Genomic DNA, 1,153,433 nt, shown 5'->3' with positions numbered 1-1,153,433 from the left:
AAATTTGGGCATCCTACAGAAAACAAATTGTGAGAGTAGAATAACTTCCAACTGGATACTAAGACATATGTTGAACAAGTAAATATCTTTTGTGCACAACTAGTGGTGCAGCAGATAATGTTACAGCTCAGGAACAGGTAAAAGCAGCAACAAGTATATTCAAAAGTGGCATGGAAAGCCTTGGAAAACTATATCAACCTCAGAAGTAAGAACATTTTTGAAAACCAAGTTTTAGCTGGTTGGAAAATGAGACCAGTTGCTCTTGAGATTGAGAATGTCCTTACCGCCAATCTCACCGTATGTTGTTAACTTTCTCTCCAATTCCCCTGTCATTCAGAAGCTGCACAGATTCTACCCACTAAATCCCAATCTCTTACTCTTATCCCAAGTGTTGTCCATTCCTTATTCAGAAATGGTTTAACTGAACCCTTTCCATTATTTTAAAGCTATTAAGTTATCAGGTGCCACCCCACTTTGTATCTATAAAGTCTTACTGGCTAACACACATGTCTACTTCTGTTTTCTAAATCCCATGAATTAACGTTTCGTTTCATGAAAAAATGGCATATACTTTGAGTCACAAAACAGTTGGCAAATAATGTTATTATCCTCTTCTTAATACTATTACAACTGTCATAAACCATTCACCTAATATTCCCAAGAATAACATACAATTAAAATCAAACATTTATAGCAAAGTATCAGGATGTTCTTTTAAAAAATATGGATGTCTGTTTGATGGGAGTTGATAGATCAAAGCAGCTAATAATTAACAATGCAGCAATAATGTGTGGCTTTTGTTTAAAGACAAGATGTCATGTTAGGTTCAAGCTACTAGTTTCAAAATTTTTACTTATTTATTTGAAGCTGATGCAAAAGGGTTCGATTGCACACAGTTTAATTCAACAGGCATAATTATTTAACCCAGACCCAAAGGCACCATTTAGGTCTTCTAGCTGGGAAGACCAGATACCCCACCCCGTGCATCTGAATTAGAATCCTTACAGTGTGGAAACAGACCCTTTGGCTCAACAAAGTCCACACTGACCTCCTAAGAGCATCCCACCTAAACCCATGCCCCATTACTCTACATTTACCTCTGTCTACTTCATCTAACCTACACATGCCTGAACACTCTGGACAATTTAGCATGGCCAATCCACTAATCTGCACATCTTTGGACTGTGGGAGGAAACCGGAGCACCTGGAGAAAGCCCACAGACATGGGGAGAATGTGCAAACTCCACACAGACAGTTGCCTGAGGCAGGAATCAAACCCAGGTTCCTGATGTTGTGAGGCAGCAGTGCTAATCACTGAGCCACCGTGCATCCCCATCCAACGTGCCACCCCACCCACCATGCTGCCCCACCCACTGTGCTGCCCCATCTGCCATGTACATTTTGCCAGAAACAGAAGTTTAGTCTGTTTAAATGCTGATAGCTAAGGTCAAAATTTGAAATGTTTCTTCAAACCAATGTGATGACATAAAAATTTGTAGTATTATTATATATTATTGAAATGCTATGCTGTGAAGATAAATTAACCACTCCAGCTGGGACAATAACCCCTGTGAAATTAATATGAAAGATCAAGGATCCTCCAGTTCAGAGAGCTATTGATCGAAAGCCATCAGAAAGACAGTCCAAGATAACTACCTTCTACCAAATAAATTGCCAGTCTTACAATTTCAAAGAGAATTCATTAGGATTGAGAATTGTCTGAGAATTGAGAATTAAGTCTGAAAATTGCTTGAATTTGTCAAGTCAAAGACTTGTGGTGAGATTGTGGTATTGATATTGGTAAATATAATTACATAAACAAATATATAATGATAAGGTAAGAAGAATAAAAGAAACGCTGGCAATAGGATATTTTATATGGGTCTGAAAGGTTCTGAATAGTTTAGTTCTGATTAAGTGCCCTAAGCATCACCGATGTCATGTGGACTGGGAAGGAAAGTAAAAAAGGATTGTGAAGGAGTCATACATAAACCCAAATAAAATCAAAATACCGTGGATGCTGGAAGTATGAAAGAAATACAGAAAATGCTGGAGAAACACAGAAAGTCTAGTAGCATTTGTGGAGAAGGAAACAGTTAATATTGAGTCCAGTATGACTCTTCTTTGTTATGCAGAAAATCATGTCCTTCTAACAGTTCCTGTAAACACGTATACCATATCCTTGTATAATATGTAAATAGTTGCAGAGATGAATAAACAAATGTAATTTTTTTTATTTCTAAAATTATTTCTCATTAGACCAGAAAATGACTATTACCATTCACACTATACTAGGAAGGGCATGGAGAAATGTATTCACAAAAGCTATTGGAAGCAGCTCATGCAAAAGATCATGGACTATTAACAAACCAACTGTTTGCTTGAACAAGAAAGAATTACATTAATTGAAGAAATAGAGGTATTTGAATAGGTTTCTGAATAGGTTGGTTAACTGGAGGTTTAGGCACATATGCACAACCCAGTTAGAGATTCTTGGGACATAATCATTATTTTGAACCAACATAAACTTAGAATTTTCACTTGAAATATAAAAGAAATGGAATTACTTTTGTCTATAGATGTGGATTCAATCCCTTATTTGAAGCATGTGCAGTGCAGACTTTATGGACTATTGAATAGAAAATGAGTGCTCTTTGGCTGTCTGGCTGTTAAAAATGATTTGTTTGTTTGTGATTCTTTTTTGTGTCTATATTCCTCCAGTCTAATACACTGGGACCAATTATCCCGTCCCATAACAGTGCTAGAATCTTGGACACAACATAATGCTGACACATGCAGTATTATCTATCAAATCTCCTCTACTCAACAAAATCCATCACATTCAAATACATATTGTTCTCTTTTAAAAAGTATACCCTTTACATTTCTATGTGATATATTGTGCACCATTCTTGAGTGGAAAACACAAATTGATGATTTATTCCCAGGTTATTGTTCTTGATCGAATACGGGTGATAATATGAGCAATCGGAATTGACGTGATCCAAATTAGAAGAATTCTCTTTCACAAACCTCTGATAGTAAAGTCAAGTTGCTACAATGATGCAAGTGAATACAAATCCATACCACATTACTCTATTGCACAGTGTGTGCTCCATCAACATACTGTTCCATCCTGTTGCCAACATCCAGTTTAAGTCACTTTGATTTACAAAGGGTTTATTGTCAGTAATACACTCCTTTGAAAAGTTTTGAACAGAAGCGAATATAAAATATCGACATGCTATGGCATAAAAGAGGCATTTGCCTTTCTGTGAAATAAAGCACAATACCAACTATTGCAGCAGAAAATGCTGCATTAGTTTTATACCTTAATTAGGCTCCTTAAGCAGATACAAAACAGAAAAACAGTGTTCTGAAGAAGGGTCAGTTGACCCGAAATATTATTGATGCTTTCTCTACGCCAAACCTGCTGTGTTTCTCTAGCAATTTTTTTTTGTTTCAGATTTCCAACATCCGCAGTGATATGTCTCATTCCTTAAGCAGTTGGATTGTTGAAGCATTGGGTGGAATCTTACAGGGACCTAAATTACATGGGTTCTCACAAGGTTTATGGCAGAATTGTGCAAAAATCCAGCGAGACCTTTTTCTATGTCAGATGCAATATGTTGGATGGTTTCCATATTTGTTGAACAATGAAGCAATTTGCACAGCAAATGATCAATTATAAGAGATTGGAGCTTGTTAACACCTTGTTAGTACCACAACCTGCCTCAATCATATCCATCTTGTTCTTTAATAAACTTGGTGAACAAGCTACACATTAAGAATTCTTGAAATAGATGTCATAGCAAGTACCTGGGGTCTTCCAATCACTGTCGATTGTGAACAGCTACCATGTTGCTCAGCACCTAACAGCATCTCAGGGTATGGTCCGTGGGTAGCAGCAACAAATAGTCCTTGTTCATGGACACAGGAATTAACCATTTGTCAATTCGTAATTATCATAATGGCATCTCTCCACATCTCAGCCTTGCTTGCTTATTTAGCATCTACCTGAATGCTCGCAGCATCCGTGGTTTATCATGCCCTGCCAGTTAGGGCATTGAAAATTCAGCCTGAACCAAATGCTACCAGTACTGCCATACTGACATAATTTTTTGTGTATACACACAGACAGGCTGCTTGTCATGCCTGTCATTAGGGATCTATCTGGTGTGGGGCGAGATGTCTTTCTGTATGGTACACTGAGATGACTATCTTACACCTAAAGTATCTGCCAGCCACCTATGCAGCAAACACACTGCACACTTATTCAACCAAATTATGATGTCAGAAAGTGGCTAGAATCTAGAATTCAATCCAATTGGGGGCTGGTAGTGTTGTTCATCAGTGAGTTCGAGTATGATCAATCACTGACATAGTTCACATAGCGACTTAACCATGGTCATTCATTCACTGAGGCCAATCACCTCAGGTCACAGTCAGGGGATCTGTCCCAATACAGTCTGGAGGGTGGACAATGTCAGTCCTAAAGGGTCAGTACCAGCGGGCATGGAAATTGAATATAAACTGTCAGGGAGTTGCAAACATAGAGGTCAGCCTCTGTTCAATTATGTGTATTGAACTCTGTTTATTGAACTCGGCAATAGTCTAGATGAATACAGTCCTGGAGGTTGGACGATTGATCAATCTGGAGGATACAAGGAGGTCCTGTAGGACAATCAATGCTGTAGGGTGGATGGGGATGGGGGGAGGGGGGAATAAATAACATGTGTAGAGGTGGAGACAAAACTGTAACAGGGAAAGCTCAAGGTGTATTAATGATGGAACAGTTTCAAAGGACATGGTAGGCTTTGGGAGGAAGCGTTATTGGCAGTGGCCATCATCAGGACCAGAATGGGCATCGTTAAGGTGTAATGGCAGGACTCAGTTAGTGAAAGCACAGCTGGAGGCAAAGATCAACTTAATGTGTCTCCACATGAAGGTCATAAGTGGAAATGGACTGCCAGGATTGCTTGAGGTAAAAGGCGATGGAGATTGTATGGGGATAACTGGTGACAAGCTGGCTTCAGGTGCTGGTGTTTTTTAATCATGAACTACATTCCCTGTCATCACTTGCCATTCTCTAGATACAAAATGCAACTAGAAAATGTCTGGGATAATGCCCAAGATGGGTGCAGTCAGGGTCAGTGTGATGGGCAAAAGCCTGCTATTCAGGGCTGCCAGACTAATGTCATTGATGGGGCAACGATGAGGAGGCACTTGCATACACCAACTACATTTAATTTTCAATCATTTCATTGTCCTTTTGTAATGTATGCAGAGTGAACATACAAACACTAGTGATTTGTACTATGACCCATCCCCCCCCAACCACCGCCCATTGGTCCTTGCAAATTGAACATTGGCTTCTCAGCGATGCTCAAGTGGCAAATACTGGCCAAAGTCAAGCCATTCTCATGAAAAAGGATGCTGTGGGGAGCAGAGACCACCCTTCATTATCTGTCATGTAAATTTGATGATGGTCTATACAGATTGACATGAAACGTCAAATGATGAACATGGATGGGAAGGTCACTCCCTTTTTATGTCGTGATGTAAGCTCACGAGTAGTGGCAGGCTGTCATGGAGGATGAGGATCACCTGAGTCAGTGAGACATCTCAGCCATAGAGGCTCTGAGGATTTGTGGGGTCTACAGGAGGACCTGAGTTTTTGTCCTCAACTCTATTCCCTGTAAAAGAGAAGGCACAGTCTATTTAAGTTCCAGGACACTGTCATGAGACTGTGCCAGCTGCTAGAGTAGGACCATAGGGTGGCAAGAGTGAGACGCCATCCTCTCACATTAGCTGTGGAGGTTGTATCCTATTGTCTCTGTCCAGGGAGCGATGGGTGACCGGTGTGAGATCTATTGGTTGTGCATCAGGACAGTGACCAATGCCATTTGTGCAAGACCACACTGGCACATGTTATTTCCTGATGGCAAGGTCAGTGCTGCAGGAGGCAGTAAAATGTGGAAACATATCTGGCTGCCTCCAGCTACATAGTATCAACTGCACACACGTGGTACTGAGAAGCCAAATCACAACGCTGCAGAATTCATCAATGAGAAGTTTATCATTTCATTGGTGTTTGGGCTGTCTGTGATCAGCAGTATCACTTTCTGGAGCATGTTCACACTAACATGGTAGCTGCTATGGCTCCTCCATTATTGAGCGTTTTGTGTATCTGGTGTGTTTGTGATTCCGAATGCCTTACAAAGCTAGTTATTGAAGGACAAGATTTATCCATTATGGTTATGGTACTTCACAGCATTGCTCAGCCCTATAAACTGATAGAGAGCCCAGATACAATGCTGCCCGTATTTTGATCAAGGCCATGGTGGAGCAGATGATAGGGCTGCTGAAGGTGTGGTTCCACTGCTTAGACCTGTCTGTGGGGCTATAAATTCTAGTATAGTCCAAAAACAGTGTAATACATTTTCCTGTTGTGCTGCGCCCTGCACAATTGAAGCAAGCAATGAAACAATGTGCTGAGGAGCTGGAAAACAGGAGCAACAGGAGGACAAGGAATTTGGGGACGAGGGAGTTGTCTTTTTTCATGACTGAGCTCAGTTGCACAACATGCTGCTGCCAAGACAGGACCCAATAGGTACCTGGTTCCCACACATGAGATTTGGAAGCAGTCAACCATCATGAATGTTTAATAAAAACTGAAAGAACTGCAAATACTGTAAATCAGAAACAAAACCAGGAATTAGCTGGAAGCTCTCGCTAGGTCTGGCAGCATCTATGAAGAGAAATGAGTGTTGGATCCAGTGACTGGAAGTTCTGCGGAAGGGTCTCTGGACATGAAACATTAACTCTGATTTGTCTTCACAGATGCTGCCAGACCTAATGAGCATTTCCAACAACTTCTGGTTTTGCATCGTGAATATTTAATAGTTTTTACTCATGATGCCAATATTTGCATTATCGTAGTGACTTGCAGCCTCTTTTCCTTCTGTTTGTGTTTGCTTTTGGGACTGTTAGTTAAAACTCATGTCTGAAATCGTATGATTGTTTTCCTGAATAGGATGTCCCCTTACAGGGCAATGACAAGATATGGGTCTACAATGGACATTGAGGAAAGTGTAGCAATGATCTAGAAAGGGCTATAGCTAAGGACAGATAAATTATAGGGGATAGTGTTTAAATGGTGACTAGTGTGAAAGAATGGGGTTATACATGCGGGCGAATGTTAACCATGCCTGTATGTGCCATGAGCAGTGTGGCTTTGTGCCCATAGCACCATTGCATAGTGTCTTGGGGGATAAAGCCAGATTGCTAACAGTTATCTGGATAGACAGTGATGTTTTAAAAATAGCTGCAGTACAAGGGATTCAGGTTGTTTGGTGGATATCGATCGAGTCACAAGTTGTTCTGGGATCGATGCATGATAAGATGGGGATGGAATCATATGTGAGAGATGTGAAATAGGCATTTAATGAGGTGAGTCGAGAGTGTGGTGCTGAAAAAGCACAGCCGGTCAGGCAGCAACCGAGGAGCAGGAGAATCGATGTTTCCAGCATAAGCTCTTCTTTAGGAATTATAATGCGGTGAGTTTGGTTAGATACAGTGAGAAATCCCGATAAGTCTCAGGGCTAGTATCCCTGCAAAGAACTCAAAGTTAGCCACAAAAGTATAAGAATGAAACGAATTTGTGAAAATTATAGAGACCATTTCTGAGTGTATCTTTCTTTTACTTCTGCCTGAATCCTTTTATTATTCTATTTACTCAAAGACTTCCAGCAGTTTTGATAACTAGTGCTCCTTTCAGACTCTGTCTTTCAGACATCAATAGTATCTAATAAGGAGCAGTGAAGTATCTTCCCTACTGTGAATGCTAGGCTAATAGCTCTCTAATTCAAATAATTCTTGTCTCACTTACATTTATGGAACTCCTGAACTATTAGCCAGAACTTATTTTCTCATTCATTTGTAAATGCTGGCTCAAGACAACTAGCTCACATGTCCTACACATCCTTAGTCTCTTGGTTTTTATCATGTTCTAGAGGCCACTCCAAGCTAGTTACAGAGCTAAAATTATAACATTGGGAAATCAGCTGGGTTTATCATTCATAACTTATAGGAAACACACAGCTGGCAAAATGCTGAAATGAAAGAAAACCATCAATACCCAGTACATTCTTGAAGGAATATTGCAATGTTGAAGGTAACATCTTTCAAATGAGACATTAAATGTAGCCTACAGTAAGACCAGTTCTATACTGTTGTAAGTGAACATTAATAATTGTTACTGCACATATGATAGTAAGTGAAAGCATTTTCTGAACCTTTACAAACTCAGTGTCCAGTTCCATGTGATCTGGCATCTCACATCATGGCTCCTAATACACTTACTCAGAAGCTATTCTTATAATAAAACGAAACCATTATACCATATTTCCCACTAAGATTTTTTTTTAGCAGTATCCCTTTAAACCATTAGCACAAAACCATGAACATTCAACTCAGTGATGGTGCCGGGACATGCGATGAGGGGAGGGCAAATCCCCCTGAGTGAGAAGGGAAGAGGACCGAGGACCCTGGGAGATTTTGAGGAGTTGTGGGGGGCAGTATATCAAGGGACGCACAAGATTGATCCAGGAGACCATCTTCCTATGTGTCCCCAGACAGCTCCGGAATCATGCAGACTCAGGTCATAGTTCCACGTCTGCTCTGATTTCTTTTGGTTTTACGTGATCTAACACCTGTTATGACATAGCTTATTATGTACATACTCAGCAGCTATTCTTTGAGTAAAGGTATAGTTAACATGTTACTCCAAATCTTCTCATAAGTCTTTATCTGATTGACTGTTTACACTGCACATCTTCCCAACAAATTCTCTGTGTTTTATGGGGAAAGTCAGTGGGGATGATTTCACCAATCACCTTGAATGTGCATCTCTGAGGCTATTTGTCTGTTCTCCCTGTTTCTAATGAATGACAGTGTTATTGCAGTTTTCTCCTCAGGATGAGGATACACAATACATTCAGCTACTGGCTTATATTCTCACAAAAGTGAGACATTCATGTTTATTGAAAAATACCATTTAGGTTTTGGACAAGGTACGATATTGATCGTTGGAGCCTTGCTACCATAATGCTATTGCGTGACTGGTTCCTTAACCAAGTATGGGCAGTTCATGAATGCTATGCCTCTGTGCTAATGGTTTTTTTTCTGTCCTACACTATAATAGTTGAAATTAATGCATGGGTAAGGGAGGAAAATTGATTTATAGCCTGCAGCCCTCAAAAGTTGCTAAGGGTGAAAGTATTCTGGAATGGTGTAGACTGGTAGTTGAACAGGGCTAAATGAAAATCTTCATTCTTTCTTTGGTGGTTTTATAGTATATACCCATCACTTGATTTTGCCAATGGCTGGATGGAAACACTGTTTGTGCAATGTGAGAAAATAACATATGAAAGAGCAAAGAATCAGAAATACTCATTGGCAAATTGTTACCATTGTCAGAAGCAAGTGAAACTGGGAATCAATGTATGAGAAATATAGTATTGAAAGAGGTTGCAATGGCTTCTAGGATGATCTAATTAAGCTTCTGGACTTCAATCCAGTAGGAATAATAGTTCACCAGGCAAAGGTCATCCCTTTAAATACAAATAGATCAATGGCAGGATATTCTTCTGGCCTGAATGAAATAGAGGAGAGTAGAAGTGATTCGTATCTGTTCCAGTCTGTAAGTAGCATAGATAGTATAGTTAAAGACCATGCCTCAAGGTAAAGTGTGATACTTGGCAACTATTCCAATTGCTGAACTCGGCCCAACACTTGGACATTTAAAAAAAATCATGGAAATGTGGGCACTGCTGACTGGACCAGCACTTGTGCCCAGTCATAGTTGCTGTTGAGAAAGTGACAGTGTCCTGCTCTCTTGAGCCACTGCAGACTATTTAATGTAGGTTGACCCTGAATCCCATTAGGAAGTGAGTTCCAGGATTTTGACAATGGACACTGAAGGAATGGCAATATATTTCCAGGTCAGGGTGGTGAGTGGCTTGGAGGGGAGTTTGCAGGTGATGGTGCTCCCATATATCTGCTGTCCTTGTCCTTCTAGATAATCAAATGCCCTGAGTGGACCTTCTGAGAATCAGCAAATGGAAAGCTTGAGAAATCACCAACCTCACATCATTGATCAAAAGCCGATTAATAATACAGATGTGATGGTACTACTCAATGTACTGCTACAGGACAGAGTGACTGAGGACAGGAAGATGTGTACATTTTCTAGCCTGTGATTGAGCTACACAATTTTCCTGAAAGCTCTCCACTGTGACTGGGAAATAGTGCATGGTTAATGTTGTGAGGGCCTCAACTTCTTAAAAGAAATCTTTTCTCTTGCTACAGTAGCAAGTTGAAGGCTATCCTCGATAGAGTGCCATCAGTAGTCTGATGTTTCACTTTAAAAATATTCCATTACCCTCATATCGCATACACCACAATGGAAATCTCTGGATTCTGGTTGGTATCTCTGCAAGCTATTTAGCGACTTTATGTTCAATAAAGTTACCAATAGTTTGTGGTCAGTTTCAGTTTTAAAACAGCACATCTAAGGACCATCTAAGGTCGAGGGTGTGATGCTGGAAAAGCACAGCAGGTCAGACAGCATCCAAGAAGCAGGAGAATTGACATTTCAGGCAAAAGCCCTTCACCAGGAATGATGCTGTGAGCCAAGAGGTTGGAGAGATAAATGAGAGGGGGTGGGGCTGGGGGTAAGGTAGCTGAGTGTGTGATAGGTGGATGGAGATGGGGGTAATGGTGATAGGTCAGAGAGGAGGGTGGAGTGAATAGGTGGGAAGGAAGATGGGCAGGTAGGACAGGTCAAGGGGGTGGTGCCAAGTTGGAAGTTTAGAACTGGGATAAGGTGGTGGGAGGGGAAATGAGGAAACTGGTGAAACATTTAAGATGTAGTCAGAGAACGTCTCAACTGTACAGTGTGCTGAGACTACATCTGGAGCACTGTGGGAAGATTTGATCCCCTTATTTAAGAAAGGATATTATTTAATTGGAGGCAATTCAAAGAAGATTTACAAAGATAATGCCCAATGCGCAGGGATTGTTTTGTGAGTAAAAGTTAAACAGGTCGGAATCTTATTCATTGGAGTTTAGGAGAATGAAAGACGATCTCATTGAGACATATAGCATTCTTAAATGGCTTGATAGGTAAATTTTGAGATGATGTTTCCTCTCAGCGGAAGGTCTAAGACCAGAGGACATTGCCTCAGAATTAAGGAGCACTGCTTTAAGACTGAGATGGGGAAGAATTTCTTTTCTCAGAGAGTTGAGCCCTGAACTTTGGAGCTCCCTGCCACAGAGAGCTGTGGGGGCAAAGTCCTTCTGGACATTTAAGGGTAAAATAGATTCTTGATCAGTAGGGAAATCAAGGGTTAAGAGTTAGGGGCAGAAAAATGGAAGTGAGGAGTTTGAGATCATTCATAACACTTTTGAATGGCAGAGCATCATTAAAGGGCCTAATGGCTTACTGCTGTTCCTACTTCCTTTGGTCTCAAGTTTACATTACATTGCCTACAGTGTGGAAACAGGCCCTTCGGCCCAACCAGCCCTCCAAAGAGTAACCCACCCAGACGTAATTCCCCTGCACCTCACACTATGGGCAATTTAGCATGGCCAATTCAGCTGACCTACATATCTTTGGACTGTGGGAGGAAACTGGAGCACCCAGAGAAAACCCCACATAGACAAGGGGAGAATGTTCAAACTCCCGGGGCTGGAATTGAACCTGGGACTCTGGTGCTGTGAGGCAGCAGATGCCAACCACTGAACCACCGTGCTGCCCTGTTGTGCGAGCAGATCTTTTGCATCTTCTGTGTCAATAAGAGCATTTGATTTCCTCAAGAAAAATGTATTTTACTGCGTGGGTTTGCCTTTGAAAGTGTTATCTTGTGTTTGTTATTTTAGAGAAAAAAACGACTGGTGTAACTGCAGGCATGGCTTTATAGCTTTGTGGCCATTACCTTCCACTAATGGTGTGTGGAGTTCCTATGATTAAAAGGACAATAGAAAGTAATATTCTTTTACAATTATCAGTGAAAGCATTTTATTATCTTAGACAGGTATTGTTTGCACAAATGAATGGGTAAGTTAAAGAATACTGGAACAAGGCTCACAGGACTGCAATATTTTACAACTAAAATCAAATTTTTTTTCAGCACAGTGGCTGCATTATCACATAATTTGAATTCTGCTAAGAGCCATACCTAACAGCAAGTAACTACCATCTGAATACAAATGATAGACATCAAAAGATAAGGAGAATGGAGGATAGATTTTCTGTGCTCTCATCTCAGTTGAGGTAACAGGCAGGTCTGATGGATTGGAAAATTGCAGGTACACTGCCTGTAATTTTCCAATCAATAATCATATTCAGTCTGCAACCATGTTGCAGGCAAGCATTGGCAAACATTTGTTTCTATCCACTGTACTTTCTGGGGATTCTGTTGGTGATTATATAAAACACATGGTTAGAAATTGATATCAAACTAACTACAAGTTCACTTCTTTTGAAATGAAGAAAGTAAAGAACGAATGAAGATCCAGCTGCTTGACAGCACCATCATTGGAAATTAGATTTTAAGTAAAATAAATGAGAAAACTGTGATTGAGTCCTAAAAAGAAAACCTTTGAAGAGAGAAACAGGTTGTACAATTTTAAAGATTGGGGAAAGTTTAAGTTAGAATAGAAGCCTGAATTGTTAGGCTGGTGAGTTTTCTAAATCATAACCCAAATCAGGCTTTGCAATCTTATTGACAATCTTACTGCTATCTATATAATGTCATCATAGTCTACAAAAGCTTAAAACTTACCTCTGAAAAGTGTACTTAAAAAAAAAGATTTATTCCACATACATATTTTTCATAACCTTCAATATTGTAGTCTAAGTTCAGTGGTGGGTGTGGAAGTGAACATCATCTGCACTCAGGGGCAGGTCACCTTTTCTCACACAATCACACAGTTCTCAGCACATTGCATATGCATACATCATATAGCAAATACTGGATACACTCAGTGGAGAGATAAACACAGTTAATTTTTCGAGTCGGATATGACATTTCTTCGGAACTGAAAAAGGCAATGTTTATATTTTTGACAGAGTCACAGAAGAACCAAGGGAACAGATAGTGTGGAAGTTTGGTGGCAAAGACAGAAGAGTTGCTACTTGTTGCAAAAGTGAAATATAAGTTTTTGTAAATTAAAGTGCGAAAGGGTCCTCTGCTGAGAACAAAGTGAAGAAGCCTCAAACAGAACAAGGCTGGGGAGAGAAGGGTGGAAAAGGAGAAATATGAGAAAAAAAATGGAAGATAGGCATCATACAGTCATACTCTGATGTTGTGGAACTCACTACTGAGTCCTGCCGGCTGTAAAGTAATTAAGTGAGAAATGAGGTGTTATTCCTCGAGCTTATATTGTGCTTTATTCGAACACTGTAACCGGCTCAGGGCAATAATGTTAGCATGGGAGCAAAGGTGAGTTATTGAAATGACGAGCAAATGGATGGACAAGGTGATTCCTGCAGATAGAGTGGGGGTGATCTGCAAAGCAGTCACCACTTTGCGTTCGGTCTTACCATTGTTTAAGGGCACCATATTGTGAGCAGTTAAAAAGTTAATAGAGATTAAAAGAAGAACAAGTAGATCACTACTTTACCAGAGAGGTGCGTTTGCAACTGAGCAGGGAGCAGATGAATGAACACGTTAGAAGGCATAACACTAAGTGATTCTCCTGACCTCTAACCTCAACTCTTATCTGGGATTAGGATCAGCAGAACTAAGATCGAGTAGCAAAAGAAGCAATGGCAAAGCAAAGTAAAACTTTTTACACATAGTAAGTAGTTAGGATCTGGAATCCGATGCCTGAGAGGAAAGTGACGAAGATTCAATCCAGTCTTTTGTATGAAAATTGAATAATTATCTGACAAGAAAATATTTGCTGGGATACATGGCAAAGGTGAGTGAGACTAGATGAGTTGCTCTTGCAGAGATATAGTAAGCCAAACAGCTGCCTTCTGTGCTTTATCACCTTTTGATTCTACATGTCTCACCACACAGATTTGTAAATCAATCAAAGTCTCCCTAGTTTAACAAGAGAAGGCAAGAAAGTTTGATTGTCAATACCGGTGGAAAGTTTTTAACAACCTTGCATAATATGCTTCTATTTCAATGGTGGCATTAACCCTGTCAATAAGAAAGAAATAAGCTTTATTAAAGTAGCAAGGAAAATAGTATTGCTAACTATTTTTTAAAGCCGAAGGATAAAATATCAAATAGAATATCTAACCATATGTGAATAAAAGCTAATTTGCATCGGTAAATTCTGCAATGAGAAAACAAATCATAACTCTAATTCAAACTACATTAAGAAAGCATCAGAAATGTTGATTACATTGACATCTGTAAATTAAGTTGATGGCAGAACGTTTTAAATACATTTATAAACCACTGAGGAAAATTTTCATTTACGTGTAATGCAATTATTTACCTGTTCTATGCTGATCTTGTTAAATAAATAGATTACAAACATATTCTCCTAATCTCATCCACAATAACTTCTTTAAAAATGTAATGTTACTTAGGCCTTCATTATTTTTAAATTTTATTCTTAGAAATAAGTAAAATGCAACATACTTAAAATCACAATTAAGCATTCTCCAGCTTAGAAATGATCATCTGCTTTTCATAGAGCTGAATTTTCCCACTTTCAATGAAAGTGTGATAATAAGTGATATGACCAGACCCTAGACAAGGTTCCTTAATTTGCAATGGTTCCAGATGAAATATCACAGACTATTAAACTCCTAGGTGAGAGAGAATAAACTGGTCTCCCTTGTTTATTCACCCATCCCTTAATTAGCAAAAACATGTTCAATTTAAAAAAGATATTTTCTTTCTGATATCTTCCTCCAAGAATTAAATGACCTTATACTTTAAAAGGAGAAAGGTTTTACTAAGACTTCTTGAATTAACAAAAAGAAATGTGTTGTTTCCTAATTACTACATGCCAAAAATGGTAATACAACATACAGAGACAGACAGATTAGAAATAAGAGGCGAGTCCAACAAAGTTTAAAAAAAGGATCGATTAATCTTTGAATTGTTCATGAGGAGTGATGAGTTGAAAGTTGCAGTGGAGGTCACAGTAACACTAACATTGATAACTGAATTATTGATTTCATGATCCTTAGATTGGCAGATTGGTTCAGATTCTGCAGTTCTGATTTCTGTCGACCTTGATTGAATTCCAACATTCTGTATGTGAGGGAGAATTCATTTGTTGTCCTATTGGCCTTGTGGCTAACTGACTTATAGCATTCAAAGTAGGGAAGTTCTTTACCTGAAAAGTGGGGGTGATGAGGGGTTAGTTCTTTCACTGTGGCATTCACAGCATGCTACTGACTGAATCCAGATTGATATATTCACGAATATTCAATCCTGTTAGCACACATCAGTAGAGTTGAAGTTCACTTTTTAAACTCTATCCTTGAGTATTTTTCAAAGGAAATACACAAAATCCATAGGAGATTGGTTATCATTGTAATCATGAGACATTACAATCCAGATTGCCTGGGGTTTGTTTGACATCTTTAGTTGTTATGTCCAATCAGCCCCACACAGAATCCTTGCCAGAATTTACACCTCCAGTTATTGTGTTTCTGTAGCAATCCTCTTTTAAAAAAACACATTTTGAAATTAAGATTTGGCAACGCCTGTAATATTTCAGTGCTCTGATCCATCCTCATAACACAGTCCACATTGGTGCACTATGGCCTGTGATTAATTCTCTGGGTGTGGTAAGTGCTCACCACTTCTAGAACCTTTCTGCTTCCATGCCTTTAACAGCGTATTTAAAATCCAGCTGCACATAAATTCAGACATCACAAGCCAGGAACTGTCTCTCAAACTGTGGTGCTCAGCACGGAAAATGTCTAAGAGAAAAGGAAAACGAGCTTCTCACTTTGAGGACAGGGATCTGGGGGTGCTTATGCTTGGGATGGCAGTGAGAAGAACAGTCCTTTTTCCATGCTGAGTACCAAAGGAGACCATATCAGCTTCTGGGCAGACGTTGAAACTACAGTTAATGTTTTGTCCAATATCAAAAGAGAGATCCAGTAATGCCACAAGAAGTTCAAAGATTTTCTATGCTCTACATAAGTAAATGCTACTATCTTCTATCTGTTATTTCATACTCATAAGACCACCACTTACCATAAATCTGCTATGTCACATACACCTCTCCAAAGCTCATAGATGACAAGTCTCAGTTTAGTGTGCATCACATCCAGTTAACAGTTCTCAATCTTCAGTTCTCCCTTTCATTCTTCTGAACTATTAACCAATTCCGAAATCAGCGCTTTCATTAAGTGCTCTTTCATCATGGTTAATTCCTCCTTTTATCTCAATGCAAGAACTATGGCCCACATCCCAGAACGACATATCAATAAAATTCCAAATGACAGAGCTTTATTCCCCAGACTGCTTGCATTTGACCTGGAGGACAGATGTGGCCAACCTCCTGTGGAGTAATCAGATGAGCCACATGACTCCTAACTGACGAAAATCTCCCTTCATCGTACGATGGACTCTTCTTTAACTTTCACACATTGTTGTTTGCTTGAAGCACATGCTTTGCATGTGTTGTGTAAGCTGCAGGCACATGCTGCAGCTATGAAGAAGATGCAATATGGTGCTATGCAGTAGCATGTCTACTCCTGTATGACTAAAACATTTACAGTTCAGTCCTCCACCACATGGTGCAGAAGGAGAGGCAAGCAGATTGAGACAAAAAGAAGCTGAACAGCAGAATCTAAGGTTAGAGACAAAAACAAACAGCAGATTCTGGAATCCAAAATAGCCAAGCAAGAGGCTGGAAGAACACAGCCAGCCAGGCAGCATCAGGGGGTGGAGAAAGGGCTACACCCAAAACATTGACTTGTCCACCTCCTGATGTGGCCTGACTTGCTGTGTTTTCCAGCCTCCTGCTTGTCTACCAAACAACAGAATCTGGCAGCTTGTAATATAGTACCAAAGTCAATATGGGCTAAGAAAGCAATGCAAATTTGGAAAAGATTGGAAGTTTCTAAGTAAGTGAGTGAATGTTATGAAAACAAGCTAAAAGCCATAAGATGCTAGTGTCTATTTCAGTCAGTACAAAAACATCCTGTGCAGTTGCATGAAATGTGTGGCTAATTCAGCCGTCAACACAATCTGGCAGAAGCATGCAAGTCATATGTGTCCATCAAGTCAAAATTGTTGAAGGCCTGAAGTCCTAACTCTTTTGGTCCAAAAGCAGCATGATGATATGATGAAGCTGGTGTTTTGTCAACATGCAGCTGTGTGGATGAAAAATCATAAAGGATCAATGCCATGGACCATCCAGGGATAACGTAGCACCATCTCTCCTGCACAATAGTTTGGACATGTGCTTGCTGAGATGCAGCTGACAGGTACTTGCTCTGTATTATTTGTTGGTAATTTCCACCAAACAATATCTTAATAGAGTAGAACAGAGGAGATTAGGGGAGTTGGGGCTTGAATGAGATGCAAATGCATTGAAATAAGACAATCATCACTCACGCGTGTGAATCAGAAGTCATCATTAAAGACTTGAAAGAAAAAGAGGAATTGTTTTTGTAATATCAAGAATCTGATATCTCATTTTCACTTTATTTTATCATCCTCCTTGTCATTACTCTCACCATACTAGGAATGAGAGAAATTCTGCCCTGAGGCTCCATATTGTTCAGTTGTTTAGAATTTATAATTATGACTGTCCTAATCTGTTCAAATCAGAGTTGGTTGATTGTAGAATGATGCTTCAGCAACTTTGGAAAGAGATTAGAAATTCAGAAACATGGGAAGTGAAACTGGTAAAACCTGTACTTTTAACAATGCTGCAGTGGATGAATATTTTACAAGCTTTTGAATACATACAGAACAGCTGCAATATATGTCAACAAATACATCGTTGATTGTCCTTCTAAAGTAGTCGGAAAATATAGATTTTTTTCGTGGATTTTGTGATCATTGAAGTAATAGACTCAAAAATGAAAGTGAACGCTTTCAAGCTCTCAGTAATGGAGTTATGTGCTGCCAAATCAATTTTGGCACTACAATATGCAGAACCAAGCTGCCTGCACTCTGCCCCAATGATGTGCCTCATCACAGCATAAAATGTTAATTACTTGACGCAGAATGTGACTTTTTCATACTTACTCCATTTCATGACTTTTGTTTGAAGTGTCAGATGCAGGATCAGTTTGTAGTATGCATTCAGTACCACAGTTTGCTATGAAAGAAAATAGGACAAATTTTAATTTGGCTATGAAGGTGGGATTGAAGGCAGGTGGCTAGACAATTTCTTTCTATCAGCCGGTGTGTCAATTTGCCAAAAGGTCCCGATCTTCAGGACACTTTGGAAGAAGCTGGACCAAGGTAGTGATGAGGAGAAAAGCTGTATGCCTCAAAGAAATAAGGAGCCACTTAGGCCAACTAATTAGCTGTTGTAATGCTGACACAAACAGAAATTTTCCAATCTACATGTGAACCTATCACTGGGGGGCTGAAACATGATTGAGAGAGTGGGCCTTTCTTCAGGAGAGGGGCAAGTGTTTCATTCTTCAAGGAATTATTGAGACCACAACCAACCTCAAGCTTAATATTTCCATCACACTACAGCTTCAGTTTCCACTAGCCTCTAAACAATGGTGATCTGGAAACTTTGACATTTTTGAAATTATAACTTTGTGAAATATCTGCAGTAAGTGGCGCTTTCTCGTTGCAACTTCTCTTTCTTATCATGCTTTACCAACTGATACGTGTTAGTTAGTTTTCTATCTCCTTAAAAATTGATTGCAGTTTCCCTGCTGCCAAGTTGTGATGAAGTCATTCCAGAGCTGGGATTCTATCCCTGGAGTGAACATTCAGCTTGAGAAAAGCAAATCAAATTGAAATGAAATAAAATAACTTTTGACAACTGTACATAATTTATTGCTGAAGAAAAAAGCATATCATAAATGTCACAGTGTTGTATTTTCATGTGAATTGTGCACAATGCCTTTATTTGAAAAGTGTTTTTGATTACCAAAGGTAATATAATCGCCTGTTACCTTTCTCATGCTGTAATTATTTGGGTGACCACAGGTCCAGTATATTGGCACTGATTGTCACTTGTAGCTTTTGCTGTTGTTTTCTAAGGATTTATCAGTTTTTCATTTCACAGAATGTGAAAATTATCATATAACCTTTTCAAACGCAACATCTCACATGATTTCTTAGTATTCTCTTTAACTTCTTATACTGGGAACACACAGCACAATGTGGCTATGGGAATATGGCAGTTAGTGATGGAGGAATCTCAGTCTTGATTTTGACCAACCAGTTTTAAGTAATTTTTTCTTGTCTGCATTATGAGAAGGATTGCAGGGTGCTGAGTAAATGACCATAGAAACATACAGCAAAATGTAATTTAAGAGAGGGGAAGTGAAAGAAATATGGAAAGGATGACTAGTGCAGTCAGATGCATAGGCATCTCAATGTTCTCTGTAGCTATACGCAGAATGACCAAAGATTGTGTTGTTTGCCCAGTTGTTAGGGTTAAGGGCATTTCATTGTGTCTGGACTGGGAGGGAGAGAAACCAATCATAATGATCCATTTAGGAACCAGCATCTTAGAATCTCGGAGTAATGTTCTGCTCAAAGAGTTAGGGCCCAAATTAAAACACACAATGTCAAAGGTTACCATGTCTAGATTGTTACCTGAGTCACATCCGAGTTGACATAGGGGAAAGCAGATTGGAGACTTAAGTTTGCCATTTAAAGGGTGATGTGGGAAGACAATGTTTCAATACATATACTGTGTAATTAGGAAAGAGAAAAAAAACCTGTTTTTCTCAGGATGAGCAACACTTAAGCTGGGCTGAGACCACACACCTGCTGAATGTATTGTGGACAGGGCATTGTTAAAGCAAGACAGAGTGCGGAAAGGGATGGGTTCAGGTAGCGGAGTTGGTAGAAACGTTGTGAAGAAAGCTAAAAGAAATGTTGAAGCCAATCGACAGAGTAGCAAAATGGGTAAAGTCAAGCAGAGTGGAATAAGAACAATTAGAAAGTTTAAAAATAGTTGTGCATCAGTGAGTATAGTCCCCCCAGAAAATAGTCATACATGAATTAACATAAAGTCCCATTATGTGAATCTGTGAGGTATCTGCGATGAAATAAATGAACTTATGGTATAAAAATAGTGTTATATAGATTAAATTTAATCACCAACATAGAGGCATCGTTATAAGTTGGCCAAGATGTATAAATAAATATTTCAGGCATATAATAATTCAAAAAGACAGAATGAGGGAGGAGGGATATACCTAAAAGGAACAGATGACTTAGGATACGACTGAGGAAGGTTCTTGAATAAAAATGTCATGAAGTAGAATTATTAAGGATGGAGATTAGGAATAGCAAGAGTCATCGAGTCATTAAATCATAGAGATGTACAGCATGGAAACAGACTCTTCGGTCGAACTCGTCCATACCGACCAGATATCCCAACCTAATCTAGTCCCACTTACCAGCACCTGGCCATTATCCTTCCAAATTCTTCCTGTTCATATACCCATCCAGATGCCTTTTAAATAATGCAATTGTACCAGTCTCCACCACTTCCTCTGGCAGCTCATTTCATACACAAACCACCTCTGCATGAAAATGTTGCACCTTAGGTCACTTTATAACTTTTCCCTCTCAACCTAAACCCATGCCCTCTAGTTCTGAACTCCCTGACCCTAGAGTAAAAATCTTGTCTATTTACCCTAACCATGCCCTTCATGATTTTATAAACCTCTATAAATTCATCCCTCAGCCTCTGACGCTTCAGGGAAAACAGCCCCAGCCTATTCAGCCTCTTCCTATAGCTCAACTCCTCCAACTCTGGCAACATCCTTGTAAATCTTTTATGAACCCTTTCAAGTTTCACAACAGCCTTCCAATAGGAAGGAGACCAGAATCGCATGCAATATTCCAAAAGTGGCCTAACCAACGTCCTGTACAGCCGCATCATGACCTCCCAACTCCTGTACTCAGTACTCTGACCAATAAAGGAAAGCATACCAAATGCCTTCCTCACTATCTTATCTACCTGTTTCTACTTTCAAGGATCTATGAACTTGTACTCTAAGGTCTCTTTGTTCAGCAATACTCCCTAAGACTTTGCCATTAAGTGTATAAGTCCTGCTAAGATTTGCTTTCCCAAAATGCAACACCTTGCATTTATCTAAATTACCAGAGAACAATTTATAATAATAGTTATGTGAATAACTAGAATACTAAACCAAAAATTATCTGAGCATGTCACAGGGGCAATACAATAACTGTGAAGGCTTTAATATTCACGTAGCCTGGGCAAATCATAATGGCAAGGGTGCCCCAATACGTATGTTTGTGGAATGTTTTTATGACAAGTTCCTTGAGCAATATATTGTGAAAATAATTAGGTATAAAACTATTTTAGATTGTGTATTGTTTAATGGGTTTGGCTTAATTGGTCATCTAGAAGTAAAAGATCAATGGGAATTAATGATCAGAATATAGTTGAATTCCTTATTAAATTTGAAAGTAACATACTCAATACAAATAAGGATCTCAAACTTAAATGAAGCCAATTATGCAGAAATATTGATGGCTAAATACATTAAAATATATGGCCACCAATAAATAATGGCAATTTGTTTTTAAATCTATATTTTCATCAAGAATACATCCTATTGAGAAACAGAAGCTCAGCAATTAAGATCCATCAATTGTCATGCAGGAAGTTAAGGATATTGTTGGATTTAAATAAGTGATGTGTAAGGTTGCAAAGACCATACCAAGTCTGAGGATTTGGAATGTTCTAAAAGCCACAAAAAATAATATTAAAAAAGGCAAAAGACAAAATATGAGAGAAGCTGGCCAGGAATATAAAAAAAAACAGATCACAAGAGTCTTTACAAGTAGATAAAAAGGAAGAGAATAGGCAAAATAAATATTCCTTTGAAACAGAGACAGGAGACCTGTAGAGAAGTAGAAGAGATAATGAAGAAATATTTTATGTCTGTTTTTCCAATAGACTTTGAATGGTAGTAATAATGATAATCTAGGTGCTAAAAACAATGAGAAAATGAGTGAAAGAGAAAAGGTACTGGATAATGAAAGATTAAAATCTGATAATCTCAGGTACCTGATGGCTTACATCCTCAGGCTCCAAAGGAAATAGCTTCAGAGTTACTGGATGTTCTGTTGTGATTTTCCAGAGCTTCCCAGATTCTGGAATAGTCAAAGCAAAATTGGAAGTTAACAATATCACACTGCTATTAAAGAAAGGACAGAGAGAGAAAATGGGGAAATTACAAGCCTGTTAGCTTGACATGAGTCTTTAGGAAAATGCTGATTTCTGTGGTTAAAAACACAAGAAATAAGAACAGGAGTAGGCCATTCCGTCTTTCAAACCTGCCCTGCAATTCTGCAAGATTACTCTTAAACTGCCCCAGATTGCAAATCTTCTTTGATGCCAACTCCTGATTAATCACAACTCCTTGATATTTCACAAATCTATCTACATTATTTTTAAACAGTATCATTGATCTAGCCTACTCTGGAATAGAAAGGTTTAAATCATCACTCGCCTCTGGGAGAACAAATTGCTTTACCTCTCAGTTTTAAATGATCATTCCCTTATTCTGTAACTATGTACCATGTTTTGAGATTTGGTCACTCGTAGCAACCCCTTCTCAATATCTGCCTTGTCAACCTGCCTCAATCTTCTGATGAATATGGGAAATGGAAATAACTTAAACAAATACATTGCATTATTTGTCAGGGTGGAGAACTTTGCAAACATCTCAAATCTATGAGAGCAGCAGGGTGCTAATAAGAGAAAATTTCTGGTAATTTCTAACTCTGGGGACAAATTATTTGACAACTGATAGGACAAATAATCCACAGTTCTAAGGAAGGGTTACTGGACCCGAAACATTAATTTTCATTTTCTGCATTGATATGACCAGACCTGCTGAGCTTTTCCATCAATTTCTGTTTTTGTGCCTCAGAATCTTGCATATTTTATGAAGATCATTTCTCATTGTACTAAACTTTCCTGGATAAAGACCTAAACTGTATTATTCTTCACAAGTCAATAGTGAGGACAGCTGAGAAGATCATCGAGGTCTCTCTCCCATCCATTACAAAACTTTACATCACACGCTGCATTCGAAAGGCTAAGAGCATTGCAGAAGACCCCATTCACCTCTCACTCAAACTCTTCTCCCTCCTGCCATCTGGCAGAAGATACTGTAGCACTCAGTCTCAGACCAGACTGTTGGCTTCTTCCCCCAAGCCATCAGGCTCCTTAACACAGTATAATTGCACTCTTTCCCATCTGAAATTCATTGCACAACTTCGAATTGCAGCTAGAAAAATGTCTATTATTTATTATTCTCCGATTACATTGTAACTTGCATGTTTTGCACTTCTTATGCATTTTATGTCATGTATGAGTGTGTAGTTTATGGTGTCCATGTAGCACCCTTGGTCCTGGAGGAATGCTGTCTCATTTTTACTGTATCAGTTTTGTATGGTAGAAATGACAAATAATCAAACTACTCTACTCCTTCATTCCAGAATCAGCCGAGTAGATGTCAGTTGAACTGCCTCCAACTGCCAGTATACCCTTCCTCAAAGACCAGAACCAAAATTAGACATAGTACACCAAGTGCAGTCTCAACAACACCCTAATACTGTTGGAATGAGATTTGCTCATTTTTAAATCATTTTTAACTCTCTCCCTATAAAGGCCAATATTCCATTTGCCTTCTCCATTACTTCCTATACCTGCATGCTAACCTTTTTTGTTTTATGCACAAGAATACCCAGATCCCACTTTTTTGGAGTCTCTTTCCATTTAAAGAAAAGTCTGCCTTTCAATTCTGTCTATTAAAGTGCAAGACATCACACTCTCTAATATTAAGCTCCATCAGCCACATTTTTGCCCATTCACTCCATTTATATGTATCCTCTTGCAATTCCTTATGTTCTCATCACAACATAATCTGCACCTACTTTTGTACACCAGCAACTTTGGATATGTTACACTCTGCACCCTCAAAATTTGTATGGAAACAGTAATCTCAAATCTCTGTTTTGTGCATGTTAACAAATTTACAAACCATAGTATTACACCACATACAGTGAGCTCTTGTCTTGTATAAAACCTTTCACATAACACTTCAAGCAAATATTTTCTGGAAATCCAAATGCACTACATCTGCCAGTTTCCATAATCAACTCTGCTTGCCACACTCCTAAGAACTTTGAGTTTGTCAAACATATTTTTCCTTTTACAAAACCATGTTGACTGTGATTGGGTTAAACTTATCCAAATGTCCTGCTGTTTCAAACTTAATAATGGACCCGAGCATTTTTAAGATGATAATTGTTAGGCTAACTGGCCTATAGTTTCCTGCTTTATGTCTCCCTCCCTTCACAAACAGGAACAATGAAACAATAGTGTTTGAATCTGCTGGAATGCTTCAGAAATCTAATGAATTCTGGAAAATTTTGACCAATCCTTCACTATCTCTGCAGCCCCTTCCATTAAAACCCTTGGATGAAGACCATCAGATCCTGTCAAATTTGTCTCATTAGTTTGTCAAATACTTTGACCCTGGTCATAGAGACTCTTAACAGAAATTTCATGACATGGAAGAGCCGGTATTGGACTGGGCAGGACAAAGTTAAAAATCACACAACACGAGGTTACAGTCCAACAGGTTTATTTGCAAGCACTAGCTTTCGGAGAGCTGTTCTTTCATCAGGTGGCTGTGGGGTATAAGATCATAAGACACAGAATTTATAGCAAAGGATTACAGTGTCATACAGTGACAGTATGTTCAATACCATGTTCAATATATCAAAATATGTTCAATACCATGTTCAAGACTCTGTAGTCTTCTGCTATAAATTCTATGTCTTATGGTTTTATACACCACAACCACCTGATGAAGGAGCAGCGCTCCGAAATCTAGTGCTTCCAAATAAACCTGTTGGACTATAACCTGCTGAAGTGTGATTTTTACCACAGAAATTCCCTCCCATTAGCATCTTGCTGCTCTGATAGATTTGAGATGTTTGCAGTGTTCTCCACCATAAGAAATAAAGCAATGAATTTGTGTAAATTGGTTGCCATTTCCATATTCCTCATTATGAATTGCTCGGTCTTATCCTTTAACAGTCCCACACTCACTTTAGCTACTCTTCCTTTGAGTATATCCAGAGAACCTTTTGCTGCTTCTGTTTACATTTCTTGCATTCCTTGCAAATATACTTTGAAAAATCAATCTTCCTTTTTAGTCAGCTGTTGCTGGGACCTAAAAAGTTGTCCTATTCCTCTAACACCACTATATTTGTCTGCTTGTTATGCCTTACTTTTCAATTGGACACTTTCTCTGAACACTTCTTTTAATCACAGGAATTCTTAGTTCCTATTGAATGCAAAATAAACTTTTTTGGAGCTTTATGAAATATTTGCTTAAATGTTTGCTGCTACTCATTTCCTAATCTTCGTCTTAACAGCAATTATCCTTTGAGTTGAGGACATTGGTTGAGATCTGAATTGCTATCTCTCAGATTTTAATGGAAATTCTACCATGTTTAAATGCCAAATTGTCGAAGATCTTTAGCTACTAGATCACTCATCGAATATCCTTCATTAGGCATTACTAGATCCAAAGTAGCCAGATCCCGCGTAGGCTGTGAAATGTACTACTCTAAGAAACAATCCCTAAAACACTCAAAAAATGCATGAGCTGAAAAATGTGTTGCTGGAAAAGTTCAGCAGATCAGGCAGCATCCAAGGAGCAGGAGAATCGACATTTCGGGCATAAGCCCTTCTTCAGGAATTCCTGAAGAAGGGCTTATGCCCGAAACGTCGATTCTCTCTGCTCCTTGGATGCTGCCTGACCTGCTGCGCTTTTCCAGCAACACAATTTTCAGCTCTGATCTCCAGCATCTGCAGTCCTCACTTTCTCCTAAAAAATGCATGACCCACGTAGATTATAATTAACCAGGACAATTGCAGTTCCCTTCCTAAATGTTTATTATTTTTTGATTTGTAGTCTGTCTGACAGTTTTGTGACATGGGCCCTATAGGTGACTCCTGTTCATGAGTTCTTTCCCCTCCTGTTCCTTATTTCCACCCAAAATTAATTCCATGTCATAATTTATTGCACGTTTATCATTACTTGCCACTGCATTTCTTGTATTATCAAAGACACCACATCATATTTTTCTTTTACCCTATTTACTTCCAGGAGCCTATTTACTTTGAATACCCGTGAATTTGAATATCCAGCATCCATCATTCTGTCACATCTCTATGATAGCTCTAAGTGTCATATTCATTTTTTTCTATTTGTGCTGTCAAATCATGTATTTTGTTATCTGAATGCACATAGCTTTGATTTTTTTTATCACTATTTTACCTATTTTGGTTCGACCTCAGAGTCATAGCAATGCACAACACAGAAACAGACCCTTCAATCCAACATATCCATGCCAAGCAGCTATCCTGAATTAATCTAGTCCCATTCACTAGCACTTGGCCCATATTCTTCTGTACCCTTCCTATTCATATACCCATCCAGATGCCTTTTAAACGTTGTATTTGTACTAGCCTCCACCACTTCTTCTGGCAGCTCATTCCATAGACGGATGAAAATGTTGCTCCTTAGGTCCCTTTCAATCTTTCCCCTCTCATCCTAAACCTATGCCTTCTCGTTCTGGACTCTCCCACCCCAGGAAAAGACATTGTCTATTTATCCTATCCATGCCTCTTATGATTTCACAAACCTCCATAAGGTCACACTTCAGCCTCTGACCCTCCAGGGTAAAAAGCACCAGCCTATTCAGCCTATCCTGATAGCTCAAACCATGGCAACATCCTTGTAATCCTTTTTTGTACTATTTCAAGTTTCACAACATCCTTCCTATAGCAGGGAGTCCAGACTTACACACAGTATTCCAAAACTGGCCTCACCAATGCTCTGTACAGTCATAATATGACCTCCCAACTACTATACTCAATGCACTGACCAAATAAAGGCAAGCATACCAAACATCTTCTTCACTATCCTACCTAACTGTGACTCCGTCTTCTCTTGCATATATTTTCTGTCCCTTTCTGTAACACTTAATTTGATTCTTCACAACACTGCTCTTCTTCTCTCTCATTTCTTTTTGATTTTTATACTTTCTTTCAATTGATAATTAACCCCTCCACTCCTTGAAACTTTAATTTGTTTAAAACCCTGACTACAACCCAAATTATACAATTTACCAGGACACTTCTCCCAGCATGGTTCAAGCCAAGCACATCGCAATGGAACAGTTCTGTCTTTCCCTAGTACTGGTGCCAGTGCCTCATAAATCATAATCTATTACTTCCACACCGACTTGTAAGGCACCTCTCTCATCATATTTTCCCTCTGACAAGGAAGTATCAAAGCTGCAAAATTAATATGTTTGGAGAGATTCGGGTCTGCTTACACAAGGAACTGAGAGAGTTAGCAAGCATGTATAGCAAGTCATTATGAAGAACAAATGGCATGTCTGCCTCTTAGTAAAGGGATATATGGAGTGGGTGAGGAAGTGGAGTTGAAGCCTAAGATTAGCTGTCTTGGTAGTGAATGCTGGCACAGTTATATGGTATACTCCTGCTCTTATTATTTGCATTCTTGTCTTCATTTAGTAATGCCACATATTATTAATTCAGTAAAGTAAAAGCATTCCATAATGTAACAAACAATTGCATCATTTCTTTATTTTTGTTTCACTTTAAGTAGTTTTTCTATGGATTTTAGTACTAAGCCAACTATAGATCACAACACAATGACAGCATTATATTTTTGTTCATAAAATCAGCTGGTAATGGCATTTTTTAAGCATTGCTTAATACACTTTCATGTTCCATTAAATTATTCACAATCAACTTACTTCTGGAGGGTAAGAACATAAGGAATAACATGATCAAAGGGATTGCAATGCATGATAAACCTACACATGTTCATTCAAATACAGGCAGTGTGCTCATGCTGTGTAACCAGCTGATAACATATGGTTGAATGGCTGAACATCTCAGCTGGGAATTAAATTCTGACTAATGTTCAGGAAAAAAAGTAACCAAAAAGGAGAAGGATGTGGGGTGGCTTTGTTAATTAAGAAAGGTGCAATGGTGAGTGGTGATCTGGGTGCAATCAATCAACATGTGGAATCAGTTTGAGGAGGGTGGGGGGGGGGGGGCATGGAATAAGAAATAGCAAGGAAAAGAAGTCATGGGTGGGTGTTGTTTATAGACCCTGAAGACTTACTCACTGTGAGACAAAATATAAATATAGGGAAATAAAGGTCACTGTAATTGTTATGAGTTAGTGCTATTAATTCTATATCCCATGATCCTGCTCCACTAGCTAATTGATGAAGGAGCAACACTCCGAAAGCTTGTACATCCAAATAAACCTATTGGACTATAATCTGGTGCTATGTGATTTTTAACTTGGTCCACCTCAGTCCTCCAGATGAAGGAAAATCAAGCAGTGTGGAAATGCTGAAAGCACAGAATACTGAAGAACACAAAACCTTCTCTTCCTCCAAAATCTGTTTCCTGTGGTCCACTGATACAAGTAAACACCAATTATTCCATTACAGAAACCATTGCAGGTACATCAGCTGAATGCTTCAGCAATATAGTGCACAAGCACCAAGCCCTAATAACATACCATAGATATGTATTTCAACATTTTTCTTAAGTATTATTTGTCATATTAGTACTTTTTAAATGTTTGACTCTAGTTAATAACTTTAATTATCAGGAACCTTCAGCAATAACTTATAATAAATAACCTTTACCCTTTTTAAACATCAAACTTCACTGCTGGCAAAATTAACTTGAAGAATTACACACAAAATCAAAAAGAGGTCTAAATGAGTACATTAATTTAGATCATTGAATTGTTCACATGCCTGGTGGTCATAACAGCTCCAGCAACAACCTACTTGTAAGGCACCTCTCCTTAATACTAGGGGATATTCTGCTTCTATTTAAAATAAATTTCATCCCTTATAAAATTGTGATCATATTTAAAAAATAATGTGAGTTGATTTTGGATTTACATTTCTCAGGGCATTATTTGGGTATGAATTTAATGCCACTATATATCTCAAGTATGAGATTTATAAGAATCTCGACAGTTTCTCAAGGATCTCTACAGTGTGGATACAGGCCCTTTGGCCCAACAGGTCTACACTGACCCTCTGGAGAGTATCCCACCCAAACCCATTCCCTATTACTCTACATTTGTGTTAGGGGACTCTATAGTCTAAGGTATAGACAGACGTTTCTGTGGCCAGGAATGAAAAATCAGAATAGTGTGCTGCTTCTCTGATGCCAGGATCAACGATGTCTCAGAGAGGACGCAGAATGTTCTCAAGGGGGAGAGGGGCCAGCAGAAGGTCATTGTACACATTGGAACCAATGATAGGAAGGGAAAAGGTTGAGATTCTGAAGGGAGATTAGGCAGGTTTTTAAAAAGGAGGTCCTCGAGAGTAGTAGTATCTGGATTACTCCCAGTGTTATGAGCTAGTGAGGGCAGGAATAGGAGGAGAGAGCAGATAAATACATGGCTGAGGAGCTGGTGTATGGGGGAAGGATTCACATTATTGGTTCATTGGAATCTCCTCTGGGGTAGAAGTGACCCTCACAAGAAGGATGGATTACACCTAAATTGGAAGAGGACTAATATACTGGCAGGGAGATTTGCTAGAGCTGCTTGGGAGGATTTAAACTAGTAAGGTATGTGTGGGGGGTGGGGGCTACCCATGGAGATGGTGAGGAAAGAGATCAATCTGAGACCGGTACAGTTGAGAACAGGAGTGAGTCAAACAGTCAGGGCAGGCAGGGACAAAGCAGAGAACAAGGTAGGACTGATAAATTAAACTGCATTTATTTCAATGCAAAGGGCCTAAAAGGGAAGGCAGATGAACTTAGGGCATGGTTCGGAACATGGGTCTGGGATATCATAGCAATTACAGAAACATGGCTCAGGGATGGACAGGACTGGCAGCTTAAAGTCCCAGGATACAAATGCTAAAGGAAGGATAGAATGGGGCACAAGAGAGGAGGGGAAGTCGTGTTTTTGATCAGGGATAGCATTACTGCTGTACTGAGGGAGAATATTCCTGGGAATACATCCAGGGAAGTTATTTGGGTGGAACTGAGAAATAAGAAAGAGATAATCACCATATTAGGATTGTATTATAGACACCCTAACTGTCAGAGGGAAATTGAGAAACAAATTTGTAAGAAAATTTGTATCAGCTATCTGTAAGAATAATAGGGTGGTTATAATAGGGAATTTTAACTTTCCAAACATAGACTGGGATTGTCATAGTGTTAAGGGTTTAGATGGAGAGGAATTTGTTAAGTGTGTACAAGAAAACTTTCTGATTCAGTATGTGGATGTACCTACCAGAGAAGGTGTAAAATTTGACCTACTCTTGGGAAATAAGGCAGGGCAGGTGATTGAGGTGTCAGTGGGCGAGACCAATGACCATAATTCTATTAGTTTTGAAACAGTGATGGAAAAGGATAGACCAGATCTAAAAGTTGATGTTCTAAATTGAAGAAAGGCCAATTTTGATGGTATTAGGCAAGAACTTTCAAAAGTGGATTGGGAGCAGATGTTCGCAGGTAAAGGGACAGCTGGAAAAAGGGAAGCCTTCACAAATGAGTTAACGAGAGTCCAGAGAAAGTGTATTCCTGTTAGGGTGAAAGGCAAGGCTGGTAGGTATCATGAATGCTGGATGAATAAAATAATTGAGGGTTTGATTAAGAAAAAGAAGGAAGTGTATGTCAGGTGTAGACAGGATAGTTCGAGTGAATCCTTAGAAGAGTATTAAGGCAGTAGAAGTAAAATGAAGAGGGAAATCAGGAAGGCAAAAAGGGTACATGAGATAGCTTTGGCAAATGGTGTTAAGGAGAATCCAAAAGGACTCTATAAATACATTAAGGACAAAAGGATAATTAGGGAGAGGATTGGGTCCCTCAAAGATCAGCAAGGCGGCCTTTGTGTGGAGCTGCAGAAAATGGGGGAGATACCAAAGAAGTATTTTGCTTCAGTATTTACGGTGGAAAAGGACATGGAAGATATAGAATGTTGGGAAATAGATGGTGACGTCTTGAAAAATATCCATGTTACAGAGGAGGAAGTGCTGAATGTCTTGAAATGCATACAAGTGGATAAATTCCCAAGACCTGATCAAGTGTGCTCTAGAACTCTGTGGGAAGCTCAGGAAGTGATTGCGGGGCCTCTTACTGAGATATTTGTATCATTGATAGTCACAGGTGAGGTGCCAGAAAACTGGAGGTTCGCTAACGTGTTTAAGAAAGGTGGTAAGGACAAGCCAGGGAACTATAGACCAGTGAGCCTGACATTGGTGGTGGGCAAGTTGTTGGAGAGAATCCTGAGGGACAGGATGTACATGTATTTGGAAAGGCAAGGACTAATTAGGGATAGTCAACATGGCTTTGTTCATGGGCAATCAGGTCTGACAAACTTGATTGAGTTTTTTGAAGAAGTAACAAAGAGGATTGATGAGGACAGAGTGGTAGATGTGATGAATATGGACTTCAATAAGGCATTTGACAAGGTTCCCCATGGCAGACTGGTTAGCAAGGTTAGATCTCACAAATACAGGGAGAACTAGCTATTTGGATACAGATCTGGCTCAAAGGTAGAAGACAGAGGGTGGTGTTGGAGGGTTGTTTTTCAGACTAGAGCTCTGTGACCAATGGAATGCCAGAAGGATCGGTGCTAGGTCCACTACTTTTCATCAGTTATATAAATGATTTAGATGTGAGCATAAGAGATACAGTTAGTAAGTTTGCAGATGACACCAAAGTTGGATGTGTAGTGGACAGCGAAGAAGGTTACCTTAGATTACAGTGGGATCTTGATCAGATGGGCCAATGGGCTGAGAAGTGGCAGATGGAGTTTAATTCAGGAAAATGCGAGGTGCTGCATTGGCAGGACTTATACATTTCACGGTAAGGTGCTAGGGAGTGTTGCTGAACAAAGAGACCTTGGAGTGCAGGTACATAGCTCCTTGAAAGTGGAGTTGCAGGTAGATAGGATAGTGAAGAAGGTGTTTGGTATGCTTTCCTTTATTGGTCAGAGTATGGAGTACAGGAGTTGGAAGATCATGTCAAGGCCGTACAGGACTTTAGTTAGGCCACTGTTGGAATATTGCATGCAATTCTGGTCTCCTTCCTATTGGAAAGATGTTGTGAAACTTGAAAGGGTTCAGAAAAGATTTACAAAGATGTTGCCAGGGTTGGAGGATTTGAGCTATGGGGAGAGGCTGAACAGGCTGGGGCTGTTTTCCTTGGAGAGTTGGATGTTGAAGGGTGATCTTATAGAGGTTTATAAAATCATGAGGGGCATAGATAGGAAAAATAGACAAAGTATTTTCCCTGGGGTTGGAGAGTCCAGAACTAGATGGCATAGATTTAGGGTGAGAGGGGAAAGATATAAAAGAATGCTAAGGGGCAACTTTTTCACGCAGAGGGTGGTACGTGTATGGAATGAGCTGCCAGAGGAAGTGGTGGAGGCTAGTACAATTGCAACATTTAAAAGGCATCTGGATGGGTATATGAATAGGAAGGGCTTGGAGGGATATGGGCCGGGTGCTGGAAGGTAGGACTAGATTGGGTTGGGTTATCTGGTCGGCATGGATGGGTTGGACTGAAGGGTCTGTTTCCACGCTGTACATCTCTATGACTATGACTCTATTTATCCTTGATTAATGCACCTAACCTACACATCCCTGAACACTATGGGCAATTTAGCATGGCCAATTCACCTAAACTGCACATCTTGGATTGTCGGAGGAAACTCACGCAGACATGGGGAGAAGGTGCAAACTCCACACAGTCGCCCGAGGCTGGAATCAGACCCCAGTTGCTGGCACTGTGAGGCAACAGTGCTAGCCGCTGATCCACCGTGCCACCTATTGCATTTTAGAACTGTCTTCAATGTGGGTTAAAAATGAAGGAAACCATGTGACCTACCTGAAGTCTGCCAAACAACAAATCTGTATGGTCGGATTCATTAGATCAAAATGAACCTTTAATCCTTTGCCAGGAAGAAGGTGCAAGTAAACTGTGCTAATAGTAAATTGACTGGATTCTCCAAAGTCACAGAAAAAAGTGTTTAGAGTATTATGTTGTAAACAGTAGTGCGTAAAACTGTCCATTTAGTTCCAAGATGAAAGACAGTTGGGTTCTCAAGAATAAATAATCAGCATGTTTACTTTGATACAAGTTCTATGTGATTCACATTGCCATAAAATAGGCTTTTGGAAGTGTAGGATGTCTAAGATAGCCCTGAAGTCTCAAAGACAAGTTAGTTTATCAAGATCAGGGAAAAAGAGAGAACTGCTGGAGATTGAAAGTCTCAAAGGTTCACTGCGCAAGAATGCCATTGAGAGTGTATTCTTGGATTAGGGAAAGAAAAACAAATTCCAGCATAGCTGAAATAAACATTTGCTTTAATTTATCTTAGGGATGATGTTTCCAGGAAAACCGACTGAAAGATATTTCTGGAGTTTAAAGTTTCTAGGCAGAAATTTAGAAAGATCCGAAATAAGGCCTCTGGAGCAGTGAATCATTTTGGACTGATTCTGGGAAAATTGAATGTCTACTTAAAGGACATTGTAACATACACTTGATCGTGTTTTATTTTCGATATGCTTAAAAGTTGTGTTCTGTAGTTTCACATCGAAGTTAAATACAAAATTAATGTTTAATCAATAGTGCTTTTAGTCTGTTACAGTAAATAGCTTAAAATGTAAAAACACAATGTTACCATTTCAGCTATTGACTGGAAGTTTGAATTTCATTTTAAAAATTAATGATCTCTATGGAGATTGTAACCATGTCATTTGAGTCTAGCGCTTGTAGTAATACTTCAAAATCTTTCCATTTTTAAATCAATGCAATTCAGCTCTGATTTTAAATGAAATCTTTGCTTTGATTTAACTTTGCTGCTGCAAAATGCAGCATGTCTCCTTTATTAATGTATTACTAAGATCATACAAGTAAGTATCATGCTAACACCTCAGTTAGGTTCATTATCCTTCCTGAATAAATTGTCACAGCAATATCAAATGTGGATAAATAACTCAAAAAAAAACACCTTCCATTTTAATTTCATTAAATTTGGAATTAATTTTCCTTTCTTTTGTTTACTTCTTAGGATCAACGCAGAAAGATACAGAGTGTTAGCTCCCAGTGCTGAGTCAAAATTCCCAAAGCATTTATTTTGCTGATATTTCAAAGCTTTTTTTGCCAGGATTAAATATCTGAGGAATACTTGTTTGATAATAAAATGGTACTACAGCAAAGCTGTTCATTGCTTCCAGTGCCCTTTTTTTTCTGCAACTCCAACTTGGGTAGGTTTAATGTAGCAGCTACAGTCAGTTGTATTATATACAATTATCCTGCTCAAACTGGAGAATCAGATGACAGTAGGCAGATTGAAGGTAAAAATGTATAATCAGCTTTTTGCTTCTCAAGGCAATGAAGTTGATTTGCGCTTGAAGTGTTCCGAATGCTTTTGAACAACCAGAATGTTCCAAAAGTGGCAACCTCAGATAACCTGTATTCTCTCTGACTTGACAGAGTGGCTTGCCAATGGGTCTGCATTGTGAAAATACTGAGTTTGTGCAAATGATTTGACTTGAAATCATAAATTTGAACAAACGTAGGTCATGGAACATGCAACATTGAACTCAGGTCTACAAGAGAAGGGGGATTTAAAAAGCTAGAATTAAATGATTTCATTATGTCTACAACTTCTTTCAAATGAGAAATGGCAGACAATACTCAGTGACTGAAACGTAAGGTTCTAATTAAAATATCTCATTCACAAAAATAACTTGATATTTATTGATGTTTGATTTCTGTTTGTTCCATATTTTCAGTGCCACAAGTAGTGTTTTGGGTTCAAAATTTGAAGATGCTGCTGTTGGACTGAGGTATACAAAGTTTAAAATCACAAAACACCAGGTTATAAGCCAACAGGTTTATTTGGAAGCACTAGCTTTTGGAGCGCTGCTCCTCCATCAGGTGGTTGTGGAGTATAAGATTATAAGACACAGAATTTATAGCAAAGGTTTACAGTGTCATGTAACTGAAAATATATATTGAAAAAGACCTGGATTGTTTGTTCAGTCTCTTATCTTTTAGAATGACCATGTTGGTTTCAGTTCTTTCATATGTAAATCACAAAACAATTTTTTAAATGTTACATTCTCAAGTGAACTTTAACAATTGGTGTCATGTCGGCCCAGATAATACATTGAAGGTATAAGCTGCCCTGTGTGAGACTGTCTGTGCCACAATGACCAGACTGATTCTAATCTACAAAACAGATTTACAAAATCTTACATGCATTCATGCAATTTTTGACCAAAGTAAAATGTAATTCTGAAAGTACAAATTCACCCCACAAACTTATGTGTGTATGTGTCTCAACATATAATCAGCTTTTTGCTTCTAAAAGCAATGAAGTTGATTTGCACTTGAAGTCTTCTGAATGCCTTTGAACAACCAGAATGTTCCAAAAGTGGCAACCTCAGATAACCTGTATTCTCTCTGACTTGACAGAATGGCCTGCCAATGGGTCTGCATTGTGAAAATACTGAGTTTGTGCAAATGATTTGACTTGAAGTCATAAATTTAAACAAACTTAGGTCATGGAACATGTAACTTTGAACTCAGGTCTACAGGCGGAGGGGGGTTAAAAGAGCTAGAATTGTGTGTGTGTGTGTGTGTTTATGAGAGGTCTGTGAGAGAGTGTGTGTATGTGTGTGTATGTGTGTGAATGTGAGTGTAAAGGAGTATAAGTCTGTGAGAGGGTACATTTGTGAGTATGGGAGTGTATGTGTGAGCATCTGAGAGAGGGTCTGCGTGAGTGCATGGGTCTATGGGCGATTGTGTGTGTGTTTTTAGGAGTGTGTGTATGTGTGTGCATGGTCCCGGTTGAGGCCATCTGCTCGGCTACTTTTCGTTGTTGCCTGTCCCGAAGTCCTCCTTGGAGGACTGTCACCCAAAGGTCCGGGGTCAAATGTCGTGGACCACTGAAGTATTCTCTGACTGGGAGGGAAAATTCCTGTCTGTTGATTGTTGTGCGGTCTCAATTCATCTGTTGCCGTAGCCTCTGCTTTGTCTTGCCAATGTTTTACCATGCCTTAGGTACATTTAGATTAGATTCCCTACAGTGTGGAAACAGGCCATTCGCACCAACAAGTCTCTGAAGAGTAACCCACCCAGACCCATTCTCCAACGAATGCACCTGACACTATGGGCAATTTAGCATGGCTAATTCACCTGAACTGCGTATCTAGTAGATTGTGGGAGGAAACTGGAGGAAACACAGACATGGGGAGAATGTGCAAACTCCATGTGGACAGTCACCCGAGGTGATAATTGAGCCCAGGTCCCTGGTGCTATAAGACAGCAGTGCTAACCACTGAGGCTGAAAGATATTTATTCTCACTTCACGTTGCAGAAGAATATAAGAAATAGGAACAGGAGCCCCTCAAGCTTGCCACACCATTCTACAGGATCATGGATGATTTGCTGCAGGACTCAACTTCTCTTTTAGGCTAGCTCTTCATAGCCTTCAACTCCTCAATAGTTCAAAAATCTAGCTAAGTCCTCTTTAAATAGATTCAGTGATCCAACCTTCACAACTCTGGTCAGAGATCCAGGCATTCATCTCCATATAGGAGAAGAAATTTACTTTCCAGTTTTGTTTTACATGAGTGAACTCTGATTATGCAACTATGTCGCCTTGTTCAAGAGACACCCCTCACCTCCCACCACCCCCACAACCCCACACCCCACCCATGAGTGGGGCATCTTCTCAACAACTTTTTAAAAAGCAAAATACCAGGAATGCACCAAATACGAAATGTACTGAAAAGTCATATTGAACTCTACCTAAAATGTATTCCTCTCTTCCACAGATGCTGCAGGATCTGCTGAAATTTTCCAGCAATTCCTGGTTTTATTTCTCTGCTTCGACCATGTCAAGTTCCATAAGAATCTTATACATTTTATGAGGATCACTTCTCATTCTTCTAAATGTGATATAATAAATGCCTAATATATTTAACGGCTCTTGAATAGTCAACTCCTTCTTCATCTCAGGAATCAGCTTAAAGAATCTTTTTTGAATTGTCTCTAATGCCAAAGCATCCTTTCTGAAATACAAGAACCACTTCAGGTATGGCCTAGTCAACATTCTGAACAGATGTCACAAAAATTTCCTATTTATAAACTCCAACCCTTTTACCAATAAAGGCCAAAACTTTAAATGGCCTTCTTCATTACTTGCTTCATTGGCTTGCTAGCATTTAGTACTTCATGAACAATAGCACACTGTTTCCATGCTAAGTTAAAAATCACCCAACACCAGGTTATAGTCCAACGAGTTTATTTGGAAGCACTAGTTTTCGGCAAGCTGCTTGGTCTGAAAGCTAGTGCTTCCAAATACACCTGTTGGACTATACCTAGTGTTGTGTGATTTTTAACTTTGTACACTCCAGTCTAACGCCGGCATCTCCAAATCATGACTGTTTCCATGCTGCATGTCTGTGAAGTCTCTCTTCATTTAAATAATAGTCTACCTTTTGATTCTTCCTACCAAAGTGCATGACTTACTTGTTCCATTAATCATCATATGCCAAGTTTTTGCCCATTCACTTGCAAATTCTTTATGTCCTCTTTATAATCTACTCTTCCACCTTTTTTTTGTATCCTCAGCCAATTTGCATACATTACCCTCTACTCCCTTACCTAAGTCATTAATATAGATAGGATCTCAATTATTTACTAAGACTGTTCCTTGTGGAACTCCAATAGTTATGTCTTTTCAACTTGAAAGGACCCATTAATCCTAACTCTGTTTTCTGTTGGTTAAACTACCCTCAATCCATGCCAATATATTACCCCTAAGATGACAAGATCAGAGCTTGTGCAATAATATTGAATGTTGTAGCTTAACAAATGCCCTTTGAAAATCTAAATACACTGCATTTACTCATCCCCCTTTATCAACCCTCCTTGGACTTCCTCAAAGAATCCTAATAAATGTATCAAACATGCTTTTGCCTTCACAATACTATTTGATAGAATTGGACTTTTTCAATATCTTGCTATTTCTTCCTTCATAATGGCCTGTAGCATTTTCCCAATGACAGTTGCTAGGCTAACTGGCCAATAGTTTCCTACTTTCTGTCTTCATCCTTTCATGGACAGGGGCATTGCAGTAGTAGCTTTCCAATCCCCAGGACCACTCTGGAGATCCGGTGAATCCTGGAATATTTTGATTAATACACAATTTTTGAAGAGTTTTCTACTAAAACTCTCAGATGCGGTCCTCCAGTGTTTTTGTTCTTTTACCTCAGTCATCAATTGCTTTGTCCCTTGGGATAGACACAATCTTAAAACTTTGCCTCCCTTCAGCTGCTTTCTTATCTGGTACCCTTAATGTTTGTTTATAATGTGCTCCACAATCTGGTGCAAAATACTGGAATAAATTAATTGCCATTTCCTTGTTCCCAGTAATCAATTCCCCAGCTGCATCCTTCAATGGTCCCGTATTCACTTTAGCTGCTCCCTTTCTTTTCATGTAACAGTAGAAGCTCTTGCTCCTCATTTTTATAATTCTTGCTCATTTAGTTTCAAAATAATTTTTCTCTTTCCATTGAACTTTAATCATCTGGCTTACTTTTGGTCTTAGTTTTTGATTGAGTACTCTCCTTAAACACATTTGTTAAACTGACTGGTTTATCCTTATTGTCAATTCTTTTGCTTTGAGTGTAGTTTTCCTGAGCATTATGAAATGCTTAATGCCTGCTTCAATGTCTACCATTGCTCATCCACTGACCTTCATTTTAGTCTATTTTCCAAGTGGAAGAGTGTGGCTCTGGAAAAGCACAACTGATAAGGCAGCATCTAAGGAACAAGAGAATTGATGTTTCAGGCATAAGCTTCAGGAAAGGGCTACATTCCTGATGAAGGGCTTATGCCTGAAACGTCGATTCTCCTGCTCCTCGGATGCTGCCTGACCAGCTGTGCTTTTCCAGTGCTACACTTTTCGACTCTGATCTCCAGCATCTGCAGTCCTCACTTTCTTCTATTTTCCAAGCTCAGTTTAGACAACTCTTTCTTCACCCCCTCCAATTATTTAAGTTCAGGATATTGATTTGAAACATATATTGCCTCTTTCAAACTAAATTTGAAATTCTACCTTGTGTTTGCTACCTCCTCGATGATCTGTAAGTACAACATCTCTTATTAAACCTGCTTCATTGTACATTACTAGATCTACAATAACCTCTTCTTGGTATACTGTGCAACATACTAAGAATAGTCCAAGAAGCAATCCTGACACACTCTTCAAATTTGAATTCCATGTTACTCTTGATCATCTGCTTTGTCCAACATGCAAATTAAATTCACCCATAACAATTGATCACTTAACCTGAGGAAGGAGCAGTACTCCAAAAGTTTGTGATTTCAAATAAACTGGTTGGACTATCACCTGGTGTCATGTGACTTCTGACTTTCTCTCAGGGTAGCTCTCAAAGCCTTCTTCTTGGGATACAGTCCAAAGCTTTGAATGTAGTGTGTTAGTTTTGAAGAAACAAATTGATCCACAAAGCAAATACATTTATTATGCAGAGTCTTATTGAAGTCCTTCCACCTGTCTGTGATTCTCCCCAGAGGTTGAATTCTAACACTTAACGTAAAGTTTGCTGTTAGTTGGTTAGGCGGCTTGTAGCTTTGAGAGTCAGATTAGTGCTTTTACAAACATCCATACGGACATAACTTGTTTGTTTATAACATATTTCCTACCTTATAAGAAAACATGGAAACACTTATATTTCATTTTTTAAATAGAATTACAATGTTTAAGTCAATAGATAAAAGTTGTACATATTTTCTCTTTAAGCACACAAACAACTGATGCAATACAGCTCATATTTACATTATGAAGTTATGTTTTATTGGGAAAATACCTTCCTTCTCAATTTTCCAGTTTTGAGAACTTTCATTTAACTCTGGATCTTTAATAGATTCTCCTTCTGTGACATTCTCACATGTGAGATTGGCAAAAATAAAGTATTCTAGGCATAGCTGGAGCTATGTCAACAGCTATTTCTTTACTTGGAAAGATTTCTTGTACCTTTCCAGAATTAAACCTTTTAGATTCTCATTTTGAGGCAGCAGATTATCAATGACCTGTCTCTGGCCCTGTAACTCATCCCTTTTGTTTGGCCGAGTGCCCTTTTTTACAGAGAAAGAAACAGAATGAAGATGCCACTTATGCTGTTACAAGGTTTGAAGTTCCTCTTTAATCTGGCCTCTGTATTTTTTAAAATCTGGTTTTCTTGATCCCTTCAAGATCAGACTTTAGTTAAATTCTTCAAGCAAGGGTTATAGCCTCTATGTTTTATGTTTTCCTTTAACAGCTGGCATCTAGCTTGCAAGATATAGATTTTGCCATGAGCTGAGATGAGTGACCATCATTTCCCTAACAACCTTCTGTATTTTGAAACTGAAGACTGCAGTTAACTCCTGATGTTCTTCAACACAGACACTGGGGTTTGATCCAGTGTCAGCTGCTGTAACCCTTCAGAGTCACACTGAGATCCCAAGACTTTCTGCAGTGAATCTGGCTTTGGGAATTCCATGGATCCTTTGTTTGCCTTTTTTCAGCTCAAATGGCTTATCTCTAGCCCTTTGAATTATGAAGTGACTTCCCTCAAGTTTGGCAACTAGACAGGAGTACCACCTCAATGATTCTTCATTTGTTGTGCACATTCACTGGTTACGTTTTAAGACTATATAATTCAACTGAGTGATTTTGGCCATCTTGAGTTATATTGTTCCCTTTATTATTTTTGTACCTTTTTCATCTGGGCGACAAACCTGCAGAATCTTGCCAGAATGTTCAATGTGTTCAATCTCTCAGGTTGTTTCTGAATTTGTTTTGATGGTGGTGTTAGGGTGAAAGATCACCATGCATGGGGAGAATGGAAATTCCATCCACCATCAACTAGTGCAATTATTAAGTTAATTCTCACCAATGGCACCTCAACACTTCCCCTACTTATCATCTGTAGTTCACCATGCTACAAAAAGGAATGTCTTTAAATCTTCATATCTATAAACAACTAGTCCCTCAGAGTGTGTTAATCTCCTTTACTGGTTCCTTAGTATCATGAGGAATCATTGTGCCTTCACAAGCATAATCTTGATATGATTTTTGTCTTTTATATTTACACAAAGGGTTACTTTTTTGGGTAACATGGTTTGCATAGAAATATAGCCAGTGGATTTCTTTGCATGCTAAGATATTCTTGAATATGGGCTGCTTTGATACAATGAAAGCAGATGGGCCATGGCCCTGCAGCTCTGCTTTCTGCTTTTTCCCTTTGGTTTTCCCATTTCTCCTTATTCCTTGTTCTGTTTTGGACTTAGTTCTTTTTCCCTCTGCATCCTCTCTGTTTGTTTGGCCTGCTGTGCGATTCAATGTTCTATGGATTAATTCATAATCCTCAGGCTGCGAGCCCCGGGTGGAGACCAGAGTGAAGAAGGGAGTCCTGTGACTTAGCTTGGAGCAGCTGAGTGCTAGTATAGAGCAGGCTGGAAGCTTGGAGTGGAACAGGGAAGGTTGTTTACCTGGGTCTGGCGTGGACGGTCAGACCACAGTCAGAGGTCTGTCCTACGCTGCTACAATGTAATGTTTATCTGAAAATTTTTACATATTATAATGTTAATCCTTTACCAAAGTCTTATTCCTGTTCTATTTTTTGAATTTCTTTTTATTTATCTGTTGCATCCAAAATTTGTACCTTGGTACTTGTACCTAAGATGACACCATAAGAGACAGCCATTGTGAAAGCTTTTCATTGGACTTTACAACGGATTGCACAGGACAATAAAGGATACACTATTCTATCAAAGACACTGCCTGTGCAAAGGTAACTTTGTATTCCTCAAAGAGCATCTTTATAATGTAGGGCAGACAACTTTAATCTCTTATCAAATTCAATTCCCTAATAACACCATAAGTGTAATTTTAGCAATAAACACCCATCATTTGAAAGTTAGACTTGCATGGGTTTCTTCCATGAATTTTAAAATTTCTGATGATATTCAATTGATTTGAATTGATAGGCACAAAAGTTTGTCTGTTTAATCTTTGTACAATTAGCAGTGGCTTCAGAAAAGCATTGATTTTCCAGTTAACTGATCCCAGATTCTCTGTATTCACAACTCTTGAGATAATGTCACTGCGCTGCTACTTCCTTGAAATTCGTAAAAAAAAGGATTCTACATAGTTCTCTTCAAATTTGAAAATGAATTTGGAAAATGATTTGGCTTTGAAGCCTATTCCAGGCTGTCCTGCTATCAGCTAGCGCAAGATTTTTTTTAGCCTTTGGACTATTTCTCCATGCTTCTCGCTCTGATTTCAACTACTTTAACTGGAAATCTATGTGCTTCACTTTCTCCTCTCATGCTTCTCTATCTTTCTGAGTCTGAAACTTCAATTGTACCCCTGGTGATTTATTTGAAGTTTTAACTCTTTCTTGAGTTAGCCTTTCTAACCTACCGTTTCCTTTCTTTTTGAACTTACATAATTCATAGCAAAACCAACCTTGGATACAAGATCCCAGTTGTCACAAGCACTGGGCATGCAGGCTGTTCAAATAGGTATATCAACGGTAAATGGAACTTAAACTTGAAAACTATTAGACAATGCATTTTGAGAACACTAACAAGACAAGGACCTACACAATGAATATAGAACCGTAGGAAATACAAAGGATCGGAAGACCCTTAGTGTGCATATTCACGGATCCTTGAAGACAAAAGGAGAGTTGGATAAAGTGATAAAGACAACAGATGGGTTACTTGTCTTTTTAGTCAAGGCATTGAATACAGAGACATAGACATATGATGGAGCTGTACAAGATGTTAGTTCAGTCATAACTATATGCACTTCTGGTCATCACACTATAGGCAGTATTTGATTGCACTAGAGAGTGCGCAAGGGAGATTGATGAGAACGTTGCCTGGGCTGGAGACTAGATAGCATGGGGTTGTTGTCCTTTAAGAAGGCAAGGCTGAGTGGGGAGCTGATGGGAAGAACACAAAATTATGAAGGGCATATATTTCTTCAAAATTCCCAACAAAGTGGCAGGTGATGACTATCTCCCCCCCAAAAAATTGTTTTAGATCAGCAATCATTTGTTGGAAAAAAGAATCATCACTACAAAATTGACTCCTTTTTTTGTACAATCTAGTAGCTGAAACATCAGCAGACTCCAGAATTAAATTTTTAAAGTTTTATTATAACTTTTCAAACATCATGTTACATACTTAAATCTTCTCAAACTTACCATATATTGGCCATGCCTTATGGGCTTCCAATAAGTCATCAGTTTTATAAAGTTTGTCCATTAATCATATCAGCATCTGTAATTCATCTCCGGTATTCTGGTCTGTTGCATCCAATTCTGAAAATACTTTATTCTTAAATTTTAGTCCTTCCTGGTAAGGAAAAGTGCGAAGTTATATCTCATGTGTCTTTAGTGAAATTACCTGAGTCCATATCTCCACCTCTGCATTCCACTGTTTGCTTGGCTCCAATTCCGAAAATAGCAGTGGATAATTGTAATTTGTGTCAAGATTAGAGTAGTGCTGGAAAAGCACAGCAGGTCAGGCAGCATCTGCGGAGCAGGAAAATTGATATTTCAGGCAAAAGCCCTGATCCCTGATGAAGGGCTTTTGCCTGAAACATCAATTTTCCTGCTCTTTGGATGCTGCTTGACCTGCTGTGCTTTTTCAGCACCACTCTAATCTTGACTGAAATCTCCAGCATCTGCAGTACCCACTTCTGCCTAATCCTGCAGCATGACCCAGTCATTTCATTTGAAAAATCATCTGGGAGTTTTCCCTTCCTTCAGAAAAAGTTATTACATTTTGTTTTGTTTGTCATCTCACAAGAAGAGATTAAATTCAATTTCTGTTAGTATTTTAACAGATTAACATCCATGACTTGAATTAGGTGCCCAAAGACTTTCAGGGATTTACAAGGCTTTTATTATAAGTCTGTAGTTTCGCACAAGCACTAGTTTCTATTTTTCCTGTCCAGATGCTAAGCACTACTCGGAACTGTTTAACCACACAGAATTAATGTGGATTTCACCAGTTCCCTCATTTCCCCTTGCCCACTTTATCCCAGTTTCAACCTTCCACTTGACACCGCCCTCTTGACCTGCCCTACCTGTCCATCTTCCTTTCCGACCTATCACTTTCACCCCAACTTCATCTACCTATTGTATTCTCAGTTACATTTCCCTCAGTCCCACCCCCTTCCCATTTATCTTTCAGTCCCTTGGGACACCCCCGCATTCCTGATGAAGAGCTTATGTTCGAAACATTGACTGTCCTGCTCCTCAGATGCTGCCTGACCGGCTGTGCTTTTCCAGCACCACACTCTTCTACTTGGGAAGAACCCAGCTCTTTTTAATATATTAAATGGCCAATACTAAATCAAAGAACTAACATCACCCACTATTTGGAGTGTCAAAGATCCCAGCTCATTTTGTTCTTAAATAATCTGTTCAGATGCACTACAATATACCGGTAAAGCAGATGAATCTTGAACGTAAACCTTCTGGCTTAGAAGAAGGGACTATACCACAACTACAAGAGTTCTTAATAGCCTAGCTCCTTTTTCTTTGCAAACTCACCACCAAAATCACCCAATTTTCCAATTTACAAAATAACACATTACAAGCACTGCTCACTGAGACAAAATGAAATTCATAGAATCCCTACAGCATGGAATCAGGCCATTTGACCCATCGAATCCACACCGACCCTTGAAAGAGGGTTCCACCCCGGTCCCAGCCCCCTAACCTAACCCTGTAAACCTGCATTACCCATGGCTAACCCATCTAACCTATGCATCTCTGGACACTCTGGGCAATTTAGAATGGCCAATCCACATCTTTGGACTGTGGGAGGAAATGAGAGCAGACATGAGGAGACTGTGCAAACTCCACACAGACAGACAGTCACCCGAGGGTGGAATCGAACATTGGTCACTGGTGCTGTGAGGCAGCAGTGCTACTACTGTGCCATCATGCCCACTCTCCCCCCCCCCTCCGAATTGGAGGGTTAGGGCTAGCCTCAATTTCTCTTTTTCTTACAAATGACTGGGTTTAAGTCCCACCTGCTCTCAATGTTGTGGTAACATCTCTGAACAGATTGATAAGAAAATATCTGCAACAATTGCCAGGAAGTGTGGGTGAGGAGGGAGGAGACCAAATCAAAATGGTTTTGGAGGGGAACTATAATTCATTTTGTTTCCAATCTCTAAATTCTGCTCAGCCACCTAAGACCTTTTTCAAGCTCAATTTATCTTTCTGTGACTTGAGACAACTGTCACAAATCAATATTCTATTATCTACAAATTGAAGTGAACTCAATTAGATCTTGAATAAATAATTTCATAAAAATCCAAAACATCATACCATTGTATAATATTGCTGCATAGGAAGAATCATAAAATTTTTAAATGAGCTTTAGGCAGTTCTATTCAGCTATATTTTTGCTTCATACAATGGGATTTCTTAAATTTGTTGCACAATGATCATTGGTCAGGTTTCTATAACCTAATGGTTGTGGTACTGGACTATTGCAACAAAAATTGAATTCAATAAATTTCAATTGTTGTAAGACTCAACAGGTTCCCTACTCTGTTTCAACTACATCTGACTTCGCAGAACCTGATTAACTCTTTATGCCTTGAGGGCAAAAGGGGAAAGGTAATAAATATTGCCTTGCTACTGTTGTCTGCACTCCAAACGCCAAATAAAGGAAAAACACATCATGTTATATATTGCATTGATTCACCATTAGCAGTTCCATGGTTGATATGCTGGCAGAATAAAAATTCCGATTCTTGGTTTTAAATTCCTCAACAATCTTGATGGAAGTTATTGCAAATTTCGTGGAACTTAAAATTCATTCTATGCACTTTGATCATTTTACTGTAGTCATTTGTGTACCCCAGTGCTCTTCCAGTAGTGGCAGAGTCATCAATCACTTCAGCCCTATTCTCTCTTCCTGAACACTTGCCTTAAAAGCTTTGCAAAAGTATCCTAAAATTACTTTTTTCAAAGCTATTCTTTACTTTTTCTGGCTTGTTAGCTGTTTCAAATGCATTGAAGAGTACATGTAATGTGTTAAAACTGGCTAACAACTCTTTCTACATCTAACAAAATTGCTTTTTCAGAAATCATGCACACTAATTATATTTGCTTCAATAGTTTTATTAGCACATTATTAATTCTAAGCAATTTAGTGCATTTATTTCCTCCCCTTATTTTGCCCTTGGTTGTTTAATATTTTTAGAACACTTTTAGTGTCTTCTACAGTGAAAGCTGATGCAAAGTAGTTATTTGACTTTTCTGCTACTTTCTATTTCCCCATTATTATTTCCCCAGCCTCTTTCTCTAAAGGGTCTTAGTTCACTTTTCCTTTGCTACATTTTTCAATAGTTAAGGAAGTATTTCCTGTTTGTTTTACTTGCTACTTTACTCTCAAAATTTAGTTTCTCCCTTATTATTTGTTTGGAGATCTTCTATGGATTTTCAAAATGTTCCCAATATGTTTACCACTAACCTTTGCTGTTTTTCCCTTTCAAATTTGATACTGTCCTTCACTTCCTTGGTTATGAATCCTTTTTGCACACAGGATGTATCTTTGTTTTGAGTAATGAACAATTTTCTTAAATTTTTACCATTGTTCAACAATCTTTTCAGCTAAATTGCTTTCCCAATTGACTTCAGTTAATTCTGTCTTTCAATCATTTGTAATTACCTTTATATAAATTTAGCACGGTTGTTTCTGATCCATGTTTCTCACTCTCAAACTGAATACAAAATGGTCACTGTTTTCAAGGTAAAATATTTGAATGTGAGACCTATTAATGCAAATTTGTTTCAATATGCATTAATAGATTCAAAGTAACCGGATCCTTGGTTGGGCCCACAACATATAGTTCTAAGAAACTATCCTAAAAATATTATGAATTCTTCCTTGTAGTTAGGTCTGTCATATTAAAGGTACTCATTATTAATGTAATGCTTTTTTAAGTGCCCTCATTATTTCCTGATTTAGTCTCACTTCTACTGTTAGAGGGCCTATAAAATACTCCCACTAGTATCTTCTTCCACTTGTTATTTCTTCTATCCTCCCAGTTGGATTTTACATCTTCTAATCTAAGACAGTTTCTTTCTATTGTGCTTATTCCATCTTACGCTCAAAGCTAGCCCACTAGTCTTTCCTTCCTGTCAATCCTTTCAAAAAGGAACAAGTCACAAAATATTTAGTTCCCAAATATAATTGGCTTGAAAACAGGCCTGTTTAATGGCTGCATTTAACCTCTATATGCACTGCTAACTCATTCTATTTCCCTCTGAGTACTACTGTTATAAAGAGAGGTCAACCCCCCTCCCTCCCCCTGATAACTAAAACTGAAACACAGAGGCTCTCCTCACCTCATAGCCTGTTAAAAGAATGTGAAAAGAGGTATAGCTTACCTTGCACATCCCTCTAATCTTTTATAAAGGAGTAGGTAAATGAAACAAAATCCTTTCACTCCATAATCAATAAGTAACAATTTATTTAACTCCAACAGTGAACAAATTAACAGAACCACTAACAAACTAGACAATTCCCCTCTAACTACTAACTATTCCTGAATAAACAAAATTCTAATGGTATACTGTTTACATAAATACAAGTGTCACTTATATAAACTAAAAATAAAAATTAGAATTGAGTCTCGCTGGATTACAGCCAGAATACATCTTCTGGAATGCTACATGTCCTCTCTGCTGATTTTCTTTTAGGAATGCCTCCTCTTTTGAATTCTTGCATCAGGAACACCTCTCTCCGTTGAATTCTTGCTTCAGGAGTATTGACTAAGAGTGCTGCTGTATCTTTGGTTAGCTGAGACAGCTAATCTCTTCAAACAGCAGTTTGCTCTCCTTCAATTTTCAAATGCTGGGTGCAGGATCTGGAGTGTAGGGAGGTTAGGAACATGGTATCAATCTCAAAGGAGAGTGCCTGTAAACAGGAAAGTGGCTTGAAGTGTATATACTTCAATGCAAGTAGTATACGAAATAAGGTAGGTGAACTTGCAGCGTGGGTTGGTACCTGGGATTTCGATGTTGTGGCTATTACGGAGATATGGGTAGAACAGGGACAGGATTGGCTGTTGCAGGTTCCAGGGTTTAAGTGTTTTAGTGGGGTCAGAGGTGGGGGTAAAAGAGGGGGAGGTGTGGCATTGCTTGTCAAAGATAGTATTACAGCGGTGGAAAGAACGATGGATGAAGACTCGCCATCTGAGGTAGTTTGGGCTGAGGTTAGGAATAGGAAAGGTGATGTCACCCTGTTAGGAGTTTTCTACAGGCCTCCTAATAGTCCGAGAGACGTAGAAGAAAGGATTGCGAGGATGATTCAGGAGAAGAGTGAAAGTAATAGGGTGGTTGTTATGGGGGACTTTAACTTTCCTGATATTGACTGGGAAAGCTATAGCTCGAGTTCGTTAGATGGGTCGGTGTTTGTCCAATGTGTGTAGGAGGGTTTCCTGACACAATATGTAGACAGGCCAACAAGAGGTGAGGCGATACTGGATTTGGTTCTGGGTAACGAACCAGGCCAGGTGTTAGAATTGGAGGTAGGTGAGCACTTTGGGGACAGTGACCACAATTCGGTGACTTTTACTCTAGTGATAGAGAGGGATAAGTGTGCACTGCAGGGCAAGAGTTATAGCTGGGGGCAGGGAAATTATGATGCGGTGAGGCACGACTTAGGATGCGTGGCTTGGAAAAGTAGGCTTCAAGGGAAGGGCGCAATTGATATGTGGAGCTTGTTCAAGGAGCAACTATTGAGTGTCCTTGATAAGTATGTACCTGTCAGGCAGGGAGGAAAGGGTCGTGTGAGGGAGCCGTGGTTTAATAAGGAATTGGAATCCCTTGTTAAAGGGAAGAGGGTGGCCTATGTAAATATGAGGCATGAAGGTTCATTTAGGGCGATTGAGAGTTATAAGGTAGCCAGGAAGGATCTGAAGAGAGAGCTAAGAGCAGCAAGGAGGGGACATGAAAAGTCCTTAGTTGGTAGGATTAGGGAAAACCCAAAGACTTTCTATAGGTATGCCAGGAATAAAAGAATGACTAGGGTAGGAATAGGTCCAGTCAAGGATAGTAGTGGGAAGTTGCGTGTGGAGGCTGAAGAGATTGGGGAGACACTGAATGAATACTTTTCGTCAGTATTCACTCAGGAACAGGACATTGTTGCTGATGTGAATACTGAGTCACAATTAATTAGAATGGACGGCTTTGAGGTATGTAAGGAAGAGGTGTTGGAAATTCTGGAAAGGGTGAAAATAGATAAGTCCCCTGGGCCTGATGGCATTTATCCTATGATTCTCTGGGAAGCAAGGGAGAAGATTGCAGAGCCATTGGCCTTGATTTTTATGTCCTCATTGTCTACAGGAATAGTGCCAGAAGACTGGAGGATAGCAAATGTGGTTCCCTTGTTCAAAAAGGGGAGTAGGGATAACCCTAGTAACTATAGGCCGGTGAGCCTCACTTCTGTTGTGGGCAAAGTCTTAGAGAGATTTGTAAGGGATAGGATTTATGAACATCTGGATAGGAATAATGTGATCAAGGATAGTCAGCATAGTTTTGTGAAGGACAGATCGTGCCTCATAAACCTTATTGAATTCTTTGAGAAGATGTCTAAGGAGGGGACAAGGGTAAAGCGGTAGATGTGGTGTATATGGATTTTAGTAAGGCATTTGATAAGGTTCCCCATAGTAGGCTACTGCAAAAAATATGGAGGTATGGCATTGAGGGTGAGTTGGAGGTTTGGATTAGGAATTGGCTGGCTGGAAGAAGACAGATGGTAGTAGTTGATGGTAAAGGTTCATCTTGGAGTGCTGTTACTAGCGGTGTTCTGCAAGGGTCTGTTTTGGGACCATTGCTGTTGTCATTTTTATAAATGACCTGGAGGAGTGGCTAGAAGGTTGGGTGAGCAAGTTTGCGGATGATACGAAAGTCGGTGGAGTTGTTGACAGTGAGGAAAGATGTGTCAGGTTACAGTGAGATATAGATATGCTGCAGAGCTGGGCAGAAAGGTGGCAAATGGAGTTCAATGTAGGTAAGTGTGAAGTGATTCACTTTGGTAAGAGTAACAAGAAGATGGGGTACTGGGCTAATGGTCGGATACTTGGTAGTGTGGATGAGCAGAGGGATCTTGGTGTCCATGTACACAGATTTCTGAAAGTTGCCACCCAGGTAAATAGTGTAGTGAAAAAGGCATATGGCGTACTGGCTTTTATTGGTAGAGGAATTGAGTTCCGGTGTCCTGAAGTCATGTTGCAGTTGTATAAGACTCTGGCGCGGCCACATCTGGAGTATTGTGTGCAGTTTTGGTTGCCATACTATAGGAAGGATGTGGAGGCACTGGAACCGGTGCAGAAGAGGTTTACCAAGATGTTGCCTGGTATGGTAGGAAGATCAAATGAGGAAAGGCTGAGGCACTTCGGGCTGTTTTCATTGGAAAAAAGAAGGTTTTGGGGTGACTTGATAGAGGTGTACAAGATGATTAGGGGTTTAGATAGGGTTGACCATGAGAACCTTTTTCCACGTATGGAGTCAGCTATTATGAGGGGGCATAGTTTTAAATTAAGGGGTGGTAGGTATAGGACAGATGTTAGGGGTAGATTCTTTACTCAGCGAGTCGTGAGTTCATGGAATGCCCTGCCAATAGCAGTGGTGGACTCTCCCTCTTTATGGGCTTTTAAACGGGCATTGGATAGGTATATGGAGGATAGTGGGCTAGTGTAGGTTAGGTGGGCTTGGATTGGCGCAACATCGAGGGCCAAAGGGCCTGTACTGCGCTGTATTTTTCTAAGTTCTATGTCTTCTTTTATACTCTTGACAACCTATTAATTTCCTTATAATTGATTGGTTCTAGGTTATCAAAATCATCAGATTTAAAATTTAATTGGTCCTTAGTCTCCAAGTGCCTAATTTAAATTAATTGGCTAAATTTAAAAATCTGTTGCAATGTAGCAAATGCTGCTTTGCCTGTTGACAGTGTAGACTTTTGATACAAATGTTTCAACTTCAGGAGCTCTCTGTGCACATGCACACTTTAAAAAAAAATTTCCAAGCCTTGGAAAAAACAACTGTCTTTTAAAGGGACCATGTACTCTTCCCCTTAGCATTTTACAAGCATCCTGCCTTCTAGTCCATAAACACTCTAACCAACTTTACAACATTATGTGCATTTAAGTACAGACCTATTTTTTTTTCCTTTTTACCATGTTATTCCCCCCTTTGACCTAATTTGCTACTTGATATCCTTTCCTGTCTTATGCTGGGCATGTTTCTCCAAATAGTTGCCCAATAATGCTGCAATAATCCTTTTGCTTTGTAAATCTATGATTTATTTTCCTAAACTTTAGCGTCCACCACAACAAATACTTTAGAAACACTCTTTACAACACAAATTATTTGATTCACCAGAAGCCTGGTCACAGCAGGATTCAAGTAAAGCTTGTCTCACTGGATTAGTTCTCCTCTCCCCCAGTACTGGTGCCAGTACCCGATGAATTGAAACCCATTCCACCCACAATGTTGGAGGCATGCATTTAACTCCTTAGCTTTGGTTGACTGCTGCTAATTTTCCTACTGCTGTTGTTATAATCCTCACATTATTACCTTGGAAGTTTTGCTTTTCAATTTAGCTCGACTGTTTTAGTTCTCTAAGCAGAGCCTTCTTTCCAGTCTCATTAATGCTGTTAGTAATAATATGAACAACATTAACTAGATTCCCCTCCAGCCCTGAGAGAGGATGTCTTTAAGGAGAAAGTGAGGACTGCAGCTGCTGGAGATCAGAGCTGAAAATGTGTTGCTGGAAAAGCACAGCAGGTCAGGCAGCATCAAAGGAGCAGGAGAATCGACGTTTCAGGCATGAGCCCTTCTTCAGGCTGGTAGCAGAGGATGGTTACGATCCATCGACCGCTGGGTTTTGGGCCTAGCACTCTCCCGCTGTGCCTGAAGAAGGGCTCATGCCCGAAACGTCAATTCTCCTGCTCCTTTGATGCTGCCTGACCTGTTGCGCTTTTCCAGCAACACATTTTCAGCTCAGAAGATGTCTTTAACCCTAGCACTAGGTTGACAACACTGTTCTAATCATATACTTGCATCTACCTGTAAAAGAAGGATGGAATTGCACCCGAATTGGAAGGAGACCAATATATTGGCAGGGAGATTTACTAAAGCTGCTTGGGAGGATTTAAACGAGTAAGATGGGGAGTTCGGAATCAGGGAAATAGTGAGGAATGAGATCAATCTGAGACTGGTACAGTTGGGAAAAGGAGTGAGTCAAACAGTCAGGGGCAGGCAGGAATAAAGCAGAGAGCAAGGTAGGACTGATAAATTAAAGTGTATTTATTTCCATGCAAGAGCCTGAACAGGGAAGGCAGATGAACTCAGGGCATGGTTAGGAACATGGAACTATGATAATATGGCAATTATAGGTACATGGCTCAGGGATGGACGGGACTGGCAGCTTAATGTTCCAGGATACAAATGCCACAGGAAGGATAGAAAGGGGTGCAAGAGAGGAAGGGGAGTGGTGTTTTTGATAAGGGATAGCATTACTGCTGTATTTAGGTAGGATATTCCTGGGAATACATCCAGAGAAGTTATTTGGGTGGAACCGAGAGATAAGAAAGGGATGATCACCTTATTAAGATTGTATTGTCGACCCCTTAATTGTCAGAGGGAAATTGAAAAACACATTTGGAAAGGGATTTTAGTTATCTGCACCAATAATAGGATGGTTATGGTTGGGGATTTTAACTTTCCAAACATAGACTGGATCGCCATAATGTTATGGGTTTAGATGGAGAGGAATTTGTTAAGTGTGTCCAAGAAAATTTTCTGATTCAGTATGTGGATGTACCTACTGGAGAAGATGCAAAACTTGACCTACTCTTGGGAAATAAGGCAGGGCAGGTGACTGAGGTGTCAGTGGGGGAGCACTTTGGGGCCAGTGACCAGAATTCCATTAGTTTAAAATAGTGATAGAAAAGGATAGACCAGATCTAAAAGTTAAAGATCTAAATTGGAGGAAGGCAAATTTTGGCGGTATTAGGTAAGAACTTTCAAAAACTGATTTGGGGCAGATGTTTGCAGGTAAAGGGACAGCTGGAAAATTGGAAGCCTTCAAAAATGAAATAATGAGAGTTCAGAGACAGTATATTCATATTAGAGTGAAAAGAAAGGCTTGTGAGTATAGGGAAAGCAGGATAACGAGATAAATTGAGGCTTTGGTGAAGAAAAAGAAGGTAGCATGTGTTAGGTACACACAGCTGAAAATGTGTTGCTGGAAAAGCGCAGCAGGTCAGACAGCATCCAAGGAGCAGGAGAATCGACGTTTCGGGCATGAGCCCTTCTTCAGGTACACACAGCAGAGATCAATTGAATCCTTAAAAGAGTATAAAAGCAGTAGGAGTATACTTAAGAATGAAGTCCGGAGAGCAAAAAGGAGACATGAGATAGTTCTAGCAAATAGAGTTAAGGAGAATCCAAAGGGATTTTATAAATAAGTTAAGGACAAAAGGGTAACTATGGATAGAATAGGGCCCCTCAAAGATCAGCAAGGCAGCCTATGGATGGAGTCGCAAGAGATGGGGAGATAATAAGCGAGTATTTTGCATCAGTATCTATTGTGGAGAAGGACATGGAAGATATAGAATATAGCAAAGTAGATGGTGACATTTTGAAAAATGTCTATATTACAGAGGATGAGGTGCTGGATGTCTTGAGATGCATAAAAGTGGAAAAATCAACAAGACTGGGTCAGGTGCCCCCTCAAGTTCTGTGAGAAGCTGGGCCCCTTGCTGAGAAATTTGCATAATCAATAATCACAGAAGAGTTGATGGAAAACTGGAGATTGGTTAACATGGTGTCATTATTTAAGAAACGTGGTAAGGAAAAGCCATGGAACTTTAGGCCACTGAGTCTGACATCAGTGGTGGGCAAGTTGTTGGAGGGATAGGATTTACATGTATTTGGAAAGGCAAAGACTGATTAGGGACAGTCAGCATGGCTTTGTGCACGGGAAATCATGTCTCACAAACTTGACTGAGTTTTTTGAAGAAGTAACAAAGAGCATTGATGAGGGCAGAGCAGTGAACGTCATCTATATGGACTTCAGTAAGGCTTTTGACAAGGTTCCGCATGGTAGACTGGTTAGCAAGGTTAGATATCATGGAATACAGGGCGAACTAGCCATTTGGCTACAGAATTGGCTTGGAGGTGGAATACAGATGGTGGTGGTGGAGGGTTGCCTTTCAGACTGGAGCCCTGAGACCAGTGACAAGGATCAGTGCTGGGTCCACTATTTTTAGCCATTTACATAAATGATTTGGAGGTGAACATAGGAGGTACTGTTAGCAAGCTTGCAGATGACACCAAAATTGGAATTATAATGGACAGGGAAGAAGGTTACCTCAGAGTACAACGGGACCTTGATCAGATGGGCCAATGTGCTTGAGGAGTGGCAGATGAGTTTAATTTTGATAAATGCGAGGTGCTGTGTTTTTGGAAAGGCAAATCAGAGCAGGACTTATACACTGGATGGGAAGGTCTTGGGGAGTTTTGCTGAACAAAGAGACTTTGGAGTGCAGGTTCATAGTTCCCTGAGAGTGGAGTTGCAAGTAGATAGGATAGTGAATAAGGCGTTTGGTGTATTTTCCTTTATTGGTCAGAGCATTGAGGATAAGAGTTGAGAGGTTATGTTGTGGCTGTACAGGACCTTGGTTAGGTCACTTTTGGAATGCTATGCGCAATTCTGGTCTCCTTCCTATTGGAAGGATGTTGTGAAACTTGAAAGGGTTCAGAAAAGATTTACAAGAATGTTGTCAGGCTTGGAGGATTTGAGCTATAGGGAGAGGCTGAATAGGCTGGGGCTGTTTTCCCTGGAGTGTTGGAGGCTGAAGGGTGACCTTATAGAAGTTTATAAAATCATGAAGGACATGGATAGGTTAAATATACAAGGTCTTTTCCCTAGTGTAGGGGAGTCCAGATCTAGAGGGCATAGGTTTAGGCTAAGAAGGGAAACCATTAAAAAGGACCTCAAGGGCAACATTTTCAAGCAGAGAGTGGCACATGTATGGAATTAGCTGCCAGAGGAAGTGGTGGAGGCTGGTACAATTGCAAATTTAAAAAGCATCTGGATGGGTATATGAATAGGATACGTGCGGAGAGATATGGGCCAAGTGTTGGCAAATAGGACTAGATTAGATTAGGTTATCTGGTCAGCATGGACGAGTTGGACTGAAGGGTCTGTTTCTGTGCTTTATATCTCTATAACTTGCAAACATTTTCGATAGATGTGTTAGCCTTGGACTTCCTTGGAATCCAGCAGCATCTTCATGTTTCTGCTGCAACACAGCACCCCTGTTGTCATTCCTTTAATATTTCATTTATGAACTAATTACTCAAGCATCCCTGCTGTTTATACCTTATTGTAATTATTTAGTAAAGCACCAGAATCAATCTTACACTCGATAAATTATTTTTAAGAAAATGGAGAAAGAAAGATCTATCGACCTAAACACAAACTGAAGACTTTAATTGATTTTAAAGCCTAGTAATATTCACTAATCCTCTCATCCATTAACTGCTTGCTCTGCATTGATATCATGTTGTAGTTTATGATATCACTCTGCTGCTGATGACACTACAAGTCAGCTTCTCAATCCATTGCTTTTGTCCTTCACAATTTACTTTTCACACTCAAGACTTTACTTCTTGCAGAAAAAAAAACTTACTTAAAACATTTTTTTTCCCTCTGCACTGAATTCTCACTTTGAACCAAATTCCCAGATCTCTTCACTCAGTCATTGTCTCACCCGGGGAAGTCTCCATTCACACTGACTGTGCACCTTTACTGATAGCCACTTCACTTCTGAAGTTTGTTCTGTGGACTGTCCCATCAGTTCCCTCCCTACATTCAATAACCATCAGTCTGTGTCTTAAGCCCCTCTATTGTATGTCAGACTAAAACTTTATGATCTTCTTCTGTTTTGCGGAAGGCAGCTATGTAACAGCTGAACTTCCATCTTGCAGTGAGTGATGCCTTGCTTCAATAGCAGCAGCACCGATGGCCTGTGTTTCCCACTCGCTGCTCATGTAATGCCAAAATGTGCATTTAATAGCATTTACCAGAATGTAAATGATTGTTAATTGCCTGCTTAACAATTTTAATTGGCTTCACATCACATTCATGCAGGTTCACTGCCTTGTTGCATTTCCAACATCTGTTTAACTTGGTTGTCAATTTCTATCATTGGGATTCTGACTCACCCATTGCTTGGCAATTCTATGACCCATCTCACCATGAATCCTGCACCATCAGCCTTCTTAACAGTTTTGTTTAGAATACCACAATCACAATCTATGTGTCTCTCTATTTGGAAAAACGAGACAGTGGTTTGCAGACGAAAAGAGTGGCACGGCGGCTCAGTGGTTAGCACTGCTGCCTCACAGTTCCAGGGACCCAGGTTTATATCCCACCTCAGGCAACTGTCTGTGTGGAGTTTGTACATTCTTCCCATGTCTGTGTGGGTTTCCTCCCACAATCCAAAAGATGTGCAGGTCAGGTGAATTGATCATGCTAAATTGCCCACAGTGTTAGATGCATTAGTCAGGTGTAAATATAGGGTAGGGGAATGGGTCTGGGTGGGTTACTCTTTAGAGGTGTGGACTTGTTGGGCCAAATGTCCTGTTTCCACACTGTAGGGAATCATCTGCATTAAAATGTTGGTAAGTTGTTGCATTGTTGATGGCTAGCATGCACATGTTACCTCAAGATGTTTGTCTAAGTCATTCTATTAAAATAGCTTAATGAGCTATCAATTAGATGAGAATTCAATATCTATTCTGGCATGTTCTGTAATGATATACAAGCTTGAAAATTCAGCCTGATTTTGTTTTATTTTTGCCATTTTGTGAGATGATATTTAAAACAGATAATAAACCAAAAGATGTAAAAGCTCCTTGTTTGCTCTTTTTATCCTGGTCTTCTTATATTGTGTCACAGACAAAGACACGGAGTTAACGCATTGAACAAGCCCTAGTTTATTTTAATTCTTTAAATACAAATACTCAATATAAAACAGATGTTCGATGCAACATTTATTTCTTACTTCAACTTTAACTCACTTCATCTAATTTCACTTTACGTTACTATAACATAATTCACATTAACCTTAACTCTAACTTCAATGCTATGGGATGAGACCATTCGCCACTGCCCTTTCACCGCCGAGGACACTTCGCCACCGCCTATTGCCCGCTGAGGACGATTCGCTATCGCAAGTGTTTGTAACTCATTTTTATGTATAAACCAATAAAATGATATTTATTTCACCTCGTTTTTTTTATCATTATGTACTACGTAGTTATATAAATAAAGGGGACTGAGAAGTATGAAAGAACAGGTGGGAGGGAAAACAATCAGTACATAATATATATATATATTTCCGGTGGCGAATAGTCTCCAGAGGTCAAACAACTCCAGTGGAAAAACGCTGGTAGCAAACCAACAGTGGCTAATCGGCAGCGGCGAATGTGCCGTGGCAAATCATCACCAACCCTCAATTCATTTGGCTTGAAACGAATACTACCCCAATCCGAGTTAAGTGGCCACCTTTGCTCTTGGTGTATATCTTGTCTTGAGGTTCTTTGTCTCCTCTGACGATAACTTCAGGGCATGTGCTTCTCAGATGAGATCTTGAATGCTCCTTTTGCAAAGTCCTTTGTTCTGCTAACCTTTATGACAAGATGTTATCACCTCCAGAAACCTCTCTGGCACTCAGCCAAACCCTGAACACAGTGTTCAATTCCCAAATGTTTGCTCAACGTTATTAATAGCTTCACACCATGCTCCATAATACAGTGCCAGAATGTCTGGTAGAAAACCATAAAACCTCTCTTATTTGGTCAACACAGGAAACTGCAGGTCACAGCTTTCAGGACAGGCACAACATGCCCTGGGTGCAGTTTAACCTAGATCAGAGTTTAAACTGGCTTGACCAAAATTCTCACCATTTCAGGAAGGATGTGGAAGCATTGGAAAAGGTGCAGATGATAGTTACCAGGATGTTGCCTGGTCTGGAGGGAAGATCTTATGAGGAAAGGCTGAGAGACTTGGGTCTGTTCTCATTGGAAAGAAGAAGGCTAAGAGGGGATTTGACAGAGACATACAAGATGATAGAGGATTAGATAGGGTAGACAGTGAAATCTTTTTCCTAGAATGATGACGTCAGCTTGTACGAGGGGGCATAACTACAAATTGAGGGGTGATAGATTTAAGACAGATGTCAGAGGCAGGTTCTTTATGCAGAGAGTGATAAGGCCTGGAATGCCCTACCTGCTAATGTAGTCAACTCAGCCACATTAGGGAAATTTAAACAATCCTTAGATAAGCACATGGATGATTTTGGGATTGTGTAGGGGACGAGCTGAGAATAGTTCACAGGTCGGCGTAACATTGAGGGCCGAAGGGCCTGTTCTGTGATGTATTGTTCTATGTTCTATGCTTGATTGTAGATCTTAACCAGTCTCATAGCCATTTCCGCTGCTGGCCAATTGATCACACCTTTAATGTATCAATACTCCAATATGTGTTGCACCAGAGCAGAGAAAGACAAGAATTATTTTTAACTGTTGTAGAGATATTAAGACAAAAGATTAGAAGGTTTATTGAAATAGTATGCTTTTGAGGAGTGCCATCAACAAGGAAGGAGGGTGAGAGGTTTAGAAATTTAGCAAGGGACTTCCAGAAAGTGGAATCTCCTTGACTAAAGGCAGACCACTGATATTGGGATAGACCAAGTGGGAGGTGGATGTGAGTTGGAGGGATTTCGAGTTGAATGAGATTGGAGATTTCAGAAGGTAACAGAGATCAGGAGGTGGATGGTAGAAATCTGGAAGAAAATACTTCTACAGCACTTACCTCATCCTGACAATATCCCAAAATGCTTTACAGTTAATGAACAAAATACTCTCTGAACTGTTACAAAGTAGGGGAAAACAAGTCAATTTGTGCTCAGTTAAGTGTTACAAATAGCATTGTGTTAAATGACCAAGTAACCTCACGTTTCAATGATGTCGGTTAATGATCAAGCATGAGCTATGTTCCTGAGGCCCTCCATAATGCTTCTTCAAATAGTACCTAGGATATTTTGTGTTCATCTGAGAAGGCATATGTGGTGTGAAGGAGGAGTATTCAAGACAGCATTGAGCACCTCGAGACATGCCATTGGAAAAAAGTGGAAGCCAGGGAAAGCAGCCTAAGGAGCCAGCCAATGCCCCACCCAGCCTTTCCCATGACCACCTTCTGCCCCATGTGTAGCAGAGTCTGCAGTAGCCACATTGGTCTGTGTAGCTACCTACAGGTTCACCCAGTGAATGGACTGCCAATGACGATGAGGCAGTCAGATTAATTTTTAACAAAATGCTGTACCTACACATCAATATGTAATAATACCTCAGTACCGTACTGAAATGTCAGCCTAGTTGACATCTCTAAAGCACCTAAATGTCTGAGGTGAATGTGAGAAAATAAATGCAAGCCAAGGCATTTGAGCTGTCCAAGTTAAACAATGAAAATTGGCTGTTGACCATGTGTAAATTCCAAATAAGAATACAAGAAGTAAAAATATACCTCACAAAATAAATGAAAGCTAGCAATTATTATTTTAATGCTTGGTGTAATTTTTTTGCAACATGGCGAGCCAAAAATGTCAGCTAAATTTCTGTAAATGTGCACTTATTAGGCTGGAGTAGTAGTAATAGGGACAAAGAAATGGCAAAGAAACTGAATAGGTACTTTTCATCAGCCTTCATAGTGGAAGACACCAGTAGCATTTCAGAACTTCAAGAAATTAAGTGGGCAGAGATGACTGATGGTTATCACCAAGCAGAATGGACTGAAGAAGCTGGAAGATCTGCAGATGGATGTTTGACCTGGATCAGATGGGATACACTCCAGGGTTCTGAAGGAGATAGCTGAGGAGATTGTGGAGGTATTGGTGGTGATCTTCCAGGAATCACTGGAGTCAGGGAAGGTCCCAAAGGGCAAAAATGGCTCATGTAGCACCTCTTAGTAAGAAGAAGAGAAGGTAGAAGATGGGAAATTATAAATCTGACCTCGATCATTGGTAAAATTTTAGAGTCCATTAATAAAGATGAAATTGCGGAGTAGTTGGAAGTGCATTGTAAAATAGGGCTGAGTTGGCATAGCTTCATCAAGGGGAGGTCATGTCTGACAAATCTGTTAGAATTCTTTGAGGGGTTAATGAGCAAGTTAGACAAAGAAGAACCAGTGGAAGTGATCTATTTGGATTTTCAGAAGGCCTTTGACAAGGTACCGCACAGGACATTGCTGCATAAGATAAGAGCCCATGGTGTTAGAGATAAGGTATTGGCATGGATAGAGGATTGGCTGACTGACAGAAGGCAGAGAGTATGGATAAAGGGGCCTTTTTCAGGATGGCAACTAGTGAGGTTCCACAGCAATCAGGGATATCACAACCATTCACATTATACATTAACAATCTGGATGAAGGAACTGAGAGTATTTTGCTCTCAGCTAAGTTTGCAGTTGACACAAAGATAGGTGGAGGGACAGGTAGTATTGAGGAAGTGGGGTGGCTACAGAGGGACTTGGATATGAGAGTAGGAAAAGAAATAGCAAATAGAATAAACATGGGAAAGTGTGAAATTATGCAGATTAGTAGGAAGAATAGAGATGTAGAACATTTTCTGAATGAGGAAAGGCTTCAGAAATCTAAAACATAAAGGGACTTAGGAGTCCTACTTCAGGATTCTCTTAACTTTAACATGCAGGTTCAGTTGGCAGCTAAATGCAATGTCAGCATTCATTTCAGGAGGGCTAGAGTACAAAAAGAGTAACAGACTGCTGAGGCTGTATAAGGCTTTGACCAGACTGCATTTGGAATATTGCAAGCAGTTTTGGACCCTATATCTAAGGAAGGATGAGTTGGACTTGGAAGGAGTCCAGAGGAAGTTTACAATAATGATCCTGAGAATGAAGAGTTTGTCATCTGAGATGCAGTTAGGGACTCTGCTTCTGTAATCAGGGGAGTTTAGAAGGATGAGTTGCAGGATCTGATTGAAAGGACAACCCTTTAGATTTGAGATGAAAAGGATTTTTTTCCACCAGAGTACGGTGAATCTGTGGAACTCATTACCACAGAAGGCTGAGGATGCCAGGTGATTGAGTGTTTTTAAGACAGCGATAGATATGCCCTTGATTTCTAAGGGGATCAAATCTTACCAGGAGAAGACAGGAGAATGGGGTTGAGAAACACAGAAGAGCAGACTCAATGGGCTGAATAGCCTAATTCCCCTCCTCTAACTGATGGCCTTATGGATTAAATGGGCTGATTGCAACCTTAGATTTCAAGAGTACAATTCTATACTATTTAGTTCTTCTGGAGAATGTACTCAATATTTTAATTGACAATAGTGTTGTGTTGTCCAAATGTGATAGAATAGTCTTTCTGTCTGTATTTTCTCCTGTCATTATTTCTGAGAGTTTGGCCATGGGCCACTATTGGACTGGCCCATAATTCTGTGCAAAGTACTATAGTGGTTTGCCATTGCCATTTACAGGAAGGCTGACCAGAAAACACTCATGCTTTTATCAATTGCCACCAGGTATATTGGAAGGATTAATTAATTAATTAATTAATTAATGTTTTGTGGTCACATTACAAACATATTATTGTCATGGGACTACACTATCAATAGAGAGTGACAACCGATTATGCTTTCTCCCAAGGGTCACCACATTCAGCTTACAGGAGAGATTGAGAACGGTCCTTCATAGTAATCTCAGCCAGTGCAAGAATCAAACCTCCACTGTTAGCATAGTCTGCGTTACAAACCAGCTACACAGCAAATTGAGCTAACTGGCCCTAAAGGTGCTACAGAATCAATTAAGTTAACTTATGATTGAATGAGAAGAAAAAGAAAGTAACATGCCGTGATCTCTGTGGAGACCAGTTGTTTTTAAAAAGATTCAAACCTCCAAGGTTAAAGATTGTAAACAATTCAAGTAAACAAATGACTAAAAACTACAATGACAAAGCACTATTTTCTTTTTGTAGACCAAATATACTCAAATCTAGAAACTGACATTCCCTCTTGTATAACCAATAGCAATTGCAAGGAAGTTACAGTCCATTTGTTGTGCACAAGTGGGCTGTTGTATTTCCCTATGTTACAATAGTGGCTGCCAATTAAATATATCCCTTCAGCTATAGAGTACTTCACAATGTCCTAAGGCATGGAAGTTTGGGTGCACAATGATCAGTTCTGAGATAAATGAGGTAGAGAGAAACAATTCCCTTGTAAAAATGAAATGGTTATTTGTAGACATTGAACCTCAAATTCATTCAATAACAATATAAATAAGAATTAATTGTCTTGTAGTGTTGGGTCAGCACTGTATTTTTCCTTTCCCAATAACATAAAATGTCTATACAACTACCAGTGACCTCATTTGCGCAAAGCCTAGAAGTTGTGGTTGTCTTCAGGAATCTATGGTGAAAGCCTTGTCGGTCTAATCCTTCAAGCTGCAGAAGTCAGTTTTGGGAGAATTTTGCCCATTCCTTTATGACATGTATTGCTTTTACATATAAAGAGTTAGAATTGCTATTCATTGCCAATAAGTTAGCAACAAAAAATTAACAGTTGAATTGTTGAGTAGAATTATGTAATTGCACCAATTTTATTGATAGTCCAAAGAACAACACCATTATTAGTGTAGACTGTTATGTGGCTGTTAATCAGAAATTATTTTTTGGACAGTTTAATATTTATGTAAAAATTATTCATGCCCTTCTGCAAACAGTTCTTCACAATTCGGGTCATGAATGGAAGAGGGTCAAATAACAATGAATTAAAACAAAAAGTACTGGCAAAAAATACGGCAGTTCTGGAAGCATATTTGAAGCGAAACACAATGTTAATATTTCATGTCCAATGTGACTTTTCTCCAGGACTCATTTTTATTTCAGATTTCCAGCATCTGTAGTCTTTAGTTTTTTTTTCACAAATGAAGTTTGTTCTTTAAGTCCCTTTCCACTCTGCCAATTGGCTCCTTTTATTCTCTATGTTCCATGACATCATAGTGGAGAAAAAAATAAGGTACATAAGGTACAAAGAACTGTGAAGATATTAAGTTATTAAAAAACATTGCTCTCTGAAGTTTGGGAAAAAAGACTAACATTATCTTTGAGAAAAAAATCTGCACTTCCAGTTTCAGAGATGTTTGTTGACAAATCCACCACGTTACAGATTGAAGTTGTTCCTCAAGTGAATCTTGAATCTACTTGCCACATCAACTGAGCTTCAATGGCCAAGTTGAGTTCATGTCTGTCTTGTGGGTGATGCATAAATATTCCTTATACTTACCATGCAAGAAATGAGATCTTCTAGATCTGGGTTCCACCCACCATTTTTGAAGGATCTTGAGTCATCCCACTCTTATTAATTAATCCCATAATTACTGCATTTCTTGCTTCCAAATAGTTAATTGACAAATCTGAGAGGTTATCAATAGTTATCAGTCCTTGGTAAAGGGTTATGGATTAAATGAATGCTGTTATATGGATTTAAGTACTTGGAAAATTTAAATATATTGAATGTGATTAAATAAGTGAGTGATTTTATAAAAGGGAAATCTGTAATGATACTTAGACTTGTATATTATTTCACCTGAACATAGATTCTAGTATCTGCTCATGGTGGATACTGGCTGAGTTACCATGAAGATGTAAGGGCAACAGCTGGTGTAAAGGAGGGAATGGGAATCACATGGAGTTTGAACCAGGTAGACTTAGTGCTGTGAGGAATCATGGGACTGACTGAGTCCAAGAGTTGAAATTAGCTTTTGGATTATTAGGGGTCATGAGGATAATTGTGACACAATGAGATGGAGCTAATTTTGTTATAAGATATGGACTTCAGTAAGGTGTTCAATAAGGTTCCCCATGGGAGACTGATTAGCAAGGTTAGATCTCATGGAATACGGGGAGAAGTAGCCATTTGGATACAGAACTAGCCCAAAGGTAGAAGACAGAGGGTGGTGGTGGAGGGCTGTTTTTCAGACTGGAGGCCTGTGACCAGTGGAGTGCCACAAGGATCGGTGCTGGGCCCTCTACTTTTTGTCATTTACATTTGGATGCGAGCATAAGAGGTATAGTTGGTAAGTTTGCAGATGACACCAAAATTGGAGGTGTAGTGGACAACGAAGAGGGTTACCTCAGATTACAACAGGATCTTGACCAGATGGGCCAATGGGCTGAGAAGTGGCAGATGAAGTTTAATTCAGATAAATGCGAGTTGCTGCATATTGGGAAAGCAAATATTAGCAGGACTTACACACTTAATGCTGGATTAGTGGTGCTGGAAGAGCACAGCAGTTCAGGCAGCATCCAACGAGCAGCTCGTTGGATGCTGCCTGAACTACTGTGCTCTTCCAGCACCACTAATCCAGTATTTGGTTTTCAGCACCTGCAGTCATTGTTTTTACCTTACACACTTAATGGTAAGGTGCTAGGGAGTGTTGCTGAACAAAGAGACTTTGGAGCGTAGGTTAATTGTTCCTTGAAAGTGGAGTCACAGATAAATAGGATAGTGAAGAAGGCGTTTAGTATGCTTTCCTTTATTGGTCAGAGTATTGAGTACAGGAGTTGGGTGGTCATGTTGCGGCTGTACAGGACATTGGTTAGGCCACTGTTGGAATATTGGGTGCAATTCTGGTCTCCTTACTATCGGAAGTATGTTGTGAAACTTGAAAGGGTTCAGAAAAGATTTACAAGGATGTTGCCAGGGTTGGAGGATCTGAGCTACAGGGAGAGGCTGAACAGGCTGGGGCTTGTTTTCCTTGCAGCGTAGGAGCCTAAGGAGTGACCTTATCAAGGTTTACAAAATTATGAGGGGCATGGATAGGATAAATGGGCAAAGTCTTTTCCCTGGGGTTCGGTAGTCCAGAACTAGAGGACATAGGTTTAGAGTGAGAGGGGAAAGATATAAAAAAGACTTAAGGGGCAACTTTTTCACGCAGAGGGTGGTACGTGTATGGAATGAGCTTCCTGAGGATGTGGTGGAGGCTGGTACAATTGCAACATTTAAGAGGCATTTGGATGGGTATATGAATAGGACGGGTTTGCAGAGATATGGGCTGGGTGCTGGCAGGTGGGACTAGATTGGGTTGGGATATCTGGTCGGCGTGGACGGGTTGGACTGAAGGGTCTGTTTCCATGCTGTAGATCTCTATGACTCTATGACTCTAAATCATTGAATATGTGTGAATGGAGCATGGGGAGCAGGTGATAGAATGAGGACTTATGAGGAATGAGGAATAGGGAGCCTAAAATTGAACAAGCCAATCTAAAGATGTGCAGGCCAGGTGAATTGGCCATGCTAAACTGCCCATATTGTTACGTGCATTAGTCAGGAGTAAATATAGGAAAGGGAATGGGTCTGTTTGGGTTACTCTTTGGAGGATCGGTGTAGACCTGTTGGCCAAAGGGTCTGTTTCCATACTGTAAGGAATTTATCTATCTATCTATCTATCTATCAAATAGGACAGAGTTCCAGATCACTAAGGCAGGCCTTCCAATTAGCCTGCCTTTGACAAATATTACCACTTTACTGCTGACTTCAGAATCCAATCATAGGATTTAGATGGAAATGGGAAGTTTGTATATTTGAAATAAAAATAAAACATTGCTGGAAAAACTCAGGAGGTCTGTCATCATCTGTGGAGAGAAATCAGAGATAACGTTTCAGTCCAGTGACCTTCCTCAGAACTGATGATAGTGAGGTAAAAGTTGTTTTTTTTAAATGCAGAAGACAGGCATAAGGAGTAAACAATAGTGGAGATAGAACCCAAAGAGAGAGATGAACAGTTAGACAAAGAAATGGAAAACAGTCAGCTGAGGAGAATGAATAGTTGTTAATTAGGACTATTGGTGGCTAACAACGGGTGGTGTGTAATAGCAGACCACGTGATAACAAGACCAGGTATGTGGGAGTTGGGGTAAGGACATGAGAGAAGGTGACTCAAGCCTAAAATTGTTGAACTTGATATTGAGTGCAAAAGACTTTAGAGTTCCCAAGTGGAAAATTAGTTGCTGTTCTTCCAGCTTGCAGTGAGCTTGAGACAGAGATATTGGCCAGAAAATCCACTGATGTATTGAATTGGCTGGCACATGGAAGATCAGGATTTTGTTTTTGTGAACAGAACGCATATGTTCTGTGCAGCGGTCACCCAGCTTGCGCTCCATTTCCCCAATGTTGAGGAGATCACATTGTGAGGAACGAATGCAATATCTAGATTGAGTGAAGTACAGGTAAAGTACTGGGAGGTTTGTTTGGGCCCTTGCATAGTGAGGAGGGTGGAAGTTAAAGGAGCAGACTTTGCATTTTTTGTGCTTGCAGGGGAAGGTGCTATGGGGCTGTGTGGGAGGTGTTAGAAATGAAGGAGATTTGCACCAAGGTGTCTTGGAAGGAATAGTTCTTGTGGAAAACTGACAAGGGAGGGGAGAGACATTTGTGTTTGGTGGTGACAAAAATGCCAGCCAATGATCCTCTGGATGTGGATGCTGTTGGAATGGTAAATGAGGAGAAGGGGAACCCTATCACTGTTGTGGGAGTGAGAAGGTGGGGTGAGAGGCAAAGTGCGACCAATGGGTCAGACTCGGCTGACAGCCCCGCCAACTACAATGCTGGAGAATCCTTAGTTGAGGGGGCAACTGGATATTTCAGAGGTGTCCTTGTCTAATTTGGTGTCATCGGAATAGATGCAATGCAGACTGAGAACCTGCAAGAATTAAGTCGAGTTTTTACAGAAATCAAGGTGTGACAATATACAGTCAAAGTAACTATGGAAGTCAGTTAGTTTGTAGTAGGTATTGGTGACCAGCCTATCATCAGTTCTGAAGAAGGATTACTGGGCCCGAAACATGAACTCTGATTTCTCTCCACTGATGCTTCCAGACCTGCTGAGCTTTTCCAGCAATTTCTTTCTGTTTTTGATTTTCAGCATCTACAATTCTTTTTAAAAAAAATTTACAATCTATAGATTTGACAATGGACGATAGACAATAGACAATAGGTGCAGGAGTCAGCCATTCTGCCCTTTGAGCCTGCACCACCATTCAATATGATCATGGCTGATCATCCTTAATCAGTATCCTGTTCCTGCCTTATCTCCATAACTCTTGATTCCACTACCCTTAAGAGCTCTATTCAACTCTTTCTTAAATGAATCCAGAGACTGGGCCTCCACTGCCCTCTGGGGCAGAATATTCCACACAGCCACCACTCTCTGGGTGAAGAAGTTTCTCCTCATCTCTGTCCTAAATGGTCTACCCCGTATTTTTAAGCTGTGTCCTCTGGTTCGGCACTCACCCATCAGTGGAAACATGTTTCCTGCCTCCAGAGTGCCCAATCCTTTAATAATCTCAGTCTTCTAAACTCAAGGGTATACAAGCCCAGTCGCTCCAGTCTTTCAGTGTAAGGTAATCCCGTCATTCCAGGAATTGACCTTGTGAACCTACGTTACACTCCCTCAATAGCCAGAATGTCTTTCCTCAAATTTGGAGACCAGATCTGCACATAGTACCCCAGGTGTGGTCTCACCAGGGTCCTGTACAGCTGCAGAAGAACCTCTTTGCTTCTATACTCAATCCCTCTTGTTCTGAAGGCCAGCATGCTATTAGCCTTCTTCACTACCTGCTGTACCTGCATGTTTACCTTCATTGACTGGTGTACCCAGATCTCTCTGTACTGCCCCTTTACCTAAATTGATTCCAGTTAGGTAGTAATCTGCCTTCCTGTTCTTGCCACCAAAGTGGATAACCATACATTTATCCACATTAAACTGCATCTGCCATGCATCTGACCACTCACCTAACTTGTCCAGGTCACCCTGTAATCTCCTAACATCCTCATCACATTTCACCCTGCCACCCAGCTTAGTATCATCAGCAAATTTGCTAATGTTATTGCTAGTACCATCTTCTATATCATTAACATATATTGTAAAAAGCTGCGGTCCCAGTACTGATCCCTGCGGTACCCCACTGGTCACTGCCTGCCATTCTGAAATGGAGCTGTTTATCACTACTCTTTGTTTCCTATCAGCCAACCAACTTTCAATCCAAGTTAATACTTTGCCCCCAATACCATGTGCCCTAATTTTGCTCACTAACCTCCTATGTGGGACTTTATCAAAAGCTTTCTGAAAGTCCAGGTACATTACATCTACTGGATCTCCCTCATCCATCTTCAGAGTTACATTCTCAAAAAATTCCAGAAGATTAGTCAAGCATGATTTCCCCTTCATAAATCCATGCTGACTCTGACCTATCCTGTTACTACTATCCAGATGTGTCATAATTTCATCCTTTATAATAGACTCCAGCATCTTTCCCACCACTGAAGTCAGACTAACTGGTCTATAATTTCCTGTTTTCTCTCTCCCACCTTTCTTAAAAAGTGGTACAACATTAGCCACCCTCCAATTCGCAGGAACTGATCCCAAATCTATCGAACTCTGGAAAATAATCACCAACGCATCCATGATATCTCGAGCCACCTCCTTCAGTACCCTGGGATGTAGACCATCAGGACCCGGGGACTTATCAACCTTCAGACCTAACAGTCTCTCCACCACTAATTCCTGTCAAATATAAATTCCCTTCAGTTCAGGTCCTTCAGCCACTGTTACCTCAGGGAGATTGCTTATGTCTTCCCCAGTGAACACAGATCTGAAGTACCAATTCAATTCTTCTGCCATTTCTTTGTTCCCCATAATATATTCCCCTGTTTCTGTCTTCAAGGGCCCAATTTTAACCTTAACCATTTTTTTGCCTTTCACATACCTAAAAAAACTTTTACTATCCTCATTTATATTATTGGCCAGTTTACCTTCGTACCTCAGTTTTGCTCTGCGTATTTCCTTCTTAGTAACCCTCTGTTGTTCTTTAAAAGCTTCCCAGTCCTCCATTTACCCACTTATCTTTGCTATGTTATACTTTTTCTCTTTTAACTTTATATGTTTCTTAACTTCCCTCGTCAGCCACGGCCACCCATGCCTCCTCCTAGGATCTTTCTTCCTTTTTGGAATGAACTGATCCTGCAACTTCCGTATTATACACAGAAATATCCGCCATTGTTCCTCCACTGTCATCCATGCTTTTTTTTTCCCCAGCTGGCTACACAGATAAATGTGCAATTTATTTACTTTTATGGCCTAGGAATCAAGATTGAATGATTGATTTGTTCTGTTTTTGATCCAATGCATCTGATAACTGATCTATAATCTCTGTGCCTGGATGTTGATGTCGAGATAAGTAAAGAGTGAAGCTGCTGATAGCTAGAACTGAAACATGGTCTAAACATTTTGAGTTTCAAACTTCTGAGAAACGCATACATAAATGTCATTGTTCACATGAGAATTTTTCTCACTCAGAGAGCGATAGGAATCCGGAACATACTGTCTGAATGAGTAGTTGAGTCAGAAATATTTGCAATATTAAAGCAGCATTTCAACTTTCACTTGTGATGTCATAGCCTACAGGGTTATGTGCCATAAACTGGAAAATGAGATTAGCGCAGTCAGATCTTTGTTAACTGGACACAATGGGCTGAATAGCCTCTTACCATATATGAGTCTAATATGATCCTATTGAGGATTATGTTCACTAATCACTATTACACATATCAGGGGACTGTAACAGATGCTGCAAAATTCTGATATTTAAGCTCATAAACATATAGCCTGGTCTAGGCAAATTTACTGCTTTGCATAATTTTTGCAAAGGTTTGTTTTAAGAACCTAGAACAGCAATTTTTAATATTATAATACGACTAAATTAAAGCGAGGATGGGATTATTTTGGTTGGTCCATTCACCATCTTATATATGTTCCAGAAGTGTTGGAGATTTTCAAGTATTTTTACATAGAACATAGAACATAGAACATAGAACAATACAGCACAGAACAGGCCCTTCGGCCCACGATGTTGTGCCGAACGTCTAACCTAGATTAAGCACCCATCCATGTACCTATCCAAATGCCGCTTAAAGGTCGCCAATGATTCTGACTCTACCACTCAGACGGGCAGCGCATTCCATGCCCCCACCACTCTCTGGGTAAAGAACCCACCCCTGACATCTCCCCTATACCTTCCACCCTTCACCTTTAGACGATGTTTTTCCTGTTTTATATTTGTTTTAGTACTATTTTTATCATTTTTATGATCTGTTTTTATGAAGACAATCCCTTTATAGTATTTGATATTTTCAAGAATAATCTAGGTTTTCAAATTTAAGGGGAAATTAAATTGAAACATTTGGAATGTTTCAAGACAGGAAGAGCTAATAAAAATAAGCAAACCTTCATGAAATTTCAAAGATCAAATGGTGTTGCAATTACGCAGATTCTTTACTGGCCAACAAATTGTTAAAGAAAGTACAGGGTTTTCATTTGAAACACTTGAAATACAGTATTTATGTTTTGAAGTGGCGCAATATGAGAAAAGGCATACTGGGCACATTAACAGGCAGCAATGTTGGACTGCCAGCAACTGCAATTATGCCATCAATTGTGGCTGCATGCTGTGCCACAGCTAATTTACAACAATCATAAAACCGACACTTGATCCAAATGCAAACAGTTGAAAATCAGCACCAATAACTGCTTATATATGCACTGCAAGATTAGAATTTCCAGGGATACTCAAAGTTATCTTCATACTTGACTCTATTCCTTCCAGGTTAGCATAGAGTTCCTCCATAATATTGGCTGATGTAACATGTGTGACTGGAGCCGATTATCAAGACCAATATACTTTATTTTCTTTCCCAATGAACAGCAACAGCAGTTTGACAAGACTGTCGGTCACATGCTGTGAATTATCCCAAAGCAGAGAAATCATTGAGGGCAGTCTTTTGGACAATTTGCATCCAGTTCTTCATGTCAGCAAGTAACCAATAATCATTTAGTTACATGGTCAGTTACAGATCTGTTGTAACTAACGGTACAACTGAATAATACTAGACCCTTGAATGTATTTGCATTAATTATATGAGTTATAAGTAGCAAATTGATTGTTTGTTATCCATAATCATGCAGATGCATTTTGAGCAAAAGCTGTAAGGTCTTGTGAGGGCTTGGTGTCTACCAGATTGGAACAGTTTGGAAGGCAACATGTTTGAAACTTGATTACTGAGACATCTACTTGATATGTGTGAGATTCTTACCACGGCAATTGCCTTAGGTGTACCATCTTCTATTGTTTCTGTTTCCATGCTGTTGCATTGGCTAGAGTATTGACTCTGACAGTATCTTCTGCTTGACAAGTTAAATTGCTAGCATCTAGAATAAGCACTAGCTTGTATCTACCAATACTAACGTCATGCAACAGTTCCTTGACTTCATCATATGTCAGGCAGAGGGTTCAATAAGATGTTACCTTTCCATGAAAACAGACTTGGGAAATTCAACAAGATTAACTCAGCAATATTGCTAAAGCTCTCGGGTCTTCTCTTTGTGTATCTGCATTAGAGGATTTACCATCAAAGTATGTAAAGAGTTAATATGAATAAAAATGGAATGAAATGTCAATTTAAGATGCTTCTGAAGCAACTTAAATTGATAAATTATGAAGTTTTGTTTTAATGGAACATCATTACCATTATTATCATCATAACCACTTACTTCATCTGCTGTTGATTTTAATATTATGGATCATTTATCAAATAAACTCTTAAATGTTACAAATAACATAATGTTAGTTTGTATAAATCTGCCATAAATACATCTTAAAAACTATCTATAGATTTTTTTAAAAAGCCGCTTGAAGATTTTTCATCTTTGTCACTAATGGCAACATAATTGCATGCTTTAATCTTGTGTAAATAATAGCTTCAACAGAAAAAAATTAAATCGCATAATTGCTGATTTCTTATATTCCCTTGGATAAATATGCAAAGCATTTAAACCATTAGAGCAGTCAATTTTTATAAACACATTCTCTAAACATAAAACCTACTCAAAAGTAATTTGCATTCATACATTAAAAATCAGATTTACAAAGATATTTTCAATATTAGTTGTTTGTGTTTCACTTTGTTTTGTAATGCTGATGTTTAGTTTATGACTTAAGAGCAATTTACCTTTTTTTTAGTGAAATATCACCTACTGTAATGACTATATTGTTCAGAGAGACTAGATTCCTGCAGGCTTTGGTGAAACAACCCAGTTCATCAGATTTTGCAACATGTTCAAGACTATTTTCAAGCTCTAAGTTTTATTGATTGAAGGTTGAATTCCAAATAAAGAGTTGCTTTTACTTTCAACGAGTTATTAAATAATTACTTCAGACCCATACATGTTGAATACTGTTTTTACAGTCATAATTACGAAGCTCTGCAAAGAAAGTAGATTGTGAACTATGCAAATCTCATGAATTCAGAGTAGGTTCAGAGTGTCAATCATACACCGATCTGCATTTAATTGTGGTAATAGTAAGTATTACACATCCAATCCTCCATAGCCCACGGTGAATTTTCTGATCTGATCTTTAGCCTTTCACCTTATTAATTAATCAAGCTGTTGATGCATTTCTTGGGGAATTGTGGCCGGTTGCCAGACTGGAAGTGCTTCGTACTTTCACTGAGACTGGGAGTTGTCCACTTACATTGGACGTCATTGACTGCCCACTGATAAGCACCCTAGACATAATTGTCCAAACCCGCATGAGTAACCATGGCTGGTCCCCAGACTGACATGTCAGAAAAGCCCTGACTGAACACAAACCAAACTCCTCATGGACTGATACCTCAACAGCACCCTGACTGATGTGCCTGTATAACCAGACAGTGTGAAGTTGACCTTGAGATCTGATTGTGACCAAATTCCAAGACTGTACAGATATGGATTCCTGGACTCATGTGGGACTAAATACCTGGCTGACATAGCCAATCCTTTGGGCTGCAATTGAAGATCACCTCAACTAATTAGATTAGATTAGATTCTCTACAGTGTGGAAACAGGCCCTTCGGCCCAACCAGTCCACACCAACCCTCCGAAGAGTAACCCACCAAAACCAATTTCCCTTTGACTAGCACACCTAACACTATAAACAATTTAGCATAGCCAATGCACCTGACCTACACATCTTTGGACTGTGGGATGAAACCGGAGCACACCCACGCAGACCCAGGGAGAATGTGCAAACTCCACACAGACAGTCGCCCGAGGCTGGAATCAAACCTGGGGCCCTGGTGTTGTGAGGCACTGAGCCACTGTGGCAGTACTATTGATTCACTGTCGTTTCCCCTTCAACCTATTAAGGATTCATCCACTTTGACTTTGAAACATAGATATTTGCTTGAAGCACTTGGCGAGATCATGCATGTGGGACCAGAAATAGGAGAATAGAATAAATTAATTTGTGGCTGGAGGGATAGTACAGAAGGGAGAAGTTTAGATTATTGAGGCATTGGGATTTATGCTGTTGATGATGGGACCTGTAGGATTTGGACAAGATGTACCCAGCAGGATGAGGACCAATCTTCTTACAGGGAACATTCAAAAGTACATCAGGGAGTGTTTAAACTAGAGAGACAGAGGAAAATTTCAATGCAATATGATAGGTTACAGCCATCCTATAGTTCATTTCTCAAGGCTATTAGAGTTAATCTCCCTTTAAAAAATTAAGGTTTTATAGCTGACTGACAGTGCATGCACTGCCAACTAATCAGCATTATCCTGTCATATTATATAAATTTTGCTTTTCCTTTCCTTTGGTATTTCTTGAGAATCGGCCTGGTAAGTGCAAGACAATTGTTTTTACTAAGTGTGTCTTTTTTTCAACAACACTTAAGTTCTGTACCACCAAATGGCTATATTACTTTTCATTAGAATGTTACTTAAGCAAATCCCAGAATTCACGATTAATGGGCATTTATGAATCAGAAGCTCTGCCTTTCTGGGGAAGGGCTTGAACTACATTTGCACTACTCTATCCTAGCTCTGTACTTGAGTCAGTGGAGCTTTTCATATTACTTGTTGTTTTCAGTGTTGAATGAGTTTTCACATAGCAGCATTTCTTTTAATACAGACAATTTGCTTCTTGTTTTACATTTAGCTTAAATGGAATTTAATGATTTATTCTGTTTCTTATCTCTGAGTCATATAAGTGTACTTTATTCTCAATGTCATTGTATTCAACAAACCTACAAGGTGCACACATTTCTGAAAGCAGACAACTGCCTTTCATTATGATACATCTTCGTTTTTACATAAATATAAAATCAAATAAATGTTACAGTAATTTCACTGTCAGACATCAGCTGAACATTTTTCTTTGCCTTTCATTGTTATAATTTTATGGTCCTTTTGGCAAACCGATTGAGTAACAAATTTAAACATCTATGTTAAAAATAACTCCCATCTCTTCTAGTTTGTCTGATGGGGGAAAAGATTACACTTCTGCAACAGATCAGTTACGCTGTTACCAATGGGTAATCCACTAACTGTATATCACACAGTAGCAAGCTAATCAGGTGAGCATTTCAGGCAGTGCATTGTCTCCTTGATCTTCTTGATTTAACCACCATTGTATATCCCTATAACAATTTCTTGGAACCCTCAAGCTTTGTTGTTTCCTGATTCATTTATTTGAAAACATTTTCTATTGTTTCTGAAAGGCCATTCTAGCATTATCCTGAAAACAAAGATTAGTTTGAAATAAACAAAATACGGTATGATTTCATAACATTTTGCAATGTGGAAAAGGCCTTTGAAGATTCGTGTACTGTAATTCTCTATGAATCTATGACTCTATGTGATTAGATGTGAAATGTGAACAAAGACTAATTTCAAGAACTATTATCTTCAAAGTATGCCTAATATATATCTTTTGGAGATGCCAGAGTTGGACTGGTGTACAAGGTTAAAAATCACACAACACCATTGTGGGCTGCACGGTGGCACTGCTGCCTCACAGCGCCAGAGACCCGGGTTCAATTCCCGCCTCAGGCGACTCTCTGTGTGGAGTTTGCACATTCTCCCCGTGTCTGCGTGGGTTTCCTCCAGGTGCTCCGGTTTCCTCCCACACTCCAAAGATGTGCAGGTCAGGTGAATTGGCCATGCTAAATTGCCTGTAGTGTTAGGTAAGGGGTAGATGTAGGGGTATGGGTGGGTTGCGCTTCGGCGGGTGCGGTGTGGACTTGTTGGGCCAAAGGGCCTGTTTCCACACTGTAAGTAATCTAATCTAACCAAGTTATACTCCAACAGGTTTAATTGGAAGCACTAGCTTTCGGAGCGCCGCTCCTTCATCAGGTGGTTGTGGAAGAGCAGCGTTCTGAAAGCTAGTGTTTCTTAATAGAACTTAATAGAGATCTGATAGGCTGGGCCTGTTTTAATACACGTAATAGGTCTATACATGTATAATGTATACAATACATATGTAACATATATACGTAAAGGGGGAGGTGCTCTGACTCTCCCACCCCAAAGTGTTGTAATTTTTATGAAATTGGGTAGGAAGTTGGCAAGTGGACTCAGTTACATTCTAACCAAGATGCTTTGACAATGGACAAAAATGAACTTTGAGAAAATTCTACCTTCATACTTGCAATCCAAGGGCAAATGATATGACACTGATACCAAACTGTATGAACATAGTTTATACAGAGGAACCTCGATTATCTGAAGGATACTGGTGGGGAGTATTTCGTTCAGTTAGTCAAATTCTGGATAATTGAATGCCAGATAGCATAGTTTAGCAAAGCATTGGGACCTTGCAATCTTGCCGGATAATCTGATATTTGGATAATCGAATGCTGGACAATCGAGGTTCCTCTATATACAGTTATTGTTGATAATGTGTTTAGAGGTCAATGAGTACTTTATTTTTCAACTTAATAATTTATTCTGAGTCTTTAGCCCACCATCTATTGTATCTTGGCTCTATCAAGATAGCAAAAGTAATTTCTGCAGAATGGTTGCCAGATAACTAAACAGTTTTAAAGCTGGAAGAACAGCATTTCATTTTCCATTTGGGGACCCTGCAGCATTCAGGACTCAACATTGAGTTCAATTATTTTAGGGCCTGAGCACCTTCTCCCATGTCCTTACCACACACTAGGCCTTGTCACTACTTGGGCTGCTGCCACAAACAACCCATTGCCAGCCACTAATGGTCTCCATTAGCAGCTATAGATTCTTCCAAGTTGACCTTTACCCACTCATTTTTCTGCCAACTGTTTTTCTCTATGTGTGGGCTCTATCTCCACCTATAGTTCACTCCCCCCCACCCCATCTTTAGCATACGTACCAACCTTTTCCTAGCTACAATAAGCTCTGAAGAAGCATCACAACCCAAAACATTAACACTGTTTTCTCTCCACACTATTAAGAAACACTAGCTTTCAGAACGCTGCTCTTCCACAACCACCTGATGAAGGAACGGCGCTCCGAAAGCTAGTGCTTCCAATTAAACCTGTTGGAGTATAACTTGGTTAGATTAGATTACTTACAGTGTGGAAACAGGCCCTTCGGCCCAACAAGTCCACACCGCACCCGCCGAAGCGCAACCCACCCATACCCCTACATCTACCCCTTACCTTCTGAGTAATTTCTGTTTTCACTTGATTTCCAGCATCCAAGGTTCTTGAATTTTTACTTTTGAAGTCAAAGCTGTCTTGTATTAGGGTGTGCAGTATTATGGAATCATAAATATTTTGGACTCAGCTTGTCTTCAGCTGCAGTGAGTAACTGGGTGGCTGTTTTCCCTTTTCCTTAAGTTGCATAATAAAGCAAGTAAAAAAAAAATCATGATGTAAGATTGTAACTGATGCAATGTATTCTTGACTGATTTTGTATAATATCATAGGTTCCAGACTAAAAGGAGAATGACTAAATGATTCTGCAACCAACTGTTCAGATCAAAGCTCTGTAGTTTAGAAATATTTATTTCTGAATGGTGATAGACAATTATACAATTTACTGGAGGAGGAGACACAACAAATATTCCCATCCTCAATTATGGGGTATCGCAGTACATCAGTGCAAAATTTAAGACTGAGCATTTGCAACCATCTTCAGCCAGAAGTGCCGAGTCAATGATCCATCTCAGCCTCTTCCATAGATCCCCAGCATCATAGATATCAATATTCAGCTAATTCTAGTCACTGCACATGATATTAAGAACATCAGGAGGTAATGGATACTGCAAAGGCTATGGATCCTGACAACATTCTGGCAATCGTACTGAAGACCTGTCCTCCAGAACTTGTCACACACTTAGCCAAGTTCTAACATTACAGCTACAACACTGACATCTACCCAACAAAAAATGCCCTAGTTATGTCCTGTACACTAAAAATCTGGACAACTCCAACCTGGCCAATTACCATCCCTGCAGTCAACTCCTAATTATCAGTGAAGTGATATTATCAACAGTGCTATCTATTACTTAGCTATTACCTGATCGCTGATGTCCAGTTTGCATTCTGTCAGGGCCATTCAGCTCCTGACCTCATTACAGCCTTGATTCATACATGAATGAAAGGGTCATATTTCAGAGGTAAGCAGAAGGTGCCTACCCTTGACATCAAGGCCGCATTAGATCAAGTGTGGCATCAAGGAGCCTTACAGAACTGGAGTCATAGGAAATTAGAGAAAATCTCCACAGGTTGGAGTCATATTTGACGCAAAGGAAGATGGTGTGGTTGTTAGATATCTGTCACTTTAACCCCACAACATCACTGCTGGAAGTCCTCAGGGTAGTGTCATATACCAATCATCTTCAACTGTTTCATCAATTACTTTCCCTTAAGGTCAGCATGGAATTGCTTGCTGATGGTTTCACAATGTTCACTACAATTCACAAATCTTCAGACATTGAACCAGTCCATATTCAACTGCAGCAATATCTAGACAATATCCAGGCTTGGGCTGACAAGTGGTAAGTAGTATTTACATCACATAAATACCAGGTGATGATCACCCCCAACAAAGAATCTAACCATCACCCCCTCAACATCTGGGTAGTCCATTGACCACAAACTGAACTGGATTAGCTATATAAATATAGTGGCTATAAGAGCAGGTCAGAGATTAGGAATCCTGCCCACCACCTACAAGGCAAAATTCAGAAGTACAATAGAATAACCACCTAGATGAGTGCATCTCCAACAACACTTAAGAAGTTTGATGCCATTTGGGACAAAGCAACCCATTTGATTGGCACCACATCCACAGACATCCAGTCCCTTCACACCGGCACTCAATAACAGCAAGGTAAACCATCAACAGAATGCGCTACAGAAATTCACCAAGGCTCATCAGACAGCACCTCCCTTCCCCACAACCACTACCCCAGGACAAGGGTAACAGATACATGGGAAAACCACCACTTGCAAGTTCCCGTCCAAGTCACTCATCTCCTGACCTGGAGATATAACACTTTTCAGTCTGTGTGGTTAAATAAAAATTCCAAAACTCCTTCCCTAACAGCTTTGTTGGTCTACCTACACCAAATGAATTGTAATGGTTCAAGAAAGCAGCTCACCAACACCTTTTCAAGGGCAACTAGAGTTGTCTGGCCCAACCAGAGACACACACATCCGTGAAGAAATAAAAGAACATGCTTCCTGAAGTGGCTAATTTGTGCATACTTCAAATGAAAAGGAGTGCCTGTCTGTGTGATAGAAATCTTGAAAACAGCTGCTGAACAAACACCACTGAAGTAAATTCTAATTTAGAACTCTATGGCTTTGGGGCAGGTCTGATTTATGACCTGAGAATAGTGGGATTGATCGACAATTGCAAATATTGGAAGGATTTGGGGTGTAACATAAATATGGATACAATGCACTTAACCCTGTTTTTTTTATAATATTTTATACCCTGTTTTGTGTTCCAGTTATAAATCTGTCAGTGAAAGTGCACAGAAAATCCTCGACTCTTAAATGTATTCAGTTTTTTAAACAGTAAATGTAATGTGATTCATTTTAAAGGAACAATCAATTATGCCTTTTGTGATTTGGTACATGTTAGTCCATGGAAATAATACAACAGACAAGTGAGTTCTGTTGAGTCAGATATCTGAAGATTATTCGCTACACTAAGTATGTACAAGGCTATGGCAGCACTTACACACAAAGTCGGGATTCTTCGCAAACTGATGTTCCTGTCCCTTACGTAACTGACTGACTAAAGGCATTTTACTGACTCTGTTGCTCAGCAGGTGAGGCAAGGGCCTTACTATTGGAATGTCACACGCTGTGATGTTACGTAACTATATTAAAGCTACTGCCCTCTGTAGTCTGGAACATATACCAAATAACATATGTGGTTGTTGCCTGACATAATAACTTCAGTTTTTGAGTCATTGCCTCTTTTAGTTATGATATACACTTCAGATATGTCATTGATTTCTTCACAAGACTTGATTATGACACATTACATTAGCAAATGACTGAGGCTGGATATAACAATATTGCATTTTTCATGAATCACATGTGTTTTTGCAAAAATCTCGATCTCCTATGCTTTGTTCTGGTTCTAGTTGAGAAAACTGTCTGCGTGCACACTGTTCACACTGTTGTGTCATTTTGTCCCTCATCTCCAATAGTTCATTCTGCACATATGGTTGGTAGGTGATAATATGGGAAGGAAGAACTGTGCGGGTCTGACCACAAAACATGACCCTAGATGAGTAGCATGTTGATTTAACATATTTATCTGAAAATCTTGTCAAGTTACTTTACATTTGATGACTATAGATTTTACAATTTGAATACTGCATTCTGTGACAATGTTCGACTGAGCATTGTGAGGAGAAGAGGAATAATGTTGGACACCCCATTTCCTTCATAATGACAAACATAATTTGTTAAAGCACTATCACTGGGTCAAAATACTGGTGCTTCCTTGCTAACAGTGTTAAGGGTCTATCTAAAGCAAATAGATAGTAATAATTCAAGAAGGAAGCTCACCACCAAATTCTCCAATAGAGAAGAGCGGCTGAAATTCTAGGGGCCGTTTCAAATATTCAAAATAAGTATATTCTGCCAGTAGACTCCAGACCCATAGTGAGGTGATTGACTCTTAACTACCCTCTGGGCAACTCGGGCTTCATCCCGTGAATGAATTTTATCAAAGCAGCATTTCTAAGATGAAGGAGAACAAGGGAATCAGTTTTGAGCTGCAGGATAGCAATTCTTCAGATTCTGATAGACAACATACTAAGTACTTGAAAGCGGTGGCTAATAAAATTTATTAGCGTTAATTTTTTTAAAAATCATTAAATTCTGGGAAGATTCAATCAGAATAGAAAAGTAACAAATACAGCCTCTCTTTTTGAAAAGGAGATGAAGGCAGAATACAGGAAAATATAGGCAGTGAGCCTATATTAGGTCAGTTAGCCTGATTATAGGAAGATGTGAAAATTGATCATTAAAGAATCTGTTGCTGAATGTTTAGAAGCATTCAATGTAACTGGAAAGAGTTAAAATGATTTTGTGAAACCAATTTGATGGGGTTTTTGGAAGAATCTGTTCAGGTTACTTGTGGTGAATTTATAGTGTCCTACTTCTGATCCAGGTGGGGCTAGTTTAGTTTGGGATTACATATGGTATGGACTGGTATTAAACCAAAAGGTCTATTTCTGTGTCGTATGACTGTATGAGGCCCAGGTTCAAGTCAGTCTGCTCTAGAAGTGTGTAATAAAATCTATGAACATTTTGATTTGAAAATATCTGAAGAACTAATGTTTCCTGTGGATAAGGGGGTATTTGTTGACATCCTGTACTTGGATTTCCAAAAAAACTTCTGACAAGATGCTTCATAAAAAGACTATTATGCAAAGTATTAGCATGTGGTGTAGGGGTACCATAATAAACTGGATAGAAGATTGGCTGGTTATGATGAAAGGAGTCTAGTAAGCGTTTGTGCTCACGTCTTATTTTCTTATAATTTATATCAATAACTCAGATGAAGGAAGCAATGATGAGGTAGCTAAATTTGCAGATACTGCAAAGAAAGTTTACAAAAAAAAAGTTGTAATGGAAATGTGGAACTTGAAACACGAGCGAATCAGCCCTGACCTTATTGTATAGCGCAACAAACTCAAGGGGCCGAATAGCATCTTTCTGCTCTTATGTTTGCAAGGAAGAATTAGAACCCCAGCCACCAACTAATAAATAAACAAATTAATAAACACTTCACTGTTCACCAACAAATTTAAAATAAAATGAATAGATTAGCTGTTGCCAACAAATAAATGAAATAAAGAAACTAGCTGCTATAAATTATTAATAATTCTGAGAACTATGACAGAAAGGTAATTAATTTAAAAATAAGCACCAATGGATTAATTATTAAAAGAACATCTGCCATCAGAAAATAAAAACAACACATGAGAGTGGCAGGTAGCAAGAACTTAAATAATATGCAAAACTTACTGATCTGTATTTTTTAATCCATTTGCAGGATGTAGGAGTTTGTAGCAAAGCTGACATTTATCATCCAGCTAGTCAACTGAATTGTTATTGAACTGCTGTATTTATTCTTTGCAGCAGATTAATACAACTGAATGGCTTTCTAGGACATCTTAGAGGGCATTAAAGTGTCAACCATTTTGGTCTCAGACAGGAGCCACATACAGAATGCTATCGGTAATTTCCATAGATTTTCTTCCTTGGAGGATTTTAGTTCACCAGTGGGAATTCATGAAATGCAATTACTTCATTATCATTTTTCCAGACACGAACTTTTTAATTTGCAGATTTTTAATTTTTAAAATTAAAATTTTAAACTGTCGTTGTGTTGCTGGTTGACTTTTACCTACACTCAGAAATGCCATGTGCTTATGATTTATCAGTTCTTGGACCACCTGAACACCCTCATCAAACCAGCTTTGGCTTTGCCTGGCTAAGTAACCGATTTTTTGTTGGTACTGATGATGGTGGCCTTGAGGGTGGACTAAAGGCTGTTTAAATCCTGCAACTCAGTGTCACTGAAGGTTGCTAAGTTTGTGGTGAGGAGTTAGTTGTATGACGCTATTTTTCAGTGTTTTTGAGTGCCTCAATGTTGAACTTCTTGCTGCATTAATTCCATTCCCTCTGCTTCAGCAGGGTTATATTTATGTTGACTCAGGCGTTGGTCAGGTGTTGGTCTCTCCAGCAGTCATCAGCTCCTATCAGAGCATGAGTGATTCTTCCTGATCCTTCATTCTGACGTTGACATGGTCAAGGAGGTGCCAGTGTTTGGAACGCAAGTGTTGCCACATTGTCTCATAATTGTCCCTTTGGCAGAACAGTGTGTTGGTGATGAGGAGTTTGTGTTCGTGGCATTTGGTCAGGTGCCGTTGGAACTTTGCTTCCTTACTCCCTCTTTCCCAATTACATTGTCCCAAAGGTCTGTAATTTTGCTGACTCTGGTGGTGAAGTTGCTGAGGAAGATTAGTTTGTCTGCTGTAGGGACCCATGAGAGAGAATAGTCAAGGCTGGAGTAGAATTTCTCCTTGTCCTCAGCTGCTGCATCATGCGTTGGTTCGTATACATTGAATAATGTGACATACTGGTTCCGAGCAAGGCTGAGGAACTACACGCCGAAGAGATTGCAGGCCACTAAAGGCCAAGGTGTAACAGCACACCCATGACATAAATAATAGATTGTAGGTGGAGAAAGCACTGGAGGCTCAATTAATGGCAGACAATCATGATATATAGGGTTTCTTCTGAGTTATCAAGACCACCTATGGATGAAACGCCCAAGGGCCCACTCTGCTGATGGCCAAGGACAGGGTGACACTTGTCAAAGATAAAGAAGCCATTAAACAACGCTAAGCATTTCAGAGACCTCCTCAACTAGGGCTTTGTTGTTGATCTGAGCTTCCTTGACTGCATCCCACAGCATTCTACGTGCCACAAGTTCAGTAACACTCCAATCCTGCATAAAGTAGAGAAGGCCATCAGCCAGCTGAAGAACAACAAGGTTGCTGAAGCAAACAGTATTCCTGCTGAGGTATTGAAGTGCAGAGGCAAACAGCTCCTGCCGCTGCTACATACCCCTTGGCTGCCTGAACTGGAAAGAGGACATTATCCTGGGAGAGCTCCAAGATGCCACAGTCATGAGTATTTTCAAAAAGGCAACAAGTCCAACTGCAAAAACTACAGAGGAATCTCCCTGCTATTGATAATTAGAAAAATTATCGTCAAGGTCCCCTCCTCAACCATCTCCTTTCTATGGCTGAGAAACTCCTCCCTGAATTGTAGTGTGGCTTTCAGCCATGAAGGAGCAAAATGGATATGATTTTCACCATGTGGCAGCTGGAGGAGAAATGCAAAAAGGAAGAACATTTCCTTGTCCATGATGGCCTTCAACCTTACAAGGTCCTTTGACACCATCAACCGGGAAGCATTATGGAGCATTCTTTGACTGTGCCAAGAAGTTTGTCACTGTCCTTTACCTGCTCCAGGCTGGCATGGAATTTGTGGTAACGGAAAGTGGTTCTACCTCCAAACCATTGCCCATTCCGACCGGTGTCTAGCAGGGCTGCATCATCGCCCTAACACTGTTCTCAACCTACTTCACTGCAGAACTTACAGAACCAGCAGGAAATCTTTCAACCTCTGCTGCCTTCAAGCTAAAATCATAGTCACCCCAACCAAAGCTGCAGCACCCAGATAATGCTCGTGTGTATTCAACCTCAGAAGTTAAAATTCCAGGCCATTGCCAGCACACTTACAGAGGTATAAAAGAGCATGGGTCTCACCCTGAACATCCACAAAATCAAGGTCTTCCACTGTCCTGGCCTGGCATTATAGAGCAATTCCGTGACCATCAAGGTCCATGGGGAGGCCTTAGAGAATGCTGACCACTTCCAATGCCTCAGGAATGCCCTGTTGATCAAAGCAGATATTAATGAAGAGATCTAGATTTCTCGCCAGTGTGCTTGGGCACCCTTCAGTTGGCTGAGGAAAAGTGTATTCGAGGACAGCAACATCAGATCTGGCACCAAGATCATGGTATACAGAGCTGTGATTGCTCCCACCTTCAATATGGATTTGAGACATAAACTGTCTACAGCAGACTCCTCAAGGTACTGGAGCAGAACCATCAACTCTGCCTGTGCAAGATCCTGTGAATCTACAGGGAAGATTGATGCATCAAAAATCAGCGTCCTTGATCAGGCCAACATCCCCAACATCGAGACACTGACCCTCCATCCTTGATCGACTACAATGGGCTGGGCACATTGTGTGCATGACCAACATGAGAGTCCCCAAGCAGATGCTCTACTCTCAGCTTCAAAACAGCAGACGAGCCCCAGGTGGACAGAGAAAGTGATGCCCTCAAGGTCTCACTAGTGAAGTGTGGCATTCTCACTGACACCTAGGAATGATTGGCCCAAGGCCATCCATATTGGCGAAGAAGCATCTGGGAAGGTGTCGAGCACCTTGAAACCTGCGTTCAGGAAAAAACGAAAGCCAGGTGAATACCACATAGGGAGCATGTTGCCACACCAATGCCCCACCCACCCCCTCCCATGACCCATGTGTGGCAGAATCTGTGGTAGCTGTATCAGTCTGTACAGCCACACATGACTCAGTCTTTGAGTGGAAGAGAGTCAGTCCAATTTGCAAAGGACCACCAATGATAATGATGATGACTTTCAGTTACCTGCTCAGCTGACCTAGCAAGCCACTCAGTTGTATCAAACACACAAAAATAACAAAAGCAGGTGGATGACCTGAGATCAAACTAAGAGTTAGACACAAAAAGACACTTTCAGTCACATCAATACTGGAAATTATTCCTCACTAATGTCCAGGACTTGCATTAAAACTATGACAGCTGTCCCTTTGACTAGTATCTGGTACATTGTCATACTTAGTGAATCGTATATTTCATACATTGGCCCAGATTCCTCCCCCACCATCCTTGAGTACATGTTGGCTCAATGGCAGGGCTTGCACACCAGAGATGGTAGCTCAGTGGTAAACAACTTGGAGGGTGTGGTGTCAAGAGTCCTCAACATTGACTTTGGGCATCATGACGCCTCTTGACATCAAGTTAAACATGAGCAAAGATAAGCTCCTTCATGTTCATGCATCAGTATTCATCCACATTAAATACCACTTGAAGCATAAGATTAGTAGGTGATAAGTGAACTAATATAAGTGAAAATCTATTTGACTTCTTTCTCACCAGATGTATTTGTCTATTTCGTTTGGAGGAACCAACATAAAGTATGATCAAATCCTTACTCCACATTAAGCATACTGTGTTATGTAGCAATACCATTGTGCTCAATAGGATAGAGTCAAAACTGGCCTAGCAGCACAAAAATTGAAAGTGTGAATCATCAGCACTAACAAAATTATATTTACCCATAATCTGTAACCTCCTCTCCCAAATTCTATCATTATTATTAAACTAAGCAATTAACTCAGTGTTATAATCATAGAGAAAAGGGAAGATAAATATTCACCTTTCATAATTTGATATTAATCTCTGAGACTTTCATGGACTAAAATGGATATTACCAATGTAAAATGGCTGTGAGTACCTGACAGGACCAGGCAACCCAGAGGTAATATACAAAACTGGTTGCATCTGGGTCACCATTTTAAAAAAGGGGCACAGAAAGTCAGTCAGGTATGAGGAAATTTGCATTCCTTCCTTAAATCACACTTAAATTCACATTTTAAGAGATGGTAGTTTATATGCAGATATCCAGCTTGAATGAAACAATGACACTGATAATAGAATCTGCAAAGGAACTGTACATCAATGACAACCACCGAGCAATAAAGGAAGAATAAACAACATGGACGATAACAGCAAAGATATTAATATCTCTTCTCTCCTTCTTTCTCTCTCTATCTCAGAAATCTATGCTAGTGGAAAAGCAACTTGGAAAACTAGCATTCACTAAGAGATCAAGGTTAGTTTTATACTTTGTCACTCTAGCCAAAACCAGAAAAATGCTAAAATGTTGAGACTCAGGTTTTGCTCTCAGGACTCCAGAACTTTAAGTGACAATTGCCTTTGCTTTCCTATCCAGAATGGTCACACCTTCCCCAACTTCTTTGAAAACTTTACTACCTGTGTTTGGATGCTTGTGATTCATAATCATATTTGGTTACTTTTCTTGGGTTTAATAGCTCATGAAACTCCATTCTATTTCACTCAAGAAAACTTTGCAATTGGCTTTCCTTCATTTTCGATTTGATTAACTAAGTTTAATTGAAGCGTGATAACTATATGCTAAAACAAATAAAGAAAATACATTTCTTGAGACCGACCAAGAGAGTGTTAAAAAGCAGGGAGCAAGGATCACCCTTCCTCACTTAGTATAAATTTGGGGCTTTAGTGTGACACTACCAAAGGTAAATGACAAAACTGGAGTATTAGAAAACAAATTGTTCTTTCGAAAGCTTTTGTAGAAAAAAACTTACAAGAAACTCCTCAGAAGAATTCAAAGTGATAACTAAACATCTAAAGGTTGATTTCACTGAAAGCCAGAGGAACAGAAATTACAAAATGGATGGCAAAATATTTGGAGCTAGAATTGGAGGATAGCATAACAGATAAATTAAACAGGAGTAGCAGAGATCAGAATTTAGAGTATGAAAAAGCACGATGAAAAAGCAGAGAACTGAAAATCCAAACCAGAGAGATTCCTTTATTTTGTACAAGCTAACAAAACTGAAGCAGATATAATTGTCCTGAACATTATGAAGGGCAAAGCTTTTCATCTGCTGAGGTATCTTGTACAGCCAGGGAATCTGGTGTCCAAAACGTAGGAGGAAATAGCAAGGAACCTACAGAACAATTTTTCATCAAAACCATTGGTGATCCCCAAAAGATTCAGACACGATCAAAATGATGATAATGCTATCTCCTAGTTTGTAGTGGTTTTAAAATAGTTAGTAGAATTCTTTACATTTGAAGGCAATCTAAATAAAGACAGACTAGTGCGTCATTTAAATGTAAAGCTATCCAAAATGGATTCCTGTTAGAAACAAACTTAGATTTAAAGATAGAACTGGAAATAGCAGTCTCATTTGAACTAGCAGCCAAGGAAGCTCCACAGCTAAGCTTGAGAATGAGAGTTCACAAAATGGCAGCTGAGCACCAATGCAGTCTCAAAAATATAATCGGTGTGGATAAATAGGTCACACAGGAGCAAATTGCTGATATGAAGGAGTCTCATGCAAAAACTGTGGCAAAAAAGGGCACATCAAGTGGGCATGTTTGAGAAAAAAATGTGAGCAATATACTGTAAAAGTGCTGAAACCAAAGAGTAAGAAGAGAATTCAAATGATATTCAAATTACCTGGCAATCCTAATCTAAGTATTCTCTAGATTACCTTTGTCCAATGAATTGACCACAAACAGTCCTTGTGCATATATTTTCTACTCTGAACAAGTAGAATGTTCTCTGATAATGGCAGGATAGGTGAAGGAGTAGACTAGAAATGATCTGCTACTGCTAAAAGTGGACATGGTCCAAGGTCAACTCCAGAAATGAAGCCATATTATACAAAATTAGAACTATCTCTACAAATAGAATATCTCCTCCAGGGAATGAGGGTTATCATTCCAGCAAAGCTAAGCAACATTGTGTTTGATCAATTACACAAATGTCACTACTGCATCGTCAGAATGAAGGAGATAGCCAGAAGATAGTTTTTGTGGTCAGGGCTCAACTTCAAAATTGACGACAAGGCAGAAATATGTATGGAAAAACCAAAGAATGTTGGATGCTGAAAATCAGAAACAAAAACAGAATTTTTTCAGAAAACTCAGCAGGTCTAAGAACATCTATGGAGAGAAAGCACAGTTAATATTTTGGGGTTAGTAATCCCGCTTCAGAACCTCGGAATTATAGATAGGGAAAAATTGTATATCTGCTGAAGATGAGGGAGTGAGATTAGGAGTAAAGGATAGGTGGAGCTGGATCCCAGAGAGAGAGAGAACAACATTAATACATACGTACGGTATGTATTAGTTTGCGCAAGAGTTTGCAGTCTACCACCATTGGAATCATTACACCCATGGAATAGCCAGAAAGGTGAAAGCAAAGAATTTATGTTGACTACACTGGACCTTCTGAAGGATGAATGTTCTTCTTTGCGGTTGACACGCATACTAACTGGCGTAAAGTTGCCACCGTGGTGATTGAAAGATTGGGGAAGAGCTTTGAGAGGTTGGGTTATTTTTAAAAAATCTTAGTAATAATAGTCCACCACAGTTTATATCACAAGAGTTTGTAGACAATTTAAAGAAGATCAGAACTCAACATATCTAATCTGCTCCTTATCACTTACCACAAATAGCTTGGCAGGGAGATTTGTTCAGACAATGAAACATGCTTTGAGGAAAACTCAGGAATAAGGATCGCTATCTAAAAGACTGAGCCAATTTTTGTTAAAAAAACGAAATACAATTCACTAATAGACTGAAAGTCTTTGGCATTGCTCATGGCAAAGCAACAGTTGTGCATGGCATTTGATTTGCTGAAACAACCCCTGATGAAAATCATCGCTGAGAGAAAACAATAGAATCATGATTTCCAATGAGAAAGCCAAGTCCGAATGCATGTATTCTAAAAAGAAATTACACCACTGGTGAGAATTACACACACCACTGTAGCATAGACTGGACTGGTCTGCACTATACAGAGGCGCAAAATAGAGAATTCATGCAAATTAACTCTTGGTAACAAGAATAAATGTGCTGGAGATAACATTAGTTGAAAATACACAAATAATTGTGCCAAATAAAGTCTGGCATGACAGAACAGTAACTGCAGCACCTGAGAGAGACAGTACCTAAGTGGAGAGTACCACAGCATTGTACATCTCTGAACATTTAATCATAACAGGAAAAGACAACAACAGATGATGTTTCTAGTATACCTAAAACACCAGAGGTTAAAAGCAATAAGAAAAATAAACACACTCATGAAGTGCCCAATATCCACACAAGGAACAATGCCCTCCAGAGCATCTTACCTACTGAATGTTATATGTATGATTGTAAATATTGTGAATGCCTTCATTGCAAGAATCTCTGATGTACAAGGGAAGGGATGTTATGAGTTTTCTCATATGGTGGACCGTCAGCTTAAGAGACCAATCATGTGACATCATTGATCATTTTGGGCAAGAAAAAACCTTGCTATTTACAAAGTGAGCATTTTCTTACTAAATCTCCAGCTGTTGGTTCACACTTAGGCCTCCTGGTCCTTCTTGAAAGATGCCATTTCTATAAAAAAACATTTTTTTTCTCAATAACCTAACCTCATAAAGTTTTTCCTCAATCTTTCAGTCTTCATGATGGCAACTTCAGGTCATTCAATATGTGTGTCAGTTACAGTGAAGAACATTCCCTGATGTCAGTGCCATCTTTGAAAGGCCATTGTGCAACCTGACAGCTGGGTGAATAGTGAAAATGAACTAAAACGTTCAACTTCTAAATGACCTAAAATGGCTGTTTTGATGCCTGAAAAATTGAGGCAACCTAGAGGAAATATACAAAACCCTCTGCATCAAAATTGCTAACTTAATAAAGAAGCACCGATGGTCAGGCATCAAGAAATTCACAACCCATAGATTTACTCACACTTACAAAGTGCACATATTGAAAGATTAAAGGTCACCTTCAACTATCAAGCTTGGAATATAACAATGATAGATTCCACAGAATCCACAAAGGATGTTTATTAACAGCAAAAATTGAGCAATACAGAATAGTGAAAGCAGCATGGATTGATAACAGCAAAGATAATGAAAGCTCTTTTCTCTCACACTCTTTCTCTCAATCTCAGAAGCTAGAACTAAAAAAGAAAGTAATTTGGAAAAAAACAACATACACCAAGAAATCAACATTACCTGCAACTTCACCAATCCTGAGGCAAAATAGTAAAAGCTAGATAGTTGGCATCAGCTTTCACTCTCGCAACTGAACAACTTTAAAATCTTTAAACTACAATCATCTTTCCATTCCTATCTACTAATGATCCGTCTCCTCACCTTTTTATAAATATTATTACCTTTCTTTGTGTGTATGTGTTTAAGGTAATGTTTTCTTCGTTTGTCAGGTTTATTAGGTAATTAAACTCCATTTTCTTTCATTCAAGCGTAATTCTGAAATTAACTCTCCTTTATTTTTGATTGTGTTAACCAAGTTTAATTGAGGTGTGTCAGCCAAGTCCAAAAATAGTTGGTAATTTATTGAAAAAGATATTTGTTGTGTCAAACTGAAAGGAGATTTAAATTCAGGGAGTTAATCACTGCATCTCAACTGAATCCTGGGCTGGACCCATTGCACTTCTGAATGAAGCAGTCTCACCACTCGGCAGGACATACCAGGTATCATTTGCAGTGGCCACGAGGAATGGACCATGCATCAGCCTACCAAAACATCCTTCCTTCACCAAAGCTGTTAAAAGAAGGTAAGATGAATTTTGATATTCAACATAAACAAATGAAGAGAAGTTTAAAAAAAAAAGGATGCAGCAGGCATGGTGATCAGATGCAGATAGGCTCAGGAGCCCAAATACTTCCTACCTACCTTGTCACTGCTATCTTGAAAGCTTTGCAGTCCTATCACCTGCAAATGATAGCATAGAATCATTTCACCAAAGACAGAGGCTATGTTGCCTGTGTCTCAGAGGACAAACTGAATGTGCCATGAAAGTGGGCATAACAGTCTGGCCAATATCTCAAAGGGATCAAAGCAAAATTGTCACATTTAGAAAGCACTTCAAATTGCATATGAAGTACTCATTCCATGAACTTGTTTTTGATTGATAATTTTTCTTCTTCTTTAAGAGTTATTTAGAAAACAGCTTTTTAAAATAAAACTCTCAAAAGATATATTATGAAATGTGACCATGTGGACAAATTACTCAACAATAAGGACGGAACACAAGGTAAATTATACACCTGCTGTAAAAACTGATTACAACTTCACACAACATTGTTGCATTTAGTAGAGTTGTGTAAACATCAATAAATTATTATACTATTGACTTTAACTTCAAATGTTTGTAACAATGTTCCATCATAAATTATACAAGTGATTCAGCAGTAATAGCCCTGCCTCTCTTCAAATGATTATAAATCACATGAATAGGATGAGTTACTTCCACCTTGGAGAACAGCTTCCTAAGACCATCAGTGAAACTACAATTGATTGATCCAAAATGTGTTTACATTCTCGACCTGTTCACACTGTTGATTCTCCCTTTAAGAACAGTTCATGAAATATTCAGGAAGTGGAAAAATTGAATGCTTTAATGGAAGAAGTTCAATTCCCAAGTCAGTGGGTAGATAAATCAAAGATCTGACTTTCTATACTAAGTTGAAAACATTTGAAAATGGCATTTCTTTTAGAGCATGTGCTAATTTTATTTCATTTTATATTCTTGATTGTTTAATTGGCAGGATTAATGAAACAGACAAATCATTATTTTACAAAATATTTAGCTGAATTGCTAATAACAGATATATTTCTAAAAACACGTGGTTTCAGTTTGACATATGTTCTTTTAACCTTTATTTCTCACCAATGTTCTCTGCCAGTTTTTCTTCTCGCAGTGATTGGAGGTAGATCCAATTTATGGATGATCTCATTTATTATGAGATCCGTGATTGGGGCTGTTAATCTGTGTTAATCAGCAGATACAAACAGGGAGTTCAGAAGATCTCTTCAGTCTAGGGATTGGCTTTGACCAAGCTAGTCATAGTCATTGAGTCCTTCAGCATGAAGATTGGCCTAAACTGGTCCATGCTAATCAAAATGTCCATCCACACTAACCCCATTTCTCTGCACTTGTCCCGTATCCTTCTAAACTTTTCTTATCCATCTATTTGTCCAAATGTTTTTTAAATGTTGTTAATTTACCCACCTCAACCACTTCCATTGGTAGCTCATTCTGTGTAAAACAAGTTGCCCCTCAGCCTCCCTTTTATTCTTTCCCCTCCACCCTTAAACTGATGCACCCCACTCCTCAATTCCCCAACTCTGGAAAAAACACTGAGTGCATTCAGCCTATCCATACCTCTCATGATTTTATACACCTCTATAAGATGCCCCCTCAGCCTCCTATGCTCTAAAGAAAAAAGTCTTAGCTTGTCCAACCTCACCCAATAGCTCAGACCATTGAGTCCTGGTAACATTCTTGTAAATTTTTTCTGCATTATTTCCAGTTTAATAACATCCTTCCTAATAACAAGGTGACCAAAACTGAACACAGTACTCCAAGTGCAGCCTTACCAATGTCCTGTACAACTGTAACATAACTTTCCAATTCTATACTCAATGCCCTGACTGATGAAGCCCAGTGTACCCAAAGCCTTCTTCACTGCCCTGTCTACCTTTGACTCCACTTTCAGAGAATTGTCTACCTGAACGTTAAGATTCCTCTGTTCCACTACACTCCTTAAGGCCCGACCATTCACCATGAAACTTCTACCTTGATTTGACTTCCCAAAATGCAAGACCTCACACTTATCTATATTAAGCTCCATCTGCCATTTCTCAGCCCACTTCCCCAACTGGTTAAGGTCCTGCTGCAATTTCTGATAACTCTCCTCACTGTCCACAATACTGCCTATTTTAGTGTCATCTGCAAACTTACCAATCATGCCTTGTGTATTCTCATCTAAATCATTGATATAGATAACTAATAGCAATGGGGCCAGCACCGACCCCTGAGGCACTCCACTAGTCACAGTCTTAGTCAGAGTCTATGCTCTGTGCACATGTAAATAAAAGGTGACTTGGTGATGGGACACCAGCCTCTGTAAAATTATTTCAGTGACAAAGAGAGAAAACAGTACGTGCCGAAGAACAATCAGCTTTGAGTTGGGATAAGTATTTCTGGCACCATACCTTTATTTGGGAAGCTTGATTTGTCCGATCCTGCTGTCAAAGACTGGTACAATATGGAGAAAGAATGTGATTTTTTTTTCTAGGCAAATGATATTGGGGCAGATGAAAAGCAATGAGTAATCTTTCTGACGGCTTACAGACCTGTAACATTTTGATTATTAGGAGCTTAACTTTCCCTGAGGCACCTGATACTAAAAACTTTCAAGAGTTAATAGATTTATTTTAAGGAATATTATGAGCCAAACCTTCTCTAATTCTGAGACACTGTTGGTTTTATTCGGCAGTCTGAAAACCAGTGCCACCTGTATTGGGATTTTTGATAAGGTTAAGACAACCTGCAGAGGCCTGTGATTTGGAGTTAACCCTGAACTGCGATGCTGAGAGGCCGTTTGGTATGTGGGATTAATGATGCAATCATGCAAAAGTGCCTAATAGCTGAAAGTCCAATTGCACTTCAAACAGGCACAACAACCTTTTCATTAGAAAATGCACCAATGGAGCATGGGAGCTATAGGGTACCCCAATGGATGTTGACACTCTTACCTGTCTCACTGAGCTTGGGGAATGTTGTTTTTTACATAGGCAATAATGAGCCGCATGCAGGGCATATCCTGAGCAGAGGTACCTTAGGTCAGCCCACAGTAAAACCCCACAATAAAGCTGAGCCTCAGCCAAATGGCAAAGAAGATCTTCAGGATCTAGAAGGGCAAGTGATTGTAGTCGCTGCTGGTATGCAGACTCAAGACAGCAAAGTAGTCCTACAAGGCCTGACTTGATTAAGAGAACTCAGAGGGTGGTATCCAGAAGAGTGCACACTCTGCAAAGTCCACCTAGAGTTAAGTTGCTCAACAACATCCAAATCAGAACCATTTCAAATAATTGTCTGTCTACATGGTCAGCTGGTTCTCATGGAGGCCGACACTAGTGCAGTTGTATCAGTGGTTGCAGAACCAGTCTTTAATAAGGTTCACTCTGGACTCCAACCCTTATGATTGTACAAGACCTCGGCCAGACCGAGAACTTATACTGGGGAACTGTTATATATTAAAGGTATGACTTTGGTTCTGCTCTCCCATGAGAAGCAGTTGGTGCAGTTACCAGTGACTGCAATAAAAGTCTTGGCCCCAAGCCTACTGAAGTGGAAAACAGGAGTCTGGAAAGCAGAGGAATTATCAAAACAGTGTAGTTTGCAAAATGGATTTGTACCGAATGTGAGGCCTAATGGCTCAGATAACCTTCGTGCAGATTTTAAGTAAATGGTAAACTGTTTCTTGCTGCTGGTAAATACCCAGTATACTACAATTATTACCCATCAGGGTTTATGTCAATATACAAGACTGTCATTTAGGATATCATCAGCTTGCATAATGGAGAACATTTTACAAGAGCTACCCCAGGTTGCCATTTATCGGGGTGCATGTTAATATCTGCAATAATGAACACTTGAAGAATTTAGATATAGTGCTTAAATGTTTCTCCCAGATGGGTGTATATCTTTGAAAGGAAAAAAATGACTGCTCCATGCACCCCAAGTGACCTACTTTGACTACAAAGTTAACAAAACTGGGATACACCCATTGGAAGATAAAGTGAGGACAATCAAAGGTGACCTGGCTCCCACATCTGTACTGGAGCTTAGGTCTTTCCTTGGATGGGTAAATTATTAAGGGAAACTCATAAGTACCCTGGCGTCCATCTTGGCACCCTTACACCTGCTATAGAAAAAAAGGTCAGCCTTGGAAATGGTCGTTTGGCCAAGAAATAGTTTTTTGGGAAGTGAAAAATCAACTACCATTATTGAAGATGTTGGCTCACTATGATTCCAAGCGAAATGTGGTGCTGACATGCGATGCCTCCCCATATCATGTCGAAGTAATGTTGGCTCACTAGTGGCCCAGCGGAGAGGAATGCCTGATAGCGTATGCTTCTTGGATGTTGGCTAATGCCGAATACAAATATGCCCAGATGGAGAAGGAAGACTTGTTGTCATCTTTAGTGTGAGAAAATTCCACCCATTAAAGGATGTAAATTTGTCACCGTAACAGACCACAAATCCCTGCTTGGGCGATTTAAAGAAGACTAGGCTGAACCACCCATAGCTTCTGGTCAAATTCAGCTGTTGGCTCTTATTCTCAGTGCATACAATTACAAGTTGGAACAAGTGGCAAATGTAGATGCCTTGAGCCGCCTCCCACCATCAGATACTCCACCTGTCGTGCATCTCCTGGAAGTGTCTGTTCTGTTTTTAAACCTTCTGGATACACTTTCAGTCAATATCTGACTGTGGACACAAAAAAAGACTCCATCCTGGCAAAACTAAACAGCTTGCGGTAATGGGGGAAACAGAAGGTCCATCACAACCAGGGTTGAAACCTTTCTGGACTTGACGAGACCAGATCATTGTACAGGACAGCACTATACTACGGGGAACAAGAATGATTGTCCTGAGTAAAGGTCATTGCCAGATACCAGGGGTTTCCAAAATGAAGACATTAATAAGACATTATGTCTGCTGGCCAGGATTAGATGCTGACATAGCCACATTGGTGGGACAGTGCCCAGAGTGCCAAAAAGGACAGAAATTGCTGCCTGCAGTGCTCCCACATTTGTGTGAATGGCAGGGTTAACCCTGGACTCAGTTAAAGGTGACAATGCCGGTCAATGTTCTTGGTCATTGTGGATGTCCATTCAAGTGGTTGGACGTGCACAGATTTAATTTCACAAATTCAGGGATGACATTTAAAAACCTGTGAGCATTGTTTGTGATACGTGGACTCCCATAAGTATTAGTCAGGGACAATGGGAAGTCATTTACCAGCCAAGAAACTTGAATATTTCCTTAAGTTGAATGGCATTCAGCATGTTCAGACAGCTCCATACCATCAATGGGCTAGCAGAAAGAGTAGTCCAAACATTGAAGGCTCGCTTCAAGAAACAACTTACAGCTTCATTCAATACCAAACTGTCCCTATTCTCTACAAAGAAACTGCCAGACTTATTGAGTTTTTACAGTGACTGCTGGTTTTGTCCTGGCTCCTGTTTGATTACAGGACCACCCTTCATGCATCTACACAGACAGCTCCAGCAGAGTTACCGATGGGGAGAAGATTCTTTGTCCAGATTGTTAAAAGGTGAGAGAAACAATGCAGTAACCAATAGATGTAAAAGCAGTGCAATGACTTGTTGCTCAATTTGTAATCAGATTGTAAACCATTATGCCAGCTCATGGACAAGGATATGCTGTGGTACTGCAGCACAGAACAAGAAGCCTCATTCACTATAATCAAACAAATGGGGATGGCAATGCTAGTGTTGAAATAATATGACATAAATGACACTATGTGAGATATGACCTGGAGCAACCCTACTGCAATAGACTACCAGTTGCATTCACAACGAATGTGCTAACACAAACAGAAAACATTATGCCCCAATCAAGAAAGAATTCCGAGTTATTGTCATTGTTTGTGAACATTTTCATCAATATCTACTTGGAAGAAATAATGTGACAGATGATCTGACCACAACCCACTGCTACTCTCTGCTTCAAAGTCCCTATTAATGTTACAGAGCTATCTCCTAGCTATCACATTCAAGCAAGGGAAGCAGGTATCTAACACAAGCATGGTGTTGAGAAAGCCCTCCCCAGAAAGAAAGTAGAAGATGCTACAGCAGAGTGTGACATCTATGGGATTCAATGCAAAGTAATAGCTCATTATGCCTTGGAAGCAGAGACACTGAAGTTAACAGACCTTGCTCAAATCAAGTAACTATCAAACATGGTGCAAATCTCCCGTCATTGGAAGAAACAGTGATGAAACAATGCCCAGCGAGCAGCAAGAACACACCTGGTGGTATAAAAGTAGCCCAGGATTGCATATTGTCCATCAGAAATAGAGTCTTTAACTTGAAGGAGTTCAGAGGAGAGGTACTAAAGTGCATTAATGTTTGCTACGAAGAAATGGAATCAATTCTGAGGAAGGCAGTGGTATGCTCCTCATTGAAATCAAGGACCACCTCAGTCAGTGCACTGCTTGTATTGCAGACCAAACCAAACAGGCTCGAGAGCCTCTGATGATCCATAGTATTCCAGATAGACCACGAATGAAGCTGGGAATAGATCTCAGCACGCTCACAAGAACTGATTACCTTATCACAGTAAACTACCATTCTCACTACTAAGAGGTGGATGAGTTGACTTCAAACACTGCAACTGAGATTCTCAAATAGGTAAAGCAGTCTTCAGCTATGATGCCATTCCTGACATTATTATGAGCATTAATGGCCCTCAGTTCATGAATGAAGAGTTCAGGAGCTTCACAAAAGTATAACATCACACATCATCTCAACATCATGCTCGTCAAATGGAAAGTTTGAGGTAGCAGTGAAATTTACCACAGGAAACCCACATAAACTGGAGGAACACACCCACTGAAAGCATGGAAAGCAGTCCAGCACAAATGTTAATGTCAAGCCGCATACTCTTCTAATATCAAAACAAGTCTATTGAAACTAGAAACTATTAACAGGTATAAGCGAAAAAAATCAAGGCAAAATGACAGAAAGCCAAATTTCATTTTCACAAGACTGCAAAACCATTACCAGAGTTTAGTATTGGACAGGCAGTCAGACACAAGCATTCAATAATCTCAATAATTCTAGCCCAAGGGGCAAATAAGGACCTGGATGGAGCAGCTGGCATTGTGAGCATTTGTGGTGGAAGTGAATCAATAGGTAGAGCATTGCAGAAGTGTTCCTCAACTGCAAACTGTAAGCCTCATGAGTGAGCACTAAGAGAGCAAGCAAGTAGCCCTAAGATGCAGCCTGGTCCAGTCCATGAGGCTGGAGGCTTCCCGCCTCTATTCCTGAAGAAGGGCTTTTGCCCGAAATGTCGATTTTCCTGCTCCTTGGATGCTGCCTGACCTGCTCTGTTTTTCCAGCACCACTCTGACCTAAACTCTGGTTTCCAGCATCTGGTGTCCTCACTTTTGCCCAGTCCAGGAGCTGAGTGCATGTCCCTGTGTGCAAAGTGTCCTTACAGCAGCATTCTAATGAAAGGTGCTGGAGCACTGTAAAGTACAAAATGGTTGTGGAGAAGTATATTGTAAGCAGATCAGAGCTGTGCCATGATGGTTCAGTAAGGTTGCCTAGCACCCTAGAATCATAGAATCCCTAGAGTGTGGAAGCAGGAAACTCAGCCCATCAAGTCCACACCAACCCTCCGAAGAGCATCTCACACACAACTCCCGACACAGTCGCCCGAGGGTGGAATCCTACCAGGTGGGTCCCTGGTACAGTGAAGTAGCAGTGTTAACCACTGAGCAACCAGGCTGTGCTTTCTAACTCTCAAGGTTGGGAATTCTTGGCACCTTGTTTCTATCCAGCATGTGATTGAATAAAAGAGTGCATTTAATGAGGTAAGATTAAGTAATAGCAAGAGGATAATGAGTGATATAGTCTGCTAATAGACCTCTTGCTGCTCACAAATGGAATCTTACCTCAAGTCGGGAACTTGTTGGGTGCAGTGCTATTGTTCCTAACTCTGAATCAGGAGACCTGGGTTCAGGTATCACCTGCTCCAGAGGTGTATAACAAAATCATTGAATAGTTTAGAAAATATAAGGAATTTAGTTTGGGAACATGACTTGTTGCAACTTGCTCCTGTTGTCAATAAATGCCTCACTCAACTTCTCAGGCGGTTCTACAAAATTGCTCAACATAGCCCATTTCATTTAGGCTCTTGGAAAATTCTGCCCAGTAACTCTATTTTGCTGTCCTCAGTTGCTGCCTGTGACATGTTGAGTATTTTTAGCATTTCCTGTTTTATTTTCAGATTTCCAACCTCTGCATATTTTGTATTTGGCATTAAAAACCTTCTTTTTATAAGTTAAAGATTCATGTTAAACTTATAAATCTACTTTTATTTCTCAACTAAATTTAAGTTCAGAAACAGCCGCAGTGTGACTTGATTTCACATTTTCTGAATTAATCATCCAAGCCTTTGGATTACTAATTCAGTAGCATAACAGTATCACCATGCCTAGCTGTGCTGCCCATGGTAACCTCTGATCACTGTAAATAAGTGCTTATGCTTGTCATTCCTGTAGTTATGTGTTCCTGCTGAGACTGTATAATGTCAAACAAAACCATTAATGCATTTTGTTATAAATTAAGCTCCATTTTTCCAATAATTTTAAATTATCAAGTCATTATGGTGCCCATTTCTGTCTTCCACTACTTTTGTAGCTGTATGGATCACATTTTTGATGGCTGTACAGATATTGACTCCCTTTGCACAGTGCCAAAAGAAGCATATCATTAGTCTTATGCTTATCATAATTCCTGTTGACAAATCTTGCTTGCCAGAATATTTGATGAATACTTTAATATCAACAGTTACAATATGACATTACCATGTTAACAACTTTAAACGTAATTCTGGAATTTTAATCACTGAGAATTTCAGTATTAGCATTGGCTTATACTGAGCTATTTGCCAATCTCACCATCATCAGGACAACCATTCCTTAATTAAAGATGCTGTGACATAAATTGCCAATTTGCATCATCCACTTGATAACAAGCTCTCCTTTTAAAAACTGTGCTTAAATGGTCTCTGCGACCTCATTGATTTCTCATTGTTTGGGCTGAATATTTTAACAGTTTCACTTTCATCGAGTTTCATGGAGGATTTCCCTTTGTGAGGCCTGGCATGTTTTCTCACATGATCATCCCAAACTCACCCCATTAACTACCTGCCACGCCCCTGTTACATCTCTCGTCTGAGGCCAGCCCTATTCTCTCAAGCACCGTAACCAGAGGTTGTCAACCTTGCTGGGATATCACAGGATCTGTGGTGCCAGCACTATCATTAAGCTTGTGATGCATCCAAAGAAGCATGGCTACTCTGCACCTGCCACCAACAGTACATGACAAACGTGCATGGCCTTGTAGATATGGAGAAATTGGTGCTCAGCTTTGTGGGCAGGGACCTGGAATTCCTAAGTGGATGGGCTGGTGCAGAGGAGGGATGTCATCATTTGGGGTGGCACAGTGGCTCAGTGGTTAGCATTGCTGCTTCACAGCACCAGGGACCCAGGTTCGATTCCAGCCTCGGGTGACTATCTGTGTGGGGTTTGCACATTCTCCCTGTGTCTGCATGGGTTTCCTCTGAGTACTCCAGTTTCTTCCCACAGTCCAAACATTTGCAGGTCAGGTGATTTGCCCATGGTGCTAGCTGCATTAGTCAGAGGGAAATGGGTCTGGGTGGGTTACTCTCCGGAGGGCCAGCGTGGACTTGCTGGGCTGAAGGGCCTGTTTCCACACTTTAGGGAATCTAATAACCTTGCCTAGCATGGTGGCTCAGAGGTTAGCAGTGCTGCCTCATAGTGCCTGGGACCTGGATTCGATTCCAGCCATGGGCAACTATGTGGAATTTGCACATTCTCCCTGTGTCTGTGTGGGTTTCCTCTATGTGGTCTGATATGGGGCAGCATGGTGGCTCAGTGTTTAGCACTGCTGCCTCACAGTACCAGGCGACTGTCTGTGTGGAGTTTGCACATTCTCCTCGTGTCTGCGTGGGTTTCCTCCTACTATCCAAAGATGTGCACGTCAGATGAATTGGCCATGCTAAATTGCCCATAGTGTTAGGTACATTAGTCAGGGGTAAATATAGGGAAGTGGAATGGGTCTGGGTGGGTTACTCTTTGGAGGGTCAGTATGGACTTGTTGGGCCAAATGGCCTGTTTCCATACTGTAAGGAATCTAATATCTCTCCTCAGAACTGCCAGAGGAGTCCACATCACCAGACTCTGCCAGACCCAGTCTCTTTGTTGCTTACTATGGAGAATCTTGGGAACTTGGACTTAAAATGTTACATGGTGTTCTCAACATTGAAATAGATGTGGCTCGACAGATCATGCAATTCTCCCAAATTTATTGTCAGTGCCCAAGTCATCTGTCAAACTGAAGATCGTGAGAAGAAACAATAACTTAGAAATCCATTTCCTGCACATGCCTTGGAAGATGTGTTAGTGTACTGTGGACTACTGGCAGTCATAATTTGTTGAGAATTATCAAACATATTGAATATGGTAGTCAATCAGTGTCAAAAATGATTGTACTAGCAGTATCTTTGATTTGATTTGCAGTCTGGTACTGATATGCCCAGTTGCTTGCTAAGGGTACATGAGACATTGTTGCTCTTTTGGGTCAGTGCAAGTCCTTCAGGTTGGCAGACTCACTATCCAATGCTATTTTCTTATTATTTAACTTACCTGAGAGCATACAATAGCATCAGGAATCAAGAGTAATAAGGTGTATATAGAGGACAATGGTTTCTGTTGATAGCTCATGTAACATCTCTACACTTCCCCAACCTCTGGGTCTAAATGTGCTGATGTAAGTGAGTTGGTCAAGGATTCTCTGGGGCAAAGAGATATGCAACCAAGAAGTGAACATGTTTTAAGATGGCTGGGAATTCTGGACACTGTAAATTTCTGTCCTGTACAGTGCCTGGGCCTGTATGTAATGTTGTTTCCATTCAAAATGCTAATGTTGCTGGTTCCTGTAGCCCCTTCCTTCACAGGATGTGACACTGTGTCTGTGGTCCAAACCACTATCTTTCACATTGTACATATTTGATTTCCAGCGTGATGGTAGATGATAGACTACATTCTTAGACCAGTGGTCTAGAACCTCTGCCTGTATATATCAATGATACATTGAAATATCAAATTCCCTTCCTGTGAATCTACATGCTTTACACCTTCCTGGGACCCCACTCAACTCCTGTACATGACCATGCACCTATCCATCTATCGCCCCAGCCCTTGACATATGAGGTAACTACGCCAAATGTAGTCATACACATTTCGTACTTTGAAGCCATGGTGTTCCTGTCAGTTGAAGAGCTGACAAAAAGAGAGAACAGTCAAACTGCAAATTCTTAATTAAAACATTTCTTTAGTGTTTCAGGGAAAATGAAAAAAGGCAGATTGACCACAAGGAACAAATATTCAAGCTGAAAATGGTAAGGTAATGAAAGAAGTCACATGCAATCTAAAAAGTCCTTGAACTAGTGGAGTCAGCTAATGTTGCTGGGTGAATGTGCCCCAATCTCACCATCTGGAACTTCAAACCAGTTGATCCATTTAGATGCCGCATTTGTGAGATCAAACTTCATGCGGCAACTTTAACGGACATGAACCAAACGGACAGGATCAAGCAAGTCCAAAGATGTGCAGGTTAGGTGAATTGGCTAATCTAAATTGTCCATAGTTTTCAGGGATGTGTATGTTAAGTATATGAGTTAGGGGTAATTATAGGATAATAAGCTCGGGGTAATGGGTCTGGGCTCTTTCTCCCCAAAAAGATCCTTCTCCCATCTATGCTTTCCTATATTCGCCCATGCAGATACTGTTTCCTTCCCTTGACATTCTCTCCTGCCTGCAGACACCAGCACTGAAGAGTAACTTGTCAAGTCACCATCCTGCAGCAGTATCATTTTCCTCCCCCACCCATTTTTCCTTTAGTTTTTGTGAATGAACACAATGGACTGACTGTGGCTCATTGGGGATCCTAACTGGACAAAGCCCTGACTAGTGCCTGTGCATCATGTCCAACCACATTAGCCATACTTCCAAGGTGGCCAATTAAGGAGTCACATGACCGATCACAGTCCAGTCCCTGAACTACAGAGGCATGGACCCTCTGATTGAGAACACCCTGACAAAATGCTTGACCATGGACAATATCCCAGACTGTTAAAACCATACTGGATTCAATTTCTTCCAATTGAAGACATTAAAAGTTTTTTTTATTGTCGCATTTTAATGACCAACCATAACCCTGTGGTTACGTCTCTCTTAATGCTTTTAAATCCGGAGGAAAATTCATAGCTTTAATATTGGTGCCATGCACTGACTGTGTTACAAATCATCATCAATCCACAAATCATTTGAAATGATCTGGAGGTTTCTATCATCAGCAGTTTAGGTTTTATGCCTCTGTAACAAATTGAACATTGATCCCACCAATTGCTGGCTCCATTCACATCAGCTGACTCCACTAGCTCAAGGACTTTTTCAATTGCATGTGAGTTCTTTCATTACCTTACCATTTTCAGCTTGAATATTTGTTCCTTGTGGTCAATCTGCCTTTTTCATTTTCCCCGAACCACTAAAGAAATGTTTTAATTAAGAATTTGCAGTTTGACTGTTCTTTCTTTTTGTCAGTACAGTTTTGTACTCCTTCTTTAATAGAAAATTAACTAATCTTTAAATGAATTAACAACAAATGCATTAGAATTGATATCTTGCTGCTGCAGAATTCTGAACCATGAGCTTATCGATATATTCCCATTAGCAAGCAAAAATCCCGAAGACATTATTTAATTACTTTTTCCAACTTTTCACCTTAATTCTAACTACCAGACCGATTCCTGAATAGCAGGATTGACTTACAAAGAAAGATTGAATCAGTTAAGCATCCATATATTCACTGAAGTTTTGAAAAATTAGTAGGGATCTCATAGATCCTTATATTTCAAAGGGAGAAGTATAGCCATAGGCTTCTAATCAAGAGCTAAAACAATGAAGATATTAAGAGATACTTAAGCAAGCCAGTTCTGATGCTGCTGTTCATCTTTCAGGAGGTTAATGAAGGAAAATATATTATTTGGAGGTACACATGGAGATTACAAACAGCTTTCATTACATAAAGTTGGATCAATGAGTGACTTAGTAAAGAGAAAAGTTGTATTTGGAGTTACATAACAATTCCTTACAGAAAGAATTAATTTTATCTTGTCATAAGATGAATTTGTGAAAGTGAAATTGACTTGATTTGGCCACAATGTGGGACAAGGCGAAGTTGCAGTTAATTTAATGAAATATATATTTCGATATATCTTTAAGAGGTTGGATATTAAATTAATCTCCTACCTACAGCATCAGGGATAGTTTGTTTTTATCAGTTTCAGTAACAATTTCTGTTGGTGTCTTGAAGAAGTGGAAGCTATTTTTCCCTCTCTCAATTACAGCCAAAAGGTGGGGGGGGGGGTCTCTTCCTGGGCTGTTGGATTACATGAACGACAAATCTGTTTTCACAATTTGCCTTTTGCTAAGGTTCTGCTTTGGGGACGTTACTATATTGGAACAGTTAATTAGTAATAGTTACTGTATCTACTATTATGTTACGTTTTCGAAGAAAGTGAAGTTATTCCAAGTTCTTCTTTCTTTGGTTGAATTTTAGCTGTAATATTTGAATAAATTGTGTTGTGCTTAGTGTCGAGTAGTTTGATCAATTGAATTGCATCCGGAACACAGCATCTAACATTTACCTTTAAATTAAGGAAAGGTTAGGGTCTAGGCTACCTTCTTAATATATCTCAAAGGTGTATGGTGCGGTCCATAACAACTAGGTCTGTCTTTTCTTATCCATGATCTTAAACCGGCATGTGTCAGACAGCAGTCGAGAGTGTGTTGCTGGAAAGGCAGAGCAGGTCAGACAGCAAGAGGAGCAGGAGAATCGATGTTTCAGGCATAAATCCTTCACCAGGAATGAAGGGCTTATGCCCAAAATGTCGATTCTCTTGGTCCTCGGATGCTGTCTGATCTGCTGTACTTTTCCAGCACCACCCTCTCGCCTCTGATCTCCAGCATTTGAAGTCCTCACTTTCTCCTCTGTCAGACAGCAGATGACCAATAGCATCATGGAATGTTAATGAGGGTTGATTTTTATTTTGGGGTCTTATGATAGAGCAGAGAAATTATTGGAACATATTAACAGAAATTCCTGCTGAAACTCAACAGGTCTGGCAATATTCATGGGGAGAAAAGCAGAATTAAGGTGACGGGTCTGGTGACTCTTTCGTTATCAGTTCTGATAGAGAGTGACCATGGAGAGTTACCAGAATTAAAATGTTAACTCTGCTCCCCACACATGCTATCAGACTCATTGAGTTTCACCAGCAATTTCTGTTCTGTTTTCAGATTTCCAGCATCTGCAGTTCTTCATGCTATGTTAATATACTAGTTTGCTTTTGTGTGTAGCATAATCAAGGACTGATGTTAGCTTAAAAATATTTAGAGATGGAAAAGCCTTTCATCAGCTTGAAAAAGGCTTGACTGGTGTCAGCTGCAAGTTTTTTTCTCTCAACAATGGAGATTGTTCGAAGCAACTATGAAAATAAGTCACCTCAATGTAAGGACTTTTGTTTTTGAAAACCTCCCCAGCAGGTCTTCTCCAGATTATTCAGGACTGAGTTGGGTGAGTGGTCAAGAGACCAGGACTTGCAGATGACAGGAGTGGAAGTGAAAGAAGAAGTTGAGTCAATCTAGAGATTTGGCATGAAGGTAAATTGCTCTGGAATTTGATTCACTATAAACTGATAGTGTTGGGGAATAGATAGGAATTTATTTTGTCAGGTGTTTGAAATCTTTTAAATTGTAGTATCTGCAAATGGAATGAATTGTTTTCATTTTCCTTTGCAGAATAAATTGAGCTAAATCTTACCATATTTTTGCAAATTTATTTTTGTTGTGTTTCATGGATGGTTTTGCTCAGCGAGGCTTGCAAAGTTCTCTCCCTCTCAACCATGTTTTCCCTTATCCTAACTTCACCCCAAAACTTCATACCATACTCCCATAGTGTCCCTCTCATCCAATGTTAGCTGAATTCCCCCATTCACCATAGGCAGAAGCACTTACACTGTCAAGATATCTTAGGATACCCTGGAAACCCTAGCACCTGAGCCATTTGTGAAATGCTATCATGCGTACAGTCAAATATTATCAGTCTGGAACTGCCCTACATAATTCATTACTTTTGCCCTGACATGGAAGACAGGGAGAATTTGGTGCTCCAATTTGTGGACATAGGCATGGAGGACCTGGTAGATGGGCAGTCTTCTTCCCCAGAAGAAGCCAGAGAAGGCAGAAACACAGAGAAGACCTGTCAGCTTGGTCTGAGGCTATCATCACTCAAATCATTACTGTCTTAGTTGTCTCGAGGGATGCCCAACAGTAAAAGTGGAAGATCAGTGATTGCTCTGCTCAACCAATGTTAGTGCCATTGTCTTTTTCTCTGCTTCCTTATGCTTGGTCTATCCTTGCAACTGCATCCACCTTCCACCAAAGTACATGTTCCACCATTCTCCTATTGCCTACAACATCTTCCTTCATGCACTCTTAGCCACTCAATTGCTCCATATTACTAATGATGTTTGGCCTCAGCATTGTCTACTCACTCATACACTCAGGAACCCTTACCTTCTTTTCCCCATCTGCAACAGCACTAACAGCTGTGTGGACACAGTGGCTCTGTGGTTAGCATTGCTGCCTCACAGCAGTGGGATCCCAGGTTTGATTCCAGCCTCGGGTGACTCTCTGTGTGGAGTTTGCATATTCTCCCCGTGTCTGTATGGGATTCCTCTGGGTGCTCCAGTTTCCTCCCACAGTCCAAAGATGTGCAGGTTAGGTGAATTGGCCATGCTAAATTGCCCATAGTGTTAGGTGCATTAGTCAGAGGGAAATGGGTCTGGGTGGGGTACTCGCTGGAGGGTCGGTGTGGACTTGTTGGGCCGAAGGGCCTGTTTCCACACTGTAGGGAATCTAATCTTTTATTTTACTCAATCCTTTCCCTTCCCTAATTCCAGGAGAAAACCACTCACAAGAGGGCAGTGAGGGACAACAGGTAGTGGGGTGTGAGACACTTGATTTCTCACCTTACAAGAACGTCCCAAGCAGCTGACTGACCGTATCAGCAATGGACCATGCAGCAAGATGTCTACCCCTTAACCGATGACTGTTGACTACCATGGCAAGCTGCTTAGCTTTGTGCCTGTATGAAACAACTGACAATTCAGCAATGCTGTGAGCCTTTAAGCTTTGGCTGAAGTGACAAAATGGTAAGGCAGAGTTGCCATGATAATGCAAGTAGGCTCTAAGTGAATGAGAGCTAAGACAGCAAGCAAACACTCCTCAAACACAGCCTGACCTGCATGCATGATGTCCTTGCAGCAGCATTGCAATGAGAGGTGCTGGTGCACTCCAAAGTGCAGCATTAAAATGGAGTAGCAGACTAAAAATGGATCAGAGATGTGCCATCATGGCGTGGAGAGTCTGACTATATGCCAGTGGTCGTGGACTTGGAGCATATCCAGAGACATTAGTTCCAGGTATCCAAGATGGTGGCCTGTAGCAGCAAGAGGTAAGCTGCAGTTGCCAGGTACCTGCTCTTATTTTCAGTCCAGGGATTCTCAGCATTTAATTTCATTCTCAGTCATGGTAGAATAGAAACATGCATATTAATAAGAAGAAATGACATAGCAACAAGGATGATAATGAACAATCATTCAAATGAATTGTCTCCTCGCCACTCGCTAGTGAGATCTCTTTTTGACATCCATAACTCGACTGTAAAATGTGACCTGCTCCAAATGGCCTCCAGAAAGGCCTCACTGGACCTCTCCCACAACTCTCTCAAATTTCCCGCTATAGGCCATGTTGTTCAGGGTCTGGTAATAGTCCACACCTTCTATTTTATTATCAAAGCCAAATCCACATCCCGGAATGCATGGAAAGACCATCACCTTAAATTTAGAAACAAAGTATAAATATAACAAGAGTTAGATTAGAGTGGTGCTGCAAAAGCACCAGCAGGTCAGGCAGCTTCCGAGGAGCAGGAAAATCAATGTTTTGGGCAAAAGCCTTCATCAGGAATAGAGATAAATATTACAAGGTAGAATTCATTCCAAGATCTAACTTGGCTAGTGGCAACCTCAGCTGGCATCATAACAATGAGAGAGACAAAACAAGGGCTACCTTGGATTTTGCCACACTTAAGGCAAATCACAAATTTCTGAGATATATTGACATGAGTGGATTTTATCTGTGTTTCTTCTAATTTCAGCACTGTAGTGGCTTCCCAGTGAATGCATTAAAAATGGCAAGAAACCTGAGTGGACAAAAGAATGTTGGAGTGTCTTTGACAATTTGAAATCTATGCTGATAACTGCACCGATTTTAGCAGCACCAGATTATGACATACCATTTAGATTGGCTGCTAATATCAACAATATTGGTACTGGTGTAGTTTAGTTATAGGATAATGAGATGTGAATCAAACACCAGTCAGTTTTACTTATGTTGAATACCTGTTATCAAAAATATCCAATGGGTGAGACACTGAGCCTGGTATTGGCTCAACATCAATTTTAAGTTTATATATTAAATAAACCCTTAGCTTTTGTTTGGAGATACTCCATGACAAAAATCTAAAAATGATCCCTAAAACACTTATGCTGCAATCAAATGGTTTAAAAATCTTTCACATAAAAGACAAAGACAATTTTGCAGAGGCTGCCTTATGAATGAAAACAAATGTCATGATCATAAAGGGCTTCTGCAAAATGTGATTGCTATGAACATCCTTGTGTGTTTAATTTAAATATTCATATTGTCAATATAATGTGGGAACAAAACTGAAAAGGAATTTTAAGATAAAAATGAAAATGCATCTTAAAGAATATGTTTTTACTTATTTTACATGTATTTACAGTTTATAAGAGATAACTATTATTTGAGAATTTGGCTTTGGCAAGATTCTACTTCGTCTTCACTGGTTTCAATACTTTTCTGTTTCCAACTGATTTGAGCTTTCATGGTAAGCTGAGAGCTACTAGAACTTCTACAGACATTTACTACTGGATGCTGTTTGCACAGAAGCAGACAGCCTCTATATGCTTTGAAGCTGTTTAAATATTTAAAGATACATTCACAATTTTCTGACTGGAGTGCCTGTTTCAGCTCTTTGGATAACTGTGGCTTTCATGGTGATGTCAGCATCTTTGTAATGTTGTATGTCAACATCACTAGCACTTGTAACTTTTTTTTATTGGAGTCATCATTCTTATTTGGCATTAGTCAAGCTATTTGATACCATGTAAGGAAGAATGCATATGCGATTCTTAGACAGAAACTTGAGTCTAACTTGATTAAACAATAAAGTTTTATTCCATATTCCTTAGTAGCTAGTTACCTTACAACTATTCTTCCTTCTGAGACACCAGGCTCAACTTAAGAGTAAATATACACTATTAATTTAGCTATATGCTGTTAATAGTATGAATAATTTCTTGGGAGCTCTGTGCACCTCTGTTGAACACACAGAGAACTTGAAGGATTCACTACACAAGACTGTTAGCTCCTCCCAGGAATAGTCATTTAGATATTGATATGTAAAGCTAATCTTGTTATTCAAGCAATCAGTGCATTATCCTCTGCCATTTCTGCCACCTACAATCAGACCCCACCACCGTACATGTATTTCCATCCCCATCCCTATCTGCGATCCTCAGAGACCATACTCTCCATGACTCCCTCTTTAAGTCCATGCCCCCCACCAACCCACTTTCTACATCTGACACCTTCCCTTGCCACCGCATGATGTGCCAAACGCTGGCCCTCACCTCCCCCTCACTTCTTTTCAAGACCCTAAAAGAATGCTTCAAATCCAGACAAGTTTTTCCTACATATCCACCCACCTCATTTACTGCATCCATTGCTCTTGATGTGGTCTCCTTTACAATTGCGAGACAGAATGCCAATTCATGGAGTGGCTCAGAGAACCACTGATCTGCACACAGCAAACAATCCCACCACCCTGTGGCCAACCACTTCAACTCCCCATCACGCTCCCCCAAGGACTTGCAGGTCCTGGGCCTCCTCCACTGCCAAATCAAACCCACTTGCCAACTAGCAGAAGAAAGCCTCATCTTCCACCTCAGGACCCTCCAAATGCATGGCATCAACACTGAATTCACCAGTTTCCAAATCTCCCGTACTCCCATGTCATCCCAGATCCACCCCTTCAACCCGGCACCACCTCTTGACCTGTCCTACCTATCCATTTTCTTTCCCTCCTATGCAGTCCACCCTCTCCACTGACCTATCACATTTACTTCCCACCTGCATCCATCCATCACCAACCCACCTACCTTCCCCCCAGCCCCACACCCCGTTTATCTCTCATCCCCTTCCCCCTCCACATTCCTGATGGAGAGCTTATGCCTGAAATGTCGACTCTCCTGCTCCTCGGATGTTGCCTGTCTGGCTTTGTTTTTCCAGCACCACACCTTTTGACTCTCATTCATTAATCCTTTCAAGTGCTTACTACATTACACAATAGCTATCTCCTTTTCTTCATTACCCTGATCTTCACCATGCTACGTGATCTTTTGCAATTCCAGTTTTCCTGCCTCTTTGATTTCTCTGTCCACTTGGTTTCTAGAATCATAGGATAGTACAGCATTGAATGGAGTAATTTAATCATTGAGTCTGTGCCATTTATTTTGCGTTGTGCAATCAAGTTAGTCCAATTCCCCTGATCTTTCCTCACAGCCCAACTTTTATTTTTCTCCTTCAAATATTTATGTTTTGAAGGTCACTGTTAAATCTGAGTCCAATACTTTCTCAGGCATTGCATTCCAAATCTATACTCAATGCATTAAGAAACTGTTTCTTCATGTCAACTCTGATTTTTTTTGACCAATCATTTTAAATATGTATTCTCTGCTTGGCTATTCTTTAGCTGCCAGAAACAGTTTTCTTCATTTAATTCTTTTAAATACCATCGTGGCTTTAAAAATCTCCAGGAAATGTCCTAAAGCTTTTCCTTTACTTATATTTCTGCAGTTTATCCATATGATGCTAATTTCTCATCTCTAGAGTCATTCCACTAAATCTACAAAGTTATTCTTACAATGTATCTGTGAAGTTTAAAAATATGTCAGTTTTAACACCAGATTCCACCTCAATGTTGTGTCTATTGATGACTTAACTAACATTTATCCAGACAGGTTTGATGCCATTGGCAGGTGTAAAGTCAATGCAGTGTTACACCTGCATCAATACTCCTTGCAAATTAAGCATTCATGCTCAGAATAAGCTCAAACTGCAACTAAATTCCAAACAACATCATCCACCAAGTTGAGCATTGTTCTGATTGATGTAGCTTTATTACTTATGTTTCTTAGAAAGGTGGAATTATCTGTGTAGGTTTACATCCAAGGTGAATGAATATTGCAGTAAAGACATACCAAAACAAGATTGCTATCCTTGAAGAGTATAATTCCAATTTTTCAGGAATCAAGCATTTTTGTATGCTCAATGCCAAGAATGGATCAGCATTCGTGAAGTCATTGATTAGCTTATAAAGTCATGTGAAACATGTCAATTCCATCAACCTCAATAATTAAAAGAACTTTCTTTCCAATTGAGGTTCTTTCTGAGCAGTGGTACATAATTACAATTGATCCTTTCCAAGGGCACAATTACATCCTGGTCACTGGCTACTTCATTAAATTCCCTTCTGTGAGACAAATCAAAGATACCGCTAGTACAATCATTTTTAACACTGATTGACTGCCATATTCAATATGTTTGATAATTCTCAATAAATTATGACTGCCAGTAGTCCACAGTACACTAACACATCTTCCAAGGCATGTGCAGGAAATGGATTTCCAAGTTATTGCTTCTTCTCACAATCTTCAGTTTGACAGTCTCACAGAATGCACTATCTGTACTGCAAAGTTCATGTGTAAAGTAATGTGCCAAGAGTTTTGAATAGCTATGTTAAATTCATGTGTGACTGCCTCAAGGTAATGTGTGTAAGACAGATCGACTATGGAAGCAGAGCTAAAAGTCAGGAAGTCTCAGCTCAGTGCCATGCAGGAACACATTGCTGCCAACTGGCTGAAGGTAATGATGTAGGTTGTCCCACAGTCTCACCCTCTACCATATGTATATGACGTATTGTTGGAAATAGGAGTATGATAAGTCAGCAAGCAGCTGATTATTCCAACTTGAACCAGGACAAACAATAAGAGTTTGGCATTGTCATACAAACATTGTATTGTGCAAATTAGAGCCCAGCTATCCCTCTTCAGAATAGGGAACACTCAGATTGTGTCATCCTAGCATTGGTGTTTTACCCTGAATGTATACCACTATCTTCAGCCAGCTGATAGCAGTATGACACTAAGCTGAGACTTCCTGACTTCTACCTTCGCTTCCAGTACAGCACTCAAGAGGCTGTATAACTTCTTATTTTGTTGCAATGAAAGTTGAGAATTCAGCCACCTGACACTACATTTTGGCAGGTAAATGAAAGTGGTGGTGGAGATGGAGTTTCATTTGGTAGGGAATAGAACATACATCCACTGAACATGGTCACTTGTGCAAGGCATTTCAACTTCTTCCAGACCTGCATCTCAATCATAAGATCGAGACTGCTCCCTATTTCGTCCACTACATTCTCATCAATTGTCTAGAAGGTCACCTATCCTCTTGTCTATCTTCTGCACCTTGCGGCATCCATCAACATTATCTGACCATTTCTTGATTTTTGCTTTCTCCAGGCCTTCCATTCATCTTCAAGCTATTTCATCCTCATGTTGCTTTGAATCTGGGCAGTTCAGTTTAAATAATGTAAGCTAATTTAAAGAATTATGGACATGGGACTCTTGCCAGTGTGCAGCCACTCAGCAGTGCATTCAGCCCCAGGCTGTACACCACAATAATTATAATCAGCAAGCAGCATGAAATTTGCATACTGTCTTCATCAGTTTGAACAGGTCTGGTTTAATCAGGCATCAAGACCTAGCCAGCCATCCAATGTTGCCTCACATAGCCTTCAATTTATTGTGAACGTGTATAGAAGAAAGTTATTTCTGGATAATGTTAGAACATGGTATTTCCTAATAATCTTTTGCAAATTGAATTTTAAATTTTGCAGTGATCACATCACAAATGTAATACTGTAGTTATTATGCAATTAATAATATAATTAATGCTATCTATGTAATTAAAAGTCTAAAATTTATTGCACTCTGTAAAAGTCATTTCATGCAAGAATGTAACCACTGATGGTATGACCTCCCAGATGTCACACTCAGAAATGTTACATTCCACAGTATCAAAAGGATAAAAATAATTCTTGGCTGTTAAATAATCATACTTCCATTAATCTAAATGCCTGAATGAGTAAATGTGAATGACAGAAAAAAACATTTGATACTATTACCAAGCTGTCATAAGGAATAAGTAAGTAAAAGAACAAGAATCAAATTGATAATTTTCTTCTCAAAACTATCAATTCATTAGTGAAACAAACAGCAATAAATAGATTTGAACTGTTTTTTTTAACCAGATTACCCATAGCACTAGGATTTATAACTCACACAGCTTGTTTCGCAAGCACTTTGCGACAATATTGAAGCAGTGCTGTGTTGTGGAGCTGTTATCTGTCAAAATGCATCACTGATTATCTAGGTTGATGTTTTGAGGGCATTGTCCAAGTGTTTTATGTGACTGTTATCTGCCCACACAGGACACTGCTGTTCTGCGGAAGAGTACACAAGAGCAAAGCTATCAGTAAGAAAAGTGCCATGATGATGTGACAATCCCTACATAAAAGCAAGTTTGTTCTTTTTAATATAATACATTCATAAAGAAAATAATCACTGAGAATAAATCACTCATCTTTACTCAGAGTTCTCAATGCAATTTGTAAATCTCAAAGAAAATGTGCTCTTGTAGAAACACTGGGTTGAATCTTACATATTGCTGACCACCTCTACCAGTAAAAATGTCAGGCCTGAATTGACTGACTTTAAAAAAGAGAGAGATAATGCACTGGGGGCTGCATTAACCGGGTGTGAATGGGATTTCTGCTCTGCAGAAAGTGGAATCATGGCCCTGGGAGCAGCTAAGTAGTTTCAGCAGTGCCAGAAGCAAGTAATGCTTTGTTGGGGTTACAAGGGTATTCTGGGAAGAAGATGACAAGGGAACTGGGCCAAGGCGAATCTGGAGATTCTTTCAGAGAGAAATTAGGGACTATATATGGAGGCATTTGTAGAAGCCGAGTATTTACATCTGCTGAGGCAGATTGAAAATGGGCAGAAAGGGTGGGGGTGTGTGGCATGTATGTTTTTGGAAGGTTGACCCAGGAGGCACATAGCACTCTCAAAAAGATGTACTCATCTTTCTTTTAGCCTTTTGGGGTTAGATCATAAACCATAGACTGGCTATTTTCTCCCTCCCATTGTTTTATGGTAGTAGAAAATGACTGAGACCCTTAACTGACTGCCAGTTGCTTTATTTTATATGACCAACCACTGCAAATACACAGAGGATGGCTGTAAAGTTCCCTTTATTGAGTATCTGGCTGGCGTCTGAATTATTATGTTGAGATTTGTCACATGTTTGAGTGAAGAACTGTTTTGTTTCCTCCCTTTGTGGCTGCAACCCGTAATGCCTATCTTTTTAGCTTTATTTCTTATTTTCCTAACTTATACTATGTATTTCTATAAGGTAATGTAATTTTATTCTTAATTCTCTTTTTCTGTACCTTTTGTACCTAGGTACTTTATACCTAAGATGGTGCCATGTGTTGCGACATTGTACACTTTTCACAAAAGTAACTTAAGTACACATGACAATAAGCCTAATTCTAATTCTCCTTCTAATTTTAATCACTGCAACAATCTCACCTCTTAATTTTGACTAATTGGAAGAATTGATTTTGTGACAATGTCATCGAGTTGGTAATCCAGATGTCTAGCCTATTCCTTTGGGGGGGCTTGAGTTCTAATTCAAGCGTGCAACTGCTGAAAGTTAAATTAATTGAATGAAATCTGGAATTGATAGATACTCTAAATAATAGATATCATGCAACTAACAATGAGAGTCATGCAAGAACTCACCGGATCATTAATGTTGTCAATAGAATGAAATCTGTCATCCCTACCTGGTCTGGCCTACTTATAATTCCAAACTCACAGAAATGTGCTTGCCTCTAAACTGCTCATTGAGTGGCTGCATACTGGCAAGAACCCCATGTCTAGAATACAGTTAAAGGGCAACTAAATATGAATGCATTTCTGATGATGACCACATTCTATGAAATAATAAATTGGAACAAAATGATCTGCCTTATGAAAACTCCTCCAAATGTTTTATGATGTGGCCTGATCCTCATAAATATGAAACCATTGTGCCCGTGTCCCTCAGAATTAAAACATTTGTCTTCTTTTGCTGCTACCTTGTGTTCTCTGTTAGCTGTAGCAATCCTCAAAATTCAATATGTACACATGAAACATTCTGTCTTCACTCCAAAATGTCATCGCTCAGTTCTGTCCAAAACATGATAAAGAACTTGAAATGTTGACTGTTTCTCTCTACACATAATGCTACCATACCTTTTGAGTTTTGCCAGTACCTTTTGCTGTAATTTCAAATCTCCAACATTTCTCAGCATTATACTTCTATCACAATGATTTCTTCAGTGATACTTTGTCTATTAAAACTTTAGCATGCTGTCTTGATTTGTTATGGGCTGGTTACTCTAGGAGCTAGGACTCTAATAATAATCAAAGTATAAAGTCGGGGCCTGTTCTTGTGGCTTAGGTTTTCAATAAATTTTGGAACCATTTGAACAATCTTGTAGTAGTATGCATCCTCTTACTTCTCACCTTTTGTTTTTAGTCTGTGCAAACAACAGCTTCACAGCAAAGTGACTGTGTGGAGAATCTGCTCAGAAGCTGTTGTTAACAGTAACATTTTGAAAACAACTGCAAAATGGTGCATTAAATAAGTTTGGGATTCCTTTCTTCCAATTTCCTTTAATTTGGTGAAGAACCATAATATGATTTTTTTCTATCTCTGTCTTTATATTACTATTGGCACCCTTTCACCTATCTAGGATGATGAACATGCAGCAAGTCCATTTGCAATAGGAGAGTACCACATGGTGCACTTCTGTTGATCAATCTGTCTGAGGCTTGTTTTGCCATAAGTATCACTTTTGAGGTAGTCACTCAGATGATATTATGGGCTGCTGTTCCCAATATTGGTGCCTGTCATCAAGCCACTGATTGTGATAGTATATTGACAAGCAGGCAATGTTGCCATTTCCCTTTATTATCTTCCAGGCAATAAAAAGCAATGTTTACCTTTATGTCACACATACAAACATCCTTGCAGCAGAGGTTTGGACTTACTTAAACTATCTTCCTACAGAGAATATCCTTGAGACTGCATCCATGATCAAGTCTGCAAATATGTCCAAGCTAGCAAAATCACTTCTGACTGAAGAATGTTAATGCACTTTAGAAATTTATTGATGAAGTAACTGTCAGATTTGTGATTTTATCCTTCCATGAGATATTGAGAATGTGCTGCAGACATTGAAGATGCAAATTGTTGAACATCCTTTCTTGATAGCTGTAGGCATTTCACATTTCATAGCCTTCCATCAAACAGCTGAGAATATAAGCCTCGTAAACCAACATTTTGGTCCTAAGGATCAGCTTGTTGTTTCTCAATGCACATTTTGTAAGTTCGTCAAAGAAGGTAGTCATGTTTCTTACGTGTGTGTCAGTTTCTCTATTAAGAGTCAAATTGTCTTTCAGCATGGAACCAAGACACCAGAATTGTTGAGTGATTCCAGTGAAATGATTGTTTAGATCTGGAACACAGACCTAAACCATTTCACCTACAACAGGTTTTCCATACATTTACAGTCATGGAGAACAAATTATAAACATGACAAAACAATCAGAAGTTTTTATAGCTGGATTTCTGTGCCAGCAATTACTACAATGTCATCAGTTCAAGGAGTTCTGTTACTATGATGCATCAAAGATCATGAAACATTTATGTTAAGACCTGTAGGTATAGTCCACATCTTTCCAGTCCATTTTTTAAAACTTGTTAATCTTTCCTATGCTGTCACTTATCAACTTTTGTTTTCATTTAAAATGTGTTAATTACCTGTCACTCAATGTCGAATGTCTTTTAAAATATGTGGTCAAATTGAAAAGACCTGCCCGATCAGATTAGGAATATATGTAAAACAATCAATTTATTTATTCACTTCTGTTACTTTTATTCCCATTCTTTTATGTATCAGAGAAAAGTACATATTAATTGAATTCAATAGTTTGGTTATTATCTGTATTTCATCCAAGATGACTTACAATAAAGGTGACAAAAGTATTGCTGGGTCATTTTGCATTAAAGACCAATGGACCAACTTGACAATCTCATTGTCAACAGTAAACTGGGCTAAAATCAATTCTTCATGTTAGAATATATTACACAAATTTAGAATATTAGACATAAGTTCTGCAGTACTAATTACATTTTTATCAGTAACAAGCTTAGAGTGATATAATTACTGAGAAAAAAAGGAAAATTATATTTGTACAGAGATACTCAAAGATTACTTCAGGATTTTCTAAGGTACAAATTTTCTGCAAAATTTTATCAGGCGGTCTGTGAGGACCTATCCAATGTCTGAAAATATTAAAAATATAATTTGAATATATCGGATCAGTTCTAATTTGGAATTAAACTGTAAATGGGTGATATAAACTCAGTTTCCTGTTTTCATCTTCATTGACCTCAATTAAAATTATAATAATGAATGTTGTATAAAGGGCAAGTGAATAAAATTGTTGACTTGGTGCTCTCACTCAGTTTGTGGTCTCTTATGGTGCAATGGTCATGACACAATCTCTGAGCCAGGAAGCACGGGATCAGGTCTAGCCTGCTCCAGAGGAGTGTCATAGCAAGTCTGAGAAGGTTAATTAAAAATATCTATCTCTCACAGAAACCTTATCCTTAATATTGAAAGTGAATGACATCATGCAGGTTCATTCCTGCAACAACATGTTTATCAATAACACCAATCATGTCAAAGGTGGGGAAATTTCTGTCTTTTTGAGCCTAAATCTGTGCCTGTTGTATCTGTGGACCATCTTTGCTTCTTAAATCGAAGACTGATCATTGAAGTTATGTTTGAATTTTTTTGAACTTGTAGAGATGATGTTTGACAGAGAAGGTATTCCAAATATACTGAAGCAAATTTCAATGCTTCCCTCCTTGGGGGTCATAAGTTGCAAGAACACACTCCATATTTCTCTAACATGACTGAAACTACTGTTCTTTTTGCCAAGCAATTTCCAAGTCATTTCAATCTAACAAGGGTAGACTTTTCACACAATGTGCAAGGCCACAATGCAGAAACATGATGAAAGGTCATCAACTTAAAATATTTTTTTTCTCTGTCTATAAATGTTGCTAGAAGTGCCGAGTATTTTCAACACTTTTTTGTTTTTTTTTAATAATAATTGAAAAAATACATTACTAAGCTCCTCGATTCTTATTCCATGTCCATTTTCATAAAGATGCTCAAGCTGTCTGCATGACGATCATGACCATCAAAGTGACTATAAGGCAATAAAATGTAGGAGCAGAAGAAGGCCATTTGACCCATCAAGGCTGCTGTTCCATTCAATGAGACTATGGCTGATATAACAACCTTTAACTCCATTATACTGCTGTATCCTCATAATCTTCGATTCCCTTACTTACTTGAAATTTGTCTATCAGAAATATACTTATTCAATAATATACCCAGCCCTGCCAGCCCTCCACAGTAAAAACTTCCACAAATTCACCACATTCTGAGAGAAAAGAAGTCCTCCTCATCTTCATTTTAAATGGGTAACTTCTTACTCTGAAGCTATGCTTTCTAGTCCTAGACTCTCACACAAAGGAAAACAATCTCTGTGCATCTACCCTATCAAGCCCTCGAAGAATCTTGCAAGTTTCAGTAAGTCCTCCTCTCATTCATCTAAATGACAATGGGTCCAACCCCAAACTACTCAACCTTTCGGCACAGGACTCAGTGGTTAGCACTGCTGCTTTACAGTGCCAGGGAACTAGGTTTGATTCAAACCTTGGGTGACCGTCTGTGTGGAGTTTGCATGCTCTCTCTGTGTCAGTGTGAGCTTCATCCAGGTGCTCCAGTTTCCTCCCATACTTCAAAAATGTGCAGGCTAGGTGGATTGGCCATGTGAAATTGCCCATAGTGTCCAGGGATATATAGGTGAGGTGGATTAGCGATGCAGAATGCAGGGATAGGGTAGGGTGTGTGTCGAAGTAGGCAACTCTTCGGAGGGTCAGTGTGGACTTGATAGGCTGAATGGTCTGCTTCCACACTGTACAGATTCTATGAGGCTTGTCACATATGATTTTTCTCTACAGCTGTAATTGTATTTTAGGCAATAATGCTGCTCCCAAACCATTTTATCCTCTTTGTTATCCTGCCTAAAATCTCTAAAACCATTTTTGCCCCTCTTTACGCCAAGTCTCTGTTATATCAATGATATCATGCTGCCATGTGCCCTCAGCTCATTGTTTTCATTCACTATACTCCTTGTGTTTATACGTATGCCATTTAATATTGTTAAATTCCTGCGCTGGACACTTTCTCATTTCTGCTTTAGTTTTTCAGTCACTTGTTAAATTTTTGTCTCCTATTCCCTGAATTGAATTTGCCCTCGGGTTTCCATTCACATGCCAATCTAGTTAAAACCCTCTGTCTTGCTGCAAGTATATTTATGCCAGTTCTGTATACATGCCTAGTACTTCTGCAATTCAGACACCCCATGGTGGGTAGTTAGCTGCTTGACTGACATTTTAATTAATCAAGGTTTCCAGGCCATGAGCAAGTTGTCACTGGCTTTCTGTCAATGGACAGGGCCATAAAATACAGCACATTACTAATGTTATTCACAAGTTTAAAATGTTTCATGATGTAAGATTATCTTATCCGTGCAGTAAAGTCAATAATTTAGTTGCAAAAAGTGCAGAGCAGAAGATAAAGCATAATTCAAGAGTTTTTACTTTTGAAAGTTAAAGGACACATCACAGTTTGCTCCAGTTGTCTATCATTTGGAACTTCTGAATTTGTATCCTTTGTGAAACATATTTTAAAATGCATGAGCTTTTCCGCTAGATCAGCATGCTTATTCAATCAAAAACAAACCATACACACTAAGAAAGCACCATGTTGAGCCTAGTCTATACTGACGGCATTTATCTCAGACGACCCAGTAGTAATGTCACTACAATTGGTGTCAGCACCTCCTGGATTGGCTATGGTTGCAGCTCATGATAAAGTGACTTTTGATGAAAGTAAATATATCTGGATGAGTAGGTGAAGACAGGATCAGGTTCTGCAGTGATATCCTTTCTTGCTAAATAGCTTACTGACTCTCAATGTCAGGAGTTCATGCATGAGTAATGCTCCACTTGGGTAAGCTAGTGAAGAGCAAACAACATTTATGACATCTGAACAAGCAGTCTGTGCTTACAGAGTATGGAGAATATCAGTGAAGCAAAATAAATTCATCACAAATGCTTACGGTTATAATTGTTCCCATACTGTTTTTATTATTACTATTTCAAAATGTAAAACAAGAGCAACTAAATAAAACAACTAATGAAATTCATGAATAGAAGATATATTCCTACAACAAGAAAACTGTGCGATTAAGAAAAAAACATTGTTTCTTCTTTTATTGAAATCCAGACAGCAAAATGACTCTATAGCAGAATTACTCAGCCACTTTTAGAATACTGTTTACAATTCTGGTTATCCTTCTATGGGAAAGGCATTGAGTGTAAATATTTACAAGGTTGCCACCATGATTAGAGGGCTTGAACTATCAGGAGATGTTGAATAAGCTGAGGGTCTTTTCCCTGGAGCATCAGAGACTGAGAGAGAAGCCTTATAGAGGCTTACAAAATCATGAGGGGCATGGATAGGCTGAAAAGCCAAGGTCTTTTCCTGAGGGTGGGGAAAGTCCAAAACTAGAGGCCATAGGTTTAAGGTGAGAGGGAAAAGATTTAAAAAGGATCTGAGACATAACTTTTTTCACACAGAGAGCAGTGCATGTATGGAACTAGCTGCCAGAGGAGGTGGTGGAGGTGGATACAATTGCAACATTTAAAGGTAATCTGTTTGGATATTTCAATAGGTCGGGTTTAGAGGGATATAAGTCAAATGGTGACAAATAGGACTAGGTCAGATTGGGATGTCTGGTTACTGTGGAAGAGTTCAACTGAAGGGTTTGTTTCTGTGCTATATAACTTGATGACTATTTTGAAAACTAAGGAAATTAATTTCTACAAGTTAATATAATAAACCTATTAATAAAGAACCGCTCATGAAAAGGACACTGTCACTCAAAAATATTCAAAGAGATTTTTTCACAATGTTTTTGACAGGGTGACAACTGGCAACCTCATTAGTATGCATCTGGAATTCAAATGGAGGTAAGTCAGAGGAAACCAGCAAAAGCAATCAGATGTTATCTTTATCCATACTTCTGACACTTCAACCAGTTTATATATTAAAATCACTTTACCAAACTGCTCTTGTCAATGGAGCAAAGGGACACAGAATTTGGTTTGCAGTTCAACTCAATTTTATTAACAAAAACATCCCTAAGTAATAAACACCACATGAGCATTTCATAAATTCCAACAATATTTGCTTTCTATTTAGCTCTATCCATTTATTACCTGCAATGATCCACACACTATGAGCTGGGCCATTGGAAACTCCTTCCTTGCCCACATAGAGCTGGCTCTCTTCCATGAAGTTGGGTCTGACAGGTCAGGGCAGATCTTCACTTGGGTCTTCTTGGGTTTCAACCATGTCTTCTGTCTGGAATCTTGCTGTGAGGCGTTTTTATCCCTCTCACCTCAGACCTTCTTGAATGTTCTATGGCATTTTGTCAATGGGGTCATGAGCTGGATTAAAATCATCCAATGGGGTCATGCCAATACCTTTCACTGTTGCCATGCTGGGCAAGTGTAAAGTGCATGTCCTCAGGCACTGGTCAATGTGCCAGAAAATCTGATTGATGATACTTCGCCAATACACAACTATTGGGCTGTTTGCAACTGATTTCCCCTGAACTTTTGCGATCTCTCTGACCATTGTTTCCATTGTTCTCTATAGCCATTAGTTGCTGAACTGTGGTTAACTTAGTTTGGCCAATTTTCTGTCCGGATCTGATTTCTCCAGCTCAATTTAGAGTGTCCAAATTTGGGCCCAAGGCTGCTTAACCACAATCCCTTCTGTTGATCACTTGAAATATCTAACCAAAATGAAATCACAGGCTCAGGCCATGCTCTCATGCAGATACATATCAAGTCTTAGGTGGATAGTTAATTCCTTGAGAATCTGGGCTTCCCACTGTACATACACACAGTACCCTACACACTGACTATCTCCCTTACACACATCAATAAGCTTAACAGCACTAAAAACAAATAATTAATATATAATTTAGGAATTAGCCACTATTTATGTGTCCTCAGTGCTCTATGGTAATTAATACCACTCGTTAGAGTAGAATTCAGACCACGCAACAACTTACATGGTCCCTTCATGATGCAGTCAAGATTCATTAATTTCTTGACTCCTTCTGTAGGAGTATAGAGTTCATAGTTATTTTCTGGATGAGTTCCTTCTTCTACTGAATGAATTTAACTGTGAGGGTAGTGAGGAAATCAATGTAAACAGACGAACTACAAAGCCAGGTGTGATAGAATATGTACTAACAAGTGTATCTGCACTTTTGAGGCCCAGTGCCAGCAGTCATCCTACTAATTAGTCACTTTAATTTCACTGGTGCCCTTTAGAATTTGCCCTGTCTGCTGAAAATCAGGAGCAAAATCGTAACGTTCATTTGCCAATTGTGTCCTGCTGTAATTTTTCTGATAGGAATTCAATACCAGTGTCACATTTCTCCCAGTAATACTCTAAGGTTTGACTGAATTTGTCACTGACATTGACAAAGATCTCACTCCTCCTGTGGACATTGGGAGCTCAATTCAGTCTTCCCTGGCTGGTTTATATGACCTAATACAGATGGTGGTGTTTTGGATGTTAGGTGTGAAGGTCCTGTATTGGGTTGTGTTTTAAGGAAGTTGCGATACATTATCCTCTTGTGCCCTCATATGTTACCATGGTGATGTTGGTATTCAGACTCCGAATCTCTAAGTACAATTTAGAATAGTGTTTGTCTGAAAACCACACAAGGCATGCTCATTTGTATATACAGGGTAGACACACAATTTTCTTTTGTTTGCTGATGTTTAAGCAGATTGTATATATGGCCCTTTTTTCTTTCTCAACAACAAACAGAAGGCTGTTGAGAAATTAATCATAGTTCCTCTCAATAATGCTGACAAAAAGCCAGTAGTGACCAGTGGTGTCCATGCTCAGGTAGCAATCAAAATGGCCCTTGATTTGAATAAGACAGAGATGAAGTGATGAGAAGTGGCTAAATGATGAAGATAGTTTAAAAGATGAAAATGATGATGATGGATATCTAACAATCACACTGCCACTGTATAGTGCAGTAGCCCTGTACGACCAGGATGGATGGGCAGATTTGGGCTAAAGTGGGAGCAGAGGTTTATGACAATGTTCTTCTGTGATCAGGATGGATTAGCAAAACATCTGGGTTGGGGTCACATGGTGTGTGTGTGTGTGTGTGTGTGTGTGTGTTTTGCATCTGCATGTGCTTTATGTGTGTGTATATGTGGTGTGTGGTGTGTATTGTCTATGTGTTTTGTTTGTGTAGTGTGTATATATATGTTTTGTATGTGTATGTGGTGTCTGTGTGTTGTAGTCTGTGTGTGTGTGGTGCCTGCGTACGTGTGTATGTGTGTGTGTGTGTATATGGTGGCTGTGTGTTGTGGTCTCTGTGTGTGTGGTGCGTGGGTGTGTGGTGCGTAGGTAGTGTGTTGCATGTGTGTGTTTGTGTGTGTGTGTGTGTGTGTGTGTATTGTGGTGTGTGTGTTGTGTTGCCTGTGTGTGTGAGATGCATGTTGCATGGGGTGCAATAGTGCAGTCAAACAAACTGCACCAAAGTGCCCACCTTCCTGAGCAACAATTTGAGATATGGAGGAGATGATAATGAATGTCAGGGGACCACTTATTCAAAAACAAAATGGAAAGACCCAAGAGAGTCTGGGGAACAGAAATGAGACTTCTGCCACCATAAGAGTATTTTAGATTGATCCTCTGTGATGGAGAAGGGACACCAAAAAACACAATGTGGTATATGTACGGAGAACTACACAGAGGCGAAGCCCTAGTAGAGTTTGTGCTGAAATGCCCCCCCAAAAATGAGTGCTCAGGCTGCTGAGCTCACAGCTGTAGCCTAGATGGTTAGCCACCTTGAAAAATGTCCCCCACCAACAGACACATACCCATAGGTCTCTGACCCAATATCTGGCTTCTCACCAACTCGTAGGTCCTCTGGCCTGTACCCAGTTATCTTGCCTTTATTCTCCATGGATTCCTAATGCTGCACTAACTCTGTGCTGTTTATCAGACTCACATTAAGCATTTGACTTAAGACTCAATCGCCGATTGGAAACTTTCTCCCTCTTTCACCCACTTGAATCCTGGACACCACATAGGGCAGCTGCCATCTTATTTCAGGCTCAGGCTGGATGTCTGAGAGGTCAAGGTTGGTGGGGTTCAACTTGGAGGCTAGACAAACACTTCTAATTGAAGACCCTCTGGGACACCAATATTGTCTATTCTTTGGACTCATTGATCAGTTTATGTATTAGAAACACTTTGCCCAAGCACTCTTGTCAGTGAGATGGACAAAGGGACTCAGAATTCAGTTTGCGGTTCAATTTAATTTTATATATAAAATATTCCTTGTTGAAAACATCATGTAAGCATTTCCCAAATACCCACAATATTTAATGTTTATCTAACTCTATCCATGTGCGAAAGGTTTTTACCCACAGTGATCCATGTGTTTGAGCTGGGCCACAGGAATCTACTTCCTCTCTGACGTAGGCCTAGCTCTCTTCCATGAAGTTGAGTCTCACAGATCAGAGCAAATGTTCTCCTGGGTCTTCTTGAGTTGACACACCACCCATTGCCACAAATCTTGCTGTGAATGTTCACTGGGGAAGTGGCTTCCAGGTGTGTGTTTTTAACTCCCTTGCCTGGATCTTCTCAAATGTTCTATGGCTTTTGGCCAATGGGGTCATGAGCATCGTCAAAGCATCCAATACACCCTTCACTGTTGCTGTGCCTGAAAGGTGTAAAGTGCATGTCCTCAGGCACTTGCTTGAAGTCAAGACACCAAATGTCTAATACTTTTTCAATTTTCCCTCGGGCTGGTTGTAACTTATTCCCCCAAACCTTTGTAATCTCTTTGACCTTGGTTTCCAATGTTCTCTGTAGCTGCGAGCATCCACCTGCTTTTTCATTTAGTTTGACCAATTTTCTATCAGGTCCAATTTCTCCCATTGAGACTCAATTTAGCATATTCAGTTTTGCGCCTGTAGTCACTTGAGCACACAATGAAAACATCAAATTTATATCATAAAGAAAACTTAGTTTATTCAGTGTCAATTCCAATCATCCTTGGGCTGAATCTTATGCTTTTTGGCTAAGACTAAGTTGAGCCCAGTTTTTTGGAATATTTTTAGCCATTATGACACCTAAGATTTTCTCATTGTATCTTACAAATTTGCTGCATTGATTACATACCCTGCCCCTATATCATTTTTTTATGGGATGTGGGTGTCGCTGGCCAGGCCAACATGTCTTGATTCTCCCAAATGTAATTCAAAGTTATTTTGCTGCTGGTCGAGAGTCACACGTAGGATTGTAAGACCAGGAAAGGATGGCAGTTGTCCTTCCCCAAAGGACATTAGTGAACTAGATTTTACTTCACAAAAAAATGACAGTGGTTGTATGGCTGCCATTCAGCTAGGTTTTTTTTGTTAATCATCATTTTTGATTAGAGGGCAAATGCATTAATTATTTATGTGTTACGATGATCTAATTGATATTGAAGCTAACATTGCAGATTTACTAAGCGAGCAAATAGAAGGCCCATGTAGAAAAGTTATTGATGTCTTTAACAAAAAAGCACTCTTGGATATTGTTTGATGAGCTTTTAATCAGAATGTTTTGAGTTATCCAAATAAACACCATTTTTTGACCAAAGCTGGAGAATATATGTTGCGGATGGACAGGGTATTGCATAGGCTTTTCCACTTTATTTTGGTCACCTTAGTTTTAAAAGAAAACTTTAAATGTTCGATCTCTTAATTTTTGGGACCGTTTTTGTTGATATTAGCTGTTAGGTGCTCCATTCTATAATGCTGACATACAATCATAAAGTCACAAACTCATGCAGTCATGGAGATGTACAGCATGGAAACAGACCCTATGGTCCAACTCATCTATGCCGGCCAGATACCCTAAATTAATCTAGTCCCATTTATCACCACTTAGCCTATATCCCTCTAAACCTCTCCTTTTCATATACCCATCCAGATGCCTTTTAAATGTTCAATTGTACCAGCCTCCACCACTTCCTCTGGCAGCTCATTCCATTACCCTCTGCATGAAAAAGACAATAATAGGTGAAAAGAATATTTCTGATCAACACAAAGTTTATAAACTTTATTAAGTGAATTTTAGTGCTTTCAATACTTGCTTACTGTTATGCATCATATTTAAAATTGATGGTTTTATCGACCTGTCTAATTCTTGATGGAGCTATGTTTTAGCATTGCTGTCAAATGTTTTGTCATTGAAAATTAATCTTATTGGTTTTAGAAAAGAAGGATTATCTGTCTTAGTAGAAGCTTCGTCGTTCTTCAATGGAAGCAGTTTCTACTTAATTTAGATATGTGCCCCTTATGCAGAGAGATCTCATGAATGACGAAAATCACAGAGTTAAAAAGCTGGTGAAGCCACTCACTGTTCTCTCCCTCTGTAAGAACAAACACTCTACATCTGATTGTCAGTATACTTTGATCTACATTACAAACTTTAATTATGTAAAATTGCTTAATCTTTAACAGGTAAATTTCATTGAAGAGTTTATGGTGAGGGGAGAATGAGAATGCAATTCAATGAGAATTCTTCATTTATAGTAAGATTCTAACAGACTGCACAACCACAATTTAGAGGAGATTGTTCATCAGGGAGGAATATTCAAGTTCTTGAAAATGAAATCAGAAACTGACCTATGAAGTTTTGCGGTCTGAAATGCTAGAATTCGCTGATGGTTGGAAGAGTGAGAAGAGCTTTTGTATCAAAAGAAGGTGTGGCTAAGGAATTTCATAAAGATATTGGGAACCAGAAGCTAATTATATAAATAATTCTGTGCAGCTTTCATAGCTTTGTACAGGGGAAAAAAATAACTTAAATGTGCATGGCACCTTGGAAGTCATTAGTGCCTGGTGACATGATTATTGAAGTGGTTAAATTCATATCTGCTGACAAGTGTTGGAATATCTGTTGATAGGGAAATGAAAAGGCACTTATTTTGAAGAGCATAAATTACATTTCCTGCTGTTGAAGACAATTTTGAAGTAATTGCACCAAAAGGATCAACTCCAGAAACTGATTTCACACACTATACAAATCAACATGAGTGGTCTTATAATTATTTTGTCACACTTTTGCATATCCTTAAATTTTGTCTACACTTGTATTTTCTTGAATAAGACAATGACACCAACTATTAATGATCTTTCTAAAGGTAGCATTGCAATCCTGGAACTTACCAGAACAGATACTGGTGAAAATCAATTGCCTTCATTAAAAAAAGTTGTTACATTGAGGAAGTAAACTATTAGTTTCTACATTTATTTCCTAATGAGAAGTAAGGCAAAAGGAACTGTAACTACTGCACTTCTAATGTGATGCTAAGGTGAGGCACCATTCTTATGCATTTATAGGTACAACTAACACACCTAAAACATCGAAATGATTATTCCCATATTTTCTAGCAGAATGGAATTCTGGGAATTTTTGTCTTTCATACATTCAAGAGCAAATTAGAAAGTTTAAAGATAACCATTAAATAAACATTAATCTAATGTGAGGTAAAGACTGCAATTGAAGAGCTGATCTTAAAAAAGGATCAAGCTGAAGAATCAATGTGCATGGAGGTAAGAAATAATACAAGACAATGACAACATTTTTGAGTAGTTTATGAGCTCTAATTCTAAATGATAAACAGAATTTAAATCGGTAAATTAGAAGATTGCATGTGTGACGAGTTAGTGTGGAGTGCTGTTGGATTGGATCTACTATTTGGATCTGACTGACCAGGAAACTCACCCTCTCTTAATGCCTGAGGTGAATGAATTTTAAAATTCTTATAGACTGAACAAATCAAACTGATAAAATAACTAGGAGGACAAATTCATGGAGTGAATTTGATCCCAATGTCCAAAACAATATATTGAGGAAATATTATGCAAACATATTATTTTTGACCTCCTATTGTACAATGAAAAAAGGGTAACCAGCACTTGTTATAAATGATGTAAGAGTAATTATAAAGTATGGGAATGTATTGTTAAGTGAAACATTAGTCTTAAACATAAAGATAGTTATCCAGGTATCAAAGGCAAGTTGGCTCAGGCAGACTGTAAAATTGGATTAAAATATATGATAAGCAATGGTGAACATGAATTTACATTTCCTCTTCAGGCTTATTGAACTCAAAACATTATTTCTCTCTCCACAGATGCTGTCAGATCTGCTCACTTTCTCCAGCCCTTTCTTTTTTATTTCTTCTTCAATGCTTATCATCTTCTCCAAACTAAAGATATTCCAATGGATAGTCAAATGGGTCGAAGCCATGCCTGCATTTCTGTGAGGTATGTGAAATATTCATCCCACCTTCATATTTTTTTTCTCTCGGTACTTTAATGGTTTTATTCCAAATCCTGCTCTCACCCTGAACCAGAAAATTGAAATGACTTTGGTTTTAAAATTTTAACATCTCAAGGCCAGAATTGATTCTGAAAAAGAGTCAGACTGACCTTGAAACATTAACTTTATTTTTCTCTCCACAGATGCTGCCAAATCTGCACAGTTTCTACACCATTCTCAGGGTATCTCTCAGATTTCCAGCATCTGCAGTATTTTGCCTTTATTCAAAAGATTAAAGAATGTTGAATTCACTTTGGGTGCGCGTGTGTGAACATTTTGTAAACATTGATGCACCTTAAATTTCCAAAATTCATTGATCTCCTGCCATCTCATTATACTTTTCACAGTTTTAATTCTCATCTAGAATATATTTATGAATGATGACCGCTCTAGAGATTCTAGGTAATCCAAGATGGAGGAAGGGAAACATTTCTGGCTGGAACGTGTTGCTCCATTTTTGAGGTATTTCAGGTGTTGGAGGTGATTTCCTCAAATTCCAGGAACAGCAATTACTGTTGCATTGCTTTGGAACTTTGGAGAAAGAAAAAGTCAAAACAACAGCATTTTTAAAAGGGAGAGGAACAGAAAAAGGCAACACATGATCAGGTCAGTGCAGGAGAGAGAGTGAGAGAGAAACCCACACTGCTAACTGACCCAACAGTGAACCTGCACAGTTACTGCCTTTGCTGTTTGAATTCATATATCTCTGGACATCGGAATGCATCTAGGAAAATTAACAAACAGTAAAATTCACAACTGATCTTGGAGGAACCTGTTTGGAAGAGATCACAGCACAAAAAGAGATAAGTGAATATTTTAACTGTCACCTTGCTGTAAGTCTGCAGTAGTGAGTAGATTGAGTTATTTCTTGATTATGTGTTTTATTGAGATGTGTCTCTTGATTAAACTTAAAAACATAAGCCCTAAGTATTGTATTAGCCTGGAGCAATGTTTTGTAGAGGAATAAGGTGATGTTATTTTCTGGGTCTACAGACTGGAAGAAGCAAAAATGGCCTTTAGGAGAGTGATATGCTTGTCTTGTCAGATTTGGGAGATTAAGGAGAGTTTACATGTTACTGAGGATGATATCTGCAATAAATGCCGTTCGTTGCGAATCCTATCAGATCGAATAGATTGGTTGGAGCAACAGTTAAAGGCAATGAGGAATGTATAAGAGCAAGAGGGTGTGATGGATGGCAGTTATAGGAAGGGAAAGAAGTCACAGATACAGTCATATAAATGGGTTAACTCCAGGAAAGGTAAGAGAGGGAGGCAGGTAGTGCAGGAGTCTTCTGTGTTTATGCCTATTTCAAACAAGTGCGCTGTTTTGGAAAACGTAGGGAGGAGTGATAGATTTTTAGGGGAATATAGCACGAACAGCCAAGTTTCTGGTATTGAGACTGGCTGTAATACAATGAGGGGTGATTCCGGTTCCACGAGATTGATTGTGTTGGGGACTCTAGTCCGAGGCACAGACAGACATTTTTATGGCCAGCAGCGAAAAATCAGAATGGTGTGTTGCTTCCCTGGTGCCAGGATCAAGGATGTCTCAAAGAGGGTGTAGAATGTTCTCAAGAGGAGAGGGACCAGCAGGAGGTCACTGTATATATTGGAACCAACGACATAGGAAAGGAAAAGGATGAGATTCTGAAGGGAGAACTTAGAGAGTTAGGCAAGAATTTTAAAAGCAAGTCCTTGAGAGTAATAATAACTGCATTACTTCCAGTGCTATGAGCCCGTGAGGGTAGGAATAGGAGGATAGAGTAGATGACTGCATGGCTGAAGAGCCTGTATATGGGAGAAGGATTCACATTTTTGGATCATTGGAATCTCTTTTGGGGCAGAAGTGACCTGTACAAGAAGGACAGATTACACCTGAATTGGAAGTTCACTAATATACTGGCAGGGAGATTTGCTAGAGCTGCTCGGGACTGTTTAGACTAGTGAGGTGGGGGTGGGGATGGGACATGGGAAGATAGTGAGGAAAGAGATCAATCTGAGTTGGTACAGTTGGGAAAAGGAGCGAGTCAAACAGTCAGGGCAGACAGGGACTAGGCAGAGAACAAGATAATTCTGGATTAGTGGTGCTGGAAGAGCACAGCAGTTCAGGCAGCATCCAAAGAGCAGCGAAATCGACGTTTCGGGCAAAAGCCCTTCATCAGGAATGAGAACAAGGTAAGACTGATAAATTAAACTGCATTTATTTCAATGCAAGAGGCCCATCAGGGAAGGCAGGTGAACTCAGGGCATGGTTAGGAACATGGACTATGATATCATAACAATTACAGAATGGTGTCTCAGGCATGGAGAGGACTGGCAGCTTAATGTTCCAGGATACAAATGCTTACAGGAAGGACAGAAAGGGAGGCAAGAGAGGAGGGGGAGTGGCATTTTTGATAAGGGCTAGTATTACTGCTGTACTGAGGCAGGATATTTCTGGGAATACATTCAGGGAAGATAGTTGTGTGGAACTGAGAAATAAGAAGGGGATGATCACCTTATTGGGATTGTATTATAGACCCCCTAATAGTCAGAGGGAAAACGAGAATCCAATTTGTAAGGAGATTTCAGTTATCTGTAAGAATAATAGGGTAGTTGTAGTAGGGGATTTTAACTTTCCAAACATAGACTGGGACTGCCGTATTGTTAAGGGTTTAGATGGACAGGAATTTGTTAAATGTGTACAAGAACATTTTCTAGTTCAATATATGGATGTACCTACTAGAGAAGATGCAAATCCTGATCTACTCTTGGGAAATAAGGCAGGACAGTTGACAGTTGAGGTGTCAATGGGGGACCAATTTGGGGCCAGCAACCTTAATTCTATTAGTTTTAAAATAGTGATGACAAAGGATAGACAAGAGCTAAAAGTTGAAGTTCTAAACTGGAGGAATGCTAATTTTGATGGTATCAGGTAAGAACTTTCAAAAGCTGATTGGGGATAGATTTTTGCAGGTAAAGGGACTGCTGGAAATTGGGAAAACTTCAGAAATGAGATAACAAGAGTCCAGAGACAGTATATTCCAGTTAGGGTGAAAGGCAAGGCTGGTAGGTGTAGGGAATGCTGAATGACTCGAGAAATTGAAAGTTTGGTTAAGAAAAAGAAGGAAGTATTTGTCTGGTATAGACAGGAGAGATTAAGTGAATCCTTTGAAGAATATAAAGTCAGTAGGCATATAGTTAAGAGGGAAATCAGGAGGGAAAAAAGGGGACATGAGTTTGCTTTTGCAAATAGAGATAAGGAGAATCCAAAGGGTTTTTACAAATACATTAAGGACAAAAGGGTAACTAGGGAGAGAATAGGGCCCTTCAAAGATCAGCAGGGCGGCCTTTGTGTGAAGCCGCAGGAGACTGGGGAGATACTAAATGTGTACTTTGCAGCAAGAAGGTTTTCTGATTCAGTATGTTGATGTACTTACTAGAGAAGGTGCAATTCTTGACCTACTCTTGGGTAATAAGGCAGGGCAGGTGACTGAGGTGTTAGTGGGGGAGCACTTTGGGGTAAGCAACTATAATTCTAATAGTTTTAAAATAGTGATGCGAAAGGATAGACCAGATCTAAAAGCTAAAGTTCTAAATTGGAGGAAGGCTAATTTTGATGGTATCAGGCAAGAATTTTCAAAAGCTGTTTGGGGGTAGATCTTTGCAGGTAAAGGGACAGCTAGATATTGGGAAGACTTCAGAAATGGGATAACAAGAGTCCAGAGACAGTATATTCCAGTTAGGGTGAAAGGCAAGGCTGGTAGGTGTAAGGAATGCTGGATAACTAAAGAAATTGAGGGTTTGGTTAAGAAAAAGAAGGAAGCATATATCAGGTATAGACAGGAGAGAACGAGTGAATCCTTAAAGAGTATAAAGGCAGTAGGCATATAGTTAAGAGGGAAATCAGGAGGGCTAAAAGGGGACATGAGATAGCTTTCGCAAATAGGGATAAGGAGAATCCAAAGGGATTTACAAATACATTCAGAACAAAGGGGTAACGAGGGAGAAAATAGGGCCCCTCAAAGATCAGCAAGTCAGCCTTTGTGTAGGGCTGCAGAAGATGGGGGAGATACTAAACAAGTATTTTGCATCAGTGTTTACTGTGGAAAAGGATATGGAAGGTACAGAATATAGGGAAATAGATGGTGACATCTTGAAAAATGTCCATATTACAGAGGAGGAAGTGCTGGATGTCTTGAACACATAAAGTGGATAAATCCCCAGGACTGATCAGGTGTACCCTCGGACTCTGTGGGAAGCTAGGGAAGTAATTGCTGGGCCTTGTGCTGAGATACTTGCATCATCGACAGTCACAGGTGAGGTGTTGGAAGACTAGAGGTTGGCTAACGTGGTGTCACTATTTAAGAAAGGTGGTAGGGACAAGACAGGGAACTATAGACCAGTGAGCTTGACATTGGTGGTGGGCAAGTTGTTGGAGGGAATCCTGAGGGACAGGATGTACATGTATTTGGAAAGGCAAGGACTGATTAGGGATAGTCAACATAGCCTTGTGCATGGGAAATCATGCCTCACAAACGTGATTGAGTTTTTTGAATTAACAAAGAGGATTCATGAGGGCAGAGTGGTAGATGTGATCCATATGAACTTCAGTAAGGTGTTTCACAAGGTTCCCCATGGGAATCTGGTCAGCAAGGTTAGATCTCATGGACTACAGGGACAACTAGCTATTTGGATACAGAACTGGCTCAAAGGAAGAAGACAGAGGGTGGTGGTGGAAGTTTGTTTTTCAGACTGGAGGACTGTGACCAGTGGAGTGCCACAAGGATCGATGCTGGGTTCACTATTTTTCATCATTTATATAAATGATTTGGATGTGAGTATAAGAGGTATAGTTAGTAAGTTTGCAGCTGACACCAAAACTGGAGGCATAGTGGTCAGCAAAAAAGGTTACCTGAGAGTACAACGGGATCTTGATCAGATGAGCCAATGGGCTGAAAAGTGGCAGATGGAGTTTAATTCAAATAAATATGAGGTGCTGCATTTTGGAAAGACAATTCAGGGCAGGACTTATACACTTAATGGTAAGGTCCTACGGAGTGTTGCTGAACAAAGAGACCTTGGAGTGCAGGTTCATTGCTCCTTGAAAGTGGAGTCACAGGTAGATAGGATAGTAAAGAAGGCATTTAGTATGCTTTCTTTTATTGGTCAGAGTATTGAATACAGGAGTTGGGAGATCATGTTGCAGCTATACAGGACATTGGTTAGGCCACTGTTGGAATATTGCATGCAATTCTGATCTCCTTCCTGTCGGAAGAATGTTGCGAAACTTGAAAGGGTTCAGAAAAGATTTACAAGGATGTTGCCAAGGTTGGAGGATTTGAGCTAAAAGGGAGAGGTTGAATATGCTGAGGCTGTTTTCCCTGGAGCATCAAAGGCTGAGGGGTGACCTTATAGAGGTTTATAAAATCATAAAGGGCATGTATTAGGGTAAATAGAAAAGGTCTTTTCGCTGGGGTGGGGGAGTCCAGGACTAGAGGGCAAGGTTTAGGGTGAGAAGGGAAAGATATAAAAAAGACCTAAGGTCAACTTTTTCATGTAGAGGGTGGTACGTGTATGGAATGGGCTGGCAGAGGAAGTGGTAGAGGCAAGTACAATTGCAACATTTAAGAGGCTTCTGGATGGGTATATGAAATAGGAAGGGTTTGGAGGGATGTGGGCCGGGTGCTGGCAGGTGGGACTAGATTGGGTTGGGACAACAGGTTGGCATGGACGGGTTGGTACAATAGGTCTGTTCTCGTGCTGTACATCTCTATGTCTCCGAGTGTCTATGTACTTCAAGTGAATCAATTAGCATGGTGTTACCCTTTACATGACTTGAGCAGTTTGGTAGTCTGAGTCCATGCTGAACCGAACAAAGTAAAAATGTGCAACAAAGCTGACCATGCATCCACTTGGCCCTTCTTTCACTTCTGAGTATACTTGTGGATGGCTGACTGGGAGATGCCAGCAGAGATTTGGAAGAAACCAATGGCTAGGACATTAATGCTGCTGTATGTTGAGTCCCATAGGCTTACAGCGTCCTAATGGCTATAGATCCACTTGCGAAACAGATCCATCCCAATTGTTAGCTCTCATACCCATAGGCTTGTGAATGATCCACTAGAAATGATTGCTCATTAAGCCTCCAAGCACATTCAAAACCTTCACAATCAATGCTGCTGCTGAATCTTAGCTGCTATTCTTGTGAAATGTTAATGAATGATTGGAAGTGGTTATTTTCAGATTTTACCCCTTAATCACCATTAGTGTTCAGTGATTGTTTAACGTCAAACACTGTGGTGCTGGAAAACACACAGCAGGTCAGGCAGCATCCGAGGAGCAGGAGAGTCAATGTTTCAGGCATAAGGCTTTCATCAGGAACTTGGGAGGGGCCCAAGGGGGCTGAGAAATAAATGGGAGAGGGTGGGGCTGGGAGAAGATAGCTAGGAAGGTGATAGATAGATGAAAGTGGGGGTTGATGGTGATAGGTCGGAGTAGAGGATGGAGCGGATATTGGGGAAGGAAGATGGACAGGTAGCACAATTCAAGAGGGCGGTGCCGAGTTGGAGGGTTGAATCTGGGATAAGGTGGGGGGAGGGGAAATGGGGAAACTGATGAAATCCACATTGATCCCGTGTAGTTGGAGGGTCCCAAGGTGGAAGATGAGGTGTTTCTCCTCTGCATACCAGTTTTCTCCTTCTGTTCCCTGGGACCTCTATAGTGCCCCCAACAATTATGCCCTTTAAGTTCTATTTTCTTTGCCAACCCACCCCACCCCTCTGTCTGCCTTTTCAGTTCATCCCCTTTTAGGTTGACCACTCATTGATTCAATCCCCATTTAGGCTGCTCCCCATTTAATTTGAGCCCTCCCCACCTGACCCAGTCAGTTTTGCTTAAGTCAGCCAGTGTGGGCAGCCTGCAGGGCCCTTTGAGCCTTCATCCGTAACATTGTAAATGTTTCAAGGACAAGATGGTAATCTGAATATGAATAAGATATCTCGTGAACTGATCAACATGGAGAGGCTTCAGCCTTAACCCTGTTAGGATTAGCACAGTCCTTTTTTTTATTTTTGAGGGGTCCAAATTAACAAAGAAGTTTTTAATTACAAAAGATTAGTGGAAGCAGTTTATCCTGCCAGATAGACATCTTGTATTTGTAGTTGTCGTGTTGATGAGATATGTTACTTGCTTTTGGGTAAAATAACTGCACTCATGGACATTATCCCAGAGTGCTGGGATATTACTGAGACTTCATGACATGCTAATAAATGTGAAAATGGCTCATATTGATTACTGTCATGAAATCTGACATATCTGGAAGGTTTTCAGAGTTTAATACCTCGAAATGTTTACTCCACCATTGAGAAACTGACATTTGGTCTCCCAAATCATTCGGTTCCATGCCCACCTTCCCCAAAGTTCCAGGGAAGCCAGGAAAATTCTTGTTCCTTATTAATACAGAGCTTCCATTGTGCTGAAAGAAAAGGTATGCTATTGAAGTTGTTTGTCTTGCACTCATCAGCTCAGATACAAGAATGCCAAAATTCAATGGGACGACAATTAGTACTTCAACTGGGATGTTGCCAGGTGTGGAAGGTTTGAGTTATGAAGAAAGGCAGAATAGGCTGGGACTTCTTTCACTGGAATGTAGGAGGTTGAGAGGTGACCAGATAGATGTTTATAAAATCATGAGGGATATAGACAGGTTAATGGCAGGTGTTTTCCGCCTAGATTGGAGGATTTCAAGGCTGGAGGGCACATTTTTAAGGTGAAAGGAGAGAGATTTTAAACATTTTTGCTTAGAGAGAGGTTAGCATGTGAAATGAAATTCCTGAGGAAATGGTGGATGTTTAAAAGACACTTAGACAAGTACATGAATAGGAAATGTTTGGAGGGATATGGGTTAGGAACAGGCAGGTGGGACTAGGTTAGTTTGGGATTCTGTTCATCATGGACTGGTTGGACCAAAGAGCCTGTTGGATGATTCTTTGAGAGATAAAAGTGCAGATTAGTTTGCAAATTGGTATTGATTAGTCAACGTGTTACATTGGTGAGTGCACCAGGATGCTATTATCTTTTGACGAATTAAAAGTAGATGCAATGCCCGGACACTTTCCTTTGCCTACAGAATCCTCTTAAGTGTCCAGATACCCTTTTCATAAACTGAAGTCTCACAGCTCTGGTGTTGACAGCTCTGTCATTCCATGACCAGCAGGTATTACACCCTTTCATATGATATTTTCACACCACAGCCATGAGCACTATTATTTCATTGCTGTGTTCATGACAGCTATTCTTAAACATGTCCAAGATTGTCCATATTCAGTGAATGTGTCCTTTAAAGCTTGCTAATTTTTGTTCCCCATACAGGAAGCAGCTATACAAAGAGCTACATAAGCAATTAATTGGGGTTGTGTGTATTACTTAATTCATTTACCTGCACTTCCTTTGAAAATTTAATCACATCACTGAGGTATTTAGGGGCCAGTGTCACATTCCAAGTGCATAATTTTTTTTGACATCCACCTGTATCTCAACTCACTCCTACAGGCAATTGCAAATTGAACCCCACTGTGCAGAATATTGGTAACCACTTGCCCTCTGTGATGTAAAAGGACGTTGCCAAGAATAGAGGATTGTATCTATGTGGAAAGATTGCACAAACTGGAGCTCTTTTCCATGGAACAGACAAGACTAGGGGAGATTTAACTGAGATCTACAAAACTATGAGGGACCTAGATGGTGTAAATAGGAAGGATACATTACTCTTTGAAGAGAAGTTAAGAATGAGAAGTGAAGTAAAGATTTAAAGCAATTAGCTGAAAACTGATTCAGGAAAAACCTTATCACGAAGAGGTTGGTATGACCTAGAAGTCACTCCTGAGACAGTACAAACCCTGTTTCCATTTACAACACAGTAGGAATATACACTTGAGGTGTTGTAATCTAAAAGGCTATGAATTATGGAAAATTAGTTTAGGTTTCGTAGCTCTTTTTCTGACCAGTGCTGGCATGGTGGGAAATATGAACTCCTTCTATTTTATTCTATGAGTCTATGAAATATAAACCCAAATTGCAGAAACACGCTACAGCTAGAACAAAAATAAATACAGTTCCTTAGATGCAGTGTCAGGAGAAATTACAAAAGAGAACCAGGACATAGTAGAGTCATTAAACAAAATATTTGTGAGTGTCTTTGCAGTAGAAGACATACAGGATAACAGAAATAATTGGGATCTAAAAGGCCAATGACAGTAAGGAACTTAAAATAATTATGTTGGAAAACAATTGCACTGGAATAATTAATGCACTAAAGGCAGTGGATCTCCTGATGGTCTGTATTCTAATGTTTAAAACCTGTAATAGAAGAGACAATGAAGATATTCATTTGGATTCTTCAGAACCCCCTAGATTCTCATACTAAGCACTCAGATTGGATGTAACCCTGTTATTCAAGAATGGAAGAATTAATTTGTATGACAGCAGTAGTTTGAAAAAAGTTAGAATTCATTATGAGTGATGTAGAACCAATACTTTAAATAACATCACTATTTTATAAGGCATAGTTTACACTTCCATGAATGGAAAATTGTGCTTAATAAGTGTTACTTGTTTATCCCTAACAATATAACATAAAACTTTCCATGCTTGTATCATGTTTAAGGGTTTATTGTTAAAAATATAATTAATGTTGGTATTTGGGTTTCCTTGGACATAAAAGATAAAATTTAACATGCAGGTTAAATCAATTGAGAAACACATCTTTGTTAGCCTTTATTGAATGAGGATGGAGCACAGACATGGGGAGGTATGCTGCCGTTTTGGGTGAGATCATACCTGGAGTACTGTGGACAGTTTTGGTCTGTCTGTCCAAGAACCTACTTTTCTTAAAAGCTGTGAAACAACTGTTCGCTAGTTTGATTGCTGGGACAGGAGTATTGTCCGATGAAGAGCAATTGAGAAAACTGGAGTTTCAAAGAAAGGGAGGTGATCTCATTGTAATATAAAATTTTTGGAGAGCTTGTTAAACTAGAAACTGAGAGGCCAATGCCAGCTGGAGAGCTTAAGACTTGGTAGAGAGAAGGGATCTCCTATTTAGAACAGAGTTAAGGAGAAATCGCTTAATGCAAAATATTGTGAATCTTTGAATCCTCCAACCTGGGGAATGTTGGTACTCAATCATTAATTAGATTCAAGTTTAAGATCAACAGAGTTTTAGACACAATCAGGATCAAGTAATATGGGAACATGGAGAGAAAATGTTGTTGATGTAAAAAATCAGTTATGATCTTATTGAACAGTGGTACAGGCTGAAGGAACTAATTTTCCTATCTTATACATCCTAACCTCAGTTTTGTTCTGAAGGACAGTTGTCCTTTGAATGACTGAAAGGATGTTGCTTTCTTTGAAGTAATTTTGAAGGTGTTTTGCTACATAACAGATAATACTAATCCACAGCTTTAAATCTATATGGCATAAGAAACAAATTAGTCTTTTCAAAGTTTGAGCAATTATATGAGAAAACACTCATAAACACTCCCCTGTAATAGAGACTTCCACTAATCTTCAATAAATCACAGAAACAATCACATTTGGCTTGCCTAAAGCTGTATCAAAATCCTATTAGGTGTGCCATTATAAAAGACTGCTATCTCTTTCTCTGTCAGAATATCATCTATTGCAGCAATGGAAACAGAACATTGACTCCATAAATTCAACACACCAAATCAATCTGCAATGCAATATTATAGCATATATTTGGATATGCTCTCCCTCCTCCATTATTCTGTTAATTATACAATGTATCTCTGTTTCTATGAGTGTTTTTGAGAAGCTCCAATGCTAATTTGCTCCATACTGTTTGTATAAACATTTTACTGTCAAGTAAATTATTTATCACCATACTCCAGACCTGATAGCATTTAAGATAATTTCTCCAACATTTGAGTTAGATTTGTTAAGTTTTTATTCATAAGCAACACATTTATTGCATTACTCTAGTGAGAAGATTTTTGCATTAAATTGAATAATAACTGTTGACAGTGTTTTGGTACAAGCTTTCAAAAGGCTATGGTGACTCCTGCTTTCTCTGTTCACCTCCCTCTCTATATGACCATCAGCAGTTATTATGCCCTGAGGAATGTGAAATTGTCAACATTTTTTATATCTTCATCTTGCAACATTGTGCGGATGTGCTGCACATCATAATAAAGCATAATTTTCTTGGTTTGCTTCTGATGGTTGATCGCTGAAGGCTCCTGTTGTTTGTAACAACTCTCTGATCATTATAATATTTTCTGAGCTGATTTAAGTAAGTTCGAGAAGATAGATATTCTCGTTTAACAGGCAATGTTAAATAGTGAAACCTGCTTTTTTCCAATTTTACCCTTTCCTCATGTACTAATTACTTTAAAAAAACTTTCCTTATCATTCTATTGTCTTTTCTTCCTTTCCAAAACGTGATTGTTACTTTGTCTTGATTTTTAATTCAGTTTTAAAACCTACCAGGTCCCAACATAGTCTGTAATGCTTGCATGATGTAATTTTCAAATATTAATGCCCTGATTAAGGCAAAATGAGCACCCAGTTAATGGTGCCATGCTATGTGAGGAAGGGAAAGGAGAGTAAAAGGCAAACAGCAGTCGTGACAGAGGCAAAACTTTGGAGCAGCAGAATTCTCAGTCTTCAAAGAATTGACCAAGTGGACAACAAAATGGCACTACAGCTGATTTTGCCATTAGACCTCTGGGAGCAAAAATGTTTCTGGTTTTATCAGAAAAACTTTGCACTTTTCCACATTGAATCCACCATCTGCATACAAATATGCACTAGACCTTCTGGATTTGTGATTTCTGATTTAAAAATTGCCTCCTGCCAATTTTCAAGTACATTACTAGGCGAGTAATTGGAACAATGTTGGTTCTGGGTTTGTCTGATGCCCCCCACCTCACCGCCACCTCCTCCTCTTCTTTTGAAATTTGCAGTTCACTCCAGAGGATTTGGTATCCAGCAACAACTTCTAGGAATACAATTTTCGATGGGCATTTCTCATGCAATTGAAAACTCTGTTCCATACTTGAGCAGTTTTATGAGTATCAGTTACTTTATTTGCATCTTATTTAATTGTCCATTCTTTATGTGTCATCCATGATGATGAATATTGACAGGCATTTTAATCAGCAGAAGTATATATGTATACTCTGGTTTCTCTTTGGATCATATAACTCAAGCTCAGTTTTGTCCATGTGTAATTTGAGCAACTATTTGAAGCACATTGTGGCCAGTTTCTGTCTGCAACTCCAAGGTGAACGCAAATACAATCAGGTTCAATACAATTCAATCAATGGCCATCCAGAAAGCAAGAGAGACTTGTTTGATATTTCAACAGTCCTCCAAATTTTGTTGATTGTTTCAGATGTTATAGTAAATCCCTCTTCTAGTTGCATAGTATCATTAATACCACAACACCAGGTTATAGTTCAACAGGTTTATTAGAAACACTAGCTTTCAGAGCGCTACTCCTTCATCAAGGTGGTTGTGACAACCACCTGATGAAGGAACAGTACTTCGAAAGCTAATCCCTCCAAGTAAATCTGTTGGACTATAAACTGGTGTTGTGTAAGTTTTAACTTTGTACACCCTAGTCCAGCACCGGCACCTCCAAATCACCATGAATACCCTGTTGCATCTAAATATTCAGAAGTTTATTTGGCAAATTTTATATTGTTGACCTTCATTTTGTATGTTAACCTAATAAAGATGTATTTCTCTGGTAAGACTAGTATCTCTGAGTGGATAAGGCTTATGGGTGTCTCAAAGAATCCTCAGCTCTCACATATACCTCCATGCAGCCAATAACATGCAACAACATGCAAACCTTGGTTTATCTTCTTAGTTGATGAACTAAACTAAGTGAGGGTAATTATCAAATCACCTCATGTGCATAAGGAATGTTACCCCTCTAAGTCTGCATTAACTCTGGAATGATGGAAGAGCAGAGGATCCTAACAAGAAGACAGTTGCTCTGAAGGTGGATATCACCAAGATGTGTGACATATCCAGATACTTTTCTGATTAAGCAGATCTGTGGCAAGTCACCTCAGGAAGGAATGGGAGTTTACTGGGTATCATCTCATAAGTAACAATGAAACCAAATTCAAAAATGCTTCTGATTATTGGTCCAACTCTAAAGGATTCTGTTAATTCCTGCAGGCATCAAAGATTTGACTCTGTGATTAATAAATGACAACTCTCGCCTAGTTCCCAAAGGAAGGCTTGAATCTAAGAATGGGTGCCTGGAGACTAGAAGAATCATGTTCAAAGCTATAAAGCTAGAAGTAACAAGAAATCAAAAAGGGAAATGATAGACATGAACATTTTGATCTTTGGTTTGTATGACACCAAATGGACTGGAAATGGTAAGGAAATGTTGATCAATTGTATGATCATTTACTTAGGAAGGCTTAACATGAAAAAAACATGCTGTCTGAATGATTAGTTTCTGGCCAGACTTGAATATTAACTTGATGACAAAATAGACAGTAAATCTGACACCATAGTTGTAACTACACCAGGATGTTTAGCAATAATGTTCTGTCAAAAGTGCACATTTCTCCCCTTACCATTTTGCAGAACAACACTTCCTTCTGAAGACCTTCTTATGTTTTTTACTTACCTTAACTTTCATAATTTATCAGAATCGGATAGTAAATTTTAATTATCAATTTGAGCCAGATCCATGCTTCAATACAAAGTCTGATAAAGATACACAGAAGTACTATTCTAACATCAAAGTAATTCTGAAGAGTACCCCGTCACGCAATTCTGGGGTTGTCTTGGTTATAAAACTGGGACAGGATAATTTGGCTTACATTTGAAACACAAAATGATAATGAGCAAAGAACCCAGAGATACAGCCTGATCCAGTCCATGAGCTTGGCGTACCTGAGCGCAGTTTTCCTGCTGCTGCATTATTATAATAGCTGTCGGTGCAGTCCGAGGTGCAGTATTGGAATGCAGAGGATTCCTGGATCAGAAATGTGTCTTGAGGGTTCTTAGAGACTGGTACATATGTGATGCTGATGTCCACGGATGTGGGGTGCACTTGGTCAATATGGAATTTGTTAGGAGCAAGCAGCAAGCTGAATTCACCAGGCACCCTCTGTGATTTCAAGTTGAGTTTTCTCCAAGTCTGGCTTTTTGGGCAAGTTTGGCCGAATAGAAAGCTGAATATTAATGAGACGATTCGAGCAGCTGACAAGATGCTTAACAAGCAATATGGTTATCCTTAATTGACAATTCACTGCTTCCTGGTAGGAAACGCACTGTACTGCTCATGAACAGCATTAAAGATGGGACAAGGTGCTCCCAACATTGTGACAGGTGTCTCTGCAGTTTTTGTCTAATTCTGGTGCAGGTATCACAATAGCTTACATCACTCAAACCCTGATAAGAATCTACCCCATGAGTTTCTTGTACAAACAACATCAAGGAAAGTGTAAACATGAATTTTCAGCAAGCAGTAACCACATATATTAGAGTGGACTGGTAAAAGGATAAATCTGAAAAACATCTATTGACTTCTGTAAAAATTAACTGCTAATAGATAAAAGTATCTACTTATATCTGTTTGCCTGAAACCTGCTTTTTTTTTGCCCCTGTAGGTGGCTTTTTGTTGCAAATGTGTTTTATTGAAGGGTGCCAGTGAGGGGAACTTGAAGATTTTTACGTTTTGCCTCTGCATTCTTAGGTGAGGCAAAATCAAAGTTATCTATACATTTAAGATGTCTGCTTTATCCAAGCATATGCTTTAATATTAATCTTCATTGTGTCTTCTTTACGGCATCAAAATGACATTTCACTTTATCATTAATGTGGTCTGATTGAATGAAACTTGCAATTGAGGGTAATTTGTGCTGAATTATGATTTATTGCCCTTCAACATTTGGTTACTGAATTGAGGTCATCTGTGTACATGTGTGTCTGACACTAGTCAAGTGTCATACGTGATAAGAGGTTACCAATAATAGCAGTAATTAATCCATTGCTTTGACTTGTCTGAATGTGACCTACAATCTGGATATCTCAAGGTGCTTACCTGTACTTGCACCCCTATCCTCAAATATCTTTCAATAGGAGACTAGCTTTTTTTATCAATAATATTGATTCTTCATTTCATCAAGCTTTCAATTGTCATATAGGTCACAAGTGCAATTTTGAATTTTAGGAATACAAAATGTAGAAAAAGAATTCTTTGTTTGCAGTAATTCTTGTTCTATGTGATTGAAGACTCTTGTTTTATTCACAATCATAAATGAATTAGGGAAACTTTACAGTGGAATAGATATAGTTATTTTATTTATATTTATTTGTTTCATTCTATATGTGCACTGCACCAAATCAAATAATTGCCATTATTTTATTTTGGCTTATTTGTTGACATTGTCATTTTAGTTTCACACATTTGAAAAACAATTAATTCAAAAATGAAACTTGTGCTTCCAATTAGTTTTTAGTTACAGGCTCTATGCAATCACTTGCGATCAGTATAACTGTGCCCAGAGCAATCACACTCTCAGTGCATCTGCAAGACGGTTCCTCAATTCACAGTGAAGTTAAACTGTCACTTCCTTGCTGCAATCAGCAGCTCTGCTTGCTCATGAAGTCCCAGGGGCCACACAGTGGCTCAGCCATCTGACACCATAGTTCTAACTACACCAGGATTTTTAGCGATAATGTTCTGTCAGAAGTCAACATTTCTCCCCTCACCATTTTGCAGAACAACACTTCATTCTGAAGACCTTCTTATGTTTCCCACTGTCCTAAATTTCATAATTTATCAGAATCGGATGCTAAATTCCACTGCTAATTAATGTAAAGTAACCTCTTGGCTGGAGATTACTGACTACTGTAGTTCCAATGATTTATGTTTATTAGTCATTTTGCTGCTCACAAAATTATCCTTTCGCTATAATAATATTTTCAGTTCACAGCACCTACAGCAAAATTGACTGTGATCATTTTTGCTGATATTTAGGTTATTGAAAGTTGCAAAGTCTGATTAACTTTTGTGCAGGAAATACCTGAACTTCAATTTATTATATTCAGATTTTAGAGATGATTTTACTCTGTCAACACATTATAGCTGAAAACAGACACAATACAGGGAAGAAATAATCGCTAATTCTTTGTTCTTGTTCAGCTCCAGAGTAGCCCTGTAAATTGAAGTTAAACATGTTTATTTGGAATACTGAAATACCCTTTCACTTACTTCCTCCAAGGCTGCCTGTTGGGAGATCTTAATTGGAATGCTGCTGCTGCTCTAACCATGACTCAAAAGTACATCTGCAGATTATAACACATTTAAACCAAAATGAAAACTACAGTTTTTTTTGCTAAATGGAAGTTCAACACCCTCCAGGAATCACGAACAGATAACTTTAAAAAAAATTTATAATCCCACATAGTTTATGAAGCACAAAAGCAGTTCTTCCACAATTTTCCCTCCACAGAGCACAAAATTGCAGCAGTGATGCAGAGACAGTAAACAATTAAGGAAATAGATTGTATGTTAGACTTATTAGTTAGTGCCCTTGTTTAAGAAACTATGTACTTGCCCCAGGAAAAATGATATAAAGATTAATTCCTGAGCCTGAAGGATTGGCCAATGAGGAGAAATTGAATAGGAGGGTCTTGTATGTTCTTTAGTGTAGAGAACAAAAGATGTTCTAATTGAAACAAACAGAGCATATGTCATGAGCGGAAACAGAAGTTGATGTACTTTGAGTCACTTCTGTTGGCCTGCAGTAATTTCACATCTGTCATGGTTTTAATTGGTGAGTGGGCACCCACGTTTGGGTAGGCGGTTCCCCTCTCTAAAACACATTGGGCAACTGGCTTCTCAGCCCAGAAATGCCAATAGAAGTAGTGGTCATTGAGTGAGATTGTAACAGCCCCATAACAGTCCTGTTGTTTGAGCCACATGGTAGGGTAAGTTTGGAGGTTTGGGAGGTTGGCACCAGGTTAACAAATATTGAGAGGTAACTATGGTAATCAGAAGCTGGGTTGGTCAGTGATAGTAGGGAAGGAAAATCTAGGAGTGATTAAAGCAATAGATGGGTGCTGCAATGGATGAAAGGAGCCTGAGAAGAAGGTATAGCTTCTCCCCACCCTGAGGCAAAAAATCATTTGGCACCAGGAATGGTGTCTACAAGTATTTATTCGTTATTGATCAGTCTTTACCAGCAACCACCAGTGGAGCCGTAATTTATACCAAAGGTAGCATGGGCCTGAAGTATTGAGCAGCTATATTAAAGCATTGGCCACCAATTGTGACTCACCGTTCACTGTTAATTTAGTAAATTCTGATTATCTTTATCATTGTGCCTCAATTTATTGTCTCAGTGCAAGTGCGTTCATAGCAAAATAAACTAAAACAAAAATCCCTGCCAGATTTCAAGCTTGTTGGAATTCCTGTGGTTCAACACCTGAGTCTCTGTATCATCATACCACAATATTGTCTCAATGCAAATCATGAAAGGAAGAGTGTTTGGCCCAATACTGCACATTGCCTGGTCAGGGCAGACTGATTTTGACTACCTCATTCTGCCAGGCTGTGTGCATACTGGATTGTTTTTGCCCATGTGCTGTTTATCTAATTTGGCACATTGTGTACAATTCAGCCTAGACATTTGAATATATAACTAAGGAGTAGGAGAGGACCATTCAGCCCTACAGTCTGCTCCAATGTTCACTAATACATGCCGAGTCACATCACCATATTCCTGCTGCTGCTCCGGATGTGACTCAACAAGGGGAGCTGAGATAGTCTGCAGGCACGGACCAAGAGGCATTGATGAGATATGAGCTAGAAATCCAGCAAAACAGTGGAATAGAGGGGCACCACAGGCATTACTAGGATGATCGCCAGCCCCAACCTCTCCATGACCCATTCATTTTTATGAGTAAAGCATCTGTTTACATACTTGTGCATGTGAGATTGATATGTGCGCATTTATTGTCTGACTTACTTCATTTTCTGTGCAATGAGAACATCTCATGAACACAACATGATAGTTGGGTGGAAAGGAGATTAATTTCTTTAGAGTATGTCTTTCATTTAAAAATCTGAAAAATCTTACATGCAATGAGAATATTCCTTTACACACTTAGATGTCTCAAAATGACATTCAAACTCCTAGAATTTACAGTATATATCCCAAATGTGTAATATTGCAGCAGGCAGCAGAAGGGCATAATTTTGTGAATTGTGTTATATAGACAGTGCAGCAGAAGTGAAATATAACAACGTCACCACTTCAGGACAGTTAATGGTCTCCTGACACTCTTTTATGAGAATCAGATAGCTTTTCTTGGCCAAAGAGGGTCAGTTAGCTCAGTTGGATAGACAGATTGTAATGCAAAGTGACACCAATAACACGGGTTTAGTTCCCACATTAGCTGAGGTCACCATGAAGATCCTATCTGCACCAGTCTAGTCAAGCAGCAGCATAACACAAACATTCAAACTGAATCAAGCCTTACAGAGGATATCCCAGTTACCATCCCTGGTTATATCCTGTCCCCTCAACAGGACAGATCCATCAGAGGGAGCAGTCCAGTGGTTTATATGTGGGAGGTAGTTGCCCTGGGAGTCCTCAACATTGATTCTAGACTCCAGATCTATGATATCTCCAGGCATCGGGACAAACACAAGTAAGTATTATCACAAGTGATTATCACTTAAGATGCCCGTACTCCGATCTCCAGTTGTCTGCTCATGAGTCAATTCTGTACTGTGTTGAACACCACTTGGAGGAAGCACTGAGGTGAAAAAGATCTGGAGTATGTTCTGCGTTGGGAACTTCAATGCCCATCAACTATCATAATTCGATTACACCATGACTGACTAAGCTGACAGCATCAGACTGGGCCAACGGCAGAGTATGAGGAACCTAATAAGAACCTGGTCTCACTGATTTACCTGTCACAGATGTATGTGTTAATTTCAATTTGATAGGAGTGACAATTGCACAGACATATGGAGTTGACGTCTTATCTTCACATTAAGGATACCTTCCATTGTTTCACCATATTCGGAACAGATCTAACAATCCAAATCTGGGCATCCGTGAGAAACTGGGTCATCAGCAACAGCAGAATTAAATTCAACCACAGCCTGTAACCTCATAGATCCACATATTGTAAATACCACATTTTTATATTTTCTTTATTTTTGGATTGTAGACTAAGATAAAGACAGGAAAATCTGAGGAAACCCAGCAGGTCTGGTAACATCTAAGGAGGGAGAAACAGAGTTAAAGTTCAGTTCTGAAGAAAAGTCTTACAAAATTCTATACATTGACTCTGTGTCTCTTCCTATCAGTGCGAGCAGATCTGCTGAACTTCATCAGCTTTTTCTGTGTTTCTTTCAGAATTCCAGCATTGGCAGTAATTTACCTCGAAAGAGAAAAGGAAAATGCTGCTATAAATATTAGAGATATCTGAGTGGAGATGACAAACAGTTCTCTGCTAATTTAAACATCATTTATTGGAACACACCATATACAAGTTGCTTTATCCTGGGCCAATGAGAGCAAAAAGTAGACACCAAGGAGCCTATGGGTTCTGAAGTAAGGCAACCATGCTTAATAACAATGTACTGATTGGAGGTAAAAACAATGACTGCAGATGCTGGAAACCAGATTCTGGATTAGTGGTGCTGGAAGAGCACAGCAGTTCAGGCAGCACCGCTAATCCAGAATGTACTGATTGGCCCTACCCAGGTAACCACAGTTTGTGTGAGGTTAATGCAGCAGAAAATCACCCAGCTTACAAAGGGAAAACATCAAAATATCACCCTGTGTGTCTCACTCTCTCTCCTGTGCAGGATCACTGGAACGTTTCCAGGTGAAGTTAACTGTGCTCCACTCACTTTTCTTTTCAGTTCCCTATTAAAGAAGTTAATAAAATGCCATCAAAGACAGTGAAAGGATGAATTCTCAGTCAATGGGTGAAAGAGCATCAGTGTCTTTGTGTCAATACCAAAGAACTAAAAAGGAATTGCAAGGGAGATAAAGAAAATAACTCATTGAATCCTGCAGTCCAAACTAGTGTTATCAAATTGATTCCCTGATATTTCCTTTCTTTTTTCCACCTTTAATATCCATAGCTTATCTGCATTTGTGTGTCTGTCTCTCAGTCACCTGCCCTGCCTTATTTCCCAAGAGTAGGTCAAGTTTTGCACCTTCTCTAGTAGGTACATCCACATAATGAATCAGAAAATTGTCTTGTACACATTTAAGAAATTCCTCTCCATCTAAACCTTTAACACTATGGCAGTCCCAGTCTATGTTTGGAAAGTTAAAATCCCCTACCATAACTACCCTATTATTCTTACAGATAACTGAAATCTCCTTACAAATTGGATTCTCGTTTTCCCTCTATTAGGGGGTCTATAATACAATCCCAATAAGGTGATCATCCCTTTCTTATTTCTCAGTTCAACACAACTAATTTCCCTGGATGTATTTCTGGGAATATCTTCCCTCAGTACAGCTGTAATGCTATCCCTTATCAAAAATGCCACTCCCCCTCCTCTCTTGCCTCCCTTTCTATCCTTCCTGTAGCATTTGAATATTGGAACATTAAGCTGCCAGTCCTGCCCATCCCTGAGCCATGTTTCTGTAATTGCTATGATATCCCAGTCCCATGTTCCTAATCATGCCCTGAGTTCATCTGCCTTCCCTGTTAGTATCCCTGCATTGAAATAAATGCAGTTTAATTTATTCGTCCTAGTTTGTCCCTGCCTGCCCTGACTGTTTGACTCACTTCTGTTCTCAACTGTACCAGTCTCAGATTGATCTCTTTCCACACTATCTCCCTCGATCCCACCGCACCCCCCCCCCCACCCCCCCACCCCCCCACCTGACTAGTTTAAATCCTCCCGAGCAGTTCTAGCAAATTTCCCTGCCAGTATATTAGTCCCCTTCCAATTTAGGTGCAATCCGTCTTTCTTGTATAGGTCACTTCCACCTCAAAAGAGATTCCAATGATCCAAAAATGTGAATCCTTCTCCCATACACTAGCTCCTCAGCCATGCATTCATCTGTTCTATCCTCCTATTCCTATCATCACTAACTTGTAGCACTGGTGGTAATCCAGATATTACCACCCTTGAGGACCTATTTTTAAAATTTCTGCCAAACTCTCTGTAATCTCCCTTCAGAACCTCAACTTTTTCCCTTTCTATATCATTGGTTCCAATGTGGACAATGACCTCTTGCTGGCCCCTCTCCCCCTTGAGAACATTCTGCACCCTCTCTGAGACATCCTTGATCCTTGAGACACACCATTCTGCTTTTTCTCTGCTGGCCACAGAAACATCTGTCTGTTTCTCAGACTACAGAATCCCCTAACACAATTGATCTCTTGGAAGCCAACATACCTCTCATTGCATTACAGCCAGTTTCGATATCAGAAACGTGGCTGTTCGTGCTACATTCCCTTGAGAATCTATCACCTCCTACATTTTCCTACAGCATACCTGTTTGAAATGAGTATATCCACAAAAGACTCCTGCCCTAGCTGCCTACCTCTCTTACCTTTCCTGGAGTTAACCCATCGATGTGACTGTATCTGAGACTTTCCCCCCTTCCTATACCTGCCATCCATCACGTACTGTTGCTGTTGCAAATTCCTCATCACTTCTAACTGTCTCTCCAACCGATCCATTCGATCTGATAAGATTCGCATCCAAAGCATTTATGACAGATATAATCTGCAGTAACCCTTAAGCTCTCTTTAAACTCCCACATCTGACAAGAAATACATCTCACTGCAAAGGCTGTTTTTGCTCCTTCACAATCTACAGACCCAGAAAATAACACCGGCTTATTCCTCTACAAAAAAACTGCACCAGGTTAAATTAATAGTTATGGCTTATATTTTAAGTTTAATCAAGAGACTTACTACTGCAGCTTTACTATTGGACAGACTTAAAACAATGATTAACTTATCTGATTCTATGTTGTGAACTTCGTCAAACAGGTTCCTCCAAGATTAGTTGTGAAATTCACTGTTTGTTAATGTTTGCAGATGCACTCCGATGTCCAGCGATACATGAATTCAAAAATTCTCTCTCTCTCTCTTGCACTGACATCACCATGTGCTTCCTTTGTCTGCTCTTCTCCCTTTTAAAACTGCTGTTGTTTTGACTTTCTTTCCCAAAGTTCCAAAACAACATAACAGCATATAAAACAGTAATTGCTGCTCCTGGAATTTGAGGAAATCACCTCCAATACCTAAAATACCTAAAAAAAGGAGCAGCTGATACAGCCAGAAACTTTTCCCATCCTCCATCTTGGATTGTCAGTGGGGGAATACTTTGGGGCCAGCGACCATAATTCTATTCATTTTAAAATAGTGATGGAAAAGGATAGACCAGATCTAAAAGTTGAAGTTCTAAATTGGAGAAATGCCAATTTTGACGGTATTAGGCAAGAACTTTCGAAAGCTGATTGTAGGCAGATATTCATAAGTAAAGGGACGGCTGGAAAATGGGGAGCCTTCAGAAATGAGATAACAAGAATCCAGAGAAAGTATATTCCTGTCATGGTGAAAGGAAAGGCTAGTAGGCATAGGGAATGCTGGATGATTAAAGAAATTGAGGGTTTGGTTAAGAAAAAGAAGGAAGCATATGTCAAGTATAGACAGGATAGATCGAGTGAATCCTTCGAAGAATATAAAGGAAGTAGGAGTATACTTAAGAGGGAAATCAGGAGGGCAAAAAGGGGACATGAGATAGCTTTGGCAAACAGAATTAAGGAGAATCCAAAGGGTTTTTACAAATATATTAAGAATAAAAAGGTAACTAGGGAGAGAATAGGGCCCCTCAAAGATCAGCAAGGCGGCCTTTGTGTGGAGCCACAGAAAATGGGGGAAATACTAAATGAATATTTTGCATCAGTATTTACTGTGGAAAGGGATATGGAAGATATTGACTGCAGGGAAGTAGATGGTGACATCTTGCAAAATGTCCAGATTACAAAGGAGGAAGTGCTGGATGTCTTGAAGAGGGTAAAGGTGGATAAATCCCCAGGACCTGATCAGGTGTACCCGAGAACTCTGTGGGAAGCCAGCGAAGTGAGTGCTGGGCCTCTTGCTGAGATATTTGTATCATTAATAGTCACAGGTGAGGTGCCGGAAGACTGGAGATTGGCAAATGTGGGGCCATTTTTTAAGAAGGGCGGTAAAGATAAGTCAGGGAACTATAGATCGGTGAGCCTGACCTCGGTAGTGGGCAAGCTGTTGGAGGGAATCCTGAGGGAGAGGATGTACATGTATTTGGAAAGGCAAGGACTGATTAGGGATAGTCAACATGGCTTTGTCCGTGGGAAATCATGTCTCACAAACTTGATTGAGTTTTTTGAAGAAGTAACAAAGAGGATTGATGAGGGCAGAGCAGTAAATGTGATCTATATGGACTTCAGTAAGGTGTTCGACAAGGTTCCCCATGGGAGATTGATTAGCAAGGTTAGATCTCATGGAATACAGGGAGAACTAGCCATTCGGATACAGAACTGGCTCAAAGGTAGAAGACAGAGGGTGGTATTGGAGGGTTGTTTTTCAGACTGAAGGCCTGTGACCAGTGGAGTGCCACAAGGATCGGTGCTGGGGCCTCTAATTTTTGTCATTTACATAAATGATTTGAATGTGAGCATAAGAGGAACAGTTAGTAAGTTTGCAAGTGACACCAAAACTGGAGGTGTAGTGGACAGCGAAGAGGGTTACCTCAGATTACAACAGGATCTGGACCAGATGGGCCAATGGGCTGAGATGTGGTAGATGGAGTTTAATTCAGATAAATGTGAGGTGCTGCATTTTGGGAAAGCAAATCTTAGCAGGACTTATACACTTAATGGTAAGGTGGTCGGGAGTATTGCTGAACAAAGAGACCTTGGAGTGCAGGTTCATAGCTCCTTGAAAGTAGAGTCGCAGGTAGATAGGATTTTGAAGAAGGCGTTTGGTATGCTTTCCTTTATTGGTCAGAGTATTGAGTACAGGAGTTGGGAAGTGATGTTGCGTCTTTACAGGACATTGGTTAGGTCACTGTTGGAATATTGTGTGCAATTCTGGTCTCCTTCCTATCGGAAAGATGTTGTGAAACTTGAAAGGGTTCAGAAAAAATTTACAAGGATGTTGCCAGGGTTGGAGGATTCAAGCTGTAGGGAGAGGCTGAACAGGCTGGAGCTATTTTTCCTGGAGCCTCGGAGGCTGAGGGGTGACCTTATAGAGGTTTACAAAATTATGAGGAGGCATGGATAGGATAAATAGAAAAAGTCTTTTCCCTGGGGTCAGGAAGTCCAGAACTAGAGGACATAGGTTTGGGTGAGAGGGGAAAGATATAAAAGAGACCTAAGGGGCAACTTTTTCACACAGAGGGTAGTACGTGTATGGGATGAGCTGCCAGAGGATGTGGTGTAGGCTGGTACAATTGCAACATTTAAGAGGCATTTGGATGGGTATATGAATAGGAAGGGTTTGGAGGGATATGGGCCGGATGCTGGCAGGTGGGACTAGATTGGATTGGGATATCTGGTCATCATGTATGGGTTGGACCAAAGGGTCTGTTTCCATGCTGTACATCTCTATGACTCTATGACTCTAAGTGAATTTAAGAAGAAAAATGTTTAAGTTGCAGAGAGTTTTAATTCAGCAATTAATATGTCCTAATTGCCTTTGGTGAAAGACAATTTCTTTGTCGTTAAAAGAATTTTTTTTAAAAAACTATAGAAGCCGGGTGAATGTTTTCTTTTATGTTTATCAGTCAGGAGTTGGGTGAGATGGGGACTTTAGATAGTTTGATGAAGTCTTTTCACTTTTGTGACAACTGGAGGAATTTTGGGGCTTGATTCCCAATGCATTACAGCTGGAATCATGACAGTATTCCCCATTCTACCATTATCACATGCTCCAGGATCAAGTCTTGGAGCATGTGATAATGGTAGAATGGGGAATACTGTTCACAGAGAGTGCACACAGTATGTTAGGACCATTACCAGTCATACCTAAAAAGGAGGGTATCAACCTGGTGAAAATTTGACACCTGAAGACTCACATGTTAAACAGTAAAAGTCATAAGCAATACATAGGGTTAAGTGATCTCTCAACCAGGCAATCAATGGATTAGAAATAAGCTTTGTAAACTTGCCATATCCAGCAGTGATGGACAATTAAACAAACAACAGGAGAAGGAGATGCCACAAAATTCCCATCCTCAATAATGGAGCACCCCAACTTATCAGTGCAAAAGATAGGGCTGAAGCATTTACACTGATTTTCCACCAAGGGTATGAAATGGACAATTCATCTCAGCCTCCAGCTTAAGTCTCCAAGATCACAGAAGTCAATTTGATTTTTTCCACATGATTTCAAGAAATGGGGTTGAAGTCAGTCAATGCTGCAAAGGCCCTGACATTATTCTGACAATAGTACTGAAAACTTCTATTCCAGAACCAGCTGTGCTGCTAGCTAAACTGCTCCAGTACATCTACAAAATTGGCATCTACCCGGCAAAATGGATAATTGCTCAAGTATGTCCATCAACAAAAAGCAGGACAAATCCAACCAGGCCAGTTACTGCCCTGTCCATCTGTCCATGAACAAAGTAATGGAAGCTGTAATTAATTGTGCTGAAAAATGGTTTTTGCTGAGCAATAATGTTTTCTGATGCTCATTTTGGACTCCGGAAGAACTATTTATGACCTCCTTACAAACTTTGTTCATACGTGGACAAAAGAACTGAACTCAAGAAGTGAAGTGAGATTGGCTTCATAAACATCTGATAACTGTCAACTCCAACTTCCTGATTTATCTGCATAATCAGTGATTCCCTTACTGATTAGAATCTGTCTTTGACTTGAAGAATCACTGTTGTAAAAAATTCCAGTTTTATTACACTGAGAGAAAATAAAATCCCCATTATCTTGGTCTTAAATGGGTGACTCCTTACTCTAAGATTATGCCCTCTACTCTTAGATTCTCTCATAAGAGGAAACAACCTCTCCACTACTATCCTGTCAATCCCCTAAGAATCTTTATATGTAGCAATCTGTCCAGCCATCTTCAACTGTTTCATCAACGACCTTCCTCCAACTTAAGGTTAGAAGTGGGGATGTTTGTTAATGGTTGCACAATGTTAAACACGGGTTGTGACTTCTCAGATTCTGAAGCAGTCTGTGTTCAAATATAGCAAGGTTTGGACAACATCCATGCTTAGGCTGACAAGTAGAAAGTGAGGACGGCTGTAAGCTGACAGGTTAGGCTGGCAAGTGACAAGTAACAGTTACATCACATAAATGCCAGGGAATAACCATCTCCAATAAGGGACAATCTAATTACCATGCTTTGACATTCCATATTACCTTCACTGAATCCCCCACTATCAACATTCTGGAAGGTTACCATTTACCAGAAACTCAACTGGACTCACAATATAAATACGGTGGTTGCATGAGAAGATCAGAAGCGAAGAATACTTCAGTGAGTAAGTCACCTCCTGACCCATAGAGTCAAAGAGATGAACAGCACAGAAACAGACCCTTCAGTCCAACCCGTCCATGCCGACCAGATATCCCCACCCAATGCATTTTAAATGTTGCAACTGTACCAGCCTTCACCACATCCTCTGATTTCATATGTCTACCACCCTCTGTGTGAAAAGGTTGCCCGTTAGGCCTCTTTTATATCTTTCCCCTCTCATCCTAAACCTATGCCCTCTAGTTCTGGACACCCCCACCCCAGGGAAAAGTCTTTGTTTATTTATCCCATCCATACCCCTCATAATTTTGTAAACCTCTATAAGGTCATCACTCAGCCTCCGACGCTCCAGGGAAAACTGCCCCAGCCTGTTTAGCCTCTCCCCATAGCTCAAATCCTCCAACCCTGACAACATCCTTGTAAATCTTTTCTGAACCCTTTCAAATTTCACAATATCTTTCTGATAGGAAGGAGACCAGAATTGCATACAATATTCTAACAGTGGCCAAATCAATGTCCTGTACAGCCGCAACATGATGTCCCAACTCCTGCACTCAATACTCTGACCGATAAAGGAAAGCATACCAAACGCCTTCTTCACTATCCTATCTGCGACTCCACTTTCAAGGAGCTATGAACCTGCACTCCAAGGTCTCTTTGTTCAGCAACACTCCCTACCACCTGACCATTAAGTGTATAAGTCCTGCTAAGATTTGCTTTCCCAATATGCAGAGCCTCACATTTATCTGAATTAAACTCCATCTGCCACTTCTCAGCTCATTTCCCCTTCTGATCAAGATCCTGTTGTAATCTGAGATAATCTTCTTCACTGTCCACTACACCTCCAGTTTTGGTGTCATCTGCAAATGTACTAACTATACCTCTTATGTTCACATCCAAATCATTTCTATAAACGCTGCAAAGTAGTGGACCCAGCACCGATCCTTGTGGCACTCCACTGGTCACAGGCCTCCAGTCTGAAAAACAACCCTCCACCATCACCCTCTGTCTTCTACCTTTGAGCCAGTTCTGTATCCAAATGGCTAGTTCTCCCTGTATTCCATGAGACCTAACCTTGCTAATCAGTCTCCCATGGGGAACCTTGTCAAACGCCTTACTGAAGTCCATATAGATCACATTTACCGCTCTGCCCTCATCAATCCTCTTTGTTATTTCTTCAAAAAACTCAATCAAGTTTGTGAGACATGATTTCCCACGGACAAAGCCATGTTGACTAACCCTAATCAGTCCTTGCCTTTCCAAATACATGTACATCCTCTCCCTCAGGATTCCCTCCAACAACTTGCCCACCACCACCGTCAGGCTCACTCACTGGTCTATAGTTCCCTGGCTTGTCCTTATCACACTTCTTAAATAGTGGTACCACGTTAGCCAACCACTAGTCTCCCAAACCTCACCTGTGACTATTGATGACACAAATATTTCAGCAAGAGGCCCAGCAATCACTTCCCTAGTTTCCCACAGAGCTCTAGGGTAAACCTGAGCAGGTCCTGGGGATTTATCCACCTTTATGCATTTCAAGAAATCCAGCACCTACTCCACAAAGCTTGTCCAACATCTACAAGGCGCAAATCAGGAGCGTGACAAAATACTTCCCACTTGCCTGGATGAATGCAGCTCCAATAACACTTGAGAAGCTTGACAGCATCCAGGACAAAACAGCCCACATAATTGATGCACATTCACAATTAATTACTCCTTCCACCACCCACACTCTATATCAGCAGTGTGTATCATCTACAAGATGCACTGGCGAAATTCACCAAAGATCTAAAGACAGCACCTTCCAAATCCATCATCACTTCTATCTGGAAGAAAAAAGTCTGCAAATGCGTGGAAACACCATCACCTGCAAGGTTCCTCCAAGCCACTCACCATCCTGACTTAGAGTCATAGAGTCATAGAGATGTACAGTATGGAAGCAGACCCTTCAGTCCAACCCGTCCATGCTGACCAGATAACCCAGCCCGATCTAGTCCCACCTGCCAGCACCCGGCCCATATCCCTCCAAACTCTTCCTATTCATAGACCCATCCAAATGCCTCTTAAATGTTGCAATTGTACCAGCCTCCACCACATCCTCTGGCAGCTTATTCCATACACGTACCACCCTCTGTGTGAAAAAGTTGCCCCTTAGGTCTCTTTTATATCTTTCCCCTCTCACCCAAATCTATGCCCTCTAGTTCTGGACTCCCTGACCCCAGGGAAAAGACTTGGTCTATTTATCCTTTATATGCCCCTCATAATTTTGTAAACCTCTATAAGGTCACCCCTCAGCCTCCGAGGCTCCAGGGAAAATAGCTCCAGCCTGTTCAGCCTCTCCCTGTAGCTCAGATCCTCCAACCCTGGCAACATCCTTGTAAATCTTTTCTGAACCCTTTCAAGTTTCACAACATCTTTCCAATAGGAAGGAGACCAGAATTACAAGCAATATTCCAACAGTGGCCTAACCAAAGTCCTGGACAGATGCAACATGACCTCCCAACCCTGTACTCAATATTCTGACCAATAAAGGAAAGCATACCAAACACCTTCTTCACTATCCTATCTACCTGCAACTCCACTTTCAAGGAGCTATGAACTTGCACTCCAAGGTCTCTTTTGTTCAGCAACACTCCCTACCACCTTACCATTAAGTGTATAAGTCCTGCTAAGATTTGCTTTCCCAAAATGCAGCACCTCGCATTTATCTGAATTAAACTCCATCTGCTACATCTCAGCCCATTGGCCCATCTGGTCCAGATCCTGTTGTAATCTGAGGTAACCCTCTTCGCTGTCCACTACACCACCAATTTTGGTGTCACCTGCAAACTTACTAACTGTACTTCTTATGCTCACATCCAAATCATTTATGTAAATGACAAAAATTAGAAAGCCCTAGCACCGATCCTTGTGACACTCCACTGGTCACAGGCCTCCAGTCTGAAAAACAACCCTCTGTCTTCTACCTTTGAGCCAGTTCTGTATCCAAATGGCTAGTTCTCCCTGTATTCCATGAGATCTAACCTTGCTAATCAATCTCCCATGGGGAACCATGTTGAACGCCTTATTGAAGTCCATATAGATCTCATCTACTGCTCTGCCCTCATCAATCCTCTTTGTTACTTCTTCAAAAAACTCAATCAAGTTTGTGAGACATGATTTCCCACATACAAAGCCATTGTTGACTATCCCAAATCAGGTAAAAGGCGTGGGCCTGACCAGATAGTCACGGAGGGAACGGTCTTTCCGGAAGGTGGAAAGGGATGGGGAGGGAAATATGTCCCTGATGGTGGGGTCCGTTTGGAGGTGGCAAAAATGTCGGCAGATGATTTGGTTTATGCCAAGGTTGGTAGGGTGGAATGTAAGCACCAGGGGCGTTCTGTCCTTGTTACGATTGAAGGGATGGGGTCTGAGGGCGGAGGTGCGGGTTGTGGATGAGATGCGTTGGAGGGCATCTTTAACCATGTGGAACGGAAATTGTGGTCTCTAGAGAAGGAAGCCATCTGGTGTGTTCTATGGTGGACCATTGTATTCGTTGCTCCCAATGCGGTCTCCTCTACATTAGGGAGACTGGACGCCTCCTAGCAGAGCCCTTTAGGGAACATCTCTGGGCCACCCTCACCAATCAACCACTCCACTCTGTGGCCCAACTTTTCAACTCCCCCTCTCACTCTGCCGAGGACATGGAGGTCCTGGGCCTCCTTCACCGCCGCTCCCTCACCACCTGACGCCTGGAGGAAGAACGTCTCATCTTCCGCCTCGGAACACTTCAACCCCAGGGCATCAATGTGGACTTCAACAGTTTCCTCATTTCCCCTTCCCCCACCTCACCCCAATTCCAAACTTCCAGCTCAGCACTGTCCCCATGACTTGTCCTACCTGCCTATCTTCTTTTCCACCTATCCACTCAACCCTCCTCACCTTCATCCCCTCCCCCACTCACCTATTATACACTATGCTACTTTCTCCCCACCCCCACTCTCCTCTCATTTATCTCTCCACCCTTCAGGCACTCTGTATTCGTGATGAAGGGCTTTTGCCCAAAATGACGATTTTATGCTCCTCGGATGCTGCCTGAACTGCTGTGCTTTTCCAGCACTACTAATCCAGTATCCCGAATCAGTCCTTGCCTTTCCAAATACATGTACATCCTGTCCCTCAAGATTCCCTCCAACAACTTGCCCACCACCGAGGTCACGCTCACTGGTCTATAGTTCCCTGGCTTGTCTTTACGACCCTTCTTGAACAGTGGCACCACGTTTGCCAATCTCCAGTCTTCCAGCATCTCACCAGTGACTATCAATGATACAAATATCTCAGCAAGAGGCCCAGCAATCACTTCTCTAGCTTCCCACAGAGTTCCCAGGTACACCTGATCAGGTCCTGGGGATTTATCCACCTTTACCCTCTTCAAGACATCCAGCACTTCCTCCTCTGAAATCTAGACATTTTGCAAGATGTCACCATCTATTTCCCTACAGTCTATATCTTCCATATTCTTTTCCACAGTAAATACTGATGCAAAATATTCATTTAGTATCTCCCCCATTTTCTGTGGCTCCACACAAAGGCCGCCTTGCTGATCTTTGAGGGGCCCTATTCTCTCCCTAGTTACCCTTTTATTCTTAATATATTTGTAAAAACCCTTTGGATTCTCCTTAATTCTATTTGCCAAAGCTATCTCATGTCTCCGTTTTGCCCCCCTGATTTCCCTCTTAAGTATACTCCCACTTCCTTTATACTCTTCGAAGGATTCACTCGGTCTATCCTGTCTATACTTGACATATGCTTCCTTCTTCTTCTGAACCAAACCCTCAATTTCTTTAGTCATCCAGCATTCCCTATGCCTACCAGCCTTCCCTTTCACCTTGACAGGAATATAACTGGAAATATATTGTTGTTCCTTCCTGTCATTGGGTCAAAATCCTGGAAATCCCCCTGTAATGGCATTGTGCATCCTGACTACAGCATGTGGACTGCAGTCGTTCAATGAGGCAGCTCATCACCAACATCTCGAGAGAGGTTTTGGGTCTCCCTGCTGTAGGAAGGATGTTGTGAATCTTGAAAGTATTCAGAAAAGCTTTACAAGGGCATTGCTAACATTAGATTAGATTCCCTACAGTGTGGAAACAGGCCCTTCAGCCCAACAAGTCCACACCGATCCTCTGAAGAGCAACCCTCCCCCCTCTGATTAACAGGCAATTTTTAACATAGCCAATTCATCTGACCTGCACATCTTTGGACTGTAGGAGGAAACCCTTGCAGACACTGGGAGATGTGCAAACTCCACATAGACAGTCGCCCGAGGCTGGAATTGAACCGGGGACCCTGGTGCTGTGAGGCAGCAGTGCTAACTACTGAGCCACCGTGCCGCCCCAAATTATAGGGCTTCAGTTATCGGGAGAGACTGAACAGGCCTGGTCTGTTTTTCCTGGAGCAGAGGTTGAGGTGTGATCTTATAAAATCAAAAAATCATGATTTATAAAATCATGAGAAGCATGAGTAATGTAAATAGACATGTCTTTTCCCTGGGGTGGGGGAGTCCAGAACTGGAGCACATAGGTTAGGGTGAGAAGGAAATGATTTGAAAGTACCAGAGGGGCAACCTTTTCATGCAGAGGGTGGTGTGTGTATGAAATGAGTTGCCAGAGGAAGTGCAGGAGGCTAATATGATTACAACATTCAAAATCTGGATGGGTATTTGAATAGGAAAGGTTTAGAGGGATCTCGACCAAGTGCTTGCAAATGGGACTAGATTAGGTTGTGATATCTGGTCATCATGGACGGGTTGGACCGAAGGGTCTGTTTCCATGCTGTACATCTCTATGACTCCATAACTAGGGATGGGCAACAAATTCTTGCCCAGCCCACAATACCCATGTCCCACAAGTGAACAAATAAAATTAATCTTGCCTCTCTTTCTTCTTAATTCTAAAGAGAACATGTCCAATGTACTACAAAATCCCATTCCTACAATCAACCTATTGAATTTTCTCTAAACTGAATCTAATGTCAACAGCATTTTCCTTAGTTAAATGGCCCAAAAGTATTCACAGAGTTCCAGCTGTAGCATGATTATTGCCTTGCACAAATTTAGCAAGATACTTCATTTTTTTTATACTGCTTTCCTTTTGAAATAAATGCCAACTTTCCATTTGCCTTCCCTATGACCTGTAAAGTTGAGATTCTAGCTTTCTGTAATTTATGTTCATGGATCACCAAATCCCCCTTTGCCACAGCTTCTAACATTTAAATTAATCTATTTAAATAATATTCAGCTCCTCTCTCCATCCTGCCAAACTGCATAATCTAACATTTTTCCAAATTATATTCCGTCTGCCAAGTTTTTTGTCATTTACTTAACTTGCCTATATCCCTCTATAGACTCCATCTGTCACCTCTATAGTGAATATTATGATCTGACAGACTCAACATGACATTAAGAAAGGGAAATGATATTTGATGACTTTACTTTGGCTTTTGGAAGATGTCAGGTAAATAAAGGGGAGCAGTGGGTATAGTACTGTTGGACTTCTAAAAGACATTTAATAAAGTGCCACACAAAAGGTTAATATGTAAGCAGAGGATTCCTAGAGTTGGAGGTAATATATAGTCCCATGGATGGAGGATTGTTTAATGGAGGATAAGACAGGGATAAGCACAATATTTTCTGCTTGTCATGCTGGAGTGCTTCAAAAAACAGTGCAGACATTCAGCTGTTTACCATTAATCTTAGTGACTTAGACCCATATATTGTTTACTTACAAAGGTAGATGGGAATATGGACTGTGAGGAGAACTCAGAGAGACTATAAAAATATTTAGAGAGGTTTAGTAAGTCAACAACAAAATTGCAGATGGAGCAATGGTGTGAGAATGTGAGGAATAGATAAATGGAACCTTTTTAAAAGATGAGAAACTTTTATTCAACATTGATGCTCAGAGAGACTCAGGTCTGCTTGTACAAGGAAAAGAGAAATGCAGGTACAGTAAGCAATTAGGAAGCAAAGTACCTTGTCTTGCAAGGGGATGGAGTATAAGGATAAGGAAGTTTTGAAACAATTGAACTGGGCTTTGCAGACAGGAGTATCATGTGCAATTTTATGCTATAAAGGATATATAACGAGGGATATACTTATTCAAATGTGTTGTTATCCACTTTGGTGGCTAGAACAGGAAGGCGGATTACTACCTAAATGGAGTCAAGTTAGGTAAAGAGGCAGTACAACGAGATCTAGGTGTTCTTGTACATCAGTCAATGAAAGGAAGCATGCAGGTACAGCAGGCAGTGAAGAAAGCTAACAGCATGCTGGCCTTCATAACAAGAGGAATTGAGTATGGAAGCAAAGAGGTCCTTCTGTAGCTGTACAGGGCCCTGGTGAGACGGCACCTGGAATATTGTGCGCAGTTTTGGTCTCCAAATTTGAGGAAAGACATTCTGGCAGGGAGTGCAGCGTAGGTTCACGAGGTCAATTCCCGGAATGGCGGGACTACCTTACGCTGAAAGATTGGAGCAACTGGGCTTGTATACGCTTGGGTTTAGAAGGCTGTGAGGGGAATCTGATTGAGACGTATAAGATTATTAAAGGATTGGACACTCTGGAGGCAGGAAGCATGTTTCTGCTGATGGGTGTGTCCTGACTCAGAGGGCACAGTTCAAAAATAAGTGGTAGGCCACTTAGAACAGAGTTGAGGAGAAACTTCTTCACCCAGAGAGTGGTGGGTGTATGGAATGCTCTGCCCCAGAAGGCTGTGAAGGCCAAGTCTCTGGATTTCTTCAAGGAAGAGTTGGATAGAGCTCTAAAGGATAGTGGAATCAAGGGTTATGGGGATAAGGCAGGAACAGGATACTGATTGAGGATGATCAGCCATGATCATAATGAATGGTGGTGCTGGCTTGAAGGGCAGAATGGCCTACTCCTGCACCTATTCTCTATTGTCTATTGGCTATTGTCTACTCATCTTGAAAAAAGGTACATTAACTAAACAAACATTAACTAAATTGATTCCTGCGAAGAAAGGAGATGAAAGGATGGATAAGTATTCTTACTTACAAGATATGAAGAATTAAAGGTGACTCAGTTGGAACATGTGAGATTTTGAGAGGATTTGACAAGGTAGAAAAGTTGTTTTGCTTTGGTTGAGGAACCCAGAACATGTGGTAAGGTATTCATCATTGAGGACTGAGATATGGAGAAATTTCTTCACTTAAAGGCTGGTGAATCTTTGGAATTCTTTACCACCGAGGGCTCCGTCATTGAACGTACTCAAGACTGAGATAGGTATTTGCTGGAGATTACAATGAGTCAGAGCTCTGAAGAAGTCATCTAGACTCGAAACATTAGCTTGCTCTATCGCCATGGATGCTGCCTGACATGCTGTGATCTCCAACATTTGTTGTTTTCAGTACAGATTCCGCAGTAATTTGCTCCTACCCGGACCTTTGATCTCCTGGGAAATCAATCACAGTGGGGACCAGGCAGAAAAATAAATTGTGTTAGTATTGAAGATTAGTCATGAATAGAGCAGGCTTGATTGGCCAAATTGTCTCTGCACACTTTTCTCTTAGAATAAGATAACGTTAGAAGATAAAAACAATGAACTGAATAACATTCCTGTTTCGAACATTTGCTGTATTGTGCTCTTCGTAGAAAAGTTGAAAATTATTTTGTTTTTAACAAGCAGGCATGAATATATAGAACATCATTATGAGTAGCCCTAATCTATGATATTGAGGTCATCCTGAAAATATTTATTCAAGTTGTATAAAATAATTGCCAAAAGCAACTTGTTAATCATTGTTTAAAGCCAACAGGTTTCTTCTTAGTACACATTCATATAATTGAGTCTACGGCGTACATATGAATGCATTGCATGAACCATAATCTTTTAAAACCATTCCCATCAATAACACAATCAACATAAATAGCCTTTGTAATATTCTCATCTTCAGTAGAATAGCAACATGTATCAGCAATCGACCTTCAGCATCAGCATATGACATACAGAGCACAAATCTCAGACTAAGCACTAATGAGCAATATTTGGCATTATCCGTAAATTTATTTTTCGGTGAAACATAACTTCTAGTCATGCATCCTGTGTTTAGACATAATGCTGTTTTCAAAATACACAACTTGTCCATTTTTTTGTTCTCCCACTGCTGTCAGTCATAAATTCTGTTGTGAAAATAAAGTTTTAATTATTTATATTCCACAACAATTGTCAGTTTCTGGTCAGCTCTTAGTCACAGGGGTAATTGAGAAGAAATACTATATTGTTGAGGAAGCTGTCCTTGAAATGAACTGTTAACAATATCTGCCTATTTTAAATGTTTGGATGAAAATTGGAGATCAGAATCTATTCTCCCCTTCGATTTTTTTGCTCACGCAGACCCAAAATAACCCCACAGATTAATTGGTCATTTATCATATTGCTGTTTATAGGTATTTCTGCAAGGAACATGTCTGTTATTTTGCCTATATAACTATTCTCATATTCATTATATGTGAACCTTTTTGAGATGTTTTTAAGAAATCGAGTAGGGTAATAATAAATGCGAGTCTTAAATAATATCAAATCCTCATAACTTGAAGTTATTTCGCTATTGAAGTCATTTCGCTATTGAAGTCGAAAAGCATGCGATAGGGAGATAAGCTAGTGCTTCTCAACTGTTTTCCAGACAAGGGAGCAGGTGATGAAAATTGATTGCGAGCCCCATCAAACTTGTTGAAGCTTCTGTTCATACCACTTCATCTTACAGATTGAATTTAGTCAGCATCTCAAAGGGAAAATATACCACACGGATCATCGTTCTTGTATTTTACAAACACTTCAACGATAATATATTTTATCAAGGTGCCATATATTGCTGTCAAGCCAGTTTGTATCCCATGGAACCCATTATATTTGACAGTTACACTGTCAACTCAAGTCCTATATATTCTGCTTACTTCTTAAGGTGGCTGCTGACTAGGAATCATTCTTCCAATCCTTTTTCAACATCTTTACCTGCGTATCAGAAAGAGCTGCACAAACAAGAGGCAGTAATTGCAGATGGGGAAGAAACAGTTTAAAATACATGTTCTACGATGTGTTGCACCAAGTTATTCTATCATCCAAACTTAAAGTTGTGAGAATTCTAAGAAAATCTTTGGATTTTAGGAAACTGGCTAAAGGTTAAAAAGAAAACAAATTCCTTATTAAGTAAATACTATTGGAGCAGCGAGGGTACTGAATGTGATATACAAGTAGAACTTGTGGGAAACATTTAGCAAAGTCTGGCAGCGTCTGTGGAGAGTTGAAATCTCCAGCATTTGCAGACCTTATATTCTTCCACCATCTGTGGAAAAGCTTTTTTTTGTGTCCATTATGCCCCTAAATTGCAACAAAGTCAGATTTGACTCAGAGTTAATTCTGTTTCTTTTCCACACATATTCCCAGATCTGCAGCACTTTTCCATCATTTTCTGTTGTTTTCAAGATTTTCAGTATCCATAGTATTTTAATTTGAGTTTATTGAGTGCGGTAACACAGAGATCAATGTTAGGACCAGTGTCACTTGTCATTTGCATAAATGGTTTAAATTCAGGAATTCAACAAAAAACAGTTACATTTGAGATTATCCAAATTATAGCACTGAGTGAAATCCAGGGAGATGGTTCATCAATTGCAATTGGTTTTGGTAATGTATGAAAGTGAGCTGTCATACTGGTAAATTGAAGTAGACAAGTCATAGAGTCATAGCGTATCACAGCACAGAAACAGACACTTCGGTCCAACTTGTCTGTGCCACAAAAGAATGAGAAGTGGGTGATCAAAAGTCCATGAGTGCTCAAGTTCAATAAATCCATTAATGCAGAGTGGTGGTGCATTACAGATCACTCAGTGAGTTCATGTTGCCGTGGCAACACATTTTTTACATCCATATTGCAGTGTGCAGCTATACATAAGATGGTAGAGGCTCCAGTTCTTTGAAGGTATAACAAAAATAATAAAAGAAAAATGTCCTTCAGCTCACATCCTCCAATAAATGCTCAATGTCTCATCTTTGACAATCAGCTCCTCTTTATGCCACTTACCCATGGCCCTTCATATGCTCCATGCCAGCCTTTATCCCCAACCCATTCCCAAAGCCCTGCATAAGCCGAATGCTAAGCAATGTCCGACTGACACTTAATGATTCTTTCGAAGCTATAAGTCAACTTAGAGCCAACTCATAACCCATCAAATATTTTTCTTTCATTCATCATACCAATACACCCAATATGAACTATCAGCTGACATCAGGGTCCATGGTAAAATTATACAAAGACCTCAAGTCACTATTTTGAAAGACATCACTTCTAACATCACTCCTTCAGCACTAACACAATAATGATAATCTTATGTAAACAGACTGAGTGAAATGGTAAATACTGATTTTAAAAATACTACAGTCAGGGTCTTTGCAAGTATTTAAAAAGCAGAAGATTTAAATGCTTTGATAACTTGACAGCTCCCATTGAATACTCCTTTTGTCAGAATGAACTTGAAAGTTCTCTTGAGTTTATCCACTTTTCTTACAATTACAAATATCTAATTTTACCTATCCTGAAGGGCACTTGGCATTGCCAAAGGACACCTTACCTCACAAAAAACAACTGACCTTTCACAAAATTGTTCTAGAGCTAAATACAAAAGGGTACCTTTCTTCTCAACAAGGTAACCTTGCCTCCCTAAAGATCTTTGTAATGTTTATACATTTCCTGCCAGGTCTAATGTGCTCCAGTTGCATTTTGAAACTTCCACAATCAAAAATTGAATAACACTAAAAGCATACATATGTTAATGAGTACAGTTGTCTCTGTGAACCATGAATATCGTTACAAAACCGTTTTCTGTTAATTAAACCAAACACCCAAAAAAGCTTGCCTCGCCTCATAATGTGTTAAACTATGAGTGACAGAGAACTCCTAAGTTCCACTAGTTAAAGAAAACAGCATAATTTAATTTTCTTAACCTAAAAGAGAACATTAAACAGAAAAAGCTATTCATAAATTTAAGCTCCTCTGTTATCTTAACTACTTACTCTCTGACTCCAACAATCTAACAATATGCTTTTCCAATAAGTCACTTACTAAAATTACATTAGCTTATTCTCAAAATCACACAGTCTTTGTCTTCTGCACTGTTTTCAATTTTCCTGCTCTGGTCTCCCTGGGTTACCTACTTTCCTTTTACTGTGACTATGTTTCACATGAAACGATAACTTTGATAGAGCTTGTTTTTCAAATTTCTTTGAAAGCAAGATGTTGGACAGGCAATTAGCTCAATACCAGTTGCTTTCTGACCAATTTTCAAAATGTCTGCATTCTTATACCACCAACATTGCATCTCCAATTGGTTTGATGTTGGCAAAACAGTAAATTCAAGCTTGATTGGTAATTTAAACTGGTTGGTTAAATTCACATTGTTGTCAAAACAGCAATCAAAACTCAGGTATCCATTTCACAGCCAAATATTACATATTTTCAATTATCCAGTACACTCCAGGACTGGCATCGAGTCATATACATAGGTGCTTATAATCTGTCACTTCAGAACAGCATTCTCTCTCCCTTAAGGATGCAGTACTCGCCTTCAACTTCATAACAATATGTGAAGTGTAATCAGACCCTATTCCTCCCTGGCTATGAATGATGGTAGGGATAGGCTTACTGATAGAACTACCATATTTGGGTCTGCTGTTAAGTCTACAGCTTTTTATTCTCCATTATTTTGGATTATTGACAAAGTTGAAAAGGATAATGCTTAAAACCAGGTCTTTGGAATGAGTTATTACACATTTAAAAATAAGTTACTGGGACTCATTGTGAGTTGTGCTTACACTTTTGCTTTGTTCAAGCCATGGGCAACATGGTGGCTCAGTGGTTTCCACTTCGCCCTTACAGCGCCAGGTCCTGGGTACAATTCTAGCCTTGAGTGACTGGCTGCGTGTAGTTTGTACCTTCTCCCATAGTCTGCTTGGGTTTCCTCCCCAGTCCAAAGATATGCAGATAAGTTGGATTGGCTATGCTAAATTTTCCAAAGTATCCAGGGATGCATAGGTTAGGTGGATTGGTTATGGTAAATGCAGAGTTACTGGGATAGAATGGAGGCCTGGGTCTGGCAGTGATGCTGTTCAGATAGTGGGTGCCATCTCAATAGGCTGAATGGGCAGCACGGTGGCACAGTGGTTAGCACTGCTGTCTCACAGCACCAGAGACTTGGGTTCAAATCCCGCCTCAGGTGACTGTCTGTGTGGAGTTTGCACATTCTCCCCGTGTCTGTGTGGGTTTCCTCCGGGTGCTCCAGTTTCCTCCCACTGTCCAAAAATGTGCAGGTTAGGTGAATTGGCCATGCTAAATTATCCGTAGTGTTAGGTGAAGGGGTAAATGTAGGGGAATGGGTCTGGGTGAGTTGCGCTTTGGCAGGTCAGTGTGGACTTGTTGGGCTGAAGGGCCTGTTTCCACACTGTAAGTAATCTAATCTAAGTTAGCTATCCTGACTTGAGCAAAAAGACTGAAAGGATTCAGAAATAAGGAGATCAGAGATCAGTGGAACTTAGAAGAAGCAAATGGAGCACTCCATTGAATCCTGTGGACTGGTGCTATTGAACTGTGTTTCCCTAGTATTTTCCCCTCTAGCAATAACATTTGCGCTTATTTGTTTTTTGTATGTGTGTCTTCATGTGGGTGTAAGGGTTTAGAAATGGTTTAGAGGTTAAACTAGCAGAGTTATAAGTTCACCTTTTGCTTTCCTGATTTATTTGTAATAAATAGTAGTTTCTTGTTAAGTATAGAAACCTGGTCAATGTTTTCTGTTAACTTGGATTCATCAGACAGGTAATTGGGAAGCTTTGAGTCATTTAATGAAATCTTTAACTTTTATGATAATATTGGGAATAGTAGGGCTCAAGTATCTGCCCATTATTTTTCCCAAGGGGATTGTGACACTCCAATGCCATTTTCCCTAAGGTGGAGACCCTCTCAGTCTATTCAAAAGTATCATATCAACAGTCTATCCACAGTCAGCATGGCTGCTGTGGTCAACATTTTCAGCTTGTACTTTTTCTCTCAGTAAAATAGTAACTGTCTCCATCGCTGCCCCAACCCATCTATCTATTTTAAAATTTGATAGTCAATGCAACCAAGCTTCCTGTCACCAGAATTCAGAAAAGGTTAAGTGACTCCCATCATTCCTTCATTTTGCTCTAAATTAAAGAATCAAACCAACCAAACAAAACCAATCTCATAACTTCTGTATTTGTAAAATATCTCATTTGCATTGCAACTACATTTTACCACAAACTTTTCTTTTATAACTTCAATGCATATGTTATGCATTAAAACACAACATTTCAAAGGGTTTGTCTTATTTTACAATTGCTTGCTGTGGAAAAATAGACAGATAATGCCCAAAAATAACATCACTCAAAAGTGTATTATCAATTCTATAATACTGGCAATGAAATTAAGTAGGATATTTTTGTTTACAATTTCATCATGATTTTCTCAGTTCCTGATATAATTTTTTTTCTTTCTGTATAATTATTTGCAAGTGTCACAAAGAAGTGGCAGTAGGTTTATTTCATTTAAATGTTTATTTCATTTAAATGTTTATTACATTGAATGAGGGCAGCTATCTTAAAATGCATTTAATTATAAGTCTCATGAGTAATTTATCTCAATTAGTTTTCAAAATATGGTATCTTAATTTTTGGATCTGTTACTTTTTCATGGTGTGATCTTGAACTATAGTTTTGAATATTAAATTGCAAGATATCTTGAGTTCAGATATATAATCAATAGCACAAATTGTAAGAATGAACATGTGGTATTTTAACACCTCACATAACCTTGCAGGTTTTTCAGTTCCTGCATTCATAACCATGGGAACATGAGACAGATGAATATTGTCACTGCTATAGTCTCCCTGCACAGGAACACTGTATCCATTAATATTGATTCTAGTTGAGGCAGCTTTTTAGGCAGGTTTGAACAGGACATGTAACATTGAAAATTCAGGTTGGAAATCTTCAGTGAAATGATTTCTGCTGTAGCAAGAAGCCATTCTGTTGATGAATATCCTGCTAATTCCACTTTCAGAGTTATTGTATAATCTGTTAATTTTTATAATTGCATTGTCCTTATATATATTTGAATTTTGCAATCTCTTCTTTCCTTGAACTATCTAGGATTTGACAACAAATTGGGAGTTGTTCTGCTATCTTCAGAAGGTGGTAATGAAGGTTAATGTTAATGCGTTTAAATGAAGACTCCAGTGAGATAGTTTCATAATCTGTTTAAGAGCATCATGAAAAAAATTGGTAATTTTTCTGAGAATTACTTAAGTACTAATTTAAATTTGGCTAACTAGCATGGCTAAATTTCAAGACAAAATGGTATTTAAAACTTTGATAAATCACAAGAAACATGTTTGAACATTGAATGCAAATGCTGTGTACATATCCAAAGCATTTCTCCACCCAAGGTGAAGTAAAAATATCCTCTGTGACATCCAAGAATGGCAGCTGAACAGAGAGATAACAATGTTCAGGTCTGTGTTGGAGGAATAATGAGAAACAATATGTGCATTCCCAAGCAGTAGATAAGGTACATGGACAGGTTAGAGGGTATCCAGTATCAGTCTCTCAGCCTTTCCAATTGTCATGGATTATTGCATGCCAATATATGACGGTGAAACTGAATTTAAAAGACACAATAGAGTTCCTTCAAAGGATGATGCGAAACAACTCCTGTAGACAATGTCACAACTGGCAGACAAATATGGGAGACCATGATTTCTTATAATGAACAAACCAAAAACCCTTGCATGATCCTCTCGCACAACATCTCCCCTCTTTGCAATTAATGCCAATCAAATAGCCATTACTTCTCTTCTGAATTAACAATCATCTTCAACTTTTTAACCCAGCATTGGAAATATAACTATGTGCCACAATTGTGTGTGCAAGATAATTTGTTTTCCTGAGTATGAAACATTTCAGATATTAATGATACCATGATTTCTAGCCATCCTAAGAGTTGGTATGTATTACGTTCAATCATGCATGTGGTGGTTCTTCACAGTGCAATATCTGTCCTTGAAGCCTGTGCGATGACTGTCAACAAGACACTGTCAAGAATGTGCTGCCAGCTGTCAAAATATTTCTAGTGTAATGGCAGTCTGTTCTTGTTTATGTTTGAACTCCTATACAGAAGGATAGTAGAAATGGTAGAGTTGTACCATAGAGAGATGTGGATCTGCTGTAAACTCCAATGTTCTCTGTTTGAACACAAATCAAATATCGGATAGTATTTCATTGAGACCACAGCTTAAATGCAGAGGCTAGCCTGAACAATGTGGCTGTCCAAAACTAAGTTAGGGCAGGAAGAGCTCTGTGTGGGGTTTTCACCTTTCAACGGTTTGCTGCTCACTAGCCCGGTAAATGAGAGACTTGAGGGCAATAATCCCTGTGTGCACTTGAACTTATTTGTGGTTTGGGGGGTTAATAGGATACACAAAACTCTACGAAGTCTCTTGAAAGTCAATTATCAAACCCTATCAGATTTGTGTGCAGACCTGTAGTGATGTCTCTCAGTGCCAGACAGTTAGAAAGGCATTGAGAGATGTAGCTGCAAGTCACCATTGTTTACAGTTCCACTGGTCTTCTCTCCACTGATCCTAGCTATTCCTGTAACACCCACACACTCACGTCCAGCGGTGCAGGAACAATTTCTAGTGGAGGTCTCAGAGCTTTAGTGGCAACAGGCTCCCAGCCTCTGACTGGCTTGACTGCTTGATTGCCTGTGCACTCCTCACTTTCTCCCACTCTTCAATCATGTCACGCCTGCCCACAAATGTGAAATCCTTGTTCTTCATTCAGCACAGGTTTCCCACATCATTTAATTACATCCCAGCTATGGCGTGCAAGCTACTGTATGGTAACTGATAATCTCCTGACTGACTTCAATACTTTCTTGACTCAAGCAAGTATCCTATTAAATGTCAGACACTGTTGATCAGGATCTTGGGCACCCCAGTCACAGGGAGAGGTAAAGCGATTGTTCATAGAAGTGCTTACTACTGCTCGGTACCGTCTTCACCTGCTCAGCTGTGCTCTGTGCATCACCCAATGCACTACTTTTGATTAAGTTAAGTTGAACCCCCAAAGTAGCTGTCCTTGTACTACAAAAAAACCAAAAGAACTGGGGATGCTGTAAATCAGAAATAAAAACAGATATTGCTGGAAAAACTCAGCAGCTCTGTCAGCATCTATGAAGAGAAATCAGAGTTAACATTTTGAATTGAGTGACCCTTCGTCAAAACTGTACTGGCATTTGCCAGGGTGAGATGGATAGGTCAGGTATATATATCATCTAGCTTGGGTTCTCTGTAGCTTCCTGAGTCATATCACAATAGTACATAGAACATAGAACATAGAACATAGAACATAGAATATCATTGCGCCGTACAGACCCTTTGGCTCACGATATTGCGCCAAACTGTGAAACCAGTCTTAAAAGATCTAACCTACACTATTCCAGTTTCATTCATATGTTTATCCAATGACCAATTAAATGCCCTTAAAGTTGGCGAGTCTACTACCGTTGCAGGCAATGCGTTCCACACTCCTACTACTCTCTGAGTAAAGAACTACCTCTGACATCTGTCCAAAACCTATCATCCCTCAATTTAAAGCTATGTCCCCTCATGCTAGCCATCACCATCTGAGGGAAAAGGTTCTCACTGTCCACCTTATCCAACTGTCTGATAATCTCATATGTCTCAATTAAGTCACCTCTCAACCTTCTTTTCTTGAACAAAAACAGCCTCAAGTCCCTCAGCCTTTCCTCATAAGACCTTCCCTCCATACCAGGCAACATTCTAGTAAATCTTTTTTGAACCCTTTCCAAAGCTTCCACATCATTCCTATAATGTGGTGACCAGAACTGTACATAATACTCCAAGTGTGGCCGCACCAGAGTTTTGTACAGCTTCAACATGACCTCATGGCTCCAAAACTCAATCCTTCTACCAATAAAAGCTAACACACTGTGTGCCTCCTGGACAAATCTATCAACCTGGCTGGCAACTTTCAGGGATATTTGTACGTGGAGACCGAGATCTCTCTGCTCATCTACACTACCACAAAATCTTACCATTAGCCCAGTATGTTGTGAAACTTGAAAGGGTTCAGAAAAGATTTACAAGGATGCTGCCAGGATTGGAGGATTTGAGCTACAGGGAGAGGCTGAACAGGCTGGGGCTGTTTTCCCTGCAGTGTCAGAAGCTGAGGGGTGACCTTATAGAGGTTTACAGAATCATGAGGGGCATGGATAGGATAAATACACAAAGCCTTTTCCCCGGGGTCTGGGAGTCCAGAACTAGAGGGCATAGGTTTAGGGTGAGAGGGGAAAGATATAAAAGAGACCTAAGGGGCAACTTTTTCACGCAGAGGGTGGTATGTATATGGAATGAGCTGCCAGAGGAAGCGATGGAGGCTGGTACAATTGCAACATTTAAAAGGCATTTGGGTGGGTATATGAATAGGAAGGGTCTGGAGGGATATGGGCCAGGTGCTGGCAGGTGGGACTAGATTGGGTTAGGATATCTGGTCATCATGGACGGGTTGGACCAAAGGGTCTGTTTCCATGCTGTACATCTCTATGACTCTATGACTCTTTATTCCTGTTGCTCCTTTCAAAATGAATCACCTCACACTTGTCCGTATTAAACTCTATTTGTCACCTCTCAGCCCAGCTCTGCAGCTTATCTATGTCTCTTTGTAACCTGCAACATCCTTCAGCACTATCCACAACTCCATCAACCTTCGTGTCATCCATATATTTACTAACCCATCCTTTGACACCCTCATCCAGGGCATTTATAAAAATGACAAACAGCAGTGGTCCGAAAACAGATCCTTGTGGTACACTACTAGTAACTGAACTCCAGGATGAACATCTCCCAATCAACCACCGCCCTCTGTCTTCTTTCAGTGAGCCAATTTCTGATCCAAACTGCTAAGTCACCTTCTATCCCATGCCTCCACGTTTTGTGCAATAGCCTACCCTGAGGAACCTTATCAAATGCCTTACTGAAATCTATGTACACCATAACAACTGCTTTACTCTCATCCACCTATTTGGTTACCATCTCATAGCATTCAATAGGTTTGTGAGGCACGACCTACCCTTCACAAAACTTTATTGACTATCCCTAAACAACTCATTCCTCTCTAGGTGATTATAAATCCTCTTATAATCTTTTCTAACACTTTACCCACAAACAAAGTAAGACTCATTAGTCTATAATTACCAGTGTTGTCTCTACTCCCCTTCTTGAACAAGGTGACACACTTGCTATCCTCCAGTCTTCTGGCACTGTTCCTGTAGACAATGACGACGTAAAGATCAAAGCCAAAGGATCTGCAATTTCCTCCCTGGCTTCCCAGAGAATCCTAGGATAACTCCCATCCGGCCCAGGGGAGTTATCTATTTTTACACTTTGCAGAATTGCTAAACCTCTTCCTTGTGAACCTTAATCCCACCTAGTCTAGTAGCCTGTATCTCAGTATTCTCCTTGACAACACTATCTTTTTCCTGTGTGAATGCTGACAAAAAATATTCATATAGCGTTTCCCCTATCTCCTTGGACTCCACGCTCAACTTCCCACTACCATCCTTGATTGGCCCTAATATTTCTCCAGTCATTCTTTTATTCCTGATAAACCAACAGAAAGCTTTAGGATTATTCTTGATCCAATCTGCCAATGACATCTCGTGTCCCTTCCTGGCTCTTCTTAACTCTCTGTTCAGGTCGTTCCTGGCTGACTTGTAACTGAGCCTTCATGTCTCATCTTAACATAAGCTTTCTTCTTTGTCTTGACAAGAGATTCAACTTCTTTAGTAAACCACGGGTCCCTCACTCAACCACTTCCTCCCTGCCTGACAGGTACATATTTATCAAGGATCTGTTCCTTGAATAAGCTCCACATTTCAATTGTGCCCATCCCCTACAGTTTCCTTCTGCATCCTAAATCTTGGCTAATTGCATCATAATTGTCTTTCCCCCAGTAATAACTCTTGCCTTACAGTATATACCTATCCCTCTCTATTGTCAAAGTAAACATAACCAAATTGTGGTCACTCTCACCAAAGTGCTCACTTACCTCCAAATCTAACACCTGGCCAGGTTCATTACCCAGTACCAAATCCAATGTGGCATCACCCTGTTGTTGGCTTGTCTACCTGCTGTGTCAGGAAACCATCCTGCACACATTGGACAAACACTGACCCATCTAAAGTACTCAAACTATCGTATTTCTAGTCAATATTTGGAAAGCTAAAGGTCCCCATAACAGCTACCCTGTTACACTCGCTCCTATCCTGAATTATCTTTGTTATTCTTTCCTCTACATCCCTGGAAATATTTCAAAGCCGATAGAAAACTCCTAATAGGGTGAGGTCTCCTTTCCTGCTTCTAACCTCAGTCCATACTACCTCAGTAGATGTGTCCTCATCAAAAGTCCTTTCTGCCACTGTAATACTGTCCTTGACTAACAATGCCACATCTCCCCCTCTTTTACCACCTTCTCTTTTCTTACTGAAGCATTTAAATCCTGAAACCTGCAACAACCATTCCTGTCCCTGCTCTATCCATGTATCCGAAATGGCTACAATGTGTAAGTCCCAGGTACGAACCCATTCTGCAAGTTCAGCCACCTTATTCTGGATGTTCATGGCATTGAAGTAGACTTCAAACCATTTTCCTGCTTGCCAGTGAACACTTATAGCCTTGAAACCTCATTTCTGACCTCACTACTCTTAGTCTCCTAGACACTAGAACTACAATTTTAATTTAAACCTTCCCAAAGAGCATTAGAAAAATACCTACCCCACCCAAGGATATTGATACCACTCTGGTTCAAGTGTAGATCATCCCGTTTGTAGAGGTCCCACCTATCCCAGAATGAGCCCCAATTATCCAGGTAACTGAAACCCTCCCTCCTGAACCATCCCTGTAACCACATGGTCAACTCTTCCCTCTCACTATTCCTTGCCTCGCCAGCATGTGGCATGGGTAACAAACCAGAGATAACAACTTTGTTTGTTCTAACTCTAAGCTTCCACCTTAGCTCCCTGAATTTCTGCCTTAAATCCCCATCCCTTTTCCTACCTATGTCGTAAATGCCTATGTGGATCATGACTCCCCCTCCCCCTCAAGGATCCCAGAAACACGATCCAAGACATCACGAACCCTGGCACCTGGGAGGCAACACACCAACCGTGAGTATCTCTCATTCCCATAGAGCCTCCTATCTGTCCCCATAACTTTGGAGTTCCCAACGACTAATGCTCTGCTCATCTCCCCCCTTCTCTTCTGAGCAACAGGGACAGATTCTGTGCCAGAGATCTGTACCCCATGCCTTACCCCTGGTAAGTCATCCACCTCCCCCAACAGTACCCAAAACGGTATACTTGTTATTGAGTGGAACGGCCAAAGGGGATCCCTGCACTGTCTGCCTGTTCCCTTTCCATCCCCTGACTGTAACCCATCTGCCTTTTTCATGCACCTGATGTCTGACTACCTCCCTGTACCTCCTCTCAATAACCCCCTCCACCACCCGAATGATCCAAAGTTCTGCCAGCTTCAGCTCCAGTTCCCTAATATGGTTTTTGAGGAGCTGGAATTGGCTACATTTCTTGCAGAGGAAGTTATCAGGGCCACTAGTGGTAACCCTTTCCTCTTACATTCTGCAGAAGAAACATTCAACTGCCTTAACCATCATTCCCACTATTCTAAATTCCCAAAGAGACTGTGGAAAAATAAAGAATAAAAAAAGTTACCTTACCAATTCGATACACTGAACTTTGTTTTTGGTTAGAGCAGGATGGGTGGGAGAAATAGCTAAGTAGAGTTTTGTGTAATGCAACCACCCAAACATATTACTTCCCTTACTCAGCAGTCCTGTGTCTGCCCCTGCTTAGCAAGTGCCCTGCCCAGTCACGAGGTAAGATTTTAAGTGATTCACCTTCCCATCAGCCTCCTGGTCACTGCTCCTGCTCTTTCTACTGCTGAAATACAAAATGGAGGGCCCTGACACTCAAGGTAAGTTTTTTAAATCAGTGATTCACTTTCCAGTCAGCCCCCTGGTCGATGTTCCTGCCCTTCCTACTGCTGAATGTTCTTGCATGAGGACCAATGTTTTCAACAGCACCTTCCAAACTCATGACCTCAGTCATGTAGAGGAACAAAGACAGCAGTTGGTTGGAGCAGCACCCCCAAGCCGCTTACATTCCAGCCTTGGAACTATATCTGTCACTGTCACTGGACCAAAATCCTGGAACTCACTCTCAAACAGCACTGTGTGTGTATCATACATCACAAACACTGCAATGATTCAAGAATATAGCTTATCATTACCTTCTCAAGGGCAATTAGATTTGGGTATTAGTCAAAGTTGGCCATTTCCTGTGAAAATATCTACATATTTAAAACAGATAAAGAGAACTGTTTTTCCAGAGATCTTTGTAAAAATGACTTTGCCAGGCAAATGGTATGGTGCTATTAATGTGTGGCAGCTTGTGTGTGAACCCTAGGTTGAGTCTTTAGAATGAATTACAAAGAAAGGATAATTACATCAGGTTAATAAGAAACATCATGAGCTGGATCATGTCTTTTACTTGTCCATTTCCTGCCCTACCTCTCAAACTGAACCAATTCCTGGAGGCCAATGATTTCCATTGCACAACCTCTCTCCTCTGTGCTGCATTGACTTCCTTTACTGAGAAGATAAAAGAGATTGGACTGCCAAAAATTGAGCATTTCTTTATGTGTGGCTTTATATTCTGTACTAATGAAGATGTAAAGATGCAAAATGAAGGTTAATATATCAATAGATTTCATGAATATATCATCATAGGCATTCTTGTACAGATGAACATGAAGGGTTGGTGCCAAAGCTGAAGTTGGATATTAGTGGTGCCAAGAATAGGTAGGGAGAAAGTGATAGCATGCATAGCTTGGAGTAGCGGATCACGTTTGTTCTGGTTGATGAAAATACTAAGAGGAGGGGATATTGCATTCATTTATCATGGTCATCCTGGTGCAAATTTTAAATTTCTTTACAATATTGCAGTCAAGACTCTGAACAAAAGCCGTGTTACTGAAGGGTGGCTATCTCCTGCTAAGCTCTGTATGCTGTACTTTGAGAGATCCTGCAGGCAAGCTGGAGGAATAACATTTCCTTTCTGCACTTAAGTTACAGTAAGATCTCTACTGCAATTATTTTACAAAGTTTCTTCCTTAACTGCATGCAAAATGTATTTCTCCGGGGGAAGAAAATGTGCCAAGTCAAGCAGACAAAAACCCAATTAAAATATGTAGAAATGCAGTTTACAGTTGAACAGCAAATGGTCAATGTAGCCAGTAGAACAGCATGATATGAGCAACTCTAGCTTTTGAGAGAGGAAAATCAAGACATTATCGACCTGCTGACTAACATCAGTTATGAATGAGTTATTCAAATTTATAATTAAAGACAGAATAACAATAACAATTTGCATCTGTATTACACCTTTAAGGATGTAGCTTACAAAGACTTCCAGAAGGCACTCATCAAATCTCCACATAAGGAACAGTAGCTAAAATTGAAGCTCATGAATTTGAGCGTAAATTATTGACTTGGTTAAGACATAGATTTGAGAGGAGAAAGCAGGGAGTAGAGATAATGGGTATGTACTTCGCAAGGATGTGACATCCACTTTCTCTCCAGGATTTGTGCTGGGACGTTAACAATTCACTATTTATTAATGACTTACATAAAACAATGGAGAGCCATGTATCTAAGTTTGCCGATGATTGGTGGCATAGAAAGTAGTGCAGTAGACGCATAAAATTAGAGAGACATTGATGTATTGAGTGGGTTAATCTGGGGCAAAAAGATTTCAATGAAAGTAGGTGGGAGGTAATCCATATTGGACCAAAAGATTAGATTAGATTAGATTAGATTAGATTAGATTACTTTATTAGATTAGATTACTTACAGTGTGGAAACAGGCCCTTCGGCCCAACAAGTCCACACCGCCCCGCCGAAGCGTAACCCACCCATACCCCTACATCTACATCTACCCCATACCTAACACTACGGGCAATTTAGCATGGCCAATTCACCTGACCTGCACATCTTTGGAGTGTGGGAGGAAACCGGAGCACCCGGAGGAAACCCACGCAGACACGGGGAGAACGTGCAAACTCCACACAGTCAGTCGCCTGAGGCGGGAATTGAACCCGGGTCTCTGGCGCTGTGAGGCAGCAGTGCTAACCACTGTGCTACCGTGCCGCTAACTTTTTTTTCTTTTAACTCATGAAAAGCCAGGAACAGTGGAGGAACAAAAGTAAGGATTGATTTATAAATATTATTAAAATTCAGTGGTCACAGACAGAAAAAAACTAATAAAAAGGTAATAAAATGTTTTTAACTAGAGAGTCTGAATTAGAAAACAAAAAGATGAATTTTGTCAAAGTATACAAAGCCTTGTTCAGACTGTATGCAGCTCACAAGAAAGATTGTACTAGTTTTTGAAGGAGTTCAAGGCTAATTTACTAGAATTTTACCAAGATTCCAGAAATTATATTACAAGTTGCTTTTAGGTGAACCAAGTTTATTTTTCCTGAAGCAAAGTAGGTTAATAGTAAAATGGTGATTTAGGATTATGTCTGATGAATAGAGAGAACCTTTTTCCCATTGGTTGGGGATAATATGGTTTAACTAGAAAATTAAAATTTGGACTTACAGCAAAAAAAGGTAGAAAATAGAACATAGAACATAGAACATAGAACATTACAGCGCAGTACAGGCCCTTCGGCCCTCGATGTTGCGCCGATCAAAGCACCCCTAACCTACACTAAGCCACTATCCTGCATATACCTACCCAATGCCCGCTTAAATACCCATAAAGAGGGAGAGTCCACCACTGCTACTGGCAGGGCATTCCATGAACTTACGACTCGCTGAGTGAAGAACCTACCCCTAACATCAGTCCTATATCTAACTCCCCTTAATTTAAAGCTATGCCCCCTTGTAATAGCTGACTCCATACGTGGAAAAAGGTTCTCACTGTCAACCCGATCTAACCCCCTAATCATCTTGTACACCTCTATCAAATCACCCCTAAACCTTCTTTTCTCCAATGAAAACAACCCCAAGTGCCTCAGCCTTTCCTCATAGGATTTTCCTACCATACCAGGCAACATCCTGGTAAACTTCCTCTGCACCCGTTCCAGTGCCTCCACATCCTTCCTATAGTATGGCGACCAAAACTGCACACAATATTCCAGATGCGGCCGCACCAGAGTCTTATACAACTGCAGCATGACCTCAGGACTCCGGAACTCAATTCCTCTACCAATAAAAGCCAGTACGCCATATGCCTTCTTCACTGCACTATTTACCTGGGTGGCAACTTTCAGAGATCTGTGTACATGGACACCAAGATCCCTCTGCTCTTCCACACTACCAAGTAGTCTACCATTAGCCCAGTAATCCATCTTTTTATTACTCTTACCAAAGTGAATCACTTCACACTTAGCTACATTGAACTCCATTTGCCACCTTTCTGCCCAGCTCTGCAGCTTCTCTATATCCCGCTGTAACCTGCCATATCCTTCCTCACTGTCTACAACTCCTCCGACTTTCGTATCATCCGCAAACTTGCTCACCCAACCTTCTAACCCTTCCTCCAGGTCATTTATAAAAATGACAAACAGCAATGGTCCCAAAACAGATCCTTGCGGAACACCGCTAGTGACGGCACTCCAAGATGAACCTTTGCCATCAACTACCACCCTCTGTCTTCTTCCAGAGAGCCAATTCCTAATCCAAACCTCCAACTCACCTTCAATGCCATATCTCTGTATTTTCTGCAGTAGCCTACCATGGGGGACCTTATCAAACGCCTTACTAAAATCCATATATACCACATCTACCGCTTTCCCCTCATCTACCTCCTTAGTCACCTTGTCAAAGAATTCAATAAGGCTTGTGAGGCACGACCTGCCCTTCACAAAACCATGCTGACTATCCTTGATCACATCACTCTTATCCAGATGTGCATAAATCCTATCCCTTACAATTCTCTCTAAGACTTTGCCCACAACAGAAGTGAGACTCACTGGCCTATAGTTACTAGGATTATCCCTACTCCCCTTCTTGAACAAGGGAACCACGTTTGCTAGCCTCCAGTCCTCTGGCACTACTCCTGTCGACAAAGAGGACACAAAAATCAAGGCCAATGGCTCTGCAATCTCCTCCCTTGCTTCCCAGAGAATCCTAGGATAAATACCATCAGGCCCAGGGGACTTATCTATTTTCACCCTTGCCAGAATTTCCAACACCTCTTCTCTACATATCTCAAAGCCATCCATTCTACTTATTCGTGCCTCAGTATTTATATCGACAACAATGTCCTGTTCCTGAGTGAATACTGACGAAAAGTATTCATTCAGCGCCTCCCCAATCTCTTCAGCCTCCACACGCAACTTCCCATTACTATCCTTGATTGGACCTATTCCTTCCCTAGTCATTCTTTTATTCTTAACATACCTATAGAAAGCCTTAGGGTTTTCCCTAATCCTACCAACTAAGGACCTTTCATGTCCCCTCCTTGCTGCTCTTAGCTCTCTCTTCAGGTCCTTCCGGGCTACCTTATAACTCTCAATTGCCCCTATTGAACCTTCACGCCTCATCTTTACAAAGGCCGCCCTCTTCCGTTTAACAAGGGATTCCAACTCCTTATTAAACCACGGCTCCCTCACACGACCCTTTCCTCCCTGCCTGATAGGTACGTACTTATCAAGGACACTCAATAGTTGCTCCTTGAACAAGTTCCACATATCAATTACGCTCTTGCCTTGGAATCTACTTTTCCAATCCACACATCCTAAGTCATGCCTCAACGCATCATAATTTCCCTGCCCCCAGCTATAACTCTTGCCCTGTAGTACACACTTATCCCTCTCCATCACGAGAGTAAAAATCACCGAATTGTGGTCACTGTCCCCAAAGTGCTCACCTACCTCTAGTTCTAATACCTGGCCTGGTATTACTTCCACAAAATACTTCCACAAAAGAAAAAAATAATGTAATTAAGTGTTCAAATATGTGATCAGTAATGCTTGCTAGCTCAGGGTACTCATGGATATGGTACTAAAGTAGGCAAATGAAATTCAGACTCCAACCAGCCATCATTGAAAGGCAGAATGGGACTGAGGGGTCATATGTGACCTGGTCATCATTAAAACCTTGAGTTACCCAACAACCTCCTCCCCTAAATGGACAATTGCTCAGTTATAGACCAACACGCTAGAACTTCCTCCCTAACGACATTGTGGAATAACAACAAATGGACTGCAGAGATTCAAGAAGACAGCTCATCACCAGCTTGTCAAGTTGAACTAAGGAAGACCAGCCAGCATTGCTCAAATGCTGTGAATGAATCAAAATAAGATATTCCCAAATTGTGAAAAGTGCTTAATATCAAACAAAATCAAAAATCTTTGCATGGAATGCTGTGGTCGTGTAGAGGATGGTGGAAAATGAAGCAACAAAAATGTGTCTTAAACAATTTAAATATTTCAAAACATTATTCATGAGACAACACTTTGCTTGCAAGTATCAGAATTTCTAATATTTATCAGCACAGCAGTCATCGTAGTTGCACAAGTCAGGAAGTAAACAAGAAAATTCAGAAGGACCAGGGCATTTTTATCCTGTCTGCTTTGATCCTCCCCATAAGTAAATTGCAGAAAGTGTTTGAATATAGACAAGTAGACATGAATATGCTTATCAAATTGATTACAACTCTTATGATGAGAGTTTACAAAGCAGGTTTGAGCTAAAAAAACAAGACTTTTTGTACTCAATATGATTTGATATACACAGAAATTTTGAAAGAAGCTGGAAATTGGAAGTTCAGAATTACTTGACACTATTTTATATTAAAGTGATTATAAACCAGTAATCAAATCCTTATGTACTTTCAGGCTGCATGTTTTGGCTCTTCACAGGTGCAAAGGACAAATATCAAGCAACTTCTTCCTGGTTTCTTTGACCAAAGGCATGTCAAATCCACAATATTGCAATCCTTAAAGGTCAACTAGGGATGGGCAATTAATGCTGGCCAAGCTAATGGTATGCACATGCCACAAGTGAATAAAAAAACTCCACCACAGATAGGGCAAAGAGCCAGGTCTGGGATCCTCCACAGTTAGAATGTGGATCAAATCCCAGATTTTTCCACGCATTCAAGCAAGTTGGTCACCCTAAGAGTTTAAGTTATGGTTGTAGAGTTAAATTTTACATGCATGTCATAGACTAGAGATATAGAATCATAGAATCCCTATAAAGTGAAGCAGGTCACTCAGCCCATCCCGTCCTCAGTCCATACCACTCGTCCAAAAAGCATCCCACCCAGACATACCTCCATACACTGTCCCTGTAACCCTGCATTTGCCCTGATTAATAGACAATAGACAATAGGTGCAGGAGTAGGCCATTCTGCCCTTTGAGCCTGCACCACCATTCACTTTGATCATGGCTGATCATCCTCAATCAGTATCCTGTTCCTGCCTTATTTCCACAATCCTTGATTCCACTATCCTTAAGAGCTCTATCCAACTCTTTCTTAAATGAATCCAGAAACTGGGCCTCCACTGCCCTCTGGGGCAGAGCATTCCACACAGCCACCACTCTCTGGGTGAAGAAGTTTCTCCTCATCTCAGTCCTAAATGGTCTACTCTGTATTTTTAAGCTGTGTCCTCTGGTTCGGCACTCACCCATCAGCGGAAACATGTTTCCTGCCTCCAGAGTGTCCTATTCTTTAACAATCTTATATGTTTCAATCAGATCCCCTCTCAGTTTTCTAAACTCAAGGATATACAAGCCCAGTCACTCCAGTCTTTCAGCGTAAGGTAGTCCCGCCATTCCAGGAATTGACCTTGTGAACCTACGCTGCACTCCCTCAATAGCCAGAATGTCTTTCCTCAAATTTGGAGACCAAAACTGCACACAATATTCCAGGTGCGGACTCACCAGGGCCCTATACAGCTGTAGAAGAACCTCTATGCTTCTATACTCAATCCCTCTTGTTATGAAGGCCAGCATGCTATTAGCCTTCTTCACTACCTGCAGTACCTGCATGCTTATCTTCATTGACTGGTGTACAAGAACACCCAGATCTCTCTGTACTGCCCCTTTACCTAAATTGATTCCATTTAGATAGTAATCTGCCTTCCTGTTCTTGCCACCAAAGTGGATAACCATACACCCACATTAAATTGCATCTGCCATGCATTTGACCACTCACCTAACTTGTCCAAGTCACCCTGTAATCTCCTAACATCCTCATCACATTTCATCTTGTCACCCAGCTTAGTATCATCAGCAAATTTGCTAACGTTATTACTAATACCATCTTCTATATCATTAATATATATTGTAAAAAGCTGCGGTCCCAGCACTGATTCCTGATGTACCCCACCGGTCACTGCCTGCCATTCTGAAATGGAGCCGTTTATCACTACTATTTGTTTCCTATCAGCCAGCCAACTTTCAATCCAAGTTAGTACTTTGCCCCCAATACCATGCGCACTAACTTTGCTCACTAACCTCCTATGTGGGACTTTATCAAAAGCTTTCCGAAAGTCTAGGTACATTACATCTACTGGATCTCCCTTGTCCATCTTCAGAGTTACATCCTCAAAAAATTCCAGAAGATTAGTCAAGCATGATTTCCCCTTCATAAATCCATGCTGACTCTGACCTATCCTGTTACTACTATCCAGATGTGTCATAATTTAATCCTTTATAATAGACTCCAGCATCTTTTCCATCACTGAAGTCAGACTAACTAGTCTATAATTTCCTGCTTTCTCTCTCCCACCTTTCTTAAAAGTGGTACAACATTAGCCACCCTCCAATCCGCAGGAACTGATCCCAAATCTATCGAACTCTAGAAAATAATCACCAACGCATCCACGATTTCTCGAGCCACCTCCTTCAGTACCCTGGGATGTAAACCATCAGGCCCCGGGGACTTACCAACCTTCAGACCTAATAGTCTCCCCAACACCAATTCCTGGCAAATATAAATTCCCTTCATTTCAGGTCCTTCAGCCACTGTTCCCACAGGGAGATTGCTTGTGTCTTCCCCAGTGAGCACAGATCTGAAGTACCAATTCAATTCTTCTGCCATTTCTTTGTTCCCTGGAATATATTCCCCTGTTTCTGTCTTCAAGGGCCCAATTTTAGTCTTAGCCATTTTTTTGCCTTTCACATACCTAAAAAAGCTTTTACTATCCTCCTTTATATTTTTGGCCAGTTTACCTTCGTACCTCATTTTTTTCTCTGTGTATTTCCTTCTTAGTAATCCTCTGTTGTTCTTTAAAAGCTTCCCAGTCCTCCGTTTTCCCACTTATCTTTGCTATGTTATACTTTTTCTCTTTTAACTTTATATGTTTCTTAACTTCCCTCGTCAGCCATGGCCACCCATGCCTCCTCCTAGGATCTTTCTTCATTTTTGGAATGAACTGATCCTGCATCTTCTGCATTATACACAGAAATATCTGCCATTGTTCCTCCACTGTCATCCCTACTAAGATATTGCACCATTGAACTTTGGCCAGCTCCTCCCTCACAGCTCCACAGTTCCCTTTATTCAACAGAAATATTGTCACTTCCGATTGTACCTTCTCCCTCTCAACTTGCAGATTCAAGCAGATTGTATTATGGTCACTACTTCCCAATAGCTCCTTCACTTCGAGGTCCCTGATCAATTCTGGTTCGTTGCACAATGCCGGATCCAGAATTGCCTTCTCCCTGGTAGGCTCCAGCTCCAGCTCCAGCTGTTCTAAGAATCCATCTCGGAGGCACTTCACAAAGTCTCTTTCTTGAGATCCAATACCATCCTGATTCTCCAGTCTACCTGTTGAAATCCCCCATAACAACTGTAGTAACAGGCCAATTTCAGCTCCTGATTCAACTTACATCCGACATCCAGACTACTGTTTAGGGGCCTGTAAATAACTCCCAAGAGGGTCTTTTTACCCTTAGAATTTCTCAGCTCTATCCATACCACTCTATATCCCCTGATTCTAGGTTCCCCCGCGCAAGGGACTGAATATCATCCCTTACCAACATGGCCACTCCACCCCATCTGCCCGTCAGTCTGTCCTTACGATAGCACATGTAGCCTTCAATATTCATTTCCCAGGCCCTGTCTACTTGAAGCCATGTCTCAGTTATCCCCACAATATCGTATCTGCCAATTTCCAAAAGAGCCTCAAGCTCATCCGTCTTATTTCTAATGCTTCGTGCATTCATATATAGTATTTTTAATTTGTTACTGCTCTTACCCTTCCCATCAACTCCTATTTCACTCAACCTTACAGCATGATCCCTTTCTGAGTTTTCTGCCTCATTGATACAGTTGTCTTTCTTGACTTCCCTTGTTCTAACTTTCCCTTCAATTTCCTTCTTAAACATCCAGTTTGTCCCCTCCACCACCCACTACTTAGTTTAAACATAGCTGTGTTGCAGTAACAAACCTGCCTGCCAGAATGCTGGTCCCTAACCTATTAAGGTGCAAACCATCTCTCTTGTATAACTTATGCTTACCACAAAACATACCCCAGTGATCCAAGAATTTAAATCCTTGCTTCCTGCACCAGTTCCCCAGCCACACGTTCAAGTCCATTATTTCTCTGTTTCTGGCCTCACCAGCCTGAGGAACTGGGAGCAGACCAGAGATAACCACGCTGGACATCCTGCTTTTCAGCCTTCTTCCTAGTTCTCCGAAGTCCCGCTGTAGTATGTTCCTCCTCTTCTTCCCGCATCATTTGTGCCAACATGTACCACCACCATCTACTTGGCTTGCATATCCCTGGACACTGTGGACAATTTAGCATGGCCAATCCACCTAACCTGCACATCTTTGGACTGTGGGAGGAAACCAGAATGCGCAGAGGAAACCAATGCAGACATGAGAAGAACATACAAATTCCAGACAAACAGTTGTCCAAGTGTGTAATCGAACCAGGTCTCTGGCACTGTGAGGCAGTAGTGCTAATCACTGAGACCTCATGCTGACCTTTGGGGTGGCACGGTGGCTCAGTGGTTAGCAGTGCAGCCTCACAGCACAAGGGACCCGGGTTCAATTCCAGCCTCGGGCGACTGTCTGTGTGGAGTTTGTATGTTCTCCCCGTATCTGCGTGGGTTTCCTCCCACAGTCCAAAGATGTGCAGGTTAGGTGAATTGGCCATGCCAAATTGCCAATAGTGTTAGGTGCATTAGTCAGAGGGCGATGGGTCTGGGTAGGTTGCTCTTCGGATGGTAAGTGTGGACTTGTTGGGCCAAAGGGCCTGTTTCCACACTGTAGGGAATCTAATCTAATTTATAGATAGTAATGGATGAGGCTCCCATTTCTTTCTATCACATAGCTGACCTGGAATATATCCCAGTCTTACTGTCTGATGTTGAAAGGACTTTTACAATTCAATACCAAACTGCTTGGCCACTTTATGAATGCACCTTCTTTGGCAAACAAATTCTGGAGGAACACTTAAAACTCAGGGATTTGGCTTAGAGGCAGGGACACTGTTACTGTGCCATGTGGTCTTCTCCTCAGAAATAACTCTATCTTTATTTGAATGGGGGGATAATTTTAGGTGGGCAAGCACAGGCATGAATTAAACAGTCATCTGTTTTTAAAACAAGGCCCAGGGCACCTTAGCTTCCAGACCTCACTTACCTCAAGATTGCTGATATCTCAACTTTTCCAGCTGGGAAACAGCAGAAAACTACAATGGCTTGACTCATATTCATCTTGGTCCCATGGTAAGTAAAAAAGATATTGCTATCTGACATCAATCCTCTTTGCCACTGAGCAATGCTGGCAGGGAACTTACTAATGCATTCATCTCAGACCTCCTCATAAGACAATCCAATTATATTATTGAGACCAGCCATGCATGTTTGTGAAAAGATCTCGACAGCTTTCAGCACTTGGTGTCTCAACAGGAGACCAGATGAAACTTGATGCCCTGGCTATGTGCTTTCCCATTCGACTGTGTTCTGTTTCACTAGCAGGACAGACCAAGCAGGAGTTGGGTTGGAGTACAATTCTGCAGGGGTGGTGGCACAGTTGTATACAGTTTGAAGAGTGTTTCCCTGGGAGTTCTCAACATTGACTCAGGATCCCTTGAGTCTTAAAGCATCAAGGCAAATATGGGCAAGGAAGCCTCCTCCCTAAATACCATCATGTCACCATCCCATTGGCTGATGAATCAGTGCTCCATCTTGGACATCACATAGAGGAAGTATTGAAGATGTCAAGGACACAGAATGTTTATCAGGTGGAAACTTCAGTATCCATCACTAAGAATCACTTGGCAGTACCACTACTGATTGTTTGAATTCTGAAGGACATAGCTACTCCACTAGGTCAGCAGCAGGTAGTGAGGGGTAAACAAGGGGTAAAATTCATTCCTGTCTATCATTCTCACTGATCTGTCTGCCACAGATGCATCTGACCATTACAATATCTGTTAGAGTGACAACTGCACATTCCTTGTGGAAATGTAATTGAATCTTTGCATTGAGGATACCCTACAACATGTTGTATGGTAGATCTAGCAACATAAGGGTCAACATCCATGAGGCATCAACAGCAGCAGAATTGTACTCCAACACAATCTGTAACTCATGGCCCAGCATATTACCCACTCAACCAGTATTATCAAGCCAAGGGGTAGACTTTGGTACAATGGAGAGTGCAGGGCACCAGACATACTGAAAAATTAGGTGGTCGACCTGACTAAACTAAAACAGAACTATTTGCATGCCAAATAGCATAATCAGCAGGTAATGACAGAGCTAAGTGATCCCATAACCTGGATGAGATCTAAGCTTTGCAAACTGCCACATCTTGTTGTGAATGGTGATAGACAATCAAATAATTTACTGGAGGAGGAGGAAACTCCATCAACATCCTCAAAGATGGAGCAGCACAGAACATTAGTGCAAAAGATTCAAGACAATCTTCAGTTTGAGGTGCCAAGTAGATGATCTATCTTTGTATCCTATGTATGTCCTCAGTATCACTAATGACAGTCAATTCAATTCTGTCCATGTGATATCAAGGACCGGCTGAAGGCACTGGAATTAGAAAGGCTAATCATTGTGGCCAACATTCCTTGAACATTTAATGTACCTTTGAGGTCCATGTGCAGCAGCAGCTTCTGAAAGTGGAACCCATTCATTTTCGTGTCAATCAGCATGCACAGAGCTTCCTCAGTGGCCATGCAGTTTAGAGGGTATAGTGACCCTGAAAACAATCTCACAATAATACTGAATATTTGTACTCCAGGATTTGCTGCACCCTTAACTAAGCTGTTTCAGTACATTTAGAACGTTGGCATCTATCCAACATTATAGAAACTTGTATCGGTATGTCCTGTACACAAAAATACAAGAACAAATCCAACGTGGCCAATTACCATCTCCTCAGCCTACTCTCAATCATCAGAAAAGTAATGAAACGTATAACCAATAGTGCTATCAAATGGTATTTGTTTAGCAATAACCTGAACACTGACACTCAGTTTGAATTCCGCCAGGGCCACATTGCTCCTCTCCTCACAGCAGCCTTGTTTCAAACATGGACAAAAGAATTAAATTCCAGAGATGAGATCTGATCCAATCAGGGAGTCCTGAGTGACAGATGAGAGCAACTAGTCTTGACCAACAAGGCCACATTTGGCCAGGTGTGACATCAATGAGCCCTAGAAAATCTGAAGTGAATGGGAATCAATGTGTACTCCCTGCTGGTTGAAGTCATACCTGCAGATAGGTTGTGTTCTTTGAAGGTCAGTCATCTCAGCTCCAGGACATCTTGCAGGCATTGTTCAGATGAGTGTCCTAGGTCCAGCCATCTTCAGCCACTTCATCAATGACCTCCTTTCATTATATTTTCTGTTCAGAGATGTTATTTCACAACTTCAGAGCAGGTGGGATTTGAGCCCAGACCTCCTGGTTCTGAGGTAGGGTCATTATCACCGTACTACAACAGACTTTTATAAGGTCAGAAATGAAGAAGTTTGCCAATGATTACATAATGTTCAGCACCTTTCGGAATTCTTCAGGTACTGAAGCAGTCCATGTTTAAATGTACAAGACCCAGACAATATACATGTTTTAGCTGACAACTCACAAGTAATGTTCACACCATACAAGAGCCAGGCAATGTCCATCCCAAACAAGAGAGAATGTAACCATTGCCCCCAACATTCAATGCACTTACCATCACTGAATCCCCCACTCTTAACATCCTGGTGATTCCATTTGGCCAGAAACTAACTAGACTGAGTGAAATTGGCAGGTACGATGTAGTGGGCATCACAGGGACATGGCTGCAAGGAAATCAGGATTGGGTGCTGAATATTCAAGGATACACATCCTAATGAAAAAATAGACACATGGGCAGAGGGGGTGGCGTTACCCCAACTGTAAGAAATGAAATTAAATCAATAATAAGAAATAAAGTAGAGTCAGATGGTTTAGAATCTGTGTGGCAGAATTGAAGAACAGCAAAGGTTAAAAAAAAATAACTGAAGTTATGCACAGGCCTCCAAATAGTAGTCAGGAACTGGGGTGCAAGATACACCAGGAGATAGAAAGGGTGTGTAAGAAAGGCAAGGTTACAGTGATCATGGGGGATTTCAATATGCAGGTGGGCTGGAAAAAACAATTTGGTAGTGGATTGCAAGGAAAGGAATTTGTGGAATGTCTGTATGATGGGCTTTTGGAGCAGCTTGTGGTGGACCCCACTAGGGAAGAGGCAATATGAATTTAGTGTTATGCAATGAGGCAGACTTGATAATGGAGCTTAAAGTGAAGGAACTCTTAGGAGGTAGTGGTCATAATATGATTGAATTTATGGTGCAATTTGAGAGAGAAGGTAAAAACAGAGGTAATGGTATTACAGCAGAGGCATGAGGCAAGAGCTGGGCAGAATTGACTCGAGGAAAGACAGTGGAACAACAATGGGAGGGGTTTCTGGGAGTAATTCAGGAGAAACAGCAAAAATTCACCCCTAGGAAAAAGAAGCATGGTACAGGGAGAATGAGGCAACCGTGACTGATGAGGGAAGTCAGACAAAGCATAAAAGCAAAAGAGAAAATATATAATGTTGCGAAGGGCAGTGGGAAACCAAAGACCAAAAGAGGGCAACAAAAAAAGGAAATAAGGAGGGAGAAGATTAAATATGAGGGTAAGCTAGCCAGTAATATATAGGAAGACTGTAAACAGTTTCTTTAGATATATAAAGGGCAAAAAGAGAGGCAAACATGGATATTGGACCACTGGAAAATGACACTGGAGAGACACTAGTGGGGAATAGGAAATGGCTGAAGAACTGAATAATTACTTTTTGTCAGTCTTCACAATGGAAGAAATGAGTAATATCCTACAACTCAAGAAAGGCAGGGTGCAGAGTTGACTATGGTGGCCATCACCAAGGAGAAAATGCTTAAAAAACTGAAAGGTCCGAAAATGGATAAACCACCTGGATCAGATGGACTCCACCCAGAGATCTAAAAGAGATAGGTGAAGAGATAGTGCAAGCATTAGTGGTGATCTTTCAGGAATCACTAGAGTCAGGGAGGGTCACTGAGGACTGGAAAATTGCTAAAGTGACACACCTGTTTAAAAAGGTTGTAAGTCAAAAGATGAAAAATTACATACCAATTAGCCTAACCTCGGTCATAGGTAAGATTTTGGAGTCCATTGTGAAGATTGAGATTTCTGAATATTTGGAAGTGTATGATAAAATAGGGTAAAGTCAGCATGGTTTCATCAAGAATAGGTCACGCCTGACAAATCTAATAGAATTCTTTGAGGAAATAATGAGCAGGTTAGATCACGGAGAGCCAGTAGATGTTATCTACCTGGACTTCAAAAAGGCCTTTGACAAGGGGCCGCACAGGACGCTACTGAATAAGGTAAGGGCCCATGGTGTTAGAGGTAAGGTGCTAGCAAGGATAGATAGAGGCTTGGCAGAAAGCAGAACGTGGGGATAAAAGGGTATTTCTCGGGATGGCAGCCGGTGACAAGTGATGCTTCACAATGGTCAGTGTTGGAACCACAACTTTTTACTTTATATATTAAAGGTCCAGATGAAGGGACTGAAGGAATTCTGGCTAAGTTGACAGATGATACAAAGATGGGTAGAGAGACAGGTAGTATTGAGGAGGCGGAGAGGCTGCAGAAGGATTTGGACAGGTTAGGAGAGTGGGCAAAGAAGTGGCAGATGGAGCACAATGTGGGAAAGTTGAGGTCATGCACTTTGGTAGGAAGGATAGAAGCATGAACTATTTTCTAATTAGGGAGAAAATTCAGAAGTCTGAAGTGCAAAGACACTTGGGAATTCTAGTCCAGGATTCTCTCAAGGTAAACTTGCCAGTTGAGTCAGTAGTTAGGCAAGACAAAACAATGTTGGCATTTATTTTGAGACGACTTGAATAGAAAAGCAGGGGTGTACTTCAGAGGCTCCAGAAATATCTGGTCAGACCATATTTAGACAATTGTGTGCAGTTTTGGACCCCATATCTCAGGAAAGATGTATTTTCCCTGAAACGTGTTCAGATGAGGTTCATGGGAATGGTCCCAGGAATGAAAAGCTTAACATATTAGAAATGTTTGATAACTCTGGGTCTATACTTGATGCAGTTTAGAAGGATGAGAGGGGGATCTAATTGAAACTTACAGAATAGTAAATGGTCATGGCACTGTGGATTTTGGGAAGATGTTTCCATTGTAGGAGAGAATGGGACCTGAGGGCATAGCCTTAGAGTAAAAGGAAAACCTTTTGAATGGAGATAAGGAGAAACTTCTTTACCCAGAGGATTGTGAACCTGTGTAATTCACTGCCACAGAGGGCTGTAGAGCCCAGGTCATTGAGTATATTTAAGACCGAGACAGATAGGTACTTGATAATCAAGGGAATCAAGGGTTACAGGAGGAAAGCTAGAGAATGGGGTTGAGAAACCTATCAACCATGATTGAATGGCCTAATTTCTGCTCCTATGTCTTATGGTCTTATAATTACTCTGACTAAAAAAGCAAGTCAGAGGCAAGGCATTCAGCAGTGAGTAACTCACCACCTGACTTCCCAAAGCCTGTCAATCATCTCTGAGGCACAATATGATGGATTACTCCCCACTTAGATGGATGGGTGCAGCTCCAACAATATACAAGAAGCTTGAAACCACCAGAACAAAGTAGTCCATTTGAACCCTAGCCACAAACATCTAGTCACTCTATCATTAATGTTCATTATTAGCAACAAGGACCATTTACAAGACGCACTGCAGAAATTTCCAGGTGCTCCTTAGACAGCACCTTCCAAAGCCACAATCACAGCCATCTAGAAGGATAAGGGCAGCAAATACTTGGAGCTGCCACAATCTGCAACTTTCCTTCCAAGTCAGTCACCATACAGATTTGGAAATATATTACTGTTCCCTTAATATTGTTGAATTAAAATTCTGGATGCCCACCTGAACAGTACTTTGGATCTATCTACATCACATAAGCTGCAGCAGTTCAAACAGGCAGTTCACTGCCACCTTCTTTTGGACAGCTAGGAATGCACAATAAATCTTGGCCCAGCCAGTGATGATAATCAGCTCACCTGAATTGACAAAATAATGCTGGAACCTTTCAGATATTGGCAGCTGTCGTGGGGATTAATAATTTTTGTAGTATTAACTGCACAGCTTCTATCATGTTAAAATCATACCTGGTACCTGTAGTGATTGAAATGAGATCAGCCAAGTGGACCTCATAGAATATGAGTTCCCTGGTTGGGGCTGTTAACCTGGGCCAATCAGGGAGTTTTGGCTGACAGACAAAACCAGGAGTGTCAGGAGTTCTGTTCACTCTAGGAGCTGGCTCTGTGCTCGCTGGATCAGTGCCAATAATTTCCATCTTAAATAAAGAGTGACTAGGTGACGGGACACCGGCCTTTGTTGAGTTATTTCAGTATCAACTGCCATGTCCCACTCCATCTTCAAATCTTCTGCTCCTACTTTAGCTTTATCTGTATTACAGGTGAATAGTTATATTTTATCAGCGTTGCTCTTTGTCACACTCAGGGAACCAGGTGTGAGCTGCTGAATGGTTGTCTTAATAATGGGGAAATAATCTAAAGATGAATCTTGAAGATTTCCAAATAAGGGACTGTGGCCATTTCCTTTGATAGCTTGTTCTATTGTATGATTATCCTTGGAAAGAAAGAGTGTTGGTCCACTGTTTTAGGATCAAATGATCTTTATAGCTTGTGTGGCTGATTGCCTTGTTTTTGTCATTGCCAGACAGAACCAGCTACATTCTTCTGTACAACCAGTCCTTTCCAAATTTATAATAGATTATGATCAGTCATTTTCTTTTCTTCCTTTGACTCATAGTTGGATTATTTTGAAACATGATGTGAAGAAGCTGGTGTTGGACTGGGGTGGACAAAGTTATAATTCACACAACACCAGGTTATATCCAATAGGTTCATTTGGAAGCATTAGCTTTCAGAATGCTGGAGTGCTCTGAAAGCTAGTGCTTCCAAATAAACCTGTTGGACTATAAGCTGGCGTTGTGTGATTTTTATTTTGAAACAGTTCAGGAAATTCACTGCTCTAAGCACCACAATGGTCAGCTTGAACTGAACATTAACGCACTATATTTAAGAGAGCAAATAGATGAATGGTAAGAGAGGGATTTTATTTTAGAATCTTACAGACTCAGGCTCCAGTCCTATGTGATCTGATATCACTATGACATTGCCCTTTACATGTGCTTTCAGCAGTTATGTTTGGATCAAATCTATAGCTGAATCTTTACTCCACACTTACTCCATTCTGACATTGAAAAATAGCAGTGCTAGGAGTCCTGAAAGGATTTATTGGAGCTGTTTAAAATAGCAATATCCGTGTAAGTGTTACTGTTGTAACATAATGGAGTAAGGTCAGCAGATGGTGATGATGATGCAAACTGTGCTAGCCACCAGGGCCCACATCCTCCCTTAAGCAGCTGTCTCATATTTAGCTCAGAATGCTACAACCAAACAAACAGTGGACTCCCTCCTCTCCAATGCTTGAGCTTTTATTTATCTTGGAGTTAGACTCTGATTCCATGCAGCCATTTTTTAGCAGGCCAGGTGTGTATTCTGGGTAATGTCCATGTCTACCCTCGACCATCCCACTAAAGACTCCTCATGTCATTTTCAGGGTATATTACTGCCTGTAGGCTATTGTCACATCTTCATCTGAGGCTGCTAAAATGAAAATGGCTGTAAAGTCTTCTAAGTTTTTAAGCTCCTAATTTCCCTCCTGTATAATTGCATCTGATTTATTATGATAGTTTTAGCATTACTCTAGTTTTATTTGTGAATGACAGTTTACACAAAACTAATGGAGCCACTATCATTGAACAATTATTCTTTTATTTCTCTTTTGCTCTCACTTAATTATTTCTCGGTATTAATGTCTAAAGCCAAATGTCATTAATGTATACCCCGAATGCTCTTTATTTCCAGTTCAATTATCTGACTCATTTATAAATTACTTTCTTATCTGAACTGGTTATAAGCATATTGTTTCAAAGCAAATTAAAATTCAAACTGAAAAATGACTTGCCTCTAGCTGGTATGTGGTTGGGAATGTGTGTGTTGCTGAGAGAGTGCATGTATTTGAGAGATAGATTGAGTACACATACGTGTGGGAGGGAGAGAATGCTTGTGAGAGTATTTGTGCTAAAGAAAGAGTATGTCTGAGATATTGCATGTGTGAGAGAGAGTGAACGAATGCGTGTGTCTCAGAGATTGAGTGTCTGAGAGTGATTGTGTGTCACAGTCTGTCTAAGAGAATGTGTGTGATTGCGTGAGTGAGTGTAAGAGAGAGTGTGTGTGAAAGAAAAATTGTATGTCTGATAGAGAGTGTGTGTCTGAGAGTGAAAGTGTGTGAGGTTGAGTTTGTGTGAGAAAGTGAGTGTGTGAGAAAATGAGTGCGTGTGAATGATTCTGTGTATGTGTGTGTCTGTATGTCTGAGAGAATGAGTTTTTGAGAAAGTGCATGTGTGAGAGTGGGAATTTTCCCCACTTGCAAGTGATGATGAAGGTAGTGAGAAACGAATGATTGAGTGAGTTGGCCTTGCAGAGAAACTCACTCTTCCCCTGACGATGTCACCAAATTAGTCTCTTCCTTTTTTTTGTGGAGACTCTAAATATCCTGTCAATATGTTTTATTCTTTTTAAATACCACCACACTACTGCCATACAGATGTAGTGCTTATTTCTCCCCGCAGCATCCATGTTGTGTGTGTTGTGCAGGGACTCAGTGAAAACACCATTTGTGTAAATAATTTTATTCAATACTTCTACCATCACCAGGAAAAACACCCATGTGTCCAGTAACAAACAAGGCCCAATAGGGGCAATGCTTATGTAAGAAAAGTGAAGGGGGAGGGTAGGGATAAAATCAAAATAGAGTTGGAGGGGGGAATAAAGCACTCCACCCCTGCGATGCCCACCTCTTCCTAAAGAGCATTGATGAACACCGCGTGATCCCTCTCCAAGGACACATGGGCGTGAACATAGCCAAGGAAGAGGGTCAGGCAGTCAGCTGAAATGACCCCCTCCATGGCCTGCTGCTTGGACTTGTTTATAACCAGCCTGGTAAAAACAATGACTGCAGATGCTGGAAACCAAATTCTGGATTAGTGGTGCTGGAAGAGCACAGCAGGTCAGGCAGCATCCAAGGAGCTTCAAAATCAACGTTTCGGGCAAAAGCCCTTCATCAGGAATAAAGGCAGTGAGCCTGAAGCGTGGAGAGATAAGATATAGGAGGAGGGTGGGGGTGGGGAGAAAGTAGCATAGAGTACAATGGGTGAGTGGGGGAGGAGATGAAGGTGATAGGTCAAGGAGGAGAGGGTGGAGTGGATAGGTGGAAAAGAAGATAGGCAGGTAGGACAAGTCCGGACAAGTCAAGGGGACAGTTACTGAGCTGGAAGTTTAGAACTAGGGTGAGGTGGGGGCCTGGGAGCAGACCCACGAGGAGATCCTCCGACCTGCCGTACCCCTCTGCAACGGATGCCTGAAGATCTGCGCATGGGGCTGAGTTGCAAACAAAAATAGAACAAAACATCCTGCAGGTAACTGAAAACTGAAAAACTGAATGCAAACGCTCACAACTATTGTACATATGGTCCACAGACTCCACAATGCCACAAATCCGACAGTTGGGCTGGGAGTCCATAAACCACTACAATCTGTGGTTACAGGGGATTCCTGCTTACAACTGATTCTAACACCTCTACCCCAGATCTCGGAGGGAAAGAGGGAAGAGGCCCATGTAGAGAGCCCTCCATTGGGGATCTCCACCACCTGGCAGTAAATAGGCACGCCAAAGCATGTTCGGATGGTGGATTTCCACATTAGCTTGTTGAAGACATGTTCAATTCATCAGCAATCAAAGCTACTAATGTAAGCTTCTGGTTTGCACTCTGTACTGTGCTGATTTTAAGTGGTTTGAATCACCTCATATCCCTGGTTCTAGACACTGAATTTATTTAGGGAACAATAAATGAAGAAGGCAGTAGACATGTGTTTCAGGACAAAGGAATCTCTGTGTCTATTTAAAACAAAAAAGATAAGTATAATACAAGAACTAAAGGCAAATGCAGTAAACGGTGAAATTAACACAATCAATTATACAGAGGACAGTAAGTAAATACTCAAACACAGATTACACACTATTAGAACCTAAAACATAGAAACTAATCAGGCTTCCTAACCTTGGGGTCCCAAGCACCCGCCTTCCCCTCCCTGCTAGCTAGGTTAGAACTTTGGGGTCTCAGAAGTTTTAGCTCACGACAGAGGGAACACACAGTTTTAAAGTGCATCCAGTTGCTGAGGTTCATGCTGTTGATCCTATTGGTTCAGACTAGGCCTGCGTTGGATAGCACTTGGTTGGCCTCCCCTGTCTCTGTATATCCTTGTTGTGATGATGCTCTTGGTTTAGCTTCCCTATTCAGCTTCTCTGGTCGGCCTATATTGTTCTTGGTTCCAAAGCTGCTTTTTGGGGCTGAAAGCTTGTGAAGAAGCTGTTTTTGGAGAAGCTTGTTGTTGAAAACAGGCTCTCTCAGGTGAGGTCAGGCCTGGCAGCTATCAGACTGTGTACCCCATTATCTCCTCTCAAATTTGTATTGTCCATTGTGTTTCTAGTGTTTCCTTCAAAGTCAATTGGTTTCCCCAATAATTAAGAGTCTATGTGAATGGATTTTCATTGAAGTTGAATGTTTGGTATCTATGTAGGCCCCATACTGCCTCTACAGGGTAGCCTGAGGTGTAAAAGTTTGTTTTAGTTGAGAGTGTTAGACTTGACTGATTGTTCTCTTAGAATGGAGGTGTAAATTGGACTTCCATGCAGAATAATAGTCCCAGACTGAAAATATTTCTGGCTCTGTGTGTATTTGTTGCAGCCTGAGCTCAGGAATTTTGTCCATTAGTTTAGATGTTAGGAATGTCCTGAGTCTTGTCCAGTATTTTAGGTGATGGGGATTATTGCTAAATCCTACACTAAGGGTCAATAACTGGCTAATTAGGGACCTTATCTTGCCATTGACCTGATCACTTGTCTTGCTGGCAAATAACTGGGGGCTGTTTAACTTGCTTTGTTTTTAAAAGTGTGGAAGTGTAGCTGATTTCTTGACAGGAAAGCCAGGACAATCTTCTGGTTCGGGAGGTGGTTGAGCCTCCATTTGTCCCTGTCTGGGGACAGTGAGGTGAGGAGATAGCATGAATGCTAAAGGCCATTCCCTGCCCTTACCTACACCTCTCCCTGTAACCTTCAGCTTGTGAACAAAAATGTATGGATTTACCATCTCACCATTGAATCTTCTGAAGGCTCGGCCTCTAGCAACAAGAAGCTTGACAGCCTGCTGATTGGGATCATTTCTGTAATTGTTCCCATTGATGGGGACAATGGATCATTTGCCACTGAGTATGCGTATCCCCCAACCAAATTTGACTGCATAGTTGTGAATCATGGCCAGTAAGCATGTGTGTGAGACAGTGTGTATTTGACCTAATATCATAAAGAATTGAGTAAAAGGACATTGTAGCTTGAATCCATAGATTCACAACCCTCTGGGTGAAGAAGTTGCTTATCAATTCAGTCCTAAATCTGCTCCCTATAATCTTGAGGCCATGCCCTCTTGTCCTAGTTTCACCTATTTTATCAATTCCCTGCATAATGTTATATGTTTCTATAAGATCCTACCCCCCCCCCCCCCCCCATTCTTATGAATTCCAATGAATATAATCCCAATCTACTCAGTCTCTCCTCAAAGGCCAACCCCTTAACTTTGGAATCAACCTAGCGAATCTCCTCTGCACCCCCTACTGGTGGCCAGTACAACCTTTCTTAAGTAAGGAGACCAAATTTGCACACAGAACGCCAAGTGTGGCCTCACCACACTTTGTACAACTTGTACAACTGTAATATTAGCTCTCTGCTTTTAAACTTTATCTCTTTAACTATGAAGGACAAAATTCCATTTGCCTTACTAATTACTTGTTGTACCTGTAGATCACCCTTCTGCTCTTCATGTACAAGGACACCCAGGTCCCTCTGCAAATCAGCATGCTGCAACTTTTTACCATTTAAATAATAATCTATTTTGCTGTTACGCCTACCAAAATGTATGACTTCACATTTACTGACATTGTATTCCATCTGCCAGACCTTTGCCCACTCACTCAAAGTACTGCAAAGTTTCACAGTCCTCTGCACACTTTGCTCTGCTACTCATCTTCGTGTCATTGGCAAAGTTTGACACCGTACACGTGGTCCCCAACTCCAAATCATCTATGTATTGTAAATAATTGTGGTTCCAACACCGATCCCTGAAGCACACCACTAGTCACTGATTGCCACCCAGAATAACACTCACTTATCCCACTCTTTGCTTTCTGTCAGTCAATCAATCCTCTATCCAGGCTAATACCCTACCCCTAACACCATGCATCCTTATCTTATGCAGCAGCCTCATGTCCGGCACATTGTCAAAGGCGTTTTGGAAATCTAGCTACCCCACATCCACTGAGTCCCCGTTATCCACCTTGCTTTAAATGTCTTCATAGAATTCCAAAAGATTTGTGAAGTATGACCTGCCTTTCATGAACCCATGCTGCGTCTGTACAATGAGACAATTTCTTTCGAGATGCCCTGCTATTTCTTCCTTGATAATAGACTCAAGCATCTTCCCCACTACAGAGGTGAAGCTCACTGGTCTATAATTCCCCATCTTTTGTCTAGTTCCCTTTTTAAACAGTGGTGTCACATTTGCCATTTTCTAATCTGCTGGAACTACCCCAGAGGCCAGCAAATTTTGGAAAATTACTGCCAGTCCGCCTGCTATTTCTCTGCCATTTCATTTAGTACCCTGGGATGAATTCCATCAGGGCCAGGAGATTTATCTCTTCTTAGCTCCATTAGCTTACCCAACACTAGCTATTCTGTAATAATATTTGTTTCCAGGTCCTCACCTACCTTCGTCTCCTCATCATTTACTGGCATGTTATTAATATCCTCCACTGTGAAGACCAATGCAAAGTACCTGTTCAATGCCTCAGCCATTTCATCAAATCCCAAAATTAACTGCCCCTTCTCATCCTCTAAAGGACCAACATTTACTTTAGCCACTCTTCTTCATTTTATGTATTCATAGAAACCTTTGCTATCTGTTTTTTTATTTTCTGTTCTAATTTTTTCTCATACTCTATCTTACTTTTCTTTTTAGCTCTTTTTATGGCTTTCTGCTGATGTTTAACATTTTCCCAATCTTCTAGATTCCTGCTGTTTTTGGCCATTTTGTACACCTTCTCTTTCACTTTGGTAGCCTGCTTTATTTCCTTAGACATCTTGGCAGATTACCCCTCCTCTTATATTCCTTCCTTCTCACCGCAATATACTTTTGTTGAGCACTTTCAAAAATTTCTCTGGAGGTTCTCCATTGCTCGTCAACTGTCACACCATAATGTCTCTGTTTCTAGTCTACTTTAGCTAGGTCCTCCCTCCTTCTATCGTAGTCCCCCTTATTCAAGCACAGGACCCTGGTATTGGGTTTTATCTTCAAACTGTCCAGCGATATTTTAAATTCAACCACACTGTGATCACTCCTTCCAAGAGGGTCACTAACTATGAGATCATTAATTAATCCTGTCTCATTATACAGGACCAGATCTCAGATAGCTTGCTCCCTCGTTGGTTCCATTACATAGTGTTCACAAAAACTATCATGGATACACTCAACAAACTCCTCCTCAAGGCTAGCCTGACCAAGTTGGTTCGACCAATCTACATGCAGATTAACATCCCCAGGATAATAGCCATGCCATTTTTGCAGACATAAGTTATTTCCTTGTTTATTGCCCATGCCAATGTGATGTTATCATTTGGTGACCTATAAACTACAGGTATCAGTGATCTTTCCTTCTTGGAATTCCTAATTTCCACCCAAATGGATTCAACCTCATGCTCCATAGAACCTATACCGTCTCTCAGCACCATCCTGATGTTGTCTTTGAATATCAGAGCTACATCATCTCCCTTGCATTCCTGTCTGTCCTTCCGAATACTCTGGTACCCATGGATATCTAATTCTCGGTCATGACCATTCTGCAACCGTCTCTCCATGATGGCTACCAAAACATATTTGTTGACAATGATTTGTGCCATTAACTCATCAGCCTTGTTATGAATGCTATGAGCATTCAGGTAAAGTGCCTTTATGCCAGTTTTCTTACCATCCTGATTCACAACATCTCTAATATCTCCTGAGTTATTTTTCATTTTTGCCTTTTCCATGGTGTGCATTGAACATAAACCCTCCTGCATACATGCTAACCTGCACTTACCTTTACATTTATCACCATACTTCCTGTTCCTTTCCCTTTCCACTGACTCAAAAGTTTAAAGTCCTAGTGACCACCCTATTTATTCTTTTTGCTAGAACACTGGTTCCAGATCAGTTCACGAGGAGACTGTCCCATTGGTTCAGATCTCCCCCACTCCCAGTTCCAAAACTGATGCCAATGCCCCATGAAATGGAACCCCTCCTTCCCACACCATTCTCTTTGCCATGTGTTTAATTTTCTTGTTCCTAAGCCAAGTTGCACATGGCTCAAGCAGTAATCTGGAGATTATGACCTTTGAGGAACTGTTCCTTAATTTTTTTCCTAGTGCTGGATAGTCCCCAAACAGGTCCTCCATCCTAGCCTTGCCTATGTTGTTAGTCCCAACGTGGACCACACCAACTGGATCTTCCCCCTCCCGCTCTAGTATCCTTTCAAGCCAGTCAGAGATGTCCTGCACCCTGGCACCGGGCAGGCAATATACCATGTGGGACTCCTGATCTGGCTTGCATGATACTATCTGTCCCCCTAATTATAGAATCCCTTATAACTACCACTTGTCATTTTGGTCCCCCCTTTTGAATGGCCTTCTCCACGATGGTGCCACTGTCAGTTGGTTCATCCTCCCCGCAGCATTTTTCCTCATCTGCACAGGCAGCAAGAATCTCATACCTGTTGGATAAGGTCAAAAGCTGAGGCTCTTCTACTCCTGAACTCAGGATTCCCTACCTGCCTCACTTGCAATCACACCCTGTTGTCCCAGATGACTAAGTGAATTTGAATTATTTAATCGACCGGGTGTGATTGCCTTCTGAAATCAAACATCTAGGTCATTCTCCCCCTTCCGGATGTGCCGCAATGTTTGAAGCTCAGATTCCAGATCATTAACTCTGAGCTGGAGTTCTTCCAGCAACCGACACTTGCTGCAGATGTGATCACTGCCGTTCACAATGGAATCAGCCAGCCCCCACGTCATACAGTAAGGATGTCAAGCTCCATGTGACTCATCAAGGCATCCATACAAAGCCTTGCTACATAGATAATGAGGTAAGAAGTACATCATCTCATGAGAAAACTGACCCCGGGCTTTGTAACACTGGCTGCCATATTTGAAATTCAAAAGCAAACATCTTGGCCTGTGTGTGAGATTGAGCATGCATATGTGTGTGTCATGTGTGCTTCTGACAGTCAGTGAGTGTGTGTGTTCATGTGAAAGAGTGAGAGTGAATATGTGTATATGAAAGAAAGTGAATGTGCTTGAGAGACGGTGAGAGAATGACTGTATGTATGACAGCATGAGAGCAAACATATGTGTGTGAAAAACAGTGTATGTGTGCTCAACCACACAGTGACTATGAATCCTAATTCTGGGCACACAAAGGATTGGGGTTGGAGTTGTGCGGGAAGTGAGGGTGGTGGACATAAGGACCCCCGAAACAGAAGGCACATAATTACTCTCACTGGCCCTGATTTTTATTGCAGTTGAGTGATCATTGCAGCCTACAATCTGTAAAGTTCCATTCACAGATTGACATCCATGCTAAAATTGAGGAGAAAAGAATAGGTATTTATCTGAATAGCGCATGGTAGGTGCTTGGAACTTGCTGTCAGGAGTGGGGCTAGAAGCAGATATGCTAACAACATTTAAGAGACATTTGAACAGACACATGAACAGGTAAGGAGTAGAAGTATACATGAGCAGCCAGATGGAATTACTTTAGATAGGTATTATGTTTGATGCCGACATGAGGGGCTGAAGAGTCTGATCCTCTGCTCTATTGTTCTATGTTTTTTGTTCTATGAAACAGCAGAATGTTGAAAGAAGTGGTTAAATCCATATGGTTTAAGAGTCAACCTGAAACATTTACATCTAACGTTATATGTATTGCTAAGATTTTCTATGAATGTGGAGCTGTTAGTTTTGCAATTGCCTTAACCATATTGAGTATATACCTTGTGATTAGAATCAGTGATGTTTATGTTAAACAAGTCATCATCATGTAAATTGTCACACCCACATCTTGTTAATAGTGCTTATTAACATGAGGTTAAGGCAGTTATTGCCAAATGTTCAGAAGAAACCTGATCTTATTAATAAATCAACAAAAAAACCCAGTTTTATTGCCTCTCATTGAAACATTCATCAAAGCAGCTGATAACATTCAAAATGAGTTTTGGCAATACAGAGTGAATTAATGCAGATCTGTCCTGTGAACAGGGACATTGTGCATATCCTGTATTTGCAGGAAATGGTTATATTCAAAATAGCTCTGAAAGTGTAGTTGTTCCAAATTTACATGGAAATGTTCCCAGACACTTCAGAATACTGCACTGTTTGAAAGGTTTTGTTACACAGCTTGTAAATTATGCATTAATGATGGTGCAAAATATGCTATAATACCAATCTATTGAATCTTGCAGCCACACTTATAATTCGACAATCTTTTGTGTTTTGTAAATCTTATCTGCAATGTTATTAATGAAGTCTGATTGATCATAATATATTGTAGAAAGACCATTTATAGAGCTCCTCAGTGAGACTGAACCTTTGTTTTTAACCAGAAAAATACAGGACAGTGTAGTTTATTTTTTTGCTGTGATTAGGTTATAATTCTTTGAATGATGTTTTCTATTCCACAAGGAATGCCATTGTTTTATAGTGCGCTTTCTTAATTAGAACACTGTGCTTTCTATTCAGAAAGGCTGCAAATAGCAAGCTGCATTACATTCAATCATTGTGAAGGCACACTGTTTGTATTTAATTTCCAGATCCACAATAATTTGAGGTCCAAGGTATCCCCAGCTTTCACTACCACTCAGGTAATCTGCATTTAGGGTTCTCTTGTGTTTGTTTTATATAACTCCTTAGATACTGAAATAGTCCTTGTCCAAATGCAGCAAGCCTTAGACTGAAAAGCACCACCTAGCATTCATGTCACACAAGTGCCAGGAAATGGCCATCTCTAATAAAACATTGCTCATTGACATTCACTGGCATTATCATTACTGAACTCTCTCATCATCAACACCCTAAGTATTACCATTTACTAGAAACTGAATGGACTAGCCAAACAAATATGATGCCTAAAACAGCAGGTCACAGACAAGGAATCCTGCAGCATGTCACTCATCTCCAGATTTCCCAGAGCCTGTCCATCACGTAGATGGCACAAATCAGGAATGTGTTTTCAATTTTTCAGGTAATGTGGGCATCAGCCGTTGTGCCAATATTTATTGCCCATTCTTAGATCCTTTGAGATGTTGGTGATGAGCTCTGATGGAAGGAATACTATCCACTTGCATGGAGGAGAGCAGCTCCAATGGCACTCAAATAGCTCAGCATCATTTGAGTCAAAGTAGCTTAATTGATGACACCATATCGACAAACATGCAATCTTTCCAACTTTGATGCTCAGTAGCAGTAGTGTGCACTATCTACCAAGTTGCACTGCAGAAATTCACTGAGACTCCTCAGGCAGCACCTTCCAAAACTACAACCACTACCATCCAGGAAGGCAAGTCCAGCAGTTACATGGGAACATCACTATCTGCAAGTTTGCCTCCAAACCATTTAGCATCCTGACTTGGAAATATACCAATGTTCCTTCAGGGATGTTGGATCAAAATGCTGGAACTTTCTCCTAATACATTATATGTATATTTACATCAAATGAATTGTAGAGTCCAATAAGGCATCTCAAGGGCAATTAGGACGAGTAGTATAGGCTGTTTGTGATGCTTGCATCCATTGAATTAATTTAAAATGGTTTAGGTATTCAATTGGCTGTGCTTAATCACAAGTTCAGAGTTTTGTGTTCAGGATTTACCAGATTTTTTTCTCAGTTTTGAAAGGTAAACAAGGCATTGCAAAGAATCGTACCAATATATTTTGTTGATTGATTATCGGAAATTGCTGCTATATTTGGTGCAATGTTAATATCCTATTTCTGGGTCTGAAGTTCAGATTTGAATTCACACTAGGAATGTTATTTGTGGAAGGTGCATTCCCAACCTGCCTCAATATGTTGATTGTCAGCCTGTAAATCACTACAATATGTCTACGTCAGGTAACAAGAGTGGGAATTTTCTTGTCAGCCATTCTGCAGAAGGCAGTATTTTAGACATAGGTGCAGACTAATACAATGGAAGACGGACCAAAATAAGAAATTAGGATGAGAGAAAATATAGACAGACAGGTATTATATGTAAGTGGTGTTAAGCATAATGATAACTATCACTGGTACAGCCTAGACAACATATTATTAAGTTTCCCTTTTTGCTCACTGGCTAGTTGTTTTTCACAAAATACATGAATCAAGGTGAAAAACATGTCAATCAAATTGTTGAAAGCATTTTTGCGTGATGCTGATCATCGATATCATCTGACCATTTGTTACTGAATGCATGCTCCCTTGCCATATGCATATAACATGAAATTGCTGCAGTTCAAATCCGATTGAAGCATAAAATGAAAGCTAGATGTTGGAAGGAAATTTTGACACATCTGGTTGCTACATTTTAAAAACATTTTAATTAAAAATGTTAGCTAAGGATATCCAATTAATTTTGGCTGATGATTCATGTCAAATTTCAGTTAACATTACTGTTGCCTAAACTTTAAGGCTGGATTTACTATCATAATCTTGTATTACATTCAAATTTACACAATTAATTTTCTCATTACTGTGAAAATCTGTCAATTTTTAAAGAAATCTGGCTAAACATTTTATTTGAATATCTATTCGAAGTATAATAAATGTTTTTCAGCAATTTTTAAACTACTTTTATTTTCACTTCAACTCTGCTTTTAGAATTATTTTGCCACACTATTTAAATACATCTATCATATAAATGGATAATATTGATAGTATGGTGGTGGTAAGGTAGTGTTTATATTATTGGTTGGGGACATTTGTGTAGAAGACAACAGTAAGACTCTGCTGCCTCACCTCAAGCCATTTAATGGACTGTTAATTGGCTTGAGGAAGGCCTTCTATTATTTTGGAATTCCCACCTTAGCTGCCAGCAATTTAAATGGCTGACAGCTCATTGATCCCAGCAGTGTCATTGGGAGGCTTAGTTCCTATGTTGGTAATTCTTTACACAAACTGAACAAACACCAGAACAATATTTGAAAAATTAAATAAACTATTCTTTAATGAAGAGAAACAGGCTTCATAAAGATGTTGTCTGATGATCAGTACTCAAAAATCAAGTTAACACATTAATTTGCATCACTTCCATTCAAGATTTCTATAAAATCATTTATATATTTGACATTTTGATCCCTGCGTTAAACTACATGCACTACAAAGCAACAACACAACAATGGGATCTGTATATGTGTTCAACAAACACACAAATGTAACTCATACAATTGAGTTTCAATGGCACCATATATATCCAAACAGATGGTGGTGTTATGAGATCCTTTCTATACCAGTTCTTGCTAATATTTATTACCATGAGAAACACATCTTCCATGAAATAACCACTACTGCTTACCTTTAGCGTACTTTTGAAATGTAAATGACACATTTGAATCCAAAACTGCATCAAAGAATTTTTAAACATAGCTTAATAATTGTTATGGAGCAGGCCAGACCCTCTCAAAACATATCAAGAGAGTAGCCTAGACCTCAACTTTGCTAGTTTTTTAAACAGGTGTAACACAGTTCTTCCAGGAGGGATGCAGCTGGTCAAACTACTTAGTTTTAAACAAAACAGAATTTACTTACAAGATTACCAAATGAAACACAAACAAAAGAGAATAGAATGCAGAATAACAACCTATCTGAAAACCCAACAGGTTATGCCAGCTTAATAATGCTATTCCAAATACTTGCAACAATCCCCATAAGACCCCTTGGTACAAAAGGTAAAATCGAACACAGGGTTGTACAGGAGAGAAGTCGGAGAGAGAGGAGAATCAGCATGGACCTGCTTCTTTGAGTCCAGCAACTTCAACTTTGCCTGACTGCTTTCAGTGAATAGCCAGAATGCCAAAACCAAATCACATCAGAGAAGAGCTGAGCTGGGAGAACTGGCCACTCCCCTTTCATTGTAACAGCGTTTTTTTTTAACTTGAAGGTCTCTTTCCTGCGGCAGTATCTATTAGCTATAATCAAACTGGTCCTAAAACTCTTCAAACACAGACTTTTTGAAGTCTGTATCTTTTACAACCTCTCTGAAAAAAAAAGCCAAAGACAACATAACCTTGTCAAAGGAGCAACATTGTCCTGATCAACTCCATTCTATACTTAGATTCACCATTGAAATGGAACAATCAATTGAGCTGCCATTCCTCAATGTATTAGTTCAGAAATTTGCCAATGGATTCTCTAGTACAAGCTAGAGAAAACTCACATTCATTGGTCAATATAAGCAGTACCCAAATAATGACCGTGTGAGCTTGATGCTAGAAAAGTTACATCAAACCTATTTCCCATGATAATGCTACTTTGATTAAATCATTGCTTGCTGAATAGTGTACAAACTCATGAAAGGGTCTTTAGATCGACTACAAATTTTCCTGGAAGAAGAAAGTATCTAAAAAAAAGAAGAGAAGACAAAACTAGCTGTCTCATGCTGCTCTGTTGCAGTAAACCCACAAGTGGTTTTGTCCACTAAAGGATACTACCATCATGCCAGAAACATTGCCTATAACACAAATAAATACTGTGATATATGGGTTTCAGTGCTGGTATGATGCCAAATACAGGCCAACAGTCCTCACAAGTGGCAGCTTGTGTAATATAACAAGTTCCATTGACAATTCTGTGAGGATCAAGCCCAATCATGCTTAACCAATCAGTGCTTATCAATCTCAGAAGACTATAGCAAATGTTAAATGTGGTTCTGCTATTGGATAATATTTATTAAGTAATCGGGACTGTGCTAAGAATTACACACCCTAGAAAGCAATTTAAATTATCTGTAAAACTCCCAACGTGATGCTACAAATATCAACACACAGCAATCTGTTTTATGTTGGCAAGAACAATTATATGTGAATTGCATCTTTTTCCTTGGGAATAAAAAAAGTAATGGAGATGTCAATCTGTTTTGCAAATCCATGTCAATCAGAGTCCACCTGCCTGTCTGAGAAATAACAATTAATTGTTACTTGCTCCTGCTACATCTCCTTGCTAATGATATAGCAACCAGTTATCATCGTCTTTTCATGCAATAAATGTTGATGTCCCTAAGTCTATTCTTGTGTCTTAGTCCTGATGAGTAAAAATGAAAAGCTTTGACTTTATGTCTCCTCTTAGCAATGAATATAAATGAATATTCTCAGTAGTATGACCATAAAATTATTGCATTGTCATTAAAAAAACACCTAGTTTTGGTGAATCAATAAATCTTAAAGTGCATTAATGCTCTCTACAGAAGGAAACATACAGTCCCTAGCTGTATGTAATTTCAGCCTTGTTACAATATAGCCGACTCTTAAATATGCTCTAAAGTAGCCCAGGAAGAAGTGAATTCAGGAAGTGGTTACCCAACTATTTCCCAAGAACACTTCATAAGGGCAACCATTGTCAGCAATATCCACATTCTGAAATAATGAAAATAAAAATTATTTCAAATTCCATGGGGAAACATTCACACATTGGATGCTATGCAGAGAAGAGCATTGAGCCCAGTGCCTTTCATGAGTTCAAATATTTGAGCTAACAAAAAAACTGGGGAGATTTGGACTCTTCAGTCTGGAAAGAATGGCATTAGGGAGGTAGTCTATTGGTGGTATGTCAGATGGTTAAATAAATAGCAAAAATAAACCTACAATCTTACTTTAAATTAAATTGCAAACATAGAACAAAGGCATATAGATTCAAATCTGTAAAACAAAAAACCCTTTTTTGGACATCTTACATTAAAAATCCTCTTCACAGATAGATGCATCAAAATAGAGAATGGATTTCCACATAGAATAGTGGAAGTAATAAAACTATGGAATAATCTGAAAATTATATTTTAGTGAAGGGCGTTAGGATGTTTCTGGAAAGATAAATTGAGACAGATTGGTTACAGCTCAGAAGGTAGCCTGTTGATTCACCAGAACTGGAGATCTCTATATACATATGATGTAATGATGGTGTATCAAATTTTGCAACAATTCTGATAATTCAATTGCTGTCTATTATGGTAGACTTGTGTGTTTTTCCTATTGGGTGGCACCCTATTTAATCCTCACAAATTCATTCCAGCTTTCTGCTTTTCATTCAAAGTCTGTATTTTTAAAATTCTTCCTAAAATAAATATCAAACAATTTCAGCTAATAACAGGTATTTCCTTCTGGGCTTGCCTTTTTCTGCTTCTCACTCCTATTCTACCTGTTTATTTCCTTCCCTATTACCGCCTGGTCCCCACAATAACTCACCAGGGCCAAATTTTTCTGTTTGAGGTGGAATTTCCCCTTTGGAAATTAAAGTATGGAGGCAAGGGTATTGGATGGCACAATATCCATATGGTCCACAGATAATAAACGAAAATGTATATTATCAGTCTAAGCACAATGTTGTGCAAGAAACTCAGCAATTTGTATGGTGAGCAAGCTGGAAGATCTTAAGCAGCTCAAAGGCTCTAAAGCCATATTGAAAGGGCAACCGGATATCAGTTTGAATGCTACAAGTAAGGAGCCTGTGGTGAACACCGCAAAATTGAGCATATAGCTGCTAAAAAAACTAAATCCTTCCTTCCAGCTACCAACTGGATTCATTCCTCCCATCAACCAACTAAGTCGTATCCTCTACCTGTGTTCACCTATCCCTACCTCACCACCCCAACCTTCTCCCACCCAAAACCATCCCCTTACACCCATCTCCAGTCCTGAAGGAAGGTTACACCCAAAATGTTGACTTCTCCACCTCCTGATGCTGCCTGGCTTGCTGTGTTCTTCCATCCTCCCACTTGTCTACCTTGGATTCCAGCATCTGCAGTTTTTTGTCTCGAAGAAAACCAAATCGGCTCCAGGTGGAGCTGAGTGGGGTCCCTGAGCAAAGGTCAGTCCTGACTGCCTAGATAAGAAGTCCATCTCATCAAACCAGTCCATGTGGGGCAGAAATCACAGCAATGATCAGAGGAAGAGCAACTGTGCTGCAAGATAGACCTGCACTGCATAGGTATCATTTTTGTGCAAGGACTCACAGCCACATCATCCTCTCAAATTACTAACCTTTCCCAACCACTTCTTATTCACTCACTCACTGAGTTTGCCTCACCACCTCACATAGTTAGGCACAAACTACCACAGCAACCATTCCCATGATAGCTAAGCCTTCTTTTTATCTCATTGCAGGAAGCACTGGCCCATAAGTGGACTGAGAGAGCCAAGACTAGCAGGTAATGGTGGGCATCAGGATGTTCATCCTCTTCAAGGGCAGGATCATAGCTCTCATTGCTGAAAACAATGGCCATTTCTATGATAATGCGAATCAACAATGGGCCACCAATCCAGCATGTTACTGTGTATTCTGCTCTACTTAGATAAACACAGAGAGTAACACATCGTTCTGCAAAGGCTTTTCCCAAACTTTGCTAACTAATTTCTTCTCTTCTCTTCTGCAGACACTAATGCCACCCAACGCCAAGCCCTAGCACAACAACCTGAGACCTTCTGCACTAGCACTGCCTCGGAGAAAGAAACATGTGAGCCCATAGAGGATGCATATCCAAGTCATCAGCCTTACATCCTCCACCACCTGACATTTACTTTGCTGGGCTACATAGCTCAATTAAACTCAGGGGCACAATCTAATGAGTTCCTTACTGGTACATGTCCCAAAAATAGTGGAGGATAAAATGTCTGAAATCTCATATGCAGAGAGATCAAGCATCTACTCAGCCTTTACATTTTCACATGCGAGATATGGTCAACCTACAGAGACAGACACAGGGACATCAAACAGATGTGGGAGAGGTCTTTGGTTGGTTGGAATAAGAATTGGAGGCATCCTTCCGCATTCTAACTATTATGGTGATTCTGGAATTCAAGCACCAAACAATCTCCATTGATTGCATGTAGGTTAGTTTGGAGATTTAGAATGAACAGAATTCATAACAATTGTTGGATATGTACTCAGGCTTGCAACCCATCATTCCAATACGGATGCTCAATATCAAAGGCATGGGAGAGGGGCCTTGGCTACACTTCAGATGCCCCTTCCTCTCAGGCGGGTAAGGTCCTTCCATCAAGTAATCATAAACAGGAGGCAACATGGAAGCTTCTTCTTAGGTCACTTCAGTGGTGCCCTGCTCTTTCATATCTCCACTTCTTGTGACCACCGTGCCTCCAGCAAATCGAGGAGGTCAAGGAAGTTGATCTTGCATCTCTGCATGAGATTCTCAGCTTGGTGGGGCCCTCAAAGACAAAAGCTTGTCAAGATATAACCATTGAGTCTTTGAAGTCAACAAAGTGAGACATACAACAAGATTCATCCACCCTAGTTGCAGAAGAGATGGGAAATTCAACTTGTTCTATGGAAAGCCAAGTTAGAAATAATGTCAAACTAGGCAAAGAAACAGGCATGGAGATGGGTGGTGGCTGAAGGCTGGGAGTGGGGTGACCTAATCCAACAATAATAATTCCTAAAAAAAAATTGCTAGTTTTCTGAGCAGTTGATAATGGTTCTTTCATGGACCACCAGGGAGCCTTTCATACATCTTAGTATCTCTCAATCGCATCGCGATCCTATGTGCTTCATTTGACTGCAATTAAGGCAGCTAACTGAAGGATACAGTTAATCATAGAATCTTACATTTTCAGGCAATTAATTTTGGCTGAATTAAAATAAAATAGACCTTAAAATATAATACATAGCAATTCACACGTTATTGTTGCTGCTGATCCATTCTTCTCTGATATTAGTGGTATTTAGAACATTAGACTCATAATGGATTTTTGAGTTACATTAAGTGTTATTGTAGTTATTGAAATATTGTATATGGTCGTGACAATGCTGTTAAGAGAAAAATCCACTAAATCTGGAGACATAGTCTGAATTTTACAAGCCAACCACAATGGAAAGGCAAATGTGTGGACCCTTAATTAAGGTCATCATGTCATTCCCATGATCACTCTTGCCCGTGTTCTAACTGATAAGTTTAAATTGACAACTAATGACCATTAATGATGTGTTCCAATTCCTTCATGTATCAGTCGAGAAATCTCCACTACTGTCTACCACAAATATAATATAATTGATCAATCTAAGCATTGGGATTCCTATGGTTCCATGCACAGGATTTATCTTCTCAGCAACAGCAAGAAAGTTTCTAAGAAAGGAGAAACCAACCATGACTGACCAAGGAAGTTATGAAGTGTATGGAGTTCAGAGAAAAATCACATAAGGAGGCAAAGTCAATGATAGGCCCAAAGATTGAGATAAGTTCAGAATCTAGAAAAAGAGAACAACAAAGTTAATAAAGAGATAAAATATATGAGAGTAAACTAGTGAGAAATATAAAACTGTTGTGAAGAGATTTTTCAAATATATAAAAAATGAAGAGAGAGGTCAAAATGAATATAAGCCCTTTAGAATCCCTACAGAAGGGAAACAGGCCATTTGGCCCAACAAGTCCACACTAACTCTCCAAACAGCATTGCACCCAGACCCATTACCTTACCCTAACCCTGTAGCCCTGCATTCTCCATGGCTAATCCACCTAGCTTGCACATCTCTGGACACTATGGGCAAATCAGCATGGCCAATCCACCTAAATTGCACATCTTTGCAAAGTAAGAAGAAACTAGACATGGGGAGAATGTGTAAACTCCATAGAGATAGTCACCCAAAGGTAGAATTGAACCCAGGTCTCTGGTGCTGTGAGGCAGCAAAGTTAACCATTGAGACACCATGCCTCCCATTTAAACAAAAAATTGATCTGTGGACGTAGTTGTGGGGAACAAGAAAATGGCAGAGTTTAAAAGATATTTGACATCACTCTTTACAGTGAAAGATACTTCAAACATCCTACCAATACTGAAGAATATGGAGGAGGAATTAAATAGTATCGCCACCACTAGAGAAGTGGTATTAGATAAGGTAATGAGACTAAGGGCAAATAAATCCCCTGGACCTGATGGCTTGGATCATTGGATCCTAAAAGAATTAAGTGCAGAGATAGTGGGTGCATCGCTTGTAATTTTCCAACAAACATTTCCTTGGATTCCAGAGGATTGAAAAACTGCCAATGTTACATCCATATTCAAAAGGGAAGCAGGCAAGAAGTGAGTAACCAGAGGCTGACTAGCCTAAAATGTACTGTTGTAAAAGTATTGGAATCAATTATTAAGGAAATAATAACAGAGCATTTGGAAAATCGAAATCTAATCAAGCAGAGTCAGCATGAATTTCTGAAAGGAAAGTCATATCTGACTCATATATTAGAGTTTTTTGAGAAAGTCTCAGCCAGTGTGGATAGAAGGAACCAGACAATGTGTTGTTTTTGGACTTGCAGAAGGCTTTCAATAAGGTCTCTCACAAAATGTTAAGTCATAAGATAATAGGCCAAGGTTATTGCAGGTAGTATATTGGGATGGATAGAGAATTAACTAATGGGCTGGAAACAACAGTTGTGTTTCACAGGGATCAGTGCTAAGACTGAAACTGTTTACAATATATACTAATGATTTGGAAGAAGGAAGCAAATTTACTGCAACTAAGTTTATAGGTAACACTAAAATATGTGACAAGACAAGTGAAAAGAGGAATACACACAGTTTACAGAGAGACATTTGTTAGGTTAAGTGAGTGGACAAAATGTTTAAATAGAGTATAATGTGGAAAAAGTAAGAAGTTGTTCATTTTGGAAAGCAGAACAAAAGAATAGAATGTTATACAGTATTATCTAAATATGGAAAAGCTGCAGAAGCTACAACACAAGGGTCCTTGAGGGTACTGTACAAGGTGCTGGTGAGACCACATCTGGAGTACTGTGAGTAATTTTGATCTCCTGATTTAAGGAAAGATATTTCATCAAAGGCAGTTCAGAGCAGGTTCACTAGGATAATGTCCAATATACTTTTCAGCAAGGATTAAACTAGTTGGGACCTACTCACCAGAGTTTAGAAGAATAAGAGGTGATCCTATTAAAACATATAGGATTCTTAAGTGGCTTGACAAGGTCAATGCTGAGAGGATGGTTCCTTCAATGGGAGAGTTTATGACATGAGAGCATAATCTCAGAATAAAGGGATTACCAATTTAAGACTGAGGAATTTCTTCTCTCAGAAGGATATGAATTTTTAGAACACTTTGTCACAGAAACTTGTAGGATCAGACTACTTGTGTTTATTAAAACTGAAATAAATAGATTTGTGACCAGAAGAGGATACAAGCGATATGGGGAAAACGCAGAAAAATGCAAGTTAGGAATGTCAAATCAGCCACGATCCTGTTGAATGGTGGAGCAGATATGAAGGGCCAAATGACCTACACCTGTTCCTGTTTCCTATGCTGTTATGGTCAAAAAGTATGCTGCCATCAAATCGACAAGAGATCTGAACTCTCATACAAATGATATGCTATATGAATGTCAATGCCAGTGTGATATTAGGTATCCAGGCCAAACATCTTGAAGACTGGCAGATTGAATCAAATAGCTTGTCCCTTTGTCACAACAAGCAAATTACTGATCATACTCAAGAACCCAACATTACAAAATAAACAACACAATGTGCAACATTAGATGTGAAACTCTGGTTGAAAAAAAATTGCTAAACAATCCTAAGTGTGAAAAATTATGCTGACAACCAATTTAGGATAGTCAGTCAAAATCACAATGTGCTGTACTTGTGTGTACTGAAAGCTACATATCTTAATGCATAGGACCCTGCACTCCATAGACAGATAAAAACAGGTGTGTTCACTGTGCCTATTTCAACTGATTAAAATTGATGACAATATACTCTTCATTTCTCAGGGCAACATCTTGTCAAATCAGAAGCAACTCTGAAAGCTTTTCACTGTATTTTATTGTATTCTTACTGTAAAATACAAATGACAATAAAATTAAAATCAAAATTAAATCACTGAGTATTTTCATTGCTCTTTCTTCTTCAAGCTTTTTTTGGTTCTTGCTGAAACCTATCGCAACTCTTATTTTGAAGGTTAATCAACCTTACTGTGTTTTATTTCCAATATCTTTTCCTTCTCAAAGTTTGAAGGTTGACCCAATATTGCATCTGTTCCTGTCTTCATAGCATCAACTTTTTGTTTTTAGCTATTGCTTTCAAATGAACCTTTCTTAATTCTTACAAGAAACTGAAGAATAAGTTCTTTCTTTCAAGGAATGCTTCAGCATGAGACATCATCATTTTAGCTTTTCAATAAATACTACACATACTACAATAAATACATCTTCATTTAACCCAAATTCTGGCCAAACCCAGTGTACGCATCTCAGCCCATGGTTTAAAAATCCCACAAGAGGTATCAAATTGGTACATTCACCACAAAGACTCTTAATAAACTTTTAAAAAAAAGAAATTCAAACTTGCAGTACACAGCTGAAAGTATGATATGGCAGTAAATCACATGTTAAAAGTTTTAAAACTACTGCTAAGTAAACATCAATTCACAGGTGTACACAACATTGTCTCTTCAGAAGTCATTCAATTTTTCCAGGCCCATTTAGAAGGATTCTAAGCTCCAGATGGTTTACCCCAATCCCTTTCCTTTCCCACTTTGGTAATTTCTGATCCAGAGCTATCTTACATGGTGAGCCTTTTTTCCTGATAAATTTCTCTCCAGTTTGTATGAAATCCTCATGAATTTGATCTTTTGAATCCAAGCATGAAATCTTGCAGAATCAACCACAGAGACATTCAACTTCTGATTGCTCTCCATCGCCCAAATTATGACAGACTACCTGTGTTTATGGGTTTCAGGGATATCTTTGTAATCCTCCCTCTTTTCAAAGCCTGCCACCACAGCAACAGGGATCACATTGTCCATGTATCCATTTGAAATACTGAATTGCTGTTCTTGAGATCGTCCCTCACATTTTCTCTCAGAAATAAATGGGCACTTTAAAGCATTATTGCTTAAAAGCTGACATGCTCAACACCTGGACTTCGGAGATTAATGTAACAATGTAAGCACAGACGCTGCTGAAATTATTTGCAAGTTTTGCACCTTCTTTCCAAAAAAACAACTCGAGCCTCCTTTTAATATTTAACAATAAAGTGACTCAGGCCTGTTGTTGGTCAGGCTTCAGAACAAGTCAGATAATCTCTTTATTTTTCTTGTTAAGTTAAAGGCACAGTTCCAAAACATTGCAATCCTAAAAATCCTTGGAATTGCTTCGACATTTAAATTAAATGGTCTTTCTTTTATGATAGCATACGTTTATGCCAATTTAAGACATTATCTATAAGCCTCATTTGAACCATCATCACTTATTTCTGAGAGGGCAAAGTTAAATTGTAAATCATGTTTAAGATTACCTGATGCTTCATGGTAATTGGTGTGTTGCAGTTTGATTATATGGTGTGGTTGATATAACAACAGTACAGAGAACTATCATGTGAATCACTGACTGCAGAAATCCAGCCTGATTCTTCAAATGTGGCCCGACAAATGATTGATGTACAATTAGGATGATTTATTTTGACTTCATAGTCAACTGCTCTTGTTTTAAAATTCATTGGTTATTTTCATCTAGATAATTTGGCTGGAACAATACTCAAAACATATTTCCTAATTTCTTTATTGTTAGATATACTATTGTAACCAAAGGTAAAAAGGTAGAAGTTTGTAATGGTTTGTAATGCTTTTGTTATTTTTCTCAGTGAGCACCTATTAGAGGAGATCATTTAAATACTCGACCCCACTTCTATACCATACTACCCTCATTATTTGGGAAATTTATTCGCAACTAGCTTGTCTCCAAATATAACAAAGGCTTTTGTTTTTGCTCTGGAATGTTCCCCAATTATTTATAATTAGAATGCTTTATGCATTTAACATTGTCAATTCATTGGAAGACTATTATTAATAGCACACAAAATTTGATTTATATGGATACCAGAAGGAAGAAAAATCTTCTCTTTCCAATTTTGTTACAGGGCAATGAGTAAAACAGATGAATATAACAATTTCAAATTGTTCATTTTTATAAGCAGTCTATGGAACGAGTACATTACTAAATATTTAATGGGGTTCAAGAGCTTAAGAATCAGATAATAAATATAAGTCTGCACTGTCTTGTTAAACTAAGAATAGGCTGATGAATGGGACCATAACTTTAGTCATCAATCTTTCAACATATTTTTAATTTGGTAGGCAGTGTTCCGAAAATATCTTGCTACTATTCAATTATTTTTGTTCAAAACAGAATTTGGGGGGAATTTATTCAAGTGATGCAGGTTCTGGTGCAGAACTGTAAGTGGATGGCATTGCTACTTGGATCAGCAGCAGTTGGCAGAGACTGATCATATGACTGCTGGCCAATTAATGAGCTCGAGACATGGATCTCATGAACCAAATGACCAGGATGGACAATGAAATGGAAATCCTCGTGTCAAATGAAGACATTACATGGTCTGACATCTGTTTGCAAATGCCAGCCAGGCCCAGCCCACTGTGATTCCAATGGCTGTAATGTTTTGACTGCAATGAAACGAAATTGAGTGAGAGGGGCGATCTGAATCCATCACTGACTACTATGGCACTGTGAACCCTCATTTCATGGACACTTCAATGAAGAAAATGAGCCAAACGAGCTCAAAGGAGGGGAATGGTGCATGTACAACAAGGGATGGCCGCACATTTCTGCAAAGCCTCTCTGAAAATTCTTCTTGAGGCAGCCAGGGAATAGTGAAGGATATAGGCCCCAACCAATGAAGTAATTAAATCATCATGCCTGACCAAGGAAGCCTGGACAGAACTGATAATGGAGGGTAAAGGCCATTAAATACAGCAGAACAATGGAATCCAATGTCCACAATATATCAATGATCTTCCCAATACTGCCAGGGTTGGAATGAGTGAATAATGAGCTTACTGTAGCTGCCAACTGGGAAACATGTGATTGATCTCCATAGGGGGAGGGATTGACTGGGCAAGATAAATGTACAAGAAGTCCCAACAGCATCTGTGCCAGGATGAATGCCTGCATTTTGTTGTTCTGCCCCTCAGGGTCACTAAGCTCCTAGTCTGAAGAGAGTATAAGTATGACAGTGAGATTTACTAGGGCTCACCTTGGGCCTGAGCAATGCCAAGTAAGGAGGAGCAGTTAATCATATTACCCCACCATACCCCATGGAGCTTAGCTTGTTACCCATTTCTCCATTTGCCCACACCTTTTAGGCACCAATCACTGACAACTGAGATGGATAACTCTCACACATCTCAATGTTTCATTTAATGCAATAAATAGAATTGTAGTTAGCAACTGAATTCCCTGAAATAATATTTTATGCAAATTTGTCATGATTCTTGTCCCAAAAAACAGGTTTCATTTCCCCTCCTAATTTCATGTTTGAGTCACAAATTGCACAGAATAATAGATTAACCCCTAAATCTCATGCATAAAGCAATTTGCACCAAATAAGCCCGACAGGGAAAAACTGGACACAGATATAATAGATTTGTCATTTTGCCATACCCTGGAAATAATGGCATGAATTTTATCACTGAGAACGGTGGGTTATGTCTGACCAGATGTTAATATTTTTAAAATCTCAAACTTCTGATTCACTCATTTTCACTTTTAATGGATTCGAGACAAGGAATAAGGAATAGGGATAATATGGTAATTGACACGTATAAAATAGCAACAGGAATAGGTCTTCTAGCCCATTGAGCCTGCTGTGTCATTCATTGTGATCACAGCGCAATAGCTTGTTCTTTTCCTCCCTATACTGTTTGATGACATTAGGCCCAAGTGCTATATCCAACTCCTTCTTGAAATTATACAATGTTTCAGCCTCCACTACTTTCTGTGGTAATGGAGTCCATAGGCTCACCACTCTTTAGATGAAGTCATTTTTCCTCATCTCATGGTTTAACCCAGATCCATGGACTGTCAGTCTTAGTTTGAGACTCCCCTAAGATAGGGAACATCCTTCTTGCAACCACCCTGTCTGGTGTTTTTAGAATGTTAGCAGCTTCTATGAGATCCCACATCAATCAAGGACATGGGAAGTAGGTTGGCCATTTAAATATTTTAATGGAAGCTAAAACATTTGACTTAAAATAAAAACTGCAACTGTTATACTCAGCAGAGCGGATAGTATCAATGCAGAATTGATTTCACTGTGAAAGTTCAATTTTCCCAGGCCTAAGGATATCCTGTCTGATTTAGGGAAATGGGAATAACTTCAGGGAGAAGCAAGATGCTTTTACAGCACAGCTTGGTTGTCAGAAGGAGCAAGTGTGTTTTTTTCCAGGCCCCCAAAACTCTCCCAACGTCAACCTCTCACCTCAATGCAAAGTGCATTGGTATCTGTACCTACATTTTCCTATGCACCTCACTGCTGGTGAAGCCATTAAAATTGGTGGCATTTGAACATATGAACATAAGAACTAGGAGCAGAAATATACCATCTGGCCATTCCAGCCTTCTCCACCATTCAATAAATCATTTTGTGGCCTCAGCTCCATTTACCCACCCTCACATCATTACCCCTTAAATCCTTCATTGTTCAAAAAAATTCTATCTTAGCTTTAAAAACATTTACATAAGTAGCGTCAACTACTTCACTGGGCAGGGAATTCCATAGACTCACAATCCTCTGGGTGAAGAAGTTGCTTCTCATTTCAGTCCTAACTCTGCTGTCCCTAAATTTGAGACTATGCCCTCTTGACCTTGTTTCACCCGCCAGTGGAAACATCCTCGCTATACCTATCATATCCTTTTCCTTCATAATATTTTATGTTTCTATAAGATCACCCCTCATCCTTATAAATTCCAATGAATATAATCTCAGTCTGCTCAGTCTCATTAGGCAATCCCCCTCAACTCCAGAATCAACCTAGTGAACCTCCTCTGCACCCCCTCTAGTGCCAGTACGTCCTTTCTCAATTAAGGAGACCAAACCTGCATGCAGTACTCTAGGTGTGGCCTCACCAGCACTCTATACAACTGCAACATAATCTCCCTGCTTTTAAACTCAATCCCTTTAGCAATGAAGGACAAAATTCCACTTGCCTTCCTAATTATTTGCAGATCAACCTTCTGTGATTCATGCACAAGGACACCCAGGTCTCTCTGCAAATCAGCATGCTGCAACTTTTTACCATTCAAGTAATAGTCCTTTTAACTGTTACTCCTACCAAAATGGATAACTTCACATTTATTGAAGTTGTATTCCATCTGCCAGACCATTGCTCACTCACTTAAAATATCTATGTTCCTCTGCAAAGTTTCACGGTCTTCTGCACACTTTGCTCTGCCTTAGTGTCACCTACAAACTTTGACACACTACACATGGTCCCCAACTCCAAATCATTTATGTAAGTTGTGAATAATTACAGTCCCAACACTGATCCCCAAGGCACACCACTAGTTACTGATTACTAACCAGAATAGCACTCATTTATCCCGACTTTTTGCTTCCTGTGAGTCAATTAATCATCTATGCATATCTTATGCAAGCCTCCTGTCCGGTACCTTATCTAAAGCCTTTTGGAAATCTAGCTACACCACATCTACTGGTTCCCCGTTGTCCACTGTGTTCGTAATGTTGTCAGAGCATTCCAAAAGATTAGTTAAGCATGACCTGCCCTTCATGATTCCATGTTACATCTGCCCAATGGGACAATTTTTATTCAGATGCCTTGCTATTTCTTCCTTGAAAATAGACCAAGCATCTTCCAGACAACAGAAGTTAAGCCAACTAGACCATAATTCCCCATCTTTCTTCTACTGCCATTTTTAAACATTTGGACTTTGCATCTATCAATAGGAAAGATGTATGCTAAAGAAATAAAACTCTGGTTGGTCTGTCCAGGCTAAAATGAAAACAAAGTACACTTCAGAATAACAGTGAGGTTACTTAACATTTTGATGTAAGTATAAGTTTGAGAAAAACGTTACTGATAAGTTGCTGATCAGGAAGGAATTTATCTGAAAGTTAAACTGTATTGATGAGGTAATTTTGTCTCAGAAACATGCTTTGATGAAACAAAACCTGAAATGAAATAAACAACATTAAAGCCAGTTCCGTTTAAACTGGACAACATTCAAGCTAAGATACATGTGCATATTGCCACTCAACAGAAATAAAATTCTTTAATAAATATACACATTAATGCTTCCCTCCCCATCAATAATAGCACAGGATTCTTACAATGTGCAGCTCCTAATCATGGATTACTATCATTTGTGAGGATTATGGCTCAGTACTGTTCCAGTGCAATTGATAATGTTATTTCAGTACAATCAATCAGCTGTTATGCCATTGAACACAAAACTCAAAAGAGTTTTTTTTATATATAAAAGCATACGTCAATCCCCATGAAAACAGAAAGACCTGTCAACCTTGAATTTAAGTTAGATTCCTTAAATTTATAATATCTGGATAGGGTAATTAATCTTTGCTAATCTATTGTAAAAATTAAATCAATTTTATATGATTGTTAATTTTCACATGAATCCTAAATGATCATACAACATTTCGAATTAAAATGAATTATCAAGGTGTTAAAGTGTATGCTCAGCATTAATGCCAGTGTGATTTAAGAAAGTAAAGCTTACTTGCTGTGTCCAGGTTGATAAACCTACATATTAAAAAAGCTGCTGAGAAACTGAAATGCAGAAGAGGAGAATAAAAACAATACCTGCTGCACAACTCAAAGAACAGCAAATTAATTAAAAGACTACAGCTTATGTTCTTACAAATTTTAATTTTTATTGTAATTCTGCATTTTTGAGCTCAACACATCTAAAATAATGAGTAATTTTAAGGATTGTAAAGGATGAACATTGTAATTAAAGTGAAATTTAAGAACGACAATGATACTGAATGGTTTAATAATGTGCTGTCGGAAATAACAGTGTGAAATGAGTACAAAACCATATTATTCATCATGTACAACAACGAGATTAAAATTGTGAATATCAAACTTTATCAAGCTAGTTCATTTTATAATATCTAGTGACTTCACTGAATTGGACAACATCAAGTACAAACTGTAACTGTTCATAGCATTTCAATGAGATTATTACAAACTTCATTAAATATCACAGTCAGGAGATGGTGCTGTTTAAAAAATGGCTCACAATTAATCACTGAAATCATCTCACAATGCACATATCAATTTAGTTGCCATTTAATATCAGAAATGAAATGGAAAGTTTAATTACTCACCTACTGCGTGTTGAGGGATATTGGGAATGATTCATAGCCCACTAAATACACATAAATTATCAGATTATCTCACTTGCATGATAAAATTTACATCCGATCTGGTATTCTCCAAACAGGTGGCAAATAATACAATGGTTTTCATGTGTTTGAATTTGGAGATTGAGGAGTGTACTGACTGAGATGATTAAAATTATAAAACAATGAAGATAATTGAGGGAATCAAGAATGAAGAGACATAAGCTTAAAGCTAGATTTTTTGGCAATTAGGAATTAAACTGGGGAAAGGGGTGGTGGTCCTTTTAATTCCATGAAAAGCTTTGTACAAGCCCAGATTTTGCCACCCTAGAAAGTTTGTCAATTTTGTGACCCAAGTGGAGCTTGCAAGACTGAGACTGATCGATTGGTTTCTAGACACAGGTACTGAAATTTATGAATGAAAAGAGGCAGACAGAATTAAGCTAAAGGTCAACCATAACCTTCATCTAAGTTTGACAATGTTAACTCTTTCCCGGCTCGCCTTCTAATTTCCACTCTCTGCCCTGCCGACATTACAAATCCTTCTTATTGTTGTCTGGGGGTTGTGCCTAATTTGGGAAATAGTTAACAGCTAACACAGGCACACTCACTGAATCATACCCGACAGCCAAAGTCCCAGGAACTTCCATCACGTTCCATGCATGTCCTGTCCTACCAGCAGGACCCAACAGAGACAAGGACGTAACAGTATACAGTCCAAAGTTCTCCAGATTGACTTCACATGAAGTCTTAAAACACTAGAATAAACAGGGGCATGGAAAATTCTTATTGAATACCATCCATTGAATTTTCCTCAACTGATGTATTAGTAATCCTCCATGTTAAACAACACCTGGAAAAAGAACTGAGGGTGGTGTTATGAAGTTGAAGGTCTGTACTGTACCTTTATGAGAGTCTGAATGTTGTTCTCAACTGAGAGATAACAAGTACCTGTGAATATAACTATATGGCAGTCTCAGTGTACTGGGAAACGAAATATGTAACATTTGCCTGTGAAATGGACACCTGAGTTTTGGTTGCTATTTTGACAACAATTCAAATTTAACCAATCAGTTTAAATTATGCCCGATACTAAAACCCAATCGTGTTTGAATTTATTGTTTTGCCAACATCAAACCATGAAAGGATCTGATGTTGGGATTATAAAAATTCAGGCATTTTGAAATTTAGAGAGAAAGCAACTGACATCAAGACAGTTTCAAGAAATTAGGAAACATTCTCTACCAAAGGTACTTTTTCATATGAAATATACTCGCAGTAAAAAGAAGGAAGACATTCCAGAGAATTCAGCAGCTGGAAGAGTGAAGTCACAGAAGATGGTAGTGGTTGTGTGGTTTTGAAATCAAGTTAGTGTAATTTTAATAAGTGTCTTATTGGAACAACATATTATTGTAGAGTTGGAGGCATGTTATAAGCAGGTAAGAGAAAAGGGGGCTTAGAATTGTTAATAGTTGTTTCATATTCATTTAGAGTTAAAAACTACATTGATGTTATTTTCTTTAAATAGTCAAATTTGGGAGTTCTCTGTCACTTATATTTCAACAGATTACGAGGCAAGATGAACTCTTTTGGGTGTTCGGTTTAATTAACAGAGGGGTTCACTGTCATGTTATAACAGTAGCAAGGTAAAGGAATGTACTCTGGATAGTACATTCAACATTCATCACTAAGAGTGACTCAATAACACCACGATTGACTTAGTTTGCCAAGACCTGAAGGCAGTACAGTAAAACTCATGCTATCTGGCACCTAACAAATTGAAATGCTCCAGAAGCCAGCATTTCTGATGAAACCACCAATCCCAGTATCAATATAGAGCCATAGTCAGAAACAGACCATTTGGTCCAACCAGTACAAGTCAACCATAATCCCAAACTAAATTAGTTCCACCTGCCTGTTCCCGGCTCATATCCCTCCAAACCTTACCTATTTATGCCTTTTAAATGTAATTGTACCCATCCATCACTATTACTGGAAAATTGTTAGTGATAACTGGAACCCAGCATTGTCAGATAATATTCTGAAGATATTTTGAAGCAAGCCATAACAGTAGGTTCAGGGTGTTGTATTAACAGCCCATCATGGAGAGACACTTACTAGGTAAATTGGTTACTATTGAAAATGAGAAAGCAAATGTATTGCATGCTTCATAATCACTAAGCACCTTTTGATTTATCAACTGTATCCTAGCAAATTTTATAATATCTACCAGACTGATTCAATGGTGGAATAAGCAAATGGAAAATACATATTTGATCTTGCCCTCACCAATCTACCCATCACAAATGTGTCTGTACATGACAGTATTCTAAGAATGACCACAATACTTGCTGTGTTGTGTGGTATCATAACTATACTAAGCTGGATAGATTCAGAGCACATTCTGCAGCTTAAAGTTTGGCATCTATTAAGTACTATGGGCCATTAAGAGCATCAAAATGGCATTCAACCATAATCTAATTTAATAGTCCAGCATACTCTCTGTTACTGTTTTACATAAAAACATAAATAAACAGGGCAGGATTAGGTCATCAGTCCTTTGAGCCTGCTTCACCCTTCAATATGTTAATTGCTAATCATCCAACCAATACTCTGTTCTTGCTTTCTCCCTTATCCTTGGACCCGTTCTGTATTAAGGAATATATCAATTTCCCTATTGAAAACATTCAATACTTTTGCCTCAATCTTTATTTATGATGTAGAATTTCACAGCCTCACCATTCTCTGAGTAAAGATATTTCTCCTCATCTCTGTTCTACTCTTTATCCTTAGACTGTGACCTCTGCTCAGGGAATCAACAATTGTTCAATGCGGAGTGCAGGTGACCATGCCAGGAACAGTACCAATCATATCTAAGAAGGTGTCCAAACTGGTCAACCTACAATATGGGATGAATGTCTGCCAAAGGTTGGAAGCGCATGCAGGATTTGATTTGATTTCTTATTGTCACATGCACCGAGATATAGTAAAACATATTGCCCTGAGTGCTTTCCTTACATATTTGGGGTGGCACAGTGGCTCAGTGATTAGCACTATTTCCTCACAGCACCAGGGACCTGGATTCGATTCCTGCCTTGGACAACTGTCTGTGTGGTGTTTGCACATTCTCCCTGTGTCTGTGTGGGTTTCCTCTTGGTTCTCCGGTTTCCTCCCACAATCCAAAGATGTCCAGGTTAGGTGAACTGATCCTGTTAAAAATGTCCAAAGTGTTCAGGGATGTGTAGGTTAGGTGTATTAGTCTGGGGTAAATGTAGAGCAGTAGGGGAATGGGTCTGGGTGGTTACTCTTCAGAAGGTTGGTGTGGTCTTGTTGGGCTGAAGGTCCTGTTTCCACACTGTATGGATTCCATATCTATAAGTACACCAGGGCAACAGAACAGAGGGAAAAATGTCGTGTTATAGCTATAGTAAAGGTGCAGAGAAAGATCAACTCTAATATGTGATGTGTAGGTGCTGACGTTGGACTGAGGTGGACAAAGTCAAAAATCACACAACACCAGGTTATAGTCCAACAGATTTAATTGAAAACACAAGCATTTGGAGCACTCCTCCTTAATCAGAGGAAGTGGAGGGAAGTGCACAAGCACAGAACTTATTGATGGAGAGATCATTGAAAGGTAATTCCATGTAATTAAAAGTGTCAAAAGATGGTATAACTGGTGTGAATAAAGTGTCAACAGCTGAATAGTAAGTGAAGGGATGACCTATGATCTGATTAATTGAGGCAGACAGATAATTACAAAAAATCAAAAGTAAAATTATATATACTCTCCCAGGAACACACAGTTCCTGACTTTTTTCCAACTATATGAAGCTGAACATTAGGTGAGGTTAAGAGTGATTGTACTTGACATCAAAGCAGCATTCAAGAGTGGTATCAAGGAAACCTATCCAAATTAAAGTCAATAATAAATGATAGGGGAAGCCCCTGGTTTTCATCATATCTAGCATCAAAGATGATAGTTGTGGTTGTTGTATTCTAATCATCTCAGCTCGAGGATATCTAATACTGTACTCTCATCAACGAATAAAAATAAAGATTGCAACAGGGGTTCTCCATATTAGTAACTAATTTGGCCATTTTCAGTAAGATATGATGAGAAAACTCATTAGGCCTCAAAACAAAGAATCCTAGAACAAAATCCAATATGCTCAGGCTTCACCAAAAGAAGTACGATTTGGCCCTCAATGTCAATCTCTCTGTTTTCACATGCTATTATCTTATCACCAGTTTTCCATTTTTCTTGACTCCTTGAATGTGCTGTCTCTTTCTGAATCTGTGTATACTTTTCCCTCTTTCCAGGCTTTTGTCTTTCAAACTTCCAGCACATTAAAGCATTCTGCGTGACTGTGATGCTTTCTTGCTCCTTGACCAGTTTGCAAACAGTTGAATCAATTTAAACATGCCATCCTCTTCCAACACATCTCCTCTATTGGTTATTTCAGGAGAACTGCCCTAACCTTGTTCCATCTTTGCTTGTACAATCATAGTCAGCTGTTCAAGCAATGGCTTCTATTCCTACTATGCATTGCTCCTTCTAGTGTCCCTGAGAGATCTACTCTTGGCCATCTTACTTTATCATTTACACGCAGCACCTTAGAAGCAATAATCAAAGGCCTGGATTCAGTGTCGATTTTATGCTAAGATCACGTAAGTGAACGTATGAAAAGGCCCTCCATTGCCTTTTCATGGCCAGACTGCTTGCTTGGCAGGAAGTGTTGGATCAAACACAGTTTCCTCTAGGTATTGTTTGGAAGATGGAAACCTTATTCATCAACCTCTACCATAACCTATGTAGTCTCATCTCAGATTTCATCCTTCTCCCCAGCTACTACCTCAGTGAATTATACTGTTCAAAATCTCAGCAAGTTATTCAATATCAACCTGAGTCCCTGAACAACAATTCCTCATTGCAAAGACCACATTCTTTTCATTTATTTTTCTTCCCTGAAGCATGGGTATTGGTGGCAAGGCCAACATTTGTGGCATATCCTAAACTGCCCATGATAAAATAATGATAAGTTACTTCTTTGGATGACTGCAGTTGGCATGGTGTAGGAATTGTTGTCAGGGAGAGAATTCCTGAATTTTGACCCAGTTACAAATGAGGAGTCCAAGTCAGGATAATGTGTGATTATTCTTGATCTTTTGCTGCTGTTGACCTTCAGCTGGTGGAGCTCATGAATTTGGAAGGGACTATGAAAGAAGCTTGATAAGTTGCTGCAGTGCATTTGGTATATGGTACACTATGACACTCATGTATATTGCTGGTGGAGGAAGTAACTTATCAAGGTGTTGGATGGTGTGCCAATCAAGGTGGCTGCTTTGTCCTGGATGGCATCATTTAAAAAAAAATAATGCACAAAGGTGACAGAAGCACAAGTTATGCTTAGAATTCTGCAAACATTTTCAACTCGTTATGCAAATTTAAGCCAAACTTCGTAAAACAAAAATCAGGCATCACAACAGAAATCTCAGTACATTTATATCATTCAACTGTATCATTTTCAAAGGTCACAGAAAGTTTCATAGATCCATAATATTCAAAGAAAAATATTAACTGAACTTGTTTTATTCCCAACTCTGCTCAGAGCAATGAACCATGCTCGGGCACAATTACTTGATTCCTCAGCGAAGTCAATCCTGATGCTTTTGCTTAAATAATGAGTGGGAGTGAACTGTTTCGGAAGATAAGCATCATAACTAAATTTGCCCTCCTGAACATCCATACTTTTTTAACAGGATCTGAAATCCTGGCTTATTCTCTGCTTTTGTCACTTAGCGATATCAAGGCAACATGTCCGAGTTTGCCATTCCTCCAGCTGACATCAACTAACCTTATACAGATCACAAATTTAAGCTGGTAACTTGCTGGTACCTATGGTTCACTACAGCACCACATGCCAAGTTTATTCATTGAGTCACTGCTGGATATACTTAAATTAGATATAAATGATAAGGTCATGAAATGGCAAGCTTCTGAAAATAATTTCAAAATGTCACTCACTTAGTATGTTAACTTGTTTTGGAGAAGACAGGTTTTTTTTAAGTCTAAATTTTGCTCTTTTGCAGCATTAACTGTATATTATTTTTCAGTGTATTTCACAATTATTGAGCTTCAGAGCCATTCTGTCAAAAATATTTATACCTGCATAAATATATTTGTTGCATACAATTTCAGTATATGTGCAAGAATCCAGAATATTTCCAGTTGCAGTGTATACTCAGTCCAAAATTTATATCTGATATTCTGTCCAGCAGGATGATATGCATCTGGTGTTGTTAAACCTCTTAAGATACTGTGCAAATCTGCCAAGTCTTTAACTACATTTCATAGTCTTGGGCTCTATGAGTGAAATCAAGTTTTAAATGTTTTGGTGTCCTCATACATAATAGATGGAGTTCAAGTAGAACTGACACTATTCCTGACATTTGTGTGATTGCTCCACAGTCTTCTAAGAGTGACATCTGTTGATATGATGTCAATAGAACTGTTAGAATGCAGCATTAAAATTCCACTCCCTGCACAATGATCATATATTTCCAAAGCACAAATCAAAATATAGGGATGTATTTCCAAAGAGAAGGCTGTGAGTGATTTATTGCTTACAGAATATCAACATGTTGGTAGAATATCTACTGCCAGTCAATTTTCAGGGCTGCCACTTGGTTGCTACATCAATGTGAATGGTAGTTTGTTATACTGCAATGAGTGCTTCTTATGCTTATACATACTTTAACCTTTTACAAATGAATAGACATTTCCTGATATTAGTTGCCAATCCAGTAATCCCTCAATTTTTGAAATTCTCATCCATGTTGACAAATTCCTTTGAGGCCTCATTCCTGCCTAACCTTTTGCATCTTTCATGTCTGCAACCCATCAGGATCTCTGTGTTCCACCAATTTATGCTTCTTGTGCACCTCCACTTTTAATTGTTTGACCAACTGAAGTTATGCTTTTATCTATCTCGGACCTGAACACTAAAATTCCCTCCCTAAACCCATCTGGCTCTTTATTTCTTACTCTCCTTTGTTACAATGTTCCTTAAAATGTAACACTTCGAAAAGTTGATGGTCATCTGTGTTAATATTGTCGCAAAGTCTGATAAGGCACCCAAGTGTTTATCAATGTATAAGAATAACCTAATTAATTCAGACAAAGAAAACATGTAGTTTGTACCAAAATTATTGTCCATATTATAGACTTCTCCACGCAAACATTGGCAAACTATTGTTGTTGCTGAAGTGCAATAAAACTTTATAAGAGAGAAACATTGAGTGTGAATAAGAGTTGTTTATTTTAGGTATGCTTAATACATTAATGTGCCAAACAGGAACAAAGCGACGTTTCACAAATAAATGATGGCTATTAGAATTCCATTTTGTGACAATGATTTGTCAATTGTCATTACCTGTTAAAATTTATATTATCTATCCAATTACTCAACGCTTCTGCTTATTGTCACTTATTCACTGACAGTGTCTTTCGTTAACCTCCCCTGGGATATTTTGGCTGTGGGCCTATGTGCAATTCAGTCATAGTGCTTGTAAAACTGGAAATGAGTATCACCGTTATTTGTCCCTATTTTTAAACAATGTATTTTTTTTAATGTTCCTTTCTGAGATTTGCAGGCTGTTATATTCCAACTGAAAATAATATTGGCAACTTAATTTGTTTCAGATCATACCAGATGATGTCAGATATTTCCACAGACATTAATTCTGTTTACTGTTTGGAGCTCAAGATGTGGGGAGGGGTGAATTTCACAAGCATACTTCCACATTCCTTGAAAATGTTTTATTTTTCAAAGGCAACTTCAAAAGCATTGAAACCATGTGAAATCAAAGGGTGTATTATTTACACTGATGGTCTTTATTGACTTTGAAAAATACTTGTAAAGACTGTAATTTTATTTTGTATTTTGGATCATGGGCTGTATTATAAACCACAGATTGTGGTGATGATCACAACATCTTTAAAAAACAAGTCACCTAATAAGGTTTGTGAGTGCTTTTTACACTGATATTCATTCAAGCAGTTAGGCAGGCTACTATGGATGTGCTGAAATTGGGGATGGGGGGGTGGAGGGGAATGTAGGAAGGGTGATTCAGCCAGCAATAATTACTTGATTGGTTTGGGGACAACTCACCTGTTATTGAGTTAAAGGCTTTCTGCTTGCTAACAACTACAGATTATTCTTGGATGACATGCATTCCAGCAGTGCAGTTTGCTTACTGAGGAATTAAGAAACAGTAGTTTCAAGAAGGCTTACCTCTGTTTGCAATAGTGTGATTCCAGTAATAATTGTTTCACACGTTTTGTCAGCGGCCGACAGAGAAGCTTGTTGTGAGAGGTATACTACTACTAGATTATCCCCTTTTTGAGAAAAATGGAGGGACATAGTGACAAGAATGTTAGTAAGAAATATCCTGGTGATAAAGTTGTGGGTGGTGAACACAAAAGAAAGGTTATAAGACTGGAAGAGCAGCTATATATTATAGAGCTTTTTCAGCATAAGGAGGGAATATGTGACATAGCTCATTTAACAGGATTGAGGGAGACTATCTTACACACCATGATGTCCTTCTGTCCCTGCATGAACATTTTTTTTTAACTGTACTGCATTAAATTTACTTTTGTTTCATTGATAACTAGGATTTATACCTTCATTCAGGCTGTGCTGTACTTTGTATTAGCTGTTTGGGTGATTTTTGAGCTGGTCTGCCCCTAAACCCACTTTTCCCATAGGCCCCATTATATATACTGAGCAAATTTCTATTAAGCGAGGTTTTGCTGAGATGCAACTCCAGTGTTATAGGAGAACTACCTGTACGTGATTGACCATGGTTAGTGGGTGTGAATGTTTGGGCAGAAGTGATTGGGTCTCTGAAAAGGAAAGAAGCCTTTTACTCCAAGTAACAAAAATTACTTCCATTTATACAAGTCAGTTTAATTTCTCTCATTGGTGACCTAAACTGTGGCATTTTACCAATAATTCAGAGATGTTATAAGTGTGAACCAGTTATGTTATGCCTCCTGCAAGCAAGTGAATGTATCTGAAGAAGAAAAATCAATGAGCAACAGGTCCTGACAAGCTATAAAGATCATCTTAGGGCACTCTGTGGACAGAGACTATTGAACTGCCTTCCTAGTCCTTCCGAGCTAAAAACAATAACTGCAGATGCTGGAAACCAAATACTGGATTAGTGGTGCTGGAAGAGCACAGCAGTTCAGGCAGTATCTAACGGGCAACGAAATCAACGTTTCGGAAAAAAGCCCTTCATCAGGAATAAAGGCAGTGAGCCTGAAGCGTGGAGAGATAAGCTCGAGGAGGGTGGGGGTGGGGAAGAGAGTAGCATAGAGTACTATGAGTGAGTGGGGGAGGAGATGAAGGTGATAGGTCAAGGAGGAGAGGGTGGAGTGGATAGGTGGAAAAGGAGATAGGCAGGTCGGACAAGTCCGGACAAGTCAAGGAGACAGTGCTGAGTTGGAAGTTTGAAACTAGGATGAGGTGGGGGAAGGGGAAATGAGGAAGCTGTTGAAGTCCACATTGATGCCCTGGGGTTGAAGTGTTCCAAGGCGGAAGATGAGGCGTTCTTCCTCCAGGCGTCTGGTGGTGAGGGAGCAGCGGTGAAGGAGGCCCAGGACCTCCATGTCCTCGGCAGAGTGGGAGGGGGAGTTGAATCGTCCTTCCCTCAACCTACTATGCCCATATTTTTAGTGACTGGCTGTGTACACAGGTGGGGTTTTGTGAGAGGATTATAATTATAATTAGCAGAGTTAATATATGTTAATCTTTAACTTTTATAATGACTCTGGGAATACCTGGACTTGATCTCTATTGCACTATCCCAGTGAGACATAATATATTATAAATTCATGACAATTTTCAGTGCTTTATGGTTCAGACAGAATTTTACTTTTGAGGGCCCAATATAGTTTGAGAGTGGAGTGATGGTGAGGACGATCTGGTGTGGGAATTAATATTAGCAATGAGGTTTGGACCAGCTGGAAATTATAATAAAATACTGGTGAATGAAGATTCACTTAAGTAGCAAAAGCAGCTCAACTTGAAAGAGCTATCTTTGTTACGATTATTATTTATTTTTCCGGAAACACTGTTTAGTATCGGATTTCTAAAATGAGAGACTGTTGAGAGGAGTGGCTGCAAATTAAACAGTTCAGAAGTATTTGCATTAATGTAGCATTAGTCATTTCCTTTGGCACAACCCTTATTTCTAGGTAATTGTTAAACAAAAACAATCTAACTAACCTGTCTTCTACCTTTCGTCAAGAACTTATAGTCATTTGTACTTAATAGCTAGGTTTCTGCTACACAGTACTTTTCTGCTTCATTTCTGTAGTGATGTGTGAATAGATCTATGAATAAAATTACATTTCTCTCCTCGCTGGTAGAATTTGGTTTAAGGAAAAATATCTTTCAAATTTCTCAATTTCTTCATGATTATTTATTTAATATATTGATTATATATAATCAAACAGAAGTTATGATAAATTCATTTGGGCTGAAGATTTATGCCAGTACTGCTACAACTCCCTTCATACTTCAGGGTTTTGGATGCATTTAAACATGTTAAATTTGTGTAATATTGGCCCTGATATTCTGATGAGGAGATTGCGTTTGCAGCAGTTTTGACTGGAGTTGAGTGCCAAGGTTTTGCAGAGGTCCCACACAGCTGACTCCATGTGAATTGTCCAAGTATAATGGAAAATTAATTGGCATCTGTGAACTCCAAGGAGGTCCCCAACTTTGAACTGGAGTCAAAGGTGTCAGAGGGTTCTTAATAGTTAGCTCAATAGATACCGATGGAAAATTAGAGAAATTAAAACCTGCTGTAAGTCTCTGTTCCTATACACTCTTTGAATGCGATGCTTTGTTTTTATAGTGCATTTACACGTTTTTTGCCCTAAAATGTTTCACCTCACATCCCTCTACATTGAATTTCACCTTCCACTCTTCCATTCACTCCACCATATTGTCAATACCCTTTAAAGTTCTACATTGGATGTTCATAGTTTACAGTTCTCCCAAGATTTGGGCCATCCACAAATTACCAATCTATCCCCTGCATGTCAAGATATAATAAGGGTCGCTATACTAACCACTTGGGAAATCTACTGCAAACCTCTTCTGGCAAAAATATCGATTAACTATTGCTCTCTTTTCCCTATTGTTCAGCCAGTTTATATTCATATTGCAACTGTCCTTTTTATTCCATGACTTATAAATTTATTCACAAGTCTGTCATGTGGCACTGTATCAAACATGTTTCACAAGTTCATGTATTCCAGATTAATAGCCTTGCCTTCATCAATACTCTGTTACTTCTTTAAAAAAAACACCAAGTCAGAGCTATGTGATTTCCTCTTAACAAATCCATCTTTTTTCAAATCAACCCATAAATTTTCTAGGTGACTATTCATTCAATTCAGAATAATTATTTCTCAAAATTTCTTCCATTGGGGAAGTGAAATTGACTGGAATAAAAGAAAGACCTGCTGTTACTAGGGATCTTAAACAAACTAAACAGAAATTGCTAGAGAAACTCAGCAAGTCTGGCAGCATCTGTGGAGAGAAAGTAAAGTTAACGTTTCAAGTCCAGTGACACATGAGCAGAATTGACTTAGTTAAACTGATTGTTTTAAAATCTTGTTGAATAAGTGTGTGATGTTTGCAATCATCAGTCCTACCCCAAGTCAGGGGAGATCAGAAGATCATTACCAGTGCTTCGACAATTTCCATTCTCATTTCCTTCAATATGCTTGGTTGCATTGCATTTGGGAACATTGAGTTCTTGCAACTTGTCCAGTACTTCCTCCTTATCAACTTTAGACCTTACTCGTGACCATGTTTCCTTTTCTGTCACCATGGCTAGCCATATCTATATCATAAGCAAAGATAGATTCAAAGCCTTCATTTATCACTTCAATCTGCCTCCTTCCTCTGTCTAAGTCTCCTTTTTCTAGTCCCTAATCAACCCATCTCCTTTTGACACTTTTTCTCTATTGATATCTCTTGCTGAGATATTTGTATCATCGATAGTCACAGGTGAGGTGCCGGAAGACTAGAGGTTGGCAAACGTGGTGCCACTGTTTAAAAAGGGCGGTAAAGACAAGCCAGGGAACTATAGAGCGGTGAGCCTGACCTCGGTGGTGGGCAAGTTGTTGGAGGGAATCCTGAGGGACAGGATGTACATGTATTTGGAAAAGCAAGGACTGATTCAGGATAGTCAACATGGCTTTGTGCATGGGAAATCATGTCTCACAAATTTGACTGAGTTTTTTGAAGAAGTAACAAAGAAGATTGATGAGGGCAGAGCAGTAGATGTGATCTATATGGACTTCAGTAAGGTGTTCGACAAGGTTCCCCATCGGAGACTGATTAGCAAGGTTAGATCTCATGGAATACAGGAAGAACTAGCCATTTGGATACAGAACTGGCTCAAAGGTAGAAGACAGAAGGTGGTGGTGGAGGGTTGTTTCAGACTGGAGGCCTGTGATCAGTGGAGTGGCACAAGGATCGGTGCTGGGCCCTCTACTTCTTGTCATTTACATAAATGATTTGAATGTGAGTATAAGAGGTACAGTTAGTAAGTTTACAGATGACACCAAAGTTGGAGGTGTAGTGGACAGCGAAGAGGGTTACCTCAGATTACAATGGGATCTGGGCCAATGGGCTGAGACGTGGCAGATGGAGTTTAATTCAGATAAATGCGAGGTGCTGCATTTTGGGAAAGCAAATCTTAGCAGGACGTATACACTTAATGGTAAGGTCCTACGGAGTGTTGCTGAAGAAAGAGACCTTGGAGTGCAGGTTCATAGTTCCTTGAAAGTGGAGTCACAGGTAGATAGGATAGTGAAGGCGGCGTTTGGTATGCTTTCCTTTATTGGTCAGAGTATTGAGTACAGGAGCTAGGAGGTCATGTTGCAGCTGTACAGGACATTGGTTAGGTCATTGTTGGAATATTGCATGCAATTCTGGTCTCCTTCCTATCGGAAAGATGTTGTGAAACTTGAAAGGGTTCAGAAAAGACTTACAAGGATGTTGCCAGGGTTGGAGGATCTGAGCTACAGGGAGAGGCTGAACAGGCTGGGGCTGTTTTCCCTAGAGCGTCGGACGCTGAGGGGTGAACTTATCGAGGTTTACAAAATTATGAGGGGCATGGAAAAGATTAATCGGCAAAGTCTTTTCCCTGGGGTCAGGGAGTCCAGAACTAGAGGGCAGAGGTTTAGGGCGAGAGGGGAAAGATATAAAAGAGACCTAAGGGGCAACTTTTTCACACAGAAGGTAATAAAAGTGAATGGAATGAGCTGCCAGAGGATGTGGTGGAGGCTGGTACAATTGCAACATTTAAGAGGCACTTGGATGGTATATGAATAGGAAGAGTTGAGGGATATGGGCTGGCTGGTGGCAGGTGGGACTAGATTGGGTTGGGACATCTGGTCGGCATGGACGAGTTGGACCGAAGGGTCTATTTCCATGCTGTACATCCCGATGACTCCAAATGCACAAGGAAACTTGTGATTTTTACTTTTTGTTGGCTGCTAATCCTTTTTCATAATCCCTCTCAGCTTCTAGTATTTGATTTTTCACCTCCCAGAAATTGGAGATTAGTAGAAATTAGATATTATTTATTCTTACTAATACATCAGCTTCTTATACTGTATTTATAATTTCTAACTTTCTAGATTTTCAAAATTACTGAAGTTGAAACATAGTTTCCAAGACAACATTAAGAATAGTGCATGCAGTTCTGGTTGACAGGGTTGATAAAGTGTCGAGCTGGAAAAAGCACAGCAGGCCAAGCAGCATCAGAGGAGCAGGAGAGTTGACATTTTGGATCATGAGCTTTCATCAGAACTGGTTGCCACACTGCCAGAAGGACAAAGATGCTTTGGAGAGAGTGCAGAGACGGTTTACCAGGATGTTGCCTGGTATGGAGGACTAGGATAAACTTGGATTGTTTTTACTGGAAATACAGATGCTGAGGGGCGACCTGATAGAGATCTACAAAATTATGAGAGACAGAAGCAGAGTGGATAGTCAGAGGCTCTTCCCAAGGGTGGAAAAGTCAACGACAAGAAGGCACAGGTTCAAGGTGAGAGGGGGAAAGTTTCGGGCAGAAGGGCAGGGAAAATTTTCACACAGCTGATGGTGGTGGGTGCCTGGAATGTACTGCCAGTGGAGGTGGTGGAAGCAGACATGTTAGCAATATTTCAGGCATATTTTAATAGACAGACATGTGGTGAACAGAGGGTTTTGAAACTATGCACAGGCAATAAGAAGCAGGTCTGAATAAGTAGTAGAAATCAGCAAAGGCTCGATTGGCCAAAGGGCTTTTTCCTGTTCTGTATTGAATTGCAATGTATTGTATTGAAAACAATGCACAACTTTCCAATGATTTCACTCTAAGTCTCTTGTTTCCAAATCAGCCAAATAGGCCCAGATGTGAATGAATGGTAAATCCTGTTTTTGAAAGTGTTATAAGGTCCATACTTTCAGAGTAATTCTCCACCACCTTTGAAAGCATTAAAGCCACACTTAAGGTTTAAAACATAAATTAGTCTATTAAACAAATAATGCAACTCATTTAACTGATATAATTGCTTTACATTTATTGTTAAAACATCTTTTATCTACCTGCATTCGAGTAAATAAAACAAAAGCAAGAATTAAACTGTTCTTCTGTAACTGTCTTTAACATACACTTCAGGTTTGAGTTTAACTTCTTGCCCATGCTGAATGGTGCATGTGGAGGATTTAAGTTGTGGTTGAATACATTGTGGTACAATGATGCTGCACACCTGCTGACCTCTTATTTGAATGTATGCGTTTGAGAAGAATAGTTACCATTCTGAAGTGAAGGTACAGTGATGTCATTTGGATCCCATGTGGTGCTTTAATCCTGGCTTTGCAAGCCACATGCAGTGTCAACTGTGCCTTTCATGACATGAATTCAGGCACAGAAGCAGCTCTGGTAAGTAAAATATTTATAATATTTTTGAAGCTTTTCATGTAACCTTAAAGGAACAAGAGCACTTCTCTGAGTCAGACTAGGAATCTTTAAGTCTTTCCTTCCACTCCACTTGATTCCAATCCCTCTACATCCTAATCATTACTCACCTTATGCAGGGAACCTTTTTATAGGCTTGACGAATCAGCTTCATGACCCAGATTTCCTACTTCTATCTCCCATCCAACTCATCATTCCCACCAGATTCAAACAGATATTAATTTATAAACTAAAATAGCTTATTGCTTGCGATATTAACCCAAACTAAGAGCTATTTTATTTATCTTTCTCATCAGCGTTTTTCAAATTGCTTCTGTCTTGCTTTTCCAAACTTTTCAAGTATCTATTCTTTTGAAACTTGTTAAATGCACCTTAGTATTTCCAAATGATGACTATTCAAAGTTAAACAGACTTTAGACTTATAATCTGAACAGAGATAACCAGCATTTCCTAGGTATCGAATTTCTGATTTATCAAATTTTGCATGGGACAGTTAGGGGATTAGAACTGAACCAATCTTTAAGTAATTTATTTGAAAACATAGGGCAGAATGTTCCCCTCCCTGATGTGGCAAGAGCAATGGCAAGAAAGGTGACAAAACAGAATGAGAATGTTAAGTATCAAGTTCTCGATATTGAGGAATACTTACCCAGTTTTCTCCTGAATGTTTAAGTGGTGACTTCAGAATCTCATCCTTATTTCCATGTATTTGCATATCCTACTCGCAATCCTTTTTCCACTGAGAAACTGGATGATCCTCACAGATAAATCAGAGTATGTACTTTAATGTTTTCAAGTGTGTGTTGACACACATATTGAATGATTTTGAAATGTTTAGGCATCCACTATGACAGCTTTGAACTTGCAAGAGGCAGCATTTTTGCAGTTTTTTTTGGCAGAATGCTGCACTATAATGGAGGGTGGGAAAAATGACTTGTCCATTGTACATCTCCAGGCTTGAATAGCAGTGTTCGTCTTGAAAAGCTGTTGGATAGAAGGAATCTTTCCCTGCAGAGATGTGTAGAATCGTCACTTATTCCATACTCACACTTATTTGCATGTAGGTGTGAAATGATGTTTGCAGGCCAGGCTCAAGCATATTTCCTATGTTTAGGCTCAGTGTTGTCTACATTAAAATGCAATACCTTGGCTGCAAACCTCAACCTCACACTTCAATGTTCCCTGCCATCCGAGTCAATCCGTATTAAGGTTTCTCGTGAGAAAAGAGTCATGCTTAGTGAAAATAACTTATTTCATTATTGGGATGTCTGAAGAGGCTGTTCATCTCTCCCATGAGTGTAATTTACCAAGTTCAGTAATTAAAATTACACTGGAGCAGACATTTCTACAATGCAATTGAAATTATATTAATAAAACTGATTGGTTCCAGTATAATCCTCCATTAATTGACATTCTGGATTAGATCTTCGATGTGCCCTTAGTACATTTCCTTCCTCCTTTGTCTGTCACAACACTATACTCAGTCCCCATCTCTGCAGTTTTGAGGCGAGAGAACTTGCTCTGGGGTTGGCCTGTTGACTTGGATGGCTGTCCCTGGGCATCTTTGGAATGTCCTGAGCAGAAGCTTCTAGGGTTCTATTTGTCATTGTCCCTGTCAGTGGGTACCTGCTCACCGTACTGAGAATTAGGTCAGGGTACCGCCTTTCCCTCTCACCTTACCACTGCTGCAGAGCACCCATGACTAAAGTGTTAGAGTAAAGGTCTGTGTGCATATTCAGCAGACACTGAAGTTTTCTGGACCTGGGACACTACAACAGTCCTCAACCTGACCATTGCAGTAGCCAGACACACACATGGCAAAGTCAATACAGTACTGATAACATTTGTGGACTCCTCCATCTTTTGTTCAAATTTGCCAAGTGCCTCAGGCTTGGTGTTTCTATGACTGTCTCTTCAGTTTGACAAAAGCAGTGATACCTGAGGAGAGGGGATCATCTTCTACTGGGGGCTGAGCTAAGACAGAGACACAGAGCAATTTTTCTGGACCAGCTGTGGAGATGTGTCAGTGATGTGCTCACCAGATTATGCTTTCAAATTTAATCTAGAGGTAAACGTCTCTGAGCTGGTGGAAAGTGAAGTTGAAGGTCTTGTCAGTGGATTCACTAACTACTTCCTCAGAAGTGGACATAAGGTAAGGGTCTCTGGTGCTGTCCACTTCTCAGCAAAGGTTCCCTGGGTGCCTCTAGAGCCTGAATAAGAGAAGGGAGTGAATTAGTTGTAGGAAAACAAGGAAAGCTCAATCAGATGAGGGGTAAGTTTGCAGTGGTGGTGAAGAGGAGAAGTACAGCATAGAGAAGCTAACCTATTAGGTTACCCATTGCTATGTTCTTCACCTCACCTGAACAGTCCTGTTCTTCTCCAGCTAAATCTAGTGTTTTCTCCTTGAAGGGAGTAAGGAGTCAGATGTCCACCATCATCACCCCCAACCCTACTAGTCTTGGACGTCTCAGCCTGTTTTTGGGACAGATTTTCCTGCAATGTGACAAAAGAATGAATGGAGTATGGTGAAAGTGCAAACAAGAACAGTTAGTGACCATGGATGGGCAGGAGATGTGGGAAGGTGGTGCCAGTGAGTGAGTAAGAAGTGCAGAGAAGTCAGCAGTTTGGGCAAAAAAGGTGGATGGAAGTGAACATGAAGCAGTAAAGAGAGTCATTATCAGTTTGTCTTGAGGAGAGTTGTGCGCAATGATAGAGTTAGAGTGAGTGTTGTCCTGTCATCATGAGACAGCAAAGTGGAAATTGAGGCATTTACCCTTGCAGGGTGCAAGAGATCACTAACTTTCTTTTTGCAGTGCTGGCATCTCTTTTCACTCAGGGCATGGCATAAACTAGTGCTGCTATTTGGGTCCACACTGCCTCAGTCTTGTGCTCTCCTTTGATGGTGAGCAGGTCTTTCACAGTCCTTCACACCACCACATCCACCAGCACCTCAAAATGTGGGAGCGAGCCTGCCATTCTGTGACAGCTTCAAAGGTCAGCATCAAGCACCACAGCTTAAGAGATAGTTCCTGATTCCCAGTGTTCGCGGTCGCCACTGCCACCATATTTAACACCAGTAACACACCCTTTCACTGTGGTTCTGCACCATTGTAACAGAACAAGTAGCTCAACAAGGAAGCTGGCATCTGCTTCACAGACAGATACCTGCAGAGGGTGGCAGAGCAAAGGACCACCTCTTCCCTGTCACATTGGCAACAGGAAGCCATACTACAAAACACAGCCATCCTGGATGGAGACACTAGCCCAATCATTCTAGGGTGAAATACAATGGCTAACTGTGCAGAAAGAAGATTAATGACATTCTGCTCTCCAGAGCACTAAGTGCCACCATCTTACCTCGTGGTACCTCACCATTACAGAGACACTACTAACTCCAGCACTCAACAAGATTCATGTGCTAGATGATTAGCCCAATTAATGTTGGAGAAGTCAAAATCTCTTAATATAATTACCCTATTATTGTTTTTACTCATATTAGTGAATAGTCTACATAGCTTCTCCTCCATTGCCCATTAACTAATTGGGGACCTTTATATTCTCAGCAGTGTGATTGCCCTACTTTTATTCCTAAACTCTTACTTGAAGAGCTTTCTAAGACATTGTCTCTCTTTGCTACAGAACTGACTTTTTAAACTAATAATGTGAGACCACATCTCTCTTACACCCTCACCAGCCTGCTTCAATATTGTATACCCCTGAATATTGAGTTCCCAGTCATGCCTCTCCTTCAACCAAGTCATTGTGATAGCAACAACCTCACAATACTGTGTTTCCAAGCATACCCTTAGCTGATCTGTCATACCAACAATATATCCAATCTTACCTTACTCTCCTGAAACTCAACATGGCTGAACTCCCTCTGCATTGATTCCTTTACTAAATCATGCTATGCCACTATTGTACTGACACACTGTGTCGTCTCTGCCTCGAAGCTCGTTTAAATTTCTCCCAAAGTACGAGCAAATCCATTAGCAAAGATTGATGTCTTTCTTGTCCAGATGCAGACCAACCAATTGGATAGTCCCATCTTCCCTAGAAATGGTCCTAGTGATCCAGGAACCTAAAGCCCTTCCTCCTATGTTAACTCTTGAGCCACACACTCATCTGCCCAATTCTCTTGTTTCTGTACTAAAAGTTCCATATTGGCACTAACATGTATGTGTCTGATTTCCTCCGCGTACTGGTTAGTGGTGACCATTGAGACCTCAGCTCAGCAACTCAGTTTCTGCTGGACATCTGCACAGACCTGCACTCTATTGCTCTAATCGCATGGGTTCAGTACCAACAACAAAGCAAGAGGAGGATTAGGGACTTCAACCTCACTTCAGTTGGCCTTTCTGCGAAGTGAGATAGAATAGTTCCAGCGAGTCTCCTCAAGCAAGAAAAGCCACATGTTGGATCCCCAGATTCTTGCTCACAGGACTTTCCACAGATCCCCAAACCCTCCACCATCCCTTTTTGCCTTATTGCCAAAGCTGGCTGAAATCTAAGCTGAGGAGGACGAGTCTGCATTTGGGCTAGACACTTCCAATAGGCCTGGACCCTTGAGACCAATACATCCCCAGGGAAATCAGCCAAGATCTCCAAGCTAATCAGGCCGATTACAAGACCAAATTCCTCCTGCAGACAATAGGCTGCCCTTAGATGCAGAGGGAGAAAAGGAAGAGAAAAATCCTACTGAGGTTACCTAGGTGGCATGGGTGACACTTCATTTGGCATTTTTATAAATATGTATGCTTGCATTCTTGCTGCTGTAGACCTTTATTGCTCTCAGACCTGGTGAAAGTATACCCATGTGACTTAAGAGCAACCTCTTTGAATATCTCAAATATAAAACTATTTGCATTGATCAAACTTTGCTCACCTCTCACAAACAAAGATCTCACTGACTGCTGATAAACTCAAGCATCACCAATCTTGAACTGTCCCATTTTTGACTTCATTCTATCCTACCACCTGAATATGCTAAGAGGTAGGTGGTGCTTATTCAGCATCTATGACTTCACCCACTTTGAACATCAAAATTTATCCCCACACTCACCGCTCCCCCTCCTGCCAAAGGAGAGCAAGTAGACAATGGGCATTAGAGACTGAGAGTAGTATTCCAGAGACAGTAATTCCCAGAGATGTTCTCTGAAATGTTCTACAAATTTCCCAGAGGTGTCTTCACCATTTTCCTGATGTGGTCTTCTCTACATTGGGGAGACAGGATGCCAACTTGTGGAACATTTCATAGAACATCTGTGGAACGTACGCACTAAACAATCAAGGGATTTGCTTCCACTTATGCCCCAAACCCACTTACCTTGTCTGTAAAAGCTCAAACCAAAATTCTTTATATGAAATAAAACCATTTTAATACAAATGTGAGCATTACAAATGTGTGTAGCAGTACTGGAATTGCTAGAGTTAAACTGAGACCATTAAGCTCTAATTACATCCACAAAAGTTTCAAAGAAAATTACAGATGATTCCTTGCAAAAGCAGATTTGTTTTAAGATATGAACACATACAATTTTCCAACGAGAATGAGGAACAAAAAAGAATCTGTTCTTTAAAAGCCAATAATTTATAATAGGGATAACTGGGCTCATTTATGTTACAGATTTTGACTTGAATGTGTTAATTTTCATGATGATTTTATGTGAGTTCAAGTACACCGTAAAGCTTTGAATCATTAAATTCGGTAAGCTAATGTCAATTAGATTAACTGAGCTGTCAACTTTGGGGTGTCATTTTCAACTGCTCTGTCACTGTGCTCACCTCACAAAGCAAATCCCATTCACTCTCCAGTACCTATCTGGCTTTTATTCCATTGAAATCAACTGGATGAGAATTTGACAGTTTCTATATTGTATGGCCGATCTACTATGGCAGGTTCCTGCCCAGAAAGTGAATTTAAAAATTACTCCACCAAATCCATTAATACAGTTGATTAATATTCCAATAATTTTAAACCTTCTAAATTAAAACTGCATTGAAAATGCCAAATTAGCATATTGGATCTAACAGCAACTCCATTCAGCCATGTGATTAATATTTAATATTTTTAAGAGCTTACAAATTAAAAAAAAACTTTTAAAATACCAAGCTGTTACCTTGAAATTCAAATAGTCTACTTGGTAACTGCGGTACAAAAAAAAAGGTCAAATAAACAAAGCTAAGAATTGTAAAACAATTATGATGGCCTAAACCATAAATCACACCAAAATGAACATGTTTAAGTTTAATAGTAATACACAAATTAAATATCAGTATCCAATATAAAGCAAAATAGTGTGGATGCTGGAGGTCTGCAATAAAAACAGGAGGCTTTGGAAATACTTTGCAAGTCTCGCAGTTTTTATGGTGAGTGTTACTGATCTGGAATATCAATCCTGTTTCTTGCTCCACAAATGCTGCAAACCTGCTGAGTCCTTACTTTCCTTGAAGTTAACATTTGCTATCATGTTCAGTGAAAAAGGCGGCTTGACATACCAAAATTGGATCATTCCTTCAAATAATTGTTCAGGTCAAGATACCAGAAGCTCAAGGCAGTTGCTGCATTCTTGACATTTGTGCCGAGTGGCACCTTAGATAAAAAGGATGATCTGTAACTAATATTTCATAGAACCTCTACAGTGTAGAAGCAGGCCATTCGACCCATCAGGATCACACCAACGATCTGAAATCCCACCCAGACTCATTCCCTTACCCTGTCATCTAACTCTGCATGTCTGAAATAACTGCACAAAGGCCAGTATCCCTTCACCAAGTCACCCTTTACTTACTTGTGCACAGTACACTGGCTGTGATCAGCCAGTTCAAAGTCAGTTCCCCTGAACTGAGGAGAATCTAAATCTCCAGTTTATATTGGTTAGGCAGGACTTCCTGAGTGACCCAGGTTAGCAACCCCAATGAAGGATCTTATAGTCAACAAGATCTACCTGGTTCCAATCACTATAATTTCCCATGGCTAATCCACCTAACCTACATATTTCTGAACACAATGGGCAATTTAGCATGGCCAATCCACCTAACCCACACATCGTTAGACTGACGGAGGAAACCGAAGCACCCAGAGGAAATCCACATAGATGGGAAAAATGTGGAAACGTGTAAACTCCACACAGGCACTTGAGGGTACCCAGGTGCTGTGAGACAACAGATCTGACCACCGAGCCACATGCTGCCCCATTTGAATAAGTAACTTGTTTACTTTGTTATTATGTCATCATAACGTGTCATTCTGCTTTCAATGAATTTGAAAGATTCTGTTTGTAGAGGCCTGGTGAGTTACTATTGTACATCTTGTAGCACTGCTGTCATTCTGTGCTTGTGGTGGAGAAATTGACAGTTTAAGTTGTGCATGGGAAGTCAATCAAACATGTTGATTTGCTCTTAAAGGTGTCAAACCTCTTGAGCGTTGTTGGAGCTGCAACTATCCATGTAAGTGGAGAGTATTCCATTCCATCGCATTCTTGACTTGTGCCTTATAGATGGAGGATATAAGCTTGGGAGACAGGAAATGAATCACTCTCCAAACCTCTAGCCTGCTCTTGTAGCTAAAGTATTTGTGCTTTTCAGTTCAGTTTCTGATGAATGGTAGACCCCTCAACCCAATATTAAAGGTGCAGGATTTAGTGATGATAAAATCATTGAATGTTAAGAGGAGATATTTGGACTGTCCCTTGTTGGAGATGATCATTACCTGGCATTTAGGTTGCATGAATGTTAGTACCTGGATGCTGTGCAGATCTTGCTGTGCATGAACACAGGTTGCTTTGTGCCTGAGGGGTTGCAAATGGCACTGATTCCTGTATAATCATCCTTAATTCTCAACTTATGGCAAATGGAAGGAAATGCCTCGAGATGGTTGAACTACTTGGTGCTACAACCCGTCAGATGCTATTGCAATACTGACAACAGTCACTCTCAGCTCACCTCTTGAATTCACTTTTATCTGTATTTGGATGTAATGAAGTCCTGAGCTGAGTGGTCCTGAATTGAGCATTGGTGAGCACGTTGTTGTTTTGTCAGAACATCGGGACACTGGAGCAATCTAATGATGCTGTCACAGACTACACTCCACTGAGTATAAATGGAACAAAGTGGGAAGGGGTGGAACACTCTGGAAGAATACTATCAGACTGCAACCTAGAAAGCTTTGAGAGCACATGGAAATGAACACACAAAGATGATAAACTTAACTAATCTAATGTTAAATCACAGTCTAGCATAACTATGATTAACAAGTGTAACAGTACTTAGCATTAATGTATTTTGTTATGAATGTCATTTTGAAATCTAAGCCTAAAGACTGTTCTTGACTTTACCTTTTCCTTGGCTAGTCTGTTTTAAATCCAAGCACACAGCATGACATTAAAACACACAGTGAAAGATAAATGCTACTCAATATTCCATCACTTTGTTGATGATTGATAGTGGGCTGATGGGGCAGTAAATGGCTGGACTGGATCTGTTCTGCCATTTATGAACAAGCTTAAAAGTTTATAAAGATATTGGACTTTAATGCAAATATTGAAATAATGTAGCTGAAGTTAATACTCATCACATTGTGAGGAATTTGTGTCCATACTGTACTGGGTCTTCTCGTGGTGATGTCAATAGGCTAGTAATTCAGAAATATAAGCTAATGTTCCGTGACATGAATTTGAATTCCATCATGTCTCATGTCCTTTATGGAAAGGAACTTGACTATTCTTGCCTCATCTACTCCAGAGCAATGTAATTGAGTTTTAACTGCCCTCTGAGCAATTAGTCATAAATACTGGCCTAGCCAGTGATGAATGAACTAAAGAAAAAATATCTCAATGACGACACAAGTGGTGCTACCATGAATTTATTGTGTGATATGTTATAGAATTTTTTTTTCCGATTATTAATCACACTTTTCAGTTATATGTTCTTTTCTTTTATTCATGCAGAGAGTTGGGTTTCATTGTTTGGGTTAACATTTTCTGTCTATTTGCCCTTGGGAAGCTGTTGGTGAGTTGCTTTCTTGATCTGCTGCCATTCATTGGGTGGAATCACACCCACAATTCTGTTAGAGAGGGAGTACCAGAATTTGACCCAGAGACACCGAAGAAACAGTAGCATATTTCCAAGGGAGGATGGTGAGTGTTGGTCAGCTGCACTTCCTCCAACTACAGAAACCTACCATCTTGCCTTATTTTGTATTTGTCATGTACATTCAGAGTTTCTTTTTAGGTTATAGCAAAAATGTTCAGTGGTTGGAGATCTTAAATGAAAACAGAAAACTTTTGATATTTGCAGCAGTGGCATTTGTGAAGTGAGAAATAAATGTAATATTTAGAGTCCAATCTGCTAAAAAACTGAAGAGAGTTAGAAATTGGGGCTTGTATGTGATGTCGTTTGTACTGTAAGGAACAAAAAGGGATGGTCAGGTGAAATGGAAGGTATGTGCTAAGTTAAAAGGATGATGAGAACAAAGGATGTGATGGTACAAAAGGCAAGGAGAATGATAATGGAAGAAAAAAAGAAATGGTCAGAGTTGTGTTAATAGCAGAATGAAGGTCAGCTCTTTAAGGAAGCAAAAATATGAGACCAGGTTTCAGTCTGATTTGTCATGTGCATTGGATGCAACTCTAATTAATCTCCCAAATATTGCTTCTTACTTTCTTTAAGAACTCTTTACTTACAACTTATTTGATACAAGACTCTGGAAGATATTCTGCTCCCTTCTGGAATACTCCACACAACCATGTAATTACATTATAATTACATCATAGACATTTTCATGATTATAAATTTTATTGATGGCTAAAACCTCCAAATAAATTGAAAGTTGAAAAAATAAAATTTAAAATGGAAGACAGATTTCATGGTCAGGAATTGACATTCCTGACCCGGGTTCAATTTTCGCCTCAGGCGACTGACTGTGTGGAGTTTGCACATTCTCCCCGTGCCTGCGTGGGTTTCCTCTGGGTGCTCCAGTTTCCTCTCACAGTCCAAAGATGTGCTGGTCAGGTGAATTGGCCATGCTAAATTGTCTGAAGTGTTAGGTAAGGGGTAAATGCAGGGGTATGGGTGGTTTGCACTTTGGCGGGTTGGTGTGGACTTGTTGGGCCGAAGGGCCTGTTTCCACACTGTAAAGTAATCTAATCTAATCTAATTCTTTTAGACGTTCATCAGTTAGGCTTGAAGTGTAAGTGAAACTTTTGCAGGTTAATTTTTGAATATATTTATTCATGTTGACATGGGACATTAAATACTACCAGAATAATTTGAGTATTGTCATACAGACTTTCATCTAACAGCCTTTGTAGAATGTTACCATGTTCATTGTCATGACACTCATGACAATAAATGTGTCATCAGCTGGCCATTGCATCAGAATTCAATCAATTGTCATTTAGCACTGATGGAACATTTTCAATATTAATTGTAAAAGGGGTTCAAGTACTTTGACAGTTTCCAATAAAAGTATTGAACTTGGAAGAAAAAAAATCACGTGGCATATTCTCATTCAGTAGATAACTTACAGTATCTTTTGAATGGCAGTGAATATGAGAAAGTATGGCAGCTTTCAAAGAACCAGATGGAATGCAAACAGCCAGAGTATACGCTCAATAGCACATGCAGTACTAAACAGTTCTGTCACATCTTTGCCAGTTTCTTATTCAAAATATTCAAGCAACCTGTGAAGTCTATCAAATATATGTTATGCATCATGGAGCATATCACTGCTTATAGCTTTAAATTACCACTTTTTAAGGATTGTAAATGAAGAGCGGCCACTTTTCAAAATACATCCCAATGCAGGCACTCATGCCTGGCTGCAGACAATGAAACTTTTCTGGTGTTAGAAAGTGAAATGAAGGAAAGACTGATGTAAAGACTTCAAACCAAAGGCATTAGAAACAGGGAGATCAAAAAATTGGGGGATTAGGGTAGACTTTGATTCTTATCATGTCAAGGTTATATTTTACCACAGGCAACAGGAAACAACAGAGGAACAGCATTTTTCTTTTTGCAAAATAATTGGCACTGTGCAGGTTGTTCAGATAGCCAGTATGAACATTTAAAAATGACGGGAACAGAGAACCAGCGCTATGCAGAATCAGGCTGTCTCAGAGACGCAATACCACAAGGTAAACAGTTCTGTGGAGTGAGTTTTCTGATACTTTTTTCTACTTAATCTAATTTAAGGTGATCAAATATAAAGTAAAGATAAATTATTGATTAATTAATGCATTTTCTAAAAAAAACTGAATCCAATTTTATACTTTATTAAATACGTGATAATCAAATAATTAGTGCTCAATCAATTAATCGAATCCAGAGCATAGAACATAGAACATAGAACATAGAACATAGAACATAGAACATAGAACAATACAGCACAGAACAGGCCCTTCGGCCCACGATGTTGTGCCGAACTTCTATCCTAGATTAAGCACCCATCCATGTACCTATCCAAATGCCGCTTAAAGGTCGCCAATGATTCTGACTCTACCACTCCCACGGGCAGTGCATTCCATGCCCCCACCACTCTCTGAGTAAAGAACCCACCCCTGACATCTCCCCTATACCTTCCACCCTTCACCTTAAACTTATGTCCTCTTGTAACACTCTGTTGTACCCGGGGAAAAAGTTTCTGACTATCTACTCTATCTATTCCTCTGATCATCTTATAAAACTCTATCAAGTCACCCCTCATCCTTCGCCATTCCAACGAGAAAAGGCCGAGAACTCTCAACCTAAACTCGTACGACCTATTCTCCATTCCAGGCAACATCCTGGTAAATCTTCTCTGCACCCTCTCCAAAGCTTCCACATCTTTCCTAAAGTGAGGTGACCAGAACTGCACACAGTACTCCAAATGTGGCCTAACCAAAGTCCTGTACAGCTGCAACATCACTTCACGACTCTTGAATTCAATCCCTCTGCTAATGAACGATAATACACCATAGGCCTTCTTACAAACTCTATCCACCTGATCCCAAGATCCCTCTGTTCCTCCACCTGACTAAGAACCCTACCATTAACCCTGTATTCCGCATTCTTATTTGTTCTTCCAAAATGGACAACCTCACACTTGGCAGGGTTGAACTCCATCTGCCACTCCTCAGCCCAGTTCTGCATCATAGCAGAAAGCTATAATTAAATAACTACGGATAGTAACACTAAAGGATTCTGATTTTTTTTTGGTAAATTAAAATCTAAGGTATTTAGATAATGTAAGTTAAATAAAGCATTACAATTAATCTCTCTGTGAAAGAAAGCAATATTGACAGAAGTCACATAACAATATGATCTTGTGATGATACCAGAGGCTTGGTTCAAAGAAGGGCAGGGCTGGGTATCAAATATTCATGGTTCCAAACTGTTCAGGGAAGGAAAGAAACAGGAGTGGTTGCAGTAAAACTTAGGGACAAGATCACTTTGTTGGAAAGAGAACATCTCCCAGAGGTATCAAGAACAAAATCTGTTTGTATATCCCTAAAAATCAATGCAGCTGCCAATGCATTCTAACCTATGAGCCACCAATAAATGGGAAAAATAAAGAGGTTTAAGGTTACAGACAAGTGCAAAAATTATAGTCATAATGGGGTCCTTTAATTACTCATATAGAGTTGGGATAATGACAGTTTAAATGGCAGAGAGAGGCAAGAATTCCTAGAGTATATTCAAGCGAACTTTCTTGATAAGTATGTTTCCTGTTCAATATGAAAGGAGATATTATTGGATCTGGTTCTGGAAAATGAAGTGGACTAAGTGGATCAATTGTCAGTTAGGGACCTCTTATGATCCTTCTGATGTTACGGCTGAATGAGTCAGATCCCAGAATGCAATATTTTTCCTTTTTCTAATTTTATGTGGTGGTCTTTCACTGAAACATAATGCACAAAACTGTAGATTTCATTTTAATTATAAAAATAGAAGTTTATTACACAAATGAAACTATAACAGAATAAACTAAACCAAACTATCTAGATATAACACAATTTAAATGCTATCAAAGTCCCATTAATTCCCGACACCATCACTTTGCTGTTAATCAAAATCCAGAAAAAAATTCTTTTCCCATCAAATTTGTTGATTGACTTCCAATTCTAGTCCTACAAACTGCTTGGCCTTTCCTTGACTCCCACAACTGAGATCCTTACACTGTGATAACTTGTTCCTTTAACTGCTCTGAGCAAACTCTTTCATTCTCAGAGAAACTAGTTTAACATCTGACTTCAGTCAGATCCCTTTCAAACTGTGCCCCAAAACTTTCTCATCTCTGGGTTTTTCTCATCAATGCAATCCTTGATTATTTAATATATTTCAATGTTTTCACTCTTCTGTCAGAAAACCCTATAATAAAAGCAAATTTCCATTAACCCTTCAAGAACCCTTCAGTATTTGACACTTCCTGGTTTAAAATCATGGTTAAAAAAAGAGGAAAGACACATGGGGGCAAGTGGATGCCTAAAATATTAAATGAGTACATGTATCTTTGCAATGAAGATGTTGTATATGTCACAAGGAAAGAATAGATAGTTGGCTATTAGGCAGGTCTAAAATTGATGAGGAGAAGGCCTTAGTTAAGATGGTTATATTTAAAGTCGATAGGTCACAAGACCAGGTGAGAGGCATCAAAGGATACTGAAAGAGTTAAGGATGGATATTGCTGAAGCAGTCATCATAATTTCCTAAACCTCCTTAGGGGAAGCGATGGCCTAATGGTATTATCACTGGACTGTTAACCCAGAGACCTGGATAATGTTCTGGGGACCCAGGTTTGAATCCTGCCATGGCAGAAGTGGAGTTTGGATTCAATAAATATCCAGAGTTAAGAGTCTACTGATGACCATGAATACATTATCAGTTGTTGGGAGAAACCCATCTGGTTTATCAATGCCCTTCAGGGAAGGAAACTGTCATCCTTATCTGGTCTGGCCTACATGTGACTTCAGACCCACAGCAATGTGGTTGACACTTAACTGCCCTTTGAGATGTAAATGAGAGGAAGTGAGTTAAAAGTAGCTCGTATAGACTTCCAAATGACTCGTGATTAAGTTCTACATTGCATACTTATATGGAAAACCTGAGATCATTGAATGAAAGGTTGCAAAATGTAAATGAAATTAAAGAAGTGACAGGAAATACAGAGTAGTGGGGAACTTTAAACTATTAAACTAGGGAAGGTTTATAGTGAAACTCCTTGGACTCAGTGTTTGGACTCCTGCTCTTCATATTATATATTAATAACCAAAGCTTTGGAGTCCAAGGCATGATTTTAAAATAGTATGTGGAACTTGGAAGTGTCTTGAATTATAAAACTGATAGTGTTAAACTTCAAAATCACATTGACAACTAGTGGAATGAGCTGAAAAATGTGTTGCTGGAAAAGCGCAGCAGGTCAGGCAGCATCCAAGGAACAGGAGAATCGACGTTTCGGGCATAAGCCCTTCTTCATCTTATGCCTGCAACATTGATTCTCCTGCTCCTTGGATGCTGCCTGACCTGCTGCGCTTTTCCAGCAACACATTTTTCAGCTCTGATCTCCAGCATCTGCAGTTCTCACTTTCTCCAACTAGTGGAATGGGCAGACAAGTGACTGAATGCAGAGAAGTGTGAGGTGATTAATTTTGGGTGAAAGAAAAGACAAATGCAATTTAAAGGAATTGGTTCAATTCTAAAGGAGATGCAGGAGAAATGGAACCTGAAAGTACATATGCTCAAATCATTGAAAGCAATAGGGCAGGTACAGAGACTAATAAAGCATACCATCATTCAAAAAGAGTGGTAAAGATAAACCAGGAAACTACAGGCCAGTGAGTCTAACTTCTGTGGTGGGGAAACCATTGCAAAAAACTTTGAGCGACAGAAATAATTTCTGCTTGGAAAAGCAAGCCTTACACAAGGATAGTCAGCATGGCTTTATAAGTGAGAGATCATGTCTATCAACTTTGATTAAATTCTTTGAGCAAGGTGACTAGGTGTGTTGATAAGAGGAGCACAGCTGATACAGTCTACAGGAACTTCAGTAACACTTTTCACTGGTTCTCATACAGCAGAAGTTAAGAAGTTAATAGCCTATGAGATCCAGAGCAATTTGGCATTTTATCCAAATTGGCACAGTGGCAGGAAGTAGAGGTTGATTATCAAATTAATGACCTATACATGAATGAAGGAGGTTTGATCGGTAAATTCGCAGATGATACAAAAATTGGTGGTGAGATAAATAACGAGGAGGAAAGCCTTAGATTATAGGACAATATAGATAGATTAGTCAGATGGGCTGAATGGTGGAAAATGGGCTTTAATCCTAAAAAGTGTGAGAAGATGCATTTTAGGAGGAATAAATACAAAAATACAAATAAATACACATCAAACAAATACAAAGGGCCAAAAGGACATTATTGTGTACATATATAGATCCTTGAGTTGAGCAGGACTCCGAGGTGAAAGGTTCATGAAGACAAATGGGATACTTGGCTTTATTAGCCAAACCATTGACTACAAGAAGGTTATGATGAAACTGTGTATACTAGTAGTTCAGCCACAACTAGAGTACTTTGCATAACTCTGGTTGTCACATGATCGGAAGAATGTGGTTGCACTAGAGACGATACAGAAGAGATTCACCAGGATGCTTCCTGGGTTGGATAGATTCAGCTACAAAGAAAGACTAGATAGTTTGGGCCTGTTTTCCTGAGAGCAAAGAAGTTGCAAGGGTGACCCAGTGAGGTGTGCAAAACTCCAAGGGACATAGACAGAGTAGATAACGAGAAGCCTTTTACCTTAGCTGGGAGGTCAGGGAGGTGTCTAAAACCAGTAGGGAGAATTTTAAGGGAAGGAGCAGGAGATTTAGAGGGGATTTAAGCAAACAATATTTTCATACAGTCTGTTTTGGGTATCTGGAACTCACTGCTCAAGAAAGTGGTAGAGATGGGTATCCTCAAGCCATTTAAGAACTATTTAGACAAATACTTGAAATGTCATTACAAACAAGGTTATGGATCAAGCGCTGGTAAATGGGATGAGAATAAATGGATGTTTGATGACAGGCATGAATATAATAACTCTATGATTATGACACTATGGTATCCTAGGACTTATTGATAAGGATTCAGATTAAAAAATAGATGAAGGATGTCATGATAAACCTATATAAAATACTGTTCACCTTAAATGATGTATTGTGCCCGGTTCTGGGCACTGCATTTTGGGAAGGATGTAAAAGCAATCAAACGGATGCAAAAAAGATTCACAAGAATGGTTTCAGGGATGAGCAACTTCTGTTACTTAGATAAATTGGTGAAGTTGGGATCTTCTCATTACAGATGAGGAATCATGAAGCATCCATGCAAACTAAATGGGGAGAAACTGTTCCTATTGGTGAAGGAACTGAGATCCACACATCACTAATTAAAGCTAATTTGCAAAAGAAACAATAGTTACATGAGGTTTTCTTTTTAATGTTGTGAATGCCTAGGATCTAGAATGCTCTGCCTGAGTATGGAGTGAAGGCAGATTCAACCATGACTTACAAAAGACAATTTTATCATGATCTGATGAGGAGAAAATTTAAGGGCTCCAGGGAGTTGACACGATGTAGAAAGATATTATGCATTATGGACTCTCAAAAGACATTCCATAAAGTATTGCACATTAGACTTGTGAGAAGCTGAATTACTCTTTCAGAGAGTGCAATAGACCAAATGGCTTCCTTGCGTGCTGTAACTATTTAAAGATCTTATGAACATTAAGATGCCAGCTTCTATAAGGCTATTTCTAGAACTCTCCTGTCCAGTTTATATTAACATGAAGTCATGCTGTGTTTGGAATCTTGTGATTGTAAAATAAGAAGTCCACTGGGGCTGTTTGATCTAAATTTTTAAATGAGATTGCATGTGCGATACGAAAAGCTCACCATAAGTTACATTAGAAAATTTGAAATCTGATTTTTGAACCTATTTTAACTGGCTGCAAATCCTAAACTGTAAGATTTCACAGTTTTGAGTTTAATTGTTAACACAATGTTAAGTAACTATCTTAACCATCTGCATGTCCTCTCCTTGACATGGTGGAGAGCTTTGGGTGTTCTGACAGTCCTTTGATTGATATCATCAGGAACTTCAAGCTTACACTGAGAGGTACCAACTGGCAAAGCAAGACTTTGTGAGTCACCAGCTGTGAATGCAGAGGAAAGTTATGGTGGCAAGGTGTTCTGAGTCATCAAAAGCCAAGCAAGATACTGTCTGTCATTGTGATCCTAAATCTGACCACAAATCCATCAATATGGTCAATGGTGACACCATTGGTTCCCACATTAAACAAGGTGCAGCAGCCTCTAGATAGATGGCCAACTTGGCCAGAGAGCAAGGGATGCTGGGTATATTGGCCAAGTGAAACTCTTTAGTCACAAAACCCACACACCAGACAGTGCAAACACAGCAGCCAAATGCTAACGCTATTAGCATAATGCAAAAGGCAACAGTTAATCAGGACAGACAGAAGCAACAACTTATCCCTCAAACAAAAGAGAGTCCAGGCAGAAAGGCACTGGGTCCAACTACACAAAGAAACTGACAGTAACATGCCATTTAAGTCATTGACTCTTGTTTCAAACTATTAAGTGTACCTCCCTGATTGGCCAGAAGTATGGAGAGTTTCAGAAAACCATCTAAAACATATAAAAACAGAGGTCACCTGCAGACCTCTCTCTGGGAGAAATTCTTGCAATCAACTGAAGCCTTCTGAAGATACCAGCATGATAAACGGTAAAAACCATATGACCATCCAGAGAGAGAGAAAGACAGAGGAATAAAGCAGGTTCACAGAGAGAGAGAGAGAGAGAGAGAGAGAGAGAGAGAGAGAGCAACTGCATTAATTTACAGGAGACTCAAGAAGTATTGTAACCATAGGGGGCCAAATACGATTAGGGAAAGTATGATTAGTATTCAAGATTATTATAATTTTGTTCCAAATAAAGTGGCGATGTTTTGCTTTGGTACTGGTTTGTTTGTATTAATTTGACCACTTGATATTGTGGGACACCTGGGCAGATTCATTCATAATATTCTGGTCAGAATTGTCTGCAACTTGTTTAAATTGTAACAGATATCAAAGGTCTCACTAAAGCTTCTGCCACGGTTCATATTCCAGGTCCAGTGGTTATGGAGACTTGAAATTAGGGACAGAAGATGTTAAGTCTAAGATATATTCTGAATTTGATGAAAGCTTCACTGATATCCAAAAGAAGAAAAGATCATCCTTTTGGGACTTTAACAGTAGAGCTGACCATGATTCAAATGCCTGAGGAGGAACCATTGGGATAAGTAATATGGGAGAAGCCAATGCAAATGATATCCTCAAATCAGTAAAGTGGGCACAGTATGGTTTCATAATTACAGTCACCACCTTCCAATAGAAAAACATGAAAAAGGTAAAATTGCCATAATCATATCAGACCATAAGGCTGCTCTTTCACTTAGAGAGAGATGACTGTTGGTGGTTTAAATTGACAGTCATCAAATCTCAGGTGAAGTGAGAGATTGAGAAGAAGAATCCTTCATGATAACCTCAGCTGATGTCAGAATTGAACTGTTGGTATCACCTTGCATTACAAACCAGATGTCCAGTCAACTGAGTTAACTAATCCCAGAAGAGCACATGCAAGACCTCATGCAGCTAATCTAGATCAAAGCTCTGGTATCTCTTGAATTAAATTACTGTTTGAGTCAAAGATGCATGTCATGTCAATATCACTTGATCTATATGGGGGCGGCAGCTGCTGAACAGATCATTGGCTCATTTGATCGGAAATGAATACAAAGACATCACAAGAACCAAAGGTCCAAGAGAAAGAGATTAATGTCTCAGCTCTAAAAACACCTGACCAAAATAAAGGGAATTCCAAATGCAGCACACAAACAACCTGGAAAAGCTTCACACACCAAACTTAATTGAAGACCATTAGAATAAAATAAAATAAATTATACTTGACATTTGCATCCAGACCATTGGCTTTGAGTAACATTATTACTTAGACTGGTTCAATGAAAATGATGCAGAAATACATGATCTCCTGAAACTAATTCAGGCAGCCTTCATTGCAGATGTAGATAAATTCGATGTTGCAAGTCAAGAAGGCAGCATTCCAACACCTTTAAGACTGGTGTCAAAAAAATAAACTGACAATATGAAAGACATATTGCAGGAAGAGAGAATCTGAGAAATCTAACAGTATGCTGACAGTCATAACATTCAAAAGCTTTTTCGAAGCCATCAGAGCCATCTGTGGGATAAGGGTTAAATGTACAGTTCTTGCTTGGATTGATTCATGTTTTCAGGATATTAAAGAAAATAGATGGATTAGATTGGGAGAAACAGATTTCACCAGTTGGAAAGATTACAACTGGAAAGCAGTGGGTAATACAATGGTTGAGTGTAGCACTGATTCTTCACAGTGCCAGGGACCCAAGTTTGATTCCGATCTCGGATGATTGTTTGTGTGGAGTAGCCACAATCTTACCATGTCTGTGTGGGTCTCCTCTGAGTGATCTGGCTTCGTACCACCATCCAAAGATGTGCAGGTTAGGTGGATTGGCTATGCTAAATTGCCCATAGTTTTCAGGGGTGTTCAGACTAGATGGTTTAGCCATAGGAAATGTAGGGTTTACAGGGATGGGATAGGTCTGGGTGAGACGCTTTTCAGAGAGGCAGTGTGAACATGATGGGTCAAATGGCCTGCTTCCACACTGTAGGGATTCAATGATTATGACTACCAAAAATGAAACTAATGATTCAAATGGTTAATGTATTTTGGTTACAGATGGAACCATGATTTCTTCCTCTCCAACATTTACCCTAAAGCGTTATTAAATCACACCAGCACTGGAGTTTATTCTATACAGCTGCTTTCTCTTTGGACAATGTTAGTTGATTTTATGATAATGAAGGTCATTAGGACTCAATGACTTTTTCAAAAGTTGCTTTTTAATTGAAAATTACTTCCTTCTGGCAATGTTGAATGATGTTCCAAGGTTTAATATTTTATATCTTGAAGTAATAGGAAATAACTGCTCAAAACGTAAATGCACCTTATATCAGGTTAGCAAAAGATGGTTTCTATTTTTGATACATTTTCTTCTAGTTTTCATGCTATGGTTTTATCTTATTGATGTGTAAAATATGTGTCTCATTCCAACCTGAAAGGATAAAAAAAATGCAAAATGAAATCAATGAGGACAATCAACATTAGCTGTACATAGAGGCTGAGGTTATTCTCTTTTGAACAGAGAAGGTTAGGAAAAGATTTACTGGAAGTTTTCAAATTATGATTCTTTTTTACACAGTTAAATGAAGCAATTGTTTCTTGTGACAGAAAAATGGATAACCCAATGAACATTGTTTTCTCTCCACAGATGCTGCCAGACCTGCTGTGTTCCTCCAGTAGTTTCTGTTTTTGTTACAGTTTGAAGGTAATTGACAAAGAATCAGAGGCAGGGTGATTTTTTTTTGTAAAAATGGTTTGCTATGGTAGAGTGCCAAAGCTTGAAAGGATGCTGGAACTAGGTTCAGTAATATCTTCCAAAAACATAACCTGCTTGAAGAGGGTAAATTAGCTGTTTTAGGGGTAAAAGGGCAGAAGAAAGGGGGCTAGTTGGACAGCCGTTTAAAAGGGGGCTTGTGCTGTATTACGATTCTATGATATAATTCTGAAAATATTTTATTAACGCATTGTCAGTTTTTAGCAGTCCTTTATGTTAAATTCGGTCATGGATGTGGGATGTACCTGGCACTTTTCCTACTTGCAGACATGACAACACTTCATTGGCTATAAATATCTCTGGGACCTGTGTTGTCCATGAAAAGCATTACATAAATGTGAGTCATTCTTTGTTTTTCCCATGCTTTCCACTGCCAAGGTCCTAAGGTCTGGAATTTGCTCCCTAAAACTTTTTGCATTGTTTAGACATCTGCCTTATTTCCATTTTAAGATGCTCTGTGAACACTTAAAGAACTCGGAGAGTGAAATACCACCTTATGTAGCTCAGTGTCAGGTTTTGTTTGATAACGCTTGTGTGAAGTTCCCTTAAGTTTCATATGGCGGCAGTTCTACTTACATACAGTTAGTCATTGCTTGTTTTAATTCATCAATAGAATGATGGCATCACTGGCTGGGCAAGCATTTATTATCCATCTTTAATTTCTCTTGAATTTACTGCCTTGTTACACTATATCAGCGGCCAGTTAAGAGTCAACCAACTCACTGATGGTTTGGACTCATACATACACCAGGATGGCAGATTTTCTTCCCTCAAGGACATTAATGGATGAAATAGGTTTTGATGACAATTGATGATGATTGCATGGTTGTCATTAGGCTAAGCATTTAATTCCAGATTTTACTGAATTCAGATTTCACCATCTGACTCCTCTGTATCAATGATGTGGAGGTGCCAGTGTTGTACAGGCGTGGACAACGTTAAAAATCACATAACACCACATTATAGTCCAACACAGGTTTATGTGGGAGTACTAGCTTTCAAGGCAAGAGGCAGCACCCCTCAAAAGCTGATGCTTCCAAATAAACCTGGTGGGCTATAACGTGGTGTTGTGTGATTTTTAACTGTCGTATCAATGCAGACAAAAAAAACTTGAAAAATCTTTGATGTACGTAAATGCATGAAGAAGTTGCATTTAACTAATGCCATCTAGTCTACTTAGGAAATGTTAATAATATATTTATTATTAGGAATTAATAACTGTAACAAATTTTAAAAAACTAAAATATATAAACACCCAAGGTAAGATAATGAATGAAGATACATTACGAACATTATGCTGTTATAAACATATAAATTGAAAAATCAGAAGCAGAAGTAGGCAATTTGGTCCCTTGAACATAATCTACCATTCAGTAAGCTCATGGCTGATCTAATCGTGATCCCTACTCCACATTTCCAGCTATCCTGGATAACCTTTAACTCCCTTGTTTGTCAAGAATCCATCTGCCTTTGCCTTAATGTTCAATGATCCTGTTTCCACTGCTAATCAGCTATCTGTTTGTGTTAATGATTTATATTACAGATTTCCAAAATTAGGAATGATGCAAAACATTTCCTGGAATTTATTGAAATAATGGCCACCATCAATGAATTTTGTTATTTTGTTATTTATTGCATTTTTATGACAGGCTACTCTGACAAAACCTTGAAGCACTTTGGAAATTTGTTTCATTAATTTAATTTAGTATATATCAATTTAAAAACATACTCAGAACAGAATTTTCCCATGCATGATATGGACAATGACAAGAAAGTTGGGAAATTACAGCAAGAGTGAAAAAAAAATCAGATTCCAATGTCAAGAAAAAAAGTTCTAATTTTCCCCTTAAGGTTTAAACAGTGTGTTTTGAACCTTGTTAACATGTGGCACCCATGTTATTTCCATGGAATTACGTTTCAATAATAGCTAATCTCCCCTCTTTCTCTTCCAGTTGATCATTCCTCCCTTCTTCCCTGAGAAAATAGATGGTGCCAATTGAACTTTTGAAAGTATCGGCAGGAAGGAAATGGTGAAGTGGCTTTGTTTGAATGGGATGAAGTAAGTGTAACAACAAGAAACGATCTTGGATTGACAAATATAGAATCCATATGGGCAGAAGCAAGAAATAACATGGGGAAGAAGGCACTGGAAAAAGTAGTGAAAAGAACCAAAAAAAAGTAATTATACTGTAGGGCAGAAAGTAAATGAGGAGATATTGAGAGTATGCAACAAAGGCAATGCATTAATCTGGATGACTTTAATCTTCACATAGATTCAGAAAATCAAATTGACAGATGTCACCTTAAAGAAGAATTCATATAATGATTGCCAGACTGTTTCACAGAATAATGGTAGAATCAACCAGGGATCAGGCTATTTTGGATTTGGTGAATTGGAGTGAGGCAGGTTTAATGAATTATCTCAGAGAAATCATCACATTGAAAGCAGCAAGCACAACGTTGTAGAATTTTTCATAATGTCTGAGAAGGAGAAAATTGCAAACAATTGTGTGAACCATAAAAATAGGGTAATTATAAATGAATGAGGGCAGACTTGGCTGGGGTGGACTGGGAATTTAGTTTATCAGAAAAGTTGGTTGAGAAGCAATGGTAGATGTTTAAGAAAATAGTCATGACTCACAGCAAAGATATAACTCAGTGGAGAAGAAGGATTCTTGGACAGGGATACACCAACCATGGTTAAACAAGGGAGTTAAGGAGAGCATCAAATTGAAAGTAAAACAAGTACAAGGTGCAAAAGATTAGTGATAAATCAGAGGATATAGAAAGTTTTAAATCCATTAAAAAAGATGGCCAAAAATAATAAAAAGGGAGAAATTAAACCATTGGGATAAACTATAAATAACTTAAAAATTGATAGCAAAATCTTCTTTAAATATGCAAAAGGAAGACAGAGGCAAAAATGAACATAGATATCCTTGGAGAATAAGGCTGGGAAAATAATAATGAGGAACCAGGAGAAATAAGTTGAATAACTACTTCACATCAGTCTTCATGGGTATTGCACATTAATACCTTTCTAAATCAAAACATTGAGTTAAGGGGAAAATAGTGAGGAGGAAATATATTAGCTATTATTGAAGTAGAAGTATTAGTAAAATGAATGGGTCGAAAGGTTGATACATCCACTGGACATGATGATTTGGAGATGCCAGTGTTGGACTGTACATGATGAGTTTCATCCTAGGATACAAACTTAGCTACAGGTCATTCTGCTACAATGTGTTTCATTCACGCAAATTCGTTGTAACATGATTGACGAATTGGAACACTGTTTCTAAAGCGCAAGCTTCTCAAACATATGCTAGCTGTAATGCAATTACATTGCCAACACTTTAAGAGCTGTTTCTAAAGTGTAATTTTTCCATAACACAGGGTTGCACAAGAATTGTGTTATAGAAGAACTACCTGGACAGGGATATAGAGTCATACAATTTTACAGCACGGAAACAGACACTTCAATCCAACTCATCCATGCTGACCAGATATCCTAAACTGATCTAGTTCCATTTGCCAGCATTTGGCCAATATCCCTCTAAACCCTTCTTATTCAGGTATCCATCCAAATACCTTGTAAATGTCATAATTGTACCCACCTACACCACTTCCTCTGACAACTGATTCCACACACGCATCTTAAATCTATGCCCCAGAGTTTTTGGACTCCTTTACCTTAAGAAAAAGACCTTGGATATTCACCCTATTTGTGTCCTTCATGATTTTATAAACCTCTAAAAGTTCACCCCTCAGTCAATGACTCTTCAGGGAAAAAAGCCTAAGTCTATTCAGCCTCTCCCTATAGCTAAAATCCTGCAATCCTAGCAATATTCTTGTAAATCTTTTCTAAATCCTGCCAAGTTTACCAAACTCTTCCCTATACCAGGAAGGCCAGGACTGAATGAAGCATTCTAAAAATGGCCTCACCAACGTCCTGTCCAGCTGCATCATGGCAACCCAACTCCTATATTCAATGTGCTGACCGCTGAAGGCAAGCATGCCAAATTCCTTCTTCCCTCCCCTGTCTACCTACAACTCCACTTTGCAAGGAACTATGCATGTGTACCCCTAGGTCTCTCAGTTCGGCAACACTCCCCAAGGCCCTACCATTAACAGTATAAGTCTTGCCCTGATTTCACTGACCAAAATGCAGCACATCGCATTTGTTTAAATTAAACTCCTGCCAGTCCTCGGCCCATAGGTTCACCTGATCGAGGTCCTGTTGTACACTAAAGTAGCTTTCGTTGTCCATTACACCACCTTCAAAAATGAAATAACGAGAATTCAGAGACAGTATGTTCCTAGTTTGTGAGAAGATTTGTAGCTCGGGTGCTTGTTGTTGTGGTTGTGTTCGCTGAGCTGGGAATTGTGTTGCAGATGTTTCGTCTCCCGTCTAGGGGACATCCTCAGTGCTTGGGAGCCTCCTGTGAAGCGCTTCTGTGATCTTTCCTCCGACATTTGTAGTGGTTTGAATCTGCCACTTCCGGTTGTCAGTTCCAGCTGTCCGCTGCACTGGTTGGTATATTGGGTCCAGGTTGATGTGCTTATTGATTGAATCTGTGGATGAGCACATCGAGCTGGAACTGACAACCGGAAGCGGCAGATTCAAACCACTACAAATGTCGGAGGAAAGATCACAGAAGCGCTTCACAGGAGGCTCCCAAGCACTGAGGATGTCACCTAGACAGGGGACGAAACATCTGCAACACAAATTCCCAGCTCGGCGAACAGAACCACAACGACTGTATGTTCCTGTAAGTGTGAAGGGCAAAGATGGTTGGTGGAGGCAATGCTGAATGACTAGAAAAATTGAGGCACAGGGCAAGAAAAAAAAGGAAGCATATGGTCACCTATAGATAGCTGGGATCAAGTGAATCCCAAGAGGAGTATGAAGGCAATAGGAATGAATTTAAGTGGAAAACCAGCAGGTCAAAAGGGAAGCATGAGATAACTTTGGCAAATGGAGTTAAGGTGAATCCAAAGAGATTGTACAAATGCATTAAGGGCAAAAGGGTAATTAGGGAGTGAATAGGGCCCCTTAAAAATGAACAAGGCCATCCATGTGTGGAACCATAGGAGATGTGTGAGCTACTAAACAAGTATTTCTCATCAGCATTTAATGTGGAGAAGGACATAGAAGCAAGAGAACTTGGGAAAACAAATAGTGATATCTTGAAAACTGTCTAAATTAACGAAAAGGGGGTGTTAAACATTTGTGGCAATTTTCTAAGAAACTAACCATAAATAAAGGGGAAGCAGTAGTTGTAATACATTGGTACTTCTTAAAAGGCCTTCGATAAGGTAATGCGACCTCATGAGGTAAAATCAGTATTGTAATATCAGTACTGTCAGTATAGATAGAGAATTAGTTTACGAATAGTTGACAGGCAGTTGAGTTAAAGGTATATATTCAGAATGACAACCTATAACTAGTGATTGTGACAGAGATTCGTTCTGAGGTATAATTATTTACAATGTATATGAATGACTTGGCTGATGAAAGTGCATGAACTATTGCCATATTTGCAGATGACACAAAAATAGATGGTAAGCTAAGTACTGAGGGTGACACAATGTATCTATACAGGGACATAGACAGGTTAAGTGAGTGGGAAAAAACTTGGCTTATGTCGGAAAATATGAGAGTTTACACTTTGACAGGAAGAATAGAGCAGGCACTGATCAGTTCACAGTATATGTCGACCTGGTTATTTCTGCACTCCTTAAATTTCTCTGTTACCATATAAATATTTTATTACCTATATAATTGTACTCATAGTATCTTCAGCTGATCCTGCTATAAAGTTATTGCACTTCACAGAGCCCCCTCACCATTCAGGAAAAGGAAGCAGTCAGAGAGACAGGACACTTAACATGGCTTGTGCTGAGGTTAAGTTGTTTTTAAGGCTTCGGTTATCATATAAAGGTTGTGAAGTTCAGCCAGTCATATTCGTCACCAGGCTGGGAGCTAACCTGAGGCACCTCGTGTACACCATCAAGACTTCTGTGTTCCTGACAATGAACTGGCTGTTGGCTTTCCCTTTGGACCCCTTTCTCTGCCCAATGATGCACGACCACAATTCCCATTTGAAAAACCTGCAAGACCTTGGAGCTAGGCTTCAATTAAGGTACCATTGTCTTGAATGTTGCAAAGTCCAGCAGTAATGAGAACACCTGCCAATCCTGCCTCATGATCAGATGAGCTGGGCATCATAGAGGCCATTTACTTAATTAATTATCTGAACAGCAGACGATTTGTGTAAGAAATGTTACTCCAAGCCATGGCAGACCACTTGCCTTGAATCATCTCAAAAAAAGCACTTTGCTAAGGGAATCCAAGATGGCAGCGTCCTGTTAGGATCATATTTGCTGGGCTCTGCACTGCAACACCGACTTGGCAGAGCTGGAACCCATCCCATACACTTTACTGTGAGTAAACACACAGTAAAGGAGCTAGAAGCCCAAAAAAGTCTACTTACGTTTGTCCTTTCAGCTGTAGAATGCTGAGAAAAGGAGGACGCTCACCCAGGGCTGAGGCCACAGCACAACACACTGAAGCAGCGGGCTTGCTTACTCACCAGACCCTGGCTGAGGGGCTGACCAAATCTTGCGAGGTCCTGGGGAGGCAGATCCAGGAAAAAAATCAAAGAGAAGCTGCCTTCTATATCTGCTATGCTGCAAGACCTGGGAAAAAGGACCGATAAACTCAAGTGCCAGGCTGCACAGGTAAAGGCAGAGACTGACTCCCCCAAGAGCTGGATTGAAGCCCTCGAAACACAGGTGTGTTGGATTTGGTAGACAGTCTCAAAAACAGGGGTAGAAGAAAGAACCTGTGCATTGTTGGCATACTGGAGGGGAAGGAAAGTGAGTGGGTCGGTGGAGTTCTTTGAGAAGTGATTCCCAGAATTCCTTGGTTTGGAGCTTGAGAAGGGGAAGGGTAACAATTGAAAGAGCCCACCTGATTGCGCCACAAAAGCCAGGTGTGGATCAGCACCCATACCTTGTTCTGGTAAGGTTCCTCATTATAAAGATAATTCCTGATGAAGAACTTTTGCCCGAAACAACAATTTTTCCTGCTCCTCGGATGCTGCGTGGCCTACCGTGCTTTTCCAGCACCACTCTAATCTTGACTCCATCATTATAAAGATAAGCAGAGAGTCATGGAAGCCTCGAGATCCCTGGGGAGGGTCCAGAGGGTATTGGTATGTGGCTGCTCCAGGGCCATGTTTTCTCAAGGCTTCTTGGCAGCATGGTCTGGAAAAGAAAATCTTACAATGGCATCAAGAGGGGATTGAGAGAGCTTGGGATCCAGTATTCTTTAGCTATCTAGTGGTGCTTCGGATCAATCATAATAGATCCAAACATTTGTTTGACCCGCCAGAGGAAGCAAAAAACTTTGTGGACATGTTGACTTAAGTCGAGCGGCTGAATAAGTGTAGAGGACAGAGCTGCTCAGGTTTGTCCTTCTTTGAAAAGGGCTTAGTGGAATTTCCTTTCTGGTAATAAGTTGCATGAAATGGTGTCCGGTATGGATAGATTATTTTTCTTTAATTTCTAAGTTATGTTAAGGAATGGGTGACATACTTATATTTAGTTTACTTGTCTACAATACTAACCTTGTTCTTGGTGCCTTTTTGTACCAGGTGGTCAGTGTATGTGGCGCAACCCTAGCTGGTAGGGCTTGGAAGGGCAGATGGGGTGGTTACTAGGGTGGTAGGATGTATAGGTGCCCCCATTGAATGGGGAGTAAATTCCTCCAATCACTGCCTATGGTGATTTGTTGTTTTTCTGTTTCTGCCGCGTGTTGTTTTTATAAGTTTTGTAGATTTGTTGGTTGTGGTTATTTTAGTCTGTGTAGTTCTTGGGGTTTGTGGAATTTTTTGTATTAAAACTCAGCTATCCGTAGTTGGGTTCTTCCTCTCTGGTGCTGCAGAGCATTATGGCTAAGGATGTTTTTAGGTGGTGCACCTGGAATATTAAGGGGAGTTATTCACCTGTTAAGAGGAAGAAGGTACTTTCCAGCCTTAAAAGAGAGAGGGTGGATATTGTCTTATTATAAGGAACACTCTTGGATGATGCAGAGCGTTTGAAGCTGCTATAGAATGGGTATGACTGGGCTTATTTTGCATCTTTCACTGTGAGAAGTAGACAGGTGGCCATTTTAGTTAGAAAGAATCTCCCATTTAACTTGTTTGAGTGCATTAAGGACATGTATGGGAGATTTGTAATTCTTAAAATTTAAAATCCTTTAAAATCCTTAAAATCCTTAAAATCCTTACATAGGGAAGAATACAGGATCTTAAATACTACTGTACCCCGGCCCACCACCTTAAATTCTTGACACATGCACTTTCTAGACTGGCTAATTTTACAAATCAACATATTTGTTGAGGGGATTTCAATTGCCTCACAGACCCTACGGGAGACAGATTGCCCAAAGCCCCGCCGATATCAACTTTACGATATGGACAATTAAGGGATTTGTTTGCTCAATTGGGGTTAGTAGATTTTTGGAGGCACCTTCACCCTACTGGCAGGGACATCACGTTCTTTTCAAACTCACATAAATGCCATACCAGGATTGAACTTTATCTGACACCTGCAGCAAATCTGGGCTCAGGGTGTCGTGTACAATTGGCAATGTCACTATTTCCGATCATGCCCCAGTGCATTTAATGGTTAAGAGTAAGAATACTGTGGTAGGCTCAAGGCAGTGGCAACTGGACCCCTTCATCCTCAAGGACGGCAAGTTTATTGAATTCTTTTCGACTGAGTTCAGGGCTTTTTTGAGATATTAATTCAGGCTCGGCCAGTAGGCCATCCATTCTTTTTTGGGAACAGCGAAAGCCTATGCTGGGGGGTTGATTGTTTCCTATTCAGCAAGTAATAAGTGAGAGATGGGTGAGTAGTAAAGCTTGCTCAAGACATGTCTGAAAGTAGCTGAAAATGCATAGTTTGACAGGCCCTCACTTGTTAAACTGCAGAGGATCACGACATTTTGGTCTACACTGCACACCATGCTCACACGGACAGCCAAGAGGGAGCTTACATTTGCAAGTCAAAGACTGTTTGAGCAAGAGGATAAGCCGGGCAAATACCTAGCACATCTTGCTAGGAAAAGGAGTGTCGCCCTTTTCCTCACCAGAGAGGACACTAGAAATCTAACCTATGATTCTAGAAGAATTAAAGCAGCATTCCAGAACTTTTACTCTGAATTATACCAATCTGAAATCTGTGAGAGTGGGTGGATTAGAATGGAGTTTTTTTAAAGAATTTGGACCTTCCAAAAGTGACCCCTGAACAAGAGTCTCTCCTCAATGCCCTATTGTCAAAGCAAGGGGTGTAGGAGGTTGTGAGGCAGCTCCAGAATGGAAAGGCGCCAGATTCTGACGGGCCCCCCAGTGAGTTCTATGTGTAACTTATAAGTATATTGTCAGGGCTGATGCTTAGTATGTTTAATGATTCACAAAGTCATGGTCTCCTGCCACGAACTGTAAAAGAGGTGAACATTGCTATCATTCTTAAAAAAAAAGGAAGGCCCCAGAGGACTGTGCTTCCTATAGGTCCATTTCACTCCTGAATGTCGACTTCAAAATCCTATCTAAGACTGACATTCAGGCTAGAATCTGTACTGCCCTCCATCATTAAGGAGGACCAGACGGAGTTCGTAAAAAGTCGCAGATCAACAGATAATGTCAGGAGATTACTTAACATGATCCAAGTATGTCAACAGTAATTGGTACAGGAATTGGTGATCTCCTTAGATGTGAAAAAGACATTTGACAGAGTCGAGTGGCCATATCTTTTCCATACTTTGAAGCAGTTTGGCTTGGGAGAGACCATCATTAAGTGGGTGGAGATTTTGTATAATGATCCTCTTGCCACGGCCCTCACCAATGGTGTGTGGTCAATCAATTTTAATATTTGTGGGGGTAATCGACAGGGCTGTCCCTTGTCGCCATTGCTTTTCACACTGGTGGTCAAACGGCTGGTGGAGGCAATACACTGGGATCCCAATATAACCGCTCCAGAAATGGGGACAAAATCAAATAAGATCACACTTGTATGTGAATGAAGTTCTTATCTTCTTATCAAACCCAACAGTCTAAGTGCCACACCTGATGCAATGCATCAATTTATTTGGTGGCTTCTTGGGTTATAAGATCAATTTTGCGAAATCAGAGGCCAGGCCCATGAGTGGTCTCCTGAAAGTGCCTGATCCTGAGGGTGGATCTCGGTTCCCATTTAGATGGTCGCAGGAGGATTTTCTCTACTTAGATATATTTATTATTCCTGTTTTTGATCAGCTATTTAAAGCTAATTTTGCCCATTTATTTGACAGAATCAAGCAGGACCTTCGTGAATGGGAGGCATTTCTGATCTCTTGGTTAGGTCAGATAGCCCTCATTAAAATGAACATTTTCCCCCATCTGTTGTATCCTATGCGAATGTTTCCTCTGCTTTTTACTAAGCAAATATTTAGACGACTGAACAGCTGGTTCAGTAATTTTATCTGTTATCACAAGCGGCCCCTAATTAAATTGACTAAATTGCAGTTCCCTTACAGACTAGGAGGAGAGAGCTTCTCAGATATCATAAGGCTATCAGTTAAGCTTGTTGCTATCTTACGTGAATGATTGGGCCTGGGGGGACCCTCACTCACTTTGGTTGGACATTGAAGCATCTCAGGCACGATGCCCCCTTATTAACTTGGTGTCCTTGCACAAAATGAGAACAGATAAGGAATATTGCTATAGCCCAATAGTCATCAATACTGTCAAAGTGTGGAAGGCAATCCATCAGGGTGATGGCAATATTGCTAAAACATAATTTTTTGCACCCATAGTCAGTATGCCGGGCTTTTAGCCAGGAATGAGAGAATCTGGGTTTAATCTATGGGCAGTTAGGGGCATGTATTGCCTGGGCTATTTATTTGAAGGGGACATATTGATGTCCTTTGACCAGTTGACTCAGAAATATGAATTGCCCAGTAGGGACCTCTTTGTTTCTTTCAAATTAGAAACTTCTTACAAAAAGAGATCACACTTGTAACTGATCCTTTTCGGTCTAACATGGAGAAGAGGGTGTTGAGTGCTGAGGGTATTTTATCTGTTAGCAAAACTTATCATCTATTGGGAGAGGGTCCCTCGGACGAGACCGAATGGTTCTGTAAGGTAGGGGAGAGGCAATTGGATGGTGAGATCTCTTCTGAAATATGGGAGGATATCTGGGAAAATGCAAGAAGGATCTTGATTTGCAACAGGACCCATGCCTTGCAATTGAAGATTCTCCACAGGGTCCATCTGGCCCCAGACTGCCTCGCTAATTTAAAGCAGGAGCATCTCCAATGTGTCCTAAATGTAAAGTGAGCATGAGCACGCTTACTCATTGTCTCTGGCCCTGCCACAAACTGCGGGCATACTGGAGCAATTTGGTAGGCGAAATAGAGAAGGCCTTGGGGACGGAGGTGGAGATGGACCCAGTATCTCTCCTTCTTGGCATGGTTAATTCCCTTTCATTAGATGCACACAAAAGAAGGCTTTTCAGTATCCTCACTTTTTGTGTAAGAAAGAATATTCTATTAGGGTGGGTGTTGGAAAATCTTTTAGGACTGGTGGGCTGGTGTAAGCTTGTCATGAAGCACATCCCCTTGGACATTCTTATGAGTATGGTGCACCATAAAACTGAGAATTTAGATAAGATGTGGCAGCCCTTTTTGGGCTACCTGGGTCCAGATTTGTCCGCCATACTAATAAGAGCCTTTAGATAGCCAAGGCAATTCTATGTAATGAATCTGGTATCCAGAGAGGTGGAACTATGAACATGTGAATATGTATAAACTTATGCACTCGATGATCGAGGGCTATTGCTTTGTTTCGCTGAGCTGTGTTTTGGTTATTATTATTGTTAAGATTTTCCTTTTTAATTTAGTTATTAGTTATTATTCATGTAATTAGTGGGTTTGTTTTTTAACATTGGTTTGAATTGTTTGGTCTTATAATTGTTGTAATATTCAAAAGAAGAAAATAAAAATGTATTTTAAAAAAGACACAGAAGATAGGAAAATTAAGCCCATGTTATCAATAATGTGCAGTGCCTTCAGCTCTATTCACAATCAACTCCATTTCCCATTGTTCAGGATCTGTAGCATCTAACAGAGTTAAAACAAAGATTTTTGTTTTGGTTAATCCATTGTATGATTTCTACATCTTTCTGAATGTGACAATGATGAAATTTTCCTTGCCAGAGCCAGCGGACTTGTTGAAATTGCTGGTGGAACAGTGACTGCTGACTCAACAAGCCAAAAACTCCTGTGAAGTGAAACATTGACACCAAGGTCTTTATTAAAGAAGTGTCCATGTGACAAAACATATACTGAAATTGGATTTACATGGATTCGAGTTCCTAATACTGTAAGCTATAGTATAGGGTCATGTCCCATCAAATAACATTCAAAATCTATATCTTCAAATCAAATAAAATGTAATTAAAAGAAGGACAAACTGTCTAAATTTTTCGGGAGGACATGAACATGGAGATTCACATTCCAGGTATTTTTGTACTTTGCTGTTGTTGATTGCAATATCAAAACCTTTTGAATTACAGCAAAATCAGAAAAGGCTCTGAGGAGTTATGTTCCACACATCTGCAGATATTAGGAGCATGATCCTTGGAGAGAACGTTAAGAAATAAATGATATTAGTCCCATTACCAAAAAAATGTAGTGTCTTGTTAAATTAATGACATAGTCAATGATACCTTAACTCAATGGGCGAACTGTATCATTAGAAGGTTGTATTTGCTGCATGGCTGGGCAAATGCACAGACATGGAAAGCGCAGCTTACAATGGTCCTTGTGTAGTGTATTTATGAATGTGCAATAGAGGAGGACATTCTGTTTTATCAGTAACTACCTGCCATAATAACAACTAATAAGTGTTTCTGGTTTCCTGACAGCATAGTAAATCATTATGATATGCCTGGTCATATGTTTTGGCACGCGAACTGATGGAGCAGATTCAATGATTGGCAGATGTCCCAAAGCAATGTGATGCATTGCAGTATACACAGGGAAGCACTTGTTACTAAAAGTGAGCTTACAAACTTGTAGTTATTAAGCTTACAAAAACTTGATGCATCAGTTCCAAAATATTTTTCACGCTATGTGATGACACAGTGTGGCATAAAAGGTTGTTGTGTATATGTAAATAAGATACCTTCCAGCATCCTTGGGAAGTGATGGAAGATCACATGTCTATTCAGTCATAGTTCTCTCAAGAATAAACATGGTCGAGGTAGAAATTTGTCGTGTAAATAGTTAATGTTTAACAGTTTTAAACAAAATGTAATAGTTCCCAAAAGCCAGACTTCTGCTATCTTCACCAACTCCACTCCAAGCATATCCAAACTTGAATGGCAGAATTGTATGCAAGCACATTAAACTATTGCTCTGCTTAGAGGTTCAATGACTCTCATGTGGCATGTTCTCAGCACATGTTGATGAACTTTGCTCCCAGGTCATATTATTCTTTATTAATAGCTTTAATCCATTCACTCACCATGATGTGTCTTAGCTCATGTGACTGAACTACTTGGCAAATATACATTTTAATCTGTGAGAGTGAACTAAATGTAGAACTTCAAGGTCTGAGTATGGACATATTTAACATCTAGGACAAAATTGAGTCAATGAGTGAATTTAATACTTATGGGAGTGAACCCATCCACAGGCTGAAGAGCCAGTGACAAACAACTTCGGACATTCTGAGACCACTCAATCTAAATTAAAGTTAGAGGCACTGACAGGAAAGTGTTGGTGAAACTAAATTGATCTAAATTAAAGAGTCAATTAATAGAACTCAAAGTTAACTTTGTTTTATTCTCTACAGAAGCTGCCAGATTGTGGAGTTTATGCAGCACTTCCTCGTTTTTATTTGTAATCACCATCATCCACAGTAATTTGTTTTTGCATCCCTGACTGGCATCTGGAGCTTTGTCCTGGTCAGGAGTAACTTCCCATTGTTGGGATCTGCCGGACAATCAGTAGCTGACTGGGACACCAGAAGCTATGGCTTCTGTCAGATTTTGAGGAAGCAGGGTCATCACAGGGAACTAGAGTGAAGGGAGGTGAGTCAGTGTCGCTAAGATCGGTCAGTGAGGCCAGACAGAGTGACTTAAAGGCAGATGGAGTTCTTCATGCTTGGTTGACAGGTTAGACATGAGTTTCCTGAGGGGGGTGGGGGGTTCCCTGCTCACTAGTTCAGAGGCATAGTTGGAGCATCACCACCACCATTGGTTGAGTAATAGCAGTGACAGGATGGTATCCTGAATTGGCCATTTAAGGGCCTTCATTGATTCTCAATAGGCCACCATTTCTCAACCCGATAAAAATGATTTACTGTATCTGCTGCACCCGATAAAACTCCCTCCAAGGCCCCAATGGATCCTTCTATATCCATCGCAAATTCACCTGCACCTCCACACACATCATTTACTGTATCCTCTGCACCCGATAAACCCTCGTCAGGTCCACAACCCCCACCAACCAAACCTCCACTCCCGGTACCTTCCCCTGCAACCGCAAGAAGTGCAAAACTTGCGCCCACACCTCCCCCCTCACCTCCCTCCAAGGTCCCAATGGATCCTTCTATATCCGTCACAAATTCAGCTGCACCTCCACACATGTTATTTACTGTATCTGCTGCATCTGATAAACCACCTCCAGACAGACCCCACCACCAGGGATATATTTCCCTTTCCACCCCTATCAGCATTCAGGAGAGACCACCTCCCTCCACGATTCCCTTGTCAGGTCCACACCTCCCACCAACCCAACCTCCACTCCCGGCACCTTCCCCTGCAACTGCAAGAAGTGCAAAACTCGCGCCCACACCTCCCCCCTCACCTCCCTCCAAGGCCCCAATGGATCCTTCTATTTCTGTCGTAAATTCACCTGCACCTCCACACACATCATTTACTGTATCCGCTGCGCCCGATACTCAGTCCCAACCCTCGGATTCAGCACCGCCCTCTTGACCTACAATCTTCTTCCCGACCTCTCCACCCCACCCCCTCTTCGGCCTATCACCCTCACCCTCACCTCCTTCCACCTATCGTATTCCCAGCGCCCCTCCCCCAAATTCCCTCCCCCCTACCTTTGATCTCAGCCCGCTTGGCACACCTGTCTCATTCCTGAAGAAGGGCTTATGCCCGAAACGTCGATTCTCCTGCTCCTCAGATGCTGCCTGGCCTGCTGTGTTTTTCCAGCACCACATTTTTCAACTCTGGTACTTCAGCATCTGCAGTCCTCACTTTCACCATTTTTCAACCCCTACCACTTCCAAATGAATCATGGGGAAGTCAAGGAAACGGGTCAACTTCCTGTCTGATTATATGCACCCCTTCACCTCCCAGCTCACCTCCATTAAATGCTGCCAGATGAAAAAGCTGGCATTTTGCTCTTGATTTGTGGAAGAAAACATTGATGTTTTCACAAACATGTTTGAATTCTGTTAAAAAAAATGAATTAATGCTTCAAAACAGTACTCAGGATGACATAATTACTTCCAAAGGGAAACACAACAGCTGGGTCTCCTACACTTTCACATCTGTCTGGAGAAGAACAAATGAATGGGTATTATAACTGAAAGCAGACTCAAGACTGAGTTCCAGCAGAAGCATTTAGTTGAATATTGTGTACAAATGCTCAGAGTTCATTAATTGTTAGGAAGGGCGGTCATGATTTTGAGACTATTTAGTACAATTTATATTTATGAAGTTGGATTTTTATCACTGGAATGATATCAGAGTATCACCAATATCTTTGTGTAGAAAACAAATATGTTCCCTACTATTCCAAACACTATATATTAAATTACTGATGAGTTGTTATATTGAGCCATATATTGGTGTTGCAACTCATTCATTTTGTTCAATGCTTGAACTTTAAAGGAGTTAAAATAGTAACCCTGTACAGACATCTATTAGGACTAAGTGTCAGAAATACTTAAGATAGTTTTTAAAGTGGAATTATCATTCTAATTTAGGGAAACACAGCTGCTAATCTGCACACAGTAAATTCCCAAAAATAGCAATGAGAGAATTTTAGGGTTTTTTATGTTCCGTAATTTGTTTAGGTATACCACCAAAGAAGACGCTATCTGAGCATGTTAGAGAACCTCATAGTGTCACAGAAGACTGCACCTATCCTGACAATTTATGACATTGATGTGCCATTGAGGAGGATATCATGTAATCATGTCCTGGTAATCATGTCCTGCCCAGTAGTCATGAAATTCATTATGGCCTTGAACAATCTTTATTTTTGGATTATTTCAAGTATCAATAGCGGATTTTTATGCCATGTCTCTAGCAGCACACTATAACAAAAAGCTGGTCGCCCTGTTAGATCTGACCAGTACATGGATTTGCAAATAGACGGGAATTTGAAGGCACAGAGCACAATTGGATATACCGCTAAAGCTGGATTCCTCTAAATAAAAGCAAAAGTCAAGAAAATCACATTGTGTATCTATTTCCAAGAGGTTGGAAGGTCAAGGCTGAGAAGATCTCTTGGCATTCGGTTCCAGATCCAAGCTGTAAAACTCCACCAACATATCTAGCAATGCAGTCCTCTCCCAGTGCTGTGCTGAAGTGTGTATCTAGATTCTACTTAATGGTCTCGAGAGTGAGATTTCAACTCAAGAAACAGCATAGAAAAAATAGCCTTGATAAAAAGTGAAAGGTTTATGTTATTTGTTTCATTTCAGACAGCTTTAAAATGATCACAAAGGTATATTCTAATTGATGACAATAACTTTCTTATTACTTATTTATATTATCAGCTCATCAAACTTTTATCACATGAGAAAAGAGAGAGAATGAAAAGCTTGGAAAACACATATACTTAGATTGGAAAGAAATTATTAAAAGAAAATTACTGTAGATCATCAGGGAAAAGGTTGCATTAAAGTGAATTTGAATATAATATGATCCTTAAGGCAAAGTGATCTTGTTAACTATAATAATAGCACCTCTGTATTTTCCTTCTTAAACTGTGAGATAACAGAAGTGAAATACTGAAGAAAAGCAATTGATTAAGTTATTATTTGTATGAAGAATTTTACTATAATTTCCCTTAGAAAAGAAATGTTTAATTGTCTCTCATTTTATCTCTCCTTGGCTCTGCAGTTGATCTGATTCCATCTTCAGATACAGGCACTTTTGAGGGAATAGTTCATGCTGATCGGAGGCAGGATGCTCGACTGCACTTTCTCTTCTTTCTAACCCAGTGACACTAATGTCAACTGCCCTCCCACTTTTTATCATCTCAGTAAAGATCAGTAACAGGTTTTTTTAGAGTCTGAAAATCCAAGTATATTACCGAAAAGAATAAAGTCACAAGGTTCACAGCTTGAATCAAGTGAATTTTAGTACTTAAAAATCAAAGCACATGAATACTAATAATGATACACCGTCATAAATAATCATGTTAATAATATCTGTCTCTCACTCTCTCTCTCTCATTCATTCCTTGTTCTGTCTGATCATGATTGTCTCTAACCAGGCCAGAACAGAAGTAATGAAATCAAATGTGGCATTAATGACATAATTGGAAGGCCATTTTGTAACTTTGCAGTTAAGCCTCCTCATTGTTATGTTTTATAAGTCACTTAAATGGAAGTCTTTCACACACTAGTGCCATCCAGAAAACCTATTGAGTTTTCCCTCCAATAGTGAATAAGTGTGCAATTTGCTTATAGCAGAAAATTGAGTGCCACGTGTGTTTGAGATTCAGATAAGTTGTAGAGCTGACTGACATTGGAAGACAAAAGGTAGTGCAAAAGCATTTAATTATTAAGACACTGAAGGAAACAGATGCTGATATATTGGGAAGTCTGATATCATTAATATCTACCCAATTAAAAAGACATATTTCCAGCTACGTAATTAAAATGTTTACAGTTAGCCCACATCCATATTATTGCTTGAAACCATCCCGTCAAGTGGACCTGATCAAGTACGGCCCAGGCCATTGTGGGAAGCGAGGGAAGAAATTATAGGGCCCCCTGGCAGAGGAAGTATTTTTATCATCAACAGCCATGGGTGAGGTGCTGGAACACGAGGGGTGGATAGTGTTGTGCCATTATTTAATGAAAATCTGTAAGAAAAAAACAGGGAACTACAAACTAGTGAGCCTAAAATTAATGGTACATAAGTTGTTGCAGACGATTCTGTGTGACAGGATCTATACGCACTTGAAAAGGCAATGACTGATTACAGATAGTCAACATGGCTTTGTGCATGGGAAATCATATCTCACAAATTTGATTGTGTTTTTTTTGAAAAGGTGACCAAGAAAAATAGATGAGGGCAGTGAAGTAGATGTTGTTCACATGAACTTTAGCAAGGCCTTCAACACAGTACCACATGGTAGCCTGGATATAAGGTTAGAACACATGGGATCCAAGGAGAGCTGGACAATCAGATACAAAATTAGCGTGGCATCAGGAGACAGAGAGTAGTAGTAAAGGGTTGTTTTTCAGACTGGAATCCTGTAACCAGCAGTGTGATGCAAAGATCAGTGCTGGGTCCACTGTTGTTTGTCATTTATATAAACAATTTGGATGAGAATGTAGGAGGCATGGTTAGTAAATTTGTGGATGACTCCAAAATTGGTCATATAGTGGACAATGAAGAAGGTTATGTCAGAATATAATGGGATTTTGAACAACTGGGCCAGTGGACTGAGGAATGGTAGATGGAGCTTCATACAGATAAATGCGAACTGTTGTATTTTGGTAAAACAAACCAGGGCAGGATTTACACAGTTATTGGTAGAATCCTGGGGAGTGTTGTTGAGCAGAGAGACCTAGGGGTGCAGGTATATAGTTCCTTGAAAGTGGTATCACGGGTAGATATGGTAGTGAAGCACACTTGGCTTCATCAGTTAGAGCATTGAATACATTGAGTTGCAACGTTAGTACAAGATATTGGTAAGGTCACATTTGGAGTACTGTGTACATTTGTGGTCACCTTGCTGTAGGAAGGGTGTTATTAAATTGGAAAGTATGCAAAAAGGATTTACAAGGGTGTGACCAAAGCTGGAAGGTTTGAATTATAAGGAGAGGCTAGGGAGGCTGGAAAGGCTAGGACTTCTTTCCCTGGAGCAAATAAGGCTGGGGAGGGTTGGGGGAGGGCGGAGGGTGACCTTATAGAGGTTTATAAAATCATGAGGATCATAAATAAGGTCCAAAGTCTAAGGTTGAATAGCCAAAACTTTTTTTCTCCAGGGTGGGGAGACTAAAACCAGATGGCATAAGTTTAAAGTGAGAGAGGAAAGATTTAAAAGGGACCTGAGGGGCAACTTTTTCATATAGACAATAATGCATATATGGAATGAGCTACCATATGAAGTGGTAGAAGTGAATATAATTACAACATTTAAAAATACATTTGGACAGGAACATAGATAGGAAAGGTTTAGAGGGATATGGGCCAAACACAGGCAAATAGGTTTAGTTCTGCTTAAGAAACCTGGTCAGTATGGACAAATTAGACTGAAAGGCCTGTTTCCATGCTGTATGACTTTAGAACTCCAGCTGAAGACATGTCCTCAGAGGCATTCCATCCACAGAATAGCTGAAATTAACATTTAAAAACCAACAAACAAAACATTTCTTTGGAGGATATTATTTTCACAATTTTACATTTGATCCCCATAGACACATATTTTCCACTGCAATCTGGAAATTGCATCTTTTCTTTTTCATAATGAATAACCTGATTATTGGTACAGCTCAATAGATGATACCATTTCCACCATCCTCCATCTGGCCCTCACCCACCTGGAGAAGAAGGACACCTATATCAGATTACTGTTCATAGACTTCAGTTCTGCATTCAATACTTTCATTCCTCAGTACCTGATTGGAAAGCTGAGTCTTCTGGGCCTAAATAACTGGATCCTGGACTTCCTGACTGGGAGATCGCGGTCAGTCTGGATAGGGAACAGCATCTCCAACACCATCACACTGTGGCCACCCAGGGCTGTGTGCTCAGTCCACTGTTGTTCATCCTGCTGACACATGATTGTTCAGTGATGCATAGGTCAAATCAAATCATCAAATTCACTGATGACACGAGTGTAGTGGGTCTCATCAGCAAGAATGATGAGTCAGCATACAAAGAGGAGGTGCAGTGGCTAGTGGACAGGTGCAGAGCCAACAACCTATCTCTGAAGGTGGACAAGATGGAAGAGATGGTAGTTGACATCAGAAGGGCACGGAGCAACCGTTCTCCATTGGACATCAATAGCTCCCCTGTGGAAATCGTGAAGAGCACTAGATTTCTTGGTGTACATCTGGTGAAGAATCTCACCTGGACCCTCAACACGAACACCATAGCCAAGAAAGCCCAGCAACATCTCTACCTTCTGCATAGACTGAGGAAAGCCCACCTCCCACCCCATCTTCACCACGTTCTACAGAGGGTTAATTGAGAGTACCCTGAGCTGCTGTATCACTGCCAGGTCCAGGAATTGCACCGTCTCAGATCGTAAGATCCAACAACGGATAGTGAGGACAGTTGAGAAGATCATCAGGGTCTCTTTTCCCTCCATTCCAGACATTTATACATCTTACTGCATCTGAAAGGCTAAGAGCATTGTGGAATAGCCCACACATCCCTCACTCAAACGCTTCTCCTTCCTGCATTCTGGCAGAAGATACTGGAGCATTTGGTCTCTCAAGGCCAGACAATACAAGAGTTTCTTCCCCCGAGCCATCAGACTCCTTAACACAGTATGATTGGACTCTTTCCCATCTGAAATTTTTTGCACAACTTTGAGTTGCTGCCAGAAAAATGTCTATTATTTTTCATTCTTCTATTACACTGTAACTTGCTGTTTTGCACTTCTTATGCACTTTAAGTTATGTACAATTGTGTAGTTTGTGCTGAATATGTAGCACCCTTGGTCCTGGAGGAACGTTGTCTCATTTTTACTGTATCAGTTGTATATGATTGAAATAAATATGAACAAATAAAAGTTACTTTCCCTGAAAAAAGTCTCAAATTTTAATATCATACTCACTTTAAATTAGTAAATGTTGAATGCAGATCAAACTTTGAATGGATTATAGTAGCTATACATTTACATTCAGAGAACAAAATGTATATTTGAGGTACAAAACAGTGCTTAAATATTGAAGACAGTACAAAACAAATAAGATGAGAAATGTTCCTCCAGACATGAACAAATATTTTGGCAGTGTAGCGTTTGATCCACTCAGATCAAAGCATTCTGAATGTGAGCTCTACCTGAAGGAATCACCAAACGGAAAGAATAAATTCAGTACTTTTTTTCTTAAATCCATTTGAAAATATTTCATCCATTCACTTGATGTCATTTGTCAGATAGCATTGACACAATCGGATAGCTATATTCAACAATACAAACATATTCTCCTGCAATACTATGTAAATATCACATCATCATAGGAACAGCTACTTCCATCTGCAAGAATGCAGAGAATACACACGTTTACAAACAACTGAGGTTTTAGTAAGATTTGCAATCGAACATAAATGAGTTTGTCTGCATAAAAGGAACATTATTTTAGTCAGTCATTAGTAACAGCTGTAATTGAAGGGTTACATTATTATTTTAAAAATTATATCACTTCATCTTTTAAAGAAAACATATGCTAACATTTTAGATTGTGATGACACAATCCTCCAAGTCATTGTGACACCACTTTTTTGAACCATTGAATAAGATTTTTTTTGCTAAGTGTGAATTTTGGAGGAGTTTCATCGAAGATATCTCTCTGTGAGTTGTAGTGAATTATCTCATGCAATTCTCTGCTGCTAACCATATTATGCAAGCACCATGCTTCCATAGCACTGCTCTCATACTGTTTTGAGCTTACTCGCAGCAGAAATACTTGTCACTGTTGGGACCATGCAGATTCTCTCCTTCCTTCCTTTCACTACCACTGCTAATATAGCTAAAGCCCATCTGTGCACCATGTCAAACTCTGCAAGCTATAAGCTGCTGTTCACAATTCCATTGTTGGATGAATTGCTCCGGAGGTGATCTTCAGAAGCAAGTTGGCACGCTGACTTTGAGACATGTCCATTTGTTTGAAGCACATGCAGTGCATTTGCTTCAACAACTGTTTGCACATGCTGGACATGAAACATTTATGTAGAGAGTGTGATGCTGAAAAAGTACAGCAGGTCAGGCAGCATCTGAGGAGCAGGAAAATCGCTGTTTCGGGCAAAAGCCCGTCATCAGGAATGCCGAAGGGCTTTTGCCCGAAACGTCGATTTTCCTGTTCCTTGGATGCTGCCTGACCTGCTGTGCTTTTTCAGCACCACACTCTCGACTCTAATCTCCAGCATCTGCAGTCTTCATTTTCACCATTGATGCAATCCAGCTCAGTACAGCAACTCATCCTTGATGGATCATTGCTTACAACCATGAGAAGTTGCCTGATTTTGTAACTGTACTAAAAGGCAGGGCAGAAATTCAGTCAGTCTTGAGGTCTGACTAAGTGGGCAAAGGGTAAAACAACAAGGCAAGGCAGAGTATCTAAGTTGGCACAAAGTAAATAAGCACTAAGAAACTAAGAGTCCTGAGATACCTGGACGCAGGAGATGTGTTATGATAATACAGTGAGGCTGGTCCTTGTCCAATGCAAACCTTAAGGGATGAGGTGAGGGGGTGTGGGCAGGCAGCTGTCGCCCATGAACTGTGCCCTGAGATGCTGGGGACTGTTGGCCAAGATGGAAATCTAGAGGAGGAGCAAGCAGCAAGCTGGAGCTGTTCAGTAGCTGCTCTCATGTTCATACAAAAATTGCCATTGTCTAGTTTGTATCTGACACACGGGAGAATAGAAATGACATATAAATCATGTGAGATTAAGGAGTAATGAGGCATAAATTCAGGTAAATAGAGCTCACTCTCTCTGGTCATTCCTTGAGTGGAAAGTCAGATTTTGTTTTTTTAGTATGTTGATCACCTCCATTTTCCAATCTCATTATTGTCCATGCCATTCAGAGACTCAGAATTTTTTTTTCCTGAATAAAAAAAAATCTGAAGCAAAATAATGTTAACTTCTTTTGTAGCCATATCCATGGTTAATTAAACCAGTGTAAATATAATATTGGAGAACTTAGTTGAACCAAAGTTTCTGTTTCTGTGCTGGATGCCTCTGTGATTATGTATCACACAGGACACTAAATCCAAATAATTTTTGTATAGGTTTTGATGCAATTTGCAGACTTAGAAAAATTTCCCGAGGTTACAAATGCCATTGGGACTCTTTATGTATTTGTATGTAGTTACAACAGAGGCTACTTGAAGATAAGTCACAGTTTGCGAAAATGAACTAAACCGATGTGCTGACCATCCAGCTTCTGCTTAAATGTTACTAAGGAACAAGAAATAAACCGTAAAGTTGCAAAAGGTACTGGCACGACTTTCTGTTTCATTTTTCTGTTTGTGAAAACAGAATTTCACCCTTCACCCCTTTCATTTTCTTTAATTGTGTTAGAACAGACTTGCACACTGAGTCATGCTGTTTTGAAGAATAAGTATTGAGGCTCCATTCAAATATGTTTGTTTATCGCCTTGCACAAACAGTCAGGCTGCTTTTAAAATAAAATGTTTTTCTTTAATTTCCATTTTAAAAAAAATTAACATACTTATGAAGGATAATTAGGTTCAGTTTGATGCACTACAACTAAAAGTAAGTATTTTCAATCAGTGTCAATATTGCATTTTCCAATTTTAAAATGTTGAAAATAATATTTCAAAATAAGCAGAAGAAATTGCTAATTATATCACTATTCAATAGTCAGTTCTTCACTAAAGAAAATATTTCTATTAGTGTTCTTGCACCAATAAGTTCCAGTTAAGTTTTGGAGCCTTCTCCAAGGCCTGGAAATATTACAACAACAACTCCCAATAATGATTAATTCACCCTGGCCATCTGGCCACTTTTATGGGAATGTGGGGGTGGACAGACATGGTGCTGGTTCTGCTTCTAGCTGAATGTTAATAAACTCATGGAAAAAGATCGTGGCTACTCGAGTCATTCTAAATGTAATTCACGCTTAAAATAATGCAATCTTTTGCACCAGATATTTAAATTTCAACCTAATTATGTCAAAAAATGTCAGTGAAATCAAGTGGAAACTTCAGGTCTTGCCATACATGCTCATTAATAGCCCGTCAAACACATGACAGAAAGTTAATTCTTGTCATTACCCATGTAACAATGGGATAAATGTTAATGCCTGCCAATCAAACTCTCTGGTGATACATTCATTCAGGTTTTCAATTTTCAGGAAGATCTTAAAAATGTTGAATTTATATTAAGCTTACTTTCCTTTCTGTTTCTTTTTACTCTTCTCTGTTTTAACCCAATTTTCTTCCTCTTTGATTGTACCAGTTTTCATAAGAACATAAGAGACTTGAGTAGGGTTATGCCAAATGACCCATCCACCATTCAATGTGACCACGGCTGGTACCTTTGACTTTTAAATATAAATACATGGAATGCAACTACCTGCAAGTTCCCCACCCAGCTGATCATCATCCTGAATTGGAGATATATTGCCAATCTTTACCCTTTGATTCCCTGAAATGCTAAAACTCTGGGTAATTCAGACTCAAAGATATACAAGATGAATAAAGTATGCAAGGCTTTGGACCATGTGCTAGAAAACAGAAGTAGAATAATTAGGTGACTTTTTTTCTTACCCAGCACAGACTCGATGGTTCAAACATCCTTTTACTATGTTGCAGACTTTTATGACTCTATTGACAAAACTCAGTGGTAGAAAATTCCAAAGATGCACACATTGTGTGTGAATAAATTACTTGTCATCTCCACCCTAAATGGTTGCTTTTTTTAAACTGGTATCTGTGCCCTGTGTTTTAGATTCCCAGCCAAGGAAGCAACCTCTTGTCCTACCTTGTCAAACTCTTTCAGAATCTCACATTCCCAATCACAGGGAGGAATATTCCATTCTCCAAAGTGATGTGAGCAATGGTGACAAAGGTGGGAAAATACTACGAGAATGAAAAAGAAAGTCAGAGTCTCAAAGTTGAGAAAGCTTTTTCCAATTCTCCATTGGAGCTTTTAATGATGACCTCAGAATCTTGCTATTGAATAATGATTGTCTCTTTTTCATATTTTAATATGTCCTTAATAGCTTTGTTCTCCTTACATGTATGCCAATTCCAATTCTCCCTTCCTTCTCCATGACACTAAACTGTGCAAATTGCCAACATGTACAGCTGAGCAGATACAGCTCACTAAATGCTTATCTTGGCCATCATTGTATTTTCAGCACAATGTCCCTGCAATGGTCCATGGATATCTTCCATCTTAACCCTTCATTTATCTATGGTGAATGCTTCATCCAAGAAAAAATCCTTACCATATCATCACACCTCCTTTTAGACTAACATACACGTTACTTCATCTTGTCAACACTTTACTTTGAAACTTAGAGACCCTCTGACTTGTGAGCTTCTGCAAGATCAGTTCCTGTGCAGGGGCATATAAGCATATCTTGTGTATTTACACAGGATATATTTTATAGCTCTTAATACACTTTCGTAGCACTGTTGCAATTTGCTGCTACCTGGAGGATGTCAGCCTTTGTATCTTGCACTTCTTTTGAACAGAGGGCCTTTAGAGATTATTACAGACTATCAACATCTACTGGCACCTCCACATCCTGTCACAACAGGAAGGTAGAAACAAAGTAGGCCAATCAGCCAATTCCATCATTTAATGAGATCATAGCTGATCTGTGGCCTAACTCCATGTACCTGCCTTTGACCATATCCCTTAATACTTTTGCTTAACAAAAATTTATCTTTCTCAGAATAAAAACTAACACTTGATCCAACAATCACCACCACTTGTGAAAGAGAATTACAAACGCCCACCACTCTTTGTGTGTAGAAAATGCTTCCTAACATCTTTCCTCATTGGTCTAGATCTAATTCATAAACTATGCCCGTTAGTTCTAGAATGCCCAAACAGTAGAAGTAGTTCATCTTTATCTACCCTATCTTTCACTGTTTCTATCTTGAAGACTCTGATTAAATAACTACTTTGCCTTCTAAATTCTAGGGAAAACAGGCTTAATTTGTATAATCTCTTCTTATAACTTAACCCCTGCAGTCCAGGTATCATTCTCGTAGACCTGTGTTGTACTCCTTCCAAGGTTAGTAAATCATTCCAAAGGTGTGGTGCCCAAATCTGCTTACAGGATTCTTAATGGAATGTTGGACTTTATTTCAAAAATAGGGAGGTTTTGATAAAATTATTGAAGGCTTTGATCAGACTATAGCTGGATACTGTGAACAGCTCCTGACAACTTAAATCAGAAAAGATATATTGGCATTGGGGACCATCCAGAGAAGGGTTAAGGGTATGGAGGCATTTTTGTTTGTGGAGAGGGTGAGTAGATTGGTCTTGCACTCATTGGACTTAAAGGGCTTTACGGAGTAGCTGCTTTGTATCCCCCTTGTGAGAGAGTCTAGTGCCAGAGGGCAATAATCTCAGAGGAAGGAGTCACCCATTTAAAACAGAGATAAGCAGATTTTGTAGTCTTTTAGATGGCAGTGAAATTGTGGAAATCTATACCACTGAGAGCTGTAGAGTCAAGTTTGTTAAACATATTCAAGGCTGAAAGGACAACTTTTTAATCGGTGAAGGAAATCAAGTTATGGGGAAAAGGCAGGCAAGTGGAATTGAGGATTATCAGATTAGGCATGACCTCATTAAAAGGCAGAGCAGATTTGGTGGGCTGAATAGCCTGCTTCCACTCTCATGTCTCATGGTTATATGGTGTAAGTATTGATTTACCTCATAAGAGCAGATTAATCAACTGTTCCTCGTCCTGCCTAAATTGAAATTAGAATTTGTTGAATTGAAAGTGCCTTCTGCCATGAAGCTTCTATCAGTTTTTATCCTGCACTTGACTCAAGCACACCTGTCTAGGGGATTTAAATTACCCCCATTATTTCTCTTTATATACCTGATTTCATAACCAATTCAATCCTTTTAATTTACACTTCTCACTGCTGTGCCATTACATTTCTTCAATTAAAAATATGCCCCAGTGGTTGCCCTGTTCATTCAGGTACAGATATCCCATTTGACTCATTGTCACATTGTCAGCTCACTTATTCTGCAAACTTGTGAGAAAACGTTTTCTGAGCTGAAGGTGACAGGAACAAATCTATCAAAGTCCACCCCTAATCAATCTCCGTTAGATCTATATCGTTATTATGGTTTCTATGTTTCACATTAGAAATTATGAAAATAGTGGTCTGGATTTTGTTGTAGCAATATGGCTTCATTATAGTATTTGCCAATATAAATAATTGGGTGTAAAATGCTTTGGAATATCCTAAAATCATAAAAGCTGCTATCTAAATGAAACTGTTTTGATTATTTTGTAAGGCACTGAATTGATGCAAACTTCCCCTTTAATGGAACAATATCACCATTAAAACTGCTGGAGGATTTGTAGCTTGTTAATGAAATGGGGTCTCAAATCATCACGAAGCTGAAGTGTCCTTTGAGCCCTAGAAAACAAACTTTATATTTGTGTAACTCAATTCCATCCATTAAAAAATCCATAATATCATCATATAATTATTTTTCAAAGTTAGTGACATGACTGGTAAGTGGTTAGCACTCTTGCTTCACAGCACCAGGGACTGACGTTCAAATCCAGTCTGGGGTGACTGCCAGCGTGGAGTATGCACTTTCCTCTTGTGTCTGTCTGTGTTACTGCTGAGTGCTCCAGTTTCCTCCCATGGTCTAAATATGTGGAGATTTGGTGGATTAGCCATGTTTAATGCTGGGTTAGAAGGTTAGGGCAGGGGCTGGATCTGCCAGCGATTGTCCTCAGAGGGTCAGTGCAGGCTTGGTGGGCTGAATGGCCTCTTTCTGCACTTTAGGTTTTCTATATGTTTCATCCATAGATTTATGTGTGCCCGTCTTGATTTGCTTTTCTGTAAAGTTTATAATAATTAATCCACATCTTACTTCCAGATCTTCTATCTTTGACAATTCTTCAATGCTTGTCCTGCATGATGACATCATTGGAGTTGAACATATGGAGAACCTCTCTACTTCGCTCCAGTTTCAAATTAATATCAGACAAGGATAAATCCAGTCCACTGAGTTTGTTAACTCTTCAGGGGCAACTTTCTTTAGGTCAGTGAACCTTGTTGTTTCACTGTTAACTGTTAAGTTTAGGCCTGAATCTTCCCACTGTTGTCAGAGATTTCTTCAATTCAATTACAGGATGTTGGCATCATTGGTTAGGCCAGCATTTAGTGTCCAACCCTGAGTGCCCAGGGGACAGTTAGAAGTGAATAACATTGGAATCACATATGGGCTAGACAGGATAGTACAGTAATTTCCTTCCCTAAAGAGCATGAGGAACTAGTTAGTTTTTTCCTGACAATAGTCAAATTAACTATTTAATTCCAGATTTTCATACAACATAAATTCCAACATTTGCCATGGTGGGATTCATATCCAACTCTTCAGGGCATTTCTGGATTAATATCACTAGGTCATCATCTCCTGAACATTGGAACAACACAGTATTCTGCTTTATCAGGTTCATAAGACAGTCTCCTCATGACCTTATCAGGGAAATCTGATACAATTTATAAATTATTGATGTTGGGATGATGACATGGATTTGTTATAAATTTGGACAGTTTTTCTTCTTTCATTCACAGGATGTGGGAATTGCCAGTTTGGCCAACATTTATTACCTATATGTCATTTCCCCAGAAAATGTGTTATTGAGCTGTGTGCTTGAAGAGCTGCAGTCCATGTGATATTGGTACACCCACAGTGCAGCTAAGGAAGGGGGGGGGGGTGGGCGGGGAGGAGTTTCAGGATTTTTAACTCAGCGACAGTGAAGGACCATTGATACAGTTGCAAGGTAGGATGGTGTGCAGCTTGGAAAGAAACTTACAGGTGGTGGTGTCCCCATGCATTTGCTGCCTTAGTCCTTCCAAATGGTGAAAGTAACAGAATTGGGTTTTGGAAGGTGCTATCTAAGGAACTTTGGTGTGTTTCTGGAGATGCATTCATCCATACAAATGGAGAGTATTCTATCACACAAACTGACGTGCGTTTTGTAGATGTTACACAGGCTTTGAGGAATCAGGAATCAAGTTACTTGCTTCAGAATTTCCTCCTTCTGTCTGATTCTTGTAGCATTTATATGGCTGAGTTTCTGGTCAATGGTAATCCTCAGGATGTTGATCGTGGGGAATTCAGTAACAATAACAATATTGAATGTCAAAGAGTAATTATATATTCTCTTATTTGGGATAATAATTGCCTGACACCTGTGTAGCATGAATGTTACTTGATACTTATCAACCCAAGGTAGAATTCTGACATGTCTTGCTGTACTTGAACATAAACTGCTTTGATATCTGAGGAGTTGTGAATGGTGCTGAACATTGTACACTCATGGGTGAACAGACATTCTGACCTTATCATGGAGGAAAGGTTTTTGATGGAACAGCTGAAGATGTTTGGGCCGAAGACACTACCCTGAGGAATTTCTGCAAGGATGCTCTGTGGCTGAGACGATTGACTTCCAAAAACCATGAATGTCTTCATTTGTGTTGGCTATGATTCCAATCAGTGGAGAACATTCCCCCAATTTGAAATGACTCCTGTTTTGCGAGAGCTCCTTGATGGCATACCTGATGAAACATTGCCTTGATAACACCCTCACTTTCTCTCTTGAGTTCAGCTCCACCACCTATGGTTGGACCAAGGATGCAATGAGATCAGAAGATGAGAGAGCCTGACAGATCTCATAATGAACACCATAGACAAGTCTTTGTAGAATAAGTGTCAATGTCACCTTCCATCACTTAATTAACTTACTATCATATTGTCTTTATTTAGGACATCTGCTGATCTGACTAATGAGGATTTTATCACGGCCCATAATTCCAAAATGTGATTAATCCAATTTGCATTTGAAAAATTTCTGATGCATGTCTGAAGAGCCATCATTGTATTTCTATATTTTGGTTTTAGTCTGTCTCTTATTTTTAAAATTGATGGTGTAATCGATAGAGCTTCAGAATAACAATGTGTCTTAATTTGCAATTTATCCTTCAAACTTGAGGTTGGAATTTGGAGATTTTGTATTAAGAAACCATAATTCTTACACTTAGCAAACTTCAATTCATAGCTGCTGAGTCCTGAAGAATATCTCAGGAGCTGAGTTCAATAATCTGTTGATGAGTAGATCCAGGAAGTCTTTTGGTTGTAATAAATGTAAACAGCCTAATAAATAGCTTTCTCTGATTGCAGCACAAAGCATTCTTTAATGTTAACATTTTCTGGAAAGAACTAAATGTGACAGATACCTTTTGAATAAATTTGCAAGCCCTTCACTGTATCCTATAGACACTGTGACAAGCATCAAATCCACAAAAATTTCACAGGAATATCATTAACAAACCTTACAAACATCTCAGATCAGGAAATTGCAGTTGGAAAGGTTTTCCTATATGTCTAAAGATGTTCCTTTTAGCCAACAGCATTGGTACTTCATTTTCCATTTGATGGGGAAGAACTGCAATGATGCCAGAATCACAGTTTCATTTTTATTGTTGGTTGGATAATACAATTTACACTGAAGGAAGAATTCCTGGCAATGTAGTTTATGAAAGCAGGTATAGAACATCTGACAGAAAATACAGTATGAATATATTTGTTGCTTTGGTAACCTAAATGCACTTTTCTTTCTCAACAGTCAGCTAATATTGTGTCTCATTTTCTCCCTGGTCATTTAATGCAGGTTATATGTAATACTTACTGTAATCTAACATAAACTAACATTAATTATCATTCTGCAAATTTATTCAATACATTAGATATTTTATTTCAATCACAGTTATTTTCCATTGTTTTCCTACCCTAACTGAAACTGAGACAAAATACTAAATGTCTCTCTTTTTCCATTATTGCTGTAGGTTGAATCTTATGTCTGACTATAGTCAGATCACTGTACTATAACTATCTCGGGCACATTTTCTCTCACTTAACAATAAAGCCGCTATGTACTGCTTCTAACTGCATATGACACTATCATATGCTCTAGGAATTCAGCACTTTTGTTAGCCAGTTTCTGATCTCCGAATTACAAAATGTTCTCCATATTGTATAGCCAAAACTAATTGCCATAGAAATTCAATGTAAAAATATTCACAAACTGGTTTGGTTTTACAGTATATATGTTCATATAAGAGTAAACGCCTCACCTGATGGGCATTTTGAACATCCAGGAATTAGAATGAGCAGATACTTTTTCTGGTTTCATGCAAACATTTACATCATACATTTTAACGTGGGTTTACAGAGTGACTTTAAAGTGTTATGAGAGCTTATATACAGTCTCATGAAAATACATTTGTGAGTATTTTCACAATACAAATCTTAACTCAGTATTAATATTCTATCCTTTCAGAAAGTACTTGTTTAAAGGAGAACTAGTTGAATTGCAATCTGTATTTTTTTGAAGATGCAACGTATGAAAAAAGGGGTGCCCTGAGGCTCATCTGTGCAGAAGAAAGGTTAGCTCATAGACAGAATTATTTTCTAACACTGTTCTCTGAGACTGTCAGAAGTTGTCTTCACAGGCTAAAGTTCACCAAAGAAGCAGTAATGAAGTTGTGCCATCTGCTACAGTGGCACTAAGGTTACAAACTTCCTCAGTGCCTATGACTGCAGGTTCAATTGGACTGTCAAAGGAGATATCTCAAATTTAGTCGATCAGCAGTAATAAGTCAATTTTAATTAATACTTTTCCCCAGTGATGGTACCTTTTCAAGATAGAGACCATTAGTTCAACTGACTGATGCTTATCTCCCTTCCTTTGTCTGCTATTACTCCATTGCCAGCTACCCTCTCCTTGCTAAGTTCAATGTTTTGTCACCTCGTAGCCTCTTCTTCTTGCAACTGACATCTTGCATCTTTGCAAGTCTAAGTGGACACCAAAGTCATAGTGCATTGTTAGATAGATTGCCTTGATTTCTGCAGCAAAACTTCTTAGACCGTAATCACTCACAATGTTGTGAACATAAGATCAGGGTGGCTACTCTAAACTCAAAGCTCCTTGAAATTGCATTTGTGGAGGAGGTTTCTGGGATGGAGAATATAGAGCCTGTTAGCCATTGTTTTGAGGGAAGTTGAATGCTGAAAGCTCTATTATCAGATCACTCACCAGTTGGCACTATGGGTGTCAGTTCAATCAATGCACCACTTGTCAAAATCTTCAGAGAACTTCAGACAGGTTTACGAATCGCATATTCAGTAAGTTTTGAAGGACTACATGGATTGATAGTTCTGGGTTGGTTTCATTGCAGAACTCTTTGTGTTTTTGCCTTCTAGAGTATGTCAGGAAGTGGAATATCAGACAGGTCTAGGAACCATCATACAAGCATTGTGAATTTCAGTGCACCATTGATTATCCACAATGATGCAATGAGATAAAGGTCAATGCATTTTGTATGAATGCTCACTGGCGACATAGGCAGCAATATAGTGCTAAGGAGCACACATAACTGGAGCCAAAAGAGATACTGGGTCCATTTTCCAATACTGTTCACTCAGGTCCTAGTGAAATCCAGTTAGACGGTAGCATGGGGGTTAAATAAAAGAAAAAAAAAATAAAAAAAGGACATCTGTTAAGAAAAAAAAACATAAATAGGGATGTCAGGGCTTCTGATCACTCTAGGAGCCGGTTCTGTGCGAGGTGGGTCAGTATAATGTACTATGCATGTGTAAATAAAGGCCAACTTCATAACAGGATACCAGCCTTCATGGAGATATTTGAGTAACCATATCTGATCTGTATCACTGTTGCTCATAGGCTGCCTATAAGTCATCAGCCATCACAAACCGAGCAATCTGCCATGTGATTATTCTGCCATAATAGTCTGATCTTCAACTCATGAATTAGGCAACTGGACATACAGCACCACCTCAGCAATTGTGTAGTAGAAGAAGCACAATTACTCATCACGGCGAGGAATTTGTGACATTCACACTGCTGGCACTATATTTCTCGCAGCTCCACTGCATGTTAGGCGTTGTCAGGCACAGATTGCTCTGCACACTGTGGACCTGCACTGTTATCCCAAAGGACATTGCCCAGTAAGGTGAGTTCGCTCCTCATTTTCCTGACAGAGACCTAGAGGTGCTTATGAATGGAGTGTCATAGAGTCATAGAGATGTGCAGCATGGAAACAGACCCTTCGGTCCAACCCATCCAAGCCGAACAGATATCCCAACCTAATTCAGTCCCACCTACCAGCACCTGGCCCATATCCCTCCAAACCCATCCTATTCACATATATCCAGATGCTTTTTAAATGTTGCGATTGTACCAGCCTCCACAATTTCCTCTGGCAGCTCATTCCATACACGTACCACCCTCTGTGTGAAAAAGTTGCCCCATAGGACTCTTTTATATCTTTCCTCTGTCACCCTACACCTATATCCTCTAGTTCTGGAGTCCCCTACCCCAGGGAAAAGACTTTGTTTATTTATCCTATCCAAGCCCCTCCTTATTTTATCAACCTCTATAAAGTCACCCCTCAGCCTCCAATACTCCAGGGAAAACAGCCTTAGCCTCTTCGACCTCTCCCTGTAGCTCAAATCCTCCAACCCTGGCAATATCCTCGTAAATCTTTTCTGAACCCTTTCAAGTTTCACAACATCTTTCCGATACGAAGGAGACCAGAATTGCATGCATTATTCCAACAGTGGCCTAACCAATGTCCTGAACAGACGCAACATGACCTCCCAACTCCTGTACTCAATACTCTGGCCAATAAAGGAAAGCATACCAAACACCTTCTTCGCTATCCTATCTACCTGCGACTCCACTTTCAAGAAGCCATGAACCTGCACTCCAAGGTGTCTCTGTTCAGTAACACTCCCGAGGACCTTACCATTAAGTGTATAAGTCCTGCTAAGATTTGCTTTCCCTAAATGCAGCACCTCACATTTATCTAAATTAAACTTCATCTGCCACTTCTCAGCCCATTAGCCCATCTGATCAAGATCCCATTGTAATCTGAGGTAACGTTCTTCACTGTCCACTACACCTCCAATTTTGGGGTCATCTGCAAACTTACCTATTATATCTCTTATGCTCACATCCAAATCATTTATATAAATGGTGAAAAGCATTGGAGCCAACACCGATCCTTGTGGCACTGCACTGGTCACAGGCCTCCAGTCTGAAAAACAACCCTCCACCACCACCCTCTGTCTTCTACTTTTGACCCAAATGGTTCTGTATCCAAATGGTTAGTTCTCCCTGTATTCCATGAGATCTAACCTCGCTAACCAGTCTCCCAAGGGGAACCTTGTTGAACGCCTTACTGAAATCTATATAGATCACATCTACTGCTCTGCCCTCATCAATCCTCTTGAATGGTAAAAAGAGGGGCAGTGACCTTTCCTCAGACTGCTACTGTAATCCACAACACCACCAGACCTAATTAGCTTGGACTGAGACAGCAGCCCAGAACAGTGCCATCCCCATAGTTAAAAGAAATGCACGGCAACACAAGAAGAAGGTGACTGAACCTCTACACTCTGTATGAGTAAGTGCCACATTCTTTTCTCAGCTATTTCACCCTCATAGGACTGCTACAGTCTCCAACACTGCCACTATACAGACCTTTCACTGAGGCTCGTGGACTTCAACTCTCACTATTGCATGCAACATATCCAGCTGATCCTTCCAAACATTTCCTAGTCTCTATGTTTTCTCCTCCCACCATTGTATCACCAGTAACACCTGTCCCATCATACTCAATCCCTCCTTTAGTGTGATTGCAGTAAAAATTATCTCATGATCAGTTGGCAAGGGTGAAGGTGGATGGTGGGTGAAGGAGATTAGGTTTCTCAATCCATATGAAGAAAATGTGCCTTTTATTGCAAGAGGAAAGGGTGACTGGTCATATTGTGGTGCAGAGACCTCAATGAGCATGAATGACTTCACTGCGCTGTGATGCTCCTTCATTAAGGCCAGTGATAACTCATTCTTATCCTGAAAAAGCATTTAGCCCTTCCACAACCAAATTCCCTCTTCCTTTCTTTACAGACACTAGTAGGACTCAGCAAAGCACCACAGAGAAGAAGCCAACACCAGAGACCCTCAGCTCCACCTCCATTTCTCAGGACAAAACCCTCAATTCTCAGACAATGCACTGATAAAGTTTTTGCCTGCATCCTGCACCAACTCAGAGACTTCCAGCCCAGTGAGTTCTCTTTCTAGTTTCGATGCAGGAGCACAATCGTGCCTCTCCACAGCTGGTTGAGGAGGAAAAGGCCCAGTTCATTGACACTGGGAGGATTTCCAGAATCTAGACACCCGCTCCAGGCAGGAAACAATTTCACAGTTTTGCCCATTACAGAGGAACCTTGATTATACTTCTGCAACATGCTCAGAAATGGCCTGCAGGCTAGTGAGACACAGTTAGTAAACTGAACCAAATTTTGCAAGAGTTCTCCAACATGATCAGTCTTATGCTAGTTCCAGCATGCATGCACTTGGCTGCCTCTGTGAGCAGGACGAATATAGAGACCCAAGTCCAGTACTCTCAGTGTGTGTGGGATATATCCCTCTAGCTGTTTGTGCTCAACATCTGTGGTAGAGCAAGAGGGAAGTGAAGGAACCTCGATCTCCTGCCAAGGACCTCTCTTCTTCGAGAAATAGGGTGTTGACAGCAGGCCCCCATAGAGAAGATGGAACACACACACACACAACCACTATACATTTCCATGGAGAGAAGTCACTCCCGAGATGCATAGACTCTCCACCTGCCCCTTGCCTATGCTGCCGAAGCCTGCAGAAACCCAAGCTGAGGCGGATGAGCCTATTCCTGGGCAACACACCCCTAGAAGACCTGGAAAGTCCAGCACAGGGCCAACTACAGAGCAGGCTCCCTTCAGCCGAGGTGTAGAAATTGGGACTGTACTTGGACAGTGGGAGGGAAAGGGAGGAAGCATCTTATTAAAAACACAAGGGCTGGCTCTTCATCATAAGTAATCTTGAGCTTTTTGTATTGTTAGGATCTTAAAATACTGTCTTTGTCACTATTGGACCCAGTGACATCTCAGCCATCTGAGAAATGAATGGCTTTTTCACATATTGAAAGGACAAAAGAAGCTGAAATTACTAAGCATTACTTATCACTCACAACAACTGACCCCTTGACAATTGATAGCTTCAGACATCATTTATCCTTAATCTATCATATTGTTGACTGCAGCCAAGGTGTTGCACTTTATTTGGACAGCAATGAGACTAAAGGTGATATGCAGGAATAGTGGTACTGTCTGCCCTGCATAAATCATCCACAAATATACCTGGCCTGTGAGTAATACACAGAGTTCATGATGGATGATGCCATATACCCTGGAGTCAATACTTCATTTTACCATTTAGCTGTTTAAGCGAGCTAACTGTCAATCAAAGCTGCCGTTTGTAGACATGTACATCTTCACTCTCCCTTGTGACTTAATGGCCTGCTGAGAGAAATTGTACATATCTATACACGATGCTCAAGCATTCCAAGGCAATTTAGTGAATTATAAGAATTCTGGAACATTGAAGTCAAGTGAAATGGAAACAGAGATGCCTTAGGATTGCTCCCGTCCATTGCCTATCATAAGGGATTGCACAACACCTGAATATCATTTGCTGAATGAAGCTTTAGAAATCACTTAGTTTTAGTGCTATGTGGTATCAGTGCCCAAACTCACTCTCTGCTGTTTGCTCCTGAACTGTGAGGAAGAGGACCTGTAAAGTGCTAATACTTTAGTGTGAGATCAGCCAAAGATACCACGCATACTGTCACATAAACAAGCGAACATTTATTCAGCAACAGAAACGTTCAAGGATTGCAAACTAACAAGGCCCACAAATACTTTCAAATGATCAGGGACTGCTTGCCATATAACAACAGAAAGTAACACCATTAACGGAAAACCAAATCCAACTCATTCATCCTGGAAGCGGGTTTTAATTAGGCTTTGCCTGGTCCCTCGAGTGTGACAATGTACGTTTATACCATCATCTCTGAGATGTTCCTCCTGGTAAAAGTCCTGATCTTCATTCTCAAGCTGTTACTGTTGATCTTCCATTTCATCAGCATCCAGGACATCCCTTGTTTCTCTACTCCAGTTAAGAAGGGCACAGTGTGCCACATTGATGCAGTACACTCTTTCTGGGCTACAGTGCAAAGCCTGCAAGAGTGATCTAGTCTGTTTCACTATGGACATGATTAAAACATGGGTAGCATTTTATCCCCATTTTGCAGTAATCTGAGGATTTAATAAAGGTGTCAGCAGCCATACTTGAAGAGGATAGCCTTCGTTTTTTGGCAGCTATCCTGAATGTGCCAAGGATATCAGAAAGAGGCAGGAACTTGTGAGTGCTCCAGTATTTGTGCACCATAGCAACTTCCAGAATATTTGGTACACATGTCCAAAATCTGGTATGATGGGGAAGCTGGATACTGATGAAGTGAAAGTGTTTAGTGTTGACAAATACTGCAGATTGGTGCTGAGGTGTCCTTAAAGCAAAGTGAGTGCCCTGAACATAGCAGAAGGCAGCACTGAAGGGGAAATCACACTAACTGGGCTGTTTAATCCTCCTATAGACTGGTATAATCTGGAGAAAATAGCATCAGTGAGACCCCAGGATGCATTTATAGGCTAAGGATTGGCTGATTCCATAAAGGTCCCAATTGTTCCTTAGAATGAGACTCTTGTGTAAAACTTCAGAGAAGATGTAATCTTTATTTCTCAAACAGGATGGCCATCCATTCCTTTCAAATACAAGTCCTGCTCCAGAAGGTGACACTGTTCGGTCCATGATGGTCCGGGGTATTCGTAGTTTTCACCTGCACTGGGATTCCAAGAGCTGTAGTTCATTACAGCAAGTTTGGGAACTCTGTTTTGAGGATCTTCATCAACTGCTTCTTCCTCTTGAAGCAATGTGTCAGGCTGCTAGACACTGTTCTTGCTAGCCTTAGTGACAGCATTATAATTGTCAGCTCCTTCAATAATGTCATTGCATGTTCAGCAAGGCTTTAAGGACTTTTAAAAAAGTGGGTCCAATCTCAGATGCATGGAGTGATAATCTGTAGGGAATGTCAGAGTTGAACAGCATATCAATAATGGTACTCCTCATGTCTCTCACATCAATCACAATGAAGCAATATGTTTAGCCCTGACACAGTGTGCTACGAGGGCTTCACAATGAGGTCTACGTCATGCCTTGATATCGAGCTTTTACCTATATCATCTATATTTCAGATTCAAAGTGTGAATGATATATTGGATAAGTAAAATTTGTAACAGCACCCTCTCCCCAAAAATGCTATCCTTGAGCATCATAGATTATATCACTGCATACTTCCAATGCTGTGCCCGATGTGGCAATACCAAAGTGTTGACTTCTAGAAAATTGACACAGGAATGGCAAACCAAAAGATAAAATGCTGGAAAATCTCAGCAGATTTGGCAGCATCTGTAAGGAGAGAAAAGAGCTGACGTTTTGAGTCTAACTGACCCTTTGTCAAAGCTGGGCTTTGACAAAGGGTCAGTTAGACTCAAAACATCAGCTCTTTTCTCACCTTACAGCTGTTGCCAGACCTGCTGAGATTTTCCAGCATTTTCTCTTTTGGTTTCAGATTCCAGCATCTGCAGTAATTTGCTCTTATATAGGAATGGCAAACCCAGGTGAGACTTTTAAGTTCACTTCTGCATTATCTTTGTGTATCTGGCATGACAGGATCAAAGTATGTAACAGTCCTGACCGAATAAAGCCTTACCTTTTAATGTTCATTGCTAAAAAAAAAAGACTTTCTAGAAAAATCTAATTTGATGTCAGAATGCATGAATAATACAGTTGCCCTTAGCAGGATCTTACATTGTGTGAACATTACAGTACAAGAATTACACTCTGCACTTCAGGAAAAATATTGAAACTTACTCTGCCCACTCTGAATGTAATAGCAACCATTTTGTTCTTTTATTGTGCAGTTAAGCTTGGCGTAAAATACTAAGGTTTTTACTTGGTCTCCTCAAGGATCCACCTTGAGTGATGATTTTCCCCTCTCCCAGTGAGTGAACGCAAAGAAATTAAGCTACAAACTAAAACATGCATCTTGAGAAGATGTATATGTTACATATGTGTGCCCCTGTACTCAAAGCAAACTGGCAGAAGCATGCAAGTCACAAGTACCCTTCAGCTTCAAGGTGAAGACCTGAAGTGTGTATGAGTTGGTTTGAACATGGCCACGTGGATTTGGTAAGCTTGGTAGTTGCCCAAAACGTGGATTTTCCTGCTCCTCGGATGCTGCCTGACCTGCTGTGCTTTTCCAGCACTACTCTTATCTAAACTCTGGTAGTTTGGTTATGCCCACTTTTGAGGGGGAAAGGATGCAAAAGGATAGCGTTCATGAAGCAAGCAGGGAAGTTGTCATGATGCAGGCCTGGAGAGGCAAACAGCGAGCTGTTACAATCAGATAACTGCTCTGAATTTCATTCCAGGCATTGGCACCATCTGGTTTCTTGGGGAAGAAGGGCTGAATTGGAAACTGGATAGAAATGAGGTAAGGTTACTTATTAATAAGATGTAAATGCATGGAAATAAAACAATAATTGCAGACTAGCAAGCTTCAGAACTCACTGTTAAACTTGAAGGGGAAAACTGGAATATTTTTCTCAATATTGAGAATCTGAATTTTCCATTTTTGCTGACCTTTTCCAAATATCTCATCAGTGCAAACACCAATCAGTGGAGCATAAAAATTCTGCTCATCCCACAAGTAGGCTTATGATCGTTATTCTCGTAAATCATCTTGATATCCAGGACGAATTGTTGTAGCAACATTTAAGTGTAAAGGATCCCAAGAATGAAATTGCTGAGCTATTATACACAGTAAATTCAGCAGTGGCTTATTGAATCATCATTTCCCCATTTCTGTGGGTGGATACATTTCAGTAGAAGGATATCTGCCTGTGCTCAGTATCCAGTTTTGTACACAGATTATGCTGGTGTGTCATCTGTGGGCTTGTAATCTGGATGTTGTCAAAGACTTCTGTTGATATCTCAATCCCTATACATTCTTTGATGTTCACAATGTTGACTGTCTGTTCATTTTTGAATCTTTGTGAAATTGTTGTCACCTGACCATGACACTTGACTAGACATTTCGTTTGAACTTTTCTTGATCCCGTTTGTTATGGTCTCAGATATAGAATGCTATATCTATGTGGCTTTTGAATGTGGTATCTCAGGAACCACTTATTTTCTGCATTGGCAATTCCAATGTATCCTGATATAACATGTCTTGCATACACCATTAAAAGCTGGGCAATTTCTGGGTGCATGCCTGAGGCATTACCATATATGTTACTTTTCTTGCTTTTCTGTATTGGTTATCACGTCAAATCTGACTGCATTACAGAAAGCCTCTAAAATATAGTTCAAAATACATCCACTTAGGTACATGCAAACTATATCACAACATTAGCCAATTGAAAACTGGAAAGTACTGGCTGTGGTTGTTGTTGAGTTTGAGCAGAGGCGTCAGTGTTTAAAGTATTGCTCCATTCCTAAGATAGGATACTGCTGGGATCCTTCAGGGTTGTAGCATAGATCAGATCATCTGATCTTCCTTGATGCCATGGGAGGGTCATCCCTGAGACAGATGTTGAAGAGGTTTGTAATTAAGTCAGAGACTTAGAAAGTCCATTATTGAATATCCTTAGTTGTCTTCCAAGTGAAACTTTGTATTGCTCAGACTTTAAGAAACAACAACCATTGTAGCCTTCTACTGGAATATTCTGGCTGCATTTAATAGAAGACCATGTTACCACACAGTATTAAAGACTGATGAAAGGTCAATGAGTGTACTACCAAGTTTGAGTGTGTATTGGTAACTTGCCTCAAAGTGTCTGCATAGTGTGAAAACTTGGTCAACACGGCTCTTGCTTACTCTGAAACTAATTTGCTTCTTTGTCTCTACCAGTGGAAGGAGCTTGGCTATGAGTAAATGTTCAATCAATTCTGTAAGAGGTTATTGCATTGATATGGATTACTAACTAGTTAGATTAGCAGCAGGATTTCCAGGCTTGAGAATGGTTGTAATTTTAATTCCATTCTAGTATGACGGAATAACATCAGTTTCTTGAACGCCAGCAAACCAAAAACCCAAATGTAGGGGAGAGGTCAGTAGATGTCAAGTCTTTCAACTTGAGTATGTTAAATCGACCTCCTCTACAGGTTCCTCTATTTTCTGGCCCTATCAGAGATTCAAGAGCTCAATAGCAATATCTGAGTCAGTAGAAGTTGGAGGACTTCCTCAGATTCAGATTGTCAGAAAGAGTGTGATACATATGGAAACCTCATGAAATGTATTTTTTCGGCTTCGTCTTTCATGGTCTGGCTGAGTTAACTGTTGCCTCATGGGTCAGGACTGGATTCTGATATGAATCCATCCCAGTTATTTTTACAGTTGCACCAGTTGGGCTATGGTTTGGATTTAATTGGACAACTCTAATCCAATATGAATCAAAGCTGACCAATGTTGGTTGAGTGGGAAGTGAAGAAGAATCATCAGCAGTGTGGAAGGGGGTGCCGATCAGAAAGGTCGCAAATGTCACCTGTACTCCATCTTCATGAGTGTGAGGGGCTTAAATGATGCATATCATGTTGGAGATAGAATCCATCAAAGACTCAGGCCATTAATTGTTTACCTACTTTGTTGTCCAAATTATACTCCTGTGATATGTGATTGCTGTTGAGATTGCCAGCGTGGATCTTAGGATCACTGGTAATAGGTTATCCTGAAAGGGCCACTTAACACAGTAGATATTTTTTATTCTTTGATGATTGTTGTTCACCCAGTTTTCATCGTGGCCTTGTTGACTGTATTAATTCCTTTAGGATAGAAAAGTCTGTCAAATTCTGTCATTAGTAGTTTTCAATTCTTTGCACAGTGCACTGCTACAATTAGCTTGAAGTGAAAAGTGCAGAGCTTGGAGAAACTGGATTCATCATCAGTGTGTTTCTTGGAGCACAAGGTCAATGTCATTTCCTTTGGCTGTTCTTGGCATGTAGTCACCCTTTTCACATGACATGCCCTCACATTTAATTGGTATCTGTGAAACAAATAATGGTTGAATGCAAATGTTGAAGTAATGGCACACTCTTCAATTGAAACCTACCTGCATAATATTGCCTGACTTAATCCTACTTTAGCCTTCAATATTTCTAAACTCTGTGACTCTAATAATCTCCTGATTGGTTTTCTATTTTTCACCCTCCATAAAATCTGTCTCATTCAAATCTCTAAAGTGTGCTTCAGAATACACCATTAGTTCTATCTTATCTGATCTATGTTGGATCCAACCTCCCAGCAATTAAAGTTTTGGTCTGGTTGTTATGCTCAGGTTCTTTCATTACTTTACCCCTCCTGACTTTTTAATCTTCTCTAATTCTACAATCTTTTTCTGAACTCGTTGTACTTCTAACACTGTCACTTGTCCATGCCCACTATGCTTAACACACAATGAGCAAATGTGCCTTCAGCTGCCAGACTCCCATTTGTCTCCTTAAACCTATCTGCCACTGTACTGGCATTTAATATTCACCTATTTGTTGTGATTCCTCCCAGTCTTTAGTTCACCTTTCCACATACTACTTGCTGCTGAGAAACACCAAGTGTCAGTTTTCTATGTTGAAGGGAAAAAAGATCAAACGTGAGTGCATACAATTAGAGAGGTTTATTAAGATTTCATTGGAACAAGCAAGAAAGGTAAGGCAGACTAGCTTTTGGAGTCACTCTGAAGGGGAGGACTATCAGAACTGAATGAATCAGTCATAAAGTAATGGGTTTTTTGAATGAGGCAAAGAGCTAAAGGAAGTCATAGACTCATATAGCATGGAAATAGGCCTTTTGGTCCAACTCGTCCATGCCAATCAAGTTTCCTAAACTAATTTAGTCCCATTTACTGGCACTTGGCCCACTTTCCTATTCATGTACCAGTGGAAATGTCTCTTAAGTGTTATAACTGTACCTGCATCTACCACTTCCTCAGGCAATTAGTTCCACATATGAAATACCCTCTGTATGAAAAGGTTGCCATTTAGATCCCTTTTTAAAGCTTTCTCCTCTCACCTTAAAATTATGCTATCTAGTTTTGATCTCACTAATCCTAGGGGAAACACCTTTGGCACTCACCTTATTTATGCCCCTCATGATTTTATAAACCTCTGTAAGGTCACCCCTCAACCTCTTCCGCTCCAATGCAGCTTATCCAGCATCTGTTATGAAGATGTAGAGGTGTACTGGACCTTTAAGAGAGTTAAAAGTTAGCAGAACTACCTGAAACAGCACCAAGTGCTCTGCATAAGGTAACAATGTAACATTCCATCAAACAGCTAGAGTAGTTGGATTGGAGACAAAAAAAACCCCTCAAATTCAGCCAATCAGTTTAAATTATGCCCCAAAATACCAAATTCCAATTAAGTTTGAATTTAGTAGTTTGGCAATAATGATCCAATGCTTTGGCATACAAAAACCAGGAAAAAAAATTGAACAGTTGGAGGAGAACTGCCAACAGTCCAATAAATATAGACTGCTCATGAGAACTCTTTGAGAGGTACCTGTTTGCACAGAGAAAAACATCAACACCAACCTGGAGAGCAAATTTACAGAGGAAGATATAAAGAAAATATTCAACAATTGGCTGGTTTTGAAATTTTGAATTTTTCGTTCAGTCTTAATCAGGGATTATTAGTGTAGCAGGGAAGATAAAAGATAGGGTAGAGAAAGGAGTTGTAAATAGTTGTTAATTAGTTATTTGCTGTTAGACTTTAAAAAAATAAAGTTGTTAATTTTTACTTCAAATAGTGACTTTTAGAAATAGTTCCTTGCCTCTTGAATTTTAACAGATTACAGCATGGGTTAAATCATTTCTGTGTTGCAGGAGTAAATTAGCGGGAGGGCGGGGTTTGGGTTTACCCATGTCATAACACATCTCTCTCTAACTCAAACCCTCCAATCTCAGTAACATCTTTCTAAGTCTTTTCTGCAACCTCTCCAACTTATAATATCTTTCCAATAGCAGAGCAACCAGAACTGTATATAGTACTCTAAAAGTAGCCTCACCAATGTTCTGTACCAACACAACATGATGTCCCAAGTTCTAAACTTAATGATCTGAGCAATGAAGGCAAGCATTCAAAATTCCTTCTTTCCCACTCTTTCTACCTGTGGTTCAACTTTCAATGAACTACGTATCTCTCTGTTCTACGACACTCCCCAGGACCCTAATGTTTACTGCATCAGGCATACAGTCATAGAATCATAGACATGTACAGCACAGAAACAGACCATTCAGTCCAATTTGTCTATGCCAACCAGATATCCTAACCTAATGTAGTCCCATTTGCCAGCACTTGGCCGATGTCCTACTAAACCCTTCCTATTCATATACCCATCTAGATGCTTTTTAGTTGTTGTAATTGTACCATCCTCCACTACTTCCTCTGGTAGCTCATTCCCCACATGCACTACCCTCTGCATAAAAAAGTTGGTCCTTAGGTCCCTTTTAAATTTTTCCCCTCTCATCCTAAACTTATGCCCTCTAGTTCTGGACTTCCCCATACCAGGGAAAAGACCTAGTCTATTTACCCTATTCAGGCCCTTCATGATTTTATAAACCTCTATAAGATCACCGCTCAGCCTCTGATGTTCCAGGGAAAACAGCCCCAGCTTATTAAGTCTCTCCCTGTAGTTCAAATCCTCCAACCCCAGCATCATCCTTGTAAATCTTTTCTGAACCCTTTCAAGTTTCACAACATCCTTCTGATAGGAAGGAGACCAGAATTGCACATTTGTTGATTGACAAACATGTTGTTACCCAACACGTGTCTTCAGTGCATTCTCTTTACAGTTGGTTCCAATTCCTTTATGAAAATATTCTTCCTTTCTCTATTTATTTCCAATCAGAAGTATTTGAATTTTGAAGTCCTTGGGTTAAGATTGCAAATGATCTTGTTATTGTTATGTTGAGTACCTGACTAATGTGGCAAGCACTACTTGCTGTTCAGTGATAATTTTATCTGATACAGACAATACTCTTTTCCTGGTAGAAGTAGGTTAAAGTTCGCAATCAGCACTTGCAACATTTTTCCAATAACTCCTGATGAGAGTGCAGCTGCTTGAGGCACTAACAGTCAGAGAAGTGTAGATAGCTTCTTGTTGATCTGAAGACCTTGGTGAGTAAAGATGATTCTGTATAGAAAAGATGTTCTCTATGAGGCATGATTAAGGCTTTTTAAGCCTTTTCCAAGTCCTCATTCTCCCCTTCTCTCTTCCATAGGAATAAACAATTCTCACCTGGAAATCCACAAGTCTAATGCAAGTAAATTGAACATAAGTGTTCATACCAGCAACAGAAAAGGTTTGTCTCATCCACCCAATAGCAGGAGATGTAGTTGCAGGCAGAGTAACACTAGCTTCTAGTGACTATGCATACAATGCTCATTTGATATGCTATCTCTTAATATGGAATTGCATTTTCCATGACAATGGTACCTTGCAGCTCCTTCAATAACATACCCTTCCCCTTGAACAAGCCCTTAGTTATGTTAGCAAGTTTATTTGCTTTTAATCTGCCCCATCCCACCAAATCCTGCACAGCCACACACTTCCAGTTGGATGCCTTTAGGGAACCCTGAAAAATTCAAACCCAACTACAAGAACATGAAATATTAATCTTACTTCTCTCTTTGGAAATGTTGCCAGATATGCTGGATATTTTCAAAATTGTTTGTTTTAAACTCTAAATGCCATTGACTGGTCCTTTAAAAGGGAGCTGTAAACTGAATGATAAAATCTTGTGGTAACGCAGATGAAAAGGTGTGGATGGAAAGGCTGTGTGCCAGCTGGGTTTATGTTTTATTGTTGCCAGCGCTTTATTGTTCAGAGTATAATTATGCTAGCTCTTTTTTGTCAAAATGTGGAAAAAGATTCGAACCTTTTCTGAACAGAAGCTTTGCATTAAAAGCTTATTTTCTTTTCCAAGAAAGAGAACTTGTAGCTGACTGAACTAACATTGTGCTTGGTAGCTAGCAGCCAACCCTCATCCCCTCCAGATTGTCCTCTCTGTTCCTCTGAACTCTCCCTTCAATCTCAGCCACCAATCAAGGTTGCCAATCGTGGTATCTCAGAGGCCCATTGAGCCACCCATAAACAAATAAGGCCAACTGATCGATACTCCATGATCCCTTTAGTTCTGGATAGTATGCACAGCACTGAGATTACACACTAATTCAACTGTTATCCAAACTCTATAAATGTTTCATGAGCTAGCAGAGTAGAGATGAAAATGGTTCAGTTGGTTTCTAATAAACAGTCATGTTCTGGATGTAAGTTTGCTCGCTGAGCTGGAAAATTCATTTTCAGACATTACGTCACTATACTAGGTAATATCATCAGTGAGCTTCCAGTGAATAACTGGTGTTAATGACCCACTTTCTATTTATGTGTTTAGGATTCCTTGCATTGCTGGTGTCATTTTCTGTGGTAATGCCACTTGCTGTGGTGATGTCATTTTCTGTTCTTTTTCTCAGAGTCCAAGTCGATGTGTTTGTTGATAGAGTTCCGGTTGGACTGCCATGTTTCTAGGAATTCTCGTCCGTGTCTCTGTTTGGCTTGTCCTAGGATGGATCTGTTGTCCCAGTCGAAGTGAAGTCTTTCCACATCTGTATGTAAGGGTACTAGTTCTTGCAAGGGATTTTGTACATGACATTAGTTTTGCTTGTTGTCTGTATGTGGTCTGTCAAGTTCGTTAGCTGCTGTTTTAGTGTGCTGGCCACCACACGTTGCAGCACAGAGGAACTACAGAGAGCAGAGGAAAATCACCAACACAGCATATTCAAAAAGAGTGGGTACTCAATGAACACAGTCTGCTGATTTCTTAGCAACAAACCCAAACAAGCAGACAAAACTTGTCCAGAAACCTTAGCCATTCTCCTCTACATCAAAGACATCTTGGAAATGACGGCTGGACTACTCAGACCCCTTGGCATCATGGTAATCCACAAACCCATTAACACACTAAAACAGCAGCTAATTAACTTGAAAGACCCTATACAGACAACAAGCAAAACTAATATCATTTACAAAATACTTTGCAAGAATTGTAACAAACACTACATCGGACAAACAGGCAGAAAACTCACCACCAGGATACATGAACATCAACTACCCACAAGAAGACATGACTCACTCTCACTGGCATCCTTACATACAGATGAGGATGGATAACACTTTGACTGGGACAACACATCCATCCTAGGACAAGCCAAACAGAGACATGCACAAGAATTTCTAGAAGCATGGCATTCCAACTGGAAGGTGAAAGTGAGGACTTCAGATGCTGGAGATTAGAGTCAGACTGTAGTGCTGGAAAAGCACAGCAGGTCAGGCAGCATCCAAGAAGCAGGAGAGTCAGAGTTTCAGACAAAAGCCCTTCACCAGGAATGAGGCCGAAACTCTATCAACAAACACATTGATTTAGATCCTATTTACCACCCTCTGAGAAAAAAGAACAGAAAATGACATCACCACAGCAAGTGGCATTACCACAGAAAATGACATCACCAACGCAAGGAAACCTAAACACATAAATAGAAAGCAGGTCACTAACAACAGTGCTTCATCTGAGGCTCACTGATGATCTTATCTAGTATGGTGATGAAACGTCTGGAAATGAACCTTCCAGCTAAGTGAGCAAACTTACATCCAGAACCTCAACCAAAGCTACAAACCTTCTCAAAATTCACTAAAACAGTCATGTGCTTACTTTTAAGGTAGCCAATAATCTTCAGCAATTCTTTAGCAAGTAAAAATGTGACAGTATTTATCTATACCTGTTGGATTTCACTGGTTCTCCATGCATAAAATTGATTATCCCATTGAATCTTTTTTTAAACAGCTTTTGATAAAGTCATTTGAATAGGGTGAGAGAAGACAGTAGAAAAATGTTAATCAGATACCAAATGTTTGACAAGTCATTTTGCTTTCGTGATACTTTCCATTTATTTAAATTTAAAAATGAAAATTTCACAACAGATCATTTGCATGACAAGCTGTTTAAAAGCTTGAGATCTTCAGTAATTCTGACAAGCAGGACCATTATATCTTTAAACAATCTGATGTGAGGAGATTATTTCTATCTGTTAATGTCATTATGCTGCCTGGTATGCATGAGAAGCTGGTAGGTCTTGAGGAAAAACAAAATATTTTGAACTGCAGCACCATGTTTTACTGCATGTAATGAATATCAATATTGTAGATAAGTTATGCAGGTCTATTAACAATACTAGAACCAACTGTTAGACTGTTGTAAACACTGTATTCTTGCTTCTATGCTTAAGAGAATCACCCATAGACTTTAATCAATAACATTTGCAAATCAACACAAATCTATTTGCAGTCATAATAAGATTATATTTTACTGTTAAGATTTTAATTTAAACTATTTGACATCTAAGTACTATTGCAGTTTTTAGGTAAATTTTAGGAAATAATTTGACATTTATTTTCATAACATTAGATAGCTTCAGCAAGTTGGAAGAATTGCTGAACTCAATTTCATGCTTTATGTATTCCAGCTATTAGTTTCAGCTCATAACTCCACATCACACATTGTTAATGTATTTCACTGTTACTTCAGGATAACTTGTACCATTTACAATGTGTTATCTCTCTGTACTGTGATTGTATTAAAGCAAAATGATTAACTCAATAAACTGCTTGTAAAACATTGTTCTGAACTTTTGCAAATTATGGAATGTTGTAAATAGATTAAAGGGCAATGCAAACTTTAACCTTAATTTGAATTAGCAAAGAAAATGCATTGTGTTGATTGGCTGCTGTGCAAATAATTATTATAGTGCAATGCAGTATTTTTTATTATGATTGTGATGTTTTAGATGCAGATAAAGCTTGTGATCTGAAGAGAAGCATATTGTAACTGAGAACATTTTCAATTAACATTGGACACATTAAGAAATTGTTGATGAGGAGATATTAGTACTGATATCTTCCAATTAGTCCAGGAGCAAATGCATTTTATGTCCATCTGGTTTCCTCTAGTAAACAACAACATTCAATCCAATGGAGAGCAACTATATGCCATAACAAGGATCTTCATAAGACTGTTATCTTCTCTGCTCCTCAGAAACTGGCATTGCAGAAAAAGCCTCCTTTCAGGAGGATTCCAATAAGTGTCGCAGATGTGGGGGAGGTGACACAATCTGTTGATTAGCTTCCTGTGCTGAAGATAAGAATAATTGAGAGATACAAAAAGAAAAGCTCATGGCAATCTAAGTCACGCCCATGTGCCTTGCACCAATGATTATTTTTCAAAATTCTTGTTCCATATAGTCATTGCAAGACATTGCCTCCTTCGTATTGCTCAATCGCTCAGTGTCCAGTCTCCCCAAATGCACACTGACTCTGCTCACTCAGCAGATGAAGAACAGACTTGACATGCCCCTATACAAGCAGGAAACTGAGTGTGCAAGGTTTTAGACAATAATTGGCAAAGCAGCAGAACTCCAAAAAAATCTCACTTTCGTCACTCTGACATCACCTTAGCTTTTCTTTGCAGATTTAGATGTTGGGAAGGTCATACTCATTAGTTGCAGGTCCACTGGTGACTCATCACACCTATCTTTAGAACTTCCAGTTATCAACCTCTGCAAGATGAGATTTTCAGGTTGCTGACTCAAAATGTTTTGTCTCCAGTTCTGTTCTTGGTGTATGGCTTGAAACAGAATTTCAGCTTTGTGTAAAAGGTTTATGGGCTGTATAGCAATTAGTGTCAGACTCGACTCCAGTAAGCAAATGTCCTTAAAGGTGTCATTGTGGCATTCATTAAAACTACACCAACAGTCTTTAAGATGGGACATGGCCCTTGGTGTGCCTGGGTGCTTTTATTAATTTGTGCTGGATTAATCTGGATGCTTCTATCAAGTACAAGCCAAGTATTTGCTGTTGTGGTCAAGGTCTGTTGTTGATCCAACTACACCCAATGCACTCGTTGCCAGAAGTCTGAACTGCATTGGCATGTCAAGGAGCTTCTGCAAAAACCTCTCTCTGGCATTATGGCTACTGAAGAAGTTAAAGTCATTGTCAAATTCATCATGGAGCCATTATCAATACACAGAATGCGCTGAAAGGAGACCCCCAGTTCAAATGGCAGCTGGTCTTCCTCCCTGATTGATCAGAGATGGCTCCCAAATACCTCCAACAGTGCGTCAACTCTTAAGGAACTTGTGCACAGTAAGCAAAAATAGCTTGGGTACAGTCATGGAATATCAGGCAGCTATTGTTGGTGCAGTGCCCATAACTCAGCTACCTTCAGAAGTGGAGATGCATCCTGCAGTATAAATTACAAGTTTTTTTGAGCTGCCAGTAAATAGGATGTATCCTGCAGGAATCGAGAAAGACATTAGGATTTCTGTGGCACTGCATCCAGAGCTAGGGATGTATCTTCTGACCTCTTTCCTCAGGTGGGACGTCCTCTACTTGCTGTCACTGGGATATGAACCTGTGGAAAGCACTGTTGAAACATCAGGATACCCAGTGTCTTCCCTCTGGCACACTTCCTGCACCTTCCAGACAATTCAACCAGCAATTCTTGGTCTTGTATTATCGGTGGCCATCTTTCAGGTTTCTTCAATCCCCATGGTCAGCCCTCAAGCTGTCGTGGACACTGTGGAACAGGATTCCCCCCAGAATTGCTGCTATGCTACTTGTAGTGGCTGGCAAGCCTTAAGTTACTGCACCATTGCATGACTCTGCATCAGTTGACACCAGTCCCATGATAACAACGTACAGGCCTCTTGTCTCCATACTGTTAACTGACCAGATCATGAGCTGCATAAATAGCTTTGGCTGCTTGTACTTCAATCATGTGGTGCCAGCTACTACCTTCCAGTCCAATGCCAGTGGTCAAGCTGCAGGAATGAAATTCAATCCAATAATCCAATTAAAAATATACAGTTAGAAAAGGAATTTATAAGATGTGTCATAGTATTGGGTGTTGGTGAACTGATGTAAGTAAAATTTCTTTTGAACTTCTCTGATTCAGCTCATAGTTCAGTCAGAAATGGGTACATTTCAAGACATAGAATAAGCATAAATGGATTGAAAATTGTTGGATCTTATCACACGCTTGCAAAAAAATTAAAATGAAATGTAAGAAATACACATTACTGAATGATTAGGGAAGAGCTTAAGCCTAATGTAAATATAGCTAAAGGGAAGAGCAGAGAGGGAGAGGTTGCTAAGCTCAGCAAAACTGTAGGCCTGGACTGTGTTTGCTTCAATGTAAGAAGTATATCAGGTGAGGCAAGAGGAACTTAGAGCCTGGATTAATGCAAGCAATTATGACAGTGTAGTTATCACAGAAGCATGGTTGAATGAGGGATAAGATTGGTAGCTTAATGTTCCACGATATTGATGTTTTAGACAAAATGGAGGAAGAAGCAGAAGAAGTGGGAGAATTGCATTCCTGGTTATGGAGCATATCATAGCTCTGCTGAGCGACAACACCCTGGAGGGAGCTTGCCGTGAGGCATTATTGTAGAGCTCAAGAATAGGAAGGGTGCAATCACAATGCTGGGAGTAAACTTCCCAGTTGCTAATGGGTGATAGAGAAAGAGAGATGTAGTAAAATTTTGGAAAGATGCGAAAGTAACAGGGTTGTTGTGGTTGGTGATTTTAACTTACCTAATATTGACTGGGACTTCCTTAGTGGTAGGGGTTTGGATGGGGAGCAATTTAGTAGGTGTGTCCAGGAAGGTTTTTGGATAGATTATGTGGACAGTCCAATGAAGGAGGGGCTATAATTGATCTGGTATTGGTAAATAAGCCCAGCCAGGTGATTAAAGCATCGGTTGGGTGAGCATTTTGGGAATAGTGATCATAATTCTGTAAATATTCAGATATTTAGAAATAGAGACAGGAGTGGACCTCAGATGAAGGTGCCAAATTGGGGGAAGGAAAAGTATAACTGAATTAGGCAAGAATTGGAGAATATAGATTGGGAGGGGCTGTTTGAGGGTAAATCCACATCTGACACATGGGAGTCTTTTAAGGACCAGTTGATTAGAGTGCAGGACAGGCACATTCCTGTGCAAATGAAAGACAGGAATGACAGGATTTGAGAATCTTGGAGGATATGGGAAATTATCAGCTTAGTCGTAAAAGAGAAGCATAACTAAGGTCTAGGTAACTAAAAAAAATCCTTGAAGAACATAGACAAAGTTGGAAGGAGCTCAAACGAGAAGTTAGGAGGGCTAAAAAGGGCTATGAAATGTCCTTGGTCAGCAGGGTTAAGAAGAATCCTAAGGTATTTTATATAGATATTAGGAGCAAGAAGGTAGCTAGGGAAAACATAGGCTCACTCAAGGATAAAAGAGGGAGGTTATGTGTGGAGCCAGAGGAAATGGCTTAATGAGTACTTTACATCAATATTCACCAAAGAAAGGGAAAGTGGCAACATAGGTGTATAAGGTGGTCAAGAAGGCAAACAGTATGCTTGCATTCATTGGCTGGGACATCAAATTAAAAGTTAGCAAGTTATGTTACAGATGTACAAAACTTCAGTTTGGCCACATTTGGAATGTCACATGCAGTTCAGGTCGCCACAATCTACCCACCTGGCAATCAAAACTTATATACTTACCCTTTCACAGGAGCTGCCAAAGTGGCTGTCTATGATGCTGGACATTTATTTCATCGAATACAGCTACTGACTACCATGAAAAAGAAGCATGGTTTGCCTTAAACTGATTATCCTGCACTTCAAGGAATTTGTCAAAATTAATGTACCCCTCCAATATTCTGAAGGACACCTGATTGGAATGTCCTGTCTGAAATGCAGAGCTGTCAAGGACAAAGGAGGGAATTTATGCGTGGAGCTGAAGGAACTGGATGAGGTCCCAAATGAAAGCTTTGCATCGGTTTTCACAAAATAGAAGGACATGGTGGATGGGGAGTTTAGAGAGGAGTATGTTAATATTCGAGGGCATGTCATTTTAAAAAAAGGAGAAATTGGGTATTTTGCAAAGCATTAAGATAGACAAGTCTGCAGGACCCAAGGGGATCTATCCCAGAATACTGAGGGAGGTGAGGGAGGAGATTGCTGGGGCATTGAATGAAATTTTTGTATCCTTTTTAGTTGCAGGAGAGTTTCCAGAGAGTTGGAGAATAGCCAACATTGTTCCTTTGTTTAAGAAGGGATGATCTGGGTCTATGTCACTGGTAGGTAAATTATTGAAGAATATCCTTGTGGAAAGGATTTCCTCACGTGGAAAAATAGGACCTATTAGTGACAAGCAGTGTAACTTTGTACAGGGAAGTTCATGTCTCACAAAGTTAATTGAGTTTTTTAAGGAAATGACAAAGATAATTGATGAGTGCAGAGTGAGGGGTGTTGTCTGCATGGAGTTTAGCAAGGCCTTTGACAATTTCCCTCATGGCAGGATGACACAAAAAAATGAAGTCAAATGGAATCTACAGTGAATTGGTAAGATGGATATAGAGCTGGCTGGGTCATAGAAGGAAGAGAGGAATAGCGGAAGGGTATTTTCTCTGACTAGAGAGTTGTAATCAGTGATGTTCCATAGGGCTCAACACTGGGACCGCTATTGCTTGTAATATGTATAAGTGATTTCAAGGAGAATGTAGGTGATGGACTTAGCAAATTTGAAGACAACACAAAGATTGAGGTAGCTGTGGATAGTAAAGAGGATTGCCAGGGAATACAGCAGGATGCAAATAGGCTGGAGACTTTTGGGTGGAGTAACGGCAAATGAAATTTAATCTGGACAGTGCGAGGTGATGCATTTTGGAAGGTCGAATGCAGGAAGGAAGTAGGTAGCAAGTGGAAGAACCCTTGAAAGCATTAACATAGAGAGCGATATTTGCATAAGGTCCACAGTTCCCTGAAAGTGGTAATAAAAGTGGATAAGGAGATCAAGAAAGCATATATATGTTTACCTTCATTGTTTTGTGCATTGACTATAAATTTGGCAATATATATGTTACAGATGTATAGAAATTTAGTTAGGCCAAATTGGGAATATTGTGTACAGTTCTGGTAGTCACACTACCAAAAGGATGTGGAAGCTTTGGAGACGGTACAGAAATGATTTACCAGTGTGTGCCTGGTTTGGAGGGTGTTAGCTATGATGGGAGGTTGGATAAGCTTGATTTGTTTTCACTTGAATGCAGGAGGCTCAGGGATGACCTGATAGAAGTTTACAAAATTTTGAGAGGCATGACAGAATAGAATTTTTTCTCGCAGGGTAGAAATGTCAATTACCAAAGGACACATATTTAAGATAAAAGGCGAAAAGTTTAAAGGAGATGTGAGACAATTTTTTTTACACAGAAGGCCATGAGCACCTGGAATGCACTGTAAGAGGAGGTGAATCAGGTAAAATAGCAATATTTCAGAGGCAGCTTGACAGATCCATGAATAGACAGGGAATAGAGGGATACAGAGCGCAAAGAGACAAAAGATATTTAGTTTAGAAAGGTGTCATGTGTTGGGCCAAATGATCTGTTCCTGTATTGTATTGTTCCTTGTTATTTTGTTCTTTTCATTAAAGTGGAAATAAAAGGAGATATAAATTAAGATTGCCACTCCTCAGAACGTCTGGTCCCTTTACTCCTGAAACTATGAGGGAGACCTTAATGTTCATCCTTACTCCTTTGAGATTCAAAACTATTTCTTTGCCTGTGTCCATGTGACATCATTACATTGGACTGTGCTTAATGCAGTCCTCAGCATTAAACCTTTTCAGACTACCATGCTTTTATACAATATCTACTGTAAGCTTTTTTCTTATTCTTAACATTATACATTTGTACATATAACAACATTTACTACTACATCATCTCTGCCCCAACCCCCCTATCCCTGACTATAAAAATTTAGTTGGGATGAAGATTTCACTATTCGCATCATTTTCTCTATTTTCCCAGAATGTGTTTTCATCAGACTTGGAAGAGTGATAGATCTCAGGATTGAAGACTACATACTGTGATTATGTTCTTGACAGTGTAAAGTCTGTCTGTCTCTTTAAACTGGAGGACCTAATATTTCTTGGCTTTCCTTCATGGAAGACAACAGAAACAGATAATTTCTTGTTGCAAAATCATAGATCTCTGGAACATGCAATTATTTTGGCAATATTTCAGCTCTTTGAGCTAGGCAATTTCTTCTTGACCGTGGGTATTGGTTGACTCAGCTCAATGGTGGCTTCCACGGTGTTATGTAGAGCACATACTAAATATGTGTGATCAACTTTAATTCTCAATCTGCTGTCAAATCTGTAGTGAAATATGTCAACTTTTAACCAAAGTTTGTTCATTCACTTGGATGTTTTTATTGACCCAGTGATTGTATCACTGGTGAAACCAACATGGTAATGTTCTCAGTTATACTGCTTGATGATTACTTCTTGTATAGCATGATCTCTGTCAGTGGGACTGATTATTCTTCCTGTGAAAATGCAGGTTTTTGTTTGTTTGGACTTGCATCTTCTCAGCATTTGATGTCAGAATTGAATCAGCCGTCAATGTCTGTTCGTCAAATTGTGTTGCAGTCTGCATTCATCAGTACAGAATTAATCAATGAGATCAAGAGCTGACTCAGTATTTGTGTTTTCTTACAAATCTTCCAGATTCTTGCTGTTTGAACCCATTTCAGTGTTGATCAGAGAATAAAACATTTCTATCACCCAGTATATAGTTACAGGTTTCCATCTTGCTGACAGCATGAACAGATTTCTTATGCCTATATCACTAATTGCAATGGATACTGTCTGTTCTCCACTACAAGTCGAGGAAGGCCTATTAAATCTTTTCTATTTTGACCTTTGACCAGTTCTTCAAAAAACAGTAGACCAGTTCTTCCTGATTGGCTGTTTCTTGACCAGTTGTTCCATAACAATCTATTCTTGAAGAGTGGTTTTGTGATTTTTAACCAATTTGCCTCTTATTGCAATTTGAAGAAATATTTGTCAAATCACACATTTTGGCCTTGAATTACATGTAAGTTTATTACTGTCTGATATATTATGTGTCGCAGAGTTACATATCTTTATTCTTAAGTATTATACTTCCTGGAGCATATCGTTGTCCTGTTAACTGCAGACAGTGTTTCATCAACACAGTACATGATCTGGTAATCTAATAAGACTTGCCTTGTGTCAAAATTAATGAGACGTAAATATCCTTTGCCCCAAAAAATGGTCTCAATTGCCTATTTGCCCGAGGAGTACCTTCACTTTTTTTCTGCAGAAGATCCACGACCTCATTAGCCTCTTTGTGTGTATAGCTATTTGTCTTTTTGTTGATTTGTTACTGTATCCTATTTTGGCAAATTTTCTGAACGTGACCTATAATCTCACACAGAAGGCATTACTTTTGACAATACAGCACTGCTTTTGCCCATGATTTTTCCTTGCTATACAGGGTTAACTCTGATATTTAGCATCCGGTATTGATCCTATTTCCTGTTCTGGCTTTTCAGGTCTGTCTTTAGGGATTTTGCACCTTAAGAACTGAATGGATTCTCCTGATCTCCAGTGTTGACATTATTCCTTTCCTCTTAGCATTAATCTCTGTTACTTCCAAACTTCTGTTTCTCTCACCAGTCGAATTGTTTACTCAAGAGTCAATAATAAAAATCTGACAAAATTTCATGGCAATGTCATCAGCAATTTATTATCTTATGAATCCAAACTTTAAAGCTCCATGATTAAATTCCTCCACTAATCTGTGGAGATTATTGATTAAATTATCATTGGATTCCCTGGGTGTTAAACTATAGGAAATGATGTCACCAACCCAAGGAAACCTAAATACATAAATAGAAAGCAGGTCACTAACACCAGTGCTTCACCGGAGGCTCACTAATGATGTTACCTCGTATGGTGATGACATGTCTGAAAATGAATCTTCCAGCTCAGCAGGCAAACTTACATACTGAACCTCAACCTAAGCTACAAATCTTCTCAAAACTCTCTAGATGAATCTTGCTAATTGCAGCCTTAATAAATTATTCCTCATCATTTAAGGGTCACTGAATTAATCCCACTTTCATAGCTCTATATAATTCATTCCATTTCCTTAACAATTTTCCATACACTATTCCTATGGCACTACTAACAATCAGTCACATCACATTTTTTTAAGTAAATGCTTAACATCTTTAGCACAGTTTAAATAATGGATCCACCACCATTTCAACACTCAATAATCGCTTCACTTTCTTCTCTTGTCTGACTTTGCTTTAGTTTCTCTCCCTTAATACTTTCATTCTAGTTTAGTGATATTTCTGGTTCTGTGACCACGTTTCAATTTATTTCTATGGCCCTCAATTTCTGTATTGTTTTTGCCAATGACTGTAGATTCTGTCTTATACAATCTTGCACAGGGTTCTCTTCTACAGAGTTCTCAAACGTTCAGCTCTTCCAGCTACTGACTCCGGCAATATTCTTAAAGCTGTGTCAAAAGAATCTTCAGATCTCCATGTCTGCCAGTTTTGAATTTTGCAGCTCAATATAGAGTCTGCACCACAAGCTACCATGCAATAAGGTGAAGCCTCACTTCACAGCTCAACATGGTGTAAGATCCAAATGGTGGATTTACTGCCACCATTTTCTTGTTGGGATTCACTGAGCCTGCTTGGTTGAGTGTGGTAGAATAAAACCACTTGATATTTCTAACAAGAAGAAGCTCTAGCCTTAAACAAAATGTAGTTTATTATAGATTGCTGAGTTACTTTGATATAATAGATATTAAACATTTGACCAGAATCAGTGTCTTGTCAATTTTGTCTACTTTCATAGTTGGTTTCTTTCCATGAGGCCTAGTGAGATGTCTCAAATAATTATCCAAAACTCACCTCATTGCATATATAACACACCTCTATGGTGCCTTGCTTGTTGCATCTTCCCTCTTACCACAGGCAAGGGCCTCCTGCAATCCCTGGCACCCATGCCATCTTTCTGGCTCAGCAATGAAACCAGCCAGCAGTTGCCCTTCACCATAAAACACTCATCAGGGCACATGGTTGACACAGCTGATGCTTCATTGCAAGTAAAACTGCACACTCATCAATCACTCAATTGCTTTTAAGAACCAAACTAAACAGTTTACCCATCCTTATCTTCAGTCCATTTTATAATCCTGTCTAAGGGTATATTATTCTTTCCCTAATGCCCAGTGTAACCTAAAATCTTGTCATTGTTCAAGGAGGGGGCCATCACATGTTGGAAAGCCTACAAACAATTGGAATGTATATTTTTATTTAGCAACAGCAAAACTGAACAACAAATAAGCACAAGCTCTGAAAAAGGGTCAGTGGACTCAAAACATCAACTTTGCTTTCTCTTGAATGATATCACCAGAATGGTTGAGTTTCTCCAGCAATTTTTGTTTCAGTGTCAAATTTCTAGAATCAGCAATTCTTTGCTTTATTTCTGAAACAGTAGCAGATTTTCTACTGGGAATAGACAGGGACTGCTTGCCTTTTGAGTAGGAACAATGATCACCGCACTCAGCTCACATCTTTGGAGCCCGATGTCAATTAAGTCCTGATTGGCTTGTTGCATTTCAGGCTATAGTGCTCTATCATGCCAAAATGTAATGTTCTTCCTGCTCTATGTCCTCGTCTTCCTCCTCAGAAAAGTGCCACCATGTTTCAAACTTGTTAGAATCTATCACATCCTTTTTTTATTTGTTTCAGTTTTGCAGAGCACAGCATGCTACAATTAATCACAGAATGTCTACAGTGTGAAACCAGGCCATTCAGCCCATGAAGTCCACACCAACCCTCCAAAGGGTATCCCACCCAGACCCACATCCCACCCTTATCTCTGTAACCCTGCATTTCCTATGGCTAGCCTACCTAGCCTGCATATCCCTTGTCGCGATGGGCAATTTAGCAAGGCCAATCCACCTAGCCTGCACATCCCTGGTCACTATGGGCAATTTAGCAAGGCCAATTCACCTAACCTGCACATCCTTGAACTGTGGAAAGAAACCAGAGCACCCGGAAAAAATCCATGTAGACATGAGGAGAAAGCGCAGGCAGTTACCTGAAAGTAGAATCGAACCCAGGTCCCTGGCACAGTGAGGCAGCAATGCCAACTACTGTACTGCCCTTATATGGTGCAATCTGTTTGGATTGTACTGCAAGTCCCTCCAAGTTTGATCCAGGCATCAGAACTTTAACTTTAGCAGGTCTATTGACTGCACCGTGATAGCTCTGGTGGAATTATGGGGCTATGTTGTGTCTACACTCAGCCTCAGTCAGGTGATTGTGAAAAGGAGTCATCAGCCATGATTGCAAAGTGTAGCCTTTGTTTCCAAGTAACCATCCTGGTAAGGCATTCTGCCCCTGGAACAAAGCAGGAATATGAGTGTTCTCATGGATACAGGCATAATGGCAGCTCCTAGTGCATCTGTCTCAGATTTCCCTCTGTGCTGGTGAGCACAGATAACTTGTACGTTGATGCAACAGAACCCATTTCCATTGATGAAGTTAGCTGCAATCTGATAGGGTGCCCCTTGTGATGTGGATGCAGGCTATCGTGCCCTGTACATGGACCAAGTCAGCTATATTGCTAAATTCTATTGCCCCAGCTATAGCATTGATCTCATCATAGAGAATTGAGCTGAATATGATATGATCATACTGAATGATGGATCAGGCTCAAAGGGTCTACTCCTGTTCCCATTTAAATGTTTCTATGCTTCTTTTGCAACAAACAATAAGATTTTATTAGCTATCCTAGTTACTTGCCATACCAACATATTAAACTTTATCTCTCTGCCTTTCAGTCCGCAATCTTTCCCCATTTAGATAATATAATCCTGTTTTGTTCTTCCTGTCAAAAGTGACAATTTCACATTTTCCTATATTAAACTCCAGTTTATACTCTAGACCAGTATCTTTGGCCTATCTGTATTCCCTATTATCTTTCTTATCTTCTCTTCACAGCTAGCCTCTCAAACTATTGTAGTGTCATTAGAAAAATTATCATCTTTGGTCCCTTTATCCAAGTTATTTGCATGATTAGTAAAGATTGAGACCCCAACACTAATCTGTTTGGCAAGCTATTCATTACACTGGAGCAACCAGAAAATGACTCATTTATGCCTATTCGTTATTTTCTATTAGCTAGCTAATTTTGACTGTAGTGAGTATTATATGCCGATATGTTACCCATTACATCAGAAGTATTCAACTAGTGTGCTGTGGGAAATTGAATAGTGTGCCACAAAACTCTTCAAAGCAGTACTATTTTGCATAGTGGCTTCCGATATTCTGCATATTCAGATATCGTCTCCTCTTCATGTGAAAGACCAAACATTCTTTATGAGAAGAAACTGCATGTAAAGAGGTGCATCACTGAAAAAAAAACTGTTGAATTGCCCTGCCTGCCTAGATGCATTTCCATATGTTAGAACAGATTGAAAATGAATACTTTTGGACTTTTCTTACAGCACTTACCTGGATTCTGGATTCTAAGAAATTGATAGATTTCTTGTTGGAAGAGGCAATTTCTTTGTTAATTCAGTTGATGAAATGTCTGAAGCTAAAGGAAGAAAAGCAAAAACTGTTCAGAGACAGTATAATGATTATCTAGCCTTTGGATTTTCATGGACAGGAGATGCTGCCTGCTCCTTAGCTGAACGTCTCATCTGCAGAGAGAAATAGGCAAACACTGCAGTGGTGTCAAATGAGTTAAACAACATTTACAGATGAAACGTTCATCTCTTGAGAACAAACACATTCAATGCTTCAATAACTTGAGAGAACAAAACAACAAGCAGGCCCAACTACAATCTGATGGAGTGTGTATGGGTATCAGATAAAGCTCATGATGCAAGTTACCTGGTGGTTGATTTTAATATGATTTTGATTTGATATATTATTGACACATGTACCAATGTACATTGAAAAGTATTGTCTTACATCCCTTACAGGCAGATCATACTATATAAGTGTATTAGGGTAATAGAGCAGAGTGCAAGATACAATGTTACAGCTGCTGAAAGTGTGCAGACAGGGATCAGCATTAGCATTAAAGAGGTCTATTCAAATGTCTGATAACAGTGGGGAAGAAGCTGTTCTTGAATCTGTTCATGTATTGACTTTGTACCAAAATTAAAGAAACTTATATCATTGCCAAAACCTTAATCATGCCTACATCTAAAAAAAATCATAGATGTGATATTAGGAGCCAATGCTGCAAATGAGATCAACAAATTTCCATTCTTTGGAAATAGAGTTAAACAGTAAATTGATGCCATGTTGGCTGATGTCAAGGAGGTGCTGCAAAAGACATTAACTACTACTGGGAAGAATGCTTTGAAAATTGACAATAATAGACTGCAGGTGGCTGGAAGAATACAGCAAGCCAGGCAGCATTGAGAGGTAGAGAAGTCAACATTTTAAGTGTTCATAAATATAAGTAAAGACTACCAGTTGCTGGATAACACGTGATAAGTGGATGAAAATTCTATTCAGTTTTTTTTCTTTAGCAAGGCGCTACTGGGTCATGTGACTAGGGAAGATACATTTTGGGTAAAAGATGCCTACTTGAATGAAAACAAACTTATCTGGGCCATGTGTTGGCATATTTGACAGAGCATTTTTTTTTGGGTGGAGGGTAGTGGTAAGTCAAAGGATTTGTTAATAAGGGGAAGGAACAAAATCCTAACTTTCAGATCAATCATTGCATCCTCCACTGTGAAGCTCTTGTAACCAAAATAATGCCTTCAGTATCAGTTACAGTATTAGAGCAAGCATGAAAATTTGTGAATTAAATTCAAACATGGACAGGTTTGTTCACTATTTTGTGTGCAGAGGTGGGGGCCGAGCTTCAGAGTTCATTGTTATACACCAAGATGCTATGGTCATCGTAGGGAAGCTTTTCTCCCTTTTTTGTGAGCTCCAGAGAGAACTGACAGGGTTTTCAACAATGTATGAACTGCCATATGAAGGGTTACAATCTGATGCTTACTGATGGACTAAGCTGGCATATCTCGCAGACATTTTCAAACATCTGAATGAGCTGAAGGTTAAAATGCACGGGGAAGAACAAAACAATCCTGACCAATACAGGATAATCTTCAAAGTTTCAGGTCAGAACTGGACCTTTGGCCAGAGACAGTGATAGGGGGTTCACTTGAGATGTTTCCATGAACATCATCAGTAGCAGATACAGCTGTCAAGATTGTATTCAAACATCTGAAAACTGTGGTTTAAATTCTACTTGCCCTCAACAAATGTGGAAGACCATGACTAGATCCATTTCATTCACGCTCTTCTGATTCATCTTAAAATCTGATGTTAAAGGAAAAGCAAAATATACAGCCCTGTGAATCGATCATAAAGTGAAGCTAAAGTTCAGTGAGATTCGTTTATATATGTTTTAGCTGACTCTGATCCATAAATATCTGATGATGTCTGACCATGCTATTGCTGTGTCTTGCTGTTTGCAACAACATACCTCTGAGAGCGAGCATTTTCAACACTACCATCCATGAAAAAAAACAACAGGAGGGAGCACCTGTCAATGGAGCAGAATTTGTGGGTGGCCCTCTCATCAAAACCTCCCCAGATCAAAAACCTCTGCACAGACCAGCCGGCTCAGGTTTCTCACTAAACTAGTAAATTACAATTTATGTTTTGCTTTGATCCATCATTCATGAACAGAAATAGTTGAGCTGAGCAGGCTTTGAAAATGCGTATGTGCTTCCAGTCAGAAACAGTATATTTTTGCTGGTGGATGTGTAACATTTGAGCTTTTTTGGCTTGTTGCATGCACTATGTTCCACACCTCTTTTGTAAGGTGTAACACTGTTAATGCACGTAAATATGACACTTACAATCAATCAATTCAACTGAACAAAATGTGGGTGTGCGTGGAATTATTTGTCTCATTCAACTGTGCCTTGACATTGAAAAGATTGGGAACCACAGCATTACACCATGAGCATGTATTTTCTGCAATAAATTTTATTGAATGCTTTCTGGAAATCTTAGTATAGTACATCCACTTGTTCCCCTTTATCCACAACACATGTTGCTTCTCTGATGAATTACAATAATTTAGCTTAAAATGATTTCCCTTTCATTCCTGATGAAGGGCTTATTCCCGAAACATTGAATTTCCTGCTACTCAGATGCTGACTGACTTGCTGTGCTTTTCCAGTGCCACATTTTCAACTCTGATCTCCAGCAGTTCTCACTTCCTCCTACACTGAAACTTTACAAGTGCCTTCCAAAACATCTTTAATTGTAATCTGTTTCCTATGAAAAACGTTCAGCTAAGAGACCTGTGGTTTCCTGTTTTCTGACTCCATCTTATCCTTTTTTCATTATAAAAACTGACAATGATGCTATAAATTACACAAGAACAAAATAAAATTATCAACAAATACAAAAAGAATTCATATCGAAACAAATGTTATCAAACCACAAGAAAACAATTCTTAATGAAAATTTTCATAATGAAAACTTGAAAACTGAACAAATATTATAAAACGGGAATACTTTATACATTCGAGAAATAGCTGCATACAAAAAAATCATAATGGAAAATGGAAAAATCAAACAAATGTTCAAAAATCACAAAAGAAAAAACCATCACAACAAAATTGAGTGAACTTTACAGAATATTTTATACCCCATGGTAACAAAGAACCACTAGGCCCCCTCAAATGTTTACAATGTTTCAATGAACCTGGGGAGACAGTAAGTTTGAGTGAGGTCTCCAGACCTATATCATAGTCTGTTTGGTGTCTCGTGGGTATTGTTACCAATGACGATTCCGATCCCACATTCCGTGTGATCATGGTTGTCCTGGAGAGAGGTCAAGGTCATTTCTGTTGTTATCCTTGTTTAATAGCTGAATAGTTCTGGAATTATGTAATGTCAGTGATGCATATACCCTAACTCTCTTCCACATTTTGTTTTTCAAAACAAATTTTAAAAAACATAGGAATGGGAACCCCATATGGAATGTTGAGTCAGGTTTAGAGGCTCCAACCTTGGTTTCCTTGGTAGGGGTTAGGGTGGTTAGAACGACGTAACTGTGGTGTGGTCAGGAAAGACTGAAATGAGGTAGTCATGATGACCCAGTGAAGATGAAGATAGGGTGACACTTTGGTTCTGTGGTTAGCGCTGTTGCCTCACCGCGCCAGGGATTCAGTTTGATTACAACCGGAGGCAACTGTCTGTGTGGAGTTTTCACATTCTCCCCATGTCCATGTGGGTTTCCTCCAGGTGCTCTGGTTTCTTCCCACAGTCCAAAGATGTTCAGATTAGGTGAATTGGCCATGTTAAATTGCTCATAGTGTTCGGGGATGTGCAGGTTAGGTACATTAGTCAGGGTTAAATGTAGAGCAATAGAATAGAGGAATAGATCGGAGTGGGATACTCCGCAGAGGGTCGGTGTGGACTTGTTGGACCAAATGGCCTGTTTCCACACTGTAGGGATTCTATGATAAAATGACTATTTTCCAATTCAATGGAAACTTTTGTGAATCTAGGGAATTTTGGAAAATTAAGACAAATGTATCACATATTTCATTCACAAGTTCTTTCAGGCCTGGGGATTAAATCCATTAGGACCCAAAAACTTGGCAGCCCATAGATCTAATTATTTGCTCAATACCACTTTCCTGGAGATAATAATTTTCTTGAGGTCTCCTTCCATTCCATTTCTTGATTTACAACTATCTCTTAGATGTTAATTGTATTGTCTATAATGGAGGTTAATGTAAAGTGTTGGCATTCATCTGCTATCATAATTATAAACTTTATTAATTCCCTAGACTTACTTCCTATAATAATAATGTTCATGCTATTAACTCATTTTTTTAATGATCTATTGAAATTCTGACTACCTGACCTGACATGCTGGCAAGGTCAAAAGTCACGTGACACCAGATTATAGTCCAACAGGTTTATTTGAAATCACAAGCTTTCTGAGTTCTGCTTTTCATCAGGTGAATTGAAGAGAGCACACAGGCACAGATTTTATAATCAGAGACATCATAAGATCATGCAAATAGTGTGAGTGGATTGTTGGCAGCCTGAATAATAGGTCTCTGCAGGTGATCAAGAGTGCTGGACGGTGTGTCAACAGCTGAATAATGAGTGAAGAGCTGACCTATCATCCAATTAATTGAGGCAAAGAGATAATTCCAAAAAATTAAAGATAAGGTGGTGCTGGAGACAAACCAAATGACTTGTATAATGTGCTAAGTATAAGAGTCTCATGGCCAGATCTAACCAAAGTAATAAGTAATCCAACCTGTGCTAACTAATAAAGGTAGAGAGACCATAGTTATCGAGGTGTTGATGTCTAACAGGACAGTAAGAAAGATTTTGCAGAATAGTGTGGTGGGGTTGCGTGCAACATGAATCCAAGATTACGGTTGAGGCTGTCTTCATTGGTATGGAGCTTGGCTATCAGTTTCTGCTCAGCATGGAAACACCACCCACCACATATATGGCAGATACTCATGTGACTTGGCCAATGGTGTCTACCTCATACGTTGTCGGCAAGATGTCCCGAGGCATGGTATATAGGCAAAACCATGCAGACACTATGACAATGGATGAATAGACACCGTACAACAATTGCCAGTCAGGAATGTTCTCTCCCATTTGGGGAACACTTCAACGATCAGGAGCATTCAGCCTCAGATCTTCGGGTGACCATCCCCCAAGGCGGCTTTCAAGATACACAGCAACGCAGAATTACCGATTCTGTGATTTCAAATAAACCCGTTGGATTACAACCTGATGTTCCGTGACCTTTGACTTTGTCCACCCCTGTCCAACACCAGCACCTCCACATCATAACATTCTGGCATTGCCTAATATTCAATTATTATTTAACATTTGGTCTTTCTTTGCTTTATGTTTGGTTCAATCTTCTGACCCACCACCCATCTTTGTGTAATGATATGCTTTTACTTTAAGTTTTACTTTTAGATCTTATAATGTTTTAAGTCAACCATAAATGATACATCCTTCATTGGAAATTTTTAGTTCGCATTGTAAGCTATTCTGTGTATTTTGACACTGTTCCACACTGTACCTCTGATGATGTATCATTTAATGTAATTTGCCAGTTCACTTTAGCTAGATTTGCTTTCATAGCTTCATAATGATAATCGTCACCCTGAAGCTGAGAGAAGACACTAATCACATTGAGGGTGACAAGGAAGCAGATGGGCTCCAACATCAGTTCTGATGTATCCTCTGTTGTTGCTTGGCATGACCACTTGCAGTACCAGTAGCGGCCACCACTCCTGGGTGGTACTTCAGGCAGTGAAACGTCCACTAGCCCTTATATCAGTTTTTAATTGCCTTGGACGAATAGATGTAAAACTGCAGTGGAGCTCCTGTAAATGGCCACAGCAAGCATGCCCCTCACTTTCTATTGTGGCATCAGGAATGCTACAGTCACCACTAAATCCAATTCAGTGCAAAGTAAAACGTTTATTTTCCCCAAGACTGCACTTGAGTTGCTTGTAGTTCAGCTGCTTTCAACAAGTTTCACAAAAGTTTGACATCATTGGGAATACAACTGGACAGACCCAAAGAACCCATTGGTAATTCCCTCTGTAGGTCACTACATGGGCACTTTATTGTTTTGATGGGCAGCAGCAACATGACCTATTTAAAGAATTTTTCAGCCTTCTTTAAAGAAGCAGAAGGTGCATGGTTATACATCTACTTTATAGATATCATAACAGCTTACAGGCTGAAAGCGAAGTGGGATTTGGGAAGGTGGATTTGGCAGGATCATACTGTCATCCTCGATTGCTTCAGCTCTGCTGCTGGCCACTGATTCACTGAAGGATTGCTCCAATTATTCTGTTTTTACTGTATCCTTGCTGGGGGTCAGCACATGCAGCTGCATCTGCAAGATGGATACTGCTCCCTCTACTGGCCTATGGGCTAGTTTATCTTGTCCTCACTGTTTCAATGAGTTTCAACGATAAAGTCATTGTCATAGAGATTTTGCAACGAAGAAATAAGCCCTTTAACACATTATGGCTGTGCAGGTCATCAAGCATCCATCTATTCTAATTCTTTTATCCAACACTTGGCTCGTACTTTTATATGTGATGACATTAAGTGTTCATCTAAATTATTCTTAAGTATCTTGAGGGTTTCTGCTTCTATCATCCTTTCAGGCAGTGTGTTCCAGAGGGCCAAAACCCATCACATGCTTATTTTTTTCCTCTAAGCTTACTGCTCCTTGCATTAAAACTGTATCCTCTGCTTATTGACACCTCTTCTAACTGGGAATGTTTCTCACTGTCTACCCTACCCATGTCCCTCAGATCTTTGTACATTTCAATCAGATCTCTCCTCAGCCTTCTCTGCTCAAAAGGAAACAATTCCTGCCTATCTAGTCTCTCTTCATAGGTGCATTGCTCCACCCCTGAAAGCATTCTGGTAAATGTCTTCTGCACCCTCTCTAGCCCATTCTGATCCTTCCTCCAGCTCATGCAATAACACGTCATCTACTTTACAACGTACCAGAGTCAACACAGTGTTCACTAGTTTCAAATCATAACATCTGTCACCATTTTTTTTCCAGACAGCTATTGGTAATGGTTCTGCAATTTTTTGAGACCAGTCTTTTGCTTCTTCATTGTTCCATTATTTCCTTTCACTTTGCACCATCATTCAATTTGACCTTTAATTTAGCCTCCCTTCTGCTTTATTCTAGATCTTGCATAAGAAATTTCCACTTAGCATCTTTTCCTGTCTCTGTTAGAGCTCAAATCATTTTTACTTCTCCCCCAAAAGATCAGGCTCTGGATGACATAAGCATTGGTGAGAAATTTGGGAAAATCAGATGAGATGTCAAGTGAGGCTCTTCTCATTGCTGAGACAAAACAGTCACATTTCCAAACAAGTTCTGACATCAAAATGCGATCTTTACTCATACACTGAGAAACACCTGTGGATTATCACTCATTATCACCTTCATTACTACACAATCTCTCCTCATGCAAATGCAGGCTCCAATTTTCCCGTGAGGCGGATAGAAACCAGACATTGAGATTTCCTGACAAGACTATCTGAGTGGGTATCGGGGACTCCAGTTCATTGCATCCACCTTTGGACATCTACATTGGACACCCAGCACCAAAATCTCAGGGCATGTTCCAAGGGAAGCAGCCACACCCACTTTACATCCATAGTTCTTGACAACCAACAGGTACCAGCGTCATTGTGGCAGATCTCCAATCTACTTACAGTGCGGTTCTGAAATTCAATACTGCACTTTCGAACACTCTGGCATTTTTCATTTGAAATACTGCTAACAACACTTTGCTGTCAAGGAATGACCCGTCTCACAGATTGGACCAGGCAGCATTCAGGGCAGTTTGCTCACTCAGTCAGTGCACACGCTCACTTTGGGCCTAACTGGATGCTCACAGATTTCTTGACTTGCATCACCTTGACTTTTTGTGCTTTGCCCTCTCAGCTAGGTTTTAAAAGGCTTACAGTCTAGATTAGAGTGGTGCTAGAAAAGCACAGCATGTCAGGCAGCATGCGAGGAGCGGGAAAATCGACGTTTCAGTCAAAAGCTCTTTATCAGGACTGGCCGTCACGACATGTATTAATTCATTGATGCGTGGGCTGAGGGGGATAAAGGTAAGGCCTTTGCTGAGGCCTGATCATTCGTCCTTAGTGAGGGGTATGTCTGGGGGGATGGCGAACACTCGACAGGGCTGGGAGCTCGGATCTGGGGTAGGTGTGGAGCTGGGAGTGGGGGTAGAGCCTGTAATTGGAGTGGGCGTGGTGGTAAGGGAAATGGGGCTGGAGTCATTAACAGGAGTGAAGTTCCCTTCAGGGTTCTGGGGGGGGGGGGGGGGGGCGGGGATGGTGACAGTGGGATCTGTGGGGGGGGGGGCGTGTCAGCAGTATGCAGGTGAATGGTGTTGGTGGGGGCGGAAGTGGTGGCAAACACGGCAGTGGAGGGAGGTGGAAGTCGCTGAGCATGTGACATCAGCGATGACGTAAGGGGTGGAAGTGATGTCACGTATGGTGCATGTGAAATTGTGAGGGGCAGAAGTGGCTGCAGAAGTGGCCATGATGTAGGCGGAAGTGACATCATCGATCGCCGTGGGGATGGTAGCTGTACAAGCCTCATGGCTAATGGCGTCCAAGCAGTTCTGGAGGCCAGGGAAACCTTCTGGAAAGTTTGAGGCGTGCTGGTTATGAAGGTGGGTATATAAATATTTGTTGTACTTACAGTTTTTGATATTTGAGATGGTGTTGAAATACTGTTTGTTGAGAGTACAGGAGAGGTCTTTTGCAGTTCTGGGAGAGTGTGGCCCTCAGTAGAGAGGTTAGGTGCCGGTGCATTGCTGCAAGTGTGGAGTGGAGGATCCTGAAGGAGAACCATTGCTGGTGGTTTGAATTTGTAGTCTGTACTGGTTGTCCTGTTCAGGTCCAAACTGTGCTGGTTTGAAGGTAGTCCAGAGTTCAAGTGGGATCAGTTGGCTGCGGAGGCAAGCACTGAGGAAGCAGATATGGCTGTGGTAGCTGGTCTGTTTTGTTGCATGGATGAAGAGCTGGAAATCAGAGTCTAGATTAGAGTGGTGCTGGAAAAGCACAGCAGGTCAGGCAGCATCCGAGGAGTAGGAAAATCAATGTTTCGGGCAAAAGCCCTTCATCAGGACTGAGGCTCACAGTACTTCTGTCTTATCTTGCCTCTTAGTGCAGAAACTAAGTTATGTTTGTTAACACTTTTCAGTCAAGGGAGATAGATATGTTGTTGTTTGCTCATCAGTATGTTACCGACATATCAACAGCATGTGACAACAGCCTATGTGGCAACCACACTGCAAGTGCATCAGCCAAGTGGCCATGTCCCAATGTCGAAGGGGAATATTCTTCAGTCAAGTCAAGGGAGGGGTATGGAGCTGCTGTCAATCAGAGAATCCGATCCCTTCAGTCAAGGGGAGCATATGCTCAAAATCCAGAGGCTTGGCGCATTCAGTCATTGGCTTGGTGTGGTCAGAATTGGGGACTCCATCTGACTATAATCTATGAAGGTGGCTACAGTCACTCCTACAGGCCCACTGAAAGCACTTAGTGAATTCAGGGATCGTCAGTCAAGAATCTGTTTGGGGAACCATCAGTTAGTTATCAGTTGGGGTTATTAGTCCAAGTCAGTCAGTGGATTGGCCAAGGAAAGTCTTAGAGCTCTGCTCAGTGAACATGAAGACATGCTGGGAGAGATTTTGGGATACCATCGTGGTCAGGAAGGGAGGACTCAATGCCAGGGATTGGAGGCCACAACCAACGGTAGAAGTGTGTGTGTGTGATGTGGGGTAATGACAGTGAAGGAGGAAAATTCGACATATCAGGAGAAAATCAGTTGTGCACGGGAATATCCCAACAGTGGTGAACATTTCTATCTGTGGGGATTAGGAGAATCTAGTTTGCATTTAACAAAACAGGCAATATATAGACATAGTACCTACCTAAGGAAGTGAATTTGCAACAGTAATGTGAAAAACATTGCGAGCCCTAATGGAGAGATGTCTACCATGAAACTTGATGAAACTGATTCTTGGTAAATTTCTGATAAATTAAATCAGTTTTTCTCTCTACAGATGCTGTCTGGCTCACTGCATTTCAGTAAAATACAACCATTTTCTATTTCAGCTTTCTAACATCTGTCATACTTTGATTTAGTAACCGAAAGGCCTGCAATAATTATCTGGAGACATGATTTTGGTTCCTATCACAGCATCTGGAGAATTTATATTCGGTTGATTGAGTAAATGGTGAAATTAAAACATAACTGATATCAGCTATGATCATCATGTTATTACCAGATTGTCATAAAATGCACCTGGTTCAGTAATGTCTTTCAGGGAAGAAAACTTGCCATCCTTACTTGGACAGATCCATAAATGACTCCAGACAACAATGTGTTTGATTCTTGAAAGGCCTCTGAAATGTCTTAGCAAACCATTCAGTTATATTGAAGAAGTTGGCTCATGCCACTATCAAAATTATAATCTGTCGGTGATGAGGTAGAGATCAGAATCCAATGAAATTATAATCTATAATCTATAAAGAACATCTCACTTATAAAGGGCCATTACAGTTGGTTTGATTGTGTTGATATGAACAGAGCTTCTGTTCATCACTGTGGCTCAGTGGATAGCACTGCTCCCTCACAGCACCAGGGACCCGGGTTTGATTCTAGCCTCAGGTGACTGTGTGGAGTTTGCACATTCTCCCGCGTCTATGTGGGTTTCCTCTGGGTGCTCTGGCTTCCTTCCACAATCCTAAGATGTGCAGGTTAGGTGAATTGACCATGCTAAATTGCCCATATTCAGGGATGTGTAGGTTATGTGCATTAGTAAGGCACAAATATTGGGGAATGGGTCTGGGTGGGTTATTCTTTGGAGGTTCGGTATGGACTTGTTGGGCTGAAGGGCACCGTAGGGATTCTGTATTAAAACATTTTTATTCTTGGCTAACAATGCAGGATTCAAATCTATAATATCTATCCAGTCAGACCCATTCACTTTTCTGACTTATGTTCAGCTGTTCTGAATAATTTAACACAAATAAAGGAAATTGTTTCAGTAAAAATCAACACTCCTAATGGTGCAGCTTTCTTTAATCATCCAACTGTATATGTTTGCAGCAGTGAGTGTGGAGAAAATAAAGGTTTCATATATGCATTACACGTAAAATAATCATAATGATGTTAATAAACAATGAGTTCATAACTGTACTTAGTGCATTGGGAAAATCTTTCCCAAGGAATGTAATTCTCACTTTCCCATGCATTTGAAATATTTTCACTATTTCAGGGTTGCACACTTTAATTATCATTTATCTCCAATTTCAAAAATGTTTGCATGTGAACATTATTTTAATCATTATTTGAAGACTATAATTTATCAGCTATTTACCACGAGAATTTTTTATAAAGAAAGAAGTCAGCTATTTAAATTATATCCTATATCTTCTGTATGCCTGTTGAGTACCATTTTGTACAAGATTCATCAAAAGGATTCATCTGCTTAATTTTCAGTAGTCACATATAAATTGCAATTAAATTAGGCGCATTTGAAAAACATTTAAAATGACAATTTTTGGTTCGTATTAAAAAATCGTTTTTTTTCTCAATTACATCTATAGATAAAAGAATTACTTGGTTCATTTGTAGGGTTCATAAATAAATGGGACTGGTAGTTTAACTATAAGTCTGCAAATATAATAATGTATAAAATATTTAAACTTTCCTAAATAATGACAGTCATGATAACTCAAAATCTTTTAAATTCTGTAAGTTACTAAAATAGCAACTAAGATGGATTCAATGTTAAGGATCAATTTAGTTTTGCTTGTTTCATTCCATTCTTTGAATTTATATTAAAAGCTTCACAATGTTAAACTGAGAAATATGTGGACAAGTTGTAAGAACTGGGGTTTTCCATTTCAATATAATATATGTTTGAAAATAGGTTTGTGGTGCAACAATGTTCCAAAATGTAAAAGTTTTATTTTTTACGTCCAGATTTTAATAAATTGACTGCAAATACCTATCTCTCTTAACAAATAATTGTGCCATTTTGTACTCCTCAAGTCAGTGTCAATTGGGAAAAGGGTCCACAAAGAAGTTCAGTAGCTGGCTATCCCATAATAACCAGCTTCAGAGACAAAGCAGGTAAAATAATTCAAGAGTTGATACTGTGAATGAGTGATAACCACACAAGATATACTTATATATTTACTCTTGAAACATGTCTTGAAATGAAAAAGATAAGCTAGATTTTCTGTAGCCCACACAAATCACTTAAAACCACTTCTGTACCATTACTTTATTATTGTGAAGTTATAACCACAGAAATATGATTGTTGTTTCTCTGCATGAATATTTATACATAAGTTTATTGTTTTCCTGAATGATTTTTTTTTCACAGTTGGACATACTAACTGACTGATTTATTGCCACTCTGTAGGCAATGGCACGATTTTTATGTTAAAGCAATAAGCACACAGATGGAACAAATACACATTTCAACATATTCAGATTATATTTTATACTATGAAGCAGTATAGAGTTGAAAATATGCATTTGCAAACTACAATACTCTCCAAATAGGAAAAAAATACAAAAATCAGAGCTGAAAAGCCTCTAAATGAAATCAAATTGCATCAGGAGGAACACAATCACAAGTATGCTTCATAAGGCCAGTATACATTGAGCCTTGGTATGTAACAAAAATGTGAATAGTATCTTGCCAGTGGAGGATGTTTGTGGATTAATTTTTACACACCCATTGTCTTAATCTGGAGAAGGAAATTTTAATCTGAGCATCATACAAATAGTATTAAAATTCCCAGCAATCAAGTTCTTTAAAATGATTACGATACAAGTTGACCAGAATATGTTCAATTTCCAATCCAGATATTTGATCAGTCCTAAGCCTCTGCATTCATTGATAGACCTAATGCACTTCACAGTGCATAATCCATTTGTGCATTACAAATATAACAGAGCAGACATAAGGGACAAAGCATTGCTGTTGAAATAGAAAAGTTACTTTCTATTGAGAAATATGGATTACAAATTTCCAGATACTAGTCTACCAATGAATGGTCAGTCAAAATTCATACAAACTAGTTGTTGGATTTTGCAGCCATCACCTGTGGTTGGAGAGCAGAGAGTGGGCGCTGTCACCCCTTCCCACAATTTAGCATTGGAGACCATGGAGCTGCACTCTGCTAGAAGCCAATTGAGGCCAGTCACTGAGAAAGAGAAGAACCAAAAGTGATGGTCATGATGGAGGTAGACATTTGTAGTTATTGGTCATGAAACTTCATTGATATTTTCACAAACCTTATAATACTTAACCTTAAGCATGGCTTAGAAAGTCATCTGAGCGTTAATATGTTGTAACTTTTTGACAAACACGTGTTTGTATTTTTATTATCTATGTAGAAAGCACCATTATATTAGTTTTCACACAGTGCAGTTGGAATTATCATTGGACTCTGTACACTTTTTGCAGAAATTTGAGCATTAAGTTGTGTTACAATATATGAATCTAATAAAAAGAATTAGTTGCTGATTTTTTCAAGAAACTGACAATACTTATGGAAATTTTTACTGAAATACATTGAGGAAATTCAGAAATTACCATATTATAGATTCTGACAGTACTAAGTTGAACAAGTTGCATTTATTATATTTGAAGCTCTCAGTTCAATTATTTACTTTCAGTAGTCTCATATACTTATTACATTCAAAAAGAACCTGCTAGGATCTTCAACTGTTGTCCTGAATACTACTTGGGAAAAAAGAACATGCAAGAGGATTCAACCTGAATTGTGCTCTTTGCTATGATCCCAACTGATGGGAGTGTCTCTTTTAAAACAAAGATGAGGCAAGTCTTATTCTCACAGAAAGTCATAAGCATTTGGAACTCTCTTCCTGAAAAAGAGGAAGCAGAGTCTTTGAATAAGACACTAAGACCATGAGATTTAGAAGGAGAAATAAACCATTCAGCCCACCAAGACTGTTTCGGCATTCAAAGAAATGATGGCTGATCTGAAAATCTTCAACTCCACTTTCCTGCCTTTTCCCTGCAACTCTTGGCTCCTTTACTGATTTAAAATCTGTCCAACTCAGGCATGCATGTACTTAATGACCAAGCCTTGACATCTTCTACAATAAAGGATTCTTGACACCTGCCCTCCAAGAGATGAAATATCTCCTCATCTCTGTCTTACCTCAGTGACCCCTTACTCTGAGGTTATGTTCTAGTCTTAGCCTTCCCACAAAGGGAACCAACCTCTGCTAATCCAGCCTGTCAAGTCCTCTCAAAATTCATACATTTCAATAGGATGCCTCTCTTTCTTCTCAATGAATACATGCCCTATCCACTCAAATGCTCCTCATAAGAAAAGTTCTCTAATCCTGGGATCAACTTGATAAATCTTTTATGGACTGCTACCAATACCACACTACCCTTGTTTAGATAAGGGGACCAAACTGTTTACAGTATCCTTGGTGTGATCTGACTAGCACCTTGTATAGCTTTTGCAAGACTTCTCTATCTTACTACACCATTCCCTTGGAAATAACAGGAATTATTTCATGTGATGCCCTTATCATCTGCTGAATGTCTTTACTTTTTTTTTGTGATTTAGGCAGAATAACCCCAAAATTGCAGCTTTCAGCAGTGTTTTTCCATTTAAATAATATTCAGTTCTTCTATGTTTCCTGTCAAAGCGCGTGAGGTCATATTTTCACACATGCCATTCCATATGCTAAGAGTTTATTCATTCACTTGATCTGCCTATATCCTTCAGTAGCTCTTGACACACATAAGGCAGAGATATGGGATTTATGTGTCTTTTTCAAGTAAGAATGGCGTAACTTTTTGAAAGCCACAAAGGTCAGCCCTAGGGTCTGAATTATTCATTATCTAGATCAATAACTTAGAGAAGGGGTCAGAGTGTAATGTAGGAAATTTACTGATGGTACAAAAAGTATGTGGGAGGATATGGTGTGATGAGGCCATTTGGAATTTGCTGGATGGTAGAAATAGATTGGTAAAGTGGGCAATAACTTGGCAAATGGACTTTAAAGTAGGAAAGTGTGAGGTAAGAAGAATCAAAAGACAGACTAACTTATGTGGAGAAAGATTCCAAAAAAAAAATGGAGCATAGAATTTAGGCATTCTTTTGCATGAAGCACAAAAAAACCATGCATATGTAGTAAGTAATTAAGAAGGCAAATAAAAATGTTGGCCTTTATTACTTAGGGGGGTTGAATATACACTGTGTGGCACACCTGGAATATTGTGTACAGATTGGATCCCATATTTTAAAAGAAAAAGATGGATTGGCATTGGAGTCCAATCACGGCTCACCTCAGTATTTTAACAGCTTTACTTGAATTCACATAGACAGATTTCCAGACAACTTCATCACTCTGATAAAAATTTAAAATAAAATCAAAACTATATCCCTGCCTCATTAATACATACAATGTAGAAAAACAAGTCAAACTTAAAGCTACACATGATTCAACCTACTTTAGAAGGCACATTTCCAAATAATGTTAATATATCATGAAGTTACATCACACATTTCTAATTATACTGCTAAGTTTCCCACAAGTATTCAAAACAGAAAAAAGAGACAATGACATGTGTAACTTGCATCATTACAGGATCAAGCTACTTGGTTGGAAGCATTGTTACATGTTGCTGAGCACAGCCCTGGAGGACCATAAGGTTTTCAAACTGGACAATCTGTAAAGACCTTTGGGGAAGGCGCCACTGTTCCCCATTGAAATCCTTATGTGGTGGTCATCTCAACTTCACTCAAGGAAAAACTTTCATTTATTTTAGTGCATGCTGCTGATCACCTCATCATACATATTAAAGCAAACTATTCAGTAAGCTGTCATGATGTTTTGATGATATGACAATCCAATTTAACAGCCTATGATGACTGTGAACTGTGTCAAAATGTTTGCTCATTGATGACCAATATCTTTTTGTGTAACCTATTTTGAATCCAGAACAGCATCTGCTGGCAGTGAGGCAGGTTCAATATAATGAAGAATAAAAACAGCAATTGCTGGAAAAGCTCATCAGATCTGGCAGCATCTGTGGAGAGCAATCAGAGTTAACATTTCAGGTCAAGGGATCCTTCAGGGGTCACGCTGATTTCTCTCCACAGATGCTGCCAGGCCTACTGAGCTTTTCCAACAATCTCTGTTCTTGTTTCTATTCTTTTGGTTTTTATTCAATATAACAAGGACCTGGAACTGCAGGAACTTTAATAAAGCAAACCATAGGCATGTTGCAGGAACATATCAAGAATCAGAGTAAACCTAGTTTTGCACACCATTCGAACAAAAGCTTTCACAAATGTTGCTTTCTTCACTCTGCATGACATTGTTGTATAGAAAATACTTCATGAATCCAAAAAAAAAATAATGAATGTTGCATTTGTTATAAATGAGGTTGCCTGAATTGGATTTTCAAACATTGACAATATTTTTTCAATAATATTCCAGGATATCTCACAGCAATAATTACCCTTAAATTTTATTTTCTTCACAATGATATTTTGATGTATTAATTGGTTATGCAAAGGTCGGATTACGAAGTACACTTAGGCTTGGATGGAACATCAGTGCAAATGAGTTTGGCCAAATGGCCTGTTCCTTTGTTATTGAACTTTTTCTAATGGAGAAGGCTCGTTTTCCATCTCATCAGGAGCAGCATGCCCAGTAAAGGCAAGGAGCAGAATTTATCCAGCATTGAAAGACTCTGACAATGAAGGAAAAAAAGTTGAAAAAAAATGAAACTATCAACATCTGAAAGACATTTGATTTTAGATTAGATTAGATTACTTACAGTGTGGAAACAGGCCCTTCGGCCCGACACGTCCATACCGCCCCGCCGAAGCGCAACCCACCCATACCCTGACATCTACCCCTTACCTAACACTACGGGCAATTTAGCATGGCCAATTCACCTGACCTGCACATCTTTGGACTGTGGGAGGAAACCGGAGCATCCGGAGGAAACCCACGCAGACATGGGGAGAATGTGCAAACTCCACACAGTCAGTCGCCTGAGGCAGGAATTGAACCCAGGTCTCTGGCGCTGTGAGGCAGCAGTGCTAACCACTGTGCCACCGTGCCGCCCTTTTCACAAATGTTGCTTTCTTCACTCTGCATGACATTGTTGTATAGAAAATACTTCATGAAAATACTTCATTTTGTAGTCAAGGTTTCAATGGCTAGCTGAGAATCTTGCTAGTGAGGGCCATATTTACAAACATTACTATTTCATTTTTATCTTGTTATTTGCAAGTACTGCAAGGTTACCATTCTCCCAGCTACCAGTGAAAAACTACACAATGTCAATTTCTGACTTGAAAGTCAGAATGGGTTTTCTGGCGCCATCTCCAGACTTCCTTCTTGGCCAGCATTTCTCAACTACTCAGAGCACAGTCCATTGGCAATGACAGCCTGTATCCCACACTCACTGCTTCAACATTGGCAAAGAACCATCCTCCCTACATCATCATGGCACATCTCAGACTAAATCATGATACAATTTAGCACTTAATTCTGAATATTGGAGCTCACTCTTCAATACTGCTGCCAGGCCAGTTTGCAAGCAGGGGCAGATACCCATTTTATGCATTGGTGTAAGGTGCATCAATGGGATCCTGGCTTGCTTCCTTAGCACTCACTCAGCTTGCACAGCTTCTCGGCATTCTTTACCGTGCCTCTTTCTGCATCGCTGCTCTATTCAGTCATTGCAGGCTGACAGTAGTCCGACCTTGCCTTGCGTCTTAGCACAAACAGAAAAGCAGGCAGCTTGTCATGCTTGCCAGTAAATGGACTGGACATGTTACTGTAAGGCTATCTTTATGTCACACCTACAAATTGTATCAACAACTTCCATGGCAAACACACTGCATTACTTCAACTAAATGGTCATGTCTGAAAGTCGAAGGGATTTAGTATTTAGTCCAGTCAAAGGGGATTATGGTCAATCAAGGGTTGCTGCCACAATCAATCAAGGGCATTGTGTGCTCTCAATCCAGGGGGTTGACCGTGGTCACTCAAGTATTAAGTTTGAACAGAGCCCAGGGATCCATGTTCCTTATCTTCTTGAGATTGTAAGCCCAGCAGGTCAATTCCAACCAGTTTGTACCTTATCAGTGAATCAGTCAGGGAGCTGCACAGAAATCTTTCAGAAAGCTGAGCTGTCTTCAGTCAGGTTGTCCTCCTTAGTCATTACTAATGGTAGGCTACAGTCTGTCCTGAGGTTTGGATAGAAAGCATCAAGGTGGGTTATTGGAAGCAGTGCAGTGTTGGGGAAAACGGGGAAAACAAGTGTGGAGATTAGACCTGGGAATCAAAGGAGACAATCACTGTGAAAGTGTTCAACTTTAGATATAAAGATGGAAGCCAAAATAGTATGGGAGGGCATAGGGTACAGCAGGAGGGGTGGCTTCATTGAGAGTGCCATATCATAATGTTATAGGAAAAGAATCCATTTGGATAATATCAACATCATCTGTGATCATCACAACTGTTATGTCACAGGGTAAACCCTCCTGCTAATTTAAATCAGCAACAGAAAAGATTTACCCTGTAGAATAATCTGTGAACATTTGAGAGGCCAAGAACTATGTAAAGTAAAAATTAACAAATTTATTTCTTAAGGTATAATGGAGAATAATTAACCAATACCTATTTACAATACCTTCTTCTAACCTATCTTTTACTTTCCCTTCTATATTACTAGTTCAATAAAACCCCTGAATAAGATTTACTGAAAAATTCAAATTTCAAAACTAGCCAGCTGTTGAATATTCTCTTTATACCTTCCCCTGTAGATTTGCTGTCCAGGTCAATGTTAATGTTTTTTTCTGTACAAACTCCTTCTCTAGACAGGTACCTCTCAGAGAGTTCTGATTAACAGCTTACATCTGTTGGTCCTTTGGCAGTTCTCCCTCAACTGTTCAAATCTTCCTGGTCTTATACACCCAAAGCATCAGATTGTGTCATTGGGTTTTTATAGTGTCAATATACTGAATTAAAACTTGATTGGAGGTTGATATTTTGGGGCATAATTTAAACTGATTGACCAAATTTGAATTTGTTTTGTCATCTCTAGGCAATCCAATTAATCTAGCTGTTCAACCAAATGTTACAATGTTACCTTATTCAGAACACCTGGCGCTGTCACTGCTCACTTTTAACACTCTTAAAGGTACAGTAACCCTTACACCTTCATAACACCTCCCCCTTAAGAAAAAATGAATCATCATAAAGAAAAGTAGGGTTCTTTTATTTCTATTCTTTAAATACATTACTCTAACATTCAGATAACTTTAATCTAAGTTCAACTTAACTTTATATGTACACATATATATATAAAAAAACATTAAATAAATACAAATCACATCTAAACTTTATCAGTTAAATCCGTGATAACACATCTGAGATTACATTCGTATGACCCACAACATGTATGATCTTTAAATTAAAAATCTGCAACATAAGACTCCAATGAAATAGTCTCATATTCTTGTCTTTAAAGCATTCTAAGAATGTAAGTGGACTGTGGTCAGTGTACATGGTCGTCTCCGACACATTGTTCATGACATACACATTAAAATGTTGTAAGGCCAGAACCAAACTCAATAGTTCTTTTTCAATCATGGAGTATTTCCTCTGGTGGATGTTGATCTTCTTCAAAAAGTAAACAACTGGCAGTTCAATTCCATCCTCATCTTCCTACAGGAGTACAGCTCCAACTCCTATGTCACTAATATAAGTCACCAGAGAAGTCTGTACACGGGTACACCAGAGACTGTTGTAATGTCCACATCCTTGATAACTGTCATGTTTCTGTCTAATTCCATTCCTTGCAAGCATGGTTATTTTGAGATAAGAGCTCCCTCTCCATCCAATGCTGATGACTCCATTATGCGACCTCTTGACTAAGGGTGAGTGTAGATACAATGATGTCAATTGTTCTACCAGCACCATGATAAACAGACCTCCCAAAATGAGGCTCTGATAATTGGATTGACCTTGCTTGTACACTTAAAAAGAGCATGCTGCATAATCCTAGCATGTTGTATTCTGTGTAACTGGAACAGACAGAAGTGATGTGATTGACATGGAAAATAGCAGCGGCTGTCTTCTGAGGAGGGAGATGAGGAAATTGAGCAGGTGGAACATTACCTTCACCGTGTTAGAATGTTGCTACATTAGGTATAACAAACCAGAAAGGACTTAATTGTCACTCGCTTACAATACATTTGAGTTAAGTAAAGACATCATCTATTGTCTGTAAATGTGTTGCTGCTCCAAAGAGAAGTAGTCCATATTAATTGCCAAAAGTGTTTTGTTTGTACTTTCATTTTTCGTTTTTCCTTTTGCATAATAAAAATTGATGTTAAGGGCTGTTTGACCACTTCACAATATCTGATACTGCTACGTTCAAAAAATGACAACATGTTATGTGCCAATTGGAGTTAAGGGAAAGAATTGCACTCATTCAGACTGGGTTCCAACATTAAATAGTACTTCAGAGGGATAGCTTCGGTCTTGGTCTGACAGCTAAAATGACAGTCAATCAGAAAGGTGTTGAGTTAAAGTGCAAATGTAATTACATATGCGATACCCTATTTCCAATGCAGTGTCATCCATGTGCCCTCAGGAGGTTTTCTTTATCCTTATCTTTCTAATACATCGAGGTGTGTTCCTGGTATCTGTAGTTGGGGTGAAGGGAATCTGCCCTTTGGTGGCGCCTGTTTGCCTTGAATATTTGGGTGGATAACCCTAGGAATTTGTGGCTAGAGAGCCTAGACATGCTGAGAGAACCCTCCCAGATGCAGGCTCAACCCCACCCACCCCAACCTCAGCTTTAACTTCCACAGGATTGGAGCTTGCAGGCCTGGTGACTTTGAAGGGGTAGGCATCTGTTCGTGACAGGAGTTTTCCGGGGGGTCTGTATGTTGGTCATTCTCTGACTGGTTGTCTACTGTTTCTTTGAGAGAATGGGCCACTTGGAGAGGGGTTGTAGTCCCTCATCCCCCTGTTGCCTGGTTGTTGATGCAAAGCAACAATGTCTACTCCAAGGAAGTGCAGGCTTGAAGGCATTTCCAGCAGTCCTCTGAGCGCTCTGAGCTTGGCCTGGCTCTCCATGGCAGCCAGCCACCATATCCATGGAGATAACCAGACACACACATGCTGCAACCATGCTTCAATGGTTCAATTCCAGCCTCAGACTGTCTGTGCAGAGTTTGCACATTCTCCCCGTGTCTGCATGGGTTTCCTCTGGGTGCTCTGGTTTCCTCCCACAGTCCAAAGACATACAGGTCAGGTGAATTGGCCATGTTAAATTGCCCATACTGTGAGGTGCATTAATCAGAAGGAAATGGGTCTGGGTGGATTACTCTTCGGAGGGTCAGTATGGACTGGTTGGGCCAAAGGGCCTGTTTCCACACTGTAGGGAATCTAATCTACTCATCCTCTGAAGGTTCTATAGCATTTTACTCAGAGGTGATGGAGGAGCTGATATCTGAAGGGATTGCTCTCTTATGGACAGAGATATTATGCAGAATAGTGTATTTAGAGTGAATATGAGGTAACAGAGAGGAGATGGCAGCCCTTAACCTTGTGTAATATAGAAGATCATTCTATAAGCAGCTTTGATAGACTTCCTCTTGACCATGGACAATGCACAAGACCAGGTGGTCTCCTGTGGTCTTGTTTGTTGGTCCTGTGGCAAGAGGAAAGCTCTCCTCTCCACAGTGCAATCCATGAGAGCCTCCAGGTTCCTGTCAGCAACGTGAGGTGCCAACTTGTCCCTTGCAACTAAGTCATTTGGAATTGTAGAGCAACACACTAGCATACAGTCTGTCGTGTTTGAAATGGTGAGCAATGTTGTTTAAATATGATACCTGCAGCTTTAATGCCTGAAGGTCCCAGCATGGGCAAGTTCTTCTACGTCCTCTGAGACACAGGTTTGTATGAGAATGGCACCATAGAGGCAGAATACATAATTGATAAATTATTGAGAATTGTGAAAGAAAACATGTCAAAATCACAAACCATCCATGAAACTCTCCAAAACTGACATTGAGTCAATATAAGAGAAAATTCAGAAATACATTGTGTTACAATTCCAGCTGATGCAAAACCTGGATGATCAAATCTCAGAAGTGGTCAAGGAGGCATGTGGCATACTTGCCTTCATTGTTCGGAGAACTGAGTGTAGAAATTGGCATGTCGTATTGCAGCTATATAAAACTTTAGTTAGACCACAACTGGAATATTGCATACATTTCTGGTCACCACACTACCAGAGAGTGTGGAAGCTTTGGAGAGGGTAGAGAATCAGTTTCCGAGGATGTTGCCTGGTTTGAAGAGTATTTGCTGTGAAGAGAGATTAGACAACCTTGGCTTGTTTTCACTTGAACATCAGAGGTTAAGTAGTGATCTGATAGAAGTTTGTAAAATTATGAGAGGCTCGGAAAGCATGGATAGTCAGAGGCTTTTACCCAGTGTAGAAAAGACAATTACTCGGGAACTTAAGGCAGAAGATACAGACGCCTGAACACATGCTCCAGTAAGTAAGTTCAGGAACAGGTTCTTCCTGGCCAACTATTGAATGGACTCTCTAACCTCAAATAATGCTGGTCTTGCTAACATTCATCTCTCTTGTATGCCTTGTGCAACATTACCTGTATGCTCTGTCTAAATCTTTTTATTTGTACATCCTTGCTTACTATGATCTGCCTGTACTGCTTTTCACTGTACTTCAGTGCAAGTGACAATGAACAAATCAATCATGTGCCTGGAATGCATTGCCTGAGGAGGTAGCAGAAGCGAATACAATAGCAATGTTTAAAAAGCATCATGACAGATGCATGAATGGGCAGGGAATGAAGGTACAGAGGAATCTCGATTATCCGAACGAAATGAGTGGGCACTATTCCATTTTGATAGTTGATTATTCAGATAATCAATTTTAGCTTAAACAAGGGAAGCCATTAAACAAGGTCCTGAACAGCTTCTATGACCACAAGAACATCTGTCAGTTTTCGAGCACTCAGTGTCTCCATAGCACTGCCTTGAGCCTGCGTTAACTTTCTCGGCCACCATTTTCATGAATGGCTCGGTAAAGTGATGGGAATACCTTGCATTGTAAAACACTTACTTTTGCAAAGGGATGTGTCACTAACCCTTACCTAAAAAATATCCAGTCGCTGATGCTTAATGTGCTCATGTTTCTTTGTTTTTGCCAGCGTTTTCATGTGTTCCTCAGCACAGGTAATCCGAAAACACTTACCTCTTCGATGTAACATCTTTGAAGGACCTTGAGGTCTTCTTCGGATAATTGATGTTCAGATAATTGAGGTTCCTTTGTATATGGACTAAAGGTAAAAGGCTTTCAATTTAGAAAGGCAAGATGTGTCAACCCAGGCTTGCTAGGCCAAAGGGCCTGTTCCTGCACTGTACTGTTCTTTGTTTTTCTTTCTTCACAGTGAAACCTGCTTTGATAGACCATAAGTTTTATTTTGTGTTTTGTTTACTGCAGACAACAGTCACTGAAACATATTCAGAAGAGTCTGCCAAATTACTTTTACTGAGAGGATGTAAAGTCAATTGCACAAGAAAAAAGCATGAACTATAATACAGCAGCTGAGAACTATTGGAATGATCTCATTATAAACACCAGAAAGAAAGATTCATCCCCTTAATGCCAGCAACACCTTTACTGACACTCCAATCCAGTGAAGTGTCACCCTATCTCCATGTTTAAAGCTGTTTATTCAACCAGCATGGCTGTAATCAGTTCCAAAGAAACACAAAAAATTGGAGTGAGAGCAGGCTGTTTAACCCATTAAGTCTGCTCTACTGTTCAACATGATCATGGTTAATCCTTTACCTCAACATATCCTGATATCCCTCGATGCTTTTAGCATTTAGAAATCCATTGATTTCTTTTTTACTGACTTGGCCTCCATCGCCTACTGTGGTACAGAATTCCACAAGCTCACCACCCACTGAGTGAACAAATTCTCCTCATTGCAGCCCTAAGCATCCTACGATATGTCCTGAGACTGTCCCCACCTTGTTCTGGACAGCCCCACCAGGGAAAATTCATCTTTGCATCCAGTCTGACCAATCCTTCTGGAATTTCATGCATAAGATCCTCTCTCTATTTTCTAAATTCCAGTGAATAACGTTCTTGTTGACTCAATCACTCCTCATATAACAACTCTATCATCCCAGGAATCAATCTAATGAATCTTCACTGCACTCCATCTATGGCGCATATATCTTCTCTAAGGTAAGTACTCCAAACACGTTCAAGGCCAGCTGCAGCAATTCACATTGCCTAACAGTGTGACCCAAGTAGCTAGCCTTGTTTTGGCAAATTTGTTTTTGGTTAGTTTTTATAACTGAATAGATTCTTTGTATCTGATCAAACAATTTGTTCAAATAATGTAAATGCTCTTTCCAGATTTTACTGAATAGAACCAAATCATCAATATATACAACACATTGCATAATACTTCAATTATCTTGTGTTTAGTCAGCAAATGTTGCTAGTACATTTTTCATTCTGAGCAGCATGATTTTATGTTGATAAACTATATCTGGATTACAAAAGCTGATTTTTCTTTACCAAGTAAGTGACTAAAACTTGTCAATATCCCTTTAATAAATGAACTTTTGTAATTAACTGTACCTATCCAATCTGTCAAAACAATCCTCCTATCATCAAACTGGTTATGAATCTGTCTTTGTTACTGCATTGGCCCTGCTGTAATCTACATACAATCATTGTGATCTATCTGGTTTAAGCAACATCCCAATAGATGAGCTCCAGTTACTATGACTCAGATCAATAATGTCATTTTCCACCATGAAATAGATCTCCTCTCTCACTTGAGCTACAATCTCTAGGTTGAATCTGTAAGATGTAGCTTTATGAGTAAAACATCCACTGCACTAACACCATGTACAGCCAAAGGCATTTTCCCTAGCCTATTTATACAAATCAATTCATGAGCCTATTGTAGTCTTTGTAAGTCACTTCAGTAGTTTTCTGAAAGATAGCAACAATATTCCATCGAAATTTTCAAAGCAGCATTATTACTGAAGAGTCAACATTAGAATTTTTGATTTCTTTTACATGTTCAGCTTGTTCTGATATTTTTATTTAATAGGTGTTCTGCAAAGTGGTCATTCAGTCTTCCCAATGTTGAGGAGACCTCATCTACTATACAGTAGACTAGATTGGATGGGTTGCAGGTAAATCACTGCTTCACCTGGAAGACATATCTGGGACTTTGGATAGTGAGGAAGGAGGAAGCAAATGGGCAGGTGTTACACCTTCTGTGTTTTCAAGGGAAAGTGCTGTAACATGCGCAGAGGTGACTAAGGCAAACTGACTTCCACTGTGGGAGTTGGGACTAGCAGCGTTCCTTCCATCATAAAGTCAGAAGTGAGGATATTCACTGATAGCACATTATCTAGCATTATTCATGACCTGTCAGGTTTTGAAGCAGTCAATGGCTAAACACAGCAAGACCTGGAAAATATCCAGTCTTGGGCTGACAAGTGGCGAGTAACACTCAAGCCACACAAGTGTCAAAAAATGACTATATCCAACAAGAGAGAATTGAAACTTCGCTCCTTGACATTCAAAGATATCATCACTGAATCAATGTCCTGTGACAAGACACTGAATTGGACTAGCCATGTGAATACAGTGGCGGCAACAGCAGGTCAGATGCCAGAAAATCTGCAGTAAGTCTCCTTTTTACTCCACAGAGCCTGTTCATTATCTAAAAAAACACAAATCAAGAGTATGCCTGGATAAATGCAGCTCCAAAAATATTTAAGAAGCTTGACACCATCCAGAAAAAAGCAGCCCATTTGATTGGCACCACATCCAAAAACATTCACTCCCTCTAACACCAATGCTCAACAGCATAGTGTGCACTGCAGAAATCCACCAAGGCTTCTTAAGCAGCACCTTCAAACTCACAATCATTATCATCCACGATAAGGATGGAATCATGGGAATACCACAGTATACAAGCTCCCCTGTAAACCAAATACCATTCTGACTTAGAAATATAATCACTGTTCCCTTGCTGTTGCTGGGTCAAAGTCCTGGAACCTGGAACTCCCTCTATAATTACTTTGTCAGTCTACCCACACCAAATGGATGGCAGTGGATCAAGAAGCAGCTTACCACAGCTTTTTCAAGGGCAACTAAGAAAGTGCAATAAATACTGGATCTGCCAACAATACAAATACCTTACCTTATCAATAAATAAAAGAAGTTTACCAGGAAATGCCAGGAAAAATTCATGCTACATAGAAATGGGGTGACTCTAGCCAGTAAGGAAATGAAAGTCCATGGAAATAAAGCAGGCTTCACTCATTAGCAAGGTTGTAGCCTTGACATTTGAACCCTGAGGTGAAAGTCTGAATTTTTTGGATAGAGTTGGTTAGAGCTCTTAAGGATAGTGGAATCAAGGGTTATGGGGATAAGGCAGGAACAGGATACTGACTGAAGATGATCAACCATGATCATAATGAATGGTGGTGCTAGCTTGAAGGGCAGAATGGCCTACATCTGCACCTATTGTCTACTGTCTATTGAATCAGATTTTACTATGTTTGCCATATGTTTCCCCTTTCTTGCTATTGCCCACTCTGCTCAAGGGATTGGAAAACTCCACACCTTGTTAAAATGGAGACAATCTTCAAAGATTTTATAAACTGACCAACCTCCAGATAATGATATAATCCACTGATACCCAGCCTGCTCTCGTTACAGCCTTAAATTGATGAGTTTGAGATTGTTTGGGTTTGGATCTAACCTTTTTTATCATTAATCTTGTTACTTAATATAAACACATTCATTCCTGTACCTTAAAATTTCCTTCATCCACTTATGAATCATGTTCAGGCATGAATTATCTATGAGAAATAATGATAACTGCTATTTCACGAACCACAATGGAAAAAGAGTCTGGAGTCAAACCCACCCATGACTCAAACATATATAAAAGAACAAAGCCAGTCAATTAGTCAGCCAGATCTGCAGGGGAAAACTAGCCTAGCAAGAAAATATTGCTCACCTCAATCCCAGAATCAGTCATAATCAGCAGATTGATTAGGAAAGGCAGAACAAACCCAGTAATGGGGATGACATGGTGTGCTTCTTTTTATGATGTTCCTTGTTCACATGGAGAATTAGGTATGTAGTTGTAGCTGTTACTCTGTGATTTTGCTTCCTGTTAAGATAATAAACTGCTTTCATGAACAAATCTGACCTTTACCTCGCTGAATTCTTTCAGTATGCATTTAGAAAACAAGAAATCTCCATGAGAAGATATATCAGAAAAACACAAGGTAGATTTTCAACTTGCTGCATTGCAGAGCAGCTACATATTAGAGAAACTATCCAATGCTGATTTTTACCTATATCAACAGAAATTAATATCAAGTGGTTTCTATAACAGACAGCTGATCTATTACACCAAATGTATACTTAGGAGTAATTTTAAAATCAACGGCATAATATCCCAGATCAGAACATATAATGTTGCAGCTAGGGAATAATCTATTGAATAAGGACAGTGCTGGAGAAATTCAGCATGTCTGAGAACATCTGTGGAGAGAGAAACTGATTTAACATTCAAGTCCAATATTACTATTTAAATAGTTTTGAATGTTGTATCTTATGACACTTACCTTAGTCTACTGTATTATGAGATATTGGGCAGTTTGGACAAACCACTGAACATGAGACACCAACAACATTTGCATAGTTATTAACATTACTGAGCCTAAGAGGATGTTAGAGGGTGAGCAGGTATTTTAACCTTTATCAAAATACTATGAATGGAATGCTTAAGATTATTAGAATCAAGTGAAAGTGCTCTTTTCAGATTATATTTCATGTTATGATGGAATCCATGGTTTCAAATATTGAACTGTAAAGGAAAACAGAGAGAGGAAATCGAACATTTCAGTTTCAGTTGGAAACAAAACTTCCAGGGAGACTGAGTGTGGCTTACAGTAATTAAAAAGACACGGATCAATCTAAGCCTCGTCAAAATTGATGACTCCAGTGATGCAGCACAAGCAAATTGATGAACAAAAGAACAAAAGAGAAATACAGCCCAGGAACAGGCCCTTTGGCCCTCCAAGCTTGTGCCAATTATTAGTTTAGTAACTAAACTAAAAAACAAACCTTCTGCCCTTATTCAGCCTGTATCCCTCTTTTCCCTCCCTATTCATGTAACTATCCAGATGCCTCTTAAATGTCACAAATGTGCTGCTTCCACCACCTCTTCCAGTAGCACATTCCAGGCTCCTACCACTCTCTATGTGAAACTGCTGCTCCCCACCCCACACACCCCCCCCCCCCCACACACACACACACACACACACACACACATCTCCCTTAAACTTTCCCTATCTCACCTTGAACCTGTGCCTCTCTGTAATTGAAACCTCAACACTAGGAAAATCCTCTAACCATCCACTCTCCCTATGCCTCTCATAGTTTTGTAGACTTCTATCAGGTCTCCTCTCAGCCACCATCTTTCCAGTGAAAACAATCCAAGTCTTTTTAACCTTTTCTTATAGGCAATGCCCTCGAGACCAGGCAACATCCTGGTGAACCTTCTCTGCACTCTCTCCAAAGCTTCCACTTCCTTCTGATAATGTGGTTGCCAAAACTGCATGCAATTCTCCAAACACGGCCTAAAAATAGTTTTATATAGCTGCAACATGGTTTACCAATTCTTGTACCCAATGTCCTGGCCAATGAAGGCAAGCATGCCATATTCCTTCTTAATCACCTGTGTTGCCACTTTTAGGGAACTGTGCACCTGCACACTCAGATGCATCTCTATGTTAATGTTCCTAAGGGTTTTGCCATTTACAGTACAATTCACACCTAAATTTGATCCTCCAAAATGCATCACCTCGTATTTGTCTAGATTAAACTCCATCTGCCATCTCTGTGCCTAAGTCACCAATCTTTCTATTTCCTGTTGGATCCTTTCACAATTGTCGGCACTATCAGCATCTACACCAATCTTTGTGTCATCTGCAAGCTTACTAATCACATTTTCCTCCAGGTCACTTATATCTACTACAAACAACAGAGGACCTAAATCTGATCCCTGTGGAACACCACTAATTATGGGTCTCCATTCCGAAAAACATCCCTTCCATTGTTACCCTCTGTCTTTTATGACCAAGATAGTTTTGTATCCATTTAACCAGCTCACCCCAAATCCCATGTAATTTAGTACCAGTCTGTCATGTCAGAGTTTATTGCATGCCTTTCTGAAGTCCATACAGGAGAAAGTGAGGACTGTAGATGCTGGAGATCCGAGTTGAATACTGTGCCGCTGGAAAAGCACAGCCAATCAGGCAGCATCCCAGGGGCAGGAGAGTCAACATTTTGGGCATAAGTCCTTCATCAGGAATGTCCTGATGAAGGGCTTATGCCTGAAATGTCAACTCTCCTGCTCCTTGGATGCTGTCTGACCTGATGTGCTTTTCCAGCACCACACGTTTCAATACTGAAGTCCATATAAATTACATCCAAAAACATTGCCTCATCAATTATCTTTGTTATCTCTTCAAAAACTTCAATCAGTTTGGTGAGACATGACCTGCACCATACAAAACCATGCTACCTGTCACTAACAAGTCAATTTTCTTCCAAATGTGCATGCATCGTGTCCCTCAGTATCTTCTCCAAGAACATCCTGACCACAGATGTCAGGTTTACTGGCCTATAATTTCCTGGATTATCCCTGCTTCCTTACTTAAACAATGGTACAATATTGGCTAATTTCCAGTCTTCTGGAACCTTGTCTGTGGTCAAAGAGGATGTGAAGATTTTAGCTAATGTCCCAGCTGTTTCTTCCCTTGCTTCTTGCAGTAACCTGGGATAGGTCCCATCTGCCCCTGGGGACTTGTCTACCTAAATGCACCAGTTATATCCTTCCCCTTGTTGAATATTGATATAAAGTACTCATTAAGGATCTCTCCCACTTCCAGTGGCTCCACACATAACTGCCCTCCTTTGTCCTTTAGTGGGTCTACTCTTTCCCTTGCTACCCTCTTTCTTCTAATAAATCCACAAAAGGCCTTGGGATTCTCCTTGACCTTGTTTGCTAAATGTATTTCATGACTCCTTTTTGCCTTCCTAATTCTGTGTTTAAATTCCTTCCAAACTTCTCTATACTCCTCAAGGACTTTGTCAGTTTGTAGCTGCCTAGATCTATTGTATGTTTTCTTTTTTCCATTTAACTAAACTTACAATTTCTCTTGCCATCCATGATTCCCAAATCCTGCCATTCCTAACCTTCAGTTTTTCAGATACATGAATGTCCTGCATTTTAACCAACTGGTCTTTAAGAGCCTTCCACATGCCAAATATAGATTTGCCCTCAAATAACTGCTCCCAATCCACATTCCCCAGTTTTTGTTTAATTTGGAAGTAGTTGCCTCTTGCCCAGTTAAGTACCGAGGAGAAAGTGAGGACTGCAGATGCTGGAGATCAGATCAGGAAGAAGGGCTGATGCCCGAAACGTCGATTCTCCTGTTCCTTGGATGCTGCCTGACCTGCTGCGGTTTTCCAGCAACACATTTTTAGCCCAGTTAAGTACCCTCAGGATAAAGACCTTGGTTACATCTGGAAACTGACAGTAAGCAAATATGTAGGTAATGCAGCTGTTTCTGTTACTTGAAGGTGACATTGTTGGATCTCCAAGTTGAGGAAACTCTGCAGTTGTGTTCCATTTTTGGTGATCATGCTGCAGGAACCCAGATTGGTTCTACACTGCTGTTGACTGGTGATCAGGGAAGCTCCCAGAAGAGGATCTGAAAATATTCATGAGGAAGACTTTTCTGATTATATGTTGAATGAATTGCTGTGCTAATTTAAAAGATCTTTTTCAGTCGTATCTGTTATTTAATGTGTAATTTATAGGTACAATTGATTTCAATTTGCCTGTTAATTCCTATTTTTTATGTTAGTTTTGGGTTTTAGATGATGGGTACTTAGTTAAGATACATAGTTTTCACACCTATCATTTATACCTATTTTGTGTCACTATCTCTCTGTTACAACTATGCACACACTTTTTGTCTTTTCCTCTAGACACCCTCACCGTGTCATCTACTCACTCCTCCTCCCCTTCTGTCAACAGCATTAAAAACCATAATATTCCATCCCTTTTCAATTTGGAAGAAAAGTCATCTTGGACTCGTTCTCTCTCCACAGATGCTGCCAGATCTGCTGAATTTCTCCAGCATCTTGTTTTTTTTTTCAATTTCAGATTTTCAGCACCAATAATATTTTGTTTTTATTTGAATGTTTTATTCACTCAGACCTCTTCCAAGTATTCCCACTTTGAAGAAGTTCTCTTCTTGCTAGTGAGATTTCCATTTTCATCTTTTGACTTGCTTATTTCCTTTAATTTCTGTTTCCTTCCTAGGGCTTAATAAAGTGTTTACCAAGACATTTTCGCAGCCACATCTTCTTCCCCAGTAGCTATTTCCAGATCTGCCTTACACAGCACAGATTCAAAACAAAATCCCTTCCTTCATGTTTTGAATCTCTCTAGGATTACAGGTATTTCTAAGATACACCATGCTCCTCACATATAGAACATAGAACATAGAACATAGAACATAGAACAATACAGCACAGAACAGGCCCTTCGGCCCACGATGTTGTGCCGAACTTCTATCCTAGATTAAGCACCCATCCATGTACCTATCCAAATGCCGCTTAAAGGTCGCCAATGAATCTGACTCTACCACTCCCACGGGCAGCGCATTCCATGCCCCCACCACTCTCTGGGTGAAGAACCCACCCCTGACATCTCCCCTATACCTTCCACCCTTCACCTTAAATTTATGTCCCCTTGTAACACTCTGTTGTACCCGTGGAAAAAGTTTCTGACTGTCTACTCTATCTATTCCTCTGATCATCTTATAAACCTCTATCAAGTCACCCCTCATCCTTCGCCGTTCCAACGAGAAAAGGCCGAGAACTCTCAACCTATCCTCGTATGACCTACTCTCCATTCCAGGCAACATCCTGGTAAATCTTCTCTGCACCCTCTCCAAAGCTTCCACATCTTTCCTAAAGTGAGGCGACCAGAACTGCACACAGTACTCCAAATGTGGCCTAACCAAAGTCCTGTACAGCTGCAACATCACCTCACGACTCTTGAATTCAATCCCTCTGCTAATGAACGATAATACTCCATAGGCCTTCTTACAAACTCTATCCACCTGAGTGGCAACCTTCAAAGATCTATGTACATAGACCCCAAGATCCCTCTGTTCCTCCACCTGACCAAGAACCCTACCATTAACCCTGTATTCCGCATTCTTATTTGTTCTTCCAAAATGGACAACTTCACACTTGGCAGGGTTGAACTCCATCTGCCACTCCTCAGCCCAGCTCTGCATCATATCTAAGTCCCTCTGCAGCCGACAACAGCCCTCCTCACTGTCCACAACTCCACCTATCTTTGTATCATCTGCAAATTTACTGACCCACCCTTCGACTCCCTCATCTAAGTCATTAATAAAAATTACAAACAGCAGAGGGCCCAGAACTGATCCCTGCGGAACTCCACTTGTAACTGGACTCCATGCTGAATATTTACCATCTACCACCACTCTCTGACTTCGACCGGTTAGCCAGTTTTCTATCCAATTGGCCAAATTTCCCTCTATCCCATGCCTCCTGACTTTCCGCATAAGCCTACCATGGGGAACCTTATCAAATGCCTTACTAAAATCCATGTACACTACATCCACTGCTCTACCCTCATCCACATGCTTGGTCACCTCCTCGAAGAATTCAATAAGACTTGTAAGGCAAGACCTACCCTTCACAAATCCGTGCTGGCTGTCCCTAATCAAGCAGTGCCGTTCCAGATACTCGTAAATCCTATCCCTCAGTACCCTTTCCATTACTTTGCCTACCACAGAAGTAAGACTAACTGGCCTGTAATTCCCGGGGTTATCCCTATTCCCTTTTTTGAACAGGGGCACAACATTCGCTACTCTCCAGTCCCCTGGTACCACCCCCGTTGCCAGTGAAGACGAGAAGATCATTGCCAACGGTACTGCAATTTCCTCTCTTGCTTCCCACATAATCCTAGGATATATCCCGTCAGGCCCGGGGGACTTGTCTATCCTCAAGTTGTTCAAAATGTCCAACACATCTTCCTTCCTAACAGATATCTCTTCTAGCTTATCAGTCCGTTTCACACTCTCCTCTTCAACAATACAGTCCCTCTCGTTCGTAAATACTGAAGAGAAGTACTTGTTCAAGACCTCTCCTATCTCTTCCGACTCAATACACAGTCTCCCACCACTGTCCTTGATCGGACCTACCCTCGTTCTCGTCATTCTCAGGTTTCTCACATACGCATAGAATGCCTTGGGGTTATCCTTGATCCTATCCGCCAGGGATTTTTCATGCCCTCTCTTAGCTCTCCTAATCCCTTTCTTCAGGTCCCTTAATTGTTCTTGTTGCATCCTGAGAGGCATTCTTAGTGCCATGCATTGATACATCTACACTCTCAAACACTCCCTCCATCAATACCACCTCATACTGTCTCAAAGCTGCTTTGTCCTCAGTTTCATTTTATTCTCCACTTCATTCAGAGCTTTAACAAGAGACTTGTTCTTATTGCTTCAAGAAGTTGAACCTATTTTTTCCTATCTTGACTCTATATTTCCCCTTTGTAAAGTCTTTTCCCATTGAAATTTAAGAATTCTCCACAATTGCCATTTTCTTGACCCTGACCACCTACTCATCACCACAGAAGTGCAATCTCTTGACATGCCCCACTCCACGCATCAGGATGGTCCGAAGATCCTCTGTTTCTTCCTTGAAAAGTGACCTGAACAGTCCTATCCATTGCTTGGCTAAGCTCATTGTCACTTTGGACAGGTTCTATTTTAACTCATCAAACTTTCTCCAAGTTGAAGGTTGGGCTATGAATAGCTACATGGATCTCAGTTATGCATGTCTCTTTGTGGGATACATGGATCATTCCTTGTTTCAAATCTACTCAGGTCTGCATCCACAATTCTTTCTTGGATACAATATGATGTCATCAGCACTGCTTCCTGCTCTCTTCCAGAAATGGAAATATTCACCAAATTTGTTTCCAATATTCATCCTCTTTCACCTTTACTTGGTTCATCTCTAATTCATCCTTTCCTTTCCTTGGCTTCACCGTTTCTATTTCTGAGAATAGACTACACACCGATATCCATTAAAACCCACTGGCTCCCACACTTACCTTGACCACACTTCATCAAACCCTGCCTCCTGTAAGGACTCCTTTTCATTCTCCAAGTTTCTTATATCCATCATATTTCTCCTGATAATGTCAGCTTCCACCACAGTGCTTCTAATGTGTCCTCCATTTTCCTCAATCAAAGATCCTCCTTCCCACCTTCCCAAGTATCGTTTTCATAAACATACATTGCAGTCCCTCCAAGACCAATGTATGTTACCTAAGATGTGTTGGCCAGATCTGCTCACAGTACTCCAGGTGAGGACTAACCAGGATTTTGTGTAATTTCTGGACTCTAGTCCTCTATATATCAAGGCCAGCATTCCATTAGATTTTTTGATTACTTTCTGCACCTGTTTGTGACATGTTAAAGATCTCTGCAGCTGAACCCCCAAACTTATTTGGATAGCCACTGAATTAAACTTAATACCACCCAGAAAGTATCCTGATCTATCCTGCTTTGTTCCAAAAGAGATAAGCCCGCTACATTGAAATCCATCTGTCACAGTTTTGCCCATTAACTAAGTCTATTAATATACATTTATCATTTTATGCTATCACCTTCACTGTCTACAATGCTGCCTAACTTTGTGTCATCAGTAAGTTTGACAAAATGGCTTTCTATGCTATTATCAAGCCCTCCCCTTCCTTGTGAGCATGCTGCAAGGACCATTCCTCCACAACATCCTGAACCACTCTTCCATTACTTCGAACAATACTTCCTCACTACAATGTCCTCCTCCTCCACCACCCCGGTATCTTCCCATGTTAGTGTCTAAATTGTAACATTTGTCTTGCTCCTCCTGTCTCCTCATTGTCCAAACACACCTTCCACATGATACAACCTTTTACTTACACCTCTTTTAATCTTGTCTACTGTATTCACTGCTCACAATGCAGTTTCCTTTACATTGGCAAGGTCAAACACTGAGTGGTTGACCACTTTGCAGAGTATCTCCCCTCTGTCTATAACAATGACACTGACTTTCCAGTTGTTTGTCATTTCATTCAGTCATCTTGCTCCCATACTAACATTTCTATCCTGGGCCTCATACTGTGTTGCAACAAAGTTCAACACAAGCTGGAGCAACAGCACCTTATTTTTTACACTGACACTGTCTTCTTTGTGTCTTGTTGGCTTTGATCCAAACAAAGTGGATCCATTTTTGCCTTTTCATGTCAACATATTAACACCTATTTTATATCCCTATCCACATTTTATCACTATTATCATTCCCTTTGTCTTTTGCTCTGCGTACCTTCATTGTCTATTCCACTTGTTCTTCCTTCCAACCTGTCAACAGCATAACAACACCATTTTGCAGCATTTTTTAGTTCCAAAGAAGATTTATATGAGACTCAAAATGTTAATTCTGTTTCTGTGTTCTCAGGAGCTCCCAGAGTTGCTGAGTTTCTCCAGCATCGACAATACTTTGGTTGGCATGTGGTATGTCATAGTTGCATATTTGACTATTGCATAGTAAAAATATGGATTCATCCATTTAGGGAATTACTAAGATTTCAAATTTTAAGAAATGTTCCTGGTCTCTGCTGTGGTTGTAATAAAGTACAGTATCAGAGACTTCTTTTATGTTGCAATACTGAATGCAGGTATCATGAATATATAGCTAACATGCATTTCAGATTACTGTAAACTGAAGACATGACAGAATCTTTTCACTTTTTAAAGAAAGCCAAAGGCAGCTGAAGTCTGAGTTGTTTTATCATTATGAAAGATACAGTAGTACAAACCAATGTGTAGAATGCTGATGAGCATGTTCACCCATACTGTGGATGTTTCAAATCTCTGCTAAATGCCTCACCCATGTATAATTCAAATTGTAACTAAAACAAAGCCTTTATAGTCTAACTAACTCCTGCCTAATACTTCCTCTGCCAGTCTTTACCGGTTTTACACTTGATAAGGAAAGACAGGTTTTATTTTTATCCATCTAATTTAAGACAGAAGTGAACTTCATAGCTTACCACTGTGACTGTCAATTGCTGTCAATTTAATGAGGCTGATAATTTTGCATATCATTTGCCATCATGACATATTCAAAGAAAATATGTTAGTACAGTTTTAGAAACCTTTCACTTTCATTATGAAGTGAGGATTGCACCTTTCATTTCCCAAGATCTGAATCTTTCACACTACCTCTGATAAAAATCAATTTATTTTGGTTGCTCAGATATTTAAAATTATTAATTGTTAAATTATTAATTTAAAGAATACTATAGCACTAATTCAGCATTTTTTCAACAATATTGGAGCTTGTAGGTTTATTTAGCCCTCAATGCTATTTTCAACTATTACTCTGCAATAGCAGGATAAGATTGTTATATATGATTTCAAACATTTGGACCTATTGTGAGGAACTCACTCTTTGGCCACTACACCATGGAGATTTCTCCACCTGGATCAAATGTGGGTCCCAAGCCCATCAGAGAGAATGATGGGACTGAGCAGAGAAGTTTCCTGACAGTGGCTGCCACTGTGAATGTGTCCCATTAAGGAACCGATCACAGCTGCCAATCCAATCAGAAGGTTAGTAGCTCTGCAACCTTCACAATGCCAGCATAGAGGCAACACTTGTTGAGACTGTGAGGAGAAGGAGAGGGCACCTTAATGCTCATGCACTATCAAATGACTGGAAAGAATATTTGGGCTGGAACTGGGTAGTTATGCCTTGATGATTGTACAAGTTGTAATCTCCTGTGGTGACATCAGAGCCACAACAACACTTATTGCTGTAGGGTAGGTGCTGCTTGAAAGGACTTGGAGTCTCTTAGAAGGAAGACCATATCTTCCTAACCTTTAGTAGATTAAAAAGACATTTGATTTTGTATTGGGCCATGGTACCATTGGCCTTCCCACTTTTAGAAATATCCCATTGCAGCAGGGAAATATTGGAAACTCTTCCAGCAATATTTTCTCAGTCCCTCAGCTTGCCAGTATGTTATCAACAGCCTAGAAAAATCATGACCCATGTAACACTGAGCAGTCTAAACATAATTTGGTCCATTTGTGTTGAAATTAAAACTGGGGATATTACAATCCTGGATTAAAGAGTAGGAGTTAGTCTCAAGGTAGTAACTGTGATTGACAACTTGGAAGAATGATCTTTCTTCAGATTAACTGAAAGCAAAGATGGTTAGTACAGCAAGCATTCAGAGACTGGGGTCTGAAATTCCGATGACCATGTCTGAAGGAATTCTAGGAGACAAGAGTTATTTCTCCTCGAGCTGGAGTCACTGACTAATATACAATGGTAATACAATTAAAGGAATTGGCTGTGCTAAATTGCCATAGTGTTCAGGGATGTGTAGGTTAGGTACATTAGTCAGGGGAAATGTAAAAGTAATAGGATGGGGGATGGGTCTGGGTGGGAAACTCTTCAGAGGGTCAGTGTGGACTTGTTGAGCTGGGTGGCCTGTTTTCACACTGTAGGAATTCAATGATGAATATCTTCAACAGGCAACCGTTGAGCCTGAATACAATTCCTGTGCTTGCACTAGTCAGGTAGGACCCTCCTGCTAAACTAATGTTACTGTGGTGCTCTGCTGTGCTGTCCATAACATAATCTTCTGAAAAGTTTGGACTTTGAAGATAGTGAGACCATGGAAAGGGACAGCAAATTGGTGAATGAGCAGATACAGAAGATATGAGAGGATGAGGAATTGGAGTGGGGGGGGGAGGTGGTGGAGGTGGGTGTGGAGAATGATGCTGAACAGACATTTAGAGACAAAAAAACTGCAGATGCTGGAATCCAAAGTAGACAGGCAGGAGGTTGGAAGAACACAGTAAACCAGGTAGCATCAGGACGTGGAGAAGTCGACATTCTAGGTGTAAATCCTTCTTCAGGACTTCAGACAATTGGCCTTGCTGTATGATGAGATGGCCTCTGCAACCACTTGGTGAAAAAAGGACCTTCCATCTCTCCCTCATGGCCTCAACAGCCCACAGTATTACATTCATACTGACATCATGAGGCAAGGGTCTGATCTATACAAAACTTCTCCATTACCAATAGTATCTTGATTCCCTTCAGTGCAATGGACGATTTTAACAAAAATCACCGAGGTCAATCCACCTTCATATCAACTAAGAAAAGGAATGTTTCTGACACTGACTCCAGTATTCCATAGCAAAAATTAAGTTCAGGTCTTAGTTTTCACACAAGGAGTTAAAAGCTTTGTTTAAAAAAAATATCATGCTAGCTTACATCTTTAAAGAGTAAATACATTGTATATTTGTTTCTTTTTGTAACCAAGGAATAATGGAAAATTGATTGCTCTGTATGATAACTGTATGTTTTCAGTTCTCCACATATTTCTTGTACACTATTTGATAGTTTAATGCTGAAACATGCCTTGACAGAATGTGCTCAGACTACATCCATAAAGAGTGGAGAATTATGTTGTGGCACTGATCATATTTCTGTAGCCAGTATGAAGTGAAAGGGTTTTCTTTTACAAGTCTGAGATATACAGTAGTTTAGTAAGATATTGAACAGAGATATGCACTGTCAATTTTGAAGAATGCCAAATACATATGAGGGATTAACGGTTAATGCTAAACCTAACCTTGTACCTACCATATAAAGACCCCAATAACTGTGACACTGTTACATTAAGATGTATTTGTAATTCATATTAAAACATGCAAGCTACACAATTTCCATTTTTGCATTGTAGTGATAGCTACTCAAAGCCAACCAGTGTTATATTTGGGCCCACTGTTGAGTTTCTAAGCCTGCATTTTTCTCTCTGGACCTGAAAAATGTTTTTATGAACTCATCATAAAGTGGTCAGAGGGGAAAATGTTATGAACTTAAACAACCTGCAGGCATTACCTAGGCTTTAGTATACTAGCCGTTCATTTCCAGTTCAACACTAACTTGTTTCCTCCTTCAAACTGTTTCCTTTTTATATAACCTATTTTTCTAATCAACCTGTTCAGAGATATTCTTCCATACCACTGGACCAGATGGGACTTGAATCCAGGCTTCCTAGCCCAGAGGTGGGGACACTACCATCACACCACAAGAGAGCTTGCGTGTTGCTAAGTATATGGCAATGCCTTAACCATTTGTGTGTTATAAGGCCTTTGCTATCATTATCAAGAAGAGTGCTAACCTTCTCTCCTTTCAACGATCTTAAAACAGACCAAGTTAACAATAGGTGAGATATCATTATGTGCAATTTGTCATCTATTTTGTTTCACTGTAACAGAAAATGGAAGCCTGAAATTACAGATAGTAGCAGAAAATGGATGCTGCTTCCATACAAACACGCAGTCAGCAAGTGTGCCTTCTAAACTTTCAGTGGAGTTGAATGGAAGATAACAGGGTGGTGTGACCAATTAAGAGGCTGCTCTTAATTCTCTGAGGGAGAATAGTGGCCACAGCTGAAGCAGCTAGAGCTAGTAATCTATAACAGGAAGGCAAAAACATAACTTTTCTTTTAAAACTTAGCGCTGAGTCCACCATCTGCTCCAGTTCATCCTCCGCACCTTCAGTAGCCTAAAAATAAAGTATTTCCAGTCCTTTTCAGTTCTGAAGCAGACTCATGTTGGACTCAAAATGTTAACTATGTTTGCTTCTCCACAGATGCTGCCAGACTGCTGAGATTCTCTGACACTTTATGCTTTTACTTCAGATTTCCTGCATCTGCAGGTAATTTGCTTTATTCTGTTTCAGTGATGTTTCTTGACTCTTAAATGTTGTTCTTGACTCTTAACTCAGCACCACCTTCCTAATCTGCAATCTTCTTCCTGACCTCTCCGCCCCCACTCCCGTTCCGGCCTATCACCCTCACCTTATTACCCTCACCTTAACCTCCTTCCACCTATCGCATTTCCAACGTCGCTCCCCCAAGTCCCTCCTCCCTACCTTTTACCTAAGCCTGCTTGGCACACTTTCCTCGTTCCTGAAGAAGGGCTCATGCCCGAAACGTCGATTCTCCTGTTCCTTGGATGCTGCCTGACCTGCTGCACTTTTCCAGCAACACATTTTCAGCTCTTAAATGTTATCAGAATACTGTAATGATATCACAGTTGGAATCTTAAAAGGGTATAAGTAACAGGAATTACAGTGAGATTTGTGGCAGAACTGGGTGAAATGTCCAACAAAGCCTGTCATGGCATCAAAAGCAACTCATTTCATCTTTTATGCATTTGCCAAGTGACAAGGTAAGTTTATCACTAGGCAGGAGTGAGTTGTCAATTAAAGGAATTGTAGCTCATTAAACACATTATAAACATTATAACTCATCTGATTAATATTGAGCTTTCTATCTTACCAAATTGGCAATTAGCATTTGAATACTGCTGCAAGAATGCCAATGGATAGGTTTTAAAGAGCTTAGAGGTCACAGAAAGGGAGGGTTTTGGCAGTGGACATCACAGTGGGATCCTCAGAGGGAGCACAGAGGATTAGACACTACATCATTTTGGTGTAATGTTGCCACTGAGGGGGCAGGCAAGACAGTTGGAAGAGTAGTTCAATGTTGCAGGTCTCCACATGGGGGAGATGACCAGAAATGGGCTGTTGGAATAACACGAGGTAATGGACATCATAGACGCTCTGAATATACCTGCAACGAAGAGAAGCTTGTGTTGATGGTGTCTACTTTGAGCTGCATTTCCTGCCATCACTTTCCATTCATTAGAATGGAATGGAATTGGAAATGGGTTGAGACAACACCCACAAATAGACAGAGTATGTGTTACTTTAGTGGGTATAAGCATGGGGTTCCATGTCTATTGACAATAAGACAATTAAAAAGCAAATACATGATGGAAGTATTTGCATATTACAACCACATTTCATTTGCAAGTATATCATTGTTCATTTGAAATGCATGCAGATTGAAAGTGCTTAGGATTCAAATACTGGTGAAAGATGATTCAAACTGTGCAATTGGTCCTTGCAAGTTGAACATTGATATCTCAATGATGCTGGCATTAGCAGCTATGAGTTAAATAGAGGGGAATGATGGCAAAAGGCAAACCTTTGCTTCTGCAATGGTTGCTGTGGGAGGCAGAGACCATCACATCATTAGCTGTCATGAGGGGTGGAGTTGGTGGTGAAATTGTTAATAAGCCAGTAATCCATAACATCAGCCTATAGTTCAATGGGTGCAATTTCAAATCCCACCATGGCCAGCAGTGAAATTTGAATCTAATTTTAAAAATCTGCAATTATGGAAGTAAAATACTGAAATGCAAGAAGTGTCAATTGTTATAAAAATCCATTTGGTTCATTCATGTCATTTAGGGAAGAAAATCTGCCATCCTCAATGACTTGGCCTCGACTCCAGGCCCACAATATAGTTGACTTTTAACTGTTCTCTGGGATATCCCAGCAATGCTCACATTATATGCTTTCTTTCTTAAAATGTAATGTTGACAATGGTGTGGATGTGACTGTAATGAAATGTTGAATGATTGCTGTGAGTCCAGGACTCATAGAACACTGGAACTGTTCCCGCCTCTGAGACAGGAGGCCCAGCTTCAAGTCCTACCTGTTCCAGAGGTGTGGAAGAACATCTCTGAATACGTTGATGTGGGCCTGGAGTAGAAAGGATATTACAGCCACCTTTCCCTTTTTGATGTAATGTATTATTCACTCAACTATTGCCACATCTTCACCAAGTGTTTGCGCATACTGAGGCTGAAGCTGAATTAATGATGGAGACACATCTTTCATTAATAGGGTCCAGGACATCTCAGTGCATGGAGGGTTATGTACAGCTGTCATTTGCAGGGTGTGCTACCACTAACCAAAGAACTTCTTTCACTTATATAGAAAAATACAGCACAGTACAGGCCCTTCGGCCCTCGATGTTGCGCCAACCGAAGCCTACCTAACCTACACTAGCCCAATAACCTCCATATGCTTGTCCAATGCCCACTTAAATGACTATAAAGAGGGAGAGTCCACCACTGCTACTGGCAGGGCATTCCATGAACTCACAACCCGCTGAGTAAAACATCTACCCCTAACATCTGTCCTATACCTACCACCCCTTAATTTAAAGCTGTGTCCCCTGGTAACAGCTGACTTCATTAGCGGAAAAAGGTTCTCAGTGTCAACCCTATCTAAACCCCTAATCATCTTGTACACCTCTATCAAATCTCCCCTAAACCTTCTTTTCTCCAATGAGAACAGCCCCAAGTGCCTCAGCCTTTCCTCATACGATCTTCCTACCATGCCAGGCAACATCCTGGTAAACCTCCTCTGCACTCGTTCCAATGCCTCCATATCCTTCCCATAATATGGCAACCAAAACTGCACACAATACTCCAGATGAGGCCGCACCAGAGTCTTATACAACTGCAACATGACCTCAGGACTCCGGAACCCAATTCCTCTACCAATAAAGCCCAGTACACCATATGCCTTCTTCACAGCACTATTTACCTGGGTGGCAACTTTCAAAGATCTGTGTACATGGACACCAAGATCCCTCTGCTCATCTTCTTATGGAACTTCTTATATTCCAAAGCAGATCATTTCCACTGACAGCCTTACACTCAGCACCGTGAGACATTGGTCAATGTGGCTGCCTCCCTGAGACGTTAAAGGTGGTTGCAGGAGGATGATGGCAAGCCGAGGAGCTGCTTCTTTTTGTCCTTCTATTCATCTCTTACTTTGATTTTAGATACTTCTGGAGAGAGAGCTTTGATTGTTCTGCTGTCAGCAACTACTCCAGTCTTACAACATTCAAGATGGGTGCAAATTCATATCCTCTTTAATAACAATTGACAAGGGCTTTACCCCATCTGCGATTAGGATTGAATCAATATCAGAAAAAAAATCAATGTCTTTGGAGCAGTCCTTGACATTAGCAAGTATTAATTTTTTTCTATATTGTTCATGTGCTTTGTAATCCACTTTGGAAACTTGCAGTGACTTAAGCTTGAAATTGCAAAAAGCTCTCGTAGCCATCTTACAGACCACATTATCTATTTTTTAAAGAAGTTTTAAGGTTACACTAACCAATTAAACTAAGGATTAGCACGTGACATAATAACAGTTCTTTGTGCCTTACTGACAGATAAAACTAGTGTTGATAAATGTTTTATTAAATACTCTCTCCTCTACCCCATAAAAATGAAAACATGGTGGACGTATTCCTGCTTGGAAAGGCAGCAGTTAATAAATGCTTGAAGGTGTTTGCATTGGCCATTATTCGGTACATAAATGGCAATCCAATATCGAAATAGAGTCATAGAGATGTACAGCACATAAACAGACCCTTCAGTCTAACTTGTCCATGCCGACCAGATAACCTAATCTAATCTAGTCCCATTTGCCAGCACTTGGCCTATATCCCTCTAAACCCTTCCTATTCATATACCCATCCAGCTTCCTTTTAAATGTTATAATTTTATCAGTCTCCACCATTTCTTCTGGCAGTTGATTCCATACAAGCACCATCCTCTGTGTGAAAACGTTGTCCCTTAAGTCCCTTTTAATTTTTTTCCCTCTAACCCTAATCCTATGCCTTCTAGTCCTGGACTTCCCCACCCCAGGGAAAATATTTTGGCTATTTACCCTATCCATGCCCCTTGTGATTTTATAAACCTTTATAAGGTCACGCCTCAGCCTCTGATGTACCAGGGAAAGTCGCCTATTCAGACTCTCCCTATAGCTTAAATCCTCCAACCCTGGCAATAAATCTTCTCTCTCGAGCTATGGATAGCCATATCCCTTCCCCTTTTTCTTCCTAGATAGCCTCCTGGGATTTAGGATAACTTGCGGAGTTGTAATTGACTAAATCATTCATCACTGGATACACAACCCCTGCCATTTGTGGAAAGGTGGTGTTTGCTGAAACATGTGGGTGGGAAACTCAGGTTTTTTGCACACTTCTTCTACTTTGTGTATTTGTCCCCTCCAATTGGACCTGATGGATCAAGATGCTCAGATGCTCAGATGCAGATGCGACTTCTCCAAATTGTGTCATTTTGGATTAGGGTTTTGCATAAGCTATAGGAATATAGCATTTTATTAGGGAAATATTGACGATGTTCTTGAGTCAATTCTTCTAGCCTTTACTAACCACTTGCCATGATGAAGCTCAGAGAAGAGAGTTTGTTTCAGAAGTCTTGTGTCAGGCTTGTGGTCAATGTGACCCATCCTGCTCAGCTGATTTACCGTTACACAACAGGTCAGGCAGCATCCGAGGAGCAGGAAAATTGATATTTTGGGCAAAAGCCCTTCATCAGGAATGTGGCTGAGAGCCTCAAGGGTGGAAAGATAAATGGAAGAGGGGTAGGGCTGGGGGGGAAGGTAGCCGAGAAAGCCTTAGGAGAACATTTCCAGGACACCCGCACCAACCAACCCCACCGCCCCGTAGACAAACAGTTCAACTCCCCCTCCCACTCCACCAAGGACATGCAGGTTCTGGGCCTCCTCCATTGCCATTCTATTACCACTCAACCCCTGGAGAAAGAACGCTTCATTTTCTGCCTCAGGACCCGCCAACCCCATGGTATCAATGTGGATTTCACCAGTTTCCTCATTTCACTCCCCCCCACCTTATCCCAGTTCCAACCTTCCAGCTCAGCACCACCCTCATGACCTGTCCAATCCTTATGTCTTCCTTCCCATCTATCCAATCCACCATCCCCTCCGACCCATCACCATTACCCCCACCTCGATCCACGTACTGCATTCTTGGCTACCTTCCCCCAGCCCCATTCCCCTTCCATTTATCTCTCCACACCCGAGGCTCCCAGCCTCATTCTCGATAAAGGGCTTTTGCCCGAAACGTCGATTTCCTATATTCTAGCATCTTTGCTGTCTAGAATAACTATGCCATTTGACAGATGCTTCTGCCCAAAACTCACAATGCAGCTGTTTAATCACTTATGTTCAAGGCTCTTCATAGAAGAATGGCCAAAAGCAACCAGTGCATTCAGGTATTGTTCAAATATTCTGATTTCCTCTTTGCTGAACCTTACTTTGAGATTATTAACAAAGAAATATATAATAATTTGTTAATTAACCACTTAGGTAGCCTGAAAATAAGCATGAGTTACAAGATTTTCAGGTAAAATTGTGAATGTGAAGCATAGGACTGAATTTTCCCTGCCCCTGAACAGCAATGGCGAGTCAGTTAGGAAAATGCAGCGAAATCAGAAAAATCAGATTCTTGACATGCCATAAAAAGTCAGATTCTGCAATTAAGGTCTGAATGACAAGATGTGAATCACATTAGTGGGTGGGGAGAGGCCTGTTTGCATTTATTTTTTCAAGTTATGAGTACTAAATCTCATTTCATTGATATGCAGTTTCCACCAAATAGAAACTACACAATGACAATTCCAGGCGTGAATGTCAGAGTGGCTAGTAATGGCTCAACTCACTGCTTGCTCCTCTGGGCCTATAATTTGGTGAGCAGCCTCAGCATCTCGGGTTAGATTCTACAGGCAGTAACTGCCTTTACCCTCACATCAGTGTGGCACATCTACCCACTTCGAATGCAGTTTTCCATGTCAATGCTGCACTTTGAAACACACTGACATCCAGCATTGTAATACTGCTGGAAAGCCAGTCTGCATGTAGGCACAAGCAGCCACCTCACGGACTGGACCTGGGTGCAGCTCAGCGCTCCTCACTTGCTCTCTCAACACTTACTTGTCATGGTTGTCAGCATTAATTAGGCAAGGGGGTGGACATATTGCTACATATATTATTATCTCAATATACTAGGTGCCACCAGGTTACACAATGTAAACACACCATATAAATTGAGCTTCATACAAATAGCCATTTCTCAAAATCTAAGTAGTGTAATCCTCGGTCAACTCAAATGGAGTATTGCAGTAGGGTAGCTGGGGAAGTCAATGTATAAGATTGGAGGCAGTATGCTGAGATGCTGAGGGGACAATAACTATGAAGGGGGACAACTCAACATATACAGAGTAACCTTGATTATCCAAACATCGATTATCCAAATATCGGATCATCCAAACAAGATCTCAAGGTCCCGATACATGGGTAAACTGTGTTCTCTGAGTATTTGATATTCCGAACATTCAATCAATTGAACAAAATACTCTCCTCCCATGTCGTTTGGATAATCAAAGTTGCTCTGTATGCGGGGTGGGAATTGAGGACTGCAGATGCTGGAGATCAGAGTCAAAGAGTGTGCTGCTGGAAAAGCACAGCCAGTCAGGCAACATCCGAGGAGCAGGAGAATCAACATTTCAGGCATAAGCCCTTCATCAGGAATGAGGGAGGAACAATTGTACATTGGAGGACATGGATTACCACAGAAAGGCATGGTCACACGCATAAATACGTATGACCAAACTGAGCCTGTGACACACTCTGCTAAACATAGCCTTTTTTCCCTCATACCAAGTATAAATGTACAATGGAAATGAAAAAGAGCTGTGACCGCACCTGGAGATGGTCGAGATTTTTTTTTTGTCTGAGCATGAAGGCATGTGAAACATGTGCAATGTCTAAATGTATAGGGTACAAATCCTGGTCTCAAGTAATCTTGACCTAATCATTGGTCATTACAAATAGATCACAGTCATTTCTGTGAAGCAGCAATGATCACAGGTACATTTAAAAGTCTCACCAGCAGGTCACAATTACAATCCAAGCTCTGATATGATGCACAAGTTGACTTTCTCTCACTCTGAACTGTAACTATTTCCTGACATGCTTTTCTATGTTGCTTCTGTGGGTGATGTGCAGTGGGGGGTGAGTGGTGGAGGTATCAATAATTGAATTGCATTTACAACCTCTGACTGCATTTGTGCAGCATGGCTCGCACTGAATTATTCAGGTCCATTATGTCAATGATCCATGTACAGGCATACCATCACCCTCCAGGACACTGGTGAGGCCTCTTCTGGAGTACCAAATGCAGTTCTGGTGACCCCATTATAGGAGGGATATTATTAAACTGGGGAGGGTTCAGAAAAGATTTATCAGGATGTTGCTGGGAATGAGGGTTTGAGATATAAAAATAGACTGGAAATATTGGGACTTTTTCACTGGAGGTTAGGAGGTTGAGAGGTGACCTTACTGAGCTTTATAAAATCATGAGGCATATAGATAAGGTGAATGACAAGAGTCAACTTCAAGCGGAGTTCAGAACTAGGGTAAGACGAGAAAGATTTTAAAAGGACAAGTGACAACGTTTTACACAAAGAGTGTTCGTATTTGGAATGAACTGTGAGAGGAAATAACAAATGCAGGTACAATTAATTTGTTTAAAAGACATTTGGATAAGTTCATGAAGAGGAAAGGTTTGGAAGGATATGGGCCTAGCGCAGACAGGTGGAACTACTTTCGTTTGGGAACATAGTCGGTGTGGACTGATTGGGCCAAAGGATCTGTTTCCATGCTGTATGAATCTATGGAATTCTCTATGTACCATTGTATGGAGGAGTATGCTAAAGCACCATTTATGTGTGATATAACTGTTAACCATTCACATTACTAAGGAACTGTTTTGATTCTGATAGTCCTCTCGCAGATTCATTGGAACTGCGACCCATGGTTTCAGCTACCATACAGCCATGGTGCAATGAAAGCATGGAGACCTTGAGGAGAAACCAACAGGCCCTCTGTGCCCATGGCTGATGACTCTGTTATGTAACCTCTTGTTTGATACTGAGCATTAACCAGTTAAACCTATTCTTTGATGAGGACCATCATTAAGCAGAAAATAGGTTAACTGAAGATGAGGTGCTGATGCTTGGTTTGGTCTGGGGCCCTGGCAGTCCACGATAGATAGTGTGTGCTGCATAATTATAGCATGCTGTGCTGTGCATGACTATTCAGGTAAAGAGGTGATGTCATGGATTCTGCAGAGCTGGGAAAGCAGCAGCAAACTTCTGACAAGGAAGATGAGAACATTGAGCAGTAGGAACATTTTCTTCAACATGATTGTACATTGGCATTACAACCCCTGCAGGACACTCTAATTTACCTGATGTGGATGTAGTGATCTCTCATTGGCTCTAAATTTGTTGTTGCTGAAAGGGCAAGTGGTCCTTATTTGTCCCCAGAAGCAATTTGTGCCCAGGAGACAGAGAGTGGCGGCTGATGGGAAATGTTCATCCTGGAGCTCAGTTTCCAGTGGTGTGCTGCAAGGATCTGCTTTGGTGCCGCTGCTGTTTGTCTTTTTTATAAATGATCTGGATGTGGGCCTAGAAGGATGTGTTAGTAAATTTGCGGATGACACTGAGGTAGACAGAGTTGTGGATAGTGCCAAAGGATGTTGTGAGTTACAGTGGGACAGAGATAAGATGCAGAGCTGGGCTGAGAAGTGGCAAATGGAGTTTAATGTGGAAAAGAGTGAGCTAGTTCAGTTCAGAAGAAGTGCACCCGATGTGGACTCCTCTATTTTGGGGTGCATCAATGTGGCCTCCTCTATATTGAGGAGACAAGCCGCATACTTGTGGAACGTTTCAGAGAACACTTCTGGGACACTCGGACCAACCAACCCAACCACCCCGTGGCTCAACACTTCAACTCCCCCTCCCACTCCACCAAGGACATGCAGGTCCTTAGACTCCTCCATCACCAGACCATAGCAACACGACGGCTGGAGGAAGAGCACCTCATCTTCCATCTAGGAACCCTCCAACCACAAGGGATGAACTCAGATTTCTCCAGTTTCCTCATTTCCCCTCCCCCCACCTTGTCTCAGTCCCAACCCTCGAACTCAGCACCACCCTCCTAACCTGCAATCTTCTTCCTGACCTCTCCGCCCCCACCCCCACTCTGGCCTATCACCCTCACCTTAACCTCCTTCCACCTATCACATTTCCAACATCCCTCTCCCAAGTCCCTCCTCCCTACCTTTTATCTTAGCCTGCTTGGCACACTTTCCTCATTCCTGAAGAAGGGCTCATGCCCGAAACGTTGATTCTCCTGCTCCTTGGATGCTGCCTGACCTGCTGCGCTTTTCCAGCAACACATTTTCAGCACTTCAGAAGAAGTAACAGGAATGCAGAGTACTGGGATAATGGTAAAATTCTTTGCAGTGTAGATGAACAGAGAGATCTCGGTGTCCAGATGCATAAATCCCAGAAAGTTGCCATCCAGATTGATAGGGTTGTTAAGAAGGCATATGGTGTGTGGGTGTTTATTGGTAGGGGGATTGAGTTTTGGAGCCATGAAGTCATGCTTCAGCTGTACAAGACCTGGAGTATTGCTTACAGTTCTGGTCACCGCATTATAGGAAGGATGTGGAAACTTTGGAAAGGGTTCAGAGGAGATTTACTAGGCTGTTGCCTGGTATGGAAGGAGGGCCTTATGAGGAAAGTCTGAGGGAACTGAGTGTGTTTTCGTTGGAGACAGGAGATTGAGAGGTGACTTAATTGAGACATATAAGATAATCAGAGGGTTAGACAGGGTAGTCAGTGAGAGCTTTTTTCCTCAGATGGTGAAGGATAACATGAGGGGACTTTGCTTTAAATTGAGGGATGATAGATTTAGGACAGATATCAGAGGTAGTTTGTTTATTCAGGGTGTAGTAGGGGCATTGAACGGCCTGCCTGCAACAGTAGTAGACTCGCCAACGTTAAGGGCATTTACATATTCATTGAACATACATATGGATAATAATGGAATATTGTAGGTTAGATGGGCATCAGATTAATTTCACAGGCCGGCACAATATCGAGGGCCGAAGGGCCTAAACTGCTGTTTAACTTTTCTATGTTCTATGTTCAGTTGCGACTATGTTGGTTTATTTTTCTTCACTTGCTCTGCCGTGGTATTTCAGTGCATGTTTTCAATCATTGGAAGGCTTTCAAGCATGTGATGCAACCACATTGAACAATAAGAAGATGGCATGCTATGTTGAGTGTTAGGGAAAGATTAGCACCCCCTTGAGCAGATTTCTAAGATGGGTGACACTAAAGATGGGTAATTCTTGTAGTGGCAGAATGTGAGCTTGTATTTTCAATGAAGTGCCCATATGTGCTCTCAGAAGCATTGCATTTTGTCCCCCTCCATCTACATGCATTGCAAAAGATAGCTCTGCCTGGCAGCTCTTAGTGTGATATATGGCTCGGTTTCAATTATGGAGCCTATAGTGGGAATGCCAGGAGGTCCTGGCAGTGGCAAGTACTTCAGCATTGCTGAGAAGGGTGCTATAGAAGTGTGGTGCATCGATAATGATGCACGCTGAGAGAATTGTGAGGTAACTCATTTGAGCCCATGGAAAGAAACCCTTCATGAAACTCTCTGAAATTGACATGTATCCAAATTTTGGTCAAATTCAACAGTAAGCCTGGATAGAGAAAAGGTAGAGCACTTCTCATTATCACTACCAGTTACCAGTCAGATCAGAAGAAAGTTAAAATTTTGAAATAAAAAATAATCTTTTTAATATCAATCTTGAAACGCTTCAAGATTTTGATGCAATCAGTTCATACATTCCTCACATTATTGCCAACTGTAAATAGCTTTACTTTCTATATATCAAGTAATTGTAATAAAAATACAATGATCTGTTTGGCTAAAAAGGTGAAACAAGAGTTGTTCAAGTTGTGTTATTTAATATAGGTAGCATTTTGAATGAAACTTATTCTATGTAACTAAAAGGAAACCTATACATATAATTTTTAAAATGCTGTTTGCATTAAATTATAAAATATTCTGAAGATTATCTTTTTTTCTTCTCAACTGAAATTGGTCAGTTTGTGACAAAGAACAAAGAAATAAATTGGACAACAATACCTCCTGTAACTTTATTGTGCCAACGAGATTTCCCTCACTTGAGACCAATATTGGTATTTCTCCCCCATTTCTGACATTTTTCTCCAGCACACTTCCTCTCCTACCTGGCCCCTTACTATTGCTTTTCAGAACTGCTATAATGAATATGGTGACCCGCTTTAGGAAACAGTGAATTTCCCCACTGGAGGAGAAGATCTACATATCCTTTCTGCCTAGACTCAAACATTGCTGCCAAGAGCTCTGGTGTTTTGTGGAGATCTTCAACGAGTGATGACTCTGATTTTAGATAATATATCAATGCTCTTCTAATCCTAGTCTCATGACATCAGCACTCACTTCATTTCAATCACTCCACAAATAACTTCAACTGCTTAGGGCACGTGCTCTAAAATTTCCTCCAAAAGGCAGGAATACTCTCACATTGCTAATCCAGAACACCCAATAAAATGCTATTAGCCCAATTAGTGCCACTGGGTGAGTTGCTGGCCAGCAACTGTAGGGGATGATGGGCTGATTACACAATGGGCCCTAGAGGGTGGTGAAAGCATGGTATAGTGATAATGCTATTGGAATAGTAATCCTAAGGCCCAGGCTAATTCTCTGGGACATGGGTTTAAATCCCATCACAGCAACTACTGGAATTTGAATTCAGTTAATAATTCTGGAACTAAAGATTAGCCTCACTAATGGCGATTGTGAAAACAGCATTGATCATGTAAGGAGCCAAGTATTTTACCTTGGAATGAAAGTTGCATATTTTCATATGATTATAATATCAGGAGAAGCTTGCAACTTGAAAAACAAGTAGTGTTTTTTTTAACTGTAAATGACAATGTTGCTTTTAGATCAGTGATGCTGTTACATTATTGACACACAGTGGTACCAAACTTCGTTGGTTAATGGAAAACACAACTGGTACTGGACTGTACCTCAAAATATAGGTGTCATAACTGCTGCTCAGGATTCTTTGCTGATGGTCATACACAAATTACATATTTATTGAAGGGTAACCTTTCCTGTTGATAAACATGCAGAGCTATTCTTCCGGTGCCTTGATGGCACTTATGTGCAGTCAATCACACCCTGAACACTTGAGAAGCTTGCTTTTGGCCCAAACCTCCAGCTCTTTCTGCTTGGCAGTGTTGTTCATAGTAAAGGCTATGTATCACCTAATTCATCTAATCAATGCCTCAATAAAGACCTGTACAGGCAATAGACAGTTTTATTCCACTGAGTGCACCACATACAGCAGAAAGGATTCAATCACAAAGACATTCAGGCCAACTATTACCTTCATGGTGATTGTTATTGAATGCCACTCTCATGTAGTTGAAGGCAATCTCCCCACTAAGAATGCCATATGACTGTGGATCTTAACAGCCTGAGTCCTCTGGCATTGTCTTCAACATCTTTGAGCAAGTCATTCTCACCTTCTAGATATGACTAGGTGCTTGGAGTCTTCTAGCATTCCTTTGTTGTATCCTGCCCTCAGCACCATTTCATTCTGTGTAGGTTGAGCAATGTCTATGAATTCAGATGGCTCTTGTTCCCAATCATTTGGCCTTCTCTTTCTCCTCATTCACCCCCTCCTCCTACTCATTGAACATTAGTGTTTCCCACCGAGACTACTATCGCCATCTTGCTGCAAACACACATACTGCAGTGTGTGAAGCAGTCGTTCAAAAAATATGCCTGCAACCTCTGGGCTTGTAACACTTACAGGTGACTATGAAATCAAACCCTACACTGAGAGCAACTCACACACCTTTGAATGGCCTGAACTGCTGAAGTCTGATGCTGAACACAACAGCAGGCTTTAAACCTGTCCTGACAAAGAAACAATGAAAGAAAGGAGTAACCCACCAGGATTTTATCTGTGTTCACACCATTATTGTAGTCAGCATGTTTTTTGAAATTGATTGGACTACTGAAATTTAAATTGCCAATTTAAATATGATGGGCGGTCTCCCAATTTTGAGTACTGCCTATCCTGTATATAAGTGTATTCTCAAATCATGATGTTGGGAAAGCAACCAAACACACTGCAAACCAGATATTACATTGCAGGCAGAGAGTAGTTTCATTTTTAGAACATATTTTTCAGCCCGTAGTTATTTTTTTCTCCCTGTTAAAAAAGCTGTTCACGTTAGATTGGAGTTAACACAGGTCTATAATCCTCTTTTACTGAAACCAAACACAAATCTGGAATGCTTGGGACCAAATCCTTCTGGATTTTGAAAATTTTAGGATTATGGAGTAATGATAGAATGCTTATCCACAAATCTATGAAGCAGTAAACACTGTTGATATAAATATTTATCTGAAATATGAAACTGTAATAAAACATTATAATGCACTAGTATCCATGATTTTACTAAACCAAATCTTGACCTTCCATGATTCTATTCCAAGAGCGAGAGAGAATTTAAGAAGGAGAGTAATTGAAAAAATTAAAACACAGAAAGGTACTGAGAGAAACACCAACAGTGAGAAATGGTAAGATTGAAATTGAGAGCAAGAGAGACGATAGACAGAGGTGGAAACATAAACCACCAAAGAGATGGAGACATAGTCAAATGACTTTTTTGCCAATGCTATCCAGACTTCACATCCCTCTGATTATATTCTATCCTTAGTCCAAAGATCAGATAAGCGTATGTCCCTTCAATTTAATAAAATTAAGAACTGTGTATGCTGGAAATCTGAAACAAAACCAGAAGTTGCTGGTGAAAATCAGCAGGTCTGGTGGTATCTATGGGAAGAAAGCAGAGTTAACATTTTGAATGTGGTGACAATAAGTTCTGAATATCGGTCCTCAATGCCCTTATCTAATTAACCATGACAGTTTACTACTTTTATCAGCAATTCAGTCTGGAATGCTCCAACTCTGTATTTCTGAACTGCACAGCAAATGGTGTTTACCATTGCACCAGTGGTTTGTGTTGATGCAACAGTTCTCACTGAAAGACTTATCTTCTCTTTAGTTTTCACTTACAACATGCATAGAAGGTTGATAATTTAGACAAGTTAACCTGCTATTTATTGTATGTATAGGAGTAAAGAAAAAAGATAGATATAAGATAATCTTATAGACAGTAATATAATAATATCTTGGACATGGTTGAACTGGGTTTTAAATAATCAAGTCAGATGCAACATACCAATAACTGTTGTCAGTCTGACAATGATGGGAAGAAACCAATTTTCTATTTAAAACATTACTGAGCTATTACTTTGCATGAACGATTAGCATTAAATTGCAGATAAGTTCAGTGCATGCTTTCCTAGTTATTTTCTTGCGGTTTGCTTTACAAGATGGCTAATTTAAATAGTTTGCTCACAAACAGAATCCTAATCCTTTCGCATCCTGAAGGTGTGTTGCTGCATTCTGAAGAGATTCAGCAATATTGTCCGCAGGATATCATTGCTTCAACTATATCTAATGTATTCTGGATAAATATCTGGCCTTGGAGTTTTTAATATTGATATATAATTTTACACTGGACTTTTCAGCAAGCAATTTTTTTTTAACTATGCCAAAATAATATGAATCTGTCACGTCAGGAAAAAAATGCATTCATAAACATTTCATGTCCAATTAAACTACCTTCCCTTTGTCCCCTTCAAAAACTCTAAGTGGTTTTAGTCTTTCTGTGAAATTCCATGCAACTGTACTTGGTACTGCTTTGTTCTTGCTTTTTTTTCCCCAACTGGAGATTTCACTTCCAATTAATAAAATCTACAGGACCTATGAATTCTAAAAGCAGAATGGGGTAAAGATGAGAAATGGAAATAAAATGTTCAATTACTGTAATTACTTGCCTTCAAGTAATTGACAGCTGAGAGTTTTGATATTTCTCTGAAGAAAAGCTTTTTCAGTGCAATGTTTAACCAATCATGAATTAAAATTATGATCTTTCATAGAATCAAAGAATCCCTGTTGCGCAGAAAGAGGCCATTTGGCCCTTCGAGTCTGCACTGAACCTCTGAAGAGCATCCCGCCCAGACACAGCCCGCCCACACCTACTTTTGTAACCCACATTTCACATAGCTAATCTACCTAGCTTGCACATTCCTGAACATTACAGGCAATTTAGCATGGTCAATCCATTTAACCTGCGCATCTTGGGACTATGGAAACAAGCCCACACAGTCACCCAAGGTGGCAGTTGAAGCTTGGTCCCAGGTGCTGTGAGCCACTATGCCACATTGTTTTTAAACTCCTGCACTTCCTAACTGGGATCTTCTACAAATGACCCTTAGGTTTCACTAATTCAACCTCCATACTCTACACTTCTGGCTGCAATCTCTGAAATGGTCATCACCTCTTCAGTATTTTAGTTAGCTGGTTTACAGTGTAGGATAATGTCAAAACATGGGTTCAATGACTGAGATTATCATGAAGGACTCTCCTTCTCAACCCTTCCTCCTCCCTGAGGCATGGTGATACTCAGGTTAAAGTAACCTCTAATGAGAGAGGAGACCTATGTTCTGGTACAACCGTGATTATTTTACATATTTAAGTAAACCATTGCTTACCAAATATTCAGTTTATATTTACCATCCAAAAGGAAATTATTTATAATTTTGCCAGGATAAGTCCTATTGATTTTTGTAAGTACTGAACAAAGGTTCACTTCTTAAATGGAGCGCAAGCTTTATTTCTTAAAAAAAAATTCAGTCATTATTATATTGAACCACCTGTTAGAACGCCTACAAATAAGCCATGGTTTATGAAATCAAGCCTACAACAGTTTTGGTAAGTATTTTCAAATAATCTTTTCAGACATGTTTTGACACACGTCTGGGGCAGGTGGATTTATGAACCTGGACCCTTTGGAAGCAGTGGTAGCGCCAGAGACCCTCCGAAAAACGGACTTGATAACTTTCTCTAAGTTGTTCCTTCAACACGGTACTGAGAGGGAATGTTCTTTTTAAAAGCACAGAACGGAGGGAACATGTTTGAATCAGACAGTAAATAGACATTGCTTTGTCAATTAACTTTCTTCAACCAACACCACCAAAAATGCACTTGCTGTTTGATTGTCACTTCAGAGCGTGAGGATGTGATAATGAATAGGTAAAAGCAGATTCGATCTTCTGTCCGTTCAAACTGATATTTCCCCCTGTTTCATAATGTTCGCTTATAAGGGGCGAGGGAGAAACTATTGAAGGCTCCAGGTTCCCTACGGAGCAACCAGAAAGTATTGGTCAACATTTGCGGAGCTTGTTAAGAGCATGTGTACACCCGGGAAGTGGATGTTATTTGGGAAGAGCTGCTTGGAGCAATATCTTCAGGGCTTTAAACTGTGCGGTTCAAATTCTAAAACCATTAGCACTGTGTCTATTTTTTTTAACTCAATGTATAAATAGTGTCCTTCAGACAATTTGAAGAAACATAAATCTTAAATGCCAGCGAAATGTTTATGTTTACAATTGTTAAATTGTTGTGCAAATCACCGAAGACTGTTTTATATCATATAAAAGCATGAAGAGATGAAATGCATGTCAGTTTTAATTCACGGCTTTTCCCGTGAATTTTCATCGAGGATTTTTAATGTAAACAGTTTTCGAACTGCATTCTCATTTCACAAATTGGGCTGAGAAACACCTATCACATTTAATTATTAATCTGGAAATAGTCTATTCTTTAAAAGCATCATTAGCGGCAGCCCTCTGTTGATTTACTGGCGAAGTTGCGATTTGGTTCTTGCCCTCCAATTCCCTCTCTGAACACTAACCCGGAGTTTGTCTCTGGTATTGCCACAGCTCCGTACGCGATAATTAACCGCAACCTGGACATGATTTGGGTGTCGGTTAACGTGAAACATGTTGCCTTCGTCCCAGGTTATTGTCAAACTGAAACCAGGCGAATGAACAAGGTTGGACATTATGTGTGACCAAGAGACCATCCTTTTGTTTAAAAAGTGTTGAATTTTGACAGCGCCCGTTGAATATACTTGCCGTTTCCAGCAGTATCTCCCAATTCTGACAGCGGAAGTATCTGGTGAACATCAAAGAGCGGAGCGGTTATCCAGCGATGAAGTGTTCGGGAAGATACCTTCAAGTCACTTCTCAATTCAGTGATTTGAATACCCCGCAGTTGGTACCCACTCCCAGCAACATAACACAATCATGTTTTCTGGCGACTTCTGCCGATTATAACATTTAAGAACACCACAGGTGGAAGAAAACGCCTTAAACTAACAGCGTGCAAAGGTGCGGTCAGAAAGATCTGTGCCTGGTTTTGCGGCATACCTCGTTAATAGCTCTGCAATGAACACAAGCACTCGCGGTATCTAATAAACGGGGAATCTAGTTGCAGAACAGAAAGAGTAGTATGCGAAAGAGTGGTAAGCAGTCACTCGAACTTGCTTCTACTCTGTCTACAGCAAAAATAGACGCTTATTTTCCCCGTGTAATAGTGGCTTGGTTAAGCCTGAATCTGTGCGGCTCTGTTCTGACAAGCTGCTGAATGTGTTATACATGTGTGTTGCCTGATGGTGGTGAGGTGGGTAGGACAGTCTTATTTGCCGAGATTGTCCAGAAATTACACTCCACACAGGAGAGTGCAGTTTAAATTGTGGAGCACTGGGCGCGGATACGACACTCAAACGGAATGCCATTTCCACGGGCGTTATGCAATAGCCTGGGAATGATAAACTTTCTCATCTCATCTACACTCTATTTGCAAGCCGTCTGTCAAGGTAAGGAAACAAAGACAATGCTGCTGGATTAACGTTTAGTGGCGAAAAGGTAACTTTGCTTTGCAATTGTGCTCACGGTAACTTATATCATCGTAATAGTGAGAAATGACCGCTTTAACGATGCTGTCAGGTCAATAGTACATCTCTCTGCCAGTTTTATTTTGGATGCTGTACTGGTTGTTGTTCCTGGGGGAGGGTAAACCCGGCTACCTCCACAGGTTCGTTGTCTGAAGCACCGTTGTTTTTCCCGAACGCAGTCCTTAATTCGATAACTTCGGGAAGAAGTTAAACGGTACAAACTGACCTTCTGAAAACGTTCCTTCCTGCAGCGGCCCATAACACTTTATTAAAGCAGTGATTAATGATTTCCCTCGCCCGGGTATCGGTACATATTTATACCTAATCAAGGACTTGAACTTATTTTACCAATCGGGTTGTGACAATACAACCACATATAGGTAGCTTTTATTCAGTTGTGTGCAATGTAACGTGCATGTGGGTAAGTATAACTGGTTTGCGATGTAAAATATCTATTCAGAAAACAATGCCGTTTCATCTTCTACCAACACTGAATCGTTTCATTTTCCCCCCTATGTTAAACTTTGCTATCTTAAGTGGAATGAGCGTTAGAAAGCAGAAAAGTCACAGACCCGTGTCATCAGACCGCAACAGTGGCGATGCATAAAATGCGTGATGAAGGATGAACAAACGGTTGATTTTTATCTATTATTTATTGGGCTGTACTGGGGCTTGGCTTCTGTTGTAGTCATTCACGTAACTTGAGAACAATATTGGATATGAGCACAAGAGGGGAATGGGAGGAAACCGGGGCCCCAATACAAGAGCCAAGATGGTGATGACCAGATGTGACCTGATCAGTTGAGTTTTGCGGAACATTGAAGAAATAAATGTTTTCTGTATCGTTACTACCTTTTTGTAACAGACGTCATTTATCATGCACAAATTAATATTGTAAACAGAGATACGTAATAGTTATAATAACTAGTGAGCGCCTTCAGTGCTTGCAGGGTACTTGGGCTCGTCCTTAACGGACGGTGAAGGGAGACGGGAGATCCGTGCCCCGAGACAAATTTCTATTTAAGGAGTATTTGCCTGGGCAAGGATGGGAGGAATGTCACTTTCACACAGACTGAAAGATAAGTTCTTTAAACCCAAGTCCAAGTTGATTTACTGGAACAGCCCAGGGATGGCTCCTTTTGACTGCAGTTGGCTAATGTGAAAGTTGAGGTTTGTTTTAAATAGGAAATTGGGTTTAAACGTGAATTCGCTTTCTAGAAATAAACCTTTACCGGACCATGTTTTAGTGATGACCTCGAAGATGTCACCAAATCTATGACGGGAGCCCTCCTAAATGTTGTTTCTGAATTACTTAGGAATACGACTCAGCTTTTCCAGAAACTGGTCAACAGACAGAAATACCTAATCCTCGGCGCAACTGTCACTCCTTCCCTTGACGTTTTCCCCCCTCTCTGAAGGAATGCACGGCTGAGCTTGTCCATTTCAAGGACGTTGAAATGCCCTGTCAATTTGTTTTGTCACAGCTTAGCAGTTTTGTTATCCCGGTTTTTAATAGTTAAGTACATTTCGTCCAGGGTGATATTGGGCTCAGTGTATATGTAAGGATGTATCACGTCGGTAGCACATCGAAAGTTCGATTAGGATTGAACTCAATCGAGCTCAATCGATTAGGATTGAGCTCGAACTCTTCTTGTAGCCTATGTAGGGGGAAAAAAAAGTATATTCCTGTTTCAGAGCACAATGCCATTCACTTTGTATTCTTTACACAGTATGTAACAAAACTGTGTAGCCTTCACAATACTGGCCAAGGAAAAGAATTGGATGGGCGGAATTAGTTTATTTGGTTTACCAAATAGGACAGTGATACTCACTTTTTTGCGAGAGTTTTTTTTAATCTTTGAAAACAACTGTTTTACAGTCTTATTGTTTTCCATGTTCCACTTAGTGTTCAATATAAAATATTGTCAGTGTCATTTTCCGAACATTTATTTTGAAAGCTTAGTCATGTCAAGTACTTTTGAATGATTTTATTGTAGGACAATCTGAAAGTTTGAACTACTGCATTTGGTTAAGTGCAAATGAAAGAAACGATTCACCGGGGTGTGGTATGTCAGTCTGAAGTGTGATGTATCTTGCTGGAGAACTTTACAGTTAAAATCCGGTTTGAGGGGGATCTGTTGTGAACCACCTGGGATGGGATTTGGAAACATCTCCAATACATAGTCCGGAGGAAACATGTTAAACAAAGGAATTATTCTTAATGCAACTTTTTTGTTGTAAAAGAAAATATACTCTTGCAATTTGGAGATTATCAAACATGTAAAATCTTCCTGCTGCCTTTATAACGTTGCAAATGTGTTTGAGGGATTGAGGGGAATCTTTCTCTCCACCCCCTCAGCCTGATTTTTCTGCAACACGTTTCTTTCATTGGTTCCAAATCTTCTGTTTAAAATTGAGACTGAAATAGTTCTTATGCAATTTGAATTTAACTGAAGTCTTTGATCATGCAAATCAGCTATAAGCTGTGAAGTATCTTCTATACTAAAAATTAAAAGGAGGCGTATGGTATGTTGGCTTTCATTAGCAGGGGGATTGAGTTTAAGAGCCGCCAGGTTATGCTGCAACTCTGTAAAGCCATGGCTAGACAACACTTGGAATATTGTGTTCAGGTTTGGCCACTTCTTTATAGGAAGTACAGAGGAGATTTACTAGCTTGCTACCTTGACTGGAAGGCAGGTCTTGTAATGAAAGGTTGAGGGACCTCGGGCTTTTCTAATTGGAATGAAGAAGGATGAGAAGTGAGTTGATAGAGGTGCACAAGATGATGAGAGGCATAGCCATAGAATGGATAACCAGAGACTTTTTCCCAGGGCGCAATGGCTATCATGAGGGGGCATAATTTTAAGGTGATTGGTGGATGGTTTAGGGAGGATATCAGAGGTAGGTTCCGTACACAGAGTGGTGGGTGCATGGAATGCACTGCCAGCAGTGATAGTAGAGTCAGATATGTTTAGGGACATATAAGTGACTCTTCGATAGGCACATGGATAATGGTAAAATGAAGGGTGTGCGGGTCAGTTTGATCTTAGAGTAGGCTAACAGGTAGGTACAGCATTAAGGGCTGAAGGGCTTATGCTGTACTCTTCTATGTTTAAAGGGCACCTAAATGTGTTTTTGGCAAATGTGGGTATGGAGATCATTTGGTCAGAATGTGCAGGCTTGGTGTTACATTAGTCATGTGAACCTTTGGCTTTCACAATGTAAAATAAATTAAATTCTAACTATCTGCACAGAGGTTTTACTATTTGTGTAGCACAATATATCACTAGCTGGAACAATCATCCACTGGGTGATCCGGAGGCTTATGGAGACATTCTTCTTGGTTCTTTAGTGATTAGGAGGTGAAAATTAGTTTCCATAACAGCGACATTTCTTTATGTGGCCTCTGAATAACATGCTAATAGCCTTTTGAAGACAAGCAATCATATTTAGCAATTATATCTTGATCACGCACCAAGTGTAAGAAGATTAAGGAGAGGAAAGTCCACTTGCCTCGTCACTGGTGGAGATAGCAGCATTGTGGTAAAGTCTGTGGAGTAGTTATCTAGAGGCTCAGAGTTCAGATCTCTGCATGGTGTGAATTAAGTTGATGTGAATTAACTTTCAAAATCTGAAATGTAAAGCTACTGTCTATAATGAGAACTGTTCATTGTTTTTAATTAGTTCCTACTATTTTTAAGGAAGGAAATCTGCCATCATTGCCTGATCTGGCCTATGGGCTCTCTGACCTCTTGGGTCCTTTTCAGTTCAATTAGTGGTGGGCAACCAATACTGGACCTGCCAAAGATGTTCACATCCCATGGAAGATTTACAAAAAAGAACCCTTCTGCTTTCAATGAACTCCATCCCATCTATTTAATGTCTTGGGGGTGGGAGAGAGAGAGAGAGAGAGAGAAGAGATCCCCTGATTCCTAGTTAAATCACTAAGTGTTACATATATGAACAGAGGAAATGTGTACGTTCTAAATCCCACTTGGCCTCCCTCCCCTCTTTTCTCTTTTCCACCCTCAACCTCACTAAATACAATTGATAGAACTACTTAACTGCAGTGACAAATATTATAAAGCAATATTCATACCAATTATGTTTTGCCTTTTTGAAGAAAATACAATTTACATGGTCATATATTTGACAGCAACTGAACCTACATCATTATCTATATCTATACATTATTCTTTATTCAGGTCTGGGCAATTAAGGTTACATATTTGTAAGGTAACCACCACTAACCACTTGTAAAAGTGAAAGCATAATTTTTTAATCATATCCTACTATGGCTCCAGGTCATATGACAAAGTAAACCATGTGAGACCTTTTTCAGACCACTTGGCACTGCTTGGGCTTTTATAGCATTAGCATGCAATTTAATTTCTATGCCTCCAGGTATAATAGGTGGGTGGGTAACAACATATAAATAATGCTGCTCTCCATACATTCTCAAATCTAGTTGCCAATCTTTAGCCCTAAATTACATTGATTCTCAATAATAGTCAAAAGGAAGGATGTCTCTGAGGGTGCCACACATTGCTACACTCAGAATTTTGAAGCCGACTTGTTCTGTGGAGGATGGCACTGGATTTTGATCCCAGACCGGTCCACTCCGACACAGCAGCTAAAAGGCTGTGAAATGCATTCACCTTTTATTTTTGATGACTTGTAAAAATCCTTTTTTGAAATGACCCTTGGGATCTACTTCATTGGAAGCAAGCCATTGGTCTTTGCCCAATAATATCTAATTCACATGTAAATTCAACTGCTGTTTTTGTGATTTTAGACTCCCCGATACAAAATTCCCCATTCCAAAACATCTTGCTGATTCACAAATGCTCACCAACCCATGTATTTAATGTGAGAAGTCACCTCACTACAGCACTTTATTTATCATTATTTCATGACATGGAATGCCAAAACCCAGCTTTTGTTTCCATCCCTAATTCACTGTGAAGGTAATGATAAGACAGCTTTTTGAACTGCTGCACTCCATCTCACATAAGTACACCCACAGTACTATTTAGGAATGGTGATAGAAGTTTCTGAACCAGCAAGGGGGAGGGGAAAATACCTAATAATTGTACCAAGTGAGGATAGTATGTAATTCAAAGGAGGGGAACTTTGCAGCTGGTATTCTTGCAATAAATGTGGATAGGCTTGGAGGTTATTTCTGTATGGGTTCAATTACTTTTTTTTCTTTTCGAATGAGGAGATGAAAGTAAAGGTTTTGACATTTCAGTTTTCCTCACCTTGCTCTCCAGTGATCAATTCTAAAGATGTTTTGTTGTTTTCATAGTCAGAGCATTTGCTAAAATGATGCACCTGTTATAAATGGAGTGCTCTGGACCTCCAACTGTCACAAGTTTTGGAAGAATTACTCTTCAAAATAACATTGGTCTCTTCCTTTGACTTAATTGTTTTGAGATCTATCCCTTTAGTGTTACCACTCACTGGGGCAGCACACTTGACATTAAACCTTCTATTCAGTTTGTAATCACAAAAGTTAACATTTTTAAACAAATGTGTAATATCCCCAAACTGATTTTTCAGACCCAGGTTGATAGAAAGCATAGACTAGATTTCTACGTTTATTTCTAATAACTTTTCTTGTCATTAGACTCTAGCTGCAGGTAAACAGTACTAAATTAAACTCTACAAATTAAAACTAATCCTTTTTTAACCCCCCCCCCAAAAAAAAGTGCACATAAACAAGGTAAAAACTAAAATGTTTAGAGGGAAAACTAGGGAAACCATTTCATTTGTCATTTACGCAATCTATTGGGTTGGTTCTTGCTGATCTGAATGTTCCTTCTTGACCTCTTTCCAAATGCTTCCACTGATTTGCAAAAAGCACAAAGGTGGCTGTGACCTATCCATTTCAGAGTCACAACTTGCATCATCTGCTGAAGGAAAACTAAGCTGACTTTCTTTAAAGTCAAAAATCACGCTTCTTGCCTGAGGAAGGAGCAGGGGTCAGAAATCTTGCGATTTCAAATAAACCTGTTGAACTATAACCTAGTATTTTGTGATTTTTCAGACTTTGTCCACCCCAGTCCTACACTATCACCTCCACGTGATTTCTTTAAAGTAGCTTACTGCAGAGAACTAAGTGGTTGGAAGATCTGGTTGCTCTTCTGGTTTGAACTAGCTTCTGTGTTCACATCTCAAATTATTAGCACTACCTGATGATCAACCATATTGGCAGATGGAGAACTTTGTTTGGCCTCTTGGTTTCACCTGTCCTCAGATTACTAGAAACAGCAGCTATACAAACCAGGTTCACAACAGGTATCAAATTCCTCTTTCAATAGTCATTCTTGCAAATTCTTGGGTTTCCAAACAGTTGTAAAAAGCAAGTCTTTACAATAACATGCCAGTGTTTTTCTGCAAGAATTCATAATTGTGAAGTAACATGGAGTTCTCGGCTGCTTCACTGAAGAGTATGAAAGGTCTGCAATTCCAGTAAATAAATGCTGCTATGAACAGATCGGTGAAAATGGGAGGTGAACTGCAAATGACAAAATGAGTAAGATATATGAAGGTTATGTTAGCCAGGTTTCATGGAGCAAATGTGGTGACTTGTGAATACTCCCAATGGTTTTGGAGATCGATACAACTGAGAGTTATGCTTTTTACACAAAGCAACAGCTGGCTGTTGGGACACTTGGTTTGGCTGTTGCCTTTTTTTCCATCCTGGTAAAGTCACTGATTTTCTGCTTATATAGTAGCACAGCCCTTTAATTTGAGGTTTTTGCTGGTTTTTGTCAACCTTCTCACAATGTGAACTGTGTCTACGGAAAAAGAAGTGTTCGAGTTCTGTTTCCTGATGAGCCTTTTTTTATTTCTACTTTCCCTGCATTATATGTTGGCCCAATCATCTCTAAGTCAAAATGTGTGAACATCAAAGCTCTTTGGTTTTGTGACCTCACACTTTTAACTAAATGCCAAGCTTGTTAAAAATAACATTTTGGATTAGGCAGGAAAAATGTGAACCAGTCTTCAACTTTTCCTGGCGTTCAAGTGTAATGTTCTGTCTGCCTGTGGTCTCTGTTTCCCTGTTTTTCTCAATTATTTAAACAGATTGAACCTAGCATTTGGTTGGGTGGCTCCAATTTGAATGATCAGTTTCAAAAATAATGCCTTTAAAAAGTAAGTAATTTTAGTACCTAAATTTGAATAAGTAAGTATATTGAAAAGTAATTATTTCATCAAGTGCTGAAATCTTTGTTTGAAAATGTTTGAATCAGGGATGTACTATAGTAATTGAGAACAAATAGAGCATTTGATTTTTAAACATAAGCACAAAATAAAGAACCCAAAGATGGAAGGGTTAGATCAGAGTCAGTAGCATGTATTAGAAAGTAGATGGAATAAAATATTGGTCAAATGATCAATGCAGTTCAACATTTGAAGCTATAGATTTTCTACTCTGTAATCTTATACCAAGACGTTTGTGACTCATCATTGAAATGGTCTGATTTTTGATTCAAAATGGGAATGACTGGGTGAGGGGTGTTTTGAAGGTCCCAAACACACTATTTTGGTGTGAAAATTCAAAGGAACATAAATCATAATATAAAGTGGAACTGTTGTTATACCTGCATGATGAGATATTGAGTACATTTGATATCCGGATTAAAACAAACCACCATTTCGGCTGGGACAACACATCTTTCCTGGTACAGGCTAAGCAAAGACATGCCAGAGAATTCCTACAGGCCTGGCACTCCAACCACAACGCCATAAACAAACACATAGATCTAGATGCCATCTATCAACCCTTCAGAAAATGAACAGCAAATGACATCACCACAAACCCCAGGAACCCCATCCAGGAGAAAGATATAAATAGAAAGCAGGAGACAACAGCTTCACTTCACTTGGAGATCACCACTGATGATGTTACCTAGCCAGGTAATGAAACGTCTGGATATCAAACCGACAGCTCAATGAGCAAACCTACACCCTAAACTCCACATCTTTATCCAATTAGGAGAATGCATTTTTAAAAATTCAAACAAGGTCTGTTAAACTTTAATCCAGAAAGGCTTCTTTTCACAAAGAATAGTGAAAGAGTGGAATTACCTGTGAAATAGAAAGTAACTGCAGAATCAAACATGTTTTAAAAGTGACATTGATACTTGGCAGGTAAAGGTATCAGAAGCTAATTGCAAAGGGTGAACAATTGGGTTTACAAAAATAGATTTGCTGTGGTTAACAAAATAGTGGTTTAGATACAATGGGTGAATGATTTTATCTTTGGGACTGAAATGAAATCGCCTTGTCGCTGCACTGATAATTCAGTGAAGTTTTCTCCCCCCATTTTAGACTTCCAAATACAGAGAGAAGTGACTTATTTTGGATTACTACTGTCACCTCCTGTTAATATAGGTGGTGAATTCTTGACATGATTAGCACCATATACTAGGAATGTCTCCTTTTTATATAATGGAAAGTTTTGAGAATTTACATTGTGTAGATGCAGCTTCTTGATATGGCAGCTGACCTTCTTGCGTTCAGAATTTTGGAAGTGGACAGTTTCTGCTGTGTTCATTGAGATGAGGAAGGAGATTTATTTTTTGATTTAAGAGTCAGGAAGCCACTTTACCACAGGGTTTTGAAATTTCTGTTCTAATGTTTGCTAGATGGCCACCTAAATTTTAAAGCCTCAATCCAGTGTGGAATATGAAAAATATCCAGTTGGTAATGTAGCAAAAAAACAAGTAAACTTATGATATTTTGCCTGAACTTGAATTATTATTCAGTAGAGAAAGATAAGGCAATTAAAGGAATGGTGAAACAAAGGAAGATGAAAGGAGATAAAATGTGTGGTGTAGCAAGTATGAAAGAAAGTTACATCATGAAGTGAAATCAGTCTTGGAATCTTATTAAATTTCTTGCTCAACGTTTTATATTTGAGTAAAAGAGCATTTTTCTTTGGGGCAATACTACTTAAAGACAGTGAAAATTGCATTGTTTTCTTGTGCCTTCATTATATGGATATAGTAGCTAATTGGTAACCATATGGCAGTGTTTGCTCAAGCAATGAGCAGCTGTTAGATTGCAGTTGGATTCGTGGTTGTAAGGGGAAAAGAACACATACTGATAATTCATTAGCTCTTTATGTGATGTTGCTTTGTTTATATGGGAACTTGAATTAAATTCTGATCAATTGATTTGAATTGAATTTGACCTAATTCAATAGTTCCACTGCACTCAGTCCCTAGACAGACTGTGCCTTAACATCAAATAGGAGCAACACATGGTTCATGAGAATCTAGTAGTTGTGGAGATTTTGTTTTATCATCAGCTTGATTTTAATTATTTGGAATTGTAGCTGATTTAAAACTGGTAACGCAATATTGTGTTTCACTTTGCAGGAGTGGGAAGACACATAATTGTGCAAATGTATCTGCATTTACCTTAAAATGCCTCAATAAGGCATTGATTTTACACTTGTATTGCACTCCTGACACTGAGGTAATGTATTAGAGTATGTTTTCTCCACTTCTAATGCATGATCTCAATTTTAACTCTAGCCAAACACTCTTCAAAGACTTCACTAGCTTTCATTCTACAGCAGTTGGGTAATGTGCACTTATTTTGTTTGCTCATTTGAATTGTATGCTCCAAACACTCTAGAAGGAGAAAGCTTTTGGGGGTTAAATGTCTGTTTGAAGATGGGAAGGAAGTAGTTTGCAATTATTTTGAATACTTTTCATTAAAACTGTCTACTGCAGAAAAGATTGGAAATGTATCTTCATAGGCAGATTAATATAACAAAGTTCTGAGTTGGTACTAGGTTAACTGGAAATTAGGGCAAGTATGATGATGGATCAGAACCCCAAAGTGTATATTGAAATGTTTTGCTTTTAATTCTGAAAGTAGAACTGCTATAGGGAAAGCTGCAGACTTAACTTCACTGGCAAAGTCCTGTGCAAAGTCCATGAAATGTCACATGTGTATGTTGACAGGAAAACTTCAAATGGCGAGACTTCACAAAGAGAGAGAATGTGGTGGCACTGTCTTTCCTCATTGTCATCTCTTGTAGACATGTCTGTTTAACCCTTTCAAAAAAAGTATTTTCCTTTTTATTTCTAAAGTTTTGACTCTACAGTAGTGGACGAGTGAATGCTCATTTATGTACCAGTCTGCATTCAAATCGTAGTATGCTGTGAAGGTCAAAAATTATCCCTCTAGTTACCCTTGTGTTGCACATAAAGACCTCCTTTTGTGTGAAGCAAATATGTTTGGTTTTTAGCAATTGGACTGAGGAACTTTAGTCAACCTACAAAAATCTCAAAAAAGACCGTCTTCCAGTATCAAAGTTACTGGTGATCTTGCAATGTTCCATTCTTTGTGGAAAAATTCAGACTGATGTGTATTTTTTTAACCTTCTATGTATTTTTAGGCTCTCTTGTTTATAATTCTGGTACTAATTCTTAATTTTCTTTGTTAATTCAAGAATGCCTGGTTAAATTGACTGTTTTTAAACATGTTCATTTGGATCTGGAGAGAGGTAGCCACAAGGCAAGGAATCCTTCTTACAGATTAGCTTAACAAACCAAGAAGGTGAACACAAAAAAGGAACAGAGCCATTTCAGCTCCTCCATCCAATCCTTGAGGTTAAGTTTGCAGTATCCTGTTTGGAACCATAATGAAATTGGATAGCTTCTTCTGGGATCTGGTTGTCAAAGCGTAGTTTGGCAGGTTACGTGGGTCAACACAGAATTGTTCCCTTTATGCTGCAAATTTAAGATGAAGATTTGATTTAATTTCTATATTTTCTAGAAGAATCATTTGTGCCTTGTAATAGCCTGATTATCGTGGTCATAAGTGAAAGAATGATTTAATAAACAGGTCCTCTACAGTTTTGTTGATTTTTAAGAACAAAATAGAGACTCATTCTAGTCCATTGTGATGTGGACGCCCTTTGCCTGGGGATCTGCAATATTTGTGAGCAGCAACAACAGTGAGGTTCTTCAACCTGAGTGGGGCATGCTAACTGCTACACAGGGTAAAATCTTACAATTACTGTTTTAAAAAACTGTTATTTAATGGAGAAATCGATTTGAAGGAATGTGCATTTCTGATGGTCTTTGAATGAGTCACCATATTTGCAGTCTATTTCTGGGTTTCCTGACCAATTAGTGGAGTGGGTTAATTTTTTTTTGTCAGAAGTGAAAGATTTTGAATGGCCCTCAGCTTGGTTTACAAAGACTCACTAATATTTTAGTTTTGCGGCTGCAGCAACTGCAAGGAAGAACACGGAAGAAACCTGTAAGGACACAGAAGAAACAAGTAAGAAACCTGTTCCCTAGGTTTCTAATTCCTATTGGGAGGACCCGCTGGAGCATTTGAGGGGTTGCAATGAGATGACTTCTTTACTGAAGTTAAATGGGGGTCTCTTTAGTTATTGGACCGTCCCAGTGCTTCAAACACATGTCAATATTGTCTTATAAAGATACCTTTAGTTTGAGTCAAAGTCTAATGTTTCCTTGATATGCTACTGTACAGAGCTAAACTGTTTGTGATTGTATGTATATGTACAAAAATATTTCATGAAGAAAGATGATTTTTAAAATTAAAAAACTTCAATCTTTAGAATTGACCAACCCGCGCCCCCCCCGCCTTTCAATGTACCTGGGTGATCCACATTTTAGAATGGTGGGAAAATTAGTATAAATTTATTTGACAAAATGTCACCTTTTGGCTCCTCCAGCATTCTCTTACACAGTCTTCAGAAACAGAAACCTTATTGATACTTGGCTAACTTTTCAAACACCTCCTATTTAGCTTACAAGGCAATAGTCATACTTGTCACCCATTCCACCAATGTTGTCTTTGCTATTAACAAAGCAGTTGCCAATCCTCTGTTTGTTCTACTTGAATGAACAAACAATGTGAGAAGTAATGACCTATGGGTGCTCGGAGATCGGGTGACCCCTTACATGCTAGACTTATGTACAGCCATTGGCAGTACATACAGATCTGACACACTGGGAAGGAGCTTGTGTTGTAAGAGGCTGTAATTCTTAATGACCTGCTGAGATTCTAAGGTACCCAATGCACTGGTACAAGGTAATGCAGGACTTGTGATTCCAACAGGAAATGTTAATTCCCTGCATGCATCCATCCTGGCCTCTCCTCAGAAGATTTTACTCAACGTATAAAACAAAATACAAATTAGATTTGTTTTTTAAACAGAGGAAAGTAAGGATTATGGAAGAGATGGGGAAATCTATTGTTTAGAACTGGGGTGGGGAACCTGCGGGCTTCTAGGCCATTGTGTGTGGCCTTTTGAATGAATCCAAATTTTGCATAACAAATCTTTTATTTTTAATTTTTTTTCATCCTTTATTATTTTTATTTTAATCTTAAAATGAATGTATTTAAAATACCAGAGAGTAAAAGAAAATTCAACAAAATAATCCTCACAGACTGACCGCCACAATTAAAAAATTGTTAAGTCATAAGGGCTATTTCGACACCTGCTATGCTCATGATTTAGTTATAATGTGACTCTAGAATATACAGTATCTTCCCCAACTGACTGGCACCACTATCGTGAGGCTGGTTGGCAAGAGCCTGTGGGTATCCAGTACGCCAGTCAAGATATAATTGAAGTTTTTTGGTTACGGCCTTATTATGTGACTAACATAATGCGTCCTTCCAACATGAAAAGGTTCCTCATCTCTGGTTTAGAATGTTTCAATAAAGCAATGAGGCTTCATGCTTGGATATTTTTCCAACTCTGAGAACTTAATTTTATCACTTCGCTCAGTCCAACAATTCAGTTGCATGGTCAAGTTTTCTAAGTTCATGCCATTGAACTGATTTTCAGTGTCAGGTGTATTGATGAGGCCTGTAAAATGTCTTGTGGATGAGCATGGCATCTTTTTTACCACTAGTGTTTTGCTCATGCATGTGGATGCTGCTTGCAGGGCCAGTGTTTATTGTCCATGAATAAAATTGCCAGTTAACTGCCCCAATATGGTAGGCAGTTTGTGTCAGTTATGTTCATTGATAGCCACTAGTGACATGCTGGTGGACTGGAGTTTTGCAACAAATCAGCCTTTATTTGAGAGGCTGTATGGAAAAGCTCAGACCTGTAAGCCTTGCATCGGTGGTGGGTAAGTTTTTAGAGATTCATGAAGGACTGGATTTACATGCATTTGGAAAGGCAAGGACTGATTAGGGATAGTCAACGTGGCTTTGTGCGTGGAAAATCATGTCTCACTAATACAATTTTTTTGTAGTAACAGAGGATTGAAGACAGAGTAGCAGATGTTGTCTAATTGGACTTCAGTAAAGTATTCCAGGTTCCCCAGGGTAGACTAGTTAGTGAGGTTAGATCATTATCCAGGGAGACCCATCCAATTGGATTAAAAATTGGCTTGAAGGTAGGAGACAGAGGGTGGTGGTAGAAGGTTGCTTTTCAGACTTAAGGCCTGTGACCAGCAGTGTGTCACAAGGATCAGTGCTGGGTCCACTGCTTTTTGTCAATTTATATAAATGAAGGACTTCTGACCTTAGGAGACTGAGGGGGAGGGACCTTTTTATAGAGGTGTATGAGATCATGAGAGGCATGGATAAGGTGAATGCATTCAGTCTTTTTCCCAGGGTTGAGGAATCAAGGGCTAGAGGGCATCAGTTTAAGGTTTGAGGAGAAAGAATAAAAGGGAACATGAGGGGCAACCTTTTTACAGAGGGTGGGACACCTATGGAATGATCTGCCAGCGGAAGTGGTAAAGTGGCTACATTAACAACATTTAAAAGGCATTTGGACAAATACATGGATAGGAAAAAATTGGAAGGATATGGGCCAACTGCAGGGAAATGGGGTTAGTGTGGATGGACATTTTTGGTCGGCATGGACCATATTGGGTCAAAGGGCCTGTCTCTGTGCTGTAAGACTCTGTATGAATTATAGGAGGCATGGTTAGTATGCTTGCAGATGATACCGAAATAGGTGGTGTAGTTGACACAAAAATAAGGCAAACTCGATACAACGATACCTTGATCAGATGGGCCAATGGGCTGAGGAATGGCAGATGAACTTAATTTAGATAAATGAGTCGATAGTAGTCATGATTTGGAGATGCCGGTGTTGGACTGGAGTGTACAAAGTTAAAAGTCACACAACACCAGGTTATAGTCCAACAGGTTTAATTGGAAGCACACTAGCTTTCAGAGCAACGCTTCTTCACCTGATGAAGGAGCATCGCTCCAAAAGCTAGTGTGCTTCCAATTAAACCTGTTGGACTATAACCTGGTGTTGTGATTTTTAACTAGATAAATGAGGTGTTGTATTTTGGAAAGGCAAACCAGGGCAGGACACTTTAGTAGTAAGGCCCTGGGGAGTGTTGCTGAACAAGAGACATAGGGGTTTTTACAAACCCACTGACTCCCATAGCTACCTGGATTACACCTCTTCCCACCCTATCTCTTGCAAAAATGCCATCCCGTATTCCCAATTTCTCCGCCTCCGCCGTATCTGCTCCCAGGAGGACCAGTTCCACCATAGGACACACCAGATGGCCTCCTTCTTTAGAGACCGCAATTTCCCTTCCCACGTGGTTAAAGATGCCCTCCAACGCATCTCGTCCACATCCCGCACCTCCGCCCTCAGACCCCACCCCTCCAACCGTAACAAGGACAGAACGCCCCTGGTGCTCACCTTCCACCCTACAAACCTTCGCATCAACCAAATCATCCACCGACATTTCCGCCACCTCCAAAAAGACCCCACCACCAGGGATATATTTCCCTCCCCACCCCTTTCCGCCTTCCGCAAAGACCGTTCCCTCCGTGACTACCTGGTCAGGTCCACACCCCCCTACGACCCACCCTCCCGTTCTGGCACTTTCCCTTGCCACCGCAGGAACTGTAAAACCTGTGCCCACACCTCCTCCCTCACCTCTATCCAAGGCCCTAAAGGAGCCTTCCACATCCATCAAAATTTCACCTGCACATCCACCAATATCATTTATTGTATCCGTTGCTCCCGATGTGGTCTCCTCTACATTGGGGAGACTGGGCGCCTCCTACCAGAGCGCTTTAGGGAACATCTCCGAGACACCCGCACCAATCAACCAAACCGCCCCGTAGTCCAACATTTCAACTCCCCCTCCCATTCTGCCGAGGACATGGAGGTCCTGGGCCTCCTTCACCGCCGCTCCCTCACCACCAGACGCCTGGAGGAAGAACGCCTCATCTTCCGCCTCGGAACACTTCAACCCCAGGGCATCAATGTGGACTTCAACAGCTTCCTCATTTCCCCTTCCCCCACCTCATCCTAGTTTCAAACTTATAGCTCAGTTACTGTCTCCTTGACTTGTCCGATCTGCCTATCTTCTTTTCCACCTATCCACTCCAGCCTCTCCTCCTTGACCTATCACCTTCATCTCCTCCCCCACTCACCCATTGTACTCTATGCTACTCTCTCCCCACCCCCACCCTCCTCTAGCTTATCTCTCCATGCTTCAGGCTCACTGCCTTTATTCCTGATGAAGGGCTTTTGCCCGAAACGTCGATTTCGCTGCTCGTTGGATGCTGCCTGAACTGCTGTGCTCTTCCAGCACCACTAATCCAGTAAGAGACATAGGGGTGCAGGTCCATAGAAGTGGAGTGGCAGGTAGACTGGCATTTGGTAGAAGGCATTTGGCATGCTTGCCTTCATTGGTCAGAACATTTAAATATAGAGTTGGGATGTCATGCTGTGGCTGTGCAGGACATTGGTGAGGCCACATTTTAGAATACTATGTACAATTCTGGCTGTCTTTGTTTAAATCTGAATGGTGCAGAAAAGATTTACAAGGTGCTGCTGGACTGGAGGGTTTGACTAGGGAGAGGTTGAATATTCTGGGCCTTTTTTCCCTTGGAGTGTTGGAGGCAGAGGGGTAACTTTATTGAAGTTTATAAGACCATGAGGGGATGGGTGAACAACCAAGGAATTTTTTTCCTAGGTTATGGGAGTCCAAAACTTGAGAGCATAGTCTATGGTGAGAGGGGAAAGATTTAAAAGGACATGAGGGGCAACTTTTTCACAGTGTGGTGTGTGCATGGAACAAGTTAGAGGAAGTGGAGGTGGGTACAATTACAACACTTAACACTTTTAAAAGGCATTTGGGTGGGTAAATGAATAGGAAGGATTTAGAGGGATATTGGCCAAATGCTGGCCATGAGACTGGGGCTGGGATGTCCAGTCGACAAGATGGACTGAAGAGTCAATTTTGGTGCTGTATGATTTTGACTGTTACTGTTACCTAGAATCAGATGTGTGCCAGACTGGGTAAGGTGTGACATATTTCTTTCAGTTATGTTGCTTTATATGATTAGGCTAGCTTTTAATTTCAGATTTTCATTGATTCAAATTTTACTATCTTCTATGGTCACATTCAAACCAGTACATCCAGAGTATTTGGTTGTGTCTGTGCATTACTATTCCAGTCTCAATAACATCAAATCACCAACTCCCTGCACATTTTCACTGCCCATTGGCAGTGATACCATTCAATTTAATCCATTTACAATGATGGACTTATTAGCCTAGATTTTGCATAAGAGTACAGCTGCATTTTCATTGCCATATAGCCTGATATATAATTTTATGACCCAAAAATACTTTCATAAAGTTCAGCTACATGCTACAAAGTATTTGTTACTTTCAATATGTTTCTACAATAGTAACTGTTTACTGTACAATTGACATTTACATAGGTTAGATTGGATAAGGATAATACATTTTCTAAAAAACTAATGAACAATTTTTTTAATGCCAGTTTGGCAACCACATTGTTATATTGCTGCCTTCCAGGGTTGTGTGTTTTTTTTTCTCAAGATGAATTCAAATCCTCAAACTGCTAAAGTGGATTTGTCCTCCCTATCTAGCCTAGTCATTTAACCACTATACCAGTTTAGTTAATATAAGTTAGATTATTGTTGTTAACCTTTGAATGTCATTCACTGGGTACACTACAAAAGCTATAATTAATTAATTTCAATTGGTCAAAGTTTTTTGGTATATTCCTCTAATGTAGTTGGGTATATTTGGCTCATACTGAATTGCTAGCTGATGCATAGCAATAGAAATATTATGTTAGTGCTCAAAAAGAATGAAGTTTTGTCATTTTCATAGCAACACTCAGATATTGAGTAATGATAATTGTTGGGAACTTTCAAGCACTTCCCTCAGTCTGAATTTGGGTCAATTTTGTTCCTTCCATATCCCTTTTGCCTTTAAAATCTATTGAATAATTTCTGGAATATGGTATCTTGTTGGCTGTCATCTAATACTTTGCCCAAAAATATTGTCCCTGACATGGTTTTCATTATCAGGGTGGGAGGAATCACAGTAAAAGTCTTATCCTGTAAAGCCTTAACCTGTTTTCACATGATGTGTACGTTTACAAGAACTCTATGGTACTGATTAGGCGGAAACATTGCCAATCCACCTTTTAATCTCTGGTGCTTGAGGCAATTGATTTCAATTGCTGTGCCCTGAGTAACCTAGGCACATTCTAGACAAAATCAGCTAACTTGCCACCACTTCAGGATCAAAATTGCAACCTTGTCATTCATTGTCTAACTTTGCTGAGGCATGAATGAAGCCCAAAGCTAATAGCTGACTAAACCTTAAAGATCAGAGCTTTAACATTTACTCAAATATGAAAAATTCAGAGACCTGCTTCTTTTATGACTGTACATGGATACATTTGATCTAGTCAGATTTAAAAGATCTGGAAACTTCCAATTGAGTATGTGGCAGCTATTAGACTGAAGACAATATGGTATAAAATGTTCTGCAGGAAATGCTTGAGTTTTTAACTCCGTATTAAGTATTCCCATCACAATTGTCCAGATGCTGTGCCATAAGCTGATTACCAGAATTTTATGCTTTTATTTAAGATTTGCATCATCTGTAATATTCTCCTTTACAATTTAGTCTTGTTCAATATCCTAATGTTCTTGAACTTGAGTAATTTTAGAAGTCACTTCTACGTAGCGGTACTGAGTGAGAATTGTGAATACTTTGAGCTATAGATCTAATCATCAACTAAATTGAGATGACTTGACCTCATTGTCTCCAGATTTGAGCTGTATTCAAATCTAGTTTCAAAAATGAGAGGATGGAACTATTCTCATGAACAAAGACTATCTTCCTTTTTCATATTTTGTTTTTAAAATGGTGATGATAAATGTTAGGTTCATGACAAAGTTAACCAAGTTGAATCCAGAAAGTACAGAGCAGAAAAAATGAAGAGGGAGAAAATGATGCATAAGTGAGTAATATCAAAGCGAACAAGTCGTCTTTAAACCTAAAAATTATAAAAGGATGGGGCTCTTTATCGAACAAAAAAAGTTAATCGATTGGAAGTAGGGGGAGCTGATGGCCTAGTGGTATTATCGCGAGACTGTTAATCCAGAATAATGTTCTGGGGACCAGTGTTCTAATGCTTCTGTAGAAGATGGAAATTTGAATTCAATAAAATGTGGAATTCAGAGTTTCATGAAACCATTGATTGCTGTTAAAATCCATGTGGTTCACTAATGTCCTTTTAGGGAAGAAAGCTGTCATCCTTACCTGGTCTGGACTACATGTGACTCCAGATCCACAGCAATATTGTTGACTGTCAAATGCCCTCTGGCAATCAGGGATAGCCATTAAATGCTGGCCTAGTTAGTGATGCCCTCATCTGTGAATGAATTTTTTTAAAAAGTTGGCATAGCTAAGGCACTGAAAGAATGCATTGCAGGTGATTTGCCGAAGAAGAGGATGTTGCAAATATCAAGAGGAAAGAAAAAAAGATATAGAATGCAAATCTTTTTTACCCCTAACACTTTTCACTGCTATTTGACATCTCAAAGCACTTTACAGCCAATGAGTAGTGATGTCTGCAGGGAGCTAGTTGTCCTTGTTCATAATACACAAAAAAGCAATTCTGAAGTCAAATGGTATGTTAGCCTTTATCACAAGAGGATTTGAGTACAGAGGTAAAACTGTCTGTTATCAATTGTACAGAGCACTGGTTAGATCACACCTCGAGAGGTGTGTGCAGTTCTGGTTGCCTTGCTTAAGGAAAGATATACTAGGAGTGCGGTAGAGGTTCGTAATTCCATCCTGAGATGTTGGGAATGCTCTGAGGAGTAATTAAAGAGACAGGGCTTGTGTTTTTCTGATATTTAGAAGAATGAGATGCAATTTCCATTCAAACCTTTCAAAAACTATTTAAAGGGATGTACAGAATAGATCAGAAAGGGTATTTTCCCTGTGAATCGTATCTAGAATCAGATGACACATTTGCCAAAATGGAGGCAAGTAATTTATTACTGATGCAAAACTGACTGTGGCAAATCTTTTGGCATTCTCTGCTCCAATCATTACGATCCAGGCAGATTAATAGATTTTTACAGGTACTGATGACATGACACCAAGAAATAGTGATGTGAATGATCAGCCAAGAAAAATTAAAGCTCATGGTTTCAGGTATTGACATAGATTGAGAACTGGTTGGCAGACAGAAAGTAGAGACTTGGAATAACAGACAGTGACAAGGGGGATACAGTAGGGTTCAGTGCTCGAATCCCAGCTGTTCACAATACACACTGTAATGATTTGGATGAAGGAATTGAATGCAATATCACCAAATTTGCAGGTGATACTAAGCTGGGTGGCAGTGTGTGCTATGAGAAGGATGCTAGGAGGCTGCAAGATGATTTGGACAGATGAGCTGATGGGCAAATACTTGGCTAATGCAATGCAATGTAATGTGGATAAATGTGAGATTATCCACTTTTGTCGCAAAAAAAACAGGCAGATTATTATCTGGTGGCAGTTTAGAAAGAGGTTTGGTGCAACAAGTCCTGGGTGTCATGGTAGAATAGTCGCTGAAGGTTGGCATGCAAGTGCAGCAGGCAGTGAGGAAAGCTAATGGCATGCCTCCCTTCACAGCAAGCGGATTCGAGTGTTAGAGTAAGGATGTCTTACTGAAGTTATTGCAGGGCCTTGGAGAGATCACACCCTGAGTAATGTGTGCATTTTTGGTCTCCCAGTCTGAGGAAGGGCATTTTTGCTATTGAGGGAGTCCAATAAAGGTTCACTGGACTGACATGAGGAAAGACTCGATTGATTGGGCTTGTACTCACTGGAATTTAGAAGAAATGAAGGAGGAATCTCATTGGAAACATTTAAAATCCTGTGAGATGGGACAGGCTGGATGTGGAGGAAACCTTTTCCCAATGTTGGGGAAGTCCAGGACTGGGGGGTCACAGCCTAAGAACAAGGGTTAAGTCATTCAGGACAGAGATGGGGAAGAATTTCTTCCTTCAGAACCTTAGAACTTTCTCCCACAGGAAGCTACTGCAGCTGTTCATCAGATATATTCAAGAGGGAGCTGGACATGGCCCTTGCAGCTAAAGGGATCAAGGGATATGGAGATAAAGCGGGAATGGATACTGAAATGGCATGATCAGCCATGATCACATTAAATGGAGGTGTGGGTTTGAGGGGCCAAATGGTCTACTCCTACAACTATCTTTTAACATTTCTATTTAGCATGGTGGAGTAAACTCGTAGGGCTGAGTGGCCTGCACATGCTTCTATATTCTTTGGAATCTACAAAATGTTGCAACAAATTTGCAGTCAAACAGCAACTAAAAACAATCTGACTAAATCATTCTGGCTTTGTGATGTTGATGTGAGGGAGAAAGATTGGTCAGGACCTGAGTGAATTTGGTCCTTTTTTAAAATACTACACGAGGATCTTGCGCATTCATGGAGACAGTTCGGGTCTCTTTAACATCGCATTCAGAAGTGGGCTTCTCCAGCACTGGACTACTAGCTTGATTTTTGCACTCTGATCTGGAGTATGACTTAAATCTGGAACCTACTGAGGGGGAAAAAAATGCCTAAACTCCTGTCAACATTCTGAAGTATACCCTGTCAACAGCATTTGAAACAGAGGTTAGGATGCAGTTAGTAGATACTGATACGTTAATGGCTGACACATTTAATGGGTTATTCATACAATTTCATCTGTAAAGGTAAATTAGATCAATAAAAGACTTTTCCCTCCAAAGAAAGCATGGTAGTACACTCAGCCAAATGTTATTTATGTTAACTTTAGCTATGTAGGTGTATAATCCCTGTTATTCCTGGAGTCCCCATAATAGTTAAAGATTTTAAAATAAGCACGTACAATGCTTCAATTTACTTAGTCCAGGTTTTGTCTGGAAATTAAGTTTCTGTATTTATTTATCACATGTAATTAAAGTCTAGCTATAGATAAACTATAGGGATAAATCACAACAAGCTAAAACTCTAATCTCTTTATATTCTCAAAGAAAAATAAGTTGTGGGCAAAGGAAAACTGGAAGAAAGGTCAGTAGTCCTAATTTATAAATGGCTGAGACAATCCTTTGATCCTTTTTATGGTGGTCAGCTTATTAATGCTCAGTTGCCTTTCTCCAGATGCTTCAACTAATTTCCAAGAGACAGAAGTTGTTTGGTTCATTTTCAAGTCTTCAACACTTCAGCTAAGAGTTGCAGCTTAAAACAGAAAAAGATGCTGAGGGAAAGATGAGCTGTTTTAATTTTTTTACTGCAGAGAAAAGACACTACTCCTGTATTGGTGGCAATCGAGTTTGCTTTTGTTCCCAGCCCAAAGCTGTTAAGTTATCTAAGGATCAATCACTGAAAAGTTGTCAGGCAAAACATTTTTTTTTGTCATTGGTCAATGGACCGGTTATTGGTCAATTGTTGCCATCTATCTGCATATGTGCACAGAACCCGAGAATGCAACCATTTTTAAAAATAGGTTTTGTGATTCACACATGAAAGAAGTGAAACTATCACCGTACTCTAACAGATGAAAGGCTTAACAGACAATCAATTTTTCAATGTATAATTTCAGTTACATTACACTGTGTAAATTTTTTGCTATAAATTCTGTGTGTTAAGATAGAGCCCTCCACTATCACCTGATGAAGGAGCGACGCTCCAAAAGCTGGTGTGCTTCCAAATAAACATGTTGGACTATAACCTGGTGTTGTGTGATTTTTAACTATCTGCACCATGTTTGCCATAGGGATCAGGTTACTTGCTTTTCAAAGCATTCACAAATCTTCAAAACAATTCTCATTTCAGCCCAAATTTTAATAACAAAAATGCATTGTCTTTAGTTTAGTTTCCCTACAGTGTGGAAACAGGCCCTTCGGCCCAACCAATCGACACCAACCCTCCGAAGAGTAACCCACCCAGACCTATTTCCCTCTGACTAATGTACTGAGTACAATGGGCAATTTAGCATGGCCAATTTACCTGATCTGCACATCTTTGGACTGTGGGAGGAAACCGGAGCACAAGGAGGAAACGCACGCTGACACAGGGAGAATGTGCAAACTCCACACAGACAGTTGCCTGAGGCTGGAATCGAACACGGGACCCTGGTGCTGTGAGACAGCAGCACTAACTACTGAGCCACTGTGCCACCCCTGTAATTGATTGTCTCATTCTTTTGCATCATCCTGAGCTCCTGAAAGGAACTTTATAACTGTAAATCCTTCTTTTATATAAAAATGGAACAACTCAAATTACATCACTATGACGAATGTCAACTACAATTTTTATACCACTGGGATGACATAAATTGCATTTCATTCACATTTGAATTAAATTATTTTGCATCCAACATAAATTTGATTTGTAGTTTTAACAAACAAAGATTTATACATTGTTTAATTATAAGTATTGCATCAAATGTGTAGAATCATAGAATGATTCGGGTGTAGAAAAAGCCATTTTATCCCATGATGCTTGTGTCACCTCCTTGAAATGACTATCAACTTTGTTGCACTCATCATGTTTGTACCCAAAGCCTGTAAATTATTTTCCTTCAATTATTTATCCAGTTTTCATTTTGGATGTTTCTGTTGGATCTACTTCCACCACCATTTTACGCAGTGCATTGCAGATCACAACAACTTGCTGTTCCTGCACCGATTTGAAAATTGTACCATTTGGATTCTATTGTCCCATGCTTTGAACTGACTTCTGTCACCTCTCACATTGACTTGAATTGTATATTCTATGTTCAAAACTCATTCTGTTCAAAAGGGCAATATGTTTCTCTTTTTTTCGAATATCTTTTGAATGTGTGTATATTGACATCAAATATGCCAACTTTGACGATTCCCTCACCAAGGAGGAAGTGACGGCTGCAGATGCTGGAGATCAGAGTCGAAGAGTGTAATGCTGGAAAAGCACAGCAGGTCAGGCAGCATCCGAGGAGCAGGAGAGTTGATGTTTTGTTCATAATCCTGATGAAGGGTAATGTCACGTCCCCTCATCAACACTTCATCAAAGAACCAAATCCTGTTGGTCAAGAATGATTTGTCTTGAATGTACCCATGACAATGTTCACTTAATTATGCCATCGTTTTGTCCAAGATTAGGGAAAATTAATTTGGCATTATTTTCTCGGCTGCCCTACCATCTATTTATAAGTACGCTAATTTCCTTAATGCTAATTAATTTTGTCCATGATCACTTCCTAAATGTTTTCCTATCACCCATGGAAAGGCAGGCATGCAATGTTAGGCAAACAAACTTTAACTATATTAAGATATTAATTATATGTCTCTACATTTGAGCACAGTTACAACATTTTCAATTTGAATTGTCACCAAAACACACAATTAGCAAACTGCTGTTAGACTTTCCATCTTTTGCACCATTGTTTCCCTCAGCAATCATTGAAGCTGCATCTGTGTTGCATGACTTTATTTCAGTCATTGTGTTGGATAGCCAATGCATTCTGCTCTTTATTCTATTATGCTATGTCCCAAAAAATTTCTTATCAATATCTGTCTTAATTTTAGCGCAAATGTTTTGAATGGGCAAATGATTTGTCCATGATGCATATTTTTGTTATCATTGATGCTACAAGGCACTTTGAGGTGAAATACTGGAGATACATCAAATGGGAGAAAAAGTGCATTCCATTTTAAAAGAACTTATTGTTTGTCGTAGACTAGGAAGTCTGTTTCCTTCTAGTAAATCTTATCCTTCCTTCTCTCCCTCCTTACCATTAAAATTATTTGAATCTGTATTTACCACTTCCTACTTCTCAGTATTAATTGAAAGCATATAGCTCTCCTGAACATTTTGCATTTTGCTCACTCATGTTGACATGCTCCTGACTTCCATTGAATGGAGACCATTATATAAGGGATAGAGTTTACATTCCACTACCTGCAGGGATTTGTCTTCAGTCCTGTCCTCCACCAATCTTGAAATAGTATTTTAAAAGTGGGAGCGACATGAGCTTTTCTCCACCCTCCCTTAAGTTTACAGGAAGGACAAGACTCTTTCTCCAGTTTCCCCCATCCCAAAAAGAGTCCTTATGTTCCCTTCAGATATCCAATGGTAAATGTAACATCTTCATAGAATGCATTCTAAGAAAATGAAGTGTTAGTATAAATGGTGTAGCATTTCTTTTATTAAAGTTTGATAAATTTTGTTTGAAATATTTTGATTAAACAGATATTATTTAATCTATTTTGAGGTAGGAATTTTGATTAAAGGAAATAAAATGCTTGCTGATGTTGAATAATGCATTAAACTTCTTTTAACATCAATAACAAGATTTTTTTTCTGAAAGCTCAGAAGCAATATTAAAATTAATCTTAAATCCGTGAATCTTTATATTCTGTGACTTAACATCTGTGCAGTGAATATTTTGTAAATTAATCCTATCTAAACTATTTTTCAAAGTATTTTAATATACTGATTTGCATTTTGATTTACACTTTGTTAATCATTTTCAGTTTAAAATCTTTCTTGTTCTATCTGTGATTGAACTGAATTTTGTTAAAGAGATTAATGTGAGCTGGTATCACTTGAATATCTAAATTTATTGCAGTTCCCATCTTTTACAAATTGCATGTAGGTGAATTTCCTCTGAGCTTATCTTGTTTCGTTATCATAACTTTGGCAGATGTTCAGAAGTATGTGCTGAAGAGTGGCAACAGTGGAACAGAGTGACATTCATCCCATGTATTTTCCTATATACTGCTTTTGAGTCTCCATGGAAATGTCTTGGGCATGGTAGTTGTTACTTTGCTGTTAATATAACTTTAAAGGTAGCTGCTATAAACTGCCAATTCGGTTAATTATATCTACTTGTAAATTGCTGTGGATAATTGGAGGGTGGTTGTAATTGCTTATAAATTTTCAAGCTCCAAGTAGAGGTCCCTGCTTTCATTATTTTACAAATTTTAATCATAGCAAGGCGGGCCACAATACAAGATTGATGTACTGTAGTTGATGTTCAAGACCACTTGTCATTTTATAGGTGAAATATACCTACTTTGATCGGGATAATGGGAGTATTGAATGATGAGATAAATAAAAATTGGTGAATAAAAGATTTTAATGGAGAAAGGAGTGTAAAGAATGAGAAAGCAGAGATGAGAGACTGAACTAATAATTTGAAGGATGGGATGATGGCGGGTGGGAACTGATAAGGAGCAGTGACTGGAGGGTCAATGGATTACAGATCGTTTTGAGGGGGTGATCTGAGGCTTGGAACAAACAGTTGTCAGGGGAGGAAATGGTTCATTTTGTGGGCCTTTATCCTGGGTATGCAAAATACAGTAAGGTTAGGATGTATTACAGCAAAAGAGGAAACTATATGGAAGTACAGTCAGTTATTCTATAATGTGATGGTTGAGTTCTTGTGCAACCCCACATTGTAGAAAAATCACACTTTAGAAACCACGCTTAAAGTGTCGGTGCTGTAATTGTGTTACAGACAACACATTTTAAACGTTTGTGCTTTAGAAACAGCGTTCCCAATTCATCAATTGCGTTACAGCGAATTTGCAATGACAAAGAACATGTTATAACAAAACGACCTGTAGTTTTATTGATTACAACCATTACAGCACAAAAGGTGGTCATTGAGCTGGCCAAATTTTGAATGTTAGCCGATTTATCCCACTCCCCTTTTTCCTTTTATTTCTGTAGGCTTTCACTTGGAATCTGTCTCCTCTGGTTACTGACCCCCCCGTCACAGAAAGCTGTTTCTCCTTCATTACTTGATCAAAAACCCACCAGTTTTGAGCATATTTACTAAGTCTTTTAGCCTTCTCTTCATGAAAGCAAACATTCTCAGCTCCTTTCGCCTTGCCATATAACTGGGGTCCTTTGGCCCTCATACCATTCTAGTACATCTCCACTGAAGCTGCATTGAGCAATTGACATACTCACTCAAATATGCAGAATTACTTCTGCTCAGGTCTAACAATGTTTTATAAAGTATAAGCAGCCTGTAAAAGTGAAGATGCTGTACACCTTTTTATAGTGGAGTCCGATTGAATATTTCGCTTAGTGAAATGAATTGGCTGAAATCCTCTGCAATGGGTGGGGTTGACGAATATTTACTAAATTGGATTGTGCATTTCTTCCAGGCTTTATGATTCTTATCAAAGTGTCTATAAGGAAGGCAGCTGTGATTTTTTTTTTAAATGACACATATGATTGTATTAAGTGGCATAAGAACATGAATCAAATATAGAAATAAAAGGCTTATGGAGTAAACGGTTGCATCAGAATAAGAGGATGACAGGAAGCATAGAAAGTCTGGCACTGTGATCCAGAAATGTAATTATAATTAATCGTGTAATATTTTCAGATCCTCACTTTTTAAAAAATCTCATTCAGCTTAATATTATGATATATTGCACGCAGTAGCAATGGTTACATAATGAAGTTCTCAGATCGGTATTCAAACGCATATACTTCACACTTTCCATGCCACGTCATTACATCATGACACGTTTTATGTAATTATAAGAAAAATCACTTAATACAGCAGCATTATATTTTAATCACCACTAGGCTAAGTTGCACAGTGGTTGGGCTACTTGTTAAATAGATGTGCAAAATTTCAAGCAATATATTAAATACCTGGCGGAGAAGGCTGTCTTTATGGAAGTTTATTGCTGGCAGACAAGACTCGCCATCAGTAACATGGAATCAGTTAAAATTGCTGCATGCTATTTTTAAAATTTTGTGTTGATTGGTTTCTGTGGAGTGGTGTTAACAATAGCATCTAATTTGCCTCATTGAAACATTTGTTTGCTCAATTTAAGTGTTGTTTCTTAATTCAAATACCCTTCTCCTGTATCTTTTGAAGCTAATCACTCTTGGTGTTCTTGTCTACACCTGCCTATATTGGTGTATTTTAATGACTAGTATTGATGTCTCACTTTTTTTTCTCTACTACTTGTACGTATGAATAACTAATTTAACATCTGATGTGTACTCCTTGCCACATGCACAGTTGTATAAATAACTGGATAAGATTTTGTTTGGTTTAATTTGCGTGATTCATTTCTTGTAATCCCAAAGAAGGCAAACTTCAGTACCATTATTGTATGTCAATATTGCAATGTACAATAGCTTCTAATGCAAATTGCGTAAGAATATTGACATGACCACTGCTTAAATTTAGTAGTGCACTTTCCATTAAAATGATGAGTAAAGTACTAACATCAAGTACACAGTGGGTCATTTAACAACCTCTCTGTTACTCCTTAATAACATAATGCTATACATTTGTGGTGCGTTGATAGTGTCCCTGCCTCTAGACTAGGAGGCTTGGGTTCAAATACCATCTACTCCAAATGTGGGTGGTGTTGCTGAACAGATTTGGTTAGAAAATATCTACATACAATACAATGCGTATTGTTAGGAATTCTGATACTTCTATCGGTATCTGCTGTATGGATTCTGCACCCACAGCATCTAACCACCCCACAGTGACTTTTCACCTGAGGGTTATTTACAACACCAGTTTGTTCTCTTGAAACAAACTGTTTGGGGAAACATTTGTTTCGCATACTTGCATGAAGTGGGTTTCACTTTTTGTAAATGGATGTCATGAAGGAGAATTTTGTCTTTACTGCGTCAGAATTTGTAAAGCAGCCATCTAGCTAACTAAACAGAAAATGTGGGATTGAAATTCCTGTGCATAGCCTTTCTGCTTTTGGATACAATCAGATACTAGCTCCCAAATGTCTGCCCATCTTGCAGCATTGTTCGGCCATATGACTTGTTTTCAGTGTCCATCAGAGCCTCTGAGAAACCTGACTTTCCTTTTTAAATTATGAAAATGCAACTTTTAAGGAATGATTTTGTACAACATTTAATCAGGATCCTGTCAGCTCAGTTTTGCCGACATATTTCCAATTTGTTATTACTGTTTCTCTTGTTTTTAATTTTTGACAAATGTGGTTCTAACTGGCAAGGCCAGTGCTTGTTGCCTTTCCTAATTATCCTGAATGGAGTGACTTGTTAGATTCATTGTGAGGGCAGTAAAAAGTTTCCATATTGTAGATCTGGAGTTGAACAGTACAAATAAAAATGGTAGTTGCTTCCATAGAAGTGGACGTGCTGATGTTGGACTGGGGTGGACAAAGTCAAAGTTGCACTGCACCAGGTCCAACAGGTTTATTTGAAATCACAAATTTTTCAGCTTTGCTCCTTCATCAGATGAAATGAAGGGAAGCACGCAGACAGAGAGATCAAAAGATAGTACAAATGGTGCGAGTGAAGTGTCAACAGGCTGAATAATCTTTACAGGTGATCAAAAGTGTCAGACAGCATGAATAAAGTGTCAACAGCTGAATAACAAATGAAGGGATGACCTATGATCCGATTTAATTGAGACAGAGATAATTTCAAAAAAAAGTAGAAAATGGTGCTGGGGACAACATTTAAGGTGATTTTTGCATTCTGTTCCCTCCCGGTCAGGGAACACTTCAGTGATCAAGGACATTCTGCCTTCAAGAGACACAACATAGAATTGCTGAGCAGAAACTGATAGCCAAGATCCATTGTCATGAAGACCCTTACTATTCTGTTTTGACACCACCTCGATAACTTATGTCCATATCCTAATTAGTTTGTACAGGATTACTTGTTACTTTGGTTAGACCTTCAGCATGCGACTCTTTTATACCTATCATTTGTTCCAGTCAAGCTTAACGTGGTGCTGGAAAAGCACAGCAGGTCAGGCAGCATCCGAGGAGCAGGAGTCATAGAGATGTATAGCACGGAAATGACCCTTCGGTCCAACTCGTTCATGCCGACCAGATATCCCAACCCAATTTAGTCCCACCTGGCAGCACCTGGCCCATATCCCTCCAAACCCTTCCTATTCATATACCTATCCAGATGCCTTTTGAATGGTGCAATTGTACTAGTCTCCACGTTCCTCTGGCATGTCTCTTTTATATCTTTCCTCACTCACCCGAAACCTATACCCTCTAGTTCTGGACTCTTCCACTCTGGGGAAAAGACTTTGCCTATTTATCCTATCCGTGCCCCTCATGGTTTTATAAACCTCAATAAGGTCACCCCTCAGCTTCCGACGCTCCAGGGAAAACAGCCCAACCTATTCAACCTCTCCCTGTGGCTCAAATCCTCCAAACCTGGCAAAATCCTTGTAAATCTTTTCTGAACCCTTTCAAGTCTCACATCTTTCCAATAGGAAGGAGACCAGAATAGCACGCAATATTCCAACAGTGGCCTAAGCAATGTCCTGTACAGCAGCAACATGACCTCCTAGCTCCTGTACTCAATACTCTGACCAATAAAGAAAAGCATACCAAATACCACCTTCACTGTCCTAACTAACTGTGACTCCACTTTCAAGGAACTATGAACCTGCATTTCAAGGTTTTTTTTGCTTTCTCAGCAACACTCCTTCGGACCTTACCATAAAGTGTATAAGTCTTGCTAAGATTTGCTTTCCCAAAATGCAGCACCTCACATTTATCTAAATTAAACTCCATCTGCCACTTCCAGTTTTGTTGTCATCAGCAAACTTACTAACTATACCTCTTATGCTCACATCCAAATCATTAAATTGACATTTCGGGCAGGAGTCCTTCATCAGGGATTCCTGATTCCTGATGAAGTGCTCCTGCCCAAAACATCGATTTTCCTGCTCCTCGGTTGCTGCCAGACCTGCTGTGCTTTTCCAGCACCACTCTAATCTTGACTCTAATCTCCAGCATCTGCAGTCCTCACTTTCACCATGTTATTCCAGTCATTTGGTTTGTCTCCAGCACCAGCTTACACTTGTTATTTTTTAATTGTCATGATCTCTTTGCTCCAATTAATTGGATTAAAGATCATCCCTTCACTTGCCATTCACCTATTGACATTTTATTCATGCTGACGGACACTTTTGATTATCTGCAGAGACTTACTGTTCAGTCTGTCGACACTCCAATCACACCATTTGTACTATCTTTTGATCTCTCTATCTATAAATTCTGTGCCTTTGTGCTTCCCTTCATTTCATCCGATATAGGAGCAGTGCTACAATGGCTTGTAATTTTAAATAAACCTGTTGGACTATAATCTGGTGTCATGTGACTTCTGACCGCTTCCATAGAAGACATTGAAAAGCTGGGTTTTCACAGCAAGTTGCCATGGACACCACGACTGAGATTAGCTTCATATTCATATGTGTTAATTGAATTTAAGCTCCATAGTGAAATCTGACCACTTTTATTAAGCATTAGGCTGACCGCTGCATAACGAGTCCTTTTGACACAAGTACCATGTCATCAACTGTCTTTCCCCAGCCTAGACCCTTTGCAATGGTCTCTTCATCATCACAAATGGCAGAAACTCCTTGGAGAATTAATTGTGATTTTAGTTCAGAGAATCAGGGGGAGGGAGGCTATAAGGCGACACCGACAAGGTGAGTCAGAGCAGTGGGAATGTTTGAGTTATTTGACTTGGAGTAATCGAACAGGAGTCAGTTTTTCTACAGTTTGGGGGAGCAAAAATCAACAATGCATGATATCTTAAGGAAGCAGTAGGTGATTAGTACATATAATCTGTTTATTGTATCTAAATTAGGTAACGGAGTCTTGTTTATGAAGTGAGGCTTATTTATAGCCAATGAAATACTGGCACAGTGTGGGGTATCAGTACAGGTAAAGTAATTAATTACATGGAGGAGTGACAGGGCTGCTTCAGCATCGCAAATACACACCCTGTACAATGTGGGAACACAGGACATATTGTTAGACAATAGGTGCAGGAGTAGGCCATTTGGCCCCTTGAGCCAGCACCAACATTCATTATGATCACAGCTGATCATCCACAATCAGTATCCTGTTCCTGCCTTATCCCCATAACCCTTGATTCCACTATGTTTGAAAGCTCTATCTATCTATCTCTTTCTTGGAAGTATCCAGAAATTTGGCCTCCACTGCCTTCTGGGCAGAGCATTCCATATATCCATCACTCTCTGGGTGAAGGAGTTTCTCATTGACTCTGTTCTAAATGGCCTACCCTTTTTTTTTTAAAAGACTGTGTCCTCTGGTTCTGGACTCACCCATCAGTTAGTTGCGGTAGCTCTTGGTTTTGGAATCTGAGCAGCTTTTGGTATCACTGCAGTGCACCTTTTGAGGCTGAGAGCCTTGTGAACAGATTTGGTCACTGCACTGCTTGAGTCTGCAGGAAATGTGTCACCACTGGTAGTCAAAGCACAATGGGTAGATTGCTGTTAAGTCTTTCATCTTTTAAACTGGGTTACAGGTTTTGATTCATTAATATGTAAATCCCAGAACTTCTTTCAAGTCATATTCCAAAGATAACTTAAGATTTTATTTAAAAAAAAGGTGATATCTCAGCTCCGACAATGCATTAAGTGTGAGGTTGGAGTCTGTCTGTATTGCAACTTTGAGTCAGACTGGTTCTATTTCCAAAGTAGGAATTTATAAAATGCCAGGAGATTGTGCTTTTTTGAGCAAATATAGAATGTATCTGCAAATGCAATTCTGCAAATGCAAATTCATCTCATAGACTTCTGTGTGTGCGTGCATATGAGGGAGAGATTTCAAGTATGCTGGAGTATAAGCCTGTGAGAAGGTGTGCATGTGTGTGAGGTTGTATGTGTACGTCTGAGAGAGTGTGTGTGTGTGTGTGTGTGTGTGTGTGTGAGAGAGAGAGAGGGTCATGTGAATGTGAGAGTATGTAAGGGGGTGTGTGTACATGTGCTTGTGTATGTGAGAGAGTGCATAGTGTGGTGGAGTCACCTGTAGTGTGACACACAGCCCCTCTCTCTCCCTCCCTTACATGCACGCACACACATAAGTCTATGGGGTGAATTTGCATTTGCAGGTATGTTCTGTTTTGCTCAAAAAGTGCACAATCTGCAGGTAGTCAATCCATGTGACATTTTATACATTCCTACTTTGGAAGTAGAACCAGTCTGACTCTAACCTCACACATCTAATGCATTGTCTGAGCTGAGATGTGACCTTTTTTAAGTAAAACCTGAAGTTATCTTGGGAATGTGACTTGAAAGAATTCTTGGATTTACATATTAATGAATCAAAACCTGCCACCCATTCTAAAAGATGAAATATTTAACAGCAACCTAGGTTTGTTTCATATAGCATATCAGTTGCATGACACAATCGCCTTGTGCTATAAATTCTGTTTCTTATGATCCTGCCCCACTAGTTACTTGACAAAGGAGCAGCACTCTGAAAGCAAGTACTTCCAAATAAATCCATTGGATTATAACCTGGTGTTGTGATATTTAACTTTGTCCAACCCCTGTCCAATACCAGTACCATCTCATCATCCAAATGATTGACACTGACACTGTTTCAAACTATTAAGTGAGTCACTTATTGGCCAGAAGTATAGAATTTTCAGATGGTTTTATGAAGCAACTATAAAAACAGTTCACATGCAGATCGCTGTCTTGAATCTTATGGAGGCCTTCTGAGGAGATCAGCATGGCAAGTGGCAGAGACCAACTGACCATCCACAGAGGAGAGAAAAGAAAACAACTTTGCAGACCCAGAGACGGAGTGGCTGTGTAAATCTACAAGAAACTTGAATTATTGTAAGCTTATGGGGTCAAACAGGATTAGAGATAGTATATTCAGTACGAAATGTTTTGGTAACTTGTTTCCTAATAAAGTTTGGGAGTGTTTTGCATTGTGTTCATAGTGATTTGATCACTTTTTGGTATTGATGGGCACTAGGGAAAATTCATTCTGGTTGGAGCTGTCCAACTTGTTTTAAAAATGAACTAGACCGCTGTGAGTTCTAGATGCCTACCACCATCTGGGTGAAAATGTTTTTCTCATACCTCTTCTGAACTGTCTGCCCCTTACCTTAAATCTATGTGTCCTGGTCACTGATCCCTCCAAGGGGAAATGTTTATTCCTGTCTGCCCTATCTGTGCCCCTTAATTAAATCTCAATTGTGTCCCCCTCTCAATCCCTCTGTTTCAAGGAAAACAACCTCAGACTGTCCAATTACTTTTCAAAATTAAAACTCTCCAGTCCAAGCAACATTCTGGTAAATTTCCTTTACACAGTCTGCAGTGCTATAACAGTCCTCCTGGCTAATGATAAAACATGGGGTGTGTGGAAAGATCTTTGGCATGTCAGGTGCATAAGGGGCAATAGATTTCTGTGGAAAAGAAGTGACATTGCATGGGTGGGCATTAGAGGGCTCTCCTGGATTTATTGTAGCTGGGACAAGGTCCCACAGGTCTTTTTAGCCAGCTTGTCTCTGAACCTGGCAAATCATATATCTGGCTCTGAACATTTTTCTCAAATCAGCTGGTCTGAATACAGCCTGTCGCTTACACAATAGCCCAATAATGAATGTCTGGCCTTCCTTAACACTCACTCATGGTGGCTGGTCTGAGCTAGGATTTTCCTGACAAGCTCCTCTAGGTCCATAACTCCAGGTTTATCACATAACAAAGGAAGGCTATGTGAAGCAATTATCTACAAGAGCTATCGAAGCAATATCTATTTTCCATTTGAATATCAGTGGCTGTTTATCTTACAGGTGTATGGCTCTCATGATGCTTAAATCTTGTGAACCTGAAACATAAAAGAAACCTCAACAAAAAATAAGCTGGAGATCTGAAACAAACAAAATTGTTGGAGAAATTCAGTAGGTCTGGCAGCATCTGTGATAAAGAGTCACTGTACTCAACGCTGTTAACTCTGTTTTCTCTCCACAGATGCTGCCAGATCTGCTGAGTATCTCCACCAATTAGTTTTGTTTGTTTACTTGAAACCTGGCAGACTGCCAATAAACACCAGCAGTACCACAGCTGCAGAGACAGAATGTGCCATTCTGCCTTTAAGGAGCTGTGAAGTTTAAAAATAATCTAATCAAGCCACCTCAATAAAATAAATCCAGAGATCAACTATGAAGAATTTTGCTTTCAGATACCAATGCCTATCTTTATGATATGCTGGGAGTCTTCACTTTAAATAAACCATTCGAGTGACCTGACCACAGCCTTTGAAACGAAATTCTAGAATAGAAAATCTCCTCTTTCACTTGATTCTCTCAAACACGGTCGAGGAGAAAGTGAGGACTGCAGATGCTGGAGGTCAGAGCTGAAAATGTTTTGCTGGAAAAGCGCAGCAGGTCAGGCAGCATCCAAGGAGCAGGAGAATCGACGTTTCAGGCATAAGCCTTTCTTCAGGAATTCCTGAAGAAGGGCTTATGCCCGAAACGTCGATCTTCCTGTTCCTTGGATGCTGCCTGACCTGCTGCTCTCTCAAACATGTGCACAGCTAATGTTGCTTCTTGCTATTTATAAAACTGCATCGTCACTATCCCTTTTCAATTGCACCTTTTTTGGGACATATGTTGGTTAGTTAACATGAAGTTAGACTTTCTGGAATGAATGTTTGAATAAATAATATTACTACTTTTTAAATCTGAAAGCCTGCTGGTGATTTGTTTTTAAATCGACAACACTAATGGATTTTAAAACAGACATTTTTTCTTTCCTTTTTTTAAAAAAACACCTTTTTTAATTATGCATAGACATTAAGGGGAATTGAGGGTTTCAACTAATCCTGCCTATCAGTGCCAATGTGGAGAATAACTTGAATTTATCAGCAGAGATTGATGACTAAGCAGTTGAACAAATACCAGCTGATCTGAATGGATTTGCCAACTTGTATCTGCCTATTAGAGTCATAGAGATGTACAGCATGGAAACTGACCCTTCGGTCCAACCCGTCCATGCCGACCAGATATCTCAACCCAATCTAGTCCCACCTGCCAGCACCCAGCCCATATCCCTCCAAACCCTTCCTATTCATATACCCATCCAAATGCCTCTTAAATGTTGCAATTGTACCAGCCTCCACCACATCCTCTGGCAGCTCATTCCATACACGTACCACCCTCTGTGTGAAAAAGTTGCCCCTTAGGTCTCTTTTATATCTTTCCCCTCTCACCCAAAACCTCTAGTTCTGGACTCCCCAACCCCAGGGAAAAGACTTTGCCTGTTTATCCTATCCATGTCCCTTATAATTTTGTAAACCTCTATAAGGTCATACATCAGCCTCCGACGCTCCAGGGAAAACAGCCCCAGCCTGTTCAGCCTCTCCCTGTAGCTCAGATACTCCAACCCTGACAACATCCTTGTAAATCTTTTCTGAACCCTTTCAAGTTTCACAACATCTTTCCAATAGGAAGGAGACCAGAATTGCACGCAATATTCCAACAGTGGCCTAACCAATGTCCTCTACAGTCGCAACATGACCTCCGAACTCCTGTACTCAATATTCTGACCAATAAAGGAAAGCATACCAAATGCCTTCTTCACTATCCTATCTACCTGCAACTCCACTTTCAAGGAGTTATGAACCTGCACTCCAAGGTCTCTTTGTTCAGCAACACTCCCTGGGACCTTACCATTAAGTGTATAAGTCCTGCTAAGATTTGCTTTCCCAAAATGCAGCACCTCGCATTTATCTGAATTAAACTCCATTTGCCACTTCTCAGCCCATTGGCCCATCTGGTCAAGATCCTGTTGTAATCTGAGGTAACCCTCTTCGCTGTCCACTACACCTCCAATTTTGGAGTCATCTGCAAACTTACTAACTGTACCTCTTATGCTTGCATCCAAATCATTTATGTAAATGACAAAAATTAGAGGGCCCAGCACTGATCCTTGTCGCACTCCGCTGTTCTGATGATTTAGGAATTTGTCAGCAAGTTGGATACTTTCCAGAATTCTTTATGGAAAATATTTGATTGTAGTTCTGCATGAAATAATTAGAAAAAATAAAGTTTGTTCAAATAGCAGTTGTTCAGGTGGGAGATTAGAATAAATATTTCTCTTTCTGGAATGTCATTAGTAGTGTTATCAAAGGAATTGCATTTAATACTGTATGTATTTGTGGTTTGGATGAATGAATAAGGGGTGATATCCTCTTGTAGGTAGCACTGAGGTACAAGGCACATCAGGTTGTGCAGATGAAAAACAGAAGTAAACAAGATAGACAGATTAATTAAGTGGAACACTGGCGGAGTACTGTCATGTGAGACCACCCACTTTTGAAGTCAACTTTTTCAACCATCCAAGGAGATGCTGCGGAGGAATAAAAAGGACTTTGAACATTTAGGTGAGTGCTAGGACATAGGTGCAAAGAACAATTAAAGACTGATGAATGTTGTTGTGTGTCTTGAAGGAACTGGATTACAAAAAGAAGTGATGGTTGTCAAAGAGCGTCTTGAAGAGATAATATGGTGATCTTAGAATTAGAACGAGGCCACTTACCACCAATTAGACATGCCTTTTTTTTCAGTGAAAATCTGCAGCTCACTAGTCCATGATGAATTAAAATTTCCAGTATTGAATTGGATCTAGGGCAAGTAAATGTTCATGATTTTTATTTAATTCTCGACTCGGAGTGCATTACAGCCTTCCACCTATTCTTCCTGCTGCATTGGGAAAGCAATCAACATAATCAAAGATCCCTCTCACGCTGATGTTGCTCTCTTCCATCCTCATGTGTCAGGTAGAAGAAATAAACGTTTTAAGACACATGTACAGATTCAAGAACAGCTTCTTCCCTGCTGTTATCAGACTTTTGAATGGACCTACAAAATGTTAATGTTGATCTCTCTTGTGCCTTCCCTGCAGCTGTAACTCTATATTCTGCACTCTGTTCTGCTACCCTGATGCATTTCATAAACTACGATCTGCTCATACAGCACGCAAAGCAACACTTTTCACTATCTCACTACATATGACAACAGTAAATAAATCCTTATTCCTGTGGTTCATTCTGGCCCAAGAACTTTGTTACTTAAATAACTGGTCAGGTGATCGCATAGTAATGTACTAGCAATCCAGAGGTCCCTAACATTCTGGGGTGCTGGGTTCAAATCCCATCATGGCAGATGGTTGAAATTTGAATTTAATCAATCTAGAGTAAAATCTTAGTGCAATGATAATCATACAACCATTGTCAATTGTCGTTTAAAAACAAACTGTTTCATTAATATCCTTTTTTTCCAGAGAAGGAGATCAACCATCTATGCCAGATATAGCCTCCATGTGACTCTAGACTAAAGCAATGTTGATTTTTGACTGTCCTCAGGGCAGCTAGGGAAGGAAACTATTGTGGCCTAGCCAGCAATACCTAAATCCCACATAAAACATTTTGAAAAGTGTTATATAGCCAAGGATCTACATGAATTCAAGCTGCTGTAGGGTTGAGATGAGATGAATGTCAGTGGAACCTCCCCCAATGTATTGGCTAGAAGCAACAGTGATTCTTAGAGCAGGTGTTGCGTGCCTGCCTCAGTGTAGCAGCATCCATAGCCTACCCTGTGTACTGGCTACAGTTTTAAATTCAAACCTGAAAAACTTGAGTGTGCTTCTCCTTGCTTAACTGCTATCCAAGTCTGTTACTTCTTTCAATCTGGAAGACCTCCATTCTTCCAGCTTTAAGAACCGAAGCAGCATTGTTAATTCGACCTGCCTCCTTCTGGAGATGGTGGTGGAGAAGGATGTGGGGAGCTAGAGGGATCACACTGAGTGACCACTTTCCATATTCTAGAAAACATTTGAGCTTGACAATGGGATTTACAAACCTACATGGCATGTTTTAGCAATTCCTTTATTCCATTAAACCAACGGCTTGTTACATTTGAAGCACATACTTAATTTGTCCTGCCACTTTCAAATATTTTCGATGTAAATGCTCCCAGCTCTCCTTCTGCTGTACCCTTTTGCAGTTGCAGCATTTCTAATAACCCCCCCCCCCACTGTGTTAAATTGCATGTGACATACCTACCCATTTTATTAGCCTGTAATCCAGAATTCTGTTAATATCCTTCCTGTTGATCAAAAAAAGCACCACGCCATCTACAAACTTTGAAATTTTCACTCTTGTACCCATGGAATTCATATTAACACCACCAACTACCATAATATCAACCCTGAGATCTACCACTCCTCCTGGGGGAGGGAAGTATTTAGGGCAACATGGTGGCTCAGTGGTTAGCACTGTAGCCTCACAGTACCAGGGTCCCAGGTTCAATTCCAGCCTCAGGCGACTGCCTGTGTGGAGTTCGCACATTCTCCCTGTGTTTGCATGGATTTCCTCCCCCAGTTCAAAGATGTGCAGGTCAGGTGAATTGGCCATGCTAAATTGCCCATAGTGTTAGGTGCATCAGTCAGAGGGAAATGGGACTGGGTGGGTTACTCTTCGGAAGGTCAGTGTGAACATGTTGTGCTGAAAGGCCTGTTTCCACACTGTAGAGAATCTAATCATCTCACTTCTCCACTTTTCTGGTGGTAGGCAAATTGCATTTCATTCTGTTTTATTCCTTTTCTTGGATAGGATCCCAGTTTTGGACTAATATGGCACCAGTGCTGTGCTACACAGCTCATGGCTAAAATATGTTCGTGCATGGAGTATAGCCTTGAAGCTCATATTCTTAGTTACTTTCATTGTAGAAACAAATAAGAATATTGCTGAGTGAGGATGTGTAAATGTTAGTCTTCTATCTTTCATTGATAATGAATTCCAAAGACCCTTGAGTGTTACTTTCAGTTGGCTGGACAGCTGGTTTGCAATGTAGAGTGATGCCAACAGCCCAGGTTCTGTTCCTGTATAGGCTGAGGTTACCATGAAGGTTCCATCCCACCTTACCGCTCCCCTGAAGCAATACGTCACTTGGGTTAAACTGCTACCAGTCGTCACGCTCTGAGAGGGCAATCGAAAGGGCGTATGGGAGTATGATGCCTTTATGTTTACTTACTTGTTTGAATTTGCTCCAAATGTGTCAACGTTTTTTACACAACTGGATGGGCAACCAAAGCAAGATGGAGTTAAGATGCATATTTCATAAAGATGCTTGGAAGGAAAAGTTTGGGAACAAGATTGAAAGGAATCTCTATGGTCAGCATCTAGGATGGTTCTGTTTTTGTGGAGGGTTTCAACCACTTTACTATATTCACTTGGAATATAAATTTGTTTCAGGTTGTCATTTGTCCACAATTGTCATATTTGATTCTGTTATCTGTTTTTAATTTTCTGAAATATTTCGTCCTATAAACTTTTTTCACAGACTATCTTGGTGAAACTATCCTGTGATTGCCAAAAAAATTGTTTTTATCTCTTTGAATACTTTGCTCCACTTAAAAGTTTTGGTCCCCTCCAAATGTTCCTGAAGATTAGATTTTCCTGTATCTAGGAGCACTTCTATAAATCTTTTCCAAGTCTCTCAGTCATTAAAGGTGCTCCATGATTATTCTGTCAGCTGTGTTCTGACCATATAAATTTCTTCTACTGGGGTCTCCAGTCTCTTCTCTAGCTTCAGACAACTGTATGTATGCTGTCTTTTCTCTTTCTGCTCCTATCACTGTCTGTCGCCTCTCTAATCCAACTATGCTGAGAATCCTAAAAAATGGAAACATTTGTAAATTCACAGGTCTTTCAGCATCTGATGGAGGAAAGAATGACCTATATTTTGGCTATTAACTTCTTTTAAATCAGAGCTGGAGAACACCTCTATAGACAATTTGGCAAAGAAAAGAGGCAAGAGAGGAATAAAATGAAAATGTACCTTTCAAAAATTTGAGGGTGTTTTGGGTTTCCATTGCTACTTTTAACACACACTTTGATTTATTGACAGCCTTGTTCTGGACATAAGTCCCTGTATTTTCTACAGATTAAAGTTGCCTTCTGGAAGCTTGTTTTTATTACTTTTTTGCCAAATGTCCTACGATGGGCAATCTTTAAGGAACTGATGCAATTTGTGCTTTATCGAATCAATGTGCAAGGAAAAATTACCATTCACCTGCCATGTCAGATGCTTTGTATCTGCACCAACACTCTAACAATGGACTGATTAGTTGCTTCCAGCAGTGTAGTAATTCTTTGATTCTGTGATGCTTCTGGTACAGGTTGGCTACATTCTAGAAAAAGCTTAAAAAAAAAGGGGCCTGAAATTGGACTGTTGAATGAAAGAAAGAGATTATTATTAAACAAGAAAAGAATGTACCTGATAAATGTCAGAGGGGGCAGTTGACTAGTTTCTTCAGTTATATTTTGTTCCTGTGCACCTAAACATTTTTATCCTTATGCTATTCTCCACCCATACTTGTCTGTTTATTTGTTCTTCCTCCTCTCTTCTCCCCTGCCCTGGCCAAAACACCATAACACTTGGTTGTTTAGTCCTCTCTGTAATCCCTTTTTTTGATCTTCCAAGCTTGTCTTCTCTTTTGTCCCCATCAACCTCCTGATTCTAACTTTACCTTCTCCTAATCTGAGCAGCCATTACTGTGACTTTCTTGCCCAGTTTGAATATTTTTAAAGATTTCTATGCTAATGTGCTGGTGTGAGAAGGATGAACCGTTCTAAGAAAAGAACTTGCTCATCCTGTTCTCATTTTCACCAGGTTTCCTTGTGGGACAGTCAGAGGTATAATGTTTTATTTTACCAATCTTGATTTGCTCTGGAACTGACACCTAATTTTAATACTTCCCACAATTCCTCTGCTTTTTATTTTTATTAGTTGAGCTTGAGACCTGAGAGGACACTTCAGTTTCTATAGAACTGCTGTCTACCAACTTTTCAATCTGGCCAGCACATTTTTAAATTGAAGTTCTTTTAGACTCACTGCTGGGATTATCTCAAATCATCAGTCTTCCAACAGAATTTAAAGGAGTTACAATTTATGGCTTACAGTCTAGGTGATATCATGTACACACACCACATGTAACATGTGATTGCATCTCTAATGTGCTCAATGTCGGAGCCTCAGTTTCAGCTGAGCAAAGGGTTTTTTTAAGGTCAAATGGAACTACTTTACAAATAATCCACCAAACTGAAGAATGCACTTAATAGAAAGCTGTTTTTGGAAAAAAAAATGATCTCCATTATAAATTTAAAAATATAGTTGAATCCATGTTATGAGTTTCCACAGTTGCTTGGGGGAGGGCAGAGATAGCAGCTTGATCTAATTGGGATCTTGCATCTTGAAAGTATTGAAGTAGCTTGCTGTCCAAAATCTAATTAAAGCACAAAAATTAATGTTATCATCATGTAAATATATCTGTCAAATACTTTAAGTACAAGAGCTAGCCTTCATGTGTTTCATAATTTTAATGCATTCTAGTGGCATTCACATCATTTGTATTTAGAAGCAAAATTAATTAAAAACAGTATACCTTTTTAAATTTAGTAGATATTATTAATTGGAGTTCTTATTTAATGCAACAGAATTGAATATAGCCTGAGGAAAGTTTGAAATCCCAGTATTAAATTTGTATTATTGATTAAAAGGAAATGCAGTGGCAAACATTATTCCTCACATTACCAATTACAATTATGAATGTTATCTTGTATTGTGATTATTTGCTGAAAGAAACTCAGCATGGTAATGGAAGGCTGCCTAGAGTAAACTCGAGTATGCACGTAATGAATTCATCTCAATTAAACTGTTTGCATTCACTTACAGCTTGATGCTGTCTGCTTTAATCCAATCCATTCTTTTTTCCTTTTATTTTCTAATAGTTTTGTTATGCGGAGCCATATGCAATTTGAGGTGTAAGTAAATTTTGAAGAAGTTATTTCAGTAAGGCTGAACTCCTATCCATTTGTTGTGAAGAAATGCATTTTCATTTCCTGAATTGCTTTGGATGACCACATTTTGAACTAAATATCCAGGCTTGATTCTAACAGTGTGTGAGGGGTGAGTTGGGACGTTGGGTCAGAGATCACACTGACAGAAGGTTTAGTGGAGGATGACCCTCCTGACCAAAGACATTTGTGTACTAAGTGCCCAGGAAGGGCCTCTGATTACCATAGATGGATTTTTACTCGTGGGTCAGCACTCCTCATGTACACTACACGGCCCATTGATGCATCCTGGTAGCAATGGCTGCCCATGCAGCAAAAGCTCTTAAAGGGCTGTTTTTCTTTTGGGTCTTTCTGTTCTGTTATGTAAAACAATAATCTTTGTCTCTCCTCGTGCTGCTGGCCTTCTCTTTGGTCAAAAGGCTCTCATCTATTTATATAAAGTCCTTGTTTTTTGGAACCAAAATATACGAGGAGAACGTGAGGACTGCAGATGTTGGAGATCAGAGCTGAAAATGTGTTGCTGGAAAATCGCAGCAGGTCAGTCAGCATCCAAGGAGCAGGAGAATTGATGTTTCGGGCATGAGCCCTTCTTCAGGAATGAGCCCGAAACGTCGATTCTCCTGCTGCTTGGATGCTGCCTGACCTGCTGCGCTTTTCCAGCAACATATTTTCAGAACCAGAATATAGGCAGGGTATCCCAGTTGACAGTGGTAGAGTTATCCTTTGTTTTTCACAACCAAACTAACACATTTTGGCTCTAACTGCACAGCTTTATTCTTTTGTGTGCTCTGGTCCCAGTATCAGTTTTATTTTGACCTCCATCACTGCTGAAACTCTTCATCTATATATAATTCCCATATTTTTAAAATTTATTGATAAGATTTGCGATGCTGGACTTTTTATATTGGTTTTTCTAAGAACTGTAACTGAAGAAGCTGTACCTGGGACCGATTGTACGAAGATGATGCTGTAAGTGGTGACTTGTACTCATTTGAATGATTAGATTAGATTAGATTAGATTAGATTAGATTACTTTAGATTAGATTAGATTACTTACAGTGTGGAAACAGGCCCTTCGGCCCAACAAGTCCACACCGCCCCGCCGTGACAAAGCTAATTCTATTTCTAATAATCCAGTGTCATAAAGTGTCATAATCCTATTCAACCCATTCCCTGCTGAAAATGAGGTGGGAGGAGTCGAGGACCAGCCTACTTTCTTGACAGCTGCCTTGCAATACTTAACACTGGGAACAGTATTAATTGCTTGAGGGTAAGTCTTTCACTTTTGGAAGTAGTTCCACCTTGGGGAAGTGCCAGTGATGACTCTGTATTCATTGCAGTCATACCAGTGACAGTGGCCACTGCTGTGACTGCGGGCATTCCATTCACGACAATGGAACTGGGTATGTGCAGGTTCATGGCCTCACTGAGAGGGTGTGGGATAATTCCAGTTCATGAGGATTGGGATACGATGGCTTTGAGAGAAGGTGCCCCTCCAATGGGTCAGCGACTACAGAGGAATTCCTCCTCTAAGCTCTTCTTGGAGCAAAACTGGTTGAGAGGAAAATGACTCCGACCTCTCACTGTAACTAACTTCACGCATTCTCTGCATCATTCTCGTCATCTCCTCTGCACCTTCACAAGGGGTTCATACCTTACCTAAAGTGAGTGAGGAGAACAATGCACTTGTCTGGTTGTAACCTACCAGAGCTTAAAAGTGCAAAATAACTTGCCTGTTTTTGTACTCTAACTTGCTATCTATGAAAGCCAAGAACATGCTTGATACCAATGCTCCTTAACATGACCTGCCACCTGCAAAGATCTGTACAAGTGAACCCTACACATGTATCCTGTCAATTATCTGTCCATTCTGCTAAACTGTGAATATTCTGCTGAAATTGATTGCTTTTGTCACAGCATCACCAAAATTAAAGCTTGGAATTATTGGAAAATTTTGAAAATTTTACTGACAATATTCAAGTCTATAAAAATGGAAAAGTGGTGTCTGCACTGATCCTTGAGGGAGCTAGGACAAATGTTGGATAATTATAGTGGGGAAATGAAATGGTTAGATTGTGTCTGTCTTCCTGGAAGAAGCTGCAGAAAATCTCTGACAAAATACAGGAAACTTCAGACTGAGGAGCAAAAGCAAGTTTTATGAGGAGGTAATATTTGAAGTTAGCTAGATTTGAAAGTTGATAATGCCCTGGACCAAATGAGCTTCATCCTAGTGTTTAAATAGTTTTAGTTGAAAAGAGTCAGGCAAGTGTTTTTTTTCTTATATAACCCTGAGGAGTTATATGATGCTGAGAAAACATAAACTTAGTCTCTTTCTGGAATATTCATAGAAATATCAGATTCATAAGACATGGAATTGAAGCCAACATTAAATTTAAGCCCTATAGATGTGAACAAGAAAGGAATTCTGCCTTATGCAAGTACTGGCCTAAGGAATGCTTTTGAAATTGTAAAGTAACAATGTTTCTAAATCTTTAAACTTGTGTATACATAAATAGTTTGATTTATTCTATTTACCTTTACTTCTTTTGAATAATAAACTTTGGCTGTTAGAAATGAACCTACAGCATTGTATGTTTGTTTCAATGAAAGACCACCTTGTTAAAATGAACAAATCAAGCCAGATTTCGTTCAATAAATTGTCCAGTGATAACATGAGCTGTGATTGCTATATTACCAAATTTTGTTAATGACACAGAACTGGATAAGGATGCAACTTGCACAAGATAAGTGAATGGGCTAGGTCAATGGGTGATGGAATATAATGTGAACAAATAAATTTTTTCACAAACACTTTCACACTCTTCCTAACACTCCTGTCTACAACACATCAAGTCTGTGGACAACCAAACAACCATTTTTAACAATTCTGATTTCTATCCTTGAGTCATGTCATTTTCTAATAATAAATCTGACACTAATCCTTTTCCTTTAGCCTAAATGTTGTAAAGATTTTCTTAAAATCCATTATATTACATCCCACCGCATTTTTCTTCCACCTTTATTCTTTTAGTTCATCCAGAAAAATCACTTACATTTTCAAACATGATCTGCTTCTTAGAAATCCAAAGCTAATCATCATTAATTACTGAATTTCTCCAAAGGTCTGTTAATATTTTGATTTATTGTAAAATTTGTCCACAACCAATTTGTTTAATTGTTTTTCAGTTACTTGGAATAATCATTTACACCTCCTTGAACAAGCATGTCACGTATGTAACTTGCCAATCCATTGGGACCTCCATGTATCTAGGCAACATTGGAAGATAACAGCAGCCCTTTCACACACTTCTCGGATTCCTAAGGGAAGAAGGAATAGCAACCTATCTAGAACATGTGACTTACGGACTCCAAATATAGTTGGCCTTTTCAATACCTCTTCGCTACCAATTATCACCCCATCTATTATCAATACCATCTCTGCTTCTAACCATCACTTATCAAATTCATCTGTTATGCCTCACTGGAGTAGCAAGCTGAAAGTCAAGTCCCACTATTTCCAGAGTTGTATCAAAAGTTAAACGATTATTTTGACAAGTATGTAGAATTCTCCAACTTACATGACTTTTCATATCCACATTGACAAAAAATATGGACTAGGTTTCTGTACTTAACATACGTTGCTATTTATTGTAAGTAATTAAGCCCTACTTGCAGATAAACAATTCAGAAGCATACTAGTTGAAAACAGTGATTCCCCACAATTAAAAATATCAAATAATAAAAAGACAGTCTTTTTGCAATCACCTTTTGTAAACATTCACACAAAATACTTGCTCAGTATTCTAGACCTGCTCTAAGCCTCCTAACATCCCATCACTGCTTTTGTTCCTACTTGATCTCACCCATTTCTTTTACAGAGTTTGCCATTCCATTCTCATGGTTTCTCTTTGCCGGTCTGATTTTACTAAAATTTTCTGAACTTATTGCTTTTGATCTGGGTTTAACTTGAAGAATTTACCTGACATACATCTAACTTCCTTGCTTGTTGAACCATGTTTTCTATACCTTTTTTTCATTATCCAAGGAGCACTGGGTTGGTTTGTTACTCTATCTTTTGCCTTTGGTAGTACATACCAAACTGATACCCAAAAAGCCACCCAAACATTGTTTCAATTTCTTTGACTGAATTGTGCCTTGTCCCTTGATGTTAGCCATTTTGAAATTTAGAAATGCTACCTTAGGTGGTACCTTGTTTTTCATTATTAATCTAAGCCTATTATGGTAGGGTTTTCTCCTTCACATATTCTCTCTCAGACACTTGGCCCTTCACCATCCACAGCAACAGATCCAACAATGCCTCCTCAGTTATCTAAGACTTCTATCAATGCTGCCATTTTTTTCCAAAAACAACCTTAATATTGTGGTTTTAGGAAATGTCTTTGAATTCTACTATTGGTGTATAGTTATCCTCTCTGAAACACTTTAAGATGCTTTTAGACTAATAAAGATGTTCAGCAAAATATGTTGAATACTTGCATCAGAATAATAGTGTACTTCAGTAGTTATTTTTTTAGATAGAAATTGCAGAAATTGTGATCATAAACATCAAAAGTCATGACTTATTCCATGCTAGAATTTCCTGTTGCTCTACTTCACATTGGTCCTTTAGTAGGAATAGATCATAAAATAATATAGAAACAGTTTTGAAGAAAATTGGATATTTCTCATTTTGGGTTTTTTTTTAATTTCTGTCCTTCTGTTCAACCTCAAAATCTATTTTTAAATGTTCAGGAACTTAGGGCTATCATGCATTAAGTTAACCTTGTTGCAGAAAAAAGCAGTGGAAGAAATAGAGCAAACGGATTTGCAGCTTTGATGGTTTAGTGCTAGAGAAATCCTTTTTGTTATTGTTCATAATATATTAACATTTGGTTTGAAAGACATGCATTGCCAACAATGAAACGCCAGTGTCCCTGGACAGAAAATGCTTGTGGCCATTCCTGTTAAGTTCTACATTACTACATTCTTTTTTTTATGAGTTGAAATCTGAACATGAGCCCATGGCTAAAAAGCAGACTATACAAAGGAGCAGTGAAGCACTTCAGATTTTTAGGTGTTATTTGCATAATGATAAACGTGTATGATCCACTGTTCTATGCCTTGATGAGCACCTTGTACTGTTATAACTATGTGTCCTCTTAGTCAACAAAGCAAGCACCTTGGCACTCTAAAGTTGATTAATAGGTACCTTGTATACAGAGAAGCAATTACCAATGCCTCTTTGTGAAAATGAGCAATTTCACATTGGCCTTTTAATTGTAAAACTTCAATTGAAATTTATTGGTAAGTCCAAAAACAAATACTTATCTTGCAAAACCTCTTAAGAGCCATTGTTTTACTGAAAATCGCTGCACTTACATCCAATGCCTCCTCCCCACTGGCACTACCTCCTACAACAGGCTGAACCTTCTCATTTGCAGCTCAAGTATAGTGAGATCTATGATATTTCTGTGGGCCAGGATAACTTATTTTTGCTCTCTGTATTCTGTTTTTCATCTCACTTATTGTGCAAGAGAGCTATTGGTCATGATTCTTAGGGAATTGTGTGGCCGTAGAAGTCCTACCACTGGCGAGTCATCCAGTTTTCACACCTCTGTCTTTATTTAAAGCACAACACTTTGGATGCTGCAAGGCAGAATGTTTGTTTGAGCTGAATCACTGCAGAGATGGCCCAGAAGAAAGGTAAGCTGGCTTCCAACTACACAGACCAGAATCTGCTAGGGATGTTGGGGAAGATGACAGAGGAACTGTCCACAGCAGTTCAAGGAAGAAACCCCTCTGATCTGAAACTCGAAGGACTGCCAGAGATCAGACACCAGCACATGTCCAGGCAGAAGACTTTCCCTATTCTTAGCCATTAATACCTTGTTAAACCTATCGAGGCGTGCACAGGGCCATGAGGCAGCTTTGGTAGAGACACTTTTTGGTAAACTGAAACTATCAAAGTTTCAGTGTTAGCATCATGCTGTTGTAATATGTGAATGTCTATCTAGTTGTTTTTATAGACATGTTGTTCATTTATTTTTATATATTGGCCGGTTGCTGAGTAAAGTTCCTGTGAAGACCTTTTTTATTTTTGTTTTCTCTTTATTATGGATTCAAGTAGGCAAATAGTTATTTAAAAAAAAGGTTATTATACTTTCTAAAATGTACATTTTCTGACACACATTGTGCATGCTATTTAAGTAGTTACTTGTTTAAACAGTGGGCAAAGTTCAGTGCAGATGAGCTGGAACCAATGGATGTGTATGAATGCAGATTTGGCAGGCACTCAGCAGCTGATTGGTCTTGAGGATGGTGACCTGTTGATCATAAAAGCCTTCTGCCTTTGATCTTGCCTTTACTCCTAGGTAGCTGAACAACTTGCATATGTGAACTTAAAACAGAAATTGCTGGAGAAACTGGTCTGGCGGTATCTGTGGAGAGAAAGCAGAGTTCAAGTTTCAGGTCCAGTGACCTTTCCAGTATGTGTAACTTTTTTTTTCCTTTGTACATGTGAATCTTTGGAGCATAAGCATATTGGAGCTCCAAAGGAAGTATTTCCCTCCTCAGTAAACTGTTTAACCAACCATTCAGAGCTTTTATGAATGGAAACCTATTGTTCTGTGCCTCCTGCAAACGAGTGAACATACCTGGTAAAGGAAGATGGAGGAGAAGCAAGACCTGACAAACCAAAAGAATTATTACTGCTACTCGCTGTGGGACAGGGATCATTGGAACTGCCTTCAAGTTTTTTTCTCTGCCCATGACATCTATGTTTTTGTCTTCCTCTGCCTGCGGGGATTTATAGGGAAACTGGTGTTTTGAACTAGAGTTTTATGCATCAGTACTAAAAATCAATGTACTTGTAATAAATAGTAACTCTTGTGAAGTACAGGTACCGGTCTATGCTTTGTCAACCTGGCTCTGAAAACTGGGAAGTTGGGGAATTTTGAAAGCTTTCATAAGTCTTTAACTTTGCAATGATCCTTGGAATAACAAGGTTTAATCCCCAAAGTGCTGCCCTATAGAGGCTATTTGAGAGTTTGTTTTACCCTAATTCATTATGGTTCTAAATGGGATACCCCAAATTCCTGGGATTGGGATTGGGATGAACTAGCTCTACTTCTTTATTTACCTATCCTCTTAATTGGTCACAGCAAGAGTAATTTATAAAGGATCTTTATGCCACGTGGATAGCTTTTCTCCAATGAAATTCAATATGGCTTCAAAGGAACCAATTTAACCAGACTTTCTTGAGTTAACAAAATTGAATTTCTTAGTAACTAAACATAAAAAGTAATGTTATATTAGCAATAAGAGTTGAATTATTATCTTAAAAATTTTAAAATTATATATAGATCAGTCTGAATCATTCTTGAAGAGCAGAATGTAGAACATGGTGGCAGTTACATTGTGGCAAAGGCAGTCCCTGGGGTATTAATGGAGGTGGTTCGGCAGCCAGTTTTGAAGCTCTTGGCTTTTTCAGATTAATGTGAGATTAATTTGTTCTAGTAGGCTGGCAACACTGAGTGCAAGTGTTCTTCCCTTTTTACCTTGCAGCTCAGTGATATTTAAATGCCTGTTGTCAAACTGAAACCTTCCTGACACACCAGTCCACACATTAGTACATCAGACCCCTCACACAGACAGGGTTACAGTTGGTTAATAATCCTATTTTTATTTAACTTTCTAATTCCTGGAAGTGTAAAACAAAACATGTATGCAAGAGATGGCTTCCTGATGACTGGATAGTCAACCTCTCCTTATCTCCTCTTTTTAAGTCCTTCTTGTCAAATTTTCCCTGACTTTGTGCAGGTGTGACAATCTGTGGGTCCCAACAAGACTCATGCCAGACAATCACTGAATTCACATCCATAGTTACGTTTTGGTGGTAATCTTGTTTTTAATAACTTCCATGAGATTTTTTTTTGTTTTTATTTATATGCTCATAAATACTTTGGGGTTGTATTCTGTTGTAATGACACAATCGAGGTCCAACGCCACTATCTGCTAGTTATAAACATGGGCTAGCAGTCCACTACATAAGCCAATGTTGCTTATCAGGAATGGCAAGGTGGAAGGGAGATGAAGGGACTTGACTTCATTCCAGGTGTCCCTTCCTCTCAGTATGAGGTGGTCATTCTTCTAGTAGGCACCCATAGGGCAATGGACCAGACTCCCAATATGTGCTGCTGCTTTCGATGGTTCAGAGTTGCCCAGTGCTCTCCCCGCCCTCAATCCCTCGCACTTCCATCTTCCTAGAATTCTAAAGCCGATAGTTGACAATTGAGAAAACTGACCCTGTACCTAGACTGGGAAAACTACAGTAAACCTGGGTCCTCTAAGCCCAAAGGACAAATAACAGTGAGTTTCTTTTGCCCCAGCTACAGAAATTAGAATTGCACCTGGATGTCATGGGAGGGTGGGGGAATAGAAGAGGAAGAAAACATTCTTAATGGTATAAGTTGTGTAATATTGGAATGAATAACCTTTCCATCCTGCAAATATTTACTCGTGCCATTATTTTCATTTTTGGACCTCTTTAAAAGACATCCCTTGTGAGGTGAGCAGTCACCATAGACATTGCAAGGTTGTAAAATTTTGCAATTGCTCAGTCTTGCTCATTTTTTGCAAGCAAGCTTACTCCTTGGCAACAGATGGCCTTAGTTTGAGGTTCCCTGACATCGGAGGCTGATTGTATGCATGGAATATGCTTGGGCTTGGACTGCGCACCACATTCCTCTCCCTTTCAGTGAATGAATGATGATCCCAAGCATTTCTGCAGGGAATGGTTCATTCTAGTGTATCAGCTTTTCAAGGGAGTGCGTTGTCATTCAGGTTTTTGAGATGCACAACAGCGTGTTTACGTGTTCATTCTGTCACTGCAATGATTTGGAGAAAAAAGGCAGGAAGTATTGCATCCTTTGGGTTCAGTGTTGTGCTGCAGGTGAAATTGGCAGAATTTGAAACAGTGTTACTGATGAGGGAAGGCTCAAAAGAAGATTCCTCTATAAGATTCCTGTCAACCTAGTGGCAATTGATACACTTCACAAAATTGTAATATTCTGATAAATGACTGAAGTGTTACGAAATATTATGTAATGTGCTGTTAGTTCACTGTCCCACTGCTACTTTTCCCCTGCTGGTAATGTGTAGATACTTGAAAGCACCCAAAGATATTAAGTGTATAATCACATAAATAAAAGACATTTATTTAGTTGGTCAAGGACTGTAAAAATAATCAGGTCCACATGTCCTTTGCACTAAGTAGCAGACCATTTGGAAGATGAGCAACAGAATATACAGAACTATTAGACAAAGTCCAAATCCTGCTCGTTCATTTTGCAATTACGTTCTTTTTGGCTTCAGGCTCTGCAAAGCATTGCTCTGTTCTGTTTTGGATGGCCCTCTGGCAAATGGCTTGATAGGGCTTACCTTATACGGCAAAGATGGGGGTATGACAATCTTAATTGGCACCTTCATTCGTTGTTTGACAGTTGCCAAAAAGGACAGTGAGGCCTCTAAATTCTGGGGTGTTCGCTTTATTCTCTGCTTCCTTGATGGATCTTTGTCTGCTGTCTTTCTCTCTAGGGATTGAGATAGCTAGGCTTGCTGATGTTCTAATCACTGGAGTTGTGCCAAGGTCATACTGACTCCAGTGACAGTGTTTTCCATCTGAGTTCCAGGAGCAGAAGATTTTATGCAGAAATATTATGCAACTTCATTGTTAGAATTCTTGAGCCCTTGCATCCACATCAATGAAGCCTCAAGTTATGTCTGCTCACCGTGATGCATAAAGGCTTCCCAAGAAGGTGGTTGTCCTCACTATCATGTCTCCATTAGGAGCTCTGACTTATGTCACATTATCCACTTGTATGTTGTGCAACCGAAGTTTTCACGCTATTTTGGATCAACAATTATGCTGGTAAGTTGTCATTTCTCCCAATAAAGATCAGGCTTCCTTCCACCTCTCAAACCATGAACTTGGAGACTTTGTTCCACCTTGCTGAGGTAGCATGTTGGAAATGAAACCCCACTATGCTTGAAGTCATCAGAAAATATAAAGTCTCTTAAATGCATGCAAAATTCCCCATTTTAACTTTAAGATCCAAGTTGACAAAGTACAGGCCAGGCTTCAACACTTAATAAAAATGACTATTTAATAGACTCTAATGTGACCGTATAAACAATTATGAACAGTCTACAATAACTGATTAAAACTCTAAGCCTGTTTATAACCCTCTACCCCAGTGTACTTGCGCATTTTTCATGTCTTAAAAAAAAACATGGCATTATGGATGGAGGGAAAGACTGGAGAGACAGTTCAGTGGTCCCTGTCACAGGATTTGCTGATCAGACTACAGTTTCCTAACCTTCCTTCAACCAGATGCTTTCTTTTTGATGCAAGAAGCACAAGTTCATATTTGTAAAGTCTCTGAATTATTGATTTAAAGGTGACAACTTGCAGTGACCGATGGATTGGTGGATTGGGGTTAAATAAGCTGGCTAACTTTTCAGGCTTAAGATGGTTTTTACTGCAGAGCAGAAATCGCTCTTTTCTTTCCATAGGTCTGATTTGCTTCTCCCTCAAACATTCACATCCACAAATTGTTTTAAGATTGTGATTTGATTTGAGTTGAGTTTATTTATTGTCATATGTATGTTTTGACTATGTAAGAGCCAATCACATCTTTATTGGCAGGCAGGAGGCCTTTGTCATTGAAAATTGGTGACTAATCCACAGAAACCATCAGCTCCTTCTTGACAGCCCAATCAGCTATTGAACACAGTGCACTCTTGTCTATAAGTTGGCTTCCTTAATTGTTTAAACCAATAACAGTGTGATAACACTTGCAGTGAGAGATGGAAACTTTTAAAAGATGCAAAAATCCTTCAAGCATCCTTGTTTTTCTTGGTCCTTTTCCCAATTCAGACTGCAATCAAAAACTAAAAAATAGAGTCTTGACAACTTGCATTTCACCATTATGATCTGGCAGCTGTGATGCATCCTCTTCTAGAGGTTGGCAAGTGGGAGGTTCTGGGTTTATTTTAAGTTGCTTGTTCCTTATGACGTTTGTTTTAATTGACATTGTGTATGCCAAATGCCTCCTTGTAATGTAATACTTATTGCTTGAGGCAATTCATTTTTAATTTAAATTCTTGGACAATGATATACATGCTAATGGAGAACAAGATGGTGCCAGATGAGTGGTATTACTGAATCAGTGGAGACATGATTTACTACAATTATCCCTTGCAGGGCTTCAGCATCTGAGATTTTTTTTCTCTCTGCCCCCAAAGAAAACCAGTAGCATACTCTACCCACCTTTGTATGTGTTGCAGCAATTTTAGAAGTTATTGTGCACTCCACTTCTGACACACCGCAAGCTTCCAGTTTGTTCATGAGTGAACAATTTTGCAATTTGTGCTTGTGACCCACAAAGTTTCCTCCCACCCTCTTGTTCTGTATTGCTGTCCCCGTGACCCCAGTGACTATTTTTATCATTTCTCTTACAGACCCTTAATTTCAATGGAATCCTTTTTATATAATTCTTGTTGTGTCCAGTTTATCCAATCTTTGGAAATTCCCATTCTCTTGTTGGTCCAAAACCTTCCTCAGATGTTGTCAGTTACTGTGATCTATTCTCACCCAAACTTCCAGAACTCCCAGTTCCCTTCTGTTCACTAATTTCCCAACATATGATTTGCAGTGGCCCCTTATCACTGTCACCATACCATAGCATCCCTTTGCAGTGAAGTCCGGAGTTAAGTTCAGTGCTCTGTGACCTACCTCCTGATAAGCCCCTTTGACCATTATTGAGCTGACACCCCAGGACCACCTTGGGCCCAACTCCTCAGACTGATTGTTCTGACTGACCATGGCCCAGCCAGCAGGCTGATGCTTCAACAGTACTTCATTCCAACATACCTGTGACCCCTGCACTTGACCTTTAGGATTGACCATGACCCAATGCCCACATTGTAAGTATGCCCATGCTCTGATCAAGTTCCTGATTGTGTCTGAAGCCTTTGTCTGACTGCAGTATCCCTTCATTTCACTAAGTATAGCACCCCTTAACTTTCATATTGTGACATGGGACCTCTGGCAGTAGGGGGTGATTCTGATAGAGGGCACTGTGTAAGAAAGCTGAGCAATTCTACAGGACCTGCATGTAGTAATGGTGAGGGCAGACAGCTGGAGTAGTTGAATGAAGTGACTCAGGAAAAGAACTTTGGAAAAAGGGCTAATAGAAAGAGAGAGGAGACTGACAAAGGAATCCTTCAGTCCGGTGAAACCCCACTGTCATTCCACATACATTATGTAAATAGTTATTTGTTTATCCTTTTAATTTCTCTTCCTGTTTTTGTGGAAGAAAGAATTTCTACTTTGTGATCATTGGATTGTCTGGGTGTTCCAATCTTGTTCCAGCATATCAACATTTGCTTGAATAACACATGCTGCAGATCTGTTGTTCATAGAGCATAGTGCCATGTAGTAACATGACCACACCCTATCAGATTGGCCATATTGCTATTCCATTATAAGCTGCCTGTCTCTCTCTCTCTCTCTCTCATCTAAAGTGCAAAGCAAGACATTGATGTTAACAGCTTGAAGACCTTAAGCTCATTTCTTTTTTTAAAAAATGCACTCGATGTCACACTGACTCATTGAACTACAAATCAGTCCTGAAGTCAGTGAGTGTGGATCAAGAAATCATTGAAGTAGACAGAAGCTAGTAGCTGGTAGCCAATTCAGTGAGTTAAAAACCAAGAAATGAAGTTAAAAGTATGATTTATGTTTGTGCCCGTCTTTATGTGAAAGCCTCCTGTGTAGGTATTAGTTAAGTGCCTGTCCCTATGTGCAAACCAGCTTGGCAGCAGCATGCGAATCAAGACTATTTCAGCTGTAAGTAAAGTATTGGAGATCTGGAATAGAATCTCAGTTGACCTAAGGCTCGATGTGATGTGATGAGCCTCATAATTTGCAGGTATTGACTTACTTTGATGAAAGGCCAAGGAGAATGAGGGCCATGGGGTGTACAAGGATTTTGCAAAGTTATTGGATGATGGCTAGGTCAGACACTCAGCGAGCAGCACGCTTCAGGTTTTTGTGCCATCTGGTATCTTGGACAAGTGGCAAACTGGAAGTGGGCAGAAAATGAGGTGAGTTGGAGTTTAACGTGAGAGAACAATTTCAATTCAAGGATAGCTTTCTGATACTGCTGTTTAATCCTTGGGGAGGAAAGTTTAGGATGATTTTTGTCAACATAGAGAACTTAAAAGTCCTTCTGGTATTTTTTTCTCCTTGCTCACTATTATACTGTCCTCACAGGAGAGGGGATAATTCTGCCCCATTAACCCACACTTTGTAATGACGATAACCAAGGAGACTAGCTTTGTCTCCTGTCAGCATGGCTAATTACAACAACACCATGTTTACTCATGGAGGGGGTGGGAAAATGGTTTAAATGCTGACTATAGACAGATTAACATCACCTTGGTCCATGTGTATGTTGTGACAATGCTGTCACTTGAACAAGGTTACTTTGTCCTTTTTTTTGAGAGGTCATAAAGGCAGAAGTGCCAAGGGGTCTAGGAACAGCCTAGTTTAATAATGTTAAAAATTACAAAACACCAGGTTATAGTCCAACAAGTTATTTAGAAGTGCTACCTTTCGGAGTGCTGCTCCTTCATCAGGGAGCTGTGGGACAAGTTCAGAAGACACAGAATTTATAGCAAAAGATTGCAATGTAATTTCAGTTGCATGATACTGTAATGTTTTGCGATAAATTCTGTATCTTATGATGCTGCCCCATAGCTACCTGATGAAGGAGCAGCGCTCGGAAAGCTAGTGCTTCCATATAAACCTGTTAGCCTATAACCTGATGTTGTAAGTTTTAACTTTGTCTACTCCAGTTCAACACTGGCTCCACCACATACATTAGTTCAGGTTATTTTCTTGTTTTTGATTTAACTGTGGTAGTCACAAGAATCTGGAGTCCAGGGAGGTTGCAAGCTTCAAATGATTCCTGACTGACTTTATCTCTCAAACCTCTTGGGATCTTGTTCCCTCCTGCCTGTAAGAATGTGTTTCAATTTACCTTTCCATCAAGGGATGTATTTGTGGGATGTTACTGGATTAGAACAGTTTTTTAGTTAAGTTGCGGTATTAGATTGGTTAAGTTATTCTAAATTCAATTTCCTTTTGTTTGTGTGTTAACTGTAGCATTTAAATTGTGTTTTGCTTAAAGCAGATTGTTTTGACCACCTGCATCACACCTGGAATATCCATTCCACATCTGCCTTTTTAAAATAAGAAAAAATTAGGATCTAGGCTACCTTCTTAACATATTTTTTGAGTGGATCAGTCCATACTGCAGAGTTTGCTGACTTTGAACAGACTTGCAATTTCCAATTGAGCTTTGTTCAACAACTTCCTCAGCCATGTTATGACCCACGTCTGAACGTGTGTATCATGGCCCACAGGTAGAGACTGTGCCCCTGCAGCAGAAGAGCCCTTGGCTTGCAATTTTGTTTTTAATATCCAGAAGTACTCTTACACAACTGAACAGCTTTTCCTACAACTAGATTGGGAAGAAAGTAATCTGTTAACCACCAGCACCCATATAAATTGCTTATGTTTTCCAATAGATCAATTTACATGCAGAGCCTGTGAAAGGAAATGCAGACCACCAAACTTGAAGTAGGGAGGATGCAATTTCTGAGGCTGTTTTACTTATTCCAGCTGGGGAATTGGGATAACATCAAATGAATTGTTGCCAGGATGAAATTTGTGCATTTGCTCTTGATCTGTTTCCATATTTTGTGACATCTTCCGCTGGGAGCTTGGTTGCCCACCTGAAACAGATGGGAGCTTCATTAATGCTATAAGGACCTCAGTGCAACTCTGAGGGCCTGAATACATTTCTATCTACCTGTATCATGTGATGTCAAATTTTCTACCAAATAGCAGAAAGAAAAACATCCCTTTTAATAATGAGCTCAGAATTCCTTCTGGCGTCAGTGGCTGAGCTGTTTCACAAATGATATGGACAAATGTCACTCTGATCTTCTACCTCTGTCTGCTCTCTTTCCTCATTCTCCCTAATATTTTTACAGCTTCTGTGCTATGAGTGGTCATTTACATGTGTTGAGGATTATTGGATAGCAGCAGAAACTTTGAAGTTTTCACTTTGTTCTTATCTGGTGACAACTCAACTGAGTTGACTGATCAACACTCATTTTGACAAATAACACTATTTCCTTTTTTTTCTTGATGCATAGCATGTTGTTACGTACTAACTGATTTGGTGACTTTGAGGGGAAAATAAGCAAAAAACCTCATCTTAATGTTTATGTATGCTGTGACCAGAACATTGGGATATTGTTGGTCTATTTAAGGCAGATTTCTTTTCCATTTTGTTCCATTGCATGATTTATATGAAAGGAGTGTTATATTTACCATTCTGTTTCTAATTTATGATGCTGCAGTACTTGATTTTTGTGAACAGCTTGGTTTATTCTCTTGAGCTATAAGGCTACATGCAGCTCTCATGGCACACAATGAAAAGAGCGAAGGACAAAGAGCATAATCAATCAAAATAGTCTAATTTGCATATAGTGGTATGATGCCTATCCAAATATATCCATAAACTAGCGCTTCCTTAAATATTAGATTGGTCTACTTTATCATGCAACACATCAAGAGATTAAGGTGATGGCTGTAGGGTGAGGGTTTCACCATTTTCTATTTTGGGTCTCAATATAATTGGACTGATGGGAATTCACGACTGGGCCAGTAACGATAGTCAAAACCTAAATAAGTCATGTAATCCTCGAAAGAAAACTCTATATGGTCTTGAAGATTATTTTGAGGGCCAGAGGTATCTCAAAATTCCTGCAACATTTTTGCCTTTAGGAGTAGCCTATTATCACTCAGGGTAGAGCAAATGGTGCATACTCTTCATCCATTAGTACATGGACATTTACATCTGATTTCTGCAACTGGCATAGGCTCCCTTTTTCTTTTAAATGAGGTTCCGTTTCTGTTTTTAGGTAAGAACCAGTTTGCACGCTGGCACAGGTTCAATTCCTGCCTCAGGCAACTGTCTGTATGGAGTTTGCAAGTTCTCCCCGTGTCTGTGTGGGTTTTCTCCTGGGTGCTCAAGTTTCCTCCCACAGTCCAAAAAATGTGCAGGTTAGGTGAATTGGCCATGCTAAATTGTCCGTAGTGTTAGGTGATCACCTGATGAAGGACCGTTGCTCCGAAAGCTAGTGTGCTTCCAATTAAACCTGTTGGACTATAACCTGGTGTTGTGATTTTTAGCGTTACAGATAGATAGCCTGTGTCCTCCTTTTATGCCAAATGCTTTGAATTCAGCCATCAACAATGCTCTCTGTACTGGCTCCTGGTTCAAATGTGGCTTAAGTTTACAATTCACATATTTCTTTTCCTGCAAATGTTTTTTTTAAATCAGCTTGTTCACCTTGCTGCAGTATTGCCAATCCTCAGTTTAATTGCTCTCCTATTGCTTGCTGTATCTTCAGTTGCCAAAATCTCTCTCTAAATGTCTAAGTCTCTCTACTTCTCATTTTAAGATGCCCTGTTAAAGCCTCCACCATTCAAACTTTATTCCTCAAGTGCTTTTTTTTCACTTGATGATGCTTCTGTGAAGTTTTTAGGGCACCTTGACTACTCTAAAAGAGCTAAATGAATGAATTATTGTTGGATCAGTCTGGCTTCAAAATCTCTGCTTGTGTTCTGATGTGTAACTAGCACTAAAAAGTGAATAACTTAGTTTGAGTCTAAATTTCTCAATTTGACATTGAATATCTTCAAGTATTCTTCAAAAAAGTTGACAGTATAGTTTTAGATGACACATGTCATGTGAGCTCATAAGCGTTTTCTAAACATTGCGCTGGCCTCGGGGTTACGAACTCCTTTTCTATTAATGGCGCTGCAAAATTCTTTGTCGCTGTCGATATGAATTACCAGAATAATTGCATGCATACTTTTAGATACAACATAATCAGTTCTTGAATAAGGAATCTTTTAAAGTGCAAGTGATGTTAGCGATTTAAAGATTTTGGGACTTTGTTCTGCTAAGCTTTTTAAGCATCTTTGTTTCATATGTTTCATGGGTTGTGGTCACTTGTGTCCTGATCTCTGTGAGCAGATAGCAGAGTCAGCACTTGCAGTATGGGTTGGCTCCAGGTGATGCATTACCAATGGGAATTGTGGTAGAGTGGAAGTGTACTGGTGGCAAACTTTCCATTGGTTGGAATCCTACCCAACACAATGTAAGATGGTTATGGTAGCTGGAGATTAATCATTCAGCCACAGTGCATGACTGTAAGAGTTCCTCAGTGTCTTAAGCCTAACTACCTTCAGAGTTTTTGTCAATGACATTCCCTTTATCATATGGTCATGAGTGGGGAATTTTTCTAATGATCCCACAAATGCCTTGGATATTGAAGCAGTTCATGTCTAAATGTGGCAAGACCAGGACAACATTCAAATTTGGGCTGATAAGTGGCAAGTTACACTTCGCATCGCATAAGTATTCAATTGCATAATGATCACTGAATAGCCTCAATACCAAAGTTTTGGGAGTTGCCATCAGCTAGGAACTGAAATGGAGCAGCTATATAAATGCTACAGTGATAAGAAGTCAAAGGCTAGGAATTCTCAGGTGAGTAACTCCCTTCATGACTCTTCCAGTGCCTGTCTCTAGTTTACAAGGAATAAGTCAGAAATGTGATAGAATACTGTTCATTTGCCTGACTGAGTGCACCTCCCAACAGCATTTGAAGTCTTACACCATCCAAGAAAAAGCTAGCTTGACTTGTACCCTTCCGTCTAACTTTAACATTAAACACCCTCCCACCAATGCAGAGTGACAAAAGTGCATGGCTTTTTTTTTCAAAATGCACTTCAGTGCCTCACTTACTCAGCCTGACTGGATGCTCACAGCATTCCTGCTGTGCATTTCCATGTCTTTCTGCTTTGTGCTTTACTACCTCAGCCTGCAATACCAGCCTCGTGGTGCAGTAGTCTTACTTTGCCATTCAGCATAGATGCAAAGACAGAACTTGTTATGGTTGTCAGCAAGTGTCCAGTCAAGGGGGGACAGCCTTCGCTTGGAATCCTGGCTGCAGTAAGTCAAGAAAACCTCTGGTACCAATCCAGGTCTTGTTCAATGGTCAGAATCAGGATACTGTCATGATTGGCAAGGAGCTGATAAGACTATACAATATAGGAGCAGAAATTAGACCATTCAGCCCATTTGAGTTTACTCTGCCATTCAATCATGGCTGATAAGTTTCTCAATACCATTCTCTTGCTTTCTCTCCATAATCCTTGATCCCCTTGACAATGAAGAACCTATTTATCTTAAATATACTCAATGACCTGGCCTCCACAGCCTTCTGTGGAAGTGAATTCCACAGATTCACCACACTTTGGCTGAAGAAGTTTCTCCTTAACTCCATTCTAAAACCCCATCCCTTTACTCTATGGCTGTGAACACGGGTCTCTCCTAACAATGAAAAATTTTTCCCAACATCATCTGTGTCCGGGCCATTCAGTATTCTGTATATTTCAATTAGATCCCACCATCCTTCTCAACTCTATCTAGTATAGACCCTGAGTCCTCAAAAGTTCTTTGAATGTTAAGCTTTAAGTTCCTGGGACTATTCTTGTGAACCTCCTTTCTACATGTTCCAGGGCCAGTACATCCGTCCTAAGATATGGAGCCAAAAGCTGCACTCAGTCCCCGAAAATGTAATCTGACCAGAGCCTTAGCAGCAGATCCCTGCTTTTATATTCAATTCCTCTCAAACTAAATGGCTTCATTGCATCTGCCTTCCTAACTCCTGATTCAACCTGCAAGTTGACCTTGAGAGAATCCTGGGCTCGAGCTCCCAAGTCTCTTTACATTTCAGACTTCTGAATTTTCTCCCCATTTAGAAAATAGTCCATGCTTCTTTTCTTCTTACGAAGTGCAGAACCTCTCACTTTCCCACCTTGTACTCCATCTGCCACTTCTTTTCCCATGATGGGCAATATCCTACCTGTTGTGACAATTTCTGCCCAATTGACCTGTTCTCCCCTTGTGTGAAATGGGGGTTCAGCTATTGCTGTTGGTGTAAGGGGACATGTCCTGAGTGAGAAGTAGGCAGTGCAGAGGGCATTCAGGGCTAGTTGGTGGAGCAGAACTGGAAATGATATCACCCGAGACAGGGAGATGAGTTAGATGAGTAGCAAGTGGGCAGAACACCAATGCTTCAGCGGAGGTTCACAGAGGAGGTTACCTAGCATGATGACAAAACGTCTGAGAACAAATCTACCAGCTCGGTGAGCAAATTTACAACCCGATCCGCAATCTGAGCTCCAAATCTTCTCTCAAATCTCATGGGGAAGATGATGCAGGTAAATGTGAGAGTGGTAGAGCAAGCAACTTGATGGATGGTGGGTACAGAATTAGGGACAGTAAGAAAGGTATTGGAGAGAAGTTAGTGGAACTTAACCTGGCAGAGTGGAAAAGGATCTTCTTCCTACTGTTGCTGTGTATTTCTGCAGGCAGTGAGTGCTTTAATTTAAGTGACACCTTTGGTAAGACTGGCATGGTTTGGTGCCACTAGGGAGTAAAAAGGTTTCATGTTGGCGTCACCTTCACTATGCCATTTTAAGTAAATTCTGGGATATACGTGGCAAAACGTTTTTAGAAGGGTGTATGATAATATGGGGTGAAAATTGAATGTGAAAATGCCACTGTGTACAGGTAGGTAATTAAGAGATGCATTTGCTCAGAGAGGTTGAGACAACTCTCTAAGCGTCACAGAACAAATCCCCCCCCAAAAAAACTTGATACGAGTCTGAGTGGAATGCTCTTAGCAGGGTTGGGATGGACTCGATGAGCTGAATGGCCTGCTTCCCCACTGTCGGGATTTTGTGATTCTATGATTCGAGCTCAAGCTTATTTTTGGCTAAGATTCAGCCCAAAGAGATCTACTGATGGAATATAATCTTGAAGACTTGGCCTGAGCAGAGTTAGTTTTCCAGTAAGACATGAAACTTGAGTTAGCAAGGCAGGTGAAGTCAGCTGCAAGAGAGCTGGGCAAAATCTGGACTTGTTCATGCAATGCTGTGCATCTGCCAGAAGGGATTTGCAACTAAAGTAGTTAAAGGTACCTCAGTTGCATAAATTAGCTAGTACGGCAGTACCTCCTGTCTTTTTATTTGATTTCGTATTAGTTGCCTGTCAAGTAATAGTTGGTCTAATGATGTAAACATGTGTGGCTATGCCGTATATACTCGAATAATAGCCAAATGTTTGGACTACTTTTTAATGTTAAATTTTCTGGGGTCGACTTTTACATCAGTACTACTTTTGAATGGCTGAAATTCATGACCGTCAAAATTCATGGTGTATCATTAACAGAAGACCAATTGATCTGTAAACAAATAAAGAAAAAATGAATTTCAGTAATTCTGAAAACCTGGAGGGGAGCAGGACACTCGGAAGACTGGAACACCCGAACTGCAGCACGAGGGTCAGCAGATTGACTCATTAAATGTTGATCTGTTTTTTGTGAAGAACTAGAGTTGACTTTTGATGAAATAAACAGAAAGTTTCAGATTTTTTTGGCCAAAAATAGAAGGTTGACTTTTACATTGACTATTACTCGACTACACGGTAAGTAAAGGGTGAAAACTATGAAAAGGCAACACCTACATAAGCCACAAGTTTGATTCTGGTTTGAACACTTATCTAGTTTAAGTGTGTTACTTTAAAAAGTATTAGAAGGGTCATATGGAATACGTTTTAGATTACTTACAGTGTGGAAACAGGCTCTTCGGCCCAACAAGTCCACACCGCCCTGCCGAAGCGCAACCCACCCATACCCCCCTACATTTACCCCTTACCTAACACTATGGGCAATTTAGCATGGCCAATTCACCGGACCTGCACATCTTTAGACTGTGGGAGGAAACCGGAGCACCCGGAGAAAACCCACGCAGACACGGGGAGAACATGCAAACTCCACACAGTCAGTCGCCTGAGACATTCCCTCCATGTCTTAAGTTGACTGTTTCCTGAATTATTTCCGGATGGTCTTTATTGAAAAGGTAATGGGAATAGTTGTAAATGTTCTCCCTTGCAGTGCTGCAGTATGCATAGATGAATAAATTAAACAGGAATGCCTAATAGCTGTTAAAAAGGAAGTTGGTAAGTATTCAAAAGCATATTTGTAAGAGAGACCGCTAAGATGAGCAGTGGAATTGGAATCATTGGACATCTCTGTTAAAAAGACCAAGATAGAGCAAATTCACATCCAAACACTACAGTTTTGAATTTCAATTTGGTTTTCAAAATTCTGAAAATAATACCCCTTGCATCAGCAAAATGACCATGAAAATGTTGGTTGGTCAGCAGGGGGAGAAAAGTCCATCTTATTTATTAATGACATATTTTGGAATGGAACTTTGCTGTCCTTGGCTGGTAGAGCTTGGTTTAGGAATGGCCAGTTATTTGGGTTTGAGTGCTACTTGCATTTTGGTGAGACATTGAAATGGATTGTGTTAATGCCCACTGTGATTTATATTAAAAATAAAAAAAGGCATTCATTATTTTATAATGAACTACCTAAGTCATTCTTTACTTCATAAAATGAAGACTTGTTAACATGCTAATGAACATGATCCAGGTTTACTCAATTTTGGCCTCCTTCCTATCAGAAAGATGTTGTGAAACTTGAAAGGATTTAGAAAAGATTTACAAGGATGTTGGTTGGATGATTTGAGCTATAAGGAGAGGTTGAATAGGCTGGGAGGGGTTTTTCCTCTAGAGCGTCAGAGGCTTTGGGGTGACCTTTATAGAGGTTTGCAAAATCATGAGGGGCATGGATAGGATAAATAGACAAAGTCTTTTCCCTGGGGTGGGGGAGTCCAGAATGAGAGGGCATAGGTTTAGGGTGAGAGGGGAAAAATATAAAAGAGACCTAAGGGGCAACTTTTTCATGCAGAGGGTGGTACATGTATGGAATGAGCTGCCAGAAGAAGTGGTGGAGGCTGGTACAATTGCAACATTTAAGAGGCATCTGGATGGGTATATGAATAGGAAGGGTTTGGAGGGATATGGGCCGGGTGCTGGCAGGTGGGACTAGATTGGGCTGGGATATCTGGTCGGAATGGACAAGCTGGACATCTTGATGACTCTATGACTCTGAGCCTTGCCTTGGTCATCTGTGTTGTTATTCCATAATGAGAACTAGTTACTCAACAGCTTCTAACATTTTGAGGAAAAGTTAGAAAAATATTTTAAGCAGTTATGAGCTTTTAGAATGTAAGTATTTTAACAGAAACAAAAGCAAATTATAATAAATTTTATATCAAAAATGTTTGTCTTGATTTTTTAAAGAGTAAAATGTAAGGATGTGTTTTGTACAATAGCTGAAAATGTGTTGCTGGAAAAGCGCAGCAGGTCAGGCAGCATCCAAGGAACAGGAGAATCGACGTTTCGGGCATCAGCCCGTCTTCAGGCTGATGCCCGAAACATCGATTCTCCTGTTCCTTGGATGCTGCCTGACCTGCTGCGCTTTTCCAGCAACACATTTTCAGCTCTTATCTCCAGCGTCTGCAGTCCTCACTTTCTCCTCGAAGATTTTGTACAATAGGTCAACTATAGTCTTGTGGATTGAAAACTGAATTAATAAACCATGAAACTCAATAGGAGAAGTGAATCCTGTGATGTTTTTGTTGAAGTCTGATACCATCTCTGTTGCAGTTGAAAGCACTGCTGCACTGGTCATCATTCATCAAAGTTCGATGTTTTGAGTTATTGACTTTTCATCCTAAAAAATGTCTCGCATATGTACATTCAAAACATTACTTCCACTGGATGTGAAATGTGAATTTGGAAAACTCTTCTTTGAGAGAAGCTTAAAGTCATTGATTTTGTATCAATTTGAATTGCTCCACAAAGTAATGCAGATTGATAGGCCTGTAGCATTGTCAATGCCAAATGTTAATAGTGACAATACCAAAGACAGGAAAAAACAACCCTTCACTGTAAAATCAGAGAATTGATGAGGCCATTTAGCACACAGGTGGGCATGTACTTTCTCAGCCCACATAGTCGTTCCAACCTGGCTGTTTGCAAGGAGATTAGGTTCTTTGGCTCAACTCATTCTTGCTCTGTCCCATTTCTTCCCCAAAAAATGTCATGGAAATTAGTCTGTTTTAGTCGCCAACATATTCGTGACACCTCCGACATATTGTGTATGATTTAATTTAACCCACGTCTGGAATCAGAAAACCTTGTCAAAACAAAGTTCAAATGTTGTTTCAATCTTCACATAATATGCCGAGTGATAATACTAACATGCTCTTAATAGTGCTTCTTTTTCCCATAGGATTTAGGAAAAATATCCAGTAAATTCTCCAGCTGAAAATAGCAAAATCTTCAGATACTTGAGTGCATGATGTGTTGGAAAATCTGCTGCTCTGCATCAAACAGTATTAAGATTCCTATTTTCAGTGTCATGATTTGGGGCTGCCGGTGTTGGACTGGGGTGTACAAAGTTAAAAATCACACAACACAAGGTTATAGTCCAACAGATTTAATTGGAAGCACTAACTTTCGGAGTGCTGCTCCTTCATCACATGAAGGAGCGACGCTCTGAAAGCTAGTGCTTTCAATTAAACCTGTTGGATTATAACCTCGTGTTGTGTGATTTTTAACTTTTTTCAGTGTGTTGGACTTAGCTTTTATGACTGAATTGCTTCAATGGTCAATTTACATGTACATGTTTTCAAGTCTGGAGGTTTTGTTGACAGTAATGTGATGGAATTTGATCTCGAATACTTGTCTGAGCTTCATACACACTTTTGTTTTAGCAATGGATGTGGCTTGTAAAGCTTAGAATGCAATGCAGACTTTGATTTGATAGAATACAATCTTGTAGGAGCTCAGAAAACAAAAGGCTTTTTTTGGAAAATAACTATTTTAATAACTTATGGTTAAAACTTTTTTCTTAAGTATGTGAACAGAGACTGTAATTATGCCAATCTATAACGAGATTAAGAAAAATTGAAGAACCCAGAGTCTAAACCAGGCAGTGCCATATAATTATTTAAATTTTAAATAAGATGAAAAAGAAATAATAAGTTGGAAAATGGATTGAGAGAGAAATAAATTAAACTTTTAAAATTTAAAGATTGAAGAACATTAGAAATTGGAGCAGGAGGAAGTCTTAAAGATGCTTAAGGCTGCTGCCACTTTAATATTGTCATGGCCTCAACTTCACTTCACTAACCCTTTCTCCATAAAATTTTGACTGTTATAATTCCAATAACTTTAGGAACATTTAACATTTATTAAAGTGCCAATCACAGAGTGATTACGTATATGCAGTTAAAAACAAAATATCTCGACATTCTAGAGGAGCAGAGTAACTCAAATTTCCTGATATTTTGTTTTACTGCATGCATGTTGTTGCTCTGCTCTGTGATTTGCACTTTAATAATGGTGAGCACTATTGAAACTCTAGTACCAATACAGTCAAATCAAACCTGTTAAATCTGTACTTCTGCAATTCCAGGTTGCGTACAGTTCATGACCTTGATGGGAGAGAATGTATGGAATTAGTATCGGAATGGTAACATGTAAAGGTTGTGAATTGATTTTTCTTTTTGGCCTAATGCATATATTATTGATTAATTATAAAATATACACTAGATTCTTAAAAATATTGTGGGTAAGTTAGAAGTTTTAAGTAAATTTGTGTGCAGCTAATACAGTCCAAAGCAATATGTCTGAAATAGCTTGAAATGAAGGAATACAAATGCATGACAAAATTCAAATTCAACAAGTTGATGCTGCACAGTCTGCAAGTCTGACAAACACCAAACCTTTGCCATGTATCAGCAGTAATGGTGAAGCACAGCACTACCCGTTAACTTGTTTACTGGCTTTTGAGCATCTATGGCTTTATTTTCTGCACAATGAAAAAATGACAAATTGCAAGACTTTTCTTTCAATTGTGATTTCATATGCATTTAATATTCTTCGCAGCAATGTTGCTTCTGTGGACTGATTATACATGCATTCCAATACTAAATGCTATGCTAGTCAAGAAATTTTTAGCAAAGTTGATTCTATTGTTCCAATGGATAGAATAGTCTTCTGCTTGTATCTGTGATTTAAGCATGATTGTGTTGTTCCAGAAGTGGGAGAGACCTTTTCATTTAGTACCGAGTGCTTGTGCAGAGATGAGGGCAAACTAACTCCTGTCGATCCCATTATTGGACTTTATGACTCATTTGACAAAACAAAAATGAAAACAGAGTCATAGAGATGTACAGCATGGAAACAGACCCTTCGGTCCAACCCGTCCATGCCGACCAGATATCCCAACCCAATCTAGTCCCACCTGCCAGCAACTGGCCCATATCCCTCCAAACCCTTCCTATTGATATACCCATCCAAATGCCTCTTAAATGTTGCAAGTGTACCAGACTCCACCACTTCTTCTGGCAGCTCATTCCATACATATACCACCCTCTGCATGAAAAAGTTGCCCCTTAGGTCTCTTTTATATCTTTCCCCTCTCACCCTAAACCTATGCCCTCTGGTTCTGGACTCCTCGACCCCAGGGAAAAGACTTTGTCTATTTATCCTATCCATGCCCCTCATAAGTTTGTAAACCTCTATAAGGTCACCCCTCAGCCTCTAATGCTCCAGGGAAAACAGCCCCAGCCTGTTCAGCCTCTCCCTGTAGCTCAACTCCTCCAACCCTGGCAACATCATCGTAAATATTTTCTGAACCCTTTCAAATTTCACAACATCTTTCCAATAGGAAGGAGACCAGAATTGCATGCAATATTCCAACAGTGGCCTAACCAATGTGCTGTACAGCCGCAACATGACTTCCCAACTCCTGTACTCAATACTCTGACCAATAAAAGAAAGCATACCAAACGCCTTCTTCACAACCTATCTACCTGAACTCTACTCTCAAGGAACTATGAACCTGCACTCCAAGGTCTCTTTGTTCAGCAACACTCCCTAGGACCATACCATCAAGTGTATAAGTCCTGCTAAGATTTGCTTTCCCAAAATGCAGCACCTTGTATTTATCTGAATTAAACTCCATATACCACTTCTCAGCCTATTGGCCCATATGGTCCAGATCCAGTTGTAATCTGAGGTAGCCTTCTTCGCTGTCCACTACACCTCCAATTTTGGTGTAATCTGCAAACGTACTAACTGTACCTCTTATGCTCACATCCAAATCATTAATGTAAATGACAAAAAGTAGAGGGCCCCGCACCGATCCTTGTGGCACTCCACTGGTCACAGGCCTCCAGTCTGAAAAACAACCCTCCACCACCACCCTCTGTCTTCTACCTTTGATCCATTTCTGTATCCAAATAGCTATTTCTCCCTGTATTCCATGAGATCTAACCTTGCTAATCAGTCTCCCATGGGGAACCTTGTCGAATGCTTTACTGAAGTTCATATAGACCACATCTACTGCTCTGCCCTCATCAATCTTCTTTGTTACTTCTTCAAAAAACTCAATCAAGTTTGTGAGACATGATTTCGTACGCTCAAAGCCATGTTGACTAGCCCTAATCAATCCTTGCCTTTCCAAATACATGTACATCCTGTCCCTCAGGATTCCCTCCAACAACTTGCCCACTACCGAGGTCAGGCTCACTGGTCTATCGTTCCCTGGCTTGTCTTTACCGCCCTCCTAAAACAGTGGCACCACGTTTGCCAACCTGCAGTCTTCTGGCACCTCACCTGTGACTATCGATGATACAAATATCTCAGCAAGAGGCCCAGCAATCACTTCTCTAGCTTTCCAGAGTTCCCAGTTACACCTGATCAGGTCCTGGGGATTTATCCACCTTTAACTGTTTCGAGGCATCCAGCACTTCCTCCTCTGTAATCTGGACATTTTGCAAGATGTCACCATCTATTTCCATACAGTCTATATCTTTCCATATACTTTTCCACAGTAAATACTGATGCAAAATATTCATTTAGTATCTCCCCCATTTTCTGTGGCTCCACACAAAGGCCACCTTGCTGATCTTTGAGGGGCCCTATTCTCTCCCTAGCTACCCCTTTGTCCTTAATATATTTGTAAAAACCCTTTGCATTCTCCTGAATTCTATTTGCCAAAGCTATCTCATGTCCCCATTTTTTCCTCCTGATTTCCCTCTTAAGTATACTCCTACTTTCTTTATACTCTTCTAAGGGTTCACTCGATCTCTCCTGTCTATACCTGACATAATTTGGAGATGCTGGTGTTGGACTGGGGTGTACAAAGTTTAAAAATCACACAACACCAGGTTATAGTCCAACAGGTTTAATTGGAAGCACACTAGCTTTCGGAGCGACGCTCCTTCATCAGGTGATAGTGGAGGGCTCGATCGTAACACAGAATTTATAGCAAAAATTTACAGTGTGATGTAACTGAAATTAAACATTGAAAAATTGATTGTCTGTTAAGCCTTTCATCTGTTAGAATACAGTGATAGTTTCACTTCTTTCATGTGTAAATCACGAAACCTTTTTTTAAAAGTTGCATTCTCGGGTTAGCTGTTAACAATGGTGATAGCTAGACAATACGTTGAAGGTGTCCCGCTGTCTTCTCTGTCTATGCCATGATGTTTAGATTGATTCTAATCTAAAAAGTGAGTAAAGAGTTTTACACTTTTTAGATTAGAATCAATCTAAACATTATGGCATAGACAGAGAACATAGGGGGCCAACACCTTCAATATCCTGGGCCTCCTTCACCGCCGCTCCCTCACCACCAGACGCCTGGAGGAAGAACGCCTCCACCTTCCGCCTCGGAACACTTCAACCCCAGGGTGTCAATGTGGACTTCAACAGTTTCCTCATTTCCCCTTCCCCCACCTCACCCTAGTTCCAAACTTCCAGCTCAGCACTGTCCCCATGACTTGTCCGGACTTGTCCTACCTGCCTATCTCCTTTTCCGCCTATCCACTCCATCCTCTCCTCCCTGACCCATCACCTTCATCCCCTCCCTCACTCACCCATTGTACTCTATGCTACTTTCTCCCTACCCCCACCCTCCTCTAGCTTATCTCTCCACGCTTCAGGCTCACTGCCTTTATTCCTGATGAAGGGCTTTTGTCTGAAACGTCGATTTCGCTGCTCCTTGGATAATGCCTGAACTGCTGTGCTCTTCCAGCACCACTAATCCAGAACCTTCAACATATTGTCTAGCTATCACCATTGTTAACAGCTAACCCGAGAATGCAACTTAAAAAAAAAGTTTTGTGATTTACACATGAAAGAAGTGAAACTATCACTGTATTCTAACAGATGAAAGGCTTAACAGACAATCAATTTTTCAATGTTTAATTTCAGTTACATCACACTGTAAATTTTTGCTATAAATTCTGTGTTACGATCGAGCCCTCCACTATCACCTGATGAAGGAGCATCGCTCTGAAAGCTGGCGTGCCTCCAATTAAACCTGTTGGACTATAACCTGGTGTTGTGTGATTTTTAACTTTATACCTGACATATGCTTACTTCTTTTTCTTAACCAAACCCTCAATTTCTTTAGTCATCCAGCATTCCCTATACCTACCAGCCAGAGAGAGGATTGATCCCTTTATTTTCAGAATCCCTGCCTCCTTAGTTACTGATATCCATTCACCAAGCAAACTGAGTTTGGCCTTGACGCTAAAGCCTCCATAGCAGTGATGAGTGTTCATAAATGTTTCTTTTGTACCTATTAGTTAACTGAGGACTCCACCATAGATGCATTTATCACTTGCTGAATGGCACACATCAGTGTGCAACTGACATGCCACAATGTCTTGCATCAGAGTGCATGTCATGTCCCCGTATTTCTCAGATGCCCTTCACTGATATGCTCAAAAAAATGGCATTTCCGCAATTGGCTGTTACTGCTTTAATGCTATTCATTTGAAAGCAGGCTATCTAAGGCCTATAACTCTATTTGAATCAGACTATGCCCATGTTAGGCCACAACCCAATCCCCTGTTACTCTCACCTGGTCATTGAGTTTGTTGTCATTTCTTGTGCTTCTACATTGCTATGTGTTTATTTTACTGCAGTGCATGCAACTGGCTACTTTATGCTTTAGCTTGGGTATTGATAGATGGAGAAAGTGAGGATTGCAGATGCTGGAGATCAGAGCTGAAAATGTGTTGCTGGAAAAGCGCAACAGGTCAAGCAGCATCCAAGGAACAGGAGAATCGACGTTTCGGGCATGAGCCCTTCTTCGAAGCAGCAGCCTGACCTGCTGCGCTTTTCCAGCAACACATTTTCAGCTATTGATAGATGGTTCTGATGAATGTGGTGCTTGGCCCAGTTGGTGGTAAATTGGTCTTTATTTCTGTTTTTGAAGAAACTAGATCAAACATTATAAATCCATGAGTACTGTTTACAGTATTGTGAATTGCAAGGTATGCAATATTTGTAGATTGAGTCTGTTATGAGTCACACTATTGTACATCGTTTCAAACATCCATATGAGTCAAAGACTTTAGACCTCCTTATGTTTTGAATAAATCAATACATTTATGATGATTTGACCCTGGGTGCCATCCCAGCTCTGAACTGATTTAAGAAATGTATAGATGATTAATTAAAAATGAGAAACTTGATTTATTTTCTTTCCCATTTATAGCACGTAAGCTACCAAACCTATCATTTCCTTTTGTGACATCTTGCTACACTTTTCTCCCCTTCTACACTGAATATTTTTGTACATGTGTAGGATTATGGAGAATCAGGTTTTTATTTGGGCTAATAGGATTAGAGGGTAATGGGATATTTGAACAACGGCAAGAAGATGAAGGAAGTCAGAATAAAGTGGTGATTGGGCATAGAACATAGGCCTGTTGAAGAGTATAGAGAATCTTTCATTCTGCCTTTGCTCCAATTAGACACAGAAGCCTTGAAGATCTTAGACAAATAAAAAGTTTTGAATGTGTTTAAGCTGACAAGTCAAAGGGTTGTAAAGTGCTGAAGGTATTTTGACAGAAATGCTGTGGTGTTTGTGAGGCCTTCAAGCTCTCATGATGAGGAAATGGCCAACCTCAATCAATTTGTTAAGTGGTATGGGACATGTTCAAAACAGTTGAAGGGGAGTAAAGGAATGCCACTGGTGAATAGTGATCCTACGTATTGGAAACAGATGCTGCTAACAACCAAAGATGCTTAATGTGAGTAGCTTGGGAGATATAAGAGGAGAGGCAATGGGAAAATTTTCAGTTTAGTGATAGAATTGTAAAATCCTTAGTGTGTAAGCAAGTCATTTGACCTATCAAGTCCCCACAGACTCTCTGAAGAGCATCTCTACCAGACTGATCTCCTTACCCTATCATTGTAATTCTGCATTTCCCATGACTAATCCACTTCACCTGTATATCCCTGGATACTCTGTGTGGCCTAATCTGTGCATCTTTGGACTGTGGAAACCAGAACAGTCCAAGGAAACCCATGCATTAATGGGGAGAATGTGCAAACTCCACACAGTCACCTGAAGCTGGAATTGAATGTGGATCCCTGACATTGTGAAATAGCAGTGTTAACCACTGTGCTGTCATGCTACCCTAATGATGATGGTGTGAAGACCATCAACTGAACACCACTGTCTCGATGTGTGCGGGGATGTGACACTGTTGACTACGTGTCTTTGGTGACAAACCCGCAACACACAATTTTACTTTGTATTTGACTGTTAAGAAACCAGAGCAAACTTCACAATCAAGGAGTGCAAAAGCCTGAAGGAAGATTTTAAATGTGAGTAATGGAATTGAATGTCCCTTTTCCAATTCGTAGAGGGTCTGACCAGCAGTACTTAAAGATTGCATATTGACTTTGAAGGTTAAATTTTGAAATAGAGAGTTCATTTTATCTCATAATGGCTACAATTTCATTTTGAGGAATGGGAGGCTCCCTGACTCTCTCTCCCCTCCATTGTTAGTGCTTGCCAGCCAGACCCTGTTCATATCCAATAGTTTCCTTCAGTCTGTCCTCCATTAGCTCTTCTCCCAGACTAGCGACCATCTGTGGTCATAACAAAGGCTACTGTTTCAACCTGGGACTGTGGGAAAGGGAGCAAGTCTTGTTCTTAGCCAATTAATAGCTACAAGGCAGTCAATATTGTTGGAGATGGCAGATCAGGAAACCTCACTATCCGTGGGATCCTGCCCAGTACTGTTGTAATGTATCTGATAAGATTTTGCGTGCCTCAAGTCGAAATTGAATGAACAACCATCTGACTCAACACAATTGCTCCCTGAGCCACAAAATAAAATCACATTTTTTAAATATATCCTCTGATCTTGCCTTTGTTACCTATTTTCTCATACTTGTAACCTTAAAATATTAATAATGACACCATTACATTTTTGTGGTAATATAATGTTAAAAACAGAAAATTAAATGTTTTTCAATTGATTTATTGTTCTTGGCTGAGACTTGATTTACATGCAAACATTCGTCTAAAATGATACCATTTTCAATTTTAATTGCTAAACGTTTATGTGTCTGTGGTTGACTGTGTACCTAATAGAGCTATTTAATGTACTGTGTTAGCTGCTATTTCTCCAATGAAAATTTTACTGTTGAATAACTAACTTTCATGCTGTTGATGGAAATGTGTTGCATTATGAAAAACAAATCTAAATTAATTTTCAAAGATGTCACATTACAATGTTAGATTTCTGAAGGGCTGTAAAATGGATTGCTACACGCACTTTTCTCATTTCAATGGAATGAAAACATTCCAGTCATAGTTTTTGATTTATTGTTGGCACGTCCCGAGATATAGTGAAAAATATTGTTTTGTGTGCTAGACAGGCAGGTCGTACCATATGAAATGCATCAGGCTTGCAGAGCAGAGTGCAGAACACAGTGTGACAGCTGCGGAGAAAGTGCAGAGAGATCAGAATTAACCTTTTGAGGTGTGTTCAAAAGTCTGATAACAGCAGGTATCTTGAGCACAATAGGTACAATGTCTGAAAAGTCATGTTTCAAACATAAACTTTTGATTCCTAATTTTACCAGTTACTAACTACCAATATCAGAATGAACACCTATCTGAAACATACATCTTGTTCAATGGCCTCAATGAAACTCAAAGGAGGTATGGTGCCAATGAACTTCGAGCCCACAACATAAAACCTCCAATAGTGAAGCTAATGCAGGAATCTGAATGAAGCTCTTGAAGCTGTGCATTAAAGTAAGACTGAGAGATGTTTCATGACTGACAAAAAGTTCTGAGGAAGGGTCACTGGACCTGAAATGTTAACTGTAATTTCTCTCCACAAGTACCTGCTAACTTTTCCAGCAATCTATCATTGTTTCTGATTTCCAGCATCTGCAGTTCTTTCTGTTTTGATTTATAATTTTTATTTTTTCATGCGATGTGACATCACTGAGAGCTAACAATTGTTGCTCATGCCTAATTTTTCTCAAAAATGGTGACTAGCCACATTCTTGAACTGACACAAATGGTAAGAACAAAGGAGTTGGGCGAGGAATAGACCATTTGACACTTGGAACCTGTTCTCACTCACTCTATAGGATGATAGTAGATTGGGTTGTGATATTCGCTTTCCTGTCTGCTCTCTGCCTTTGATAAACTTGGCAATCAAAAATTTATCTAACTCTGGTTTAAATAAAATTAGTCCCACTTTTTTTTCTGGGGAAGAGAATTGCATGTACCAATGATGCTATACGGGAGTGAGAACAGGGAAATTATCCTCATTCAGTTTTAAAGGAAAAAGTTGTAGTCTCCCCCACAAGTGGACATAAACACCTGGCATCCACCCTGTCAGATCCCTTTGGTATCTTGCATAAGATCACCAATTCTTCTAAACTCCAGTAAGTATAGGCTCAACCTTTCTTCTCATTATAAACCCTTCATCCCAGGAGTAATTGGAGTGAATCTTCTCTAAACTGTTTCTAATGGATAAGACAACCAAAATTGTACACTACTCCAGATGTGATTGCATCAAGGCCCTGTACAGCTGCATTAGCTTCACTTTATTGCAATGGGATTACAGCATATTTCATTTGATACAGTTGATGTGAGATGTGACTTTTGAATTAATGAATCAGAAATATTTTCCAATTGAATCAGTCACTTCTTTTGCTTCTTAGAAACTAGTGGAAGCTTACAAAGAAAGCCTACTGAACACCAAGGGTCTGGCTAGCTAAAGTAGGATCACCTCCATGTTGGAATCAGGAAGCAAAGACTATTAAATTCACTTCCCGATTTATTTCCTACCTTTAATAATCTATTTTCCCTGGTTAGCAGTGTTGTATGCCAATCGTAAATCTGTTGTAGCTCAAGTCTAATTATTGAAAAAAAATAACTCTTGTTTAGTACAGAAACCTGGACCATGCTTTCTATCAACTGTGGTCTGAAAGTCTGGCAAATTAGAGCACAATGTACCTTTATTGTAACTTGGGGAATAGTGGTACTCAGTTTTAATGTCATACTACACTAATTGGTCATAACACAGTAGAATTTTGATCAATAAGTGAGTTAAAGGCAGAGTGAATCTTGGCTTTAAATCAGCAATGACATCACTAAATGACTGACAGAATAAGTTTTGTAGCCAAATAGCTGTTTGAGTTCTGTGGTCCTCTAATCCTGGTTGCTTCAATATCTCCAAATAAGAATTGCTGCACCATCAGGGCCTATCGGTCCTTTAAAACCCACCTATCTGACCAAGCTTCTGATCATCTGAACTAATACTGCTTTATGTGGTTCAGTGACATGATATTTTATTAGGGCACTATTAGTACATTTCATTTTGCTAAAGACAGTAAGATTTAAAGAATTTATACTAATAAGTTTGGTTTATTTCAATGGTATTTTTGCTTTACTTTTCTGGAATTATTTGATTATACAATATGGAGCAAATTTACTCATGTATGTAGACAACACTAGCTTCTGGGCAGATTTGGTATTAGCTGGTGCAGTTTTGTTGAACAATTGGAAAAACATCATCTGGCATCCTTAATTATTTCTTCACAAATGGATGAAACTTAGAATTGGAAAATAATAGTATTTTTTGAGCGTACTGCTATAAATTGTCACTCATATTGGCTAAACTTATCTGATTCTGTGCTGTGACTTCAGCCTAACAGTTCCTCCAAGATCAGTTGTGAATTTCACTGTTTGTTAATTTTCCCAGACACACTCGAATGACCAGAGATACATGAATTCAAACAGCAAAGGCAGTAACTATGTAGGTACACTGTGGTGTCAGTTTCTTTCTCTGTCTCTTTTGCACTGATCTCACCATGTGCTTCCTTTGTCTGTTATTCTCCCTTTTAAAAGTGCTGTTGTTTTCAAACAAATGTGCTGTTTTGGAAAATGTAGGAGGTGATCGATTCACAGGGGAAAGTAGCACAAACAGTCAAGTTTCTGGTATTGAGACTGGCTCATATGCAATGCAGGGTATGTCGGGTTCCAAGAGATCAATTGTGTTAGGGGGCTCTCTAGTCCGAGGTACAGAAAGACATTTCTGTGGCCAGCAGCAAAAATTCAGAATGGTATGTTGCTCCCCTGGTGCTAGGATCAAGGATGTCTGAGAGGGTGCAGAATGTTCTCAAGGGGGAAGAGGGGCCAGCAAGAGGTCATTCTCCACATTGGAACCAAAGACATAGGAAGGGAAACGATTTTGAAGGGAGATTACAGAGAGTTAGGCAGAAATTTAAAAAGGAGGTCCTCAAAAGTAGTAATATCTAGATTACTCCCAGGGCTACGAGCTAGTGAGTGCAGGAATAGGAGGATAGAGCAGATGAATGCATGGCTGAGGAGCTGGTATATGGGAGAAGGATTCACATTTTTGGATATTGGAAGCTCTTTTGGGGTAGATGAGATCTGTACAAGAAGGACGGATTACACCTAAATTGGAAGGGGGAGAATAGGGACCCTCAAAGATCAGCAAGGCAGCCTTTGTGTGGCACCGCAGAAAATGGAGGAGATACTAAATGAGTATTTTGCATCAGTATTTACTTTGGAAAAGGTCATAGAAGATATAGAAGGTAGGGAAATAGATGGTGACACCTTGCAAAATATCCAGATTACAGGGGAGGAAGTGCTGGATGTCTTGAAATGCATAAAGGTGGATAAATCACCAGGACCTGATCAGGTGTAGGCTAGAACTCTATTGGAAGCATGTCTCACAAACTTGATTGAGGTTTTTGTGGAAGTAATAAAGAGGATTGATGAGGGCAGAGTAGTAGATGCGATCTATATAAACTTCATTAAGGCGTTCGACAAGGTTCTCCATGGGAGACTGATTAGCAAGGTTAGATCTCACGGAATACAGGGAGAACTAGCCATTTGGGTACAGAACTGGCTCAAAGATAGAAGACAGAGGGTGGTGGTGGAGGGTTGTTGTTCAGATTGGAGGCCTCTGACCAGTGGAGTGCCACAAGGATTGGTGCTGGGTCCTCCATTTTTTGTCATTTATATAAATGATTTGAATGTGAACATAAAAAGTATAGTTAGTAAGTTTGCAGATGACACCGAAGAAGGTTACCTCAGATTACAACAGGATCTTGACCAGATGGGCCAATGGGCTGAGAAGTGGCAGATGGAGTTTAATTCCGATAAATGTGAGGTGCTGCATTTTGGGAAAGCAAATCTTAGCAGGACTTATACACTTAATGGTATGGTCCTAGGGAGTGTTGTTGAACAAAGAGACCTTGGAGTGCAGGTTCATATCTCCTTAAAAGTGGAGTTGCAGGTAGATAGGATAGTGAAGAAGGCATTTGGTATGCTTTCCTTTATTGGTTAGAGCATTGAGAACAGGAGTTGGGAGGTCATGTTGCGGCTGTACAGGACATTGGTTAGGCCACTGTTGGAATATTGCATGCAATTCTGGTCTTCTTCCTGTAGGAAAGATATTGTAAAACTTGAAAGTGTTCAGAAAATATTTACAAGGATGTTGCCAGGGTTAGAGGATTTGAGCTATAGGGAGAGGCTGAACAGGCTGGGGCTGTTTTCCCTGGAGCATTGGAGGCTGAGGGGTGACCTTATAGAGGTTTACAAAATTGAGGGGCATGGATAGGATAAATAGACAAAGTCTTTTCCCTGGGTTGGGGGAGTCCAGAACTGGGGGGCATAGGTTTAGGGTGAGAGGGGAATGATATAAAATAAACCTAAGGGGCAACTTTTTCATGCAAAGGGTGGTACGTGTATGGAGTGAGCTGCCAGAGGAAGTGGTGGGGGCTGGTACAATTGCAACATTTAAAAGACATTTGGATGGGTATATGAATAGGAAGGGTTTAGAGGGATATGGGCAGCTGGGACTAGATTGAGTTGGGATAAATGGTCGTCATGGATGGGTTGGACTGAAGGGTCTGTTTTCGTGCTGTACATCTCTATGACTCTAAATATTCAATGCTTACTGTCGAGTGCATTATTCGATGCTCAATCTACTTTTTGGATGAACTATAATAACCTGTTCATCTTGGTGTCAGAATCCGTTCTTGCTGAAAATATCAAGGTATTTGCTTTAACAGATATATGTTGGTGACCTTTTTTGCCCAGCATTCCTTTCTGTCACATTTATGCTCATTCATCAGTGTATGCATTTCTACACACAGCTTCATATTAAGCCAAGAATTGAAATTTAGCACACTATTTATAAGTGGCATTTTAATGTACCTTGGATGCTGCCTGACCTGATGCACTTTTCCAGCAACACATTTTTCAGTTTTAATGTTCACTAACATCTAATTTATGAACATAAAACTTCAGAATTTCACTTATTGGTATTTCCGTGAAACAATTACTGGTGTTTTATGAACTATAATATGTTCTTTCAAATCTATTGCGTTTGGATACTGTCTGGCTGCAGGTAAAAGATATGTGTCAGTTTATCCGATAGTATTTGACTTGATCAATTGGGTATGTTTGGTATGCTTAGCTGAGACAACAACTGCTTTCTTCATATTCAGGAATACCTGACAGATTAAATGCTAATCCTGTTGAGCAGCTACAGTAAAATGATTTGGTTTTTGTGTAATTTCAAGGTTTAAGATCTGTAGATATTTTTTGTGCACTTTTTATTTCCTGTAAATTCCTATTTTCTATGCATTTGTAATTTAGGAACTGATCATTGAAATTTATAAATTTCATTGTGCAATATTGTGTACATACAGTTAAGCAATAAACTGTTTGGAATCATTCCTAACATACACAGCATTTGTCATTGTTGGAAATCAATCATCACTGTCCAAAAAAGTTGTTGAATGAGTTCCTTAAGGTAGTGAACGGGCCTCTGTCCTATTTCAAATTCAAAAAGTCAAGATGTTTCATGTTGATTTAACATGTTTGCATGAGTAGGTCTGAGTAGTCTGGTGGTCATTTCCGATATGTCTTTGATGTAGGGGAGTGTGGCTAGGGTTTCTGGATGTGTTTTGTCTGCTTGTTTGGATTTGTTGATGAGAAATCGGCAAACTGAGATGAGAGATTAGATTCCCTATAGTGTGGAAACAGGCCCTTCGGCCCAACAAGTCCACACCAACCCTCCGAAGAGTAACCCACCCAGACTTATTTCCCTCTGACTAATGCACCTAATGCTGTGGGCAATTTAGCATGGCCAATTCACCTAACATGCACATCTTTGGACTGTGGGAGGAAACCGGAGCACCTGGAGGAAACCCATGCAGACACTGGGAGAATGTGCAAACTCCACACAGTCAGTCACCCGAGGCTGTAATTGAACCTGGGTCCCTGGTGCTGTGAGGCAGCAGTACTAACCACTGTGCCACCCTATGAACTATGTTCATTGGGTATCCGTTCTTTTTGAATACATTGTACAGGAAGTGACTGCCAGACTACTCAGACCTCTTGGCATCATGGTTGCCCACAAACTCACCAACACACTAAAACAGCAGCCAATGAACTTGAAAGACCCTATACAGACAACAAGCAAAACTAATGTCATTTGAAAATACTTTGCAAGAACTATAACAAACACCACATTGGACAAACAGGCAAAAAACTAGCCACCAGGATACATGAACATCAACTGGCCACAAAAAGACATGACTCACTCTCACTCACTAGTATCCTTACATTATGGATGAGGAAGGACACCATTTCGACTGGGACAACACATCCATCCTAGGACAAACCAAACAGAGACATGCACGAGAATTCCTAGATGCATGGCATTCCAACCGGAATTCTATCAACAAACGCATTGACTTAGATCCCATTTACCATCCTCTGAGAAAAAGAACAGGAAATGACATTGCCATAGGAAATGACATCACCAACCCAAGGAAACCCAAACACATAAATAGAAAGCAGGATATACTACCAGTGCTTCACCCGGAGGCTCACTAAAGATGTTACCTAGTATGGTGACAAAATGTCTGAAAATGAACCTTCCAGCTCAGGGAGCAAACCTACATCCATACATACCAATACCCAGACAAGGTTCAGATTGGGCATATACGTGGCAAGTAACATTTTGTCATAAGAAATGCCAGACAATGACTGACCATCGTCCAGAATATCGCAGATGTTAGGATCCAAGGTCGACAAGCAGGAGGCTAGAGGCACACAGCAAGGAAGGCAACATCAGGAGATGGAGAAGTCAATGTCCACCTCACCGTACCACTCCTCTTGCCACCCAAACCCTCGCTCATCCCCCAACCCCTTTATCTTTAGCTCCCCTTACACCCACCTCAAATCCTGAAGAAGGATTACACCTTAAACATTGACTTCTTCACCTCCAAATGCTGCCTGCCTTGCTGTGTTCCCCCAGCCTCCTGATGCTGCCTGCCTTGCTATGTTCCCCCAGTCTCCTGATGCTGCCTGCCTTGCTGTGTTCCCCCAGCCTCCTGATGCTGCCTGCCTTGCTGCGTTCTCCCAATCTCCTGATGCTGCCTGCCTTGCTGCGTTCTCCCAGTCTCCTGATGCTGCCTGCCTTGCTGTGTTCCCCCAGCCTCCTGATGCTGCCTGCCTTGCTGCGTTCCCCCAGCCTCCTGATGCTGCCTGCCTTGCTGTGTTCCCCCAGCCTCCTGATGCTGCCTGCCTTGCTGCGTTCCCCCAGCCTCCTGATGCTGCCTGCCTTGCTGCGTTCCCCCAGCCTCCTGATGCTGCCTGCCTTGCTGCGTTCTCCCAGTCTCCTGATGCTGCCTGCCTTGCTGTGTTCCCCCAGTCTCCTGATGCTGCCTGCCTTGCTGTGTTCTCCCAGCCTCCTGCATGTCTACCATCATCCAGAAAAAGCAGTAAATCATTATGTAGTCCAGTATGACTCTTCTTCAGAACATCTATTTCTTCTTGCCTCTTGGGTTTTCTGCCTCTCTGCTTAAAGCTATGCTATCTTTTTCAATTCTGATAACAAGTCATCAATCTGAAGTGTTGATTCTATTTCTGTCTCTCTCGGATGTTCTCTGATATACTGAGTATTTTAAAATTTCAGTTTTTAATTTCAGATTTCCAGCATCAACAGTGTGCTGCTCGTGGATTCCAAAATTTTCCCTGCTCCTGATGTTAAAGTAATTGATTTGGATTTTTCTTTCCTTTCTTGAAATGAGCTGTTACATTTGCCATCCATAATTCCAAAATCAATGTTCCTAGAGGGCATTCTGATGCAATTTTATAGTGAAAAAGAAAACAGATAGGTTGTATTGATGTTAAACGACATTTTCATTTCAAACAAATATAGTAACTGATTATAGAATTTTGAATTGCGAAGGATAACTTTAACTAGGGGTTTGATATTATTAGTTTCACTGAACCTGCAATTTGGTAATACTAATTTCCAGTGTGGCTTCTTCTCAATGACTGATTTATGATGCAGCTGTTTTTGAGTTAATATAAAACAGTGAGTGACTTGTGGGAAACTGACTTCTATGAGCCAGGACTCCAATCTGCTTTTTGTATTCAGCAAACTGAAAAGACACACAAACAGAAATAACTTGGAGAAACTCAGCAGTTCTGGCAGAACCTTTGGAGAGAAAGCAGAGTTAATGTTTTGAGTTCAGTAACCCTTCGTCTCTAGTGGCACTTAGAAAAAGGCGGTGGAGTGGGGTGTTGGATGAGTGATTGGTTTAAGAGTGAGAGAATCAGTGAAGATGAGGAGATGGGGAGGCAAACAATGGATGGATAATGGTAAGCCATGGAAGGAGGGAAAAACTGATAATGGGCACTATAAATAGGCTGGTAAATGGGTTGGCTGTGCTGAAAGCAGCCCATGTGTTGTCGAGGCCTGTGATGTTGAGGTGGATAAAGGACATGTAAGAAAGCACTCAGGTCCTAAAATTATTGAATTCTGTGTTGAGTCCTGAAGGCTGCAGGGCCCCCAAGCAGAACTTGAGATCCTGTTCCTTCAGCTTGCGCTGAATGCAGCTGGCCTGAGACACATATGTCAGTGAGACATGATTACTTTCTTTTCCTTTACATTTCAATGTAGGGAATAGAGCAAGAGTGAACCAGGCTTTCAATAACAATACCAGCAGCCACCAGCTTAGACATCAGAAATGTATGTACATTGAAGACTAGTGTAGAGTTGGGATTGAAACATAAGTCATCTGTTGACTGTGCTGCCATGATCAAAGGGAGTGGATTGCTCGTGGGTAAATCGCCTGGGGATTAATGTGGAAAAGTTTGGCTGCACAGGACTCAGATGAGCTAACTTGGCATAGCAGTTGGGTGGTGAGGAGGAAAGCAATATTGAATAATACAGAGAAAACTATCATTGGAGCACTTCCAATTTTCACCCTTTGCTCCCTTCTTCCATCAGTGACCTAAATACTGCCCTAGACATCTACATCTACATCTGTGCTGTACATCTCGACAACTCCATGACTTGCTATCAGGCTGAAATTTCTCAGATGTTCAAAGGTTTCTTGAATTAGTTTATCAAATATAGCTGTGAAGACAGAAACTCAATAATTAATTGTACGCACAAGATTGTTCAACATATGTCTTTATCAATAGGTCTGGTCCCCCCTGCTGATACATATTTATATAATCAAATGAATACTTTGTGAAGTGTGAAGAACTGTATTATTCAGTTAAAATAAAATAAAAAACTACAGATGTTGGAAATCTGAAACATCTGTCACATCTGTTCTGATAATGCTACCTTCTGCAGGGGACACCTCCACCCACTTCAATCCTCACCACTTCTCTTTTCTCCCATTACACCTGGAAATACCCTCATCCTCCTCTTCCATCTCGCCAACATCTGCAGCTAAAAGATCACAAGCTGCCATTTCCAGACACATTCCCCCCTCCTCTTTCCTTGTCAACATTCGACAGGGTCCGTTCCATCCAGACACCCTGATCCGTTCTTCCTCGAATCCAACATCTCCTTAAACCCTATAGCAACCTCTGCAGTAGCAGAGAAAGATGTAACACCTGCCTGTTTGCTTCCCCTCTCTTCACTATTGAAACCTTCAGGCACATATTTCAGGTGTAGCAGTGATTTTACCTGCACATCTTTCAATCTAGTCTACTGTACTTGCTGCTCACAATGTGAGCTCCTCTGTATTGGGGAGATGAAATAGATTGGGTGATGGACTTTCAGAACATTTACGTTTTAGATTAGATTAGATTACATTACAGCGTGGAAACAGGCCCTTCGGCCCAACAAGTCCACACCGCCCTGCCGAAGCGCAACCCACCCATACCCATACTTCTACCCCTTACCTAACACTACGGGCAATTTAACATGGCCAATTCACCTGACCTGCACATCTTTGGAGTGTGGGAGGAAACCGGAGCACCCGGAGGAAACCCACGCAGACACGGGGAGAACGTGCAACCTCCACACAGAGAGTCGCCTGAGGCGGGAATTGAACCCGGGTCTCTGGCGCTGTGAAGCAGCAGTGCTAACCACTGTGCCACCGTGCCGCCCCACAGTGCTAACCACTGTGCCACCGTGCCGTTCTGTCTGCAAAAATGACCTCTAGCTTCCTGATGTCTGCTACTTCAACACATCACTGATTTATTCAGCTTTATTCCCTTCTCTATCGGAAATCTTGCCTTGCAAAAGAAGGGGTGTAGGATCTTTGTACAGTGATCTGCTTGAGGAAGTGCCTATCATTATTGATTGGCTGAAGCTGTAGGGAGCAGGCCTCTTGGCAATGCCATCAGATTCACAAGGGCAGACTTCGGGACATGAATTCCTGGAATATTGTCTCTAAGTCCCTTCTTGAGGGTGTGGCTCGAAGAGTCTCCCAAAAAAAAACCTCCTCATGCCAATCCTGTGCAAACATGTGCCTTTCCACCTGTTCACAACCTTGACTGAAGCCTCCAGGGCCATATCTATGAACCTTCCATTTCCCTTCTATCCAGTTGAAGCAGTGACCACCAGCAGTAGCTGCAGTCTTTGTTCTGGGAGAAACCAGTAATCTTTGGGGATTATCCTACTGGTTGTACTGGAGCTATATTTTGCAGTATACAAGACAAATCGGGTCTGTGTGTCTCATTGGCCAGTTCTTGTTAATACAGGTATTGGTTTTGCCTAGGAAGCAAGCTGAAACATGAGCCAACCTCAATACACTCAGTGTCCTGCACATTGGACAGCATGAGCCCTGCTGTGCTAAATGTTGAAGTCATTCAAGTGAGACAGCTATGTATGACCTCAAGCTTCCTGATGTCTGCTACTTCAACATATCACTGATTTATTTGGCTTTATTCCCTTCTTTTATTAGAAATCTTGCCCTGCAAAAGAAAACGTGTAGAATCTTTGTGCAGGGATGTGCTTAAGTAATGTGCCTATCATTATTGATTAGCTGAAGCTCTGGAAGTGGGCCTCTATGGAGGAAAGCTTAACAGGGGATGACCGGAAATAAAGCAAGTTGATCCCCACTCTAACTGAGATCAATAACACTTTTTAGCCCAGACTCTCACTTTTTTTTTTGGCTTGCTACAAGCTGAGCTCATGAAGTGATAAACTGTGGCAAAATCCCAGGTTTATTTTGCTTAAGTGTGTTTTTTCATGTTCACTACAATTAATGGGAAATTCAAAAGGATGCTGTGATAAACAATATGAACTTAGTTGCCTGTGCACTCTGCATACATGTACCAACTCCCCCACAAAATACTTGTCAGGGTTAAGGCTAGTAATTTGATCTGGATTAGTCGTGCTGGAAGAGCACCACCGCTGCTCGTTGGATGCTGCCTGAACTGCTGTGCTCTTCCAGCACCACTCATCCAGTATTTGGTTTTCAGCATCTGCAGTCATTGTTTTTACCTAGTAATTTGATCGTCTGCAGTAGGACATTTGGAGGCAGCATTGACTATAATCTTCTAGTGAAGGGAAAAAGTGCACTAAAATTGACCAACAAATTAAATCCACTGTTGATGAATGCTCCTTATTAGACCTGAACTAGCTAATGTCATGACTGAGGAAGGAGGTGCGCACTGTCTCTGTATTTTGTCTGGCCACATGAGAGTTTTTATTCTATTAGCAAGATAACTAATTAGATTATTAAATCCATATCTAGTTAGAAATCTGTCAAACAGGTTTCTCTAACTCTGCCAAAAAATATATTTAACTTTTATAATTAATAAACATTTTTAATAAAGCTGTGCTTCCTTGCACTTGGTTTGAAATACGGGGGGGGACAGATTATTCCTAAATTCTTGTGTAGATATTGCCTTTGAGTTTGTGGAAAAAAATAATCTGGTCAAATAATTCTTGAACGAAATGAAGTAAGTGATCTGAAACATTTCATATCTTAAAACATGTGACATTCAGTAAGTGTTTGTCCTTTTCTTTAAAAAAAAGTGTACCTTTCTAGTGACCTTTTGGGTCTGCACTTAAACTTCCAATTATCACAATTCTTAACAAGTAACGTCTCAAAAATATGAACAGTGGAAGTCCTCCCATATTTATGATCACTTTCCAAATGCGAACTTGTGATTGAAAATTGCTTAACATAGCCTTAACAAATTTGAGATTTTGTGAAAAATACAGCCCTCCTATAAGGGGGCTTGCCTCCAAATCTGAAAATGTTGGACTGTTTGCTGCATTCCTTCACATTACGATGGATACTCAAAGTCCTACTGTAACTTTAAAATGCTCAGTTAAGAAAACATTACTTGGCACATATAGGGGAAGGTTGGTTGCTCAACATTCTTTGACTGTAAAACTTGATTATTGATACATGGTGGCATAAGAAGATGGATTGCAAAATTGAGAATAACAACAAAGGTTGAATCCAAAAAAAATTCAAGGTCATACAGTTTCAAAATCTTTTAACACCATGACAAGAGATCTCTTTAAATTAAAATTGACCTCTTAAACCAAGATTATTCTCAACAATAGTACCAGAAGGCAATTTTATCTGCTAGCTGGCTTGCTGAGTTCAATCGAAATGACCCATGACCCATTGACTTCACTTGAAGCTCAATGCAGGCAATTCCAGAATGACAGATCAATAATTTAAGAAGTCAATGAATAATGGAACAGTTCAATAATAATCATGATTTTAGTGACAACCAGCAAAATCTCTTCAGAAACATTAGAACAGAAGTCTTTCAGAATTCATTCTGCACAGGCTTTTTATAGCCCTGATGGTATATTTAAATCTTCTCTATGACCTCCAGGAGTGAAGGGCAACAAAGTTGATGCAGGTACTTTTTTTATTATAAAATTGGATTATATAACCAGGATTAATGATGACTACTTAATGAAAAAAATCAGATTTGTTCTTAGTAAATTGGAGCTGTTCATGAGGGCTTAAAGAAGATGTTGAGAACATGTAATGGTTTTTTCTTTTTATTTGATAGCTAACTGATTTTTTAATGTGCTGAAAGTTTCATTACTTCCATGCACTTACTAAATTCACAGGACTATGTTAAATATTTTCATTTGGAAGGGATTAGCAGTTCAGTGCAATTGGAGATAAAGCTTTGCATCATGATGTGCTCAGGAGAAAATGTAGACACTGAAGTACCTCAATTGACACACAATTGTAAAAGTCACAAAATTTATCTGAAGATTATCTAATTTCTAGTGAAATTCAAAATAAAATATTCAGATGGAAACTTTTAGCCACTACTATATTTCTAGTTGTAAATTGATGCTTCTGTTAACAAAGCATAAAGTTTATTCAAAAAACATAAGGGGATAAATTTTGTTCAGCAAGTTGTGTCGAGTTTTTGTCTTGAGGGTTTCTCATCACGGGACCTTGCAAGTTTTTTGCTGTACTTTAATGAATTTGCTGCCTCTTACTACCTACCTCACCTCATGGTGTCCCTCATGTCTGATTCTGGCACCCTCTTACCATGTGCTGTTCCCAGGTGTTGTGCTCACCAGATATCCACTAGAAGATCAGCCCTGGCAGCTGAACAATGTTTAAAATGCAGCAGTGTAGCTGGATGAACATTAGCATTCTGGAGCTGCTATACTCATTGACATATTCTACCAGAGGATTCTCTGACTGGGAATTTGGGCACAGTGTAGTGCAAAGCTCCTTTCCTGAAGGATCCGCAGAGGAGTCTGTGCGAGGGAACTATGGTAGCCTGATTCAAAATGCCACCTGAGTGATATAGTCTCCATGCAGAGGAATGGCCATCAGTCTTGCAGGAATTTCAAATATGCTTCGCTGCTATGCCCGGGTCAGTGCCATTCTTCCCTCGCTGTGATTTAAATACACATTCAACTCTCAACACAAGCTGATAGTTCCTGAATATTATTGCATAAAGCAGAAACTACACTTCCTCCAGAGAGAATGCAAAACCAGGTGAAGTCAAGTTACTGACTTTCTTTCCATATTATTGCTGTTCAATTACCAATGAACTAGGCTTGTATTTCATTGACTATGATCATATGGTAACCATTATATTTTGATTTCATGATTACTGAACATAGTGTTCAGCACTGAATGAACATGGAATTATGTCATTCATTTCCTCCTTGCTCTTTGCTATTGTGGATTTGACATTGATATGTGGTATTTGAAAAGCTCATGAATTAGAAAAATATAACACAAACCATAAAGAGAAGGACAGTGAGGTTGTATTATTATCTTTTCTTGTGTACTAACCATCCTGTATTGAAATAAATATCTTCAGTTTTTCTTTCTTCACTTTTTTCGTTGTGAAAATTCCAAATGAGTAATGTAGTTCTGTCATAAAACATGTACGAATATGGTCAATTAAAGAAATACACCTGATGTGGAAGTGAGCAGCTTGCTTTATGGGAAGCAAAGAATGTTTGTTTGCAAACCTGGCTCAGGATAGAACTTGATGCTAAAATTGTGAACTGTCTAAATTTCAGAGTGGTTAGGAAGGAGAACAAAGTTACTGCAAAGGAGCAGCAATTTTGACAAGAGCATATTTTCTGATAAATTGGAGAAAGTTATGACTCATCCATAGCAGGTTGTTGGGCCAGCAGTTTGACTGTCAGACTCATTTGAAAGGTTGAAGGTGTTGGTGCAGAGAGAGACTTGGGTTTTGTTGGGATATATACATTAAAATCTTGACTAGTCTGTGTTGATGGTATTGCCAAGCTGAATTGTGTCAGTTATGTGGTGTCCTTTGCATTATGGTACTATTTATGAATGTGCCTCAGGCCATTTTGGTGTCTTGAAAACCATGAAAACTGAAGTGGAGGAATAGAAGGCTCAAGTTCAGACAATGGACTGATGCAAGTGAACAAGGTGACCTGTTTGGGTATGTTTTTAACCTATTTTTCTAATTGACCTGTTCAGTGATGTTGAAGATGTTGAACCTCCATAGAAGATGGGACTTGAACCCAGCCGTTCCAGTCCAGGAGTAGGAACACTATCACTGTGTGCCAGAGGAAATATGTTTGGACACATTATTTGGCATTTCGAGAGCAGTTAAACTCAGACCTTCTGGCTTAGAGTTGAGGATACTACCGCAATGTCTCAAGCCTTCTGTTTGGACAAGACATGAAGCATGCTTCTGGGGCAGAAAGGACATGAAGGTGGACCTTCTGGTCCACCCCAGAGGTGAGGATAGTATCACTGCTTCAAGTTCCTAATTGCTGTTCTGTGACCAGACCACAGTTCAAAAATAAAAAATTATATTTCCTTCAAAACTCTCTCACCACACTGACTTGGAACATATTGCTGCTGGGCCAAAATTGTAGAGACCGCTTCTCTCCCTTTCTACATGCACTGTTGGTGTATTTATACCAGACAGGCTGCAACAGTTCAGAAAGGTGACTGATAAGTGCCTCTTATAGGAGCAATAGGAGATGAACAATAAGTATCAAAGGTGTTCAGCTCCCATGTAAGAATAGAATAAAATCTTTTGTTTTTTCTTCGATTCTCTAAAGTTGTTGTTTTAAATCTTGGCCACCTTACAGAAAATCCAGTGTTGCAGAGGGCAGTGAACCTTCTGATAAATTTTGGAACAAATTCTCATCATTTTTCAAAATCTTATGTGGACTTCGTTCAGAATTCGGATTGTACTTTGAGCTCTTTTCTTTCTTTTTAAATCTGAGGATAGTTATTCAACTAACAGATCTTCAGTCCACTGTCTTCCAAGTAGAAAACGCATGCTTCCTGTAAGTGGGCCAGGTAGCAGTTGGAGACTCTCTCATGCGAAAAGATAATCACATGGACTGGCTGTCTAGAAAACACAGCTGCGCACTGAGCAGTAACACAGTTTGAAGAATTCTCTCCGGTTTGCCTGTTATTTTGACTGATGGCAAGAGAAGGACCTATTTTAATGATGGTTTAATCATTTAGGTAGTTGAAGTTTTATCTCAATGAGTAAAGAATAAACTGTGATCTGTATTAATTACTTTGCAAGATTACTTTGCAAGGTTTGCTCTTTTTCTATCACTTAAATTGTTGGTCTCTTTTTGTACTTGTTTAATAAATTTATGTTCTTGTTTTATTCTTCACCTTAGATTTATTGTCGTAGTGCAGGCCAATTTTTTCAAGCCTTTCCCAGTGATCCAAGCAAAGATAAACATTGTGGAAGACCTTCGGGAGGTATCCTTGAGGTGTTCTAAAAACAATTAGAATAGAAATCCAGGATGACTTGAAAACTTCACTAGCCTACTTTGTAATAATTCAGTTCAATGTATCTGATAGTATCAATAGAAAGGGTGTCAGCAAAATGTCACATTTGGTTTCAGATCCAATGGCTGCTGTTAAATTTTTAATTTCATTAGTAATCAAGTAATCACTTAGTGAAGGCTGTTATTACTTGTATCTGGTCCACCATTATACTTCTAAGCAAAACTATTAGTGTTCTAGATAATTTCAAAATTATTTATTTCCAAAAGCAAGTTAACAAAATATTGGATTCCTTTCCAAAGTACCTGCAGGAAGATCCTGAGGACACCCATTATGTTCTGCTGTTGACTTAAGACAAAACCGTTTGTGTATTGGAGCACTGATGTGAGAAAAAAATAAACAAGAAATCAAGGAAAATTATCTAGCTCTACAGTATTGAAATAACTGCACGGAGGCTGATATCCCATCACCAAATCACCCTTGATTTACTTGTGCTCAGTACACTGAAGAGATTCTCACCTGTTAACTCATATCAATGGTTTTAAGCACTACAAATGTATTTATTAGATTCCCTACGTGTGGAAACAGGCCGTTCGGCCCAACAAGTCCACATCGACCCTCCAAAGAGTAACTCACCCAGACCCATTTCCCTCTGACTAACGCACCTAATCTATGGGCAATTTAGAATGGCCAATTCACATGACCTGCACATCTTTGGACAGTGGGAGGAAACCCACGCAGACACTGGGAGAATGCGCAAACTCCACACAGACAGTCACCCAAGGCTGGAATTGAACCTGGGACTTTAGTGCTGTAAGGCAGCAGTGCTAACCACTGTGCCACCGTGCCGCCCAGAGCTAGTTACTGTTGTCTCATTATAATTTCCTGCACTGAGAGTCACAGCCACACAGCGTAGAAACAGACCTTTTAGTGCAACCCATTATGCCAACCAAACTAAACTAGCCCCACTTGTCTGCATTTTGCCCATATCTTTTATGGTAATGTCTACCTCGATCTGTCACATCATTAAGTTGTCAATAACAGTTGGCAGATGAAATAGCATTGTCATGATAGATTCTTGGGTGAGGGAGATTGAGGGAAGGCAGCTGTTCACTTGTTTCATGGGAAATATTCTATTTGAAAGAGCCTGCTTCTCCAATTAGCATGTAATTGTGAAGGTCAGTGTAACTTTTGGGCAATTCCTTACGAATTTGAGTTGTGTGGTGCTTAATTTCTTTATTGGCAGCGTTATTCCAATACTGTGTTGTCATGTTCATGACTTTAAAACTATATCCTGTACAATCTCTTCATTTTATGAGACCCATTCGTTCTCTGGTTGGTCTAAACTGGTGATCTCAAAATAAATTACACTACTTTCTCATTGATTTCATGTACGATTTTTCTCTCACAGGGTCATAGACTCATTCACAAACTACTTGTGACATTAGTCAATTTAAACTTCAAGCAATGAACCAGCACTTTGTTTAGGATTAAAACTTTTGGCTTGACCTTTGATCTGGGGACAGCAGCATAAAACTGTTACACAAACAATAAAAAACTGTCTTGCATTATTTGCAGAGGTACTATGTCAGTTATGACATTATTGTTTCCAGAACCAGATTAATCTTGCTGCACTATAAGTGTTCAGAATAAAATTTTGTTTTAGGAGTATTTGATGTCGCGTGCAGCTAACTGTACTCCCAGGGAGGAGCAAACTGACAAGTAACATCATGCTTAATAAAAGTTTTATGGAAAATCAAAAACCTCACTCTACCGTTGAAGCTACTTCAGAATCTCAATCTCATTGTTTATAAATTGGTGTATGCAAAATTTGAACGTTATCTTGCTACTTCAAATGTCAATCCTTTTTATTTCCTGTTTGCTGAAAGACCTCCAAGCTCCAGCAGTTGCAATGAATTAGAGTATTTTAAGAAACATGTTATTTGTTCTGGAAGACCTCCATGCATATGATTTGATGTAAAGCCATCTTCCAGCTAATCCTAAATCCATAGCATTAGGGATGAATTTAATGGGGGTGACATCTTACCTGCTCCACACAATTTAGATCCACTGCTCTGCAGGGATAAATTTCTGAGGCCAGCTTTAAGCATGTAAGATTCAGAATCCCAATTTTCAGCAACAGAAAGACCTATGCATAAAAACTGGCCATACAGATTGGTAGACACAGTTGAAAATGCAGCTAGACCACGGTAAAGAAGAACCTAAGTACCAGACTTAAAGGTAAGTTAGGGATCTTGGTTGTGGTGGGGTTTCTCTCTTCTTCCTTTTTCTGTCCCTTCTTTTTCCAAGTCATCATGTGACTATACCTTCAAATATGCCAATGGGATGTTTTTAAAAAAAAATTCCCCTTTTGTTTCATTGTGGGGTCTTGCTAGTTCTATACTTCAGCTATCAGGGGAAAACTGAAACTGCACACACTGCAGCACTCCTGACCTGCGAAGAGAAGAAGAACACTTCTGCAGAGTCTTCATAAGAACAGATATCCCTCCAACTTCATCCGCAGATGCTTAGCAGACACACTACACAATGAGGACATGTCGGGACCCAGCAATAACTACTCTTCTGAGATGTTTTTTACATAAGCCAGACCTATAATATTCTGACAGCCACACCTCTCCAACACCGATTCATGACAGCCCATAAACTGACAGGCACGCTCAGACAACACTCACCAGGACAAAAGACCCTATACCCATCATGTACAAGACAAACATAATTTACAGGATTCCATGCAAAGACTGCACAAAACACAATACATGACAAACAGGCAGACAACTAACAAACCACATCCACTAACACCAACTAACCACTAAACGCTATGACCAGCTGTCGCTTGTAGCTATAAGTACATGACAAGGACCACAAATTTGACTGTGACAACACAACATAGGACAGCCAGAGAATTTCTGGAAGCAAGGCACTCATCCACGGACTCCATCAACAAACACAGACCTAGACCCAACATACCAGCCACTACAACAACCTACTGGACCTGGGAACTGGAAAGAACAGGAATGGGACCAAATAAATTCCAGAAGAGACAGTACAGCAGTGCTGCACATGAGGTTCCAAAGCACTGAAGATGTCACGACAGATGACGAAACATCTGCAAATCAGTTCAGCGAACATCCCCACAATCATGGCAGCAGCACCCGAGCTACAACTCTTCACATAAACTTTGGAGTCAATAGTTACTTGACATGGGAAATAATAGTTGGTGCAATAGGCACGGCACTGGGACTGAGTGAGATACTGGGTGCCAGCGTGGGCATAGGACTGGGACTGAGTGAGATACTGGGTGCCAGGATGGACACGGCACTGGGACTGAGTAAGATACTGGGTGCCAGCATGGGCACGAACCTGGGACTGAGTGAGGTACTGGGTGCCAACATGGGCACAAGTTGAATTGTCTAGTGCTATTATGTGACCATTCTATAATTGATCAGCACTATGAAAATTTGTGCAAACAAATGATCTGTTATAATTAAAGTTATAACTGTCCACTACACCTATTGGGAAAATGTGTCGTGGTAGTTATAGTCTATGGCGTGTGTTTAGCAACCAGTGGGTTCCCACCTGCCTGCTCCAGAATGAGACATATGTTAATTCAATGACCAGATGTCATTTCAATTGCTCAATTTTAATTCCACCAGCTGGCTTTGAACATATTCCATGTAGGGAACTAATGCACTCATGCTCCTTCTAGGCCCACAGAGATTTTTTAAAAACATCAATTTATAAAACTTGCCTTTCTGGATCCCTATTGAACTGAAATATATGTGGCAATGTGCATACAATTTAAAATCTGGAGTACCACTTGAAGTTTGCTGCCCACAGCCCACCATGGAAAATTGCTCTTAGGTTTCACTTTTTAAACGTAGCTTTAAATTTTCACATTCCCATCTGTTGTGTTTCCCTCACAACCTGCTTTATAGGGCATGCAAGAGGTTTGCTCCTTTTTGACCAACCCCTGATGGAAACCTGACAGCAAATTTCAGTCACCCCAGCTTAATTCTTTCTATCTACTCTATTCTGCATTGTCGTTAGGTGGCTTTTGTAAACTTTAAAACTAATTATGTGAAGAATTACAGAGATAAAGTTGCATTATACCACACCGATATTTGCATTGGACCCCCAACTTGCGTTGTTAGGCTTGATTATTTTATTTATTTGATTCAAAATAGCTTTCTCCCCCAGCAAGGTTATCTTTTTGGTTATTGTATTCCCTGAACAAAAGTGACACAGCAAGGAAATTAGTTGAATACTGATGTCTCTGCATATTATGCATTGATTCTCCTTTTTGTGCCAAACGAAATAGCCCATCAGCTGGTCAGACCAAGATTATATTATAGTTTTAAAGATGTTCATTATAGCAAGCTCTTTTCTTTCTGACCTTTAATTTTCTGTTTGAAAAATGCAGAGCGAAGGCCAGACTGTGCACCATTCAGTTCTTGGATTTAATCAACCATTAGAAATATTGTAAGATTTGTGCTTTCATGAGTAATGTAGTTTCATAAAATGAAATGAAGTTTAAAAGATTACATTTATGAAATGCAATAGCATATCAGAGATCCTATAGCATTTTACATGAAATACCTTAGCTTAAAGTGACTACAGTTGTCATGTACATAACAGGAATGAACATCCATTTTGTGCACAGCAAGATCACATGGAATAAAGTCAATATTTTATTTTTTGGTTATGAGAGTATCATTGGCTTAAATGCGTGGTAGATACCAGTCTGGAGTGCAAGGCAGATGCCAGTTGGCTGCAGGGAGGCCATGAAGATATAAATAATGTCATGGATGTATGAATTGAAGCTTTGTACTTTTGCATAATAAAAAAATTGGCTTCCACAGACAAGTCTTAAAGTTTTGATGAGTTACAGTTTATGCCTGAAGTGTTTTATGACAGCACTTAGTAAAGCAAACAGTGAAATATCTTAACATTGGATGCTGCCTGCCATCCATTGTATTGTAATTTTCTGTCAACATCAACTCCATACTAGCAAACTGCATTTCATAAGCTAAAAGATAATTTAGCTTAACACTAAAATGATATTAAAAAATAAATTGGGATTGCAAGTACTTTAAAATCGCTTGTTGTTCCCAGAATCTTTTGTAGTTTTAGTTAGTATTACATCATTGCATTCGGTGTCTAGCCTCATTGAAGTAAGTCATTCATGTAATATTTGTCAACTGATCGAACAGCTTTTCATATTTACTTTACACTTCCAGGCATCTTATCAAAACAGAATGATTAAATATGATTAAATCAAAAACAGCCAGTTCTTCTACAATGCGATGGTTGTATTCTTATGCAACTGTATGCCATGGAAATATCAAGCTTTAGAAACCGTGCTTTAACGTGTTGGTGAGGTGATCACGTTACAGCCAACACGTGTTTTAAAAGTTCGTGCTTTAGAAACAACGTCCCCAATTTGTCAATTGCATTACAGTGAACATGTTGACAAATTGCACATTATAGCAGAACAACCTGTACAGAACAGGTAAATTCTCTTCCCAGCAGTTCAGGATGGCCATTCTTTGTGAGTAATTCATGGATCACTGAGAAACCTTTGCAGCAGCATATGGCTGACAACACCACTGCCACCTTTTTACTGGCCCAGGTTTCCATGGATCCATGTTATCCCTTTTTGACAGCTCTCCACATTGAATCACTGAATTTAGCTGCCACTTGTTGAGCGTTCAGCTCAGATGGCCCAAGACTTTATCATCTCAAAAAGAAACTCAGCCAAATATATATTTATTAGCCAATGATCAGATGAAGTTTCCATGTACAGAGCCTAACTCATTCTCATCTGACTTTGAGAGACAATTTTAACATGCCATTTTAAAAAGATAATCTTGTACCTGGTGCATAACTGTGCAAGTAGAGAATTAACGAAGATAGAGAAAATACTTTTGTCCTTTTATAAATATAATATGCTTAATGATTTTACTGCAATGTTAATTTTAACATTCATTTGAAACCAATGGACACCTCAGTTTAATAACAAACCTGAAGTACAACCACTCTACTGAGTAGAGACTGGACTTTGGGTAGAAAATCTTCCCCTTGGATGCTTCAGCCACAGTCTTGTCCATCAGGAATATCAAGAAATTACACCTGTCCAGCTCAATAAATTAATGGATTAAAATTATTAGCTGGAAATTAGTGAGTTGTGTGCATATGCTATTGACATACCTAAATCAGCAAAAGCACACTTTTTTTGCCTTTTGCGAGGAGCACACAGATATGGCTAAGCAACTCCACAGACACCTGGTCGGATCTCAGCTCTGTAGTCCCTCAACATCCAGTTCTGAATAGTGGGAGGCAGTTAAACATTCAGTGGAAAGGGACGCTTCACAAATCTCCACTTCCTCAATAACTGGAGAGCCCAAAACATCATGGCAAAAGATTAGCCTAAAGCATTTACAGCAACTTCAGAAGCGTTAAGTGAATCTCTGCTTCCTGTAGAGGTCCATTTCACAGGTGCCAGTCTTCATCCAAATTGACTCACTTCAGGTGATATCAAGAAATGCTACAAAGGTTATGAACCTGAACAATAACCCTAAAGATGTGCTCCAGAGTTTACCGCCCCTCACCAAACTGGTTCAATGCAGCTACCTCACTGGCTTCTACCTAACTATATAGAAACTTGCCCAGATATGCACAAAACGCAGGAACGCCGTCAACCCAGCTAACTACCACTGCATTAGTCTAATCTTGATCTTCGGTAAAGTGATAGAGGTCATCAACTATGCTGTCGTTTGGAACTTCTTTAGCAGTAACCTGTTCACTGGTGCTCTGTTTCAGTTCTGCTAAGGCTGTTCAGCTCTTGATCTCATTACAGATTTTGTTCAAAAATAGACAAAAGAGCTGAAACCCAGAGAGAGGTGAGAGTTACTGCATTTGACAAACAGGCTGCATTTGACTAAGTGTAGCATCAGGAGCCCTAGGAAAATTATAGTTGGTGAGCGTCAGAGGGAAAACTCTCTAATTGACTTGCACTTAGCACAAAGGAAGGTGCTTTGCTTGTTGGAGATCAGTCATCCCTGTTCCAAGACATTTACTGCAGGAGTTCCACAGGAGTGCCTTAGGCCCAAGCATCTTCAGTTGCTTCATCTTTCCTCCATCTTAAGGTCGGCACTGGGGTCGTTCCTTGATGACTGCACAATGTTCAGCAACGGTTATGATTTCTTAGATGCTGAAGCAGTTCAAGACCTGAACATGAGTTGAGCTGCAGTGTCATTGTGTCAGTGCATGGAATTGGTCATTGCTGAGGCAGTTTCTTGTAGGTTGTACCATGGGAATTCATTTGCTGAATTATGTCTTTTAGAATGTGCAGTGGTCTGAGTTCCCATGTGAACTTTAGCCTTTAGTGTCTGGTGCCCTGTGTTTTCAGGAGATGATAATGGTTACAAAAGCTTCTGATCACATTGTAGCATGAACATCAACATAGGAAGTTTTGGCATTTTTTTGAAAGCTGCCTCTTGCTTATTTGACTCAGAGTCTGGTTGACATTTGCATTTGTGCACTATATTAACACTCCCTTTGTTGCCAATGTTGTGGTGTACCGCCTTATTAGTCACCTTCTGTTTTGCTCCAGACTCTCAATTGTCGTTTGGATTTGTTTTTGCTTTTCGAAATGTAGTTTTCTTGCACATTCATGCTTGTTATCCCACAGTACCACACATTTTACCAATATCAAGGAATGTTGGACAGTATTTCAGGAGGAAAAATGACATCTTTTACACTTTTCACTGGTTTGGTGCAATTTGACCATAATAATAGAGTTGGCAGCACCGAATACACACAATTGTTGGTGGTTTGTCACTGGCTTCATTTTTGCATCCATCCTCAAGTAATATGTCAATTGCAAAGTTCTTTTTTGTTGTCAAAAAGATCCTTACTAAAGGGTTTCATTGGTGTAGAAACCAAGATTAATTCAGTAGACATTTGACGGTTTCTCTTTGGAGAACTTACACCCTTGAACTTTGCAGCATCTTCTGATAAGCTGGTCAATAGATGTTTGGCGTTGCTATCTCTATGACATAGGTTAGAATCTGTTAATACTGAAGTTAATTTTTACCTTGATTTGGCCTGGGATTTTTTCTAGATCTTTTTAATCATCCATTGGAAACACTTATAATATTCCCCTTCTTCTAAAATAAGACTCATGCCAAGATATACATGGCTTTACGTAGGCATGCATTTTCATTTTGATGAGTAAACAGATGAAACAGTTTACAAGACTAACATTTCAATGTAACAATAGAGCTTTGAAAGCTTGTCCTGATCTGGTGATTTTTATACCCATCTGAAAAAGAATGAATTGTCCTTCTTTGCATTTGTTTGAAAACGTACTTGTTTTTCTTGACATTACACAATTATCAGTAAAATACTTTTCTTCACTCTCCATGTATGATTGGTGCCCTATGTTAATCTGAGCTGGTATCGGTCCTTAAATGTAGTGCAATGATCAGTGATGGCGTATGGTTTGGACTCCTTACATACTTTATAAGCAATTCAACTTGTTGGGTTTCAGCAAAGGTTTCTACTCTCTGTCTACCCAATGTACTTTTTTGATATTTTGGAATAACAAGGGCAATTAATAAAAATTGTTTTTAAGATTATAATGGTAAAATGGCCCACCTAGAATTTCTGGCCTGATGTCTCAGCTTATATTAACCTGAAAAAAGATTCACCCTTTAATTTAATATTTTTCTTAATATGAAGATATTTTCATATTATAGGAACTCTTCGACAGATTTCTTTAAAGCTCCATTACTTCACATTTTATTTCTAATATGCAACAATTTCAGTATCTACATTCCAAGTCAGGACTCTTTTTGATATAAGTTTTAATCTATCAGTCATGGGTGTCCCTTCCTCTACCAAGGCTTTAAGCTTTGGTACTTCTTCTCTAAATCTCTTCACATATCCTTCTTTTTATATATTCTTTAATATCTATCTGTTTAACCATGCCATTGGTTATCTGCTCTATTAGCCTTTTTATGTTGTTTAGTTTCATAATTTCCTACAGGTGAACCACTTTGGGATGCTCATTAAAGATACTATGATACAAGTTCTTGGTAAAACCTTTCTTGACTGTCTTGATTTCCCTAAATATAAAAAATATTTCTGCAAGTCTGCATGTTCTCAGTTCAATGTCATTGGTAAGATTCCTGAGTATGGTTCACTGAAATTTCAAATTGCCAAGCTAAACTGTCAATCATTTGTTTTTATTGGTCTGTACCAAGAAATTTAAGTTGAATCAGCTAACGTCAGTGAACAAATCTCTCCTGCATCTCGAGATCCCCATTCTCAGTTTGCTCTGCTTATCTTTCCACTTGCTGACATGCTTTGGAGCACACTCATGTCTGTAATGATGCTGTTGACACCACTATTGATTTATAAATCAGACCCATAGAGACTCCCCTATTTTACTTTGCCCTCCTGATGTAAAGCTTAACTTTTTGCACCATTTCCTCTCTTTGTAGTTTCAGTTAATTTAGTGAAGCAACCGTACTTTACTTCAGAGTTGAGTACTAGCTGTAACTAAGTGGTTACAAATAATTATTACCCCACCCCACTTCTTCCTAAGGCAAGCACATGTTTTTATATGATTCTTGTTCGATGTCACAAATTATTTGCAAACAATGAATGCAGACCATCCAGTTTTTAAAAAAATAGTTTCATAGAAAATATAAAGCTAATATACTTTTAGGATGCTTGATACAATGGCTGCAAGAAATTTAGTGATGGCAGAGAAATGCGATGCTTAAAGTAGTATTGTCCTCTTAAAGTGGAGTTGCAAATAAGGTGGCAAACTCTGGCTATTCGAAGAACTGTCCAAGTCATTCTTTTGGTTTTTGGTCAATGTTTACAGCTAAGAAGCAGTTAATTTTTTAAAGAATTATTTTGCATATGTAACAACAGTCTCATTCATTTGGTAAGTACCATTACTAATATATCACCTGGCAGATATTTTACAATTTTTTTTCAATGTTCAGGTAAGGTTCTGCTCTGATTCTGGGTTAGTCAATTTTATGGTTGAGCTTTTTATTTAACCCTCAATGTCTATATGTAAGGAAACTGTTTCAGATTGTTCAGGTTTAAATCATGTTTGCCTGGGAATGTGTAAATGTATTTATACATGTATTAGTTATCACAATAAACAAAATACAGAATCTCAAGATTTCTTTACATCTGTGTAAGAATACATGTGTTACACTATTATCAGTAGCTCTCCCACATAAATTATCCACCGTGATTCAAAAGGTATGGTGATATCAGAGAAGAAGATCTTGGATATTGCCAGGACTGGGGAGATTAGGAGTTAGCAGCTATGCAAATAGGTTTTCAAGATTTTGGAAGAGAGATATCTTGAGAGTTTTCAGCATGAGAGAATAGCTATGGCATTTTATACAATTGAAGGAATAGATTTTAGTGTTTGACAGTAATATTTGTAAAGAACTATTACAGTTTTCCAGCATGGGAAGAATCAGCTAAATACATTCTAGGCTTTGTGATGCTGCCTTCTATATTCTAATCTTTCCTCCAGTGCTTTAATTTACAATTTACTGATCTGCCTACATCTGTTATGGAGTGGAAGGCACATCACACATATAGGTTGTAAGTTTGTTCACTGAGCTGGTAGGTATGTTCTCAGACGTTTCGTCACCATGCTAGATAATACCTTCAGTGAGCCTCCGGTGAAGCTCTGGTATTCTGTTCTGCTTTCTATTTATGTGTCTTGGTGGGTGATATAACTGTCAGTTCTTTTTCTGAGCTTGGTAAATAGGGTCCAAATCGATGTGTTTATTGATGGAGTTCTGGTTTGAATACCAGCTCTCCAGGAATTCCTATCTGTGTCTCTGTTTTCCCTATCCTAGGATGGATGTGTTGTCCCAGTCGAATTAGTGTCCTTCTTTGTCTGTATGTAAGGATACTAGTGATAGTGGGTCATGTCTTTTGGTGGCTAGTTGGTGTGCATGTATCCTGGTGGCTAGCTTCCTGCCTCTCTGTCTGATGTAGTGTTCTATACTGTCTTTGCAGGGTATTTTATATATGACATTCGTTTTGCTGATTGTTGGTACAAGGTCCTTTTAGGTTCATCAGTAGCTGTTTAAGTGTGTTGGAAGGTATGTGGGCTACCATGATGCCAAGGGGTCAGAGCAGTCTGGTAGTCATCTATGATATGCCCGGAGCTGCAGTTTTCTGCAAGGTATACGGTGAACTTGTAAGCATATTGGTACATTGGTCAATGGGCTTCATTACTATCCAGCCAACTTCCATTTCTCTTAGGAGTGAATGCGCAGAACTTACATGTGGTTTAGTTCTGCTCATTCATTTCATGAAATGAACATCTGTAGTCAAAGTCTGGTATTGCTTTAAATTGTGTTCTACTATATTCGATGCCACTTCCAAACCTGCCACATTTGACTTAGTGTACTCTGTGCCTCACCATGGCTAGGAATTTGGCCACTCCCTAGACCATGAGTAGAGACTGTTCTACAGAGTTTCATATCACTGGCCATTCTTTTTAGTTTCCTGGTTCTGTTCTTCTGGAGGTGAACAATGGGGCTACCTGCTAGCAAGTGGTCTACATCTAGTGTTACAGACCAGACTCGGAAGATAGTCTAGACGATAGCTTTTTCCTTTGTTTTTTTGAAGGTAAGTGTAAGGTGTTATGTTTCAGAAGCAATTTGACTGGTCAACTACCAACAGATTTGAAGCAAAAAAATCTTGTATTGTATTTTATAGTGTATGAATAATTAAAGAATAGAATTGGCTCAGCTGTAACTCGAGCAGAATCTTAACAAGATAATAGATACAGTAACAATTACTAATTAACTGTTCCAATATAGTAACATCCCAGAAACACCCTCTTGATAAAGACAAGTTCTGAAGAAAAGGCTATCTTGTAGGCAATTCTCCAGTCTAGGGGAAATAAATACTCAGAATAGCAGGGAGAGATGGACTACAGCTTCCATCCAGCTTCAAGACTAAGCAACAACCACTGAAAACCAAAAACTAAAAATTCTGGTTCGACAGGAGCTTGACCCCAGGTTGCTTCTATTGCTCCAAGTGAAAAAGGGAAAGAAAACCTAAGGCCTCATTAACTGTTTATTGGATCCAAATAGACACCTCTTCATGTGTGTCTTGAAGCTTTGCCAAAAAAACCAGGGCAAAATATACACCTCTTAAAGCTATAGTATTGTCACACCAGTTTTCTCAATTAAAGCCCTATTTAAAACTTATTGATAACGACCACCTGGAATTCTCCAGCTGGCTTCCAGGCTCCTGGAGGCAGTGAGGAGCTAGGCAACTGGAGGTGATCTTTTGCCCATGGATTGATGGCCCAGTTACTACAACTCAGCTTGGAGTTCTTCCCTCCCTGTCTGGCTGCATGTAGCAGCAGCCGTTAATCAGACTGTCGAAGGGTCCCACCAGTACATGACCAGTACAGCTAAGGTTGCTTTTATTTTAAACACTGTGTCAATTTTATTTTTTAAAAAAATGGGGAAATCCAGATTATGTTTTTTTTCAGTCAAAATTCTGCAACAATCGTCATAACTCATCATGGTAAAATCCTGGCCAAGGATCCACAAATGAGAGAGATTAATAATTTTAATGAAGATGAATATCTAAGCTAGACCCCAAACTTTCAATAGTAGTGTTTTTTTTAATATTGTGTAGTTCTAGTTTGCACAGATACATACTCCAGTAATTTAAAACTTTGAATGCATGCACAGAATCTTAACCTCACTCTCCTGTTTTCTTAAAATAAATTCTTTGGCAGTAAGTACTTAAAATGCTCCAGTATACTACTACTATTATTTTTCATATAATCCCTACAGTGTGGAAATAGGCCCTTTGGCCCAACAAGTCCACACCAACTCTCCCTGAATCTACTACTCTACATTTAACCCTAACTAATGTACCCAACCTACATGTCCCTGAACACTATGGGCAATTTAGCATGGCTAATTCACCTAACTTGCACATCCTTTGATCCTGACTAACTGCTTGTTTCTTTGCCCTGACAGTGAAATAATTCTCCTTTAGTTATCATTGTATTTCAATTACTAGATTTGAGGTCCAACTGCAAAAAAAATTTCCAGATTACATGAGAAAGCCCATGTGGCTTCCTTTAACAGGCAAATCCACCAGATTTGAATGATTTAACTTTCCATGTTGGATAGTATTGCAGATTGCGTTAGGAAACAGTAATTTCAAATCTGTCGTCATTTTGTTCATTATTATTGGACTGACTTTTACGATTTTTTTCTCCACTTATTTGATGGAAAAAAAATGGAGTCCTGGTCAGAGAGATCCCAAATAAGTTCAAGTTCTATTTTCTAATTTTTCCTGTAAGCCAGTAAGAGCTGGGATACTCTACCAGACTCCATTAGGAAACTTTTATTCTTCCTATTGCCAAATTTAACAACACCTTCTTTCAACAGCTCTGGATCACTTCAGTGACCTAAATACTAAGCACTTCTGTTGTTCAGGCCAACTTATGTCTACTGGTCAGATAATGAATTCTGCCTGCATCAAGCAGGAACCCAATCCCTCTTTTTTTCAATCTCTGAACCTCATGGCATTAGTATGCAAATCTGCCACTGGTCTCACCACCTACCCTTCACTCCCCACCAATCAATGCATTGAACGTACCCATCAGTAAAGTCAATCTCCACTTTAGCCTGTCCATTACACCATAAGAAATAGGAACAGAAGTTTGAGTTTGGCCCTTCAAACCTGTCCTATCATTCAATCGCATCATGGTTGATCTGATGTTCTTATTCACTTTCTTGCATTGTTCCCATAACTCTTGATTCCACTATAAATAAGAATCTATCTATCCCACCCTTAAATATACACAGACTCTCTGTTGAAAGGAGTTCCAAAGACACTAAAATCTAAAAGAAGAAACTCCTCTGTCTTAAATTGACGCCCCTTTATTCTGAAACTATGCCCTCTGGTCCTAGACTCTCCCATGAGTGAGAACATTCTCTCAGCATTTATTTTCTCACACCCCTTAAGGATCCAGGGATTCTAGAGAGAGTAGGACCCCTTAAAGATCAACGAGTTCATCTTTGTGTTGAACCACAGGAGAGATGTAAAATGAATATTTCACGTCAGTTTTTACTGTTGAGAAAGAAATGGAAGCTACAGAATTCGGGGAAATAAATATTGATGTTTTGAAAACAGCTCCGATTACTCAAGAGGATCTTCTGGAGAGCTTAAAGTACAAAGGTACATAATTCTCTGGGACCTGATCATGTATATTCCAGGGCATGTTAGGAAATTGTGGAGGCCCCTAGCAAAAATATTTGTAATATCTATAAACACTGGTGATATAACGAGGACCAGAAGGCGACTAATGTTGTGCAATTGTTTAAGTAAGTCTGTAAGGAGAAGCTTGGGAGCTACAGACCTGTAAGTCAGACTTCAGTGGGAGATAAGCTGGTAGAGGCAATACTGAAAGATAGGAATTGAATTGAATTGAATTTGGTTTACATGTATTTGGAGAGGTAAGGATTGATAAGCAATAGTCAGCATGGTTTTGTGCAAGGAAAATTGTATCTCACAAACATGATTGAGTTTTTTTAATGAAATAACCAAAAAGATTTGAGGGCAGAGTGGTAGACATTGCTTACTTGCACGTTTTAGTAAAGCCTTAGACAAGGTTCCACAATGTTAATTAGTAAAGTTGAATCACATAGGATTCAAGGTGAGCTTGCCAATTGGATGCAAAATTAGCTTGACAGTAGGAGACGTGACATGTGGAGGGTTGTTTTTTGGACTGCAGGCCTGTGACCAGTGGTGTTCCACAGAAATCAGTATTAGGTCCACTTTTGTTTGTCATTTATATAAATGATTTAGGTGAGAATACAGGAGGCATGGTTAATAGGTTTACAGATGACACCAAAAGTGGTGATATAGTGAACAGTGAAGAGGGATATCAAAGGTTGCAAATAGGGCTTAATTGGGTCAATGGGCTTAGGAGTGGCAGATAGAGTTTAATTTTGATAAATGTGAGCTATTGCATTTTGGCACACAAACAAGAACAGGACTTATATATAGTTAATGGTAGAGCCCTGGGTAATGTTGTAGAACGGAGACGTAGGAGTTCAGGTACATAATTCTTTGAAGTTTGTGTCACTGGTAGGCAGGGTGGTTATGAAGGCATTTACTATGCTTATCTTCAATGCTCAGTCCTTTTGAGGATTGGAGTTGAGAAGTCATGTTGACATTGTACAGGATGTTGTACAGAGGCTTCTTCTGGAGTAGTGTGTGTAATTCTGGTCACCCTTTTATAGGAAGGATATTATTAAACTGAGAAGGTTCAGAAAAGATTTACTAGGATGTTGCTGGGAATGGATGTTTTGAGATATAAAAATAGACGAGAAAGGCTGGGCCTTTTTTCATTGGCGTATAGGAGGTTGAGAGGTGACCTTATAATAAAATCATGAGGAGCATAGAAGAGGTGAATGGCAAGGGTCCTTTTCCTAGGGCTGTGTTTTTCAAAACTAGGGCCATATTTGAATGGTGAGGAGAAATGTTTTAAAAAGACATGAGGGGCATTTTTGTTTCCACACAGTGGATTGTGTGTAGAATAAACTGCCAGAGAAACAAGTGGATATAGGTTCAGTTAGTGTTTAATAGACTTTTGGATAAGCTCATGAATAGTGAAAATTTGAAGGGATATGAGCCAAGTGCAGGCAGGTGGAACCAGTTTAGTTTGGGAACATGGTGTGGACTGGTTGGACCAAAGGGCCTGTTTCCAAGCTGTATGGCTCTAATTCTTAAACCATGAATCTGTCTGAAGCCATCAGAAGTATTCAGGATAATAAATTCTATATAAAGTCATCAGCAAACTACCATACAAGTTTAATATTCTGTGACCTTGTCAAATGCAGTTAACATTGAAGTTTAGTGTAGCAAATGCAATTTTCCAATAAATGCCTTGCTCTGGGGGAGATAGTTACACTTTTAATAACTATAAATCAATGATGCTTTTCATTATTATATTTGATATTTAAGAAATCTTTTTGGTGATTTGAAACTCAGTAATATCTAGTTGCATTTGTTTTGCTGCTGTCTAAAGTCGAAGAAGCTCATGTGATGCACATATTATAACCATTAAGCAAAATTACAGTGACAGGGACTTTCCATGTAGGTTCATATTACTTAAATATTAGACATCATGTGGTTTGTATTGAATAAAAGCTGAACTGCAGGAATAGTTTGAGATCTGGACTCCAAGAAAAATATATCGCAAAGGGATCTTTGAGTATCAGCAATTGATATTGTTATCAATATTCAAAGTTACCATTGAGGTGTTCTAGGAAAATATAGGCTGATCTCCTGTTGATGCTGCCTCCACCATCGTGTTTGATATTTGTTTCCATTCCCCGTTGACAGTTCTGCAACCTAAGTAGATGTCTTCCTGTTTTATTTTCATCATCTACCCTTTAAAGCTACTTTGTTATCATTGTAAACAATAAATAAATTATTGAAAAGCACTGGCCACTGGAGGAGATGAAATGAATAAGATGAAGCAAAAGAAAGTGTTCGGCAAAAGACCTGAATTTTCTTAGCATAGCACTGTGTTGGTGCTGCAAACAGTGCTACCTACATTGGACAGGGACTTAATAGGAAAGTTAGTGAGTAACCATGTTATCTATCTGTTCCAATACTTTTAAGGATCTGTGGATGTGCACACCAAGATCGGTCTCATTCTCTGTATTTTGAACTATGACCATTCATTGTACAATCCTTTGTTTTGTTAACCCTGCTTTACACCACAATTCATTTGCCGCTGACCATCCATCAATATCCTCCTACATTTTATGGCTGTACTCACAGTTTACCATCCTGTCAATTTAAGTCCCCTGCATTTTTGTTTTGGATTGTACTCACTACTTTTAAATACAGACCATTAATGTGTACCACAAGGAGCGGGAGGCCAGCACCAAGCCTGACAATTTTCAGTCAAAAACATTTCTCAAACATTTATCCTTTACTTCCTGCCCCTCAGCCAATTTTGGATCCAGCATGCCATTTTGCCGTTGATGTCTTAAGGTCTTACTTTTTTGATCAGACTGTCATAAGGGACTTTGACTTGATAATGTAGACCACATCAAATGCATTATCCTCATTACTGCTCCTTGCTAACCCTTTAAAAATGCAATCAAGTTTGTATAACCTGACCTTTCCTTGACAAATCCATGTCAATTATCCCTCATGAATCCATTTCTGTCCAAATACATATATATTCTGTCTTTCAATTCTTCATTATAAATTGTCCATCTATAGACTTATCCGTGCATATTACTACCTTGTAATTTCCTCATCTTTCCCTACATTTTTATATAATGGAACAGCAATAGCAGTCCTCTAGTCTTGTTGCACCTCACCTATGGTCAGAATTTGATTCCAGCTTAATGGGTGTGTGTGTGTGTGTGTGTGTGTGTGTGTGTGTCATTTAGACATTCTCCCAGTGTCGGCATGGGTTTCCGCCAGATGCACCAGTTTCCTCCCATAGTCCAAAGATGCACAGGTTAAGTGGTTTGACATTGCTAAATTGCCCTGTAATGTCCAGGGATGTGCAGTTAGGTGGATTGGCCATAGGAAATGCAGAGTTACTGGGATAAGGTAGGGGGCTGAGTCTGGGTGGGAGCTCATCAGAGTGTTGGTGCAAACTCAATAGGCCAAATGGCCTCTCTCTGCACTTTAGGGATTCAATGATTCTATACACTCTCCTGAGTAATTATTTTTGTCTTTATCATCTTGGCTGATCAGAGATGGCATTTCAACTAATCAGCGCTCTTTTTGCCTGTCACATAATATTTTGAGATCACTTGAAATTTGGCATTCTTGCATTTTCCCTGATGAGTGCAGATGAAAAGCTTTGGAAACATGTTTATCTTTTCAGCAATGTGACAGATATAACAGTGGGTAATTTTCATGCTGACAGGAAGTCAATGCTATTCACAAGAATTTTTAACATTTGTATATGTAAATACTGACAAACACTGCTAAAATGCCTGTAACTGTTTGAGCAGAGTCTTCTACTTTTCATTTTCCGTGTGATGGTGGCCCAAAAAAGGGTAGAATGCTATGCCTTTCTAGCTGCTAACAGAAACCCACTGGATTTCCTGCCTGTCAGGCACCTTAGTGGTCACTTGCTGGGCTTTTCATGGCATCTCTTGAGCACTGTACCAGTCTACTTGAAACTGCTAACTTCAGAGGCTGAGGCTGCTGGTGGTATGGACATATGGAGTCCACAAGTGGTGGGTATGTTGAGTAACTTCTTTGGCCAGGGAAGGGAATTGTGAAGTTGAGCTTGCTTGGAAATTTCTTCAGGAATTTCTGAAGCAAGGACAGGAGGCTGGCATTTGCAGCTACCTACTGTCCCCAATCCAGATTGTTACCAGATTGGGGCAGATCGGGTCTCCTCTCCCACCCCCTCAAATCTGGCAAACTGTCCATTCCATTTTCCTGGTCTGTAAGGGTGTCAATGTTCTCACCTGCTCAGAAAAGAGTTTATTGTTGTGAACTAGCAATCCATAAATGATTAGAATTGACTACTAGACAGTCTCTTGCTGTGGGGCAGGAAGGTCTTCCCACTTGAATGTAATTTCTGTAGTGACAAGGCAGTGGGGCATCTACCTGTCACCCACCCATCCAACAATACTGTGTCCCTCATACTCTCCCCACTACTTCTCAGGAGGGGGAGATTCTGACCATTTTTGTTCTTTATTTTTAATGGCAGTATTTTGTTTCGTTAGTTACCTACCCTGGAAACCCATCGTCTGCTGCTGTATTTTTGTTTGTCAATGCTTGATGGCTGCAATTAGCTAATTACGTCTCTGAGCCTAATAGGGATGAGTGTCATTGGATCGAAAGTCTCTCTGACAGGTTTTATAGCATCACTTTGGAGGAGATGAATTTGGGTTAATGAAAGTGGCTAGGTTCATAATACACAGAGCATAAGGAGGACCCTTGAAATTAGGCCATTTGTGAGAAAAACAAATGAATTGTATATAAGCTGGCCACTCAGCTCTCAATGGACTTTTCATATTTACGCAGTAAACATTTCCTATTTCTTTACCTTTTTTGTTTTAACTGAGGTGTTAATTTAATCAACATAGCTGTAACTCGATATTCGAGAATTCACTCACTTGGCCTTACCTCTCTCCCTTTGGCTGGCTGACTAACCTGTTTTTAAATAGATATTTTTAATCAACCTGTGCATACATGCTTTGACACATGTCTGGATCAAGTGGGACTTGAACATTGGTCTCCTGGCTCAAGCAGAAACACTACCATTGTGCCAGAAGAACCCCTCAACTTTATTATATTATACTCCTGCCAAGTACCTACGATAATCATTGAGTGCATATTGTGTTTAAGTTTTGCCATTTCTTAATTGGGAAACAATTGGCATTGATTCTGCTTTAAATTGGCTGGTGTGTCCACTTCCAATATGGTGCAGTTGTATGGTAAACAACATACTGAATAAGATTACTTAACTGCAATGTATACAGTCTTCTGTTTATTTAAGATGTTCCTTAAGAACAATTCAAGCCAGCTTTCTCTTATTCATTTTGAAGAACTGGACTTCTCACTGCGATACTCTGAGATTTCTCTTTACAAATGCAGTTGGTACCAAGGAAACTCTTTTCTGATTTAGAACATAGAACATAGAACAATACAGCACAGAACAGGCCCTTCGGCCCACGATGTTGTGCCGAACTTCTATCCTAGATTAAGCACCCATCCATGTACCTATCCAAATGCCGCTTAAAGGTCGCCAATGAATCTGACTCTACCACTCCCACGGGCAGCGCATTCCATGCCCCCACCACTCTCTGGGTGAAGAACCCACCCCTGACATCTCCCCTATACCTTCCACCCTTCACCTTAAATTTATGTCCCCTTGTAACACTCTGTTGTACCCGGGGAAAAAGTTTCTGACTGTCTACTCTATCTATTCCTCTGATCATCTTATAAACCTCTATCAAGTCACCCCTCATCCTTCGCCGTTCCAACGAGAAAAGGCCGAGAACTCTCAACCTATCCTCGTATGACCTACTCTCCATTCCAGGCAACATCCTGGTAAATCTTCTCTGCACCCTCTCCAAAGCTTCCACATCTTTCCTAAAGTGAGGCGACCAGAACTGCACACAGTACTCCAAATGTGGCCTAACCAAAGTCCTGTACAGCTGCAACATCACCTCACGACTCTTGAATTCAATCCCTCTGCTAATGAACGATAATACTCCATAGGCCTTCTTACAAACTCTATCCACCTGAGTGGCAACCTTCAAAGATCTATGTACATAGACCCCAAGATCCCTCTGTTCCTCCACCTGACCAAGAACCCTACCATTAACCCTGTATTCCGCATTCTTATTTGTTCTTCCAAAATGGACAACTTCACACTTGGCAGGGTTGAACTCCATCTGCCACTCCTCAGCCCAGCTCTGCATCATATCTAAGTCCCTCTGCAGCCGACAACAGCCCTCCTCACTGTCCACAACTCCACCTATCTTTGTATCATCTGCAAATTTACTGACCCACCCTTCGACTCCCTCATCTAAGTCATTAATAAAAATTACAAACAGCAGAGGGCCCAGAACTGATCCCTGCGGAACTCCACTTGTAACTGGACTCCATGCTGAATATTTACCATCTACCACCACTCTCTGACTTCGACCGGTTAGCCAGTTTTCTATCCAATTGGCCAAATTTCCCTCTATCCCATGCCTCCTGACTTTCCGCATAAGCCTACCATGGGGAACCTTATCAAATGCCTTACTAAAATCCATGTACACTACATCCACTGCTCTACCCTCATCCACATGCTTGGTCACCTCCTCGAAGAACTGGACTTACCTTGATCAAACAGACACCTTCCACATACTCTGCCAGTAAAATAGTGGTGCTACTGCAAAATATCCCCAAATAAGGTCTTAATTGGGCTCATTGATTGTTTATTTCAATGGAGTGAACAGAACTGCTCCGAGGAAAATTTCTTCCCACCCTTTGTGTTCACATAACCATGCAAACATGCACGTGTCGGAATGCATCAGAAATATGTGGATCCCCTATTTTCTTACCCCGCCATGCCCCAAACTTCCAGCTCTGCATTGCTTGTGAATTCAGCCTCTGGTATATCACAGCTGACTGTTGGCCTGATTAATAATCAGTAATTAAAACTCTAATCATGCTTACATTCCAGAACACAGGCCAGGACCACTTGCCAATTCCCAGTGTGCCAACTACCTTCTCACGGATTGGGAAGTAAACCTGGGAACGCTGCAGTCTGAGTGGCTCAGCTATTGACTTATCTATTGAGTGGGGCCTTATAGAAAGCTAGTCTGTGTACAATATTCAGTGCCTGGAGAAATTCAATTTAAATTGCTTGGATGTTTGAATCACAAAAGCAATCTAACAAGACAAATATCCTGGAAGGGAAGAAAAATTAATCATTTAATTTTAACATATTATACTTTTCTTTGAGATTATTTTTCCCCATTTAGGTAATTCCATGAATGACAAAGTTGTTTTATTTATACACACACTCACACTCTCACACTTTCTTGCATGCACTCACATTTGTAAATTTTCTCCTAGCATGTGGATGTCACTTGCAAGGCCAGCATTTGTTGCCCATCCCAATGGTCCTTAAGGATGACTCACCAGTGATTTGCCCACATCCCATAACATTTTAAAAAATCATCTCATAATTCATACATTTTTGCATCAAAGCCAGCTTTAGTTGCCATCCCTGATTTCCCTTGTGAGAAAGGTAATTGCCTATGTTTTTGAATACTAAAGTCCATATGGTGTAAGTATATCCACAGTGCTATCAAGAAGTGAGTTCCTGGGTTTTGTCCCAGTGACAGTGAAGGGATAGCAATATAATTTCAAGTTAGGATGCTGTTTGGCTTGGAAGGGAACTTGGGAGTTAGTGTTACCTCACATCTTCTGCCCTTCTCTTTTAATGTGATTGAGATCATGGATTTAAAGTGTGCTGTGGATACATGGGACATGAGTTTTGCTGCAGGGACAAAAAGGGCAACACAATTTCTGGGTCTGAAACATCACTTAACCTGGGGTAAATAGTCACCTGTCCTAGGTTTCACAGGACCCCCCACCCTCCACCTTTAATTGGCCTGGAGACAGGCTTGCTAGTTTACTATTCAATTAATTATTTGTGGCAGCCGGAAGGCCAATCTGATTACCAGACTGAAAGGAGCAGTAGGCCGCAACAGGCATTCAAGCATGTGGAGAGGATTTCTTTCTCTGAAATGTTTTGATTAAAACTTATATTAAGAAATAATCTTCCAGCTGGACCTACCATGGGGGAGCAGGGATCAGGTAATCAGGAAGGCAGAGAGAGCCTTTAAATCATGGTCTGTGACAACAAACCTGGAAAGAGGAGTAGGTCATTCAGGCGTTGAGCCCATTCAATGAGATCATGACCTAACTCCAAATACCTGCCTTTAGCCCATATCCCTTAAGATCTTTGCCTAACAAAACTAATTCTATTTATAATTTAAAATTAACAACTGATCCAGCATTCACTGTCATTTTATGGGAAAAGGGTTCCAAACCTCTACCATGCTTCATGTGTACAAGTGCTTCCTAATATCTCTCCTGAGTGGTCCAGCTTTAATTCTTAGACTATGCCCCCTAGTTTTAGAACCCCCAACCAGTAGAAATAGTTTATCTTTATCTACTGTCTTTTTCTAGGAGAAAGTGAGGACTGCAGATGCTGAAGATTAGAATCAAAGAGTGTGGTGCTGGAAAAGCGCAGCCAGTCAGGCAGCATTTGAAGAGCAGGAGAGTCAATGTTTCGAGCATAAGTCCTTCATGGAAGGGCTTAGTTTGAAATGTCAACTCTCCTGTTCCTTGGACGCTGCCTGACCAGCTGTGCTTTTCCAGTACCAAACTTTGACGACAGTCTTTTTCTGCTAATATGTTGAAGACTTTGGGTCATCCATTAATCTTCTAAATTTCAAGAGAAAATAGGCCTAATTTGTATAATCTTGCCTCATAGCTTTAATCTCAAGTCCAGGTATCATTCTTGTTAACCTAAATATACTCTTTCCAAGGCCAATATGTTCTTCCTAAGGTGTGCTGCCCCAATCTGGTCACAATATTCCAAGTGCAGTTTTGTATAACTGCAAGATAATTTCTGCATCCTTGTATTCCAGTCTTTTAGATTTAAAGGCCAGCATTCCTTTAGCTTGCTTGATTTGTTTTCTGTGCCTGTTTGTGACATTCTAAAGACCTATGCACATGAACCCCACGAATCTCTCTTGGCCATCCACCGTAATTAAGTCCATGTTATCTAGAAAGTTTTTTTTTCAGTCCAAAATGGGAAACCTCTCACTTGCATACAATGATCTCCATCTGACACTGTTTTACCCAGTCACTTAGTCAATCAATATCCATTTATAATTTTATGACTCTAGGCAGGTTGCTCCCACCCAGTTAGGGAGACTTGGAAACAAACTGGGATTGTATAGCTAATCCCCTTTCAATGGCCTGGAGTTTCTTGATGAGTTGTGTTGATGACTGGCTGTATGTGGGCGGCACGGTGGCACAGTGGTTAGCACTGCTGCCTCACAGCGCCAGAGACCTGGGTTCAATTCCCAACTCAGGCGACTGACTGTGTGGAGTTTGCACATTCTCCCTGTGTCTGCGTGGGTTTCCTCCGGATGCTCCGGTTTCCTCCCACAGTCCAAAGATGTGCAGGTTAGGCGAATTGGTCATGCTAAATTGCCCATAGTGTTAGGTAAAGGGGTAAATGTTGGGGAATGGGTGGGTTGCAGGTCGGTGTGGACTTGTTGGGCTGAAGGGCCTGTTTCCACACTATAAGTAATCTAATCTAATGTAGGCATATAGCTGTCCATGTGCTGTCTCTGCAAAAATGATATTGGAGCGTGCTGGAGAGATACTCCAGTATTTGGTCTGAAGAGGTCCCAATAGCTCTTTTATTCTTCATTCCCAGCTCCATTAGCAGTTCAAAATCTGGAGTGTAGGCATATCCATCATTTTAAATAGTTTTTATAGAGCATCTAAGAAGACAGCTACATTCAATGTCAAACAAATAACTATCATTTTTTACCCCAACATGGATGTTTTATTCTATCTTGATTTGAACACTTTTTTTTGTTTTCCTTTTAAACGAGGTTCAAATTCCTCTGGCTAGCCATCAGTTAATCAGTGGCCAGGGTTTGTATGGCTTTTCAGAAGTGCAACTGAAGAGGAATATTGACAAATTGAAGAGAAAATCTTTGAAGTTTCAAAAAAGTGGCAAATATTAATGGAAAACATTTTTAATGGAAATATGGGGGTCGAAGAAATTTGAAGAAAAACTATGAAAATTGAAAAAAAACTTTATAATGTAGTAATTGAATTTGGACAACATAATTTAGACAAACTGCAATTAACTCAGCAGTTATGTGGAGTTAAATATGGGTTCAAAAGCCACGCGGTAGCAAAATGTCATGTCAAAACAGATTTTCTGAAACTAAAACAAAATGAAATAATTAAATTTTGAATATAATGCACGTACAGCAAACATTTTCATTTAAACTGAGATCTTCTGCTTTCAATTAATAACTGGGAGCTTGAAATTCATTTTAAAACTTGCAAGTCTCTAAGCTATCTGCAAGGTCCCATCTAAGCCACTCATTCCATTGTCTTGGAAATATGTCACCAACCTTTCAGTGACACAAAGTCAATATCCTGAAATTCCCTCCCAATCCTCTATTATGGGTCTGCCGTTGGTATGTGAACTGCAGTAGTTCATGAAGGCATCTTGCCATCACTTTCTCGAGGGTAACTAGGGGTGGGTAATAAATGCTGGTCCAGCCAGCAATGCTTACATACCATGAATGAATATGAAAAGAGAGAAAAGAACTGTTGATTCTAATCCATCCAGACCACGTTTCCTCTGTCTTTTTCATAATCTCATTGACTTCTGGCTCACTTTTTATCTCACCTTGCATGCCATTACTGTCAGTTCAGGTTTCATCTGGAATACATGCTGTGCGGTCGGCCTTTGATGAATACTATTTTGTCCTCGTTATCTGGTTGTATCACCCATACCTGAAATCAGAATTGAGTACAATGTTAAAATGTTGATTCAAGTGTTAGGTTTGCATTAAAAATTTTTGACCTTCCAGTTACTATTTTAGTATTAAATAGTTTCCATGGCATTTCAAATTCCATTGTGAACAATTATTTTGGAATTATAATTTTAAGAAATCAATTGTGTCAAAAACAAATTTAATATTATAGAACAGCTTAAAGTTAACACTGCTGTTGAGATTTTAATGTTAGAAATTATTCACAATATTTGAACAACAATTGTCTTGCAAAGGGGAAAACTGGTTGCGGATAATTAAACTTACTGTATTTGAATGAGAAATATTTTATTAAAGTATTGTTTTTCAATAGGAAGGAAAATGTCAGCATTATTTAATCATAAAAAAACACTCAACCATCAAGACTGTATTTAATAAATGGAGAAGAAAGCCTATTGGGTTTTATTTTTATCAAGGACACATTTATTAGAGAATCAATTTCTAATGTTGCTGAAGTCAATCAGTGAAGAAGCTGCATAGATACAGCAACTTCTATAAAATCTAGAATTGCTATCTATTCCAAGAGGAATTTCTGATCACAAAGCACAGACTTGAAACTGCCTTTTAAGAAAAATGCTTTCAATATTTTCTATCATTCAGCGTGGGAACAGATCTTTCAGTCCAACTTGTCCATGCCAACTAAGTTTCCTAAATTAAACTAGTCCCTCTAACCTGCATTTAGTCCATATCACTCTAAACCTTTCCTATTCATCTGCTTGTCTAAATGTCTTTTGAAATGTTGTAACTTTACTTGGATCTACGACTTCTAGCAGTTAATTTCACATATGAACCATCCTCTGTGTGGAAAAAACTGCCCTTCAGGTCCTTTTTAAGTCCTTCTCCTCTCCCCTTAAACCTTTGGCCTCTGGCTTTGGGCTCCTGTGCCCTAAGAAAAAGACCTTGGCTATTCATCCTATCCATTCCTATCATGATTTTATCAACTTCTAAGGTCATCTTCAGCCTCTGATGCAACAGAAAAAAAGCCCCAACTTATTTGGCCTATCAGTTTAACGATTATTAAAGTCAAGTACCCTGTGTCTTGTTATCTGCCGTCCCTTCCCCAGTCTACCAGTTCTGTTAACCTTGAAAGATCTATGGACATGCACACCCAAGGTCCCTCTGATTGTCTGTACTTCCAAAGATCCTACCATTCAGTGTGTACTCCCTTTCCTTGTTAGTCCTCCCAAAATGTATTAATCTTGAAAAAAGTAAGGTAAATTCTAGAATCAGAATTATACAATACAGAAGAGGCCCGTCAGCCCATCACGTTTTGGCAAATAGAATTAAGGATAATCTAAAGGGTTTTTACAAATACTTTCAGGATAAAAGGGTAACTAGGGAGAGAATAGGGCCCCTCAAAGATCAACAAGATAGACTTTTGTGTGGAGTCGCAGAAAATAGGGGAGGTACTAAACAAGTATTTTACATCAGTATTTCCTGTGGGAAAGGATATAGAAGATATAGAATGTAGGGAAATAGATGGTGACATCTTGAAAAATGTCCATATTACAGAGGAAGAAGTGCTGGATGTCTTGAAATGGGTACAAGTGGATAAATCCCCCAGGACCTGGTCAGGTGTACCCTCAAACTCTGTGGGAAGCTCAGGATGTGATTTCTGGGCCTCTTGGTGAGATAGTTGTATCATTGATAGTCACAGTTGAGGTGCCGGAAGACTGGAGGTTGGTTAACGTGTTGCCACTGTTTAAGAAGGGTGGTAAGGACAGGCCAGGGAACTATAGACCAGTGAGCCTGACATCAGTGGTGGGCAAGTTGTTGGAGGGAATCCTGAGGGACAGGATGTACATGTATTTGGAAAGACAAGGACTGATTAGGGATAAAGTAGGAGAAAGTGAGGACTGCAGATGCTGAAGATCAGAGCTGAAAAATGTGTTGCTGGAAAAGCGCAGCAGGTCAGGCAGCATCAAAGGAGCAGGGGAATCGACATTTCGGGCATAAGCCCTTCTTTATGCCCGAAATGTCGATTCTCCTGCTCCTTTGATGCTGCCTGACCTGCTGCGCTTTTCCCTCAACACATTTTTCAGCTCTGATTAGGGATAGTCAACATGGCTTTGTGCGTGGGAAATCATGTCTTACAAACTTGATTGACTTTTTTTGAAGAAGTAACAAAGAGGATTGATGAGGGCAGAGCGGTAGATGTGATCTGTGTGGACTTCAGTAAGGCGTTCAACAAGGTTCCACATGGGAGACTGATCAGCAAGGTTAGATCTCACGGAATACAGGGAGAACTAGCCATTTGGGTACAGAACTGGCTCAAAGGTAGAAGACAGAGGGTGGTGGTGGAAGATTGTTTTTCAGACTGGAAGCCTGTGACCAGTGGAGTGCCATAAGGATTGGTGCTGGGTCCTCAACCTTTTGTTATTTACATAAATGATTTGGATGTGAGCATAAGAGGTACAGTTAGTAAGTTTGCAGATGACACCAAAGTTGAAGGTGCAGTGGACAGTGAAGAAGGTTACCTCAGATTATAACAGGATCTTGACCAGATGGGCCAATGAGCTGAGAAATGGCAGATGGAGTTTAATTCAGGTAAATGCAAGATGCTGCATTTTGGAAAAACAAATCTTAGCAGGACTTATACACTTAATGGTAAGGTACTCGGGACTGTTGCTCAACAAAGAGACCTTGGAGTGCAGATTCATAGCTCCTTGAAAGTGAATTCGCAGGTAGTTGGATAGTGAAGAAGGCGTTTGGTATGCTTTCCTTTATTGGTCAGAGTATTGAGTCCAGGAGTTGGGAGGTCATGTTGTGGCTGTACAGGACATTGGTTAGGCCACTGTTGGAATATTGCATGCAATTCTGTTCTCCTTCCTATCGGAAAGATGTGAAATGTGAATGAGTTCAGAAAAGGTTTACAAGGATGTTGCCAAGGTTGGAAGATTTGAGCTTTAGGGAGAGGCTGAACAGGCTGGGGCTTTTTCCCTGGAGTATTGGAGGCTGAGGGGTGACCTTATAGAGGTTTACAAAATTATGAGGGGCATGGAGAGGATAAATAGACAAAGTCTTTTCCCTGGGGTGGGGGAGTCCAGAACTGGTGGGTATCAGTTTAGGGTGAGAGGGGAAAGATATAAAAGAGACCTAAGGGGCAACTTTTTCACACAGAGGGTGGTATGTGTATGGAATGAGCTGTCAGAGGAAGTGGTGGACAGTGCATTCTAGATCCTTACCATCCTCTGGGTCGGAAAAATGAAATTAAAGTTCCCTCTAAACCTTCTACCTTTCATCTTAGTTATGCTCGTTGTCTAAGATGAGACTCCTCCTCGCTATTTGCCTCACTGCCAATTTTGTTATTTTCAAACTTATTGATTACATCTCCGACATTCATGCCTAAATCATTAATGTACACAACAAGCAACAAAGGACTAAGCAATGAATCCAGTAAGCACAGGCTCCCAGTCACAAAAACACCTTTTTGACAATTACCCTCTGCTTCTGGCCGCTAAGCCAATTTTAGATCTGATTTGTCAAAACACCTTGGATCTCATGGCCTCCCACTTCTGAACCCGTGTGCTTTGCAAGACCTTGCAACAACCGTTTCTGAAGTCCACTTGGATTACATCAACTGTACTACCCTAATCTGTAAGCCCTAATCACTCTTTAAAAAAATTCAATCATATTTGTTGGACATGATCTCCCCTTAGAAGTGGATGTTGGCTATTTAATCCTCATCTTTCCAAGTGGAGATGATTCTGTCCCTTAAACTTTTTTACCAATAGTTTCCCAACCACAATGTTCCACTTAATGGCCTTGGCCAATATTCAAGTCCTTACACAATGAGCTTTATTTTCCATATGATGTACACCTAATCAAATGCATTCTGGAAATCAAAGTACATTCACCAATTTCCCTTTATTCATGGCATATGTTAACTCACCAATATCCAATAGATAGGTCAACCATGATTTGCCTTTCATTAAAACCATGCTGATTCTGCTGAATTAACTTGGATTTGTTGTGAAGTGCACTGCCACAACCACTTTAATATTAGCTTCTAACATTTTCCCTGAGACAGATGTTAAGCTAAATGTAATACATTTCCTGATTTCCATCTCCCTTTTTGAATAAGATTTGTATTCACTGTCTTCCAAACCAATGGGACTGTCCCCACATTAAGAGTTTTGGCAAACTAAAATCAGTCCATAACTTATCTGACTAGCCACCTTATTTAAGACCCGATGATGACTTCTACTTTGGTAGTCTGCAGCTCCAACAATGTAGTATGCCCTACTTTTCTGGTGACTTTAATTTTCCAGCATTCCTCTCTTCTGTCCTTTCCACTTCCTGATTTAATAATTGCTTCTGTGATGTTATTTGTATCTTCTGTAGTAAAGATGAATGCAAAACACCTGCTCAATTCATCTGCCATTTCTTGATTTTCCAATCACTCTTTCTATCTGACCACCACCTTTAATTCTCTTTAGATATTTACAGACTAACTTGCCATGTGGTTTTATTTTCTAGCTAGCTTTCACTGTATTTTTTCCCTCATTTAATTCTGTGATCATTCTTTTTATTTAAAAAAAATCCAAACGTTTAGAGTCATAGAGATGTATGGCATGGAAAAAGATCAACTTGCCCGTGCCAACCAGCGATCTCAAATTAATCTCGTCCCATATCCCAGCACTTCCACCATATCTGTCTAAATCCTTCCTATTTGTATACCCATCCAGATACCTGTTAAATGTTGTAATTGTACTATTCTCCACCACTTCCTCTGGCAGCTCATTCCATACCCGCACACCCTCTGCATGAAAACGTTATCCTTTAGGTCCCTTTTAAATCTTTCCCCCCACCCTAAACCTATGCTCTCTAGTTTTGGACTCCCCCACCCTAGAGAAAAGACCTTGTCTATTTACCCTATCCATGCCCCTCATGATTTTATAAACCTGCATAAGGTCACCCCTCAGCCTCCAGTGTTCCAGGGAAAACAGTCCTAGTTTAATAAGCCTCTTCCTACAGCTCAAACTCTTCAACCCTGACAACATCCTTGTAAATATTTTTTGAACCCTTTCAAGTTTTGCAAAATCCTTCCAATTGGAGGGAGACCAGGATTGTGCAGACTATTTCAAAAGTGAACTCACCAATATCCTCTGCCCCTTGTCTTCGTATATGTATATTCTATTAATTTGACTCTGTTAAACATTTCAAGTTACCGCTGGATGATACATTTGACTCTTGGATTTTTTTTTTCTTGTTGAAATGCATTTGTTCTGTGTAATATATATGGTATATTTGAAAAAAACATTGAATTTATAAGGAATCATGGTTGAAAACATCTGAAACTGTCTTTCAAAAGGTTCTCAAATCCAGACTGAGTGGCTGTAATCAAGGTTTAAAAAAAGGGTAAAATCGCAATATTGCCAGACCATAGGCTGCTCTTTCATGAAAGATAAATTATTTAAATTGAGGGTCACCATGCCTCAGATGAGGGAAGAGGTTGAAAAGGAGTGGCTGCACACCATGCAAATTGCAGTTGGGAGGGTGGGGTGAAGAATGTGTGATGGGCAATATGAAATGCTAACCGTCTGAGTGCAACTGGCCAGGTTGGGAGTGCAGAATGTGGGTTTGCCCTCACCCAAAGCTGAAAATTGCTTGTACTTTGGGCAGAACTCGAATAACTAAATTCCACCCACCATTATTAAAGACATACAGAATTGGCCCAAGTGTGCAAAAAAACAGACAAATATTTTGTTATTAGATGGTGAATTTCTCAGTAACTGACTGATTTCTAAGTTTCATGGCTAATACTTGAATTACGTCAATATCATAAATTCCTTATCAGAGTGACACACTACTAATTTGCAGCAGCAAAAACAGTTACTGGGAAGCAGTTACCTATATACTGGAGATATTTTGATTGGGAGTTGACTTAGTCCAGTTGGCTGGATGGCTGGTTTGTGATGCAAAGTGACACCAACAATGTGGGTTAAATTTCCACACTGGCTGAAGTTACCAGAAGGATTCTCCTCCTCAATGTCTCCCCTCACCTGAGGTGTGGCAATCCTCAGGTTAAGTCGCCACCAGTCATCTCACTTAAAATGAGAGAGCACCCCTATAGTCTGGTAAAATTGTGGCAACTTTACCTTTTCTATTTTGAATAGTTTGACCTGTCATATAATTGGAAAAAACTTAACTGCTATTCTACAACGGAATATTGGATTAAACATGTTAAAGTTATACCTTTAGTAATAGCATACGTTGATTTAATACATTTATCTGATAATATTTTGTACAAGTTTAATGGCTTACTTTCTTTTGATTAGATATGGTCTGATAGCTCACTTGCTACCTAATAGGAACAAAGTAGGGTATTCAACCACTTGCACCTGCTGCTCCATTCAGTAGGATCTTACTGATCTGACATTCTACACATCGTTTCCTGTCCTTTTCCTGTAACCCTTGATCCTCTGATCAAGAATCTATCTGCTTCAGCCTTAAATTTACACAAGAACTCTGACCTCACAGATTTCTTGCAGCAAGGATTTCCAAAAACACTCAACCCTCTGAGAAAATAAATTCTTTCTCAACTCAGTCTTAAATTAGAGCCCCTTTATTCTGTGACAAGTCAAAGGATCACTTTGCAATTAAACAGAAACGTCATGATCTCATGAGAGAAGAAAATTAACATAGACAGTGGAGAGATTATTGGTTTAATTGTGGGGGGTGGGGGGGGAGGTGAAGTCAGCACTACATCAGCACTGCAAGTCAAACATAACTGTATTAGCACAATAAAACAGTGTTAATTTATAGATGGCAGCGCTTAGCCAATCTAGAGCAACTTTTGATGGACTTAATTTCTGACAGCTGTTAGACTAACAATAACCTAATGTGTCATTTAGTTTGGGAACTGCAGAAAGCAATAATTATGCTGATAAATGGTAAGATGTGAAGAATGACTCTAACAGAAATATCTCTTCAATTAGTTTTTTTTAGGTTAAGTGGTTCCTTTTCTGTTACTAAAGCATGGATTTGAGATTATTATTGACTATTACATAAAAAGTATTCCACTTATCTGTTTTCTGTGAAACAGTTATTACCTTCTTTCACTGCAAATTGTAACATAATGTATCATTGAGTTACATAAATCAAGATTTAAAGTTCACTATTCTGCAATGAGTCTTTTATTTTGAAAAATCTGACCGGATAATCTACATCAAAATTGCAACTAAGTGGAATAGATTATTTGCATTATCCCATCTCTCAAATCTTGTGATTATCGTAAGTACATTGTTTCTCCTCTTTGCTTTGTCTTTTGATTATTGTTGTATAATTAGATTTACACCTTTACCTTCTTGCTTGTTATTATCCAGTATAGTCAGTGGAAAATATCTGAACTTTTCACAGTCTGTAAATATACAAAGCAAAATTGTAGCCTCTCAGGTATACCTATTATCAGCAAACAAAACAGTTTCCTCAAATCAATACCATACTTGCAATCATAAACACCGTGAGGTCTGCGATGAAAGGTGTCTAATGCATACCGATAATTTTTTAGATTTTAAAATATTAGCATATGTGATGAGTTATAATAAAATAACTCTATCAGCCTGTCCTTCTGGAACAGTTAATCTAGTCTAGTATGTATCAAAAGACAGGGACTCCTGGCTTGTTGGTAAAAGATTTAGTGCCAAGCTCAGTTTAGTGATTTGATTTGATTTGATTTGTCACATATACAGAGAAACAGTGAAAAATGTTGTTTTGCATGCTGTACAGGTATTTCATACAATACAAAGTGCATCAGTTAGCAGAACAGAGTGCAGCAACAATGGTACAGTCACAGAAGGTGCAGAAAGAGATCAACATTAAAATTTGAGAGATTTGTCCAAAAGGCAAATAACTGAGCAGAAGCTGTTCTTGAATCAGGTTGCACCTGTATTCAAACTTCTATATCTTTTTACCTGGTGGAAGAGAGTATAACTAGGGGAAGTGGGGTGGGGGTGGGGGGGGGGGGAGGGTGGTTGCTGTACCAAAGCAGGGGATAGTATACATGGAGTCAATGGATGGAAGGTTTGTTTACAAGATGGACGAGGCTATGTTCACGCCTTTGTAGTTTCTTGTAGTTGCCATACCAGGCTGCAATGCATCCAGACAGGATGTTTTCTGTAGTGCATCAATAGACATAGGTAAGAGTCTTTGTGAATATGCCAAATTTTGTTAGCCTCCTGAGGAAGTAGAAGTGTTGTTGTGCTTTAACTACCACGTCGACAACAGCAGACCAGGACAGATCTTTGGTGATCATCATTCATTGGCTGCAGTTCAGGTAATTGTGAGAGCTGGGTTTGTAATGGATATTGGTACGTAGCTAATCCCTAAAAATGGAAACTGAAGTCGAGGAAGAGAAGGGAAGAGTCTCCAAGATGGACCAGTTGAAGATGAGTGGAGAGTGGAAGTTAAAATAATTGTGATTTAATCTTTCCAATTCCAGACAAGAATATCTGACTACATATTTCTGCTATCACTAAGACTGATTATTTCCACCTGTAATATCACCTGCGATCATTGTAACTCAGTTCAGTTGTTGCTGAAACCCTCAAAGATTTTTTACTGTCTTGCGTATTATAATGCATTTAAAATATCACATTCTATCCTGTGTAAATTTGAAGTCCTCTAAAACCGTGTGTCATAACTTGCAGCCCCTCCTATTTCCTTATATCTGTGCTTACTGACTTTAATTTTTGTTTTCAAATTCCTCCATTTCTCTATAATTTCCTCCAGCCCACAACCCTCCAAGATATCTGCATTTCTCAGTTCTGATCTTTTGTGTATTTGGCAAGGGTGACTAGCCTTCTGTTGCCTCATCTCTAAACTCTGATTACATTTTGCATGGTGACATCTTGCAAAATGTCCAGATTACAGAGTAGGAAGTGCTGGATGCCTTGAAACGGTTAAAGGTGGATAAATTCCCAGGACCTGATCAGGTGTACCCAAGAACTCTGTGGGAAGCTAGAGAAGTGATTGCTGGGCCTCTTGCTGAGATATTTGTCTCATCGATAGTCACAGGTGAGGTGCCGGAAGACTGGAGGTTGGCAAACGTGGTGCCACTGTTTAAGAAGGGCAGTAAAGACAAGCCAGGGAACTATAGACCGGTGAGCCTGACCTCAGTGGTGGGCAAGTTGTTGAAGGGTCTGTTTCCATGCTGTACATCTCTATGACTCTATGACTCTGGAATTCTTTCCCTACATCTGTCCTCCTTTGCTATTTTGCTGTCCTCCTTTGACACTCCAGAATACCTATTTCTTTGAGCAAGCTTTTGGTCATCTGCTGTAATGTCTCCTTATCTGGATAAGTGGGATTATTTGTTTTCTAATGCCCCAGCTAAGCATCTTGGGATATTTAAGCACATGAACGGTGTTATATAAATGGATGTTATTCTTGCCATGTACTTTTCAACTTGTGATCTGCAACTTATGCTTCTGGTAACTAATTAACAATATTTAAAAGTTACTTCAGGTCTACGTTTCAGTCAGCCTTTGAGGCACCAATGACACTGAAGGATCTGAAATTGCAAGGAAGACAGTTTGGAAGGACTTTGAGACTGAGATTGATAGAAGAGCAAAGCAGACTGCCAAACTAATTCATAAGATCTGACTTAATTGTATTTGTTATTTATAATTTGTAGTTATGATGAATTACAAGATGTCTGTTGATTCATTCTCTTAAAAAAAAAGAGATGGGTCTCCTCCAAAATCCTAACATTTTGAATATGTTCTATACCACTCTACTTCCTTAAAAGCTGTTGAATCTCTAAATTTTGCGAATGAAAGGCTATCAACCTTGATATCTTTTTGACATATGGAGCAACAAAGAAGACTTTTTTCAAATTGGCATTGGTGGATAATTCATAGCAATTTGAATGAGTATTCTAGTCAGACTGTTTTTGCAGTAAACTCCATTTGGTTAGGTCTAATGAATAATTTATGTTACGTCGATATACTTTGATCAGAGTATTTTTTGTTCGATGGCTGAACTTAGTTGCTTATCGCAAGCCGATTGCAAAAACTTAATATCAAGAATACGAGAAGCTTTGTTCAACATTGCACTTGCATCCTGTAATATAATTTCTCACAGACTCAGAAGGGACAAAGCATAAGCAATATGTGAAGCAGCAAAGCATGATTTGTCCACATCTTCTCCTTCATATTTGTTGAGACAACGCAGAAAGTTGAAAGTTGCATTGATTAAGGCCAGCGAGTTCATGTATTATTAATACTTTGAAGTGCAGCTGCTGTTGATTAAATTTAGTATTTTTCGGAAAAAGGCATCTTGTCTAATCATTTTGTCTTGCTCTTCTCAGGACATGTCTCAAAAAAATATAAGTTCAAGGGAAAATCCAACATTTGCATTGTATTAGAGAGGAGTGCCAATTGGTTAGAAAGTGGGTTCTGGTAGAGATGTTGCTATGGAAACTGCATCTATTAATGGTGATTGACATTAACAGCTAGGCTTTGTTTACATTTTTAAACCCGTTAAGTTCCCACTGGTTGGTAAGGTTAACGCCATGAGAAATGAACCAGTGAATGGATGTCAACTATTGAGTTAAAACAGGTACAGTGTGTGTACGTGTTCTTGTATACAAAGAAAATGGACTTGTGCATTAATATATGAACCTTGCAGTAAATGCAAGTATGTCATAAAGGCGTTCTGTCTACCACACAAATTAGAAATACGGTACATGAATTTCTGTACTAGTGTGATGCCAGGTATATAGATAGTATATCCCAAAGACTGGGAGGTCATGTCATACAACATGTCTCTCAGGCACTTTGCAATGAACAAAGTACTGACTATAATCAAATGGGCTGTGCTTGCAAAATTCTGTGTCTAGATCTGATTCAACAATATTTACTGCAATGATCCTGAGTGTGTGAGGAATTATGCAGCCAACCAATTTGGAATTGTGACTCAAGCTCGGTGTATGCATTTGCTCCTAAGTAACATTTTCATGTGTTTAAGCTTCACTGGACTTTTTTTAAGCAATTACACAGGAGAACCACAGGATTTCCTGACCTGCACCCCCACCCCAACCCCTGGTCTGTATTCCCGTCATGGAGCTAGTTCATTGGCATGTTATTAAGACCTACTATGAACATTGCCATGTCCTTTCAGCATTCTACAATTTATACAGTTATTTCTGCCTCTCCATTTATATTCAAGACTGTTGTTTAATCCCTTGTCATTGAGCAGATTGCCATGTTTATTAATCTTTTGACTTTTCAGTCTATAATACAACTCATTCACCAGTTCTTCAAAACTAACCTCATGTGACCTCTGGAGATACTTAGTTTTGGTGAGGGAGTAAACTGCAATCGGCTTAGTTATACTTGGAATGAGTGCATTTTCTCAATGTTAACATGGTGTAGAGGCATAAAACAAAAGTAGGTCATTCAGCTCCTTGAGATTTTTCCACCATTCTAGTGTTGATTTGAATTTAACCTCAATCCAACTATCTTGGTTCTGCATCCTTTTGCTCCCAAATGGTAAAAATTATTCAACATCTGATTTTAAAATTAATGAGGTGATATTTCTTACTTTTTTTAATGAATGTTCTCCATCACTCAGCACTTCCTTTGTGTGAAATCATGTTTCACAACTTGTTGCCAAATTGTCTGGCTTGAATCTTACGGTAATGTCTTAGGCTCAGTGAGAAACATTTCTCACTATCCTTTCAGTTCCTTTTTAAAAGTTCTCAACCTTTAATCAAATCTACACTAGCCTTCTACTTTCCAAAAAAATACTATCTACTTCAAGTAATTTGTTCTTATGATTTAACCCTGGATTCCTGGTGACATACTGGTGAACAGCTGTTGCTCTTCTTCTAAGACCAGTATATACATTAAAGTGCACACCTAGACCAAAGGATGAATTTTATAACCGCATATTGATGCATTTGAAAGTGGAAGGCACTTAAGATAAGTGAGGGGCAGGGTGGGTGTAGTCTGCTGACATCCCAACAAACCCCAATGTCCCTCATGGTACAGAGACTGGCAATATCACCTGAACTTTAGTGAGGCTTTGAAATCACTAATTAGTATGAACTCAAGAACCTAATTTTGCCCCATTACAATACTAAATGTAGTTGAGTAAGAAAGGTAAGCCCTTAACCATTTAAGCTCAGGCTGGAAGGGATGTTACAAATTTTGGGGGATCCCTTGAGTCCATCAGGGACAATTCATTTGTGCCTCTAGCCAACTCCTCACCTTTTTAAAAATCCAACACAAACCCTTCTCCATTGTTTGGTAGAGTTCCCAATCCCTCCCTGACAAAAATACTTGAACTTGCCTCCAAGACCATTTCCATCTTCCTCGGGACTACTTGTAGTCCCACCAAGGACCAATACACACTTCTGGGAATGTTGGTACTACAGGAACTGTGAATTAATTAAATTGGTCAGCAGCTCTTAAGCTAAACCCCCAGTTTCAGAAAGAATCCACAAAAAATTGAAAGATTTGTTTTCTTGAATATTTTGATGATTTGATAATATGATAGATGAGAGTTTTATCAAACTTGTAGATTTAAAAACATTTTAAATATTTGACCAATATTTCACAAAGATTTTATATATACAGATTCACCAATACATAGATTTACTTTGCTGCTCCCAGCAAGCTATTGCTGTGGGATGGAGATTCAAAGTTGGAGACATGCTGGATAGCTTTTTGATCTAGGGAGGGGGTGGAGAGAGAGAGATAGAGAGAGAGAGAGAGAGAGAGAGAGAGGAATATGAAAACCTCATTAAAATTTACCCCCTACATGTGGTCCAACCAGGTTTTTGTACACTGTAGCAAAACCTACCCCTCCTTTTATATTCTTGTCATCTAGTTTTAGCTGGGCTGAATCTTCCTCCCAATGCGAAAACTCTCTGCTCTCAGCTAAGACTCTTTCTGCATTCTCAGTTGAAAGCTCAGTCCTCCATTAGTCTGTTGAAACAGCTGCACTGAAGGGAAAACATTTCTAAATTGCGTTCTTACTGTATCATCTATTTTGTCAATTGAACACTTTATATAAAAGATAATGAATCATCAACTGTTTTTTAGTTTTCAGTTTGAACTGTAAATGCTGTACGGCTTTAGTAAATTAACTTTTTTTCCTGAATGTAGAAAATTGTAAATAAATGATGACTTTATTAAAGCATTCTCAGATATCCTGTTTTTACCCTCAGGCCAATTAACCCCATATAGAATGTATAGTGAGGTAAATGGGAATGAATGCACTGCAGTTTGGTGAAGGGACACAGTTTGGTGGGGAGGAATGTAAATTGGCATGGAGGTTCACAATATTTCAGAGCACCTCTGATGCACTATGAACCATGACAACTCATTGTAAACCCAATCCTACATTGAGAGGAGCTTGAAGTTGCCTATTCCCTCCAAAGAGTTCAACAGTACTGGATTGTGACCTGAACCAGCGCACACTATTATCTCATACTTGTGAAAATTAGGACCATCAGGAATGTGACCAGGAATCTCAACTGAGTCTCCTCTATCACAGATTCTCAAAAAGCAAATGAATTACATTCTGTGAACTATTTCAATTATTTGATTATATAACAAGTGAAAGTTTTAACAAATTTACAGACATAGAGCCATAAGCTTGGAAGTAGACCCTTGTTCCAATTTCTGGATTAGTGGTGCTGGAAGAGCACAGCAGTTCAGGCAGCATCCAAATAGCTTCGAAATCGACGTTTCGGGCAAAAGCCCTTCCTGATGAAGGGCTTTTGCCCGAAACGTCGATTTCGAAGCTATTTGGATGCTGCCTGAACTGCTGTGCTCTTCCAGCACCACTAATCCAGAATCTGGTTTCCAGCATCTGCAGTCATTGTTTTTACCTTGTTCCAATTTGTCCATGCTGATCAGACATCTCAATCTGACCTAGTCTGATTTGCCAGCATTTGGCCCTTATCCCTCTTAAACCCTTCCTATTTATATACCCAAGTGTCTTTTAAATATTGTATTTGCATCCACCTTCTCCACTTCCTCTGGCAGTTTTTTCCATGCACATGCCATTCTCTGTGTGAAAAAGTTACTCCTCCAATCCTTCTTAAATCTTTTGCCCCTCACTTTAAAACTATGCCCTCTGGATTTGGATACCTTCACCCCAGGGAAAAAAAAACCCTTGACTATTCACCCTACTCCTGCCCCTCATTAACCTCTATAAGGTCACCCCTCAGCTTTGATGCTCCAGGGAAAAATGCCCCAGTCGCTTCAGCTTCTCCCTATAACTCACCCTCTAGGCTCAGCAGCGTCCTTGTAAATCTCTTCTGCGCCCTCTTAAGTTTCACAACATCCTCCCTTTGGAAGGGTGGCCAGAATTATACATTGGTGAGGCCACTTTCAAAATACAATGTTCTGTACATCTGCAACATGATGCCCAACTCTGATACACAATGTTCTGACTAAAGAAGGCATGGGTGTGAAATGCCACATTCACCACACTGTCAACCTGTGACTCCATTTTCAAGGAACTGTGCACCTGCTCCCCGATCTCTTTGTGTAGCAACACTCCCCCACCCCAGGGCCCTACCATTAAGTGTATCAGTCTTGCCCTGGCTTGCATTATCAAAATGCAGCACTTCATATTTATCTAAATGAAACTCCATCTGCCGCTCCTTGGCCGATTGGTCCATCTGAACAAGATGCTGTTGTACTCTGAGATAATCTTCACTGTCCACCATACCACCAATTTTGGTGTCATCTGCAAACTCATTGACCATGCTTCCTATATCCATATCGAAATCATTTATATAAATGATGAAAAGCCATGAGCCCAGCACCAATCCTTGTGGCATATGGCTGGTCACAGGTCTGCTGTCCAAAATGCAACCCTTTACCACTACCTTCTGTCTCCTACATTCAAGCCAATATTGTATTGAATTGGCTAGCTCCCCTGTATCTGAAGTGATCTAACCTTACTAACCAGCTTATCATGCAGAACTTTGTCTAATGCTTTGCTAAATCCATATAGACAATGGCGGCATGGTGGCACAGTGGTTAGCACTGCTGCCTCACAGCGCCAGAGACCCGGGTTCAATTCCCGACTCAGGCAACTGACTGTGTGGAGTTTGCACATTCTCCCCGTGTCTGCGTGGCTTTCCTCCGGGTGCTCCGGTTTCCTCCCACAGTCCAAAGATGTGCACGTCAGGTGAATTGGCCATGCTAAATTTCCCGTAGTGTTAGGTAAAAGTGTAAATGTACGGGAATGGGTGGGTTACGCTTTGGTGGGTCGGTGTGGACTTGTTGGACCAAAGGGCCTGTTTCCACACTGTAAGTAATCTAATCTAAACGTCTACTGCTCTGCTTTCATCAATCACCTTTGTCACCTCTTCAAAAAAGCTAAAGCTCAATCAAGTTAGTCAGACACTATTTCCCACACACAAAGCCATGTTTACTATATATAATCAGTCCTTGTCTTTCCAACTGCATGTCAATCCTGTTCCTCCGAATACCCTTCAACAACTTACCCAGCACTAATGTAAAGCTTTACCAGTCTACTTCCCTGGCTTTTCCTTACAACCTTTCTTAAATAATGACACCACATTAGACAACTTCCAGTTTTCCATCACCTCACTTGTGGCTGTCGATGATACAAATATCTCAGCTAGAAGCCCAGCAATGTCTCCCCTTGATTCCCACAAAACTCTGGGAAACACCTGATCAGGTGTTTATCTATCTTTTATGCATTTTAAGATCTCTAGCTCTACCTCTTCTGTAATATGAACTCATTTCAAGATTTCACTATTTATTTCCCTAAGTTCCCTCATTTCCAAGCCATTTTCCACAATAGGTACTAATGCAAAATATTTGTTTAGTATCTCACTCATCTCTTGTGGTCCCATGCACAGAAGGCCTTGTTGATCTTTAAGGGGTCCTATTCTGTCCTTAGTTACTATTTTGCCCTGATTGTACTTGAGCAGAATCCAAAGAGATTCCATAACTCTCTTTGCTAACACTATCTTATGTCCCCTTATTGCTATCCTGATTTCCCTCTTAATTATGCTCCTCATGGCCTTTTACTAATCGAGGATCCCAATTGTCTATGCCTGACATGTGCCTCTTTTTTATGACCAGAGCCCCTCTTTCTCTAGTCATCCAGTACTCCTTACACCAACCATCCTTGCCCTTCACACTAACAGGAACATACTGTCTCTGAATTCTCAGGCTTCCTACTTCCCAACCTAAAAACATTTCAAATATTTGACCCATATTTCACATACTATAAATAAATGCATACACAGACATTAAAGGATGAAGGAATAGTTTTCATATTGAAATATCATTTTTTGCGATTAACAAAATAACAGAGCATTATTGCTTTTAGAAAGCAATGTGATTCACTTATAAAAGACTAAGAAATCTACATGAACATTTGCCAACATCTCTGAAGATTGAGAACAGCTTGTGGCTAAAATACATTTGAAGGACAGTCTTGCACTTGTCTAACCTTGTCTGTCTTTTTGGCAGTTTAAGGTTTTGGATATATTCCAATTTGTTTTGCTTCAAATAGGTTTTCTTCTCCTGTGATGGTGTGCTGGGTATCTTAGTTGGAGACACCACTTGAGTCCAACGTGCTCGGTCCTTTGGGGTTAAATCTACACTTTTTCATCCATTTGAAGTAGAAAACATTAATAAAGGAACATCATATCTTAGGACGTAGGCTATCAGGATTATGTAGGGATGGTGTGCACTGTGGCCACACTGTCTCTATTATTATCTTTGGATACTCCTGGAGTTTTGTACTACAGCAGGAGACTCTTTGGCTATTGTACTTGTGTTCATTGAAAGAATAATTCAGTTAGTACCACTCCATTGTAGTTTTTCCATAGCCCTGTGGGTTTTCTTACTGTGCATACATCTATCTAATTACTTTCAAAAAATGCTTTGAGATCCTTTTTAGGGACTGCATTCCAGATCATAGCTTGCTGCATGAAACAGTTTACTTTATACCCCCTCATGTTTTCTGGCACATTTTCTTAAACCTGGATCCTTTGGTTGTCTATCCTCCTCCTGATGGTTTTACAAGATGGCTCCTTATTTATTTTGTCACAACCCTATTAAAATTTGAGCATCATAATTGCATTCTTTGTTGACTTCCTCACTCTAGTGGATTTGGTCTCTTTTTAGTTTCTCATTTTTTTTAATGTTCCTCACCCTTTTGTAAAAACTTTGTTCATCAGCAGTGGATGGGAGGTCAGCACCTCCTAGTGCATTTTGTCTGTTTTAAAATAGTTCGTAAAATTATTTCCCCTGTGTTGTCAGACCAGAAGATGCAGCTGCTTTAATCTCTGTCATTTGGAAGCAATTAGAATTTCCATAACATCCCACTTCCATTAACAATGTACCTGCTGCTATTTCTAACTGCAAATCTTTTTAAGGTGTACAACTGGGGGCTCAACGATGAATATAGGACTTCACTGCATTTTGCTGGTTCCATTGAACAGATCATGTAGTCAATACTGCCCGCTGCTCTGTATATAGAAAAAAACTGACCAGGCCTTAAAGGAACCATTGCAGGTCACTTTGGTGAATTTTCAAAATTTTTCTGAAGTAGTGAATACTGTCTTGGGCTCAAAATCATGGACGATTGTTTCAAGGTCCCTTAGCCATCAAGTCTTGACTGCAATCTTAGTTTGCAAGTTAGCAGTTTGTCTGGTTGGTATGTTCAAAAAGAAACACTAACAATTATGCAGTTGTCATTTGGTCTTTAAGCAAAATGGAAATCACTCTTATTTAATGTAGTTAAGTGGCATACAGACAGAATGCCCCAAACACTGTATCATAGACCTCTTTCTGAGAAATTCAAAGATTAATTAGTGCAAGTGTTTGGCTATCTTTTCTGGGTAGGCATTTGAGCAGATAGTGTAGTGTAATATTTTCCTTGTTTTGATATGTGACTAAATGTAGACGCAAATCAAATGTGATGAACAATAATAAAACTTCTAAAGCTATAGGTACAAGAACTGGTCAGAAGCTAGGAATTTTATGGTGTGTGAGTCTCTTCTCCTGACTCTCAGTTTGTTATCTACAAGTTCCAAGTTAGGAGTATGATGGAATAACCTTCACTTGCAAGGATGAGTACAGCGCCAAGGACACTCAAAGCTTGACACCATCCAAGGTAAAGCAGCCCGCTTGATTGGTGCCTATCCATTTAATATTTGTTTAATATTCATTCCCTCCACCAATAATGCACAGGGGCATCAGTATGTGTCATCTACATACATACTGTAGCAACTCACCATGGTCCTCAACAGCAACTTCCAAACCCACCTGGAAGGAAAAGACAATAGACTTATAGAAATGTCACCCCCTACAGATCCCTCTCCAAGTCACACATCGTCGTGATTTGAAAATATATTGTTGATCCTTCACACTATTGCTAGATCAAAATTCTGCAACTTCATGTCATTGAACCAAAGTCCCCACTACCTCTTGCCTCTAATTTGTGGACTTGCAAATTAATAAAAATAATTTAAAATTTTGTTGTCTGTTAATCCTGATGAACATACATGTACATTATCAATGGCACTAATTTATCAAATTTTCATTTAAAAATTTCAAATTAAGACAAAGTTGTTTTGAACACATTCATGCTGGTTCTCCTTGATTGCTCCATGCATTTCTCACTTTTGGTATTATTAGTTTCTTTAGTACCCCCTCCATTACTATTCCATCCATAACTTTCTTCTTTTTTTAATGTAGTCTTCATATCATCGAAATACTTGTCAGTCTTCAACAAGCTATTGTTCACTATTTCAGCCCCCCACCTCAAATGATGATTTCACTTTCCTTGAATTCTTGTTCTTTCTCCCCCAAGTTCTGTTTTACATTCTTGCACCTCTTTCCCTTTTTTTTCCTGAAAATATTTATCTGTTGCAGTATTCTCAATTTCTACCTCCCACGTGTTCCTCCATCTATTCTGCAATTTCTGTTTCCATGATGTGTGGTTGGTCTGCTACCTCCTAAGTGCATGGCTGACCCATCTTAATCTTTCAAGGATAGTGCCCTTAATTCTTTTGAATAATCTCACTCTTCTATGAAAGCATTGATGTCAAATATGGATATGCTAGCACTTTGTTCCAAATCTGGAGGGGAAAGACTTTTTAAAAATAGTTTTTCTTATTTTCTACTCTAAATCTGTGCTGATCAATGAGCACTATGGCAGATGCTGAGTTTCCAATTTTGTTGTGAATTGATGAGGAAGGGTGAATTAGCTGCACTCTTCTCAACCTCAATTGGCTGTGCTGAAGATTTTTTATTTTAGCATGCAGCGATACCTCTTTCTAGTTAAGCTGTCGTTAAGCATTTCACCAGAAACTACATGTTTTACAAGATTTTTAAGAACTTATAATTTTGTTGTCTGTTAATCCTAAATATTTAATAAACACACAATGCAAAACATTGGCAGTTCACAGAAACCTGGTAAGGGAAGAGTCCAGTTCAAAACAACAGTGAAAGGAATACACAGTCCAGTCCATAGGATGTAGTTTGTATAAAGGTTTAAACATGACAACATGATTGTCTGATTGATGTCTTGTATCTTCAGCAGTCATGAATGTTTCTGTTGATAGGTGTTTTATACTGGATAGATTGAGAAATTGACCTTTCTTCAGTTTCTTCCAATCTCAACTCCATCTTCTCTGCCAAAAGTGCCTCCCTACAATCTGTCTGGTATCAATATTCCAAACTTGGAGATCCTTATTTCCAAATATGATAATTATAGATGATGACTTCTGTCTCCAATATGTGAAACTTATCATACAGATGTAAATTAAAATAGGAGATGAGGGTTTCTTCAGACCTGATGTTTGTATCATTTGATTAAAAATGTCAAGTTTAGTTGAGATGATTTTCTTTACTCCATGTTTCCATGAAACTTGGTTTATCTGCATAGTCAGTTGATTTCTGTGGCCATTTGAAGTTGTCTTTTTCTTTTTAAAATCATTCTTGTCCATGAAGGTCACAGGTGTAAAATCAGATGATGGAATTTGAAAATGTAGAGTACATTTTTATAAGTGTCTTGACAATTCATGTATTTTAATACCTCCTTTGTTACATATTGCTATTATCCTCATTGTCAGTGTAATTTTTGCAAAATATCCAATTTTATGGTTAATTATCTGTCCTCTGTCTTGAAAGGAGAACAGGTTCGCAGGGTTTCCACCATCTTTAACTCTCAATTTAAATTATGCTTAAACTGGGATATGTGTAATTCATGCATTCCAAGACTCTCCGTTTCATGTCTTTTCTGGGCTGGTTCTTTCTTGGTTGGGGAGTTAGGCAGAGGACTATTCTAAAATAAGCCTCTGAGGCTGGAAACATAGTCACAGTCATAGAAATGTATAGCATGGAAACAGACACTTGGTTCAACTCATCCATGTTGACCAGCTATCCTAACCTAATCTAGTCCCAGTTGTCAGCATTTGGCCCATATCCCTCCTATTCATATACCCATCCAGATGCCTTTTAAATGTTGTAATTGTACCAGCCTCCTCCACTTCCACTGGCAGCTCAATCCATATATGCACCCGCCTCTGTGTGAAAAAGTTGCCTCTTAGATCCCTTTTAAAATTTTACCCTCTCTCCGTAAACCTATACCGTCTACTTCTGGACTCCCTCACCCCAGGGAAAAGACCTTGTCTTCCCTTCATTGTACTCTATCTTGTGAAAGAAGGAGAAGTGCGGTATCAGGCAGCAATCAGCAAGTAAATACTTTAAAAAGCATCACCTCATGAAATCCAGAAAAAATGTAAAGGAATATGGATTGTTTAGGCTATTGGGCAAGAAGGTAGAAGCTTCAATATAATACAGGAAAATGTAAAATTATGCATTTTGCTTGGAAGAATAGGAAAGCAGAATAATTTTTTTAAAGCACTTTTTAAGCTGCCTTATATATGAATCACAAAGTTAGCATGCAGTAATAGCAAGCAATTAGGAAGACAAATATTATAGCTGCCTTTATTACTATCAGTTTGGAATGTAAGACTAAGAAAGCTTTGATATAATTATAAAGGGCTTTGGTGACTATCATTGGCGTACTGTGTAAAATTTGATTCTCTTATCCAAGGAAGGATATGCTTGCCTTGGAGTAAAACAAGCAAAATTTGATTGATTTATTCCTGTGATAATGGAACTATATACTGAGTAGTACTTTCAAAGAATAAGTGTTTATTCACTGGTGTTTAAATAAAACGAGAGAGAACCTTATTGAAACATGTAAAATTCTTAAAGTGCATGAAAGGAGAGATGCTGAAAGGGTGTTTTCTCTCACCGGTGAGCCTAGAACTAGGGTTCATAATCTCATGAACAGGAGTCAACCATTTCAGATGAGGAGAAATATCTTCAGATGGAAAATAGTAAATCTTTGGAATTAACTACCTTAGAGGACTGTGGATTTCAATTGATTAATTAATGGCAGATTAATGTAACTCAATCTTATTATCAATATGCTTATAATTTACTAAATTTTAATTCAGTTGCTAATGTGAGCCTCACAGTGGACCTTGACTGCACTAATGGTTTCTTGCAATGGTATTAGTCAACTTGGTAGGTTTGGAGGCCAACCTTCACCTTGCCCTTGATTCTGAAGATTCTGAAGAGTGCAAGTCTGCAGAAGGATTAATGAGGTATGGCAGGTTTCTGCATGTTCAACATTGATTTGTCAAAATCTATGCCTATAGTCATACACTAATTGGACACTCTGGGACTAAAATCTCTTTGGGTTCACAATGTAGTGTGGGCTCACAGCAGGAGCCCATGTGGCCTTGAATGTCCAATTACTAGAACTATTGCTCCTAGCACTCCTAGAAAGCCAGTGAACTGATTTAAAAATAAAAATTGCTGGCACATTCACTCATCTGTCTTGCTTTTGCATCAAATTTAATTAACTAAGCTGACGTGCCAAACTCAGCATTAAACATGTCTCATGCAAGGATGGACAGCAAATTGACTGAAGTTGCCATTTGCCCTTTGGAATGATCCTATGGCAAGGACATTAAACACAAGTCCCTTGAAGATCCGAAGGTTAAAAATCTTGCTTTATTTGTCCCCAGCCAGTTTGTTAGATTAACATGATTGTTCTAAATATATAAATTTCTAGTTATTAAGTTCATTTGTGAAACTTTGTAATATTTACAGTACACAAACATTTGCTAGCAGGCATTCCTTTCACTTTTTATGAAATTTATTTTTGTAGTGTCACCTTTGGGGTCTGAGATAACGTGGCTGCTGTAATGACTCAGTATCTTGATAATTAATTATCCATGTCAAATCTAGAATGAAGCTATGGTGGATAGATTGTGTGGGTTTGACCTGTATGGAGGTTTGTTGACTTGGTCCTATCTGTGAAGATACCTGAGGGGTTGAGCAATCCAGTTGTTTGTAAAGATTCCTGAAGAGAAAACAATTTCCTCGGAGTGCTGTTCTGTTCTCCCATAGATTGGGAACATAGTGATTACGAATAATCCTTAGCTCTTGAAAGAATCGTATTTTTCAGTTGTGAGGCAGGATCAAATCGATTGAACATACAATTTTCTTTACTGATGTTGACTGACAAGCTGTGTTTCCAGAAGTTTCTGTTTCCCTTTAATCTCTCATATCCACAGTACTTAACTTTTATACTTTTGACATTATATGTGATATGATATACTTTAAGAGAACTGCTTCCTTTGACCAGAGATGGATTAATTAGTTAAAATTGCTTTGAACCAGGTACGATTGGAACTTGTCAAATTTTCATGATGGATTGAAATTGTATTAGTATTGTTAAACAATTTTTATTCTCATCACAATCACACTCTAGTCATTGTGTATATTTTTATTTGAAGTTTGTAAGTGTATGAAGATTTTTTTATAATTTTCAATCCACAACATGGATTGAACTTTTTGTAAACTTTGATTTGCCCTCTAAAACAGGTATTGGGGAAGCAGAGTGTGACAAAGTTGGAGGATGATGCAGTACAAGTGATAATTTGGGAAATCTTTGGAAATTTGCTGTTTGAGTTGAGGGGAGGAGGGTGGCTGAGTAGGAGAAATATTGCTTTCAAATTCTTTTCCCAATGTTTGAAACTGTGTAATTAGTTTAATCGGTAGATAGGGAATTGCTGAGTTTTTAAACATATGCACTCCTAAATAATAGACAGAATTTTGATCCATGGAGAATAAAAGTATTGCATTAAGATTATTGTTAACCAGTTAACTACTTGCTATAATGCCAGAAGATATTTGCATGATACTTCTAAACCTTAAAGTAAAGGTGGCAGGGCAGGTGAGGTGATTCAGTAGCAGCATGTAGGAACTGTGTAATCACATGTGCATGAAGTGTCTGCAGCTTGAGAAACTTTGATTCTGAGTTCAGACACATTAATTATTAGGAAGGGGAAGGTTGCCTGGAAAACTTTGTTCTGAGAGACGGGCATAACCTGTAGGATAAGTATTTTAGACTTCGTCCATAGTCAGGGAAAGAATGTCACGGAGTGCTAGTGAGGAAACTATGGAGATCCAGAAAGTAGCAAGTATCCAACAGTTTAGAAGTTCTTGCAACTTGTATAGATGAGCAGTGACTACAGGGAGGTTGAGTAAACTGATAGTGGTTGTGATGTAGGACGGCGACAAAATCTAAATTAGTTGTGATGGGGACACTATAGTTACTGTTTTTGACAGCTGAGACTGAAAGCTATGTTGCCTGCTAGTTGCTGGGTCTGGGTCATGGGACGGGACATTGCTGACATTTATTACTCATGCCTAATGGTCATTCAGCTGATTGGCCAGCTGGGCAATTTTGGAGGGTGGTTAGAATCGACCACATTGTTATAAATCTGGAATCACATATCAGCCAGACATGGTCAGGAAGGCAGATTTCCTTCCCTAAGAACATTGGTGAATCAAAAGGGCCTTGACAACAATTGGTGGGGCATGTCATGGTCTATCACCAAGACTAGTTTATATTTTAGGTTTATTAATTGAATATAAGTTCCACCAGCTGCTTTGGTGGATTTTCAACTAATTTCCACACAGCATTGCCATCTCAGAGCAGGAGCTTTTGGGTTACTGTGATATTAGTAACATTACTACAACACTACCATTTCCTCAGGATTGGACTGGGAGGGAAATTGTCTAGTTATCGTGGTCTGCAATGGGTACTGACTAAAGTTGGATGCCAGCAGCTCTGATATATTGGAAATGTTGGTTTCTTCTTGAGCTATCTGCAATGCCTTGGGCAGTTTAATTTCTGTGAGCGACCCATGCTGCTTTTAGTTGAACTACTGACCACAGAGTAAAGGATGCCTATGGGAACTCTTCAGCAAAAGTTGGGATCAGTTATGATGAACAAGAAATGTTTATTACATAGTGACATTACATCTGACATATATAGTCTCTTGTGAGACTATTGGCTCAATTTGAGAATAGTATATGTAAGTACCGTAGCTGCATCTAATTAAGATTAAGAATAATTCCCTGAAGCACTATACATCTCCTGGTGAACACATGCAGGCCATCCAATGAGATCATGGCTGAACTGACAATCGTCAACTTTGCTTTCTTATCTTTTCCCATTGTTCACCTTACTGATTCATAAACCTGCCATTATCAACCTTAAATATCCTTAAAGACCCAACCTTAAAAGTGAGCAGATCAGGAAACAAAAATAGAAGTTAGTGGAAAAACTCAGTGGGTCTGGCAGTATCTCCAAAGAGAAATCAAAGTCTGTGACCCTACCCCAGAACTGATGGTAGCTCGGAAGATGTCTGTTTATATGCAGAAGATTGGGGGGGTGGTGGAGGAGTAAATGATAGGTAGGGATAGAGCCTAAAGGTAGAGAAGAACAGTTGTACACACAAAGAAATGGATAACAATCTGGGTAGGAGGGTGAATAGCTGTTAATGGATACTGTTAATGACTAACAATGGGTAATGTGTAATGGTGCACTGTGATAACAAGGCCTGGTGTGTGGTGTTGGGTGTAGGACATGGCCGAGTTCAGGTTTAAAATTATTGAACTTGATACTGAGTCAGGAGGGCTGCAGGGCACCCAAATGGAAAATGAGGTGTTGTGTGGAGTGAGAAACAGTTAATGCTGATAGTCTGATCTAACTCCTCTTGTTCAGAATTGAAAGGGGATGGAAAATGCTGTGTCTTTCTATCCTGTAGACAGGGGAGGTGAGTGAGGGGAACAGAGGTGCCCAGAGTGTAAACTAGGAGGTAATAGTTTTAAGGTGGGAGGGGAAGGATTTGAGAGGGTGCTTGCATGGAATGTGCTGCCAGAGGAAGTGGTGGATGCTGATACAATTACATTTAAAAGGCATCCAGATGGGGATATAAATAAGGGTTTAGAGAGATATGGGCAAGTGCTGACAAATGGGATTAGATCAGATGCTTGGTCAGTGTAGATGTGTTAGACCTCAGGGTCTGTTTTTGTGATGATGACTCTATAACAGCTTTGTGCAGTAAAAGAATTTCACTGTCCTCTGTGGCGAAATGTTCCTCTCCTCTGGCTTAAATATGTGACCACATCATTCTGACATAGTCGGAAAGTTTGAACCAGAGGACAAAGGGAAATCACATTTCTGCATTGATCCTGTCAAATCCCCAAACAATCTTGGAGGTTTCAGTCCAGTTACCCCTCATTCTTCATTATTCCAATGAGTACAGGCCCAATCTACACAGTATCTCATCAGAAGACAATCCCGACACAACTGATATCAGCAGAGTGTGAGCCTTCACTGGACTGCCTCCTATGATGGCTCATAGAACATTGCATTGCAGTACAGGCCTTGTGCCCTCTGTTGCGCCAATCTATGGAACAATCTGAAGCCCATCTAACCTACACTATTGCATTATCCATATGTCTATCCAGTGAGCATTTAAATGTCTTTATAGTTGGCAAGTACACCACTGTTGCAGGCAGGGCATTCCATGGCCCTACTACTGAGTAAAGATACTACTCTGACACCGGTCCTATATCTATCACCCCACAGTTTAAAGCTATGTCCACTCATGCTAGCCATCACCATTAGAGTAAAAAAGCACTCACTGTCCAAACTGTCTGAGCTTCTGATTATCTTATATGTTTCATTAAGTCACTTCACAACGTTCTTCTCTCTAAGTCTCTCATAAGACTTTCCCTCCATACCAGGCAACATCCTTATAAATCTTCTCTGAACCTTTTCCAACATTTCCACATCCTTCCTGTAATATGGAGACCAGAACTGTACACAATACTCCAAGTGAGGCCGCAACAGAGTTTTGTAGAGCTGCAGCATGGCCTCATGGCTTCAAACTTCAATCCCCTACCAATAAAAGCTAACACACCATATGCCTTCGTAAAACCCTATCAAGCTGGTTGGCAACTTTCAGGGATCTATGCACATCGACACCGAGATCTCTCTGCTCACCTACATTACCAAGAATCTTACCATTAGCCCAGTTACTCCTTCCAAAGTGAATCATCTCACATTTTTTCCACATTAAACTCCATTTGCCACCTTTCAGCCCAGCTCTGCAGCTTATCCATGTCTCTCTGTAACCTGCAACATTTTTCAGTACTATTCACAATTCTACCGACCTTCATGTCATCCACAAATGTACTAATCCATCCTTCTATGCCCTCATCCAAATCATTTATAAAAATGATAACAGCAGTGGCCCCAAAACAGATCCTTGCGGTACACTACTTAAAACTGAACTCCAGGATGAACATTTCCCATCAACCACCACCCCTCTGCCTTCTTTCAGCTAGCCAATTTCTGATCCAAACCAATAAATTACCCTTAATCCCATGCCTCCATATTTTGTGCCATAGCCTACCATGGGGAGCCTTATCAAATGCCTTACTGAATTCCCTATATACCACATAAACCACTTTATCTTCATCCACCTGTTTGGTTACGTTCTGAAAGAACTCAAGATTTTTGAGGCATGATCTACCCTTCCGCAAAACCATGTTGACAATCCCTAATTAACATATTCCCCTTTAGGTGATTATAAATCTTATCTCTTATAACCTTTTCCAACACTTTAACCATACCTGAAGTAAGGCTCACTGGTCCATAATTACCAGGGTTGACTCTAACCCCCTTCTTGAACACGGTGACAACATTTGCTACCCTCCAGTCTTCTGGTGCTATTCCTGTAGACAATGATGACACAAAGATCAAAGCCAAAAGTTTTGCTTCCTGGCTTCCCAGAGGCTCCTAGGATAAATCCCATCTGGCCCAGGGGACTTAGCTATTTTTACACTCTCCAGAATTGTTAACTCCTTGTGAACTTCAATCCCATCTAGCCAACAAGCCTGTATCAGAGTATTTTCCTTGACAACATTGTCTTTTTTCCAGTGTGAGTACTGACGAAAAATATTCATTTAGCGCTTCTCCTATTTCCTCGGACTGACGCACAACCTACCACTACCATCCTTGATTGGCCCTAATCGTACTGTAGTCATTCTTTTTATTCCTGATATACCTATAGAAAACTTTACGGTTTTCCTTCATCCTATCTCTCAATGACATCTCATGTCCCCTCCTATACCTGCTTAGCTCTCTCTTTAGGTCTTTCCTGGCTAACTTGTAATTCTCAAGTGCCCTAACTGCACCTTCATGTCCCATCCTATCATAAGCCACCTTCTTCCTCTTAACAAGCAATTTAACTTACTTAGTAAACCACGGCTCTCTCTCTCGACAAGTTCCTCCCTGCCTGACAGGTAATACTGATCAAGGATCTGCAGTAGCTGTCCCTTGAATAAGCCCCACTTTTCAATTGTGCCCATCCCCTGCAGTTTCCTTCAACATCCTGTGCATCCTAAATCTTGCCTAATCGCATCGTAATTGCCTTTTCCTCAGCTATAACTCTTGCCCTGCAGTATATACCTATCCTTTTCCATTGCTAAAGTAAACCTAACCGAATTGCGGTCACTATCACCAAAGTGTTCACCTATCACCAAATCTAACAGTTGGCTGGGTTCATTACCCAGTACCAAATCCAATGTGGCTTCGCCTCTTGTTGGCCTGTCTATGTACTATGTCAGGAAAACCTTCTGTACAAAATGGACAAAAACTGACCTATCTGAAGTACTTGAGCTATAGTATTTCCAGTCAACATTTGGAAAGTTAAAGTCCCCCATAGCAACTACCGTATTACTCTCACTCTAATCCAGAACATCTTTGCTGTCCTTTCCTCTACATCTCTGGAACTATTCAGATCCCTGTAAAAAACCCCAACAGGGTGACCTCTCCTTTCCTGTTTCTAATCTCAGCCCATACTACTTCAGTAGATGAGTCCTCGAATGTCCTTTCTGCCACCGTTATACTGTCTTTGACTAACAGTGCCACATCTTCCCCTCTTTTACCATCTCTTTTCTTATTGAAACATCTAAGTCCCAGAACCTGCAACAACCATTCCTGTCCAAGATCTATCCATGTTTCTGAAATGGCTACAACATCGAAGTCCCAGGTACCAACCCATGCTGCAAGTTCACCCACCTTATTCTGGATGCTCTTGGCGTTGAAGTAAACACACTTCAATCCACCATCCTTAGATAAGGGGCCCAAAACTGTTGACAGTTTGTAGCTATTGTCTGTTTACAACCTTTAAAGAAGATCTCCCTACTTCTCTACCCATTCCCTTTGAAATAAAAAGCCAGCGTTCTGTTTGTCTTCCCTACTGTCTGTTAATCTTAGTTGCTAGCCATTTGTAATATTTTCTAACCAACCTGTTCAGAGATGTTATCACATATCTCTGGAGCTGATGGGACTCAGGGGTAGGGACGCAATCATTGTGTTACAAGTTCAAGCCCAAATCCCTCTGTTCAATAACTTCCTATGGTTATTCTCCATTTAAATAAATATTCATTTCCTGTTCTTCCTGCCAAAATGTGTAACCTTGCATTCGCCCAAATTACATTGCCAAGATTTTTAATCTGTCTGTATCTTTCTGCAGTCTGTTATCCTAACTGTGGCCTTCCCATCTATTTTTGTCATCTGCAAACCTGGCTGCAGTAGATTTTACTTTTTTCTTATCTAAGTATATTGTAAATAATTGTGGCCTTAGCACTGATCCCTGTAGCACACTAGTGGCAGATTGCTTTCCTGAAAATAACCCCACCTCCTCCAAGCCTGTACCAACTCTCTCCCTTTTATTAGTTGGGTAGACTTCTATCAATACTTCTAACACTGTGGGCTCTCATCTTAATGTAGCCAAATGCATAGTTCCTTAACAAGCACTTTCTTCTGATAATGCAAATATATTAGTAAATTTGTCAGACATGATTTAACCTTCGTGAAGCTGTATGGATGGCTTAACCACAAAAACTCTGCAATGATGTCTTTCCTAGTAGATGCTAACATTTTGTCAGGAACATAGATGGGTGGCATGGTGGCTCAGTGGTTAGCACTGTTGCCTCACAGCACCAGGGTTCCAGCTTCAATCCCAGCCTCGACTAACTGTCTGTGTGGAGTTTGTACATTCTCCCCGTGTCTGCATGGGTTTCCTCTGGGTGCTCCAATTTCCTCCCACAGCCACAAAGATGTGCAGCTCAGGTGAATTGGCTTTGCTAAATTGCCCATAGTGTTACGTTCATTAGTCAGAGGGAGATGGGTCTGGGTGGGTTACTCTTTGGAGGGGCGGTGTGGACTTGTTGGGCTGAAGGGCCTGTTTCCACACTGTAGGGAATCTGATCCAATTGGCCTGTGGTTAATATTTTTGTCTCCTTCCCTTTTCTTAAATTAAAGGTGTTGTGATATCAATTTTCTAATCCTCTGGAACTTTTCCAGAACCTTAGCATTTCTGGAAGGGTACCAGTGTGTCCATTATTTCTGTAATTACCTTTAATTGCTGAGGATATATCCCTTTAGGTCAAGGGGTTTATCAGACTTTAGCCCCATTGATTTCCCTAGTACCTTTTCCCGAGTAATCATTCCTGGATCTATTTTCTTTTGCTTCTTTATTGTTCAATAATTTTGGAATGGTATTACTACCTTAGACTATGAAGATTGATGCAAAGTATTTATTATCCTTATCTCATTTCTTGGTTCCCCATTATTGTTTCCCCAGTTTCATTCTATAGGATGCAAATTGAACATAGGCTCCTATCTTGATTTTACCTAATTCAGAGAAGCTCTTGCTGTCTGCTTTGATATTACTTGCACGTCTACTCTCAAAGTTTATTTCCATCTTTTGTTACTTTTTAGGTCATGTTTTGGTTTTAAAACATTCTCAATCCTTTGCCTCATTATCAACTACTACCATTTATTTCTTCAAACCATAGAGATTCTAAGTTATTTCATGCTATTGTATTTATTCTATCCCATTCCAACAATGCTATCACAACACCCTTTCCTTCCTTTCTGGCCTTTACAAAACGTCACTACCCCTGAATATTTAGTTCCCAGCTTTGATCTCTATGTAACAATATCTCTATACGGCTATACCTCATAGGATGCACCAAGTCTAGTCAGCACGTCCAAGAAGCAGTCCTTTTTATAGGTTGACAGATACAGCTTAGATAACATTCTCCTCATGTCTTTTGTGCTGTAACTACTTCTTCATACAATTGTTTCAAGTGAGTAGATTTATCAGTACCTAATCTCACCCTAAGTGTCTAATGTTATATATTACTAAATACTTGATTGGGTCAAAAGTCTGCTGCTTGAAGTTGCAACATTTGGTTACAATTTGCTGCAAAATTGAATATTTAATTTCTCAACAGTCTCTTTGTTGAGGATATTCCTTGGGGCAAGGGGGGAGGGTTTACTACAAATTGTGTAAGAAGATTCTTGTGTTTCTAAAAACAAATTAATCTTCTCCTCTTGACATTGTAATTAAGTAGGTTTGCATGAAATCTTCCATTCTTGCTTGTGTTCCTCTGGATAACAATTGTCATTTAATCAGTTTCAATAATGACCTGTAAAACTGTCAGCTGTTTTAGTACTTTCTTTTAAAGAAAGCAGATAAATTGACTTTAACAAGAATCTAACACTACCCCCTAGAGGTTGTGATGACAAGGAAACTAGATGATCAGACTTTTGAAGAGTCTTCTGTAGTTGAAAGGCAATTGAATAATTCTTGTTGTCACTACTTCTCTCCATGGTGAAAAATTGTCACATGCAATATGATTGATTTCAAGAAGTGTACAACTTCCCTTCAGTCTCAGAAGAATATTTGCAATACCCATGAAGTAGTTATCTTGTTGTCCACTAGGATTTGTTTCTGAATTGGTTGAGGTTCTTTAAGAGATTTCTAAGAGAAATGCAAGCATTCCTCATCAGAAGTGTTGTGTTCCAATAATGTGCACTTACTGCATAGCATTTATCTGTTGTCCTAACCTGACTTGGAATTTGAGTGGTGATCTGCTTTATTTTTCATTCTCAACCAGGTGATTTTCTGAACGAATCCATTGTAAAGCCTAAATAATTTTTTTTAGTCTCTTTTCTTTTTGTGAACTGAAATAAGAAAATAACTGTTTTAAAATTCAAGGATTACTTGAAGGATTGCTATGCTTTTTACAAAAAATGTAGGTTGCTGACACTCACTTAAATATTGTACAAACAGTGGAGGGCAATGTTTGCAGATGTATTGCAGAACCAAGGTTTCTGTATCAACAGAATAAAGCCAACCAAATCTGTGACCAGTTTTTCATCACAAAGGCCTCCTGCCTGCTAACAGTTCTATGATTGGTTCCCAGGTCGCTGAACAAATTGTGGTTGTGAACTTTTAAGGAAAAGCAATTGGACCTCTGTAAGAGAGAGCTGTTTTTCTGCTGTGCAGTGAAAGTGTACCTCAAGTCTAAAGATAGCCAGCTTATTTCCCTTTTCAGTTGTTGTAAGCCGTGACATTTTATTAAGTAGGAGGGCTTTTGAAATGTAATCCAGTCACCCTGTGCCTTCTGCATACAAACAAAGGTGCCTGGTCAAGGAAGATCGAGAAATAGTACTGATCAGCAAAAGGATCATCTCTGTGAACTCTGTGGCCAGGAACTACTGAACTGCCTTCCCAGTCTTCCCTTATCCCATAACACCTGTTTTTAATTTAAACTATCTTATATCTATCTTTCAGTAAGGCATTTGATAAGGTTCCCCATGGTAGGCTATTGCACAAAATCCGGAGGCATGGGATTGAGAGTGATTTAGCAGTTGGATCAAAAATTAGTTAACTGAAAGAAGACAGAGGGTTGTGGTTGATGGGAAATATTCATCTTGGATTTCAGTTACAAGTGGTATACCGCAAGGATCTCTTTTGGGTCTACTGTTGTTTGTCATTTCATAAGTGACCTGGATGAGGGCATAGAAGGATGGGTTACTAAATCTGTGGATAGTTACAAAGGATATTTTAGGTTGCAGGGAACCATAGATAAGTTGCAGAGCTGGGCTGAGAGTTGGCAATTGGAATTTATGTGGAAAAGTGAGAGGTGAGATTCACTTTGGAAGGAGTAACAGGAATACAGGTTACTGAGCTAATTGAAAGATTCTTGGTAGTGTAGATGAGCAGAGAGATCTCGGTGTCCAGGTATATAGATCCCTGAAAGTTGCTACCCAGGTTGTTAAGAAGGCGTAAAGTGTGTTAGCTTTTGTTGGTAGAGGGATTGAGTTTCGGAACCATGAGTTCATGCTGCAGCTGTACAAAACTTTGGTGTGGCCACACTGTATTGTGTACAATTCTGGTCACTGCATTATAGGAAGAATGTAGCCTAACCAATGTCCTGTTACAGCTGCAACATGACCTCCCAACTCTTGTACTTGATACTCTGACCAGTAAAGGAAACCATACCAAGCACCTTCACTAGCCTATCTATCTGTGACTCCGCTTTCAAGGAGCTATGAACCTGCACTCCAAGGTCTCTTTGTTCAGCAACACTCCCTAGGACCTTACCATTAAGTGTATAAGTCCTGCTAAGATTTGCTTTCCCAAAATGCAGCACCTCACATTTATCTAAATTAAACTCCATTTGCCACTTCTCAGCCCAATGACCCATCTGATCAAGATCCCATTGTAATCTGAGTTATCCTTCTTTGCTGTCCACTACACCTCCAATTTTGGTGTCATCTGCAAACTTACTAACTATACCTCTAACGTTCACATCCAAATCATTTATATAAATGATGAAAAATAGTGGACCCAGCACCGATCCTTGTGGCACTTCACTGGTCACAGGCCTCCAGTCTGGAAAAGCAACCCTCCACCACCACCCTCTGTCTTCTACCTTTGAGCCAGTTCTGCAACCAAATGGCTAGTTCTCGCTGTATTCCATGAGATCTAACCTTGCTAACCAGTCTTCTATGGGGAACCTTGCCGAACGCCTTACTGAAGTCCATATAGATCACATCCAACGCTCTGCCCTCATCAATCCTCTTTGTTCTTCAAAAAAATACAATCAAGTTTGTGAGACATGATTTCCCATGCACAGCCATGTTGGCTATTCCTAATCAGTCCTTGGCTTTCCAAATACATGTGCATCCTATCCCTCAGGATTCCTTCCAACAACTTGCTCACCATCATCAACTTGGCCACCACCAACATCAGGCTCACTGGTCTATAGTTTCCTGGCTTTCTTACCACCTTATAAATAGTGGGACCAGGTTAGCCAACGTCCAGTCTTCAACACCTCACCTGTGACTATCGATGATACAAATATCTCAGTGAGAGGCCCAGCAATCACTTCCCTAGCTTCCCACAGTGTTCTAGGGTACACCTGATCAGGTCCTAGGGATTTATCCACTTTTGTGCATTTCAAGACGTCCAGCACTTCATCCTCTGTAATATGGACATGTTTCAAGATGTCACCATCTATTTCAGTACATTCCATATCTTCCATGTCCTTTTCCACAGTAACTACTGATGCAAAATACTCATTTAGTATCTCCCCATCCCCTCAGCTCCACACAAAGGCCACCTTGCTGATCTTTGAGGGTCCCTATTCTCTCTGGAATTACCCTTTTGTCCTTAATGTATTTGTAAAAACCCTTTGGATTCACCTTAATTCTATTTGCCAAAGCTATCTCATGTCCTCTTTTTGCCCTCTTGATTTCCCTCTTAAATATACTTCTACTGCCTTTATGCTTTTCTAAAGATTCACTTGATCTATCCTACCTATACCTGACGTATGCTTCCTTCTTTTTCTTAACCAAATCCTCAATTTCTTTAGTCATCGAGCATTCCCTACACCTACCAGCCTTTCCTTTCTCCCTAACAGGAATATACAGGTGTACTTTCTCTGGATTCTCGTTATCTCATTTCTGAAGGCTTCCCATTTTCTAGCCGTCTCTTTACCTGCAAACATCTGTGCCCAATCAGCTTTTGAAAGTTCTTGCCTAATACTGTCAAAATTGGCATTTCTCCAATTTAGAACTTCAACTTTTAGATCTGGTTTATCCTTTTCCATCACTATTTTAAAACTAATAGAATTTTGGTTGCTCCCCCACTGACACCTCAGTCACCTGCCCTGCCTTATTTATCAACAGTAGGTCAATTCCTTCCTCATCTGTATATAAGGTTACTAGTGAGGGAGAGTGGGTCATGTCATTTTGTGGCTAGTTGATGTTCATGTATCCTGGTGTTTAGTTTTCTGCCTGTTTGTCCAATGTAGTGTTTGTTACAATTCTTTCGAGGTATCTTGTAAATGACATTAGTTTTTCTTGTTGTCTGTATAGGGTCTTTCAAGTTCATTACCTGTTGTTTTAGTGTGTTGGTGGGTTTGTGGGCTACCATGATGGCAAGGATACCACTTCGACTGGACAACACATCCATCCTAAGACAAGCCAAACAGAGACATGCATGAGAATTCCTAGAAGCATGACATTCCAACAGTACTCTATCAAGAAATACATTGACTTGGATCCCATTTACCACCCCTGAGAAAAAGAACAGGAAATGACATCACCACAGGAAATTATATCACTGCACAAAACGACATCACAAGTCCTAGGAAACTCAAATATATAAATGGAAAGCGGGCTACACCACCAGTGCTTCAATCAGAAGCTCACTGAAAATGTTACCTATTATGGTCACGAAACGTCTGAAGATGAACCTTCCAGTTCAGTGAGCAAACGTACATCCAGAACTATACATCAGTGTTGGAAGGAATGGTTGTTTGGTGATATGGTGTCAATCAAGCTTTGTCCTGGATGGTGCCAAGCTTTTGTTGGAGCTGCACCCATCCAGGAAAGTGGGAATAATCGCATTGCACTGAGAACTGGTTCCTTGTAGATTATGGACAGGCTGTGGGAAGTCGGGAGGTGAGTTAATTGCCACAATGTTCCTCTCCTCTGACCTGCTCCTGTAGTCATTATGTTTATGTGATGAGTTCTGTTGAGTTTCTTGTCAATGGTAACCCCTTAAATGCTGTTAGTGGCAGATTCAATTATGGTAATGCCATTGAATGTCAAGGGGCAGTGGTTAGATTGCTTCTTATTGGAGATGGTCATTGGCTGGCATTTGTGTGGTGCGAATGTTACCTGCCATTTGTCATCTTGGACATTGCCCAGTTCTTATTTTATTTGAACGTGGACTTCTTCAGTATCTGTGGAATTGTGAATAGTCTGGAATATTATGCTATCGTTAGCGAATGTCCCCACTTCTGACCTTGTGATGGAGAGAAGGTTATTGAAGCAGCAGATGCAGATTGTTGAGCCTAGGACACTATTCTGAGGAACTCCTGCAGAGATATCCTGGATGGCTGAGATGACTGACCAATAACAATGACTACAATCTTCCTATGTGCAATGTATGACTCTAACCAATGGAAACTCTGCCCCCTGATTCCTCTGGAATGCAGTTTTACTAGGGCTCATTGATTCCAGGCCTGGTCGAATGCAACCTTGATATCAAGGGCTGTCACTCTCATCTTTCCTCCCCTGTGGAATTCAACGTTTTTATCCATGTTTGAACCAAGATTGTGAGGAGGTCAGGAGCTGAGTGACCCTGGCAGAATCCAAACTGGGTAACGCTGAGCAGGTGCTGGCTGATAGCACTATTGATGATACCTTTCATCACTCTACTGATGATCAAGAGTAGGCTGATGGGGCAGTAATTGACTGGGTTGGATTTGTCCTGATCTTTGTATACAGGACATACCTGGGCAACTTTCCATATTGTTGGATAGATGCCAATGTTGTAACTGTACTGAAGAGGTTGGCTGGGGAAGTGGCTAGTTCTGGAGCACAAATCTTTGACACCATGTTGCCAGAATGTTGTCAGACCTCAAGCTTTGGCATTATCTGGTGCCGCCATGTGTTTCTTGATAGTGAATCAAGTCAGCTGAAAACGGGTATCTGTATGCTGAGGACCACTGGAGGAGGCTGAGATAGATCATCTACTCAGCATTTCTTCTGGCAGCAGGTTGCTGTGAATGCTTCAGCCTCATCTTTTGTGTTGATGTGCTAGGCTCTTCCATCATTGGAAATGGGGATATTTGTGGAGCCTTCTGCTTCAGTGAGTTGTATAACTGTCGTCCATCATTTGGGACTGGATGTGGCAGAACTGCAGAGCTTAAATCTGATCCATTATTTGTGGAATTGTTTAGCTCTGTCTATCACTTGCTGCCTGTGCTGTTTGTCATGCAGGGAGCCTATTTGATAGCTTCACAGATTGGCACCTTTTAAGTATGCCTGGTGCTCCTCCTGTCAAGCCCTTCCTCACTCTCCATTGAACCAGGATTGACTCCCAGGCTTGATGGTCATGGTCGAGTTGGGGATATGCTGGACCATGAGGTTACAGATTGTACTGGAGTACAAGTCTGTTGTTGGTCCACAGCACCTCTTGAATGTTCAGTCTTGAGTTGCTCGATCTTTTTTGACATTTGTCCCATTTAGCACAATGATAGTGCCACACAATACTATCAAGGGTATTCTCAATATGAAGATGGGGACTTATTCTCCATAAGGGCTATGTGGTGGTTACTCTTATCAATATTGTCATGGACAGATGCATCTGCAGCTGGCAGATTTGTAAAGACGTTTCCCTTTTTGGTTTCCTCACCACCTGCTGCAGACCCAGTCTAGCAGCAACATTCTTGAAGACCCGACCAGCTCAATTACTAGAGCCGCTGCTGAGCCACTCAATGTTGGAAATTGAAATCCCCCATCCAGAGTACATTTTGTGCCCTTGCCACCTTCAGTACTTCCTCCAAGTGTTGTTGAGCAGAGGGAGGATAGAATGCAGTAGCCAGTAGGAGATTACCTTGCCAATGACTAACCAGAAACCATGAGCCCAAGTGTGGTTTGGAGATTTCCAGGGCTCAACAACCATCGCTCCCCTCCCTCCCCCATGGTATACCACTCTGCTGCTACTGTTGGGTTTGTCCTGCTGGTGGGACAGGATGTACCCAGGAATGATGACGATAGTGTCTGGGGCATAGTCATACTCATGGAATCATACCTTACATGCAATCTTAGGCTGCTGTTTTCCTAGTCTCTGGGACAGTTCCTCCAATTTTGGCACTGACGTCTGGATATTAGTAATGAGGACCTTGCAGGATGGACAGGGCAGTTTCTACTGGTGTCCTTTCCGGTGCTGGAGTCGATGTCAGGTGATTCATCCAGTTTCATGTCTTTGTTGAACTGTGTGGCTTGCCAGGGCAGTTCAGAGGGCAGTTGTAGACCATATAGGCCAGACCAGGTGAGGATGGCAGATTTTCTTTCCTGAAGGACATGAATGAGCCATTGGATTTTTCTGACAATTGATGATGATTTTGTGCTCTTTAGTAGATTCTTATTGTTCGTTTTTAAACTGATTTCAAATTTTAAAATCCACCATTTGTCGAGGCAGGATTTGAATCCAATTCCTTAGAACATTTATGGAGTATGTGGGTTAACAGTCTAGTGATAATACCATTTAGGCCATCACTGCCCTATAATTTTCTGAAGAATTATAAATTATTTTAACAGCTTCGATCAGCTGCTCGGCTTCAACTTTTTTTTCCCTTCCTCTGAAGAAACTGAACTTATTGGAGTTTCTGGTATCTACCACTGTATCCCAGGTTTATAATACAGATTTTCTCCACCTTGCAGGTCTTAGAGGGCACTCTGTGACCTACGCATGGCCTTTTTGATTATTTTTTCACTAGTGCCTCTTGTTTCAATGTTTCAGGAGCAGGGCAGACTTGGCACGGTTATGGTACTGTGAACATTTTAACTGCTGGCTGCCGCATTCATAGAGTGACTAGCTTTGTGTGCTCTTCAGCTGCTGAATATTTAAAGATGCACTTCCCATTTTGTGACTGGAGTATAATTTTTTGTTTCTTCTTGGACAACTGTGAATTTCACGGAAGTATATTTCTTTTAGTCTGGTGTTGTCTAGTTGAAATCTGCACCATTGTTCAACATATTGCGAAGTTTCACTGGCGTATTTTACAAGTTGACTTCTGCTAGAACCATCTGGGATGCCTTGAGTAGATTCACTGCCACCAATCCTTGCTGATATTAGTTTAATTATACCATCTGGGGAAGGATGCCAACATGAGCTCTTTGGCAGACATTGGGCTCAGTTTTGCACAAGAAATAAGTCTATTACATATTACTTAGCTAGTTATTCTGTGATACATGATTGTTTGTTGCAGGACAGTCATGTTGAATTAAGATGAAGTACACCTTTATTACTTTGTTATTTGTGTTAACAGCATGTAATTACTGAAGCATAACACATTTCTGGTGAGGATATGCAGGAAACTTAGGACCTCCCACCCCAAGTTTAGTCACGTCCTCACAGGAACAGTCTTTTTCCATTGATGGGTGGAGTTTCTGATGTCAGATAATCATTTTAGGCTCAGACTGTCTGTACAAGACAATGACACAGGTAAATGTATGAAAGTGGCTTTTGTGAGAAAGCATGAGCAGCTAGGCCAAGTTCGAGTATCTGCAGGTTTTACTTTTTCTATCTTTGTTCCCTGCTGGATGTAAAAGGAACTTTAAACAGTGCAATGGATTTTGGGGACAGCTAAGGGGACAGGTGGCATGGTGGCTCAGTGGTTAGCCTCACAGTGCTAGGAATCTGGGTTTGATTCCACCCTTGGGAGACTATCTATGTGGAGTTTGCACATTATTCCCGTGTTCACTCCGGTTTCCTCCCATAGTCCAAAGATATGGAGGTTAGCTGGATTGGCTGGACTTAATTGCCTAACTTGTGTCCAGGCACATGCAGGTCAGATGGGTTAGCCATGGGAAATGCATAGTTATTAGGTGAGGGTAACAGGATCAGTCTGGGTGAGATGCTCTTCGGAGGATCAGCGTGGACTCAATGGGCCGAATGGCCTGCTTCCACGCTGTAGAGATTCTATGATTCTAAGAGGAAGTAGGTGGAAAATGTAATGCGAGGGAAAACATAGTAGATTAAATTGAAAAGACACGACAATGTAGGTTAGCCATGCAAGTAATTATACCCAGAGTGTGAAAGGAATAGGGAGAGAATACAATTGCCAGCAAATGAGGTCAGAATAGGGAAAGAAAATTGTAAACCACTGAATTAAAGGCTCTTTATCAATGTGCATGCAGCAATTGTAACAAGATTGATGAAATAATAACAACTGCAAGCACGATGACAGGAAAAGAAAAATAACTTTTAGTGGTGAGATACTAGGAAGTGTTGATGTCCAAAGGGGTTTGGATATTCTTGTTCATAAGTCAGTGAAAGTGAACATGCAGTTGCAGCAAGCATTTAGGAAGGCAAATTGCATGTTGGTCTTAATTGCAAGAGAATCTCTCTGCAGGTATAAAGTTGTCTTACTGCAAATGGACAGCAGCAAAGTACAATGGAGATCTGAAACAAAAACACAAGAGACATTCAACAAATCTAACATGTGCAGAGAGATCAGGAGATTTGACATTTCACATCAAATATGACACTTCTTCAGAACTAAAGGGGGCTAGAAAATGATTTCTGTGTGACTGGCAGAGTAGGAGGAGGAACAAGTGGAACAGATGCTGAGGGTGCTCAGAACAAGAGACAAAGCAGGGTGAATTGAAGTGGTGTTAGCATTTGCCCACACCCCTGGACTCACTACTTCACCTCTCTCTAGCCCCTCCCTGATGGGGGACCTTTTTGTTCTCATTTCTACCTCTGCTTTTGAAGGACAGTCTTCCTTCATTTCTGCCAACTCCCAGCAGGATGCAATAGCCAACCATACTTCCATCTCTCCTCCCTTGTCAGCATTCCAAGGGAACTATTTGCTCCACTGTACTGGTCCACTCCTCACACCTCTTCATTACAGCTGCACTGTATGGCACCTTGCCATGGTAACGTTGAAAGTGTAACACTTTTTTTTAACTACTCCCTACTCATTGTCCAATACACACCTTCTAGGTAATAAAATGGTGTGCTTGAACAACTCCCAATCTTGGTTTGTGTATTTGCTGCTCTTGGTACAGCCGTCAATACAGCCATACCAGATGCAGGAAAGGTGATGGTTTTGTGGAACATCTCCTCTTGACTTGTAAGAATGACTACTACCTTCCAATTGTTTGCCATTTCAATACACCATCTTGATCTCGTGCAAACATGTCTGAGCTAGGTCTGCTGCAGATTACCAGTAAAGCCCAATGCAAGGTGGAGGAACAGCACTTCCTTTGATGCTGAGGGGGACTTTGAGTTTTTAGGATTGAACATTGAGTTCAGCAACTCCTGACCATAAATATTGTCCCTTACTGCGAACACCCTAACTGCCCCCTCCCTGACAAAATAATAAATGAGGTAGAGTTAACATGATTTTGGGAAAGGGAAATCCTGTTCAAAAAATTATTGCATTCTTTGACAATGTAATGAATGTACCTACCTAACTTCCAAAAGGCATTTGATAAAATGCCACTTCAAGGGTTATTGTGTATAAAAATTTATGGTATGCAGGATGATATATCAAGTCTGGATGTTTGTTTGCTGAACCAGATCCAGTGTCTGGATGCAGGGATCATTAATTGGCAAATCGTAATTAGTGGAGTGCCACAAAGATTGGTGCAGGAACTTTGAACATTTACCATGGGCAACAGGGTGGCCCAGTGGTTAGTACTGCTGCTTCTCAGAACCAGTGACCTGGGTTCAATGCCAGCTGCTGGCAACTGTTTGTGTGGTGTTTGCACATTCTCCCAGTGTCTGCGTGGGTTTCCTTTAGGTATTCTGGTTTCCTCCTACAGTCCAAAGATGTGCAGGTCAGGTGGATTAGCCTTGAGAAATGCATAGTTGCAGGGATAGGGTAAAGGGGTGTGGGTGGGTAGGATCCTCTTCAGAGGGTCACTATAGACTCAATGGGCTGAATGGCCTGCTTCCGCATTATAAGAATTTTTAATTCTATGATATAAGTGAATGACTTAGATGAAGGAAATAAACTTTTTGGTAGTCAGATTTGTTAAATTATACAAAGATGGATAGAAAAGCAATTTGAGAGGAAAATGCCAAGGATTGTAATTTCATGGAGTCATGGAAATGCTGCAGCTTTTTGAAAAGGTCTGGTACAATTGATTTTGCAAGCTCGCCATGTTTCCAAAAGTTTTATTTTTACTAGTGGGAGAGAGCAAAGGACATGTGACTCATGAGCAAAACTAAAACTCAACATCTGAATTCAAATAGTCGTGCTGTGATTTATTAAGAAACTTAACCTACATTATGATTTTTTTGTTTCTAAAAACTTTTGCATTTTGACAGTCTTTAGAAATTTAACTAATCTTCAAAGTTATTTAAGCCTTAAAAACATATATATTGCCTGTCAGTGAGAGTTGAAATAAAACTCTCTGAACAGTTTAAAAAAATACTTATCTGTTCAACCTGCCCCAAGTCATTAGTTTTCCACAGCCTTTCTCAGTGGGAAATTTTAAATTTGAAGTGAATGAAAGCATAAGGAGATCATAAAGGATTATTTGTCTTTGAGGGATTATGAATACCAGTCTACATATTTAAATATTTGAATTGCTTGGCATTGGGCTATCAGAGGAATAAGGATGTTGGCAGAGATCCTAAATTAGGCTTGAAGGATATGAGCATAAGACATAGGAGCAGAATTAGACAATTTGGCCTAGTCTGCTCTGACATTTGATCATGGCTGATATGTTTCGCAACCCATTCTCCTGCTTTCCTCCCATAACATTTGATCCTCTTCTCAAGAACCTATATCTCTGTCCTAAAGACATTCAATGACTTGGCCTCCATAGCATTCTGTGACAAAGAGTTCCATAGATTCACCACCCTCTGGCTGAAGAACCCTCCTCATTTGAGTTCCTTCATTCTAAGGTTGTGCCCTTGTGACCTGGCCTCTCCTACTAGTTGAAACATCATCTTCACATCCATTCTATCCAGACCTCAGTATTCTGTAAATTTCAATGTGATCCTCCCCCAGCTTTCTAAACTCCATCAAGTACAGACCCAAAGTGCTCAACTGCTCCTTATTTGACCAGCCCTTCATCCCTGTGATCATCCTTGTGAATCTCTTCTGGACCCCCTCCGATGCCAGCATATTCATTGTTAAGATATGGAGTCCAAAAATACTCTCAATATTCCAAATGCAGTCTGACTAGAGCCTTGCAGATCTCTGATCTTGTATTCTCGCTCTTTTGAAATGAATGCTGACATTGTTTTTCACATTCCTAACTGCCAACTGAACCTGCATGTTAACCTTAAGAAATCCTGATCTAGGACTTACAAGTTCCTTTGCTTCAGATTTCTGAAGCCTTTCCTTATGAGTCTCTGAGGAGATGTTGCTTGAGAAACTGAGATCTGGAGTTGGATAAGTCACTCAAACTGGATATACTATCCCCTCGAGTTCTTAAGGAGATAGCTGAGACATTGGTGGTAATCAAGTCAGGGAGGGCCCAACAGGACTGGAAGATGGCTAATGGTAAGCTAGGAAGGCAGAAGACTGGAAGTTATAGGCCAAAATGTGACCAAAATGTGTAATCTGATACTTCGTCACATTGTATTCCATCTTCCTTTTTCTTTGCCCATCCTCCTAGCCTGTCCAAATCACACTTCAGTCCCCACTATTGCTCAACACTACCTGTCCCTTTCTTTGAGTCCTCTGCAAATTTAGCAAGAATGCCATCTGTTCTTTCATCCAGATTGATAATGTATAGCAATAATCGCTGTGGTCCTAACACTGACCCTACTAAACTCTAGTTTCTGACTGCCATCCTGATAAAGGCCCTTTTGGCAGAAGATAGAGTAGGGATAGTCAGCCAACCCTCTAAGCATGCTGGTACCTTGTCCCTAACACCATGAGATCTTACCTTATTCAGTAGTCTCTTTGAATGGCACCTTGTGAAAGGCCTTCTGAAAATCCAAATAGATTATATCCATTGGTTCTCCTTTGTCTAACTTGCTTCGTATCTCCTCCAAATAATTTTAACAGATTTGTCAGGCATGACCACCTCTTGACACAGTGCTTCCTCAGCGCTATTTCACCTTGTACGTTCACGTATTTCACAATATCATCCTTAGGAATGGTCTCTAAAATCTTACCAACAACCAAGGTCAGGCTAACCAGCCTATAACTTCCAGTCTTCTGCCTTCCTAACTTACCATTAGCCATCTTCCAGTCCTGTTGGGCCCTCCCTGACTTGATTACCACCAATGTCTCAGCTATCTCCTTAAGAACTCTAGGGGATAGTATATCCAGTTTGAGTGACTTATCCAACTCCAGATCTCAGTTTCTCAAGCAACATCTCCTTAGTGATGGCCACTGCACTCACCACTGCCCCTTGACTCTCTCTTTTGAAGTTCTGATATGCTCCTCATGTCTTCCATCATCAAAACTTATGCAAAGTACCTATTCAGTTCCTCCACCATTTATTTGTTCCCATTACTACTTATCCAGCCTCATTTTCCAACAGTCTTATGTCCACTCTTGCACCTCTCTCTCCTCCTTTTATATATCTAAAATACCTCATACAATCTTCTTTTACATTACTAGCTAACTTACTCTCACACTTAACCATCTTCATTTCTTTTTGTGTCCTCTACTGGTTTTTAAAGCTCCTCAATTCTCTGGCTTCCTACTAATCTTCACCACATCATAAACATTTTCTCTTCCTTTTATGCTGTCCCTGACTTCCCTTGTCAGCCATGGTTGCCTCATTCTCCTCCTAATCTGTTTTTTCCAAATTACCTGCAGAAATTCCTGCCATTGTGGCTCCACCATCTTCCTTACTAGGCTCTCCTTCCAATTAACTCTGAACAGCTCCTCTCTCATGTCTTTGTGGTAACCTTGACTCAGTTATAATGCTGACATATCTAATTCCAGCTTCTCCGCTTCAAACTGCAGGGTGAATTCCATCACACTGTGATCACTGCTCCAATGAGGGGTCCTTCACCTCAAGCTCCCTAATCAAGTCTCCTCATTTCACATCACCAAATCCAAAATTTCCATTTCCATATAGAGTTACTGCACAAGTAGTACCACAAGTTGCTTCAATACAAATGCATCTCGTAGAGTCCACAAATTTCTTTCCTTGGGATCCATTAGAAACGTAATTTTTCCCAGTCTATTGTATGTTGAATCCCCCTCGCCTCCCATGATTGTTGTAATAGTGCCTTTCTTGCATGCGTTTCTTTCTCCTGATTTATTTTCTTCCCCACATCCTATGAGGCCTGTGCACAACTCCCATCAGGATCTTTCTTTCTTTGTGATTCCTGAACTCTACCCACACAGATTCAAGGCACTCTGATTCTATAATCACTCCTTGCTATTGATTTAATTTCATTTCTTACTAGCAAGGCAACGCTACCCCATCTTTTTGTCCTTTTCAACAGGACATGTATCTTTGGATATTTAGTTCCCAGCCCTGATCCTCTCATAGTCAAGTCTCTGACACCCACAATATTGACACCCTCGGTGGTGCCCCCTTTGACTGACCCTTTCTCACAGTTGTCCCCGTATCTGCTTGTTGTTAGATTCCTGGTGTTTTCCATACTCTCTCCTATTTCATGTTCAGGAAACTTCAATAACCTCTCCCGAGCTCTCCCCCGTGTGCCCCACCCCATCCCTTAACTTTTTTCCATTTTCTCAATGCATCAGGCAGGAAACACAGCCCTTGGGACTCTTGATCCTGGCCACAGAACAGAGTGTAATCCCTAGCCATACTATCCCCCAATTACAACCACATTTCTCTTCTCTGCCCCTTGTTAAATGGCTCCCTGTTTCACCGTGCTGTCGTCAGTTTGCTCATCCTCCCTACAGCCCCTGCTCTCGTCCAGACAGGGAGCAAGAATCTCAAACCCATCAGACAAACTCAAGGGCTGAGGCTGGTTTAGTACAACCTCCTGGATGCCTTGCTTGTAGTCGTACCGTCCCGTCCCTAACCACTGACAGAAGTAGTTAATCGAAGAAGTGTAACTGTCTCCTGAAACAGTATCCAGGTAACTCTCCCCTATCCCTGATATAGCACACTATTGAAAGCTCAGACTCCAGCTCATCAACCCTGAGTCAGAGTTCCTCAAACGATTAACACTTGCTATAGATATGGTAACTTTGAATCATAAAAGGGTCCACCAACTTCAGCAGCATGCTGGTGCAACACATTGTACGACCTTGCATCTCTCTTTGATTTAATTAGTTCTTAATTTGTTTTTTTGTAATTCCCATTGGTCTTTTGGTTTGTAATCTCTAAATACTGCTCCTTTTTACCTTCAATCTGAAAGTAACGTAACATAGTTAAATTAGGAGCTATCACCAACCAATTTACTTGTTTCTTTTTTCTTGTTATGTCATTTTTTATGTTGGCCCTTGAACATATGCTTCAATTTGTTCTGTTAACAAAAAAATACAAACAATGAACCAAAAAAGTAAGCAAACACACTTCTTCCTCTCAACATTGAATTCTTGTGCTGCAAAGCCCCTGAATTATATATTGGAGGTTGAAAGAAAAGGGTTGGTATGAGTTGGCGTTTGAGTGGGAAGAGAGGTGGGGAGATAGAGGGGGCATGTCTGATAGCTGGAGGATCTAATTTTTAACAAAATAATTGGGTCAATATTACAAAATCATTATAAGCATCTCGCCTTGGCACTTGGCAGCTTTTGAAGGCCATCTCTTATCTGCATCTGGCTGTGGTAGGCCCAAATTCCTGTTGTTTGTGCACTTTGATCAAGTTTGTAATTGCCAACACCATGGGATCCTCTCCTGGCTGGGGCTATGTAAGTGCCTGGTCTTTGGCAGAGTGCTAAGTTTGTGACCTTGGGTATTTCTGTCACAACCATTTGTGAAGATATTGCAATGATGTGCTCACCAGCATGTACTCCTCATTCTATTGTCAATAAAATACCACCTGAAGTGTCAGTATTTCAGCTGGAGGAGGGTTCAACCTCTGCAGCATTCATGTTTTCTTCCTTGGGCGGAGAATGTGATGGCTTGCAGATTGCCTTCTTAAACATTAAGACCATGCTGAAGGTAGTGGTGTCTGCAAGGTTTCAGAAGAAATGTATTGCGAACAAGAGGTAGAGCTTTAGCATGTTAAGCATATGTTCATGATGGTGATAATAGCGGGGTAACACAGCAATGGAGAATTCCTGTAGCATGGTTTCCACGATTATGGAGGTTTCAGCATGAGTGGTTTTAGTCCTTCCTAGCCAGAGGTAGGATCCTCTCAGGTGAGTACTGAAACATCCCACCACCTGGCTTGGCTTTTTCAACTCTATAGTGGATCACTTTCTTCTGGAATGATTCAAAATGAGGGATTGAGTGAGATGAGATGAGTGGAACAGCCATTGTTGCTGAAGCAAGTGGGTTAAAGTTGACCTAAGTGAATGCATTAACAGTAGTGTTGATGGACGGTGAGTTGTGTGGGGGATTGTGGTGGTTAAGCGTAAGTGAGGTAGTATGTTGCACATGATCAAATTCCACCCCCCCCCCCCCCCATTGGCACATGAAAACCTTAATTTGTTGTTTTAAATGATTAATTTAAACTTGATTTCTACTTAGCTTCTATGACCCGCCTATTTTAATACTCTAAGACGGTTAACTAGTTTAACAGAAAGCCATTGGTGAGTTGTTAGGTTGGGTGGATTCAACGTTAGTATTTGAACTGCAAAAAGGGTTTCTCAAAATTTGCACCACTATGCTGGAGGATCTAAGGCCTTCCAACACAGGCAAAGGGATTTTACTGAATGCGGCAAAAGTTAACCAGCTCCAGATTTTCAGAGCACTGCTAGGACTTTGCTGAAGTTTAAATTCGTTTGCATGGAAAAAGCTGGGATCTGGCAGGGCTCTTGAAGCTCTGTGGCAGTGTTGCAGGGTGAATCGTGGTGCTTTTGTTCGGGGAAACATTTGGGCTTTGATAAGATGGAAAATGGGTCCTGCAGTATGCAAGTCATGAAAATTTGGAGCAGGGGATGTGTACCATGGAGATATAAATTGCCTTAGAATGGGAGATAATCCTGAGAATCGAGTGTGTGTGTGTGGGGGGGGGGGGGTGGAATGGGGAGCGGAGATGACATGGAGTATGGGATCTGAGGTTTAGTAGCACTGTCGAGGATTAATCTGCATCCTGGCAGGACTTAGCATATGTCAGGAATGGCACCAGGAAGAACCTGACTCAAATGTGCTTTAGTCAGCAATTCTAGATATTAATAATTTGGATGTATAAGAATTCTGCACTGTTGTGCAATATTATTACAAGTCCAATAAAATACTACACAAGAATAGATTCAAGTTAACAAGTTAAAACTCAGACACTTTTTTTCATCCATTTGTTTCTGCCCTATGAAGGGCAAATGCATTTTTTTTGTTTAATATGTTTAAAAATATATATATATATATTACACATTCTGCTCAGCTCTGAATCAGCAATATTTGGGATACAGTTGGAGATCAAAGCTAATCTTGCAAAATGTGACACTTATTAGCACCATCTTAGAAGAATCATATCTTTGGGGAATTATCCATCAGATATTTGATTCGGTCCCATAATCTTTAAATTTCAAATTTCTTAAGTAAAACATCTCTGCATCATAGGAAAGTAAAAACGTTTTTAGTGCACAACCACAGAATTCCTAAAATGCAGAAGGAGGTTATTTGCCCATTGAATCCACACTGACCCTCTGAATAGTATCCCACCCAATCCCTGTAACCCTGCATTTCCCCTGGCTAATCCACGTATCTGCACATCTTTTGGACTGTAAGAGGAAACTGGAGCATATGGATGAAATCCACACAAAGTGGAGAATGTGCAACCTTTACACAGTAGCCCAAGGTTGGGATTGAATGGGGGTGCCTGGTGCTGTCAGGCAGCAATGTAAGCCACTATGCCGCCTGTATCTTTTCCAAGTTTCAGTATTTCAATATAAGCCCCTTCCTTTGCTGAAGAAAAAGCTCTGCCTCCCATTCCCCTCTTTCCACCCATCATCATCATTATTATTTCCTCTTCTTCAACCTTGTCTTCCTTCAACACTTTTCTACCTCTTCTATCCCCCTGCCAGTCTGTCCTCTCTTTAGGCAAATGATTCAAGGTCTGTTATGTTAATGAATACTATACATCATCAGTGATAGCAATAGTAGTAAGAAAACAAGGAACTCTATTTTCAGAGCAGTTAGTGTTACCTATCACTAACGTGAAAAATTAAAACAAAGGGCATCGGCAGTAGCTAGATCTCCAGACTGATGTAATGAGAGATCAGTTCAGTTCATTTCAGCATGACCAGGTCCCAATAGTAGCTGAAAAACTGCAGTATTGTAGATGCTGCTGTTCAAAGAGAGAGAAACCTTGAAACATCCACATTAAAGGAGATAGGAATTACAAGGAGAAGGTCTGCAATGACAGGCTGACCACTAGACCAAGCTCAGTAAGAGACAGACTGCAGTTCAGTTGTGCATTCAGTTTTAACCTACCGATTAACATTGCAAACTCTGATAAGGCCCAGACAAGCTGACCTGAGGTGGAGGTAGCAAAGACGCTACAGAACTAAGAGAGCGATGATGACAAAAATGAGGAGAACAAGCCAAAATAGGCACCAACTGCCATGTTACAAGCTATTCAAATTACAATGGAGAAGTGTCCCATATCTACAACTGCAGTTAGACTGCTGCTTATTCATCATCAAAGACATATTGTTGGAATGACAAAATCTTTCATAGCAAATTCTGGCTTTTGGTGAATCCTGACCAAAATGGTCAATACTGGGGCACAAATTGTGCACACTTTTCTTCTATTACACCTGTGCCTGCAGTTCCTGTGTTGTTGGATAGCCTTACTTGGCTGATGGCGGTTATCTTGCAACCTTGCTTTGTCTAACTATTCAGTCTTGGAGGATGCTTGAACCTCATCGTAAATGCCATCTTCAGGCAGTGTTACAACAAAAAGACAAATTGTGAAAATGGTGCATGTTCTCTGCAACCAATCATACTCTAGTTGGCAGAGTCAGTACAGCTCTGTCTCATCCTTAACATTGATGCAGCTGTCAAACAGTTACACTCAAATGATTTTCAGCCAACAGTTCTTCTGCCTTTTTACAGACCTAAGATGTCTTAATGTGTGGAACATCATCCTACTCGCAGATGTTTAACCCATCTGTTTCTTAACATCCAGGTAAGTTCCACATTCACTTACGATTAAGCTAAAAGCAGAGATTGAGGTGATAGTCATGAAGGGCATTATTTTTGAAGTCTCACAGCTGACTATCATGTTCAGCCAGTCTTTAAACCAAAGAGATCTATTTGAATTTGTCAATTAGTTACATTGCTTTGTTCAAAATATTACCAGATAGATCCAGTGATGACTGTAAAATTAAAAGAGACTCGCTAAACTCTCAGACAGCAGGCTCTTCAATGGTCTAGAGACCAAAAGTAATTTTGTAACTTCTGATTCACCATGCCCAAACTGTTGAACATGGTTATACCACATTAAGTACCTTATTGCTTTGGCACCACATCAGTACCTGAGTTTTCTGTGGACAGTGGCCAATGTAAGTAACCTAGAATTTACTATATACCACATGAAGACACAAAGAGCCTTGTGTAAATTGTAGGATGCTAAGTTGACACCTGAGGATAAGCAGTCAGCCAAGATTTTGATAATTGGTTTGCTATGTGGTTCAGGCAGCATGAATTATGGCAGCCCTGAGGAAGAAGAAAGAAACCATTGGGAGATTTCTACCATCCCAGAATATCACAGAACTCCAAACGGTTTGTGGAAGTAATAAACTGAGTAGAGCAATTCTTACCTCATGTCGTGTAAGTTATTAAATCACCTAGACAGTTTTTGAGGCAATATTGGGTGTGACGTTGGATTGAATATCAACAGCACTTTCTGAATGAAATCAAAGAGATGCTGATTTTGAGATGCTTGCACATTGACTCACTCTTCCAACTATAACAGATGCCTCATCCACAGGTGTAGGAAGAGCCTTTTTTTTTCAGATCCAATGTGATGGAATCAGATGGTGGGTTTATTACGCTTCTAGAGCTCTTCTAGACTGAACAAAAGTAAGTGTCATTCAGATGGAAGTACTTGTAGCATTGAGAGAGTGAAAAAAATTCTGATCATGTTCGGCTTAATGATTTATGATTGAAGTCAACCACAAACCAGTACTAACCTGTTAAACATAAACTTGCAAAGATATTCCCTGTATCTAGACTTTTTATTTGTAGCTGATCTGGAATGACATGATAATGGAGTGAGAGTGGGGGATGAAAAAGGCTACAGTTGCTATATCAGGAATACATCTGCCATCTCGGTGTGAAGGGTGCACTATTCATTATTAAGGCATTTGTGGCCTCAGTGACTCATTGACCAGCCACAGTGATGGAGCTACAAAGATCGTGGGTGGCTCAGTTCTGTGAAGGTATGTATATTCCTAATAATATGACAGTCACATCAGCAATGTTGTTGGTCTTTTGTTGCACAATGAGTGGTTGGTGGTCCCCAGAGCTCTCCATTAGGACATTCCTGAGAAAATCCAGCAGAGGCGTCTGTGTTTTCCAAGTTTCAAGCTACGGCACAACAATCAATTTGTTGATCTGGAATTTCTTCCCCTGAGGGAGTGGTCTCTAATATTACCACCCTTTACTCCAGAGAGACGGAAGCATAAGTTGCCTCTGCTGGCCATTTTTTTCAGTTAGATCTTCGCAATATATTGGAATTAATTTCTTCAAGTTTGAGTGATGGTCAACTTGTGATCAACTATTATTCCCAAAGGATCTTTTGTAGAGAAGGTCAATCGACCACCTCAGGAGTCATGATGACTCTTTTCTAACAACCCTGTTTTCTACACATTAGACATAACTACATCTAGAATTCAATGATGAACCACAGTTTACCTTTCTGTTTCCAAGCCTTTGCAACATCTTATGGTTCTACCGATGCTAACAGATTGAGATTCCCTTGAGACAATGATGAAGTGAAAAGAGAGGCAAGAACTATGAGAAATCCCTCCAGTGAAAGAATTGTAATTTCACCTTGCTTACCTACTGCTCCCAACCATTCCAGAACATTTCAATCCATGCCAACTGCTACTGATGGAAGGCTTCAAATCCAACTTGCCTCCCTTTTCTATTTAAAGATTACACAACACCAGGTTATAGTCCAACAGGTTTAATTGGAAACACTCACTTTTGGATCGCTACTCCACAACCACCTGATGAAGGAGCAGTGGTCCGAAAGCCAGTGTTTCCAATTAAACTTGTTAGACTATAACCTTGTGTTGTGTAATTTTTAACTTTGTACACCCCAGTCCAACACCAGCATCTCCAAATCATTACTCCCCTTTTCTAGGCACTCTCACCAAATGTTACGTTGTAAGACTTTGAACAGGTGTGACAGAAGGACAAATGGTATAGAATAGACTAAGTTTGTGCCTTCAACCAGTGAAATAAGGCTCCTGACCTGTCCATATTGGACAAAGAATCCCAAGCGCTCTGTATGGGTGAGACTCCGGCAGGCAAGTTCATTCCTTGCCCACATTACTAAATGTCATTGCTCAAAGCAATAGGAGTGCTTTTGATTTGGTGTCTACTAAATCATAGTTGGATGCACTCCATTCTTAGATTCTCAGAAGGATACTACAGCAACCCATCCAAAATGCTTGAGACAAAGGTGAAAATCCCTTGGCCTAAATTTGACATACATTGATCCCTTACAATCTGCATCAGAGCACCTTGCATGCTCTGAGAAATTAGACCTTTCCTGTGAAATGCTTCCTGATACTCCATCCTTCTCTAAGTTGGACTGCGAAAGGCTCTGAAAAAGACTTCAGGTGGGGGGGGTGTGGGGTGTGGGTAGGGTGGTTTGAATAGTGTATATAATTAATAAAACAATCCTTTTCACTGGTATGTTCACCCCTCTGTGTAATCATTAAACTACCTCAAACACCTCCCAATCATCCCCTGCCTTGTTTTTAATCACTCCACTTTGCCTTCTTTCCCCATCTCCATTCTTTTCTTCCTGTTCTTTCTCTCTCTCTCTCTCTTTCTGCTCCCAACATTATTTTTTCTCCCCTCAGACTTCTTACTCCCTTGCCTGTGACATTCTCCATTTTGTGATTTCTATCCCTCACCATTTATTTTCCTCACTTTTTCTCTATTCTGTCTCCACTCTTTACCCAGACTACTTTCCCAACTTCACCACCTGTCCTCTCTGTATATGGGCAATTTGTACTCATCTTCACCTAAAAGAGCAGGATTGGTGAACATCTAAATTCATTTTCATTACTTTCCTACTGATTGACACTAGAAACTCAGAGGAATTCTATTCAGCTGAGATGCTTGCTTGAGGAATGCCAGCAGGGGCTTAATAAAATACAGTACCATGAGAATGGATCTGACTAATTTTAATGCAAGATAGATTTTAAAACCAACTTCGTCAGTAAATATTCTTTTTCTAATCAGCTAGTATTCTTTTGTGTTCCTGAACTCCTCAAGGATTATGCCAATGCAGCTATGTGTACCCTGTTACTACATGCAGACAAAAAAAACCCTTTCCATCTCAAGTCCTCTTGTTTAGTTATCCAAAGGAAATTTGTAATTTGCATTTGAATAACTGTTATGTAAAACTTACTACCAGCATAGAGCCTCACTCCACGAGGTCAGGTTGTTTGGAGATTGAGAGACAGTGTGCTTGGTTAGAAGGTTAATTTCTAGATGTTAGGTAATGGGCAAGAATGTGATGCAGAATAATACCAACAGCAAAAGTTCAATTCTAACATAAGCTGAGGCTTATCTCCTTACTATTACCTGTATAATTGTGGCATTGTGCCCTCAATCTAAATAAACAATGGTCTCTCTCTCTCTAATGAAACACCTCAAACATCCTATTGATGACAGCTAATTGCTAATTACTATCTCGACTAGAAGTTGAATATGTCACATTTTCTGACAAATATCCAAAATTTTCTCATGCAGGGTACTGAGAAAAACACAAAATTCATGAGATTAATTATAAAATCTATTGAACGTCGCATTCAATGAATTAACACATCTCAACCAAAAGATAAAGCAGCATCAACAATGTCTGCTGAAGCAGGATGCTTCTTGAACTAATGAATTTATGTTAAAGAAAAGGGTTCTTCCTGTACACAAGCAGACCTCCATGTAACTGAGTGACACCACTTGATATTCACCATCTGGAGGAGAAGATGGGGTGATTAATTTTGTAGATGGAAGAAGCAGTGCAAACCAACAGGCGTAGATAAATACTGTGTGGCATTTTCTTTTGCTACAGAATTGCTGAAGGTTATGGGCTGGCTTATAATTGAACACATAACTGTTTTATTAGAGATCAATTGAACATTCTTATCTCTTTCTCTGCTATCTCATTAAATATTTGTAGAATTTGGATAACAATTGAATTGGTGTGTAATCCCAGTAACATGCACACTATCCAGAACTAAAGAGATCATGGAGTATTGGTCTGCTGGCTTCATTTGTTTATGGTGGCTCAATGGCCCTACAAAACACCATGACTGGCTGCCTTGATTGAAGGCTGTGATTGAAAGGAGAGTTCAGAGGGACAGAGAGGACAATCTGGAGGGGATAAGTGTTAGCTGCAAGCATAAGGTCAGTTGAATCAGCTACAAGTTTTGTTTCTTTGAGGGGGATGGGAGAGGGGTTTTTAAATGCGAAATGTCTGTTCAGAAAAGCTTTTTAAAAAATGAACTGGTATGATTACACTCTGAACAATAAAGCATTGGCAACAATAAAATAAAAACCCAGCTGGCACAAAGCCTCTCCCTCCACTCCTTTTTCATCTGCAATACCACAAGCTTTTATCATTCATTTTATAGCTCCCTTCTAAAGGACCAATCAATGGCATTTCAGAGTTTAAAACAAACAAACCATTCTGAAAATATCCAGCAGGTCTGGCAACATCTCTAGAGGGAGAAGTAAGGTTAATGTTTCAGGTCATTAAATTTTTCAGGGCTCCTTAAAGGCATCCAGACTGGAAATGTGGGGCATTGTAGGACTTAGGGCAAGTATGGATGAGGAATCCCATCTTGTCTCCATTGGGAACAAATTAGCTTGTTAACCTAATTAAGAACTTGTTGAAGGGGGGAGAATATAATATTGAAGGAGCTGCATAGGTTTCAGATGCTGTCGGTTTTTAAAGAGCTAGTGGGCATAGGAGCCCATCGTGGTTGACTCAGGGACTCTAATTTTCCCAATGAAAAGGTGAATATGGCAAAATAGGACTTAAAACTTGATAGTTAGATCATCTTGATGATTAGGAGAGTGGACACTCAGTGCTCAGGTATTGAACAGTGTTGTCCTTCTTGGTGTCATGGCAGAAGAGCACGAGCAAAGGTGTCAATCATATCAGAAGAGCCACCTTTCAAAAAGGAAGGCTGTAATTGATATTAGGCCCAGAGGTGATGAGGAGCCTCTGCAGGAATGCAAACCTTAAGACCAGGAGGACATGAGATTGATAAGATACAGAAAGGCAATGGAGGGTCTGCCTCAAACTGGATTTACTGCCAAAAGTGGAGCAACTTGGAAACAGCATGGTAATAGTGTAAAGGGAGAATGCAACTCTACAGACAAATAGTCACTGACATCTCTGCCTGCATCACTGAATACCTTGTATCTGCAGAACTGATCACCGTCCTCCTCCATCATAGCCATCAAAATGAATCTGGCCTTGACCATCTTTAGTTGTAGTTCCTCCTAGGATTAGTTGTAGAACTTGTAGCACTCACCATCACATCTTGGTGGTCAGTGATGTCCTTTTTTTTTCCATTGCTGTAAGGCACATTCATTTCAGGAAGAACACAACCTTTCAGATACAGAGAGAAGTGATTTTTGCTTCTCTTGCTGCATTTCCCAACATATAGGGTATCATCAATCGCATCCATTCAACCAGCAAGGCACCTGGTGACCAGCCAGTGAAATTCATCAGAAGGAAGCTTCCTATTCCCTTGATATCTGACTGGTCTGTAAACATGGAGTTTTCTGTGCATGCTTACTTTCCTGGAACCTGTCATGACTCCACCTTATGCCTATTCAGGTTCTTTCAGATTTTAATTCCAACCCGCAAAGTTTCTTTCTCTTTCTGCCAGCCTTCAATTTTTCCAAAATGTCACACTTCCAGATTAGGATAGCAGAGTAAAACTGAGAGTAGGCAACTTTTTCACACAGAGGGTGGTGCGTGAATGGAATGAGCTTCCAGAGGAAGTAGTGGAGGCCGGTACAATTGCAACATTTAAAAGGCATCTGGATGGGTATATGAATAGGAAGGGTTTGGAGAGATATGGGCTGGGTGCTGGCAGGTAGGACTAGATTGGGTTGGGATGTCTGGTCAGCATGGACGAGTTGGATCAAAGGGTCTGTTTCCGTGCTGAAAATCTTTATGAATCTAAACGTAACCTTTGTGTGGAATATTATTACATGGAAAATTTTGAGTTGGCATTTGCAGTCTTAAATCTGCTGCAAATAATCTGCACCCAAATTATTCTGGCAAAATGCTTGTCTCTTTTAATGTCACAACTCATTGACCCAACCCCAGCAAACATAATGGGAGTCATTATTTGAGAGAATGATAAGTTGATTCTTAACTCTCCCTGAAATGGCCAAGCAGGTCATTCAGTTGAAGGGTAATTAGGGATCGGTGTCAAAAGCTGGAGAGACATCCACATCGCATGATTTTAAAAAAAAATAAGAGCCCCTGGAGGGAATTCCTGAGGCATACATTATGTTGAGGAGACCATTTTGTGCATTGTCACTAGAAGTTAGTGTTGCTCTTCCTGCAATTCATTCTTGTATTATAGGGTGGATGAGTCAAAACAGTTCTGTTGCTGATATCAGTATTCATGCACAATATTACTTGCATTGGATTTGTGGATTTCTAATGGAAATTCCTTATTTCTATGCATGAGAAGAGGACTAGGAAAGGGAGAGCTTGAAGAGCCTTAATCATGCTTCACAGAGAGCATCTTTTCTACACAGGATCATCTCTACTCAACAAGGTCTACAGATCAACAAGGAGCTATCTAGACTTCTGACTGTTAGTGTCTCAAGCAGCTGCAGACTGACCGGGAAATGTTGGAAAAGTGTTGCAAGTGCTGACTCTGAACTTTTAACCTACTTTGGGGCGGCACGGTGGCACAGTGGTTAGCACTGCTGCCTCACAGCGCCAGAGACCTGGGTTCAATTCCTGACTCAGGCGACTGACTGTGTGGAGTTTGCACGTTCCTCCCCATGTCTGTGTGGGTTTCCTCCGGGTGCTCCGTTTTCCTCCCACAGTCCAAAGATGTGCACGTCAGGTGAATTGGCCATGCTAAATTGCCCGTAGTGTTAGGTAAAGGGGTAAATGTAGGGGAATGGGTGGGTTATGCTTCGGCGGGTCGGTGTGGACTTGTTGGGCCGAAAGGGCCTGTTTCCACACTGTAAGTAATCTAATCTAATCTAATCACCACTTGGAAGCGAGCTTGTCAGACGAAGTTAGCACTGAGTAGCAAGTGGGGTTTGTCACATTAGTCAGGTGCTCAACCTTAACAATCAGATGGTTTGCAATCTCATCCTGATGACTTCCGAATGGGAATTAGATAGACAAAGGAAGAATCCTATTCATAAAGAAATAGGAAGTTTTTGCAAAGAGAATGCACTGCAGTCACATACAATTACAACATTAAAAAAGCATCTGGATGGGTATATGAACAGAATGGGTTTAGAGGGATATGGGCTAAGTGCTGGCAGATGGGACTAGATTAGGTTAAGGTATCTGGGTGGTATGAAAGATTTTGGTTGAAGAGTCTATGTCCGTGCTGTACATCTCTATGAATCTACGACATGCCAGGTAACAATGTCTGTTAATGCACCAATGATGAGAAAAGCTGCATTTGGTATTTTGAGTCCAAACTGATTATTTCAAGGCAACAAGAGGACATAGCATAATGGCAGTGTTTATGAGTAAAAACATGCATTTTAAGATTTAATGCTACATTGGATTGAAACTTTAATCTGAATTAATGCCAGTGAGAGAGAATTGGGCAAAAACTGCGTGGCTGCCATAGCAACACAAACACAACTCCAGCCCATGATGAAATGGGAGGCTGATGGCACTATATTGGTTTTTGAGAACATTAAATGAAAGTGTAGACCAACATTCGGTACCTTTCCATAAGACAGTAGTGAAGAGAAATAGGTTTGTTATCGTCTTCATGTAGGCAGAAGACAAGGAGCTGAGAGAATATAATGGCAGAAACCTGAACAACATCTCTTTACTTTTAAAACAAATCAATATACCTTTCCAGCTAAAGTCAAATCACTGGATATGGGATGAATTTCAAGGCTCAAAGCAGGGACTGGGTGAGTCTGTTCACTATTTCATAACAAGATTAAACAATATAGTTACAAAATGTAAATTTAATACTGAGATGAAAGACCATGAGATTAACGCATCTAGGGCTCTGCAAATTTTAAAGTACAAAAAAAGAGATAAGGGGGCAAGTTCAGGCTATAGACACTTCAGGGCACATGGAACTATGATAGATAAGTGAAGGTTCTGACTCTCAAACTGTTGGCTTTTTGTTAAGTCAAGAGAAGATCAGCAGGATTGATGCAGTGAAATAGCAGCAACATAAGCAGCGACATATAAAGATGCAAGAGCTGTGGACAACCACATGGGTTGATTGATGGAAATGGCCATGTATGGATTAAACTGCTGATGGAGGAGCCCAGCACAATAATGATAAAAATGAGGTTGAAACATGTTGAAACAAACTTCAGCCTGAAGTGCTGAGTGCATGATCCATCTTGGCCTCCAGTGTTCTGCAGCATCACAGATGACAGTCTTCAGCCAATTCGATTTACTCCACATGATATCAAACTGCTTAAGGCAATGGATGCTACAAAGGCTGTGGACCCTGATGACATTCTGGCAATAATACTGATGTGCTTAAGAAATTGTCATGCCCCTAGCCAAGCTGTTCCAGTACAGCTACAACACTGGCATCTACCTGACAATGTGAAAAATCACCCAGATAAGTCCTACTCACAAAAAGCAGGACAAATCCAACCAAGCCAATTACTGCCCAATTGGTCTACTCTCAATCATCAGTACACTGATGTAAGAGTTTCTCAGCTGTTCTATTCTGTATCACTTGCTTACGAGCAATCTGCTTATATGCTCCTGACCACATTACAGCCTTAGTTCAAACATGGTCAAAAGAGCTGAATTCTGGAGGTGAGAGTGATAGCATTTGACATCAAGGCCACATTTGACTTTGGGCATTCAGGAGCTCAAGCAAAGCTGGAGTTGATGGGAATTGGGGAAAACTTACCGCTGGGTGGAATCATACCTGGCACATGGAAAGATACTTGTGGCTGTTGGGGTCAGTCATCTTCACTCCTGGATAAGTCTCTACAAGAGTTTCTCAAGATAGTGTTTTATCTTCTATTGTTTCATCATTGTGCTTCGCTCAATCATTAGATCGGAAATGGGGATGTTTGCTGATAACTGCACAATGTTCAGCATCATTTGCAACTCCTCAGGTAACTAAATGCAGAAAGACCTGAACAATATTGAAGTTTGGGCTGACAAATGTCAAGTAACATCTGTGTCAAGAGGTAACTCACCACCTGACTCCACAAAACCTGTCCTCCATCTACAAATTGGGAGTATACTAAAATACTCCCACTTGCCTGGATTAGTGCAGCTCCAACATCACTCAAGAGGCTTGATATAATCCAGAATAAAGTAGCCTGCTTGATTTGGCACCACATTCACACATGTTTACTCCTTCCACCACTGACTCTGAGTAGCAGCAGCGTGTACCATTTACAAGATGCACCCCAGAAATTCACCAAGGCTGCTCTGAACTCTCTTTCTGAACCATGCTCATTGCCATCTAGAAGAACAAGTACAGCAGACACATGGGCAAGCCACTCACCATCCAGACTTTGAAATATATCGCTATACCTGCAGTGTCACTAGGATCTTAGAATTTGCTCTCTACCAGCATTTTAAGTGTCTCCATTCCAAAAGGACAGCAGAAGTTCAAGAAGGCAGCTCATCACCACCTTCTCAATGGCAACTAGAAGCAGTGCAATAAATGCTGGCAGCCAGTGTTATTCACTCAATGAATGATACATTTTCTGTGGAAAATCAAATCACTGGGAACACCTGTGCAGAATGAAGAAAATTGCAAACCAATTATCACAGACAGAGCTAAAGGCCAAGAGAGATGTAAAAATGACCAAAACATCTGTATCCTGGAAGGAGGTAAGACAGGATTGAAGGTTGTAAATTACCTTCTAATAGGGAACATCAGTTAAAATCAGCGTTCCCACTTTATTTTTATGAAGGCCTCTGGAAACCATGCATGGCTATGACTTGCATAACCAGAAGTCAATGCTGTGAATTATGTCACTAAACTGATCACTGAGTGTGGGCACTCAGGTGGCTACATAGACATAGAGTTTAGAGAGAGCATTTGGTTCCAATGTATCCAGAGTGTTAAGATCAGACAGTTGGATGCTTTGAGGATTTCGAGTGTCATATCATCATTGATCAAGCAATTGAAGAGTGATTCTTCCTCCACAAAAAACTTATCAATAGACTTAAAAAGAAAGCTGCAAAGAAAGCTGCAAGAGATGCAAGCATTCAGATTATAGATTTGGGGAAACTCCATCCTGGTAAGAAGCTAAGTGGATGGCTAAGAATTTTCCTGGACCCCAAAATCTTAAGCAATAAAAAAAATAATTTCAATACTCAAGGAGATCTCATTTGACATTAACAGGGCCAAATATTTTCAGCAAGTCTGTTGACTGAAATGAGATGTGAAGCCTGACCAGGAATTTTCACTGTTGACAATGTTCAACATATTCCTTAACCAGTTTTTAAGATAAAGTCCTGGTCTACCCTTTTGCCCTAAATGTAAGCCAGGAATTTCTTTTAACTACCAAAGTAGATGAACCATTGCTTGGGTATGAAAAAGCAGCTGATGTTTGGATTTATGCTGTTGGCGGAGAAGATCATGACCATCATCTACATAAAGTTGAGGAGAACCAGGAATGCTGGCATCAAACTAAACACTGAAAATTATATTAGGAAGGAGATAAAATGCTAGTCCATTCGAAGTGTACATATGGCTGAATTCTTAGCGTTCTGGTCATCTTTAAAGTGGAAGCTACAACACACATGAAAAGTTTCCTTGACTTGATTCAACACGATTTTGTTTTCATAACTCCCATGTCAGATCACACAGTAAACCTATGAGAGTTGTTGTGTATCAGAATTGTACAAAATTCTCAGAAGTGGCTTGCATGGAGCAATGCTTGGCATAATGCCACAAAAAAGAAAGGTATAACTCTGTATGCGGATAGTGCTACAAAAGGGCTGTGATCAGTCATGACGCATAAAGGGAATTGAATATCACTTATATCCAAAGCACAAACATCAGCAAAGCCAGAGATATCAAGAAGAAAGAAATGATCACATGGATGTGAGAAATTCCATATGTGGGAGAAAATTCATAGTGGAGAGTGATCACCATCCACTGGAGTAGATCTAGGAGTAAATCTTAACAAAGTATCTGATCCGTAAGAGTGCAGAGTTTGCTTTCAAGGCTTCATGGTTCTGATTTCACTCTGAAATATAAGCTAGGAAGGAAAATGGCAGAAGCAGATTTTTGATCTCTGTTGTGGCATGAGAAATAAAATAAAAGACTGAGATAGACTTTTATATCACCTCGCGGATGTGTTGTTGTAGTTACTTCTAATTATTGACCAGAGGAGTCTTGAGAATATATTTTTGATTGGAATTCATCTCTCTACATATGCTTGCAATCAACTAGTTACAATGAAAGCTCTGCTGAATACACAACATTGATCGATTTTGTACCCTTTTAGTCACATCCCCAAATTCTAACTTTCAGTACATAGTCAAACAATAAATGGATGTCTCCAGTTCTAGGTATGTATTTTCATTCACACGGACATGGATTTCTTAACCTTATTTGAGACTGGTAATGATTGTTTCAACCCTTTATTGGTTTATTCTATCCCCTCATTCTGTCTCCCAACCAGTTAATCCTTTCTGATACCAGAGCCTTTCTGGAAGGTTTGTGCTCTTGTGGTTCAGCTAAGTGGAGTTTGTGCTCTTAATTTTAATGTGAATGTAGAATTCCCTGTCTAGCCCTTTATAGTCGAATGAACTCTCTCAGCATCACCACTGAGATAGTCAAATCAGAACAAAGGTAAAGTTATTTATCGTCCCACAGCAGTACTGAAGATAAATAAAAGGAACAGTAGGTAAATCTGGCAGCCCACAGAAATGAAATGAAATGAGGGCAATAATTATACTGTTATGAAGTTGAAGGACTGTTCTGTACCTTTGCGAGAGTGAAAGCTGCTTGCATTGAGAGCTTGCAGGCACACGTCATGTGACTGACTAGCAGTTAGAGTGTACTGGAAAATTGAAAATATGTAACATTTGGCTGTGAAAGAAGGTACCTGATATTTGGTTGCTATGTTTTTGCAACTGTTAAAATTGAACCAAGCAGCTTAAGTTATGCCCCAATTGATTTTGAATTTGCTGTTTTGCCAACATCGAACCAATGAGATGATCTGATTTTTGGAGTGTAAAGAAGCAGACATCTTCAGAGTTAGCCAATGAGACCAACTGCCATCATCAGAGTAACTGCCAGCAAAGCACTCTCTATCAAAAGTACCTTTTTCATATGAAGCATCTTTGCAGCAAAAGACCAAAAGACAACCCAGGAAAATCTACAGCCAGAGGAAGACAGACATCTGAGATGAAGCCACTGTGTGGTTTTCCCAACAGAACTTTGCAAAGAGATAAACTATTGCAGGAAAAATTGAGATTTTATTTCTCACTTAGAATTATTTTGAATATTTAGAAGTATTTGACAATGTCTTTTTTGGATGTATTGAAGACATTGGGAGTCTGGTCGATCCAGAAGAGGCTTATCTTCCAGCCTTAAGATTGCTTTCATCTCAGCCAATGGGCAGGGATGACTGAGTGTGTGGAGGGTGAGGTGGGGGTGCGGTGAATGAAGGGAAGTTTCAATGTTGTTGAATTCTTGACCACTGGCACTGCACTGACTTTTTTTTTCCCTTCTTTCTTTAATATCTATTCATGGAGACTCAGAGTAAATTTGTAAATTTCTTCTTTGAGAACAGTTTGCTTTCTAACTTAAATCTTTTAGATATTGAGACTATCAGAAAATCAACAAGTTGACCCCTCAAAAACAAACATGAGTCCCCAAGAAAATTTGACAGCCCTGAAAAACAAACACATTTTAACCGCAGTCTCTCAGCAAATAATCAAGGATGACCTGATAAGATACAGAAAGCACAGCTAACAATACAGCAGTACTGGTCTATGAGAGCCGTGTTACTGGATGATCTGCTTACTGGAATCTGAATTTTGCTTTTTAAATTTATTGTCCTTGAAGTGGGGATGAGGTGCTCCCTTGACTACAGTTAAGAGAATCCTCATGAAATTTTAACAGACAAAGGACACAAAGCAATGTTGTTGCCTCTCTAACTGACACTTCTCAAAGCTGATATGAAGTCACTTGCAGACCTATTGCATGGAAGAAGATTTCAGAGCACTCTGTCAACTGAGAAATGTCAGCCAAATGATTGGGGAGAATTGAGATAATAGATTACTGATGAACAGGTAGAGAGTCGACGTTTCAACAAGCATGTGGCAAAGTTTTTGATTAATTGTCCTCTGGTTAACAGGGATGAATGATAAATACTGGATTAGCCAATTACATTCTCAAGCCATGAACAAATAAAAACAACCTGCCTGGGTTTATGAATGTTCAAACTGTACGAATACCAGATATAATCCTTAAAAAAAACCTGGAAGCCAGCAACAGTTTTTGGTTGAGCTGAGATTCTAAGATGTTAGACCGTTGAGAGTGAAACTGTAAGCAAACTGGGAAGAGGCAATTCCATATTTGATCCTGTCCTGATATGGAAAAGCAGTATCTCTAAGCAGCAAGGCAGCATCAACAGCCTCAGCAACAAAAGGTGCAACCAGAAAGTGACAACACATTCACAGCATTAGGTACAATTCTGATATTTCTAGGAGCAATGTGCACAATGTTGTCTATGCACCACAGAAAGCAATGAACAGTAAAATTACAAGATAGCACAGCACAACATCCTACCACCTCAGCAATCCTGTGAATACTATTTTGAGAAAATAAGCTGTAAAAGACTCTGAAGGTGTTCAGTTTAATATGACAGTGAATTGTTAATCACCTTTAGCAAGTATGAAGTAATGACTGGAGAGTTAAAGATGTATTGTCTTTTTTAAAGAAAGATGTTACATTATTATGATTCATAATAATTACTTTGAGAATGTTTATCTACATTTTACTGCTGGCCTGTAGTCATGTATCAAATCAGTGTATCAGACCACCAGCCACACTGAGAAGTGAGAGTTACAGATGAGATCCCACATTTTAAGATTAGAGTGGTGCTGTAAAAGCACAACAGATCAGGCAGCATCTGAGGAGCAGGAAAATCGACGTTTCGGGCAGGAGCCATCTGTTTTCCAGCTCCTCGGATGCTGCCTAACGCGCTGTGCTTTTCTAGCACCACTCTAATCTTGACTCTAATCTCCACCATCAGCAGTCCTCACTTTCATCCAGCATTTTTAAGCCTGAAGTGCGCTTGCTTCTAACTTTTGGGAACCAGCAGGCATAACCATGATCTATTCAGTCAAATTGGGAGAAACAAGGAGCAATTGATAGGACATATATGTCAAACCATTCAATTTTATGAACGCTTTTATTATATTAAAGTGAAACTGATATATAATGGAAATGAACTTAGCTGTTACCTAAGAAGTTGTTACAATGCTTTCATCACATCACAATCAGTCATAAAAGCTCTCCTGATCCTGAGTCAGAATATAATTGATTCTGGTAGCACCACTGTAATTTCTTTCTGTTTAACTACAGTTATGCTTCCACAGACTGAAGGAACAGATACAATAAGACCAACTAACAGAACAAGAAATGCCATAGAGAAAATATCAAATTGTATTTCACACCTCTTCAGGAGTTCAGCAATCTAATAATTCTGCAGACTCTTCCTTATAGATGGCTGCGTTCTGCTTAATATCTGCGTTCTGCTTAATATTGTGAGCAAACAATTATTTCACCCATATTTATGATGACAAAGGAATGGAAGCATCTCTCTCTCAATATGAGGAGAAGGAACAAGCAAACATAGATATGGGAATACCAGTGCAGTCTGCTGTAAGCTTATTGGCAGCACTTGTATCTTTTAGCACAGAGCTTAGACTGACACACCAGCGCAATACAGAGGGAATGCTGTTTTGTCCGAAGTGTTATTTTCCAGGTGAAAATTTAATTTGAGGTACCTATCAGATTGACAGAAAATATCCAAAGAAGATGGTTCAAAGAACAGCAGGGGTGTGATTCCTGGCATACTGGTTCTGTATCACTTAAACATCAGAAAGAAAATATTATATGGTCATTATCATATTGCTATTTATGGGTGCTTTCTGTGTGTGAAATTGGCTGGCTGCATTGCTGACATTACAGTAGTGACTTAGCTTCAAACATATTTGATTTGCTGTAAAGCACTAAGGGGCAAGTTAATATTATGAAAAGCATTCCAAAACTGCTAGTTTAATGTAAAGGAAAGAATGACATTAAACAATTGTCGAGTTCTTAGAATAACTGAAGGCTCACTCATGAAATAAAATCTGTCCCATCCACCCCCAAACACACACACTGTCTCTCACTGACAGTCACTGCCAATTTCCTTTTATGCAGCAGAAGTCTACAGTTCCCCTGACATCAAGCCAACAATTAAAAGCTAAAAGAATGCATAGTAATGCTCTCGGAACTCCATGTTCACAGGTTGTGTTTACTTCACACAATGGTATATAGCTCAAAGTGCCAAAGATTCTAACCACCTCGCCTACAACTATTTCTAAATACCATTCCTACCTTATGTGCCAATGAACTTATTTTTGTTCATGGTCCTAATCTGCTCTTAGAGAGGGGGATGGCTCTTATGGAGCTTAAGTGAGATCTGAAGTGAATACTATACCAAGTTATCTATTATTTCAAAGGGACCAATTTCCTGCAATATCTTCTTTCTTCCAGTTACAATAAACAAATAACTACAGTAAGATTAGGGCCAATCAAGGACACGAGTGGGAAGTTGTGCATGGAGTCAGAGGGGATAGGGAAAGCACTAAATGAATATTTTTCATCAGTGTTCACAGTAGAAAAAGCCAATGTTGTCGAAGACAATACTGAGATACAGGCTACTAGACTAGATGGGATTGAGGTTCACAAGGAGGAGGGATTAACAATTCTGGAAAGTGTCAAAATGGATAAGTCCCCTAGACCGGATGGAATTTATCCTAGGATTCTCTGGGAAATTGCAGAGCCTTTGCCTTTGATCTTCATGTTGCCATTATCTACAGGAATAGTACCAGATGACTGGAGGTTAAATGGAGGTTAGTAAATGTTGTCCCCTTGTTCAAGAAGGGGAGTAGAGACAACCCTCACAATTATAGAGCCTTACCAGTGAGCCTTACCTCCGTTGTGGGTAAAGTGTTGGAAAGGATTATAAGAGATAGGATTTATAATCATATAGAAAGGAAAATATTGCTTAGACATAGTCAAATGGTTTTATGAAGGGTAGGTCATGCCTCACAAATATTATTGAGCTCTTTGAGAAGGTGACCAAACAGGTGGATCAGGATAAAGTGGTTGGTGTGTTGTATAGAGATTTCTGTAAGGCATTTAGAGTCATAGAGATGTACAGCATGGAAACAGACCCTTCGGTCCAACCCGTCCATGCTGACCCAGATATCCCAACCCAATCTAGTCCCACCTGCCAGCACCCGGCCCATATCCATCCAAATCCTTCCTATTCATATAGCCATTCAAATGCCTCTTAAATGTTGCAATTGTACCAGCTTCCACCACATCCTCTGGCAGCTCATTCCATACATGTACCACCCTCTGTGTGAAAAAGTTGCCCCTTGGGTCTTTTTTAAATCTTTCCCCTCTCACCCTAAACCTATGCCCTCTAGTTCTGGACTCCCTGACCCCAGAGAAGAGACTTTGTCTATTTATCTTATCCATGCCCCACATAATTTTTTAAACCTCTATAAGGTCACCCATCAGCCTCTGACACTCCAGGGAAAACAGCCCCAGCCTATTCAGCCACTCCCTACAGCTCAAATCCTCCAACCCTGGCAACATCCTTGTAAATCTTTTCTGAACCTTTTTCAAGTGTCACCACATCCTTCCGATAGGAAGGAGACCAGAATTGCACGCAATATTCTAATCGTGGCCTAATCAATGTTCCTGTACAGCCGCAACATGACCTCCCAACTCCTGTACTCAATACTGTGACCAATAAAAGAAAGCATACCAAACATCATCTTCACTATTCTATCTACCTATGACTCCACTTTCAAGGAGCTACAAACCTGCACTCCAAGGTCTCTTTGTTCAGCAACACTCCCTAGCACCTTACCATTAAGTGTATGATTCCTGCGAAGATTTGCTTTCCCAAAATGCAGCACCTCGCATTTATCTGAGTTAAACGCCATCTGCCACTTCTCGGCCCATTGGCCTATCTGATTAAGATCCTGTTGTAACCTGAGGTAACCTTTTTCCTTGTCGACTGCACCTCCAATGTTGATGTCATCTTCAAACTAACTAACCGTAAGCTCGCATCCAACTCATTTATGTAAATAACAAAATGTAGAGGACCTGGCACCGATCCTTGTGGCACTCCACTGGTCACAGGCCTCCAGCCTGAAAAACGATCTTCCACCACCACTTTCTGTCTTCTATCTGTATCCAAATGGCTAGTTCTCCCTGTATTCCGTGAGACCTAACCTTGCTAACCAGTCTCCCATGGGGGAACCTTGTCGAATGTCTTACTGAAGTCCATATAGATCACATCTACCGCTTTGCCCTCATCAATCCTCTTTGTTACTTCTTCAAAAAACTCAATCAAGTTTGTGAGACATGATTTCCCATGCATAAAGCCATATTGACTATCCAAATTCAGTCCTTGCCTTTCCAAATACATGCATGTCCTGTCCCTCAGGATTTCCTCCAACAACTTGCCCACCACTGACATCAGGCTCACTGGTCTATAGTTCCCTGGCTTGTCCTTACCACCCTTCTTAAACAATGGCACCACGTTAGCCAACCTCCAGCCTTCCAGCAGCTCACCTGTGATTATCGATGAAACAAATATCTTGGCAAGAGGCCTAGCAATCACTTCTCTAGCTTCCCAAAGGGTTCTAGGGTACACTTGATCAGGACTTGTGGATTTATCCACCCTTATGCATTTCAAGATATCCAGCACCACCTTCTCTGTAATATGGACATTTTGCAAGGTGTCACCATCTATTTCACTATTTCTTTATCTTCCATATCCTTTTCTACAGTGAATACTGATACAAAATACTCGTTTAGTATCTTTCCCATTTTCTGTGGCTCCACACAAAGGCTGCCTTGCTGATCTTTGAGGGGCCTTATTCTCTCCCTGTTTATCCTTTAGTCCTTTAATGTATTTGTAAAACTCTTTGGATTCTCCTTAACTCTGTTTGCCAAAGCTATCTCATGTCCCCTTTTTGACCCTCCTGATTTCCCTCTTAAGTATACTCCTACTGCCTTTATACTCATCTAAGGATTCACTTGATCTATCCTGTCTATACCTAACTTACTAACATATGGATGAAAATGGAATAGTGGCGGTTAGATGGTCTTCGGATTGGTTGCACAGGTCGGCGCAACATTGAGGGCTGAAGGGCCTGGACTGCACTGTAATGTTCTATTCCTTTTTCTTAACCAAACCCTCAATTTCTTTAGTCATCCAGCATTCCCTATACCTACCAGCCTTTCCTTTCACCCTAACAGAAATATACTTTCTCTAGATTCTCGTTATCTCATTTCTGAAGGCTTCCCATTTTCCAGCCGTCCCTTTACCTGTGAACATCTGCCCCCATCAGCTTTTTGATAAGGTTCCCCACGGTAGGCTATTGCAGAAAAATGGAGGCATGGGATTGAAGGTGAATTGTTGGTTTGGATCAGAAATTGGCTAGCTGAAAGAAGACAGAGGGTGGTGGTTGATGGGAAATATTCATCCTGGATTTCAGTTACAAGTGGTGTACCACAAGGATCTGTTTTCGGGCCACTGCTGTTTGTCATTTTCATAAATTATATGGTTAAGGTCATAGAAGGATGGGTTAGTAAATTTACAGGTGACTAAGGTCAGTAGAATTGTGGATAGTGACAAAGGATGTTGTAGGTTACAGAGGGACATAGATAAGCTGCAGAGTTGGGCTGAGAAGTGGCAAATGGAGTTTAATGCGAAAAAGTGAGAGGTGATTCTCTTTGGTCAGAGTAACAGGAATGCAGAGTACTGGGCAAGTGATAAGATTCTTGGTAGAGAGATCTGTGTCCTTGTACATAGATCCCATAAAGTTGCCACCCAGATTGATAAGGTTGTTAAGAAGGAATATGGTGTGTTAGCTTTTATTGGGAGAGAGGTTGAGTTTCAGAGCCATGAGGTCATGCTGCAGCTGTACAAAACTCTGATGTGGCCGCACTTGGAGTACTATGTACAGTTCTGGTCACTGCATTATAGGAATGATGTGGAAGCTTTGGACAGTGTTCAGAGGAGACTTACTAGGATGTTGCCTGGTATGGAGGGAAGGTCTTACAAGGAAAGACTGAGGGATTTAAGGCTGTTTTTTGTTTTAGAGAGAAGAAGGTTGAGAGGTGACTTAATTGGGATAAATAAGATAATCAGAGGGTTAGATAAAGTGGACAGTGAGAGCCTTTTTCCTCAGATGATGATGGCTAGCATGAGTGGACATAGCTTTAAATTGAGGGGTGATAGATGTAGGACAGATACCAGATATGGTTTCCTTACTCCAAGTAACAGGAGCGTGGAACGCACGGCCTCCAGCAGTAGTAGACTCGCCAACTTTAAGGGCATTTAAATGGTCTTTGGATAGACATATGGATGAAAATGGAATAGTGTTGGTTAGATGGTCTTCGGATTGGTTGCACAGGTCGGTGCAACATTGAGGGCCGAAGGGCCTGTACTGCACGGTAATGTTCTATGTTCTATAAATAGTTCTCAGCCAATGCCTAAATGTTTCTCCTTTTTTGAAGGTTGTCTGGTGTAACAAAGTGAATGTCACTATCACTTTCCAGAGAGACAGCAACATTTTATTTACTTAAGTATTTATGTAACTTTCTCCTTTTGACTTTAATTGCCCCATCATCATTTGTATGCCCAGCGACTTCACTCATCTCTCCTCCACCCTAATCCTATCCATCATACTCCTTTTATAATTAAATCCATTTTTAAAATACGTGGTCTGTCATTCCTGCTATAGTTCATTTTGATCTTTAAACTTTAACTGTTGTTCTAACCCACCCACTAGGTATTTTAGTGCTCCTATTCACCACCTCATTTTTGACTGCATCATCTCCTCCTCCTCACCTATTCCATTATTGTAAATACAGTACACTATTTGGTAGCATCGAACTCCCCACTGTTTCAGTAAAACAACTCCCACCCCAGCTCCGTCTTTTCTTTTCCAAATGTATTATTATCTTTACCCTTTGTGTTTTTCAAATTTCTTAATTCAACAACTTTTTGACATCGTTTATTCACTGATGGCTTGCTGATGGAAGCTAGTACATTGTGTCAATTAAACATCCCTCTGCAATACTTTTGTTATTTCTTTAATGTAATGTTCTAGAGGGACATGGACTAGCATATAAACATGTATAATTCTACAGGTGTAACACATTTGAAGTTGGAAATATATCATATTCCCCTATCCACTATTACAACCCTCCTCTTCTGTATGAGAAGCTGCTTTCCCCCTAATTCCTTCTGTTCTTCTAGCTTGCTCAATCCCTCAGTATTGTCTTCTTTCTTTCTCTGTGTCATTTATTTCCTAAATATTTATCTTAATAGGCTACTTTAGGTCTAAATGAAACTCATTATCTATTCTTGTTTTATCACCATTTCATTATGATACCATTCCCTTCCACACTGTGACATTGTACAGCAACATGTGATTAAAAAATAACTTGCACTGTTATGCAACCTAATGCTCTTATTTTTACACTTGTGCACTCTGACTTAACATGACCAATAACATTTGATATTTACACAAGGAAATGTAATAGAGTTTATTTCTGTTTCCTAGTGCACGTATTACAAATAGTAACCACAAGGAACCTGGAACTACCTTGAACTTCCAACAATCTAAGAGTTAACACCTCATATGTAGCTTGTGAATTGCTTCTCATTTCCCGAAGGAAGTGGCTCCTTATTTCTTGGTGCAATGTAGAATTGTGTGTGTGTTGGTGACTACTGTAGAACATGCTGCAGCAGAGGAGATGATAGTTAAGACTCAACACCAGACAGAAACAAAAGTACAATCAAGATTCAACCAACGAAAACAAACTGTTACTGCTTCAATTCAGTTAGCAAACAATTTCCAATTTCTTCCACCTAGCTGCATACATCAGTGAATTGCTACAATTTATGCTATAAAAGGAAGGCATAGACATGTTATTCATCACCTCCACAGATAGAATTGTTAACATATTGCAGAGAAGCCACATGATAATGCAAGTTAAAACTTAATCAAATATATGATCAAGTCTGCTTCCTAGCTTTAGACAGAGATGTTCTAAGTCTGTCAATGTGTGATGACAGGGTACATAACCAACAATAGGAAGCACAAAAGAACCAGCCTTGAAGTGTACTTGTGCACATCTTCACAAATGCATCATGATGACAAAAATTAAGGTCAGATTTGTCTACCATTTCCTTTGACACATTTGTCATATGATTAATGGAGTGAAAAATAGAAAAATCAAACATTTATCCTCTATCAAAATAATAAAAGGATAATTGTAATAATTTTCAAATCAACACTATTGATGGGGAATGCACAAATAATCTCAATTATCACATCTAATAAATGTTTACTATATTCTTCAAATTGGGAAAACCTAAGTTTTACATTTCAATAAGCCAGGTCAGTAGTGCATAATGTATCATCTTCAAACCTGAATGAGCGCAAGGCATTCACATATCATGCTTCAGATAGAAAATAAGTGAGAAAAAACCTCTTTCTGTAATCAGGTCTGTAAGCCTTTTTTAAAATAATACTTTCTTTTGCGATTAGGATTCATTGATTACAATGCCAATAACATAGCTAAACTTTACTGCTGTCTATGTATTCTTTAAAATTCAGTGAAGTAACCAAGTCTTATTTGGAATCATAAAAAAGATTAAAATTGCCACAGCTAGCAATTCAACTTGTCCATGCAAGCATTATTGCGAGATAATTTACATCATTGTAACAGTTCTGTATTAATTAACAGAGCTTAGAATTCATTGTTTGGAATAAACCCAATTGATTTGTGTTAACGACTGTCAGCCGCCAAGTCACTGGTTTACATCACTAGAAGAATGAAATGTGAATGTAACTATCTGATATGGACTTATGAATCACAATTAATATTGCCTTTCTCAAACGGTCTATTGGGATATAATTACAGATTAGTGCAAAACGAAATATTGTGGATGTTAGAAATCAGAAATAAAAACAAAATATTGGAAATAGCAGATCCAGCAGCATGTGTGGAGAAAGTGTTAACAGAATGGTTTAAAAGTTATGGGTGGGTTCCCTGTACTCCACTATATATGTTGCGTGTCAGTCAGTTTCCAGTTGGCTGGTTCACTTTGCTTTAATTTTTTGTTTGGTTGATGGGCATATAATCAAGAGACAGAACTTGTATCTATTCCCAGGGTGAAACACTGTCTTATGGATGCTGGCTAACCAAAGGTCAGCAATGCTGCTCTACTGAAGCACCACCTGGGGCTGTGGCTGCTACTGGTACTGTAGAAGGTACAAGCGGATGAGTGACCATGGATGTCTGGGAGCCTAGATAAATCCCAGCAGCTCATGAGGCAGGCCAGGCAAGACCTAATAAGCAATTGGTGGACAAAGGGAGGGTAAAATCTATGAGGAGGGGGGAAGAGGGCTCAATGGACACCAGCATTCTAAACAGGAAACTCCCATCCCCCTCCCCCATGACTAGCAGTCCACAGGATCAGACCTGCTCAGTCACATATTGGATACAGACGTCTACTTCTGCTGTCTGTTAATTCCGAGCGACTGCAAGTTGCAGTTTTTTTGTTGGTTGATTCCCTTAAGTGGGGAATTTATTGAGCCACAGACAGACAGGCCATTTGACATTCCACCCATCCCTTGTAAAATTATGGTGGCATGGGTACGCACAAGGAGAATGGCAACAATGATCCCATCCCAGCAACATTTCAGCCCATTAACTCTGATCCTAATTAATTGTCGCCTTGTAAAGTTGGTTAAATTTGGGTTCCTCAGTATTTCACTTGTACAAAATCTCAGACGTTCTTTATTTCAGTTTTAATTCAGCCGTTAAAACGAACAGTAGCCAACAAAAAAAATGGGCTTGGAAGCCTCCGATTGGATTGGCTTTTCAATGAACTACACTCAAAGCCATTAATATAACTAGTTCAAATGTGGTGAAGTGATTCTACAATAAATGCTGAGTTGATTTGTTCAATTAACTGAATAATGGTGTTTGAACCTCTCAACCTGACTTGCTGCTGAATTTTGTTTCCTTTCATGTAAGCGATTGGGTTTTTTTTGGTATATCAGGGGAACTCCTGGCTGTTCAGAGTATGTTGTAGTCTTGACACATTGTAAGCCTATAGATGTTACAGTATATTTATCTAGATATTATTTCAATTAACCTGTGCAGATGTATTCTGACACACCTCTGGAGCAGGTGCACTTGAACTAGAGCTTTCACTGTCACTGCACTACAGGGTCCTCTCGAATCTCTCCTCATACTAAAGTCATGAAGCAAAAAACTGCCATGGATATACCATTTCAATAAACACTTCAGTAGCAAGGTAATTGGAATTTTACCAATTTTGTTGCTTTTTGAGTCAAGTTATCAATGTAACAAAGCAATGAATTGCATCATGAATGCATTTGTAAAGATCTTTATTCTGAAAGAACTATAGTGTTTCAGGTACAATGTTGCTTATAAATCCACTTGAAATCTGCAAAAAGGCTAAGAATTGGGTTGGAAATGAGATATGCTTGGTCCTAATCTTCTCCAAAAAGGGGTCCTGTTTGTAATTAAGTTCCTGACTTTCACAAATAAAGCAGAAAATATGCATAGGTAGAAACAACAAATTTTAGGTCAGGAGTTTTATGCTGATGTGTTGAATGAGACCAGGAATAATAATAGGCAGCATCCAAGGAGCAGGAGAATTGACGTTTCGGGCATGAGCCCTTCTTCAGGAGTCGTCTTCATCTTCCTGAAGAAAGATGTTCTTCATCTTCCTGAAGAAGGGCTCATGCCCGAAACGTCGATTCTCCTGCTCCTTGGATGCTGCCTGACCTGCTACGCTTTTCCAGCAACACATTTTCAGCTCTGATCTCCAGCATCTGCAGTCCTCACTTTCTCCAGGAATAATGGTATCTCAGATAGCTGAAGTAAGCCCTCAAGGAATGTCTAGGCTTGGATTCTGGTCTGATCTGCTTTCGACCTGAAATATTTTAAAATAATTTTTCTACACTTTGAGAAAATGTGTCAGAATTCTTAAGAGAACATCTCAACATAACTGAAAGCCCCACAGTGCATGTTTTACTTTACTACACGCTTTTCAAAAGATTGCTGCCTTCTCAGGGAATACTCGGCAGTCCATCTCTGCTTCCGATGGGTTTGCTTTTCCCCAATTATCCAAATAGTGACCTCAGTGTTGTAAGAGTTCCCTTCAGCAGTTAAGAGCCAAATACATTGCTGGTGACCTGGAGTCACATGTATGCTAGACTAGGTAAGGACAGCAGATTTTCTTCTCCGAAGGAATGTGAGTGAATCAAATAGTTTTTATGACAACTGATTGTTTTTGTGATCACCATTAATAGAAATTTATATTGCAATTAATTGAAATTAAATCTGACCAGTTAGCATGTTTGGAATTGAAGCCTCACTATTCGCCTAGGCCTTTCCATTTTGAGTCCATTGATATTGACACACAGCACTATCTCCTACAAATTTTGTATGAAAACATTTAGAAAAGCTATCAAATTAATTAAAAGCTATTCAGACAATTTTTTTTTAAAAATCGGCATTGATTATGAAGATAACAGTTTATAACCTTCCAAGTTGCGGCACAGTCTAATTCCAATGAGAATGTCACCATACAAATTTAAACTCTGGGAAGGAACAGTTATAATGTTGCTCTAAAATTTGAATCTTAAATAAGGGCTTTGTCCTGGATCAAGAGTGGTAGTTAGGAAGCTCTTCACATCCAGTAATAGTTGTTGTAATTATAATGGATTTCAAGGAAATAGTCTTTATTCGCCAATTTAATATTGAGCCAGCTCGATGTGAAGTGCTTCACCCCCAGCAGAGAAAACCGTTCCCAAGCAGAGTTTGCTATTCTATGATTACCACAACATTGTGTCTCATTTACAGTGGACCTGCAAGCCTATTTGTGCTTTTGGTAGAGACGAGTTATTGTTTGTCAGAAAGTTTACAACTTTACTCTCAACAAAAAAAACCCCTGCTAGTTGGCTTTTTATATGCACATCTGGATTTTTTAATTCCCTCAATAGACTGGAGTGTTAATGGCAGGGCTACCATTTATTCCCTATCCCTAGTTTCCCATAAAATTGTGGTGAACTGCCTTCTTGAAATGCTGCTGCATTCTGTGTGCTGTAGGTAGATCCATAATGCTCTGAGCAAGGGAATTCCAGGATTTTCACCAAATAACAGTGAAGGAAAAATTATATATTTCTACACTTAAATGGTGAGTGGCTCAGAGGGGAACACTCAGGTGGTGGTGTCCCTTTGTGTCTGCTGCTTTTGCCTTTCTAGATGGAAGTGTTTGTGGGTTTGGAAGGTGCTGCCTAAAGATCTTTGAATTTCTGCACTGTATCTCGTAGACTGAACACTCTGCTGATTCTGAGCAGCAATGGTGGAGAGAGTGGATGATTTTGGATGTGGTGCCATCTAAATGGCTACTTTGTTCTGGGTGGTGTCAAGCTTCTTGAATGTTGTTAGAGCCATACTTATCCAAGCAAGTGGGGAGTATTCTGTCACACTCCTGTCTTGGAACCTTGACTACCTCAGGCACTTTGGAGTAGATACCTGCTACTTAGCCAGGAATTTTTTAAAGCCTAGGCTAACTACTGCATTCCTCCAGAATGGGCTACCACAATGTGTTCAGACTACCCCCTGTGATTGGCTGAATATCCCTATGTATGTGAATTTTCTTATTATTCACCTGTGGGACATGGACTTCACTGGCTTGCCAGCATTTATTGTCCATCCATAGTTGCCTTTGAACCAAATAGCTTACCAGGCTATTTCTCCCCTAATACCCATCTATCCCTTGACTCGACATAACTGTCTTCTCCAAACCTCACCTAAATAGATCTGACTCCACCGGTCCTGACTACATTCGATCTGACCCAATCACGCTCCAAACTCCAAACTATTGCCCTGATGTGACCTTACTAACTCTCACCTGAGTATAGTACTAAACAACCAATTAAACCCTCACCTGAACAAAATAAATCCTGACCAAATTACTTCCCTGACTAACTGATTACCCATTTGACTACCACTGACCTGAATTACCCACCTCACCTACCTACATACCCAGCCATCTACCATCTGTGCATATCACCCACTTCAACTACCTACACATCCCCTAACACATCCATTCATGAATCTACACTCATTCATTAAAAGCCTGAATTTGTTTAAAAAACTTACCTGAACATGGTAGTTGGTGCCAGAAAAAGGAGGTATGTTCTTTCTGCTGGCTTGATTATATTAGGTTCAAGATGCTACAATGCCCATTTCTCCTTCAGCCAGGATCAGAAGAACCCCAGAGAAATTGACCATGGCGTGGAGTCAGGAATAACTTCATGGGCAGCAGCAGTGTGTCTGGCATTTTTACTGACTGGAACATCTAGGCAAACAATTTGACTGCAAGTGTTATGTAGATCTCAGCCACTCCCATTATCTTGCTATCGCTACTGCTTACGGACATCACAAACATGTATGACATCAGAAGTTAGTTAAAACGTGAGTACCTGCAGATGGAATAAACATTCTCAAGCTTATTGTCAGTATTCTCAATTATGTTGGTTAATTGCTAATTTAACATTTTGTGTGGGGCCACAAGAAATATTCTATTCCATATGCCTTTATCCCTGTGACTCAAATTTATTCCATGTCAGTAAATGAAAACAAAGCAGAAGTACTGTCAATTCTGATTGTAGTGAAATTAAACAAGTTTTCTCTGAATAAGGTATCTTCATGTGCCTCTCTACTTGGACAAAAATAGATTCCAATTTTGGTTTATAAATATTTACAGTTATGTATTGTGTGACTAAAAATCCTATGATATACTTATATTAATGTTCTATATTACTTCAGATGTCTTTTGTATTGTGTACTTGGGTTGAACATTTTTAATGTTATTTATGAATCGCAAATGTTACACAGTATTGTAGTTCCCTGTGAAATTTTTATTCATGCGTGGGATGTGGGTGTGCTGGCTAGACTAGCATTTATTTCTTATCCAAATTACCTTGGAGAAGGATAATAATGGAAAATCCAAAAATATGGTTTGCATTTTCTTAGTGATAGAATTTGCATTTATGTATACAGATATGTGTAACATGACCACAGTGAATCAGATAGAAAGCAGTGCTGATTTTAATTGAAGAAAGCAGTACAGTATTGGGACCAGCATCTAGGGATGTTGTGTTTTGGGGGAGAAAATGGACTTTAATCACTTGTGACGGAAACAGTTGCTAGTCCAGCTTGCTAGACCTGTGATTGATGATAAACAGCTGGTGCTAATCGAAATAATAAGTGTGCTTATCAAGCAAAATATCTTCAACGCAGGTTACTAATTAGCAGCTGTGACCTTATATATCAAGGGCTGTGATTAAATTAATGAGGAAAATTGAATCTACTGCTGCAAATGAAGAAGATATTGTCAAGGCCCCACTCAATTCCAGGTTCTTTCAAAGACATAATTAGTTCAGAATGGCCATTTAGAAGTTGGAATGCTAATTAATATGTAAATTAGTGCCTTTAAATATTTACGTTTTATGCCAATTTCTTCCATCCAGGTTATAGAAGAATGAGCACATCTGTTCTAATAATGCTGGCTTAGCTTGTCAAATAATGCCTTATCCTTGTGAGTTTGCACGTTGGAGAACATTAAATTGAGAAAGGCTGTAACTTTGCAAAAATGAAGGGGTTGTTTGTAAATTTTACTTTTTAATAAATTTTAGTCTTCTTGACTGAAGAGGAGTTTACAACTTTGGGTTTTGGTGCATCTAGACAATAATGAAATGAAAACTTGTTTATCTATACATAAATCTGCATTTGCACATCTGTGCATTCCGGAGGGAGTAAAATGATTGCACTTTTTCTATTTATACTGCAATATAATTCCATATTATTGTACTTTATAAACATTTTCAGAATTTATGAAGATGTGTACCTGCCTGCATTGAAGTTGGGGACCAGTCTTTTTTTTGGGAGTATGTATGATTTTATTTACCAGTCAATTCATTCCAGCTTGAATGATATAAATAATACAGAGGTTTTTTAAAGGAATATTGATATCTTATGTTGGATTGGAAGTACACACGCTTCCAGCTAAATGTATGGCATCTATTACATTGATCAGGGAAATCAAATAGGTGGCTAGGGCTCTCACCTGAGCAGACAAATGCAAATAAAGGAGTTAACATTTAGTTGAGGTCTCCACTGAAAGATTGATTTGCCCTGAGGCAGCCAGAGGCACTGACTAAATCATAACCATAGAAGTTTCTGCTTCCAAAAGTATATACTTTTGAAATTTTCTCGTCTTAATGTAGTGCCTGGTACAGCAGAATTGATGCTCCTATCCTGACATCTAAAGAAAGCAGCTGCCATTTCAAATGTGGTATTCATTCTCTTCTCACCTCTCCCCAGAGCAAATACCATCACACCTTGTTATTAGGATAGCACACCGTGGTAAAAAATTATGTATCTGTACAGTCGTACAGTTTGTTGCAATTGCTGTGGTGCCCTAGGGAAGTCCTCGCATTTGCAGCCAATGCTTCTGTTCTTCTCCCACATTCTATTGAGATTTTGGGCTAACTGATTATCGAGTTTAGTTTGAGTTTCAAATTATTGGTATGATTGTTGAAGATGTAAAATCACCTGATTTGAGATGAATCCAACTGATCTTGCAAGAGTAGTGGGATTTTCTCCAAAGAATCTTTGGATGTTCAAAAAGTAATCTCAACCAAAAGGTCATATTTCAAGGGGATAAAATTTTGTGGAGAGTCCACTGGTCTCTGTTTTATCTCTGGGACATTTTCAAGACATATTACAATTAATTAATAACAATGAATTTACTGTTAACCATTCTCCCTTTTTGTAATAATTCCAATTACTTTTGAGCTTCCTTCCAAATGAATTCAATTAACTTTTGTTTGCATTCAATTGATCTTTTGTATTTTATAGCTTACCATCTGTGTCTTGTTTTATCATCCAATTATGGGCTAGATTTGTCTTTCAATCATTGAGCAATGGGAGTTGAAAAGTCGAATTTTAGCCTAAGAAAATTTCTGCCATTATTTATATTTTATTTCTCAAACCCTCATGTAATTTTAATGACCGTTCTATTCTTACTTCTATTACCTTATTTGTTACTTTATTTACTGATGCAGCTCTCTGTCAATATGCTGTTTATGAATTGGGATCTTGCTTCATGTCACTGTGTGTTTTCTGCCTAACATTTATATCAATAGAAAGACTTGTATTTATATAGCATTTTTCACAGCCTCGGGCAATACTTTCCCACCAATGAAGTGTAGTCACTAGCACAATAAGAAATGGAGCAGGCTCTTGCCACACAGTAAGTACCCCACAAAGAGCAAGACCAATTATCAGATAATCTGTGTTAGTAATGTTGAGACACAAATGTTGGGCCAAAATAATTGGGAGGAATCTCCTGCTGTTTCAGACTAATGGAGCTTTAGTGTCCACCTGACATAGCAGACAGGATACTGGTTTAACCTTACATGAAGGACAGTTTTACTGAGGCCTGAATGACATGTATTTTGGTGAGAGATATGACAAAATCATGTGAGAAGTCCAGCAAGGCCTATCTCAATGTCAGGAGCAATTCACTTCTTTTAACTATGTTTTGGGTGTCAATGCAAAATACCTGCCAGGCAGCGGCAAGTCACCTATTAAAGGAGATTACTGCTTTTTTTAACCGTCTTTTAACTGCAGAGCTTGCTTCGCTACTATGTAGCTTGCTATCCTACTAACCACCATGAGAATTGTTGACAGGGATGTCAGAGTGAGTACCTGACAAATTGATTTTACTACCGGCTGTGAAGAGCCTCCATGATGTTCACCAGGCAACAGCATCTCTAGACATGATTCGTGGACACCAGACCCATACACTCACCATTGTGGATATTGGAATTCGCTAATTTCAAACAACTAAGCATCCTGATGGCAGCTCTCTGATCCACTTGCAGGACCCTTAGAAGCAGGAGACCAGGGCATGCCAGCAACAAGCATTGAAAGGTTGCTGGAAAGAGACATTGTGTACAGGAGCAGGAACCTGGCTCATATGCTGGACCAGGCTGCATCTCTGTGCTGCTCGCTCACTCTCTTAGTGGTCACATTTGAGTAGGTAAGTTAGCTCACTGAGTCTTTGGAATAGGTCATGGTTAGTCTTGTGGCTCCACAGCAAGTTGTCTAAGAGCAAAGTTAAAGTGGTTGGGAGATACATAGCCATCATTTAGGGATCTCAGCACTTCTCCAGGATTGTCTAGATAGGTTACTCAAGAAGTGGGTCCCAGTTATTCATTTGGGTCTATCTAGAGCAACTAGAACAGAGGAAGTTGGGGAAAATACAGGCTGCTGCTAGGAAAGAAACTTGGGAACCTGTTCTTCAATATGTTGGGAATAAAGTGGGTGGTTGCAGTCTCTCATAGATGGGTAGCAAGAGACCTGAGCTGGTGCAAAGCCTACAGGGTTCACAGGGATGTCAAGAAGGAGATCTGATTGTACAGGACCCAACTGAGATGGAGAGACGGAGGATGGAAACCATTACCCAAAGAGTACCTGCTGTCATCTTCCATGATGCTAGAAATAAAAATATGCAAATTGAAAGAAAGTAGCTATTACCACACCTGGAATGTTTGGGATAAATATCTTGACATATGGGGAGATCAACCAATACGAGGCCATTTAGAAGGCAAGACCATCATACACGGATTCTTGAATTGTACAGGCCTCCAGGCTCCCTGATTCCAGGCTGATGCTAATGCACTAGTTCTGTGTATGCTGTACACTTCCCTGCCCCAGACGTTGGCAACCACTCCCTCGGTAAAAGACATTGTCCACACTGGGAAAGAATCAGTGTCCCAGATCCACAACTGTGTTGAAGACAGCCTGTTCAGCAGTTGTCTCATTCAATATTTTTGTCTTCAAATTTTTCAAGGACTCATTTGATTGGCATGACTAATGTTTGTAAAAGTTGACACATCCATTTATAGAAGATATCATTGTAATACACAGCCACGTCAAAATTTTTAGTGGACACAGAAGGTCTGTCAGTGAATGCAGATTGTCAGCCTCTCAGTGATTCTTTTCACTGGTCCACCGAGTACAGCATTGGGTGAGTGGAACTTGGGGAGAGCTGCGTCCTCAGATGTGCACTCTCCATAACTGTTCTTTCAACCCACTGCCTGCTCTTTCTCACTCATGAAGTGAGAGTTTGCCAGGTGATAACCCAACTACCTTTTATAATAGGATTGACCAAATTGCGTTTTGTGCAGGTACAAAAATATCTGAAACTATTCTTTCTGAGAATTGGTTGTCTACAATGTCTATTGATTAATGTTGCTGTATGCTTGACAACACTGGTTGAGGAAAAAGAGTTGATGCTAGCAGGGTAAACACATTGTAAGTTAGAATTATTTCATCTGAAAAAAATTTCATCTGAAATCAGCAACACTGAACTTTTTATGTCATATAGGCAGATTGTATTTAATTTTGTCACCAGGTAATTAGGAGTTCCCAATCTCCCATCTCTGATCAGCAAGGATGCTGAGACACCACTGATTTTCAGCACTTTCTTATGCGCAGCTTCCAGCAGTGAAATCTATCATTCTCTTCATCTCTCTGTGCTCTATGTTCTCTCCAAAACAGATGATTAAACAGATCTGTGATTGACTGACTGTTACAGCATGTTTACCCAACGGATTTAGTACATCTGGTGAGGCTGACCTTCAGAGGGAGGTAACAAGTTGAATAAGGATCAAACTTTGGTAGATGAGGATGTGAGGAGGCATGTAGAGAGAGAAGGTATTGTGCACTTATAAGTAACACGTGAGGAGGCATTAAAGGCAACATGAAGAAGCGAATGACATGCTCAACAGCAACAAGTCAAATGTATAACTATAACTTCCCTGACCTGGTTAGATCATTACTGTACTTAGCACTAAACCAGAAATGTGGAATAGTGTTCTTGCTGCTGATCACCTTGGTGGCGTACAGTTAGCCAACCAAGCATATTCCTAAACAGCCTAACTCCATCTTTAGATTTTTACTTCCTTGCTCTGAATTTTCTGCTCCAAGGCAATGATTTCTTTGCATCTGCCTTACTGAAACCTTCGATTACATTTATAACATTACTCCAAAGCATCACTTCCATTATTTCAAAATTTAACTTCCATTGATCATGGCCAACACTGAATTTGACTTTTTGACTACTTTTGTTTGTGACTGTGTGCTAAGGTTTTGGTTTATGTACATAGATACCTAAATCCCTCCTTTTTCACACTTGTTTTCACTCTTCTAAAAAACACCCAACTTTTCATTGATCATAAGTGATGTCCTGATGATTTATCCTGTTGTTGAAGTCCTACCGGTTACCCTTGCCCTTTTTTCTATCACCCAATTACTGATCGATTGAAGGTAACTATTTACATTTATGAACTCGCATTTTTTCCAATAATCCCTAATGCTGTGCCTTGTCAAATGCTTTCTGAAAGCCCATTTAGACAACATACAAAGGTGTTCCTCTATCATTGTACAAGTAGCTTGCTCCAACAAATCATTGTATATATTTTCAGGCAACTTTGCTTTTCAATTCGCCCAGGTAATTTCAAACTTGTGGATGAATGAAAAGTTTGATAGGGCAAGTAAGCTGCATCTCACATTTTTGTGCAATTTGCATGAACCAGTTTTTTTTTTGTTATTTATATATACATGCTTCTTAAAATACCACGTACAATTTTGATATAAATTCAAATAAATTGTAATTGAGAATCTCAAGGATTTCAATATAAATCCTTTGTTCTCTCCAAAAGATTAGATACAGGAAATACTTCGTTCTTGCACTTCACCAGCTTGAATCTAATTTGTAGCCAAAGGATGCTTTAGAACCACAATTGTACATCTATTTGTCAAATCTGCATTCACTAATTGTGCCTAAATACTTAACATTGTAGTTGGGAGCTTCGGGCTCAGAATTCTGTGGGGAAATTTTCCCAAAATGAAGCAAAAATTAATGGGCACATGAATTTTCTACTGGTGTCTTAATGCTGCAGCTTAATGATAATTTGGAAATTTTGTATTTTTTTCCCAATTTCAGGATATTGATTAACTGCCAGAGGGTTTTCATGCTATTTATTTAGGCAGCAAAATATTTTCAGTTCTTTTGTAAAAAGGTTTCCACTTTAGTATTAGGAATTTCTTGTGCATGCTTTAAGGATTTGAATGCCCTTAAATGAAATGCATTATGAATTTAGGATTTCATTTCAAAGAGGTTCCCTTGTGAAATCTTCATAACCTTACACTACTTCTCCACTTTCCACAAGAGAACCATTTTGATCCCATTCAGCTGTCAATGAGGAATATAATTTATCATATTAACTAAACCAACACATTAATGGAAGTGCTTCAAATGTCTTTTTTTGTGTATAAAGGATAAACATGTTTAGTGTGTTAATGGATGTGGAATAGTACAATAATAATTGAATGAATCCTGTTAATGGCATGGGAGGGAGTGTGTCTGAAATTTCACCCAGTTCAAATGGAAAGCCAAATTATCTGTGTTAAGGGTGGTGACTGACTTGGATCTTTAATCTTGCAAGGAATCAATTTATTTTCCTTTCTGATGTATTAATTGATCAGAGACCTGTGTTCCATGGGGAATTATAAGAGTAAAGGATTGGATTATATGTGACACATCTGAATGTAAACCTCAGAGGCAATTGCTCTTCCATTTAGCTGACCTGCCTCTTTTAATTTTTTGACCAATGGGCTTTTAAATTCCTTTAAGTTATGAGGTGAGATTTCTGCCCTTCTCCACAAGAAAGTGTCACCTGCTACAAGGCTGGCCAGTTGGTCTCGCCTGGGATCACTTGGGTGAGGCATCTTGGACAAGAAGTTCAGTGGGCGTGACGATGGACAAAATGTAGGAGGAACCCTCTGATTCCTTTTTCAACAGGCTTGACAAGAAGGAAACATTCCCCATCCCCCTTTGGCCACGAGCCAAGCTGCATCAATCCTGCTGTGTTTCACAATGGACACAGGCCTTTCTTACAAGGTAAAAACAATGACTGCAGATGCTGGAAACTTGATTCTGGATTAGTGGTGCTGGAAGAGCACAGCAGTTCAGGCAGCATCCAAGGAGCAGCGAAATCGACATTTCGGGCAAAAGCCCTTCATCAGGAATAAAGGCAGAGAGCCTGAAGCATGGAGAGATAAGCTAGAGGAGGGTGGGGGTGGGGAGAAAGTAGCATAGAGTACAATGGGTGAGTGGGGGAGGGGATGAAGGTGATAGGTCAGGGAGGAGAGGGTGGAGTGGATAAGTGGAAAAGGAGATAGGCAGGTAGGACAGGTCCAGACAAGTCATGAGGACAGTGCTGACCTGGAAATTTGGAACTAGGGTGAGGTGGGGGAAGGGGAAATGAGGAAGCTGTTGAAGTCCACATTGATGCCCTGGGGTTGAAGTGTTCTGAGGTGGAAGATGAGGCGTTCTTCCTCCAGGCGTCTGGTGGTAAGGGAGCAGCAGTGAAGGAGGCCCAGGACCTCCATGTCCTCGGCAGAGTGGGAGGGGGAGTTGAAATGTTGGGCCACGGGGCGGTGTGATTGATTGGTGCGGGTGTCCCGGAGATGTTCCCTAAAGCGCTCTGCTAGGAGGTGCCCAGTCTCACCAATGTAGAGGAGACTGCATCGAGAGCAACGGATACAATAAATGATATTAGTGGATGTGCAAGTAAAACTTAGATGGATGTGGAAGGCTCCTCTAGGGCCTTGGATAGAGGTGAGGGAGGAGGTGTGGGTGCAGGTTTTACAGTTCCTGTGGTGGCAGGGGAAGGTGCCAGGATGGGAGGGTGGGTTGTAGGGGGGCGTGGACCTGACCAGGTAGTCACAGAGGGAATGGTCTTTGCGGAAGGCAGAAAGGCGGGGGGGAGGGAAATCTATCCCTAATGGTAGGGTCTTTTTGGAGGTGGCAGACATTTCGGCTGATGATTTGATTTATGCAAAGGTTGGTAGGGTGGAAGGTGAGCACCAGGGGCGTTCTGTCCTTATTACGGTTGGAGGGGTGGGGTCTGAGGGCGGAGGTGCGGGATGTGGACGAGATGCATTGGAGGGCATCTTTAATCATGTGGGAAGGGAAATTGTGGTCTCTAAAGAAGGAAGCCATCTGGTGTGTTCTGTGGTGAAACTGGTCCTCCTGGGAGCAGAGACGGCGGAGGCGGAGGAATTGGGAACATGGGATGGCTTTTTTGCAGGAGGTAGGCTGGGAAGAGGTGTAATCCAGGTAGCTGTAGGAGTCGGTGGGTTTGTAAAAAATGTCAGTGTCAAGTCGGTCATCATTAATGGAGATGGAGAGGTCCAGGAAGGGGAGAGAGGTGTTAGAGATGGTCCAGGTAAATTTAAGGTCAGGGTGGAATGTGTTGGTGAAGTTGATGAATTGCTCAACCTCCTTGCGGGAGCACGAGGTGGCGCCAATGCAGTCACCAATGTAGCGGAGGAAGAGGTGGGGAGTGGTGCCGGTGTAATTACAGAAGATCAACTGCTCTTCATAGCCAACAAAGAGACAGGCATAGCTGGGGCCCATACGTGTGCCCATGGCTACCCCTTTGGTCTGGAGGAAGTGGGAGGATTCGAAGGAGAAATTGTTAAGGGTTTGGACCAGTTCGGCCAAATGAATGAGAGTGTCGGTGGAAGGGTACTGTTGGGGACGTCTGGGCTTTCTTACCACCTGATATATCTGCCCAGAGTTGAGATGTGGTCCTTAACTGGGTGTTAATTGCTCATTTAATGATTTCAACTAAGAAAGCAGCCATCTAGTTACTTGAAAAATATATTTTGTTGTGTTTTTGGTTGCACTTTATCCCATGCTCCTAACTTTGGGCATCTCATGTGGAGGGGTGTGGGCAAATCATAGGAGCTTCTCATTGGTCTACTCCTGAACATGGCCAGGCTGGTTATAAACAGGTCCGGGCAACAGGCTGTGGAGGGGGTCACTCTGCCACTCTTTTGTGGTCACATTTGAGCCTGGGTGTCATTGAAGTGGGAGCAGGTAGTGCCTGTCAATGCCTTTAGAGCGGGGTATGCACTGGGTGTTAATGCTTTCTTTCCTCCTCCAGCTCCGTTTTGATTTAGTCCCTTTCCTCTGTCCCTCATTTTTGATGGTTTGCATTGCCCATAATGGGCTTTGCTTGTGAATATTTAATTGGCTTCATAGGTGACTACTGGTATTGCTGGTTAGTAGGTTTAAAAATGTCATGGTGATCTGGTGGTGAGAATGTCACTTAATTATGTATGGTAGCACTTCTGGGTAAAAAGGGAAAAGAATGAAGGCAATCATCCAACCTGATGCTCCCACCCCCCTCCCCCTCACTACTCACAGAATCACGTTGAGTGAGCTCTCTGAGCCAGGAGACAGAGGTTCAAGCCCCACCTGCTCCAGAGTTTTTTTTAAGATTCCTTACAGTAGAGAAACAGGCCCTTTGCTCCAACAAGTCAACACTGACCCTCCGAAGAGTAACCCACCCAGACACATTCCCCTACCCTATATTTACCCTTGACTAATGCACCCAACACTATTGGCAATTTAGTATGGCCAATTCACCTGACCTGCACATCTTTGGATTGTGGGAGGAAACTGGAGCACCCGGAGGAAACCCATGCAGACATTGGGAGAATGTGCAAACTCCACATAGTCGCCTGAGGCAGGAATTGAACTTGGGTCCCTTGGACAAGAATTTCCATGGGCATGAAGATGGAAAAAATATAGGAACCCTCTGATTCCTTTTTTAACAGGCTTGGCAAGAAGTAAACACTCCACATCCCCTTTTGGCTACAGGTCCAGCTGCATCAATCCTGCTATGTTGCACATTAGATGTAGGCCTTTCTAACCACCTGATATATTTGGCCAGAGTCAAGATGTGGTCCTAACACTATGGGTAATTTAGCACGGCCAATTCTCCTGACCTGCACATCTTTGGATTGCGGGAGGGAACTGGAGCACCCGGAGGAAACCAATGCAGACACTGGGAGAATGTGCAAACTCCACACAGACTGTCGCCCGAGGCAGGAATCGAACCTGGGTCCCTGGCGCTGTAAGGCAGCAGTCCTAATCACTGAGCCTCCATGCTACTCATCAGGTATGTCTTAACATCTCTACATAGGTTGATTAAACTAATCTAATCCTTCAGAACAGGGTGGTTATACTTAAAATGGCACAGTAGCCTGATTTAGATTAGATTCCCTACAGTATGGAAACAGGCTCTTAGGCCCAACAAATCCATGATGACCCTCTGAAGAGTAACCCACCCAGACCCATTCACCACATTTATCGCTAACTAATGCACCTAACACTATGGGCAATTGTCGCATGGCCAGCTAACCTGGCCTGCGCATCTTTGGATTATGGGAGGAAACCTGAGTACCCAGAGAAACCCATGCAAACACAGGGAGAATGTGCAAACTCCACACAGACAGTTACCCAAGGGTGGAATTGAACCTGGGTCCCTGGCGCTGTGAGGCAGTAGTGCTAGCCACTGAGCCACTGTGTGGCCCCAAGTCCATCAGCCTGATTCTCTGCCTATGTGTGGCCCATAAAATCCAAGCCCCAGTGTCCGGAAATATTGAGGTTCTTTGGTTGAGTTTGAGACATGAAAGGAGTGGCTAGTTGTATTTGTGAAGAGATTTTCTCATTCTGAATGATGTGTTTTTTCACATACAGGTAGTCCTTCCAAAACCTGATGGTTGCATTCTTGTGCAACCTCGTGTTATAGAAAAATCACATTAGAAACGACGCTTAGTGTTGGCAATGTAATAGCATTGGCGCCAACACACGCTGTGAACGTTTGCACTTTAGAAACAATTTCCCCAATTTGTCATTTGCATTACAGTGAACTCATATTAACAAAATGTGTGTTATAGCAGAATGACCTGTAGTTACCTGAACATTTCATTAAGGTCCTAAAACTGGGGTATGAACCTGATTTAAATCCTGAAGTAAAACCCATTTGAAAATGATATTGATAATATTCAGAAATAACTGGCAGGTTTTATTTGTTTTTACAAATGTTCTTCCCACTATTTCTCCTTCATATAAAACAAGGGTGATTTGTGTAGACAACATGCTCCACGGTGTCATCTTGTTTCTACTGGAACTTCAAAACTGAAGAAATTGAAAATTTCAGTTCAACCAATAGGTCAAAAATGTGAGGGAATTCAAATGGGATCAGTTGATGAAAGATATAATACAAGAGCAGAAAACAAAATGAACGAATGCTCAGGTATGTTAACTACTTGTTACAGAAAGCATGTAAAGAAAATTTTGCATCAAAAATATGGTTGTTGGTATCATGTTCTGCTTTGACTATCTGACCATGGAGGACCAATAGAACCAGAATCTTGCAGGGTGAACACAGAATGAACCAGACAATGTTCTATCGAGTTGGATTTAGATACTTTGGGGAAGAATAACATAGCCAGGTCAAAACTTGTTTCATCTAAACTTTGCTAAGTTTGTTATTTCAGGACAGATCTAAAATTAGCCCACAAAAGTTCACTTGTCGAATGTAGAAGAGGAAGAAAACAGCCTTGTCACTTGACATGACATCAGCTCCACAGTCACGTTAATTTTGATGCCAGTGCACAGCAAATAGCAAACACAAGGGCAGCTGGTTTTGCTGGGTCGTAGCCAGCATTTTCAGGAAGATGAAACATCCTTTGGGAGAAAAGTCAACATTGTCTGACACTTAAAGCATCCATCAGCAAAGCAGTCAACTTATAAGGGCTGGCAATATTCATCAGCATTCATTAGCCTGCCCTTCAGAGAAAGTTTGCAGCATCATTTCTCAAGGAGCCTAAAAGCATTGTCTGAGCAATTAGGAAAAGTTCTTTTGATCCAAGAAATAAATATTTGACTAGTGTAACTGGTCAGGATTATAAATTGTTATTGGAAACCTGCTGACAAATTTAGCACCTGTGACATTTTGTTAGTTTAATGCAATTTGAGAGATAGGTGAGGACCTACTGTAGTCTTTCAGTGCAATCTTTACTTTTGCGAAGATAGAAAAACCTAACACTTTTTTAAAGTTGAAAGTAATAGTGTAGATAAGACGATGAGCAGATTTCGAGTAGTTTGAATAATTTGGAAGAACCTGACGAGAAGTCTTTGTTCTAGATTTCTCATCTCCAATTGATAATGCTAAGCTTGTAATATTGATCATGAGCTCTTACAGCCAATAAGAATGATGGAAATGATACAGAATTGATGGCTTTTTTGGAAGGTTTATGAAACATGCAATCCATCTTTAGTTTATGCATAGTCTCATTATCCATTACATTTTGTCAAAAAGCTAAAGGGATGATTCTAGTCTTAACCACTAATGGAAACTAGACAGTTAAATTCTCAGAGGAATTGATTTCATCCGGGTATGTCCCATCACAGGGTAATATTTACATTTCACTGGTGTAAATCCACATTCATAAAAATAGACACCGAGGCAGGGAGTTGGTTTTCATCTGGTGAGCAAGAGTAGATAGTGTTTGCAGAAGCTGCAGTGGAGATTCTGTGACAGAATTTAAACTTCTTCAAGATTAGCTTGCTGATTACATGTGCTGTACCCTACAGGCATCAAACCAAAAAATAATCATTTGAGCAACAGAAATGTGCAGTCTCCTGATAGTCCTTGCAAGCAAATGTGATATGATTGCAGAGAGAATGGAAGAGTCTTGCTCAACCATTAATGAAATTTGTTGCAGGACATTGCAAGGTAGATCCTCTCGAAATATGATGTGGCCCATGTGGAACATCTGCCATGATATTCGAATTAGTCCTGCAGGCCTTGATCACCATTATGTTGATGCTAAAGGTGCCAAGCATGGTGATCTGATTGAAACGTATAGGATTATGAAAGGATTGGACACTCTGGCAGGAGGAAACATATTTCCGCTGATGGGGGAGTGCCGAACCAGAGGACACAACTTAAAAATACGGGGTAGACCATTTAGGACAGAGATGAGGAGAAACTACTTCACCCAGAGAGTGGTGGCTGTGTGGAATGCTCTGCCCCAGAGGGCAGTGGAGGCCCAGTCTCTGGATTCATTTAAGAAAGAATTGGATAGACCTCTTAAAGATAGTGGAGTCAAGGGTTATGGAGATAAGGCTAGAACAGGATACTGATTGGGAATGATCAGCCATGATCATATTGAATGGCGGTGCAGGCTCGAAGGGCTGAATGGCCTACTCCTGCATCTATTGTCTATTGTCTATTGTCTATCTTGTCAGATAACTGACACCTTTGTGTTGACCTTACCGTGGGACTCCGCTGTCCAGTAAAGTTGAATGAATGATGAGAGATGGTTGTTAAAGAGGAAATTCAAGGGAATATCTGCAGTGTTTACTAATTGCTTGCCTTGTAGTCAGTAGCATGTGGGCTGTATCCTCTCCCGAGGATCAGGTTTGTACTATATAGGTAAAACAGTTTTTGCTGGGGCCCTTAAAAGGCTCAAATATCCAGAGTTCATTGTGCAAAAGAACCTCCACAATCAGATCAGAGATCTGAGTAGATTCTCTCTACTTCAGCTCAAGTGACAAGAGTCACATTACTTGTTGCTATATGAAATTTTACAGTTTTGTAATGTCACTGAAGAAACTTTATGCTAGTTTTGAGATTTTACTACCAGTTTCCTTTATTTACAAATTTCACTAGAGTCCTAGCCATATAGTATAGAAATAGGCCTTTGGCCCACTATGTCTATGCTAACCAACAAATACCCAACTACATGAGTCCTATATACTTTGTCCATTGCCTTCTATGCCTCAGCATTTCAAGTACTCATCACAATGTTTCTTAAATGTTGTAAGAGTACTTGTGTCCATCACCCTCTTTGGTAGCACATTCCATATATTTACCACCCTCTTGGACAAGTCATTTTCTCTGATCTCCTCTAAACCACTTGCTCCTCACCTTAAACTTATGCCCTCTGGTCTTAGGCATGTCTGCCATCAGGAAAAGATTCTCATAATTTACTCTATCCACACCTCTCGTAATTTTGTATTCCCCAGTCAGATCCCATCCCAACTTCCTTTGCTCTAAGGAAAGCAAACCCAGTCTCTCTTCATAACTGAGACTTTTCATCCTAGGCAACATCTGGTGATCCTCCACTGCACCCTCTCCAGTGCATTCATGTCCTTCCAATAGTGCGGAAACCAGAACAGCATACAATATTCCATCGCGTGCCCTGATATTCTACACTCCAGCTAAAGAAGACAAGCATCCCTTATGACTTCACCACCTTGTCACCTATAGAGATCTATGGATTTGTACACTGAGGTCTCTTCGTTCCTCAGTGCTCCCTTGTGTATCTCCTTTCCTCCTTAAACCTCACAAAATGTATCATCTCACACCTGATTAAGTTACATCTGCCATTGCTTTCCCAATTTACCAGCTGACCTATATCAGATTGTAGTCGGAGACCATCCTTCTCACTATCAACAACACCACCAGCACAGATTTGTGTTATCTGCAAACTTACTTATTATACTTTCTACATGCACACCCAAGTGATTAATGTACATAGCAAACAGCAAGGGTGCCAGCACCAAACCCTGTTGTACAAGGCTGGTCACAGGCTTCCAATTACTAAAATAACCCTCCACCATCAGTCGTTGCATTCTATTTCCAAGCCAATTTTGAATCCAGTTTACCAACTTGTCTTGCATCCCACTGGGTCTTAGCTTTTGGATCAGCCTTCCATTAGGGGCTTTCTCAAAGGCCAAATGAAGTCCATGTAAACCGTGTCAACTAGGTAAAACAATGACTGCTGATGCTGGAAACCAGATTCTGGATTAGTGGTGCTGGAAGAGCACAGCAGTTCAGGCAGCATCCGAGGAGCAGTAAAATCGACGTTTCGGGCAAAAGCCCTTCATCAGGAATAAAGACAGAGATCCTGAAGGGTGGAGAGATAAGTTAGAGGAGGGTGGGAGTGTAGAGAAAGTAGCATAGAGTACAATAGGTGAGTGGGAGAGGGGATGAAGGTGATAGGTCAGGAAGGAGAGTGGAGTGGATAGGTAGAAAAGAAGATAGGCAGGTAAAACAAGTCATGGGGATAGTGCTGAGCTGGAAGTTTGGAACTAGGGTGAGGTGGGGGAAGAGGAAATGAGGAAACTGTTGAAGTCCACATTGATGCCCTGGGGTTGAAGTGTTCCGAGGCGGAAGATGAGGCGTTCTTCCTCCAGGCATCTGGTGGTGAGGGAGTGGCAGTGAAGGAGGCCCAGGACCTCCATGTCCTCGGTAGAGTGGGAGGGGGAGTTGAAATGTTGGGCCACAGGGCAGTGTGGTTGATTGGTGTGGGTGTCCCGGAGATGTTCCCTAAAGTGCTCTGCTAGGAGGCGCCCAGTCTCCCCAATGTAGAGGAGACCGCATAGGCAGCAACGGATACAATAAATGATATTGGTGGATGTGCAGGTAAAACTTGGATGGATGTGGAAGGCTCCTTTAAGGCCTTGGATGGAGATGAGGGAGGAGGTGTGGGTGCAGGTTTTGCAATTCCTGCGGTGGCAGGGGAAGGTGCCAGGATGGGAGGGTGGGTTGTAGGGAGGCGTGGACCTGACCAGGTAGTCACGGAGGGAACAGTCTTTGCGGAAAGCGGAAAGGGGTGGGGAGGGAAATATGTCCCTGGTGGTGTGGTCTTTTTGGAGGTGGCAGAAATGTCGGCGGATGATTAGGTTTTTGCGAAGGTTGGTAGGGTGGAAGGTGAGCACCAGGGGCGTTCTGTCCTTGTTACGGTTGGAGGGATGGGGTCTGAGGGCGGAGGTGCGGGATGTGGACAAGATGCGTTGAAGGGCATCTTTAACCCCGTGGGAAGGGAAATTGCGGTCTCTAAAGAAGGAGGCCATCTGGTGTGTTCTGTAGTGGAAGGAGGCCCTGGTCGTGGCGGATGGAGGTGTAGAGGAATTGGATGTCCATGGTGAAGATGAGGCATTGGGGACCGGGGAAACAGAAGTCTTAGAGAAAGTGGAGGGTGTGGGTGGTGTTTCGAATGTATGTGGGGAGTTCCTGGACTAGGGGGAATAGGACAGTGTTGAGGTCGGAAGAATGTCGAACACTTCTTCCGCCACCTCCACCTCTGAGCTTACTTTCACAATCATGACTCCCGCCCACCTTCCGAGGACCCCTTCGCCCACCTCCAACACACTGCATCCACCTGGACACCCTGCGCTGGCCTATTACCTGCCCTCAACCTCTTCATTTCCAACTGCCACCGGGACATTAACCGCCTCAACCTGTCTACTTCCCTCCCCCACTCCAACCTCTCACCCTCACAACGCGCAGCCCTCCAATCCCTCTGCTCCAATCCCGACCTCACCATCAAGCCAGCAGATAAACGGGACACAGTGGTAGTCTGGCGCACTAACCTCTACACCGCTGCAGCCAAACGCCAACTCGAGGACACCTCTTCCTTACTGCCCCCACGACCATGACCCCACCCCCCATCACCAAACCATCATCTCTCAAACCATACAGAACCTCATCACCACAGGAGATCTCCCACCCATAGCTTCCAACCTCATAGTCCGGGAACCCCGCACTGCCCGCTTCTATCTCCTTCCCAAGATCCACAAGCCTGACCACCCTGGCCGACCCATTGTCTCAGCATGCTCCTGCCCCACTGAACCCATTTCTACCTACCTTGACACTGTCCTATCCCCCCTAGTCCAGGAACTCCCCACATACATTCGAGACACCACCCACGCCCTCCATCTCCTCCAAGACTTCCGATTCCCCGGCCCCCAATGCATCATCTTCACCATGGATATCCAATCCCTCTACACCTCAATCCGTCATGACCAGGGCCTCCAAGCCCTCCGTTTTTTCCTCTCCCAACGTCCCCAGTAGTACCTTTCCACTGACACACTCATTCGTTTGGCCGAACCGGTCCTTATCCTTAACAATTTCTCCTTCGAATCCTTCCACTTCCACCAGACTAAAGGGGTAGCCATGGGCACATGTATGGGCCCCAGCTATGCCTATCTCTTTGTTGGCGACATAGAACAGTCGATCTTCCATAATTACATCGGCACCACTCCCCACCTCTTCCTCCACTACATTGATGACTGCATTGGCGCCACCTCGTGCTCCCGCGAGGAGGTTGAGCAATTCATCAACTTCACCAACACATTCCACCCTGACCTTAAATTTACCTGGACCATCGCTGACACCTCCCTCCCCTTCCTGGACCTCTCCATCTCCATTAATAACGACTGACTTGACACTGACATTTTTTTATAAACCCACCGACTCCTGCAGCTACCTGGATTGCACCTCTTCCCATCCTACCTCCTGCAAAAATGCCATCCCATGTTCCCAATTCATCCGCCTCCGCCGGATCTGCTACCAGGAGGACCAGTTCCACTACAGAACATACCACATGGCCTTCCTCTTTAGAGACCACAATTTCCCTTCCCACGGGGTTAAAGATGCCCTCCAAAGCATCTCGTCCACATCCCGCACCTCCGCCCTCAGACCCCACCCCTCCAACCGTAACAAGGACAGAACGCCCCGGGTGCTCACCTTCCACCCTTCCAACCTTCGCATAAATCAAATCATCCGCCGACATTTCTGCCACCTCCAAAAAGACCACACCACCAGGGATATATTTCCCTCCCCACCCCTTTCCGCCTTCCACAAAGACCGTTCCCTCTGTGACTACCTGGTCAGGTCCACGCCCCCTCTACAAACCACCCTCCCATCCTGGCACCTTCCCCTGCCACCACAGGAATTGCAAAACCTGCGCCCACACCTCGTCCCTCACCTCCATCCAAGGCCCTAAAGGAGCCTTCCACATCCATCCAAGTTTTACCTGCACATACACTAATATCATTTATTGTATCCATTGCTCCCGATGCGGTCTCCTCTACATTGGGGAGACTGGGCACCTCCTAGCAGAGCGCTTTAGGGAACATCTCCGGGACACCCGCACCAATCAACCACACTGCCCTGTGGCCCAACATTTCAACTCCCCCTCCCACTCTGCCGAGGACATGGAGGTCCTGGGCCTCCTTCACCACCACTCCCTCACCACCAGACGCCTGGAGGAAGAACGCCTCATCTTCCACCTCAGAACACTTCAACCCCAGGGCATCAATGTGGACTTCAACAGTTTCCTCATTTCCACTTCCCCCACCTCACCCTAGTTCCAAACTTCCAGCTCAGCACTGTCCCCATGACTTGTCTTACCTGCCTATCTTCTTTTCCACCTATCCACTCCACCCTCCTCCCTGACCTATCACCTTCATCCACTCCCCCACTCACCCATTGTACTCTATGCTACTTTCTCCCCACCCCCACCCTCCTCTAGCTTATCTCTCCACCCTTCAGGCTCTCTGCCTTTATTCCTGCTGAAGGGCTTTTGCCCGAAACGTCGATTTTACTGCTCCTCGGATGCTGCCTGTATTGCTGTGCTCTTCCAGCACCACTAATCCAGAAACTGTGTCAACTGACTATCCTTGTCAATCTACTTAGGCCCCTTTTCAAAACGTTCAATTAAATTATTCAGAAAGGATTTATCTCCAATAAATCTGGGCTGACTATCCCTTAACAAACCCTGCCTTTCTAAGTCTTGATTAATCTTGTCCTTAGATGTCTTTTTCCAATGATTTCCTGACCACTGATCTCAGACTAACTGGTCTGTACTTATTTGGCTATCCCTACTGTCCTCCTTGAACAAACGAGCCACATTAGCTATTTTCCAATTGCCTGGCATTTCACCTGTGGCTAGCAAAGCATTAAAAACATCCCAGGGCCACAACAATGTTCTCCCTTGCTTTCCATAGCAGATTGAGATACATCTCATCAAGCCCTGGGCTACATCTCATCAAGCCCCTGTATGCCTGTTAAAACATCTATAATCTCCTCCTTATTAATCTTTATGTGGTTCTAGAACATCACCATCCAGCTTCAATGGCTTTCTCTTCTGTGAATACAGGTGAGAAGTAGTCATTTCAGACCTCTCCAATGCCCACTGGCTCCATGCACAGCTTACCTCTTTGATCTCTAATAGGTCCCATTCTTTCCCAAGTAATCCTCTTAGTCATAGTCATAGTATACAAATATAAAGCCTTGGAACTTTCTTTGATCCCATCTGTCAAAGATGTTTCTTGACCTCTCTTTACCCTGCTAATTTCCTTTTTTAGCATAACATCTTGTATCTGTATCTACTGAGTTTTAATGGCCCTGGATCTGACATTTGCTTCTTTCTTCTTCATCACACTTTTGGTATCCTTTGGCATCCAGGGTTCCCCGGACTTGCTACCCTCACCCTTTACTTTTAGAGGAACACATTAGACCTGAATACTCACTATACTACATTTAAGAGGCTTGCACTTTCCAAATGTAGACTTATTCTGGGAGCAGCTACTTACACGTTTGCCAGAACCTATCTAATGATATTGAAACTGCTCTTTCGCCCAATTTAAACACTTAACTTCTCCACTATCCTTATCCCTTTCTGAAAAGACTTTGAAATTTACATGTTATGATCATTATCCCAAAATACTCACCTACTGGAACTTCAACAACTTGGTTGACTTCATTCCCGAGGATTAGATTTACACTGCCCCGTCTCTTGGACTGTTTACATACTGGATTGAAAAGCTGTCCTGGATGCACTTTAGAAATTCTGACCCTTTTAACACTGAGGCGAACCCAGTTAATGTTAGCAAAGTTGAATGCCCCTTCCAACAATAACCCTGCTTCTCAAACCTTTCTGATTTGCCTACATATCAGCACCTCTATACCCTCCTGACTACTGGGGGGTCTGCAGCAGAATCCCAACCATGTAATCATCCCTTTTTTTTAACATGTACGCTCTACCCAGATTGCTTCATTTAAAAACACTTCTATGACATCCTCCCTTACTAGTACAGTAATTATCTTTAACCTCTCCCACTATTGTGCCTGAAACTGCTATCTTCTGGAATGTTGAGCTGCCAATCCTGTCCCCTCCTTCCTATATCTGGGATTGTGACAATAACATATTCTGGAGTGCTAATCAACGCTCTTAAGTTTGTCTGCCTTATCAATAAAGCTCCTTGCATAAAAATAGGTAGAACTGAGCTTTCTATACTTTATCCCTTATCCTGTCCATATCTTCTCCACCTACTGGACTGTCCTAGCATTCCTTTAATATCTGATTGAGCCTAGGTCACAGCTTTACATCTGCTGTGTCCTATCCCTCTACCATCTCAGTTTGAAACTTTCCAAACAACATGAGCAAACCTCCCAGCAAGGATATTGGACCCATCCAGGTTCAGATGCAATCGGTTTCTGGGCAGTATGGTGGCTCAGTAGTTCGCACTGCTGCCTCGCCGCTTCACGGTCCCGGGTTTGATTCCACTCTCGGGCAACTGTCTGTGTGGAGTTTGCACAGTCTCCCCGGGTCTGTGTGAGTTTCCTCCCACAATCCAAAGATGTGTAGGTTAGGTGAATTGGCTGTGCTAAATTGTCCATAGTGTTCAGGTTTGTCTAGATTAGGTACATGAGTCAGAGGTAAATGTAGGGGAATGAGTCTGGGTGGGATACTCTTTGGAGGGTTGGTGTGGGCTTGCTGGGCCGAAGGGCCTGTTTCCACACAGTAGAGATTCTAATTCTAATCAAGGTCCTACCTACTCCAGAGGCTGTCCCAAACATCTAAAAATCTAAAACCCTGCCTCTGATACCATACCTCTTAAGCCACATGTTCATCTGACCTATATTCCTAATCATTTACTCAGTAGCAATGGCACTGGAAGTAATCTGAAGGTCATATCCTTCATAGTATTCCTCTTTAATAGAACATAGAACATAGAAGAATACAGCGCAGTACAGGCCCTTCGGCCCTCGATGTTGCACCGATCAAAGCCCACCTAACCTACACTAACCCACTATCCTCCATATACCTATCCAATGCCCACTTAAATACCCATAAAGAGGGAGAGTCCACCACTGCTACTGGCAGGGCATTCCATGAACTTACGACTCGCTGAGTGAAGAACCTACCCCTAACATCAGTCCTATATCTACCCCCCCTTAAATTAAAGCAATGCCCCCTTGTAATAGCTGACTCCATACGTGGAAAAAGGTTCTCACTGTCAACCCTATCTAACCCCCTAATCATCTTGTACACCTCTATCAAGTCACCCCTAAACCTTCTTTTCTCCAATGAAAACAACCCCAAGTGCCTCAGCCTTTCCTCATAGGATCTTCCTACCATACCAGGCAACATCCTGGTAAACTTCCTCTGCACCCGTTCCAGTGCCTCCACATCCTTCCTATAGTATGGCGACCAACACTGCACACAATATTCCAGATGCGGCCGCACCAGAGTCTTATACAACTGCAGCATGACCTCAGGACTCCGGAACTCAATTCCTCTACCAATAAAAGCCAGTACGCCATATGCCTTCTTCACTGCACTATTTACCTGGGTGGCAACTTTCAGAGATCTGTGTACATGGACACCAAGATCCCTCTGCTCTTCCACACTACCAAGTATCCGACCATTAGCCCAGTACCCCATCTTTTTGTTACTCTTACCAAAGTGAATCACCTCACACTTAGCTACATTGAACTCCATTTGCCACCTTTCTGCCCAGCTCTGCAGCTTCTCTATATCCCGCTGTAACCTGCCACATCCTTCCTCACTGTCTACAACTCCTCCGACTTTCGTATCATCCGCAAACTTGCTCACCCAACCTTCTAACCCTTCCTCCAGGTCATTTATAAAAATGACAAATAGCAATGGTCCCAAAACAGATCCTTGCGGAATACCGCTAGTGACGGCACTCCAAGATGAACCTTTGCCATCAACTACTACCCTCTGTCTTCTTCCAGCCAGCCAATTCCTAATCCAAACCTCCAACTCACCCTCAATGCCATATCTCTGTATTTTCTGCAGTAGCCTACCATGGGGGACCTTATCAAACACCTTACTAAAATCCATATATACCACATCTACCGCTTTCCCCTCATCTACCTCCTTAGTCACCTTCTCAAAGAATTCAATAAGGTTTGTGAGGCACGACCTGCCCTTCACAATCTACTACCTAACTCTCTCAATTCCTGCTGCATGACCTCATTTCTTTTTTAACCATGTTTTTAGTCCTAACATCCACCATGGACTGCTGGCATTTCACCCTCCCCCTTCAGAATGCCATGTACCTGTTCAGTGAAATCCCCGATCCTGGCACCATGAAGGCAACGTGCCATTCAAGAGTCTCATTTGCTGCCACAGAACTGTTTATCTGTGCCTCCTTATAATCCCTATCACTGAAACTATCCCAGTCTTTTTCCTCACCTACTGTGCAACTGAGACAGCCGTGGTGCCCCAAACCCGGTTGTTGCTCAGAGACCATCCCCTCCCAACAAGTATCTGTTTGAGAGGGGAATGGCCACAGGGGACTTCTGCACTGCTTGCCCATGCTTACTAGTCTTCCTGATGCTCAGCCAATGCTCCTCTGCCTGTGAAGTCCTTACTGGTGGTGTGACACGGTCACTAAATGTGCTACCAACAACATTCTCAGCCTCATTACTGCTCCATAGTGCATCCATCAACAGCTCTCCATATGGTCAATGAAGAGCTGCAGCTGAACACATTTCCTATATACATGCTAGAAGTCTCCCTGATTTCTCACATAAAGCAGGAGGAGCATTCCATGGGGCTGTGTTTTCCAGCCATTGTGAACCTTATCAACTACAAACTAAAACTAGGAACCAATTCATCAACTTGACCCACTATTAACGAAAGCATTTTTTAAAAAACGAGTTGGTAGGAAGTACAGGTATCTTTGGGATGTTGACCTACACAAACTTAAATCCAGCACTGGAGAACTGCTGGGCGTGCTAACACCTGGAAGGAGTGCTGTTTTGGAGCTGTGCATCAACTCGAAATGGAAGGTAATGAACCCAGCCTCTTGCTCAGTGATTTAGGTGACTTGTCTGATAAATTAATTTTGAAACAGACTTTGTTGCAAGAAGCTGTGCAGAAATGTGTTACATTCACTAAACATACCATGCCTAATTCATCATCATATCTATGCTGTCATCACCTTGACAGATAATATTAAGGAAATAGACAGTACTGTCCAAAGAAACCTGTTAAATTAAATTGTATATCCATTTCAACTGGGTGAGTTGTACATTATGGAAATTTGGACAAGGGGACTCATTTAAATAAATACATAATTAAAAAGAGGGCTACATATGTTCAGTTTTGGCTCCAGAATAGCTTCTTGTATCTATATCTACTGAACTTTAAAAAATAAAGAATAGCAAACCTACATTTATTTGGCAATAGTTGCACTCCTTCTGTTCAGCCTGAAAGCAGACTTTACCAAAGTGTTCCACAATTTCTGTCTGGAGCCAGGCTGTTCTGTCAGCTACAGTCCCTGATTTCTATTTCCTATTGGATTGGAGATGTGAGATTTACATAGTCTCAGTTTGGGTTCACAAGTACTCTATTCCTTACTGTAAGATGTCTCTCTCTTCTCCAGACATCTGTTTAATTTTTCCCTCCAATTTCGTTTGTTGTGTTTCCTGCATTTGTCCTGCTAAATCACTATCATTAGTTGTTGCTTCTTAAGTCTAGCTATTATATTGAAGGTGAAGATAAGGAGCAGGGTACTGGAAGTGTGAATGTCTTGTTCTTTATTGCATACAACTGGTTCATAGTGTCATAGCGATGTACAGCACGGTCCACCTCTTCCATGCCAACCAGATATCCCAACCCAATCTAATCCCAGCTGCCAGCATCTTGTCCATATCTCTCTAAACCCTTCCTATTCTTATACACACACAGAGGTCTTTTAAGTGCTGCAATTGTACCAGCCTCCACCATTTCCTCTGGCAGCTCATTCCATACACGTACCACCCACTGCGTGAAAATGTTGCCCCTTAGGTCTCTTTTATATCTTTCCCCTCACACCCTAAATCTATGCCCTCTAGTTCTGGACTCTCACACCACAGGGAAAAGACTTTATCTATTTATCCTATTCATGCCCCTCATAAGTTTGTAAACCTCTATAAGGTCACCCCTCAGCCTCCGACGCTCCAGGGAAAACAGCCCCAGCCTGTTCAGCCTCTCCCTATAGTTCAAATCCTCCCATCCTGGCAGCATCCTTGTAAAATTTTCTGAATCCTTTCAAGTTTCACAACATCCTTCTGACAGGAAGGAGACCAGAATTGCACACAATATTCCAACAGTGGCCTAACCAATGTCCTGTACAGTCGCAACATGACTCCCAACTCCTGTACTCAAACCTCTGACTAATAAAGGAAAGCATTCCAACCACCACCTTCACTATCCTATCTACCTCAACTCCACTTTCAAGGAGCTATGAACCTGCACTCCAAGGTCTCTTTGTTCAGCAACACTCCCTAGGACCTTACCATTAAGTGTTTTTTTATTTGATTCATAGTTGAAGTAACAGAGAAAATCTATTGGCTCTCTTTTCTGTCCTGGAGTATTTCCATTCTATAGGGAGAGGCTGAACAGGCTGGGGCTGTTTTCCCTGGAGCATCGGAGGCTGCGGGGTGACCTTATAGAGGTTTACAAAATTATGAGGGGCATGGAAAGGGTAAATAGGCAAAGTCTTTTCCCTGGGGTGGGGGAGTCCAGAACTTGAGGGCATAGGCTGAGGGTGAGAGGGGAAAGATATAAAAGAGACCTATGGGACCACTTTTTCACACAGAGGGTGGTACGTGTATGGAATAAGCTGCCAGAGGAAGTGGTGGAGGTTGGTACAATTGCAACATTTAAGAGGCATCTGGATGGGTATATGAATTGGAAGGGGTTGGAGCGACATGGGCCGGGTGCTCGTAGGTGGGACTAGACTGGGTTGGGATATCTGGTCAGCATGGACCGGTTGGAACAAAGGGTCTGTTTCCATGCTGTACATCTCTATTTATTTATTTATTTATTTATTTATTTGACGGTCAACTTGTTTTTCTGTTTGTCTTTCTTTATGCCCTCGCAAGAAAATAAAAGGTGCCATTAAAGGACTAAATTTTTTCAAAAGCTGCTTGAAGCAGTTCTTCAATGCAGGCACCCTACACAATTCAGAGGGATCTGCCCATACAGAGGGTCACTATTAAGCAACACCAGTTTCACAATAACTTGACTGACATGCAATTTGGTTGCTGAGAGGGCCCTTCAGTTTCTGGCCACATTACAGCCTTAGTTCAAACATGGACAAAAGCATTGAATTCCAGAGGTCTGAGTGAATCCCTAAAAGCATTGTGAGTGTACCTACACCAAGTGAACTGTAGCAGTTGAGGGCAGCTCACCATGACCACCTTTGGTTCAATAATGAATGGATAATGCATGCTGGCCCAGGAGTGACCTACTGCTGCTTCTATATGTTCATAGAAGCTCCCACCGAACAACAACTACTCCGAATAAACATTATCGAACTAAACATCTAGCATTTCACAAAAAAAACACAACCCTTCCACCTCATAGTGTTTATTATGTGTGCAATTGCCTGCTTGTTGTCCTGTTTAACATTATCCGAGTGTTATGCAGTATAATTGGTGGAAGATCGCTGACTTTGAGCAAGACTTTGTGTCCTAAAATACATGAAAGTGGATAAATCACTGGGAACTGATCAGGTATATCCCAGAACTTTGTGGGAATCTAGGGAATGGATTGCTGGACCCTTTGCTAAGATATTTGTATCATCAATAATCACAGATGAGTTGCCAGAAAGCTGGAGGGTGGATAACGTGGTGCTATTTTTTCAGAAAGATAGTAAGAGAAAGCCAGGGATCCATAAACTGGTGAGCCTGATGTTAGTGCTGGGTAAATTGTTGGATGGGATTGGACTTGCAAGGATCTGGAAAGGCAAGGACTAATTAGGCATAGGCAACATGGCTTTATGCATGGGAAATAGTGTCTCACTGACTTGATTAAAATTTTTGAAGAAGTGACAAAGAAGATTGATCAAAGCAAAAGGGTGGACCTTATCAATATTGACTTCAACAAAATGTTCACAAAGATTTTGCATAGTAGACCGGTTAACAAGGTTAGATCACATGAAATCCAGCGAGAACTAGTCAGTTGAATACAAAATTGACTTGGAGGTAGGCGATACCACCAAAATTTGTGGTGTAGTGGATAATGAATCAGAGTACAACAGCATCTTGATCAGATGGGCCGATGGACTGAGGAGTGGCAGATAGAGTTTGATTTAGTTAACTGTGAGGTGTTGCATTTTTATAAGGCAAATCAGGGCTAGACTTATGCACTTAATGGTAAGGTCTTGGGGATGGTTGCTGAACAAAGAGATCTTGGATATAGGTTCATAGTTCCTTGAAGATTGAGTTGCAGGGAGACAAGTGAGTGAAGAAAGTGTTTTATACGCTTGCCTTTATTGGTCAGTGCATTGAGTATCAGAGTTGGGATGTCATGTTGCAACTGTATATATTGCATTCAATTCTGGTCTCCCTGCTACAGAAACAATGTTGTTAAACTTGAAAGGATGCAGAAAAAAAATTCCAAGGATGTTGCTAGATTTTGGGTGTTTGAGCTATGGAGAGAGGCTAAATTGGCTGGGGCTGTTTTTTTTTCCTGGAGCATCAGAGGCTTAGGCGTAACCTTATGGAGGTTCATAAAATCATGAGGGGCATGGATAGGGTGTCCATGTAGCCAAAGCCTTTTTCCCTGACTTGGGGGAATCTAAAACTAGATGGCATAGGTTTTAAGGTGAGAGGATAAAGATTTAAAAGCAACCTAAGGGGCAATGCTTTCATGCAAAGGGTGATGTGTATATGGAATGAGCTACTAGAGGAGGTATTGGAGGAGGAGGTGGTTACAATTATAACATTTAACAGGTATCTGGATGGGTACATGAATGGGAAAGGTTTAGAAGGATATGGGCCAAATGCTGGCAAATGGGACTAAATTAATTTATGATCTTTGGTTGGCATGGACAAGTTGGTCGCACAGGTCTGTTTGTGCTGTACAACTCTGTGACTGCAAATGACCTGTGTCGGAGTAGCACTGGACCAAGAATGCCTGGCCTTAGACTGCACTGCCTCAGATCACTGACAGTTGTCTGGACAGTCTAGCTGACCTATAGCACAATGCAGAGTGGAGAATGGCTGGGGTTGGATGAAGAATGTTGCCATTTTAAGATGATAGCAGGGTCATGTTCCATGGAATCATCCTTCCAGAGGAGGCCTCATCAATCTAATGAATCTGCCATCTCAATTGTTAGGCTACAGTGGTACTGAGAAATCCCCTTTGAACATTGATATCTGTCACCATGATGGCATCAGGCTGAGTTTTCATCAACTTGGTCAGAGTGTCTACTGCAGCCTCAGCTGTTGTGTGGCTTTTGTTTGAAGTTGAAATATTGGCTCTCACCTGCTGCATAATGCTAAGTGTTTTTGTGGAATTGGCCATCGCTTCCATGCTGGAATGGATGGGCCTTGAGCTTGGCACGAATCCCTGTGTCAGGTTGGTACCAGACTTGTTCATGTTCCTTGACAGTTGTAGTAGGCTTTTTAATGAGCCTGCCAACAAATCAAACATTGCTGTATGCATTCCCATCACTCCATCAAATGTGTTGAGACTTTAACCACTGGCAAACATTCTATCTTTTCCTTCCAGCTTCACTTCTGCTCATTCGGGCTTGGTAGCTCACCAGCTGAAATTTAGTCAAGGCAGTAAGATCCTCAAAGGCTCAGCCTGCAATTCAAGGCCAGTGCTGCCGCAGCTCTGGCTTGGATCCCAGGAGGGGTGCTTCTATGTTTCCAAATCTGCACTTTACTTTCAAAGAGCTTCTCAATCTCATCTCATCTCACTTTGAATTCATTCAACTGTCCACACTGTTGTAAGTTTGATCTGTTTTTAAAAATCTTTTCTCTGTGAAGCACATGTGGGGTTCATTATGTACTGGATGTCCTAATTTTGTACAGTGCTTGTTTCCTGTGTGGTCTGGGTTGGTCCTCAATTGTATTGAGCTGGAGTACAAGACTTCACATTTGTAAATTATATCTCTCTTTGTTTCTTGAATCACTCTTTTTAAAAAAGTGTTATAAGCTGAACTATTCTAACTGCACAGTATAGGTAAGATTTATGAGGTAATCCTGCATGTTGCTCAGGATATGAAGTGGTAAGAAATAACAGATTAATCTTTTATGTGCTGGACAATGTTATTCTGGAACATCACATGACTTTGATATAAAATATAAAATTTAATTTAAAACTTATTGTTGAAATCATTATAAAAGCAAATATGTTTAGTGCTGTAGCACGTGGAACAGTGGAAATGATTTTGCCTTTATCAGGTTATTTTCAATTTGAAGCAAAGCTTGTACCTATAATAAATGTAACTTCTGTTCCAATTCCCATTAGTTTTAATGAAGCAAAGTGTAGAGAATGATAAATTGCCATATTGAAAGTATAATATAAAATATATCTTTCATATGAATTAGCTACTGTTTTGAAACCATTACCAGAGAGTGGTTGTAAATCTTCAGTTAACAGAGGTTTGATCATGATGAAAAAGATATATTGTCGTCCTGAATACATTTTCCAACCTGATCCATTTTTCTTGTTAGCACATTCACTTATATTTTGCTTCTAATTCAGTTTATCCTGTTGTATCTAGCTCTGAAAGGATTAAGCCTGAAAAGTACCACGAGCACTAGCCATTATGATGATGCATATGGACTTGTAGGTAGAACAGCTTAGGAGATTGAAAGAGAGAGTACAAACATCTGGAAGTCCTCAATATCTCTGTAATGATGAAGGGCTTGGTATTGATTGTCCTCCTTGGATGCTGCCTAACCTTCTGTGCTTCTCCAGCCCCACTCTTTTTGACTCTGATCTCCAGCATCTGCAGTCCTCACTTTCTCCTCATATCTGTAATGTCTATCTTACTAATGTAACCTACAACTAACTAACATGCAATAAACTGACATTGTTAACTACAAGAGGCTTTCAAAAAAAATTTAGATAATGAAGCAGGAACTGTAGTTTGCTATATTAAAGGATGGTGACAATATCTTGCACCATGAGCAGTAGAACTGGCATGCCCATACAATGTTCTGAACAGTGCTGAAGACTTAATTTTCCTGTTCATAGCACATGATGGTAGACAAGCAGGAGGCTGGAAGAACACAGCAAGCTAGGCAGCATCGGGGTAGAGAAGCTGACATTTCGGGTGTAACCTTTCTTCAGGACGAGGGATGGGTGTTGGGGGAGCTGCAGATAAAGGGTTTGGGGAGGGGGGTGAAGGGTGGGGATCGGTGGAGACTGGTAAAAGGTGCCACCTGTTGGTCGACGGGAGGGATGAATTTAGTAGGTGGAACATGATGAACATTGGGGAGTGACCTTCAGATTCAGATTGAAGGCTCCTGCTCATACAGCACAGTCACCAGCAAGAAACAGCTGAAGACTCAAGAACTCTACAGAAGAAATCTTTGTGACCATCCTTAACAAAGGATCCTTAATAGTCCAGTAAATGGGATTAATACTTCAGACATGGTAAGAGATGTTAAATCTCCTGTTGCAGCACAACTCCTTGGAGGTAGAATTTGCAACTATGAAGCAGGTCTGTGACAGCGATCCTGAGTCAGAGTACAGCAGTGAGCAAACAGACTTTGATGGATCCTTGAGTAAAGCATAAAACCTCTGGTGGTCCAGGGTAGTTCTAATCCAGGCAGGAATAGCTAGAAGTTGAAAACTTACTTCCATCTCCGAATGAGTGCCATGGCCACAGCAAGCAGTTAGAAAAATTAAAGGATGTGGGAGAGAAGATAATGTACTTGGGTTGATAATTGACTAGCAGACTGAAAACAGTGTGGGAATAAATGGGTAATTCCTCTGGCAGGCTGTGACTAATGGGGCATTGCAAGTACCAGTGCTGGAGCCCTAACTGTTGTTAGTAAATATCAGTGATTTGGAAATGGGGACCAAATGTGATATTTCCAGACTTGAGGATAATCAAAGCTAAGTCGAAATCATGTGAGGAAGATGTAAAGCAGATTTGGACAGGCTTTGTGAACAGGCAAGAACATGACAGATGGAATATAATGTGGAACAATGTGAAGCTGTCCATTTTGTCAGAGGATCAGTTATATAGAATATTTCTGAGATGGTAAGAAGTCAGAAAATGTAGATTACAAAGGATCAAGGTGTTCTTGTTGATGAATCACTGAGGGTTAGGTGCAGTAAACTTTAAAGAAGTCTGATTGAATGTTAGGTTTTATTATGAGAGGATTTGAATACAGGAGTAGTGAAGTATTTTTTCAATTGCATAGGAACCTGGTAAGATGTCACCTGGAGTATAATGTGCAGTTTTGATTTCCTTCTCTCAGAAAATATGCTATTTCAATAGAGGGAGTGCATAAACACCCACCAGACATGTTCCCTGGATTGTGGGTCTGTCCTATGTAGAGAGATTAGGAAAACTGAGCCTGTATTCTCTAGAATTTTTGAAGAATGAGAGATGATTTCATTGAAACTCCCAAAGTACTTTAAGGGATAGTCAGGGTAGATGCAGGTAAAAAAACTTTCCTGGGTGCACCATTTTTAAAAAAGGGAAGTGCATGATGAAGAGAATATTTTTTCACTCAGGTTTATGAGCTTTTAGAACTCTCAAAGGTATGGAAGATCAGTCCAAGAGTATGTTTAAGGTAGAGATGAATAGATTAGATTCCCTACAGTGTGGAAACAGGCCCTTCGGCCCAACAAGTCCATACCGAACCTCCGAAGAGTAACCCATCCCCTGACTAATGCAGCTAATACTAAGGGCAATTTAGCATGGCCCATTCACCTAACTTGCACGTCTTTGGACTGTGGGCGGAAACTGGAGCACCCGGAGGAAACCCACGCAGACACGGGGAGAATGTGCAAACTCCACACAGACAGTTGCCTGAGGCTGAAATCAAACCTGGGACCCTGGTGTTGCGAGGCAGCAGTGCTAACCACTGAGCCACTGTGCTGAAATAGATATCTGCTTATCAGTAGAAAGAGGTTATGGGATAAGGTGGGCAAAAGGTATTGAAGTATTTAATCAGCAATACTCTTATTGAGTGGTGGGGCAGGCTTGACAGGCTAAATGTCTTAATACTGTTCCTATATTCTTTTGTTTCTAATGAGGGGAGAAAGTTAGGAGACTTTATTCAGTTCACAGAAAAGGAAGGAAACCTCATCATAAGAGTCAGAATAAAGGCAGGACTAGTTTACTTAATGCAAAGAGAGGAGGAATCACTCAGTAAAACCATCAAAAAGCAAGAATGGTTTAATAAAGCCAAAAAAACAGTAGAATTAATGCAGTAAAGTCTCAAAAGGGGGTAAGTCCTCCATTTACTCATGAGGTGGGAATAATTAATTTTAGCTGCAAGAAGGCAGTGCTATGAAGTTTAGTAGAATAATCATGAATTGAAAAGCAGAGTGTGGTTCCTTTAAGAGATAAAATACTTTTTAAGCTTAGCGTTAAACAGAGAAAGAGTCTGTGAGCAGATGGGGAATAGTACAGAGTTCTAAAATGGATAGCTTAGGCTTATTTTGATGACGACTTTGAATTTGGCCAATTAATTTAAACCAACACTCAGCAGTTCAAAGCCAATTGAATTTAAAAAGTGATGTTGACAACCAGAAACCAATCATGTTATGAGAATTTGTTGCATCATTGATGATATTTAAGGAAATATTTTTGGAAACTTAAGAGTCGACTTCCATCTGAACAGAGAGCAAACCTGCCATTGGAGAAATACAAATCTGGCTCTCATACAAAATCTCCATGCTCTGTGTGAAAAAGCACCATCGCTCCTTCTATCCATAAATGGTATCACACGTTCAGCTAAAATTCCAGACACCAGAATTCAGGAGACTGAGAAGGTGTTTCAGACAGAGGAGAGAGAGGAGAAAAGCTGGAGAGGTTAGAAGATCATTCTGGAAGACAAATGCAGTGTGAACTTTGAGAGATTAGGTTTTAATTTATTATTTTGTTATTTAAGTAGGGCTTGTATCTATTCAAACACCATCCTATTAGAATCTTGTTTTATTCAGGAATAGGTAGTTAGAGAGAAATTTATCGGTTTGTTAGTGGTTCTGTGAATTTATTCACTGTTGGGAGTTAGATAAATAAATTGTTACTTGTCACTTGTAATGTGGAGATGCCAGTATTGGATTAGGGTTGACAAAGCTAAAATTCTCTCAAGACCAGGACCTGTTGGACTATAATCTGGTGTTGTGCGATTTTTCAACTTGTTATTTGAAAGTGAGTATCATGGATTCCATTTCATGTAAATACTCTCTTTTATAACAGATTGGGGATAAGAGGCAGGTTATATCATTTTTCACACCTCATCAGATTACAAGGCGATTACAATCTTTTCTGGGTGTTTTGGTTTTAATTATCAGAGGGTTGTCGACCACTGCTTCATAACAGGCAGCAATCTTCCAGTTTAATTGTGAACAGGTAGCAATTCTCTATTTGAATCATGAACAGGTAGCAATCCTCCATTTTAGCAGCAAAATACAGCAAGCCCTCCAGACTGGCACCTAAAAGCAGCCATTGTGCTATTGCGTCAAATTTAAATTGTTTTAATCAAGCAATGTATATTGTAGGATTTTATATATAATCCTATCAGGAAGACATAGTATGAGAAATGATATTGCCAGGAAGATTTCATTTTAGAGGTCGACCAAATGGACCACAAAATCGGACACGTTGGGGAAAAAATAATTTGAGATAAAGAATAGTTTCCAATTTAGATGCAGAATAAGGAATGAAACAAAAATACACTTCTTTAGATAACTGGAAGTATAGCTGATGATATAGCTCACAAAGGAACAAATAAAGCAATAGATACCTTTTGACAAAGTTACAAGAGCCTTTGACAGTTACTTCAACCTTGGAGCTGACAAACTTATTGTAACGTGTGACAAAGCTACTCCTTTAACAAGACTATTTTGTCCTTGGCTTTTTTTTTTAACCAGATAGGTCATAAACGAAACTGACTCCGAATAATCTGGGGGTTGAAGGGTTTTAGGGCTAATTTGATAATAGCTACCAGATACTGCCTCAGGCAAAAGACTTTCAAGTTTAAAAAAGACACTTGTATAATGAAAGGGGTGTTGCCAGTTCCCCCAGCTCAGCTTTACTCTAGTTTGGTCTTTTACGAATGGAAAGGCTGTGAGACTTAAAGAAGCAGGTTCAGGCTGGTACTCTCTCTCTGACTTCTATCCTGTAAGAACTTGTGTTTGATTTTAACTTTTGTGACAAGGGGTGTTTATGGGGATTGATGCAAGTAGTTGGAACAGCATCATTAAGTTGGGATAGTCTGTTGGGTTTTCGGAGTGGTTAGGTTATTCTGCATTCTGTTTTCTGTTGTTTATGTTTCATTTAGTAAGCTTGCAAATAAATTCTGTTTTGTTTAAAACTAAGTCGTTTAACCAACTGATTCTCTCCTGGAATATCGACTTTACACCTGCTTAAAACAATTATCTCAGTGAGGGACTAGGTTACCTTCTTCAAATGTTTTGAGGGGTCTAGCTTGGTCCATAGTGGACTGGGGGCTCTTTGTGGGATTTGTTCTACCGTTTCAAATTGGATCAGAGGTATTGGACTTGAAGGCAGTGAGTGGTAGGTGTTAGTATCTATAGTTTTGGATGTTGATTTTGGTTGGTTTAAACAGTGCTTGGGATAGCAATGGCTCTTTCAGTCACCCAAGAGTTTTCTGGGGTGGAAGACGTGACTTTGAGGGTTTTGCAAAAGTTGATGAAGGCCAAGCTGGTGGAATTAGCAGACAAGCTGGAGTTGGAGCTGCCTTCTTCCGTGAAGAAAGGAGAGATAATTACAGCAGTATTTCAACATTTAAATTTTCTGGAAACACCATCAGAATCTTTTAGAGGTGGCTGAAATTCAATTGAAATGACATAGTTTGGGTTAGAAGCAAAAGGCAAGGAATTACAATTAAAAGCAAAAGCGAGAGTTTGAACCTCAGAAATTGGCACTTAGACAGGAGTTCAAAAATTTACTTTCTTGAGTAGGGAGAATTCATGTGAAAGAGCAGAGAGTTAAAATGGTAAGATTAGCAGCCAAAATGGTTGATGGTTGAGTTGGTCCATAAAGTAAAGTTTGGCTTCCAGAATAATTTTCAATTGGTGTGGGACAGAAATTGGGTGAAAAAGACAACATAATCTAAGTGAGTTACAGGGTCTGGAGCTCACCCATAGTAATGGTGCCAAAACCAGATGGTACCCAACAGTTATGCATGGACTATTGCAAAGTCAATGCAGTTACAAAGACTGATGCGTATCCAATTCCACATTACGAAGACTGTGTTGAGAAGGTGGGACAAGCAACTTCTATTTCCTAGTGCTTAGAGGTACCTTTGTCAGAAAGAGCAAAGTTAGTGTCTGGGCTACCTTCTTGAAATGTTTTGAGGGGTTTGGCCTAGTCCACAGCAAATGGCAATATTTAATGGGAGAGTTCAGCATCCTTTTTTAGTTTACTTACAGTGTGGAAACAGGTCGTTCAGCCCAACAAGTCCATACCGACCCTCCGAAGAACAACCTACCCAGACCCATTCCCCTACACCTAACACAACGGGCAATTTAACATGGCCAATTCACCTAACCTGCACATTTTTGGACTGTGGGAGGAAACCGGAGCACCCGGAGGAAACCCACACAGCCACCCGGAGAACATGCAAACTCCACACAGACAGTTGCCTGAGGTGGGAATTGAACCCAGGTCTCTGCTACTGTGAGGCAGCAATGCTAACCACTGTGCCACTGGAATCTATAGATAATTTAATGTTTGCTACAGATTAATGGAGAAATGCAGCTATGGTAACATCAAGTCAAAAATTCATAAAAACAAACAAATTCCTATCGGTCATTGTCAGATTTACTGAGTCCAAAGAGGATCTGACTCAGAAGAAAACCATTCAGATAACAAATGAAGCAGCAGTTAAGTGACATCAATCATTCTTCAGGGGTGAGATCAACTTTAGCACAGTAGGTCAAAGGCAATTCAATTCTTAAGTGGCCAACCAAAAACAACACAAGAACCCAATACAATGAGTGAGCCAGGCACCAGACATTGGAAGTCCTGTTCAGTCCACAGGCATAGTTAGTATGCAGTTATTAAAATTGATTGCTTTATCTGTCGTACAATAGTTTCTTTCAGAACATGTCGAAGTCAATAAAATTTCATAAAAATCAGCAAAACAAGTTGCTGCCTACACAGAAATTAATGTTTTCGAACAGTTGCTCTATCAGAGGAAACTCTCAAAGTGTCACAAGGAAAAATAAGTGAATGAGACCTGACATTTTGGCAGGGCGGCTTTGGTGCCAATGGTCTGTTCACAAATTTCAAGTTAGACATCATGGCGAGTGTCAGTATATTATTCAACATTGTTTTCTAATTGATGACTTACTGTCTTTAGCTGACAACAGTGTACCTATATGGTTTGGGATGCCCTCTAATGTAGGAAATGCCAAATAGTAAAAAAAAATGTAATTTACAATCAAGGATTCTCACTCTTGAGAAGGAAGGCAGGTCTAGCTCTCAAATTGCTTTAAATGAGGGAGAGAGTTAAACAATATAAAGTTATAAAATGATTTATCAGGGAAGAGCTTGCCCAGGTAAAACCAGTCAAAGGGCAACCAGTAAAATATTTCCTTGAGCAGCTAGGCCCGAGAAACTTAAAGAGAATATATGTTGAAATTAGTTATGTTGGCATAAGACATTTTTTTTCTCATACTGTCACTTTACTGTGGTTAGCAGAAATGTGTTCCACTGCTATCAATTCTGAAGAATGCTCAAATTGTAAGAGCTGACAAACGTTTGCAAAGAAAAAGAACAAACAATGTAATATCTAATGATTGGCACACCTCACTGGAGCCAAGTGATGAACCTAAAACTATTGGAACTCAGATTGCTCATACCTTCGTGAACATATGGCCAAGACAGATTCAAGTCTGATGTTAGTTACTGAGGTCAATTGGAAGAGACAAGTTCAAGCAGACTATTTGACTTCCTGAACTTCCAAGTAAGAATTCTAAGTAACTGTGACAGAGATTATGCCAAGCTGGAACTGATCCTCAAATAACAGAACTGACTAAATGAACATGTTGGTTTCACCAATAAAGCAATCACCTGATGGTGAATGAAGGAGCCCAGACTGATCAACATTGAATTATAATGGTTGCATACTTCAATGCGGTTCTATGGATTGATTGGAGAATTTCTTTTTTAAAAGTGCATCCAACTCTGTGGAAACCACCATTGGGAAGGTATTGCCAATATCCAACATTTACGAAGCTGAAATGAGCAATTTCCTCAGTTGCAATAATGAAAGCATACTCCGTTTTTAAAAGAAGTCCAAGAAATTTTAGTATTACAGCAGTAGAAAGGGTGATGGAGGAAGACTTGCTATCTGAGGTAGTGTGGGCAGAGGTTAGAAATAGGAAAGGTGAGGTCACCCTGTTAGGAGTTTTCTACAGGCCTCCTAATAGTCCGAGAGAAGTAGAGGAAAGTATTGCGAGGATGATTCAGGAGAAGAGTGAAAGTAGCAGGGTGGTTGTTATGGGGGACTTTAACTTCCCAGATATTGACTGGGAAAGCTATAGCTCGAGTTCGTTAGATGGGTCGGTGTTTGTCCAATGTGTGCAGGAGGGTTTCCTGACACAATATGTAGACAGGCCAACAAGAGGTGAGGCTATACTGGATTTGGTTCTAGGTAATGAACCAGGCCAGGTGTTAGACTTGGAGGTAGGTGAGCACTTCGGGGGCAGTGACCACAACTCGGTGACTTTTACTCTAGTGATGGAGAGGGATAAGTGTGCACTGCAGGGCAACAGTTAAAGCTGGGGGCAGGGAAATTATGATGCGGTGAGGCATGACTTAGGATGCGTGGATTGGAAAAATAGGCTTCAAGGGAAGAACACAAATGATATGTGGAGATTGTTCAAGGAACAGCTAATGGGTGTCCTTGATAAGTATGTGCCAGTCAGGCAGGGAGTAAAGGGTCTTGTGAGGGAGCCGTGGTTTAATAAGGAATTGGAATCCCTTGTGAAAGGGAAGAGGACGGCCTATGTAAAGATGAGGCATGAAGGTTCATTTGGGGCGATTGAGAGTTATAAGGTAGCCAGGAAGGATCTAAAGAGAGAGCTAAGAGCAGCGAGAAGGGGACATGAAAAGTCCTTAGTTGGTAGGATTAGGGAAAACCCAAAGGCTTTCTATAGGTATGTCAGGAATAAAAGGATGACTAGGGTAGGTATCGGTCCAGTCAAGGATAGTAGTGGGAAGTTGTGTGTGGAGGCGGAGGAGATTGGTGAGACACTAAATCAATACTTTTCATCAGTATTCACTCAGGAACAGGACACTGTTGCTGATGTGAATATTGAGTCACAAGTGATTAGAATGGATGGCCTTGAGGTACGTAGGGAAGAGGTCTGGGGAATACTGGAAAGGATGAAAATAGATAAGTCCCCTGGGCCTGATGGCATTTATCCTAGGATCCTCTGGGAAGCTAGGGAGGAGATAGCGGAGCCATTGGCCTTGATTTTTAGGTCGTCGTTGTCTTCGGGAATAGTGCCAGAAGACTGGAGGATAGCGAATGTGGTCCCCTTGTTCAAGAAGGGGAGCAGGGATAGCCCGAGTAACTATAGGCCAGTGAGTCTCACTTCTGTTGTGGGCAAAGTCTTAGAGATAATTGTAAGGGATAGGATTTATGAACATCTGGATAGGAATAATGTGATCAAGGATAGTCAGCATGGTTTTGTGAAGGGCAGGTCGTGCCTCACAAACCTTATTGAATTCTTTGAGAAGGTGACCAAGGAAGTGGACGAGGGTAAAGCAGTAGATGTGGTGTATATGGATTTTAGCAAGGCGTTCGATAAGATACCCCATGGCAGGCTAATGCAAAAACTACAGAGGTATGGCATTGAGGGTGCATTAGAGGTTTGGATTAGGAATTGGCTGGCTGGAAGGAGACAGAGGGTAGTAGTTGATGGTATAGGTTCATCTTGGAGCGCAGTTACTAGCGGTGTTCCACAAGGATCTGTTTTGGGACCATTGCTGTTTGTCATTTTTATAAATGACCTGGAGGAGGGGCTTGAAGGCTGGGTGAGCAAGTTTGCGGATGACACGAAAGTCGGTGGAGTTGTGGACAGCGAAGAAGGATGTGGCAGGTTACAGCGGGATATAGATAAGTTGCAGAGCTGGGCAGTAAGGTGGCAAATGGAATTCAATGTAGCTAAGTGTGAAGTCATTCACTTTGGTAGGAGTAACAAGAAGATGGATTACTGGGCTAATGGTAGACTACTTGGTAGTGTGGATGAGCAAAGGGGTCTTGGTGTCCATGTCCACAGATCTTTGAAAGTTGCCATCCAGGTAAATAGTGCTGTGAAGAAGGCATATGGTGTACTGGGCTTTATTGGTAGAGGAATTGAGTTCCAGAGTCCTGAGGTCATGTTGCAGTTGTATAAGACTCTGGTGCGGCCTCATCTGGAGTATTGTGTGCAGTTTTGGTCGCCATACTACAGGAAGGATGTGGAGGCATTGGAACGAGTGCAGAGGAGGTTTACCAGGATGTTGCCTGGCATGGTAGGAAGATCATATGAGGAAAGGCTGAGGCACTTGGGACTTTTCTCAATGGAGAAAAGAAGGTTTAGGGGAGATTTGATAGAGGTGTACAAGTTGATTAGGGGTTTAGATAGGGTTGACAGTGAGAACATTTTTCCGCCTATGGAGTCAGCTGTTACTAGGGGACACAGCTTTAAATTAAGGGGTGGTAGGTAAAGGACAGATGTTAGGGGTAGATTTTTTACTCAGCTGGATGTGAGTTCATGGCCAGGAGCAGTGATGGACTCTCCCTCTTTATGGTCATTTAAGCGGGCGTTGGACAAGCATATGGAGGTTATTGGGCTAGTGTAGGTTAGGTAGGCTTTGGTCGGTGCAACATCGAGGGCTGAAGGGCCTGTACTGCGCTGTATTTTTCTATGTTCTAAAGATGCTGAAGTTTCAGTCACCTGTCAGAAGGAGAATCAAAGACAACTGTTTTCCACTCAATAAATGACCTGTCCTCCAAGTCTGAAGAGAATGCATTCCAGGAGAATGGAATCATCCAGATCACACGAGTTTGTGAAGTTACAGGCTTGGTGTGGTGGGGGGAGGTAGGATAATGTTGTTAAAATTAAATACTGAAAGGAAATGGAGTTTGGAGGTGGTGGGGCATTGGGAAGGTGCTATAGATTGGTTTGAATGAGTTAATATCAAAGAATGCTCTAAACATCTCTCAACATGGATGTGGTCAGAGCAGTTTCGGATTTAAAAGAGTGAGATCTGACATCTGGTGTCCTCAGCATTTATCATACAAATGTAACCTGTAACATGTTGCAAACATGCAATGAACTGTATCTTCTCAACCGCAGAGACTCTTCTAGTTAGACAAAGACGTTTTCCTCTCCCATATTAGACCAAGCACACTTGCCCCCACCCCCACTTGATTTATTTGCACTTGAACATAGCTGCTGCCATCCTCGTTATCACAGGTAGCAGCTCAGACAACATGATAAGGTAGTATGCCCATACAACATAGCCCTGATATTGCCTAGCTCATCGTTTTTATGTCAGCAGTGAATTGATTGATATTTACATTTTCTAATCAGTCCATTCAGAGTTGTCATGGTGGAGCAGGTGGACTTGAGCCCGGGCTTCCTGGATCAGAGTTAGAGACATGACCACTGTTCCACAAGAGTCCTTTGAATTGAGATTCAATTTTAACCTTGTTCATCTGACATGAATCAACTGACCATTTATATGGTACATTCTTGCTGATTCTGTATCCACTGACAGTTTTTAGTATTTTTTTTAAAAAAAACCTCTTCAGACTGTTATGACACATGTGAACAGGTGGAATTTGAACCTGGACCTTCTGGTGCAGAGACAAGGACACTGACATTGTGCAATAAGTGCCCTCCCACTGTCCATTTTAACTTTGCTGGTTTTGAATTAGGACAAGGTGCCATCACATGCAAGTATGTATTCTGTTTAAATGTAGATGTCAGCTCTAATGGTGGTATCTAGCCAATGCTATTTTAACAGGAAATATCTCAAACCCTGCTGAAACCTGAATGCCAATGTTACAAACAGGTTAGCTTAGTGTATGAGTTAGTATAGCTAAAATTCTTTTTTTAAAAAGGCTGCTCAGCTGTAGCTCAGTGTTTCAGAGGATTATTTTCTGCCGGGTTTACTTGCTTTCACATTTTCTCAATCTTGTCATCTTCAGTAAGCTTTCGGTGCTTGTTGTGAATGTTATTCTTGCTATGTTATCCTCAAAACATGTAGGGCTTGAGCATATAATAGAAGTGGTGGGATAGGATGATGTAGCAGATGGACTGACATGATGAAATTCAAGGTAAGTGCAAATGTGATGAGTGTAGAATTTGGCACTACTATCTTAAGCCAGTTTTATTTTGAGCTGAAGGTGGAGAGCAGATATTCCTTCTCCCTTAATAAAGGTCTACAGGAATGTATTTTAAAACAAAAGGGGAATCCACTGAATAATTTATTTTTCAAACAACTGCTGTACAAGATGACTTTGAGGCACATCATTGCTTTAAGTAGGTGTTGGGGGTCACATTAACTCCTTCCCCGGTGACTTTTTTTGGAGAAAACGTTTCATTTTCAGACAAACTTTTTATTGCTTTTTTATAGTATTTTTAATGCTGATTATGGAAATAACTTTTGTTTTTATCTATTTCCAATATTTTACTTGAAATTTTATTTTGAAGATACCATTTTTGGCAAAAAAACAATTGGTCTTTCAAGTAGTTCATCTTTCGACCAGTTCATTTCTTGATCTGGCATTTTCACAATACCCCCAAGCATTTTCAAGGCGAAAAACACACAAATTTCTGCCTTTGGTACAGGGCGCCACATACAATCTCTTTCTCCAGTTTGTTCAGCAAAGCGATTAGTTTCATCCACAACTCGATCAATAATTCTGTTGTCACATGAAAGACTAAAAAAATCCAAAGGAGTCTTATCAGCTGTGTCTTGATCAATTGATATTGATATTCCAGGATTTCCAGTGAATGGGAAGCGTGGTGGTGGAGGAAGCATGCATTCTTCCGACCCCACATGTCGACACCAAATTCGTTCCTCCTCCTCCTCCTCCTCCTCACTTGAGAGAGAATAGCCATTATCAGATGAGCTTGCACTCTCACCTGATGTATCCAAGCTTCTTATAGAAGGTTCATACTCATTGTCATCTTCTGAGCTTGACATCTGGGCGTAGTTTGTAAAAAAAAACAAAAATACCGAATGACAGTGTGTGCCCAAAAGCGGGGCATCGATGCTTCTTGCAATGCTTGAGGCGGAAGAGACACGGCTACCAGACGTATGAGTCACCGAGTTTACTCATTTCTAGCCGAGAAGGGCCCAGAAATGCCGAGAATTGACGTATAAATTCATCTGTGGCTGTTTTTGAAATTAACTGTTTTGGAAGAGTTTACTCGTCGCACTCTGAAAAAGACAAATTGAGTGAAGACAAGTTAACTCGTCTTTGCCGGGTAAGGGGTTAATAACTGGCAGGGCTACAAGTGAATAATTTTAACACCAAGTTTGAGTGTGGCTCTGACTTGGATTTCTTATGGAAAATATACTTGAAGCTTGCTATCTATCACTTCACCACCCGAAACTTGAAGTCATGTCACCAGAGAAAATCAACTCCAGACGTATGGATAAATGTCATTTTTTTTTCTAATTTTTAACCTTGCTGTCAAACTATTCACTATTAAGATGATCACTTCAAGCAATAAAATATAAACTGAACTTCTCATGTGACTGGGAAAATTGTCAAGGGCAATAACTACATAAGCTCTTTAGCTATCTGTCATATCAATGTCATTTTTTTATTGAGCAGGAAATAACTTCCAAAATAAGTCAATTATCATTGTAAGATTGACAGTGTTTTAAAATCCCACTTCATTGACATTAAGTTTGCATTGGCATACGTTTTAATGGTGTACCTCTTCCAAGATGGCGGCTGAGTAGGATTCCTCACCCGGAGATTGTCCTCTGTCTCTTTTGTGTGTTTTTTTTATTCCTTCTTTTTCTTCTTAATGATGAGCTTAACTGCTGGCATGGCCTCAGCATGGACTTCCAGCCTGGATGGTTCCAGAGTAGTCTCCCTGTCTTGAGATCCCCGAGGTGAAATCCTGCATGGTCAGGAGTCAAGGCTAGGACTATACGCAAGGTGCCTGCGTGATCTAAAACGGTGCCATAAGGGGCAACTTGTAAACATTTCACTATACTCATTTGAGTACATGCAACAATAAAGCTAATTCTAATTCTAGCATGATACTTCCAGTTTAGAAATGTTACAAAAGCAGAGCTTTTGTTTTTGAAATATCAAGATCAACTATATATTGAATTGCAGAGCAGGTTCAAGGGGGCTATTGCCTATTCCAGCTCTGTGTTTATGTTTTAACTGATTAACTGCCCTTTCTTACAGCAATGTGGAGCTAATTGCATGGAGATTTGTATCACTTTAAAAAATAAACTCAAGTTACTTTATTTCCCATCCAAGCTATCATAATATTGTTTGTGCCTATAAAGGTTTGTGATACAGTGCAGCCTTACAAGAGTGGTTGTATTTTGTGGAGAAAGTAATTTCCTCATGATAAGAGGACTACAGTTTGCAGTTCTAAATAGCAAACTGAACTTAGTTGTGAATTAGCAAAATAAATCAGGAGATCAGTAAGGCTTTGCACACTTTCCTGCCATGAAACTGATAACTGTCTTGTCATCTTGTAATGGTTAAGTATTTATGGATTACCCTGAAATGCATAGATACAGGTTAAATGCGTTAGATTGAACTCTGTAATATTATAGTATTTGGCTTATGCAAAGGTTTTAATTAATTTTAAATAATTTAAAAATAATAAATTAAGAATGTAGACTTGCACATGTCTTGGTTTATAACTGATTATATTGTTGTTGCTATATTGTCAAGATATAGAGCAACATGGTGGATCGGTGATTAGCATTGTTGCCTCACAGTGCTAGGGTGTGGGGTTCGATTCCATACTTGAGCGACTGTCCAAGTGGAGTTTACATATTCTCCCTGTCTCTGCATGGATTTCCTTCCACAGTCTAAAGAAGTGTAGGTTAGATGGATTGACCATGGTAAAAGTGTAGCATTATGGAGGGAGGGTGGGTAATTTGGTGGGAGATTAGGATGATCTTTGGACAAGTTGGTGCAAATTTAATGGGCCAAATGGCCTCACTCCTCACTGCAGGGATTCTATAATACTATAATCTGCAGCAACATATTTGATATTTCCATAAGGCTGGTCTTGCAGATAGATTCAAGGGGGTGTATAATACAGGTGAACAGTATGGGCAACTTTCTGTGAGATGTGATCCCGAATAGGTGGTGGTCAGAGGCCTGACCTACTCACTCCATGCTCCTGCTCCACTTGCTTCCTCCTCTCTCTGGACCCCTGCTCCCTCTCACCTTCAGCTTCCTTTGGGCTCCTTCTCTCAGTGTGTCTGCTCTCTCTCTAGTGTGCTTCTTAATTATGCCAGCTCTACCTATTGGCTCCCACCTTTCTCCCCAGACACACATACCTTCACTCAGCCTGGATCCTTATGTCTTTTATGTGTTTCTGCCAAGGATGAACACTCCAGTGAAAAGCTGCCACTCCTATCTCACTGATATCTAACGAGATAGGTGTTTCTGAAAAGCAGTATTGAAACACTCTTTGTGCCACATTTTCAAATTAGTTTTAATATATATAATTATAACCGAGCTGAACCTACTATTATTATACCATTTGAAAAACAAGCTTTGAGTCAAAAATTGTTTGAGAACTCTTGTTCTGGTCAAAAACACATGCAGTTTTAAGTGCATATTTTTAGGTCCTGAGAATTTGCCTCTGATTGCGAACATGCTTATGTAGCAGTACCTTATGAGGTGTAAGAATTGAACAGCTGTCAGCACTGCATTCATGTGTCTATTATTTTCAATTGTTCCTCTTTCCTTTTTCCCCTTTTGTATTATGAAGGCAGGAAAATTGAGTTTCCCTAATATTAGTGAATTCATTCGATTTAAAGCAATGCTTATTTTCACAATATTACACTTTGTCAGCGATTCCTTAACCCTTGCTTTTAGAGAAAAGGCAATGTTTTTTGTTGAAATAATGCACAATAGAAGCTGTAAATACTGAATATTTTATTGACAAATATTACACATAATATTAACTATGCAACAGTTTTAATAATAGAGGGCTTTCACCATCATCCAAATAGCTCTTTTATGTGAAAATTGTCTTGATTTGCTTAACTGGAGGTTGAAAGGAGGAAAGTAAAAGTTGGAGGAGCAGCATTCTACCCAAACTTTATCAGGTCAGAGAATGGTGTGTCGGGTATTGTCAAAGGTTGAGGGTTTGGCTCGGCTTTGAAACACAATCTGTTCACTGTTCAAATAAACAAGTTGTGACAATGAAACTCCTTCAACAAACAGGAATTTCATATCTTATGAATTTTACACATTCAGCAAACAACTTGACTTCAGAATTTGAAATTACCAAATTTCATTTGAAAATGAAAAAGTGGACAGTGATTGGAAGCTTCATCACATCAAAAAATACCCATGAAAATAATAACCGGAAGTTCTGAACAAGTTTAGGTGTGAGCGCTTCTGTGAACAGAAGTTAAAAGTATGATTCTTCATAACTCTAGAAGCTTGTTGTGGAGAAACTAAGTCCTGTATTAGAAATTAGAAATGGACTAAAACTGGCCAAATTTGCATCCCCACACATTTGTCCAAGCAACAATCCCAGGACCACAAAATGAGGTGGTTTTAAAATGCACAGGCAAACCCTGTATGTCACCATACACCCTGAGTTGGTACTCGTAGTGTTAGATATATTGGGAACCCAGCTACCAGTGATGCCTTTTGCAACTGCAGAAATTATACTTGTGTTGTACCCGTTCAGATGTAAAACAGGAATTGACTCAGGAAGGCAGACCGAGGCCAGCAAAGTAAACAAAAATGTGCTGAATGATTTGGCAACAGTTTACATGGCAGGAATGTCACAGAGTCATATAGCACAGAAACAGACTCTGTGGTCCAACCCATCCACGCTGACCAGACATCCAAATCTGACCTCATCCCATTTGCCAGCATTTGCCCCATATCCCTCTCAACCCTTTCTGCTCACATACCCAACCAGATGCCTTTTAAATGGTGTTTCTATCATTTTCTCTGGCAGTTCATTCCTTGCACACTCCACTCTCGGCATAAAAACGTTACCTCTCAGGTCCCCTTTAAATCTTTCCCCTCTCACCTTCAACCTTTGCCATCCAGTTTTAGATTTCCCCCACCCTAGGAAAAAGATCTAGGCTAATCATGTTATCCATGCTCTTCATGATTTGATAAGCCTCTATAAGGTCACCCCTCAGTCTCCAATGCTCCAGGAAAATAGCCACAGCCTATTCAACTCCTACTCTGTAACTCAAAATCTCTGGTCCTGGCAGCATCCATGTAAAGCTTTACTGAGCCCTCTCAAGTTTAACAACATCATCCTTATAGAAGGGAGATCAGAATTGAATGCAGTATTCTAAAAGTAACTTCACCTAATGTAGTCTATAGCCACAATTTGAAGTTCCAACTCCTTTTACTCAACGTTCTGAGCAATGAAGGCAAGCGTACCAAATGCCACCTTTACCACCCTGTCTACCTGCTACTCCACTTTCAAGGAACAATGTACCTGCACCCCTAGGTCTCTTTGTAAGGCAACAATCTCTAGGGTGTCGGGAGTGGAATAATTATGTGTAGGTGTGTCGGCCTCATCTCAGTTCTAACATTCATTAATTCAAAATGGGGTGGGGGGTGGGGTGTGTTGAAGTGGGTCAATGCTTTGGCACCATCAGAGGTGTCCATGATTAAAATTTAGATAGCAAGTTGAAAATTGGCCAAAAGACCAAAATGATGATAATGGTTACAAAGATGTGTTAACAGAATACCAAGTTGCAGCTGAAATGGAGTGTGTGCGTGTGTTTGTGTGTGTGTATTTGTGTGTGTGTGCAGCATCAAAATGACTGATTTCATTGACTCTGACTCTGTATCTGGTGTGGAGTGCTGCATACAATGCTTTCTTGGGGAGATTGTCTTTAAACATTCCTTTCACTTCAGGACTGCTGTGCACTAAGGCCTACCTCTCCTGGCCAGAATTACTGGGCCCAGCTGTGGGGCAGTTTATTTTAGTTCTCTGTAATTGATGGTGATCAACCAGGAGCTGTCTGCTTTGTTAAATGGCCATATTGTTGAGTTATTCTAGATGGCTTAGAGCGTGGGACTCCTTACTTTAACAAGCTGTTGACAACTTTGGCCTCCTCCTGCTTGGGTTAAATACATTGTCTTTCTGGCTTTGGGTCTACTCTGCCTCCCATGAGGAGGTTGAACAGTTCATCCACTTTACCAACTCCTTCCACCCCAACCTCAAATTCACCTGGACCGTCTCAGACTCATCCCTCCCCTTCCTAGACCTTTCCATTTCTATCTCTGGCGACCGAATCAACACGGACATTTATTATAAACCAACCGACTCCCACAGCTACCTAGACTACACCTCCTCCCACCTGCCCCCTGTAAAAACGCCATTGCATATTCCCAATTCCTTCGTCTCTGCTGCATCTGCTCCCAGGAGGACCAGTTCCAAAACTGTACAACCCAGAGGGCCTCCTTCTTCAAGGACCACAATTTCCCCCCAGACATGTTCGACGATGCCCTCCACCGCATCTCTTCCACTTCCCACTCCTCCGCCCTTGAGCCCCGCCCCTCCAACCGCCACCAGGACAGAACCCCACTGGTCCTCACCTACCACCCCACCAACCTCCATATACAGCATATCATCCGCCGTCATTTCCACCACCTCCAAACGGACCCCACCACCAGGGATATATTTCCCTTCCCTCCCCTATCAGCGTTCCGAAAAGACCACTCCCTCCGTGACTCCCTCGTCAGGTCCACACCCCCCACCAACCCAACCTCCACTCCTGGCACCTTCCCCTGCAACCGCAAGAAACGCAAAACTTGCGCCCACACCTCCCCCCTTACTTCCCTCCAAGGCCCCAAGGGATACTTCCATATCCACCACAAATTCACCTGCACCTCCACACACATCATCTATTGCATCCACTGCACCCGATGTGGCCTCCTCTATATTGGGGAGACAGGCCGCCTACTTGCGGAACGTTTCAGAGAACACCTCTGGGACACCCGGACCAACTAACCCAACCACCCCGTAGCTCAACACTTCAACTCTCCCTCCCACTCCACCAAGGACATGCAGGTCCTTGGACTCCTCCATCGCCAGACCATAGCAACATGACGGTTGGAGGAAGAGCGCCTCATCTTCCACCTAGGAACCCTCCAACCACAAGGGATGAACTCAGATTTCTCCAGTTTTCTCATTTCCCCTCCCCTCACCTTGCCTCAGTCAAATCCCTCGAACTCAGCACCGCCTTCCTAACCTGCAATCTTCTTCCTGACCTCTTCACCCCCACCCCACTCCAGCCTATCACCCTCACCTAAACCTCCTTCCACCTATCGCATTTCCAACGCCCCTCCCCCAAGTCCCTCCACCCTACTTTTTATCTTAGCCTGCCGGACACACTTTCCTCATTCCTGAAGAAGGGCTTATGCCCGAAACGTTGATTCTCCTGCTCCTTGGATGCTGCCTGACCTGCTGCGCTTTTCCAGCAACACATTTTCAGCTCTGATCTCCAGCATCTGCAGTTCTCACTTTCTCCTCTAGTCCGCCTGTCACTACATCACACCCTATACAATCAGTCATGTTTGTGCCTGGCAAACGTACACTTCAGCTCCGTGAGCATTTCATATACTGATGGGACCTCTGCCATTTCAATGGGTCCAATCCACAGTTCCCCAAGGTACATAGTATCCAGCTCGGGGTACAAGTGGGATTTCCACCAATAAATTTGGCTGAGATCTTCCCCATCAAATCAACTGCTGCTCGTCCCACCCATCCATCCAGCAACATGGACTGGGATCCTGAGCCCGGTTTTAGTGGTGGTGCTAAGTATCTTTTGCAGTGTCAGAGGAGTCTGACCTAGGTTACTGAAGACTCCTGAGAACTGTGTCCAAAGGGATCTAGCAAAAGCAGTTGGGTGCTCTTCCTCTTGCTGCCTACACTTATTCTGCCCTATTATATCCAACAGCAACTGGCATTGCCAGCAGCTCCTCCCCTCCCATGTTCTGAGAATTAGGGACAATGAATGAATTGCGGGGCTCAGGCACACTAACATTAATTTTAATCCCTCGGCAACACCGAATCTATGGCAAACCTGAAAAACATAAAGGCATCAATTATGAGCTTATGTCCAGGGATCTTTTTTGCTACCTCCACAAATTTCACCACTGGCAAACAGACTGGTATTGGTAACTGGATTATTGTTCTGGCTGACCTCACAGGTTGTGGTCAGTGAGTTTATCCGGGCAGGGTAAGATCCCAGGGGTGCTAAAGGATCTACTCCTTCAGGAAAGGGAATTGTATGTTCCCAATCTTCTCTACTGTCAGTCTATCGATGGGCTTGTTCTTCTGTTTCCCCCCAGTCTATTCCATAAACACTGGCCCCATCTGATTCTAGTCGCCAATGCGCATATCATTTCCATTTTCCATTGAAAGTTGGGACTTTAATTTTTCAATTGGGTGCTGGTATTTTGAATGGTCTGCTTTCTTTCCCTGCCTGCTGCAGGACCCAGCACTATCTGGGGGATTTTGCATTTCTCGATCAGCTTGTCTATAGCTTTTCCCAATTTACTGACCATGCACTGCTGCTCCTGGTTTGCTTGATTGCACTAATTGGCTCTGAAACTCTCCCAAATGTACCACGTACAACGACCCGTTACTCTGCAGCTTTGACTCTTTCTCCAGTTGCTGTTTCACTTCCTCTCGCTCCTTACTTAGCTTCACCGTCTCCCAATCTCTACCTCTCAGCTGCTCCTCTGACCTCGCTGAGGTTTCAAAGCATGCTTCCCTTCAGCTGTCTGTACCACCTTCCAGCAATTTTATTCCACAGGAACTGGACCCGATATTCTTCACTATAATGGCCAACTCACTTCTGGGCCACTTCTTATTTCAGTACCCCCTCCCACTCTGAGATTTATCCTATTATTTTCTTTTAGTTTTTTTTTATCTTCCCATCTGCCTACCCACCCACTTACCCACCCACCCACCTACTCACCCACTTACCCACCCGCCCACCTACCCACCCATCTATCTACCTCTAACCATCTCTCGCATTGTTTCTATCTTGCTCTGTTTCTATCTCTCTCTATATATATCTATTTGTCTCTATCTCTCTCTCTATATCTATATCTATGTTTGTCTGTCTGTGTCTGTCTCTCTCTCTCTCTCTCCCTCCCTCTCTCTCTCTCTCCCTCTCTCTCTCTCTCTCTCCCCCTCTCTCTCCCTCCATCTCTCTCACTCTCTCTCCCTCTCCCTCTCCCCCTCTCTCTCCCTCTCCCCCTCCCTCTCTTGCCCCACCTCTCTCTCTCGCCCCACCTCTCCCTCTCTCTCCCTCCCCCTCTCTCTGAGCTGGTTGTAACTGGTTCTCTTGAATCTTTGTAACCTCTTTGAGCTTGGTTTTCACTGTTCTCTGCAGCTGTTTGGCTAATTTTCTGTTGGACTTACTTTCTCTGACGTGTCAATTTAGAATGTCCAATTGTGGGTCTGTGGTTGCTTGACTACAACTGTAATATACCTATCTCTCAATTATTGTAAACCCATAAATATTGCTTCAGAGCTAGTTGTACAAATTGTGTGCATTTCGTGTTCCCTGACTGTTAAAGGGATATTGGAGTTTCAGTGATACTTCAAGGTGGAATGCCAAAGCTAATAGTGAAATTTCGATTTCTTAATAAAAAATACAGGTTTAGTTTGTTTGCAAATTACAGAATTAAGCTCAGGATTTTTAAGTATTAAATGGGATGAATTACATAGATGTACAAAGTTAAAAATCACACAACACCAGTTTATAGTCCAACAGGTTTATTTGGAAGCACTAGCTTTCAGAGCGCTGTTCCTTCAACGGATGGTTGTGGTGCATAAGGTCGTGAGACACAGAATTTATAGCAAACGTTTACAGTGTGATGTAACTGAAATTATATATTGAAAAAGACCTGGATTGTTTAAGTCTCTCATCTTTTAGAATTACCATGTTGGTCTCAGTTCTTTCATTAGTGATTTACATAATGTTTTTGAAAGTTACATTCTTAAGTGAACTTTAACAGTTGGTGTCATGTCGGCCCAGATAATGCATATAAGGTGTGAGGTGCCCTGTGTGAGACACCAATGACACTGACTTTGTACACCCCAGTCCAATACCAGCATCTTCAAATCATGACTACATAGATGTAAGTAGGGTGTTGAGCATAACTTTATTGTCTCATCTTGTCATTACAAATTAACAACTTTCAATGAGAACAGATGAAGCTTTTCTCTGCAGTTATAGATTTACAACGTGGTTCGAAAAGTAGTTAATTTTGTGTGTATTAACTCCTTTTTAAAGGAGTTGGAGGAATATATAGTTTAAAAAGGTTGGCTAAAGGTTCCATGGATTGGTTCAGACATGATTGTGTTCTGTATAAGGCCTGATCAATGTGTAATGCACCACTGGGATCATGGGAATGCCATTAGTGGAATGCAGCTGCCCAAACATATTATTCAGGCAATAGAAGCTGCTCAGCATAAAGGCAATGCCACAGTGAGATTGGTCACATGAATCCTTGATATTTATAGGCGTTTCCTGGACAGGAAACAAATATAAATTAAGACAATTAAGTGAAACAATTATGTAATGTCAAGGTTATGTTCTGTAATATGACTTAAGCAAAAACCAATATTTCCATCACAAATCATGTGTACCCCTTAATTTTTCAGTGTGCGGTATTTTCAAGAGGTGCAGTCTTTTTAAGAAAAATGTTAGTCATTGACTATAATCAGTTCATGCCCCAAAATCCCAGCGTACTCAATTATAATCTGAAGCAATGTTTTTTTCTCTCTCTCCACTATCATTTTACATTGTTAATAAAGTCCAGCTGGAATTGAAAAGCAAGGGTGAACAATGGCATTCCCCTGCAATATTAAATCTATTTGAAGACAGAAGTTTCTCTTTAGCCAAAGGAGACAATACTTGTACCTTACAGCATGCTCAGTATTCAGATTTAAGTCTTGATGAGTCTCGAGACAATATTTCATGGCCATGAATAGTTGTTGTTACTCATTTTTGACAAGATTGGTGGATTATGCATATTGATGAGTTTTGTTAGAAAACTCATATGAATCAAAATAACAGAAATCTTTACAATCAAGTTTTGCATTGCCAGATGTAGCAAAGTTTCTCTACCTTTGGCTTCAGTGGTGTTATAAGCTGGTGTACAAAAAAATCATTTAAGATTAAAAACAGAATTGAAGGGGACCATTTTTGTAACTGTGGAAAGTAATAAAAAGTAAGATTTCATGATATTCATTGTATTACATTTGAGATTGCTTTATGCTGCAATTCTGCACATGGTATCTACATTCACTTCTCCCAAACTCTCAATGAAGCCATTGTTGATTGTCAGGAAGACATCTGGCTCATTGCTTTGGGGAGGGAGGCTGCTGTCATTATCTGATCTGTCCTGAATGTGACTCCAGACCCACAGCAAACGTGCTTGATACTTAACTGCACCCTGGGCAATTTAGAGATGGGTAATAAATCCTGACCTGGTCAGTCACACCCACATCCATGAAGGAGTTATAAAAGGAGAGAGAGTCTGTGCATTCAGGCAAGAAAAAACCTGTACCACGTGAGAACCGATGCATTCAGGAGAGAATGGTAGAAGACGGTTAGCAGACATCCACTTGAGAAAGCTATATTGACTCAGCCCTATTTTACTATGTACTTTCAAGTACTTAGCAATCTCATCCTTAATAATGGACTCTAAAATCTTAACAATGACCACGGCCGAGATCACTGCTCTATAGTTTCCTATCTTCTGTCTCCTTCCCTCCTTAAACATGTCAAAGTTTATACCTTTAAAATGTTTGTAGAATGTTTGAAAGTGACTTTTAAGAGTTTGCAGCAACTATAAAGACATCAATTGTAATTTTCATGGATAATGAAAAATTAATGGTCTGTGTGACCTGGCATCCCTTCACTGGATCAACAGGAATGTATGTATGTGTGTTATTCTTAAACAGGACAGCAGGGTACAGGCAGTTTTAGAACAGAGTCCCTGAAGGTACATTTATAGCCCAGAATGCTGAAGTTTAATGCAGAAGTGATAATAGAAGTTAAGAAATAGTTTTCATTTGACAAGAAAAAGCAGTAAAAATCAACAATTCCTCCAGAGGTCCACAGACACTGTTTTGAGTTCACAACAAATGCAATATAAGTCAAAAATAAAATGAAGAATTGTAGATCCTGGAGATCTGAAACATAAATAGAAATTGTTGGCCAAACTCAGCTGGTCTGACAACATCAATGTGAAGAAAGCAGGTTTGAGACCTGATGAAAGGTTAACTCTGCTTTCTTGCCACAGATGCTGCCAGATCTGTTCAGTTTTGCCAACAATGTTTTTCTTGGTTTCAATGGATGTCTAATTCTGTCTGAAACCGAAATGAGCTGGGCAATACATTCTGGCCAGTCAGTGATGCCCACATCCAGCAAATCAAATTTTACAAAAAGCTATCAGGCAGTCAACTGGGTATCCTGGGTACTTCCAACTTGAATTTTGGATGAGCTTTCTTCTAGTATTAATGATGTTCCCCATCCTAAAGCAATAAAAATTAAAGTAATTTGATTTCAATATTGCAGCTTTGGTTTTAACCATAAAGAAAAGTTTATTTCAAAGAAAAACTTTTCAGTTATACCAAACTATTTGGAGGTAATACACATTTAAACCTGTCAAAACACACAGCAAATATATATTCCAAAAAGCACTCCAATCCCAATCATCAAAAACATTTTTCAGTACTCACACCAGAGATAAGCTCCTTTTCTATCAGCTCCATAGGCTTCCTTTCACTGTCACTTCAACTCCCAGTCTGGAAAATATAAAACCCCTGCTTTGAGACTTTATACCTCAGAGTTTAACATTTTCATCTTGAAATAATCCATTTTGAGATTAACTGAATGCTTCTGGTCACACTACTACTAGTAAAATCCTTACTCTGGGCTAATCTATTTTTAGCAAATCTAATCTATCTTCTCCTCATCACAGGAGCAACTGTTTTATGTGTCTATCTTCAGCTAACAGCTGCACAGAACACTCCAAACTGATTCGTAAGATTGAAAGTTTTTTGTCCAAACAAGATGTTTTCCCCCCTATGCTTAATAAAACCAGTCCAGAATATGTTTGATCAGATGGGTTATTTTACAACAGCCATCTACTTTGAAAACATACACTCTCTCCATTTAATGAGAAGGAGTTATTAGAGGCTATCTCTCAAGCTGCTTTAAAATAAATCACCATTGCTACAAAAATACTTGCAAGTTAATAATAAACCCTGCAGACCTCAATCTTATATGATGTGTGATTGATAATGTCAAATGTGTAATCTGTTTCATTGTATATTCTTTATTGTTTATAGCAATATTGTAAGACTTGGTCTACAGTCTGCCATACTATCTTTCTATGATCCCATGTAATTGAATGGAGATCTTGATCCCTGAGGCTTTGTCATAGTTCAAGGTGGGATAATGATCTGCATTCTACTTGGTCACACTTTTAATAATTTTCTCCATTCTTTCCAACATTGCATCATATAGATGTGGTTGGATAATAAGTACAGTGTGGATGTGTTTCATGAGAACTGCAATTAAGGATAAACCATTGTTTTGAGGGCTCATATGTAGATTTAATATGCCTATCATGGCAGGTAGCTTGGCATTTAATGATCATATTTGAACTTAACTATTTGAACAGTGCATTCTTTGACACCATTACACTGGATGGTGAGGAGAAGAAATGAGATTTTGAATATCCTACTTCCTGCATGTGCCTTTGAAGGGTGTTATCATGTATTGTGGGCCATTGTTGAAAATAATGTACTGAAATGCCCAAACGTGTGGAATATGGCAGTTAATATTTTGGTAGTTAATACTTTGGCAGCCATTGCACAAGTGATATCTTTGGTTTGTCTCTCAACAGGGACTTTGACAATTAGTTTCCAAAATGAAGTCATGTCCTTGCATATAGGAAATAACAGTTGCACCATGGCTTAGAAGGAATTTCATTTGGAATAAGAAGTTCTCTTAATTGTCAAGGCTAATCAAGTTGACCTGTTTTGTGTGACTGGATGAACTGTCAATGTCCTTTATTGATGTTGCGCCAATTGATGGATTCATGTCCCAATCTCTTGGTGTTCTTCAGTGCACATGTCACCTATGTTTATATGATTAAGCATATATTGACACGAACTTGTGGAGTAATCATTTGCTTGCCTTTGAGAATTATGAGTTCATTTCCAAATGAACAGAGAGAATATGCTTGCTCAGAGACCAAATTATGTGGGCCAGTAGCTGCTGATGACCTTTTTTTGAGCTATTGGAGATGGACATTACAGACATAGATGGCTGAATCACTTGGCAGTGACCAAAATGAAGAGACTGATGAGGAGACTAACTCTGATTTGACAATATCTGCTTGTATGTTTCAAAGAATGTCTTCCTTTGGAGGGTTTGGAACATTGCTAAAAGCCTTGGATATAGTCATTTGTGAGTCTGGTTTGCAATGCACTTCAAAAACATACCCTTGGACATTCAAAAATTGCTGATGTAGAGGTGAAGAGCGATTTGAGAGGCTTTCAAGTTTTCAACAGTTTAAGGCTCATATAGTCAATGAAATACTTGCTGAGCAAGTACAAAAGGTTTATCACCCTGTAATAGACATGCTCTATAGCTTTTCTGGGAGGCATCTATTTCCAGAGTGGTAAACATTTAAAGTATTATTACATTGAAGAACACAATTGCTGACTTTAAAGCAATTTTGGGAGATTGAAAAATATATTGGTATTCTTCCTGCTGCATGTATCTTTGTGTAGCAAATATCAAAACAAAACAAGACACTTTGGTCTCAAAATCTGGTATATATGGATGTAAAAGATTGAAAAAAAACATCCCTATAAGTTGCCAATATCACATGACAAGAGCATCTTCTATAAATCTTCTATTTTTGTAGGATCTGGTTAAATACTGTTAAAAGACCATATTGATCCAAAGAGGTTGATTGGCTTATGTGATTTGACATTTTTCCTGTTATTGATGAGACTCTTTTCTTTCTACTGTCATGAGCTGATGAGATTTGTCATGCTCATGTTCAGTTTTCCCAAGAACTAGAATTCATCAGCAATGTAGAATCAACTTAGTAGCTTCTCTATGATATACAATGAAATATTGTTGGAGTATATTTTGGCTTATATCTACTGGACATTGCTCTAAATGCTGTAGTATCAATGTATTCAGCTTTTTCTTGATTAAACATTGGAGTGAATTGATTTGGAAGAGTTTTTTTTATTCATTTTATGGGATTTGAATATTGCTGGCTGGCTAGCATTTATTGCCCATCGCTGGTTATCCTTGAGAAGGTGGTGCTGAGTTGCCTTCTTGAACTGCTGTAGTTAATATGATATGGGTTGACCCACAATGCCATTAGAAAAGGAATTCCAGGATTTTAACCCAGTGACTGTGAAGTAGTGACAATATACTTCCAAGTCAAGATGTGCCTATCATGGAGGTGAATGTGCAGGTGATGGTGTTCCCATGTATCTATTGCCCTTGTCCTTCTCGATGGATGTGTTTGTGGTTTTTGGAACTGACTGTTTGAGGATCTTCAGTGAATTTCTGCAGTGCAACTTTTGGGAAGTATGCACTATTGCTACTGAGCATCGGTGGTGAATATAGTGGATTTTTGTGGATGTGGAACCAATCAAGTGGGCTGCTTTGACATGGATGGTGTCAAGCTTCTTGAGTGCAACCGCCCAGGTAAGTGGAGAATATTCCATCAGACTCCTGACTTGTGCCTTGTAGTTGATGGACATTTAGAGAGCCAGGAGGTGAGTTACATGCTACAGTATTCTCAGCCTCTGACCTGCTCTTGTAGCTACTGTGATGACTGAAAACCAGCAGGAGACTTCAGAAGACAGTTGACAGTTGCTGTGTTGCAGCTTCACCAGCTTAACACATCATTTATAGATATGGCTAGAGCTGAACTATGATTGGACTATAATGGAATCTAAAGTAAGGAATAAGCCATTGGACCACCCAGCATAAAACTAGGCAGCACTATGACAATATCAAACCCAGCCCTATTGATCCTGCAAGGTCCCCTTACTAACATCTGGGGCATGAATCAAAATTGGTTGGCACTTGTATGCCATTTGTAATGGGTAGTAATTCACTCAAAAGTGTCTAGTCACTGCAAACTCTAAAAGAATTAAAACCAGATTTATCAACTCTCATTGACCAAGGCATCATAAATAATCATGACAAATTCAGTCCTGTCAAATTTGCAAAACCCTCATTACTGAAATATTGGGGTTGGGGGGGGGAAATTAGGAGAATTGTTCAGTTGTCTCATCTAGCAATACCCTAACATACTCGTGGAATCATACTTTTTAGACACTGTTCCAAACACTGCCATCACCATTCCTGGCTAGTTTCTGTCTCAGTGGCAGAGCAAACCTAGCAGAGATGATGGCACAGTGGTATACAGTCAGATGTTCTCCATATTGACTACGGACTGCATGAGGTTTAATGGTATCAGGCCAAGCACATGCAAGAAAGCTCTCTCCTCTAATGAATCAGTACTCCTCATGGTCAACAATTGAAAGAGGTACTGAGGGCAGAAGAGCACAGAAGGTACCTTGGTGGATGATGTCAATATCCATCACCAAGAGTGGCTCAGTAGCAGCACTATTCATGGACCTGGATGAGTCCAAAAGAGTACAAGATACCAGACTGGGTCTCCAGCAATTGGTGAGGGAGCCAACTAGAGCAAAAGATATATTTGACTTTATTCTCAGCAAACAGTCACTGATACACTGACAGGATTAATGAGATTGACCACCGCATATTCCTTACTGAGATGAAGTCCCATCTTCCTTTGACGTGCTGTCGTCATGATTTTAAACTGAATCTGCAACTCAAAAGTATGCATCCACGAGGTGTATGCTTTCAGCAACAGCAGAATTCTATTCAACCACAATCTGTAACCTGGCACTTCATTCCATCATTATTAGCAATCCATAGGATCAACTCTGGTTCAATGAAGATTGTAAGAGGCCATGCCAGAAATAGTACCAGTCATACCTAAAGATGAGGTTTTGACCTGGTGAAGCTTCAAAACAGGATGAGCTGAAGCAGCATTAGATAGTCAGCACTAAAAACTCCCACAGCCAACTGATCATATCCAAGCTTGGAAATCCTGCTACATCTAGCCATGAATGGTAGCAGACAATTAATTACATATGTGAAGGAGGAGATTCCACAACTATCTCCATCTTCAATGATTAGGCAGCAGTGAAGGCATTATCAACTTCAGTCAAACTGCTGAGGGAACGGCTATCTTAGCTTTCTCCAGAGGTTCCTAATATTACAATGTCCAACCTTCAGCTAATCAAATTAATTCTATGTGATATTATGAAATGCTGAATACTGCCCTGACATTATTTAGAGAATAGTAGTGAGACTAGGGTCCAGAATTAGCTGCACCATTACCCAATCTATTCCAGAGCAATCAGGACATCATTGTTATCTATTTGGTAAAGTAGAGAATTAACCGTGCATATCTATCCACAAAAAGCAGAACAAACCCACCCTTGGCTAGTTACTGCTTTATCAGTCTCAATTATCAACAAAGTAACGGAAGGGGTTATTAATAGTGCTTTCAATTATGCTTTCTGAAAGATAGTTCACTCAGGCTATCAGTTATTGACTCTTTAGGACCATTTAGCTCCTGTCTTTCATTACAGCCTTCTTCAAAACATAGACAAAAATGCGAAACTGCAGAGAGGAGGTGAAGGTTATTGCTCTTGATATCAACACAGCATTTAATGAGTAGGGTCACAAGGTGCCCTGGAAAAACTACCTTCAACTGGAATTAGGGGGTGGGGGAGGATTGGTGGTTGGAGGATGGAGAAATCTCTTCGCTAGTTGGAGTCATATCTAATGAAAAGGAAGCTGGTTATGGTTGAAGGTCAATCATCTAATTTGGAATGCCTTTCCTAGACCCAACCATCTTCAGTTCTTTTTATGGTAAAGTCAGAATTAGAGATTTTCACTGATAACTCGGTACAATGGAATCTTGATCAGATGGGCCAATAGGCTGAGGAGTGGAGATGGAGTTTAATTTAGATAAATGTGAGGTGCTGCATTTTGGAAAGGAAAATCAGAGCAGGACTTAGACACTTAATGGTAAGGTCCTGAGGAGTGTTGCTGAACAAAGATATCTCGGAGTGCAGGTTCTTAGTTCCTTGAAAATGGAGTCACAGGTCGATAGGAAGGTGAAGAAGACATATGATATGCTTTCCTTTATTGGTCAGTGCATTGAGTATAGGAGTTGGGAGTTCATGTTGCAGCTGAACAGGACATTACTTCAGCCATTTTGGAATATTGTGTGCAATTCTGGTCTCCCTCCTACAGGAAGAATCTTGTGAAACTTGGAAGTGTTCAGAAAAGATTTGAAAGGATGTTGCCAGGGTAGGAGTGTTTGAGCAAAAGGGAAAGGCTCAAGAGGCTGGGGCTATTTTCTCTGGAGTGTTAGACGCTGAGGGGTGACCTTACAGACATTTATGAAATCATGAGGGGCATGGATAGGGTAAATAGGCAAAGTCTTTTTCCTGGGGTCGGGCAGTCCAGAACTAGAGGACATAGGTTTAAGGTGAGAGGGGAAAGATTTAAAAGGGACCTAAGGGGCAACTTTTTCACGTAGAGGATGGTACTTGTATGGAATGAGCTGCCAGAGAAGTGGTGGAGACTGGTACAATCGCAACATTTAAAATGTGTCTGGATGGGTATATGAATAGGAAGGTTGAGTCAGATATGGGCCAAATGCTGGCAAATGGGACTAGATTCATATAGGGTATCTGGTTGACATGCATGAATTGGACTGAAGGGTCCAATTCTATGTGCTATACCTCTCTATGACTTTAATTGACAATGTTCAGCATGGGATATAAGTCCTCCTCAGACACTGAAATGGCTTCTATCCATATGCAACAAAACTTGTATATGTTCCATGTTTGGGATGATAACTGGCAAGTAATATATTTGTTGTGTAATGACCAGACAATGATCATCTACAACAAAAGAATCTAATCATTTCATCCTGATATTTCAGTAGCTTTACCATTGCTAAACTACTCCATCCCCCCAAAGACTGTCAACATCCTAGGGGTTACCATTGATCCAAAAATAAACTGAAACATTTGTTAATACTGTGAGGAAACAAACTAATTGGGGGCTATGGTATCTCCAGTGAATAACCTCTCTGATTCCCAAAGCTTGTTCACCATCTACAGGGCAGATATCAGGAATATGATCAAATACTCTCTCATTGCCTGGATTTGTCAGTTCCAGCAACAACCAAGAAGCTCAACACTATTGGGGACAATGAAGCCTACTTCACTGTCTCCCCATGTACTACCTTTTTCATTATTCTCTCCAGCACTGCATACTGACAGCAGGGTATTCCACCTATGAGAGAAACTGTAGGAAATCACCAAGCACCTCCTAAACCCATGACCTCTACCAACTAGAAGGAGGCACAAGTTTCAAGATGCTTGGAAGGAGGGCTTTGCATTGTTCACAGGGCTGGATTCTCATTTCTGATGTCTAGATCACTTGACCCATCTGGTTTCCTTGCTTTTAGAATTCATCATGGTTTGTTACATTTGACTAGCTTGCTAAACTGTATCTCAGGGCAAAAGTGTCAATCATATTGCTGTGGGTCTGGAGTCATGTGTCGGTAAAACCAGAGATGGCCTACTAGATTTCATTCCTTATAGGGCATTAGTAAACCAGAATGGTTTTCCTGTAATTGACAATGGTTTCATACCCACTAATTCTGAGAGCAAGCCCAGAGTTTTATTAATTGAATTCATGACTGACTATACAACCACCTTCCCAGTTGTACCAGAAATTAAGATGAATTATTAAACCAGCACAAAGCTATATTTAAATTTGTTAACAAATAGAATTTTACATTTATTGATTTGGGTTGTACTCTCTCTTGCATTGATTGATTCATACCCATGCTTTAATATAGAGCAGTATTATTAATTCCAATAATGATCAGTTGTATGTTGTTCTACACTTTATGAAAGACAGATTCAACTGGTATAAAAACATTTGCTTAAGTTTGGAAGTTGTCCATGTATTCTCACCAATCATATTTGCATTTGCCATCTTTGTTCTTATTGATCAGTCAGTCATTTCTGATATTATCTTTATTCTTTAGTTGAGGAATATGGGATTATGAAGAAAGAACATTGTGTTGTTCTTGCAAAGCAAATTGGATATGAAGAAGTTGGATTTGAATCAACAACAGCAACTTCTAATTCTGTAAAGATTCTGTAAATCCCATTTTTTAGAAATAGAATCAGTCTGAACATTGGGGCACAGACAGCCTCACACAGGACACCTCACATCTTCAATGAATTATTTGAGATGACATGACACCTATTGTTAAAGTTTGCTTGAGAATGTAACTTTCAACACAAAATGTTCTGGGATTTACATATGAAAGAACTGAATCCAACATGGTCATTCTAAAAGATGAGAGACTTAACAAACTAGGTCTTTTTTCAATATATAATTTCAGTTGCATCACACTGTAAACGTTTGCTATATATTGAGTGTCTTACAATCTTATACTCTACAGCCACCTGATGAAGGAGTAGTGCTTCGAAAGCTAGTGCTTCCAAATAAACTGTTGGACTAGAACCTGGTGTTGCATGATTTTTAACAAAATATATATAATTTGAGATTGTCTTTATGGCAGTTTTATCAATCTCAAAGAATAAACTGTAGCTTTTAAGTTTATTCTATCCATAACATGATATTTTGTTTCTTTGAGAATGTAACTTTGGATGCAACTGGGATTCAGTTGTTTTATCTATTGGACCAGTAAGTTTTGAGTAAGCTTTAAAACAAATGATCAGAGTATAATCAACTAAATTGCTAGCCTAATTAAACTGTATTTAGACCAAATGAAAGAATAAACTTGGAAACAAATTAAATAACTCCTTAGTATAACTAATTGAAGTGCATCAGTAAATATTTCTCACAGCCAGAGATTAATGATGACAGCCTCATACAATTATGTAATGTGCGTTGTGTGTATCAATATAAATTTAGATTTGTTACTGCTTTAAATTCCATGTATGTTTGATCCTGGCATAAATGCTGAGTGGCAATTTTGGAAGAATTGTGTTGTTACTCCATTTTCATAGCACATGCATGTGTTCAGATTACAATGGCTACATTTTGGGCATCCATCACAGAGTTCTGGATTCTGGACGGAAAATTCTGGGATCTGCATAAACTCCCAGGCCAAGTCACTGCTATCCAGTTTTTCTTTCCCAGGAAAGAAAGGCAGAATGTTCCATTTGGCTGCCTTTGTTAGGGAGCCAATATATTCTCAAAAATGTCTTCTACCTTGAAAATATGAGCTCAAAACAAAGCTGGTATGATATTCCATTGTTTTGGAAAAAATACAGTAAGATATTATAATGACATGGGATAGGTCAAGATTTGCTAAATACAACCAAAATACATAGTTTGCTGCTTTTTTCCTCACCACATCACAGAAATATATCTAGATTTCAAGGAATTCATAGACAATCTTGAAGGTATGGGGACTTGAAACTAAGGTATGAAAGTCAAAGTATTCTGAGGCAAAATGGTTGGATATAATCCATATATACACAATGAATTTGTTATGTTACTGAGAAAAGATGCAGTTTGTTGAAGCATTTCATGAGGAATGTTGAGGTTTTTATTAGGATAAGTCACAAGAAATACCAAAATAAAATGAAAACAGCATTAATATTATGTGAGGGAAGTGTTAATTGGTTGCCAAGAGTCAAATTTCATTACAACAAAAGATCAGGTCAGGGGTAGAAATGGGGAAACACTGCCATTCTCTGGTTCATTTCTCAGGGCGATGCTTTCACTCATCAGAGTCAGAAATTGTCATCAACAAGGCATTTAATCCCAAACAGCTATTATTTATTCAGAGAAGATGTTAGCTGAAGTACAAGATGCACAAATATGTTGCAACATCTTTAATTAGAGCCAGCAGGTACTTTAATTAACATGAGCTGTTTAATTAGTCTCTGGATTGCTGCTCCTAGTGCTGGCTTCAACTTACCAAGCTGGCATCATGTGCTAAATGCAGGTTAAACTGGTGGCTTCATCTTAAGACACACAGTTCACTGCTCTTCAGCTCTTGAAGTATTCAATAAAAATTGCCTCCTCAATCTTTGTTTCTCAGAAAATTTAGAAAAGTTAGGAAGCAGATCTTTTCACCCAGAGTGTGTTGGGGTCTAGAATTCACAGTCTGGGAGTGTATTCGAGGTGGGTAACCTTACAACCTTTAAAAAGTATTTAGATGAGCACTTGAAATTTTATAACATCCAAAGCTATGGGCCAAGTGTGGGAAAGTGGGATTTGTGTAGATTGATTGATTGATTGATTGGTTGGTTTTTGTTTGTGCAGACTTGTTAGGCTGAAGGGCTTCTTCTGTAATGAATGAGATCCTTACTGGAACCTGACAGTGTGGCTGCAGCAAAACTTGAACTTGGCTTAGCATCCGACTCTGTGGCTTCTCAGCAATGGGGATTGAACATAGAATAAAGAACAATTCAGCTCAGAACAGGCCCTTCAGCCCTCAATGTTGTGCCGACCTGTGAACTATTCTCAGCTTGTCCCCCTACACTGTCCCAAAATCATTCATGTGTTTATGTAAGGATTGTTTAAATCTCCCTAATATGACTGAATTGACGACATTAGCAGGTAGGGCATTCCACGCCCTTACCACTCTCTGCGTAAAAAACCTGTCTCTAACATAAATCTCTTACCCCTCATCATCCAAGGAAAAGACTTTCACTGTCTACCCTATCTAATTCTCTGATCACCTTGTATGTCTCTATCAAATCCCCTCTTCTCCGCCTTCTTGCCAATGAGAACAGGTTCAAGTCTCTCAGCCTTTCCTCATATGACCTTCCCTCCCAACCAGGCAACATGCCTGTGGTCTCAACCAAAACTAGAGTGCTGCAGCCATTTGATTTTCATAGCTAGGCCTTGTTTCCAGATGATGGCGCAAGTACCACACTGAGCAAGTTCATGACCACAGACTTAAGATTGATGGTAACCCAAGCAAACAGAGGTCGGTTCCTTCCTGGCAATTAAACCGGGAGGCAAGGTGTCTGTCTTTGCATTAAACTTTACCCACTACTTCCCGGGAGTCTCTGGGCCATTGACTGCTGTGATTTTATACATTATACTAATAACTACACTCAGAAGTATTTCTTCAGTTTATAAAACACTTTGAGTTTCAAACTCAAAGATACTTTATGAATACATGAGTTTTCTTTGAGTACCAAGTCAGGACTCCAAGGAGTATGAAATAAAGCTACACTTACAATTCAGTTTGGGACCTCACATGCTAAATTTGACCCATGAGCAGAGTGAATTTTCAAAGCTGAAAGTGGTTTGCATTGATATTAGGTTTGTGCTGTAAATGCTCAAACCATTGATTAGACTAAACTGAACATAACTTCACAAGGATTAAAAGTTGCAAGATAAGTTGGAGGTGTGTGATCAAGTTGAAAAATTAAAAGTAAAACTTATGGAAGAGGCAAAGGACAATTTTAATAATTTCTGTTTTTTTTTCTTGTATTATCAGGAATGGGGGTTTAGGACATAAAAAATTAGAAAACCAAGGAAGGGATAAATGGAGGCAAGATGGCTGGCAGTATAAGAATTTTCTGAGTACTGAAACCATAAAGGAAGAAGTGTAGAATGGAGGATGAATGATGATTATAAATAATACTTCTCTACTGTTAGAGAATTACACCAGTGAGAATAAAATTGTCAAGAAAAGAATGTATGCAAATAGTGCTGGTGAAAATGTTTTTGGAACACACGGTTGAAATAATCTTGGCAGATATCAGTCTGCTGAGGAAAGCCAGGCAGGAAGTGACAGACATATTGCCAAATTGCCTCAGAGATTTTGATCAGGGTTTCCAACCCTGATTAGACAAACTGTACATCAACATTCTTGACTGACATCCACTCTGGAAGTTCCTGGACTGGAGAATCCTATTCTGAAAAAGGCGAGGTATATGCAAAAGTCCCAGTAGCCATCAGGGATGGGATCATCACTGAAACCATGACCCCTTTTTGAAGCAGTACATTGTGTTCTTCGAACTATATGTCCAGAATCTCAGCCAAACAACTTTTGGCAGTTGCTATGAAAAAGTAAACATATAATAAGAGGGTAGTGTGGCAGGTATGCTGGGTAGATTGGTTGGTTGTCATGTTGGTAAAGTGTTAGGATGGCAAATGGGTGTGGATGGATAAGGCAGCAGTAAATGGATGAGGTTTTAATAGTCCGCTCAGGAGGTGGGTGTCTTGGGACCAGTGGGGGTTTGGGGAAGGGGCAAAGAATGTATTCGTTACAATAAGGGAAGGTCGGATCTTGGGGGACGATTTGGGTTAGAGGAATTGGATCTTGGGGTTAGTGGTCAGGTTAGATTCTGGGAGTTAGGGATTGGTGCTGGGTCCAGTGAGGTTGGGTGGCTAAGGGTAGGGGTGTATCAGGGTTCAGAGGGGAGTTGAATGGTGAATGAGAGGTTCAGTTTATTTGTCATATAGGAGGTAGAGTAAGTTTTTAATGACTAACTTTTTCTTCTTGGGTAACTATTTAGCTTACATGAGTCAGAATTCTCTGAATTTTGGATGGATCCACTTGGGGAAGTGCCTGTCAGAATTCTTAGTTTACCAGGCAATTCTGTGTGGTAATTACCATGCAATTCTGGGAATTCTATATGGTTGTGATGTGCAACTCCAGTCAGACTACTCCTGGAAATATAGAAGCTGCATCTGAGAAATGAAAGACTGTCAATGTCAAATTATGTAATATACAAAACGTTCAAAGTTATCTATTTGATTAAATTAGTCTGAGCTGATAATTATGTTCTTCAAAAGTCTCCTGTCTTATTCCTTGTTATCACTAGCCATTCTGATCTAGTTTCCTTTTCAAAGCATCTGTAATCTGTGATTCAAGCATTTTCTGTCCTAGTGAAGTCTGCATCCAAACAACTTCCTGGTAAGCAAACTTCTCCTCCTTTTTCATATTGGATTTATAATTGTCATGCATTTATTGTTGCTAAATTGTGAGAAAATCCAAAGTGTAAGAGTTCTGTCTATGTCTGAGCCATTCATAATTTTAAATCCTGTTCATTAGGCCACATCAAATCTTTTCAAAGAATTAAACCTCAATTGGTTCAATATTTTCTGTAATCTCTCAATTCTAAGTGTCCTTTATAGTTTTCTTGCAGTTTCTCCAGTCTACTATTTCCTGCTTCATGGTGTGGGAACCAGAACACATTATTGTGTGCAACCTGACAAGATTGTTAAAAAAGAATTAACATCACTTCACTACTTCTGAATTCTATATCGATAGACCTAACTCCCAGTGCTTCTTTACCATTTTTGCTCATCCACAATGCTGCTTTTCATGATTTGTTTACCTACATACCCAAATCCCTTTGCACTTCTTCTCCAGCATTCACTTTCTTATTTTCTAAGGTGTATTAGAGTGCATCACCCAGCATTTGTGTAGGCATTCATTTGTAATTGAACTGCCCAGTGTGTACGTTTCATAATATGCTGCATTCTTATCAGCATTAGTGCATTGCAGTTTGGAATGATATGCAAATTTAACTTGAGAGTTATTTGTTTATACGTTCAAATCATTTAAACCTGCAAACTTGGTGTTGGTAAGCTAGCCAAACGAAGGGAGAAGTAAAGCAAAATAAAGCTGATGCTGGAGATCTCCAATAAAGTGGAAAATAACAAAGAAACTCCATGGGCTTAACTGCATTTATGGAGAGTGAAACAACTAACATCAGTGTCTGATATCAGTTTTCTTTGGAGCTTGGAGAGAGTTGACAAAGTGATGGGTTGTATCCTGCAGAAAGATGTGGGAGTGGTAAATGGAACATAGAAGATGATCATAGAAACTACGTCTGCAGGAAGTGCCTTTGGTTGAGAATCCTACCAGATCACGTGGACCTGTATAAGTCCCCTATATTGGTCCCCTTCCAATTCGGGTGCATTTATTGTTGCTAAATTGTGAGAAAATCCAAAGTGTAAGAGTTCTGTCTATGTCTGAGCCATTCATAATTTTAAATCCTGTCCATTAGGCCACATCAAATCTTTTCAAAGAATAAAACCTCAATTGGTTCAATATTTTCTGTAATCTCTCAATTGCACCCGAATTTGAATATGATATACCATAATATCAAAATCAGAGCTTTGTTGATAATAAAATGGGTTGTCATCTTCAATCTGTACCTAAAGGTAGAGTTGATTCATTACACCACTGCTTTCACTAGAGGCACGGCAAGGAAGTGGATCCTTAGTTGGCATGGGATCCAATTCTGAGCTATTGATACCTCCTTAATAAGATTAACTCCCCCATGGAGTGCAACTTGCTGTGACAGCATGTACTTTTACATGCATGCTGTAATCTAGCACTAAGAAGGTGGAATAGTGAAGGCTCCAACCTTTTTCCATCACATGTCTGATTAGAAATCTCATCTGGTCCTGCCGCCTCCATTGCTTTATGTTAGAACGATTTACAAGTTTTTCGTTCACCTGTTTGGCAGTACAATAGATGTACCTTCCCTGACTATCAGGTCTTACAATGAGACTTGTGCTCAAAGCCCTTAGTCCAGAGGCAGGGATGCGAGCCACTGTATCACAAGATCTCATATTAATTTATCCAAGCAGGTATAGAGAGCACAATATTATAATTTGCAGACAGCACTAAAATAGGCATCCTTTTTATCAGTGAATAAGTTAGTATGTGACCTTAGGATGCCACTAAAATTTGGATTTTCGTACGAGGAGAAACTTAACCCTCAACTTCGTTACATGCTCCCCCCAGAACATTCCAGCACACTAATTCAGTGTGTACTTAACTTTCTTAAATGTAGTTCACTATATCTCCATTTTACAATTGCAATTATGTAGTTGATAAAGTGTTTGTTTTCTGATGGTGCCTTTAAGGTATAATGACTGGGAGGCCATTTGACCTTTTTCTGCCTGGGAGCAAGCATGAACTATTGGATTGAGAGTTCAAAGAGACCCAAATTGTTTTACTCAGAAAATATTGTAAAGTGCTTACATTTTCAGAAAATGGCAGTAGCCTCTGTGCTCCCAGTGGATACACTGGATCTTCAAATTCCGAGAAAAGTATTCAAGGTGTAGTAAACAGTTATATCTTGCGTTATTTATTTCTTTCCAAGCTGGCTTCTCAGGGATTGCCCGTCAGTATTTCAAACTTGATGCAAGGTTTGCCTGATTTTTAAATTGCCCAATATATTATTTTATGATCCCAGCTGATGGTAGTAATGGATATATCAGATCCCAGAGTGAATTGGAATTGGATTCTGAACAGAACTTTTAAGTAAAAAACCTAATGGCCCTGATTTGTTTTCTCTAAGTCATAAAACTTCTGCTGTATAAACAGTACTTCAATTAACACTATAAAAAGTATCCTGCTAGTCAGTTAACTGATGTTACATAGATGTTTGGAGATAATGTATTTAGTGCACTATTGTAAGTGACTTTCTGACATCTTTTAACAAAGTAAATCTTGACAAAAGTGAAGGTTTTTGTTATCTGTACTTTTATACCTGCCAAATTCTCACTTAATTATTTATTATACTTTTCTATCATGATAGGTTTGAAAGAGCAAAAACAGAAATGGCTGGAAAAGCTCAGCAGAAATGGCAGTATCTGTGGAGAGAAATCAGAGTTAATGTTTCAAGTTTCGTGACTCTTCCTCAGAACATTGAGGCAGCGTCAACGGACCTGAAACATTAACTCTGATTTGTCTCTGCAGATGCTACCAGACCTGCTGAGCTTTTCCAGCAATTTCTGTTTTTGCTTCTGATTTACAACATCCACAGGTCTTTCAGTTTTTATTTAGACTTAAATGAGGGTGGTTTTCCAAGGTGCCAATGAAAACCTTGAATTCCAGGTTATGGGAAAGACCGAGCAGCATCAGGCAGCACAGTAGTGTGTTTATTGTTTAGGATTGCAGGTGAGAAATTGTACTTGGAATGGAAAGATCAAATTGAAGAATTAAAACAAGTCTGAAAGATTTGCCTAGCTCTAGGTAGAGGAAGAAGTCTTCAGGAAAACTCAGACTGTGAAAAAGCACTTTTGGAGTCAAATGTTTCCAGAATGAGAAAGGAAATGATTGAAAACACATCATGGAGAGCTAAGAAACATTTTTGAAGTGAAATTGAATGCCAACTTAAAGGATTGTGTCATATACACCTGTGAAGTATGATGTTGTGGTTGTGTTACAAGTTTTGTGATTTAAGGTAAATGTTGCCTTCAAAAAGAAGTTTAATGAATTGGGCTTTTTGTCTAATGTTAAAAAAATCGTTAAAAAGTGAAATCTCCTCAACTGGGATTTCCTTTTGGTTGGAAAGTAAGTTTAAAAATAGGGAAAGTAAGTGATGGGATTCCGCCATAGAAACTGAAGTGAGAGAGCCCACCACATCATCTAGCACCTAGGCAACTGGCTGCCAGTGGTCCTTCTTTCATGAAGCAGAAATTCAGGCACGATAAGGCCCTTAACTAGCCACTCGTTGACCATTTAAAGGTCTCATTAGTGGCAGGTTGGAATGTTTCATATTTTTCTTTTCCACCCAGAACTTGATAAGAGCAATGTCAGGAGGGTGGCAGATCTCTAGCCCAACACTGTTCCACCTCATCAAAATGCCTTCCACTTCCAGGCCTGCAGCTACATTTGAATTTCTTTCCAAAAAAAGATGAGCTATATGTAATGGCTTTTAAGAAATCCAAGTTGCAATGCATTAGAAGTGGAGTTAACTTACTTTTATAAAGAATAATACTGTGCTTGTCCCAACAACATTTGCAAGAATAATTATTTAGTATTAAGTCTTTTATTGGTCAGAGTATTGAGTACAGGAGTTGGGAAGTCATGTTGCATCTGTACAGGACATTGGTTAGGCCACTGTTGGAATATTGTGTGCAATTCTGGTCTCCTTCCTATCGGAAAGATGTTGTGAAACTTGAAAGGGTTCAGAAAAGATTTAGGAGGATGTTGCCAGGGTTGAAGGATTTGAGCTATAGCGAGAGGCTGAACAGGCTGGGGCTGTTTTCCCTGGAGTGTTGGAGGCTGAGGGGTGACTTTATAGAGGTTTACAAAATTGAGGGGCATGGATAGGATAAATAGACAAAATCTTTTCCCTGAGGTTGGCAAGTCCAGAACCAGAGGGCGTAGGTTTAGTGTGAGAGGGGAAAGATATAAGAGTGACCAAAGAGGTAACTTTTTCACGCAGAGGGTGGTATGTGAATGGAATGAGCTGCCAGAGGATGTGGTGGAGGCTGGTACAATTGCAACATTTAACAGGCATTTGGATGGGTATATGAATCGGAAGAGTTTGGAGGGATATGGGCCGGGTGCTGGCAGGTGGGACCAGATTGGGTTGGAATATCTGATCGGCATGAACAGGTTGGACCGAAGGGTCTGTTTCCATGCTATACATCTCTATGACTCTATAAGTAATTACATTAGGCAACTGTCCTGTTACTGCAATAACCTTTTCTTTATTATCTAGTATTTGTAATCTTAGCTTAAGGCATTTGCATGTCGCTGATGGTAGCAATTCAGATGCACTGTCAAATTCCAAACAGTGTTCAATCTAATTTTGTGAAATGTTAATAAATTAATCTGTGTAAAAGTCTTCAGCTCTACAATATTTTTTTGGAAATGTGAAGTGAATGGTATATTCTAAATTACTAATAAATTTAAATTCTGAATTTTTTTCTACTTGAATAGTTTTATGCCTATGATTAAACCTGTGAATTTACTTCTGGAAGGCTCCACTGCAATTATTGGGCAAATATTCAGAAGTAAGTTTAATTTATTGCCTGTGAATTGTGAACATTGATCTAGAATAGTGCTGATTCGACTGTATTGATTATTCAACATTTAATAGGTCACTCATGAGAATGTTTACATAACAAGCCGCCCCTTTTTTAATTCACCAGTAACCATTACACGTGTGATAATTGAGTTTCACCTTAAAATACCTTCTCATATAATTGCACTTTCAGATATTGTATGTATATATACCTATGTATACTTCATGAACATTACATTGCACTGAAGGCATGTTTCTTCCATAATATGCAAAACTAGTTAAGAAAATTTTGGGGGTATTTGAGTGCTTACATTTGTGACATGTCGCTTATGGTGTCTGTACACATTTGGAATGAATTGTGTTGAACGCCCTGCTGGGATGAATGTGAGTATATTGCACTGAATAACCACTAGAGGTATGCTAAGTGGGCAAATTGGGTATGTAGCCGATTTAGTGGCAGTGGTCCCAATTTGGAATTCAGTGCTCCAGCCAATGCACTTTCTTAATTACACACAGCTGCCTACAACAGGAAGGACCTCCATCATTTAAAGGGATCATCAACTGCTTACAGATTAGTTGCAAGTTGGTTTCTTTTCTGCTCACAAAGATTCTGTAAATGTTTGGTGCTTTCTATACTTCTAATTTGCAAACACCTTCAAATAGTTTTTGTGACCAGAACTAAAGAACTGTTGCTGCCTTCAAAACTTGTACATGAACCATTAACTACCAGTCTTGGATACACTATGATACATACTCATTGGAATACAGCATCACTTTGGAAATGAACACCGTTAGCTGGTCAAACTAGTAGAAGAGGAACGAGAAGTGCTTTCAGCAGCAGGTGATAACTGTCGAGCATGTTCGGGAGCTATTCCTCTGCCTGACCCTTAGCAAAAATTAATATGAGAACCATTTTTACTACAATGGGAAATAACCAAGTAAAAACAATTCTATCTAGCTGAACTATTTTTGAGGAGTCCTGCAGCACTTGGTGCAGCACTCTCTTGTATTAGTCACAGAAAGTTGGTATGCAGGTACAGCATGTAAATAAGACTACTGGTAAGCTACTTATTATTAGAGGAATTGACCATAAAAGGAAGGATATTGTACTCAGTTATACAAGGCATTGGTGAGACCACATCTTAAAGACTATGTGCAGTTTTGGTTTCCCTTATTTAAGGAAGAATGTAAATGCTTTGGAGGTGTATTAGATTGATGTATGGAATGAGTGGTTTCTTTTATGAGAATTAGGCTGGACTTGTTTCTACAAGAGTTTAAAAGAGTGAGACATTATTTGATGTGTGTATAATCCTGAATGGTCTTGACAAAGTGGACAGGATGATTCCCCTTGTGAATGAGCCCAGAACTAGGAGAGACAGTTTTAAAATTAGAGGTCACCCTTTTAGGACAGGGATGAGGAAAATTGCTTTGGAGGATTCTATGATTTTTGCCTTTTGAGGCAGAGCTCCATTGGAAGCAGGGTCTTTGAATATTTTTAAGGTTGAGGTAGGTTTTTACTGGGCAAGGGAATCAAAAATAATTGGTAGTAGATGATGTGGAAATTTTAACAAAAATAGAAGCAATAATCTTATTGAACTGCAGAGCCAATTTAAGAGGCTGTATGGCATACTCTTCTCCTTGTGTGTTTCTATGCCAAGAAGAAGAAAGGAATCACATGACCAACTGTGCACATTCCAGCAGAAGCATGCTGGAAGGAGGATGCATACACAGTTATAATCTAAGCTATTTAATACACCTGTATGAGATTTTCAAATAAACTGAATCCACACTTATTCATTTGTGTTGCTTATCAATAACATGGAATAACAAGAAATGTAACAGTAACAAGCCGGAGAGTCCCAACAACCAAATCCCCTATTCCCTGCCAATAGAATCATAGAGATGTGCAGCAAGCAAACAGACCCAAACTTGTGCATGCTGGCCAGGTGTCCTAACTTAATCAGGTCCCATTTGCCAGCATTGGGCCAATTTCTCTCTGAACCGTTCCTATTCATATACCCATCCAGCTGCCTTTTAAATATTGTAATTGTACCAGCCTCTACCACTTCCTCTGGCAGATCATTACATACACACACCACCCTCTGTGTTAAAAAGTTGGCCCTTAGATCCTGTTTAAATCTTGTCCTTCTTATCTTGAAGCTATGCCCTCTAATTCTAGACTCCCCTTTCCCAGAGAAAAGACCTTGTGTATTTACCCTCTCCATGCCTTTTATACACCTCTACAAGGTCACTCCTCAGCCTCCTCTGCTCCGGGAAAAACAACCCAAGCTTATTCAACCTCTCCCTGAAGCTCAAACCCCGCAACCCTGGCAATATGCTTATCAACCTTATTTTTCTGAACCCTTTCATGTTTCACGACATCCTTCCAATAGGAAGGAAACCAGAATTTCACACAATATTCCAAAAGTGGTTTAACCAATGTCCTGTACAGCTGCAATATGTCCTCCCAACGTCTATACTCAATACTCTGACCAATAAAGGCAAGCATACCAAATGCCTTCTCAATACTCCTATGCTCTACCATACCTTTGTTACTGATCATCAAACAGCCTGCTTGACAATATTATATGCAATATGCCATGATTTCATGTATAAATTTGAAATTTTTGTTCTTCAATTTTGCCTATGTATCCCATTACTCCATGTCTTATGTAGCTTTGCCTATGCAGTGCTATTCCAGTGGCTGCTGTATCTTGTAGATGTTACTGATTTTCACGAGAGAAGACTACACATAGTCTTTGCAGATGACCAAGTGCAATATTGGATCTTGAAGGACCAGCTGTGGACTGCTCTAACTTAGCAAGAGTACCAGGTATTTTGAGATGGCTGGCTGACAGGTAACAGCATGGGTATTGGCAGAGTGACAGTGGTAGAAGGATAAATGAATGCAGTTTTCCATCAAAGGACAATAGGGGCTTTGGTTGCTGGTATGACAGATATGTTCTTCACTGCGAATGAAGAGAGGTGCTTTATGTTATTTCTACTCTTCCTGTTCTACCTCCTCTCCATCTTCCTCCTCTTCCTTGCATAAAGCTAGTGGCAAGGACTGTCCCTTTCTAATTTTTTATCCGCTCTTATCAGGTGGGTATTGCTGGCTGGGCCTAGCACTAATACTTATTGCCCTGTCCCTAAAAAAAAAGTGCTGATGTGCTGCCTTCCTGAAACAATGATGTGGAGGTGCTGGCATTGGACTGGGGTGGGCAAAGCTAAAAATCCTAAGCCAGCTACCACATGAAGGAGCAGCACTCCGAAAGCTTGTCCTTACAAATAAACCTGTTGGACTACAACCTGGTGTTGCGTGATTATTAACTTCTTGAACCAATGCAGTCCCTCTGCTGTACGTTGATCCACAATGCTGTAAGCGGGGAGTTCTAGCAATTCTGATAAGCTTGAGCAGCATTAACTAAACAATTGTAAATCTATACATGCACATGCGTACACCCTCTCCTGCTGGGTCATTCAGAACAATTCATTGTTTCAACTTATTGGCAATCTGTTCCATCATTTTCATGCTGTGTCACGTATACTGCATTTTCACTCCAGCTTGGATTGTGAGGAGAAATATTAGGTTGAAATATGTAAGTATGCTATCATCTTCAAAGGATACATTAATGGACATCCCAAAAATGAACAATATTGTTTCATTTTTGGGGATTAGAATATGCTTGTCCCATCTGATTAGCTCTTGTTGCTTCTGATTGTGTACCAGCTCATCCTGACAGAAAGGGGGAAGTGAACCAGTGAGTGTGTGCAGTCTATTTGGTTGATCTGACTGTTGAATTCTATGCAAGAGATGTGGGTAAGGGGCTCAGTATTAAGTATGTGAAGGTGAGTTAAAGTATATGAATGTTGGGATATGAGTCCTGATTAGACACACTTGTTACATAAATATTAGGAAAGTGGTGCATGAAAGACAGTGATGAACATTACAAATGTAACCTTTTGACGTTTGTTAATATAATAACATCATGTAATGAAGAAAAATAAAATTTGAAGGCATTTCTGTAGCTCAGGGCTAATTCCAACTGGCTCTTTGTAACTGTCCACCTTCATACATATTTGCGCATAATTATACTTGCATCACAAAACAGTTGCATACAACGTCTTGCAATACTAGATTTATTTCAGGGTGTCTCTTCAAGTTAGATTTTTAATAGAGAGTTTTTTTGTAATTTTAGTGCTGGAAAAGCAGGCTGACAGCATGCTCTGCATGCCAGAACAAACAGAACATTTCATCAATCCAAAAAATGTTATTGTTGGTGGTATAATCGAAAAGTTCATGCATGACACAAAATTGGGAGGAGAGTACATAGTGAGGATAGCCATAAACTGCATTAGGATATCAATGGACTAATCAGATGGCAGAGCAGTGGCAACTGGAATTCAATCCAGAAAAGCAAGGGATAATGCGCTTGGGGAGGTTAGTATGGTAAAGAATTACTGTATGAATGGTGGAATCCTGAAAAGTATTGACGATCAGAAGGACCTTGATATGCATATTCACAGATCCATGAAGGTAGCAGGGTAGGTAGGTAAGGTAGGTATGGAGATAATTACCTTTATTAGCTGAGGCATATAATGTATAACTGGACTGGTCATGATGGACAGAATGGCCTCCCTTTGTGCTCTAAATGTCTGGGTAATTAGATACATCTGATAGAAGGTAGTGCAGTTGAACGTGAAGGAATAGTATTGTTAAGTTGCAGAATGTCGGTGAGGAGGAAGAGTGAATATTGGGCCAAAGGAAGACAGGAGGTTGCTACCATGGTGGGCACATGAATGCTGTCAATGATACCATGTAATTTACAAAATTATGGGAAATTGGAAACCACAGGAAAATGTAATATGGTTTAAGGGCTTTCTTTTAGTATTGATGTTCAGTGGCTGCAAGTGCTGACCTTGCTTCACAATGTATCAGTCACTTGTTTTGTATGTCTGTGAACAGCAAATTGGCTTATGCTGTGCATTAACCTTGGAGCAACTGAGCAACAGACAAAAATAGACACACTGATGAAGGAGGCTTCCTGTCATATACTGCTAGATAGGTATGCCAAACTTGCATACACAACAGGTGATATGGCACTGCTTGTAGGTAGGCTGTCCAGTTGTGTACCACCTGATATTTCTGACATATTTGCTTCAGCTGTGATTGGGACACTTTCAAAACAATCTTCATCATTAATTTACATAGATTTGACAAAATGTACTGGGCCTTGGTGTTCATTGTCAAATAACCCGTTGTTCCCTGAGCTGCAGTGAAAGTTTGTATTCTGTTAGCTTGATGAATCCCCTCATTAACATTCTTGCTGTTCTGCCAAAGGTTTAGAAATGTTGGTGAAAACAATATTGTGGTTGCATTTGAATGAAGTGAATATTTTTCACGTGTTCTGGTTTAAAATACAAGAGAATCTTCACTCATAAAAAGATACAGAGAAAGTGAAAAATCTACTTGGTGCTCGTCGTTAATGCATTTTTTTTTACAGTAAGTCCCATATTCAATGAGGAAGGGCTAAATGTTCTATAAGAAAAGACAAATCAATAATCTTGTTGTAAATGAGCCTTGAAGGGATAGTGATTGTGGTATGATATAAAATTCAATGGATAATTCTATTTTTGAAATTAATCTACAACTAGGTTCTTCACCTCATTTAATCAACAGCAGATATGAGACATGAGGAGGAATTTGACATTGATGGATTAGAAATATACATTAAAAGGTTTGAGGGTATACACGCAATTACAAATATTTAAAATTGAAAACCTAAAAGGAATTTTTTTTTATTTTAAAAAAGGGAAAGAACAAGACCCATGACTAACAAGGCAAGTGAATGATAATATTATGTCAAAGGAATAGGTTTTCTTTAGAATTTCCAAAGTTATAAGTCTACTGAGTGGGAGAATTTTAGGTATCCTTGGTGCTGCTTCTGAAATAACTTTCTGCACCCTCCATTGAACCAGGATTGATCCTCTGGCGTGGTTGTTTTTTGGGGATTGAACAGAGTATTGATGTCAATACTAAGTGGTACTATAGACATCACATCAGTGCACCCTTCCCAACCCCCAGTATGGTTTAGATGAGCAATAGGAACAGTTGATGTCAGGCAGAGCAGCACCAGCTGCTGCAGGGTAAATGGGCAGGAGAGCTCTGGGATATCCCTACTCCGTACTCCACAGATAAATGACATCCCTTCTCTGGTGCACCTCTTCCATTTGGATCAAATCCAAAACTGTGTCTCGTCTCTTGCCAGAATGTTGAGCTATCCCAAAGTATGTCAAGAAATGCTAGCCAGTTTACTCCACACCTTCAATGGAAGTGAGTATGAGATGGTATACACTACTTCAGTAAAATTGTGTCTAATTAGTACTTGAATGCTAATACTACAGTTATCTATTTAGTGCCTCTCGGCAAGTTCAAATTTTGGTAACATGCAATTAGGATCAAAATTAGTTGCTAAAATCAGGCTTTCAGACATTCTACTGTTATAAACGGTGTACCTATTTAATACATGTTTTCAACATTTGACTGGACCCTAATGGAGTTTATCATTTTATTCAGATTTATAAGATATATGAATATCATGTAATTTGAGGCTTTAAAAAAAAACCTATAGGCTGCAGTGCTAATGGACATGACAGGATTGCTGACAAAGTGATCTCTAAAGATGATTTGGCAGAGCGTGAGAGGTTAGTGGGAGGACAGTAGGTTTGCTTGGGGCCAGCAGACATCCCAATGTTTGAGAACAGTTTAAACCTCCATAGCCCCACAGTATGCAACCTGCCAACCCAATTCTCCCTTCCCTCCACTGTTGCCAATCTGCCCAAAATCTGCACCTTAGAGAAGCATGTATTATTTTCTGTTCAACCTCTTATGTGAATTTATGCAAATGCACAGCAGGTCCCACGGAAAGTGGAGAGGCAGGAACTCAAAGCATTGAGTGACCTTGTGCCTGGTTAAATCCAGGCTGTGTCATTGATCACTGACTGGGAACAATCTGTAAACTGGCCTATTTAAAATCATGCTTCATCAGCTACTTGCTGAGGTAGTCAAGTAAATCTATCTCCTTTTGTTTATTTTACATTGATTATCTCTATGATGCATCACAAGTTACTTTTGTTAAACAAAATGTAAAAATAGAATTGAAGCAACTATCACATTTCCTATCAAATATTATTTAATGAGCCAATATTAAAGCACCACGTTGACCGACATTTTAAAGGCTGTTAGATTTATCACTCCTCACGGGCTATATATTGAAGCAAACACATTCAGTAATTCTTTGAGTGGTCCTTGAGATACACCCTTCATAGTTAGGTCTTCCAAGAATTGCAATAGCATTAAGTTGCATGCAGGTTTCAGTGATAGTGTCAATATCATTATCAAATTTTACCCATGGGTCCGACTAATTTTTTCTGGAGTATAATATGATTTTTTTTTCCCTGCTTAGGCAAGTTTGAACAGAGCAAACCAAAGTGTAAAAATTACGAAATAGTTTGTGTAGCGTTCTTTTTAAGCGAATGCAGGAAATTAAAACAATTCAGGGATTTTAATATTGCTAAACATTGTTTGTACTCTTTTATGGAGATCCTGAAATAAAGGAAAGCTGAGCAGATGGTACTATCTCATTACACACTGATAGCCAGGTACAACATGTAGTCACCCCATATGGTGATTGTGTTTTGGAGTGTTGGAAAACAGATAATTTAATGTTAGAAAATTTCAGAAAAAGCTCTGTGAAATTCCTCACTGATTCAGAATCAAACAAGTTCTAGCTAGCTATATTGTCTGCCCTAAAAGCTCCAGGAGTTAAACATTAATTGGCTGAACATCATAATAAGCAAACCAGTAGGCAGTATTTTTTTTTTCCTTTTTGCCTTGAACACTTCTCATCAGTATCTATAAAAGTATTGAAGATTGGAAAGGATTTTCTTTGACTGGGTGGTGATTTTGAAAGTGGTTGGCATGTAATGAAATTCTAGTATAACTTTCAAATTCTGTTAACAACTCCAAGCTATAACCTTCTGGAAGTAGCAATGTGGTCTCATTTGGGCGATATCTCATTCATGAGAGCCTTGAATGCCAACGGAGCACTGGACATGCTGTAACTTCATCCAGAGGCTTAGAAACTTTATGAAGTATTTCTTTCTAGCATTTAATTTGTATCTATTTTATCATCAGTTACGCTTAAATTCTCTAGAATTTTATAATCTATTTGAAATGTGCAGAATTTAATTCCTTTGTTTCTTTTAATTATTTCAATCATACCTCCCAGATATCTATGCTTTTCTAAAGTAAAAAGCTCCAGTCCTCTCAGAATACCCAAAGGCTCACGTGCTAAAGTGAACCTCCATTTATTCTTTTACAGGGTGTGTTTCCCAGTACATTATTTTGCTGCTTATGATAGTTTAGTATTCTTTTAGCTATTCTTCATATCATCCAAGACACTATAATATCTAAAATTTCAGGTAATCCTTATCCACACACATTTTCTGAAAAAAGTCATTGCGAAAGCAGGAATTCTTGTGGAAAATGGGCACTGGAAACAGATCACGTTAATAAAATTGGGCAACAGGAATAAAACTGAGAGGATCATCCCCAAAAGTAATTAAAATCCAGCATTTATAGTGTCAAAATTAATCCCAAGTATCTGTACACTTTAGTAAATTATATAATAAGTGATAGGTAATTTTATTGCATTTTTGTTGCTATGACAGCCATCATAACAGTTTAAAGGCAAGGCTTTTCCCTAAGTCAGATGTTAATCAAGGATTAACAATTATGAAATGATCACTGTGAGGTATTGAGCAATAATTTAGAACAAGTTATAAGAAATTACCTTCAGTTTGTACTGTCTGGAATATTTTTCAGCATTTCTATCTACTTGATATTTCTATAATTTTGAGTATACTAATATACCAAAATATCATGTTAGCACATAAATAAGTGTCATTCAAATTTCTCTACCTTATTTAAAATAAAATAGAAAATAGTAATAGAAAAATGGTGTGGCAGTGTTTTCCCTCTCTGTAAAGATATGTCTTTGAACTTAGCCATTAAACTTTATTGTCTTAGAGATAAACCCTGTTGTTACTAATTTCAATGCATAATGTTGCTCTATCATAGCCCATTATAATCATAAAGATATGTTTGTCACAAGTTTCTCAGTCCTAATGGGAAAAAGTATTAGATTACTTACAGTGTGGAAACAGGCCCTTCGGCCCAACAAGTCCACACCAACCCGCCGAAGCGTAACCCACCCATACCCCTACATTTACCCCTTACGTAACACTACAGGCAATTTAGCATGGCCAATTCACCTGACCTGCACATCTTTGGACTGTGGGAGGAAACCGGAGCACCCGGAGGAAACCCACGCAGACACGGGGAGAATGTGCAAACTCCACACAGTCAGTTGCCTGAGGCGGGAATTGAACCCGGATCTCTGGCGCTGTGAGGCAGCAGTGCTAACCACTGTGCCACTGTGCCGCCCACTATGTTCTCACCTTTCCAGTTTCTTACACCAGTTTCACAACAACCCTGACAAGGTGCTATTAGAAATATGCATTTTCTGTTACTTTTGTGATTTTCCACTTTTGGGAGGCCAAGACAGTGCACATAACTCCAATTTAGCTTAACCAATGTCTTGTGGAAGTAACATCTAGTTTTTGTAGTCTTTGCGTCCAGTTGCAATATGAGGATCCTGTTTGCCTTTTTATGGTTTATCTATCTGGATTAGATTACATTAGATTAGATAAAATGATAGAAGCATTTCTCTTGGTATGCTTGAAAAAATTGTTTTTATAGTGATACTGAGAACTGCTTTTGAACACAACAATGAGGAATATTAAACCAATATTAAACCAATGGTGGGCGGCACTGCTGCCTCTCAGCGCCAGAGACCCGGGTTCAATTCCCGCCTCTGGCGACTCTGTGTGGAGTTTGCACATTCTCCCCGTGTCTGCGTGGGTTTCCTCCGGGTGCTCCGGTTTCCTCCCACAATTCAAAAAATGTGCAGGTTAGTTGAATTGGCCGTGCTGAATTGCCCGTAGTGTTAGCTGAAGAGGTAAATGTAGGGGAATGGGTCTGGGTGGGTTACGTGTTGGTGTGGACTTGTTGGGCTGAAGGGCCTGTTTCCACACTGTAAGTAATCTAATCTATCTGCACTGTCATATTAAATGTGTAATGCATCTATATAAAACAATCCTCTACTTCTATTCTACACAAAATGTTCATGAGAATTTAACTTAAGTATTTTGTACTAAGGCCATCAAAATGTAAAAGCAGTGCTTTTTACCAAGTTTCAACATTTTACTTTGCAATAATCATCAATACTGATAGTATTTAGAAATATGAATGCAAATTCTTGCTGAATTGTTAAAAAAACATAGATTAATTTAACAGAAATAGTCATATTATTGCATGCTTTTTCTGATAATTTTAAAAAATGGCATCAGTTCCATTTGCAATGCTTACAATTTGAAAATATAAATTGTTTATTTTAATTTTTCAAAGTTTAAAAAAACATAATTTGTGCATAAATGACAGTTTATCAATAATGATTTTGAGCTCCATTGGTTTAATATTCCTCATTGCTGTGTTCAAAAGCAGTTCTCAGTATCACTATAAAAACAATTTTTTCAAGCATACCAAGAGAAATGCTTCTATCATTTTATGTGAATTATCCCTCCCACATTCATATACCCTAGATACCCTATCAGACCATTTGAAAATTCTGGATTAGTGGTGCTGGAAGAGCACAGCAGTTCAGGCAGCATCCAAGTAGCTTCGAAATCAACGTTTCGGGCAAAAACCCTTCATCGTCATTGTGTTGATTTTCACTGGCTACAGAGCATTGACTTTACAGTGCTATCATTCTTTTTAAATAAATTGGCATGACGTTTTCATAAATGATTATTCATGTAAAGAATCCTGTAAAATAAGTAAAATGTGAATTATGTAAATTAACATATTTGGCTGAATGCAGCTACAAATAAACTAATTATTTGACAATGAACTTGAATGATATCACTTACGGTACAGCTTGCAAAGCCAAAACACTTCATAAATATTTAATTTGGGCTTGTTATGGACCAGAGCAAATTCCCTCAAAATATATTAAGAATATAGTCTAGACACAACTTTATTTAATTTTAAAGCTATGTTTAAGGCATTGCATTCCAGGTGTAGTTCGATTTGTCAAACTTCTTGACGTTAAGCAAAGCACATTTTATTTCTATACTACAGATCCAGTCAAAATCAAGACAAAACAAAAATTAAACATCAGAATTAGCTTAACTGGAATTCTATTGAAATGCTCAACAAAATAATATATGTATTAACTACAACTAATTAACTGTTCTAAGATGATAACATTCCATAAATACACCCTTGGCAAAATTTAGTAAAACAGATTGCCTCACATGCAATGCTCATAGTTGTAAGAGAACGCCAGTTATAAGCTATATCAAAGGGAGAATAAAAGCTTCCACATCCAGCTTCAAGACCCCAGCAACTGCTGAAATCCAAAACTAAAATTTTTGTCATGTGGGAGCTTGATCCCACCCATTTAGGCTGCTTCTATTGTTCCAACTTGAAAAGGATCACAAGGTCTCACCAGCAGTTTACTCTGCAGGCTTTGAACAGACTAGTTAAAGAATGCCTCAATCATTCTTTAAACAAAGGATAAAATAACACCTCTTAAAAACATAGTATTTTAACTAAAAAAGTGACCACTTTAGAACTGGAAAGAAAACTGGTCAGATAATAGAATAAACTGTTACTATGCATTTTCTGCATAAAATTCATACATCCCTTCCTGTGAACTTTTTAATGAAGTCAATAAAATTGAAAACATTTTGCAGTTTGTAATTTCAGCATTGTGAATGATAGATTATTTTAGACCTTGAGTGGTTAACTATAGTTTGTCTGTACATTTACTGTTAAAAGGGGGCAATTATAATAAGAACAAATTGATTTTAAGTCTCAAAACATTTTGGACAAGCAGTTTCTGGATGATCCTCCAATATTGAAGTCCAAGATATTTTTTGTTCGAGCTTCCTGTGAATTCTGCTGGCCACCAGAATAGGCAAAACATTGAAAATTAGCATGGTCCAGAGACAGCCCCTGAAACAGTGTGTGTGTGTGTGTGTGTGTGTGTGTGTGTGGGGTGGGGGGTGGGGGGGGGGTGGTTGTTAGCTTTTGAGGCTCGACAATTAGAATCTCACATTTCAACTTATTTCTTTGGATTGCCTCAAATTTTGTTTGATCATCTTTCTCCATGTTGTGGTTCTGTTCGCCGAGCTGGGAATTTGTGTTGCAGACATTTCATCCCCTGACTAGGTGACATCCTCAGTGCTTGGGATCCTCCTGTGAAGCGCTTCTGTGTTGTTTCCTCCGGCATTTATAGTGGTTTGTCTCTGCCGCTTCTGGTTGTCAGTTCCAACTGTCCGCTGCAGTGGCCGGAATATTGGGTCCAGGTCGATGTGCTTATTGATTCAATCTGTGGATGAGTGCCATGCCTCTAGGAATTCCCTGGCTGTTCTCTGTTTGGCTGGTCCTATAATAGTAGTGTTGCCCTAGTCAAACCCATGTTGCTTGTCATTTACGTGTGTGGCTACTAAGGATAGCTAGTCGTGTCGTTTCGTGGCTAGTTGGTGTTCATGGATGCGGATCGTTAGCTGTCTTCTTGTTTGTCCTATGTAGTGTTTTGTGCAGTCCTTGCATGTGATTTTGTACATTATGTTGGTTTTGCTCATGTTAGGTATCGGGTCCTTTGTCCTGGTGAGTTGTTGTCTGAGAGTGGCTGTTGGTTTATGTGCTGTTATGAGTTCTAGTGGTCATAGTAGTCTGGCTGTCAGTTCAGAAATGTTCTTGATGTATGGTGACATGGCTAGTCCTTTAGGTTGTGGTATGTCCTCATTCCGTTGTCTTTCCCTTAGGCATCTGTTGATGAAATTGCGGGGTATCCGTTTTTGGCAAATACATTGCAGAGGTGTTCTTCTTCCTCTTTTTGCAGTTCTGGTGTACTGCAGTGTGTTGTGGCCCTTTTGAACAATGTCTTGATGCAACTTCTTTTCTGTATGTTGGGGTGGTGGCTTTCGTAGTTCTGCACTTGGTCTGTGTGTGTGGCTTTCCTGTATACCTTTGCGGTGAATTCTCCATTCGGTGTTCTCTGTACCATTACGTCTTGGAATGGGAGTTGGTTGTCCTTTTCTTCCTCTCTAGTGAATCGGATTCCTGTGAGTCTGGCGTTGATGATCCGGTGTGTGTTTTCTATTTGTGTTTTTAATGATTACAAAGGTATCATCTACATATCTGACCCAGAGTTTGGGTTGAATTTGCAGTAAGACTGTTTGTTCTAGTCTTTGCATTACAGCTTCTGCTATGAGTCCAGAGATGGGTGAGACCATGGGTGTGCCGTTGATTTGTTCATATATTTGGTTGTTGAATGTGAAGTGTGTTGTGAGGCACAGGTCCAGTGGTTTGAGTATGCTGTCTTTGTTGATAGGTTCCCTGTCTTGTTGTCTGTTCTGTATGTCCAGCAGGTTGGCTATTGTTTCTCTGACTAGGGTTTTGTCGATAGAGGTGAACAGTGCCGTTACATCGAATGAGACCATAGTTTCTTCCTTGTCTATGTGTATATTTCTGATGTCCAAGAATTCCTGTGTTGACTGTATAGAGTGTGTGGATCCGCTGGATGAACAACCAAATGTACAAAATCCCATGCAATGACTGCACAAAACACTGCATAGGACAAACAGGAAGACAGCTAATGATTCTTATCCATGAAACCAACTAGCCACGAAACGACATGACCAGCTATCCTTAGTAGCCACACACACAGATGACAAGAAACATGAGTTCGACTGGGGCAACACTGCTATTATAGGACAAGCCAAACAGAGAACAGCCAGGGAATTCCTAGAGGCATGGCACTCATTCACAGATTCTATCAACAAACACATCGACCTGGACCCAATATACCGGCCACTGCAGCGGACAGTTGGAACTGACAACCGGAAGTGGCAGAGACAAGCCACTATAAATGCCAGAGGAAACAAAACAGAAGCGCTTCACAGGAGGCTCCCAAGCACTGAGGATGTCACCTAGATAGGGGATGAAACGTCTGCAACACAAATTCCCAGCTCGGCGAACAGAACCACAACAACGAGCACCCGAGCTACAAATCTTCTCACAAACTTTGAACATCTTTCTCCATCTTGATTCAAACCAGCTATCATTCAGTTTAGATTTGGTGTGTAGTTTTGCTACTGGATTCCATTGTTCATCATTTATATAAATGTTTATGAGCTCAATAGTGACTCTACCTATAGCAGGGTGGAAGAATGGGTAAAAGTCCGTGGCAGTAAAGGCCTGAAAACTCTTGCTTATCCTGGCACATGGTAGGAATAAAAGAACCATTGGAATCAGATGAAGTCTGCAGCAACAATTCTTTTCCACTTCTCCTGAGGCAGACTGCCCAGGAGAGATAGGAATCCTGCTCAGAACCTGGCAAAATTATTCGATTGAGCATGCTGCTTGAAAATTTTAGATCTGCAGCTAGAAAAGTGGCCTCCATTGTAAAGCATTCATTCAACTCCATGAAGGGCCGTCAGCCTGACACACACACAGACACACAGACACACACAGTCCAGTTCTTTCTACACAACTGACTAATCATCAGATTTTCTGTTCTTAATTAAATTATTTGGTTTGCTGCTAAACAAAAATGACAAAGTACGAATAATTGGGCCAAGTTTACCCAAAAATCAGATGTCAATTTTGGGAAAGCTGCTGCTTTGACTTCGATTACCAGTACTATTTGTATAAAACTGACTCAAGTTTTTTCCTGTCAGTTTATCAGGATGAACTTGCCCATGCAAGTTTTTCACATTTTTGACTGATACATGAGATTTGCACCTCATATTCTAGCCATCAACAAAACCATGTACTTCCACCGTCACAAGGTCATCTTCCTCTGTATTTATTTCCTCTCCAGTACTGCTGCCTTACTCATGCTTTTGAAGTGGAATAATAACTTGCTTGACAAAACCTCACATTGAGTAATGGTAATATTTAGTGTCTTTACCTCAACTACACTTTCAAAGGAACATGATTCTTTTCTGTGTTATTAGATCATATCCAGTGAATTGTAGTGACTAAGATCCCAAACAACTTTTTGTTCTTATTGCAAGATTTTAACTTGGAAAAGACATTTTGAATGCCAAGGCAATTTTTGAGAGGATCTTGACAACTGATAACCTCAAATTAGGGTGTAGGCAGTAGTGTTTCTGATTGCTGACAGGAAAGACAGCTAAGAAAAAGTGAACATATGATTAATCAGAATGGCAGCTGCCAGATTTGAACAAATTAGTACATTCCTGGTGATCCTGAAGGTAACAGGAATTGTGACCTTTTGAAACTGACAGTAATAGGGCTTACTTACCTTCTAGAGCCTATATTACCAAAATTCTTCCTGTTAGATGTTTTTCTTATGCATGTTACTTGGAAGACAAAAATGACAAAATTCATAATCTGTGTAATTGTTAAGACTTTTGATGAACAACGGAACTTTTAAGGTTACTAGCGTAACAAGACAGTGACTCAACCCATTTTGCTGCTTGTTAGTTAGTTTCTAGATAAACCTTTGTATCATTTTTACAGCTCGCTATACATCAGAATTTCCAGGTTAAATGGGAGAGTTAACTTCGATTCAGTAGACTATGAGAACTTCACTTTCATTGTTTGTCAACTTTTATTTCTAGTTTGTATCAGCAGTTACAGAGACCTCCGTCTCTATTGAGAAAATGAATGATTGGTCCATTTGTGCCTAAGTCAAACAACCATTATATCAGGCTTCAATTGGTTCACACAGTTTGTTTTTGTCTTCAGGATGGTCTAGTGACCCTGGACTACATGACTATGAATTTACTTTCTTATATTAACATTGGAACAGCACAGCAGATTGTTTTGCCTGGGATTCCAACTGAGTTGTTACACTTCAGTTTCTGACAATTATTTACATCTCCCCATAAAATATCTGTCAGTAGAGTCACCATTAAGCTCACTAACACTTATTTAAATCAGGAACAATGGCATTCAGCTAGAAAAACAGACTAACTAAACTGATTGTTGGTGTGACTGGAGACGGAGAAATGCAATTATGGCCATTGTGGTGTCATCATTGGGACAATGGTGTTACCACATCAAATCCAAGAAGTGGTGCTCCTAGTGAACCTTGGAAATTTTCTGTTCAACAAATAATGCATTCCTGTTGCTAGTAATAATTTTGACTGATAAAAGTGAGGAAATTTTAAATTTCAGGCTGATGAAAGCTTTAATTACAAATTAATTGATTTGGCTAAAAGCTTTGGATTCTTTACTTTGCCCGTCATAGAGATTAATGTACTGCATGTAAATACATTATAGTGGGAGGGTTGATAGCAACAGAGAGGGAGGGATTTTCTTTTCAGTCTTCTGTTGGTTGCTGTGTTACTGTATAATTCCAAATATGAATAGAAGTTTGTGAATGACTTGAAGAGTGACTGGGTGGTTAATAGTAAAGAAGGTGATCTTAGGTTATAAGAAGAAATAAACAGGCTGGTTAAATGAATAGCTGAGTGGCTGATAGAACTTGAAAGTGTGAGTTAATGCACCTTGATAGAAATAATAAGACATGGGAGTACTCAATGAACAGCAGGACGTTAGGAAGCCCAGAGGAATGAGAGGTCTTGGGGTACTTGTTCACAAATCCTTGAAGGTGGTAGGACAGTTTAATAGGGTAGTTAAATAGGTATACGGGACAAATGCTTTCATTGGTCATGTGATAATTATGTTCGGAGGTTATGTTGGAACTGTACAGGACTTTAGTTAGGCCACAATTGAAATGCTGTGCAAAGTTTTGGTCACAATACTTTAATAAGGATATGATTGCACTGGAGAGGGTGCAGAACGGATTCACCAGAATGCTGCCTGGACTGAAAGGTATATGCTATGAGGAAAGTTTGGATATACTGGGGTTGTTTTGCTTGTAGCAACAAAGATTGAGATGGGACCTATGTATATACGTTTGTGAGGGATGTAGATATAATGGATGGAATGTGTTTTTCCATTATTAAAGGTGTCAATAAACAAGAGGTATTGAGTTAAGAAAGAGATGGAAGGCTAAGAGAAGATTTGAAAATATTTCCTCACCCAGAGGATGAGGAGAGACTGAAACCTAAAAGGGTGTTTGAGTCAGAAACATTTGTTATATTGAGGCAGCATTTAAATATTTATTTTGCATTGTCATAGTCAAGTAGTGCAGACTGTAGTTACTCATATGAGCGATCAAACATCCAGTCTCAGCTTACTCTTGGAGAACTGTTGGGCAGCACGGTTAGCACTGCTGCCTCACAGCGCCAGAGACCCGGGTTCAATTCCCGCCTCAGGCAACTGACTGTGTGGAGTTTGCACATTCTCCCAGTGTCTGCGTGGGTTTCCTCTGGGTGCTCCGGTTTCCTCCCACAGTCCAAAGATGTGCAGGTCAGGTGAATTGGCCATGCTAAATTGCCCGGAGTGTTAGGCAATGGGTAAATGTAGGGGTATGAGTGGGTTGTGCTTTGGCGGGTCGGTGTGAACTTGTTGGGCCGAAGGGCCTGTTTCCACAATGTAAGTAAGTAATCTGTTCGTGAAATTGAGAATTCTGATGAGCAATTATCATGTGTGTGGAACCCTCCAAAAAAGCCCCTTAAAACCATAGATTTTTGGAGCGTCCTGATTCACTTTAGCTTAATTGTCACCCACGAGAGGTTAGAGGATTAAAAACTTCCTGTAACTCCTGGATAACTGTTAAACAGAACCTTTAGCTTACAATGAACTCTACATCAATACCAAACCTGCCCAGCCCTTAAGAACTCTCAGACCTGATGCTCATCATGGGTGTGACTAACACTGAATCCAACCTGAAACTACTGGTTGCAATACATACCTCACTCAGCTCCCACAACTGCCCCCCCACCCCTCTCTCCCCAACATCCCACATCCTCCAAACTGATCTCATTACACTTAATAGCCTACTTACTGAATTGACCCTATATCTACATTAAGCATTCATCAACTTATCTGGAATCCTCCTCACACCTCCACCCTCATCTGTCAACTTGACTTCTCATTCACCCACCAACCTACCTCCTCTCACATTCCTTATTTATACAATGAGCTACTCCCATCAATGCAAGAGTAGAGAATCATTGTGGAATGACAGCTGGTGATAATATTTCAGAAATACTCTTCTTATCTCTCCTTTGCGCTCCATGAACAGCAGGATCATGTCAATGTTTTGGCTAAACCAAATTTTTCAGTGAATCTTTTTGAACAGGAAGGAGTTGAATGTGAAAACTTCATTTTGCACATTTTTACCTGTACAAGGTAATTGGCTTACAACTCTCTACATAGCAAAAGAGAGGAATGGACTGGGATATCCGTAAATAACAGTGCAAGATATTGGACTGCTATCCTTATTTTCACATTATTATTTTTCTTCAAATGCAACATTCTCATCTGTATATCCTTCAGTATGTTGAGATCATATTCCACACCAACGATCTCAATAATGATGAATCCATTGTAATTTGCATGATCCCATATGTCAAACTTGTGTGTACTCTGTAACTGCATAACATATTTTTATTGCACTTGTGCACCTACTAAGAGGATACTAGATGATTCGGCAACCTTTTCCGATAGTTCTGTTGCATCTAAGTTGAAGTGCATTACAGCTGTAATAATAGGGCCTGAATAAATCTCTGCAATCCCCAAGTTTTCTGAACAAGAAAGAAAATATGACTTTCGTTAATACATTTACAGTGTACTAAAAGCAAGTTTAAACCCCTCACCAAATTAAACCTGATTCAGACCTCAACAATGCTGGCAAAGAAAAGAGAAAACCTCTCACTGGAGCAATTATGAATGTTCTTGTGATTTGGGTTAGGGTATGTTACTGAAGGAGCTTAGCTCAGCACCTGACCGTTTTTGACCTATCCATCATCCCTCAAATAATGTTGCATAGTAAAGACACACATCTGGGCATAAACTGACAATTTAGCTTTGCTGGGATTTTCACTTGCTGATGAAGCAGCTTCCCCAAGTGAAATAATTGGGCGGAAGTCCCAAAAGATTTGATTACACCATTCTGCAGAGACATCTTTGACAACAATGTCCTTCAAATGGAGCAGCCATAAAACTTTGACCAGTGATGAAACAGGTAGAAAATAAGATTATAGAGAAAGCAAATATCTGTGTGTGACACATACAGAGTCTGTTATCTCTTTATGAAATATATCTATATGGATACAATTAATATTTCCACACAAAAAAGGCCATTTTAAACCTTTTCAGAAATGCAAATTTTGTCTTATCCATTTTGAAAGGAAATGTGAACTAGGAGATTCGTATATTTGAGATCACTTGTGTAGTTTGGGTAAAACTCTTTTTTTTTCTCTAAATGCAATTATCCCTTTAAGATCAAGAAAAGCTGTGAATGTTCTGAAATAGGGTTAACTGAGTTTCTGCTTATAACAGCAGATGAACGAGGAGAAGGAGTAGCCCCTCAAGCATGTTTCTTCATTTAGGACATTAGGCTGATCTCATCACAGCTACAACTCTAATTTCCTGCTGCCTCTCGATAACCTTTCAACCCATTACAAAGTAAATATCTGTCTCTTTCTTCCACACTTTTACTCAATTTTCTGGCATCTACCACACTCTGTGGTAAAGGTTCTCCTCAGCTCTGTTTTAAATCTGCTAACACCTATCATAAAACAATGACTCTTGTTCTAAGTTGCCACACATGAGGAAACTTCTATGCTGTCACAGAGTCATAGAGATATACAGCACAGAAACAGATCCTTCATTCCAACTTGTCCAGACCAACAAGATATCCTAAACAAATATATACCCATTTGCCAGCATTTGGCCCACTTCCTTCTTAACCATTTGTATTCATATACCATCCAGATGCCTTTTAAATGTAGTAATTGTACCACCCTCCACCAATTCCTCTGGCAGCTCATTCCATACATGCACCATCCTTTGCTTGGAAAAAAATTGCCGCTTAAGTTCTTAAGTCTTTCCCCTTTCACCTTAAACCTATGCCCTCTAGTTCTGGACTCCCCCACCTTGGGGAAAAGGTCTTGTCTATTTACCCTAACCATGCCCCTCATGATTTTCTAAACCTCTATAAAGTCACCCATCAGCCTCCAACACTCTATGAAAAGTAACTCCAGTCTATTCAGCCTCTCCCTCTAGATCAAACCCTCCAGCCCTGGCAACATCCTTGCAAATCTTTTCTGAACTCTTTCCAAGTTTCACAACATCTTTCCCATAGCAGGAGACCAGAATTGCACACAATATTCCAAAAGTGGCCTAACCAAAGACCTATACAGCCTCAACATGACCTCCCAACTCTGATACTCAATGCTCTGACCAATAAAGGAAAGCATACCAAATGCTTTCTTCAGTATCCTATTTATCTGTGACTCTACTTTCAAGGAACTATGAACCTGCACTCCAAGGTCTCTTCTTTCAGCAACATTCTCCAGGACCTTATCATTAGCTGCACAAGTTCTGCCTTGATTTGCTTTTCTAAAATGCAGCACCTCACATTTATCAAAATTAAACTCCATCAGCCACTCCTTGGCTCATTGGCCCACCTGATCAAGGTTCCATTGTACTCTGAGGTAACCTCCTTCACTGTCCACTACACCTCCAATTTTGGTGTCATCTGCAAATTTTTCTTTGGCATCTTTTATACCTCAATTAGATCTCCTCTCATTCTTTTTGACACCAGACAGTTAAAAGTATAAGCTTGTCTGTCTCTCTTCACAGGACAAACCCCTCATTCTCTGGAGTCAATCTAGTGAACTCATATGAACTACTTCCCTCTTCAAGTAAGGTGACCAAATTTTCATGCAGTACTCCAGGTGCAGTCTCTACTTCCTTTCTTTTACACACACTTTTCCTTTGGCAATAAATGACAAAATTCCTTTTGTCTGTCTTATTCCTTGCTGAAACTGCATGCTGATTTTCTGCAATTCATTTAATTATGACCAAGTTACGTTTCAAGAAATACCCATGTGACCTGAGGTTACAATTTTGAAGAATGACCAAGGAGCCGAGCATAAAAAGAAGGCTTTATAGATGCTTACTTGTATAGGTTATGTGGTTGGAAAGGACAAAGCATTTCAGGCAGGAAAGGTTTGGGATCATGTGGTGGACAAGATCAATTGTTGTTGCTTCAGTAGTACAAGATCCCACTAGACCACTTAACATAACCAAATAAGAGCTTCTTTGTCATCGAGACTTGTAATTGTGAGAATGTTTGCAGATTTGCACCTAGTCAATGGTAAGTGTATCACTGGGCTTCAGATGGATATGACTGCAGGCAAAAGACAAAGCTAAATGATTGAGTTGGGAGTTCGGGATCTGACATAGTGGAAACCAAGTTAGAAAGATCGATATTACACACACACTACTGCATTTTGTGAGTTCTTGTAACAATGTTGGGTATATCTTTGTATTGAATACTTTGAAAATTTCCTTTTACGTTGAAATGTCCTTCATATTTTAATTAATACCTAATTCAATACCTAATCAGTTGCACAGTTAGAGTTAGAATAGAAGTATAGAAGCACACCCTTTGACTTAAAAAGTCCACACTGACCCTCCGGACAGTAACCCGCCCAGATTCATTCTCCTATCCTATATTTGTCTAATGCACTAAACCTACACATCCCTGAACACTGTGGGCAATTTAGTTTGGCCAATCCATCTAACCTGCACATCTTTGGATTGTGGGAGGAAACCAGAGCACCCAGAGGAAACCCACACAGACACTGGGAGAATGTGCAACTTCACACAAGCAGTTGCCTGAGGCTGGAGCTGAACCCAGGTCCCTGGTGCTGTGAGGCTGCATTGCTAACCACTGAACCACCATGCCACCCACAGTGCATTGCAAGTATGTTTGGCAAGCAATTAGGTATCTTTAGAATTTGGCCAATTCAGCACTAACTTGTGTAATCTGCCGTGTAAATCCAATAGAGTTTCTACTAATTAACTCAATGCTATGTTCAAGGGCTGAAAATGTAGTTTGACTTTGATTTATTGTTGTCACATATACTGAGCTACAATGAAAAGTGTGGTTTTATTTTCCTTATTCCCTACTGAACCTGTATACTGATTTTCTCCAATTCATACAGGCAGAGTGTACTATACAAAGTGCAGCAGTCTAGCATAACAGCGTACAGAATAGTGTTACAGCAGGAGAGAAGGTGCAGAGAAAGAGAGAGAGAGAGAGTATCAACCTCTTAAGCTGCAATAATTTTACTTTCTCTTTGGGGAAAATAAAGGTCTGCTTTGTTCACAATATGAATAAAACATAATCTAACCTTTACTGTTCCTATCAGCACTGTAACAAAAGCAATATGACACAATTCATGTATGTAGAATTCAAGTATGCTGCTTTAAGTCTCTTGGTTGTTTCTGTACTCTATCTTTCCCACATTTTGATAATTCATGAGTAAAGTTTAGTCTAATTTTTTACATCTGGAAAATCATATTGATATTATTCATTGCGAGTGTGCTTTTGTATTACAATGCACCTTGTTATATTGAGTATACTTGTTGCTACAGCTCCAACACACCTGAAAGTAATATATCGCTTTGGAACAGAACTTAAATTATCTAGAACTTTCCAAATTGCTTTCAACCCTATAAATTTAATCAACAGCAAATTTTATTTGTGCTCTCTAATCATCAAAGTTTTGATCTAATTGAAAACCACCCACAACTGAATAAAATCTCAATCATAGAATAGAATCCAAATTTCCAGTGTGATGCAATTATGCATTATTAGATTTTATTTTTCTGCAATCTAATACCATTATGTAAATGATACTAAGCTTACAACTTATTTACTTGACATCTGTACAGCCATAATTAAAGCAGAATATGAATTATGATGAATGTGCTGTGAATTTAAAGCTGTGACCCTCCCGACAACAAGATGGAGGGAAAGACATTTGTGAATGTCTCATACTTTAAATGGAGAGACTTGTCAGCAGATCTGAAGGAACCTTAAAAGACTTTTCGTGCGGGATATCCTGACTGTGGGGGTTGGGGGGAGTGGGGGAGTTGCTTAGCTGATGTATCTTTAAGATTTGCTCTGATTATGGTGAGCATCAATGAAAATTTTAAACTCCTGATTTCAGTTGGTTCTTAAAGAAAAATTAAAACCGTAACAGTGATGGAGTTTGAATTCCAGCCAGCCAAATTAGACTCTCTTGAGATTTATTTGGTTCAGTCACTGAACCTTTTTGATATCCAGCTAATATTTCTCTTTAAGCTACAAATGTAACTTCATTATTTAAGAGAGGTGAAAATCAGATAAACCAGGACATTATAGACCTAATGTTCTAATGTATGTTTTGGAAGTCTACTGAACCAAGAATTAACTAATGATTGAGCTTTTAAGAGAAGTTTGAACTATTTAGAGTGTAAACCACTATGAATGTGTTAGATCATGTTTAACCTACAAAATTGAAACCTTTGAGAAAGTAATTGAAGTAGTCGACAGGAGAATGTCTTTAAATGTAATTTACATAAATTTCCAGAACCACTCCAATAAATTTGTGTTGAAAAAGATATTTAGTTAAAGTTAAAATTATTTCCTTTCTTTTAGAGCTCTTGTTAAAGCCCTAATACAACTATTTATACATCACTTCCAATTCTCTTCACCTTCCTGGAGAAGTTGGATGCAAATTAATATTGTATAAATCAGATGGGACCACACAGCGACTGCAGCTCACTAATTGCTTATCCTGGCAATCACTGAACTGTTTCTTCATAGCAACATCCCTTCATGCACCATGACCACTGTCTTCCTCATCATTTGTCCACAGAATTTGCTGTTGGCAAACCACTAGACTCAACATATATCTGTTCTCAGATCATTCTAACATCACTTCAGCACTTTGGCATTGAGGGATACTTCTGAATTGCATGGACCTGACCAGTAGCTTCATACGTATGTACATACTTTACATCTTATGGCCTTTAACCTGCTTTTGTGATGTACTCTCACTCCGTCATTTTGAGTTTTCTTGGAGACTACCAGCCTCTGAACACTTCACATTGCATTCTTAACACGCAGTGTCAGGCTGCCAGCTTCTGTAGCTTTCATTGTATTTTAGCTCAGGTGAAGAACGAGAGCTTGTCACAGTGGAGAGCACTGAACAATCAAGGAGAGAACATGTAATTGTGCAGTACCTTGTTATGGCAACATCACATCTCCATTATGTGCTTGTAATTTACAAGGCAAATGCAAGGAATTTGCTGCAAGCATAATGGTTATATATGAAAATCAAACAGGAGCTGTTCTTAGTGGGATCAAGAGGGATTGCAGTCATTCAGGGGCTGATCTGGTTCCAGTGCAGAGGCTTTGTCACAGTCAGACAGGTGCTTGGCCCTACCAAAGTCCAGGGATCCATGTCCTTGCCATCTGGTGATTGTGCTATTGTCAGTCCTACAAGAAACGTGCAAGCCATTAGGCATTATATTGGTCTCTCAGGATGCTGCACAGAGATCAATGTGGGGAGTGAGCCAGTTTCTTTTCCCTCAAAAATGGCAAAGGGAAGAAAGAGTATGATGGAAATAGATGGACGAGCAGTTCATTGTGATGCACAAGGAGAAGAGCTGGTGAGGTAGTCAGTGAATGATTAATACAGGACAAGAAAGGTTAGTGGGGTGAGAGGATGAGGTGGGCAAGAGTCTGAGTGGACCCTGTTATGTGCAATAATGAGAGTGATAAAACTTGAGCCTTGGAGCAAAACATGTGCAGTGGCAGAGTAAGACTGGATGCTGGCCCTCCGCCATGTTTGACGAGGCACTATGAATCTCACTCAACAGAACACCAACTGAAACTGGGAAAATTGCATCCATGTTTTTAAGGAAAATTATTGACCCAGTTAGGAGATTGGTTAATCAGTAAAATACAGGGAATATGGATAATGCATGTGAATATGAATTGAATGTATTGACTAGTGCGATCCCATAGATCAATCTATGCTGAGGTTTTAACAATTCACTATGCTTATTTAATCAATTGGATAATAAAATAATCCTAGAGCCAAGTTTACTGAAGAGAATAATTGGTGATCAAGTCAACATTATAGATATGAGCGTAAAATCACAGAGACAGTGAGAGATTTCAGTGCAAGTCAGGCGTGAGATCATCTATTTTGAGCTAAATAAAACATAGACTTGAGTATTGCATAAAACAAGAAAAACTGGAGCAACAGTAGTTCACAGAGATTTAGAGTCAATGTACTCAAATCACAGACATGTAACGGATGCAAAAGGTAATCATAATGTCAACATTCCTAATTAGTGTTTGAACGTAGAATGCCTTCGTCAGACCACATCTGGATTGTACAGTCTGAGTCATCTCTCCTTAAGAATTGAAGGTCAGATTCTAAATGTAACAAGATCTAATGCTTAAGGTTAGATAAAGAGATTATATAAACTAGACTTTGTTTTCTGGAGAATGTGAGGACTGCAGATGCTGGAGGTCAGAGTCAAAAAGGGTGGCACTGGAAAAACACAACTGGTGAGGCAGTATCCAAGGAGCAGGAGAGTCCGCATTTCAAGCATAAGCTCTTCATCAGGAATGTGGGAGGGGACCGAAGGGGGGATGGGGCGATAGGTGGATGAAGGTGGGAGTTGATGGTGAGAGGTCGGAGTGGAGGGTGGAGCAGATAGGTGGGAAGGAAGATGGACAGGTAAGATGGTTCAAGAGAGCAGTGCCGAGTTGAAGGGTTGGATCTGGGATGAGGTGGGGGGAGAGGGAATGAGGCAACTGGTGAAACTGACATTTATTCTGCGTGTTTGGAGGGTCTCAAGCTGGAAGATGATGTGTTCTCTCTCCAGTCATCTAGTGGCTAGGTTTTGGCACTGGAGGTGGCTCAGGACTTACATGTCCTTGGTGGAGTGGGAGGGGGAGTTGAAGTGGTCAGCCATGGGCCGGTGGAGTTGTTTGATACATGTGGCCCAGAGATGATCTCTGAAATGTTCCGCAAGTTGGTGTTCTATCTCCCTCGTGTAGGGGAGATCACATCGAGAGTAACGGACACAGTAGATGAGGTGCGTGGAGGTGAGGAAAATCTCTTTTGGATGTGGAAGGATCCTTTGGGGCCTTGGAGGGAAGGGGGAAGGTGGAGGGATGTGGGCACAGGTTTTACACCTTTCAGTAGCAAGGGAAGGTGCTGGGAGTGGAGAGTGAGTTGGTGGGAGGCGTGGACCTAATGAGGGTGTCATGGAGGGAGTGGTCTCTGCAGAATATTGAAAGGGATGGGGAGGGAAATATATCTCTGGTGGTGGGGTCTGACAGTAGGTGGCAAAAATGGTGGAGGGTGATGCATTGGTGGAGTGAAAGGTGGGGACCAGGTTTCTGTCCTTGTTGCGGTTGGAGGTTGGGGTTCAAAGGCAGAGGTGCAGGGAAGTGGAAGAGATGCCTGGAGGGCACTGTTGACCATGTGGTGGGGGAAATTGCAGTCCTTGAATTAGGGAGCTATCCGGGATGTTCTGGAGCTGAATTTGTCCTCCTGGGAGCAGATGTGGTGGAGGTGGAAGCGGAGGAATTGGGAATGAGAGATAGCATTTTTACGGGGGCAGGGGTAGAGGTGGTGGGAGGAGGTATAGTCCAGGTAGCTGTAGGAGTCTGGTTTGTAGCAAATGTCCGTGTTAAGTCAGACACTGGATATGGATATGGAGATTGAGAGGTCCAGGAAGGGAATGGAGGTGTCTGAGATGGTCCAGGTGAACCTGAGCTCAGGATGGAAGGTGTTTGTGAATTTGAACTGTTCCACCTCCTCATGGGAGCACGAGGTGGTCTCAATACAGTCAATGTGGTGGAGGGAAAGGTGGGGAAATGTGCCAGTGTAGCTATGGAATATACCCGATGAAGTGGCAGGCATAGCTGTGGCCCATGCGCATGCCATGGCTACCCCTTTGGTCTGAAGGAAGTGGGAGGATTCAAAGGAGAAATTGGATGATGACATTCAAGAGAGCAAATTATTTCCAAACTCAGCTAATTAAGGGTACACATTTTGACATCAAAATATTTGATTTGTTCCTGTCTCCATTCATTTAACGGAAGTGTTAAACTATTCACACTAAATGTGTCAATGATACTGAAAGCAGACAGAGCGCTTGAAGAATAGAAAGATAGCAGGTAAGAACTCCAGACAAGGAATCAGGAGGATTAAAAGGAAGCATGAAATGTCTTTGGTAAACAGGATTACAGAAAATCCCAAGACATTTTAGACATACATTCGGAACAAGTGGGTCAATACAGGAAGCGGTAGGTCCACTGCTGAACAAAGGGAATTATGCATGGTGCAGGAGGAAGTGGGCGAGGTGCAAAAGCAAATACTTAGCATCTGTATTCACAAATGAGAAAGACATGGGGGACCGGTATGTGGATACTCTTGGGCATGTCAATAAGAAAAATGAAATGATGTTGGGTATTTTGAGAAGGATTAAGGATGACAAGTCTCCAGGACCTGATGGGATCTATCTCCGAATGCTGAGGGAGGCAGATAAAGGAAATTGATGGGGCCTTATATTAAATCTTTGGGACCTCTTCTGTGAATAAAGAGGATACAGAGTACTGGAGAATAGCCAACATTGTTCCTTTGTTTAAGAAGGGCATCAGAGATAATCCAGAGAATTACATGCCAGTCAGCCGTATGTCAGTTGCAGGAAATGTATTGCAGAAGATTTTTAGGAATAGGATTTACTCTCAATTGGGGAAAAATGGATAGATTAGCAATAGGCAACATGGCTTTGTGCTGAAAATTTGTGTCTCATAAACTTGACAGTGTTTTGAAGAAGTGATGAAAATGACAAGGGCAGAGTGGGAGATGTTGTTGTCTTTATGAACTTTAACAAAGCCTTTTACAAGGTCCCTCTTGGCAGGTTGACACAAAAGATGATGTCATATGGAATCTGTGGTGAACAGATAAAATAAATATGGCCTTGGCTTAGTCATGGAAGACAAGAGTAACGGGGGAAGAGTGTTTGGAGATCTGTGACTATGGTGTTCTGCAGGTAATCAGTGTTGAGATCGCTATTATTTGTAATATGGATAAATTAGAAAATAATGTGGGTTGGCTGATTAGTAAGTTTGAGACTTAGGGAGCTGCGGATAGTGAGGAGGCTTGCCAACAGGATATAGATAAGCTAGAGACTTGGGCAGAGAAATGACAGATGGTGTTTAGTTTGAACGAAATGAGCTGATACATTTTGGGAGATCCAATGCAGGAGGGAGTATACATTAAATGTCAAAACTGTTAGTAATATCAACATACAGATGGATTTGGGTGTATAGTATAGGTTCACAGTTCCCTGAAAGTGGCAATACCAGTGATGAGGTAATCAAGAAGACATACAGCATGCTTGGCTTCATCAGTCAGTGCATAAAATATAAAGATTGGCAAGTCTTGTTGCAACTATATAGAGTTTTAGTTAGGCCATATTTGCAATATTATGTACAATTCTGCTTGCGTGATTACCCGAAGGATGTGGAGGCTTTGGAGAGGACACAGAAACTGTTTAGCAGGACCTTTCTCAGTTTGGATGATGTTAGCTATGAGGAGAGAATGGACGAACTTGATTTGTTTTCATTTGAATGCCAAAAGCTGAAAGGTGACCTTATAGATGTTTGTGGAGTTATGAGAGGTATGGATAGAATGGATAGTTGAAGTAATTTTCCCCAGAGTGGAAATGTCAATTACTAGGGAACATAGGTTTTAAGTAAAAGGGGAAAGTTTAAAAGAAATGCAGGAGGTACATTTTTATTTTACATAGGGTGGAATATACTGCCAGAGGAAGTGGTGGATGGGAATACAATAGCAACATTTAAGAAGCATCTTGACAGATAATAGATAAGCAGGAAATAGAGGGATATGAACTGCATAGAGGCAAAAGGTTTGTGGGTTAGAAAGATAATGTGTGTCGGCATAGCATTAGTGGGCTGAAGGGCCTGTGCCTGTGTCGTATTGTTCTTTGTTCTTTGTTTTATAATGATAGAGTCAAAATTGAATACAAGACTGAAACTATTTATGATAATATTGCATACAATAATTCTCGTAATTATGTAATCAACCCTTTTTTTATGTTTTTGTCGATAAAATTTAGTTTGATGACTGTTATTTAACTTCCTAAAGGCAAGGCACAATGTTTATTCTCAAAATGAACAATTAGAGTTGAAATCCAAGATGATCACAGACACACACAGTTACTTTTGATCCAGTTATTTGTGCAACCTTTAAAAATTGTCCAATTTATAAGTACCCAATTTAGATACTGTGATACAGTAGAGTTAATGCTAAAAATCAGAATTATCAGATAATTTGCATTCAAGAATCCCTGTTAAGAAACTTAGACACACTGTTATTTTCTCCGAGTTATGTTAATAAATTTTGAATTCAATATTTAACTCAAAAGCAAAGTCCATTGTTTAAAAAACTAACACTGCAAAAGCATTCCTTTGTTTTTCTGCTCAATGATATGTAACCATAGAAAACAACTAATCAACACAAGTAGACAGAGATACCAGCAGGGAACTTCAATCTATTTAGTCTTTTAATATCTCAACCAGTTCCCTACAGTGATGGCCTTTACATTTACTCTTTTCTTCTCTCCAACAGCATTGTGACTGAAATGAAAGTACAACAATCCACAGCCCATGTGGATGATCATTTCTCTACAGGTTGATTACTTTTGCTCCCTGCCAGCAGAATTGGCTTAATCGCAGATGATTTTTTTTCTTTCCATTCTGTCATCACTTTTATGTAGATCCTCCACAGTGACAGTGATTGCTTCCTGGGATTGGATTTTCTAATGTCTATTGTGTTTGTGTGGATTTACTACCAGGAGAATTATTGGCAGTGAATTTACTTGTGGTCTTATCATTTCCAGACAGTTTTAATGTTGGCAGTAATAATTACTGACAGAGCCATTAGGCCTGATTAGTCAAATAATTTAGTAGAGGAGCTTACAGTTATATTTTACCTTGTGTCCAATGTCCTGAATTAAGAGTTAGTGGTTTGTCAAGGAATGTGCCACTAAAAAAATTTTGATATTATTTCACTCCATGATGCAATGAATTCATGCCCATTGCCTGTCCTGCTAAAGAATCCTCTTGAATGTGTGGAAGTTTGTTTCTTTTTTTCCTTCAAGACCTCCACTTTCCCTTTCACCAGAAATAATACCATGATAAATGTTGGTACTGCATTGCCCAAGAAGTAAGGTGAACATGTACAATTTGTGGTTGATTGGTATTCGTGTGAATCATGTTGATGAACTTGATGAGTCTGACATAAATAACAGAGAGGATGCGAATCTACAATGTGCTTGTGAAGAGAGACGTCTTTGACACTGCACTAGTGAGTGGTAATTGATAACTTTGTTTTGCTTACATCTATTTATACAATGTTAAACTACATAAGGAGTTGAACAGCCTGCTTTAATAATAAGGAAAGAGCAACCTTAGGGATAGTATTTGTGCAGACACACAGCCCGCAGTTTCTCCAGTTGGGGGGGGGGGGGGGGGGCGCGGTTGGTGGTGGGGGGCTGCGTGGTGCGGTGGCAGTGTAGAAATGCCTGTAGAGTCAAGATCTGAAGTTGAAAGAGTACACAGAAAAAGGATGACTCCACGTGGACATGACCTCAGAATTTTAGAAGAAAGAAAATAGAAAAGGAGAACATTTTGAAAGTAAGGGAAACACATCAGAACATTTGGTTACTATGAAAATCCACAAGAGCCTTTGAAGACTTTAAAACTTAGCCGTGAAGCTGTAATACTCCAATGAGATAAAAACACAGGATCGGAACTTAATTCAACTATGGAATGGAAAAATCTACGGACTCGCCAAGATCAGACAGGCATGAAGGTCTATAAGGATGCCAGCTTTGATAAAGATGTTGCCACCATGTTAACCATTTGAAAATGCAGAAAGCTCACTTTTTTTATTTCAAAAATATACTTTATTCATAAAATATTTTGATGATCTGCACAATTGATGGTGCCATACATACGTATACCTTCTATTTCTTTACATACAGAGATCAGAATTAATCATTTGTATATACAGGTCTGTACATTTACTATCCATATATTTAGCTGAGGCTTCAGTGGAGCCCACTTGCTGAATGGGCCCCCTGTTCTTCTTTGGCAGGCAGACGTTACACGGTGGTCTTTCCCCACCACGCCTTGGTGACAGCTGCCCCAAGCTTCAGCACATCCCTCAACATGTAGTCCTGAACCTTGGAATGTGCCAGTCCGCAACACTCAGTCGGGGTCAGCTCCTTCAGCTGGAAGATCAACAGGTTTTGGACAGACCAAAGAGCATCTTTGACTGAGTTGATGATCCTCCAGGCACAGTTGATGTTCGTCTCTGTGTGCGTCCCAGGGATCAGACCGTAGAGCACGGAGCCCTGCGTCACGGAGCTGCTCAGGATGAACCTCGACAAACACCACTGCATTCTTCTCCAGACTTCCTTTGCGTTGGCACATTCCAGAAGGAGGTGTGTGACAGTCTCGTCCCCCTCGCAGCCGCTTTGAGAGCAGTGTGCGGTGCGGCAGAGAGTCTGGGTGTGCATAAAGGATCTCACAGGCAGAGCTCTTCTCACCACCAGCCAAGTCATGTCTTGGTGCTTGTTGAAAAGTTCTGGTGATGAGGCATTCTGTCAAATGACTTTGACAGTCTGCCCAGGGAACTGCTTGACAGGATCCGCCATCTCCTTTTCCCAAAGGGCAGACGATGGGGGTTTATGTCACAGAGGACCTCCAGGAGGTGAAGGGCCAGCAAGCCTCGCTCTTTGCCTCAGAGGCCTTCAAGATAACCTTCCGGTCCAGGGTCCGCTCCGTGGAGCAGGGTGAGACGTGCTCACGTTTCTTCTTCCAGAAAATGCACAAAGAGAGCTCCGTGCTCAGCAGCCTGAAGGAAGAAGATGGCTCGATAACGTCATCTCAGGCTGACGTCATGAGGATCAGCAAATCCTTCTATGCCAGTCTGTATGACTCGAAACCAACCGACAGCGCGGCCTCCGAGTCATTCCTGTCCTCTATCATGGAGGTCTTAGACGACAGAATGTGGAAGAGGCTGAACCAGCCACTATATTTGGGTGAGCTGACCAAGGCCCTCGAGACCTTTGAAAAGAACAAAACTCCTGGAAGCGACGACTTACTGGTCGAGCTCTATTCTGCTCTGTGGGACTTGATTAGCCAGGACCTGCTGAAGGTGTATGTCAGTATGCTTCTGGCAGGTACCATGAGTGAATCCATGAGGAAAGGCATCATCACCCTCCTCTACAAGTGGAAAGGGGGAGAGGAAGGAAATCAGAAATTGGAGACCAATCTCACTATTGAATGCGGATTACAAAATCTTGTCAAAGGTCATCGCCAACCGGGTCAGGTCTGCTCTGGGGTCGGAGATTCACCCTGACCAAACCTGTGCTGTACCGGGCAGGAAGATCGCTGAGAGTCTCGCACTCCTCAGGGATACGATTGCCTACGTGCAGGACAGTGGGTTGGACACCTGCCTCATCAGCCTGGCCCAGGAGAAAGCCTTTGACAGGATATCGCATACATATATGAGAGATGTTCTCTCCAAAATGGGCTCTGGGGAAGGAATCTGCAATTGGATCAGACTGCTCTACACCAATATTGTCAGCGCAGTCTCCATCAATGGGTGGGAATCAGATAGCTTCCCAGTCAGATCTTTAGTCAGGCAGGGCTGCCCTCTCTCTCCTGCCTTGTTTATGTGCTGCATAGAGCCATTTGCCGAGTCCATCAGGAAGGATGCGAGCCTAAGAGGAGTGACTATTCCTGGCAGCAGGGGCCTACAGGTCAAGACCTCCCTGTACATGGATGACGTCGCCATTTTCTACTCTGATCCGCTGTCCATGCACAGACTCATGTGCAATTGTGACGAGTTTAAATGGGCCTCGGGGGCCAAGGTAAATTGAGGCAAGAGCAAGGCCATGCTCTTTGGGAACTGGGCCGACCAATCTCCATCCCCTTCACCGTCAGGACTGACCACCTGAAGGTGCTGGGTATTTGGTTCAGGGGGGCTGGGGCGTGCGCCAAGTCTTGGGAGGAGCGTATCAGGAAAATGAGGCAGAAACTGGACAGATGGAAGCTACGGTCGCTCTCCATTGCGGGTAAAAACCTGGTCACCAGGTATGAGGCACTGTCAGTGTTATGTGGCACAGGTCTGGCCTATTCCCAGAACCTGTGCCATCGCAGTCACCCAGGCCATCTTCCATATTATATGGAGATCAAAGATGGACCGGGTCCAAAGGGACAGCATGTATAAAGATCTGGGCAAGGGGGTAAAAAACACACCCAATGCCACCTTCACCCTGATGGCTGTGAGTGGATCCGAAGTTCTACCTGTCCCCGGTGTTGCGAAGAACGGGCCTGGCCTCGCTGCAGCGGAATACTCCAAGTAGTTAGACTGTTCCATAGCACTTGTCCTTCGTGGAGAAATTTATGAAGAAAAACACCTTTGGCCACAAGTCCGTCAGGAAGTGGTCAGCACGTAGTGTCCTTGAGACCCTTTGGGATAATGCAGAAAGCTCACAACAAGACCAGAAGTGTGAGCTTGGAAGTAGCAGTTTCAGCATTACGGAACAGATTCAAGCTTTATATAAGGAGCTTGTGCCATTAAGTCATTGTGTCATTGAGCTGTAACAGCTAATTCAATAGCCTACGATCTGGTAAGATAAAATATGGAAGAAACAACTGTAGAGTATGATGCACTGATTAAAATATTCAATTCGTACTTTAGCTCCAAATGAAACTTAGTGATAGAATGACTGAGATTGAATCAGTGATCTCTACAATTTGGAGAATCAATAGAAGCCTTTGTAATGATTTTATATCATTTAGCAGGATGCTGTGGGTACAGAACTTTGAAGGATGGATTAATGAGAGATTGCATTATAATATGTGTGTGGTATGAGAGGTTATCAGAATTTCTCCAAATGAAGGAGGATTTTTCGTTTTGATAGGCAATCCAATCCAACTCAATTCAATTCAATACACAGGTAGAAATAAGAATTCCAAATTGGTCCGTCCTATTACGATCCCTACCAATGTAGCTGCTGGACAATTTAGATAATATTTTATTTTGTTTTGGTTTTAATGAGATGTCTTTCATTTAAAATTAAAGTATGCAATTTTGCAGAAGTTTATGAAACAAAGGAAATTAAGTTAAAATAAAATAAACCAGACTATTTGATTAAAGTACAACTTTAAGATTACGAAAAACACGTTGTAAAATATAATCCTATTAATCCTAAAACATCCCTTCACATGTCTCAACACTCCTGTAAGGCACCCAAAAGCACCCTTTATACAGTACTCGAAAAAGATCTCTTTCTCTAACACCTCAAAGTTTATTTTGACTTATTTTGACCAAGTTTAGAAAATCCAATCGCTTCTTCTCGGAGCTATTGTCTACCTGAGCTTAAACATATTTGGCTTCAAATAACATCTTCAGGGTTTTACACAGATGGTCCAGCCTGGGACTATCATTAACTCTTCACTGTAAGGTAATCTTGTCTTAACGAATCTAAAACTGGCCTTTCAAGATCAAACGTACTCGTGTTAACTTCTGCAGAACTTCGAGAAACTGAAAGCAAAACTGAAAGATCGCTCTCTTCTAAATTAGGTCAGTTTCTCCCAGTTTGAAAAACACTAGTCTAGAAATTTCTAACAAAATCCTTGAGGCAGGGTTGTTTTCTCTTGCTAGGTGATAAACTCTTGCAGGGTAAATAAAGCAGCCCATCAGCTCTGAAAACTAATTGTGACAAACTTTTAAAAGAAATCCATTGCTGCTGCAACACTCAGATTAATTATTAACTCCTTCAGATGCGCACAGCATGTACACCACTACAGTCGGTTCTGCTACAACATGTATTTCTTCAACACACATTGGTTTTAATGCGATTGAAGAATTTTGACCATTATTTATAGAATGTAAACTTTCCTTGCATATTGACTGCAATGCAATTTTGCACCCATTAGTTTGAATGGCATGGTGATTGCATGATTTTCTTCACGCAAGATTTGTGCAAGAACAGAACTATCATGTTTTCTCAGAACCGACTGTACTTCAAAGTCCAAAAATTCAAACTTGAATGATGTTAACCATGCTTATAAATCACAGTCTAGATCACAGCACTGTGTGGAAACATTGGGGATTCTTTTGACACAGTTGGATAGGTGGGTTCCAGGAATGCATTGTTAGCCTCTAAAAAAACTTACCAAAAATAAAACCAACCATTTTATAAACAAAACTAAAAGACAAACTGAACCCATACCCTGATCTCCAAAGGAAGGAGAATGGGGATCAGTATCAAACCAAGTTGGCTTTAACTTAGAGCTTATGCTCAAAATATCGATTCTACTGCTCCTCGAATGCTGCCTGGCCGGCTGTGCTTTTCCAGCACCACACTCTTCAACTTTAACTAATACCCCATACTAACCTTCCATTCAGCCATGATCTTATTGAATGGCAGAACAGGCTCGATGAGCCAGATGGCCCAGTCCTGCTCCTATTTCTTATGCTCTTCTGTCCACTTTTGGCATGTGCTCTGAGTTGGCCTTGATGGAGGATGTACAAAATTGGGGGTCAAAAGTATTTGAGGCTGGGTTTTCTGTTCTTCCAGCTGCTTTGTGGATTGGGTTTTGGGAAGCAGGAGGAAAAGTGAGAATGTACCTTAGTGTTGTGGTTCTCTCACTCTCATCCCTTCCACACAGACACACACACGCACCCACGATCACTCTGAACCTCCTCTCCACACATGTGCACTCTCTCTTACCCTGGCCCCCTCTCTCACATGCATCACTCACTCTCCCCACCTCCTTCCCTCTTTTTTTCACGCACATAACAATCTCTTTCCTGCTTATCACACAGGCACACTCCACTCCCATAGTCACTATTACCTCCTCTTGTAATTCCCACACAATCACTCATGCCTTTGACCACACATGCATCACTTTAACCATCTCACACAGTCATGCTGTGTACACTCCCCCCCGCCCCCAATACTTGTAAACTCTCCTGAATATAACGATGTAACTGCATTAGAAGCAGTTTTCCGAGAAATCTTACCAGACTAATAATTGGAATAGGTAGAATGTCCAATGAGGAAATGTTGGCCAGGCTAAACTCTGCTGGAGTTTCGAAGAGTAAGAGGTGATTTGATTGAGGCAGACAAATCCTAAAGGGCCTCAACAGGGTAGATAGAGATAAATGTTTACTCTTGTGAAGAGCTTAGAACTATTTGTCACTGTTTCAAAATGAGGGCTTGCCCATTTATAGCAAAGATGATATTTTTCTTCCTGGGGAATTCATAAGCCTTTGGAACTCTCTTCTTTTAAAAAGCTCTAACATTAATCCCAACTGTTATTGTTATGAACTACCAATGCATAGATGGAATTAGGATACAGAGCAATACAACCTGATCAAATGTCAGAATAGGCTTCACCAGTAGCTTAGGCTTGTGTTTGGTTTGATTTGATTTGATTTGACTTATTACTGCCATGTGTTCCGAGGTAGTGTAAAAATATTATCTTAAGTGCTTTACGGGCAGATCTTATTATACAAGTGCATCAGCGTAATAGAACAGAGTGCAGGATGCAGTGACCTATCACGTAAGTGGTTCTGTATCCCATAATCGATATAATAGTTATGAATATGATCACAATTATGCCTGTTCAAATTGACTTATCAAGCAGCGGGCTTATCTGACGTGATTATTTTTATTTTAGATGGAACATTTAATTAATAGGCAATATTATATGATAAATCTTTTGTGTTTGCTGCTAATGTGCTGTATGGCTAGAATTCCAGCTCCTGATTTTTTCCTGAGGTAGCCTGAACAAATTCCCTAGGACAAAGCTAATTTTCTATTCTGGGCAGGCCAGGAGCCACAGTCCATTAAATAGAGTCATAGAGATGTACAGCATGGAAACAGACCCTTCGGTCCAACCCGTCCATGCCGACTAGATATCCCAACCCAATCTAGTCCCACCTGCCAGCACCCGGCCCATATCCCTCCAAACCCTTCCTATTCATATACCCATCCAAATGCCTCTTAAATGTTGCAATTGTACCAGCCTCTACCACTTCCTCTGGCAGCTCATTCCATACATGTACCACCCTCTGCGTGAAAAAGTTGCCCCTTAGATCTCTTTTATATCTTTCCCCTCTCCCCCTAAACCCATGCCCTCTAGTTCTGGACTCCCCAACCCCAGGGAAAAGACTTTGTCTATTTACCCTATCCATGCCCCTCATAATTTTGTAAACCTCTATAAGGTCCCCCCTCAGCCTCTGATGCTCCAGGGAAAACAGCCCCAGCCTGTTCAGCCTCTCCCTATAGCTCAAATCCTCCAACCCTGGCAACATCCTTGTAAATCTTTTCCGAACCCTTTTCAAGTTTCACCACATCTTTCTGATAGGAAGGAGACCAGAATTGCACACAATATTCCAACAGTGGCCGAACCAATGTCCTGTACAGCCACAACATGACCTCACTGAGAGGGAAGGGAAAACAGTGTACCTGTAAAGCTGAAATTGCTGTTGCTCCTCCAATGAGCAGGCAACTTTGGAATTTTTGACAGCATCGACATCAAACTGCAACAATATCTGAAGGGTGCACATTTTCCATGACTGCAAGGTCAAAACTACAAAATTCACAGATATCTTTCTGTGGTTCTTTTGGACAAAAAGGGATTAACTTTGAAATGTGGAGAAGAGGAAGCTTCATAAGACATTGTCATTTCTGCCTTCTTCCACAAACAGTGGCACCCCTCAATATTTCCTACATCCATTCTATTATGACTATGAGAGTGAAATATTTTTACTACTTTTACCTTATGTAGAAAAAACAACTCAATGCTTTACAAATAACAAAAGCGACCAGCAGGCAGCTGTCCATTATAATTCTGAAGACCCCAGCTGTGCCGTACTCTAGTACTCTCCCTGATCGATCCAGACATCTGAAAAGAGACTTTGCTATTCAGATCATCTCTTCAATTAGATTTCTGGTTGTCCCAAGTTCTTTATTGCCCCTGTTCTCTGCTATTCTTGGTTGGGGGAGTGAAGTTCTCAATCATGAGTAGAGAATATCCCAGATCACTAAGCAATCATCCAGATACGTGCCTCTGGCTGAATAAAGCTGAACTGATAAACTGCTGCGGCCCGCAAGTGTTAAAGAGAGCATCCTGGATAGTATGTATTTATATCAAGAATAATGCAGCTGGTATCACACACCAGCTGGATACTGAATGAGAAGATTTTCTGTTGATTTATTTTAGTGGGAGTTCATATGGTGTCCTTCATGCCACATGAGTGCCATAGATGCACTGAACCTGAGGACCTCAGCGACTTGTATTTTTTGCTTTGCTGTGTCCATCTGGGGCCAAAATGAGTTGAGAGGCCTAAGTGATTGGGCATCAAAAGGGCACCTGTTACCTGCTTCGCGAGGGGATGGACTACAGAGTGCCTTATCCAGTTTATAACTCCCCAAAGCAGTCTGGAAAGTTCTAGTGGCATAAAAAATGTTGAGCAGTTGCAGCTTTTACAGTGGATAGGGCTGCATCTATAGCCAAATTGGCTGCAATGCAAGAGCTGAAAGCTGGCATAATTCAAATATGACATCAAGTGGAATATAGCAACCAGCACAACCACTTTGTGGTGATTTTATCTCCACTGAATAATTGGAACTAGACAGTTGGGGTAGTTAAACTCTCCCACATTACTTTCACTCCTGAATCTGCTTGGATTTCCCTCACCATTTTTTTTTCTTTCAGCTCCCTCAGAGCCAGCTCTCAGAGTGAACAGAACCTCTGACCTTCCTGTTTATTTTATTTTTTTTATCAGTTCCCCCTCCTCCTGAAAGAATCAAGAGGAGAGACCAAATTTTAATTTGCTTAGTTAAGCAAAATGATTGGATAAAGAAAGGCTAGATAAGCTGAGACTTTTTCATTGGAGCGTAGGAGATTGAGAGGTGACCTTCAAGGTTTATAAGATCTTGAGAGATATAGGTAAGGTTAATAATAGGTGTCATTTCTCTAGGATGGGGGAATTTCAAGACTATGGGGTATACTTTTAAGGTGAAAGGAAAAAAAATAAAAGGACACAAGGGCTCTTTCTTTTACACAGGGTTATTTGTGTGTTGATTGCACATCGAGGAAGTGGTGAATGCGGACACAGTTCCAACATTTGAAAGACACTTAGATAAGTACATGAGTAGGAAAGGTTTAGAGGGATATGGGCCAGGAGTAGGTAATTGCGACTAGTTTAGTTTGGAATTATATTCAGCATGAACTGGTTGATCCAAAGGGTCTATTTCTGCGCTGTGTAACTCTATGACAGGCAGAATTTCACATAATAGGCCAAATCCTGAAGACATCACTGGGACACAACAATACTGTTTACTAGGAGGCCTGAGCAGAAGATGCTGGACAATTCAATGTAGGAGTGATTCAGGGCCAGAAGAGGTTCATAGTGGTGAAATGGTGTAATGTGGATAACAGCCATTCTAATAAGGATGGAATTGGTCTCTCCTAAACAACATGCTTATCGCAGTAACTGGTTATAGTGAATCAGCAGCTCATTTAGAGAAATTTCTTTCCTTGCTTAGCCTAAAATTAAGAATTTTAGCATTATTTATGAAATCAACAGACATTTGTAACAGTTTGCTGATTTACCATGAGCTTATTTCATGGGTTAGAACAATTTCAATCCTCTTGTCAACATCCCAAACACTACTCTTTTTTTAACATCACTGACTAGACCAGCATTTATTGCCCATCCCTAATTGTATTGGGTAAGTTGGTGAGTCGCTGCCTTGGACTACCTGGGACATAGGTACACCTACAGGAGAAAGTCTCAGCAGTACTGAATTAACAGCAAAAGTTCCCAGTCAGCATGTTTCACTATTATGAGCCACCTATGGCACAAATGTTGGACTGTTTTTACAAAATCTCCACAAAGGTACAGTTAAGTCTGCTGTGATTTTAATCCTCCGCTCCTATTCACTTCCTCTCCCCTAATAAAAGTTGGGAAAGTCCAACAGTATCCAGGTTAAGATTAGGACAAATCCAGGAAGTTCACCTGGGTCATCCCACAGATAGAATGGATATATGCTTTTCAAGGTTGAACTGAATCATTAGTCCAAGACTAGGAATGCAGACATGCTCCCAATACTACTAATCCTCATTCTTGGGGTACAGGGAATTGTAAGTGGAAATTCTTTATTCTTGAACATGCTCAATATTTTTAACTTTTTGAATAAGTTTTGCCCTAACTTTACGTTCAAGATAATTTGCAGAATGTGTGTGAGAATTATGTATAACTAAATCATGCCCATTTCTTCTGATGCAGTCAGCACCCGAATGTTGTGATGCCTGCTTATCCCTATGACTGTGGTGTGAAATCAGTCATAATCACACTGTTGAGAGTTTGCATGCTCAGATTCATATGAGGCTAGCACCGCTTGAAACTAAACTTCACTACTTAAGCCAGTTTGCCCACTTGAAGAAGACTTACAAGAAGAGACTGCGAGAGAATGTCTAAACAGGAAATATGACAAATAATGATACAACAATGCAAAGGTAGATTCCAAGATTCTCCAGTGCAGTCTTGGATCCCTTGGTTGAATCATTAGATTGGAGAAAAAGACATCTTTATCTTCTTTCAATAGAAGACCAGGCAGCTTTCCTAACAGATACTGTAGAGCCAGTAGGTGCAGATGGCAATCTTGATTGATGCCAGCATTCTAGCTTTGATGACCTGAATGGAGTGTTGAATTAAAATAAATAGCCTTACACAAGTGGTTAAGGAAAATGATTAAGTCTCTAAATCTATCCTTACATTGAAACAACTAAATTCAAACAATGCTCAATTTGCCATCTGAGTAGCAATATCCATCCACCACAAATCATACCTTCCATCCATAACTTCATTTCACCCCTATACATGTAGCATTGCTCCAAGCCTTACACCCACGCCACACAGCTAATCATTATTGAAAAGTGTGGTGCTGGAAGAGTACAGCAGATCAGGTAGCATCTGAGAAGCAGGACAGTTGACGTTTTGGGCACAAGCCTTTCATCAGGATTCCTGCTCCTCAGATGTTGCCTCATCTGCTGTGCTCTTCCAGTCCCACACCTTTTGACTGTAACTGTTCAGCATCTGCAGTTCTCACTTTCTCCTAGCTTCGAGTCATTGCCAGCTACTCAACCATGGCAGATACCCCAACCAAACTCACTGACACAATACCTTTTCTCTTGCAAGAAAATTAGAATGTTCTTGAAGGCTGGAACACATAACTGCATGTCCTCACTCCTGGAGGCATGGCTTAATAACATTGGAGCCACTATGACTGAGGAGGGCTCAAAATATAGCAAATTATAGCATATGTACACCTAATCTTCTTTCTTGAATCCAACTTGACCCTTACCCCAGAATTATTTTTTCATCCACAAGTTGCAGTTGGTGCAAGCATGCCTTACATTTTCTCCATACTCTCCAACATTATGCATTTTTCCTTTAAGCTACTCGAGACCTATAACTTGAGCAGGCAGTGATGTAGCAGCAAGGAATTTCAGAAGATTGAGTCTGTTGATTAATAAACACTCTCAGAAACTCACACATGCAGCCACCAGCTCAGATACTGTGTGTTCTTTAGGGATTGCTCAGAGGCAGGATCTGCCCATGGTAGAGCATCAATTACAAGTTGATCAGATGCCAGTCACAGGTAGAGAATATCATCTTGTGCAAATTCTACTACAGAAGGAATACAAATCCATATTTCAAATCTGACATCCCTTGTAGTATAAGATGGTCAGGGGAAGACAAGCCACACCGTTTGTTTTCTCAAAGAGGTTTGTTGCCTTCTTTTGAGATTTACATATCCCGCGTCACAGGTATCCATTTTGACAACTTTTGAAAGGATAAACGTGTACTTATGAGGTTAGGGTGCCAGGTGGGCAGGGAGTAAGTTGCCAGGTAAGAAGGATGCCAAATGGGTATGGTAGTAGGTGGGTTGGGGTAGAGTGTCAGTTATGGGGGTGATGGGTTTAGAGTTGGGTGGGAGATACTGGATCTGGAGGCATAGGGTAGAGGTGCAGGTCCTGAGGAGGGAGGCCCAGCTAATGGTGTCAGGCCAGGGTGAGTGTTGGATCCAATGGTGGGAAGAAAGTGTTAGCCACTAAGGGGAGCAAGGTTGTCAGTTTAGGTCTGGGATGGTGTAAGGAGTTTGTGAGAGATGCAGTTGGAATGTGTGGTCAGTTAAGAGTTAGTTGAATATTTAATCATGTTAGACTATATTTTAGTCTAACTGTTCCTGAGTGAGTATTTACTTAACTGCAGTGGAACCCTCCAAATTCACTGATTTTAAATGGCTATTTTGGAGGGTGCTGGGTGTAGGGGAATTGTCCAGTTGAATCCTCAATTTCCCTCGGCAATCCCTTCATAGTATGCTACATTTTGTTTCTGATGCATAACTTCCACTTTTACTTCAGAGACAATTACCTGGCCATTGAAAAATTGGGGCCACTATTTCCAAAATTCCCTCCGTATTCCATGCACATTGGTTTTCTTTCATATTGCCTTTTGGTTCCCACACCTTTAAGTTAGTTTAAGCCGTTCCCAATCATACAGCAAATTGCCCCAGAAGGAAATGGTGACATGGTGGCTCAGTGGTTAGCACTGCTGCCTCTCAGTGCCAGGGGCACAGGTTTAATTTCACCCTCAAGTGACTGCTTAGAGTTTGCACAGACATTCTCCCTGTGTCTCCGTGGGTTTCCTCTGGGTGGTCCGGTTTCCTCTCTTAGTCCAAAGATGTGCAGTTTAGGTGGATTGGCCATGCTAAATTGCCAATGCTAATGTGTTCAGGGATGGTGCAGGCTAGGTTGATTAGCCATTGGAAATGCAGGGTTACAGAGCAGGATGGGATCCTTTTTGGAGCGTCTTTGTGAACTTGATGGGCCGAATGGCTTTCTACACTGTAGGGATTCTATAAACTCTTCTATGACTACAGTTATATGAACTGTATCTAAGACCACAAGCTGCTGTAACCAATAATACCTCTTATGGTTACATAGAGTAGAGAAAACATTCTGGAAATCCCTCAAAGCACAGATGTACACTTCAGCTGAGAGCTTTACTGGCATTCTGTAACTATATTAACCTTTGTTCATTATAATGAACGTTTTTTGAAAAAGAAACTCATCAACTACTCTCTACACTTCTGTGGACATCACTTTAATGTAGAAAAAGTGATTGCATTATAGAGTCATAGAGATGTATAGCACGGAAACAGACCCTTCAATTAAACTCATCCATACCAACCAGATATCCTAAATTAATCTTGTCCCATTTGGCCCGTATCCTTCTAAACCCTTCCTGTTCATATACTTATCCAGATGCCTTTTGTATGTTGTAATTGTACCAGCCTTCACCACTTCCTCTGACAGCGCATGCACCATTCTTTGTGTGAAAAATTTGTCATAGAAATCCCTTCTCACCCTAAACCTATGTCCTCTAATTTTGGACCTTCCTACCCCAATGCAGATACCTTGTTTATTTAGCTTGTCCATGCCCCTTATGATTTTATAAACCTCTGTAAGGTCAGCCCTCAGCCTCTGACGCTCCAGGGAAAACAGCCCCAGCCTATTCTGCCTGTCCCTAAAGCTCAAGCCCTTCAACCCTGGCAACATGCTTGTAAATCTTTTCTGAACCCTTTTCAGTTTCACAACATCCTTCCAATAGTAGGGAGACCAGAATTGCACATACTATTCCAAAAGTGGCCTAACCAATGTCCTGTACAGCTGCAACATGACCTTCCAACTCTGATACTCAATGCTCTGACAAACAAAGGAAAGCATACCAGATGCCGCCTTCACTGTTCTATCTATCTGCGACTATAAACCTGCACTCTAAGGTCTCTTTGTTCTGCAACACTCCCCAGGACTTTACCGTTAACTGTATAAGTCCTGCTCTGACTTGCTTTCCCAAAATGCAGCACTTTATATTTATCTAAATTAAACCGTCTGATCAAGATCCTGTGGTAATCTGAGGTAACCTTCTTCACTGTCCACTACACCTCCAAATTTCAATGTCATCTGCAAATTTACTAACTATGTCTTAATATATTACTTAACTTTCTTTCATAAAAAATTACATTTTTTAAAACCGAGCTGTTAGGAAAGTTGTCTAAATTTGAAGAAAGGGAAACAAAGCTACAATACTCACCAGCCAATCAACTCTCAGTTTCCTGTGATGTTCCAGTTTGATTTTATTTTCACCTGTTTAAAACCAGAGCATAGTCTTCTCTCCTCAGGCAAATGACTCATTGTAATTTAGCAATTGAAGGAATCAGAGTTAATTTATGCTGTAGCATTCATGTTGAGGTTTTCAGCCAGATCCTAATTCTGACTATGCTTTTCAATATATGTCTGTTTGCATAACAAAATGGAATTGGATTCCGCTCTATATCGTAGGATTCTGATTTTCAAGATTAATTAGGCTTCCATCTGTTTCAGGCAGGTGTTTATTTCCTGGTCTGCTCCAAAACGACAGCAGGCTACAGATAAGTGGGAATGGTTTGAGAGGTACTTCAGTGATCTTTATCTTTCTCAAGCCTCATTCTTGTTAATAATAATATGATAGATCAAAACCATCTGATACATAGATTTCTGAAAGTTTTTTCACAATATTTGAAAAGTGTTGAGTATTTTTTGCATTTGTCAAGATATAAATTTACAGCTTGATATCACTACACTGGAACTTCATATTACAGTCGCCACCACTTTCACAATCCACACTTATTACAGTCACCTATATTAAGCAAATGGTGTGAACAATTTGTCACTACCGTAACAGCCAATTATCAAGGCATTGCTTGAAATGTATTGAACTTCTTATCTAGTACTTAGTGATTTAAAATATCTGCTATTTTCAGGAAATGTCAAGTAATCAAGCTGCTCCAATAAGCTGTTTTCACACTGTTTACAGCTAACAAGAAACCCAGATAGTGAAGATATTGTGAATCTTCAATCAGCTGAAATTACTGTTAACAAGAATGCCCCCACTGTAGTGTTGTATTACCAGGAATATTTATGCATTTCTCAAATGTCCAATTTGACAAACTCACAATTTGAACTCATGCTCTCTGAATTGTTAGTTCAGTCCCATAAGCACCTGGTTACTGTATTCCTGTACAAGACTCCCTTGTTCTATTTCTGGTTAGTGCCCTGGGATCAGTTATATCCACCTTATCAACTAGACATGGTCTCTGTTTAACATTTCAACTGTAAGACTCCAACTCCAACAGCACAGCACTGAAATAGAAGCTAAGATTGTATATTCAATTCTCTAGAGAGGGATGAAACCAGAATCGATTGAAGAAAGTGTGTGTTACCACTTGTGCATGGAAGGGGACTAATATACTGGCAGGAAGATTTGGTCAAGCTGCTCAGGATGATTTAAAGTAATGAGGTGTGGGGGAGGGGGGGGGGGTTCCCTGGGAGATAGTGAGGAAAGAGATCAATCTGAGACTGGTACAGTTGAAAACAGAAGTGAGTCAAACAGGGCACGCAGGGACAAAGCAGAGAACAAGGTAGGACTGATAAATTAAACTGCATTTATTTCATGCGAGGGGCCTAACAGGGAAGGCAGATGAACTCAGAACATGGCTAGGAACATGGGACTGGGGTATCTTAGTAATTATGGAAACATGGCTCAGGGATGGGCAGGACAGGCAGGATACAAATGCTACAGGAAGGATAGAAAGGGAGGCATGAGAGGAGAGGGAGTGGCATGTTTGATAAGGGATAGCATTACAGCTGTACTGAGGGAGGATAATCCTGGAAATAAATCCAGGGAAGTTATTTGGGTGGAACTGAGAAATAAGAAAGGGATGATCACCTTACTGGGATTATACTGTAGACCCCCTAATAGTCAGAGGGAAATTGAGAAAAAAACTTGTAAAGAGATCTCAGCTATCTGTAAGAATAATAGAATGGTTATGATAGGGGATTTTAACTTTCCAAATATAGACCAGGACTGCCATAGTGTTAAGGGTTTAGATGGAGAGGAATTTAAGTGTGTACAGAACACTTTCTGATTCAGTATGTGGATGTACCTACTAGAGAAGGTGCAAAACGTGAACTGCTCTTGGGAAATGAGCCAGGGCAGGTGACTGAGGTGTCAGTGGGGGAGCACTTTGGGGCCAGTGACCATAATTCTATTAGATTTAAAATAGTGATGGAAAAGGATAGAACAGATCTAAAAGTTGAATTTCTAAATTGGAGAAAGGCCAATTTTGACGGTATTAGGCAAGAACTTTCAAAAGCTGATTGGAGGCAGATGTTCGCGGGTAAAGGGATGACTACAAAATGGGATAACGAGAGTCCAGAGAAAATATATTCCTGTTAGGGTGAAAGGAAAGGTTGGTAGGTATAGGGAATGCTGGGTGACTAAAGATATTGAGGGTTTGGTTATGAAAAAGGAGGAAGCATATATCAGGTATCGACAGGATAGATCAAGTGAATCCTTAGAGTATAAAGACAGTAGGAGTATACATAAGGGGGGAATCAGGAGGGAAAAAGGGGGACATGAGATAGCTTTGGCAAGTACAGTTAAGGAGAAACCACTTAAGGGTTTTTACAAAGATATTAAGGACAAAAGGGTAACTAGGGAGAGAATAGGGCTCCTCAAAGATCAGCAAGACAGCCTTTGTGTGGAGTCACAGGAGATGGAGGAGTTACAAAACGAGTGTATTTGCATCAGTGTTTACTGTGGAAAAGGACATGGAAGATATAGAATGTAGAGAATTAGATGGTGACATATTACAAAGGATGAAGTGCTGGATATCTTGAAATGCATAAAGGTGGATAAATCCCCATGACCTCATCAAGTGTACCCTAGAACTCTGTGGGAAGCTAGAGAAGTGATTGCAGGGCCTCACTGAAATATGTGTATCATCAATAGTCACAGTTGAGGTGCCAGAAGACTGGAGGTTGGCTAAGAAGGGTGGTAAGGACAAGACAGGGAACTATAGACTAGTGATCCTGACGTTGGTGGTGGGCAAGCTGTTGGAGGGAATCCCAAGGGACAGGATGTACATGTATTTGGAAAGGCAAGGACTGATTAGGAATAGTCAACATGGCTTTGTGTGTGGGAAATCATGTCTCACAAACTTGATTGAATTTTGTGAAGAAGTAACAAAGAGGATTGTTGAGAGCAAAGCGGTAGGTGTGGCCAATAAGTAGTTCCGTAAGGCATTTGACAAGGTTCCCCATGGGAGACTGGTTAGCAAGGTTAGATCTCACGGAATACAGGGAGAACTAACCATTTGGATACAGGACTGGCTCAAAGGTAGAAGACAGAGGGTGGTGATGGAGGCCTGTGCCACAAGGATTGGTGCTGGGTCCACTACTTTTAGTCATTTATGCTCACATCCAAATCATTTATGAATGCGATATAGTTAGTAAGTTTGCAGATGACACAAAAATTGGAGGTGTCGTGGACAGCGAAGAAGGTTACCACAGATTACAACAGGATCTGGACCAGATGGACCAATGGGCTGAGAAGTGGCAGATGGAGTTTAATTCAGATAAATGCGAGGTGCTGCATTTTGGGAAAGCAAATCTTAGCAGGACGTTTCCACTTAATGGTAAGGTCCTAGAGTGTTGCTGAACAAAGAGACCTTGGAGTGCAGGTTCATAGCTCCTTGAAAGTGGAGTCGCAGATAGATAGGATAGTTTAAAAAAAGTGATTGGTATGCTTTCCTTTATTGGTCAGAGTTGGGAGGTCATGTTACGGCTGTACAGGACATTGGTTAGGCCACTGTTGGAATAAAGTGTGCAAATCTAGTCTCCTTCCTATCAGTTAGATATTGTGAAACATGAAAGGGTTCTGAAAAGATTTACAAGGATGTTTCCAGGTTTGGAGGATTTGAGCTATAGGGAGAGGTTGAATAGGCTTGGGCTGTTTACCGTGGAGCATTGGAGGCTGAGGGGTGTCCCTATAGAAGCTTACAAAATTGAGGGGCATGGATAGGATAAATAGACAATGTCTTTTTCCTGGGGTGGGGGATTTCAGACTAGAGGGAAATAGATTTAGGGTGAAGGGGGGAAAGATATAAAAGAGACCTGGGGGGGATTGTTTTCATGCAGAGGGTGGTACATGTATAGAATGAGCAGCCAGAGGAAGTGGAGGAGGCTAGTACAATTGCAAAATTTAAAAGGCATCTGGATGGGTATATGAATAGGAAGGGTTTGGAGGGATATGAGCCGGGTGCTGGCAGGTGGGACTAGATTGGGTTGGGATATCTGGTTGGCGTGGACGAGTTGGACTGAAGGGTCTGTTTCCGTGGTGTACATCTCTATGACTGCGTGACTCTAAGTGGGCAAGAAAGCAATAAGACAGGTGCATTGACGTACTAATCTTCTGCAAGATTTGGAATGTTTTGCTCACTGTTCTGCAGTCTTAAGGATGAGAGGTTGACGCTTAGTGACCTTCCTAATGAGTGATGTTTTAAACTGCGTTGGTGGCAGGTGTCTGTGCATCCTGCATTTGTTATCATCCATAGAACATTGACGTCTGAATGAGTGAAGTTTTGAATTCCTTTCTCTGATGTAGTGCAATGGTCATCTCCCTCTGGCCTGGATAGTAATAATCTACACAATAATGATGAAGACATGCAGAAGAGGTATAATAGTGTGCCATGAAAGACTAATGATTGATTATTCTCTTTGTGGCTTGGGCACAAACCTACTGAAGTGTTGCCCAAACGTTCACTTTTTAAAGGCTGTGTACATCAGTTTACACATGTATTAAGCCAATTACTTCAGCAATGAGAATTCAAATAAGCAAGCACATGAACACTAGCACAATTCCATTTACATCATACAGCAAGCACATTTTTTTGACAAGGCTAATGATGATGAAAATAACTCTAATAATATCTGAAGCCCAGTTTGTCCAATGCAACAGTTTTCAGGGCTGTCATTCATCAGTTCACTGTAAGCCACTGTGATTATCTCTTGTGAATTTTGTTTTGCACATATTAAATATTCTTGATTTAGTAGCAAAAGTTTAATTAAAACTTTAAATCAGCACATTCTTATTTCATGTGCAGTAAAAATATAATACTCAGAAGAACATAAAAAGTGTTATGTTCTGTGAGACACACCTAATTTATTTTCCATGCTGGTGCATGCCAAATATAATCACACTGACTTTGTGTTATGACGGAAGGTGATATATATCTCCCATCAGTCTCAGAACATTTATTTTTCATTAACAGTTAAATGCATACATGAAACATATTTGAAAGGGTTCAGTGCGTTCTTTTTCTGGACTTGTACTTTACATTGATGAATTGATGCAATCAAAGCATCACAAACCGATGGTGGAAACCTGCATGCCGCTGATTTGGCATGTTGTAATAGCCAGACAGAGCAATATAAAATCGCCCAGTATCACATGAGTAGGTACATTTTTGCTGAACTTTTTTAAAAGCCAACAACAGCGCAGTATGTTTGTTTTGCTTGATCATTTCTTACATAAGTTTTTACTTCCATTGCTTGTCTTGTTTACTTTTAGCTCATCATACACGTAACACTCACTCCTGCTTCCTCAAGCCATTTCCACTAATCATCTGACCACAAAAATTGTCTTTCTAGCCTTCATGTTGGCTGACTTTTCAAATGGTTCCCCCTCTTTTGAAACAATCCCTGTTCCCTTTAAAACTGATCTCATGATCCCTCTCCCAAAATGAACCACTCTTGACTTTTTCTGTCCTTGAAAAGTAACATGCCAACTGGAAATTTCCTTTCCTCATCAATGTCCTTAAATATGTTGCTTTACAAATCTCTGTTACAGCTCTTCAATCCGCCATGCTTGAAATCCCTCCATCAGATTTTCACTCCTCTAAAAAGATTTATGAACACCATTCTTTGTAGTTGTAATGTCATGAATTATTTCTCCTTGTCCATATTCACCTCAATGCAACATTGAAACAATTACCATTATATTGAAAAGCCTTTCCTCTATTGTCTACTTTAATTGGAACATGCTTTCTCAGTTTCAGGTTGAGCTATCTAATTGAAATGACCTGGAGGTGCTGGTGTTGGCCTGCGATGGACAAAGTTAAAAGATCACACAACAACAGATTATTGTCCAATAGGTTTATTTGGAAGTACAAGCTTTTTAAGCACTGCTGCTTCATCAGGTAGCTAGTGGGGCAGGATCATAGGACACAGAATTTATAGTAAAAGATCAAAGTGTCACACAACTGATATGATGTATTGAACAAACCTAGATTGCTGTTAAGTCTTTAATGACCTAGAATAGGGTTGCAGATTTCAATTGATTAATATGTAAATCCCAGAACTTCTTTCAAGTCATAGTCCTGAGGAAACTTAATGTTTTATTAAAAAAGAATGACATCTCAGCTCAAACAATGCATTGAAGGTGTGAGAACAGAGTCTGCCTGTATCCAAACCTTGAGTCAGACTGGTTCTATTTCCAAAGTAGGAATTTATAAAATGTCACATTGACTGACTGCGCACAGATTGTGTGCCTTTTAAAGTAAATAGAATGTATCTGCAAATGCAAATTCTCCCCATTGACTTATGTGTATTTGTGTGAGGGAGAGAGTGTTTGTGTGTATGTGTATGCTTGATAGTGTGTTTACACGAGTATGAGATATCTCATTCGCTGCAGGAAAGGATGCCCCGAGGCATGGTATATCTGTAAGACTAAGCTGTGACAGCGGATGAATGGACACCATACAACAATCACCAGACAGGGACGTTCCTTCCCAGTGAAGGAACACTTCAGTGATCGAGGACATTCGGTCTTCAAGTGACCGTCCTCCAAGGTGGACTTCAGGATAATCAGCAACGCAATGTCACTGTGCAGAGACTGATAGCCAAGTTCGGTACCCCTGAGGACGGCCACAACTGGGATCTTTGGTTCATGTCACACTGCAGGTGATCCCACTACAGTATACACTCACATACAATCACACACAAGCACACATACACACACCTAATCTTACATGTGATCGCACTCGCACAGATCCTCTCTCATGCACACGCTATCTCTCAGACACACATGCACACACTCGCATGCACATCCTCTCACAGGCATATACTCTGTTACACCCATGCACACATGCTATCAAGCATGCACATGCGTACACACTCCTATTCTCTCCCTCTCTCCCACACACTCACACTCCCTCACACACACGCACACATATAAGTCTATGGGAAGAATTTACATTTGCAGATACATTCTATTTTGTTCAAAAAGTACACAATCTGTAGTCTCAGTCCATGTGATATTTTCTAAATTCCTACTTTGGAAATAGAATCAGTCTGACTCAAGGTTGGGATACAGGCAGACTCTAACCTCACACCTTTAATGCATTGTCTAAGAGGAGATGCTACTTTATTTTTATACAATTAAGTTATCTCTGGTCTGTGACTTGAAAGAAATTCTGGGATTTACATATTAATCAAAACCTATTCTAAGTGATTAAAGACTTGACAGCAATCTAGGTTTGTTCAATACATCGCATCAGTTGTATGACACTTTGATCTCTACTATAAATTCTATGTCCTATGATCCTGCCCCAATAGCTAGCTGACAAAAGCATTCTAAAAGTTTGTACTCCCAAATAAACCTGTTGGACTATAACCTGGTGTAGTGTGATTTTTAACTTTATCTAATTGAAGCCAGTTTAACGTCTAGGTCAGAAGGTCCAGGTTCAAATCCCACTTGGCCAAGAGGTGTGATGTAATGCATCCAAAAAGATTTAATAAAGTAACTATCTACAAATTACTTCTCTTGCCATTCCTGTGCTTTCACCATGGAAATCTCCTATAGAGCAGTCAATATACTCTTGCTCGTTTCATGCTTATTTTTGACAATATCATCCATAGACTTAGCAAGAATTGTTTCTCATCATTGAATCTATCAGTGATCTCTCTGGATGTTCTGCTATTGCTATGCTGTCAGACTACTTGTCTGACATGCATTATTGAATCAGCCATTATTTGATCCAACTAAAGTGACTATTCTGGACTTCTTGCACAACTCCATTTATTTGCCAATGACGTCAAGCCCCTGCTAGTTTATTGAATGCATTAGAAATGGACTGCATCTTCAAAACGTCAGCATGAATTTGCCATGAAATTGAGATTCCTAGTCTGTCCTCTCCAGCACAAAGACCCAATATTTCTACCTCCATAATGACTTCTATTTCCAGCTTAGCCCAAATGCTGCTGAGGTTCTCCGCCATTCTGATGATTCAGTTGCTAAGTTAGTTATGGCTTTCACCATACAGGAAACAAAATAGCATATTTTAATACATAAAGATGCTGTTGAAACCTTATGAATAAATATATTTATCATAGTTCAAATTATAACACATAATTGCAAATATTAGTTAAAATTATATAAATTGCATCTTTAAGTTCCTTCACTGGTTAATTTTGATATGGATTTACATTTTAAAGTATTGCTGGTCACTCACTAAAGATTGCCTTGGATGTCTAGTGCTGAAGAGAATTGCTTTCACCCTTACAGTTCTGTTGGGTATCTTAATGAACTGGCAAAAATTGATCAGCTCTTTTATTACTTGTGCATTCTGGTACACTGGAAATTTCAAGTTAATTATTAACCAAATGATTCTTGAAAATAAATAAAGGCTTCAGTTGTAATAGAAATTTGCTTTTTGATACAGTGGAATTTGCTGGCAATAAAGTGTTATCCCAGCTGTACTGAGAGATAAGAATTCAATTAAACCTCATTACCTTGAAATTAGACTGGAAAAATATGGTATAATCATATGAAATGCTTTTGCTATTTTAATAGGACTGCACATTCATTAAAAATCAGTCTTCATATAACAACTTTCAAAGAGTACAATTATAAAGGATTTCTGTAACAATAAATGAATCTGACTTGTTTTTTCTGTTTATCCTGAACTAACTCAAATGCATTAATATTTTGTGTAGTACAAACTCATTCATTAATTGTGTAATATACATGAATCAAATTGATCAGTCTGATTTATGTGTTGTGTGACTTTGCTTCTGTAGCAGTGTTGAAATCACGATTACATTTTAATTATTAAAATTGGTGCCTAATGAAAATGACTACTCTGTCTAGACCCCTACCATTTTTATGTAACTACTTTTATAGATCATGATATCAATGAAAAATCTCAGATAATCTCTTTTTCAAAACTGAATTTAATTGCAGACTTATCCTAAATGGCCATAATTCGAGAACGGGGAAAAACATTTATGTTGAAATTGGTATTGATAAAAATGAATCTGTTAATTTGCTTAAAAATAAAGAAAAAATCTGGTCAATTGATGATTATATTTAAGGAAGAAAACATGTCCTTATCCATTATAGCTTTTATATCATTGCCACTCTCTCACAAATGTGAATGACTTTTAACTTTTCTCTGAAGTGGCTTTTAAAGTAACGTTCACTAGCTTCTCAGGACAAAGATGGATGAGCAATAAATATTGCCAGCAGCATCCAAAACTTAAGAATTATTTATTTTGGATGAAAAACAGAAAAGTACATATTTTAAAACTATGCATTTTTCTTCAGATGCAGAATACACCGAAACGCAGCTTGAAACTATCCCTGTGGCTTCTTCAGAATCCTTGCCTCATTTTCTGGTTGAACCAGAGGATGTGTACATTGTAAAAAACAAACCTGTCACCTTGATATGCAACGCAACACCAGCCACACAGATTTACTTTAAATGCAATGGTGAATGGGTGCATCAGATGAATCATGTAACAGAAGAGACCATAGATAAAATTACAGGTAGGTCTGTACTTATTTCAACAATTGTGAAAGTGCAAGTCAAGTTAGATGTGTGAGGATGGCTGAATTAACTATTGTTTTGTCTGGAAATCAACGACCATTGCTTTCCTATTGCTTTCTTGCAGAAACTAGGTGCTTGGATGTGTATTTAGCTGGGTGGGTAACATGGTTACTGCTACAATGATGTGAACAATGTATTGCTGCATTCCAGATTGATATGCCTTTAGAAATCAGTGGGATATGTGGCTTGATTGCTCAGATTGGGACATGGCTGTTTTTTAATCTTGACTGATTAGGTGAACATGCTTCCTTTCCAACTTACTGCGGTCCTCAGTAAACTTTGCTGAGGGCTGACGCAAGTGGACCAAGCTTTTGAAAGGGAATTTTAAGCTTCCTTGCATCCAGAGGCTCGCATTCATACTCAAGAATGAAATGTTTGGCCTTCCCATACTCATGATCAAATATTGTCTGTATGCCACCTCAAAAGGCTAATGTGAGCAGTCACATGCTGTATGTGTCAATCACAGAAAGGCTTTGGGATGCCCATCAAAACCCATTATAAATATATGAATTAGGGCTGGACTACGTCATCTGGACCCTTGGGCTATCTCTTGTCATTTGATAAAATCGCAGCTGAACTGATGGTGGCTTCACCTCCAATTTCCGGTCTAACCCTGATAACTGTAACTTTTGACTCCTTTGTTAATCAAAAACTTATCTATCTCTGCCTTAGAAAAGATTCAATAGCCTTGCTTCCACCATTCTCTGTTCTGCTACCTCACAACTCCCTGCAGCAATTGTTACTGTAGGTTCCCTTCTATAACCTCCTTTATAATAGATTCCATATCTTTCCTGATGGTAGATATTAGTAACTGCTTTGTAGTTTTCAATATTATCTCTCTTCATTCTTGAATAGTTGAGCTACATTCACTATTTTCTAATCTTATGATATTTTTCAGAATCAAAGAAATTTGGAAAGTAAAAATCAATCTTATCCTGTCTCAGCAGTTATTACTTTTAAGAGTCTAGAATGAAAATGGTCAGGACCTAGGGATTTTTAGTTATCAGTAATCTTTCCCTGGTGTTTGTAATTGTTTTAAGTTCTTGCTTTCCACTTCCCTACTTCCAAATATTAATTTATAATTTTTCCAGGATGCTATTTGCATTCTCCACAAGGAAGACAGATGCAAAATGTCTCTTTGATTCATCCACCATTTCCTAATTTTCCATTGTTACCTCTTTAGACCCTCTGTCTAGAGGAAATTGAGGGTTTGGTTAAGAAAAAGAAGGAAGCATATGTCAGGTATAGACGGATAGATTGGGTGAATCCTTAGAGTATAAAGAAAGTAGGAGTATACTTAAGAGGGAAATCAGGAGGGCAAAACAGAGACATGAGATATCTTTGGCAAATAGAATTAAGGAGAATCCAAAGGGTTTTTACAAATATATTAGGGACAAAAGGGTAACTCGGGAGAGAATAGGGCCCCTCAAAGATCAGCAAGGTGGCTTTTGTGTGGAGCCTCAGAAAATGGGGGAGATACTAAATGAATATTTTCCATCAGTATTTACTGTAGAAAAGGATATGGAAGATACATACTGTAGGGAAATAGATGGTGACATCTTGCAAAATGTCCAGATTACAGAAGAGGAAGTGTCGAATGCCTTGAAATGGTTAAAGGTGGATAAATGCCCAGGTCCTGATCAGGTGTACCCAAGAACTCTATGGGAAACTAGAGAAGTGATTGCTGGGCCTCTTGCTGAGATATTTGTATCATCGATAGTCACAGGTGAGGTGCCGGAAGACTGGAGGTTGGCAAACGTGGTGCCACTGTTGAAGGGTGATAAAGACAAGTCGGGGAACTATAGACCGGTGAGCCTGACCTCGGTGGTAGGCAAGTTGTTGGAGGGAATCCTGAGGGACAGAATGTACATGTATTTGGAAAGGCAAGGACTGATTCGGGATAGTCAACATGGCTTTGTGCTTGGGAAAGCATGTCTCACAAACTTGATTGAGTTTTTGAAGAAGTAACAAAGAAGATTGATGAGGGCAGAGTGGTAGATGTGATCTATATGGACTTCAGTAAGGCATTCAACAAGGTTCCCCATGGGAGACTGATTAGAAAGGTTAGATCTCATGGAATACAGGGAGAACTAGCCATTTGGATACAGAACTGGCTCAAAGGTAGAAGACAGAGGGTGGTAGTGGAGGGTTGTTTTTCAGACTGGAGGCCTGTGACCAGTGGAGTGCCACAAGGATTGGTGCTGGGCCCTCTACTTTTTGTCATTTACATAAATGATTTGGATGCGAGCATAAGAGGTACAGTTAGTAAGTTTGCAAATGACACCAAAATTGGAGGTGTGGTGGACAGCGAAGTGGGTTACCTCAGATTACAACAGGATCTGGACCAGATGGGCCAATGGGCTGAGAAGTGGCAGGTGGAGTTTAATTCCGATAAATGTGAGGTGCAGCATTTTGGGAAAACCAATCTTAGCAGGACTTATACACTTAATGGTAAGGTCCTAGGGAGTGTTGCTGAACAAAGAGACCTTGGAGTGCAGGTTCATAGCTCCTTGAAAACAGAGTCGCAGGTAGATAGGATTTTGAAGAAGGCGTTTGGTATGCTTTCCTTTATTGGTCAGAGTATTGAGTACAGGAGATGGAAGGTCATGTTGCAGCTGCACAGGACATTGGTTAGGCCACTGTTGAAATATTGCGTGCAATTCTGGTCTCCTTCCTATCGGAAAGATGTTGTGAAACTTGAAAGGGTTCAGAAAAGATTTACAAGGATGTTGCCAGGGTTGGAGGATCTGAGCTACAGGGAAAGGCTGAACAGGCTGGGGTTGTTTTTCTTGGAGCGTCAGAGGCTGAGGGATGACCTTGTAGACGTTTACAACATTGAGGGGCATGGATAGGATAAATAGACAAAGTCTTTTCCCTGATGTCGGGGAGTCCAGAACTAGAGGGCATAGGTTTAGGGTGAGAGAGGAAAGATATAAAAGACACCTAAGGGGCAACTTTTTCACGCAGAGGGTGGTACGTGTATGGAATGAGCTGCCAGAGGAAGTGGTGGAGGCTGATACAATTGCAACATTTAAAAGTCATTTGGATGGGTATATGAATAGGAAGAGTTTGGAGGGATATGGGCTGGGTGCTGGCAGGTGGGACTAGATTGGGTTGGGATATCTGGTCGGCATGGATGGGTTGGACCGAAGGGTCTGTTTCTATGCTGTACTCTCTATGACTCTATGACGAACCTCAAATTGCTTCTTTCAAAAATGTGTAGAAATCTTTACTATCTGCATTTTTATTTCTAGTTGGCTTTCTCCCACTTCCTAATTTCACCTTCCTCGGGTCATTCCTTTTCTTATATATTCTCTCCAATCTTCTAATCAGCCTCGACTTTTCATAGAATTGTGTATTTTGTCTCTCAAGCTTCTTCACTTTGTACTCCTCAAAAAATACAAAAACCTGCATCCTTCCTCTCTTTTTTTTAGATTAGATTACTTAGTGTGGAAACAGGCCCTTCGGCCCAACAAGTCCACTCCGACCTGCTGAAGCGCAACCCACCCAGCCCCATACCCCTACACCTAACACTACGGGCAATTTAGCGTAGTCAATTCACCTAACCTGCACATTTTTGGACTGTGGAAGGAAACCGGAGCACCCGGAGGAAACCCATGCAGACACGGGGAGAATGTGCAAACACAATCAGTCACCTGAGGCAGGAATTGAACCCGAGTCTCTCGTGCTGTGAAGCAACAGTGCTAACCACTGTGCCACCGTGCCACCCACTTTTTCACTATGTATCTTTGCTGAGTAACAAAACACCTCCTTAAATGTCTACCACTGCATCTCTACTGATAAGACCATTAGACATAAGAGCAGAAATTAGGCCATTCAGCCCATCAAGTCTGCTCCACCATTCAATTGTTGCATTCCGTACATAGCCTTTGATCCTCAAGAACCTATCTCTCTCCATCTTAAATATACTCAATGACCTGGTGTCCACAGCCTTCCGTGGCAATGAATTCCATAGATTCGGCACTCTCTGACTGAAGAAGTTTCTCCTTATTTCCATTCTAAAAGGTCTTCCCTTTAATATAAGGCACCTCCTCTGGTCATAGTCTCTCCTACATTCCCTCTCTCCCAATAAAGTAACCCCACCCCCTCTGCCTACCTGCCTATCTTTTTGACAGGACGTATATCCTTGAATATTCAGTTCCCAATCCTGATCCCCATGCAGCCGCGTTGCCTACCACCTCATACCTACCAATTTCAATCTGCGCCACAAGCTTATTCCTTATACTGTGTGCATTCAAATATAACACTTTCAGTCCTATATTAAATGCCTCTCTTCTCATTGTCATTTTGTTTGTCCAATGTGCTTGAAGTTTGATTGCTAATTTTTTCCATACACAGTCTGTATCTGTGCTGGCAATTTTAATAACCTTTCCTGAGTTCTGTACTGTTACCTCCTCCTTTAATTTGGGTTTTCTAACTCCTCCTGTCACTGACAATGCGACAACAATAGGACAAGTCAAACAGAGGACAGCCAGAGAATTTCTAGAAGCTTGGCCCTCACCCACGGACATCATCAATAAACACAGGTCGAAACCCAACATACTGACTGCTGCAACGAACAACCAAAAGTAGCGAGATCAAAACCAAATTTATTCCAACAGACACAGTCCAGCAGCACTTTATAGGAGGCTTCACAGCACTGAGGATGTCACCTGGAAAGGGGATGAAACATCTGCAAATCAAATTCCCATCTCAGTGAACATACCCACAAAAACTGCAACTGGTACCCGAACCACAGAGCTTTGCACAAACCTTGAATACTGTTTGTCTTTTTGCAATTATCATTTACATCATTATTACTTGCACATATTCCTGAGGGATTTAAACTTGTTAGAGTGAGGGTTTGGGAGAGAGGGAATGTAGACTTAAAAAACAAAAGTATATATCAGCATTTTGAAAATGATACCAAGAGTGGGACAGAAAGGATAGAATACAAGCATAGAAAAATAGCAGTAAATAGATTCAAGCAAAGAAAGAAAAGATTAAAAAGACATAATTAATGGCTGTTTACTTGAATGTTTGTTGTATTCAGAACTCAGTAAATGAATTAATAGCATAAATAGAGGTGAATGGGTATGAACTTGAAACCATGCCTCCATAATGGCTATAAGGAGATCATACTTGAGAGCTATATATTCAGAACTATGTGATTTTCAAAAGGCAGGCAGAAAATAAAGTACGGTGGTGTAGCTTTGTTAGTACAGGATGGTAGAAGTATGAGAGCAAGATAGAATTTTAGATTAGATGATATAGAATCCAAATGATTTGGGGTAAGCGATAACAAGAAGAGGAAGACTTGGACAACACTGTGGCTCTGTGGTTAGTATTGCTGCCTTACAGAGCCAGGGGACCCAAGTTCAATTTCAGTTTTGGGCAACTGTCTGTGTGGCGTTAGAATGTTTCCTGTGTCAGCATAAGGTTCCTCTGGGTGCTGTGGTTTCTTTTTGCAATCCAAAGATGTGTAGGTTAAGTGGATTGGCCTTGCTAAAATTGTCCGTAGTATTTGTGGATGGGTCAGCTAGGTGGATTAGCTATGGTAGATATGGGGTGATAGGACATGGTGTGGGGGCTGGGTCTTGGTGGGATGCTCTTTGGAGTGTCAGCGTGGACTCTGGCCAAATGGCCTCTTTCTGCACTGTAGGGATTCTGAGAATCTGTTACAACTAGTCTATAGGCCATTTAACAGTAGCTATGCAGTGGGACAGAGAATAAATGGAGATAAATGAGATTTATTGTGTAACGTGTGGTTTGTCAACATGAATTGGCTATAACGTGATTGACGAATAGTAGACACTGTATCGCACAAACTTTCTATTGCACAAGTATAATGATTTTCTATAGCCATCCTCTACAGTGTTATTTTTCTATAGTACACAGGAATGCAACGATTGCATTTCACCAGAAATACCTGTGCAGGGAATTTAAACAAGGCAGTATATCAATCCTCTGAATTTAATTTTTATGTCAAATGGGAAAGTCAGATTGGCAGAGAATTCATAATGTTTTTAGGACAGATTCGTAAAATAATATGTTTATAGATCCAACGAGTACTGTGACTATTTTGAATGTGGTGATGTGCAGTGAGACAAGCTTAATAAATGATCTGAGTAAAAGATCTCTTATTGACCATGACATTGTAGATTTTAGGATTCAGTTTGAGAGGGGCAAATTTGGGTCAGAAATAACTGTGCTAAACTTAAATAGGGGTAATTACAAATGAATGAAGGCAGAGCTAGCTGAAGTGGACTGGGAAAGGAGTTTAGCAGAAAATGAAGAATTGTTGCAGATATTTAAGAAAACAGTTCATGACTCACATAAAAGATGTACCTCAGTGAGAAAGAAGGATTGTAAGAAAGGGATAAAACAACCTAGGAAGTTAGGGATAGCATCAAAATGTACAGAAGGGCAAAGGTTTGTCATAAACAAAGAGGATTGGGAAAGTCCTAAAAACTAACAAAAGTTTACCAATAAAACTGGGGAGATAATCAACTTTGAAGGTAAACCTGAAATAAACTTACAAGATGGACAGCAAGAGCTTTAAAGACATAAAAAAGAAATGACTCCTAAAAATCAACATTGTCCCTGAGAGAATGAGGCTGGAGAAATAATAGCATGGAACCAGGAAGTGACAGAAGAATTTAATTAATACTTTGTATCAGTTTTCATGGTAGAAGACACTAATAGCATTCCAAAATTACTGAATAATCAATTGACAACAAAAAGGAGTGGAAATAAAGATAATAATTTACACTAATGAAAGAAAAGAACTAGGTAAACTATTGGACTAAAGGCCCCTGTACCTGATGGGATGCATCCAAGAATATTAAAAGTAGTAGCTCCAGAGATACTGATTGTACTGTAGTAATATTCCACGAATCCTTAGATTTTGAAAAAATGCTGCTGGATTGAAAAAACTGCTAACGTTAACACCTTTATTCAAAATAAAAAGTAACATCAGCCAGTTAGTTTAACATCCATTATTGGAAACTGTTGGAGTCTAAATTAAAATACATAATAGAGCATTTGATCAAGCAGATTCACCATGGCTTCAATCTGGGAAAATCATGCAGACAGATATATTAAAATTATTTGAGGTTGTAGCATCCAGAATACATAAAGGGGAAGCACTAGATGTCAATGTATTTGGATTTCTAAAAGGTATTTCGTAAGGTATTGCACATAAGGTAAGAGTCCATGGTTTTGGAAATACAATTGTAACAGTGTGGGTCCAGTTCCCACACAAGTCATTGTCACCAGAAAGGTCCTGCATTCTCAACCCTTTCCTGGGCCTGAGGCTTGGTGAGTCTCAGGTTAAACCACCACCAGACATCTCTCTCCAAGTAGAGAGCAGCCCTAGGGACCTCTGTGACAATGGCAACTCTACCTTTCCTTTACGTTATGCAACAGATTTAAAAACAAAGTAAGCCTTATGTGGATTTACCATTGCTTTTTGTATGAATATCTGCAATATATTTTGGTGTAACAAATATAGTTTGACATTTTTACATAAAGGTTCTGTGAAGAAAGGGGATTTTTATGTGAAAAGGAATCATGCAAATCTTGAGGCTTTGCTTTTAGAGAGTTAGAAAATACAGTTCTGTAATGTGGGCTTGCTAAAATTGAGCAATAACTTCTCTTTCAATTCCCAGAAGAAACATTCTTCCTTCTACTGAGTTGTCTATCTCTTTTTCTTGCACCTTGATAATCCTTATTCTTGACTTCAGGTTCTTTCTCTGTGACTTGCTGTAATTCATTGATCAATCACATCTGATAATGATTTGTCTATATTATGACTACCCATATTTCATTCATCAGGAAGGGCTTATACCTGAAACGTCGATTCTCCTGCTCCTCAGATGCTGTTTGACCCAGTGTGCTTTTCCAGCACCACACTCTCAACTCTGATCTTCAGCATCTGCAGTTCTCACGTTTTCATGCCCATAATTCTTCTCTTAATTACACAGCATGAGTTCATAAGCTGTCTATGTGAATATTTTAGTAAAATATTTTCTTATGCAGTGCACATTGGATTTATCAATTGGCTGATCGTTCCATGATTTATTTTGGATTCTCTACTCTGGATCTCACTAACTGCAATTTGTTTTGAGCTCTGTCCTACTATTGCAATTTTTTTTTTTCTCTTACTGTCATATACTTTGTGCTCCCATTTGTCACTTGAGGTGCCCTTTTTCCATAGCTTGCCCATTCAGTAATCCTTGTATCACTTGAACTAACCATCTAAAGATAACCAAGAAAAGGAGTAAAATGTTTACTTTTAAGATGCTATTTCATTAGCTTACTGATTGATATGTCTGCTTTTTCTTGGATCAGCCCTATGTTCATGATAAATATGCCCCTAGACTCTACATGACAATGAAATCAGATTAGAGTGGTGCTGGAAAAGCATAGTGGGTCAGGCAGACAGTAGGAAAACTGATGTTTCAGGCAAAAGCCCTTCATCAGGAATAGAGGCAGGGAGCCTCCAGGGTGGAGAGATAAATGGGGGTGGGTGGGGGGCTAGGGAGAAGGTAGCAAAGAGCTCAATAGGCAAATGGGGATGGGGATGGAGATGATAGATCAGAGGGGAGGGTGGAGTGGATAGGTGGAAAGGGAGATTGGCAGGTAGGACAGGTCATGAGGACAGTGCTGAGCTGGAAGGTTGGAACTGGAGTAAGGTGGGGGGAGGGGAAATGAGGAAACTGATGAAGTCCATATTGATGCCCTGGGGTTGAAGTGTTCCGAGGCGGAAGATGAGGCGTTCTTCATCCAGGCATTGAACCCAAGTTAGACTCAATGGTGATTTTCTCTATCGACTAGTAGTTATCACTCTTAGAGTAAAGAGATGACCATCGTACACACTACCAATATGCTGTCAGCAGTGGAACGTCCATATAAAATAAACTTCAAGTCTCCCCCTGCCCATCAACAGCCAATCATTTTTACTGTTTGATATACTTACCAGCTGCATTGCTGTTTCGTTAATATTAACCTGTATTTTAATATTTAAACAGCACTGGGCAATTGGTGATTGTAGAATGTTTAGAAGCACATAAACAGGGTCACTGTGTGAAACAGATTGGTAATACACCGGGGGCTTAAATTATTGGTGCACGTTGCACCCCTGTAAGAGCTTTTCTGTTATCCTCATTATCTGCCATGTTTTCAGTAAATCTTTTATAACAAGTTGCAGTTTCTCTATCAATATTTCATGCATTTGGAGTCAGTTTTCAACTATTCAGAGAAATTGACAATCCAGATTCCAGCACGAGAATGGATGATATGTCTGAGAGGAAAAAGAAAATGATAAGTTTAATAACTTTTTGGAAATAATACATAAAATGTCAAATATGTATTATCGAGGAATCGTGTCAAACTTGACATTGAAAAGTGGGACAGCAAAGGCAGAAAAAGCAGAGAGACCAGAGAAAGTATTTTATATTTTACTTTGTTAAAATGTTTTAAAGCCTTCATTTTTATAAAGTAATATCATACCAGAACCACTCTTGACCTGTTGAATATCATAGTTTGCTTCAATTTCCCTCATGAACCTGCATAAATTCAAAAACTAGAAGATGTGAATAACTAGAATAATTGAATTACTTTGCACGATATCAGGTAATGGAGAGAAAGACATAACAAATGTGAAGTGCTTGAAATTATTGCTAACTTACTGAAATATTTTATTGTCATAATAGTTAACTCTTATTCATTACATACTTGATATCATTACTAATCGGCAGGAAAAGAATAATTGCGTTTTGACAGAGAAATTCACTCGATTAGATTATCTGGATATTAAACGCATGAAATAGAATGTGATGCTGAGCTTCCATAGGTGGGCACCTTATGGTTTGCACAATGTTTTCTGTAGTTGTTAGGAGTCCAGAGTGTTTCATTAAAAATATAAATGAACATTATAGATGAACCCAGTGTGTACTTCACAGTAATATTAAACTAATTTGTTGTTGGTTTTCCATTATCTATCATGCTGGAAGAGCAAAAATTGATACATGATCAACCTATGTGATGGATTTTCTAGAATCATAGAATGGTTACAACACAGGAGACCATTTCTCTTGAGGATGTGCTGACTCTTTGCAATGGGAGAAAGTAATGACTGCAGATGCTTTAAATCAGCATCAGAGTGTGTGGTGCTGGAAAAGCACAGCCGGTCAGAAAGCAACCGAGGAGCAGGAGAGTCGAGGTTTCGAACATAAGCTCTTCATCAGGAATCTTCATCCTGTCCAGTCACCTTCAATGTGCTGTGTACATAAACAGACAAACAGAAACCTGAACATGATATAAGCTTCACTTCGTCGTGCCTTTTTTCAATACCAGATGACTCATCCAAAGAAGAGTGTGGAGAATAATATGGAGGAGCTTTATGCTGCACGTTATCAAATATATTTTATAAGTCAATTCAGATTGCATCAAAGGCATTACCCACATCAATCCTTTATATTGCTTCATAAACCACCTTTTAGCAAATCCATATTGGTTTCATTTAATTAATCTATATTTGTCCAAGTAATTATTAATTTGGACTGGAGTATTACTGCAAAAAAAAAACCTGTCAACCACTGATGTTAAACTACCTGGTTTGGAGTTGTCAGGCTCACTCTTTTTGACATGACACACATCGGAACAGGTGGAACTTGAATCCAGACCTTCTGGGTCAAAGGGAGGGATGGAATCACTGTGTCACAAAACCCCACATAAAATTTGGATACTAGACAGGAAAGGAGAATTTACACCCGTGAGTGGATCCTGCATACCACAATAAATATGTTTCCCTTTTCTCATCTGAGTGTCCATGTTTCTTTTTAATCAACCTGTTCAGACGTGTTATGTCACACCACTGGAGTAGGTGGGAGATGAATCCAAGCATCATGTCCAGGCGGATACTACCACCACACAAGAACCTTCTTTTCCATTTTATTTACCTCTTTTAGACTGTTAATTTTAGCCAGTAACTCTGGATGATCGGATCAGGATTATTTTTCTGGTTGCTGGAATATTTTAATACGTGTGCCTTGGGAGGTTATTTCATTCTTGCTTCTTTTACAAACATTTGACATGTTGCTGATCATATTTGACATTTTTTGACGTCCTTACTCCAGTTGCACAAAAGGAAGTTTTAACCTTAGATTTAATGGTGATTTTGATCATTCGACTGCTATTATTACTTAATTATCAATTTAATTATCCAGATGAGGCATCTCCCTTGTGTGTCTGATTGAATCCCAAAGCAATCCTGTTCATCTGTCTGGTTGTAAGCATTTTGCAGCTCTCTTATCTCCTAAATAAAAGCTGCTTGACATCTCTTGACCAAAGGTCTCTCTGTTTTTTCCCTTCTGTAAACTGAGCGACTGATGCACATTTAGTAGAATTTCCAAGTATCATGTAATTCAGCATTAATATTAAAGTAATTATTCATAATTTGAATATATCCTATCCAGTGTACTCAGCACATTGGAAAATGTCCTGGCACATTGCCAACAAAGTATGAAGCAAAGTGCCACAACCTGCTTGACTTCGTTCAGCATTATGTCACCTGTGGCAGAGTAACCAAGTAGGGGGGTATGACATTAAATACAATGAAAGATTTCAAATAGTGTGTGTACTTTTCTAGTCAATAAAGCATTAAGTTAAATGGACCTGACTGATCCCCTACCTGTTACTGTTTTATCCAATTGGCAATGTTTTTTCAACCCCATTACGAATATAGGGCATTCTGTATTGAAATTGGCTTTGATTTTAGCCCTCTCTTTCACATCACAAACTCCTTAGCAGAAAGACTATTGTTTAAATGAGACCTGAAAGTTAAATTGGCCCAGACTGAGATCCTGGAGAGATTTACTGTCTGATCTGCAGGCTCTTCCATCCCAAAGAAAATACCCAGTTAGGCTTTTGCATACAGTGAAAAAAATAAACCTGTGGGTTACCAGGAAACGAAACAATAAACAAGCACAAAGAATTTGTGGTTAGTACTGCTGCCTCACAGTGCTAGAGACCCAGGTTCAATTCCCGCCTCAGGCAACTGTCTGTGTGGAGTTTGCACATTCTCCCTGTATCTGTGTGAATTTTCTCCAGGTACTCCGGTTCACTCCCACTGTCCAAAAAATGTGCAGGTTAGGTGAATTGGCCATGCTAAATTGCCTGTAGTGTTAGGTGAAGGGGTAAATGTAGGGGGTTGTGTCTGAGTGGGTTGCTCTTCAGGGGGTCGGTGTAGACTTGCTGGGCCGAAGGGCCTGTTTCCACGCTATAAGTAATCTCTATTTTTAAATTTGTACATCAGAATAAATCTGATGGAGCCTTACTATGCAATACACCAAAATATTCCATTGTTATTTGTTGCATTCTGCCAAGCTATTCTCATATTCAAAGCAACCTGCTTCATGGGACCCCTATTGACCATCTTAAGTATTCACAGCCTCCATTGTTAGTGCACAATAGCAGCAATCTACCATATGCAGCAACTCGTCAAGCTTCATTCAACATCATCTTGCAAACTTGAAATCTCTCTCACCAAGAAGGACAGGGATACCAGACAATTGGAAACACCAACCCCTGTGATGTTTACTCCTACTCTCAAACCATTTTGTCTTGGAAATACAACACTGTTCTTTCACTGTGGCTGAGTCAAAAAAACCCAGAAGGACAGAACTTCCACTCCTAACCCCTCTCCTAAATGCCCAACAGTCCTAGGTGAGTATTCACATCATACAACCTGCAGTGGCTTAAGTAGGTGGCTCACCACCACCCCTTCAAGGGCAACAACATTAATCTGTCCAGTTGCATTCTCATTCTATTAATGGACATCAAGGAAAAAAAAAGCACTGTTGCTGTCAGAAACTCAGGATGATAAAAATGGACCTCTTTCTCCACAGCATGATGATGGTGGATGTGAGTCAGAACAGCTAGCTACCACAGAATGAAGGAACTTACTTATAATCTATTTCTTTTGACAAACCAAGTTAAAGAATTTCACACCTGTCCATTTCTCCTGCAGCCTCTCAAAGTACTTCCTGTCAAAATGTCTACATGCTGTCTGCCCTTTTAAGAGACAAAATAAAAACCTGCAGATGCTGAATCCAAGATAGTTTGTCTGTCCTTTTAAGTTCCAAGAAAGACCAGGAGCCTGATGCATTAAATAGCAGGAGCATTATTATGGAGGTGTTCACTCTGCAGGATAAAAAGGTTAGAGAAGGTCGTTTGTTCAAACAGCCAACCATGTCACTCGATCAGACTGTCAGTCCACCATTCTTTCTCAAATACATAACATGCCTCCCCCGTACATCGAGGTTCTTGCAATTTTAAAATAACGCACACAAGCTTAAAAATGTGTTGCTGGAAAAGCGCAGCAGGTCAGGCAGCATCAAAGGAGCAGGAGAATCGGCGTTTCGGGCATAAGCCCTTCTTCAGGAAGATGCCCGAAACATCGATTCTCCTGCTCCTTTGATGCTGCCTGACCTGCTGCGCTTTTCCATACAACATATTTTTAAGCTCTGATCTCCAGCATCTGCAGTCCTCACTTTCTCCTAATAACACGCACAAGTCAATAGATAAGATGTTCAAGAGAATATCAATTTCTATGTGGTTATTGGCACACCAAGGTGTCTGTTTACTTTTCTCACTGGCTTTAACCTCTGGAGTTTTAGGAGTACTGGGAACATTATCTGTCATTGATTTTTTTTTCCTGAGACTGAAAGTTCAGAGGTTTGCACAATGTTGTGATATTCTCCACTAAGGTACTATCTCCCTCTGATGCCTCAGTTACTGTTCTGTCCTCCAGTATATCCAGGTCTCTGTTCAGCACAATTATTGGTGGTTCTTTTCTTAATGTTGTCTTTAGAAAATTTATTCTCCTTGTCAAGAGTTGATCTATATGTTTACTCCATCCTATACTATCACTTGTCTGCATGGTGTAGGAAGCCGGTCAAATCTGTGCTCCAATTATGGCTGGTATCCACTTCTCACCACTGGTGTAATTCCTCACCAACACATTTACACTTTTTTGGAAAATATGTATTTAGCCGACTCTCATTGGAAATCATGATTATGTTGTTTCTTCTCAACAATGTCTTTTGTCATGGGTGGTTTCAGCAAATCAAATGCCTTGTGCAGCGTGTGCTTTGCCATGACCAATAACTCAGAACTTTGAGTCATCAAGTGGGCTGGTGTTTCAGTATATTAACAAAAGATGGTTCAGTCATTTGGATAGTGATCTTTGTTCTGGTAACCTTTTAATGAATATTTTATTGTCTGAACAAATCTTTCTGCCAAACTATTTGTGGCCTCCTGATGAAGAGCTGACCAGAGATGTTGAATTCCATTCTGCTTCAGACGGTTTGTAAACTCTCATGATAGAAACTGTAGAACCTTCTCATTAACTATTTTTTCTAGATCTCCCCCCAGTCTTTCAACAGCTTTCTTTGAATATTTCATCATCATGATGGCAACTTCAAGCTATTTAGTATGTGCATCTGTGAAAGACGTTCTCCTTAAAAAGGTCAATCTGGATTTTTTGCTCTGGCCTTTCTGGTCCTTCGCATGCTTATAATAGTCCTAATAGAGATATGGAGTGAACGTTTGTGCAAGCTGTGTAGATCCCTGGTTTTCCTCAATTTTGGAGTAGAGAACTGGCCACCAAAAATAGCTTCTGGCTGTCTACTTCATTCTGACAATGTCACCGTGAACTTTGTGTCGTTGACATAATGTTTCCTTAGCGGTGCTGCAATGATAACTTTCCTCCACCATAGGAGACATCTTGATTTGACAGACAGTTGCAGCTTCTGTTTGAAACATGGCTTCATTGTTACTGTGATCCTGCCATAAAGTATAATATCTGTTACCTTTGACAGTAGTAGATTATTTCTAGTGTACTTCTTAATTTCTCATGCAATTACCAAAGTGTACTGTACTTATTTGATGTAAAAAATGTCTGCATTAGGCTGTCCGTTGTCAACTCTTTTGGCAGAAGTAATCTAGAGAGGCCATTAGTATTCCCATGTATGTTAGATTATCAGTACCTATTTGTATAAGTATGAGGTGACACAGCAACAATGCCTACTTTTGTATACGGCTCGCTGTTAGAGGAGGAATTTCAGTCTGAGGCCCAAACATAATTCATACACGAACACTCACACTATTTCAGTGATACTCTTGTCCTGACTGTATGTATGTAGATGTTCACTTGAGAGGCAACTATAATAGAACTATTCTGCCTTCTCGGTCAGAAACAAATGAAAAGCACTTGTGTGGATGGAAGCACAAATACAATTCAAACAGATCCAGTGATAAGATGCTGAATATAAATTACTTCTGAAATGTGTGGACAGTTCTTGATTAATTAGTCCGATCATATTTTTATTGTAACTGCACAGATCTTCAACAAGCTATGTAACAAAACCTAAGGCAATGTGAAAAAGACTGAAAAAAACAGTTTTGACATCCAAGTGAATAACCGTAAGTCAGCTGAACCAACCAAAATGCACATCTGTACACCACAATGCAATCAGGTGTGTTCTATTAACAATAATTCAATTAGAGTTGAATAGAGGCATTTCATATCAAAATGAACAACTAAAAAGCTGGCCAGAACAATTAACTTCTACTGACCAACCAGTTACATTTGAAACAATGATTAAATACTTAATACATGATATTAATGACCTTTCCATCAAATTTTCAATTCTACGCTTTAAAGTATGCACTACATACTTCTCCATGCACTGTTTACATTATCAATTCTGATCTGATTGGCCTGAGAAGCTTGTTTTTGTCTCCCTCGGGTGCATTCTGTGCAATCTGCCTCTGTCGGGCAATTCCCCTAAATATTGACTTAACAAATAGACTGCACACAGGTTAAATTGAAAATAAACATGATTTAAGGACATTCTTTACTTTTCAATCTGCATAAATAATTCTCTGATTATTTAAGAACCATGCTGATTGATTCCCAATCCTAATAACATCTAGAATAAATATATAATGTGCTTTGGGGGCTTTTGTAGAGCCCCTACATCTAAGCGAAGAGACCTAACTTCAAGTCTTATCTACTCCAAAGGTCTGTTGTAAAATGTCTGAATGGATTGACAAAAAATACTTACAAATTAATCTGCATCAGAAAATGTTTTACATTTTTCTATGCCAAAGAATTATTGTGAATTGAAAAAGTAACAAAACCTTAGGTCAGAATGGAATTCAATATTAAAGAAATTAAGTGTTAAAAATGGTGAACCCACATATAAATATCAGCTAACAATAACTATATGTTTAAAGACTTAAATTTCATGCTTTGAATTAATTCTCTCATTTACAAGGTAGAAGACAGAGGGTAGTGGTGGAGGGTTATTTTTCAGACAGGAGGCCTGTGACTAGTGGAGTGCCACAAGGATCGGTGGTGGGCCCGCTACTTTTCATCATTTATATAAATGATTTGGATGTCAGCATAAGAGGTATAATTAGTAAGTTTACAGATGACACCAAAATTGAAGGTGCAGTAGACAGTGAAGGAGGTTACCTCAGTTCAATGGGATCTTGAATAGATGGGCCAAGGACTGAGGACAGGCAGATGGAGTTTACTTTAGATAAATGTGAGATGCTGCATTTTGGGAAAGCAAATCTTGGCAGGATTTGTACACTTCATGGTAAGGTCCTGGGGAGTGTTGCTGAGCAACCTGCTGGGGAGTGCAGGTTCATAGTTCCTTGAAAGTGGAGTTGCAGGTAGTCAGGATAGTGAATAAGGTGTTTGGTATGCATTCCTTTATTGGTCAGAGTATTGAGTACAAGAGTTGGGAGGTTGTACAGGACGTTGGTTAGGCCACTTTTGGAACATTGCGTGCAATCTAGTCTCCTTCCTGTTGGAAGGGTGTTGGGAAACCTGAAAGGGTTCAGAAAAGCTTTACAAGGATGTTGCCAGGGTTGGAACATTTGAACAAAAGGGAGAGGTTGAATAGGCTAAGGCTGTTTTCCCTGGAGCGTTGGAAGCTGAGGGTGACCTTATAGAGATTTGTAAAATCATGAGGGGCATGGATAGGGTAAATAAACAATGTATTTTCCCTGGGGTGGGCGAGACCAAAACTAGAGGGCATAGATTTGGGGTGAGAAGGGAAAGATATAAAAGAGACCTAAGGGGCACCTTTTTCACACAGAGGGTGATACGTGTATTGAATGAACTGCCAGAGGAAGTGGTGGAGACTAGTACAATTACAACATTTAAAAGGCATCTGGATGGGTATATGAATAGGAAGGGTTTGGAGGGAAATGGGCCGGGTGCTAGTAGGCGGGACTAGATTGGGTTGGGATATCTAGTCAGCATGGATGAGTTGGACGGAATAGTCTGTTTCTGTACTGTACATCTCTATGACATTGTGCCCATAAAAGATTTGGTGAAATGAAACAAATATTTTTAATTGTTGCCTTAAATAAATAAAATTGTCCAGTTACAATTAAGCTTTTTCACATGGAGATATGAATTGAAACTCTGCTTATTTATTTGAAAACTTAACTAGATCTTAATCTTTGATCAGAGATCTAAGGGTCAAAAGTGTGATACTGGTCAAGCACAGCTGGTTAGGCAGCATTCGAGGAGCAGGATAATTGACGTTTCGAGGGTAAGCTCTTCATCAGGAAGAGCTTATGCTTGAAACATTGACACTCCTGCTCTTTGGATGCTGCCAGAGCGGCTGTGCTTTTCCAGCACCACACCTTTTGACTCTGAATCTCCAGCATCTGCAGTCCTCGTTTTCTCCCAGAGATCTAAGGGGACAACTAGCAGTTTGAAATTGATGCTTGAAGTAGTCCACTTGTCCGCAATTACTAAGTAATGTGGAAATAAATGTAAAGCCAGATTTGAACTAGAAGATTAATGGTGATTGAATGATAAAGTAGATGTGAAGAAATAAAATGGCTTTCTCCTATCCTAATTTCTTCGATGAAGTTGTTTATCTTGCCCAGAGAATCAATCTGCTTCCCAAAGTTACTTCCGATACCTGCAGATAAAGGAGATTTAAACTTTTCTTTTGTCTAGAAGGCAGCTACATTTGTGCAGGTCTGGAGTCACGTGTAAGGTTGGTGGATTTACTTGTAAATCAGATGAGTTTTAACAACAATTGACAGTGGTAATACAGCTACAATTAGGCCAACTTTAAAAGAAAAACAAATCAAATCACACATTTCATCATGGAATTTGAACCAACATCTCTAAAAATCATTAATTGTGTGTGCTGGCATTACCAAACTGCTACCAACTTCTCTAACCATGGCTCCCGACATAGTTTTGCTGCAAATAAAAGGTTCAGGCCATCTCTGATCGTTGCTGTACTAAAATAAGAGTTACGTCAAATTCAAGGCGTCTCTGCTTATCCACTCAGTGCACGGTTTGTCAGGGAATCTGCCATAAAAGTAATTACTTTGGAGGTGCTGGTGTTGGACTGCAGTGTACAATGTTAAAAATCACACGACACCAGGTTATAGACTAACAGGTTTATTTAGAAGCAGTAGCTTTCAATGCGCCGCTCCATCAGGAGAATTGTGTACACAACTACCTGATGAAGGAGCGATGCTCTGAAAGCTAGTGTTTCTAAATAAACCTGTTGACTATAACCTGATAAAAGTAATAGAAGAAAATTTAGAGAGAAATGAGTTACCTAGTAGAAAGCATGACCATTGTGACAGCTTCAAATGGAGAGAATTTGGATAGGTTGGTATGTTTGCTGAATGCTTTAATGGAAAGAGAAACCTAGCTTGTACACATATTCTTCAGAATTAAATAACTATGCATGCATTAACTTATTGGTTAATAAGTTTAGACTTTCTCCTTACAAAGGTGTCATGTATTTGCATAAATTAATGGAGTGTCACTTTAAGAGTCTGATCATATTTTGGGCAGACTAACTTCACTACATGTGAACACCTTCATAATAAAGCTCCTTCTGTTCAATGATTCAATCTCTTGGCACTTTTGGAACTTAATACAAAGAAGAAAACTGGCAACACGGATAAAAGCTATGATCCACCAGGTCAATCATCTGATTCATTAATACAAAATTCATTCCAGGGAAGAGGTGAACAGTCACAGAAGCAGCTCACCATAAACTCCACCCGGAAGGAACACTGAGTAAGAATACCCCACACAGAGGGAAATATCTTGATGGATGGGTTTGACTCATAGAAGCAGGCAGCCTCAGGTATATGTTGTTTTAAATGGAAAAAAACAAGACTGTGCTAAAATGTTTGTGGGTCATTGTGCTGTGCAGGCCTTTCTCTTTCTTAAAAAAAAGAACAGGGAGACCTATCACCATGGGACCATGTGATGAAAATATAGAGGTTCCATTATTTTTGTTTAAGCTAGATATAATCATCCCTACATTCCTGAGTATTAGAGAGGACGCTGCACTTTTGACCTCCTGAGGAGTCTGGTAGAGGCAAAGTAGCCAGGTTATATAATGTCTGGAGAAAGAGAGTAAAAATCCTACAGAACCATTTGTTACCAAATCCTTTGGTAATTGCTGATTCCATAGTTTAGATTCCACAAATGCAAATAGCATGATGAACCTGTCTCCCGGTTCATAGCAATTTTTAAGAAAGATTATCATAATTCTTTTGATTTGGAGACAACTGAATTGATTTGATGCTATCAGAGACAGACTGGTGTGTGTGGTTTAAGAAACAATCTAAATCCGATTACTGACCAACAGGAATACAGATTTAAAGAAAACACAGGAAATAGCGCTCTTGATGGAAGTAGTTGCCAAGAAAGCTCAACTGCTACATTTGAGCATGACAGTTCACAAATGAGAAAATTCAAAAGAAGTGCTGTTATCAAACATAGTGGCTATTGCTGGTGACTGCAACTGATACCTTGTCACTGAATGGCAAACCAGTAAGAAAGGAGGTAGACACGAGAGTGGTGGTTTCATTGTTACCTGAAAGTGGATCAGAAGCAGCTGAATCACATTGCACTGCAACTCTCAAAAATTGGACGAGGAATGTACAGAGGCAAAGTGGTACCTTTAAGGGGTTGAATCGAAGTGTATGTTCAGTTATTCAGTCAGTCGAAAGATTTGTCCTCAAGTTGTCAAAAGAAGTCTTCCAACTTATTTGGAAGAATGTGCTTGAAGAAAACAACTTGCTTGCCACATTCTGAGATGATCTTTCACAAATTCTAAAGAAACATGCTATTGTTTACAAATGGACATCTGGGAAACATGGGAAAGATCTTTGTCAAACTGAAAATTAAGGTTGAGAATCAAGCAAAATGTTGCAAGGCTATATCAGTGCTTAATGCAATCAGACCAAAGACTGATGCAGAATTAGAGAGACTGGTCAAAACGAGAATCCTTAAACCTGTAAATAGGTGTGATTGGGCCACACCTATCTTACTAGTGATGAAGAAAACTGCATAGATAAGCACTTGCATTGACTTTAAGGTCAGTATTATTCTGATACTGCATGCTGAACTATGACCTATTCGCTGGCTTAGCAGGTGGACAGCTTTTCAGTAAAATTGACCTCCGGCAAATCCATCCCAAGACAAATGTAGATCCTGAATCAAAGAAATACTTGACAATTATAATGCAATGGACTATTTAAACAAAAGAGAATTCCCTTTGGAATTAACTCCGCACTTCGGTTATTCCAACATGCTACGGGATTAAATTTTAAGTAGGTTTGAAAGTGTCCAGTATTACCTAAATGATATTTTAGTCACATGCTGAAACAAAAAAAGACCATCTCTTTAATTGAGATGCTACTCTGCAGAGTCTTGAATGTTATGGCCTAAGAGCAAGGAAAGGCAAATTGAATTTTAAAAAATCTTCCATTGAATATTTAGGCCATCTCATTGATGTTAATGGATGACACAAATCACCTTCAAAATAACAAGTCAAAACTGAGGCATCAGCACCTTAAAAACAAATCAACTACGATCATTTATGCTAAATTACTACGGCAAATTTATCCCAAATCTTGCAACCATTTTCAAGCTGTTGCGCAGTTGGGTTAATGTGATATCATTAATCCAACTGAGAGCATGCTTGACACTAGCTGGCAAATATGGAAGGGGCACAGATATCACTTTATTGTACTGGTTTAAGATTTGATCTTAATAAAAATGTCAAATGTCCACAACGTATGTTTGGTTATTTTAACTGTTCTCTACATCAATTATGCATTGCTATCAATTGCATCTTTTTATGAATAATTTTTGAGTAATATTGGATAAGATGCATTTCAAGCATAGGGAATCACAAAATGTGATTATTATGTAGCTTGTCCCAGTGAGGCAGACTTTGTTCTCACACCTCACTTGAATGATTTGAACACTAACCCAATGCAGGTCAAGCTGCTTACTGACTGCACCCTCAACAAAGGGTTTGGAGATGTTCATGAATAGTATGCCACACAAGACAAAGATCACTTAAAAGTAATTTGAACCTCTTAAGGGGAAGCTGTACTCCAAGTAATTTTTTCTGGAATGTTTGGCTGGAAGAGAAATGCATGGCAAGTTGAACAGAGGAGCAGGGATAGAGATTCCAGGTTTTCTGATACAGTGCTAGAGGAATTAATTGTAAGAGCAAGAAGAAGGAAAGGTGCTCACTTTCTGCCAAGGGCCAGGAACCTCTGAAAAACCTCTGACAGCAAGTTACTACACAGGTTAATTTTCAGAGTTTTGCCTCGAGGATCTGGCAGTTGTGCTGGGGCAAAAAAAAAACAGTAATCTCAGGTCAATGATGCATCTTCACATCTCCTAAAACCAGCCAAGCAACATTTTGGTGTTATTCAATGCATCATAGTTCTGTCATTCACGAGTCACCAAAATAGTTTCATGCATAACGTTCAGATGCTCACGCTGACACATACACCAAAATTGTGGTCAGATCTGAATTCTACATTATAGGAAGGATGTGATAGCACTGGATTTGATACAGAGGAAATTTACCAGGGCATTGCTTGGCTGGAGAGTTTCAGTTATGAAGAGAGGTTGGACAGACTGCAGTTATGTTCCTTGGAACAGAGGAGACTGATGGAGGATATAATTGCGATGCATAACGTTATGAGGGGACTATTTATCGTCCCCTTATTTTCTTCTTGGTGCAGGGATCCACGATCAGGGTGCTTAGATTTAAGATATGTGCAGGAGGTTTAGAGGGGATGTGGGGAATGTTTTTTCTCACCCAGAGGATGGTAGGAGTCTGAACTCACTGTGTGTAAGGGTAGAGATGGAAACAATCGTAACATTTAAGTAGTATTTAGATGTGTACTTGCAATGCCAGTATTAGAATAACGAGGTACTTGGTTTTGACTGACACAGATTCAATGGACCTTTTTTCTGTCTTGAGAGTCCGTGGACTATACTGCTAACTTCACAGATGTTCCCACATTGCTATCTGCCTTTCTGATTTCAAGTATCAAAGAACTGCCACCTAGTGCAGCCTCAGCATGTGCAATATCACTTACACTAGACTGCTGATGAAGAAGCGCTGTCGCTTGATCTGAAACTCAAAACTGCCAGCTTAATGCTGAGAATGTGCAAACTTTGGAGGGATGATCAGCATGTCCTGACACACAGGCACAAATGAGCTGCAGCCAGGCAAGTGGCAAATGACAATTTAGGTGCCAGCACACAGGGGGACTGAATCACGCAATTCTATTAGAGATAGTTTGGATGAAGACTTTGATGGAGTGATACAGGCGAATGCTGATGATCATGCTTAATGAGGTGTGTTGGCAGGGCTGCCAAACAGCTAATTATTGAGGAGCTTGCTAGATGCTGGTCTGTAGCCAATTTAATTTACTTCACTTGATGTCAAGCAATGGCTGAAACACTGGATCTGCAGAATGCTATCAGCTCTGATAAAATTCTGGCGCTAGTACTACAAACTCATTCCACAGCTTGCCACTCACTAACCAAGCTGTTCCATTTTAGCTATAACATTGGCATCTCTCCAACAATGTGGAAATTTGTACAGGTATGTCTGGTAGATAAAAAGCTGGACAAATCCTGCTCAACTAATTATTGCTACATTAGTCTATGTTCATTTATCAGTAAGGTGACGAAAGGGATAATCAACAGTGCTATCAAGCAGCACTTGCTCAGCAATAACCTGCTGACTGATGCTCAGTTTGGATTCCAGGGGCGCCTCGTGGCTCTTGACCTCATGTCTTTAGGTCAAATGTGGCCAACAGCTGAACTCCACAGGGGTAGTGAAAAAAACTGCCCTTAACATCAAAACTAATTTGACTAAGCATAGCATCAAAGATCCCTTGCAAAACTAAGTTAATGAGAGTCAAGGGGAAATGTTTCTGGTAGTTGGTGTCATAATTAGTGCAAAAGAAAATTATTGTGGCTGTTGGAGGTCAGTTATTTCAGCTCCAGGCCCATCTTCTGCATCAGTTCCTTGGGTAGTGTCCTCGACACAAACCTCTTCAGCTGCTTCATCAATGATTTTCCCTCCATTCTAAGGTCAGAAATGGAAATGTTCACTGAAGTCTGTACAACATTCAGCACCATTCATTATGGCTCAGGTACTGAAGCAGTCCATGTTCAAATACCACAAGACATGGACAATATCATGATTTAGGCTAATCAGTTTGCACCATAAATGCAGGCAATGTTCCTTGCCAAAATGAGAGAACCTAACTATCACCCTTTCATATTCACCCCTTGGAATTACTATTGCTAAATCCCCCACTATCAACATTATAGGGGTTACCATTGATTTATAAACTCAACTGGATTAGCCATTTAACTGCTTTAGCCACAAGAACTGGTCAGACACCAGGAATGCTGTTGTGAGCAGCTCACCACCTGACTCCTAAAGTAAGTCCACCATCTACAAGGCACAAGTCAGGAGTTTGATGGAATACTTCCCATTTGCCTCTGAGTGCAATTCCAACAACATTCTAGAAGCTTAATACCAAGTAGGACAAAACATCCCATTTGTTTGGCACCATATCATTGGCACTGCTGGTACCCATGTTGAGATAGTACCAACTGAAGCCAAACCTTTTCTGCTCGAACTGCTTGAGGTCAAGCTGCAAGGCCATCTGCAGTCTCCTGTACTGGCCTTCCTCTAGCCATGAAGGAAACATTAGAACAGATAAAGACACCCTTAAGACCATAAGACATAGGAGCAGAAATTAGGCTATTTGGCCCATCGACTCTGTTCCACCTTCAATCATGGCTGATAGATTTTTCAACCCAATTTTCCTGCTTTTTCCCTGGAACCTTTGATCCCCTTGGCAATCCAGAACTTATCTATCTCTGTCTTAAATATACTCAATGCCCTGGCCTACTGTGGCAGTGAATTCCACAGATTCACCACTTTCCGGCTGAAGAACTTCCTCCTTATCTCCGTTCTAAAGCATCTTCTCTTTACTCTAAGGCTGTGCCCTCGGATTCTTGCCTTTCTTGCCAATGGAAACATCTTCCCCATGTCCAGGCCATTGAATATTCTGAAAGTTTCAATTAGGTTTCTCCACCCCCCCCCCCCCCCCCCCAATCCTTCTAAACTCTATCGATTGTAGTCCGAGTCCTCAAAGGTCCCTCATATGTTAAGACAGGTATCATAGCTGTGGTTGCCAAGGTCATGATTGATTGGCTAATCACAGAGTCTCTGGTAGTGGACCTAACCATCAACCATGTTCTCTTGTTATGCACATGTCAATCATCATCATACCACAGGATGAGTTCTACCTTCAGAAGCCCCGTGACCAGAGGAAAATACATGCTGTTAACCAGCTTTGCTAGCTCATTGCCCTTCATTTGTTTGGTCCAGGCGAACTATCATTGCATTGTCACCACAAAACGTATGAGATATACAAAGAAATATGTTAGAACTGATGTGAAAAGTCAGGGTATTACAGTACTTGAAACATTGACTATTCAGCTGCTCACATTCCAGCAGACTCTCTACAAAAGCAGGTCAGCTAGTCCCACTCATTTGCTTGATCTCTGTAGATTTGCAGTTTTTCTTCTTCAGCTGTTTATCTAATTGGTAAATGGATGATGACAGGAAATTACCTGGAATGCTACTGTGTCCCACATCCACTGTCCAAGCGACAGAAACCGACCAGCGGCCTCGGAAACAAATCACGACCACAGAACAGATCTGCATGTCTCCCCACTTGAAAGCAGCCAACAATATTTTGGATGTTCCAGAGGTTCAGAAGCCTACTTACAATATGTCCAGTGGCAGAGTGATGTCAGGGACTGTGAAGTGAATGAATAATGATGAATGAAGAACCTGGGCCATCTAAAAAGAAACCCAAACTGTACAACTTCCACATAGAATGGGAAAATGAATGTCTGGTTTGCAGTTGTAAAAGGTAAGATTGTTTGCCTTGGATGCCATCAAAGTATTTTGATAAGTAAACAAGAGAATTTGTAACAATAGGGCACAAGGATGCACAGTGAATTCAAGGAGAACTTTCCCTTAAACCCAGCATGTTTCATGCAAAGGGTGTCGATGAACTGAAGCCAGTTTTGAAAGCTCAACAGTCATTCTTTTCTAAAGCAGCAGCAAAACGTAAGGCATATACCTATGTATCATTTTCATTTACCATCTTCTGGCAAAACAAGAAACCTTTCACAGATGACAAAGTGCTTAAAGATGAATGACTGTGACCACCGAAACTTTATCCAGACTTTAACAAAAAATGTATGCTGACAACTATCTGTTCCAGGGTGGCACTCTCATTCATGAATGTGTAGCAAAGGTGAGCACATAAAGCAGCACCAAGGTTCTTCAATCAAACAGTATAAAGGAGCCTAACGGAGACATGCAGATTGCAAAACAGTAAGTAGCAAACAGGATTTTAGCCTGGGCTTTAACAGGCTTGGTGCCTCCACAGTAGCAGGGTGAGTGTAGTCTTTGTACAAAGTCATCATTCAGCAAGAATAACAGGACCCGAAGGATGGAATATTTCCCACTGCATTTCAATTAATCAATCGACATGATCAACTGATTGTTTTTATGAGCTTGGTTTTTAAAGAGATCCCTAAAGAGAGAACATGGCATGTGGATATCGACAATAAATTCAAGATGTGCTTGGAAAAGACATTCCAATCAAGGAGCTGGTTTCTATCACCACTGATGGTGCATCGGCCATGCTAACAGCAAATACAATTGTTTTTGCAATTTGCAACCATGGTCATGTTTCTTCTTTTTTGACAGTTACCCCTGTATAATCTGGCAGTAAGCATGTGCAAGTAAAGTTATGCTGTTCTCTCTTGTAATGAAAGTTGTTATTAGGATTGTAAACTTGATAGGAGCAGGAGGTCTTCAATACTGCTTTTTAAATTCATCCTCAGTAAAGTTAGTGCTGCTGACAGTGATCTAATTCTCCATGTTGATGGGAGATGGTAAGTCCAAGCAAGCTCCTGCAAAGATATTTCGATCTGATGCCTGAAGTTATCATATTTTCATAAAACTGAGGCCTTGGACTTTATGATAATTAACAAACTGGTTCACCAGTAGTTTGACCCTATATCTAACGCATTTAATTTTGGTTTTATCAATTGAGTTTTAGATTCCACTCAGCATGTTAGCCTGGGCCTTTGGATTATTACTCCAGTGACATTGGCATGATGCCACTCCATCCTTTCTACACAATTTAACCAGCTATGTGCAGATTCATATGCAATTTATTTAATTTGTGTGAAATTCAGAACACAAAAACAAAATGTAAACTAATGCTAACAATTCGCCTATTAAACCCCTGTTTGCTACTTACTGTTTTGCAATCTGCATGTCTCTGTTAGGCTCTTTTATACTGTTTGATTGAAGAACTTTGGTGCTGCTTTATGTGCTCACCTTTGCTACACATTCATGATTGTGAGTGTTACACTGGAACAGACATCGGGTGGAAATCTCTGTTGACAAAGTCACCAAAAGTCTAAGCATCTGAACATGAGGCAAATGGCAAAAACTATTCCTTCACTGCTGCAAGCAAATGCAGGCCGTTGAACTTCTGTAACTAATCAGAAATATTCACATTAAATTATTCATAGGCATATTGGCATAGTAGCACAAAATATTCATTGCTGTACTTACCTGCATGTGAACTTCAATGCATCTCATTTAATATGTTATAGCATTCTGACCTCAAATTTCTCCCATGTAAATAGTTCACTTTGTTTGATTTTATTCATTGCTAGTGAAAATGCTACAAGAGCAATTCTTTGCTTGCAATATTCAGATGTAATATTTGACAAAAAAGATGTAGTCATAACATCAAGAGAAAATTTATTACCAGACTAACCTACAATAACTGATGTAGAGCTATCAACATGGCTAGTGTACAATCGTAGAATGTTCAAGGTAACAACTTACATAGGGATCACAACATAGTTAAACATTCCTTGTTGCTTAGTAGAACATTAAGCAAAGATTTTAATTATAACCCTTTGTATGGAGCTGTCTCTCAATATTCTCATCTACAAAACCATTTCTAAAGTATTTATTACTTCCATTTTACAAAACTTACAGACTCTGGTTCCAGCCTTACTGTTGGCAGGATATACTATGCTGACTTTGTTTTTAAATTATTGGAATTTGGCATTGGTCAATTGTGCACAAGAACGTTAACAAGCTGCCAGTGTTAGGCTATCCACTGTTGATAGTGTGTAATCCCTTACACCCTGAGCTTTTATTTTCCACAAAGACCTGACAGGTAGTATGTTGTCAAGTGCCTTCTGGAACTCTATGTACAGAATGTCTGCAGGCTCCCCTTTATCCACAGCCTATGTTACTCTTTTAAAGAATTCAAATAAATTGCTAAATATGATTTCCCTTTGATATAACTATGTTGATTCTTCCCAATTACCTTTCATTTTTCTGGGTGCACGCTATAATATTTTAAAGATTCATTCCCTATGGCAAATGTCAGGCTAACTAGCCTATAGTTTTCTGTTTTCTACATCCGTCTCCCCTGAAAAAGAGGGTTGTATTTGCAGCTTTCCAATCTGATGGGACATTTCCTGAATCGAGGGAGTTTTGGAAAAATAACAGGGTCACATTTACCAACTCATTAACCACCTCTTTTAAAACTCTGGGTAATGTCCAGCTGGACCCAAAAACCTTTCAGCCAGATCCAAAATCTTTTCAGGCAGGAGTTGATTTTGGTCAGTACTACTTTCTTATCTCCATTTCACCACCTGATTTACTGCTACTGCTGGTATAGATTTGAATTATTTGATGTTAAAGACAAAAAAAAATGTTCCTTTTATACACTGTTTCCTTATTATTGTTCATTCCCCTTCCCACTTTTCAGAGTGCTAATACTTCTTCAAAGTTTGGGAGAAGATTTGTAGCTCGGGTGCTCGTTGTTGTGGTTCTGTTCGCCGAGCTGGGAATTTGTCTTGCATTCAGCATTCATGCAGGAACCAGAGTTGTTCGTATGTGGCACTTAGGCGGTTGGCACAGGATTCCCATTTCCTGGCTTGTCTTAGCGTCTCTCGCCCGTAGGTGTTCAAAGTTTGGGAGAAGATTTATAGCTTGGGTGCTCGTTGTTGTGGTTCTGTTTGCCGAGCTGGGAATTTGTCTTGCAAGACAAATTCCCAGCTTGACGAACAGAACCACAACAACTAATACTTCTTTTTTTTAATTACCTTTAAAAACTCGCTAAGTTATATTCCTAGCTAGCTTCCTCTTTTACTCCAATTTCTTCTTCTTGCTTCTTTTTTATTCATTCTCTGCAACTCTTTACATTCTAATCAATCATTTGACCTGCCAGGTTTTCCAAAGCCATATGCTTTTTCCTTATGTTAGATGTTTTCCCTAATTTCTTTCATTAAATGCTCAGTGATGTGTCCTTTATAGTGACAACATATTTATTCTAAAATATCCCTTTAAATGTCCAATGCTAAATCTCTTTTGATCTGTCCCCTATCCTAGCAAACCAGTTCATTCCAGCCAGTTTAGCTTTCATTCCCACACATTTGCCCTTATTTAGGTTTAAAATATCTCTCTAAGGCCCTCTCTTCCTTTCAAACTGAACACAAATACAGGCGTGTTGCTGTAGCTGCCACCTAGGGGTGGCAGGTTAATGTGATAGGTAATCTTAAATTAGTTATTAATCCTGTAACAGTACACAACATTATGTTTAATGTGCTCTGCTCGCTGATTGGATCCAGAAGATGCTGCTGTAAGAAAATATTTCAAAAGTAGTCTACAAACTTCTCATCCTGACTGCTCCTACCAATCTGATTTTTCCAGTTCATAAGTAAATGAAAGTCACCTATAAATAATATCTCATGTATACTTTCTCCCACATTGTGGTGTTACTGTCCAGAGGCTATTGACCACTGTCCCTACTCAGAGCATTTTTTCCCCACTATTGCTCATCTCCGCTCAAACTGATTCTGCATCTGGATTTTCTAGATTACATCAATTAAAACTACTGAACAAATGCCATTCCTGATTAATAGTGCTATTCCTCTGCCATTGTCTATCTTTCTGCTATTTTTAAAAATTCTAAACCTCTCAATATTCAACATCCAACCCTGGTGAAGCTGAAGCAATGTCTCTGTAATGGCATTCAGATCAGTTATTTATTTCAGTGTGCATTATCAACTTGTTTACTTTGATGTGAATGGTACATGCATTCTTATGTCTTTTCATTATCTTCAAGAATCAAGTTTAGATGTTAACGTATTCCTTGTCTTGTTTTTCTCTCTGTCCCTACCAGCTATTCTCAACCTTACTTTCCTAAAATATTATTCCACTTTGTCAGTACTATTTGCTTTACCACATTTTTTCGCATTTAATCTTGTCCCAACTATTCTGCTGAAAGTCTCTTTCCATAGAAGTGTGCCCTATTGTACAATTGCAAAAAGGCAGATAGCCCTACTCTCCAGCCCTCTGTCCTTACCTGCCTCACTCTCAGTCAAACCTTCCTGCTGTGACCAATGACCAAATCAGAAGATCCTATCTTAATAGTGTGACTATCTACTGGAACAAAGAATCCAGGTAGGTTTCCCCCTCCCTAACATGTCACGGTGTCTGTAGTTCATCCTCCTGTTCATAAATTCAGAAACTGCTCGAACTTCACTTACTGCAGATATATTTAACCTGGATCACTATAATCTGCTGGGGCTCCCTAATACTGCAGCCTTGACACCTCTTCTGTCATCTTTAATGAATGTTAAATAAATGAATTCTATATATGATTAATGTTGCCACCAATGAACATATTAAGCATAACAATGAACAATTATCATATCGGGGCGGCACTACTCAGCAGTTAGCACTGCTGCCTCACCGTGCAAGGGATCCGGGTTCGATTCCAACCTCGGGCGACTGTGTGGAGTTTGCACATTCTGTGTGGGTCTCCTCCGGTTTCCTCCCACAGTCCAAAGATGTGCAGCATGGGTGAATTGGCCATGCTAAATTGCCTATAGTGTTAGATGCATTAGTCCGAGAGAAATGGGTCTGGGTGGGTTACTCTTCAGAGGGTTAGTGAGGACTTGTTGGGCTGAAGGGCCTGTTTCCGCACTGTAGGGAATCTAATCTAATTTAATCTAAGATAAAATGTAAGAATAGAAAAGATCTTAACCACTTAGTAGAGACTCACCAAACAGCTTGTTCATTTGTTTGTAGCTCAGTTTGAACCAATTCCAATCAGTATCAATAATTCTAACTGTCTCTACCTGCCTGTCCCACGATATTTGCTCATGCTCCTCTAAGTAATGCTGGCTGTCTGTCTTACCGTCCTTCTGTCACACTCCACAAGAAATTGCATTTGAGTACTTTGGCTGCTTAACTAACTGGATCAGTCTGATAACTTTGCTTGCGGGACTGTTTTGAATTCTGATAAGTTCCTCTTAAAATGGACCAAAGATGGTTGCTTTATCAAATGAATGAATGATTCAGTTTCCAAATAAGATATGGCAATACAATATGCAGTCAGAACTTTGGTTTCTCAATCTTGTAGTTTCATTCAATCAAAGACCTGTGTGTGTGAAAGGCAAGTTTTTTTTTTACGATGAAGGTGTCAATGAGCTTTATTTACCATTTAGAAATGCAGGAACATAAGAGCAGCAATGGTTCATTCAGCCAACTGATCCTGTTCTACATCAAAATTAGATCATGGATGAACATCTAGCCCAATTCCACAGTATCCTCACATCCCTTGATGTAAATATTCAGAAAGCTGTCAATTTTTGGCTTGAAAATGCTCAATAATTGAGCTCCCATGAACCTCTAGAGTACAGAATTCTAAAGATTTGCCACTGTCGGACTAAAGAAATTCCTCCTTAGCTCAGTATTAAGTGGCTTGTTCTGATATTTGACTCTAGTTCTAGATTCACTGGCCAGAAGAAATATCCTATCGACATCTACTTTGTCCTTTCTCATTCTTTGAAACTAGAGAAAAAAAAGTCTAATTTTTTCAATCTCTCCTCCTAAGCCAATTCCACTATCCCATGAATTGATCTGGTGAATCTTCATTTCACTCCTCAATGGCAAGTATTTTCTTCTTTAAGAAGACTGAAGCTGTAGACAATGTTCTGGGCAATATCACCAATGTGGTATATAATTTCAGCAAGGCATCTTTAATCCTATGTTCAAAATCTCTTGCAATGAAGGCCAAAATGCCATTTACTTTTGAAATGCCTACTGAATCTATAGTGTAGAGATATCATACTGTAATCAACCTGTGGCACGGTGGTTAGCACTGCTGTCCCATCGCACCAGGGACCTGAGTTCGATTCCACCCCCCGGACGACTGTCCATATGGAATTTGTACATTCTCACTGTCTCTGTGCAGGTTTCCTTTGGGTCCTGCAGTTTCCTCCCACAATCCAAAGACCTGCAGACCAACTGTATTGGCTATGCTAAATTGTTCATAGTGTTCAAGGATGTGTAGGTTAGGTGCATCAGTCAGGGGTAAATGTGGGGCATAGGACTGGGTGGGTTACTCTTCAGAGGGTCAGTGTGGACTTGTTGGGCTGAAGGGCCTGTTTCCACACAGTAGGGATTCCATTCTATTCGATTCTGTTTTGCGATGTTATGACAAATCTCTGGAACAGTGGGACTTGAGCCCAACTCTCCTGGCCTAGGAGAAGGAACACTCACCTGAGATGGTGACAGTCAGGTTAAACCACCACCAGTGATCTCTCTCTAATGAGAAAGCAGCCCTGTGGTCTTTTGCGAATATGGCAACTTTACTACTGTACTTACACTGCTACATGAGACCTCTAGCACCTGTATACTAGCATTTAGTGACTAATGAAAAAGGACATTCAAGTATCTTTGAACAACAGGACTTCCCAACTTATGAACATTTAAGAAATATTCTGCTTGTGGTTTTTTTTGCAACAAAGTGGGTAACTTCATCATCATTTACATTACATTTCATCCTCCAGCCATGTTCTTTCACGTCCACTTTGCCTGTTCAGTTGCACTTATTGCTTCCTTACATCCTCCTCATAACTTACATTCCCATCTGGACTTGAGTCATCGGCAAATTTTGAAAAATGTTTGATTCCCTAATCAAAATAATTTACATAGATTGTGAATTTCATCAGAAGGAATGGTCCTTTCCAGGGATAAAATAATTTGTAAGTTCACAAAAACATTCTTGAGTATTAGACTTTTACAATGTAGTCTTTAAAGGATAGCTGTTATGTTGATAATCTCAACATATTGCATTTGGCATAACACTAGCAAGAATTCTCTGATATTCCATTTAATCTACTGAGAGTCTGCAGTGATCCTAATAGTGTAGACAATATATTATATGGCCCAAAAAATGTTACAGTGCCTTTTCGAAAATTCACACTTATCAGTAAGTGTTAACACAGCAGATTGTCAAATTTTCAAGATACGACAAACTCTTTTGTCATATTGCTAGTTTGTGAACAACATATATTGCCTTCCATTCTTTTCTCGTATTGTAGACATTGTCCTTTGGAACATTGTGTGTTCAGACATGATTCCAAAGCACAGATAGTTGGAACAAGAACTTTCAAAGGGTGTTATGAAGGTAGTTAGATACTCGGCAACAAATGCAACACACATCATGAATTCAGGATGTTATACCAAAGGATCTCGTCAGAAATTGATACCTGTGTGTTATTACTTGATAACCAAAATATTAATGGTAAAATGAAAATGGAGAAATGGGCTAATGAGGAATGGGCAATAGTCCATCAGGCGGTATTTCCAGTACCTCAACAACATTATGAGTAACTCACAAAATTCCAATGCGGGGTCACTTCGATTTCAGAAAATATCTATTGTGAAAATATTGGCTAAAGCACATTTATTAGTTAGAATCACAAAGATATGGTCAAATTTTGCCAGACAAATCAGGGAACTAGGGAAACCACAACTATCAAGTAAGCTTCCATTTACAAAGCTGATGTCAGTTTTCTAAAACCAGTTCAGCAGGGTTATAGTAGATTGTGTAAGAACCCAATGTTAAACCAGAAGTGGAAATCAGTGTGCTTTTAACATTGAGTGCTCCCAAAAAAATTCCTGAAGTACTGTGTTTCATAATTTTACCAGCAAAAAATAATAGTGGAAAGTTTAATTTACATTTATTTATCATATATAAGTTACCTAAAAAACACACACAATCAGATCACTGTTCAAATGTTGTCACAAATATTCAAGAAAATAATGATTAGTTTGAAATTATATAAATTATCTTCTGGAATCCCTCAATCTTAAGGTGAATCGGAAAGGTGGCATCAAAAAGTCATGATTCAAGTTTGTCACGAAAGCTGTAATGATTTTTAAGTGATTCCCTTATTACTGTTTGCCATTAAAGATGTTCATAATGGATACCAACAAATCAGTCCTTTTGAACTCACATATGGACATAAAGTGAGTTTGAATTCAATCAAATTAGAAAATCTGGTAAACCATTGCTGAGAGAAAATGGTTTGAATTTTACTAGAAATTAACTATGTGTCAAATATGACAAGTTTCATGTAGGGTTTCTCTGTTCCTCACATTAATCTCTGAAACTCACCCTGTTATCTATGCACCATGCCTTGATAGTACCTCAATTGTCCTATCTTTCTTTTAGCCAGAGGTAAAAGTACTTTCCACTGCTAAGACCTCTCAGGATTGCCAGCACTGGTGTCTTACATGAAATACAGTTGTGCACCAGCTCAGTCCAGAGATACGTTGCACAGTTCCTTTTTATAAAGGATTTCCCCAGAGCTGGTGGACAGAGGCAGTTTGGTACTCTAGATGGCAGAGATGTGCAGATCCTGGTGAACAGAATGGTACATTGGAGGGCTATACTTTTCACTCAGAACAGAAAGAGGAAAACACATCACTAAATCTTGTCAGGCTGGTATGAAGGTCTGGAGGAGTACACAGAATGCCACAAAAATGTAAATGTCCTTCCTCTTTCTGTGAGAGAGGGGCTAGATAATCTACTCCTGCTCCTATTTCTTCTGGTCTTAGGTCTCCACTTCACTCTCAAGCATTATGTTCCAGATCCCAACCACTCACTTTGTTTTTCCTCCTGTCATCATTAGTTCTTTTTAACCAATTACCGTAAAAACACCTCCTCATGTTCTTGAATCTTCCATTATTGGAACATTGTTTCCTTATCTACTCTATCTAGACCCCTGATGAATTTTGAATAGTCTGTCAGGTCTCTTCTCTGAAGAACCTATATTTCTCCAAGCAGCATAGTCACAACTTCTCTGATCTTTGTGCAATTTTGAAGTTGTGCCTCCCTGGAACCATTTCTCATGAAGCTTTGTCTTTTTATTATCTGATGCTCACTCTATTTCTGTTACTACACCCACATCCCACCAAAGCTCACAATCTACCGCTCTGTCTCTTGCAATCAACATCATTTTCCACATGCTCCCATTAACCCTACATGACCTCTGAGCTGCTGATTTGCTCACCTGCTCGGACACCTTTTCCCCTTTACCCCACCTGCACCAGCACTAACAGCCATGCCACTGACTTTCATCTTATTTGATCTCTCCCTTTGTCTCAATCCAGGTGAAAATGGCCCAAAAATGGCAAAAAATGCCAAAACAGGTGTTGATGTGCCCAGTCTTTATCTCCTCAAATTCTAAAAGGAAAAAAATTATTGCAGTAATGATAGAACTGTGACCATTTATGTGATGGCAACATTTCCACATCATGCAACCAAGTAAAAATCCTTGTCTATGGCCACACTCTTCTCCCATTACACCACTGTGAATTACACTCTTAACGTGCCAAGCTTCTACCCTTATTTCAAGACTCATTCTCTTGTCTCCTGTGAAATCTGTGCAGCTATCACTTAGAGGGTATCCCCAGAAGAGATCTCCTCTTTCACCTCTGAGGAAGAAGCCACAGATCCCTTTGAGGATGGACCGACAACCTGACACTTACTCCCTCCATCAGCTTAGATACTGATATCTTAGTGGGTATTTTATACAGATTAGAGTAGGAAGCACATCCTGCTGTGCACTTCATTGCCACATCTCCATAGTTATTAAAGGGAGAAATGGCCTGCCTCCTCACATTTGGAGGACTGCTGGGAATGAGGCATCTATTTGTCCTCAGTCAGCAGAGAATTCATTGGTGTCAGCAATTAATGACTTCATAACAATGCATGGAGTGATTCATAATGTTGCAGGATGTGGTCAACAGTACATCTGACACAAGTGATCACAAGTCTATTTTACCTGTAACACGTGGATGTCTGTTTAATTCTATTACCATTTTGAATATCCTCAAATCGGAATCTTCTCCTTCACAGAATAAAACACATACCCCAACCATTCTGGGTGTGGTGGTGACCATTTTCCTCTCTGTCACACACTTGCTATTTAAATGATGATAGAAGCAAGCTGCAGTTGCACTTTACAGATTGAGTCACCGACTCAGTCACTCAATTTAGATAGCAAACAAAATCTTCATATTCCCTTCTGGTTAGCTCTCATTGTGAACCTGACTGGCTTTGATTTTCTGTACCTTCCCAGTTGATCCTTGATTTGACTGTTTATCTTCCGATTTCAACACCTGAGCCCCAGGCATACCCTCTTGACATTTATTTGACAGAACCCCTAGGACTGACTGTGAGCCAATCCCCTGATTGACTTGGATGCACATTTCAAACTGCTGAATGACTAAATTCATGACTGATCTTTGTACAGCCCCTCTACTGACTTACGGAGATTGCCCAGAATGCTTATGTTAGACCTGCTGAGTGTGGCTCACTCCATGGATCGTAGTGACATGGAATCTGATTGTCCTAAGCAGTTGATTGAATGAGTCCAAACCGTGAGTTGATAGTTGATGCTACCCCTGGCTCACTGCTGGGCCCCCAGGCAGAAGGATCTTTACCTTGATTTGGCATCTTAGACTTTGAAACATGGCTATTTGTTTGTAACATATGTGCTGTGTTTTTTGCACTTGCTGTTTGCACATAATGCAAATGTGAAATTGATGTTGCATGGTGTCTCACAGCAATATTTCCACCCTCTTGATCAATGACTGATTACAACCATGCCATGATGCCTGGCTTTGTTTCTGTGCTAAACTGCAATACAGGAGCCTTTAAGTTGTGGCAGAGATGGCAAAGTGCACAAATACAGAGCAATGTCGGCTTGCTATGAGCATCCAAGTAAAAGCAAATGCAAAGTTCTGAGATGAACCCTGTTCAGTTGGCTGCCTGTCATTGGCTTCAAAGTTCCTAGCAGCAGTGTTGCAATGAGAGGTGCCAGTGCACTTTAAAGTGCAGAGTTGTATTGTTAATGGATTGGAGGTGCGCCATAAGGATGCAGCAAGGCTGGTGCCTGCCCTATATCAATACCTATGGATGACGACATGCAGGTATTTGCTGCTGATGGATTGTGCCCAGGGATGTTGGGGACCGCTGTCCAAGATGGAGGCCTGGAGAAGCAGACAGTGAGTTGAGTCATCAGGTACCCCACTCTGACTTTTATGCCAGAAATGACATAATCCAGTTTTTGTCCAATTGGTAGGAGAATGGGAAGCTACATATCGATGAAGTAAGATTAGGTAATAATGACATGCAAATTGGTTTCTCACCACTAAATATTGAGATTCTTGTCTCATTGATCAAAATCTGGTAAGGTAATTGGACTTTTTTTTTTCACCTTGACGTTGAGAATCACATTTCTATCAATCACACCCTGCATACCCAACTGACTTTCCAATGTACATGTCATTCAGTGGCTGGGAGGATATTACGTTTTATTTCCAGTCCATGTTTTGGGTTTCAGAGGAAAAGTAACAAATGCATGTGAGTTCGGCAAAAAAAAATTGAAGAAAAAATGAAAGCAAGAGTAAATGAAAGGGCCAAAGTTTGAAATTTAGTTCCTAGAGATGAGGTGTTAGTATTGTCACCTGTCTCTGGAGAAGTATTCAAAAGAAGGTTCACTGGACCTTATTAAATCAAAAAGAAAATCAATGAACTAAAGTACTCCAGACAGAAGAAAAAAAGTAGCAAGTGTGTTATGATTGACTACGTCAATATTGAACTGAATCCTGTTAGCTGGAGCTCACCTGTTTTGAGAATTCTGAAACCAGACAGGTCACAAAGATTCTGTATTGATTATCACAAAGTCAATGCAGTAACTAAAGTGGATTTGTATTCCATTTCAGGATTGAAAAACTGCATTGAATGAATTGGATATGCATGATTTGTCACTTGCTAAAAGGGCTTGACAATTCCATTGACTGGTAGGGCCAGAGCAGCAACATCAGCTTTTAAAGCACTAGATGGGCTTTATCAATGTAAAGTCATGCCATTGAAATTAAACAAAAAAAATGCCCGAGCAATGTTCCAATGATTAACCAATAAAGTCATTGATAGACTGTGGAACTGTTTGGCTTACATTGATGATTTGATTATGTTCAGCAAAACCTGGGAAAAACAATTGCAGCACTTGACTGAACTGGTGATAGGTTATAAATGCTTAAATTTCCTATAATTCTGACTAATATTGAATTTTGTCAAAGCAGAAGTGACCTAGTAGGGCCACACTGTAGGACAAGGCAAAAATAGCAGCTCAAGAAATGAAAGCAATTTTGGATTTTTCTTGGCTAAAGCAAAACACAAAGCTTTGTGACATTCTGGCTTTTGTGGATTTTAACATTTGTTTGTCCTGAACTTCAAACTGCTGAAGTTCTTTTAAGAAATTTGCTTTAACATGTTGGTTAGAGAAAGTCAAAACATTTGAATGAACACAAGAATATCAGATTGCATTCAAAAAATTGCAATCTGTGTTGCCAACAGTATTGGTTTTAGCAGCAGCAAATTATGAGGAACCTTTCAAAGTGGCTGTTGATGGCAGTGACATTGGTGTAGGTGTTATTTAATCAAAAGAAAATGAAATGAGGATCAAACTGTCAACCACTTTTTGAAGATAAATTATTGTTGTAGCTGCAGTTACAATGACAGTCGATCAGAGAGGTGTTGATGTTAGGTAGCAATGTACTTACAAATGTGAGCTAAGTTTACAATGACACGTATGCTACCATTATGCCTTTTGAAGATTTCTTTTTTTGTTTCCTTCCCACTACATGCGCTGTAATGGGTTATTTATGGCTAGGCGATTGATACATTTAAAGTTTGACTGTAACATCAGTTGTAGAAATCCAGGAAGATCCTGGAAGTAGTAAGCACTCTGCTGATGGTGAACACAGGATAGCAGAAGATGGCTCTAGTCTGCTCAAACAAGCACTCCAATGGTAAGCAGATCACTGTGGTTCTGGAAATTATTTCCAATCTACTGCTGGAAGTACATCCAAACTGATCTTTTTGTCTATTCTCTCACGATGTGCTCTCCTACTGAGCTCGCCATTCTGATGAGTTGAGAACTGATCTTGGTGCAATTGCGAAGTTATTAGCCAAGGAATCTTCGGGTCACAAAATATAAAAATAAAGGATTGCCCTCAATTTTTGGGGAAAAAAAAACTTGCCAAGGATTCAGCTTTGTTGTGCGAAGAAATTGAATCATACAAGACTTAAATCTGTTCTATTTATAATTTGTAAATGCGTAATGGAGAAAAATCTGTCTGGATATGATTATATTTCATTTGAAATAAAATTATTTCTGTTTCTCACATTAGCTATTTATCTTTGTTAGAATATGTAATTATACAGAATATTATGGAAGGATTATGTCAAAACAGATTTTGAAACAGAATTTTAAGAATTTGCAATATCTTCATATTGATAAATCATACAGTAGAAAATATGAAGTTGTGCAGTTATTATACTCAGTGTGACTGTCTCTATGAATCAGTGTATAATTCTCTGTATTCATTATTTAGTATTCATTACACTGTTTTGAATGTTGTTAATTGCTCATGAAGTGAACATCAATCTTCCCAAGATATACGAAACATATGGTATATACATCACAAAATGCACCAAGAAGATACATTTACTTGGGATTCTGAATGAGTAAATATGTGTCATTTGTTAGAAAGTTAAGTTCATCTTTTAACAGTGGATCTTCATTCAATTTTTTTTTCGTACTTTCTCCTTGAAGCATAAAATTGCAGCTGAAGTGGGAGGAGAATGCCATCAGAAGATAATGTGCTCCCTCTATCAGGTCACAGAAACATAGCTTTGTCGGAACTTCAAGGAAGTTAAGTGGGTTGCCATGTAATGGGAAACATATCATTGTACAGGAGAGGCTGTTCAATACAGGGACAGGAATAGAGAGCTCATGTGGAGTGCACAAGACTCTGAGCTCTGTCATTTGGCCACAGATGCTAAGCTTTGGGAAACATCCACAATTAGGACAATTCTGCAGTGACATCAGACAATGTATAAGGTTCTGTCAGCATTTCTAAAGACTTTGCACATCCTTAAAGGGATATTGGAAGAGTCTATCTAAAACATGAGTGCCATGATGTCTTGGGACTTTGCACTAATGTCCACCTCCATGGTAGGCATGTCCTCCTGCATGAAGAATCAGTTCCAGAATTCAATCAATGACATCCTGGTCTTGGTCTGCCCACTCAGTTTGCCACATGGAGGAAAGCTTCGCCTTCATGTTTGGTGAATTGTACCACATTGCTCTTCAGATCTTGGCTATTCAAGAAATATGCTTGGATCCTGAAAAAGAAAATTGAAGAAGTGAATTTTCTGCTGAAGATACTCCTACTTTATTTCAATCCCATTTTTTTCCCATTCTGTCAGAACCCCACAATTTGCTTTCTCAGCTAATGACAGAGTCTGCCATTGGCTTGTGCATGTGGCACACTTGCAGACCCCAGTATTAGAGGTATCTAGCACAAAAACTGCAGCTGTCACAGCAGGACAACGTCTATCATGGGTTTCTCTGGCAGCTAGATGTGTGGCAGTGCTCTTCACATTTCTCCTCCTGTAAGATTCCTCCATGCTGCGCAAAGTTTTACAAATAGTGGACCATTAGCATTCCAGACACCCTTGCTGCTGCATCTTGAAGGGTGCCGCCAAATCTGTCTAGGCATCTGAATCAATGGCTTGTTCTCAAACCTTTGTTATTCCATTTGAATTATTCCTCTGCATCTCTATTTTTCCTTTATGGGCCTCATTGGCAACATCGGGGAATATTGACTGTTGAGGGAATGAAATCTCTTCCAACAGATTACTGGTATCCTTGAGGGAGCCTAGACTCCAGATGTCTATATTCCTTGACTACAGTTCTGAAGGAGGGTCACTGGACCCAAAATGTTAACTCTGCCTTTTCTCCATAGATGCAACCAGACCTGCTGAGTTTCTCCAGCAATTTCTGTTTTTGTACCTATTTTACCCTAGTTGTTTGTCTGTCTGCATGAATATAATGGGAAGTTTATAAAGGAATTAGAGTTTTAATGAGTAATGCTATATGCTGATGGTTTGTAACTGCTTACCTTGAGGTAGAGTCTAATTACTTGTAATAAATACTGAATCTTGTTCAGTACAGAGACCTGGTCTGTGCTTTCCATAAACCTGCATCTCAAAATCAGGTAAACTGGGGAACTTTTGTGATGACTCCAGTAATGATGGGACTCAATTTTCTGTGCAGTATCCGAGTGAATCATAACAATAATAACTGTTCAAAAATGCTGTTGGTTTGAGAGACTTCAATGTGTGCTCTTTAACCGAATGCTGTTCGCTCAGCAGATCAGAAGTACAAGGAGGAATTGAGGGAAGGTAACTGAAATGTTATGATAAGTGCATTTCAATTGCATGGCAAAAAAAAAATCAGTTGTTCAATTCCAAATGAAAGGACATATTCCAGACACTTGTCAAAGTATTTTCAAAAATGTAGACTACAATATAATGGAGGGTTGATAGACTTATATGAAAAATGACTTTGCCAGAACCTTTAAATTAAAAAAACAAAAGCAGTGTATTCTCCTGATTTAAAAAGAAATTAAAGATGGCTTCATTTCATTGCTTGAAGAGAATCAACATATTTATGTTTCAATAAGTCACAACAGTATACTGTGTGCCGTATTCAACTTGTATCACTTTTGTTTGTAAGGAAAGAATAAAATAAAAGGTTTGGTTCACTCTTTTAGTTCAGGTATTCTAGATATTGATCCACAGTCAGTGAATTAACTAGTGCATCTGCAACCTGATGATATCTTTGATTTTTGACATAGTATTGATCAGAAATATTTCATAAGTAAGTGTTTTTTTTCCACCTAATGCTCTCTTTTCATCACAACTTGACAGAATGGCTGTTGCATGTTGTAGAACTGGAGACTGGTATAGTTAGTGACAGGGCAAAATCTGGTAATGATGTTTTAGGGATCATTTCATTGAGGGGAAAGTGTTCTGTAATTGAAAATTAGCAAAATCAATCAAGTTAGAAAGCTTGGAAATCAATCATTTAATTCATGTTGTTGTGACTTATTGCAATATAAATGTGTTGATTCTCTTCAAGCAACTAAAAGATGTCATCTTTGGATGTATATTCTTTTACTTTTGTTTGTCTTTTCTTCTAATAACTGCATTTGAAAATACTCTTATCAGGATGTTTTATACCTACATATACAGAAGGTGTGGCATGGTGGCTCAATGGTTAGCATGTTGCCTCTCAGCATCAGAGACCTGGGTTTGATTCCACTCTTGGATGACTGTCTGTGTGGAGTTTGCACATTCTCACCTTGTCTGTGTGGGTTTCCTCCCACAGTCCAAATGCAGGTTAGGTGGATTGGCTGTTAAGTTACTTATAGTGTCCAGAGATGTATAGGTTAGTGGATTAGCCATGGGAAAGGCAAGGCTACAGATGTGGGTGAGATGCTCTTTAGAGGGTTGGTTGAACTTGATGGGCTGAATAGCCTGATTCCACACTTAGGAATTCTATGAAATGAAATTGATAGTTAATATAGTCCCATTTTCTGAATATGGAGCTGGGTCATTTTTTTGATCAAGCATTTCTTTAGCTCCTCGCAGCCAATTAAAATCTGGTATAAATTCATTACTTTTTAACTCAGTGATTTATTGTAATTTATTCAAAACTAAATAGATTAACATGTCATTCAAAGTTTCAAAACTAAACAAAACTGAAGCAAAATGTTCATCACAATTTTATAACATAAAAATGTCATCAATTCAAAAATGTTTATTAAATGCATGTGATCTGAAAATCAGACTTCAATAACCTCTGTCATCTATAAAATCTTGACTCTGAGGTAGAAGAAATGCAGTGACCGCATGGAATACAACCACCTTCCAAGTCACAAACCATTTTGTCTTATAACGTTACAACATCTCTTTCATCAATTGATCAATGGATAGATCCAGTTTGGCAATGATCCAAAATCTAAAAGCAATTTTTAAAAAAAAACTCACTTGAAATATAAAATGCATGAAATGATGTGAATGTCTGCATGAAACTATAGATTTTAGATCCAAATTCTCCAGTTGATGGACAATCTTTGAACCTCCATTGAAGCTGTGCTTAATTCATTATTGTAACTCACATGACTCCTGACAAAACCGGTTAATGCTGATGTATTGAGTTTTTGCTAATGTAATTGTTACTGCCAACAGGACTCCCAGTACTACAAGTTCGAACTGATATTTCACGGCAGCAAGTAGAGAAAATGTTTGGCTTAGAAGAATATTGGTGCCAATGTGTGGCCTGGAGTACCACAGGCACTACTAAAAGCCGAAAGGCGTTTGTCCGCATTGCATGTGAGTATCCAAACTTTATTACATATCAAAGTATGTTTCAGGACTTCCAAAATTTGTAATTGTGTTTTTATAATAACTTTGTTTAGTTCAGTCAGCTATAATCTTGCCTACATCAGAAATTTGTTGAATTAGGTCTTTCATTTCAACGTAAGAACATATTCTGGATTTACACTTCAACATTGCACTGAAGGAGTTTACTATCTTCAATATGCTAATATTTTGGATGTATTATTAAACCAGGGTCTCAACTTATAAATGGAAATAATTCTCTGGCAGCATTTGAGCAGAGGAACTCCTTAATACTCAAAAGAAACTTCTCACAAATAACATCACTATTCTCCTAAGTTGCTGCTTCTGAAATGCCATTATACTTAAATTAGTTGCAGTATTTGGCTAGGTAACAACATGATTGCAATTTTAAAGTACTTTATTGTATGTGAGACACTTAGGGACTTCCTGGGCATGTGTTAACACAGTAGCTTTTTAAATGGAAATTGTTTCTTGCAATCATTTAAAGTATAATTGAAAATGTTGAGAAGAATGATTAGTTAAGTTCAAAAAAGTAATTGTAGGATTGTTTTCTAGCTCGGGCTGTTGTTTTCTGCTCAATTAACCTGAAAGCAACCAAACCAGAATATAAGATTGAAGAATTTTAAAGTGCAAATTACTTCCAATGCAACTCCAGTTCTTACAAATGTGAAAAAAAAACCAGTACCGTCCCAAAAACTAGTTCCACAAAGCCTATTGGTCCCAAATTAAATTAATCACCGTAGCAACTCTTCACTAATTGTGCCTGCTTATAACCATTAAGGAAGCTCTGAATACAAACTGGTTCTTTTAGGTCCAAAGGCACTTCAGTGCACATTTTACAAGTTTTTAAAAAAATTTCATATGACTTAGTTACTGTACATCTCTGCAAACATTAAATTGTTTAGTCTGGTTTTTAAAGTCAATTTCAGTTATTCAAATTTAGATTATTCGTGGTGGTAAATATATACTTGGCAATGTGAGAAACTGTTGGCTGTGTTACTGAAATTGCACCAGCCATTATCAAAAATAAAATTAATGCAAATGTTATAGTAAAACTATTAGAGACTCAAACCACTGCCTGATTGTGCTGATTTATTAGAGCCATAGAGTCATAGAGATGTACAGCATAGAAACAGAGCCTTCGGTCCAAGATTTGACATTGGTTAATATGTAGCTGTTTTAGAATGGGAACTTGAGAAAAAGAGATACTACTTGAAACAATTGAAATTTTGACCACAATTTACACCTCATTTATTAATTGCTTTGCAAGGGTGAAAGTTTGCCCCAGTACCCAAAACCGCCTTGCACGTCAAATGTTTCATTCGAAATGCATGATTTGTAATTAGTATGTGTATGCAAGTAGAAATCCTATTCTTATGCATAATGGTAGGTCTACAAGCAGTTAGTTTACAGATATTTTATCATCAAGCTGGTCAGGGATATTATCACACATCTTAGGAGCAAGCAGGATGGTAACCTGGGCCTACTGGTCCAGAAATCAGAGATCACTACACCAAAGAACCCTCAAGTCTTGGTTTATTTCAATAATAAGTTCTCACTCAGAGGTAGGGTCATGGCCACTATACCACAAGAGCCCCAGTCAACTTATACACCGAGAATTTACTTGTCAGGCTGCTTTGTCTTTATTGAGAGATTTTTAGCTTTGTCCTGAGGTCCTATCTTTCATTAATCACATTCCTTACCTGATCTCAAGTACTCTTGATTAGATTTTTCATATGACATGTTAGAATGTATTGAGGTACCTAGCACTTTAATTTCCCTAATAACTTCTTTGTTCTCTATTTTTTAAAATTCACTCACGGTGTGTGCGCCTTGCTGGCTGGCCAGCATTTATTGTCCAAACCTAGTTGTCCTTGAAAAGGTGGTGGTGAGCCACTTTCTTGAACAGCTGCAACATAAGAGTGGAAGGTAGATCCACAATGCCATTATGGAGTGAATTCCCAGGATTTTGACCTGGCAACAGTAAAGGAATAGTGATATATTTTCAAGTCAAGATGGTGAGTGGCTTGGAGGGGAACTTGCAAATGGTGGTGTACCTTGTATCTGCTGCCCTTGTCCTTCTGGATGGAAGTGGTCATGAGTTTAGAGGGTATTGTCTGAAGATCTTTGGTGAATTTCTGCAGTTAATTTTGTAGACAGTACACACTACACTCCTCTATAAGTGGTGTGGAATGAGTGCGCACTAATTTAGCTCATTCCAGTGCAATTTATGCCACATTGCCACACCATCTTTCACAGCCAGGAATTGCTATCTGTCAGAACACTTGATGCATACATGGTTGTTTACAGACACTGTAGTCCCTTGTTGTGCAATGATTCAATGCTTGGTTTGGATTTGCTTGATTATGATTTCCCATATCTATAACCTAAAACCTGTCATACATCATATCTGTAAAATATGCCGAGACCTAATGGTACAACATGAGCAAAGCTCATTGACCCATCCTGTGATTGAATTTGGAAACCAGAAAATAATCTGATATCCGCTTACCACTGGGTTCCCAGTTCTTCAGTTGTACTCTTACCCCTTATACATCGGTAACTGGGGATAATGATCTTTCGGTGAACTTTACTTTTAACTTTTGAAACTTCCTTTGGCAGTCTTGCTGCTAATGTTTCTAATTATCTTTTTCTATTGTATATGTACCGCCAGCTGCAATGTAGCATATACACTTACTTAAGACAAAGTGACGACTGCAGATGTTGAAGATCAAAGTAGAAAAATGAGGTGCTGGAAAAGCACAGCATCCAAGAATCAGGAGAATCGATGTTTTGGGCATAAGCCCTTCATCAGGAATGTGGTGGGGAGAAGGGGGCTGACAGATAAATAGGAGGGGGGTGGAAGGTAGCTGGTAGGATGATAGATGCAGATGGGGGTGATGGTGATAGGTCAGAGTGGAGTGGAGAGGTGGGAAGGAAGACGGACAGGTAGGACAGTTCACGAGGGCAGTGCCGAGTTGGAGGGTCTGCTCAGAGATGAGGTGGGGGAGTGGAGAAAAGGAAACTGATGAAATCAATGTTGATGCTGTGAGGTTGGAGGGTCCCAAGGTGGAAGATAAGGCATTATTCCTCCAGGATTCAGGAGGGTAGGAATTGGCAATGGAGAATGCTCAGGATTTGTATGTGGGAGTGGGATGGGGAAATTGAAGTGGTCAGCTACAGGACTATGGGGTTGTTTGGTGCATGTGTCCCAGAGTTATTCTCTGAAAGATTCTGCGAATTGGCGTCCTGTCTCCCCAAAGTAGAGGAGACCACATCAAGAGCATCAGCCACAGTAGATGAGGTGTTTGGATGTGCAGGAAAATCTCTTCTGGCTGTGGAAGAATCCTTTGGGGCCTTGGATGAAGGTGAAGGAGGAGGTGTGGGTGCAGGTATTGTATCTCTTTTGGTGATGAGGGAAGGTGCTGTGAGTGGACAGTGGGTTGGTGGGGGGGGGGTGTAGATGTAACAAGGGAGTCACAAAATGAATGGTCTCCCTGGGATACTGATAGAGGTAGAGAGGGAAATATATCTGTGATGGTGAGGTATGACTGCAGGTGGCTGAAATGGCTGAGGGTGATACGCTGTATCCAGAGATTGGTGGGGTTGAAGGTGAGGACCATGGGGTTCTAACCTTGTTGTGGTTGCAACTGCAACACTGGTAGAACCCCAAGGTGGAAGATGAGGCTTTATTCCGCCAGGCGTCAGGTGGCTAGCATTTGGTGGTGATGGAGGTGGACTTGCATGTCCTTGACAGAGTGGATTGGGGAGTTGAAGTGGTCGGCCATAGGGCAGTGAGGTTTGTTTGGTGTTTATGTCCCAGAAATATTCTTTGAAACATTCTGTTAGTTGGCAACTTCAGCCAAGAATAGAAACCCCTCGTCCTCACCTTCCACCCCACTAATCTCTGGATAGAATGCATCATCCTCTGCCATTTCTGCCACCACCAGAGATATATTTCCCTACCCACCCATATCAGCATTCCACAGAGACCTTTCCCACCCTGACTCCCTCATTAGGTCTATGCCACCTCCCCCTCCCCCTCCCCCCCCCCCCCCCCCCCCCCCACCAACCTACCCTCCACTCCCAGCACCTTCCCTTGCCAGAGGTATAAAACCAGTGACAACACTACCCCCCTCACCTCTCTTCAAGGCCCCAAAGGATCCTTCCACATCCATCAGAGATTTTCCTGCACAATCAAATACCCAACTTGAGGAACGTTTCAGTGAACCTCTCTGGGACACACACATCAAACAATCCCACTGCCTTGTGGTTGAACGCTTCAACTCCCCTCCCATTCTGCCAAGGACATGCAAGTTCCTGGGCCTATTCCAGCCACAAATCCTTGATACTCAAAGCCTGGAGGAAGAATGCATCATCTTCCATCTTGGGAATGTTCAACCATACAGCATCAATGGCGATTTTACCAGTTTCCTCATTGCCTCTCTCCCCACCTCATCCTAACTCCAACCCTCCAACCATCCTCTTGAACTGTCCCACCTGTCCATCTTCCTTTCCACCTATCTGCTCCACCCTCCGCTCTGACTTATTGCCATCACCACCACCTGCATTTACATATAGCCTTCCCAGTTACCTTTCCCCTCAGCCCAACCCTCTCCTATTTATCTCTCAGCCCCCTTCCCCTTCACCTCATTCCTGATGAAGGGCTTATGACTGAAATGTTGACTTTTCAGCTCCTTGTATGCTACCTCCCCTGCTGTGCTTTTCCAGCACAACACTTTTCGATATATTTACTTCCCTGTCCAGTCAATGATGTAATTCTGCACTACTCCAAATACATGACTAAAATCCATGTGTACAGTGATTAATGTTTCTTCCCAATTTTTTGAGGTTTGACTAGAGCTCCAAACTTTGCAACCTGTCTTAAACTAGCTTTTAAAATCATTATCAGGGATCAACAGTTTTCATGGTAATCAATTTATTTAAAATCCGCAATATTTGAGTACACACAGTAATCATTTCATATCAGTTGTCTGTGGGTCTCTAGGAAGTGTTTGGAGGGATATGGGCTGGGTGCTGACAGATGGGACTAGATTGGGTTGGGATATCTGGTCAGCATGGATGGTTTGGACCGAAGGGTCTGGTTCCATACTGTACATCTCTATGACTCTATGACTGTATGACTCCCTGGACTATTGTGTTCCCTGGCAGTTTGACCACATTGGTATTGCTTCTTCTTTAACTTGGATAGAACTTAAAACTGATGTTTATGTGATGTTTACACAGCAGCTTGAGGCTTAAAGGGTTTTAGATTGCTTGATAAGCTTTTCCAAACTTCTGTTTTCTTTCCCTTGTTGAATTTAGGTCAACCTGAAATGTTTGTTCCTAATTTCTAGTTAGCAGTATCTTAAATTAAAGTAAATTTTCTATACTCTTTTGAATATTTTGGCAATCACCTCAAATCCTTTAAGTTTGCAGTTTGTTTTCAACCCCATTATTAGTCCAATTCTATATAAACTTAATTAGAATTACTCCAAACATTTAAAACAAAATACCCTTCTGCTTTAATCCAAATCATGACGTCACAAATTCAAACAGGCAGCACCGTACATACAAAAACATGAGTCCAACTTTTACACAGACCAAAAAGAGTGCCATATGCATTTAAGTCAGTTATTTCAATGAACCCAATTCTTTATTTTCACATGTCTTCCAACTGCCATTAGAAACTAAGAGGACAGGTAAATTCTCAGAAAACTGTCAAACTCCAAGGGAGAATTTATTGGATTAGCTGAAATGAGAGGAAAGAAAACACATAAAGCCTGCTCTTTTCAAAGGTCAATCAGTTGGAGGGTGACTTAATCATTAGAAAATCAGTGGGTCATTTCTTAATATTTTCTGTGAAGAGATATGTGTATTTAAATTAAGTGTAACTCAAATCAGATTACCTGACCTAATGACAGTACGTCTGGCTGAAGTCCTTGTTTAAAATTGATGCAGTGCACTAGATATGATGTATCATTCACTAGTAAATCAAGATGTGGTTGACTGGAAAGTCGTGCTGTGCAACTAACGCACGATTGATTATACAGCACAAAAGCTTCAGCAGACGTGAGAAAGCTTTCTGGAGGCCAGTGTTCATGAAAACTAGGGGTTGTGATGATGCTGTCCTTTTAACAAGGTTATGTTATCCTTGTTTTCTTTTCAGAGGGGTCATAAATGTACAGATTTCAAAATGTCTGTGTTTATCTACATGAAGAAGCTTTAAGGTTTTTAAACAAACACTTGTACAATGAAAGGGAAGTGGCCAGTTCTCCCAGCTCAGCTTTTCTCTGGTTTGGTTTTTAGCAGTCTGGCTGTTCAGAGTTGCTGTCTAGATTAGAGTGGTGCTGAAAAAACACAGCAGGTCAGGCAGCATCCGAGGAGCAAGAATGTCAATATTTCGGGCAAAAGGGCTTTTACCCGAAACATCGATTTTCTTTGCTTCTCGAATGCTGCCTGACCTGCTGTGTTTTTCCAACACCATTCTAATCTAGACTCTGATTTCCAGCATCTGCAGTCCTCGCTTTTGCCCTGTTAATGTTGCTGATCAGTTGTTAGCTGGGAATCCAAAAGAAACAGTTACATGGATGAAGGTTTCAATATCAAGAGATACAGGATTCTCTATATCTTTGATGTTGAAAGAGAAGAGATATGTACCTTTTGAAGGACTATTGTCTGAAAAGGTGCTAATAACAGGAATTCATGATGAGACAAGAAGCGCTTAATTATGGAAAGTAAGGTTTGAGTGTCCAGTGAAGAAGTCATGGTGTGACCACTGGATAAACTCTCAGCTCCAGGAATACAATTTGTCCTTAGTAATAATATAGCTGGTTCACAGGTAAGAGTGTTGCCTACTGTAGTTGAAAAGCCAGTGGAAACTCAAGCAACTGAACTATTAAAAAAGGCATATCCTGGGACTTTTCCCAACTGTGTGGTAATGAGGTCACAAAGTCACCAATTGAAACAGGAGAGATTAAAGAGTACAGATAAGTAAGTTGAAGTGTTTGATCAAATGATTGCTACAAACTAGGAGCAGATTGATGACAAAGCAGACTTCTTTAGTTCGTAGAAATTACCTGAGTTACAATAGAAAGAGGGGAAACTAAACCAATTGTGTCAAAGAGCATATACAGAAGAAGAATCTAGATGTATCTTGGTGTGCTACTATCTTAAAAATGGTGTCTTAATGGGGAAACAGAGACCATCACAGATTCAGGCAGATGAGAAATGGGCAGAAGTTCATCAAGTCGCATTGCCAGTGGGTTATAGAAAGGAGGTATTGCGGCTGATGCATGAACTACCAGTAGGGATCATTTGGGGAGAAGAAAAACTCGCGCTCAAATATGAAAACATTTTTACTGGCCTGGCCTGCACAAGCATACAGCTGAATTTAGCCAAACATGTCATGTCAGCTGATTGGAAAACCGCAGGCAGTCATAAAACCTGCATGATTAATACCTATTCCTGAATTTGAGGAACCTTCTACAAGGATCTTAGTTGATTTTGTAGGATCCCTACTGAAACAAAAAGTGGGAATCTGTATTTGCTAACAATAATGGATGTGTCCACCAGATTTCCAGAGACCATTCCATTATGCAATATCACAGCTAAAAGGATTGTATGGGAATTACTCAAATTTTTCTCTAGATATGGACTACCCACAGAGCTACAATCAGCTCAAGGGTCAAACTTCACATCGAAGTTATTCAAGGAAGTTATGGTCAGCTTAGGAATAAAACAATTCAAATCTATTGCACATCATCCAGAATCACAGAAAACACTAGGAAGGTGACATCAGACACTAAAGACCATGTTGAGGGATTATAATCAAGACTGTTGGATGATTTGGATAAGGGAATTCTGTTTATACTTTTTGCAACAGAGATGTACCAAATGAATTGACTAAATTCAGTCCATTTGAATTAGGTTTTGGGCATAAAGTGAGAGGACCGCTAAAATTGATTAAGGAGAAATGGGTAATCAGAATTCAGACACCACATATTTAGACTATGTATCCGATTTTAGAGAATGGTTAAATAGAGTGGGGGAATTAGCTTGTCAGCATTTAAAAATATCACAGCATACAATGAAATGGGCAACAGACAAGAAATCAAAAACTCTCAATTTTGCTGTCGGAGATAAGGTTATAGTATTACGACCAGTGGTAGGTGAACTTTTAAAAGCAAAGTTTATTGGACCTTACCAAATCAAAAGGAGTGAGGTGAACTATTTGATAAGGACTGCAGCCAGAAAGAAATCTGAGTATGTCATGTGAATATGCTCAAAAGGTATTTTGATAGGGAAAGAAAACAAAAGGAGACTGTGTTATTGGTTACAACACAGCGTGAAGAACCAAGTTCAGAGGATTCTGAATTGGATATCCCTCAAATTAATTCTTCTCCCCAGCCCCACCCCCTTCCATTTACCTCTCCACCCTGGAGACTCCCGGCCTCATTCCTGAAGAAGGGCTTTTGCCCGAAACATCGATTTTCCTGCTCTTTGGATGCTGCCTGACCTGCTGTGCTTTTCCAGCACTGCTCTAATCTTTATTCTAATCCCTCAATTTAAGTTGGACAATGAGGAAGTTGTCAAAAATTGGGATAATTTATTGATTTATCTTCTGGATGAAAATCAAAATGACCTGAAAGATTTCTTATAATTGCATGGGAAGATATATGGAAATAACCTAATAGAGGTATAATCTTCTAAAGCTGGCACAAATTCAAAAGGTGATTGAACACATGCTCCAAACTGGCATAATCAAAATGAGTTTCAGGACCTGGAGCTCACCCATAATAATCGTGCCAAAGCCAGATAAATATACCCATCTGTTATGTTTATACTATCACAAAGCCAGTGCAGTTATAAAGACTGATGCATATCTGATTCCAAGTTCGGAAGACTGTGTTGAAAAGATGGGACAAGTAATGTAGTTAACTTAGGTGGGAGAAGTTGGACTTGCTCAGAGGATACCAGCAAGTACCTCTGTCTGAAAGAACATAGACAATTTTGACTTTCGTAATGCTAAATGGACTGTATCAGTTTAAAACCATTGAGTATAAAAAATTGTACCAGCCATATTTCAGAGACGAATCAATAAGGTCATTTCCAGATTATTCAATTGTGTAGTTGATGACCTGGTTATTTTTAGTCAAATGTGGAAGAAGCATTTGTGACATTCATCAGAATTGGATGGCAGGGTGAAATGTGAGGGGGATGTTCGGAGAATACAGGGTGACCTGGTCAGGCTAGGTGAATGGACGGATGCAAGGCAGATGCAGTTTAATGTGAATAAATGAGTATTTATCCACTTTGGTGGCAAGAACAGGAAGGCAGATTACTACCTAAATGGAGTCAAGTTAGGTAAAGGGGCAGTACAATGAGATCTAAGTGTTCTTGTACATCAGTCAATGAAAACAAGCATGCAGGTACAGCAGGCAGTGAAGAAAGCTAATAGCATGGTAACCTTCATAACAAGAGGAATTGAGTATAGAAGCAAAGTGGTCCTTTTGCAGCTGTACAGGCCCCTGGTGAGACCGCACCTGGAATATTATGTGCAGTTTTGGTCTCCAAATTTGAGGAAAGACATTCTGGCTATTGAGGGAGTGCAGAGTAGGTTCACGAGGTCAATTCCCGGAATGGCGGGACTATCTTACGTTGAACAATTGGAGTGACTGGGCTTGTATACGCTTGGGTTTAGAAGGCTGAGAGAGGATCTGATTGAGACATATAAGATTATTAAAGGTTTGGACACTCTGGAGGCAAGAAACATGTTTCCACTGATGGGTGAGTCCCGAACCAGAGGACACAGTTTAAACATAAGGGGTAGGCCACTTAGAACAGAGTTGAGGAGAAACTTCTTCACCCAGAGAGTGGTGGATGTATGGAATGCTCTGCCCCAGAAGTCTGTGAAGGCCAAGTCTCTGGATACTTTCAAGAAAGAGTTGGATAGAGCTCTAAAGGATAGTAGAATCAAGGGTTATGGGGATAAGACAGGAACAGGATACTGATTGAGAATGATCAGCCATGATCATAATGAATGGTGGTGCTGGCTTGAAGGGCAGAATGGCCTACTCCTGCACCTATTGTTTATTGTCTATAATTATTCAATCGACCTCTGAAGGCAGCCTTGGTGACAAAGCTGGCTAAACATGAATTTGAGAAAGCCCAAGTCACCTTCCTGGACCATGTTACTGGACATGGAGAAATGGCCCCACAGAATACAAAAACAAAGGTAATTGGGGAGTTTCCCATACCATCGACAAAAAGAGCAGTATTACAATTCCATGAGATAGAGTGGATCTTTTTCAGAAATTCACACCAAATTTATCAGTGTAGCCACTCCATTCACTGAGTTAATAAGGAAAGGCAGGAGGTTTCAGTGGACTGTCAGAAGGCATTTGGCAGCCTGAAAGCTGTGTTAACCATTGCTCCAGAATTAGCCACACCTAATTATGCAATGACATTCAAGGTGGCTATCGATGCGAGTGATGTGGGTGTTGGTGCTGTGCTCTTAAAGGAAGATGACAGGAAGGTAGAAAGACCTACCGGATATTTCTCCAGGAAGTTGAACATTCATCTGCAGAAATATTCGACAATTGAGAAGGAGACTTTGAGCTTGGTGTTGGCATTACAACATTTCAATGTTTATGTTACCAGTAATGTTTCTGAGACATTCATATACACTGATCATAACCCATTGTAGTTTGTGGAGAAATTTAAGAATGAAAATTCCAGACTCTTCAGGTTGAGTTTGTTGTTATAGCCATTCAATTTGAAAATTGTTCATGTGGCAGGATGAGAAAATATGATTGCTAATGCATTGTTGAGACTTGGCTGAGAAATTGAGGCATTCGATAGCGGGAGTAAAACAGACTGTGATAGACTTTAGAATGCATGTTTATAGTCAATGTAATGTATTGGGTGTTGTAGTGTATGAAAAAATTAAGATTAAGGGGTTTTAAAATGAAGCCACCTTTAAATATTGATGGTTCATTTTTTTTACGGTGGTTGGTGTGATAATGCTGCTCCTTTAACAAGGTTTTGTGGTCCTTGTTTCTTTTTCCAGAGAAGTCATAAACGCATAGATTCCAAAATGTCTGGGTTTATCTGCTTGAAGAATCTTTTAAGCTTTTAAACAAACATTTGTACAATGAAAGGGAAGTGGCCTGTTCTCCCAGCTCAGCTTTTTTTCTGGTTTGGTTTGGGTTTTTTAACAATCTAGCTGTTCAGCGTTGCTGGTCAGTTGTTAGCTGGGAATCCAAAGAAACAGTTACATGGAAAAAGGTGTTTCATGCTGAATCTTTCTACCATCTCCCTCTCCTGTATGACTCTGTGTTTGATTGTCCCTTTTTTTGCCAAGGGGTGTTGAAAACAGAGAATGTAGAACATTACAGCACAGGACAGACCTTTTGGCTCTCGATATTGCACTGACCTGTGAAACCAATCTAAAGCCCATCTAACCGACACTATTCCATTATCATCCATATGTTTATCCAATGACCATTTAAATGCACTCAATGTTGGCGAGTCCACTGCTGTTGCAGGCAGGGCATTCCATGCCCTTACTACTGTCTGAGTAAAGAACCTATCTCTGACATCTACCCTGCATCTATCACCCCTCAATTTAAAGCTATATCCTCTCATGCTAGCCATCAGCATCCAAGGAAAAAAGGTTCTCACTGTCCACCCCATCCAATCTTCTGATCATCTGATATACCTCTATTAAGTCATCTCTTAACCTTCTGTCTAACGAAAATAGCCTCAATATTTTCTCATAAGACTTTACCTCAATACCAGGCAACATGCTGGTAAATCTCCCCTGCACCCTTTCCAATGCTTACACATCCTTCCTATAATACAGCGACCCCAGAACTGTACAGAATACTCCAAGTGCGGCCGCACCAGAAATTTGTACAGCTGCAACATTACCTCAAAGCTCTGAAACTCAATCCCCCTACCAATAAAAGCTAACACAAAGCATGGCTTCTTCACAACCCTATCAACCTGGGTGGCAACTTTCCGGGATCTATGTACATGGACACAGTGATCTCTCTGCTCATCCACACTGCCAAGAATCTTATTATTAGTCCAGTGCTCTGTATTCCTGTTACTCCTTCCAAAGTGAATCATCGTACACTTTTCCACATTAAACTCCATTTGCCTCCTCTCAGCCCAGCTCTGCAGCTTATCTATGTCCCTCTGTAACCTGCAACATCCTTCCGCACTATCCACAACTCCTCCAACTTTCGTGTCATCCGCAAATTTACTTACCCATCCTTCTATACCCTCATCCAGGTCAGTTATAAAAATGACAAACAGCAGCGGCCTCAAACAGATCTTTGCAGTACACCACTAGTAATGGAACTCCAGGATGAATATTTCCCATCAACCGCCAACATCTGTCTTTTTTCAGCTAGCCAGTTTCTGATCCAATCCACTAAATCACCCTCAATCTCATGCCTCCGTATTTTCTGCAAAAGCCTGTTGTGGGGAGAGTTATCAAATGCTTTACTGAAATCCATATACACCACATCAACTGCTTTACCCTCATCCACCTGTTTGGTCACCTTCTCAAATAACACAATAAGGTTTGTGAGGTACGACCTACCCTTCATAAAACCATATTGACTATTGCAGATCACATTATTTCTTTCTAGCTGATTATAAATTTAATCTCTTATAATCCTTTCCAAAACTTTATCCACAACAGAAGTAAGGCTCACTGGTCTATAATTACCAGGGTTGTCTCTACTCTCCTTGAACAAGGGGACAACATTTGCTATCCTCCAGTCTTCTGGCAGTAATACTGTAGACAATGACAACATAAAGATCAAAGCCAAAGGCTCTGCAAGCTTCTCCCTAGCTTCCCAGAGAATCCTAGGATACATCCCATCTGGCCTCGGGGACTTATTCATTTTCACACTTTCCAGCATTGCTAACACCTCCTCCTTATGAATCTCAATCCCACCTAATCTTTAGCCTGTATCTCAGTATTCTCCTTGACAACATTGTCTTTCTCCTGCATGAATACAGACAAAAAATTCATTTTGCACCTCTCCCATCTCTTTGGACTCCACATACAACTTCCCACTACTCTCCTTGACTGGTCCTAATCTTACCCTAGTCATCCTTTTATTCCTGACATACCTATAGAAAACCTTATGGTTTTCCTTGTTCCTACCTGCCAAAGCCTTTTCATATCCTCTCCTGGCTTTTCTTAACTCTCTCTTTAGGTCCTTCCTGGCTAACTTGTAACTCTCAAGCACCCTTATTTCTTTAGTAAACCACGGCTCCCTTGCTCGACCACTTCCACCCTGCCTGACAGGTACATACTTATCACGGACATGCAGTCGCTACTCCTTGAACAAGCTCCACAGTTTCATTCCCCATCCTATGCATCCTAAACTTTGGCTAATTGCATAATTGTCTTTCCCCAGCTATAACTATTGACCTGCTGTGTTTACCTACCCCTTTCCATCGCTAAAGTAAACGTAACCGAATTGTTGTCACTATCATCCAAGTACTCACCTACCTCCAAATCTAACACCTGGCCTGGTTCATTACCCAGTACCAAATCCAATGTGGCCTTGGCTCTTTTTGGCCTACCTACAAACACTCCTGTACGCACTGGACAAAAACTGACCCATCTAATGTAGTCAAATTATAGCGTTTCCAGACAATATTTGGAAAGTTAAAGTTTCCATAACAACTACTCTGTTACTTTAGCTCCAATCCAGAATCATCTTTGCTATCCTTTCTTCTACATCACTGGAACAATTCAGAGGCTGATAGAAAACTCCCAAAAGGGTGACCTTTCCTTTCCTGCTTCTAACCTCAGCCCATATCACCTTAGTAGATGAGTCCTCAAATATCATTTCTGCTACCATAGTACTGTGCTTGACTAACAATGCCACACCTTCCCTGATCTTACTGTAACATCTAAATCTGTAACAACCATTCCTGTCCATGCTTCACCTATGTCTCCGAAATGGCCACAACATTGAAGTTCTAGGTACCAATCCATATTGCAAAGTCACCCACATTAATCCAGATGCTACCGGCATTGAAGTCGATACGCTTCAAACCACCCTCCTGCCTGCTGGAACACTCATGCGACCTTGCAACCTTATTCATGACCTCACTACTCTCAACCTCCTGTACACTGGAGCAACAATTCAGGTTCCCATCCCTACTGAAATAGTTTAAACCCTCCTGAAGGGCATTAACAAAACTCCCCCACCCCACCCCAGGATATTGTTACCCCTCTGGTTCCAGTGTAGACCATCCCATTTGTCGAGGTCCCACCTACCCCAGAATGAGCCCCAATTATCTAGGTATCTGAATCCCTCCCTCCTGCACCATCCCTGTAGCCATGTGTTCAACTCCTGTGTCTCCCTATTCCTTACCTCACTAGCACGTGACATGGGTAATAAACCAAAGATAATAACTCTGTTTGTTCTATCTCTGAACTTCCACCTGAGCTCCCTGAATTTCTGCCTTAATCCCCATCCCTTTTCCTACCTATATCATTGGTGCCTATGTGGACGACGACTTGGAACTGCACCCCCTCCACCTTAAAGTTCCTGAAAACACGATCAGAGACATCATGGACCCTGGCACCGGGGGGGGGGGGGGGGGGTGCAACGCACCAATCGTGAGTCTCTCTCATCCTCACAGAATCTCCTATCTGTTCCCCCTAACTATGGAGTCCCCAATGACTAATGTTCTACTCCTCTCTGCCCTTCCCTTCTGAGCAACAGGGACAGACTCTGTGCCAGAGAACTGCACCCCATGGCTTACCCCTGGTAAGTCATCAATCCTCCCAACAGTATCCAAAACGGTATTCTTGTTATACAGAGAATGGCCACAGGGGATCCCTGCGCTGACTGCTTCTTACCCATTCTAACAGTTACCCACCTAACTTCATTTTTAGGATTAACCACCTCCCTGTATCTTTTGTCTATAACTGTCTCTGCCTCCCGAATGATCCTGAGTTCATCCACTTCCAGCTCCAGCACCCTAAAATGGGATTGTTGCAGGAATTTGGAACAGCATCATTAAGTTGGGACAGTCTGTTGGGTTTTTGGATAGGTCAATTATTCTTTATTCTGTTCTCTTTTGTTTATGTCTCATTCGGTACTCTGTAAATTAATTCTGTTTTAGAGTCATCAAGTCATAGAGATGTACAGCATGGAAACAGACCCTTTGGTCCAACCCGTCCATGTCGACCAGATATCCCAACCCAATCTAGTCCCACCTGCCAGCACCCAGCCCATATCCCTCCAAACCCTTCCTATTCATATACCCATCCAAATGTCTCTTAAATGTTGCAATTGTACCAGCCTCCACTACATCCTCTGGCAGCTCATTCCATACACGTACCACCCTCTGCGTGAAAAAGTTGCCCCGTAGGTCTCTTTTATATCTTTCCCCTCTCACCCTAAACCTATGCCCTCTAGTTCTGGACCCTCAGACCCAGGGAAAAAAACTTTTTCTATTTACCCTATCCATGCCCCTCATATATTTGTAAACCTCTATAACGTAACCCCTCAGCCTACGACGCTCCAGGGAAAAGCAGCCCCAGCCTGTTCAGCCTCTCCCTACAGCTCAAATCCTCCAACCCTGGCAACATTCTTGTAAATCTTTTCTAAATCCTTTCAAGTTTCACAGCATCTTTCCAATAGAAAGGAGACCAGAATTGCATGCAATATTCCAACAGTTTGAAACTGATGTGTTTTGACCAGCTACATCCCTCCTGGAATATCCACTGTACACCTGCTCAAAACAATGAGAAAACTTAGGGTCTGGGCTACCTTCTTGAAATGTTTTGAGACGGTCTGGCCTGTTCCATAATGGAGGTAAGCCTCCTTTGGAAGAAAACCAGCAAATGTCCAAGTGAATGGACAGTCTCAGAACCATAGTAGATAATGCACTTGTGTTGTTTGCCTGTGGTCATCTTGATCAGCTGCTAAAGACCTAGGTAGTGACAAAGATTGATCACTCTGGCTGTTTGTATTGAAAAACATGTAACAAGGCGTAGCTCAGAATGATAGCTAGCTGATCATCTAGCTGATAACAAGTCATCTGATCATTGATTGGAGTTTGAGACAGAGCAAACAGATTGCCTGTTTTGGTCTGATCATTGGCTACATCCACGTAAACTGGGTCACTTGTGATTACATGCATTGTATGGATAAGCTTATGATGTGTAACTACAATTGCCATATTTTTATAGTATACCTTGGTACTGTAAAAGAAGAATTGGGTATATCTGATTGTTGAAACGATTTTGGGTTATTGATATCCTGAGCAAACCCAATGAACCAGGGAAAATAGGAATAAAAGCCTACATCAGCATTCAAAGAGGAGTCTCACTCTCATTAATGTAGGAAATCTTCTCATACAATATCTTAACAATCAAATTAAAATGAAATTTACTTGACCCCTACCTTGTCATTACTGTGATCTTTCTACCTGAATACCCTGATATTGCCATTCCTTGACCACCTTGTGATATCACTCTCCACCTCCTACCCACCCCCAATCTCATCTCACCTTGATTAGATTTTTCCAATGACTCTCTGACTCACTGAGAAACTTCTATTAAGTTTTATAAATTTTCTTTTTATACCAAATATGTCATGAGCCCCATTCATTAGTCTCCCTTTACAACACCCAAAAGTGGGAACTGTTAGCCTATGTTTTTAATGCTTCATTAGACAGACTTCTCATACTTGAATACATGAATACACCTGGAGTATGAACTTTAATGTGTCAAACAGAAATGTTTGTTTCTGTAGTCGGCTCAAAGAAACTCTCTCACGTTCTCCTGAAGTTTGAAAAGCAAAACAATAAACATTCAATCAGACCAAGTGACTTGGGTTCTAACTCATTAATCAAGTTGATCAAAAGCAAAATAAGGAGATAGAGTGGTAAATTGTTTCAACAGATGATCGTTGATTACGGAGTCCCTAACTGGGAATACTTAATGTTCAAAAAATATACTGATTTAATGGATTTTTCAAACAATCCTAGTATTACTAAACCTGTCTAATTTAACGTATGGTTTCACTCAAGCATACATTTGTTGTTTTATATAAAAGTTAATGGATATACATAAACAGTGGCAGGTCGTTCAATTAAGTATTTTAGTAAGGCTCAGATTTCATCTCCATTTTAAATTGAATACCTGGGCATTCAAGTTCCTGGGCCTTAGGAATGCAACTTGTCTGTGCTCTCCCTACCACCACCAATCCCCACACTCTCACACTGTTTGAGATATCCTGCATCCTTTTCCAATCTCCTGTGACCGAGGTCACCACCCCTCAAGCCAAGGTATCTAACCATGTTATTATTTCCCCTCAGTCTTGTCTTTCTGATTTCCCTGACTGTCATAAAATCAATTGTTTCTTCACTTCTATTAAAAATCTATCCATTATATTATTTCTCTGAGCAAAATCCCAAGTGTTTACACATGTTCCCTTTCTAAAACTTGTTTTCTGCCACTGGGCCTACCAACTTGAATATTTTTGAGCACTTCATTTATATATTAGAATTATGGCACAGAAAAAATCCATTCAGTGAATAATGTCTGTTCTTTAACTAGAGCCAACCACTCTAATGAGCCCTTTCCATTTACTCTCAAATTATACAATAGCTTGATGTAACCACATTCACTCCTTTTTGACTCATTCTCCCTGCAAAACTTGCAGAATCTTTGTCTCTGCCTTTTGTGGTCCCTACTTCCCAAAATAAGCTCTTGTTTGACCCCAAATGCTATTTCTTGCCCATTCCCAGCTGTCAGCAACTCTTCTGTTCTTTGGCAACCACCTGCCCTCTAATGAGAAGCTTTGCTACTTCCAGATAAGTACCAAATCATAATGTTTCCCAGATCATGTAATTCCCTGCACTGCTTTCATGTGCATTTCATTTATTTCACCTGTCCTACTGAAGCTATTTTGCTATCCCAGTCCTCTCAATTAGAACTAGATCTCAACAACAGAGACACCTTCATATAATCAACAGCTCAACACCATTATCTCTTTCTATTACTGCTAATAGTAATACCTTACATATGCCAGACCTTCAATCTGTCATTTCCTCCTAACTCCCAATTTCATCCTCCAATCCATCCAAGTACTAACAGAAAACTGCCCTACTAACCCTAACTCTGTTGCATATTCCCTTCATCAAATCCTTCTTCCCTATGTATTCAGAGGGTCCGCAATCTACTAATCTTAACTACAGATTATACTCTTGCAGTGTTGCTAAATGGAAGATATAGAATGTGAGAAATAAATAGCAACATCTTTAAAAAGAATGTCCATAATACAGAGGAGGATGTGCTGGACATCTTAAAATGCATCAAGGTGGATAAATCCCCAGGACCTGATCAGGTATACCTAGAATGCTGTGGGAAGCTAGGGAAGTGATTACTAGGCCAATTGCTGAGAGATTTATATCATCGATAGTCACAGGTGAGGTGCTGGAAGACTGGATGTTGGCTAACATGGTGCCACTATTTAAGAAAACTGGTAAGGAAAAGCCAGGAAACTATGAACTGGTAAGTCTGACATCAGTGGAAGGCAAGTTGTTGGAGGGAATCCTAAAAGACAGGATTAACATATATTTGGAAATGCAAGGACTGATTAGAGATAGTCAACATGGCTTTGTGCGTGGGAAATCACGTTTCACGGACTTGAGTTTTTTGAAGACGTAACAAAGAGGATTGCTGAAGGCGGGGCAGTGGACATGATCACTGTGGACTTCAGTAAGGCATTTGACAAGTTTTCTCATGGTACACTGCTTAGAAAGGCTAGATCTCATGGAATACAGGGAGAATTATTGGGTAAAGAACTGCTTTGAAGGTAGAAGACAGAAGATGGTGGTGGAGGATTGCTTTTCAGACAGGAGGACTGTTTTGAGTGGTGTACCACAAGGATCAATGCTGGGTCTACTGCTTTTTTCATTTATATAAATGATTTCGTTGTGACCATAGGAGATATGGTTAGTAAGTTTGCAGATGACACCAAAATTGTAGGTGTAGTGGATAGCGAAGAAGGTTACCTCAGAGTACAACGGGCTCTTGATCAGATGGGTCAATGGGCCAAGGAGTGGCAGATGGAGAATTTAGAATTTAGAGAAATGTGAGTTGCTACATTTTGGAAAGGCAAATTAGGGCAGGACTTATACACTTAATAATAAGGTCATGGGGAGTGTTGCTAAGCAAAGTGACCTTGGAGTACAGGTTCATAGTTCCAAGAAAGTGGAGACCCAGGTAGACAGGATAGTCAAGATGGCATTTGGTATGCTTGTCTTTATTGGTCAGTGCATTGAGTTAGGAGTTGGAAGGTCATATTGCGGCTGTACAGGACATTGGTTAGGCCACTTTTGGCATACTACATGCAATTCTGGTCTCCTTCTATGGAAGGATTGTGAAACTTGAAAGAGTTCATTAAAGATTTCCAAGGATATTGCCAATGTGAAGGGAAGGGCTGAATATACTAGGGCTATTTTTTCCTGAAGCATTGGCGATTGAGAGGTGACCTTATAGGGCTTTCTCTGGGGTGGGGGAGTCAGGAACTAGAGGGCATAGATTTAAGGTGAGAGGGGAATGATTTGAAAGGGACCGAAGGGGCAACTTTTTTTCACACAGGGTGGTACATGTATGGAATGAGCTGCCAGTGGAAGTGATGGAGGCTGATACAATTACAACATTTAAAAGGCATCTGATTGTGCACATGAATAGGAAGCATTGAGAGGGATTTGGGCCAAATTCTGGAAAATGGGGCTAGATTAGTTTAGGATATCTGGTCAACAAGGATGATTGGGACTGAAGATTTGTTTCCATGCTGTACAGTGCTATGACTCCATATCACATGGTTCTGTGATATTGTAGACTCGAGAACTTTATTAATTGTTAATGGATTGAAAGAATCAACAAAAAAACTGTTCCGAACAAGAATCAATAATTACTCCACCTGGAATAAATATGAAAAGACAAAGACAAACCTATCCAGTAATTGAAAGTAGTTAGCCATGTCTGGAAGTGAAGGCTGTGTAGAAACAAACTACTTAGACACCTTCTTGATAAACTGGATGCTTTGTGCCACAAGGATAACTGGTTGACCCGCGGAAGAACTTAAGGAGTTAATCACAAGAAAGCTGTGTTTTCGAACAACCAGTCAATGCCAAATGTACGAAGAAACAAAGAAATTACTTTTGATGAGGAAGCCAGCTGCACCCTTGCAGTAGTTTGAGTGAAAGTGCTTTTACGAAATCATCAATATATCACCTCAGAGACCCAAGGATGAAAGTCTGCATAAGAATCGAACACTAGAACAACTCAACAGCAGAACTCCAAAAAACACCACTGCAGAAGGATGGAAGCCTAGAAACTTCCAGGAACTGATCTCTGTTGGATGAAGGCTGGTCGAGTTTTCACCACTCATTGGCTAATAGCTATGTTGCATTGCAGGCTTATATTTGTTTGCTTAAGGGGTCTTCTGTTTGGCTGCGACGTGCAATAAAGTTTAAATTATTGTTTCAAAACTTGGTTGTCTGTGAGATTTCTTAATAAGTAGACAAAGTTAAAGGAAATTTACAGTTCAGTCTGTATTTTAATTCAAATCACTGCCTTCCCTGTTTATATATTTCTTGCAACACTAATCCCACTTCCTTAATTTCTCCTCATCATGGTTTCACCAATCCCAGCGGAACTTTTCTGAGTCGTTCTTCTGTACATGGTAACAGAGACCATTGAATACTTTGAAGGATATATAGAGAATAAAGTGCAGGAGTGATACTTGCAGGAAAAAGAGAATGCAACAATGAAAAGAAATTGGACACAACAAAACAGATACCACAATGCAAGAGTGTGCTACAGGCATACAAAGAAAGGAAGATTCACCAAAAGGATTATACAATGGCAAAGAGGCTAAGACTGAGAGAGATTATATTTTGTACATGAGTAATCAGTGATATTCTATTGTGTATAACCTTATAATGCTTCTGCTTAACATGATATAGCTCTTCATTTGTTGCAACTAGTTCCATAGGGAACCCACTGTGTATAAATTTCTGATAATTTTCATCATAAGATACAAACTATCAACCTCATTTGAAGTAGTCATGTACTAAGATAAATTATATTTATATTGCAGTGATATTATTAAGTTTCATATAACAAAACTAAAATAAAATAACTAATTTGTTTCAACTGGTATCATGAAATTAATGTATTATTTGAAAGCTCAAATTATATAAAACTATTCACAAATTAGTTGTATAAATGCTAATTACTGCCTCCAACAATTGCCAATGTTCACTGAGTACTTCAACATTACTTTAGTAGGAATAAATATTTATATTACTTAAGGGGTTGATGGTGGAAAAGCAATGGCAGTCATTTAGAGAACACAGAGATGAACTTCCACAATTGTACATCTCTATCTGGCAAATAAATAAAACAGGCAAGGTGGCTCAACTATAGCTAACAAGGGAAATCGGAGATAATGTTAAAGCCAAAGAGGAGGTGTATAAATTAGTCAGAAAAAGCAGCAATCCTGAGGACTGAGTGAAGTTTAAATTCAGCAGAGAAGGATAAAGGATTTAATACATAAGGGGAAAATAAAATATGAAAGCAAACTTGCAGAAAACGTACAAACATACGTGAAGAGAAAAAGATTAATGAGGACAAATGTAGGTCTATTCCAGTTAGAATCAGGAGAAATCATAATGGACAACAAAGTGATGACAGATCAGTTGAACAAATACTTTGGATCTGTCTTCAGTAAGGAAGACACAAGTAATCTTCGGGGGATGGAAGGTCAAGCATGAAGAAGGAACTAAAGGAAATCCTTACTAGTCAGGAATTGGTATTGGGGAAATTGATGGGATTAATACCTTAAGTCCCCACGGTCTGATGTTCTGTATCCCCGGGTACTTAAGGAAGTGGCCGTAGAAGTAGCAGACACATTGGTGTTAATTTTCCATCATTTTGTAGACTCTGGAAAAGTTCCAATGCACTGGATGGTAGCTAATGTAACCCCACTCTGTTTAAAAAAAAGTGGAGGGACAGATCAAATGGAGAATTTTAGGCCAATTCGCCTAACTTCAATGGTGTGGAAAATGCTGGAGTCAATTATTCAGGACATCATTGCTGAGCATTTAGAAAGCGGTGACAGATTCGGCCCAAGTCAGCAGGGGTTCACTCAGGGGAAATCATGCTTGACAAATTTTATGGACATTTTTGATTATGTGACCCAGTAGAGTAGACAAAGGTTAATGAGTAGATGGTGTACATCTGGACTTTAGAAAGACTTTTACCAAGGTTCCACACCAGAGAATAGTAAGGAAAATTAAAGCTCATGGTATTGGAAGTAATGTATTGTTATGGATGGAGGACTGGTTGGCAGAAGAGTTGAAATAAACAGGTCCTTTTCAGAATGGCAGGCAGTGATGAGTGGGGTATTGTAGGGTTCAGTATTTGAACCCCAGCTGTTCATTATATACACTAGTGATTTGGATGAAGGAATTGAATGCAATATCATCAAACTTTCATGTGATACTAAGCTGGGTAGCATTGTGTAATGTGAAGAGGATGCTAAGAGGCTGCAGGATGACTTGGACAGACTGGCTGAGTGGGAAAATACTTGGCAAATGTAATATAATGTGGATAAATGTGAGGTTATCCACTTTGATCACAAAAAGCAAATTGTTATCTGAGTGGTGGCAGTTTAGGATAAGGTGGGGTGCAATGCGACCTGGGTGTCATGGTGGAACTGCTGCTGAAGGATGACATGCAGGTGCAACAAGCAGTGAAGAAAGCTATTGGCATGCTGGCCTTCACAACAAGAAGATTTGAGTATCAGAGTAAGGATGTCTTGCAGCAGTTATACAGGGTGAGGCCATACCTTGATGATTGTGTGCAGTTTTGGTCTCCCAGTTTGAGGAAGGATATTCTTGCTATTGAGGGAGTCTAGTGAAGGTTCATCAGACTGATTCCTGGGATGGCAGGACTGACATATGAGGAAAGACTTCTCAACTGGGCTTGTACTTACTGGAATTTAGAAGAATTGGGGGGTGGAATCTCATACATACATATAAATTCCTAGTGGGACTGTACAGGATAGATGTGGGGAAAATATTGAGGAAGTCCAGAACTAAGGGATAAGCCATTTAGGACTGAGACGAGGAAACATTTCTTCCTTCAGAGAGTTGTGAAACTGTGGAATTCTCTCCCACATGAAGCTGCTGAGGGCAGTTCATTAGATATAGTCAAGAGGGAACTGAACATGCCTTAGCAGCGAGAAAACAGGATTGGGATACTGAGATTGGATGACCAGCCATGATCATATTGAATAGTGGTGCAGAGTCAAAGGCCTGAAAGGGTTACTTCTGCACTTATTTTCTATGTTTCTGTAATTGGTACTCAGTACATTTATACATTGGTTTTATTTGTTTTTAACCATAATAAATATTCAAGCAACAAGTGTTAATTTTGAGGAAATCTATCATCATCATCATCTAGTGAAGATTCTGACTCTGAGACTTGCTGCTATAAACATGTTTCATACTGCAGAACGCTGCATAGCTATACCAATTTTAAGCCAGCTGTGAGAGTGCAAGACTGTTTATTTTCAGCTCTGAAACTTATACTAATGATTACTTTTGTTGTTATTACCTTCCCCGGTGTCAGTGGAAAGCAGTTTGTACAAAAACAATTTAGTCTGTTCACAACTTTAATTTACCTAATAGACTAAAATGCCAGCACCATTGACATGTCTGAAAGGTAACAGATTTGGTGATGTGGGTTGCCTCTGACAGGAACAATACTGTTACATTTGCATTGAGTTATTGTTAACATCAACAGTACCATTGAAAATCAGCTCCTAGTAAAAACGGAGCATTAGAAACCTGTTAATGTCAATGTTCTGTAGAATGTTATTTGACCTGATTAAAACTTACTTCTTCCACAATTGGAAATGAAACAGTGCAACACAAGTGAATGTTAAGAGCACAGAACATCGGAGAAGCATGAGCTCCAAAACACACACACTACTGCTGTCAGAGGATTTCTTACGTAATGTTAAAGATTTAAGAAGGCATTCTTTAGGAGGTCAGGTGGCAGACCCATCAATAGGGGCATACATAACTATGCACAATTCTTGGAACTGCTCCAGAATAACACTGTTAGAATTGTAAAATGTGCCATTTGTTGCAAAGAGATTTGTAGTGAACGTGATTATGACATGTGACTTTCTTTTTTACATTCAGCTCCATCCAGGGTTCTGCCATTTCTGTTCATTAGGTATCCAGTGATATACATTATAAGGAACTGACACTCAATATTTTGAATCTTATGCAAAAGATCACAGAAACCCAATATCTTGAATAGATAAATAACCATTGAATTTGCCCCAGAACGCACTTGCAGGGATTGTAAAGTCTAGTTAAAAAAAAGAAAATGTAGGAAGTTGCAGATTCACCATTAAAGAGTATGACATAGTGGAGGTAAAAAGAAACCCAACTTGCTTTCATCCACAATAAAAAGACCTAAGCTGTATTGCAGGAGGGGCAGAAAAAAGCATAATGTTTGAGACAGATGGCAATAAAAATATAATTGCAAACTGCAAAATGGGCAATCTCAAACTAACTGAATCCAATCATCCAGGTTCCTTGTACTTGGCTGCAAGTGAAGAAAAGATTTGCTGGTGAGATGTGAATTGGCACAGAAAGGGTTACATCATGAGGAATCAAAATTGAACTTCTGGAAAATTAAATTCAATATTGTGTACTTTTGGATTGATCATTTAGTGGAACTAGCCCTAAACCTTATTGAAATGTTTTGTCAGAATGTAAAATCTGATGCAGCTTTAGTGAAAGCAGGACATATGGCCATTTATCTTCCTCTCCTTGTCTGTAATCTACATTATCAATAACTCATGTGACATTGCTATCCTTGTTTACTTTGATTGTGATGACACTCTTGTAGTTTTTAGGTTGACAGCTTATCTTTCTTCCTTTCAGCTTCTGAAAGTTTTGTTGAAAGGAGGTTACATAATTTTTAGCTTGGCAAGATTATCTTTCAAACAATATTGTCTGTCCAAGGGAGCTTTGAAAGTGGATATACTGCACTCATGTTCTATTTTGTACATGACAAAATTAAACCCTTTGTCAAGAAAGTATTTTCAATTACGGGCTTTTTGACAGGGCTGTGAGACAATGCAGTAAACTCTTTCATCATGACACACAACATGAAAACACGAATGTGACCGAGATGGCAGTGGAATGGGACTTCTAAGTCTGGGACTCATCTGCTCTGCCTGTTTTTCTTTTTGTTTCTTTTCTTTTTTTCTCTCTCTTTTCTTGATTTTTCTTCTCTCTATTCTTGTTTTTTTTCCTTCTCTCTTACCTTTCATCCCCTGTGAAGAGCTTGGCCAGCGATGGCGGCAGTAGGTTATCTCAGTATGGACTCGAGTGAGCCTGCGCAGACTCCAGTGAGCCCTGACTGCCTTTTCCATGGTGAGTGCAGGGCCCAGAATTGGCAGCAGCTACGTCAGCAGTGGTGATGTCCATGGTGTTGCCTCAGTGGGGAAAGATGGCATCCGAGGATCAGGAATCTCATCATTGATTGGATCCAGTGATGGCGGCGGAAAGTATAGCGGTGGTTGGGCATCATGGTGACATCAGTGAGGTGGGATATAGCTCCATTGGTGGGTCTGGCACAGGTGGTTGGTTAGGCAGTGGCAGAGGAGAATTGGCCCAGCAGCAAAAGATTGCACCTACAGAGTGATAACTCTGACATTGGTTGGGCCCAGCACAGACAGCAGCGAGGTGGTGGTGGTGCTCCTGAGGTGGTTCAGGACTCATATGGGAGGCAGTGGAATGTTGATGGACTTCTCTTTAAGCTATAACTTTTCAATTTTTTCTTATTTTTAAACTATTCAAAATGGCACCAGGTCATGGTGACAAATGGAAACTTTTCACTTTGTTTTACTGTATTTCTCATTGCAGAATACACGTGGCAATAAAAAATATTCAAATTCAAAAACATTTATTTCATTCCTCCTTAGTGATATTCTAAATCTCTACTCCAATGCTGTCATTGAAGGTTTGAAGAATGTATTTAAGTAATTTCAGTTTTCAGCCAGAAGCAACCACAAAAGAAGGTTCCATAAATCAAATTATCACAATATTGGCAAATTATTAGTAAGATGGTACAAGCTGAATACAATTTCATTGATTGAAAGTATGAGTCTTTAAATGAGAAGTGTTTCTGTCTGATTCAGTTTTTATATTAAATTTAGCATTTCAAATTATTTTTGATCATAATTATGTTTCTCACTCTTGTCTTAGGCCACTAGTGCAACATTTTGATTTTGTTTCGTGTTCCCTGGTACTTCAGTTTTAGTTCTTACACTTTTAGTGCTGGAGAAAGTGCCTACATTAGGATATTCCTCCTCAGCATGAGTCCCTCTTGATGATGAGGTTCCTGCCAGGAACTTACTGTGCATATTAATCAGCCCAAGGACCAGTTTCAGTGCAAAGTTGAGGCATTGTGCATGTTTCCTGCCTCATAACAATCCTGGTAGCATACACAACCCATGTCAGACTCTTAATAATGCCATATTGTAATTACAGTGGCAGAAGATATCAGTGTCACCAGTTACTAAAACTGAACAGACGCCTCAGAATTTTAACTGAGCCTCCTTGTTATTACCTTGATTTAATCTAGACAGATATTAGCAGGAATTTAAGTCATAATCTGTAAAAATGTTGAGGTTTTTACCTTTGCCAGATTGAATACTTAAACTAAAATAGCTTTTTAATAAAAAATATTCATATGATCATTACAATTATCAACAGAACTGGTTTCATAACAGTGCAGATTGACTAAATAATAATTCTTGTTTCTGATTTGGAGATCTGCGGAAGAACTTTGAACAAGAACCATTAGGCAAAGAGGTTCCTTTGGACCAAGAGGTTTTACTCCATTGTCGACCTCCAGAGGGCATTCCATCAGCAAAAGTAAGTAAAAGCGCCTTTCTATGACTCTATGACTGACTACTAGCTAAATGAAAAGAAACAAACTCAAGCATGAGAATGTAATTTAGTGTTCATCCTAAGTTATAATTTTAAAAATGAGTCCTTAATACTAAGTTCAACATATCTAGTTCCAAGTAGCTTAAGAAGTAGCAGTAAGTTCAAAGCATTGAACACAAGAAACTGAATATGTCACAATCATGTTTATGCAAATATCCACCCTCTAATCCAGGCAGCATCCTGGTAAACCTCTTCTGCACTCCCTCCAAAACATCCACATCCTTACTGTAATGTGGTAACCAGAATTGAATGCATTACTCTAAGTGTGGCCTCACCAAAGTCTTGTAAAGCTGCAACATGACATCCTGATACTTGTACTCAATCCCCAGCCAATGAAGGCAAGCGTGCCATATGCCTTCTTTACCATCCTATCTAATTGCATGGCCACTTTCAGAGAGCTGTGGGCATGAACCCCAAAATCCTTCAGTACATCAATGCTGTGTAGAGTCCTGCCATTAACTGTATGCTTTTCCTGAACATTTGATCTCCCAAAATGCAGCACCTCACACGTACCTGGATTAAACTCTATCTGTCATTTCTCCGTCCATATCTGCAACTGATCTATATTCTACCGTGTCCTTCCACAACCTTCTACACTGTCTATAACTCCACTGATCTTTGTATCATCTGCAAACTTACTAACCCAGCTATTCACGTTTTCATTCAAATCATTTATATATTTCACAAACACCAGAGGCCTCAGTAATGATCATTGTGAAACACCATCAGTCACAGACCTCCAGTCTGAAACATGCCCTTCCACCACGACCTTCTGCCTTCTATGAGCAAACCAATTCTGAATCCATGTGGCCAAGTCACCATGCATCTTAATTTTCTGAATAAGTCTACCATAAGGGACCTTGTCGAAAGCCTTACTAAAATCCATGTAAACACCGTCCACCGGATCCTCATCAATCATCATCTTCACCTACTTAAAATTCAATCAAGTCAAAAAGATATGACCTGCCCTGTTCAAAGCCACACTGACTATCCTTAATTAGGTCATGTTTTTCCAAATGTGTGTAAATCCTATCCTTAAGAATTCTCTCCAATAGCTTCCAAAACATCAATGGATTATCCCTATTTCCCTTTTCAAACAGAGGAACAACATTTAACTACTCTCCTCTGGGACTTCTCGAGTGGCTAGCCAGAAGACAAAGATCTTGGCCCTAGCAATCTCCTCTCTTGCCTCTCTCAGTAACTTCGGGTAGATAGCATCGGACTATGGGGCCGTATTCACCTTAATGCTCTTCAAGAGATCCAATCCCACTTCTTTCTTGATCTGAAAATGCTCTAGCATATTAGTAGGCTTCACACAAATCTCACTATCCTCCATATCCTTGTCCTGGGTGAACACTGATGCAAAATAATCATTTAGGATCTCACTCACATTCTTTGCCTCCAAGTATTAGTTCCCTCCTTTATCCTTGAGTGGTCCTACATTCTCCTAGTTATCCTCTGTGCAGCAAAGTGCAGATGTATTTTTTCAACCTCTTTCAAGCTAAGTACTTGGTTCATTTGATAAATATTTATATCTGTTTCCCCATTATGCACAGTTTGCACTGACAATGCCACTATGTGTAATCTCACCACCATAATATGTTTTCTTCTTCACCATCATGGGAGTGGTCATGCTGTTAATTATCCATGGCATATATTTGCTCTTTTGCTGCTCTTTCCCCACATATTATAGAAAATTCTAATGCTCTGAGCAGTCACATCAACAGACAACTGGTTAAAACAAAATATCGAGTTTTCAATAATGATGAATTATGAAAATTAAGAATTACCTTGGAATGTAATAATTTTTACCTAAGGCTCAGTTGACTAGATTTTTGATTGAGAAGAAAGTCAAAGGTTATGCAGGGCAGATCGAAAAGGGGAGTTAGTTACAATCAGATCAGCCATGAAGCAGGCTCAGGGGACTGAGTAGTGGAGGTGGCTCAAAGGGCACTGGAAAAGTACAGCAGGTCAAGCAGCATCCAAGGAGCAGGAGAATCAGCGTTTCGGGCATGAGCCCTTCATCAGGAAAATGGGCAGGGTGCCCAAGGGGGCTGAGAGACAAATGGGAGCAGGGGTGGTGCTTGGGAAAAGGTAACTTGGAAGGCAATAGGTAGATGAAGGTGGGGGATAATGGTGATAGGTTGGAGTGGAGGGTGGATCGGATAAGTGGGTAGGAAGATGGACAGGTAAGACAGTTCAAGAGGGTGGTACTGAGTTGGAAGGTCGAATCTGGGATAAGGTTGGGGGAAGAGGATGAGGGAACCGGTGAAATCGACATTGATGCTGTGTGCTTGGACGGTCCCAAGGCAGAAGGTGAGGATACCTGATCCCTCCAGGTATCAGGTGACTTGGATTTAGCGGCGGAGGTAACCCAGGACTTGCGTGTCCTTGGCGGAGTGGGAGGGGGAGTTGAAGTGGTCAGCTTGTTGTTGGCTAGTGGTGAGGTTGTTGGATGCGTATAACCCAGAGATGTTCTCTGAAATGTTCCGCCATTTGACGTCCTGTCTCCCCAATGTTGGTGACCACATTGGGAACAACGGACACAGTAGGTGAGGTGTTTGGATGTGCAGGAAAATCTCTGCCGGATGTGGAAGGAGCCTTTGGGGCCTTGGATATAAGTAAGGGGGCAGGTGTGGCCTAGGTTTTACATCTCTTGCGGTGCCAAGGGAAGGTGCCAGGAGTGAAGGGTGGGTCAGTGGCGATCATGAACCTAATGAGGGAGTCATGGAGTGAATGTTCTCTGCAGAATGCTGATGGTGGGGAAGAGAAATATATTTCTGATGATGGAGTCTGACTGTAGGTGTCAGAAATGTCAGAGGATGATGCATTGTGTGCGGAGATTCGTGGGGTGAAAGGTGAGGATCGGGGGGTTCTATCCTTGTTGTGGTTGGAGGGGTGGGTTTCAAGGCTAGAGATGTGTAAAGTGGAGGATATGGGCTGGTGGGCATTATTGAGCACGAGGAGGGGGAAATTGCAGTCTTGAAGTAGGTGGCTATCTGGAATTTTAAAGTTCCCTAACAAGCAGGGTAGGTAGGTAAGTAGAATATACTGTGTTCTTGCAATATTCCTGCCCACCACAATTTAATTTCCTGGGGTTTCAAAATATGAAAGCTTGTCACCTAAGTAATAATATATCAAAATCCAATTATGTACTTTAAATTTTTAAAGGCTGAATCGGGAAATTTCCATACAGCTTTGTTAGTTATTTACTTCAAAATCTGTTTTTTTGCACATCTTGTTAGTTCTTTCTGTCTTGATTTCATTTCATAGTTTTCTAAATCTCATGTATTTACATTTTCCTTTGTATTTGTTTAAACATTTTCTTAGCTTGACACTCTTCCTTAGCTTAATTTCTGAGCATGGTTGCTTAACAATGCAATTTGGGATCTATATTGATTTTGTTCAATATGCTGTCTTTTGAATGCATAATTTCTTTTTAGGTTTATTTATTAATATTTTGGCCCAGTTTCTTATGGGCAATGCTCTACTCATCACTTCAAAATCTGATTTTCTTAAAATTGAATTGTGATTTGTAAGTCACCCTTCTCCTCAAACCAAAAGTCAAATTCAATGTTATAGTTGCTTTGCAAAACTTGGAAATAATTCTGTCTGGCTTCCACATAGAGTACAGCACGGAAACAGACTCCTCGCTCCAACCCGTCCATGCTGACCAGATATACCAACCCAATCTAGTCCCAGCTGCCAACACCTGACCCATGTCCGTCCAAACCCTTCCTATTCATATACTAATCCAGAGGCCTTTTAAATGTTGAAATTGTGCCAGCCTCCACCACTTCCTCTGGCAGCTCATTCCATATATGCACCACCTTCTGTGTGAAAAAGTTGCCCCTTAGGTCTCTTTTATATCTTTCCCCTCTCATCCTCTAGTTCTGAATTCCCCCACCCCAGGGAAAAGACTTTGTCTATTTACCCTATCTGTGCCCCTCATGATTTTACAAACCTCTATATGATCACTCCTCAGTCTCCGGTGCTCCAGGGAAAACAGCCCTAGCCTAGTCAACATCTCCCTCTTGCTTAAGTTCTCCAACTATGGCAAAATTCTTGTAAATCTTTTCTGAACCCTTTCAAGTTTCACAACATCTTTCTGATAAGAAGGAGACCAGAATTGCATGCAATATACCAACAATGGTCTAACCAATGTCCTGTACAGCTGCAAGATGACCTCCCAACTCCTGTACTCAGTACTACGACCAATAAAGGAAAGCATACCAAACGCTTTCTTCACTATCCTATCTACCTGCGACTCCACTTTCAAAGAGCTATGAAACTGCACTCCAAGGTCTCTTTGTTCAGTAACACTCCCTAGCACCTTACCATTAAGTGTATAAGTCCTGCTATGATTTGCTTTCCCAGAATGCATTACCTCACATTTATCTAAACCTTGATTGTTGATTCGATTACAACTGAAGTTGCTCTGTTTCATCTTTATTCTAATTTCTCTATTGGTTGCAACTAATTTTAAATTTAAATAGTTAATAATGTGGCTAATTATATATATCTCAGAATTGGTTAATTTTGTGTTAAGAACAAATCAACCAGGTTTATTTAGTCAACAATAAAAAAAGTGGTTTATTACCAAAAGAAACCATACTCAAACAAAGATGCAAAGATTATTTATAGCCTAGTTAATACACATATACTGTATAAATATGTCTGCCCTTCAAAATAAAACACACACACACATCTGAGGAAAAACAATGAAATGAAAACTTTATTAACTTTAATATGCTTTGAGCAGGTAATTTTTAAACTTATGAAAAAAAGATAATATTGTGATTGTCAAAATATTCTGTGTATGCCAAATCCAAGCTCTGAGATGTCTTCTTAAAACAATTGTAACTGGCTGAAGTTTCTTTGGAGACATTAGGGTAGATTCTAATGAATCCTTGGCAAATTGGAGCAATGGCTGTTTGTTCTTCAGGCAAGTCAAGTTCACCTAAATTTAAAACACCATTGTCTTTTCCCATCTGCAAACTCTCGCTAAATCTGTCAGGTTCAAGATTATTAGCGACATTTAAGCGACTCTTGGATAGTCACATGGAAGTTAATACAATGTAGGGTATGTAGGTTAGTCTGATCTTAGAGTAGGATAAAAGGCCAACACAACATTGAGGGCTGAATGGCCTATATTGTGCTGTACTACGTTCTGTGTTCTATATTATTATGGAAGAGGACATGGATGGGCCTGAAATCCAAGTTCACAACCGGGGGGAAGGCTGATTTTAATAAGATCAGTTTTCATTTGTAATGGGTGGAATGGGAGCAGATACTTTTAAAGTCAGTCTGTCTCAGAATACTGGGATGTATTTAAGAAGGAAATGTGGATAGTACAGAGCCAACTAATTGCAATAAAGAAAAATAATGGGACCATCAAATCCAGTTATGAAGATATAATGGCTTTAGGAGGTGTATTTTATCTTTTTTTTTAAATGAAGAAGTGTTGAGACAGAAGTACAGAGCTGTCTGCTCAAAGCCAATAAACTAAATAGCTTATCAGACCTGTTTTTATTTAAGTTGCAACAATAGAAGCAGCCTGAATGGGTGTGGTCAAGTGGCCACAGAACCAGGAATTTTAGTTTTGGCTTTCAGCATTAACTAAGGTCTGGAAGCCAAATATTGAAACTTATTCGTCTCTCTGCTACAGCTACAAGTTTGGGTTCTCTTACTGGTAGAATTATATGTGAGACAGTCTATTTTATTGAATTTGCCTTTGTCTAGGGTGTGTATATGGGATGTTAGTATATTGGAACAGTTAATTGGTATTTAATATATAAATTATTTTGTTAAGAATATTGTGCTAATTTTTTATTTTATTTTTATTTTGTCTGTATTTTAACGGTGTTTAAAAATAAAGTGTGATTTGCTTAAAGTTGAGTAGTTTGACTACTTGAATTACATCTGGAATTCAACACCTTACACTTACTTCAAAGTCAGAAAAGGTTAGGGTCTAGTCTTTTTAACATATTTTACGGGGGTTTGCTGTGGCCCATAACAAATTGAGGGCACTTGTCAAGATCAAATTGTCTAATTCCAGGTTGGGTTTAAGATTATTGGACGCAAAGGCAGTGAGTGGTGAGTGATGGTGTTTTTTTTTATTTCGGGTGTTGCATTTGGTTGGTTTTAATAGGACTTGCCTTAGGTGATGATGGCTTTTTCAGTCACTGACTTTTAGTCCAACAGGTTTATTTGGAGGCACTAGCTTTTGAAGCACAGCTTCTTCATCAGGTGGTTGTGCAACCACCTGATGAAGAAGCAGCACTTCAAAAGCTAGTGCTTCCAAATAAACTATAATCTAGTGTTGTGGATTTTTAACTTCCTGAACTAGTGAGAACTCATGGAAGAGCAGAGAGTGTTAGACTACAAACTTAGCAGTGGAAGTGGCAGATGATTGTGAGTTGGTTCATAAGTTAAAGTTTGGCTTCTGACATCAGTTTCAATCTGTGAAGAACAGAAATTGGGGGCAAGGAAGATAGTAAAGATAGTTTGCCACAGGATAAAAAGGAAACCCAGGAGGAGGAAAGAGAAGTATAAGAAAAGCTCAGGTGTTGTTACTGTAGGCCACGTGAAGTCACAGTGTTGGTGACTTAGAGAAAGCACATTGTTCACTTCAAGCCATCCATCAATTAAAGGAAAACTTTTACTCCTCTTTCTTAGCCTCACTTTGTTACCTCATCTGATACATGATTAAATTGTAATTCAGGTTTGGAGAGACTGTCTTATGAGGAGAATTTGAAAAGCTTGGGTCTGTACTCATCAGAATTTAGAAGAAAGTGAGGCAATCTCATGTAAAATTCTTAGGGGATTTGACAGAGTAGTTACTAAATTTCCTCTCTGAGGGTAGTGATTCAATGGAATTCTTTGCTATAGTGGTTGTGTAATTATGGATATTCAATACTGAGACAAACAGATTTTTATTCCATATGAAGTTCAAGAATTTAGGGGAAAACTCATGAAAGAGGAGTTGAGTATTATTAGATCAGCCTTGATCTTTCTAAATCAGTAATAAATGCATTCTTGATAATATTATTTTGACCAGATTTTGAGAGTAAATTTCATGATGTTTGTTACTGTGCAGAGCTTGGGTTGGAATTATTGTTGATCAGAGAATTGGTTCTAGAAGTGAACACTTCAATCCACATACTTCCAAAAAATATGGTGGCTAAAAACTGAAAATGCTTTGAATCAGACATACTCAGCTCTTGAAACAAAAGCATCAGTACTGCAGGTGCTGGAGTTTGGAAGTAAAAGCAGAAAGTGCTGAAAAAAAACAGCAGGTTTGGAAGTATCTGTGGAGAGAGAAACTATAGAGTTTTACTGGACTCAAATTATTAACTGTTTCTGTCTTCAGATACTGCCAGATCTGCTGAGTTTTTTCAGCAATCTTTGTATTATAGTCACCTCTGTACTATTTCTCCAATCCACGATAGTGTCACCTTGAAATTTAGAACTGGGACTGCAGTTTTGTAAAATTTACCCTTTCTTGTCTGCATGGAACTTACAAACTTTGTTTTTGAAGGTGGAATGGTTGAAGAATGAAGAAGTGATTGACCCAACTCGAGATCCTAACTTCTACATCACCATGGACAATAATTTGATCATCAAAGAAGCTCGTCTATCTGACACAGCAAATTACACGTGTGTGGCAAAGAATATAGTGGCCAGACGGAGAAGTGCAACTGCAGCTATAACAACATACGGTAACCAGATTTTAAGTTTAGTGTATTGCTAATAGAAAGTTTACATCACTGTTTTATTCAAGAATAGAGCTAAATGGAATTAACAGTTATATTTCTGGGTCTGGGTGGTATGTTCTTTGGTGCCAGTGTAGATTCGATGGGCTGAATTACCCAACATTGTAGGGATTCTATGAATTTGTATTGAGACTTTGCACCTTTGTATCAAATGTAAGATTAATGCCTGTTCACCTGTATGTGTCAGTATACACTTAAAACACAAAGGTGTCATCATCACATCATCTAAAAATATATCACTTCTTTTGAAACATTTACAATCTAATGGTGGTGTTCTCTAATCATTGCTGACCTCTGTGATTGTCTTTGAAGATGTAGGCATCCCAGTTCAAAAAAAGCTTAGAAATTAACTTAAAAATCCTCAGCGCTATTACATGGTGTGAATATAAGATAAGCAGTAGCAGGAGAGGCCATTAAACCTCTCAAGCTTGCTTCACTATTTAATAAAGTTATGGCTGGTTTGCTTGTGGCCTTAACTTCACTTCCCTTCCTGCCCTCCATTAGCCTTCACTCCCTTGTCAATCAAAAATCTGCCAAACTCAACCTTAGAAATACTCAATGATCTAGCCTGTTGCTCATTGGATAAGAAAATTCCAATCATTGACAGTCCTCTTAAAGAAGAAATTCATCCTCATCTCTGTCTTAAATGGGAAACCCCTTCTTTTGAAACTGTGCCTGCAAGATCTCGGTTTCCCCATAAGATGAAATATCTTTTCTGCCATGAGTATAGACTCAACATTTTCAACCTTTCTTCAGATTAGACTTCTTATCCCCACAATCCATCTCTGAACTGCTCCCAATGCATATATGTCTCTCCTTAAGGAAAGTGAGCAAATCTGGTTATAGTACCAACGTCTTAGATAGCTGCAGCAAGCCTGATATAATTTCACATTTTGTCCCATTTCAATAGGGACCAACTCTTCATTTGCATTCCTAATTACTTGCTGTACTTATGCTTCATGCATAGTAACATCCAGATCCCTCTGTACTGAGTATCCTATTGTCTGACTCCATTTAAATGTACTTTGTCTTTTGTTCATTTTGCTAAAGTGGACAATCTCAATTTTACCCACATGCCACTTCATCTGTAAAAGTTCTACCTGCTCACTGACCAATCGATATCCCTTTCCAATTGTTGGTATCCCCCCACCCCACAATTTGCTTTCCTACCTATCATTACATAATTGACAAATTATCCTCCAATATGCCAAGTCATTAATATAGACTGCAAATAGTTGAGGCCTCAACACTGATCCCTGCAACACCGTAATGGTTAGTTTACCATCCTGAAAGTAGCCAATTTATCCCAACCCTTTCTTTTCTATTAATTAACCAGTCTGTATCCATGCTGATATAACCGTGACCTTTGTCAATATGCTGATCTCAATGTGCTCAATCACACTAATATCTAATAATTCTGCATACAAATATTTGGAAATCCTCTGCAAACTTGAGCTGTTTGAAGAGATAATGTATGGTATGAACTAAAATATGCTAAATTTATCTTTGCTGATTCAATGCTTTTGGTTGTTCCTCAAAACAATCTGAAATGTATTTTTTTTTTCTTTATATCAGCTGACTTCTCTAATCAATGCTTCCATAACTTGTTTGTATAATAATGGTAACACATATCCAGTGATATGAACTAGATATTTGTGTTTGTTGCATTAATTTCTTCAAGGAAACGTTTGGTAAGGTAAGGCCTGATAAGAACAAACCTAAGAACGTTGCAATTAGGAGTATCAACAGGCCATTGAGCCTGCTCCTGAAAATCAGGAAGATCAAGAATCAATACAAGTTGAGTTGTTTTATTTTATGAAAAGGTGAGCATGATCATTAATATCAAGTTGTTTTCAAAAAATTGTCCATTAACTTCACCAATTGTACAACTTAAAGACAATTCTATGCCAACAATGACATAAACAAGGTAACTTCTAACTTTTGATGCAACAGAGCTAACCTCTAAGTCTTAGTAAAATATCCTGCAATTTTCTTTTATCTGAAAGGCCTTTCTGCTTCCCCATCCTTTCTGTTTCACCAATCTACTTACCAAGCAATGTCTTACTGTTGAATTTCTGCGCTGTTACACACCCTGTAACCTCTCTCCCCTGTGTGATCAGGGTAGAAAGGAGAAGGAAGCTGCCCATGATCCTATTGACTGTGCCACAGCAATTTAGTGTAAAAATTTTTTTTTCAGTAAAGTCTTCTGCTTCTTTCCCAGAAGGAGGTCCCACCATAACAACATAAGAGCACAAGATATAGGAGTAGAATTAGGCCATTCAGTCCATTGAGTCTGCTTCTCCTTTCATTCATGGCAGATATGTTTCTCAACTCCACTGTCTTGCCTTCTCCCCATAACCCTTAGTCCCCTTACTAATTAAGAATATATCTTTCTCTCTGTCAGATACATTCAATACCTTGGCCTCCACAGACCTGGCAATGTGTTCCACAGTTTCACCACCCTCTGGCTGAAGAAATTCCTCCTAATCTCAGTTCTAAAATGTCATCCCTTTACTCAAAGGCTGTGCCCATGGGTCTTAATCTCTCCTACTAATGGAAATATCTTATCCATGTCCACTCTAGCAGGCCTGTCCGTATTCTGTAAGTTTCAATCAGATCCTGCCTCATCTTTCAAACCTCCAAGTATAGACCCAGAATCCTCTTCACTCTTCATATGTCAAGCTCTTCAGCCCGCAGGATCATTCTTGCAAACCTCCTCTCAACCCTCTCCAATGCCAGCACATCCTTCCTTAGATATAGGGTCCAAAATATCTCGCAATACACATATGAATGCGGTCTGACCATAGTCTTATACAGCCTTAGCAGTACATCCCTACTCTTGTATTCTAGCCCTCTTGAAATGAAAGCTAACATTGCATTTTCTTTCCTAACTGTCAACTGATCCTGCATGTTAATCTTAAGAAAATCCTGAACTAGGACTCCTAAGTCCCTTTGTGTTTCAGATTTCTGAAGCCTTTTCCCATTTAGAAAATAGTCTGTCTAATCTTGTGAAAAAAGTGCATTACCTCTCACTTTCCCACATTGTATTCCATCTGCAATTTCTTTGCCCACTCTCCTAGCCTGTCCAAGTCCTTCTGTGGCCTCCCTGCTTCCTCAACACTATTTGTCCCTCCACCTATCTTTGTATCATCTGCAAACATAGGAAAAATGCCCTCAGTTCCTTTGTACAGATTACAAATGTATCAAGTCAATAGGTGTGGTCTCAACACAGACCCCTACAGAGCTCCATTCGTCACCAGCTGCCAATCTGAAAAAGACTCCTTTATCCCCATTCTCTATCTACTATCGGTCAACCAATCATCTATCCATTCCAGTACCATGTCCAAAGCACCATGGTATATCTTAGTTCGCACCACCTGTGTGGCTCCTTGTCAAAGGTCTTCTGGAAATCTAAATATATCCTTTCCACTGGCTCTCCTTTATCAAACTTGTTCATTATCTCCTCAAAGAATTATAACGAATTTGTCAGGCATGACCTCAACTTGACTTCCCAGTACTCCGCAATCTAATCCTTAATATTGGACTCTAAAGTCTTACCAATGACTGATGTCAGGCTAACTGGCCTATAGTTTCCCATCTTCTGCCTCCCTCCCTTCTTAAACAGGCAGATTACATTTGCCATTTTTCAGTCCTCTGTGGCCCTCCCTTACTCCAGTGATTCCTTAAAAATCACCACCAATGCCTCCACAATCTCCTCCGCTATCTCCTTCAGAATTCTGGAGTGTGATCCATCTGGTCTGGGTTATTTATCTACCTTCAAACCAATCAGTTTCCCCAGCACCTTCTCTTTAATGATGATCACTATACTCACCTCTGTCCTCTGACTGTCTTGAAGTTCTGGTGTGCAACTCGTGCCTTTCACTGTGAAAATTAATGCAAAGTACCTATTCACTTCCTCCACCATTTCATTGTTTCCTATTAATACTTCTCTAGCCTAATTTTCCAGTGGTTTAATGCTCCATTTTGCCACTATCTTACCTTTTAGACATCTTTAAAAATTGTTTCTAGTAATGTTCTCTTATATTACCAACTAGCTTACTCTCCTATTTCATCTCAGCTGTGCCCTCTCCATAGCCTCCCCACCCTGCCCCCCAATTACTTCTTTAGTTGTGGTCTTTTAAGACTATCTTCTGACTTCCCAGTAATCTTCACCACATTATATACTTTTTCTTTTCCTTTTATACTGTCTCTATCTTCCCTTGACAGTCATAGTTGCCCTATCCTCCTCTTAGATTAGAGTGGTGCTGGAAAAGCACAGCAGGTGAGGCAGCATCCGAGGAGCAGGAAAATCCACGTTTCGGGCAAAAGCCCTTCATCAGAAAGGGCTTTTGCCTAAAACATCGATTTTCCTGCTCCTTGGATGCTGCTTGACCTGCTGTGCTTTTCCAGCACCACTCTAATCTAGACTCTGGTTTCCAGCATCTGCGGTCCTTGTTTTTACCATCCTCCTCTTAGTATCCTTTTCGCTCTTTGGGATGAATTTTTGCTGTGCCTTCTGAATTACCCCCAGAAATACCTACCATTGCTGCTCTGCTGCCTTCCCTTTTAATCAATTCTGGCCAGCTGCTCTCTCATGTCTTTGTAGTTACCTTTACTCAATTGTTAATACCAGTACATCTGATTCCAGCTTCTCCCTCTCAAGCGGAAAAGTATCATTATATGGTCACTGCCTCCTAGCGGTTCATTCACCTTAAGTTCCCTAATCAAGTCTATCTCATTGCATTTCATCAAATCCAAAATTGCCTATTCCTTAGTAGGGTCTGTCACAAGCTGCTCACAACAAAAAATTTTGTAGACATTCCATGAATTTCTTTTCTTGCGATCCGCTACCAACCTGATTTTCCCATTCTACCTGTACATTAAAGTCCCCTGTGATTATTGTAATCATGAATTTCTTACGTGCCTTTTCAATCTCTTGATTTATTTTGTTCCCCACATCCTGACTCACGCTAGGAGGCCTGCACACAACTCCCATCAGGGTTTATTTTCCTTCTTGATTCCTCAACTCTCCCCACATAGACTCTGTGCCTTCTGATTCTTTATCACTCTTTGCTGTTGATTTAATTTCATTTTTTACTACAAGGCAACACTGCTCCCTCTGCCCATCCTTTTAACAGGATGTGGATTCTTGGATATTTAGTTCTGAGCCCAGATCCCCTTGCAGTCTTGTCTTTATGATACCCACTACACTGTACCTGCCAATTTCAATCTGCACTACAAGCTCATTTACCTTGTTTTGTATACTGCTTGCATTTACTTGCGACATCTTCAGTCCTGCATTGACTGCCCCCTTCTCATTGTTATCCTGTTATTTGCTGTGTCTGAATTTAGATTCCTGACCTGTTCCATGTTCTATATTTTATTACTTGTTCTGGAAACTTTAATAACCTCTGCTGAGCCCGTCCTCCTTAACCTTTTTCCATAATTTTCCCTGCAACTGAATCTACTATTTAGTTTAAAACCCAGCTACAACCCTAGTTATGGCATTCACCAGGATACTGGTCCCAGTATGATTCAAATGGAGCCCATCCATTGGAACAGCTTCCTCTTTCCCCAGCACTGCTGCCAATGTCCCATGAATTTGAACCTGTTTCTTCCATGCAAATCTTTGCCCTATGTGTTTCCCTGTATAATCTTGGTGACCCTATGTCAATTTGCTTGTGGCTCGGATGGTCATCCAGAGATTATTACCTTTTTGGTTCTGCTTTTTAATTTAGCTCTTAGTTGCTCATACTCCCTCAACAGAACCTCTTTCCTCTTTCTGCTTATATTATTGAGGCCTATGTGGACCACTATAACTGGATCTTTCCCCTCCCATTTCAAGTTCCTGTACAGCCTAGATCAGATATCCTGAACCTAAGCACCAGGTACCTTAGATCACTGCTATCAATAGCTCTATAGTCCCAGTAGTCTTAGTGGGAGCCACTGCAGTGAATACAGACAATCTCACCTTGTCAAATAGCACAGATATATCTGGCCTGGAAGATAGAAGGGTATGAGGTAGGAAGAGATGGGCTGCTGGCTTGAGGAGTCATGGCATGGTCTAAAGTGATACCACCTCCAGCGAGCCCAAGAGTTCTGCAAGGAACTCCGTTCTCTTGCTCAACTGCAGGCCAGCAACTGCTGAGCTTCCCACGTGGTGTGGGCCTTAATCGGCCCACGTGTAAAATACTGCCAGGGACCCTTGAAAAGCCATTAATTGGCTACTTAAGGACCTCAGTAGACCCAAGGATGAGCGGGTCACCAACAATGCCAACTTTGCAAAATTTATACAGGCTTTAGGCAGTCAGGTAAACCTGTGTTGGATTTTACATGGCATGTCACTTTTTTTTATTCAGTTATGGAACATAGACATTGCTGGCTGGCCAGCATTTTTACTGTCTGTCCCTAGTTGCCCTTGAGAAAGTGGTGTTGATCTCCTTCCAGAACTGCTGCAGTTTACGTGCTGTAGGTTGACCCACAATGCCCTTAGGGATGGAATTCGAATCATTTTCAATCCTGTCAGCACAACCTCATAAAATCCAGTACTAAAGTGTTGATTTACTTTAATGCTGTAACAATGGCTTTCTATTATAATAGGTGTGAAGCATTTTTTTGATTTCTATGACAGTCTAATGAAATGCTAATTACCTTTGAAGAGAGAGAAGGTAACTTACACGCACAGAATTCTTAGGTGCTAATTCTGTAGCTGTAGGTTAGTATATACATTTCCGAGCATATTTTACAGGCTGGACATCATTCCTGTTTTCTAAACCAATCTGCTGTCATGTAACAGATGCAAGCTCCCTTTTGTGTCATTAAAAGTGAGACTATCATGAGGACACCAGTGATCAAAATTCTCTTATATTCAATCAAGCTATATGAAAGTGCATTAGGTAGTTGGCTACACACGAGATGCAGAATTTCAGATAATGAAAGCAAGCATATCAAAACAGACGGCCAAGGGAAACAGATGAACATTAGAATTTTATGGATCTGACAGTCTCTGGATCAGCAAGTGGCAATAATAAATATATTCTGTTCTGTATTTTCACAAACAATGATTGCAGGAGAAATAACATTCTAGAAGAGCAGAGAATTATCTTGACTTTGTCTACGTTAGTGAATAATTTCCAAGCAGAATATCTGAATTTGAGAAAATCAACCTATAAATTGTCTCTCAGTAACCAAATATGGACCACACAATTGCTTTCAAATGTTATCCCTGTAGAAAATCTATCCATGCTTTATGTCTACACAGTACACTCTGCCAGAAGAGTAAAATGAAAAATTGTCTTCACTTTTCACTGTTAATGCCAATACTGCGGATGGCACACTCCTTGCACATTTTATGACACACCCTGGTGACTGTTGTTAAATGCAACACTAATGAAATAACCAAATACGAAAATGTTGCATTTTATTTATGCTATACTATCGTGTATGAGTTGCATATCCAGCAAAATAAATATCCATTTTGACTACATGGTTTTATATAAAATGCAGTGATTTGGTGGGAATTATTGCACAGAGCTGTTTACAACAATGAATATACAAGCATAAAGGATGACAGTCTATCAAGCCCATTGCATACTATTATGGTACAACTTATCATAGACTCAGCAGAGCACAGAAGGAAACCATTTAGTCCATCAAGTCTCTGTCCAAATTAAAATTGTAGCATTAAGCTTATTTTGATCCTCCTCAATCTTCCCCTCAGTCATAAAATGTGTCACCTCACACTTTCTCCACATTGAATTTCATGTGCCATGCTTCCATCTTTTTTTCTGCAGCTTCTCTGTATCTTTCAGAAGTTTGTTACTACCTTCCTTGATGTTTAATGCACTTCCAAATTTCCTGTCATCTGTAACTTCTGATATTATTCTGTGCCCCATAGGTTCAAGTCATTTTTAATATCAAAAACTGCAATGATTCTAGCACTGATTCAGCAGAAATTCCATTAACATCTCTCTGTGGTTTGAAAAGCAGCCATTCACCATAACTAGTTCATATCTGACTTTATATCCATGCTGCTCCTTCTACATCACACGAGCTTCTTTTCATTAATAAACCTAATACTTTACTTTATTAAATATCTTTTCAAAGTCCGTGTACATGGCATGAATTTCTTTTTATTGGTTCATAAGATATTGGCATTGCTGGTAAGGCCAGCATTTTCTTGAGGTATTAATTCACAGAAAAATAGCAGTCAATGGCTGGGCCAGCACTTATTGCCTATTTCTAGTTGTCCTTGAGAAGATGACGATAATCTGTCCCATTGAACTGAACTGCTGCACTCCATTCTCTGTAGGCAGATCCACAATGCCATTAGGGAGGGAGTTCTAGATATTGACCTAGCAACACTGAAGGAACAGTGATATATTTCCAATTCACGATGGTAATTAATTTGGAGGTGAACTTACAAGTAATGGTGTTCCCATGTATCTGTTTGGCTTTGTCCTTCGAGAAAGTAGTGATCATGTGTTTGGAAGATGCTGTCGCTGGAGCCTTGGTGAATTTCTGAATTTGGGGCAATTAAGGATGGGCAATAAATTCACCTTCAGAAGGTATTAGTGAGCCACCTTCTGAACTGCTGGTGTCCATGTGATGTAGGAATACAAAGAGATGAACAGGGAACGAGAGTAGGCCACTTGACCCTTCAAGCCTACTCCGCCATTCAATAAGATTATGGCAGATTGGTTTTAATCTCAACTCTGCATTCCTGCATATCTCTGAAAATTTTTCACCCCCATGGGAGTCAAAAATGGATTTACCTCTGCCTTAATGTAGGAGTCTGCATCCACTGCTTTTTGAGGATGAGAATTCCAAAGACACTCAGCCTTCTGAGAGTAAAAAAAATTATCATCTCTGTTTTAAATGAGCAACCCCTTACTTTAAAACTATGATGTTTTCTAGATTTCCTCACAAGAGAATGGTAATAAATGAATAAGTCCCCAAGAAGATGAAGCATCCACAATGCTATGATGCCGACGAGTTTCAGTGACAATAAAATAACACTGATATGGTTCCACACCAGGGTGGTTTGTGGCTCTTAGGTGTAGCAGGTGGTGGTATTCCCATCTTTCTAATGTCCTTGTCATCCCAGGTGATAGGCTTTGGCAAGAGCTTTGGCGAATTGCTGCAGTGCCCCTTTGTAGATGGTACATGATGCTGCAGTGGTGTTTTGGTGGTGGAGTAAATGTTTGAGTATGTCCAGGTGTTGGTCAAATGGTTTTCTTTGTCTTGGACAGTGTTAAGCTTGTTGAGTGTTATTGGATCAGCAATCATCTGCCCTGTCATTAAAAAAAATCAATCAACTCAGTCACTATGCTCTTAACAAATCCATTTTGGTTCCTTTTTATTAGTCTAGGCTTGTTCAAGAGACTTATTTTGTTTTCTTGGACAATTGTTTCTAAAGTTGTCCCCTCAGATATTAAACTACTTGACCTATAATTACCAGATTTATTTTTCCGTTTTCTTGTCAAGAATATAAAAGTTGCAATCACCTGGTACTTTGACACCACACCAGTGCCTAAGATTTGGAAGATGTAACCTGGGCCGGAGCAATTTCCACCCTTAATTCTGTCAGCAACCAAGGATGTATCTCAAGTGAACCTGATGTGTCACCCTTCCTAGTTTCATCTCATTATTTATATCTCACCCAGTATACTGACAACCTCTTTTAACATTTATTCAGCCAAGTTCTCTGGTATGCATGTATACAAAGTACCTCAGCCATGCCTTTGCTTCCATCAATTGACATTACTTTGTTTCTTTAATCAATCCAGTTGCTCCTCTTGGTAACCAGCTAACTAATGATTTACCTTGAGAAGACATTGATTCCCTTTTATGTTAAATATCGATCCACACTTCACATGTCACTTGTGTGCAGTGTACTCCTCATCTGTGTCCTCATCCAGATGCAGCATCCTCTGTCAGCCATCTAATGACCATATCAGTCAGCCATGAAACCTTCAGGGAGAAGCTTAAAAAAAGTCAAGGACTAGGAAAAAGTACTGATGGAAATTCCTCTGCTACCATTCTGTCCAACTTAAAATTAGATCAAGCACACTCCTGTACAGCATGGTGACTGGGATATACACCTAGTTCATCAACTTATATATTTAGCTTCATTTTGACATTTGCAGGAAATTATACTTGTTGATGTAATCATTTACTTAGTTCAATGTTTAAGCTAGATATATTATTGCTCAACACTACTTTACAGTTTAACTATAATAGCCATTCACAAGCACTTAATTATGTTAAGTATATCAATTGCATTTCCACAAGCTCTGTTCTCTTCCAGTAATCCCTAATGTTGTGTAAAGAAATGATTGTGAAGTAGTTAATATTCATGTTACATTGAGCACCATCCATTCTGTTGATATCATAGGATTCTAGGCCACAGATAATAGAATTCTTCTTGAGTACGGCAGGTGGCATGGTGGCTCAGCAGTTAGCACTGTTGCCTCATAGCACCAGGGACCTGAGTTTGATTCACGCCTCAGGTGACTGGCTGTATGGAGTTTGTGCATTCTTCCCATGTCTGCGTGGGTTTCCTCCGAGTGCTCTGGTTTCCTCTCACAATCTAAAGATGTGAAGGTTAAATGAATTGGCCATGCTAAATTACTCATAATGTTAGGTGCATTAGTCAGGAGTAAATGGCTGTTTCCACACTAGAGGTAATCAAATCTACTCAAAGGGAGCAGGTCCTTCTGTATTCTGTCCAGGCCCTCCCAGCATTTCGGCAATAAATCAGAAGACACGTGCTTCCCCTAGCCAAGCTGTTCCAGTGCAGTTAGAACACTAGCATCTAACTAACAATGTGGAAAGTTGCCCAGGTATGTCCTGTACATAAACACAAGACAAATACAACCTGGCCAATCACCACTCAGTCTATTCTCAATCATCAGTGAAATGATGGAAGTTGTCATCAACAGCAAGCAGCACTTGCTCAACAATAGTCTTCTCAGAGACAACCACTTTGAAATCTGTCAGGGCCACTCAGCTCCTGCCCTCATTGCAGCCTTAGTTGAATATGGACAGAAGAGCTGAATTCCAGTGATGAAATGAGAGTGACAGCCCTTGATATCAAGGCTACATTTGACTGATTGTGACTTAAAGGACCACAAGCAAAACTGGAATCAATGCATATCAGGGAAAGCTCTCCCTTGATTAGACACATGCTCGGTAAAAAGGAAGATGCTTATGGTTTTTGGAGATCAGCAGTCTCTGCTCCAGGACATCTCTGCAGGAGTTCCTCAGGGTAGTGTCTTAGGCCAAAATATCTTCAGCTGCCTCATCAATGACCTTCCCTCCATCATAAGGTCAGAAGTGATGATGTTCACTGATTATTGCACAATGTTCACAATTCACAATGCCTCAGATACTAAAGCAGTCTATGTTAAAGTGCAACAATATCTGGACATTAGGCATGGGCTGACAAATCCTGAAGAAGGGCTACACCCAAAACGTTGAATTCTCTGCCTTCCAATGCTGCCTGTCTTGCTGTGTTCTTCCAGCCTCCAGCTTATCTACCTGGGCTGACAAGTGGCAAGAATCTAACCACTGCCCCTTGGCATATAATGGTGATACCATCTCTGAATTCCCCCACTATCAGCATCCTTCAGATTACCATTGACCAGAAACTCAACTACACTCATCACCTAAATACAAGGGCCACAAGCACAGGACAGAAGCTAGAATTATTGCAGGGAGTAACTCACCACCAGACCCCCAAAAGCCTGTCCAGTCTTGACAAGGAACAAATCAGGACCATAAAGGATTATGCCATATTTTTCTGGATGGGTACAACTCCAACAGCACTCAACAAGTTTGCAGCCCATTTGGTTGGCAGCCGGTTCATAAACATCCATTCCCTCCACCACTGACATTCAGTAGCAGCAGCATGTATTAGCTACAGGATGCAGTGGAGAAATGCATCAAAAACTCTTAGGCAGCACCTTCCAAACCCACAACCACATCCATCTGGAAGGACAAGGGCAACAGAAACATGGAAACACCACCTGCTGCAAGTTTCCTTTATACACCACTCACCAGACTTGGAAATATATCCATTGTTCCTTCACTGTCACTGAAAATCCTGAAATTCCATCCTTAAGGGCATATATGTCAACCAGGGTGTGGACTGCAGTGGTTCAAGAAAGCAGCTCACCACCACTTATCAAAGGCATCTTGGGATGGATAGTGAATGCTGACCAGCCAGCAATGCCTATGTCCCATGAATGAATTAAAAAATGCTCTTGAGAGTCTGCGGTTACTATGCAGAGCTAGTTACTTTATTTATTGCTGTCATACAATAAACATCCTTTGTTGACTAAGGCAATTATCTCTTCTGTTCAGACTCACCAGTGGCTTATTCTCTCACAAAGATGATTAGATAAATCATAGCATAAAGAAAGGAGGAATGGTAGTAATGAAAGCAGAATATTGCATGCTGGTAGGAACAGTGGTATTTGAAAACACAACATGGTGATCAGCAGTGAGCAGATATAATTCCATTTGGACCTGAGGAATGATGAAAACTATTTTAGAACAAAGCAAATTTTCGGCTTTGAGAATATGATCATTTTAAGAAGACATTTTCACTAGTCAGCAACTGATTCATGCAAACTAAAAATCAGAAATAGCCATGGGAACAGCAACAGCATGAATTCAGCACTTCAAAGACAAATGTTCAACAAAGTGCTGGTAAAAGTAAGAGAAAGCACAGGCACTTTTGGGCAGTATGCCTTGCAGAAAAGCTCCAGGAGAAATGTGAGATACCCTTGAGGGAAAAGAGGAGAACTTTTATGAAAAAAAAACAAGTGGAATAACCCACAAAAAAGAGGCAAAGGGGTATAAATGACAGTTCACATCTCAAGAGTGAGTATTGCCAGCATTATGAGTAGGCTTCTTGAGGCATAACTGCAAAGGGCAGTGAAAGAGCCAGAAAAGCCTGTAGTGTTGGAAAGGTCTTAGAATTTATTAAAGATGAAACAGAATAAATATGGAAAAATTTGGCCAATGCATCTAGCAGATTTTAAAAAAAGTCAATAGAAACGTAAGATTTAAAAGGGCCAGAGCTTAGTAATTGAATCACAACTTACAAAGGCAGTAGCTGGGGAACTGTGTTCAAAATTTGTACAGAAAAGAAGTATGTTGTATTTTAGACTATGAAAGGCAGGAAATACCTGATCTATCTTGGAGGAACAGTAGTTAAAAAAAAATCTTGGCTGCCACAGGGGGCAAAATCCTGAAAAAGGCAGAAAGTCACCATTTTTATTGATATCAAGAGCAGAAGACCACATCAGCACAGAAAGTTTATATTGCTAGGAAACAGGTTGTAAGCTTGAGAACAGAAATATGATTTTGAAGGTTATGTTTATGAAGCCTTAGTGAGTTTCTGCAGCATATCTTGTCTATTATACACTGCTGTGATTGTGTGTAATAGGGGAGATAGTTAATATGGTGCAAGTCAAGTCGGATGCTTTGTCCTGGATAATGTCAAGCTTCTTGAGTGTAATTGGAGCTGCACCTAATTGAGCATGTGGAGACTACACCATCATGTTCATTATATCTGCAATGTAGATGGTAGACAGGCTTTGTGGAGTCAAGAAGTGAGTGACTTGTTGCAGGCTTCTTTTCGAGAGGAACCAGATAGTCAAGTCTTACAGGCACAGATCGTGAAGTGTAGTGGAATTATCATCATGTCAGATTTAAACTTGATACAGTAATGGTTGTCACAGACATTGTCAGAACCTGTATCATTGCTGAAGGAACTGAAGTTACAGACTACAAAACTTAATCTATCTAGGGAGGATAACAAGTAACACTGCAATAGAAGTTCTGTATGAAAGTTAAAAATGTATATAGGGTGCATAATCCACATACCTCATTTTTGTGTCTAAAACCATGCCTTGGTCTCAAAATCCTTACAGTAACCAAAAGGGTTCAAATAGATTCAAGAAAGTACTGGTTCCAAAACAAATCATTTTCAACAGCTCCTGTTGAAATAACTCTACAGAGACCACTACCCTGTCACCAGGTTACCTTTTGTTTACATATGGAGCATACTTGACACTGATCCCAATCCCTCAGAACCAGCTTTCAGAGTGAACAGAGCCTCTGACACTCCTGTTCTTTTCTTCTTTTTCTTTTTTTTCTTTTTTTTAGCACCATTTGTTTGTTTGTTTTTCTCTTTTTAATTAACCCTGCACTACCACCTAACAGTGGTAGTGCCTTATATTTTCCCCAGCACCCACGCTGTGTGTGTGCAGGTGTGAGACACAGTGAGAGGCACAAGGTGTACAAATCTTTATTCAATTTCCACCACCAGGAAGATAGGAAACACCCAAGTGGCCAGGCACTCCTGTTCTTTTTCTTTTTTTTTAGCCAGCTCTCAGTGTGAACAGAACCCCTGATGCTCCTGTTTACTTTCTTTTATTTTTTTTCTTTTCATTTCTTTTTAACCCCCACACTACCGCCTAACTGTGGTAGTGCTTATTTTTTGCCCCGGCACCCATGTTGTGTGTGTGCAGGTGTGAGACACAGTGAGAGACACAAGGTGCACGAATCTTTATTCAATTTCCAACACCAGGAAGAAAGGAAACACCCAAGTGGCCAGACACTCCTGTTCTTATCTGTCAGCCAGGGCTCGCTGATTGGACCAATCATGGAACTCCTATGAGGTCTATTTGGATGACATCATTACAATCACTGCACCTATCAAAGATAAATAGATAAGCGACTTCATTGGAGTTTCTAGATTTATGACAAAACCCAAAAAAACCGGTGATCTTACCGATGTGATTCAAGAGAACTGCTTCACACTCTCAACAAGAAAGAAGTCACAGACGTTACAGGAGCTATCTTCTACCCCTAAAACAGAAAGTAGTCAATGTGAGTGACAAAGATAATGCTGAGTGAGCAGTTGGTCAAAGGACTGAAGATATGAACAAGTCTACTTCACCTGTTCAGCAACCACAGGTGGCAACTGAAGACATCCAACTTCCTCAACAAATTAAAGTAAAAGTTTGTATACTTCAAGTCAGGTCAGTTGTATTCACTCAAGAGATTTAAGCTTTGCTAACTAGACCAGCATTTATTGCTCTTCCCTCGTTTTCCTTAAGTTGGTGGTGATCTATGTTCTTGAACAGCTGTAGCCTATTTGGTGTGGGTATAGCCACAACAATTCTGTGGGCAGTGTTCCATGATTTTGATCCAGAATGTGTCAGTAGATTGAGGGTAAAGATTTGCATGAACAAAATGGAGATATGATTGTATACGACATACATATGACTTTATGGAAACTAGGCCAACATCCACAGGTCCACAGTTTCAGGACAGGTCAAACACAAGAAAGTGGCCGACTTGTAAATCTAGGATCCTGCAAAAATGCAACTACCTGTTGAACTGAAAAGACAATTGTCTGATCCAGAAATCTGCAATACAACAGGGAAGAATGCAATACTATTAACACTGCAGCTGTCTTTCATGATACACATCTATGAGCTTAAAGCTTCCCAGACATTGTTATTGGGCAACTAGCTGTGTTACCAAGGAAGCTCCTCAGCTCAGTAAAGTCAGAAGATTAAAGATTCTTCATGGAAGTTAATAGACCACTGAGCAGTCCTACTATGAATGATGTCCTCTGTCAAGATTATCCAAACAATTTTTTTAACTATCCTTCAGCAGCAAGCGAACTCAGAATTAAAGTCAACAATCCTCAAGCAAAAGACCTACCATCCTTTCATGTCTGACTAGAGTTTATTCTTTGTAATGTGTGAAAAATCTGACTGTTTACATTTGTGAACTCAGAGATTTAGGGCATGACTGAGTAGTGCTAACTTGAAACATAGCTATATAGATATACATAAATATTACTGTATAATCATTTATGATCGGGAAACAAATTGGTGATGGGAGGAGACATTGCACAAGGTAACGTTCGTGATATATTGAGCTTCATCCAATTCTATGATGTCACACAATCATTGGATTCAGACACTTCAGTTCTGCATGAGTACCCAAAGGAAGCTGATGTATTTTATGTGATTCCTTAGTAAATTAATGTAAAGTCTACCTCTTGCTTTCATCCAATAAGCTGCCTTACCAGCTAAGACAAGTGCCTCTTCTGTTTAGGCTCACCAACAATCTATCTTCATGCACCAATAGTTAGATAGATCCACAATTCAGCACAGTGAGAGGATTGGTGATAGTGAACTACCCAAACTATAATACCACATGCTGGTAGCAAAATAGAATCTGCAAATACAACACCCAGCTCCGTATTGTGATGGAAAGAAATTTTTGGAATCATGTAGTCCATGTGATGTGGCTACACCTTGCTGTTCGGAAGAGATATTCAAAGTTATTGAGCCAATGTGAGATGTTCCAAGTCAGAATAATAAGTGACTTGGTAGGAATTGTGCAGGTGGTAGTGTTGGTGAATGCTATACATTTTATTCCTGTTTAACAGTTTGGGAAGCACAAGATAAACTTCTTTCACATGTCATTTAATATAAATATGTTAAAATATTCCACCATCCTACACAGATATGGCTATAATTTATTTCTTTCATCTAACATCCTGATACCTAGAGATGTCTTAGTGTTATCTGCAAACATCTCATTATTTTCTTAATGCCTTTATCCTAATTATTAAAATAAATACTGGAAAGCAACAGTTCTTACACGGATCGCTGTGGAACCATTTAATAACAGGTTCTCACACAGAAACGCAACCATAAATAATAATCTTCTGCACCTAAGTATGCAGGCAATCTCCACTTGCCTCAAAATCTGTTTTCTAATCCCAGGGAAGTACATTGAGTCATAGAGCTGTACAGCATGGAAACAGACCCTTCGGTCCAACACTGAACAGATATCCTAAATTAATCTAGTCCTATTTGCCACCATTTGGCCCATATCCCTCTAAACCTATTCATACACTTATCCAGATGCCTTTTAAATGTTGTAATTTTACCAGCCTCCAACACTTCCTGTGACAGCTCATTCCATACTCGCACCATACTCTGTGTAAAAAAGTTGTTCCTCAGGCCTTTTTTAAATCTTAACCCTCTTACCTTATTCCTATGCCCTCTAGTTTTGAACTCCTGCACTCCAGGAAAAATACCTTGGCTATTCATGCTATCCAAGCCTCTCATGATTTTATCAATCTCTATAAGGTCACCCCTCAGCCTCCAACAATCCATGGAAAATAACGCCAGCCTATTCAGCCTCTCTCCATATCTCAAACCCTCCAACCCTGGCAACATCCTTGTAAGTCTTTTCTGAACCCTTTCAAGTTGCATAACATTGTTCCATTAGCTGGGAGGCCAGAATTGCATGCAATATTCCAAATGTGGCTGAACCAATGTCCTGTGCAGCCACGACGTGATCTCTCAACTCTTATACTCTGTGCATTGACCAATAAAGGCAAGCATATCAAGTGCCTTCTTCATTATCCGAGCTACCTGGGACTCCACTTTCAAGGAACTATGAACATATGTCTTATTGATTAGCATATTATTTATCATAGAGTTTAGATGATCAAGGCAAAGCATTGCCAACCTGGTGACATGTCATTCAACCTGTTAATGCAAAAAAAAACTGGGTTAGTGAGATGTGACATCTGATTTTAGATCTCAGACATTGTACTACTGACTCACAGATACAGGGACCAGGGTTTGATTCCAACTTCAGATGACTGCCTGTGTGGAGTTAGCACATTCTCTCTGTGTTGGTTTCCTCCAGGTGCTCTAGTTTCCTTCCACAGTCCAAAGATAGGCAGGTTAGGTGGATTGGCCATCCTAAATTGTCATAGTGTCCAGACATGTGCAGGCTGTGTGCATTAAACATGGAAAGTGCAGGGTGATAGGATTGGGGGATTGAGTCTAGGTGGGAGGCTCTTCAGAGAGTTGGTGTGTACTTCATAGGCCAATGGCCTGCTTCCACACTGTAGGGATTCTGTGATTCCTTCGTGCTGCTCTGACATGGCTTGCATGTCCATTGACTTCCCACTACATGAACATATTTGGGAGGCCCAATTCTATTTTAAGCTTATTCAGCTCTTACCTGGATACTGTCAGGCTGCTTGATGAGCAGATCAGTAATCTTGCCTCCTAACAGCTACCAATCAATCAAGTGTCAGCAGCTCTCCAGTCTCTCAATACAACATGGAGTGGGGTCAATGCCAGTACAACACTTGGGCCTTCACTGGAGATTGCTTTTGGATCCTTGGACAAAGGTATATGGGGTACCTAGGAAGGTGAGATGAGTGTAGGAGGGGTGGGTGACAAGAACAAGGACAGGGGCTTTACCTCCTTTGTAGTTCTCCCCCTTCCCAATGCTGGGCCCTTCAACTGGCACAAAATGCTTGAGAATGAGGGCCCACCTGACAGACTGAAGGGCAGTTTTCAGGATGGCGCATTCCCTATTCACCACAGATCAAACAGCAGGAATGATACATCCAAGTGGTTACTTAAAGACTTGAATTGACGTCAACATTTACTGGATGTTCCCCAGCCTCCCCACACAGCATGTTTATAAAGTGTTTTGGCAGTAGTGGGATCTTCACCATCCTCTTCAGTCAGAAAGAGTATCAGGAAGTATGAGAAGACAGACTATGGAGATTGCCAAGATTGCAGTTTTCACATGAGTAAACATATAACTTTCTATTCCAGGGCCTTCATGTGTTGAGTATGGGGCACTGGAAATGCATGAAAACGGTTACTCAAAAGACCTAACTACTTCCAAGGCTCCACCGGCATAGGTCATAAAACCATATACCCAAATAAATACTTTCATACCATAGACTTTATTCACTAGTTGAGTTTTAACCTGCAATGAGACCCTTTGGTGGATATATAGTGGGTATATTAAATGGTTGAAGGACTGCATAGTGCAAAGTGAAGGGGAGTGGTTCGACAAGAGAAGTTAGTTTTTTTATGCTAGGTAAATCTCAGCAATATTAGTGTAACTAAATACTCTGAGTAGCAATGTTACTACCTGTTCTAGGAATAGGTGCCCCATCTTCATTATCTCTGGTTCTTTCACCTCCTTTATTTTCTTTTCATCTTAAGATGCATTGTCTTCCTCAAGCTGCAGTCCTTTCCATTGTGTAGTTCAGTACACCTGTATCATTTTAGACATTCGAAGTGAGTACTTCAGGACAGACCTAACTTGCCACCTGGAGCGCATTGTAAAACTCTGGTGGATGTGGAAATCTCAACTCTCTCTGGCATTTCATGGATGGAGTTCTTCTTAGGTATTGTCACAATTAAGTTTGACAAAGTACACTATTTCCTTTATTAGTCCCACTCTTCCACTACTCACAGAAATATTACATTTAATTAGCTTGCTGATATGGCTTATTATAATCAGTGTGAAACTGTAGCAGAAAACCAAAGAACTGTGGCTGCTGGAGGTCAGAAATAAAAACAGAAATTGCTGGAAAAACTCAGCAGGTCTGGCTGCATCTGTAGAGGGAAAGCAGAGTTAATGTTTAGGGTCCACTGACCCATCTTCAGAAAAGACCTGCTGAGTGTTTCCAGCTATTTCTGTTTTGGTTTCAGACTGTACCAGGTTCAGTATCAAGAACAAGTCAACCTGGTTTTTTTAGTTAACAATAAATTAATAGGTTATTGCCAAAATAAACTTACTCAATCAGATATGCAAAGCTTATTGACAAAAAGTTTGTATTTTTTACAACAAAAGCTAATGCACATGCAAGTCCGAAATGTTAACTTTTAGCAAGTTTATAGAGTATTCACTTTTAAAGTACTTTGTCAAGTAATAAATATGAAGAAAGAAAGGATAAACCAAAGATTGTTCCAAGTGGAGTTCTGATTCTGACCATATTCTGCGCAGATAATCTACGCATGTCATCCTGGAACAGTTGTGGTCGAATGAATTCACTTTGCTTCAGACAGTGGAGTAGATTTGAAGAAATTAATCGCAGGAATCCTTCATGTGTGGTGAAAGTGTCTTCTAGTGGGTTTGCACCTCATATACTTTGCTGAGAGGAGTTGCAAAGAAAGACAGTGAGAGAGCAATGGGTTATTTTCTTCTCAGGCAGGTTTCTGTCCTGGAAGACAAAGATTGAAATATTGAAGTGCTGCAGTCTGACTGTATCACGACAGCTCCCTAGAAGATAGAAAAGTACAGCATAGAACAGGCCCTTTGGCCCACGATGTTGTGCCGAGATTTAATCCTCATGTAAAATATAGTAACAACCTACGCACCCCTCAACTCACTGCTATCCATGTGCATGTGCAGAAGTCGCTTAAATGTCCCCAATGACTCTGCTTCCACCACCACCGCTGGTAACACATTCCATGCACTCACAACTCTCTGTGTAAAAAACCTACCTCTGCGTCTCCTTTATACCTTCCTCCTAATATCTTTAAACTATACTTCTCGTACCAGTCAATCCTACCCTGGGACAAAGTCTCTGGCTATTGACTCTATCTATACCTCTCATTATTTTGTACCCATCTATCAGGCCTCCTCTCTTCCTCCCTCTCTCCAGAGAGAAAAGTCCAAGCCTATTCAACCTTTCTTCATAAGGCAAGCCCTCCAGTCCTGGCAGCATCCTGGTAAACCTTCTTTGCACCCTCTCCAAAGCCTCTGTATCTTTCCTATGATAGGGCAACCAGAACTGGACACAATATTCCAATTGTGGCCTCACCAGGGACTTGTACAGCTGCAGCAAAACTTTGCAGCTCTTAAACTCTATCCCCCTGTTGATGAAAGGCAAAACACCATATGCTTTCTTAACCCTATCCACTTGGGTGGCAACTTTGAGGGATCTATGTACTTGCACACACAGATCCCTCTATTCCTCCACACTGCCAAGAATCCTGTCTTTAATCCTATATTCAGCGTTCAAGTTTGACCTTCCAAAATGCATTTTTTCGCATTTATCCAGGTTGAACTCCATCTGCCATTTCTCAGCCCAGCTCTGCATCCTGTCTACTGCGTCGTGCTGCAGCCTGCAGTAGCCCTCTGTACTATCGATGATACCTCCAACCTTTGTGTCATCTGCAAATTTACTAACCCACCCTCAACCTTCTCATCCAAGTCATTTATAAAAACTACAAAGGGCAGAGGCCCAAGTACAGAGCCTTGCAGGACCCCACTCAACACTGTCCTCTGGGCAGAATACTCTCCATCTACAACCACTCTCTGCCTTCCGTCAGCCAGCCAATTCTGAATCCAGATAGCCAAATCTCCCTGTATCCCATACTTCCTGACTTTATGGATGAGCCGACCATTGGGAACCCTATTAAATGCCTTGCTGAAATCCATATACACCACATCCACTGCTCGACCGTTGTCGATCTGTCTTGACACCTCCTCAAAGAACTCAATAAGATTTGTGAGGCATGACCTGCCCCTCACAAAGCCATGTTGACTGCCTTTAATCACACTATGCTTTGGCAAAGAGTCATAAATCCTATCCCTCAGAATTCTTTCCAAAACTTTGCTGACCACAGACATTAGAAATCTAGACCACACCTCTATTAACCTCCTCTTGTGGTTGAACACCAGCTGCACACTAGACAAATGCTCTTTGCAGTTTATATAAACTCAGGATTGCTGTAATGATGCCTAGGCTGTAATATGTATGCAGTTGATGTCACCATGCACTAGCATGAATCCAGCAAATGCAGGCAGCTGTTAATTCTGAGCTATAGTCATTACAGAGAAATTTCAGATACCTCCCAGCATCGACAGCTCATCCATTCGTATGTAAATGCAGTGGAATGTAAAAGTCTTGATATGTCTCTGATATGTTTTCTAATGGAAGGAACAAGAAGCATTAAAACCAATTGAAAACAAACATGACTTTCCAGCTAGGTCTAGCAGGTTGCAAGTTTTATAGGAAACTACAGATGTTTGCCACTGTTGTATTTGTTCTAGAATTCCAACCATTAGCAGCTTGTCGTTGGGGTAATTAAGCATCACCAATTGAAAGTTAATGAAAAGAGCCCGAAATGCATTTTATTGTGTGACAACAATCTGATACAAATTATATTGTCCACCTTACCAATGTTACTAAACTATTGGAGACCTTGGATGTAAGTCTTCACTCTACTATTCCAACTGAGGCCTGTATGGCATAATCAATTGGAGTTGGACTTAATTAATTTCCAGTGTTAACCATTTAGAACCACCACATGTAGAACAGCCACCACCTACCATGACAATCTGTGGAAGCAGTGCTCTTTCCAGCTGCTGTCTTTATACCCTTTTGACATGGATAGGGTCTCTTGTGACTCTTCACTGCACCTGTTTTCTATGTCTGTCTGCCATGTAGCTCCTTCCTGTACATGTGTTGATCCTGTCACAACATATCGTTCATGTCATAAATGGTGGTGATCTTCATCTTTTCCACTTCCTATTCAGATCTTGTTAGTTTGCAAGTATCCAAAGTTGAGAAAATGCTGTAATCACACACAGTGGTTAGCACCACTGCCTCACAGCGCCAGTGTCCCAGGTTCGATTCCAGCCTTGGGCAACTGTGTGTGTGGAGTTTGCACATCCCCCTCCCTGTGTCTGCACGGGTTTCCTCGGGGTGCTCCGGTTTCCTCCCATATTCCAAAGATATGCAGGTCAGGTGAATTGGCCATGCTAAATGGTCCATAGTGTAGGATGCATTAGTCAGTGGGGGGGATGGGTTACTCTTCAGAGGGGTGGTATGGATTTGTTGGGCCAAAGGGCCTGTTTCCACACTGTAGGGAATCTAATCTAATCTCCTAATGACAATAATTTGCACTAATAAAATCAATTCACTTAAAAAAGAAAAAACAGATTTTGATAAGTTCTTTTCTGTTAAAGCTATAAGTCAATGTATTGGGTTGTCGTGTTTCAAGCTTATCAAGGAAATACAGTACCATTTCTTGTGGATGTGGAAAACTTTAGGAATTATTTCTAAAAAAAAACAAATCACATCTATCAACAAAAATTCTAGTAGCAATTTCACAAGCTTTGACATAGACCGGTAAACCATTTGTAACTAGGAGAAAGTGAGGACTGCAGATGCTGGAGATCAGAGTCAGAGTGTGATGCTGAAAAAGCACAGCCGATCAGGCAGCATCCTGATGAAGGGCATACGCCGAAACGTCAATTCTCCTGCTTCTCGGATGCTGCCTAACCAGCTGTGCTTTATCAGCTCCACACCCCTTGAAATAATTTGTAACCTCCAGTTAAACATAACCAGAATGTTTTATAGCAATTTGGTTTTAGCAGTTAACATTAGAAAATTATTAATTTTAATACCTTTCTTATCATCAACCCATCTGTTATTGGGGTTTAAAATTCCTTACAACATTCCTTTAAAAGATTAGCTTGACTGGGACTTCCCTCTCTATGGGAATGATCCTTTTCACTTGTAAGATGTTACCTTTACAAGCAAAAGGCATATAAGCTGCAGGTTCCATTTCAAAGGATGCTAGGTTGAACCATCAGGGTTGGCTGTCAGCTCTTTTGAAGAAATGTAAGGCACAAGTCAGGAGTATGATGGAATATTTTACACTTGCCTGGATGAGCTCGATGACTCTCTAAGTGCAACTCCAATAATACTCAAGGAGTTTGACATCATCCAAGTTAAAGCAGAAATTTGATTGGCACTCCATCTAACACATTCAACATTCATTTCCTCCTTTACAAATAAACAGCAATGCTGTTCATCATATTAAAAAATGCAATGCAACAATTTACCAAGGCTCCATAGACAACACTTTTCAAACCTGCAATACCTAGAAGGACAAGAGAACCAGATGCATGGAAACACCACCACTGGTAAGTTTTTTTCCAAGCTAAACAAGGCCTTCCCTTCACTATCATTAGATCAGAATTATGGAACTGCCTCAGTGATGACACTGTGCGTGTACCTACACCGTATTGGCTGCAGCAATTCAAGAAGACAGATCCCCACCATCTTCTCCAGGACAATAGGGATGGGCAATAAATGTTGGCTTAGCTAGAGGCACCAACATCCTATGAATGATTTTTGTTTTCAAATCAGCTATTTCAACCACTGCTACCATCTTTGTTCTTTGAACTTTACTGTCAAACTTAAAAAAAATTTAGGAACGCACCAGTATCTTCTCCATTAGCTTAAATGCAAAGTATATGTCTAAAACCTGGACTGAATCTGTCTGGAGAAGTAATATTTTCAATGACCCCACACAATGTCCCCCGTCTCGTAATTTGGAGAAAAAAGACAATCACATGATTACCAGCACATTTCCTCATTATCTTTTGTTTCAATGACAGCTTTGCTCATAGCTATTGTTGCCTTTGATTACAATAAATAGCAAGAGCCTTGGAAAAATTTGAAAACTGAAAAAAGTCATGCTTTTGTTGTGTGCTTGTGTCTGAGCCCATTTTAGTGAGAAAGTATTATTGCAGTAACATTCATAGTTAAAAGGAACATCAGAAAATGTGAAATACTGGAAAATATGTTTGCCTAGAGACTAGATGGGGTAAAAGAATTAATATAATAATAAGATAACTTGCTAATTGGTAGAATAAGCTTAAAATAGAAAGTAACAATTGCCATTTCCACACAAATCCACCAAATCAGTTTGATTTTACTGAGGCAGTCAGCCAAATCAATTTGAAAGATTTAAAATTGCTTCTGGCTTAGCTAGAAAAAAAAGATCTCACTATTTCTTTGGATGTGGAAGGTTTTATGAATACCTTATCAGAAAATCTTTCCCTATTGCAGTGGATTATAAACTTTTCTAGACCATGGAAATATTGACGAATTGCCTTGCAGAATACATTTTACCTACGCCTCATGAGATTTTTATATAGAATTTCACGTGCCAGCAAAAACCTGCTATCAGCAGTTCCCCTGTCACTAGCTCCAACATCAATAGGTACTGAAACAGATTGTAACTTCCAACCATACGTGACTGCAATTTTATGAAGCAGTTCAGCTGCATCAAATGGGTTATAGAAGATAAAAAATATAAACTTTAAGAAGATCAGATCTTTAAGCTGACTGAGAAACTAAAGGATGCTTAAGAAGGAGGAGGATGACAGACTGATCCCATATTGGCCTTCAGTGACAAAATTCAAATTTCTGGATGGGTTTCCATCAAAGAAAATACTCAGTTGCCAGTATGATCTGAGATCCTGTGCAATATAATTGCAGGACTTCAAAGGACTGAAAATTGGAAGTTCCTTGTTCTTAGTCCAGTTGGAGGTGGAAGACTGTATAAAATATTCAGGTGCCCATGCAGTCTTTGAGATTTCAAGTTCCTTGAATTTGTATGAGAAACTATCCTTTCCATTTCAAATTCTTCAAGGTAACTCTACTCTAGATATTGATTTGAAATGATAGCTTCTGGAATCAACTTACATTTATATCACATTTTTCATGACCTCATGACTTGCTATATTGGTTACAGCCAACAATGCTGTCATGTTATTATGTGGCAAAAAATATGTGCATGAAAGATGGCTACAAACAGAAATGAGAGAGTACCACAGATTGTCTGGTCATTAATCTGAATTGATAAACATTGTCCCAGGCGCCAGAGAAAACTCCACTTCCTCTTGAGTACCATCGGGTATTTTATGCCCACTTAAGGGGCATTTGATTTAACACCCCATCTGAACAATTGTATCTCAAACAATGCAGTACTGCATTAACACGAGTCAGCCTAAATTGTGGTACTCAGGTCTCTTAAGTTACACTTTGCGACTTATCAGTAAGAATTCTACTCACTGAGTTCTTGCTGACAACAAACCTGTACACCTTTATTAGTGTCAAGGTGATTCTATGGAATAAGTCTGTTGTACCTTGAAGCAGAGGTTAACTAATAAAGTAGGGAAAATACTAAGTAAATAAACAAGAAAAGGATATAGTTGACTTGCATGTTTAATCTCATATTCACATTTCTGATTGGTAATCAAGCAACAGCATGTGATTGAGATTTCTGTGCGTCTCATTTGTATTTCCATTTTAAGTCCTTCAACATTAACTAAGTGCCTTGGTTTTCTGTGTCAGTATTTATTTACCTCACAGGTTTTTTTTATTGCTTCATGCTTTGGGGAATAATGTATTTTACTACTTACAAATAGAACATGTTTTTCTCTGAGTGTTTGAGAAACTGTTAACTCACTCCCTGAAAGCAGCTTTTCAAATACTGTTTAGCAGTCACTATGATATTAATGAACTATAGCGTCAAATGTTTCAGCAGGTGGTGCTCATTTTGTACTTGTCTTGATATGACTGAGATATGCAGTGTGTGCCAGTAATATCAAAAATATCCAACAATAAAAGAAGCACAGCTTCCTATGTACTTATGCTATTCTGCCTATAAATAAGGCCAATAGCAAGATAATTAGGAAAAAAGCATTTACATGTTTTGTTTAAAAATGTTTTGTCTTAAAATGTTGAGGATTACATCAATAGAGTATTAACATTAATACTTTAATACTCAATTTATTCCCCAAATTCAATTGCATTAGGAAAATGTAGGTAATGCTATAAACAGGAAATGTATGGTTATTTTCATGTATTTTTATCATTAAAAAGAAATCAGTCTTCAAAAGTAGGAAGTATTTATATTTACATACACCAACAAATCAGAAATAGAAACAGCGTTTCTGCTAAGCTGCACAACCACTTCCGGGTCTTGCACAGGTGAATCAGTGTTATTGACATTATACTGTATATGCATTGACTTCAGATTTTGGAAATTATTGCCACATATAAACCTCAGAGGTCTGCGCACCAAAAGTTAGAGGAAGAATTGAATAGAAGTAGGTCACTTATTCCCTTGAGCCAGTACTGACTACTCCACATTTCTGCCTATCCCCAATGAACTTCTACTCTCTTGCTTATCAAGGATCTATCTACCTCTACTTTCCAATTTTTCAAATATTCAATTTCTACAGCCTTTTGTAGAATTATATTCCAAAGGTAATCTGGTAAGAAAAGAAATTCTACTCATTTCTGTCTTAAATGAGTGACCCCTTTTCTCACAGTAACTTCTAGATTTAGATTTTCTCACAAGAGGAAACATCCTTTCACATGAGCCCTGTGAAGACTCCTCAGGATCTGGTTTTTCAATCAATTTGTCTCTTACACTTCTAAGCACGAGTTTGTGTAAGCCTAGCCTGTCCAACCTTTCATCAAATAATGATCTACCCATTCCATATATTCATCCAGTAAATCTTCTCTGAATTACTTCCAATGGATCTACCTCCTTCCTTGAATGAGGAGCAAACATTGTACACAGGGGATGAGGTTTTCCTCTCCCTGCTTTTGCTTGACCAATGGTTGGAAATCTGGGAAGTAATGGAAAGAATTCAAAAGTTAAAATCTGGATGTTGAGAAATATTTCTTGTGATTTTCCACTCAGACCTTCAAAATCTTGCCATTGAGTAGAATCTACCTGATTTCCGTCCATCTGCAACTCACTAAAGTCACAACTCATCTTATTGATATGCAACTTTTGATTCTCCTCTCCTTCTCAAGAAATTAGATGGCACAAATTCCTGATTATTAACTTATTGCTAGTATCTGACTCACTAAAAGCCTGTCTTGGACATAAACATGCATTTGCAACAATACCCCTATATGCTCTGTAGCTACCATCTTTTTGACCATTCATCCGTGCAAGTTGGTTATAGCAAACCACCAGCCTCACTGTACCTGTGTGCCTGCTCTCATTTTAAACCACTTCAACCCTTCAATCTTTCTTTGTAGAGCTCAGGGATACCTAGCACTTCTGTGCTTCTGCCAGGTCACATAGTACGCAAAGACACTCACCCATCTTGTGCATCTTATGGTTCTTAAGCTGCTCTCATTCACTGATTTCAGCACTGACTTCAGGGCTACTAATCTTTGCATGGCTCATATTGCTGGCTCATATGGTGTCTGTGCTCAGTTTACAGGCTGTCAGCCTCTGTCGCTTGCATTGATTTGTATTACGGAGGGAGAGGCAGATAGCTTGTCTTCATTTCAAGCACTGAACATTCAAGGGCATGGACATGTTGATCTGTGTCATTTAACTACATCAATATCCAGCCTGTAGCATGTGCCAATATTTTATGCAGCAAGCACACTGCATACTCTTCAAGAAAATGTCCTATTATGAAATTCAGTGTGGAACAATCCTTAGTGGCTGAAGGGGGTTAATCAGAGAGTGTCATAGTCAAGGAATTGCCCATTCTAGTAAGATTGAAAACATTCAGTCAGCACTTGGTCTTATTAAAATCCTAACATTCAGATGTTTGCGGCCTGGGAATAGGCTATGTTCAGTCTTGCAGGTCAAAATATAACCAGTCTAAGGGATTAAATTGATGCCTGTTCTCTCTTTCCTGTTAGGTAGTTAATCTTCTATCAGTGCTAATATGTTGTCACCTGCACCATGAACTTTTACGTTACACATTTATCTTTGAAATGTGAAATTATGAAATGGTTTTTGAATTCAGTACATCCAATGCTGTACATCCACTGGTTCCCCTTTATCCACAGCACAGGTTACCTTTTCAAAGTATCCTAATAAAGTTGATTAAACATCATTTCCCTTTCATGAAACTATGCTGATTTTGCCTGATTACCCTAAACATATCTGTGTGCCATGCTATAACTTATCTAATCAAAATTTGTAACATCTTCTCAGTGGCTCATTGGCCAGCATTGCTGCCTCACAAAGCCAGGGACCTGGATTCAATTCCACCCATGGGCAACTGTCTGTTGGAGGGGATTTTGCACATTCTCCCTGTGTTTGTGTGAGTTTACTCCAGGTGCTCCGATTTCCTCCCATAGTACGAGATGTGCAGGTTACATGGATTGACCATTCTAAATTGCCGATAGGGAATTCTGAAATATTGCAACCAATGCATCAACTATCTCAAGGACTGCTATTAGAGCCTTGGTTGAAGTCCATCGGGAACTGGGAAATTGATATCCTGCAGCTCCAATGATTTACTTAATACCACATCTCCGGTGATTATAATTTTCTTAATTTCATTTCTACCATAATCTGATTTATGGTTATTTCTGAGATATTACTTGTATTCAGTGAAGAAAATGCAAAATATCTGTTAAATTCATCTGGTATCTCCTTATTTTCTATTAGTAAGTAGCTAGATTCACTTTTGAAAAGAAAAATCACTTTTTCAACCCTTTTACGTTTATAAATAAGAAATTCTAGTCACTGTGTATTTGCATTTCTAGCTAGCTCTTTCTTGTGCAGAACAACCTCAATTATCCAAACAAGACGGGCAGGGAGTATTTTGTTCAGATAACTGATTGTTTGGATAACTCATTGTTAGGATAACTGATTGTGCTGTAAAGGTAGAGATATAGGACAGAGAAAGGTTGAGAAGAGAGAGGTCCATGCTGCACACAGATCAGGATAATTAATGTCAGGAAACAAAACCAAAAGCAGGCACCAAGCAGGATTCACACACAAGGCCTCCTTCAATCGTACAAGGATCAAAAGGTGATCAGAGAGTACTGCGCAACCACAGTGCTCTGTGCGATGACGCTTACAGCCCGCTTCCTGCCATCAGGTGGTTGGAGGGCTCATAGACCGAGTGTGGGAGGTGGCAGCGGCTTCAGTTAAAGCAACTGTTGCCTTGTGAATAAAGCGCTGTAGTCCTGGCGACTGTTACCCACCAACAACAAAAATAGCAACTGAAGTGAAAATTATTAGTATTATATATCTGTCACTCCTCTCAGCCCCAAACTGCTCTTACCGCCTGCTTCATTTCACTCCATGAAAAGTTACAAACCGTTGACAGCTTTGTTAATGGGAACTGGAGGAGGTGTCAGTATCACCAGCATCGGTAACACTTTAGAGTCTCAAAGTCATAGAGATATACAGCATGGAAACAGACCTTTCATCCGATCTCTTTGATGTGATGTTTTTATGAGACCGTAAGATCATGTTTGGATAATCCGAAATTCAGATAATTGATGTTTGGATAACCGAGGTTGTTCTATATTCCTTCTTGACCTTTGTTATGTAAGTGTTTTAAGATTGTTGAGGACTTGTACTTGAAGGATTGTGAAAGTTAGTTCATTTGTATCGAGCTATTTTTTAATGTTTACTAAAACAACACTTTAGCCTCTTTCTTTAAAGCATGTAGCCTCCTGAGAGAAATCACCCAATTCATACTTTACCCTACATTTTATAAAATCTTCTGAGAGTCCATTATGAGAGCTGAAAGAAAAGTTGATGCAGCAATTCTCCTCAGAAGCTTTTAAAGTACATATTTCTGAGATCTACTGAACATACTTATTCTGAAAATATCCTAATGACAATTTGCTTCGACACCTACCAAAGCCAACTTGCCCATTTCATATCTTGTGACAAGTGGAGTCATGTAACATTTGAGGGACAATGCACTGCTTTAACCTTATTGTAAAACCTTTTTGAATCTGTTAATACTGTTGCTTTTCTATGTTCTGTCCAAACTTATGATCTGCCGTTCAACTTTGCTTTACCATACACAAAGAAAGATTGAGTTCATAATTTTATATATAATACGCTATCTTGTGTTATTTTTGAGAAAAGGGACATTTCACCAGACTGATATTAGGGCTATTACTAATTACATGATCCCAGTTGACCACAATTTCTGGAAAGTTTTGATCAGTCATAATGAGGAACAAAACTTCCATCATCCTCCTGGAATGTCAAACGTCCTTGTATTGTATTAATGTTCCACCCAAGCTAAGACAAAGGAATATTAGATGAGATGTCTATCTCAGCCACTTACAAAGAACAACATCAAAACTAATTATTGCTTGATTAGCTGCTAACAGCTTCACAGCTAACTGCCACAGTTTTGGCCAGACCATTAAAATCTCATTAGCTGAATGGTTAAGCTAGTCACATGACTCAGTGTTGTTTTGATTGAGTCACCTTTCATTATACAATTTTAATCTTCTACCCTTTGTTTGATTGTAACACCAGAAGAGCAACCAGCTCCAGGCTGAGTGAATGCCTTTCTCTGATCTCAATCTCTCTCATAAACCTAATTTATGGAAAGAATCCCGTGTTTCATGTGTGAAGGGAACCAGTTCCCAGTTTACAACGATTGTACTTCAAGCAACAATGCAGTTGCGTTCATGTTCCTGCAAAAGGGATTTCTGTGCATAGCCAGCTGCCAGAAACATCACTGGATATTGGACTGTAACTCACATTAAACAAATTCTGATATCTTTGATTTTAAACACTTTGTAACTTTCCTTTTTCTTCTTCCTTTCACAGATAGGGGCATTGTGAACATTCTGCTAGGTTTTGAATGCAGTAATAAATTCTGTTTTAACCATGAAGATTTTTTTTTAAGTTGAACTCCACACACAGGGTTTAAGGAAAACACCACTGTGTTTTTTAAAAAAAGAGAAGTAAGTTAAGAAAACAAATTTAAAAACCATCTGTTTCAGTCAGGAGAACAGTTTTTAAAAAATCAATTCACCACTCCGCTATCCATGACAGTGCACTTCCAATTCTTTTCTTTAGGTTTGATACCATCTTTAATTTTATTATTTAATGTCGATAGTGGGTCTTCCCTTGTCATGTATCAATGCTGTGTATTATGAAGTATTCCCTTAAGTATCTACACTGTATATCTATTGACCTATCCCTCAATCTAATTTGTCAGTTTACTTTAGCTTGCTCTATTTTCATATGATCATAATTGACTTGATTTAGTTTAAAATACTAGCCTTGAATCCACTCTGCTCTCTTTCAAACTGAATTTAAAATAAATAATATTATGTGATCAGTACCTAGGAGCACTTTCACCTGTCTTATTTTGCACTATCAGGTCTGGCGTACTCTGCTTTATAACTGCTCCAGAACATGTGGTTCTAAGAATAACAGGAATAACAGGAAGGCAGAGTACTAGGTCAATAGAAAGATTCTCGGTTGTGTGGATGTCCAGGGGGATCTTGGAGTCCATGTACATAGATCCCTGAAAGTTGCTACCCAGGTTGATAGTGCTGTTAAGAATAGATACGGTGTGTTAGGTTTCATTCGTAGAGGGACTGAGTTCCGAAGCTGCAATATCATGCTGCAACTATACAAAACGCTAGTGCGGCCACAGTTGGAATATTGTGTACAGTTCTGGTCGCCATATTTTGGGAAGGATGTGGAAGCATTGGAAAAGGTGCAGAGGAGATTTTCCAGGATGTTGCCTGGTCTGGATGGGAAAGTCTTATGAGGAAAGGCTGAGAGACTTGGGTCTGTTCTCATTGGCAAGAAGAAGGCTAAAAGGGGATTTGATAGAGACATACAAGATGATCAGAGGATTAGAGAGGGTAGACAGTGAAAGTCTTTTTCTTAGGATGATAGCATCAGCTTGTACAAAGCAGTATATTTACAAATTGAGGGATGATAGATTTAAGACACCTGTCAGAGGCAGGTTCTTTATGCAGAGAGTGGTAAGGGCATGGAATGCCCCACCTGCTAATGTAGTCAACTCAGCCACATTAGGGAGATTTAAACAATCCTTAGGTAAGCAGATGGATGATGATGGGATAGTGTAAGGGGACAAGCTGAGAATAGTTCACAGGTCGGCGCAACATTGAGGGCCAAAGGGCCTTTTCTGCACTGTATTGTTCTATGTTCTATATTCTAAGAAATCACCCTGAAAATATTCTGTAAACTTTGCTGGGCTACCTTTATTCAACTGATGTTTCTAGTCTATAAACAAATTAAAGTCCCCTTGATTATTTCTGTACCTTTCTGACAAACACTCATTTTCCTTTTGTGTGTATTTTTTGTATTTTTTAGGGCACTCGTGTGCCTCTCACACAAGTGGCTTCTGGCTTTTATCATTTCTCATCATTACCCAAACTACTATTACATCCTGTTTTCCTGAACTTGGACACTGTCTTCTGTGCTAATACCATAACTAACTAATTGAACCACCCCTCTACCATTCTAAATATTCCCTTCCTTCCTAACTATCATTGTCTTTGAAATATTCAGGTCCTAGTTCATGTCACCCGACAGCCATGCCTCTGGAATGTCTTTCAAATCATGCTTACAAATTTCTGTTTGCACTATGAGTTCGCCTGATGATTTCAATACTCTACATTCAGATACACAGCAAATAATTTTGTGCATTCATTATTTTGTAATATGTAGATTTTACCTTCTCTGCTCATTGCCTTTGTCAATAGCTTTGCCAGTAATTGTATAACTATAACTTTTTTGCTTCAAAAGCTTTGGGTCAGCAGATCTTTAACTGTCCCAAGGACATATGAGATACAATATTGTTAAATCCATTTAGGCATTTTTTAAATTTAATGTTTACACTTTGAATATTCTGTTCTTTATCATACTTACCTGCAATGAATATGAAATATTAAATATTTGTGAAGTCTTCAAAAGCTAGAGAATGTATGTCAGACATAATGTAATGAGTGAATTGGTTTAACAATTTAATTGCTTTCAGGTACGTTAGAAACTTAATTTTGATAGACAACTGCTATTTTGTGTTATAAATGCAATTTAATCCTTCAAAAAGTAAAATTGTTTCCTGTTGAAAAACAGAAATTAAAATGAACGTTCCTTTCCTTATGCATCTGTTAAAATAGTTGAACACATAGAGGGTTTCTCTTGTCAAAAGCTTCAAAAGAGTTTGTAAAGAGCGATGTATTAAGTCACATCAACAATGTTTTCCTGTAAATAAATTACAGATTTTCATTAAATTCTATTATCATGTAGGTATTGGTCTAAACTTTCCTAGTTTATTAAATTGTTGATTGATTCTTAAGTTGTTACATGTTGTACTTATGATTGCTCCTTTTCTACAGTAAATGGTGGCTGGTCTACTTGGTCACAGTGGGAGTCCTGTAGCACTACCTGTGGTAAAGGATGGCAGAAAAGGACACGCACCTGCACCAGCCCCAGCCCTCAGAATGGTGGGTCATTCTGTGATGGACAGAACACTCAAAAAGCATCCTGCACAATCTTGTGTCCAGGTACTTAATTTATTTGTACTCAACTTGCTTCTTTTGATACTTTTATGACATCCTCCATTTAATGTTTGCATGTATCCTTTGTGATAATGTGCCATTAGAAAAGCTAGAATTAAAACTAAGATAATGATAAAAATAATTATGATAGAACAGGCACTGTAGTGAAGTTTAATGGTTGAAGCTTCATAAAAATTGTGTAAAGCTGCTAGAAAGCAATTAAAATCAATTATCAACTATTCTTAACAATCCTTTGCAAACATGACTAGAATACCAAATTCAGCCAATGATATATCATATACTTACCCAGCTAAACTTTTCTCCAGGCCCCTCCAGTGCAAATACCACTCCTGGAACTGAGGCTTTGCCAGGGCCAGAAATAGTCAAGGTGGGGTAGCTCTGTTAACTAAGGTTGACAACAGTGCAATAATGAGAAGTGATCATCATTCTAAAAATCACTTTGTTGATTCAGTTTGAATAGAGATCAGAAATGACAAAAGCAGAACATCACTCAGACGTGTACCTTTAAATTTCCTAAATAGTAAAACTACTGCTATGATCCCAGTTGGTGTCACTATTGGACATGAGAATGGAGATTCCCCCAGACTGAAATCTGGCCTGATAGTCATATTGTGTTTTCCTTACCTTAACATGGTGGTTTTTCACTAAAATATAAACACGTGAGGCTGCGGATCTGTTTCGAATAGAATAATTGTTTCATACATAAAAGAAATACAATTAACGAAAACAAACACAGTTCTGACAAAAACACACTTATAACATGGTGAGAGCACATGGCAAATCAAAATCCCATGTACTCCCTAATGCCTTCACTTTGTTAAACAAAGTCCAGTTAAATACTCTTTACTATCAGATCTATAGATTTGATAAATCATTTCTGATTCTCTAAGCAGTGAAAACTTTGGGCATGAATCCTCACACAACTAATAGCTTAGTCTTTCTCATTTCTTTTTAATATAAACAATCTGCAGAGTTCTAATGGATCTTCCTGGTCTGGATTTTTCACAAATTTCATTCTCTCACTGAGGCAACCTATTTTTGTAACTGCAATGAATAAGTTATTTTTTTCTAGGAGAGACTGTTTTTGCATCTAACTTCAGTAAGGTCTCCTTCAAGCTATTCAAAAACTTTTTAACTAAATTAAAAAGCCTTGATCATCCTAGAGTCTGCTATCACAAATGGCTTTTATATCTTCTCTGTTGTAACCACCCCACAAGTTCGGAAGTAGCAAGCAGCATGAGCAAAGAGGGAATGTAAACGTATGTACTTGGGTTTCCAGAAATGATTTGCTAAGATGCCACATCAAATGTTACTGCAAACTTAAGAGCTCATGGCGCAGGGATGACATTGTAACATGGCTGGAGGAATACTTAGTTTAGAGAATGCAGAGATGAGAGATAAATTGATCAGCTTCATATTAGGAAGCCATAATTGGTAGAGTGTCACAGGGGTCAGTGCTGGGGCCCCAACTTTGATGAATGGCTCTAATGTATGATTGAGAACTTTCCTGATATCACAAAGGTAAGTAGCAATGTAAGTTGTGAAGAGCACAGAAAGAGTCTGTAAAGACATACGTTGAGTGAATCGGCAAAGAGTTGACAGATGGAGTAAAGTATTGGAAAAGAGGGGACTTGTTCACAGTGGTAAGAAGAACAAAAAAGCAAAACATTTACTTGTTTTATTTCAATTGAGATTGATTGAAGAATTCTGCAATATGTCAGAATTTGGGTATCCTGGTACATGAATCATAGAAACTGGGTATGCAGGTACACCAAGGAAGACAAATTACACATTAGCATTTATTGCAAGGGGAATCAAATATAAAAACAGAAAAATTTTGTTAGAGTTCAACAGAGTACTGGTGATGCCAGAGCTGGACTACTAAGTTGAAGATGAGAAGAAATATTTCCTTTCAGAAAATAGTAAGTAAGTGAAAGTCTCCTTATCAAAGAGTGGTGGACTGTTTGAATACTTTTAAAGCTGAGTTTGGGATATTCTTAACTAAGAAAGGAATAAAAAAAACCTTATTCATTGCAGTTACAGAAATAGGTTGCTGTGAGAAAATGAAATTTGTGAAAAATCCAGACCAGGAATGGAGAGGTGAGGTCACAATCAGGTCTGCCATGATTTGATCAAATGGTGAGCAGGTTCAAGGAGCTGAACAACCTATTCCTTTGTGTTTTTGTATGTCCATTAAGATCTAATCACTGGTGTGGAAGCATATTAGAGGAATAAAACACAAGTGCTGTGGATATGAATTTATAGCAGCAAATATTAAAAGTGCATTTGAAGTAGAAGTTTGATAAAGTTTCACTGCCATTTTGTTGAAGGGTCACACTAAAGTATTAACCCATTTCTTTCTTCCAAGTAGTACCCAATATGCTGTGCATTTTCAAAATGTTACTTTTAATTAAATTTAACAAGTTGTCAATCTGTGGCTATGTTCTTTATCATTAAAAATATATTTAAATGTTATATCTTGTGAAGTACATATATAAATTGATATACTTGAGCTTTTTCATTGCTTATCTGTATGTATCCACATTAATGAGAGTAAATGGTCCAAAAAGTAAGAGTTAATGAAATGTTATCTATAATCTCCTCAGGCAATTCCCCAATGATTTTTTTTTTATTAACAGTAATTGAGAACATAAATGATGAATAAATGCTTTCTTCATTTTTCTGGAAAAGTAACTCTGATGGCAATAATGATACTTTTCCCAACAAGAGTATAATGTAATTACTAATATGTTACTTGTAGCAGTCTTTTATCATTTTGCCCTGTGATCTGCAAGCCACAGATCCCCAGTGAATTAAGGTCTTTCTTGTAGACTTTAGAAACTATAAGATTTTTAATTTATTAGCATTTACCAGGCTCACTAAGTTTTATTTTAAAGAAATCCAAGATTGTAGAGTTTATTGAACTGGGAAAGGTAATTGGTGCACGGACCATTTAAGCCTTTGAGAAAGTGCGAAGCCCAGGCCAGTTCTTTATGACTAAAGATAGTGACTGTGCATCTTATTTTTGGAAGCCATTCCTGTATACCTCAATCATGGAATTATTGGTGTGGGAGGAAATGATCGCAGGAGCTCAGGGGTTGGCACCAGCTTCTCTGCAAACAGGCAGTCAGATCAGGAATATTAACCCATCAAACAGTGAAAGTGAGAATGACTCACTGGCTCATAATCCACAAGTTTTGATTTTAAAAAGAAATATTTTACTTTTGCTGTAGAAAAGAGACACAAAGTGCATTCTCTGGACAACTGGCAACCGAGTAGAGTTGACTTACCTTTTTTGAATTTTAATAATGGCTTGGGATAACTGTTGTCTGGTTTATTCTCCAAGACAAAGCCTCAACAAATCAGAATCTTGCTAACCAATCAATGTCTGGTTTGTCATTCAGTATATTATTGTGCATTTTGAAATTTGGTATTCTTGCATCCGTCCTGATGAGACAAAATGCTTTGACAACTCAGCTCTTCTTTCAGCATTATTCAGATTCTGGACTTTTAAGTGACCATCTTTTTTTTTCTTTTGCTCTGAGCATCCCACAGTGAAATTTGCGAAAGGAGTAAAGTAACCATACTCCTCCCACACTATGGAGCTGTTCTCTTTTAGAGAGAGACAAGCAGTGGTAGTTTAATCTGAGGGTCACAATGCTTCAGATAAGGTGAGAAGGAGAGTCATTTTTGGTAAACTCAGCCAGTGATGGGAATTGAACCTGGATAGTTGCCATCCCTTTGCATTGCAAATCAGTCATCCAGCCAACTGAGCTTACTGGGTATATTCCATTTGTACTCTAAGGATATGTATTTTCTTTGAAAAAAAAGAATAATCAATTAATGTTGCCACATCATGAGCCTCTTCAGGTGTGCAACAGCAACAAGAAAAGTGGAATTGTATAGCATTGCCAGTCCATTGGAACAAGTATCGAAACTATCAGAAAAAGAGCATCATGGTATTTACATGGCTAGAGACCTCCCCAATACAGAAGCCTGGTCAAAGTAACACACTGAATGGAAACTCTCCAACTCTCATGATGTCCTTGCAGTTTACTGATTACACATGTTCAGCAAAGTTAAGCATGATAACAGTAGATTATATTTTTATGTTTAAATGTTGTTATGGCATTGTCCTTCTGATAGTCCACACAAAAGTGTTGAGTTCCGTCATGTTTAGGAACTAACATGATCGGCGAACTCTACTTACTTTGACTCGGTTTGATGATATTTGCTCCTTGGATGCTGCCTGACCTGTGCTTTTCCAGCACTACAGTCTCAACTCTAATCTCCAGCATCTGCAGTCCACATTTTCTCCTCCTCAATGATATCTTCAATGAGCGTCACATCCACTTCCTTCTGCACCTGTGTGGCTTTGAAAGGATTAAGGCTGTAGGGATGTTGTTTTATCAGAACAGCATTTCCTACTTCTACCTCATGCACAATAACATTAATCCTCACCATCTTATTCTTGCAGATGTCCTGATACCACTGCAACAAGCCTTTCAACTGCGTTATTTGTTCCTGAGACAGATAGTTCACTAACTTAACCCACTCCTTATTGTTTAATGTATTTTGAGACGCATCTAGATTTGATTCCTCACTCTGCACAGCAGTAACTAACTACTGGATTAGTGGTGCTGGAAGAGCACAGCAGTTCAGGCAGCATCCAACGAGCAGCGAAATCGACGTTTCGGGCAAAAGCCCTTCATCAGGAATAAAGGCAGTGAGCCTGAAGCATGGAGAGTTTCTCCAGTTCCTTCTCTCTATTATAATAAGGTTTCAACGTATGCACATGACATACCTGATACAGTTTTTGTTCAATCCAGCATCTTTACCAGATAGTTTGCCTCAGTCAACTTTTTCTCAATTTGGTAGTGACCACTAAACCTGGCTTTGAAGGCATCCCTTACCATTAGTAACAATACTAATACATCGTCCCCACTGGAAAATATCTGTGTTTCAGAGTTTTTATCAGCCATTTGCTTTATTCTACACTGTGCCCTGTTTAAGTGCTGTTTAGCGAATCCACCTACCCGACTTAATCTCTTCTTCACCTCCAATATATAACCCAAGTGTGAGATCTCTGATTTCAGTCCTGTCAATTCTCTTTAAATAGTTGCAAAGGCTGTCTTACTTCATGTCCGAATAATAACGCAAAGGGAGTAAACTGACTAGATTTGTTTGGGGCATCTCTAATGGCCAACAAAATGAATGGGATACCTTTTATCTTAATCATTCAGGTATTCCTGACAGTATACACTTAACATGGTCTTCAGGGTCTGATGCCACCTTTCCAAAGCTCCCTGGAATTCAGGATGATACACCTTTGATTTAAAGTGGTGTATGCCTCGCGGTAAAATTAAACCCTTGGTCTGATTGAATCTCTCTGGGTAGCCCATACCGTATGAAGAAAGCTACTAACTCCTCAATCACCATTTTTGCCTTCTTACTCTGTAATTGGAATTGCCTCTAGAAATCTGGAAGACACATCCATTATGGTTAGCAAGTATTGGTTCCCACTTCTAGTGTTCAGGAGGGGACCTGCACAATCAATTATAACCCTTGTGAAAGGTTCTTTGAATGTGGGAATTGACAACAAAGGTACTAGTTCTATTACCACCATTTGGCATGTATGACATGAACAACAAAAGTTAACCACATCCTTGTGCATTTCAGGCTGATAGGATTGCTTTTGTACCTTAGCCCGTGTCTTTCATACACCGAGGTGACCACCTGGTGGTAGTTCATATGCTATCCATAACACTTCCTGTCTGATGCACTTCAGCCCATTTCTCCCATGCACTAACCTGCCATGATCTCCATTTTCAGCTTAGGATTCTATCTTTAAGACAATAACCTTCAAAAATGATCTCTGACTCCTTTTCTGGGTATGCATCAGCACATATATCTTTTATTGTATCATCTCTATGTTGTAATTCAGGACTAAACACTTCTGCCTGACCCAGTACCTGCTCAGTGGAGTCACACCATTACATCAAACTGAACCTCAACTCATTCGTCTTCCTCTTTAGTTTTTGCTTTGTGCTGTGAGTTATGACAGTGGGATCTTGTTGCTACACAGTCTGGAAAAATTCCAGATAGTTTTCTTTTAAATCCTCAGTTCTTTGGTCTTCCTTTGGCTTCTCTGCAACAAGGGGTATCACTCCCATCTTGGATCCTGCTAAATCATTCACAAGAAAAACTGTATTCCTGGAACCAATGCTGTGTCAATCATTCCCACTGTTACATCTCAGTCTTGAGTTAAATTTCTGTCCATCTATCCCACAAATTACTACTTTCTTGGGCAACAGGTCAGAAAGAGTGTAAATATGTTCATCTCTTACTATAAGAGACTAGTTAGATCCTGTATCTCTTAAAATTATAACTTCTTTCCCTTCTCTCCCTGTTCTTTCTGAGTAAACTTTACCCACAGAGGTGAATTCTTTATAGAGATCAGTCGCTAAATCCATACCCAGCCTCTCAAAATTACATCAACTTAATTTCAAAACCACACAGCGGCTGTCATCGGTGTCTGTCTCCCTGTGGCTATAGATCTCCCTGGCTCATCTTCGGTCTTTTGCTAAAAGACATCTCATGTAAAAGGTACCTTTGATGGAGAGTACTTTACTGGCAGTTACTCTGACGATAGCAGTTGGTCGCACTGTCTAACTGTCAAAATGTCTGTTTCTTTATAACCTCAGCATTGGATCATCTCATTGGTTCGATGTTAGCAATACATTAAATTCAAAATTGATTGGTTTTAGTATCCTGGGGCATAATTTAAACTGGTTAAATTTGAATGGTTGTAAAAACAGCAACCAAAACACAGGCATTTGTTTCACAGCCAAATGTTACATATTTTAAATTTTCCAGTACACTCTGAGACTGCTGGTCAGTCACATGACAGGTACCTGCAAGCTATCAATGCAAAACAGCCTTCACCTCTCTTAAAGGTACAGTACACTCCTTCAACTTCATAAAAATGCTTAAAACCAGTATGAACTCTGAAGGTTAAGGGTTTGAAGCAAATAAAGTAAAAGATCTTCACAATAATGGAATAGAATAATTATGCAACAAAGGAATCTTATAATGGATATATGCCCTTTGAGGAATTATTTTCTCTGAGAGCTCCAATCTTAAAGTGATGTAAATGTTTGAATAGATGTCAAACAACCTTGTCTGACATTGAATGTCACAAACACTTCATGTTCCTATTGGGTAAGATTGCAGAAAACCATCAGATATGTATCCATTAACCCTGTAGAAGGAGCCACTTGATGTTCAACAATACAAGTTAACAGAGACTTCTGCTTTAGTTGAGTCAGACTCTCAAATGGATATCTGTATTCTCCCAACACGGTTATGTATGGCTAAACCAAGCATGATCTGCTGAAGTGAAGACTCAATAATGAAAACTTGAAAATGGAAATAATCTCAGATAGATGTTGAAAATTTCAAGTGTTGGGATTATCTGTATTTTCTTTAACAGCCTGTTCCACTGAGGGTGTGCCCTTGGGCGCCTAGGTTGTTGATCCACTGACTTGCATGCAATGGAAACAAGTGAGGTCCTGAACAAATGATTGATTTGTGTAAAACAAGCATAGAAATTCAAATATTAAAAATAATTTCTGCTCATGCACTGGAAGACTCTTATTCGATCAGAACAGTAAGGAAACAATGGATTCATTGCCTTTTTTTTTACCAGATTTGGAAGAGGAAAAGAAGCTAAGGCCCAAGTTGACTCAGTAGCAAAATTGTCTCTCACACCATCATTCATTTACTCTCTCACATTCACCAAACCAGTTAAGCAGAAGTAGTGGGGGGTCAGGCTCTGCTGGTAGAGAGCAAGTTTGGATGAGAAGTGCTGCATCCTACCCAGGTAAGGTGGAAGTCAATAAAAATGTCATAGAATCTCGACAATGTGCAAACAGGCCCTTCAGCCCAGCAAGTGCACACAACCCTCTGAAGTATACCCCCACCCAGACCCATTCCCCTACATTTACCCCTGAATAGTGCATCTAATCTACACATCCCTGAACACTTGGGCAATTTAGCATGGCCAATTCACCTAATCCACATCTTTGGATTGTTGGAGGAAACCCAGACAGACACAGGCAGGAATGTGCAAACTCCACACAGACAGTCACCCGAGGCTGAAATTGAAGCTGGGTCCCTGGCGCTGTGAGGTAGTACTGCTAACCACTGTGCCGCTGTCATAAGTCATAGAGTCATAGCGATGTACAGTATGAAAACAGACCCTTCGGTCCAACTCGTCCATGCCGACCAAATATCCCAACCCAACCTAGTCCCACCTGCCAGCACCCGGCCCATATCCCTCCAAATCCTTCCTATTCATATACCCATCCAGATGCCTTTTAAATGTTGCAAATGTACCAGCCTTCACCACTTCCTCTGCCAGCTCACTCCACACATGTGAGTGAAAAAGTTGCCCCTTAGGTCTCTTTTATATCTTTCCCCTCTCACCCTAAACCTATGCCCTCTAGTTCTGAATTCTCCCAATCCAGGGAAAAGACTTTGTCTATTTGTGCTATCCATGCTCCTCATGATTTTATAAACCTTTATAAGGTCACCCCTCAGCCTCTGATGCTCCAGGGAAAACAGTCCTAGCCTATTCAACCTCTCCCTATAGCTCAAATCTTCCAACCGTGGCAAAATCCTTGTAAATCTTTTCTGAACCCTTTCAAGTTTCATAACATCTTTCCGATAGGAAGGAGACCAGAAATGCACGCAATATTCCAACAGTGGCCTAACCAATGTCCTGTACAGCCAAAACATGACCTCCCAACTCCTGTGCTCAATACTCTGACCAATAAAGGAAAGTATACCAAGCACCATCTTCGCTCTTCTATCCACCTGCGACACCACTTTCAAGGAGCTATGAACCTGCATTCCAAGGTCTCTTTGTTCAGCAACACTCCCTAGGACCTTACCATTAAGAGTATAAGTCCTGCTAAGATTTGCCTTGTCAAAATGCAGCACCTCACATTTATCTGAATTAAACTCCATCTGCCACTTCTCAGCCCATTGGCCCATCTGATCAAGATCCCGTTGTAATCTGAGGTAACCTTCTTCGCTGTCGACTACAGCTCCAATTTTGGTGTCATCAGCAAACGTACTAACTATACCCTTTATACTCACATCCAAATCATTTATATAAATGATAAAAAGTAGTGGACCCAGCACCAATCCTTGTAGCACTCCACTGACCACAAGCCTCCAGTCTGAAAAACAACCCTCCATCACTATCCTCTGTCTTCTACCTTTGAGCCAGTTCTGTATCCAAATGGCTAGTTCTCCCTGCATTCCATGAGATCTAACCTTGCTTGCCAGTCTCCCACAGGGAACCTTGTCAAACACCTTACTGAAGACCATATAGATCACATGTACCGCTTGGCCCTCAGCAATCCTCTTTGTTACTTCTTCAAAAAAGCCATAAAGCCATATTGACTATCCCAAATCAATCTTTGCCTTTCCAAATACATGTACATCCTGTTCCCCAGGATTCCCTCCAACAACTTGCCCACCAGTGACATCAGGCTCAATGGTCTACAGATCCCTGGCTTGTCCTTACCACCTTTACTAAACAGTGGCACCACATTAACCAACCTCCAGTCTTCCGGCACCTCACCTGTGACTATTGATGATCCAAATATCTCAGTAAGAGGCCCAATAATCACTTCCCTAGCTTCCCACAGAGTTCTAGGGTACAATTGATGAGGCCCTGGGGATTTATCCACTATTATGCATTTCAAGACATCCAACACTTCCTTCTCTGTAATATGGACATTTTTCAAGATGTCACCATCTATTTCCCTACATTCTATATCTTCCATGTCCTTTTCCACAGTAACTACTGATGCAAAATACTTGTTTAGGATCTGCCCCATCTCTTGCGGCTTCACACAAAGGCTGCCTTCCTGATCTCCCTAGTTACCTTTTTGTCCTTAATGTATTTGTAAAGGCCCTTTGGATTCTCCTTAACTCTATTTGCCAAAGCTATCTCATGTCCCCTTTTTTCCCTCCTGATAAGTATACTCCTACTGCCTTTGTACTCTTCTCAGGAATCATTCAATCTCTCCTGTCTATACCTGATATATGCTTCCTTCTTCTTCCTAACCAAACCCTCAATTTCTTTAGTCATCCAGCATTCCCTATGCCTACCAGCCTTTCCTTTCACTCTAACAGAAATATACTTTCTCTGGACTCTGGTTATCTCACTTCTGAAGGCTTCCCATTTTCAAGCCATCCCTTTACATGCCCATCTGCGCCCAATCAGCTTTTGAAAGTTCTTGCCTAATGCCGTCAAAATTGGCCTACCTCCAATTTAGGACTTCAACTTTTAGATCTGGTCTATCCTTTTCCGTCACTATTTTAAAACTAACAGATTGTCCATGAGCAGAAGCCAAGCAAATGTTTTTCTTGGCTAAGAAACATTTGGGCAATGATTTCAGGAATCCTGTGGGTAAAGAAGAATAATGTCAGTGCCATAGCATGAACCAGACATTTGCGATGTGCAGCACTTGGCCTAATAGTGGCAGAATCCAATGCCCTCTTGTGGCAACTACGTGAGTGGCAGCTGAAGAACTTGCTTTTATCTCCAACAGAATACAAAGGCCTTATGACAAGAAATCACCCCAGAAATGCAGGCCTTTGTGTTTACTTTTAAAAATTAGGTAATCATTAGCTATCAAAATAGGCTGACCTTTCTGCGGCCACAGACAAGTTTGTTGCCTTTCTGGTGTCAGGGTCATGGATATTACTGAGAGACTGCAGGGCATCCAGAAGGGGAAGGGTGATAAGTCAGAGGTTGTGGTACGTATTGGTGCCAACAATATAGGAAGAGTGAAAGATGAGGTCTTGTATCAAGAGTTCAAGAAGCTAAACAATAGATTGAAAAGCAAGATCTCAAAGGTTTTACTCTCTGGATTACTCCTAGTCTTACATGCTAGACACTGCAGAATTAAGAAATTACAGCAGATGAACGTGTGGTTCAAGAGTTGGTGCACGAGGAAAGATTTTAGATTCCTGGATCATTTGGACCATTTCTGAGAAAGGTCATACCTCCGGTATGTAGGACAGTCTGTACCTGAATCAGACTGAGACCATCAACTTTGGGGGAGGCTTTGCTAGTGCTGTTGGGAGAATATCAAACTACTTCAGCAGGGACAGGATCACAGTGCATTGGCTCAATGATGAAACATCATAGCAAATTCAGACATGTTGAGTCTCAGTAAAATGAGGTGAGGCTAGATAGCCACTACTTTAATGCTTTGAGCATTATAGGTAAAACAGATGAATTAAGGGTATAGATTGTACATGTAATGTTGTGGATATCATGAGGACATGGTTGAGGGAGGGACAGGACTGGCAACTCAGCATTCCAGGGTATAAGATCTTCAGGCAGGATAGGGGAAGGTGCAAAAGAGAAGATGTGGTTGATTTATTAACTAAGACATCAATTATTTCAGTACGGAGAGACAGTATCTTGGAGGGTCATGAAATGAGGTTCTGTGGGTACAGCCTAGAAATAAAAAGCTCCCAAACAGTTGGTGGACAATTGAGGAGAAGCTATGAAGAAAATTCACTGAGATGTGTAAAAATAATAATTTGTTAGAGGATTTCAACTTCCCCAATTTTCATTGGAATAATTGCATAAATGGGTCTAGGGGAGGCAGATTTCTTGAAATGTCTGCAGGAGACCTTGTCATGTCAATATGTTTATGGTCTGATAAGTATGGGATGATGCTGCTTCTTTAACAAGGTTATGCTGTCCTTGTTTTTTTTAAGAGTGGTTGTAAAAGGCAGAGCTTCCAATTTGTCTGGCTTTAGGAACTTATATTATGGCTAACAGATACTGCCTGAGGCAACAATCAGGGAAAAGTGCTTTTCATTTTTTGGTTTAAAAAATACTTGTACAATGAAAGGGGAGTGGCCAGTTCTCCCAGTTCAGGTATTTTTCTGGTTTGGGTAAGTTTTTAGCTGGGGACCTAGAGAAATAGCAGCTGGACTAAAATGACATTCTATACTGATTGTCTCTCTGATATTTCACTTATAAGAAACTATGTTTGATTTTACTTTTTTTTTGCCAAGTAATGTGTTTATGGGGATGTTGCAGGAAATTGGAACAGTATCATTAAGTTGCAATAGAGTCTGTTGGGTTTTCAGATAGGTTAAGTTATTCCATATTCTGTTCTCTTTTGTTTGTGTTTCATTTGGTAGTCTGTAAATACATTCTGTTTTGTTTAAAAACGAATGCTTTCACCATCTGCATCACTCCTGAAATATCTACCTCACACCTGCCTAAAACAACTAGAAATGTTAAGGTCTGGACTACCTTCTTGAAATGTTTTGAGAGGGGCTGGCCTGGTCCATAACAAATGTTAATGCAATGCTAGACCTAATTCTGAGCCAAACAAATGTTCAAGGGGGAAATCAGAGACCATTTTAATGATAGTGACCACAGTGGTATAAGTTTTAGGTTTGTTATGGAAAAGCAAAAAGATGGCCTGAAAATAAGGGTTTTGGATTGGGGGGGAGTCAGATTTTATTAAAATAAATCAGGATTTAGCCAAAGTACACTGAACAGCTACCGTTTACGCAAGGTAAATCTACAGTTGGATGTGTTCAAAATGGAATTTGGTGAGTACACCCTTAGGGTGAAATGTAGGATGTCTAGGAATATTGAAAACTGGATAAAAAGGAAAAGAGAAGCACAAAACAGGCATAAAGGATGTAACAGAGATCCCAGTGCAGTATAGATTGTGCCGGGGGACCTTAAGAAAGCTATTAAGAGAACAAAAAGGAAGCATGAAAAGATACTGGTGGTAATGATTAGCGATTATTATAATTATTCATAATAATTATTCTACAAGTATATCAAGGGGAAAATAATAACCAGGGAAAGAGTAGCCCCATCAGTGATTGAGGAAGACATCTGTGTATGGAGCTGGAGGAACCTTTGTAGAATGTTAAATGACTACTTCACATCTGCCTCCACTTTGGAGGAAGAGAATGTTGTTACAGAATTTGAGAGGATGGACTAAGGGCTACTTGAGAAGTTTGAAGTAGGGAATGAGAAGGTATTGGAGGGTTTACTGAGCTCAAAAGTAGACAAATCCCCAGGTCCAGATGACTTGTATTCCAGACTGTGTGGGAGATGAGGCAGGAAATCTTCATGGCCCAGACCATATTGGGTTAATATGTATGTCAGTAAGAGGCTGTGAAGGCTTCTATCCAGAGTCTAGGTCATGCTCAGCTGGGACTGTCATACCAGGTTATTCTAAAGGTGGAGAGCTATCGTCAGCCCTGGGTTTTCTTAATAGTATCCATAGTAACAGAAGTTCAAGGAGCTTGGGGAAAATGGGAAGCTCAAGTCTGAGAATGACAGTCTTGAATTAGGTCACTGAGGCAATGAGTTCAGTGAGAAAGATGCCTGGACTGCTTTGATGGAGCTTTACATTGTAATCCAGAAGTGTGTCTCATACTAGACTGGTTAAGAAGATTAGATCACAGAGGATCCAGAGACAGCCAGCTAGTTGAATACAATATTGTATTTATGATAGGAGTCAGACAGTGGTGATAGAGGGTAGTTGTTCAGACTGAAGGCCTGTGACCAGCGGTGTACTGCAGGAATCAGTGATCGGTTCACTGTTATTCATTACATATATGAATGATTTGGATGAGAACACAGGAGGCATGGTTAGTAAGTTTGCAGATGATAAAAAATTTGAAGTTTTGAGGACAGTGAAGAAGATTATCTAAGAATATAATGGGATTTGATCAACTGGGCCAGTGGCTCAGGAAATAGCAGATGGATTTTAATTCAGATAAATATGAGGTACTGCATTTTGGTAAGACAAACCAGGACAGCAGCCTGGGGAGGGTTCTCAAATAGAGAGACCGAAGGTTGCAAGGACATTGAAAGTGGCATCACAGGTGGACAATGGTGAAGAAGACATTTGGCACACTTGCCTTTGTCATTCAGAGCATTAAGTGCAGGAGTTGAGACATCATGTTACAGCTACACAAGAACATCGGTAAGAACACCTTTGGAGTACTGACATAATTCTGGTTGTCCTGCTTTAGAAAGGACTTTACTAAGCTGGAAAGGGTGAAAAAAGATTTACAAGGAAGTTAGCGTGACTGGAATGTTTGAGTTAGAAGAAGAGGCTAGATAGGATGGGACTTTCTGCTCCTGGAGTGTTGGAGACTGAGGGGTGACTTTATAAAGGTTTATAAAATCATGAGGGGCGTAGATAAGGTGAATAGTCAAGATTTGGAGGTGCTGGTGTTGGACTAGGGTGGACAAAGTTAAAAATCACACAACACCAGTTTATAGTCCATCAGGTTTATTTGGAAGGACTAACTTTCGAAGCACTGTTTCTTCATCAGGTGGCTGTCCACCTGATGAATAAGCAACGCTCCTGAAGCGAGTGCTTCCAAATAAACCTGTTGGAATATAACCTGGTGTTGTGTGATTTTTAACTTTGTGAACAGTCAAGGTCTCTTCCCTGTGGTGGAGGAGTCCAAAACTAGAGAGCATAGGTTTAAGGTAAGGGGGAAAGATTTAACAGGAACCTAAGGGGCTACGCTTTCATGCAGAAGGTGGTGAAGTGGGGATAGGTGAAGACAAGCAGAGGGTATGACCTGATTGTTCAATGGAAGGAATGAATCCAGTCAGTAGCAGGAAGGAGTGGAAGGGAGGGGGAGGGACATCCCACAGGGGCCAACCAGACCTCTCAGTCACCACCCATTTCGATTCCCCTTCCCACTCCCTTTCTGACATGACAATCCTTGCTCTCCCCCATTGCCACAATGAACCTCATCACAAATTGGAGGAATAACATCTCATCTTGTGCCTGGGCAGCCTACAGCCTGGAGAACTCAACATTTCAAATAGCCTCCCTTCCCACTCCCAACTCCCTTCCCAGCCACTCCCCCTTCCGTCCACTCCTCCCTGTTACCGACCAGATTCATTCATTCCATTGATCAACCAGATTCATTCCTCCCATTTATTACCAGGTCATACCCTCTACTTGTCTTCACCTATCCCCACTTCACCATCCTGCCCCCACATCCCTGTACATCTATCCCCAGTCCTGAAGAAGGGTTAGACCCAAAATGTTGACTTCTGCACCTCCTGATGCTGCCTGGCTTGCTAGGTAAAAACAATGACTGCAGATGCTGGAAACCAGAGTCTAAATTAGAGTGGTGCTAGAAAAGCACAGCAGTTCAGGCAGCATCCGAGGAGCAGTAAAATCGACGTTTCGGGCAAAAGCCCTTCAGGAATAAAGGCAGAGAGCCTGAAGGGTGGAGAGATAAGTGAGAGGAGGGTGGGGGTGGGGAAAAAGTAGCATAGAGTACAATAGGGGAGTGGGGGAGGGGATGAAGGTGATAGGTCAGGGAGGAGGGTGGAGTGGATAGGTGGAAAAGAAGATAGGCAGGTAGGACAAGTCATGGGGACAGTGCTGAGCTGGAAGTTTGGAACTGGGTGAGGTGGGGGAAGGGGAAATGAGGAAACTGTTGAAGTCCACATTGATGCCCTGGGGTTGAAGTGTTCCGAGGCGAAAGATGAGGTGTTCTTCCTCCAGGCGTCTGGTGGTGAGGGAGCGGCGGTGAAGGAGGCCCAGGACCTCCATGTCCTCGGCAGAGTGGGAGGGAGAGTTGAAATGTTGGGCCACGGGGCGGTGTGGTTGATTGGTGCAGGTGTCCAGGAGATGTTCCCTAATGCGCTCTGCTAGGAGGCATCCAGTCTCCCCAATGTAGAGGAGACTGCATCGGGAGCAACAGATACAATAAATGATATTGGTGGATGTGCAGGTAAAACTTTGGATGTGGAAGGCTCTTTTAGGGCATTGGATGGAAGTGAGGGAGGAGGTGTGAGCGCAGGTTTTGCAATTCCTGAGGTGGCAGGGGAAGGTGCCAGGATCTGGCTTGCTGTTGTTCTTCCAGCCTCATGCCTGTCTACTTTCGAGGGGATATGGGCCAAACGTAGGCAAATGGGATTAGTTCAGTTTAGAAAACCTGGTCAGTATGGACAAGTTATGCCAAAGATTCTGGTTCTGTGCTGTATGGCTCTATGACTGTATATTGTTATTGCATGCTGTGCCTTTCACACTGGAGCTGTCAAAGGGTACATGTCTTGGATATAGAATATGGGAGATTGGCAGCTGTTTTCTCAGGATCAGGACATTGACTGGGAAAGACATCCAGAAGAGCATTTCAGAGCAATTCATCATCACTTGTGAGAGCCCAGAGAGAACCTAATTGAACCATCAAGTATTGGAGAACCTCCGGTGTTCTGGCTGCATCTGTGGAATAAGAAATAGAATTGATGTTTTGAGTTCAATATGACATTTCTTCCAAAGAAGAGCAGATGGCCACACAATGGGATTGAGTAGTTGCCTGGTCTCCAGCAGTCCTCTGACAGTGGGTGATTCGTAGCATTTCTTTTTTGTCCAGCTACAAAGACATGCACCTGACACAAGTGGAAATGGAACAGCAGTGCAGCACAGTTCAGTGAAGCTTAATGGGTTGATGTCTTCCCATCCACATGAGTGACTATGGTCTTCCCTACTAAACCAGAGAGTTTCCTCTTCATATGAACTCAGAAGTCTCATGTCTGCCCCTCCAGTGTTTGATCTGGTTGTGAGCTGACCTTTACTGTAATGAAAAGAAGACTGTGTTGATTATGATGGAAATACATGTTAGAGCAGTTTGTGTTGATGCAGGAGTGGGAAAGGTGGTGAGATGCCCCCAGTGAGTGAGTAGGAAGCAGTGACGGCAGGAAGAGTTAGTAGTGTGGAATGATGAGGTGGGTCAGAGCCAAGGAGTGGACATGCTAATTGCAATAATGAGTGATGTAAACCATGAGCCTTAGTGTGTCCTATATGCAGTGGTGGATATCGAATGTGTGATGCCTCCATCAGCACAAGATCACTGACCTTCTTCCTGCACTGTTGTGTGCTCCTTTTTAATCCAGGACACAGCACTGACCCAGGCTGCTACCTAAGTCCAGGGTAGATGTCTGTAATGGTGTGACCACCTGCGGTGGTTAGTCGGTAAAAGGATTGCCCTCATCCCCAAATCACCAACACTTCCAGATCTCTGTTCCTGAAGTGGGGTGCAGACTTTTATTTCCTGGGCCATGTGTTCTGTAATGGCGGTGGAGCACTACAAAGTCACTTATCAACCAAAGCATGGCTGTTTCAGCCTGAACATTTAGAAGTGCTGTTATTCATGCTGCATAAGAAAAAGAGCTTCCTGCCTGCTGAGAGTGAGTAGGAAGTGCAGAGGGCAGGGAACACTAGTAGTTTAAGAAGATGAGGTAGATGAGAGCCATTGAGTCAACATGCTGCATAGAATGTTGTCAGTTGTACTCCATGAGCTTTGGTGGAATTAGTGTGCAGTAACAGCATTACAATGCCTTCATCCTGCATTGCTATGTATTCCTTTTTACCAACGACATCTTTGTTCAAGCTAATTGAGTCTGCTAATGAGGCCTCTTCAGGGAGATAAGATAATGAAGAAGGCATTCGGTACACTTGCCTTTATTGATCATTGCATTGAGTATAGGAATTGGAAGGTCATGTTAGAAGACCATAAGACCATAAGAAATAGGAGTGGAAGAAAGGCCATTCAGCCCATCGAGTCCACTCCACCATTCAATCATGGCTGATGGGCATTTCAATGCCACTGACCCACACACTCCCCGTGTTTCTTAATTCCTTGCAAGATTAAGATTTTATCAATCTCTGCCTTGAAGACATTTAACATCCCAGCCTCCACTGTGCTCCATAACAGTGAATTCCACAGGCCCACCACTCTCTGGCTGAAGAAATGGCACCTCATTTCCATTTGAAATTGACCCCCTCTAATTCTAAGGCTGTGCCCACGAGTCCTAGTATCCCTGCCTGACGGAAACAACTTCCCCGCGTCCATCCTTTCTAAGTCATGCATTATCTTGTAAGTTTCTATTAGATCTCCCCTCAACCTTCTGAAATCTAATGAATACAATCCCAGAATCCTCAGCCGTTCATCGTTTGTTAGGTTTACCATTCTAGGGACCATCCTTGTGAATCTCCGCTGGACATGTTCCAGTGCCAGTATGTCCTTCCTGAGGTGAGGGACGCAAAACTGGACACAGTATTCTAAATGGGTCTAACCAGAGCTTTATAAAGTTTCAGTAGCACATCACTGCTTTTACATTCCACCCCTCTTAAAATAAATGACAACGTTACATTTGCTTTCTTAACCATGGACTCAACCTGCAAGTCAACCTTTAGAGAATCCGGTACTAACACCCCCAGATCCCTTTGAATTTTGGCTTTATGAATTTGCTCACTGTTTATAAAATAGTTCATGCCTGTGTTCTTTTTTCCAAAGTGCAAGACCTCGCATTTGCTCACATTGAACTTCATCAGCCATTTCTTGGACCATTCTCCTAAACTGTCTAAATCTTTCTGTAGGCTCACTACCTCCTCAGAACTACCTGCCTGTCCACCTAATTTTGTATCATCAGCAAACTTCGCCAGAATGCCCACAGTCTCTTCATCCAGATCATTTATATATACAGTGAACAGCCGGGGCCCTAACACTGAATCCTGCTGGACACCACTTGTCATCAGCTGCCATTTCAAAAAATAACCTTTATCACAACTCTCTGCCTTCTGTCAGACAACCAATTCTCAATCCATGCCAGTAGCTCACCTTAAACACCATGAGCCCTCACCTCACTGAGTAGCCTCCTGTGAGGCACCTTATCAAAGGCCTTTTGGAAGTCTAGGTAGATAACATCCACTGGGTTTCCCTGGCCTAACCTACTTGTTACCTCTTCAAAGAATTCTAAGAGGTTAGTCAGGCATGACCTTCCCTTTCTAAATCCATGCTGACTTGTTCTAATTCGATCCTGCACTTTCAAGAATTTAGAAATCTCATCCTTACCGATAGATTCTAGAATTTTACCTATAATCGAGGTTAGGCTAATTGACCTATAATTTTCCACCTTTTATCTTGATCCTTTCTTGAACAAGAGGGTTACAACAGCAATTTTCCAATCATCTGGGTCTTTCCCTGGCTCCAGTGATTTTTGAAAGATGACAACTAACGCCTCTGCTATTTCTTCAGCTACCTCCCTCAGAACTCTTGGATGTAGCCCATCCGTGCCAGGAGATTTATCAGTTTTAGACCTTTTAACTTACCAAGTACTTTCTCCTTTGTAATGGCCACCATACTCAACTCTGCCCCTTGAAGTTAATTATGTTGCACCAGTACAGGACATTGGTTAGGGCACTTTTGGAATACTGCATTCACTTCAGGTCTTCTTGCTATAGAAAGGATTTTGTGAAATTTGAAAGGGTTCAGAAAAGATTTATAAAGATATTGGCAGGGTTGGAGGGTTTGAGCTATAGGGAGAGGCTGAATAGACTGGGGCTTTTTTTCTCTCGTGTTGGCGACTGAGAGGTGACCTTATAGAGGTTTATAAAAACATGAGGGACATGAATAGGGTGAATAGTCAAAGTCTTTTCACCAGGGTAAGAGAGTCCAAACCTAGAAGGCATAGGTTTAAGGTGAGAGAAGAACAATTTAAAAGGGAACTAAGCAGCAATATTTTCACGTAGCGGGTGGTGCATGTGTGGAATGAGCTGCCAGAGAAATAGTGGAGATTGGTGCAATTACAACATTTAACAGACATCTGGATGGGTATATGAATAGCAAGAGTTTGGAGAGGTACAGGACAAATGCATGGCAAATGGGACTAGATTAATTTAGGATATTGGTCGGCATGGTTCAAAGGTTCCATCTTGATAACGCTACGACTCTGACAGTCAGTAGAATAAAGCACTGCCTTCCTTTCCACTGTCCACTGACCAGCAGCTCCAGGTCGCTAATGGCTTCCCTTTCTGGGCCATGTCCTCAGTTATAACAAATAAGCCCCATGGATTTGTTCCTGGCTTGCAGTGTCTGAGTAGTGTGCAGTTAGACTTTAACTATGGAGCCAGTGGCAAGAACGTGAGAATGTCCCAGCAATATTGTACACTCCCACCCCCTTGCTGTGTGATTATGTGAGAAGATAGTTGTACCCTAGATGGATAATTAATGAGTGAAGATTGAAAGGTGGCATGTTTAAAGTCTGAGCCACAGTGGACCAGATGCCATTAATCTCACTCGACAAAATACTTTGACTCAAAATCAGAAAATTCAGGTCATGATCTTTTTGATCAAATAATAACCCAAATTAATGTTATGATAGTGCAATTAAATATGACAATTTAAATTGAAGATTTCAGTCTTGATCTTCCTTAGTTCTTGTTCTAAAATACCCTAACTTAATGACATTAATTAGACCAGTGGTTCTTAATGTGTGAATAGTGACACCCTGTCAGCTAAAAATAATCATTTCTTTGACTATACTTTAGTTCGGACAGATACATCTTACAGTTCCAAAAGCATTTGGACAACATTTAAATGGGCATAAAATTCAATCTCCAAATTCAAGGCCCAGACACATCAGATTTAATCTTTAATAAATCAACAGAATTTCAGGGTCTTGAAATCTGTATATTGCCAAATATAGCACAGACGCAGATTCTATACATTTTTTTTCACACTTTTTGGATTTATCCACATCCACAAAACTTATTTATGTCTACTCTTGGAAATTAAGATGAGAAGTCTAACACCAGGAAATCTGTACAGAGCTTTAACTTATCAGTACTTTAAATCTTGTGGCATTGACAATACATCAACTAGCCCAGTACCATTAACATAAATTGAGCTACAAGACATTAATTAACATTTGATAGTACCGCAATTTTTTTTTGAAGTTATTTGCTATTAAGTGCCGCTTGATAGCACTGCTGATGGCACATTCCATCATTTCTCTAATGATTGAGTGTTGACTAAGCAGGCAGTAATTGGTCAGATTGGATTTGCCTGACCTTTTGTGATTGGGACATACCTGACCAATTTTATATGTCAGCATTGTCCATGTTCTGGAAGAGTTGACCTACAACCATATGTGTTTGAAACAAGAGTAGGCCCCATGATTCCTTGAATCTTCACTGCCATTAATACATAATTCTGCCTACCACCAGTAACCTTTTATCTTTTTTTTATTAATTCATGGGATATGGCTGTCATTGACTGGATCAGTATTTATGGTCCATCCCTAATTGCTCTTGAGAAGACACAAGTGAATAGATGTCTTGAACTGCTGTATACTACTTGCTCCCCACACAATGCTGTAAGGGAGCGAGTTTCAAGTTTTTGAGCCAGGAAGACTGAAGGGAAATGCAATATATTTCCAAGTAAGGATGGTGAGTGGCTTGAAGGGGAACTTCATGTTTCTGCTGTCCTTATCTTTCTAGATGGTAGTGGTTGTGAGTTTGTAAGGTACGTCTAAGGCTGTGGTGTGCACTTTAGCTGTGCATTTTTTAGATGGTACACAATGCTGCTACTGAATGTACCAAGATAGAGGGAATGGATATTTGTGGATGTAGATGTAATTAAGCAGGTTATTTCATCCTGGAGGGTATCAAACTTCTTGAGTATTTTTGGAGCTATAGTGATTCAGGCAGGTGGGGAGTGCTCCATTATACTGCTGACTTATGATATGTAGATGATGTACAGGCTTTGGGGAGTCGAGAGATGATTTGCTCACTGTAGGATTCTTAGCCTCTGATCTATTCTTGTAGTAACAGTATTTATATGGCTAATATCGCTCAATTTCTGGTCAATGGAAACCTCAGAATGTTAATAGTGTGAGATTTAGTAATGGTAATGCAATCGAATGTCAAGGTGAGGTGGATAGATTTTGTCTTGTTGGAGATAACACTTGTGTGGGGCAAAAGTCACTTTCCATTTGTCAACCTAATCCTGGATATTGTCCCTAGGTCTTGTTGCATTTGGATATAAACTATTTCAATATCTGAGAACTGTAAATGGTGCTGAATATAGTTGAAAAGTCAGTGAAAATCCACACTTCTGACCTGATAGAGGGAAGGCCATTGAAGAAACAGCTGAATATTATTGACCCTAGGGCACTAACTTGAGTAACATGGGACTTGTGGTATGGTGGTAGTGTCTCTACCTCTGCGCCAGAAGGTCTAGATTCAAATTTGACCTGTTCCAGAGGTGTGTCATCATATGTCTGGACAGGTTGGTTAAAACACCCACACTGAGTTACTTCTGGAGCTCAGTTAATGGATCTCCAAGAATCAGAACCAACTTACAAGTGACTCCAACAAGTGGAGAATATTCACTGGATTCCTATTGACTCCAGTTTTGTTAAGGCTCATGGATGCTTCACTTTGTCAAATGTGACTTTGATGTCTGGAGCAGTCATTCTGTTCTCATCTCTGGAATTCAGTTCTTTTTTGCATGTTGGTAATGAGGTCAGGAGCAGAATTGCCCTGGTGAAACTGAAGCTGAGTTATTCAGCAGGTTTTTGATAAGCAAGTGCTGCTTGATACCATAACTTCACTAATAATTAAGAATCAACTGATGGTATAATTTTCTTGTTTTATTTTTCTTGTTTTTTTGTGTGCAGGGCATACATGGGCAGTTTTCCATACTTTTCAGGTAGTGTAGGTTATAGCTGTACTGGAAGAGCATGTCTAAGGGAATGGCAATTTCTCGAATTCAATTCTTCAGTACTGGTCTTGGAGTGTTATCCAGCCCTTTACATTATCCACTGTCTTCAGCCTTTCCATGATATCCTGTAGAGTGAATCAACTGACTTAAAACAGACATCTGTGATGCTAGGGACCTCTAGAAGAGACCAAGATGCTTTTCTTTAACTCCCTCAAATTTTACTGAGTTATGGTCACTATCGCCAAAATGCTGCCTTGCTGACACTTCTACCACTTGGTTCTTAAAATTAAATTCAATACTACCTTCTCTTGTAGAACTTTCTACCTGCTGGCATTAAAAGCACACCTGGATACACTTAAAGAATTCCACCCTCTCTTAGCTTTTCACATTTTGTCTATCCTAGTTACTATTCAGGATATTAAAATCCCCATTATTTTTCCCCATTATTTTTCCCTATTATTTTTACACTTTTCTGAAATATGTCCACCTGTTTGCCCTGCTATCCTTTCTTGGCTGTTTGGAGGTCAATACAGTATAACAATGTAATTTCTCCCTTTTGTTTTTAAGTTTGACCCACATGATCCTGATTGCAGAATCTTCTGATGAAGTGTCACCAGACTTGGAGTGTTAACTCTGCTTTCTTCTCACAGATGTTGCCAGACCTGTTGAGTTTCTGCAGTAATTTATGTTTTTGTTTCAGATCTCCAGCATCCGCAGTTCTTTGTTATTTTATTATTATTCCAATATATTATTCCTCCTTATTACAATAATTGACGCCTTGAGCAATACTGCAACAACACCTAGTGTCTTGCCTGAAAATTCCATATGCTGGTATATTGAGTTACCAGTCCTGCCTCTTCCCTAATCATGTGTTAATCAGCGCATCTGTCTTCCTCATAAGACTCCTTGCATTAATTTAGATGCCATCAATCTTACTGTTCTCCCTGATACCTTAATTTCATTATATTTGTTCTGGCTTCGAGAATGACTTATTTTTTGCTTCTGTATTTGTCTGTGCATGACATCCTACTGTACCTTCACTCTGTGTCCCATCACCCTGCCAAATTAGATTCTCCTCCCCATGCGCTGCTGGGCTCTGACTTCACTCCCAAAGAAACAATCACTCTCACCATTTTCCAACACTGAAAAACTGTTTTTAAGTGAGATGCACTCCTGAGCTCTCCTCATAATCTGTCTGGCTGCTTTCTTAGTCACCATTCCTTCCCTGGCACATTTACTTAAGTATTGGGGTGACCTTTTCTAAAAGTGTGCTTTCCGCACAACTCTCAGCCTCACAGATGCACTTCAGTGCCTCCAGCTGATGCTCAAGTTCCAGCTTTGACAAAGGGTCACTTAGACTCAAAACGTCAGCTCTTTTCTCTCCTTACAGATGCTGCCAGACCTGCTGAGATTTTCCAGCATTTTCTCTTTTGGTTTCAGGTTCCAGAATCCACAGTAATTTGCTTTTTTCTCAAGTTCCAGGTTTGTCAAAACACTAACATTTCCTGAAAATGTGGTCATCCAGAATACCAGAAGGATCTATTTACTGGCTCATCGACTGGTCCCCTTTTGCACTGTATACAGACTCCAGATCACTCCCCTCTCAAGCTGGTTTTAACCTTTCTCACAGAAGCATCTGGTTCTAGTGGACAGGTTTTCACCATTCGTATCAGAGTTTTGCCAGGACCACAGCCTTTGCTATATTCAAATCTTTATATTTTGTAGATTGAATCAAGTTGTCTCAAGGCCATTATCTATAATGTTGGGGATCTCAGGAGGAGGCTGAGATAATCATTACTCAGAATCTCTGCCTGAAGATAGAGAAGAATTCTTTAGCCTTGTCTTTTGTATTGGTATGCTGGACTTCCCTATTTGTGAAGCCGCCTCCTCTGGTCAGTGGTTTAATTGTCCAACTTCATTCATGACTGACTGTAATAGGACAACATAGCTTTGATCTGATTGATTAATCCTGAGATTGCTTAGATCTGTTAATATTTTGATTAAAATTACACTTAGCAATAGAAGGAAACATGGGGACAGGAGGGTTAAAGCCTCGTCAAAGAGATGGGTTTTGAGGAGAATCTTAAAAGAGGAGAGAGAAACAGAGGTATTTTCAAGGTAAATTCCAGTGTTTGGTGCTTCAATGGCCAATGCGCTACCACCAATTAAGATAGTGGACTACCCAAGAGACCAGAGTTGGGAGAGTAATGTTAGAGGAGGGTTGTTGTACTGAAGATTTTTACAAAGAAACAAAAGAAATCTTCGAAAACGCATTTACTATGCATCAAGAGGAATTCTAAATCCCTCTCAAATGAATATAGTTCAATAAAAATGATGTCTTCCATTAGTAGCATAGGATTAATGCAGCTTGAAATTAACAACGATTTTTCATTCCTAGTAGTTGGTATGGTGAGATAAATTTTATAACTGAATATAAATCTTACATAAATTACCACTATAATTTTATGGTTCTTCACATTTAAAAATGCACATTGGCTTTATTTACTATGTATTAAAGTGATCCTTGAAAAATGGTTTTGTAGCAGATTCCAGACTCCCTAAGATAGCGAAGTTGCTGTGCAATAGTTAGTGCCAAGGCTTCACTCTGGAATAAAGAATAAATCTCAGGTGACAGATTTCACTGTGATGTAAATGTAAATGCTTATAGTGGGAAATTAGCTGCTACAAAGCCATAGCTCCTAAACATTAACACCCATCATGCATCAAGTTGTTAAGGCACAAGAAGTCAATAAGACATTTATTGTTTTTGGTGATTAAGGAAGCCCTAGTATTTACTTATCCTCAATCGAAAGCCACTTACAGCTCCCCTAATACTGCTTTTGGATCAATGAGCACTGAAGTAAGCCTTATACTAGAAAGATATAGGAGACACCAACACTGAAGATAACTATTTTTATACAACATGATTTAGCTAGATGCTATAGTGTTCCTGTCTCTGACACTTTTAGCTCATTTTATAATTATGGTTGGATCTTCCTATGAATCTTAAACTATATACATGTCCAAATATAATGATGAATTTTCCTTAATTTAACATTGAAATATTTCTTACTTCTGAGAAAGACAGAGTCAATGAATAATTATAACTTATCTTTCTAAATAGAATATGAAAAGGGGTGATTTTCATCTGCAGCACATAATGGCTTGATAGTGTGTTCATTATAACCACTTGAAAACATATAAGGGAAGGTTGTTCCATTTTGATGGTGGGCCTAATTTAAATATGTGTGGCAAGCTGTCCAGTGCTGTTAAATTTTGCGTAGATAACTTGACCCTTGGAACACCAGAGATGCAGGGTAGCAATTTTAAAGGAAGACATTCTTTCTGTAGTATTTTTGATGTCTTAGACATTCCAACCACACAGCTGGAAGGGTAAACAGCAGTCTAAAGGTGCACAATATCTAAGTACCAAAGGCTGGTTGGTACAAATAGTGAGTTATTGGGTTCTGTACAGGATGATTCACTTAACTGAAGTGAACAGGATCAGATTAAGACAGATCGTATAGGTTAGAAAATAACTTGCTTTAGAATAATCATTAGTGAAAGATCCATAGATGAGGACAGAAGCAGATATTAGATATCCAACCGTCAAAAGAAAACAATGATTTTTCTGTAGACAATTAAACAGTCTATTGGATAGTCTGCCAAGGGGTTACTGTCTTGAGTCAGATATGGGAGGAGCTTTCTTCCCCCTTGTATAGGGGTCTAGCATTTGGAATGGCAGATATCCATGGAATACATAATTACCCATATAGTTGTGGCAGATGGGTCCTTCTTGCGTGAGGTGTGCAATATAACATTTGTGAGCCTTACTCATATTGACAAAATGACACCCCATAAGACAAAAATCATCAAAGCCATGGTCATTCATTTATATATATCACCATAATTCCAGCACATATTTACTAATCAAAGTAAACCTTGGAAGCCACAGGAAGGCCCCACCGGTTGGGATTCCCCATATTTAATTGTTAGTGGGTTGCAACAATAATGTCATGAGAAGTACTAAATTGGCTTCAAGTTAAAAAATCTACCTGAATTATCACTCTAAATAGAGCTGTTTGTGCTGTTACGTAAGGATAAGTTGAGGCTTGATTTGATGAAGGATAGAATTGATGAACAACAGATCAGAATAAAGAAAAAGCTTTGATATGTCTTTATGAGGATGATTGAGCATATTTTAAGAGAAGGTGTGAATACATGTTTTGAATATGTTTTAATTTCAATATGCCTTTACACCAAAACTTTTTGAAACAGACAGCAGATCCTAAATGAAAGGTTACCCAGGACCTTCAGTCTCTTCCTCGTGAGGAGATTGAGTAGTTTATACTTGCCTATACTTGCTAAAGTTTAGAAGGATGAAAGGAGATCTAATTGAGACATGTAATATGCCTAAAAGGGTTGACAAAGTAGATGTAGAGTGGATGTAAGGAGGCTAAGGGATGACACTTCTTTTAAACAAAATGAGGAATTACATCTCTGAAAGGGTTGTGAATTTGTGGACTTCATTACTGTAACGTGGAATAGGTGCTGAGTCACTGACTAAATTTAAGGAGGAGATAGATTTTTAATTAGTAATGGGTTAAAGGGTTATAGGGACTGGCTGGAAACTGGAGTTTGAGGCCAAGATGAGATCAGCCATGATTGTGTTACATGACAGAGCACACTGAAGGGGCTGAATAGCCTCATCCTGCTCTTAGTTCTTATGTGCCCTTGTAGGGTAAACTCCAATAACAACAAAAACATTTGTGAATGATTTTCTCGTTTGCTACAGCTGGAATCTTCACAAAATTATTTTGTGTTTTGCAAAATAAATGTCATAACATTGCTAATCATATTGTATAAAATGAAATATTTGGATGCAGATCACAATTTATGAACTAGTGAACAATACTTTACACATCTAAATTGTATAAAACAAGTTGATTTAGAGTTTATCATACATTGTGAATTCAATACAAAGAGCATTATATCTGAATTCTGTTTATGTGTCTCAAAATTATAAATTAGACCATTGTCCAGAAATTCTCATAAAATGCAAAAACTCCCATTTCTCTCAACAAATTTTCAGAACAGAAGTGTAGATTAGAAGTTAATTTTATGGACAGAAATTTAATTTACAGTATATGGATAGCAGAAGCTAAATGGTGAGATAAATTTTATAACATTAAACTTAGAAAACATTCTTCAGTAGCAAACAATTGCTGTTACAATAATAGAGGTAAACTTAATATCTGAACCTCCTGTAATATGAGTGTAAAGGCAAAATACCGCAGTTGCTGGAGAACAGAAAAAAAGTTTTGGAGAAACTCAGCAGGTCTGGAAGCATTTGTGAATTTTCTGAAAAAGAATTGTATCAAACTTAAAACATTAATGTTGTTTCTTTCCCTGCAGATACTGCCACAACTGCTGAGTTTTCCAACACTTTCTGTTTCTGTTGTGTCAGCATCACAGAGTTCCAGCAAATATTGATTATACACAATGCCAAATTCATAACTGCATGATAGAATGAGAAATGAAAGTTAGACAAGTGATGTTTCTCAGTTTTGAATTGGTCCTGAAGTTGTGATCAGTCCAGTTTCAACAACAGAAATACAGTATGATCATTCATATAATTGATTAGATCTGGCTTCGCTTGATGGAAGACATTGGGTTAATGTTATGCATTTTTGACTTAGTTCAAGTTAAGTCAAGTTTCTAGAGAGATTCTTGCAGTGTGATCCAATGAGATGTCTCTCTATGTCTTATCAAAGACACCATATTAATTACCTAACATATCCAGCCCCTTCTTAAGACATGGCATTGCCAGAACAATTCATCAATCAGTAGATGTCCAGAATTCATTGGCATTTCTTGCACTCATGACATCTTTAAACGTCTGTTGTGCACCCATCCACTGTGACTGCAGAGTTGTCCTGCATGGTTCCTGGAATTTGTCATGGACATAGAAATGAGGGATTTCAATGTTCCACGATGCAGGGACATGGAGGTCCTAGTAGACAGTGTGGTACAGAAATGGGACATCCTCTTCTTCCAGACCAGATGTGGAGGCAGTGACTCTAAACCATGTCAGCTTGATATGAGGTTGCCAACTGGGTTAAAACAATTTCACGCCATCTAGAGAAACCCCTGAGTGAAAGGTACCTTGACTTGACTGAGGCCTGCTGACGACCAGGACAAGCTTTCTCCCATTATGTAACCGCTAACAGTATGGCAAGAAAGCAGTAATATGAGCCTTGTAACACTGGCTGAGAAGTTACAAACACACCTGTATATATGAGATGTCTAGACTTATTTCTCCAACCTTTGGACTGTACAAATTTCTTCAGTAATTTGGATCCTTCATGACAGTCCTTACTTTGTATGAACACTTAGTGTTATTGGTGTTATTGATGAAGCCTGACCAGGTAAACAAACCTCCTTAAGTGAGGGCACCATATTGGCTGATGCCAGCAAACCTGTAGAGATAAGCGGGGCTGAATCCAAAAGTGGCTGAATTTAAAAACAGACTATACTCAAACTATTCACATATGGGTCAGTTATGTACACACAAATGGTAGGGAATAGAAAAAAAAGAACATGGTTGTTGGGGGTGGTGGAAGGATCCTGGACAATGAAGAGAATAAATGGAGTGCAGAGGGGGAGTCAGTGATAGGGCAAGGGGGACAATGAATGGTGGGAACTGCTTATTTACATGTGGAACACAGTAGGGGTAATGTGGTGTGTGGGAAAGGAGAAATGGTTGGTGAATTGAATAAAGAGTGAAGTAGGACTAAGGTTGACATGGGGACCTGGATGAGTGGGATCAAAGGAGAGAGTGATCGAGGCCTATTAGCTAGAGGAAGAGATTGAGGAAGTGTGGAAGGGACACCAAGGGAACGGAGGAGACCATTTGGAGTGTTAGAGGGAGAAACATTGTTTTGAGGAGGAAATGTAGTGTTTGAATTAATCGAATGAAAAGTTAACAACCAGCATCTTTGTCCTAATTCACTTCACAAAAGATGACTTTGCAGAAAAGAGGCAGTACACTGAAGAGCGGCCTAAGACCTTCTTATAGCAGCATATTTAACCGAGGTTTTCAAAACAGATACTGTCATTTACTATTGTGCAAATATTCAGTTAATGGCTTAGCACTAAAGGGAAACATTCACTGCAGTACAAAAGTGAATAAGCTTTATCGATTCCTTACACCATTTCCCCAACCATGTCTCATGATCAATTTAATTCTGAGAAAAGCACAAGAACACAAGAACATAATAAGCAAGAGCACAAATAGACCATTCTGTCCACAGGCTTGCCCTGCCATTCGATAGGTCATGCCTGATCTGTGCCAGGTGTCATCTATTATTTCATGCAAGATCCTCATAGCCCTGAATTCCCATGTTTTTGCTCAGTAACTCAACATATTATAAACCCCTCGTAGGTTCCTTATGCCTTATAACAACATACCCTCATTTCACCTACATATGAAAACATAAATATTTGTTCCTGCTGAGAACTGCCATCCTTACCATATCAATGCGAAATGAACAACTGGGAATAGCAGATTGGAGGCACTCTTATCACATCACTGTTCAGGCGTGTTCCCTTCAGTCTCCCGACAGCTCACTGGCCTTGAACGGATCAGGGCCCTTATCTCAGGCATCACCTACTCCCTCATTGTATGGGATGTGCTGCTATAAACAGATCCTAGGCCACTGTACAGAATGCTTCTCTCCTTTTCCAGAATTAAATCACATTAGTATGGATGCATGAGCACTTGAACTGACTGACATACGCAGAGCTATGATTGTTTGTGTGAGCATGTCTGTGTGTAAGTTAACAGTAACAAGAATGTGGTGTGTAAGAAATTAGGAGTTAAAGGGTTCTGAATGAAAGATCTTTTAGTGTATTTAAAGAGCTGCAGTTATAGATAAACAGTAAACGATATGTGATGTGTTTGCGTGAGATGTTTATCCAGAAGCCATTTTTGTGGTTGCACCGTCCCATTTAAGCCTTTGCTGAAAAGCTTTCATGTGTATAACTTCTACTCATTGTGATGAAAGGTCAGTGAGTTGATGGTATGTGAGCTGAGTGTTGTAATTCCTTAAATATTTTAAATGTGAGCCCAGATGTGTATGAGACGCAGTGCCATTGGAGTGTACGTAGTCCTAAATATCAGCTGCAATGAAGTGAAAGACATTGATGAAAAATCTGATGGAGATGCCTGTCATCAAACCTTGTATGTGGAAAGCCCTCTGCTTCAATAACCTTCAAATGTTATCTCACATTCAGTAGAGCATGAAGCATTGAGGTGACCATGGTACTAGCCCTGCTAGAGAGAAGCAGATCATCTACTCACTTCTGTTGATACTGTCTTCATCAGTCTCTGGAGAAAAGAAGTTCCCTCCTCTCCTTGAAAGCCTTCACAAAGACCTCAATAGAGCCATTGTAATAACATGGCTGCTTTTTGTCTGGACACTGGCACTGCCAGGGTGTGGGTGTGGATGACTAGCAAACGTTGAGTCACATCTCTGGGTTACATGGAGTGACACACTGTCTGATTGCCATTTAAGCATAGTACCTGCAGGTAGGCACTTAGGAAATGTTGGTATTAGGTAGAACTTCCTTGCCCACCTGTTGATGAAATTTGCCATTTTACCCATACATATAAATGCAAGGAGTTGCTAAGAAGAACATAATTGCATGGGAAAACACAAACAGCTCCCAAGCAAAGATACCTCTTGCCCAACACTATACTTTATCTTACATAAACAAAATTCTGGTTATCATGTCTGTACAGCGAGCTATATGCTGGTGTGTTATTGTACAAACCTGCTTGTATGATAATTTTCTACTATCTGTACATTCTGCTTCAGTTTGGTTTCTGATTCACTCATGTGATGTTAGCATCACTGACAAGGGCAGCATTTATTGTCCATCTTGAATTGCACTTGAGAAGAAACTGTTGAGCTATCTTATTGAATCACAGCCATTAACCTTATTTAAATATAACATAAGCACTGTTAGAAATGTGTTTGTGGTTTTGTTTGAGATGCTCCTAGCTTAGACTGGTGTGTAGTTTTAGTGCAGTTTGTAGATGGTGATGTCCCTACATTATATTGCCCTTGCCCATCTCGGTAGTAAATGTGAATTTGGCAGGTGCCACCGAAGAGGTTGCTGTGATGCATCTTGCATCTGGTACAGACTGCTGCCAGTGTGCAATGGTGGATGCACTAAGCGTTTAATGTAGTGGTAGATGTACCAAACAGATCCACTGCTTTGTTAGTTGGTAGTGTTATACCAGTTTAGTACTGCTGAAGCATCACACATTCATGCAAGTTGACAGTATTCATCATACTTTTCATTTGTGCCTTGTAGTTGGTGGACAGATTTTAAGGAGCCAGGAAGTGAATGAATCACATCAAAATTCCCAAAGTCTGACCTACCATTATAACGACTGTATATAAGTGGCTGGTCCAGTTCAGCTTTCAGCAGTGCCTGACCACTTGCAGAATGATGTTGGTGGAGGATTCAGTGACATAATGCCTTTAAATGTCCAGGGAATCGAATGATCCCTTCAAATATTTCCTTTAAATTTGGTTGTGACATTGCCCAAGTTCATTTATTCTTAAAACCTTTATCCATACTTTTGGTACTTTTAGACTTGACTGCTCTAACACATTCCTAACAGCCTTCCATATTCCACTGACTATAACTTAAGCATCATCCAAATCTCTCTGTCCGTATTCTAGTTCACACATCTTAACCAGCTTCAACCTTAATTGCTCCATCATTTGTGGCCTTGTTTTCAGCTATCTGGTTCCTTTAATCTGGACTTCCCTCCCCAAATTGCATTACTTTGCTACCTCTCTTTCTTGATTTATTGCACTCCGTAAAACCTATCTCCATGCTTAAGCTTTTTGTCATGCATTGTATGCTGTAATATTCCTTAATGTGGTTCATTGTTACATTTTGTTTAACGTTACTATGAAGCATGACAGGACATTTTATTACCTTAGACATTATACAAACACAAATTGTTGCTGTTAGCATGATGACAAGCCAAAACGGACGTGATTCATCATGAGCCTTTGACTTCCATTTATCATTTATTTACAATTGACATAAATCAATATTGAACTGCACACATTACAATAGATTTACAATAATTCAATTAAATAGGCTATAGTGTGGTATGGATTGAAAAATAATGTTTTGATTTAAGAAGAAACCAATTTTATCTTAAAAGAATGTTGATCTTCAATAAAAGTTCCTTTTCATATTTTAGTGGATGGAAGTTGGACTGAATGGAGCAAGTGGTCAGCATGTGGATCAGAGTGCACACATTGGAGAAATAGAGAATGTTCGGAACCAGCACCAAGAAACGGTGGGAAAGAATGTGATGGACTTGATATGGAGTCAGAAAATTGCACAAATGGTTTATGCCCACAAGGTATGTATCATTTTATCAAATGATTTGTCCTGGACAGAAGAAAGCATGCCATGAGGAAGTGTGATAAAGCACAAAATTGATTACTGTTTTACAGATATTCCCTAGCTTATTCAGAAAGAAATGTAAAGCACTCAGGTTTAAATTTATTGGAAGAATTAGATCAAGGACTAAAATCAAAATATCCCAAGGCAGACAACTTTGATATTTGGGTATATTACTATAGATAAAACAGTGATTAATAGCAAGATTATACTAGAACCTAAATTAAGTTATATCAACTTGATGTTATACTAAACTAAAATCTTGTTTTGATTTTAAGGTGTTCTGTTATTCTCAAAGATCGTAAAAATGCAGTTGAAAATATACAAAGTATGTTAGGATTGAAAAATGCAGAAAATTGAGTTACAGAAAATGTAATAGAATTGACTTACCAAAAGTCATTAAGTAAGCACTCGGAATAATACTATACTGATGGCACCCTTCCATTTCATAAGATGATGGTTTGCATTGTGTTGGTCAACTCTATTTTAAGCATCACCTAATATGCCTCAGGAGTCCCGCTCTCGCATGGCAGACATGATTGCATAGTCCTCCAAACAAAACAGCTTCATAGTTCTTGGTCATCAGGTGACAGTTTCCCAGTTGTCACTGTTAATGCCCACAACATTTTAAATTAACTTGCAGGTGTCCTCATCAAGGGGATGTAGGTTCCCAGGATATTGTGTGGCCAGTTCATTCCCCAGAAGGTTTTTGGATATGTAGTTGTCACTCATTAGATGGTCTTGGCTGAGCCAAAACAAATGTTATTTGCTTACCAATGAGTGCATGCTGATAGAATTATAATTTCCAGGAACTCTGAGTTGTAAAGTGCGCTGAGGATGCAGGCTTGATAAGCTTGAATTTTGGTCATCTCAGTCAGGTTCTGTTGTTCCACACTGTTTCACTCAGCTTTGGCAGGGCAGCTGTTGCCTTTACTAAGTGTGAGTTGATTTCGGCATGATGGTTGATGATGTTCCAACCTAAGGGCTTCTCTTTTGTGAATGGTTTTGAGCTGTATTGTTGGAATAGCACTCATCCAGGCATGTGTCGAATGTTCCATCAAACATATGATTGGTGTCTTGATGGTAGACAGGGTTTGGAGAATTAGGAAGAGAGTGAGGCACCAAAAATTTTTCTGTCTCTTACCATTCAGGAGATGAGTCGTGATTCTGAGTAATTTTGGGAAGCACAAGTTAGAAAGAGAAGTTATTGGTGGTAAGGGATGGGCTAACTTGAAGGTCAATTCATTCCTTAACAATGATTTCAAAATAGTTAAAGTCTTCTGATTTCTGAGTCCCAAAACTTTTGTAAGAAATTTATTTGCCAGAAAGCTTCTACAATATTACATTCCTTTGGGTGCATTTTTTTGTGCATAGTAATAGCTTTCTGCAGTCAACCATGAATTGTGACCAATTGTAACTTAATTCCATTCAGAAGTCTGTGACAACAGTAACAGTACTTTGCAAGGATGTTCAAACTGGAGATATCTAGCACTTAGTTCAGCTTTTTCCTTCATCTTGAAGCATGAGCGATCAAAAGGATGGTGAATTTACTTGGCTAGAGCATGGCTTTCAACACATCGGGATTTGGACCAGGAGGGGGTGTATATGTGGGGACGTGCAGCATTGTCACATTCTCATTATGGTAATAAAAAGTATACTACATCTCACTATGCCCCCATGGGCTGTACTCTGAAAGTATACTTCAGACAAGCAATAGGAACTCACATGAGTGTGTATAATAGTATGTTAAACATTTTTTAGCAGCCATTAAAATTATAACTCTGTTTGAAGATCTTACATGCAAATAAAATCCCTTGTAATGAAAGTCTGTCTTGAAACTGCTCATCAGGCAGATATGTTGATTGATTATATGGTCGAAGGATTGGGATTGATGTTGTCCATATACGTTAATGCTTGGAAGCAAGGATTGTGATCAGGCTTTTTCTATAATAAGTTGCTGTCAGCTCTGGATACTTCTTACTTTTACACCGTTTTCTATATCATAGGCATTGTTTCATAGTGAAGACTGTTAAAGTAGGGGTAAATACCAACTTGACAAATTTTAACTTCCAGCATTTGTTTGTTACATCTGAGACCTTTTTTGGACTAATACAGTTTTACCAAAGAAGAAATATGGACCTAACTGACTACAGTGGTCACCTTACCACAAATTGAGGCAAGCTGTGTGAGACCAATGTCTCTCAGAATGACAACATCTATCTGCACTAGAATTAACATTTTTATCTAAATACATCAAAATAGGCTTTCGAGTCAAAATCAAGAAATTTGCATCTCCTCTTTAATTAATATGTGTATGATAATTTCATATATTGGAAGGTGAAAGTATTGCTTCCCAGTTAACCACTTTAGAAATATAGTGGAACCAGACACAAGAATGCACGCTGAATTATATTTCAACAATTGCTTTTGAATGGCATAACAGAGAGAAAGAAATACAAATACTGGAAGATTGTTTCCCCTCGCCAGTTTTTCTCATCATCTCAGTAAATAAAACCCAGTTAAAAAACATACTGGGAAAGTAACCATTCACTGAGAAGTCAAAGATAACTACAAATTTTGCCACTGATGAAGATACAAGTAATATATGAGACAATTGGGTCTCGGAGTAAGTATCTAACACATCTAGCATCAAGGACGCATAATTTTCATTTCCTTCATTCTAGTGATATGATTAAGAGATGACTCTACCTTTTAAGTTAGGCCCCCTACTACTGTGAAGAGAACACCTTGCTGTGTCTGATTTCAGGCAGGGTAAGATGGAGATGATGAGGAGAAAGAAAATATCAGGAATGTAAAACATTTCCACTTGGTAAGTTGAGAATTAATATTCTCATTTATTTTGCAGTATTCTTGCAACATGACAATGCAGTGGAAAACTGCAGAAATGGGAAATGTCTAGCTCAGCCAGTTACAATTCGATTTAGCATTTGCAGTAAAGAAAATACTAGGGAGAGATGGTGGCATATGAAGAATGTCACTGGACTAATAATTCAGAAATCTAGGTTAATAGTCTGACATTCAAATGCCACCAAGGCATCAAATGAAATTTAAACTCAGTTAATAAAATCTGAAAGCTAATTTCAGTAATGTTAGTCATGAAACTAGCACTCATTATTGTAAAAATTCACCTAGTTTACTAAGGCCTGAGGACAAATGGTCACAGCAGAGCTCAACAACCAGGGGTGTTGGTATGCTGAGGTTAGGAGTACGAAGCCGATGTGCTTGGGCTGGGTTCATGATTTCTCTCTCTGGCCGTGAATTCACTAATGTCCTTAAGAGAAGGAAATCTGCCATTGTTAACAAGTGATGTACAATTCAAGATCCACAACAATGTGGTTCGCTCTAAACTGCCTTGTGCAATTACCTTAGCAAGCTTCTCAATTCAAGGCTGAACGGGGAATAGAGAATACAAATTAAATGCAATGTCTGGAGGGATTTGGCAATGAAGTGTCATGGAACTCAGTTTTGGGACAGCTTCTGTCCACTGAACATCAATGATTTTATGAGCATGGCTGGAATTGCATCCAAATCTGCAAGGAGATTTATAAGAAGCGGAATGTGCATAATATGTGGTAGCTGCAGTTCAGTGTCAAAAAGATCAGGGGGTTCAAGTACTCTAGATATAAAAAGCTGTTCCTCAAGTGGAAGAAGCCATAAAAGCAACAAATGGAGTACTGCAACTTATCGAAACAGATTTCAAGTGTAGAGATGTAATGGTGAATCTTTATAAAACTTTAGTAAGGTTGGAATATGGCATGGCATTTGAGGTTGCACACAGTGTTGAATATAAAAAGATACAGTGCAGATTCACAAAGATTGTGAGTGGCATGTGGGGAAATATTGTGATGAAAAATACTTTAAAATTGGGAATGTTTTCATTAAAATAAAAGAGATAACGAATGATTTGATAGAGGTTTTGAAAATTGTGAAGGGCTATAACACGATGGATAGGACCAGACTGTTTGAGTGATTGAGAAATCTAGAACGAGAAGATAAAGCTATATGATTGAATGTAAAAAGATTAAGGACAGATGGCAGGAGAAAGTTTGTTTTTACAGAAAGGATTATGAGGCTGTTGAATGTCTTAAAGGAGCTGATGACTGAAGCAGAGACGGGTTAAAAGTTAAGAATAGTGGAAATAAGTGGATGAAGAAATAAAAGGTGAACAGATATGTGAACACTGAATATGAGAACAGGGCAGGCACATGAGATTTTGACTGCTGCTAGCATGGAGGATAAAAACTGATGCACTCCAGTTGGGATGAGCACTCTTTCCACTTTGGAATTTCTGTATAAGATGCATAAACATTGCTCATCAGAAAATTGGAAGTATGATGTCCTGGGACCCTAAGCTCTGTGGAAAGGTTAAGGATTTCTTTTAGGATGCACCTTTTCTCTCTCTGCAGCTGCATGATTCATCCCTCCTTAATCTTTCCCAGAACGAGATTTATAGATCACCCAACTAGGAAACGCAAATGCAAATCTGAAGCCTTTAACAACAAATAGAATATCATAACATGTTAACAATGCACACAGTTATTGCATTATTGCACATGTTCAACACATCAGGGGTTGATGAGATGCACTGAGAGTTATGAATCTACAGATTGCTTGTCTGTTTGGAGTCAGGTCAGCTCCAGGAAGGGGTGGTTTGACCCTGACTCCTCTTTCCCCACAACTCCAATCCTATGGTACCCCCCAAAATAACCTTGTTGTTATCTGGTACAACTCTCCAGAAAAATAGGTTAAATAAAATTTAAAAACTGAAAGCAGAAAGGAGAAGTAAAAGGCAAGATATTCAGTAAAGAAACCTGAGCCTCCAATGATGCTGTTCAATCCTTTTGACCTGCCAGCTCTGGAAACTTACCGAACAGTTCCTAAGTATTTACTTGGTGCTTGATTCGGCAAGCTTTTTCACTGGTGAAGGTAGAGAGTTAATCACCCCTGAAGTCACATGCTCAAGGGCAGCTAGGAATGGGCAATAAATGCTAGCTAGCCATTAATGTCCACATCCCATGAATGAATAAATATTTATAAAGTGCCACAACATATCATGTGCAGAAGACTAATGCTCAACTTGTTTGTGATTTCCAGTCCAAATTTCTAATTTAAGTTATAACTAATGGTGATTCTAGCATTAATCTTTCTGCAACTTTACTTTCCACCCCTGCTATTCTGAATATCTTGCCTTTTACTTCTCCTTTCTGCTTTCAGTTTTTAAATTTTATTTAACCTATTTTTCCTAATCAGCCTGTTAAGGGATGTTGTTTCACACCTCTGGAACAGGTGGGACTTGAACCCAGGTCTCTTGGTCCAGGGATAGAGACACTGCCTCTGCACTGCAAGAGTATCTCTCTGATGTTTGCTGTATCTGGTTCTGCATAGCAATAGAGGTGATGCTTCTGTAAGGTGTTCAGTAGGTCTGTTGGAGCAATGCAGGAATCACTAAAGAGCAGTTCCAGGGATAAAGTAAGTCGGAGAAGAAAACAGATAAAAACAGAGGCTCCACACTAACAGAAATGTTAAGCGGCACGACAGAGAAGATGATCTAGCACATGCAAAAAACCGAAAGAACGGAAGATGCTGGAAATCTGATACAAAGACAGAAATTGCTGGAAAATTTCCATTGGTCTGGCAGCATCTGTGGGAAGAAATCAGAGTTAACATTTTGGTTCTAGTGCCCTTCCTCAGGTTATATGGCATCCTGACTCTCTGTAGTCAGAATTTGGGAAGAAGTTCTACAATTGTATGGACCAGACCAGACCAGACCAGAACCCCTCAAAATATTTTAAGAAGGTAGCCTAGGAGGTAACCAATGTCGGGTTTGAATAGGATAAGTTATCGAGTATTCTATTTTATGTTCTTTGTTTCATTGTGTAAGTTTGTAAATAAATTTTGTTTGTTGAAAACTTGGCAGCCAACCCAGCTAATCTACACTGGGAATATCCAATATACACCTAGCTAAACAAATAGCAAAGTTACTGTCTGGGCTACCTGATTAAAGAGGTTTTGAGGAGTCTGGCCTAGTCCATAACAATTGACATGTCAAGAGCAATTGGATAACTTTATGCATTCAGAACTCAAAAAATAGTATTGGGTTGAGCAAGTACCTAAGTGTTGGAAAAATACTCAGGAAGCTTTCTTTTAAGTGTGAGAACTCAGAAAAAGCTGCCTTTAATTGTTCAAAGTTAAAAATCACACAACACCAGGTTCAACATGTTTAATTTGAAGCACACTAGCTTTCGGAGCAACGCTCCTTCATCAGGTGATAGTGGAGGGCTCGATCGTAACACAGAATTTATAGCAAAAATTTGCAGTGTGATGTAACTGAAATTATACATTAAAAATTGATTGTCTGTTAAGCCTTTCATCTGTTAGAATACAGTGATAGTTTCACTTCTTTTCAGTGTACCTGTGAATGAGGGTAAAGAAAACCTACAAGCAACATTTACTTTCTGCAGCAAGGCAAGATGTTTGCTTGGGAGTAAAACAGTATTCATTTACAGAAGCATACTATTGGGAGAAAAAATAATTGTACCAGTAAACGAATGTTGGACTGTTGTTTCTAGAATACAAAGAAATGTACTAATAGAAGAGGAAGGTGAACCACTGGAACATAAGAGGACATTAAAGGAATCTATGATGGAGCCACTTTTGAGGGATTTTCTAGACTAAGGTTGAATAATTGGAAGCCCTTGCAAAGTTTTAAGGAAATCTAGTGACCTGTAGTATTACTAATATATAATGGGGGGAGGGGGCAGATTCTGACTATTCTATGGGATCTGTCTTTATCAGTTGCTGTTTGATGTGTTTTATCAGGTATTTCACAGTTTGTCTTTTATCCAAGTGGCCTCATATTAAGTTTGGGATATTAGAATATTAGTTACACTTACTTTTGCATAGTCTGGACATTTTTGCCAATGATCTTTACATGTTTGTTTGATTAGGTCTTATTTGTAATGAAGTATTTATTATCTGTTGGCTAAAGAAATCTGGCTAGCTAATTTCTAATAGCAAACCTAATACAGCCTGAGACTCTTAATTGGCTACATCATCAATCTGGTTAAATTTAAAATTTGGTATGACTTGTGGTAAAAGGTAAAGGTCACCACTCCTTGGACAAGGAGAGTGGCAAGAAGAAAAGTCCTTTATGGTAGCCTCAGCCAGTGTGGGAATTGAACCCATGCTGTTGGCATCATTCTGCATCACAAATAAGCCATCCAGCTAACCATTCTCCATAACTAGTTGAGGAGTGAACTGAGAAAGGAATTGGTGCATCCCTCAACCTCAGTCATAACACTTTTTAAATACTGATCATTAGTAATACTTTAAAGTATGAGCAAAGACACAGTCTCCAAAATGTCAATTTCTGTTCTCGGAATAGATGCTGCCTGGCCTACTGGGTTTTTCCAACATTTGTTTTAGGGAAAATTATCAAAGGAATTCAGTGCTGAGCCCACTTTTGTACTTCTGATTGTTGGTTAACTTGGATTTGTCCATGGGAAACACAAAATAAAAGTACATTGAAAGGATAAAATGTCAAATGTTTAACATCTAAACAAGAAGACTGCCATTGTGATCACTAAATTTGTGAAACAGAAAATAAATCTACAGAAAGGGAATATGGTGTTCATATGGCATTGCAGAAGATAAATTTGTTCTCAACAGCAATTAAGTTGAAGATTAAGGGGAGGTGTGGTCCACAATTGCTGTATTGTCTAAAAAAGTGCTTTTACTTTTTCCAGTCTCCTAATTCCCATTCTAATCCCTGTCCTTAATATCCCACTCAAGATTACTTACCTTTTCCTTAGTTGCATTACTAATTCTAGGTCCTTCCTTTGAAATATCCAATCAGGATTAGAGGAACTTTAGGGCTGTGATATTCCTTAACTAAACCTGTCAACCTTTGAAAGTTTTTTAGTATCTCAGGGAAAGTCAGGCTCTTAATAACCAAAAATGATGTGGGTCCACAAACTGTCAGGAGAATTATCCATTCCTTTTCATCTTGCCCAATGTCAGTTGTCCAGAAGAAATTACACATTCATTTCATGTTCTGGATCCGGGGTCTTCGACAGCAGGATCAAAGGAGTCAAGCTTCTCAAATGCCAGAAATGCTTACCCTAACTCAAAGATGACTATTGCAAGAGAATCTCTTCAAGAGGCTTTTCTTTCATTACTGCTGAAATAACTCTATAGATGCAGGTATCCCATCACCAAGTCACCGTTTATTTACATGTGGAGAGTCCTTCACACTCTGTCAGCTCACAGTGAACAAAATCTATTGCACTTCTGTTTTTTTTTAATAGGAAAAACACTCGAGTGGCCAGTGACCAGCAGTGCCCTTTAAATCAAAAGGCAATAATCCTCTGTTTTTTTTTAAATAACCCTCACACTACCACCTAACTATGGTAGTGCTTATTTTTTTTCCAGCACCCATGGTGTGTGTGTGTGTAGGTGTGAGACACAGTGAGAGACACAAAGTGCACGAATCTTAATTCAATTTCCACCACCAGGAAGATAGGAAAACACCCGAGTGGCCAGTGACAAGCCCTGCCCTTCACATCAAAGGGCATTGCTGTGTGATCAAAACAGTGAAGGGGAGGGTAGGGACTAAATCAAAATAAAGTTGGAGAGGGAAATAATGCACTCCACTCACTGCGGTGCCCACTTCTCCCTGAACAACTCCAGGGTGTTGATGGACACTGCGTGCTCCTTCTCTAAGGACACCCGGGCCCTATGCACTTCTGTTTATACCTGTCAACCAGGGCTCCTTGATTGGACCAGATTAGCAGTCCCAATCAGGCAACTCATGTTCTATGAGGTCCAACTTGCTGAGCTCATTACAATCGCTACAGTACCCATCTTAAAATTATGCATTCTGGCTTTCCACATTGTGTATTCATTATGAATTCTGATGCAAACTTGTCATTTTCCAATTATTTCCTCCAATTTAGGATGGATACTCCATTATGGAAATTAGGAAGCCAGCTTTCCAACTCTATTAAGGTTCTGAACAGCTATTTAATGCCCAATTAAGTTTCATTTTCAACTCAGCATCCATTTTGAGATTGGCAGGAAGTGGTCAGATTTGTGGAGGGAATTCTAGTAGCTCCACACCAGATTAACCACTCCCCACCCACCCAACTCACCTATAAGCTTTCTCCTTCCACCCCAGGTACTCACTTTTGCCCTTGTCTTTCCCTCGAGATAACCCAGAAATCCTATCCCAGCCTTTTGCTCCCTTGCAGCCACAGGCCCCCTATGCTTTAACTCCATCCTATCCCCGAGTCCTAAAATCTGATGACTACTTGTCACTCCAGCAGTGTGCACCACACTCAGTTGTGGTGCTGGGCCTTACAGAGTTGCTGGCCAATCTCTTTAGCAAGCACAATGCACTTCGTAAAGTAACCTCTTCATAAATATGTAACACTTATCTCTTCTTATCCTTTTGAGATTCCCAACAATGATTGACAGTGACTGAAACTTTCAGAAGTTTAGGAAGAGGGAAAGGCCAATGTAAGCAGCAGATTGCAGAAACATAATTTAAGGTAATATGGTGGTAGGTTATCATACGCTGTAAAATTAATATAATTGAAACAAAATTGAACTGTTCAAAAATTTTTGCACAATCCACTCAACCTTATTACAAAGACTAACCCTGCAGAGAGAACAAAATGCTGGATGAGATTCTGATGTTTTTTGGAAAGGGAAGCATGAGCATTTTGACGGTCTAATCAAAAAGTACTCAGTTGCTGGATCATGCAATTTTTATGTGCCAAAATTATATTGGCAGAAAACATGATCAATATGAACTTAGAAATTTGTAATTGGAACATTTACAATTTTAGTAAGATAGAGTTGCATTGATATATCCAGTGAATTTAAATTATCATTCACATTTTTTTGCAAGCAGCAGTATAAACAATGAACTAATATTAGGACTTCAACAGCAAGTACACCATGCATATAATGTTTATAGTTTCAACTTGTATCATGGCAATAAAACTGGCATTATAAATATATATTGCCTGATCTAGAACCCACATCATTTATATCCTACACATGTTAGTTTTACGGTTAACTTGTTGGCCAGCATATATAATAAATTAAATGGGACAATTAGCTTAGTTGGCTGAACAGCTGTGTTATGATAAAGAGTGACATCTACAGCACAGATTCAATTTTCACACTTGTCACCATGTAGGTCTCACCTTCTCAATCTTGCCCCTCATGTGAAGCTTGGTGTGACCTTCAGGTTAAACTCAGCACAAGTTATCCCACTCTAATGAGAGTGTGTTCCTTTGGGATGATAATGACTTTACTTTTACCTTTAGATGAACACTTGAAATGCCATAATAAGCAAGGCAATGGACCAGTGTTGGGAAATGTGATTAGGTTAGATACGTGCTTGATGACCAGCATGGACATAATGGACCAAAGGACCTCTTTCCATGTTGAAATAATCCGTGACTCTTAGGCTAATGTTCTTCCTGAAATTCTTTTCATTAATCACCACATAAATCTCAGACTCCAAGCCTGAATTTTGTAGTTTCTTGTTCCATAGCTGAAGAATAAAGCACTTTTTTTCAAGCCAAAATAAAACTGAATGGAAACTACAGTTTGTTTTTTAGTGTGTGTGGTAAGAGCAACAAAAAGGGCTATTTGTGGGATCGGTGTCAGCCTTTCTCAGAGATTTTCCTAATTTTGTTGCACAGGTCTAGGCAGTAACAAAACATTTTGCTTCATGATATCCTGTTTGAAGCAGCATAATCAGAAGCTAGGAAGTGAATGGATTTGCTGTCCTCTCCTTGATGCATTCTAAATGAAATGTTACCCATGGAAACCAAAGATTTAGAAATGGAAAAGAAAGGTTATAGGACGTGTCACACCTTATAGCGTGATACACAATACTTACGAGTTCAAATGCACAAGTGAACATGGTACAGCTATGTTAATCACTCACAAAGCATGATTTAAATTATCATGTGTACTGTAACATATAATGAAATTTCTATAGTAGATTTATCAAAACACAGTTCAACAGAACAATAATAGTGAAAAATTATAGACTAAAAATGACAGACAAGAAATTGTATTAGGAATCGACACATTAGAGAAGGTAAAAATTTGGTTAAGTATATGAATAGGAAAGATTTGGAAGAATAAGGACAAGGAGCAGGCAGGTTGGACTAGTTTAGTTTGGGATTATATTCTGCATGGACTGGTTGTACCGAAGCCTGTTTCAATGCTATGTGGCTCTATGACTCTCTGTCTAATGTTGAAGCATTATTTAAAAATAGCAAAACTTTAATTAACAAATTTCAATTATCCATATCAGTGACACCCAAACAGATAATTTATCAAATATGTAAGCTTGAATGTGAAATCAATAGATTTACTTGAAGACGGAACATTAAATTTGATAAGAATGGATGAACAAATACCAGACTCTGAAAATCAGACAGAAATTTGGTCAGTTTAAGTAGGATATAAGACAATCATTGACTAAATATTAATTTATACTTACAAATTTTGTCATAGTAAGTGGAAAAGTAAACAAATGATTTAAAATGTCCTTTGACACATTAAAGTTATGAAATATTTGTCAGTTATACTCCCGAACATTCTGAACTGTATATTTCAATGAACATGAAACAAGTAAACACTCTAACATTAATGTCCAATTTACTTGTCCAAATAACATTGGATCAATAGTTTGTTTAATAAGTTGGCTTTTCAAGCTCAGATAAATTTCAAATTGCTTACTTTTAATATTTCAATAACAATGTTATTTTAAAAAGTTCTTAATCCAGTTTTAAATTCTATTTGGATTGCATCTATACCTCAATAGATTTGAAATATTACTATCCAAGAGATATATTGTCACAGGATATCAAAATCTTCTTTATAATGCCATTCTCTTAGAAACCATAAATTAAATTATTCTAAAATGAAATTAGTGTATCGGTTTCCTAAATGTTATATGTAAGGCATTTACAGTTGCTGAGTAAGTCTTTGAGAATTTGCTGAAGAAATAAATTGAAGGCTTTATCAGATCTCCAGATGTTTTTTTGAAGTTTAATATATTAAAAGAAATATGGTTAATGATAATTGAATGAATTTGTGCAGCAAATAGATAGTGTAGTGAATTGGAAAATTACTTTCACTTCTGGTTTCAAATCCAGACCAATTTCAGTGTGAAATTTTCTCATTGAGAGTTAGATATCACAAATTTTATGTTTATCAATGGGAGCTGCGCTATTATTGTTGGGAAGAAGGGGAACTTTTAATACATATTGAAGAGACTTCTCAGCAGGTCTCCAGGCCAATAAAGCATAAAGTAATGTTAAAATTCACACAACACCAGGTTATAGTCCAGCAGGTTTATTTGTACTTTGTACACCCCATCCAACACTGACATCTCCAAATCATAAAGTAATGTTGGAATTGCCTCTGAGAACTGAAATGGGACAAGTGGAAGATGTGATAGTAGGAGATCATCTGTCTAACAGTGATGGCAACATAATTTGGTTTAGAGTGATAATGAAAAGAAATGAGAAAATGTTGAAGGAAGAAATGGTTGACTAGAGAATTAATTTCAGTGAGTTAAGAAAGAACCTAAGGTAAACTGGAACATACAATTGCAGATGTTAAGCAATGGAAGACCTTCAGTACAAAGATAGCTGGGAAACAAATTAAGCATATCCTTTTGAAAAGAAAAAGTAGACTACCACAAGTTAATGCTTCCTGGATCACAAAGGAAATAAGAGACAAAATAGGAAAATGTGGCTTATGACAAATGTCAGGGGTATGATTCACTTCACCAGGAAGATTATGAAACTTAGTAGAGAAAATTTTAAATGTAAACAAGGCAGGCTGATAGAACATTTTCGGAGGGATTTTAGAGTCCTTGTACACACACTACAGAAAGCTATCATGCAGGTACAACAATTAAGAAGAGAAACAACATCTCAGTCTTCATTTCAAATGTATTTAGAGTATATGGGTAAGGTAGTCTTGCTGTTGTTGTATCAAGATTTAGTGTAACCACACCTTGAAGAGAGTATATACATTTTGGTAATCTTACACCAGAAAATATATACTTGCCTTGGAGACAATCCAATTTGGGTTCACTAGATTGATTCCCTGGATGAAAGGGCAGAAGAGCAATTGAATACATTCAGAGATTTCCTGGAATTTAGAAGAAAGTGAAGGGACCTCTTGGAAACATAGTATAATCCCCTCTGTAAAATCTTAGTTACATTCTTTAAAATTATGATTTTAATTGAAACAACTTTGATTGAATCACAGCTTCCCGAGGAATCAATGCACAAATTAACTTAAAGACTCTTCTCATCATTTTCAATAAGCAGAACAATCAGGCAATCTTTGACAGTTTGAAATCTGGGGTTGTCTTCTCTTTGGAGAAATATGTTCTCTGTAGCAAATGTTTCCAATATTTACCCATTTCATCAATATTGAGGAGTTATTTTGGTGAGTATCAGCTACTTCAGTAGTTCTATTCAAATAGGCAGAGAATTATCAGCCTCTTTAGCTTAGCCACTTTGTTAATATCTTTAATGTTATGTAGAGCGGAATGATTTTTTGAAATGCTCAAACCATCCATGAGTAATGCTGAAACTTTCTGACTGCCACCTCTCACCCTGCTCATTTTGTAATGAGCATTCAGGTTTTTATCTTTGTTTTAATAATCATCAAACTTGGTTTTGGTCTGTGATTATTCCATATTGTCCAGGATATTATTCCACTTGCAAAGCCAGCATTTAAAAATAATGTTAATGCAAGAATACTAGAAGCAGTATGAGTAGGTTATCATACCCACTGATTACACTCCAAAATTCAATATCATTGAGACTGGACAACATCAACTCATCCTCATCTCAGACCTAAACAGCTGACCATTCATTCTAAGATCAAAATTCCCAATTCTCAAAGTTTCAGGCATGCAACAACTTTTATGCAATTTGTTCATTATTCCCGAGAACTGATTTTACCATTATACCCCAAGTAGTCTGTCAACATATACTTTTCATTCTTCAGTCTCAAATTTAAAAACTCAAATTTTAATTAATCTGAGGATTACTAAGGCTTCTGAAGGCAAAGCGATGCACCCTGTACCTTTTGTCCAAATGAGATCTTGAGGCAAGGAAAACAATTTTACTCGAACAATTTTTTTTTTGTTAGTGTCTTCTCTGCCTCACACAATGTACAATGCCATAGCAGGCACATCTGGGACTCTTAAAATTTAAGGAGGATTGCAGAGTCAGGAACTGCATCTCTAAACATGAAGTGAACATTCCAGACTTCTACGTCACACTTAAAAGTAAATTCTACAGGTAAAAATATTTTTTGAAGACTTGAAAACTCAAAGAAAAAACTTCTGTTGGACACTCTTCTCAAATTTGTTCCAAAGTGGCACCAATGAGGTCACATGATGCTATATCAGCCCTGGCATGAAACAACACTAAGGCGGAAGTCCTGACACTAAGTATGGATATGGGCCTCATGATATACATAATGTTAAAACAGAAAGATGTTAAATGAATCAACTTAAAATAGGAATTTTATATATAAAGATTCAAAGAAGGCAAGACAAGTGATTTATTGGTGGGGGGGTGCAGGAGGTTGGAGGGGAGGGGTGAAAAGTTGTTGCATGCCTGAAACTTTGAGAATTGGGAATTTTGATCTTAGAATGAATGGTCAGCTGTTTAGGTCTGAGATGAGGATGAGTTGATGTTGTCCAGTCTCAATGATATAGAATTTTGGAGTGTAATCAGTGGGTATTATAACCTACTCATACTGCTTCTAGTATTCTTGCATTAACATTATTAATTTGCACAGTTTACATATCACCTAAGAAATCACTAAATATGCGATAGTTATTGATTTACTAAACAAGAAAGTTATCAATATAGAGGTACTTAATATGCATGTCTAATCGTTGTTATCCATCATTATGAACTAAGTCTTCCAGCATCTGTCTCTCCAGATGTAATTAACCAGATTTCATTTTCACCAACAGAAATTTCATACTGAAGTAGTGCCAAGTGTGGTAATGAGAAAATAAATGTACATACTCATGAATTTTCTCATTTGTTAATAAAATTTATGTTTACTGATCAAACACTTTCATCTTGTGTCTTTCAAAATTTAGGTGTAAGTTGAATAATTTTGATGTAATTGGCTTGTTAATGGAGGATTCCAACCTTATTTTACTCAGATTGTACAGCAAAGATAAATATTGGAGCTTTTAATTCATTTTTCTCAAAGACAAAATTGTTCATCAGATTTATTTTAGTAACCTCACTATAAATGATTGAGCAACTTTAATGTTCATGAGATGTAATTTTAAAGTTTCAAAGTTAATTCTATTTAGTCAGCAAAGAAGTTAATTTCTTTTCTTAATGATACATTAATGTTCTTGCATTCGTGAAGGAAACTATAGCCCTTTTAGAAAAGGAACTACATATTTTGGGAGAGATGACATGCTGCTGTATCTGTGTTCAGCACTGGATTTCAACTCCCTATTTTAGAAACATCTTACCGTTGGCTTCAAACATTTGTAGAATTTCAAGGAGCTATATGATATTAAATCAAGACTGAAACTGATAATATATACAAAGAAGCAAGAGAGGCCATGGCAGAAAACATTGCTGTACAACTTAACCCAAATAGATGTCAGCAAATCTGGAAAGCACTCAGGAGAATAACCCTAAAGTGAGTGTCTCCCAAAAATCCAGTGAAGTAACATTAGAAAAGCTTTTCATTGTGCCAAGCAGACTTAACAGAATGTGAGTAGACCATTCATGCTTTGTTAGTATGATCAATTAATGCTGACAATAATTATTCATCTATCATCGCAGAAATTTAGAAAGTTATTGCTCTACAAAATGGCTTCAAAATACTTTCTTGATATGAGAAATGCAGGGAAAATTAATTACTTTGAAATCTGTCCAAAATATCCTTATGAGCATTAGATATGAAAGTAGTTTGAGTGTTGTGTTAAGGCAATGTGTACTGAGCATTGGAAGAAAGTAGTACAGTGCATATGGAATGCGATACTATGAGAATGTGCTTATGATTGCAGGCTATGATGTGACGTTATAAGCTGGATAACCGGGGGGGAAGAAAACAAAAACTAATGTTGAAAATTGAAGTAAAACCACAAATGGCTGGAAAAATAGAGCAAATCCTGAGTATCTGTGTGCAACAAACACGGGTTAATGAATCAAACAGGAATCAGAATGATTGACTCTTTGGGCAGGTACTAGTTATAAGGGGATAAGATGATTGATTGAACTCACATGATGAGAAATTATGTCAGTGGAGGAAGTCATTTTTCCATCAGTAATCAAACCACCAGGGCAACAAATCAGAATGAAAACTAAATCTGAAGAATAATATTAAAATGTTTGTGCTATTTATTTATTCAAAACTATAGTTTTAAAATAATATGAAAACATGCGGTTCTCAAAAGTGACGTTTCTCAAAATTAGGAAAATCTAAGTTTCTCTATGAAGATTCTCAATAATTGATCATTAGTGTATTAATTTTAACAATAATTTGATGTTTGTCAAAATAACTAAATGTGTCAATAGTATTTGCTTTTCCCACTTTAGTTGAAACTTCTGAACAAGTTTTTAAAATATTCTTGCATGTTATAATTTCTGATTCTTTACCATTCTTACCTTTTTATTGCTCACCTTGCTGCTATTTTTCTCCGCATTTTTAAAAATGTTCTGTTCAACTTTGTATTTTCCCATGTTAGGCAGTGAATTTGCACTATTTAATGTGAGGTTTCAATATATGAAGACTTTACGGTACATAAAATTCAAAATGTAGTCTAATTAAAGCTTTATATAATTAATATAGTTAATTATTTGTCTCCATTTTAGTTGATTATCCTGCATCTTTGTGCCTGTATTTATGGTATTTTTTTACCATCTGCATGAAACCATCTTCCTATAAAAATCCGAATAGATCTGTAATAATGTTAAGAGAATCAGAGAAATTACTATTTTGTAATGGTAGGTTTCTCAATACCATTGTTGGCTCCCTTGATTAGAGGATAACCTCAATTCAGGGTCTCAAAGTTTTGCCAAAGGATGTAGCAGAGGTATTTATGATGATTTTCTAGCGCATTGAATGTCACTGATACAAAGTTCACATCTCACTGCAGTAAAGAAGTTTGATTACAAAACTTGTTTTGTACACTGGCACTTTTGTTAACTTTGCCAGGTTTTTATTATCAAAACTCACTGCCACATTTGTAGAAGACTAAACTAACACAGCCAGTCCAGATTTGGATCTCAACATTAATAGTGGCCTTTTGAGAGAGGTCATTGCTGAGGTATGGAAAGCAGTCAACATATTCCAGCATCTCTCCTTTAACAGTTTTTGTGCTGGAATATTTGTATAACCAGGCATTGATTCATATATAGGAGTATAGTTTTGGCAAAATTCAATGATATGAAGAATTTCTTGTATGTAGAATTGAAAAGGTTGAGCATGGTTTGTGAATATAGTACAGAGTGAGCAAAATCACTCTAATTGTTCACAAGCTATAGATCATATATATTTATTGTAGTTAGTTTACACATTCAAGAGCAAAGTTTTCCATCTCGGCAATAGGACAGATTCAGAGCAGTTGATCATTGATGAAGTGAATAGCCATTCTCTGTAGTTTGTAAGTAATATGGGAGCTATCACCATCTAAGGTATATTATCATGGTTATCAAGATGTATTCAATAAATTTATCAAATCCCAATTATATTAAATGTGATTGAGTTCTACAACAGTTCATTGTTCAATCTTAGATGAAGGAATCATGATGCCTATCACTTCTGATATATATATTTTATATATATATATATATATATATATATATATATACAGCAAGCAAGCATCATGAAGACGACTAATTTAAATGATAATATCATGCAGCCAGCATAAAATGTGCTATCGAGTGGATGCACATCTGCGCAGTAATTGCAAACTCGAGTTAAATCTAGTTTTACTTTGGAGTTTGTATCTCTTAAAGGGGAGGGGCATTGTGATTTGAACAGATTATTATGAAAGTCAATCTATAGCTGGTTCAGACCCAACACAGTGGCTTGGTGGCTTGCACTGCTGCCTTACAGAACCAGGGACCCAGATTTGATTCCTGCCTCAGGCGACTGGCTGTGTGGAATTTGTACATTCTCTCCGTGTCTGCGTGGGTTTCCTTCGAGGTGCTCCGGTTTCCTCCCACAGTCCAAAGATGTGTAGGTTAGATACATTAGTCTGGGGAAATGTAGGGGAATGGGTCTGGGTGGGATGCTGTTCGGAGTGTCGGGGCTAAATGGCCTGTTTACACACTGTAGGGATTCTACGATTCTAGAAGTAAGGCAACAGAATGACACAATATAGGTAAAAGCAGGCTCCAGAATATTCTGACTGCACCAGAGGGTTAATCACTAACAACTCAATTGCAGATACAAGACTATAAGGAAAGCAAGTGATATGTTGGCCTTCGTTATAGGGAGATTTCAGTACAGAAGTAATTAAGAATTCAAATTACTTTGTAATTATGGAAGTAAAGCAGTTCAGTGGAGATATTTTTTAAAAAACTCTCTGTGGCAGTTATAGCCTACTTTCAATATTTTTAAAGAATAGGGTATTTAAACAGACTTGAGATCATGACAATTATACAGATCATATCTATACTTTAGGAATATTTATGTCCACCCCATCATTTTGAGACGACAGTACTATAGGTTAATGCTCTTGTGACAGTCAAAAATGATTGTTTGAACTCAATAAGGACTCGCTGAGTTCAGCTTTTCTCCTGTTTGCATCATATTGTCACCTCTTTTTCCTTACCAACAAAACTTGCTCTTTCAGAAATGGGTGGGACATTGTCTTCTCAGTCATGTTTGATATCAAAAGATCTACAGAGTTTGTCCATTGCCATAAAAATGCAAATGATCTGTAACATGGAATGGGTAATTTGCAGCTCCACACTGAATTGAACAGAATACCAATATTTTATATGGTTATCTCCAGCTTGATCATCTATCCCAGGAAGAGGAAATGACAGTGAAGTGTATAACAAAAAAATGAAAATTATGGGATTATATTTGGTTTTCCAGAATTCTGAAAGACTGTTCTGAGATATTGATGACTTTGTGTCAGACAGGTACACTAGTGGCTAGGAGATGGTCAGGTGTTTGAATAAAGTGACGAAGAGGTAGCAATTAGTGTCATGCATACAGAAGCCAGGTTATTGTGGATGATTTCATCAAACAGCAACCTTAACCTGAGGGAGATAAGGATTCCACCCCAAAATCAATCCCCGTGAACTCCAAAGGTAGTGCTGTCGAGACTTGAAGTGGTAATGCATTGTTGGCAGTATGCTGATCATAAATAGAGATGATTGTCTAAAATATTGCAGTTGACAATAATCAAACACAATGGTGATGTTGATTTGACAAGTAAGAATAATTATTCAGTCTTGAGTATAGGGCATGCATGACTTTGGCATAGCTCCAAAATATATGGGAAAATATTTCTATGAAGATTTAATAATATTTTCTAGTTCTATGACATGATTGAATGTTTTCATAATCACTAAAATACTTGAGTGAATGATTGAGATTCTTTAAAGCATTTGTTGCAATACTTTACAATACTTATGAACATATTTCTTGTTTTAGTAATTATTCAATATTTCAGGTTCCATTTTCTATTATTGCATTAAATTTTTTTGAAAGTTCAATTTTTATTTAAGTATTGTGGTACTCTTAGCTTTACATATGGACCTCACCCTCTCATCTCCCCAAATATGAAGTCACTTTGTGATTGGTATTACGTTAGGGAAACAGATTAAAAATGGAATAACACAGCATTTCCACTACAATTTCACAGAAGTTTAGAGTTCCACATATAATGAACATACCATGTAGGTTGATCTGCAAACACTTGGATGGTATTGTAAAGTTGCAATTGTGAAAAATAACTGGACTTGATGGAAGATTGCAGACTCGCTGACTTGTATTGGTTTTTTTGCCTTGACATCATTAATAGTATCAACATGCCTGATGCCAATGGCTGAAAACAGTTTCTTCTGGGGACTTCAGAAATTGTGGAGCAATATGATTTGTCAAGAAAACTGGTAACCTATCTTCCACAGAGGCCTCGCAACTGCTTGTGACTTTGAAGGCCAATTACCCCTTTCTTTGATGCCGAAAGCTGTTAGCAGACCTGTGTCTGTTACAACCGGCAATCCAGAGGTTAGGCAGCATCTGTGGAGAGAGAAATGAAATTAAAGTTTTAGAAGCAGAAGAATCATATCAGACTTGAAACATTTACTCTGTTTTATTTTCTCCACAGATGCTCCCAGATCTGTTGAACTTCTGCAGCACTTAGTAGTTTTATTTCAGAGTTCCAACATTTATAGTCATTGTGTTTTAATTACACAACTAGCCTAGCTGGAGGATGCTTGGAGTGCAAAGTAGGGAAACTGTTTCACCCATTTTCTTTGCCTCATGAAACATCAATTGTTAAGTGTTAAATGATGTTTAGCTGGTCATTTGCTTCCAGTCCCTCTGATACAGCTTGCAGCACTTTTCTCTAAATTCCATTTCATCTATGGCCAAAACTACAAATGATTGGAATGCATATTAGCCTTTCTAAAAAAATTTAAAAATTGCATGGCCATTGCAAGAAGCCATATCATTTAAAATTCACCACTTCCCAATTGAACTAGCTTCTTGCACAAAGACAAAACCAGGCAGGGATCAACAGATAATTGAGAAAATAATCTTATGCAGAAAAATTGAATGCAGACAGCAAACTGCATCTTTGACTAGATCTGAATTTAACTATTCTCAATTGAAAGCGCCACAAGCTGAAAATCCATCTTCCAGTGACTGCATTTTAAGGAGATTCAGCTTGTAGGATGAAATATAAATGATTGTAGTAGCTTGAAGAGCAATTTCACAGTGTTCCATGATATCTTTGTTTGGAAGAATGAGGGGGGCGAAAAATCATTCTATCATGGGAATGAAGAAGAATTCAATCTCCTTCTACAGTATATCATCCTAAAACGGATGGTGAGATCTGTGATAGACTCATTACAAGCAATGTAAAACAAGTGGTTAGCTGTGAATATAGGGCCTGGAAAGTGAGCCATCCATCACATCTAGTCTCTGTGTAATGTACCAACAATTGATGTCACTAAGGATATTCTATAGTTCAAACTCCACAACAGGTGAGGTAATCCCAGGTGGAGGATTTTCCCTGAATTTCTGCTTCTTGTCGATCAGGTTAGTATTTCTTCTTATGTTTTGAGCCAAGCTTGTGCAAATGGTACACTATTGTTGTGATATTACATGCATCTATGAAAAGCAAGCATCGTACCATAAAGAGAGTTAATTCTTGAAAACAGTATGACATCATGCTATGGGGTAATCTTGTTTAAATCAGCTCCAACTACAATATTTGTTGTAGTTTGTAATCCATCAGAGGAAATGGAGGCACAGTGGTTGGCACTGCTACCTCAGCACCGGGGGCTGTGTTTGATTGTAGCTTTAGGTGACTGTGTGAACTCCACACAGGAATTCTCCCTGTGTCTATGCGGCTTTCCTCTGCATGCTCCAGTTTGCTCCCACAGTCGAAAGATGTGCAGGTTAGATGGATTGGCTATGCTAAATTGCCCTGTCATATCCAGAGATCTGCAGGCTAGGTAGATTAGCCATGATTAAATGAGTGGTTAAGGGGATAAGGTGGGGTGTTGGGGCTAGGTAGGATACTCTTCAGAGGGTCAGTGCAGATTCAATGGGCTAAATGACCTATGTAACAAAAATGCAAATACAATCTATATATGGGCCTGACATCACAAAAGACACTGATTGTTACAATCTTGTGAGGCATGTCAATTTCATCAATTGCAACAGCATTAAAAAAATACTTATGCGACATGAAATTCCCTTTTGAACCATGATCCAAGATTTCTATTGATTAATTTAAAATTTACTTTGGCAGATCGCTGTTGGTGACAGATTACTTTGCCCAATTTACTTTTGTCAGGCAAATCAAGGATGCCATTGCTATCCTCAGCATGTTTGGCGTACCACAACAGACCATGTCAGACAATTGTTTTTTGTTAGCAAGCTGTTTCAAATATGTGGAGGAAATGGTGAAATCACCACCTTTTCCACATTATTTACAATCCAAAGATCTGGCAGATTGTACTGTAGACACAGTTAAAGTGATGATCGCAAAGTACAAGGCAATTCGACAAGACTTCAAGGTTGCCATGTTAAACTTGCAAACGATATCTCAAGGCATCTGAACATAAGATTTGGAGGGGAAAATAAGCATGTACTGTTCTTGCATCTCATAAATTGCCAACCAATCAAATGAGCATGATTCTTCTTAGAACAAAGAAAGAAAACATTACAGAAACATGATCAAAAACATGTAGACAGTTGCCTCAATTTCAGTTATGTTAAAACATGAAAGTGGGAGAGAATTATCGCAAGACTTGGATGCGGGTTAGGGTACTGAGCAAATGTACCTCAGACCAGATGGTATAGCGATGCTGTGTACAATGGTCTGGTTCTAGAACAGAACAGAAGATACACTCAAATTACATAGGGTTATCTAGTGGTATCCCAAGATGATAATTCAGACAATGTACTTTGTTTAAAGATAACACATTCAGTATACAGTCCATACCAATCTGCAAAAAGCATAGTGTACACAGCGTGAGGATATGCAATAACATCCTGAGAACTGTATTTAAAAATGATCCAGTCAGATTAAATGCCTGTTGAAGCATCATGTTCACGTGTAAAGATAGTGAGTGTAAATGCATCACTGTTATTTTTGATCTGAGCATGGTTCTCCTGGGAGAAGTGCCATTTTTTGAAGGAAAGTGGAGCATGTTGTGATATTGCATGTATCTATGATCAGGAAAGCATGTACCTTTAAGAGAGCTAAGTGATTACAGTAGTGTGACATCAGTTCGACCTTGAATAGCTGCTATACTTTGTAATTCATCAGGAAAGTCAGCTAGTCAACTTAAATTGTGCCCAGACAAAATACCATATCCGTGGTAGGATTGGAAAGTTGCTTTTTGAATAAATGTTGTGATACCTGTTCTCAGCAAGAAGCCAGTCTTAGTGTTCATGTTCCCAAAGTTAACATAATAATTGAGAACACATGAAGCCTGATCAGCTTTCAATGCTGTACTCAATGTCACTCAACAATGACTTTACATTAATTTGAAATGAAACAGTGCCATATCGAATTGAAGTAAGAATATGTAAATCACCACATCAAAAAATGGTCTCTGCCTGACCTTGAGGGTTGACTTTGTTTTTTCCATGCCCAATCTCAGAATTGGTTCAACTGGGCTCAAAGTCAAAGGGTCTATCCATTCCGTTAATAGCAGTGTTTGGTTGGTTCAGTTAGCTCCTGTACCTCAGGAGATTGGATACAGCAGATGGGAAAAAGTTGGCCTGCTCATAAAGGGATCAAGAATCTGGGGGCACAGATTTAAAATGATTTGCAAAAGAAACAAATGCATGGTGAGAAATAACTTTTTTACACAATAGTTCTGGGTTGGATCTGGAATACACTGCCTGGAAATGTGGTGGAGGCAGGTTTAATTGATATGTTCAGGAGGGCATTGTTTCTATTTAATTAATCATTCATTATGCAAGAGTATAGGGAAAATGTAAGACTGTGGTACTAAATCACGATACTTATTTGGAGAGCCAGTGTAGATACGATAGACAAATGACCTCCTTCTACACTGTGAGAATTCTGAAATTCTTTCTGCTATGTTGATATAAACAACAACATGGATATTATGCAAAGAAATGCAGGGAATTCTGACCAAAAGTTCTCCTTCATTTAACTGCACAATAACACAAGTAATTTGTCATTCATGCCTTTGGAATATTTGTTCACACAAAATAGCTACATTTTAAGTACAGTGTAGTTTGCTTCATGTAAATGAATAGGTTTTCAATGTATGCCTGACTGTAAATCTAACATTATAGATCAGCTTCCTGGCATGGAAAACATAATTTTAATTTCCACTGCTTTCACTGAAATGGGAGTAAGGATCAATAAGCTAAATTGACTGGATGGCTGGTTTGCAATGCAGTGTGATGCCAACAGCATAAGTTCAATTCCCACATCAACTAAGGTCACTATGAAGGCCCTGCCTTCTTAATCTTACCTGAGATGTAATGACCCCAAAGTTAAACTCAGCACAAGTTGTCTTCATGGCCTTCAGAAGGATGGTACTATTCCCTTCCAAAATCAGGCAGCTTCTATAAAGGATGAACCATCTGCAAAACTGATCTTTGCAGCTCATCTAAATGTCTTCTGATGCTCTGTACATCAAGGTATGAAAGTCCTTTTTGTTATGTTAAAGGAAGTGAATTTTTACAAATATTTATTAATATGTTTCATGGTGTGTGGTAGCATTGGTCATTTGATCATTATTCAACATATAATTCATGGAAGGTGCTTTTATTTGGAGCTATGTTTTTACATGAGAATTGAATAGTTCATTTTGAATATTTTCAAAATCTATTTTCATCATGTTGTCAAGCCTTATTCTGACATTAGCTAATGAGTATTACAAAATCTATTTATATCAATTGTCAAATTTTAATCAAAAAGCAAAAAAAGTAAGTGTAAGGTTTAGGAAATTGAAATTAGACAAGGTCTTTGAGGAATACGAAGAAAGCAGGAAAGAATTTAAACAAGGAATTAGAAGGGTTAAAAGGGGCCATGAAATGTCTTTGGCAAAAATGATTAAGGAGAATCCCCAGGCATTTTATGATAAATTATGAGCAAAAGGATAACCAAGGGAAAGGGTAGGTGTACTCAAGTACCAGGAAGAAAATGTATGTGTGGAGCCAAAGGAAGTGGGTGAGATCCTTAATGATTAATTCATATTGGTGTTCACCAAGGGAAAGGACTAGAATGATGGTAAGGTTTGGGAGGGGTGTGATGACATTTGGAAAAGACTTATTAGGAATAGTCATCATACCTTCATGCAAGGGAGGTATTACCTCACAAATTTGGTCAATGTTTTAAGGAGGTGATGAAGATGATTGAGGATAGGACTGTGAGTGTTGTCTACGTGGAGTTTACTCAAGCATTTGACAAGGTACCTTCTGGTCCAGAAGGCTAAGTCAGACAGGTTCCACGGTGAGTCAGCAAGTTGGATACAAAATTGGCTTAGTTATAAAAATGAAAGGGTAATTTTGCGGGATGTTTTTCTGACTAGAGGTCTGTGACCAGTGGTGACCTACAAGGTTCAGTGCCGGGATCTCTGTTGTTTGCAATATAAAAAGGAATCAGCAGAATACAGATCAATTGGAAAGTAGGGCAGAGACATAGTAGATGGAATTTAATCCAGACAAGTGAGGTTATATATTTTTGGAGATCAAATGCAAGACGAAAGTATATAGGAACCTTAGGAATATTGATGTACACTTGGCGTGCAAGTCAATAGCTCTCGGGAAGTGGCAACACATGTGGGCAAGGTGGAAAGAAGGTATGTGACATGTTTACCTTCTTCCGTCAAGGCCATGGGTATTAAAAGCTGGCAAGTCATGTTAGAGCTGTATAAAACTTTAGTTAGGCCCCATTTGGAGTATGGTGTACAGTTCTGGTCACCACCCTATCGGAACAATGAGTTGGTTTGGAATAGGTGCAAAAGAGGTTTACTAGAATGTTATCTGGATTGGACTGTATTAGTTATAAGGAGCGATTGGGCAAATTTGGAATGATTTTGCTCAAGTGTCAGAGGCTAAGGGGTGACCTGATAATAAAATATATAAAATTATAAGATATGTAACATTATGAAAGGCATGGACAGGGTGGATAGTCAGAGTCTTTTTTTTTCCCAGGGTGGAAATGTCAAATATGAGGGGGCATAGATTTAAGGTAAGATGGGGTAAGTTTAAAGGAGATGTGCAAGGCAAGGTTTTTACACAGAAGGTGTTAGGTGCCTGGAATGCACTATCAGGTAGAAGCAGATATGTGTTCGATGTTTAAGAGGCATTTAGACAGACAAGCAGTAGAGGGATAAGGACCACGTGAAGGCAGATGGGATTAGTTTAGAATAACATCATGGTCAGCACAGACATGGTGGGCAAAAGAGCCTGTACTGTTCTGTGTTCAATATCAATGCAATGCCATTGAATTCTCACAGTTGCATTTGAGGAATGGGAGCACTATTACACTACAAATTATTTTCTATAAGACCATAAGGTATAGGAGCAGAATTAGGCCATTCAGTCCATCAATGTTTCTCTGTCACTCAATCATGGCTGATACATTTCTCAAACACATTCGCCTAACTTTCCCTGTAACCCTTGATCCCCTTAAAGTCTTCAACTAAATTGCCAAGAAAGTATGTTTTGAGATTTTTATTCTTCTTACAATTTTAATTTTCAATTAAATAATATATGTTTGGGGATTTAATACAGTAGATGTCATTTAATATAGAAATTAAACTAATAATAATGATGGATAACTTGAGATGACGAGTATCTTAAACAATACTTAATCACATCAACTTTAATTTTGATTTTGAAAGTATTCTAATCAAAGGATTTATCATTCCTTATTTTTTTGAAAGATGATGTGCATTTACTGATATTTTAAATATGTTCTTTTATTTAGCTTCTACAGTACCTGGTGATGTTGCACTATACACTGGTGTTGTGGCAGTAGCTGTATGCCTAACCTTACTGATGGTTGTAGTAATCCTTGTATATCGAAGAAAACAGCAAGATTTTGATTCTGATGTAACTGACTCTTCAATTTTAACAACAGGATTCCAACCTGTGAACATTAAAACACCAAAACAAGGTTAGTCATTCCTATTTGTCTATTATTATTAGTTTTCTTTTTGGAAGATTGTTATTAGATTTTAAGGAAAATGAGAGGAAGGGATAGATGAATCAAGGGATGGGCCTGAAAATTAATAACAGCAATTTAAAATTCAAATTAAGCTTTTGACCCCTTACCTCTTGGCTAAAACGGTTCAGCACAGAAACAATTTCTCTTGCTTAACCCACTTTATTCGATTCAGATATACCTGAACAACTTTCTTGAGACTTTATTTATTATTTTTGTCAGGTTCTACCTACCCCATCACCTTGCTAAACTGGAAGAGATATACAATCTTGTCAATGGACACTCACATGCATGTTGTGAATCCAACACCTTGACTGAACCATTTGTGAGATGGACTTTTCTGGGAAGGAAATTGTCCATAAAACTGAAAAAATGATTACCTGTTCCGTTTGAAGAGGGAAGTTTGGCATTCTATGCCCCTAAGATATCTTTAAATACAAGCAATAATTGGATGTTACACTTAGATTTTTGAAACAAAATATCAATGTGCCAGTATTGTAGCATCTATAGAGTTTCTACATAGAAAATCCAATTTTCAAGGAAAGGACAATAATTATTAATACATATCCATGAATTTGAAACAATCGAGTGGTGTGGATTGCCTATTATATATAAATAACTGTAATTATTTGAATGAATTGATTTTCAAACTATGAAACTGGAACATCTGTTTAATGCAACCTTCACAATTATGGCTGTATATTTTTGCAATCAGTGATTTTTGAAAATCCTTAAGCTGTAAACCTGTTGAATGAAGGAAGTATGCAGTTTGTATTCAGAGGACATACAATTAACTTATTCTGGTGTTAAAAGTGTGTTCAGTAATTCATGAAATGCAAAGTATTTTTCACAGTGGCTTGTCTGTTTTCATTCTGATAGATAACTCCCATTTGCTTACAATTCAGCCTGACCTCACAAGCACATCAGCATACCAAGGCTCAATCCGCTCACGACAAGATATCTCAGACAAGATTCCAATGACTAACTCTCCCCTTCTGGACCGGCTTGCAAATGAAAGACATACATTACGCAATGGTACAGTACATTCTGATACTTCAAACCTTATGGCAAGACTCTCGATGCAAATGAACAACAAATCGTTATTGAGGGATGCTTCAAATACCGCATTTGGAACTTTTAATTTTTTAGGTGGCCGCCTTACCATTCCAAACAGAGGTAAGTGAGATGTCTATTAATAAATATTAACAACAGTAGAACTCACTGGAAAAGCTCAGCAGGTCTGCAGCATCTGTGGAGAAAAATCAGAGTTAGCGTTTCAGGTCGAGTGACCCTTCTTAAGGCTTTTCTTCAGGTTGCTGGACCCAAAATATTAACTCTGATTTATCTCCACAAAAGCTGCCAGACCTGCTGAACATTTCTGTCAATTTGTATTCTTGTTTCTAATTTCCAGCATCTGCAGTTCTTTTGGTTTTTTAATAGCTGTTATCCACTTCAGATATTTTAATAGTACTATCTTGATTTGGCATAGGCAACCATGAATAATAATAATAATACGTTTTCTAGCAAATGCAGAATTAATTAGTATAAGATCAAGTTTTAAATTTTAAAAATCCATTTAATCTCAGTAACATTTCACTACAATAGTCACAGAAAAATGCATATAGAACTGAAAACTTATTTGTTTCACCGTAAGTGAAAAATCTAATTGGAACCATTGGATTTTCCTCCAGTTGAGGAGTAGTGGACAAGGAGTAGATGAGAGAAGAGAGACTTTCAAAAATGATGCAGAAGAAGGAAAAGTGACACATTGATTATGAGAAAATTGAAAAGAAAATACAAAACGAATTCAGGCAGATGAACAAGAGATAGTACAAAGATACATTACAATGATGTAATAAAATTATAATGTATTAGAGTTGGAAAGAAATCACAGAATGAGGTTTCTGTACCAAAAGGTGAAACCTTTGACAGTTAAAAAGAAATGGATAATAACTGAAGTTGGGAGCATAAAAGACATAAATAGTACAATATCATTGAAAAGGTTGTAACAGAAAAAGGACAGACAGTAACCTTTTCTTATAGCTGTAATTTTCTATTTCTCGCAAACATCTGCATAAGTCATAGCATCATCTCTAGTGCAAACACATCCACCATGGATGCACTGACCAGACCTATATACAACACTCTGGCTGTGGATGAGCTAGGGTTTAAATAATTGTAGAAAAGCCTTCCATTTGTAATGTTCTATGCCTCAGCAAATAAAGGAGAATATCCAACAATGCTACCTTAATAACTTTATCTACCTGTCCTGCTTCTGCTCAGGCTCTGTAGACATGCATTTCAAGGCCTTCTGTTTCTCTACACTCCACAATATTTTGCCATATATGATATTTTTCCTTGCATTGTTTGCTCTCACCAAGTGCATTGCCTCACACTTCTCTGGATTAAATAATATTTGCAGCTTGTTCTTGATTAATGCATTGATATCTTCTTATATTCTACAGTTTTCTTTGTTAGAAGAAAATTGGTAAACCAGTATTGAGTCCTACAGAATCTCAATGGAACCAGTTTTTCAGGTTCAAAATACCAATGAACTGCTACTCTTTCCCATTTGACATTGAGCTAATTTTGGGTTTAACATTTTACACTTGATCCAATTGTCTCTTCTCTTTCTGACCAATCTGATATGTAAGGCATGAGATGAAAACCTTATTTTTTAATATCCAATTGGACCTTGTCATTTCATTTTTAAAAATTCAATCAAGTTAATCAGACGTTTCCTTAGCTGTGCTGATGATCCCTGATTAATTAATGTATTTCTAAATAATGGTTAACAACATCTCTCAAAATTAGGTGTAGGGAATGCTGGTTGACTAAAAAAATTGAGGATTTGGTTAAAAAAAGAAGGAAGCATATGTCAGGTATTGACAGGATAGATCGAGTGAATCCTTAGAAGAGTATAAAGGCAGTAGGAGTATACTTAGAGGGAAATCAGGAGGGCAAGAAGGGGACATGAGATAGCTTTGGCAAATAGAGTTACAGAGAATCCAAAGGGTTTTTACAAGTACAATAAGGACAAAAGGGTAACTAGGGAGAGAATAGGGCCCCTCAAAGATCATCAAAGTGGCCTTTGTGTGGAGCCGCAGAAAGTGGGGGAGATATTAAATGAGTATTTGGCATCAGCATTTATTGTGTAAAAGGCCATGGAAGATATAGAAAATAGGAAAAAGATTGTGACATCTTGAAAAGTTCCCATATTACAGAGGAGGAAGTGCTGGATGTCTTGAAATGCATAAAAGTGGATATATCCCCAGGATCTCATCAGATGTACCCCAGAACTCTGTGGGAAGCTAGAGAAGTGATTGCTGGGCCCCTTGCTGAGATATTTGTGTCATCGATAGTCACAGGTGAGGTACCGGAAGACTAGAAGTTGGCTAATGTGGTGCCACTTTTTAAGAAAGGTGGTAAGGAGAAGCCAGGGAACAATAGACCAGTGAGCCTAACATTGCTGGTGGTCAAGTTGTTGGAGAAAATCCTGAGGAACAAGATTTACATATACTTAGACAGGCAAGGACTGATTAGGGATCGTCAACATGGCTTTGTGTGTGGGAAAACATGTTTCACAAACTTGATTGAGCTTTTTGAAGAAGTAACAAAGAGGATTGATGAGGGCAGAGTGGCAGACATCATCTATATGGACTTCAGTAAGGTGTTTGACAAGGTTCCCCATGAAAAACTGGTTAACAAGGTTAGAGCGTATGGAATACAGGGAGAACTAGCCATTTGGATACAGAACTGGCTCAAAGGTAGAAGACAGAGGGTGGTGGTGGAGGGTTGTTTTCCAGATTGGAGGCCTGTGATCAGTGGAGAGCCACAAGGATCGGGGGCTGGTTCCTCTACTTTTCATCATTTATATAAATTATTTGGATGTGAGCAAAATTGGAAGTGTAGATGACACCAAAATTGCAAGTGTAGTGGACAGTGAAGAAGATTACCTCAGTTTACAACGGGATCTTGATCAGATGGGCCAATGGGCTGATGAGTGACAGATAGAGTTTAATTTAGATAAATGTGAGTTGCTGCGTTTTGGGAAAGCAAATTTTAGCACGACTTATACACTTAATGGTAAGGTCTGAATGAATGTTGCTGAACAAAGAGACCTTGGTGTGCAGGTTCATCGTTCCTTGAAAGCGGAGTCGCAGCTAGATAGGACAGTGAGGAAGGCGTTTGGTACGCTTTCCTTTATTGGTCAGAGTATTGAGTACAGGAGTTGGGAGGTCATATTGCGGCTGTACAGGACATCTGTTAGGCCATTTTTGGAATACTCCGTGCAATTCTGGCCTCCTTCCTATTGGAAAGATGTTGTGAAACTTGAAAGGGTTCAGAAAAGATGTACAAGGATGTTGCCAGGGTTGGAGGATCTGAGCTCTGGAGGGGTTGAAAAGGCTAGGGTTGTTTTCCCTGGAGCATCAGAGACTGAGGGGTGAACTTATTGAGGTTTATAAAATCATGAGGGGCATGGATAGGATAAATAGACAAAGTATTTTCCCTGGGGGAGTCTAGAACTACAGGGCATAGGTTTTGGGTGAGAGAGGACAGGTATAAAAGAGACCTAAGGGGCAACGTTTTCACACAGAGCATGGTACGTGTATGAAATGAGCTGCCAGAGAAGTGGTGGAGGCTGGTACATTTGCAACATTTAAAAGGCATCTGGATGGGTAGATGAATAGGAAGGGTTTGGAGAGATATGTGCCAGGTACTGGCAGGTGGACTAGATTAGGTTGGGATATCTGGTCGGCATGGATGAGTTGAATCAAAGGTCTGTTTCTGTACTGTACATCTCTATGACTCTATACCTCTAATTCGCCCAATGCCAAAGATTACCCAGTTAGCCTATAATTACCCAGCCTACTGCGTTCCCCCTTTTTAAGTAATAGTACAACATTAAGAGTCCTTCACACCCCCTACCACACTTCTCACCACAGAATATCAGGAAATAATAGTCAAAGCCTGTTCCAGTTCCTTCCTTGCTTCTGTTTGGTATAAATTTCATCCAGTTCTGATTAGGTCTTCAATTTCAAAGATACTAAGCCTTGCAAGGTTTGTGAAGGTTTGTAGCTCAGGTTGAGGTTTAGGGTGTAGGTTTGCTCGCTGAGCTGTAGGTTTGATATCCAGATATTTCATTACCTGGCTAGGAAACATCATCAGTGGCGACCTCCAAGTGAAGCGAAGCTGTTGTCTCCTGCTTTCTATTTATATCTTTCTCCTGGATGGGGTTCCTGGGGTTTGTGGTGATGTCATTTCCTGTTCTTTTTCTGAGAGGTTGATAGATGGCATCTAGATCTATGTGTTTGTTTATGGCGTTGTGGTTGGAGTGCCAGGCTTCTAGGAATTCTCTGGCATGACTTTGCTTAGCCTGTCCCAGGATAGATGTGTTGTCCCAGTCAAAATGGTGGTTTTTTTCATCCGTGTGTAGGGCTACGAGGGAGAGAGGGTCTTGTCTTTTTGTGGCTAGCTGGTGTTCGTGTATTCTGGTGGCTAACTTTCTTCCTGTTTGTCCTACGTAGTGTTTGTGGCAGTCCTTGCATGGAATTTTGTAGATGACGTTGGTTTTGTCCATGGGTTGTACTGGGTCTTTTAAGTTTGTTAGTTTTTGTTTGAGAGTGTTGGTGGGTTTGTGTGCTACTAGGATTCTGAGGGGTCTCAGTAGTCTGGCTGTCATTTCTGAAACTTCTTTGATATATGGTAAGGTGGTTAGGGTTTCTGGCTGTGTTTGGTCTGCTTGTCGTGATTTGTTCTTGAGGAATTTGCGCATTGTATTTTTTGAGTATCCGTTCTTCTTGAATACATTGTATAAGTGGTTCTCCTCTGTTTTCGAAGTTTGCCTGTGCTGCAGTGTGTGGTGGCTCGTTAGAATAGTGTTCTGATACAGCTTTGTTTGTGTGTGTTGGGATGGTTGCTGGTGTAGTTAAGTTATTTGGTCAGTGTTCGTCACTTTTCTGTATATGCAGGTTTGTAGTTCTCCGTTGTCCTTTCTTTCGACTATGATGTCCAGGAATGCGAGTTTGTTGTCGGTTTCTTTCTCCTTGGTGAACTCTATGCCTGTGAGGGTGTTATTGATGATGTTAAATGTCTCTTCTATCTTGTTTCGTTTTGTGATGACAAAGGTGTCAGCTACATAGCGGACCCAGATTTTTAGTTTGATGGTTGGTAGGGCTGTTTGTTCTAGTCTTTGCATTACTGCTTCTGCTATGAATCCTGATAGCAGAGATCCCATGGGTGTGCCGTTGGTTTGTTTGTAGATTATGTTGTTGAAAGTGAAGTAGGTGGTGAGGCACAGGTCCACTAGCTTCATAATGTTTTCGCTGGTAATGTGATTGATGTTGGTTGGTGTGTGTGTGTGATGGTCTCTTCTAAAAGTGTGGTAACAAACTCCAACCACAACGCTATAAACAAACACATAGATCTTGATGCCATCTATCAACCCCTCAGAAAACGAATAGGAAATGACATCACTACAAACCCCAGGACCCCCATCCAGGAGAAAGATATAAATAGAAAGCAGGAGACAAAAGCTTCGCTTCACTTGGAGGTCGCCACTGATAATGTTTCCTAACCAGGTAATGAAACGTCTGGATATCAAACCTACAGCTCAGTGAGCAAAACTACAGCCTATACTAAGCCGTCTTGTAACTTCCCTCCCATCTGTTGTCCAAGACAGTTCAACCCTGAAAGAGTTTACTGACATCACTGCCCATCAGAACAGATGAGACTGTTCCTAGGATAGAGTTAACCAGTTCCCTACAAAATTTTACATGTGTGTACCAGAGTGTATTTCATGCTTCAGTGGTTGATCTTTGTGTGAGTAACATGGAGCTAATGTAGTGATGTGCATTTAAGCTTAAGTTTAACCTTATTGTCTCACAAGAGGCAATCATGTATCTCAGAATAATTAGCTATTAAGTCATATGTATTCATCAAAAGTAAATCTTTTTTTTTGCTGAAGAGTCCATGTGAGCTCTCCCCTGAAACTGATACCAGCAAGAAGGATCGGCAGTAGTGAATCTACCCAACCTTTCTTAGCACCATTATGAAATGGTGAATCGTAGAAAGGAATTGCCAGTACAGCATTACCATGCATTTTACAGCCATTTTTTTCAGACCCTCCCTATATATCTACAGTGCAGCATGTTCATCTTTTGTCAATACAGATGTAAGGTGTTTAAAAACCCCCTATGTCAACTTGACACGATCAAAATATGGTGAGCCTGAAAAAGAACTGAGAGGAGAATTTATGTGGCAATATTAAGCTGACAATTTGAGGAAAAATATTTTAACTGTCAGTCTTGACATTTCTGTTCCTTTTATTTCATTTACCACTTCAAAACTTTGCTGAAACAAGTGTACACATACCTTTCTGTGAACTTTGAACCTGACCATGTGCATAAAACCAATATTGTTACAAAGAATTAATGAAGATAAAGCAAAGAAAGAGAGGTTTAGGGCATGCTGAATATATTGTCAATTTTCTTCTCTGCAGGCATCTGTAATGTGACTCAAAATCAGGCTTTACAAAATAAAGACTAAATGCAATTTCAGACTAATTTAGTTATTATTTTTCCTTGATCTTGAACATTTGAGAGAATGCTGGTAACCTGAATGACACTCATTTTTAGCTTAGAGAAGCTAAGAGAAACATTTAGGTCACAATCTGATTTAATAGAATTGCAACAATTGAGCCAAAGATTCCAACAGCAGAATTCTACAGTGCTCCAATCAATGTAATTCAGGGTCAGAATGTTTTTCTTAGATTGTGTTCCATTTACATTTACACAGATTGAATCTTACCATATTAACAATATGATTTGTTTCACTTTCCTAATCTGAGGAATTTTGTTATAATTTTAGTGCATGAGCAGTAAATCTTGCAACAATTCATTCAAAAACGTGATTTCCCATCAAGGAATACGTAAATAATATCAAATGAAATTAATCAACAGCAGAGAATGAGATCTAGTTGTTGATATCTCTATTGATTTTAAACTTTTATATATGGACTTTTATTAGTTTTCCAAAGGGAACCATTGTGTCGACTGATGTGATTTAGTGATGTTATGCTTGACTTTAAAAAAACATGGTAAGCTGGAACGAAATATTAATCTATTATCAATGACTATAGAGCTACTCCAAAGGATCCAGAAGTGACAGTGTTCTTTAATGGAACTAAATGGAAGGAATTAAAATCAATGTTATTCATGCGGATTTTTAAAATGGAGCGGGAACTTGCTCCTTAAATTAAGGTATTTGGTAATAGTAAAGAGGTATAGTCCCAGATAACCACAGAGCTACTCTGTCACTAGAGAGAGACAACCCGTGATAGCTTAACATGAAGGTCACCATGCCTGAGGTGAGTGGCATGGTTGAGAAGATGGAACCTTTATGGTGACCTGAGCCAGTGTAGGAATTGAACCCACACTGTCAGCATCGCACTGTATCATAAGCCAGCCATCTAAGCTAACCAATCCCAATAGGTCAAGCGATTGTGGAAGCGTTGGTAAGAATTTGGCTGAAGGACAGAAAACAAAGGATAGTGGCTGGTTAGCTGCTGTTAGGCTGCAGTTGAAATGTTTCCATGTTAAATGTGCTTCAGCTTAGAATGAATTAATGGATATGGTGCAAATCAGATCAATTGAGGTGTTGCCAGAAGTGAAAGGTTTTTATTACAGAAAGAATAACTTTACAAGCTTTAAGATAAAACTAAAAATTAAAATAAATGCAGAATACAGTTATAACAAATCAGTAACCCAGAAAGAAAATGGACACAAACAAAGTAGTCTATTGATTCACTCTGAGCTTATTTTACACTACACTTCATACCTTGGGACTCTTTTTATTAGAATAAAAAGTAGTTTTATGTAAGTGTTTAAATTACATTTTGCTTTGAAAAGATAACCGATTGTAAATAATGTTCACTAATGAGACATTAATAACTGAGTTAAATTTAAGATAATCTTCAAAAGGATGATGAAAAGCACCATTAGCCAATTGTTTTATCTTCCAGAAAAATGAAGGTACAGGCAGAGTCTTTAATTCCTTTTAAAATTTAGAAAGAATTAAAAGAAGTACAGGAAAAGGTAAAATTGATTTTCATCAGATAGCCAGTTTGGCACAATGGAACAAATAGCTCTTTCTGAAGAGGTCACTTTTGTCATTTCTGCATTAAATTGCTTCTCCCACCATTCTACCCAATCCAGTATTTTGATGTCTTTTATTTTACCCCTACTTTACATGATGAACAAATTTTGGACATTATCCTTATGCTCAGAACCAAATCATCTATATTTTTAAACATTATAGATGGTAAACCTCTTCCAAAATGAACAGCACTCATAAACCTTAACCAAGTGTTTATTTCCTAACATCCAACTTTATTATCCCAGTCGATGGTAATGCTGGATACTTAGATTAAACAGTGAGACAGCCTGATGGATGATATTTTTTTTTCTTCTTTGTTTACCATGACGGTCAGTCACTGGCAGTCTCTTGTGAATTTGTGCAATGTAATTTTTAACAAAAAAGCACAAATGTTTATCACACACAAAAAAAAACTTATTGGACTATACAAGAAGTATTTGGACAAATCGTGGAAAAAAGTGTTCAACTTTTGCCACAACATAAACTTATAGACCCATGAAACCTGAGAGAAGATTAACATCTCCATATTAAAGTTCCTTGTTCATCTGGTATGGCTGTAATCCGTTTCCTTTTTAACAAAGGTCTGTGCATTTATTCATACTAGCTTCTTCAAGTAATGGCTCTGTCCAAGACCTTTAAACATTTGAGTAGCTGACTTACCATCACCACTGAACATGGATTCCTTCAGCTCAGGTCCTCAACAGTCTTGCAAGAAATTTTCCCCTCTGACACCTTCACATGTTCTGCTTCTAGAAATTTCTTCTAAGCAAATAAATGTCTTCACCCTTTTTTTCCTGTTGCTAATAGCACCTTCTGCTATTAAGGATCTCTTCTTTTGGAAAGAATCTGTTTCTGTTCTGGCTCTCCCTCTCTGGGGTCTAAAACTCAAGATAGCGAAAACTATAGCAACCAATTCCCTAAACAGCTTGCTAGTTATTTAGCTAAATCATCTGATTTCTTGGAAGTGCTATTTTTAATGCACTTTTTCAAAAAATATTAAAATTACAATTTATCTGTCTTCTATTTTAGAACACAAGTTCCCAAATAATAATGTTATAAACTTCAATTTTATGAATAGATTTTTACAGGCATGTTTCTTTTTGTGTGTGATATCAACTATGGGAAGCTTATTGAGCATCTTTTGAAAACCATATGTACCATGTTGAATATATATTCATTTCATCTGTAAAATCAGTCACTGTAAATTCTCTTAAAACTTAAAACACAATGTTGGATGAAAGCAAGGAATGTTAAACTAATGTGCCCACTAAAAATTTATGAGGTCTCATCAGCTAACCATCGCAATTTTACTTGATGTTGAAGTATTGACATTCCATTTCCTATTCATAATCCTCCTAAGTTCTCATGATTCATGAACTGTTCCTTTGGACATTCTGTATGTCACTTCACTACTTAAGAAAGGTGACAGAAGGACACCCAGGAATAGAGATCAATTAGTCTAACAACTGTTGTCTGGAAATTACTCAATTCTAAGGATAGAGCAGCTGAAATGTTTCAACTGATTTAAGAAAACCAACATGAATTTTTAAAGGTTATGTCATGCTTGACCAGTCTAATTAAAATTTTTTGAAGAGGTGACAAAAAATTGTGGCCAGGCTATGTATATTTTTGTTATTTATGTACGTTTCTAGAAGGTATTGGGCAAAGCTGTTCATAAGAGATTACAAATAGTTCTTCCCTTACATGATGGTTGCGTTCTTATGCAATACTGCATTAGAAACAGCACTTAAAGTGTTGGTGATGTAATCGCGTTTCAGCCAACACACATTTTAAAATTTTGTACTTTAGAAAGTGTCCCCAATTCATCAATCATGTTACAGTGAACTTGCATTAACAAAATGTGTGCTATAGCAGAATGACCCATATATTTAAGTAGCTGAAAGAACTGAGTTGGGAGAACAAAAAACAAATTAATGTTGGATTATCCCACAAGTGAGTACTTATAAAAGTGTTAGGTTGAATGGATTCCTATTCTTCCATGTAACAGACCATCAATAATGTCTATCCCTTAAAGAATGCAGTCTGACCATAATAAGTGAAGGGCTCTGTTCTGTTGCCAGCTGTTTCCCATATAGCAGTTGTTGAATTGAGAGGTTGACAGACATGGTACACTTATACTGCATGTTTGTTGTCTGAGCAATTTTTTTTACACTGTTTGCTGGAACAATTCTGTTGCGTAAAAGATCAAGACCATAAATGCCTCACTGCAATCAACAAAGCTATTCTTGATGAAGCAGTCTGGCTCTGGGGAAGTACAAAGTGCATACGAACATGGCTTTATTGATCTTCTTCAAAATGTACCTCTTTTGTTGCTGCTGTGATTCTCCTCCCCACATCGCTAGAGTTCATACCTCCTTTGAAAACAAGGTACAGTGTGACATGACTTGGGGAAATCAAGCACAAAGAACACCTGGATCAGTTTAAGTAATCTAGATTGCAGTAATGTTGCAATATACTTCAGTAGCATCAATTCTCTCACAGTAACAATTGGAGACAGTAGCAGTGCCTGACAAAAAGCTACAACAAAATGAGAAATATAGCAATACATCTATAATGGAATACAACTGAAGAAAAAGGTACGTCAAGCTGTGTCCATTATAGATGACGCTGAGCATCTGCAGTGCTATTTAAGAACTCCAAATGTGTGGAGGGAGCAACTCATAATCTAAGTAAATTCAGAGGTCTTACTGAACCTAACGCACAACAGATGTGCAGGCTGCCACATCCATTTGTAGATTATGTTGTGATGTCCAGTAAAATCAATTATTTAAAAGGGCTCAGCATGATCTTGTGTTCAGAGCTGATACCAGATTTGCTGTTGTTTTATGTGTCCTGAAGAGTAACTTATTGATTTATTAATATGAATAATGATATAAAATATTGCTTGAAAAAGAAGCTCACTTTCAGTGGAGCGTCTTAATCCTGAAATTCCTGACAAAAAATGCTGCCATTACATGGTTAGCCAGAACAAAAAAATTGTCGTGAGATCAGTTTTCATGGGCATCTGAGGACAGATACATTTGCAACCATTTTATTCAAATGAGCACCAGAGCAAGTTAAACTTGCTTCATTTATTCATCAGATGTGAGTGTCGCTGGCAATGCCAACATTTATTGGCTGTCCCTAATTTGAAAAGGTGGTGGCAATAACTGAGCAACATACAATGTCATTTCACAGGGCAATCAAGTGTTAAACACATTCTGGCCCTGGAGCCATGTATCATCCCTGCAAAATAATGTTTTTTCTACAGTTAAATCATATCAATGAACCAAACTGGTTTAATGATAGCCCAGTAGTTTCACATTTAACATTAAATAGAGTAGCTGTGGTAGGATTTGAACATGTCTCAAAATTTGTAGTCTGAGCCTTTGGATTACAAGTCCACAAGCACTATACAACCATGGATATTTTTTAAAAAATAAGAGACCAAAGTGAGTGTTCTGGAATGTCAAGATTTCACTCAGGCTGAATTGGGCTTGACATTACTTGTACTATTATAATTCGTTGCAGATTTGGAAAACTGGCAAGTTTGAAACTACAGTGCTTAGTTGCATTGTGCCAAAGTAACCCACTGTCCCTGCTCTGTTAACTGCACCCACTCCGCATGTCAACACTGATGCCTGCATGTACAACTTTGATCCATAGGATTTGATAAGGGTACAACCAGGCTCCAACTATGTGTTCCTTTCTGTTCTCTCCATTCCTCAGGATATTTTGCCAGGAATGTTTGGCCTTTTGCATGCTCTGCCCAGTGTTTCATATTGCCTTACTTGGTTTGCCATCACCTGATGTACTCTCTCTGTCACCATATAGAGAAACTCAAAGGCATTCCGGGGAGATAGTAGCGTACTGGTAATGTCACCGATCTATTAGTTCAGAGGCATGGGCTGAAACTACGGATACGGGCTTCAAATCCAATCATGGCAGCCGGTGTAATTATAATATACTTAATAAATCTGGAATTGGAGGTTAGTCATCATGAAACCACCAAGGACGGTTGTAAAAACAGAGCTGCTAACTTTGCCTAATTTAGCTGATATGAGTCCAAATCCCTGACAATGTGGTTCACTTTTAATTACCTTTTGAAATGGCCCAGACTCCATTCAAGAGCAATTTGGGATGGGCAATAGAAACTGGTATTGTCCATGATACCAACAAACCATGAAAAATTAAAGAGGAAGAAAGAATTACATCTGAGGGAGGGATTCAAATGAGGTGAATTAATAGCGTTTGTTCAGACTTCATTACTATTCTTATCTGGAAGCTGTGTGAAAATTATTGTCAGCTGAAAAAAGAAATAGAACAATTTATTAAGATGTGTGAAAGAAATAATAACATAATTTTTGTTCCAAGCAGAAAACACAATTGTATGAACACCTTATTATATAAATATTAATTGTTTCTGAAGTAGCAAGTGGCAAACTCTAAATTCCTGTTACATTTATAGGGATTAGTTTACTGATTCCACCAGAAGCCATTCCTCGAGGCAAGATCTATGAACTTTATCTTACTGTCCACAAAAAAGAAGATGTGAGGTATGTGACAACTCAAACGTAGATCATGCTACAGTTCTCATTCTACTTTGCCCATATAATCTGCAATCCTGCAAATTTACCACTTCTATAGCAAGTTCATAAGTTGGATCAGTTGGATCTTTCATGTTAATTAACATTCTGATGTATATTGAAGTCTAACAAAATAGAACTTAAATAATACAGACTATTATACAGTCTGATGTTAAGTTAATAGTTTATGTAGGGCATCATCTGGGCAGAATACCTGAAAGAAAATCAATGGTCTTCTAAGTTACTAATTTAAAAAGGCAGAGAATTGGACAGGTCTGCAGTCGCCGTTTATACTTGTGGTTTTCCAAGTAATCGTCCACTCCCAATTGCTGGAAGAGAGAAAATGCTCCATTTTTACTATATCCATCTTTACCAACTACTCAAGTGACCGTAAAAACTCTTTGGTCACAATATAGACTATGCTTGATTGAAGTTTGATGGTAGCCTCCAAGTTAATCTTGCAAGAGTTTACCATGTCAGTGGGAAATATCTAAATAATATGGGTAAGGTATATACAAGCGGGGCTTCAGACTTGTCTCCCCATCTTCCAATGCCTGTTGGAATCCATGGCACTGTCACCATTACCCCTTTCCCTGGACAGGAGCAGCCTTTTGCTCACAAGAACTCAGCAAAGGGCATTGCCCAGGCCTTTTTAAAAGAGAAAATGCTCAATTTGTCAATCAACTTCTACTTCATTCTCCTCCACGGGATCACTTGGGCCCTTGTGAAGGTTGGTACATCTTCACTTCTATAACGTACTGACTGTCGCAATTTTGTCCAGGAATTGAAATTACCAGCTTAGAGATTCGCTGATCTAACCCTCTCCAGTTGACTTGTGATGCCTGGAAACATAGAGACACAGCAAAGTCTTTGGTGCTTTCCTGTAAATTGTGCTAGTCTCCTGCCAGATTTACAATGAAAGCCTGAGGAGTTGTGAAATTTCAGACATTACCATATTTCTATTTTGCCTATAAGCAGGCAGCTGTGCTGAGAATGTGCCATTGTTGGTTTCAATCTGACCAAATAGTCCCCAGTTTAAAGCAGAATATTTCTCCCTAAAAAGGTATGATGGGAAGAATTGTAACACATTCAGGATTATTTTCAAATTTTATCAGGAGATATTTTTACATTTCTTTTGCTCAATTTCAACAAACTCAATTATTTAAGATTTGTTTCTCTTGGGGCATTGCTGCACTTTTTTTTATTAGAGTCCAGTCAGGACATAGTTTTAGAGAAATTACAATTTTGCTGCTGTCATGAATTTATGTTTAGATTTAGGAATTATTCCAAGAAATAATTCTGAATTATAAATATCATTTTTTTAAAAAAAATCTGATCCCAGCACATATATTTGATAAATTGTATCCATGTGGTTTGCAGAGCTGCTCATCTAAACTTAACAATTATCTCAGTTTTATTTATTAAGTCATATTATACAATATGTTAGCCTCCTGGTTAGTTTTGTTGTGTTTTGTACAAGATCACTATTTAACTTGTTCAGAAGCATGTACTGTTTAACAGAACTAGAATGACAATAATGTGCTGTTGAATGACAAAGACTCACAATCATGGTTCATTGCTCAGTAAGTTCCTGATCTGAGTTGTACTTTCAGTTGCAGTGAGGGACTGGAAACTATGGAACGCCATGGGCTGTATGTCTGACATGAAATGTGAATGTTAACTATCGAGGGAATTGACATTGTATTGAGGCAACTCAGAGTGGAACCTACTATATGGATGAAAGTGGAATTCTATTGCACCTCCTGCAAAATTCAATTTGAAATTTGAAAAGTATTGGAATATACTTTTACAAATTTTATGAATAAGGTGTACTTTTGGGGTCAAATAATCAAGCTGAGAAAAAGGTTTGATGTTAAGGAAATCAAAACAGTTTATTTGGTCCCTGTGGAGATTCTTTGTCCCTCAGAAGTTCAGTGATTTTGTATTATGTAACACTATCTTGAAATTTTAAAAAACTATGAATCCTGAAAATTATGATGTAGAGGCTTTTTGATTTCTCGAGAACCAAGACAAAATGTGAACTTAACATATTCTCAAAATTATGTGGACAGAGAAATGTTCCTGCAATTAAACAGCATAATGGCCTCCAAACACTCTGGCCCATTGTGAGAATGGCAATCTTCATTTTATATAGTTGAATTAAATGGTGTTCAATAAAAGTGCTTTTGAAAATAAATTGTGAGATGAATAATAGAAAACATAGAACTGAATAATACATCTTTTCTGCATTATTTATTCTACATTGCTCATGTGTTTTTACCATTTTGATAATTGAGGTTACCTCTAGCAGGATGCCAGACCCTGCTCAGTCCAGTTGTAAGCTGTGGGCCTCCAGGTGTCCTGCTCACTGGGCCAGTCATCCTTAGCATTCAACATTGTGCAGAAGGAAATCTGGAAAACTGGTCTATAAAGCTGAAGAAACAATCGCCTCAAGGAAACTGGGAGGTAAAAAGAAGATATTTTCTACATTTCAGATAAAAAAAAGTTACATTCTCATTTAAGATAGTTTCATTTATGGGATAGCCATTGATGTAAAAATAATATCCAGAGAAAATCATTTTTTGAATGATTGTTTTAGTGTATATGGAAATTGTGAATAAAATTTCACAAGTGATTTCAGAAACTTGAACCATAGTTCCACCTTATGGTCAGAGCCTGAAGCTGCCTTACAACAGAAGATGTGTCGGTATTGAATGAGAAATAATCGGCATAACAATTTACAATGTTAAACAAAGACAAAAAAATACAGAAATAATGACATTAAAGTTTGTAGACAGCAAATGTATTCATTGAGTTTTGACTTACAGTTAACACAGAGTACAGAAAAGTGTATTGCCCAGAACTCATTTCCCTGTGATCAGTTAGGATCGACTTCATAATATGATTGGGTCACAAGTAGAAGGTGGCAGATTCCCTTGTCTGAGAAATGTTAGCAAATCAGTTAAGGTTTTACAAGAATTCAGCAGTTGTGATGATCCCCCAACCCACAAATCATTAGACTTATTGAATTCAACATTCTCTCAGCTACTGTCATTTATAAATACTTCTTGAAGTTGAACTCTAAAATTGAACTATTATTAATAAGTGTCATAGACTCATTTAAATTATTTTCTGTTCCAATGTTTGTATTAAGGAAGTTTTGATAAAAAAGCTAGCACTAACTTATTTGTAAATACCAATAATACAAAGGTAATTTATTAAAGTCAAATTTTAGGTTACATATGTAGATTGTTGCATTGCACCTGGGCTGTATCATTCAAGATAATGTGAATTTACGTCAAACAATTTTAAGTCATGGTAAATAAAAGGTAAAATTCTGAAACTACCAGAATTTTAAAATAAAAGCAAAAAAATGCTGAAAGAACTCAGGACATCAAGTAGCATCTGAGGAGAAAGAAAAGAATTACCAGGCATGATTTAGTTCTAGTGCACAAATTGTGGAGGTAGGAGTCTCGAACGGTGAGTAACTGCCTGTTCCAACCCACCATTATGAAAACAGCAATCAGGTACTTCTGTGCTCATCGATCTATCAGGTTTGGTAAGTGACCAAAAAGTCCCAGCCCAATTGAACTGCCAGGCAGTTTGAGGCTGGTAAGCCATTGAGAGCTGCAGAGAGGCATTGAAGGCCTGGGCTGAGAAACTATTGAAATCAGCAGTGGTTACAGGGAGAGGGGTCAGAGGCAAGGGCAGGAAAGTATTATCCCCCTGTCCTGACTGATTCCTCATGTTGCCAGATTGGAGAAAATGGCATCACCCCCACAACCAGGAAGGCTGTGATGGTTTAACTGTTAAGGGCAGAAGATATTTTGTGTATTTGGCAGGAAGGCATATAATTGGGCTAGTGATGAGTTGAGACCCTTACTTTGCCACTTAAAGTCCTTAGTTGGTGGGGTGTTGAATAGATGGCCCAGTCATCATTTTGATAGTGAAGGTAGTGGAAAGATTGCAGGAATTCTCTGGTACCAACCTGTTTGATTATTAGCCCGTTTCAACACTTGCCACTGCGAGGGAGGAGAAAATCCTGCTCAATATTTAAGGTTGAGTGAAGTTTCATCAGAACTGAAGAAAGATAGAAATATAAGAGTTGTTAAGGCAGTGGAGGTGGAGAGAGGATGGGAAGAACACAAGAAAAGCTCTCTAATGTGGTATGAGAGATTAAATAACAGAGGATTTTATGATGTAACAGCCAAAAAATGGAGTAATGTATATGGTGAATTAAAAAACGTTAGTAACAAAATGAGGCACGAATTATTATATAAAACCGGGTGAACTCAATATGATAAAGAACAAAACAAGATAAGACCAACTAATCAAACTAAGAAAAGACAAAATTAAAATAGAGTTTATAATCAAGTATTACTGAATTCAGTGTTGAGTTCAAAAGGTAATAGGGTGCGTGTCAGAAGAAAAAATGTTGTTCCTCTAGTTTACATCGCATTTCTTTGAAATGTTGTGACAGACCTTGTGCAGAACGATTTGCATGAGATTAAGGTTTAGAATTAAAATGACAAACAACTGGAAGCTTGGAGTTGTGCCTGTGAATTGAATAGAGGAGTGTTGCAAAGTGGTCAGCCTGGGGCTGAATCTGTTTTTTTTGCTAAGTCCATGTAGTGTTGAGAGATTTCCACTGTAATACCTAGTTGGTTTTCTCACATTATCTTACCAAACTCACCTCATTAACAACCAATGTCTAATTAGAGTGGTGCTGGAAAAGCACAGCAGTTCAGTCAGCATCTGAAGAGCAGTAAAATCAATGTATGCCATCCCAATTACACAATCACATTACATTGTACTGCCCTATCTTAATCAGCACTGTTCCCAGAACAACTCACTGCCACTGTGATATCCCAGAATTCACTGACATCCCTTGCACCCATATCATCTTTAGAAGCCTGTCAGAAAAGCACTGACAGTCTGGAACTACTCTGCACAGTTTCTGACATGGCACACAGCAGGGAAATTGGAACCTCATTTTGTGGTCCTGCTGAGGCAGGTCTTCCTCTTACCCGAGGACTAACAATGGAGGCCATGATGCCAGACCATGCCAACCTTTTCCATGATAAAGCAGTTTCAGCCATCTAGGGGAAAGCCCAGCACTATAGGAAACTCCACTCCAGCACCGTAAGTGGCACCCTCTGCCCAACACCTCACACTCACTCTGTCTCTGCTAATATACCCACCTCCTATCAAAACCAAGCCCCACTCTCACTGCCTGCAATATCTTCCCTCACTTGCTGTTACCCAGCCAATCCTGACAGCATTCAGTCTGCATGCCCTTTGTGCTGGCTAATCATTTGCTTCTGGTAGCTCCTCACCAACACCAAAAATAGCAACTGTGCCATTCACTGTCATCCCCCTTAATAATCTACTTTGGTCTCATTCTAGGAGGTTAAGAGTCCACAATATGGCAAAATACTCAAGGCAGATGGTGGGTTTTCTTGCGTTCACGTCCTAACCCTTATGTGGAGAGCAGCCTAAGTCTGACTACCTTGAATAACTGACTGACGGTTTCCAAACCACTGAAATGATATCAGTGACTGCCTATTGCCAAGACCCTTTCAGAAAAGACTATCCCCTATGTCTTGACTAAAGCCTTCGGACAACCGTGAAACTCTTCCTTCATCTATAGGAAATGAGCCTGGTATGATGAGGAAAAGTGAAAAATGGCAAGACCAGGCAGTGGTGCTGTAACCCTGCAGTTAGATTAAGAGAAAGTGAGTGCTATGACAGTGAGTTCAAAGATGTAGCTTGGTGCAGTTCATGTGCTGCCTTTGAGACTTTGAGTGCACAATATCCTTACTGGGCTTTACAACGACAGTCACTAGTGCATCATTGAAGTGCAACATTGAAGTGCAGATACATTCCATAAGAGGATCACACATATGCCATAATGGGTTTTCAGGTCTTTTATATATCGAATACCAATGTCTGTAGATGGTTAGCTGCTGCCCATAAAGCGCCCCCTGAGATGTTGGTGCATGGTGTCCAAAATGGAACTCTTTCAGAGCAGGCAGCAAGCTGAATTAGCCAGGTACCAGCTGATTTCCAAGTCAAGGTTTCTTGACATCTAGCTTGTTTGGTGAGTTTTAAAATAGGAAACTGAATACTAACTAGGTAATTGGGCCATCAGTAAGGCATTTTTAACAAGCACGGTCCCCTTAATTATCAACTCTCTGCTGTCCAGTGAGAAACTCACCACACTGCTTGTGAAAAACATAAAAAGTTGGAGTGAGATGCTCCCAATGTTGAGAACACCCCCGCTAGACTTCTAACACAATTTTGTCACAAGTCATGGTGCTCGGACCTCTATAAGATTCTGTCCCTGTCTCTAGTGTTACAACACAGGGTAAATCCCCCTGCTTAATTTAAACCAGCAACACAAAAACATTTGTTCCGTATAGTAATCTGTGAAAATTCGAGAGGCCAAGAACTATTTAAAGTAAAAAGTAACAACTTTATTTCTTAAAGTATAACGGAGAATAATTAACTAACAACTATTTACAACTCCTTCTACACTACTTCTCTTTTACTTTCCCTTCTATAATACTAGTCCAATAAAACCCCCGATTAAGGTTTGGCCAAAAAATCAAATTTCAAAGCCACACAGCTGTCAAATCTTCCCTTTGTATCTTCCTCTATAGATTTTCTTCTTAGGTATTTCTGTTTCACAGGTCATTGATAGATAAAGTTACCTTGAAGAGAGCTGTGTTTCAGGCAGTCTGTACATGTTGGTGGATTGTCAGTTCTCCTCCAACTGTTCATTTTTTTTGTCAGTTTTGTACCCCAAAGCATCAGATAGTTTCATTGGTGTTAATATTGTCGAAATACTAAATTCAAACTTGATTGGAGTTTGGTATTTTGCGGCATAATTTAAACTGATTGGCCAAATTTGCATTTGTTTTTGTCTCTTAACAACCCAAGTACTGCAAATTGAAGGACCATTGTAAATTCTCCAGCACTCTGCGTGCTTGCTCAGTCCTTTATCTCTCTTAAAGGTATAGTACTCCTTACACCTTCATAACACTAGTCTTTCCCAACATTGTGAAATAGAGCCCTTGCACAAATCAGGATGTGAAGAAAATTAGTCAAGGTCACTCCCCAGGTTCATGGTCTATCATGAATATTAGGAGACAAGTTAACCCTGCAAATGGAGACAGAGAATATGGACTTCAGCAAAGCGTTTGGCAAGGTTTTGCATGATTGACTGGTTAGTAAGGTTAGATCACATGGGATCTAGGGGAGCTAGCCAATTGCATGCAAAGTTAGCATGAAGGCAGAAGACAGAGGATGGGAGTAGAGCGTTGCTTTTTGGACTGGAGGCCTGCGACCAGTGGTATATCAGAAAGATCAGTGCTGGGTCCACTGCTTTTTGTCATTTCTATAAATGATTTAGCTGTGAACATAGGAAGTATAATTAGTAAGTTTGCAGATGACACCAAAATTGGAGGTGTAGTGGATAGTGAAGAAGATCATCTGATTGTAAAACAGGATCTTGATCAGATGGGCCAATGGGCCAAGGAGTGGTAGATGGAGTTTAATTCAGATAAATATGACATGCTGTATTTTGGGAAGGCAACCAGGGCAAATTATACACTTAATGGTAGGGTTTGGGGCATTAATCGTTGAAAGTGGAGTCACAGGTAGACAGGATGGTAAACTACGCATTTGGCTCGCTTGCCTTCATTGTTAGAATATTGAGTATATTTGTTGGTAAGGCCACTTTTAGAATACTGCGTACAATTCTGGTCGCCCTTCTACAGAAATACATTGTTAAACTTAAGAGGATACAGAAAAGATTAACAAAGAGGTCACTGGGACTGGAGGATTTGAGTTATAGGGAAAGGCTGAAAAAGCTGGGATCTTTTTCCCTGGAGCATTGGAGGATGAGGGGTAACATTATAGAGGTTTATAAAATTATCAGAGCATGGATAGGGTGAATAGCCAAGATCATTTTCCTAGAGTGGAGATGTCCAAAACTAGAGAGCAAAGGTTCAAAGTGAAAGGGGAAAGATTTAAAAGGGATTTTAAGCAATTTATTCTCGCAGAGGGTGGTATGTGTTTGGAATGATGTGGTAGAGGTAGGTACAATCACAATATTTAAAATGTATCTGGATATGTATGTGATTAGGAAGGGTTTACAAGATATAGGCCAATTGCTGGCAAATGGCATTAGGTCAGATTGGGATATCTAGTTGGGCGTGGACATGTTGAACCGAAGGGTCTGTTTCTGTGTTGTATGGCTCTGTGATTGTAAAAATAAGGTTAGCTGGAGGAGGAAGCTTGCACTGGTGGATGGAGATTGGATTGGACTCTATAGTGAAGAGGCAGAGGTTGGAGACAGGAAACTGAAGACTGTTGAAATGACATTGAGCATCAAAAGAGGTGGAAAGAGAATGTACAAGGGGAGAAAACAAAGAGTTGAGATAGGAAGTAACACATTCTGTCGGGCATAAACAAGCTGCAAACATGAATTGACCAGGACCTTCTTGGATTTTGGGAAGTAAGAAAAGGTTTGTACTTGTGGGATGACATGGTTGGAGGATATAGAGGGAAGATTTCCTGCGAACAAGGTCACTTTTGATCCTGGAAACAATGTCTTCATATTTGGCTTTGGGTTATGGTCCACTAGCAAGGTGGGACAAAGTTGGGAATCGAACTCTACCCGGAACAGGTCAGGAGAGTGATTCTTGTCAATGGGTTTAATGATGATGCAAAGGGTTGGCTGATTGAACAGAGATTTGGTGGTAAGTTTCAATTTAACAATAAGTAACATCACATTTCTATTATGAAAAGCCCATGTGAAAATAATCTCTAACAAAAGCACAGTCAAGCTAAGATTAAATTAGGAGAAAGCTGAAATGTTTTTAAATATGCTATTTATTTTCTATTCCAAAAAAGGAAGTAAAGTTCATAGTAGATCTGCTGCTGCTTGATGCGTTGTTAATTAACTTTTAGAGAAAAGTGTAGTAGATTTCTGACAGGAGAATCTGAAAAAGCAAGAGATGAGTGCTAATCAAAAGAATGGAGCAGCTAAATCTTTAAAAACATGGTATTTATTAAAATTGGATTTGCTGTAATTGTTACATTAACTGATTCAGTGTTGTCATTGATTGAAGACGTGTTCAGAAGTACAAGCTCCACAAAATACTAAACATCCACCCCACCAATTACCATTAGCTTTTAAATAGCCTATTGTAATACACTCATTTTCACTAAATTATCAGCCTTCAACCTAAGGGCACAAAAACTGATGAAAAGTTTCAATGAGATGTTCAGCTGTTTATTTTATTCCCCTGCATGGACTTCAAAGTTTGGATGTTAAAATACATTGTTACAAATACAAACAACTCAGCAATAAATTGCTTTAAATGCCTCAATACGGAAGCAGACAGTACGACTAAGTTTAAAAACTTTCCAAACAAAAGGCATCAATTTGCAACTGCTAGAATTCTGAAGCAACACATTCTGAAGTACACAATGCTCAGGAGAATAACCAGCATCTGTGAAGAGGAAAATAACATTTCAGAACAGATCCATCATTATTACATACGCTCTGATCACCACACTACCAGAAGGATGTTGAGATCTTGGAGAGGGGACAGAAACAGTATGTTACCTGGTTTGGAGGACATTGGACAAACTTGGTTTGTCTTCACTTGAATATCGATGAGGAGGGGTGACCTGCTAGAAGTTTCCAAAAGTATGAGAGACATGATTAGAATGTATACTCAGAGTCATTTTTTTCCCAGGGTGAAATTGTCAATTACTTTGGGAAATGGGTTAAAAGTGAAAGGGGGTAAGTTTGAAGGAGATGTGGGAGGCAGGTGTTTTTGCACAGTGTATGGTTAGTATCTGGAATGTGCTGCCAGAGGAGATTGAGGTGGATACAGTAGCAACATTTAAGAGGCACCTTGACAGATCTATGAATAGGCAAGGAATACAGGGGGGTTGGTGACGATTCGCTGCGGCACATTCGCCGCTGACAGTTAGCCACTGCCGATTCGCCACCAGCGTTTCTCCACTGGGGTTGTTTGACCTCTGGACACTATTCGCCACCGGAAATATATATATGTACTGATTGTTTTCCCTGCCGCCTGTTCTATGAAACTTCTCAGTCCCCTTTATTTATACAACAACATAGTACATATTGATTAAAAAAAAAGGTGAAATAAATATAATTTTATTGGTTTATACATAAAAATGAGTTACAAACACTTGCGATGATGAATCGTCCTCAGCGGGCAATGGGCAGTGGCGAAGCGTCCTCAGCGGTGAAAGGTCAGTGGCTAATCGGTGGTGGCAAATGGTCCCATCCCAATACAGACAGCATAGAGGCATAGTTTAGAAAGGCATCGTGTGTCAGCACAGACTTGGTCAGCCGAAAGGCCATATTGTTGTAGTATTCTTTATTCTTAGTGCATACAATGAAGTATCTACACTTAAACTGTTAACTCAGCTAAATAAACGGTATTGTCCATTATCTACAAACTATGTTCCTTATTTTCTAGTTTATTCTTTATTTTCTAAATTCGAAACACAGATTTTGATTTTTCATACAAAAGCCAATATTTTGATTCTAACACAGATCAGCTATGATCTTAATGAATGACAGAGCAGACTCAATGAGCCAAATGTCTTACTCCCATTCCTAATGATCCGACCCAAAAATTGGTCTTTCAAGTTCACGAAGTAGGCATGTCAGTGATTTAGGTTTTAAAATTGTACTGCTGTTCTTAATTTCCCACAGTTTCCTGTCTCCAGGGCTGGATTAATGTCCTTGCTTGGCTCATTACATGGCTGTTAAGTTACTTGAAAGGTGGGAAATGTGCATTATTGCAGGCAAGGATCTGATAGGCTGTTTTTGTGTCAAATAAAGCATAGTAAGATGGTGAAGGCTGAACTCACCCAGAGGAAAACTACATCAGTCAACAATTCTGCTTGCTGCCTTAAAAACAGCCAAAAAAAAAGTCCAATGTCTTTTTTTAAAAAATTCTCCTCATACTGTTAAGTGAAATCACAAATAATGTTGATTCCATGAAATGTGGCAGAGATATATCTCTGTTAATGTGGTTCACATACAGTGAGCAGTAGGAAAATAATGAAGGAAAATGGAAATTATGGAAATCTGAAATAATTTCCCGTAGTTTTCTAGCTCTGGGACGAGATTTATGTTTTCACCAATTAACTGATTAGTTTGGGAAGTGGAAAAATATTTACAAGGATATGTGGAAAGAACAGAAGATCGGGATTAATTGGATAAAAATATCACAGGCATGATGAGCCAAATGATCTCATCCTGTGACATATCATTCTATCTAGTGTTGAATTGATTTAAGTTCAGATTGTATAAATTCCAAACACTGGTAAATTAAGTTGACCTGATATTGTGTAGAGAATGGAATGGAATGGAATATATAATTGTCTCTCTAATAAAGAAAGTGAGAAACCTGAAATAAAATATGTTAACTTTTGTTTTTAACTGATAAAGGAAATGTGGTGAGAGGGGTCAAGAGGAGTCCAGCAGCAGATTTAAAAGTATATTTTGATCTCTAGTAGTTTAAGTCACTTTAAATTTACAGTGCTATAGCACGGTTGTATTATCATATATTTTCACTAGAAAGCACTGCATTATAAATTAATTTCACAAAGATAATATCATTTTAGAAAAGCTCTTTTCCTCAACAGCCTATATCAGGGCGTAATCTCTCAGTGGAGAAAATGGCTGAAATATCAAAAAATTAACTCTTTCATTTCGCAAAGGTCTTTAACAGAAGTTAAGAACAGCGCACTCAGATAGATATCTCCTATTTCCACACTGCTGCCAGTAGATAATTTAGCTCTCTGGTTTTAAGAATGGTATTATATTTTCATTATAAACAGTCAAAGACATTGTTGTCATTAAGACTTTGATGCAAATTTAAAACAAACTCATTTTTAGCAATAGTAGTGAGTAGGTTAATTCCGTTGAGGACTCCTATTATATGCCCAATTATCCTGTCCCTTGAGGTGGTAAAAAGGGTAGATTATTGAGCGAATTGGCCCTGATGAGATTCTTGCTACCTCTCGCCACCACAACAATTAAGTGCTGGGCAAGAAGATCCATTGGCATTGTTCTCAACTTCTCAACTTGCCAGCAATTAAGAAGGCCACCAATCAGCTCTTAAGGAGCAGAATGGAGCTCATTCAGCAAGCTGTTTTTAATGGGGATGGAGAGTCAATTACCACTGAACACACCTACCAGCACACTCCGGCACCGAAGAATTAAATGTCTTTTTTGACAGGACATATCTTGACAATTTTAATCTTGTTAGATAGAATCTACTTTGTAGCTATGTCTTGGTCACAGGAATTTCTGGAGTACAAGTCTTTAGTCCTGCTTCCAGGATGATACCAAAGGCCATAGCTTTGCTATTCACAGAGGACTTAGGATTTTTCTGTGGGTCAGGGATTACGTCAGAAAAATTGAACATTGGCACCTATGATGGTAAGGATTTCACATGTACTAGGATGCCTGACTGAAGATAGTTTACTAGGAGAAGCCACTGTTACAGATGGGTATGCTCAAAGAGCCTCCTGCTCATTTTATGTGCAAAATTGTTCACTACAATGTCCAACTAGCTATAGCAGGATTCAAGAGGTGTCACATGATGAATTGCTTGTAGTACAAATTCTTCCTTTCAGTACTACATAGCGTTTGCATTTTAGCAAGCAGGAAACTCTACCTTTCTGCCACCTCTGTTCACCTCTCCATGTCCTTTGTACTGCCTGAGTTGCCTTAGCTGGTTTCAGCTAAACATGGCGAAGCCCAAGGTATTTGGAGTAGAAACTGAATATGTTCTTTTTTTTGGAAAAATACTCGATAATGGACTATGTGTGCCCAAACCTTGAAGCCTAAGGATCATCCTATATTGGACCATAAGCCCTATTGAAATAATTTAAGTGAGCGACTGGCACTTGTTGAACCTTGAGATACACCAATTTTAACATCAAATTCAAGTTGTTATTTTTACATTGCTATCTATACTAAATAACTTCAAGGGACCAATATGTGTGTGACCTGCAAAGAAATTTGCCACAGTGGTTACGCGACTGCACATCTGAGAGGAAACATTGGTGAACACTATTCATTGAAACAATGATCTCACCACAATCCAAATGAAAACAGCACCTAACAATAATTCTCTAGACTACATTTTTTGAAAATTCTTGAAGGTAAGGTTGGCATTTGTTGCACATGAATTGATTGGCTGTCTTGAACTTTTCAAAGGGCAGTTTATACTCAACCACATTGCAATGTGCTTGGAGTCAAACACTGGCCAGGTGAGATAAGGACAGAGGTTTCCTTCTTTAAAAGACATTAGTGATCTAGCTGGGACTTATGACAATCAAAAATATTTTTATGATCATCATTGGAATACCTACTAATTTCAAGTTTAGATCAATTCAAATTTCTTCATCTGCCTTGATGGACTTCAAACCTACATCCCCATAAAATTAACCTGGAATTACTCGTCCAGTGATGTTATCGCTACGTCACTGACTCCTTCTCCTATTTACCTCACACTAAATTACATTTCAGCTGATCTGCCTCCTGTGCATGTATTATAAATCAATCATAATGCAAATACAAGTCACAAATATGTACTGCACACATGTAATTTGACAGTGGGGCACACGATGGCAATTTTTTTTCAAGTTTGGCACATCTTGTCACACTAGTGCTAAAAATGATATTTTCAAAATATAATTTAATATTTCAGTACTTATAATCTGCCAGTAGTTCAGTAGTGTAAATATTGCAACCAGAATCTTTTGCTTTGGGTGCAAAATATGCTCAAATAAACAAATTGGCCATGAAATGCAACGGACTTGAGGATGAAGACATTTAGATTTCAGCAAACGAGGACAAAGGGATTGATTAAGATGAGGAAAATAGAATACAAGAGTAAGCTTTCAGGGAACTTACAAACTGATTGTAAAAGCTTCAATAGGTATATGAAGAGAAAGGGATTAGTATAGTCAAATGTTGGTGCTTTAGAGACAGAAACAGGTCAACTTATAAAGGGGCATAAAGAGATGACAGACCAATTAAAATGCATAGCTTGGTTCTGTCTTCACAAAGGACAACATAAATAATGTCCCAAAAATGTTGGGAAAACACAGGGTCTTGTGAGAGTGAAGAACCAAAGAAAATTATTAAATAATGTTGGGGAAATTAGTGGGATTAAAGTCAGATAAATCTCTAAAGCCTGATAATCTACATCACAGAGTCCTAAAGGATGTGGCTATAGAAATAAAGGATACACTGTGGTCACCATTCAAGGTTATTTCGACTCAGTAATATTTCCTATGGATTAGAACATCGAACCTAGAAAAATACAGCACAGAACAGACCCTTCGGCCCACGATGTTGTGCTGAGGATTAATCCTAATCTAAAATAAAATAACCTAACCTACACACCCCTCAATTCACTGCTGTCCATGTGCATGTCCAATAGTCACTTAAATGTCCCTAATGACTCTCCCTCCACCACCACCACTGGCAAAGCATTCCATGCATTCACAACTCTCTGCATAAAGGACCTACCTCTGACGTCTCCTCTATACCTTCCTCTTAACACCTTAAAACTATAAACTCTTGTGGCAGTCAATCCTGCCCTGGGGAAAAATCTCTGGCTATCAACTCTATCCATGCCTCTCATTACCTTGTACACCTTGATCAGATCACCTTTCTTCCTCCTCCTCTCCAGAGAGAAAAGTCTGAGCTTTGTTAACCTCTCTTCGTAAGACAAGCCCTCCTGTCTAGCCAGCATCCCGGTAAACCTTCTTTGCACCCTCTCCAAAGCCTCTGCATCTTTCCTATAATAGGCTGACCAGAACTGGACACAGTATTCCAAGTGTGGTCTCACCAGGATTTGTAGAGCTGCAGCAAAACCTCACGGCTCTTAAACTCGGTCCCCCTGTTAAGGAAAGCCAAGATATCATATGCTTTCTTAACAACCCTATCCACTTGGTTGGCAATTTTGAGCTTGAACACCAAGATCCTGCTGTTCCTTCACACTGCCAAAATTCCTGTTTTTAAATCCTATATTCTGCATTCATGTTCAACCTTCCAAAATGCATCACTTCGCATTTATCCAGGTTGAACTCCATCTGTCATTTCTCAGCCCAGTTCTGCATCTTGTGAATGTCATGCTGCAGTCTGCAACAGCCCCCGATACTATCAACGGCACCTCCAACCTTTGTGTCATGAGCAAATTTACTAACCCACCCCTCAACCTCCTCATCCAAGTCATTTATAAAAGCAACAAAGAGCAGAGGCCCAAGAACAGACCCCTGTGGGACACCATTCATCACTGACCTCCAAGCCAACCAATTCTGAATCCAGAGAGCCAAATCTCTCTGAAGCCCATACCTCCTGGCTTTAGGAATGAGCCTACCATGGGGAACCTTATCAAATGCCTTGCTGAAATCCATATACACCACATCCATTGCCCAACCTTCGTCAACCTGTCTCATCACCTCCTCAAAGAACTCAATAAGATTTGTGAGGTGTGACCTGCCCCTCATAAAGCCATGCCGACTGCTTTTAATCATGCTATGTTTTTCCAAATAATCGTAAATCCTATCCCTCAGAATTCTTTCCAAAACTTTGCTGATCACAGATGTAAGACTGACTGGTCTGTAATTGCCAGGGATTTCCCTATTACCCTTCTTGAAAAGAGGAACAACAATCACCTCCCTCCAATCCTCTGGCACAACTCCCATGGAGTGTGAGGAAGCAAATATGTTCGCCAGTGACTTAGCAAGCTCCTTTATCGTTTCCCAGAGCAATCTGGAATAAATCTGGTCTGGCCCTGGGGATTTATCAATCTTAAAATTTGCCAAAATTTCCAACACATCAACTTCCTCAATCTTGATCTTTACAAGCCCATTTCCCGGCTCCTCAAAGTTCTCATTCACAACAGAGTCCCTTTCCTTAATGAAAACCGAAGCAAAAAACTCATTTAAGGCTTCCTCTATCTGCTCAGACTCCATGCACATGTTCTCTACATTATCCCTGACTGGCCCTATCTTCTTCCTGATCATTCTCTTATTCCTTTGGGTTCTCCCTAATCCTTCCCACCAAGCCTTTATCGTGCCCCCCGCCTGGTTCTCTTCAGTACACTTTTGAGCTCCTTTCTGGTAAGCCTGTAATCGTCTAAAGCTGTATTAGATCCTTGCTTCTTCCACTTTATGTAAGCTGCCTTCTTCCTTTTGACGAGAAGGTCCTCTGTTCTCGTCATCCACGGCTCCTTAATCTTACCCCTTGCCTATCTCAGATGAACAAATTAATGTATCACTTGCAACAACTGCTTCTTAAACAAGTTTCCAAATGTCTGTTGTGCCCTTTCTGTGGAACAATTGCTCCCAAACTGTACTTCCCAACTCCTGTCTGATGCCATAATAATTTCCTTTCCCAAATTAAATATCTTGCCATGATAACTGCTCCTTTCCCTCGTTGTGGCTATGGTAAATGTGAGGCAGTTGTGGTCACTGTCACCAAAGTGTTCTCCCACCACGAGATCTGATACCTGCCCTGGCTCATTGTCGAGCACCAAATCCAAAGTGGCCTCTCCCCTTCTCGGCCTGTCAACATACTGAGCTAGGAAATCCTCCTGAACACACCTGACAAAAACGGCTCCATCCAAACCATCTGCACTAAGGAGGATGCAGTCAATATTGGGAAAGTTGAAGTCACCCATAACAACAACCTGTTACATCTGCATTTTTCCAAAATCTGCTGGCCTATGAGTTCTTCGATCTCCCTATTGCTATGAAGGGGTCTGTAGAAAATTCCCAATGAGATGGTTGCTCCCTTACTGTTTCTAACTTCCACCCATACTGACTCAGTAAATAAACCTTCCTCGATGACATTCATTTCTATAGCTGTGACACTCTCTGATTAGCACTGCTACATACCCTCCTCTTCCCCCCCCCCACCGTTCTTTTTAAATGTTCTAAACGCTGGAACATATAGCAACCATTCCTCCCCCTGTGAAACCCCATTCTTTGTTATGGCCACAACGTCATAGTCCCAAGCACTGATCCATGCTCTAAGTTCATCTCTTTTACTTCTGACACTCATTGCCTTCAAGCAGACACACTTCAATGAATTCCTTTGTTTCATCACATGAAAAACCTCCCTGATACATTCACTACACCCTGCCATTGCTCCATCTACAATTACCTCACTTTCAGATATGTAGCTGTGGCTCCCACCCCCCTGCCAAACTAATTTAAACCCTCCCGAACCACACGAGCAAATCTCCCATCCAGAATATTTGTGCCCCTCCAGTTCAGGTGCAACCCGCACTTCATGTACAGGTCCCACGTTCCCCAAAAGCACCCCAAGGTCTCAGTATCTGAAGCCCTCCCTCCTGTATCAGCTGCACAGCCACGTGTTAAGCTACACTTGCTCCCTGTTCCTCACCTCACTATCTCGTGGCACCAATAGCAAACCTGAGAACATTACACTACTTGTCCTGCTCTTCAGTTTCCAACCTAGCTCTCTGTAGATTCTCAATCCTTTTCCTGGCTATATCAATGGCGCCAATATGTACCATGATTTCTGGCTGCTCATGCACCCCTTTCAGAAACTTGCAAACCCGATTGGCGACATCCTGGACCCTGGCACCACGGAGGCAAGATACCTTCTGGGAATCCCGTTCCTGACCTCAAAGTCTCCTGTCAATCCGTCTAACTACTGAGTCCCCTACCACTTGCACTTTTCTATTCTCCCCCTTCCCTTCTGAGCCACAGTGCCAGGTCAGTGCCAGAGACCTGACAACTATGGCTTTCTCTTGGTAGACTGTCCCCACCAGCAGTATCCAAAATGGTATACTTATTGCTGAGGGGAACAGCCACAGAGGGTCCCTGCTCTGTCTGTTGGTTCCCTTTCTTCTCCTGACTGTAACCTAGCTGTCCTTATCCTGTGTTTGAGGAGTGACCACCTTCCTGTAAATCCTCTCAATTTCCCCCTCAGCCTCCAGGATGATCCGTAGTTCATCCAGCTCCATCTCCAGTTCCCTAACTCAGTTTTCGAGGAGCTGGAGTTGGGTACACTTCCTGCAGATGTGGCCAATGGAGACATGTGTCGTGTCTCACGTGCCACATTCTGTAGGAGGGACATGTAGCTGCCCTATCAGCCACACCCCACTAATCTGAAAGCCCACACAGGACTAAACAAGGAAGAGAAAACAAACAAAAACCTGAAGAACTTACCGAGTTTACAGACGCTTATTAAGGTTAGAGGAGGTGGGTGGGAGGATGACCCTATGGTTTAGGTACTCGGGTTTAGATCTCACCAACTTAAAAAAACAATCACTTACCCTCCCGGCAGCCCTCTCTTCTCTCCGCCCTCTCTCCTCGCTGCGCTGTAAAGAATGGTGGCCCGACTCCCGAGGTAAGTCCCTTTTTAAGTGAGAAAGTATACCCTTCCCAGCAGCCCGCGTTTCTCTTCACTGTCTCTCCTTACCGTTCTGAAAAAAAATTGGAGGGTTTCTAATGTGACCCTGCTATTTAAAGAAAAGGAGATAGAACAGAAACAAGAATTTACACACTGGTTAGCTTGATGTCTGCAGTGAGGAAAATACTGGAGTCCATAATGAAAAATTTAATAGCAGAGCACCTGGAAAACAGTGATAGGATTAGAAAGAGTCAGATTGACTGGGATGTCTTGAGGATATAGCTGGTAGGATTGATAAGGGGGAACCAGTGAATGTGCTTTTCTTGGACTTTCAGTAGTCTTTCAATAAGGTTCCACATAAGAGGCTAGCTTGTAAAATTAAAGTTCATGCGATGGGGATAGTGACTGATATCATTACAGAATTGGTTGGCAGACAGGAAACAAAATTAGGAGTAAAGGGGCCTTTTTTATAAGTGGAAAGCAGTGACTAGAAGGGCATCATAGGGATTTAGATGAAGGAACTAAATTAAATTTGTAAGTATAATGTTAGAGTTGACAACTTTGCATACTCCGTCAGTCCTGTGAAATCATTTGATGATGTCATCTATTCATCAAGCTCCCTTCAGCAAACAATGGCTTTCCAGGTGGTTGGCTGTCAGAGTTAGTTCTAAACTGACACCTCCTTGTCACCATTTTTAACTATCAGGGATCTAAAGACTCATGGTTTCTCGTGTCATTAATAAAATCAGCAATAAGCCATAAAATACAGATCAATTAATTATTCAGAAGTTTAATTGAGGTCTTGTCATGTCATCCTCAGAGCTCCCCTCTCTGAGATGCCTTTTACTTGTCAAAATCTGGAGCTAAGGTCACGACATCAAACTTGCAGCAAAAATTATCTCTACCCTGCAACCTCACTCTCAGTGGCCCAGTGAAATTCAGCCAACAACACTGCCTCCATTCTAAGCAAGTAATGAATTGGAACACAAAACTAATTATGAAAATGTATTTGATGCAGCAGGAAAGTCCCCATTACAGTATTTTGTTGAAATAGGCCAGCAATATTTGAAATTGCTAACCCAGCCCAAATACACTCTCCAGTCTGGTTTAACTGACCAATACCAAGGGAGAAAACTGTACACAACTTACAAAAGCAGTTCCCACACTGAATTAAAAGAACCTATCGTGGAACTATATGTGAATAGGAAAAGAAATGTAAGAGGTAAATTTCAAAACTAATTATTGTAAGATGGGATTGAAATAACTAATTCACGGACTGAAATCAATGAACTTTCAGCTGTCAAGCTGGCAATTTCTCTCAGTTAATGACTTTGTTAAAAAAAACCTGTACACTGTACAAGATTTTGAAAAAAAACGTAATGTTCCTTTTATTAACGTGATGATTGTTAATTACTGCCAAACAACCTCATCTGGCATGACAAGTTAATAATTTCAACCATAGCATCTCAGTCCTTCAAATCTTACTGGTCACTAAGATTTAAACATTTCTTTTTAAAATTGATGTTTCTATCTTTTCTATCTATTGTTCTAATAATTATTTGCTGGAAAAGCGCAGCAGGTCAGGCAGCATCCAAGGAGCAGGAGAATCGACGTTTCAGGCATGAGCTCTTCTTCAGGCCCAAAACGTTGATTCTCCTGCTCCGTGGATGCTGCCTGACCTGCTGTGCTTTTCCAGCAACAAATTTTCAGCTCTGATCTGCAGTCCTCACTTTCTCCTCTAATAATTATTTCCCATTCATTATCTTTCTGCATCAGATGTGACATCGTGTTCACTCCTTCCAGTTTATGTTTATTTCTTATTCCTTGCATTCTTGACTTCACACTCCTCCAGGCGAAAATGAGGACTGCAGATGCTGGAGATTAAAGTCAAGATTAGAGTGGTACTGGAAAAACACAATACTTCACGCAGCATCCAAGGAGCAGGAAAATCGACGTTTCAGGCAGGAGTCCTTCATCAGGAATCAGATTCCTGATGAAGGGCTTCTGCCCGAAACATTGATTTGCCTGTTCCTTGGATGCTGCCTGACCTGCTGTGCTTTTCCAGTACCACTCTAATCTTGACTTCACACTCCTTCAGTCTGATTTGTTAACGCTGGTTATTCTGTTCACTTGGGTTCCAAATACTCTGCAGTTATGAACACAAATTCAGAAAGTTACTAGACAATAACATACTGATAACACAGAAATCCAAGGAAAGTAAGTTGTAAAGAGGATGTACAGAATATACAAAGAGACATAGAGGTTAAGTGAGTAGGGAAAGATCTGGCAAAAGGATCATAGTATGGCAAAATGTCAATTTTTTTCACCTTGGCAAAAAGAATTTAAAAAGTATATTATGAAGATGGTGAGAGATTACAGAACTCTGAGATGCAGAGGGATCTAAGTGTCCATTTGCAAAAGACAAGTAGAGCAAGTAATTTCAGAAAGCTAATTGGCCATTATTGCTGATTGTGAGAGGAATTGAATACAAAAATTGCATGACTATGACTAATTTATATAAGGTGTGGTGAAATCACATCTGGAGTACCATGTATGGCATTAGTCACAATTTTAAGGAACAATGTAAATGTGTTGGAAACAGTTCAGAGAAAGTTATTGGGCAAATACATGGAATGAGTGTGTTTGCTTCTGATGGAACGTTATAAAGCTAGGCTTGTTACTACTACAGTTTAAAAGAGCTAGAGACCACTTGACTGAAATATGAAAAGCCTCATGATTTTTTCAAGGTGAACTGAAAAAGGATATTTCCTCTTGTAGGCGAGTCTAGAACTGGGGGCATGTTTCAATGTTTTTTCTTTATGGAGGGTCATAAGCCTTTGGATCACTTATCATCAACAAATTGTGGCATCAGAGTCTTTAAATATTTTCATAGTAGTGGTAGGTAGCTTGTTGATGAGCAGAGGAGTGAAAGGTTACCAAGATTAGACAGGTATTGGAGTAATCATGACAGCCATTATGTCATTGAATTGTGTAGCAATTTAGAGAAGGTTTTGAGGCCTACTCTGAATTTGTAAGTTTCAGGAGAAAATTTTAATTAGAAGATGCATTTAAATTTTAATTAATTAACTCTTAATCAGCAATGGATGACTTACTACTGTAAACTTTGGCACAATAAAACTAACAAGTTTTTAAAAATGAACAGAAAAAGTTCTGTGTACTTGAATTTCATTGCAATATGTGTATTGTGGATAGCAATTAGTTTTATAAACAAAAATTATTGGATAAGTATTACTTCTAAACCACATTGTGAAATGTTCCAAACAATATGATGTTGTAGCAATTTGGCAGTACAGAACTTAACCAGTGCTGAAAACATACACTTTCCTTCAAACTCTTTTGCATTTCATCATCAGGTCAGTTTGCAAAAAATCGCAATTCAAAGAGAAAATAAATATTCATGTTACATAGAAAGAGGGTGCTGATTGATTGGCACGTGGACTGTGATTGTAGAGGTATTGCTGTGGAGAATGCATGAAGTAATGACAATTCAATGTTAAATTTTAAACCAAGCAGGTTGACTCTGATTGGTCAATGTATTGTTCTCAAATCCGGTTGCCAACCAATCAGTAGTTCTCAACATGAAGAAGTTTAATTGCCTGAATGCTGTTGGATTCCAAGGACTGCTGCAAAGATATTTGCATGGAAGCCTTATTTTCCCTGATGTACAATGCAAGTGCACATCAATGTTTTATTTATTTGTTCCTATGATGCATTAATATTTCATATTCCATATCAGGGTATCTTATTGATTGAAAGTAATGTTTGAAGACAACTTCTAGTCAGATGTAAAAAAAAGTACTGATATTTAGAAAGGACACAAAAGAGCCAGAAGAGAGATTAAACCAGATAAGAAAGCAAGTTAAAATTAAGTTTTCTAAATTCCTATGTTGTTGCAATATATATCAAATAAATTAGCTTTGAAAAAATGCAGTTTCTAAAAATTATTAATAAGAAGAAGTAACATTAAAGTAAAGCAAATGAATGTTGGCCAATGAGAGAAGGAAATTGCAAGCAGAAGTAAATTATTTTTGATAAAATTGTATTTGAAGTGTGTATTAATTTTCTTTAGTTAAAATTATAGAAAATCTGATGTTGTTGTCTAGTTGCTTGTGATATAAAAATTATAAATGTGAGAACTGAAAGCAGCTAAAATTGGTTGATCCAGAAATGGAATATTTTTCTAGTCCTCACAGTGGTCTAATGTTGACTCATTCATCATTTCTCAACCTTGTGGCTGACCTCGTTATTCTTTCACTTGCTGTCTGTTGTTAACGTATCAAGAAAAAGTAATCTGAGATATTCTTTTCTCCTTTTGGCTTTTTTTTTCCACTTCTGATTCACCTTTTAGTTATTTAGAATTGAGTTTTGTTAGATATCACTACAATTTAGTTTCTTCAATAAAATAATTTAGTTTATACTTGAGGTTAGTTTTAGCATTTGAATTTAACTGTAGTGAGGTAAAAGTATGTTTCTTCTCACAGGAATACATTTATATCCTTCAAGATGTGTTTTGTTTAGATTACTTACAGTGTGGAAACAGGCCCAACAAGTCCACACTGACCCTCCGAAGAGCAACCCACCCAGACCCATTCTCCTATACCTAACACTATGGGCAATTTAGCATGGCCAATTTACCTAGCCTGCACATTTTGGATTATGGGAGGAAACCCACACAGACATGGGGAGAATGTGGAAACTCCACACAGATTGTTGCATGAGGCTGGAATTGGACCTGCGTCTCTGGCATTGTGAGGCAGCAGTGCTAACCACTGTGCCACCATGCCATCCCATTTCTCTATCCTGAGGCTTAGGTACTAAGACTTAAAATTCATGACATTGAGAGGGCTGAAACATTGATAATAAGATAATATGCGTCCTAAAATTACTAAGTAGCTTCAAAATATTATCAATAAAATGAAACTTTACCTCCAAAGTATGATTTTCATTCAATATAAAGGGGGGAACGTTACATTTCAGAGGTACCATCATTAAACTGAGGCTTATATCAAGTGTTTCAGTGGCTTAAGTTGGTATTAGAAATCCCTTGCAATCATGGACAATTGGAATTCTCTAGGTAATGAAGCCAACACACTTCTCTCAACCACAAGCTTTAAAAATAGATTCGCTGATTATTTATCTGATTTCTCTTGGTAGCATCATCCAGTGTTCAAAAAGCTCATGTAATAACTATCAGTACATTTCTAAAGTTTTTTTGACGCACAGACAGTATTTTCTGAGAACATTGGTGTAGAAAGCAAAAGCTGATATTGAGATAGCATCCTTCATATTATCAGATGCCCCACAGCACCTCACAGCTATTTCATGTATTAAGTTGCATAATTTAGCCAGACATGGTTACTGAATTGCATGCAATCTGGCACTGCAAATGACACTAAGATAAATGACCAGAATATTTTAATGTTTGAATGATGATTGAGAGACAAATGCTGATCTAGAAATAAGGAGACTGGCATACTTTTCTTCAGACAGTGTCATGGGATTACTCACCTCAGGCTACAGAAAAGGCTCCAGTTTAACTCCAAATGGATAATATCTGTCAGTGCAGAACACTCTCATATTGAAATGTCATCCTAAATTATGCACTCAACATAATTTGGAAAGGTTCTCAAAAGGTAACCTTGTAATTCAGAGGTACAGAGACTGCCAATAACATTCAGTAGGATTTGATATAAAATCTTTAAGTCTGTTATCCACTTGAGTCAGAGCTGATCAATGGCTTTCCTAAAGGTCTGGTGTGTGGAGACCACACAATAAAATAGTGAGTACAGAGACCAGAAGATCTCAGATTTAATTCCCATTCTAATTTGCATGCTAAATTAGCTCTTTTCAGATAAAGCAAGGTTAGATCATTGTATTTAGCCTCCATTGCTCTAGAGTCAGCTCGTTGCTCTTGATTGAGATCTAATAACTCTTTCTAGAAAGGCATATTTGGTACAAGATCACATACAGTTTAAATTCCATATCCAAATACTTAATGTATCAGCTCTCATGTGAAAAATAGCCATTTTGGTAAGGTAGAAGGCCACGGTGTCTTTAGAAGGAGGACAGTAGTGACTTTAACCTGAGGGTTACTATGCTTCAGATGTGGGGCAAGGTTGAGAAGGTGGGAACTTCATGATGACCTCAGCTGGCGTGTGAATTGAACTTGTGCTGTTGGTGATGCTTTTCTGCATCTAAAGTTAGCTACGCAGTCAACTGAGCTAGCTGACCACATCCTGACTTTCCCCTCCCATTAGAAGATTAGTGTCAAAATACTGTATTCAGAATTATAAGCCAGCAACATTCCACACATCCAGAAAGCAACACTGAAAAGTGAAAATGAACAACATTCCTTCAGGAGAAAAGGATTGTTATTGGTGCTGAGACATACATGATCTAATCCTAACCCTAAATTTCTGATTATTAAAAACAAAAATGGGCCAGTTTATTTAGTGCTTGATTATTTACTGATGAGCTTCACAATTGTATAAGAATAAACAATGTGAAAATTAATGTAGTCTTATAGCTAACTGGACACTAAATAAGTAAACTATATGATCAAGCTCACATTATTGCAAATATATAAATACTTTAAGCACATTAATCAACTAAAATTTTAGTGCAGTGCATTCATGTCTGTTAAACATAGGATTTTTGTGTCCATCCTAATCCATGAGTCTGGTTGGCAATGAGAAGTTTTATTAAATTCATATAACTATTTCCTTTTCTTTTGTCTTTCCACAGGAAGTATTACATCTGGGGAAAGAAGTTCCTTCCAATCCCTATTATTGCCAGCTTGATGGTCAAATGTCCCATATATTTACTGAGACACTGGGCAAATACACCTTAGTTGGTGAATCATTGAATGTGACTGCAGCAAAGCGCCTAAGGCTAGTTCTGTTTGCACCAGGAACATGCACATCATTGGAGTATAGCATACGGGTCTATTGCCTGGAAGATACTCAAAATGCATTCAAGGTAACCAATTTATACAATGTTTCAGATAAACCTATTGCTTTCAAAAGGCTGTACTACACTACTTATCTTACAATCAGTAATAATAAATAAAGGCTCATATTGCTTAATTGCAACCTATTGTTTGGCTAGATGCAAATGACTGCCATTCAATTGTCAAAATAATGTTGTTTTTGAAATCAATGCTTTATTTATTTTAAGACAGCAACATTATTTACACATTTATGGGTTTTAGTCATCTGTAATACAGCAACATAAAAGGGCAGGTAAATTAGGGGGCAATAAGACAACAGATGGAGTATATTACAGGAATGAAATTTTCCACTTTATGGAAGCAGCATTAATTTATATGTTCCCTGTTGTGTTGGGGTCTTTATGTTAAAATAGAACATATTATTATAACTCTAAATAATTGCAGAGAAGCAATAAACTGCATCTTATTTACTCTTCAACTTTGATTAGACCAGAAGATGGCTCCCCTTATATACAAAAGATCACAAACCCCTAAAGAGCCACCTATTGAAAAGATACAACTGGGAGCAAACACAACAGTTAACATACAAATAAATATTGTTTCCACAAAGATTAACCATGAAAGGCAGTTCATCCATTTTCTCAATAATGGAATAATCTCTTGATTGAGATCTAATAACTCTTTCTAGAAAGGCATATTTAGTACAAGATGTCATACAGTTTAAATTCCATATCCAGATACTTAATATATCAGCTCTCATGTGAAAAATAGCCATTTTGGTAAGGTAGAAGGGCATGGTGCCTTTAGAAAGATTACAGTAGTGACTTTAACCTGAGGGTTACTATGCTTCAGATGTTGTGCTAGAAAGTCTGTGGTTCTGAGGTATGGGTCATCAGTTGGGTTTAAGAAAACAGGGGATTTTCAACAAGATTAAGAAGTGGTGGTGAACATTTAACACTTTAAGTTAACTACGATATCCCATGAATTGCAGAATAATGTTTCTAGTCTCATAGGGGAACATAGACTGGTCAAAAACCATTCTGTACCACACTCAGAATTGAACTTGCCTCAATATTCAATCTGCTGGGTTGAATGAGCCAATCATTCAATCTAATTTTTGATTCATTTTTCTAGGTTGGAAGTTATTATGACAGGTTTCCGGCCAACAAAGAAAACAATATTACTATTGAGAAAGATGCAGCAGTGCCAGAAGAGAAGGATCCCAAAATACTTTCCCTTTGGAAATAAAATGGCTGTTTTTTTTTACTTTTTCACAGGTTTTGAGGCCTATGGAGTGAGAAAGGTATCTACCTCTGGGACCTTTCCCTCTAAATGGGGCCTAACATTACTGTCCTACAATCTGTTATTATCCTGGTGGTCCCAGCTCAATGTCAGAACTGGCAGAAGATAGAATGAAGATTTTCATGATTATTTACATAAAGGGGCATAGTTGAGAGACTTTCTTTGGCGTGCAAGGGCAAAACATTACAGTCATGTTCTTATGTTTGAAGATGTAACGACTTAAATTTCATTTTATTTTCTGTCATTATGCCACATGATTTCAGTTGATTTCGTAATGTCTGGATAGTCAATATTCTTTGGGGTTATCAGTAGCTTTGCAGAGCTTGGATGCTACGGGTATTGAGAGAGCTGCAGTGTTGATTGGGAATGGTTTGAGCAGTAGCTGGCTCAACTGACAATCCTACGAGTCAATGCTAGAATTCTAGGGCCTGAAGAGGATTGGAGATAAAGCTTCAGATTTCCTTTTCAGGTCAGTAGCAATGTCAGATAGGACAGTGATCACCTGAGCCTGGACTTTTCAGGACAAACTCAAACCAATACCTTACCATCAATAGTAGCTGCTACTAATTTCTTCCACTGACCACATTATGGCTCAGATCTTCCCAATTTGGGCTACTGCTCTGTAATATCTAAGGCAACACTATCCAATTCATGAAAATAACTTTATTACAGTTGCAGTATTGCACAACCAGATTCACACTCCTAATCCTCCTGATTTTAGAATGTGGCACAGTGGCCTTGGTTTAGGGAGAGTGATGCCAAGATCATGGGTACAATTTACTCACCAACTGATGTTACCATGAAGGTGTCTCCTTCTCATCCTCTCCTCTTGCCTGATGCATGGTAATCCTTGGATTAAACCACCACCAGTTCTCTGATGAGATAGCAGCCTTATGGTCTGGTAGGATTACTGCAACTTTATGACTTTTTCAGAGAAATTATTTCCTTTGGCAGGCAAAGACAGAATAACAGTGCACCTTATGACTACTGATTTTGTAGTACGGAGTGAAATTAAGAAGAACCTTTTATTATGCAAGGTTAAATTGAACTCCGGATATTGCTTTTCTAAAAGGCTATAGATAATTAATTTAAATTGAAAATTTCAAGTTTGCAACCATTGAGTTTTGAGGTGGAACCATCTGTAATAATAGGTCAATTGTGTTAATGTACTGATCATAGAAAGAGGCCATTTGGCCCATCAAGACTACAGCATACTCTGAAGAGCATCTTTACTAAACCCAGATCCCCATGTTATCCCCATGATTTTGCATTTTTACAATTCATCTAACCTTTAGACTGTGGGGAGAAACCAAAGCAGACACAGGAAGAACATGAAAATTCCAATTTCTGGCCCTATCTAATGATCATCATTTTAGGTTGCATGTACATATACATGAGAGACAGCATTATTTAACATAAACATGGCAGTGTGTGCTTGTTTAAGTGGCGAGATGCTAAGATGATACATTTACCTTCCCCATTATCTGTTAGATTTGGATGCTAGCTTTTTGTGGTTCAAGAATGAGGACTCCCAAATCCTTCTTTGCTGTAGCTTTCTGCAGCCTTTCTCCATTTAAATAATATTTACCTCCTCTAATCTTTCAGCCAAAGTGCATAAGCTCATATTTCCCCGCATTATATTCCCCACATGTCAAGATTTTGTACCCTTGCTTATCCTGTCTATGTCGATGTGCAGTCTGAGTTATCTTAATCACTTACAGATTCCATCTTTGAAAATGCCCTTCTTATCCCAACCCTCTGACTTCCATTAATTAGCCAATCCTTGTATCATGATAATATATTATCTCCAACACCATAAGCTCTTGCCTTAATTAACCTGTGTGGTAGCTTATCCAATGCTTTCTGAAAATCCAAACATGTTACATCTACTGCTTCATCTTTATCTATCCTACTTGTTACCTCTGCAAAGGACGTCTAGCAAATTTGTCAACCACAATTTCCTATTAATGTAGCCATGCTGACTCTTTATTATTATGTATTTCTTGATACTGTAATATTGCATCCTTTATAAGTGGACATTTTCCAAATGGCAGATGTTAAGTTAATTGACATACAGATACTTTGTTTTAGCCTTTCTCCATTTTGGAATAAGATTATTACTTTGGCAGATTTCTCAGAGACTTAAGATTCTTGGAAGGTGACTACTAGTGCATCCACTGTCTCTGGCTGTTGCCTTCAATATCCTAGAATGTATCCTATCATATCCAAGGGAATTGTTGTATTTTAACCCCCTTAGTTTCCCTGGCACTTTTTCTGTAGTGATATTCATTGCATTTATTTTCTCTCCTCATTTTACTCCATGATTATTTAATCATTTTTGAATATTATTACCGTTTTCTACTGTGAAAGTATTTATTCAATGCCTCTGCCATTTCCAATATTATTTTCATAACCTCATTCCCTAAGAGCCTATGTTCAGTTTGGCTTCTCTCTTCCTTCATGTATTTAAAAGAAGCTTTTGCTGCCAGTCATGATATTGCTTGTGAGTTTACCCTCAAAGTTTATCTTCTCCCTCTTTTTGTTTTATTTGGTCATCTTTTCAAGTGGATGTGAAATGTAACACTATCTTGAAATGGAAAAGAGGCATTATCCCTCGTACCCTGGCCAATATTTATTTCTCAATCATGAAACCGATTATCTGGTCATTGCCTGTTCAAGTTGACTGCTGTGTCTCCTACATTACAAGAGGATCTACAGTCCAAAAGTATTTTATTGTCTATAAAGTGCCTTGGACCATCTGGTGGTCTTAAAGGGGCCATATACATTAAGGTATTTCTTACTTCTTGAGCAATTTTTCACACAGTGGATAGTGCGTAGATGGAACGAGTTGCCAGAGGAAGTGGGAGAGGTGAGTACAATTACAACATTTAAAAGACATTTGGACAGGTACTTGGATATGAAAGGTTTAGAGGGATATGGCCAAAACTCAGGCAAATGGGACTAGTTCAGTTTAGGAAATCTGATTGGCATGGATGAGTTGGGCCAAAGGGTCTGTTTCCTGCTCTATAACCAAATGCACAACCACAAAAGGTAGGGTGAAAGGAGTTTTCAAGAAGCAGGCACATCTTGATAGATATTATGGCAAGATATATGGGAATATAAGGCTGTGATGAGATTTTAATGCAACAATAGGAATATTAAACTTGCAAAGTTGTTCAAATGGCAGTGAACATACAGCATTGTGCAAAGAATAATCATGAGCTTGGTACAGATTAGAATTCAAGAAACTGAACTTTGGATCAGTTCTGGTTCATGTTTGCTTGAAGTCAGAAGACTAGCCAGCAGAGATTTTGAATGATTAGCAAAAAACATGCAGGGGGATCTAGTAGCAGATAGGCCAAGTATGAATCTCATTTCAGAGGCAAGAGTTGCCTTTGTTGTGGTAAAGCTATAGAGCCAGAAGCTCAGCTCTGTGTGGAATAGGATGCAGAAACTGTAATCAATTTGCTTCTATCTGAGACAGCAGCAGAAAGACTGAGTCAATGGCAAAGGAGCAGAGTTTGTGGTGGTGTTTGAAGACAAAAGTTTCAGTTTTTTACATTTTTTTAACTGGAGGATGTCTTAGCTTACTCTGGATTGGATGACAGACAAGCAGGTTGATAACACAGATTAAGAGATTCAGAGCTGGATAGGTCCAGTGTGCATGTGGAAACTGACATCACATCAATAAATAAAGGCAGGATCATGGAATAGCTTTCTAGGACTTAATGGCACAAGGATGTCAACTGGATAAGTATGTAGCCTAACAAGGGCAGAACCATTTAATTGAACAATAGAAGAGAGATACTGGAGGAAAATGGTGTTGTCGATCTTATCAATACCAGCAGAAATAGAGAAAAGTGCAAAAGGTGATCAGGCCATGGCCAGTCACACAAAGAATTTGATTTGAGTCTTATACAGCATGGATGGAAACTTGATTAGAGAGATCCAAACACATGATTTAAGGAAAGATTGGCACAGGTTTTGGAGAGAATAATACATTCAGCAACTTTGGAGATAAAAAATGAATGGCTGAAGATGGGCAGTGGTTTCAGAGGGGTCAGGATGGATTTTAATTGGATATAAGCAGTGATTTTAAAGGGTCATGGGCAGCAGCTGAGGAGAGAACATTGTTCACAACATCAGCTTGCATGGAAGCCACAAGAGGGCATTGGATGTTCAGTGTAGTTGCAAGAGTGAGAGACCAAAAGATAGATCCCACATATAAAAATAGCCTGGAGTAAGAATAAGCTGGTACAAAAACTAGAAAATATTATAGATCCTTAAAGTAAACTTTGATGGACAAAATAAAGGGAGTGATCTTTTAGAAGCAACTGAAATAGATGGTCTCAGTCTTCGTGACAAAAATGTCTGTGAACTTATTGTTAACCTTGAGGGTAGTGGGAACTGAGTAAAGGTGTTAAAGGAAATATTGATAACAAAGAAAGGTAGCCTGTGGATAGATTTCCTCTCCAACATGATCCTACAGTAAAAGAAAACCTGCCAATGACCTACTGGATGATAGCCTCAGGTTAATGGAGATGGAGAGTTCTTCATAGTAACCTCGACTGGTGAGCAGTGATGTAGGATGATCCTACACAGTGACCAATTTAGCAGACAAGAGCTTGGTATAGTAGCATTTAATGATGTCCAGAACGATTTAGCAGCAGGATTGATAATTATGCGCCATATACTTTCAAGTCAACTTAAAGTTAATAAATAAGAGACGCACACTGTGTTATTCTGGCCACTCCATTCTGGTTTGTAGGAAGAGGAAGAAAAAGAGCAAGTTGGAGCACTGGTATTCCTCCAAACTTTCTCATCCCACTGTTTCTTTCTTCACTTCAGGAGGTCAGAGATTGAGGATATTGGTTGCTCAGGTCTGGCTGTCTCCATTTAGTTGGGAGAGAGCTTGTCCCACAAATGATTGTGAACGAGTTAGTACATGATTCTTGTAAAAGCATGTGAAAATGTCCAAGCCAGGTTTATATTCTATCTGGACTGAGTGTGAGGAGTATTAAGATGATGGATAGTGGTCATGTACAAGAAAATAGCTCCACTGTGAAGAGTAAAAACAACTAATGAAAGAATGAAAACAGAAGGATAAAAACAGAAGGATACTTTTGCTGGTTTGACATAGCATTGACATAATATGCAAAGGAGAGATGATGCAATGCCCCTTTTTAATTAAAGAAAGGTTTTTGACTTGGGCAAGGTAGCAATTGAACTAGGAGGGTAATTGCAAATGTGTGGTGAAGTGTAATGCACAAAAGTACAGTCTGGCCATTAAAGTATTTTATAGTATTAGAAAACCAATGTATTGAAAGTGATGGTCCTGGCTGAGCATTTTTAACCCTCACCAGAGGCCTGCTGCAGACTCTGCCTGGGCAGAAAATCTGCCTTCCTGCCTGAAGTCCATTCCTGAGTTACTAAATCAAGATGTTCTTACACAGACATTTTGAAGTCCAAATCTCTCAATGCCAACAAACATTGCAAAAAAGTGCTTAAAACCTCGGTTTAGTAGCTGTATGTTCTAAATTGTGCTTATGATTGCAGGAAACCATATTGGAGAGCATATGGACATGAACAGACAAAGAATATAGGCAAGACTTTATCTGAACAAACTATAAGATTAGAGCTTGGTATATCCATGATGACCTTGTATGAGACTATTTGATGTTAAAAAATGATGAATAATTTTAGCTTGAAGTTTAAACCTGAAGAAGGCAGTTGTTAACTTTGCTTTCTCCTCAACCTGTCTGACTTGAATCCAAACTCATACGAAGGCATTAGACCACACAATAAAAATGGTGGCAGCTATGGGATACTCGACCTTGAAAATTATAGCAGCCGTGAAAATCAAAAAGCAGACCTGAGGTCATTTGGAGATTATTAAAAAAAATGTTCTTAATGGAATAGCCAGTGCAGATCTAAGAGCCAAAAAAGGCAACAATGCTGAAAAGCTGCTTTGAAGAAAACAACTCTGAAAAGAAAACTCCTTCAGAGAAACCACCTGTCCATTATACATCTCAAAAACCCTTTCGTAGCCAGCAATAAATAAACTGTGAGTGCAATAAAAACCCACTGGATCTAAAGGGATCTATTTACAAAAAGAGGCTGATTACAAGATTAGCAGAACTTATACACTTAATGGTAAGGTCCGAGGGAGTGTTTCTGAACAAAGAGACCTTGGAGTGCAAGTTCATAGCTCCTTGAAAGTGGAGTCGCAGGTAGATAGGATAGTGAAGAAGGCGTATGGTATGCTTTCCTTTATTGGTCAGAGTATTGAGTACAGGAGTTGGGAGGTCATGTTGTGGCTGTACAGGACATTGGTAAGGCCACTGTTGGAATATTGTGTGCAATTCTGATCTCCTTCCTATCGGAAAGATGTTGTGAAACTTGAAAGGGTTCAGAAAAGATTTACGAGGATGTTGCCAGGGTTGGAGGATCTGAGCTACAGGGAGAGGCTGAACAGGCTGGGGCTGTTTTCCTTGGAGTGTTAGAGGTTGAGGGATGATCTTATAGAGGTTTACAAAATTATGAGGAGCATGGATAAGATAAATCCAAGATGGAGGACGGGAAAAATTTCTGGCTGTGAGAACTGCTTTTTTTTTAAGATATTTTAGGTGCTGGAGGTGATTTCCTCGAATTCCAGGAGCAGCAATTACTGTTTTATATGCTGTTGCATTGTTTTGGAACTTTGAAAAAATAAAGACAAAACAACGGCAGTTTTAAAAGGGAGAAGAGCAGACAAAGGAAGCACATGGTGAGGACAGTGCAGGAGAGAGAGAGAGAGAGAGAGAGAGAGAGAACCTGCACAGTTACTGTCTTTACTGTTTGAAATTGTGTATCGCTCGACATCGGAGTGCATCTGGGAAAATTAACAAACAGTGAAATTCACAACTAATCTTGGAGGAACTGTTGGGCGAAGTTCACAGCACAGAATCAGATAAGTTCATTGTTGTTTTAATTCCGTCCAAGAGAAAGGCTGCTGTAGTGAGTATAGTGGATTCTTTCTTGATTATATGTTTTTTGGAGATAAGTCTCTTGATTAAACTTAAAATATAAGCCATAGGTATTAATTAAAACTGGGGCAGTGTTTGTAGAGGAATAAGACGGTGTTATTTTCTGGGTCTGTAGATTGTGAAGGACCCTTTGCAGTGATATGTACTTCTTGTCAGATGTGGGAGTTTAAAGAGAGTTTAAGGATTACTGCGGATTTTTTCTGCCATAAATGCCGTTGGATGCGAATCTTATCAGATCGAGTGGATCGGTTGGAGAGACAGATACAAGCGATGAGGAATTTGCAACAGCAACAGCATGTGATGGATGGCAGTTATAGGAAGGGGGGAATGTCTCAGATACAGTCACATAGATGATTTAACTCCAGGATGGCTAAGAGAGGTAGGCAGCTAGTGCAGGAGTCTTTTGTGGATATACCCATTTCAAGCAGGTATGCTGTTTTGGAAAATGTAGGGCGTGATGGATTCTCAGGGAAACGTAGCATGAACAGCCAAGTTTTTGGTATTGAGACTGGCTCTAATGCAACGAGGGGTACATCGGTTTCCAAGAGACCAATTGTGTTAGGGGTTTCTGTAGTCAGAGATACAGACAGACGTTTCTGTGGCCAGCAGAGAAAAAGCAGAATGATGTGTTGTTTTCCTGGTGCCAGGATCAAGGATGTCTCAGAGAGGGTGTAGAATGTTCTCACGGGGGAGAGGGGCCAGCAGGAGGTCATTGTCCACATTGGAACCAATGACATTGGAAGGGAACAGGTTGAGATTCTGAAGGTTGAGATTCAGAGAATTAGGTAGAAATTTAAAAAGGAGGTCCTCAAGGATAGTAATATCTGGATTACTCCCAGTGCTATGGATTGCACCTAAATTGGAAGGGGACTAATATACTGGCAGGGAAATTTGCTGGAACTGCTTGGGAGGATTTAAACTAGTAAGGTTGGGGGGGGGGGGGGTGGTGAGATAGTGAGGAAAGAGATCGGTCTGAGACGGGTACAGCTGAGAACAGAAGTGAATCAAACAGTCAGGGCAGGCAGGGCCAAGGTAGGACCAATAAATTAAACTGCATTTATTTCAATGCAAGGGGTCTAACAGGGAAGGCAGATGAACTCAGGGCATGGTTAGGAACATGGGACTGGGATATCATAGCAATTACAGAAACATGGGCAGGACTGGCAGCTTAATGTTCCAGGATACAAATGCTACGGGAAGGATAGAAAGGGAGGCAAGAGAGGAGGGGGAGTGGCATTTTTAATAAGGGATAGCATTACAGCTGTGCTGAGGGAGGATATTCCCAGAAATACATCCAGGGAAGTTATTTGGGTGGAACTGAGAAATAAGAAAGGGATGATCACACTATTGGGATTGTATTATAGACCCCCCAATAGTCAGAGGGAAATTGAGAAACAAATTTGTGAGGAGATCTCAGCTATCTGTAAGAATAATAGGGTAGTTATGGTAGGGGATTTTAACTTTCCAAACATCAACTGGGACTGCCATAGTGTTAAAGGTTTAGATGGAGAGGAATTTCTTAAGTGTGTAGAAGACAATTTTCTGATTCAGTATGTGGATGTACCTCCTAGAGAAGGTGCAAAACTTGACTGATTCTTGGGAAATAAAGCAGGACAGGTGACTGAGGTGACAGTGGGGGAGCTCTTTGGGGCCAGCGACCATAATTCTATTTGTTTTAAAATAGTGATGGAAAAGGATAGACTAGATCTAAAAGTTAAAGTTCTAAATTGGAGAAAAGCCAATTTTGACAGTATTAGGCAAGAACTTTTGAAAACTGATTGGAGGCAGATGTTCACAGGCAAAAATGGCTAGAAAATGGGAAGCCTTCAGAAATGAGATAACAAGAATTCAGAGAAAGTATATTCCTGTCAGGGTGAAAGGGAAGGCTGGTAGCTATAGGGAATGCTGGATGACTAAAGAAATTGAGGGTTTGGTTAAGAAAAAGAAGGAAGCATATGTCAGGTATAGACAGGATAGATCGAGTGAATCCTTAGAAGAGTATAAAGAAAGTAGGAGTATGCTTAAGAGGGAAATCAGGAGGGCAAAATGGGGACATGAGATAGCCTTTGGCAAATAGAATTAAGGAGAATCCAAAGGGTTTTTACAAATATATTAAGGACAAAAGGGTAACTAGGGAGAGAATAGGGCCCCTCAAAGATCAGCAAGGTGGCCTTTGTGTGGAGCCACAGAAAATGGGGGAGATACTAAATGAATATTTTGCATTGGTATTTACTGTAGAAAAGGATATGGAAGATATAGATTGTAGGAAAATATATGGTGACATCTTGCAAAATGTCCAGATTACAGAGGAGGAAGTGTTGGATGTCTTGAAACGGTTAAAGGTGAATAAATCCCCAGGACCTGATCAGGTGTACCCAAGAACTCTGTGGGAAGCTAGAGAAGTGATTGCTGGGCCTCTTGCTGAGATAATTTGTATCATCGATAGTCACAGGTGAGGTGCCGGAAGACTGGAGGTTGGCAAACGTGGTGCCACTGTTGAAGAAGGGTGGTAAAGACAAGCCAGGGAACTATAGACCGGTGAGCCTGACCTCGGTAGTGGGCAAGTTGTTGGAGGGAATCCTGAGGGACAGGATGTACATGTATTTAAAAGGCAAGGACTGATTTGGGATAGTCAACATGGCTTTGTGCGTGGGAAATCATGTCTCACAAACTTGATTGAGTTTTTTGAAGAAGTAACAAAGAAGATTGATGAGGGCAGAGCAGTAGATGTGATCTATATGGACTTCAGTAAGGCATTTGACAAGGTTCCCCGTGGGAGACTGATTAGCAAGGTTAGATCTCATGGAATACAGGGAGAACTAGCCATTTGGATACAGAACTGGCTCAAAGGTAGAAGACAGAGGGTGGTGGTGGAGGGTCTTTTTCAGACTGGAGGCCTGTGACCAGTGGAGTGCCACAAGGATTGGTGCTGGGCCCTCTACTTTTTGTCATTTACATAAATGATTTGGATGCGAGCATAAGAGGTACAGTGAGTAAGTTTGCAGATGACACCAAAATTGGAGGTGTAGTGGACAGCGAAGAGGGTTACCTCAGATTACAACAGGAACTGGACCAGATGGGCCAATAGGCTGAGAAGTGGCAGTTGGATTTTAATTCAGATAAATGCAAGGTGCCGCATTTTGGGAAAGCAAATCTTAGCAGGATTTATACACTTAATGGTAAGGTCCTCAGGAGTATTGCTGAACAAAGAGACCTTGGAGTGCAGGTTCATAGCTCCTTGAAAGTGGAGTCACAGGTAGATAGGATAGTGAAGAAGGCGCTTGGTATGCTTTCCTTTGTTGGTCAGGGTATTGAGTACAGGGGTTGGGAGGTCATGTTGCGGCTGTACAGAACATTGGTTAGGCCACTGTTAGAATATTGTGTGCACTTCTGGTCTCCTTCCTATCGGAAGGATGTTGTGAAACTTGAAAGGGTTCAGAAAAGATTTACGAGGATGTTGCCAGGGTTGGAAGATTTGAGCTACAGGGAGAGGCTGGGGCTGTTTTCCCTGGAACTTAGAGGCTGAGGGGTAACCTTATAGAGGTTTACAAAATTATGAGGGGCATGGATAGGATAAACAGACAAAGTCTTTTCCCTGGGGTTGGGGAGTCCAGAACTAGAGGGCATAGGTTTAGGGTTGAGAGTGGAAAGACATCAAGAGACCTGAGGGGCAACTTTTTCACACAGAGGGTGGTACGTACGTGTATGGAATGAGCTGCCAGGGATTGTGGTGGAAGCTGGTACAATTGCAACATTTAAGAGGCATTTGGATGGTATATGATTAGGAAGGGTTTGGAGGGATATGGGCCGGATGCTGGTAAGTGGGACTAGATTGGGTTGGGATATCTGGTTGGCATGGACGGGCTGGACCGAAGGGTCTATTTCCATGCTGTATATCTCTATGACTCTATGACAAGATACATGGGACGGCCGGCAAAACGGTGTCCTTGAGCGGAACGAATAGCTATACAAAAAGTGAATACTAATTATACTCAAATCATAGAATCCTTTCAGCCCAATAATCCACCCCCCCCCCCCAACGAGTAATGCACCCAGACGCATTACTCCACCCTATAAATACCCCTGAATAATGCACCTACTCTACACATCCCTGACCTCTATGGGCAATTTAGCATGGTCAGTTCACCTAACCTGTACATCTTTGGATTGTGGGAGGAAACCGGAGCACCCGGAGGAAACCCACATAGACATGGAGAATGTGCAAACTCCACACAGATAGTTACCCAAGGCTGGAATTAAACCCAGGTCCTTGGCACTGTGAGGCAGCAGTACTAACCGCTGAGGCACTGTGCTGCCCCAATTACTAATTATAGTGCTGGTTCAATAATGAACTTAAGAAATCCAAAGCTTAACATTGTTGTTAATTATATGATAAACTAGGGTCAACCTTTATACAAGATATATGGAAAATTCCAGATTTCTTGGCCAAAAGTAGTGAGTTGACTTATATTCGAGTATACACGGTGTCAACAATTAAACATTGGAACAAATTTCCCTTCTACCACTCTTTCACCACAAAAGTTTACGCTTTCAGATCCATTTGATCGATCAGTAAATTGACAGATCTGAAAAGTACATTTAAGATTTCAATTCATTTCTAGGTTGGATACCAAATTAAATTAAGGAAGAGGTTAGAATACTTCTCTATCTATTTTGATCGGAAGAATAGAAAATAACTTCCCTCGAAGTGGAGGGAAACTTCAGAATTCTTCAGTGCAGAGGGATCTGAGTGTCCTCTGCATGAATTGCAAAAAAACAACAATGCAGGTAGAGCATATAATAAAGAAAGCAAATGGAATTTTGGGATTTATTGCAAAAGGAATACAGTATAGAAGTAGGGAAGTATTGTTGCAACTACACAAGGCAGTAATGAGATTGCACTAGGAGTATTGGTATTGTTCTCCTTACTTGAGGAGAAATGTATTCAAATTGGAGGTTGTTCAGAGCAGGTTCACTAGATTTATTCTAGAGATGAGTGGTTTGTCTTCTGAAGGAAGATTGAGCATTTTATACTTAGACTGTCTTGGAATTTAGAAGAATGACAGAAGATCTAAGTGAGGTATATAAGATGCTAAAAACAATCAACAAATAGATATGTTCTCTCTTATGGGACAATTTAGCACCAGAAGTCATAGTTTTAGGACAAAGGGTAGCAAGTTTAAAACAGATGAGGAGAAATTATTTCACTCAAAGTGTTGTGAATCTGTGAAATTCTCTATCTCAATACGATGGATGCTGGGACACTTTAAATTTAAGGAGGAGGTAGACAGATTTTAAATAATAATGGGTTGAATAATAATGGAGTGTGGGTAGGAAAGTGGAGTTGAAACTATACTGAATGGCTGAGCAGGTTGCCAAAGCTGCTGCTAGTTCTCTAATATATAGAATCTCGACAGAGCAAAAAAGGCCATTCCACCCATCAACTTTGCACTGACCCTCTGAGGAGCATCCCACCCTGCATTTACCTAGCCTGTGCATCCCTTGACACTACAGAGCACTTTAGCATGGCCAATCCACTCTATCTGCACACCTTTGGACTATGGGAGGAAACCGGAGCACCCAGTGGAAATCCATGCAAACTCCACACTAGCAGTCCCCCAAGGCTGGAATCATACCCATGTCTCTGGTGCTGTGAAGCAGCAGTGCTAACACCTGAGCCACCGTTGCCGCCTTATAACAAGGTCAGCAGATTGTGTGTTGCAGAGACAACAAATCAATAAGAAAAAGAATGTTGAACAAACACTATTTCACTTCAAGAACAAATAGGACATTGTGAAGATCATGATTCAATTACGTATATTAACTCCCAGGTGAGTCTGTAAGTACTTTCAGTAAAGATCTGTTTGTACTATCTGAAACATACAGATACAGAAACTTACAGTATTAGCTCATTTGCCGTTAGTCTTTTCAATAGATCAGTCTCTGAACTCTTTCAATGAAAAGGATCTAGGAATAGTAAGAATAATTGTAGGCCATTTAGCCAGTTTAGCCTGCCCGATCATTCAATATAATAATGGTAGCTGATTGAACATTTCAATACCCTGCCAAGTGTAGTGATCTCTGCATGAAGGAGACTTCACACCTAACTACCACTATCTCCTATCATGATCATAATTTTATATGGCTCAGCTGAGCATGTGACTGTTTTAATGTACACTCACTGAACTTACTGTGAGAGACTGTAGGACAAACCATTGGGTTAACTTATATACATGGTTATATGTAAGCCAAAGTTTCCAGTTGTATTTTGAAGTTTAATTTTCTGAAAAACATTGTTAGTAAATTACTAGCAAAAGGTAATTATTTCCTGTAATTCCATAAGGAAAACTGGCCATTTATTATGCTGCTTCAAAGCAATTTTTTGAAAAAAATCAGAGAAACACATTTATGTTTCAGCAGGGATTTGTCCAAACAATTCTTGAATCCTAAATGAAGAACAAGCTATTACCTTCCAACTGTCACTGAATGTGCACTCAAGTATCATTCATTAGAAGTCAGCAAAGGCACTGAATTACTAATTTTGGAATATTGTCCTTGAGAGATTTTTTTTCAAACCTATGCAAGTATGTGCAAACAATCCATCATGTTCATGTTGACTACATGATTAAAAAAACAAAAGAACTCCAGATGCTGGAAGTTAGGCCAGTAAAGATCAAGTCTGACAGTAGTTGTGGAGAGAAATCAGAGTTAATGTTTTGGGTCCAGTGACCCTTCTTCAGAACTGATTGCAGCTAGGAAAATGTTGGTTTTGCTATGTAGAAAATAAGGTGGGAGGAGGGGGAAAAGGAGTAAATGGTAGATGGAGTTAGAGGTCAAAGTGAGAGAAGAGCTGTTGGACAGACAAAGGAATGGATAATGATCAACTTTGGAGAATGAATAATTACTACTGGGGGCTATTGGTGGCTTACAATAGATTGTGTGTAATAGCAGACCATGAGGTAACAAGGCTTGGTGTGTAGGAGTTGGGGTAAGGACATGGGAAAAGTCGCCTCAAGCCCTAAAGTTGTTGAACTCGATATTGAGTCCAGAAGACTAAAGAGTTCCCAAGTGGGAAAAGAGGTGCTGTTCTTCCAGCTTGCGCTGAGCTGTGCTAGAGCACTGCAGCAAACCTGAGACAGAGATGTTGGCTAGGGAACATGGTGGTGTGTTGAAATGGCAGGCACTGGAAATTCAGGGTCTTTGTTTTGCAGAAAGAATGTAGATGTTCTGTGAAGCAGTCACCCAATCTATGCTTCATTTCCCCAATGTAGAGGATGATTATATGATTTCCTTACTTGTGAAAATTAATTAAGTAGTCCATATTAATGACCATATTCAGTTAAAGTTAGACAGTTGACTATGTTTAGTAAATTTCCAAATAAAACAAAAAGGTGTGCTTAGTGAGAATATATCAACAGGAAAGTATATAAATAAAAAAAGGGGAAACTATGCTGCATCATGTTTTACTGAAAGGACAAGCTTGTGGGGTTGGGTAGGTTGTTGTTTAAAATATCTGAGGGTGAAAACAAGTGCTGTGGTAAACAGAAATGCAGAGAAGTCAGGCCATTGATGGCACTGACATACCAATAGTTTACTTGATAGTACAAAACTTAAAGATTAGTGCAAAGAGAAGCTTGTTACAAAGCTTTTATTCATTAGGATAAACACAACATTGCCAAATTCCAAATGATTGCAACTATTTGTAGTGCAGGAGAAAAAGATGTGGATTGGTTCACAGGCCTGTAATGATTGTCCAAGGACAAGGAAACAGAGAACGATAGGCTCCCCAAACTCCCTGGCAATTTAAAGTATATAAAACCTTGTCCACAGAAAACAGATATCTGCATACAAATGCCAGTTTCTTCTAGCAAATATAAACAACCCACCTTACAAACTCAGCTAATTATCTTCACTTGATGATTTTGGATAGCTCTTCATGCAAAACTGATTCAAAAGTGCTGCCCAATTGCGGAATCATATCAAACAGTGGACATATTGATTGAGAATGAACTTTATTTTGTTCTGTCTGTTGAAAATAACCAATGGAATATGTTTTTTGATTTGATCAGCCAATTGCTGTGGCATACAGCCTACAAAATATATTGCAATGTTGTGAATGAATTTCGGTGCTGATTTAATGCCAGGTACAAAGAACATGTGTCCCATTAATCAGCTGATCAAATCACACAGTATATTCCTTTGATTGTTCATAATAGCAGAGTACAAACCATATTGAACCAGCCAGCACATACAAAACTCAAAAGAAATTTTCTCCAATAGATTTGATTGTGCAATTGGGGAGTACTGTCCTGCATGTGCTAATAGCTAAACTAACAATCAAGTCAAGGTAATCAGTGAACTTTGTAATACGTTAACACTCATCACAAGCAACATACATTTAAATTCAGGTACCATTTCTAAAAGCAAAAGCTTTATATTCAAGCCTTTTTTATATATTTCCAGGGAGCTTGGGGAAGCAAATTATTCCTTTTTGCTTTCTCAGTGGCAACACCATGGTGAAACAAAGTTGACTTTCCAACCAGTGTGTAGCTCTTTGATCTGAAGTATAAATGATTGTGACCATTTGAAACTTGGCATTCTTGCATTCGTCCTGATCAGACCTTGGCAAAATGCTTCAGGATCATCAGTGTCCAGGAAGTAATGACCCTCGCTGAACATTTTCAGTTATTCTGTTCTGATCTGCTTCAGATTCGGCCTGGAAAGCCTTGTGTCAAGAAGATTTAGCTCACTGCTGTCTTGGACAAGAGTTTCTGAATTAATAATTCAAAATATTCTCACCTGAGACTTGTTGCACCCAAAATCTCAAAACAAAGAATTTCCAGAAAATAGAAAGACACCTTGCTTTAAAACTTACAGGTGATGTTTGAAATCAATGCTTAATCTTTAATAGTCATGATATTGTCATATAGCCTAGGATTGAGCAAATGTACTTTCGCATTCTTTGTGGATTTATGGTTTTGAATGTCACAGAATATTTGCTCTTGCACAGACAATTATTTCTGATAGGTTGTTGTCTATAGGACATCACAGTCTAAAGGTGTTTATGTTACTAACTTCCATTTGTCAAAAATTATTTATTGTTTCAGATTGTACTACCACAATCTCTTCAGTGCAGTTCCTGCAGCACTTTTAGTTTTACCTTAAGTGGTTTCTAGGGCCTTTGCAGTGATCTTTATTCATATTACCTTTGCTGTACCTTGTCCAGCTTAGATATCTTAAATAACATTGGAAACTCATTCCTTGATTAGCAAGGTGATGTCTTCACTAAATTTTGTAATAAAGCATGTAATGAATGTGGTTGTGAAGGATAATTTGGTGGTTTCAAATGTTTTGTCAGGATATCAGTCATTGACCTTGGCACTAAACTAAGTTCTTACATTTGAGCTGTGAATGTTTTATTCCAGATTTGTAATTCTCTGTTGTCTGGCAAATTTTCTGGTCTGCTAAAGGCCTGGTCCTGAAGCCTAGTCCTGATGAGAATGTATCAAATTAAATACTGTTAACTTAATGCAACAGTTGATAACTGCTTCTGCTGTCAACTCCATTCTACTTGTTGCTTCCACCAAAAGTTTCCATGTACAGGAGTCATGAAGGTTTGTTCCCTTTCTGTAGGATCAATTCAAAGTAATGGAATTCCCTTTAATTCTCCTGTGTGTTCCAGCTGTTATCAGAGATACTATTGTAGGGGCATCCTTCCATGAGCTTTTTGGCTAAGTGACTATCCAACAGATTTTTAAGACCTCAAAACTGTGACTGACATAACACCTTGTTCTGGTTATCAGCAGATGTCTTCTCTCATCCTTCCAAGCTAACTCTGCTGACTTCTTTCTACCACAAGGCTTTGTAAGAACCATCATAGAATTTTTCCTTTAGTTTCAAATTAGACAAAGACAAACCTTCTAGCTTTCTTCCATCACAAGTTCGGAACTAAACTTAAGCCACCTGCATTCCGCATGGTGAATGAAAATGTTAGTGCTTTCTCTGCTTAAGGTACAGACCTGATTAATGTTCATTTTCTTCTGGCCTTCTCAACTGGGTGAGCTATAACTTACACAAATCAAAGCAGTAACTGTTTTATGTAAGACACACCCAGTTGCATTGAAGAAAGGAATCTTCTGATGCACACTGCCCATCTCCATGACAACATGCCAGGTCTTGCAAAGTTCTTAAAAGCAATGTATTACCAATTACTACATCTTCAACCAAACCCTTTGATTCTGAAATCTATTAAATGAATTATATCCCGAATGAAATTTTTATGACCCTTTCTCCATGCCCGTCATGTAACTCCCTTGGTGATCGATTGCCTTTAACATGTTTTCATCAGAGGTATACATGCATTTCCTTTATTAAAGTGATGGTAGATATCTTAGCCCAATTTAGCTGGTAGAAGACCACCTATTAATAATTATTTCCGTTACCTCCACCTCTGACCTTTCTTAGATAAACATCTTTTAACTTTAATTAGCTAGAAGTGTGTTGAACTGTACTCGCTTGAGATAAAGACTGATTTCTTGTTGAGACTTTTAAAAATTCTTTCATGAAAAGTGGGGATAGGTGATACGGTGAACTTTTATTGTCTGTTTGTAATTGCCTGGAGTCATGTGTAAACTGGACCAGGTAAAGATGACTGATTTCTTCGTACTTATGTTGCCCATTGACCAATTTAAGCTGCTGCCAGTTAGATGAAAACATGAATGGATTGAGGGGAGGACTGTTTTTTAAATTTTACAATAGTGATGAGAAATTGGAAAAAAAAATGCAATAAGAGAAACTAACAAAACAGAAATCAAATCTGGCAAAATAGGAGAAAATATAAGAAAATAGCAAGAGGTGGCAGGAGAAAAGGGGAAAAAAATGTTTCAGAACTATAGAAGATGATACTGAGGAAAGAACATGCTTGTGTTATGTAAAGGAGCCCATTGTATGGAGAAATATATAACATTAGATCATAGGGAAATTTTATTTCAAAGGAAGACATGAAGTGTATCATAAAAGTATAGAACAAGGAACCTGCTGTTAACCATTTGCAGCAGACCTTTGTTAGAACTATCATGAAGTCATATTCTCAAACAGCATCCCAAATTCCATGAGGAAATTAGTTAAATCCATGACAATAATAACTTAGTTCATAATTATGGTGGAGAATCCAAGAGGAAGAACAAGATGCAAAGGTTTTGTTGTTTGGAAACAAAGGTGGAGAGAAGAAATACTTGACCCAGAATGACCTGCAATGGCAGTCCCTTCCTCCCTCACCATTCCCTCCTACATCTCCAAAGTTATCTCCTTGGTTCCATTTTGCTTCTCATCCACATATGGTTATTGTGTTTTATGTGTGAGGGATATGCAGAGATGATACAGTTCTGCCTTTATATAAATATACAACAGGAGTTTTATCTATGGTGCTTTAAAATATATGCACCCGTGTTTATAGTGCCTGGCTTCAATTCAGTTTCTCTCTATGTGACTCACCCAATATCATAAGATATAGGAGTAGAATTAGGCCATTTGGCCCATTGAGTCTGATCCACCAATCAATCATGGCTGATATGTTTCTCAATCTCATTCTCCTGCCTTCTACCTCTAAAGCTTGATCCCCTTTCCTGTCAAGAACTTATTTATTTCTGTCTTAAACACACTCAATGACTTGCTCCCCACCGCCCCCCCCCCCCCCCACCCCACCACCACCACCCCCAATATCACTGGCTTCCTCATTAATAAGTTCCACAGATTAACTACACTCTGGCTGAAGAAATTCCTCCTAATTTCAGTTCCAAAGGTTGTCCATTCAGTCTGAGGCAGTACCTCAGGACTCAGTCACTCTTATTAGTGAAAACATGAAGTCCACTTCCACTCTATTCAGTTCTCTCGGTATTCTCTACGTTTCAATGAGATCCCCTTCATCCTTCTAAACTCCATCAAGTACAGACCCAGAGTCCCCAACCATTCCTCAAATGACATACCCTTCATTCCCAGGATCACTCTTGTAAACTACCCCTTGACCCCTCCAACATCAGCACATCCTTCATTTGATGCAGGGCCCAAAACGGCTCACAATGTTCGATGTGCTGTCTGAACAAAACCATATACAGCATCAGCAGTACAACCCTGCTCTTGTATTCACACCCTCTTGAAATGAATTCTAACATTGTCTTTGCCTTCCTACCTGCCATCTGAATCAGCATGTTATCTGTAAAACAATCCTAAACTAGGATTCCCAAAACCCTTTGTGCTTCATATTTCCGAAGCCTTTACCCATTTAGAAAATAGTCTATGCCTATGCCTACCAAAGTGCATCATTACACAATTTTCCCACACTATTATATCTGCCACTTCTTTGCCCACTCTCCTAGCCTGTCCCAATCCTTCTGCAGCCTCCTTACTCTCACAACTCTACCTATCCTTCTACCTATCTTTGTGTCATTTGAACATGTAGCAACAATGCCCTTTTTTCCTTCATCCAGACTGTTAATGTACAACGTGAATAGTTGTAGTCCAACACCAACCCCTGTGTAACACCACAAGCCACAGGCTGCCATCCTGAAAAAGATTGATTTATTTCCATTCTCTGTCTTCTGCCAGTCAGCCAATATTCTATCTATGATAGTTCCTGGCTGTTAACACCATGAGCCCTTACTTTGCAGCCTCTTATGTGGCACCATGTCAACAGTCTTCTGGAAATCCAATTCAATCACATCCACTGGGTCTCCTTTGACTAACTTGCTCATTGTCTCCTCAAAGAATTCTAAAAGATTTATCAGGCATGACCTATCCTTGATGAAGACATGCTGACTCAGTTCTGTTTTCTAATGCACTTCCAAGTACTCCATAATCTCATCCTTAATAATGGATTCTAAAATCTTACCAACCATCAAGGTCAGGCTAACCAGACTATAATTGCCTGTCCACTGCCTTCCTCCCTTATTAAGCATGGATGTTAGATTGTCTATTTTCCAGTCCTCTGGGATCCTCCCTGGCTCCAGTGATTCCTGAAAGATTCCCATCAATGCCTCCAAAGTCTCCTCAGCTATGTCCTTTGGAACCCTTGGTGAGTCCATCTTGTCCAGTAATTTATTCATCTTCAGGTCTTCCCTGCACCCTCTTCTTAGTGATGCCCACTACACTCACTTCTGCCTCCTGACTGTCTTGAAGTTTTGGTATGCTACTGGTATCTGCCACTGTGAACACTGATCAAAGTACCTATTCAGTTTCTCCACCAGTCCTTTTTTCCCCATCGCTCGCTAACCCCTACCATTGCTGCTCCATCCTCATTCTGGTAGGCTTCTCTTCCCAATCATGTCAGGACAGCCCCTCTCTCATGTCTTTGTAGAAATCATTACTCCATTGAAGTACCATTACACCTGATTCCAGCTTCTCCCTCTCAAGTCGCAAGGTGAATTCTGTCATATTAAGATCTCTGCTTCCTTGGGGTTCCATCAGCTTCAGCTCCCTGATCAAATCTTCCTCATTACACATCACCAAATCCAGAATTGCCTGTTCCTCTCGTGGGTTCAGCTACAAACTGCTCTTAAACAGCAAAATCTTGTAGACATTTCATGAATTCTTTTTCCTGGGATTTGCCACTCATCTGATTTTCCCAGTGCACCTGCATATTAAAGTTCCCCCATTATTATAGTAATGGTACATTAACTGTCAAGTGACTACTCAACAAACTCCTGTATACAAACACTGAGCAAATTAATTTGTATTTTCCTTTTAGGAAGCTTAACTTTAGCCATTTTAAATGACAAAACATTTATACTTCAAGTCACCTCATACAGACGGCTGTTCTACTCTGTAGGACTGGATGCTGACTCCTTTCCTCGCATTGACATCTAATTTCAGAGTGACTACCATGCATAGACCTCATAGGAACTAGGAAGAAAAACAAATTTGAGGCAACATCTGTTCAATGTGTCAGTTTTCATTAAGCACCAATATTGTCTTTGAGTTATAATGTTCTCTGAGAGTGCTGACATCTTTTTTTGAAACAGAAAGCTTGTGTTTTTGCATAATATATGACCTTGACATTGTTCTGACATTTGTAACTGTGTAGATGTTGATGACCAAATCTTGACATGGCTTAGTTAATGACTATGGCTGACAATGTAGTTAGTATTGGTGATTGATGCAGAGTCTGAACTTTCCACTGCAGAGATAAATGAACCAATGCACACAAATATAATTGCTGGCTAGTAGTTCTCATTTTGCAGGAAAAATATTTGCATTCAGTTTTGGACAGCAAGGAGGATGCATAATTAATTGATTATTTGCTTCCTTTGATGTACTGTGAGAGTACAGTCCAGTCACACTTCCTGACCTATCTGTTCAGACATGCATTTCAACCCACATGCAGAAATATATGAGGTGCTGCTGTCTTTGCTTTTTAATATGTCAAACAATTTTTGCTGTGTAAGAACCCATTGCCATTCTGTGTTGTTTTCATTATCTTCTGAAGAAATCCAGTGTACTTTGTGTACGTCGAAACAAGTTTGCATTACAAGTTGGCAGTACTGAGGAACAATGCCAACCTTTTCATAAGTGGGGTCAGAAGTGCATGAGTGGCTTATTTCATAACTTCAGCTGTTGTCATTCTATCCATTAAAAGTAAATGTTGGATATTATGAATGTGCGCTTTTATCCTTGTTCACTGTAAAATTGTGTTTTGCGAGTCAAGTAACTGCTATTAAATGACTCTGATTCTGTTTTGCTTTGATCCTTCCCTGGACAATGATATCGTCAAATAGGTCCACTTGACATAAAACAAAATTGAAGAAACAATCTTCTGGAATGCAGTAGGTGCTGAATTTAGGTCATAGATATTTTGCAGTAATGGAACAGAAGGTGTAGAATATTGGTTTTATTCTGATAGTGTCAGGTGATAACTATATCGCATGTCAAATCTTGTGAATACCAGAGTAATGAAATGTTGCTGATAGTTCCAAGATTGTAAGGACATTATCCGGAATTGTTGCTTTGTTGGCCACTTTAAGGTTGTCAGCTGGTCTAATTTTACTATTTTTACATCATACAGTTTTATTGTGGATTTGATGTCTTTACCAGATTTGACTTTTGCTAACACCATTTGTTTCAAGTTCTTTCAGCTCCTGCAACTCACCAGTATGTATTGCGAATGGCTACAATCTGAAATTTAATAGAATTGGCATATATTGGCAATTTACCACATCCTGTAAAGAAAGATACCAGTGTGCTTAGTCTGTGCCACTGATCCAGTTAATGTGTACTATGCAGGGATTTCAAGTTTGAATCCAAATTATTGCTACTTCGACCATGAAACTGTCATGTGTCAGAACTGCAATTGTTCCTAAGGCAGCAATAATTTAGCTTGAAGATTGTCAGATGCAAGAGTGAGACAAATGTGCAAAAAAATGCTGATGGTGGATTATGTCACTCAGTATAAATACTTTGACACCAATGTCAATGAGAAGTGACAATGAGACTTCTGGGATCTCAACCGAGTATTCCTCAAAATGATTTGGTGTTTTTCTGTGCATGTTGGTCATACATGTTGTGCTTTAATCTCACGGGTGAGACTCCTCACATGTTGAACTGATGAGTTCCTGTTCCTTTGCCCTGCAAATCTCTGCAAAGTGGTTTCACTTTAAAAATGAGTTATACAATCTCCCTCAAGCTGACATGATGTTATCAACATTGAGAAATTCCACAAATTGGCCATATATTTGAGAGTATTGACCATAAATGGCACATTTTGATGAGCTTTCTAAGATTTTCTTGATTGTTACTCTTGCATTTGTGTCAGTTGGGCATTGTGCACCAGCATTCCTGAGTCCAAGGATATACTTGTCTGTAATCTTGTCAAACATAATATGAGAGATTGGCTTGGAACAGCCAAAGTTGTGTTTTTTCCCCTAATTAATGAAATTAAAGACTTTTTCAATTAATTAACCACAAATTAGTTGATTTAGTTAATACGCCTAAATTTACATGTAGATGCCAGTTTCCACACCATTGGCATATATTGTTTAATAGACTCACCAGTTCTCTGACATCTCTGGGATGTGTATCATTCAGTCATCAGATCTCTTTGGCCCAAAGGATTTTTTGCAAGCACTTACAAATATTTCAAATGTGTTTTCTGTGAGTTACTTGCTTGTTCACTGGCTTCTGCTCAGAGACAATGTACAACTACCATCTTCTAGTGGACTGCTGATACATCCGATCTCTTCATCCATGTAGAGATAAAGTAAATCTCGAACTCCAAAGTCCATCAGTCCATCAATTTGTGGGCGGCAAGGTGGCACAGTGGTTAGCACTGCTGCCTCACAGCGCCAGAGACCTGGGTTCAATTCCCGACTCAGGCGACTGACTGTGTGGAGTTTGCACATTCTCCCCGTGTCTGCATGGGTTTTCTCCGGGTGCTCCGGTTTCCTCCCACAGTCTAAAGATGTGCAGGTTAGGTGAATTGGCCATGCTAAATTGCCCATAGTGTTAGGTAAAGGGGTAAATTTAGGGGAATGGGTGGGTTGCGCTTTGGCGGGTTGGTGTGGACTTGTTGGGCCGAAGGGCCTGTTTCCACACTGTAAGTAACCTAATCTAATCTAATAGCATGGGAGAATATATTTGTCTTAGAAAGGAAATGTTCAAAAGGTTGTACACTTAAACTATTCTCCATTATTCCCATTACCTATTGTTGTGTTTTATACCTTGGAGATAAGCAACAGGAGTTTTATGTTCTCCTGTACTGACAGAAATTGACTGTGTCCCTGTATCTCTATCTCTCTCCCTCCATCTCTCTCTCTCTGTCTTTGTCTCTCTTCCTTTGTTTGTCTCCCTCTCTCTCTCTATCCCTCTATTTTGTTCTCTCGATCTCAATTTCTCTCTCTAGGTCTCTATCTCTCTCCCTCAATCTTGATCTCTTTCTCTCTCCATCACTTTGTCTTTCTTCATCTATCTCTCTGTCTCTCTATCCCTCTCTTTCCCTCTCTCTCCATCTCTCTCATTTTCACACCCAATGTGATCATACCCTGCCTGTCTGCCTAAGTCAAAAGCTTACCCATTAGTATCTACAGATACATCATGCTCTATCTGTTCACCTCCTCCCTCAGACCCTCCACTGTCTTGAAATTGTCAGACTGCATTTATGACACTCAATAGTATATCACAGAAATTTCCTCAAACTAAATGATAAATAAATTTGTGCTAATTCAATACCCTGCCCTCCAAATCTAGCTTGTCTTGCAAATTCTGTACTTGTTTCGTCCAAGGATGTTGGCCATTCTTGGTACAATAACACCTTTTTAAATTCTCATCAACTTTCTCCATGGCTTAAATCCTTGCTACCTCTATAAGTTGCTCAAGTCTGAAAAGCCTTGACTTAAGCGAACGACAAAGTGAGTGAAGACAGCTGCTGGTTATGAAGTTGGGGAAGAGCAAGGGGACTATACTTAGCTAAAGAGATTTTTGGACTAATGATGGTGAATGATTAGATGTGTTGACATTTCCTATAGAGTCATACAGTACAGAAGAGGCCTTCAGTCCACTAAGACTGCACTGAGAAAAACGAATCTAAATCTACACCAGTCTCACTTCTAACAGGTGGCTCATAGCCTTGCATGTCTTAATATTTCAACTTTTATTTGTATCTATTAAAGCAGAATGAGCCATGCATTGCAGAACTACAATTCAAAGTGTGAGTTGGCTATTTTGGTGTTTGAGGATCTTTGCAAGTGCTTTTCAATATGTAATAGAATTTGACAATATGATGGAATCAAATTGCAAAAATATTGCAAGCAAATTGCAGTAGAGACTATATTGAGCAAAAATCAACTGGCTGCTGGTAAACTACTTGTTCAGATTGCTGTGATTTCAACTGCATGTTTTATATGTTTTACAAATTCCTTTCATTAATTAATATTTTCCTTTGCAGGAAGTGATGCAACTGGAGAAACACCTTGGAGGACAACTTTTAGATGAGCCGAAGGTTCTTCACTTTAAAGACAGCTATCATAACTTACGACTTTCTATACATGATATCCAAAAATCTCTCTGGACAAGTAAGCTGCTGGACAGCTATCAGGTAAAGCCAGATTGGAATGGTCAATTGTTACAATCCAGGTAGAGACAAATAACTTGAAAATATAGCAATTCCCACAAAACCGACAAACAGAAATTTTAAAATTTTAACTGTGGCAAAACACACAAAAATAACATAACTAAAAGATTAGTAAAGAGGTACATTTCACTTTACATAGTTGATACAACAAAGATATGCCCCATTTATTTATAAGCATTTGTCCTCCTTCCTGCACAAACATGGCATCAGCTACAATCTCATAGGCTTTCCAAACCAGCTTCCACTACATAGTTTTTTCAGTTCACAACCCTTTAACAATCCTGACTTCACCTCTCTACTCTTTCCAGTTGGATAGAACGCATAGTAGCACAATTCATGATATGGAGGTGCTGGTGTTGGACTGGGATGTACAAAGTTAAAAACCACACAACACCAAGTTATAGTCCAGGTTTAATTGGAAGCACTAGCTTTCAGAGTGCTGCTCCTTCGTCGCAACTACCTGATGAAGAAGCAACGCTCCGAACGCTAGTGCTTCCAATTAAACCTGTTGGACTATAACCTGGTGTTGTGTGATTTTTAACATAGCAACATAAGGATTGCTTTATTCTCAGACACAGGTTTAAATATCAAGATCAGTTTGAAGACTGTCAAACAGTAGACTGATGAGTGAAAAGAGAGCCTTGCTTATTTCATTTTTACACATTTTCTTTTAGCATCTTTGAACTATGAAGCGCTGAATTCCTTTGTCATTTACTTTATGCTACTTAAATGTTTGTCTCCAGGCATTCTCTAGTCACACAGGTATTTCTTGGAACTTAATGTGATAATGTCATAATTAGTGAAACGACTAATGTGATTTTAGAACATTTCCCTAAACCACTTTGGTCTTCCAGCATGGATTATCATACCATAAGCATGCAACATATTTAAAATGAGCGCACTTTTGTTTTCCAAGTACAGGTAATAGTAATGCCTTCATTAACTTTTTTAAAGCATTTAATGAGGTTCCACACAAGACACTGTTCGGATAAATAGTAGTGCGTGGAATTAGAGGCAGTCCATTGATGTGTAGGAAATTGGTTAGGGGGGAGGCTAGCTTTAAAGATAATGGACTGAGAACAAGCTGTGAATCACATAAATGGGAAACCCAGACTCAGAAGAGCTTTTGGAAATGGTGCTGAATTCAAACAGACCTATTTTCACTGTTTTCCAAAGGTCTTATCACAAGGAGCCACACATTTTACAGAGGATGCGTAAGATCCCACTTTTGATAATCCTGACGACTGTTCATGCAGAGGTGTATCTGATAAGTGTGTGGTTCAAAGACTCAAAACCCATTTATCTCATTGGGATCTAAGTTTGTATTTTAATAGTTTTAAGAGCTATTAAATGAATAGCAGTTTTTTGTTGTGAATAGTAATTTTTTTAATTTAACAACAGATTGATCACCTCAGAGAGGTTAACATTTTTGAGTTTCATAAAGGAGAGGTTTTTTTCTGTAGCATGCATATGAATGAAAGCACTTAGATTCTTAGAGGTATTTCATCTCCCCATGCTTGCTGAGATTTGACCTGACTGGATAAATGGCTGTGGAGGTAACATAGGGTATGAGGGAACTTGGAAATGGCATGAGGACATGAGGGGTAATTGACAAGGTAAGCAATATACAAGGAGTCTTGGAGGTAACATGAAGATGAATTAGTAGGAATGGAAGAAGTGAGGGGTGTGGACTAGCAGGCCTAGCAGGGCGGCACGGTGGCACAGTGGTTAGCACTGCTGCCTCATAGCGCCAGAAACCTGGGTTCAATTCCCACCTCAGGTGACTGACTGTGTGGAGTTTGCACATTCTCCCCGTGTCTGCATGGGTTTCCTCCGGGTGCTCCGGTTTCCTCCCACAGTCCAAAGATGTGCAGGTTGGGTGAATTGGCCATGTAGTGTTAGGTGCAGGGTTATATGTAAGGGAATGGGTCTGGGTGGGTGCGCTTCGGCGGGTCGGTGTGGACTTGTTGGGCTGAAGGGCCTGTTTCCACACTGTAAGTAATCTAATCTAAAAAAATCTAATCTAACAGTCTTTTATTCGACTGGACCAAGGTCGCATAGAATCAGCCTGCCCTGGTATTTACCTGCATATGGGGTAACCTTCATACTACGTCCAAAGGCAGAAAGCCCCTCCATCCAGCCCCCAACCTGGAAGGAAAATCGTGTGGGGTGTTTGCTTTCATCTCCCAACCAAATGCTTCTCTTCTCATTGATGAAAGATGACAGATGATTCAGTTGAGATAATTAAAGTGAAGAAGGTATTCATAGAAGGAGAAAAACTCACTACTCTGCTGGTGGAGTCCAGAGCAAGGAGACATAACTTGAAGATTAGAGTTTTTATAATTTCAAATATATACGTTATTCATAAAAAAATCTCTTTATGTGCATATACATGGTAACAAATGCAGTTTGGTTCTGTACAGTTGCATATCAAGTCAACAAAACAAACATTGCGCTTTGACTCCATCCAAAAATCCAAAGACCTCTCTGACACACACAATGCTAATATTTGCATATACTTGAGACACTGGGAGGGTTCGATGACTGAACAGACCCCCATTTACCTTCAGCGGGAAGACCTCAGACAATGGTCATTCCCCATTGCATCTTGGTGGGAGCTCCCTCAAGCTTCAGTGCACCCCTCAAGCTTCAGCAAATGTGCCAGTCTGCAGCACTCAGTTAGGGTCAATTACTTGTTCTGGAAAACCAATGAGTTTTGGGCAGACAAAAGTGTATCTTACACCAAGTTGATGGTCGTCCAGGCACAGTTATGTTTGTCTCAGTGTGCATCCCAGGGAACAGACAGATCACCAAACCCTGCGTCACAGAGCTACTGGGGACGAAACTCAACAGAAACCACTCTATCTTTCTCTAGACTTCTGTGCATAGGCACAGAGGGAGATGTGTGACAGTCTCAAATTCCCACCCCTCCCCCTGCAGCTGCTTTGAGGGCAGCATGTGGTAGCGCAGAGTGACTGGACGTACATAAAGGATCTCACTGGTAGTGTCCTTCTTTCCATTGGTTAAGCGATGTCTTGGTGCTTGTTAGAAAGTTCTGGATTAGAGTTGGGCTATCCATAGGTGATATGAGGAAGCATTTTTTCACTGTGAAGTTAGTGAAAATCAGATCTCTCTTCCACTAACCATTGTTGAAGCAATGTTGTTAAACCTTTTGTAACAGGGTTGATTCTTTTTAATAGGTGAGAATATTATGGAGTAAGCAATCGTGACAGTAGATGGAGTTAAAATACAGGTCATTCACTATCTAATAGAATGACAGCCTGGGCCTGTGTCCTCTTTCTTCCATTCTCATAAAAATAATAACAAGTAATTTAAATTTTAATTCGCGGGCTGATCTCCCATGACACTTGCAAGTGATGAAGCTAAGGTAAATGCACTATTCAAATCAAGTAGTGCTAATGGCCAGAGAGGTAATTATCCCAAGGTGATGGCATGGGGACAAAGTCAGTTGCAATAGGAGAAAAGGAAGAGACAAAAGTAGTGGTTGAGTGTGAACTTGGAAGTGTAGGAAGGATAACAAAGTTGAATGTGTAGATTTAGGGTTTGGCGAGTAGACGAATGACCTATTGTGCTAAGAATGGATTGTGATGTTGTTGGGAATTATGGAGTCTGGTGAGAAGAAGGGGAGGAGGAGTAGAAGATATATGGTGTAGGATAAAGTTAAAAATCACTCAACACCAGGTTATCCCCCAACAGGTTTAATGTGAAGAACTAGCTTTTGGGGTGCCACTCCAACTTTAGATAGTTATGGAGTAGGACGATAAGACATAGAATTTATAGCATTCTGTATATATTCTATAAATTCAGTGTCTTATGGTCTTACTCCACAACCAGCTGATGAAGGAGCAGCACTCTGAAAGCTACTTCTTCCAAATAAACCTGTTGGACTATAACCTGGTGTTGTGTGATTTTTAATTTTGTCCACCCGAGTCCAACACCAGCTCCTCCACAGCATGGTGTAGGATAGACAGGAAAAGGAGAAAGGAAAAGGATTGGGGTCTTGGTTCAGAAGACCAAGAAAGTGTGGAAAGAGAGGGGTGATCACATGGACACTTAAGGACTCAATGGACACAGGGTAGGTGGACCATCCAATCTGGTCCCCAGCCCCACTATTAAAATTTCAGTTGGGGATACCACAGTGAGGTGTATAGGTGCTGGCACTACGGGAGTCGCTGTTGAAACTGTGGGTTGTGCGTTGTGTTGGCTCCTGGGTACAGTTGACTGCTGGATCTAGAGGGGAGATGACAAGTTGATAGAAATTAGCTTCCTGCACAAGTGTAGCATCATTTGTGTGACAGTTTTGGGTGTGATTGAAACTTGGATTTTTATGCCATTTTACTGGAACACACTGAAGCACAACGTATAATTTGTTAAAAGCATTCTTTGAAAGCAACTTCCCTGCAACTACATATTGCATGATGATAAATAGCTTTTTAATGAACTGATTTCTAAGACTACGTGGGGAAATTATTTTCTTGTAATAAAATGCAAAATCACTGTAATTTAACAGCAATTTCATCGAAGATTTGACTTTTGATTAAAACGATCTTAATCAAATGAATTGAGCCTTTTGTCAGTCAGACGTCTAAGTGACAACATAAAAAGAAAGAAGTGAGTGTTAAAGAAATAAGCTTTCTGCATTTATGATGTCTGAATAGAGTTATTATTTCCTTACGATCAATTACCCTCATCTATTATATGTAATATTATTCAAATCACTTAAAATGACATTGTTGCCAGCCACTTGAATCTTGTCTATTAAACAATGCCTTTAAAATTTTACTATTTTTAAAACACATGATAAATATATGTAGAATTTCTCAATTCCATAAGAATACCTTGAAGAATAAGCAAAATAACTTTAGCTTAAAATAATAGAATAAATGAGTAAGTTCTGGTTAAAATGCTTGTTCTTTATAGGTTGAAAATATTGCTTTTGAGAGTATTCTGTGATAGAGCCTCCTCCATGCAGAAATGCTTTGGGGACACTGAAGCAATCTTCCTTCGAGTGGGTGCATTGTTTGTATTCAGAGGGTAGTGGAACAAGATTTGGCAGAAGCTGTATGATGGGTTTTTGGTAAATATTTTAAGGGGAAAACAAGTTGCAGAGACATGAGGCAGAAACAGAATATTAGTTTAGCTCTTTGAAAAAAAAACCAATTGGCCTTCTTCCATCCTATATTATTTCATGATTTGATAAGTGAACTCAGATTGACTTTAGATCATTACATAATTATCATTTGTTTGTTACTCATGCTAACCGAATAATACCTGCTTTATTTTTAATTTTTTTAGGAAATTCCATTTTATCACATTTGGAATGGCTGTCAAAGAAACCTGCATTGTACCTTCACTCTGGAACGGTATAGTCTGTCCACAACTGAACTCATTGGTAAAATTTGGGTTTGGCAAGTTGAAGGAGAAGGGCAAAGTTTTCACATTCATTTCAACTTTCTGAAGGTGAGAAATTACAAAATAATTTCTAATGTATTTCATTGCATGAAGCAGATCTATGTAGCTTAGTGCAATTTATCGAATTGAACAATATTTCTGTACTTATAAAACATAGAATCAGAGAATCCCTACAGGCTGGAAGCAGGCCATTTGGCCCATCAAGGCCACACTGACCCTCTGAGAAAGGTCTGGATTTTAATCCTCGCCTTCGGTTATAATTGTATATTTTTCTATATTTCAATTAATTTCCATGGCTTTTGGCCAGTGCTAATACTTTAATGGATTGAAATGGAATAAACTGGAGCAAGTCACAGAAATAGCTTTACATGTAACAGAATAGTGATGGTCAGATGACCACAAAAAATGCTTATAATGCTATTTTCCACCATTCCTGTGAGTAGGAAAATGGATGGAGTGTTAACAGAAAATTATTTAGATGTCAAAACTTTTTCTTTTATCATTAATATATTTGATATCCTGTTTTTGGATGATACATTGTGATAAAATATGCTTGGCCGAGCATCAGTAAGTTTACTTCTGTTTATTGACTAATTGAATACTATAAAACCGCTCGATTTGATGGAAAGAAACTCCAGTCCTTCCTCCTTGACTTAGTAAATCCCAGCGTTACACAGACCCATGCCTTGTCATTTGTAGCAATTCAGATCATCATTGTAACACTGTCAGTTACCTACAAGATTAGTGAATGGAGTAGCACCAAAATTTGTTAATACTTACACAAGAATACTCTGAATTCCTGAACCTCCATGTAACATTCATTATTGAGCCAAAACATTGGTGCAAAGTCTCAGTAATTCCTGAGGGCTGCCAATCACCTGAAAGGTTCAAACTGCTGACATTGTCACATGCACTCATATGCCATATTGATTAGGGCATTATTAAGATATAGTGAATGTTTACCAGAGGTACACAGAGCAAATTATTGTGTCAGTGTAACTCTGAAATGACAACAACACTGTCATTTCAGAATGAACACTCTAGCTAATGGTATCTTTTAATCAGGCATTTCTGCACTGTAACTACATTACCGCCACCACACGCAACATTTAAAAGAATAAAGTTAAAAATCAAAGGTTATAGTCCAACAGGTTATTTGCAAGTACAAACTTTCAGAGCACTGCACCTTCATTGAGTAGATAGTTAAATTTAAATGTATGTTAACTCTTTCAGATTAGTTGTGGATTGATTTCTGCTGGCTTCTGCTACAATTGTACAAGTCTTTGATGTTTTCTAGAGTTGTATAAAGTTACTAAACTTTACAAGGAATGCTGCCGCAGGTGTTGAATGTGCAAACAGAAACAAAAGGGGCAGCTGCACAAACCTGTTGCTCTCAGACATAGGATGCCAAGTATTAATCTGAGAATACATCATGATGCAGGACGATAAGAAGAGGGCACACAGAAGAGGAGGATGGAACAGACTCTCAGCAGGGGACCAAATTTCAGAAACTCTTCCCTTACCAAGTTTGCAGCAAGGAAGGGTTTGTGAGTTGTCCTTGCTCTTTCTGTGCTTGAAGTGGAGATATTTTCAACATCTTACAATCAAATAAAGCATTAGGAAGATCACTGAGACTAGCTGTTCAAAGAAAGCTTGAATCTAATTCATTCTGTCCTGCTAAAGAGCAGAAGGCCAAGTGAGCAAGCTACTTCATGAGAATGGTCGTCTTCCCGATGGTTCCAAGTGCAATTAACTGCCCCCACATCGCTTTTCAGTTCAACTTTGAAATGCATCAAAACTAAATGGGATTGCACTCTCTAAATAGCTAGCTGGTGTGTGACCATGGCCAATGAGTAAAGCTGGTCAAAGCCTGTATCTTGGTAGCGGTCTTGCTGGCTTCATTCTTGCAGTCACTTGTGCCAGCTGCATTTTTGTCAACATGGCAAACCAAAAGATGATAAATAATTGGATGATAAGTATACTGATTCTATTGTGTGACCCATGGACATTTGAAGAGCACTAATGCAATGAAAGCTATACTATCACATTATTGGATGGAATGTAGGCTTGCCAATGTTAATTTTCTTTTAGGTTGTATTGTAGTTGGGTACAGAAATGTACTAAAAAGCTCACCACACTTTCCTTCCTGGAAAGGATGCTTTTCTGAGTGAACCCTAATTTAAAGTCATTGTCAGATTCCACAACTTTCCTTGACTTTCAGCATGTCTTCTGACCGTTCTACCAATATACTGGCACGTCATTGTGTTTCTCCAGTCTACTTCATCAAATTGCTCGTCCCAGTATTGTGCAGCAGAATTTGTTTTGCAATACCTCCCTCTGGAACCATTTTCTGCAATCTGTCTGAGGGCCACTTGTGTCTGGTGTCTAATCGCATGAAGTTCCTGCCTCTACACTATCCTTGAAATAACGTGCAATGTCAGTATGAGTTGCTGACACTGAATAGTAACAAAGCGACAGTGCTTCTGCACCATCAATGTCTTGCTGCTCTCTCATCGCAGCTATCTGGGTCCTACTCCTTTCTGCCTGCATGTTTGAACAGTCTCCTGGTTCCCTAAAGATTAACTTGCTTCAGAAAGTCCTTCAGTGCAAGAACCTTGAAGTTCATCGCTCCCATGTTGTGTCATGCCAGTGCGACTTGTACAAATGCAGGCCAGTGCGACTTGTACAAATGCAGTTGTCACCTCTTTAATTCATGTGGAAAGTTTTAGCCTGTGCTAATGTCTGATGATTTTAGGCATCCTACGGAGTTATAGAGTCACTCAGCAGTGCAGTAAGTGCTGAATTCACACACGAAGCATGAAGTTTTATGCTGTCTGCATCATGGGAGCTGGGTAATCATACTTAGCGAGTCCTGAGCCTATTTCAGAGGCTGTGCAACTTAACCAATTGTGACTTTTAAATAACGTTCCTACACAGTTTCTCCTTTTGTATTCTGGTTCCCAAATGTTTGAAATTTAGGTTTCACAGTTATCTCCATCTGCAACTTACTATGCAATATAAAATAAAATAGAAATGAAATCACAGCAGCAAACCTCTTTTAATTTGTCAAAAACTGATCTTTTCATTAAAGCTTTAGATCATATATCTTGAATTATGCTTGATTATTGAATCATCTTCTGAACTGTGAAAGATGATCTAAGATTCATGCTAATAAGAGTATTTATTTTAAAGAGTTTTTAATGTCCTTCATAGCTCTTAGCAAAGCTGTGTTTCCTGTCTCTATCCTGTTTAACATGAAGCCTTTCCTACTGACATTAAAAAACAATGTCTGGGGAGAGAAAACATTTGAAAATTGATTGATTTATTACTGCAATGGTACGTGTTCTTTACACCTAAAATTGACATAATATAATGCCAGATATCAAATTTTGTGAAACAGTAGTTGTGAGTGAGTTTGGCTAGTTACCAGTTAAATGTCTGGATCGATAAGCGCACAATGTGGTAAAATGGAGTTTTGTTCAGAGTAACTGCCAGATGATTCACAGAGCAACACTGACTGTTCAAAACAGGCAAAGATCAAGACTGCCACATAAAATATACTGGAAGTTCACAATATAATTATTTTTTAATTGATGTAGAAGAAATAATATGGTCTTTGGAATGAAGGAAAGGTTTAAGTTATTTTGTGGTGTGTGTTTGGCTTCAGTAGGTTATTGTAACTAATGAGGCCATACTTATGTTATCACTTATTATTTAAGAACTAAAAATGGATAACATGGTATTTGAAGATTCAACAAATGTTTATTATTTCATTAATAGATACAATAGTACATTGACAGGTACACCCATTTCTCAGCTGATTTTAAATTACTCGGTTACCAAGCGTAGCATATTTCCATGTTTGTCATGCTTCAAGTGTCTGAGTTCAGATGGAGTCTGACACCTCAGGTTACATGCAATAATAAAATGATAAGCAAATCTTTTAAAGGCATATTGACATGTAGTGTGAGACATAACAGCATTTTGTTGTCACCTGCCACCATAGAGGATATTGGGCAATTATGTAAATAGAAACGTATTCATACATTACCAAAGCAAACCTCTTAAGTAACAATAACATGAAGGAAATTGTAATGTGTGGATGCACTCCAACATCTGACATCTTGGAGAGGGCAACTGACTACTAATGAATCCCAGAACAGAATCTTGGAATGTCTGCATGCACATTGGCAAGAGCATGTTGTACTATGAAAGGCTAAAGTGAACTTGACCTGCTCCCTTCCACTCACCCAAACAAATTGCTGCATTTATGCTTTTATATTGCTGGCATGAAGGTTTCATGACATACTGAACCAGAGTTTCCACTTAGTCATCATTGGTGATTCAGGTTTAAATTATGTCCAAAGTAACACCAGTTCAGAATATTTTCTTTTTTTGATTTCTGCTGAAACTTATTTGTATACTGCTGAACGTAAAACCAGTGCATTTCAGCAGGAATTTAGAAGTCCTTTTCAAAATGTTGTTTTTAAAACTTTTCTAATATACCTAGTAGTGATCTGGAACACACAAAAAAATTGTTTGTTTTGAGTTTCTAGCAAGCTCTTCATATGGGAACAATTAGTGGAAACCACTGACTTGGTCAGTATTGTGGACAAGGCCTGCTTCGAGTTTTAAGCTGACTAAAACATTACAGAAACATAAATTACAACAAATGGAATTTGCACATAAAATTCAGTAATTACTTGTACTGATTTCCAAACTGACATGCATTACACTAAATAAATTACTGCAACCTAGAAAAAAAGACTTAATAACCTTATTAGGCACTTACAGTCATAGAAATGTACAGCATGGAAACAGACCCTTCTGTCCAACCCGCCCATGCCGACCAGATATCCCAACCCAAACTTGTCCCACCTGTCAGCACCTGGCCCATGTCCCTCCAAACCCTTCCAATTCATATACCCATCCAGATGCCTCTTAAATGTTGCAATTGTACCAGCCTTCATCATATCATCTAGCAGCTCATTTCATATACAATTTTTTTTTTCTTTTGAATGAACAATAACTTAATCCTTTAGTTTCATAGAGGGTAATGAGTAATAATGATAGAAGAACAATACCTTTGCCTTCCATTTATCCTTCAGGAAGAATCACACGTGATGCATGACTTTGTTCACAGTATTGATGTAACATTCAAATGATTTTTAACATCAACTAAAATTGAAAGCAATTGAAAGCTATCCACTGAAAAGGTTTTACTGAGTATCTCATTTGCTGTTGTGACATTTGAAACTTTTGCAATGAGGGAAATGCTGGTTGTGTGTAAAAATAATGAAATAAAGCTACTAATCTCCCTGCATTTAATTGGTAAATGTGGGAATTGCACTGTGGCAGCTTTCTCACAACTGCTTGTGATACTGGATAGTAGCTTTATGGGCATTATGAAAAAAAATCTTCAGAACACTTATTCTGTTCTGAAGGGCTCTGTACTCATTTCCCATGAACTTTGGAACCACATAGAAAATTGTCTTGGACAAAGACTTAGGGAAGGAAAGGACCCTCTGTGTAAAATTAAAGAACAATTACTTGTCGACCATTCACACACTTTTAACATTACAAGCACAGAAAAAAGATGTTGGATTAGAACTAGGACTCAGAAAGCAATTGCAATCAATAATAAGAGCTAACACATAAAACCCACAGGAAAGAGCCATATATTGGAAAGATAATTGACATACTTGTCCTGTAAATATTTTACTTTCTTCTTATGTTCATGTCTGTATTGTGAATATATTAGGTTAATTAAAATTAGGGATCCATAATGGGTTCCATTGCCCTTCTTTTGATTTTAATTATTTATTATTTTTAGCATTAAACATTGACAAAATATAACCAAATTACTATTGATGATTCTTTTCAATTGTATCACATGTTACGTTTCTGCTGTAGAATCCAGGCTCAACATGACTTTTTTCCAATATGAGCATAACGCAGAAGAATGATTTTTTTGCGGTTGGAAAAAGCAGAAATAAACTATCTGAACTAATTTAACAAAAACAGAAATCGGCAAAGAAACTTAGCCAGTCTGGCAGCATCTGTGGAAAGAAAGGAGAATTAACATTTCAAATCCAGTGATTCTTCATCAGAACCAATAATAGTTAGGAAAAACTGCTATTTATGCTGAAGTCAAAGTAGGAGGGTTGAGGAAAAGGGGAGAAGTGAGTAAATGGGTGGCAACAGAACCCAGAGAGAGATGTGAAAGGAGTAGGCAAACAGAGAGATGATGGACACCAGGCCAGGACAGAAGAAAAGCTGAATAAGAGATAATAAGAGTAAGGGTTAGAAAATGGGTATGTTTCAAAGCTCTCTCTCGCTCTCTCGTTCTCTCTCTCTCCCTCACTTGCTCACTCGCTCCCCCCCCCCCCCCAACCTTCCTCCATCTTGTTCTCGATCTCTCTGGCCTCTGTTTCCACCTATCTGCTCACACCCATCTCAACACACCCCATCACCACCACCAGCATCACCAACTTTGGCTTCAGCAATATTACAGCTTCCACAACCAACTTCAAAACCCCAGCAACTGAAAGCTGGTTCAGTGAGAGCTTGACTCCACACATTCATGCTGCTTCCATTGTTTTTAAAAACAAAACACCCAAGGCCTTGAGATGTTCATTAGCTTGAAAGAGAAAGTTCAGCACTTCTGGTTCAAAACCTCTTCCTTCAAAAAAGAAACCTGGACAAAATTACTACTAGTGTGTTTGCTAGCTCTGGGCCTGCTACTTTTTTAATATCCTGGGATGCAACTGATCAGGTCCAGGGGCTAATTAGTCCTTAACCCAATGAGTTTCTCTAGTGTCAACCTCTTGGTTTATTTAATATTTTTGGAATGCCATTAGTCTACTCCAATATCAGGGCTATGTTCACGTTGGTCTATCTCTCTCTTTATACATAGTTACAGAAGCTCTTAATATATATTTTTGTGTTACTTGCTATTTTACTCTCAAAGTTTTTTGGATCAATTTTGACAAATGAAAGAAGGCCAAATTTCAAATAATCCCAACAATTTGCACTATAGGAGAAAAGGGCTCCTGATAGTTTGCTAAGTTGGCTCTGATTGGCTCAACCATTGCCATAAACAAAACCACAGGGAACTCCCAAACTCCTGGTTAATACAAAAATGTGCAAACTTGAATATATTCATTTTTGTTTTCAGAGAATACGTCTCTGCAAACGTCTATTAATTGCTTGTCACAAGAATAAATGAGCTATGTACAAGCTGAACTGATTATATTAAATTGTTTGTTGGTATAGATAGTTGTGCATTTGGATCATTCGACATGTGCTTCACAATTGCATTCTAAAGTCTAAAAATAGGCACTTGTTTTGTATTTTGAAATCATGCTGGTTGAGTATAGCATCATGAACTCCATGTATCATGAACAGCCAAAGGAACATGCAATGTTAATTGATCAATCAATCATTGCAATGTAGGGTCTAATTAAACAATATAGAATTAATACCCACTTAAGAATTTTATCCCACCACCACTCACGTTCACCTTGCCAGTTGTTTGAAGAGTGAACCCTCTGTAGGTTGCTTGTAGACTTTGAAGGAAATTCCATCTTCAAAACCATTCAGCATCTGATTGGTAGGTTTGACATCATGAAAAATGGGCACACTGAGAATGACTTCCTTCCCTTGCTGTGGGTCCCTGTCTTGGGGTACCATGCCAGAATCTCCATCTTGCTGTCACTCAACTGTAGCCTCTGTCCATTGATGATCCCCTGTCTCCAGTGGGAGTTGTACCAGCATCAACCATACCCATGGTGACACTGCTGAATAATGGATAGCTGCTGGCCTTCTGAAAGTTCAGCAGCTCTCTTTTGGGAGGGGCGTGGGAGGAGAGGTAGTGTAGTTAATGGGATTTATTACCCCATGGACCTTGATCTCAGAAAGGGACTGACACTTAATTGTTATATTTCCCTGAATGGAGATATGTTGCAATTCTTGCCAGGAATCCAGCCAGGTTAGCACCCATAAGCTTGTTGTATTCATTAAGTACAGCCTTATTTTGTATCCTGTCTCCAAATTATTGTCTTACTTGGTCTGCAGAGTACAATATTGTACAGAATGGTCTAACTGAGTTTTTTTTCCAAAGATTTATAAAGGCTTATTACAGTATCACTTTCTGAACCATACATTCTAAGTCTTGTACAAGCTATAGATTAATTAGATATTTTTATCCTCGTTGTGTCATGTCAAAAATCTGATTCTGATCAAATGTTGATACCTTGCACAAGAATTACTAAACGCCTTGCTTGTAAATTACATGTGAGACCATAATCCACATTGAGGTCTCAATCTTAAATGTTTTGTAAATTTTTGTTTCTATTTTGCTATTCACAAAGCCATACAATTTCATACCAAAATGAAAAAAGTTTTTTTTCATGGGATACTGAAGAAATAGTTTACACTGTGAAGAAAGTCTAGAGTAAATTTTCTGCTTGTGTGCCCTGTCCATAACCTCACTTGCACTTAACGGGAAATTGAATTATGCAGTTTATAATTTCCCATTCATTAACATTAATAGACTTTTAAAAGAAGTCATTGACTGTGCCAACAAAATTCTGTGATATTTCCTGCCAGCAGCAAGCAAGGAGAAATGTACTTCAAAATGTTTTGAAAGTTGCAAAGAAGTTTCAGTATGCAGGTTGGGTGGTCAGGTAATGCAAAATCCTATTCCAATGAAAATTGTGGAAAAACAAGCCAATATAGTAAATTTCCAATGTACATTTCAAGAAATTTGTGTTTATTAACTATGAGCTGAATCTTCTCACCTTAACCCTGTCAGTACAGTGGATCAGTTTTCAGAGGTCTGGAACATACCCAACGGTGCTCGTTATCAGTTCAAAATAAATGTCATCCTGTCTGAGACTCCCCAACCAATTGGGAAGCAGTGGTGAGCAGGACAATTCTATCAAGGAAGCATCCAAACTAGGAGGATTGTGATGTGGATCAGAAAAGCTCAGCTGGGACTTTTCAGGCTATAGCAAACACAGGGATGGAGAAGAAACCTGGAAGCCAGACACCTGGTCACTCACCATTCTGAGGTTCTGCCATATTGGAGAGGCTACAGTGAGTTGAGTGCTCCAAAGGGCAGTAGGCAGAGGACTACATCCCTATCAAATAATTGTAGATATAAGTGGCTGAGGAAGTAAGTAGCAAGAATGTGGAAGACTATGTGCCAAGAAGTTGAGAAAGCTGAGAGTTTAACACTTGGAGGTGCCAAGCCCCATTTCCTCTGCATTCTTCTAACCAACCTGTCTGGGAAAAACCCATCACATAGCTCCACTGATTCCTCCCTCTGCAGGCACTTCACGAAGTGCGAAAGGTTATGTGTTGATGGGAATGTGAAATTTAAAACACAGATCAACCATGATTGTACTGAATAGTGCAGCAGGCTGAATGGGACCAGATTACATTTTCACACAGCCTCAGGCCATTGTTGACTTGCATCTACGCTTCAAACCCACTTTTCGGAAAGGCGTTCTTCTTTCTCACAGAAGCCATTACAAACACTTCACTCTCTGTGTTTTAACTTGTTGCAGCAGAAGAGAACACATCATCAGAGAAAGGCAGATAGGACCTTAGGAACGTTTGCCCTGCTGTGACAGGAGCCTTGTCAGCTACGCCCAGTGTTTTCATGTGCTCTGCTGGGAAGGAGCAGATATCAGCAATCTCTTTAGTGTCTAATCCTTTTGAGACACTGCATGGTGCTCCAAATTGTTTTTCTGTAGTCCCAGTGTTGAAATTCTTGCTTCACTCAAGCTGGATCTCAGTGCCCATTCCTTCTGCCCTATGGGGACTATTTGACTGCGGACATAAATGAGATTCCTCCCAAATGTTTGACAGTTGCTGTGAGGCAATCTCTGAGAGAAATATTTTGAGCAGTACCCTCTCAACGACCAAGACCGGAGCTCTTTGTGATGAAAGCCTTCCACATTTTGTGTTTCAATGAAGAATCTCTTTGCACTGTGTCCTCATCTTGGTGGCATTGTTGAGTAGCTGATTAGTCAGGAAATAGGTTCAGAGTTGATAGATTGAAGATTTAAAGCAAAATCTGTATATAATTGTTTTCTTAAAGTTCTTAATGTCTGAATTACTTACCTTCAATCCGAAGAGTATCTGTTTACCTCCCCAGAGAATGCAGAATCCTGACCTGATGTAAGCTCCTGGGACATTGACCACACTTTGCTCCCAAACCTGCTCCAACATTCTGGGAAAATGATTCACTCTTATTAATACTTACGTTGCTTCATGATATTTATAGATGAGAAATCTCATCATATATGACAAGCATGTCAATAAAACAGATAGGTACCTTTACAGTCGTTGACGTTTGAGTGATAAAATTGTGAATCAGAGTTTTAACAAATTGCCAATGGGCTGAGAAGTGGCAGATGGAGTTTAATTCAGATAAATGCGAGACGCTGCATTTTGGGAAAGCAAATCTTAGTAGGACTTATACACTTAATGGTAAGGTCCTCAGGAGTGTTGCTGAACAAAGAGACCTTGGAGTGCAGGTTCATAGCTCCTTGAAAGTGAAGTCGCAGGTAGATAGGATAGTGAAGAAGGCATTTGGTATGCTTTCCTTTATTGGTCAGAGTATTGAGTACAGGAGTTGGGAGGTCATGTTGCGGCTGTACAGGACATTGGTTAGGTCACTGTTGGAATAATGCGAGCAATTCTGGTCTCCTTCCTATCAGAAAGATGTTGTGAAGCTTGAAAGGGTTCAGAAAAGATTTACAAGGATGTTGCCAGGGTTAGAGGATTTGAGCTATAGGGAGAGGCTGAACAGGCTGGGGCTGTTTTCCCTGGAGCATCGGAGGCTGAGGGGTGACCTTATGGAGTTTAATAAAATTATGAGGGACATGGAGAGGATAAATAGGCAAAGTCTTTTCCCTGGGTTGGGGGAGTGCAGAACTGGAGGGCATAGGTTTAGGGTGAGAGGAGAAACATATGAAAGGGACATAAGGTGCAACTTTTTCATGCAGAGGGTGGTACGTGTATGGAATGAGCTGCCAGAGGAAGTGGTGGAGGCTGGTGCAGTTGCAACATTTAAAAGGCATTTGGATGGGTATATGAATAGGAAGGGTTTGGAGGGATATGGGCCAGGTGCTGGCAGAGTTCAAGTGGATTGGGTTGGAATGACTGGTTGGCATGGATGGGTTGGACCGAAGAGTCTGTTTCCATGCTGTACATCTCTATGACTCTATAACAGATGACATGAAGTTGAGGCAGATGTACATGAAATTGATGTGATGGACATGGTTGGACAGTATTTAATGTCCTCACCAGGAGTAGGAAGGGAATTGTAGTAGCGCCATTGATAGATGAAGCAGGAAGAATCAGAGTGACTATTCTACTACTTTCTTAATTCTCCTGAATTAAGTTTGGACTTCCCAACAAGTACAGATCATTTAAGCATCTCATTATCAGAAATGGGGTGGGTAAGCATTGCAATACAAGATTAATATTTGGTATTTAACAAACTCCATAATGTGCTAGTTAGTAATTCCAAACTGATGAATGGTAGTCTGGTTCCACAACCGTATCTATAATTTGGGGGTCTGTTATCATTGACATTGTATTGCCATCCTAGCATCACTGCACCCTGAGCTATGGTCGTAATATCCAGCCACGTGAGAGTAGCAAACTCATCATATGTACCAAGGTTTAGGCTGTGACTACTACTTTGAATATGTAAATTCAAATAATGAGAAGCTTCGGAAGGATAGGAGGATGGTGAATTCAAAGGAAGTGGAGACAAAGATTTAAATAACTAAAATGAAGAGCTGTGCATTACTGGGAAGAGCAGTTGATTTGAGGGTTACTCTAGATGAGTACTTTGATCACAATTGTTACAACTAATGGGATTTTTATTCTATTGCTTCCTCTTTTATTACTTTTTATACTCAAGTATGAAGTTTGCTGCCCCAAAAACCAGACAACATGATGTTTATCAACTACTTTACAGTGACCATTACATGTGTGATGATGGCAAACATTCACATGGATCATTAGGTTTGTTCGGTTATTAACCATCCTAAATGCATGCTGCCATCTAATTTTCCATTTGTTTAAATTACTAAATGCAATTGTGTAAAAGCACACAATTGTTATCAAGAACCCATCCAAAGATGAGAGGATCTAATTGCATGAACTTAAATGCACAAAACTTGGGATTGTCAAGAAGTTATCATCTTCACTTTTCATCCCCATGGTGTTCAGTAGGAGGACAGCTAGGAATCAAAATTTGAAGTGTCACTGACCGGAATGGAGATTAAACCCTGTGCTGTTGGCACCAATTCAACCCACACTAGACAACTTGCCTCTCATGTAAAAGTTGCTAGGGCAAATATACTTTCACATGAGTACTATAGTCTAAAGCTATAAATACTAATGATTGAGTCCAATTTTCTTGCCATTACATGGCTGACCAAGAAACGTTCCCTTTCTTACTACTGCTACTGGCTTTTGCTGGAAGGATTTCAGATTTGGCCAGAAATCTTCCTTAGCCACCAAATCCTGGAGAGGAACTGGAATTGAGAACCTCCGGCTCAGAGGCAGTGACCACAAGACCACTTTTTCAAGAGTGTCTGGAAATAAACTAATCATTGATCTTCAGCAACATTCAGGTTATAATAATCTGTAACAATGTATGAAATCTCCATATAAGGTTATTACTCTAAACTGCTACCAAATAAATTCTGTGTGTACACGTGAGAATTTTTTAAACTTAATAATAGCAGAAGATTAGCCTTTAATATTGAGCATCTGTTTTGTTAGGGAAATCAGAATCAAACAGTCAGACAAATTAAATGTGCTCGGCTGAAAACAAGTTAGAGAGAGATTATTGAGCAATTGTTATTAGTTTGATGATATTTGCATGGAATGTATAATGGGTATCAATACAGTAGAAAACATTATCCCGAGGAGAGAAAGCATAAACTACTTTCACTAAGCAAAAGTGCTTCCTATTTTAAAATATACTTCATTGTAATAAGAAAAAAATGCTACTTTGTTGTTAAATCTTTGGTTTAGTGGCCATTGAAATTACTTGTAGGTTGAGACATTGAGTTTATTAAATTAGATTACTTACAGTGTGGAAACAGGCCCTTTGGCCGAACAAGTCCACACCGACCCTCTGAAGAGCAACTCACCCAGACCCGTTCCCTTACATTTACCCCTTCACCTAACACTATGGGCAATCTAGCATGGCCAATTCACCTAACCTGCACACATTTGGACTGTGGGAGGAAACCCACGCAAACACGGGGAGAATGTGCAAACTCCACACAGACAGTTGACCAAGGCGGGAATTGGACCTGGGTCTCTGGCGCTGTGAGGCAGCAGTGCTAACTACTGTGCCACTGTGCCCACGTTTTTTTTAAACAAGATTAGATTCTCTACAGTGTGAAAACAGGCCCTCTGGCCCCAATAAGTCCACATCGCCTCTCCGAAGAGAAACCGACCCAATCCCATTCCCCGACCCTGACTAACGCAACTAACATTGTGAGCAATTTAGCATGGCCAATTCACCTTTAGTTTGGATGTCGATCTGAATGTCTATCTTTCTTTCTGCAAGAGAAAACAGATTCATGGCAGCAGGAACATTCAATAAACTGAAATATATATTGCCTGTATGGATTGTAAACGATTATGATGTGATCCCTGCAGAACTGAATGCATTATAACATGTTGAACTCAAATTATTTTTATTCCCTCAAGGACGTGAGGCAGGCAGACTTTCAATTTATGGAGCCAAACCATTGTGCCACATCTTTAGCAGGACCTTGTGCTTTTAAAATCCCTTATCTGATCCGACAGAAGATTTGTAGCAGTCTGGATATTCCAAATTCAAGAGGAAGTGACTGGAGAATGCTGGCATATAAATTGAAATTAGATCGGTGAGTCCCAAAAGATTGAAACAATCATTTGAAATCACAGGATTGTTACAACACAGAAGTCAACTTTTGTATCTATAACTGAACTCTGAACAAAAAATTCACCTAATGCCATTCCCATATTTTCTCTCTGCAACTCTCTACAGCCTTCCTTTTCAGATAACAACCAGTTCCCTTCTGAATATCTTGGTAGAATTTACCTCAACCATAATCTCAATCAATGCATTTCAAATTCTGACCACTCGTTGCATGAAAAGCTTTTTCTTATATCACCTTTGCTATCTGATTCTTGATTCTTTTTCTCTGTCTACCCTGTCCAGCCGTTTTAATATTTTGAATACCTTTATCAAATCTCCTTTTCTTCTCTGAAAGTATCCCAGCTTCTCTAACATAACCTGTGTTCCATATTATAAGTCCATAAGAAGCAGGAGCAGAAATAGATCATTCAGCTGATTGAGTCTGCTTTGCCATTCAATGAGAAACCCTTCATCAGGAACGTTGACTTACCAGCTCCTCGGATGCTGTCTGTTTGACCTGTTGTGCTTTTCTAGCTTCACATCTATTGACTTTGACTTCCAGCATTTTCATTCCTTACTGTCTCCAAGAATCTTGTGTATTTCAGTGAGGGTGTTCCTTATTTATCTATATTTCAATGTGTACAGTCCAACCTACTTAGCCTGTGTTCATTAGACAGTCCGTCCGTACTTGGTATTAGCCTTGTGAACCTTCTGTGGCTTATATCCAATGCCAATATATCTTTCATTAGCTAAGAACCCTAAAATTGTTCACAGTTTTCCAGATGTGGCCTTACTCATACCTTATATAGTTTTAGCAAAACCTTCCTACTTTTATATTCCATTCTCTTTGGGATAAAGGCCAATATTATATTTGCCTTCCCTATTACCTGGTGAAGATGGATTCTAGCTTTTTGTGATTAATGGATGAGAGCTCCCAAATTCCCCTCCTCTGTAGCTTTCTGCAATGTTTCTCCACTTAAGTAATATTGAGGTCTTCTATTCTTCTTACCAAGGTGTATAAGCTCATATTTTCCAACATTATCTTCCATCTGCCAAGTTTTTGACCACTTACTTAACTTGTGTATATCCCACTGCAGATTTTTTTAATCAACCTAATCACTTGTCTTCCCACAGATTTTTATATCATCTGCAAGTTTAGCTATAATGCATTCATTTTCACATTCCAGGCATTAATATATGTTGAAAATAATTGTGGCCATTGCACTGTTTCCTGTGACACTCAACCAGTTACAGATTGTCATCCTGAAGATGCTCCCCTATCCAGAATCAATTAGTTAGCCAATCCTCTATCCTTGCTAATATATTATCTCCAGCACAATGGGCTCTTACCTTATAAACAGACTAATATGTAGTGTGTTTTCAAACACCTTTTTAAAATCCAAATATATTACATCCACTGCTTTCCCACTATCTATCCTGCTTGTTGCCTTCTCAAAGAATCCTAATATAATTGTCTGGCAAAATTTCCCCTTCATGAAGTCATGATGTCTCTGATTGGTCATACTTCTACTGGCTCTGTTATTACATCGTTTATAAAAGAATGTAGCATTTTCCCAATAACAGGTCTTAGGTTTTTTTGTCCTTGCCTTTCAAATAAAGTTGTGACATTGGCAGTTTTTAATGATTTATTGGTCTTTAGCTCTATTAGTTTCCCTAACACTCTTTCACTAATGCCATTTATTAAATGTATATACTCTCCACCTATTCACCCTTGATTATTTAGTAATTTTGGAATGATATTAGTGTCTTCTACTGTGAAGACTGATGCAAAGATATTTTTTGTTTCCCCATTATTATTTCCCAAACCTCATTCTCTAAGGGACCTATGTTCACTTTGGCTTCTCTTTTCCTTTCTATGTATTTAAATAAGCTCTTGCTGTCTGTCTTGATTTTATTTGCAAGTTTACCCTTAAGCTAATTTTCTCCATGTTATTTTTTTGTTCATCTTTTGTTAGTTTCTTAAAGCTTTCCCATTCTTTGTCTTGCAATGTGGGGAAGGTTAGTGGTGTGCTTTTTCTTTCCATTTTTCTGTTATCTTTAACGTCCTTGGTAAACCTTCCTTGAATTCTTTTTCTTCACCAGAATATAACATTGTTGTGAGTGATCTGCTATTTCCTTTAATGTCGGCCATACTTCCTAAACTGTCTTTGCTGCTAAACTCCTTTCACAGTTCATTCCAGCCAGCTCTGTATATGATATTTTGTAATTACCTTAATTTAAGCTTAACATAGTTGTTTCCATTCATTCCTGAAGAAGGGCTTATGCCCGAAACATCAATTCTCCTGCTCCTTGGATGCTGCCTGGCCTGTTGTGTTTTTTCAGCATCACATTTTTCAACAATAGTTGTTTCCAACCCAAACTTCTCCCATTCAAACTGAGTGTTAAATCCTACCATGTTATAGGCATTCTTTCTTTGGGCATCATTTAGATTAGATTAGATTAGATTCCTACAGTGTGGAAATAGGCCCTTCAACCCAACTAGTCTACATTGACCCTCCGAAGAGTAACCCACCCAGACCATTTCCCTCTGAATAATGCACCTAACACTATGGGCAATTTAGCATGACCAATTCACCTGACCTGCACGTCTTTGGACTCTCATATCATTTTATAAACCTGCCTCTTTATACATTATCAGATCCAAAATAACCTGAGCCTTATTTGGATTGATTACATATTGTTTTAGGAAATTGTCTAGAATATACTTTGTGAGTAATTCCTCAGAGTTTCCTCTGCCAATCTGACTTTCCCAATCTACATGAGTATTAGAGTCACCCATTATTTTTGTTACATACCTTATTATCTGCTGCTTTATTATTTAGCCCACCATATAGCTACTATTATCCACTATTAAGATATATTTTCCCCCATTCATAAACTCTTCATGAGTTTTTTTGAAGAATTTGCATAAGTTCTAGTTACGAGGGAAGGTAGGTTACCTGAGTTTTAGTCAGTGTCATCTCAGCTTCTAAGACAAAGTGCATCAAAGCAAGCCAGTGAAAGATGTGTATATGTGTCAAATAATTTTGTGAAGTTCGTTATAGAGAAATGTCAATGGAGATCATACCTGTATGATTGTCTTTTTGAATTGTCAAGTGCTAAAAACATGAAAGATAATCTGTATTCACACCATTCTGAAGGTAAGTGTTGCAGTCTAAGAACATTAAAACTAATGTAATAGCTTTGAAACATTTTCATTTTTGTATCTTAACAGGTATCTCACTTACTTTGCATCTAAAGCTAGTCCAACCTCTGTGATTCTTGATTTATGGGAAGCTCAGCACTTTCATAATGGCAACCTGAACCATCTTGCCATGATCATGGCAGAAATGGGAAAGCAAGAACCAATGATATTTGTTGTATCAGAGGCAGAATGCTGAGTTGATTGGAATATGTCATTGACATGTTTTGAAAATTCATTTTATGAGAACACTCATTCAGAATTCACTGAAATCTTGCTTAAGCAGTAATTATTTCATCCTAACCAAGATTAATATATTTTCAGTGAATTAAGGCTTCTATGTAGATTTGCTAATTTTGTGAGCAAATATTTATGAATGAATTTGATTTTGTATTGTTAAGTATGTTCATTAATTCAAAAAGCTTCAAAGTATTTCTATTTGACTCTTTAAGGCTCATATGATAAACATACCACATGAAGAGGCACAGAGCAAGTTGATAAGTGTGAGAGCTAATCCTTTCCCTGTTGTTAAATTAACAAATTCCAGTTACAGTAAAGCATTACAGCCCCAAGCATTGCTCAACTAGAGAATGGAAGCATCAGCAAGGATGCCCACTCTTGTTTAATTAATTACAATGGCCAAACGTTTTTGTGTGGAAGGTAGATAAAGACAAGATTTACTAAGATAGTATAACACCATAGTCAAATATTCCACAAATGAGGGTTAGCATTTTGGTGAGCTGATGGATGACATCTATTCAAGGTCAAGAAATTAATTTACAGAGAAGTATTAAAATGTGTTGGAGGGTATCTTCAGCATCATTATTTGGCTGAAAGGGTCTGGCAGATAGTAAGCCAATTGTGGAACTCACCTAAGTTTTGAGAATCATTTTCAACCTCTTCACTAAGACAGTCTACTTTCATCTTTTAGACATCACCCAATTCACCTTTGTTTCAGCTGACCCGTTGCAAAAGCTACCATTCATGCTCTATTCCCTCTAGACTGGGCTACTTTAATGCACTGTTTGTTGATCCCCCATTTTTTTACCTTCTACAGACATGAGATCATATAAAAGTCTCTGTGTCACTGCTTACTGTCCTTGGATCACCATTGTGCTCACTGACCTATATTGGCTCCTGGCTTAGCAGCATACTGGTTTTAACATTCTCATCCTAGTTTTCAAATCCCTCCCATTTTTCTGTCTCTATCTCCTCCAGTCCTACAATCTTGAGTTACAGTGCTCCTCTAATTCTGGCCTCTTGTGCATTGCTATTGATGACCCAGCCTTCAGTTGCCTTGGCATCAAGATCTGGCATACCCTCCCTACATCTCTCAAAATCTGTATTACACTTCTCTATTTGATGATGCTCTTTAAAATCTATTCCATTGCCTAAGCCTTTGGTCATTTGATCTGATATCTCCTTATCTGGCTGAGTGTCTTACTTTGTTTTATAATCCTCCTGTGAAGTGTCTTGGGATGTTAAAGACACAACATAAATATAGGTTGTTGTTGCTGTTGTTCAATATTACATAAGCAATCCACTCTTTCAGCTAATGATTTGGATGGTGAAGTTGAAACTGACCTCTAGAATTACAGTCAATCGCAAGGTTAATAATCCATTCTGTGAAAAGAAAGTTGTTGTTCATTTCTTTTGCCAAATGTACATTAAAACAAAGATATGCCATGCTATTGATAATTATCTCAGTTTTTTTGTTGTTGACCACCTCAGCAAAATTTATATGGCATTTCAACTTAAGCTGATTTTCCTGAGACCAGGTAGTAGCAAAACTGCACATGCATTCAGGACAGTAAATTTTCAGTGTATGAAATTAAAGAAATGCTAAGTGAACTATGTCTATAGCTTTAAGGTATATTTCCTCAGTATTGTACATCAATTTCAGAAAACCTCCACTAAATTCCCTTGTTACTTAAATGGAAAAGCACAGAGCACATGAATGTCCTGAAACAAAGCTGGAGAAACTCTGTGGAAACTCTATCTGTGGAAAGAGAAACAAGTTAAAATTTTGAGTTTATATGACTCTTCATAAATTTATTTCTGAAGAAGAGTCATATCCAAGTTGAAATATTAACTCTGTTTTCTCTGGACAGATACTGCCAGATCTACTGAGTTTCTCTAGCATTCTGTGTTTGAGATTTCCAGCATATGCAATATTTTGCTTTTGCACAAATATTCTGAATTTATGGCAGTCATAAAGAGTTGTGCAAATTTATATCTAAACATAGTCGGATTTTTAAATAATATTTCTCCTTTATGACAGTTCCAAGGGCATTATTTTCTTGCTCCTCACTTAAACCAACCATATATTTTCTAGCAAAGACATTCCTGATGAAGGACTTATGCCCGAAACATCGACTCTCTTGCTCCTTGGGTGCTGCCTGGCCTGCTGTGCTTTTCCAGCACCACACTTTTTGACTCTGATCTCCAGCATCTGCAGTCCTCACTTTCTCCTATACATTTTCTGTGTCAAATAATGAGTTTATAGGAACTAAAATGATAGGCATTAAGAATTTTAAATCTTCTATGATTTAATTTTCTTAAAATCTAATGCACATGAATAATGGATTGATGGTTCTAATTATATATAATTCACTTGCATAAAAAATTCAAAAAAAAAAGAAAATGATGGAGGTCATGATTTATTTGGGCCATAATTTTTATGTTGCTTTCTACCAGTTACTTGTCATGTGAAGGTGGGAAACATTACTGCATTTGGCCAAGTTAGTCTTTTGTTTTAGGTAACCATTTAGCTGAGCTGGCTCGACAACTGGCTTGCAATATAGAATGATGACAACGCATGAATTCAGTTCCTCTACCAGTTGAGGTCAGCACGAAGATCCCAATCTCTCAGCTTCACACATCATGAGTTTGACCCACAGTTCAAACTCACCACCAGTTGCCTATTTCTGAGAGATTAGCCTAATAGTCCTCTGGGTCTATGACAACGTTACCTTTTGGTCTTTTTTCTTAAATACAAAACAGTATAATCAAAAACTAATGGATTAATATCAACGGAATACATTATATAATAAGGCCCAAGGAATAATAGATTAGTTTGTTTTTAAGAATGAGGAATTAGGTCTGCATTCTGGAATTTTAAAATAGAATGAATTGTTTTTTTTTATTTTGTATCATTTTATTTGGAACTTTGCTTGTGATAGAATGTTGTGCAATGTCTAAGCAGCCATGATAGAATTTGTCACAGTGGTCAAGGTTTGTGGACTGTTTTCAGAGTAGGTTGATAGAAGTGGATTTATTTGACATCTCCTCAGTGAAAAGGAATCTTTTAACATTTCTTTTCCATCTTTGTGACTACATGCAACAACCAGGCAGGGATTAGCAGATTAAGAGTCTATTCCATTCAGCTTCACAGTGATTCTTAGTCCCCAAAATCACAAGAACGAAATACATGCATCAAACAGGATTCAGTCAATCTTAAATTAATTAATTTATTAGACCATCAAAACTACAGTACACACCCTTTGTGATATGAGTGACAACTGCAGTTATTTATATGGCTGTTTGGTATGAGTGTTAATTGTAAGCCAGAATCTAGAGCTGACTAGTTTTTCTCCTCCTCCTCTTCCTGACTGTAATGATCACCCTATGATGCTTGGTTATAGTGTCCCAGCCATACTATCCTATATGTGGGCTTCAGGCATGAATTCTGTTAATAGTCTGCTGGATTGTCTGTTTTTTTTTTCAAGGTACTTTATCCAGGTTTTTAATCTCCTAATTTGTGCAGTACTGCAATGGCAAAAACAATACATTATCACAATCACTGCTATTTGCAGCAGAAAGCTATGTGATTCCTCCCCTAGTGATGAGTTTGTTGCCTATTCAGTTGTTCATGATCCTTCCATTCTTGACAGAAACTGATTTTGGGTCATTACCACAGTTAACTTGTAGCATTCTCTTGTTGTTAATGTTCTCCAAACTGGTCATGAGTTAGGGCTTTAGTTGGTTCATTTTCATCTGCATTGACGTTAACCATTCCATATCCTTCAAAGTCTCAAAGATCTGTATAATTGTGACAATGTTGAATTAGCATGGCATGGCAGGAGCTGCACTCTATTGAGTGCCTTCATCATTAGTTTTATGCTGCTGTTGACATTCTGACAAATGATCATTATATTCTCAGGCGAAGTTTGTTTAACCCTTAAGTAAGAAGATGGATATAAGTATTAAAGCAGCCTACCAATCGCACCATTTCCGGAAGTTTTAGACAATTTGCATGGATGCTACAGAGTTTATTTTAATTATTTTCTTCCAGTCAGGAATGAGGAAAGCCGCTGACAATATTAAACATGTTGATTTTTGTTTGACTAAACTGATAGAGACGCCACAATTTTCTTTAAATCAGGAACCTATGATGCAACCAGGACTATTCGAAATATGAAGTCATAGTGATCTTGCCCAGTGTCTGCCTCATCAGTAAAACCTAGAGGGATGAGAGCATTGCTGGCTAGATCAGCATTTATTGCCCATCCATAATTGCCCAGAGAGTGGTTACGAGTCAACCACATTGTGTGGGGTTTGGAGTCACAGGTAAGGATGGCAGTTCCCTTCCCAAAAGGACATAACTAGATGTCATTCTTTTCCTCAATATTCTGCAATGGATTCTTGGTCATCATTAAATTCTTCACTCCAGATATTTATTGAATTCAAATTCCACCATCTGCCACAGTGTGATTTGAACCTAAGATTATTGCTGGATTAGCAGCCCTTGCCACCCCTTAGATGTATTGAAGTAGTATTTAAATGAAGATTCAGCTATTGGATATTTGTTTTATTTAAATCACTATGACAATTTTTGGTTTATAACATTTTTCGGTAGGTTTTGTCAACTGACTCTCAGAAAAGTTATTTATTTGTCATTGGATCCTTCAAAAATTGGAGTAAGGAAAACAGTAGCAGCTGCAGCAATTGAATGTAATGTAATGGGCCAGACTCCTCACATTGACATCTGCTCCCTTTACCTCAGTTTGTTTTTTTTTGTCTTGATGGGATCTGGCCTTCTGTAGAAACATTGTTTTTTTCCTGTCCAAATGCATAACTAAAGCCTCTAGTGTTATAACTGAAAATCTGGACTTCCCTTTTCCCTGATGTTCAACCTGTGCAGCTCCGACATTCAGCCAGTGTCAGTAGAGGAGACCTGCAGGCGCCTTCCTTGAACTGAGTGTAGGATCCATTTAAAGAGGATCAGGCAGCCTTTAAGAAGAACACACTGGCTGCGCCTTGTTATTGCCACCATACCCTGTTCAGTGCCATGCAGCTGAAGTGCGCACATCAAACAATGTTTTTGTTTTTTTTTGTTCCTTAGCTCTAGCCAAATCAATTTTGTCGTTTGAATCCTCTGAAGCATTCTCTTTCTCCTTTGCTAATACCACCACCTCTCCTTTCGTGTTTTATTCAAATGTGTTATATTAGTCATTACGTACATCTTGTCCTGTTTTTCCAAGAGCCAGACTCCCTCATACTCACATCACTGTAATTCTGCATAGCAATCTGCACCTGTAAATCACCAATCGTATTTACTACATTCTGCAAATTTATGTGTATGCTGGAACTTGAACCCGGGTTCTCTTTTCTGGTGTAATCTGTCTTTCCTAGTATTTAGTGCACCTTGATATTCCTTACTGATATTCTTTCCTGATACTCTTGTTCCCTTGCTGATTTTGTTTAGACTCTGGTCATGACCACCAGTGAACCTTGCTCAGACACAATCCATCTGACTTGTCCTGGTACCATCTCCTCTTGATCCAGCCCCAGTGTCCCCAGAATCTAAAGCCCTCTCTTCCGAACCATCTTTTCAGCCACTAATTCATCTGGCTTACCTTATTTTTGTGCTCACTTGTTCATGGGAGTTACTTATTTTGAGTTCTTGCTTGTTAACTTTTTACCTAGCTCCTTAAAATCTGACTGTATCCCTCTCATTCCAATCTATATTATTGATAACAATGTGATCCACAGCGTCAAGCTGATCACTTTCCCAAAGGAAAGAAAATCCTTTAACCACTCTGGAACATTTTTGACCCTGGCACTATGGAGACAATATACCATGTTGGAGTCACATCTATGTTCACAGAAATGCCTGCCCATTTTCCAAATGAAGAAATCTTCCAAAACTTCAACCACTTGACTGGCTTCATTTCCTAGAATTAGGTTTAGCACTGCCCCTACTCTAGTAGGACTATCTATGTATGAGCACAAAAAATTCTCCTGGATACCTTTTAAAAATTTCACCTTGTTTAATCCTTTCACACTAAGGCAATCACAGTTATTGTTACCAAAGTTGAATTCGCCCACAACTATAACCCTGTTTCTCTCACATCTTTCTTTGATTTGCTTACATATCTGTTTCTCTATATCCCTCTGACTGTTGGGAAGCTTGTACTATAATCACAGAAAGATCATTGACCCTTTTTTCACTCTCACCAAGTGAAAACCATTTTAGGACATCCTCCCTTATTATGGCAGTCATGGTCTCCTTTATCAATACTGCAATGCCCCATCTCTCTCTCAGTTATACTGACCGTAATAAAGCCAGTGAACCTTTTTTTTAGTCTCATCCTCTTGTTCTTTACTTATGGCCATGAAATATTCTCCCTTTGGAAGTATATAACCGATTCACTTTTGAAAAAATATAAATAAATCTCTTCCATTACACTTTCAGCGAGCACATTCCAGATACCAACTTGTTGTGTTTTTTTTTAAAAATCTCATCTCACTTTGATTCTTTTGCTAATTCTTAATTTTTTTAAATCAAGTTATCAAATCTTTCATCCATGAAAATGTTTATTTCATTCCAAAATGGAAAGAAAATGGGAAGCTGATTAGTATTTCAAATGCTTCATTAGTTTAGTTATCTTGAACATGGAAAGGCAGTCCAGTGTGATGGAGCCTCATTTTTAAATGTCCTTTGGTTGCTTTAGGACAGGTTATGTTCAAGGACTGAATGGACATAGCATGCTTGTAAAATCAATTGCAATCCAACACCTACACTACTGGTCAATCACTGGAAAGATTGAATCAGCCTTTAGATAACTATGCATTAAAACAAATTTAATACTTCAAAATCACAACAGAAATTGTTTGATAAAATGTAGTAAAACAACCAACAACAGATGGCAATGATTAACTCTGCATTGATCATATTAGCAATCACTACATATTTAGAATGCACAAGAACTGCTCTGTAATAACTATTATAAACTGCAGGCTCTAGAACAGCAGTAAATTACCATTTCTTATTCCTTCCCCTTTAACATACCTCTCCTCATTTTCCGCAACATTGCTAAGCAGTATAGCCACTACTACTTTATATTGAGAAAGTAATTCAGCTTATGGGTGGATTTACAAATTGTAAATTTTTTGCGATGGAATCGCTTACATATTAGAAGGCTTTTGCTGGAAGGTCTTGGGAATACATGTTTTGTAGTGTTATTGTAGTAAATTTTACAACTGTGAGGATTATGTAAGATGTGTGTAATTATTTTCTACGTAGTCCTTTGCTGCTTGCTGTCATTTGCTGTATATGATGTAAAAATGCTACCGACAAAAGCATTTCATGTAAATTATCATTGCAACATCACCTTTAAATAGAATCCTTTGTATTAAAAATGTTTGTGAGACAAATACTTACATTGTTTCAACAGTGCCATTTTATACTTACTTTGTATCAAGTGTATATCCTTTTTAATTAACCCTTTGAAGATAACATTACAGCACCAAAACAATAATACAATACACTTTATTTTAAGGCTACAGGGTATGAAATGTTCTAGCCAACCTTTATAGATTTTAAGTGAAGCATTGAAAATGTCTCCACTATTCAAAGAGTTAATTAACATTTACATTGTTTGATCATATTCCATAGTAATGTATACTCTGTTTTCGGTTTAATTCATGTCTTCAAATGTTGACTGTATGCACTGGGTACTCCAATTAGTATCCATTCTCCATTCAGCAGCAAGATCAGCCTGCTTTAAATTAGTTTCTGTGTTTGTGTACTTCCCTGATGTATAGAAAATTAACAAAAAGCAAAGATTGTGACCAATACACCAAAAGCAGTTTGGGGCTAATAAGGCAAGTTTCTGTTAAGTGTTAACCAACAATGTAAATTTTGGTTGCAAAAAGTACAATTGCATTTTTCTTCAACAAACATAAGAAATAGACAATACAGTTTACTTAGGACTTAAATTTTTCCTGTTTTGGCTTATGGTTCTGTATCTTTGTGCTGAGAAATCTTATTGCTGTTTTCCTTATGACTGTTTTTAAACCCAAGTTACTGTTTATAATGCTATATAGTTGAACTTTAAAAAATCCAGTGGTAATATGAAATTTAATGTTTTTCCACATGCATTTTGTTGTCCAGCTGTTGTGAAACTACGTTGCATTTTAGATCACAATGACCAAGTGCAGTACTCTGAATTAAGTTGGAATACAGCAGTATGTAGATGTTCTATTTTGAAAAGTAATTCTGAAGTGCTTTCAAATATATTGGCCTTATGTATATATTCATCCACTACAGTAAATTTATGTATTGTAATTTAACCCAAGACTCCAGTAAATGAAGTATATATTGTTAAATATGTTGATTTGTTCTTTTCTGCCTTTTTGTATACTGATTTAGTATTAGAACAGAAGGCAGGTTATCAGGAATTGAAAGGTAACCTTTTTAACTCATAGAAAATGACTTTTAAATTATTTAATTGGGTAAGCCTATTCTAAAGTATACACTTCTGGACTCACGAGGTTACAAAATGAAAAAGAAACTTTTTTTTATGCATTCATGGATGAGTGCATCACTAGGTAGGCCAGTATTCACAGTAATACACAATGTCTTTGTTATTATTGAATATATTTGTAAACAAAAGGGATTAAAAAAGTTACAATATATGGCTCAAAGTAGTGTATTTCCATATTAGTGACAACATTTTGTTTGGTGGAGAGGAATTGAAAACATTGGGTGTAGTAAATACATTGTTTTCCTATTTTCTGAATAGTATGTTAAATACAAACCTAACTTGGCAGCTTTAATTTTTTATTGACTAATTTAAGCCATTCAGCAGTACACCTAAAAGCAATTTGTTACTAAGATCAGTGTTTGGGGATATCAAAAAAAAACCCTAATTCCACAGCATTCTATTTATATTAGCATTAAAGATAGGAAAAAAAATTCAATCAGATCATGATATATCAATTTGATTTATTGTCACATGTACCGAGATGCAATGAAAAGTATTGTTTTGCATAGTATCAGGCAAATCATACCTTACATAAGTACTTTCAGGTAATAGAATAAAATGCAGAATATAGTGTTATAGAAGGTGCAGAAAAGGATGAACTGCAATATATAAGAGATACATTCGAAAGACTGATAAGTGGGGAAGAAGCTGTTCTCAAATCTGTTGGTACATACTTTCAAACTTTGAATCTGCTGCCTGATAGCAGAGGGCAGAAGAGAGTATAACTGCAGTGGAAGGGATCTTTGATTACATCGGCTACTTTCCTGAGATAGCGGTAGGTACAGACAGAGTCAATGGAAGAAAGGCTGGTTTGTGAGATGGTCTGGGCTACATTCACAACTCTCTGTAATTTCTTATGGACTTGGGCAGAGCAATTTCATACCAAGCTGCAATGCATCTGGATAGGATGCTATCCATGGTGCATCTACAAGAATTGTAAGAGACATTGTAGACATGCTGAATTGCCTTAGCTTTCTGAGGAAGTAGAGGCAACGGTGTGTTTTCTTGACTGTCACGTCAATGTGGATGGACCAAGACAGTTTGATCATAGGAACTTGAAGCTCTCGACGATCTCCACCTCAGCACCATTGACACAGACAGGGCTGAGTCCTCCATTCTATTTCCTGAAGTCGATGACAAGTTCCTTCATTTTGCTGACATTGGGGAACATAGAACATAGAACAATACAGCACAGAACAGGCCCTTCGGCCCACGATGTTGTGCCGAACTTCTATCCTAGATTAAGCACCCATCCATGTACCTATCCAAATGCCGCTTAAAGGTCGCCAATGAATCTGACTCTACCACTCCCACGGGCAGCGCATTCCATGCCCCCACCACTCTCTGGGTAAAGGACCCACCCCTGACATCTCCCCTATACCTTCCACCCTTCACCTTAAATTTATGTCCCCTTGTAACACTCTGTTGTACCCGGGGAAAAAGTTTCTGACTGTCTACTCTATCTATTCCTCTGATCATCTTATAAACCTCTATCAAGTCACCCCTCATCCTTCGCCGTTCCAACGAGAAAAGGCCGAGAACTCTCAACCTATCCTCGTACGACCTACTCTCCATTCCAGGCAACATCCTGGTAAATCTTCTCTGCACCCTCTCCAAAGCTTCCACATCTTTCCTAAAGTGAGGCGACCAGAACTGCACACAGTACTCCAAATGTGGCCTAACCAAAGTCCTGTACAGCTGCAACATCACTTCACGACTCTTGAATTCAATCCCTCTGCTAATGAACGAGAAGATATTGTTGTCTTTATAATGTGCCACTAAGCTGTCTATGTCTTTTGTGTACTCACAATCATTAGAGATCCGACCCATTATGGTGGTGTCAATAGCAAATTTGTAAATGGAGTTAGATCTGAATTTGACCACATAGCCCTGAATGTACAAGGAGTACAATAAAGAGCTGAGTATGCAGCCTTTCCAGGTATTGGTGTTGAGGATTATCATGAAGGAAGGTGGGGTTGTTGCCTATTCTTACTGATTGCAGTCTGTGGATCAGCAAGTTGAGGATTCAGTTGCAGAAGATTTTGGAGTTTGGAAGTGAGTTTTGTTGAATTATAATGTTGAAAGCTAAAGTCGATAAATAGGAATCTGGCGTAGGTGTCCTTGTTATCCAAATGTTCCAGGGAGATGGTGTCTGCTGTGGACTTGCTTATTGCAACAGTGATGGATATGGCAATCTGGAGTTGACGTGTGCCATTATTAAGCTCTTGAAGCACTTCATAATGATGTCAGAGCCACAGGGCAGTAGTCATTAAGGCATATTGCCTAATTTTATTTTGGCACCGACAAATTGGAAGATATTCTTAAAAATAACATAGAATAATTAACTAACAACTATTTACAACTCCTTCCACTAACCTTTTTTAACTTTCCCTTCTGTAATACTAGTCCGATAAAACCCCCACTTACGGTTTACTGAAAAATTCAAATTTCAAAACACCAACCAGTGATCGAATCTTCTCTTTACCGTCCTCTGTAAACTTGCTCTCCAGGTGTGTGTTGATGTTTTTCTCTGTGCAAACTCCTTCTCTAGACAGGTATCTTTCAGAGTTCTGACCAGTAGCCTACATCTGTTGGTCTTTGACAGTTTTCACCCAACTGTTCAATTTTTCCCGGTCTTATACTGCCAAAGCATCAGATTGTGTCATTGGCTTTTAATATTGTCAATATACTACATTCAAACTTGACTGAAGTTTGGTATTTTTAGGAGGGGATAATTTAAACTGATTGGCCTAATTAAAATTTGTTTTTGTCTCCAGGCAACCAGCTATCCTAGCTGCTGGACCACATGTTACATTGTATCTTATGCTGAACACTGGGTACTGTCAGGTAGTTCTGCTGGCTTTTAACTTTCTTGAAAGGTACAGTACACCCACAAAGATCAGCCATTATTATTTTGAATGGTGGAGCAGACTTGGAAGGCTGTGTCCTGCTCCTATTTTTTATGTTTATGTTTTCCAATTTCTTGGATCAAAATCCTGGAACTCCCAGTCGAGGTCTGCCAGTATCTTTTGAATTTTAGCAATTCAAAAAGGCAGCCCATCACCACTTTGTCAGGGAAACTCTGGATGGACAATAGATATTGCCCTTATCAACAATGCTGACATGAATGAGAGTTCCTGCTTAGTTATTGCAAAATGAGTTTTTTTTCCATTCCTATGTTCAGTAACCTACAATTGTATTAAACTGCATTTGCAGTTATTTTGCCCACTTAAATACATAGTCCAACCCACTCTGTAATTTGAGCTACCATATCCAATACTATATTATCTTCATATTCAACCAAATCCTCTTAATATCCACAAAACTTGGAATGATTTACATTCTTTTGTGCTGAATTTCATGCTTAACATGGAATTACTAGACATGAAATACTAATGTGAGTGCACGATATGCAGAATCTTTTTTCCCCACAGTAGCTCAATTGGTCATGTACTGAATTGGGCCAGATTTCCCCAATTCAAATTTCAGCAGGAACTACTCAGCTTCCACCTGTCCTGGAAAGGAATGCTGCAATCTAGGGAGAAACAATGTTAAGCTATTGTTCACCTGCATGCCTAACCCCAACACTGTAGTCTATTTGCCCACTCTGCTACTCAGGTCTTGTATCATTCTAATTGTGACTTTTGCAAAATAACTTCCTACAAAATGTGGACACACAAGGTGGGCCACTTTGTGTGTGTGTGTGTAAAGACTAAAATTGCTGAAATATTTTGTGTTTGACAGAACTTGAAGTCAAAAAGTATGGCACTAGAAAAGCACAGCAGGAGAATCGACATTTCAGGTGTAAGCCCCTCAACTTCGACTCTCCTGCTCCTTGGATGCTGCCTGACCTACTGTGTTTTTCCAGCACCACACATTTTAACGCTGATCTTCATCATCTGCAATCCTCAGGTTTTCCTAGTCACTGCACTATTTTTGATGCTTGCACTATAATGCCCTTCACTTTTCTCAGTCAGGCTTTTAAATCTGTGCATCTCCCTCAAGTGAAGAAATTTCATAACTTGTTGCACCCACATTGGCTATAAGTGTCCTGAATATGGAGATCATCTTTCCAGCTAGGGAGATGATTTTGGGTGTGGGAGTGCAGTGCATGAATCCAGTGAGAAATAGGGAATTAGTTTGTGCTGGAGTCAGGCTAATTGGGCCCACTACTCCCGTAAACGGTCTGTCACTTAAGAATCAGCCATAAAAGTGCTGAGTTGGTTAAATAACAGTTATACTCTAGGGAAAAAAAAAATAGGCCCTCCAGTACTTATCCATTCTCAGGTTCATCCATGCCTTTAATTCCCGTCACCCACCATAATAATCACTCAAACCCTCTAGGTCAAGCTATGACCCTCCACTCATCTCCAATCCTATATTCTCCTCCACTATTCCCTTAGTGTGTCTACCACTCCATTCCCAACTTACCCATTATCCATCAAAGATCTCAGGAATCATTCAAAGATAAAATTGAGGGCTGTAATTCATACTTACCACATCAAGAAAACTCATTGGGTAAAGCTCATTCGATACCTTTAAAAAATTTATATTCATGATCCCACAAAAAATCTCTTGTTATTTATTATATTGTGGACCCCACTGTGATAATGAAAGATTGTGGAAGCATTAATACTGCGATAGAAACTGCTGCACTTCTTCTTTTCAGCTCAGTCACAGGCTGTCTGTTTTTCAAAATTTAGAGTGAAAAGGGTTTAAATAATTTGAAAGCTTGATAGTTCCACGTCATATATTTTTTACAGTTATTTGTATTTGCATTAAACATTATAGTACAGGAGTTATGATTTGTTGGATAAACTGTGGAGTTGCATTTCTTTACAAATATCTAGGCCTTTTTCTTCATTTTAGTCACTTGAGAATTTATTTACAACTGCCAAACAATAACCACATAATCTGGATGTTTAAACTAGGAACCTTGCCATATTAGATGACATATCGACTTTTCAGGATCATGAATAGGAAAGGTTTAGAGGGATGTGGGCCAAATACAGGCAAATGGGACTAGTTTAGTTTGGAAAACTTGATTGAAATGGGCCCTTTAAAATGATGTCTGGTGATTAAAACTGCACACTATATTCTGGAATCCCTGATCTGCACAACTTCAGTACAGCATGAAATCTAGAACCATTTTTAAGTTGCCATATTACAATTTGCTTGTTCATGACTGTTTGAAATGTTTTTTACCCCAACTTCTTGCCATTCTCTCACTGTTACTGGATCAAAATGTTGCAACCCTCTTCCTAACAGCACTGTAGGTGTATCTTCACCATATGGTTAAAGGTGATGACTCCCCACCACTTTCTCAAAGGCAGTTGTGAATGAACAATTTTGGCCGGCATTGCTACTGACACTAATATTGCAAAAACTTTGTTTTAAACTGCCAAGTATTTAAAAAATAAAGATTAGATTCTAGTATGCAAGATTAGTGAAGTCTATTGCTACAACCAGTATTAATCCAATTGGCTTTAATTCATGCCAAACAATAACCACATAATCAAATCTAGATGTTTAAACTAGGAACCTTGCCAAATTAGATGACATATGGACTTTTCAGGATCATGTTTAGGAAAGGTTTAGAGGGATGTGGGCCAAATACAAGCAAATGGGACTAGTTTAGTTTGGAAAACTTGGTCAGCATAGACAAGTTGGACCAAAGGGACTGTTTCCATGCTTATGACTCTGCCTAAAATGTTGTTTCCTTGCCTTCACTACCCAGATAGCAAAAGAGTTTTGTCTCCCAATGATGTGGACAAGTTGGTGTTGGACTGGGTGGACAAAGTTAAAAATCACACAACAGCAAGTTATAGTCCAACAGGTTTATTTGGAAGCGTTAGCTTCTGGAGCGCTGCTCCTTCATCAGCTACTTGGTGATTTTTTAACTTTATCTCTCAATGTTTAACACAAATTGAGATTTAACAAAGAAAAGAAAGAAAAAAATCATTAAAAAAAAGGAATGAAACAGTCTCACAATCCCTCTAATATTTTAATTGTAAGCATGGTGTTCAGAAACTGTGAACACTGTTCAAATAAGAATGCTAAGAATAACAAAGTACAATTTGAATCATAACTTGCTTTAATGTCAAATGATTATGATCCTCTCCTGGCAAAGTACATTTTTTTTGAAATACGTAATGCGTGACTCAGTTATACTTTTCAGCAAAGGAGGATAAATTCAAGTTACAAAACTCACGCAAATAAAGAAAGCATTTTACACCAATACCTAATACATATGGGTTCCATACCTGTGACAAATGGAAATAAGTTTACAAAACAAGAGTGAAATTTGTGATGACCAGGTTCTTTGTTGCAGCACCTTCCATTTGCATCAAAACTTAAACATTTTAAAAAATTAATAGGTTAAATAATGCCAAAATATTGGCCAAACCTGTTGCAGAGAAATTTCAGAATATTTCAGAATACTATTTGTTCCTTTAACACATAGCGTCCTTATGTGACTTAACAAGTTTCAGAACTTACTGACAATATGACAATCTCATACTGCTGTCACAAATAATTTGAGAATCCTCTTTACATACATCATTTGTGATTTGCTAACCTTTATCAAAAAAAATCCTTGAATGCAAAAGTTATGAGATTCTATTAAAAGTCTGCTAGAAAATGGTTCTAAGTAGATCAATATTTCTTTGGTTACATGATAACTCTTTGGCAATTGCAGGCTGAATTGTTAAGCCCTGAAGTTATACCTACACAAAACCTTTCACCAACAGTCTGTCTATGTCGATTTTGTTTTACATACAAGGAAGGAAATGAAACCAAGTTACATTCCCTGCAGCATTTCCTCTAACTAATCAAATTTACTTTGTTACACATGGTACTTTCAAATATTCTTTGAAGTAGTCCAGAAGAGATCTTCAGTTTCTCTTACAAGAAGAATACAAGCCACAAAGAGCTGGTCACAGTGACGGCATAAAGCATGTTTAATATTCAATACTGATGTCAGTGCATTAAGCAGTCCTTAACCTGACTGAGCAATGTAAGTCAAAAAAAAGTATACAAAACACAAGACCTAATTTAAGCTTCAGCCAGATTAGATGCTATATACTTGTAAATAGTGAACATATTCCATACAAATTCAAATAGTCTTCCTGGCATTTTCTTTTTAAAAAGTCAAAATACAAGTCCCTTCTCTACAGTAGTCCAAGTACAATATCATTTAACCTATATAATCAATTGTTGAAATTTGTATCTTGTGTAAAACAGTTTGGCTTACACCTATAATTGAGCGATTTGAATAGTTTTTTCTAGCCACTATTATTGTTGGACACCCAAAAATAGCTGCAGTGCAGCAACAAGCAAAATTCAAAAGTTTATGAATAAAATACTGACTGATTTTGCTATATATACTCCATAAAAATATAAAAATGGTGAGAAAGGTTGCAAAGTACTTAATAAAACGTGTTGATTGAGTGCAAAATAGTAAAATCAGTGACAGGGTGAGAGAATATTCTTATGCTGTATGGATGTCCACGATTGCTACCAATACTATTGCTTCCCTTTTGAAAAAAAATTGAAATTAGAAGGTTACATGAACAACAGAAAGTCATGCAGCATAATTGTAACCACGTTCAGTATTCAAAAATTGTCTCTCATTTCATACATTTTTATTATCAGAATTAGAACTCTTGTAACTTTAGTTCTCTTTGTGATTTCTTTCAAAGTTTGCGATAGTTGTGGAATTTTTCTGAGCCAGTTTCTGCTGTGCTCTTTGGTGATCATCAGTGTAGGACTAGACAGTTGAGAAGGCATGGCTCTTGCATAAGGGCTTCTCTTTTTTGGAATAAAATGTTTTGCCTTCCAAGTTAATATGACATACCTGAAACATTAAAGAAATTATGTCAAATAGGAATCTTATCCTCCCTATTAATAAGGAACATTCTAAACATAATTGATACAAAATTAAGTTTTAAATGTTACACTATAGAGTTGATTTTCATGCAAATATAAAGATTTCTATTTTCTCTCTATTTTGGTATCCCAAATGAATATCATGGAAGTTTTAAGTTTTATACGTTTTCCAACCAAAGTAACAATATGCGTCTGTACTAAATGGGAGTAATATAATATTGCAAAATAATTGCTAATCCTTATTTTACTGAAAATAATCAGTTTGTTGAAGCTTTTCACGTTGCCCTTATCAAAATAATCTGCAAGAAATGCCAATGAAGAGTCAAAGCCAAAATTATACTATAAAAGAGTGTTCTGACTGGTTGACAAGTATAGTGGAGGTGTTGCCATGGAGAATTCACAAGTTAGATGATGACTTATAATTAACTGTAAAGCTTTTTCTAAATTTAAATCGAGGCAGGTTAACTGATTTATTAAAATTTGGTCTGAGAAATGAACCAGAGAATGGCTGTCATTTGCTTTACTGAAATAAAACTAATGCACTACAACTCAAGCATGCTGTGAATTTTTAAAGATCAGTTTTCTTTTTAAAAAAATGCGAAAATGTTTCCTAATTGTCTTTTAATGTTGTTGAATTCCAAGCTAGTTTTTCAGAAATAACCTTCAGAAAATGCTAAGATTTGAACAAAGTAAGTTTAATTTAGGCTCCACATAAAATAAATTAAGTTGTATAATATTTCAGACACAGATCTAAATGAAAACTAATGTACAATTTATGATCTTATTACTTGCTCAAGAGACAAAGTGTTGGATAAGGCGACATTGTATGGTGTCGTTAGCTCCTATGGCGCTAATTGAAAATGGGATTGAAGTCTACAGCTTTTATAATAGTCATACCAGATGGTGTAAAAAAGATGGAGGGTTTGAGAGAAGTTGAGCAGGTGAATGGAGTGAGTGCAGGCTGCTTGAGCTCATATTAGTTTCATGCAGCTTGAATGAGCACCCCTGTGCTTCCAAACTCCAATTCAAAATGTGAATGTAAAAGCTAACTTATATTTCTGATGGCTGCCTCTAGCGCTCACTTTAAGGACAACTAGCGTGAAGCAAATCTAATGGGGGTTGGGTGAAGATCGACCCACCTCACTCCAAAGTCAAATGGAATTTCTATTCATTTCAGCCAGCTGCCAAAGCCAAGTATCAGAAGACCCTCAATATCTTGAAAATGGTCTGAAAATCATACAAATTGAACTTGGCCATTATCATTGAATTCCAAATCATTGTTTTACACCAATAAAATGTTTGCAGCAATATTCAGCTTTTACAAATAGGATTTGAATATGTCCTTGAACCAACAAAATATGAGTTTGAATAATTGCATTTTATTTTTTTTTTTAATTTTCCAGCTAGATAGATTTAAGGAAATATTTATTTAATTCCTACTTCTTAGTGATCAAATTAAATACAATTTGATGGAAATTTTTGTTATGATTAGATTAGAATGTGACTAAATTAGACTAAATTTATTACTTATTTGAACTATTTATGTATTATGACTGAAATAAAGGAGGATTGGTACCAGACAAAATCCAGACAACAATACTTCATTCACATCATATTCACTACCAATGTATTTGATCAAGATCTTTGAACTGAACTCAAGGTGCCATTTTCACCCTTTAAATTTAAGCAAAATAGATAACAGGTGCCTCTGGAATCAAATATACATTTGATTGCTCTCTTCTTCTTAGTTTAGTTTAGAAAATATCTGTAAATTCGTTAATTTATTTCAAAATGGGAAAGAAAGATAATACTCACTGCACATACAAAACAGGTATCATGCCAGCTGTACCCTAGAGCTTCAAGAAATCTATCGCCAGCATCGATCTTGAAGTCACAACCATGACATTTAGTACCAAACATTTTCTCATAATCTAACGAGTAGAAAAAATACTTTCAGATTTATTTGTACAGTACCACTGCAGAATCTTTAATATTATGGTTACATTTTTATCAATGTTAATTTGATAAACCATTGCTTTCAGCTAATGTAGTATCTCTAATGGGTGGGGGCACCACACTTTTAGAAGGATGCCAAGCTTAGAGAGTGCAGAAGAAGCTTACTAGCTGGGTACCAGGAATGTTAGCACTCAAGAATGTGGAGAGGCTACAGAAGCAGAGGTTCTCCTCCTGAAATTAGAGATACTTAAGGGATATTTAAAGATTTAACAGGCACATTAAAACAAAGTTTTTGGGACAGTAATTAAGGAGATTTGTATGCACTGACAGGAAAATCAGTGTTTAGAGGACACTAATTAGGGTAATTAACAAGAGAACCAGAACAGACATGAGGAAGAATTGTATTATGCAAATTAGGGTGTATGCTCCCTGTTGGAGGAAGATTCAATCAATATTGCTTTAGAAATTTCAGCCCCACAAAGGGTTCATCTAACCATATCCTCTGTATCAGTCCTAATTATAAGCCCACCCTGCACTATAACCAGCAATTAAAAGTGAGATTTATCCTGGCAGATTTATCCAAAAGTTTGCCATTTTGAGTGGATACAAAGTTTGATTATTATGAGGTCAGACATAGTATCCCATTGAGAAAAACAGGAAGGAAAGCAGAAGAAAACAGGTAGGAAAGTAGAAGAAAACACAAAAAAAGCACTATAAATGAAACTTTATAGGAATATTTTATACCCTGTATACTCTCTAAAACAAAGTGTAGTTATCTTTTAAAAAAGCAAAACGTTTTAATGCCAACCTTCATAATTGTTTTCAAAATAAGCATTAAAAACTGCTTTCCTGTTTACAGTACCAAAAATCAAGAATGATTGTGAAGAAACAGCTGTTGTCAACATGGACTTTAAGGCATTTGATAATGTAGCTCTTGGCAGATCTCATGGGATTCGGGGTGAGCTGGCTAGATGGATACGAAAAACTGTCTTAGTCTGAGAAGACAGTAGCTATGGATGGGTGCTTTTCCGAATGGAGATCAGTAAGTAGTGGAGTTCCACAGGAATCAGTGCTGGGACCATTGTTATTTTTAATATATATAAATGATCTGGTGGAAAATGAAGGTGGTATGATTAGCAAGTTTGCATATGATACCAAAATTGGCTGGGTTGCAGACAGTGAGGATTGTCAAGGATACAGGGGGATATAGATAGATTGCAGATTTGGTCAAAGAAATGGCAGATGGAGTTTAATCCAGATAAATGAGAGGTGATGCATTTTGGAAGATCAAATTCAGGTATGACTTGTACAATGAATGGCAGAACCCTTAGGAACATTAACATAGAAGGGTCTGGGTGCAGAGGTTCACAGATCCTTGAAAGTGGCAACACAGGTGGATAAGGTGGTCAAGAAGGAATGTAGCATATTTGCCTTCATCAACCAGGGTATCAAATATAAAGGTTTGGGGGGGGGGGGGGGGGTGAAAGGGGGTGTTGGGTCCGGGGGGCAGTGTGGGACGGATTTGGGGGAGGGGTTGAGGGTTGAGGTGGGGCCTTGCCACTGTATGCTGCTGCAGTCTACTGAACAAGGAGCAGACTTTAAACACTCCGAGCCCCATTGGAATGGCATTTCATCAATTAACCGAATAATCGATTATACGAACGAAATAGTGCCTGCCTATCACATTTGGCTAATTGAGGTTTCCCTGTATTGTGTTCAGTTTTGATAGGAAGAACGCCGAAGCTCAAGAGAGGGTGAGGAGGAGATTTATCATAATGCTGTCTGGACTGAAAGGTAGGTCTTAGGAAGAAAGTTTGAAGGAGCTTGGGCTTTTGTCATTGGAGCAAAGGAGGATGAGAAGTGACTTGATAGAGGTGCACAAGATGATGAGAGGCATAGATAGAGTGAATAGCCAGAAACCTTTTCCCCAGGGCAGAAATGGCTATCATGAGGGGGCATAATTTTATGATAATTGGAGGAAGGTTTAGGGGAGATACCAGAGGCTGGTTCTTTGCACAGAGAGTGGTGGGTGCATGGAATGCACTGCCAGCAATCGTAGTAGAGTCAGATACATTAGAGACATTTAAGCAACACATGGATGATAGTAAAATGAAGGGTATGAAGGTTAGTTTTACCTTAGAATAGGATAAAAAGTCAGCACAACATTCAAGGGCCAAAGAGCCTGTGCTGTACTGTACTATACTGTTCTATGTTCTATGTACTCCCTAGGCAGACAATTACACTGTCTCAAGCAATTGCATGTCACTGCTCATGGGTTCTTGTGTGGTTGATATAATTAAACAAATTAGCATAGACAGAAAGGTTGCTCTGAGTGGTTTGGCAAGCTTAAATGCAGATAAATCTCCAGGGCCTGATGAAATGTATTCCAGGTCATTAAGTGAGGCAATGGAGGAATTAGCAGGGACGCTGGAAATAATTTTCAATTCCTCTCTGGCCAGAGGAGATGCAACACAGGATTGGAGGACAGCCAATGTAGTTTTGTTATTCAAGAAAAAAGAATAGGAAACTATGAGCTAGTCAGTCTAACTTAAGTGGTATGGAAATTATTGGAAGCAACTCTGAGGTACAGGATCAATCTGCACTTGGGGAGGCAAGGATGAATTAAGAGTAGTCAGCATGGTTTTATTGAGGGAAGTTCATGTCTGACTGAAAAGGTGACCAAGTGTGTAGATGAGGGCAATGCATTTTGTGTAGTCTACTTGGACTTCAGGAAGGCTTTTAACATTCCAAAAGATTATTGCAAAGATGCACTTATAGAAAACAGCTCAAGCTTCACACAATCACAGACTAGTACAAAAGAGAAGGAGACTATTTAGCCTGTTGTGTCTGCACTGGCTCTTTGAATGAACAATATACCTAGTGCCTTTACTTCACCTTCTCCCCATTACCTAGATAATTCAAGAGGTTTTGCTAAAGCTGTACAAGGCATTAGTCAGACAACAACTGGAATACTATGAACCATTTTAGGAAGGATATATTGAAATCGGAGGCAGTCCAGAGAAGGTTCACTTCTCAAAACTTGCTAAGGTTCACTTGGCTGATACCAGGTATGGACACGCTGTCTTATAAGTAGATTGGGCTTGTACTCATTGGAGTTTAAAAGAATAAAGTGTGGCGTTATTGAAACATTTTGAGGGGACTTAACAGGGTAAATGCAGAAAGGTTGTTCCCCCTTATGCAAGAGTCCAGGACCAGAGCACATCATCTCAGAATAAGGGATCACCCATTTAGGATAGAGAATGAGGAATTTCTTCTCACAGAGGCTGGCGAATTTGCAGAATTCTTTACTGCAGAGGGCTGTCAAGACTGGATCATTATGTATACCCAAGGCTGAGATAGATAGATTTTTAAACAGTAAGGGAATCAAAGATTAAGGGCAAGAACAGGCAAGTGGAGTTGAGGATTATCAGAGCAGGTTCAATGGGCTGAATGGCCTACTTTTGCTCCTACATCCATGGCCTTATGGTAATAATCCAATTCCAGCACACACACATTGGAAATCCTCATCGGAAATCTGTAACTGCTGGTTTGTTTATATTCGAAATCTGCACAAGTGGGCCCTGCTGACATACCCATCGTTACTATCTTTCAAATATAAATATCTTGAGTGAAATACTATGAGACAGGTCAATATGGCATCATATACAAGTAATTCTCTGAGCTTCAAAAGGCAAAATGTTTACGAATAAAATTTAATTGAAGCATCTCATTTATTTTATGTATTTCATTACAGCACCAATTTACTTAAAGACCGTGCAGGACCTTTCAACAGTTTGCATTGATAAATTCAAAATCTTTGTCCCAGTCTCAATTAAAACATCTGTTTATAGTTTTAAAAGAAAACACAATTCTCTTCATCTTAAGCCACAGAGATACTGAACAGAGCAGGTAGCAGTGTGTTGTCAGTGCATTTAGTGGGGCTTAACTGAGTGAGATTGTTGGAGACAAGGTACTCCACGATCCATATGGTTGAACATTGGTATGTTAATCACTGGGTTGTTTGTGTCCAAGTAATCAGGGAAAAAAAAAGTGATTTTCCTGTCTGTTTAGATAGAGCTGTGTTTTGTTTTAAGTTGATGATTTACCAGGATGTTGTCAGGACTGGAGGATTTGTGTTATAAGGATTGTGGGAAGTTGAGGAGTGACCTTAGCGGTAAATCAAATTCAATCCAAATAAGTGCAAGGTGTTGCACTTGGGCAAAATAATCGAGACAAGGGAATACATGATGAGCAGTAGGAACCTGGGAATTACCAAGGATCAGAGGGACCTTGGTGTGCATGTCCACCAATCTCTTAAGGTAGCAGGACAGACAGATAAAGTAGTTACGAAGGCACATGGGATCATTAATTTAGAAATGCTCTTATTAGCTGAGGCATAGAGCTTAAGAGGAGGGAGGTTATGTTGGAATTGATAATATGAAGCTGGAACCCACATTATCGGAATGATGTGATTGCACTGGAGAGGACGCAGAGGAAATTTACCAGGATGTTCCCTCAGCTGGAGAGTTTTAGTTCTGATGAGACATTGGATAAACTGGGGTTGTTTTCATTGGAGAGGAGATTGTGGAGGGTGGGGTGAACAAGGTGAAGCTGTATAAAATTGAAAGGCATAGACAGAATAGAAAGGAGTAACCTTTCTCCTTGGAGGATGGATCAATGACGAGGGACATAGATTTAAGCTAAGGTGCAGGAGGGCATGAGTGAAGAAAATAAAATCAGAAAGGATTCAGTAAAGATTCACAAGGATGTTGTCAGGGTTGGAGTGTTTGAGCTATAGGGAGACGCTGAATAGGCTTGGGCTATTTTCCCCTAAAGCACCGGAGGCTGACGGGTGATCTTATTGAAGTTTATAAAATCATGAGAGGCATGGATAAGGTGAATAGCAAGGTCTTTTCCCCAAGGTAGGGGAGTCCAAAACTAGAGGGCATGGGTTTAAAGTGAGAGGGAAAAGTTTTACAAAGGACCTAAGGGGCAATGTTTTCACATAGAGGGGCACATGTATAGAATGAACTGCCAGAGGAGTGATGGAGGCTGGTACAATTAAAATATTACAAAGCACCTGGATGGTTATAGGATTAGGAATGGTTGAAAGGGATGTGGCTGAATGCTGGCAAATGAGACTAGATTTGTTGTGGTTCTGTTTGCCGAGCTGGGAATTTGTGTTGCAGACATTTCGTCCCCTGTCTAGGTGACATCCTCAGTGCTTGGGAACCTCCTGTGAAGCGCTTGTGCGATGTTTCCTCTGGCATTTATTGTGGTTTGTCTCTGCCACTTCCGGTTGTCAGTTCCAGCTGTCCGTTGCAGGAAACATCACAGAAGCACATCACAGGAGGCTTCCAAGCACTGAGGATGTCACCTAGACAGGGGACAAAACATCTGCAACACAAATTCCCAGCTCGGCGAACAGAACCACAACAACGAGCACCCGAGTTACAAATCTTCTCACAAACTTTGGGACTAGATTTATTTAGGATATCTGGCTGGCATGAATGAGTTGGACTAAAGGGTCTATTTCCCTGCTGGACATTTCTATGACTCTAAGACTGTGGTGGGAATCTGGAACTCATTGTCTGTAAGAGGCAGCAGCCCTCTTAATACTTAAGAATTTGGATGTCCACATGTAATGCCAAGGCATACACAGCTAAGGGCCTTGTGCTGGAAAAAGGGATTAGAATAATTAAGTGCTTGTTTTCACCCTACACCAACATGATGTGCTGGATGGTCTTTTTCTGGGTTGTAGACCTCTATAACTATCATTTCTAAACAGTTTATTACTGTATGAAACCCTGATATTTTAACTTTACAAATATGTGAATGTGTTTGCATACATTAATTAACACAAAGTGGTGTGTAAATAAATGTGCTAAAACATTAACTTGACTTTTGTGTAAAATGTTAACCCAGATGGAAGCATTGGCCTACTGAAGTATTCTAAAATTTCTTTTCCTTACCTCTCTCACAGTAGGGTTGGCCTTCCTCCATGTAAAAGGCTTTGTTGCGGATGGGGTTTTTACATGCAGTGCAGTTAAAGCACTTAACATGCCATGTCTGCTTCAAAGCATGCATAATTTCCTATTAGCAGAAAATGCAATTTCAATAAAAGAGAAAATTCAAATCTAGACAGTGTGAAAATCTATTTATTTCTCTTTTTCAGCTGACCTACCCATTAAGTTGATTTCAAGTAATGAACTAAATATATTTGTTTAGATATGGCTGCAACAAAATCTAGATATGTAGCCCAAAATCCATTACCCATGTGTCTCTTGCAGAAATTTGGGATGTTTTAGGGTAAGCCAAGTTTAAGTATTACCTTTTTCGCTGATGATTCTCATCCCATGAATGAATAAACTGTGAATACTACTATTAGATCATTGTGGGAATTCATATCATAGCTAATAGTTACATTTTGACATTTTCATGCTGAAAAGGTGAAGGCTGATGAACGAAGTCGTCTCTCTCATTTTAGACATTAAGTTCCCCTGAGATAGATTAAGCTGTGCATAACAAAACTGCAGTTCCTCACTCCCTATACACATTTGCCCAAAGACATGTTTTTTCCACAGAAAACCTTCTTGCTTCTATCTTCCTAATTAAAATTGGTCGAGATTCCTCAGTTTTCCACATAGGGCTTTTTAAAACCATACACAAGGCACACCAATTAGTAAAGGATCAATGTCTCAGATGTTTTAGGGAATTCACCAGATTAGAAAGACCTTCAATTGCAGCATTTACATTGCTGACAAGATAACATTTACTGCAACAGATAAAATCAATGACACTTCAAACCTATAGTTCAACATTAATTACAACATTCATTGTTATTCTTTTAAGACTGATAATTGCCAGGCAAATGTGCACTTACATTCTACACTGTGTTTCAACATTCTAACAAGAAAATGAACAAACATGATAATAGACTGATTCATGGTTTATCTGTTTAGGTTTCCACAAATGTAAGGAAGAGCTTCTGCTGCATATTTTAAGAGGCTCTCTTTTGATTTACAAGTTGACTTTCTTTATACAAACCAGTTCTGCATTTAAAATTACAAACATACAATGTTACTTACACCTACAATCTTCTGTTTGCACTTGGCACAATTTGGGGCATGCTTATTTTCATAACATTTTCCACAGAACACAGAGCCCTTTTCCTCAAAGAATCCTCCCTCAGTCAAGGTCATTTTGCATTGATTGCAAGTAAACTCTTCAGGGTGCCAAGAACGGCCCAAAGCTACAAGATAACGACCTCTAAATAAAGAAAAAACAAAGCCAAACATAAGACTAAGTTCATCTGAATTTTCCTAACTGATGAAGTTTAATGACAATAATATTCCTTCATTATAGTGCAAATATATGACTTTTACAAAACAGATCTTTTGCTTCAGACATTAAGTAGCTTTGTTCATATAAACCTGTCATTATTAAGCCATTTGTATACATTTGCATAGTTGTACTACTGAAGATAATTTTGTAAGTCACACATTTGTCCCTTGGCTTTTTGTGTTAATATAGCTAAGTACATTTCAGTGTTGCAGTTATAATTACTTTCATAAGACTAAATCCCAAGACACAACAAATATTTCCTCCTTTAGTTATTTTAAAATCCAACATGTTATCATTCATCTGGATAACTTTAAAAATTAAAATGTCAAATAGATGAGGAATGTCAATGCGAAGAATATGTATCCTCCTCAGGTAGTGAGTATGGAGGTGGAGGCTAACCCTCTATTCCCAAATCCAAGTAGAGAAAGGAGTATTTCACCAATTCGATGATACTTTTAAAAATCAAGATAACAGCTTGTATTTATACAGTTTGTTTAATACAAATTATTCCCCAAGATCCTTCAGAGTCGTAAATGGACAAACAGGGATTAGACAATAAGATATAGGAACAATTTACCCCATTCAATGAGATCATAGCTGATCTTATAATCCTCAAGTTCACTTTCCTCCCTTTTCCTCATAGCTCTTCATCCTCTTACTGTATAAAAATCTGTCTAGCTTCAGCCTTGAACATACTTAATGACCCAACTGCCTCTCCAGTAAAGAATTCCACTGATTTACTGCTATATGATGATTTACAGAAAAATATTTTTCCTCTTCTCTATCTAAATGGAGGAACCTTTGCTCTGAATTTCTGTCCTCTAGTCCTCGACTCTTCCACAAAGGCAAAATAGCTTTTCTGCATGTAAATTGTCAAGTTCCTTAATAATCTTGTGTTTCAATAAAGGTCTCCTCTCATGCTTCTAAATTCCAAAGAATACAAGCCCAAACTACTCAAATTCTCCCCATAAGAAAATCCCAGAATCAACCTCATGAACCTTCTCTGGACTACCACCAATGCTCGTAAATCTTTCCTTAGACAAAGGAATCAAAACTTCCACAGATTCCAGGTGTGATCTGACCAGAGACTTGTATAGTTTAAACTTCATGTTTATGTGCTATTCCTTTTGAAACAAAGGCCAACATTCCCTTTTTTGTGCTGAACTTGGATGTTAGTTTCTTGTAACATATGCACAAAGATCTGCCAATCCCTATGTGAAACAGCTTTATGAATTTTTTCCCATTTAGACAATATTTAGAGCCTTCTATTCTTCCTGCCAAAGTATACAATCTCACATTTTCCTACATGATATTCTATTTGTCTAGTTTTTGCCCACTCACCTAATTAGTCCATATCCCTCTGTAGACTCATTACATCAGCTAACTTGTGTTTTGTGTTAGCTGCATACATGGAAATAATACATTCACTTCCATCATCTAAGTCATTAATATACTTTGTGAATAACTGTGGTTCCAGCATGATTCCTGTGACACTCTACTAGTTACAGGATACTGTTCTGAAAATGCAGACCTTCTCCCTACACTCTTAGTTAGCCAGTCTTCTATCCTGTTAATATACTACCACCAACACCATGGGCTCTTATTAAGTAGCCTAATGTGTGGTACCATATCAAATGCCTTTTGGAGATTCAAATATATTACATTGGTTCCCCAATATCTATCCTGCTCATTACCTCCTTAAAGAACTATAATAAATTTGTCAAGCACAATTAGATCTTCTATTACATCTTCGACTCTAGCACGTTCCTAACGATAAATACTAAGCTAAGTAGCTTCGACTACCTGTTTTGTCTTCCTTACTACGTGAATAACTGTCACATTGACAGCTTTCTAATCCTCTGAAACTTTTTCAGAACCTAAGGATTCTTGAAAGATTGCTACTAATGTAACTGCTATCTCTGTACCTAATTCTTCTAAAATCTGTGGATACAACCCATCAGTCTGAAGGCTCCATTAGTGATAGATTTAGTGCCCTCCGACCCTTGACTACTTAGCATTTCTGAATGCTAGAATTGTCGTCTACTATGAAGAGTGATGCAAAACATATATTCCTGGCTCCCTTTTATTCCCCAGCCTTATTTTAAAGTCATAAAGGTCGACACCACACAAAGGCCCTTCAGTCATCAAGTCTGCACTAGTCAAAAACAACCACTTAATTATTCTAGTCCAATTTTCCAACACTTGGCTAATAGCCTTGTATGCCTTAGAATCGTAAATGTACATCTAATTACTTCTTAAATGTTGTGAGAGTTTCTGCCTCTACCATCCTGAAAGGCAATGAGTTTCAGATTCCCACCATTCTCTGGATGAAAACATTTTCCCTAACAACCCCAGAAAACCTCCTGCCCCCTACCAGAAATCTAAAAGACTTCTACTGATCCCTCCACCAAGGGGAAAAGCTTCTTCCCATCTACTCTGTCTACATCCCTCATAATTTTATATATCTCAATTAAGTTCTCCCTCAGTCTATCTAGCTCCAGTGAAAGCAACCCCAAGCTTTCCAATCTCTCTTCTCAATTAAAACTCTCCAGCCCAGTCTTGGTAAATCTCCTTTGGTTCCTCTCCAGTGCTATCACATCCCTCCTATCATGTTTCCAGAAATGCACACAACACTCTGGTTGTAGCCTACCCAATGTTTTATACAGTTCCAATATCACCTCCCTGCTCTTAAATGCTATGCTTCAGCTAATAAAAGCAAGTATCCCATATACCTTCTTAACCACTTTATCTACCAATTCTGCTCCCTTAAGGGATTGGCATAAATGCACACCAAGGTCACTCTAATCCTTGATGCTTTCCAGTGTCCTACCGCTCATCATGTATTCCCTTGCTTTGTCTGTCCTGTCCTGTCCCAACCTCACAATTATCTGGCTTGAATTCCATTTGCTACTGATAAACCTGCCTATATCCTACTGTAATTGAAAGATATCCTCCTCAATATTTACCACCCCATCTAGTTCAGTATCATCTGCGAATTTACTAGTCAATTCTTCTGCGTTGAAGTCTAAATCACAAACAGCAAGGGCCCAACACAAATCCCTGCAGAACCCCACTAGACATAGACTTCCAGTCACAAAACACCCCTCAACTATCACCCTCTGCTTCCTACCAGTTCTGGATCTAATTGACCAAATTGCATCACATCCCATGGCTCTCACCTTAGCTATCAATCTCCCTACATTCACTTTGGCCTCTCTTCTTTATATTTTTATTTCTTAAGACAAAGGAGAATATATTAGTGCCTAAAATCTAAACAAATGGGTGATCTTAAGAGGGATGGAAAGTAGACAGGCAGAAGGATTTGGCAGAAGGTGCAGCTACCACTGGTAAGAAAGAAAAGGTGATGCAATGGGTGTCAGTGGGCAGTGTGTGCGGCATGTACAAATCACAAGTCAAAGAGATCAAAAACTGATTGGGAGGACTTAGAGATGAAGGAAGCAATAAAATTATAAATGAGAATTTTACATTTGTAAAACAGCTCCGCAGTGCAGGGATGTTGAAATTTGATACAGGATAGGATTCATGAGGTGCTTGGATGAGAATACATGTTTTGAGAATGCTGAAAGATCGGGAGAGCATTCAAATAGTCACATCTGGAGGTGACAAATGAACAGATGAAGGTTTCATAAAAACTTGCAATGTCACAGTGATAGAAATAGCTTGTCTTTGTGATGGACAAGGCATAGGTCCAGTAGAATGTCAAGGTTATAAATGGTCTAGCTCCCCCTGAGACAATGACCATTGAGATGGTTGGAATTAGAAGCGAAGATACAGAGTTTGTGGCAGGAGCTGAACATTCTGGTTTCGATATTTCCAATGTTTAACTGGAGAAAATTAAGCCAAGACTGTGGCCTGAATACTAACAGGAACAGATTAAGTAGTTTGAACAATTTTTGCCAGGTGATTGCGATGAAACCTCAGCACCAGTGTGGAGAGCATTTGGATCAGTATTGACTAAAAAGGCAGTTATTAAATGAAGCAGAGACTGCTTAACTCCAGCATGGCCAAATTGTATGCTAATTCAAAAACTGCAAAGTTGGGTTTCTTGTAGCATTATTGATTTGTTTTAATTTTCTGCTTTTATTTTGGATAACCAGCATTTCAATACATTGATTTTTTTTAAAGCTTTTGCCACCCGTCATTTATTATTCTTCTTGCAGCCAAATTTCAATCACTTTCTTGTGATCTTGATTTATTTACTAAGTATCTACCATAGCATCTTAACCTTGAAACTTACAGTCCTTATCACAGTTTGAAACATGATATTACAAAATATTGATTGAATTATGGTAAGGTTAGTCGACCAAATGGATGAGACGATTATGCTGTTATGATACAGATTCACTGCAATTACATTTACAAGGAATGAATGTAATAAAAGTGAGTGCTATTTTGCAACCACTGATCAATACAAATTTTAAGAGTTTTAAAACTTGAATTAATTTCATAAAATGTACTAAAATTGTTGAACATTTCATACAATTATGTTACATATTAAATGCACAAGGTCCCGTCAAACTGTACCAGTGAAACTGAAAATTTCCTGCATGCACTGTGACTATTTTTAAAGCTTCAGTGCTACACAGCTGTTGTGCTTTGCAAAGGTTATAAATTCCTTTAACATTTTTTTGTCATACTATATTCAGCAGATCCCAAAAAAGCTCAGGAAAGCTTGGCTCAAGTACTCATCATGCCTGCCTGCCATTCTTACCCCTTGGTTTGTTCCAATAATTTATGGTAATTCAGATCAGAGACATGGAGGTCAGTGATAACAAAACAAAACACATTGATCACAATAGTTTAAAACTACAGAAGAAACAATATTAAAAAGTTAGGGAAACATCGGTTAGTAAACACATTAAAACCAATATGTAGCAATTAATAATGCAGTTTTTTAGGATTCTAAAAATCTTGTGTGTATAATTGTTCTTCAAAAAAAAATGCGATCCCTGTGAAATCAGTCACATGTTTTATACAAACAATAAAATAGAATCCTATGTTTGTAACAGTAAGTATGACCTTTACGTAATGGAATATGACAGCAAATCACATAAGCAAATATCAAACAGATGACCAAAAGTCAGAGAGGTAGGCATTAATCAATGCCTTAAATGAGGAAAGTGAGGGTTGAGAACATAAGAGGTTTAGGTCAGAAAATTCCTTAGTTTAGGATCCAGGCAGCTGAAAGCATAACTGCCAGTGATGGAGCAATTAAAATCAGGGTTGTTCAAGAGGTCAAAATATGAATATCAAGGTATCTCTGGGATTATAGGTATGAAGGTGTTTAAATAGATAAAGCAGGAATTGTAAACAGGAATGCAAATTTCAAATTCAAATCATTGCTTAACCATTTGTCTGAACAACATTTCATCTACTTAGATTACATTGATGATAATGAACCAATGAAGATTTACTTTATTATGAAAGTAAGCCTTTTTCTGCACAGTGGTTATGGAACGTTGGAATCATTTATTTTTGTCCATTGATTAAACCATTTCCTCAGTAGAGCTGGCATTTTCCTATTGTGAAGTGTCTAAAACATGTCAAATTTAAGAGAAAAAGTATTTTAACAAAAAAATTAACTGGAAATACTTTCAATATTGAAAGAAGGTAGGAAAAAAATGTGAAAAATAAACTGGCTCTCTTCAGAGAAAGATCAAGTCTTTTTTTAACTTAAGTATCACTAACATAAAATGCAAGTAACACAGTTAATGAAAGAAATAAGTATTGCTTTTGTAGGTTTCCCATATCTGCTGTGATTCCATAAACCATCACCATTTGTTAACAACATAACTTTCCTCTCATTCTTCAGCTGCAGCCTCAAAATTTCCAATCCCCATGAGGTGGTTCAGGCTAAGTTGTCTGACAAACTTTTCTTGTACTTATATTCTAATTTAGTGAATGCCATTGAAGAGATAAGACAAACCTCCTCTCTACTTTGGCCAAACAAGCACACCTAAGTACTGGACCGGATGAATCCATCATCTTCATTAAAAACCAGAACCCAAATGTTTACTAGCACATTTTTTAAATTGAATTCAAATAAATATCAATATAATATTATTTCTGATCTACATACAGTGCATTTTGATAAAGCAAGCAGAATCATTTTGCCTTTTATTAATAGAACATATTGGAAGATTTCATGGAAGCTATGGAAGAAATGGTTTTCTCTCCTTTCGATCTTAGCATGAAAGGAGAATGGGAAAAGATGCTTCAGGCGAAAATCGAGAGAGAGAAAAAGAGAGAAGCAATAATGAAGCTCCAATGAAAAATGAAGAGTAAAAAAGGGCAAAGCTGAAATGAAATAGGGAATGGATAAAAATTAAAACAGATTATAAGAAAAATACAACAGCAACAAAAAAAATTATATTTCAGTACTTACCTACCATTGCAAACTCGCTCAGTTATCTAGCGAAGTATGATAACTGACCTGTCACAACTTATAATTAGGAACATATACTTATTGAAAGTTTCTATTCATTATGATCTTTTACATGAGCCAATTCCATGTACCAATCATGAACAATAACTCATGTGCATCCCTTACTCACTTGATAACCTTGTTACAGTGGGCACACACTGGAGTTCTGTTAGTCCCATCAGGTGCCTGCTGTGCTGCCTGGACAATAGAGTTTCGATTTTGTTGAGGGGTAGGCTGAGCCGGTTGAGTGAATTTCGTCATTATGGTGGTAGTTTTGTCTGGTGCATACTTCTCTGCAAAGGAAGTGTCAACCACCCAAGGAGGTCTGCAACTCGGACCAGAAGAATGTGCAAGTGCACGTGGGACATTTTTCTCTGGAAAATGAAAGTAATAACTTCATGAATCAATGCTATTTTGGCTGTAGTTTTCATCTGAACCGTTTTAAAGGGATTGCATTATAGCTGTGTGGATGTTATGTTCAAATATATTTGTTCATTGTCATTTCTATATCATATCTAAACTACAATTACTTCATCGGTGTAATATATTTCCAAAAAATGATTTATCATTTATTTTTTATTTCGGAGACGGACAACAAATAATGTTGCAATTTTGACTTCAGGACAGCACCGAGTGCAATGACTCTTAAATCCTTTACAAGAGGTCTTTTTCACAGTAGCCAAAGCCCATAATTCCTTTAATTCACTGTAATTAAAGAACTTGAAAGTTTTAACAATGGTTAATCTGCTACTTTCAGTAAGTCAAACCCAGACTTGACATCAAAGCTGCTCAGGTACTGCATCCTCACTCTTGTCAACAAGGTCTCTGAAGAGGTCTCCAGAATGACATCATTGCGATGACTAAAGTAATTAAACAAAAACAAAGCACCAGCATTTCTCCTGTTCAAGACAAGGAAACAGAATTTTTGTGGGCACTGAATCTTCATTTTAAAAAAATGTCTCTGACAAAATAAGACATGTCAAATCCAATTTGAAACTGAATAGTCAACTGTGTGCATTTAAGAGAATGTCTGATTTCTGTAGGAAGGAATTAATAGACTTAATTTCATAAACACTGGCGAAGGAGCAATCAGACTTGGATAGCTTTGTCCCTGCAACACTGGGAAGTGAAGGAAGTTTGGAGAAGTGGAAATGCAATGGTCAGTTACAGCCAAGTAATATTAAGAAAGACTTGCATCTACAAAGCATCTTTCACAACCTCTGAATGTTCCAAAATAGCTTTACAGCCAACAAAGGCACTTTTGAAGTGTAGCCACTATTGAAATTTGTGAAGTGCAGCTGCCAAATTGTACACACTAAGCTGTCATAGACAGCAATGTCATCCTAGGCAAAGTATTTTTCTGATGTTGATTGAGAAATAAAGATTGCCCATAACACTGGGAATAAATTTACTTCAAAGTAGTACTATGGAGTGATTTATGTCCCCCTTAGAAAGCAGGCAGAGCTTCAATTTAACATTTCTCCAGAAAGATAAGATCTCCAGCAGCATATTATAGTCTCAGCACTGCACTGAAATAGCTCAACCATCTTTGCACTGGGGCTTGAATTCATAGACATGTTACAGCAAGATAGCAACAAAACAAGCACAGCAAAAATGCCAGAGCAATAACCTAAAACAGCCTTAATTTTCTCACTTTATAAAAATTGCAAACCAGGAACATTTAGCAATCGATTGTAAGTGAGTCCCTGACCAGATATTAATTAGTGGAGCAAGGATTTGACAGTTTTAATTGTATTTCTGGAATTCTAAGAAGAATACCTGCAAAAGCATGGATGAGTGAGCTGCTTAAAAAGGCTAGCTGCTATACACATCAAACATGGGAAGTACGAAGGGGTAATTGTATAACTGTATATGCTAATAAACTGTCAGTAAATTAGTTTCCAACAAGTACGTGGAGCAGCAGAAAAAAAAAGACCTTAAAATTCAGTCCAATAATCATAAAATGACAACGGATTTCTTTTTTCCAACCAAATCATTGTTTCCTAATGCAAAGTGCAAAAGCTGTCCCATTTGGACAGTTAAATCATTCAATCGAGTGTGACATGGCTCGTGAGAATAAACAGTGAGTTGTCACTGGCTTCAAATTTAAATGTTGTTTATGAATTTTGCATACAGCTGGACTTTAAGATCAGATAAAACCTGTGGAATTGTCTCCACATGAGACTATAAGGCCTTGGTCATTTATTGTTCTGAGGACAGTTAACAGTCAGCAACATTCCTGTGTGCCTAGAATCACTGACAGATCAAACCAGATAAGGATGGCACACTTCCTTCCCTAAAGGTTATTAGTAAACCAGCTGGGTTTTTACAACAATTGACATGATTACACAGTCACCATTTGGCCAATTTTTAATCCCAGCTTTTATTTTCTGCCTTTACAACATTTAAACCAGAAGTTCCGTGGTGTGGGTTGGAGTGATATACTTGCAGTGACGTTACCATTAAACCACCACCTCCCCTTGTTGTGGCCAATTATTATATTTCATCGATTAGTTTTACAAGTAAAAAGATCACAATCAACCTGGTTTCTTAAATCAATCATTTTGTTGTCCATTAATTATAAAAACAGAAATTGTTCAAAATTCCAAAGCTGATTAACAACTTGAAATATGAAAGTATAAATATTTATCCTTCTAAATAATTTAACAGTTTCACGCAGTCACACAGACCAGCTAAATGAACATTAAAGGATCTTTCCTTGCCAAGATTAACTTGAAGAAAATTCAGCCAAATACTTATTACTTTTCAGAGAATAAAAGGATAAGATATTAAGTGTTCCAGAAGACTTTCAGTCTGGTGACCTTGCAAACATAGGAACACATACATTGTTACTGGGTTCTTCTCAGAAATGGTATATTCAGGAAGTAAGTGACATAACTCCACAGAGGCCAGTGACTCATCATCAAGTCACCCTTTATTTACACATGGAAAGACATTGACACCGATCCAACTTCCTTTGGAGCCATCTCGGAGTGAACAGAACCTCTGACACGCCTGTTTTTTGTTTTAAATTTGTTTTCTTTTTATCTTCCACACTACAGCCTAACAGCAGTGTGCTTATTTTTCCCCCCCCCGCACCCATGTTGTGTGTGTGCAGGTGTGAGGCACAGTGAAAGACACAAGGTGCACAAATCTTCATTCAATTTCCACCACCAGGAAAAGAAACCACCCAAGTGGCCAGTGGCAAGCAGTGCCCTTCACATCAAAGGGCAATGTTGTATGATCAAACAGTGAAGGGGGGGGCAGGGATTAAATCAAAATAGAATTGGAGGGGGAAATAATACACTCCACTCCCTGTGGCGCCCACCTCTCCCTGAACAACTCCAGGGTGTTGGTGAACACTGCGTGATCGTTCTCCAGAGACACCTGGGCTCTAACGTAACCGCGGAAGAGGAGCAGGCAGTCAGCCCTAACAATCTCCTCCACAGCCCACTGCCTGGACCTATTCATGGCCAGTTTGGCCAGGCCCAGGAGCAGACCACATGCCTGGTTGTTTTTTTTTCATTTTTTTTTCTTCTTTCTTAGTGCTTATTTTTCCCCAGCACACATGGTGTGCGTGCAGGTGTGAGAAACAGTGAGAGACACAAAGTGCACAAATCTTTATTCAATTTCCACCACCAGGAAGATAGGAAAACACCCGGGTCGCCATTGACAAGCAGAGCCCTTCACATCAAAGGGCAATGCTGTGTGATCAAACAGTGAAAGGGAGGGCTGGGACTAAATCAAAATAGAGTTGGAGGGGGAAATAATGCACTCCACTCCCTGCGGCGCCCACCTCTCCCTGAACAACTCCAGGGTGTAGGTGGACACCGCATGCTCCTTCTCCAAGGACACCCAGGCACTAACGTAACCACGGAAGAGGGGTAGGCAGTCGGCTCTAACGACTCCCTCCATGGCCCACTACCTAGACCTGTTTATGGTCAGTTTGGCCAGGCCCAGGAGCAGACCACATGCCTGGTTATAACAGTCAGCTAGGACTCCCTGATTGGACCAGATTAGCAGCCCCAATCAAAGAACTCATTCTCTAGCTGACCTCATTACAATCACAACAGGTTTGAAAGAAAAATGTGTTCCACAATCTGCTTTCAGTAGCCTTTGTTTTAAGAAAGGGGAAAGTATTTCCTCAGTACTTCAAACAGAATAATTTGCTCAATCCTTCAGGCTGGGAACTTAAAAGTATTAACAATGGAAGTGCCTTCACAGCAATTTCAAATGAATTGGTCATTGTATTTTTAAAACTTCCTTTGATTTTGTATCCCATTAATTCCTACTTATTATTTATACGCACCTTTTTTTTTTAGGAATTTGAACCCCATCACTCTTCGTACCCTTTACTTAGTTAATTTAGATTCAATTAGTTATTCTTGCTCATTCGACTTATAATCAAAATATACATTTATATAATATCCTTGCAATGCCCCATGAATTAAAATGTTATGTTCATATTGTGACAATGGAATAGTGGGACCTGAGAGAGTGCACTCATCCAATCTTATTTGTAATAAAATTCAGACAAATTCACATTGTGAACATCATTTATCTCTTTACCGTATTTTCTAAAGTTAAATCACTACTAATAAATGAATAAGAACTAAAGGTGGCACAAGCAAATCAACAGAGCAAATCAACATGTGGACTTCTGTTGACAGCAAGACTGCCAACATGTGAAGGAAATGTCTCTGCTTGAGATACTGCAGGTCTTAATCACATTTTAGATGAAAGCATAAATGCTAGAAGGGGAAAGCATATCTACAATTAAGTAGGGTGGGGGAACCAAATTGGGTAAATGGGAAAGTCGCACTGACATTTATCCTTTCCGACAAGTAAAGTTTACTTGATACCTGTGAGGGTAATGAGAAATACCACAGGGATGACAGCTGCAATGCTGGCCTAGACACCATGTTGCAAGAGGGGAGTTCAGAGTAAAAGTGTCACTTGACCATTCAATAATCAGTGCATAATTACCATTTGTTGCAACCACAGTTAGAAATTCCAAAGATTGTCAGGAAGACATACCTTAATGCATTTAGAACGCTATGTGGTTGGATGGTGGGGAGGTAGAATCAAAGTGTCATGATTTATGATAGAGCTCATGATACAAAAAAGCAAATGGAAGAGGTCCTGCTGAGGGAGGACCAAGAGGTTGATGCTAAATTAAAATAAGGGTAATAATGAAGAGTAATATTTTCTTACTTCAACCACACATAAAATGGCATTTAGGAACAAACAGATGAGGAGAGCTTGCACATGGCTAATGGAGATGAATGGGAAAGAAGAGTTCAAATTCACGTCACAGTGTTTAATAGAGTCTAAAAGCAGCGTTCAGGTCACAATCAGCAACTTAGAATTTACAGTTAGAACCAAGTGCAAGGAACATGAAAAAAACCAAATAACAGCAAAAGTGACAAATAAAAAATAAAGTTAAGTTAAATGGTTTTAAAGTAACATTAGGGAAAAGGAATAGGATTGAGTAACTTGCCAAATACAAATTGATATTCTAAAGCACACAGTACAAGAACTGAATAAATTAGAGCCTCAAAGAAACGATAAAGATGCGACATGGTGGCCGGGTCATGGATGCAGTTGGAAGGTATATGCTCAAAGCTATAACTTCAACAAAAAGGAGTAAGCAAGAGAGCATTAGGTTAATAAAAACTATTACAACATTAGTAAGAAATGCATATGAAAGGAAACAAGTGCCAACTTTATGGTTAGAACTGAAGAATAAGGAAGGGTAGAGGTCTGTACAGGCCTGCAAGAATCTTTACCGGGACCTCACATATTCACTACCCATATGAAATCATTTAAATTACCTGATCAAAGCTATACATAAAGCATAATATCATACATGCTCTAAATCTGAAATAAAAGCATAAAATGGTGAAAATACTCAATAGGTATGGCAGCATCTATGGAGACAGAAATAGAGTTAACAATTCAAGTTCATGTTTGCCAATAAATACAAAGAGAAGTATATTTATTGGCAAACATGAACTTGAATTGTTAACTCTGTTTCTGTCTCCATAGATGCTGCCATACCTATTGAGTATTTTCACCATTTTATGCTTTTACTTCAGATTTGGATAATGTTTGGTATTATGCTTTATGTATAGCTTTGAACATAATATGTTCTTGCTATATTTCAAACATTTTGCAACATCCAGATAATTTTGTTTTTATAAGGATATGTCCAAGGTTTTTTCCCAAATGGTAAAAAGCAAGGGAAAGTGGAATCCTCCAAGTATTGAGGAGGCAACGTGCAGTTTTAATTAAAATGAAATGTAGAGGTAGAAATATGAACAGAAACTAATTGAATGTTAGTTTTTTATATTTAGAGGTGGCAGGACTGGAGGTAATGCTATAGCTATACAAGACCTTGTTGAGACCATATATCAAGTACCACGTACAATTCTGGATGTAATGGATGTACCAGAATGTTAACATGACTCCAGGAGTTAAAGTTCATAAACTAGGGTTGTATTCCATGGGAAATGCAAGTTAAAGAGTGATTTGTTTGTGTTTTCTTTTTAGAGTTTTGAAAAGAATTGATAGTTTCTTTTTATTTCCATTCATCCTATCACTCAAAGGGACAAATCACAGAAAAGGAGACAACTTTAAGTTTGGAGCCAATCAACTCAAGGGAGAAATGAGAAATCATAAGGATGTTGAAAATGTGGAATTCTCACTCAAAGCTCAATTAGTAGCTTTAAAACTGACATCAATACATACTTGCTATCTCATGACATTAACAAAAATGGAGACAAAGCAGGTGGATAGAGATAAGAGACAGATCATCAACATTTCCACTGAATCGCAGAACAGCTTCAAAGGGTTAAATAGCCTACTTATGTCTCTATGTTCACCAGATACCAACATTTCTGCTGGAAAGAGAATCACATATTGCTGAATGACAAGACTGTTTCTTTTTAAAATGTTAAGCGCAAGGATACTTTAAATCAATTACTATGGTGACTGAGATGTTTGAGAAATGCTCCAGTTAAGACTAACATCCTTCTCATAAAGAGAGAGCTCTAAGGTACCCTTATCAAGCTTATGTTTCAAAAGGAATCATTGCAACTTGAAAAGTGCCCAAGAGTAAAAACATATTAGTGATTTATTCTATTTCTATCCCACTGTAAACTTTGGATTATTGGTTTATATCCACCATATGCAAATTACATTTACATTTAGCCTCTACTTATTCGTCCATGTGGTATTTTTCATTCATTGGAAGAAACAGGAGAATCAGGTAGCTAAGCTGCAGTGAGCAGTATTTTAATCGACTAATTGTTAGTCCAAAACACAATTTCTCTGAATCAAGCTCAGGACTGTAGAATTTCATATGAAGAGGTTTTAGCTTACTGCATGATTTTTTTTTAAAAATGCAAATATTGCTAAATTTTAAGTTATCTTTTTATAGCAAAAGTTATGAATCAGCTTCACTATCAAATTTAATATTCCCTTTTGTCTTGACATAATAGGCTTGGTATTACATGGACTATACCCTTCACCCAACCCTGACAGAAAAGTCTGCCATCATTGTGATCAGGAACCTGGCTTCTTCACAGCAATATTATGCAGCGAGCAACCTTAAGGGTCAGAATAGGATGTTAGCCCCAATCTGGGAGTGAGCCCCACCTCGAAAGCTGCCAGTCAATATCCCCATCTAATCTCCAGTGCCAGACTGTGATGGATGTGCTGGGACTACAGGCAGTACACAAAGAACAATGCTGGGCCCTGGAATTCAAAGAAGTCAGGAATGGTGGGAAAACATTAGGCAGGCTACCCATTCTATTGTACAAAATCACCTTCGCCTTCAAACACCAAAATGGGCAGGCCATAAAGTTCAAACTGATTTCATAAAGATTAAGCTGTTGAAGGAAGAGCTTAAGATGCTCAATTCAAATCTGAACATACTTTATGATTTGTTTATCAGTGTGTTTGATTGCATGCTCCTATTGATCTGTCTACTTAAGTAATTAGCTTTGCTCACCTTCTAAAGGATTCAACATTCAAATCAGCAAGTCAGCTGACTGAAAATGAAGGGAAGGACTTCTCATATGGTGGGGTATATGACAATTCTATAGTATCAGCAGCACCAGCATAGGGCAGTATTGGAATTACAAACAGTTTCCAGATTTGTGCAAGTGCATAGAGTCTCTCAACAGTGAGGCCCAGGTGTGCGGGGAAGGGGGGGTGGAAATCTTGGAGGAAAGGCCATGATGGAATGGAGCATTCATTTTAATGTGGGCACCTGATAAACAAAATACACCATTAGGGGAGGCATACCTCCTTTCGGCCCAATTCCCAAGCACTGATTATGATCAGGCCATCTAGGAAGATCTTGGTCAGTGGAGGAGAACGGAGGCCTGGACCAAGGGGATGGGTGAGATACAATCCTGAGATGTCCAGTCCCAATAAGTACTTGGGACTCCCCAAAGGAAGCAACCACCTTCCTGCCCAACAGCAGTCCACGCAGTGAAACCTGGTGGTCTGCTTCTGTTGTCCCCTATGTTCCCTAGCAAATCTGCTGATCAGCCACTGAACCCATCCTGCTAACCTCAGAATTGAGGCTGGATTGGAAATAGGCCTTAAGTAACTGGGCACTGGACAACTTCAAGTGAAATGAAGGGGCACCAGGTGCCTTGTCCACCACCTGTAAAACTGAGGGCAAGTTGGCATCAGGAGGGAAGTTAGCGAGAAGGCCAATGGAGGAATCGTATAGGCTCCCACCCACAAACCAGGTGGGAGAAGTTATTGAAATCTTGCTCCAGTGGTTCAGTGGTTAGCACTGCTGCCTCACAGCGCCAGGGTCCCAGGTTCGATTCCAGCCTTGGGCGACTGTCTGTGTGGAGTTTGCACATTCTCCCCGTGTCTGCGTGGGTTTCCTCCGGGTGCTCCGGTTTCCTCCCACAGTCACAAAGATGTGCAGGTCAGGTGAATTGGCCATGCTAAATTGCCCGTAGTGTTAGGTAAGGGGTAAATGTAGGGGTATGGGTGGGTTGCGCTTCGGCGGGGCGGTGTGGACTTGTTGGGCCGAAGGGCCTGTTTCCACACTGTAAGTAAGTAATCTAATCTAATCTAATCTAAAAACCCCTCAAACTGACAAATAAATACATAATAAGAAAATTGAATGAAAGTAAATATACTCCTAGCTTTATCAGCACAGCTATGTGTTATTTACCCTTAATATTCAGTGAGCTAATAAATTTTGCAAGTGAAAAATATAGGATTGCTGCTAATAACTTATTTATTAAGTATTTAAATCAAAATCTATTTGGCTTTACAACTGACAATTCAGCCTTCCCTTGAGAACTTATCTCTTGGAGATCCAAAATAAGAATAGCCAATAAAAATAATCCTAGTTCCTATTCTATTTTCTTATTTACCTGGGCCAAGTCAAACATCCCTAAAAAATGTAAGGAGTGAAATTTCTTGAAACAGAAACAAAAAGACATATGGACAAACTTTGGGAGTAAGCCCATTCCTTAACAAATACATTGATGAACTTCAAAAAAAAAGACACAGGAATTGTTCAATGTAAGGAAATGAGAAAATCAAAAATTCAAAACTTAGTCCATTGGAAATAAATTCAATCTACCAATGCAAAACAGCTGTTTTGTATATTTCTGCTACCCTTAACTTTATTAAACATTAGCTAACAATGCTATAGATTTTTATAATGAAAACTTCATATTTCATTATACACCCATTGTAATTCCTCATTTTTGTTCGCCAAATACAATAAAACATCTGAAATATGATTCCAAATCATTAAACATAATCTTGAAATCTAATATAATCCAAATTCAAAATAAATCAAATTTATTCAATTCTTTGAAACACTAGGACTGTATTCAGGATTTTGTTAGCTGTACTTATTTCCAAATGTTTAGATTTTTTTTTAGATCTGACAACAGCCAAGACGGAATCATTCTGAAAAATGATTGGACTTAAAGATGTACAAAACTGTCTAAAATTTTGTAATAGGAAGCTACATGTCCAGTAAGAGTGCTTCCACAGTTTAAAAAAATAACAACTTTCCCAGTCTGACCTTACTCTTCAATACTTTTCCATTGAACCTCAATGCAAGTTTTAGAAAGATCACTTCATGTATTAATTAATAAGGTACTTTAGTGACCAAATTCAACAATTTCAGAGTTTTACTGTCAACCCCACATTTTTGACCAAATACTTGATATGATTATACCACTGTCATTTCAACTCTTCTTGACCTTTTTTTTGTTTTGTGCTTTTCTCATCCACTGCAAATCTTAAAGCTGATAAAACGGAAACAATTATCAGTGAGTCAGCTCCCACTCTGTCCTGTAGCACAAATATAATTTCTTCAACTGCTTATATCATCATTTTACATTCTAAAATCTCATATACTATTACCCCTGTCCATCTCCTTGGTTCCCCTCTTTCCTTCCACGCCCCTTTACCTCAGTACCCCCATATCCCCTCACTCCCACTGCACCATTCCTTCCTCTATCTTTTCCTTGTTCTAATAAGATTTCAAGTTATTGATCTTTCAACTGTTTAATTCTCTATTGAAGCTACTAGACCTGCTGAATATTGTCAGAAATGTTCCCAAATCATTAGGATGTTTCCATTCATGTGTAAGCTTAACTGTGACCAATTTGATTTTGAAACAGAAACTAGTGCAATAGAATAGCATATGCCCACTTAAATTACTAATTAAATAAAATTTAGTTTGCTCTTAATATTTTATGGTGATGAGCATTTTCAACATAAGCAAACAAGATGCAACGTATTCTGATTTCATTATCAATTTGAGAAATGTTATAGGATTTCCTTGGGAATTATTGCAATAGCCATTGAATGAATAGACAATGTAAAAGCTCAAAAGGCAAGGATTACCTGAATCTTCATAAGACTTAGAGCTGGGCTCAAGGGCAGAAGCCAGGTCAAATGATCTCCCTGCATCACCTGTCTCAGGGCTAAAATGGCAAAAATAAAATAAAATGCTTATTTCTCAATTCTGAAATCCATAATTATTTTGGCCCAAGAAAATAAACACACCAATTAAGTTCATACCAACTTAAGTTCCAAGATAAAACAACAACCATACTGAAGTGACAGTAAGTTTCCGCAGAGGTGAAGAGGTGAAGAGGTGAAGAGGAAAATCGAAATATAGAATCTCTACATGTAGAAGCAGGCCATACACAGTGTGTCGAGAACTTATATAACAATACCAACGGAGACGAACTTGCATCAGTAAAACTGTGATTTATTGTGATAAAACAAAGTTGTATAATCTTAACAAAGAGTGCACTTCTAGATAAATGGAAGTTTCCTTTACTTAGCAAGATTATGGCAATTTTCTGGTAATATTTCAATTATGCTCCCTGGAAAAAAATTAACAAGTAAAATGCATAAATAGAGTACTTACAAAAATTTTACAAAGTAATAGCAATTGCAAAGAAGTAAAACTAAGAAAGGTTAGGAAACTGAAGAAAATGAAAGCATGAATGGTACCCTGTAAAATATTGACAGAAAATAAAACAAAAGTACAGACACAAAGCTATAAAATGGAGCAGGAACACGCACAAAAGAATGTGCAAAGTAGCAAAAGGGAGAACAATGGAAACAAATGTGTTTAAAATGCAGCCTAGACAACAAAAAACAATGTACGAAAAACATTTTAAAATGCAAGTTTCTTATATATCTATAATACTTCAAATTACACCAATAACAGGAAAGAAAGTTCATTACAAGAGCCAGATTAAAACAAAAAAGCTGAAACAGAATTTAGAATTTAATGAAAGCAAACCAGGGAGATGATTCTAAAGCAGCATGAGAAAACAAATAATAAAGGACCAATAATTGAATCCTCAGACAGAAAAGCCTCACATACAATAAAACTAACAATTTATATTAGGGAATCACACAAACACACTGTGATTTTGTTTGGCTTAGCTTGCTTCCTCATCACCTTTAGAAAGTATTTCATTCCGGTGTTACTAATTGCCAGCTGTGATCTAGTGGTAACCAGGCATCACAAAAACTAAATCCGCATCAATTATTTTCATCAATAATCTCAGGCAACTGAAGTAAATAATGGCACCTCTCCTTCCAATCTGGCTAAAATGAGCAAACCAAAAACACATCTGTAACTACTTTATATGCTAGTACACAGCGGAAGGTATACTTATCCCATGTTTCTGGGGAATGAACAGAAGAAAAAAAACCTATAAAATGTTTCAGCCACAAATAATAGTTAAAGCTCACACTAAAACCAGATCAATGACATCATGCACCTTTTTATAATAAATTGCACAACCATTCCTTTTTCAATCTCCACATTTCCCTTTCTCCCCCCAAAGGAGCAATGTAAATTCTCCAGAACATGTGCAAATGGATAGAATATTATCAACAGAACTGCAAACAATTACATACACAGTACAGTGCATGATCAAATCAATGTATATATGGATAGTAAGCATTTTCTTCATTCAACAATGTAGCAGACATAGCACTAAATTTGCGTTCCCTTATGTTCTCTTGCCAATGAAGCATCAAAGTACCATCTGTCTTCTAGGTTCAAGATAATTCAGTTCCATTTCCTGACATTAATGAGGTAGAATTTCATCTAACAGAAAATTTACACCTGTTTGTACATAGACTTTGCCAATGTTAATTTACACTAAAATTTTCCTGTGAGCTTAATTAAGCTATGCCAAGTGTTAAAAGCGATTGTACAGTAAATGACGAACTAGTCTCTGCAGATATATCAGATGCATTATTGTTGTAATTCTCACAGAAATCTGATTTTAGAATTACTCAAATCATTATCCTGTCACAGAGTGTATATTAATTAATGAAATTGTTAATTACCTTGAACACTGTAAAAATACAGAGTTCATAGTCGAAAAGTGTGGCACTGGAAAAGCACAGCAGGTCAGGCAGAATCTGAGGAGCAGGAGAACTGACATTTCAGACATAAGCCCACATCAGGAATGTGGGGGTGAGAAAGGGGGCTGAGAGATAAATAGGAGGGTGGAGGTGAGGTAGCTGGAAAGGTGATGGTTAGATGCAGGTGGGGAGGGATGGTGATAGGTCCAACCCCCAACCTCCTATTTATCTCTCAGCCTCCTTTGCCCTATCCCCACATTTCTGAAGAAGGGCTTATGCCCAAAACATCAACTCTCCTGCTCTTTGGATGCTGCCTGGCCTATTGTGCTATTCCAGTGGCACACTTTGACTCTGATCTCCAGCATCTGCAGTCCTCACTTCCTCCAAGAGTTTATTAGAGAAACTCGAAGATATTTGATTTGCTAAATGTACATTTGTGATTAAGGAATATAAAAGCATATCTCAAGTGTATTTTTGTTCTACTTCATCCAAATGAATCACTAAACATTCTTGTCATTTTATTTAAATGTTAAACAAGTCAACATACAAGGTATCAAACATTTTGAATTTTCATTGCCAATAATCATTTATTAATCTCTCGTCAGAAGCCAATGTCCTAATGAAAATTACGAAGTAATATTCACTTAATTCAATATACAGTAAATATTTCTATACTGAATGATAAGATTACATTAACTTAATCTCTCAAGTCTTACATGCTGTCATAGATAAAGTTGTGTAGTAGTATACACAACTCTGAAACATGCCAAACACAATTTAGCTAAAAATAAAAGCAAAACTGCTGATATATTTGAGTTAAATTTCATAAACATACACTTGAATATACATATTTATGTTCCATCTTCAGATATCTGCCTAATTGTTTCCAGGTTTTTTTTGCTCAAGTTAATACCTATCTTGGTATATATTTTTTTTTCTCCAAATTCTTCCTGATGGACTCCAGATAAATAATTTCAGAATTTTCTTACCCTTGATTGACTTTACAATAACAGACCTTACATTCCTACAGGAGCTGTTCGTCTACTAAAGTACTTGTTATGAAGATGTGGGTGAACTATACCTTTCAAGAGAGTTAAAAGCTAGCAGTGACAGCACCAAGTGTTCTCAATAAGACGTAATGTAACAGGTGCTCCAGCTACTGGAGTAGCCGGTTGCCTGGAAACAACAAAAAGCAGATACGAGTTAGGCCAATCAGTTTAAATTATAATCCGAAAAATACCAAATTCTAATCAAGTTTGAATTGAGTATATTGACAATCTTAAAAGTCAATGACACAATCTGATGTTTTGGGGTATAAGACCAGGGAAAATTGAACAGTTGGGAGGAGAACCGCCAAGCCCCAGCATATAAACAGACTGCCTGATAAAAGCTCTCTTAAAAATACCTTTACCGATTAATAACCTGTGACACAGAATCCCTTAGAAGATGACGACACAGGTAGATCCAAATAGAAGAACTGAAAGCGGTCTGGTTTTGAGATAAAAGGTTTTGTTTTATAAATCTTAATTGGGAGTTTGATCAGACTATTATGATAGAAGGGAAGATTAAAGATAGGTTGGAGTAAGAACTTGTGAATAGTTGCTAGTTAATTATTATACTTTAAGAAATAAAGTTGTTAACTTTTTCTTTAACTAATTCTTGACCTATCAAATTTTTTTTTACAGAATTACTGCATGGGATAAATCTCTTCTATGTTGCTGGTTTTAAATTAAGCAGGAGGGTCTACTAATATTGTAACAGTTTTGGCGGCTCAGGTCCGTGATTTGAACTTGTTTGGACAGATTTGAATAGATTTGGGGATACGAGAAATCCCAGCAGATTTACACACTTGCAGGTTAGTGTCCTAGATCTTTCAATAAAACGTATCTTTCAACACATTTTGATGAGAAACAAGTCAAAAACTTCTTTATTTCATTTGAAATAAAGGCAGATGGAGTGGTCCGAGGATTTATGGGTAATGCTAGTTCAGACTAAAAACTGGTAGGACAGAGCTACTGAGTTATCTGCCGCACTGTTAGATGAGGTGTCAAGGGATTATGAAGAGATTAAACAGGCCATTTTAACTGCTTATGAATTGATACCAGAAGCATATAGACAGTGGTTCAGAAACAAAGAAGGAACCAGATCAGACTTATGTTGAGTTAAAAAGAATTAAACAGTCATTTTGATCGGTGGGTACGCGCTTTGAAAATAGATAGGACATTTGAGGCTCTGAGAGAGATTATTCTGCTGGGGGAGTTTAAGAACTCACTTCCAGAGGTGATAAGAATTCACGTAGGAAATTCAGGAAGTGAGAAGGGCAGCAGAATTATCAGATGAGTACATGTTGGTGCATAAGACAAGCTTCCAGCTAGAATTTAATCCTCTGAGGGATAGAAGTTGGGAGAAGGGGAGATCCTACACTACTAAGCCAAGAGCAGAGAGCACTGGTAAGAATTTACCACAGGATAAGAAAGAAGCCCAAGGGGGTAGAAAGGAGATGATAGGCCTCAGGTGTGTCTCACTTTACCACAGTGGAAACAAAGTCAAAGTGCTAGTCATTAAAGAAAGGAGCTGTGGGAAAAGAGATGGTAAAAGAAGCGAAGCCAGTAGCATTAGTGAAGGAGACCCCAAGAAGAGCCAAGGAGCTGCAGGAAAGTGCACAGCCTAGGCAGGGGCTAGGTATGGAGTTAGTCCCTAATCTCTACAAAGAATTTGCCTCTGTGGGTAAAGTTTACTCAGAAAGTACAGGGGAAGAAAGACAAGTAGTTATAATTTTGAGAGATACAGGATCTAACCAGTCGCTGATTGTAAGGGATGAGCGAATATGCACTCTTTCTAATCAGTTACCAGAGAGTGTGGGAATTTGTGGGATAGATGGACAGAAATTTAGCATTCCCCTTGGTAAGATCAGGTTGGAATGCCAACTTAAGACTGGGGAAGATACAGTGGGAGTGATTGATAGAGTCTAGTTCCAGGAATTCAGTTTGTTTTTAGTAATGATTTGGCAGGATCCAAGGTGGGAGTGACACCCCTTGTTGTGGAGAAACCCAAGGAAGACTAAGACACTGAGGAGTTAAACATAAATATCCTGGTATTTTCTGAGACTGTGTGGTAACCAGATCCCACTATCATAAGTCACAGCACAAAGTGAAAAGTAAAGAAAAAGATGAGGGATTTGAGGTTCAGTTAGCGGACAACCTGTTTGGTGTAATGGTGCAGGAAAAAGCTGAACAGGCAGAGGGTCAGACAGAAGTGTTTAGCCTTGAAAGGCTTAAGAGACATGCAACAGCAAGACAAGACAACAAAAGATACATATGTGGATGCATACTCTGAAAAGGAGACAGAGAATATTCTGAAGAGTTATTATCTGAAAGATAGAATCCTAAGAAAGAAATGGAGATCATGACAGGTTAGTGCAGAAGAGAAGTGCACCAGATTGTGTTGTCAGTAGCATATAGACAGGAGGTGTTACAGGTAGGACAAGAACTACTGGAGGTGGTCACCTAGGGATACAAAAGACAGGCAAAGGTACAAAAACATTTTTATTGGCCTGGAATGCACAAGGACATGGTTAATGTTTGCCGTATGTGTCATACATGCCAAATGGTAGATAAGCCACAGGCGGTAATAAAACCAGCACCTTTGTTGCCAATTCCCACATTTGAAGAACCTTTCATGTGGGTTATAATTGATTGTGTAGGTCCCCTCCCAAGAATTAAAAGTGGGAACCAATACTTGTTAACCATAATGGATGCGTCTACCAGATTTCTAGAGGCAATTCCATGACAGACTATTAAGACAAAAGAGGTAGTAAAGGAGTTAGTAGCTTTCTTCACATGGTATGGGCTGCCCAGAGAGATTCAGTTGGACCAAGGTTCAAATTCTACTGCTAGGCTGTTTTAGGAGGTTATGGATAGCTTAGGTATACAGCTTTAAATCCAGTGCGTATCATCCTGAATCCGAGGCAGCTTTAGAAAGGTGGCATTAGACCTTGAAGGCCATATTGAGAGCAAGATGTCAGGAATACCCAAGTGATTGGGATTAAGGTATCCCATTCGCATTGTTTACCATTAGAGATATCCCAAATGAATCTACTCTGTTTAGTCCCTTTAGTTAATATTCAGTCATGAAGTGAGAGGCCCTTTGAAATTAATTAAAGAAAAATTGATAGGACCAAAGTTAGAGATTGCACACTTAGATAATATATTATCGGTAAGGGAGAGACTAATTTGAGTAGATGAGTTGGCTAAACAGCACCTAAAGAGGGCACAGTGTAAAATGAAGCATGTGGCAGATAAAAGCTCTGAGACTTGGACGTTTTCCTGAGAGAATGACATGTTAGTACTGCTACCAGTGATAGGAGATCTCTTCAAAGCCAGGTTTAGTGGTCCCTATCAAACTGAGACAAAGTTAAGCCAGGTGAACTATTTAGTAAAGATGCCAAATAGAAAAAAAAGGCATCAGGTATGTCACGTGAACATGTTGAAACTGTATTATATGAGAGAGAAAGAACTGGAGACACCGGTGTTAGTTACTGCCCCGCGGAGTGAGGAATCAATTCCAGATAATATAGGTTTTGAGGTGCCTCAAAATAGTATTAAAAAAATGAAGTTGTCCTTGAGGAGTGGGATAAGTTAGTAAGCTCTCTGTCTCAGGGGCACAGTACAAGGACATACGTAAGAATCAGGTGAGGAGGAGGACTAATGCTATCGTACATGAAGTAGACGTAGAGAATACTGCTCTAATAAAACAACACTCCTACTGGCTTAATTCTTTCAAAGCCAGACAGGTCCAGATGGAGTTGGAGGCCATACTAGAGGAGGACATCATCGAACCAAGCTAAAGCGAGTGGAGTTCGCCGATCGTCTTAGTTCCCAAACCAGACAGGACTCAACTATTCTGTGTGGATTATCAGAAGGTCAGTGCCGTTACAAAAGTGGACTCATGTCCAATTCCTAGATTGGAAGACTGTATCGAGAAAGTCAGACAAGCCAGTTACATCACCAAGTTGGACTTAATGCATGGTTACTGGCAAGTAACTTAATCAGAGATGGCGAAAGAAATTTCTGCGTTTGTAACTCCAAATGGGCTATATCAGTTTAAAATGATGCTCTTTGAAATGAAGAACACATCCGTCACATTCCAAAGATGCATGAACAGAGTTGTGACTGGGTTAAGAAAATGTGCAATCTATTTGGACGATGTAGTGATCTTTAGTAAATCCTGGAAAGATCACTTGGCAGAGCTCTTTGAACAACTACGAGAAGCAAAACTGGTGATAAACATAAATAAAACAGAATTTGCGAAAGGAGAGGTGGCGCTCTTGGAACATAACATTAGTCATGGAAGGTTGACCCCAAGGAATACAAAGACGAAGGCCATCAAAGAATTTCCATGACCAATCACGAAGAAAGAGGTGCTTTCATTCTTAGGACTCAATGGATTCTATAGGAAGTTTGTTCCAAACTTCAGTAGTGTAGTGGCATTGTTAACCGATTTGCTGAAGAAGAACACAAAGTTTTAGTGGACAGAACAATGCCAGAAGGCATTCAACCATTTGAAATCAATATTAACCACCAAACCAGTTTTAGCTACACCAAACTTGCCACAACATTTTAAAGACACCATCGATGCTAATGACATTGGAGTTGGAGTATTACTTGTACAAGAAGACAAGGATGGGATTGAACTGCCAGTTGGTTACTTTTCAAAGATCAACATCCAACTGAAAAGGAATTATTGAGTTTGGTCCTGGCCTTACAGCATTTTAATGTGTATGTCACAAACTATGTGTCAGAGACAGTTGTGTACATTGACCACATTCCGCTTACAAATCTTAGAATGTTTTAAAGATAAGAATATGAGACTATTTCATTAGAGTCTTATGTTACAGACTTTTACAACTCATACATATTGCGGGTTGAAAGAATGTAACTGCAGATGTGTTATCATAGATTAAACTGATGAAATTTGTTCAGATGAAATTTGTCTTTATTTAATGCTAAATGTGTACACAGGTATATGGGAAGAAGTTACGGTGAACTTATATTAAAGTTATCTATAAGTTAGGATAATTTGTTTAAAAATTTCAATGGTTCATTTTTTCTTAAGTGGAGGGAGGTGTTATGAAGATGTAGGTGAACTGTACCTTTAAAGAGAGTTAAAAGCTAGCAGTGACAGCACTAAGTGTTCTCAATAAGACATATTGTAACATATGCTCCAGCTACTGCTGGAAATGGCAAAAAAAAAACAGATTTGAATTAGGCCAATCAGTTTAAGTTATACCCCGAAAAATACCAAATTCCAATCAAGTTTAAATTGAGTATATTGTTAATCTTAAAGCCAATGACACAATCCAATGCTCCGGGGAAAAACTGAACAGTTGGGAGGAGAACTGCAAAGTTCCAACATGTGAACAGACTGTTTGAAAAATAGCTCTCTTAAAAGTACATTTATCAATCAATAACCTGTGACACAGAATCCCTAAGAGGAGGAGAAGACAGAGGAAGATCCATATAGAAGAACCAAAAGCTGCCTAGTTTTGAGACAAGAGGTTTTGTTTTGTAAATCTTAATTGGGAGTTTTATTGGACTAGTATGATAAAAGGGAAGGTAAAAGATAAGTTAGAGAAATAATTTGTGAATAGTTGTTAGTTAATTATTCTCTGTTATACTTTAAGAAATAAAGTTGTTAATTTTTATTTTACATAGATCTTGGCCTATCGATTTTTTTTAAAACAGAATTACTGCATGGGATAAATCTTTGTGTTGCTGGTTTTAAATTAAGCAGGAAGGTTTACCCAGTGTTGTAACACACTCGACAACTGCATCCACCATCATCCCAGTAAAATTATAATCACATTGATAATGAATGGAAAACTACTAGATTCTCATAAATCTGTATGATTAACAGTCATCCACAAGGGCTGGAAATCTACTGTTTTCACACAGTCTCATCTATGTGATCACAGATCCAAAACAATTCTTAAAAAAACTCTTAAATATCCTCCAAAGTAACTTAGCAAACCACTGATTTGTATCTTGGACATTACCTTTGTCCAGTAAACAAGTGGAGCAAAACTCCTAACGTTGAAGAGAGATTGGGAAATCAGCATTAAGTAAACGACCCACTTACTCTTTACAAGGTAAAGAGGCAGGAGGCTGGGAGAACACAGCAAGCCAGGCAGCATCAGGAGGTGCAGAAGTCAATGTTTTGGATGTAACCCATCTTCAGGACTAGTGGTGGGTATGGGGGGAGCTGCAGATAAAGGGGGAGATGGGGGTAGGGTGGTGAAGTGGGGATAGGTGAAGACAAGTGGAGGGTATCACCTGGTTGGTCAATGGGAAGAATGAATCCAGTTAATGGCAGGGAGCAGTGGCAGGAATCGGGAAGGGCTAGGAAGGTAAATCAGGAGATCAGGAGGGAGGTTATTTGAAATTGGAGAACTCGATGGGGAATCCTCTGGGCTGTAGGGTGCCCAGGCAGAAGATAAGGTGCTGTTCCCCTAATAGGCGCTGTGGTTTGCTTGGGCAATACTGGAGGCCAAGGATTGGCATGTTGGAAAAGAATGATTGGGGGAATTGAAATGGGCAGTGACTGAGAGGTCCGGTCAGCCCCTGTGAACCCTGCTATGATGCTAAGTGAACCATTCCCTAAGTTTGGTTTCCCAATGGAGAGAAGACCACACCGGGAGCACCTGATACAGTAACCTAGTTTGGAAGAGCAGCAGGTGAACCTCTGTCTCATCTGGAAGGATGGTATCAGGCCCTGGATGGAGGTGAGGGGGGCTTTGCACCAGCAGGCCAGGCCGGTACAAGGTACAGGTCAGGAGTGTGACAGAGTAAAGTTATATAGGTGGGTTTTTTTAAAAACAAATTTACTCTTTGCAACTTTATGCAGGGTGCAATATGCTTGTTCTGAATTCTGTAATGTGAGGAGAAATCCATTTCCAGGAACAGAACAAATAGTAAACAAAGAAAACCGCTTTAAGATAGGAGGCAAAAGAATCAAAAGATGAAAGGGAGAGAAATCTTAAGGCAGAAAATCAGAATGCTAACATGAAAGGGAATTCCAAGACTCTTTTGCAGACATGGAAGAGTAACAAGGAGGGATGGAACCAATTGGAAATAAAAATAGGGACAAAAAAAAGGGATTCATTCAGGGACAGAGGGCATAGATGTGGTTAAAAGAAAACATTTTTTGCATCTCTCTCTAACAAGGAAGATACTGCTGTTAAGGTTGCAATGAAAGAAGGTACTGAAGACATTAGATAGTTTAACCTTTATCAAGAGACATGTATTTAAAATGTTGATTCTGTTTAAAGTTGATTAGTCAGGACTGGATGCGATGTTTTGGATGATACAGAGGGTAAAAACTGGTAAAAATTAAAGGCACTGGGCTTAATCTTCCATAATTTTATTGATATGAATATGCAAAAGAGTTGCAAATCTTTTGTCCTTGTTCAAAATGAGAATGCAAGGATAGATGTGTGAACTATTGACGAGTTAGTATAACCTCAATGAAGTCTTCCATTTTGGGAGGAAGGAGGAGGAGTGAATAAAAGTGATGCCTGGGACAAAATGAACACTCATTTGGACCTATTTTGGTGGGCACAGATTTGTTAAAAACAATATCTATTTTATTATCATGGTTGAGTTTTGATGAGGTAACACATTAATGTAGTTGATGAATGATATAAAGATTTACAAAAGGCATTGGACCACGTGTGACATTGAAGCCTTGCCAGCAAAATTTTGGCTCATCGAATGGAAGGAACGATAGCTGTGATTAGAAAGTTGACTAAGTAACTGTGAGGAGGTTTTTCAGATTCGATTATGCTACAGCATTGCTTTGCAGGGGTAGGAACTGTGATCTCATGTATTATGTCTATATTTTATTTTGTGATTTGGATTTTCCATTACAGGCAGATGGACGTGGGTCGGTTTCCAAAGGTAGTTTTTGTTTTTGAAATATATCAACTCTAAAACTACATGTGCCTTTTAGTCAAGTGCCTAGGAGGAACCTCTGATGTGTTAATGGATAAAACTATTGTACTGTTGAGTTTATGACAGAGTAAATATATCAAAGCTTATTGATAGAAGATGCAAAGACATAATTCGGAAAATCAGAAGTTGAATGTATTATAGTCAAATTTGCGGATAATCTTAATGAGTTGAATGGCCTGCTTCTGTGCTTATGTCATGTGCTCATATGTAAGCAAGGGCTGGATCTGATCAGACCCTGAATGACTTCTGCAGTTGATGAAGCTGGCAGAACTATGAAAGAAATCCAGTGATACTTTTCCTCATGTCAGGAAAAGCAAAGTCATATTTTCTGAGGGTGTTCTGGACATTGTGATGTGAGTCTTGCTAGAAAGCAGTAGGATGCCTGTTAATAGTGATTATTGCTCATTATCACCCTTATTAACACACAATCTCACCCCATTAATATGCAAGCTCCTATTCTACCACAGAACCAGATTGAAACTAGACACAGAAAACACTTGATGGGAAAATCCGAGGGGTGTCTGGCAAACCCAAATCTCCAACTTGAGCATCCAGTGCCAACATCTCAGGGCTCATGCTATGCAGAACAGTTACATTTCACCTCATTTTAACAGACTTTGGTATTTGACATGTGCCTATCTATCCAAGCCCTAATAGCACATCTTGATTCACTTATTATGTACTTTTGCAGTTGAATTCTGAACCTTAGAAAGCATGGGCACCTCTGATCGTAATGATGCTTGGATAGGCACTCAGGTCACAGACTGGACCAGACTGCAAGTCAGAGCTGCTTGCATACCCTCTGAGCACCCCTGCCTTACCCTGCCCTGCCTTTCAGGTGCAGGTACAAAGTCAGGCAGCCTACTGTGGTTGTCAGCTGTCATTAGTCAAGAAGGGGTTTACATGTTGCTGTGTGACACTATGCTACATCTACACATCTACACATGCTAGCAACTGCCACATAAAACAATTCCATATGCTTCTACCAATGTGTTAAAGTCGAAGGGGTGGAGTGCTCAGTTATATCAAGGGAGACACACTTTAGAAAGGATGTCCTAGCACAGATATCAAAGAAAGCCTTGGATACATCCAGGGGCTTGAACATGGTCACATAGCCACTTGGCGTGGTCAGGGTCAGGTCCTCCTCTCTTGGGGATGAGGAGCTGCGTGTCGTGTGATCCACCAGGAGAGATTGAGATAGATAGAAAATGGCTAGAACAGCTGCTAGTGCTGGTGGGGTGAAGTGTTCTGAATGATCGTGATGGATAGAGCAGGGTTGTTAGCATAAGGAGAGAGACAGCTAGCAAGAGAGAGGGGCAGGGAAGGGAAGTTGTTTCACACAGTCACAAGTATTGCCCTTGCTAGGAGGTGTATGTGGTAGCAGAGAAAAAGTGGGAGAGAGAGGCAGCAGGAAGGTAGTGGTGGCACATACACTTACAGAACAGAAAAGGTCATTGATCTTCTTTCTACACATTCCCCTAGATGGCAGAGACTGCACTGACCTGGGTGGTGAACTTGAATGAGACAAGCAGGGTTTGGTATGGTGTCCTCTACTGACGGTCCTGGGGCAGGTGGACGCCACCCTCATCAGCCTGTTCACCAGGACATCTAGGTCTCTGCCTGCAAAGCAGGGTGCCAATTTCCCCTTTCTGGCAAAAGCCATAAATGGTGCAGGGCATATGTCTGGGTGCATAATAGTCTTTTAAAGATGACACCGCCACCAGGGATGATGATTTATTTTGGGATATCCTGGCAGTGGTGAGTGGCTAAAAAGAGTGGTTGAATTGTCAGATAAGAGGCATGCCAAAGGGACAGGGCAGGTCATCAGTGAAGTGTGCTATGGGAATGTATAAGTATTCCAGTTCTCCAAACTGAAAGAGAGTCAGAGTTGTACATACTCTTCAGTCTAACTCGTCCATGTTGACTAGGTTTCCCAAATTAAACTAGTCCCATTTGCCAGTGTTTGGCTAAATCCCTTGAAACCTTTCCTATTCATGTACCTATCTAAATGTCTTTTAAATTTTGTAATTGTACCTGCATCTAGTACTTCTACTAGCAGTTCATTCAAAACATGTATCACTATATGGGAAAAGTTGCCCCTCAGGCTCCTTTTATATGTTTCCCCTCTCATCTTAAAATTATGCTCTTTAGTTTCATCCTCTCCAACCATAGGGAAAAGACCATTGCTACTGACCTTACGATTTTATAAATGCAAAAATGTCACCCCTCAATCTCATAGGCTCCAGTCAAAAAAGTCCCAGTTTATCCAGCCTGTTCTCTTAAAATCAATCCCCCCCCCCCCCAAATCCTCCCAGTAACATCCTGCACCTTCTCCACCTTAATAATATTCTTCCTATAGCAGTGTGACCAGAACTGCACACTTCTCCAACAGTGGCTGGACCAACATTTGAGGCCATCAAAATGGAGAAGGTTTGTACCAGCAGACCCAGAAAAGAAGTGTAAAACTGTCTCCACAATCCATAAACAAATAAACTTGGAGAAATTAGCTGACTCAATAAACTTTGAGTCAGAATAAGTGTGAAATGTTTGGATTAGATATCAGAGGTCAGTTGCAGAGAAGTACATATTGATAAGGTGAAATGTGCAGAAGCAATAATTCTTTAACAGGTAACTCCCCACTGACACATTGGCAATGCGCCTTGACACCTGGAACTTTGTTAAAAGATGTAGTGAGTTATGCCCAGCATCAGGGTAGGCCTCATTAGACTGTTCACATGATACTGCCATATTTCTCGCCACAGCCAGTGACATTCAGGACTCTAAAAGATTTCATCTGCAAGTTCTTTATATACTAAAAGAGAGAGAAAAACAGTTTGCGTTCTGTTGTTAAAGAACACCTACAGCCTCGTGTGTATATTGCAGTAACTAGCCAACACATGAAAATATATAATTTGTGTGTGCAATTGATTCATCAAGTCAGATTTCATTTGTCCTGTTCAGTATTACTATCAGCTAGGATCAAGATTGTATTGTGACCACTGTTTCTTCACTAAATACTATGGACCTAGACTTGATATACACAACACACATACAAAATTTATATAAAAATGAAAACCTGGAAGGCCTATGAACTATCAGGAAGATACTCATGAACTTCCATTGGAGACAGACAGGTTGGTGAGATGGCATTTCATGCAAGTGCAAAGTCTTACAGTTTGAAACGTAGAACAAAAAGATTGAAGAAAATAACATTTCAATCTAAAGCAGGTGCCGGAGCAGGGGATCTGGGAGAATATGTGCAGGACTTGTTGAATCAGAGCAGAGTGACAATATGCTTAAAAAGACATGGGATTCTGTGTAGGTAGCAGCAGAGAGTAGAAAGGCAAGGGAGGTATGACCTTTATAGCAGAGTACACAAATGAAAAGCAGAATTAAATATATTAAGAGTTGGCAATTCAGTATCTGTAGCCTATTCTACCATTTAATAGTTGATCCGACTGTGGGTTAATTTCATTTTCTTTCCTATCCTTGGATACCTAACTAACAAAAGGTATAGATTATTTTAGCCTTTAAAGTATTCATTGACCCTCTCTTCAATGCTTAGAGGAAGGGAATTCCACACTTACATAACCATCAGAAAAAAAAAATCTCACCCATCTTCAATGGGCAACCACTTATTTTTAAACCATCCCCCCTCCCCAATCCTACTCTTGTCCACAAGTGGAAACATTGTTTCAGCATCCTCCCTGTCAAGTCCCTTGACCCGCTGCCCCCCGCCACCCCCACCGCCACACCCAGGATTTAGTGTTTCAATAAGATGACTTGACATTCTTCAAAACTCCAATGGATACAGACCCAACCTGTTGAATGAACTTTCTCCTAACTGCTTCAAAAGTAATTATATCCTTTATTAAATAATGAGACCAAAACTGCACACAGCACTTTCAACGTGGTGTCACCAATGCCCTTCATAACTGTGGAAAAATTTTGCTACTTTTACGTTCCACTTACCGTGAACTAAATGGTAATACTCATTAGTATTCCTGATCACTTGCTGAACCTACATACTAAAAACATTGAGATTCATGTACCCAGCCATCCAAATTCTTCTGTGCCTCAGTTCTGCAAACTCTCTCTATTCAAATAATTTTGCTGTCTTTCTATTTTGTCAATATCTATTTCCAGACACTACATTTTAGGAAAGGTGTGAAGGGTTTATAGAGGATGCAGAAAAGATTGCAGCAAATGGTTCTAGTTATGATATGCTTCAGTTGCTTGAACAGTTTAGAGGAGTTAGGATTGTTCTCTTTATACAGAAATTTGAGATGAGATGAGACAAATATTCCAAATCAAGATAGGAGCTTAGACAGAGTCTTGGCAGAAGATTGAGAATCAGAGGATATCAGTTTAAGGTGATTGGCAAAAGAACTAACAGCAACATAAGGAAACTATTTTTTAAAAATAACAGAGCAAATGGTTACCATCTGAAATGTCCTGCCATAGAGTGTGGTGGTGACAAATTCAATTGCAGGTTTCAGAGAATTGGGTAAGTATCTGAAAAGAAAAACAATTGCCACAAGGGCTAGATAATAGGGCCATCTAATCCTCATTTACAGAGAGTGACACAGATACAATGGATAGAATGGCTTCTTTTTGATTTGATTATAACTTCATAATGTCAACTACTTCTCTTCAGTGACCCATAAAACATAATTGCATCTGTAAGATATTAAATTTCTCATAAAAAAGCAAGAATGCTTCTTCATGGATATTTTTGCTTCTGAATCCAATCATTTATGTAAGTATCTTTCCCTTTTATTAAAGGCATTCAGGCAAAGCACTTTGAAATTCCTGGTTGCTGTCCTCGACAATACTTCCAAGGTGATTGCAGCTTCATAAAATCATTGATGCTGGACGCCTGTGGATCTCCTGTTTTAATGTCAGACAAACAGCCATTAGGAAAGTGAAAATCCACATCACAGAGATTGCTAGATCCTTGTGGGCAGTTTTGAGGTCAGTGCAAATGTAATTGCTTCAGCATTCACTGCATATCCAACATAAAAAAAAACAGTACGTTAAACCCCTATTGAGACATTTATCAAATCAAATTCCAAAAAAAAATCTTACAATCATTTGCTGTATTATTCCTTTCAAATGTAATGTACACAGCGATAAAGTTTAGATTAAGGATTGTCCTTTTATGCAGTATTTTCAGCCAGCGTAATTCACTTCCTGTGATCAAGGAATGGCTTAATGCATTTGATGTTGTGAAGATTAAAGGCCTTTACAACATTCCAGCAATAGAACTGAACACTCTTGCTCCAGAAATAATCACACTCCTAACCAAGCTGTTCCAGTAGAGTTATAACACTGGCATCTACCCAGAATTGTCACCACGTGCCTGTGAGAACACAGCTCGAACAACACTCCAGAAGCTTGACACTATCTAGGTCAAAGCAGCCCACTTGATTATTACTTTACTCCCTCTAATACCAATAGCCATATTTCTACAAAATTCTCAGCTGGAATTCACAAAGGTTTCTTAGATAGTACCTTTCAAACACAGATGGTACCATCTGGAAGGACAAGGGTAACAGATACATGGGAACACCGCTACTTAAAAGGTTACTCCCCAAGTCACTCACCAGCCCAACTCAAACATATTGCTGCCACTTCACTACTAGTCAGCTACTAAAGTGGAACCCCCTTCTTAACAACACTGAATGTTTCCCAAGCCAAACAGGCTGCAGCAATTCAAGGTCACCACTGCCTTCTCAAAGGCAATTAGAAATAGGAAAAAATGCTGGTCCCGTAAGCAAAGCCTATATCCTCAAAATATTGTTTTCTTTTAAAATTTTGGCCATATATTAATAAAAACATCCATGGTTCCTTTGTTCCTAAAGATGTTATAAAGCAATCAGCTATTTTTTCCATCTATGCTATTTACTGATTTACAAGAGTAACTATCAAGGCATTCTTTTCAGCTTCTGGTTAAATCACTTTTGAAGTCCATTAAATTCTTTATATTATTTGGACACAGTTTAGCTAATCGGGTAGATTTTTAAAAAAAATTGGCTGATCTCAGCTGCAGCTAATGTTCCCAACACTTCCATTTAGCCTACAATTGCTAGAAATTAAAGATGTGAAAACTTTATGGGGTGGGACAATGAAGAGGAGAGAGAGAGAACCTCAATGGAGAAGTGGAACAAGAGAGGTTTTGATTTGCACATGCATGGCTTCTGGTACAAAAGCATCAGATTCTAGGATAAACGCTTCCTTGCTGCCAACTTCACAAACGATATGGATCGTTCAATAGTGCATTGGTCTGACTCATCCTTTAAAATAAGGAGTCCCGAACAATCGGCACAGTCATTTTCAGGTATTACTGGATTTTCCCATTGGGCTGAAACTACGAAGTTAAGCCATAAAGACAAAAGGACTGCATCTTGGGATATTTTACTACATTGAACTGGTGCATAAGCTGTTATTTACCAGTTAAAACAAGCTTAAAGGAAAAACGGTGTTGTATTAAAAAAAACACAAGGCACAACCACCGGTCTCTACTAATCATTTTATTTTTCATTAATAGCATTTGCTGAATCTAAATATATTCAATAAGTATTTTCTTAACTTGCAAACTTTATTTGAAATAATATTCAGCTTTTGTTTAGATATATAGGACAAAGTCAACTTTGCAAGATCTCACGTTAGGTTGATGATGCTACAGTTGCAAACCACAGGCAAATGTGAACAAAACTCGACAAATATTATGTGTAGCGAGAAAGAATTTGACAGCAACTCTGGATACTTAAATTTCAGATTAAGTAACCACCAGATTTGTTCTTATTATTGTGCACTGCAATGTTTGAGAGAGGAAGGTGAAATATGTAATAAAGAAACATTTAGCATTTTGATATTTGATTTCTCTCTTTAGGAAGGTTCTACTTATCATGAAGAAAAGTCAAGAAAATCTATATGAACAAATTAACTATATTTAACCAGGAAAAACCTTGCTGTGTCACTTTTCAAATCAATTTGACTGAGAGTTAATGTTGAATTCAGCTCCAACAGTAATCTTATTTCCAAGTGGTTAATAAATGACTAGCACTTGGAGCAGGATTTCCTGCAGTAACTTGTATTAGTCTGGTTATCAAAGATATGCTTGGGATTGGTTAGTTAATGCATTCAATCATATTTTTGTACTTGGGAATGTGCCAATTTAATAACGGCATGTACCCATCATGCTCCAAAGTTTTACAAATTAATCTCCAGTTCTATTAAAATATTAACTAGTTTTTAAAATATTCAACTTCAAAAGTATATACTTTAAATTGCATAATTATTTGGAAATCAAATGGAGAATCACTTAATTCAAGAGCTTTTATTAAAATATTTTCTCAAAACAAACCAGTTATATATAAATTTGTATACAGTGCATTAATACTATGTTACAAACATACGGAAGGCTTCACATTAGGTTTAAACAGGTTTCTTTAAATGTAAGTACTCCTGAATCTAACCCTTCTATTTGCAACCAAAATAAAATGTATGCATTCCTCAATTGCAATTTACCAAATTCCTATCAAATCATGCCTAACAGTTCCAATTGTGATGCATATTCAGTTTTGTAAAAACTGAACTCAATTTTTAAATCAAAACCATGCTAACAACAAATTAAAAACTCCAAACAGTCCAGATTTTTATACCTTATGTCGAACAGATATTGCAACAGTATATATTGCACATGAAGAAATGTCAAAAGGAGGAGAACAAAAGCTCAGAAGAAAGAAAGTGCTCAGTACAGAAACTGATTGAGACAGAGGATTGAGGAGATGAACTTTTCACAATTATACTCTAGCCAAGTTCAAGTTTTTATATTAAGAGAATGAGCAGATCGTTCATGATGCCAATCACGCAATTTCATATAGCGTGGGCTCTGCAGTTCAGTGATAAACCTTTCTCTGTGGAAGATAAGAAAGAAAGAAAGATGAGAAAATAAAAAGAAATAGCAGAATTATTAAATTAAGAAAAAAACCTTAATATTCCCCATTATTAAAGTTGCAGAAAAGTCACAGTTACCCACCCCTTTCGGGATAAACGTAGGTCTGATTTAATGCAGGTGTACTTTCACACTATTGACGGTACCATGTTAAATAAATGGCAAAGCTGTTCAACTAAAATGTGGCTTCTGCAATGCAGTAGCAAGTCTCGGTCACACGTATGCAAAATTAATCATTTATTTTGCAGGGAGGGACAAATACCTTAAATCTAAAGATGTGCAGGTTAGGTGAATTGGCCATGCTAAATTGCCCAGAGTGTTCAGGAATATGTAGGTTAGGTGAATTAATCAGGGTAAATGTAGATTAATAGGGTAGGGGGAAATGGGCCTGGGTTGGTTACTCTTCGGAGGGTTGGTGTGGAAATGTTGGGCCAAAATGGCCAGTTTCCACAATACAGGGATTCTATGATTCTATGGCAAATAACTCAGCTGATAGAACATATACATGACAGAGCTTAAATTAAAGCACTTAATAAAACAAATATCATGATTCAGAATATATAAACTTGTATCTTTAGCCTTGAATATGAACCTGGATCAAAATGTGTATGAGTATCTTGAGCATATTTTCTTAAAGGTTTAGAGTTAGAGAGTCATCATTTGGTCCATTGATTTCATACCAGTCACATGGGTTACAAGCATTAAGTGAGTGAAAAAAAAACTATACTCACTTTGAAACACTTTTTTTTAAAAAAAACTGGAGAATAAAAAAAAAGTCTTCCTGCAATTTCTAGCTCCACATTAAATATAATTTCCTTAAATCTTCTTCAGGAACCTTATTAATAACTAAGCTACTGAAGACCACACACAACATTGGACAAATGCTCATATCACAGACTCCACTAATTTATACCTGAATTATTTTTCAGCATCTGACACAGTAGAGAATTGAATCTGCATGTAGAATCTTTAAAGTGGTTTGAGCAGGCAGTCAGTGGCTTCAGATGAGCCTTTCATATCAGGGTTTAGTCAAGGTACATCCACAGTCATTTTCAATTTACAGCTGCTTGTTTTACAAATGCAAAACAAGACAACCATGAATTGGATTTCTGCAAAATTATAGCAAATATTGCTTTCCAAAACTCTGGTTCGTTTTCAGAATATTTCATAACTACCTTGTTTGATTTATGATTGGGGTATCACTTTGTCCTTCAATTGTACATCATTGATAGCAATGTACCATATTTACTAATGTGTCCTTTGGATTTTTCTGTTCTTTGACTATGAGGAGTTTACAAGTACTAACCAGGGCAAGAACTGGGCAGTCAATTTTGAATAAGGACATTTATTCTACACGTGATAGAAAATTTGACTTCATTTGGGAGATAGATGATTTAGATTAGCTGCCTGAACTCAAAAAAAGGATCATTTTACAGCTCTGCAAAATTTTGATATCGAATTAAATCTAGCAATAAAGAGCAAAAACAATGTTCTTCTAGTTTTTAAATAAGTTGCTAATGTGTTTTTTTTAAATAGTGTAAAAATAAGGGAGTTTTGTTCACACAGCAGCTCATGTGTGGAATGACCTTCCAGAGGAATTGGTGGATGCGGGAGATAAGTAGAAGTCATCTAGAAGACATTTGCATAAGTGCATGAATAAAAAAAATGGTTGGAGAGATATGGGCAAGGCACAGACAGGTGGGACTAGTTTATTTTGGGATTATGGGCAGCATGGACTGGCTTAATCAATGGGTCTGTATTTGAGCTGTATGACTCTGAATTTTAGAAACAAAGGGGGACTAAACATTTGCAATAATTACATAAGAAAAGGAAAAATAAGTTTGTTTGTTACTTGTTGCAAATTTGTAGAAACATTTTTAAGAATGAGTTGACAATTTTAATGCAAGGACTGAAGAAAGAAAATACACCACCATTCAGGCCAGAGCACCTACTTTCCAGTTTATCAGAGCACTTGACATGTTTTATAGCTTCAACTTAGCTTGATCATTTTGAAAGCTCACAGATGAAAGCAATGTTTTGGTTTGATACCTCAATAATGAATCATCTCCACACTGATGCTTTTCAAATTCATTCAAAATGCCATGTGAAGACAGACAGATGTCTTTTCACAAAATGAGCAGTAGATGTGATCTATATGGACTTCAGTAAAGTGTTCGACAAGGTTCCCCATGGGAGACTGATTAGCAAGGTTAGATCTCAGAATACAGGGAGAACTAGCCATTTGGATACAGAACTGGCTCAAAGGTAGAAGACAGAGGGTGGTGGTGGAGGGTTGTTTTTCAGACTGGAGGCCTGTGACCAGTGGAGTGCCACAAGGATCAGTACTGAATCCTCTACTTTTTGTCATTTACATAAATGATTTGGATGCGAGCGTGAGAGGTACAGTTAGTAAGTTTGCAGATGATAGCAAAATTGGAGGTGTAGTGGACAGCGAAGAGGGCCAATGGGCTGAGAAGTGGCAGATGGAGTTTAATTCAGATAAATGCGAGGTGCTGCAGTTTGGGAAAGCAAATCTTATCATGGCTTATGCACTTAATGGTAAGGTCGTAGGGTGTGTTGCTGAACAAAGACTTTGGAGTGCAGATTTATAGCTCCTTGAAACTGGAGTCGCAGGTAGATAATATAGTGAAGGCGGCGCTTGGTATGCTTTCCTTTATTGGTCAGAGTATTGAGTACAGGAGTTGGGAGGTCATGTTGTGGCTGTACAGGACATTGGTGAGGCCACTGTTGGAATATTGCGTGCAATTCTGGTCTCCTTCCTATTGGAAAGATGTTGTGAAACTTGAAAGGGTTCAGAAAAGATTTACAAGGATGTTGCCAGGGTTGGAGGATTTGAGCTATAGGGGGAGGCTGAACAGGCTGGGGCTGTTTTCCCTGGAGTGTCGGAGGCTGAGGAGTGACCTTATAGAGTTTTACAAAATTATGAGGGGCATGAATAGGATAAATAGGCAAAGTCTCATCCCTGGGGTTGGGGAGTCCATAACTAGAGGGCATAGGTTTAGGGGGAGGGGGGAAAGATATAAGAGAGACCTATGGGGCAACATTTTCATGCATATACCGGTATGTATATGGAATGAGCTGCCAGAGGAAGTGGTGGAGGCTGGTACAATTGCAACATTTAAGAGGCATTTGGATGGGTATATGAATAGGAAGGGTTTGGAGGGTTATAGGCCGGGTGCTGGCAGGTGGGATAGATTGGGTTTGGATATCTGGTCGACATGGATGGGTTTCCATGCTGTACATCTCTATGACTCTAATAGCCAGAAAGTCAATGGAGCAGAGTATACTGGAGCTGCATCAGGACAATGCAGACTCCTGCTGCAGCTGTCTCCACGGGAATTGAAGGGAAGTTATATTTCCCCAATGAGCAATTGCCTTGGTCTGGATTCCTCAAAGTCTATTGAAGTCAGAACTCAGCGATCTGACTCATTTAAGCTCAACTGTTAACCAAGAAAAGTTAGAGGATGTGAAACACATTCTCAACTTCTGGTAACTATTAAACTAACTTCCCAACTAAACTTCCACCAATCCCTTACCTCCAAGCACTCCTTAAAACAAAGTGCATCTTTTCCCTGGCCTGACCGGTCATCCTCACCTTTCACCTGTTCCTCCAACAACCACAGACATAGAAGAAACCTCAAGACCCTCAATATGGTCCTAAACCTCTCACCATCCTCAACCAACAAATCAGAGACTACTCCATTCCTCTCCCTCAACCTAACAACACCCCCACCACCTAACCAATCTGACTTCCTGGACACAACACCTCTCTCATCCCTTGCTCATCGGACCTAACAAACCCCCACCTCAAAAGAATACATTCACTTACCTGGCACTACCTACTCAACCACCTGGCATCTCATCTGACACACCACCTCTCAATCAACATACTTGCTACTCCATGAACACCACTCCCTCCCCTCATCCAACTGGCACATTACCGCCCATGCATAAGCCCTACACCTGACTTGAGTACTTACATTTTCAAGGAGCTGCCAAAATGGCTAGCTTGTTCCTATATAAACCAAAAACACAGAATACAGCACATTTTCTACTGCAATATTTGTGAGCTGAATGCTCTCTGCTGCTGTATTCAAGAATTCCTCCCGACAGGAAGCCCCTGCCCAGAAATCTCCAGCACTGAAGACGTGTAACGGTTAGTGAGTATCTTATATCTGGGGTGATGAGTATTGAAGTGATTTATCAACCTCATAGGTCAAAATTACGATCAACTATCTGAGCAGGTATATAATCACCACAATGCTGTCGTGTCGTTGCTGTATTTCGAAGATGCAAGTTGTAACACATCACCAGTCAGTTACATATGGCAATGCACAATGGGAGGCAAGACTAAACATTGTCCTTTTTAAAAAGGATTAGAACATTAGGGTATTTGGAACTAGTATGCAGTTATAACTTAGCACCTATTCTAAAGTTATATATTTTGTCCTTCCTTTATACCACTAATAACAACCACGGATATAAACTTGCCACAGCGTAATTACTCCCTCCTCCCAGTCACAGTATTCATAAAAGGGTTTAACCTGATCCAAGTTTGGGATATATTAAACAATTTCACAGTTCATGCAAAAATATAAAATTATAATGAGGTAAGTAGCAGGACGTATATACAAGATTAATACAAATATAGCATTTTGTATAGGAAAATATAATGGGCTCAAGTGACCAGAATATTCATTAAAATACTAAAGAATCCTAATGTTTGACTGAATGGCTTATTATACTTATGCTCCATCAGCAAGATTGGCCATCACTTATGTCTTCTACATCTTACCTTGCCCTTTTAACAACTTCATCATCTGGATCTCGCACTGAAATTAATTGGAAAAATACGGGATGCTCAATTAATGGTACGTGCCAATCCAAAGTCAAAAACACAGACTAAGAGTTTTATTTTTTTTACCTTTAATTGGTCAAACTAAAATATGAGTCCCTATATATTATTTCCATGCACATTGACTTTTCCAGCATAATTGCTCTTTTGGCCCAAAAGGGAAAAAAAATTCTCTATAATTAATGGATGTGATCCTAGATGGGGAGAGTGTGAAGTAGGGATTTTACTTGCCTTGTAATCCAGAGGGCTCAGGTTGATGATTTGAGAACAAGGAGTTAAAATTAAAGTACAGAAGCCGCTGGAATTCAAATACAATTGCTTAAAATCTGGAAATGAAAACTAGTCTCAGTAATTACCACTAACAATTGTTGCAAAAACTCACGTAGTTCACGAATGTCATTGAACAAAGTAAATTGTTTTCACTATATGATGTAGCCTACATTGATTCAAGAACCACAGGCAATCTATTTAAGAGCAATTATGGATGGACAATAAATTTTTGCCTCATCAGCAACATCCACATCTTGTTAAATAGATAATTTTAAAAAGTAATTATTTATCACAGAAGTCAAGAAAGGTTATCTCACATGAACTCTGCTTCTCAGTTACATCAGAACTGAAGTTTATAGTCATGAAACCTAGTTGACAGCATAGATTATATATTGCTTACTGCAAACATCTGCATACAATATTCACTCCATCATTTGATTTGATTTAATTTACAACAACATGAATATACTTGGTTATCTCTCAAGTTCAAAAATGAAATAATTCTTGGATATAATAAACTACAAACTTAAATTCTATCCACAATTCTAGAAACACAGGTCTTTTTCAATATTCAACAGAAAGTTCTCGATAATAAGTAATTCTATTTTGGTTTGAATTCTACCCTATTCACATATTAGCATATTCAATGATTATTCAGAAGCACAACATAGCTTGAAATCTTAAATAACTGATGCATTAAAATACTTAATGTTCCTCAATTTACACATACTGGCTTTCTGCATTAAAACCCAAGTAACAAAGAGATTGTTGAGTTTTTTTTTGTAACCTATACTATGAATGCTGGTTTATATCCTTTATTTATGCTTTTACATTCAATTGCGACTGTACAAATACTCTCATCAGTCTCCTAACTGCCAATCTATACAACTCCAAAACAGTGGTCCTTACGTATGTAACTCATTAGCTCCAACTTCTCCATCATCCCCAACCTTCATCACCCTCCACTACTTTCCATTTTGAATTACACCCCTTCTGTAGACTTATTCGAACATTCACTCAGCAACATGCTCCCCAAACTTATATCCAAGAGTATTCGGTTTGATTTTCTGACTGAGGCCTCTGGTGTTTTTCACTTTATCTTCATTAACAATGAGAGACATCCTTATAGCACTTCCCTCCCAAAATATATCTGTTTCAACTTTCGATTCGCCACGTGTCACATAATTGATCTTCAACATCTTTGGATGTGGATGTCAACCATTATGTTCTGGAATAACTGTTTGGCACACATGTTTGTTAAATCATCACAGATTAATGAGGCCAATACACTTACTGAAATCTGTGCCAGTCAACTGAGCGAGGATGCGGAAAGAGCGAGACTGGGTTGTTCCTGTTTTTGGCTGCCAATCCTCAGTGTCCACCATCAGTCGCTTCTTACTGGCATCATTGGGGATGATAACACGTTGATCAGTTTTGACAGAATGCCTACATTATGTGGTTGATGGGTTTGACAGGAATAAGACAGAGAAAGAAGTGAAGTGAAGAGAGAAAGTAACTGCAGAGTACGTGTATGACCTCAGGACATTCCAATGCATTTCGCAGCCAGTTTTTGATGGGATTCACTGTCACGATGTCAGGAAAACTCATTTTCACCCAGTTTTGTCCCCCAATGAGATCATAAGATGATCCATTTTTAGTGATATTGGCTGAAGGATAAGTACAAACTGAAAGATCATAGGAATTCATTCCCTGCTATCCTTCGAATAGAATCGCGGCATCTTTTACATCTACCTGACAGAGCAGCCAGAGCTTTTCATAACAACTCAAATGAAAGACAGCACCATTAACAGCATCAGCTTGGATTATGTGTTTGTGTCTCTGGAGTAATACATGAACTCACAACCTTTTATTTCAGTGGCAAGAATGCTATCATGGACCCAAAGCTGACATCTCCAAAGCTTCAGAAAAACAAACAAACACAGTAAGCACGCTCACTGCAACTACTGCCAAAGTCAGAAAGGCTGCATTCAGCAAGTACCACAGAGTTATGCATTATATTTTAATCTATTGCAGAATGTTTCCCACTTTAAAAAAGATTACCCATTGATCAGCATCATGTTATTACTACAGCAAAAGAAAGAAAACGTACAAAATTTTACCCATCTCTGAAATCAGGTTATTTCCCATTTATAAAATCCATCCCAAAAAAGACAACAGTAAACAATTTAAGAAAATCTCACAAATCAACTTGCCAAAAATTTCTGCTCACAAGCTCTATGTAGTATTTTGGGTTGAGTATGCTACAGTTAATCCAAAACAGTTTCCAGTCTAATTGCACATCTAATTAATTTCTCTTGATACACCTCCTGTTAACCTTTGTACTTAATTTCAAAATTTAAAATAGGAAAATATCCTTTTCCATTGATATTGGTTTGGTAGAAAACCAACTATAGTGCTATTAGATCACTGTGGCCTAAATCACCAGGTTTTGGGAAAAATTAGAAAGAAAAGTAAACAAAACTACTAATCTCAGTAGTAGCTTCAATGAGCCATCAAGACGGTCCTGGAATATCACACTGCATCTTCTAGATCTCATCAGAGCAGACATACACAAAAATAAATTCTACTAACAGGTGACATCACTTTGAAGGTTACCTAATATTCAAGGCCTATTTTGATGAAGTAACATTTCAGATTTCTTTCTCAAAGTTTTAAAAAAGACCCCACCATGCTGCATTTCAATTAAATAACTTTTCGACATATTCAACTCTCCTAATATTGAATTTACCTACTACTTAACCTCATCTCATCACAGAAGGGCAGTATAATAAGAAAAGCTACTTTCTTTATCACTGATGACTCAAAAAGTAAGTATATCACAAGTGCATCATTGAGTCATGCAGAGCAGGAAGACTACAAAAAAGAAGGATCCAATTACCCAAAAGTACATTTCTCTACAATATGAAAAACTGATTAAATTATATTTTTGTACAGTGCATTCAGAATGCATGGTAAACTAAAAACATTTTATTGTTTTGTGTATGGCAACTCTAATTTATAAGTGTATGCTTGGAAGAGTATGCTCAGAAACATTCCCCTAACCTCCCACTGCACCCCTTCTTTTCTCAGGTGATCACATGAAAACTTTGACAATTTCTTAGTTGCATGCTACTTGGATAAGACCGAATGGTAATCGAAGTAATCCAATAAAAGGGTTAGAACACAAAATAAGCAAGACAACCTTGATATGCAGTATTGTTGAATTGGTACTAATTCAAGTTATGGAATTAATATAAAGCCCAAACTGCTGAAAAACATTAAAGAAACCTTTAAAGCCATTTAAAAGGCACCTAGCTACTTAGATTTTCTGGTTTAAAAAAAAATCAATTCTGGATAGGTCAGCCAATTTTATCCAAGTTTAAACTATGCTAAGAACCATGCTTGTATCTTTTTGCAAAAAGAAATATTCTTAAAATGCAATATGTTAAAATTAAGAAAGTGCACAGATGCCCCACTGTTATTTTTTTTAGTAAATCCTTACTTTTGATGTTCCACACAATGGCAATGGATTTAAAGCCAGCCATGTTGAGATTTGCAACTTCCATGCTTGCTCTGCTTACCTATAGTCACCAAGATCGTAAAGCATTTCTTCATCACGAAGAACGTGAAACTTGGGACGATTCTCAGATTTCTCCTCATTTTCACTGAGTGCATTACAGTACAAAAATCAAAGAAAGAACAAGTTAAAAGACATGAAAAGCTACAGAAACACAGCAATAAAAGGAAAGTTGATGAATAGAAAATGAAGAAAATAATTGTTAACAGTAATTTTAACAAGGTGCACAGATTGGTTTTTCATTCCTATACAAGAAGTGAGCATTACTATCAAGGTCGGCATTTGAGCCAATTAGACCTGAAGGCCACTTCAGGGGCATTTATAGGTTAGCAATATTTCCATGGGTCTGGAGTTACATGCAGGCTAGACCAGGCACAAATAATATTTTTTTTTTCCCTAAGGGGCATTAATGAACCAATGGGTTTTTAACAACAATCAAAATGGGTTCCATTAGACTAGGCTTTAAAAAAAAATGTTCCAGTGACCTGAGAGAAAAAAATAAATCACAATCACATGAGGTGCCGGAGGACTGCAGCATTGCTCATGTTGTCCTCCTGTACGAGAAGGATAGTAGGGATATTCCAGGTAAATACAGACCAGTGAGCCTGACATTACTTTGGAAAAGTTGCTGGAGGAAGTACTGAGGGACAAAATCTACTTATATTTGAAAGAATGGGCTTATCAGTGAGAGGCAACATGGTTTTGTGCAGGGTAGATTGTGCCTTACCAACTTAATGGACTTATTTGAGGAAGTGACCAAGTTGATAGATGAAGGGAGGACTGTAGATGTCATATGCATGGACTTTAGTAAGGCATTTGATAAGGTTCTCCATAGTAAACCAATGGAGAAAGTGAAGTTACCTGATGTGCAGGGTGTTCTAGCTAGGTGGATAAAGAACTGGTTGAGCAACAGGACACAGTAGTAGTTGAAGGGAGTTCCTCAAAATGGAGAAAGGTAACCAGTGGTGTTCCATAGGGATCAGTGCTGGGGCCGCTGTTGTTTCTGATATACATAAATGTTCTGGAAGAGGGCATTGTTGGTCTGATCAGTATGTTTGCAGATGACACGAAGATTGGTGAAGTAGCAGAAAGCATAAGGGACTGTCAAAGAATGCAGGAGAACTTGGATAGACTGGAGAGTTGGGCAGAGAAGTGGCAGATGGAGTTCAATCCAGGCAAATGTGAGGTGATGCATTTTGGGAAGTCTAATTCTGGAGCGAACCATATTGTAAACAGAAGAGCCTTGGAAAAAGTTGATGGGCAGAGAGATCTGGGAGTTCAGGCCCATTGTACCATGAAGATGGCTGCACAGGTGGATAGAGAGTGGTCAAGAAGGCATATGGTATACTTGAATTCATTGAACGGGGTATCGAGTACAAGAGTTGGCAGGTCATGTGACAATTGTACACGGCATTGGCTTGGCCGTATTTAGAATACTGTGTACAGTTCTGGTTGCCCACATTATCAAAAGGAGGTGGACACTTTGGAGAGGGTGCAGAGAAGGTTTACGAAAATGTTGCCTGGTATGGAAGGTACCAGCTATGAAGAAAAGGTTGAGTAGGTTAGGATTGTTTTCATTAGAAAAATCACGATGTTGGGGGGGGTGGTATCCTGATTGAGGTCTACAAAATCGTTAAGGTATAGACAGGGTAGGTAGAGATAAGCTTTATTCCCAGAGTGAGGGATTCAATAATGAGAGGTCACGGATTCAAGGTGAGAGGTGAAAAGTTTAAGGGGGAATGTACATGGCAAGTACTTTACACAGAGGGTGGTAAGTTTCTGGAATGTGTTGCGAGCAGAGGGAGGCACGGTGCATCTGGACAGATGCATAAGTAGGTGGGGAGCAGAGGGATTAGGAATTGGGCAATAGGTTTAGGCAGTGGATTTAGATCGGCACAGGCTTGATGGGGCTGGAAAAGCACAGCAGTTCAGACAGCATCAGAGGAGCAGAAAAATCTATGTTTCATGCAAAAGCCCTTCATCAGAAATACAGGAATATACCCTTTGGCCCACCAAGCCTGTAGGTAAAAACTATGACTGCAGATGCTGGAAACCAGATTCTGGATTAGAGTGGTGCTGGAAAAGCACAGCAGTTGATACAGCATCTGAGGAGCAGGAAAATCGACGTTTCAGGCAAAACCCCTTCATATTGGAAATGGTTATTGCCTGGCATTTGTGTGGCACGAATGTTACTTGTGACTTGTCAGTCTAATTCTGGATATTGTCCGGATCTTGTTGCATTTGGACACAGACTGCTTCAGTATCTGAGGAGTTGCAAATGGGGCTGAATATTGTGCAATAATCGGCAAACATTCCCACTTCTGACTTTATGATAGAGGGAAGGTCATTGATGAAGGAGCTGAAGATGGTTGGGCCCAGGATCCTACTTTGAGGAAACCTTTGAGGTTTCCTGGAGCTGAGATGACTGACCTCCAACAATTGCAACCATCTTCCTATGTGCCAAGTATGGCTCCAACTATACATTTTGCCCATTGAAAGCTATTGCTTCCAGTTTTGCTAGGGGTCCCTGATGGCACAGTCAAATGCAGCCTTGATGTCAAGGGTGGTGACTCTCACTTCAGTGAGTGAGTGTATGAAATGGTTTCTTAAAATATATTATTTGTGAACATTATGCCTATGTAGTTATTAGCTTAATTTGTGCCAGTTCTTAAAAAAACAGTCAGACATCTGCAACTATTCTTGTTAGATAATAAGGAAGATTTTATGACAACACTTCCATTCGGGAATTTTTTGTCATACATTTGACATGTTTATGCGGAACCTAAATTAATATTGCTTACTAATTATGAAATGCTGAATTCTAATTGAAACATTTTGTAATAGAGTGAGAAGGAAATGCAATAAATAGACCAGACTTCTGGATGGAGTGATAAGGCAATTTTGATTACTGATGACTTAATTCTGAAGCACTTCAAATATGCTACTTCATGGATGAAGTGATGCAAGATTAAAAGGAGACATACAAGAGAGAGGTCTGCAAAGATCAGGGCCAGGATATTTATGCACGTCATTCTGCCACTATATTTGTCGGTCCAACTTCACCTAACAATTGAAATAGAGTAATAGGCTTTCCGTTCTTGAAACAGCAGTTATTGCTATGTATCTGCTTTAAGGAAACCTATGTTTGCTTCAAGGATGACATGTGGATCACATTTCATATCAGACTTTCTTCCCTGATTGCTGACAAGTTAAGGATTTATGGGTCAACTGTACTTCCAAGCAAGAGCTAAATGACTCATCCATTAATTAGTCCTTCTAGCCTCTAAACTAAACAGCAGGAGCATCCGAATGTTTGCTGTTACAATAAAAATACAATCTCCAAAGTTTGGGGTCATTAAATAGCTGCTATCAAGGCATCAGTTACCTGCTTATCTGTGTCCTGTGATTTATTTACTACTATCACTTTGAGCTCAGCATTTGCAAGCTTGGATGTGTATGGTTTAGTTAATCTTTACAGACATTGTTTACATCACAAAAGATAAGAAATTTGCCTTGTTCTGAATGACATAGTAACATCAGCCGATGTTTTCAGACTTACGTAATAGACAGCCAAGCACTCAGATGAATCAAAGATAACAGAGATATTTATAATCGGACCTGAATAATTATGTAGAAGACAAACAAGAAAGAAAAGTTGTGAACACAAGTCCTAGAGCTTCACCCGGATATACAGGGATCTGAAGAATGATCTCCCTACTGGTCAATTGGGGGTCCCATTACTACAGTTCCAAGCTTTTGCTGTGCAAGCATGGAAATAATTACGTTTAGAGGAGGGTTCATTGAAAGCATCGTGGAAAAATGTGTTTTAAAGAAATGCATTAACTTTAGGATTCTGAAATGAACTCCAGAGAATAAGGCCACACAGCTGAAAGTTGTACAAAATATGGTGAAATGAAGGAAAATGGAAAACAAGAGTGAGTGAGACCATGAAAGAGCAGGAGTGCACGCAAGGTTGCATAAAACTCTAACGCAAGAGTAGAATCAATGAGGTGACGGAGACATTAACAAATGAGGATAAAGTTCTTTTTAAAATGATGTTTAGAAAGAAAACAAACAATATGGATTACAAAAAGGTGGGCAAGTAGAGTTCTGGAATTGGTGCAACATGGAGATTATGGCCTAGAAAATTTGTTACTGAAATGTTTCAAGGCAAATGTATAGGTGCCAGGAGTCAAGTTGGGTTGCATGGATCTGCTGTTTCAACAAAGGTGCAAAAACAAAAGTATCTAGTGAACACAAGTTTGACTTTCAGCTCTGGACTGAATTAAATACCAGCGGATGGTATTTGTGTTTGGTTTGGCATGATCAAACATGGAGTGAATTATCTGCTGGAAGCCAACAATTAAAGCATCAATTGGCCAAGTAGAGAAAATTTAGCTTCACTGAAACTTCAGTCCCTCAAGTGACAGAAGCAATTGTGAAGAAACTATGTAGGATAGAGCTGGAGCTTATGATTAACAACATACATATGGAAGCTTATTTCACATTTGTGGATGATGAGCAATGAAACTGCTGAGAGGTTGTGACAGGGTTTGACGTGGAAAATTTGGAAATGCAATTTTCTAAGAGTCATACTGGTATGAAACATTGACTGGTTTCTCTGTCCACAGCCAGACTTACTCGGCTTCTCCATCATCTTATGTTTTTTCTTAATTTGAAGATCTCCAGCATCCAATGTATTTGGTTTTTATTTTTAGACAAATTAGTGTAATGTTCTCTTTACCATGACAACTTCTGTAGGTAATACCGATTCTGTCTACCTTTGTTTTCAGCTTATGCTCATGGAGTCCCAACACTGTCTCTGCTGCCACCTTCCGTCATGTTAGGATGCTTGCAGTACCAACCAAGCAATTCTTCTTGTATTCACCTCGTGCAGCAACACTTTCTCTTACTAGCCAAACAGGGATATTTTATTAATCTGCTCAGTGTCCTGTCTCCATTACGTTTTGCCTTCCACTGTTTGTTTTACTTGCTTTTTATCAACCTCTTCAATACTTCACCGCCTCTCAATCCCACACAGCAAGTTAAAAGTAGCTTTGTTACATTAAAAAGCATTCTTCCTATCCTCAAATTATTCTCTCTCCTTTGAGTACATTTCAACACCAATCACCACCTAACCAGTGAGAATGTTATGGACAGCAATTAAAGCTAACGTACAACAGTATATTTAGACTTCTATTTAGGCTAGCATCAGAATCTCATTCAAAAGTTGATATGCATTAATGCAATTTGTACTGAAAGTGAAAATGCTTCCTTGAGAATTTTGAGACAACCATTATAAAGGGTAGCAAATTTGAAAAGGAAAAGGTAGAAATACTGTGCTTCACTATTCAAAGGGTGAAATAGAAAAGCAAAATGTATCTCAGTTAAGATATTACAAGTTTATTTATATTCGATTATTAAAATACTTCTCTCTCTCAGGAAACAGCAAATATATAAATATATATTCTGTTCTTTTGAACAAAAAATCTATAAATTACTACCTTAATGCACAGCTATACTAATTTATACTTTAGTGTGAAGCTGTTAATTGTTTTGAGTTTCAGTTAAGATTGCAGTGGTTACATATATTTTAGGTTCACTTCTACATGTAAAAGACTGAAGAGCTACTCAAATCCATGATCTTTCCTTTCAAGAGTAAATTACAATATGCCACCCATATTAAATAAATACAAAAGAAGGAAATGTACTAACTTGATTAGAGTATCCACCTGAAGAAAAAGAAAAAAGGTACAAGATGAGTTAAATATGAAATGAAAGCTAAAAGGTAAAAGGTAAAGTTTTTAAATAAAAGAAAATGGCAGTGAAAATAAAAAGATATAAAGATTGAAGGCCAGATACAGATGGAGGAGGAAGATAGTATGATATATGGTACTTTAGACTAACATCATTCAGGTTTGCTGAAAGGGTATATTTCCTTTCATTGTTTTACTTCAATAGTTTGAAGCTGTTTCAAATATCCTTTTTCACATCCTTTTGTACTGTCACATGCAAAAATTGCGAGAAACCATAAAACAAAAATATACTTTTATTGAGTCACCAGAAGAGTGGAAAAGTCATCAGAACATTTAGTGTCTTCACTATCCATAGGATTAACTGACTGTAAAACATTCAACACACCCTGCTGTTATAAACATCCTGAGGCACAGTTGACTTGTGATTCCACTTGACTAATTTGACAGCTCTGTGACTACATGTATTGGAAAGACACATATTAGGTACATCCTGCAATTTCTTCCTTCATGCAAATCATCTATCACAATTTAGGAGAAAAACAAGTATTTTTCTTTATGCCTGTTGTTTTACTTCACAATGCAAACAGAATAGAAAATGTCAACCATATCCTGCTGACAATTTATACTTATTTCTGTAGTCCCATATGTCAAAACATATGCCAGACAAAGAGAACAAAAGAAAGGAATCTGAAAACAACTCTAGTTGTAAGAAGCTTAGTGCACAAAAAAGAAACACAATAGTTCTTGTTTTAAATCACAGTTTGGCATACAAACTACTGTTATTCAGTCAAGCAGTCATGAATATATGTTAAAAGAAAAATCACGTAAAACTCTTTCTCTCTTCCCACTTGTGCATTAATCCATACATTGACAATAACACTGTCAGTTTGCTCAGTTGGCTGGATGGCTATTTTGTGATGCAGAGTTGGTTGACAGCACAGGATTAATCCCCGCACTGATTTAGGTTACCATGAAAAAAAAACTTTCCTTCTCAACCTCTCCCTTGCCAGAGGCATGGTGACCCTTCGGTTCAATCATCACTCGTCATCTCTATTCTAATGAGAGAGCAGCCTTGTGGTCCAGTAGGACCATGGCAACATTACCTTTTACCCTTACATTGACAGTGATAATGTGTGTTAGTTAAATTTCAACATGTCACCCTCCTGTAATTAGTGAATATTTAAAATTGGCAAATAGCTAACTGGCAGTGTTTTGACAAACTTAGCCACTTTCATATTGAATATATTTGCAACATGCAAAATGCATGATATAAGGCCTCAGGATTATTTTCAGAAAATAGGCACATATCACCTTGCAATTGTTTTTTGGTAGTACCACAATCTGGAAAAAATTGAATCAGCAGTCTCTTTTACTCCCGCAAGATTTTCTTTCCTACTGATTTTGTATTGATGCCGAAAACAAATTTCGCCCCACACATTGCCAAATTCTCAATTTCTCTTAAATTAAAAACCTGGCAGTAGTTATATTTAGCATTTTGAAGGACATTTTCTTCAGTACTCATAGTTAACAAAAGCTTACTGACATGAAGCCCCAGAATGTAATTAAATAATTCATGTAGCCCAAAATGTGTCTCAGTGAGATTCAGTTGGCTGCATGCTTACTTTTTAAATGTGATCAAAATTATAGAGTACATTGAAAGCTTCAGAATTAGGAGAACAATATTTTGCATCAGCGACAGATATTTTGAAATACACCTCTTGACAACTACTTCCAAAGCTTGCTAACTGAAGCAGTAGGTACGCATTCAAGAGGCTCAATATAGGCCAAGATAAATATATACCTTTCCAAGTATGGACCTGTGTTGGGTAAGCATTACTGCATACTTGTCGAATATGACCCTGACCAGTAAGCTCATTTATAATTTCTTAAAAAGGAAGTGTCACAACTTGCACACATGTTACTACAGCCAATCCACAGTTCCAAACAGTAACCTCATGCCATACTGTTGCATGCACTTAACAAGTGACAATTGAAATGAAATTAGAACACATCAGAAGTCCAGAGCACTTTAGATTAATCAAGTTTGGCACAATCTGGAAAATAATTTTGTGTAGAAATATTTTAAAATGCTACACATAATAACCAGTGCAAATAGTTTAACTACAAAGGAAACTTCCATCATTCCAAAATGCAAATGACACCCAGTTGATTAATTAAACTGTTCCAAAATACTTTGATCAATGTCAGATAGAGCAAAAGCAAATCACAGAAGATACTTGCAAAATGCAGTAAGCAGTGAAACATTTTGCTCATTAAAAAGTCACACTTTTAACAAACTTGAAAAACTACTTTTCTTTGGGAAGCTAGAATAGTTTGAACAGTCATGCATCATGCAGAAAGCATTCTGATATAATTCACTGATACTCTATGCATAAAAAAAATCAAATTTTTGTGGGCACTCTGATTAAGGCAGTTGTCATTTGAGAGAGGAAAGTCTATTGCCAAGGCAGTATGGTTTGTAATTCCAGTTGGTTGTACGTTATATTTCATCCAGTAAAATCAAAGATCAGTGCTTGACCTCAAGAAATCTGCCCATTTAGGGTAGCAATGCCTGCGTAGTTATTATATTTCCTATAAAATGATTCTTTTTTAATGGAACTTAGCAATGGAACTTCCTCTCCAGTGCAATGATTTTGAAACAGCACTTTATTTTTGTGTTATATTTTGTTGACAGGTTTGTATGCATGTTTTGACATACCCATTTGGATGCTGCAATGTGGTTGCAGTTGAGCTGTGCTTTTCTGTGGGTGTGCCATACTGCAGTTGTGTCTGGGATGCAGGTGTGATGCTAGGCAAAGCAGAAGGTGGAGTATATAGGGATACAGGTTTGTAGCTCACTGACTTTATTGGTGTCCCTGAATTTGAACTTCCCGTAGTTGTAACACCAAATGGTCTTGCTGTCTTATTCAGTGGCATGTTGGAGTCAAACGAGTACTTCGGAACAGAAGGTGCAGTAAGCATAAAATCCTGAGCAAAAGAAACACACAAAAACTCAAAAACACCACAAGCAACATGCAGTTACACCGTCAGTCAGACATTGAGGCAAGACTCAAGCACCATGGAGTTGTCCATAGTTATTATTTAAGAATATAATTGCATAACAGTACAAAACACTGAATTGTCAATTTTAAATCCAAGCTGCATGAACATTGAAGGTCAAAATGTAATTCATTCCTACATAATACATTCCAATAATTTATACTTGGCCCTTGCAATAATGTTCTCAACATGTCCCCAAAGAATAGTTCTTCATAACAAACACGTTCACTTGTCATACGTACTGACAAAATGCAATTGTATAATGGTGGTCTTAAAAACATTGAAGCATAGAAGATAGGAGCTGGAGGCGGTGATTTGGCCCTTTGAACCTGATCCACCATTCATCACAATCATGGCTGACTGTCCAGCTCAATAGCCTAACCCTGCTTTCTCCCCATAACCTTTGTTCTTATTCACTACAACTGCTGTATCTCGCTACCTCTTGAATACATTCAACGTTTTGGTATTGACTACTTCCTGTCGTAATGAATTCCACAGGTTCACCACTCTTTGGATAAAGAAATGTCTCCTCATCTCTGCCCTAAATGGTCCACCCCAAATCATCAGAGTGTGACCCCTGATCCTCCCTGCACCAACCCAGCCTGATCCTGTTCGAAGTCTCCTGTTGGAAGTCTCTATAAGAGCCCCCCACACATTTGAACTCCAGCAAAAACCAAATCTTAACCTCAATCTCTCGTCCTGCAATCCCTGCAATCAGTCGAGTAAATTTTTACTGCCTTCCCTCAACAGCAAGATCAACCTTCCTCAGAAATGGAGACCACAACTGCACACAGTATTCTAGGAGTGGCCTCACCAAGACCCTGTAAAACTGCAACAACACACCACTGCTCCTGTACTTGAGCAAATACAATATAAGGGTTTTCCGCTTGAATCCTCAGCAATAGAGTTGACCAGTGCCTTACACTGATGGAGAGTTAATAATTTGAAGTTGCAGGCTGCTAAATGCATAAGCCGACATCTCAGCTGATGAAAAGAAAATGTAATTCTAATTCCTTAGTATGAATAGGTTCAGCATTTGGATTATTGAGCAAGCACTTTTAAAGATTTGATTTCAGTATGACTTCATTGGAAAAACAGTACCGTTAACTCAATATTACCACTGGTGATAAAACTTCAACTATAATCTTGAGACATTACAGAAATCTACGTCCAGTCAGATACACTAGTGTATGACTAAGTAACCAGGCCTTGCTATTTTATCATATACATCCATTAGGCTCTCCAGGCAGAAAGTTAGATTTTGTTAATCTTCGACTGAACATGACACCAATCTCCATGCTTTAGTAAGCTGGCTTATGCATGCAATAACTCCCAGGAGAGCATAGTGAACTACATCCTTCTCCAAAACCAAATCAGCAACAGATAGGAAAGAAAAATTGAAATGTGGAGGAATATCTACCAGAAAGTCAAATATACTTTGACCTTGGATCTCTGACAATATGAACTTCAAAATAAAATTTCAACTGCAATATAGTTTTTCATTTGAAAAAGAACTGTAGATAGGCACCTAGAAATTTTAAAATGTCATTATTGCTAGCCTTGTACTGCACTGCAATTGACCTCCATTCTGGTGTCAGTAATGACCTTTAACTGAGTTGATTACTTACTCCAAGGCTACATTGATATTAATACCTTTGCTTAAATGATCCAAAGTGGTGGGAGAATCTTGACACATCCAAAATACATCGTCAAGTGAGAACATTACTCAGGAGTTAAATTCTAAGGACAGAGAGGGTTGTAGAGGAAGTTACAGAGCTCAGGAGGCACGGGTTTGTCAAAGGTCCTGAAAACAAGGATGTGAATTAAAAGAAGAGACGTGTTGCTTAACCAGGGATCAATGTTGATCAGTGAACCTGGGAGCAAGGGGTGAACCAAGCTTAAATTAAGACAATGGCAAAGTTTCAAATAAGCTTAAATTTATATATGTGGTAGAAGATGGGCAGTTGGCTAAGAGAACATTGAATAGTCACATCAACGTAAAAAGACAAGGATAAAGATTTCAACATGTCACTTAATTTCAGAATATATAGAGCAAAGTTAAATAGTAAATAACAAAATAACTCCCCAAGTCTTTTTGCAAAACACATTTAAGTCAAGGGAGTTGTTTCTATTAAATTTCACTAGTTTTGCTTGTGACGTACAAAATGTAATAATCAGCAATTGTACTTCGTATGCACCAATGCAAAAATGTTTGCTAGCTCACTGGAGCTCAGGTCTCATATCCACCACATTTTCCCTACAATTGGAAATAAAATCAACCACGTCCAAATTCATCATCCATTGTGTACCATTTCCCAATGCTAGTTTTAACTTCTGATGTTCTAATGATAAATATTTATGGTATTTGGTTGAGAGGGGAAAACATCTAACATGCTTTTAAGTTGATCCAATTTGTCTTCATTATCTGAATCAAAGAATCCAAAGATATTCATGCTGTGTAAATTTTTAACCCTTACCTTGCAGATAAACCTAATGCATGTATAGTTGCATTGCACAGCAAAGTGAAGTGAGAGCACAAAACACACCACAAATCTTGCTCAGATAGATCACATTACTAATACAACATTGGCAATGTAATGCATGTCCCACAATTTGCCAAACAATGAGACATCAAGCGGCACTTGAAGGAAATGTTTCTGGATTAGTGGTTTTGAAACGGCGATTTTACTGCTCCTTGGATGCTGTCTGAACTGCTGTGCTATTCCAGCACCACTAATCCAGAATCTGGTTCCAGCATCTGCAGTCATTGTTTTTACCTACTTGAAGGAAATGGTCAGCAGCACATGTAGAGACATGCAAGGTGAAGCCACAAATATATTTTTCCAACACGTAAGATTGTTAGCTAGTTGCCAATTACCCATCCCTTCACTATTACATTTCTGTCTCAAACATCAGTTTCATCAATTAGACAGAGAATCACAGAAAATAGAACAGGTAGGCCATTTGGCCCTTCAAGCCTGCTCCACCATTCATTATAGTCATCCAACTAAACAGCCTGTGCCTCTTTCCTCACATCCTTTGATTCTTTTAGTCCCAAGTACTTTATCTCATTTTTTAAAAAGTGATATGATACTTTGGCTTCAACTATTTTCTACAGTAGAAAAATTGATGTTTCGGGCAAAGGCCCTTCATCAGGAATGACTTTTGACTGAGTTGATTACTTACTCCAAGGCTACATTGATATTAACCCCTTTGCTTAAATGATCCAAAGTGGTGGGACAATCTTGACACATCCAAAATACATTGCCCTATTCTTGATGCAGGGCTTTTGCCCGAAACGTCGATTTTCCTGGTCCTCAAATGCTGCCTGACCTGCTGTGCTTTTCCAGCACCACTCTAATCTAGACTCTGGTTTCCAGCATCTGCAGTCCTTGTTTTTACCTATTTTCTACAGTAGTCAAATCCACTGGCTCACCATTCTCTGGGCGAAGACATTTCTCATCTGTCCTAAATGGTTCACCCATTTCCTTAGACTGTGATCCTGGTTCAGGTTGATTCTTGGAATTAGAATAAAAAAAGTTGTATCCATACCCTCGATCATATTCCTCTTTCTACAGAGAAATTTAAACTTTGGTTTGTTTAAATGATAGAATTGTTGGGCTTTATTCTTTGTGAATACCTCAAATCTCACTTCATAAAGTGGTTATTAGTCACCAGCCAAATTATAACACAAATTCAGCAGTCTACTCTAGGATCATAACACCTTTCATTGAAATGCGCAAGTCTTTATTCAAGATATATTCAAAATCAACCTGTTCATAGATGTTATCAGAGACCTCTTAGACAGGTGGGACTTGAACCCAAGCCTCTTGTCTCTAGCCCTCCTGATAGTTCTAATCATTGAAGTACATAGCACAACATCACATTAGGTCACGTTCCAAATGAATGCCTGCAACTTAACCCAGTCTTTCTTCTACTTGCTTCACTAGACAATCTGAGAATGGGAAATGCTTTGTTGCCATATCCAAATTAGGTTCTTAAGTAACTCAAAGGCCTTTTTGAATTTGCATTGTGTCCCAGACACAAAGTTCCCAGCATAAACAACTTGTAGCCATAGTCCTTGGTGAAGGTCAGTTTTAGGAGTCAGATGTTTTATTATTCTGAGAGAGAACACTATACATCTAGCAATTCTATGTATGCTATTCACTCTGTCCAGTAATATGTAACAGCAGAGATGTGGCAATAATGAGATTGCTAAAAAGGCCCAAATAATTTCTCTCTTAATCCTAAACCAGCCCAAGTCAGAAGAACCATATCCCAAAGTACTGCTAAACCATCAGAGGAAAAAAGCCTCAATTTTAAACATTTGGTCACAATCACCGCAAGAAAACACAGTGCCTATTCAGGAGTGCCAGTAGGCAGGCTCAGCCAAATCAGAATCCCAACAGTGTAGAAGTAGGCCCTTCAGCCCAAGTCCACACCAACCGTCCAAAGACTAACCCACTCTGACCCATTCCCCTACCGTTATCCTGTATTTACCCCTGACTAATGCACCTAACCTACTCACTCCTGAACACTATGGGTAATTTAGCATGGCCCATTCCACGAACCTGCATGTCTTCAGATTGTGGCTGAAAAAAAAATCAGAGCACTCCAAGGAAACCCATGCAGACACAGGGAGAATGTGCAAACTCCACACAGACAGACACCTGAGGCTGGAATCAAACCCAGGTCACTGGCATTGTGAGGCAGCAGTGTTAATCACTAAGCTACTGTATCAGGCCTCTCCAACATGCCACTCATCAATTTCTAATTAAATAAGATTGGGGGAAAAAAAAAAGAGTTGGAGAGGACTGCTTAAATTGTTAAGATTACCTGGAGTAGGCTGGCACCATGGACCCACAGGAATAATCCTTAGGCTAAGAAGGGGATGTCTAAAAGCTCTGTCTAGAGTTAGAGTTGGGGAAACACTCCTACTCCCCCTCGCTACACAAGGTAAGTTTTTTGTAAATGCAGTAAAACCATATCACAGTGTTCTCATCCTGTTCTTGGAGGGAAAACCATCACTGTGCCCTTTACCTTGCTTAAGTCTTAAGAAGCAGAACAGACATTGATACCAACATAGCCCAATCTGAGTGATCTTGGGGGAAAAAAAAATCAGTCAACACTGAGTAAAAGGGCTGTAAGCAAACAAAGCACTAAATGTCTACCACTTAAACCCAGGCAAAATTGAAGCTGATTGCTCAAGGAAACACAGAAATTTGTCATTTTTCCTCTAGCTTAAGAGATACACTCAAAATAAATTTGAACAAAAACTTCACCACTGAAAGCAAAATAAACAAAAAAGGTCTTTGAATACTGGTTGACCATACAATAGCAATCACAATATAATATTAGATTGTCTCAATGGATTAAATGTACTTCACAACGTGGGAACCTCAATATTAAGTCAGTAATTACAACATAAAGCAAAGCAATTTGAATTACTTGACCTCAACAGTCGTTCATGATTAAGCAAGAGTGAACTCTGCCACCTTTGGTATTGACAAATTGGTGTTTTAATATACATCCAGGATTTCCAACGGGAAGGTTAGAAACAAAATCATGTCAATAATTGAGATAATATAATCTTAGTAGACAATCAAGTCATAATCCATTTTTAGTGAGGGACTTTTTACTTTGTTTGACAATGGTACAAGAATTACATTGAACCTGCACAATTGAAAAAAATTACTTGACACAGTCTGCCTTAGGTTGTTATTTTTAAAATAAGCATGCATAGTGTTTGTAGAAAAAAGTAGTCATCCACTATACCTTCTCATCACCACCTCCTGTGGAACGAACAACTCTGGAAGAGAAGCCAAAAAAGAAATGTGTTGAAACATCTGCTACGCTAAAGCTCATTAGAAAATTATAGACTACAGAGAACAACTACAGAGCAAGATGCTGTCACATGTATCACAGAACCACTCTCAAAAGGAATGATTGTATTAACATATTTTATTCAAACAAACAAGCACAATGAGGTATTGTGAGGACTAGCTCCTCAGATTTAGTATGAACTCAATCTTGATTCAAGGATGATTACCTGAAATGAAAGGTATTTTACTTACCTGGTTTTGAAAGCACTATTTATTATCACTTACCCAGTTTCTCGTTAATGGCAACCATTAGGCTGTTGATAATGAGGGACTGACATTGAATGTCAAGGGCATTGGTTAAGTTCTCTTGATGGAGATAGACATTGTCTGGCACTTGTGCACACTTCTTGTCACTTATCAGCCCAAGATAAAAACAATGACTGCAGATGCTGAAAACCGGATTCTGGATTAGAATGGTGCTGGAAAAGCACAGCAGTTCTGGCAGCATTCAAGGAGCAGGAAAATCGACTTTTCGGGCAAAAGCCCTTCATCAGGAATACAGGCAGAGTGCCTGAAGGATGGAGAGACAAATAAGAGGAGGGTGGGCGTGGGGAGAAAGTAGCATAGAGTACAATAGGTGAATGGGGGTGATAGGTCGGGGAGGAGGATGGGGGAAGGTAGCAAAGAGTACAGTGGGTGGATGGAGGTGGGATGAAGGTGATAGCTCAGAGAGGACGGTGGAGTGGATAGGTGGAAAGGAAGCTAGGCAGGTAGGACAAGTCATGAGGACAGTGCTGAGCTGGAAGTTTGGAGCTGGGGTGAGGTGGGGAGAGGGGAAATGAGGAAACTGGTGAAGTTCACATTGATGCCCTGGGGTTGAAATATTCCGAGGCAGAAGATGAGGTGTTCTTCCTCCAGGCATCAGGTGGTGAGGGAGCGGCGGTGAAGGAGGCCCAGGACCTCCATGTACTCGGCTGAGTGGGAGGGGGAGTTGAAATGTTGGGCCACAGGGAGGTGAGATTGATTGGCGCTGGTGTCCCAGAGATTTTCCCTAAAGCGCTCTGCTAGGAGGCGTCCAGTCTCCCCAATGTAGAGGAGACCGCATCGGGAGCAACGAATACAATAAATGATATTGGTGGATGTGCAGGTAAAAGTTTGATGGATGTGGAAGGCTCCTTTAGGGCCTTGGATGGAGTTGAGGGAGGTGGTGTGGGCACAGCTTTTGCAATTCCTGTGGTGGCAGGGGAAGGTGCCAGGATGGGAGGATGGGTTATTGGGGGTGTGGACCTGACAGGTAGTCACGGAGAGAATGGTCTTTGCGGAAGGTGGAAAGTGGGGTGGGGGGGCGCGGAGGGGAAATATGTCTCTGGTGGTGGGGTCCGTTTGGAGGTGGCGGAAATGTCGGTGGATAATTTGGTTTATGCGAAGATTGGTAGGGTGGAAGGTGAGCACCAGGGGGGTTCTGTCCTTGTTACGGTTGGAGGGGTGGGGTCTGAGGGCGGAGGTGCGGGATGTGGATGAGATGCGTTGGAGGGTATCTTTAACCATGTGGGAAGGGAAATTGTGGTCTTAAAGAAGGAGGCTATCTGGTGTATTCTGTGGTGGAACTGGTCCTCCTGGGAGCAGATACGGCGGAGGACAGCCCAAGCCTGGATATTATGCAAGTCCTGTTGCATTTAGCTATAAACGATTCCTATCGGAAAGATGTTGTGAAACTTGAAAGGGTTCAGAAAATATTTACAAGGATGTTGCCAGGGTTGGAGGATTTGAGCTACAGAGAAAGGCTGAACAGGCTGAGGCTTTTTCCCCTGGAGCGTCGGAGGCTGAGGGGTGACCTTATGGAGGTTTACAAAATTATGAGGGGCATGAATAGGATAAATAGGCAAGGGTTTTTCCCTGGGGTCAGCGAGTCCAGCACTCGAGGGCATAGGTTTAAGGTGAGAGGGAAAAGATATAAAAGAGACCTAAAGGGCAACTCTTTCACACAGAGGGTGGTACGTGTATGAAATGAGCTGCAGAGGAAGTGGTGGAGGCTGGTACAATTGCAACATTTAAAAGGCATTTGGATGGGTGTATAAATAGGAAGGGTTTGGAGGGATATGGGCTGGGTGCTGGCAGGTGGGACTAGATTGGATTGGGATATCTGATTAGCATGGACGGGTTGGACTGAAGGGTCTGTTTCCCTGCTGTACATCCCTATGACTTTAAGTCATAAGTGTTGCTGAGCATTGAGCAATTAGCAACGATCTCCCCTTCATAACATGGAGAAGTGAAGGCCATTGATAAACAACTGATGATTAGGTGTAGGGCAATCCCCTGAGGAATACTAAGATCTGAGAAGGACTTAGAATCACCTTAAACATCTTCCTTTGTGGGAAGCAGGGCTCCAAACATTGCAGAAATTCCATGTGCTGCCATCTCGACTCTTATGGACTAGATGCAACAGTTGGTCAAATGCAGCTGTGAGGTCAAGGGTAATCATTCTCACCTCCCTCTCAGATTCAATTACTTTGAGAACCAGTGATAACACTGATGCCTGAAGTAGAAGCTGGCTCTTCTTACTAGTATCATCAATTAATCAGATCAGTCAAAGCTAAAATAGCAAAATCTAATGTCAATTTTTCAAATTTAAGAAGGTTTACTAAATGAATATGCATTATATTCTTCTAACGATAAAACATAAGTAGTCATCTGTTACCAATGATGCTATGATACCATAATTTCAAGTCTAATTTGCTTCAAGATAAAATATGAGGGGCAGGAGATCAGATCAGATTCTGAAAGAGAATAATTTTAAATGAAATATCAAAGATTTTCCTTCAATATTGTCTCAGTCCTCCTGGAACACACATTTTTGTTTTCCATGCATTATATTTCTGCAGTTACAATCAGCCGACATTTGGATGCGCTTACCAAATCAAAACTGATATACTGTCATCCTGGTTGACCCTAATGGCCCTAATTTCTGTTCCGGGGATATAAACTTGAATGGACATAAAACAGACAACTAGGTTAGCCAATCATTGACAAATCTGCCTGAGTGGGAGAAAGCAGGCATTAGGTCCTGCCTTCAATTGCCAAACTACTCAGTGTTCCAGGAATGACCTAGTATGCAAAGGAAACCCCACAGTTTGTTTCCTCTACCGCAAACTACTTCCTTAAACCCTTCCAATCTCTCGCCTGACCTCTCATAAGTATAAAAGAGCTCATGCGCATTTTCACCAGGATTGAACTTACCTGATCAGCTATTTTTGCCACTTCCTTGCTCTCCACTAGCCCAGCAGACCAAATTGCCTCTAAAATAATCTTTCTCAAGTTTCTCATCTATTGTCCTGTCAAGCCCTCTCTGAACTCATGTTATGAGATCCATCTCCTGTTCCTTATATTCCCACTAAATTTATGATCTTCCAATTTCCTTTTCTAGCTCCAATGTTAACTGACATTCTGAATGTTCACTCCCATATTATTTTGCATCTTCAAATTTCCCACATTCCCTCAAATAAAAAATTACCCCTGCCTCTCACACAGCTGGCTGTACCTTCACTTTCCAATCATACCCACAAACTCATCTTCTCCCACCATACCATCTGCTCTGGTGTCCCCATAAATCACTCTTTGGCTTCCTCTTACATCTATACAGTGCTGGTGATATTATCTAAATATATGCACTGATCCCATCCAGCTCCACCTGTCTCACTGCTTGTCATTGAGCCAACTACTAATATCAACAGAAATTTCTTCCCAATAAAGACCAGAACCATTGTTGTAGTTGTAAGGTAATGATTCTGAAGGGGTTAAATATTTGTGTTACAATGTGGCCTCCATGGAAAGGGTGGAGTGAAAGCCTGAGAATATAGTCAAGGAGTTCGACTCCAGCTTGGAAGATGTATCTATTCCAGCTCCTTAAGGAGCAAGTAATTTGTCTGACCAAACAAACCCATATTAATCACTATCCTGCAAAAACCCTTGACATTCAAGTAGAGTGCCTCTTCTGCAGATACACCTTAGTAACAGATTCTCTACTTCCATTTATTAGATGGTCTTTGCTTTCTCTTGGGCACAGGGAGGAGAGGTAGTAGTAACTATCTCAAACAACTGTCATTCAGTAGTCCATATAGATAGAGGTTAATAATATCACAGGACACCAGTACTGATCATCAGGTAATATACCACAATCGTCCTCAGTCATCAACACAAACCCAGCTCCCTAGTCATCTACCCCAAACTTCTCCCAGATTAAGAGGAGGCTAAATTTAATTGTTCATAATCTTTAACTTGGATAGGTTCCAAAAAACACATTTGCTCATTTCTCCCTTTATAACATTCCAATTCCAATTCAATCAAATAGTTGTTGAAACCCTCATCCATGCTACCTCATGACTTGAAATATCTTAATGTACCCTTAGCGTAGGAATTTATGCTGCAAATTTGAGGCTAACCAAACTTCTTCTGCTCATATCCTAAACTGATTTGTGTAACTGGAACCAACCTTTAAAATTAAGAAAGAGAATTTGAAAATCAAAGTTCTTCTATGGCCTCCTTCTACCCTGCAGAAGGCATCAATACTCTTTCAACATCAGCTACTAGGGGAACACCTAAAATTTTAAATCATTACATTATTAGTACCTGTGCATCTTGCCAGATGGTGACATTTGAATTCAAAGATCTAGAACTAAAAGCTAGTTTAAATTATGATAATCTGTTCATTAAAGTCCTTTGAAGGCAGGAAATCTGCTGGCTTTGCTTTCTCTAGCTTACATGTGAGTCCAGATCTATAGTCATGCGGTTGGCTTTCAACTGCGAGTCCTGGAAAATGGCTCTGGGAAGGGGCAATTAAGGACAGGCAATAAATGTAGGCCATTGATGATAAACTAAGTAGTTTTGTTAAAGATCTAAATTTCGAGCCTCTCTTTCAGATCGGAGTATTTGTTCCATAACTCCATTCACCATGCTGTTGCTGGGTCAACATATTTTTGCAGTTTAACTTCAGCATGGACTCCAATTCTACATAACGGAGCTGCAGAAAATAAAAATACTCCCAAGGAAGTTGTAAAATGATTGATGAAGTTTATAAATATTGCAACATGTACACTGCCCTAACATCCAGATAACTTATCAGGAAACTTAATGTGTGCAATGTTATAAACAGGAAACAGACCGTGGGCAAACCTTCCTATGTTGTAAGCCAACTTCTGTTTCAGTCAGTTTTTTACAGGATTGCCAGTGAAGAACATACATCTGCTTCAAAACAGGTTTTTCAAAAAAAAAACCTTCTTAAAAAACTTGTTTAATTTGCAGCAATATATTTCTATGTCTGAATGCATATATATTCTGGTGACCCCTGTACAAGCTGTTAACACTTAAGTCACAACGATGCAACATCTGACGAGCATTGAATAACATTCCAATCAAAAAGGGGGTTCGGCAAGTGGGCATTGGAGCTGGGGAATAATCAGAAGGAAGGCCCAATTAAATTTTACATTGTTACTCAGGTTTTCTTGACAATCCACAATATTTATTTATGAAACCAACCACACCCTGACAAGGTATTCTAGAAGTCTTTTGAATAAATGTTTAATTCATTGCGCTATTGGTCTAAATAGTTTTGAATAATATTGCAAGTGCATCTTTTTATTGTTTAAAATCTGGTGTTTCCCATCTTTCAACCTTCTCTCTAGAATGCAGAATTCATTCTCTTTCATTGCCCAATTGTTTTTCTCCACACCCTCTCCAATCTACACCTCTTTTGAAACTTAAAGATACATTTAAGTGTACATACCTTAAAGAATCCATTCTGGAATGTATGTCAGCAGAAAGTATGCATTCATTCATTATAAATCAATAACCTCCAGTTACAACCTGGACTAACACATATTAAGGCTTCATCCTTTTTTTCTTACTTTTGTTGTATTTACTGTAATATGGGGGTTGATTAGCTTGATTAGGTGGCTAGCTTGTGATGTAGAGTGACACCTCAGTGTCCTGCATTGACTGAGGTTACCAAGAAGGATTTTCTTTAACTTCTCCCCTTAACTGACACAAAGTGACCCTCTGGTTAAATTACCACAAGTCATCTCTAATGTGAGAGAAGCCTTACTGTCCAGAAAGACTGGTGACTTTACCTTGAATTACTGTGATGCATTAAATGAAGAAACCTCCCTCACATTGCAAAGGTCAAACGCAATATGAGTTTACCAATTCTTTCTGCAGGTCTGACCAAGCCCACAGTGGTTTTAGTCCACTCTGTTCTGACCAATCAGCTTTTGACATCCTACATTATTTCAACCATGCTTAACAAAAGCTTAAGTAGCTCCTCTTCCTTAGAGTCGGGTGTCTGATGTGAAACATTGACTTTAAACATCAAAGCTCAATGAGATCTACAACATCAGTGCTGAGTTCAAGACCTGTAGCAAGGATCTTCACCCATTTTGGGAATCATGACCTCTCAGAGGAGATGTAATGCACTTGAAGGGCAGATAAAGTAAATAACTTCACAGTATGATAATCCTATAAATACCCACTCCTCAAGAAATGAAAAATTGTTTGCCTATGTCAATGAAAATTGAAACCATAATCTGTTAGCAATTATAATAATAGTTTGTTAACAATTCCCCTCAGGCTATCATTGTCATTATGAATGCTAACTTTTTTGGGCTAAAGATTCATACAATATATTAGTAATATGTTGAAACTTCAGATCTGTAGCAGCTAAAACCATGTACAGCTTTGGGTTTGGTCAATATTCCCATATTTTATGTTAAACAAAATATTATGTCTCCCTTTTTACGATTCAACCATGAATCCAAGTTTAGAGAGTGACTGGCACCACGAGGCAGGAGTCTTCTCGCCGAATCTTACAAAATACACCACATTAATTCACTAGACATCAGAAAATTGACTGGCATCTATGACACATGCTCAAATCTTTAAAAGTCCAAATTACATGATCTCTGACATTTACCCAGAGACATGGAGGTCAGTGGAAATCAATGCCCCACTTTACAAGCAGGAACTAGAAGTTCCTATTGATGGGGTTGTGCATATGGGAGACTTCCTCTTCCCCCAGGACCAGTAGAGAAGGCCATACATTAGACCATGCCAGCCTGGCCAGAGGATATCATCTAAGGAAAGCATTCTCGCCATTTGGAGGAATGATCAGTGCAATAGGAAAGTCTAATGAAGTTCTCCTTTCCACAGTGTAAGTGCCACTACCTTCTTTCTAAAAGCTTACACTCACTCCTGTCTCTGCTCCAGAACCCACCAAGGCCCAGGCTCTATTAGTCTCAGAACTGCCTGCAACATTATCCCTCACTTGTGCTCACCCAACCCAGCATGTGACTCCACTAACCTAGATGCTTTGTGGTGCCTAATCATTCACTCAGGACACCTCCCCACCTGCACATACATAGAGCTGAGGCACACACTTCCATCTTTCATTCCAGGAGGAACACAACCCACAAACAGGACAGAAAGAATCAAGATAGCTGATGCATGGGCCTGACTTTTGGCTCTTCACCTCTTAGGTGGAGAGCACTCGGACTCTGACCAGCTGGACTGGAGGCTGTCCTTGACTTGACGGTGGCCAGATGACAAACATGACAAGCTACCTGGCTTTGCATCTGCACGAAACACCAAGACAAAACATTAGCATGAGAGATTAAAATCTCTGCGCCCTGGCCAAAAAATGCAGAACAGCAAGGGATGCTGTGAGCATGGAGATAAGCTCAGTGTGAAAGAGCATGATAGCAAGCAAAGTACCTGGAGATGCAGACTGGTCCTTTTGACGAGTGGGGTGCATGCCCCTAAGCAAAGAGCAACCTCACTGCAACGTTACAATGATAGTTGCTATCCAAAATGCAACACCGAAATGGAGAAGCACCCTGTAAACTGGAAGTGCCATGAGAGTTTTCAGAGGCTAGCAGATGTTGGATGCATGCATGCAAAAAAATGCCCAGAGATGTTGGTGCCCAATGTCTAATATAAAATAGTTGGGAGCAAACAGCAAGTTGAACACAAAGCTGTAGCGGGTTTGGGAGAATTGCAACTGGAATATTAAATGTGGTGATTTGGGCTATTAAAAATGAAATTTAACAAGCAGTAATGAGTATCAATTGGGAACTTGTTGCAGAGTAGGAATCTCACCAAGGAGTTGGAGAAAAGCTTACAACTTGCAGCAAGATGATCTTGACATCGAGATAAACCTTACTGAGCAACTTGCCATAGCCCATTTTTCTCAAACCCCTCAGACTGCTCTCGAATTTCATTACATTGTGATTAACTCCGAAAGTGATATCAGGTCACCTGGAAGGATACTTAACCACATTTAAATGGTTTTCTTTTTAAAAAATAAAACTCTTCGGATGACTAGCTCATTGCTTTGGGTGGGGGGAAAAACAAGTTGTTGAAAGACGTCCTATAATAGAGACAGCAACAGGTTCTTGTAGAAAGCTAGAACCACCCAGAAGGTCAGGGAGCCCCCCCATCCCAATCAACCACTGGAGGGTTGCAAGTCAGAGAGAGAGAAAAAAATGTTTTTAAATAGATCAGCAATACAAATTAGCAGTCTCTAGAATAATCAAAGCAGAACAGTGATATTTTGAGTGGCTTGGAAATTTGTAAGAGAAAATCTACAGAAACAGAAGTCCTTAAGATGTCAGAGTAAAGCAACATCAAAGGCTGTTGAATGCATTAAAGGAATACATGTTGTGGAATGTGAGACCTGTGTTAGCAGTTCAAGGGTCTCACAAAGGGGCAGTAACTAAAAAGAAAGTTGAATGCAGAAGCTTGACAAACACCAAACATAGCCATGCTGACTGAACAAGGAACTTTAAAGTGGAAACAAGGTGACTCTGAAACCTCAGTGAAGTGTCTGTAAGGTTGTTGAAGTAACAGAGTTGAATCTCTATTACTTATATTTCTAATAAAACTATTTCAAATAGTTTGATAGTGCCTTTTAAGTGTAAGAAACTTTGTTTAAAAACTTCCTTTGCTAAAAATTCATTGGCAGCTTATATTCACTGACTGACCACCATGGCAAACAAATTGCAAAAACAAAACTTACGGTCTATCAAGTCAGGTTTCTCTCCAGGATCTGACTTGTCATACATCATCATCAACTGGAATCTTAACACTTTCCACAAACCATAAATTATCTTAGAGTCATACAAGAACAATGAAAGAAATCCTGCATCTCATTTTGTCCGGATCAACCATCAAGCACTTATCTACACCAGTCCAATTTTCCAGCACTTGGCCCTAGTATATCATGCTGTGGCATCAAGTGTTAATTTAAATATTGAAATGTTGTAATGATTCCCATCCTTAACATCCTTTGAGATTGGGTATGTGGAACTCATTGCATGTCTGGGTGAAAAGACTCTTCCTTAAATCTTCCCTAAAATATTCTGCCCTTGCTTTAAAATTTATGGCCCCACTTACTGGACCCTTAAGGGGAAAAGCTTCCATCTATCCTATCTACGTGCGATATAATTTTGCAGACCTCAATCAATCAACTTATGCCTCAGCCTCTTCACTTTAAAAGGAAAACAACTCCAGTCTGTATATTCTCTGTTCATGGCTCAAATGTTCCAACCTGGGCAACATCTTGATGTATCCCTTCTCTAGAAGAACCATATCTTTTCTACATTGGAGTGACCAGAACTACACATGACCTAACTAACATCATATACAGTTCCATCAGCATCTCCCCGCTCTTGAAATTCAATGTCTCAACTTACAAAAAAGTATCCCAACTCCCTAAACTATCTTATCTAGCTGTCTTCTACTTCAAGAATCTATCAACATGCACACCATGGTCTCTCAGATTCTCTTTACTTCTTAGGGTCCTACCATTCAATATGTGCAACCTTGCCATGTCAAGTCTTCCTTCAATGCATTCCCTGACACTTTCAGGATTAAGTTCCATATATCGCTGTTGAGCCCATCTGACCAGGCTTGTCTACATTGCCATTATAATCTAAAGCTTTCCTTCTCACTGGTTACCATTCCACCAATTGGTCATCTGCAAATTTACTGGGCATACCTCCTACATATATTTTAGATCATTAAAAAGGTAAGGAATCCAGCAAACTGTAAAGAATCCAGCATCAAACAGGAGTACATCACTGCTCACAGGCTTCCAGTCACAAAAGTAACCTTTGATAATCACCCTCTGCTTCATGCTACTAAGATAAATTTGGATCCAAATTGTCATGGGTGATATGGGCTTGCCTTCTTGACTGGTCTCAAATAATAGACCTCATTAAAACCCTTACACAGACATCCACGCAGACTACATGAATTACACCACCCTCACAGATGTGGAGAAAGTGAAGACTGCAGATGCTGGAGATCAGAGTCAAAAAAAAACATGGCACTGGAAAAGCACAGCTAGTCAGGCAGCATCCGAGGAGCAAGACAGTCAACATTTCAAGCATAAGCTCTTCATCAGGAATGATGAAGAGCTTATACTCAAATGTCGACTCTCTTGCTCCTCGGATGCTGCCTGACCACTGTGCTTTTCCAATGCCACACCTTTTGACTCTACCCTTTCAGATGGGTCGAGTGACCGCCTCAAAAAACTCTTAAGCCTGCCAGATATGATCTGCCCCAACAAAGTTGAGCTATCTTTGATTAAACATGGTGACTCCAAGTAGAGATTAATTCAGTCCCTCAAAATTCCTCCCAACTGTTTCTCTATGACTGATGTCAGACTTACTGGTCTACAATTCCCTGGTTCATTGCTACCACTCTTTATGAACAACAGTACCATATTGGCAGTTACAGCCCTCTGGCAACTCTCCTGTTTACACGAAGGATTTGAAAATTAATAGATGGCTCCTTTTATCTTCTCCCTTGCATCCTAGGAATTTATTCAAAGTTAAGCCCTTGAAAACTGCAAATACCTAATCCTTCTCAATTATTTCACGCCTAAATAGATCATAATCCTCCCTCCAGCTTTCTATACTTACATCAATCTTCTCTGTTGTGAACACATGCAATGTACTCATTTAAAACCCATCACTTCTTCCAACTCCAGAGTTTGCCACTTTGGTCCCTGATAGGCCTTGCTCTCTCCCCTGGTATCCTTGTGCCTCGAAGATATTCAAAATGCCTTTACATTTTCCTTTATTTTACTAGTCAGTGTTTTCTCATTTCCTTTTTCACTTTCCTGATTTCTATAGCTTTTTCTTTAAAAAGGAATCCCTTGCACTTTATCCACACTTGCTGTGCTTTGAGTCTTTTAGTATTCAATATTCAGTCCTGTATTACTCAAGATCCATGGTTCTATGGGATCATTGGCTTTGACAATTTAGAAATTTGCACTGACGTCTAGTGGGAATTAACTGATCATTGAACTATGGTCTCCAATTTGTTGTTCAAGCTCTGACAGAATCTGATTTGAGTGATAATCTCCTTCATCCCTACAGTTGAGAGTTCAGTTGCTGACATGCCCAGTAAGTTATTGCACACAACCAAAAAACACAACTATCAAAGCAGTAGTTTCAACGATCTCATTTCACAGTCATGATCTTTCACTTTTTGTTTGGTAAAATGCTGGCCCCACTATTTCCTTTTGAAGGACTTCCAACTCTTTCATGTAGGATTTCTCTACATGGTCAGATCCTGTCATATCCGCAGAAACACCCATTTGAATCCCTCATTATTGAATGCCCTACCAGGATTGCTGTACCTTTCTATTTGCTCCCCCTTTGCATACATTCTGACTACAATCCTCAGAGAAACCATTGCTCTCAGAGTTTTCCAATACTGAAAAAAAAACATTTTTTGAGTAAGGTGCATTCTGGGGGTTTCCCAACTACCCTCCTGCCTCCCTTTTTCTGATGGATGGTCAGCAATTTCCTTCTTGGACTGTGCTTCCTTACGATGCAAGGTGACCGCATCCAGAAGTGTGTTATCCAAGTAACCCTCATTCCTCGTGCATGAACTGCAGTCTCTCCCAGCCAACACAAATTCCAAAATACAATGCTCAAACTGGTTATGCCAGTGGCATGTAGATATGGTCATTCAGAATGAATCAGCTTTCAAAAATTAGGGTGTTGATTCTAAATGGAACAGAAGTTTTAATAGATTTTGAGATCTTGATTTAATTTCATGACAGCACAGCAAGGTAGGCATTGATGGAAACTGAGTGAATTGGCACAGGTTGAGAGTGAACATCAAGTGGACAAGCAGGTGGCATGCTATGTGGGTGAGATCATACTATGAGAGGACTAGAGAATACAATCTATGGGAACTAGTAGGATATACTTCCAAACATTAGAAAGATGGGCTTTTTAACCTTGACACAGCAGCCCTTCACAGCACGTACTTCCACCACCTCCCAACCCCTATCATGTAACACCAAGAGCAAATATCCTGCCTTTTGGCAAGTTTCTGTTACTGCAGAAGAAACAGAGCAACTGTACATTTCACGACCTACTGTACATGACTTGAATGGAAATGCAGGTCAAGGAGATATCAAGTACAAAATCAGTTTTTTGCCTCACCTTGATGGTGACCAATAAAGTTGGTAATTCTTGAGCCAGTGAAGGACTAAATTTGTCCAATGGCGGTCATCCTATGGTCAGCCAGCAGGAAATTAATTTCCAGCAGGTATCAACTGGTTTAGGCAGGTTTTATGCTAGAGTTTAGTGCGATAGCACTTTGTTGACATACCAACACGTCATGCTCTATTTAACAACCGGGCTTGTCAACAAGAAGATGAAATGAATATTTCTGCTCAAAAGTAGCACCTATAGTTGTGACTTTGGAAATGAATCAAATACATTATCAACAGGTCAAGTAGGTAGGCAGACTACAAGCTTAAATAATCATAGGAAATTCATGCGGGTTTTTAGACTATTTCAACATTGCAAGAAAAGGTGCAATATCAAAATACACTTACATTCCATCAGCTCAAAATAGCAGCACTCATTTCCAACACATTTCATGTCTGTGCATGACATACTCTAACCTTAATTCAATTACAAATCACAAAATGAATGCCAAAATCTCAGAATTTTAAAACTGTCCACCGAAACCTGATTAAATCTGCATGCACAAAGCTGATCATGTCCTTTTAAGGAGGGGTACACCATATCACAAAATGTTCAGATGCAAAGAAAGTAATTCTTATGGTTTTACTGCAATCTTCAGTGTCATAGAAGGACATTCAACATAATGGAACATAGGAAAATGGCTCCTAACGTGTCTGACACACACACACACGTATACACACACGTCAAATTTATCCAGCACGGCTCCATTGGATACACATTCTCGCTATATTCCTCAACACCATCCTTCTCCCCTACCTCCACCTAAATCACTAGAATTGCATCATGTCCTGCTTCTCCGCATTAAATTGTGCACGCCACTTAGCTGTCTACCCTACCTGATAGGAGAGGTTTGAAGAATATGGTCTCCAACCTCAATATTACAATTTGGAGGCCAGCAGGCTATATTTTCTTAGTTTAAAAACATATTATTGATTGTATTCTCCAATTTGACTACAATCTCATGTCATTAGCAAATTTCCCAAAACATTGACAAAACAGAAGACCACAGACACCACAACATTGGAAGTTGTTAATTCTATACTTAAGTCTCTAGTTCAAGTTATAAATGTGAATATTTCAAACAAACTAATTCTTTAGGTTTGCATTTCTCACCCATACACAACCCTTTAGGTTAGCGCAGCGCAATACACTGCAACAACCAATTCCTATATATAAAAAATATGCAATTCCAGTGCAGCATCATTATGCAAAATATACCACGTCCTAATTTCTGTAGTAGTTACTTAGTACCAAAGTGTAACATTGAATTCTTAGCTCCACAAGTATTTGTTAACTCCAAAGTAAATTCCCCATGAAGGCATCACATCACCTCAAAAGAAAGTAAACACTGAGGAAGTTACAATCTTTATAATCATTGCATCATGCACATGGCTATGTTCACAAAACTCATACTCCACAACGTAGATTCCCTTTTGCATCATATTTGACAGTTAAACTCAATTCCCAAAGCCAGAAGCTCCGAAATCCGTCCCAAAATGTCTCTGTACTCTTTTTTCTGTTTTAAGTCACCATTTAAACCTCTTTCAGCAATCCCAATGTCACGTCTTAACAGCTTTCATGTGGCTCCTTCTAAAATTTTGTTTAATAATACTTACATTGTGGGACAAAGTTGCACTCCAGATTTGTAAACACAAAATACAGGTGAACCATCCAGTCCAGAGAGTGGGAATGCTACATTGCCCAAGGTACGAGTTCTGAACTAGACAATAAACTGTCACAGGCACGTAAATGCCAGGGAGCAGGATATAGAAGTAAAACACAGAAAGAACAGAAAGTATTTCACACTATGCTTTGATCCTTGCTGATTTCTTCAAACCATCCCCACCCAAATACTCTTAGACAGGCTCCTCAGATTTTCTCAAGGACTGCTTTTGGATTTTTAGGTGCTGTAATTTTATTCTCATCGACACATTTATCTGGTGGTCCAGTCATGTCAGAATTAAGAAAATTAATGGACCATGGTCAGTTTTAGGGAGGGTCTGAAAGTCAAGGATGGTTATTAGAAGCCATCACTATGGTGCTAGGCAAATTGAAATAGTGAATTTGAGAGGATTGGAGGGAGCATATTGAGATGTAGAGGGAAGAATAATTCTGAATGGAGTAACACAACATGTAATGGTGGAAGATTATAGTACACTGGAGGACACAGATTACTTGGATTTTGGAGGGGAGGTTGGTCAGGGCATTGGTTGACATTCAGATAGGCAGATGTAAAAAGTGGCAATTCAATTATGAATGTGAGCTTCCAACTTACTGTGCCGTCAAAAATATTTCTTTCTCATTTCTCTCCCTGAATGTCTACTGCAAAGAGCTATTCCTAGCTTTACTTTCGTTCTTAAAATTTGTACGTGGCATGTGGGAGTCACCAGCTAGACCAGAAGTTATTACCCTTTCCTAATTACCCAGGAAGGCAGTCAGGTATCAACCACATTGCAGTGGGTCTGGAGTCACAGGTGGCAAAATCAGAGTAGGATGGCAGATGTTCTTCCCTAAAGATTAATGAACCAGATGAGTCTTTACTACAGTCAATTATGGTTGCATGGTAACCATTTAGTTAGATTTCATTATTGAATTCACAGTTCACCATCCACCATGGTGGAATTCAAACTCTTATCCCCAGAATATCAGTCTGTAGTTCTGAGTTATTAGTCCAGCGTCATTAACCCTACATAATTGCCTCTCCCATGCATGCTACAAATCTTACAAATGTGTTTTGTATCTAGTCTACATTACATCACTAGTTGATTAAAAGGTAAAAAAAAAAATCAGTACCCTCTCCCCCTCAGAATTGGAATTTTCAAATCTCAGGTGGCATTTTTAAGAATTATAAATTTCAGCAATGACAACTATCGAGCAATAGAGAACCAGAAACTGAAAACAAAAATGATTAAAATTGATGTTTCAAGAACAATTAACAAAAGACAAAAATTACAGCTTAAGGTAGACAGTTTTTAAGCTTTTACATGTTATGCTTCCACCTGGATCTTGACTCTCCTTTCCTGAAGGCATGGATGCCTTTGGAGGAAGCTTGCTCAAGTGATCGTGATCGATTTCAGTCTGAGTAACATCTCAAAGCTGAAGGGTGAATAACATCAGTAGTTTTTCTTGCAGTGTATGGTGCTGGAGTGCTCTCAACTATTACACCTTTCATCGAGAGCTGAAACCGCTTGCAGCTATGATTGGATACTCTACCCAATGTTTTTCAGATGTTACCATCTCTCCACAAATTAATCTACTCAGTTCATTCTTCTACCACATCCTATAATGGCTGCTTAATTGAAGCCAGTAACTTCGATAGATCAAAAACACAAACAAATAACAGCATCAGCTTCTGATACTACATCCACCTAAATTAGATTACCTAACAACATACTTGGCTTACTTTGACTTCTAAATACATCTCTCTCTATTTCCCACACAAACTATATTAATTACCTCCATTACTAACAGACTTAATCAGAGTTCAAGGTAAAAGGAAGAACTTAAGTCATCCAGTACATGAAATGAACCATCTTACAAAATCTCTACATTCTGAGCAAAAAGTCATTAAAATCTCGGTTCAATTAAAAATAAAAAATACTAAGTCATGCTGGGTCCTCTACTTTGTGTCATTTACATAAATGATTTGAATGAGAGCATAAGGAGGTACAGTTAGTTAGTCTGCAGAGGACACAAAAATTGGAGGTGTAGTGTCGTGGACAGCAAACAGGGTTACCTCAGATTACAACAGGATCTTGACCAGATGGGCCAATGGGCTGAGAAGTGGCAGATGGAGTTTAATTCAGATAAATGCGAGGTGCTGCATTTTGGGAAAGCAAATCTTAGCAGGACTTGTCCATTTAATGGCAAGGTCCTTGGAATGCAGGCTCTTTGCTCCTTGAAAGTGGAGTCGCAGGTAGATAGGATAGTTTGGTATGCTTTCCTTTATTGGTCAGAGTATTGAGTACAGGAGTTGGGAGATCATGTTGTGGCTGTACAGGACATTGGTTAGGCTACTGTTGGAATATTGCATGTAGTTCTGGTCTCCTTCCTATCGGAAAGATGTTGTGAAACTTGAAAGGGTTCGGAAAATATTTACGAGGATGTTGCCAGGGTTGGAGGATTTGAGCTATAGGAATAGGCTGAACAGGTTGGGGCTGTTTTCCCTGGAGCGTCGGAGGCTGAGGGGTTACCTTATCAGAGGTTTACAAAATTATAAGGGACATGGATAGGGTAAATAGGCAAAGTCTTTTCCCTGGGGTCAGGGAGTCCAGAACTAAAGGGCATAGGTTTAGGGTGAGAGGGGAAAGATATAAAAGAGACCTAAGGGGCTACTTTTTCACACAGAGGGTGGTACATGTATGGAATGAGCTGCCAGAGGAAGTGGTGGAGGCTGGTACAACTGCAGCATTTGGATGGGTACATAAATAGGAAGGGTTTGGAGGGATATGGGCCAGGTGCTGGCAGGTGGGACTAGATTGGGTTGGGATATCTGGTCGGCATGGACGGGTTGGACCGAAGGGTCTGTTTCCATTTTGTATATCTGTATGACTCTATGACTCTATGCATATTATACCACATAGCACATTTCACATGAAATTGTGATTATCTCAGTTTGCAGACAGACCTCAGGATTAAAGTAAAAACAGACTATACAATCATTTTTACATCTACCTGATTATACATACAGGCTGTCCTGTTGAGCGCAATAGTTTCATTTCGTGCGATCTCACATTAATAAATACAATTGTGCAATAGCCATGCCATTTAAATTAATGGGGCCAAAAAATCCAATACAGGTAAGGAAAGTTCATATTCTACAAATAACATTTCAGATTCTTCAATCGTGTTTAATGAATGTTTCTTCAACACTAATTGGCTTTTAGTATATGAATGGTAACTCCATTTCCAATTCCCAGACCCTGCCCACCATCTACAAGATGATTCAGGATTGTGATGCAATATTTCCCGCTTTCCTGGAGTTGTGAACAGATTGTATGTACAAAAGGTTCCAAGACACATTTCTCTCTGTATGATCTTCTTTAAACTTACTTCCCAAGGGAAAGTGTCAGGAATCCTACACAGGATTTGATTTTGCTCTGCGCTTCCAAATGAGTCATTCCTTCAGTATTTTCACCATTGATGGAAAGCACCATATCTCCAAGTCCAACATTTGCCAGGTCTGCCTTACTGCCTGGTGTAATCTGCAACAAAACATACAATTATGTTTAGCAAAGCCTGAATGAATCCCTCTGTGATTAGTCATGAATAGACAATTTATGAATGTGTGCATGATTAAAAGAGAGTTTATACAAAGCTTTAATAATTTATTTCCATGCATTGACATTCTTTCAAAACTACACACCCCACAATTTTATTGAAAACAAGTCTTTTTTTGCAGGAGAATACATTGGCTCATTTTACATGGTATGACAGTTGAATTGATAAATAAGCTTTGTCCTGCTTCATATTATAATCTCAGGTGATTGCTCAATTTCCCATTGTACCCTTGCTAGAGTGCCAAGAAAATGATTTCAAAATGCCCATTCTCAGCACACTCACAGTTTGAGGTGACAGTGATGCGGAGGTTGGAATGGGAGATGGAATGAGGGGCATTAAATTTCCAATTTTAATTATGATAGAAATACTCTGCACCACCCAACCTGCCTCCTTCCTTCACCAGTGTTTGGATTGCTGTCGTTGTGTATGGATTATTGATTAAAGCAAATAGAAATATACACTGAGCTCTTTCAAACCCTGCAAAACATTTGTGTTAATTGTCTCCATTCTTTGAAACAGCAGATGCATGAAACATTTGAGAGGTTCATATTAAGGGGTTGTTCCCCAGACCACGTAATTTGATATGAAACTCAAGTGTAGCATTAAAGCAAAGCTGCAATCAACTGTCTGGAAGGGTAAACATTGAGTAAAAATATATTTACATACCAAACTGCTTTGATCTGGCCTTTGAAAAATCAGGGATTTTTATTCATTCAGTTGGCTTTTGGCACCATGGACTTTGCTTCACCATTCCCCAAGTGAGCGGAAAAGCAGGGCAAGAAGTGCTTGTTACATTCAAAAATTAACATCCCAGAAGTTATCATTAATTGTAAACTCAACTGGACCAGCCATTAGAAATACTATCACTCAGAAGCTAGGAATTCTGCATTGTGTAACTCCATTTCCAATTCAACAGACCGTGACCACCATCTACAAGATGATTCAGGATTGTGTTGAAATATTCCCTACTTCCCTGGGGAAGTAATTTAAAGAAGATCATGCAGAGAGAAATGGGTCTTGGAACCTTCTTGTGCGTACAGTCTGTTCACAAATCCAGGGGAGTACGGAATATTCCGTCACAATCCTGAATCATCCTATAGATGGTGGGCAGGATCTGGGGATTTCTGAAGCTCTGACAACATTTGAAGTTAAACACCATTCAGGAGCAAGCCTGCTTAATTAGCACTTCCTCTGTTAGGACAGCAATGTGAAGCATCATACTACAACAACTCATCCAGTCTTTCTACAGAACATTTAAAACCTGCAATTTCCACTACATAAAATAACTTGTAGAAAACACATGGTACTATCTCCATCCAGAAGTTTCTCTCTAAGTCAGCTACCATGCAGACTTGAAAACATATCTTTGTTATTCCTTCACATTGTTAGTTCATTATTCTGAGTATCCTTGCATTTGAAGGACTGTAGCAATTTAATAAGGTTGATCCTCCTCGCCCTTGAGGGTAGTGAATGAGAAATGCTGACAGTCAATGAAACCTCCCCACATCCAATAAACATATGAAAGCCACATCATTAAATGTTTTAATACAATGCTTGCCCAATGCCATTTGTCCTTGCACTCCATAGTCAAAACATTAACTCAATTTTGAAATATATGATTTGACAGTAACTATTTGATTTTGAATGGACACAAGTGCACCATGGACAGTTTGTGGATCCTGCAATGTAAACCATTACTGTAAAATGATCAGCAGTTAATCTTGTAGCTAATCACAGTACATCAAGCCCAAATGCAAATTTGACTTTATTCGGTCTCAGTACATTGAGAATGAAGGAGTCATGGCTCAAGCTTTGAATTACTTTGCATCAGAACTTATAGGAGAACAAGTATCATGTATTTTTGCAGTTAAGTCATTGTAAAGATATTTGAGATGGTAGAAAGTTAGATGACAATAGGAATTAGTGAGCTAGTAATACATACCTAGATTTGATGGTGATACCTTTAGAAATTCCTTGCTATTGGCTTTGTCTCTTCTTCATGAATTGTACAATAGTAGAGCTTGGAGGTATAATCAGTCACACCCACTAATGATCTAAACTGGACAATTATGTCTTTTGACTTTCATGTCACTCACTCAAAAGGTGGTTTCAATTCAACACTAGGCTTAATTCTATAGCAATCAAATGTACAAAGTTATGATTGCTAATTTACCTGATTAATACAAACAAAATTTCATGATTATGAAAATAATAAATGCGACCATTGCACATATCAGAAAATCATCTTTCTTGATATAAAAGAGATTACTCCTCCACATGCATTACTTTGTAACTCTCATTAAAAGTTGGGCTTTTAAATAGACTGTTATAAATCCACTTAACTGAGTAATTCAAAACAAAATAAATCTGATCCAATAATATGGATGCAAAGTGTCTAGGAATTATGGAGATAAGTGACCAAATTGATTTACAGTCAATAGTTCAAAACTTCAAGGCAAATCTCTGGCATTCAAAACAACCTACTGTTAGAAAGATTTCTATAAAAGAAAATTTGCAATACCTCAAAAGAAGTGTGAAGTCTTTCTCCAACTCGTAAAGAAAATTCCAAAATAAAAATATTAAACAAGACATAAGTTCACGTTCGTGACTTTTAGTTTTCTTTATCAATTCTGCCTAACATCTTGTTTACAGCATTTGGTATTTTATTATAGGTAATGCTGATAGATCTCTCTCAAAGAACTGCAAATAAAATCAAATTCATAGCTTCAAACTAAGTCCTACCTCTTCTAGCATTACATGCCTCGTTTATGTTCGGAAACTGCTTAAGAAAAGCATGTGCAAAGACCCAAGTGTCAAATCCAGCTCACAAGGCAATCCTATTTTAACATGCTGGTAGTGTTCAAATACATATTGGGAATGGGAATCAACACCATCGTAAAGTTTCACCTCCAAATCAGACGTTATGGGTTCAAATCCCACTGTAAAAAGAGATCAAGCCCGATGGATTCCCTTTGATTCTCACAAATCTAATATATGGGCATCAAATGGGAAAATGGAGATGATTAGCCTCAAACTCACTGAATGGCAGACGAGGCTCAGTGGAGCATAAAGCCAACCCTTCCTCTTCTTTTTATTTGAAAAATATTGTGGCGTGTAATGCAGGCTGACAGTTCAACGATGGACTGAGGGCTACTGCATTGTTGAAGCGACCAACTTTCAGCTGGACCAATAAACATTGCCCTCTCTGATAAATGTAAAAAATTCTATATAATATGGCTACTCTATTTTGAGTAACATTCTGACTGAGACTTGGCTAGTATTCATCTTTTAGCCAATATCAGACAAAAGAAAAAAAAACTTGATCATTGTCTCATCGCTGTTTCTTCATTTCAACGGTAGCCATGATGTGGAGATTCTGGTGTGGACGAGGGTGGACAAAGTCAAAAGTCACCAGGTTTCAGACTAACAGGTTTATTTTAAATAAGAAGCTGGACAATAAACTGGTGTCATGTGACTTATGACTTTCTTCATTACAACAATTAATTATTGGAGCAAATAATTTTTTTGCTTGTCCTAAATTTAAAAGAAAAATCAAAAATATATGCTCTTTAGTTGAGCCAAAATTATCAAGGAAGATGTCTCATGCAATTAAATATATTAAACGAAAGCAGATCTCACCCAAGCAAGACAGACAGACAAATAACACTTCTTCCACATGTATTATATATTCAATAAGTGGAAAAATTGTATTATATCTCCAAATTAATAGTGTTTTTCAAAGTATGTCTCCCCACAATATGGACAGAAACATAATGATGTGCAAATTCTACAGCTTTTTTTTGTACTCATTTAATTCAATCCACATGGGCTGACTGTGCAGAAACAGATGTACTTTTAGGGTCATGCCAAATCTTACTGACAGGAATTGTAAACCACAATTAGACTTGCTCACATCAGACAGTAAAATTGCCACAGGTACCTGTCATCTATTGGAAAGGGCTGTGAATGTACTCAAGGTTTTGTTTTAGGAGGGTTAGCATCATGTTTTAATTTAGATTTCATCACCACTCCATTTCCTGGTGAAATAGATTATTTTCAGACATACCTCAATATTTCACATAATTCAAAACCTCAGTTTATACCACTAGCTATTACCAAATATTAAAAGGAAGAAATCTAACTAGCTCTTGATTAATACTTATGGATTATATTCTTAAGTTTAAGTTAGCCTGGAGCAATGTTTTGTAGAGGCATAAGATGCTGCTATTTTCTGGGTCTATAGATTGAAAGAAGCAAAAATGGCCTTCAGTAGAGTGATATGCTCTTGTAGTCGGATGTGGAAGTTTAGGGAAAGTCTATGTGCTACTGAGGATTATATCTGCAATAAATGCTGTTGGTTGCGAATCCTATCAGATCAAATGGATCGGTTGGAGTGACAGTTAGAGGCAATAAAGAATTTACAAGAGCAAGTGGGTGTGATGAATGGCAGTTATAGGAAGGGAAAAATGTCGCAGATACAGTCACATAGGTGGGTTAAATCCAGGAAAAGGTAACAGATATAGGTAGGTAGTTCAGGAGTCTTCTGTGGCTATCCCCATTTCAAACAAGTCTGCTGTTCTGGAAAACGAAGGTGATAATGGATTTTCGGTGGAACATACACAAAGAGACAAGTTTTTGACATTGGCTCAAATGCAATGAGGGGTACATCAGGTTCCAAGAGATCGATTATATTAGGGGATTCTAGTCCGAGGCAAAGACAGACATTTCTGTGGCCAGCAGCAAAAAAAATCAGAATGGTGTGTTGCCTCCCTGGTGCCAGGATCAAGGATGACTCCGAGAGGGTACAGAATGTTCTCAAGGGGGAAGAGGTCCCAGCAGGACGTTGTTGTACATATTGGAACTAAACAACACAGGAAGGGAAAAGGTTGAGATTCTGAAGGGAGAATAGAGAGAGTTAGGCAGGAATTTAAAAAGGAAGCTCTTGAGAATAGTAATATCTGGATTACTCACGGTGCTATGAACGAGTGAGGTAAGAATAAGAGGATACAACGGATGAATGCATGGCTGAGGAGGTGCTGTATGGGAGAGGGTTTCACATTTTTGGTTTATTGCAATCTCTTCTGGGGTAGAGGTGACCTTTACAAGACAGACAGATTGCAACTGAATTGGAAGGGAACTAATATAGTGACAGGGAGATTTGTTAGAGCTGCTCAGAAGAATTTAAACTGATAAAAGGTAGGGGAGGACCCAGGGAAATAGTAAGGAAAGAGATCAATCTGAGACTGGTATAGCTGAGAAAAGCAGCAAGTCAAACAAACAGTCAGGGACAAATCAGAAAACAAGGTAGGGCTGATAAATTAAACTGCATTTACTTCATTGCAAGAGACCTAACAGGGAAGGCAGATGAACTCAAGATATGGTTAGGAATATGGGATTGAACTATCATAGCAATTACAGAAATGTTGCTCAGGGATGGACAGGACTGGCAGCTTACGGTTCCAGGATACAAATCCTTACAGGAAGGACTGATAGGGAGGCAAGAGAGGAGTGGTAGTGGCACTTTTGATAAGGGATAGCATTACAGCTATACTGAGGGAGGATATTCCCAGAAATACATCCAGGGAAGTTATTTGGGTGGAAATGAGATAAGAAAGGAATGCTCACCATATTGGGATTGTATTAGGGATCCCCTAATAGTCAGAGGGAAATTGAGAAATGAATTTGGAAGGAGATCTCAGTTATCTGTAAGAATAATAGGGTGGTTTCGGTAGGGGAATTTGTTAAGTGTATACAAGAAAATTTTCTGATTCAGTATGTGGATGTACCTACTAGAGAAGGTGTAAAACTTGACCTACTCTTGGGAAATAAGGCAGGGCAGGTGGCTGATGTGTCAGTGGGGGAGCACTTTGAGGCCAGCAATCACAATTCTATTAGTTTTAAAATAGTGATGGAAAAGGATAGACCAGGTCTAAAAATCTGAATTGGAGGAAAGCTAATTTTGACGGAATTAGGCAAGAACTTTCAAAAGCTGATTGGGAGCAGATGTCCACAGGTAGAGGGACGGCTGGAAAATGGGAAGCCTTCAGAAATTAGATATCGAGAGTCCAGAGACAGTATATTCTTGTTAGGGTGAAAGGAAAGGCTGGTGGGTGTTGGGAATGCTGGATGACTAATGAAATTGAGGTTTTGGTTAAGAAAAAGGAGGAAGCATATGTCAGGCATAGACAGGATAGATCGAGTGATTCCTTAGAAGAGTAAAGGCTGGAGGAGTATACTTAAGAGGGAAATCAGGAGGGCAAAAAGGGCTCATGAGATAACTTTCTTTAAATAGGGTTAAGGATAATCCAAAAGGGTTTTTACAAATACATTAAGGATAAAAGTGTAACTAGGGAGAGAATAGGGCCCCTCAAAGATCAGGTCAGGCAGCATCCAAGGAACAGGAGAATCGACGTTTCGGGCATCAGCCCTTCTTCAGGATTCCTGAAGGGCTGATGCCCGAAACGTCGATTCTCCTGTTCCTTGGATGCTGCCTGACCTGCTGCGCTTTTCCAGCAACACATTTTCAGCTCTGATCTCCAGCATCTGCAGTCCTCACTTTCTCCCCTCAAAGATCAGCAAGGCAGCCTTTATGTGGAGCCGCAGGAAATGGAGGAGATACTAAATGAGTATTTTGCATCAGTATTTACTATGGAAAAGGATGTAAAAGATATAAAATAGATGGTGACATCTTGAAACATGTCCATACTACACAGAGGAGGAAGTGCTAGATGTCTTGAAATGCATAAAGTGGATAAATCCCCAGTACCTGAGCAGGCGCACCAGAGAACTCTGTGAGAAGCTAGGCCTCTTACTGAGATATTTGCATCATCGATGGCCACAGGTGAGGTGCCGGAACACTGGAGGTTGGCTAGCGTGATGCCACTGTTTAAGAAGGGTGGTAAGGACAAGTCAGGGAACTATAGACTGGTGAGCCTGACATCAGTGATGGGCAAGTTGTTCGAGGAAATCCTGAGGGACAGGATGTACATGTATTTGGATAGCCAAGGACTGATTAGGGATACTCAACATGGTGTTGTGCTTGGGAAATCATGTTTCACAAACTTGATTGAGTTTTTTGAAGAAGTTACAAAGAGGATTGATAAGGACAAAGTGGTAGACATAATCTATATGGACTTCAGTCAGGCGTTCAGCAAGGTTCCCCATAGGAGACGGATTAGCAAGGTTACATGTCATAGAATACAGGAGAACTAGCCATTTGGATGCAGAACTGGCTCAAAAGGTAGAAGACAAAGGGTGGTGGTGGTGGAAAGTTGTTTTTCAGACTGGAAAACATCTGGTAATCCTGGCAATACCCATGTAAATCTTTTTGAGCCCATTCAGGTTTCACAACATCCTTCCAATAGGAAGACCAGAAGAATTGCACACAATATTCCAACAGGGGCCTAACCAATGTCCTGTACAGCTGCAACATGACCACCCAACTCCTGTACTCAATCTAACCAATAAAGGAAAGCATACCAAACACCTTCTTCGCTATCCTATCTACCTGCGACTCCACTTTCAAGGTGCTATGACATTTGCAAGTCTTTTTCAGCACCCTTTCCAGTTTCATAACATCCTTCCTACAGCAGGGCAACCAGTATGGTCTGCAATACTCCATATGTGACCTTACCAAGATCTTATTCAGCTCTAATATGAAATCCCAACTCCTGTACTCAATGTTCTGACCAATGAAAGCAAACTGCCAAATCTCATTAACCACTCTGTGTACCTGCATAGACAGGAACTACGTGCCTGCACCCCTCTGTCTTGGTTCGATAATAATCCTCAGGGCTCTCCCGTTAACTATGTAAGTCCTACCCCGGTCAGTCTTACCAAAAAATACAACATTTATTGGAATTGAAACTCCATCTGCCAGCTTATTGGCCCAGTTGATCAAGGCCCCACCATCCTTCTTCACTGTCCACATCATCTCCAATTTTGGTGTTAACTGGCAAACTCCCTAAAGTTGCCTCTTTATATAAAGAATGTTGGATGAGAATATAGAAGACGAACAGTGGAATCAGCACTAATCCTTGCAGCATGCTGCTAGTCACAGGCCTCCAGTCTGACCAACAACCCTCTCCCACCATTGTCTCATACTGTAAAGCAAATTTTGCATCAAGTTGGATAGCTCTCCCTGGACCCTATGTGATCTAACTTGACAGACCAGTCAACCATGCGGTATCTTGAAGGCCTTGTTAAATGCAAAAAGACAACATTGCAATTTCCTCATCCATCTCCTTGGTCACCTCTTCAAAACACTCAATCCAATTTGTGGGGCATTATTTCCCATGCACAAAGCCATACTGACTATCTCTAAATCATTACTTGACTTTCCAAATGCATGAAGATCCTGGCTCTCAATCCCCTGTAACAACTTACCTACCACTGACATCAGGCTCACCATTCTCTAGTTCATAGGCTATAAGGGAAAGCCATTCTTAAATAATTGCACAATATTACCCATCTGCCTGCAGATGTCAATGATACAAATATCTCCCCTGGAGATCCCACAATTTCTTCCCTAGTTTTCCACAGTGTCCTGAATTACACTTGATCAGGTCAGGGGATTTATCCAGATTTGTGCATTTTATGACCTTCAGCACTTAATTTTCTATAATGTGGATTCTTTTCAAGACATCATTCTTTACTTCCAAAGTTCCCTGGATTTCTCCATGGTAATACGGACATGAATATTTGTTCAGGATCTCACCTATTTCCAGTGGCTCTACACAGACTGACCTTGTTGATCTTTAAAAAGGCCCCTTTTACTCTCCTTGCTTACTCTTTTACCCTGAATATATTTATAGAAGCTCTTTGGACTCTCTTTTACCTTATCTGCCAAAGCTATCTCATTTCCCCTTTTTTCCCCCCCTCCTGATTTCTCTCTCAACTATACTCCGACATTCCCTTCACTCCTAAAGGGATTTTCTTGATCCCAGCTACCTATACCAGACATGCACCTCTTCTTTTTTTCTTTACTAGAGCCTCAATTTCTCCAGTCATCCAGTGTCCCCTACTCCTGTCAGCTTTGCCCTTCATATTAACAGGAACATATTGTCCCTGAACTCTCGTTATCTTGCTTTTGAAAGCTTCCCACTCGCCTGTTGCCCCTTTACCTGTGAACAGCCTCACCCAGTCAATTTTTCAAAGTTCCTGTCTGATACAATCAAAATTGGCCTTGCCCCAATTTAGAACTTAAACCTATGGGTCAGACCTATTATTTTCCATAATTATTTTAAATCTGAAAGAATTGTGGTCACTGGTCACAATGTGTACCCCCACAAACATGTCAGTCACTTGTCCTACCTTATTTCCCAAGAGGAGGCTGAGTTTTGACCCTTCTCATTGGTCCGTTTATACGTGGATTAACAAAGTCTTCTTGGACACACTTAAATTTCTCCCCATTTAAGCCATTAACACTACTGCAGTCCTAGTCTTTTGGAAAACTACAACCCATTATCCTCACAGCTGTGATCCTGCTATATACTTGCTCCTCAATTTCCTGCTGACTACTGCGGGGAGACTTTTAGTACAATGTGATCTCCCCTTTTCTTATATCCCACTCCAACCCGTATAGCCTCACTGGACGATCTATCAGGAATATCCTCTCTACATACTGCTGTGATATTTACCTTGATCAAAAACGCCACACCCCCTCCTCTCTTGCCTCCCCTTCTATCTTACCAAGGCTTCTCGGTGCGATGCAACTTTTGCAGCCCCAGCAACTGGTTAGCTCCAGCTGACTCTGCTGGGACTATTCACTGCCTGTTCAGCAGATTGATGCTACTCCCAGCATAATAGTACTATAGGATAGCCTCTGCAATGGTAGATGGGGTCACCTTGACTTTTTTTTTAAAAAAAAGGTGGGGCAGGGGAATGGAGAGGAGGATAACAGAAACCCATGCAATTCAATTCAATGGCAACAGCCAAAGATATTTGGAACAAAACATTTTATTGATTATTTGAAGTGTCCTAATGCTCAAAAACAATATACATATTTACAATGTAGGTAATATTTATCAGGAAACATTCTATTATTGTACTGGACTATTGCTTTAGAAATAGAACTTTATTCCTTGCTATGATTTTAAATCCTGCAGAAGCCAATTCGATGAATTTCAAGCAAAAGCAAGTCTAGTACTGGTCACCATGAAACCTTTAAAATGTTTTAAAACACCGGTCTATTTCACAGGGATCCTTTTTCAGACACTAGCAGTCAGCTGTATCAGATCACGCAACTTGATTGTCTCCACTTAAGTTGTACTAAATCAATACAAAAAGAGAAAATTAAATTAAAATATATATGGAATAATATTGAACTGTTGCTAGTTCAAGACAGCAGTTTCTCAAAGCAATTGGTTGACAAATGCCTCATATTTCATCAACATCATTTTAAATGACAATTGATCATTGTATGTCTCACAATCAATATACATTTAAGGAGACATGTTTATACTTTCATCAGTATATCATAGTATGTGATTGGAGTATATAGAGAAACCTCTATTATCCAAAAAAGATCGAGGTCCCGATAGAAACATTACATCAAAGACTTGTTTCCAACAGAGACCGCGTCTTCTGTTTAAAGTGATTAAACAGGCACCATCTCCAAATGACTGACCTCACACCCTCTCTCACTCCCCACACTTACCCTGGAGTTCGACAGAGGGGTGTATCATACCCCCCTCCACCTTTCCCAGATAATCTGACCAACATTGCCCTGTACAAGGCAGAGGTGGAACCTGTCAAAATGTTGCAGTCAAAAAAAAGTGTGTTCATTCGTGTTCACGCACGCGCTATTTGGAGACTTAACCACAAAGGCAGTGGCAGCAGCAACAATATTGTTGATGTCCAGTCCAGCTGCCCCAGAGAGGGGACAGGGGCAGTGCTGGATGGGGATGGGGGGGGTTGGGGGTAGTGCTAGTGCTGAATGGGGATGGGGGACGGGCGAGCGGGGGCAGTCCTGGATGAGGATGGGGGACGGGTGGGGGTAGTGCTTGGATGGGGAAGGGGGATGGGCAGGGAGCGGGGCAGTGCTGGAATGGGGATGGGGGATGGGCGGGGGCAGTGCTAGATGGAGTTGGCAGGGTGGAGGCAGTGCTTGGATGGGGACGGACAGAGGGCAGTGCTGGATGGGGATGGGGTGTGGGGGGGGCAGGGGCAGGGGCAGGGCTGGATGGGGATGGGGAAATGGCATGTGGCGTGGGCACTGGCATGGGTAGTGCGGGATGGGATTGGGGGCGGAGGCAGCGCTGGATAGGGATAGGGACGGAGAAGTTGTTGGACGGGTTTTGGGGGGTAGGGCGGTGCTGTACGGGAGCGGGGGGGGGTGGCGGTGTCGGGGAGTGTTGGGAGGTTTTGGACGGGGTTGAGGGGAGGGGGGGGTGGTGTTGTTGGACAGGGGTTTGGCAGGGGTGGGGGTGGGGGGGCAAGAAAGGGGTTGGAGGGCAGGGTCTCGCGCACTGTGTGCTTCTGTAGTCTCCTGAACGGAAAGCAGACTTTAAAAGAGCTCAGAGCTCCAGAGGAAAAGGTATTTTATTCGGCTAATTGATTATCCAAACGAAATAGTACCCACCCATCGCGTTCAGATAATCGAGGTTTCCCTGTAAACATCTCAAACTCCATCGAAAAGCATGATGCCACTGGAGAGCAGTGCTCCTCTATTGTAAACTTTTAGCCTTAGTTAGTCCAAATACTTCTGTGCCTCAGGAATATAATATTTGAACATAGTTGTAATAAATGCCTATTGGATTCTTCAATACTACAATACCGACATTTACGTTTTTATATTCTAGGAAATAAGCATGGCTCTATCAGAGAAAATACCCTGCTGGAAGCAATTCATATCAATTCAAATCACAACGATTGATACAAATTGAAAAGAAAGAGTCTACTGGAAATCTTCTACAAGATATCCAAACAATATCAACTTACTGAAACTTTACCAAAACCTTTAATATCTAAAAGGATTGTACTGCAAAACTTATTAAAACATCAATGTTATAAGTCACAATTTGCTTGAAAATAAGTGGTAGGAGAAAAATAAAAACACCAAAATGGAACAAAACATCCCCTTTCAAATTTATTACTTAAGACAAACACTATAATAGGTTAAAATTTGTACCTCTCAACAACATTCCTCCTGAGCTGCAGTCTCACACATGCTACTAGGTGTGCTGACACTGACTTCTAGTCATTACTACACACTGAGCTCAGGAGGTCTGCAACCTTTCAAGGGATTGCTCAGCTACCTTTTTCGTGCCAATCTTTAATTCTAATTTCTCTAATCAAACTCCTTACTTCCTACAAAGTTGGCTTTCCACCCAATTAGTTCTTATTCTGGAAAAGGATGGTCAAAAATCTCTTGATGCTCTTATGCTAACAATATAGAGACTGCTATCCTCTAATGTTTCTCCCACTGACACTTATTTCCTTGGGCTAATTAATTCCCAATAACCAGGACTAGACATGCTTCTTTCTCACTGAACTGGAATCATTGCGATAGAACATTCCCATGGACACACTGAGAACACATGCCCCTCTGCATTTACATCACTATTCCCTTTGATAGTTAGATAATTAAAGTTCTCTATTATAAAGACTATGTTTGCACCTGTCTGTAACTTCCCTGTAAAAATGTGATCTTTTCAACTTGGCCCATCTCTTTCTCAAAAAAAAGGGGCAGCTCGGTGATTAGCACTGCTGCCTCGCAGCGTCAGGGACCCAGGTTGGATTCCATCCTCGGGCAACTGTCTGTGTGGGGTTTGCACATTCTCCCAATGTATAGGGGAATCCAATCTAATCAGTTAGAGATCTTATAGACCCATTAGAGCAACCTAACTCTAACCCTGTTGCAGTTAAGACTAACCCTATTCCCACATATGTTTGATCTTTAGTCCTTTCAAAATTTGTTCGCTTCTGTCCCACCTGAGATACCATCTTATTCAGTGTTACAAAACCCACTTTTACCAATAGGACCTTTCTCAGTTTTTCTTCTCTCTCATCTTTCCGTACAGGAATTTGTAGGTTAGGTCAATGGAAATGTTACTATTGACTATTTTCTCTAAACAAACTGTCTATAGATTTGTCAAAGCTTCTCAAATCTTCCCTTAAAGTTCAGACTCAATGCAGTGATCAGACCAGTATCTCTAATTAATTAATTTCAACTGGTTGTAGTTATTAGCACATAGGATTAATAAGGAAGTGTTACCTAATCACGGAATCAAATCTAATAGTTTAGTTTTTACAACTGAGTTGGTTGAGCACAGCCTGCACGCCATCTATTACAAAACTACTAAAAGGAAAATAATGTTTGAATTGATCAGCCAATCATTAGCTTGGCCAATATGCCGAGCTTTGCATGGGAACTGACATGAACAACCGATTTAAGATAAAATCATTGAAACTGATAACATGGCTCATTTATACCTGCTCAAAGTAACACATATTCCCACTACTGTCATTCATCCTTTGAACCCAAAATTTGTTCCTGGCAGCTGTTGTTCCATCACCTCAAAATGATGTGGCACTAACCTGTGTTTTTGTGCACACTGTGCCAGCTAGCAGTGGTGTGGACACTAAACACTGCCTTATCTGGGATCTTGGGGACCTTATAATTCCAAAACACTCACACCATGGTGATATAACAGCCAATTGAAATCTATTTTCTCCCATACTATTAAATGAGATTGCCTGAAATTTGACTAACTGTTTATCCTGGTCAGAGCAGGACTAAAAGCCTCGGCAATGTACTTTCCCCCCCAAAAAAGTGTTAAAACAGAGGTAAGAGGTAGAGTTTGGTACCAAGGCAGATAGCCCTAAAAATCAGGAGATTTCCTAACTTAAATCATGTAACTTTCATTCCTGGGGTAGGTAGGGGATGATGGCAGGCTTGCTAATCCTATAAGTTGACCATGGTTTGGTCACAGGGACAGGAAAGTTAATTTGAAAGAAGTATTCTGTTCCAGATGTTTTAGACACTGCAGGCAGCACACCTCAAATATTCCAGTGGGTCTATGCCAAATCATGTACACCTATCCTCATACTACTTCCAGAGTCAGAGGCAGTCACCCAGTATCCACCATGGTTCCCAACTACAAGAGAACACAGGTTCAAGGTGAGAGGGGGAAGTTTAGGGGAGAGTGAGGGGAATTTTCACCCAGAGGCTGGTGGATGCCTGGAACACATTACCACTGGAGGTGGCAAAAGGGAGGGCTGCAGATGCTGGAGATTAGAACAGAGAGTGTGGTGCTGGAAAAGCACAGCAGGTCAGGCAGCATCCGAGGAGCAGGAGAGTCAGCATTTCAGGCAAAAGCCCTTCCTCAGAAAAGATGAAGGGCTTTTGCCCAAACATAGACTTTCCTGCTCCTCAGATGCTGCCTGACTTGCTGCACTTTTCCAGCACCCCACTCTCAACTACCACTGGAGGTGGCAGAAGCAGGAATGTTAGAAATGTGTAATATGTAAAGTGTACCTTGACAAATGCATGAACAGGACGTGAACAGAGGGTTAGAAACCACAAATGGGCAGTAAATAGTGGGTCTAAATAAGGATTAAGAGTCACCACAAGCTTGGTCGCCTGAAGTATATTGGAATTGTATAGGCTGACCTCAACAGCAACGTGGAGGTGAAAATAAAACAGTAACAGTCTAATACAATTCTCTCACCTGTATGTGACAACAAAAATAAACTCCCATTCATAAAATCTCAAAGTTTTCAACTCTCAAATGGTTAATCTTTATGAAAATAGATCCTTATTTTTTATTCAATATTTATTGCTTCATAATTTCTAAGTTGTCAAACTGTGAACTCCGAACCCTCTGCTGAGCTTACTGTAGCTTCTAAACCTCAGCCAAGTGTTCATAATGACATTATCTGGAGGGCTATTAAAACGAGCTCGATAAAACCAAATCAAACAGATGTTAATAATTGGTCAACCACCAAAGCAACTTTTTTATTAAAAGCAACAGCAAAGCATCTTCTTCCTAGTGCAGCCTTATTATCGGACTTTAAATTAAAAGGATTTTAAAAATAAGATCACAACAACGTTTATTGTGACCTTATCCATCCTTGAAGACAGCAAGCCAAGACGATGGATTGATGCTCCTGGGGCTACTGAAATGAAGTCTATTTCAATCTGTAAATAAATATGAAATGAACCACCAGGTTAGCAATTTCCATCTGAAAATTGTCGGTTTGTTTGGGAATAAATTTTCGAAACCTGCCCCCGTGTCATGCTTAAATTTTTAGAAATGTCCACCATGTAGAGACACTTCTGAACAAAGTATACTTAAAGTTACACAGCAAGAGTCATCTTTTTAATTCTGAGGATCTGATAAGATCTTCAATCTTGTTTGCCTTGTCAAACTCTTCATCACAATTACAGCCCAGGGGGCAAGTATTCAGATGTTTTTGCCAGGGTGAATTCCATTTCAAAACTAATTCATCAATACCTTCATATCAAAGCTATCTTTGATTGCACCTCAGGAAACATTCCTCCGCATGATATAATTACATCATTCATCATTCTCATTTTACTCCAAGTTGAAATTTGACTTAAATAAAATACTGCAGACATATGGAAACCATATAAAATGAAGTTCAAAAAAAATGAAAGAGAGCCAAAATTAAATTTTTACCTCAATAGTGTTTTTTTTTTAATAACTGACTAAATTAGAGTATTCTGGCATGTTTCAAAAAAGTTTTGTGTTTTTTTTCCTCAAACTAATAAGCCAATTAAGCGCTTTCTCATCATAAAAAGAACTAAAACTCCCCTACAAGCTGAATAAAATTCTGCAGTTGCAACACCAAGATGCATTTATAAAACACCTTTAAGATGTAGGGCAAAAAAAAAAGCAAGGAACTTAAGGAGGTCTGAAGAAAACAACTTCAGAGCCAAAAAAGGAAGATTTGAGGCATTAGCAAAAGCAGGAGCGTCCAACTTCAATTTTCAGTCTAATGAAATGGTTTATTTTAGCAAAGCAGCATTGTAATTAGCCAAAGTGCCCCTGTGTTACAGGATCTCATTCACATTCACCAGTTGGAACAGGCAAGGAAATAATTATTTTCAGCTGTAACATACCTTCATGAAGGCAATGCACAACCTACATACTGACAGGCAAGATATTACTAGATGCTTGAGCAACATAGAGTTCAAGTTTACTTGTGAATGTGCCACATCACACAATCAAATCACTTTTAATCTAGGTAAACTATTTTCTTAATCTGTATTAATTAAACTAATAAAGGTTAGTATGCCTGCAGTTGAGCTCAGTTTTAATGACACCATGATTGCTTAAATAGATGGTGTATTCATGGGAGCCTCTCTAGATCTAGTGCTCACTAACATTCATTAGTTTCCATGGGGAATGTTTTTTTGATGGGAAGAACCCTAGCCAACTCCCTTATGCACATTTCTACTGCACAGTAAGGAAATGTAAAGAATCTTAAAAATTTGAACATTAAAGAGGAAGCCTTTCAATGTCAATAGGCACAACCACATTTGAGATTTTCCAATAAAATGCCAATGTTCTGACTAGCATACAACTCCGCAACATAATACTTAAATTTCAGTGCTGGTGCAATGTAAAGTACATGGACATTTATCTCAATCACTAGCTGATTGAGGAAATAGATTGAGTGATTCATTTCCTTATAATAGATAGAATATAAAGATTGTACTTGTAAAACTCAAAAGCAAAACATCCATTGTTTGCTGCCCAATTGCAGAATTACATTTCTTGTTAAACAAAATCGGAGTGTGCTAATCACTACACGGAGTCAACTTAAGGTACTTGGCCGATCTGTAATGGGACTCCTTTATACTTGCCAGAAGGTGACACACATTCATACCCAGTGACCCATCCTTTGTAAAAAGAATGCATTTAAGTCTTGCACATGTTCCAAAATATATGCAGCCTTGGGAGAGTAGCGCCCTATACTTTCTCCACAGCAGTGCTTTTGCATATCAGAATCAGTCTAATAAACAGAGGTGCAAGATAGTATTGGGTCACATTATCCCTGGATACAGCTCAGAGGTGATCATAGGACTGCCAAACTCTGAGGCATGGGACTGTGCCCAGGTTGTTCTGTTAAACATTAGATCATCTAGACCTCAACACCACCCTCTAACCACTTCCCATGATCCCTGCCTTTCATCTTTTATCCTTACATCTTCAATGTCAACTAAACCAGCATCCCACCATGCATAAAGCACAGGAGCCATGCACAGATGGTAATCTGTATAAGTGATCATTCAAACTAAAAACAGTCACCTGAGAGATGGTTAGGTTTTGAAAAACAGTTGAGCAATAATGTTAAAAATAATGGCACTGAATAATGACTGAAACTGCAAAGCTCAATTTGTCAACTCTCAGACAAAGGCAGACTGCTCTTACCCCCACAATTTGGAACCATCAGTTATTTAAATAGAATGCCCTTGTAAAAATTGGAAAAGGATTCACAAAAGTAACTGCATACTTATTTTCATTAAGAACTTCTTCAGAACAACACTTGTCTGTCAATATGAACAGCATTCACCGATAAACTACAACAAAATACTTCAGATCCTAGACATCCCTTTTGTTGGCTTTCATTATTACATGGAAACAGCTCATACAGCTCAGTGATAAATCTCTATTGTAGGGCAAGATCAGTGGCAACCAGGGCAGTAGGAGCTCCATCAGCATTATCTACTTTCCCTAGGTCATAGAAAGCATTCATTTCCATTAGTACATGCCTGGTTAAAGAAGTTCCCCAAGGATAGGAGGTGAAGGGAGAAATCACCACACTGCAGGACCTCCGATCCAACAGCAGGATCTCCTGGTAAGAGATGGCAAGAACTGGGAAGTAAAACTCAACTTTCCCTCTTGTGATTTGTGCAGCCTCAAAGAGATTTGTTCAGCTTTTCTGCCATGTCAGAGCAACACCAATTAGAAATCCTTTATTTAACAGAATTCAGAGGTAGCACACTTATCTTTCAACTGACTAGGGAATCCAGAGACAGGATGCTAACACTGACAGTCAGTTAAAGAAACTTGGCAAATCCCACTGAATAGTTCAAATCAGCTTCCAATCCACAAATGGCCCCATAATTTCAGATGGAAGAAAGAAAATATGCCTTCAAGTGTTCAACGAGCTTTGCATACAAGTTTAATTTTGGTTAAATCCCTTATGTTCAAATTGCACAAAGTTCTTTTGTAATTTTACTAACGTATGCCTTTCACTTTTATCTGGATAAATTGGAAACACATGAATATCACTGCATTCTATTGGATACCACTGCAAGAGTTCCTTAGCATAAAGTCCTAGTCAATGACTTCCCTTCCATAAAATCAAAGCCAACCTATTTTTGCTAACAATTACACAGTCTTCAGTGCCATACACAACTTCTTAGATAATGAAGCATCGGATAATGCAGCAACACCTGGACAACATTCAAAGTTTTAGTTAAATGGCAAATTGTAATTTACAACACTGGTGTCTACCTGACAATGTGAAAAATTGCCCAGATATATCTTGTGCACAAAAAATGACAAATCAAACTCAGCCAACTACTGCTTTATTGGTTTAATCTGCAAAAGTAATGGAAGGGGTCATTAATAATGTTAATAAGCTGCACCTGCAAAGAAATAACCTGCAAACCAGCACAGTTTGGATTCAGCCAGGACTGCTTGGCTCCTGATTCAATACAGCCTTGACCCAAATGTGAACAAATCCCTGCAATTCAGCTGTTTGGTGAGAGTAACTGCCCTTGACATCAAGGCATGGATTATCAGAAGGTCAATGCTGTTACAAAATTGGACTCCTATCTAATTACTAGATTGGAGGACCATAATGAGAAAGTCGGACAAGCCAGTTACATCACCAAGTTGGACTTAATGCGTGGTTACTGGCAGGTTACCTTTATCAGAGATGGTGAAAGAAATTTCTGCATTTGTAACCCCAATGGATTATAACATTTATATTTTCTAAAGTATATTATACGAAGTGATGGTCTTTGGAACGAAGAGCACGCTCGCCACATTCCAAAGACTCATGAGCAGAGTTGTGGCTGGATTAGCAAACCATGCAATCTACTTGGACGATGTAGTGATTGTTAGTAAGTCCTGGAAAGATCACTTGGTACAATTGGCAGAGCTCTTTGAAAAACTACGAGAAATAAAACTGGGAATAAACTTAAATAAAACAGAATTCGCGAAAGCGGAGGGGACGTTCTTGGGTCATGGAAGGCTGACCCCATGGAATACAAAGACGAAAGGTCCTCCAGGAATTTCCACGACCAACCTCGAAGAAAGAGGTGCTTTCATTATTCGGACACAGCAGATTCTATCAGAAGTTTGTTCCAAACTTCAGCAGTGTAGTGGCACCTTTAACAGATTTGCTGAAGAACACAAAGTTTCGGTGGACAGAACAATGCCAGGAGGCATTCAACCACTGACATCGATATTAACCACCCAACCAGTTTTAGCTGCACCAACTTATCAAAACTTTTTAAAGTCCCTATAGAAGCTAGTCACATAGGAGTTGGAGCTGTACTGCAACAGGAAGATGAGCATGGGATTGAACTTTTTAAAGAAGATCAACATCCACCAGAGGAAATACTCCACAATCGAAAACGAAGTTTGGTTCTGCCCTTACAGCATTTTAATGTATATGTCATGAACAATGTGTCGGAGACGATTGTGTACACTGACCACAATCCGCTTACATTCTTAGAACGTTATAAAGATAAAAATATGAGACTATTTCATTGGAGTCTTGTATTATAGACTTTCAATTTAAAAATCATACATTTTGCAGGTTGGAAGAATGTAATCGCAGATTTCACTGCTAGAGTTTAGTTGAGATTTGCCTTTATTTAATGTTTTGGGTGTACAGAGGAACCTCGATTATCTGAACGAGATGGGCATGCACTATTTTGTTCAGATAATTTAATTATTCGGTTAATTGATTCAATGCCTTTCCTCTGGGGCTTGGGTGTTTTCTATTAAGTCTGCTCCCTGTTCAGGAGACTCGGCAGCAGCACACCACGTGTGAGGCCCCTTCCCCCACAACACTTCGCTCCACCCATCCACCTCCAAACACCTACCCCCACCCGCCCCTGCCTGGCCCCCAACACTGCCCCACCCTCCTCCTGCCTCCCAACATCTCCGTCCACCCACACCCCCAAACACCACCCGCCCCCAAACCTGTCCAACACCACCCATCCCCCAACTCCGGCCCCGCCTCCCCCCACCTCCCCACAGTCCAACCCCGTCTACACTCATGCCTCCATGTGCCCCCTCCCCCTCCAGGGCAGCGGGCCTAGACAACAACAATAAGTCTGCTTTTCTAGGGGAAATCTCCAAATAATGCACACACACACACACACAATCTTTTTGACAAGTTCCACCTCTGCCTTGTATGGAACAATGTTAGAGAGAATATCTAGGGAAAGGAGGTTTAAGGTTCACCCCTATGTAGAACTCCAGAGAAAGTTTGGGGACAGGGAGAGGGCGGGAGGTCAATTATTTGGAGATAGACGAGACCCCAAGCACTATATCCAGGACTGTTCTCAGCAGAGATAGTTTTTAATCAGTGTAAAGAAATGACATGATCAGGGTTGAAATAGCTCTTTCATGTAGTATTTCTATCAAGACCTCGAGTTCTCCTTTGGATAATCCGATATTCGGATAATTGATACTTGGATAATCAAGGATCCTCTGTATATACACAGGTGTATGGGAAAAGGTTAAGGTGAACTCATACTAAAGTTATCTGTATGTTCAGGTAACGTGTTTAAAAAGTAGAGAAACAAATGAAGCCATCTTTTCATTAAGATGGTTCATTTTTTTCTGGGGGTGGGGGAGGTGTTATGAAGATGTGGGTATACCTTTAAGAGAGTTAAAAGCAGTAGAAAAGCAGTAGAACTACCAGACCTAGCATCAAGTGTACTCAAAAATGGTAACAATGTAACATTGAGTTAAACCACTTGATTGTATTTGTCACCAAGCAATGAACCAAATTTGAATTTGACCATTTAGTTTAAATTATACCTGAAACATATCAAACTCCAATAAAGTTTGAATTGAGTACATTGTGTCATTGACTTTTAAGATTGTCAATCTGATGTCGTGGAGTATAAGACTGGGGAAATTTGAACAGTTAAGAGGAGAGCTGCCATGGCCCAGCATGTAAACAGACTGCTTGAAAATAGCTCTCTCAAAAGTACCTTTTCAAGCAATAATCTGAATCGCAGAAATTCTTAACATGGAGAAAAGACGACACAGGGAGATCTGGTTGCCTGAGTTTTGAGATAAGTAGTGTTTGCTGTTTTGTAAATTTTAATTGGAAGCTTTATCGGACTAGTATTATAGGAAAGAAGCCAAAAGATAGGTTAGAGAAAGAAATGGCAAAATAGCTGTTAGTTAATTATTCTGTTATACTTTAAGAAATGAAATTATTAATCTTTACTTTAAATATTTCTTGGCCACTTGACCTTTTACAGATTACTGCATGGAATAAATCTTTTCTGCGTTACTGGTTTTTAATTAAGTAGGAGGGTTTACCCAGTGTCATAACAATCATCATCTGCTATTCAAGCACATAGCATTCTCTTCTATGCAAAAAAAAGCTATCAAGAAAATCATGTAGTGGAGTTTGAAAAAAAAGATAAGACTTCATTTTTGCCAGCATTGGAACATGTTTGAACAGCTACCAATTATTGATTAAAATGCACTTCAGGACTGACAAAAAAGCAACATAGCTAAGTGGGTCTTTTTTTAAGAATGTTGTGAACAAGTTTGGTTTTTAAAAACAGGGTTTCTTTGATCAAAGAAACCTCATGTACAAAGATCACCTGAACTAAATCAGTTCCAATCACAGTGACGCAATTGTTGCAGTTCATGTGAATACCAATATATTAAATAGATCATCAGCTAAAGTTCCATCAAAACTTACATTTCTACTTCTTTAAAGTAACTTACTAACCAAACTGCTTTGCCATTCAGCACCATTCTAATTTCTTCATGATGGAACAGTATATTTGATCAGAATTAGCTGCACTTATATTCACAACTCTCAGTTTCCCTAGATTTTATGTTGACCACAGCTTGTGTTCATTGATAGCATAAAGGCCATCATAAACAGAGGCAAGTAAAACCCACCCGCATGCTTTCTAGATTCTAGGATTGCTCAACCTACTGGAAATATTTATGACTGTCTATGTGGGACCTTCAATTCAACTTTCTCTAACACCACACCTGAGCAAGCTTCTGGCTTGGGTCAGATAAGCCTGAACTCTCAACAACAGTTGGAGGTAGAATAGAGACCTCAGCAAAGAGAAATGCTACTTAGTGCCGAGGATTTCAATTGCTCCAAACATAACCAATCTTGCAATATTGAGAGAGAGTTCATGTCAACAAAATCAACGTTAAAAAGCATCAAAAGAAGGTTATAAAGCAAATTTGATGTGCACAGATGACAGTCAAGGGTTTGATCTGGGAGGGCAAGGATTTTTGGAGCATCCTAAAAATGAGGAAGAGAGGTAAAGAAATTTAGTGTGGGAATTCCAGAGGTTAAGGCCTTGGCAGGTGGAGGCGTGGCCATCATGAGTGGACCAATTAAAAATCAGGAATCTGAAGAAGCCAGTCAAAATTAGAGGAGAGCTGATAACTTGGTCATTGTGGAGCTGGAAGCATTTAGTGAGACAGAGGGGCCAAAGCCATGGAAGGATTTAAAAACAAAAGATTGAGAATGTAAATAATCCTACTGTCTTGCGTTCCTGAATGCAGCTCACACAAATCAGTTATGTTAGAGTTAGTCAACCACAAAATGCAAGTCTCGAATCAAGCAGATGGAAAGGGACGAACACCTGCTTGAAGTACAGATAATACATTATCAGATGGAAACATACTTGCACTTTGTTTTTCACAAGAGCTCCTAATCAAAAATGTTTCACGAAAAGGAACCATTGCATATAACTACCTAATGCATCAGGATACCAAAGGAATAAAACAGATACAAAGATAATTCTTAAAGTTACCACCAACTTGCCTGATGCCCTAGCCACACAGAGCAGTTTAATTGTTCACATTAGAAAATTAATTTTACCTAAAATAGAATTAGATGAAACTCTTCCTACTTTCCTTATGCTTCAATTGGCTGCTTAGACTTCTTGACTTCCTCAACAGTATTTTCAAACAGCTAACTGAAAAGAACAGCGTTACAAACACCACTTTTCAGATTATGCTAGAAATCCAAATTCAGGCATCTAGTCAGAGACACTGCAGAAAACCTAGAGATGATTGAAATAAATAACTCCCCACATTGAATCCAGTGAAAAATCAGGAATTATATAAAGTTTTATTTTACATATGTATCTCCTAAAAAAGTTAATTCATAGTTCCTTTAGATTTTGCAGCGAGGTTTGCGGCTGTTTATAGCCACTACAGAGACATGTCATTGGAGTCAGCTTACACCATGTGTAATTCCATCCTTTTATTTCTGGAAAGAAATTTGCAAGCCTCAATACCACAGATCCATAAATACTCTTAAGATAAAATATGCTGTACCATATACAACTGGTGCAATCAGTTAAAACCTCATGTTAAAGATTTTAACAGAAATGAACCATGGAAATAAGTCAGGATAGCAGCATGCTCATTTATCCATGAAATAGTTTGCAATTTGTCAAATAACTGCGTGCCACATCTTCATGCCTACATGTAATCTGATGGCAGTTATGGCACAAAACTCACTCTTTTGACTTTTCTTAAAACAAATGCATCTCAACGTTTACAAGTATTATGGCAAACATACAAGTGGTCAATGGAAAGGTCACAGACCTGAAACATTAGGGTGGCACGGTGGCTCAGTGGTTAGCACTGCTGCCTCACAGCACCAGGATCCCAGTTTCAATTCTAGCCTTGGGCGACTATCTGTGTGGAGTTTGCATATTCTCCCCGTGTCTGCATGGGTTTTCTCCGGGTGCTCCAGTTTCATCCCACAATCCAAAGATGTGCAGGTCAGGTGAATAGACCAAGCTAATTTGCCCGTAGTGTTAGATGCATTAGTCAGAGGGAAATGGGACTGGGTGGGTTAGTCTTTGGAGGGTCAGTGTGGACTTGTTAGACACTTATATTCAGTGAACACAAAAACAAAAATCTTTTTAAAGCATCTTAGATTTGTAAACTCCTGGAGAGGAGGTACAAAAGCGTTTAAGAGGGAGTTTAATTTTCACCAGTATTATGATGATTCCAGTTACAAGAACACAGGACAAGCCAGACATTTGTCAGGGTCTGACTCGAAAAACTCTAATCATATAAAGAATTCAGTGTGTGGAAGATTCAAGGGATGGAAACCAAGTGGCAGAACTCCAGGATTAAAATGAAATACCAAGAATATTCTTACGATACAAATTTGAACAAAATCAGTGAAAAAGATGAAGCACCAGTTCTTTTTTGCACTGTGACCTCCTGTTGAGGCCTGAAAATTATCACAGCTCGTCAGTTAAAACTGTGGAGCTGTGACAGCACAGGCCTGTTAAAGAAAGAGCACATTTATTATAAGTTAGTTGGAGCTTCATGGTACCATTCCTGTCTCTGAACTCAGGACATCAACCTTCCAGCTTCTGACCCGACTTGGGGTCCTGACACCTAGTTTGGAAAGTCCTGTGCTGAACAATATACACTTCTAACTCAAACTCAATCCAACAGAATAAGCCAGGCTTAAAATTTTCTTGTGTGGTTTTCACACTAATCATTCGACTTTTAAATACATGCTAGAAGGCAGTTCCTTCGAGTCTAGCTGCACAGGCCTCAATGTTTTCCTCACTAGGTGTTTATCAAAAGACAAAAACAAACTATTGTTTTTTTTGTCGAGAGCATACCTCCACCCTCAGCAAATTACATTCATGGTAATGTCAGAACTTTCTTGCTTCTAAAAGCTGCTCAAAAGTCCAAATGTTACATGCAAGTATGCACAGGCATGCTAAATTAAATTGTGAAGTAAACAATCTCTCACACCTTAAAAACCAAAACATTATACTTGTAAGTTTTAATATAACCCATGACAGAGACAGTTAAAACAAAATGTGAAATTTTAACATTTTCATGCAATTTGCATTAGAGAAAAACAACTTAACTATAAAACACTCATTGAATTGGAAGAGAGTTGCACTTGGAGATAAACATAATGCTGGAGAAACTTAGCAGGTCTGCCAGCGTCTGCAGAGAGAGAAAAAGACATTCATGCTTCAAAACCAGTATAGCACTTTTTCAGAATTATTCTGTTCTGAAGAAGTCATACCAAGCTTGAACCATTAACTGGTTTTCTCTCCATTTGCTGACAGACCGCTGACATGATTTATTCCCACATTCTGTATTTGGATCAGATTTCTAACATCTGCAGTATTTTGCTTTTACTTGTTTGGGTTATTAGAAGTCAGCCAACTCAGATGCTGATGCAGTTCACATCCAAATTCAGCGAGAGACTGGAGGTGAAAAGCAACAAATAGACATGCCTTAGCTTGAGTTTTGTCTCCGACAGACAGAGATCTAACCATTAACCCTTGACATTCAAAGGCATTGCCATCACTGAATCCCCCAACTAAAAATAAATGTCCTGATAGGGGTCACTGTTGACTAGAAACCAAAACTAGTCACAAGTTGTGTTGCAATCAGCCAGATCAGAGGACAGCAATCCTGCAGTAAATTACTCATCTCTCGACACCCCAAAGCCTGCCACCATCTGCAAAAGGACAAAGTCAGGATTGAGATTCAATACACCCCACTTGTCTAGACAATTGTAATTCCAACAACACTCAAACAGCCTGACACAATCCAGGATAAAGCAAACTGCTTGTCTGGCACCACATCCACAACCATTCACTCCTTTCACCACTGATGTTCAGTAGTAGTTTACAAGATGCACTGCAGAAATTCATCCATAGGTCCTCAAGCAGCATATTCTAAACCCACAAGCTCTACTATCTAGAAGGAGAAAGGCAAGCGAACATGGGAACCCCACCACCTGCAAGTTCCCCTCCAAACGACTCACCATTACTTTTCCCCCCACCATCCTAATTTGGAAAGAAATTGCCACCCCTTCAGTAATGCTGAGTCAATACCCTGGAATGGTGGAGCTACCTGCACAAAATGGACTGCAGCACTTCATGAGTGCAACTCATTATTCCTAGTTGCTATTGAGAGGGTGATAGTCAGTTGTACAGCACTGAAATAGATCCTTTGTTCTAACTTGTACATGCATCCAAATTCCTAAATTAATCTAGTCCCATATCCCTCTAAACCTATCCTAATCAAGAATCCATCCAGATGCAGTTTTGAATGTTGCAGTTGTATCAGCCTCCACCACTTCCTCTGGCAGCTCATTCCATGCATGCACCACTCCCTTGTGAAAAGTTGCCCCTCAGGTCCATTTTAAATCTTTCCTCTTTTACCTCGAACCTATTCTCTCTACTTTCAGACTCCACTACTCTGGGTAAAAGACCTTGACTATTCACTCTGCTCATGCCCTTCATGATTTTATAAACCTCTATAAAAGGTCACCCCTCAGCCTCCAATGCTCCAGGGAAAATAACCCCAGCCTATTCAGCCTCTCCATATAGTTCAAAAGCTCCAACCCTGGCAACATCTTTTGTAAATCTTTTCTACACCCTTGCAAGTTGAACAACATATTCTCGATAATAGGATGGGCAATAAATACTGGCCCAGCCAGTGATGCCCACATCCCATGAACATACATATAAAGAAGTGTTTTAATAATGCCCGTAAGAAACAATATGTAAGCAAATGCAGATTATCAACCATCACGTAGTTGCAAAACTGGTCCTGCTTGGTAAGCATTTTTAAAGAAATCTCCATGAATGCCAACTTAACACTACTGCCCTAAAAAGAGGTTAATTGTTTAATATTTGTAACTCATACTGCTGTTCTGCAGAGATTTATCCTGCTTTGAAATAATAAATATGACAAGCTAACGAATGGCAAAGTATCACAGAAGATGCTTTTGAAAGACTTAAACATGAAGACAACGCGAATGTGAAGGAGACAGTGTATTGCATCCTGTTCTTAAGAGAAAAATGTTAATCTGGCATTTGTAAATTCAAAGCCAAATTGGTGCACTTTGGTATTTTGCTACTAAGAAGCACATACTTTGAGGTCCTTCTGCCTACATTGTAAGTGTAGTATTTGCAATGCAACATTTTCCAATTTCTTTTTGTCAGTAAACTTTAAATGCCATGTTTTATATTTCTAAATATCATGTTTCAACCATGAACATGTGCTACTCTGTTCTGGAGTGATTGCAGAATCAATAGAATTGGGTGGGGCAGCATGGTAATGAGTCAGTTTTAGAAGAATCTCAAATTCTTCAGATAAGATTTGCCAAAGTGAAGGAGTATTGCAAAGACACTAACATGCAAAAGATTTTCCTTTCATTCCCTCAAAAGGCACTGAATGAGTTTTGTTCCAAAATTATGTTGAGTTCAAGACAGCACATTGATATGGAGATAAAAAGAGGAAGATGGATTAGAAATTTAAATTAATTACAAGAACACACCATAGCAAAATAATAATCTCTTCTTCCATCTCAAGGAATACTAAAAAGATTCACATTTCCATTATGATAAGCCAAACTATAACTTTGATCGTCCTTTCCAGATTCTGATAAGGTGTGCTATTTATTTCTATTTAGAAATTAATTGTTTTCAAATGCAATTCAGAATACTTCAGGATCCCAGTTTAAAAACTTCACAAGTCTCATACGTTCTTTATTATCTGTATTGTGATCAATATGGGCTGCGTTTTTGTATAAAACATAATGATTCCACTTTGACATAAATATAGTGACTGTGGAGTAAACAGCAGCTTATGTTGATTCAGGGAGGTGGCTTAGGCACACTGGATCCTGGCAAGCCTGGAGCAGAAGATCACTTTATTAGGTGAGAGAGGGTGGTGATTCTCAATTCTGCTGTTTTCCCACATCCTCTCGAATTTTATAAAGGGTGGAAATGCCCCGAGTAAACCTTTCCACCCCTAACATGAATTGAGGCCCTCGTCTGTTCCTCCTGGTGGGAGTTTGGAGACAGAAAATGCATTTAATGGTGGAATGGTGGTGTATTTAAACCATCTATCAAAAGTAAGTTTGATTAAGTTGACATTCTGATTCCGCCAAATGAGACTCTTAAGGGACTAATTAATGTCCAAATCAAGGGCCTCAACTAATTAACTCAGCTATGCCAACTGTCTGCCCCTCTTGTGCAGCTCCATGTTGTTCTTTAACTCCGTAGTTGCATTCCTGCAAAAACTTTGCTTTACAGACATAACGGGGCCTATTGGAAAAAAAAGGTGTGGTTGGGGCAGACCAGCAAAAATAAAAGTCACTCAGGATCACTCAAATCACCCAAAAGTCTAATGCAAAGTATAGTACAGCCTTTATGAAGGTTGAAATCATATTTATTAACAGAAGTAAATTTAACACAGTACATTTAAATAATGTAAGAAAGCTGTGCTCTGCAGCTCACAGAAAGTGGATCTGTTGGCAGCTGACATCAGCACATGTGCAGAAAGGCACAAAGACAGGCGCTGATATTGCACATGTACAGAAGAAAGCATGTGAACCTGCTGGAATAGTGCTATTTCCAAAAGGTGAGTGTTTTCCAAAATACCGTTACCTAATCCTTCAGCCATGTTATAGCCAAATTGCGCTGCTGAGACGCAGGCTAAGCCAGAACTACCTGTTCATGCATGCCCAGGTGTCCTTGAAGAGGATGCATTGCGAGACAGACAGAGAGCAGGGGGTAGACTGCTTTATTTCCTTTTCCAACTCAATTTTGATTTAACCCCCTTCCCCTCTCAGTCACCTTTAATGGTCTGCATTGCCCTTAAGGGGCTTTGCACATGGGTGATTAAATGGTGGCGATTAATAGATTAAAAAAAACTGCTGTGGGAGATTGGGTGATGGGGAAGAAAAGTTCCAAAGGGTCACTTGACCAGAAATGTTAACACTGCTTTCTCTCCACAGATGCTGCCAGACCTGCTGAACTTCCGCAGCAAATTTGTTTTTATTTGATTTTCAGCATCTGTTTTTCCTTTAGGAAAGAAAATGTTCAGTTGTGCTTTAGAGAACTTCTGGATATAAAAGAAAAATTAACTCAGCTATGTCCCTATTCAGCATGCACAACAGCAGAAAGCACATAACCAGCTTGCCACTGTTTTTTGGCGGGGGTGGGGGAGTGGAAACTGAGACACTCTCTGCCTTCACAGTTATCTCCTTTCCCCACATTCATCCTTCTACAAACTCCACGTAAAATTACCCTCTCCCTACCCCAACGTCGCTTAACCGTGAGCTTGCTGACCAGCAGCCGTCAGTAAGGGAGACTTGGTGTCTTGATTTAAGAAAGGCTCGCCATTGGCCTTATCACCACTTTAATGGCACATGAGTCAGCTGGCTTTCTTGAAAAGAGGCAGCATCAGCTCACCAGCCAGAAGACGATACCCAAAATGCCTCAACCACAGGTCTTTTCTTCATCTTGTATTATCTGCTTGAAGGTAGGCCTGACCCAGTGTCATTATCTCCATCATGGCAGGACAAGGTGATAGGTCCGGAATTTATTCCAGTCAGAACCCAACATGGCCCACGCCAGCCATCCAGGCAATTGAGACAACCAGATGTCCCTTGGAGTTTTGGTTGCTGTGCAATATGCATTTTTACATTGTGTAGCCTGGAGCAATAGACAGATGGTAGAGATTCCATATTCTTTTCATCACAAGGCTGAACAGGAATCTCTCCCACTTTCCTGCAACACCAAGGGCAAGCAGCAAGTATCTAAATGTTAACAAATCAGACTGTTTATACTGAATGCACCTTCCTTAGTTATCAAGTTCTGAAGTGTAACTTGAACCCAGAATTTCTGGCTCAGAGGCAGGTCACTACCAAAATGTGCAAGTCTTTCAACATCCAACAATTCTGAGACTCTATCTAGTCTTTTTCTGGCTTTTCTGTTAAATCACATGGTACAATAACTGGCTGCTAAGTAATTATTGCAATTAATCTCAGTCAGTCTACTGCAAATCAAAAACTAATCCAAGAATACAGAAAAAAAAAGGAGCGAATCCAAAGCCACAGGTCTAAAGTCACCCTTTTACACAAACACTTTTAATTCACATCTCAATTAGTTAGTAATTTCTATTTTTTTTACTCTCAAAAGTAGCATAATTAAGGGAAAGTATGTGTTATAGGATTACTCTGACATTTCAATGTTGTGTCATGACCTCTGATGGCCAACGTACAAGAATATTCAATTTCAGGATTTAAGTAGTTGACCAGAAGAATCTCTACAAATAAATAAAAATAAGAATTTTTAAATTAGAAATTTAAAATGAAACAGATAATAATGACTGTCTACTACTTTCATGAGAACAGGGTCAGGTATTAGTTAAAAATGATTCTTCAAAAACTTGAGCTACTAGCCAACAAAGTTATTTAATGCACGGATGCTAATATTCTGCAGCAACATATACCAACTCCAAAGTACCTTACCATTGCGCCAAAAATATTTCATCACCTTAAATGGCTCTCTATTTTACCATACTCCTTCATAGTGTTAGATTGCTTTAATTACTGGGCTTGACTTCAACTCCCTGGTGGGGAATGCAGTGAACACCATGCCTGCCCTGCAGTGATAGAGCTGAAAATGTGTTGCTGGAAAAGCGCAACAGGCCAGGCAGCATCCAAGGAGCAGGAGAATCGAGGTTTCGGGCATGAGCCCTTCTTCAGGGTGCCTGAAGGGCTCATGCCCGAAACATTGATTCTCCTGCTCCTTGGACACTGCCTGACCTCCTGCGCTTTTCCAGCAACACATTTTCAGCTCTGATCTCCAGCATCTGCAGTCCTCACTTTCTCCTGCCCAGTAGTGATATCAAAGTTTGTGAGAAGATTTGTAGCTTGAGTGCTCGTTGTTGTGGTTCTGTTCGCCAAGCTGGGAATTTGTGTTGCAGACGTTTCGTCCCCTGTCTAGGTGACATCCTCAGTGCTTGGGAGCCTCCTGTGAAGCGCTTCTGTGATGTTTCCTCCGGCATTTATAGTGGTTTGTCTCTGCCGCTTCCGGTTGTCAGTTCCAACTGTCCGCTGCAGTGGCCGGTATATTGGGTCCAGGGCGATGTGCTTATTGATTGAATCTGTGGATGAGTGCCATGCCTCCAGGAACTCCCTGGCTGTTCTCTGTTTGGCTTGTCCGACAATAGTAGTGTTGTCCCAGTCGAACTCATGTTGCTTGTCATCTACGTGTGTGGCTACTAAGGATAGCTGGTCGTGTCGTTTTGTGGCTAGTTGGTGTTCATGGATGCAGATCGTTAGCGGTCTTCCTGTTTGTCCTATGTAGTGTTTTGTGCAGCCCTTACATGGGACTTTGTACACTACATTGGTTTTGCTCATGCTGGGTATCGGGTCCTTCATCCTGGTGAGTTGTTGTCTGAGAGTGGCTGTTGGTTTGTGTGCTATTATGAGTCCTAGTGGTCGCAGTAGTCTGGCTGTCAGTTCAGAAATGTTTTTGATGTATGGTAGTGTGGCTAGACCTTTGGGTTGTGGCATGTCCACATTCCGTTGTCGTTCCTTTCGGCATCTGTTGATGAAATTGCAGGGGTATCCGTTTTTAGCGAATACATTGTATAGGTGTTCTTCTTCCTCTTTTTGCAGTTCTGGTGTACGGCAGTGTGTTGTGGCCCTTTTAAACAGTGTCTTGATGCAACTTCTTTTGTGTGTGTTGGGGTGGTTGCTTTCGTAGTTCAGGACTTGGTCTGTGTGTGTGGCTTTCCTGTATACCTTTGTGGTGAATTCTCCATTCGGTGTTCTCTGTACCATCACATCTAGGAATGGGAGTTGGTTGTCCTTTTCTTCCTCTCTAGTGAATCAGATTCCTGTGAGTGTGGCGTTGATGATCCAGTGTGTGTTCTCTATTTCTGTGTTTTAATGATTACAAAGGTATCATCTACATATCTGACCCAGAGTTTGGGTTGAATTTGCAGTAAGACTGTTTGTTCTAACCTTTGCATTACCGCTTCTGCTATGAGTCCAGAGATGGGTGAGCCTATGGGTGTGCCGTTGATTTGTTCATATATTTGGTTGTTGAATGTGAACACCTATACAATGTATTCGCCAAAAATGGATACCCCCGCAATTTCATCAACAGGTGCTTAAGGGAAAGACAACGGAATGAGGACATGCCACAACCCAAAGCACTAGCCACACTACCATACATCAAAAACATTTCTGAACTGACAGCCAGACTACTGCAACCACTAGGACTCCTAACAGCACACAAACCAACAGCCACTCTCAGACAACAACTCACCAGGATGAAGGACCCGATACCCAGCATGAGCAAAACCAACGTAGTGTACAAAGTCCCATGTAAGGGCTGCACAAAACACTACATAGGACAAACAGGAAGACAGCTAACGATCCGCATCCATGAACACCAACTAGCCACAAAATGACATGACCAGCTATCCTTAGTAGCCACACACACAGATGACAAGCAACATGATTCGACTGGGACAACACTACTATTGTCGGACAAGCCAAACAGAGAACAGCCAGGGAGTTCCTAGAGGCATGGCACTCATCCACAGATTCAATCAATAAGCACATTGACCTGGACCCAATATACCGGCCACTGCAGCGGACAGCTGGAACTGACAACCGGAAGCGCCAGATACAAATCACTATAAATGCCAGAGGAAACATCACAGAAGCGCTTCACAGGAGGCTCCCAAGTACTAAGGATGTCACCTAGACAGGGGACGAAACATCTGCAACACGAGTTCCCAGCTCGGCGACCAGAACCACAACAGTAGTGATATCAGACAGGTTCAACTGATTTAGCAACTCGACTGCAGTTAAATAACATTTGTCAACTCTGCAACCATAGTGACGCCAACTGACTGCCTGAATGGTAGAATAAGGTGGCTCAAGCCCTCTGTCAGAGGCACAGTTTGTACCAATGACCATACTCATGGATGGCCTGGAGTTACAGAAATTGTCAGTGAGAAGCTCAATATTTTCTACTCAGGCTTAGAGGAATACACCATCTGCACTTTACCTAGGAGGTAAACTAAAACAAATGTTGGGCCTCCACTGACCCTAGCTGCTGTTCCCAGTACGTCTTTTCCTGCAAGGGAACTACGAGCAGGCTGTAGCTCAGCACTAAAGTTAAAATAGTGGAGCAGAACCCAACATAATTAGAACCTGAACATAATCATTCAAAAGTGAACAATTTAGACTGGGTATCCTCATCACATGAAATTTAACATATTAGTTTGATAAGTGAGGAGGAGAAAGTAGCAGAAAAAGACTCCCAATCCATTTTAAACAGCCTGTACCTCATATCCACCAGATAAAAAGCACTGAACTGAAACTCCATGTCCAAACAAGCTCTAAAAGTTTAAAACTACTCACATTTTACCCAACAATGCCTTTCAGAATTCAAATGAATCTACAAAGGCTTGTACTCAGCCATTATGGTTACTAAATTGTGGTTTGTTTAAAAAAAAATTCACTTACTATTTGCTTTACTACAAGTGACAATACAAGTTAGTACAGGTCGTTCTGCTATAATATGCATTTCATCAGAGCGAATTGGCTATAATGCGATTGGCAAATTGTGGATGTTATTTGGAGAACATGAACTTTCTGCTGAATGAGAATAGCAATTTTTAATTAATTATCTACTACAGTGCAATTTTCCATAGCAGAGGAACACAACAGTCAAGTTACAGCAGAACGATCTATAAAGGAATTTTCCTTCAGAAAGTGGACAACTGTAATATCAGGATTTTTTATTGAGAAAACTCTACAAGTAACTTAAATCTGTAAATGTTGTAAATACAAAACACTCAGGTGAGAATTCTAAGTTATTTTCCAAATAAACAAGTATCAGTAATATAAACATGCCATTTAGAATAATTTAGTCAAACAATATTCTGTAGATTAGGAAATTCTACTCCATTTGCCCCAGATCATTGCTCAAATATTGACCATGCAATTTCACAAGAATTACCTCAAATCAAGGAGGAGATATTGGACTAGATTGTGAGATCCAATGGCAAAGAAACAGCACTCACAGAAGAAAGATGCCCAAAAAGGTGTGTGCAACAGTCTTTTTCTTCCCCCATGGAAGCTTTTCGTGCCAACCCAAGGGGTTTTGGACCACACTTTTAGTGAATATTATTTCAAACTATTCACTAACAGATTATACACGATGGTAAGGCTATAGAGCAGCAAGATCTGTGATGTATAGGTTCTGTCTCCTAATGAAATATGAATACATGACTATTGAGGTCCCACCCTTATCACAGATTACTGTGTTGAATAAACATGTAGTTTAGCCTCTCTATATAATCTAAGTACATCTGCAATGATAGAAATTGGGCAGTATTCTTAGCCAACAAATTAATATGAGCACAACTTACTTCACTTTTACTTTAGCAAATTAATAAATATGATTGGATTAAGATAATAGCAAAATTTGATGCTTAGCAGTAATTATGAAATTAGTGTGTTATTAAAAACCCAGTTACAGCTCTTTCAACATGGTGCAACTTTACAAAGGGCTATTATTACAATGAGATTAATAATTGGAAGTTTTTGAACATTTCACTGAATACTCAATGATAGTGCATCCTCTGGAATGGGCAAGCATAACTGTTGACCAATTATCCATTTGCAAGTTTGCCAACTCGCAAAGTTATTCTCAGTTTCAGTGAAGTAATAGTGACCAGAGATACACTATCATCATTGCAAAATCTAAGTCAGTGTGTTTACTCAATAGAAGAGAAACACTGCAACTGATGACAATTTAACAGGATGCATGATGGTTTGCATTTGAATTTTACCCCAAATTCAAAGTAAAATTGTCATTATGTAGACCAAATACTGTAGGTCATGGAACAAATGCTGAGCCATTGTAGAGTGAGAGAAGATTGGCTGAATGTTTGTAGTTTAAAAAGAATATTCAAAGCTAGAAGATGATGCAATTTGCTATAGGCAATGAGTATGAATAAAAATAAGCTATCTTCTTTATTCCCTTTGACTATAAACAAGACGTCATAATAAAAACACCGGTATTAGTCTTGATGAATACAACAAAAATAGCTACAAATAAATCAAGAATATTTGCATTAAAAACCTTGTCTAGAACAATCATTTTAGCATCACAAAAAAAAACTTACACTGCACGCTTAGATAAATGCCTAAGCATCAAACCAAAATGTGACAAAGAGATACCAGTTCAGATGTTCAAAAGCTTTTCATCAGCACCTTTAAAAAGGTGATCCAGGCATAGGGAGGACATTTCAGTGCTCAGTGCCTAGGCAGCTAAAGACTGGCCACAACTGGTGAAGCGATTAAAATCAGGAATGCTCAGGAGACCCAGATGATATCAGCGGGTTGTGAAGCTGGAGGAGATTACTGTAAAATGATGCCTCTCTATCATGTGTGCAAATTCCATGAGAGTCAAGTTATGACTTCAAAATTCCTTCAGCTTTGTTTATTTATCTTGTACAGATAACAGCGCTGCAGTTCCAAGAGAAGAGGAGGTAAAAGAACCCTCATTCTGGAAGGGATGCTACAAATAATGGCATGTCAGATATGTAAAAGTAGCCCTCCAGAACAAATCAGTTTCAGCTTGATTTCTGGATTAACCCATCATAATTAGCACACATAATTAGCATACTTGCTTAATAATATGGTATTGTTAAATTTTTACAGTTCAACCTAAAATGTAAGATTTCATTGCTGCAGCATGATCTAAACTATGTTCTACGAAATAAATGCCAAACTTGCCTGCCTAGCTCAAGCAGCAGCAAATGCACAAGTGATGTTTACCCAATATCCACATCGGCCATACAAAAAGGCACTCAATGGGACAATACATGCAAATACCTGTATATCCATTTTTGTCGATGGAAATAGCAACCAAATGGCACATAATAGAGGAGGGGAATAAAAGAATCTCACAACATAACTATTGGGCACTTAATAAAATCTCAACAATTACAACTAACAAGATAATCTTTCCTACAATGATATCTCAAGCTTAACTACCTATTATATATGATTAGCACTCAGGACATGCACTGTACATTAAAGATGGATTTATACTTGAGCTTCACTTTTTTAAACAATCTGTAGAATTTGATCACAAAGTTTTGTCCAAAATTATAAAAAAAAGAGCTGAGAACCATCTTCCCTTAATTCATTGAGAATCTTTATCACAAACATACGTGGTGGAATGTTCACAATTTCACAGCAGTCAGCTTCATTCATGATTCATCTGCAATGAAGAAAGTTCCCCCATGTCAGGCTGGCAAATACCAGGGGATGTTTGTACCATACATTAAACCAGCAAAAGCCAATCTATTTCCAATGATCCTCAACAATGCAACTACTGCTGACATTTTGTGCTCAGCACTGACCAGGAGTTTAAAACATCCAGTCTTATCAACACCATGTTGGAAAGAGCAAGAGAAGTTTATCATCACCTTTTATAGCGATTATTGGTGTCAATTAACAGATAGAGTTAATGGTATTGTCTTTTCCCTTGGATGCAGGATTTCAAGATTATGGGGTAGATTTTTGAAGGTGAGAGGAGATTAAATAAAGTCATGTGGTGGTTTCATGTGTGGAATGGACTTCTTGAGGAAGTGGAGGATGTGTGTTACAATGATAACATTTAAAACAACATTTGGATTAATACATGATTAGAAAAGGTTTGGAGGGATGTAGGCTAGGAGCAGGTAAGTGGGACTAGTTTAGTTTGGGATTATGTTCAGCATGGAATGATTGGACCGAAGGTTATATTTACAGGCTGTGTGACCGTATATGAAGTTACTTACATTGGTTATTCTTTAAATATCATATATCACATCGGTTAGACAAGCAGGCCAGAAGTAAAACCGGTTACTAGAGGCACCCCAATGACTCCCTACCAACCACATGACTCAACTCAGTACCATAATGGAATAATCACCACTTGACTAATGAACATAGCTGTAACAGATTAACCCTAATGCAGGTGGTCTATATTATGCAAGACAAATCAATATCCCACTTATTGATTCAATATCCTCTCCCACCTTCTCAGTGCAACAGATGGATTTTCAAAGAACCTAGTGAAAAGAAAGCAGATGTAATAATATTTAGAATTATTAACTCACTGCGAACATATATAGTTCCAGAGAACTGCCAGTTAATGTAATCTCTATATTTAAGAAAAGACAAAGCATGATCAGGAAATTATAAAACACAGCCATTTTAAATGTTGTGGTATGAAATAAAGTAATTAAGTTCTCAAATAAAAGAATTGAGGAAAACCTAGTAAATGAGAAAGTAGTCAGCATGAATTTCAAAGTAAGCATCTTGGTTAACTAACCTTGTTGAATATTTTGAGGTGGTAACAAAGTAGATATAGTAAGTTACGTTACATTACATCTGAAGATATTTTTAAAACACCTTTTTATCAAAGGTGCCTTAATGAAAAAAAACTTAGAACATGGAGTCATGGGAAAGTGGTTTGAAGGCAGAAAGCAGTGTAAGGGAATAAAGTTCTTCAGATTGTCATCAGTGTGGCAAGCAGCTGGAAAGCAACGTTCCACAAGATTCAGTATTGGGGCCACAGCTGTTCACAAATTTACATTAATAATGTGAACTATGGAACCAAAAACATAGGACCAAGTCTTCCAGAAGGAAGATGATTTTTGCAGCAGCACAGACAAACATTGCGTGTGGAGATGTCCCAATATAGCTAAATCCATGGGAATTGCACAGCAAGTTGAAACTTCCCATGAACGATTACCAAAGAGCCCTCTAAAAAACATCCTCTACTGTGAATTTGAGTCCAAGATTTCTGACAGTTCTGGCTCACTTACCCAAGTAGCTCACCAGGATAGAGAAAAAGGGTCTAAAAGCTGATCCAACTCTGCCTAAATGTAAAAATGTCTCCTCACCCAAATCAGATTCTGGGACTTGAATATACTGCATCAAATTGGAATACTCTTGGCCTTGAATTTCAGACAGAAACTGCTCTGGAAAAGGCAACAAATTATATATCTTTATGTCTAATCAGGATCAAAATTAGGGCTTCTCACCCTGATCGAAAAGAGCGGGACCACAACGCCCAAACTTATAAGACAATAGCAAATTGGGAGAGGTACATCGTCAATGTGGAGGAGGATAGCAACAAAAAGAGGATAAAATTACTAAACTTGGAGAATGGATAAATAATTGGTTGTTACATTTAAACATCATAAGTCTGGCAGTACATATTGCGAGGAAGAACAATGAGGTAAATTACTTGGAAAGTGCAAGTTTAGGTGTAACAAAGGGAGCTCGGAATACAATCCCTAAAAGTTGCTCCAAAAGGTCTGAAAAACCATACAAAAGCAAAACAAACAAGTTTTATTTCCAGATGGATGGAATTGAAAATAATATGAAAGCTCTATCAATCTGGGCAGACCACACAGAATTGCATGCAATTCTGGTTGCACATTATCGTAGAAGGATTTCAAGGCACTGAAACTAGGAAAGAACTGAAAGACTGGCTTCTCTACTCTCTTCAAGATTAAAAAAAAGGGCAATGTTAAAGCAGTCTATAAAGTTGTGACAGGTTATGATCAAGTGAGTAAGGAGAATAGGCAGCTGAACAATCAGTTGGTGACAGACAGAAGGTCTTTGTTATCAATAATTGCCTCTACTCCACTGACCAACCAAATAAATTTATTCTCTGCACACCTCCCTGGCTCTAGTTTGTCTATAGTAACCTCGCCCACTACTTGAACAAACAGCACTTTCAATGAGCAACAGTAACCTGTGTTTTTGAAAAGTGCAGTGACTCTTTCCACAATCTTTGATTTACAAACCAGTCTTCTCTTCCATTTAAGTCTACAAAACAGAAATACAGAAAAAAGTAAAAGTATATTGTCTTTATATACTGCAACTATCTTTGTTAACTGCAGATGACACTATAGTCCTAACCAACCTCCTGGTTTTCATTCTTTATAAACTGGAGCTTAGCCAAATATCTCTACGCATAACTTAATCATATATCTTATCCCAGTTCTCTCATTACCCCTGCTTTTATTGACTCACAATTCCAGCCATAGCCTTACCTTTTCCTATCTTTGTATGCTGATTCAACCTTAATGGCCAAATATTAGGTCACCAGTTTCAGTAATTTTGCATATGACACTGTCAGGTTTGATTGATAACGTTCTTAAAAAGCACCTTGCAATAGTTTATGATGTTCAAGTTTTCATTTAAATTCAAGTTATTGTTGATATTGTCAGATATAAGTGTTCTGTTTTAAGTAAACATTGGCTGGATCATTCCATATTATTGCTGCAATGTAATGAATTAAAATAACCTGTGAAATGTTAAGTTACAGCTCTTAACGAGAGAAGCAGCCAGTATTAAAAAGGTTTCTCAAAAGGCACCAATTATTTATTTTGCATTTGTAACATAATTGACATCTGGTACAAATATGTTATCAAATTTCTTGTACCATTGATCACACGGTTGGAGGATGCACTTATTAGGATAGAACGTTATACTGTGTTAAGTTCAATATGATGTATTCTGTTGAACTGTAGATCGCCAACATTTAAAAAGTCCTAGTGTTAGTTAATCAACATTATTTGGCTTCATAGAGAGATTGTCAGAAGGACAGATTTATTCCATTTCCAGGAGTACGCCACTCCAGGATTGCAGAGGTTCTTGAAAGAAGCATTGGTGGGTGTGGGAAGACAGCAAAGTAACACAGTCTTCCATCCTTTCTTGATTGAAGAACAGAATACCACTACAGGTCAGTTAGTTGACTGTTAGTCACAGACAATGAATTAGAATCTAAAACTTAAGTTAAGTTTTTGTCATTATTTCACAGGATCAAAGTACATCTAGGTCAGCATTTACTACAGATTGCTTTTTGACCCAGTGATAGTGAAGGAATGGTGTTATCAAACCAAATCAGGATGGTGTATGGCTTGGAGAGAAACCTACAGCTGATGGTGCTCTAATGCATCAGGTGGGTTCATCCTTTCAGATGGTTGTAATTTGATAATGTGAAAGGTTCCACTTGAAGATCTTTGGTCAGTTGCTGAAATGTACCTTACAACGGTACTGCTACCACTTGCGATGGTGGAAGGAGTGAATGTTTAAGGTAGAACATGGGGTACCAAACAGGCTGCTTTATCCTTGACGGACAATTGTGAACATTGGTTTTAAGACCCAAATTTCTCAATAACTGACAGCATAGATGAGTTAATAACTTGTCAAGAACTCCTGAAGAGATGAAGAACGGAGAAATAAAGAACACGTAGCAAAGAAAAGAATGTTGGTCAACAGTTACAGAGTGAGACTTAAGACAAAATATGGTACTAGAATCAGAGAAGGAACTGAGGCAATATTTCTATCAGTTACAGACTTGTTGTGTTCTCTATAAATATGATTTGCATTCCAACATAGGGAGCACAATGTCTAATTCATGTCTACACAACTTCACGAATAAGGAATTAACAAAAACTGAAACACTTCAGTAAATTAAAGTCTTACATGGGTGCAAGGCAATTTTTAAATCAACAGTAGGGAATTGACTTTCACACAAACAGCATTTTTGCAGAATCCAATACTCTCCCATACTCTGAGATTTCTCCTGCCAAACCCACTCCCCAAAATAGATCAAATTGAACCAAAAGTAAATTATGAAAACTACCAGAGACAGACATTTCTGAACATTCAAATTTTTTTTAAAAGCCATATATACAAATTTATAGCTTTTGAGTACAGAAAATAATCAATAGTACAGCATACACTAAATGCATGTCAAAACCCGTAAAAATCACTTCCAAATCCAATTAACTTTCCATTCAACAAACAGTGTGACAATAAAAGTTTCATCTTCATTCGCAGTCACTAATCATATCATTTCACAACTCACTTGGATGTGAGCTTAAGAGGTATAGTTAGTAAGTTTGCAGATGACACCAAATTTGGAGGTGTAGTGGACAACGAAGGAGGCTACCTCAAATAACAATGGGTTCTTGATCAGATGAGCCAATGGGCTGAGGAGTGGCAGATGGAGTTTAATTTAGATAAATGAGAGGTGCTGCATTTTGGGAAAGCAAACCTTAGCAGGTCTTATACATTTAATGGTAAGGTCCTAGGGAGTGTTGCTGAACAAAGACCTTGAAGTACAGGTTCATAACTCCTTGAAAGTAGGGTCGCAGGTAGATAGAAGTGAAGGCAGAATCTAGATTAGAGTGGTGCTGGAAAAGCACAGGTCAGGCAGCATCCGAGGAGCAGGAAAATCAATGTTTCGGGCAAAAGCCCTTCATCAGGAATACAGGAGGTTGGTATGCTTTCCTTTATTGGTCAGAGCATGGAGTACAGGAGTTGGGAAGTCATGGTGCAGCCATACAGAATATTGGTTAGGTCACTTTTGGAATATTGCATGCAATTCTGGTCTCCTTCCTATCAGAAGGATGTTGTGAAACTTGAAAAGGTTCAGAAAAGATTTACAAGGATGTTGACAGGGTTGGAGGGTTTGAGCAATAGGGGAGAGGCTGAATAGGCTCAGGCTGTTTTCCCCGGAGCGGAGGCTGAGGGGCAAACTTATAGAGGTTTATAAAATCACGAAGGCATGGATAGGGTAAATAATCAAGGTCTTTTCCCTGGAGTGGGCAAGTCCAGACCTCAAGGGCATAGGTTTAGGGTGAGAGGGGAAACATTATGAAAAAAACCTAAACAGCAATGTTTTCCAGAGGGTGGTGTTGTGTGGGGTTGGGCTGCCAGAGGAAGTAGTGGAGGCTAGTACAATTGCAACATTTAAAAGGCATCTGGATGGGTATATGAATCGAAAGGGTTTGGCAGGATATGGGCCGGGTGCTGGCAGGTGGGACTAGCTTGGGTTGGGATATCTGTTCAGCATGGACGGGTTGGACAAAAGGATCTGTTTCCGTGCTGTACATCTCTAGGACTATGACCTCCTGTGCCATCAGGTGCATTGAATATCCCACATTTTTTGAATGATTTGACAAGTTTCAATCCAATTTCATCTCGGACCTACACAATCCACTCACACAGGATTCTGACATTTGAACTTATGACCGCCCTTGATAAATGTCTGCTCTTATGCGGTCCTCCAATCATTTTGAATTTTTGTCATGAAAGGTTTGTTCAACCAGTGGATGTTTCTCTAAACAAAGCCATTTAGACAACCACGAATCACTGCAATACCCACATTTTACAATCTAACATCAGTATAGACATCATTGTCAAAGTGTAATGTGAACATCTCTCAATGAAAAGTTTGTGTTGTAATCCTTCTGGTAGGAAGCTCCAAAAACCTTTATCAAACATAGTTCAAGCCATCTCATCTATCTACCTTTCCATCATGGACATACAAGAACCAATCCTTTTAGGAAATTATTTTGAGGAGAAAGTGAGGACTGCAGATGCTGGAGATCAGAGCTGAAAATGTGTTGCTGGAAAAGCGCAGCAGGTCAGGCAGCATCCAGGCAGCAGGAGAATTGACGTTTCGGGCATGATCCCTTCTTCAGGAATGAGGAAAGTGTGCCAAGCAGGCTAAGATAAATTGTAGGGAGGAGGGACATTGAAAATGCGATAGGGGGAAGGAGGTTAAGGTGAGGGTGATAGGTTGGAGTGGGGGTGGGGGCGGAGAGGTCAGGAAGAAGATTGCAGGTTAGGAAGGTGGTGCTGAGTTCGAGGGTTGGGACTGAGACAAGGTGTGGGGAGGGGAAATGAGGAAACTGGAGAAATCAGAGTTCATCCCTTGTGGTTGGAGGGTTCCCAGGCGGATGATGAGGTGCTCTTCCTCCAGCCGTCGTATTGCTATGGTCTGGCGATGGAGGAGTCCAAGGACCTGCATGTCCTTGGTGGAGTGGGAGGGGGAGGTGAAGTGTTGAGCCATGGGTTGGTTGGTCTGGGTGTCCCAGAGGTGTACTCTGAAACGTTCCGCAAGTAGGCGGCCTGTCTCCCCAATATAGAGGAGGCCACATCGGGTGCAGCGGATGCAGTAAATGAAGTGTGTGGAGGTGCAGGTGAATTTGTGGTGGATATGGAAGTATCCCTTGGGGCCTTGGAGGGAAGTAACGGGGGAGGTGTGGGCGCAAGTTTTGCATTTCTTGCGGTTGCAGGGGAAGGTGCCGGGAGTGGAGGTTGGGTTGGTGGGGGGTGTGGACCTGACGGGGGAGTCACGGAGGGAGTGGTCTTTTCGGAATGCTTCTAGTGGAGGGCAGGGAAATACATCCTTGGTGGTGGAGTCCGTTTGGAGGTGGCGGAAATGACGACGGATGATATGATGTTTATGTAGGTTGGTGGGGTGGTATGTGAGGACTAGTGGGGTTATGTCCTGGTGGCAATTGGAGGGGTGGGGCTCAAGGGCGGAGGAGCGGGAAGTGGAGGAGATGCGGTGGAGAGCATAGTTGATCACGTCTTGGGCGGGGGGGGGGGGGGAAAAGAGTTGTGGTCTTTGAAGAAGGAGGCTATCTGGGTTGTTCGGTATTGGAACTGGTCCTCCTGGGAGCAGATGCGGCGGAGACAAAGAAATTGGGAATATGGGATGGCGTTTTTACAGGGGGCAGGGTGGGAGGAGGTGTAGTCTAGGTAGCTGTGGGAGTCAGTCGGTTTATAGTAAATGTCCGTGTTGATTCAGTTGCCAGAGATAGAAATGGAAAGGTCTAGGAAGGGGAGGGAGGAGTCTGAGACAGTCCAGGTAAATTTGAGGTCGGGGTAGAAGGTGTTGGTAAAGTGGATGAACTGTTCAACTTCCTCGTGGGTGCACGAGACAGCGCCAATACAGTCATCGGTGGTGCCAGTGTAGCTGCGGAAGATGGACTGTTCCACATATCCTATGAAGAGGCTGGGACCCACGCAGACTGTCTTGATCGTAATTGTTACATTGACAGAACAACAAACCACCTTCTCTTTCCACAGCCATTAGAGTTCACTCACTATTTTCTCTACCATTTTGCTACTGTTTGACTGGTTGGCATCATCACAATTTACAGTCTTTTATGGCAGCACAAAATGACCTCCCTTCATAGACTTCATACACCATCCAAGTCCAGATTTGCAGAATTCAAGGCCTAATGTTTTCACTTGTTTCAGACAGTGAGCTGAGAGTTCCCAGTTGTAATTTTCAGATATATTTTACAACTTTGACTTTCAATTGTGGCCACAAGCTAGGCTTACCACTGTGCACTTGTTTGACAGCTACACAACAGACAGCTTGACCAACCTCACCCTCTCTCCGAACATGCATCTTTAATTCTCCAGCTGCAGCACAATCAATTGTCGAGTCTTAAATTTTAGTGACTGAAGTTGGAAGACAGATGTGTTTCCAGCATTCCTTATTGATACCACGTGATCACATTAGACAATGTTAAAAATCATTCCTGATGAAGGGCTTATGCCCAAAATGTCGACTCTCCTGCTCCTTGGATGCTGTCTGACCTGCTGTGCTTTTCCAGGACTCTGGACTCTTATCTCCAGCATCTGCAGTCCTCACTTTCTCTCAATGTTAAAAATCACTCAACATCAGGTTAAAGTCGAATAGGTTTATTTGGAAGTACTAGCTTTTGCAGCACTGCTCCTTCATCAGGTAGCTGTGGTGCAGGATCATTAGACACAGGATTTATAGCAAAAGATCAGTGTCATGCAACTGAAACAAGATATTGAACAAATGTAGATTGCTGTCAAGTCTTCCATCTTTTAGAATGGGTTGCAGGTTTCGATTAATTAATATGTAAGTCCCAGAACCACTTTTAAGTCACATTCTTGAGATAACCTCAGATTTTATTTTTAAAAAGTGACACTTTAGCCCAGACAATGCAGTAAAGGTGTGAGATTAGAATCTGTCTGTCTCTCAATCTTGAGTCAGACTGGTCCTATTTCCAAAGTAGGAATTTATAAAATGTTAGAAAGGATTGACTGCCTTCAGGTTGCGTGGTTGAGCAAAATAGAATGTATCTGCAAATTCACCCCATAGACTTACATGTGTGTGTGCGAGACAGAGAGACTCATGCAGACTGAGTGACTGAGAGACATGAACCCAAGATCCCTTGGCTATCAACCTCTACTCGGCCACTCTGTTGTTGCGTAGATGTCACTTTTTTTTTTTAAATATATAAAACCTTAAGTTATCTCAAGAATGTGATTTGAAAGAATATGGGATTTACATATTAATGAACTGAAACTTGCAAAGCATTCAAAAAATATGGAAGACTTAACAGCAATCTAGGTTTGTTCAATATATTATTTCAGTTGCATGAAACTGCAATAATTTGCTATAAATTCTATGTTTTATGATCCTGTTCCACAGCTACCTGATGAAGGAGCAGTGCTTCGAAAGCTAGTCCTTCCAAATAAACCTGTTGGACTATAACCTGGTCGTGTGATTTTTAAACTTTGTCCACCCCAGTCCAACACCAGCATCTCCACATCAATCACATTAGATGCTGATTGTTGGAAACAAGAGACACTATGAAGTAGTCGCCTTGACAGCACATTTTGATGTGTGAAGACAGGAGGTGCTGAACAGCCAACTTCCAGGAATCCACCAGGGAAAATTGTTCTTTACCATGAGCAGGTGGTCAGTACAAAGAGGTTCAATAAAATGTTCCCCCTTAATGTCAGGGGTTAACCTCTCCATGAAGAATATGAGAAAGGAACTATTTCTTAGCCAAAAGGTCAAGCATTGATTTTACATGAGGCTGTTATTTGAGTATATACACAGAAGAGAATAAGCAGATAGTGGTTGACACAATTTAACATAGATGAAAATGAAGGTATTTTAAAAACTGACATCAAGGAATCAGTAGCAGAAAGGTTACAAAATATTAGAATTAGCAAAGATCTATGATTGAAATACACAATTGTCTAAAAGTGAAAGTTAGTAGGACAATAAAAAATACCTAGCAATATTTTGTTATTAGTAAAAGCATTGAGCCCAAGTGTCAAGTAAAGGTTAGTTTATACAAAGCATTGGTTTGATAACAAGGTGCTGCTTTGCACTTCTCTTTATGGAAACACTAGAAAGCCTTAAAAAAAGTATGGTGAAATCCCAAGTCAAATCCAACACAACAATCCAGTTCTGGAGAGCTTGCCAGCCATTCCAGACAATGGAATGGGAAATCCAGTGGAGAGATTCCTATAGTAATCTGAAATTTCAACCTGTAACTCATTTGCCAAACTTGTTTGTGTTTGTTGCATGATCACATCAACGACTTGGAAAGGAGTTATGCAACACTAATGGACAAATTCATTGACGATCCTTTTGACATCAGTGAAAGGACAATTAGACCCTAAAAAGCTTGGCTAGACCTTTGATAAAGTTAAAATTGTTGTCAAATTGAGAAAAAAGGTAAAGTAGATAACATGAGGGCAAAAAACAGACATTGTGAAGGAGTAGGAGATTCCACCATTGAGTCCATCAATTATTCTGAAGCACAAGACAAATATCTCTTAATATTCAACAAGCAGATCTTCTCATTAGGAAGGAAGGGGCTGAGAAGGACTCCCTATGCCAGTGCTGAATAAACTCTGCTAATGTTGTTCAAGCTGCATTGACCAAAGAACGTTCCCATCTCCGGTTCAACCTTGCTGGAAAGGAGAGTTGCCCTGACAAAGAAGCAGGCATATGACCCAACTGTTCCAGAGGCCTTGTTCATGATGAGGGCCTGGACAATAGTGGCAGAAGCCACAATTACCAACTGTATCTGCTGCACGGTGTTCAAATGGATTCTACATGTGCAAGACACACAGCAAGGAGCAGCAGACAGACAGCAATTAACCTGACAATAAGTCTCTTCTCAATCACGTGAGACAAGCAGAGAAGTTTGTGCTATGCCATACACTGCAAAACAGCATTGACAGTTGAGGCTACAGTAAATACAGTACATTCTTCAGAAGGAACCTTGAAGAGTTGATTAAATGCCCACAGACGCAGCCACCTTAACTGAAGGTGCAAAGGCTACAGACATGGTCCAGGATCTCACAAGCAGCATGTTTGTCTGCATTGTATTCAATAATTTCTGTCAATCAAATACATCATGTTAAGCAAATCACTGAGCTTTTCCAGTGTCAATTCCCAACAGTTTACGCCTTGTACTGCACAATTTTGACTATTGCCATCTGTGAACTAAACTGAAAAATTAAGATCTTTTTCCATACGGTACATCACTATTTTCATCTGTTGTTAAGGTCAAACCGGGTTATCAGGGGTTTCCTTGACCATCTTGAAGCTCCAGCTAATACAGGTTTGATGGCAGACCCTTTGTAATTTAACTTATCACAATTTTCCTGTACAGTTTCTAAAACTTGGTGTTATCCTGATAAATGTATGATTATAAAGGCAGACATGAGAGGTTAACTTACTCTGCCTCAAGGAAAAGAATTACAAGAGATGTAATCAAGATTTATTTAAAGTGGGAAGGTTCTGATATCTTGAATAAAGTAAAACTATATCTTTTAGTTGGGAAAGCAGTGATGAGCAGTCAGTCATCAGCTAATGCCAGTACTAAATGAGTGAGGAAAGGGATTAGGAAAAATGCTGTTAAGAGTTGTTGAAATGATTTGCCACAGGGAATGGATGTGCCAGAGACCACTGCAGCTTTTAATATGTATGCTTTTAAACAGCAAAAGATATAGGTTTATGCATGGGAACAACATGTGGGATTCCTTTCAGATTGCTTTGGCAAAGAACCAACGGAGGCACTAGGCCAAATGGCCTCCTTCTGTGCTGTACACTTCCATGGCTCTCATCAAGTGTAACAGGAATTAACTTGACAAATGAGATTACCTATGTTAGAATTTTCTTTGTTTTCCTCTTAAATTTAAACACTCCGTTTAAAAAGATCTACTTAAATACATTGTCACCTTGTGAACTGGACTATAAACATGGAAAAACAAGTTGGACTGACTTAAGATATTGTGATGGAAAGTTTAACGGCAGTTGATATCTACTGCCTATGCATTTAACTTTTCCTCAGACTTGCTTTACTCAAGTGCAATCAATTATGTTGATTAATATGGTTTCACTTGTTGAAATGGATTTGCATCAGCAAGTCAAACCCAGGGAGGAGCTGGGTCATCAAATACTATACAGGGCTTGTCTGGAATATCTCACTTTAATACTCAGAGTGATTTAATTTGTCCAGAGGCACTGTGTATATTGGAGCAAGGCCAAAATATCTAACATCTGAAGTCACAATCTATGCTAGCATATTCTTTCGAATTGTAGGGATTATAGTTATTCTTAAAGTTAATTCCTCCAAAGTAAGAGGCTTTTTTTTTTAAAAAAAGTGCTTCAAAAGACAAACTTCTATTCAAAAGATTCCCAGAACAAGTTACCTTGCTTTCCAACTTTCAGGTCTTGCAGGATAAGCTTACTTGGAGAAATCTATAGTCAAATTTTGCAAAACTTCTCTCAGTACAGGTCTTAAAAACGACATTAATTATAAGATGGTTCGTCAAAATTTAAAAAGGCATACAAGCTATCATGACTATACAAATTAAACTTAAATTACAAAAATCAAACATTAATTGCAAATTCCTTATTTTTTTTGTAAAAATCTGATCTTTGTTGCAATTGCAAACTTCACTCAACTAATTCCAGAAGGTTCCTTGAACACTTAACTCTGTCCTGCTCAGCGTTTCCAGCATTGTTTCTATTTTGGATTTCCAGCATCATCAACATTTGGTTTTTGAACTTGGCTCAACTAACGGTTTAATTTTCCATTTAAAATTTTTGCTTTAAAATCTACATTGGAGCACATTCTGCCCAAAGAAATATAAGGTTAGATTAGATTACTTACAGTGTGGAAACAGGCCCTTCAGCCCAACAAGTCCACACCGGTCCGCCACCCACCCAGACTCATTCCCCTACACCTAACACTACAGGCAATTTAGCATGGTCAATCCATCTAACCTGCACATTTTTGGATTGTGGGAGGAAACCAGAACACCCAGAGGAAACCCACGCAGACACGGGGAGAATGTGCAAACTCCACACAGAGCCGCCTGAGGCAGGAAATGAACCCGGGTCTCTAGCGCTGTGAGGCTGCATTGCTAACCATGTCACCCATCATGGTTATCTATTGTTAACACATTTTTATACGAATCACTATGATTCCATTGCTCATCAATACCAAATTAAATTATGTTCTCAAAATACCAAAATTAAGTAACATGGAGCTTATTTCAAAATTATAGACTAGAACTGAAATATGTCTGAACAAGGCCTCAGCGGTACATTTGACTATATTGCACCAAATATATTTTTATTTTAAATGTTTTCATAACACTTTTGTTTAGTTATATAGATCGGAGGGATCTGACTGCATTATGAAACATAGTTCAACCAACAAAAAGCTACTGCCAAGGACAAATGTCACGTCACAGTAAGAAATTCCAATAGCCAAAATTTTGCACATCAAGTTGATTTGTTCAAAATATTTATGCCTTTTCTACCCCCCGACTAAGATTTAACTTTGCCTATGTTCTGATAAGACGAGAGCGACTTGAACTTTTACATTATTTCCAGAGAGTTGCTGAAAAATTGGAACAGTATCGAATGTATTCATAACTTTACTCAGCTCTTAATAAAGTTAATTTTTAAAGAAAATCTTATTTAATTGGATGGAATATGGTAAGGGGATCTGAAGCGAGGCAACGAGAGTTATGTGAGGAAATCTGAGAGCTGAGGCAAATGGAGAGATTTGTGCAGGGTGAGCTGAGGTGACCAGGGGATAACAACCTGTTTATATTACATCAATATTTTTAATGTTTCAAGGAGCAAGTACAAAGCCAAGTGCAAAGGGCTCATGTGGCAGTGGTTGCAGCCCTGCCTCGAAATCAAAAAGTCTGGGTAAAGTCCCATCTGCTCTAGATATATATCGTAATAAGTGAATTTAAAATGCCTTAAACACAGTATGAAACCAAGTCAAATAAGGGGATAGTAAATGGTGAAAACCTTAGTCAAGGAAATAGATGTCAAAAGTATATTTCAAGGTCCTTGTCAGCGGAGAGGGGATGCGAAAGTAGGGGTGGAGTGAGCTGAAGGGCAGAGCATTATGGCATGGAGGGTGTTTTCTGTACAAGTTGTAGACTGTCTGGAATTTGCTTTCAGTATTTAAAACAACCTCCAAATCACTAGTGTTCAAACAGTCTAATTTCTGGTTGTACAATACAATTACAATGTACTTTATTGACAGGAAAATTTATATAGGCTTTAATCAAAACAAAATTCCAGAGCTTAAATCATTGTGATAGAATGAATGATGACCACAATCAAAGCAGATGCCAAATACACCTTAAAGTAAACTAAGCTGTGCAAAAGCACATAAAACAAGAGCAAGTACAAATATGGATGCAGCATTATCATGTACCCTCAAGAGCAAACCCTTTCAATAATGTAAGTTCTGAGACCTATATGGAGTTGTTATCCTTCTTCTCATTGCTGAAACTCTTGCCCATATCTGGTCATGAGAAAAGACTCTTCCTCGCTCTTGAAGATTATGAGGACAGATCGCAAGAGAACTTTAGTTGTAAAACTTTTTTTTACACACAGGTAAAATGATTCTAAAACAAATTTTAAACAGTAATAAATTAGAGCAAAAAAAGTATTCTTGCAAAAGATTCTACAGCAATAATCCCTTTCACATCACCAGAGATATATCTAAAAGAAAAATCATCTGGTTTTATCTAATATTTACTGAAAGAATTGAAGGATTTACTGTTGTACAATTTCACACTACAGATTTAAAGCTATAACTTGGTTTAAAAATCAAAATATTGCAAGGCAACATTATGAGCAATAATCAGCAAGCTTTACAAAGCAAGCTACGTGTTAAGTTACAGTCGAAACTTTTGCTTTCGAATGGAAGATATTTGATATTCGATCTAAATGAGAGACTATTTGAGGTGATAGTGACCTCATCTGGTCTCTACAAAGGAGGAGATTGCTGGCAGTCGACTCAGAAGGGTCGGATCAATTTACGCTGCTCGTTCTCAGTACAGTTGGAAGCTTCAGTCTTTCACCAATCTCCTCACGTTCCTGATATGCAAGAATTACACTGGAATGCTTTCAATAGTGGGATTTAAAATGTACCATTTTGTATCACACGACCACCCCTCGAGTTGCATTAATAGGTTACTCCGAATCCCTTCGAAATTACAAAACGCCTGCGAGCTGGTTTCACGACTTTTGCACTAAAAGACGTGAGTCCGTATGTGGACCCACAGCTGAAAAACTCCCAGGACCCCCCTTAAACGTGCTGACCAGTTCGCTGAAGCGACTGCAGCACATTACAGACTGCATTTTAAACTTGGTGCCGAAATGATTAAATCGTGCGTTCGGAAAGCATGAAGTGAGACTCGGGGGTGGAGGTTAATCAACTTGCTTACTCTAGAAGAATGTAACAAATCCTTGCTTGAGTTTTTCCACTCTATAAAACAAACAGGTTAACAAGTAGGGGGAGAGAGAGAGAAAGAAAGAAAAGGAAGTCTCTGACCAGCCCGGTCACCCTCGCTCACCCTGGACATGGTTAAAGGTTTGTTGAAGTCCTTTCCTCCCTGTAGTCTAAAACCCCACGGAGCCGGTCCTTCCAGGGTCACTTTGTACAACTCCATCGTCGGTGGAGAGGTTGCTGTTTGCTGAAAATAAAAAAAAACGGCTCTCTATTTTGTTTGTTTGTCTAAGGACGGAATCGGGAAACTATTTTTTTTTGGGGGGGGGGGTGCAGTAGGAAGCAAATAAGCGCGGTCCCAGTGCGAACTGAAGGAGAAAGAGGGAGGCAGATCCGAGGTGAGGCAGCCACTCACTTTATCCTACAGAGAATGACAGCTCTGAGCTTCCAGGCTATATAAGGCGTGTAAAACTACACCAACACTTTCAGCACTTTTTTATGACTCACGCCAGGGAATTCAAACGCCACACAACACGTCACTCTTCCATTTCCCGTCCAATCTTAAAAACTCTCAACCCGGAGACTTTTTTAAAAAAAAGAAAAAAAACACACGACAGTACTTTTAATTGAAATCACTTGATGTTGCCTGGAGATTACTGCGATGAGTTTACACTCCCGTAGTATTTCCGGTAAAATGTAGCAGTTTACCACTTAAAAAGTCTGGTGGAAGTTGGTTGTTCCGATGCCCTAATTCTTAATCAACGGGTTCCACTGCTCCCCACCTTTGATCAGAGAGGGGAAAAATGTGTGAGAAATGTTCCCGTGGTAAAAATGGCAAGGAGTTCGTGAGACAACATAGCCCATTATCAGGCCAGAATTACATCATAGGAAATGCCAGGAACAGGGCGCACCTCAAACTTGCCAGGCGATGCCTCCAGGGCAACATGCTTCTTTGTTTCTCCTGCTTAAATGACCGCTGATGGCTCCCGTGTCAAAACACTGCAAGTTTCTGGTAACAGCGAATTTCACTCACGCCTGCAAAATACAGCAATTACTTCATTCTTCCGTCCAAACAAACGTCACGCCCAGCAGTCTGGCTCTAAACCTTGGAGTTATAAACATGATTTGGGTGTGTCTGATAACACAGACAGCGGCACATGTTACAAAGCGCTTGTAATTCAGAGAAAGCAGCAGAATTAAATCTCATCCCAAGGAAATTAAGGGAAAACGTACTTCATACAAAACATAGCAAGTAATAAAGATCATTTTTAAAAAAAATACAATGAATGTTGACCAGGAGAGCGGGTGAAATGATTTTTTTTTTAAATGCTACGCCGGAGATTTCTCGTTTTTGCGCCACTCTGAATCTAAAAGATTTCAGCGAATTCCAACCTAATTCACACAGGAAAAAAAAGACGTTTAAATCTGTTGTGGATGGTTACACGATTGAAAATCAGCATGGAATCAGATTAAACTCCCATCCCAATTACTTCAGCTAAAATCTAGCCTGACTATCCAGTACAGTAGATAAATTGAGGGAGTGCGGCAAAGTTTTCAGAAATGTCGAATCAAGGTCTCACCTGCCTCTCAGGGAAAATTAAACAATCCCGGGGGTTATTTTGAAGAACAGGGACGTTCTATTCAGTGTTCTTGTCAAAATTTGTCCCTCAACCATTTAAAATGTCATCAGGTCCTTATCACATTACCACTGTTAAATTTACTGTGCATGATATGATTGCTGTGTTTAGATCCCAAAGCAAGGACACTTTAATAAATCTTGACATAGCACTAACTTGCCTTCAGTTGTAGTTTATCACACAATAATTATGACGGCTTTTGAGATGGTGCAGAAAAAAAACCTAAATCTAATTCTAAGGACAAAAGACTTCAGCTATGTTGATTGATTGCACAGGTTCAGTACTATAACTTACTGCTTTACATATTTCCCCAATTCCACCACTCTCACAGGTGGGACTTGAACTAAAGTCTCCTGGCTCAAAGCTGGGGGACAGCACCATTGCACCACGATAACTCAGTCAATTGCGATTTTAAACTCTTTTAAACCACCCCGAAACTTCGAACTAAAAACACATAGTGTTCGATTTGTCAAGGAGATTTTGCACGGCTGTACTATTGTGACTGTGATTGCATTGTCTTTGAAGTTTTGGGACAAATTTCTGAGTGTGTCTGACACGAAGGACTTCCAGACCATTACATATACAATGTGAGAGTAGCGAAACTTTCCAATATTTACCCTCCCAGGACAAGGGGAGTCCTGAAGCCAGGAGACACAGGGACAATCTAGACATTCAATAAATAGAGCCACTTCTTTATTTTGAGCTACCTTCCCACCACCAAAATCATTGTGACTTTTTCTTTTGTTTGTATTTAATGTACTGACCACTACCAGTAATCACCTGTGTGGCCAATTAAACAAGCAAAGCCCATAATGGGCTACAGAAACGATCAAAAATGAGATGGCAGGAGTAGGGAGAGCAGGAAGGGATTAAATCAAATGGATGTTGAGGGGGAATTAAAGCACTGTATCCTCTGCAGTGTCCTCCTCTCTCCAAAGGCATCAAGAACATTGATGGACACCACATGCTCCTTTTCCATTGACACCCAGGCAAAAACATATCTGCAGGAAGACAGGCAGTTGGCAGATATGACCCCCTTCACAACTCGCTGCCTGGACCTGTTGAGGCCCCAGGAGCAGTCACATGTGGAGACCCTGGGATCTGCCCACACCCCTCTGCACCGGATGCCTGAAGATCAGGAGCATAAAGGTAAAGTGCAACAAAAAACAATACAAAAGATTTTGCAAAAAGCTAAAATGGGTGTGCATTGCCCGCAACCAATGTATACATGGTCCATGGATTCCACAGTGCCTCAAAATAAACAGTTGGACTGGGAAACCCTGAATTGCCACAATCTGTGTTTGTAAGGGACTGCTGCATGGAACTCCTTCCACCCCAGGTCCCGAGAGAAAGTGGTAGAACTCCTGCATGGAGTGTCTGCCATTGGGGATTGCTATTTGTTATGAATGAAAGTCAGACACAGTTAGAAAGTCAGAATGAAAGTCAGACACAACCAGCCAAACAGATAGCCCCTGAAAAATGACCTTGTTCCTCCCACATCACCCATTTCAGCACTATCTTAGTATTGAAGCAACTTTAACCAAAATTAGGAAGTAATATTCTATTTCTGGATTTGAGTGAGATGTTTTGTCATTGTTTATTCTTTGAAACCTGTGTTCACCCTTTGGCACACCAATCACATTATCCTCCTTCAAAATCCTTTCCCTGCTGTCCAGTTTAGGTTCATAAGCCCCATCCAGTTCCAATCATCTGCACAAAGGAAGCCATAGCATCTCATCTAATAATCTTTATTCCTCCTCCAACATCATTAAATTGGATTGAACTTTCGCATCTCTTTCTCATCCAGATGCTGTCCTGGGGATCATTATGTATCCTGCTGATATCCACCTCAACCTCTTCACGCAAATCTCAAGCCTTCCACCCTTTACACTATTAGATATCTTTTTAAGATGTATTATCCAAGCGTGCATGTTGTTGATAATTCCAGCACTTTCTGTGGTGATGTTCTTGAACCTCTGCAAGCATCGCAATCTGGAGTCATCTGAAGGCCAAACAGGGTAAAGATGGCAGATTCTGCTCCAAAGGGCATGAGTGAGTCAGATTTTCATACAGATATAACACTCCAATATGTCATGATTATCATTACTGATACCAGCTTTTTAACTGTTTAATTAACTGAATTCAAATTTGAACCCATGTTTTAGGATTACTAGGGCATAACTATCCCTACAATTGTACATAATATAATACTGCTTGCCTGACATCCAGTATAGGATATAATCATAGAATGAATACAGCAGATGAGACCACTCTGCCAGTTGTATCCATGCCAGCTCTCTGCAAGAGCAATTCGGCGGGTCCCATGCCAGTCTTTTTTTTGCCATAATCCTGCAAGCCTTTAATTTCCCAGTTCTTATTCAATTGCTTCTAAAATGGTGTAGTTAAGTCTGTCTCCACTACACTCTTGGTAGTGCATCCCAGGTTGTACTCATTTGCTGCATCAAAATGACTTTTCTCAAGTTGCATGTCTGTGTCCTCTGGTTACTTTCCAATCCAGTGACAAGATCATTTTGCCTTCGTATAAGCTGTCTAAATCCTTCAAGATTTTCAAAGCTTATATGAAATCTCAAACTTCTCTTGAATGAGAACAACCTCAGCCTCCGAAATCTATCTATCTAGGGCTGAAGTATTTTGGCCCTAGAATTCTATTTATAAGTTTTCTTTACTGCACCAACTCTAAAGCCTTCCTAGCCTTTGTGTGATAAACTACAATTGAAGCCAATTAATGCCATATAAAGATTTACTAAAGTGTACCTGCTTTTGGATTCTAAACACAGCAGTCATATTTTGCAATGGAAACTTAACAGTCATAATATGATAACGACCTGATGACAATAACAATAGACAATAGGTGCAGGAGTAGGCCATTCTGCCCTTTGAGCCAGCACCACCATTCATTATGATCATGGCTGATCATCCTCAATCAGTATCCTGCTCCTGTTTTATCCCCATAACCCTTGATTCCACTATCCTTTAGAGCTTAATCCAACTCTTTCTTGAAAGTATCCAGAAACCTGGCCTCCACAGCCTTCTGGGACAGAGCATTCCACACACCCACCACTCTCTGGGTGAAGAAGTTTCTCCTCAACTCTGTTCTAAGTGGCCTACCCCTTATTTTTAAACTGTGTCCTCTGGTTCGGGACTCACTCATCAGCGGAAACATGCTTTCTGCCTCCAGAGTGTCCAATCCTTTAATAATCTTATACATCTCAATCAGATCCCCTCTCAGCCTTCTAAACCCAAGCGTATACAAGCCCAGTTGCTCCAATCTTTCAGCATAAGATAGTCTTGCCATTCCGGGAATTGACCTCATGAACCTACGCTGCACTCCCTCAATAGCCAGAATGTCTTTCCTCAAATTTTGAGACCAAAACTGCACATAATATTCCAGCTGCAGTCTCACCAGGGCCCTGTACAGCTGCAGAAGGACCTCTTTGCTTCTATACTAAATTCGTCTTGTTATGAAGGCCAGCATGCTATTAGCTTTCTTCACTGCCTGCTGTACCTGCATGCTTGCTTTCATTGACTGATGTACAAGAACACCTAGATCTCGTTGTACTGCCCCTTTACCTAACTTGACTCCATTTAGGTAGTAATCTGCCTTCCTGTTCTTGCCACCAAAGTGGATAACCACACATTTATCCACATTAAACTGCATCTGCCATGCATCCGTCCACTCACCTAGCCTGTCCAGGTCACCCTGTATTTTCCTAACATCCTCCTCACATTTCACCCTGCCACCCAGCTTTGTGTCATTTAAATGATGAAATTTTAAATGATTTTGGTTAAGGGACAAAGTTTGACAAGAACACTGAAGAGAACTCCCTTGTTCTTCAAAATCATGCCCAAGATTGTTTAATTCTCCCTGAGAGGCAGGTGAGAGCTTGGTTTGACATTTCATCTTGAAAACTTTGCTGCAGTAACTCAATACTGTACTGGACAGTCAGGCTAGATTTTAGCTGAAGTAGCTGGTGTGGGAGTTTAATCTGGAACATTTTGAGTCAGGGACAAGAGTGGTACCAATTTGCAGTGAACGAGGCTGTTCACAATCTCAGTGTCCTATTTAATCACATTACGTGGTTCTGATTGCAATCTTCCTCAATACAAAGGCTATTTATGTGCATTTCCGTAACATTATCCATCATGTCCTGACCTAAACTTTCATGTTACTGAAACCCTCTTCCCTGTCTTTGTCATAGAAAAACGTGATTATTCCCAATGTTTCTCTCGATTGGTCTGCTAACTTCCATTTACTTAACTGCAACTCACTTAAACTCTGCTGTTTACATCTTAGAAATGCACCATCTCACTCACCCTTCATGTCTGTCCTTGCTAATCCTCAATGCTTCCTGATCTGCCAACATCTCAAATGCAAACTTCTTGTCCTAGAACTCATACAATTGAATCCCTACAGTATGGAAACAGGCCCTTTGGCCCAACATGTCCACACTGACCCGCTGAAGAGTAACCCACTCAGACCCATTCCTCCACACCACCACTTGACACCCGCCCTGACCAATGCACCTAACCAGCACATCCCTTAACACTATGGGCAATTTAGTGTGGCCAGTTCACCTAACCTGCACATCTTTGGACTGTGGGAGGAAACCCACACAGACACAGGGAGAATATGCAAACTCCATACAGACAGTCGGCCAAGGCTAGAATTGAATCTGGGTCCCTGGTGTGTCAGCCACCATGCTGCCCTTTTTTAAATATAGAAAACAGATTTCAATACTCCTTGTACTTCAGCCTCTCCATGGTGTCAACTCTCTGTTCCTCTGTTAATATTTCAATGCAGTAATGAAGTTTTGCACAGCTAGAAGTTTATTAAATGAATTAAGTTAAACCAAGGCCTGTCAGTTTTCCCAAGTGAATGTAAAATTTCTATTCAAAGAAAGAAGGGAGGCTCTCCCTGTTATCATGACAAATATTTATCCTTTAACCAAAATTCGTAAAATGATTTATCTAGTCTTGTATCTCATTACCATTTGAGGGACCTTGCTGGGTGCAAAAAGCCTACCACACTTGTCTGCACTACAACAGTGAAAATACTTCAAAAGTACTTTATTGGCCAATAAACAGCTTCGATACATTATGGTGCCACATAAATTCCTTTCATTCACAGCTGTTACTTCAGCCTCCTGGGCCTTATGTATTGGAAATCTCTTCTTAAACTTTTCATTATCACACCTTTCTCTTCCTTTCAGACTTTCCTCTGGTTCACCTCTTTGAACAGAATTGTGGTGACCTTTCTTAACATATCCATTTTTTGGTTTTGTATCAATTTTTTATTGTACTTTTGTGAAGTTTCTGGAGACTTTTTTTTTGCATTATTAAAAGAGTGATATGGTTGTGTTGAGTTTGTTGTGCCCATTGTTTTTCAGCAAATGTCACATTGTCATGTGTATGTTGGATCTGAGATAGTGTTGGACAATTCTAAAACTCAGTGTCACAGTGTTATTTTAATTTCGTGCCTCTCACAATGAACACAGTCCTTTTTCAAAAAAAAATTACTAGTAATTGTAACATTATAATTTTGCAATGGGTCCAGAAGCAGATTTGTGGAACAATTTATCCAATACCATTGAACAGCCTGTGTAAACGTTATAGGACAACATTGCAGTAGAGGCTTAGAGACAGCTGTAATTTCAGCCCAGCGTCAGACAAAGCCCCAGAGGAATAATCTAAACAAACATTTATAGTTATTTACAGGATTCCATGGCTGAAGAACAGACACACTCCAGAAAAATTGCAAATGTTTTGGGGGCTAATGAAATAAATAACAAAAGACAAACATTGAAATGTAATTTTGTTCACTTATGCTAAATTGTGTTAAAATATGTTTTGTGGGGGATTGAGATGCACTCAAGTTTACTGGAAGATAAAAAGAGTACTGAAGGTTTTGTGGTGCAGTTGTAATGTCCCTGGCTCAGAATCAAGTTCCATTCCAGGGCTCCTTGACTTTGTAAGGTATGTTTGCAACATGGCTAAACAGGTTGATTTTTCAGTTAATTGTAAATCTTTCCAAAAGGTTTGCAGGCAGCAGAGTCTTCTGATCAACCATTATGTAGAAGGCAATGGAAAATCTTTGCAGTACTTTGCCCCATAGCTACAGGGCCCAGCACTCAGAAACAAGGAGAAAAAACAGACAAAAAAATGTAGGAGAGCATATTGAAAAAAATTCCAAGGTGTCCACAAGGTGTGTTTAGGAAATCAGCGCATTTTTTAAAGTATCTGGCACAGAATTTTGACCTGTAGGCTGGAGCCAATCCCAGTACATGCACAAGGTTAAAATGTCAAAAATAGCAGTGCATGTTAAATCTACTATACTCCACTCACTTTGAAATGCATGGGAAAGCCTGATGTGGATGGTGGATCTTTGTATTAACTGTATAAAAGGCAATTAAAAACATTTTTTAACCAAAAGTTTTGGTTTTAGCAATGAGAGGTATAGTTAGTAAGTTTGCTGATGACACCAAAATTGGAGATGTAGTGGACAGCAAAGAAGGTCAACTTAGATTACAACAGGATCTTGATCAGATGGGCCAATGGGCTGAGAAGTGCAGATGGAGTTTAATTTAGATAAATGTGAGGTGTTGCATTTTGGGAAGGCAAATCTTAGCAGGACTTATACTTTAGGAGAAAGTGAGGACTGCAGATGCTGGAGATCAGAGCTGAAAAATGTGTTGCTGGAAAAGTGCAGCAGGTCAGGCAGCATCCAAGGAGCAGGAGAATCGACGTATTGGGCATAAGCCCTTCTTCAGGAATGAGGAAGGTGTGCCAAGCAGGCTAAGATAAAAGGTAGGGAGGAGGGACTTGGGGGAGGGGCGTTGGGAATGCGATAGGTAGAAGGAGGTGAAGGTGAGGGTGAGAGGCCAGAGAGGGGGTGGGGGCGGAGAGGTCGTGAAGAAAATTGCAGGTCAAGAAGGCGGTGCTGAGTCCAAGGGTTGGGACTGAGATAAGGTGGGGGGAGGGAAATGAGGAAGCTGGAGAAATCTGCATTCACCAGCTTCCTCATTTCCCCTCCCCCCACCTTATCTCAGTCCCAACCCTCGGACTCAGCACTGCCATCTTCTTCCCAACCTCTCCGCCCCACCTCCTCTCCGGCCTATCACCCTCACTTTAAACTCCTTCCATCTATCGCATTCCCAACCCCCCTTCCCCAAGTCCCTCCTCCCTACCTTTTATCTTAGCCTGCTTGGCACACCTTCCTCATTCCTGAAGAAGGGCTTATGCCCGAAACATCGATTCTCCTGCTTCTTGGATGCTGCCTGACCTGCTGCGCTTTTCCAGCAAAACATTTTTCAGTTCAGGACTCATAACCTTAATGGTAAGGTCCTTGGGAGTGTTGCTGAACAAAGAATCCTTGGAGTGCAGGTTCATAGCTCCTTGAAAGTGGAGTCGCAGGTAGATAGGATAGTTTGGTATGCTTTCCTTTATTGGCCAGAGTATTGAGTACACATGTTGGGAGGTCATGTTGTGGCTATACAGGACATTGGTTAGGCCAGTGTTGGAATATTATGTGCAATTCTGGTCTCCTTCTTATTGGAAAGGTGTTGTGAATCTTGAAAGGGTTCAGAAAAGATGTACAAGGATGTTGCCAGGGTTGGAGGATTTGAGCTATAGGGAGAGGCTGAACAGGCTGGGGCTGTTTTCCCTGGAGCATTGGAGGCTGAGGGGATGACTTTATAGAGGTTTATAAAATCATGAGGGGCATGGATAGGGTAAATAGACAAAGTCTTTTCCCTAGGATCAGGAAGTCCAGAACTAGAGGACATAGGTTTAAGGTGAGAGGGGAAAGATATAAAAGAGACCTAAGGGCCAACTTTTTCACACAGAGGATGGTGCGTGTATGGAATGACCTGCCAGAGGAAGTGGTGGAGGCTGGTACAATTGCAACATTTAAAAGGCATCTGGATGGGTATACGAATAGGAAGAGTTTGGACGATATGGGCTGGGTGCTGGCAAGTGGAACTAGATTGGGTTGGGATATTTGGTCAGCATGGACGGGTTGAACTGAAGGGTCTGTTTCTGTCCTGTACCTCTCTGTGACTCTATGAGTACAGGTTCCCTGAACTCTCTGAACTTGTCCAAGGTTAAATGGTAAGATCACAATAGCAATTAACTATGTTGTGAAATTGATGTGCTGGAGAGCTTTTTTATTCTAAAACAGGATAGCTAATTCATTTTTCTAGATGAAAGAGTTTTGCCCATATCTCGAATTCTGAGCATACCCCTTTACTGCTTTGGAACCAATTTTCAACAGTTGGGAAGTTATTTCTGTGATTTTGGCCTGTCTTCACTCTGTTGAGATTAGAGTGGTGCTGGAAAAGCACAGCAGATCAGGCAGCATCCGAGGAGCAGGAAAATCAACATTTCGGGCAAAAGCCCTTCTTCACACTGACTTACAGTCCCTCGATGTCTACCTTCAATGCAGCATGAAAGCAACTTTTGTAGCTCTGATGATGAATAAGTCAACTTCACAACCAGCAGCAGGAGCAGCAGCCTTTTTCTAAACAAAATACAGGAGAAAGATTAGACCATTCAGTTCATCACGCCTCCTCCACCATTCAACGTGATACTCCACTCAACACTATATGCCTGCTCTTTCCCAATACCTTTGAAGCCTTCACTGTCTAGAAATCTACTTTTTTCTTCAATATATGCAGTGAGTTGGCCTCCACTACCTATATGGTTGAGATTGCCACAGAATCATTACTTTCCAAATGAAGAAATGTCTGCTTGTTTCAATACTAAATAGTTTCCTTTATATCCTGAAAGAGTAACACCTTATCCTAGACCCTTAGCCAGGAGAACAATCACCAGATTTGTCCAGCTCTGTCAGAATGTTGCAAGTGCCCATGAGATCCCCTCTTATTCTTCTAGGAACAGTTGGCCCAATCTGTCCTCACGTGACAAAGCTGCCATCCCAGGATTCAGGCTGCTACACTCCCTCGAGGGCAAGCTTTTATTTTCTTTATTAAGGAGTTCAAAACCGCACATAAAACTCGAGATATGGTTTCACCAAGGCCCTGTAATTCTGCAGGAAGGCATCTTTGATCCTGTACTCAAGCCCTTTTGCAATGAAGATCAACATACCATTTGCTTGCTGTACCTTCATGCTTGCTTTCAGTGACGAGTCTACAAGGACACCCAGATCCCTTTGTGTGCATCAACATTTCCAATATCTGACTGTTTAAGTAATACTCTGCATTCTGCTTTCCTCCTAAAGTGGACAACTTCACGTATCTACATTATATTGCCTCTGTCAAACATTTGCACATTCACTTGACTTGTCTAAATAACCTTGAAGGTTCTTCACACCCTCCTCACCATTCATAATCCCATCTGATTTTATGTCGTCAGAAAATTTGGAAATATTACATTTTATTCCCTCATCTAAATCATTTATATATATTGTGAATAACTGGGGCCTAAATACTGTTCCTTGCACCATTCCCTTGTCACCACATTTCACTCTGAAAAAATTCAATTTATTCCAAGAGAAGAAGCCTATTTGTTTTAACTGCCGAAAGGTAGGGCATGTCTAGGCCAACTGCTGGGAGCTACAGGAAATACCAGTGGAACTTACTGGGTTATATACACAATGTAACGAGAATGGAAGTCAGAGGCCAGGCTATGGCTCTGACTGTAGCTGTAAATATCTGTAAAGGCGCTCCTGAGAGTGAAGATAAGGCTAAACAAATCCCTGAGAATTTATGTGTAAAGGAAAAATGGCCACGTATCCCCAGGCTGAGGTGAGCAAGCCGGTAGTGACAATAAGGAATACTGAGGCCAGCAAATGCTTCTGCTGGGAAAAGGTATGACCTTCCCACTAAAAAGGGATTGAAGGAGCTTTCATGCCCATTCCACTTTATTAAACTGCGACTTTGTGTCAGGACCAATGACCATGGGGTTTGTACCTAGTTTCAGGATCAAAAAAATTCTTCAACAATGATCAAGCAGGACCAAAATTAATAGCATCCCCAGTGGTCTCTGAAAAGCCCACTAAGGTTAGTGAGACTGCAAGAGAAAGCGCCTGGCATTTTTTTCTGACTGCGCGGTTACATAATCTGCAGCCACACAAGCTCAACCAGTAGAGCTGAGGTGACACTGCAGACAGTACACCCTCTGGCCTGGTTATTTGAAATTGTTTTGAGAGTCTAAAGTATCCAAGGAGGAAGTAAGCCAGACTTCCTTGGTAGTGACACACCACTAAAACACTAGCTCCAATTCATCCCTATTAAACTGAGGCACAATCAGATCCTGAATGCTACAAGTTAAAACACAAAGAAATGGAGACTACATCACAGACCTGAAAAAGAGAAGTAGACGGTGATCTACCAGGAAGTAGTGGTGCCCAGATACTATAGGGAAATATTGTGGCTACAACTGGCCACAGCTCTGCAAGGATGTAATAAGTTTCTTTTTTGGTTAATCCGCCACTCCTGCCAGGAAAGCCCTGACCTGCATTAAACCCTGCAGCTCTGATTCTTGTGCCAGCTTTTGGGGATGAGATAGCAAGGAGTTACTGGACTGTGTAGGAGCCCTGCCCAAAACTAAAGGGGTTACCAGCATATTGTGGACATCATAGACATGGCTATCAGAGGTTGTTTACCTGAGCACCCCATTTGCCAAAATGGTGGTGAGAAGGTTCACCCAATTCTTCACCCAGTATGGACTGAACGTGGAGACCCAGCAAGACCAAGGTTCAAATTTCACAACCTAAGTGTTCCAGTAACTCATGGGTAGCCTGTGCATGACCCAGTGGACGTCTTCAATGTATCATCACAGTCATGAGGGCCACTAGAACAGTATTACCAGATCCCAAATCAATGATCAGGGCTCACTGCCATTGCTGTTCTTTCTCATTTTTCTGGAATCTGTGAGGAACCTGAAGTAGTCTGAGTGACATATTGCATCCATTGAGCAGAAGTCATAATACAATATCCTTTCACAGTTTACTTATTAATGATTAAATGTGTGCATTTATATTATTTTATTATTACAGCTATACTACTTACAAAAATAAACCAAATTGTTTGCTTTGCTTAAAAGTCTGGGGATCCATTTAGGTGTGGTGCTTTGTACACCACATATACCACATGGCCAAGAGAGGGTACAAGTAATTTATTTACTCCTTTGTTGGCAGCTTTTTGTGTCTATCTATATTTGCTGCCCAATGATTTTACGTTACATTTAGATTGATATTTTGTCCAGGTGAAACATAAACGTAAGTCACATTGCGTATAGGAGTTGGGAGGTCTTGTTATAGCTGCTATATTGTGTGCAATTCTGGTCTCCCTCCTATAGGAAGGATATTGTGAAACTTGAAAGGGTTCAGAAAAGATTAACAAGGATGTTGCCAGGGTTGGAGGAATTTGAGCTATAGAGAGAGGCTGAATAGGCTGGGGCTGTTTTCCCTGGAGTGTCAGAGGCTGAGGGGTGACATTATAGAGGTTAATAAAATCATGAGGGGCATGGATTGGGAGAATAGACAAGGTCTTTTCCATGGGGTGGGTGTGTCCAGAACTGGAGGGCATAGGTTTAGTGTGAGAGGGGAAAGATTTAAAAAAGGACATAAGGAACAACTTTTTCATGCAAAGGGTGGTGTGTGCACGGAATGAGCTGCCAGAGGAAGTGGTGGGGGCAGGTCCAATTGCAACATTTAAAAAGCATTTGGATGAGTATATGAATAGGAAGGGTTTAGAGGGTTTAGAGCCAAGTGCTGCCAAATGGGTCTCGAATAATTTAGGATACCTGGTTGGCATGGACAAGTTGGACCGAAGGGTCTGTTTCTGTGCTCTACATCTCTATGACTCTATAAGTTGTCCAATTGATCCATTTCTAAGATATTTCTGGATTTACACTTAAATGAGTTAAAATACTACTGTATCACACTCTGAAAAATTGGCAAAATCTTCATATTGTCCTTTCTTTACAGTTGACCTGCTAAACATTGTATACACTGTTCTTAGAAGTATTTTAGTATCAACTGTTCTGATAAATGTTTGATTTTAAGTCACAAGATTGCAGCTACTCTGTTTTTCTTTCCCAGTATAACAGAAGCTCTGTCTGATGTAACCATCAGCATCTTCTGTAAATCAAGGCCATTGTTAACATAAAATTGGTCGATTACTGTCACAATGGAAGCACTGTCACAAGCAGTTTCAAAATTGCTGCAAAAACATTCTTTAAGCAAGCTCAGATTCTGTTTAAACTTGATGCAAAATCAACTTTTTCCTTCACTGAAGCGTCCACAATTTCTCCCAATATCAAGATATGGAAACACAATTTGCACAATTCATCCAGGATCAGTCTCCATATGACAAAGCTAATACACTCTGTAAATTGAAGAGGTAGTTTTTCCATGCCAGTCCTCAGTAATTGCTGTGTACTTTGCCACATAATCATCAATGTGTTGCAGGTTTTTGACAATAAGGATGTTGGAATGGTGATAAGGTTCCAATTTAGGATGGAATATACCTTGGAAGGGAACTATTATAAGTGCCCTTAGAGCTTGATGTAGAGCAAGTATTTGTGACCAACATTGTTTCCTCATCAATGTACATTATATACAGAGCAGGGAAAGGGAGATCCCCACATGACCTGACATCACTCACTGTGACATCACTCAGTTATCCAATTGATAGCTGCTACCTTACACTCTATCTCCCAATCATGTTTTCATCCTGAATATTTACCCTTTTCTGTCATGAGCATGTTTACATTTATTCAATGTAAACTATATTCTCAGCTTTCTTGGGGGATGTAAAGGACTGCTTTTGGATGAGTTCTTCCTTCTCAAGTAGAAATGAACATTGGCTGCTCATTTTTCTTTAGGGATGTGCTTTAATGGAATCCTAGCTATTCCTAACTCAACCTGGCTATTCTTCCAATCCATCAGGAGTGTAGAGTGACAACAGTGTCAATTGTCTCATAAATGTGGTTGATTGCTATTTTCCATGGTCTGACCAGGATGTTATGTACAATTTGATCAAGAGAATGGAAATTTTAGAGTGCCTTATGCTGCAGGACCTGCCACTAGGTCATGCCTCTCACTCTCTATGGCATGGTTCTTTTCCTAGACTGACGGGCTCCTCTGCTCCCTGTGACTGTGTTGTGCATCGACCTCCCTAGGTAGTTGTGAAGGTCTGGGCATGCTGCTCCATGGGCTTTGGGGATCCTCCTTCCCTTGGGGTCTTCCATTTACTGCAAGGGTTCTGTTTTGTCAGACTAGTCTCTGGTATCTTTTGGGTTCAGGCTGAATTAGTCTTCCAGTTGTGTAATGTCTTTCTAGTACCCTTTATTGATGCATGATTCTCCAGGCTTCATTTTGCATTTTGCAGATCTTTCAGACATAGATCATCCCTGTTCTGTTGTTTGAAAGTGATATCTCTTGGGTGTCTGCTTTGGGGTCAAGTTTTGTCATCATCCCAGTTTGCCCCTGGCTTTCACTGGGCCTGGCACTCTCAGGACTGATGTACTCAGCTCAGCACCCGGAGTGGAGTTAGATGCTGCTCCTTTGATTGCTCATTGGTCATGGCAGCTTGGGTAGGCTTGTCTTTTTTAAGGAGTTATCATTGATATTTTCTGGAAGATTGCATTGCTGCGCCAAGTTGTACCTCTTCAGCGATGTTTTTGCAGTCGCCCACTCCAAGGTCACCTCAAAGAGGAATGCAAGATCCAGAGTCTCTCCAGCCTGGCTGCTGTAATTAGTGGTGCTTTCATCTCCTTGTTCCTTGAAGTGAAGGACATCTCCTTGTGGCTGCTGGTGTAGAATGTCATTAGCAGGGTCTTCTTCTGTGTGGTCTGGACCAGAAAGGGTTTTCTCTGTTACTATTGTGAAGGTTACACATACCTTTTGTTTGCCAGGAATTAACACTGATTTGGAAAAATATAAAGGGTCTGAACTTTCTCATCCTCCTGTGCTAGAGTCTCACAGTCATGTGCTAAGACCCTCAATGGAGTGTGCCTGAGCTTTGAAGGCAGAGTACAGAGGGCAGGAGGAGCTCTGGTCAGCCCCTATGCAGCATCTGAGAGGATAGAGACAGCTGCTCCTGTTTAAATCTTGAATTGTGTTCATTGATGAAGCACGTCGAACTCCAGAAATCCACAGTCGTGTGGGTAATTTCTCGAAGGAAAAGCTCTTCAAAGAGCTGGGAGTCTTCTACTTCCAATTCCCAATGAACCTTTTTGGCCCTGATGGGGACTGGTGCCTCAGAGATGAAAGCTTCTTGCTGTGACATCCAACCCTGAAATGGACTCTTCTTTGCTGGGGTGGCACGACATATTTCATTCCTTTGGCAGCACATCTGGAACAAAGGGCTGCAGTGCCCTCTTTTGCCCTTTGCTGTATATAAACAAACACATCAAAGCTTTTTCCACTAACAATCTATACTGACTCCATGAACTGGCCTGATGAATCTCATTCCTCTGGGACTGGGTGCCTGTTCTATTTTCACAACTCTGACAGCCAAGCTGGCTGTATTGATTGCCACAATTTGAAGTCCTCTTGAGACTGCAGGAGGCTTGATCGTGCCTGGTCATGCGTTTAAACCCCACACCACCCCCTCCCTCTCCTGTGAGGATTCAGTCTTATCTCTTCCTTCAACGTGCCTTTGTTGCAGTTTTCTGTGAGTTGTTTACAAACAAGCCTGTGCTCTTTTCGGTATCTGGCTGGGTCTCATAACGGTATCATGTAAATCTGTGTCATATCAAAGTAAAAGGTGACCATAGGGCTACTCTGTCATTAGAGAGAGATGATTGGTGTTGTGTTGAACCTGAGGATCACTACCCCTCAGAACAGGGGCAAGGTTGAGACCTTCACAGTAACCTCAGCTGGTACAGGCACTAAACTCAAACTGTTGGCAATGCTCTTTATTGTGAGGTAGCTATCCAACCAACTGAGCTAACTGACCCCCAAATATTCCTTTAGTGTCTTCAGTGCCTGGTCATATTTTGCTGAATCTTCAATGAGCTTTTGTTTTGACTGTGTACGATCAGTACAGTTTCACATCAGATACAAGAACATGCTGACTTGTTCTCTGGTTAGCTTGTGTCAGAGATTCTAAAGCCTTGAAAAGTTAGCTGCCAATTGCAATGATGTGTGGCCTATATGGAACCTCCCTATGGTAGAGAGACTTGGGGAGTAAAAGGGTCTTCTCCATCAAGGGGCAACTTTGCATCCTGTTGCCTTGAGAATTGGGTAAAACATGTTTCCATCAATCTTGCATTCTGTTTGTGACTGTTTGTCGTGATGTATGTCATTTTACTTGCTATTGGTTTCAACCTGTGTAATCACCTGCTAGTCACCCTTTGTCCCCCGAGGTTTTGCCTGCCACGAGAGTTTGTCTGCTTCACCATCTGGTTGTTTCATTTACCACAGGTCTCTGCCTGAGGTTTCTCTAGTGATGGGGTCTGTCTACTGTGGGTTCCTTCAGTTTCACCGATGGAATCTGCCACCGTGGTTCCTCTGTCTTTACCTGAGACATTCTGTTGTAGCCTCTTTTGATTACCATGCATTTTCCTCTCATTTTTCTTACTCTGCTGCTTACTCTCATATCTAGCTTTAGCATTGGAACTTGGCTACTGCTGCTTACCTTTGTTTTATATTTTTACACCTGTACACCTGGGCACTGTATCCCATGCCCAATTTTTCTATTGTTTTTACTGCTGCCATTACATTGTAAGAATTGTTGATTGGAATATGCACAATGTATACCCGGAAGAGGAAGAGATCTAGGATAAGTCCTTACTGCGGATGAGATGATCTGATGTTGGTTCCTGGTGATATAGCACAGGAATGTGAAGGTGGTCAGGTGCCCATATATCTGCTGCCCAGGTCCCTCTAACTGTTGGAGGCTGTGGGTTTGAGAGATGCTGTCAAAGGAGACTTGACAAGTTGCTATATTTGTGTGATGTGAAATTCTGTCACTGTTTTTTTTTGGGAGAGCTATGTTTTTGAAGTCCTTTGCCAATTTCAAACCTCCTCCTCGAGGAGCAGTCAGGGAGACACTTATTGGAGCGTCATCCCTAGATCTTTGTCACTCCTAGGAATTCTGTGCTTTCTTCTCCTCTAAGGAGAGAAAGATTTGAGTTATAAATTTGAGAAATGAATTGTATGGAAAAAATTGAATGGTAACATTTGTACAGAATGGCTCTGAGGAAAAACTATGAAACATCAGTAAAATGTGGCTAAGTGCAAGTGTTGGCCACTGAGGGTTCAACTGTCACCCAGAGAGAGAAGTCAGTGCAGCTGCAATTAAGGTGGTCTGAGGATTGATGTGCAAGCGAAGCCTGGAATACAGCATTGGCTCCTGAAAGTGGGATGTCACTGTTCGTCCCTGCCCTGTTAAAATAATTGAATCTCTTTCATTGCTATCTCCAATTGCATGACCACCACAGTCCTGCTGCAGACCTTCTCATCTACCTTCACTCTGCTTGTTTCGCTTGAGTCTGGCCTCTCCAGATGGCATTTCTCATTCGGCTCTCACAGTCTGCAGCATGAGGATCTCCAGGAGTGTCTTGGGAAACAGGGAATAACTTGCCTGTGTTATGCCTCTATATTCATTCTTGTTCTGTCTTCATTCATTGGTCTGCAATAGAGACATTCTGACCCCGACTCAGGTCTCTTTAAATAGACATCTTTCAACAAATATTATGCCTACACTCACCCATTGATTACTGGTTAAGTTGTGAACAAGATCATGTGCTTTTCAGTTCCTGATCATCTTCTGCCCCCATTCCTGCTGCAAATTGATAAAGAAGGTTAAAGTTCTGTCCTTTGAAGTACAAATGATGTATTTGAACAAATGTTAAATATTCAGAAAGCAATCTATCATTCCTAATTGTGACCACTGCACTATTCCTAACAAAATAACGTATCCACTTCTATTAAATGTAAAGTATGTAATGCATTTGTTATATCTGAAAATCTGAGAATGTAACTTGTACATTGGGACAATGGAATAGTACATTACTGTCGACACCGTCACTTTTTTCTTTCTGTTATTTGATATTCTTGTAATGTTTATACTATAGGTGAAAAATATTGTAAAGATCACATTGTTTTGTTTTGCTTTGTTTTATTTAGGTTATGGATCAAAATGGCAAAAGGATACTGTAATTAAATTAGAGACTGTGAAATGAGTTGCTGCACTTTTAAAATTAAGTTTCTGGAACTCAGTGTAAGTTGGTGCTTTGTTCAAGCAGTGGAGGAAAATGTTTATAATATGCTAAGGATATCTATTCAGAGCAAACTTAAGAGATAGAGGACAGAGACAGACTACTGATTGGCTTTTCAATTAGAGCTAATTATGGATGCCAGGAGTCATCAGCATGGCAACAATTATCTGATTGGCTCCTTAACAAATGCATGAACTGTGTACCAACAGCACAGAGGTTGAGGCACCCAGACTGCAAGAAGCAGTATCTCTGGTTTTTCTCTCTCTGCAGTAAAGAAAACAAAATTTCCCACCATTTTCTATAAGCTGTTTCCTCTAACCAATGACTGAGAATTTGAGCAAATAATGTGACTCATTTCAACCTCTAAGAACCTAAGCAATAGGAGCAGGATTAAGTCATTTGGCCCCTCAAACCTGCCTGCTAGTCAACAAGATCATGGCTGATTTGCCTCAGGCCTCAACTTCTCCCATGCACTCTCATTATAGCCCTCAACTCCCCAGCTTTTCAAAATCCTATCTATCTCCTCTTTAAGTGCTTTCAGTGATTTAACCTCTGCAATTCTCTGGGATAAGGAATTCAAAACATTCTATTGTCCTTGCTTTGGACACATTGAGCAGTTTATGTATTCAAAACACAACACCTAAGTTCTTTTGCCAGCGAGGCAGACAAAGAAATTCAGAATATGGTTTGCTGTTCAACTCGATTTTATTAACAAAATACTCCATGACCAAGTGGCCAACAGCGAAAGCAAGTAAGCTCAATATAAAATTAGTTAAACTGTTTCTGCAAGCAAGGCCTGATGGAATGTAAAGAGGCCCACAATATGTATTGCATATTGAACAGAAGTGGCCAAAATTCATTAAGAAGTACTCAGCAAGAACGATAGGGAGAGACATTATGATTGATTCCTCAATTTCGGCCAAACTTCTTGACATCATGGAGTGATCATATTTAAAAAGTAGATGGTCACACTGAGGATGACTTGGCCTCACCTCATTGGGCAAGGTGACCTCTGCCCTGTGACCCCATTGGATGATTTCAGAGAACATTCCAGAAAGCCTGAGAAAGACGGCGTGAGAAAGGACACCACTGACCATTCTCTCAGGGAAGTCTTGATCAATGAGGACTCCATATGAGACCCACCTTCTTATTAACAAGTCACTAAGTGCCTGGTTTATGGAGTCCAGTGAATTGGATCCCACAGGTCAATCAAGTTCACCAGAGTGGGTAGTATGTGGGTTATAGGCAGTCATCTTAATTTGGAGAAAATTAACTGAATTTGTGTTAAGAGTTGTGTTTTTTTTTTAAACGTGTGAGTGTTTTATTAAAACTAAATTCGAACCACAATCCTTTCTTTGTCTCAAACAGTAAGACCATCTGTATAAATTTATTTTATGAGTAAAACACTGAACAAAGTATCTGCACAGAATATTTCAAAGGCAACAGTTTCTTATAGAAAATGCCATGTGAGCATTTCCCAAATTCCCACAATATTTATTCCTTATCTAGCACTATCCACCTGACAAAGTATATTACCCACAACAATCCACATGTTTGAGCTGGGCCTTTGGAATCTCCTTTTTCTCTAACATAGGGCAGGCTCTCTTCTATGAAGGTGAATCATGCAGTTGTCAGGATCATTCTTTTCTTCTCTCTTTCTCTTTCCAGGCGCATGGAACTCTGCTGCTGGGCCAGGTCGAGTCTTCATTGAGTCTTCACTGAAAGGCTGGCTTCCAGGTTGTGGTGTGTTTGATCCCCCACCTTGCACTGGAACTTCCAGAATGTTCTGTGGTCTTTGGCCAATGTGGGCAAGAGCTGGATACAAATAATTCAACAGGGTTAAGCCAATACCTTTGCGATGCCAAGAGATGTAAAGTGCACATAGGCAGTCAACATGCCAGAAAGTCTGATTGATACTTTTCCAATACACAACTCTCAGGCTGATTATAATTGGTTCCCCCGAACCTTTGTAACCTCTTTGATCTTGGTTTCCACTGTTCTCTGTAGCCGATAGCTGCTGGAAGTTGTTTGCTTTAGTTTGATCAATTTTCTGTTAGATCTGATTTCTCCAGCTGTGAGTCAATTTAGATTGTCTGATTTTGAGTCCATGATCGCTTCCCCACAATTCATTGCCCTCTGAGAGAAGAAATGTCTTTGTATGTCAATGTTAAGTTGGTATTGCCTTATAATGTAACTAAGGCCACCCTCCCAGTTGGAGTGTCCCCCAGTAGTAGGAATATTATCTCAACATTAACCCTGTTAAGACCCTCAGAATCTTGTACTATTTAGTAAGATCATCCTTCATTCTTCTAATCTCTAATGATTAAAGTCCTAATCTGTTTATCCAATGCTGATTGATCAACACCTTCATCCCAGGATTCAGAATAGTGAATCTCTTTTGAACTGCCTCCGATGACGGTACATTTGGAGGACCAAGACTGTACACAGTGCTCCAGCTATTGCCATACCATATAATTGTAACAATGTTTCTCTATTATTAAAATTCAACATCCATTTGCCTTCTTAATTACTTGTTACACCTCAGACCATTATTCCTATTTTCCCTCATCCTCCAGATTTACTCTGGGTATCAATAATCCAGGCATTCCCAACAATGAGGATATATCCAATTTTTATTTATTAAACACTACAAAATACTGCAGAATAGATGACATTTTAAGCTAACCCATACAATGCTTATGATAGTGAGTAGACCAGTTTACATGGGCTTGGCTGAGGACCAGACTGAAACAGGTGATCAGCCACTCTGTCTCAAATGCCAGTTGTGGATCACATGACCCATCCTCAACTGGTTAACTATATCACTCGCTGGCTGGTTGACTGTGTGTGAAAACATTAATACTATCCAGTCTCCAACATTTTGATTGGTTTGATCACTGACAAGCATCACAAGCCTGTCACCTATCATGGCCAGTTTGGCGAAATACTCATTAAGACTTGCTTGTTTTCTCTGGAAAGATATTTATTGCTCGGTTTAGCTTGCTCACACTGCTGGCCACTTTAATACCATTCAATCAACTGAATGATATTAACACAACACAGATCTGCGATCAAGCACTCTCTATTTAGTTGACATATTGTCAAACTATCTGGTAGTTCCCTGGTCTGTTACAAAGAGAACTTCAGCCCAGTTGCTCTGTGAAAATTCATTTATCACGAATGAATTTGTAGCACTTGATTTAAAGACACATAGAGTCATATAGCATAGCAACAGACCCTTCAGTCCAATCAGTCTCTGCTGAACATAATCACAAACTAACCTAGTCCCACCTGAACGCTCCTGGCCCATATCCCTCTAAACCTCTACTTACGTGTTTATCTAAGTGTCTTTTAAACATTGTAAGTGTGCCCTCATCCACCACTTCTTCAGGAACTGCATTCCACACACGAACCACCCTCCATGTAAAACATTTGCACCATGTCTTCTTTAAATCTCTTTCCATTCACCATAAAACATTCCCCGTGGTCTTGAAATCCCCTAGCCTAGGGAAAAGACACCTACCATTATTCTATATGTCCTGTCACACAGAACATTAAATCCAGTAACCTTTCTACTCTTTGTGCCATCATCAGACTGATTAACTTTTCAATAGAGCATGCTTCACATGTTTTTTTTCTTAATTTAGTTAACCCAGCAAATTTAGGGGTAAGAGTTTGTGTATTATGGTCAAGAATATTCAGATTTCTCTCTGCTGCACTTTTTTTATGCCTCTCTGAACTTAAGTAATTATCTGTCTTTTGATTCCTTCTACCGTATTGCATGGCTTCATACATTCTTACATTAAATTCTGCCAGTGAACTCTTATCTGTGCAATAGCTTTTCGCATGGTATGTTATCGAATGCCTTATGGAAATCCAAATGCGCTACAACCACCAGTTCTCTTTTGTCAACTTCACTCATTACATCCTCAAAGAATTCTAACAAATTCATCTAACGTGGTTTCTTTCTCACAAAACCATGTTAATCCTGTTAATTTCAATAAGTTTGTTTTTAAATGCCCTGTTATGTATTCCTTAATAATGGACTATAGCATTTTACCAATGACAAAATAAAATCACCAAACTAGTACATAGTTTCCTGCTTTCTGTCATCTTCTCAGCACCTACCCTGTCAAACATCGTAAGAATCCTATATATCTCAATGACATCAGCTCTCATTCTTCTAAACTGCAATGAATAGAGTTGCAACCTGTTTAGCCTTTGCACATAAGCCATTCCCTCCATATTAGGAACCATCCTAGTGAAACTTCTCTAAACTGCTCCAAATAATCTTTCCTTATATAAAAGAATCAAAAGTGTTCACAGCACTCCAAATGTGGTCTAACCAGAATCTTGTATAGATGGACTTAGACTTCCCTACTGTCCATATTACAGAGGAGGAAGTGCTGGATGTCTTGAAATGCATAATGGTGGATAAATCCCCAAGACCTGATCAGGTGTACTGCATAACTCTATGGGAAGCTAGAGAAGTGATTGCTAAGCTTCTTACTGAGATATTTGCATCATCGATAATCACTGGTGAGGTGCTGGAAGACTGGAGGTTGGAATACGTGGTGCCACTGTTTAGGAAGGGTGGTAGGGACAAGCCAGGGAACTATAGACCAGTGAGTCTGACGTCGGTGGTGGGCAAGTTGTTGGAGAGACAGAATGGTCATGTATTTGGAATGGCAAGGACTGATATGGGATAGTCAACGTGGCTTCATGTGTGGGAAATCATGTCTCACAAACTTGATTGAGTTTTTTGAAGAAGTAACAAAGAGGATTGATGAGGCCAGAGCGGTAGATGTGATCTATATGGACTTCAGTAAGGCGTTCAACAAGGTTCCCCATGGGAGACTGGTTAGCAAGGTTAGATCTCACGGAATACAGGGAGAACTAGCCATTTGGATACAGAACTGGCTCAAAAGTAGAAAACAGAGGGTGGTGGTGGAGGGTTGTTTTTCAGACTGAAGTCCTGTGACCAGTGGAGTGCCACAAGGATTGGTGCTGGGTCCTCTACTTTTTATCATTTACACAAATGATTTGGATGTGAACATAAGAGGTACAGTTAGTATGTTTGCAGATGACACCAAAATTGGAGGTGTAGTGGACAGCGAAGGTTACCTCAAATTATAACAGGATCTTGACCAAATGGGCCAATGGGCTGAGAACTGGCAGATGGAGATTAATTCAGATAAATGCGAGGTGCTGCATTTTGGGAAAGCAAATTTTAGCAGGACTTATACAATTAATGGTAAGGTCTTCGGGAGTGTTGCTGAACAAAGAGACCTCGGAGTGCAGGTTCATAGCTCTTTGAAAGTGGAGTCGCAGGTAGATAGGATAGTGAAGAAGGCGTTTGCTATGCTTTCTTTTATTGGTCAGAGTATTGAGTATAGGAGTTCGGAGGTCATGTTGCGGCTTTACAGGACATTGGTTAGGCCACTGTTAGACTATTATCTGCAATTCTGGTCTCCTTCCAATCGGAAAGATGTTATGAAACTTGAAAGGAATCAGAAAAGATTTACAAGGATGTTGCCAGGGTTGGAGGATTTGAGCTATAGGGAGAGGCTGAACAGGCTAGTGCTGTTTTCCCTGGAGTGTCGGAGACTGAGGAGCGACCTTATAGAGGATTACAAAATTATGAGGGGCATGGATAGGATAAATAGACAAAGTCTTTTCCCTGGGGTCAGGAAGTCCAGAACTAGAGGGCATAGGTTTAGGGTGAGAGGGGAAAGATATAAAAGAGACCTGAGGGGCAACATTTTCACTCAGAGGGTGGTATGTTAATGATCGAGCTGCCAGAGGAAGTGGTGGATGCTCATGGAAGTGTAACATTTAAAAGGCATTTAGATGGGTATATGAATAGGAAAGGTTTGGAGGGATATGGGCCAGGTGCTGGCAGGTGGGAATAGATTGGGTTGGGATATTTGGTCAGCATGGACAAGTTGGACCAAGGGGTCTGTTTCCATGCTGTACATCTTTATGACTCTATGACTCTATATACTAATACCCTGAAAAAGGGCCAACAGTCTTTCTGATTACTTACTGCATCTAAGTGCTACCTTTCCGGGTTTTGTGCACAAGTACTCCTCAGATCCATTTGTGTTGCAGCTTTCTGAATTTTTTCTCAAATTAAATAATACTGTTCTTTAGTTCTCCCTTCCAAAGTGAACAAATTCACATTTTCTTACACTATACTCCATTTGCCAATGTTTTGCCCAGTCAGTTACACAGTTGCTAGGACACTGGTTCCAGTATGATTCACATTTAGTCTGTTCCAGCTCTACGTCTCCCCATTGCAGGTGTTACATTAATGGGAACCAATTTCTCTACACCAAGCTTTCAGCCACTGGAAAGTATTACATATGCCTTCAGAAAAGAGCTGAAAGGACCTCGTCAGGAAAATTGGAGATCAGAAGGAGTTGAAGGAAAAAAAAGGGACTAATCATTGAAATTTATGGTCTGGTGCTGTTGAACTGTGTTTCACCAATATGTTTTCTTTCATGCATAACATTCATATTTGCTTGTTTGTCTAAATTTCTATGTGTCTATGAGGTTTAAGAAGGGCTAGAATTTCAGCTATTAATGTTAATTGTTGATAATTTATCTTTCTGTTTACCTGTGGTTAGAATTGATTTATTTGTAATAAATAATATGTCATATTAAATAGAAGCCTCACCAATGATTGCTGTTAACCTGAATTCATCAGACAGATAAATTGGGGGCTTTGAGTAACTTGGTTAAATTTTTCACTTTTGTGTCAACCCAGTAAGCAGTGAGACTCAAATATCAGCACATTCTCCCAAGTGGGTTCTGACAAAAGTTTTCACATACATCAGTATATAAATATGCAGGTTCCCCCTTCACAGAAATCTATGTGGATTTGTATTGTTGTATATGTGTTTCACTATTCCAACTGCAAAAATTCTGGGTTTTTTAGGAGTGAATGCTATTGACATCCACTTCTATCAACATACGACCAGTTTAAAGACAAGATCACAGAATGAGCAAAAGTTTGATTTTCTGACCTTCTGATCGATAATGCATCAAGCAGAGCTTGCACTAACATTCTTGTGGAACAGAACATCAGAGGAGAAACAGTGACATCTGACAGAGCCTAACATCTGATATTCTTGAAACTAACTATTATTTGGCAATTCTCTAGAAACAGACTCACCATCTGCCTCAACAATTTTGTATGTTTTGGAACAAAACTTTTGGTAATTAATTAATACCAGAGGCAGATTTAAGTTGTGTTTCACTTCTGCAGTACTGAATTTGTGCCACTAGGTAGCATCAGGAAGCTATGTAAATACTCTAATATGGAATATTAAAGAGAAAAATATAATATTCATGTACAAAATTCTATTTACGTAATCAATGAGTTTTGGATAAACTTGTTTATCAATATATTTTACCAAAAATATATATACAGTTGCAAAATATTAAGTCAAATTTACTTTATAATGTGAGGAAAGAGATCAATCTGAGACTGGTACAGCTCAGAAAAGAAACAAGTCAAACAGTCAGGGCAGGCAGGGACAAAGCAGAGAACAAGATAGGACTGATAAACTGCATTTATATCAATGCAAGAGGCCTAACAGGGAAGGTAGATGAACTCAGGGCATGGATAGGAACATGGGACTGGGATATCATTAGCAATTCAGAAGCATGGCTCAGGGATGGACAGGAATGGCAGCTTACTGTTCCAGGATACAAATCCTTACAGGAAAGACAGAAACGGAGGCAAGTGAGGAGGGGGAGTGGCATTTTTGATAAGGGGTAGCATTACAGCTGTACTGAAGGAGGATATTCCTGGAAATACATCCAGGGTAGTTATTTGGGTGGAACTGAGAAATAAGAAAGGGATGATACCTTGTTGGGATTGTATTATGGATCCCCTAATAGTCAGAGGGAAATTGAGAAATGAATTTGGAAGGAGATCTCAGTTATCTGTAAGAATAATAGGGTGATTATGGTAGGGGAATTTAACTTTACAAACAGAGACTGGGACTGTGATTTTGTTAAGTGTTTAGATGAAGAGGAATTTGTTAAGTGCGGACAAAAAATTTTTCTGATTCAGTCTGTGGATGTACCTACAAGAGAAGGTGCAAAGCTTGACCTACTCTTGGGAAATAAGGCAGGGCAGCTGCCTGAGGTGTCAGTGGGGAAGTACTTTGGGGCCAGCGATCATAGTTCTATTAGTTGTAAAACAGTGATGGAAAAGGTTAGACAAGATCTAAAAGTTGAAAATCTGAATTGGGAGGAAGGCTAATTTTGATGGTATTAGGCAAGAAATTTCAAAAGCTGATTGGGGGCAGATGTTCGCAGGTAAAGGGATGGCTGGAAAATGGGAAGCTTTCAGAAATGAGATAACATGAGTCCAGAGACAGTATATTCCTGTTCGGGTGAAAGGAAAGGCTGATAGGTGTTGGGAATGCTGGATGACTAATGAAATTGAGGGTTTGGTTAAGAAAAAGGAGGAAGTATATGTCTGGCATAGACAGAATAGATCGAGTGATTCCTTAGAAGAGTAAAGGCTGGAGGAGTATACTTAAGAGGGAAATCAGGAGGGCAAAAAGGGGACATGAGATAACTTTGGCAAATAGAGTTTAGGAGAATCAAAAAGGGTTTTCAGTGGCTCAGTGGTTAGCACTGTTGCCTCACAGTACCAGGGACCTTGGGTTCAATTCCTGCCTCGGGTGACTGTCTGTGTGGAGTTTTCACATTCTCCTCGTGTCTGTGTGGGTTTCCTCTGCGTGCACTGGTATCCTTCCATAATCCAAAAATGTGCAGTTCAGGTGTATTAGCCGTGCTAAATTGCCCATAGTGTTCAAGCATGTATCGGTTAGGTGTATTAGTCTGGGGTAAATGTTGAACAGAGGGAATGGGTCTAGGTGAGTTACTCTTCAAAGGGTTGGTGTGGACTTGTTGGGCCGAGAGACCTGTTTCCACACTCAGGATTCTATATCTTCTATAAAAGGGTAACTAGAGAGAGAATAGGACCCCTCAAAGATCAGCAAGGTAAGCCTTTGTGTGGAACCACAGGAGATGGGGGAGATATTAAATGAGAATTTTGCATCCGTGTTTCCTGTGGAAAAGGACACAAGATATAGAATGTAGGGAAATAAATGGTGACATCTTGAAAAATGTCCATATTACTGTGGAGGAAGTGCTGGATATCTGGAAATGCATAAAAGTGGATAAATCCCCAGAACCTGATCAGATATACCCGAGAACTCTGTGGGAAGCTAGGGAAGTGATTGCTGGGCCCTTTGCTGAGATATTTGTATCATCGATAATCACAGGTGAGGTGCCGGAAGACTGGACGTTGGCTAACGTGGTACCGCTGTTTAAGAAAGCTGGCAAGGACAAGCCAGGGAACCATAGACTGGTGAGACTGACATTGGTGGTGGGCAAGTTGTTGGATGGAATCCTGAGGAACAGAATGTACAGAGGAACCTTGATTATCTGTACGAGGTCGGCAGGCACTATTTTGTCCGGAAAATTGATTATTCGGTTAATTGACTCAATGCCTCTCCTCTGGGGCTTGGGATTTCTGAAGTTTCCTTTTGCCTCACTCTGCCTGCCTTACTCACTCTCTCTGTCTCAGGGTTTGTTTCTGAGTAGATACACCCTTGTGTGTAAGGGACCTGCAGCATTGCTGAAGCCTCCCCCACTCCCCACGTCTCCCACCCTGCCCCACCTACCCCCATAAATTCAATGGGATTGATACAGTGAGCACTTGCTAATTCCACTCCCTGTTCAGGAGATTAGGCAGCAGCACACTGCACGCGAACCCCCACCCCTGACCCTGACCCTGTCCGTTCCCACATCCCCTTCCAACCCCGCCCCATCTGTCCCACACATCATCCTCCCGTCCACCCCCCCATGTCTGCTCCCTGTCCGCCCCCACCCAACACCGCCCCATTGCGCTCCCACCCACCATCTGTCCCTGCCCTTCATTCCCGTCCAGCCCTACCCCTGCCCCCATCTAACCCCACCCCTGTCAATCCCCATCCACCAGCTGCCACCCGTCTGCCCCCATTTGCCCCCACCCACTGTCTGCCCCTGCTGCCCATACCCAGCCCTGCCCCCATCCAACCCCATCAAATTCCACCCCCCCACCCACCGTCACCCACCGGCCACCCACCATCCCCGCCCCCATCTGCCCCATCCACCCCACCCCCGCCCCCCCATTCCCACCCCCAAAACCCATCCAACACCGCTCCCTCCTTCCACCCCCATCAACCAGCTGCCCCCCCCCACCCCATCGGCCTCCATCCTCTGTCCGCCGCCACCGCCCCCTGTGTGCCTCCACTGCTGCCCCCGTCTCCCACAACCCCGTCCAACACTACCTCCCATCCACCTCCACCCACCATCAACTCCCGCCTCCCCCCCCATCCCCATCCAGCCCCCATCCCCTCTCTGGGGTAGCCAGATTGGACACCAGTAGCAAGGCTGCTGCGGCATTTAGGGGGTGAGTCTCAAAATAGCACACACACACATACGCGCACGCATACACACAAACACACACACAAATTTTTACTGGAACGTTTTGACAGGTTCCACCTTTGCCATGTACAGAACAATGTTGGCGAGATTATCTGGGGAAGTGGAGGTTTAGGGTACACCCTTGTATAGAACTCCAGGGAAAGTGTGGGGAGAGAGAGAGAGGGCAAGCGGTCAGTAATTTGGAGCCAATACCTGGGCTCACATCAATGTCCAGGACTGTTCTCAGCAACATTTCAGTAAATGGAGTTCATTTTTAATCATTGTAAACAAAAGACGCAATCAGTGTTGGAAACACCTCTTTGGTGTAATGTTTCTGTCAGAACCTTGAGATCTTCTTCGGATAATCTGAAATTTGGATAATTGATATTCGGATAATCGAGGTTACTCCGTACATGTATTTGGAAAGGCAAGGACTGATTAGGGATAGTCAACATGGCTTTGTCTGTAGGAAATCATGTGTCACAAACTTGATTGAGTTTTTTGAAGAAGTAACAAAGAGGATTGATGAGGGCAGAGTGGTGGACGTGATCTATATGGACTTCAGTAAGGTGTTCGACAAGGTACCCCATGCGAGACTGGTTAGCAAGGTTAGATCTCATGGAATACAGGGAGAACTAGCCATTTAGATACAGAAGGTGGTGTTAGAGGGTTGTTTATCAGATTGGAGGCCTGTGACCAGTGGAGTGCCACAAGGATTGGTGCTGGGTCACTACTTTTTGTCACTTATATAAATGATTTGGATGTGAGCATAGGAGGTACAGTTAGTAAGTTTGCAGATGACACTAAAGTTGGAGGTATAGTGGACAGCGAAGAAGGTTACCTCAGATTACAACGGGATCTTGATCAGATGGGCCAATGGGCTGAGAGGTGGCAGATAGAGTTTAACTTAGATAAATGTGAGGTGTTGCACTTTAGGAAAACAAATCCTAGCAGAACTTAAACACTTAATGGTAAGGTCCTGGGGAGTGTTGCTGAACAAAGAGACCTTGGAGTGCAGATTCATAGCTCCTTGAAAGTGGAGTCGCAGGTAGATAGGATAGTGAAGAAGGCATTTGGTATACTTTCCTTTATTGGTCAGAATATTGAGTACAGGAGTTGGGAGATAATGTTGCAGCTGTACAACATATTGTTTAGGCCACTTTTGGAATATTACATGCAATTCTGGTCTCCTTCCTATTGGAAGGATGTTGTGAAACTTGAAAGGGTTCAGAGAAGATTTAAAAGGATGTTGCCAGTGTTGGAGGATCTGAGCTATAGAAAGAGGTTGAATAGGTTAGGGCTGTTTTCCCTGGAGCATTGGAGGCTGAGGGGTGACCTTATAAAGGTTTATAAAATGATGAGGGGCATGGATAAGATAAATAGATAAAGTCTCTTCCCAGGGGTGGGGGAGTCAAGAACAAAGGTTTAGCTGAGAGGGGAAAGATATAAAAGAGGCCTAAGGGGCAACGTTTTCACGCAGAGCTTTGTATGTGTATGGAATGAACTGCCAGAGGAAGTGGTGGAGGCTACAACGACTGCAACATTTAAAAGGCATCTGGATGGGTATATGCATAGGAAGGGTTTGGAGGGATATAGGTCAGGTGCTGGCAAGTGGGCCTAGATGAGGTTAGGATATCTGGTCAGCATGGACGAGTTGGACCGATGTATCTGCTTTTGTGCTGTACATCTCTATGGCTCTATGTAGAGTTGGAACTTAATATAATATGTTAAAATCTTTCACTACAAATTACTATTATGGTATTATAATATTATATTCATATTATAGGATAACACTGTAATTAAGTTATTTCTTTCCTCATACTCAAGTGGTACAAATGACCAATGACACATTGAATGGAAAGCCTACATTTTACATGTGCATTGCAGCAGTATAAAGTCTCATTCACCTGGAATGTTGGGAGATCATCTCCTGCATCATGCAAATTTCTTGTATGCACTCCTGCTAAGTCACTCCATTCATTTGCAATGTCATCATGTGAGGTTGTATCATGTGAGGTTGCATCATGTGAGGTTGCATCATGTGCAATACTGGCATTTATTTGATCCTGAGATCAGCTTCCGACCCCATATATCTTCCATCATCAGAACTGCACATATTTACATCTGTAAAATCACATGTGCCTTCCCTACCTCAGCTCATTCACTTCTGAAATTCTCAACTGTGTTTCTAGGTTACCTATCGACTTAACTGTTCCAGAGTTATCTTGTTTGATCACCTACACTCCACACTCCATAATATTGAACTCACCTTAAGCTCTGCTGTCCATATCCCAACTCACATCAATTCCCAGTCACCTAACATCTATGCTTGGTAATTTATATTTACTTCCTAATTAGTAATACAGTGATGGTAATATTCTCATCTACTCTTCCCAATGCCACCACCACCTCCCTATCCTTAACTTTTAATTTATTTCACACCTGCAACCCTCCAAGATCTCCATACTGCCCCAATTTTATCCTTTTGCATATCTCTGATTTTCTTCAGTCAACCATTAAGAATTCAGTTGCCAGGACCCTAGATCTGAAATTTCTTCAGTGCCTCCTTACGTCAGTTTAAAAATTAGCTGCATTAATTGGCATCAAGGAACATGCAGATTATCAGCAATATCTCTTATAAGTATAATTACAAATATTTACAAATACCAATTAAAGATAATACTTTACTGAAATCTTATGTTGGACTACCAAAATAAACAGAAAAACAAAAGTGAACATTTATTTTAAAATTCATATCTTGACTTAATATGCATATGCAGTCGAAAATAAGCTATGGTACTTCCAACAAAAATTAGTTAATGAGAGTACTGAAAAATAAACCAGCATATTGTGATAATATTTTACAATGGTCATGTAAATAAAGGATGAAACAAAGTAAAACTTTTCATACTCAATAATCGTTTTAATATTCTGTCCATGAGTCCAGTGCATTGCCGTCAGTAAACAGATCATTAGAAACTACTCTTTGAACAAACTTTTGTTCTCTCTTCCCAATATCTCCTTATATGACTCAGTATTCGCAATTGTTTCAAAACACTCCTGTGACATACTTTGGACCATTTCATGATATCAAACATGTTATTTAAATGGAAGTTGTTGCCATTTTTGAACTTGAGACTCTGCATTAGTAGTCTGCTGTAGAAAATTTGAATTGTTGCCTCAATAGTTTAAAAAAACATGATTTGGACTGATTTAAATATGCTATTTATTCATTTCAGAATTTAAGCTGCTGTTATTTAGTACTAATTCAGGTCCTAGCTGATTATTTTTTAGAATGTGGGCCTTGGCGTTTATAGATTTCTCTGCCAGAACATTACGGAAACCCCAAGGTAAATGCATAAGCTGCTAAAATGTCTGCTACTTTTCCATGCTGTTCATTAAATATATAACAAGGAGTTCTGGAAAATGCTACAGAAATTATCCCTCACATGACAAATCAGGATTGTAGATATTATGTAATTTAATTATAAATGCAAATAAATTCTATCCTAATTCTATTGTAATGGATTAATACCAGATAACAATACAACAATATAAAATTCAAATCTTAAATAATACATTTCAAGGATCCAAACATTGAATTTCTTTTCCTGTGGCATGACCAAGGCTGATTACAAATTACACATCATGTATCGTTAATGAGGAAAATACAGAAACAGTTATGGAAAAAGCAAGGTTTCCAATGCTTTGATTTTAATGGGATTAATATGGATAAGTTATTGCATTGTCAGAGGAATTTGGTGGAACAGATTGAAGCTAAGTCCAAAGATGGGACCTGAAAGTATTGAAGATGAATGTATGCTGATATCTAATGCTTCTTGTTACATTCCACTTGTCCTCATCCTCTTATCTCTTCCAAATAAGAATTTGCACATGTTTGTTCTAAATAGAACCATTGAGCTATAGAATCATACAGCATAAAAACAGACCCCTTGGTCCAACCCCTCTGCGCCAATCAGAATGTGCACCATTACTTCCCCTCCTGCACTCTAACCCTACACTTGTGTTGTTACCTTTCATATGCACAAGAATTGCAAACTGACCAGGCGGCTTTGTTGGAGCAAGTAGAAATAGAAGAGTAAGAAAAGACTGATAACATGAAACATAATCATCTCTACCTCAGAAACTCTCATTGCGTGTACTCAAGAGGAAAACTTAGCAGAACTTCTGTTTCTCATTTGTCTTACACATCTTCCTTTTGCCAAATCCATTCAGGACCTATTTTCTTCAATTCTGACTGTTTTGGAGACTGCTAAACTGCACTGTTAAATTTACGGGATGATCCAAAATGATCTGATTCTCTCTCTGAAATGAGCATGCACACTCTGTGACTTCCTGGACAGTGTTGTTTTTAGATTAAATAACTAGGTTATGCCTCTGTCAACCTGTGTCGTAGGACTCCTTGTCACAAGACAATTTTTTTTTCTCTATCCTATCTTTGTTTTTGTTATGAAGTTGAAGGCATACACTATACCTTTAAGAGTAAGTGAATGCTGTTTTGAACTGAGAGCTCACAAGCACCTGTGGTATGACTAGGTGGCAGTCTAAATGTATACTGAAAAAATTGAAAATATGTAACATTTGGCTGTGAAATGGATGCCTGAGTTTTATTTGCTGTTTTGGCAACAATTCAAATTTAACCAATCAGTTTAAATTATGCCCCAAGATGATAAAATACAATTGTGTTCAAATTTATTGTTTTGCCAACGTCGAACCAATGAGATGATCTGATTTTAAGGGAGAGAGTATAAAAACATTTTGAACATTGGTCAGACAGCAACCGCCATTGAGAAAGAAACATACAGGGGCTAACACTTCACTTTCCAAGAAATTAGGAAACACTCTTATCAAAGGTAACTTTTTAATGAAACATATTAGCAGTAAAAAGAAAGAAGATGACTCAGGGAGGTCCTCAGTTGGAAAAAGAAAAACAGAGAAGACAACATTAGCTGTGTGATTTTGAAATTAAGTTGAGATAATTTTAAAAAGTATCTTATTGGAACAGCATATTGTCATAGAGTTGGAGGCAGATAATAAGCAGTTAAGAGCAAGATTTAGTGGCAAAACAATAAATTCAAACATAATTGTATTTTATCATCCTGGGGCATAATTTGAACTGATTGGTTAAATTTGAATTGTAAGTTGAGCTTTTCTGGGTGTTTGGGTTAATTAACATAACATCATCATAACATTTTCTAACACACTGAACTATTCACCTTAATTTTTTTCTTAAGAAAGGGTCTCTGGAACAAATTCCAGACAACCTGGCATCATACTCAAATCTCAAAATTTAAAATGAAACTAGTGCTATGTTTTCTCCCTGCTTAATATAAGTACATCATAAGTTAAACTAAAAGATATCAATAGTTCTGTCCACATTAGAACACAAGTTTTCATATAATCATCAGACATCATTATCCATTAACACCACTGGAAGAATCATTTCTGTTCCCTTGGCAGGGTGAGGGGAGAAGGGTCAGGAATTGTCATGAAAATTTTATTTAAAGCCATTAATTAAATATTAAATCGCAAAGTTAAATCTCTTTTCCCCATGTGAACTGTTCGTCAGAGATGTTCTTTCTATTATTTGTATTTTCAATATGGTTTGTTCCCTTCTTTCTCAATAGATACAAAATCTTTTAAAAATGAAGCTTTAATAATGCAAGGTAATTTGTCTAATGCTTCATACTAAATCTGTTTAATAACTGATGTGAATTTTTATTCTTCTTGTATTGAGCTCTGCATCATCATAGTCAAGATATCTGCTGAGCAAAAACTATAGCAAAATCCTAACTATACCTATGAAAAAAGCTTTATAATTTCCCTATATTTAATTAATGACAGGAACCTTTGATCTTTTTTGCCATATGAAATCTGATAAAGGTTTAATGATATCAAACATGCTGCATTTACTCTTAAATCTGTTAGTAGTGTAAAATTATTAAATTCTCCAGTGGAATGCTGTACTTGAAAGAATATTTATTCAATGGCAATTGGGTTACACAATCACAAGGCATTGATGATTGTCACTGTTTAATCGATTCTCATGTTTGTTATTCAGAAGATGCTTCAACTTAATTTATTTGAGAACTTCTGCACAATTTCTTTCCACATGCATAATTGTTTTTTTACTTTTAATTGTATTGAGAGATAAAAACAAAATTTCAATGAATAGATTCCAATTATATTCTTGTTTCAATCTTAGATTTTTAGAACTGACTAATTACAATGAAATGCATCACTCTATTCAATTCAATTGAAAAGTGAAGTAACCCAACTAAATAACATCTAAATTACAAAGAGTGTGAAATATTTTATACAAAATTAGCATGCTGGATTGAAACATGAACAACTCTGATTTTAAGAATTAGTGATGATTTATTTAGGAAACAAATACAATAAAATGTTACTGATTTGTTACAGATTTACAAGAATGATGCTAACAAACTATTACACTTGTAAATAGCTATTGTTATGCTGGAGGATCATGCTATCATTCTATTGCTACTTCTCCTCAGGTTGCAATGTAAAAATCTTATGTCAGTTTCCAAGAAAACCATATAAACACCTTATGTTAAACTTTAAATAAATGAAAAAAAATCTATCCAGCAGGTTTCTTAATAAAAGCAGTTATGGGTTTATTATGAATATGAAACATTTTTAAAAAGATGCAGTTATTAGTCAGCACTAGATAGTGATATAGAAGTATAAATGCTTATCATTCTAACTAACCCCCAGGTAGACACACAGACACTCTTCAGGAAATGAGAGTAAAGAATAGAGATTGGTGTTTTGGAAAACAAAACAACACTTTAGCCGATGGATTCTCTTTTGGAAAGCAGAAAGATAAAGCACAGGATTTTGCCGAGATTGTTGTTCAGATAACCAAGTCACTAATCCTGTCCCTGAGGTCTTCGAAACACAGATTGCACAGGAAATACAACCTTGAGATAATTCTTCAATTGCTCTTTCAAGATAACAAATGTTTTCAAGGTGAACTCAACAAGAGGAGTTTCTTTCAAAATGAGAGGAATCAGCTGTGAAGCTTGTTCTTAGCAAGCTTTCACCCAACTCAACGTGGTCTTAGCAGGTTTTATCCAGCCAAACCAAATAAAAGAAGCAACTGTCCAAGCCAGTCACTATCCAAAACACAACTCCAGCAGGGTCAATAACACAAGCTACTGTCACCAATTGTATGATTTTCAAGAAGCCTTGATAAAGTAATCTCCATTGTCCACACGAAGCTTTCAATGGCCTCTTTCAAAGAAACTACTCCAGGTATATCCAAAGAATTTGAAATAATACTTTTTTTCTGCAATCCTTCAAAACCTAAGTCCTCCAAGACACTGTGTAACACTATTCATTGTTATGTTAGGTAAGACCTGACTTTAGTAATATATTTTACATTTATAATTTATACTGTCATAGAATAATAAAGTCACAGAGGTATTTTTTACAGCATAGAAAGTGGATCTTTGGTCCATAGCTGTTTTCTGGAATTATGATTAATGATATGAGAGAAGGTTGTTTTGTGGCTAGTTGATGTTCATGAATCTCTCATGTTCATGACGACATGTTCCTCTCTCACTAGTATCCTTACATACAGATAAGGAAGGACACCACTTTGACTCAGACAAACATCCATCCTAGGACAAGCCAACAGAGACAAAAACGAGACTAAATGCATGGTATTCCAACCAGAACTCTATCAACAAACACATTGAGTTAGACCCCATGTACCACCCCCGAGAAAAAGAACAGGGAATTACATCACCACCCCAAAGAAACCCAAACAAATAAATAGAAAGCAGATCTCATCAGCAGTGTTTTGCCCGGAGGCCCACTGAAGATGTTGCCTAATAGGGTGACGACTGTCCAGCTCAGCAAGCAAACCTTCATCCAGAACTCTACCTGGACTTCAAAGATTTTCTGTTGTGATGTTCATATGCCTGACAATATTAGCTGGGTTCAATTTTAGCCCTTGCACAGAATGGTTGATTATATTATATTAGATTAGATTCCCAACAGTGTGGAAACAAGCCCTTCGGCCTAACAAGTCCACACCAACCCTCCGAAGAGTAACCCACCCATACCCATTTCCCTCTGACGAATGCACCTAACACTATGAGCAATTGAGCATGACCAATTCACCGAACCTGCACATCTTTGGACTATGGGAGCAAACTGGAGCAAACTGGAGCACGCAGACACGGGGAGAATGCACAAACTCCACACAGAGTGTCACCCAAGGCTGGAATTGAACCTGAGACCCTGGTGCTGTGAGGCTAACCATTGAGCCACTGTGCCCCCCCAAACTTCTGTTTGCTACAGAAGTTCATCTGTTAAAGGATTTCTGTCATGAACAATTATCAGAGACACTCCTGCCATGAGATCCAGCACCAGATTTGCCTGGCAGATATTCAGGAGCTTGCTGCTACTTGATTAGATTCAGGCAGATGCATCCTTCTTGCTTCAATGATTCCCATTGGCAACCTTGAACGGTAGAACTAAATCCAACTCAACATCTGAATTATTCTTGTGCAACAGATCTTCAATTCATAGTGACAGCGTTCCTGATATGAAGTTGCCATAGTCCTACCAGACCATAGGGTAGCTTTATTTATCAGAGGGATGACTGGTGGTGACTTAGCCTGAGGATTGCCATACTTTAGGCAAGTGGAGAGGTTGAGAAAGAGAATCCTTCTCTTAGCTTTAGCCAAAATGGGAACAGAATCCACACAGTTGGCATCACTATTAATCATCCAACCAACTGAACTAACCAACCACACCCCTAGACAACAAACAGGATGAAAAGTAAAAAAAAAGCCATTGTTGTTGATTTCTTTTAGCTTCACTATTAAGCTAGCAAATATGGAAAAGTCATTAATTATTTAATGAACCTTGTTTGATCAGATATGAGATTCCCTTGGATCCATTTATGGTCCAGTTGGAGAACATATGTTATTTATATTTCGATTACCACTCAATGATTAAATTAAAAGTTGACTTCATTTGTATTTTAGGTAACAGACTTCTACCTTTTCTTTTAAGTGTTTTGTTTCTTTTGTGCAATATTTGGAAGACCATTTAAATAAAAATCACTGTCACATTAAATAATTAATTTAACCTAATTATAGCTGAGATTCTGTAGTAATTTGCTAAGCATGGGCTGGAGCATGCAAGTGTCATCAACGTACATAAGCAGACTGGCTACTTGTTCAATCAATATCTTATTTCCATTGTGCTGTAGTTTGACATGCAGATCACAAGAGGGCACAGTGGCTTCAGCTAAACGTTTTTACAGTTTCATCAAATGTGTTTCAAAGTACTGAGAACAAGTGTTCTCCCAGGAACAATCCTCAGGGTATTGTGATGGTCACAGCTGTTCAATCAAAACTGTAATGAATGACTATCTCTTTTGTTTAATGTCATTCTTTTGTCCATCTTACAACATTCTTATTTATTACACTTCATCCAAATGACTTCTGTAATTTAACATAATAGTTTTTAAAATCCTAAGGGCCAACTCTAACTAATGACAAGTAACAAGATCAAAGTAGGTGGTGAAAAACACAGCCCTTGGAATATGAGGCCCTGGAGAATTTGCCTTTGAGTCATTTTATACACATCCAGATTTTTACTCCACAATAAAAGTGGGGGGGAAATTATACCATCGGCGGTAATCATTTTGGTGCTGTCACATAGAGTTTTAACCATTATTTGGGGTACATGACATACCCTATTAAAGAGATATAGCTAGAGTCTGAGGACTCTTTAAAGTAGCTCTTCTTTTTCACTTTATTAGCTATGTACATTCTAAACAAGCATGAAGTCTAATTTGTTGCTTATGTCTTCAGAGCGTTTCTATTATTGTGTGACCATGATATTGTCATTGACATAACTTCCAGTGTACAGAGTCAGGATTTCATCCTTTACACTACATCTTTCCCTAGTTATTGTCTCGAAACAACATTTTTATATGTTCTACACCTCCATTAAAGTTTCTGTTTTTTAGGGACAATTTTTGTGGTAGTTACTGCAATCTCCCCAAACTGGTGTGAATTTCTCTTTGATGTTGTTGAGGACCTGAATTCTCCAGATTCTTTAAGAGTCACTTTTCCTTTCCTCATTTACGTCCTACTTCTGCTATTTTCTACCCCAAGGAGTGGAAAACTTTTACTTTTGATTTTTTTTCCTTGTTATATTTTTGGTATTGCAGACACATGGTTGGTGATGAGGCATGCACAAAGTTTCAATCATTTAGTGATGTTCTTTTCTTACTAACAAGCTTAACCAATAGGCATTCTCAATGATGCATCAGCAGTATTCTGATACTTCCACTGAGGATATTCTATAATTTCATCATATTGCATTAGCCTGAATATGAATGTTTAGATGCTTGGTGACATTTCATTTATTTCTTTTGCATTTTACAAGGTTTTCAATGAGGTATATTAGTTTTAATTTGGAATTGAAATCCTACGATATAAATCTTTTTAATACGCCCAAATGGTTGCAAGAACTTATCTTTCTGTAATGGTGTGACTTTTATTAGTTTGTAATATGGATGTTAATATGTCATAAACAGATCTTCTAATAAGATCATTTTGAAACTGGAGCGACACTGTGCCCTGTCCTGTTGATGATACAGCAGCCCCCACGATGATTGGTAGCTCAGAATCATGATGAGTTCAGATCATGAAGAAATTAACATTGTTTATCTTTTCAAGTAATTGCTGTTGGTATTTATACCAGCATCATACCTGTTTTTGCTTTAGGAATAGTTCAAACTTTTGTTGTTCTGTTGTAAGTGGCAATGGAAAATTACTCAGTTGGTTAACCATTAATATGAACCTTTGCTATTATGTAATGTGTTTGGGTGATGGGAATTCTTTATAGCTTTTGTTTTCTGTGGTTCTATTATTGTGCCTGCTGCTTGCACAGCATGTTATTAGATAACACAATCAAGCCACCTCAAGGATTTAAGGGCAAAACTCAACTGTTCATATGTTCAAATATTTATGGATGAACCAAGGCCAAATCTATTTTATATCCTGAATAGCACTTTTGTTCCAGAGCTATATCTTCGACAGTCATGGCTAGACATTTCTCTCAAACTTTTTTCTATTGTTGGGAATTGTTCAGAGGGTTCACTCACTACTTCTGGCTTGCTACCAGATGAGTCTACAGGCCATTTCTCAATGTTTTGACTTGCTGCTGGATTTCTCCACTGGTGCAACTATCTGTTGTTGTCCTCTGAAGTTTTAGAAGATGGTTATGGTGCAAACTCCATGAAAGAGACATGGCTAGCCTCTTAAGACATTTTAAAGCAATTATTTACACAATGCTTACTACATACATTCGAATTCAACAATCAGCCTAAGTTGTTCCTTTCTTCAGATTTTCTCCATCATCATTTGATCATGACATCCAAATTGACAAAGATGTTTGGAGACAGGTGTGGCATATGATCAGGCTAGAAGTGGTGACAGTTAACTGTCTTTTAACTGGGGATAGATATAGCTTTCTTACCTGGTTATAACAATGTGACAATCATTACCAAGAGAAAACCCTTGCTGTTGATAATGTTAGTGGATAGTCCTCTGGTATCTTTATGTTTCAACCACCGATATTCTGAAACGCAAGAACTCTTTTGTTTTGATTGCTAGTGTCGCAGGAGATGAGATGTATTTGTTAACCCTGTCAAATAGGGTACAAGTTAGATACAGATAATATCCTGAAGCATCTTGAAAAGGCTGAAACCAAAACAAGAAAATAGATTAATAAGCCACTGGCAAAACATGACTATCTATCAAAACAACGAGAAGGCCTCACTGAAAGATATTGCCGAGATGAGCGACTAGATTCTTGGAAAATGCCAACTTCTCATGCCAACAATGATTATCATCCACATCCCGGAAACTCATGGGTGGGCTTACAACTTTATCCTCATTCTCCCAAACCTCACTTCAGCATTTTAACTGGACAAGCAGTCTGTGTGCTGGTTTTATGATAAAGACCAGATAATGTATTTCTCCCATGTTAATAAAGAGACAAGTACTGATTATGCCTCCCCTGCCCTTCTTTGAAACAGTCCGTGGGATCTTGGGCAAGATTTCAGTTTCATACCCAGTCTGAAAACCAACACTTCAAACAATGCAGCACTCCTCCAGTGTAGTACTGAAGGATCTGTTTTGAGATATACACTTAAATACAAGGAAGACTGTGGAATCTCATGACTCAAGGGTCAAAGTGCAGCAATCTGTCATAACTAGATAAGTAACATCAGGACAAGTAATCATCAAGTTCAGAAATTCTTTAGCAATACAAAGAACCGAATAAATATGAGACTTATCATCCATGTGCTGCAATTGAGCAATCTCTTAAAATAATGCTTCAAGTGACCCATTTGACGAATTTTGCTACGGTTTACCTACTAGGTTGGGTGTTTGATGGAATTTCCAATTTTTCAAATAATAAAAATATTTTAATAATATTAAAACAGCCTGATTAGTATGTAGTAATGCATCTCTGAAATGAACAAAACTGCTCAGATGAATTTGTATTGCGTGAGAAATGTGCATGAAAGTTAACTTTTTGTTTTTAATTTTAGGTGCATATCATGGTGGTTTGAATTGGACATTAAAGGTTATAAACAGTGTCAAGCACTGTGGGCAGATCTTTTTGGAGGCATTACTTTCTCTATGCTCTCTTAGCTAAAAGGTCAGTGTGGGGGGAATCTATTGTGGAGAACATTGGTTTCCCCACAGCCATTTAACAGTAACCAATTAGCCATTAATAGCTGAACAAGGAGTGCTAGATCAGGAATTCCTAAAGATCTACTGGCTAAACAGAAGCTGACTAGTCTCTAGCACCTCAGAACTGCTGGCATGTGGCATCGGATTAGTATTTATGTATAGACTTGGGTGTTTTATCAGATGCCAAGTGGCAAGCCATGATGAGAGGGGTGGAGGCTGGGATTTGAGAAGATTTAGGATAACATGGTAGGAGTAAATCTGACTTGCCCCTTCTCATACCCTGGCTGCCAGCCACCAATCCTTTCAGAAATACTTGGCAGGGTGGACAATTGTTTGCGAGCCTCTTCCACCAGTGTTTGAAAGCCTGGTAGAAATGGAATGAGGCCCTTAAGTGTGCATTAATTGCCTACTTAGCAGTCTAAATTAACCCACTGAAAAGTGGGCTGCCTAGTGCCACTACCACCATATTTGTGGATAATCAGTGGGCATGATGCTTGCTGGACTTAACAACCTTCCAATGCCTTCAAACCCTTCAGTAGTATAAAATCCAACATTGTGTTTCATCTCTGAAGCCAAGGTCATGGCTTCAACATTCCCCTCAGCAAATGCACAAATGGATAATACAATTACCCCAATGCTTTCTGAGTGCTTTTAATACTCTCTTTTATTGCATAATTGTGAATTCATAAAATTCTGTTGTTTTCAATTTTAGATCCCCAGTGTAATAGATGATCTAAAATGTTTTTAAGTAGGATGAAAAGTTAGAAACAAATACACCACTTGCCAAACCCTACTTTTATGTAGACAGGCAGCTGCTCTGAAAGATAACAAATTAATCATAAAACCATAATAATTCCTCTATATATTGTTTCCTTAGAATTAGTTAACAAGAGTGTTATCCATTTGTCAGGCATGAGGTATTCGTGTCATGACTTGTTATGACTAATCATTTAAATAAGGGTGTGTATATTGAGATCAGATTATAGTCCTTATAGAAGCATGCCAAGGCCATGTTGCATCTTGCCCATCTGTACTTACCAGATGCTTTGTGTGGAAGAGATTTTACACCACTTAATGACTAGTCACCCTTGCCAAAGATTAAATTGTTAGA

The 1,153,433-nt window shown here is 39.6% G+C and overlaps 2 protein-coding genes and 1 pseudogene across 12 annotated transcripts; 1 reads left to right on the top strand and 2 right to left on the bottom strand.

Moving 5' to 3' along the window:
- Nucleotides 1–359,773: 359,773 nt before the first annotated feature.
- Nucleotides 359,774–359,889, bottom strand: LOC140492339 (U6atac minor spliceosomal RNA; annotated as a pseudogene).
- Nucleotides 359,890–377,600: 17,711 nt separating this feature from the next.
- On the top strand, nt 377,601–963,831 carry unc5a (unc-5 netrin receptor A). 4 transcript variants are annotated; one of them, XM_072590883.1, is made up of 16 exons: nt 377,602–378,165; nt 694,612–694,827; nt 737,894–738,037; nt 765,000–765,103; nt 772,719–772,899; nt 806,768–806,935; nt 839,859–840,023; nt 866,805–866,993; nt 867,921–868,217; nt 880,666–880,753; nt 883,081–883,249; nt 906,018–906,251; nt 932,479–932,628; nt 937,981–938,145; nt 951,853–952,031; nt 955,281–963,831. In XM_072590883.1, exons 1-16 carry the CDS (start codon nt 378,078–378,080, stop codon nt 955,444–955,446), a joined length of 2,703 nt encoding a protein of 900 aa, XP_072446984.1. In that variant the 5' UTR covers nt 377,602–378,077; the 3' UTR covers nt 955,447–963,831. The 4 variants fall into 4 exon arrangements, with proteins under 4 accessions (XP_072446985.1, XP_072446984.1, XP_072446986.1 ...); XM_072590882.1 differs by having other exon boundaries at nt 377,603–378,165; nt 694,606–694,827; XM_072590884.1 differs by lacking the exons at nt 951,853–952,031; nt 955,281–963,831 and adding an exon at nt 950,042–950,125 and having other exon boundaries at nt 377,601–378,165; nt 694,606–694,827.
- A 6,263-nt stretch (nt 963,832–970,094) lies between these two features.
- pdlim7 (PDZ and LIM domain 7) lies at nt 970,095–1,111,309 on the bottom strand. 8 transcript variants are annotated; one of them, XR_011963497.1, is made up of 11 exons: nt 1,110,329–1,110,610; nt 1,058,492–1,058,643; nt 1,040,833–1,040,866; nt 1,034,717–1,034,985; nt 998,556–998,635; nt 987,781–988,024; nt 980,950–981,130; nt 979,834–979,954; nt 973,721–973,836; nt 973,045–973,132; nt 970,095–971,873 (listed from the first exon to the last, which is right to left on the bottom strand). XR_011963497.1 is itself a non-coding variant. In XM_072590878.1 (11 exons), the coding sequence occupies exons 2-11, from the start codon at nt 1,110,422–1,110,424 to the stop codon at nt 971,787–971,789; spliced, it is 1,380 nt and encodes a 459-aa protein (XP_072446979.1). In that variant the 5' UTR covers nt 1,110,425–1,110,448; nt 1,111,235–1,111,309; the 3' UTR covers nt 970,095–971,786. The 8 variants fall into 8 exon arrangements, 6 of the variants coding, with proteins under 6 accessions (XP_072446979.1, XP_072446976.1, XP_072446977.1 ...); XM_072590878.1 differs by lacking the exon at nt 973,045–973,132 and adding an exon at nt 1,111,235–1,111,309 and having other exon boundaries at nt 1,110,329–1,110,448; XM_072590875.1 differs by lacking the exon at nt 973,045–973,132 and adding an exon at nt 1,111,113–1,111,226 and having other exon boundaries at nt 1,110,329–1,110,448.
- Nucleotides 1,111,310–1,153,433: the final 42,124 nt, after the last annotated feature.

This window comes from Chiloscyllium punctatum, chromosome 20 (genome assembly GCF_047496795.1).
Source record: "Chiloscyllium punctatum isolate Juve2018m chromosome 20, sChiPun1.3, whole genome shotgun sequence".
Lineage (NCBI taxonomy): Eukaryota > Metazoa > Chordata > Chondrichthyes > Orectolobiformes > Hemiscylliidae > Chiloscyllium > Chiloscyllium punctatum.
The sequence above is the reverse complement of the archived record's forward strand: the minus strand, read 5'-3'. Positions and strand labels throughout refer to the sequence as shown.

Excerpts from the sequence above, each read along its gene's own strand:
- unc5a (XM_072590882.1), top strand. The coding sequence starts at position 378,078 with ATGCCATTTCCACGGGCGTTATGCAATAGCCTGGGAATGATAAACTTT. Across the intron at positions 840,024-866,804 it reads AAATGGTTTATGCCCACAAG|CTTCTACAGTACCTGGTGAT; the intron begins GTATGTATCATT and ends TCTTTTATTTAG. Across the intron at positions 952,032-955,280 it reads TATAAATTGAAATTAGATCG|GTATCTCACTTACTTTGCAT; the intron begins GTGAGTCCCAAA and ends GTATCTTAACAG.
- pdlim7 (XM_072590878.1), bottom strand. The coding sequence starts at position 1,110,424 with ATGGAGTTGTACAAAGTGACCCTGGAAGGACCGGCTCCGTGGGGTTTT. Across the intron at positions 1,058,644-1,110,328 it reads AACCTTTAACCATGTCCAGG|ATTACACCAGGCAGTAAGGC; the intron begins GTGAGCGAGGGT and ends GTTTTGTTGCAG. Across the intron at positions 998,636-1,034,716 it reads ACATTGCAGCATCCAAATGG|CCCTGAGACAGGTGATGCAG; the intron begins GTATGTCAAAAC and ends TTGCCATTTTAG.